This window comes from Cataglyphis hispanica, chromosome 5 (assembly GCF_021464435.1).
Source record: "Cataglyphis hispanica isolate Lineage 1 chromosome 5, ULB_Chis1_1.0, whole genome shotgun sequence".
Classification (NCBI taxonomy): Eukaryota; Metazoa; Arthropoda; class Insecta; order Hymenoptera; family Formicidae; genus Cataglyphis; species Cataglyphis hispanica.
The window spans coordinates 3,646,840-4,800,272 of record NC_065958.1 but is presented as its reverse complement, the minus strand read 5'-3'; the positions used below and the strand labels follow the sequence as shown (position 1 = coordinate 4,800,272).

General features: G+C 35.8%; 18 protein-coding genes, 1 long non-coding RNA gene and 1 other non-coding gene across 37 annotated transcripts in view; 12 read left to right on the top strand and 8 right to left on the bottom strand.

Moving 5' to 3' along the window:
• The window catches only part of LOC126849492 (uncharacterized), a 65,910-nt gene extending 47,256 nt beyond the window's left edge, over positions 1 to 18,654 (bottom strand). For both annotated transcript variants that reach the window (XM_050591386.1, XM_050591387.1), the window contains exon 1: positions 17,782 to 18,654. In XM_050591386.1, coding sequence (XP_050447343.1) covers positions 17,782 to 17,853 — 72 coding nt within the window. In that variant the 5' untranslated portion in view covers positions 17,854 to 18,654. The remainder of the gene's footprint in view (positions 1 to 17,781) is intronic.
• Positions 1 to 32,539, top strand: part of LOC126849507 (uncharacterized) — an 88,390-nt gene extending 55,851 nt beyond the window's left edge. The window contains exon 3 of the mRNA XM_050591409.1: positions 32,231 to 32,539. Coding sequence (XP_050447366.1) covers positions 32,231 to 32,509 — 279 coding nt within the window. The 3' untranslated portion in view covers positions 32,510 to 32,539. The remainder of the gene's footprint in view (positions 1 to 32,230) is intronic.
• A 57,233-nt stretch (positions 32,540 to 89,772) lies between these two features.
• On the top strand, positions 89,773 to 94,219 carry LOC126849494 (L-lactate dehydrogenase B chain-like). Its single transcript, XM_050591391.1, is given in 7 exon segments — positions 89,773 to 89,937; positions 90,028 to 90,177; positions 90,247 to 90,364; positions 91,866 to 92,204; positions 92,465 to 92,582; positions 92,655 to 92,787; positions 93,447 to 94,219. Coding segments are annotated over 7 exon segments (1,218 nt in total). The 3' UTR covers positions 93,642 to 94,219.
• An 812-nt stretch (positions 94,220 to 95,031) lies between these two features.
• On the top strand, positions 95,032 to 100,616 carry LOC126849933 (L-lactate dehydrogenase A-like 6A). Its single transcript, XM_050592359.1, has 6 exons — positions 95,032 to 95,193; positions 98,789 to 98,906; positions 99,377 to 99,550; positions 99,780 to 99,953; positions 100,072 to 100,313; positions 100,440 to 100,616. The coding sequence occupies exons 1-6, from the start codon at positions 95,032 to 95,034 to the stop codon at positions 100,614 to 100,616; spliced, it is 1,047 nt and encodes a 348-aa protein (XP_050448316.1).
• Positions 100,617 to 105,283: 4,667 nt separating this feature from the next.
• Positions 105,284 to 108,491, top strand: LOC126849852 (uncharacterized). Its single transcript, XR_007687462.1, has 3 exons — positions 105,284 to 105,799; positions 107,746 to 107,871; positions 107,959 to 108,491. It is a non-coding gene; the product is annotated as an uncharacterized LOC126849852 (long non-coding RNA).
• A 1,551-nt stretch (positions 108,492 to 110,042) lies between these two features.
• On the top strand, positions 110,043 to 114,049 carry LOC126849919 (L-lactate dehydrogenase-like). 2 transcript variants are annotated; one of them, XM_050592327.1, is made up of 5 exons: positions 110,043 to 110,165; positions 111,262 to 111,390; positions 111,672 to 112,137; positions 112,384 to 112,625; positions 113,042 to 114,049. In XM_050592327.1, exons 2-5 carry the CDS (start codon positions 111,265 to 111,267, stop codon positions 113,204 to 113,206), a joined length of 999 nt encoding a protein of 332 aa, XP_050448284.1. In that variant the 5' UTR covers positions 110,043 to 110,165; positions 111,262 to 111,264; the 3' UTR covers positions 113,207 to 114,049. The 2 variants fall into 2 exon arrangements, with proteins under 2 accessions (XP_050448284.1, XP_050448285.1); XM_050592328.1 differs by lacking the exon at positions 110,043 to 110,165 and adding an exon at positions 111,065 to 111,083.
• A 244-nt stretch (positions 114,050 to 114,293) lies between these two features.
• LOC126849567 (L-lactate dehydrogenase-like) lies at positions 114,294 to 117,196 on the top strand. Its single transcript, XM_050591514.1, has 8 exons — positions 114,294 to 114,514; positions 114,967 to 115,117; positions 115,491 to 115,608; positions 115,813 to 115,986; positions 116,084 to 116,257; positions 116,351 to 116,468; positions 116,632 to 116,755; positions 117,026 to 117,196. Exons 1-8 carry the CDS (start codon positions 114,294 to 114,296, stop codon positions 117,194 to 117,196), a joined length of 1,251 nt encoding a protein of 416 aa, XP_050447471.1.
• Positions 117,197 to 119,058: 1,862 nt separating this feature from the next.
• On the top strand, positions 119,059 to 167,377 carry LOC126850109 (bestrophin homolog 15). Its single transcript, XM_050592790.1, has 10 exons — positions 119,059 to 119,466; positions 140,396 to 140,506; positions 143,249 to 143,420; positions 147,260 to 147,389; positions 160,454 to 160,692; positions 163,482 to 163,610; positions 163,723 to 163,830; positions 164,073 to 164,333; positions 164,526 to 164,787; positions 165,879 to 167,377. The coding sequence occupies exons 1-10, from the start codon at positions 119,396 to 119,398 to the stop codon at positions 166,931 to 166,933; spliced, it is 2,538 nt and encodes an 845-aa protein (XP_050448747.1). The 5' UTR covers positions 119,059 to 119,395; the 3' UTR covers positions 166,934 to 167,377.
• Positions 167,378 to 183,580: 16,203 nt separating this feature from the next.
• LOC126849569 (protein Shroom-like) lies at positions 183,581 to 334,772 on the top strand. Of its 2 annotated transcripts, XM_050591517.1 has the most exons (14): positions 183,581 to 183,873; positions 204,983 to 205,465; positions 288,716 to 289,090; positions 289,753 to 290,065; positions 291,511 to 291,756; positions 291,845 to 291,999; positions 292,082 to 292,921; positions 293,032 to 294,759; positions 325,676 to 326,252; positions 326,626 to 327,631; positions 328,175 to 328,319; positions 330,311 to 330,521; positions 330,895 to 331,161; positions 331,512 to 334,772. In XM_050591517.1, exons 1-14 carry the CDS (start codon positions 183,719 to 183,721, stop codon positions 331,761 to 331,763), a joined length of 6,753 nt encoding a protein of 2,250 aa, XP_050447474.1. In that variant the 5' UTR covers positions 183,581 to 183,718; the 3' UTR covers positions 331,764 to 334,772. The 2 variants fall into 2 exon arrangements, with proteins under 2 accessions (XP_050447474.1, XP_050447475.1); XM_050591518.1 differs by lacking the exons at positions 183,581 to 183,873; positions 204,983 to 205,465 and adding an exon at positions 222,668 to 223,148.
• On the bottom strand, positions 187,456 to 189,905 carry LOC126849572 (uncharacterized). Its single transcript, XM_050591532.1, has 4 exons — positions 189,795 to 189,905; positions 189,529 to 189,678; positions 188,999 to 189,169; positions 187,456 to 188,931 (listed from the first exon to the last, which is right to left on the bottom strand). The coding sequence occupies exons 1-4, from the start codon at positions 189,840 to 189,842 to the stop codon at positions 188,737 to 188,739; spliced, it is 564 nt and encodes a 187-aa protein (XP_050447489.1). The 5' UTR covers positions 189,843 to 189,905; the 3' UTR covers positions 187,456 to 188,736.
• Positions 334,773 to 335,019: 247 nt separating the features above from the next.
• On the bottom strand, positions 335,020 to 394,453 carry LOC126849570 (heat shock 70 kDa protein cognate 4-like). Of its 4 annotated transcripts, XM_050591519.1 has the most exons (10): positions 394,315 to 394,453; positions 389,630 to 389,694; positions 352,395 to 352,553; positions 340,455 to 340,820; positions 339,574 to 339,692; positions 339,019 to 339,348; positions 338,242 to 338,640; positions 337,428 to 337,799; positions 335,889 to 336,266; positions 335,020 to 335,251 (listed from the first exon to the last, which is right to left on the bottom strand). In XM_050591519.1, exons 4-10 carry the CDS (start codon positions 340,654 to 340,656, stop codon positions 335,126 to 335,128), a joined length of 1,926 nt encoding a protein of 641 aa, XP_050447476.1. In that variant the 5' UTR covers positions 340,657 to 340,820; positions 352,395 to 352,553; positions 389,630 to 389,694; positions 394,315 to 394,453; the 3' UTR covers positions 335,020 to 335,125. The 4 variants fall into 4 exon arrangements, with proteins under 4 accessions (XP_050447476.1, XP_050447479.1, XP_050447477.1 ...); XM_050591522.1 differs by lacking the exon at positions 337,428 to 337,799; XM_050591520.1 differs by lacking the exon at positions 352,395 to 352,553.
• Positions 394,454 to 394,615: 162 nt separating this feature from the next.
• LOC126849571 (Krueppel-like factor 6) lies at positions 394,616 to 701,633 on the top strand. Of its 8 annotated transcripts, XM_050591524.1 has the most exons (8): positions 428,726 to 428,815; positions 476,497 to 476,611; positions 507,913 to 508,099; positions 674,837 to 675,007; positions 675,300 to 675,542; positions 675,892 to 676,103; positions 676,848 to 677,074; positions 691,920 to 701,633. In XM_050591524.1, the coding sequence occupies exons 3-8, from the start codon at positions 507,962 to 507,964 to the stop codon at positions 692,093 to 692,095; spliced, it is 1,167 nt and encodes a 388-aa protein (XP_050447481.1). In that variant the 5' UTR covers positions 428,726 to 428,815; positions 476,497 to 476,611; positions 507,913 to 507,961; the 3' UTR covers positions 692,096 to 701,633. The 8 variants fall into 8 exon arrangements, with proteins under 8 accessions (XP_050447485.1, XP_050447483.1, XP_050447481.1 ...); XM_050591526.1 differs by lacking the exons at positions 428,726 to 428,815; positions 476,497 to 476,611 and adding an exon at positions 395,838 to 395,907; XM_050591523.1 differs by lacking the exons at positions 428,726 to 428,815; positions 476,497 to 476,611 and adding an exon at positions 495,775 to 496,063.
• Positions 701,634 to 747,609: 45,976 nt separating this feature from the next.
• Positions 747,610 to 748,969, bottom strand: LOC126849703 (protein G12-like). The gene is made up of 2 exons (XM_050591825.1): positions 748,944 to 748,969; positions 747,610 to 748,681 (listed from the first exon to the last, which is right to left on the bottom strand). Exon 2 carries the CDS (start codon positions 748,679 to 748,681, stop codon positions 747,998 to 748,000), a length of 684 nt encoding a protein of 227 aa, XP_050447782.1. The 5' UTR covers positions 748,944 to 748,969; the 3' UTR covers positions 747,610 to 747,997.
• Positions 748,970 to 750,338: 1,369 nt separating this feature from the next.
• On the top strand, positions 750,339 to 752,623 carry LOC126849685 (probable transcription-associated protein 1). The gene is made up of 2 exons (XM_050591778.1): positions 750,339 to 750,367; positions 751,009 to 752,623. The coding sequence occupies exon 2, from the start codon at positions 751,009 to 751,011 to the stop codon at positions 752,467 to 752,469; it is 1,461 nt and encodes a 486-aa protein (XP_050447735.1). The 5' UTR covers positions 750,339 to 750,367; the 3' UTR covers positions 752,470 to 752,623.
• Positions 752,624 to 774,204: 21,581 nt separating this feature from the next.
• Positions 774,205 to 779,874, bottom strand: LOC126849702 (uncharacterized). The gene is made up of 3 exons (XM_050591824.1): positions 779,566 to 779,874; positions 775,526 to 776,092; positions 774,205 to 774,994 (listed from the first exon to the last, which is right to left on the bottom strand). Exons 1-3 carry the CDS (start codon positions 779,585 to 779,587, stop codon positions 774,894 to 774,896), a joined length of 690 nt encoding a protein of 229 aa, XP_050447781.1. The 5' UTR covers positions 779,588 to 779,874; the 3' UTR covers positions 774,205 to 774,893.
• A 47,755-nt stretch (positions 779,875 to 827,629) lies between these two features.
• Positions 827,630 to 829,489, bottom strand: LOC126849700 (farnesol dehydrogenase-like). Of its 3 annotated transcripts, none has more exons than XM_050591821.1 (6): positions 829,345 to 829,489; positions 828,839 to 829,155; positions 828,588 to 828,714; positions 828,225 to 828,372; positions 827,918 to 828,061; positions 827,630 to 827,850 (listed from the first exon to the last, which is right to left on the bottom strand). In XM_050591821.1, the coding sequence occupies exons 2-6, from the start codon at positions 829,143 to 829,145 to the stop codon at positions 827,809 to 827,811; spliced, it is 768 nt and encodes a 255-aa protein (XP_050447778.1). In that variant the 5' UTR covers positions 829,146 to 829,155; positions 829,345 to 829,489; the 3' UTR covers positions 827,630 to 827,808. The 3 variants fall into 3 exon arrangements, with proteins under 3 accessions (XP_050447778.1, XP_050447776.1, XP_050447779.1); XM_050591819.1 differs by having other exon boundaries at positions 828,839 to 829,197; positions 829,345 to 829,483; XM_050591822.1 differs by having other exon boundaries at positions 827,924 to 828,061; positions 828,839 to 829,197; positions 829,345 to 829,483.
• Positions 829,490 to 878,750: 49,261 nt separating this feature from the next.
• Positions 878,751 to 881,381, top strand: LOC126849696 (syntaxin-17). The gene is made up of 5 exons (XM_050591816.1): positions 878,751 to 879,197; positions 879,289 to 879,484; positions 879,575 to 879,783; positions 879,953 to 880,169; positions 880,279 to 881,381. The coding sequence occupies exons 1-5, from the start codon at positions 879,066 to 879,068 to the stop codon at positions 880,425 to 880,427; spliced, it is 903 nt and encodes a 300-aa protein (XP_050447773.1). The 5' UTR covers positions 878,751 to 879,065; the 3' UTR covers positions 880,428 to 881,381.
• Positions 881,382 to 1,143,102, bottom strand: LOC126849658 (puratrophin-1-like). Of its 3 annotated transcripts, none has more exons than XM_050591699.1 (22): positions 1,142,695 to 1,143,102; positions 1,098,704 to 1,098,901; positions 1,013,359 to 1,013,571; positions 1,011,734 to 1,012,724; positions 993,017 to 993,106; positions 972,434 to 972,551; positions 962,992 to 963,085; positions 962,812 to 962,904; positions 962,337 to 962,426; positions 960,374 to 960,591; positions 959,634 to 959,772; positions 925,842 to 925,967; positions 886,567 to 887,011; positions 886,244 to 886,496; positions 885,850 to 885,925; positions 885,577 to 885,750; positions 885,083 to 885,454; positions 884,753 to 884,896; positions 884,441 to 884,654; positions 884,242 to 884,358; positions 883,943 to 884,146; positions 881,382 to 883,858 (listed from the first exon to the last, which is right to left on the bottom strand). In XM_050591699.1, the coding sequence occupies exons 2-22, from the start codon at positions 1,098,836 to 1,098,838 to the stop codon at positions 883,638 to 883,640; spliced, it is 4,527 nt and encodes a 1,508-aa protein (XP_050447656.1). In that variant the 5' UTR covers positions 1,098,839 to 1,098,901; positions 1,142,695 to 1,143,102; the 3' UTR covers positions 881,382 to 883,637. The 3 variants fall into 3 exon arrangements, with proteins under 3 accessions (XP_050447656.1, XP_050447655.1, XP_050447654.1); XM_050591698.1 differs by lacking the exon at positions 1,142,695 to 1,143,102 and adding an exon at positions 1,140,037 to 1,141,266; XM_050591697.1 differs by lacking the exon at positions 1,142,695 to 1,143,102 and adding an exon at positions 1,132,179 to 1,132,232.
• Positions 1,082,467 to 1,084,029, top strand: LOC126849701 (uncharacterized). The gene is made up of 2 exons (XM_050591823.1): positions 1,082,467 to 1,082,525; positions 1,083,176 to 1,084,029. The coding sequence occupies exon 2, from the start codon at positions 1,083,176 to 1,083,178 to the stop codon at positions 1,083,863 to 1,083,865; it is 690 nt and encodes a 229-aa protein (XP_050447780.1). The 5' UTR covers positions 1,082,467 to 1,082,525; the 3' UTR covers positions 1,083,866 to 1,084,029.
• LOC126850164 (U4 spliceosomal RNA) lies at positions 1,098,133 to 1,098,273 on the bottom strand. Its single transcript, XR_007687507.1, has one exon. It is a non-coding gene; the product is annotated as a U4 spliceosomal RNA (small nuclear RNA).
• Positions 1,143,103 to 1,153,433: the final 10,331 nt, after the last annotated feature.

Below are 1,153,433 nucleotides of genomic sequence, written 5' to 3'. Positions count from 1 at the left end.
TTCGAGGGTTTCATTGTGTATTCAGGAGAGTGGAGCAGACAATAGTGGTGGCATCGGGACACGCTCCTTCGCGAGTAACCATCTCGATTCTGTTATTTAATTAACCGAGCGAATATCAATGGGAGGCATGCTAATTCCTCGATACGTACGAATCACGTGGGCTGAAACAGAGTTAAAAATCAGTCTTACAGCGTTAACCATATAGGTGTTATCACGATCGAACGCCTCTTTTTTTTACGAGAATTCATCTCTCCACTTCGCTACGAAGATTCTCCCTTACGATCGTATAGCAATCATCGTTATCTCGATCTCGTTTCCACATGGAAACGTTTCTATTAAGCTGTACCACGGTTGAGAGGCCAGCGCGCAGCCACGGTAGGTGAAATCATCGGGTAAATTACGCTCATCGCAAGCCGCGATGCGTGCTGGTGAATACTAGTTTCTTCGATAGACACTGACTTTTTCGCTTTTCCCGATTTCATAGAGGAAAGATTAACGGATAAGCGCGCGATGTTACGATCTTTCTCATCGCATCCTTCACGACCGGGTCAAACTTTCCCCACGAATCACAAGGTATCATCGATTAAACTTCGGTCTCATTAGGCTTAGTAATTACGATCTTGTCGGGAGCATTCGACTCTTGCGTAACGAGATGCCGTACCTGCTAGATCGTGGCGATGTATCACCGTTTTAATCGTTCTCCCTTGCTTCGATATCGTTGAGAGATAAACGGATACCTAGGAATCATCCGGCTATCCTGGGCAATTCTGAGCTAGCTTGGGATTATTTTTTTTACCGTGTGCCTCCAATATCTATTTTTATATAAACAGATAATATTCGAATAATTTATTTACATTTTATATAATGAAGTAAAAGAAGGAAAAAATAGACTTTTCATAACAAAGTAAAAAAAAAACTAATTATTGATTGTATTTATAAAAAGAAGTATTTATCAGAAAAAACATTGTATAATTAAAAACAGTAAGCTATTACACACACACACACACACACACAGCAATTTCTAAATTTAATCATAATTTTCACGCTTTTATCTATAGCAAAATTTAAAAAGTTAGATTTTAAAGAATCACTGCTTCAATTTTTGGTTTTCACGTTGCAAGGATCTCAAATCATTTCTACGCAGCTGGTGACGAGAGCTCTCAGGTCGTTCGCACTGGCTTGAGATCAAATGTGCGATCGACTGTATAAGTGCGAGAGCAGGCCACCAGCAAAGCTTGGACCACCTCGACCGTCGGTGCAGTCAGGATATAACCGTTTTCTCTCTTTCGCTCTCTCTCTCTCTTTCTGCCTCTGCCACCTCTTCTTGCTGAGTATCCTCCCTTCCCCTTACGTGATCTCCCGCCTCGGACCGATTCCACGATTAAAAAGAGAAGCTGAGACCGGGCCTGGACCGCTACGGAAAGAATGCGTGGGCCGGACATAATGATTTTGGACTTTGTCGCGACCGCCGGTGGCATGGCGACGAACATTCGTGAAACTAGATTAGGACGAGATTATAGATAGTATACGTCGTCTCGAAATTATACGGGGATATCTATATCTATCTGCCGTGTGGAATAAAAACAAATAACGATATTGCACACTTTAATCTACTTTCTCCTCTACGATGTTAATACTATGTAAGAAGGATATTGCAACATTAAAAATAATTACGAGGAATTTAATAATTTAATGCTTTATAATAAATATTCATTCACCGATACTTACATTTTTATCATAGGTTAAATATTTAAAACTTGTGAAATATTTTTTATTTCATGCACATCAACAACAATTATTGATTGATTCTCACCCGATTATTTCATGTTATTCATTGTTCTTACATATCCTGATTTGCATGCACAACCGAAATATCGAAAATCGGTATTTATGTCAATCGTATTTGAAAGATAGTGAGAGAATTGGAAAAGATTTATTATATTTATTTATAATATTTTCGTTACCCAGTGTTTAATCAGCGGCAAGTTGGAACCATTGGATCGCGTGAATAATTACGACAACATAAACATTCTAAGTTGTAGATGTATAGTTAAACCATATGTCCGCATTCCCCGTAAATGCGCCCAGTAACCAACCCAGAATAATTTAATTACTCAATTAAATAACTCGGAGTAATCGCGAGACCTGCGGTCAGACGATAATTTACGCCCGCCCCGAAATGACTTCATACGAGTTTGCCGGTACGCGAGAAAATCGAGTTCTTAAGATCCGCTCTTTACTCCTTGAGTAATTGTACAGATATCTGCCGGAGGTGAAAAACATTTGCGGTCTGTGATTAGGCGGCGAGCGTGTGGATTTCCCCCGATTTTTACGGTCGAAATGACTGTTAATCAGAACGAGAACACCGACGCCTGTACGATGTCGGAATGGGAGTCGTGAATTAAAACCGCGAACACGACTTTATGAGCGTCTAGACATTTCCCGGAACGGCGGATCGTCGGCGATTGTGAAGCGCTATTAACTTAATAGTTCGAAGCTGCAATTTGCTAAATAAATTGGTTTATTTGCATGGGAATTGAAGGGATCCCCCATGGACCGATAACAGAATTCTCTGTAAACCTGTGACGCATCCTTTTCTCTTGCCAACGAAAATCTTTTTCTTATCTTTTTCGGTTACTTTCGCACCGCAACAGAGTTGAGATTGCGATCGAGACTTCACATTTTTAAAATCACTTCTTAAATTAGGCTCTTCTTATTCGGCCACAAAATCTCGTTATGCGAGGAATTCGCATAAGAATATCTTTATAATTATGAATATATTCATAAGAATATGTTTATTAACCGATTCAGCGATTCGAATGTCAGTTCGATTTCCGTTTGCGAGAAACTCGTGGCGGGAATAATCCGATAAAGTACGATCAAGTCGGTGTGTTAAGTAGATCGGGTTATTTTAATATACACTGTAGCCTCTGGTTTTAATTTAAAGAGTATTTAAAGATTGCGGCAATCTCTGTTAGTTCTTAATATAATTATTATTAGTATTCCATATTATTGTTTAGTTATATGATAATAGAGCCGAGTTTTTATATAATCCTTTTTAAGCGGAAGAAATTCCAATGTATTTAACATTATAAAGTGTGCTTAAGATAAAATAAGCTTAGTATTTTGATTTAATTAATGAGAAATTCTATCAATACAGTATCGCGATTAATACCCAAATTATTCGTATATATACTGAGACATCTAAAAATAACGATGAGATCGTGGGACGTTAATGAAGCTCCTGATACCGCTCAAGTTTCCGGTATCATCAAGAGGCAGTGGCCATATCTCCATAACTCGCAATACGCATACATACGTACACGTACATTTTCATTCGACAGCGGTCGGTTCAGTAACTAGATAATTAACATAATATTATCTATATAATGTTGCGTTCTTAATAGGATATTTATGGCAGACTGATTGCTGCGCGAGGTTCTGTTCAGATCGTGCAAGCAGATTCCGCTTTGCCATCTCCTCGCAACTTTCTTCTCATGTCGATCATCGTCGATTTTTACTTTCCACATCCCTGTTCACGCGGACAGAGAGGTGCAGAATGGAAAGGAGGATGCATTTCTGCCGCGTTGTGGCGCGCCCGCCGTTGCATTCTGGCACGAGAGCTCACCGTTATCCGCGCAACTAAACGACCGCATAGTCCCGCAACTGGCTGCTTCCGGTTGATGCCGCAGGGGAAGTTTGCTGGCGCGGTGGGCCAACGATAATTTCCCGTGTTTATAGTGCCCGTGGTTAAGTGTTTATAAGAAAGCGGCGCGGCCGCGAGAATTGACATTTTACTGCCGTTTTACGGCAGCCGTTATCCTGCACAGCGGATCTCCGAAACTAGAAATGAAAGCGAGACGCGATATGAGGAGAGGACCTTGTTAGGAACCAGGATCGCGTACAGGAGAAAGGGAGAATTGGGCGCTTTTGGAGGAACGCTTGAGACACTCTTGACGGAGCCACATTGCCCTCGTTGTCTGTTCTTTACAAGTGGAAGGAATCTTTATCGTTGATAACGCTAATTAGGCACGGAAATATTTTTCGTCGTGATTAAAGTTAACGAGCATTTTTCGTTTAAAAGTAGTTTCATGGCGATATAGACACGTATTATTTCGAGAAGATTCCAGTCAGAATTTGTACGAAAAATAAAATCGACATGGCGCTTGATTAAATTACTTCAGACTGTGCGGTCACGAGTATGATGGACGTCGCTTATGTTAAGGCAGCTGTCTTCGATATTTTAACCGACTTTCATTACACATGTTTGTCGGGTGACGTGCACCGCCTAAAAAAGGATTCGAGCTGATGTTTATGTAAACATTGAAAGGATGATGTTTGATAAAAAAACAAAGACATTCTACATAACATACTATGATGGAGAAATTTTAATATTCTGAATATTTTTATTATTCTATAATACTGTAATAATTTATTTTACGCTTGCAATATTCTTAACATAGAAACATATAAATTTAGAGAGAATTTCTACCAAAGAGAAAGTTTGTGAATAAAAGATATAATTTTTCAATATTATAATGTGATATTTGATAATCAATTTTCTTATATTTGTGTTTAAAATAAACAGTTTGTGTGAGATATAAATATTATAGGTTTATTTCTTTTATTTCATAAAGTATGAGATTAGCCAAGAGTACGAGATTTGATTGACTGAACGATCACAATCGGGTTGCTGATTCTTGTGCACGAGAGAGAGAAAATTGAACTGCTTTGCGAACGATAGTACCTACATTGTAAGCAGAATTGGATTGAGACTTTTTCAATACCTTGTAGCATTAAGACTATAAAGAACTAGAAACATTATGTACCTACAAGAATATCCGCTTGTTATCCAAAGAGAAAGGCGGAAATAGTGATTCTGTATGTAAGATTTTAATGGATAAAAGTGAATACATATATTATTTATGCGACACTATACAAGGGGAGATCAAGAGTTACGAAAGTGTCAGACGAAACAAAAGAATTCGCGAAACGAAGCTCGAGGAAAGATTTGTTGAAGACAGTTTGATTGTCAACAAGCCGATAGAAAATCTGAAAGGGAGAGAGAGAAAGAAATAAAAACACGATGCTATTAACAAGAGAGGACGTTTCGGGGAATATATTTACGATATTTTTCGCGTTCCTTTACTTCAATCCTGCATCTCGGTTGCTGCGTCGAGTGAGCCGTTACTCTGTCGGAACCTTAACGACTTTCGATAAATTGTAAAAAGGTCTCTCTGCACCTTTTCTGGATCGATTATCGAACCGGACTCGAGAGGGATATACTTCTTCCGAAAGAAGAGGGAGAAAGAGAAGGAGTGTTTGCTCGAGCGCATCCGTGCGCACACGCGACGGAAAGCCGCGAGCAAGCAAGAGACGAGACAGGGGAGAGCCTAAATACAGGTTCGAAAAGGAGAAACGAATTACCTACGAATCGGCCTCTCTCACCTCCCCCTCCCTATCGGTCTTCGGCGAAGCGGCCCCTTTCATCCTCTTCTTCCACCGCGCTTGGGAAAACGACCGCAGTCTTCTCGCCCGGAGGGACTATCTCGTATTCCCACTCCTCTTCTCTTTCTCTTCTCTCGTGTCCTTTCCTCTCTGTCCACCTGTGTCCCTCCCGCCGCGCGTCTTTTTCGTTCTCCCCTCTTCACGAACATCTCCATTAGAAGTAGTCGTCGCGCCTTCGGGTCTCCTAATTTGCCTACCGATCCGCACGATTCCGCTCTGGGTATCATGGTTCCTGCCCCGAAGATCGCGCATGCGAGACACGAAGCACGAAGCAATTTATTTTGAGCCTTTGGTACTCGTGGATTGCAGGCGCTCTTTGTTGGCCGTTCCTCCCTCTGCTTTCGTGGTCCTCCTGGTCCCTTCCCCTCCCCTCCTCCACCTTCCTCGCCCTCTTCCCTCGCGCACCATCCACCGACCGCAATCTTCTCGCCCGAGGTGAACCTGGTATTCATCGTTCTCGTTAGTCGTCGAACATCTTCATCGGGAGCCAATGGATACCGCGACGTCTTAATAACGCGTCTGCCGATCGCCGGGGCTTTCCTTCCCCTTAATCATTCCGATTCTCACGACTTGCACGTCGCGGACCGGTATTTTATTTTGCTCACATCCCTCCGGTTGCTTTCATCTTAATTCTCGGTTGATGCATGATGAGTCGTTACGGAATTCCACCTTTAGTAAGTCGGCAAGTTTATCTCGTACTGTGTTATTGACAACTGAATTTTTCTCACTCCATCTGCTGATTTTAGTTTCTAAATTTGTACATTATATCCTCTCATTATAAACACACACACATTGTATATTCTCCGAGCGTTACTATAAAATATAATAATAATAAATTGCCATTTTGATACAAGTTATTTGTGTTCTTTACGGATATTACTTGTGATAATACATAAAATGAAAGAAGCCGAGTATCTCTATGGTTAATAAGCGGCTCATAATGTTTGAAGGTAAACGATAAACTCTAGAAAACCTCAATAATGTTTATTGAGCATCGAACTCCGGTTTAAATCGACTAGATCTTGGGCAAATCCACGGAACGTGGATCCGTCTCCGCTAATTTCCACGCTTAATACTATGCGATTTTTCTGCAAGTACATGCTCTCTCTAGTCTTCAGGGCAAATGTGAAGACGTGCATTTATCGGAAACTAACGTGGACTTTTGGAATGTATTCGCGCGTGTTTCCCGGCAAGCACGATATTTGTTTCAAGCTGTACGACCGTATTGCCGAGCGACGTACATGATTTCACCTTTCCTCGGGGATATTCGCGGGTAAACGCGCATGAAAATCGGTAATCATAGTTCACATATCGCGACGTCCTTTACTTTGCGTCCCCCGTTTTCCTCCGTACAATTTGATAAATATCCCGCATCCGTCAATCCCAACATCGCCGGTCGATTCCCGGAATAACTCTCGTAATTTGCAACAAATAATGATATTAACATCGTCCATCACTCCCTGCGTACGGAGAGCGCTCGTATGGTTGCGCGCATTACCAGACTTAAGTTAGATTACATCTTAAGTTATCCCTTGGGACGGGGAGAGACAAAGAGAGAAAGAGAGAGAGAGAGAGAGAGAGAGAGAGAATTCCCGCAGCATAAATCACACCCGAGCGCGCGTTAAGCGCGCAATATGCGCAATAGAGAATGGATGTAATTAGAGCGCGCGTGTCATCTACGCTAAAACGCGGTCGGTGCGAGGCTTATTACGGTTACCGAGGTGTGCGGTAAAAAAAAAACAAGCGGTCGATCATCAATCTTTGTGAGCCTTCTGCGCGAAGATAATGCCCTACTTATCAAGATGCCAGCTCGGCGATAAACTCGTCCCGTTCTCGCGCGACTTACGTTGCCGCCGCCGAAAGCTCTGTAATCATCCGCCGTAATTACTAAATAATCGTTAGCATGGCTTGATAATACTTTGCGAAAGAGGATCCATACCGCCCGCGTCTTTGAGAGTGAATCATATATCACGACGTCCGTAAAAACAATCTCTCAGCATATTTATATCCTCATCCATGATGCCTGAATTATCATTTTGATGAGCAAAAATATGATTTTAACGAAGATACGTGCGAGTTGAATAATTCTAACGATCGTATCTTTTAATTAGTGCATCTCCTCATCCTAGAAAGATTGGATTTCGCCTAATTTTATGAATGCAAATAAAATAATTTATCGTGTATGATATATATATATGTCTTAAAAAATATAAATTATGTTAATTGTGATAAATATCTATTATAATCTAGCAATCGCAATTATCTCTAGGGCAATTCTCACGGGTTTGAATTAATTAAAAGTGTTCCGCGCAGTTTCTCGTCGCTTATATTGAACTCCGTAATTTAACGCCGTCATAAAGTCACGTTTACGCGCGCTGCAATTTCCGTTTGTATATCTCCGATAATATATATCGATGTTTGACTCTTGCCGATTCAAAGATTCTTCTCTCCTTTTTAAAGTCGCGCTTGACACAGCCTTGACTCTATCGGTTATTGCACACGTGGGCGTCCTGCCTAGGGCGCACGCGAGCCGCGATTTACCCGGCTGGCAATTGCACTAACGAGTCTTACAACGGCGGCAAGAGCCCATAGAACGCATTGAACTGTAATGAGGGGAAAATTAGCAGCACTGGCGAGTAACGATGGCGACGGTGCATCCACGACTGCACCGGCAGTTGCTTGATTTCTTCGTGCTAGCGATTAGTATAGCAGCCACACCAACGGCGTCGAGACTTCCTTATGTCAGGGGCGAGGCCGCAACAACTGCCCGCTTGCAGTTATGCGAGCCGGCTCGTACTTAAGTCGCGTTAGGCGTTAGTTAAGCTGAACCAAGAAAGCTAGTCCGAGCGAGGAGGGAGAAAGAGAAGCGCCAGCTACCCTGCGGCCGCGAGTCCTCGCGATACGACCGTGGAATATCTTGTTTTCCTCTTTCTCTTTTGATTGATGCCGCGAGCTACGTATCTCTCTCGTCTACGACGTACTTACGAAGAAGGGAAACGCACCTTCATCGGCGGCAGCTGGAAAGCGCTTCGAACGTTCCGGAATTCAAGATATTCCTTGTATCGCAATTGTAAAATACACAATCGTATCGGCGATTTTGAATACATTTAACGCTATCTTTTTAACAGAACGTGTGTCTGTCATTTGCTTGTTTAGAGCCTTTTAGTAATATCTATTTTTAATTATTTTTTATCGTAATACAATAATATAAGAGTTTTATTCATTTATAACACATTTATAATTAATTGACAATGACTTTAAATTAAGAAAGATGATTTACTCATTAAAATATTATTTTTCGATAACAATATAATTACTATCTTTGTCCCATATTGCATCTTATTTGATCGTTTCAGCCAATATTCATGCCAGAGGTTAACGAAGTAAAGGGTAGGGTCTTTTATTATCGTCAAGGGTTGAATCACGAAGTTCGCAGTATCTATGTATGAGTGTATATGTGCGAAAGAAAAGGGCTATAAGTAAAGTCAAGGCGGAGGGACAAGAAAAGGTGAAGTTACTTTTATTTATGCCAACTTCTTATCATGACTTCAGAGTCTATCGACTTTGTACATCGATTGTTAAAAGAAAAGGGAGAAAAAGAATTTATACATATAACGATTTTAATACAAGGTTTTATACCAGCGTGTACTGAGAGTTGCACGTTACACAGGAAAAAAGAACGAGAGAAAGGGAAAGAGAGTGAGCTCAGTCTACATCTTAATTTCATACTCGATAAAGCTAATAATTCCGCATCGTTTCAATACCGATCGCATATCGTTCTCGCGACGGTCAATTAACGTTTAACCTTGACGAATATCGCCTTGCATATGTAGGTATTCAATCTAGCGCGTGCATGGCCAGAGAACATGCTATGGACTTGATTGAGCTATATGGATTTGTCGATAGAAAATTGGATACGTGATAAGTCTTTGGCATGGTTCGTGATAAATTGCTAATTAATCGTTATTTTAATCTCAATCTCATCAACACTACCGGAGAAATAATGATATCATATTACAAAACAAGAGTATATATGAATAATCGATTTTTTTAAACCTACAATAGAGTGACTTATAGTTTCATAAACCGACGTCGCGAATTTCTGTGTGCGTGTGTATGTGTGTGAAATATCAATAGAGAACAATTTTGAACATTAAGAATTTTGGGAAAAATACACACGTCATGAAAGCGATTAGTTATTATTAATTAAAGCAAATTATTTATAGTGTTTTTTACCAAATAAAATTGAGTTTAAATGGTGAATTTAAATTAAATTTAGTAAATTTAAATTTAAATTTAGTTTAAATGATGAATTTAATTAAATTAATTAATTTATTTAAATTTGGTGAATTTAAATTTAAATTTAGTTTAAATGGTGAATTTAAATTAAATAGCGAAAGTTGTGTCTTGCTTTACTTTCATGTTGCGTGCTAACGCACTTTCTATACATATATGCAATGCTAATTGATGCATCCGAGTCATTATATAAATGCGTTTCCATATACGCTCTCTTGTGAGAAATATAATGAGATATCACTATGTGAGAAACTTTGCGTGTGCAAGTATGTATTCACGGATGTTACTCAATGTGTGAAAAATGATGCGAGCAAGCTGCAAGCGGAATAAATTCAAATAGGTTTCGCTCGCAGTAAGATGAAACAATGGAGTCCTATTTCGTGATTTCTCTTGAATCTTCCGCGAATTTATCATCGTTTGTATTTACAATAAATTCACGTTTATTATAAGTCGTTGACTGTTCATAATAAATTAAAATTATTTTACAGAATAATAATAATCAAGTGCTACAGACATATCTATTCAAATATGAAAAATTTATGCTGTTCTTTATATTATCATAAAAAAAAACTGTTTTTAACAAACAGTTAAACTGATATATTTAATAATACGTCTTTTTCATATAAAAGACTCGTTGATTATAAGAACTTCCCGAGCAAGTACTGAATGGCAACATTTTTCTGGTGAAAGAAATTTGTACAACGCAAACATTCTTTCTTTTTCTTTGAAGAGAATATACCATATTGCAAAGAATATACTATTATTTCATAACACGCGATATGGTTTGCGAAATTGTTACACTTTTCATTTGCATATTTCATATACCTTATATTTCTTTAGTCACAGCATATTACGACTTTACTTCGCGTGACGCTACAAATTAATAAAAATGCAAATTTAAAACACATGCAAGGGCGCATGCATATATCTCCCATATATGAAATTATGTACAGTGATCGGCATAATAGCTTATTCATTTGATAGCGATGTATTTGATTAATTAGAACTGACTCGTATCGCATAAATTGTGAAATTGATATTCATTCGCAACTGCTGACTCACTTTAAATACATAAACACGCGAATAGTAAACAATCTTGATAGATAATTATTAGTCATGTAACAAATATTTGACTTATTTATTTAATAATTAATAAGTATTTTAATAAAACAAATAAGAGAGAGATTTATTTATTAGCTTTATCTAAAATCGAAATATACCTGCATAAAGCTTGTAAGGACATGCATTAATATTAAATTTTCCAATAAAATAAGCAACAAAATTATTGGCTGCTGAAAATATGTATGATATTTTTAACTTTTTTAATAAAAATAAAGGATATTTTGTCTTTAAAAAATAGTATAACGATAAATAAAAAAAAAATTATTCTAATTAGAAAATTACTGCTCATTATACTTAATGTGTAATAATTATAGTTAAATAATTATATAACATCATAGCAAAAAGACCATAATTATAACGACGAGATTAACTTCTGCAATTCCTTTGTTTGCGGGCGTGACGATTCGACCATTAACAATTATAATTATTCGACTGGACGAGAAGACAGACGTAGCATGCGACCGACGCGACGATTTCACGATGACGACTTGCATATTCTACGTCGACATTTTGCGGTGTGGTCGGCGGTTGCAGCCAATTTGCGTACCTCTATAAATACAGGTACCGGCGCTATGGCACGTTACTTGCGTCGGGAAATATTTCTAGGCGTTTGGGTATAGAGTTAGGTATACATAATGCATGAGTCGACGCGCATCTCTCTCGCCTACGAGAAAAGAGAGCCTTACTCTGGACCATCCTTCCGCGCGCGCATTGACTCTTCTTCGTTTTCTTTCGTCGCCGTTGCGGAACCCGCTAATTAAGGAGCGAGAGATATCCGATGTCGAATTCTCAAGGAGAGAACTATGATAAATCGTGTAAATATTTTCTAACCGGCGAAATACGGTAGAGTCTTTCGATCGCCGAGGTGGCCAGAAAGCCGCGGCGCAATCGTAGCTGTTTTTCGTCGATGATTAAGTATATCGATAATGATGCGAATAAGTATTCGCGTAATACGCCGGATGATTCTCAACTGCGTCGGACGCGCTGTATATACGAAGAAGATAAATTTCGAGAAGAAGGTAATGAGACTTCTTGCCTCCAGATTCGTCTTATAGGGATATTCTTCTTGCGATGATCAGCAGTCGTGTAGCCATCAACCGCGCAGAAAGTATTTTGAACGGTACCGCATGATGAATATGAATATGCGGCGTGTATTTATGTAAAATTTATCGGTTGCGTCTCGCTAATGTTTACGATATTATTAGAGTTTTATGAGTTCTGGCGATCGATTATTTACGATTCGATTAATAATATTAATGTTAAAATAGCAATTTGGATAATACATGAAAATTAATTAATTTTGTCTTTTTATATTTCAAGATCGAATTTATAATGTATTTCAATTACTGTTATATTGATCGTTACATATAATTTCAGAAGCAGTCTCTTCGTTATGTCGTACGTACAAATTTATATTCAAAACGCGCGGATAATTTTCATCTTTGGTGAAACCTAAGCGCGTATTATCATTTATACAACGAATAGCGTCTAAATTGTAAATAACTTTACCGCTTTTATTCCCTATCGAATAGAGTCCCATTGAAGGGAACAATCTAAAATAATGTCTTTCGTGTCGCGGCTTTGGCTCTTGCTACCCCAGGGTCACGGGGGCATCCTATCGCGTAAATCCGCGCACCAGGAATTTCTAGGGAAGCTACGTCGTGATGCATGCATATGCATGCGCGCCCACTGCGTATACGCCAACGCCGGTAGACATTGGTTAAAAGTAACTGCCAATTAGATGGAGTCACCGAGGGAGAAAACCTGAATATACTCGCTTAATTTACCAATGACTCACTTTTTGCGTCCCTTCTGCAATCGATAATTTTTGAAGCTAAGTTTTCCCCGGTCTGTTAATAGGGAAACATAACAGCTGACGATGTGAAAACATCATGTATAGAGTATGAAATATGATTGTGTCTCGAGGCTTCCGTTTTCGACAACACGCGTGGGTTCGACGCAGGAAAAAACGACAGATGCGTGAAAAGTTTCGACTTGTGGGCGGATTTTGGTACCGGCCGTGAACAAAACAAATAAGTAGAAGCATCTCTTGCGATTTTTTTTATTCCTCTAAAATAATTTTTAAATTTAAAATAATTTTAACAGAAAGCGATTTCCTTTTCAGGGAAATTTACAGAAAGTTTTTTTAGCTTTCAATTTCTTCCGTTTTTGAAGCATAAAATATCCGGAAAATGGTTAATTTAATGCGAGGGACGATTTTGCAATTTACTGCGACGATTTTAATGAGACGCGATACGCGTAATTGAACGCGTACTCGCGAAGCCGTGCAATTAGATAAGCAGGTGATTCGTGTATTCGGCCCTTGTGATCGCGGTTGCGAGAAACGGTTGATACGCTTGGATTCCCGACTCGCCAATTCCTCGTGTATCAGTTCGATGCAAGAGTCACCCCGTCGGCATACGTATGTACATATTTCACGATAATCATGCAGAAATCCGGTTCTTACGGTAATCGAATCGGATGTGACGGGAGTAGGTAAACCGATAGCAACGAGTTTTGCGGGTGCACAAGTGCATCGATTACGCGTGCTCTAATAAATAATTTATGAAAGTTATTCTCACGACAAAAGCGACAAGTCATATGATACTTCTACATCGATATTTATTTCTACTTTCACTTTTATATATATATAATTCATATCAATATAATAATCTTTTTATACACATATATACCAATTCTCTCCCTCTGCAATTTTTGTATGATTATTAATATTAATTATAATTGGGCGTTTAAAAGTCGCACATTGTTATTTTCGCGTTTGTCACAGATATATTTGACGTTTGAACGCGAACCAATTATTTTCGATCATAGAGACTTTTGTGGAATATTATTTTTTCTTGACTGCTAATCATCAACGAAATCGGCTCGAATTATAAATGTCGTCATAATTTATCAATTCTCCACGCCAACATTAAAAACAAAGTAATATCGGTAACAGCTGATCCCCATGAGTCTCATCGTTAAGTCCGACGCGCCCTCGGAAACCTTCGTCGCGATGGACGATAGCCCGCCGCTCCTGTACGGCCGGGCACGCACATGCGAGGCCTGCAGGTGCACGCGCGTATACATAGACAGATAACGACGTTCTTGAACGCAGATCGCGACGTAGATTTATCTGACGCGGAGGCCGCTGACGCTGTTCCCTCGCGCCACCAACTCCTCCCCTTTGATAATCGTGAAAGGAGGCCTCTTTCTCTCCTTCCCTTTCTGAATTCCGAATGTGGCGAGGCACGGGTAAAGGGAACAAGGGGGAGAGAGACAGAAGAAGAGTTAAAGCATAGCCATGGAAGAAGGAGATGAAAGATATTAAACAGAGCGATTTTTCGGATCGGAAAATTTAGAACTATATATTTTAGTAATGTGTAATTTTTAATTTCTAAGTTTATCAATATCTTACAAGTATTATCGATCTTATTATTAAGCATAATAATTTAAAAAATGGAAATCTAAAACTTTTTATAAATTTTTCTTCTATTTTATGTGCTCAAACAGTATTTTCTTCTTGATTTTTATCGTTTCTTAAATATTATAATCACAATCGTTTGTTTACTCATTCGTGTAATCTTAGAAAAAAAATAATTATAAAATTTTATTAATCCAGAATAACAAGGGGAAATTTAAGACATTTTGTTGAGCTCAGTATTTGCATTAGATTTTCCACATTTAACATCCTCGGGCATCGTTATAGAGATTCATGTATGTACACTTCTCCAAGTGTTTGTACAAGCGGCAGGTAATCGAAGCCATACGATACGCCACAATTTTCTTGAGGAAGGACGGATAGATTATGTGGCGGGTAACCAGTTGAAGCAATCATCTAACTGTTTAAGATATAGCGTTGATGGATCCGGTCAAATATGCTGGCCTCTCTGTCTGACAACGCATCTGTCGTTAATTCACTTAGCGATAAATAATTAATAGCTATATCCTCTAACTTTATATTTAATAGTATTAGTGAAATTCCATTAACGTGATTATAAATTGCATCACTTTAAAGAAAATCTTGTACTACGGAATCCTTATATATCCACGTATGCTGTTTTATTAAGATCTCTTGTGTGATTATACATATAATGAGTGAATCATACCGTCTACACCTAAATACGCATTGGTATTAAAACAGTATTTATAATCGGTATATATCATTGGACATTTATATTCATTCTCAACTCAATATTTTACAAACTTTTAACGACGTGATGGCATCCGTTCCCCTGAGCAGCGCAAATTTTTTAATTAAAAATAATAACTGTAGAGTATTAAAGCATGAATTAATCGCAACTGTCATGCGCGTTGAAAATCGACACATATATTCTCTCGTTGATACAGCGTGATTTCGAATCGCTATTCGCAGGGATTATATCGGCGCACTTTTCACCGTGCCATTAACCGCATGAAGAATTAATGTCTGCGCGGGAGAGGAAGAGAGAATAAATTTCCCTTTACATGGTAAAATAATTCCCGCAAAACGTGCTCGCCGCTATATTCCATAATTTAATGGCCGTAATTTATCGACAGTTGTATATTCCGCGAGCGATACTCGTGCCTAAGCAAAATATTACGTACGCCCCGTACTTGTTGGCCGCTACAGCGATATAAATGCTCGCGGATGGATGGCCTCGATCGCGGCGCGGTATAAGCAGGTAGATCGGTTAGCCGGTGAAAATTGCTCCGGTGCGGAACTAAAGGTAGTCATCGCACACACACAGGCAATCTCACTTTCGCGCACGCATAGACGATTCCAAAATCAGTGTATGCCGCATTAGCATACATAAAATGCCTCGCCACATAAGTATATCTTACGAATAATGTCTTAATCTTTGGAAACATTCGCTATACGAAGATATGAAGGGCCATTGTTTCGATCGGAAGTGTGCTCTTCATAAATACTATATGTTGAATAATATGCTGTATATAATATACTGGGTTGTAATATAATGGATAATAGAATGGATGTGCATGAATAGTATATATGGCTAATATTAAACTGTAAGTTTGTTTAAATTATTAAGCATTGTCTGGTTCCGTTAAACTTCACTTATTTTCCACGATGCAATAAATTATCAACACTTTTTTGCAAATCTAATGGCATTATGGGAAGCATTTGAAACTCGCGTGGGCTGGATGTGTGAGTTAAACCAATAGTTCTATTATTCATCACTTAAATCATTATCGAGCTGTTCTGTCTATTAAATTGCCGCCTATATTTCCTTTTAAACGCACATAAAAATGATAAAATTTTTTACCGGAAACAATTACGTCTGAAATGTAATGAATCATGTGTCTCTTTGTTAATATACATAAATATTTTAATTCATTTCTGATGAAACATTAATTTCGCATGTGTTTGGGATGTCTTTTCATGAAAAAAAAAAATAATAATAAAAAAAATATAACTTCATCAATTATTTCTTATCCGTATATATATATATATATATATATATATATATATATATATATATATATATATTGCAAAAGAATCAACAATAGAAATAAATGTCAAGTAGCATTATCTATATTTTTCCATTCGTCAGCCGAAAGCGGTAATCACATAGCAGCGTTCCGACCGTTAGAATGACGTTGTTTCACGCGGGTAACGATCCTCGAGATCTCATTTACAGTACAAATTAGTCGTAGGCCGGTCCTCCGTCCTTAATGGCCGGTCGGCACGCAAAGAAGTTAAGTTTAATGAAGACCGCGCGTTATCCGTGACGAACCATGCGCGCGCTCCGTTCGCAAGCAAGCAAGCAAACCAGTGTGCGAATATATATATATATATATATATGTGTGTGTGTGTGTGTGTGTGTGGTGGTGTGTGTGGTGGTGTGGTACTCGCGCGCGTATGCTCTCAGCGTATGGCGGCTGAATGCGACTTAAACGAAGATTTATGCCGCGACGCGTAAATATAAACAACAATATGCAATCCCCGGCGCATTGTCCCGCGTGGTGGACGCGTGAGAATCAACCAATGCGAACTAATAAGCCCGCCATCGTCTCACATTCGGGCGCATGTAACGTACACGCGGTAATCTCGGCGACGCGATCCCGACTCTGCGAACTATCGCATCCCACGAGACTAATCGACCTGGGTGTAACGAGCGACCGATTTTATTCCCGGCACTCCCCGATCCCTCCGGGAGAAGGCCGTTTTTTGCGTTTCGTCAGCGGAAATTTGTCTGTCGCTGCCTTAATATAACGGCTGTCACGCGCGTCGACGATGTGATCCATCCCGAGCTACTTTTGAAGTAGACGAACTTGTTTCTCGGATTACAACTCGTCCGCATGACATTTGTTACAATGCTTTCGGCAGGGAAATATGAGGAGGTAAACGATAGCCCAATATTTGAATATTTAGGATAATTACAGATGCATATTATTTTTTTTCTATTTGTGTGAATTATTTTATGTACAGATTGATTAAAATTGATGTAATTAAAGTTTATATACTGAAACCGATTCGTGACCATATAAGAAAGAAAGTGGAGACAATAATGTTCCCAAACGCGCTGAAAAGAATGAAAAATATGCTTGAACTTATATTTATATTATATTAAATACAATAAACAAATAAATACAATCATATTTAAAGACAAAGAGAATGGAATGTAATGATACAATGTGCGATTCCTTGATTTGCTACTCATTTTCGCAATAAATCACAAAATTTAATAAGATTGTGCGCAAAATGGATACTCGTCCGCCACATATTGTCGCCGCGAATAATATCCGTATGAATGATGCGATTAATTTTCACGGTGGATGGCTCTGGCGGTACTCGAAGAGCTCCGCCAATTTGGAATTTCCGCTTTTATGAGGTAACATGTATATACTTACGCTTATGTCCTCCATGCTGCAATTTCCGTGCATTAATTCCTGATTGGTACAATTTTCCATGGGCGAAAACATAGACAAAGAAGAAACGCACACTAAACGCGTACTGTCACTCGCGCTCTGCGCTCGTCCTTAACGCAGTATTCTTCTTCGGGTAAATCACACGTCCGCCTATCGACTCAACAACACCGGCTTCTTTCTTCCACGGAGAAATCATCACTCGAAAAAAATGGTCAATCTCGCTAGAGACATCGGTTATTAAACTTGGTTATTACCCGCGTCGTTTCTCTGAAGTTTGAATCACCAATGACACTCGTCGAAAGTCACACTACGTTGCACGTTATATCGATATATATATAGTATAGGAAGGAAACATGCATACGCGATGTTCACCGCAAGATCGCCGGCAGGGTCGTAGCCACCGCGACACGGCGACGGCCGCGGCAGCCAGGGTGGTCCACGAAGCGTGACATCCTCGTATCAGTCGTCGAAGTCTCCGAGCGCTTTCAGAACGGAAAATGACAGAGTCTCACCAGCAGGAAAATCACTTGCCCTCGAGTCAGATCGCACTTTGAAGATTTTTCTTTGATCTTGATCACTCACAGTTAATCGAAGATTTTGCGATTACAAGACGTTTACAATCACAAAGTGGGCAATTGTTTTGCAATTGACACTATGAAAAGTTGCTCGAAAAGTTGTACTCTGACGATGATCATAGATGATTCACTGTCGACTTTGTTATCGCGGACTGCACGGAACCAACCGTCTAAGAAAAAAGATGGGGACCACACACAGCCACCGAAGGTGTTCGGGGACCGTCACGGATGCCGTCGAAGAACCGACGATATGGGTGACCGCGACGAGAGAGACAGAGAGCCAAACGCTCACCGGCTCGGACTGAAACTCACTGAGTCGGCTGTTCTGGTGCCCGGCAGGCCTGCCCGCGCCGCATCGTGGTGAGGGATCATGAGGCAGACGGAGAGGGAGGAAAACAGGGTGGGAGGGAGAGAGAAAGAGAGAAAGCGAAAACGATGTGGTAGAGCGAGACGAGGGCGAAGCAGGGTTGGGGCCCTACTATCGTGGCCCCCTCCAATCGGCCCATCGGGTGCCCAGGGCTTCGACCATTATCTCTCTTAGGCAGTTCTGCCTTACGCGAGGGAATACGTGGGGCAAGGGCATCGGGGAGGGATTGGAGGGCTTTATTATATTTACGAGGCGTTATCGAAGCAATCCAACAATATTGATTCCGCGCCGCGAAGCGATCGTCCATTTCAAAGAACGCCCAGCCACGGACCCCCGCTCGGTTACGTTTATACGCTACCGGAGGGCTTACGGCGCCCTTATTCTTTCCACTCGTGCGTTCTCTCGACTCCAAGACTTTTTATTTTGTTCGCCTTTTGCTTTAATGCCCGCCGAATGCGATCGAATCGCCGCACGTTTTCCCCCGCGTGAATTACGCGGCGATCGTGGCCTCTCCGTTGCTGCCGATGCTTCTGTTGTTCCGCTGTTGGAGAAATACATATTAAGATGGGTTGGGGTGCTTCATAAATTTGACTAGTGATCTCGATCAGGATACAGGCAACTTAAGAAGGGATACAAGGATAATACATTAATTTCATTATGATTTTTGCTTAGTTTCACATGAAAGATTGCAAAGAAAAGAAAAAAAAAAAGAATTTCCTAATCGTGTTTTTTTAAATTTTTGCACGTGAAATATAATATACTTATTTATAAATTTAAAAAATTGATTTTTTTATAATGAAAATATGCGGAAAACTTTTTACGTTTTATTATTAAAACAATTGCTGTGTTGAAAAATGTAAAGAAATATTTATTAAAAAAAGACTCTGAATTAATGAACTGGTCATTTTAGATTTAATGCTTGATGATTTTTAATATTTAGATCTCATTTTTTCATTTTAGTAATATTTTTTTTTCATCAAATTTTTCTATTCTGTTCTAGTTATAACTACTATAATTAATTAAATGTAAGTATTATTTTATGAATATGTTATGTATGTGCATATATAAAAAGTAGGTAAATGTGTGAATCCTTGGCTTTATAATTTTATTTTTATCGTTATTTCGAGATTTGATCGTTTTATGACAATGCTTAAGTCTCAAATTCTACTTTGACCATGTAACGCTACGCATATATATTATCTCATTAAAAAGAAGAGTAAAGGAACCCATTTTTCGATTCGAACGAACCGCTTCATGTCATCGTAAACATTACGAAACAGTTTCGTCGATGTTTTCGCACTGTTACAAGCATGAGGTGTTACATCTTATTTTTACGATAACCATAAAAGATTGTTTCAGCTATTTATCACAGTATACATCGGACGTGTGTACACAATCACTGTAACATTTTGTCAAACGCAATTTGCATTTATAAGACTTTACAAAATAGAGCCAAAAAAAATTGTCATGAGAAGTGATTTAAAAACAACAGTTGCACATATATACACATATTATATAGAAATATAATTTAATAAAATAATTCATTGTATATAAAAATATAAAAATGGGTATAAGGAAGAAAATTAGAATTATGTAATTAATATACGTTATATCTTTTTTCTACGCGACTGTTTTTGCCCCTTAACTCATCACTTTGTATTCTTAATATAATCATTACACATTAATTTTCTTACAAATTGCTTGTAAAATTACATTTCGCGTTCCGATGACATAAGGACAAATGATATCACCACTGAAATAACGTATCAAGATCGTAAGAAGCGTAATGCTCGTCGGCACTAATCTTCCAAAGAAGAACTGTCCTGATTACCTTTTACACGGCTATTTGCGTGGTGGTAGTTGGATCATGTTAGCGACAAAATCTTGCCGTTGTTCCGCGCACGGATGTGTAGGTGGGACGATCGCATAACAGCTGATCGTCCTCGCTGATCGGAACGCTAACAACGGCAATGCAGGAAGCTGCGGACGTCCCTGCGGTGTCGTCCATTTGTATGAGTCTCGGAATTTCATCCGTATTCGATTTAAGCGCAGAGATAACGAAGCACCTTCTCTGTCTTTTCTCTCTCTCTCTCTCTCTCTCTCTCTATCTTTCATAAATCATATATAGAGGCTTGAACATCAAGTTTTCTTTCTTTCTCTCTTTCTCTTTTTTTTCTATTTATCGAGCAAGAAAGTACAAGAGTACCAGAGTAATGTAAAGCTGTTGGATCTTTCGAGTTGAATTCAAATATACAGTTATAACGTTTAGTACGCGCATGAATGGAGTGTAATGCACCTAAAGTATGTCCTTCTTGTAGCTGGATTGCCGAGGCCAGCTCTCTCGCCTGGTTTCGCGAGATGCAATTTGTGCTTGGCGTAGAGAAGAGAGATTCGAAGAGAGAAATCGCAAGCACCCTTCGCTTACGCTATTGATAGTGTAGGAAGTATAGATAAAAATAAAAAAGAGCTTTCTCTCTCTCTCTCTCTCTCTCTAATCTTTGTGAAAGTGTATGATGTACCTACGGAAGAGGCAGGGGGGAAGACTTGATGAACTTGCCTCGTGAATCACTTCACTTATAAAAATTGGCGCCCGATGCGTGAGAGAGATAACACTGGGGGAGGAGTTGTAACAACAGGTTTGCTCGTGTACGCACGTACGAGCCCCTCTCGAAAGTGAGAGAAAGGGCGAGCGAGGCGACTCCAACACGCTGAATCGCGAGAGAATGTTGCGGAGATGCAACGCTGTGGCGATGTCCGAAGTCGTATACGTGTATTGCGTACATTTACGTGTCCGATATATGCGCAAAATGTTATACATATATATACACACACATCATATATATCTGAACACAATACGACGTGCTCAGACTTGGCGCACGCAACCTACTACAACCGCATTGCTCAGTAATGTTCGAGTTCCGCAGGTTGTGCCGGCGTGATGCGAGGGTGGCATTTAATCTACGTTGTGTTAAGTTTATTGCGTATACATGCGTCTGTGCGCACTCATAACCGCGTACACTACGCGGCGCGCGATGGATGCGAGAAAAAAATGAGAAGAGCAAGAGAGAAAAAGAGATGTTTATGCGCGCGTATATATTTGCACCGTTGCTCAAAAATATGGGGAGGTTTGTAATGATTCATGAAGAAAAAACCAGTGACTGTTTCGCTCTGTGTCTTCCTCGCGAATATCATTGAGCAAGTGCAACAATTCTCCATGTAATATAAGATTAGTACGCTTTATTGTTTTACCTTTTCTTGATTAGGTGAGATAATTTTATTGTTTAACATGCATACTGTCACTTTAAAGTTTATAGTCATCGAGTTGTATATATATAGTTCAGATATTATAATACAAGTGGGTACAGTCACTATAAGTAGTTAAAATGTATCTTTAATTATAAAAGAAATATTTAATATTTTAAAAATATGAATCAATATATAAAAAAAGCGTGTTATAATTTAATTAGTCATAATAGAGTTTATATGTTGTTTTTATGTTTTGTTAATGTTATTGATTTTGTCGTTAAGTTTCATTATTTTCATTTTTTATTTTTATTAAGATTATTCTTTAATGTGACAAATTTTTCGACGAACCTGGAGCGCGCTTACATGATGCATGTGTGGCGCGCTTCTCACTGAACGCATAAATTAACGATCGATATTATCGGTTAAGATTAGTTGTTAATTAACATGCAAAGCCCACACATGGCGTTTCATCGATTCGCATTCAATTAGCGGAATGAATACCTCTCGGCAGCTTAAGTTACGGTAATACGACGATAGGGTTTGATGCCAACATGGTGAACTATAATCAATTACGCGATCGCAATTGTGAAATGTGCCTATTGTTCGAGATCTCTTCATTTCGCAATGATCTTATTTCTTTATGGAATTTTTTTTCTCGTTGAGGAAATAACTCTCTCAGTTGAATATAGAATAATTCGAGCAACATGATTCGTTTATTGCGAAAGATGAGTTGCAACATTTTGCATAAATCAAAAGATGCTTTACTAGAATCGAGACGAAGATAGGATACGCTTGTGACATAGTGCATACTTTAAATCATATATTTAACAATTATTTAGCTGAAAAAAATTAATAATCTAATATTAGGTTTATGTGAATTTTTTAAAAAGAAAACCAAAAAATCTGATTATGACATTTTGTGATTTTTACATTTTATTGAATTTATATATTTAGTTCCCATATAGATAAGTAAATATTGAATATTTCAAATATATAAAAAATCTTTTTTATTGAATATATTCTTTCTTAATTTTATTTGCTATATAATAATTTATTAACAATGTAATAATAAGGGAATAAATCTTTCAGGTTTAATTTTTTATATGATTGATAATAATTAGACATGATATTTTTGAATATAAATAGAAAAGATTGTGAACACGTTTCACGAAAGTAAATTTTTAAATTATCATCCTACAGATAATTGGAATTTTTGCCAACACTTTTTTCAGCGGCTATAATAAAAAAATCAGGATGCGGAAGGGAATGGCTGCTAGTTAACCATATCGATGCTTCTCTACTAACACCGACTCTATAAAATATATCCTAAGGCATTATACACTCGCATCGTTGCTACATAATGGGCGTGTCTGCGGTGCGAAGTCGCCGGACATGTTTAATAACCGTGTAAAACATTATATCTTTGTTGTCACAACGAATCGTTAGTACGCACCACACGAAAATCAAACGTCATGCGTCAACTGATACCTAACGTGGCACCATCATTAAACGCCTACGACAGAATATCTGTCACAGTTGCCGCATGGAGAAATTTACCTCGTGTCTTCTTAGATTTCCTAAGCATGAAATGAATCTCTGATGCATAGACAGCTTTGAGATAAAAGAAAACAAAACAAAGTTTGAAAGTATTGATTATAGAAATATATACATCATATGATATAAGATAATTTAAAAACACACACGTAAACAAACACTTTCGACACAAACTTGCTCTAACATAAAAATAATAATTAATTGGTTCATATTTTAATGTTTCACAAATTGAAATACTTTATTTTTTATATACAAAAAAATGGAGATTATATAAAAGAAACACTTAAGATTAAATTTGTTTTATATTAATTAAATGTTATTACAAAATCTTGTCATAAATGTCTAATAGTTATTAGCGTTTTTAACTATCAATCAAGAAATCAACTCTACTTTCCATAAATTTATCAATTTTGATATAATACATGATTAATGCTGGACTACTAAAATTAAGAAATTTAAAAAGTAGTTGATCAGTTTGGCTTCTGAGAGGCTTATTAATTATAAAATTATAAAAGCGTGAAAATCGTCTGCGATATTCTTATGTCTCGTATCCCAAGCTTTGGATTTCTTATGTCATTCTATCCTATCTAGTACTGGAGCCGAAGGTACAAAGAACAAGCAAACGCTGGCATATAAATACATTATAGCAATATAGATAATGTCAGTGACAATTCTAATCATTACGCAATCATAAGAGATGCTTTTCTTTCCACATCGCGGTACGAACGGATTACAACAGCGCTTGTTGCGACAATTAAACGGAATTTAGGAGTCCATTCTTATCCAAATGATTAGTCAATTTTGTAATATATACGCTATTAAATGTATCGGAATGTCGTAGGTGTCGATCGGCCGAGCAAGCGAAGCATGAACGTAATTATTATAGGCATACATCGACATACACGCGGTAAATGGGAACTTGATATTAAACGCGCAATCTAGTAGATCTCGCGTCACGTATTGCAACGTTTATTTACGTCGATATTGCGTTCATTATCGGCGGCACGTTGTTTTTCTGGTCCAGATCTCGTATTCGTAAACTGATTAGAAGCCCGATTAACGTCATAACCGGCAATTGAGACGTTGTGCGAAATTAACAACGACAAAATCAGGCAATCGTAATTGATCGTCGACGGTGGGATGTTACGATTCAATTCCTAGGGATTCGAGCACCGCACGCGTCATGTAAATTCATGAGAAAACTCACGGTTGGGTGATACCGCAAAGTACATACCATCGAGCGGATCGATCGTCCCGCGATGATTAATCGCACTTGCGACGATAATTATAACATATGTGCGAATGATTACTACCTTAAGTAACCATATATTACTCCTTATCCTGCAATAAGTCATTGCTGGCCGGTAATGGTCGCAATACTTTATCGTCGACGCTATATTCCCTCCTCGCAAAGACGCGTGGTCGAAGGTCCCGACTTCGGGACCGATACTGGCTTTAATTAGTCTGCCGTGATATTGCGCGAATGTAAAAAGAGAAGGGAAAAAGAGGAGGAAAAATCCACTTGGAGTGGTTTCGAGCGTAGATTCTTTAACGCGAATTTTATTCGCGCACGCAAGAAAAGGTTGTGCGGTTCTTTCGTTACGTTAACATCACGAGTATTCATCGGGCAACGTTTATGCCCGCAAAGTGTTTAATTGTGAGTGATATGTCGCGGCTATAAACAGGAAAATAATCAACGAGAAATCGCGGCGGAACATTGCTAGTAAATTATTATTGTCTACGGACACAGTTGAGGTTTTTGTACAGTCGACGGTAGACACGAACGAGAGCGATGGAAAAAGGGAGGTAACGGGGCAGAGCAGCGGAGAAGAAGAAGCGTATCGACTTAGGGACTCTCCTTAGATGTGTATTAGGTTACTGGGTTAGTTTTTAGCACATCTCCCTGGATCTCGTTTCTTGTCCCGTCCAATTAAAATTGTGTGCACCTGCCGTGGAAAATCACTTAAGTTCCGACTATACACAATTTAAGTTTTAATTCTTAGCTTTTGCTTTGAATATTTAAATATCCTGCTTGAAAAAATGATGTCGAAATTTTACATACACACATATAAATCTAATATATTAATATAATTTTTTTATATCGAAAATGATATTATTGTAAGCATATAATTTTAAAATACGATAGAAAATAGAAATTTGATTTTTTTTGTAAAGAGATTTTATTTTATTCATCAGTTTTTTTCTAGCGCAAGATGATAGAAAATGTAATGTTTGCAAATAAATATTGCAAGCAATAAGCTTCTTTTATTAGCCTTGTAATAACTGTAACATGCGATATCTAGTTTCTAATTATCATTTCATAATTACAAATGATTGTAACAAAATTATATGGCGGTAATATAACGATGAAAGCACCGTACATCTTAATCGTAAACTATATGATGCGTTTGCTAAACGTACTGCTGGGAGAAATCAAGACGAGAGTCACCAGCAATAACACACGCATGTTTCTTTTCTTTGATTATAATTTGATAACGTTGTATATAGATTTTGCACGTACGACGCATCTGATAACAAAGATTAAATGCATCGATTTAAGAGACCAAATAAATGACTCATCGTATTATCAGTAATATGATGTTATCTCGAAATAACAGAGGTGTTAAGCGGCCGAATATGATAAATGATAAATCTTACGAGATCGAAGTCGGGACGATTTGTTACATTAATCGATCCGTATTAATCACCGACTCGTATTTTATTTCACTTTCATCGTCTCATCGATAATTCTGCAGAATTCCGCGAAGTAAACGTAAGAACGTGAAAGCGGTAAAACGCGTTATTCTTGCTAATGATTTGCTCCAGATCTAGGAAACCTACCGCGGAGAACAGTATAATACAGTGACGTATCTAGTGTAATAAAATATTAAAAATAGATATTCGAATGATGGATTATTTTGTTTTAATAATATTTAAAATTATTAGACGCTCTTTCAATATTATGTATGTGCGTTATATAATTTAAAATATAAAAGAGAGATAAGTCTTCTTTTTTTTTAATCATTCATATTTTTTTTTCTAATATTTCATCATGAAAATTAAAATTATATGAGCAATATCAATTGTAGATTGTTTTTAATAGAGAATAATTAATTCAAACAAAGCAAATTTAACTGAAAATGTCAGAATTACTACCGTTGTTTGACATTAATGGAAATATTTATTTTTTTATTAAACATTTCTATTTCTTGTTTCTATCCCGCACGATATATTTTATTATTCAACTTTGCAAGACATTGTCAAACTTATGACATAAGACACATGTATTACTTCGAGTGGACATAAGAGCAGCAAGGCAAATGGATAATCGCTTAACACTTTCGCCGAGCATGCTTCGAACCGATGTACGGCACTGTGTTTGGGTCGAACACATCGAAAAACCTTGGGGTGATAAAGAGGGAACGAGAGAGGGACGCTCGGCGAGCATGAAAGTCACGCGACCGCGGCGCCGAGACCTCTTTTTGCTGATTCTGGCGGCACGAGAACGCCGCGAAGAGATTTACTTGATCGTACGTATGTTCGTAGGAACGAAGAGGTGGGCAGACGGGGTATCAGGTGAGAGGTCAGGTGGAAGAAGCAGGTCACGAGAAAGAGAGAGAGAGAGACAACGCGAGTGACGGAATAAGAAATCCGAAATACTGAATTTACACGTGTATTTGCTGGTGGCGCGCTAACGTGCATATATACACGGAATATTTATGCTAATCCACGAGCAGGGTGGTCTTTTTCATTTCTTTTTTATGCTGTTCTCTGTTACGGAGCTATGTCTCCTGGCGTCGTTTTTTTTGTACGCTTTCCGTAGTCTGCTTTCCCCGCGATGTTCTCGTATTCTCCCTTTCTGTACTTTTGCGATATCGGCGATAGCATTACTCGCGTCAGCAGTCGTGGTTTCAAATGATCTGTTTATCGTTGACGGGAGCGAGAAGAATGCGCAAACATAAAAGATAGCAAGTCCCGCTTTGAATGTATTTTTTATATGACAGTAGCAGGTATAGAATGCAGGATTAATTTATTTGAAATACTCTCTATCTTTCTTTTGAGGAAGATAATTCTAAAAAGATGTAATTTTCTTACTTTTTGATAGCATACGTGTTAGAAATGATTGCATTGAGTGCGGTTACAATACTCTATAAATTTTCTTAGAAGATGAGCGAAAGTTGAAAAATAATATATTGCTTTCCTAATTATATTGAAATTCTTAATTATTATATTCTTAATTAATACTTACTTATAATTAATATAGCTTGCAGATGTATTCTCTTATATATATAATATATGTTGCCTCTGTCTCTGTTCGGGGAAGACATAATCACACGCGGCTTAAAGAAGACATTGAGCCTACTCGATAATAAAAAAAAATTTCATCGTGTGATTATCTTACACGGTAGCAAACTCTTTACGATTTAATCGCGTCGTTAATAATAACTCTCTTGTTGCACTCTTTTTTGCGAGTGAAAAGCCGCTAATTATTGGATGCAAGTATCGCGCTGCGTAATTGCGATGGCCTTGCAAAATAATTGCAGATATATCGAATACACGTGTCGTCCATCCCTCAACTCGCGTCTGTCCGTTCTCTCGTATTGCATAAAATGATAGCATTATTCGCGGATCTCGATATACCGCGTTACGCACCTACTCGTCTTTCTCTATATTTTACACACACGGTCGATTAATGTATAGCGATGCGTGGACCGGTTCTACGCAAAAAAAGATTCCAGCTTCTAGTATAATTATTACCGAGTAGCCTGATACGATTGCGCTGATAAATGACAGATGCGATGTAATGGTCAGTGCCGCGTAATGAGATTAGTCTATGCATCGCAACCGGCCCAATTCTCAGTTAATGTCAAACTCTAATAAAACATCGCGGCGTTCGATATCACTGAATAGCTGGTCTTCATTAATCTTGTCTTAGCTACTTTCGATTTTCCTTAGAGTATATTTGCGTTTCATATATATATATTTTTTTTTCAAAATATAATTCAATAAGCAGTATGTTTAATAAATAATTGATTTTGCTGCGAGAAATCATATACAATGTATCAAAGAGCAAATTCAGCGTCATAACTATAGCGTGGAAAAAATAATCGTGTTTCTTGGAGACTAATAGAACGATATACAAATTCACGCTTTTTCCACTCGGGCTTTGCCGCATAAATAACTTCAGGTTTCTCTATTTTTTAACTTATTTTCTTAAAAAAAAAATATTGAATTTTTTCGTTTTCTTCACTCTATTTTTACTTCAGTTCGATGCTTGTAATATGTGATGCCCAACGCAATGGTAAACGGCTCATGTAGGTATTTATCTGGACAAGTTGAACGGTACAGGTGGTAACTTATCTATCCGATGTAATGACTCTATCTCGAGCTGAACGTTCCTCTTGACGATCTCGCCACAAAGAACCAGTGGTGCCACGGTAATAGCCCATGACTATATGGTTGACCGCGACTATCATATGCTCAGGAAAGATCAAGAGACCCCCCGACCCTTCTCTGCCATGTATTATTTCGCACGTACGACCAACGTTAAGACGATATACGTCGACTGCTCTCTCATATACGTTGCGGCTTTCAGTGAATTGCCATGCGCCTTCTGATTTACCAGAAGTAACTATTTCTTAGCGTTTACTTCGTTATCTTTGCGGTATCGTTTAATATCCACTTATAGCAAAATAATATCATACTACGTTTCGCTTTATAAAACACTCAAATTTGTATTAACGGAAATTTCGTTAACGAAAGCAAAAATCATCATTATATTTATTGTTTTTTAATATTAGCATTTTTTATTAACGATATTTAATTAATTATATTTTATTATTTTTTACGAATGATATTTAACTATATTTATTTTTTTTTTTTTGGATACGCGAATATTTTAGATTGAGCAGTAAAGTTGTACTGTCATAATAATCATGATAATCTAGTTACTCGCACAAGCTTCCTTGGTATTGCGGTAATTAATGGCGGTGACGAGTTAATTGGACACTTGTTTTCGTCGCGTGACGAGTCTCGGAGGAGGAGAGATTCCTTCAAACTATGCTGTCTGCAAGGAAAAAAAAAGATCATCAAACACACGCTAACACGCTGACGCTATTTAAAGTCTTCGTTGCACATTGAATGATATCAGGACGCTGCTTATGTATACAGGATTATTAAAGATGCGGAACGCGCGATGAGCAAGAATATCATAATATATGATCTGTAACGAAGAAACTGAATGCGCTTGTACAATAATAAAATTATATTGCATACCGATCGCGTGCTTTTTTAACGCGTCGTATAAGAGCGTGAATGTGTGTGTGCGCGATGTAGAATGCGGAAAATTACGCTGCTTCCAAAGTACAGAGTCCCACCAGGCAATAAAATGCACGATCGATACGACAAGTTCTCTTTTCTTTTCTCGAAAGGAGAGACATGCACGGCACGTTTCTCACTTGATACTAAGCGAGGAGAAAAGGACAAGTGTAAAAGAGAAAATAGATGCACATTTTGTGTCCTTTCTTTGTCTTTCATCGACTAACTTGCATCCGCCTACGATCGACACTCTTATCTTTGACTTCATCTCGATGATAATAGATAATGATTTTTATTTAGCATCTTTGCGTTTCAAAATATTTTAATCTCTATGATGATGAGTATGATCGTATTATATTAGTGATACGAAATAAATGTTGCGTAAAAAAAAATGAAAAATTTTTATTTAAAAGTTTTTAAAAAAAATGTATCTTATCTATTTCCGCCTGGTTGGACTCATAAAATAGAAACGTATTTCTCATTATGTCTTGCTGTGTAAACCGTTGGCATTAGATTGACCGACATTATATGCATAAACGAGTTATAGAGAAGAAAAAGGACGAGAAAACCAGACGAACTGTAGCAATCGTCGCTCGCGCTTGTGAAGGACATTCTCGAGTGTTTCGAAGAGATGATCGAATGTGTAGTTTGCTAAGAATAGACCGGAAAGTATCTCTTTCAACGCTCTTTGAATAACGACGATTGTGACACAAGTACAGTTACAAAGAAATTCAGAGTCCATGAATCAATTACATAAACTTGCAGCAGCTTCATGCGCTTGTACAAAGCATTGAGAGCTTTATTCCAATAATCAATAATATCTTACATAAATAGATATACATATTATTCGATTAATCGGCAATAAAAATTTTATATAGACCCTGATTAATAAGATTATTCGCGATTCCGTCACAAAATGATAATTAAACTTCTCTCTTTCGGCTACATAATTTGCTCCTATCTACGAATACGCTTCTCTTCAAGGACTGCCAGTTTCGAAATATATATCAGCACATTGATGCACTGGAAAATATGCTCTTTACGATCAGTCTTCAAGAAAACGCGAGCCTTGATGAAGACTTAAGTTTTAAGAAAGTCATATCATTAAAGTAGAGCAAATCACATCGTGTGTCCACTTTCCTATTACCGTCGAAGAGTAAGGAAAAGAAAAGAAAAAAATAACAGTGGAATAATGTCTCTATTCTCACTTGAGCCGCCACATTCTCGAGCTCGTTCCACCTGATAATTATACGTTACGGGAGCGTACTGAGCCCTTCCATTAGGCCGTGGAATCACCTGCTTTCACGTCGACCGATGAAAAACTCTTCAACATGTACATATCCGAAGACGTTCCACAACCGTGAATTAACGTTCGATTTCTCACATAAGGAACTGCGTCATTTTTCATGCGCTCAGACTCATTGTTATCGAATTGTTTTTCTGTTTTCTTTGTCAATCATATTGGAACGGTAATAAGCATAACAACCGAAGAAAAAAAGATAATATTATTTATTTTGATTAAATTTTTTATTTTATACAAAAATTAATAATGCTAACCAAACATAATTATTTTATTTTATTTAAAAATTATTTTATATCAACATATATAAATAATTTTTAACGTAAAATTGTAGAGAAATATTACACAAGATTTATTACGTAAGATTTTGATAATGGTGATATCGAATATTTTCAATTTTTTTAATTATGATTCTTTTCAAAACGTGATTCATGCTTTTTTTTTTAAGGATTTGCAAAATTTTCGCTTTTTTGCAATCAAAATTTGTTTCATCCCTTTTTTGCTTTTAATCTTCTGGTCTTTTTTATTTTTCTAGAATCATTTATAACATTTTTGACAACTATTTCCTTATTTCGTTGTCATGAAATATATTTTAAATAATAATCGAGTTTTTGCGCAGGAAATATGGCATGTATGGCGATAAAAATCATATCTCAATTATAAAATTAATATATGACTCGTAAAAGCGATTCCGCTATATCTCCTTTTTTGTTCTCGTTCTCTTCTTATTTCCTTATGCCGTTTCCTCGCGCCGCTCGTATTCTCTTTCCATTACATGCATTCCATTGACGGGAGTATATAATCCAATTAGCCATGTGTTCGGTATACTGCTGCAATTCCTTGCCGATAAATCTATCATTTAAATAGAAACGATCCATGTTCGTTGCTCCATGCATAAAATGCGATAGCGATGTTTTCTGACGTAATCCAAGAAAATATGCATTTTTATAGTTCAATTACTGGAAAGAACGTGATAAAGACGCAAACATCGGGGAGAGAAAATGTAATAAATAAATTTGCAGCGTTTCGTTATATGTATATAAAAATCGAACCATCGTGTTTCGCGCGTAGGTTCTCGACAACGCGTCAACGGGAAGACGTATGGATCCTCTCGTGCAAGGTGCCAGTCTGGAGAACATCGTCAAGTATGTGTTGAGACACACGAGACTCACGGATGCGCGCGCGCGATACCTGGTCGTCGAGGTTCTTAAGGCCGGGATTGCTCTAGGTAGAATCAAAAGGACTCCGCACTCCACTTATGTACTCGCGTCCTCCAAGACCGCGATTGCCCCCAGAATCACGGAGCCCAAGTTTCGCGATAACAGCAGCTGCAGCTCGTTCTCGGAGTAATCATCAATAATAATTTAAATCATTGCATGAATAAAGGCATTGTTTTTTAATATAATTTTTATATTTTAATAATAGTATCCAATCATCTATGATTAATGCTAATCAGCATTAATAATCATGTAACGCGATATGTTATATCGATATATTTCTCTGTTGCAATAATGTATTTCATCCTGGAATTAACATTAATGTCAAATATTGTACAAACAACCATGAAACATATTTATCATCAGATTGTTTATTTCTATTTAAATGTTAGTAGTAATATATATATATATATATATATATATATATATATATATATATATATATCTCTCTTGCATATCAATATTATACTAAATATATAACAATTTTTATATTATTTTAAAACAAACTTTATACATAACAACATGCTATACATATTATATGTAAAGACATTTATATTTACATATGAAAAAAATTAAAGACAGAAGAAAATTTTCTAAATATTGAAAAATGACAGCAGTCTCATTAGTCTCGTTGCATTGGCGATTTTAATTGATATTACATCTGATTCAAAATATCAAGTTTTTTTCAGAAAAACCGATCCTTCCAATCTTTTCTTTTTATCTTAGCTTGTTGAGTCTTGATAGTAAGTGTTGCACGAGTATCTCATCCGTATCGAAGAAGCGAAATGTATTTGCCGGCTAAGGATCTTTTTCGCGTCAGCGAATAAACGATGTGGATGGTTTAACGACGGCAGAGAATCGTACCGCGCAGTACCATCGAGTTCTTACGGACTTGTTCCCCTCGAGATGAATATTCTTTCAGCGTCGGTTTTTCGATCGCGGAAAGGCCTCACGGCGATCCCCGCTTCGATGATCGGTTCGTTTTAATTGCGAGTTTAAAAGTTATGAATTTATGCTTCGTCGCGTAAGATATAATTGGTTGTCCAATTAATATACCAATAAAAAACTCTCGGCTACACGTGGCCCTTCTCTCCCGCCGTCCCACTCGTTCACCGCGTGCGTCGTCAGCGGGGGTCCCGAACTACCGAAAATCCTTCCAGCCCCATCCCGAGAGCAAAAAAATCGCGAGTTCGACTACCAGCAGAATAATTAATATCCCAGCGAGCCTATGTCTCATGACTAAGTCGAAATGTCAAAGATAGTTTTTTAATTTACTATGATGTCTAGTTCTAATTCTGGAAGTGTTATAAATGTAAATCAGAGACAAAAATGTTTAGTTATGCAAAATAACTATATAAATTAAGAAGAATCTGATAAATATCTGCCGACAGTTATTTTCTCTTTGCTACGTTACTGATATAGAGAATCTTTAAGATCATGTCCCTTTACTTTATTTCGCCGTGCTACCGGTACCACTTTCTGTTCTTTGTAATGTAACGTACATAAGCGAGCCACGCTATTTCTTATGGTGGCGTATACACGCCGAGATGAATCCACCTCCGCTTCCTTTTCTCCTTATTTTGCTCACCGTTCGTTTGTCCCTCTTCCTCTCGTTCTATTTTCCTCTCTTCGTTTCTCTCGAAGTGCCGCAGGTGTCGTGCATTGTCCGCCGTCGCGGCCTCTAAATCTCGTCCCTGACGTTCACCGGCGTAGTTGCGCCGAGCCGAGTACTTTCAAGATACATATGGTTGTTGGGAACTTACACGCTCCTTGTCCTCGTCTCATTGCGAAGAAGGGAAATTTGATAAACATCTTTCGAGGTTTTAGGTGCGTTTCATAAATTTGATTGCCACCGGAACATCTCCTCTCATATTGTTCCCACGGCGCTTTGAAGAACCTCGGCTCCGCGAATTGCGTCCGAGAAATGCGAGATGTGACAGCTTAGTCACGAGGTGACATCCGCAGATATCTCTATAAACTGACGACGGATTGATTGGAAAATTGTAGGATCGATTATTTTAACGATATGATTACTAGCAAAGATTACATTGAAAAAAATAGTTATCTTAAAATATTACAATATATTCATTATATTTTTTTCAATTATATTGTCTTTCTCACAGTAAAGATCTTTCAGTTGTATAAAAAATCAGTTTCTTTTTATCATAAACCAAATTTTTTAGAAGTAATAATAACCTTAGTCATCAAGAAAACAAGATAATATTATGAGATAATTACTATGTTTTTTGAACCATAAAATTAGACATTTAATTTTATGGGTTAAATCTATTATGTCTACAATTTTATTTTTATGTGCATTCCAATGACGTAAATACAAATTATATAGCTTCTTCATGCACTTTCATAATTTTATTTTATTTTTTTTTCGAATCATCAAAGTCAGAGTCATATATTTCGATGCGTGAAATTTTCATTTTATTTCTTTTGTGCTCTTATCTTCTCCTTCACATTTCTCACGATTATTCGAAATTTACATAAAATGTGCGTACCGTTGGCTGCAATATTTGCAATTGCGACACTATATGCGCACGTGCATTTGTAGAACTGCTAAATTCCGCATACACTTTCATGTTAGAAACTCTCGTTTGGAGTACACACACATACATCTAATCTTTTTAAATACGAGCCTACCTTCTCGAGAAGTCGAGAGCTCTCCGAAGCATCCTGTCCTTGGTATCCTGCGGGTTGCATGAAGATATATGTATATGTGATGTGCACATATACACTATGCACTTGTAAGGCAAAGAAAGCAGGAAAAGAATGAAAATGGTGCATATAAGTGCGTCGATTGTGCGTATAAATTTATGCCACAGTCGCGCTAAATGTCCGCTGCGGTGCACACATTTATTCCGTCTCTCGCCATTGCTTCCTTCCCGGCGATCTTAGAGAATGCACAAATTCGCTTAGCATATAACGTATGCTATATATTTGTTACTATAACAAAATGATTTGAATTCCTCGTATCGATGCGAAATCGAAGTTTCTCGCCCCTCGAAATTTGCCGAGCGCTCATTCAATGTAGAGTAGGCTGCCATCTCGGAATGTCCGCTTTCCCAATCGCACGTTGGAGTTACTGATTGCCGTTACAGCGCGGACTTTCATTGTGGCAATCTCTGGAACGTGGGATATCGAATCTCGAAGACAACCGTCTTTTGCAACGGCATTATATATTTCTCAATCAGATCGGCCGCATAAGCCGAGAGCTAATTATAATTAATACGGCGATCCATGTTTTTCTCAGTTCTCTCTCAGTGTTCTTTCGTAATAGCGCGATGTAGCTACTATGTATTGCTAACGCGTTGGATTTTATCGTCTTTTCGAAAACATGAAAGAATCAACGAGAATCCGGCGGATTTCTCTGTCGTCTATCATTCAATGTCTTGCATGATCATGATAGCATTCGATCATATAAATACGTTTGCATTTTGTTTGCTAGCCAATTCTCAGACGGTTTATACTTGTAATTCATCTCTTCCGCGTGGTTGATGAAATTTTGCCAATTTTTGCGCGCGTTAAATCTCGCAAAAAATAGAGGAATGTGTTCGGAATGCGAGGATCGCACTTGCCGCGATTTAACTTTCATGACCATGCACCATATACATTGGTAGATGCAACGCGGATGCACGCCGTGAAAGAGATGTAGATAAATAAGGTGTGAAGTCGGCGAGCAGAGACTCTGTCGGTCCGCTTTACTAAGGGGCACTCTTCTCGTCTCCGCGCTTCTGCTTCCTCGGACTCACGATCAGGTGTTTCTCTTGGACTGAAAATTCTCGCTACATTGCCCTGCGCCGCTTATACAACCTAATTGGGTCTCTCTCGTCGCGGGCTAACTACTTTTAAGATACAAAACGGATGTTTAATTCAAATTGATTCCCGGTAAGCCGATCCTCCCGATCGTATATTACATCCATGTAGCCTTGATCGTCAAAAATTACAGCGTTCATGATTTGTCTTTCCAACACGACGATGATTCAAGGTTGGTCCGTTAGGAATGCCGAATTACAGGCACAATCACAAAGATCATCGATCGATTACACACGATCGATAAGACTCGTGCGCATTTGTTCTAAGAGGATTTGACGAAAATGAAATTTTAGTCATATATGTGACAACGATATAAAAATTCCGTACATGTTTTTCAACACTTCGTAGGGACTAGCTGGAAATGTCAGCAATAAATTAGTCGAGGAATCTATAGATGAAGAGAAATAAGAAATTTGAGATTCTCTCTGTATAATCTATACAATGTGTGTAATCTGAGATAATTTATAGCTTTGACATACCGCAAATGTAATTAATGACTGTGACTAATGCTATATCTCCTAATATTAAATGCAGAATGTGTTGTAATTTTTATAGATATATTTTCAATATCGACGATTTCAAAGCGGCAGCATCACCATCGAAAGCGATCTGTATTTCGATTTTGTAATACCATGCCGGGAGCGTGGATATCGGCGTAACGATATAATCATTCTTAATAGGAGAAGGTCACAGCGTTAACAGCGGCATGCAGAAAAAGAGGATCGAGGAGGTTAAACATTAAAAGAGACCGGCGATATTATGAGGGGATATTATGTGGCGCGAATAACGATAATCACGAGTCCGATTCAGAAACGGCTAATTGCGTTATTTTATGGACTTTACGTGGGCGCGAAAGTGCGTCTTAATGCGTGTCCGCGAGTATATTATAAATCAGATATCGAATCGCGCAAGAATATTCGAATAGATCGCTTACTGTCTCGGATCTTCTTCGCGAACCATCTCGCAACATTTTACATCTCAAAATTGAGGCAACTCAAGCCGCACATCAGCGACATAATTTTTCTTTTGATATTTTCCTACAATTTATTCTTTTGTGTCTTGTTTACTGCGCCGACTTTCTATCGCCCGTTAAACCATTTTTTATCATATTTATATATTGGAGCCTTTAGTATGTTTACGTTTTAATTTATTGTATTTTCTTTCAACGTTCTTAATGTCACCGAATCATTTTATCGTCTTATAATTTTATGAAAGAAAATAAAAGAGACAAAAGATAAGAAAAGAAGAGAAGAAAAACAAGAAAATTTCTCTGAAAGAGTTTTAGGGAAATACTTTAGAAAAACAATTATTGCGGTATAATTGACGTACATAACTCATCTTCAACTATAATGCGAAATTCCTGGCGAACGAGATTTTTTCGGCGATGACACGCTTGATACGAGCGTGCTGATAGGGTGGCCTTAGCAAGCCTTAGATAAGCGACACTTGAGATAAGCAACGCGATTTTACCATACCGCAGGCTTACACGATGCTCCAACTATTCGATTCTCGCCAAACAAGCTAATTCTTTACGATAAGGCCGCATTTCGTATTAATCGGGAGTCCAGATAAGGACCTACCGTGACTCCGGCAAGAGGCGGAATTAATTAAGTTTCACAGCAACGGATTGGTCACCGATCCAATTGGAGGGAAAGTGGTGCCGTGTTGATCATATCTTGTTTTAACTGTCGCAACCTGGTTTACGGAAAGTGAGTTTAAATTGTCGAGGGGGAAAGGAGTCTCTTATACGAAGTCACGATATAAATATCTTAATTATGCGGCGGTATTTAAAGCAGGATTATAAAGACTGACGATGTTGACATTTGTAGAATGCGTGTAGTATGACAATCGTTTTATGCATTTTATACATGAGTATAGGCGCAGACAATTTTTTAAAATAAAAGTATTCAACATGTAAATAAATTTTATATTAATATTTAAAAAAATATATAAGATATATTACTAAAAAAAGTGCGACATTTTAAATCTTTTTATGATAATTAAAATTATTAATTAATTTTTATTATTTTTTTATCATTTGCTTAGTTTTATATTAGCATTATTTGCAATTACTTTTACTTTGGGGATAAGTGTGATTTATATTTTTTAAATCTTATAGATTGCAATTTGTATAATAATTGTTTTATATAGACACATACATTTTCATTATGTGTATAATTGCATTGATGATTATTTTAATTAAATAATCAAAGTTAGAAAAAAAATGCCATATTATATATATATATATATATATATATATATATATATATATATATATATATAAAAATTGCATCCGTAAAATATATCTGAAAAATTATTTGCGTTTAATAAAAAAGGAGAAGAAATATAGTAAGACTTGATTTTTTATCTTATGCTAAAATAAATATAATATTTCAAGCTGGATTAGTAAGAGAGTGTACACAAAATAAGAGAGTGTGTGTGTGTGTGTGTGTGTGAGCTGTGCAAGTTTGCTCTTAGCATATATCTTGATCGCGCTTTTTCTCGCTACTCTAGGATTGCAGCAAATATGAAGAATATTGGGGGCGGTCTCCTTCCGCATCGGCGAGCGCGTGGTTTCCGCTGCACAAGATACCGGTATCAGTGCGCGGTGGCCTTATATCCACGCGTACACGTGTATGCGTAACCACTGTGAGTGCGGCATTTTATACGCGAGTCCATTTATCTCTGCGGGGATAAAATCCAGATAGGATCTACCGCGTCCGCGCGAGGTCCTGCCAGTATTTGTCATGGAGATGCGACCCGCCGATACCGCCTCGCCCGCCCGAGGAATTACCCTCGGCGCGCTCGGATTCTTCAGCGTACGTCAGTAATTTACCGCGCGGAGAGGTCGGTGTCATGTCTCGCCGCCAAGAACGTCGCCGCTTGGTCCCTTTTCTCCGTCTTCTCAGCCTTTGCTTGCTCTCCCTCTTCCCAATCCTCTTCTCATCCCTCGTTTATTTTTCCTGACCCACGTTTCCTGACAACCGCGTTAATTTCCATTTTCCTCGTAGGCAACGACAACTCCGTTGTTTGTTTTTTCACGTGCTCCCGCGTACTGTCTTTGACTTTAATTTCTGTTCTTTGCATATGTATATTGCATAGTAACATCTCCTCCCCTATCCCTTCACAGTTTATTTTATCTTTTCATCGTTTTGTGTCATCTTTTTTCTTCAGTTTGTTACTTTTGAGTTTTATATAATAATGTTAAATTTTAGCTTTTGTTGTTTTGCAATTCTATAATTATTGTATTATTAATAATAAATATATTAATCTTTATTTTGCTATAAAATAATATCAACTAAACTAAAAATATCTTTTGTATGTATGTATATTATATGCATTAATATATTTATGTTAATTCTTGAGTAGAGGCTAATAATTCTCTTTATTTGGTTATAAAATTTTTTTATTTTAAATACAAACAATTATTTATTTAAAATAATATATGTATAGATAATTTAAGAACAATGCATTATAGCTAATAAGCGAAATAATTATGAATTCTTACCACATATATTAGGATATTTTTTAAGCCACACGTACGCATCTTTTATTTATTTTAACAATGTAAAAAGAGGATAATCTCGATGTCTTTAATACAGATTTTTCTTTTTGCTCTCATTTTCGTGTTGCAGCATTTGTCTGTTTTTTTTTTCTATGTAAGACTTTGCTAACTAGCGCGAAATAATGTTTAGCTCAAGTTTAGGAACAGGTGGATGCGCTGCGCTGTGACGAAATATTTTTTGCCGAATGTAAAATTGACAGGTGTTTCGTAATCTGGTGTGTATATTACGTTGACGCTGTTAGCGAAATTGTGAGAAAGATTACTGGGTTTATAACGATGGATATGTCATTAGCTCTCGGTGGAATGAGTTTTTGCGACCTAATACTGTTCTGAAATGAATATCATAATTTACGAAAGGGTCGATCTACCAAGGCAAAACAAAATTGCTGTCTCGTGTGAAATTGCTTCCTTTTTTAAACATGTATTTTCAAGGTTTATGAGCGAAAGTTCTTTACTCTTACAAATATTTAATTGCATACTGGTATATTATATTAAGGAGATTTCTCAAAATTTTTGTTTATTACTTATTCCTTATCGTGTGTAGCTGTATGCTTTTTAATTGCAGTTTTCTAATTGCAGTTTAAATAATTTCTTAACGTATGATCGAAATATTCTGAGAATATTTTTTGATAGTGTATAAATGATCGTATAATTCAGATTGATTTAATTTGATTAATAGTTCTGTTTTCTTTCACATACAATTGATGATTAGTCTTCAGTATTAGATGATAGATAAACTTTAAAAATATAATTAATACAATTTTCTCTCTTCCTCTTTTAATAAAATTCTCTTGGCATTAATTGAAAAATTAAATTAAATTCAGAAGATCAATTTATTACAAGACTTTAATTTTTATGTTTATTTAAAGCTAAGAGCTATTTATATATACAAATTTAAACGTTGCTATTTTTCATAATTTTTGACACAATGTTATACTTATGGCTTATTGTTAGTGCATGATATTTTTAAAACTTTGTATATTTGTTTTCAATTGCTTTCAATCTCGGTGGTAATCAACTTACTCCCTTTTCGTGCTATCGCTATCACATTCGTAAGAATTTTTAACAAGATAAGCAAAAAATGTTTTGCGCAAGTTCTTGCACCTGCACAGACAGATTCCTTTACGGCTCGCCGTAAAACATAGTTAAGCGATGGATACTCCGAACATAATCCTTAAGGACAGACGGAAATCTTAATCACTCGGTCAAACTCGGCCTGCTTAAAGAGCTTTGCATAGAAATGTATCAACACCGTTTTAGGTATTAGCCTGAATCTTCTTATCCTTTAAAAGGCTTTCCATCGGATGACACAATCATACAACGCTATATCCACGTGGAGAAACACAAGTCGTGAGTCACGAAGGTATTTTTAAAATGAAAGAAATCACCATCCATGTGTGACATTAGGAATTCAGCTAGCGTAGCGCATCTTATTAAGCGCTTTATCAAAACATCATCGCAACATTTTGATGATTAATCTTGTCAATGTGCAAATTTTTTAGCAAACTGTTCTCGTTTTTTAAACACCTGTCGACAAAAAAATCAGTTGCACTTTTTAAAAGCTGTTTAATATGTAGGATGCTATTTATAAATAAATAAAATAAATGCTTTGATAAAATATTTACGACTTTAATAAAGAAAACTAATAATAATAAACAAGTAGAAAAAAGAGGATAAAAATTCGGTGAATTTCCTTTGCGCTCTAGATAAATAGAAGAGAGTTTAACAGAAGACTGTATTAAATTGTACAATAAGGCGTAACCTATAAAATTATATATTTGATTTATATGATACACAAAAATAATATGCATAATTCTTAAACTTAAATTTATACTTCTAATAAAATGTATGATTCTAATTATTAATTGAATATACGTTATGAAGATTACTATGCTAATACAATATCTTTTTTAAAATTTATAAATGCAAAAAAGTAGCGGGATTCTTTTTAAATAAGAAAAAGATATAATGGAAGATAAACAATTGTGTCAACACACATCTTCGAAAATTTGGGATCGTGTACAAAAAGCAGATGAAAGGCGGTGCGTTGCTTACGGGAGCGAATTAGAGACATGGTGTGAATGAACGAAACATGTGATAAATGTGTGAATGAGTGGACATACAAAAGTCTCAGAAATTTATAATGCAATTCGTGGGTAGGAATGCATAAGTTTGTTTATCTCGTGAATTAAATTATAACCGATGTCATGTTTGTGTTTACATATGCGTGCGCGTACATGCATTGAAAATGCTAAGAAGAAAAATAATTTTCTCAATATTTATTTTACACGTATTGCCCTTTAAATAATTAAAAATCAAATGAAATTCTAATATTCAAATAATAAATTTTATAATTGATAATTTAATCAATCATAATTGATGATTTAATCAATGACCAACAATGTAAGCGTTCCAAAATAAGCTTTTCTATTATACATCCTTTCTCTTCGTCGTGTTTTTTCTTTTTTTTACATTTAGCTTCTTCTCAACTCATATTCCGAAACTGTATTGTAGTCAGTTACACCGTGACAGAACTGCCGTCATGCTTGTGATTTTTATTCCACCTTTGCGCCACTCTTTCACCTACCGCAAATCTCGATACCTCTTTTTTTAACCGAGAAAAGCACAAAAGCCGCCGTACAAGAACAAGGAGCGCATCTAATGTCTTTATCGGGGTCGGAATCCGTCAAGTTTATGCGTCAACATTGCTCGAGATTTTGAAGGAAAAAGTCGAACGAAAAAGACTTTTATCTTTTCAATGTAACGTTGAGTCTTGTTGCTTGTTCTTCTCTTCTTTTCGTGTTATTGATAAAATCTTTTCTTTCTCTCTGTTAGCAACTTATTTTTTATGTATAAAAACATCTTGTTACTTTTAAAATATTATTATTTTACTAAAATCTAGATGTAAATTGATTTCTGGATTGATCGTTTGTGTGTGAGTCTTCGTAATCAAAACAAATGCGAGAAAAAAAACAAAGGTACGATAGAGAGGAAAGAAAGAGGCCGAGAGGAGGAGGAGAGGAAAAACGACTGCGGCTCCCGCTGAGACAAAGCGCGAGAACCTGCACTCAAAACAAACATCACTCTGCTATTCATACTACGGGTAGATTCGAATATTCATCCCTTCAGACGCGAGAGAGTGACAAAGAAGGACGACGTCATCGTGGAGGTAAAGACCGTTCGTGACAACGCCGGGTAAGATCGAGTCGCGCTCGCGCTTAGAGCGCATTCACACGCGCTCGGAAAAGGAAGTGGCGTACAGAACTTTGCAGAGGAACATAAGAGAGCGAAGGTCGGATGCGCGACATCAAACATCTCCTCTCGCAGAGGTGTTCAAACGGAAAGGATGCCATTTCTTGCTGCCATTGTACGATCGCGTCCTTTGGCCGCTACTCTTTTAAATATAAATAGTAATAAAATATAAATAAGTCAGCTAATTAACTACATGAGCATAAATATTCCTAAATACTTTAATCGGTATTATTCTTTATCATATCCTTGCTGGAGCGATTGGAAAAATGTTGGATTCCAGGACAGTTCGTGTATATCTATTAGTCAGTTTTATAAGCCAGTGAGTTTCTGATATCCATCTCGAATTTCTTTATATCTCAAATATACCATCGATTTTGTTTCGGGTTACGTTATTATTTTCCGGGAACGTTATCTCAAATTAGTACTCTTTTACTCCCCGCGATAGTAGCATTGCGTAATGCATGTCATGTCGCACAAGTCATGTCAATCTCCTATCGTGAGGCAATTAGTAAATTACCAATACTTAACTGTCGAAGAATGCAATACAGTCTGCTGTGGATACGTCGTAGAGTAGGCAACAATCTTACCAGCGACAGTAGCAAGGACGAGACAGCGTTCACGGCTGCAGGTCCGGACGACGTTCGTTCGGCCTAGATATCATCAGGGTCCCCGGTGGGTCCGGCTTCGGGGATCATTAGGACTCGAGGACGACGCATTCCGCAGTAGTGTTCGTCGAGGGCACGGTCGCCCTTCGGTTCATCCGGTGGCTCTCGAAACAGCTTGTCTCCACCGTTAAGGCGATCGGTCCGCGGCATTTATTAGAGGCCTTATCAGATTTCGATTTGGAAACCGACCAATAACGACGGATATCGTAATTATTTTTATTAGTACCACGCGAACCGTTTTTTCTCTGCGTGTGAGCAAAGCGTAAAAAACATCGATGGAAACATTCAAAGTTCGGTCTCTTTTTTTTTTGTTACAGATATGGTTTTCACTCATCTCAGCGTGAATATTTTTTTCGAGGATTTTTCGCGCGAATCTCGTGCTATACAATTTTCTTGGAAATGATTTGTCGTTTCTTTTGGAAATTAATAGTTAGATCGGAGATAAATATTGTAATCACAAAAGACTTTATCGTAAACCTGTTGGAACGCCGAGTATGTCCTTATTGAAAATGTCGTGTTTTTCAATTACGTTCGATTACTAAATTGGTACCATATGGCGAAATTCTTGTCGACTATAAACCATTTTACTTTATTCAACCATGGCTATTTACAGAGTTCATTTGCATACCGTAATTAAATGTTTAGCGAGATAACCGTTGAACATCTTTAGGAAAACGACGGGAGTCTGTAATGGCCGATGTAATCTTAGCAAACTTCCGAGGTAACGATTTATCGAGCTTCCAACGATTTAACAACCAATTGCTCGCGTCACAGATTTTTCTAAGTATTGATTTATGTTTTATTAGATTTAATTAACAAACACAGGAGTGAAATTTTAATTTAAAATTCATTTTAAGTCCGCTTGCTGAGAACATTAAAGCCTTATGCTTTTACAGTAGCTCAAATTCTAATTTTCTTGATAATATATTTTAACTTTTTTCTATTGATTGTGTAAATTACAGCCATATATGTTTTTGAATAAGCGTGTTAATATAATCAATTAAGAAAGAAACGCTTTACGAGACTATACGATAGTTAAATACATAAAATATTATATATGTAATATTTTCTATACATATGTGTGTGTTTGTAAAATAATATAAAATTACAAATTTTTAAATTTTTATCCGATTGTAAAGAATTTGGAAAAATTTTTAAGTTCACACAAGAGTCAAGTTGGAATAATTATTTTACATATTTACGGCTAGAATTTCTATTTCATTACATACGAAATCTATAACGTTGCTTAACAAAGTCGACACTAAAATATATCGACTATAAAATGCAATGCAGTATGTCGGCGCTTATATAACATGGAATACAAATTGTAACGATAGTCGAACAAATTCGACGCAATGGTTAGTGATCAGGTGAAAACCACTTTCTGCCACCTCAGTGCCGAGCGTATCATCAATCATCAATCACAACGGCATCAATCTTTGTAACAGTATAATTTCATTGACCTGTTAACGTTCTCTCATTCCGCGCTCTCATCAATATACACACCCGTATTATTGACTGCGGTAATCAATCCTGTGAACCTTGCCGCGGGCATCCGTCTTCACGCGCACGTCATGCACAGTGAATAGTAACATGAAAACGCACCGATAAGAGAGAGTTAGAGGGAAATATAGCTAGAACCTAAGGAGAGAGAGACTCCGGTTTTTTTAATGCGGGCCAATCGCGTTTAACCCGAATATAATGATCAATCTTTTTTTGTATTTTTTTTTTTTTTTAACAGCAGTGAGAAAAATGACGCCTCAGCTATATACATTCCTACGTTTATGTAATATCTCTTATTAATACAAAATATTCTTTTACATACATTTATTATGTATGTGTTACTTAATGGAATATAAAAGAAGGAAATAGAAGCGTGAACAAGCGCACGGAGTGTTACACTCTTAGGGATTTAAAGGAGAAGCGGGATCTAATCTGCGGTATCGGAAAGCTCGACGACGGGATCTGGCATTGATCCGCGTCGTCGACACCGGATTACGCTCGGTAGACTTGTCCCGGTCGAGTTCTCGAATCTGTGGCGGAAGGCCCTTTAGATTTATCGCAGTAGGCCCGCACACATATACACACACTTGGCAGCAACTTTTCAGAGGTAGAAAGAGGTAGCGCATCTTGCGAAGAGAAGCGAGGGCGCTATTAAAGAGCAAGAGGAAGGGAAGGAAGAAAGGGGGAGAAATAAAAGGGGAAAAAAAATAGAGAAAGAGAGAAAGAGAGAGTGACTCGGGGAATTTATACCGTGAATTTCGTCGCTTCTCGATCCCACGGGACCGGGGAACGGCATCGTGTATCCTCTTCATTTCCTTGGCGGAAAGAGGATGCTGCGACCGATTCAAACAAGCGCTCCGACCGCGGCGGACATGTTCAAGCAAATTGTACAAGACAAGGCTGCATGCTTGGGCAATGAGCCTTTCCTTCTCTCTCCCTCTCTATCTCTCTATGTAAGAGAGTATTTTACGTTGTACGCACTGGAATACATTCGCGTAAGAGTTTCAAATTTCAGATTTTCCGTCTGGATTTTGCGCTAATTTCGTCGAGATTCTTTTCGAAACGCGGTTTATGATAACGTCGACCACATTATCAATGGTGAATTTCAGACGATCTATAAAAGCATGACGATTATGTAGGAAGCTCCAGGATATTGAATATACCGTTACGTACGCAGCTGTGCAGGAACTAAATCTATTGACGAGTTGCTTTGGAGGCAGGCTCATACTCTAGTGAATTATTGCCAAGACGAAAAAATTCTTTTTACGACCAAAATTTTAGAAAAACAAATAAATTATAGAATTATTTATAGATTCATAAATTATTTATAGATTTATATAAATCTAACAGAATTTTTTAATCTAAAATTTAATTATTAAAATATGTATTGCGAGAGAAAGAGGAGGGGGGAGAAGAGAGAGAGATTTCAGAAAAATCGTAATGTGTGTGATATCTTCTGCAATATTTTTATTATAGAAAAATGGAATGCAAGTTATTTAAAAATTCTGTCGTTGAAAAATAATGCAGCAATAAAATTAAAATTAATATCCGTAAATATTTGTACTAGTATTTAAATGTATTTATATTTTTACGATGTATTTAAAAAATTTATGTTTAGCAAGTGCTCGTAAAGATACTTTTTCAAAGTATTTAACGATCACTACGTATGCATAGCGATTATTGCAACATACCATTGCGAAAGAACGTTCCTCTATACAATGTCCCTGCCTGAAAATAATCACCTATTGTGAAGCTAGATATCAGTACCATCGTGGTTCTCTCATATCGTTGAAAAATCGGGAAGCATCTTCCGTGCTTTTTAATGGTAGCCAGCGACCAAATTGGTAGACCGTTGTTTACGAACGTTAAACACCTGTAGCTGTCGTATTATATACGCACATATGTTACCGCGCAAATATGCATAAAATGCACTAAATGCGCGAAGCCTGAGCATGTTGCGGGCAAGTTGCAGGCAAGTTGCATACAAAGAAAGAACTTTAAACTGCAGCATAAACAAATCATGCGCACGCACGTGCTTGCATTATTAACAATTCGTCATTCATAATTTATGAGATATTAATTAAAGATCAGATAAAAGTAAACGCTATAAAATTATAGAATAAAGTTTGTCTCTCTGCATCTCGATGCATCTTTATATAAAATATGGTTTTACAGCTGTATTCTCATATGGTTGTAGTAAATTACGACGAATCAGAAATTAGAAATGATCTATATCATTTTTTTTTTTTGCAAAATAAGTTTAAATAAATTAGTTTTTGTCATCTATATGCCATCTCTAGCGTTTAATATAATGTATAAAATTTTCTTTTTTTATTATCCTGTATATATAGAATTTTATCTGCATATGTCACACATTTCTAGCAAAAGGGATTTTATTATAATTGTTACAGATTCCAGGTTATTCATTAATTTACAAATAAAAAAAAAGTTTTTAGCATACCAATCTATATAATTGAACGCGAGTGAAAAAAATTAATTTATTTCTACGTATTTTGCAATAAAATAAAATTTATGATTTGTCGCTTTTGAGGTCACATAATTCAATACAAATGCAGTGAAAAACTAGGAGTCTTATAACTGGTAGTACACCTTGCATCGCAAGCACGTGTTCCGCATTAACATTTTGCGTTAACACGCTGAACGCACCTGAGGCGTGCCTCTCTACGATGTTTCTAATCTTCGTTTCAAGATATCTCGTGGGAAGAATGCAAAATGAAGATTCTAAGGAACGCAAAGGTGGATGCTTTTATTAATGCGCGTGATTGATCGTAAACGCTTTAATTTTCCCTATTTCCTAAGCAATAGATGCGCTAACGATGTAAGCTATATGATATAATGATAACGATGCTCTCTGCAGCAGAATTACGGCCGTAAAGGTTCGCTGAGACTCTTTCATATAAATGCTGTATATTCGACACGATCATGCGCATAGACAGAAAAAAACATTTATGACTTTAATAATACTTTTAACGATGTAAGTCGAGTGTTCATGACATCAGTGCTTATGATTTTCTTTGATATAATTATTATTTGAGGCATCGTAGAATGTTATTTCGAATGAGCGAAAAAGATGACTTTAAGTGAAAGTTAACACACGCACAAGAAAACGATTCCTGCGTACACGCAATCTTGAATAATAAATTTATCTAAATGAACATAATTCTAGAAAAAGTTGCATCGTGAAAAATGCAGATAACAAGCGATTCACAGCAGGTGATGTAAAATTTACATGACGCGAGCGTACACAAATTAATGCGAATTATATCGACTGAAATAATAAAAAGTATCAATTGCGAAGCGCAATTCGCGAAGCTTCAAAGGATTCGCGCGTGCGAGTTATTGGGAAAAGACATTAGTCTCGGATACATCTTATGATTGGAACATCCGACATCGTCTCTTCCTCGGAAGGAGCGGACCGCGGGATAATAGCACACCTACAGTAGTATACATATATCTTGTAGCCGTGACAATATCTGGCCCTCTCAGCGCACAGCGTCGCGGTTCGTGGACAGCGGAGAAGCCTCGAGAGAGTCCGGTCGAGTGATTTATAAACGGTTTCGGGGGAAAGGGGGTTGGGACGAATGCAAATTTCAAGCCACATGAACTTGCTGTTCCGCCTAAGCCTACACTCGTCGGAAAGGAGAAGGGGAGGGGGGGGAGGGGGGGAGCATCCCATTGTCTTAGGTCTATTTATCTTCGGGCGACTCTCCGGGATCTGCCGGATTGCCACATTCCTCGCCGCGGCTTTTCCACTTAACCTTACGAATGTGGAAGACAGGTGAGCCGGACAGAGTCGCTCTCGCGCGTCGTTAATCATCACTGTCAGCTGAGATTAAGGGAGACTCGCGACGATATTACGACCAACACGGTAGGAGAGACTTACACACGTATAGTGCGCATATCTGTAAAGGTTAATTGACAAGACTAATTAAATAAACTACTTCGCGGCCTACGATAACGGATATCGAGCACGAGACCGAGGAATTAAATTGTCAGGCTCGCCGAGAATCATTACGCGCAGCTCGTAGATTAGTCATCGATTTTTCTCTTCTCGGATAACGGGACGTTCAAAAATGTAAACGACGGAAAGAGGATAATCATGTTGAGACTACGTGTAGTTAATGACTTGATACAATGCACAATAGGCCACTTATTCTACGTTGATGCGGAAAACTGCTTCGTTATCCCCGCATTATGAAGGAAGAAAAAGTTTAAACGCAATTATATGTTAATCAAATATCTTTAAATAAATTTTCAATTCTATAGCGGAAATTACATAATTGATGATTTGCAAGATGCATAACATGGATTATAAGAATAGATGTTTATCACAATTTAAGCGAGAGAGTAGATTAATATAGTTAAAAAATATTATTCAGGATATTTAAAGATTTTATGAACGACGATTTGATCGAAGTTGAATATCTTTATTTTTTTAAAGTTGAAACTTTTTGAATTTCCGAATTATTAGATCGAAAAGTTTTTGAACAGATTTAAGGCTCATTTGTCACCGGAAGATCTCGTAGAAGTTGCACAGAATCGCGGTGTCGCGTAGAAAAGAGAAAAAGAAAAAGAAAATCAATAAGAAGAAAAAAAAAGAGACGAAGAGAAAGAAAAAGTTGAGGATAACCGACAATGGAAAAGAAAGAGGAAAGAAGAGAATTGTTTCTTGACGGCTTGGACGCCCATCTTGTCTCCTTCTCTCTTTCTCTCCGTACTTTTCTGTTCCCTCTTCTCTCATCGTCATCTCATTTTGTTTTCACGAAGGTGAGGAGCCGGTTTGCATAAGAGTAGAGAGAAAGAATACGAAGAGCGAAGGAAAGAAAATCTCGACTGGCTGCTCTGCCGTCCGTTGTTCAAAGGGCCCACTAGGCGCTAAGCAACTGAGACGAACTCCAAAGAGAGAGAAAGAGAGACGTCAGTCCATCGAATCTTTCAGCTTCGTGCTATTGTCGACATATTAGATATTCACGCGCGAACGTCTAAGCACGTTACTCAGATTCGCGTTCACGCTCGTGCGAGCGCGCGTTCTATCTCGCGAAAAGAGAACCACGTTCCTTTTCTTGTCGTCTCGATTCGCGCTTATCCGGCTGTGGGGTAACTTCTCTTCCTCTTAAAGACGTTCGCTCCACGCCCCGCTTCCTCGCGAAAGAGCCTTTCCCGGCAGGGCCAAGTCTTGAGCCGTCTTCAGTAAGATCTGTAATTCGAGATACGAATCCCCATGGATATCTCTCGACTCGTTGCTTGAGAGCCGGCAATCAGTCCGGGTAACGAGAACCGTCAAACGCTCCGTTCTCTCCTTGGTTCTGTTATCTCGCACGCCTCTTCCTGAAATACCGCGGTTTCAAAGAGGCGATGCTCCGACGTGACACCGCATCTCCGAGTCTGCTTTCCTATTCCTTCGTTAAACCCCGATATCGCACCTCCGGCCGATTCTCGCATTATCGTCACGATCGATGTGGTGGACGTTACGCTAAACACTTGATGCCTTCTGGTGATTCACGCTGGCATCCTTGACGAGAGTATATCGCGGAAGATTTCAAGTATCTACATAAGAGATCTCTTGAAAGCGCTGGATTATTGTCGGCTATTAAGGAAGTGATTTCTTACGGCTTTCTAATGACCGCGACAATAGGCAATTTTTGATTTGTTATTGGTATCAAAATTGGAGCAAAATTTACAATCTGCAAATTGCAATTGCAATATTTTTGTTGTGTAATTTTTTATATGTTACGAATTAAATAGGCAAGAATTGTTCTTATAAACATTAATAAATGTTGATTAAAATTCAATTAACTTTTTGTTGTTTTTTCATATATTAATTATTATACATCTTATGCGGAATTGAAAGCAGAACTGTAAAAATACTTAATGGAAGGAAGAAAGAAACCGTGAATAACGGAGGAAGAAGATCACGCACGTGTCGGCCGAGTGTGGTCAGCCATGGTGCTGCGGAAAAAAAAAAAAAAAACGAAAAGGAAGAATGAGCCGGTGGTTCATAACAATAAAATACATTGCACGCACTCGCACAAACGCGCAACTCACATCGTGCCGAAATCGTGCAGGCGGCAAAACTGTGCGCAAAACGGTCGCCGCTCTGCGCAAGAAGAGAAAAGAAAGAAATATGTGAAAGAGCAGAAGACAAGGGAAGTAACAGTGCACGAAACAGAAGAGCGAGAAGAAGCGAACGGAGAAAGAGCGTTATCTGCATCAAGATAACGAGCATTCTCGAGCTATCATGCGACAAATGGCAGGAGTGTGTGTTAGTATTAGTCTGAAGACGTTGGATGGACAGAGAGACATTCAGATGTGATGTTGAAAATAATCGCTTGCGATAATTTTGCGTAAGATAGTTTAAGGACGTTTTTACACGTGAGAGAACTGTAATAATTTAGAAACATTGTAAAAGATTTTATAAAAATGATGATAACTACTATAGGGCATCTTTATTATGAAAATATAAATGGACAAAAATGGATGCTGTGTTCTACAAAAATTATGATAATTTTATACAGAACTAAATTTTATATGCGAAAATCGTTCAGGTAATTTTTTTTATTAATAATTTTATAATTTATAATTATTTATAATTTATAATCGTTTTTTAATTAAATTTTAAAATAAAAATACTTTTATTATATAATATTCTTTCAAATTATCAATTAAATAAACTTGATTGGTTTATTGAGCTTTATTTAGCTTTGATAACTAAACTCTTAATAAGATGAGCTGAATATAGAGAAAGAGAGAGAGAGATTCATGCATACATAACTTACTTTGATTAAAAACAATGGATACTTTTATTTGTACAAATATGTAGATATACATTTATTTCCTATGCAACACATGGAAGCAAAATCGAAATTGATGTGACAAATAACAATAGAAGATTTGATTGAATTTGTATCATGCATAGATAGAGCGAAATAGGCATCTTTGCAAAAGGACTCGAATCATATTGATGTTGCGTGACAATAAGAAACGCGTGACTGAGGAATCCGAAGGGAGGAGAAAGATGAAATACGGAATTCCTTACAATCAACATTATCTCCATAGCGTCGACGTACCGTCATGAGGAATTCTTTCCCGCTTTCCATCTTGTCCTTGCTTAAGTCTCTTCTTATGACATTAATTCTTTTCGAGTTTCGAAAAAAAAAGTTGTTAATGTGACATACTACGCGCGTGATTAATTTTGCATAATTCTAGTCAGCGTTTTTACACATCACGTAATTCTTTATCTTTCAAAGATCAATGTTAGTAAGTTATCGTAAAAGTCGATACTGTATTCTACTGATAGATCCTTGATATATCAAATATTGTTATTTTAATATCTGATATGAAAAAAGTTCACGAGAGAGAATATGAATAGAAAATTTTTAGTCCTCATATAGTAAGTTTGTACCTTTTTATTCCGTAAAATGCCTTTTATAATATAAAAGAAATAAAAATAATATGATATGAAAATTATATCGTTGAAAATATGTTAATATAAAAATACTAATAATAATTAATAATGATAATATATTAAAAATTATAGATATATTAAAAACTATAGATATTTCGCGCAGTGTAATCTATACTTTTACAACTTATTGCATACTTACTTCGAATGTACATATTATAGATCTGATAGATTTAGAATTCAATCATACACGTATGACATTTTCCTAGCATTCTTTATAAGAGATTCAATGAGATCAAGGACGCGCATGACGCGTCGAAGATTCTCTGGAATTGAGTGACGCACGATTATTAATGCTGCTGACAATCAGGTCATTGCGCCTGAATAAGCAATGACATCCTTACGGTTGCAGGACTTCGTCATGCCTTCTTCTTGTCGCATCCGTGAGGCATGCCTGCGATGCGGACCCTCGATGACTAAGGGCTCCGACCAGGATAGTCGAGTAGATGAGTGGAAGTCGGGGGTCCGTTCCATTTCGCGTCGCGCCGTGAAAGAAGCCGCGCCAACTCTGCTGATCAACTTGTCGCTGCTCCAATTATCCCCGACCATCGTCGTCGTCGAAACGGTCGGTAGACTCGTTGATTGATTTACGCTATTTTCTTTTGGCCGCCTCTCTTGCGCGATTCAACCTTGACGACAGTCGACGGCTCCAGCAACCGGATGATGCGATCGGTGCCCGACTAATCACGCGGGGCAATTAGCATCTCGGTAAGGGCAGACTCTTTTTTGCGATAGGCCCAAACAAAGTATGATCAAGCGAACTCCTGGGAAAATGATTGGAAACGTACGTAAAAGAAATGAGTTGTCCGGTTTTAAAAAGGCAGTCTTTTTTCTTTAAGATTGAAAAAAGTGCTAGAAAAAGCATTGTTGATAGGTCTCACCACATCTATAGATTTTAATATACAATTTTCACAATTTCTTAAGGATTATATATATAATTCTCGTATCACATTATTTTACATTCTTATCATATTTTCACAAGACGCATTATGGAATAAAGAAGTAAAAAAGTAAAAATTTTATAAAAATAGATGATTAATGCGAAAAATCTATTGTTTTTATATTGATCACGAGATTTGTATAGCCGTTATATTTGCATTTCTTATTTCTTTAATCTTGAAAATATTAGATAAAAAATATTCAAAATGATTGATATAATCGAACTAAATAGATTTGATGATAGAATAGAAAATAAATGTCAAGTATAAGATGTGATATAAAATTAAATGAGTAGAATAAAAATGACACAACAATAGTCCACAGTCACGAAACATTTTATTGTATAAGACTCTACGTTCTTTCGCCACGATAGGGTCAAGTCGAATATTGTTTGATGTGTCATCATTTAGGAAAGATATATTAGACATCGTACATACAGGCGAGATTCTCTCGTGCTGTCTCACCATTGGCGATCAAAGTTCACAAGTCGGCGTGTGTTATTGAATAATCATCGACTCTATACATATCTCGAGGGAGGAGGCAGTGAGATCGACGAAATGGGGACAAACGTAACCGGATAATTAACTAAATGCTTATTCTAAAAACATTTAAGTATGTCATCCCACCTACACACCTAATCTCCTTGCATTGTACGCTAACGAGCGGCACAAAGGCGCCTAGTGCCACATCCACCTACACCACGTATCCTTCGATGTTCAATTCAGGTGATGTGAATCACGTGAAAGATGTAAGTGTATAAACGTGATACAACATATCTGAAAATATGAGCGTATTAATAAAGCACTGTTATTTTTAAAGATCTTGCAATCGATTCAATGTTTATTATAAATTCACCGCTTTGAGATAACATAATTTTTTCATCAGAGTAGATTTTTCGTATTGTTTAAAGAATCCGCAAAATACAGATATGTAAATGATGCTATAAAAATTAAACAATCTTTATTGTTCAAGATATCGCTAAACGGAACAACATTAAAATAAAATTACAACAATATGGATTTTTATATTTTAGTGGGGCTTCTCAATTTCTCTTTTGTCAAAAGATATTATCACCATCGATAAGATCTCAAACTTTTACTTCCTTGAGTTCGTCATTACTCGCTTCGCAGCCTAGTATAACGATCGCCGAGTCTCGTTGCGTATTTTACATAGTAGTGAATTGACAAATACCGAGAAAAGAGGAAGGAAGGAAGGGGGACAGGGGGAGAAACGCTTCTCTTTTATTACGCTGGCGTTATTATTGTTAGCGACACAATAATGTAAATACCGGAAAAAGTTAATAAAGTCCATACAGAAACATGTCGATATCACAAAAAGTACGACATTGTGCGCTGTTGATCCATTTTACTCGCATTTCAAGAGATCGCATCAATCATGGGACTTATCTTGTGTCTGTGTCGCGAACATTATGACCACTTTTCTCCATGTCGTTTCACAATAACGACTTGTCAAGTTTGGGATAGTCGATCGGTAGCTTCTGAGAACTCAATGAATCGCTGTCTCGATGGCGACGACGATGACGGAGCTGGGGGCGTCCAAGAGGAAAGGATGGCCTTATTATGCGCGGCAGGCAACACGTGTACCGAGTACAAGGTGATGGCTGGAGCGCGAGAGGAGTAACGATGAAGGAGAAGAGACGTTCGCGCCGGAAGAGAGAAAGGGGAGAAGCGTGGAGCGGGGTTCCTGCAGGTGAGTCTGTAATCAGTAGCTCCCCGCCGACACCAGGACGACGGACGCTTCCACTGTAACGAGAAGACGTTGGTCCGGTTAAGCCGCCGCCGAATCGGGTGCCCCGCGGCCGCAAGCAGTCGGAATCGAAGCAGAGGGCCAATTACTCGAACGTCTTCACTCCTGGGGCGCCTGGCGTCCCACTGGGAGCACGGCATCTGGCACCGATCTACCTACTCTCCGCGTTAATTCAGCCCCCGATTCCTCTTCTACTTTGCATGAAGAAGCTCTGGCTGAATCGCGGAATAATTTTCGCATCGCGCGAGCAACGACGATGAGAAGACATTAAATCTTTCTATATACATTTTACATGTTGACTCTATTTAGATACTAGTACTTATTTATCTATACAAACAAAATTTTAGAAATTTAACAATTTATATTTTTTCTACTCATTTAATGCTACTTGTCATGCTACTTGATTCTCTATCTTGATTATTTGACGTAAAGATTGCGATGTATAATATATATATAAACAAGCATTACACAAAATTAGCGATAAATATGCCTTGAGAATGTCTGCATAAATTTTAATATCCGTATATTCTATTTCACACATACAAGTATAATATAAGAACGAGGAATAATATTAGATTTACATTGCGAAACGTGGTTATAACCATGATACTGAAGATTTATTATGTCGTTTAGAACTTTCCATCATTCTTACTTGCTCAGTTTTTCTTTTTGTAACATAATCAGGTCAGTCTGTAAAATAGCCTGCGCCTTGCCTACTGTCGGACTAACTAAGTTGATTTATAGCGCTCTAAACACCATGTTGTGTTCTTTATCATGTAAATATAGGCACTTTAACAATCATGGTAATAAAGCCATGATTAGACAATGAATAACATCTTGTTTAAACCGGATCGAAGATCGATGATTGATCTTCTAAATCTCACGATGTTGCCTGATAATTGACATTTATGAGTATGTATGAGAAAATAGAAAATTTTTCTTTAGGATATCATAAAGCAAAAATAAATGAAAATTTTAAATAAAACTTCTATAAAATTCTGAGTTTAATCTATTTTTTAAACTTTTTAAATATCGAGTTATTTTTCAAAATTATTTTAAATCGATGCTTGCGACCTTCATCAGGTCGAATGTGAGCCATATTTTGTACAACTGCTAAAAACAATACATTAAGCTTGCGGTATGTATGCCGGATGCCAGCGTGTTGAATCGCGATGCGTTTGTAGTTAAAACGCGATGCACCGTGACAGTTGGCGGGAAGGATCCCTACATAAGAAATCGAAGTTAATAAAATTAATATTAATTGCTACGTTTATGGCGAGTCGCGCGCGGAAGAAAGAAAGAGAGAAAGAGAGACAAAGAGAAGCTTTGATGCCGCACCGAATCGCGCGGCTTGCGCTATTGAATATTCAAGTGCGCGCATCGGTTAAAAAGCTGTTTATGAGTTCGGTGTTGCACAGCGCCCGGTTTTTGCCGCGAGAAGCTCGAGCTAAAGGAGAAGCGGGCCCGAGATGATCGGTGGTCCTAAAGGGCCACCAAGTTTAATCGAAGAGGTATTGTTTGGTCGATCAACGATGGTAGTCGAAACGTGGGAGGAAGGGGGACGAAACGAGAACGGGCGATGCGCGATTAATTAATAATATCGGTGCCATTTTCATTTTGCAAGGGAAGAGCTCGTCCTCCCTAGCGGGGAAGCTGCGCGAGATTGGAATCGAGATATCGTTCCGTTATTCGGATTTCTTGATTGTATGCATCGAGAATATGTAGGATATTTAAATAATAGTAAGTTATCGCGGGTAAAGGAAATGAAGAACATTTTGAGATCCTATTTTTTTTCATAAGGTGAATTAATTGAATCTAATTGATCCAAAAACATAGAAACATAAAATAATACATTTTCTTGGATAGAAAAAATTATAATCTGTATTTAGATAACAGCAGAAAGTACGAGACAAAAACAGTTTAGTAAAATGATGAGAGATATGTAGTTGCTACTTCGTGTAACGTCACGGTGATTGGAAACTCATTCATGGTATTATTCCGTGATTCAGCAACCGGGACCGACGTCGGAGCTTTTTTTACAAACGCGAGTCTCGTTCTCTGTTTCCCTTTTGGTACATTTTTTTTTTTTCGAGAGAGAGAACCGCATTACATGGATTGATTCGCCGCCCGTCGTTTCGTGTTTCGCGCTTCTCTCCTTTCGTTCCAGGTAGTTGTTTTCCCGTTTCTGACTTGCACGGAGAAAGATCATAACGCTCATTGAATCTTTTTAAGATAATACACATTGTAATAACTTGTATTTAAGCAATTTTAAGTATAATTTAACGCTAATTTATTTTTTATTTAATTTTTTATATATTTTAGTTCTTTATTTTTTGAAAATAAATAAATGAAATTACATAAAAAATTAATTATAGTTGCATAGTTATATGAATTATATGTTATTATGTTATAGATAGCAAGTTCAATTTTATATTTTCAATTACTTTGTGAACTATACAATCATATTAGTAATCAAAATAAAGCTATAGAGCTTTTTAAACATTTGATACTTAATTTTTGTTAATAATAATATTAATAATATTTCGTAGATTTATTTTCAAATATACGCTATATTTTATAACTGCAATCAACCACTGGTGATTATTATGATATAAAAGGTGAAAAGTGTGTGTGTATGTGCGTTTATATCCTGCAGGGTTTGAAACTCAAAGATAGCTGTAAAAAGTTTGTTGCCGCGTAAGGAGCTACTTTTGATCATCGTTATCATCGTTAATTTTGGAACATGTCTCGCGGGCCTGCGCTTCTCTACACGGGCCCCGAGGCGCGGCGTAACTCACAATTACCATCGTGGTCCCATCCTCCCTGTGACTCGGAGGCTCCAGAACGCCCCGTTATTTATGACGGGGTGTTCCGGCCGCTTTAAAAAGGGGTGCAACGACGGGGCCGATGGTCCGAATGCGGACGCCCCGCAGCGTCTTCTCCGCACACTGATTAAACACGCTCTTCCACGGTGACGTGTTAATCGCGAGGATTCATCACCTCCTTCTCTCCCGTTCGTTTCGTCGTCCTCCTCCTCCCCTCATCCACCTGTTCCATTTTGTGAATCTACCCGCAGCATCGAATCCTGTCTGCTCTTTTCTCACCTCCTTGTGATGAGTCAGAATTCTATGTTTCAAAATTTCATTCTCATTCGATTTTATAGATCCCAAAACAGTGCTTTCTTCGAAAGTATCTCTCTGATATTATAGAACACTGAAGAAGACTTTGGAAAAATGATCCTATAATAATGATTTGTACAATAAAAATAAGTCTTATCTCTCTGAAGAAGCTTGAAGGAGTTTAGCAAATATTTGCCATATAACGAGTATACAATTATTAAGCCGTTTGGTTGGATGATTTGATGATTCAAAAGAGGCTTCCGTGAATCGTAAAGAGAGACATAACGTGCGTTTAATGCCTTTAGCAAAGCTCTTCGTGGGTGAGCTATTCGTATACGCGTGGCTCGTGTTCATGCTTTATTCTCGAATCCTGACGTTGCGGCTGCGGAGAAATTCTCGCGAGACGACCAAGATAATCCGCACAAACTTATGATACATTGAAGCGCTCATCATTATAAATGAACTATAAATGTCAGCAATGAAAAATATGATAATTGTCAACTTGCATAGTCTGGCATTATGGTACCTCACGACGACACTAACAATTTTATTTATGTGTGAATGCAAATATCATTGTAAACCGAACGCGCATCAGTACGTCGTGTGAATGGACGATGACTCCTTATTCTATCTGTGAGAAATAATTAAGATTTAAATGAGAAATTCAGAAGAATATTAAACCTGAAAGACGCGCGCGGCGCATCGATAATTCATTGTGTTTCTTTTACTGCCAAGCGTTCCTTCCATTGATCGACGGAAAATATGGCTATGTCACTCTTGCGCGTCAGTTAATGTACCACTGTGAAGCAAGAATAGTAACTGGTTTGTCGGCCACCGTTTATGAGAGAGCAAAGTACCCTCAAGCAACGATACGAGAATTCTGAGCGCACGCTTGGAATGCGATTTTAGTGCTTTTGCTATCATATGTGATTAACATAGTTTAATTTAAAGGTACTGATTGATTTATTTTGAAAATGCTCGAAGAATATTTAATATTTGAATATACATATATGTTTATAACTTTTTAAATTTTTATTAAAAGTAGAGTTATTTATTGAACGTAATATAATCCTATACGTACAGAAATAATATAAATATGATATAATTATTACAATATTTTAATGAATATGTAATAAATTTAAGTATTAATTCCCCAGCGAATTATTCATGATATATATTTTAAAACTGTTGCATAAAATTTATACAATAAATCAAATATTTTATATATGCGTCATACACTGATAAATTAGAATGAATATAATTTATTATTAAAAAAAAATATATATTTTTAAATTTTTTAGTGCAGCAGTTATCATACTGTCCGGTGTCTACGAATTAATATTAGAAGTTAAAAAATAATTATATTACTTTAAATATTAATAATGTTTTTAAAAATTTTTAAATATCAATTTTATTGATGTCATATTCAGTTAATTTTCGTAGCCGGGACTGTACCGTGTGTTTTGAAGTGTATGAAAAAGGGGTTACCGCGAGTTTTGTGGGGGGAAATACCAGGAAACATTGAGGACAGCTGTCCGGTAGGAAGTGACTCTTACCAAGACTCGTATCGCGTATATTCGCTCTTCCGGAGCGAAAGAGAAGAGAAGAGGGGACCCTCCTCTATCCTAATAATAACAATGAGCGGCAGAGGGGAAAGAAGCAGATCCATATACACGGTAGGCTGAACGAATGTGTGCAAAAAAAAAAAAAAATGCAGATCTCAGCAGGCATTCTCGACACAGCAGTTCGGGTCCCGATCTTATCGGCTCTCGTGTTGGCTGTATTGTATTGTCGCCGGGTTGCTGTTTGCCGCAGTACGTATGGGATCTTATAATGGTGTGTGTATTCACATATACACACATACAGATTACATGTGAGTAATGTAGAGAGAGGGAGATGGAGGGAAGGCGGTAGAGTATCGTGTACGATAGGTCCCACGAATAGGTCCGGTCGATCTATCAGCCGGGCCTGATTTCGCGTACATGGATCCGTAGTATAGATCATCCTCAATGTCTCGGAGCCTCCCACCTAAGTATTCCCATTAAGATCGTATCGTGCGGCCAAAACTAATAACCAATCACCAATACGGCGGGTATAGGTGCTTGCGCGGCTTTATCATTATCCAATATATTTGATATTATATTCAGCACAAGCGGTACATCGCGCCTCTCAGATCTTAGAGCGGATATATTCGCATAAAAGGCATGCCTCGTTTCGCAGCTTTTATTACAAATTGTTCTTTTGGTGTGTTATGTACTTCGTTTGGGATACAATCAACCTGTCGCGAGTGAAAATATTGACATCATTAATGGCCACCGCCATGCTTTCTTGTAATATTGTTACGTGTACGTTAGTTCAAATCGTTGAATTAAATTAATTTATTTTCATTGTATTACTTGATGTTTGAGGAAAGTGATGCGATGTATGATTTAATATAAAAAAAAAAAACTAAATTTGAAAGCACTTGTTAAATTCACGTTTATTATTACTAACAGTGTAAACGTATATCTCTATTCATTTATCATATTTTAATTTTTTGATTTGAAATGTTAAATTAATTAAAAAATGTCAAATGTCAAATAAACTTATTTTGAAATTGACTATATAAAAAGTTTTGTAAAGCTTAGAATTAAGAAAGTTTTAAAAAGAGCAGATAAAATTTTGATAGCAATTAATAAAATCATAAGTTTAAATGATCTTTCAATTGGATTATAAAATAGATTATAAAGATTTATTCATTGATAATATTCTCAAAAAAGATGTACGTCTGTGAGAAATATAGATGTTAATTCGACCGATATGAGCAACGTACATAGTTTGTATATCGTACATTGGTCACCAATTCTTTGATAAATGTGTGGCTCAAATATGGGTCATGCCATGCGTGTAAAGATCATATCGTAATCTGGAATAATCGCGTGATTATGTAAAGATTTGTAATATCCGCTCCGCCTCGTGTCACCGTCTATCATTCGAAATCTCGCTTTAACACATCCGAAGAATCAATTCTATTTTTGCGCAGCGATTAAGTTTTTATGTCAAGGTCTCGTAATCGGAAATTGTATCATCCATCTTCCTTTATTGCGTAGGATGTATCGAAAAACTCATTACGGTATTCGAGTTGCCGCTCCTGATGTAATATATTGTTGCGTACGTCCCCTCTTATAACATTTTGATAATGTTCATGAGATGCAAATTTTCTATAAAAGGAATCCGCAGAGCGCGTTGCGCGGTGTGATTAAGTGTTGCGCCGAAATCGGGGGAGGGAAGGGGAATTTCTTAATTAATTGATAATTAGTTATTAAGTCGAAGATGACTCGGGTGTTTTTCGTTAGATAGGATCGATTGTGCTTTGTTCATTGCAGCATCTCAACTTTTTATCTCTCTTTTTCTCTTTATCTCCCTTTTTAATTCGCTCTTTTCCTCCCTGTCTTTCTGTCTTTCTCTCTCTATGGGGGGTTTGCAGAGGCAAAATACCTGGCTGCCACACCATCGTTTACCATACATGGCTTCTCTGTTTCACGATGGTTGCAACGCACGGTGACTTCATTGTATTACACATCGGCGAGTTATATTTATCAGGATATATATATTATATGTATATGTACACATATCAGAATAAATATTTTGAATTCTTCATCATGGTCGGTCAACATCTACATTCGATTCTTGTTTATGAAACCACAATAGATAGTCAGTTCAATTAAAAAATTTATATCACGATTATTCTAATAAAGCATTTACGATCAAACGTCAGTTTATCTTCAATAAATAGCCTACAAAAAGAGCTGTGATTTAATATTAAAAGTGCAATATATGATCAAGGATTTTTGTACTTTTTTGGATTAACGGTCTGCATGGAGATTGTTGAATCTCGTCATCGGTCAAATCGTTTTGACTTAGGAAAGACTTTCAAATGAATATTAATGATTCTAGCTCGTTGGAAATTTCTATTATACGTATCGGCGCATCGTAAGATAAACATAAGTCAATCTATTCTTCTACCGACGCGTTTCCATCACTCTCGGGAATATCCATTTTCATGATATTATCAAAACATGTATTTGACAGATGAACTTCCAGCTATACGAAGAAAGAATATAAATGTCGATAGTTTCTACAATATAATATATACGCAAAATTCCTTTTATTGTGTTATCATCAAGCTCTTCTACATTTCACAAAAAAAAAACTATCTATTTATTTCTGTGTACTGCAAACGCATATCTTTTTCGAATATTTATCGACGAAAAAATTTTTATAATTTGCTTTATAATGTAATTGAAAAATTTTCATTAAAAATAATTTTATTAATTGCTACTACAATTTTGTTTGCTCTCTTTAAAACTTTCTTAATTTTAAGTTTTTAAAAACTTTTTACATAGTCAATTTCAAAATAAGTTTATTCATGATATTATTTCTATATAAATTATCGGTTGTGTATAAACATTCTCCAAACAAACTTGTATAGTACGTTGAGGGAAACGACTATTCAGCACAAAGTGTACCTTCTTCTATTCCACTCTATGCGCTTCCAGTCGGTCATGCTTCTTCATCCGTCAACGAAGACGTCGCGCACCGGCGATACGAATGTCACGTCAATGGAGCGTGTCTCCCGCTGAGCTATCGCGCCGTGTACAAATTGGATTAGCCTTGTAGCCCGGGCGCATGATAGATCGAGCAATTTGTCCGCGCGCGAAACGTCGCGACGCATCGACGCGAAGAAATTCCGGACGGTCGTGACCGGCGTCGTCGTACGCGCGATGGTCCCCGCGCGGCGGCCACCGGTGAGCGATCGTTACACGGCGCAGCTACGTGTACTATTCGCGATGTAACTATACGTTCTTCGGTTGTTGGCAATCAACCATACGCGTCTATCCCTGACCCTCCATTTGCCGGGGCGCGAATGTAAATCCGGCGGCGGTGGAACGTCACGCGCATTGTTACAGCTTGGCGTGAGCAAGGTAGCGCGAATGAAACGATGGCGTGTGTCACGAGGTAAGCATCACCGTCTGTTGTTGAGAGTACAGGAACATTTGCGAATATGATATAACGCAACGGCTGGATAACGACTATCGAATTTATATGTAATAAATGGCTTTCATATACATTTTTGTACGCGCGATTTTTACATACGTTCTGATAATTGCCAGTTGATTCTACTAATGCATTAAGATTCAATATGAAAATTATGGTGGAAAAATGTTATATTGCTTCTCTTAAAGTCTTAAATATAAATACAAATTGCAAGATACAATCCTGCTATTAATATTTAAATTTTATGAGAAATAATGTGAACGCTGCATCATTAGAAAATTATCGATGCTATTTGTAACTACATTACTTTTGTATGTACGCAAGCGGTGCGGTAAAGCTTATCCTAACGAGTTATTATAAGTCGTACTAACGGGTCACTATCGTACATTAGCGCCTACAGTAATACCCTTGAAAACATACATCATTGCGAATGGCATTGCACATCTAGAAGTCCGTACGGGATCGTAATAACCGTGGAAAAGGCAGTAATTACATATTTTCAAAGTGCGCGCACTTCGAAGCCTGTTAATGAGTAGTTAATGAACAACTGTCATCCGTAATTATTCGAATCTTCATGCATGTACACGCGGATTTACATCCTTCGCGCCGGAGGATTTAAGTTAACGTATAGCAACATTATTACAAATTAAACGATGCAGCGATATTCTCGTGCGAACATTTGCAATTGCTTGCCACAGCGGGAAACTGGACACTTTCAACGAAAGTTTATCACTAAACGCAAAAAGGAATTCATTTTTAACTTAACTTGCTTCAGGAATTTAAATATAATAATTTTAATTACCATAAATCCATTAAAAAGCACCTGTACAATTTTTACATAGAATTCTCATGTTTTTAAAAGCAATTATAAAAATGTCAATAATTTAATATGCAACGTTTATGATTAAATACAACGTATTAACGAGGGTTCCACACATAATGCACTGTAATAACCATTAATTTTATTAATAGAGTAACGCAGGAATCACAGATTGAACTGCAATAATTCTATAAATTAATACAGTATCCACTTATATCCCGACAGTTATGTACAGCATACGTACGCGTCCCTGATAAGGTTCGCGTCGCCTCTAGGCTCTCGCGGCTTCTCCAGGATATACTATGTACATCGCGCGACTCACGGTGGTCTACTCTGCCGACGAGTGATTACTGTACGTCTCCCAGGAACACACACGTACACCAGAATGTATGTATTCTCTGGCTCGTTGGCGATCAACCATCCACCCCTATTCAAAGCCCGCGATTCGCGCGTGTAAACACAGTCGAGGCGCGACGCTCCGCATTGCACGTCGTGACGATACCGCGTTCTCTCTGGGAGGCTCATCGAGTCATGTTATACTATGTAATCGTACACCTTACTCCGTAAAAGCAGCACACACACACACACACACACACACACACATACATACGCTTATATAATGCCTTGCGGCGTTGTCAAAAAGTTGGCTATCAAAATGATAATTTTTTTGCATCTTAATAACGCCAAATGTTTTATATTATAATATAAATATTTTTTTAAATGTTATATATTATAAATATTTTTTAATGTAAATTCTGTGTTGTTTAAAATTAGAATCGATTGATATGACACCGCAATATGCAAAATTATTAATTTAATATATTTTTTTAGTATATTTATATTTATAGTATATTTTGCAAGTTCAAAATTATTATTTGTTTTGATATATTGTCATTCTTTCACTTATGAATAGAAGAGAATTTAAAAAAAAATATATTTAGAGTTTGATATTGTCTTACCAACTTTTTAACGTGTGATATGAGAAGTATTACGATGCATCGTATGCCTGATGAGGAAAATACGCGGAGAGGTTTCAGTAGCCAACGACTATGTGGCTTCCGTATCCCGTAAAGTCAATGGCATATGGGAGTTCTGTAATGTTACACCTTCTCCCCCATCTCTGTATTCTGTCGTGCTTCACCGTGGCAGAGAAGCGCTGATGCATATGCCATATCATTCGGAAACGGCTGTCTGTGCCGTACACGCGAATGTCTGGAAGGTAACTGAATCCACAGGAGAGAAGTTCATGAACGAAAAATATGGAAGAATCATTTGTGATCTGTTTGATCGCAGTATCCTTTTCAACGGTCGTTATTCATGTGTAATTTATATTAAGTGAATGAAACTCCATGTGAATCAGCTTACCTATATACATTTGCATAAATGATAATAATAATAAAAGCTAAAGTGTATGATGAAACATTGAATATATATATAGTCAATGTTTCATATATAAATTTAATAGCAAATTTTACGATCTTATGTTAATTTAGTCTATGCATGTATTTTCTCTTGAATTTTTTGTATCTAGAATTTTAAAGTTTTTTAATTTAATAATTAAAAATGATTTTTCATGACAAAAAAGCCGTTAAATTTTCTAGTAGATATCAAACTATTGAATTCTGTTTGATATTATGTTAATGTCGTTAAAAAAACAGCAGTATCTTCTCACGCCGCAATAATTAAACGAACGATTCGTAAGGAATGCATCTGCCATGAGAGCATATCACAGTGGAGGGTGAAATTAATAGCCAATTTGATCGAGTTAAAAGAGACAGCCGTGTAGAGAACGTACTTCTATGACGTAGCTCGTGCGAGAAAGGTCATTCCACTGCGATGCTGAGACTGTCGAGGTGAAGGTAAAGGGGAATCGACTAACTGAGCGCACTCTACGGGTGCTTCTAACCCAGATGATATCGCGCGTAGATATATAACGCGGAATTTTATGGCGTATTACGGAACGGCATATGATATAATGGCGTTATGTGTAGGTACTGGATATAACTTAGAGGTAGAAAGAAGCTTTACGATCTTGTTGAGTCTTATTTTACGTGGATGCACGTGAACGCTCTTGAAGGGTGAAAAAGAGAGAGAGAGAGAGAGAGAGAACACCGAGCCAAATTGAGAAATTCGAAATTGTGTCTTCTGTTGCATTAAATCGATTCTCATTGTTAATCAAGTCTATTAATAAATCTTCTAGACCAAAAATTTACAAATGCAAATAGCTCTTTGTTGCTTGTTATATTTTTCAAGTGTCTCAAAGTACCGAGGATCTCAGTTCACAATTTTCAATGTGTCATTAAGATATGCTCTTAATAATTTTTTATCAAAATTCTGAGAATATATAAAAAATATATCACAAGTGATCACGGCGATACAGTACAAATATATACCTACATATGATTTCTTACTTCCTAATATTTTTAAAACTAAAGAGAAATTAATTATATTTATTATATTATAGCAAAAGCCTATCTGAAAGTATAGGAAAATTTTCTAACTATTTAACAAATTACTATTTGACAAAAATATATTAAAATTTGAAATTTATATACCAAGAACGTTATTTAATTTTTCACAATTCATATAATTCAAATGATTAGATTAATTATACCAATAAGCACAGATACTGGCGACATTTCATTCGAATTGATTCAGCCGATATACATCTCATTTCTGAGTCGGTCAAGGCAAGGTTGATCGATGCCGGTCCGCGTCTTATGAATGAGAGGCAGCAGGCGGTGTCGGATTGCGGGTAGCCGTTGCTACATCAAGGAGCGTTCCTGTTTCGGCGACGTGTATTTACTGCCCACACTCGGTCGCTTAATTATAAAATAATTGTTATTTATCTTCGACATTAGCCGGATATCGGATGGCTTATCCGCCATCTGAACGGCTCACATTCACCGGTCGCCGGACAGGCTGTTGCTGGTAGGTGCGAAGTGGCGGTGGACGCGGACTGTCGTGGGGATGCGAGGAAGAGGCCAATCTTCTTGGCCGACGCCACGCTCGAGCGCGTTCAAGAAAGAGGACGTGTCGATTTATCTAGGCACTCGATCGAGATGAATTAACGGCTCGGGAGCCGGTAACTTAAGCCGGTGCGTTTGTCGTCGAGACTCCGAATTCTGGCAGCCGAAAGGGATGAGCAGGACGCGCGATTGTTATACCAGAACTCTATCAATTGCGGTTTTCTTCAGGCTGAAAATACAAGCGTACGAGATCGCGATTAATAAGGGGCAGGATGAGAATCAACGTTACGATCGGACGGTGCGGCGTCGAAACAAGAATTTATGTAAAGTTTATGAAAGTAAAAGCATGAAAATAATTTTACTGGATTAGATAATTAAAAATATTAAAGTTGTTATTTTTTAACACATAAAAAAATATTTTCTTTACATAGAGAACTTGTTTTGGAAGAAAAAAATATCATCAGTTAACTAAATAAAACAATCTTTAAAATTTATGTAAAAGTAATGGAATATATAAATTATTTAAATAATACATTAATGATCAAAAAATATATCGCACATGCTTTCATAAATTAAAAATTTACAAAAATCTCTCATTTTGTTCCCATAATTCAAAATGGATTACTAAAAAAAATTTAAGAACTGGATATCTGGAAGAATACCGGAGTTGTTCAATACTTCTGAAATCGGCAGCGTATCATTCTTTAAGTAGATCCTCCGACATATACGTTCCTTTGGGGTCTGGCAGCCGATCGCAAGTAAACTGAATTACGAGTGTCTCGGTTTCTCCATCCTCTCTTTGTCATCGGTGCAGAAATGGCGCGCCGACGAAAGGGATCGACGGCCGATCTAAATGACGATCAGGCACGCGCGTTCTACCGCGCCGACGTTTCGATATGTCTGAACGAGATCGGAGCAGGCCGTCGTGCATGGAAGAAACGTCGGCGCAAATATCGGAGAAGCGAGAAGGTGCACAGGCACAGAAAAGAAGAAGAAGAAGAAGAAGAAAGAGAAGGAGAGGCAAAATGCGGGGTGACAACGGAACGGATCATGCAAGAAGAAGAAGAAAGTATCGAGCGATGGAAGTCATCCAAACGAGATCTCGAAGTATCGGCCAGGCTAATTAATCCCGGAGCCGTCTGGCGCAAATGACAGGAACGATCTCGATCATTGGGTAATATATTACCGCTCGTTTCAGCAACTGCTGCCCGAGTCTAGGACGGAATCATTGTGCTTGTAACACGGGCTTGGAGAAAAAGTGGTAGAGCGCATGAGAACGAGGGCGGATGAGCGGAGGGAGAGAGAGGGCTCGGTTGAAGGGTGGAAGGTCTCATTATGACGTGGGAACCTTAAGGCCGAACACAACGGATAAGCAATGATAATTTATGACCGTCTATGACCCCGGGTGCGATCGATCACGTATTGCCGCGGTTACATTACGTCGAAAAAAAATCAACTCGCCGAGCGAGTAGTAGAAAGAGAAGTCGACGGATGAAACTAGGAAGAAATGTGTTAAAGATTTTATAAATTCTGATATATCAGTTGTTGAATGTGGGAAGAGATTGTTGCACCTAAACGTCGGAAATAATGGCAAATTTCTCGAAGAATGATCTGACTATTATATGCAACAAGATAATATTGTATTTTAAATCTTATTACGATACTGCTCTACGTTAGTGATGTTAGTTCGATCGACTCTGAGCACTAAATTATCGTAAGTTCGCTCTTTCAGGTGATAGAACGCCAGTTACGTATTATGTCGCCGATATTTATCGTCTCATCGTGCTCTGGGACAGTAAATTACTGAGAGATCGACTCGTAATGCGGAAACTTTCTAGGTGGGGTTCTTTAAACGAGAGCGTCGAGAGCGAGGATATACGTTAGGTCGGCCGCGTACGCGGCCGTAAATAACGCGGCCGTCCGAATTTTTCGCCTCGCGAATCGCCGCGGGTGAATCCGAAATTCGGCGGCACGCGAGGCCCTCGTAAATAAAAGCGGTTCTCGGGCGGCGAAAAGAGGAACTGGTTTACGAGGCAGAATGCACTACCGTGGCGGCTTTTCTCTCTCCTCTCCTTCCTCTTTCTCCTTCTTTTTCCCTCTCGTCACATCTTTCCTTCTTCGCCGTCGTCCTTGCTCGCCGTGTCGTTCTTTCCTCGCTCGATCTCCTATCGATCTCCGCTACCTTTCGGCGGCAAAAACGCGAGCACATGGAGACGCATTACTGGCCGCGTCGTTATAATTCGTCACTGTCGCGTAATGATCCGTGAATGTGCGCGCCCACTCTTATATGCTTTCTTTCTGCTCTTCCTGCCATTACCATTGAAGGGCTCCAACGGAGGTTGTCGATGGCCTTAACCATCATGCGGTGGTCCCCTCCCCCGCATCCCACCGCCGTGCCGTGGCGTGAAAGGATCGCCAGTTCGCGATCAATAGTTCATTATGAGAAACAAAAATGCGCGGCCCGACAATGGCGCGATCCGTGGCCGCGTCGAACAATCGACCTAACTATATATATACGTCCTCTCTCGCTCTCTATCCCGCGGCGAATAACGCGGTATGTGTTGCCGGAGTGTGACGGGAAAATGTACGAGACGACGAGGAAGAGACGGAGAGTAAGCGGCGAGAGAAAGAGAAAGGGAGAAAAAGAAAACAAAATGAAGGAAGAAAGAATGCGGAGAACAAGGAGAAAGAGAAGATGGAGGCGAAGCGTTGGGTGGCTCAGCCAATTCGAGGATTCAGTACATATGATGAGAGGAAGAACCAAAGCTCGATATAATAGGGAGGCAACGAGTTATGGGAGCATATCTTACGTATAGAGGAGAAAAGGCCCAGGATGGTTACGTAAGCGATGAGATCTATTCACTCCATATATATTAGGATCATTATGGACCGTAGTGGCACAGTGAGCCATTCCGTTTCAAGTTATTGGTAGATATTTTATGGCATCACCCACATATAATTCCATAAATCTCCGCGAGTTTGCATTTTTATTTGAGTAACAAACAGTTAATAATATACAGAATTATATATTAAAGAAATACTTATAATTATAAAATACTTATAATTATATAGACAAACAATGCGGCTTTTTACTTAAAAAGATTATTATATCTCATATCTATTAATTACTGTAATTTTATAATGAATATCTTATATTTATAAATTGTTGCAATTGTGATAGTTTTAATATATATATTTTTTTTCTTAATTAAACGGTATTAAATCAAACAGATACATTCGTTAATGTACCGAAATTGGTACGCTGACTGTATATGTTAAGTCATTTTTCTTCTCACATGCAACTGCCCACCTGTATATTAATCGTTTAAAAAGAAATATCTTATTAATCACTCTCGTACACAACTCTTTGCCGTCAAAATTGCTTTCTCTCTTACATGAATTATAAAATTATTTATTTCTCAGACAAAACAGGATTTATGTTATGATATTGCTTAATTAATAATTAAGTACCGAGCTCAAGAGTACGGTTATAGGATACTATTTCTTTTGGTAAAACTATCTTAGTTTGAGTGTTACTCAAGCGATAGGCTAGCTATTACAACGTACGATTGAAATTAAACTATCGGAATCTGAGAAGGCCCGTGTTAGATTATCCGAGTCTATATTTTATCTTATCTTGGAGATTCAACTTGTCTTCTCGATGGACACTATTTCCATGGCTATACAGAACGGCTGCTTGTTCTGCATGGTGGTCGACTCTTCGAAAAACGGCATTCGATCATTCGTTTTAACAGAGACCATGTTGGCATCGTTTATTTAAATCTTTAGGATTTGTTACAGAAGATAAATAAGCAAGCAATTCAAAGAGAATATTTTCTTAATTCTTGAATTTCAATTTTCATTTTGGGAAAATATTTTGTCGAGTGTTTTGTCTTTTATAATTTTATTTGTAAATTATATAAAATATGTATAATTATATATAAAATATATATAATTTGTACTGTTTGGAAAGGAATTTTAAACATTTTTCTAATTGAAACCGAAAAAATGAATTGTGTAATAATTTATTTCGTTTCAAAAGTTTGCACCTACCATACAAAAGGAAGTTTTATGGAAAAATTATTCTTTAAGACGCTATCATTTTATTTTATCCAAGAAAAATTTTTATTACAGTACATTTTGTTGCATATTTTCTCAATTTTTATACTGCTTTGTATGTGAAAGCTTTTGTGAATTTTCGTTGCAAATTGCAAATTGTAATCTAAACGCGTGTCTAGACATGCTCATTCCGAGATGTCACCGCGCTGTAAACGACTCGAGCAAACGCAAATCCTCGGCGGTGTCGTTACGCTGCATAAAAGATTCTCGCTTTGCATCCATCGTCCCGACGTATGTACATCGGTTCTCGATCGAGGAATTCCACGGATTCCCTTGTTAGACTGCAGGTGCACGCTCTACACTTATCCCTAGGTTCCTCGCGATCCATTGCCGTCTTTGCTCTCGAAGAGTCTGGCGTGCCTCGAAGTCTGTCGTCCCGATGAGACGAGAAAAAGGACGAAGACATACATATTTCGAAAATGTCGTTACTCAGCGAACGTAAATGGAGAGCCTTAACTTAGGAGGAGACAGCGTTTCAAGCAAAGAGGCGGTCTCGACAAAAGGGCTTCACTAAAATAAACAAGTCTACTTTATAAGTTATCTGCGGGACAAGATGATTATATGTCACGAGATGAAAGCGGATGACAAAAAAAGAAAGATCTGCAAAATATGGAGTTGCGATTTGAGTAACTCATTTTCGTTGTCTAATTTTTAACTTGTGTTTCGCTGTGAATGATGCGGATCGTTGGTCTACGTGGATGAGCTGTTACATCTGGAGATTGCACCTGCGGATTTGCTCGAGTTGCCGAGAAATGTATCGCGATTTAATGAATGTTGAGAATAAGATAATCTTAACGCGACAATAAATAGCGTCGAGTATACAAATCTGTATGAAAATAAAATACTTGAAATTTTTTTTCTTTTTTCTATAAAATGTATTTGCGAAATATTAATAATGAAGAATAGAAATTAAATCTTGCTTGAAAGACACATATTTTTTTTTTTTTATATTGATTTGTGCGTATAATATTTGCTTACATGCTGATTAGTTTTTTCGTCATGTAAATTCCAACTTGTATTAAAAATTTTAGTTTAATATGTTTATAGGCGTAGAAAATCTGTTTATAGGCAGTGATTTCATTATGTTGTGACTTGTCTTGTAGATAATGTGAATAGTTATGACACGGCACAAAGCATAGACACAACCATATTTGTCTTTGCATTAGAGAGCATGCTTAAATATTATCGACGAAGATATTACACGGGACAGTTGATAGCGACGAGGAGCAACAAATTTCAGCGTTGTACATGCGATTACCACCCATTGGCAGCATGAAATCGAATAACGGATATGTTCATAAATGTCCAATAATTCAGCGTGCGGTATCGCGGGAACACGGAGCTAAAAACGTCATAGATGTCATCGTAATTAAAATCGATTTTGATTACTTTATGATGCTGGATTGTAGTTTTGATAAAACGTACAACGCCACGTATAAAGATATCGAATAATCTCCCGAGAAATAATCGAAGATATAATTCATCGAAAATATAATTCACGTTTTGTCCGTGTCTTCCTGGCAAGGGCGCGAAAATGTTAACGCGTGAGCGATACCATGCGATTACATTTTCAAAGCGGAGCGAGGCAAAGGAACGGGAATGGCATTCGCTTCGGGCAAGTGCGAAAACGCGAGTGTGAGCGTCGAGAGGTCATTTAAAACGTGACAAAATGAAAGCTCCAGACTGGGGAGCGACTCTTCCATCTCGAAGGGATATCGGTTCTCTCTCGCTTAGGTCAATATATTCATTGGCTGAGGAGACCCCATGACGCATTTGTCCGTATACCTTCTCTTACGTATTGGCGCGTACTTAGAGCGGAAAAAGCTGCGCTGCGCCGGTTGCACGCGGCGCGCACCGTGAAATCGAGTTGACTAGGTATAAATTGTCCGGAAGTGGTTGGTCCGAGATGGTCCAACGCGTTCTATAGTCGGCCGGTTCTTCTCTTGACAACCTCCTGTGCGAGAGACGGACGTTTAACGTTCTTAACAGGCAAGACATCTCTGCCGATCTTACGTAAATCGCTTTTATGATTCCTCGATTCGATGCTGCGAGCGATTCTCCGGAATTCTAACAATAAGACAGCATCATTTTATAAATATAACGAGCAATAAAGTTTTTTTTTATCTTAAATTACGAAGAAAATTGAAACTAAAAAAAGACTTTTGTATAAATATCTAGGTCCTTTTTTTAATATAATAATAATATATTTCTGGATTAAAATATAAAAAAAAATAATTTTTACATCTTATATGAAATGCATTCTTTAATGCATTCCAACGTACGCGCGTTTATGTTTCTAACCGCCAAATAAATAATTCGATCTTAGTAAACCTTCTGTATCGATCACATCGGGGGATCTTTATACGGGAAGAATGTGATGCGTAGATATTCGTCGCGACGATTAACTGTCCCCGATGCTTACATCCCGACAAGACATAAAACGCGACCGGAACTCCGATATTTTGCGGGAATATGTCAGTTTCGCAGCGTTAGTCATGTTTGTCTGTCCCGTTGATGTTGACTACATTGTAAATGTCCGGTCGGACGAGTCTCGTCGAAGTCGATCAAACGGAAGGACAGCGCTCTGGGTCGCACAATATCGTTTATTGTTTCTCCTTGATGTTCGATCTCGCGCGCGTTAATCGCACACCATGGGGCTGCTTTATTGCGCGTTTAGCTATTGCGCCGATACTTCTCTATTCATAAAAATTGGCGAGTGGTAATAGCGATGGGTCTTAAGGCGCGAGAAATCGCGCGATGATCATACACGGAAAATAATTTGTAGAAGCGGGGTTATATTTCATGTCATGAGCGAAATCATTCTGTTGCGAGGATAAAACCTTTCCTGGTGCGATGTATTGGATATGATTTAGCGTCCTTCTCTGTGTGGAATTTTTATTTGCATCTGTTGCATTATGATTATTTAGGCTTTGAGAGTTCTGTTTCATAAACAATACTTTTATACAAAAAATTTATCTTACCTAACATTGTTAATATATTTCAATATAAAAAAATTAATTATTAGAATGTCACAAAACTGCGAACACCTACAATTATTTGCGTTCTTCGATCGTATGAAAGTTTGATCAAATATTTTTCTATCGAAAGCACGCATAAAATGCGTGAATAGTTGGAACTTTTTCACTTTTCGTGTCATTTCGTTAAAGTTTCGAGAGAGTTTTCATTTGAGATCATCACGGCGTGAAAACGACAAATTATGGTGCGCAAAACCTTATGGCGAAATTCACAAAGAATTACTCGATGGTCCCCGATATGACTGAGGGCAAAGCACTCATGGGCGGTAAAGGCGCTAAAGGGCGCCGTTCGGTATTAAATGTCACTCAACCGCGCCGTAAAGCAAAACTGCAGCTCGTCCAGTCAACGGCCCCGAGTCTGCACCTTACCGTCGTCGTTTCGAGATGCATTATTACCGGCCATATGATATCGCGACGACGCGGGAGAGTTAAGGGTTAGAGGAGGACGGCGCGAAGAGGGCAAGACGAGAAACGAGAAGAGAGTCCTTGGATCGCATGTGTGGCTCGAGCAAATTCCCCTCGCCTTTCTCGGGTGCAAAGTTTAATTGCACCTGTTTTTGTGTCTCGATGAAAAACGTGAATCGATTATCGAACGCTGCCGCGACTTATGCGCCCATATTGTACGAGGCTTTTTATTCTCCTATTGTCAGTTAGAATTCGTTAAGGACATGATATATCGCATATTCTTGATATCTTTGAATAGAAAAATTTGTTCTTCGTCCAGTGTATGATGTCGAGAAAAACTTGTAGAAAAACTAATGAGTAATTACATCAAAAATATTTAAAAAATCATATAAAAATATAATTGCATGTTTTTAATTAATCTGAATGTTATTTTTGAATATAATTGGCTTTATAATTTACTATTTTATTAGTAAATGATCTATAATCATCAAAGTAAGCTTAAATATGTTATCTTTTTGAGGAAATATTTTTCTTATATTTATCCCAAAACGAATTATATATTTAATAGTATTCTTTTATCGGTTATTTAATAAATATATGTGTTCTTTCTATTTTACTGATTCCTTAATTGATCTTATCGATACCGTTACTAGAGAATTCGTAACGTTCCACACGAGTAACGTATAAATCGATCGTCTCCGTAATCGAATGCCCGCTAGCATTTTTCTCTCGACAACTTTATGCACGTTCGAGCTTCGACAGCCTCGAGATGCGCATCTCTTGGTTGAGTCGAAGAGCGTATCGTTCCATAACTATTGCAAGGAAGTGTCGGAAACAGGAATATGTTCGTCAGGTGATCGTCAGCACGCGTACTCTTGGTGAATCGCTCGGTCATCGTTCGAAAGAAGTCGTCACGGGGCGCGGCACGTCGACGTGTTTCAGGGCCCCGTTACAAGTATCCTCGAGGATATAATATAGGTATGAAGAGGTGCGCGGATGTCGTGAATTCTTTTCTTCTCCTTGGTAGCTCGTGTCACCTTGAGGCATTGGGTACTTCTTTATCCTCATCATCGTCGTACTCGAGGACTCGAGGAGAGGCGGACCACCTCGCGACTATTTAATGGATTGTTTCGCCACTTTTAATTTTTTTCTTAATTCTTTGACAAGTCGTCGAGGTAAAGTGTAGAATAGTAGTAGAATAACGCACACGAATAGACAGCGTTGGATTATTCATGCCGGCGCGGCTATCGGCCGGATCATGAATCCCCGTAACGATTACCATTCGTAATGATCGTCGCTTACAAGGCGCGTACAAATCGCATCCTAAGTACATCCTCCTCCTTCAACTTCTTTGTACGAGCGCTATTACGTTATCGCGCCGCGTCTAATAGCGCGATTTCCCCTCGAAACGTCGTGTACGCGTCTCACCGTAATCGAGCTTTTATAATCATACCTCACGCGCCGAGCACTTATGCGGAGATATCTATGAATAATTACAAACCGGCTAGATATTCTTTCATCGGGAAGATATACATCTAAATCGCAAACGACGAATCGGGCAAAAATTAAGTAGCTTTATCTTCTCATTATTTATGTGCATAATACACGAATATCTGTGCAGAGGAAGATTAAAGCAAGGTTTCTTTGATGTATCCGACATATTAAGGAACATACTCATATACATATTTTACCGCCGCATTGTGCTATAATTCATTTTTATTTCACAATTATTCACTTTTGTTAACTGTATTACAAAATGTAATATCTCCCTTGCATATTTTAGTTTTATATTTTTTTAAAAAAATTGCGATACTTATAAACTTTTTTTCTTTAATTTGCAAGACCTGTATAATATTTTTTATATAGATAGAACATAGAACTCACATTTTTTTTAAGGGAGAAAGATAATTATAAATAAATTTGCCAGAATTATTAAAATATTTTACTAAAATATTTTAAATTGTTCACAATATTTATATTAATTTTTTTAATATTAACATTTTTTTTTAACTGTGAAATTTATTCAACCGCAACAATCAGGAAATGCTCAATTTTTTTTTTAGACAAATTGAGCGCACCGAAAACCGGGCTTCTTCGATTATGCACGCGCGAACGGAACGAAATCGATCGGTCGTCGGTCCGATCAACTCCATACAAAATTATGAGATTATCTGCGTGGCTGCGTTCAGCTCTTGCAGGCGTTTCCTGTACATGCGTCCCGAACGCGGTCGTACCTAAATACGATGCGACCTGAGAATTCAATGCATATCTTTTGGGTGAAAGAATGGATAAAAGTGGGCGGTATGCATGAAGAAATTAAATCGTACGGACCACCAGGAAAGCATCGGTGAAATTGCGTCGTACTCCGAGGTACATTTGCGAGCTTTCGTTCCTCCATCGTTCTTAAAGAGCGAGTGAAGGAAGAGATTTTGAGAGGAGGAGAGGATGCAGAGCGGGACGGAAGCATATGAGAGGGAGTGCAAAGATGAGAAGCCGAAACGATGCCGCTGAGAGCGGAGAGACCATTGCGCGGCCGTGCGTTAAAAATGAAGACATTCAGATGGAGATATGATTCTATATAAATCACCAAGCCAGGGCCGTTCTGCCTGACCACTTTTCTGTCTCCCCTTGCTCTCTATCTCTCCCTTTCTTTCCTTTCTCTTCATCGGATCCGCGCGTGTGTATCTCTCCTCGTGCTGTCTTCTTTCTTCGTTCTCATATTTGCGATTCGACTCACGATTCTCTCGGCGCGTTCTCCGTTGCTCTTTCGAGAGGCGCGTGACCGGCACTTGTATCGGTGGCAAAGGGATTCATTTTGTTTTATCTCGCCGATTCCAATTAATATTTATCGTCTATTTGCCTGACCAACGATATCTAGAAGATAATGGGCCACCCCTTTACATACGTGCTCTGGCAAACCTTACCACTAAGGCTTATTTATTATCTTCCTGTGTTTCGGTTCGACGCGGCTGGCTCCTCTCATCGGTATCTGCGTTTGATTTGTCGGAGACGGATTGCGTGAATCGACATTGCTGAATGCTGTTGATTAGTATCTTCTAGAGGCTACGTCTGTTCATACATCTAGATAAAGCGCGGAGAGAGGTACTGTTTAATAGAACTGGTAATGGCAGTCTGATATCACGTTCAATGTATCGTTCTAGGTTCGACCAAAAAATATAAAACAAACCCACGATTTTAATCTTGATTTATCGCGCCTGTTTCAGGAAGTGAACTCGATTCGGTGTAACACCTTCTCGCATTTCGTGCGTGTATACAATATATGGCCTTACTAGCGTAAATTCGCTAGCGGTTCAAGCGTCCGGTGCAGTGTCTCTATAATGAAACTAGATTAAGGATTTCCGTGCAAAGTAACAATTTGCACACGGAAGCTTCGTTTTAATACGTATTATTACGGCGATGCTCTTGCGCACCAAACCGATGGATACAAGCAAAACCGTTCAGGGATCGCATTTCAGATTTTCTCTTCCGCGATTGCCTGAAGAGAGTGCGAAAGCGCGTTTACACCTGACTATACTAAATATCGTCGTGCCAAGTACAACGATGATCGCTTATGAGAACGGAGCTTATATACCGTTGCTATTCAGCACATCAAATAAATCAGCTGTTACCAGACAGGTATGAGGTACAGTCATAGTTGCTGCTTGAGCGAGCTAGTTCGGAGTAAATAATTCGATATGAGGCACATTTGGAGAGTTGCATCGAAGAATATACGGCTTTCAATACACTAGAATGTGCTAGGAAAATATTGCATCACTCGAGAGTGACGATCTATCGATAGATGACAGACAGCCATTCAAGAGTGAAGAGTAAATAGAAATGTGTTTGGTGCGGATCAATAGTTAATTTTATTTTGTCAAGATTCCTTAGATATGCAATGATAATGCTATTTATATATTGCCTCTTTAAAGTATGCACTCGACTATATGTTATACACTTTCGAGTATATATGTACCTCTTATATGCATCGCATTCTTACGACCGCAAACTACGAAATCAAGGTCATATCAGTTTATTAGAATTGCAAGAATAATTCATATAGTTTGCGATGAGAGCACAAGGTATGACCATTCTAATTTTTTTTGAAGGCTAAGTTACTTACTAAGAATGTAACCTTTAAACACTCATGAACATTATTCAAACAGGAAGTATTGCACGGTAATAGGAATGTATTTTGATGTATTAAATATAAATGAAAAATTAATATAAAAAATTTAAAAGAATATAAAATTTTTATTTTAAACGCGCACATATTAATTAATATAAAAATATAATTAAATTTTTTTTTATTATATTTATATTACATACAAAAATGTTAATATGCATTATATGTATAATAATTAAACATACGTTCTTTATGATATTTGCAAATTGTCTTAAGGAATGCTGCGAGTATAAGCGGATACCTTACCTAAAATTTAAATATTTGTCGATATTTAAATATTGTTGTACTCGCTGAATTCCAAAAAGCAAAGAACGAGCACTGAACTGGCGCGGTTCGACCGAAGCCGTTGTCGGGTCATTCGAGAGGCGATTTAATATAAATCGAAAAGATGAATGGGACGCGCCGGTGTGTGTATCCCTAGGCGTACATGTACTTAAACAGGCGTTTAACATAATTCATCTACTCCGAGTCCTCTCTCTCTCTCTCTTTTCTCGCGGTCGCGCTTTCCTGTCGGCGCACCGCCATCCCTTTCTCCTCTTGATTCTCTTAATTCTTCCATCTCCGTTGCTTTTTTCTCTCTCACGAACTTAGAACTTTCGACGACTATCAACTTTTGACACTGTATCTAGCATCCACCTCGCATCCTCGTCTCGAGTCTCCCTGGCGTATGCATATATTCTTCACGCTTTCTCCTTTCTTTCTGCCATGTCTTCTCTTCTATATTCATCTTTCTCTCTTTCTCCTTCTCTTTTCCTTTATGACCAGATAAATGTGTGTATTCTCACATGTGCATCTCTCTCGTGCTGAGAGAGAACGAGATACGCTCATATAAATGCAAAGTGGCTTAAGGAATAGTTGAGCACGATGTGAGCAAATTGCAGAACGAAATGTTGTGCTCCTTGGGAAGGGGAATAAAAATGTTCGCGGGCTAGGATAGGGAAATCGTTCATATAGGATAGGGAAATTGTCCACGAGAGCAGACAAAGCGACGATTAACAGAATATTTTATTTTGTTATGTAAAACGATTCTAATAAAATATTAAAATGCGAATACAAAACAAAATTTCATGAAATATATTATTCATAAAATACATTATGTTAAAGTTGTTAGACAATTTATATCTAATTTTAATATCTTTTATCCCAACGAAAGATTATTTTTTATTTTTTTTTTTTCTATTTTATGCAAAAATATTTATAAAGTTATAGTAGTGATATTGGCAAATTATCTTAAATTTCTTCCTCTGCCTGTGAAAATATTTAATAAAACGATAACTGTTTAATATAAAAAAGTACCTTAAGTTTATTCAGATACGCAAGGACGTGTCATATTTCAGCTACGTTAACGTCTTCATGAGGTATTCTTAGACGAACTGTGAAGTATCGGTTTTCTGATACGTTATAGTTTATATCAGCATAAGCATACTTGGTAACGAGATTCATACTTAGTCATTAACATACGTACATTACAAAACGGTTGGCGCGTCGTTGCCTCGTTATCGGAGAGTTGAAGCGATTCGTCTATGTCTACACAGAAACATTTCCACAGTGATTCAACGTGACTGCTAACAGTGGCCAGGAAGTCACACACTGTTACAACTCTCACCACATCCATATCCTAATCACGATTTAAACTCTTCGGACACGCCAACACGAAGCGATAGATCACCGTAGAATATATTAACACCCAATGCTTTGATGGCCAAGAGATAGATAAATAGATAGAAAGAGAGAGAGAGAGAGAGAGAGAGAGAGAGAGAGACAGTCCAATTTCAAAATTCCTACTTAATACATCATTGCTGTATATAGACAATCGTATTTATTAAATATTTTCCGATAAAAGATAGCAGAGTTGCATTGTGTCTTTAAAATTGAGTACACAGACACAGACACATACATATACATACATTAAAAACTTACAAATATGCATTTGATGATTGTTTGGAAAATATTTGAATAATATAGAAAATACGTAGAAAAATATTAAAACATCTTTTAATTATCTTATATCAAATTACATAATTTTTGTAAGCTGATATTACGATTCCGTGAAAATAAACAATTAATTAAATTTTAAATAAAGGAATTTTATGAAGATATTATGTTAAAGTATTAATCAGATTAGATGTGTTTCAACAAATTTTTATTCACTGAATGAAGTTTTACGAATATTTACGTGATAATCTTTTATTATTGTAACAATTTTTGATAATTTACTAATAATATTACGTGCGACTCATGCCAGGTAAATAGAAAAAGCTTTTTTATACGTTTAGTGAAAGAGAGAATAAGAGAGAGAAAGATTCATTTTTTTATGAGATCCTAAGAAATAAATAATATTGACTTATATTTCATTTTTTGGATCAAAAAAAACAATTTTTTAAATATATTTGACACGTTATTGAACTAATGCAATAAGTGTAAGAACGTGTTTTGCACTGTAGATATATATGAATATCTAAATACATAAAATATCATGTTTATTACTCTTAAGCAACTTTATATTCAACGATACTACTTGCTATTTCTAAAGTAATACTCAAACATTATATTAAAATATTAATAAACTTGGAAATTTTTCGGATTAGATAATATTTATAGCATTTTGATCACGACTTTTGTAGTATAAATTGAGGCATCATGAAGACATGTTACGTAAAATTTAATTTTTCGATATTTTTTTTTTTAATGCTTAAAAGTTTGCAGCAATGAAGATATTACATATAATTTTGTTAATTGCTGTTGCAATTATCATGATCTCTGATGTCATGGCTGAAGAATCATCTAATAAAGAGACTTCTAGCAAAGCAAATCCGCTCGGACTTAAGTACTCAACTATACGCAGACTGAAAAATCTTTGGCAGCACGTGCTAGATGAGGTATGAAAGTTTTTTTATGTGTGTACAGGACTCTATCATTTTATATTCTTACATTTGTAGTCAATTTTTGATAGTTTTTTAATATAAATTTTTTGCGCATTTTTTGAGCATAATTATTTGAGAGCAAATTAGAAAACAAAAGATAATTGATTTGTAATATATTTAGGAAATTTGTATATACAATATATATATATGTCTCTGCACATAGTAATACGTAAGAAATATGTGAAGTGAAATTAAAAGAAAACTATTTATTTATATCTGAAAAGAGAAAAATCTTAGCAACGAGAGTGAGAGAGTGTTTTGTATACAAATGTAACATGTAACATAATATGTATAACATAATATCCCCTCGTGACATATAAAATTATGCATCACAAAGCGCTGAAAATTAAGAATTAATTACTTTGTTGCATTTTAGATACTTATAGCTTGCTTAAATATAGTCTTCAATGTTGGTTGGGAAGAGACATATGACTATCTATTTGGAATATATGGAATGCAGCCAATACCATATTTCCCAATACCATAATACAATATGATACAATATAATTATAAATATCCTATATTAGTATAGGATGTTATTGATACAAGATAATCAGCAGATTTTTTAACTCTAATGCAAATATATTCTGTATAATTTAATATATTATTTATACGTGTATCATATGTAATATCATGAAGAATGATACAATATAATATCTTTGCTTTGTCGGAATTATGTAAAATAATTAATAATTATTATTTTATTATCGTAAAACAAAATATCTTGTACTAATAAATATCAGTGCTAGACAAATCTGTTATATATTGTAGTTTATATTAATGTTTTATTAATCCCTAAATTGCAAATTTTGATACATTTTGTTTTACTATAATGTAAATTATTATATATATTGCATATAATATTTCTAAATCTCATAATATTTTATACAAACTGATAATTATTCGAATCTGTACTGAAGAAATTTTCGATTCGAAATATTGTATATATCTTTTAGATTCCATAACATTTTATACAAACTGATAATTATTCATACCTATAATGAAGAGATTTTTGATTCGACATAATTATCATAAATTTATTGAAAAAAATAGCAGGGCGATAAATAATAGATTTTTATAACTGTAATTGAGATACTTTATATTATTATAAAGTTTATAAAATTGAAATTTTGGATATTATGATTTCATGTGATATTTCAATTTATATTATAAAAATGTCATAAACACATAGTCGGAAAAATTCTAAAGTTTATTACGACTTTATATAACTTATAACATATAACATTTTATTTGAATATTATCTTAAAATTCAATAAAATATGATATGGCACAATGTTCATAATAAAAAAAAATTTTCTATAAGTCATGTAGATAATAAAATTCTTATCTGCACTATTAAATGCACAATTCTCAATTCTGTGTATATTATTTAGAATTTCATATCATATTGATTTTTTACATTTTAGGAATATGCTTGACAAATATTTAAGAAAAACAACAAAAATAATACGTAGGAAATATAATTTGCGAAAAAATATTTCAGTTATATTACACAAAATTGTGAAATGTTTAACGTTGCAAATGATGTTTGTAAAAATGGATAATTGACATCGAGTATCATACATAGAAGACAAATTAAAATAATTTTTTAGTAATTTTTATTATCCGGACGTTAAAAAAAATTTAATTAGATATCATGAAGTATTGATATTATATGTATAAGATATCATTTTTTCTATATCGACTCAAAAAACTCGCAAAGACTCAAAAAATATCTCAAAGATGTGGAATTAGAAAGACACGATACGAGATCACGATCACTGGACTAAACCTACGCTACCGCGCGCAAAGAGAAGCAGCTCGTGTTCGTTGAAGTCGGTGGCCTTGACTTACGATAGTGTAAACGCGGTTTTTAACGTGTCATCATGCGCTTTGTTATTATAAGCAGGAGCTCGTAAAGCAGCGACGGCGACTTTACCACAGCGAAACGTCGTACAGCGCGCCGGTCGACGAGGGTGTATAATGCACACGCGGTCCTACATAATTACCGCGTCGCAGGGAAGCTTTATGACTACGCGCACTTGGCGAGTATTAATTTTCTCTTTCTCTCTTTAGAACATCCAAACATTGGTAACTGGGATAAAGACAGAAAACAATTCGAAGAAATGAGAAAGAAAGAGAGAAAGAGAGAGGGAGAGATCGACAGAAGATCGGATTCGGAGGAAAAGAGATAGGTTGTGTGCAGAATTGCATTGCGAACCGAAATATTGTGATAGTGCAGCGCGTGCTGCGCATTCTCGCTCGTGCGATTTTTTTTCTTTCCGCATGGACCTATCATCATCTTACGTCCGCGCCCATTCGTCGCTTGCGCTACTCGTTCGTCTCAGCATCACTTCCAAACTACCTTTTCATTTTCTCTCCTCACCTTCTCTCTTTCGCGCTTCCTTCCATGTACAATTCACCCTCGGTATTAATTATTGTTGGCCGCAAATTTAACAGTTACATCTTTTTTCTTGCATGAACTGAGTTAATTGCTCATGTTTCTGAACAATTTTGCAGTATATCTGATATTACTATGCAACTGATATTATTTTGCAAAGCAAGAGTATTAATAATTTTGTCATTTTGACAGTATTTGTTATTTGACGTGTACCTAGAAAGATCTCGAAAATGTAAATTGTTGCGAGATTAAGTCCAGTCTGAAGGGAAAATAGAGCAGTGTTATAGTCTCATGATTTACATATCGGCTTTAAATCCAGTTCGTCTGACAATCTGATATAGAACACCTGTTATCTCTCTCATTGATGTTGTTTTAAATATTTCTCACACCTGCTGATACATATATAAATATCATTTGGGAATATCTGTCTGTGTCTGTCAGCTGATTCTTGCGTATTTCTCTTAAGCATTTTTTTTCTAAATGTTTGTTTAAGCTGTAATTTTAAGAAAAAGAGAGAGAGAGAGAGCTAATATTTTCCTTTTCATACTTGTTTATATAACATAAAAAACTTTAATTTAAATATTTTCAAACATATTATTTGCAATACTTGACAAATTTACATATTTCTATTTATTAAAAATAAAATCATTCGAATATAAATTATATAAAATAATCAAAAACACCCTTTGTCATCTAAAATAATTATTATTGTTATAGTCGTACGATTAAATGCAAAAGTTAAGATAGTAAAAGTAACGCATGACAAGTCGATTGTGCGATCTCGCATTGCAAATCGCATCGGGTTATACTGCTTCCATTGTAATAACCTAAGGCGTCAATCGAAGTCACACGCGATAACGCACGGTTCGTCCTCAGACGATGAGAGAAGTGGAGAAGGAGGAAGAGGGACTCAAAGGGTGGACTCGAAGTGCGAGCTTCGTCATTGTCACGAGGCTGACACTTCGGGGTATCGGGCCTCGGCCTGACCATTAATAATCTTAGCCCGAACGAAGAAACAAAGAGGTGGAGCACGGAGAGGAGAGTGCGGCATGCGGTTGCGGGGGAAGAGGATACGGTACGCAATGCAAACGCGCGCGCGACGTCCGTTCACCAACATCACCATCACCACGTAATACGTACGGCGTATACTTATCTACCACCGTATACGTATAGGTGATAGGTATGTATATGTGGTAGGTATGTATACGAATGTGTCCGATGCGTTCGATAGGGCGGGACACGAGCATAAACAATTGTGCATCGGCCTCGCCCCTTCCCGATGCGATGTAATAAAACGAGAGGACTCTCGCTGGCCCTCCTCTACCGTCTCGATCCCGAGAGAGAGAAGTTCGTCGGGGCCTCAGGGCCAGGAATATCGAAATGAAGCGGCGTCCGCGAGATATTTCAGCGAGCCACGGGGGTCGTATGCGTACGTGGCTGTGGAACTTGCGTACCGTAAGTCTCGACCTCCTACGACCGCGTTCCGAGATCTCCGACGTTCGATTGAAAGCCGAGAGCTGGCAAATTTTTTTTAATATTGTACGTGAGATCACACACATTGGCAAGATTACGTCGGAGCACATACGCACACCTACAAAAAGAAAAACTTCTCTCGCACAGTTCATTCGAATAGTCCGTAATTACTGCGGCGGAAATGAATCTCGAAGCCCTTGTAAATAACAAGCGATTAATCAATGCACGGAAATCAATATGTATTTTGAACTATCGACTTTGCATTTGTGAGCTTTGTTTCTACGGATACCAATGGCATATCTTCTTACGCAATATCTTGCATCTTTTTTAAACATTCGAATCATTTAAAAGCTTAAATCTTGTTTAAAATAAATATATAATTTTTTTTTTATTTTAATTGGAATAAGAATCACGGAGAATATAAAAAGTGATTCGCGCGCAAGCTGATCCCAATTTCAATGAATGACGTTTCTTATTTCGCTTCAAGGCAATTCGCACAATTTTGAACAGCTAAAGCGTGTCAGTTCTTGTTTTGTTGATTAAGTCGAATGGGAAACCCGTAGCTTCTTAATTTAGAACGCATTATCGAGAAGAATAAAGACTCACATGCTAAATTAATTTTATACCTGCGCTTGACGCATATTAGAAATGAAAGTAGTCAGAGATAATTAATATTATAGTATGGAGTGTAAATATATAATCAGATGGTTAACAAATGTCAATACACAAATGTGTATATATCAACATAATGCAATCTATATAAAATGATAAAATAAATCGAAATTAACATTATAAGCTAGAGATCTTAAAATAAAAGCGGAGATTTATAAGGAATCATTTGAGTATGTCAAAGTAATTTACAAGCACTGTCGAAAATAAAAAAAAAATAATATAGTTTATATTATTTAAAAATATAATATTAATTAAATTAATAAAGCTATATCAAAATGTAATACATGTGTTAGAAAGTGGTTGTTATATGATTTCATATACAATTTAATCGATATAATGTATGTCAAATAATTATACGCTGATTTTTAAAATTCAATTAAATTTAAAAATTTTTTCTTTTCAACAACAACCACGCTGTTCTAAAAAAAGATTTCCAATTTCAAGGATTAAATAACACAATTCTACGAAGTGATTTCGTGGAACGCTTTCTTTCTTAAAGTAGATTAATACCGCGTCGATGAAAAGCGACCGCGAGCAAAGGGAAGAGTGTGGAGGAAGGGACTTGGCAAGGGGCGAAGGAGGGGAGGGAGAGGTGATGGTCGTTCTCCTGCGGCAGGGCGGACAATAGCAGCTCCACGAAGTGTAGCGGACAAACAAATAGCCAATTAAAATTCCGGTTGCACGGCGAACATACTCGTATCAGCTGCAGTACCAACCATTGTGCACCAAAGGCATGCGCGAGCCAGTGTCTGGATCGGTTGACTCGGTCTGGGTACCAGAGAGAAGATCGGTTGCTTACGATCAACCTCCGAGGACTATCTCCGCGGTAAGAGGAGACTCGTTTGCACCGTCCACTCGACTAAATCTTCCCTCACGAGACATCGTTATCGTCGAATCACGCTTTTATCGCGGTTGATTCGTGTCCTCGTGCAAAGGCCTCTCTTGCATGATTACGTTTGAGTATTGCAATTACAATAGCGTCTCGAATGTATGAGCTGGATTGTGAGAATCGGCAAGATATTGGCATTGATCGCGATAGACCTTATCATAGACAGAAAAGTTCCTGATATAACGCTATCAATTCGTATCGTTTCTCTATCTTGACATTCGATAAAATTCGCATGATTAATTGAGGTAGAGAATTAATTATCTTGAAGGAGGGTGTACTCCTCATCCACGGCGTTTAACTATAAGTGTCAGATTCAAAATTACTTTCTCACCTTCGATCCTAACCATCTTCTCTATCCGACTTGAATGTTATTAGGAAATCGTTTAATTGGTAGATACTGATTTTAACTGGCATTATGAATGGCTACAAGCGTCACGGGGTCATTAAAAAGATATAAAATGTATTATCCTATTACAATCCTACGAGGCAACCTAGAGAGGCAACCGCTGCCGAGAGAATCGAATGAGGTAGCGAATAATCGCCGAGATCATAGAGATTGCCTTATCGATTTGGAGTCGTGCAAATTGTATTCCCTAAAACTCTTCGGACATTACGTGAAAAATTGCGCAGTTACAACGGCCGATCGATATCCACCGATATTCGTCGATTCTTCGTTCGACGCGGTGAGAATGAACGATTACTAAATTACAACGCGCCCTTAGATACGATCGGCGCACCATAATTGCAGGACTATTCATACATTATTGGCTCGTATATTATTTGACGCGATTCAATAACTTTGCAGCGGGACGGTCGATGGTATCTCTCCGTCGTTAAGGCACATTCGCAATATCGATCGGCCCTGATGAATGGTCATGTTTAAGGTCGTCATTTTTCCCGGCGATTATTAACGTTAAAATTGAATGTGTCCGTGAGCGTGGATCGGTCAGGACCGCGTGGACCAACGCGCGAAAAACGAGACCTCTCGAGAGGCAGATCCATCTTCGAATGTGTGTTAAAACCACACGATGCCCAAACTACCGGGAACGCCTCGCTCGCTACTCCTAAATGCAGCAGGCATGATTTATCGACGAACACCAAAGGTAAATGGAAAAGTTTTACTTTTTCAACTCGTCTCTTTGCAGATGGTCAAGATTGTCGCTTGACCATTATATCGCGGGCGCAAAGAGTTACTTTCAACGCGTACATAGGGAGGAATATATGACGTTACATGTTTTTTCTTTTCGATACAGCTTGCCTGGAGTCCTTAAACCTGTCTCGAAGATAATATAGCAAGTTGACGTTAATAATCTTCTCGTCCACTCATTTGAGAAAATAAATGATACATTTGATATTTTCTTTTAAGACTTTAATAAGATTTCTTCGATATTTGAAGATTGTTTTTTTACGTAACTTTCAATATTAAGAAGAAACACGATTAAAAATTTATTAAACATTAATAAGTTATTAAATATTAACAAATTAATATTAGGATGATAAATATAATTATTTATTCGTTTTTAAGATAAAGCTTTAAAAGCATAATATATCATAATAAAACCTACATTTTATTAATGACTTTCATATTATTATGCAATATTAAAGACGCATTTTTCCTCTTATTGGTGATTGTATATTTCTCTTTAAACTTTAATAAAAATTCTCGGTTATGTCAGCAGAAACGCGATTAAGAAAGTCACGTATGATTTAGCATGTGACACGAGGTTAATTATTTCATTCGGAACAGTCGTTAAAATCATATTCACTCGTTGTGATTATCTAATAAGTCTCGGTACATATTTTACGCATGCACACGCACAATTTCATGTGCGTGAATATATTCGCGATAGTATGTTGCGGGGCGACTCATGAAGCTATAGAGGGCATAGAGGGGATCGGAGAGGATACCTGTACTTCTACGATGAGACTACCTGCGGCTAATTTACAGCGAGGCGCGCGGATAAGTTCCGCCGTTATTCTTCCAGCTAGAGTTTCTCTCTTGCGGGGGTTATCTCCTCTCCGCGGACGTTACTTCTTCCTCATAACGGAGGTACCTGATTCACCTTAAAAACCAATGCCTCCTTTCTGCGTAGGTCGATCCGGATCTGCATAAGCAGCAAGACTCGCAGCGCCGCTCATTTAAGCCCCTTCCTGAGAAGCAGCGACCACCTCGACGAGAGTTTGCGGAGTTAATAACGTAGGAATAGAAAATCACGCGATTGAGGTAACGAGAATGGTGAAGTGCCGCGACTGACATATCTAAAGCGTTAATACGTTTCTAATAAGAAAGATGCGAATACATGCACAGTTAATAAAGTACACAGATAGGTTTATATGTTTTCATTAAATATATGGCTTAAGCAGCTGTTTGGTAAACTAACGGAAACAACTGGAGCATGGCTGACGAAGAATCTGACGTTTCTAAAAAGAGTAACGTTTCTAAAAAAGATGACAATAATTTAGGAGAGAATAATGTCGATTGCAAAACGGACGATGAAATAACTGAATACGATGAAGTAAGTTAAAACTGACGCTCTTTTATATCTCGATGAATAAAAAAATTAAAAAAATAATGCTTGCAATCTAAGATAATCTATCTTTAATAGGTTGATAAAATGCCGATCGTAACAACTACGAAGAACGCTTTAATAACGAGGCAGGTGGGACCATGTGATGCATATCCGCATCGCATCAAAGTTTCGATTGTAGGTACAAGAAAAGTTGGAATGGCTTGTGCCATCGCAATCTTAATGAGAGTAAGTACATGCGAAACAACATCTAGTTTGTAACATTTGATTGATTATTTTATTTTGCATGACTTTTAGCGCATAGCAAGTGAAGTTTGTCTGATTGATCAAAATCAGGATAAAGCTTCTGCCGAAGCCGAAGATATTCAGCACGCTGGTGTCTTTCTAGGATGTCCATTGGTGATTGGCACATCAGGTAGTCTTTATAAAAATTTAAAATTTAATTTAAATGAAATTAAAAACTACTATAATTGCACAATAAATCTATTAAGCTGTATTTTTTATTGTTTTTTCTAATCATGTATTATACGTGCAAAAAAAAAAAAAAAAACGCTTCGTCTGTCGCATTATTCGTGTCAAAGTAAAACCAGTATTAAGATTGTCACTATGATTCACACTCTGGATGATCCCATCGTCGTGCTCTATTCACTGTCACGGATCAACGAATCGTAAGCGCCTATGGGACGATGTAGGCCTTCCGCACGTTAAACGCAAGGCAGCCTTATTCACGACGGCACGAATTCCAAAAATTTTAGATTGATACGTTCGGACTGATGAGCCTGCCGAGCGTCACCCATTGCGCCACAGGCTGCTCTGATTGACACCTATTTTAAGCGACCCGTCAGTTTCGGACCCCTGTCAACGTGCAGCGGGTCAGAAACAACGGGTCACGATGCTCTTGCACAGGAGGGGAATGGATACCGGGTTGAGCGGCAGAATTTCGGGGACCAGAATTCCCTCCGGACCTGTCCTTTAATCTCCGTTCTCATCTACATCGCCGCGTGATCGCACACTGGCAAACCGGACGAGCGTTTCCCCTGAGTTTTTCACGGACACCCTCGTAAATTTCGTCCACTCTTATTTATCTCTGCTATGATCGAGAAACTTCACGATGCGGTATTTTGTTTCTGTTTCCGACGTGTATATAACACGCGGTTATGTACCTCGTCCGACGAGTAACCAGTTGTAAAAACGCAGTATTTTTCGTGGGAATTCATTGTCGCACGTTTCACCTCTAATTGCTTTCGGTTTACGCTTTCGGTTCATCTGAATTTTCTCAGCATTGCGTACAATGCAACGTCCGACTTTGCCAGTATTTATATCTATTGGATGGCAGAATGCTCTTTCCGACCTTGTCTCGTGCGAGGTAGCAATTACTGGAACAAGTGGCACGAATTTTTACGGGCTTGCCAAGTTTATCTGTAACATCTTTTCCCGTTGTAAATGTACCTTCCGTATAGTCGCGGTATCGCTGCGTGTTACTACAAGCACAGCTTTGTAAAAGTGTCGCCACGGAGACTCTTTATTTTTCCGATCACATGCCGGATTGTCTTCTTCGCCATCTTTATCGGCGCATCTCTTTCGATGGTAAATCTCTTTCGAAAGGAGAGAAAATTTCTAATTCTAGTCGTTTTGTATTCCACGCGAGGAGCTGATATTTGCGTGATTGAATGAAACATTCCGAAGAGAGGTACTTCGGAAAGTGTATCTGATTCTGAAATCATTTCCCGTTACGATTTCTTTTGTACGAATATCCAAGTTTTCTACAATGATTTTGGGGCGATTTATGCCTTAATTCTCTCAGGAGAGAAAAGGTCTAAAGATCTAAAAGTAAAATATATTTGCATTTAAAAATTTCATGATAATCTGATAAGATTTACATTCCATGATAAAATTTACAATCAATTATATTTTAGATGTCTACAAAGTGAAGGATTCAACTATAGTGATAATCGCAGTTTGCGAAAAAAAGCCTGGCGAGGAGCTGAATGTAAAGCACAATGTCGAAGTGTATAAGAAGATCATCCCTACTATTGCAAAGTTAGCCTGTAAGGCGGTCTTACTCGTCGTAACTCAACCGATTGACGTGATGTCATACATCACTTGGAAGTTATCCAAATTTCCTTCAAGCAGAGTACTTGGCACGGGAACTTTGCTTGACACTTCTAGATTTCAAGATTTACTAAGTCAGAAGTTGGGACTAGCGCGCTCGTCGATTAGTTGTATGAATATCGGCGCGCAGGGTGACACGTCTGGTATATTTAATATCATAATTAATTTTGCGAGAGATTTTTAATAAACCGACAAGAGTTTTTAGCGTCTGCACTTTGAACAATATGATTTTACTATTTTCTTTTTTATGTCATTCGAAATATTCAAAGATTATAAATACATGGACGTTTTTCACATCGTAAATTAATTGTGTCAAAAAATCATACATAGTTTAACCGTGTTATAAATAAGCCAACGGTTATAACGATGATTCTTTGCTTCCAACATCTGGCGTTTCACACAGTTTCCATATGGTCGAGCATTCATGTAGCGGGTACGAAGGTACGCGACATAAACCCAAGAATGGGCGAAGCGGATGATCCCGAGAAGTGGCGTGACATATCCGAGGCTGTAAATAAAACGTTAGTGGTTAAGATCATAGAACATTTTCGAGAGAATTTAGGGAAGTAATAAAACGTTGATTATGTTTATAGCGAAGACGAACTTGATCGGAAGAAGGGCGAGAAAGGGCCGAGTTGCTGGGCTCACGGCTTCTGTACCGCTGAGATCGTCGACGCCATTGTCAGAAATACTAAAGTAGTATTGCCAGCATCGACATACATACACGTAAGACGCATATACGTTACGTAAATAAAAGTTAACATTTTATAAAATTATTCTTTATATTAAAATAGAATTTGATATCTTATAATCAGCTTTTTAAAAGGCTCTACTGAAAAAACATTTTTTTGTACATTTTTTGAAATTGGTTATCTCAAAAATCTATAAAACAAACTACAATTTATTTTGATCTAATTTGAAAGATAATTTAATTCTCTACAACTTTTGTTTCGGTACTTTTTGTTAATAAAAAACGTATATTTTTTCTGATAAAATAAACATGATTTCAGAGATTTTTGACTGCTAACTTTTAAGCACTTTTCGATCTATGTTTATACAAAATTTTTTGTTCAAATTTAAATTTCCTATAAAATCTTCAAACGAAACGTTTGAGTTCACTCTGTACAATCATGTGTAGAAATTATATTATGATATTAGATTAATTATTAATAATAATTATAAGATATGAATTATATATTTTGATATATACAACAAACATCAGAATTATTAAATTTTTAACTCATAACTTCTCGAATGATATTGATTCTTTTCCGATATTGTGAAATGAATAAACCGAATTTTTGCACGTTAAACAAACGCATTTATTCGCATGTCAATTCTTTAACGTGAGGGGGGAAACAGGCTCAAGGAATTTCTGTTCGCAGAGTTGCTCCCACGGGACCGACAAAGATGTGTATATGTCGGTTCCCTGTGTTCTCGGCCGAGAAGGTGTATGTGCCACGGTACGACAGAAGCTGAACGATCAAGAAAAGGCAGCGGTTCAACGGTGCGCCGATGGCATTCGCAATGTATTGCGCGAATGCGGCATCCTTCGCGAATCGATGACCGATATTGAATAGACGAGGAGGCGAGAAGGAGAGAAGGATGAGGAACGGATACCCGTGACGGAAATTGTGCGCGAGAGGAAGGAAGAGAAAGAGAGCGCGCGTTTTAGAATGCATCTTCATCAATAAAGACGATGCTGTACCTGGCGACCGGTTTCCGCGTACGTACGATTCGATCGCAGTAATAAACGATATATAAATTCGACTTCCTGGAAAATTAAACCAGTCGCGTTCTTCTAAGATTACTCCGCGAGCTGCTACATGCACAGCTCCCGCTACAATGTTTCGTGCGAAGCTTATTATCGTTTCCTTTTTGCTCGATCGAATTTTGATTTACGAAGCCGAACGATGTACGGCGGGAAGGTGAAAGGGCGGATGAAAATGCATTCTCCGTTGCACGCAAAGCGAGTGTATGGCTGAGTTGCGGCTCTAAAGAAGATTGGATAATTTAAACTATAATCTTTTTCTACATTAGAGAGAAAGAGAACTTTATGTTTCTTCGTCGTAAGATCGTTGCGTCTCATATATGTACGTTTCATACGGACGTTTCTGACGTCTTAAATTTGTATAAAATTTATTTAAATATTTTAGCTTCTTGGAAAAATAATAATTGTGAAAATTATTGAATAATTATTGAAGAAATAAAATTTCTGTAATAGTGAAATGAATTTTAATATAAACTCTATAAGAATAGAGAATAATATTCCTAAGAACCCTTCTTGAATATCCTGTAAAACGGAAATTAAACGTATCTCTTTAGCAACACAGCGCATCCCACCTGTGCGAATCGAACAGCTGTCGATCAATTTCACAACCTTCTATCCTCTGAAAAACGAAAACTATAGCGGGGTCGATTATCGCAATTGGCGATTCGTCTCTACATCTGTTCCGAGCTTTCATTCTTTTTGTATAACGAACGTTTTTTCTCGATTATAATTGATCTTGTACGGCACGATTGAATTTATCGATTGCATCTTTCGTGTGTGTGATTAAACGTGTTAATCGGATCGTATATCTCCCGCTACAAGATATAACTCGAGGTTTACATTTTGTACACATATTATCTATTATAAGCGAGATACGAAAGGCAAAGAAAATTTTCCCACGTTTTATTATACAAAACTAATTTCTTATGTTGTCTTATGTTATCTAATTTTTTGCCAATATATATATTTTAATCGAAAGCTACTTGTTACATTTACCGTCGACTTCATTGTCCTCCTGTCAAAAGTATATTCTCGACTGTCTGTTTTTCCAAACGTGCTTCCTAGCTTATGTAAATTTTGACACAGAACGCAAAATTTTTTGAAAGGCGTTAATCAAAGACACATCCACGATGTCAAGCGGTTTTATCTAAATTGCCTAGTTATATTGAAAAGCGAATAAGAACGTTGGTACATCGAATATGACGGAATCTAAAAGGAAAACACCTGATGTCGCTGGCAACACGGTAACCTTTTTACTAACCAAACAGGCAGAACATCTTGTTGATGGCCATCGTGTCAAGGTCGTTGTTGTAGGCAGCGCACCTAAAGGTGTTGCCGTCGCTATTGCGATTCTATTCAAGGTACAATGCATTCTTAATTCTTTCTGTAATTCTATCTTTTCGTCTAATTTTGACTTTAAACTTATATTTTTTTATATTTTATATAATAATTGTGTTATTGTCGTATAAAATCAACATACATTTTATATTATTAATTGGAAATGGGATATATATATAATTATTAAATTGTTATATTTTATAATGTGTGATAAAAATTATGCTGGAATATATTTTATTGACAAATTAATTTACATATATTTAACATGCAATAATTTCAATTTCAAATACATATCTACTCTAATTACAAATCACATGATATTTTATTATTATTGCAAGCATATCATATGTAATAAATTTAATTCTGTAAATTTCTACACATCTTTTATTTTTATATTTATTTTTAAATGCTTAATATACGATGGCATATGATACGTTTTGTGAATTACTGTTAGCCTCATACAAATTTACATATAAGTGAATATCAATATTGATACAATTCATGGATACATATTTATATTATATTATATTATATTATATAAAATTTATTAATGTATGCGTGTGTAATCTATCTGTGCATTATAATTCGTTTTATTATAGATGATGCGATAATATACATGATACATCAATTTATATGAACACTAATTTCGCGTGAATAAGACATAGCGCCGTATCTATGTGGCTCAAGCATATAATTTATATTTGTTTTGGGGAATCAAAGATATAATGCTTTATGTCAGCGAGTCTCAACAACGTTTTCGTGTATTGCATCTAACGTAAGAAAGGATGACGGAATGAAGGAATGGCCCGGCCGTGTGTAGGTTCATGTGTATGTGTGTGTGTGTGTGTGTGTGTGTGTGTGTGTGCATACGTGCGGGTCTTACGGGTTGGACGACTCCTGAATGTAGGTTCGTTAGTGTGCCATTTCAAAAAGGCTATTATGCAAATGACCCATGGAAGACCAGAAGAAGGAATTTGGCTATAGGAAGGAGCGGGGCAAAACATGGAAGAGAAGATAGCAGGAAGAAGAAAGTTGTAAAGAAGCGTGCATTCTTTCGCTCGTTATCGGCTCGTAACGTAAACGTTTACACGTTGACTATGCGTCCTATTTGCAGAATAACTAACCGACTGATTTATATTCTTTTTTTATTAACTATAAAGAGAGATTGCGATCTTATTATAAAGTTTACCTGAAATAAATATTTTATAAAACTTTATAATAGTAATCGATTTTCAAGATTTTACGAAATTTATGTTTAGAAATTTTCTAAAAATTTTATGGGATAGTAAATTATTTAGTATTACATACGTAACATTATTTTTTGTCGGATTTTTAAAGAATTGAATACAATAATGAAAAGAAAAATATAAAATATACTGTAATATTCTAAATGAAATCGTATATTACTATTGTATTGTTTAGATAATTTCGTGCTCGTTATATCAAAGAAAAAACTTAAATGGAACATGTGAATTGCTTTGTCATAAGATGCAGCAATGTATTATCCATATGCCGGTACATTCCGGTGGTGGGTAATAAGCGTGGGCGACTATAATTTCAGGTTTCGGTTTCCGCAAATTTACGAGGGCAAACAATAGTGCTCGCATGCGATGAAATACGGAGGGCGTTACTAACAGACTTCTCGTTAGATAATGTTACGGTGTACATCGAGAGACTGAATAACATGTAACGGAGGTTCGTCATGTATAAAGAGGTCACGATGGTGTCGGGAATAGCTGAAATATTAGAGACCTCGTTATACCGACGACGATGATAGCTTTTAAGGAAAATTGCTCGCGTGTCATATCAAATTAATGCCGTGGCTCTCCTTAAAACCGCATCTTTGTCGGCGCTTTTGACGATGACGAATGACTTCCTCTTGCGCGACACTTAGCCTTCATCAGAACTGAAAGTACGCATTCCTACTTAATGTCGATCATTTGGATTAATTGTGGGAGTCGAAATTTCGGTGGCGCTTGTCTGACATGATCACAAAGATATTCTGATTGCCGGATCGTCCGGCGACCGAGGATATTCCGGAGGAACAAGGAGAGAGAAAGAGCAAGAAGCGAAAGATACGGTTGACCTCGCGTCGTAGCTTGGCAGATCGCATCAACGAGATCATCGCGAAATACGAACGTACGACTACCACGGCTTACCATCCACCTTGCGGATCTATCTGCCGTAAGTGGTCCCTTGCAACTACACACGCGAAATATATATTTCTTTCTCCGATTCTTCTCGCTTCGTTCCCGCTGTGACATGTCATGTTGGACGGTCCGTATCAAGCTGTGCGAATTATACCAGATAATACCGTCGACAAAAGATATGTCGCCCGTATATCCGAGTCAAAATCTACGATGATATTTAATACGCAAGGCAATTATGTCCGTCTCTTATGCGTGATGAGATCGCAAGAGATCGTTGCGGTGCGATCTCCAATCAAGTGATTTGATCAAGAGAGATAATAGAGAGATTTTAAAATTATCTATTTCGTCATGCGTTATTACAAATTTGTAAGAATATTTCCAGAGTTATTGAAAAAACGATTGTTATTTGCACAATGAAAAAATTCAACGGTTTATTTCATGCGGAAGTCACGCTTAATGAAATATGATAATTAAGTGGCGCATAAGTAACAGATCAGAAGCACGAGGGCGCGACGTAATATATCGAGAAGTCGTTTTGTCTTAACGTGTGAAAGCACCATCCATCAAAGAGAAATGCATCCGTCTGTTCGATGCACAAGCGTCGGTAAAAACGTACTTAATATATGCGCCGTCCGCTGCTATTACCACAAAAACGCATTTGTATACGATACCGGCCTTAGAAGAATAATGCTTATTAACTTTTACGAGGTGATTTACATGATTGTCCGAATATCTCATTATACCACAAATTAGTCTGCACAAATTAGAACTAGTCCTCGGAACCACTCCAAGCTTAATGATCCGTCGCTCAAAAACGAATATGGATTGCTGATGATTTTTTTTATTCTCGCTCTCGTTTGCGCGTCACTTTACGCATGATGTAACGTTATAATATTTTCGGGATTTTATGCCATAATGTGGCGATATTTTTGAGGCTGTACATGTGAAAGTAAGAAATATGCAGAGATACAAATAGAAAATATTTATGTGAAAACCATGATTGCAAAAGAAAAATGAAGTACGTGCAGACAGGGGATCTCATTCTTCATGCTCGTTTGACATTCCATAACGAATGCGATCGCAAGGAACCACGCATTCAAATCTCCTGCCGGGTTGAAAAGGTAGTCCGCAAAAGAAATCTACGACGAGAAGAAGCTGTACCGGTCCTATAATTATTCATGAATGAATTATCGTCCTGCGTAAGACATCGCTCGTGTCACCAGGTACAGCCACGATGACGACGAGACAAAGCAAAGCAAAGTAAATCTTTCCCGAAAACAGCGCGCATCTTGATGTCATACTTTAATAAATATGATCGCACTTTCCGAGAGATGATCTTGATACTCATCACGTAATGATTAGAAATGCGTAATAAAATTGCTACCGGACGGTGATAATTTAATTAATTTCTAGCTTCTCTGTTTGTCCTTTCTGTATTCTATTATTTATTTCTTGTAATTTTTTGCAGCGTCTCGCCTCGGAGCTCGTCCTTATAGACATAAACGAAGATCTTGCCAAGGCAGAAGCAGAAGATATCAGCCACGCGGCAGCGTATCTTGGCAATCCCAAGATTATTGGTACCAAAGGTAAAACTCGATACGAAAAAGGGAGAGAGAAGAAAACAGCTCAATTATTATTACATTTTCCGCGAGTAACGAGCAATTATCTCGAAATAAATGCTTTAATGTTTAAATAAATAAAATACGCGGTTGCGATAAAGTCGAGGTGATGTGTATGTGTATTATCTGCACTCTGAGACATTTTGAAAGATGTTAATAAAATTGATATAAACTTCTCTACGACTAACAAGCAAGCAATGAGTATAAACAATAAAAATAAAAAATAATAAAATAAAGCAAATTGAAATATTTGAATCTTTTTGGAAACGCGTTTCTTTGGAAATTGAAAGAAATCTATCTTTCTCATGATTTTTTTGTCAAAAACGTCGCTTATATAAAAACTGTGAAAAAAATGTAAAATAATTCTTGTCTATAATATGAGACTAATTGTTTTACATTAAATGATGAATCATTCAGCATTTAATACACTTCGATAGATTACACTTGTGCCAGAGATGCCGCGGTATGTGTGATCACAGTTGGAAGCCAATCTCATGAAGATCGGCAACCGAACGAATATCTAGAGCATAATCTGAAAATCTTCAAGGATATCATTCCGAACGTATCCAAGTACGCGCCGAACAGCGTTCTCCTTATTCTTTCAAAGCCAGGTATGTTTTATTATTATATTTAACGCATTTGATAACAGAAATTGTACACATTTGGCATTTTGATTTTCTCTTCTGTTGCATTTATTTAACAAATAATAATAAATTAATCTTTTTTTAATCAAAATATTTTACATTTAAATGCATAATTGATAAATTGACATAGTATTCTATAACCGCAAATATTATAAATATAATAATTGAAAAATATTGTTTCAATTTCCTTATTTAGTCGACATCTTATCATATGTTGCTATGAAGTTATCGGGATTTCCACCCAACCGTGTTATAGGATTAGGAACATTTTTGGATAGTAGTAGATTTCAATATTTTATCGCTCAGAAGCTCGGAATTTCGGCGAGCGCAATTCAAGCATTAATTATTGGCGAAAGCGGACCGGCTTCTGGTATAATTTATATAAAATCTATAGTAAATTGTAATGTGAAACACACTTTTAATCAATTGATTTCTTTATTATTACGATATTTCCATTAACTTGTATTCTATTTTAATACGTATATTAGTGCCGGTTTGGTCTGCCGTTGCGGTAATGGGTATGCCTTTAAGAGACATAAATAAAGAAATTGGCACGAAAATGGATCCGGAATCCTGGGGAGATTTGCACACAAAAATCATTGAATGCGATAACGATTTGATCACAAAGAAAGGTTATCATAGCTGGGGAGTCGGTATCTGCGCAAGTGAAATTGTCGATGCTATTGTGCGCAACACATGCGCCTGTTTTACTGTTTCAACGTTTCTAAAGGTTTATAGATAGAATTTATTTAAACTATATCTCAATTCCTTTTTTTCGTAATTTTTGAATTAAAAATATATTTTTATATATTATTTCTTTATTAAAAATATATTAAAAATAAAAATTACATTTTAGGGTTGTCGACACGGACTAGAAAAAGATATTTTTATGTCACTACCGTGTGTAGTTGGAAGAAACGGCGTTCAATCTTTTATTCGTTTATTATATACAACCAAGGAGCAAGAACTGATGACGATATCTTGCCGAAGAATTTATGAAGCACAGAAATCGATCCTTGATCAGATTGAATGAATAAGAAACGTAATTAAAGTATTTTTCGCATAATTTTACAACAATTACAATTACAACACATTCGACTGTGTGCAACTTTTACAAGATATTAAATATTCTCCACAATTAACAAGTAGATTGTTTTAATTTTATGTCCTTAAAATAAGGAAAGAAATGAGAGAAATGGAAGAAATTTTTAAGTATATTTTTAGATATATATTTATTTTATTTATTAATTATGTACATCGTGCAAATAAAAGAAAGTTTCATCGTGCAAATAAAAGAAAGGATTATTTCGCGAATTGTTTGATGTGTTGCTGATTTGCATCAGTTGAAGCATTTCGTTGAAACATCAAGCAATGTACTATGCTCTCGTGACAAAGGAGCTTATCCTTTTTGCCATCCGGCTTATCCAGTCGAAGAATTAAAAAGAGAAACCTGCATTTGTTTTATAGGATGGTTTGGTTTTGTTGCGCAATCTGATGAATAAGGAGTCTTCTTATAAATTGCAGGGCGTACTCCGAGGATTTCGACTCCAATTTGCAAAGATTAATGCAGACTACTTGTAATTAATTGCTCTGTGTATGGAACAGTTAACCGTCCTGCTAAAGACGATCGACATGATAAAACGATTGCTATTATAAATATAAAAGAAGGCAGTTTTGCGACCCTCTAGTGGTCAACGATATACTAATTTATTATAAAATTCACATGTTGATATCACGTTTTTTGTCTCTGTCATCCTCTACATTAATTAAGACGTTCGTTTGCCAGTATTATTGCTGTTTGAATATCAATAATAAAGTATCTCCAATATATACAAGAGATCGAATGTATCATTTAGTGACAGAATACTTTGTGCTACTAGCCACGACTATTTCAGGCTGCATACATATTCTATGTATGAATAAAAATATTACGTGTCAACATTAATTTATACTATAAATTAAAAAGAAATTATTAAAGAGATTAGTATATAATTATTAATAAAAACTCAAGCACGCAAATATTTTTATTTCCAGAAAGTAACATAAAATGTAAAATTCATAATGAATATTCACGATGTAATTTTCAAGGACGGTCTCTTATTTAATGATCGTTCTTTCTACATATATTAGCAAGTTGTTTGAAGTGGTGGTAAAATATAGTTTGCGTAATCGTCTTTAGAGATGAATATAAATAGTCGATTGAGCGGAGAACTCTCGTAGAATATAACAAGACGGTATAAAACGTTGAAATTTTACAATTTTTCTGATTTTTAGTTATTTATAATAAATCAAATTTGCTATCAGTGACTATAATATTTACTGTAATATAAATATATTAAAATGAAATATTTTGTGCAAATATTGTCTGCAATCGTGTTGGCTATCATTTTATCGCTAACAACTTGTCAAAACATTGGGAATTCTCCAAGAAAATCACTTGAACCTCTTGTTCCTGCTAATATGAGACGTATACCAGCGAAACAACATAATCAAAGAAAGCCTTGTATAGCTCAATTCATAAATGTAATTACACTTTTATTATTTTCACATTTAATGCTAATTATAAGTAACAGATTTCTGTTTTAAAATTTTTAGAAATATTGCTTTTATATTATATTTCATTGCTTAAAAATAATTGCTATAGTATCTAAAAAATAATTAAGAAAGTTTTTAAATATTATAAGCATGTTTCATATATAAAGCCAACATTTTAAAATTGTTTAAGAGATGCATAAGACAAATTTGTATAACTTGAGAAACTATTATTTAAATAAAAAATTTTGTTTTTAAATAAAAACTGTTGAAATTTTAATATTAATCTTTATGATTTTTTTTGCTCTCGGCACAAAAAAAAATTTAATAAAAATTATATTTTTGCAGTTTGGATAATATACAGATAATTGTTTGATAAAAAATTGATATGCTTCCGATGTTCATTATTCTGATAAAACCGATTACATGAAAGGCAACAGCTGTTGGATATTCTAGATACTATTATATAACGACGAATGTAGAAAGGGATAAGTAAATAAATATTTATTAATATTCAGTTTTCATAAATATTGAAAACTTATATTAATAACTTAATATTAATAAATATTTATTTTATTACGTATTAATTCAAATAATCTTCCGACTTTAATATTACTTATAAAAAATATAAATTTTTATGTGCATATATAAAATATATATGATACATATTCTATAGATATATTGGATCTAAATGCAACTGTTGGACGCTACTATAATTATATGTATAGCTACAATTGGTTAAATTAATTTCTATCGCGGAATGAAAAAAAATGAACGAATTATTGTCCTCATATGTATTTAATATTGATTATCTTTACCCGCATGTTTAACATGAGATCAACATTGTCTGAGTTTTATTTGTTTGAAATAAGAAGTTAGCATTTACAAATGCAGATATAAAATAAGTTAAATTTGGTTATATTTTATGTTAAACCTGCAAATACGGGTTTTCTGCTAATTAGCGAGCCCGCATTATGCAAAAGGATGAAAATTTGGACACAAGTTTAAAAATGTATCTACGCGATCTGCTATTGAAAATTCATATCTTGTGTAGTTTATACGAATGAAAAGTAGGAGGAGCCGGGGGAGATATCGCTCAACGGACAAAACTCGCGCGGTAGGTATTACTAATTACACATATATTTTTTTTATTCCAAGCAAATATAATGCCGAAGCGGTCTCGAAGCGAAAAGGCTGTCGATGAAAAAAAAGCTGTGCAAAGAGAAAAGATGAAGTAAAAAAGGAGACACTGCCGTGCAGGAAGATCGCTGAAGGAAGTATGTAAAAGGAGGATAGGGTAGGGATTGCAATGCATTACAAAGCCACTCATATGCCATCAGCAACCCGGGACATATGTATATGGGAGTCTCAAACTGCGCGTATATGCTCGTAAAATCGCCGTGGCGCAGGAGGCAGGTCGGAGTCCTGATTGAGTTACGATTTAATTAGTCCGTGCGGCCAATCAGTAATTAAGATATCAGTTAATCAATGGGCACGGCCTCTCTTCGATCTCTCTTTCTTCTCGGCCTCGTCGTTGCAGAACTTTCGCCACTCTCTCTCTTTTTTTCATTTTCTTTTCTTTCTTAAAAAACTGTTTATGTTCTTTTTGCATTATTCTTATATTCTATCAAATCTACTTTTTATTATAATTTATTATTAAACTTGAAAAATTATTATATATTAATATTGAAATTTTATTCAATATAATAAAACGTCTAAAATAAAAGATATGAATATTTGGTTTTATTTTAATTATATTCTCATGTAACATTATATATAAACCAGATAATTAATTTTGCATTGTATCTCATATATTTAATTTATTTATACAATATATCATTGCTTATTATTCTATCAGAGTCGTGCATATTTTATAATTCTTTAGTTTTATCTATCTTGAAAAGAAAAATACTGAACATTCCCGGCATCTGTTGGAAAAAGAACGAACATATACGATCAAAGATATATCCGAGCATGTTTGGCCATCTTTTTATAAACCTGTTTACCATACATAGTCTTTTCGATCCAAGAAAAATATTTCACAAGTTTTATATATGCTAATCATTTCTTTTTCACACTAAAACAATTAATGCATGTATATGTATTCATAGCAGTACCGATACAATTTTAAGAGGTAAATGCTTCCTTCGAATGTGTAAGATCAAATCTCCTCTGTATCGGTTGTCTGTGTAAGATAACGTTGATTGTAATTAATAGCCACTGCTTTGGCCTTCCAGTCAGTTAATTGTGGGGGAAGATTAACGGCGTGAAATCATGCCACCATGATTGTCCGAAACCGATTTTTACATTAATACATACCTTCACAAATTTTTACACAATAAAATTTTAATTTTTCGGGAACAATAGAATACACATCTGCTCGAGCAATATAAAATGTTTCAACAAACAAAATTTATTACAGATGCAAGAAATTAAATATAAAAAATTAATACATATATTGTATAGAAAATAAATATAAGAAATTCATTGATAAATAAAATACACATAAAATCAATTATTCGCCATAGAAATATTTAATGATATTTGTAAGTTTTCTGAATAGCGCGATTAATAAATTGTAATGATATTTGTATAATATATATGTCTGTCTTTTTTACTATTCACGAAAGATACGGAAGATAATCAAATCTAGAGATATATATGCTGTACATATGTTCTTGTAGACGCAATTTAGCTTGACTGTAATGGATCGCGAAAATATGTACGCGATTTGAACGTAATTGCAATTTCTTAATATGATACGTGACTACGCAATGAAATTCTGTTTCATTTCGATTCCATTTATCTGGCAATCAATGGAAGATTGCTGCAGAAAATTTTCCAGCGCATTTTCCGGGTAATAAGATAATCAATGATTACTAATAGATATGTGTGAAAATGCTATTATAATATAGCATAAAATTAACCAAACTTAAAAATGATATATTCTAATATTATTCAATATTCTTTTCAAAAAAGTATATACAAATATGCAAATAGTAATATACAAATTATATATTTTTCTAAAAAATTTATATTTTTTTATAAAATCAAGAAAAAAGAGGAAAATTTGTCTTGGGTTGATTCTAGTTCCGGCTGCGGCTCACGATATATGAAGGATAAGAAGAGTAGGGATAATAATCCTATACGCAAGAGGACTAGGATAATTTTGCCGCTACGAAACCGGCCTACGATATCAGAACTTGATTTATAAAAGGGTGCTGGATTACCGATGAGAGCAGTTAGATTCTATTTTACCGTCGACGGTAAGGCAACGGCGGGCATCATCGGAGGGCTCAAACACGTGGAGAGATATGGCTCGATCCGCGGTAGATTCCAGATTGTTTCGGCGATTATGCCTCGATTTAAGATTTACGGGCGAGCGCGAAGCCTTTCCAGACGTACCGCCATTTATTTATAGTTACGGAGAATCACTTATTGCAACCCGTTCGTTCACTTTCTTCTCTCTCTTTCTTTCTTTGTCGAGTTCTTTCTTCCTGGCCTTCTTCATCGCCCGCACGCGTGAGCGCTTTTAACGCCCGATGTCGAAGACGACCACCCGCGGTATTGAAGTGGTACGGGAATGCGGCTGCGGACAAACATCAGATGCAATTTCGTGCATCGACAGAAACGCAGCTTCGGAGAACCGGCACGAAAGCGGATCTACACGCTCGTAATTATGTTGTAAGTTTCTTGCAGTCAAAATTATTGCATGCAATAATAATTTTAGTTTTTTCATAATCAAAGACAATGATCCTTGATATTGATAACTGCGCGATTAAAATGTATTTTTGTTTACTTTAATTTTTGTAAAATAATTTTATATATTATACATTTAATAAATTCTCTTTTTTCTCTCTCAAATAATTAATGTTTGATTAAATTTTATTTAAAACAATAAAAATTTATACTATACGCTATATGCTATGTTCATAATTTAATTAGTTTCTAATAACTAAAATTACAGCTAGTATGACAATTCTTTGTTTCAATGATTCTACATTTTCTAAATATAAAATATGAAAAATCATTATTTTTAATCTATAAATGGACTTGATATAAGTGGATTTGAATCTTCTCGCAATCATGTTTTTTTTTTGCATGCGTTTTTTTTTATCGCAAGTTAAACAACGGCTACATTATACAAAGAGTAAATGCTGACTGCATCATTTTAAAAAAATGTCAAACTTTCACAATATTACGCCACGATTATGTGCAGTGTAATATTACTTTTTAGTTTGCTCGAAATTGCAGGATGATTTGCGTGAGATATTGAAATAACTTAACGAATCTTTTTTAGCTTAAGATACGATAGCTAATGTACGCTCGTATCTGCGAGCGGTTTCTTTCGTGCGCGCATTTTTTTACGCGCTGTAATTTACAATCACGTTGCGAGAAAACGAGCCAAAATTTCGTGAGCCTATACAAATATAGCGGACCCGCATCAGAAACATACAAAGACGCGCACACATGTAACAGCTGCTAACGAATATACATGCGTTATCCTGCAGTAATTGCCATATCAAGATCTCGTTGTTAATTCCCAACACAGTCTTAATTACCACGTTCACCAATTTACTAAATTGCTCTATTATGGGGAAACCTGTTCGTTCCTTCTTCATTCACTTTGTTCGAAACTTTAAAGATTCGCATCCGCTTTGCTCAACGCAATTTCATGCGCACTGTTAAGCAAATCATGTAAATATTTTGTACATATTGGTTATGGAAATTGCAGTAGGATGCAATATACTTTTTTTCGCATATTTTACAAGATGACTACTATACCAATATAATTGCGTAAAAAAAAACTTAATACTGCGCTAACAGGAAATGGAAATAACTAACTAAGAATAATGACTACTTCACGAGAAATTTTATTACGAGCAAGATCTTCCCAGTGTGATAGCAATCGTGCAATTACAAAATTAAAAATAATTATCTTTTGTTTGGTATAAAAATTTTTACTTTTTTTTATTTATTCATTATCTCTTAAAATTTAATCTTTTGAATATTTGATATGCATTGAAATTGCAAGTATTAAATTAATGATATTAAAATATCAAAAATGAATCAAACATATAATCTTGATAAATTTTGATACTCCAAGATTAAAATTAGATTTATGCGTATATGCATCTGACTTAGTTTGTATTTATATTAATAATACCTAAATTATAGCGACTTAATTTACTAAATTTAATTTTATTAATATTGATAAATTTATTAATATGAGATTATTCATTACGTTATTATCACGAATGCCGATTAAGTCATACGATTATTCTATCTCTAAATATCTTTTAAAGAAGAGATAGTAAAGTAAAATTATCATACACGTCATTACTATTATATTACGTAATTAGAAGTGATCTTAACTATGAATCATCTTTATTGACGAGCAATAATTCATTCTTAGACAATATGCGAAATAACTTATGCGATATAACTTATGCGTAAACAATAGCTAGAAGATATTTATCGCTATATTAAAGTCGTCATATACAGTAAACGACAGATGTTTGCGCGTGTGTTAAAATGATGCAGGAGCTGCATTACGGTAGCACAATGCCGTTTACATCAGCTAATGTCTGACTTTCTGAGAGGTCCCGTGGTCTCTTTCTCTTTATCAGAGACAGCGGACCCCGAGGTAGTAGTCGACGACGAGCAGGTTATTTGCTTCGCAGAAGTGATAAACAAAACATGTTCACGCGCAGATGAGGGTTAAAAGGACCGCCGTATGTCCCCAGTTGCTTCTGGTACGTATTTATATGGCTATGCTAATTCCACGACGTCGACTCTTTCGGGCTTTCAAGTTTGTAATTATGTGTGTCATCTTCATATAGATGCTGCAATCGTTCAACGACACGAATGAGCTTTTCTGGCCGTTTTGGCCTTCAGCAGCAGCCGTAGCTAAATAAGACATTCAATTCGTCAAGTTTTTGTATGCTCGACGTGTATTGTATATTGAAGTGTCTGCGTTGAAATATTCAGTAATTAGATGCGGATTGGTGAAGGAAGGACCTTAGTTGGGAACATGATTTCTGAAGGAAAAGCATGAGATGGAAGATATTACTTTTGATTAAAATTATATTTAAATGTTTCTTTTAGAGTTAATATATAATTAACATTAATTAAAGAAATTTATTTATATATCAGAAAGTATTACTACAGAAAATATAATAAATTGTTTTATACAAGAATGATTAGGGACTTCTATACTCAACTCAGATGTATACAAAACAACATACACACACAGATACATAATAAACTAAAATTTTTTAATAATTTATTTTTGATGGAAACTAATATTATTGATATCGAGCAGATTGTATATGGTATAATATCCTAGAATGCAAATAAAAATCGAGAGAGAAAGAGAGAGATTTTTCTAATATATTTTTTATATCTATCTTACAACATTAATTAATATTGTTACTCGATTTTTCAGTATTCATAAATTTTTGTTGTATTCTCAACGCGTCAGCTGCGATAAAAATAATTTAAAAGAATTCAGTGATAATTTTGTTAGTGTATTTATAAATCGATGCATGTCTATTGTGCTTGGCAGTACATTTGGTATGTCACGCGATTCGATACTATATTTCACGTAATAAAATTTTACAACACGTATGTGACTTCACGTTTTCTTTTGATACATGACCATTTTGAGGATAATAAACAAGGATATCCGTTAACAAAAGCAAAGGGGAACACAAATAGAGTTTAAAAGGAAGATTTGTCAAAGCTGTTCAAATATGAGCAGCACTATATAAATGACGAGGCAACGATTGCAACCACGTGGAGAAAATTGCATCAGAGCACATACAACCTGTGCTCATCTGACTCATTTTCTCTCACTGTGATGAAAAATTATCGCCGTGAATTAATCTGACAAATGCGTTCATTATTTATCGTCAATGTAATTTACCTTAAATTGTACTTACATATTATTTATTTTATAAATATTGCATAATTTATTTATTTTATTTTATTGATATTATCTTAAATATTGATGATATTGATGATTGATGTTTTTATAAAATGTTTGTATTATTTTTTAATATTTATGACTTGTTTTAAATTGATTTTCTTAAAATGGAAATTGAATAGAAAATGTAATTTTTCAAAAAATATTTTATTTATTTTTTAAAATATTTTGATAAAATAATATCTTATAATAAATATTTACAAAAGTTTAGAAAAAGTTAAAATTATTTAAAATATTAAAATAAATTTACAAGAAATGTTTTAGTTTTTAAATTTATTTTATTTTAATTTTAAATAACTTTTATACATCTTCTTCTTACTAAGCTTTTTTGAAAACAGTCTTTATTTTTGCCCTAAAAAAATGTTTCAAAAATTATATTAAAAATAATGTTTTTTATGAAAAATTTTTTAGACATATACATCAATTTAAATATTTTTATTTGAAGAAATCAGATAGATTTAACTTTGTCGTTTGCATGCACTATAAAACACGAAGTTATAGCTTGGGTGTTAATTCCAGAAATACATTCATCCCACTCTCTAACGTCCCCACAGCATCTCATGATTGGTGGATTGTCGGAAGATTCAAGAGAAGAAATTCTTTCCGAATTGGATCGATGGTGAATATCACGTCATGTGCGTGATTGCGTCATTTTACGCGTGCGCAATGTCACGTTTTCTTCTTTGAAATCGGAAAGTGCTACGTGCTCCAAAGCACCTCCGCATCTGCGCTCATTATAATACTTGAATCAGAATTCATGGGGCATTTTGTTAAAGTCTATGTAAAAAATGATGTACATTTTAATCGTTATTTTTTGACATTTTTACAATTGTAATAAATTGTAATAAAATGTCAAAAATTTCATATATTTCATCATACTTGTCTTTTACAGAAGGTATATAGAGTGGGGATAAGGTCACCTTAGCGAACCTACATCCCTGAACTGTTACTCCAGTCAGTAGAATAACGGTTCGCCGGCTGCAACGTGCTCAGTCTGTGTTCGACAGTGTCGAAGAATAGTTCTTCCGAAAGAGTATTTATTGAGATTGGTGAAGATTTTCAGTAAGCATATTATTTATAATTATTTTTGCTGGATCAATTATATCTGAACTAATTGTTACAATAAATAATAATATTTTAAAAAGTTATTTTAAATATTAATTTTTTGCAATTTATAAATTTAGAAATTGACTTTATCAAATTTATCTTATTAGATTTAATCTCAGTTTACTGATATTTCAAAATATTTATAACACACGCGTGAAATTGCTTTCCTTATTTGATTAGCTGCTCGCTATCAGCCTATGTTCATTTCCTGCGATAAAAAGTATATTGATAGTATATGTATTATTGACATTTGTTATGTGTGTGTAATAAGTATGTGTTACAATTTATTGTTCTCTACCTTTCTGTGCAAAGTGTAACCAGTTTAATAATACCGGACGCTGTTTATCGATTATATCTCGCCGGTCAAGTGCGTTGTTAATAATGTATGATTAATGAACAGTCTGCTATACCAATGAATTGTAATTATATTCCTGTATGCTCATTTTCTGTACTTTTTTGCTTCACAATTTACATGTTTATATCTAATTTAAAAGAAAATGCCGGTATTTCAAAAAAGATGTATATATACGTTGATTATACTGCTACTGCCATCTGACAATTGAATGCACTTGTTGCATGTACAGAAAGTGGCAAAACATTGCCTGATGCATTTTAAAACTGTATCATTTGAAATGGCATTTGCCAACGCGACACTATTCCTTCTAAAAAAAGAAACAGACACGTGTTAGAAACGATATTATTATCAAGGTTAACGGCCTTCGCTTGATTTTAATCGAACGTGAAGATAAAGAAGAACAATTGCTATTAAAACGAAATTCTTTTAAGTAATAAAGATCATTTCATAGACATGCGCATCGTCAGCATCATACGACCTTTTGACCTTCACAATTGCCTTGCTGGTGATCTTTATTAGTACGGATTTTTATCGCATATAATAATTTAAATTTTGTTTTTATTATTCGTGATTAATAAACAAAAAATATAAAAAAATAATACAAATAACGTTACATGCATGTAAATTAAAATAAATATAACAAATTTTTATATCAATATATTAATATATCATTAAATTATTTTTATAATTTTACAGAAAATGGCAACGGTAAAAGATCAACTTTTAACTACTGTGACGGAACCTGTGCTAACTGGTAGAAACAAAATTACAGTAGTTGGTGTGGGTCAAGTTGGAATGGCCTGTGCTTTCAGCATCTTGACAAATGTAAATCAATATTAATAATCAATGATTAATTTTATGACATAATAATTTAAACAAGTTATTATCTTTTTTATTTTTGATGACAATAAAAAAATTTATATATACATACATGTACATGAATATATATATATATATATATATATATATATATATATATATATATATATACATATACATGTTACAAGTTGCATATGTTATAATACAAAAATGTGTTATATTACATTTACTTTTAATTGGAATCAATACAAGAAATTAAATTACTTAATAAATTATTGTTTTTGCAGCACGTTTCAAGTGATGTGGTATTAATTGATGTGATGGTAGACAAGCTAAAAGGGGAGATGTTGGACCTGCAACATGGCAGTGCATTTATGAAAAATGCAAAAGTCAATGCTAGTACAGATTACGCTGCTACTGCCAATTCGAGTCTCTGCATTGTTACGGCGGGTGCTCGTCAGCGTGAAGGCGAAACCAGGTTGGATTTGGTTCAACGTAACACTGACATCTTTAAAGGCATCATTCCACAATTAGTCAAATATAGCCCGAACACGATTCTCTTGATCGTTTCCAACCCTGTGGATATTTTAACATATGTGGCATGGAAACTTTCTGGTTTGCCAAAGAATAAAGTCATTGGTAGCGGTACGAATTTAGATTCTGCTCGCTTCCGCTTCCTGTTATCTCAAAGACTTAATGTCGCACCTACATCTTGCCATGGTTGGATTATCGGAGAACATGGTGACACCAGCGGTAAAATATTTTTTTTTAATAGCAAATTTTTTGCAACTAATGATTAAAAAATATAGTGACTAATTAAATTGCCGGCTGAATTAAATGACATTTTAAAATAGTAAAAAAGAATATAGTTTTTTTTTTTAGATTTATAAAATAAAAATTTAATACTATTATAATATCCAACTTTATAATGCATATATTTAAAATTATTTCTATGATATATAAAATATTATAAGAAATATTTGTTTTTCTATTTATCAGTGCCTGTGTGGTCCGGAGTTAATGTTGCTGGAGTACGTTTGCGCGATATCAACGAAAATGTGGGTACTGACAAAGATAAGGAACATTGGAATGAGCTGCATAAACAAGTAGTACAAAGCGCGTATGAAGTGATCAAACTGAAGGGTTATACTTCTTGGGCTATTGGTCTCAGCGTATCACATCTTGCGTCAGCAATATTAAGAAATTCCAATCAAGTGCATGCAGTATCCACGATGGTTACTGTAAGTCGACAACGTAGATTTCCACTACATTAATTTACATTAATTTTTATTTATTTAATAATAATATATAAATAATCTCTGAATAAAACTTATATTTTCATATTTTATTAGGCATATTTAATTATACATATAGTTAGAATATTATTAATTATATTACATGTTTTATTTCTTTTTAATTCAATAACAATAACTGTAAATTTTTTATATATATTTAAAAGTTTAGCGATAGACAATATATTTTTGTTTATTATGGATTATATTTAATTAAATTGTATTGAATTATTTACTAATTTTTTTATGTACGTGCATTTTTATTAATACGTCTATTATATATTAATTTTTTTATTAAATGCAATATTAATTATTTTTATATATAAGGATTAATTATTTAAAATTAACAGCTTTAATAATTTTAGGGTTATCATGGAATTAAGGAAGAAGTATTTTTATCTTTACCTTGCACGCTAGGTGAAGATGGCGTCACGCACATCGTTCAGCAGAAGTTAACAGATGATGAACTTGCACTGTTACATAAATCTGCAATGATGATGCACGAAGTGCAACAAGGCCTTAAATTTTAGAAGAATATATTATCTTTATCTATATACTTATTTTATTTTATTTTTTTGTGTGATTTATATACAATTTGTACTGTACTTACATGTTTCAAATGTCAACACACACTATCATACATATATACAACTTTACTCTTATATACATATAATTTTTTAGATATAAATGTTTTCAACTACATAATATTTATATTTACATATTATTTGTGGCAAGTGTATGTGTGAGAAAGTTGAAATATTTGGCTATTTATTTCTTATACTATAATTTTTATTTATATAACAGAGATCTCAATATAATTTATTTCAATCTTATATTATTTTGCCAGCGATAGGCTTATCTGTCACTATGATTTATTTTAGTATTATCATACGATATTATTTAAATCATTTTAAATCTTTCTTTAATAAATTATTTTTTATCGAATAACTCAGTTATTTATACAATATTTTTTTATTAAATATTCTGATAATATAATAAAGCGCATAAAACACACACACATTTACATATGCAGATAAACAACGCAAATTTATTTATGTATAATTCAAATTTTTAATAATTTTTATTTTATACTGAATAAATTGTTTTCAAATTTCTTAAAAATACCTTACATTTTAAATTTTATCCTCACATACACACATAAATTACATGTTTTATTTTTACGCATGCTTTATTTAAATTGTGCTATTTACTTTAATAATATAAAGAATGTTCCTATTATAAATGTTTATGCGTGTTTATACATGTGTGTAATAAATATGTAACTTTTGTGACAAGTTTGATTATTAATGTGACAAGTATTGTATAATGTCATTTTTAATATATTATATAAATAATAAAATATTTTAAAATAATTTGTCAACGGATGTATATTTTTATACATATTTTTTTTTTCTTGAACACCTGCTGTACAAAATTTAAGTAACCATGGATGCGTTTGACAATTGGCGAATTGACATGGCGGAATGCCAAGGATGTTATGTCGTTCGATTATCAGTGTACTCTCTCCTTTAGAGAAAAAAACGGTTTCATGCGATGTGACGGGCGTGGGTGAAAACGATCGTGAGACGTTTACAAAATTGGCGAATGACAGAAACAATGGTTCTATCACCAATACTGTTAAAATCATCGTTATCGATATGTTTGAAAAATCTTATCTGCGTGACATCAACGACGGCAATAGGTTCCGTCAGGAGTCGATATAGCCATCCTTTACCGCCGACAGTTTTAGCAAAAATCTTTGGTAGTAATAAAGGGAAACCTTTCGGAAAAGATGCGACTGCTGGCTCAGATTTACAGAGAAATACAGTTAATTTTCTGTAAGCATTTGTTGTTTATATACATGATAATTATTGTTTTAAACAAAATATCTGGTTTGGCTGGATTTATTCTAAATTTAATTTAGTAATAAATTGCTTTTGATTAATTTATTTAAAGATGTTATCTAATTTACCTAATTTTAATTCAATCTTGTAAAATTTTTCTTATGTCATAACATAATTATTTATACTTTATTTTCAAGTAATTGATACATTTTTCCTCTTTATAAAATAAATTTTTATTTTAAAAGTATATAATATAAAAGTTTTATAAATACTGTGCGTCGTATAATTGTTATTTATATTAAATCTTCATTTCTAACATAAATCATCATAATAGAACATTTGTCAGAAAATTTGATGTAATCAGTTTTGAAGTTATAGGTAATTTGATGTGTAATTTAAAAAATCTTTAATTGATATTATGATGTAACATCGTTGGAACATTAAAGGAAAGTGAATTATTCGAATTTTAGTTCGCCATGCTTACGAGAAGAACTCTTATGCAAGACTTCGGAATCAGTTAGAGACTGTTGTCATAAAGTCACTATTGTCGGTGCTGGTATGGTTGGCATTTCTGTTGCCAATGCGCTCCTTCTTCAAGTAATACAATCTTTTTTCTATTTATTAAAATTTTATTTTTTGGTCATTTATATTATGTTTATTTGCTAGATTATTAATTTTGTATTGAATTAAAAGTTCGTATATTGAACAAATCCGGTGGCAGAGAAAAATTGCAATTAAAGATGAAAATGTATAGAAACACTATTACTTAATTATATTCGTATTAGTGATGGCACATTATAGATAGCTTATCGTATGGTTTAAACAAAGAATGAGACTATCAAAATTTAATTTTTTAGCATTATGTTTTATAAATTTGTACTATTGTTTTGTATTTTTATATATAATATTTTATATTTTATATATAAAATATTTTATATTTTATATATAATATTATAATATTTAATTTTAGCGAATTACTTCGCACATTGCAATAGTAGACGCCTTTCCTAAAAAGTTGGAAGGCGAAGGAATGGATTTTGCTCATTCTTCTCCATTTATAGGAGATCCAAAAATCGAATACGACACAGGTAATGGATTTATTAAATATGTATTAATTGCAAAAATTATAAATTTGTTTGCATATGTATAATATGATTAACTTTATATGTTTTCATTAATAATAATTTTATATTTTATAAAAATAAATTTACTTAATCTGAGCTTATGTCTCACTTCTAATATTTATTTTTCTCTTTACTTATACTTTAATAATATAAAAATTTCTTTTATAGATTTTTGTGTGACAAATAATTCGAAAGTTGTAGTGATTTGCGCGGGTGTACGACCAAAGGCGAAGGAAAGTAGACTTGATTTAGTCCAAAGAAATGCAGAAATATTAAAAAATATAATACCTCCTCTAGTAAATTATAGCCCTAATGCTGTGTTCATCGTTATTAGCAATCCTGGTTAAAATCAATTTTAAAAAATAATTTTTAAATAATTTTATTTTTTAATTGTTATGTATTGTTTTTTTTTACTAACGTTAATAATTTTCTTGTACAGTGGATATCTTGACCTGGATAACCTGGAAGGTGAGCGGTCTTCCGCCCTATCAAGTAATTGGCAGCGGAACTCATCTGGACAGTGGAAGATTTCGTTATTTGATTGGTGATCGATTAGGAATAGCACCAAGTTCGGTTCAAGCTTTTATGATCGGTGAACACGGGGACAGTATGGGTGAGCTCTAATAAATATATGCCATTTAACACAGGATAAAAAAGGGCGAGATGTTATGCATTAAATCCAATATAACATATGACGTTTCGTTAGTTCCGCTCTGGTCTGGAGTGAGCGTCGCAGGAGTGCAATTCCGCGATATTATCCCAAATATTGGTTTGGAAACGGATGATGAAAAATGGTACGAAGTATCGAGAGAAGTCATAAAGTTGTAAGTCTTCAATAATTTTATTCTTCTTGGAGATTAGTTTTCAATCTGGTTCTATGAATATCAAAAAATAATTGTAAAGTTTAGGTATAATAATATAATCTTCTAATAAAAGAATATTTTTATAGTATATTAAAAGTTTAGACAACATTTTTAATTTCTTTAGAGGTCCAACGGTGCGATGTTTAAAAGGATACTCAAATACAGCAATTGGATTTTCCGCAGTAGATATCATAATCGCAGTGTTACGCAATACTCAAGCGATTATACCAGTTTCAACTCTAGTACAGGTATATATTAATATGCATGTGTGCCATATTGCTCTCATTCCAAAAATATTTTATTCATTGATGGAGAAATCACTTTAAGCTAATTTAATAGTACTAATAACAATTAATGAGATTTCTTTCATACGTTTTGCATAAACAAGTCTGAATGCATTCAAACAAAATATAAATGAATCACATCTTTTAAAAAAAAATTATTATTACATTGATTAAATATAAAGTTATAGGAGCTTGTAATATTCTCTACACGAGGCATCATAATCATTTTTATAGGGTCATCATGACGTATGTGACGAAGTATTCCTATCGCTACCTTGCGTGATTGGCGAAAATGGCATCACGAATATTATTCGAATGCATATAACCGAATACGAGAAAAAGCTGTTCCTGTCTTCGGCGAACATTGTGCATAACATACAGAAAAAAATTAACATTAAAGCTTGAACGATAGTACATTCAATGAGGTCATGCAAATGTGTTTAATTTCCTGTGTAAGAAGTTTTGTCAAGTATAATAAATTATTACGTAGCTTGTTCTTTGTTCTGTTACGCTCGTCACCGCAAAACTGTTTGCCGCATAATCTTTTCCAACTCGTGCAGGAACATCCGCGGTAACCGCGAAGATGCTCCGGTTGTTAATTTATGCAAATCAGGAGAAGAAGAAGACTGCCGCGATAAATTTTTCGAATAAAGTCTTTTTGAATATCTCTAATAATTGGAGTAAAATGGACTTTTGATACGACGGTACCTTCTCGCTAACAATCTCGATATGCTAAAATCGAAAGGAGGAATTAATGATGCAAATGACTTATCTTGCGGCATTTAATAATATCTGGCATGTGACGTTTTATTTGTGTAACTCGAATCTCGTATTTTTTTCCGAATAAAGCTTTTCGGTGAAGTCAATTTGCATATTTTTGGGATTTTTGGGATTTTTTTTCCTGTTGCGTATGAAAATTATTTGACATTTCTGGGAGACAGTAAAAGTACACGTCATCTCGTATTCCTACGATGCGTGAACGAGCGAAAGGTGACCGGTGGATGGTACCAGAAGGCCGTGATTACGCCGTAGGCTAGGCCATGGCAAGGTGAGAGAAAAGTGTGAAAACCAAGTGCAAGATGGCGTTTTGAAGTGTTCTACCTGTGTAATATTCACCTGCATCTGATCAGGCCCGATACAGGACCGTAAAAGAGTCTGGTCTATCCTTGGAGTAATAAAGTATCGTGTTACGAGATATTTAGATTTATCATAAAAATTATGCATACTGTAATTAAGTATTCTAATAATATCAACGGTTATAACGATGACACAAAAAAATGAGAAATGAATCATCGCCGGCGCGTAAAGAGTAATGAAATGTAGGTAGAAACTCATTGCGATATATATGTAATATCGTCGTGGACTCAAGCGGCGAACTGTTCTCCTTTTACCCGCTACAAATCCACTTGAAAGACATGTCATCGATTTTGAAAGAGCAATTCTGCATAAACCTTACATGTCACTAGTGTTTGCGATAGAGTTACATAAATTCTTAGTCGACTCCAGACAACTACGTGACCGGAGGTTAATCTGATATGATTTTGAAATTAATATCCAATTCGACGAAGTGACGTATCGTTTAGTTAATATTTTTCAAGTATAATATGTGTGTGTGTCTAGAAATGAAATTGTCATTCAACGTTTGTCGTCTATCCACTAAATTATGATTAATATCATTTAAATTATCCAACACATTGATATTTAATCCGATGTTAGGTTTCAGAGTAATCTTCATTTCTCAATCGTAAGATCCTCGCAAAAGAGAATGTATTGATATTACATGTTTAATGTTTTATTTGATTACCTCTTGGTGGCTGTTTTAACGCTTTAAACTGCATTTAATTTTATACATGCATGCATTCTCTAAGAATGAAACATTAAAAAGATTTGAAAGAATAACACATTCGCGCGACCTTAAAGAGTTTGTAAGCTTTTAATGATTATTTATATTCATACTTTACACTTAATTTTCTTATATTTAATGCAAATTTAAGATTTGTGCAAGTTTGCTATTCCAGAATTATCTTATCAACAACAAATATATTTCTAAGACAGTATTTTGCAAGAACGCAAAAGTACGTTCAACCGTTTTATTGCTTGCTTTTCGACATCTAATTTGAACTCAACTTTAATTTAAACACTTGCTCCAAGCAGGTTCGACTCGAGATGGGTTCCGCAGGTGACGTTCACATCCCTGGCTCCCAGGTGGAGGTGGCACACAGCCGGGCCCCATTCTCTGTTGGTCTCGCCGCCCGTCCAGTGGAGCTCAGTCAGTAGACAGTCGATCTGTCCGGTCAGCTGGTTTCGTTCATTCGCGTGATACAAGAGCTTCCCGATGGTAAGCCCATCTCGAGCGACCTGATAGATCCCGGTGCCGATCTCCCGGTGTACCTTCGAAGAGATCCTCAAATAGATCAGATCGATCGGAGATAATATCGGCGGCCCGGTCGCATGTGCGCGAGTGTGCAGCATCTCCACCGGAAACACCAACGACACGGTGCGAGGGACCAAGTCATCCTTAGAAGAGGAAAAGACGACAACGAGGGAGGAAGAAGAGGGTAGCGACTCAGGAAGGAGAGGTGCGCGCGCGCGGTCAGACAGGAAATGACTATATCGTACGCGAGCGAAGTGCCGAACGGCTCCAGCTTTGGCTGCTTCTGGAGGATTCTGATCAAGTGAGTCTCTCAATCCGCTGTTTTCTCGTTACGATTTTTAACGTTAGCTCGCTTTAATATGCTAAGTATGTTGCATATAAATTATGCTGCATACATATAGATATGATTTCTTGCGGTCTACGTCAAACGTCAGACACTGGAGCTGTCAAGCTGCTGGCGACTGACAGGTAGAACTGGTAACAGACGCGTGGAGTTCTGACAAGAGTTATTTTTTCGCTTGTTTGTCAGTCTTCATCGTTTTTCAAAAATAGATTCTTACATTTTGTTTTTTACAGGTATGCTATTTATAGCTTATTGATAGTTAAATTACACAAGAGTTTTGATATTTTATTTGCCACAAGTTATATATTCGCTTTCTCAAATTTTTTATCAATAGTAATTGATTACAAAAGTTCTAAGAAGAGACCTACTTTTACTTTCGCTTAGTTGCATAAATTATAGTGATAGTATTTTTAACTGAATCTTGAACATGTGACCGGCTGTCGGCGTCGCGATTACGCGATCATTGCAAAACATAACTGTTTCGTGATATGAATTTGTCGAAGAACATCGGAATGTATTGAAGAATTAAAATTTCGCCATGTATTTTTGATACAGAATAGTTCAAAATTGGATCGCGCTTCTAAACATCTGTATTGACAGTATGCTATGTAAGAAATTGCGCTATTGCGGCCGGCTGATCGTTGTGCAACTTTTAACTTTCGACTCATGTGTGCTGCGCTTTCGATATAATATAGTTACATAGAGAGAGAAAAGAACAAATTCTTGAGCAAAAATTAGGCAAATAATCGTGCTGAAAATAGGAGGACTAACCATACATTCGCTATGCTATCATTCAGGTATTAATCAGAATTGTCCAGTAGGCTCAGGCAAATTAACTAGTCGCATGTTTTGAAACTAGTCAATAAATTAGCATCGTCAGTTAGCAAAACTGAGCTGCGGAAGCGTCCCAAATTTTTTCAACCGTACAGAAAACGCGACTCGCACAAATCACAGTAGCCGAGCACGTAAAACCCGCTAGCACAGAAATGGTATTCGGTCAATGCTTGCTCGCATGCGTTTTAAAGAAATAAGGTCGTCGATACGTCGATACGATTTTAAACGTAACGGCGCGCACGGCTGCTGTGTGCTTGGAATATTGCTGTTAAAAATTATTGCACTACTACACGTCTGCGTGTATCGCCAATTTACTATGCGATGGATAACATTGATAATGTTTATGATAAAGAAATAAGATAAAGAAAAGACTTAACAACATGTGTCGGACACGCGACACGATCGAATCGCTCGTATACATATGTAAATGCATCATAAGTTCAAAATACAATGATGTTGGGATGTCATTAAGGTTGTTTCTTCTGAATGATTAATGAAACATATTTGCCATCTTTCTCGCTGTTATTTAATTTCAAAAGAGCATAATGAATAAAGTTTATTAATGATATAAAAATATTTCTCCCCGTTATTTTGCTAATATACATATCATAGATATAATATAGATCATCTTTTGAAAAGTCACATAAAAATGATAACAACAGATATCAAAAATATCATTTTGCTAATTAATTTAATTATAATTAACTATTAATCATTAATATAAAATGTAAATATTTTCCTTGCAAATATGATGTTTCTTAATACATTCTGTGCAATATGTCTTGTTACTGATAATATTGGATGTTTTGGAAAAGTTATATCTTGTCCGTAAAATGACAGAGAATGCGTCACAATAATCTGTCTCGGTAAAATTCCAGAAATGTGCTTAATATAAATGTGAATTTTAGTCATTCAAAACACATTATCTTCATTTTAATTACGGTATTATGCCTATAGACTATTATTTCGTGGTTCAAAATTTTACTATTAAAAAGTTGTTCGTCATTAACTCGTTATATAATCGTTTTCAATCGGTGACATCAATGCTTGTCGAGAACATTTCTACGCGACTCAGTACCAGCAATTATACGTTAAATTAAATGTTATATAACTTGAAATTTTTGTGAAATTTGATGTAGATACGAAAATAATGTGCTTGTAACGATCCGAGATTTGAATACAAAGACCGCTGAAAAAAATTTGATTGCTGAAAAATTTCCGAGAGCGACAAGCAGAATCACTTGATTAAATAGAATTCGTTCGACACGCGCTGCGTGTCCAATAACTGTTCGTCACGTATACATCCATTTCTCAAATATAATTGCGAAATACGAACTTATTTTGCGTGCTTACCGAAATAATAAACAAAAAAAAAAAAGGAAGAAGGAAAGTGTGAACAAAAGTTGCATCGTTTTTTTAAGTAAAACAAACATTACATCCATCTCTCTCTTTACATACAATTCTCTCTTCTTGTCTTGATAACAATCAAAGAAACCATAAAACAGATGTGTTAATTGTGTTTGAAGTCGTTCGCATGACATTAACTACCGATTTAAGAATGACTCGCGGAGAAACGTAGAAATTTCAACCAGTTTACGAATTAAAATATTTTTTTTTCTATATTGTCGAGTATAAAATATAAATATATGTAAAATTATTTTTATTGAAAGAGAAGGAGAGAATAACAGATGTCAACGAAAATTTTCTAGTAGAAAACTTGCTCATATAATTCTAGGTATATGACAAGCAAAAATAAAATCGATCGAGAAAAAAGTTGTTTATGCATAAAGATACTTTTTTTTATCTCAGCATATTATTATTGTATAAAGTTCATATTATATAAAGTCAATTTAAATGTAGTTGTTCTGATATTGATTCACACAGTACTATACACTTTACAATGGTTCGCAAAAATGCATCTGATGCTATGATCTTAGATCCTAATGCAATTCACGGTGTCCTTGTCGAAGCCCGTTTGTTGACATTTCTACGACCTTTATCCATTGCGTTCGTGGATAGATGGTCTCGGTTTCTCTCCAAGCGCCTCGGTGGAAACGGCCTTAACGGCTTTCACGTAAGATCTCGCTTTCTTATGCGCGTTATACCACAACACTACACAGTAGTTAAAGGAAAGACGACAGCGGTTGATCTATAAATACATCAGAATGTCCAGGAATAGAAAATCTTTCGCGATAGCGTGCAAACGAGAGCGCGCGGATACCCTGTCAGATAGATTTTCTTGACAGAAATTGTGATTAGCTATAATTTGCGGAGAAAGGAATCTCTGATAAATGTTTAATTTTTCAATGATTTCCTAATGTATCTGATTATTTCAATTCTGCAATTGATGATGATCGTTTATCGAAAGGTACCATCTAAGAAAAAAAAAAATTATAATTTAGAGCTGCTTATGCCGGGGAAGCGAGCAATCCTACTTCTGTAACATTTCATTGCTTGCATTTTGCTCCTTTAGATGCAGCGAGCACGCGAAGCACTCCTTTTTCTTGTCCGCGTCTTCCGCGGTGACCCATACCAGCTTTCTTATCCACCTACCGGCGCTACTCGCAAAAGCAAACAACACGATTGCCGATCTATAAATATCCAAGAGAGTCTCCGGAACATACTATAAATACATAGCCAATCTCCAGGAATAGAAAATGCTTTTACCTGCTTTTCCACTACGCTGATAGCGATCACGCAGACGAATTCTTACACGTAGAGTAAGATCTGTTACGAGGTTGACGATACGATTGTTAGAACGATTTCTGTAGCGCGAAGAAGAGGTGCTCTCCATGTACGTGCATGGCTAAGGGCCAATTCCCTTGACTTCCTCCGGAGGTTAAATTTTCGAATCCAATTCCATCATTAATTATGTCGCAAAGAAGACATCGTAGAGGATAAATAAAATAAGAAATAATAAAGCGATAATATTTGTCGCAATATTTCTTATTATTATTCCTTATTTATTATTTTTTTTTTGTTATATATGCAGCCTACAATTATTTGTCATATTTAACTGCCATTTGAAATCTTTGTGTATAGCACAAAGAAAAAAATATTTTTGCTAATAGTTCTGTCTAATAGTCTGTCATTTACTAAGAATTGAGCATCCGGAATGTAAGAAACGTGTCGTGACATTAGCGATGCAGCACGAAAGCGAAACGATAGCCTAAAGTATTTTTATGGCTCATGATTATCGTCCGAAGCATGACGTTTGTTGCAACAAGTGCCTGCATGTACGATGTTACAGCTGGCTCGATCACGCGCGCGAAGTATTCGTAGCGCATGAACGGAACAATCCTGGCAGGCGAATCGCACGCGTGAAAGCAAGAACAGTTTCACGTCGCGCGAAGCTGAACGTTTAACGTAGAGAACGTTCGCGTGCGATATTTATCTTTATGAATTCATCGAAGAAGAACGACAAATCAAAAGACTTGAATCGATATATCGGTAATACAATGTTGCCTGCAAATCGTCATATGCAGACGATGCGCAAGGCCAGTCTGCGCGGGCAAAATTTGTGCAGATGTTTGCAGAATTACAAACAGCTTGTTGTGAAATGAAAAAGCGCGTGTCGCTAAACGATAGGCCAATCACGAAGAATGTCACGCACTTTATGTAGGACGTGAAATAAGACACGTGTATGTTGAAAATGTTCTCTGCAACAAGGAAAACGCATGAAATCACCAAGTTATTGAAGTAATCGCAAAAAATGGAAAGAGAGCGTATAATTATTCAGCATTTATATGAGCGAGTTTAATCGTAAGGATTAAATTTATAAGCATAGCACTCGATATTGCTAATATAAACTAATACATATAATATCTTATTATTATATGTATCAAGAAAAAAATAATTATATAAAAGACTTATTTAATACATTATGAATATATTGAATTGATAAATATGATTAAAATGTTGATGACATGTTTTATATATTTTATAATATTATTGCTATTAATATAATGTTTCTTTTACATTTTACAATTTTGTACAAAATACTCTTAGTACACACGTCACTATAAAATTCACACTTATAGAATTATTATTATTCATTACTATATTATATACTATATTATACAAATATTGCGCATATATCATTTAATCGTACATAAGTAATTAAATAAGTTTTTTCCGTATATATTAATTATAAAATCTATCAAGAAATTATTTTAAAATTGAAATTTGTTTTTTCTATAAAATAATTTATAGACAAGAATAAAAATTGAAACAATATAGTCTTAATTTTAAAAAAAAGATTAGAAATAAGTTATATCTTAAGGACATTATCTCGTAGGAATTTATATTTAAAAATAAATAAACAATTGTGAATTTGATGCGGAGAGATACATAGAGATATGGAATTTATCTTAGATGATTTCAGGTACGGAAATATCTTTCGCCTTATTGTCAGTGAAAGGAACATCGAAGTAGCGTTTACCTCCTTTTAATATATGATCTTCGATGAAAACGATCGATGAAATTTTTCAAGAGTTTGAATCATGACTCATGTATTATAATCATCTAAATTCGCTTGTGTTCGCGTATATTAAAATAATCCGACCATGTTACCTAAAGCTAAAAATAGTCATAAAAATTTCTACTTTACAGTACTTCTGTTGCTTGTTGTTCCACTCGTTTTTTTTACAAAAATGCTTATTTATTCTTTATATTTGTCTAGATTTTCTCTCTGAACCATTTTTTGCATTAGCCCTAATCATTACCCACCCTTTTTTCTCTACCTAAGAATTTCCACTTCTTTTTTTAACATTTCTTAGTCTTTTATATTATTTCTTTTTTTTATATATTCAAGCAATTTTTTCTCGTGTCAACATTAATTTTTTTATTATTCCTTTTTACTTGTCGGTTTTCTAATTCTTCGGAAATTAGACATAGAATTTATCTTATTCGATACCTTTCGAGAGCTTTCTGCGGTTTATCCACACCGAGAGACCACATCGATTAGTCACGTTCGAGTTCGTCGCGTTAGATAAGTCCTATCGCGTTTATTTTCGCGATGCCTCGCATCGTTCTCTTGCGCCGTTCTCGTTGTCGCCGGTCGCTTTACGGCACGTCGAATGACAATGAGAGGACGAGCGAGAGGTGACGGTGGTCGGTACGGGTTTCGTTGCGCGCTGCACTTCGATCGCATGACATACATTTCGTCTTCCTCGCTCGTCTTTCGTCGACCTCTCGTCGCGCATAAGAGTGAGCACACTTTTCACAGTAGCGGCGACGAGGAGACAAGATCGAGTCGGGGACAAGAATGCCGCTATACGATGCATCGAATCGCCTTAGAAACCCGAGCTGACCCAGTGCCTCCGCCATCGGCATCATCTCTAGCATGTGCAAGTTCTCGAACCGGTGGTTACACAAGTTCGCAAAAGCTTCGTGTGTGTGTGTGTGTGTGTAAATTCAAGAGTTAATTAAATCTCCTTGTAATAGAGATGAAAGTATAATTTAAAAAGAAAAAGTTACATTGCAGAGCGATAAAAACTATTTACTCAATTGTGTAGTTAGTCTTATACAATGTAAAGAAATAAAAATTTAAGAACTTATAATTTTTATTAAAGGTATAGAAGTACTTGCATTTTGTTATTTGCATAGGTATTTTAATGGAGATATGTGCGCTAACATAGAACATCACTCGGTAAACGGTAAACGATTTCGTAGGATATGCGTAACTAATAAGAGTGCTCCTCTCGGGGCAAAATTCTCGTCTGGATGTATTTTAAACGCGCACGTCATGGCTGACACACGGGGGCTTTATCCACTTGACAGCCGCGTTGAAAGGATTTGAAACATCGCGTCGCTTGCTACCGTGAATGCGATAATTTTAAGTGTATTATTCTCACCATATAATATATGTGCAAAAATTTGTACACGGTTATGAATTCATTTTAAATAGTAATAATAAATCATTGCGTTTAATTTTCAGTTTATCTAGTCAATCTTAGACTTCATGCTAGGATTGATATGATACAATATTAGAAGAATTATTCCTCTCAATGCAATTATTTCTTTTCCAGAATGCAAATTATGTATATAACTATATATTTTCGAATATTGAATGAGATTCATTTTCTTTATTTTTTAATTAAAAATTTGAATATTTCAATATATGAACATGGATCATATATTTTGGCTCGATCATATTTTGACCTACGCTTTAAAATTTGACATTGGCAAAAATTATTTTCTTGTAAAATACCTTCGCTGCTTGCATTCGAGAGTAAAGAAACTTATTTTTCCTACCGTGAAGTCTCGACGAAAATTTCCATTAATCCTTGATTGATCCGGTGAATATCCGTATGTGAGTTAAACGGCATGTCACAGGGACGCTTTATTATTTTCTCGCAAAAAACAATGATGAAACAGACGTTTCGTTCAACGATTGATTGATGCATATCACGCACATTCGACTTCACTCAATTTCTAATTAAAATGTAAAACAACTTGCGCGCATGACTTTCCGACAAATTTTTTTAGGCAATATCGAGACGCGTTCTCTCCGATATATTAAATATTGATCGAGGTATACATAATATTTTGAATTTCAATTCAGTATGATATTAATCTTTTGATTGAGCACATTAATCGGATTTCTGCGGAAGTATTGCTCTCGAGGAAAAGTCCTAGAAATCTGGCGAAGAGAGGACGAAGAGCATCACGCCGTGAAGCGTGACCGGCGTTAGTTATGCAACGTTTCGCTGCTTTGCGTCCTTGTTGCTCTCGCATTGGTATTATCTTGCTTAGAGCGAGGAATCAATTACAATTTGTTGCCTTGATGATAGTATCTTTCCGAAAGGTGAAGAAGAGAAAGAGACAGAGAGAGAGAGAGGGAGAGGGAGATCCTTGGCAAACCCGATCAATCAGTATGCCATCGTCGTTTTTGAAAAGAGCCACGAAATTTTCATTCGATTTGGTAGAAACAAGACGAAGTTGTGAAAATTTATCAGCATGATTTAGTTGTTAACACAGTTTAACCGCAGACACATTTATCATTTGCGAGATTTTCAGAGATATTCTGTAACGGCTATTAAAATCTTAGTATTTAATCGTTATATAAGATACAACACTAGATCATAAATTAACTGATAATTAATATTCCATAAATGTTTGTGAGAATTTGCTCGTTATCAGTATAATTGCAAATATATCTCCGAGATTTCTGGATATGTCCGGATAAGTAACTTCCTCGATGAATTTTCAGATCATCATAAACAATTTTTGATGATATCTTTTTGATAATATCTTTCAATAATTTTAAAATTGTATAGCTCAAGGACCCTTTATTGAAAAATTTCATTTGCCGGTCACATCATACCTGACAAATTTGTCGATTAAATTGGCCCTTGTTGCTAATACATTGTAACAAATATTATTGTATAATTAGAAGACAATTATTTACAATGGATCAGAACTAAATATCCTGCTCACTTATAATTGCAAAAATTAATTTTGCTCCGAAAATTTGTTTTTATTCTTTTTTAATAATTTGACATTTTTTATCAGCTATTAATAAATTACAATATGATATTTTTCTATAGAAATCGATATTTAATTACACCATCGAGTTATTGTATCTTTTTAAATGCGTTTCTCGCTTAATGATCGTAAAAAGGTGAGACAGGTGTTTGGCGCGGCTTGAGCTGATAACGCAACGCAGTGACACGCAACTGCGTGCTTAGCGTTTACGCATAATGTCCCGTCGCGCTTCTCGTGTCGCGAGACTTAAGATACAAGGCTGTTCGTAACTATGTCACTGTCAATCAGACTCATCGGTATGTATAATGCTTAACCAAACGCAGTCGTGTGTTAGGATACTTAATTATTTTCATGGTCTGAGATATATGAGATAGGGAAAAAGACCTTACTATGTGTATGTCGTTATACCAGAATCGATTGCCAATTAATTTATTTAGCCATTGGTAAACATTTATATATCGATAATACCGCAAAAATTTATTTGAAATTTGTCTGTGATGTGTATCTTCCAATAAAATGAAAATTATTACTTTCTGGTTACACACGCTTTTAAGGAACAAAGACTATTATTACACTTTGTTGTACTTTAAAATTATTCTGTTTGTTTGCGGGCTGTCAGTCTTTGATTACGACGAAGTATGGCATATCATATTATGTCAACATACACATGAATGAGTCTAAAATAACACAGACCTATTGATTTAATATTGAGTTAACATTTTTCAATAAAATCGTTTTTAATAATTGCAGAAAATTAAATTTAAATAATGATTGCTTTTTTCCCAATGAGCGTATTCTAAGAATAACAGTTTCCACAATCATATCTGTCAACTTATAAGCACATGTATTTTATAAATGTATGTGTGTGTGTATGTGTTATTTGATTAAGATAAATTATTAAAATCAGAAAATTAATACTGTTAATATTAATTAATTAAAGCATAGATTTATTTTATATACATAATACACATGTAAATTTATCGATTAAATATTTCGTTTCATTATTAACTTTGGTCAATTCTTGTAGATTAATAATTGTAAATTAATAATTGATATAAAATCATTATATATCATTGACTCATTAATCCATACAATCAAACATTTGTCATTTTTTGTGTCAACTGTGGATAAAATTCGACTTTCCCACATGTTCGAGTATAATTTTTAGCACCGAGATGGATGCTTGTATCACGCAATGTGATTAATTTGTTAGCAACCACGATTGATGTTGATCATCTACTGGCATTATGTAAACGCGGAGGAAGTTGACTCTCTCATAGCACTCCAGTGTTTTGTGTATTTCCAAGTCGCGTCAGGACTTTCATGTAACTAATCAGCACACTTTCTGATTGCGCCTCGAAAATTGTACAAATTTCTTTCTTTCTTGGAATCTATTAATAACAGTTATAATTTTTACGTGTATTGCTCGTTTCAATTTATACATGAAAGATTACGTATGAAACAAAAAATCTCAGAGTGTTAAATGACAAACTACAACATTTTGTTTAAGTGTTCTTATTATTAATTTGAAAGCTACACACACGAAAGGTAAAAGTAGCTTTAATTGCACTACAAATCTCATAAAAGTTCTTATGTGTTATGTATTATGTTATATGATGTAACATGTAAAGTATATCATATGTAAAGTTGTCATATGTAATATGTATATGTAATGTGACATGTAATGCATGATAAGATCGCATATTTGCGCCTTATATGATGCAAACCTAAAACATTATTAGACGTTATTGCTCCTAAGCGATTTGAAGAATTCGTGAATCAATGAATTCGTAACATAAGCTGGAAGGTTATATAATTCGTATTCATTAACACGGCAATTATTGAATGACTCGAGTGATGCTATCCCTTAACAACAGCACAGAACGAATCATCGCGTTCTGAAAAATACGGAAGCAGTTAGATCATTGAAATCTACGGCTATTCTTCTATACTAATTACTACGTTCAGTGTTTCTTAGTAAAAGCGTAAGAACAATGCACATTCTTTCACATTAAAATTTATATTTTCGATCTTATCATAGTTTTAGGAAATATTTTATTTTAATTATTACAAGATATGATGAATATTTACGTATAATTACTAATTTTAAACAATTAAAAATATTAAACAGATTTAAGTCCTGATTGTGTATCAATACAGCTCTAAAATAATTTATTTATTTGATAGCATGACATGATTATTCCATGAATTTTAAAATGTTACGATATTTTGTTATTTAAATTATCCTAATATGATAAAAATTGTATTATAAGATTTATAATATTGTTTTTTTTTTTAGAAATTATTAAAAAGAATTTTTAAATATAAAATCTTATATTTAATTAAATCTTATGTTAATTATATTTGTTTTAAAGAGAATTCTCGAATATAAAAGTTTGGTAGCAATGCTCTCAAAAGAAGCGGATACAACCCACGAATATTTTCACTTTGACTTAAACTTTTCGAATACCTGTTTCTTAATTTGGTCTCTGTAACAATACTTATCGCGATTAGTAGGCTCTTACTATGTTTTCACATGTGGTTCGATATACATGGGCGAATGATATTGATCGTTTTCTTCCTTTCTTTTATTGTTATAATTTTTAACACAAAAGATTTAAGTTTTTTTATTTATGCAATAATATACATATATGTATGTATGTGTGTGTGTGTGTGTTTAAAAAATTAAAAGCTTAAAAATATCATGAGCTACATTATAATACCTGTGTCAAATATATATAATATAATATATAATATAGTAAATAATTTCGTGACAACGTATTCTTTATCAAGATGACAAGTTTTTTCAAGCATAATTTAAAAATAATTATTTGTTTTTAAATAAAACAATCTTTAGAGTTGTTGGAACAAGAAAATAGTTGAATTTATTTTAATGCATTGTTATACTACGATGATAATTACATAATTATATAATACATAATATATATAATACATTATATATTTTTTATTTAATAATTATATTACGAAATAAAATACAATAATAACAATAACAGTCTGCAATAAAGTCTTCAAATTAAGTTGGTCACAAATATCTTAGAGAAAATATTGGCAATTATTTGCTTTCATCACGGATTAATATAATTGTATAACTTCAATTAGCAAACTTTTGTAGTGTGCATAATATATATAATATATTATGGAAGTATTATAAGACAGAAAGAAAGAGAGAAGAGACAAACTGTAAAAGGAAATCTTTTTTGCGCTCGCATGTGAATCTTCTCTTCGATCGTTGAGGAATTCAATTCGATTACGAGACGAGCATACTATAAATAAGGTATTGATGTTACGATAAAAGGATCAATGCTCGATGTCTTTGCTATTATACATAACTTTAGTTAAAGAAATTTCTATCGTATTGCTCCCATGTCGCGTATTGTTTTGGTCGCGATACCAAGGATGGATGAAAAAAAATATTCTGTGCCGCGGCACAGTACGATTTATTGCATTTCTTCTCGGCGAAAACTATACACGACCAGTCCTATTCATTCTAAGAGGATCGTGTTATTTTCTTTGGTTTCTTTTTCGTCGAACCTGCGCGCTTCTTGCGAAGGACGTATCTATAAGCCATTCGCTATTTTGCTTGACGGCTGAGAAAAAAATGAATAAAAAGAAAAGGAAGATTAACAACTTGTTTTGTTATTGTTTAAAATAAACATAATTAATACAATTCATCCAAAAATAATGTTTGAATTCTAAGAGATATAAGCAATCGCAGAAATACCGTGAACAGCGTAAAATATTGTGGATCATGGAAATTATAGTCTTTGTTTCATTAGACTTATACTACAGAATTTTTAATAAACTAAATTTTTTCCATATGTTGTACAAAAAATTTAATTATTAAAAACATCTTTTAGAATTTATCACAAAAACTATGACAATAATGGCTATTACTGCGATATAAAATTTTATAGAAACTTTTCTCTTTTTTTTTTCTTTTTGATATCATTATAATTTAAAACGGTTGTATTATGCAAATGCAAATGCATAAGTGGAAATATTTTATATATAATTTTAAATTATACTTTTTAGTTTTGACTATAAAAAGAAAGCGGCAATAACTTTTCAATCAAATAAATTTATTATAAATTACAAACACACACACACACACAATGCAATTTAAATTAAATCATCGACAAACTTCTTCTATTCTATCTGTAGTACTTGCATATTCAACTCACGGAAGCTGTACCGAATGCATCTGGGCTCAATGACCACGATCACGTGTAACTCACGAGAAAGCACATACACCTTGACAGTGACTTGACTGATCGTGAAGTCGTAACGTCGATTTCCAAATACAGTTTAATCGGCAAAATTGGCCGGCAATAAATAAGCTGAGTTCAACGAACAGAAGCATCGATGCAGAAACTGCATGGCACGCTGAAGATGGCATGACTAAAGGCATGGGATAGAGGCAACGTAAGCAGATACATACATCAGTTATTGCTTACGAATGATGGTCCGTTAATGCCTTCCTGATTCAATTGATGCTTAGAGCTCGTGGAACATCAGAGATTAGCGATTATATAACAATACGGCGCGGATATTGAATATAATGCTTACTACCAAAATAATATAAACGTAAATTTATCGGGATTAAAAATTATATAAATAAAAAGATAAACTCTAGTTTATGATATATTTTTTGTACTTATAATTACAGAGAAAAGTATGAAATAATATAACAAATATAAAATATCTATATTCATATATAAAATTATATATAAAAATAGATGTGCAATTTTATCAAATGCACTATTGTTTCTTTCTTAAAATTTTTTTTGTACAATCCTACGTTAATACATGCAGATTTTAAATTATAATATGCATCCAATATTTTTTCTTTTTTTCTAGAAAATTAAAAATATATAAAGATACAAATTTTACATGGGTAATAAATAATTAATGGTCAGTCTGATCATTTTCAGTTAATGAACACATCCATCGTGATTTACAACAAGGACAGTTGCGTTGTTGCGTGCGACATCTTAATTACTTAGTCAAGAAACCTCAATGTCAATATGTAATGACAAAAAAAACATCTGATATTTTTATTTAAAGATATCTAATTAAAACGTAGCATATGCTTGGTTTTTTAATATGGACATTTTATACACTTGGTTATTTCTCGAAAATATAATATTATTTAATAAAATACAAGAATTTTTTTTGACATCTCTCTGCATACATCATTAATAATCAAATTATTTATAATTATATCAACAAATCTACATCAATCTACATCAAATCTATATCAAAGAGAGCATTAAAAAAAATAAAAATGCAATATGCAATAAAAAGTTAATTTAGCGATTTATGATTTTGCGTTTTATGATATGCGTTATATTATTTTTTCATCTTCTCATCTCACAATGCGTGACTCTATCACGCATATATTATATCGAGAGATTTTCGAAAGTGGTTTTTTTTACAATCGCTTTCACCCGATCCGTTTCATTGTTCTCATAGTCGTCAGAAATTCTTATGCCCACCTGAAACTTTGTACTCGGATTCATCTCATATTTCAAAGCATGCATGTAATAAACGCAAATTGGAGCACAAAAAAATTACATAATCTGGATATTTATATATTTGTTAAATTTTATTTAATATATATTACTCGCCAATATATTACATTATCTTGAAACAAATCAGACAGAATCTGTACTTTCAACGATTATTCAGCGTCAAAAAATTTTGTAGAGCCGCGCCAACCGTATCGATTCAAGCAGCACGGAGAAATGGAGAAGGATAGAGTGGAGAAATATAATAGGAATTGAAGAAACAAAATTGTGCAACATACCGAAGCATAGCGTGCTTGTCTGGTCGACAAGAGCGATAAAAGGCCTTGGCGAGCCTTGACCGGTGGACCGTTACTTTACGCCATCCACAGCAGCTTAGGCTCCCTATTTTCCTCTTACCAATACAGCCTGATGTAAGATCTGCTCATTCATTCTAGTTTCTCGGCAAAATCATCATTTATTTATTTTCTATTTTGTCTTAATAATATATCAATTATATAAAAAATTTGGCAATCGGATTAAATGCGATTAAGATGCCATGTATTAAAGAAAAGAAAAATATTCTACAAAGATTTTATTAATGATTAACAAGATAGAAAATCGTTATTTCCGTAGATCTAAGTATGATATATGTCGATGTAAATTACGAGCTATATTGTGTAATACACTTCATTCATATAAAATCACGTTGCTTTTTATTCTTACTTGTGATTACAATTTTAGAATAGAGTCAAGGATTCAATTGATATTATATGTTTTCAATTAATTTTTATATTAATTATTTTTAAGTATAATTATAGCAATTAAAATTTTTAATATTTTTATTAATATAATAAACAAATTTTATATTTATCATTCACACACATATGCTATACATTTTTTAGAAGAATAATTAAATGTTTACAGAATCAAATTTTTTATTTGCAATATTAGTAAGTTTTTGCATTAATAAATCCTTTTATTTTAATCTTATATGACATAAAGTTTTGCTCGTGTAAATATTGTATCTCATATTAAAAAAGTGCGAGTATTTGCAGACTATTGAAAAACATATGATAAAATTAACACATAATTCTTTATTCATATTTGTTTTAACTTATAATTTTAATATACGTTTTAAAAGTTATATATATATATATATATATATATATATATATATATATCACAGATCTTTATGCAAAGCAAATTGCATTAAAATCGTGGTAGAGAACTGCGATACCTATATAATAGATTGTATAAACGTATATTGTTGCCCGGTTTGTAAGGCAGCGCGGCAGTGACTCACGTTTCTGTAATATTTAACATTCCGTTTGTGATATCAAAGCGCTTATAGTGAACTCAATCACTTCCTACATAACTCCTTGATCGCTCTATATTGCGTTAAGCAAAATTATGTTACGTTCAAGATCTTAGTTAAAATTTAGTCACGCATTATAAGACGGACTTTATGTTTTGTCAGTATTTCTATTTTTATCTTGCAATTGGTTTCATGATTATATGTTATATATTGGGATATAAGTAATTTAAAAATATTCCTTCCATATTTGTCTTTTTTTGATATATGTAACTATTTTTTTGCGTATTATTTTTTTTTTAACTTTTTAAACATATTTAAACATTTGATGTAACAAAATTCAATTTTTGATAATGATTTTTCTCTCTTTTATTCTTGATTTTTATAATCTTTATAAAAATAAAAGTTGCTTTGAAATTTTACAGTTATACCAACAAATATTGTTGCGAAAAAAAAACATATGTGATTGCTAACGAATTTGACACAGAAAAACCATCATATGCGTAACATATGTTGCTCTATAATACGCGACAAGTGAAAAAACGTTTAAAAGATATTTGAAAAATTAAAATGTTTTACAATCTTTACGATGACATGTTATATAATTGTACTGCGATTATTAATTAATGATTACAAAATAGGCTCTTTAGCGTCAGTACGTCTTTCAGCATTACTTGAAAAGCACATTTGATATAACAATGCAAATCATCTCTGGCACGGGCCAAACGCTCCCTGATAATACATACATAGTTAGAAACCGGACGCGTCGTTGCATCAAGACATCTAACAAATCCTTGAACGATTTTGCGCTGAAATCACGAGACGCGCGGAGAAAGGATTAAAAAGGAAATGCTTTTAAATTGCCGAGCGTTACGCTATAACTATCTTGCATAAACGCTCGACATATGGCTGACTAGCTTGCAGCCATCGTTCAGCATAACGTTCGCCCATTCACTCGGGAACCGTCATTGACGTTCACTCGCACATCAACCTTTACGACCCGCGTCAACGTCTTCCTCGACCTGTTATCGCGAAGTCGACATCGTTTCATCTATAATTAAAAAAATGTTGTGTCTTGTGGCGATGCGTTAATTTACGACCCTTAAACACGATGCTTTATGAGCGGGAAACCGCGTTATTCATCGGTGGAACGCTTTTTAGTACTTGTTCTTTTTTTTTTTACAATCTGTTTCTTTATATTGCTTGACGAAATGAAGAATTTCTAGCGAAATGAACAATGAGCTTTATCGAGAGCGTTCAAGAAATATGAAATATAAATTGTAAACACAGGTCGCGAGGTTCGTATTATGAATTTTTTGCTGATGGAATGTCAAAAGAGTTACACATACAGAGAGAATTAGTCATTATTTAATATTTAAAATAGAGTTGTCACATTAAAATGTTATTTCTGACTTGATTATCATTTACCAAGATTACTAATGATTAACATTTTCTTTATTATATATAATTATAATATATAATACGCATATATGAGACATATATTTTTGAATTATAGCTAGAATGGCTAAGTTGCCATTATAATCATAGCTTTGTGAATAATATTATAACAGACTAATATTATAGTGGTAAACTTCTCGCAATATAAGCTATATTATGTTGATTATAATAATATGTTAAACTGTATTATGTGTTAATCTATAATTATATGATTACAAGTTCGGCAAGATTTAAAGGATATCCGTTGACCTAGATTATTCATATATAAGCTTTTCTTTCTTTTTTACTCGAGATTATTAATATAATTATAAAAAATTACTGCTAATCTCAGTAAGACTGATTCTATTTTTTTATCCTGAACAAAACAGATATCTTTCTATTAAAAGCGAACATATTTTTTGCATACATTGAATAAGCAATCACGGATAGTTATATCGAATATTTTTTATGCATCGTCAAACTTATCCGAGAACTAGTTTTTGATGAAAAAAGAAACAGAGTGACGTACAATCTGACCACAAAGATTCGTTCAACTTCTAGCTAAATAAAAATAAAATATTTAATATGCAAATATCTGTCTCATCAAATTCAGCATTTTAGACATCGCCCTTCAACCATATTTAAATTTAATAAGTCTGGATTTTGAATGCGTTAGTTCGCTCCACCTAAAAATTTTAATGCTACTCAATCATAGATTAGCAATATTATGATAATTCGAGCAATTTTACATGCAATTAAAAATTTCATTTCGTGTCGTAGCGATCAGTCTTTGATATAGAATTCCTTATCCTTGGAAAAAAATCGGCAGAGGTCAGCAAAGCTTCGTGAATTGATTAATGGTATGACAATGGCTTCTGCCGATCGCACCTACGCCGATATAATGGCTTTATGTTACCCATGTATATACATACATATGATCATGCGTATATGCGTGGAGGGATGCGTGCGGGCGTGTCATTGTATACGACAATGTATGAAAATCACGGAACATTGCCTGCTACCATGACCTACTGACACACAAATAATGAAATAATCAAACATTACTCGTCGTTATCGAATATCTTCGTTTAAGGTTCCTCATCATACATCTGTCTACGAAATTAAAAGTAATCGCTGCAACTTTTGTATTTTCCTTCCTGACACAGAGATCTTTGCATGCATCTATGATGTTATATAATAACTAATAAATATTACCGAGAAAATGCAAATCAAGATTCAATGCAATTCTAAATATTTTTATTAATTCTGCTTACATCAAAGTTTCGAAACGTGTTTTAAGAATGTTGAAATTTGATCGAGTCAATTTGAAGAGTATGTAAGATATTGTCATACTTTCCTTTTACGTGAGATTAAAAAAAATTTTTGTATAATTGTAATATTAATTTAATAATAAAATTTCTCAAAATTTAAAAAAAAATTTTTATTTTTATTTTCCAATTTTTTTGTTATTGTTAAATTTTTGATTTGATTAAATACATTTTTCTCTTCATTAATCAAGCAATTTTATAAAAATAAAAATTATAAAATGTAAAGTGATTGCAATATATTGTAATCATTTCTATGTATAGTTATTGAAAATATTGCCCCAACGTAGAAAGCCTTTTAAATAGATATGTTTTGACAAAAATAAAATAACAATTAATTATGAATTGCAATTTAATTACATTTTATACTCAAATTTGTCCCTATGTACAACCGTAGTTTCTTTTTAAAAAGAAAATTTTTTTTTTTTAAACTTTTGCACTACTATTAGTGTTCAAATGCCCTTAAATAGATAATGGAAATGCTCTTAAATAGATAATTTAAATTAAATTTATCAAAGAAGAGACATTTTAATTTCTTCTTCTAGTTTTAACTACATTCTATATATTTTTATTCTGCGAAAATGTTTAAAAACGTTTATTGTCCGCATTTAATAAGAAATTAATTATCTTCACGTAATAGACCAGTTAGATTGTTCAACGAATATCAACGTAACGAACGTATGCTATATTGCTAAACAAACAGTTTAATCGGCAACTAAAAGCGTACAATTGTGTTTTATGTAAGTATGTGTGTGTCAATTTTATGGTTACACCTGCAAAATTGCAATTTGCAATAGTGCGATCATACATGTTGATTAGTATGTATTGCGCGACAAAAAAATATGTTTAACAGGCGGAGCCGCAGCTTCTCGCAATTATTGATGAACAGGAGAGTTTCTATCAAAAGGAAATTATCTTGTTTATGCCATTCCGATGATTGGAATACAATTACTAAAATCAGAAAAATTTTTTTTTTATCTAAGCCGTTAACGCAATTTATCATTTGCTTTGCGCGCCGTCTCAATTACTCTCTCGAGATTTTCGCGATCTTCCTTTTTGATCCTTGTTCTATCAACTGCGAATGAATTTATCGTGCACAATAATCACTCGGTATCGTTACGGTCTTGTGAGCACACGAAATTAGTTGTTCTATGAATGTGGCGGATGTCCGGTATAGCTTTTCATATCTTCCTTTCTCTAGAGAGGTGCGAGATTGATTAGCGCTTTTTTTGTTTTATGTTTCAAATGAATACTGAGATACACATATTTTGTAAATTGACAGGTCGACATATGTAAAGCATAACATATATAATACGTGTCGTACGTTGCGCAATAAAAAACTAAATATTTTATTTTCCGAGAATAAATGCCTGTGTAAAAAATATAGTTTTATAATATTAAAATTTATTACATATACACATAAAATAATTCATGTGACATTAAGTCTAATAGTAAATCAGAATGTTAATAAATTCCAATAAATAAATGTTCATTTATAGTAGCTTAAAGAAAGGCATGGTTCATACTTCTATTACCGAACAATGGTTGACATATCTATATTAGAACTTTTATAAGCTACTTTTCACGTTGACCTCGTTCGCATTGCATCCGTCAAATGCGTAGAAATTCGTTTTGTATTTAAAATCATTCTCTCTCTATGAATGCCAGTGTTTTTATTTTGTTGAAATATTTCTTTCTAATTTAATTTATGAATATTATTTCATATACTTGGAGTTTTATATTTGAGTATTATTATATTATATTATACATATATTTAGATGAAGAGGAGTAAACTTATTAAATAAAAATTGCTTGTGCAATCTTACTTTTTGCATTATTATGACCGGCTGACCGATATTTGATTTTATCATAAGAAATTTACGTTCGGTAAATTTATGTTCGGGAAACATTGCAAACAGCGTATCTTCGAAACTCATAAAATCGATTTAGCCATGACATACTTGCCGCTAATTCTCCAGCCGGTTCCGAAGCGCACGTTTGCCGTTTACGATTTTATAGAATGATCTAACTTCGTTTATTGATTACATGTTCATATTGATTATGTTATTGCGAAGTGACAACTCGTTGAAAGGAAAATGGAAAATAATTTGTCTTTATATGCTTCTTCTCTTTTCTCCTTTCAAATAAAATCTATTTTGCACGCACCTGTCACGCAAAATGATACATCGCCGTTTTATTAATATCCATGATACTTCGAAATTAGCCAGTAAATCAACGAAGTACTTCTCAAGCGCGCGAGCAACTGTGCGTGTGGTGTGCAAAAACGCTTTATGATCATGACTAATACTTATGTTAGAGTCAAGGAAGCGTCGATGCTTCCCACGTTTAACAAGTAAAAGTGAGGATACTCAAAAAGAGAAAAGAAAACATCTGGTTGCCGATACTTTTAAGTTCATTCGCACAATGAGGAAGTTCGAACGATGCTCGAGAATAAACGGCTAGTTTCATCCGTTTTTACGGCACGAGAATAATGAATCTTTGTATATAGTCACCATACCGTGATTTATAGGCAAAGTGTATTATGGATATTTACCGCTAATAATTCCTTCTTGGCTTATAATATGAAGCGCTTGGATGAATACGTAATTCTTAGTCAGCATAACAATTGCTCTATACTATTTTTTTTTTAAAGCATTTGCGTAATACGGAGTTTATTGTAATGCAAAAAGTATACTAAGAAATATAATTTTCTTTATAAAATATAATGAGTCATTATACTCTACATTATACAACTTGGCTGTTGGCAAATTATGATTTATATAGATAACACATACATGATTAACTTTTATATGAAAGAAATGGAAGATATATGTGTGCCTGCATTCACACAAATTGAAAAATAAATTTCTAACAATCTCTACATAAAAATGTATATATATATATATTTGTTTACGCAATCAATACTTATTTAAATTAACTCTTTGATTTTTTTTTTTTTACAGATGGCGTGGCTCCGTTTACAAGCTAATTTGGCGAGAACTACTGGCATATTTGTTCTTCTACTACCTCATCAATTTTACGTATCGATACGTGCTCAATGAACACCAGCGGGTGTGAGTAAATATGCATCTCTCTGGAATTAATTATTTAATAATTATAATTTAACAAAGAATTAAATAATTCTCGTAAATTTCATTTTTTGCGAAGACACAAAAAAGAGTTGGAATTTCGAGTAGGAAAAGATATATTTCATAATAAAATGCTTATTTTGGAGAAATGAAGAATGTAATTAATATAAATTTTTTTATTTAGTATGATGATTATTTCCGGACAGAATTTTAATTTCACAAACATACAATCAGAATATAATACCAGACTTAAACTCAAGGCGATGCGCGATCGAAGACAAATATATGTACATACATATAGGCACATATCATACACATATATATATATATATATATATAAAATTGAAACACAGGCAATCTTTATCTCTTGATCGTGCAAGGTGAACAGCAATAATTTTGCAATTTTTCCATTATTTATTAATTCGTTGATCGCGTTATCATGGATAACGCTAAATTCAGTGGCGTTATCCGTGATCGGTCAGCTATGGTGCGTAGTATCTGCTATAACCGAATTTTATGGATGTAGATAAACCTGTACAATAATAACCTTGGCCCGTCGGCAATCTGAAGGTTCCGGCACTTCGATCACGGTCGCGTTTCATCGACTAGCGTTCAAGAATTTACAATACTCTTTTTTTATTAGTGTTCATTATTGCATTTCTTTACCAAGTAACCTTTCTTTCGTTTACCTTCATGATGTTCGATTAATTTGTTATTGATTGTAGAACCGAAGAATTAGGCAACGTTCACTTTTTCGTATGTTTAAAACTGGTTATTTCTTAAATCTTATAGAATGTACTACAATCATTTTGATCTCATTTAGAAGGTAATTTAATTCTCTACAACTTTTGTTTCGGTACTTCTTGTTAAAAAAAAAGCATACTCTCTTTCTCTAATATAAAAATGTATAAAATAATTTCAGAAGTTTTTGAGCACTAACTTTGTTTATGAAAAACTTTTTGTTCAGTTAAATTTTCTCAAATCTAAAATCTCAAAGTTTGGCCAGATAGTTTCGGCCCACCCTGTGATAAATTTATTTTTATTATACAGAATATTCGGAAAGCGGTTATACCCTTCTATTACTAACTATATTTAATTAATAACATAAGAGCATAAAATCTTGAAATTGCTATTAATGATTTTATCAGAGACATATTACCAGAAGAGTTGAAGAAAATTTTGGATAACAAAACTAGACCTATTATAGTTTTTTTTTTTTTTTGCATGCTCGTGAGAAACTTCCAATATTTTGTAAAAAAAAGATTAATTTGCTAATAATATTTATAATAAATGTTTTTTTTATATTTAAAATAGATGTAGCGTTACTTTCCGAATATTCTGTATTATTATTAATTTTTGAAAGGGCTCTTTTGATACACCCTGTATGAGAGACATTGTGATATATCATGGAACGTGTTCGAGAAGCGTTCGTGCCCGGTATTAAAAAAAGCATAAAAACGTAACCTGTTATTTATGTGAGGCTAAAAAAGAGAGATAAAGAACTCAAGAATGTAAAAAGATTTCTCCTTTAAATCATTTCGAGTCCATGCTAAATTTAGACCTGCAGGGATGGTCCAACGTGCCTAAAAGGATGAGCGATCCAGCATTATTGAATAGGATTGCACGCGGTGATTCGCGAGATTAATCGTCCTTCATTAAAGCTCCGAAATTCTTTTCACACTCAGATTTATCAAAAGTTAGTCCCGTCTCACATAGTTGTAAAAAATTTTTATCACTTTCTGTTATTATTTTTTTTTCAGATAAATATTAAATGTCCTTGCCGTTTCATACACACACACACACATAATGTTATCTTAAAAAATGTTTTTAATACTATTAAAATATTTTCACTGTCACATTATTTTTGGATGTCTTGTATTCTGAGGAAAGTATTTATACCGCTGTGTTTCGAATAACTACCGATAGTTACTACAATATCAGTTTCTCGTGGCCATGATATTGTACGTTCAGGTAACGGTAAGTCAATATTACCTCAAGAGTGCGAATGCGGTACCAGTTATACTCGCGGAAATTCCAACATAAACCTACTTACCGGAAGATCCTGGAATCGTGCGTTAATCGCTCAGAATTGATGTGTGAAGTCGTAAAGATGAGTACGGCCACTTATACGTGATTACTTCTCTTTAAAACGATCCATTGCGAGGCAATAACCGACATTGATGAACAAAGCGTGGAAGAGTTGAGAATCAGACATCAGTCTCGAATGTTTTTGATAAAGCATGTATACAATTTCGCTTACGAGCATTTGCAAACGTAAAAAAAAAAATTCTATTTAATGTTGACTTGCATTTATGTAATACTAATCAAAGTATAAGCGCAATAGCAATATCAGTTGAGTCTCCTTAACCTTGCTGCACTTATGCAAGTTCATATAGAAAATTTTATCTCATATGTAATAGATTTTAGCGATATTTGAATACATGCAAATATTTTGATAGAAAGAGAGAAATTAACTTTCTGCTATTTCTCGCAAAACTTTTTTTTAATTTTTGAATTATTTTCTTCTTTAACCTACATCATACTTTTTAATTATTTAATAACTATGTATAAATTTAAGGATTTTTAAGTAATATAATTAAAATGTGCAAAAAATTTTATTTCCATTTTTATTAAAATAAAAAAAATATATGTAAAATAAAGTAATTTTGTGCATGTACATGTGAAAAAGATTGTATTTAAAAAATATTTTTTTTTCTTTCTTTGCAGAATTTTCGAAAAGATCCGCTATTATTTTGGCAACTCCAGCGAATCCATACCCATGTCATTCGTCTTGGGATTCTATGTGAGTCTTGTTGTAAAAAGGTGGTGGGAGCAATATAAGCTCTTGCCCTGGCCAGACAATCTGGCCCTCTTCATCAGCGCGGCTATTCCTGGAAATGTAAGTAGAATCGGCCCATCGAGAAGAAATTTCTTTTGTTGCTTTTTATTTTGATTAAATATACAGCAACGGAGCGTTCTTCTTAGAAGCATAAACGTAGTTCTCATTCGTGAACTGTAGTAATAAAACGGGACCCCATTAGATAAAAATCTAAAGAAATTTTAAGCAAAGTTTGTCTAACGAAATAATGCTTGCTTTCTTTGAATGGGAAGACTCACAGTAGCGTTAATAGATATAGCCTTGATAGTCGTTCGCGTTGCGCTCGGTCTTATTACGCTAATGAATTGCCGTGACACGTTTTGGTGTCGTTAACCTAAGTAAGTGCCAACCTGGTCGCGCTACGCCCAGAAGCGAAAAAATGTGCAGGACGATGATCCTATAATCAGAGGCTTATGGCGGATTTATTCTTTCTTTTTTTTTTGCGTAACTAATATATGAATATGAGAAACGAAAAGCTTCTAATACATAATGTATTATTTGTCAAAGCCTTGACATAAATTTTATTCCATTTGTATGCATAATTAATCTGATTATGATAACTAGAGTCATTTATTTGATAAAACTTAGTTATTTTTGAAACAAAATGCAATCACTTGCACAATTTTAATATAATTGAAGCTATGATATATAAACTAAAAAATATATCTTTTTAAAGTTTTTAATTTTTTACATCGTTTTTCTGCTACAAATGTGCAATATTTAATTATTTATATTTAATAAATCTTTCGAAAAAACATGGCTTATTTTCTTAAATTCTTCGACAATGAATTTCATGGAGAATGAGAGAGCTTCAATTTGGACAGCGGAATGGATTCGATGCAAGCTTTCAGCTCTGGTCAATGACTCAGTATTAGAGTGAAAGTGCAATGTATCGTGGCGAAAAAGAACCTACGATGAACCTACGCGTTGAGCACATTTCGCACATATACACGAATGCATACGAACATTCTTCTTCGCGAAACCGATTTATCATACAATTTAAATCTAGTAAAATATATGTAGCTTCTCTATTGATTAAACATTGAATTAAACTTACACTTTATTTAGTTAACATATAACTCTCAATTACTACCGCTGTTAATAGTCGATCAATCATTAAATGATTTAATCAATCATTATAGTCGGGAAAAGATACAAGCACTTGTACTACCGCATAAATTTTGCTGCATTCCGTTTGTCACCTTTTGACCATTATTTTACCTTTGTTCGAGAAGCATTATCATCTTTATGTACTTCCTTTGTTGATGATTCACGGATTATTTACGATTTTATTATGTAACTTGCCCTCTTCACCTTCCTCCCTTAAATTAATATTAATTTCAGATATGAAATTGAACGGGGTACGCATTTACAGAATGCAATGATTTTCGAGAAAGTACCGAGAAAAAGCGGTTTGATTACACGATGTTTTGCCGCGTTTAGAGCCATTTTTGTTGAAATATTCTTGTAAAATCTTTATAAGCTAGCCAGGGAAGCTATCTCATTACGTTGCAGAACACGATAAAATGTTAAAATATTTTTACAGACATGGTTTTCCAATGTTTATTATTATATACATTATAGTCGAGAAAAGATACAAGCACTTGTACTACCGCATAAATTTTGCTGCATTCCGTTTGTCATCTTTTGACCATTATTTTATCTTTGTTCGAGAAGCATTATCATCTTTATGTACTTCCTTAGTTGATGATTCACGAATTATTTGCGATCTGTCGATTTGCGACATGGTAATGGTTTTGACTTGATCAATAAATTTGTATAGATTGACAAGAATATTTAATTTATATTATTTATAAATAGGGCGCTTAATACATATATGACTGTTAGAGAAAGACAGATACATTTATGTTACGTCGCTAACATAAAGTTAAAATAAAAGAACAATCTCTCGTATTATGATTTAAAACGGTCTCTGATTAATTGGAGGATTTTATTCGAAAATCTGATTCGAAATGCAGCAAAAGGTGCGTACTAATGCATATGCGCGGTGCATCTCTAGGAACGAGGAGCTCCAATGGAATTTTTGCACGTAGGTAGGGGACAAGGTCCTTCAGCCACGGAACAAACTCACAGTTATACGTACACCCGTAGTCATGTAATCGCGTAATACAGTGTTAGATTTGTGAATGAGCGGTACCGCAACGGTCAACACGGGCTGTGCCTTTCATTGAAATCTAATTGGGATGCAGACCCCGAGACGAGACGAGTCGATGTTCGGATCATTTCCAAACTGCCGAGTCGGGCATTTTTACACGCGCGACGTTAAATCGCAGAATTCTGCTGTAGGGAGTACTCATCTTCCGTAAATGTAAATGAAAGATGATGAAAAGGCTATTGAAAAGATAATATAGTATCTGAAAGTCGGATGACGATCCATCTTAGAAAGGGCAGAAATGTGAAGAGAGAGAGAGAGAGGAATTTGATCTTTAGAGTTTAATTAAATATTATTACCATTTCGAAATATTTTTCCATGTGATTGTAATTGTGATCAATAATGCTTGGCGCAATCTTTTATGAGAGCTCTACGTGCCTGAAACGATTTACATCTAATTATTGCTATAAGTAAAGACTGCGAGGAACTTCCGTGGAGATGATCAATTAATTTGTTATTATGAAGTATAGACTCGGCACGCGTATCTCCTCTATCGGAAAGAAAAAGGCATTTTACAGTCACATATTATAAAGACAGTCCAACATTGTTTATAGTTAATTTATATTTCAGCGTCAACTCTAAGTTTCTAAGTAATATTAATGTAATGTGTAAAATAATTAGCCATAGTATTATTTATTTTTTTAACGCATATTAAGCATATAATTTTTTTAACGCATATTAAGCATATAATTACGCATATAATTTCGATTTCTTAACAATAATTTTATTTTATGTATATAAAGTTTTGTAGAAAATCTACAGAATACCTCAATTAATTCGGGAACTATCCAACAAATCGGGTATAAATCCGGTTTTTCATCTTTTTTTTTTATATTATTTTGCAATTACAGTTTCTAACATTCATACGAAAGATCTTTATATCGATACCGTCGTTTATTTCCAATCAATTTGACATTCTGCCAAGCGATTGCGACGGTGGATTATAAAACGCGTGATCGGTTACAAAAGTGCACAACAATGTCCAAGAACAGAAAAAAAATAGCCGGCAGGCGCCACCAGGTTTTCTGTGATTAATACTAGAACAGTTTAAAACGGCGGTGCATGCAGCGAGCGTGGCTGCGGGGGCGGGAGCGTTCGTAATGTCGGGCCAAGGAAACAAGGGGAAAGTATGTACGAGACATGGAAACGTGTCTGGCATTCGTTCGGAAATAAATTTTGAAGTCAACGCCATGCTCGCTGATACCGATTTGTTGCAAATTCATGACGTTTTTATAGAAATGATTTTTATGAATTTTTACGTATAACGTACTGAAACTTCTTTCTTACACGAGTAATTTTACAAATATAAAAGAGAATATGATTAATTTAAAAATTATTTTTAAAAGTTTTACTCTTCAATGAAATTAATAAACATAAAGAAATCAATATATTTTACAAAATATTTTGAAATGCAAACTTATAACTTTTGAAATACATTATTTTATTATTATCAATAAGATAATTTGATTAGATAATTTGTTTAGCTGGAAACTTTTTCCATTGTTTTAACATATACATAATATTAGAAGATATACACATACAATATTTATAGTCAATTAAAAATCTATATTATTAGCAAATTATAAGAAAATAAATAATAAGAAAATAAATATATTAAAAATTACCTCATGTTTATCAACGAGATATATAAAATATAATTAACGTTTATTTGTTTGTCTGTTTTTAGGATGAGCGGGGGCGACTAATGAGACGCAACATCGTGAGGTATGCTGTGCTCGCATACGTCATTACACTGCAAAGAATTTCGCTTCGAGTTAAGAGGCGTTTCCCGACGCTTCAGCATATGGTGGATGTAGGTCAGTAAATTATATTTTTGAAATGTATATTTAAGAGCAATATTAGCACATAAATTACGCAACAGACATACTCTTTAAAAATTCTTGCTTTCTAATATTAATCATAGTGTAATATTTATAATGAAAGCATAGAGAAGAGATGTATTTCGCGAAATATTTTTGATAACTATTGGCTCCCTTTTGTTTATCATAAATGATCTATTAAAAACATGGACAAATCTCTAATTACAAAATTACGATTTTTTATTATATATACTAACACAATCAATAATTACGATGCTGACAATAGTACAGTCATTTGAATTTTTATAATTCGTTAGTTGTCCAGCTATTCTTGCCACTGATGAATGCAACGGATGATGATAATGTCGCACCTGCATTGAGCAGAGGTCGCTTTCTTCTTTGTACCGAAGCTCACGGCTTTCTTATCACATTATATGTCGCCGTTCCATTAGTCGGCGTGTATCGGCAGACAAAGCCGTTCACCACGTCATCCATAAACATATAATATAATGTTACTTCGCCGCGTGCGCCATGACGGCGCAAGGACAGCCTGGTAGTTCTGTCTTTTTCGCCATTCTTTGAATGCAACTGTTGACAATTGCAAGCGATATCACGGTCATTAAAAATCCAATAAGTACGACTATGCTTCTGTTACGCTTGTGCCAAATTATGCATCTTTGCGATTCATTTATAATTCGTGAATAGCGTAGGTGCCAAATTCGATCTCAATTCGATCACATCTTTTTTACATTATTCACGAATTGTAAATAATTAATTGTACATAATTTGATGTTTAACCACAAAATAATAATCTGCAGCGGAACAAAATCATGTGTTGTAGCAGTTAACGCATTAAACGATACTTAATGATAACATTGAATAAAACGCGCGCAATTTATCAAGCGATTCTTTCAGATTATCAATGTTTATTACCCGGACGTTAGATTTATTTTCTGGATTGTTACATTATCTGGATTGTTTCTGCAATATCTATCGTCTTCTTTTAAAAAAACTTGCATGTCGAGACCTTTAATTTTTTTTACACTTGGTTGCGGCAGCGGATGCTGCTCCGTTCCAGAAATAGCTCGCATTTTTCCCATGAGAATCCTGTAAATGTTCCATGAACATGAGAATACCGTCCATCTAGCAAGGAATAAATAGTGGAATCTACGACAAGAACCCCTATTCTTTCGTAGAAATAACTGACTTTATGGCGATGCCGCTAAAGAAATGTACGACGCGTTTACGCGGCAAAGAAGCTCGCTCTCAGGAGGCGAACAGGATCTAACTAGAAAACAAGATCGGTCCGATAGTATGCTCCGTGATAGTTCCATTACTGCATGCATGAAAAATGCATTGCATTTTTTTACAAATAGAATGATGTCATTTTATTTAATTTTATTGGAAATAATCGTTAATATACAAAAAAAAAATATTGATTATATAAACAATGAAACTAAAGCTAAAATTGAGATGCTAAGAATTCTTATGGCATGTGCATTATAGATATAACAATTCACATGTTGTGCAAGCAAAACATTATTCGTATGCATCCGAGGAAGGAATGAGGAAGTATATGCTAAACATGAGGCATATTATAAATTTTATATCAGCTTTGATATCAGCAAAAAAGATAAAGAAACGCATTTTTTGAATTTTAACATTAAATTAACACTTTATTAAATATAAAATATATATGTGTTTATTATTTTCATGACACATTAAATTAATAAAAATAATTAAAATATAAAAAAATAATAAATGCAAATGTATACTTTTTCTTCACATTTTTTAATATATTCTAATATATGTAAAATATATTTAATAAATTGATAATTACAAAATTAGAATTTTTAATATAAATATGCAAAAGCAATAAATTTGTTAGATAAATGTATGCAGAAAAGAAATGCGATATTATAAAAATATTTTCTCTTTGAAATGCAGTTTTATGATAATATTTGTAAATATGAAAGGCGAAATTATAAGCCAGAAAATTGCGTAAAGATGATGCAAAAAGTTATATACATATTAAATCAAGCAAACAACATATTTCCGGTAGAGAAAATGTTACATTGTGAAAGTAAATATGGCATTTAAGCTTAAAATAGAATGACACGTATATGAAAATACAGTGTTTAAAGACAAGTAATTAATTTTTAATCAATTTTTTTTTACTTCTCTATATTTTTAATCAAAATATATAGAACAAAGTTACGCAATGATGTAGAGCAATTTAGTATGACAAATCTTCGAATAATAAATTTTGCAAAACTGACCACGCTCAAGAGATATTTTTTTGAAGAAGACATGCTGGCATAAATATATTGCAACGGATGTCATTCAAAATGATTTCATGCACACTATCAATACTCGGTGACATCAAATATGATATGAAATATTGTCAAGGCAAATAAATATGCCGCTATGACTCGATACATGTTCACTCAAGAAGCACATGAACTAGAAAAGTCCAAAATTTTAACAAAAAAAATATAAATAAACTTAAAATTTTTATTTCTTTCATATTTTTAATAATTTTTGATAAATTAAATAATTGTAAAAAGAACTAACTTACAAACGCGGTAGCTACACATGCTTTACCCACGAATTTAAAATATTTATATTAAGTGTATTATAGCTTGTATTATTTTAAACAAACATTTTGCAATTGTATTTGAAATTCAGCACCGAAGTTCTCCGCGAGAACAGAAAGTCATCTTGTCGTTTGCCTGCAATTGAGAACGATCGTTCGAGATTATAACGACGAGAAGAAATCTCGAAACGTCTCTTGAAAGTAGACGAAATTATCCGTGTGTACCAATTCCTCGGGGAATTACAGTCTGAAAATCATCGGGCGCCACGGCGGTTGTCTTGCTCGCACGCCGGCAGGCAATTTTCACGTGCGTTCAGGTAATTTTCAACGATCGCGCCGACGAGAGACCGCTTAGAAACCGCGGAGCGCCGGCGCCAGAGAAGTTCTTCGTTCTTCTCCTTTTTCTTTTCCTTCTCTGCGTGATCTTCTCGTTTTTCAACGCGGCCAGACCTGCTTCGTGCACACAACATCTCGCCGTTTCTATTCCTGGTGTCGGGCAAGTAGACGTTGCGGGATTCATTCTGCTTGCCTCACGCTCTTCGTCCTGCGCGTCGTTCTTGCATGCCGCTCCTTCCTCTTTTTGCATACAGAAATAACCCAGCACGATTACCAACGATCTGGGAAGCCGCTGCCGTGCGTGCCGTCCGATAAGATAATCACCGGTCACGTCTTCGATTTCCTCGATAAGTCTTCCACGGTCTTTCCGCAGGCCTTACTTCTCTTTTTTCTCTCTCCGTATCACTATCCATTGATTTTCACCGTTAACGCGCGATGCACACGTCCCTCAGCCTTCGTAAATATCACTTAGCCAATCCAAGAGCACGCGAAACTTGTTCATTAATAATATGCCATGCATAGGTAGTGAATGCACTACCTGTGCTAGCAGGTTAATGGTGCCTAGATAGAATTACAATTTTTCTACAGAAAGCCTGTCCATCAATCCGTTCGAGGCGGATCTTGTTAGATTTACTCAGAGCAATCGTCGTATTGCTCTGTCGGATGCAAGATGAAACTCGGCCGCGAGCGATTGTCAAAGTTATCTTGGGATCTGTGTAAGAATCGTTGCAGTTAGATCGCGCGAGACTAGATGTTAAATATAGCCAGTGTAATGGGAGCCATAATCTAGCCGCAACTGCAGGTGGTAATCGGCTAGAGAGAGAGAGAGAGAGAGAGAGAGAGAGAGAGAGAGATTCATCGGTATCACGCCGACGATACGTATTATACGCAGCTATTTCGCTTCCTTCAGCATCTCTGCCAGTCACGAAGGCTATAGGGATCGAGCTGCTAGGGATCATCATCATCATCATTATCATCATAATCATCATTATCATCAAGATCGTAATAATTATCATCATTGGTAGCGTCCTCAAGCTGGGGCCATGGTCGGCGAGAGCAGAGCAAGAAATTCAAGAATTCGTTTCTTCCCTTCTTTTTCTTTCCGTCTTCCTTTCCTCTTTTTCCTTTCTCTATACAAGTTTGACGGACGGTCGTAATACGCTGATGTGCGCGCAGCACGCGTTACCTATATTTAGAACAAATTATTGTCCCAAGCAGAATTTCTCCGCGATTATACCGAACGATTGACGGCGCGGGCTCAATCGGCAAGAAAATAATTACGTCCGGATATAGTAGCTTTGAGAGCACATATACTTCCATCAGATAAGGCAGAATAGACTGGCCGCGGTAACGAGTTTCAAAAGATTTTCACGGTAACCGAGATAAAATAGAGAGAAAGAGAGAGAGAGAGAGAGAGAGAGAGAGAGAGAGAGAGAGAAGAAATCTATGATATTAATTAATCTCACGAAGGCTATATAAAAGCGACTTTTTACGCGCAATTGTAAGCATAGTAAAATTGCATAGTAAAATTAATGTTTTCTCGCAGCGGATGTTATGAACGCCGTATTTTATCTAAGAAGTAAAAACTATCAAAGTCTCGAAATTAACGTTTCGTGGATAATGAATTCCTCTTCGGTTTATTCATAGAATTCTTCTCGAGTTCCTCGACGAACAGTTATATTGTATGACTGGGTCACGTAAACTCGGTTATATCCTCAACTGGATGCTTCAAAAGAATGGAAAATCTATGAACTTTGTCGAAATGTAACGCTTCGTAGAGATCGGCCTTGGAGAAGGTCGGATCTTGACCGTGCTCATCTAAATGAGGGAAACGAGAGAACGAGGAGAAACGCGTTGGACTCCTGGAATATAAGATTTCTTAATCGTTTGACGGCCGTTGAACCTGTCGCATAACATATGCGAGAATACGATGCATTCCCCTGCCCCTCTTTCCTCCCTGCCTGGGCTGATTTATTCGCAATGCAAAAAATTATGAGAGAATAAAATTACGAAATTTCTGATTATCATTTAAAACAAGAAATAATTTTTATTTTTTATTTAACAGCTAGATATTTAACCGCCAATTGCTCGGTGTCATTTTATTGACAACAACATTTTTATCGCGTTTAAAAATAATCGCGTTTTACAGTTAATTAAACATTCTCAATTCCCATTCATTGCATTTGCAAGTACATAATTAAGGATGCGAATCAGTTAGACATTGGCAAATTACATTTGATTAACGCGGTTCGCACAAAAGTTTCGCTTCCACGTTATAGAACAATTAGGAATGCCAGTCACTTCTTTTACTGATTCTTTTACTGTCTGCAGAATGTAAACTGATTTAAATATATAAATATCTTTTCATTCTAAAAGTGAACTTGAAAAATTTATAAACGTTATTTATCGAAATAATTACACTTACTATAATATATAAATATATAAATATATAAATAAGATAAATATATTAAATAAAGTTTAAATAATGCAAATATATCATTATTCTTAAAATGTATTAAAATTTTTAATACTTTGTTATAAAATATGGAAATATCGCGGAAATATTATATAAAAAAATTATATATTATGTTACATTGTCAAATTTACATATATATATATATGACAGTTATGTTGTTTGATTTATTAGTGTATAGAATTATTAAAATTTCTACTTTAAAATTTGCGACAGAACTCGTGTACAAGAAGATTCCACTCTTAAAAAAGACATGTTAAATCGACTCGCAAGTATTGTTGCTTCTTTTCCTCAATGTTGATTGGTTATTTCAATATTACGCTGTACATTACTTCATATATTAATAAAAATCTGTCATGGCTGCATATAATATTTGACAATTCAAATATTATATATATAATTTTGATTTAATAGATTTTGAGAAAACAGATAATACATATTAGTTATATATATTATTATATTACATATAACTAATTTTATAATAGTTATATGTATTTTATAATAGATGCCCTAACCGCGTGCCCTAACCGCGTGCCTTACTCGCGTGTCTTACTGTCGTGCCCTAATAGAATGCCCTAATATAATGCACCGTAGGTTGCTTCCGTTGGGCCAGTTGGACTTACCTTTCGTTGATCCTGGCCATATTAAATTAACTCTGGCTAAGTTTAGCCAGAGATGTAGCCTCGACCCCCTATCAGAAGTCAATGAAGAAAAAAAATTCCTTCCGTTGCCGGCTAATTATTGTCGCCGTGGTACATAATTTTATGCTCATTTATGACATAACAGTTTGTCATGCATCGTTTCAATAAATTGCAAAATTTAATATATGAATAATTTGACTGAAATTGATTGTGAAGTAATAATATTTAATCGTAATAAAATAAAATTAAATAAAATTATAAAAATATATAAAATAAAATTAATAAATAAAATAATTTATATTAAAATAAATTAATAAAACATTTGTGTCATATAATTTGAATAATTTGACTGAAAGTCAAATTATCAGTCAAATTTAATAATTGATTGTGAAGTAATAATATTTAATCGTAATAAAATAAAATTAATGAAAATTAATTAATAATATAGGATTTATATATGTAATTTATATTAAAATAAAATGAATAAAACGTTTGTTGTGCCACATGGATAATTTGACGATTTAATTGATTGAAATAACAATGTTTAATTTCAATAAAATAGTTATACTGTCTATATTATTTATTTATTTTATTTTATATATTTTTATAATTTTATTTAATTTTATTTTATTACGATTAAATATTATTACTTCAATCAATTATTAAATTTAATTGATAATTTGACTTTCAGTCAAATTATTCAAATTATATGACACATAAATGTTTTATTAATTTATTTTAATATAAATTACATATATTATGATAAATATTGTATATTATTATAAGATTAAATATTATTATTTTAAACAATGATTAAATTTGATTGATAACTTGGCATTACATTGACTAAAGTAAAATTATATTAAAACGATACGTGACAAACTGTCTAAGCTTTTATTGCTATGATAATAAAGATGGATGGGCTATGAAAAATTATGACAAAATTGGCGCAACATCACAATAATTATCAATATTTCATATCGAAATATGAATATAAGAAATATGAATATAAGAAATAAAGTTATTAGCATCTTCTACATTAAATAAATTAAGTAAAATTAAAATAATTAATATAATTTAAAAAATATTTTATATTTTTTAATTTTTCGTTTTAATTTATATTTTAAATTATATTTCTAATGTATTTTAATATATATTTAAAAAGTCTATTAAAAGTTATTTGAGTGCATTTATTCTAGCCCATCCATTTTGAGGCAACGGATTTATTTACAATCTACAATCTACATTTGCATCTACAATATCTACGAATCCGTCACCTCAAAATAAAATAAAATTTATCACTCACCGGCACTGATGCGCAACAGCGGAGATTTGGTCTTGAGGCTACGTTGTCTGCAACACACAAATATAAAATCCAAATTATAGCAAGTTTAAAGTAATTATTAATATTTCAAAAAATTATTATTGTGCGCATCGAATTTTATATCCGATGCGTACAATAATAAGAAGGTATGTAAATATGAAATAATTTTATAAATTTTAAAAAAGAAATCTATTTTAAATAAAAACTTTTATAATATTAGTTTCTCTTGTTTAAACTATTCAATAATGATCGAATCGAATTAATGAGTGTGCGGGATTTATAATAATTAATATAAAAATAATAATACTCACCCTTGGGTTGCTCCGCCGGTGCAGGATGCCTCTCCTAGGCCTCCTCTTCCTCTCAGGTTGATTCACACGCGCGATATTTTAAACGGCACTCCCGCATTTTGATTAAAAGATATTTCCGCACTTGTACGCGCGATACTTTGAACGACACTCCCGCACTTTCGGCATGATTAAACCCCGTTTCACACGAAAATCGTACTGCGAGTCGACAAATACGTCTTTATTGCTCGAGCGTTGCTGAACGAATGATAATAAGGCTATAAGTCGTAAGACGTTAACAATAGCGCGCTAATGTTTACATCGCCAAGGCCGGAATACAATGTTATTGTTTCGCGGCCGAAAGTATGTTGCGTACTATGACGTATATACGGTGTCGAATATTAAATAATACAAGTATTATAAATTATAGATTAATTATTTAATAAACGATTTATATATCATGGAGCTTATTATTATGTTAATCATTATTCGAACCTGCGCTTTGACTATTTTATTATGCTTTCTCAAGCCGAATCATATTTAAATTATCAAAAAATCGAATAACGATAAAATATGAAATATAATTAGAAATCAAGTATTTTTAAAGAAATAATTATTGTAATGTATTGTAATTGTATTTATAAAGAGAGAAAGAGAGAGAGAAAGATCGCGATAAAACAAAGATTTACAATTTTGATTCTAATCATTTCGATTCTTGATTAAAATGTCACGTAAAATACGCGTTTCGGAATTTATCCATTATGATATAATTAATTATTATTAAGTATTATTCAAAATTTAAATTGTACGAAAGATAATTAATTATTTATGATATTAAATTATTTCCCGATACTTGTCGCGTTGATAGAGAAATTTGATGAAGTGTCTCGCGTTCTACTTCCTTACTGTTTGAGTATCGCCGTGAGAATAATAAAGTTGTAAGTCATAACACGTTAACACTAGCGCGCTAATGTTTACATCGTCAAGATCGTTTACCATGTTATGTTTTGATTATTCGTTGCCGAAATATTTTCCGTACAACGACGTATATACAAACGGTATAAATTATACATGTATTTTAAATTATAAATCAATTATTAAATTATCAATTAATATATTACGGAGTTTATTAAATCGATACTGGCAATATTGTTACCTCTTTTTTGCGATGCTAATTGATTATCTCGACGATGCATTAAATATTACTTTTATATCAATAAAAGCGTGTCATAACTGAGCGATACATTTGATAGTTTAAATATTAAGTGGGTATGTAATTTTTATTTAATTTATTTTGAAAAAGTGGAAAACTAGAATTAAGTAATTATATACACATACACATAAAATAAATGGCCCGCGCGTAGCGCGCATTTATAGTATCCTAGTCTTTTTATAAAAAAAAGAAAAAAAGAAAAGAGTTTACAAAAAATAAATTTAGGTTTGCGAACCAACATATTAACAATAAAATGATTAAAAACAATGTGTAGTCTTTCAAACAAATATTTTATTATTATTAATTTCTCTCTTTACTCGTTCAACGATTCTTATATAGATCGTTATTTTATCATAGAAATTAATCCCAGATAGAGTTTTGCGATCTACTTGACCATGAAATATTTCATGTTTCTCTTATGGACAAAGAAGTTTATGAGTACGCTTTTGTCGCTCGGATGATAGTGAAATCGTTAATGGCTCGCCATGTGTTGTACAATTGCGGGGATCGACCATGCACGTGAGCGAATAATGCAGGGGCGTCGATTTTCTCTTTGGCAGACACGGTCTATTGATATCCACCTCACATCCGTCGCAACACGCGCATCGAGTAGTTCAAAGTTGCTCGTCTCTAATTACGCGAGAATATTTCCTAATCAGTGCGTTTTCACTGGCGCCAAGTCCGCGACCGAGCTCGGCTACAAATGCACTGCACCGTCAGCGCAACAGAAAGTACCATTATTCATATGCGAAAGTTATTTATTATTACGCGCGAGGAATATCAATAAATTAAAGTAACTTAAAATTTATGTTGGTCAAGTTTTTTACTTTACTATTTTACTTTTCCGTGGTTTTTCTTTATTTTATTTTTTATTCTTTTCTAATTTAATCTTATAGAAATCCTCGTAAGCCAGCACCCTTACCACAACAAATTATATATTATATATAAATATTAAAATATTAGTTAAATACTATGACAATTTTTCAAGATAAAACGAATATATATGTTTATTTTGAAAAAAGCATAGATTTTTTATTATTAACTTATGAGTCTCATTTTCTTATTATTACTTTGAATAAACGATATATAACACCAAGATATCATCATATCTATTTAAATGCCCCAACATCGAGATTCCTTTCGAGACACTTTTACACGGAACATCCGCATTCGTGAGTTTCTGCGTTGTAAACTGTACTTAAAAAGTGCGGACCGGATGGGAGACTGGTTTCCTCCGAAAGATGCTTTTCAGCATCGTCATGACGCTAGCAAGGGTACGAAGAGCGAGAAGGAGACTCGGTATATTTTTTACTTTCATGACGACCTTGCTTGTCGAGAGAGAGCAAGGATCCCCGCGTTTATTGACCTTTGCCGAGCATCCTTCTACCTGGATTCGTTGTGCATTGAGGTGTTCCATCTTGTTTCTCTATCTTGCTCATCTTCATCTGCAACCTGGGATGGTCCCGGGAGGTAAACATTCTGCTAGGAACGAACGAGCCCACTTCTTCTTGGTTGTAGTTGTTTTATTTGAACGCGCTTGGATGCAACTTTTTAGAATCTTGCCCTTTTAGAATCTAGCGTCGAGTAATCATTTAAAAAAAAAGTTTTATTTTATAGAGGCACAATTGCATATTATAATTTTTGCATTAACATCGTTTTTATTTGCTATTAATTATAGGTACATATATTTCTAGGTTAAAAATAATTTGTGAAATAAAAAAAGAGTTAAATTATGGACTGTTTAAAAAATATTATAAATTATTTGTTATATTATACATTAATTGCACCTCAGATATTCAAGCAGGAACTGCTTCTTCTTCTTATCCTTTCTATCTGTTTTTATTTATCCTATATATTCTGACTAATTACATAAATATTCATCTATATTTAGACTTCGAAGTATTTTCCTTATGCATTCGTGTGTAATTTAATTCTATGTTCTATAATTATATTAACTGTTTATTTATATCGGTCGAAGCATAAGTGCTACGAAGAAAGCTGGTTCAGCTAATCCAGATTTAACGATCGCAGATTCAAATGCTAATTACATACGCATCAAGTTTTATATGAAATGTCACGATATATCGGAGCCATGATCTCCACTGATACACAGTCATTATGATTTACGAGCTGTAATTTAATGTAAACAACTACGGGGTCGAAGAACCACCCATACATACGATCAGACGCTTTCTTCTTAATTAACGTTGATTTGCTTCTATTAACAGATACTAACGGCATTAAGTAATTCTTATCTCCAGAGAAGTAGGTAGATACTTTAGGTAAAAATGGCGCCATGTCGTTTATTTTGCCCGGTGTTTTGCTTCAACCGGTAAATTTAACACCGACGCGAAAATTAAGTGGACATCATCCCATGAATTCGTGCTACGCATTAAAACCTGTGAAAGTGGATATAAATTATCTTCATGGAGATCGACGCTTTCGACATTTTTGAGGCGCACGGCGCCGCAAATGTTTCACGCGAAAATTATAAACCGTCGACAAAATGTAATATGTGACAGTGCACGCACACACAGATATATTAAATTTTTTTTTTAATATTGATTGTTTTTTAATTACACCATGTGCTGATGCTTTGCGTCATCGTTTCAATATATTTGTAATACGGTTTTACACACATTTGTATGTCGAGCAAGGATTTTTCAACATTCAACATATCTGGTCCTCGCTGCCAATAACGTATCGCGAAAGTCGAATGAGTCATTCGATGAGTTATCAGCCGTTACGTTCAGTAGCTGCCTGCAAATTCTCGGGCTCATTGCGCACGATGCCATATGACTCAAGGTCGTGTGACGAATGGGGCGAGCTGATCACATATCGAATCGATCGATCACTTGGTAACGATTTCAGTTTGAATATTCTGCGATGTATGCAGGTGTTTTTTTCAATGTACACAGCAAGATATACATATATTTTGCGCTTAAAACGCTTTTACAATAATAAAATATTTTGCATTCATTTTTTACACGTATTTTCTACATTATATGTAATTTTATTTTGTCAAATTATTATTTTTTATTTTGTAGAAATTTTAATTATATTATTTAAATATATATTGATTTGCCTACATATATAAATGCACACATATAAACAATAAAATTCTAACAATATGCAATTTTTGAAACATTTTTTATACGGAAGAAATGATAATAATAAGAGGTGTGCTAAACATGTACTTGAGTTTAGACTACACAAGCTCATATTGCAGAAAAAAATGAATAAAAGTATAATCCATCACGAATAAAAAATTTTAATGTTATGCGTTTAAAACATATAAAACACATAAAACGCTATATCTGATCCAACTATCATACGCTAGCTGAATAAAAGAACATGTACCGTCATTAATAATCTATACGTGTCTATCGGAGTTTCTTTCATCTCAGACAATTTCTTCGATCAACGACTTGTTAGAGTGACGCCACAAGTTATTTTGATACATATCCGCAGCAAGGTTGCTTTATTTTTTCGGTCATCGCCCCCCCAACTAAGTTACAGATGTACGTTACTTTTTCTGCATGCCTTCGAAGGAAATAACAATGTTTACTCAATTGGACAGCAATCGAATTATTGATACTTTCTGCGATTGCTACTTTAAAATAATTTTTTTTTTCAACTATCATCGCACCCGATAGAATCTAATTTATCTTATTGATACGTTCCAGAATATTGTTTGCATGTTATACATTATATTAATTAGGAAATAAAGCAAAACTTATCTGACTGGCAATTTCACTTCGGTTTCAAAGAAATTATTATGCAGACAATGGGTATACATATCCGCGTTTTGTGTTGAATGTTTATTCAGTTTTATATACGAGTCTATCTTAACTAAAACAAACGCGCACGACTATATACATATAGAATCTATATGCGCGAAAGTTAGCGAAAGATGCTGATTATTTGATAATCCGTTAATCAACGAACCGTACTAGTGAATGTGTTAATTAACGCGAGATCGTCGAGGCGCGGACTTCGCTGACTTACTGCCCTGTGATATCGATCGCGATTTACGATATACAAGACGTTCATATCTCGTCGAGGAAATTTTTCAAACAGGGAAAGTTCGTGTAATTATACAGCTTGCTCAGATGTCCGAAAATGTCTTCTCTCTCAAGTCGGACAAATAATGAAGCAACTCATGTTTGATCATCGTTTTTTTTTTCTTAGGTCTGATGATGGAATCGGAGAAGAAAATCTTCGAGATGATGAACAAGAAGGCAGCCATGTCCAAGTACTGGATGCCGCTTGTCTGGGCGACTAACATTATCAATAGGGCGCGGAAAGAGGCCCTGATTACTAGCGATCAAGTAGTGCAAACTCTTCTTGTCGAGCTCAGCGATATCCGGAAGAGGCTTGGCGCGCTGATTGGTTACGATACTGTTTGCGTTCCTCTAGTCTATACTCAGGTAAATATCTCTCTAAATAAAATCAAATTACGTTATAATTGAATGCGCCAATGATTTGTTATTAGAATTATTATGGGGGTTCAGTGAAATATCTTTGCTTTATATGTATATATAAATATCTGTCTAACAAATCTAATAAATTCACAGATAAGTATAAGATATCAGATTAATTAAATTGATAAAATGTAAGGAAACAATAAATGAGAGAAATAAATCTAGAAGACAATGGTTCGAAAATACTGCTTATAAATTTATTTAATACTTCCAAGAATATGAAATCCTGTTTAATTTTATTTATTGTATTTTTTGAAAGGAGGAAGAGCAAAAAAAATATTTAATATTTTTATAATCTTTTCTGTCCATTTTTTCTTATGCTAGCTGTGAAAAAAAAAACAATTATATAGCGATAATGCTACTTGTTATTGACAAATATCGAATATATTACGTGAATGCCTTCATCATTCTCATTGATTGTGTCATTATTACGCTTTATAAGCGCCACGAGCGTGATGCATTATGTAATTCTTCGACGAACAGTAGCCAATGCATTATTTACATTTTATTTGCAATTTTAAATATTAAATTGAGCCGTGGATAGGAAAATCCACTGTCATTTATATATATATATATATATATATATATATATATATATATATATATATATAACATACATATATTAATGCCAATATTTTATTATCTCAGAAGTAAATTATTTAGTCATTTTTTGAAGCAAATTAGTTAATTAAATATATTATGTTGTTTTGTTTGATTAAAAAATAAATAACACACACATATATACATATTGTTTATTATTGATTAAAATTAGAAATATGAGCAGAAATATGTCTTTGTAGCACGCAATTTTTTTAAACAATTAACATGTTAGACAATTGCACAATCTTGTTTATCTTATTTTTATAATTTTAATTCTCTTTCTATCTGCTTTAAGGATTTAAGATAATAAGTAGTGATATTAAGTAGTTGAGAGTGAGATTGTAAAGTAGATTCATTCTCGGAAAGACATGTTTCATGTTCGCAATTAGCCGGCATGTATTGTGCAATTGTAATTGTTCATTAACTAACTTTCATAAATTGTTGGATGTACAAATGCTATCTTCGAAGAACTAAAACTGCGCTATTTCGTAAATCTAGATGAGCGTGATGTGTCAGCAAGCTCTGCTCTTTATTATTTAATATGTATGTGTGTTTTTACTTCTCTATTTCTAGTATTTCTAAATGTTTTGTTTAATTTATTAACTTAAGTATTATTAGATCATACGCTTATTAATATATTGCAGTATTTGAATATAAAATCTCAAATAAATAAAAATAGAAATTTTGGTGATTAAAATAATATTTATAAAATAATCAATATATTTATAAATCATAAAAAGAAATAACAATATTGTGTACGTAAAATTACTATAAAATAATTATTTTATTTTAAACGAATTGTTATTAATTTAAAAAACCAACAAAGCAATGCTGCATTTAAATTTGTATGCCTGTGTGTGTATGTGTGGATATAATCTTTTCTTATGTTTAAATCATGATATAAATCTTTCTCAAGACGGTGGTATTATTTGATGTACTTCGTGAAATCGCAAAATGATTACGCGTAATTACCGTAGAGTATTCACCGAATAATGATACATACGTTGAAGATTACTATACCCGTTTTGCTCGCTGTTATTGCACATGTCTGCGTTTACATTGCAAATGCGTTTTTGCTTATTCGTGTAACAAACAAATTTTAAGAAGCTGTCTTGATATAATTATATGGATCGCATTATTAAAAAAAAAAAATATTTAATTCAAATCTGACATAGTATTTTCCGTATATAACATATAATAAGCAATTTTTTAAATATATTCATATTTTTTATATTTGAATATATTGTATTTAAAAAAAAAAGATATATTAAAAGACATGTTAAATAATCTTTAAATATTATTAAAGAACAATTTACAATACAAAATAGCACAGTTATGAGTATACTTTGAAAGAAAATACACTTACAGCATGTCAATAAAAAACAATATGTCAATAATTAAGTTTAATTGCACATTGGATAATTATGGTTGACAGCATATTTATTATAATATATACATGTAATGTAATAAGTTTAATTAAAAACAACCTGCCAGTCAACCAACGGATGCAGCGCGGATAATGAATCGCGCATGAAACACGAAGCCAATACGCGTTGCATGGTCAAGGCCGTCAAGAGAGTTGAACAGTAATTTTACCGCGATACGTCACGCCTTCAAGAATAATTTCGCGTTACATTCGAGAGAAGAATCTCTTGGACCTGATGATTCCAAAATGTTCAAAGTCCATATATGTGTGTGCGACATTTTTTCTTTCGTTATACAAGTCGCGTTATACTTTTGCATAAACTACTGTTTCCTGGTAACCTTCGATGAGAAAGGCGGTGCCCGTGACGACCTTGATATTCATTCATTAAACCTGTTTGCCTGCACTTGCACGATAGAAAGAGAAGCGACAAGATAGCGATAATCTCTAACGAAATCCACCGGACTTCCGGCGGGAAACCTAAATTGTTTTCAATCACAATTTTTCTTTCCGTTAAAAAAAAAACTATGAGCTTTAAATGAAATAAACTATATTATCTGTTAATCTTTTTTATTATAATTAACATTATTAGCTTTTTTTCAAAACGATGATTGCAAATAAAAAAGTTTCGCTCATCAAAGGCAGCGTTTTTTATCATAATAATGTAAGAGGAATTTCTTGACATAGAGATCTCAATATATCATATTTTCAGGTGGTAACATTATCGCTGTACGCCTACTTCTTCTCAGCTTTACTCGGTAGACAATTTGTTGCAAATTCTGGAGGCGCCGGGAAGTATGAGGAGCCGGACATGTATTTCCCGTTTTTCACGACGTTGCAGGTGATTATTAATAATTGATATCATCTTTATCGATTGTGGAATGTTGTATATAGGAGTTTTTCTGCATAACGTTTAACGATTTTTCATAAATGCTTAATATTTGTTCTTACAGTTTTGTTTTTACGTCGGATGGTTGAAAGTCGCCGAGGTATTAATTAATCCTTTTGGCGAAGATGATGATGATATCGAATTGAACTGGCTGATTGATAGGCATATTAAGGTACATGAGATAATCATAAAAATTATAACTTTATATTTAAATAATCTATAAACCGTTACATTATTATTTATGAATATATTTTTTTTTGCTTATAATATTATCTCAATATAGATATTATAATAAAATATTTGTGCACATGAAAACATATTTTAGCTACGTATTTTAGTTTTCATATTCACTCTTCAATGTTTTATGTTAATGCAGTTTTTTCTTATCTTGCCATCATGTTTATCGTGTAATAGGCGGGTTATATGATCGTTGATGAGATGCACGAGGAACATCCGGAACTTTTGAAAGATCAATACTGGGACGAAGTCATACCCAAAGATTTGCCGTATACAGTCGCCAGCGAGCAATATCGAAAAGAGGAACCCAAAGGCTCCGCGGAGCATTACAAAGTAAAAGATAGCGATGCTCTTTATGCAAATGTTATGCTAGGCACACAGATTCATAGTCACGTTCACCATCGTAAGAGTCATCAGGATGATATGTACGCCGATTACGTAAGTGAATTATTCAGGCGCGATATTGAAATGATTTTATATAAGCAGTAAAAAAAAAAAAACACTTTGCTCTTATATTTACAGTCTAAACATAATTATTATTTAAAATATTAAAAAGATATTATGTTCAATTAGTATATGTTCTCTATAATTTTATAATAATTTTAATATTAAATGTTGCACGTTTATCAGGAAAGTGTGGACACTCCGTTGGTAGAACGAAAGAAAAACGGATGGTTCCAACGGCAGATTACTCGAATGGGCTCGGTACGCAGTTCCTCGACCACGTATAGCAGTGGCGGTGGTTTCTTTGCAAGAAACAGACATAACAGCGTATACAGCAGCCCTGAGACCGGTGGTCTCCCGCAAACAAATAATCCCAATCTCAAAATGTCTTTCTACGATCGTCTCGTGGGACGCAAGAGCATTCGTAGTCAGCGAATGGGTCGTCAAGGTATGTATATTGAATGAAAAGACGATAAAGGGAGTTTAACAGTATATGACAAGTAAAGATTTAATAAAAAGCAAAATGACATTGTGCGGTAAATTGTTGCATGAAACTTTATGTTAACGACGACGATTCGTTTCGAGACGTTATATTATGAATTACATAATATTTTTATATATATAAAACAAGAATTTATTCCGTAATAATATTATTAATATTATATATGTATATCAATTTATTATTTTAAATTTATATGAAATTTAGAACGACATAGAAATATTTACAATAAAAGAAGCAATTACGCATCAGCAATTCCATCTTTTTTAAATAATTTTATACGAAAGGAAAGAGATATATACTATATTATTGCATATAAAATGTTTTTAGTAAGATCAATTATTAAATAAAATATATAGCAATGTTTTTTTATGCAAAATTATTTCAAAAAAAAATAAAATGTAAAAAATTTTTTTCATCATTTCCTTTTTTCGTTCATATCTTCACAATGCTGGAATGTTGCTCATCTCGTTAACATGTTTTCAAAGACTACCCGGCAGTGCGCGGGTGTTTCCAATAAAAGATTTTTTCCTCTAGCAATGAGTCACGACTCGTTTTAAAAGAAAGTCTCAAGGAATCGCAAGCTTTTCCTTTATTACTTCTGCGTATACGCGAGATTATGCAATGTTTGATCTTGTGCGGGCTCCGGGATTTCCGCAATTTCTGCAATTATTTCTCTCGCGTTCTATAATAAGAAAACTCTCTAAAGAATCCTTGTACCTCTTTCTTTTCTTTTTTTTCCTGGTATGTCTTGATAAGAAAAAGACTGCATATTAAAATATTATATCCGCGTAATTATATTTTCTCCAATAATGACAATAATAATTCGATGCGCCTCTTGTGTGGCGCCAAACCAATAAATTCTCTAAAATTCATTGCCACGCTTATGGTGGCACCGTCTCTAGACGGGAAACGTATTACAATCGTTAACTTAATCAGCACAATGTCATTATCTATTTTCTACTTACGTCCTCGAGATCTTCCCGAATCCGGAATCAGATGTCGCTCTAACAGCCATGGCGATTTGCTTTTAATTACAGGTACTCTGACGAAGTTGAACTCAGTACCAGTATCCCTGAAGAACAGGCCGCGCATACCGACTCCGGATGTGACGAAGGAGGTGGTTGACCGTGAACACAGGCTGGCATTGTCGGCCACCAATGCGGCAAACATCGGCGCCGGTGTGGTGGGCGTGATACCAGCCAATGGTCATTATCCAACCGATCTGTCGGTGGTTGTGCTGTCGCCGATACAGGAAACGGAAAGCACACCCGCTTCAGGAAAATCTGGCGCGGCGGCCTTGGCGCAGGCCGTACTTTCGCCAACGTTGACAGGTGCCGGTTTGATGACGCCAGTCACCTTGACGCCAGTCACCATGAGCCACCTCACGCAGTTGGGTCTGATGACAACGGCAACGACGACGGTGCCGCATATTAATCAGGGCAACAGCGTCCAGGCGACGTTGACGGAAGTCAATAGCAGCGAGGAAGAAGGTAGCGGAAGTGGCAGTAGTAGAAGCGGAAGTATCACCGGCCACGAGGATCGCTCGACGCCGTTGATCGACAACAATAACAGTCCGATGGGTAGCAACGGCAGCTCACCCACTTTCGACAGTTACAACGATCGTTCGCCGATCCTAATGAAACCTGAGAATCTAGGCTACGTCGTTACCGCCTTACCCGGCGCGCAAAATATCGCGGTGGCGGACGCGCGAGGTAGACGATCGGCATCGCTGCCTGGTCCTCCGCCGATCATTCAATCTGCTCGCGACGATAGAAGCATGTCGCTACCGCAATCTCCGGGATTGCATTCCAGAGAAATTCGCACTGCTTCGAACATCCGGGATGGTCTCACCATCATGGATAGACTTACGTCTGGCAATCAGGGCATTCGATCGAGGACTAACAGCTTCGGTCACGATCTTTCCAGATCTAATCAACGGCTCCAGGATACGTCGAGAAAGATCAGTAGTGTATCGTGTACCAACGCGTCACTCTCGAGCGGCTTGGGTTCAACGTCCTCGACCTTGTCCGCGAGTATGCCTCCCGCGTCAACTGTCGCCGGTAGGGACAAGAGAGGTGAAGTTTATGTTTGATGGAGAAAATCTACAACACGGATTTTAACTCGTTTTGTTAATTAGAAAATACAGAGAACGCCTATTGACGTTTCACATTCATCTCCGTACGTTCTGTGTACGATGTATATTGTACGATGTATGTGTATGATGTATATTGTATATGCATTGCATATAGCATCTATATGGAAACTATTTCCTCTTGATTTAGTATCGACGAGATTATTTACGTATCAATTTTGCCTAAAAGTATATCTCGTGTTTTCGTTTATAGAAAACGTAGTAAAATTTTATGCTTTTATAATTAAAACTCTTGTTTATTTTCTCTTAATTTTTTATTTATTTGTAGAGGTAACTCTTTTTAACAAATGCGAGAGATAATATGAATACTCTGGACAAATAAGGAATAGCTCACGCCATTCTGTTTTCTATAGTTTCTTATCTATTATATATATATATATATATATATATATATATATATATATATATAATAGATAAGAAACTATATCTTTTAAAATGTCCTATGGTTAAAATAAGAGAATGATTCAAACGATCTGCTGCAAATAACATTGGCAGTATTTTTACGATATTTTATCTTTAACGAAGAATTTGTAGATCGCACATCGCTAAGTTGTAAATAGTAATTTATATATATGACTCGTAAAGATCAATCTTATAAGAACATATATTTAAATAATTGTTATAATGTTCATGAAATTTTTTCGACACAAGTGTAAGATGATAGTTTTTAGTAAGGGTTTCGTGGAAGAAATCGAACAGTTTATTATAACCGATTATTGGTTATTTAATTGCATTCATGGTAAACAGATGTAATATCTTTAAAGTGCTTTGACGATTTAATGAAAAATATTAAAGATAAGTTTATATCATCTTGTGCAATAATGTAAAAAAGCGTAGATTGATATTATAATGTGCACACTATTATAATTTGCAATATTTATTCATAATCTTGTAAATTTGTTTACTCGTATACGTCATGAGATATGTGATATATTACTTTTTATAGATATCTAATATGATATTTTGTAAAATTTTTTGTAACGCTTATTAATCGACGACAATCGCGGATTTATAAGATCAAGAGAAATCAAATTCACATACACATTATCAAGTAATATATTCGTATGCTTTTGTACATAGCTAACTTTTTACTTTTTTTTCTTTTTACTTATTATCTTGCTAAAAATTTCTCATATTTTTCTCTATTCGTATTGCCATAGTTTATTAATGTGACATATTGTTCGTCTCGCACGTAAAATATTATCCAAAACAATTGTACATTAATATATAATATATATTTGCGTAGATAAAATAAAATGTTTTATTTGCCATTTATAGCAAATTTTTAACATATTTATGGTGCACATTGATAACATGCTATTAAAATATTTATCAAAATTTAAGTAGATTACATAAAATCTTTTTTGATATTTCCATATGTAAATATTCGGTTTAATTTTTCTTTGATAATATTCAAAAAGTTAAATTGTGTATATTAAGTATTACATAAAATGATACCAACAGGGGTGAGAGGGGAAGGGGGGGGGGATACAATTGATGGAATATGTATGATAATAATTTTTTAAGAAATTGTAAAATATCTTTATATATAATTGATAGAAAATACTTTAGGACAAAGTGCATTTTGTTTGTGCATATCGATGATTGATATGTGCATACATTAGCTTAAAGTATTTGTAATGAAAAAGTCAATTATTGCTTTTTGTTATTGCGAGTATATTAGTATATGCGTTGAAACAACAAAAGCGTCATAACTTGTTCAAAGAAACGAGAGTGTATGTATATATATCTCACAATTATTAACTTAATATTTCTATCGAGTTAATTATTATGCTCAATGCCAATGTGCGCGTAAGTCTAAATCATAAGTGATAAAGTGCTATTTGTATCGTGAACTATTATATATTATTAAATCATTAGTTCATCGCGCACATATGTTACTAGGTATAAGTACTGTTTCTTAATTGTGATGGAAGCAGTAATAATTTTAACACAGTGCAATTTTATTCGCAATAAGTTAATGAAGTTAATGTAAGTATGATTTTTGTAGAACTAATGAATCAGAAATATCAGAACTTGTTTGTAATCATAAGCAAACAAAACGTACAATTTTTATAAAACTAGAAAGTATTAAATATATCAGTATGTTAATATAAATTTTTTTTTAATTCTACGTTTAAATTATAATTATAAGAAAAAGTAATTTTTATTTTACGTTATGAATCAATTGTTCAAATGATTAATTACAAATTTGATCAATTAGATGCATATGGATTAAGTAGTTCCATATCGTACATATCGTATGTTGGGCTTTCACTATAAAAACTACTACGATAAAACAATATTAAAGCAAAAGAATTATATATATATATATATATATATATATATATATATATATATATATAATAGTTTCATAGTAATAACTGTATTATAATATAACATATAGCCAATTTTTGCATATATACATATATCGGTCTGTGATGAACAGAAAAAAAAAATAGAAAATATTGTGTGCCTAATATTGATACTTATTTATAACATTATTAAATATCTTAATTGACGATTAATCGAATGATTAGAGCAATGTCTATATATATAATGACTATTCTAACTTCTTACATTCAGTGACGTAATGTAAGGAAAAAAAATCCAATTTTGTAGATATTTAATTTACTGTACTTGTATATAAATACATTTCTTGTTATATCTGTCGCAAATGCCTAATTATTATTATACACAATTAGATGTGCATAAGTGACTGCTTTAGATTTGTCGATGCTTATTTACGTATACCTAGCCTATATTAGCAATGTGTGTTTCATAATATCTTTCATTCTCTATTATCTAAAATAAATACTTTAGAAGAATTAAAGCAAGTGTAATTTAGTTTTCAGAATTTATTATATTTTTTTCAAAAATTGTATTATGTTTAAATTGTCTTGCGGTAAATATAATTAATTATTAAACTTAAACTGTATACATCTCATAGTAACTATATCGCGATGAGTCCTGCAATGCATATATTAAGTGATTTATTCACTTAATCGCGTAAGAATCAAAATAATAGAAAACTTAAAGAAAAATTATATATATTATTATTATTATTTTGTTGCGATTTTTACTCGGGCAATAATTATTTCTCTAATAAGTAGAATTAGATATATTTCATCTGATGCTTTACTTTTCGACTTTTCGATGATCTAAATATAATTTGGATTAAGAATATGCAATAAAATCGTAGGATTAAGTGATTGGCATAATAAAAGACTTTCTATGTACACTATAATTAATCCACGCGGAAACATCGATTAATGAGCAATAATCATAATTGCTTTATTCTTGCAGTTCAATAGGAAAATCGAAACTTATTCGTCGATAATATGATATGTTGATTCCTCCATGTGTATATATACATGTAATATGCAATTTATGTATTTTTCTGATAAAACAAGTACCAGCGGTTTTTATCATGCCAATTTACTTTCAAAGTCATGAAGCTAGATATTGCATTTACATGTCTTGTGATGTGACAATAAATCATTTTGCATTTTATGAATTATCAGGCAAACCGCGATTGTTTGTATGACGAATGCGAGACGAGCGAGAGTTTCTTATCAGCAACAGCATGCCTTTGCACTTAGCAATAAGGAGCAATCTCCGTCTTTATGGCTCCACTTTTCTCGCTGTTCTCTAAGCTGTCGTGTATTCCATTCTTTTCTTGTATTTTTATTTTTATACGCGATTATTTCTACTTTTATTTTTCATCTCTCATTTTCTAAACGATTTAATACGATTATGTGAATACCTTACGAAAAGCACAAGAATGTTACGGGATAGTCGACGAACTGGATTCGAGATCCGGTTGGTCCTCACCAATGGTTTGAGCAACATTGTAGGATTTTAATGAAGATTGACTGTTTTGATAAAGATAATGATATAGATAATAACAACGTCGATATTACAGGTGCGGCGCCGGAGATGCGTCGATTCGGATCGATATCGCGTGCAAACGTAACGGACGCGATACCATGTCATAACACCTGAATGCTTGTAATGAAATCCCGCAACCAAAAGAGATCGAGCAATAATATTTAGCTAGAAGCAATAGCAATTATAAATGGCGGTAAGAAGTCAAAGTACCGTATGCGCTTCGTGGTAAAGGTGAACGTGAAACGACACAATCAATCGTCAATCGAAACCGTATTCCGTAGCAATCATTAACGAAAATTGCTATTACATCGTAAAATGCAGCAATTATAAATTGTTACATGCAACTTAAACTTATAAACTATAACTCATTGTCACAAAATTTTGAAAAAGAATACAGTAATAAATTGTACAAAATAGTATAATGCTTTAATTGTTAATTCTGTTGCAAATATTTGCGATGTAAAGAATAGTCCGATCACATAATTGTTGAAAGATTCGCTAATTTCGAGGCGGTATAACAGGTTTGTGTCGTCATGTCCTCGGTGCGTGGGACGACAGTTGCAGTCATTGGTCTCGCAACTTGAGGAACTGGACGGATCAGCTCCGTCAAAAGTTAATAAATCCATTTAAAGATTCTTATAAACTTGACATTGCGCACACACTTATAACACTTTTAGCGTTTTAAAATATAAAATTAACAATTAATTTATGAGTTAAAGTAAAGATATGTCCTGGAAAAATTAAATTTTTATTTTCGTGTACAGTAGCTATAAAAGTTAGTTCGATATAAAATAATATTTAAAACTTTGAGATTAAATTATATTCTACAAAGTAAATCTTTACTTTATTCTCAAATTAATTATTAATTTTATATTTTAAAAAACTAAAAGTGCTTTTTGCGCCAAATTCATTAATCTCAAAATATATTAGATTTATTTTTCTTTATGTAACTAATCCTTATGTAGCATAAGTTAAGTTTTTTTTTTAACAACTTCCGATAGCAAATCCATAAATTAGACTTTGGCATTCTTAGCGCCGCGGAAGGTTTCACAAATATCACCGAATAGTCGCAAATGTAGAAAGCGGATAAACGTGAGCTTAGCATTCACCCTCTTTCACGAGCGAGCTATCTCGTCGATGGCTTCTCGTCAACGGCGCGTCAAAGTAAACATAATGATGACGAGCCACCATAAGCAATAAAGATAATCTTATCATTATGACATAGACATTTATATACTCCAACTGGATATACGTATATAGTCGGTAGTTTTACTGCGTGCGCGCATCTGCCACGTGTGACTTAATTTCATAGAGCAAAAATTAATGAGCCGTCAGATTCTCACGTGGATACTTTTTACAGTTATCTGCAAATTTATGTAAACTTGCGCGATTGAAAATTATTTTTCTTTGACATAAATCGATAATCTGACATTTTCTACAAGATTACCAGTACACGGTTTCAACATTGGGAGAGTCTCGCGCAAGAAACGAGAAAACACGGCTCTCAAAATTCGATGATTATAGATCACCATATTGGCATAAGGTCAACATAAAACAGAGGAGTTTAGTGCTGCCGAAGCCATTCCATGATTCTCATGGCCGTGGCAAAAGGCAATGGAGAATCAGTTCATGACCGGCTTTTTCAGACGTAATATCAGTGGTTAGCGACGACTACGGTTAGGACCTGCTCTGCGGTCTCGTGGTCGGTGTGACGGTGGGCGTGAGAATTGTAGAAACTGCGAATGCATGCTTCCCTATATCAGTACAAGTATTCCATCTCTGATAGCCTCATCTGATAACAATAGATCCATCCAAAGCTCTGGCCTGAAGCGTGATCTAGAAGATCGCTTGCCGATCACTTGTAGCACGATCGACACCCACAATCTATTCTCAGCAAATACGATTTCAATTTTTTGCGCTTCTCGCTTTCGTGATATCTGAAATGTCTCGTCTGTGCATCTCGTACTAAAGCAAAAATTCGTGAAGCGGTACACATTTAGATAGAAGAAAGAACACCAAGCAAAGCAAAGTACCAACGAGGATCGCTAATCGTCTCTCTCTCTCGATTATACCGTGGATCTTTTTCTCCTCGATACCGATTGCTCACTTTGATACAGACGATCGGCTAGCCTACGATCAGCGCCCACACTTACAATCGCTTAGATCAACGGCTAACAAGACTGTGGTATTTCCGGCTATCGACGTTTTGAGCGATCATGCAACTTCGATCTCCCACGCGTGCCGATCGCCAGTGCGTGAATGATTGGTTTTATTTGTCTCCGCGCGGTCACACTATGCGAATATAACGTGAATATATGAGACTGATAGACGGCAATGCCAGTAAAGTTTTATAGTTTTTGAAACGGACGTGAAAGGGTCGAGGCTGGGATTCCGAGGACTATTATCGTGTGACGAAATGTGACGATGAAGGTAATCGGTCGTCGTCTGGCGGCAGGTAGTCAGAATAAATCCGTATCGTAACAGCGAAAAATAAACGCGTTTAGGCGTTTAAGCCGCATTATGATGGACCATAAATTGTCCCGATGCCCAACCTGAAACTTTCTATATATTCGACTTCCTCGTACAAACGTGACAAAACAAAACGTACATTCGCAAAAGACCGTCTGTATGAACGAAGCATTCTCTCGAATTTGATGCTCGTATATAGAGATTTCAAACCGGTTTTTACTGTGGTTGGCTACATATAGCCGGTTACATTTAATAAAATTTCTTTCATTATTTATTATTTGATTGATTATCGATTAAATAAACAAAAAAATACTTGAAAGCTCTGTTTCGATATATCAGTATTTTTAATTGACATTTGATTTTATAAATTTTTACATTTAAAAACGTACCAATTAATAATAAAAATATATATGTGTATGTTCTTATTCTAAAATTATTAATATTATTTCATAATCTTGTGCTTTATTTTATGCAAAATAATTATCTATATAATAAAATTGTGTATATAATAAAATTGCGTATATTTTATATTTATTAATTAAATATATAATATAAATACACAATTTTAGAAATTGAATAAAAAATAATTAAATAAACAATTTTTGAAAAATAATATTTATTTAGATAGTAACAATATAGCTATTAGATATCTATATTTTTATAAATTGCCAATTGTATTTGCAAAACGCGTCTAATTAAATATCGAACATCTTTTTGTTATCATTAAGATAAAACAAACTATTTCAGGATATCAGTAGCCGCGACTGGGCGATACGCCTTGATTCTACGAATATATTTATCGTAAAGTTTGCGAGGAGCATTTTATGAAGTTTGTGGGAGCTACAATCTTACATGTTCGATGTGCTAGCTTGTACAATCGCACCAGTCGCGACATATTCGTTTGATTCACGACATCCCGGAAGCGAGGTGGTTACGATACGAAATGCCATGACGTTAGGCAGTCTAGTCTGCGTTACCGTGGCCCCCATAAGGACCTATAAATCACTGCCAACAAAGCGATTGTTCACCCGTATTCGAGTATTATATGCTTCTCTCGCGATCTTTGTGCGAACGTTCGAGGATTATAGAGACCGCCGAATCTCATTTCTTTATTAGCGGCACGTCCACTCCCTTTCATTTATTCTGTTTCAGTTCCTCCGTTGCATACATTTATGAGCACGAAATTTACTACATTTGATCCTCTTTTTTTTTTTTAGAGATACCTGATAGAACACGATCTACATAAGTCTGCGACCGTTGGCACAACCACGTGCGATGAAAATTTTACCATGTGATGAGATTTGTCATGCTATTTTGAAATTACAATAATAAAAATGCATTTCTCCGCGCTATTTGAAATGCCTGTAAAATGTAATATACGTATGTATGTAGCCGTGGCTTTGATGATAAACATTACAAGCACGTAACAATCGAAGAATAAGCTGGAAGCAGTCTTTTCGTGTGTCGTTCAAGCAATTAACATATAAGAATCCATATCGCATATTATAAAAATAAGGTGTTATTTCGCTGATTCAAGAGTCACAATAGTGATGCTTTGCTTTTTTTTTTAGTGATCTCTGACTTCTAGTAAAAAGCGCGAATCGGCAAGAATATTTAAAGTAAAGAAGAAACAAACGGTGGTCATTCAAAATTGCAGTTAGACGCTTGACAAGCTATTTTTTTCCGTTAACAAAATTGCAATAATGATATACGTTTGCACGCACGCGAAAAACTTCTCTGTCCTTCGTATACTATATTCGTGTGTATGCGATTCGCATGCATAAATGTAGAAATCCGCCTCAGCAACGATAACAATAACGACAGGCACGAGGAACAGATCAGAACATATACATCTTATGTATCAGGCCACGAAAGGATCACGTCGCAACATCTGTCAACAGGCTATATACTTGACAGGTCGATAAACTAGCTGACGAAGCGCACTAAGGCCCGCCTTGCATTGTGCAACTGAGGTGTGCCGAACTTTTCTTTTTCATGGTGTGCAAAGGCAATCGAAGCAGGAAGAATCTTCTCGTATTTTAAGTCACTATCGAGTACGCGGAAAAGACATCGCGGATGTTATCATTTGAATGCAGTCACCGTGACGAAGCAACAGCAACAATCTCTCTTTGCACCTATTTTTCTCTCAATTTCCATCCGTATAAATTGAATTAATTATCTTACTGTTAGTGACAGATACGATTAAAATTTCTTATTTATGTGCATGTACAGAGAAATATTTATGCTGAGATTTTCAGTGACTTTATAGTGATGCATCAACTAATCGTAACGTAATTTCTACATAAAATTAAGAAAATAATTACTAATTTGTACGGTGATACATATTTTCTTGTTTTTTTAGTTTAAACGATAAAATTTTGTCAATTTGCTTATAGAAAATAATCATTATTATTGGGAATCTCTTGTAAGCATGCTGGAAATTGTATCTACAAGATGTTCTCATGCAGAATGTATCCTGCTTTTTGTAGCATCTAACATTGTGGAGGAACAGGTTTACAAATCTTTTTAAGTTTCTGTCTTTTTTACATCTACATTTTCTGCATTATATTTGATGTAATGATAAATAACTTTTCAGACACATTCACAAATCCGAGATGCCGCTATATTGCTATTATAGCGCAAGTTAATTATTACCGATTCTACATAATTGTCATGTCTTATGCATAGAGCTTGGATAATGAAATACCAATAATACGATGATTGACTGATACAATCACACAGCATAGATGTTAGATTAGTAATGGCTTTTGTATGTTAAAAAAATTGACACATTGAGAAGAAGAGAATCGTTTAATACTCAAATGAGCATATTACATCACAATGATGAACACAATTGAAACTTTTGCAATATATACACACCGTGTATATATTTCCTTGCCCTGCCGCCCTCGCTGTTTGAGTTCGAAGCAATACCGGGGGTGGTTGCATCGGCAACGTTGCACTTTGTTGGCGTTGCATTACCTCACCTACGTCTCAGACACACGCATATACACACACAAAATACGTAGAGAGGGAAGAGGAAGAGAGAGAAGCTGCATGAAATCTTTTGCGATTACCTGTACCTACATTGTACAACGTAAACGATAGCTTTTGCATACACGGACAAAACTTGTTGCAACACACACTTGTATTATATATACGTGGAGAAGGTATGTGTGTGTGTGTGTGTGTGTGTGTGTGTGTGTGTGAGTGTACGTCAGAGTACGTAAAATGTTTCAACTACAAATTATCAACAACATGGTATTCGGCCTTGGCAACATAAACATTGGCGCGCTATTATTAACGTATTACTTATGGCTTGTTATTCGCCTAAAATATACTTTAAATATATAAAATACATTTAAGTTGTATTTTGTTATATTTATAATATGTATATTAGCTTTAATATTTAACATTTTACGTAAAATTTTATTTTATAAATTATATTAACATTTTATTCTTTGTTAATTAAAAATTTTATTTTCTTCAAAGTTATGTAATTAGTATTATGTAAGGTATATAATTTTACATTCAAATGTGAATGTTATCAATATCTAACAATTTGTAATATTCAAAGAAAAGTGAATCAAACACTAAATAATTTTTATTAACATTTTTATTTCCGATTTATTTGAATCTTTATCAAATGCATGTTATCGTAATAACATAATAAAAGTTTTACAATGTTTTATATTGAAAATATTAGAAGTAGCATCAATTATTAAACTATATCTATAAATTGTAATTATATATATAAGTTGTAATTATAACATTATATATTTTCCATAATTTTCTTAGATTTTCTGTGCAATTATTTCTATATAAATTGTAATACTCTATTGTAACTTATTGCAAAAAAATTTTAATAATATAAAATTCAAATAAAAATTTTTTCTCCTTGATGGTATCTCCATCTTAACGAAAGTATTTGCCGGGTGAAGAAGTTTGAGTACTTTAATGAACCTAAGAGCTATGCGGGTGGGTAGATTCATTTATGCCGGACAGGTTGAGAAAGAAGAGTCAGACTAAAAGAGATACCATAATTATATTTATTATATTAATATTTTTTATTTCTCACGGTGATATATTATCACAATTTATTTCTTTAGTCGCGAAAGCAATTAGCTATTGATTTTTTAAGAAGACGTGGGACGCAACAAATTAGCTGATCGAAGGAAATTATCATCTCACGATTCAATATCAAGAGGGTATAAATTATCCGTTTCTACTTCCATTCGAACTAGAACTCCTGACCTATATACGCGAAGATATCTTCGCATTGGGCGAAGTAATGTGATGAGATGACGGACGAGGCAAAATTTCCTCTCGCAAAGGCAATTTGAGAGCGCCTACGATTGCGAACGCCCAGTCACGATATATAGACAGTGTAAACGCGGTAGCTCTCTCATCTCTTTCGTTCGTCTCTTTTATCTTTTTTTTTTCTTATCGACACTTTCACACTAATTCTCCGTTCGATAGAAGTCTACTTGGAAAGCAAGGCGCGTACTATCATTGAGTTAATATGTTCGCAAGTAGATTAACTCCCCAGTAGCCGGAACGGGGTGGAATTTATGGAACTAATTAGCTGACCATACTCTTCTCGTATGCTTACGTGTCTAGATCAAAATTGGGTTACGACTTTCCAGCTATATTTCTATTACATTCAATAATTATGGTCATTACGTTTCTGATATTACGCCGATTGCGATTAATATTGAGCGACATATCTTTCAATGTTTCATCTTGTTTGCTTTAAAAGACCATATATCGTAAGACTTTCGAATACATTCGAATCGATTCTTCTACTCGAGTGAAAGAGACGGAGATAATGAACCGCCGATAGTTCTGAAAATCGAAGCGTCAGCTGGAGAAAGCTTTCGCATCGTCATTGTACTCGCTATTCACTGATATATATTTTCATGGCCGTTTCTCGCGGCAAGTATCGCGAGCGTAAAAGTGCGAGTGATGTACTCGTAATGATCGTTGACTTTAAGCCCTGCCGTGTGTACACCGGGAGTGATTCTCGATGACAGCCGCTCTCATCCGATAGATATATACCTGGATGGATACGTGGTGCCACGCCGCTTTAATCGAACAGTTAATGAACCGTCGCTCGCTCGTCCATTGTCGGGCATGCCCCACGAAGTGATCGATATGCGCTCTCCACGACTCCGCATAATTACACCCGGTCGATTCAACGGAGTAGAGCTAGAGCCGAGCTCGCTTCGTATATGGACGATTCACTCTCGGACAAAAGCACCGCGCGACCCTTTTTAACCCGGGCCCTTTCTTTAGAAAGCGTGCGCGAGATGCTTTACCTCCTCGCGTCCTCGTCGTTTTATAACAAAAAGCATAAACAAAGTTCTCCATTATATGATACTCATGGAAATAATGACGTGCGGAGTAACGACATAATCATTATGACGTTGAAGTGCGTCAATAATAAAATATTATAGCCATGCTATTAAGAACTTTGTATAATCTTGATAGCATTGACATTATGAAGTAACCGGGTAATTCCCTATTTTCACTTCATATTTAATAGTAATAAAAATTTGTATTTAAACAATTTTCTTATCCAACTAATTTATTAATTTGATAAATTCAAAGTAATTTGATAAATTTAATAAATTTTGACATAACAAATTTATTTCAAGATCGAGTTTTAATTGATTGTGAAAAAGAATTCGAGATTACATTGAGTTTTATAATATCTTAAACATGAAAAAAATCTGAAAGTGCTTTATACTCTCATAAAAATTTATAATCGGATACATTTATCGTTGATTGCTTTATAAGACTATAGACCAATGTGACTAGAAAATCCGCTGGTCACCAAACGCTATTACACTTTCGCCATTATATTATTAGTATATAGTTATTTCTCGAGATAACTAGTCAGAGAGCTTTGAGAGATATACCGCGAGTTCTCCGGATAATAACAGAGTGCGTTCTTATTTAATAGCACAGTACATCGCCGTTTAACAAATGATCGTTTCTTTCTACGGTGATGTTACTTCGTGCGAAAAGGGGACCATCCTATAAGCCCCGACCGTCCTACATATCGGGAGCCGCCAAGGCCTCGGTTGCTATTTAGTTGATATTATCATCAAATAGGTAATTTCACATGGCGAACCTTATATAGCCGAAGAAACTGGCAGCACGCTCCGATCCCTCGGCGCTTCTACATACATATGCAATCACGATGATGATTTTTCGCGGCGATATCCGATATCTCGTGCTCCCTGTGTGCCACGATGAAAATAACACCGGATAACGATGTTTTCTTTCAATTTGTTCGCGTCGATAGGTACTGACCGCGGTATAGTCGGGGCATAATTGCATCCCCGCGAGTGTAAGTAGATAGATACAAACAGAGGGACACACGGTGAAGAGGGGAGGGGAGGGGGGGGCTAAAACAGTAGAAAGAAATTCGTAGATCCCATTATCCTCGTTCACGAGCACTACGCATTAAGACACACAATCGCGATTACGGCCTTGCTCGTGACCATGACCCGTACGCGGGATTCATCCGTGATTCGCCACACTCGCTGGCCCTGAGATCGACTTGCAAACGTGCTTGCAGTCTCGGGGGCTGTCGGCCGTTACTCATTCGTTTTCACCGTCGAACGCGTCCGTTCTCCCTTCGGTCGGCTGCTTCTTGCTGCTCGCGCGCTTTGAAATAGTTAACGAATGGAAGCGTACGCGTGCCTCCTTAGCCTTAGATCTTTATTGTCTTAAAAATTAGCACAGACCATATAAAAAAATGGGAGCAAAGAAATTTTTATGTATGTTTTGTGTATGCATCTAAAATGTTCATCTATAGATGATTCTTGAGAGTAGATCTCGTTATAAATTGGAGAAAGATAACTTATTCATATTATATTTTAAAAGTATCTTTTTACCATAAAATATTTATCTAAACTTTATTCTTTTATATCGCAATGGTATCTTATTAATTTTGTGAATGATTTAATTATAACATTGAAAAATAAATAGCTTCGATAAAATAGAGAAAGATTTCAATAAATAAAAAGATGAATTTAATATAGAAAATTTAATAAAGATACATTTTTTTTTTTAAATTTCCTTAAACGCATATTTATATTTTTCAGGATATATAAAACAATTCTTTGTATAACAATTCTAACTTATTCTGCTCTATACGGAAGTACACTTTCGACTTTATGGATGATTAGCCAGACTAGATGATTATCATTTCCAAGATTGCTCCCGTGTTCAGACAGTTTCAATCATTTTCAATGCTCAATAGTGCGCATGCTGAGATAATGACAACAAACATAAATGAAAATGGAAGCTAAATGCCATAAGTCTGATATAGAAAATGTCAGTTTAAAATTGACTACTAGAAATTGATAATTATTCCATCAAATAAAATTACTTGCTCTCTATGTATATTATTATTAGAAGCTTTTCTTCTTGTTGATCGTAAACGCGTGCCAGCAAGATATTTTTATCTACATTTTATGTTACATAAAGATGTCATAACACAACGTTTCAGCGAATGTAACTCGCGATTCGATACTATTTGCCACCGCATTGTTCCCATTTCATTATTACCACGGGGCTAGCAATTACGCAGGTGCATCTCGCTGAATCACGTCGAAAAGTAAAACGCGGGCGAGTGGGAGAGCCGAAGAGCCGACGTAGCTCATCCGCCCAACGAATTATCGTTTCCGAACCCTCGGTTGATATTATCATGATGCAAATTGTATATAAACCAGCCGTAATTTTTTCACGTCATAATACAAAAGCGCAAAAATCAGATAAAATATACAATGATTAATATTGTTCTCCCGCTCTTTCCGAATTGACTACAATAAATAACAAGAATAAATAAGTTCGATCCTTTCGAAATCAATGAATAATCGAAGCAATTAATAAGGCGTCGCTCTCTATGGTTATCTAAAGAATGCAGATTGCAGATTTCGATAATTATGATTAAATGTTTTCAAGTACATTTGTGTACATATGTACATTATAAAAAAAAAATAAATAAATAAATAAAAATTTAAATTTAAAATACGTCTGGAATTAAAACATTTTTTTATATATAATGTCTTGCGATAATTTTTTGATTACATTGTATCGGAAATTTCGTAGTTTCAAGACGATGAAATCCAGAATATACTGAAGCATGGTTGCGATCTGAGTAGGGTTCGTTACCTGCGTTGTTGTTATTGTCACGTGCCGACGTGATGATCGGGTAGGTAGAGAATAGAAGAATATTCGCGGTGGTATCTCACTGGCGACTCCAGAGACGGGCAAAAGATCGGAGAGTAAGAAAGCCAACCCGCGAAGACCTGGGATCGGTCGAGAGGATCCGGAGAGGAGAGAGAATCCCAAGAGCAGTTTCTCTTGGTACGCCGCACAGGCTCTACATGCTTTTATTACGTGGCCGTGACTCGATGTCTCGAACGGACTCGTAGCCATTACGTTTCTTTTCTCGTCTTGCTTTTTTTCATAATACTTAACGACGTCTCTCCAAATACGTAAGATGCAATTACTAACGAAACGTACATTTCGGTGGGCATCCCGAGACACAGCGCAGTGCTAATTGTCAGTGCGTATGTTACATCGTTGATATTAACACGTACGCTTGTATGCGACGCGAATTAAGACTTGGGAAGAAATCGACAAGTTGCGCTATTAATTTTCCGATCTCTTTCGACGTCAAAGATCCTTTATGGATATTATTAATCACGCCGTGTGCTTCTCTATCGCCGCCATTATATCGGCGAAGTACTCGTAATCCCATTGTTATCACGGGAAGTGAAAAAGAAACACGTAGAGAAAGAGAAAGAGAGAGAAAAAGAAAACGAGGAAGAAGAAAGCGACTCGGCTCCGGGGGGCGCCCGCGAAGGCTCAAGAAGAAGAGGAAGAGGGTAGCGTCTCTTCACAGGTGTCGCTTCAGAGCGCTACCACTGGAGGCCACATTTGCTTCTGGTACCGCGTACGCGAACGATAAACCTGGTACTTCGTTGCCGATACTCGACTTCGGCCAGCCAGTCGCGATTCATTTTCAACATCCTTTAGCAGAATCTTTGGTTTGTTTACACGACGGTATATTGCGATCGTCACGTATGGATTTCATATGAGAAAGACAACTACATAGAATGCAAAAAATCAGCGCGAAGTTCCCGCTCTTGAGTCTGCAAGTGATGGACCGGTTGCTCGATTAAGGAGGCACCGGTTCAAAAAAAGGTGCGCGAGCTTCTTTCTTAATATACCTGTTCATTTAAAGCACATTGTGAAGCGCATTGTGACATCATCAACGCCGAAAGAAATTTGTGCCCGTGTTGATTGTCCGTTTTCATAAATGACTTTATCAAGCAGTTGAGTAAGAATTTGAAAAAATAGTGATAAACTGCACGCAGCAACATATAACATGAACATCAAGTGCATTAGACAAGTATAATTAAGTGAGAATAATTTTCACAAAGATATAATTTATAAAAATATTATTGTTCTCGATTATATTCAATATTAAATTCAACGATATTTTAAATGAAGTAATGTAAAAATAGTTCGAGTGGGCTAACGAGTGGATTCAAATTATCAAAAATGTGATCTCAATCTACGGTCCACGGAAATGAGAAGCGAAGAGACACGCCGCAGGCAAGATGCAAGATAACATCGGTCGATTGCCGTTTGACCGGAATTAACCGGTGGAACCAGAGGACCAGTTCGACTATACATTCATATGGCGGAGCTTCGTGCGTGCGTGCACGCGTGTATAACGACGACGGCCGTTATGTAATCGACCGCGGCGTTGATCGCGCTCATAAACAATATAAAGACCGGTCGTTTAACGGATACTCATTTTCCGTATTTATGATAATGCCTCGAACGTGCGGATAACATTTTCCTGTCCGACGCAAAATTCTCAGCGATAGAGAAAGCCATTGAGAGGACATATCGATATACACAGCTCTGCAACATTGAATACAATTTTTTGTTATTAAATATGTATTAATTATCGACGACACAGGCGGCTTGACACGGCACTTTTTTTCCGAGGGAAAAGATAAATTGATTAACAGAGTAAAACGGCGAGAGGGCATAAGCGATCGGCGCTTTATTTTTTGCGATGCGATCGGTGTTCGAGGGACGATCGGCGGCGTCGTGGGAAATTTGACCGATCCGTTAGAGATTAAAGGCTGTTGCACACTGTCGTGTATGCTATACGACGATCGGCAAATTACGCGAATGTCACTCGCAGGTGATACGCGCAGGCGATATCAGATGCGGTGCGGCGAATTCCGAGAGACCATGAAGAACGTAGATCGCGGTGCAACTATCTCGATGTAAACTTTCGACGCGGTGATCCAGGGTGCGACAGATATGGATGACGGTGTGCAGAACGGGCTGCGGTCGGACCAGTGGTTGCCAACCTTGGATAAAGGGGAGAAGCGAACGAGCTCCCTTGGCAGCGGCGCGTTGCGCTTTATTCGTACGCGCAGCAGCATTCGGCGAGAGCTCAAGCGACAGTCCCATCGGTAAGCAATTAAAATTATTTGAATATTAAAAAAAAATTGCAGAAGAATATATTAATCTAAACTCTATGCAAACCGAATAATTATGAGAAAATTGCAAAGAGGAGGGTGTATATCATAAATACATCTATATAATATGTATAAATTATAATAAAAAAATTAATTAAATTGTATTACGTATATAACAGATTATTATATACATTCAAAAAAATTACCACCAAGATATTAAAATATATTACGATAAAACTAATCTAGTTTCCATCCAATACTTAATAGATATATGTAATTAAATAATTAGAAATATTCATCCAAGTTTATGCTATTCTGCTTGCTTCCTTTAATGAACAGCTAGGGTGCTTAATAGAAAACGTCTCGTATCAGTTTTCTCAAACGAAAGCGTTTCTCCATATCTCGTGTCGTATTACTCTTCGTAAGTCGCATTCTCGCGCACGTACGTGAGCGCATGTTAGTTGGTTGAGACCGGCTTCGCGTTTCGGTCCTTTTGGGACCAACGTTGGCTGCCGGCTAAAAGGACCGCAGAGAGCGAACCGAGCACAGCACACGACTTCGCCGCAACAGGAATGCTGAATGACTTGCGACTCGTCACGCTGCCAGCAAGTTCGTTGGCGTGCGAAGGTTGCGTATATAATTTCTCTCTCTCTCTCTCTCTCTTTGTCCGACTGTATACGTCGCATACGAATGCGCTAATACCGCCGATATTTCATTCGTTTGCTCAGGCACATTGGATTATAATTAATCGATGCACAGAGGAAACCACGAGCATTTTCTCAATATAATTGGCAGCGTAACGTTTGAGATAGGATATAATTGACGACCGATAATATCGTAAAATGTAACAAGAGATAACGTCACAAACGTTTTACATCGGTGGAGATGATAGCGTCGCTAAAAGATATAATTTTGTAATTTAAGGAGTTCAATAAATTAAAATAGATATTTTAATATTTATATCTTAATATTTAATCTTAATATTTTATATATCATTGGAGAATCACTTTCAATATATTCTCTATCACACTGCAGAATTTAATCGTTCGCATCATTTAATATTAAAAACGCTTTATAATCACGATTTCCTTTCTCTCTCTTTTTAGGTTTTTGCAATGTTGCTAAATTACAAAATTATCAAGAAATGGTTTATAATTTTTCAAAAAATGTCTTTATATTATTTTATACATGGATATATATAATCAACGCATATTATACATCCAATAAGCTTATTCGAGCTTAATTAACGATGTAAGCGATTAGATCGTTTACGAGCAGTTGGGTTTCCGCATACGATAAAGCTAATCGACCGATTATTATCCGGTGTATTGCGCTGCACTTAAAAATTGGCAGATATGGCTTCGGTTGGAAAATATATTTCGATCGTGTATGCGGAAAGAATTCCAAGGATCTATTACAACCCGGCGTCACCGACGTAATCTGCTAGCGAAAGATCGGCGGATTCTCCGGATTATACGGGATATGCCGTTTGATCGGCAGGCGGAGAATGAGCCAGGATAAACCAGGAAGTAGAAGCAATTTGCAGAATTCGCGGTCCTTACAGTGCGTGAGAAGACTCGGCACGATTAGTTATAGAAGCTCCGGAATCTGAGACACTCGGTAATCTTACAGGCGGACAGGTTCATGATATTGCATTCCACAATAACGCGACGGTAGTTTCGCTTACATTCCGGCCAAGTAATTATCGTTTATGATTCAAGAAACAACTACGCGCGATATTTATTGACACTGAAATCTTGCGAACTTAAAAATTCTGATTTTAATGGAACCTTACACACATGTGGAGAGGAGAGTAAATAGATGAATTTATAAATTTTTAGTTGCAGCTCAAAAACAATTGTAAGGGATGAAATTCCTCATATGTATAAAACGGCTTTTTGTTTTTGAAAATTATTTAAGATATCAAAAACTATTTTATGCAAAAGTTTCATGGTAAAAACATTCTCTATTTAATCATATTAAAATTTCAAAAAAATTATTTAAAAAAAAATTTTTAATATCTTTTAATATATCGAGAAAGCCAAAAGCCTAAAGCTCTACAGGAGGAATAATTTCATTCTTTAGAATCTTTTTGGGCCACAACTAAAAATTTCTAAGTTCATCTATTTATCTCTCTTCCGCCCTACATATGTGTAAAGTTAACATCATTAAAATCAGAATTTTCGGATTTGCAAGATTTCCTTGTAAGTAATAATAGTAGTAAGTGAGTAATAATAGTGAATAATAATTAAGAATGTATAAATATTCAAAGACTATGAATGATAGTGACAGCTCGATGGCTACAACAAAATTGATGATATTTAACGCGATCAAGTTTGTATTAATTATCAAAATTATGAATTCAAATTTATTTGTGTGTACGCATTTATATGTAAAATACTCTTTCACCTGCTATCAAAAGACGCATTCATAATATATTCTTCTATAATCTTCTATAAAATCTACGGAATTTAAGGATTTTATCCGGTGCCAAACGCGAGTGTAAAACTCGATATCGTGCACCTAATAGAACCGGATGGAATTCTAACGTGACTATGAATTTACGTCATGAGGCGTATCAAGTTACCCATTCGACATCGTCGCAGAGTCATGCAGCAAATGAAATTCTCATATTCCGGACGTAATAAAGTGCGCCTCGGTAAGTTACAGGCGACATAAATTCTAGATTAGCTACAGGGGGTAGAATGGGCCGCAGTGCGGCAGTGCGGTATTTAAGAAATCTTTACCACCATTCTATTCCTCGGGCTCGACCCTTACATCCGTTTCACCTGCGGGATACATACTACTTGTCAGAATGAGGTGGATGACTCCGGCCTCGCGGAAGAAGGAATGACAACGTCGCTTATAAGGACGGACGTGGTCCGCGCGATCGAAAACGGGAAGAATTATCGCAATATATTTCGTCTTTTAAAGTCTGGGAATGGAGGACCGACCCGAAATGCCGGACTCGTTCGAGAGGCCCCTGGTTGCGCATAATAAGGTGTGGAGACTCTCGACGAACTCCGGCTTTGCCCGCGGAGGTCCTGAGACGGCGCACACGTATATATACACGCACATATATATACATAACATGTCGAGAATCCAAACACTTCCGTGTTGTACGACTAATGAATCACCTTCGCTGGCCGAGCCCTTTCACCCTCCTCCTCGACACTCTTGCCCTCCGTCTTTCCACTGCGCGAGCCTTTCGATTGTGGGTTTCCTCTTGCAATCAAGCTTCTCATACCGGAATGTTTATCGGATGTATTGGAATTCGCGATAAGGTCTGACCTTATCGACACCTTCCGACCGGCTTTCGATAATGCCCAGCATCGCCGGTCGACGAACGAACAACCACGCGCTTATTATTTGTTCTTTTGATAAAACTCTGCCGACGTCATTTGCAGGACTCCGTCCCTTCGCGATAAAGATGCAGACTCTGCGTACAGATACATATACGATAGCGACAGTCAGCAAGAAAACTTTACGTATGTGAATAAGCAATGCGTTTGCTCGATTTAAATGGGAAATATATTTGCATTTTTCGAACGATATTGTCGATAAATTTAATTATCAATATACAATTTTCCCTTTCCGTTTCTTCTTTCTTTAATTTTATTTATTGTTCCGTGTGTCATATTATCACGATAATATCCTGTATTGTCATACACATTTGTGTTGTAAAAAGAAGTCATCGTACTTTTATCAATGCTAACGTTCACATAATCAATTTTACAGTTATGCGTACACAATTAGTGCTTGCAATGTTATTAATTATCAGATGCGTGAACCGTTATGTATTTAATCTTGATAATTATATGACATATGAGCTTATAATGTAATGTTTTCATTAGAGAATATTATATTTATCTACGCATTCATCCGGTACAAATTATCTCTACATTTTTTCTATATGCATCACGATCATGATATATTTTCTATAGCTATTAACATCTTTATAAATTATGAAATTTAATAATTATGTTATGAAAATAATACACATAGTATTGCATTCAATAATATAAGTATAGAATACTTCACGTAAGGCGAAAATATTTATTATACATTTAATAAGAGAGACTTTATGAATGAATATGCATTTGTTAAATAAAAAAAAAAAAGAAATATACATAACTTAGAGTTGAGATATCCCTTGAGATATCCCTTGACGTATAAAAATAGAATTTGCGTAATGTGACAGTTGAAAAGTTGATATCTGACCGAACAACGACAGACAAATTTAAATGGGCTAGGATTATAATACGTAATAAGACAATGCAGGTTGTCCAGCGTACAAGTTCGATATCTGTATCTAAATCTCAAATTCCGTGTACGGTTCATCGGAGTCGACCTTACTGCCCGATCTCAAACCATTACTCATAAACATTACGTTCAGGTTCAGACATCGATATTATCCGATGAAGGTTGATAAGACGTTTAGACGGTTTCTCGCGAGTTATTCGCACTCCCTTGTACATGTACTCTTATATATACACTAACACGCATTGTGTCAATGATGCAGGCATTCGATAAGCAAGGATGTGCTTATGAAACTTGGCACCTTGTTATCTATCTTTGAGATCTCAAAAGGAACAAAAAATTCGATAAACGGCATGATATTGTCTATCATGAGTTTATGTAATCAAGTTATAAATCCTTGCGAAGTCTACACAAGTCTATACGATCAGCCATTTTCTGATTCTGTTAAGCTATTAAACGATAATTAACAATACGCCATGCGAGAAAAAGTCATTACTTTTAAGATATTGAACAATATTACATTATAATCACATTATATGACAACATTGTATTTGTTTTATTTATTTACTATAAAGGAAACTAATTTTTTAATAATATTTATGTTAAGATGTTGGAGCAATGTTCCGCTTGTAGATTTATGATTGTTTTCGCAGAGATCATTGGTGCGCAGCTTTGCAACTTTTCTTCGTTGCATGATTTTATAGTAATTTTGAAATTAAATTCTCCGCAGCCAATATCGTTATCCAGTACGATATACGACGGAAGCATATATGGCATGAGCTTCTTTTTTCCCTGCATTAATGAATAATTCAATTATATAATATTATCTTAAATTATTTCGATCGAGTTTTTAACTTACAGCAGGTATAGGACAATGCATTCCTTCCATATTGAAAACGCGTGAAAATCGTAATTTAAACAAGATGCTATTTTGATTTGTAATTTCTTCCTCTAACAGGTCACACAATAGTACAAGATCGTTCGGAACAAGAATTATTACGCCATCAAATCTTTTCACCATGATATTAAACTAACATAGAAAAATTAGTTTATATTATTGATATACATAGAAAGCATAATAATTTTTTTTTATTTTATAAAATTAATATAAAGTATATTCTTTAATAATATAAAATATAAAATTGATGGTACATTTTAAATTGAAAAAATTTTGAAATACTTAAACGAGTCTTGTATTTAAAGACATCAAGTTTTAGGTTTGTATTTATTCAGAGTCAGATTGTGAACAATTATTATTGTTATTACAAAACAATATTTTATTTATAAAATCTTATTTTTTTATAAAATATAAATAAATATACAATGTGTAATTATTTATGAATTGTTATTTTTATATTTGCACGATCAAAAAAATTTTCTATTACTTACGCGTAATTTGTCAGCCTTCAGAATTTGTTTGGCAATTTTTAAATACACTGCACTATTATTATCTGATTTTAAAATTTCAAGAGAAAAAATAGGATTGTAAAAAACGGTCAACGATTCGTCCATGATTCTGTTAGTATATTCAATGAGAGCCTGTAACGTGACGTAATGTCTTTATTATCCTCTTAAGAAATTTTAACAGAGATGTTTCCTTTATTAAAATTTTCTTCAATAATTAAATATTTTATAATTGTGTGTGAAATACTTACAATGGAGTGACTAATGATATTAAATAATATGATGAGAACCGACAACATTTCGTCGCTTTCAAGTCAATGAGAATATCGAGAAAATGCTGCTTTGTAAGCTTGTGCAACACTAAAATGCATTGTACAATATATTCATAACTTGCATGGCTTCAATATTGTACAATTAGAATTATCATTCTTAGCAGCTATTGGCGGAGCCATTGTACGGTCTCTTATCTTGAGGCGGCAGACCTTCGCTTCGAGCACATTTCGTAACAAAATGTCTTGTAATGACCAATAACGTAATTAACTTTCTGCCAGTTCTAGAAATTAATTGGTTCACGTATGTAAAATGATTGGCTGATAAACACAGTTACCTTCGCCTCGAATGAATCGATGATACGCGTTTGAATAATGTGCACAGGTACTTTTATACGTGTGTGTACGTATTCTGTCGTCGTGTACCGTTATCAGTACCGATCGGATCACGAGAGACGTCAAAGAAAAGAACACCATGATAAATAGCATCGCAAGTGGACCCCCATCCTGATCGCGCCCTCAACTACATTTCAGTGATCTTTTAAAGGAAAGTGACGAGATTGAGAGAGAATAGCGAGTAAACGAGCTCTCGGTATTGAAATCTCCATTAAATCCGGCACGTTGACCGCATTTGAAATCTTTTGAATGTCATTCGACCATTACGAGACGCCGATTTTAAGCAACCGGTCGGTTCGGTTTTATCTACTCGCGCATTTATTACGCAAACAGCACTTAACGATCACAAATGAATTGGAAATAAGCGGGCGTGAAATTCAACGATCTGATTGCGCTCTGCGAAGCATTATTTATTGTCCGCGTCGGACAATCGAATTTTCGATGACGCACGCGAAGCACATCGGCGAATATTCTAATCTGCCAGCTCGTCTTCTATTATGCCATACTTAGAACGCAAGGTACAATTTCATAGACAATTCGCCACGAAGGAGGTATCTCGCAAACCGATAATGACTCTCGAGGAGGTTTCAGGTTCAGTGGAGTATCCTCTCATGACGGGCAATGTCGGATAAAGATCTAAGTACTTGGATAGCTGTATATAGGCGCGCTGAAGAAGATCCTTAAATACTACCAAGGTAACGAAGGTAAAGGTTTCTCTCGTGACGTCCGCTTCGGCTTGAGCCGTCAGGGGTCAGTGAGCGCTCCGGTCGGCAAACCCGGGCCTGAATTCTCGATCGTTTTCTTCTCTTTCCTGCTGTTCCTTTTTTCACCTCTACCATGTTTCTTTTATTTTCAGAGAAAGAAAGAGAGAGAGAGAGAGGAAGAGTCTCCGTACCTCGGACGAATATCCCACTCTGATAAGCTTTCCGATACGATTTATAGTCTAGCCTCGGGACGGAAATTCTCTCTCTCTCTCTCTCTTTCCTTCTTCTTCTTTTTATTCCTTCTTTTTCTCTTTCCTTCGAAGTAGAAACTATTAAGCATGGTCAACCGCGGCGCCACGGTTGGAGGTCAAGCGAAGGAAAGGATGAAGCGCGATTCGTCTTGATCTCATACTCTCGGAAAGCACAAGTGGGAGTTATAAATTGCACGAAGGAGCATGCAAGTCGTTGACGTAACACCAATCCTTGGATTGATGTAGCGAATCTCGCTGTTTATCGCGCAGCTACAGTCTTGGGGCCCCTCAATAGGACAGTTTCCAAGATGTTCTCAGTTGTCCTCCATTATTATATAGCGTGGGATTGATTGAGTTTTGCGAGTCTCGCGAGAATTACATAAAGAGGTTTTGAAACCTCTTTAAATTTGTTTTAAATTTGTTGGAGATGAAATAAGGCAGATTCAATTCTTGTCTATATCGCGTAGGAGGCAAATGAGCTAGATATTTTAACTGCGCTTATTTTCTTGTCTGAATAATTTTTATGGGAGAGTTTTCTAATATTTTTGTACATTTTTTCCTTTCTTAATTTATTCCAATTGATTTTTTTGATTAATTTTTTTATTTTTTAAAAATTATTTGTTTTCTATCTTAAAAATTATTTGTTTTCTCACATGCACAGTTAAAACTAATATAGAAATTTAAAAATAATAATTTAAATTTTAAAAGAGAAAACATTTCTCGATTCTCTTTATTACAGCTATTTATATAAATGTTCCTTAAAGCTTATACTAAATCATAGCTTGCCAAATGATATAAAGAGAAACGCAACTTTGATGCTTGATTGAACTGAATTTGTATTCGAAGATAGTTTAAGAGTAAAGTAAGGAAGAAGACTACTATAGCGCATAGTATAATTGATCGCAGGTAGGAGTATTTTTTCAACCGAATCTGCAGGTGTTACGAGCTATACTTAAAGACATTCGTTAAATTGTCTAACGCAAATAAGACGGGATGCGCTCAAACTCGAATATTACGCGGAGAATAAATTGCAGACATGTTCAGAAACTTTCTAACGCCCGCCCACACCTAAACATCGTCTTTGTAGTCTCATCCGTATCCGCACCGCGTGTCCATAGATCGCGGCATAAGTTCAACGTCGTGCCCCGTAAAGAGTCGCGCGCGCATATCTCCCTGTCTTTTCTTCCAGCGGGATACCGGACGTTGCAAAGACCAGCTGTCACATACGATCGTGCTACCGTGTCGAGTCCGTGTGGCAATATACAGAATGCAAAAGTGAAATTGTATATGAGATTAGCTAACAAAGAGCTGCAACCGCTTCAAAGAGATTTGCGATCCGAGACACCTCGCTTTAGATACGTGCCCCTACCTCCTAATCATCGGGGGAGCAGTTTATCGCGAAGTCACCGCGATCGCTCCCACGCAATTTTAATGCGCGACAGATCTTGACGAATTGACTCCATCCTCTTCGAGACCCTCCTTTAAGCCAAGTCTAATAATTCAGCGCCGATAATCGTTGCATTAGACCTGTCCGTTAGGCCCGACCTCGTGAACTTCGTTTCGCTCATACTACTATATCATTCGATACACAACTCGCGCAAGTCGACTTGTGTAAAAGGATCCCACCTTTTCCCTCTCTCTGCTCTTCCAACGCTGCCTCCTTCTTCCTCGCCTCCATTAGCTTCCACCGGCGTGATTTCGCGGGAAATGGAGCAGCGCTTGATTATATTCCGAGTCGAGGCTGAACCTAAGTGAACTCGCCTTAACTGTGATACGGTTTGCATCATGAAATGCCTTTTGCGGCTCGTTTAATATTAAAGATGCGCAGATGAGCGAAACTAATCAAACTTGCAATGAACATTATACATCTATAATTCGCATCTGAAGTGCAGTTTCATCTAAACAAATGATCGCTTCGTAATCTCAGATTGTTCCGTATTCTTTTTCTCTTTTATCTTTTTTTTATGTTTATTACGTTTTTTTTTTTTTTACATCTTTATATTTTTAATGTTCATGCGTTTCTCGTGCACTTCTGAGAATTGCATGCAAAATTCATCTCCGGTTTAATGCTTCGACAAAGTATATGGATTATTATTCCATACATTGTGTTTATTTGATCACGTTTCCTGGTCACGGTCTTGTTTCCTTTAATATCTCTTCCATAAAATCGGTCGCTTCCTGTCACTTTTTAAGCAGATGCGCACTCACGATGCACTCCGAATCGCTGAAATCTCGTGGTCGCATTCCATTGTTTTACTTTCACACGTATTTTTAATTACACCGTGCGCGAGATGCACATCAGTTTCGAATCGCGAAGAATCAGCGAAGGAGTTGTATAGCGGATTGATTTGTCGAGCGCAGAGTCTCGCGCTCCTACATGTAAACTGCAATTTCACTTTTGCGATCGTGTCGCGCCTTCCAACGTTTTTACCAAATCTGACACTTCCTGAATCGTGTTTGCGGAATCTGTGCGAAATCACGACTAGACCCGTGTTATTCCGAGCAAGATAGCGCCGGGCGTGAGTCTTCGTGTTTCTTTACGTCTTGCTTGTCATATACTTAATCAACCTGCCACTGCCAGGTCGAAATTCGCGAGAGAATCGCGAAGCGCGACGTAACTCACATCTTAGGTTCTAAGCGCTAGTGACCTGGAAGGCGAGACTACGTAATGAATATTTTATAAGGAACAAGCACTAGTCCCTCTGTTGAACAGGAGCTACTCGACTTACAACACGAAACCCCTTTATTTGCGATTTCAATTTGCCTGCTCCGCTGGGAGACTAGATTAAAAAATAATAGCCGTTTCTCCTTTTTCTCTTGAATAACTTACATCTGAATTTAAATTGTTATTTTTAGATTTTAAATTTAAATTACAGAAAGCAACAAAAATTTAAGATGTAATAAAAATATATTTAATGTTATAAAAAATGTGATTAAATTTTTTTTCAAATGACAATGAAAATTGAAATGTATGCTATTTATAAATTTGTTGCATAAGCTTTGTAAATTTAGTTATTTTATAAAAAAAATTTAATTTCATTATTATATTAAAATTGAAAAATTTTGTTAATAAGTGTGTATATTTTATATTCTTTTATTATTATTTTTAAATAATATACATAAAAACTATTCCTCTTAATAAAATATTTTAGAGTAAAATATAAAGAAAATGTTGCAATGAGAGAAAGAGAGAAACATATATACGCACTAAAGAAAAGCAATGATTCAATAATTTCAATAACTTCTTTCCATTTCTATTTATTTTATTATGTTTAAAGTTTTTTTAAATTTGCGAGAACTATTGCAACTAGCAGTCATTATTGCTGATGCTATTACGTTCGATAGTTGATAAGCCAAGATAGCAAGTTTCATTCGCGTCTACAGGAGTGCATTTTTACATTTCCAAACGCGAGTTATTAAACATTACTATCACACATATCGCATAAAGGTGAGATAAGCATCGTATATCAAGTCACGAAGACGTTTCGCCGAGAGAGGGAGACTTTACTCCCTCGTAGCAGCTGTACGAAGGGTTTATCTTTCCGCGAAGCTCGATCGAAAGGGCCACGTTATATCCAGTAAGCGAGGCTTAAACGTCAAATTGTATGCCCGGTGGAGCGATCATCGTGGAGATATCTCCACCTCGTCGTAGACCGCCTGAAGTCTCAATTCCTCGTCGTAAGACCCCGTCGATGTGGTCATACGCGCGTTCTTAGGATCTTCCACGCGATGTATACGCCGCCGTATGTGCCCGACGAGTATGATTGGTACGTATTTCACGGTTTACGGCGGGATCATTTCAATCGAACATTATCGAGCCAGAGAAACCATAACGAGCCCATAGAGTTGCCTACGATTACCCTGGAGCAACATGGCTAGCAATCAGCAATAGCCAAGCTATGCGGGATTCGCAATCGTATATATATATATAATATACGTATATATGTATACGCGCACACACAAATGTGTGTGTGTACTGTGTACATATATTGTACATATAAACATTTATACACGCATGGCTATGTTATGTGCATGTGCATATGTATATTTATGCACTATCAATAAACTACAGCGCCATAAGACACTTATGTTTATAATCCGATGTTGCGTTATGGCTAGATCTCCTTTAAAAGAGTACTACGCATAGTTACACCTAGACTATTTGTCTGATCCGCATGCGCGCGCGTATATATTCTATTTCAGATATATATTTATTTTTTATGGGAAAGGAATAACAAAATGGAAAAGAGTTCTATATTCGTAGATGTATTTTTTTGCTTTTGCTTTCAAGTCATAGCGTATTCTCCTTTTGTTCATTCTATTCAGCAATACTAGCATTTACACGAATTATACGAATTGTACGATATATAATTTAATACAATTAAACTACTATTGATACGCGTTATACATTATTTTATATCGAAGAAATTCTGTCATTAAACGAAAATCATGTAAAATAACAACTTGAATATTGAATTAATAACGTATGATAAAAAGCGGAGGTATTAAATTCGTATTAAACAAATAAAATTATTTATATATTATTAAATCAATTAATAGAGCGAGTAATTTTCAGATCCAGTCCCAAAAAATATTCTATTACATATAGAGAGACATTTATAGCTATAAGAAATTGAGAAAAATTTCAGAAAAAAATGTTATACTAATAAATTGTCTTATAAAAAAACTTTTTATACATTTAAATAAAATTTATTCTTAAAAATGTTACAATAAATAAATTATTATAATAAATCTTTTAATGTGTTTATCTGTACAAATAATAATAATAACTGAGATAAGTAAAATATACTGAAATACATGAATAGAAAGCTGACATACATAAATGACTTGCATAGCGCGCACTACATGCTAGTTCATTAAATAATACAGTTCATGTTCCATGTAATATTACCAAGACGGTTCGATTTTGCGGAATCTGATTGCACGAATCGTAAACGTAAGAACGTACGTATATTGTTACGATGGTCCATTTAATATGCGATTTTTGCCTATCGACGTAATCTCACACCGCTGCGAGCAAACATTGTTCGCTTTCCTTCGACGATAGACCCTTTTCTATGTGCGAGATTGTCGCAACCACTGGCGCATATAAGAAGGGACCATAATCTTGGGAGACTCGCGAGAGCCGGTTTTCGAAACGTCACGTACCTATAATCTCACCGGCTTTGTACGCCCGTCGTATCGTTTAAAAAATACTCGGCGTTCACGCGCGAAAGATCGGAAGCGTTAAGTTCGTGCTTTATACTAGTGCGACCTCGCCTGTGTAATTACAGGACGCGGCGATAAGGTAGAAGAGAAGAGCGGTCCCTCGCGGATTCATAGTTTGACAGTAAATGTATGTACGCCCATCCCTTGCCACATCTCGTGCGTTCCTCCTACTCTACCGAGGGACGTAAAAACTCGCGTTGCGATGCCGCATAAAGTTCGCGAGCGCCAAGTTGTTAAGGAGGAGGAGCACCGTAGTCCGAACGCACATGCTCGCGATGATCCACGCCGGCCGTGTGCTAAATTGTGGTTCTCTTATTTACATTTGCGCTAATTGCACGTTGCCGTCTCGCGGTGACGCTCTCTCGCCGCGGCTTTTGTCCTCGCGGACACGTCCATAAATTATCATGCGGTCTCTTGGCGGGTCCCACGATTAACCCCCATCACGACAAAGTGTCGAGCGTGCAAGAAATCTGAACTTATAAGCGTTAGGCATTGTTCTTCTATTTTTAATAGAATATATCAAAATATAGTATATTTTTTTCCGATAATAATTTCTTTAATAATATATGCATGAAGTCGATTTTTTTCAAAATTTAATTAATCTTTAATATTCTTTTATATAACTTTTTTCCTTTTTAATATTAAATGTAACTGTTACATTAATATTTTTATTTAAAAGCCTTCTACAAAACTCTGTTAAATAAAATCTGCACCAAGTTAATTGTAAAATGAATTTATATCATTGGTATTTTTAAAGTTGATTCTCTAAATTTTTTAGTTTTTTCACTAATTTGATTTTAAATATCTACTAAAATATAAAAAATTCTGCAATATCTGAAACATCATATGCTTGCTATCTTAAAAAAATGTGTCTCTTTTATCTTGTTTTATTTTATAAATGACATCGATTTTTATGAGAAAAGTATGTCTAGTCCTAAGATATTTTATTATCTCTTTGCAACACATCTTACAATCTCACAATCTTTACATGCTAATACGTTGCACTGAATTCCAAAAGTAATCCAAACCAGTTGATCTGATGAGTCTCGAAAAGTCTGACTCTTCCTGTGTTAGATCTCGTCGTCTGATTTTTTGTTACGCGGTTGATACATGCCATCGTGCCAATGTATTCTAGTCTCTTCTTTCCTTCATCCTTTTGTCATAGTAATAAAAGGTCCCTGGATCTCTCATTGATGCTAAGCGTCACAGCTAGATGATCATTTTTCGCTAATGTACGAAAAACAAAGTTTTTAACTGACAATTTAGCGAGCGCGAGCACGTGGTAAGCCTGACACGGCGCGTTATGAGTACACTTATTACACGGTGAATATGTATAATGAGGTAAAAGAAAGGAGAGTGAAGTGGTAAGGGAGAACGCGGAGAAAACAAGAAGTCGGTGGAAGAAGTGGAGAAGAAGAAGGAAGGCAGACAATACTTGCCAAGGACAGGCGGTATTCAAATGCGATCGTCGCTGTTGCCGCTCTGCCTGCACGGTGAAACATTTTTGCAGACTACCATGGCTGCAGGACAACCGTCATTTTTTTCCACCTTCGCAGGCGCGCAAGTACCCCATCCCTTTCTCCGCATTTAACCCTCCTCTTCCTTGCACCACCGCCTCCTTCGTTCTCGTTTCGTTGTCCTCCTTGCGCGGACCGACTTTTGCGCGTAAAAAGGGTCGCTTTGTGGCCGTATATCATCGAAGTTTATTACTCATTGTTATAAAATATAGTAGCACAGTGACATGCGGGCGAATTCTCGTGACGGGCCTCCTCGCTCGATCCTTAAATGAGATTCGCGGGTCGCACTTATACTGCGGGTACAAAACCGCAACGACAGACTGGAAGATTATTTTAAATGTTTTGCAGCGTTTTAAAGATGCTTCATCGTTAACACATAAACATTTCCTCTAGTGATTCGCGCTTGTCCATCATGAAATTCAGGAATCTTTAACACAACTTTATGATTAATGATTCAAAAAAATAGAAAGAGAAATGAATACTTAATTATAACTAATGGGATATTGCCGGAAAATAATTATTAGCCTCTTTAAATCGTCACTTCTCTTGATTGCGGAACGTATCGGACTTTATTGTAATTATACAAGCAATAAGAGTTTATCTTTCTTGAAAGTCTTCGTTTTACCAAACCGGTCTTCAGGATTCCTCGCCTCGCTTACTCCGCAAGCGATGCATGTGGCATTTCGCTTAAAGCGTTGCCCTCGTAATGTAGACCCATGCCACTTGATTTTTCCAAAGGGAAATAAGCAGCCCTTCGTAAGTGCATTACGATCGACAAATGGGAGCAACTTATTTAACGTTCTTAGGATGCTCGCAAATCCTGCGCGTACAAAGCGAAAGGCTAAACGGCCGATATATCGACGCCACTAGTTACTCACTACGCAAACCTGCCTTATAATCAATTTCGAGATTTATATTAGATCCTCTCGAGGCGAAATTATATCTCCACCGATCATCCGCTCTCTTAGCCATACATAATACGGCGACCTTAAGACGACGTTGTACCTTCACGTGACACGGCCTCGCTTTTCGTGCCAAGTGCAGTCGAGAGATGATCTACCGGAGAAAATAGAACGATTTTCTCGTATGATCTATGGCCGAGAATGCGATCGGCAGATACAGTCCGTTCACATTCCACCGAAACGATCCGCTCGATCAAAGATATCCGGTGCCTTGTTGAGATCATTAGCGTGAGATCGTGTGACGTAACGAGCCAATCAGTGTTCCGCCAGAGTAATGATCGTGTAGCGAAAGGTATTAGCATCGTGAACCGACGGATGATACCGTTAAACAAAACCTTGCCTTGTGATCTTTGCCCGAAAGAATCGCGGGAGACTCGGCCGATGACGAGAATGATCTTGTCGAGTCACACAGTCGTCTTCCATTCGGATCGTACGTATTTTTTTTTTTTTGCAACGCAATACATTCTTTTATCTAGACTTCGTCTAGATGGTAGGCAAGCACGGACAAGAGAACAACGGGTCGCTATGGAGCCAGTCTGGTGACCTTTGACTTGGCGAGCGCAAGAAATGTAGGTATGCCGGAGTACTAAATGCAATCATCGTAATCCTGCGTCGTTCTTTAAAATGGCCTTACGATGAGAGAACGGACTTTACTGGTTGAGACATAGTCTTGTTGGAGCGATGGAATGACTTGGATGTCTTAAATTTGAAGGACATGTCTTTCTTTTGAAATTGTTTTCGCAGATTTTTTTTTTAAATCTGTCTTTTGTATTTAATGACACATGTTATATAAATGTAAGCATATTTTGCTTTGTCTAGAAGTATTATGTTTGATTAAAATTTCTGATCAAAGGAAATATTCTCTCATTCTAAATTCTTATATTTTTAAATATTCTATATAAATTTATGTTACATAAAAAATTATTATATATTATAATAATCTAAAAATTATTTTATGATCGTATTTCATATATTGATTAATCTACAAATCTTTAAATATCGATTTATAATTTTATAGAAATATTTAAATATTTTATATTTAATATGTTATAAATGTCGTTGAATATTTTGCATCGTACAATTTTATACATCATATATTAATTAAATACGTCAAATATGAATTTCCGAATCAATGAATTATATACCGCAACCATAATGATCGTGCGGGCGGTAATGGGTTAATAATGTCAATTCTTTGCAATCCCGGATCGACCACACACGCAATCGACTAGAGACATCGTAATGTACCGTTCGGCGATATTGAATAAACGCTCCTGTACATACAATAAACTAAGCTATCGCGCGAGAGAGAGAAAGAGAGAGAGAGAGAGAGAGAGAGAAACGGCTTGGCCAAACCGTCGGAGATAATCAGCGGAGAAACATCGGAATCGTTCTTGACTAGCGACAGCTCGTGACCCGTCCCGCAGTAATTACGAATCTGGAGAGTACTTTATTACCGTCCGGCATTCCGGCGTGCTTGAAATTGTCGTTTCACCGTACGGTGACTGTCACAACGGGCACGACATTAGTAACGCCAATACGACCTCGACCCCACCTTACAGAAGATAGGGGGAATTTCATATTCTTTCTATCGCTTCTATATCTTTAACTGTACCTTTAACATGGCCATTGCATATATGTAGCTACGTATAAGAGCCTGAGTCATAAAAGTATACGGCATCAATCACGATCAATCAACTAGGAGTATCTCGCATGCGGAAAAAGAATATAGCTCTATAGCGGGATACGTAGATTATCCTAAAAGTTTCGACATGTAAAACAAAGAGATTTTTTTGTAAATTCTTATTTATTGTTTCTCAAAATATTCTCCTTTACAATCTATGCATTTTTGCATTCGGTAATATCAGTTCTGGAAGCATTGGATCGATTACTATGAGAATATTTCTGATACCATTTATTCGTAGGCTTTAGTCGCAGCATCTGCTATGTCAAAAGTCAAATCACGCATTTTATCTTTGATTACCGGGAACAAAAAGAAGTCACGTTAAGCCGAGACTGTAGAGTAGATGGTTTATTAAATTATTTTAACGCATTGTGAAGCAAAACAGCAAGCTGTCATTCTGTCAAAGCTATCTGTCTTATAACAAATGATATTCTATGGAAAATATAATATAGCAATATATATATTTAACGGTAAATATTCGAAGCTTGAAACTTTCGGTATAACGTACGCACATACACGAGCGGAGACTTGCATATGCCCTTCCGCGGGAGACTCAAAGATGCCGACGCGGATTTTCGGAAATCGTAACCCAACGTAAGAATATGTTGCTACATAATATATCGTCGTATTATGTTCAGAGCGGCTTATACTTGAGCACCCTCACGATGCGGCGCGTTTGTTCGCGCACGCTTATTCGTGACGCGCGCAAAAGATTGGTGAGAAGCGATGCGCGTCCAGTGCTCGGAGAACCTTTGACTCTTTGAGACAAGGATCAATATTGACAAGGAACGGGAATTTTTTTGCTATCGCTTCGCCGAAACCAGTCGGCCGATGCGTTTCAAGATTCGGTAAAAAAGGAGCCGACTTCCGTCGATCTCTTGTTGACAGAAATGTCGGGGTGACGTTTATGAATAAAAGAATGATTCAATTGGATACACGGGCGTAAAAACATATATGGATGGTTGTAAGGATGTTAATCCTTTGTACTTCAAAGAGCAGCGATGCAATGTAAGTCTCAACGCATGCCGCTCATCTAAATGTTAATCCCATGTACTGCAACGTTCATTCCTATCTATATTGCAAGTCCTGCAGCATCATCTAGTGGTAATCAATATGTATCTTTTCTGTTATATGTATATAAGATAGGAGCAACAAGTCGTACATATTTTAATGAGCAATCTTCAGAAATATGCCATTTTTTTTCCATTATATAGCGTTCCTCCGTAAATTCGATTTAAGATTATATGCATCGGCGAATCTCTAAGACGGTAAGTAACTTAAGATATCAGTATTCTCTCACACATACTATTACAATATGAGTGAGAGATATTTTTATGAAAATAAATTTCAATGAACATTTTTACATATATTTCATATTACATATATTTATTTCGTATTATCAAGTCAAAAATATCTGATGATTTTTGTTTCCTGGCGTTCATTTTTCCTGCCGTTACAAATTTTACAGTTAAAATATTCTTAGTTACAAGAAAGTACTAATAGTATGCAATATATACAACGTCTACGCTGTGCGTGGGTTTGCTAATTATCGCATGATAAATTATTCATTCACTATCTTAGAGAAGACACCAATACCAATCGAGTCTCAATGAATAGAAGGCGAATCTTTCGCAAAGAAAAGAACGTAGAGCGATAGAATAGAAATAGTTGAAAAAAAGATAAAAAGTTTGTATTGGCCAACATCGAGCGAGAATGGAAAGTCAATGGAAGGAGGAAGGCGTAGGAGAGGAAGAAACGAAATAACGAAGCGAGGCAGTCGGAAAGGGCGAGCAGGCAGACAGGGTAAATAAGAAGAACGTAAAAGATTCGCAAAACCAGCCGTACAAAACTCGAAGAGCCGACGAGTAAAAAGAAAGAGAAAAAGTTCGGATCATCCGAGTACCAAAGGATAATCTTTGAAAGATGTTTCATGAAATCAATTGTTTTTATGATTAAAACGTGTATCGTTATTTCTAATTCATCCGCAAGATATATTTTTTTCAATTATGCGCGTTGGATTACAAATGTATATAAACGTTAAATTTTTTTAATAGTTTTTTTTACTGTAAAATATAATCGCAAGTAACTTTGAAATAACGTCATTGTTATTGAATTACTAATGAAAGATTAAATGATGCTGTTTTCCGTTATATTGACACTTTACTTAATATTGACTAATGCTTTTGAATTTAAGTGTTTTACATAATGAAAGATGAAAATAAAAAATAATTTACACACAACGAATTATATACAAACAAATTATTTAGCATATAATTTATTGCGGCTGCGCTATTGCCTTTTTACGTTTGCGTCAGAATCGACAAGGTCACCAAATGAAATGGAACGAGGCTGATGGAACGAAACGTGACAATAAAAGAATTGAACCCGCGAAGCAAGCAAAATGCATACAAATGCATTGCTTAGTACGTTGGATTCAGATTTCAACGAATACGAGTGTGACGCCGATGCCATGAATCATGAAACTCACTTAAGCTATAATTAACTACGTTAAACGGACAACGGATAAAGAAAGTAGAAAAATAACATTTAATAGTAATCAGGCCGAGAGTGTCACGTTCATAGTATAAGTATAAATGGATTTTGCTTCAAGTTGACATGGATTAATTTAATACGAATTATATTTAATGACGTTATCCTAGGTCGATTTATGTTAATCTCGTTATCTTATTACCTCGGTTGTTGTTAAAGTTGGCAGTAAATTATGAATGTGTCATACATCAACGGTAAATTTTTACAAAAATTTTATAATCCTACTACTTATAATTCTACAATGAGAAGATCAATATCTTTTTTTTTTTTTAAATAAAATATAAATTATTTTTCTTAATTATTTACATGCGTGTGCATATCTGTGTTTTTATTAAAATTATGTAACATTTATAAATTTATATTAAAACAATGCATAATATATTTTCCCTAATACTATTTCCTACTTAAAAAAATGCGAGATATTTTTATTGGATTCGGGAGTGTACAACCGGTTACTACCAAAAGTGCAATCTCTTAAGAAGTCGTTGATTGGCCAAGAAGAAGTTCCACGATTGCTCCGTGATAATGCGTTTGCTTTTGGTTTGGGTGCGGTTCATGAAGCGGCAGGCAAAAACGAACATTGGGAAAAAAAGCCGAAAAGATAACAGGGGGAGAGGGTACCCGAGCGGGTACCCAAACTGCCGGAGGGGGCGGTAAAACCGGAATTTCATACAGTGGCGTAACATGCCGGATAATGCGCCGAGAATCACGAAACTGAATCGAGATTGCTACTTGACTTCCCGTACTAGCTTTGTATCTTCTCCTTAATGCTGAATTCGAGATCTCAAGTGTCCGATTAGACTTTCGACTAGGTAGACTGTCTTCTTATCAAGAAACCTAAGCCTCGTTCTTTGCCGATCAATTAAGTAACCTGTATTACGCGGTTAATTAATTTTGCTGCAATTAATTAAACGCATCTAAGCGAATCGCAAAGTACGCTCGTATATTGAATCTTTAAATATCTTATTTGATCTACCTCCAGTAAATATAAATTGTGCGCATTGATTTAAATATCGATCGTTCTTCTCATTTGCCATTTGCCATGCTGTTTGTGATATACATTGCAATGTGCCATTGCAATGTAAAATTTTTTGATTTATTGCAGCAATATAAGCGATCTATCGCGACTTGTTTAGTATATGAAATGGGAATTAATTAACATAGAGAAAGCGCCGATCGAAATGATCGATAAAGAAGAACCCCTTAGTTTTGTGAAGCATATGTATACGAGGCGAGATGGTACCATGTGGTGGCGGTTCCTCGTGGCGATGACCAGAAATATTGATGACCTTGTCAAGGTCATTGCGTCCTAACTATTGCCGACCCTTCTACTCGTCCGCCAATCGCATCTCTGTATTTCGTTCCACATGGCCCTTATTATTATAAAGCATTCCCCTGATTTCTCGAGGGCGTGTGCCATTCATTCGCCTTCACTCGTTCGTCTTCTGCTCCCCTCTTTCTCTCTCCTCATCTTTCTTTTCCCCCGCAAGGCCCTTTCTTCCTCAACCACGCATCTTTTTAGTTTTTGCCTTGTTACATGCATGGTCTTTCTTTATCGATCTGTCTGGATACTGAAATCGAAACTGCTCAACCGAGGCCGTCATGGTCTATTGTATTGCGCTCTCTTCGAAGACCGTGAACGCAATCGCTTCATTTCTTGGTTTCATCTCTCTTTTTATCCTTTGAAATATTATATTCCATTCTGTCTTTTTCTCATAACACGCGCTGCGGTTTCTTTTCATTGTCACCACGTGCTGCATCCTTCCATTGCGCGTTTTACTTGCAAGCACATGGAGAAAGTGTTGGCGTGTTGGCTAAAGAAACTAATCGGACATAATTTAAATCAATATATACATTATTCTTTTTTTTTATCATAGAAACAAGATTGGCGACTCCTACGGTATTCAAGACAGCCATACTGGAAGCGGTGGAGGTGGTGGCATAGGAAAGTGGTTGCGGGAACATTTAGGTGGCGGTTCCAAAGGAAGTCACGACATTAACTCTACGTTTGTCTCAAAGGAAAATGCAAACACTAATGGCGGAAGCAATAAATCCTTGGGCAAGACTATTTATACATCGCAGAATCTATATTGTAGTCTGCCGAGAGAGCACGGCCGCTATATACACAATAGCGGCCGAAAGATCAACCACAGTAATTTCACGAAGCCTCATGGTTACGATCGACCACGATCGAACAGCATGAACCATCACGAGAAATCCATATCGGGCGACCTTGGGACCTTGACGCGAGGCGGACCGACCTATGGCAGCGAGGGTAGGAGTTTGAAGAAGCGAAATCGCGATTCTCGTCGATATTCGCTTCACGAGACACACAATCAAGGCCGCCATCATCAAAAAAGGTAAGAAATGTTATGTAAAAAATGACTTCTCTCTCTTTTCTTCTCTGATCTTTCCTCATTTTCTCTTATAAATTTTTTATTTTTTCCTTTATTTAAATAACAAATTGTTTATTATATTTACGCAAAAAATCTAAATATAACTTTCTCAGTTAATATTTTTATTAATATTGGCCAGAGCTTTTGCCCAACCGTCGTTATATACCGGGCGTAAGCATGCCGGTGAAAAGGGAGAAAGACGTTAGGTATACTAGGCGTACAGCTTTTTTTTTACGATACCACTTTAATGGGGATTTCAACGCGTTGAAGACTGGCGTTGCTTTTCGAAGTGCTGTTAGGTGACGAACCGTTTTTGTTCGCGCGCGCTTTAGTCGTCGAAAGGGATTCGCAGAAAGCTGATGTAGGAAGCGCACTGTTTCCTCGCGTACGTAGGAAATGCACGTCGAAGAAGGAAACAACGGCGATGAAGTGCTGAACATACGGAACACTTAACGCCTTCGATTGTATAAGGTGATGAAAACGGTCGAAGAGCCATTCATCGCGATGATTCTTAAATCTTTTTACTTACTCAGAATATTTTTTGCGCGTAAGATTTCGCGATAACGTTTATACTGCAAATTAATTTTGCAAGAATATTTTTACATTTCTTACATTTTAGGTAAATGATTTAAATTAAAAACCAACAATACGAATTTTCTTTTTGTAACAATATAATTCATAATATTACGTGGCACATATCATGAAACTCATCACGCATTAAGCATTAAGCTAAACGTATCCATGGAGAATTACTAATGTAACTTGAAAGGTTAATCATATTTGGATATGAGATATGAGTAAGCAGTATAAATGCGTATTATAACTTCTGTTCCATTTATGTCGACGATTCCACATAACTATATATGTTAAATTATTTCCCACGAATTTATTGCATAAAGCTACGTCGAGAAAGGCGTAGGAGCCTCATTATTATTATTGTCGGCATTGGAAAAAGGAAGGGAGAGTCACGTATCTGGACATAAGACTTCCGTAATAATAGAAAATCGGATCGGGCTATCTCCATTAGCGTCGGTTATTTGCTACGCGAAACGTGAAGCGTACGCTCTTGTACATACATCTCTCTTTGAAATAAAGGAAAACGCCGAATCACGGAAGGCCGCGCCTTTTGTTTCGCGATGCTGTTAACTCGTCTCTTGATTCATCGTTCGTTTGATTTATCGCGAAGTCATTCTGATGCGCACGAGCAACGCGATGAAGCTTAATGCCAATTCATCCGACGAAATTATAAAATGCTCGATACGCGCGTACGTGTCTTTCGACTCCGTCTCTTTTTTTTTTCTCTTTACCTTCACGAACGTCCATGTTACAGTACAGTGACAGCGTGGGACGCGCGACTTTGACGTTGCGTAATTTTCACCGCGAGTGTTCCCGACAAGAAACTCTTCCTCGTATTTTTCCCTTTGTATACGCGCACTTCAATACATTTTTCTTCCATAACTTATTCACGCTCAAACATGATTTAGTGTAGCAACATATATGTCTGATTATATGTATAACACAAAAATTTAGAAATATATGGCTATGCTATCGTAACATATGTTTAGAAATATATTCTTATAGTGAGGCTGAGAAAGAATGCACACGAGGAATCCATAAAAATGCAGAACCAGCGATCAATTGGAAACGACAAGAGTGTCCTTCTGTGCGTTTATTCGTTTTCTTCAATAGAATGGCGTTTTTTTATTGAGTCGCACACGCATGACAATATCTTCCTTTGCTTCGTACCATTTATTCCCGTCGTCCATTCTCCGAATAAATTATGAACTTGTCTAAAATGATTCAGTACATTGACACAGGACGCATAATAGTTACGAATTCTCAACGGAAAATATTTTGCATACGTATCGGTTCTTATCCGCTGACAGTACAGTTGGAAATGGAATGGTGCTATCCCATTATCTAGGATGATTTATCACTGCAACGCGTGACCCACGGATACTCGTACTGGCCGGGAGAGCCTCGACATACACGAAGGATGCACTAAATTAAAAAGAAGTAATGCCCTTGGCATTTCAGCACTTCGCGCGGCAATTTATTTCCCATCTTTCGTAAATAATGAAGTAAACTCGTGATGTGAACAAATTATAACTTCCCGTATCCCCTATTTTATCAATGTCTAGACATATATTTTTATTAAAATGATGGTACTTATCTCTATAATGCACTGCAGTCAATACACGATCCAATAATGTGTTATTTTTTAATATCAATAATCGATTATGAAAATATTTAATAGATTACATAAGCACAATTACGTAGGAAATTTTCGTCATTTTTTTTCTTTTATTCCTTTATTTTTTGATTAAATATTTTTCGACATGTTCGATCTCTAAGAATTTCTTAGCGCAAGATATACCTCTTCCCTTGCACAGATATACGCGATACTTCCTGCAGTATGGAACATTTCCCGACTAGAATGATTTAGCACGATGGTTTGTCACTACGGATACTAGATACTGGACGGTCACTACGAATACTTGGTCGTACTTACATTGGAGCCTTACTTCGGTTATGTTTACGCCTGGTACGCGGCCAATGTGCACGACTGAGATATATGGTTGTCTTCCTCGTGATATAAGATTGTTTCATAGTACGTATCCGATGGAATTTGCGAATCTTTTCGCGGATGCGAAATACCAACACGATCAGAGTTTGCCGGACCCTGAAGAATAAGAGCGAGAGTAAGGTGAAGACAGGGCGAGAAAAAGAGAAGAGGGATGTGAGAGAGAAAGAGAGTAATCGGAATTGTTGGAGCCTGAATTTACTGCAGAGACCGCGATAACCTCGATAGGCCGACACGGGCATATAGCCGTCCCGAAGTCGGTGAAGCGTCTATCGTGACTCCCCCTTTTCTCGCCATGAATTTTACACGTCTCGAGATATCGCGATTGTTCTGCAGAACGTAATGAAGACTTGAACAGAGCAAGGCAGCAATTTCAGAAGGCCACTATTAAGTTTATAAAAAAAGCAATGTCTATTGTTTTGTAAAGATATATCATAATTTGATAAATAATTTATTTCCAATTCGAATATGCCTTGTATAGAGTGTTTCATAATATGTGGAATGCACTTTAGGAATGGAGCATCATTATTCTATTTTTAAATCAATCTAAATCTGTTTATAATATAATTACGTAACCGTAGAGAAGATAAATAAAAGCTGTAATAGATAATGATACTGATTTAAAATATTATTTTACTTTTATAATACTATTTATTCTTTTTAACGTTATCGCGTGTTTATTTACATTACTTTTTTCTTGTTAGAAAAATATAAATAGATATTTAGCACATAGATTTATCTCATATTTTTGTCAAATTTCTGAACAATCTCTGCAGTCTATTCAAGAGATATAACCAAATCCATCTGCGATTGCTTGAACGCAAGTGCTAACCGATACGTTACACGTACATAGAGTCGGTTTTAAAGTACGATTACGAGATATATGTGGACTCAGTGATATGGCGGAAATCATGCAAGACCTGAAAACGCTAATGTATTTGTCAGGCGAGATATCGATACAAGCATCGGGCAACTTATCTCTGCGATGATGCCCATCTTCTTCCTCTCTTCTTGATGAGGCCCAAAATGATCGTTCGGGGCCCCACTTGTCTCGTTTTGCTCCCCTCGCGTCACCACGGCCCTTCTCGCTTGTCCTCCGCGTCCTTCCTCACCGCGCCCTTTGGACTCTCTCCTTCGTCGCTCGCTTTCCTGCGGGGCCCCGTAAGCTAAATATAGCAAAGTCCGTGGTATAAATAGAATAACCCTGCGGGCCAAGATGGCTGGGGTCAGACATCGCATCTCCTGCTTCTTTTTCTTCTTCTTTCTTCTCCTTCGCTTCTTCCTCAGCTCCTGATTCTTCTCTTTTTTTATTCATGCTCTACCTCGGCTCTCTCCGGTCACCGCGATTTACCTGTCTCTTGCTTCACTGTACGATTACTCCAAAGGCTTTAACACCTCTGCCGGCCTTCTTCCTCCTTTTCCTCTTTCTCCCCGTCCACTCATTTAAGTCTCCTTGTGTCGACCTTACGCGAGAGGTCGACTCCCTCGATAAGAGTTCATCGACTCGATTCTTTTATGTTTGCACCCTTGCAAAATTATCTAATGCTGAAACATACATGTTTCAGCCGGCATTTGTATATCTCAATGTTTACCGTCTCAACAATAGATACTCCTGTGAAAAAACTTATTTATTTCCTGAGCTTTTCCCGCGAGCTCTATGCAGATAATTAAATGTGGAAGAGTTATAACGTTGGTAGAGCGCATTCTTAAACATAATTTACAAACGTTTAAGCTTATCACATGAAATTGCATGCTACTGATTCTCGTTGAATAGACGAGACAATGTTGACATTTTCGGTTAGAAAGTTATGAGGGTACGGACGATTGAAAGATTGCAACGAAGCGTCTTTAATCAGTCTAGTTCACAATTGCGCTTTTTGCGCGCGAGATTAAATGCTGGTTCTAACGACCTAGTACTTTATACGGGGATATGGTCGATGGTGCTCGCGGAATATCCTGCGTTTATCATTCTGTACGAGAAGCAGAGGTCGTAAGATCGAAAGGAATGGAAGAAGAAGAAGGAAGAGGAGAAGAAGAAGCGGGAGAGAGGGAGAGGGAAGGAGAGGAAGAAAATGAGGAAGATGGCCCGAGGCTCAACCGACTCTCTGGTCAGAGCCGTATCGGCGGGATTAATGGCAGTGACATCCCGCTCGTGGCCAGATGAGATTCTCCATCTCACCCGCAAGCGAGAGCGAGAGAAACGCGACGCGAGCGAGCGACAAAAATAAAAATTAAAAAAAAAGAAAACAGAAAAGGAGAAAGGAGGCATGTGGCAAGAAGGGGTTGGGGGAGGCAAGAAAGTTTCAAAAAAAGAAGTCAACGATGAAGTGAAGGAGGCGGAGGGCGGTCGTTGTGGAGTCGAGTGCGTTGACCTTAGGATTCGACGTGCGTCCTTGAGGATACCAAGATGGCGGGTTTATGCAACCGGTCACAATGGTATCTGCAGGCTGCCGCGCTCCTCGCGTTCTATTTGATGCACGACGATTCGACGCGCTTGCATTCTCGGAGAGATTCTCTTTCTCTCGCAAACGCGTGCGCTCGCGAGCGCTCATGTACCATATATCCAATGTACACCGTACACACAGATGTGACGCGTGCAACAGTGGTCGACCTGTAGAAGCTTCGTACGTGGGTCGCACGTACGACCATCACGGACACGAGCCGTTAAAGCCAGTCAGTCCAGTTTCCATCCTTGCAGCTTGCACGGACGGACGAGTCGGGAATATGCGACGATTCGAAAGGAAATCAAATCCGAAGAAAGGCCAACGAACGGCCTGGACACACCCGGGCATATAACACTGATGTGCTATATGTATACATACATATAAAATGGAAAAAAACATACCCGTGGCTTTTGCGATAATTCCATGAACGTTCGCGCGAATGACGCATCCTCACAGTCTTCCGCGTGGCACGTATGGCTTTGGTTTGTCACTCGTCACGCCGCATAAACTGCTTTCTTACACTATCTCGATTCCATACTTGGTGCGACCGTGATGAACGAATGTCTTTCCTCGTAGTCCAGAAAAGTTGTAGCGCATGCTGATATGCTTTATATGGCATAGCTGTACGAAATAAATCATTTGTTCTTCCATTTTCTCTAAATCAAAAAATATAAGTGCAAAATCCATTTGATGCTACAAATAACATAATATAGTATAACAAATGCCATGTAATTTATTCAAAAGAACGTTCTTGTCTTTCTCCGAAAATTCATTAGCTAAATTTTGCATAATTACTTTTATAATTTTACAAGCAGAGGAGTTGTGTCCTTTGTTCCTTTGTGAATATGAATGTGATAAAAAAATGTATGTACGCGATACTGGCAGCCGGAGTGTAAGAGGCCAGCACCTTTATATCAATGCTCATATATATGAGTGACACATTTACGTGAGCAGTAATACATGTGCATGAACACACATTCGTGTCGCTAGTCCGCACATCCAAGCTTCTCATACGTTTGTCTGCATATGTAAATGCATACACGAGGCAAGCAGGGATCCTTGATCCTACAGGAATGCTAGCGGCTGCCCACGTTGTCTCAAGTACCTTTCCTCGTCTCTTTCCTTCGTTTTTCTCATATTGTCTTTACTTTTTTCTTTGTTTTCATATGACATCTAATCCCGGTAGGACTAAACATAAAATGCAAGGCACTATCAAACGACAGCACATCTTCGTCATTTTGAAGCGTCATTTTCGTATTGTCTTCTCCTACGTCTCTTAAAAATAAATGCGGCATATTATTGAAATTGCGGCATATTATTGAATTACAAAAAATACTTGCTTTCTTGCATTGTAAAGTTGACGTAATAGATAATAATGTAGGAATTAAAGATTCAGAAATTAATACACGTAGACATTATAAATATACATATACATCTATTAAAGCATGGATTAATTTCTTTATGTGAGTTAATTCTTAATATATATATATATATATATATATATATATATATATATATATATTCTTGCGCAATAATACTTAAATAAAAAATAAAAAATAATTTTGTACAAGAGAATTTAAATTAAATAGTTGCACTCAAACATTTTACGATCACATTATAAGTCAATTATGGAATAAAAATGCACTTTCCGTTATCGAACGAAAAGAAACTCAATGACGGGATGCTATGCGCTGCATTTCTTTTTTTATTCCTGACGAATTACATACATGCCATTGTTAATTTCCCTCGTTTTAACGTCCGACGAACGAAAGATACATTCGGGTTTCACCTCACTATGTTACTGCCATCATATGCGGCTCTAACATGTGATCGAATGAGTCCCCTATAAATAAACTTTTCATACATGAGCGGGGAGAGCGGTCAGCGCAGAATAAAGCACGGGGAGATGAAATCATACCCTGCGCGCCGCAGGATCCACTGTGCATCCGCACCGACGGTGTCCGGTAGCTCGCAGCAGTTTAATCGATGTTCTGCGAGAAACTTTTCCTCCCAGCAGCGCCTGCGTGAGCGCAGTTAAACCAACGCAGTAGAAAGACGCGCGTACATAAGAGAAAAGATCATCTCCGATCGTCAAGGTCGACCGCATGCGGCTCGGGGCCTCCTCGCGAAGAAGCGTCGATCCGGTCGCGGTGAATTCGTTCGACTGTTTTCATCGTCTGGCAGCTGTTATCCAACCCCGTTTCTCCATTCGCTGCTCCGCGTCCCGGAGCGCGAACGCTTATATTTATCGATTTAAACCAAGTCTCGATGTGATGGAGCAAACGATGGAGAACGATGTGGACGAAATCGCCGACGAGGTAACCGACCGCGATAACTTATGAACACAATAATAAATAAGGAATTCGATAACACGCAGTTTTTTTTATTTAGAACGACAAAGAAAGGTTACATGCGAATGCTGACGTGAGCGACGATCATGAGAATTTAACACAGAAGAGTAAAGAATTTCAAGAAGAAGATAAGGAGGAAGCGGAAGCGGAAAAGGAAGAGGAGAAGAATGATATATACAAAGTGGATGAATCTTTTCGGGATGAGGAATTGGGGGAACATGATTATGAGGAGGAAAGGCACGGAGAACAGAGTCTTGAGGGCGAGGAAAAGAGCGGAGAACAGAGTCTCGAGGGCGAGGAAAGACACGGAGAACAAAGTCTCGAGGGCGAGGAAATGGACGGAGAACAGAATCTCGAGGGCGAGGAAAGGTATGGAGAACAGAGTCTCGAGGATGAGGAATGGCACGGAGAACAGAGTCGCGAGGACGAGGAAAGGTACGGAGAACAGAGTCTCGAGGACGAGGAAAGGTACGGAGAACAGAGTCTCGAGGACGAGGAAATGGAAGAGAAAAGGGATATATCATCTGCGACAATCTCTACCACGACAGAAAAGCCCGAAGAGGAAGTGGGAGAAGTGATAGAGCCTGATCACGTGCTCGCTGAGATACCAGTCGAGGTTCGCATAAACTTGTCATTCTGCGTCATTCTACCCGTGGAATTACAGTACCTCACGACCTTCGTAATATTCTAAAGACTTGAGCCTCCCTTTTCATTATGCTTTTCCGCCCGAAAGTATTTCCGCATTGTACACAATTTGTGTTACGTTGTTATTGTGATCGATTGAAATGGTAATAATAAAATGCTTCCCCCAAGCATTCCAAGTCTTTTCATAAAAATAATGACGATAGTATATATAATGCGTATATTAAAATGAATATAATAAATTTCAACGTTCATACTGAAATTTAATATGATTGCCAGTGCAGATGACCAATCGCGAGACAATGATTAGAAAATTGAAAGAGTTTCTAGTCGAGAACATAGAATTACGAAGAAAAAATAAGCTTCTTGAGATGTGGATTACCAAGCATATGAGAAAAGTTAAGTACTTTGATAATTTCAACATCTTCATATCTCCTAACTAGACAGATAAAGATGGTAAATTATATATATATATATTTTACTTTTTTTCTTTTCTGATCTCACATTGGAATTAAGATAATATAATACGTATACTCTATAGAAATATTTACTGCTTTTAATAAAAAAAGCTCTTGCCACAATGCCTTTATACAGACGCAAGAGAAAGTGATACCCATGGAAGAGGCAAAGGAACCCGAGCAAATGGAGCAGAATTATATACAAATGTTGTATAAATATAAATTTCACCTCGATGACGTAAACGAGAAAAAAGTGCAAACAATGGCCGATATTCAAAGTCACGAGGACAAAGCGCGAAAGGTGCGCGAAGAGAACGCACGAGTATTCGACAAACTTCTGGATCGCGAGAGAGAAGTGGCGACGGGTCTCATTTACGCAAAGACCGGACGAAAGATCACGGAGAAGGCTGTCAACGAGATAATCCGTCGGCAGGTGTAACTTAATGACCGTGAATCATCACTTGTCTATTACAGCAATTATGCGGCATACCAATTAAAGTAGCCGTGCGTGTATGTGAGTTGCGACACTCACGTGAGGATTTCTTCATTGCCAGATGTCACGACGCGAGATTCTCGCCCGCAATCGTTACGAATACATCGTCCTGCAGAATCATTTCGATGATATAAAGACGCAGCTGCGAAAGCTGGAAACTCTTGGAAAAGGAATGACCACTCTAGATTATGAAACTTTATACATTGCTCATGTGAATTGTAAGGATAAATTGGATGAACGCGACAGAGAACTAGAAAAATTACGCTACAAGTATATGCAACGTGTAACATTTTGCCTTTCTATATAAATTAATATATCTTCAATATTTTCATTACTTTATATTAAAATTTGACTCTTCTAAAAAAATTATATATACGTTCGTTGAACTCTCTTTTAGTCATTTCAACACTATTGATAAAAATCGCATTTGGCGCTTTGATTTTTGCACTGGCAATATTTTATAGATTGTATTACTGATTCAGATAGAGTTATCTGGAGAGATATCTAATGTCGCAGCTTTAGTATGAAAGATCTTTGACTTAAGGCAACGAATGAATTATCATCGATATATCTTTCTAATCATCTATTGGAATGAGGGTTTTATTAATAGAGCCTTGTTGGCAAATCGAAATTAGGATCGCCGAAGTAGTTAACGGAGTCGCTCACTACAAGGAAAAGGAGACATGCCTCGTGGAGGACATGGAGTTTGAAGAACGCGAATTGGACGAGTATAGCAAACAGACAACCAGAGTTCGAAAGGATGTCAATAAGCTCCATTTAATTCTGAAAGATTTACGACAAGCTCATGACGAGAAGAGGATCGAAGGCGGGATGCTGCTGGCTCCGTAAGATCTGTTAGTTTCGTGCGTAGCGATTTCGGTCAATATCATTCACGGTTCATTGACCCAGGCCGGTGCTGTGTGAGATGGAGAGGATGATAAAGTTGCTGGACGCCTTAAGAAATGACATTGAGATAATCAAGCGCGAGATTCAACAGAACGGCCCTGCGAACGAGGAGAAGAAGAACAACAAGGTATTAGAAATATCGATGATGACACAAGCCGATGAGGCAAACCGGGTCGTTCCTAATAAATGATAGAAATTCTGTAATGTCTCTTTCACACGAGGATTTATTTATTGGCTATATGGCTTTCGCAAAAATACATATACCGCCTGCGGACATGACGCAAATAAGTGTTATGTTTCTTCTTTTTTTTTTTATCTTTGATATTCGTCCCTTCGTACTTGTTGTGAAACAAGATTTATAACCAGCCAAGAACGGCGCAGCTGGTCCAATAATTAGCGAATCTCGTGGATTAATCGCCTAATGATTGATTTCGCGCGCGGGCATTATATGAGAAATAAACCACACTTGTGTAAATCACAAACACGCCCACGTACAGCGTATCGAGGCACTTGGCATTGCACGTGAGTGCGATAAGTCGTTCGCATTATCGCCTTCTGTGTGACAGCTTAATATCACACTAACAAATATAGTCGGTGATGGTACACGACTCGACCAAACAATCGCGACTTTCCTACCTCGTTGCGTGCAAATTACTGTTCACACCGTATCACAATTATGTTATCGCGATTTAAGACGAACTCGTTATTCCGTAATCGTGATTTCGTATTATTCATGAAGTCCCTTATAATTAATATAATTATATATATATATATGCTACGGCATATTCAGCGGTACATTAATTGAAAGGATAAGTTTGCTCGCTCAGAAATCAAGGGCCGACAACGGAATATAATTAAAGAAAAAGTTTCCTGCATGCAACTCACGCGTGTAACGCTATCAAACTCTCAGTTGAATGATTTATATTTGAAGACGCGACGCATTCGCACGATCGAGCCTTTCGAAATCAAATTAATTCGTCCAATCGTGTCAATCCGCCTACGGATGTTTTTATACCGATTCGTTGATCATACAATCAATGCGTGGACGATTTATTCGTATATCGTAGACATACACGTTTTCTCGTCGCACACACAGAAACAAGCATGTTTATTAAAAATGTATTAATTATGGATTCGTGCAAAAAAAAAATAAATCTGCATACAGGTTTTCACCGGGCCTGTCTCGCATCACACGTGTGACGTCAGTTCGCTCTTAACTCGATTACTGCATTAGAGCGAACACATGCGTGTAAAGTCCGGCGTACTCTTAACTGTCCATGCATATGGAATGAATTCAAGCAAGGCGGAATAAATTGAGTACGCGTGAAAACATTAATTCTTTCGACAAACGTTTTGCTCTTTTTTTTTATTCCATTGCTAATTATATGCAAAATTTTCGTTTGCGTCTCTGTGGTTTCTTCACTGTTTTGAACATTAGAAAGAAGAAAATATTTTTATAACATAAATCAATGCTAATTAAATTTGCTAAAATAGTATAATTTTTATTGCTATATTTATTCTGATTAAAATACATTATGTTTATTTTATAATTATTTCTTTGCAACTGCAAACATATTTTTAAAAATTGTTGGAAACATGATAAAAAAAACTTAGCATTTTCATGGATACAATACTTTTTAGTAAGATTTTTTATGTCAGTTTTAAAACTTTAACGGTGTAAAGAAAAAAGTCCGTTTAACTTATGTCGTGCTTCCATTTTAACATGTAAATACCTCGCAATACCCTACGTAGCTATCTTCTTATTTGTTATACACTATCTCATTTTTTGTTCCAGGCGCATAAATATCGTTCTAGGATTTAATAATTTGCATAGTCTGATCTTCGTTTATATACCTGCGAAAATGAATAGCGATACTGGATTTATCATAAATTTGATTATTAACAGAAGTTTTGGACTCAAACGACTTTCCTATATTTCACATTTTTTTTTTTGTGTTCTTGATCATTTTTTGTTACGGACTATTTTTTCTTCAAATTTTATAGTAAATTGCGTTTTTAAAATGCGCAAAGCACGTGATATGGATGCGAAGCTCTTAATTTTAACAAACGACTAACGACTTCTATTATATCATTGAATAAAATCTAAATAGACTGTGAGTCTTTTAGATATCTTTCTTTTTAAATGTATGTCGGCAGCGAGTTATGTCTTGCTTTTTACAGATTTAATTATGTCCAGCGATTCTTAATGATTATTACATTCTATTCATTTCCTTCAAATTCCCTTGACATCTCGCACTGTAGTTTTGAATCACCAAGGCAAGTCTCTAACCGCATAAACGATCGAGGTTTCGTAATTCTTATTACAGGCGCGGATGAGTTAGTGGAATAGCGTTAGATTAGCAAACGCGTTTCATTGTCAGCATGTGGGTAGTCCCATTCATTCATCCACCCACCACGGCACGGCGTAATTTCAAAGATTCTAAAGGTTATTCTTACATATATATATTCCCGCATGCGGGCGTGCGCGATCGCAGGATCACGAGTAACCGTCGAAAAAAGGATATTCATTAATTTCACGTAGGCGTAGAATTGACTTCGACGATGAGATAAAATCGAGCGAGGGTGTATCTCCCGTCATGCCATTCGCGTCGGAAGGGCGAGGCAACGATGCAGGCGAGGCTGCTTCGCATGATTTGGGGCCAATTAGGGCCGGCGTTGAAGCCATTAATCCCTTTTGGTAATTTGTCTGTACCCGGAATTGATTTAAGGCCGACGCGTGGATCGAAGGAAAGACGGATAATTCCGTGTAGACCACGAGAAGAGGTGACGTGTCAATTAAGCTACCCTACAATTCACCGGAAAATTATGTACGGAGGCCGCGATACGTGGCACGATAAATCACGGCCAGTTTCTCAAATGCTTTTTGATTTGATGATTATTATTCATGCGTGTTCGATAACGTATCGTGGTGTCGTGGTGTTTCTGCAATACTGCAATACGCAATCGCCCGATGGTCATTTAGTCACGTTGTTTAGACTCATTGTCAATCGTTTTCTATTAATTGCTCGACAAATCATGCAGGCTGTTCCCGCGACTTTCAACGTTGAATTTGTATATTCATGCTACTGCAATATTACTTCGAAATTAAGAGGATGACGAAGTTTTTTTCGGAAATTTTCATTGTTCGAAGATCTGCGACATTTTTTCATGGCATTGTATTCTGTACCATTATTGAAAAGTCCCACCGCTAGGTAGAAAATTTATATTGCGAGATTCTACGGGTTTCTACCTGCATCTTCTGAAAACTTTGTCCTTTACCTCCATCTTATTCTTTTCTTTTTTTTCTTTTTCTCTTTGCTTTTCTCCTTGCTTTTGTAATTTTCTATTTTTATATAAAGTGAATATTTTTTTCTACTTTTCGTTAATTGTTAAGTCTTTTTGCAGCTTCAAAAGATCTGTCTTTGAGAATCAAATGTTTTGTTACTCTTCTATTGTTATTATTACTTTATATTTCCGCATCATTGTTTACGTTCCGCAAAATTTTAGAATTTTTCTACAAAGCAGATTCGCAATATTAGACATACGAAATATTATGAACATTTTCTTTCAGTTTTAACTTGCATTTTCTTTTCGCAAGGTTGTAAAGTAGTCTCGTTTTTGTTTTCTTCTTTGTTTCTCTTTTTTTCTATTTTATTTGCTTTATCAACGTGTTAAAGTTCAATATCTTTTGTAACAAACAAATGTATATCACGTAAATTGAATAGCTGGTCTAAAGCAAAAGTATGCAAAACAAAGAGAAATCTCCCAGCATAACTTTCCGGGAGATCGGGTGCATTTGCATTTGTTTTGCATACATTCTGTTGTATGACCTAACTAAAGTATGAACTTTCATCTGTTTAACATAAAAAGTTATAGCTATCCCGCGGCTGATTTCGCCCTTTTTCGATTGTTCCCAAAGTCGACCGATCTCACGGCTCTTTATCCGCTTCGAATTGGATCAAGTCAATGAATTTTTCCGCTTTAATGCCGATTTCGCAGTGATTCATCGCGTTCTACAATTCGAGACTTGCTAGTAAATGACTAATGTTATACTTAGTGATCGGCGTGACGTCTTCAATTCAAACTGTGCACGATTGCAAACGAAGAAAAATGCAAAACTGCAGAGAACGATTGTAAATTTCTTAATCAATTTAATGTGTTTGCTGAACTATGTATTATGGGAACTATTGTATAACAAATTGTAATAAATTGTAATGCGTAGCGTCACGTTTTGCGGACCGTGGTGTCACGTGTTAGATTCACTTTATAAAATCGATAAAGGTCGACAGATCGTCTTGGCTAGTTGATGCGAAGCGCTCTCGGTCCGCCTTTTCTATTGCACACGAATTTTGCGAAAGGTCGAGCGTAATTACGCGAACGCGGAACCCTTCTGTAAAAGGGAAAACGCAGGAATCATGTTCACTCTCAAGGTCGACCGGTATCCTACCGGCCCCTGCCACAGCCTGCATAACGCGTTTCTATTACGCGGTCAATTGCAGCGATTGTTGCGTGTCTCTCGCAATCAGTGGCTCTCGGTCTACACGTGCTCTGTATCTGCTCGCATTTCTTCTCCCTTTCCTCTTCTATCTTGTCTGTACTTTTGAGGGAGTCATGCACTTGTTTTCGATGGCGTTAAAACATGATCGGATAAAACAAATTGATAAAATATCCATCGGGAATTTTAATCACGACAAATTTGTAATAATATCCGATTTTTTCGAACTCGCTTGCGAAAAACTATCAGCATTATTTTAATTACAAGATGAAATGATTTTGAGCGAAACTAATTTCTTGAAAAATTCCGTTGAAACCGCTCACGAAGAAGGTCGGATGATCTGCCCTTCCTTAAACCAGTTACGCGACACAACGGTTTCTTTCGGGGTTGATTGCGCGCACGAAAATGGCGTAATCATCGTGATTAACGAGGAAATCATGTCGCCGTTCTCGTCGTTTTCTTTCGTCGTCTTGAGCCTCTAATTGGAACACGTCGGCGTTCGAGATACTGCGGTCACCGCAGTATTGAAACGTATGGTGTAACATTTGGGTCGATGCACGAAGCCGCCGATAGCTAGCGTGAATACGTGCGTGCGTGCACATAAAAAATATAGAATAGATAGAACGTCACGTTATATGATTCGCGCGAGACACTGACGTAAGAATGGACTATTAAGTGGGCCCCATTTTACGGCCAGACAATGATGTTTTAATGACGCATCTTTGATCAAACATGTTCCTCAATTACGTGTTCCAAGTCGCGTGCTATCAAACATTCGGGAATGTTTTAATTGTACCGATAATTGAATCGACCTTTCCTCTCTCCGGATCAACAGCATCGAAGGACTCGACGTCCTTGGCCATAACCGGCAGATGGTTGGCAAGACGTTGGTCGGCGCAATCCGGCTCACGGTGCACACCAATGCTGGTATGTGCATTCGTGCCTGAACGATCTAACTTACGAGGCAACATCTCGTTTCTTTCGAACTGGCCGCGAACAAGAGCAAGAAGATGCCGGGCGCCTTGAGTGCCTCGGACAACCGAGAATTTCCTCGGGGATATTGTCGCGACTTCTCGCGCCGGAATATCCATACCGGACGCCGCGCCTGCTTGTTACTTTCTTCTTTGTCCCTTTTTTTTTTGACATTTTTATTTTCAATGTTACATCCACCCGGAAAGGTCGAGGAGCGCGTTAACCGATACTTTATGCGCCTCGCGAGAATTATTCCCGATGCACGATTGTAAATAATGCCATTGTATGCGATCACGCTCTCGTAGACGATTGCGCAAGCGAGAAGCGTGTATGTGGACACTTATCCTGTGCACGGCGACACAATTTCAGCGTTACGCATAAATGTGAAATTATGTAAGTACTGGTGAGCGTGTAATAAGTTTAAACCAATACGGTATTTTAGTAGGACTTTACGAGGCGCGATACCTGCGTGGGTGTCCGCGGAGTACGAACTCGGAATAATTTTTGTGGAGAGGAATACACGCGCGTGTCCGGCTGGTAGGTAAGCATTCATAAATTTCTGCCAAAACGATAATCTGTTATCGTTAGCGTAATGTTATAACTTCTCCACGCGGATAGCATGTCGATAAATTTGAAATATTTAAGAAATCTTCTGTACAGCTTGTGCAATTAAGTAAAAGTTTTACGTGTGATTAGGAAAATGTAATAAAGATGAGATTCCCTCATAGACATTCATATATGTATGCGTGTGTGATTACTAAATTATTCTTTAGAAAATATTCAAAAAAGCTCAAAATTATATGAATCAAATGAATTTTTATACATTGTTGTTGAAACAGTTATCTATATATGTTTATTCTAAAAAATACATTTATTATTATCAGCAATTTTTTTTTTTTTTTTTTGAGAAAGAGAGAGAATGATGTTATTTGACCTTACTTGCAAAATATTTTAAATTTTTATTTTGCATGTAATATTAAAAAAAAGCAACAGAATATATTTTGGAATATAATCGGAATGTATTCAATAATTTAACTATAAATTATTCATTATATTCGCTTTATCTTTTTTATAGATTTCGTGATTGATATTAATTTATAATTCCATGAAAAAATAACTTAAAGATTAATCATTTTATTTTTACACGGCAAGCTATACGTTCATACGTTTTTTAGAACTCGTATGTATGTGAGAGCATAAACATTTTCTCGTTTTAGCCACATTTATAACATGTAATTTCATATCATAACATTAATGTATACAAACCACTTCATGTTTGATCATCATTCTTAATGTCATTGTCAGGAAATTCTCCTTAATTAAATTTTGACATGTGGGCCTGATACATCGCGTATCCATTCGCTAATTAAATTTCTAGTCAGTGATTTGTAGACGGAAGGTCCTTGAAATTGATGCTGGAGTAAGCTTTGACTCGAATCGGCGCGAATTTAGCACGTCGCGTATCGCAAAGTACGAGCAGGATAACGCGGTGGAGGAGCCTGCGTCCCAAGGACCGAACGCCAACGGTGAGGAGAGGGATAATAGACATACATAGATTGTAGCAGTGGCGGAGAGGCCTCTACGGCACGGAGGAATGAAGAACGAGTAGTGCGCGGTCGTTTGCCTTGGATTGCCTTCGGACCGGCGGAGCACCGAGCGTCCGATCCCGATTCTGATCCCGGCTGGTTTCCGCCGCGCGCATTCCATCCAGTCAAATCGGCCGCACTCGGCTTCGCTCGCAGATCTTCGATCACTGCCGCTCTCAGTAGCCTTGCTGGGACCGGCAGTCGGCTAACTTCGGCAACAGTCGTGCATCAGCGCTCGCACGGAGCAGACTGCGGGCTCAGGCTTTTATTTCAAATCCGTTCATAGAAAATGACTCCGGTATCCCCCTGCTCGTTACGAGACGTTGAAAACTTTATACGTAAGACTGATGGAGTGTCTCGATCGATGGTGTTACGTTGATATCGTGGTGAACCTATTTTGGAATTTAACTGCGTGGAAAAAGTACCAGAGAGGGAAAACCACGCTCTCATCCGCACGTGCTTTCAAAGAGAGCGTTTTCTTTCTGGAAAGATCGCTTCGTCGTGTTTTAACGTGGTGTTAATATACAGTGGATGTGCTGATTTCATCGTTTCTACCGCGCTTCAGTTATCCTCATCGTTTTCCTCAGGGAAACTCTGCGATCGAGTCGAAGAGCATCAAGCCCCTTTACCTACGTCAGTAGCGGCATAGCAACGACGATCGAGCGGAGCTGCAGCCGTCTTTGCGCATCAACAGGTGGAGACTTGCGAAACTATAGGTATACATCAGCTTCTATGTTTCTTCGTTTCACCTTCGCCGACACCTGCGCTTCGCGCCAGGTGGCAGGGTAAAGACACGACTGTCTCGTAAAGGTTTCCTAGGCGATACTTTGACGAAACTCGTTGTTTGTAAGCGCTTTCGCACCTGCTCATTAATACAGACGCTTCTCCTTTTTTTTTTTTTTCTCGAAAGTGCGACACGCTGATACCACGTGCTGACAGAGACAGTTCGTTACATACATTATAAATACGCGCGGTTTGGTCTCGTCTGTTTCAAGTTTCATTCTTTAACTCATTAAGTTGACTCTCTAATTTTGCGTGGAAAAATTTCGTGATTCTATATTTAACAAGAAACTCTTTGACTATATTGACCGTTTGAATCATAGCTACAGTAAACATATTTAAACTCAGTGTAAACGAATCCAGAGTTGTTTGCGCATAAACTATCGCAACTATATTCGCACGCCCATCCGAGTGAGTTAAATACCGTACTTAAAATTCGGTGCGCTTGACATTCTGAAATAGCTGGAAACTTCCTGCCATAACGGATTCGGTCTTCGTAACCCTCTTCTTTTCGCGAGAAGGAAACGGCAGTGTGAATTTTAACGAACCGTTTTTTTTTTTTTTTACCTCAACAAATTTCAGACAACGATTTTTTAGAGTTTCTTTCTGCGACGCGCGCATCCCCTTTCTTTTTTTAAAATTTGCAGAGTTTCAAAAATCACCGAGATAACGATGTTCAAAATTGAATGGTAAGGCAACGCTTTATGAGACACACGTTATGTTTTATATATGCGATGCATTGGATGCGGTCCGCCATTACCGGCGAACCTCGACATTCTTAAGGAAATCTTTCTCGTACGGTCGATCGGTACATTGAACCGATTTTCCGGTTGGATCCATTGTTTGGTTTGTGAGACCTTAGCTTAACTTTCTTTTGGGAAGAGACGCACGAACACACCGGGAAGATAATCGGCTCGCTACTCATGTCAGTACTGAACAGGTTGTTGACCTGCAAGTCTCGAGTCGCGTTGATCTTTTTAATAATTCACGCTTGATGTGTTGTTTGAGGCGCGCGAGGTATGGCACGGTGATGACCTTGACATCAGGTCGATACCAAGGCTGGTGCCTTGACCTTTTCAGCACGCCGCGCATCCATAGGTTGCTTCTTCGTCGTGGCGAACGAGCGCGATGTTGGCGCGCACTCACGTGAATCGGAGCGAGATAGGATTTATTAAAATCAATGAATAATAGAAGTGTACACTGTAACAGGATTAATTTGCGAATGTTAATATTTAACGTGAACGTGTGAATATAATTGTATGCGGATAAATAATTATCTTATAAATGTGTACGATCGGATAAGAGAAAGAGATATCAACCATTATATGTTAATTTTCAAATTAAAATGGGTATTTAATATGTACGTGTGGGTTTTTTAAACTAAAATTTAGATTGTGGTAGTTGCGTTCTTTAGATTTTTTCATCATTTCCTTTGAGAGACTCGGAGAAAGATAAAATATAATATAATATTTTTAAATATGAGATAAAGAGAAATGGAATAGAATTGCAAATATTATTACAGATGCCAAATATGAAAATACAAGTCTTGCAAATTTTAATAAATATGCGATCAACAGAAGTGAGTATTGTGTGAGATTAATTGTTTTGTATTATTAATTATAAAACCATATTAAAATTTTATAATTTTATCGTTTATATTTACTCGCTCGTGCTTTCGAATTAGAGCGAAAGAACATTAAATTAATCTTTCAGTCAGCAAATTGATAACGGTATCAGATTAGAAATGTTAAACGTGGCAGTAACATGTGAATGTAATTGCACGACTCACTTGATGAACATATAACCAATATATAAGAGAAAAAGATATATATTGACTAAATTATATTGATTAAATATTATTAAATTTAAACCGAGTGAGAAAGAATTTAAAATTGTAAAATTTGTTTACGCGTCTAATAAAAAATAAAAAATTTTGTTTTAGAAAAAAAGAGTGATGAATTGATAATAAATTCTCTTTTAAGTGCTCGTTGTGCGATGTATACGACCATACATAATTTGAATATATAAACTATCTGAAAAAACTGATTTATGCATACAAAGATGAAAGTGCCACTTTCTATATATTAGCGAATTATTCGTGTTCACGCAATCGCTAATGATTAGAAAAGTAATTGCGCAATCTTTAATGAAAGTGTTTGTATGTGTCGGTGTTCTAGTGCCGGAAATGTTAAACGCTATAGTTTGATCGGCTTCGACAAATGTATTTGTCCATGCAACGCGTAAAAAATTGTTACGAGAGACCGGTACTGGGAAACAACAAAAGTTTGCTCTATGAACGTGTTCGTTTTCTTTAGACATTTGTATGCATGTGGAGGTTTCTTTTCATGAATGAAACATAACTACCTTCGAGAATTTTGCTTGTATAAAGAGTGTTGACCAGTCGATTCAGACAGCTACCTGTAATAATTACGACTGGGCAACAACTACTACGGCAACATACCAACGATGTCCAAAGAGATCGTCAAAAAAGTGACGCTTAAAATACCGCTATTAAACTGTTTGACTTGTAACAAGGCTATAGTGAAAGTTGCCGCATATAAGCTTTTGTATTCTGACAATAAATTACTTATTATTTTTTTTATTTATTTATAAAGAAAATAAAATAAAACGGATAAGTCTAACTGTACTTATAAAAGCCTATTACAGAATTTATGTCATATTTTGAAACAAAAGAGAACCAAAGGTTTACGATAATCATCTTCTTTTATATCTTATATCTTATACCTGGGGTAGGTTTGTTTCAAAAGAAATATGTTTTCCTTGCAGAAAAAATTCTTGCGAACCGTCACTTTCAATGGGATTTATGATATCCTTGTTTTTCTTTCTCGGATTTCGGATATCTATTTTTACGAAACTTTTAAACGTACCATTTGTAGTCGGCGGCTCTTATAGCTATATAATTCCAAGTATTTAAAGATTTTAAAGATTTTGCCGTAGTGTGTAAAGGAAGGGAAAGGAAGGAGACACATGAAATAGGTGAAACTATTGCCTTGAAAGTATGCGCAACACATATTGCTCAAGAATTTGATGGTAGATCTCGAATTATGTGAACTTGTTGTACTCACTCGCGTCTGTAGCGAATGTAGACTTCTAGTTCTTCAAGTTGCATCTCTTCTCTTCGATTATTATTAGCCAGAAGATCTAGTTGTACTGGTTCCAATTCTATCGCAAAAGTCAGTAGTTGCTTTCCAGGTCATCTACGTAGAATTACGTGATCTATCTATCCCGATGATTATACATAAACTGTCTCAAGTCATTATTCTAGTAAATGACTATCGGTTATTTCGAATAGATCAATTTATATTTATACTAATGATTTGATACACATGATATTCATTCGGTTTAACAATGAAAAAATATGTATTTAAATTATTTTGTATTTTTAGTTTAAAAAGTTATTTTGATTTAATATTTTATATTATTTCAGATGATAAGAACAAAAAAAAACTGTACATGTGTTATTAACATCATTTGTCGGCGTTATGCATTCGGAAACGGCGAATCGATTGCGATGGCTGTCTAGGCCGTTTATCTTAGCATATTTTGAATATTTTTCCCATCGCTTCTTTATCCGGCCATCCTACTGTATCATGCGTACAATATGTCGATAGACATTGCAACAGGATGTCCTTCATTTGAAAAAAAAAAAGAAAAAGATAGGAAGGAAGAATAATAGATAGAGAAGCAGTAAAAAGGGAACGAGAGCCATCAGAGAGTAATCCATTTCGCATTAATATTCCTGTTGGCAGGCAATAGCTATTGAAATTGCGAACTTCCAGAGCGGGTATAATCGACGATTGGCCCGTAATCTTGGGAATCAACGTGGAGGGGAGAGTAAAATGGAGAACGAACATGAAATTCAAGGAGTGGGAGCTCGATAGAAGGGCGATAGAAGAGCATATTGCCGCGGGATATCGGCCGCGTGCCTCTAAACACTGTAAATCGTGAAAAGCGGACGCATGTAAATCCCCGGAGAAACGTGCAACGCGCGGTACCTCGCGGCGATAATAAGCGATCGGGGTAAATGTTAGAGAGGCGTTATTACCGGATCGCAATTGCTATTTCAGGAGTAAGGCTATTCTTCGCGGTATGATGATCAGACAGGCTGGGATCCACGATGTATTTATTACTCATGCGCGGAAGTATGTCTTCCAAGGTTTTCTTCCTTTTTCATACGTTATATGAAGCGAGGGATATGAACGGAATACGATATAAGCCATACGATATATACCATACATAATTCCAAAGCACGCATCCTCCTAGCTTTAGATAGATAAATAATGCGCCAAATAATACCCATTCGATTATTTCCGGTTATCTGATATCTCACTAATCTGATCATTTATTGTTTTGGAACGCGATCTCTACCATCCCGATTTATATTTTAGCAAACAAGCGCGACGAGGATGAGAGAGAGTTGCGTGGAAACGACTTTCGTTCGCAGGACCTCGTTCGTATAATTTTCTGTAAAACATAACTGGGAACGAGCATTTTTCACTGCCTGACATTGATGTTAACATTTCCTCGGGATAATCTCAGTATTTCTACAGCTTTCTTCTTATTATAGAATTTTTTTCGGATTTTTTACTCTTGTGTAAAATTTGCTAGTAATTATTCAGAGAAGAATACTAGAATAATATTCTTGAGATCTATGAAATTTTTACATGAAATATAAACATTGCATAAAAAATAGAAAGTTAGAGAGAAACAAACAGAATAAGTTTATTATATTACAAAATATAAATTACTCCGGAGTTACAATTTTTTATTTTGTTTGTATTAATGTCGAAATGGACGCATAATATATGAACAGGACTATATTTGTCGCGTGAGAGTGTATGTGTATTATAGTCGATAGTCTGAAGCACGATCAGTTTCATACGACTTGCACACGCGCTAATAATAAGCACTGCTCAATCTGGTCTCGAGATTTTATGAAGTCGAACGTGTGGCTTTTTGCACCGCAAACGGCGGTACGTGCCATGACACTCAAGTCATTTGTGACAATGAGCTATTCTGCAAATGTCGATGACACACCACGAAGAGCAGAGCGGTCATTACGGCCGGTACACTCGCGAACCGTGAATGATCGCTGGAAAATTATTGTTCCGGGCGCGAGCGGCCGCGCTCTTGTCGTGCAGCGTTTCCGATTGCAACATAAGTTCCACTTTTCAAACAAACATTTCGTTCCTACGGCAAATAAAGACATTTGATATACTTCCTATATTTAAGGTAGACGGAAAAATGATTAACACATAGGTAAAGAAATACTATAAAAATATTTTTAATATATTCTTATTTTTAATGTATATCTTTCTTTAAATTTATTTTAAACATCTAAGAAAATATTTTTTTATTTTTAAAGAAATAGGTATTATAAAAATATATGATTTATATTAAAAACTATTTGCTCCTGAAATTCCAGTTCCAAAGAATGTTTAATAAAAAATCGATAAAAAAATAGTGCGATTAATCACAAACACATTTAAATTGTAATTTTATATTTAGTAAAAGAACATAGAACATTGGAATATCTCTAATGTTTCAGTTGACATTTTAAATATTATTCATAAATTTAAAATTTTTTTTATTTCTCATAAATTTCGCAGATAGATAGTCGAACGTTAAAAATTACAGTCAATTTTTATTATTATATGATTTATACTATAATAGTACGACTTTACAATACAGATACTAAATTCTTTATAACCAGCGCATTATTTCTGTGCATTGTGTGTGAACAGAGCTTATCCATTTTATTAATATCATTTTCATATGAGAACATAATGATAATGTTTGACAGCGTTTTTTCCTGCATAGAGTCCGGTTCCTTTCTTTTGTTTTTCATCCAGCAAACCGATCCGCGTCATTACAGAAAATCGATGTATGTCGACTGCGACAATCTAAAAAAACCAATAATCTTTGATCAAAATAAGGTCATGTATTACCGGTTATAGAATATTGCCGATTATTATGTTCGCCGATCTACATTATGTTTCTTTTGTCAATGTGGTTGATCGAAATAAATTTGCGTAAACAGCACGTGAGCTTGACGCTATCTCGAAATGTGTTCAACGAGAAAATTCAACAATTCCGTGTATTGCTTGCGATCTGCATGCTCGTTTATTTGCGATTCTCTTATCGCGATAGAAACTCGAGCGCGCGACATTGCGATAACCTTCAATCTTTCCACGATTATTTAATTTTTTGTAGCTTTCTGCAAAAAAAAATCCGATTAGCAATGAATCCATTAAAGAATGCCTGTGAACGTAAAATCTTTTATTAATCAATCTCATTTTATTATTCATTATATAATAAAGTACTATACTTTCAAGATAGTAGAATCATACAGTTCAATTAGGTCGAACCAAGTACAATTTGAGTAAAAAAAACTCACTCTCGAAACCTGCTGATTGAGAATCCGTAATCGGGACATTTTCAACGAGAATAATAAAGCAATGCTCATGAAGCCGATAGCGTTTCCGTATTCTTTGAATTCTTCCTCAGGCTTTCTTGAAACTACCTCTCGCTTCCTTAGATTATCCGGCGTTTACTCCTTTTTGCCTTCTTTCTCTCTCATTACAAGGTCCCGATCATTTGATCACTGTTCGATGATGCGTGGAGACTGCTACACCAATTCCTGTATATCCGAAGCAAGTATCGTCCTATGATTACCCTAATTAGTAATTGACGGAGCAATCGGCTCGCGGGTGCGCTCAACCATGCTGTTGTTAGACTCTTCAAGAGTCAACTTTCGTTGAAGCCTCGAAGGTACGCTATAAAGCGAACAACTGTTTTCGCTTCAATTCGTTCGGACATGCTACGACTAATTCATTCCGCATTTCGCTTCGATCGTTAACGATGTTGCCGTTATTCTTTCATTTTTGTGTAATAAATGTTAATTATAAAGATTGAGAAGAATCTTAATTAATTCGTAGATCGCTGAGATTATTTACAAATTTATGATTGTTAACTTAATATCATAAGAGAGATATTTTTTTATACTATTCGTGTTTATCAATTTTATCAGTATGAATGACAGCACCAATAAAGTGGCAGAATCGACACGTGCAACAGCAAAATTTCCTAATTATTTTCTGAAAAATTGCACAAAGCTGCGCTGATTCGTTACAGACGATTTCTTAAAAGTCAAATTAAATGTCAAAGCTTGATATATTAGTATAACAGACTGGGAAAATTGCTTGAAGAACGACGTGTTATTATTCAATGGCTTTATTACGCCACCGGGTCTCATTACGCCACAATGTACCATAAAGCCATTAAATTGCGTCGTTATAATGCGTTCACCACAATAATTCATTAAAATTCGTTATATAAACGGATCCACTTTTCGGGGTTTATTTACGTTGGATCTCGTGGCATTGTACTTTTAATGAAAGAAAGCACTTGAAGGGTCGCCTATCGTATTCACGCACGCCAGCCAGAAGTGACGAAATACCTATGAGAAATATTTCTACGCGTCGTGTTTCAGCCTAAAACGCCCGCATGAAGCAGGTATTCGACAATTGTTGATTTAGGTTCGAGAACAGCGTAAATAAAATACCGGGATCAAGGAACGAAAAGCGACTTGGACCATGCGTGCCCATCGTTCCGCAATTTCGATTTCAATTTCAAACATGGCCGGTTCTGTTATCGCAAGAATGTATGGCTTGTGCGTTCTCGCATAATGCGATTTACGATTACGATAATTCGCGACGTTTATGACGTTCGAAAATCGCTACGGCTCGCATTAATTTCCTTCGCGTTTTGAGCACTATGCATGCGTAACATCGTAAAAAGATGAATGTACAACCGGTTGAAATCGAACGTCGCTCATAAAGGAGGAACGACTTTGTGTCGCACGGATCGGCACTGTAAAATCAAGCAGTTTATACAAATGCACAAAGTTTTGTCTCCTCTCGCTTTAGTCATTATTACACACGAGTGTCTTTAACATTGTGTTACATCTACAGAATGAATGAGAAAACTTAAACTTCAAATAAAGTTGAAGCGTAAAATCTCTATTTTTTTCTAAGTCGTTTTATGAAAATTTATAATGACACTCATGATGAAAGTACAAAGAGCATACAACTTTCATCTTAATGAGCTCGCTAATAACCCGCGCTTACTAAAAATACAAACGCATCAGCACTCTGTTAATGCCACGTGTCCGCAGCATATTATTCCGCTAATATCAGCAGTGTACAACGGTACTTATCTCTCTTTTTCGTAGGATAATGTACGAGGTAGCGCATCCGTCAAGCATGCTCGTCCTTACCTGACATAACCGGGTCGAGGCGTCTCGTAAAAACCGCTTTAAGCATAAAGACGCCGAGCGCTTCCACATATAATCGAGAGCTGATTTCACGGTGTTTGCACCTAACACGATTCGGTCTCGCGTTCCTACTCGCGCTCTCATTTTTTTCGTATCTGAATACGAAACTATGATACGCGGGCTGCTCGGTCAAGTTATGCGACTATATGCCTCTCTTCTGCCGATATCCAACATGAAACACTTTATCCGACTTTGCGCCATTCGCGCTTTCGCACAAGTTGGCTAAAGATATAACTGCATTCCATTGAATACATTCCGGCGACGTGAAAGAAGCGGACGGACGGATGCATGGTTTTATTTTACGCCGTCGTAAACGGGAAAATCGTATCGTTGAGATTACGACAGGCAAAGACGATTTGAGATCGTCTCCAGCTATACGACACTTCATTTTTTCATATCGCACTTGTGCATTTTGCATTCTCCGGCATCAACTTTTTGCATACTAATGCTCATTGATAACCGGTATTTCTCTGGCATGATGGAAGACTTCTTCGATCTCGATTTCTAAAGAAACAGAAGCGGTTTCACGGCTTTTATTTAATTTTGCGGAAAATATGGGATTTAAAACGATTCGATGCAGAAATTTCAAAGAGCGTACGTATATCCAGTGAAATAAATCAGAAAAATTATAATATGCTTAAAAATTTCGCGTTTATATTAATTATACTTTAATAAATTTTTAATATTTACTTTCAATTTAAAAAAAAAATAAACTATTGAAAGTTTTAAAAATATAGAAATAATGTTAAAAATATATATAATTTTTTAAAATGTTATATAAAATTGGAACACAGAACATTTACCAAATAAAAAACATAGAATTCAAGGATTGGTTTTAAATTATATAGGAAATCGCTTGTGTTATGAGTTTTAATTATATCTCGCACAAACTTGTTTTAATGCTTTGTGTTATCGTGACAGTGCAATGTACTGGCTTGTTCAACTGCGCTGTAATTTAATTAGCATCCCTTAGCGGCTTTGTCATTGTTCGTTAAACAAGTATGAATCATTCCAATGTATATCAGCAAGCGTGTTTCTGCACTTTTATGCAAAGATATTACTTTATTCGAATCAATGTTGTGAATCATCGTCTCTGAATATTTTGTTAAAAAAGCTAAAATATAATTTTATTCTGAATCATTAACTATATTATGTAACAATATTTTATTATATTTTTATTTTTGAATGTGTTTATTATATAATATCTATATATTTTATTAACTTTTGGATGTAAACTGTATATAATATAATTTATTAATAGATCTTCTGCTTTTTGCGATAGTAATATAAAAGGCTTGATTCATCATTGGTCTAACATTACGTATTTTCGCAAGATCATTAATTTCTTTTGTAATTTTCGCCGTCTTTGTAAAGTTTCTAACTGTGCATGCCGTAATTGCTGTAATATGATCGTAAGTAGATAACTAATCATCGAGACTGTCTTGAAAGGATACGGTTTGATCGGTGAGCTACAAAATCGAGCCGACATATCGTTAGCGCTCTCAAAACCATTTAGCACTGTCATAGTTCCAGGCACACAATTCGCATACGTTATATCCTTGCCTCCGCGACGCTCGTAAACTTTCTCCCGGTACGTATGACTTACCCTCGACTGCACCACCACCACCACCACCACCACCACCATCATATGTACGCACTCGGTGTATCGATATTGACATTTGGAATGCTAACGCCGATTAGCAGAATCGATGGTATCGCATTTGAATAGAGGTATTTGTGTATACCTTGATTGGAGGCGTACCTCAATATAAAAAGAGAAAAAAGAAAAATCGTGGAAAGGGTTCTCCGCGTAGTCTCGTTCTCCACGTTGTTATTTGCAAATAATGCTGCCTTGAACCACGTCGTTGCATTGCTGCGATTCTGGGCATTATTGCGCGCAACGACGTGGGGGTTTATTCTGCTCATTACAAGGTCCTCTCAAGCGTACACCATGAGGAAAATATGGCCATAGAACTGCGAATTACAGGGTATTTGTGTACTAAAGATTGTTCGTGTTTTCGAGCGTGTACGGCGCGGTTCGTTGGGTTTGCTTTCAACCCCAGTATAATAAATTCGCACGAGAGGCGTGATTGGTGTTCCGTGTAAATCCGTTTATTTAATAAGTCGAAAGAGAAAGGGGACGAGTAACGAGATGCCAATGTGAATCATATCGTAATTGACATTTTGAAACAGGTTGAAAATGTGACTTATGTACAGGACGAGCTATATGCGCATGCGATAAAGATCTCGTGAAAAGATATTAGTATTGTACACGCATTACGTATTCTAATAATTTCTACGTCAGCTACTTTCAGGTGTCACAGCAATTTAGAGTCGTGACGGTTAACGAGCTTCGAAATTAATAAATTTGTAACCGGAAGACACAGGCAACTCGGTCGATACCTTCACCCGCGGGCATAGAATGTCAGTAATATTATGCAAAATATAATTTCAAGTCCATTCTCTCATTATTTCGCTCGTTTAACATTACGTATTTTTTATATGAATTATAAAGGATTTTTGAAGTATATAATATAATAGAAGGATGGATAATTTTATTAGAAACTACAACGGAAGTGAAAGTAAGACACAATGTGCGTTTCATATTTTACGAAGATGGCAGTCGCTCTAATGTGCAACGCTAATTGCAAATCCATAATAATATGCTTCTCGACGGTTTGACATTTTCTCCTGCCTTTCTATGCGTTAACGTTTTCTCCATCATCGACTTCGGTTTCGTAACGTTATCGATTTTGGAAGACGTTCGCACAACATGCTCTTCTGTACTTCATCGGCAGATGTCAATTTGAATATTTTTATACATGGAATATGTTGAAATGCACGCGGTATGCGTAAAGAAAGAGGAGAGGTAAACATCCGCCGACGAAGATATCGTAAAGTCGAGAGAACACAGCTGGCCGCAGACAGTTATTACGGATCATTCGGTTCCGAATGAATCCGAAGAAGATTCGTTTTCTTGCACAAGAAGAAGGGCTAACAAACCCCGTATCTCCGGATACGATTTTTGCAGCTAATTTCGCTTTTTTTCGACGGGGATATCGGGATTGGATGGCTTCCAACCTTGAGCTCGGAAACGGAAAACTCCTTTTGTACCGCGATCGCAGCGGTTGATTGGCCGACCCACCAACCGACTTGGTGACCATGACGATCCGAGGAAACGCTATAATAATATACCTAACCGGTAGGCTCCCTCTTGATTTTCTCACTTCGGTCTTGATGGCTCTCGTCGAGCCGACTCGCCTTACCTGCTCCTTGGTGGGCTTTCAAAGAACCCGTTAATGGCAACACACTACGAAATACAACAACAACAGCGATAATAATGTTGATGTACGTTTATCGTGCCCAACCCAAGCATAATTTAGCTCATCATAAATGGCATGCATGCGCATTTTGTATTGTGCGTAAAGGTATCTTGAATCAACTGTCTTTTACCAACAAGGTTTTGTTTCCCCTTGAGATTAACATGAAAATTATAGTTATTTTGAAATAACTTATACTTGTCACGCGATTGATAGAGATAACAGCAGCATGTTTAAAAATTTTATCACGTTTCAAGAAATAGAAATTTTTGTAGTGTGCGTGTATTTTTATTTGTTATTAAGACGCATATTTTTTACTATATGTAAATTGCACATATTACAATAAATTTAAAAAAAAATGATAAGTTTTCAATACTATCTAACAAGAAAAATTAAAATATATATATATATATATATATATATATATATATATATATATATATATATATGTAAGAATGTTCAAGTATTGGTTATTTTCAAATTGTTTTATTTTAATATGCCGATGAGAAAATATTATTATTGTCGTTTTATTTGTATTTGATAAAATGTTAACTTGCTACGTCTCAAGCAGAGAATAGATGCTTGGATAAATGATTGGTAGCCACGAAACTATAGTTCACGCACGATATCTTCATAAGATTTCTCACGTTATACTGCCATATCTCTCAGCTAACCAATGTTCTCGTTTCTGTTACGTATGTTAGACGAAATAATACATCTCGCTCGATAAGCAAAAGGTGCTTCGTCGCAATTTATCTCGATACATAGCGAGAAAGGAAGGAACGCCGGGATACTGATTTATAACGAACTGCAGCACAACTCGCATGCAATTTCGTGTGTCTGCATACGGATATGAATAGATATACCAATTCACACAGCCGACTAACTTGCTAGACAGTTCAAATTGATGCAGGCGTAAATATTCGCACGCAACCTCGTCATTGATATACATATGAAATATATTCTTGGTTTTGTAAAATGCATTTGAACATATTTATTCTTACGGAACATATGTTTGTTATGACAGTTTTGTGCCTGAAAAGAAATTATAGCTTTAACATGTGCAGTAAATATATCGTACATCTTGTACGTATATATAAACAGAAAGGATGCGTGAGTAAATGCTAAATTGTTTATTCCTTGGGAAAATCCAAAAATAAAGCCTTTGAATTTTATTGGGATTGATTGACTGATGATTCATTAGAAAATCATAACGCCTTGAAAAAATCGAAAGAGTGACAACTGTCCAATGTTATCGCACCACAATCAGGATCACACGAATAGCAAAATTATACGATATCTTTTTGAATGATATGATACTTATAAATGTATATATTGCAGCCGTAATTTATACAGATATAATCAGTATAAAATAAATTCATTCATTTCGAGAAATTATGCGAAACTTCAAAAATTTATATAAATTTATATTAAAACAAAAATTAACAAGAGTACATATTATAATCAAGAAATTACATAAACTTATATAATAAAATTTGAAACAAAAAGAATATAATTATTTTCGTTTTGCTTTAATAGCCTCACTATTCTTGGATTGACAGCGGTCTCATTATATGACTATGGATATATGCTATCATGTCTCGACTCATCCAAATAATGTTCTGTGAGTACAATCATGCAAAGTCATCAGAAACACACTTTGGGATATTAAAGACAGTTTAAGTAGACAGCATATGAACAAAAAAACATATAATATAAAACGAGATAGTTACTTACAACCTAATATCTAACTGTAAAAAGCGTAAAGTAATTTTGAAAATCTCGGATATATTATTTATATCTCGTTATTAATTCTCGATGTGCGTGTTAACACAGAGAGAGAGAGAGAGAGAGAGAGAGAGAGACTCTCTGAAATAAATTACACGCAAACTTGTATAATTATTAATCTCACAAATACATTTCTGCGTGACGTAAGATAAACGCAACGCGCAATAAAATTGTCCACACACGCGTTCTCTACAACAGCAATTGATTCTCTGCTTATACCGTGACTCATACCTATATAGCTTCGCTATAAATTGTTTATCGCTCCACGATCGAGTAGTGGCGCGCTGATGTCATTTGAAAAGATATACCTAGTCGTCTCAGCATCGCACGTTTGTACACGCGATTAATATTTATCGATTAAAAGCTTTCGTTCAATCACGAAAACGCCCATTACGAATTAAATATTGTTGCGTTAATAAAAAAAAAATTACATCTACAAATAGAATCGTAAATAAACAAAGTTATATTTGCGTTGACAGTTCGCCCGCAGGTTAATGATGACAGAAGAAGTCAAATGGTTTTCGAAATTATCCGATTGGAGCATCGCCTAAATTACTTCTCGTGGTCATCCAAGGTCCATGTCAGTCTGTAATCCCGAGATGCGCGGCACGGCCACGCTTCGAAACTTGCGAATCTGGTTTTTCTTCCTCGACGCGGCGCGGTGCGGCACAGCGGGGCGCATTAGCATCCGTCAGCAATTATGCGAATTCTCTCGCGATGCGAGAGTGTCGCTTACCTCCGGGGTTAGATCGAGGTCCGGTGATGTCAATAGCCCCCGAGCACGTTCGTAAACTTCGGCCGAGAAATGCCGATCGGGCGTCGATATCGCTCTCGACTCGACTCCGAGTCTCCGAGTGTTCTTAAAGTACGGCTGCCAATACGATTCCGTCATACTGGCTGTTATTTTTGTCCGTTTACGATCAGCGACAAATGAACATAAACAATCGTATGCAAATTGATCGGAATTCTTTTCTTAATATCGAACGACTTGATCCTTATGATTGCCATTTATGTGATTGCCGACATATTTTTAATACATATTTTTAATACATATTTTTAATAGATTTATTTAGCGTATCTTGTGATGAAATATTATATTTCTATGTTTTGATAAATTATTTAAAATGTTCTATTGGTCGTTCTCATACACATTAGTTAAACATTAGCTTAACTTCAGTTAAACTAATGTTTGTAAGAATAATTCTACGTCAGAGATTATTATATGACTGTTGTAAATCTGTTCCCATGTTTGAAAAGTATGCCAGCATACATGTTCTTTTACATTAAACTTGTTGATATTGACGTTGTTTATGATTACATAGTAAAATAATCATAGAACAAAATAAGATACAAATTTACTGAGCTTATTGAAATATGCTGGTTGAGTGATAAAAATGTACTAAAATAATTTCAAAGTATGAGAAGAGAATAATTTGCTGTCTAAGAAAGTAATTAGTGAGATTTATCTATCTTTCTTGATTTCTGTTATCTCTGCATTTTATCTTTCACTTAATTCTCATTATTCTACAATTTTATACAACATGTGCAGACTTGTAATCACGTAAAACTATCCATTTGTTTAGAAACTGCAATTTCAGCTCATATATATGTGGCTGTATTATAGGAATATACATGCATATCGGTCATATTCATCTTCGTGTGAGACACGCTGCTGTCGTGTCGATGCTTGCTCCATTTTGCTTCATACATCCGGAGCGTGACAGGGGACGATTCTCAGCTCGCCGACGTTCACTTGGCATCGTAAATATCGCTGCATGACATAGGTCACGAGGTGGAGATCTCATCGTGGTGGCAATGCCGCGTTTCCTGGGCTCGCAGGCCCCTCAGGCTGCCATGTGGAAGTTAACGACTTGCGCGACAGAACGCCATAAATACGGGCGCACGCTCGGAAACGTGCCTGCCGACTATCGAGCACGGTCCCTATCATGACGAGCTCTCGACGTGGATTTCGCGCGCTCTACCCGACTCACGCGGATAATTCGCGTCGATAACCTTTCAGGAGTAACAATGTCATGTCGCGATGACTCTTCAGATCGGTTCTCGGGCGAAATGTTCCCGCGTGACTCTCTATTTGCCTTTCACGATGATCCGTCCATTGAGAAATCGATTTGGATGCAACGCAGACTTGCAATTAAACTAACAAGAATAATTTAAAATATGATGATTTTTACAAGGATTATTATAAATATACAAACTGTTTGATATGTAGCACAGAATGTAATCAAAATATTTCTTAAATCATATCTTTCAAACATAAGTCACATAATGATTACAAATATTATTGCATAAAGATTAATAAAAAAATTGAAAATGTTTAATTTATTCAAAATATATTTTATCAAAATAATAAAATATTAAATTTAAATTCGTCCTTAATTCAAATCAGACAATCATAAAAAAATATCGAATAATTTTAATTACGACAGAAATATATCATTGTTTACATCATATCAAATCAAAAAAGAGAAAAATTAAAGTCAACTGGTAGAACCCTTTGTAAATAATGATCGCGAAGAATATGTAAACAAAGCATACATTGCAGATATTGCAGAGATATTTGTTCAATGTTATAAGAAAACTCTGCATCATCCAGCATAGTTGATCTCTCTTCGTGCTTCAATTGCCGCTGCATTTAAATCACTGTATTTAATACTTGTAATGAGATACATTGTTGCAATCTCTATGATGATGTCCATTGAAGAATTGAGAATGTAAATTCATATTTATATTTCATTATCATAAAATAGTATGTTCGAGCACTCACATAGTGCTATGATTATTTTTACAATCACATGTCCCTCGACACTTTTGACACTTAAAAGTGCTCGTACAATCCTACGTAATGCCGGACAGGGCAATACTCGCTTGACAAAACCGATAGTTAACAACTGGCACCTACCAGTTCCCAGCATGGTTTCTAACATTCAATGTCCTGGCATCGCCGTTCAAATATCTAGTCGCTAGACATTCCAACTCACTGACTCGTAGAGAACTTTACTGGACGACTAGGCCCACGAAGTGCTAGAATGTATTTGATACATTCAAAGATAAACATACTCCACATAATATCATTGTGATACACTTGCTCGCATAAATATTGACACGTTTTTTAGATATATATTTCTTTATTTTAACTTTTTACGCTAGATGACACATTATTTCTTTTGACTTTAAAATATTTTTTTTTTAATTTAAATAATAATAAAATAGATATAATAACGATAAAGAGATTTTGTAACAATTTTCGTTACTAAACAATTAAATTTCACATGTTATCTGTAAGGTGTTTATTGACTCCGCTTTTTTAATAGTAATGGTCGATCAGCCGTGCCCAAGTTAGTGACATTGTAGATTGTAGAACTTAACGTTTTTTTTTTTTTCTTTTTTTACGTTGGTGAGAAGTTTGGTGAGGACAATGGCGCAGAAATTTTTACCACGAGTTCTCATAAGTTTGGCGATTACATAAGTGCCGCGCGAATACAAGCGGAACGACTTCCAAGGCCGAGCACTAAGAAACACAATCATTAAATCTTTGAAGCCGAAATTTCCGAGCGCCGAGCAGTCTACCTTTTATTTCGTAACAATTGGTCCAATTCTAATATTTCGTCATTTGTAACTTAAGTTTCCTTTAAAGTTTCCTTTCATTCATTATTTTCTTATCTTAAATCACATTGAAAATTGATTCAGTGCTTATTTGCAAAGTAAAATAAAGTAAATTGAGATTGGCAGATTGAAATTGAGCAAAATGTTATTTCTTATATTATATTTTTTACAAATTAACATAGAAATCAATTTATGTACGATATGCAAAACCTGGATTCATTGTAACTGTATTGGTTAGTGTCTTCAATTGAAAACTCGACCGCAAATGATACAGGAGGAAGAGAGGAGGCTTGCTTTTTCCTTATCACATAAATATTTGAAGTAGGCGATGAAACGTGAAAGCCATGAGCATGGAGGAATTTTTAAATCAAGTCTTAACTATTTGCGAAGATTGCGCGCGGAACTTGGAGTTTCCAGACCATCACCTCTGCCGCGTCAATTCGATTATTCAACGACCGAAACTCAATAAAACTTAATTGTTTTCATTTTCGTGCCGTCTAACGAGCGGCACTTGCACCGCGTTCTGGTCGATGCAACGACAACAAAGATTCGTCGAGACTCGCATTGCCGACAAAGCGGATTTTTGCACGAGCATCTCGGTGATAAATTCACCGGAAAGAGGACCTCTAATCTGCCGGCCGGTTATCTCATCGCTGATGGCGACTCAGCACTTTTGGCCGCCCAGCCGCCGTTCTCTCGCGGCGATCTCGACTTTCCCCTTTCGGCTCCTTGTTAAGAATTTCGCGAAACTCACGCGCAATCTCGTATGTCGCCAGTCTTCGGTTACAAGGGTTTCTCTCTCTCTCTCTCTCTCTCAAAATGGAAAAGAATGTCACGGTTGTGTCCGCGGGAACGTTGTATCACATGCACTTCGCCATTCGCAGTCCTCGCATAATTTTATTACTTGCCTGGAATTAAATAGACTTATCGTATCTTAATATGCGGCGAGCGCGTTGTTACTGTTGCACGGGCCGATTGCAACTGCAAGCTTGTCATATATTCGTTATCTCTCTAGCGGTATAATCTGAGCGCTGAGAAGTTCCCACAGGATACCGCGCGCTGGAAAGAGAACTTTTCTTCTTTTCTTTCCTTCGGAAGAGTTTAAGTCTCCCCCTTTTCTCTATTCTACACGTTGTATACGCGAGAGTTGATTACATATCCGCGGACCTTGACGGCATTCCATGTCGCCATTGCTTTCGAATTATATGGAAAGCATCGCTTCGTCCTTTTTACGCAATACTGCCAGTTTTGCGAACGACTTAACGAACTAATTTAATATTTTATTGTAACGTATTTATCGTGCTTACCGACGATCGCATATAAAATCAAGCATCATCGGTATCTCATTTTATTAAGGGGAGCCTAATATAAGTACTCGTCTTTGCAGAAGTTCTCTAATTCGCCACGGATCCGCAGAGATTCCAATTTCCCCTTTTCTATAATTACTCGCGAATGGAATGAAATTCTCGTCCTTGAATGCGCATATACTCAACCGCGCTAATTTTGGTACTTTGCCTGCACGTACATTATGTCCCCGTCGTCGTAAACGACCAATGCAGTTTGATGTAATGTGAAGTTCAAGGAGAGGAGGACGAGGGAAGGAGAGAATGTGAAAAATAGGAGGTGAAGGCGCTGCTCGGTATACAGGCATTGGAATGTCGTTCCTCGCCCGCAACTTTGCACCGATAGAAATCTCTTATTTATTCGCTAAAGTATCCTGTTCTCGGCTTCCTTTCCCTTCTCCCGCTTCTTGCTTTTTTCCCTTCCTTTTCTCTCGCTTCCTTCTAGCCGTTAACACGTGTTTTCATCTATATTTTTCTCTCTTTCTTTTTATCATTCGACGAAATGATCCATTTTGTAATACGAGACACTTTTTCTCTTCTTCTCCAATACGGTATTATTAATCTTAATTCAGCGGGTAAATAGTTAAAATAATATTACGAAGAATACATCAATGGCAATTTCACGGCGAGACACACAGTGTGACAGCGCGTTCATTCATCGTCTCACCGAACAGTCATGTCGCGGGCGATTACGATAAATTACATCGTCTTCCGAAGACAATGCACCAAGATGGATAATGCGCAAAGTGCTTGCCGCGATCAGACCGGTTGGTTGTACACACCTTTCTGCATGCTGATTGACTTGAAGAGACAGACACGCGCGCGTCTTTGCGTAGGAACATCGTACGATAAGCCCTATTCAACCATATTTGACTCTCTCTGTGCATATCGACTGAATTAAATTTATTCTTTGGCGACGCGGCGACAAATTTTCGAAATTTATAAATCTCGCGATGATAAATCGGACAATCGCCGGTGAATTTTCACGAGTTCGTATCGAGAGAGACGATCGTATTTCTCCTCCCTTCCATTATGTAACGCGATTCGTAACGTTCCTTTTACGCGGTCACATACCACATGACCTCGTGTGCGAACTTCTCTTTCCACATCCAATAAAATCCATCGTCAAGTCCTCGCCTCGAAGGTCGCTGGGGTGGCCAAGGCGATCACCGTGAAGAATTCGCCGCGATGCGCGCACGGTTGTTGCGTGGGCGGAAAGCATCGACAAGACCCTCTGCATATATGGTGACGTGAATCGGGGTAGGAGGAAGGAGGGGGCGCGATGAGCCATTTATTTACGGCTGTCTATGTACGTATGTCTCGCGCGTTATCGCGCAACGATCATTAGCGCGCACGGGCGTGAGTGTACATACGTATGTATGCATTCTCTCTCCGGCCCACGGATGCGACTTTAGTTCGAGAGCTGAGGTAAAGGGTATTTCATATATGAAATTATTTATCGCTGTCAATTAAATCGAAGAATAATTGGTGCCAATTAAAATCTCCCTCTCTCTCTCTCGCTCTTCCCCCTTTTCTTCTCTCTCCTTCGCGCGCTCCACCAACATCGGTAACACGCGACGGACGCGCTACACGGATAGCCAATTGCCCCTCTTATCGGAGTGCCTTACGACATCGAAGATTATAATATGAACTGGATACAATCTCGGGGAGCCGCACAATTACTCTTAGATTATCGGCGCGCACGCAAGTCGTGCAATCACGCGTGCGGAGACGCGGCTTTTACGGGCACACGGCACGGCACGATGTAAAGAGCTTATTGCAGTGAGATCATCAAAACAACGTTAAACCGGATAAAGGACGAACGATACCCTGATGGACTTGTTATTCTCGAAGCGATATACGGTTTACCTTAGTCACGATACCAGGCATAATCACCGTGTTCTTAACCATTATCCGCATAGAGTGCATTGTTCTCACGTCGTGTCCGAAGGCCGAGGAACCGCGGAATCGCCGCGAGCGATGCAATTAATATCTAATCTTCAATTACGAGTGAGCATGCTGGCAACTTGACGCAAGCAGCCCTTTATCAAAGAACTGAGATCTCTCTCATTTTTCGCCCTCGTGCATTCGAACTTTATAAAAGCCCGGCGGGAGAATTGCATCATAATCCCATATACTAATCATTAATTATTTATTATGCCAGTTAAGTGCACGGAAAAAAAGCATGTTCTTCCAAGGATAGTCGAACATTTATATTCTGTAATAAATAATAAGATTGGCAGGAAGAGAGAAAAAGGATTGTGGGGATTGTGATCTGAAAAGAGATCGACCGCGCAAAGAGGAAGAATGCCTGTAATATCGCCAGTCCAGCAGGTTTATTATCCTTCAGCTTCGATACAGGATTATTTTTAGTGTACGCGTGGGCATAAATGAGCGCATAAAAATGCACATACCTGCCCGCTCGTTCGTTTGCCTGCGGATCGGCAGCGGCTAGAGAGAAAGAGAAAGAGAGAGAGAGAGAGAGAGAGGAGAGGGAGAGAAAGTCACAGGGAGAGAGTTAATGCAAGAGGGCCACGAAGAGGTACGATCGAGGGCAAAGCGGAAAAGAAGATGAAAAAGGATGGAGGACGAAAGGATGGACGGAGAGCGCATATACAGGCTTATAGGTACACCAACCAAGAGCTGTCCGACATGTTGGCGCCACCAAAGTATTTTATGCATGCCAGATGAGAGTACTCGTCTCGGATCTGACACTGAACTCACTCGACGACCCACGCGATCAATTCGCTTTCGTGTCAAACTCAAGTAAAGACTTGATACTGCACATCATAGAAATTGCGCTAGTGTTGCATTTTCAATGATTATTTCGAGCGAACAAAGTGCAACGATTTGACGTTGCATAGCATCTGCGTTTAAATATTTAATGCTTGTTTCTCGTTACATATATCTCATAAACAAATATGTGTACGGATTAATATATTTATAATATATATTAGAAATATCATTGACTAAAAATTTAAAATGCTAGAATAAGAATCTGTTGATAATATATGATATAATACATATTAAATTATTATTATAAAGAATATTATATAAAAAATCCTATAGAGTATATATGCGCTGAAGATTGCAAGATTTAAAAATTTCCGTGAATAACTAATATTAAAATATCTTCAAAAATAACAAATATTTGTGAGATAAAATCTGTAATTACCCGCGATCGTCATGTTCGCCGTCATGCCAAGCGATGCATAGAGTTTCACTTTTACCGAGACCTTAACCCCTCCGATCTCGCAAACCTAATGCATAATGAGTACCTTGCCTCGAGGAATACACAGCATGATTATTACACGCACGACTAGATTTAGTTCCCGAAGCGATGAGTCAAAAGTTCACCGACGTACGATCATGATCTGATCGGTTTATGGGGTTCACGATCCGATCGAGAATCAACATTCTCTGAGTCACGTAGACTGATTTAAGAAAACGAGGTCAAAAGAGAGGCTTAGCATTTGACTAGTCGCGGGTGCGCTACTTCCGGTATGCTCGGATGCTTCTTTACTGAATCATTGGTCACGTCCTCGATGCCTCGAGAAGAGTTTAGTCATCCAGTCCGCGTCGACTTTGCCCGACCTTGCAGTTGGTCTCATTGTCACTCCGTCTGTCGTGCATTTGCTGCATTTACTGCACGTCGTCGCCTCATTGTTCGCGCACCGCGATGCACTTTTGTCGTTGTCACTAATCGTCTTATCGTCTCTACTTATGTCGTCGTTTAATGCTGACAACACATACCATGTAGTTTATTCGCACGCAAACTGCTTCGTGTAATCATACATGATCAAAGGAAGCAGCATTTGCTTTTATCAATAATTTTATCAGTAATTAATCGGTTGGAGTAAAGATAAAAATTTATATTTTATTTTATTTTATTTTTATTTTTATTGTATGCTTTAAAACGTGCGTTAAAAAAACACTTAAATGAATTTCACGCAATCATAGCAGTTTTCTTCTAGGAGAATATGATACATATATATATATTTATTGATATGTACATATATATTATAATGTATAAAAAAATTATATAAAATAAAGCACCTTTTCTCAAGAAAAATAAATTAATGATTTTTGTAAAAATCAAATATATTACAATTTGTAAATATATAATTATTATAAAGCTATGAAGTTGTACTGCATCAACTAAACGAAATAAGTGTGAGGAAGTGTTTCTATGGAACTATGTTCTATGTGAACATACGTCACATACAGAAGAGTATATAACGTGCTTATCTGCATCATTAGCTATGATATTATGACGCTTGTATAATTTAAGTTCACTTGATAACTATCGAACTCTCACGGCCGGGATCATCGTTGTCGCGAGAAAGACGAGTTCGTCTTGTAAACGTATATTCGTGTGACGAGGTCGTTCCTTGACCTATGCTAGTCGGTCGTCGAAATTCAGCCTAGTCCTCGGTAGTCTCTCAAGTTCATTGCTCCGTGTTTACAGCGGAAAGAGCTGCTTGAATATCTAGAAAAAGATGAAACGCTACTTAATTCTTGAATAGAGTTGAAAGATTCTGTGTTTCCGAGGATGTAAGTCATTTCGCATTTGCCATTTACCGTTGTGCTTATACACTTTTTTCGCGAAAATAGACAAAAAGTTACAGTAATATGGAAGATTGTCAGTAATCAATGTGAGATAGTTAACGGATTGTCGTTTTTTATTGCACTTAATCTTTTACTAATACGAATTACATTTATCATATTCATATATCCGTATATTTAATTTAAAATTAAATTTATGCAGTTTAAAATTTAAAATATGTTTATATAAAATATTATACAATTGATTAATAATTGAATTTTTTTTTGTTTCAGGTATGCACTTATAATAATGACGACAGATATTTGCGAAGGGTAAAGTATCGTAAATTATGTTTTCTAACAAAAATATTTAGTTCAATGCATGTATTTAACGCTCTTATCAATTTGTGTATGATTGCGAAATGACGTAAGATGACAATATGATGAGTGCAATCATTAGTCTCATCACTGGATAGCAAAGGAAGAAGAATAAAATATAAAATTGTAAGATAAATGACATCTCTCGTTATACGTATACGTATAATGTAGTTTACGTAATGCATAAATGAAATAACTTTGCTAAATCGCTGTATTTACGCAAAGCTTTTCACGCTGAAAGATTTAGCATTGGAAGCGTAGATTATTTCGGGAAACCATGCGTGCTCGATCTGTAATCTACTGGTCTTATTGAGTTTTCTCCAGTCCGTCGCACTCCAAGACTATTAATAGTACTCTTTCTGAATCGGAATGTGATTCAGAACTTTCACTGTCACCTCCTCGCGTGAAGCCGTAGACACGCGAGCAGCAGTCCGTGTACGCACGTCCGTAGGCGTGTCTCCGTTTCGCTCTGCTCGAACCCGTTCTCCATTTCTTTCTGACTTTGTGTGCGTTATATTTTTTCTTTTTTTTTTTTCGAGCCTATCAATGTTACGAACGTATTTGTACGTGCGCATCATTTCTACCGTTGCGTGTTCGCGCTTATGTCATGACGACTGAATCTGTAATTATGCTTCTTCGCGGATCATATATATATATATATATTTTTTTTTCTTTTTTTTTTAAATTATTTAAACGACGTTTTTGCGCGAGTGCTTATAAATGCTACGATTAATTAGCGTTATCAGTATCCAATGCTCCAAATAAATATAACATTGCACGACGACAAAAACTGACGCAATGCCGTCTGTCGTAATTCTTCGTCACAGTTTTGGTATGTTTAGAGATACATATTATCTGATACGACATATATTTGGTATAGCTTATTATTTTTAAATGTTGGAAGATAAAGAAATACCAATATATATATCGAGAATAAATCCGAGAATATACCCGATATTAAGCTTTAATATTTGAAATAAAATTCGAAAAATTAATACATATTTTTAATAAATTTTAATTTAACAAAACTTTTTTATAATTATATTTTTCTATAACTTTCTTCTTAATTATTTATAGAAAAATAAATAAAATGATATAATATTTGTATGTATCAAAATTTTTTATTTTTTTTTTTTCGAATATTAAAAAATAAAGTTTAATATAGCTTAGAGAATAAGATACGTTAAAAATTGAAATATTTCATAGAGATGAATGCATATGAACTAAACTCATTGCGAATGCACTTTCTTTCTGGTCGCGAGACTGTAATTATAAATTTCCATTTCAAAGTATCGCGCTAATATACGACGCATACGGTTCCGACGATTGCACGACTCGTAGGCAAAGTTTACATTCATGGGCGGAATCAATTAGTACGCAAAGTTCTTAGCCGCGCTTAATAGCATTCGTAATTGCTATACTCGCGGTGTGCTCTATCAGCCAATCAGTTTTCTTGAGGAAAATTCTCAAACGGAAGTGCGGCGCAACAGTGCATTTAAACGAGAAACATGGGGGAATCTTTAGACCGGCACCTCCCGTCACATACTACACATCCAGCATTCTTTCATCTATCAAGGTATCAAATTTTTTTTCATACATGAAGAAAAAGAAGAGACCGCTCCTTCTCACTTTCTAAATCACATTCATCGAAAGAACGCATGAGCTAGTACTGTCATTAAGTATACGTATCTAGGCATTGGATCGTTTAACTGAAAATGATTATTCATTTTCGATGCGACTGATTGCATTCGTTTTTTATGTTTCTATACTTGTAAGTGCGCACGATATAAAGGAATCGCGTGCGAGCACATCGTTTGATCGCAGAGCTCGGAATTCACCGCTAATAGAATATTTCAAGTCCTTTCAACCACCTTTATGTGGCTTATGTAGAAAGGATAGGAAGCTCGCGATCAAACGACATATCCGATTCACGTCGGTCTCACTCGGCGCGCGAGATCAACAAGCATTGATAATGCACCCTCGTGTTCTTCTGTATTTTATGGCGCGAGGATCGTCATGATTCGCAGATCGATTTGGATCGGAACTAGTTAGAATGCGTGGAGAGAGACGCGCGCATTTTCTTTAGTCAGTCTTGCAAAATGTCCATCCCGAACTCGTAGAAAACAGGTTTCTTGCGCACAAATGCTTAATCGGTGATGCCATTCGCGATTATACGAGGGTCGTATATAACAACTGCATAATAGAAAATTTCGTAACAACCGCTCGACCTGCGAAAGTGGCACAGTCAACGCGAGCGCGCACGTGGGTATCTAAACCTGCGACGCGGCAACTGTACGAGCGGATAATACGGCGGAAAGATAAACGGAACGCAGTAATGGTCGAGGCGAATTACATAGTGTCGGTGCACCCGACACGTGGCCCTGATTTCGCAGCGCGCATATCGAGAGCCGATATTGGAATTGCCACCACGATGTAATAATCGCGGCGGTATAGAAAACGCAGCGCCGCGCCGCTGATTGCATCGCAAGCGAACACGTGCCGCGCACGATCAGTGAAAGTATATATGCATTTATGTATCGTATATGAAATATGCGACGGAGCGTGGTGCGTACGTACGTCTATCATACGCGGCGCCGCATAATTAAGGCGCGCGACAGATACGCACGTCGGACTTTAATTATTGTTGCGTGCCGCGGTGAACGAAGATTTCGTACGTACACGTAAATATCTTCGACTTCGAGGAGTACGAAAGGTCGCGTGTTGTGCCTCTAAGAATGCAAAAAAAACTTGTTTTTTCGAAAATATTTATCCATCATGATATTCCACTTCTCTCACCAAGTGAAAAATCTCGATAGTAATGTCGATAATAATCTTTGAAATCAAAACTGTTTCACAATGCTATGTAAAATAAATAGAAGATTTAATCGAGCAACTTTATAGGATATATTTTAGTAAAAAAATTTAAATTTTGAAATTTAATAACGCTCAGCCATATTTATAACAATTTGAATTTTGATATATTGACGTTTAACTAATAATAACGTCACAATATTTTTTTTACTTGTATTTGCAAATCTCATTTATCGACTCAAACTTATTATGTTTGATTTGAAAGCTCATTTTGCGAAAATTTCGGTATCTATGTAACGTTACATACTGTTAGAAATATACCTCTAAGATTGGCAAATCGCTCATGGATTGTATCGGCGCATTATGTCGATTTAACGATGCAATATTATCGTATGAGACTGGAAGGCGAGCTAGATGCAACGTGCTCTTAAAGTATGTAGGCTATATTTCACAAGCGACGTTATGTCTGGTGACGTGTCTGGCTCGGCAACAGTTTTCAGCTTATACAGGCAGCGAGATTCTCGCTCGCACGTGAGCGGTGCAACGACGGCTGAAGTATGCGAGTAGGCTCTGGTCAACGTTATTGGTGGGCAGGAATTTAGAACGGCTCCATTGTCTGGTTGAATAAAAGCGAATTGATCGCTCCCTCGGTGGTTTATTTCAGAGAGATCGGATTTTGGAGATGGAAGCATATTTGGCTTACGCAAACCGCGCACGCCGTATTAATAAAGATGACGATTCGTTTATGATGGATTGCGAGAGTGTTTTCGAATGTAATGGTTTTGTCATAATGCGTCTCGTATTTCTTCTCTTGCTCTTGCTCTATTCGATTTAGTATCTCTTATTGTTAGGTGACTCGATTCTTCATTGAATGTAGCGATGGGTTCTCGCGAAAGCAGGTTCGTTTAGTCCCTCTTTCGTGCCGACGAATCTTTATTGCTTCGTTTTCGTTAACATTTTTATTACTGTTTCGACACAATATTGCTCAAACTAGTTATCGGTTACGTGCCTGTAAATGCTGGCATTAAAGTACGCCATTTCAGAACAAAAGAGACCATTAGACGAACGACATAATGACAGATCTCTCCTTTTCCTCTCTGTCCATTATTTTCTTGTCATTCGTCCGCGTCTCTCACTCTAAATCGGAGAAATTGCTCACAATAAGAAGATTAAATCTTGTTCTTCGCAATTCGTTACACGTCAACTGAAATTGCACAAAGATTATTTTCTTAAAACTACCCTTGAATTTTATTACAGCCTATGGTGGAATATTCGCGAGATAATAGTGTGCGTTTATCTTAACGAATTGTTTCATCTTTTCATACGATCGTGACGAAATCGCGGTTGACGTCATGGGGCGCGTCCTTTCGATGATACAAAGAGAAGAGCGAGCGAAAGAATGAGTATCATGCGAAATGCGTGATGCTGTGAGGAACTTCTGTACGTGAGGTTACTGCTAAGAGTTGAATACGACAACTTTACCTTCTTTCGCTTTCCTCTCATTCGTCCAAGAAACACGTTTTATTCGTGTATTACACAGTACATCGCTGCCGAGACATACAATAGCTGCTTATTATGCCTTGTACACGATTCGCGACTTCCGACTGGGCGATCGCGGAATTCTGAGTCACTGCAGCGGGAGAGTCGGAGAGATCTCGTTAACCCTGGGCTTGCCCATGTGTCTCCTCTGAGAAACCTCACGAATTGCATCAAGGATAAGGATCTAGCGTGATACGATTGACGGGCAGTCGAAAGTAATACCGTGCTTGTTGTCGTTAATTACAGGATAAGTTTGAATTTCGAAAGCGGAATTGTGGCCGCGAGCTGCAGCATTAATAACAAAGTATTCTCAACGGAGCTGCGCTCATCGCTAAACGCGCCTTGTCAAGAGCAACGAGCTCGGTTGTTATGAACGATATTTTATTCGTGCTCACAGCCACCATACCGGAATTTGCCGGGAAATTGTTCGAGGCCAAGAGATTACCACGTCGTCGAATTTATGGCGTCTCTTTAGTCGCGGTCACCGCTTGGCAGCAACACCGATTTGCATAACAATACCACATCATTCTGCGGCGGTAATACTGCATATGTCTCGTATGAGGCTATACACGATGTCTTTCAGATGCGACGAACGTCATGATTGAATGAGTCTACTTTGAAGTCTCACACGTACACACATAGATAAATTATATTAATTAGAATAAATTTCACTGTTTTCAATGTTTATATATAATTAGAATCATATCTCTCAGATTAATAATATTAATTTAAATTTATTAGCTCGACAAAAGTAGGAATAGAGCGAAGAGTTGATTCCTTAACGAATTTGTCGTTAAGATGGATCACGCATGAAATTGCAAGTCTCGACGTAAATACTTGAAGCGTAATTATACATTACCGCTAATAGATATATGCTCTATTATTTTTGATGCAGCGTACCTTTAACGATCCTATCCAGCAAATTTAAAGCTAAGACGTTTTGACGGTCTCTTGCTCTGATGAAATAAATTATCGACATATTTTATCTATTTGAAAATGGTAGACGAGACCAATTTCGAGCCAATCGACGCAAATTCTTCTGAAGTCGTTCCTTCTCTCATCTGGTCGACCTCGATGCAGTCACGGCAGAAATCAAGAGGGAGATGTTTTGCTCCGACACGCTTTAAGTAGCAAGGCGCGTGATCGAGAATTCCACGAGATAATCCCGGACGGCGGCCGACCTTGAAAGGGCTCGTCTACATTCTTGTACAAGTCGCGTGCCCTACGCGATGCCTTCACGCGGCTTAACGTTACCGAGATCTGTGACGACTGAAAGTAGTCTCAGGTAAATCGATTAAAAGTGAGTAAAACGATGGACATGCCTGTTTACGTTAAAATTCCTGATTTTAATTGTCAGCACGTCGGATATTGTTTGAGAAGAGAGAGAAAAGAGTCGAGAGAAACGCAGAGGCGTGTCTAGCGGACCCATTTCTTGGCTGCCCTTGGCGGCGAGAGTCTTGCCTTCGGGTTTCTTTTTCTCCTTCTTTCCTTTTTACCGCTTCAGAGTTTTATCCTGGAATATTTGGAATGTTTCGGAGCGATTCGTCTTTAGAGCGACGACGGTTATTTCGACAAGCAGAAGAAGCGATCTACATATCAATGAGAGGCAAAACGCGAATTATTATGTTAGCTGTGCTTTTAGACGAATTCGCGGACAAATGTTGAGCTGTCAAAAAATCTTCTTAAGATTAATCGGTCGCATTTTGTACGCCGCCAGTTGTGATAAACGAGGCGTGAAATTTTGCACGCGACGAAAGAGAAATACGGTAGAATCGCGCGATAACTGATTTCGAGTATCGAGGATATATCGCGCATGTGCCTATTCAACGGCGCACAAAATTGATTTTTAGGCATTTAAAATCTACCGCTGCGCTCGTTAAACTATCAAGATTATTAAATTTCTTTTGTACTATAGAAATAAGCACCGCGCGCACATATAAGAATTGATTTCAATAATCCTACTGAGATCCACCGTATTTATGCGCATTCACATTTCCTTTTCTTCATGCAACTATACCTTACGTCACGCCATTCGTAAATTAATGATCCTTCGGCAATTATAAGCGCATGCTACTATTGTAATTTATAATCTTACGTTCATCGGCGTGAATATGCGTCGCAGGAGAGCCCGCTATTCAAAATGCGCCTATTCACATCGCGCGACAGAATCACTTTAGCTCCGTCGTTTGTCACACATCCGGGATATCGAACGATGCTACTCGTCTCTTGCGCAAACCCAACACGACAAAGAACGAATGCCGCATCCGTATCATTCGCTACCTATATCGTTCGCCATTCTTACCGCTTGCGGTAACGACCGCGAAATTTCTGAGGAATCCATCGATAGCCATCGCGAGATTACGTGATCGCGCAAAAGAACTTTGCTGGAATGAGCACGTTCTGGCTTTGATTTCACGGTAGAAAGGGAGAGTACGTGTGTGGTCGCGATTATGGACAGGCCGAGCAGCTGCTCTCGACGATCAAGAGTGATATATCACGTCGATGGCGGAAACGAACCGCGACGAGATTCGTTAAGGTAATGACACGCGGTGTCCTCCTTCGGCTATCATCGCGAGGATATTCACCGATTGGTCAGGCCTATGTCTTTTGATCGATCATGAAGCAATTGCGAACTCTGGGAACTCTCCCGATAACGAGACTCGGACGCGAAAACGCTTTTGACCTTACGAGCGAGCCGGTCGACCGGTCTTCAAACCATGCAACCGATCAGTAAGGAAAGTAATAACGAGACAGGCTACGTTACTGGATGATTCATTACCCCATTGGCGTGAACGCCTCGAGGGCTCCTCACATCTTCGCATCTTTTACCGGTCGCGCTTCACAGCCGCCCCGGATCGGATTATTGCCGAGAAATTGTGGAAACCGCTTTGACGATTTAACGGTAAAGGCACGCGGCAAGCGAGGCGGCTCGAATGACAGCCGGATCGGCATTATTGATTTCTTCTAACAATCCGTCGCGAGTGAGATGCACTCTGTCAAATGGTGATCTCAAGAAAAGACTTAATTATTTGTGGAATCCATATACTGAGTATCATTTCGCTGCGATAGATTTTAATAGATTTGTTGAATTAAACATATTTAATAATTTTTATATTTTCATCATTTTTTATTCGTATTCCTCCATCACACAATGCATATTTTTAAAAAAAAAGCAATTAAGATTTAAAAGTTTATTATAATTAAACTTTATTAATGTTGAAAATATATTTAATGTAAGAAATTTTTCCACGTCAGAAACTGAGAAATAGTATAAATGAATGATTCAACCATATTTTTAAGATATCTTTTTATATTTAAATATTATCGAAGAAATTTATTTGACAAGGCATATCAGAATGACGTTTTGTTAAAGTATCGAACATTTCTTTCGCGCGTCAAGTTTTTTCGCGACATTTCGCCTTTGTCAGAGCTCTTCGAGATGAAATATATCTTAAGTATTGACCTTTGACGCGGATTGTGATTGCGTAACGAATTGTACGATCGAGCGACAAACGCGGGACAACGCGGTCGTGCCGAACAAATGACCGCGATCTATCAGCTCACGATCTCGAGCGGATCTCGAGTATGATGGCGACGCAAAGCTAATAGCGCGCTTTCGTTATAATATCGGATCACTTTCACTGAGCAGAAACTATGAAACGGGACTGTTGGCTCCCACGGTGTTACATCTTTCTTTCTTTCTTTTTTGTAGCCTTCTTTCCTGCTTTCGGTCGAAGTCGCCATCAAAAGCAAATACATTGCGACTCCACACACCGACGAAGCAGCTATTATTTGATATTTGGTCGTCTCGGTTCTTCTACATCAAACACGATCAAAATGTCTTAAAAAATCACGGGGGTGTAAAAAAAAAATATCAGTGAAATGAAATTTTTATCCGATATAAACGATACATGCCGATTTCCGTCAATTGTTTATTTTGATATTTGTATAGGCACATATCTTCACTAATTATTCGTTTGTTATTGCTTGAGGGATTGGATTATTGCGAGCGAGAGTCGTTAGTCTTGAGCATAGTTCGTGCATGGCAATTTGATTGGTGAACCGAATAGATCGAAACGACTAGATCGAAGAAACGATCGAAGAAACGATCGGATAGATCGGATTGAATAAACTGCAAATGTGTTGAGAGTTACTACCTAGGAAGAGGAATTCGCGAGAAATCGCATTACTCGAAGTTGTGCAGTCATGCAACACATGGAGCTACTTCCTCTCGATGATACCGTTAAACCGGATAAATAAAACTCGCTAGATTTGTATTTAAAACAAAGTTTTGCAAAAGCTATATCTCAGTCCGTCATATTATTACAAGCTGGCAGACTTTTTCTTCGTCTTCAATTATGCGATCGTGATGTAATGAACATTTCGGATATTCTCAGCAGCAGCGTAGGAATGCCGTTCGGATACATCGTGCAGCATCATTAATAATACACGCCGCAACACCTCGGAAGGAACGTCAGTATCTAGACATACCCGCACCACGTGTAACGATAATTAACTATTATGAAAAGTTATGCAACCTTATGCGGTTGAACGCCTTTCGGCCACAGCAAACGATCAATGAGAGACAATATTTTAATCAACCATCTTACAGGCACATAAGCATACACTGATTTGATACGTCTCGTTTTGCGCAATTAATATTACCGTATATATCACGTTCAAACTTTTTTATAAGCTTATTTTGCGAGCATAATAAATTCAAAATTGAAATATTTAATTATATATATCGAAATTTATTTCTCGATGACGATAGTATGAAGATGCCATAAGTGGAAGTCTCGTTTTGAGATATAACGTGCCTAAAATGGATCGCATATAAGTGAAATCGATACCATTTTTTTTTCTTATGCTAAATTCATGGAAAATCTCGAAAGGTTGGAAGGATCATGGGGTCGTCGCTCGCCTCAAGCGATAGAAGGCAAAGGCGCTGATAATTTCCACTCGCATCCTCACCATCGCGTGCACCTACACGCGTGTGAATCTTGTATTGCAGGCGCACACTAGCGCGCGCCCGCGCAACGCAAGCTCACGCACACGCGATTGCTGCGTTCGCACGCTCTGTGTTCTTAGGACAAACCCCGGTTATGGGTTCCTGTAAACTCGAACAGGTAATTCCATTAGCGGACGAGAGGAGTGGGTGTGTTGCGGCGTTGCCCTCAAGCGCGTTCCGTGTGTTCGTGTATGTTCGTTTACCTACCCACCGCGCGTTTTACAGTTAACCGATGATTTTTGTGGGAAAAATGATGTACCGCGTGATCTTGGGATCGTATTGTATCGAGGATGATCAAGCGTCATTGCTTTGCATCTACTTATGTCGCACGGTAGCTCTACTCGCACGGAGAGAGCGGGCTATACATGAAGATACATAAAGGATAATTTAAGTGCACCTGCAGGTGCTACTCGCGATAATCGTAAATGGTCGCTTATAATCCTGTCACTCCGTATAAATTACGGCGCATAAATAATTTATTTTGGATAGATATTAGCGATAGACGTCAGAGTTGAACGATTAGTCGAATGACTCGTCGCGGATACAGTTAACATTTATACGTGGGTCAATAGAGTATGTTAAATTATAAGAGACTTTCCAGTACGTCCATTGTGTGTTCGCGGCTGCGACAGGTCCGATAGCAGCCAGCCATAAACAATAAATTGTCGTATCAGTTGCTCGAGGCGCGAGCCCGTGACGCGATTGTCCTTGATCCGAATTAAGATGCGTATCTTTCGCAATTAAGATGATAGACGTATCTGTGCATAAAGCACGCATATTGTATTCGTTGCCTGTTGTACCTGGCAATTTTGTTCTCGGTCGAAACACACTGCACGATCCGTCAATTATCGTAAGAAGTGCCGTTACCGTGATAATCGACCTCATGATCGGCTTGCTTTATGCCATTTCATCCTTACCTTTTTGTCCCTTCTGATATTTTTCTTATTTGTGTTCATTATTTTTATGAGTTTGTTTTTTTTTGTGACAATTATAGAAATATGCTTAAAATTTGTTACATGTGTTGCTAAATCTTTTTTATTCAGAATATTGTTAGACTTAAAATGTCAAGTACTTTATTTAAGAGAATTAATTAATATAATATTAGTTATAAATTTTTTAATAATATTAATTATAAATCTTTATCTTTACTAATATAATATTTATTTTATTCTTGTAAATGTAAATATTAAGTAAGCTAATTAAAAATTTAACTCATTTTCAGCCTTTATTTTTAAATATAATTAAGTTATTTTAATTCACTATAATTATTGTTTATGAAAAAATATTTTTATTTAGATTAAATTTTAATGATAATTATTTCTGAATTATCTATCGAGCTAACATTTGTTGTTCATGATTTTTCAAATAGATAATCTTTTCTTTGTATGCCTCTGCAATTAGCGGTTGCTTGATCTGCTAATCGTTAGTAAACAAGCTTGCATTAGTCGTCTATTCTCAAACAAAATTCTCGTGATGTCGGAAATGTCAAAGTTCGCCTCTCGACGTGATATCTCAACGGCGAAGGTACACGTACTACAAATGTACTTAATGTCATCCGGTTCGATGGCACGACTTGAGCTACGTTAGATAGATAAATATTCGTGATCACTTCTCAATTTTCAACCACTATAGCAACAAGCTCGAAATGCATTTTTCACATCATTAACATCGATATGATGTTATAATATAGTAATAACAATATTAATATAATAATAACAATAATTTAATTGAATGCAAGTGAGTACTTACTCAAAAGAAAAGTTAGAAATATTAATGACAGATATATGAATTAATAAATATATGTAAGAGACAAGACAGTATTAATACCGCTACTTCAAGATCTAACAATAATGAAATAATAATGAAATATATGACAAGCTAATGACAAGTAATGGGATATAATATAGGTTTGTTCTCTCATTTTAGCTAAACTTCTTGCACCTTTCGTCTATCTCTCATTCTTTCTCTTATCTTTCTTTGTTTTAAATATCTATCTCATTTTATTCCATTTTAGTTTAATTAAAAAAAAAAAAAACTAGTAGGCAGCGGAAGAAGAAAAGAAAGAGAAACTGTATATCAATGAATCGAAATCAATTTGGCTTCATGTTGATTGTTGACGAATGTTGAAAAAATGCGAATACTTAACCAATCCCTGAGTCGAAACGGCACGCCTGGTAAGCGGCATCAGTACCATGCAAATCGTCGTGATGGCCTCTAAGATCAGCGGCGTCGGGGTCGTGCGAACCGTAAACTCTTGATACGAGCGTAAAGGCGAAGAACGGCCTTTTCGAAGACCTTAAAAGTCGCTTAGCCGCGCCATCCGACTGACGAAGAAATGGGTCAACCACGCTGAGAGATCTGCAAATCGACACGACTCGTAAAACTCGCTCGAGGACCTGTGCCGGATCGCGTTCGAATTTTTGCGCGCGCGCGGCACGTAAATTCTAATCCATAGAGAACCGTGAGGTAGGTGGCGAGACAATTTCTTTGTGAGATCATCCCGACGTTCGTGGCCGCTCAAACTCCCTTTCCCCGTTCCGCGCGGCGAGGCGAGGCGACCGTTTCTGAAGTGCTGCTTTCGCGAAAGAGAGAGAGAGAGAGAGACCGGCTTTGATTTGCGAAACATCAATCTTCATAATTTATTGCTGACCCGCGCGATGTGGCAATGCGGCATTCCGGCGAAGATATAGCGGATCGACTGGGAATGCAGCCCTTTTCGGTTGGGCAACAAAGGACTAGTCCAATTTCGAACGATGATTTCATTTCTCGCACGGTTATTCGCTATTAAAGCCGATAAATGTCGGTTGCTACGCCGACACTAAAGAACGTAAACGCGAGATAAATCATATCGCGAGTGACGGGGACGTTACTTGGATTGGAGCTTTATAATTATCGCGCGTAATGCTTCGTGTGCTAGGAGAGAATTATTCTCGATACTGAACCGCAGCTCAACGTATACGAGACAGCTGCTTCTTCTCACATGCTCTTCTTCGTAGGTATCTGCGCGAAATCTTTCTGCTTGGAAACGCAATAATTTTAAGCAATGTATGTACTCTGGCTGCCAGGTGGTCCAAAGTCAAGGCAAACCTATTTTCGAACGGCCGATCCCTTTTTCCTTGCCCGGCTTCTCAACTTACATCCGTATACTTTACCGCTCAAATATCTCGATGTACGGGTTTGACGTGGAACTTCGTGTTTCATTAAAGAAAGAAGGCGCGAGACCTTCATCGAACAACGCGACTATACGGCGTCGAGTTTCATCAAAGTCGTGCAGCGATGGCCGAGAGATGGGCTCCGTTACTTCGTGAATCGGATTTGTGTCGAGTTATCTCGCGGCCTCGCCAGAAACGAGGAGATCAAATCGGCACGCGGACTCGCTGCGATCATCATAACGACACGAGACGATCGTTAGAAAAGCATTAGAGAGTAAGCTCGCCTGCACCGCGTTATGTCCAGACTCCGTGAAAATCTCTCGCCGTGTTACGGTGTCTTTCTCTACTTAATTGGACGTCTGTCTGACGCTCGGCGCGCACCCCGATGCTTTTCATCGTGTTGGGTTAATCTGGGTTCATCGTCTCGATTTCATCTGCCACTCTGGAATTCTCTCCCGCCGAGAAACTTCCGGTATCGACAGCTGTCCCATGCTTTCGCTTTCTCTTCTTCTTACTCCGGATGAATCCGGAAGAAGATCAATGTTCCATATTTCTCCGTCAAATATCAACGGCGAAGGGTCTCTCGATAAGTTTCGCACGAACATTGTTATCTCGAAACGCGATGTATCTTCTCTTCCTCTTTCTACCTTTGTGAAATATTCTTGCGGAGAATCGACGATCACTTGTCAGATACAAGAGCAGACTCGGGGAGTCCGGGTTCAAATGGAACCGGTCACGACCGGCGTCGTTGGATCGATCGTTCCAGAAAAGGATTCGGAATCTGGGCTAGGCGCAGATGATGTAGGAGACCGGCCTCTTCCTTCTCTACCTTTAATCTCAGGTTATCCCGCGCGCATCCAAGAATGACGCATGGCGTCCCTCTCTTTCTGGAATCGCGCACGCTATTCTATCGTCTCCTCTCACGCAGCGGTCCTCCTGCTCTCTTCGGCCCTGCGGGTTAGGTCGTCTTCGTGTCTGCTACCTGGCTGCTGCACCGTTATCTAACCTCCAGCACCGGGACACGCGTGTGCAGCCACGCACACGCGTGTCTTCGTCGCGATTGAAACGCGCTGAGCTCCGAGGATCGTCTCACCCGCGGTAAAAGACGACGAACGGTGAGCCACATAGTTAATGCGTTCGTCAGGTTCCGACGCTTGTCGCCTTGAACCTTTTGCACAGGGTTCAAGTGGACAGAACGCTACGTCCATCGCTGAGTACCTTTAACGCCCGACCATCGTCGTGGTCATCATCGCTCTGCGGTGGCAAATGGTTCGCTCGTAAAGCCCACGTTGTGCTGACGGTCGTTAGAAAAGTTGCTGTGACATCGTGATTTTATAGCACGACATTGTTGTCACCGCGGGGCTGTAAAAATCACACGGCATCCGATGACGACGGCACCCTGCGAGGTATACGTCCTCCGCGTGGAAATGATTAACATCCGGTTTATCTCTATAATAAGAATTTATGGATCGTAATGCAAAGGCATAAATACAAGGCACGATGTAAATTTGAACGATTCTCGCATGCCGGGTACGTCAGAATTATTTATCTTTTTCGCGACATTAAAATTATATATCAAAATTAATATTTTTTTTATCTATGTAACACTGTTTTAAATTTTATATATATATACTTTGTGTATCGCAAAGTCATAATACCGAATCTCACTATTTACAACGTAACGCGATCTGAAATTACATGCAACATCAAATATACTGTCACCGTTATATTTTATGATATGTATCCTGTGGACTGTGCATAATGACAGTGATACTTTTACCAGCCGGAATAGACTTTAGAACGTAGTCTGGATCCGAAAAGAGAACGGTAATACGTAATAGCCATAGCCTTAATCGTATCATAGAGATACAATCTTAATACATCAGAAATACGTGCTTGTGTTGTATAACGCTATGTGTATCGCCTAAGTATATTTATATAGCCATTATGTGTATAGCTACAGTATTCCATCATTCAAAGCAACAATGTAGCTGCGGAACACCTTTTGCAAGTTGCGTAAAACAGTATTGGATCGTACATTATGTAATGGCGATACAATTTTACCGAGCAATATTTTTGTCTCTCATTTTATTATAATTATTCTTTTTCTTAATTTTGTAAATTTATATAAATTCTAAACATAATGGAAAGAGAGAGAGAGATTGATATCACAAAAAAATTAAAGTATTGTCCTAATTTAGAAATCATTGTCAGAAATTTAGAAGCATTTAAAATAAAAATAATTGGTAGTAATATATGTTTTAAAAGGAAAAAAATTATTTATGAAGAAGTTGGACATTCAATGCAGGATATATCGTGAATTATTTGTTATGACATGAGACGTAAAACGCGCGCAAGAGATTTCGCCTGGGTTAAGCGAGCTACGATAGGGCATGCTCGGTGAGCAAACCAACCGCAATCTGACGGCGCCACGATCTCGTAAATCATCTTGAAAATGATTGCTCGATTATGTCTATGGATCGATTCTCTCGTATGGTGCAACGGTGGCCCGCAAATCGCCGCTGAATCGAATATCTGTTTTTCAACTATATCGTTTGTGCAGGTCAACTATGAGGGTAATAGTTTTTGTGGTGCAAGAGAAACTTACTCAATATAACGTTATATCTATTTTTATTAATATTATTAACATAAGAGTCGACCAAAAAATATGAAAAAGTTAGACTCTCGGCTACAATCGCGAAGTAATAATCTTCGGATAAGAAATTTTGACGTAATGTTATGACAGCAATCTTAAAAATCATTTTCATAAAAAAAAAAGAATTCTATTTCTGCACATAGTCTGAATTTTTATCTTTTTGGCTGCGTGTAAGTTGCACCGCAAAAAGTCAAGAGACAAAGGCATTTAGGTTCAGGAATGTAGATCCTCCGATTAGGAAAGGGATTAATTCGCTCAGTCGTGATGCCGGTCTTTGTTCGCCGGTACTTTAAGGCTTCTCGCCGGGCGCCGCGATGCCGACTGGTCGAAGTAGCGATGAGGTCAGCCAGTACGAGGAGCGCTCGCTACTGCTGACGTCTCGCCGGATGTCTTCGTAGCTGATTGTGAGAGAGAATCCTGGTAAACTAACTTCCGCGGCATAAATTATAACACGCCGACCGCTTCTTTTTCTTTCTCTCTCTCTCTCTCTCTCTCTCGTATTCCTTAAACATCAACTATTCTAGGCCATCTCTGGACGCCAGGTTCGCACGGGTGTACCGTCGATTATTTCTACGCTTCAAAGGCAGAGAGAGACTGCGGGGCCGCGCTTTTGCGGCTTCTCCGAGCATAGTAACGGTAATGGTAACTGCCAGGATTTACGAGCACCAATTCGCCTCGATAACAGCGCGTCGATGGGTTTCCCGCAGATCACGCGAGTGCAAACTTTCGCGGATTGCTGCGTCCATCGTTTCAGGAAACATGTTACTCGAAGAAGGGCCCGTCTCGCACCGAGCGACCCGATAGAGAGACGAATGTTAATTACCTGTAAAACGCTGCAGCGCGTTGCCTCTTAACGGCGAATTGCCTTTCAGCCATGTAATTACAGCTGGCAAGTAGATGCAAGTGTTGCCGGTTGCAAGTGTAATGTCCGTAAGTAGATAATTGCACGGTGTGTTGTAGAGGCGTGAATTTTTTCGCGGGAATAAAAGCGTCGGGAGGCCGTCGGTAGCCTTTGAATTGTAGGGGACTACTAATGGATATTACTCTTACCATACCGATTAGCGCGTTCGTCGGAGCGCACGTTCGATCTCTGTATTTTTTTCTCTTTCTTTTTTCTCTTTTTCTATGGGTTATGCGTTTCGCCACGTACATACAACCGGTTACACTACTAATTCCCAGTTCGCTTCGGAAGAGGACTAAGACTAGGCGCTAACAACTTAGCGACTCTATCGTACCGCGGCCCTGAAGATTTCAGATTACCCGTGGGTTGAGGTGAATATACGGTACTCGTCTTTAAAAAGTATAGTGACCCAGTAACACGTGGGAACGCTTAGGCGAAGCGACGACGCGAGCCAGGCTCGTTCTTGGATGCATCTAATGTTTCTTTGTGTGGCGGGCCTCACCGTGACAGAATGTGGCAACGATTTCCAGGATTTCACAGCTGTTACATACTCTTCGTAGACGAGAGTGCTCATATATGTTTCTTTGTTTGCTTAATTAATGCACGGTTAGCTCAATATTATTTCGAAATAGACAGTGCATAAATGTTATCACATATATGTGGCAATATCATTGTCACACGCTTGCACATTGTTGTATACATGTGTTGTAATATATTTATAAACTGTTATCTTCTTAAATAAAAGATGACAGTAAATTAATCAGTTATCGACTTGATTAATTTATTTTTATTGTATTTCTCGGAATAATGCATCGCAAATCTTGGAATCAATAATATTCGATTTGTCAAATCTGTCAAATAACATAAAAAACCCAATTGTGAAATAAAATAAATAATTCGAAAGAAATAAATAAAAAAATTTTGTCTTTTCAAGATATAAAAACTTTATATAGATAGAAATTAACCGATGCGTGTACATGCACCGGTTTTCTCTTTTCTTTTTTTATAAGAGAACTCTAAAACGAAATCATCTCTACTATTCACTTATTTCCCGCGCTACTACCCGGCATTCCAAAAAGCGTGGAAAGCGTCAGACTATGAATGCAATTATTTATGGCGATTATGAAGCGAATCATATAATTGCAGATGCTTATTCCCGCTAACATCGATGTACTCGCGACTCGCACGTACAACAATCTTCATTAGAATATGATGAATTTGATAGAAAAGCCTCGAGCACGATGAAGAATTTACTACCGTGACTTATAACGCAGAGCAGATTATCCATACGGAGAGATTATTACTATAATAATACTACAGACAATTGTGGGTAATTGTATGACTACGATTATGTGGTTGTATAGTCTTGCTAATGCAGTTCACACAACTTCTTTAATTGATTTATTTAAGTAAAAAATGTATGTAACAAAATAATAATTTTGTGATATGCGGCACATTCGAGGATTAAATAAAAAAAACTGAATGTTGCTGAAAAACTGAATTAAAATATTAATAGTATAATAAAATAAAAAATTCAAGTTTTACACAGATTCTAGAGACATTTTGCGAAACTATCGATCATATAATCAATTTGAAATTTTGAAAGATAGCATGAGAGAATTTTCTTTATAGCATTGCTGTCATTGCTATCATTGACGGGAATATTCGATGTATCATTAAAAGCTGTGATCGGACAGCTATTCAAAAGTCGGAATGTATTGAATATCTTCGTGTGTCTTCCTCAAGACTCAACGAGACGTTTAGCCTTCGAATGTCGCTCCGAATGAGTCCGAGGAGCAATAAACGTCGCGTGCAGCAAGCCTTTCGTGCACACGAAGCATGCTTTAATCGATCGGACATTTCAATCGCGCTCGATTGATCGCCCAGCTTGCCGATTCTGAAGGTGGTCGATGGAGACGACCCTGGTCATCCTCCGTGCCTTCACCGCAACGGGCACAATACGTCCGGGCAAGAAATCCGCAAACATTTCCTGCTTCTTTACGGTTTCGCTGACCTCTCAAAGAGGAGATCTTTTACATATATCGTTGGCGCTTTGCGTCGAGTTACTGCGGCGTTCCACATTCTTCGCTTCCATGTGTGAAACCAGTATTAATTGTGGGTTGTGAAGAGTTTGCTAACTGCACCCGCGGCTTTTGCGCGACGGTGCGAGAAATTGAAAAGTGAAAAGGAGGAAATAAAATTATCTTAGAGATGATATGATACACAGAACGCGGCATTTTTCTGAAGAGAGAATATTAATCTTTATTTTATTAAAATATAAATCTTCTTGTACAAAGTTGTTAAACTGTACAAGATAACGCATGATTAAAATATCGAATGAAAAAAAATGTAATATTCTTTTTAATCCTGTTTATTTTCAATAATGCCTGTATTGATTTATATTCCGTTATAGTCATTTAACATTATCTAAAGAATTACTTGCGTTTAATTTGGTTTCCGTAGTTTAGAATTACATTTGCATATTTATATCATATATCTTTATCCATGTGAGACGAACGTTTAAACATCACCCCTGTGGACCGTAACCATGGATCTTTTATCAGCACAGCAAATTCCGTTAATTATAGAACTGATTATAAAATCAAGATCGGCGAACGAGATTAGCTTCCTAGCTATAGTTTCTCTTGGTTTTCTTGCCGTGAGATTTAGCACGGTATACGGTATCGTCATCTGTTATCCGCTCATTGCAAACATACAGACAGTACATAGTCCAGTTCTTCAACTGAATTTCTGGGAATAACACGAAGTGTCGCAAATGGCACCTGGCCTGAAAAGCGCGGCTTGTAGATTGGTGTCACTAGGTAACAGAAGCTAATTTTCATTGCTCTTCCCTGAAGGTTGACAGTGAGATAAACCGGTATGATGAATCGTTGACAAGGTAGAACTTGTTTTAATATTTCGATATCACTGTCGTGTGCAATTCCTTTTGTGAGTGCTGCGACAAAAAAAAATACATATAATATTTAAATGTATCCATGAAATCGACCTTGACTCATTTATCATCTATAATCTTATAATACGCATTTCTCTTTTGGCGACGAAGGCAAAATGCAGACATTCTTTCTATTCTTTAATCAATTACAATGCGCAAGCCATTTTTGAAAAAAAAAAAAACAAAATAAAAGAAAACAAATATGTAGCAAATTTTATTTCTATTCTTTTTCACCTGATAACATTAGAAGCTTTTTTTTGCTTTCGCGATAACTTTTTCAATTGGCAACTTGTCTTTCAAATATGAATCTATTTTGTTTCTTGTGCGTTTCCTTCTTTTATAAATAAATAAAAGTGTTATAATTTACTTATTATTTTTTTATATAAATATCATTGATAACGTATATTGCTAATATTTTTCAATTTGAAATATTTAATGTGACGTATCTAATTATTATTTCTTTTCAGCTTTGGATCTATTATAATACTCGGGCTTAAAATTGTCAACTTTGTTTCCTCATTATCTAAACTGAAAGGCCCACTTTCAGTTTTACGATTATTCCATATTGTTGATTACCGTGCAACTACCTACTTATAAGGCGAAGAGTCATAATCTCTCCCGGTTTAGAATTGAGGCCTTTCTTACGTCAGTCAGTTGTGTGTATGAATTGCGTCTCTTTCAATTATTTTTTAAGTCTTATAAATACAGTTACTGGTATGAACATTCAAAGGATGCTTGCATTTTAATGACTCATTTTCAAGTGACATTAAATGTGATCACAATCGTGTCATTATGGCAGCATAGCCCTATTAGTCTTCAGTATTATTACATCATCGTATTAGATTTTTAATCACCTGGCTTTCATAGTGTCGCAACATTCGATATTGTGACAGTATCACTCGGAGACTTCAATGAGTGTAGTGTAATCACAAGTGATCTATATAATGTACCATACAGCTTTTTATTTCGTAATTAGGAATAAATTAAATATAATAAAATTATTTATTTAAAATATTCTTATTACTATTCCAAGCAGCAACTTATTTGACAAATTTCATCAATATTTTCTACACGAAGAAAACACTAATGATCGCGTCGTCTCATTGAAATCTTTTACGTCAACAGTATCGCGATGCTGTTACTCATACGTTTTTCTTTGAGCGATACAATGTTTTCAGCTGCATACTCTTTCTGCATCCTCTACATTTAACCGGCTTAATAAGTATATTTTCTTGCCGTCTTAATTACGACGCAGTTCACAAGTTAGAAGCTGTACGCGTACTTGTAACGACAGAAGATATCGCGGTTGTATCAACTACCGCCAGGTTTATGACCCATGTTTTTCTTTTCCTTTCAACCGAGCAAAAGGGGGATCAACCGGGCCCGTAAGAGGTTCTTCACGATATTGCAATCTTTACACGGAAAGCCGGCAGCCATCCTTGCCGTTATTGCCGCGTGTGATTTTGTTGCAGTGCCGCAACAAAGAGCTCACATATAAACATCTGCCGAGTTATACTTCTTGCAAGTCTTCGGAGTTTACGATTTATGTTGCTTTCGCGGAATCTTGAATGGTGAATCCCAGAATAAGCTGGAAATAACATTGAATAATAAAAACAATACATTGTATTTGGCCCGTAGAGGTATAATAAATATATGTATATCTAGATAATATAGAGTTATAAAATATAATATATATAATATAATAATAATAATAAATATATATAATAAATATAATATAAACTCTCATAAAATATAAAAGTCTACCGTAATATTGATACCGTAAAAATATCTTAGAGATTAGATTTAAACAAACTCTGCTTAATTTTAAAAATAATTTCTTATAAAATTTTTTCTTTTGGGAGGCGGCATTTCCCTATCAAGATGCAATGAGATCAGTATAATGAAATTTCACAGTTGAGTCATAATTTCGATTATTGAAAGAGAGACCGCTATTTTATTGGGTTTATGACTGACGGTTTTTTTTTATTTAACAGTCTTTATATTTGATATTTTAATTCAAAAAAACTTATATCGCAAATCTTACAATTATAAAATCGGCGCTTCAATCTTTGAATCGCTACAACAACATCCTGCAAGAGTTTTCTTGATGAATGTTAACAAGCCACGGCGCCTGCGTTAACTCAATCCTGAGCTTCTTATCAACGTAATATCGTTTATTCTCTTGTTTGCGTAATTATCGTTCATTAAGCGAGACGTGACTCGCATTAACATGTTGTGCGGAGCTCAAAGAAATGCATGGCACACATTTCAATATCATGTTTCTTCATTTCTATTACGTCAATAATCATTATTCTTATGTGAAAGTCTTTAATTATGAAGTGTTTTATAAGACACTATCTACTCCCATTCTATCACGAGTTGTCCCAAGGCTATTAAACGAGGATAACCTCGATTCTTCGGTCCCTTGAGGCGATCAATCGTCTAAGGACTTGGCTCATTGTCAGTAGTCCATGGCTCGCGGCATGACATTCATCGCGAAAGACTTCGCGTATCCTGCGAACCCTCAAGAATTTGCCCTCTTCGCGGTCACGCGATTCGATGAGAACGACGACGGGAAAAACATGGAATGTCTCGGAATTCGTTGAAATCAGTATAACTTTCTTTCAGTCTTTTCCTCTTCGGCGCCGAGATGCGCGTTTCTTCGCGGAAATGGCGACGTGGCGATTAATGACCGGGATCATTTCATTCATCGTTCTCTCGCGCGCAGAGGAAGCAACGCCATGGTAAAGGTCAATGCCAATCGCCGATGAGAAATGCGGCAAGCCCCTAACTTCGGTGTGGGAAGAATGTAATTTTTACCGATGATCAGTCGACAGACGGCACATTCCCCGCATGTCTATTTACAGCGTACTAATTAGCGTCCAACTAACGGGACAGATGGAATTATTAATATTCGGCGCCGTTCATCTCGTATAACATGCTTTGACGCTTGTATCTAATTCGTTTAACTGCGAATACTTCGCTACAATACCATATTATTGAGGCAAAATGTTTTCAATACGAGCTTAATTTTAATTTGTGACCATGATCCAAATGTTAATCATCATTAATTGATGATGATTATATTAAAATGTTGTTATTAAAAAGCGTATACCTCAATCGGCAAAATATTATAATTATCATCTTCTATGCGAGTGTACAAATATTCAATATATTATAAATATTCAGTAGCAGAATATAAATATATAATAATAGCTAAATATAAGTTTGCAGTATTTTTTGTAACGCTGCAAATTTGTAACTTCTCTCTCTCCAACTCATTTAATAGCATATGATTACTCGTTGTAAGTGTTTGACCGCACCTGCGCGTTTATATCCGAGTTCCCATGTTCGCTTACGTGATCGCAAGTCTCATCATATGACTCCCTCCAAGGCAGAATGAAAGAGACGAAAGAACCATGGTGTACTACATCAAATAATAAAAGCGTGCATTTCTGTTGCTCGAGAATCAAACAATACTAACGACCCGTAAAAAAAGATTTAATATATACGTAAGAAAGAGAGGAAAAGAATAAAAATTATACTTTGCATCTCTATAAAAAATACTATATGTTATTACTATATGTCATAAATATGTGTTAACTATTTTATTAAAAAATTGACACAAAGATACTATAAACGATTAATAAATTAATTTGTCGTGAGAATCATGCTATTCTTTACATGAACGTTTTATTTAGAAAAATATAAATATAGAAAAATTGAAACATATATTTAAACAAAAAATATGTTACTATATAAATTAGACTGATAGAAACTAGTGCGTATCAATTTATTCACTGTGCAAAAGAATTTTTTGGTACTAACGGAAAAAAATTTTTTTTAACCAAAGTCTTAAGCATTTCTTAAAATAATATATATAAGTTTTTATAATTGATCCGATGCATGTGCAGTTAATCTTTAGCTACTTGGTTCATCCGTTGCGTGCCACGAACTGCGTGTGCATACCGAGATCGAGTTTTTCAGATATCTTTACGGTTACATTCTACACTGGTCTGCCTCGTCCTCGATGAAAGAAATGCCCGATCGTTTAATTTCGAAGACGACAACGAAGACGAGGCCGAGGACAAGGTAGTATCGATCAGCAATTACCGGCGAGTAAGAGCAGACAAAACGAGACGCGGTTTTCTCGCAAAGAGGAACACAACCAAGAACAGATGTCGTTCTATGGAATGTCGTCTGCTTACTCTATGGAATATTGTGTACGCGTGTTTTTTCTTTAGTTTTTTATTTTTCAATTATTATTTAAAAATTATTAATTAAATATTTAATTTTATTATAAAAAATATCAATAATATATCACGATACGAAGCTACAAGTAGTGATATATGATCAGCACAAGTTTTTAAAGCAAATTAAAATGCAAGATTACAATATGATAGATGTATGTTTCAATCTAATAAATACGAGTATTATTTTTATCTGTAATATAAAAAAAAATAGATTAAGTATTTAAATACAATGCACAAAAATCTTTAATATGAAGAGAGAGAAAGTTATATATATATATATATATATATATATATATATATATATTATATATTCGATATATATATTATATATACTCGATATTTTTTCAAAAATGTTTGAAAAGAATTTGAGCTGAAGATTTTGCCCTGACCTGTGATATAATACAAAAGCATAATAATAGATCTTATTAGTTTCGTAACGCTTGCACGTAAATGGTTGCATATAAATCATATATCTGTGCCTTGTAGATCTCTGATAAAATCGAAGCAAGCAAGTGCAGATCCCCAGAATGTGTTCTTCACGATTCTCTTTTGCATATTTTATAAAAGAAACTCGCATATTAATAATGACCGCAATTCCAAGTGTCTGTACTTGTCTCGATATTTATTCATTAGATTAATGACATTTGTATATTAATATAATTAGCATGCAACATCTTGCATCTCTAGCGTTGATCGTAACTAGTAAAAAGAATCTTATAAAGGCTACGACATGATATATCAGAATGCTATCGGAGAGAAAGCGCAATACGTACGCTTTTTCAGACTGTAATATAATCTACGAGTAGGCGAATCTTCGATCAATCGATTAATGAGTATGTGCTACGCAAATATACCGGTTGCAGTGATTTCACTGATTAAACGATTCTCGATAACTTTCACAATTGCAAGAAATATAGCATGCAAGCGTGCAAGGAAGAAATCATGATGCATTGATGATAGAAAAATTGTTATAAAATGCCATGATATTGGTGTATATTTTTGAAAATTTATTTCAAAAAATGCAAATATTTTTTTTTTATGTGTAAATATAAATTAATGAAATTTTGTTTTATTCCATCAACTTTTATCTATATAAACATTCAACTTGAACTTATTTTCTCTGAGTTATGAATGATTCTTTTAAAAAGGAATAAAATTACAATTTCTGTTAAATAAAAGATATATATTTAAAAAGATTAAAATCGCAAATAAAATAAACATAAATTTATGAATTTTATATGTGGCAATTTTTTATTCTTTTTATTTTTTTTTATACAAATTAATTTTTATAATTAAGAAGACATATTGGCAGTTTCTTTATGGAAGGTACAAAATAACCGAAATTTTAAGCAGCACATGCATCGTACCAATGACCCGCTTCGTCAATAATATAAACGGCCGTTCGTGTCCAACCACACTAAAATCCATATGCTTCGTTTAAAGCAACACGTAATCAAACCCCAATTCATCGTGCGACGAGGGGCTTATTGGACGGATCTCGCCTCGGGTCAAACTTTTGCCAAATATTTCTGCTGGATCACCCTGAGGATGCTCTCCCGCATGACCCATTCCCTTCTCCTTTTCGTCCATACAACGCGAGTTGCTGCACTGTCGTGCACATTACGCGACCACGCATCGATCGTACATGCCCGTCGGTGATAAAGTCACTGGAATAAGTATTTATTTTCGAGTTAAAGCATCCCCCTCCACGTTTCTTCCCGTTTCTCCTTCAAGTCGGCGTCCTGCAGCGAAAAAGATCCTGCGAGCTGCAGGCTCGCTCCCATCGCCACGATAAATCGCTGTTCATTCTCGCGCGAATGAATCGTCGAGCGAGCAACAATGAGCTTGGCAACTTCTCCGGGAAGATACGGGCAAGGAAGAGGGAGCGGATGAGGAACAAAGAGAGAAAAACCGCGAGTGTATACGTATCTGATAGTTCGACCATGAGTTATTAGTATATGGCGTATACCGTCGTAAAGGAGCGCGAAACCCGCCTTTACGCCGCGGATCTTGAAGTAGTGGCGTACACATCATGTCAGGTAGATCCGACGATAAACTACAAGAAACGACGTGAAATTACAGAGACGTACGAGAGACTCTTTGCGGGAATTTTAATAGAAATCTCTTGGACACATGACTCGATAATAGCGTCCTTTTTAGCTCTAATCATTATTTCAGCATCAAAGTTTAACAGGACCTGCTAAACTTCTCTCCTCTCACTCTGTCGCAATAATAATCTTTTAATTACAAATTTCCATGATTTCTGCCTGTCTCCACAGTATATATTACTAATTATTCTCAGCTTATCGACTGATCAATCGCAAGATGATCCTTCGGAAGTAAATTATGACGAAATATGATTTAAGCTTGGATCATCTTGATCAAGCAATATCAAGTTTTTGCGTTTATGAGAAATAAACTACACATGCAGCGCTTTTTACACTCTCTCGCACTTTCCTATGCTAGACGCGTTTTCCTAAGCGCGCAGGTTTTCTGCGCCGATTATACGTACTCTCGATTTCGCATAAAAGTACAAGTTTATCGAAAAAATGTTTAATTAATGGCCATTAACCGATCTGTCTTCTCGCGCATTGATTATTAAGTCTACGTGGCGCAGATTCAAGTCGGTTTGCCTGTTCATCTTATATTCGACAGGAATTCAATCACTCAATCCAGATGAATTTCTTTCTTTTTCATCGATTTCATTTGGAAAACAATAGATCGAAGCATTTTCTCCGAATCTTTTTTGTTTTTACAATGAACGAAACGGGTAGCGATTAACGAAGCTCGTCAATCTTGTTTATGCCGATGCAACTATGATTGAACTAGATATCCGACGAGAGTGGAAGTATTCGCACGCATTCGTTCGCTAAAAACCAGTTGAACCAATTCTACATAAATAATTAGAAATTAATCGTTCAGATATTGCATTCTGTAAATATACATAATATTATTTAATATTATTACTTCATCCATTTTAACGAAAAAGATGATTTTGATAAATATGGACAAATTCTTTTACACTATATTATTATGTATTTTGATATAATATTGACGTAATACATATATGAGTCATTATTGCTGAAGATCTATCATTACTAAAAAAATGTGAACTACAGATGCGAATCCACTAATACATCATTATTTATATTATGTTTTACTATATTTTTACCGAAGCAGTTAAATTGAAATTATTATTTTATTAATGCTGAGAATAATCAAACTGAATTTCTGGAGCAGTACGTGTCGCGCATTTTGTTGAGATAACGAGAAAAGTGTCGCTGCCTCATACGGTCAGTATGTCGTTGTCATCATTCCTTGAGATGGACTGCTTTTTTTAACGATTCTGGCTATACAAGTTTCAAAAGATTTCGAGCCAAATCCAGCAGGAAATATATACAATCACATTCCTGGCCTTGCATGATGACAGCAGCTTTTTGGAACCATGGCTCACCTCTTAACCCACTTGATCTCTAATTGATGACTCGCGAGTTTTAACTACAGAACTTTTTCAAGCATTCGACACGGATATCTTCGTAAGATAAAAATTTATTCAAAAGCTATCGTAATTAATGTTCTTCATTCAATCTTAACAGTCAATTGAATTCGCACGCTCGATAGAACTATACCCGATTAAATCTATTTAATTATTTATTCGTTTTGTGAGGATTCATGAACTTTGATTTTATTTTTTATTTATTTCGTAGTTTTATTAATTTTGTTAATATATAAAATTTTGTTATCTTAATAATGTATTTATTTTGATGACATTCTTTCTCCTTTATCTTCTCTTTCTTCTATTCGCGTATTTTCTCAATAAATATTTTAGCTTCTTACTTTGTACTCATATTCGATCGTTTGTTCAAAGTCAGATCTTGTAAACATTGAAAACATTCGAGATGACTTGACAACGAGGTATTTGGAAGCCGATCGTTCCCTTAAAGTCAATGTACTTCGATCCCCTTTTTCCATAAAATTGCCTTAGCTGACATCTGGTCGACGATCAGGAATGTCGAACAACAACCGGTCTCTCACATGACATTTGCAGAATAGTATTTCTGCATAGGTGGAATTCGAAAATAAAGAGAGCACAACTTGCATCGAGTTACGTGCAAGTTTCATTTTTGATACTTCCTAGAAATGGGTTATTTTATTTCTAAAAATAACCAATGCTTTTTCGGCAAGTATAACACTCTGCGATCGAAACCCATGCATTTACGATAAGACGCACGTACATATATAACATTCTTGTTCTGACAAACAGAATCATTTGTTTTGTAAAATTTGAACATTTTTCATAGTAAAGCGTGTTATTTATTCTCTGTAAATCCACACAGTCATTTTAACATCCGCTTTATTTCTTCGCGATGCAGCTCGTTATTCACGTTCTTCGCTTTAGGTCAAAAGATTAGAGCCTCCCTCGGATCATAAAGAGCGAGCCTCTCCCTGACCTCCTGCCGTCACACTTGCATTCCTCCCGGAAGCGGACAGGTGGGATGCAAATTATTCAATTAACGTCCGAACCTCGGGGCGCATGATGATCGTTTGCAAAACTATGTATGTCGCTCTTTACGATGGCTGCTTGGAGAGAGAGAGAGAGAGAGAGAAGGCTATAGAGGCCGATGCTCTTCAAAATGTCCAGATAGCGTTGACATTTTGATTGGCAGCGCAGACTGCGTATCGCATCGTGCCGAGAAGTAGTTCCACGACGACCATCGTTTATCTCATGTCGTCGTCACTGTCGTCATCGAGAGACACGAGGTTGGCTATCTACGGCAAGATCGTTTCTCGCGAGTCGATCCACGTTCTGCCGTGCTCGCGTGGATAACGCTAATTAGAGCGGCGATAAATCGAGAAGATTTAAGCTCGTTCGCTGTGTTACGCCCGCGGAGAAAGTTGCGGATGCGTGAGGAAGTTGTTGCGGCGGTTACGCGATCCGCGGCGACTCTCATTTCGCCGAGCGCGGCGTTCTATCGAGTTGTATAAATTCGCGCGTATAAATAAGCGATGTAATCGCCGTTAATTAAATTACAACGTACAACTCGAGCCTCGCGTTACCGTTACTCAGATCGCCGGATATCTGTAATTAGTAATTAGCCATTTAAACCCGCCGAACATCCTGAGACAGAGAGAAAGATCGAACGATTCGGCGTGTACATTAATTTGTTACGGATGTAAATGATATTTATTGTACAATTTCAATATATTTATACATATATGTATATGTGCGTGTATGGATATGTGTGTGTATTAATTGCTCGCAGCTAAGTAGCCCGTTAACGCTTCACGGCATATCGTGGGTAAGCTTCTTGCCGCTCGCAAACACAAAAGACCATTTCTTTCTTGCCCTTGGATGGACAAAGGGTTGCCACGGCCCTTGCGTTTCATGGACGTTTTTTGATGCGTGTGCAACGAAGCGCGACGCGACGTCCTCTTCGAATTCCGAAACGTGCGCTCCCTCCGCAAATTTCAATCTTTCCATGTGTACCGTACATAGGCTTAAAGGATTGTCGTTTATTTCTCTAGTTGTAAATTGAAGATAACGCGAGATGGATAAAGTGGGACGTGCCTCTAAATACCACATCAATTATGGAAATATTCTATCGTATCGTGATAGAAGCTACAAGCTTCTATGAATAAGAGTTCTACGAAATGTTTATCCGTGTAAAGATAGAGAGTATCGATGACCCACTATCCTCTTGCGTCTATAACGCAGACATCAGAAAACGCTATTAATAGTTTTAATAATATTTCATTTTTTACTTTTTTTATATTGCATAGATTTTTTTTTTTTGTTGACACAGAATACAGATTTAAAATCTAGGCGAGAAGAAATGCGAAATGAGAGCGAACCCTTGTGCGACATCTTCCTCGAGAACGGCTGACAGCGGTTAACAGTATCCAACCCCTACCCCGTGTGAATTATATACGAGCAGAGCCTTTCTCTCTCTTTGTCTCTCTCACCTTCGCGTCGCGCAGGTGAGTGTATATGAGCGAGCAAATCTTACGCGAACATTCACTTGCCAATTGCACGAATATTTATGTGCATATATATATATATATATATATATATATATATATATATATTTGTACGTATATATATCTATATAAGCATGCCAACAATCCGCCGCATTCGCTTGACAGCCGTTGACAACGGACGACAGGGTGGTGGCCTAACGGCACTCGGTCCGCGAGCGTTCATCTTACTCAAGAAATATCTTGGAAACTCTGTGCTTCTGCAATCTCCGTGACGTGTGTAGGCGGATTCAATTATCGTGGTCACCCGTTTGAACCCTGATCCTCCGGCTTCGATTGCGGACTCGCGATAACTCGAGTTAACACGCGAGATCGCACGTTTTCGCGCGGATGCAAATGAGACCGCCTTATTTATTCGCGACATTGTGCTCGCGAGGCTCGAGAGACTCGAGATGCATGCGATTGGGCGGATCGTCATTTGTGCGAGCGCTCGTTCGCGACCCTTTTTTTTCCACGGCGCACTTTTGCGCTTGTGCGTACACAGATCGCGTGCTTTATAGAGACCTGATAACCCGAAGCGAAAGAAAATACGCCATGCGTCGTAATTGATTGCGCGTTCGTTATGCACGGATGTATAATGACATTTACAGAGAAGGACGAGGACCTCGCGCTTTTCACCTTCGTTTTTCCGCCGTACGTATAAGGAGTACCCCGCGAAACGGCTCGAGGTTAACGACCTGGACGGAGAGGGGGAGACAGGAAGGAAGGCCACCGGCGAAAAAGTACCTCGATTCCGCGTACAAACCTGCACTTGTTGCGCACGATTATGCATGCATTAGGCGTATTCCGAGTACGCCCGGCTCTAGATTGCAATCAAGTAAAGATGGATTGCTTTACCTCCGTACGAACGTGGACTCGTGATGCCGCGGATATTGCATGACGAATGCATGTTTTATATTATCTTTCTTATTTTTTTATTGACCAGAGAGAGAAATTGAGAGAGGAAATATAAATAATATATCGAAATGTCAAATAGGTATATTTAAACAAAAAAATCTTGGCATAAAAATTTTTTTTCGGCTGAATACAGGTCAGTGTACGTCTAGAACTCGTGATTACTTACGCCAATGACATCGCGGCGACAAAAGCGGCGCGTTAAGCTGAATATAATTCCTTTATTATAACCTGCAATACATTAATGTTGAGCGTGATCCCGCATTACGTAGGGTTTTTTGCTGATGGGGACAATGCAACCTCAAGTATTTCCAGTTTAGCACCCACACTCGGAGCGTCTACGCCAATGGCGGTCAAGTCGAACGAGGAAGGACCGGTTCTCTCTCCGGTCGTGCGAGGTCCCTTCTACTATCCGTTGGACCCCGATCCGCGAAGCCTCGCGTGGCCCCCTGGGCCCCATGCTCTGCACCGACTCGTTCGCTCGATCCTCTCTCGGCCGAGTAAGCTAACTTCGGGATCTTTCTCGGGAGGTTTGTTGCAAATAGGTATTACAAGTTGCTCGTTACCGCGCAACTCGTGAAATGCTCACTGAATTGATTATACGAAGAATACTCTTATGTCTCTGATATTGCAATATAAAACTACCTTTTCTATCCTTTTTATTTCGTATTCAATGTCAGAAAATAAAATTATCTGCAAAAAAGATTTATCGCGATAATCTAGCAGCAAAAGCAGAGAAAGGAAATTGATTATTATAATTCTTTTTTTTTTCTATTCGAAAAACAATGACGGAGACATGATAGACAAAGAGAAGAGTTTAGAGCTCACATAAAAAAATCATTAAGTACACGATAATTGTTTGTGAATATTTTAGAGCATGAAAAAAATAAAAACGTCTTTCGTAAGCGTATGATTTAACGCTTTATTTGCTTATGCTAACAAGGCATGAAAATGATCAGCAAAGTCGAGGTCATGCCAATTCCTAATTACACACCCCTTGTTTACGCAATTAGCTAATTGCATTGGATGAAAATCGTAACATGTCGTTAAATGTCAAGTACATAGGTATAAAGAAAATTCCGTCATGGAGGCAGCAACAACGTATCGCTGTAGAGAAGTATCGGCAATCGATGCTCGACGCGATAAGAACTCTCCCAATAGCGTTTCCTGCGTGAGTTTATAAATGATTCGTCGCGATCGTCGACGTATCGCGTAATTCATTCCTCGGATAGAGCATGCCCGCGGCGACTCTCCTTGAACTACAGGGAGAATCGGCTTCTCTTTGATTGCCTCCGCCCGCCATATACAAACGCGCCCGTTCTTCATAGGATATATCTCTCGTGCCCCTTTTTTTTCTCCAGACCGCACGACTTGACGCGATGGAGCACGCAAGTGATTCGATAAACTGCCAGCCATACGCAGCGGGACGATACCGATCAACCGACGATATGTCATCCTCGATAACTCCTTTTTTCTCTTTCTCGATAAGGAAGCAAAGATCCCCGAGAGGAGATCCTCGACCGGGCTGTCCTTTCAATTAATAAATTCACCTTGCGTCGGCAACCCTTCGCCACCGTGCACGTCTCTCCTTTTCATACCGGACGCGGCGTAATTTAAGCGAGCGACGCGCAGCAGGCGACTCGACGTTGTCGACCTTACTCTAAACACGTGTCTGGTCGCGTGACTCCGCATTTTCTCCAGTCATCCGGAAGTCCCACGCCGACGAAACCGATCGATTTCTCAAGCGTACGTTGTGCTATTGTGTATCAATTAATAAGTCCGTAATGTTGATTTTCCGCAAATTCGAATTAGCGACGAGCGTTTCTTTCCGATTCATATGCACCCTCTCGTGCGATACTTTAGATACGGCTATTAACCGCCTGGCCGGAAAGCGGATGCCGACAAGGTCAGCTCGCTCCGTGCTCCCACAGGAGAAGACTTCTTTCCGCGTTAATTAATCAATTCCCCTCGTTTCTCGATTATATGCCGGGAGCGTTGCCAATGGCGTAACACGGCATATACGCGCTTGACGCATGTGCCCGGGGGCATAATGATATTATTCCTACCACGATTTACCGTCTGATGCAGATAACTGACGACCAAGAACAGGTATTATGCGCCTTCCTCCTCGGGAAGAGGCAAATCGATTTGCTCGCTCGTTAATAACCGTTCTGTCTCTTCACGCGATTTGTCACAAAAATTCTCTACTGTAATATTACATGTGTATTATTTTGAATGCATAAATAGACCTGCGGCTTTGTAGGCTTAAATAAGTAGGTAAATAGTCAATTTAATTTTATTCCTTTTATTCTGTTATATTACTTTAACTCTGTTATGCTATAAAATTATAGAATACAAATTAGAAAAAGTTAAAAAATAAATTCACAGTAAATTCTCTCAATCTGAAATCTGTAATTTTAAATTGATGCGTGCAATGAATAAATGATGAGATATCAACGATTTAACAAATCTTTTCATAATAATTGCTTAGAATCACATTTGAAATTCCAACGTATACACGTGCGTGTACACGAGCTTTTCTATGCGTACAGTTACTCGTTTTAATATTTTGCTCGCCAGAAACCCGCACGCGGAATCTATACGCCTTCTCGATAATCGTTCGATTCTTTGCGCGTTTATCTCGGTATATACAAGAGCAGGAAGAAGTCGCGCGAGGTTGTACGAGGGCCAGCGTTGCGCGCGAATGCGAGCCTCGGCTCGCAGGGGCCGTTACTCCAGGAAATCGCATGCGGTACCACGCATTTGCAACGCGCGAACCTTACGTACTGCGTGCGTATAGCGGCGTGCGAGTCGCGCGAGTAGCGTGTTTGCGCCTATTTTTTCCAACGCGAGCCTCGCAGAGCAGATAAGACCGCAATGCAACCGTGGGAGGAACAAAGGGACCCGAGAGATTCTTCTCGCTTGAGAGCCTTTCCGCATTTCCGCGAGCGACTTATCTCGCGCGACACAAGTCGTTTTCGACCGATCTCTTCCGGACGCATTGCCGTTCGGCGACCCATTACGCGAAAGCCGCAGGATTACTTAATCCTTTGGCTGCGCAAAACGCAGATTCGCGCCAACGAATGGCATGGTCATGCCTCGGATTGGGATTAAAACCGGTATAAGAAATACCGGTTTTGTACCGAAATGTTTTTTCGATTTCGTATAATAATCTAAAAGAAACTCATTAAAAATTATAATGATACGTAATCATATATGATACATAATTTTTCAGAAATGAATTTTTTTTTTTTTTTTTTTGAGGTGTACATAAAGAAAATATATTAATTTGATTAATATCATGATAATGGAATAATATTAATAAGATTGATACAATGGTATATAATAGTACATTAATATAATAGTATACTTTAATAATAATAATACTAAAAAAAATTGTATTGATTATATTTCTTTTTTTATTCTACACAAACACCACTGCGTTTCGGCGTTAAGTTATCAATCATATATTTATATGTATATATTCATGCGATTGCATAAATTTTCCGCATATGACGCGTGCAATTATGTTGCAATACTTGCGCACCGAAAGGGTTAATGCGAATCTAAAAAAGCGACGGATGCGGAGGTGACACACGTGGAATGGAACGTAAACGATAAGGCAAGGAGAGCACAAGATCGTGAAATGTACCAGTATTTAGATAACGTTCTTTTCTAGTTTATGATAATGCATTCCGCTTTTGCACGAGCACGAACGCGTATTTCTCCCTCCTTTTAACATACACTGGGCGGAAAGCGTACATCAATGTCTTCTCTATGAAGCTTTTTTCTGCTGCCTGTATAACTGTAACGGACCAGAAAATGCGTCGTATCTTATGTCGTAATGAAATTTACAGAGATACAAACGCTTACTTTAGATAGTGATCGGCGTATCGAATTGAGAGTTCTTCGGTGCTCCCTTTCGCTTATTCGTGCGATATATAATTATGGCAGCTTCCCGTCGCTATTGCTCTCCATTAGCGTAAGAGTTCTGCAATTTGCGTCTGACGAAAGCCTACGCGATGCGCTGCGGAAAATACCGGCCGGTTGCGATCGCATCGAATCGAATCCTTCGAAGTTATTGATTCAGGAGGGTCAACGAACTCGCCATTTGAGAGTCGGTGAGATCACGATTACCAGCGGCATGATTCGAGAAACGAATTAGAGAAATACAATGGATTATATCTCGGTATCAATCGCTCAAACGTTTCTTCTTCTTCTCCTTTCGGGCTCCGGAGATATACAATTCCGCTTGTCTTTTGAAATATCTGCTGGATCAGGAAAAGGGGGAAAGAGAAATATATAAATAGATAATCTCTAATCCGACAAATGGAAGAGTGCAAATCAAGAGCTATGATAAAGAGTGCGCCGGATTTTGTTGTATGTTAAGTATTATTCGTCGATTAATCCTAATATCGTAAGAATAAATCGCGTATTACACAACACGTCGTTATTTTTTCAATTTTTTGTCTTTTTGCTCCATCCTTTGCTGCAAAAATAACCATGTGATGGAATTCAAATGGATAAAAATTCGCGACAAGCGTTAAATTACAATCGATTTTATACAACACACAAGTTCGCAAAATCAATTGATAGGATCGAAAACTCAGTCGGATTCCGAGAGTCGTCAACATCTTCGCCAACATCGATATTTATGATCACGGTGCACAGTATTTCACATTGTTTTCTATACGGATAGCTTCCAAGCTAACGGTTGTTCTTTAATAGATTTGTATAATTACGTACCGGAGATCGATCGATTTTTGCTGTCAATTTTTTTGGTATTAATTACTTCGACCAAGATTGTAAGAAACATTTTGTGAAAGTGCACGTTAATCAGGCAGCGCAATATAGACTTAATGTTTTATGCGTAACGTCCATATCGTACTCTCGAGTTAAGGCCTGCATTTTCAAAAAGAAACACGAACTCTCGACCACATCGTGGGTCAAAGTGACGCAAATTACGGGTCTCTTCGCTTGGATACGAGAGTGCATGAGATCCGTCGTATTTCATCAATTTGTTTTTTTCTCGTGTTTCGCCTTTCTACTCTTTGCTCCTTCCCCCTCTCGAGACCTTGAGCACGTGGGTGGAGAGGAAGTATTTTTAGTGATTGCCTCATGTAGATTTCGATAGAAGAATGTTGATCCATTTTGCAATTATTCAGAATCATTAAGAATCATTAGTAATCACAAAATTTCTATTATTTTATATGAGGATTTATATCAAAATTTGGAATATTTTTTTATATATAAACAAAATACTTGGTACGCATTTATATACTCGCAATCTCGCAATTTCAAAAAGTTACCAGCAAGTAGTAAAGTGGTCTCGAAATACGTAAAGAAAGATACTGAGAAAGTTGTAAAGAGAGAATCCCACGGCACGCTCTCACTCAATGTCGGTATTATTATCGTCACAACGTGAAATTTTCCGAGTTTTCCATAAGTTTTTCCAATGCGATCGCGAGATATAGCTGCCTTCTATTTGGAATATTTCTATCTCTTGTCTGAATCGCGTCGCACAAAATGGACGAAAGCGATTTTCTTCATCGGCCCATCAAATGTTGCATGTAAATCGACTATCGTTGACTCCTAGTCGGATAGACTAACGCATTTGGTTATGCTAATTCAAATCGACTGCCGAGAAGATTGCAGCGAAAAAGGGAATTGGATTCGCCTCATTATCATAAAATGACGTGCTGCCGCGACGTGACGGATAGAAAAATTGATTGGCACGGATATCTCAAAAACGCATTGGTCAAACTAACCGTTGGTTGGTTCTTCTTCTCAAACGAATGATGTTTCTTCGATTATTATGTTAGTTTTCTTAACGATTCTTAACTGACAGTATACCCTGTAGCAATATTGCATTAAATTAATTGCGTTAGATTAATGGAATGATTGTAACGAGAAGCGTAATTGATCATTGCGCGATTACATCGAATATTATCAGGAGCATCCGATATCTCTGCAATCTCTGTAAATATGCATATTCATAATGACATTGAGCAATAAGTTTGCAATAAATATCTATATATCAGTCAAGATATCGAACGGAATATATCATCTCAAGAAATTGTAATATATCAATCAATATGTTACTAATATCAAGATATATAAAGAGAAGAATATTACGTCATTTTTCATGTACATTTGAATGAGCATAGATATCTGTATCGGCAGCAATATCGACAAGATATTATACTTGTACAAAAATTTTAATATAAATACTCAAACTATTGAAGAGTCTCGTGGCGCTTCTCAGATAAGCTACATCTCGCACAGCTGGATCTATCCTCTCTATTGCCATATAGATTGTGAATTAGTAACGAGAATTCTTTCGTTGTAATCTCAGCTGGCCAACTACCTACTATCCCGTCCACTCGTTGGAGAACACAAGCCAGGACATCGTCTGTGTATTCATTGGCGCGAGTAGCCTGATACAAGACACGCGATGCTGCGCTATACTCGAGTACTGTGGTATCGAATAGAAGATATACGACACGCGCGAATGTTGTACGAATAACGATTTACATGACGGCGCTAAACGAGACGGCGACGTAACGATCAATTTCGTACTTCCTTTCATTTACTAGCGCTCGCAAATCAGGCGCTTCTCAAGGGATCTCAAAGTGTATCCGACATACTTTCAGGCAAAAATAAATTATGACTGTAGACCGATAATTAAGCGGCATAAAGTATTACAGTATCTATCATGAAACGGGTAAGGGACATGAAAATAGAAGATCTACATCAAGTCGAGCCAAAAAAAAAAAGGCATCGCGAGATGACAAATGATTTCCTTTGCGTCCTACGCCAATGGGCGTGTGCACCACTTCTAAAGCCGCTCTCGCGAGAGGATACCGACGAGAGAGATGCTCTTCGCATACAGCCTGTATTTTCAACACGATTTCAGCCGGCACAGTGACGGCTACCGTTGCAGACGTGGAGAAAGGGAGGAGGGCCCACGCGTATGTACGCACGAGAGACACGAGGCCCACCGCCAACGCGTGCGTCCGCGCCCTCTCCCCCACTCCGTATAAAAGAGCCGGATCATAATTCTGTTCCCCGGTGGAAAAAGAATCGGGTCCGGATTTCCATGAGCGGCCCACGAGGGAGATGCCCGGCTCGAGTCGCTTCTGTCATTCCGTCCTGGTTTACACCTTCCATGTAGTGCTCTGCCCGTTCTTTTCTCCCCCTTCCCCCTCACCCCTTCATCTACCTTTCTTTATATATCCTCCGGCCTTCCACCTTCCATTCGCCAGCCTCGCTCGCGTGCGCACAGGCCGCATTGAATTTACCGCTCCGTGCGGCGTCGAGAAACAGACGGGGGCGATAAGCCACGCACAACATCGTATGTCTCTCTTGCATTCTACGGAACGGTCAGCTTAGACCTTCTGCATTCTTCGTCGATTCCTTTTTCATTCCCCCGACGCGCCCCAGACATCAAGAACGCGACCTACGCGGGTTGACCTTCATTGTTTCTTGTGCGGCTGTCGGCTGCAGCTTCTGTTATTTGTATTCTCCGAGTCGCCTTGTGTTTCTTATTGAAAATTCTCTTTGCCCTTTGGATCGAATAATGCCATAAAATTTAGAATAAATTACACTTTACATCCTAATGATATAGTAATAATGTATAATAATAAAATTATCATATTTACATAATTTTTAATTAGCAATTAATTAAAATATTTTCAATTGATGCAACAGTCTTGGAATTCTCAGTTTCGAGAATAATAAAATAAATACATTGAGATATGCGTTAAATAAGAAACGATGTTATTGTTTTCTTATTTCTCATTAATTAATGACTCACGATGAGAAGTTGCGTGGTCGCCACGTACGGTTGCATGGCCACGCTGCACATTTACATCGTTGAATCACGTTAAAGGAGATCCGACTCGATCTTTACGAACCATCTTCTTCCTCGCGATGTGCGATCGTTCCCCGGAATTACGTGTATTCGAGTAACCAGTCAATGAACTCGACGTGCATTAATTACGTGACGCAATGTTCTCTCTCCCCACTGCGAATCCTCTTCGTGAAATATCCGTGTACCTTCTCTTTCTATTCTTAGATGAAGGCCAGAAGAAACTTTTTCCTTCGATTTCGGCCACTCCCCGCGACTCGTTATTCTTCTCACCAAGTCTCACCGAGGTAAACAGCGAACGTTAGCAAAGCGGAACATTGCCAAGCGTAATGCAACATACTTTCTTGTACGCGTGTACTCGACAGTCCGGAAACAACAAATAACACTCTTTATGAGTTAGCATAGTCATTGAGTTTTGCTGGGCATAAAAGTACATGTATTACGAGTTAAATATATTTCGTATATATTATGTGCGCATCTACTTTTCTAGCAATGTGGTAACCGGATGATAGAGCACGATCGTTCATGCTGTGAAAACCAGACACGTGTAGAATAAAAAGTGATTTTCTTCGAGCTTATGTCTTGTATCTTTAAAGAGACTCTGATTTTAAATTTTAAATTTTATTAATAAGATAAATGCAGGATAAGAGCACAAAAATCTTTCTTGATTCCAAATATAAATTATCAAATATAAATAAATCTCAATTTGTGGCGAAGAAAAATTTTTACACAGTTAAACATTTTCAGAAAAATTAATTTTTTCTGAAATTAATGCACTTGCAACTTGCGTCTGGCTCTTATTAGCCCGCAAAATTCAGAATTATTTCATCAGTAGACTGTTTAGATCGCAAAGTGTAATGCATTTATTACGCAAAAACATGATAGACGATTATACAATAATCTTTCCCTTAAGTTGCACTGTGTTAAGCAAGCGAAGATCATTGCTAATCTTAAAAAGAACATTTTACGTTCTCCTCGCTAATAAGGCTGTCGTTTATGAAACTTTTGTCTCGCACATATCTTGCGGCGAAAAATTAAGGGAATTATTTGAGTGAAAATCTTCTCTTTTTTCCGTCTTTATGGCGTGCTCGCGCGGAAAATAAACAAATTCTAGCTAATTTCCACGGAGAAACTCGACACCGCGGTGATGTTCACGGACGATCAGCAATTAAGAGGCGTGATTGAGGGGCACGCGGGACTTTATAATACGCGCGAAAGTAGCACCCGCTTCTATCTAACTTTTATGCGCATAACGTGAGAGCGCGGCGCATTGGCATGCATTCTACGCCATCTCGTTTTTTCCTCCTTCGGTCTGTTCGTTTCTATAAACTACTCGGCGAACGCGTGTGCGAATGCGCCGCACGATCGCGGAAAACAGGCGTGTATGACGCGTAAAGTGCATCAGTGAATGGGCACATGTTGTACACGATGTTTCTAGCTATTCATGCTGCGCTTCGTGAATCGAGACAGTTCGCATACGTAGATCGAGGATGCGTATTTTTGGCTCGTAATGACACTTTTGCAATTTGCAACGCCATTTTTATCTGTTTTTTTTTTTCCTTAATCCACAGACATTTACGGAATCATCAAAATCGCCGAGTCGTTCCTTTGCCACATTGTTGCAATTTATGGTAATAATCATCTGCACGGCGTATTCCCGTTGGCGAGTCGATGTCGAGTTCGAAATTATATGCTACGCCGGTGTTGCGTGCACGAAAAGAATAATATCTGATTGTGAGTCGCAACATCAGCAGCAATCGATAACTCGTGCGAGACGTAAAAAAGGAGGGACATGAGTATATGGTTATTAGAACAGTATTTCCTTGTTCCGAAGCAGTGATTGAATCATATTGCGCGGAAGTTCTCTCTTTCTCTATCTATTACGACTCATTTGCAATGAAATCCAATATGACGAGCATGGCATACTAGCCTACAATTCGAATGGAAGAGAAAAATATTCGCAAATTCATCGATTCAAAAATAATGGAATTTGTTATGTGTCATTATCTGAATATTGCCCTTTCGAGTCGATATGCAAGTCTGCTTATGCGTCTCTGTCTCGCGTTCATTTCTTATTATGTAAAACTAAGGTGTTGACATGCTTATCGTAACAAATTTAATTTAACGTAAGCTAACATCGTGAATTTCCAATATCTGCCGATTGATAGCTTCATGCTCAATTGATTAGTTAAGAAACCGATTTCTCTAACCAAATTGTTACATATTACAAAGCGAACTATTGCGCTTTGCTGGCTATTTTGAGCATGTTAAGTACGAGTTATAAAATTACAAGCATTATGGATACAATTTATTGTGCCTGATTGTAGGTGCGATCAGTGCGCTACAGTTCATAAATCCGTTACATTGTATTTAGAGTAATTGTAATTTCGACATTTCCTGAAATGGCCGTTTATTAGACACTACTCGCCAGATACGTAAATGAGTGACGATTATTCGTTTGTGTATGTGTATGGTGTATACTTTCGCTTATTACAAAATCATTCAAATATTTTACATTCGCCCACATATCGACGTGCGGGCGTTCGTATCGTACGAGATGCGTGCCTCGAATACGCGTTGCGTGCAGACTATCTTGCAATTAGGAGTCATCACCGGGCAAAGTCGGAGGTACGTAGGTCGCGTAGGCAAAAATCGACAATGCCTGGTGCCTTGAGGGCAGTCAATTCCAAGACATTTCACCGCACGTAAGATTGCAAAATTTTACTGTTCGCGAAACGACGCTCTCGGTTTCGCGTGAGATCATTCTGACCGCTCGCGTTTTTTCCTTTTTTTCGTGACGCATAGAATATATTATGGAAAAATGGCACAACAAACATATTCTTTAAATATGAGACGGCATGACAAAGACTCTTCAACATATAATCGATTCGAAAATTTATCCTCGCGATCTTATGATTTTGCATTGTCAAATGGCATTAGCAGTTTCTTCTTGTGCGTTTCGCGTAAGAGAATTCCGTATTTTTTGATAATTAATACCGACCACCCGTATTCCTTAATTTAAAAACACGCTATTAGATTTGTTGTTTTGGCAAGATATAGCCGCAGTCATCTCGGGAAGAAATATATATTATATTTATTTTAAAATTTAAATGAAGTAAAGTGTGCTCGTCGTAATTTATGAGTAATCCAGGATGCTTTAAATTAATCGCAGAGCTGATAAAAACCTGCTCGGCGAAAAGTTAAGCGAACATTCACACATGGCGATATCTTCCGCACTGGAGATCGTTTATTTGACTTTTTAGCATTCGTGTTCCTCTGTTAAAAGCTGCCATCATTCACGCGCTCTGGAGACCCCTGACTCGGAAATAGCAGTTCTATTTATCAGTTTCATCAATCACGCTGAGTGCACCTCTATTAACACGACTCATTATTTCTCTGTCGTTTGAAAGTTATGCTGCATATATACGTGTCTCTAAACTCGTCCAAAGGTTAAGTAAGCAGCCTTAAGACGTTTACCTCGGATTTTATCTTGTAACCGACACACCTAGCATCTAGACTTACAAGCTCGCATCTAACACCAGATAATGTAATTCGTTCCGCGAACAAAGTGAGATTATAATGCGGCATTTTTTAGATTGCTAATAAATATCCACAATACAAATCATGTATTACGCGATGTCAAGAAATTCAAGATTACAATCGATTGCTTCTATGAGATTTAGATGCAGAAAGATTTATCTACCATACACTAATAATATATTTGCATTATGTAAATAAACATAAAGGTGATTTGTATATGCTTATAATATTAAAATGTTCTTAAATTTACTATTGCTATACCGGAATAAATTTTGCATTTATAAAAGCAAAATTGATGCACATAGCGCGGCTTGATATAAAGAAGATTAAATCATTCGATTGATAAAGTGTTCATGTCACGTTTAATTTACATACATGCCCAACGCATCTCATAAATATGTTAAAACGCTGCGATCGATTCTGTTATACTTGCGCGTATAATCGTTTCATCTATTTTACCTAACTATCTAATCACTAGATTTTATCTTATAGAAACGTCGAAGCTCAACGATTTTAATTTTCTGCCCACTTAGGTGTATCCCGGATGGCGGGGACGTCGGTTACAAGATGACGGAGCTGCAACCGTCGCCGTCAGGATATCGCGTCCAGGATGAGGCCCCAAGCCCACCTTCCTGTCCCCCGGGATCTTACAAGTCTTACGCGAGCCACGGCCACGGTAGCGAGACTGCCAATTTCAAGACTGCCGCATCGTATTCTCAGGAAGGCTATGGCCTTAAGCAGAGTCCACCTCGACCGGTGGCTCTTAACGAATACTATCGTCGCAGAAACGACGGACGGAGGTCCAGCATGGAGGGGAACGACCATGAGGGGGGCAAGAAGGCTGCCACGGTTGCCGGTTACAACGACGGTCACAAGAAGAATACTTCGGGCTACAAGAACGACAGCGGGTACGTCATCGCGATTACATGCGCGGTATTTTTTCGACGTCTACTTAAATAACGCGAGTTCTATGCCTGGTCTTCTTCTCGTTTGTTTTCTTCAATTATCGCAAATGAAAAAAATCCGTCAATTGTGAAAGGAATTTTTGAAATTCAGATTGCGTACTCTGTAGTATCTAATAAAATTATATATCTGTATATAAACAACTACGTCACATGCTATTGTCGACCGTTACAAATGCATCGATGTATTTAACCGGAAGGATATGTCTCAGTTTTTTCAAAGGAAGGAAATGTCTCAGTTTTTCTAGCGTAAACGGTATAGTCGAGATAATAAGACGGCGAGACGCAACATCGAAGGAATACCTCGATTACCGCACGAATTACGTTGACTGTACCATAAATTATGCAGTCCGCGCACACATCCTGGTAATAAAGTCGTTCAATGACATTGCACGTAAAAGTATCGCGGTCGAGAGTGTCGCATATTACGAGTGATTCATTGGGTGGGGCGCTAATAAACAGACCATTTGACGTCCATGCGTAATTGTTTCCACGTATGGAATGTTGCGTCACGCGCGCTATTTCTGCTTCGGCTCTCTTGCCATTGCAATGCAACGTTTACGTGTCATTCTAATGTAACGTTTCCACATAACTGTTTGTTTCATTAGATACAGCGAGAGCCTTGGATTCGATAGCTTCACGTTGCCCCTTAATGAGAGAGACGAAGCCTCGCCACCGCCGACGCCGCCAGTTAGGGATGCCTCCAGTCTCAAGGGTGTGTGTTACGGCCCGGGACATGAGAAATATCCGTCGTGGCCGAGCGCACCTGAGCGACATCCCGACGAGGATATCCACAGCTCGGGACACAGCGGCTCTCATCGCTCCAAGTCCTGGACCGACCACACCAACTATCCGAAGGAAAAGCCAGCTCAGTACACTAGACCGCACACGAAGAGACCCAACCCCGCTTTCACGCAGCAGGTAACTTATAAAACCCTCTTTGTTTTTCGTAAAACGATCGTTACGTTGCATCGTTTGTACAACTTAAACGTAAACTGCGCATTCACGCATGGTTTAATGTGGTGATTTATTATTAATTGGATACATAAAAGATATCACGCACACATACAATATATTTTGCAATTTTACATTCGTACACATATACAATTTCTATTACCTTTTTGTATATTTTACTATTAAATATTATTATAAGATTGCAATATATAAAGAAAATAAGTTTTGCAAGAATAATTGTGATTAACAGGAACGAGTAGCGTAATAATATGGTAGAATGATTAAATGGTAAATAAGATATTCTTATTATAGACCTTTCTTGGCGATCAAGTTACACTCGCAAAATATTTTTAACTTCTTCTGCCACTCACGCGATTTGCATCAGCTCGATTCCTCTGCAGACTTACTTCCTACCATAAACAAAATCTGCTGTGTCAGGCGGTTCTTGATTGTCTTACCGGTTGCAAAATCGAATCTCGTTTACACGACGCCAAAGTATCTCGGTAGCATAAACAAGTCACGAGGCAATAGAGCTTATCGGAGTACTTTTCTTATGCTTTCGAACGAATTGCATAGTTTTACATCGGCACCGTCCACGTGTTTAACAATTAAAGGAACTGATCCGGGCCGAACGTGCCGTGTTAAGAATCGAGATCATCGCGGGGCAAGACCTTAACGTACGTATTGCGCTGCGCCCTAAAATAGCGTAGGCAATTAATCTGCCAAACCCGCACCCTCCTTTCTCTCGGTGACATAATCGTCGTGCTACCGGCTTTTTCAAAAGTAGGCCGTGGTATTTTGTTGGTCCGACCCGCATCACGCGCCATGAATTCCAGTAACTTACCAGTAACTTGGTGTCAAGAGAGAAAAAGAGAGTGGGCCAAAAGAAAAGAAAAAAACAGACAAGCTAAAATTACTTTTCGTTCTCTTTTTTTTTCATCGATCGTAAAATTTTATTAATCTGGCGCAATTCCTATTTTAGAACACACGCATTTAGCTCTCTTTGTGCCAATGTGTATTTTAAGATCAAGATTTTTTTTTTCTTGTTTTATGCGAGAGTGAATGACGTCGTGAGTCATAGAATACTTTGGCTGCAAGCTAATCTTTATTTATATAGCAGGCAAATATATGGCCTTTTAATGTATGAATAATTTTCATACATTTCATACATTTATATTTTTTTATATATTTTTTTAACACGCGCAAACATTTATATAAAATGTTTTTTTTATCCGATATTGCGTCCTACTTTTTAACTTTACTTTTAACTTAATTTTATTTTTTTAACTTTATTTATGTATTGTGAAAGTAAACAACGAAATGAAAGATACTTTAGCAAATGCTATTTTAAGCTACAACTTTCTAAGTACATTTATGATTTTCTATTACACTGCAAAAATTGAATGTTGCAGTTGAAGACGGTAATGGAGCGTTGCGAGAAGATCCCAGCTGAGACTTACGAGTCACGCAACAGAAGCAATGTCGAGGAAGAAGCAGTGTCGAGATTGTGGCCGCGCGTAGATCGCGAAGGTAAAGCTTTGGGAGATGCGGAATATGTGGTTCCATCACCGCCGGAACGGGAACAGCAGCCTCAGACTTTGAATCATGCTGAGCTGGAAGCTTATGTAAGAAGCTATCAAGATCCTCAGGTGTCCCAGGTAAGAATAAAATCGAATAAATATCTCGAGGAACGTAACAAATGCTTAGAGAGACTGCAAATATTTAATTATTTTCATTCTCCATTAGGTGGATCTTTATCGCGAAACGACTTTAACGCAAGCAGGTCTCGAGGAATATACGAGAGTACAGCATTCTCAACAAGCCAGCTACGCACAATCCGAAGGATATCACAGTTATGTATCCAGCGTGGATTCTACGACAAACACGCCGTTCCTCGACAGGTGAGATTGTCTTTATACACCGTCTCATTAACATCAAACATCACGTGATATCTTTGTAATAAGAGATTGCTCTCCTTATCAGATTGAGAAGAGACAGCGAGGCAGTAGCACAAAGGCCTGCGGCGTCCTGGGAAGACACCTCCCGAGAAGGAAGAGATAGCGTAGTGACTACGTCCAGTGGTAGCGCTTCTAGCAGCGAGACTTTAAAATGGCATGGCTCGATGTCGGACGTTAGCGTGTCGAGCGGTATGCCTCCTCGACAAGGGGCATCGGATCGATGGCATCACGGATCCATGTCGGATGTTAGCAGCGTAAACGGGGGAATTTTAACTCAAAAGCCGAACAATCACGATAGATGGCAGGGTTCTATGAGCGATGTTAGCACGTCCGGAATGGGTACGAAAGGTAGATATAGTCTCGATAAATGGCAAACTTCGATGAATGATCGAAACAAACAGGGCCAAAGTAGACCTAGCTTGCCAGCTATGATTGGTCATTGCACGACAACGTCCGCATCGATCAACGTTATCTGTCAGACATCATCAGTTCGAGAGGGCAAGTGGCAGGAATCTAACATCGACGACGATTCGAATGAAAGGTCTCAAACGAATCAGTGGGACAATTCAAGCAGACTCGAGAGCGACAAATATACTTCGATGCCACAAAGTCCCACGCGCCAACAAGTTGGAAATGCGAGCCCGCAGGGCTCCGAAAATTGGAACGTTATACACGGATCGATGTCCGACGTGAGTCAAACTAATGGAATTCAATGTAGCAAGCAGTTAATCGCTCATAGCGCGAGAGTGCAAACTCCACAGCGGCATCATTCGGAAAGCGTGCTGTACTTGGATCGCGAACGCAATCAACGGAAACTTTATCCTGTCAGCACGACGCAGCCGCAAGAATCCACGCAATCTTCAAGGTATATGTAATAATTAAAAAACGTATTTTTTAGTTATATTATTCTTTTTTATATAATATAATCACAAATTATAATTATAATTATATTTGCAACATTTTTCTGTTTTTCAGAATGACTTTGAGTTCACCGTCACAACCGCAACTTTCCGTAGCTGAGCGTATCAATGAATTGGAAAAACAGCAGCAACAGCAAATGCGTTACACTTACCTAGATCCAGAAAAACGTCACAGAGTATCCGATCCTACTTTAAAAGCGATCCAAAAGAAAGCACTTTGGTCCTTCTACGAGAGACATCAAGCATCTTGGCGATCGGAACCTCAATTAACTCAAGGTCCTGCGCCAGCTCCTCAGAGTCCTCAGAGTCGACAGAGTCCTCAGAGTCCTCCGCCGCAGCCTCCTCCTCGACCGAAACTATCTTCGTCCCGAAGAGCCAGTTCCGCGTCAGATTACGCCAGTGGTACATGGAGGGAAAATGTCAACAGAAGTCAGAATCAAGGAAACGGTGATTTACCGACTCCTAAACATCAGCACAGCAACAGTTGCAGCAGTCTCTCTACAGATTTATTAGGTCCTGTGATAGTCGGACCGGCTATATCGATAGACGACTGGGTGCCCGAGAGACCGCCTAAAAAGGCACACTTGAGGAACGCATATAACGATCGCATGCCTAGTCCCGATTTGCCGCCGCCATCGCCACCGACGATCACGGAGAGCGAGGTCCACGATTGCGACGATCCATTGCCGCCTCCACCGCCTGAGCTCAGCGGCGATTCTTTCACGGAGGGTCAACGTAAATCTAACAACAGCACTCATCACCAGACGGAAGAAACAGCAAAAATCAATCGTGAAAGATCATGCGAGCGACACAAGTCGGAAAGACATTCCATGAAAAGATCGAAACATAATGGCAAGAGAGATCATGATAAGTCCAACGGCAAATCCGCGTCGAATTCGACGAAAACAGGTGTGCAAGAGCAGGAACAACATCAATTCGTTAGATCTTCCATAGGACTAAAACACGTGGATTCGGAAATGGTGCTGGAGAACGGAGTGTCGGCTGGCTTTGCTACGCACAGAATGGTAGCTACAGGACGTTCCAGTTTGAGATATCCTTCTACTCAGAAGCTCATGGTAAACGGAAGGATAGCGCCCACGAGAAGAATATCCGAAGAAAGGCCTTTCTCAGCTAGACCTGCGGCGCAATTGCCTGATCTCATATCGCAAAGATACAGCGATTCTGGAAATCAGAGACCCGCACCACAAGTTCCAGTAGAGCCGAGAATCATTCGGCAAGAATCGATGCGAGTCGATGGAACGCGCGTCGACGCGTCTGGTTTATTGAGAAATGATGCTGATCAGAGATTAGAATCTTCTTCAGGTCAGAGACCGCAACCTCAGGTGCCTAAGAATGCGGATAAAAATGTTACCGCGAATCCATCATCGAGACCGAATTATCTGTCAACGACGGAGAAGAATCCGTCCAAGTACCTGAAGAGCGGAAATCATAGCTTTTCCATTGGCAATTCGGTAAAAACAGGATACGAGGCCAGCTCGAAGCTGTTCCCTTCGGAATCAAATCCGCAGAAATATCACGAACCGCCGAAATACGTTCCTAACCACCAGCGTTCTAGCGACACGACGCAAAGAAATACTCATAATTACTGCGCATTACCGCCGAAATACATTGATATATCTAAGCAGAAATCTCAGCCTCAATGCCCGACGGAAAGATACACCATGGGTTCTTCTAATTCTCCGCCACCGCCTTTAGCACCACGACAGAATACGCCCGGTAGAAAATCCTTGCCGCCTCCACCAAGACCTGCTCCTCATCAAGGGTGAGTTTGATTGCATAATATTTGTTTTACATTTATTCGACATTTCATATTGACCATCTTTATTATTTATCCATTATGATTAAATACTACTATAATATTGCATAACGGTGAACCGTTACATATAATTAATATTAATAACAATTATTAATCATAATCGATAAATAATATGTATATGTCATTATTTTAATTTTTCAAGAATGACGATCATCTAATGATATTATTATCGTTACTTTTTTGCCATCAAAACTTGTTAGTATTTGGAGACACGTATCCGCGCACGATTCTTTTCATCCTACTCATTCTGCGATTATCAATCATTAAAGGTCTTGAGCAGATTAAAGCATTTGTTGCTGAAATGGCATCGGGTCATTTAAGATACGAGGCACATACGGTTTCATAATCGCAACATAATTGATAAATAATTGGTAAATAGCCGTCTCCATTGCCGAGTACACAACATCGTCATTAGCCGATGCGCCTGCAATGTCCCTCGTGCTTATCCCGCGTTCGATCAATTGAGAATTAAAGGTAATCTGTAAATACAATTTATTTTTTGCGTGGACGGTACGACTCGCCAATATATCGTCCGGATGTCCGAAACGATGAGGAACTGATTTCGAAAATCCTTGGAGCGCATCTCTTACGCGTATCAATCTACGACAATCAAGCACAATTTAAAATTGTTCGTACCGCCAACATAATTCCTAACTTGTTGGTTAATCTTGCTTCCTTGACATAGATAGGTTCCATATAATTTTTCGTAATTACCGTTTCTTTCGAACGAGAACAAAAAATATAATTGACGGAACGATACATCGGAGTATGTTATCCGTAAGCTCGATACAAACATGTATATACAGCTGTATGTGTACAGTTAAAGCAAAAAAAAAAAATATTTTTTATCATCCAAATTGTACTTCAACCAGTTTATAAACAGCATTCGCTAAATTGTTCGCGCTCTGTGTGTTATTCAAAGCATATAAATCCTGATATAGAACATTTATAACCGTAAACGCCAATTGTAACGTGAATTATGTCATTAGAAAACTTAATAGCTACATCTACGTGCCTATAAAATAAGGTTGTAAAATGGTCTGTCCTCAATATGGAAATCATCAAAGCAAGAAAGATAACGAGATACTGAACGAAAGTAGACGCTGTTTTTGATAGCGCTCCATCGGTGTCGCAAACTCGTAAATCTCTAAGGATCGCAGCATCAACCACTGATAGTACGACGATTTCGGATTATCCGACGTCGTTAATTATTTTTTCGATCGTTTGTTCAACCGAATCACATATATTATCATAAAATTGTCATTGCAAATCTAACGGTACTAACTACTAAGATTGATTTACGAGCTATTTACATGTGACTTTTCTTGAATAACGCGGCTTTTAAATAACACGCAAACACATTACGAGGAAATCCCTCGAATCTCCCGAAGCATACTAAACGTAAAAAATTTATTGTCGAATTATATATCTGTCGGAGGTTCTTTAAAACTCTTTAGATTTTTTATATAAAAAAAAAAACTAAACTCTTCTTATAAAATTTCGGCGCTTTGTAAAAAGACTAGATTTTTTTTTCTTTATAAAATGGATGGATTTATGAAAAGCCTACAATATACACATCATTTTATGCAGAATGAGTATGCTGATGGCGTCGAGCGATCGGCATCTCGTGAAAGAGAGAATTGTACTACTCTCATATGGAAGGTAAGGTCGCGAACCATATACGCTCTCGCGAGAATGTGTATAATATGTAATGTAGGAGTCATGCTTGTTGGACGCGATCGGTGTATGCGAGGATACGTTATTAAATTCCGACGAGTGCGACGTTCTCGAAAGGCGAGAAGTCGGGCAAGGACGATTTCGCGCGACGTGAGTAATTGTATATGAAAAGCGGAACAAGACGTTCGGCGAGCCAACGGAGAAGCGATGATAATAGCGAAGCGCGGCTCTGTGACCCGGCACCTCTTTATTCATCGATCCATGATTTTTCGGGCCACGGAGCACGCGAGAACTTATCGAGAGGAGAGCGAGAGAATAGTATTTTAAAACGCGAGAAAGATATATGAAGGAACGATGATCCAACAATCGATCGATAATAATTGCAATCAGGCTAAAGAGAATTTTTGCCAGTTAAGTTTTCTAGTTGGGATACAGGATGTAGGCACGATCTGACGGGGCGATAACTCTTTTCACCTTTCTTTTGTTTCCTTCTCGCTCTGATTGGATGGCTACCTGGTCTCATGCAACGCACGAGCGATCGACCAACTACCCGATACGCACTTTGGCGAAGATGTTTTGAACTCACGATACGGTTCGACGAACGTACATTTGACTTGCGTCCGACCTTCGACAGGAAGGAGAGATTACCCGGCAAAAGAGTATCAGAACCGTTGCAGACGTTTCTCTCTCTTTCTTTTTTTCTCGCTGCGCTAGATATTCAAGAGCGCGACGGTTTAACCTTTCGAATAAACCAACCTATGAGGCAGAAATGTCAGAAAAAAGGTTACCGTGTGCCACCACGGGCGTGTGGGCCTGTTCTTTGGTGCTTGATCATGTTCTCAACAACGCCAACGATTATAAGGTGCGGCGTCATAAAATAATGCCCCGCGATAATTAATAACAAACTTTGGCAGTAATTTCATATTTATTCCGACATCTAAGCAATGTATCTTTTGAAATATTTTTATTAATTGCGCAAATTTTTTATACTTTGTTACGTAATGAACGACGCTCGATGATGAGGATGACGTTGATGCATATCGTTTACATCAGTTATTCTTGTCTTATCCGTCGACACCCACTTCCATACTTCTACATCTCCGAATGATACCGCGAGTGAAATTGTCACTGGCCAAGAAAATATCACGTATCTTGTTAGCTTGACTTTCGAGTGACTTTCTTTAGCTTTAATTAAATATGTCTTTTATCTGATTTAAGATAAACTAAAAATTTGATTTCAAGAATTAAAATCGTCTTGTGAAAAAAATCCAAGATTGATGAGACATCGTATGAGATATATTTTATCGATTGCTTTTATCTGCAATCGAGATATTTCCCTAGGTGGGGCCGCAAAAGTATATGTTTATTTAAAGCATCATTTCTTGAATATGGAGAAGAATAAGAGAACAAAATAGTAAAAACTTCATACGTTTATCAGCATAATTGCTAAGCATTAAAATATTTCACTCTATTAGTTACAAACATAAAAGTGATAAAACTTGATTTTTGTGGAATGTCTGTTGCACAGTCTTGTCATAGAATAGTTGAAATTTATTATTATTAAATAATAGTAAAATTAGAACGGATTTTAAGGAAAAAGAGAGAAATTAGCATTATCAATGTTTGTCATGTTACGATTTAAAATCAAAAACTTAATTTTTATTAAACAATAAAATAATAAAATAATAAGAAATGGTAACGTCACTTGTTTTTTATTAAAGGTAAGAGAAGCACAAGTGCATTAAAAACGAAACATTTTACGATTTATTTATATTTCTCTTTGTACACGGAGAGACTTGTTTGGTAGCTAGCTTAAAAGAATTAGGTCAATCATATGCAATCATGGCTAATTCTAAGCACGTTTAGCAGAAATAGTGGTAATACCACTAGTATCTATAATTATTAATAAGATAATTAAAATTCGAAGTGAAAGCTTTTCATGAAATCTCCAAATATTTGAATGACATATGATTTATAAGTCTACGCACAAGTAATTTCGTATTAAAAAATGTACTGAGAATAAAATAATCACATACAAACACATTATTATATATCATACTATATTATGTAGTTTTCAGACAATTTTTTAATTGCAAATAATAAATATTAAATATTTCCATTAAAATAATGAAACATTTATAGGCAACATTTATTTTCGTGTATCTCAAAATGGAATCCATAACTTTTAATCAAAACAAATATTTTTTTTACATATATTTCAGAAATGAATAACTATGTATAAATGCAGATAAACATAAATTGTGCTTACTTGAATATATACATATTAATGTAGAATTTCTAATTACTTTATATTTTCATTACTTTATTTACTCAATAATCTTGTTCAATCTATAAATTTTAAATTAAAAAAAGTTTTACTAATTTTAATTAAAACCGAATCATTACGTTGAAATATAATATTGCAATGTTATTTCGTTACATTAAATCAATTCGCGAGTAACATACAAAAAAAGGTAATATATATATATATATATATATATATATATATATATATATATATATATCTTATATTCAAACTCCACCGTCTTTTTATTTGTTCAGACAAATATTATTACGTTTGACTTTGGCGAGCATGTCGTTCTGTTTGCGACTTATTACTCTCTATCGAGGAAACAGCCGCACCAAGGAAGTACAAGTGCAACGACAACGTGACAGCAAACGACAAACGAAACGGTCAGGAAAACAATAGCCAGCCACTCGAGACCGGACAACACCGGACACGAAGTCACGGGACCGTCTCGAGGAACGGTATCTTCCCGACGACAATCTGCCATACAAAATGATTAACACAAATTGTTTGGTAGTTTGCGAGCAATTTTTGCAGTAAGACTTGTTTCATCTAGTACGCATGGCTACAAAACTGTTTTTTTAATTAATTGCCGTAAAAAAAGCTTTAATTAAACACACATAAAATCTTAATTAAATCTTATTTAAAGTTAATTATTCTTAATTACGGTGTAAATTTGATGTAATAAAAATGTGACAGCTTATACGAATGAGTTGTTGAGCTTATACGAACGTGTATGAGTTCCACAATGATACGAACATTTTCAAACAACTCTTACTATACTGACAGACAATATTTTAGACAACTTGTAGAATGTATTTATTATAAAATTTATTATAAAATCTAAAAAATAAAAATGACTGAAATTTTGTACAAATTAATTATAAGATAAAGTTACTAAAAAATGAAAACAATGAAGCTCAATTTGTATAAATGTTTCGATATTATTAATCAATCGATATATTAGAACGTTAAAGCGATAGTTTTATTAAAAACTATTGAATTTTGATCATATGTTTTTTTACGTCTACAATAATTAGATTGTATTATTGCAATCTAGAAAATAATGCAATATTATGTCTGCTTGCAATTAAATAAACAACACGCGTAATTCTTGTTGCGTGACTTTTCCACATCAAGAATATTTTATCAACAATATTTCGTTTTAAATTGAAACTCTCTCCGATCAATTAAGAGCGCTCGACAACCCGGTAGGTCGGCCAGTTCGCTGTCATGAATGCTAACAGATGGCCTGGTCGCCGTCTTCTGGCAATATGCACATTCCAGCTTCTTTTCTGCTTTAATCGGATTAGAGAATTTATCTCGAATTAACATCGAGATTGCGCAATGATATGTTTCAGTAAAAATCGGAAATAATAATATTGTTTTTTATCTTTTCTCCACATGGATAATTCAAGATTAATACATAAGGAGACACACCAAGAACTAAACGTTATTTTATTTCAAAAATAAAACGGATTTAATAAATTAATGCCAGAAAATAATAACAATATTAATAATTGAACTGTGTAATGGAATGCATAAAAAACAAACAATTAAAAATAATTTTACGATAAAAATATTGTAAAATAAATAAGAAACGTAATTTAATTCCGATTTTTATAACAAGGGAATCAAAATAACAACAATTTTTTTTCTATCTTATTCCCATTTTTATGTCTAGAAAATCTCTAACATAAATCGAATTAACGTATCATGTTTGATCATGACTTCACGAATGGAATTTCTATCGCAGAACGGACACACGCGTAATGTCGGCTGTCAGCCACATGTGAGACAAATCTGCAGTGACTTTATTATTACGGCGGGTGGTCTCTGAACATAACATCAGCAACGGGCGCAGTGACAGAGCGGAAGATGCGTATACGCTCGCTCGTGCGTGCTTCTGCCCGTCGACACGACCGCGCGCGATGTTATGATGTGCGCATAATATAGGCTCCTACGCTCGTAAAGCCTCCGTGCCACAGCCGTATTCGCGGTTCCTACCGCAAACCGAACGGCCAAACGATCCGTAAAAACAACCGATCTGATGATGAACGACTGTACATGAACAACCAGGCCGCGCCGTATACTTCCTGTACTTCCTTAGCAGAGCCGAGTCGAGCGACCACACGCGATCAAGAGGAAAACGTCGATCGTCCGTTGACGATGCGATCGCCGTCGGGGTCGCTGACATTTGCCGATGTTACCGCGACTACTCCCGCACCTGTAGGAAGACGCCGATGTGGACATAGCAAACCGCAGATAGCAGCCTCGCAGCTGATCCTTTTCTCATTAGGCGCGCATGAATAAGACAGCAGTGCATGCATGTACAGTGACCGACACCAGTGAAGCTATAAATAGGTGACATGTGCGCTTAGAGCTTCGGGGCGCGATATTTGTTTAGAGTAGAAGATACAGCGGATATCTCGAGATAAAAATTGTCATAAGAACCACGATGATTTATGAGAGAGACAAGGAGGATAATCGCTCGATGACCAAGTTCTTATCTGAATGCTATCGATCCCGCTTAATACGTCTGATAAGAGAGCAAGATATTCTAACGCGAATTTGTTTTACGACCAAAGGAGAGCGTAACTGTGAACGATAATAAAATATAACAATCAACAGTCACGCCGTACATGTGTGAGTAAATCCAAAAGACTATAGCATATTTCATGCCTAATAAAGCTTCGAACTAAAGCCGTAAAGCAAACCGTAGATCTCTCGATCTCATCGATATCGTCAAACAATCGTACACGAAAAGTTAATATCGTCAGAATTACGAGTCGCCTACTGAAAGCTAGCGAAACGTCGAATTTATCGAATGATATTGACCAATAAAAGGAACGCTATTAAAAACAAACGAGTTCGTTTAGGTGCTCCGTTATTTTACGATCGTTTATTCACGCGTGCTACGGTGCGCAAAAATGCAGACTTTTAATGCATGTGTATACATCCGATATATATATATATCGATACGCAATCACTCGCGAAACGATCCAGGGTCAACTGGAATAACTGACGCAAATCGCGCAAATCGCATGTATATATCGGAAGCATCATCTATCACCGGAATAGCGAATGACATCAGCGATGCGAGAATCGTATGTAAACGTATAGGTAATACGTACGTGGTGTATGTTTCGCGGAAGATTTGATCACTACGTTTATGACTATAGCTATTGTAACTCGAAGACTTGACCTAAAAAAATACTGTAATCGTTATATTTTAACGATCCGAATATAGGCATGTCAAAATTATCTCTATATTTATGTAGAGATATAATTAACGCAAGATACAATTTCTCACATAAAAGTGGATATAAAAAAGGGATACTTTCTCTCTGCCGTATTTTTTTATTTTAAGAGCATATATGTATATTCTTTTATATAACAACATTTTCTGTGATTTCTATTTCTGGTACAGAGTTTCTTTTATGTGTCAAGTCTTTCTAGCCTGTCGAAGAGTAAAAGTTTTCTCTCAGACAAATGTTTAAAATACATTGATTTCTTTAAAGCGATATTTCGCAAGATTACGCGGACTTGTCGAGTTTATTTTTACAACACCACGCAATCTAAACTATTTTGCGTGAATTACGAGCGGTTATTTTTACGGCTCTATAATAAAGCAAGTTGCAGTACGCCTAGCGAAACGAAGGATAGTGTAAATCTCGCTAAAACAGGTTTTTAAAATAAAATTTTAAATCATGGTATCTTGACGACAAATGTGATAAGGATATAAGTAGTAGTATGTAATATCAGAAGCGTAATGAGTAATATCAATACTATTAAAAAATATTATATATTATATATTAATTTAAATATTTATAATATAATACAAATTTTTGTTTGACTTCAAGTGTCAGATATATGCTATGATATTGATGTTATTTACTTTAGAATTGTACTGATAAAAATTAGAGCGGTTTGTATAACGAGTGACAAATGTTTATTTCATAGTATAGAAAATTTTTACTTGCTTAATTTAAATATTACTTGAGCATATCTCGCAAATCCTCTAGTCTCATGAAGATAGGCGTTAAAAAATTATCCTTTTCCCGCAGAGTGAGGCGTGAGTACTTATTAGTGGTCGATTCGAAACACGAACTTTCCCCGCAACGCACGCCGCAGGGTCTTTGACTATTACGATAAGAAAATATCTATGAAGAGCCTACCATTGTCCTCGTTTTCGCAATCTGTTATACACTTCGCTCGCAGGAACGAGAGCGAAGTGTAAATGCACTTTCTATGGCGATGCGTTGTCTCAGTTTTCATGTCGCGGAAGTGCATTGATAATCGCTGAGCTTGCGCTCGGCACTGCGTTGATAAAATGCAAAGCGACTGGTTGTTTTAGTGGTGTTTTAAGAACATAAATCCCGATCTTTAAAAGTTGCTTAAATATTGTACTATGGCTTTTATCGTTGATAATTAATGAATTGAACGGTCATCGAATTTTCGTTGCAAAATTTAGACTCCTTTAATGTTATTTTTTTATTACACATTTTTCGGCATAACTTGTTACATCGCGATAACAATATCAATACATCAAAAGAAAAGAGATGTAGAACCAATGTTCTTGGTTTTTGATGGTACTGCCGAAAATTTTTTGTGCACGATAATTGAATATATAGATATTCGATAGAATAATCTTGACCATATATGCGTTATTTTTGTTACTTTCAGTTATCGTAAAGAAAGCTACAGATCATTAATCTATGTCATATTATCACGTTTCTTTGCATTTCTAAGACGGACTCGTCGGTCAAGATTTTGGAAAGTTGCCTATCTAGACTTATTTTTGTTAGATTATTTTCTTTTTCCCTGTTTTCTTTCTCGAAATTCCAGTCTGCAAAGTAAGCAAATAGACGCGATGTCACGATAGTAAATAAATCTTGTGATTATTGGCGTCGATATTTTTTCCAAATAATTTCTGTGTGTGAAGTTACTTATTAAAATATATTTCAATTTGCAGTACATGAAAAATGCATACAAATAACTGCGCTTGATTACTGATCGACAATATTATTCGTCACGTGATGCGTATATTTATCTGCGAAATGGATTGTAAAATTCGAAGGCATCTCAGTTTTATGTTTTATAGTCTTGACATTATATTGAAGAGTAAGCGTCACGGTAAATCGTGAATACCATTTGTCATTCGCGAGTTCGGCGCAAATTAGCCTCACGTACTAACGATCGTGCACGATCCCTAGATCGGCGATGTTTTCCGAGACAGTCACGTTTCACCCGATTAATCAAGATCTTACGTCGACTTCGACAATGGCAGCTCTCTCTCTCTCTCTCTCTCTCTCTCTCTCTCTTTCTCCTTCTCGGATATCTTAATCTTTTAATAATAATCGAGAATCTCTCCGAGACTGGCAGCTGGTCGCCAGACGCGATCAAAAATGAACAGATGACCAGATATAGATTTTGCGTGCGAAGTGAGAGTGCAAGGAGAATATGGATAGAGAGGACCTCAGAATACCGTAGTAGAGAACGCACATGGTATAGTGTACGCGATGCCGATGTACGTCAAACTCACTTACCTACGACAATCGCCGGCGGCTGTGCCGGTTTTCTGTCTCAGGACGAGCTGAGTCCGGTCGATCCCCGGCGAGAGCCGAGAGCCTGTTATTACACGGGAATGCGAAAAAGGAGGTCCGGAGTTTTTTGCGGATCGAGGAAACTGTTAAAAATGTCGAGTCGCTTCCCTGCCGCGATCCCCGGCAGAGACTGCCCTTCGCTTCTAATAAATGTGCGGTTGACATTGCGAGGGAGAGAAGAGATGAGATAGCTTATACGTGCGTAGCCTTCTACATGCATTAATTCAAGATACGCTCGGGGAGAGAGACATAGATTATTCGCGAAGTGCAACGTCGATGGGAACGGAATTAACGACGCGATCTTTTCAAGGAAACACGCTTTCCCGCAAGATATCCTGTCGAGATTGTTGCGCCCCGTTGTCTCCTGGATTAATTTACGGCTCATATTGACGACTCGACGCGTTTCTCCTCTTGACCGGTTGCATTCTTTTTTGATCGCGCGGTCGATGATTACAAGGTTGAAACAGATCGGTGCAAGTGACGTTTACCAGCGTCCCCGCGAACTGCGCGGTCATAAAGTCTTGCTTCGTAACTTTGGCAGTTGTAACATATAAATTACAGCATTCGCGACCATGATTTGCCCGCCACAGTCGTAACTTATATGCTGTCTTCCTAAGAAAGCGTGTTACAATTGCAGATGTTGCAGGTTGCGGAACCGTAACAGCGATACCACAGGATATTAGAATATATGTAATATAATTTAAAGAATTATCTCTATCTCGCGAATTAATTCTTTTCTTCGCAACTTGCGAAGAACGAAAGAAAACGGCGATGAGATTATTAACATGCGTCGCGATGAATGCAATATCGCAACGTTTGCAATTTATCCTCAGTCTCGCATTATCGCTGAAATGGCACGTACGATTAAAGGCCAGTCTCTCGTCGCCACGTCTTTATGCTCGACAGAGACGATAAAACGAATTATTCTCGAATCATCGCCGATTCGAATCATTGACTCGCGTGTCTTCGAGATCTATTAGCGGTACCTTATAGATATCAGATTAAACCGGTTTCCATGAGAGATGCATCTCACTGTCAGTTGCACGGAGGCATTGTAATAGTGCTGGATAAAACTGTCAGCGGTATTAAAATAATTCAAGGGTGCAAGCGAGAATATTCGCCGCTGTTACATGCATACGATCCACGCCGCTTCAGATCATCGTGGATGATAATGCGACACGTTGACCCGTCATCGCGATCATTCCAATCAAACGAATCGCTCTAGATATGCTTCATGCTGCTTATTCGCACCAGCGCGAGAGATCCTCGAGAGACTTCTCGATGTGAATACATATTTTTTTTGTTTCTGTCTTATAAAATATAATCATTTCTCAATTTTTCCGCTTTGCCGCATGCGCAAGTCCTGCATCTCCTTGTTGTGCATTCGTCCTTAGAGGGTTCGTCCTTAGAAGCAGTGGGCTTTCTTTCTCTCTTACTCTTGTTCCTTCTCCCACTCTTGCGATTCTCCCCCACCTAGATCTTTCCACCAACGCTTCTCGAGCTACGCTCCGACTCATTCCGTTGACAGCGCTCGCGGAACACATATCGTATCGTCCGCGACGTCTTGCAGCGTTTATTGACAGCTGTCAGAGTACGTGCGCGGTCGAAAATAAGTGGAAAAAGTGCATCGCGTCTTAGCACGCCCGATAGTCGTTTTCATTCGTCGCTTTTCTCATTCAGTGGTAATTGAGGAAATTACTTACATTCGAGTGAAGAATGACAACGGATGTGTGACTGGTTTCGGCATCGATCGCCCAGTGTCAGACAGTGCGAATGCGAGGGGGGTGCCAGGACGCCGGGACCAGCGTACAATGACCTGAGTTCTACGGCGGCGGATCGCGGCGTGCTCGTTGGACAAATGTTGAATTTGAGTATTTACAATCTAGCGAGCAGTCTCAACACGATGGTGTTCGGGAGCAATAAGTTTAGAATACGAAGGTACGACAGCGGATTTTTTAATTTTAAATGACACAATGTTATTGCGCGGACGAGATTTTTGTAAAGCGCGCTAATCCAAAATAGCAGAATACCAAATAATATTCGACTGTATACGTTATTCGTGTGGGGAATTTATATACGATTGGATTTAATATATGTTTATAAATATACTATGCATATATATAAACATAGTATTTGTGAAAACAATATAAATATTTATTAAGATAATAATATTATTAAGAGATTCCAAAACAAATTTACAAACATATATTCTCGACAGAGTTTATATTTTCTTATAATGTCTTTCGCGTTTACGTATATTTTATTTTATTATACTTATAATTTAACGAATGATAAATTATATGAGAGAAACGAAGATTTATAAATTAAACTTTTAAAATAATTTATTTTCTTGCAAGTTATATATTTATTTGTAGAAAAATATATTCTTAGAAAAAAAAAATTTTTCCTATACAAATACAGATAAATTAATTTAAATTATATGATAACAATAATTATTTACAATATTATTTTTTTACATTAATTGATATGCTGGCCAACGGATCAACTCTGAATTTTACGCACTCCAGTGGCTATGACGTCACGGCTAATCAATAATACCGACTTCCCCCTCGACAACTGATCGTTCCGCCACAGCAACCTAAAATTTCACACTCCATTTGCGATGTCTCACGATTCGTCTTTATACGCGCGTGCGCATGATTGGTCGTGCTTCGTCTCTTCTTTGTTCTATAGAACAATTTAATAAACATTACAGTTGGATTTATAAAACGCGACATAGCAAAATTTCTTCAAAATTTTATAATTCAAGATTTTGAATTCAAAATTTTGAATTGGACGAATGAACGGAGACGCGTTTATAAAAAGGGTATTTCAGTTTATTGAAGATTAAACCGCAATTAAAAATTAATCATACAAATTTGAAAATCTGTTTAATGATTAGGACTATCGTTACTGTACAATAATATCCACTGAAAATCTTATTAAAGTCTTTGACTTTCAATGCTTGAGATATAATGAAAGCAATTGAGTCTTGGAGACATAGCGATTATCATGAATGTATGTATCGAATGATACCTGCGTTTGATTGATCGGACAAATATTTATTGCGTAAAAAGAGTTTGGTCAGCAAATTCGTTTCTGCAACGATCGAGCGAGACTTACAAAAAGATTCCGTAAATAAAGAATAATTTTTACGTTATTTTCTGTCGAGAAAAAAAAATACAGACTTACAGTAAAATTGATAGGTAAGATAAGAATGATATATAGTATCTTGAAATGATGCAATTGTTTTAGCGTTTTTACGTCATTATTATCAATAACATTGATATTATGTTTATTTTTATTTGTCATTATTTTATTTAACATTAAAATTAATTTAAAAACATTTTAATCTGATTTGCATATAATACATCAACTTTTAGATTTGATTTTTCTTTTTTGCTTATTTTAATTAATATCACAGTAACATATATATTACGGAATTTATACATATAGGTCGGTTACTTGTATAGATGTCGGCCTGGCTGATCCAAGAAGTAACCGAGCCTAGCCTGGGAACTATTCGCTCGATACGGCTGCAAGAAACAGAAAGAACAGCTAAGCGAAGCGATCGAGTCTTTCTCTCCGTCTGGTGTCTCCCTCCAGACAGCTTCGAGTGTTCTCCACTCCAGTCCTTCTCCTTTTTCTCTCGCGAATGCGAGTTTGGATTCTCTTCCGAGGTTGCAAGGGCGCCACGAGCCTGCTTATCGAATCACGATTCGAATTCATTGTCAAGTCGAATCGACGGCCGCGCCGCGAGCACATCTTGAAATGTACGTCGGTGTTTTGCTCGCATTTATAACGTCAGCAGTCCGAGACATCTTTAGTGGCGCGCCAGGTCGTTGTTAACTTTTGGAACGGCCGGACGCGTTTAACTGGTTAATTTAAGGCTCGCATGCGTTACGTGACGGTATTATAAATATAGCATGCACATTTCCGTTTCTGTACATCGCCGCCGGGGCGGCGCCTGCATATTTACGTCTTGCAAGGGATTAAACAAATCGCACATCGGATTCTTTTTAATCCGCTCGCATATCGGAGTACGCGCGGTAACCCAATTAAAAGAAATTTATACGGCTTTTTGCTTTCGTCTTATCACGTGCGCGCGACAATGATGTATGTGAAGGCGAGACCGACTGTACCTGACCAACTTTATGCCACTTAAATTGCAACACAAGTTGAGATCCAGATTCCATCAGTGGTCACCGTTTCTCTTTTCGTGAGAAAATGCATAAGCGACATTTCCAGATTCAGCATTTCCGCGTGTCGTCCGGTCCGTGCACCCGCGTTTACGAACAATATTAATGACGATTATCTCGTTGCTTAAACGAATATGCATGTAGCTATCATAGACATTCAATTAGAAGCTCATAGTCTCTAATTGCGCTAATCTTGCAACGGGTTAATAGGTTGCCGTTTATTGATGTAGTTTCACTTAATCGGATGGCGAGCGGTCGCTGCGATCGTACTAATTAATAACAATTAGGAAGAGACCGCAGTCCCCCTTCAGACATCGCCGCTCAGGTGTATCCCGCGATGCTTTCCGGTTATCGTTACGACACTCCGCTAATGGCATCAGATACGATCGCAAATTGATCTGGAAGTTTATGGCACTTTCGCAGCTAACACCATCAAGTTCTCAGCTGTGAAATATATTCGCGCCGCTTAAATACTTTTAGATTGGTCCCGGGGTAAAAGATAATGAGCCGGTACGATAACGTACGTGGAAAATGAGCGACGGCTCATTACGGCTTTAACACATAGTATTTCCAACGTATGTGCTTGTTCTTTCGATATTGTTGTTCAATCGTTAACGATCGAAACCTTGGATGCAGTTTTCTCTGTCAAGGCTAAGTTTCCATGTGTGCACCTTTGACCAGAAAGTTTTCACTAGTGAAACGATCGATTTTCTTGCGAAGAGAAAATGCTCCGAGTAAAATAACGCAATATTATTATATTTGTTCTACTTATATATATTTGTACATTACGTTTACATTATTCTGAATAAAAGTTCTATTTAAACTGTTTAAGTAGAAATTAATTTGCACGCAAATATAATCCAAAATTATTTGATTATTTCGTTTATTTTCTCATTGTTTAAAATTTTATACAGATACTGCTTCAAATTTATTTATGGAATTTTGTGATTTGATCAGATTTATTACGTGCTGTTTAATTCAATGCTTAAAAAGATTATAATATGACACATATTATATGTGCATACCATTACAAATCTTGCTGAAATACTTGGTTAAAATATTACTTTATTTCACATAATATATATAGAGAGAACATATTATTAATGTACCTTGTCGCAAGTCTAACGCCTACTTTAATATTCGATGAATATCTAGACTCGATTATTCTTAAGATAACGTCTCTGTACATTTTAAAAGTCACTTATCTCCACATAAGATGCAGTCAATAAATATTTCAGTGCATTCTTTTATCGATCGCTATTACATCTCGACATTATATAATCAGGCGGTTTGCCAATTTTGATCGCACTTTCAAACACATGTGAGCAATACTCATCTATATTGAATTAGTCCATAAAATTGGATTTACATTTCAATCTTTTCGATATGCAATCTGATTTAGATTAAAGCGGTCAATCGTACGAGCAAAAAGCAACATCGTTTTATCGACGTTAAGCTGATTACAAAACTAACTGGTCGCGTTATTCGTCATGCCGGTTTCCCGCGAGACGTTCAGATGTGCGAGACAAAATAGATAATGGACTCGATCTCGTTTCAAGAGATTACTCGTTCCGCCTCTGAACGCGTAGGCGTTCGCTCGTCACAAAGGTGAAACGCGACGCGGCGCGAGGTTTCGCCGGATAGGTAACACTTCCGCAAGTTCATCGCGGAAATAAAATGCGCGAAATAAAATCGCGACGGGTGGATTCGCGCTTGATGTTGCCCTCAACGTCGATTATCGCGATGGCAAAACGCGATGCGACTCGCGAAACGCGAGCGATGGAGACGTCTCGCGATTTACGGCCTCGGGGGGAACCCCGTTCTCTCAACTAGACTACGATTACCGCTTGATTTATGGCGCGAGCAAACATTCGCGGGGTGAACGATCCGACAGGAGAAGGTAATCGATTCGGCGCGAGAGATCGATCGTGCCGGAAAAGCCCGGCCTTCGCGTCAAAGCCTTCTCTCGTCCCTTCTCTCGGCAAGGGGGCTGCATCGTCGACGAGCGGCGTGCACGTCGTGAGGGCCCGTGATTGATTATAATGGTATTAATTATGAAATTCATTAGTCGTTTGGCGTGAGCGCCGGCCCTCGTGTGCCTTTATAACGGCACACGCGTGCGTCTTTACGGACGCGGATTCCCGTTATTTCAAGATTTTGGGACGAGAGTATTTGTTTAATATTAATTAATAGCGACTTATTAATCTTGCTACTTATACGCATGAGCGACCGACTTTAAAAAAAAAAAAAATTGCTCCCGGATTTGGGTTTGGGGGCCACCTATTAACGCAGGCGTATTTTTATTTTTAACAGTCGATTGCACGCAAAGCAATCCTTTCCATCGCATGTCTCTCAGCGGCCACAACGTATTTGCTATTGAATAATTTTATTTTTTAATAGTAAACAATTAACATATACTCAGCAAACATTCTCTTTTTTTTGTATAATGTGGAAATATATGAACGTTACATTAAATAGCAGGAAGTTGTGCATAGAATTTACTTGTATATCGCTAAAAATGCGTTCAATAAAATAAATTTTTTTCTGGCGTTAAAAAATTAAAATAGTGTTTCAAAGAGTGACTTTATAAAAATATCTTGTTATAAGCAACTCGATACTAAAGAATTAATAACATTTGTTGATCCATTATTAAAAGAGGCGCCAAGTAATCATAATTCTCTTATCACAAGTCAAAGGTGCTTGCCATGAAATCCTATCGCGTGTGGTAGAATTTATTACGTGTAGGCGAAAGAACAAGATCCTCTTTGTTTGGAAACGTTCCTCCATCATCTTCCGAGAATTTGGTCTCTCTTATGTGTGCTGAACCGATGCCAATTGCCGGTTTTCTCTACACCTCTCCCCTGCGTATCTCCTCGTCATTACCGTGGAATGTTATAAGAGGGAAGGAGAGAGAGGAATCATTTACCACGCTGTAATTGCTGTGGCGAAATTGAGTTCTTAGACGAGACAGAATTAGTCGAAGAGAATCGAGTCAGCGCGCAAAGACGGTTTCACGACGGTAACAGTTACATTATACGTCTGCCGATCCCTCTCTCCTTTTCCTTTGCCTCTCTCGTGAATGATATGATCCTCTTTATCGGTCATAAAGACTCTATCTACCATCATAATCAATTAGTACTTCCGTTTCGTATCTGAATTCGAAGAATTGTACGATCAAGCGTACTCTTGACTGCAGCGTCAGCATTTTCTGTCGATAAATCATTTTGCAATCAATTCAATTATAAAAAATACTTGGCATCTGCTCGGCAATTGATCTTCGTTTCATATATTAAAGTCAGACACGCATTCGGTACACAACTCGTGAGTTGCATCACTATCACTTCTGCTATTGCGTTGACTTGTTTTTTACCTTCTTGGTATTGAATGAAGCTATCGTGTCTTTTATATTCTCTGGTCGGATCTGTTACTCGCTTGGCGAACAATCAATATCGACACGCACGATCGACATCTAACATCACTCCGCGAACGACCTCTTTCATACGCATGCCGTGGTCTTTTAAGGCACAATAAGCAAAACAGTTTCTTTTAATGCGGCTGCGTGCACTTTCGCATTTTAACCGCTAATTACGACCGATTCTTTAAAGAACCCATGTTGCTCCGTGCTTTGGCTTATTCGCTCCATCGTCTCGATTAGCTACCTTACAAATCGTCTTTTCCGTTATCCTTTGTCTTCCGACACCAAAAGAAATGACTGTTTAGTTCCCATCATTTAGCGTTTTTACATTTCGCATCGTTTCTTTTCCATCCGTGGCGATTGCCTCGCGGTTCCTCTTCTCTTTTCCACTCCTTCCACTCTCTTCCTTCATTCATGCTCCATTCATTTAATCGTTATCTCCACTTACCTGAACGCATCATTATTAATATATCTTTTATTCATTAAATTCCGGCATCTCGTGAATTTTCTTCTTCTCTTATACGATCTCAAATTCTTAGCAGAATTTATCAATTATTGTGTCGTTATTTAATACATATTTGCTTTAACTTTGAGCTCATATTATTGCATTAAATAGAACCTTTCTAAAGTATGTACGAAGGTAATTGTAATAAACATTTATAAACATAATATAAAATTCTTTGCTTTCCTCCAAATGATCATCGTTTGTTGAATCGTCGAAAGAATTTTGTTCCAAGGAAACGATTAATAAACGAGTCGACTACGAGTTAGTTCATCAGTTATGTCTTCCAAGCAGCTGGATGCCTGCGATGTAATCAGCGCGAATTCCCACGATTTGTAAAATCATTTACAATCAGTCTCCATCATCCAGTTCAACATTAATTTCTGAAACGAGTGAACGGCATAATATTCCGTGCATGAAAGACTCGTTGCGGTTTTCGTGCTTATCACTTTGAAGTGACGTCGCAATTTCACGATGTGACATTAAGGGAGCCTAACAATCTTTTTACCTTCAATTTTCCAAGCCTCGTTAATAGATCATTATCGAGCCCTATAAGTTACGCTTCTCTATAATTAAAATAAACACGAAACAGGTCTACCATGGCTGATAATAAAAGAATTATTTTTAATATTAATATAGCATTAAAGAGACGTACCCACAATAAAAAAGAGAATAATTAGCGTAATTAATTAAAAGATAATATATCTCCGAAAGTCCATTATACGCTCACGTAAGCTCATGATTATGTACTATAATGCAACCATTTTCTCTTCCGACGTTGCTAGATATAGTATTTTTAAATTAGTAATATGTAAATTGCATGGCGTGTCGATTTTTATCGCTATTTTTATGGCAGGCTTGTTCTAAGACGTGTATCGCAATTGTGTTCGGAATGGCATTACCGAATGCTTTTCATTTGCTGCAGCGTAATTGGTAGACGATCTTGTTGTCAAGCAACGCTTGGACATCTGCTGCCGCATATGCAACCGTGTGCATTTTACTTCCCGATTAGTATTTTACTTCCTACAAGATTTCTATTTTACTTCAAATAAGTATTCGTTTCGAACATACATGCTACACATGTAGTGCAAACATATCTATGATGCACCAAGTGCATGCGCCAGTCATGCGAATGGAATTAGAAACAGAAGTCGTGAGATACAGAACACAAATTGCAAGAGAACTAAAACTGGAACGTGCTGCTCTAAGCGCGAGAATGTCTGGTATGCGAGGTCACTAAGTTGACGGCTATCTTCGTTTAGATGCCGATTTCTCTGCAATGAAAGAAACTGCAGTTCTTGACCTGCGCTCTTTTTTCTCTTAAAAGAATTTTGTATCTTGAATACGATTCTTTCTCTTTCATACTTCTTTTGAATCCAGTAGCTGCAAAGGTAACGTTTAAATCTTTTGAAAAGAAGATAATATATCATATTAAGCATTAACCATCATTTACAATTTTATAAATATATATCATATAAAAAATATAAATATTATATATATATAAAATATGTTTAACAAGAAAAGTTGTTTTTTAGATAAATAAAAGTTTTATTTATTATATTTATTTCAATAAAAATTCTTTGTCGAGACTTTTAAACTGAGAAATAACATCAGAAAAGAAAAACAATATTCTAAAATAATTTACAGTTTTTAAAAATTTGATAAAATCCTTATTTTTCATAACGATGCTTAAATTAAAATTTTAATTGCAAGTTTCGTGTAGATTTTTTGTACAGGAGCGCACGATCGGAAAAACAGAGAATGTGAATAAAGAAACAAGATGCACCAGCCTTTCTCAGAAAGACATCAGGTAGAATCAGACGCGCAACCGTAGCCGAGACGAAGTCTCGAGTGACTTTGTTTCTCCGACAAATTCTTCGTCGTTTCGCCGAGTACATACATCGCAAACGCGTGTTTCGCGGCTTTATGCGTGTCCGGCAATTAGTTACTTGCCTGCGCTTATTATCACATTCTTCGGCCCGTTGGTTCACGCGTCCTTACCCTTTGGCGCCATAGCCGCGTTTCTTCCCCCCCGCGTGCCCATTTCTATCTCTCTCTCTGCCGGACCTCATCGCGAGACCTTGTCGCCGTTCACCGAAGCGTGGAAAATGAGAATACTTCTTGCGCAGGAACCCTCTTGGCGGTTCGTGCCCTGCCGTGACAGATATACTTTCTACGCATTCTCTACGCTCCGTTCTTCTAGGCAATATTGGATTTCCTCTGCCGAGAGCTTCGTCTTTCCGGCGTGAAGCGCGAAGTGCCAGACTGAAAATCTCTCGTTGCCGCGAGATCATTGCCTGAGTCATCGCCGCGAAGAATCGACCAGGTGTGCTAACCCAATTGCTCGGGCGCGAAAAAAATAGAAAGTATCGTCGAAAACATCGCGCTCAAAATTCCCGTCATCAAAATCGCAGACGTGCTCGCACATCACGCGTCAAACTTATGCGCGATGTCTATATGCCGAGTAACGTCTCATTTCGACGGCTATTCCGCTACAATGATTTCCTGCTGTTTCACCTCCGCAGGCAGATACGCGTGGGTGATTTCGTCAGGTAGTACGCGAGGTGAATACGCGTCGAACTAATATCTTACTCTTCCGCCAATACTTAAGAAGCGTTAAGCTTCCTTTTCCGTCTTCTAAAAAGATTGCATTACGATGGTATAAATTTTAGATAAATGATAATCAATTTTGTTCAATCAGCTGCAAAATCCGGAAACGTAATAATTAATACAGATGTTATTTAAAACTTATATATAATTGTACACATAAAGAAAATTTGAGAAAATTTGTTTTGAATTTATTTAATAGATAGAGAGAGAGAGAGAGAGAGAGAGAGAGAGAGAGAGTAAAATTATTTTTATTATACAAATTTTTATATTCATGTTTCCGGCAAATCTGTTTATTAATCCATTAATTAAAATATTCAAAGTTAAAAGAAGCAAACGTATATTATAACAGTCTAAATAATTGAGCTCCTTAAATTTAAATATATGTGCATTTTCAATTTCTATTTTTTATATTAATTCTAGAAGACGGTCAGCTTCGTCTTATGGCCTTGATGTAACATATATGATACATTGTTTTGCAAAGATTTAAAATGCAAACAGTTGCAAAGGCATCGCTTTTGTAAATAAAATCGTGCTTGTTTACATTGTCACATTTAGATGCTTACACTACATTACCATTGAGCAGACGTTAATGAAATATAAGAAGTTTTCCATGAGAAAATATTTAGCATCAATTGCATGCTATTTTTAAAGTAATGCGTCGTTTACTAGTTAAGGAATTGATTACATATTAATCAAAGTTTAGACCGTTATTGTCGCTTGACAAACCGGTCGATGAGAATCAAAAAGGATGAATCATGAAATGGCATTATTTAAACAGTGCACGTAGCGCAGGTTGAAGAGCTACCTCTTCGGGCATTCGCACTCTCTTTGTCCAACAAAAATACCAAATGTCATACTTGTATTTACAGATTTTGAGAATTGTAAATTATATATATGGATACAAATTATAATTTAAATATATAGTTAATCTTAATATATAGTTGTGCTATTAACTTCATCAGAGAGAATCATTACATTTTCTTTTTCCATAATATCTTCTTTGATAATATAATTATACGTCTAGTTGTTAACTATGTACTATATCGGGTCATTGACTGATACACATAGAATCATATTATCGAGAAAAAAGACTGTATCTGAGAAAGTTTCCGTTAGATGATTTATTATCTACACACATATATGTGAAAGCAAAAAATATTTATTATATAAAATCTTCGTAGGTGAATTTAATTTACATGTTTTACAGTTATTCATGTAACATGTCGCAATTCTATCATTATCATTTACGTGTAGCTTTTGCATCTCACAACGCTTTATCTTTTCATACGTATCTAATAATAAATTTATAAATTCTGTATTAAAATTTCCATACTTTTTCATATATTTTTTTCAAAAATAATATTCCTTTTTTTACAGTTTTATCGTGTAATCTAATCGCAATATATATCATTTCATTTATCCATTTCAAGATTGATCTGCTGCGATTAACACAAGGCGTTTCAACAACGCATGAGCAGCATAACCGAGTTGAGCTTCATTACTCTCGCGAGTTGAGTGTTTTTAAATTGCCAATCCGAGTGCAGTCTGTTGCCAAGTGTGAAAGTAGGTTGATATGCTTCTATATTGTGCAGATTCTTTATCTGTGTAAGATCCTTTTTTATATCGCGTAAGTACATCACGCGCCTTATTTTTCAATGACATAAAATTATGTAAAATTGCTTACAAATTTATTTGTCACGCAACATTTGACGTTGTAATGACGATAATCCAGGCAATTCCGGGCAATTGTACGCTTTGTGTGTTTATATACTTTGTTACAAGCCTCTTCAAATAAACTATCTTTGTTACTCACGCTTTAATTAATTAAGTTTTTCTGCTTTATAAAACAATATTAATTAATTAATATAGAATGTATATTTGTAAGTTAAATATATTCATATCATTAATGCTATATAATGTATTATCTAATCAATGATATATAGAAATCTTACTTAGTCAATATATGTATTTTGTATCATTTTACATTCTCTAATAAGTTCTTTCTATATATTTTTTTTCTCTTTCTTGAAATAATTTAAACGTTAATTTTTGTTTAAATTATAAAAATTTGGCAGCTATCAGAATTCAATGGCTATTAAAATTAGTCTTCTATAAAATATAAAAAAAAGCTTAATTTTTTGGTAAAAAAAAAGGATATGCGCTTGCAATTCGCTTAATTTTCTGATAATCAGTATCTGGAAAACACTTGAAAGAAGTATCCGAATTTAATTTTGCACGCACATAAATTAAAATCATGGTTTTTATTAAATTGTTAACAATATCGGCACAAACAAGTAGGTAAACGGAATTTGGTGGCAGTGAATAGTCAGGAATAGTTAGGAATATATTACTCACGCATGCATGAATGATAACGCTGCCATGCGGGCATGATAAACTGATAAGTGACCCTCTCTTCCCACGCCGCCAACGTTTTATATTCCCGTGCAATTTTTCGCGAGAACAAAAGCGACCAAAATTGAGCATAATGTGCTTATCATTTGTCAATGTACAATTTTATTAAAAATTTATAATTAATCTTCATTCAATAAAACATTCAAAAACAATGCGCGATGATGTTTCTACAATAGCGTGTAATATAATATGATCTTGTTGAAAACCGGAATAATCTTGCGCTTATGTAGCAGCAGATACTACCGTTACGAATTACTTTCACTACATGAGAATTGAGTGTGAGACGAAACAAGGAAGTGCGTAGCGCACAATGCATCGTGTTTTCACAGCATCATAATTTATTAGGCAAACAAAAGTATTATTATTATTATATCCTCGCTTTCTCTCTCTTTCTCTCTCTTGTTTTCTTCTCTCTGACTATATTTTGTCAAAATATTTATGAGCATAATTTAATCCAACAAACAATACAACTATTTTAATTTCAAAAGCGATTAATTTATTGCAGATAGCGCGATTTGAGTGCAATATTATCAAAAAAAATCAGAGATTATAATATAACATGACGGGACAAGGTTGTCGAGCGATTAACTCTATGAAATTTATCGCAGCGGGACATGAAACATCACGTTTCGCTTTCGATCCTTATTTCGGTCGCAGATATCACGGCTATCTCGGTCGGTTTTACTCGCTTCGTGTCGCGCGCGATTATCATTTCATGGCCTAGATAATTAAAAAAAATTTTCCAGAGTGAAATCTTTACATCTTACAAAATTATGTTTTACATTGTTGTTTGTTATACGTCAAGGCAAAGATTAATTTTCAGATTTAATAAAAGTTTTTTAAAGATAAGTGTTTATTATTTCTCTCTCATGTTTCTGTAAAAAAATTACAGTTTTTTTTTCCTTTTTTATTATATGTAACATTTTATTAGGATACATTTCTATAATATTTCATTGGGATTGAATGCATATGTTATTAGAAAATTATTCTATTCTTGAATGTCATAGATATACATATTTCTTCGTCGCTTCGTTTTAGAATAAAAATTCGAAACGATACGACAGGTTTCCAACGCGAAGTATGGCTTCCACGTGCAAAGCCTCGAGAATGTGACATACCTCCGTGAGAGCATGACAGTTCACAAATATTGATGAGGAATACTCGAGTGTCGTACCTCGTAGCATTCTGACAGTCGTTTGATATAGTTCGTTGTTCGTTCTCTTGCAAACGTTCTCTTAAAGTATGTCATTTCTGACCGTTCTTTATATCGGAAACGGAAATATTCTGTTCGTCAATAGTCAGTAATATTCGCATACGTAAAAGTATGACCAAAGTTTTTTATGTAATCGTCCATAAATCATGTAACAATTTTTTAAGTAATTTTGTACAGTGTGTTCATTTGCAATTAAAATCAGAGACTAGAAATCTTTAAAGGATTAGACTACGAAACTTACTTAATCTTTCTCTTGACGCTTTCATTTGCATCGAGATCATCCGCGCTCATTTCGCGACAGCAAATTTTTTACCTGCTAGATCGCAAAGAAAGTTTCGTCTGCTCAGTTTTCCCTTGGCAGAAAACGCGAATGGATGAGGAATCGAGTACTCGACCCGAATTTCGTTCGTCGCGAGGGCACCTGTCCACCCGTGAAGGTGGTGTTTACGCTCTCACATGTTACTCATACTATGCATTTTGATTTCGTAAGTGACGTTGTGATGAGGGCAACTGTCATTTAGATTGCGCGCGTGCAGTAGGTTATGACAATCTTGTATAAGGAAGCACATGTGCCGGTGTGTGTGTGTATGTGTCACTGTATCTTGAAGTTATAACTTCACATATACAACATAACATAAACTTATATCTTTATGCAAATTTTTGTAATTATTCTTTAAACTAATTTAGTATCACCACAAGTCCAATTAAACCACAAATATTTTATTGCTCATTATCATTAATAAATCGTCGAAGCATACTATATATCAAAGCAATGATTGTAATTTTATTCGCAGAGAAAAATTGATTGTATTGAAATTTGTGATCAATATCATGATTTATTTATGCTTCTTATTTATGATATTTGACAGTTCCTACTTATGGCTGTACATATAAATAGTTATTTATTGTTTATAATAGATATCACTTTGATATTGAGTAGGCAAAGAGATACACGCGCACACACACGTTTTTTTATTTATATGGCATCTCTATATATTTACCATTTAATGTTTTTTTTATATTTTTAAATTTTTAATCATAGAAAATAAATTATTCAACAAAGTTTTGCACCAAACTTTTGAATTTTGCATTTTGCATCTAAAGGAAGTTGATGATGTATATCATGCTAAACATGCTTTACTAGATTTATGCGTTATTCACAAAGCGAATTTCGAAATCGCAAGTAAGTCAAGGTTGCTTACTTCGACATAATGAATAACACAAGGTTTTTACTTTGCGTTTACGCAAATCGTGTTTGTTCTTGCAGTGAATAAAGACGAGCGTTGTCAGACATGGATGCTAAACCGCATCCGTTACTAGTGCGAACGGTACTTAATGGACTTATAATTGATTCAGTAGTAAAGTTCCATTTCTTCTATAATAGACAAGAAACGACAAGAAGTGATCCCGTTCTAAAGAGCTTCGTTAACCTCGAATCTTGCATAATAATACTATTTCATCATATCCGGTGCAAAAATCCCTCCAAAATTGCTTCTAATTAACTCATTTAATTTCAAATTTACTTCATTTTGATTGCTGGTTTGAAAAACTATAACTATTCTGCAGAAAAATATTATCACATAATGATGCAAATAAATGTAAATCGCAAACGAGATGGCTTTCACTTCTCGCGTTTGCGACTCCCGCGTCGAACATTTCCGCGTACAGCCATTGTGGAACAATATCGTCTACGCCAACTAATTAACTTTTCATGTCTCGCGCTTCTTAATGTACACTTGAATCGATGTCCCACGGCTTTGAGAAGCTGACATAAGCTTAGGTACCGCGTGAGCTTAACACTACGCGTCCGTGTGGATGCACGCGTATACTTGCAGCTCGAGATTCAATTCAACAGATATCGATATGTGTTTGCATAACATCTTAGCAGCGTCGTACGCAACACTATCCCGTGTGAACACAATATACCACGTGAGATCAGTTACACATTACCCCATGGTAGGATTCCATATGCGGTTTTCAATTGTAGAAAGTGAATTATTTAACAAAGAAAAATATCACGCGTTTTATAATACTTTTATCAACTCGATTTTAGGTCAAAGATTATTTTCTCCATGGTTCAAAACTCTGTTGTCACTTTGACATATTTTATCTTTGAATTAGAGCAAATGTAATAGCTAATTGAATACAATTGAGCTTGTGTTAGTCACAGTGATGCTCAATTACATAGATAATCATCGAAAGCGCTTCAATTGATACTTCCGGTGCGTAACTAATTTAAATCGAACGATCGCGACAAATATTTACAATTTAGAATTTATCATTACAAATAAGTGTCATCCGACATTGTGGCGTATAAACACGCATTCTAGAAAATTAGCTTGAATTATCAAAGTAGCCCGCGGCTATTGACGATTCGCTCGGGCGAATAAATTATCAGCGACCGTATATATGGTCGAATATGTACAATAAATTGTACGATGATTGTACGAGAACCAGTAGCGTTTCCTTTTCTCTTCTTCCTCGCGGTTAACTCGCACCGTACATCGACGAAAGGAATATATACGTACGCATAATCACACCCGGCTTCGAGTTAATTACCGTGGTGTCGTAATGACCGATTGCTTTTCGCGACCAATCGGTGTCCACTGATCGTAGATTTGTCCTAATGAGTACGAGACATCGAGCATGCAACCGTATCGATGTTCGCCGTGTACTCTATCAAGGGAGGACTCGTATTCACAGGTGATATAGTACGATAATCTTGCATTTACTCTACGAGCGACCGGTGTTTTATTTCTTAATTTCAACGAAAGAGCGACGACACTAATTGGTCCACATAATTAAGTTGTCGAAGAAGAGAAAGATGGTGCTCCCTTTGTAACGATAATATATATGTGTGATGCATGTACACTAGAAAGGCTATAAATATTATAGAACTTAACGAAATTATACATATACACACGATATATATACATACCACCGGAAGGTATCATGCGTCTCAATCTTAATCAAAACAACGATATAATTCATTCGCATAATTATAAGAACAAAGCATTTAGCATTTTATTTATGGTGACGATATGTTCGAGTGGCGTGTCTATAAATATTATAGCATTGCGCAAATCACGCACGAGCACTTGCGTGAATCATGTCAGTATCACAGACAGAAAACACTCCTATCAGGCTTTATAAAATATTGACGCATACTTTTGCGAATTTATCAATACGACGCAATTGATTTCCGCAAATCAAGAGAAATATAAATATATTTAATGTAAAACTTATAGATTACCGAATAAAGAATGAATCTCTTCTATCATAACGTGCATTAATCGAACGTAATAGTCGGGACGTTATTCGTGAATCATAACAAATAATCAAGAGAAAAATCTTATCGCGTTTCAATATATCTTTACTTTTAAATGATAGTAATTTGAGATGCAATTATCTTTAAAAACATTTAGATATGCCTGAAGAAAAAACCTTCTTATCGAGTTTTATCGAAACGAGAGTTGACGTGAGACTATATTGATAAACATTTTACCATGTCTATCTGATATGTATATATATATATATATAGACAAGGTCGTCGGTGCGTGGTATAAAACGACGGAGTACTAAGGGCGAACGCAGCCACTAATTATCGTGTATACTAATACATACAAACTGGCTACCGATGAGCCGATATTTATCCTGCAATAAATTACTCACACCTAGTCCTGCGATCGCACTGTCGTACGCAAATACTTTTATCATTCGCGTGATACTACTCCCATCCAAGGCTATCATTTCGCGCGCAAAATTTGCATGAATAATCTGTTGACAGATCATTAGAAATAGTAAAAAAAACGTGAAGAGCATAGTGATTTTTTTTTTCATCAAAAGGAGCACACACGGAATGCGTACATTTTTGTTATTGAGAAAGATGCGAAATGCGTTCGCAATATAGGTTTATCTTCTTCCTCCGTTTTTTGCGTTCGTGCATCATCTTTATCAATAACTATCTTCCTTTGCATTTAGTCATGAACAAGAGAAATATATGTCGTGAAAGGGGCCCGGTGCGGTACAGTTACATATGATCATTATCCGATGTAATTTTTAAGACGCGCGCGCTCGCTACTCATTGCTCTTCGTCGAACATTGATCGTTATTTTTTTTTTTTTTGTTCAGCCTCGTTACCGAACTTACAAGCGCAGCATATGTATGAATTGGCGGAATAATCATTTACGAGATACATTTTTTGATCACATCGATATGTCAATGAATTTTTACGATTGGCTTGTAAAAATATCACGCGAATAAAGCAGCATCGCATTAATTTTCATCTTTATTTAGATATATTACCGTAAATTATATATTATTATATATTTTTATTCTTGCATCATGATGTCTTGAATAATCGCTCGTATGTACGTATAATATGCAAGAATATCGTGTGACATAATACATTCATTTCTACGAATAGCCTGTCACATCGTTTATCTTGAAAATGTGCAATGCGCAATGTGCAATATAGTCTTTCAACATTGATAAAGTTTTATTTTGCTTGAATCTTTCATCTCAAATGTTGCGATATCGTTTCTTCATCAAAGACTCGTTATCGATTTTTATTTCGTTATACCTACTTTATGGATTATAATTATCTAAATCATAATAGATTATACGTACTGCACTTTATAAATTATACTGAAATGCACACTTACACATGTTTTATCATACAGGTGAAACGATTTTTTTTATTATGCCAAAAACTTTAGAATACGATTTTTTTTAGACACAAATTTTTTACTCTCGGCCTTCCTCTCCTATTTGTTATGGTAAAAATTTCTATTTTTTTTTTCCTTTCTATTAAACATGCGCAAAATAGATAAAATTTGCAAGCTAGAAAAAGTGCACAAAAGTCACCATGTCAATCTTCGAGTAGGAAAAGCAAAGCACTTTTAAAAATGAACGATCAAATCTTTTCATGCAAATGTTGAAGTGTGATTATTTTTTATCAATTCAACTAAAACAGAATGTACGCATTATTACAAAAGATTACTACGTCATTTGGTTTTTTTTTTAACCAAAATTGCAATAAGACGAGAATATCTAAATCTGTCTGAGAATAATAATTGCGATGTTTTAGCAATATTATAAATCCATGGGCGCGATGTGATATCGTGATGCGGGATTTGATATTATTCCATTATGCGTTGTTACGAGACGGGCTTAAATCCGGCAAATTGCATATAAGAACGATATATTGTGACAATGTCAGCATTTCAATGTCAGCTCATGATCCGATTAAAGGAGAAGAATCAGTTCGGGAGCAACTACGCATACTTCGGATTAAGCGGAGCCTTGGTTCATGTATTCAAGAATGATAAACGTCGGAACGATGCAGTAATGTCAGTATTGCGAATGTTAGTTTCACTTTGGTGATCCTTATCTATTGCGGTAGAAATAAAACGCTCGTCCGGATGAATCGTTTCTCGCATGCTCATAATTTGTACTTACACAAGACCAAACAAAAAAATTAATCCGTTCGCGGAAAAGAATACATTTTATGTTATATATTGTATATTTTGTTGCAGATATATATTTTTGCGAGTTTAAAAAATCATATTATTTTATGATTAGGTTGATTATATGCTGGTTAGTTAGAGTCACAAATAAAAGATAGAAATAAAAGATAAAATAGAGATACAAATAAAAATAAATGCTCATACAAAGAGTATAAGGCTTTATTATGCATGAATCGCACAATTAATGTGAAGATGCGTTATTGGAACGCTAATTCTTGTGCGTGTAACACTGCAACCATTCCATGATATTCCAGTAAGAAATTCTTGATCGTCGTTTTATGAAAAACCCGTGAGAAACTAGCAGAACCGTATAGGTATGTTGAAGAAAATTAAAATTCATATAACACACAAAGCTATCCGGTTTCGATTAAACGGTTTCATCACCGTCAACTTTTATGAGCTTACATGTAGGCATATCTATATCTAACTATGACGAAGATTAATCAATTACTACACATTTAATCATTCGATATGCGTTTACTACAATCCGCAAATCCATACAATAAAACGATCGTATAAGATTTTTGAAAATGCCTTTTTGTGAGGTTTGTTAGACTTCATTTTATCTTCATTTAAATGTATTGAATTGTAAAATAAACGTAACAAAAAAGACATTCATTTTGTGTTAGAAAACTAATTGTATTAATAAAATAAATAATAAAAATTTTAAATAAATATGATTAATTTCGATAAATAATTAAAAGTTTATCATAGTGATGCAGCGTTGATCATATTTTATATGACTACATACTTAAAATGTTACATGTTCATTTATACTTTGCTAACTAGTAACATTTTATCTGGAATTATTTATTCCATCTAAGTATTATTATGAAAAATGTATATGTGAATAGTTTGACTCTAATATTCGATGCAATCTATCACATCTAACATTTTAGAGAATTTATCGATGTACGTGACAAGAATTTACTTTCAACCTGTTTGAGTTACAGTGGGATATATTCCTACGTGATGCGATCGGGCATGAAAATCGGTCGTAAAATGTAAAAGCCATCTCGCTGTCCTTACAAGATACACGTCGGCGCATCTCGAATTACAACGATATAAAAAAACAGTAGCAACACACGGGAACATGAGCCAACATACTAATAAATTTACTCGACGATATTAATAAATTTTATCAACTTATTGAGATTCAGATTTGCCCACCAAAGTCGCACGAAATTTCGACAAGCATCTTTTTAAAACTTTTAAAATAATTTATAACCACGTATCTCTCTTCTTTTAACTAATTAGTCATTTTTTTTTAAACAGATAAAATATTTTCATTTTTTTAAATATCAAGTATTTTCGATATTTATTTAAATCAATTTGAATTATGCGTACATTTTTTTTTCTCACATCATAACGGAAATATATTTTCTGTTTCAGGAGTCAATCCAAGGCTTCTTATTTAGCTTATAGACGAGAACGCGGAGCTCCTGATAGCGAAGGCAGCTACAAAAGGACGATGTCGCCGACTTCTCGAATGGACGATTGGCCACCACCTAGAGATCATGACGATCCAGTACTTTTACGCGTTACATCGCATCACACATTACAACAGCATCATCAACATCACAATAGTCATCATCAACATTCTGATCTTTCCAAATCACACAGCGTGGATGCTCTTCATCATCGATTGGAAGAGAGGTGTCTACAACAACAGCAACAGTCGACAGAAGTGGTCAATAAGCTCTCGCACGAACTCAGCAAGAAACTCCAGGTTAACAGCGACGCGAGATCTCGCACTAACGAAAACAATAACAACGACAATCTTGAAGATCGACATCAGCATCATCATTATCAAGAAAAGAGACATTCAGAAAAGAGACACGATTACGAGCAGCGCAGGGAAAGATTATCGCCGCAGAGCGTGGAAGTCCTTAATGACAGGAACAGGCAGCTGGAGCGAGAACGTCGGAAATTGGCAGCGAGCTGCGAGCCACTACCTCAAAATAGAGAGGTAAGATTATCTCCGGATATTTACCTTCACGTAATCGCGATATTTACTTGTTTTTCGCATCTGAACGTCTATCTATTTTTGCATCTATAAATATAGCAGTGTCAAGGACGTGCAAATTTTCACATTTCTCTAGCATTCGGTTTCTTGCAGAGCTCGTGTGACATACTCGATATTTTACTATCATTTATTTTATCATTATTCTAACAATCTAATACTTCAATTTTTTTAATTTTTTTTATTTAAACGTTTTAAATGTTTTACATGAATTTCTTGACTTTTTTAGTGACTTTTCTATATCTTATTGTGCTGTGTTATTGCTTTTCTAAATTCATCATATACTAATTTACAGAGATTTGAACAATTTCTTTTTCAGAAACAACTACGAGAAATCAGTGGCCCGTTTCCAATCACCGGCGACGACTTTTTCCGCGAGAGAAGCGCAACCATCGAAATGACCTCGCAAAATATTGAATTATTGAACCGCCGTAATGAGAAGAGGACGAATAATGTGACAACATCCAATGCAATGTCCACTTACTCTATGAGCACTACGACATCATCAGTCACTACGATGATGACAACTTATGATAATGGCTGGTCCAGAGAACACGAAACGCAGAACTCTATAGAAGCTACCATCTTTTCCGACAGACCACCACCACCGACGAGCTCACCACCGAGATCACCGAATAACGACGAGACTGTAAGCCCTCGAGGTGCTGTTCCAAGACGAACGGGAAGTTGCTCGAGCTCCTCTTCCTCAGGAAGATCAATCGATGCTCGTGTATCGCCTCGAGTCTTATTATCCAGATCGCCCCCCAAAAATTCTCTGGATTCTCTCACGCGACACGAAGCCCGGATAGAGTGCACCACCAACAACAGAAAGGTCTCCAGTCCAACTCAAACGGATAATACAGGTTCCTGGAACAAATCTAGCTCACCGAGCCGATTAAGTCAAACGAGTGAGACGGAATCGCGGCTCGAAAGATCCTCCTCGAGATTCAAACCCGGCGGCAGATCGTCTACGTCTTCGATCTCAAGCGTTTCTAAAGCTTCCTCGTTCTCCTCGCCGAGAAACTCGCCGATCGAAGGGGACAAGTCATCGCCGACGTCATCACTTTGCGTGTCACCCCAGCCGGGCATAGAGGGACTGACGTTAGTACAACGTACGGAGGTCGTGCTCCGAGTAAACGCGGCCACCAGTGACGCCGCCTCGCAGACTGACATCTTGGAAGATACGGAGCAAGACCACACCAGCATGATCCAACGAGCGCTTCCGGAATCTAGGAAGAAACTACCGGAGGAGATCGAGTGCGAAGAACTCAGCAAGGATTTAGCCAGTCAACTCAGTCCCAACGACAAGCTTGTGCCTATACTCGGTGAGTAGCTCTGTAATCTTCATCAATCTCAATATGAATAATGATTTAAAGAGCCATTCGTCTGACAATTTTACTGTTTGCACTCTACGTTGTCATTAATAAATGCCAATGCAATTGATTCAATCAGATATGTTGCTCAATTTTTAAATGACGTTCACTTTAACGTAGATCTTGCGCTGACATATATACGATCAATCTAGTTGTCGTACGTTTACTTCAAGTGAAGGTACTTTAACCACATTTATGTGTGCGAACAATGTCTACGTACATGCACGCGCGCGCAATTATCATCCGGGACACAATAGAATCGAGCATTTGAGGGCAGCGACCTTTAATTTTAATAAGCACTAATTTAATCAACGACACAACTGCATTATTCAATTATACGTCGTCGCTGCCGCGATATTCGATGCAATCCCCTGTCGCATTATGGCTTCCATAGAACGCCGAGATCCTTGGAGCATGAAACGAAGCGTGCGCGAGTAAGGAAAACGCGCGTACCGAGAGCACCTGATGATGTCTCTTTTTTTTGTTCCTTATCAGTTCCAGCGCCGGAGCACAAGAAACCCACCGACTACGTTTCCGGCCTGTTCAGGGTAGAGACGACCTTGCAGCCACGATCAAAGCGACGGCTCTCCCTAGAAGAGTCAATGCCCTTCTGCAACGAGAACTCGGATATGGATAAAAAGTAAGTTCTTTTTTTTTTAATTGTAATTTTCTTAATTAAAGCGTATTTAGCAGGCTCGCCCGCTTCGATATCACGCGCGTTGTCTTCATCCGGTTGGATCGAGGGTCAGTAAGACTGTTGTTACAGTCAAGACAGATAAGACAGTATAAATATATACAATGCGATAATTGATAGTTTTCACGTGCTCACGAGCATTGGATTACGTGCTATTAATCAAATCGCATGCCTTGAAATTCAAGGCTTTCATTACAAGTGCAAATCCGTAATACTCGGTACTCTATTTAATTGGTTCACGTACATCTAGGGGACATATTATAATTTTGATAAACAAGCAAGATCTTTTTTGTGCTCTCTCAATGACATTTAAAATGCTTTGCTTGTGCATTCGCACTGTATATGTGGCCGCTACTACAAGAATAAAACAAATCTGCAAAGATTTTTTTGAATCAGTTGTAAACATACGTGTTTTTTTAGCAGTCGTAATTAGGAATGAATTATACGAATAAATTAATTATATAATAGGTCGATTCTTTTCTTTATTTTATGACGTTTCCTTCTTTACTTGTATGCGGCTTTTTTGTTTTAATTTATGTACATTTACTTGTTGTGCAAAAATCATATTGTGGAAAAGATTGAGATATCTTAATATTTATTATTTATAAATATTGTTATGCTTTTTTATTACTATCTATGATTATTTATTTATTATAATTTTGCGATTTCTTTCCTTTTCTTTGTCGTTGACTCAGTCTTGTATACTTACGGACAATACTTCTTCCGTATTCAAAGAGAAAGTGCCAAAGCACCAAGCTATTACGTAATCCACCATAAATGATATTGTCAAGCCCAACTACTCGATGCTTGTTCTTGACGCATCATATTATTTGCCAGTCTCTAACGTATGGCTGAAAGTGACGTATCGTACTAGTAGACATTGCACGGCAATGTTCGCAACACAAGTCAAACGGGAAATGGAAATGGGGTCTCCAGAAAAGTAGATACGACTTCCCATGTTTTTTCCGGCCGATTAAAGCGACCGGGCGTTCAACGGCATCGGAAATTCCATGTGCTACTTAACAGCTTGCGATTGTAAATCAAAATTTTACGTGCAAAGTGTGTCTAATATGACATAGTAAAATTTCTGCCGGCTTAATAATTGGTTTAAAATCAATCAAAAAACACATTACGTTAAATCAATTTTAGTCGTACTTTCTATCACATTTTACATCAAAACAAAAAAATATTGGCATTTTCGAAAATAATTTAAGAGATAACAAAAAGTCACAACAATTTTGTGTAAATATTTGCGGTGCAAATTATGATTGAAGAAATAATTACATTGATGTTTGTTTGCATTTCTTAATTACAGTATCTCGTTTTAAACATATTTCAAACATAACTCGCGGAGATAAACATGCAACGCAATTTTTTTTAAATACCATGCAATCTGATATCCCGCTTTCTTTTCTTTATCACTTTCTCCTCTTTTATAGACTTGCTTAGACGGACAATATCGCACATGCTGTTATTTAGCTGATAACGATCAACTGGCCAGATTTATGCGGAACAAACATCCCATTGAATTGTGTGCTTCTCATCCGTGAACTTGAAAATCCATTGCTGTTTTATTCATCACAAACTTTGTGTGTGTGTGTGTGTGTGTGTGTATGAAATATATATATATATATATATATATATATATATACATATATATATACATATATATACATATATACAAATGTAAATTGAATTCTATGCCGCAAAATATTCCTCCATATCCGCTCACAAATTATTCTATCTCTTTTGCCTCGCTATGAAAATGTCGAAATTAATTCAATCGTGACTCACATTTATTGACGCAATTCTTTACCTTAGCGCAAGAATGACATAAAAAGATTTTTACATAAATGCTGCAAGAGAGAATGAAAGAGGAACTGTTTGGTCGGCATTAATCGACCAGAGGTGTAATCATGGCAATAAATTCTTTTCAGACATGAAACGATACCTTCGACTCCCGTCACGCCACTGTCCGTCGATCTTACCAGCCCCCTCTCCCCTACTTCAGCTTATTTCACGACATCCGAAGGAAAAGCAAGGTTCCTAACGAGATACTCCCAAGACGTCACGGCGGAGGGATTAACACGTCAGGAGGATGCGCCGGTGGTTGAACCGACGAACAGCCTTGACCTTAAGCAGAAAAAGGTACAAACCAAAGTATAATTAAACGCTTGCAGAATGTGCTATAATTAACTACACGGTTGCCTGTGACTAGGTTCGATTGATATGTAGTCGCGGGATATCGCGATGGTCAGATAATAATGATTATTCGCGGACAGTAGGATAATAAGTATCGTTTGAGTAAACCTCTGCGAGTACAAAATCTTATGTAAAATATGACTATATGCTTTGGAATGTCGTCTCTTATCATACATCTTTAAAGCTGCATTATATCTGCACTTATCTAGTCGTTCATAAATTATTACTTTGTCGATGAAATATTCTTGCGCTTTGTTGGTCAAATCTCGTAGCATAGATACGATTCAATTATGAAACTATGATTTAAATGATCTTTCAGGAGGAGCTGATGATGCGGCTTGACAGGAAACTAGTGGTCCTCAAGGCTGAGCAGGAGGCCGTAAGAGAGGAAGGTGAGATGAACGAAGCACTAGGTGCGCGAGTAACCGCTCGCGTTTCCGCCGTAGCTCGTCCGCCGGAAGCGTCCAAGTATCGGAATCACGTAGAGGAAGTCGGTAAGATTACGAGTCTTCTTCTCGGCCTTAGCGGCAGATTGGCTCGCGCTGAGAACGCTCTATATGGAATGCCGGCCGACCACGCAGAGAGAGTAAGTAAAACTTCTCGTTTCCTTGCATGCTTGGTATAAACGCTCTTCCGCCGTATCAATTAAAGTTGATCGTATACATGAGATAGAATCGCAATTTGATACTATTTGGTAGTAAAAAAATTATAGAATATATAAAATTATGTGTATAAAAGATTTAATAAAATCTAATTTTAGTATAAATAATCATTTCTTTCTATGAATGTTAATAATGCTACAAAAATGATACAAAATAGTTTATTAAATATTAGAGATATTTATATTTTAATTTTATGTTATAACTTTGTTTAAGCATGAATTTTTCCCGTGTAATCTAAAAGATATATCAATTTTGTCTGTATTATTCTGTGTAGAAAATTTTGGAAAGCAAACGGGACAAGCTAATGGATCAATTGGAAGAAGCGAAGATCCTGAAGAATAATATTGATAAACGTAGTGTAAATGTATCGGCGATCCTGGCAAAGTACCTGAATGAAGAAGAGTTTGCTGACTACCAACATTTTATCAATATGAAAGCAAAGTTGATAGTGGACGGTCGCGAAATACTGGACAAGGTGAAGCTTGGCGAGGAACAATTAACCGCGTTGAAAGAGGCAATTGACTAGTCGTATGGACTTACATGCTAAGTTATTATGAAATCGATTCATAAATAACCGTACATTACCAAGGATGAACAATGGAAAAATATCGCAAAATTATTCAACTTGACTCGAAAATATGCATTAATATGAATGAAAAATTATGGGAACACATAAAAGAGAAACAACATCTAAATCTAATCCAGTATTAAAAATCTTAAATTTCCACGCATATAATTATAAATGAAAAATAATGTATTTGACAAAGAGTTATAAAACACATATATAAGTACTTTTATATATGTATATATCTAGTATCCTAGATGGATCTATTTCTGTGTCTAAAATTGTGTTATATACAAGCTTGTGTCTAAAATTATGTTATACACATGTTATTTGTATTAATCAAATAATTTTAAAAATTTATTTAAAAATATGTTCCTGCATTGTGAAATCAGAAGATAGCGATAGATAAAAACATCTTTAAGATGATATTATAAAAATGTCGAGTAATTTAATGCATTGTAAATGCAAAATAATATTAAAACAAATGTGTAAAATCTACTTTGCGTATAAAATAAAACCAGAGAAGTCATATAAATTTGATGTCCTCAAGATCTAAGTGTGATCCTTTGAAAGATGATCACCTTAAGTGCCTAGTCTTTATTAAGCTTGCATCGATTTTGTCATATTCCCTCAGTAATCCACAAAAAGCAAACTGTATTGTTTATATACTTGTGGCATACTGAAGAAAATCATTACGCTAAAGCGCTATGGTAGTTGCATAAGAATGAAAAAACCAGGGGTATAGAGAGTTATTTTCAGTTTTCTTTTAAAAAAAAACTGAAACTGCGCGCTAAAATGGTGTTATAGTAATTACAGAAATAAATTTGTAAATGTAAATAGAAACGCACATATAATATATGCGTGTGATGCAGACTTGAAAAGGAAAAGCTAGAACGTGCGTAAGCGGTAAATAAAATTGATCGAAAACAATGCCGTAAATAAATAACATATAATATGGCTCTTTTATAAGCATACATATATATATATATATATATATATATATATATATATATATATACATATATTCGTATATTAATCGCCACCATTAATTATTTTTTCGTGAAACATATTTGGATATGAAAATGTATTATGAATTATATAAAAAGAAAACAAAATTTTAATATATTTTTTAAAAATATATATATTGCACACATAAAATTATTATACATATATATATATATATATATGTATGTATGTGTATTTTTATGCGCAAATCGTTTAGAAACGCGACAGTAGCACCGTGCAGTGTAAGTTCGGTGCAATATTCGCCTGTAGATACGCAAATATGGACGCTCGAAGATGCTAATAATCCGTTGCATGTTTAAAAGACCTTTCGCAAAAGAAACGCAAGACGATGCTATTGAAAATCCGAGAATGCACGTTACCTGTCGTTAGTATATCAATCTATTGTTCGCGAGGCAAATCGCTAGATTTACGATCTAAGGTTATTTGTGGTGCCTGCTTATATATGAGATGTGATATATCAGAAGAATAAGGAGAGTTCACGTTCTCTCTAAGTAAGTGCGCGGCATTTAAATAACTCAGCGATGCAGGCAACTGGAGCAGCATTATATTTGTATATAATAATAAGTAGATTAAGTGCAAACATATACCCGTACACGTACATATGCATATACACATCCTTACGCTACACGTTACACATGTATACGTACATATACATACACGCATAGGTGTACAACGAAATACTACTTTTACGTATTGTTCTAACTCCCGGGGGTTCTTGTCAGCCCCTATGCTTGTGATCTTATTTACTCTGTACGATTCCACCAAGGACTCTCGAAAATACCGCAGAAAAAAATTGCGTATCGTATTCGAGACTCCATGATGGTTCAGCGAGAAATTTTATGCCACGGTCACTTTGATAAAAAAAATCTTATATTTCATCTTTTTTCCTTTCCCTTTTTTACATCTCCGTTTGTAACTCACGCCTTTTCTCCATTACCAATTGCCCCCTCCCCGCTCATCGCTATTCTATCGAGGGCGGAGAAGAGACTGTAAACGAAATTAGACGGAAGGATGGATCTCCGAATCTTTAAGCTCGGTAATGGAACATTTACCGAGGACCCAAGGATCTCGAGATGAAATCCATCCCAACCATGCCTCATGATTAAAAAAAAAAACGTCCGATTTTATTTGGTCCCGCGCATTTAAATCCTCTTCACATTGCCCACATTGTTCACAAAGCAAATCGCGCTTGATCTCAAACGATTTAACTCAATTAATCGCAGATAGAGCATGGATACAAAGATAGCATATCGCAAATCGAAATCAGATGCTAATGATAATAATAATAATGAGAAAGACTGAGTACAGGGCATAAAATTTTGCGGCATAATAGTCAGTTTCTGTTCCTCGTTTGTCTCTCGATATTTGCATTTCGGCTGCGCCAAATATTATAATCTTGCCGTTAATCGGATGTGACAGCCATCGTTATAATGTATTTGCGAGCAGCATTACGCCGCGCGGCGGCAATATCGAATGCGATTGTCATCTTCTTTATTTTCCCCTTTTCCCGCCAGACGCAGCTATTGTACATAACAAATTAATCGAAACATGGTGCTCTGGATTAGTATTTTTTATGAGAAGAAACGTTCCATTATATATAATTCGTAAGCTATCACACACTATAGTTCTAAAGACTATTAATATTTAACGTTCTCGCTGTATAAATATTACCATATATAATTTTACGTTTTTATGCGAAAGCAACATAATAATTACACATACACATTCGCGCGTCACCTGTAAGCGACGACGCTAGGTCGTTGTTAGTCTGACAATATTATCCTATACAAATGTGTACGAAATCATTACGATAATTACATTTCTCAAACTCGCTTACAATAAATAACATGTTGGAATTCATAAATAAAGTGTCCATTTCTTCATATAATAATAAACTGTCTTGTTTATCGATAAGAAGTTATTAAAATAGGATTGTCAATCTTACACGGAAATTTACACGTTTGATTTTGCCTTCTTGTATGCTGCTTTAAGAAACAGTAAGTTAAAAAACTATGTTGCATAAATATATAACTCTCATTATTTTGTGAAATTTTTAAAAGATATATTTATAATTTAATTTAATAAATGCAGGAATGTTATGACTTAATTCTGTAATTAATACATAGTAAATTAATTTTTATTAAAAATTATTAAATTTCATTACAAATTTTTTGTAATTATAATCTCAAGATAATATCGTTATCAAAATTGTTCATTAATGAAGGAACTCTGAAATCACATTGTATTATTTTCCAATGATATATTATTAATTCTTTCTCATAATTTATTTTGCATAATTAGTCTACTTCTTCAATAGTCGGACCATCACTACTGTTACCAGCAGCAGTTTGTCTGCCATATCCTGGAAAGTTTGGTACAGCACCGGTACTTTCATATAATTTTTTTATGATAGGGTTACATATCTGAAAATTATTATTTATGATAATGCGATGTATGCATTCGTATTCATTGTCTTAATGGCTTTTCATTATCAATAATGGCAAATATAGAAACTCCAAGATATTTCTGAATAATATTAGACAATAAAATAAATACCATCAAATGGAAAATATCAGGTCAGTCATATTCAGAAGTAAGTTTCAAGAAAATATCATAAGATTAAAAGAAAAAGACATTCTATCTTTAATATTGCAATTAGGATAAATTTACATATTTTTACGTAATTATATAATATCACAAGTAAACCAAAAAGAAATAAATAAATTTATTTAATAAATTTGCAATATCATTTTTTAATATTAAACTTTCTCTCTCTTTCTCTTTCCTTAACCCTTTTTCTAAACAATTATATATATATATATATATATATATATATATATATATATATATATATATATGTATGTATATACATATATAATCCCATAGTATATATTTATATCTCTCATAACAACAGATCTAAACAACAGATCTATACAGTTTCGAAAAAAACTAAAAAAAACCATACTAAGCGTGATAAAATCTTTCTGCATCTATTTCAGCATCATTCGGTTATACCATTATCATACGAACCTGAAACCGAATAAAAAAATGCAAGAATACCTTCTCAGCTTCTTTCAGCTTTGTCTCGAACTCCTTCTTTGGTGCTAATGTATTTGCGTCCATCCATTTGATAATCTCGTTACACTTTTCGCTGATGCGCTTTCGATCAGCCTCCGATATCTTCTCCTTGACCTTTTCTTCCTCGACTGTACTCTTTATATTAAAGCAGTATGATTCCAGGTTGTTCTTAGCCGTTATTCTTTCCCTTTGTTTCTCGTCCTCCACGTGATATCTTTCCGCTTCGTTCACCATTCGCTCGATATCTTCTCTGCTGAGACGTCCCTTGTCATTGGTAATCGTTATTTTATTTTCCTTATTCGTCGATTTTTCTGTCGCGGAGACATTCAGGATGCCGTTGGAGTCGATGTCAAATGTAACCTGGAAGCGAAAAAAAATTTCATGGTAGAAATCGCGGCATTCTTTCTCCTTCCTTCAACTATGCTGCCTTTAACTTTGCTCTTTCGATTTCTTTCATTCTCCCCTTCGACTTTGTTCCGTTTGCCGACCGCCAGCATCCGGATGCTTATCCGAACAGTCTGACAATTCCAATAGAGCCCCTTCCGATTCGTGCGCCGATGGCAACGGGCAGAAAGGAATCTCGAGACATGAGAATCGTCCTCTGCCTTCGCTCTTATCCTTTGAGCCGAGCTATATATTCTCTCTCGAGAATCCTTTTTTTCTCTCTTTTTCTTTTTTTTTTTTTTATTGCAAGACTCGCATCTTGGTTCAGTTCATTCCGGAGCCTATTGCCCCGTAGGATTGTTTTCTTATCTCCGACGTCGATCGTCGGAAACGTTTATTAGCGGTTTGAGCCCTGAAGGCTCTCCTCTTTTAATTACTGATCAGTGATCATTAAAGCAGTCAACTACGGTAAAAAATGCGCTGCAACGAGTCTTGACAAGAAAGTAACTGTCCCTTTGAGAACAACAAAAAGTGACGCCGATAGGAATAATTAAATTCAAGTCTTAAGCATAATTAGATACCTAGTCATGTATTATTTGTCTTGTTTATACACTGCTGGCCATTAAAATTGTAACAATGTATATATAAATGTGTATATATATATATATATATATGTATATACAGTGTTACGATTTAATAGCCAGCAGTATATTAACGCATTCTGTCACGTCATTATGCTGATGTAATTCAAATTTTCATATTATTCGGAAAAAATTAGTTGTAACAAAATTCAATATCAAATATTGCAAAAATTTCGTTTTTTCACACAATATCTCTTAAGAAAACATTATAATAATTTGATTGCTTGCAAATGCGCAGCTTTGTGAATAATATTCAACTACCGAAATTAGATATAGCGTTGATAACAGATTTTTAAAGACATTTTTTTTTCCTTTTTAACTCAATTAACCAGAGCTTATATTTATCACAAAAAATTAATTGGAAAGCAAGTTGGAGAAAAAATGCTTTTATAAAAATTAAATCAAAACATTTTTTCTATAATTTTTATATTTTCTGATATTTGGATTATCTCTAAAATCCCGATATCGTCTGACTGTCATATTCTGTGAAATTTACTTCGATCTGAGGTGTCCCTCGTGGTGCCACCGGAATGTCAGAAAGCTCAAACTTTCCTAAAATATTGTTGTCTTTGGTCATCGCCCTTTCTCCCTCGTAAACTTGTATCAGCACGCTCGACTGATTGTCAGAGTATGTGGTAAACGTCTGCGTTTGTTTCGACGGGATAGTTGTATTGCGTTTGATAAGAGCTGTCATTACACCACCGGCCGTTTCGATGCCAAGCGATAGAGGAGTCACGTCAAGTAGTAGCAAATCTTGCACGGCCTCGGACTTATCGCCGTGTAAAATTGCAGCTTGAACCGCCGCACCGTAGGCCACAGCTTCGTCCGGATTTATAGATTTATTTAATTCCTTGTCGTTGAAAAAATCCTAAGAGGACGCAATTGAAAATTAAGTGTCATCAATTCTGTCGGAGTTCTATCAAATAAAAATATATCCTATTTCTCCAACAGTTACGATGGGAATAGCAGGAGTGTCTGTTGATTTTGTCATCTAGTTCATTAATGCCATAACAAACACCTGAGGACTAGCCTCGTGTTTTTTTTGCGCGTGTCACCCCCTGCAACTTTTCTCCGTGTAGCGGGACGGAGAGGAGAATGACAATGGCGTATGGAAATTGAATCGAATTTTAATGTGTTTTGTTACCGAACATAAACACTTGATATTATCTTGGCTTTCATCACAAGAAATTGAGTCAACAGATATTAATTTGCCTGATGAAATGGCGAACTGTTTTCAATGCATTATATCTTTGAAATATCCGCGTCGATATGTCAAGGTAAAGACAAGATAATGAGACATGATAATTAACCTGTAAAAGCTTTTGAATGCGTGGTATCCTTGTTGATCCACCGACAAGAACTATATCCTGGATCTCTGTCTTATCCATTTTAGAATCGCGTAATGCCTTTTCCACTGGCACCAGAGTGCTTTTAAAGAGATCTTGGTTTAATTCCTCGAAACGAGCGCGCGTGAGCGAGGTGTAAAAGTCGATGCCATCGAGTAAAGCGTCAATTTCGAGACTGGCCTGCGTAGAAGAGGATAGCGTTCTCTTGGCACGCTCGCAGGAGGTTCTCAGCCGACGAACAGCTCGTTTATTCTTCATCAGATCTTTCTTGTATTTTCTCACAAACTCTTGCGAAAAATGTGTGACCAGACGGTTATCGAAATCTTCTCCGCCAAGATGAGTATCGCCGGCTGTTGCTTTAACCTTTAAAAAATATTATTAATGATAATCAAAAATAAATATTAAAGAAAGTATAGAAAAAAATTATAAAATAAACTTTTCAGTTTATTGCTTTATAAAAAATTATAAAATGTTATGTTAAAAATTTATATTTAATGTAAATTATTTTTTAGATAAAAAAAAATAAGTTATTACGTGTATGTTGTTAGCGCTAAGTTTTTCTAACGTAAGCATTTTCAACTAATAAATAATTAGTTGAAATTAAACATGAAATATATATAATTCTAATGTCAATATGTATATCTCATTGTTTACGCCATGAAAATAAATGATAAAAAAGGCATTTTGAAATATATGGATTATTTTCTTATCGATATATCCGAACTGGGCGCGCAAACTTACTTCAAATATACCATTATCGATAGTCAGTATTGATACGTCGAAAGTACCGCCGCCGAGATCGAAGATCAGAACATTCCTTTCACCGTGACTCTTTTTGTCAAGACCGTAAGCGATGGCGGCTGCGGTCGGCTCGTTAATGATCCTCAGAACGTTCAGGGCGGCGATAGTGCCCGCGTCCTTCGTCGCTTGACGTTGAGAGTCGTTGAAATACGCCGGGACCGTGACCACGGCGTTCCTGATGGCCGTACCCAAGTAAGCTTCCGCAGTTTCCTTCATCTTGGTCAAAACCATTGAGGAGATCTCTTCGGGGAAGAAAGATTTCACTTCGCCCTTGTAATAATACGCAACGAGTAATTAATGGAGCGGCGCGGGGATGAAAAACATTTACCCGGATGAAACTTATGAAGGAAGGGACGTGCTTAATCAGTTTAACCGACTCGGTTCTTCACGTGCGGCAGGTATTTTTTTTTCTTTTTCATTAAACGTATATGAGAAGAGGAGGAAGAGAGAGGGCTTTTCTCTGTCGTTTATTTACGTAGTTAATTGTGCGCTCACTTTATATTGCAGTCGGATTTTTGGCTTGCCTCCGTCATTGATAACTGTAAATGGCCAATGCTTCATGTCGGATTGCACAGATGGATCTTCGAATCGTCTGCCGATTAATCTTTTAGCGTCTGCAAAATAATTTTGTTTAAATTTTCCAGTGCATTTGTCAAACATTCTATTAACTTTAAAAAAAAATTTATAATACGTGTGCGTTCAATAATACACAAAAATTATAATAAAATATAATTTACTTTTCTTAAAATTATTTTACTATTAAATGTCAATTAAAACATATTTTTCTTATTTTTATAAAATAAGAATTTTTTTAATTTTATATTAATGTAAAATGATTGTCAGCCTTTTTGTTGCGCTTTTTTGGAAATAAATCATTTTCGATATAGTCGCGAAGCGCCTAATTTCTTGTAACGAGATATAGTCGCCTAATCGAACGAATTCAACTGGACAACCACTTTGAAAGGAAACAGTTGTGGCTATTATCAACATCATAAACAGGATTTGTTAAGGTGTACTAGTCATATCCGCATAGCGATAGTAGATTTCAAAACTGCGAGTGGCGACGCTAAAACGAGTGCATTATCGACTTCATCGGCAGATCCGACGATTCTTTCTCCCCTCATTCTCGATGGCGAAATATCGAAAATGCGAGTAAAAATAAAATAAAAAATCGAATATATATCGTTTTCGCCAGTAACATTAAATCGCTTGATTTCGACACTGTTATCAAAATTTTAATCGGAATTTATTGTCACGGTTACGCCCTACTAGTCTATCGCGTAAAGTCTATCGAAATGGCATGTTCGTGCAGCTTATGCAAAAGTCGGGGATTCCAATTGACACAAATCTGCACAGAAACAGCTGCGCGAGCTCACCGAAAATTGTATTGACGGGATTCATGGCTACTTGATTCTTTGCCGCGTCGCCAATCAACCGTTCGGTATCTGTAAACGCGACGTAGCTCGGCGTGGTGCGATTCCCCTGATCGTTGGCGATGATCTCCACTTTGCCATGACGAAAGACCCCGACGCAGGAATAGGTCGTACCAAGATCGATACCGATCGCCGGCGCTGTCATTGCTAAACCTGAAATTTTGGGAGGCAGCGATATGGATTTGATCGTTGAATCGCAGTTCTGTTGTTTCGTAATATCCCCGGCGTTGTCTATTGTCCTGTCAATTTCGGGCCGTCGCTATTCCGAGTGTCATAATTGCAGCAGTGAATTATGTAGAAACTGAAGGCCTATTGAACCAACATTAGCACTTATTATGATTTTAAATTGATTTACATTGCAGATAAGATATACATTATTAGAAAAAAAATATTTTAATTACAAAGATAGTATTACTTAAAAAATAGATTATATTCAATTTTTTATACACATATACATATATACATATATATCTATTTTATATTATATTGTACGTAAATTTGCAGATGCGTAATAATAAAAGAAATTTCTTATTATTATTAATGAAAAATAATATTAAAATTTTTAATTGCTATCTGCTTTGATATTTTTTCTGGTATAATATTCAAGATATCGAATACTTGAGAGCATGCATTATTTTACAAATCCACCCACGTTATTATGTGTTCAATTTCATGTAGTAATTACCAACAATATTTTAATTATTAAACATTCAATTAACAATTAATACAACAGACACAAACGCAGATTGATTAAAATGTTGATTGCCGTATGGGTCATCAATTACAAGATATTTTATATCACAGAAAGTAAAACGCGATGTAAAAATACAAATGTAACATAATCATATAACAATTCACATAGCTTAAAATCCTGTCCCAAACGATAATTTTAAAAACGAACAGAAAGTTTGATGTGAATCATACATAAATTCGACACGTGACACGTTGACTCCCTCTCGCTATCGTATAATCTGAAGAGGGTTGAGTACATTCGTGAACCGAATGACGAATGAAGGGCGGCAATCATACAGCCTATCCCTTTTATGACGTCATAATAAAGTTTCGATATCACTTTTTTTCTTCTACTCTTAGTGATTACGAGATCTTAGAATTTCTCTCTCTCTCTCTCTCTCTCTCTCTCTCTCTCTCTTATCTTCGCTTTTGATTATTATAATTTTTCTTGTGCGACCTAATACGAAATTAAATCATGCTAAAATTGACAGATATAATATATATAATTTCTGATATATAAATGTATCATACTATACACTCACAAATGACAAAATTGAATTCTGTGAAACATGTACTGTCTGCTAAAAAAAATTATTATAAAATTAATATCTGTGAAAAAGAGTTTATATAGATTTTTGTGATATTTGTTTAAACAACAAATATTACTTTTTGTTTACAATTTAAAAAAATTCTATTATATCACAAAATCTTGATTATTCCAGATAAAAAAGCAATCTACCATCACAAATTCATAGATTAAAGTTTAGCAATTTTTAGTAAAAATATATTATTTTTTTATAAAACATTTATAAGAACTTCAATTTGAACGGAATATATTTTGCGATCAGGATAGAAGAAACAGCATGACTCTGTTACTTCTTACCTTGAACGCAAAGACAGAGAACGTAGCCAATCGATTATCGCTTAACCGAGTTAATTCGGGAACGTGTATCGTGCTTACGTTCAGGATACAAGTACACAGGCACGTACGCCAAGGGGTCCGCCCAAAACTAGTCCGTTGCACGTTGTACGGAGGAGGTTTTAACGAGACGCCACCAAGATAATAAATTTAGTGGAAAACAATGAACGGCTTCATGGAGTGCTGTGCGCTCTTAATAATTCTCCGACGCGACATCAGTGTGTGAGACGCGAATGAAACAATACTAGAGATAAAAAGATAAAAAGAGAGAGGGAGGACGTGTGGCTTAAAAAAAGGAAGCGGCGAAAGTGTCTGATAAGTCTCGTCCCGCGGACACGAAATATAGGATGCCGAAGAAAATCGAACCAAATATCGAGATTGAATCAAAGGGGCCTAGCTCTCGTAAATATGTCGTCAGGCCGGTAAACAAGGGGGGCACGAAGCTTATACAAACCGCATTTCCCCGTTCGGCGCGTGGTACATAGTCAGCGTGGAAGCGGAAGCGGTCGATGGTGATCGTGGTCGTGCGCTGACCGGGATTTAAGTCCGGCAAATTTATTGTTCTGCGAGAAAGCGGACAGAAACGACAAAAAAGATGATATGGTATATTGAACTACGTGTGTTGGTGAGAGAAGAATAAAAGAAAAAGCGATGGAAAAATTGGGGTAAAAGAAAAAAAAGGAAACGATAGTTTAAAAAGTGAGAAATCTTGGCGAGTGGTCCAAAACCAGTCGCCTCAAATCCTGTTTCTATTTCCGATCTTTGGCCACGATTCAACGATTGATTTTGCGAATACTCGCAACTTGTTTGCTGATTTCGTGATTCATGATGCCCGTTTTCGAGTAAGATTGCAACTATAAATATCTTTGAATCGAATTAACAATCATTGAACGCTTTGCATTACAGTATGCATAATTTATATATATATATATATATATATATATATATATATATATATATTAATAATACAAATATACGATTAATTAAGCAAATTGCAAGAAAAATTAAATGTTAATAAAAATAATAAAAATAAAAATAAAGAATATAACTATCTACTTTATAAATAAATATCATAGTCGGATTAACAATCTTTAACTAAATTTGCATTATTAAAAGCAAAAAACATAGCAGGCATTTTCAAAAATATTGTTCAGTACGGTAAGAAGCTTAGCAAATCGTGCGCGCGCGCATTGTGTTCAATATGATTGTCGCGCGAGATCAAAATGCGATATAAATCCTCAAACGTTTGCAGTTATTGCAAATCCAACGTAATATCCACTCGAACATTGCAGGTTTACGCGGTAATTCGCCGATGACAATGTCGCGATAAAATAAAATCGGTCTATAGCTTTTATAACGGACTTCCTTTTTTTAGGCTTGCCGATAGTCACAGTCGTTACCCTCTCGCAGTTTCTTGCCGAAGAAAATCGACCGGAAGCTGCGAATAAGATAAAGTGGATGCGACATGATTTTCCCAACACAAAACCGCAGATCCATTCCTAGTGCTCTATCCCATTTTCGGCGCCGTATTCTCCGAGGGAATGTAACTCGGCTCGCAAAATAAGCCGAGTTGACATTACGTCTCGCTTTATCGTGCATTCGAATCAAGAGTTGGCCTCTAAAACGGCATATATGTGGCGGCATATCTAATATGATATTCATGAAATTCGATGTGGCCCTCAATGAGATGGCTCATGTTTTGAAATATGAACGGAAGCAACGAGCATTATACGCGAAAACGAATTTAGCGCTCTTTTCGTTCTTTTTTTCTATCTTGTATTTTTTTCCTTCTCTTTCCTTTTTTTATGATTCGCAAAGGACAAGGATTTAGCTGTATCATTGACGAGATATTGTTAAAGATGGCCAGTCATGGGTAAATTTTCGATGATATGGATTTTAGAAGATAATTAATGAACAACGGTATTACGTTGCATCAATTACATAGTAACAAAAAACGTCTTAACATATCAAAACACTATTTTATTATCGATAATGAGAAGTTTTAAATATTTACAATAAAAATTGGTAAAGATAATAAAATAATAATAATAATAATTTTTATACGAATATAATTAAAAAAAAATTTTTTTTATTTTCTTTTATCCTATAAATAAATAAAATTTTCACATTTTCGACTTTTTAACTAGAATTTTGAATAATACCGCACAAATTTAAAAAATAATATATCATAAAGAAAAAAAGCAGAATCCTTACTCTTGAGTACCAGATACTCAAAGTACCAGAAATTAAGAAAGCGATTAAGCTGCTGATAGTAATCTCGACTATAAAACAAACTGCTTCATACACGCGCATAATTGTACATTCAACGAATCTGTTTCATTAAGTTCGTTCGCGAAATGGAAGTATAATGGTTGTCGTTTACAGATGCGCAGCTATCTGCTTGCACGCAATCCGGCCGCTATAGTTAATTGCTCTTGCGCAGAAGAGAAGCGGCATTTATTATATTCCGTAAGCTTTGCGAATAAATTGAAGCTCATCAAGAGTCAGGGGACAGCAAAGCCTGCGCAACTCCTTTATTAACCCGCTTCAACGGTCATCTCATGATAAATGAAAACGCTGCCGGAGATACACCGAGGTTATCATCGCGATGAACCGACTCTTCTCGCGCTCAAAGAAACTTTAATTTCTCGACCTAACATGTGTTTCGAAGAAACATGTCAACCGTTGGAGCCACGTACGCGTGTTACCGTTAACGAGACGCGCTCAAATAAAGTCTAACTCTGTCGAGTTCTGACGATTCGTACCGACGTCGCGGCAATCGAATCCTTGAGACGTGAAGAAGCATGTCGCGTATCTGTTCGATGGTTTTGTCCGGTAATAAAAATTTGTCAAGGTTGTACAGGTAAACAACTTTGATTGCTTAAGAAAAATCAGCCCTTATTTGGATGTTTGATTTGTGATGCTGACATCGTTCTTCAATGTGATTAAGGCGTAAAGTAAGTCTATACACGAAGATTTTTTAAATCATATATTTCTTTAAGTTTCAGATTTTCTTTTTTTTCTTTTAGTATTTTATATATATATATATATATATATATATATATATATATATATAATATATAACTAATCTGTATTAAACATTTATATAATTAATCTTGTTAAACATTACTTATATAACAAATATTAAAATAATCACCATCAAAATAACGAGTTTTAGCGTTATGAAAGAATAATGTCTTGTTGCTTTTATCTAGATTTTTAATAATGTTTCCACGGACCCCAAGCGCAAAAGCTACTTGGGGTTTGGCAAACCCTAAGCGCAAAAGCTACTTGGGGTCTGACGGACCCCAAGCGCAAAAGTTACTTGGGATCCGACAGACCCTAAACGCAAAAGCTACTTGGAATTCGACAAACCCCAACTAACAATTTATGCATGAAGTGCCGATACTCGCGCGAGCATGTTCTCCGCGACGGTAGCTTAATGGAGCATCAGTTATCGGCGAAATTTCCAATAAAGAGATTCAAGGCACTCCGCTTCGGATGGATTCCTAAGGTGCTGAGCACGACGTGCACACACATATTTGTCTTTCGGGGACAGTCTTTTACTGCGTTCCGCCATCGGGCAGCAAGATAATGTAATGCGCCAATAAAAATGCAGAGTGCGATGCTACTTTGGGGTTGCCGGATGAGACTGTGGTCGCACATGCAGTTGAACAAGCAAATGCATACATATAACGTGCATAACGATATTTCCTTACGAGTAGGCAGGAGAGAAGCTCAAAGCTGCGCATTTGGATCCTTGAGAGACGTTCACGAGAGTGCCTCGGAAATAAGCATCACACAAGTGTCACGAAAGTCTGGCCTACCGTCTCGTTGCATTTATAGAAAATCAACGCAAACGAAAAATAACAGGTTGCTGCAAGAACTCAAGAGATCAGAATAATATATCAATAATGAATAAGTAAACTAAATAAGAATAAATGAAATAAATCGTATTTTTTAAAATAATTTAAAAAAATATATTTATTTAAATGTATCGATCTCATGCGTTCATGCCAAAAAAAATATTATTAGATATTTACGCGGCATCTCTCTTTATGATCTCAAAATTATATTTAATAATATATTTAATAATAGAGAAACAATATATATTGATATTTATACATGTCTACACAACATCGTACAAAGAAAAATAAACATGAGTAAATTCCTAATTTGACTGTAATATGCATATCTTAAATATAATATAAATATATATATATATATATATATATATATATATATATATATAAATTATTATAAAAATCCAATATCAATGTACAAATCTATAAGTTCATACGTCAATGACACATAATTGTGATTAATCGATTTAACAATTCGTAAAAATTAGAAAGAATTTATTCGTCAGTCATAGTCGCAACTGTAACATCAGAATCGTCTACGCATTTTTATTTCCGCGGTGAAGACCAGAAATGAGAAAAGCAAGAGTCTAGACTGAAAAAGAGAAATTAAGGAATCCTAGTTGCATTCTCATCGAGCTGTCTGCGGCAGCCAGACTCATTAAATATGCTGAACAAGTGCACGCGCTAGCAAAGGAACGTCCAACATCGACTTTATAATACGATACAAAAATGTCTCGGAAAGATTATAAGCATAAAAGAGTGTGATTAATATTACACTGTGTACACGTACGGAGAGACTGTCAGCTAACTATGCACGCATGATTGCGCGTACTAACAACTCGCGCGGATCAGAAGCCATGGCATAGCTGCATGAATTAAAGCAATTATCGATCCTCGTGTTTCCTCGATGCTCAGAAATTCACGCGCATTTTACTCTTACGTTATTATTCTACTATCATCCCGCGCCGATATAACGAAGCACGCGCGAAGAAAAGCAAAAACTCTGATGGAGAGAACGACACGAGCGAGATTCTCGGCAAGAAGATGAAGATGACTCGCGAAGCGTATTACCTGCTGCTCACGGTTATTTGAGATGAATGCAAAATAAAGAGCCTTCTCACATTTAACCGCATTACTCATCTTTCCTTAATTAACATCGATTGAAGACCTTGATTTTGCCTGTAGAGCTGTGCAAAAATACCATGCTAAGAATTTTTTTCCTCGAAATGCTCGTTTTCACTTTTAACCTTTTAGCGTGTTGTTATTTTTATTTTGTAAGATGTATTGATGGCACATCAATAAAAATTTTTAAAAAGAAAGCTTTTCATCTTTAAAGTAGAAATTAAATTATATAAAATTATAATAAAAATATATGTAATATTTAGATATTGTTCCTTCAAGTAAAAAAAAAAAATTAATTCAAACATCGCGAAATTGCTTGCGAGATATATATTATATCTTAAAAATGTACCAACAATTCGCCGCGAGAGCATCGAAAAAGCTTTATGACGGACTCTTGCTTAAGTTAATCAACATTTGTACAATATTATTACGAAAAATCATCGGAAGCGTTGTTGCTTAGAAGGACCCTTAAGTTCACATTCGCCCAATTACGGGATTATCCCGTCCTACTGTCTGCGCGGGACATCGGATTTATAACTTTAATGTCAGCAATAGAATAGCATTACCTCTGTTTTTCTCTTTTTCCCTCCCGTCAGCAAAGTTAAACAGCGCGCAATTTCTATCCGCGAAAATAATCGAGATTTATAAACCGTCGAGCTCTCGGCGCGATTGCGGCGAGTTTCGACGAATGATGGAAAGTCAATCGTACGCAGAAGCCGCAAACAGTTTCTTGATACATCGCAGAAAGCAACGACGACATGTACGTTTCATTATTGTTCGACGCGACCGTCATATCAAAACCATAATGGAAAATAATCGACTACTTATCATCAGCCAGTCGACTTTTATATGCAGACGACAGGTTGCGATAATCGATGCATTTGTACGGGTATGATTAGAATGCGGTTTTATATTATGCATGATCGATCACGTAAGAAAGTTATCTATTTGTGATGCGAGACATCGTTCATTAGGTTGTTAAATTCGCATTAAACGCGCCGCTGATTTCTGTTTTGGTTTATTCTTGGTTTATCGCTATAATAAGTAAAAATAGAGATTCAAGCACCATTATTTTCAATCGCATTTGACAGATGCAAATATTAAATATTTATCACATAATAAAATATCACTATTGTGTGTGTGATAAACTTTATAAACTTTTCTAGTAGTATAAAACTTTTACATAATCCTTTTTAAGCGACAATTGACAAAGGACGATTAACGTACCGCATTGTGTTGCGTAATTAAAGGCTGCAGAGTACCATTCAAAGTACCATGCTCTTTACTACGTCGTAGCAACAATCTTCACGTATCGCGAAATGGCTAAAGCGCAGCTGCGCTCGTCTTGAGCGATTCGGATTACGTTAATTAACGAGACAAAGTTACAAAGCGAAAGGAGAGTTTCCGCATCAGAACGTTCCGTAGAAACAATTCGCGCCACACCAGAAGCTACCGTCGCTGCCAACGCTCACACGATTCTGTCCAGTTCCGGGTATTACGAACTTAGAGATACATACGCATCTACATACCTAACGTAGAAATACGCGCGAGAGTTCACATGATTCATCTCATTACAGAGAAACCAGATCCTCCGGCACAATTCGCCGCTGCTGCGCGCGACAACTCGGCGAATGCGTGTCCTCGCGCGCGTACATTCGTTCGTAATTAAGTACATGCGCGTGCACCGTCTCTGACAAAGTACAGAGTACCTACCTCTATTTTATCCACCAAACTCCGGTAGATAGATCGGCGTGCAGATCGGCGGGAAATAAGCAAGCCGCATTTCGTGACGAGGCATACTTAATGCGCGTCGATTGAGTGCCATTAACGAGAGTTGATGAGTACGGTTACCTCGGTGGTCGTTATTCATCGGGAGGGGCGAAGACTCGATTACCCACATTACGCAGTTTCCGCCACACAACATGATCCTTAACGAATGATATTAATCGAGTTTTGAAATCCGTAATTATAAAAATTGTCGCAAGGAATGTGTACGAGGAATGCGGACTGCAGATCGGAGCACGCGTGGAAAAGGATGCGGACAATTACTGACAAACTTGGCGAGAATAATGAATAGGTAGAATAGCATTTTTGATATTATCTGCACAGAATATTGTTTCAAAAATGGCACGATCTTCATCGGCCGTGAAGATATAAAATAATGCAATAGCTATTATTTTTTCTATATATCGCGTGACTTGGCTAACGAATTTTACACGCATTCCGATTGTTTTCTCATTTAGCTAATATTGAGCGAATACTATAATTAGGTCTAACATAATTGCGCAAAAATGCTAATTTTACTATCAAATGAGTAATAACAGATTGAAGGGACCTGAACGGGAACGTATAAATTTTAGAGATATGTGTACGATGACACATGTGTAATGCATATACTCGATCGGGTCGACTCTTTGCCTATAGAAGGACTTCCATAATAGGTAAGTTCCGGTGGCTGACGTTATCCTTGCATCGATGCATTGTATGCATTGTATGTCAAACTATGTCGTTACGTGATTGCGTGAATATTACAATAACTTTCTCCGACATTGTTAGTACAAATAATTTTTAATCTTATTAAATATTTGCGATTACTTAAAATATATATACACAATAGCAAAAATATGTTAAATATTAATTTTAAAGGAGTATGTTTTTTACGTGCTTGTTTATTACGTATTTTATTCTTTCGTTAAGTGTATTATGTCAAGTATTTACTTTTTGAGATTAAATAGCGAGAGAAGAAGCACACGTATATATGCGAGATGTATAATATAATATGTAAAAATTGTATTAAAGTTTAATATTTTCGTATACTGGAACGAGTCAACAATGCAATTATTCCGCAAAGAAAGTGACCATCGGAGTGACGGTTTGTCACACAATTAAATATGCTCGGAAAAGACGAAACATATTTTTGTCAATATTTATACTGCGCTACGCGCGACGGAAAATGAGTCCGTTCTTGAGGGAATATGAGAGAAAGAACGGGGCGCAATGAGAGCAGTAAAAAGATGGATAAAGTTACTATACAGCCACTGAAATAAATGTCACGAGTTAGTTACTGCCCCGTGAAGTGTACCACACATATTCGCACATACATTTGCACATACACAATGTTATTCGGCATGCGGAGCAAACTTAACATATCGCATTAATTCATCTTTTTCTTTACTCTTGCGCCTCTACTACGTAATTTATATATCCATGCTTTATGCTGGCCTTTATGTCCCGTGATTGCGACACTTGTTTAATTGCATTTACATATATTTGCAATCAGCCGCATATATCAAGTACACTCTAACAGTACACAACGCGATTAATAAATGACTTCAACAAAGAAAAAAGATTTATTATTGTTCAAAGAATTTGCAGTATAATGAGCTGCACTAAATAACTTGGAAAAAGATCCTCATAAATCTAATTTGTGTGATTATAACGATTATTATTTATTATCAATGCAGAGATATTTGAATCATTAATTATAAGAAGCGACAATAAAACTGCAAAAATCTTTGTAACACAAACACCTGGCAATGTATTTCACCTATTGTTTCTCACTGCTCATTTTTTTTATGCTTCTTTTCTGTATGTTCCCGTCGGTGAACTTTCTCATGTATGTAATAATAAATGTTGGTTTAATGTTGATAAAGCAACGTTAAGCTCGAGCTCTTCTCTTCTTTCTCTCACCTTCTCGCATTCCCGACTTTCTCATTTTCTCTTCTTGTCCTCCAGCCCTTTTTCCACCCCCGTACATCCCGCTCTTCCTCATTTTGCGACAGTTACAAGACTGTAAGCGGGATCGATACGAGCGCGTAGTAGCGCGTTAACCGACTGCGTGGTCCTGTTAATGTCCTCCGGGCAATTAGCATAGTGCTCCTAATTAAAAACACTCCGTGGCTTAACTCAGTGGTCGGACGGTGCATGTACACTTTTATTCCCGACGAGAATAACGCTCTTTGCAGGTGCGAACACGGATTCACGATTTTTTCTTTCTCGCGCAAAAATTTTCGCACCTTGTTGCACCAAATTATAAATATTAAATCTTCAAAAAATATGTAAAAAAAAATAAATTATAGACATATAAAGATAGACTTAACATTATATATACATATATATTGTTTTTTGTCTCAAGAAAAAAGAGAAATATTGTTGCTCATTTTTATAAGATAAAAAAATACCACAATCTTGTCTCTCTTTCTCTCCGCGCGATCACGATATAACATATAATATAGAAAATGCATAGATCTTTATATATCTATGAAACGAATTTTCAATATCATTACGAATAAGAGCAGCACAAAAGAGCGTGAAAAAAACAAATGTCTTACGCAATGAAATAAATTTATTCAGGGATGAAACTAAAAAATGGGTACATGAAAGCTGAAAGAAGTGACAGAGAGAAAAATCTCTTCGTAATTGCTAATCGCGCCGTTTCAATGCCGCGCGTGCGCGATTAAAGAACTTTCCGAGGGAACGTTATTAAATTCTGAGAGGACCGACTTTCGCGCGGAGATATTCTCAAGATGAATCCCGACGAGCGACTTGGCAGTGACAGAAAGTTTTGCGCTCTCCTACTCCTTAAGAGAAGGGGATTATTATATCGTAGATTACTTCTGTTTAATGAAGCAATTTCAACGTGTTTAATTAACTTCACTTAAATATTCAGATCTGCAATTCCGTTCAAAATCTCTCTTTTTCTTAATTTCTATCACGTACTGCAAACTTCTACCATTTTATCACACTTATGATGTGCTTCTTTTATCTATGAAAATATGTATTATTCTCAAAAATATATCGCGTATATATATATCATAGATTTTTTACGTCATTATTACTATGTCAGCAATTCAAAATATATCATCGTTGATTTCTACGATTGTATATGAATGTGTAGTGTTCAGAGATATAGCGCAAAAACATCATATCATTATAATAAATATTTAAACATCAGACAGTAAATAACATTCTTTGAGCGTTAATAGTTTTTGTCTAACATTCGATTTGATCGATAGATATGATATTTCTTTTCGATCTGATTTCGAGGATAATTCCAAGTGATATGGCTTTTAGATTACATAATTCATGCGAGATCAATACGAGAGCATGCAAGAACCAATATTAACAATCTCCGAAATATGCTGGTAAATATTTGGTGACTATAGCCGAGGTTAGCTCAAGGATATCATACGCATGCATATCGCACATGTGCGTATATATGTGCAATTTGCGCACGTGTGTTTATACCTGTTCGTTTGTGTATGTACGCATGATGCGATCGGCTTTTGGCGCCTCCACGTCAGAACGGCAAATGTCCACAGTCGATTTGAACCGTATTACGCCAGGAGCGATTCACCAAGCTTCCAGCGTAATTGATTCGCAACGGTTATGTCATCCTCGAGAAAACTGGAACAGTTTCAGCGAACGTTCGTCGTTGCTTAAAAGCATTTGCACGGATTTTGATTGTACAAATCAATCAGCCATTTTTTATACATAATATTGCGAGATACGTACAAAAATATTGATTTGCAATTCAATATATGCTCGTAATATAAATTAGAAAGAAAATACAATACAATAGAATAAATTTGTCTCCTATATTGAAAACCTCACAAAATTTACAGAAATATAATCCGATATGTATACAAATTCAATTTTTAGAAATGCAATAATTATTACATAAACTTTTCATCAAATATTCAAATAATTTTTTAATTTACTAATATTTTATATATCATATAAAGAGAGAAAGGAAAAACTTTACTCGATCCAAATTTAATTTTAGTTATTTACATCATACAACGTACATTTAAATGCGGCATGTAAAGCGGATGCAGATGTCAACACATATCTGCGATATCGCTTTGACCAGAAGAGGAAACCGCATTTCCGCGTCTGTGTGGAAATCCAAGAGAGACAAATGATTTTGCTCGCGCAGATAAAAAGGTCAGTAGTAGCAGGCAAAGTTACTTGAAAGAAATAAAAACTATCCTAGACAGGCGAAAAAGACCCATACAAACAAACCAATAATCGAACAAAAAAGTATTTGGTTAATACACGTACAAAATTAAACTCATTCGCTCGTTTGTTCCTCGATACGGACAGCGTGATTTCATCTTGAGAGGATTCTGCGCGTAGCTGCTGCGATTTAAAGGGGCACAGGCCACCGTGTATGTGTGCCTGAATCAAGAAGTATATGAATGAAACTGCAGTTATGTAAATGCGCATCGTGATCATGGCGTTGTTGCGCAATCAATTTCTAAGAAGTATGTCGGGTCGTATGTGCAATCAAAGGACGTCGATTAATGACAGAGAGAAAGAGAGAAAAAAGAAAGACAGAAGATCGTCGAAAGAAATCGTCTACGGATAAACCAGCGAAGGCATGAGAGCCGCGGGATAAAACGAGTCCATTTCTTTCTGACAGATGCGGGTCTTTCGCAAACTCATTAGTATTCCAGCGTGTCTAATTTATCGCACGCGCATTGCAGATACCGCTCCATCGCACGAACGTCTTATCGCCAGCTACAAAGTTGCGATAAGAAACGTTGCTTTCGACATTTAAGTTGTGTCAAATAATAATAAGTCTGCAAATTTTTTCGAAATGTTGATCCAGCCAAGCGCGTGTTACCATATCAAAAAAAGCTTTAAAAAATGATAAGAATAAATTGCAGAATTAATTTCCCTTCGTAGCTATATAAACATAGGTGTCTCCTTACCTAATATCACGGTTCAGTCGAGCAATTAGCAATTATCCTCCAGGGTGATCGCCTAATAGACCAGAATGTTATTGTTTGTAAACTGGCGAAGGACGCCGCCGTTACTTCGTCTTTCCCCGATTACCATAAATGGTAATGGCGCACTTATTGGTGCGTGAGTGCCTAGTTGCAATCTAGCTTTACTTGACGCATCCATTTGCGTACTAAAGAGATTTAAACTTTATTTCTATGTGAATAATTTCTGTAAATATGAAAGTTTAATATATATTATATTGTCTAATAAATGTGTATATCTTCTTTTAAATAGAAAGTTACATTATACGACTAATTAAAAACCGATATAATGTATATATAATTAGATAAGAAAGATTATATATTTATAATTTTATATATATATATATATATATATATATATATATATAATAGTTATATATAATTTTAAATATAATACAATGAGTTAAACATGTCAGAGTTATAACCATTCCAATCTTTGTTTCTGAAGTTCTAATATTGTTCAGTCACATATGCTTTGAAAGTTTATTAAAGAATCGCGATCAATCGGTAACCCATGCGTCATCGCAGACGTAAAGACGCGAGAAGGGTGCGAAGTAGGAACGGCTAATTAGTATTTCAACGTAAACGACGGATGGATTCTCATTCGAATATCGTACGATCAGCGTGTCACGATAAACGCGAATCCGATCCGACGCCGATTAACCCTACGCATATCCTAACGGACCTATTTGCAAATTGGTTTTCCGTCTATGTGGTCGAGTTGTGTCCTGGCAATAAACGCGGATACTCCGCTCGACGGATGAACGACGTGCGTTTGCTTGATTGGTACTGCGAGTATCGCGCTCGCGCGCCGAATGGAATTGATGAGGAAGACGACGACGTCCGTCCCACGAATTTATTTTCCCGCGGTGGCGTCGACGGCGGCATCGATGTCGCCATCATTCGACACGTAGTCGATGTAATGTCGACGCCGCTGTCGAAACGCACCGAGGTCACGTCTCCGAATGGTTGCCTCGTCTTGATTGCATTTGTTCCGCCGGTCGATTATCGATGCCGTATTCTGAAGACCGTAAAAGAGTTCCATCTGAAAGAATGGTATAATAAGCAATAGAGTGTAGCGGGAGAGACGTGTCAACGCGCGGTAAATCCAATGAGACCAGATGGAAATGTATTGCATTTGACACCGACTACAATCAGTTATGTATGTCAAGTACAACATAAGATAATTTACAAAATTGGTATTTTCAACGCGGACATAAAGCCGCTGAAAATGATGAAGACAATTCTTATTATATATTTAAAAATTGCTTATTTGCTTTTTTCTTATCACCTCATTTTTACAAAATCTTGTAATCCATCCGGAGAGCTTACGATTGAAATTGTTATAATTGTGCGAATTATTATATAACTTTACAAGTTTGGTCTACTTGTCTTCATGGTCTATCGCGTAAGATTACTCGATATTTATCGCTACATAGTGAACATAAATCGTACAATATAGTTTCAGCCTTGATTGTAGAAAAAGGTGCGAAAAAGTAATCAAGTTTTTTATTATATAATTGTTGAATATATATAATTGCAAAATATATATTTATTTTGCATCATGATTCATGATATCATGGAATAATTTATTTTGCATAACGATTGCAATGACGAGCATTATATAAAACACACACACACACACACACTTATCACATAATTGAAAACTAAATTGAGATATTCTTTTTTTCAGAGTAGCAAAATATGATGAGCTATAAAAACATATTTTATACATATGACATATAGAAAATTCTATTAATAAAAAATAATTATTTATTGAATAGTTTATATATGTGTGTATGTGCATATGTCTATTGACGTTAGAATATTTCAATGATATGTATACGATTTTAGCAAGCTTCAGACAAAAATGATGATAATGATCAAACAAATTATTTTTAAATATGCAATTATGTGCATAAATTTAATCGTAAGAATCAAATAGCAATCAAACTGTATGGTAAATGACATTTAATCATTGATAAAAGTGTTAACACTTGATTAATCTCTTATAGTATAGAAGGAAAAGGGTGGGGGCAGAGGAGTGACTCGTCTTACTCATACCGGAAATATCAATGTCGATGCTGTGATAACATGCGAGTTATGAATCATCGCTGCAAAAGCTATTAAAAGAGTATTCTTCATGAACAGAATGATTCGGGCCAATATAAAAATATAAAGAGATTTATTTCACTTATCCTGGAATTGATTCATTTCTGAAAAATGAGAACGTATAAAGTATTCTGTCAAAAAAACTTATATGAAACACGTTATCAATAAAAACGGGATTTTTGAAAATTATGTGCTTCATGTATGCTATGTAACTGTTGTTAGAATATTTGAAAACTGCAACATTGCAACGTTTGCAATCATTACATTTACAACTAATTCTATAAAATCGAAATAATTAAAACCATGGAATAATTACACAACAATCTAATTATATTTTTAAATGACAAAATTTATAATCGTCTCCTTCTTTGAAGGTAATAATTATTTTCAATTTTCTTTTGCTGACACTTTAAAAATAGTAAACATTTGTTGTATTTTTTATAATTTTACATATATAATAATTATTAAGTTAGTTTAAATTTAAGATTGAAATTCTTTTATTATATTATTATACAACAATAACGAATATTATTTTACTTGCTTTTTTAAAAGCGATAATAAATATATATCGTATTAACTATTTAAATTATTAATAATTATATAGATAATATATCTATATTAATGCAATATTAATGTTTAAGAGAATTAATTTAAAATGGCAATTCGATAAATTAATTGTGATTGATGACATCACCCATGTTATCTAAAAGCGAGTAAACCCGTAATTGCGCACTATACATCGTAAGATACAAAACATACGTCGAGTTATTTTTAGACACACTACACAGGTTTCTGTAGGTCATTCAGAAAATGCGTACCTATAAAGTATGAATCAGCTTTACTATGGTCGTACGTGTTTCGTTACGTAACAGTCTTCTCACCGCTCAAAGCGATATTATTCATTTTTCACACTTATGAAATTATTACTTTACGCATGCAAGAAAACGAATTGACAGGCTTTCAAAAATTGTTAACATCTTAATACATTTTTCGTACGTTTTCCTATAATTATCTCCGAATTCTTTCGTAGTTTGTGAAGGAATTACAATATCGATAATGAAAACAAAAATTTTAACTAATAATTAGCTTGTAATATGTTGTAATATCTGTCAAAGATTTTATCTTGAGTGTATTCCGTGGATCATACATTCTTCAGCGACAGTATAATCAACGTCTGTCCCTGGATGCCACACGTGATAATTCGCGTAATGCACGGCCCCGACTTCTTTTCGTCGACGATTACGTGAAGCGTGAATCGTTTTCGACCCAACGAAAACGCACGCAGTCGTAATTGCAAACAGGATTGCTCGCAAGAAAACGTTTTCTCTTCATATACCGGTGTTCTTAATGATAATGACCTGCGTATCGCGCCATGAGAGCGCTGTTATCATCACGGCGATTGTGTGCATGTACACAATCGTTCTGTAACAGCTTCAACCTCTTTTTCCAATCTTGCCTTCTCTGTATATTGCTCTTTCTAACAAGATACGTATTGCGTCGCAATTGCATAGTAACATTGCTAAATTAAAAGATACTTTTTGAAAATATATTATATTCTTTTTACATTCAAATTAAAATTAAAATTAACGATGGCTTAATATAATCAAACTTTTTGATATAAAAATAGCAATAAAAGCAAATATATACACACATAAAATACTTTCGTATCTTTAAATTATCATAAATATAGTGGACATATTATAAACATTCTTTCAACGTGTGTGTATTTATTTTACAAAAAATATCTATGAAATGTAAACTTTCGAAATACGCGTAGTATTCTGTCTGTTCGCTCTAACGAAGCTCGAATGCATATAGTAGCATAGCATTGTTGGAAAAATGTGTGTCAGTTTGCACATATCTCATGGTATGCGCAACGTTACATGCATACCGCATGCAGCTGCATCTCGTGAATGCGCATGTACTAGTCCAAACAATCATACGGTCAACTATCGCAAACTTTCGTGTCTTATCGTGTGGCGGTTGACACGTACAAGCTAAGATTAAGTTCGTCGCTAGATGTTTCTTGCAGCTCTCACAGAGAAACACACCTGTGATCCTATTTTATTTCCTATTGTTATCGTTACGCGATTCTTTCTCTCTCGAATAGCCATTGTACACCAATAATATTTCACGGACAATAGATCTACAAATACAAACGCGCATTAATGTTATTCGTGAATATTAATTAAGAGAATCCCATTAGATTGTCTATTGAATTAATAAACATTATTCGGCGATATACATGCATAATTGATGGACTAGTGTTTAAAAAAAAAGTGCGACGTGTTTAGATATCATTGAGATTCGCAATTTTGATTCGAATGTGTTATGGGCCGTATATCACAAATGCATGAAATATTTCCGTTGACATTCTCGCGTGCAATTTTGTTTTATTCTATACTTTCATTGACATTTGTTGATGCCACGTACGCGTGTTAGCTATACGTATTAGAAATTTCAATATTATATTATCGTAATCATCTTGAATTGAACACGATAAACAATCATAGATATGTATAAACCAATTTAGATGCTTCGTCACAATGTAATTCATTTAAGAGCATATAATAAACATTGTTGTAAGACAGTTTAAAAGATTGATATTTTAGCAACAAATGCATCTTCATCAAGGAAAAAATATTTTTTGCAAAAGATATTGGGAAAGATAATTTTTAATTTTCTTTTTATAAAAATTTTGCATGTATATATATATCTTAAAATATATGTATGTGTGTAGCATATAGCAATTACGAGTTATAATTCATCCCGATGTATAGCCTGCGGCGAAATATTAACAGGTAAATAAGAGTAACGCGCTTGAAATACATTAAATCGCACTCACACATAACGGGATGATATTTCCTCGATGTAAAAATTCGAAGCAGTTAACTCGCGTTTATAAACGCAATCTAAGTCTACGTGTGTGCGCGAATATTATACCTGTCTATGTATATATGATTTCCTATAATCGAAGTACGTGATCGTCAGCCTATCCAGTCACTTGGATCTCTTACGTACATATTCGCGCGCGAGATGTACAAAGCAATTTCTTTTCATGTCGCAGCGTGAACGAAAGAGAACTCGCGGGAAGAATAAAAATTCCGATTAAAAATTGCTTCAAATTAAATCCAAATCTGTAAATAGTCCTTACTTAATCGTCGTTCCGCTGTTTATTGTGCAAACAAAACGATCGAAAATACCGGCGTGGGTCATCATTAATAATCATACGTGAGATTGTGCCTAACAGCCGATAAGTCCTTATTTTTGACTTCACTAATGTTTTTTTTTCTGCCTCGACTGGACGAACGGAGGCAGATAACGAGCTCGACGAGAGAATGTGCGCATTCGCGCACAGTACCATCTTTGAGGGAGCCTGGGATGCTATGGTATACATAAGCCCGTTTTGCCTTGCTGCGGGCGAACCACAAATTATCGGCTACACGTGCGTGCGCCGCGAGTTCGCGCGATACGAATTTTTGCGTCGTATAAGCATCTCACGCGATATTACGCCGCGGTGCCTCTCTACGTCAATAACGACATTAGCATTCGTGCCGAAATAATAATTTACCCAGCTAAATTGCCGGTGTATACATATTGATAATAATGATGTATATTGTTCCCGATGTAACGTCCTTACTGTGCACCGAATACGCTTGGGAACAACACGCAGTTCATCCGACATAACGCAAAGGGTCAAAGGACTCCGGGACAAAGGATCGTGAAGTAGCGCAAGACGCGGAAAATTGTGCATCGTTCCTTAGCGAAACGAACCCGATGCGCACAACACGAGGAAACGTGAAGCGAATTATGAAATATGTCGCCGGTTTTTGTCGCGAGAAAAATATAATTCTTTTCTCTGTCATTTCTCCCTCCTCGACCCTATTGCGGTTGCACCGCGTGACTATGCGTACGTACCGTCTAAGATTACTCACCGGATGCTACGTGCGCCGCTCAACACCGCCGATTGCGCAATTGCAGCGTTCAGCGCATACGTGTACGTACAATGAAGTACGTGCAATGAAGTATACACTCGCTCAAATATTCATTGTCGTCGTTGCCGTCGTCAGCCATCATCATCATCGTCGTCGTCGTCGTCGTCGTCGTCGTTGTTGTCGCGAGTTCTCGCGAGCGATCGTGACTCAATCACGAAGGTATGTATGGCTAATTGATCGTTTGCATGAAAAAAAGCGGTTTCCGGTAGTGGCACACGGCCGTGCGAATCGAATCCAGTACTCGGTGAATGGATACTAGCAAGGCCTCCCGATGGTATTAATATGCAATTATTTGTCAGACATCTTGAGAAATTAAGAGAGATATCGCGGCATGGATGCTCGCTGCAAGAGACGCATCGCGTAATTGCAGTGCTTTTCGTACGCAATTTATGGACGCTTCGACAGCACTCTGCGAATCGAAACGATGCTGCGTAGAGATCTCTCTCCTCTATAGCTTTAGAAAAGTTATTTTTAGTTTAAAGTTTCTATCAAATTAGATTCAAATTGGATCAAAAATTATAATATACAATAATTAAATATGTAACACATATTTCATTATCGCAACGTTTAATATGATATTAATATTCTTTTGAAACTCTTGGAAGAAAGAAGAAAATGTCATGTGCTCAAATATTAACATTTGCTTTTCTATCTACGATACACGGAATGGATATTGAATGTCCGAAGATTGTTCGATGACTGTTGTTGACTACTCTAAAATTGTGTTTTAACTTGAATTAAATAAAATGTACAGTATACTATAGAATTTAAAGGATAAAATTAGTTTTTAATATTAGATTAAAAAATTAAAAGCCCAATAGTGCAAGAAATTCATCTATTATTATATAAAAAAAAAATATTATAAAAATAATAATAAAAATTATCAAAAAAAAGAATTATTAATAATAATTTTTAGTACAAGCCATGTAATCAAAATTATCGCATTTTCATCAACAAAATCGATTACCGTGTAATCTTCATAAAACTGTCAAAAAATTCAAAATTAACATAATAAAAGAGCGATATAGCAGTTTAGCTTTAATCAAATAAAAGTTAGATTTGTGAAAATTAAATGATGTGAGATGCAGAGAAGCATAGGAAGTTAATAAAAGTGAATTCGGATATATAAAGTTTCGATATACACGATGCAGCCTTTGGTAAAGATCACGGACGTGAATTTCGAAATATACTAATCGCTTCCGCCATTATTCCATTACGGCCAAAGCATAGGCGAAAGCTTAAGTATATTGGAAATTGCGACAGACATCGACGTGCAAATGCAAGTCTTGTTTATTAGTTGCATTATTTTGTAAAGTTTATTAAAGATTATTAGCTTTCATCTATGTCCAGTCATCTATGTGCAAGTAGTTTTAGTGTAATTTTTATCAATACATATTTGCGAATACATGTTTTTTATTATTGAACTAGAATACTATAAATAAGTTAATACGCTACGCGTATCCTGTATTATATATTATGTAAATATTATTATATTATTATTATGTAAATATTATTATATTATATTATTATATTATATTATATTATATTATTTATTAATTTTATTTTATATATTTTTATAATTTTATTTTATTTTATTTTATTACGATTAAATATTATTACTTCACAATCAATTATTAAATTTGATTGATAATTTGACTTTCAATCAAATTATTTATATAGGAAAAAAAGCAACAATACTTGCGAGTATCAATTTAACATGTCTTTTTTAAGAGTGGATATGCAAATTAAAAAATGATAATATATATATAAACGTATATTTAAAAAAAAAACATTATTTTGTAAAAATTATTAGGAATAAACAAGTATCTTTACTATTATTATCTTTGTTCACCCAAGTAACAGTAATTTGTACAATTTCGAGAGTGTAATTTTGTATATTGTAAATATGCATAACATGCCAATTACCATAGTTTTATTTTCATGAATAAATATAGAGAAACTATTTCTCACATATATGTCATTAATGCATGAGCTCATCATCATTATACCAGTTTGCAACACCTGACCTAAGATTGCTTACTCCAAGGTTTCCAACTGACTAATCGTATGCATGTTTTATCTCGCCATTCAGTCGAAGCTGCTTTCACGAATCACTCAAGTCCCACATGTATATATAAAGTTTTCTCGTCCCTGTCAGGTTTATTGTGCCCGTTTCATATTCACAATGTTATTATGTGACTAACATGCACTACCGCGACTTTCACGCATGAAATAATCACGAAGTCAAGCGACGCCTTGCTTGCGCAAACAGATACAATCTAGCACGTGACGTTTCGAATTCACCGGGCCAGGAGTACGTAGGAGGATTGGGAGAGCGAAGGAGGTCGAGTGACCCGTGCGCACAAGAAGAATGATGAATTCGGAGCAGCCGAAATTGTGAAGATGTGTAAGTACGAGTTGATATATTCGTTGCAAAGCATCGTGCAGAGGTTGCAGACGATTGCAAAACAGGAAAACACGTTACACGTATGACGCTAATGTGATTTGCGGAACGCGATAAATAGAGGAGAAGTGAAAGGGGGCCAGAGAGACGTACCGAGGGAATCAGGTGGCATGACAGAGAAACGAGACGGCGAATTCGCGCCATTGTGTCGTCCTGTTTACGGTTGAGAGAAACGTTGGAATAAAAAAAAGACGAGTGCGTAGGTGGTCTTTTAACACAATGCCCAAATTTTTCAGCCGACTACTTTGTCAAAGATACTGTGCATTATCTCCAAGAGACACAGCGATACAAAAATGACAAAAAAAAGAAAGAGAGATGGCAGCAAATTTATAATTTATAATCAAGAAATATAATTAAAAATCGCCACTTTTTATATTTATTATAGAGAAACAATATAAATATATATAGAAAGTTATTAAAATTTAATAAACATTAAATTATATTTATAATTTAACACTGCGTGTTCTGCTGGTTTCTTTTTTTTTTTTTTTGGTGCTATAAATTAGAAATATTAATAGTATTTGTGATGATTCGTAATAAACGAGAAAACAAGCAGAAATGTATTTGAATATGCAATATATGTAATACAAATAATTGAAATGCTAAATATCTTAAAAAATAGAAGATATCTAAAAATTAAGATTTTGAAAGATTTATTCACGGCCATTATTCAACGTTTCAAGCATGCTAACTCTTTGTATTCGGTATTACCTTTCAAATGTCGATATCCAACCAATATTGTAAATAAATCATCGTATCGATATGAATAATAATTTATTGATACTTTATCTTCAGTATCTTGGGTGGTATCAAAATAGGTATCTCTAATATAAGGCTTCCTTACATAGATGCAGGTCGCCGGTGCAGTGTAAACCGTGTGTGCACGTGCGAGCGCTACATTTTCGTGTGTGTGTGTGTGTGTGTGCACGTATGTTACACGTATATACGCGTATGTGTGTTCAGTTCGCGTATGCACGAGAGTCGACGTTAACCGACGACCGTTTCGATATACACGGCACGTACCGGCGATGTATCGCCTGATCGTGTTCCCAGCGCGACGAGGAAACTTTTCACAGCCCCGAAGCCCGGTACAATCGTCCTCTACCGAAAACGCTAGACGAAACGTTAGCGTGTAAGTACGTAACGGAATCTCGTGTTTTTCATCGGGATGCCCCGAGATTCCGTGGTTCTCTTCCCCGCAGATATCTCGTGGGATTTAGGAAAGTTTTGTTCGTTCATGCGGTTACTGTCGAAAAGGGCTCGAGGAGAAAAAGCACGAATAAAAAGACACATCGAAATCAACTTCTGTATTTCTGTTAAAATATCATATATTCTGACATTTCCAACTTCTATTTGCATCCTGTATTGCCTCTGGTATTTATGCTTACAATGTACAAATTATGTTGTAATAATTTCTTTCAAGTTTCTTCTTTTCTCAACAATATTTTGACTGTATTTTATAGCTGTGATAATATTATAGAGAAATTTACGCAATTTACATTCTAAAAAAACTAGGGAAATAGCATTTTTATTATTGATTGCGTAATATATTATATCATTATGCCTCACACATTAAATCTGTTTTTAAATTTTAATTTCTGGAAAATTCAATTTTCTAATCTATTATTTCTAATCTATATTTTTAAAGATCCTTTTAAAATTAAAGAGTCTACATTTCTCTTTTACAAATTAAAAGCAGCTCTCGTGGAATTGACTTTATAAAAAATCGCAAGAATGCCCGACAATTCAAAGTGCACTCAACGTGCCGTGTATGAAGCACCTATCCGCACCAATGCTTAATTAACGCCGTTAACATGGACATCGCATACATCCGAGATGATTTTTAAATCTATATTGCTGTCATATTCAACTAGCAACGATTTTCATGCAAAATTTAAATATGATTTACACGAATGTAAACAGTTGCGATTAGATTTGACTTGCAAGTGTACCGCGCTTCGCCCTTTTCGCGCAAACTCGTGCAGTTTTAATCTGTGTACTTTTTTTGTGTATCACCAAAAAGTATTACATCAATAAAATTGGGCGTGTGCACAATATTTTGTCGGGGGTCAATCATGGTAGCGGGAGAACCGAAACGCGTCCATTAATAAAACCGCTGGAAGTACATTTCTCTCCTCCTTACGGAAGCGATAACGATCGCTCGTACATTCTAGTCGCGATGAAAAATGGACGAGAGTGCAGACTGGGGTGCGTCTCGAAGCAGCCTCGGGAGGATTTGCGGAGGTGGAATCCAGTCGGCTCTCTTCGCGTGACGATATATACGAGACGGGAGTGCGGAATCTGCCGGAACCGGAAAGCGTGTCATCGTCTGCATATCAACGAACGGCGCACCGCGAGGCGCGGGGAACGCGCGAGAGATGCGCTTTAATAATGGCGCATTTCCAAGCAGCAGTGTCGGGAGAGAGTCTCGTGTATTTGTGTATACATGCGCGTGCACACAAAAACACCTGGGGACCTCCTTCCTGCGATGCAGGAAGACGAAGGAGCTCGACCGACAATCGCTCCGCTTCACGCTTGACTGGAGAGAGAGAGAGAACATCTTTTCTCACTTAACATGCAAGGTGTTCTTTGACGCGCGAAAGGTTGTCGATTCTTTCCAATGTTCCCGTTGTGACGTGGCGACTTAGCAATTCGAGCGTCTATTCGAAAGAACGCTATCGAACCTTTATCGTCCATCGTGCCGCGCGATATTACAGGTGATGCTCGACGATGGTCCGATCGATCGTCTCGCGCCGCGACATATTCCCGTTTCTATTATTCTGTGAACCACGATCGCGTGACTCAAAGACGCGTGAACTCTCGACGCGCGATATCAAATGATCCAAAGTAGCGTATTACGTATCGATGGCACGACGTCGCTAATATTGCGACGATATGTAGTGACACGTGAGGTGGTGGTTCTCCAGTAAGTGATAGAGGAACGGAAGTACGCTCGCGTGTGTTATCGCTGTGTCTTTACGGGCCACTTCAAAGTGATTGAACCACGATGAAGGCCATGTACGTCACGAGCTATTCTATCGCGCCTGAACGTTGGATACACACATATATATATATATATATATATATATGTACAATATATATAACATGTATCTACTGTATATACGGGCAAAGTGTGGCGAATGGGTCTCCTTCGTGCATGAATGACGGCATGTTGATTTTTATTGGGGTTCTCTCGCTCGCGCATTTGCTCCACGGTCCTACTCGCTCAGAGAGTGCACTCTGTCCATTGTTAAGTAGATTTATACGATGTACCGATGACTATCGGAAACCGCATCTGCGAAGCCCTACACTTATTGCCTCTCCATCTTCCTCTCTATCCCCCTTTCTTTCACCCCGCTCTTTTCACGTCTCGCTCTCGTCCTTACGATTCGTGTTACGCTCTTGCATAAGCGTTTCTCGAGTAGTTCTTCTCCTTCCTTTGCTATTTTATAGCTCACATTGAACGTGAACACTTTTAGCAAATCGTTCGATTCGATTCGACACCTTTGTCCCGAGTTATTCCGTCGTCACGAAAATTTCGTATAGAAAAATTCGCGTGAAAAATGGAGAAATCTGTTTTGATCGTCATAGTTATGCAAAGCGCAATTTTTCAAAAAATTCCATTAAAAACAATTACATTTGCTTTTCTTATTTACTCTTTTAGATAAACTAATATTAAATAATTCTTACAGATTATAATATATTTTTAAAAAAAACATGGTGTAGATAGATAGATTACTCAGGTAAAAATATCTTAAAAATTTATTTATCAATTTTGCGAGAATTCTTCAAATCACCATTAGCGCAGATTAGATGGAAGATTTATGCCTATGGAGAACATAGAACCGCGAGTGTATTATGACGCAGTAATTTCGGCCACTTACGATTTCTCCTGCGTACATTCGTTTGTAACAAGAACTCTTCGCAGTTCTCCCTATACCTCTGTCTTTCTCTTTTGCTTATTCGTTGTGATGCTGCGTACATCGCTTGCCGATATTTCGAAAGTAAACTTTTACAAAACTTCAACCGTAGAATCTAATGAGACTTTTCGAGCTGGCGTGAGAACTTTTCTCCTCGTTTCGTCGTAATAAAGACTGATCAATAGTGAATCTTATTTTTCAGTTCACTCTGTACTTTTTCTAAACTTGCTTTAACGATCGGAAACCACGAAATTACGATGCTGTGAATCTGTCCCAGAAAATCGTTCAAAAAAAATCTAAATAAACTTTTTTGGCGGAAAAAATTGTTAATAATATTTGCTAATATGTTTCGCTACATCATAATGCATACATAACAGCATAATATTATTTGCCGTCATCGTTGAAATGCATCGGAGAATTGCCAGACAATGTATAACCCTCACTAATTCCGTCGTCGTTTATTACGATGCGAGGAAACACACAAACATGAGCGGGCGCCGTCAAGAAATGAGGCGTTTAATTTGTTCTCGCGCTGGCACGTGCCATGTACGAGCCATTAGCTTCAATCGCACGGGGCCTACCATTTTCTGAAGCATTCCATCTTCCTATAAAGAAGACGATCTTTTAATCCAAATTAATGCTTTCGGCGAAATTATGTGAAAACTCGTAATGCGCTTGCCCTTTTTATGCGTTCGCAGATACTTTTTCTCTTTTGATTTATTTGTCGATCAATAATCTTCTCGCTCCATTTTGTTTTTATATTTTCATCAAAATATATTCAAATAAATTATTTTCATATCTCTCTTGTAAACATTATTTAAACATTGCTATGCTTTTTCATCATCAGCTTTAAAAATTTAATATTTATATTATATAATTAAAAAGTAAACTATTCTAGTTTGTGAAAATGTTTAACATATATAATTAAGCATATTTAGCAGAATTTGCAAAAAGTTTCATGTATAATGTAGACGAGACTGGAATATTACGTACATGAAAGCTATATAAAATAATACGTGTGCAAACATGGATTTTAAATTCTGAACAAGCACAGAATCGATTTCAATAAAATAAACAACATGTAACTTACATGACCAGATCGTACACGAGTTCACAACTCAGAAATAACATATTGTAACTCATAAATAGCATACAGCAAGAGTTAAATATGAACAACGTTGCACGAATACGATAAAGTTATATTAAATTTTTTACTACCTGATGCTATGACGTGAAAATTATTTCGTATTTTAACTATATTATAAAATAATATAAAATTTTTTTAAATATGTAAAAGTTTGAGCGCTATACAGTCGTCGAAAAAACTGTATTAATGTCAATTTAATAGATTTTTATTTTAAATTAAATAATTCTACAAATTTATAAGTTCCAAATGTTCATATTTTATACTAAAAAGAAATCACTTCAAAAATAAAAGTATATTTAAAGTATACTCTTGTGAAAAAAAATACATATAATAATGTGCGTATATTCGTTAAATTCAAATCACATTAAAATAAATACTAAAATCAATCATTAAAAAATTTCATGTTCCATGATATGGTCTGACAAAGCAAGAATAGTACGTATTCTATGGCGTTACATTTTATTGTATCATTTTCAATTTTCGCACGTGCTACTGTATAACTCTATAATAACTGCGCACCTCAATTTCGTATTGACAATCATTGAACGGCAGTGAGAGCGAGTTTCATTGAACGTCGGCGAATGACGAGATTTATCGCTCCCGAGACGTGCGTGCAGTCGTGTTAGGAATGCGAGTACGCACGATGCCATTTCCTTCGATCAAGGGACCATGCTTTCATCCAGCTCGTTCAAGATCGTTCGTTTGGTCTCGTCTCTAATGCCGGAGCAATGACCTTGCCGCATTTCGCAGTGCAAACGGCAATTCATTCGACGCTCCCGTCCGATGCGCGGTGTGTATTGCCGGAGAGATGCACCGTAGAGGTCTCTTGTGCAATCTACAGTCGTTGCAACGACCGTTCGAGAGTGAGCTCGACGCGGATCGGACTTAATCGCTTTAAAGATCGAGACCGTGCTTAAAGAGGATATGTCAGATTTGCCACGGTTATCCGTGAGCATAATCGATTTGATCTTCTTGTATCGTGCAGATTTTGTATCGTGCATTAACATTATGAGAAATATGATAAATATAAGATAAAACTTAGAAACTAAACGTTTACTGCTTAACATAATATATAATATTATATTTGCATGAATTATTTTTGTCTATTATGCAAAGAAAAAAAATTTGTGTTTAATTGTTAATAAAAGTAAGAGCAATAAAATAAAATACGTTTTCTAATTCAATATCTTTTTCTCAAACGCAACAATAATGCATATAATTAATCAACAAAACTTCTTTTCTAATCAGTTAAGCTAGGTAAATAAATTGTAACAATTTATATTTAACACATTGTATCATTGTAAGTAGTAAAGGCACAAGAATTATTCAACGTAGAGAAAAATTAAATTACGCCTTTTTCCGAGCGTTTGTATAGTTTTACGGAGTGATCGACAATGCCGTTGCAAAGAACAGCCAATGCGCGATAAACTCGCTCCACAGAGCGCAAATCTAATTACTTTCGAAGCATTCGATTCGTCGAGGCTAAAGAACGCAGCCAATCTATTTCTGGTAATTGTAGTTATATATACGTACGCGCGCGCGGCAATACCGTTGCTTGTAGAAATCGCAGTTTGATGAATGCGAATTCCACGCGATCGCGAGCAATTTCCGCATCGTAGCAAAACAGAGATTGTGATTCTGGCGTGAGTCATCTCGAGCATGCTACCACTATCGTAACTGCGACCGTAGCTCATTGAGCACGTTACTGCGGTGCTCGATGATTACATTCCAACGACTTAGGAAGTTTTTGTTATTGCGAATCTGGCGGGCATGATGGTATATATGTGTGTATATATATATGGCATGCTCTCCCAGCACGAATCGACCATGTTATGCTCTGAGAATGCGTTGATTCGAGAGAATATTAGAGCTGAATTAAGAGACAGAAGCGAAGAGAAAGAGAGAGAGAGAGAGAGAGAGAGAGAGAGAGAGAGAGAAAAGAATAGTATCCAGTATAATGATTTTCTTTCATAAAGTATTACTATTTTGAATAAAGGAATTTCTAGTTAGAAGTGTCACTTCCGTTTCGAATATAATTCATAAATCGAGAAGCATCACAAATTATAAGTATGATTTTTTAAGGTAATCATATTTGTTGTGAATCATATTTTTTTGAAAATTATTCGTGAAGAAAGTATATAAGATATCAAATTATAATTTACTAATTAGTATCATAATTCATTATAAAGAAATATATAATAGAAAACAAAATTACACAAACAGAATTACAAAAACAGAATTACCTAAACTTGAGTTCAAGTTGCAAAATTTGGAACAAAAATTGTTCCAAAGTCGGAATAAATCGACTATGTGTATCCAATAAGACAGGAATAGAACATGAAGAGAATGAAGGGAATTGTCTCGAGAATCAGTCTCTCTCATAGGGGTCTGCGGGCGCGATTGCGACGGTCTCCTACTCGCCCTTAACGAACATTTAATGCTTGCCGTAGTACGATGACGAAGGGTCCCACAATTTCGTAGAGCGGCGGTCGAAAGTGACACCAAATTCCCCGGCATTTAACCCGGTGCGTTAACCTTTCTGAAACCGAAGCAATTGCACTCATTGCCGGGAACGGGAGCTCTAAGAGAATAAGAGCGCGGCAATCGAGTGATGAAGGGCGGAGAGGGTGAAGAGAGAGAGAAGAGGGCGAGAGCGGGAGAGGGATGAGTGATTCAGCGTTTAATTGGACATGTGCTTTTTTACCAGACCTTCCACTCTGACTGCTCTGAGTGTGTGGGTGCATCTGATCTGGGTGCTGGCGCGAAAAGACAAGAAGACGTGAGAGGAAGAAAGAGAGAGGGAAAGGAAAAAAGAGAGGAGGTATTAAATACCTTGGATGAGAGGAGCTGAGAAAGGGACGGATACATCACGTGCGACATTTGCCCTTATACTCGCTCCGTATTTCGTTCTACCTCCTTCGTACGTAAAGCGTGCACACGCCGTCGGTATGCTTGTCACGCGGTACCCGCGGAAGGTTAACAAATACGGTCAACGCTAATTGACTTTTTAACCACTAATTAAGCCCTGCGGCATGCCCGATTGTGATAACGTTACATCCCAAAAAAAAAAACAACGAGAGCTCTTGGTGGGCGTGTATTTTTAGGGAAAATGAAAATGTCTTCGCTAACCGGACCGAAGCTGGTCTCCTAATCCTCGGACACTTGTTGTTTGAGGTGATTCAAGACAAACAGATTGAACGGTGACATTGTCTATAGAGTTTAACGGCTAGTCGCTATAAGTTTGATCGTCAATGAAACTTCGATGTTTACTGCGGTTGTTATTTCAGAGTTCAATGATCTTGCAGCTTTGTTCTTAATCGCATTAACCCTTAAAAGACTACGCGATTATTATCTTATAGAATATGTATAGACTTTATATAGACTTTTCATTAATAACTGTATTATTACGAAATAAAAATTATATAAATATAACAAAATATAAAATAAAGTAAAAATTTACGACATCTATGTATCTATCTATAAGCGTCTATAAAATGTTATATAAATTTTATCTATTTTAAATTCTATTAAGGTTAAAAAAACATAAAGAGTATTTATATTTTCTCATATACATTTTAAACTAATAATAATATTTTTATGTCAAACTCATGAATAATAATTAATATTATAATATAACATATATTAATCATAAAAACGCAAACAATACCTTATCATCCGTGAACATCATTCGCGTTACTAAATCAGAAAGAAGAACGTGTTGGCTTTGCGCCAGACGACGTCGAAAGCTGAAATTTCACGGAAGTGCCACGTTACGAGAGAATTGTACCGGTCAAGGCTCGTTATCATCGATATTATTGACATGTCACTAGCCGGGTCATCCGTTTACATAAAAGCCAACGATAAATCGGTACTTTGGCGTGATGTACTTGAAAATGTGGGTTAACAGTCGTGTCCGTCTCGCTGAGAACACGCAATCCAGAGGGCCGTTATATTTTTTTTCTTTTCAGACGAAAAAGATTCACACGGTTCTTAAGATCCCGGTACGCGTTGACCGGCACGAGTGTAGCAGGTGTGTCGCGATAATGTACAAGACCGACCTCGTTAACAAGTATCCGGACTTCTTCGCGCTATGTACACACTCTCGCTTATGCACTAGAACACGACGAAGGAATTAGCACGACAAAGCGGAATCGAGCGGAACAATTCCGCGTCCTCGCATTCTCGTTATCAGAGATATTTCCAAAAAGACAATGACGCGCATACCTAATGCGCGATTGTACGTGACGCTGAAATTCCGAATAACGCGAGAGTTATTCATAATTTACGATTGATCTCTTTAAAGCGTTGTGTATTTTTTTGAGATCTGCGAGACATTATATAAATGACGTTTAATTATAGAAAAATTAGTTTGGCATAATTAAATACGTAAGCGATTATTCATAAATTTAAAATAATTTTAAAATAATTCCTCAATATCATAATTATATATAAAAGGATCAAATTTTTGAAAATTTTAATTATTTTAATGAATAATATATGATATATGCCTATTTTTCCATTTATACGATTGCATTAAACAAATCGCTATTAAATATTAAAAATATTAATCATTATATGCACTTTTTTTCTAAAATTTGCAAAAATTAATGAATTTTATTTGAGAATATATACATAAGTAATCTTAAAAAATATATGATTTATATAGTAATGATGGCAGTAAAAAAATTATTTACCTTTAAAAATAAAAAAAAAAAAACTTACATCATAGCTATTAATGATTCATTTTGCAAATCTGCAGATTGATGGTCCAAAAATGATTACGTCAGATTCTGCCTGTGCGGTTTCATTATATAATATAAGTACGCGAATTTAAAAAAATTACACAATGAGCGTATACGTACAAGCATTTATATTTTAAACTCGGCTATAATTAGTTCTTAATTGCCTTAATTCGGGTCATTGCATTCTACAAGCGGTCTTCAGTTAATGCCATCATTGGATGCGTCTGGTATACAACCGTGTTTATATCTCCTCCTTACACATCTAATTTTACTCCATGTAATTCAAAATACACACTAACATAAATATAACTAAATTTATTTTTTTGGTGACTCATGATATTATGGTGCCAGATATTTATAAATCTGCAGACATCGTACAATAAATTTCAATTCAGGTAAAAATGTGTGTACTAATTTATCACGATCACGCGCCTTTGCGCCGGTAGTCCATCACTGTTATCTCACTCGTAAAGAGAAAATGTAAGAGAAGATTTTAAGAAAATTCTTCTCAAGGAAAAGTAGCATGGTGAGATATATCAGTAAAATAAAATAAATCCAGCTCGAGAAAGCAATATAATGTAGAAATTCGTTAGTCTTCTCTCGCACGTATTTTGCCACAGGATAACAACTTTTAGAAACATGGAACTAATCTAATCTAATGTAAAATAATACAAAAGAAAATAATCAGTAATGCGATTCTATGTTATCTATCTTGGATTTCCTTCTCTGAATCATAAGCTTATATTATAACTTAACAAATCTTCTTGTCGGTAAAAGGATACCAGATTTGTATCTATCGCAATATTCATTCCTATTCTAATCCTGTTTAGTGAAATTGAGTTATCTCGGCGATCACATGACGTCGAGACGATTTCACAAGCACAAAAAGCAACGGGATAAAGGTAAGTAGCGAATGAATTTTGCATGTACATATTTCGTTATCTATCTTGCGAAAGATATGCGCGGGGTAGAAACTCGAGGAAACGAGAAAAAAAAGGAAAGAAAAAAAGAGAGAAAAGAGGCATCCTAAAGTACCGGAACACGAAACAGTAAAATACCTCGAATGACTATGTCATCGTGCCTTTGCGTCGTGCTTCTTCCGGTTCATAAAGAAAGAAAAAATAAGCGGCTTGACCAGAGTGCGTAGAGCGGGAGGAAATCGCAGCAAATGCTAAGAGCAAGAAAAGAAGAAGATAACGTCGGGAGAATACAAAATTGACCGTAACGTAAATAAAGAAATGGAAGGTATGATGATGGCCCTTCGAGAAGGGAAACGCGCGATAACGTGCTTTGGATATAAGTATCACACGGATACCATACGTTTATTTTGCAGATGCATATGCGTGTAAACAGAAGTGAAGACAACAAGAATTGAAACTTCACAAATAAATTTCCAAGAATTCAAAATAAAAACATTACATTTCACAAATTAAATATTTAATCATAATTATCTAACCTCTCCCTCATCAACTAAAAGCCACATAGGTCCTATGAGATTTTCATTTATATCCGTAAAAGTAGAAAGCTCTCAAAGGAATATTAATGAAAGCGTCGCGGAATGCCGCGTCAGGCAAATGTTTTCGCACACTTCCATTAATACGCGGCTAGCTTTCCCGTTCTCGCGAGGCTCCACATTCCATGCAGAAATCTCGAATTTTCATCGGGATGGGCCATTGCGCGTAGCCAACGACCGCGATTACATCTGCGATCAGCCCGACGGCGGCAGCGGCGGTGGTTTGCTTCCCTTCTTCTTGGATCGAATTTTAACGATGAGTTTCACGACGCTCCAAATGACGGTATCGCGGCACCCGAGAAAAACTGTTTCTTCACCGGAATAATGCCGCAACGAAGAAAGCCGGCAATTTGAATAAGACATAACCCTTGCTTTATAAAATTAAAACTCCGAGTGTCTCTCGGGTACCATTCCCGATTTTCTCCCCCTTCTCCCGCCGTAATCATCATTGTACGGCGAAAGATAGGACCTTCCGTTAGAATCAGATGTAATCACGGTGAGGACGTACGACAGGTACTCACGAGATCGCTCAGGTGAAAAAAAAATAAGTGTATAATCTCAATTGCGCAAAGCGATGAGAGTCACTGTCGTGTCATCCGGTAAGATCGCCGCTCAAGCCAATGGGACCTTATTCCGGCAATACGAAAAGAGAGGCGTGCACTCAACTCGAATTTACGCGCGAGTGTTTACGGGGTAAGACGGCGCCAGGTTGCCACCCCTATGCGCATTAACGACGGTCTGAGAGATAGTGAACGCGCCCCCTCGTCTTCGTAGACAATGGAAACGATACTTCTGTCTCGACAACAATACTCGGGAGCCGTGCCGCCGACGTCTCGAGCCTTGAAAAAGAAGGACGACGATATACAAGGAGCTAAACTACCGTCCAAGGGCGATCCTGAGATTTAGTAGAGGCATCTGCGCGATCCGCTCGCGAATGATTATTCTGCGAAAATTTTGCGATTTCACGATAATAACATATCCGAAAAATCTAAAGTCTTCGATATTGTTTGCGGATGTAAGAAAATAATTTATAAATTAAGATTGTAATTATATATAAAAAAACTTGCTTCAGAAAATGAAAAATAAAAAAACAATTGTCAAAGCCAATATCAAACATATTAACTTTTAATAATTTTTTTTCAATATAATTAAATATAATCGAATGGAAATAATTGTTTATTTTTATTGTATTTAATTTACATACGCAAATTTGACGAAAAATAATTTAAGATATGTTAATAAAGAAGATTTATTAAAAAGTATGTTTTAGAGTAAAATTATGCGTATTGCATGAGTATTTCTGCATTGTACATAGCAACGATCCAGGCTTAATTTCACATGCATGCCAGCTCGATACGCTCTACGACCAATAAGTAAGTCGGTACCAGTCGCGCGTCATCATACATCCTCCGCTCACCATAATCCATCGGATGGACTGCATAATTCATTCCGTCATTGGCAGGCCTCGGAGTCCGATGACTCGTTATATCGCGGCACACGAACTACGACGATCGAATGGTAATGGCCGTTTGTACGCATACTTGGTGTTTGGCACATAATTTGCGTCATAGTCATCCGGGAATCGCTCAGATGTCTATAAATAAAGCCGATGAAATTCAATGAAATGTGAACTTTCATCACCCACGCATAGTTTATCAGAATTTATTTTTATACGAGATTTAGAAAACTCTGAATTACCTAAAGCAACGTTTCTCTATATTTTTATTTTAGTGCGTATTTTGGCAAGAGATATGAAAATATTAATTATTTGAAATAGCATGCGGGTTTTTTAAAAGTAGAAATTTAATACATCTATTATGTATATATAAATGTTATTAAAATCATATAGAATTTGTTTTTAATTTTAAAGAATTTTTTTAGTATTATACGAGTTTAATTTTAATATTTTACTTGTTCACGGCGAGTTCGTAAAATTACACGATCAAAGTGTCAGCTGCACCAGGACCGAAAGCTACAATGTAAAAGATAACGGGCTTCGCGTGAATCAAAATTACGAGAGCATATTCGTCCTTTGACTGACGTTAATTCTATTTTCCGAGAAAATTGAAGCGGAGCGATAACATCGCTCGCTATATATTTTAGGCTTTTCTTTCGTTCGAGTTCTTTGCTAATAGAAAATGTAGATTGTCATTTTGTATCTCATTTAATAGGAATTTATTTAAAATATTAGATATTTCACACAAAGATATTTCTCTCTTTTTCTTTCTCTTATTTATTAATATATATTATATTTCGATTTATTTAATATCACTTTTTTTCCATTATAACTATACATAAAAATTTTTTCCAATATTTCTATGAATGATGAAATCAATCGTGATACTTTTTGATGTAATATCAATCATAGTTTTTTTTTTATGTAATATCTAAATATCTAGCATCAAAATAAATTTAATTTATAAAAAAAAAGTTTTATCTATCTATTATTATACATATGTGTGTGGCTATTTAAAATTTTTTAAATTAATAAAATATTATACATATAATAAAAAGTAATATAATTGTGTAATATATAATAAATTATTAAAAATGATGAAAAATGCAAGGGAGGCTAAATCTGTAATATACAAGATCTCTCGCAAATAATGTTCGTCCCGAATATATTTTTTTTTCTTTAGTCCACCGACTCTTTGCAAGTCCTGCGAATTTCCGTGAGTTGCTCCTCGAATCATTCTTAGTAGGCACTTTGGATCTGCCGAAAGAAGCAGCACTAACGTTGAGCGCCATTAGCCGCGTTCTAGGACCGAGTTGTGCAATCGTGGTCCTCCTCTTACTTAATGGTCGCTAATATATCATACTTTTTTCAGCTGTCACCTGTACGACATCCATTTTGCGACAGCGTGGTTCGCGTCACTACCGCACGCTAGACTGGCACCGTCACTTTGCCGCCACGCAGTTACAGCTTCTTACAAGCGCGCTATCATACCTGTTCCCTTCCCCGTCTCTTCGTTCCCTTCTCTTCCCTTCTCTTCCCTTATCTTCATTCCCATCGTCCGTTTTTGTCAAGCGCGAAGGATTCTCAACTTTGCAAACGACGTAATTATATCGTCGGAATCTCTTTTTCTTTCAAGTTTATTATCAGCAAATTAATCACTCAAAGTATCAATATAATTTTCTACGATGACAGTTTTATATGACAGAATCAAAGATGGTTGTCTTGTACGCAAAGAAAGTTAGTTTTGTTAAAATAATATACAATTAAGTTTAAAAAAAATAAACTTAATTTAAAAAAATGTATTATATATTAATATATATTAGATATTTTAAGATTATATGCTTAATATGCGTGATATATTATCTATATGTATACACATTTTTAATAATAGAGATTTTTTCCTCTTTAGAAAGTATAATTTGGTATTGTACATACATATACGATATTGTGACACAAAATTTTAATATACCATATTAAAAGCATCACATCTAAATGTATAAATAAGCAAATATCTGAACACATTTTTTAATTGCTTGAAACAATTTGTTTTGAGATACGACGAGCCTTTTATATATCTGATATTAAATGTGCAAATAAATGTGCATTTGCACATTCGCGTTTGCACGAGGAAGAATTTGCGAATACACGAGAGATTGTATATGTGTACGCAGTTGTATACATATATATATATATATATATACATTGTGGGATTTAGGAACCACATACATATAAGTACGACGCGGCATCCTCGAGGGAGGCGCACTCAAGGATCGGAATGCTTTGCCACCCCCTTCGTGACTTCCCTTCATATTCTCCGCCCCAGTAACAACATCTACCCAGAAAATTCAAACATTCTTTCAGGTTTATCAACTTTGTGTTTAATTCACGAGATTCCGCAGCGAGGACGATCATAAAATCTAAGAGTTTGCGAAAGCGTGAAACCAGAAGTCACATAAATTCTACTTTGTAAAGAATAAAACGCGACCAAAGAAATGTTTTTATGAGGCGTATAGTTAAATGTTTATAATTTACATTTTATTCATATCATGGCGCAATGAAAAATATTTGCGACACACACGTATGACAATCTTCTATTCAAAATCATCCGAGTTACATATAAAGTAAAATTATAAATTATAATATTTCTTTATTCTATTTATTTCAATAAATGCATTATCACATTCTGCTCATAATAAATATAAATTCGCCTTACTGTACCAGTTAGTTTCGCTCATGATATCAAGTTTTGAAAATACGGGTATACGGGTTTGCTGAAAACAAATTTTATTTATCTTGTGTGTTGGGCTGGATGAATAGCGTCAATTTGATTTAACAACGACCTGCAATCTGACAATACTCTAGAGTCTGTCCAATCGTTCCGCTATTATCGGTTTAAAGTCAAACGAATTTCGCGAACTTGACAATCCGGGCTCTCCCTTTCTCTCTCTCTCTCTCTCTCGTCAGAGTCGACTCGGTACACGCCTTTGTGCGGCCGCGTTCTGCTTTATCTGCGCCAACCAAACGGCCGTCTAGTCCGCAACTTACCGATTCCGACATTCTAATCTCGCCAGGATACCGGCGGCTAACATACTTTCCCGACCCGATAAAGACCGCATCCTCCGTTGAGATAAAGAGCCTCCGCCATCCGTCAGTTCGCGTTTCTTCGACGTCCCGGTGACGTCCGGGCTGAAAAACGTTTCACGCCCCGGATGTAAATCCCCGAGCAGATTTCAACGCGAGTTAGACTACCGCGGCAAACTTCACTCATGTCGGGACCTTTCGAACGTGGGATTCGCCCTTCATCGATCTTCAGCAGGCTTTATGAGCTTACACAGCGCAGCGGGGACGGGACGCGGGCCTGAAGTAGAGCGAAGTATACTTTTAAAAGCTCGCTAGGATATGGGGTAGGATGATTCGCTTTTACAGCACTTGGCATACTTTCAACATTGTCCCGACAAACTTCGTCGGAGTTGCGAACGTTTTCTTTCCACGAGCAAAATGTACTTGATTATCGGTGCATGCTGTACACGAAAGCAAAAAGAGACCGGAAGAGTAGTAGATTTTACGCAGCTTCATATGAATAGAGATTGAGTATAATTTCCTCGGTATGCGCAATTACTCGACTTTTATGCTTGATTCTTCGTGAATAGTATGCGACTAAGCTTACATTCTTATTTTATTTGTGGGATGGAATGAAAGAAAGTACTTTAAAACTCGCACTAGATAAATCTGTTTGACGATAAATTTTATATATTAAAATTTAGGAAAATTTATAATAATAATCATAATAGTAAAATGCTCAATTATTAATGATATGCCGCCACATCGTTTTTATAACATAGCAAGTAAATTAATCAAAGACATCTTTTTCATTATTCATGCTTTTCTTTAGCCGTACTTTTATCGATGCTGAAACTGCGGGAGTGAGTCAATAAGTTAGCAAATATCGATCAAGTGTCTAAGTACGTGTAGCCGAATGAACGCATATACTTCTCGTTGTAAAGCGCGGATAATGCGTTCTTAATTTGAATCACGTCGACCCTATTGACAAGAAGTTAACGAGCAGTTTTCGTAATAATACGTGAGTCAGCGTTCTTAAAGACGTCGCGAGACGGGAGGGTACGAGTCATAGGCGACAACGGCCTCTCGAAAGCGGAGAGTCGCGTGTTTGTGACATGGTCGTTGTAGGTGTACTAGGACGGGATTAATTGAGTACTCGGGGAGGCGGAGGAATGAACACGCGCACGGTTCATCGATTCTCGTCAGCTCTATGAGCTTATACGCGCGCGCGCGAGGGGCACGGTGGGTTAGATGAATGGACGGATAAAATGGATTTACACGAAACGGCGGAACATTTTTCAGGAGCTCATAAGAGTGAGCGGGAATCTCAAAGGTAGTGATAGGGAAGGGTACCGCGCAGTGTGTGGGAGAGGAGGGCGAGATATCGACCGCGGCAAGTGACAGCCTCTCGAAAGTGGAAACCCTCGGCGCGCTCTTCCAACGACAAATGTGTGCTACCAGGATCAATTGAAAGCTTCGGAGAACGCGGTCCTCCGAGGGCATAACGGGAAATCGATATTATCCCCTCCCCCTCCCTTCCCCAAAGCGCGACCCTTCGATGGCTTTGAGCGACCGCCGCAATTTTGTATCCGCGAAAATCATCCGAGCGTCTCTCATCTCCCCTTTATCTCGTTCCGGTGACTGTGTTTCATCGTCAACAATTATTGCAGAATCAGAGAATCGGTAAATGAAATTTAGCAATCGGCAGATATATATCGTGATCCAATTGTGAAACAATACCATGATATAAAAATATTCTGCGTACTTATATTTCTCAAGTTTTACGAGGAGTGAAAGAGACATCTCCTTTGGCGCGCCACCAAGAAAAATATTTCCGGAAGAAACGTATATGTGCAGCTTTCACGACGGCCCAGAATATGGATGAATACTTTTTCACTGAAGTAAAGCCGTTCCTCTTCGACGGTGCAGTTAGAAATCGCGCGTTGCGATTTACGCGGGCGAAACAATCGTTCGCGGAAAATTACAATTCCTTCTGTGCTTCCCTGGATGAAATAAATTCGCAAATCTTGCGGATATATCTTATCCCAGGAAAATTCTTGTACAGACTCGAGCGACGTTCGATGCTTTTTCTATTTTTAGGCTCTTCGATAGGGCCAATCGTGTCTTTCCTTGAAACACGTGTAGTCATTCCAGCCGATGTGACGCATTGCCGGGAAAAGGGCTATCATGAGAGCCGACTATTACAGAACAGTTCTCCGCATGGTATCGATTCGGCTTTGTATGTTTTTTTTTTTTCCCGTGAGGCATACTTTGTTCTTCCATATCACAGATCAGTAAGAAATAGAAAAACAAACACATTCTGATCCTCTCATAAACCGAGTGCTTGATTGTGCATTTCTATTTTCTGCTGTGATATTTTTGTAACGTTTGTTTCTTCATAAAACAATTATTCTTAATATTATAACTAAATTTAATCTAAATTTTATATAAGCTAAGGATACACATACACATGTATACGCCCACACATATATACACATACTCTCTCACGATAAGACGTTTTGCTTTGAAACTCGGCAAAGTATACGATACGAAAAATACGTTTTGCGCTTTATTCTCCCGTACTCAGTTAGTTTCCATAAACCTGTTTAGCTCTTCTCCCATCACTGCTTTGCCCGGAGTCAAATCCCTGGCACCAACAGGATTATCGTAATGGTTTGTCGCGACCTTCGATCTCTAGTAGCTTTCCGCACCTGTGATGCTTCGCTCTCGGAATATACTCTGGAGGACTACACGGATCTTATCGAACTGAGGACATTGTCAATTTGATCATAGCGGTTCAGCTGATAGGCAATCTGATTCTCTCTTTTTAGATCTTGAAATTGAATAGAGCTATAACAACCTATTCTATCCTTTTCAGATCAAATTACTCATTTATAAACTTTATAAGCTTTTTCGCGAAACACACTATTGTTATTTTATTTTATATTTTTTTCAATCTGTTATTCCATTTAATTTATTATTTTTACGTAGAGATATACACAAATCAGCATATTATATATGCTCTCGACAATATGAAAAATGTGAAATTGTGTAATTGCTTGAAAATTTTTAAAATTCTTTTAACGTCTTAAACGATACAAAACATATTTGGAAGGATTTTTTCCTCAGAGATATTATATTTTTCAAAATACAAAGTAATTTCTCTCTTTGTTTAATTAACAACCGAATATTTATTTACCACTTATTATATATGCTATTTATATTCAAATAAAGAACATTAAGCGATAACTTGAAGCACTTATCAGCAAATACGCCGCAAGGCGAATTGAGTATCACAGTCATAAATTCTATGGCGTCAAACGCGAGGTAACTATTTATCTAGTTATCCGCTGGGTAAGTCACGTATAGTTCCGCCCTCGCCAGCTTCATTATCTTCGCGGGACACGTTTTCCCCTGATGCAACGAGATTGCCGGATGTGCAGGACGGTGGAGCAGAATGTGGTGGATGAAGCGAGCGGAGGTCGGCTTCTTCCTCCGGTCGCGGATCGAGGGGACGAAGAAGCCAGGATAGCTCCAAACTCAAGAACCCACCTCCCGTTCCCTTGCCTTTCTCGTCCCCGTGGTCCGTTTGGTTTTCTTTCTTCTCCCTGCTTCCTTCCCCCTATTTCTTCGTCGTTGCCGTCCGGTGTCTCCGGTTAACATCGCGAGTCACGTCGTGTCAGGAGGGTTTTGCGAGTCGGCGGATGACTGCCGGCGGGTGATATGTCGCTTTCTCGCGTGACGTCAGCCCCATCGCAAAAGAAAAAGAGCTGATAGCGATGGTTATGGCATAAAGAGGAAGAGAGAAAAAGAGAGAGAGAGATATGGAGTAGATTCACCGTCGCGAGAAGCCCGCTTAGATGCTGTGCCAGAAGGGCTCAACGTTACAAATGACTGCGATGCTATGCATACCCAAATAGATCAAGGACACGGCGATATGTGGAGGAAAAAGAGAAAAAAGAAAAAATATTTATTAAGTACGCGTGGATTAGATTTCGTAACGTAGATGTAGATATACGATAAAAACGATTTTGATATATCAAATATTTGTGCGCGTGTGTAATTATTGTATATATATATAAATATATATATATATATATATATATATATATATATAAAATTCTGATATAAATAAAAATAATACAACTATTTAATATTTGTATTTAAAATGTAAAAACAAGATTCTTTGATTTTATACGAAAGAGAATATTTTCAAATTCGCGCAGTTCTATGCTTTGACATTCAATCTGGAAATCGTGACTATTTCCCTTTTTCATATCAAATATTTCTTTTTTATTACAGTTTATTATAGTTTTGTTCATAATATCACCATTGTATGCAATGATCGTGGAAAATCACAAATTGTGAATAAATAAAAACATCTATATTTCCATCCTTCAAGATGCAACGATTCGAGAAATTCTCGTTTCCGCAATGGTAATGGCGCGTGCTTCCATTATTCTTAGCACTTTCCCTCATCTCGTCGGCGGGGAAAAGAATAGGGAGATGATGCATGAACATTCCGCGTGTATTTACGGCGTGAGAATCACTTGAATCAATATTTCATTAGAAGAATTTAGGGCGAGAATTGTACTAGACATGTATGTATTCTCATCGCTTTGCACCAACTTTGTCACTGTTGAGTCTTTACATATTATTAATAAGAGAAAAATTGAATTTATTGACTCGATTCTATAGACATTTTATATAGAGATTTTTAGAATTTTTTGAATTATTGAATCAGTTATTTAAATACTGTAAAATTTAAAACTTGTTTGAAAAAATAGAATAATTAAAAAAATTCAAACAGAGAATATTTTCCATAATTGAATATGCTGAGAATGTAATAGAAGAATTTAATAGATGATCATCATTGATGCATTTCTTGCGACGGCTGCATTATTTTCTTTCTCAACGCGATATCGGTATCGAAGAAAGGAAGTGAGATTGCGAGAACGAGGATCACTAGATAGAGGCAAGAAGACGAGGTAACCGAATAGTCTAAGAAGAGCATCAGGGAAGAGAGACACGACACGATAATGGCGGTAACGCGGGGAAAACGCGGGTGGCGGAAAGATGGGACACGATCGCGCGTTTGCATGCAAATGCCGAGCGCCGCGCGGTAAATGTTTCTGCGCGATAAAAGTCTTGTAGCACCGCGACAGCTATAGCGCGAATTTACGTGCTTTTTCGAGCAATCCCACCACCCCTTGCTCTCTCGACCTTTCACAGTCGACCCCCTTGCGACCATCAGGATGAAGCTCGATGCGGCCGCCATAAATGAGTAGGTATATGTATATGTATGTGTGGGTGTGTAAGAACGTAAGCGTATGTTGAAAGGGCCTATACACAAGGCACTCCGGTACGCCCGAATTATTAAGAGCCGCGCTAAGCCACACTTACCGCTCTCCATATCCCCAACCGCCTTCCGAGAGCTGTCTGTTACATTATCAAGAACGAGCTTCTGCTCCGAGATGCGCTCGCGAATCTTTGCTGCTCGTATGTTGTCGACCGTCACTCTATGTCATTGTCTCGATAACAATGCACCGCGGATATCCAACCGCAATCTTGAATGTCTGGTTATGCCGAGTGACTTCGCGGCGCAATTATACGTCGTCGCTGCAACGTTTGAAATACAAACCGCAAGCATCATCCCCTTAGCAGCTCTCGTGAAAACATCGAGGGAGAACATCGAGGGAGAACGTCGAGAAAAAACATCGAATGTTGGTTCTCTCGGATCAGAAATAACGCGCGGATGAGAGATGGAAGAGAAGTTTTTCTTTCTCTCCCCGCGCATTAAATATATCTTCATCTCGAGTAATAAGAAAATTTAAATGTCTCCTAAATTCGACTCGTTCGCTGCGAGCGATGATAGTGAAGGTTACGAAACAAATCACTGTCCCGCGCACCACCATGGTTTTAGCCGCTTTTGGCTAATTTCTCTCGCCGCGAAAATCCTAATTAATGAGGGCGAATTACGCTGCGCTGAGTTTGTTCCAGGCGCTTCGACGAGCTCCTGGTACGAGGGGTCGAAAAGCCGGCCGGGACGAAAGAGGAGGGAAAGCGGTAATGGGTCGCTGCACCTTCGAAAGAGAGAGAGAAGGGGACAAGGGTGTGGTGCGATGGATGCCAACTAATCGGGTAATTTTTCCGGCATCAGTCGGTGAATATCAACGCCGCCGTTGAGCCCTCCCCCGCGGCGTTAAGAACGACAAACGATCGCCGATCTATCTGGCTCAATGTAACTCCGTTGAACGTCAGCCTTTCGTCCGTCGTCTTCTCCCTTCCGTTTACCATCGTCGATTCACCGAATCCACTATTCCACCGCCTATTCGCCGGCGGTTCAATCCTTTTCAGACCAGCTAAACGCTTGCCCGGAACCATCCTACGAAGGATGTTTTTTAAGTGCTCGACATACCCGAAGTAAACCGATCCGAATATATACGTCAGATTACTTGCTTTTGAGCCACTCTCCAGCAATCCTTCGTATCGAGATAATTTCTCGGGTTAGAAGCATGAAGCTTCAACATGTCAAGGAAAATGTATTGTTGCAATCTCTACTTCGTCAATTTATTAAATTGCAGATATAAATGCGTGCCATTCGTCATCTATTAAAGCTTTCTTGAATAAAGACATAAGAAAAAAAAAATCATTGAAATTGTGGATATATTATATGAGCTAGAGAATTTTTCTAATCTTTCAAATTTTTATAGTCAAAATATTCATTTCACATAAATAAATTTTATGGCGTAAAGAATTAATAAAAGAGCGCGACATTACATGCATTTTTCATTACATTTAAAAAGCTCGCTTATATTTTATACATTGCTATGCGTGTATTTGCTAATTAATTAAGAGCATTTTATTATGATCAGGCTACGCGTTAATGAACAAAGGAACACAGTTGTAAAAGACAATTTGTCGGAAATTCTTACACATTGCGAATGAACGTTAACATTTTATGAGACCGCGGATGGAAGCAAGGGCACGTGAGCACCAGTAAAAATCGTGTCGCTAGAGAGAAGAATAACCGGCTATAGCGTGCGGTTAACCGGAAGCGGAAAAGGTCAAATCGCGTCGGTGGGTAAGCTCGTCTAGTTGGGGGATGGGGTTGCGATAATTGGAACAAAGAGAGTTAGCTCCGAGAGTCAGGAGGAATCCTCGTCCTCGGGGCACTCTCTCCTCTCCGTCTTTCATTCACTCACTTCCTCTCCGGTAGCGATAAAGTTTAACTCTTTCGAACTCTGTTAGCGGTGTACTCCTTCCGGTACATGAAGAAAAATTCCCTTTATCTGTTTCGCCATTTTTTTTTATCCCCTTTCCGTCCCTTCATCTCGCCCTACATGTTGCAACGTTTTATACTGCAATTGCGAAACTATAATACGTTTGACGAATTACAAAAAGTTTATTTCTAATTAAAAAACAAGAAATTTTGTAACATATTTACATGTTTGTAAAATTATGTTTATAAATTTCTGTATTAGGATTAGAATCATTCATAATGTCTCAAAAAAAAAAAAAATCTAGAAAAATATTTTAGAGAAAAATATTCAATTTATCTTAATCAGTTATCTTAAATCTTTTTTTTATAGAATCATGAATGGATGCAAGAAAAATATTAAATAAAAATATATTTATAACATATTCATGACAAAGGAATTAATCGACAAAAGTGTTTGGATATATTAATAACTAAACAATTAATATTATAATTTATATTTATATTGGCATTTAAAGCAGGTTTAAAAAAAGTTTATTACAGCATTCGATCATTGTTGCAACAATCATAAATATTTAAAGTTTAATATTGCTAAGGATTGCAATCTTGCAATCTTAATTTATCTAGAACGTATTGAGTTTCCTTCTTCAAACGAATGGGGTAATTTATCGTACAGTCCAGTCACTCGATCATTAAACTGATCCTCCTTTCGCGATGCGTTGATAAGTGACAGTCATGCTACATGAATATCACTCAAGTGTGCTCGTTGTCCACGTTACTAACTACATGTCAATCAGTACGTTTCGAAACATAAATATACATTGCGTATCTGAGAGAAGCTTGATTAATATGGTCTGTATTTATTAATGACGGACAAAACAGTAGCGAGAAGTACACCGAAAAACATTTCGCTCGAATAACATTCGAAAGATATTAATGCATGTAGTCAGATTGGATATATAGTCGTCTTCACAAAGGCAAAAATGAAAAGTATGCCCCAGCGTTTATGCCCGCGAAAAGTATACAAAAACGAACTGAAAATTTCTGCAGGAATTCTTTATGCAAAACTCCACTGTGTAAGACAAAAAGTGCGTTTCATTCCATCGAGACCACATCCTCATCACGAACGGATTCTCGTTTAATGTTCCGTAAGAAGCGGCGATTCCGTTTAAAAAGAATATCTGAGATGCGCGAAAAATCCTAACGCGCGAGTGTGACTTCCCATAAAACACAGCCCGCAGAGGAATCATCAAAAACTATTCGCGGCCGCTTGCGTTTTACAACCTTTTGCATAAAATATGAAGTCGCCGCGTGTAAAATATTATCGCGCACGTCCCTCTCCGAATAATATATTATAGTCGATATCAGCGTATCAATATTCACGCTGGTGCATATGATCCTCCCATTCGATGTGTTTTCGATCGGCAGAGCAGAGCGCGGTTCCTCTCTCGATTCCCGCCGAGTACCATTATCCGGCGGCTTCCCATTGCACACTCCCGGCATGCTTCGATTACCGTTCGCGAAATATCCGTTTTGCAATCAAATAAAATTAGTCTTTCATTTCTTGTGTTTTTTCTGCTTTGTTCTTTTCTCTTTCGTTTCCTGTTTTGTTGTATAAATGGCGACAGTGAAAACGCGCATAAAAACTTCAAAAGTCCAATAGTTGAATGTGGCTCGAAATGGATAGATCGACGTGATCAGTGTTGTTCAGCGTAAACCAACGAACGAGGTTTATGACATAATACAGACATGTTGACGAAAAGGGGCAGAAAATAAGGCGGAAGCAATAGCGCTCCATGTGGCTGGAAACTCGTTTCGTCCATTAAAGCGCGCTTTCTTGCTGGCTTGTTTTTCGCCTTCCCCGACTCGGTGGCTCGGTGCCGTTCTCGTGGCATTGAGATATACACGAGGAAAACACACCGCGTGATACGTACGCCTTGGCGCGATTTCGACCCCGGAATACTCGCAGCGACTCATCCTCGCAATTCACCCCCGACAAGAGCCTAAGTGAAATTTCGTGCCGCCGGGCGCGCTCCCTTTTCTCTTTCTACATCCCGGGGCCTTTCAGTCTATACTTACCGGTCGTCTTTGCGGCGAGTCGAGATAAAAGATCCGCTTCCTCCCATTGCACGATATCCCGTGAGATATCTTATACCGCCGAGAAATTTCCGTACTCTCCTCCTCTTCTTCTCTTCGGACGAAAAAAGGTTTGGCACGGGTTCTAATCGGTCGTGTTGGGGTTTTAAAGTAACGACGATCTTTTGCCGCGGCCTAATACAAAGTTAATTCACTTTCGTGGCAGTAGCGCGTATCATTATGTATGATCGTTACGAAGCGATGGGATTTGTTTATCCCTCAGGGTAAATGTACTGCGACGAACACGCTATATCAAAACACGATGGAAAATAGCGAGAGAAAACATAAGAATAGTTTCGGAGCTCGCAAAGCAAAAACATCGGACTTGGTCAGCGAGGCAAGACATCGAAATGCCAGAGAGCGCGGAAATAACTGATAAAACATCCAAATATTCCATTTGTCAACCAACTAATGCGACGTCAGAAAAAAATTCAGAAAAAATTCCGACTCTTAAATTGGATATGTAAACGAAATCAACTAGAATGGCAAAATTAATATAATCGAACAGAATTCAAGCATGTTTCTTTTTCGTTTGATTATTATTATAAATTATCATTTTTTACCTTTTTTTCTAATCGGTAAAAATTTAGATTAAGAAGAACATGCATTTTGAACAAAGGATGAATGATGTTCCTTCACTATAATTCTAATGTAGAATTTTTTTTTCAAATTGCATTATTATTTTCGCTGTAAAGTGCTGTAAATTTACTTTCCAAAACTTACAAAAATTAAGAATCTCTAATTAAAGCTCAATATTTTTTAAAAGATTGCATCAATTTTAAAATAAATGATTTATAATATTTCAAAATTTTATTATTATACGATGTTTATTATTTAATATTCTTTTATTTCTATTTATATTACCTCAAAAGTGGATCGTATTTTTTTTTTCAGAAAGCGAATGGCCGAGTATAAGAATCGCGCATCGATCAAACCATAGGCGACTTCTTTCAAGGGTTGTTTGCTTTACCCTTAAACTTAACCCTCGCTTACAAAGATGAAGGATCGTAGAGTAGGCGTGGGCGTGTTGTTGGTCGAGAAACTGGGCACGTTTCGTGTGACGAAGGTTTTGGTGGTATATATAACGCGTGCCACGACTCGAATAAGAAGGATAAAGATTCGACTTCAGAAATATCACTAATATATTATCTCGGCTCCATATTTCAGTATTAAAGCGAATGGAAAAAATACGTTCATGTTTCTTTAAATGTAACGTTGTACTATGTTTTTGTAATGAAACGGAAATACAGTAAACACAATCATATATTAGTATTAATATAAGAATTATGATTTTTAGATATTAATATAATAGAAACATATTTTCTGTGTTCTTTATAAAAATTAACGACAATATTTGTTTAGAAGACTAAAAAAACACTTTTTGCAATAAGTAATTTTACATTAATAATTTTACTTCAACTTTAAGCTAGTGAGTTTCATGATATCAGATATGATCTTTATGACAGGATAAAAGATGAATCACGTACGTCAAAGAAAATTTAAGTCCCAAAGATCACAGGACTATCTTCATACATTAATGAAGAACGTTTGACGCTCTTATTAAAACAAATGAAATAAGTAATACACACTTTTCCTCTTTTTTAAGCATAAGACAAACGTAATTCAAAATAAGTGTGTAAAATTTATAAATAATCACTTATAAATAATAATAATTGCATAGAAAAATAATAAAAAATATCTCTAACATATATAAATTTTTTATACACAAACATCCTATATATGCAAAATTTTTTTTTTAGATCGATAAAAAAAATATCATATATATCAGAAGAGAGAAAGAATGCATTTAAATCTTTTAAAAGATACATGAAGAAATTTCGCACTTATATCTTGAGATATAAATGCGAAATTTCTAAATCTTTTCTAAATCTCTGGAGTACTCTCTACCCCCATTCATAAATATACAAAATACTATGTGGAAACTTACCTTAACCGAAAAAATGGTGCTCTCCGGATGTTTCTTAACTTATCTCTCAGGCAGTTTGCCTTGGTCTGAGAAAAAAAAAAGAGATTCGTTAGTACAATAATATGCTATAGCAAATAGCACGGTTTTGTATAATATTATTAATTATATATTCGCGCGCGCATACACACATTTAGAATATGTCTAAATGTACCTTTTCTCTTTTAAAAGCATTTAATATTTCTTAAAAAAAAAATGATAGTAATATTAACATAATAAATACAGTCAAAATTAAGTTGAAAAAATATATATTTGTATATACATGGCTGTATATAAAAAATCAATAATTGTATTTCAATACGAACTGATTTTATATTTTATAATACGAGAAACTTTTCGATATCTATACGTAAAAATTGTCATTTTACGCAAATTTATCGCTTATAATATAATACATGCATCATCTTGGAGGAATGTGTATCGTAATATCCCTTAATTTCGTCGAGATCTCCGCTTGTGGGAATATTTACACGCACGTTCGGAAAAGCTCTCAGTCAATCACCCCATTCTAGTATCGGTTGAGAAAAGAGGGTTCTTTAAATCGACGGCTTTGTTAAACTTATAGCGTCCAAATTCGTGGACATAAGGGTCCCCCGTGGTGATAGCGGCTTCCTTATGCGTGTCGGCATTCTCCATCGTGCTTTACGCGTAGAAAGGTCTCGAGAATTAAGTTCCTAAGAACATTCTCTTCGATCTCCTTTATGAGATAATAATATATGTACACCGGTTTCACGAACCATTAAAATGTAATAAGATCGACGCAATCATTAATCGGAAATATTCGAGGCATTCCAAGCATCGAAGCGTAAATGAGAGTTATCGAATGCAATCATTTACATCTTTATGATTTTATATATAAGACATATTTTCTGTATTATAATACAGAAACGATATATTAAAAGTGATTATATGAGTAATAAATTATATATGTAATAAATCTAATTTTGTAATCTTTTATTTTTGTATTATTGTATTTTTAATATTTTCTTCGTAATTATATGAGATATTTTCTTTTGATGTGAGAAATATCAAAAATCATTCTCGGAGGCTTAGATAAGTCATAGTCGTCGTCATCTTCGTCGCTGTGCGTGTTTTGTCGGTTTAATCTGTAGTGCAAATTTTCAGCACGACTTACCAGAGAGTCATCTGGCGTGCACGATAGGATTACGAGATTAAGGATCTCTTCGTTGGAAGCCGTTAATAATAATAATCGCCGTCACTTCCGGCAATGACAGAGATGCGAGCGTCTTCGATACGCTTCGCTCGGCTAATACCGCTTACTATTTCGCGAAATCGTCGCAACACGACCGTTATCAAAAGAAATCCTAGACGCTAGATCACATAAGCGCCTATATACGGCCTCGTCCCATAAATTCCAGTCATTCAAGGATATGCGAATGAGCAGCGTGGCCAATGACGCCGCGCCGAGCGTTGTTCGAAGAATAATAGTTGACACGAATAGTGGCACTATGAACGCATATGCTGCGACCGTTTGCCTATGGCATTATGCAATCGAGATTACATCATTCTTAGCGCGTTTCTTGCATCTTGCTCTAGGCACGGACCGTCGAAATTGCCTGCGCGACTTAGAAAAGAAACGTGTACTAAATATCGACATCGTGCCGTTCATTGTTATTAACCTTCGTTTGTCTGATGCAGATAATGATACAATAGAATGAGGAAACTTGTGTTACAAAAAAACATAGCAACGACATAAATCTTTTAGTTAAGCATAATATTTTCAACAAGATATTTTATTACTGTTGTTGCTGATGTTATTGAATATCGTGATCGGTCATACGAGCTTTCAAAGATTTGATTATCATTTCGAAATGTGATTTCCATGCATTTTTTTATATTGCAAATATTATATAATAACAGTTATTTATTATAGGCTGTAAATAATAATATCTCGCCGCAATATTATTATTTAATTATTCAAAACAATATAAATATGATTGGGATTTATAAAGAATACATTATGCTAATTTTGCAATTAATATAATGCCACAGAAAATATTGCGGTAGTATATAAAAATTGCTACACAGTAGCAATATTTAAGTAGGAATATTTATAATGGATCTATATGATATAAGAAAAACAACTTTTTTACGCCGATTTCCCGCATACTCGCGATTTTTTGTATTGGATAATTATATTCCTAACTATAAAATTCAGATCAGTGAAAGGTTGAAACTCGTCTCTTTTCATTCCGCTAAATTATTTAATGCTCGTAGCATTTCATGCTAGAAATGCAATACAGTTTACAAACATTGATCAACGTAATATAACGTTCTAAACTGAATAATTGAATTAATATGTTAATAGCCCCGAATGACCAGTCGAATTATTTTATTGGAACATGCGCAATGAGCGCGCACGTACGAGACAGAGAGAAAGAGAGAAGAGAAGGGATTTTGTGTCTAACAACCATCCCTTATCATCGCGGCAAAAATTGACGTACTACCGTATTCCGTTACAAGAAAGCTTTTCGAGGGTTGGGCTTCGGTCCAACTGCGGCCAGCATCATGTTTATGGTGCCGGGCGTCTTAACCTACTGAACGGCGAATGTATCCGAGAAACACGCAGCCAAAGTTGAGAGGTTACATGAGGTCAGGTTCCAACGCAATGCTATATATTCTGCTCGCAATTTAACAGATAATATCTGCAGTGTTCCGCCCCTCTTCCCCCTTCCCGATATAGAACAAATTCGAGATAAATGTGTTTGAGAAAGCATCTTCGTCTTTTTAAAATAATTTAAATTACATGTTTGATGCATTGTAATCTGCTAACCATAGATTTTAAAAAATAGTAAAAAATATTACGTGTAATTTACTTGATGTTTTCATCTCTTATGGCTCTAATAATAAAACACTCGATTAAAAAACCTATTTAAAATTTTATAAAAAATAACACTTCCAAAAATCGTCAACAGTCATCATTGATCGAGACGACGCTATTGATCCCAAGCCATTGTTACGATCGAGACTGTACTTCACAGAACGATTGTGTAGTGCGACAGAAACGTCAAGCACGCAAACAAAGCAATTCAAGTACAATAACCGATTAAAAAAATATTTTTCGAATTGCACGGCCAGCCTCCAACAAGCGATAGCTCGACTGCGATAGCTGCGAACGGAAACAAGGCACTGGTCCGATAAGAGCGGTCTTCTAATTCCATTCGCCATAAACGTTGCTTACGTATCTAATCTGGCATTCCTCTGCTCTGTACCAGCGTCTATAGAAAGACTTTAACGAACGCGCAAAATTCATGAATCATGTACGGCGACACAAGTCGTTCGTCTCTCTCTCGTTTCTCTCTCGGTTGACTCACGAGCGATTATTCATTTGCAAATAATTCTCCGCGTTCGTGTACTCCGTGCTTGTGCATTTTTTCGTAGTCGATTCGCAGAACGCGAACACCGTTTCTCTCGGTTAAATCTAAATGTTATGCAAATCTTTTCGACCAGGATCAGAAGATAGATTTACGAAGCAGTTGTACGGAAAAATTAATAAATTTATGTTTCATTCTCTCCTGCATACATTATTAAAAAAATACTAATCTCATAATAAAAAAGTTGCAAATATAAAATATGCAATAAATGTATATAAAATTAATGTTAAACGCATTCGTTACTAACCAAATTAAGGTTTATTTATTTTTTATGAAATTTAATTTAAATTTAATTTTTCCCGTTTAATAGCGTTTAATAGCTAATTTAACATCATGTAATGATAACTTCAATATTACACATGTAAATGTGATGTATAATAATAGATACAAATCTATTCGACACGCGAAACTAGAATCCAGAATAGTGAATTGTTGTCGCGGTGTAAAAGTAAGAAAGACGCGTAAATTAAAGACGTCCTTTTCTCTATTATTGTTTGAATAGGAATCCAAAGCATTGTCTATATGCATAATTCAAACGGAACGTAATATCGGTTGGAAGATAATGATTATAATGCCGTAATTGAAATAATGTCCTACTCATGCAATTGTTGCAAAATTGTGCAATTAAAGAACAAATTACGGAAGATTTTGCGCATATATCGCTGTAGAGTTTTTTTGTTTTTTTCACTAAAGAATTTCATTGCAAAAAAAATGTTAAGTATATTTTTTCAACGTAGTGTTTAATTGTGCATGTATTCTAATATTTATAATTTACAAATTTGAATTTTTGCGGACCAATTTATCTTATAAACTCTAACAAAGTTCAGCGAACGCGCAATAGTTATTTCAAAAATCTTATATTATAATCGTAACATTATGAAATTGTTAAAAATATCAAAATTAAATTATTCTATAACATACGAAATATCGAGAATTTTGTACGTATGTATGTATGGATATGATGTTTTTTCGTGAAAAATGATATTTTTCAAAACAAAAATAATCAAAACATTTAAGCGTAAAAGAAGTATCTGTATCTTTATGATATACAAATCTCATTTCATTTAATGATTGACCAAAGAAATAAATTCAAATTATCTGCGTATATTAATGCATTGCTGAAAATTTGCGTATTTTGAAATATCTTATTAACGACACATTTTGTATTGCTTGAAATAAGCAGATTATATTAACGAATCATATTTATACACACATATTATATCGCCATGTAAATAAATTTTTTCTCTTACTCACTATTAAAAGTGTAACAATCAGTTGGTACGATCTTCTACGAGGCAGTATATGGAATAACTTGTGAAGAATACAAGTCCTTGTATAAATAAACTTTGTTTGGTTTATTGTGCGTAGTGTCGGCGTCTCATTCCTGCGCACAATATACGACCGGCGTCACGACGTCATCGAATGGTGCTGCCACGGCCGCCGATAGCGGTAGCGCGTCGCGCCGAATCGTGCGCGCTCGGCTATGTTCGGCCGTACTCGGATTGTCTCGCGTTCAGTTACGGTGAGAGGAACGTCAGTTACTCTTCGGCACTCGTGCAGAGGAGGTCCGTGCGTATTAGCGGTTGGGATTTCGCCGGTCCCTTACGGAGTATATTCTCCAAGTGTTATCCCGTGGTTCTTTACTTTCGGTGACGTGCAGTCCGAAGCGATCGTGCGTGTCTACCACGATTTCGTTGAAGTGATTCGACGAGGAGGAGAGAGAGAGAGAGACCGGCATCCGTCTCTCGACATACGCGAGAGAAAAGCGCCGGTACGTGACGGAACGACGATAGGATAAAGAAAGAGAGAGAGAGAGATAGAGAGAAGAAGAGAAGGAGAGACGGTCGCGTGTGTTGGTGAATATACGAGGTTGTTTCGGCAAAAGTTACACGCATCGAAATATCGTACAGCTTTATAAAAGTGAGATTCGGAACGCAGTAAGAAGAACGACGGAAAGATTCTTGCCGGCATTTTGACGTTGCTTGACACGCTTCTTTTCCCGCGTTTCTCCTCCTTCCGTGTGTGTGATGGATACTGTCGTAAGCGAACCGTGCACGCGACGCCAGCAGACAGAGCGTCGAGCCGCACGAGTGATGTCGTCGTCGCAGTGAATTTTGCGTTCAATCGCGTCTCTTCTCCGGCAATGATACAGCAAGGAAAACAACAACAGTAACGACAATTTTGTCTTCGACTTTGTGTGCGCGTGCAAAAAAGAAAGGGAGCTCTTCGACGTGTTGTGTGCGCGAGTATAACGGAAATCGGCTTGTTCGATAATCGCGCGGGAGAATCGGCCGCTCTCATAATCGTCCTTCTACAATCTCCGCGATCGGAACAGTCGTCCGCGGAGTGAAGACGTTATCGTCTCGTCGCCGCGTCCTATCTCTCGTGTCTACGGTAGAGGGGGAAAACCTCTCACTGATGATACGCACGTGCGCTTACCGCTACCTGCTATATTTACGTGCGTACGTGCGTGCGAGTCGTCGCGAGTAGCCGTTACGTAGCGGACGCGTTTACGCAGCGCGTAAGTTGCACGGAGTGAATCGAGTTGATTTATTATCGTGTCGCGAGCGTTAGGAGCGAGCGTCGCGCCGGGGCTCGCCGTGTCAGTTTGTCACTTGTTGGTTCGTTGGTTGGCCAGTTGGTTGATTGGATTTGCTCTTTGCTCGGCGCTTGACCGCCGCGTCCCGTGCGGCACCTGCGAGAGGAGGCCGAAGCGGAGGGACTTCGTAGTCGCGCGTAGCCATGGATACGCTCCTACCGAGCGGCAATATATTTCGAGAGCTGCAGGACATACACGACACCGGATATTTCTCGGCCCAGCCATCGCTCGAGGATCACTGGCAACAGGTAAGGGGGGTACTGCATGTATTTACTCTACTTATACATCGAGAAACAGATCGAACAGTCAAAATCTTCTCTAGTTATATTAATGACTTTGTTGCTTCTTAACTTTTATTATATGTATTTTATTTATACATTTTTATATTTTATACAATTTTTTTTTTGTATATAAGTATATATAGTACAGTACTTTTGTATATATTATTTGTTGCTATCGTTATTTCGTGAACAATAGTTTTAAATAATTAACTTTTAAATATATAACATACTTGCGTCGATCATATTTTTTTCCTACAGTTATCAAATATACAAAATAATTTGTAATTCTTTTCTATACACGCATTAAAAAAATTGATTTGACGTAAAGCGTGTCAAATTAGAATACTGCACCACAATAGAGTGCCACGTGCCAACAAATGTCACTAATGTGCTATAGAATACTGACATCCGTACCCGGCTCTCGCTAGTTGACTGTTGTCGAATGTTTCTATTTATTGCCCTCTTTAAGGGACAAAGGACCGAGGGTTACATCGCAGGTATACATTCACACTGTTCGCTCGTCATTCATTCACTACTACCGGCCTTTTAAGCGTGCCGACCACCGGCAGCGTCGGTTGGACGGATTCGTTTGACAGTACGGTTGTGGTTAGTGATCTTTGACCTTCTCGTTGCGGTCGGGGTGAAACGCTCGCGCGTGAAAGAACATTTACGTACGTGAAATGGGAATTGTCGCACCTCGAATGTGTCTAGCTTGTAAGATTTGCCCATCGCGCGTGTATGATGACGATAGATGACGAGGTGACCTTTGCGCTCTCTATCAAGTGCTACATTTGTCAAAATGCGAAAATTTTCGAGTGAGAAATTGCGATAACACATACATAATAAATACGATCGTCAAATAGTTTTGCAACGAAAATTTAACAATGCGATAAATTTCCCATTGTTATACATATATTTATAATTAATATCTAAATTAAAATTTGATTGAGAAGTAAAATCTGCGGAAAATTCATAGAGGAATATAAATTTTGATCGTATCTTTCTATCGTGAAAACCAAAAATTCTTTGCATTCGCTTAAAATAAATATTGGCATCGATATTTTTTTGTTGAAGAAAACATATATTTTTGGTTGTGGACTATCGTGTCGTATAGAGTTAGACGCAGTCCGAGTGGCACTTCTGGTTTCGTAGATCGTCGGGAGATTCGCGGAACTCGCCGAGATATCGATCGCGCTGCACGTGCAGCGTAGTTTCCCGGAATTGAAAAAGCAGCCGGTTTCTCAAAATCGCTCGTTCGACGAGGTGATTTCGGACCGTCGTATAGTATTATATCGCGTTGCGTATGTACGTTCGCTCTCGAGCATTCGCTGCGGATGCTTTTATTTGTTGCGAGCATGCAAAGATCTCACGGCCAATCGGTGTAAGAGGGACAGCAGCGTTACAACGTTGTTGTCGGTCAGGGGATTCGCGGGATTCGCTGAGATATCGATTGCTCCGCATCGTGCACAGCGTATTCCTGCAATTGAAAAAGCACCCGGCCCGTCGAAATCTCGTTCCCCACTGAGGCAGAGAGTAGAGAGCGCATTTTTTTTACCGCGCCAGTGCGGTAATAGTATGTCGCGAACGCTTTTTCAGATTCCGTTTCTCCACGAAAAAATACGACCGACCTTCGTGATCCGTTTAACCCTTTTATTTGGCAGCGTTATTCTCGAACGGCATCGATTTGTATCGCTTGCGCAAAGCGAGCGAATGAATTTCTTCCGTCTATCCTAATCTGATTAAATTATTTTTTACATTCTAAGATTCTAGATCTAAGAATTTTTCTCCAAGAACTATCCATCGCAAAAGTAAAATTAAAGAATCCACATAATCTTAATTCAATTTTACTTAACATTAGGCGTATATAGCTTATTAAGTTGGTAAAACTTACACTTCTTTTTAGAATGATAATTTTGTGTGACATAATTTTTTTTAAATAATTTTCTTTTTTAAATTGCTTAGTTTTTTATGTAATATACGTGAATATTTTTGCTTTGATATACATATAATACATTTTTTTTTATAACTGTATGAATCGAATACTACAAAGCCTGTGAAATAGAATTTCAATATAGTAGACTACACACACACATACACATCTTGAACGATTAATTTTGTGTGTGCCATGAGAGAAATGTCAGAAAAAGTGAAATGTTGATAAATATCTTCTTTGCGTGTACCCTTTATATAATTTGCATATTGCAACCGGTCATAGCTCTCTCCCGATTACGAACGAATAAAGAACATATATGTCGGAAAAAAATTTTGATCGATCGCTTGGCACGATCGTACATTCGACCCGCTGCTCGCTTGATTACGATTGGCGAGTTGCCTAATTGAATGTCTCGAAGCTTTTCCAGTGGAAAACCAACCACTGGCGGATGAAGCATTTTCCCCTTGTTTGTCATTAATTACTTGATCGCTTGACCGAGTGCCGCTTATCATTGTCGGTCGCGAGCTCATGTGAAAAAAGCACGTATAGAAGATGTGAAGGAAGGGTAGAAACAATACACACGACGCCCTCGATATTTCGCGCGTAACCGCGCGATCATGCGAAGCATATGGCATCGACGCACGGGTGTCGACCGTGTCCGATAATGCGATTTGACAGGTGCTTCGTCGCGCGTTTTTTGTATTTCGAATTTTACACGATCTCGTCTGTCAAACTGTTTCGACGTCAGTTTATATCTCTACACGCGACAAACCGGCCGGATGCGTCGTGTATGCACACAATCTCCCCCTCCACCCCATAACTAACTACCATTCCATAGAGAATGTAATCTGCGATTATTTCTTTTTTAGAGAATGCTCACTAAACAATTATTGCTACAGAGAGATTATTCATAGATATATAATGGAGAATTAGGAGATAAGCGGTAATTTTTAATGACTTAAGCTTTATTGTGTGTCGGATGTGTAGTAGTTTTTTTCTTTCGGTAAAGATTTCTTGGCACATAGATCATGATATATGTATGAAAAATTTAAATATCTCAACAATTATTTTAAAACATTTTTAACGTTTATGCCTGGAAAGATATGTAAAATGATGAAATTCTATTCACGTGATGAAAATACGTTCTTTTACTTTGCTAATAAAATCACTATAAATCAATTGTCATAAATTTAATAACTTAATTATTTATATTTTGCATATAAATCTCTTTAATTGAGCTTTATCGATCTATATTTGACCGCAATATGAGCCTGTTTCTGATGATTTTTTTTTTTCATTTCTCGATATCGATTTGTGTCACCACAAAAAAGTGTAATTGCATGCGATTGTTTTAAATGCAGCAGCAATGCAGTTTGTATCGAATTTAACATTGCGGAAGTTATTACTCAGCCTGAGAGACAGTTCTGTAGCTGCGGAAGATACGCCAACGCGCGTTTCCCCTGTCGTTACTGATACCACGGATTCCCCACGCGACGAGGACAATTATTCGTAGTAATTGTCAGAACCTGCGTTTTTTACATATTTTTTTTTTCAATAGAAACAAATGCACACAATTGAAAAGTTTAAATTAAAAAAAAATAATGTTATTTTTATTATTCTATTGCTTTCTCATATTTCATATTCACAAAATGACAATTTTTAAATATCTAGAAAAGATAAAAATACTCAGATTTTATTCTACATTTTAAAATTATGATATTTAAAAATTAACTTTGAAAGAGAAAATTATGAAATAAAAATTGTGAAATTTATCGGACTATTGTGTAGTTGGTTATTAAAAAAATAAGAATGCAAAGTATGCATCGCTGTGACCTTCTAATAAAGCATTCGTACAGATGACGATATTGCGAGGATCACGTTGAAGCAGATTGTCGATATACATCGAAATTCAATATTTATATCATAATAGTGTTCGTGCCCAACTCAGTACTCGATACGACTCTCTGTCATAGACAGATATGCCGTGAATTAAAATTTCCTCCTTTTTGAGAGAGGTACTATTTGCAATATCCCAGATTGAATCCCGGCGCCACTCGGCAAGTCGCGCCGATTGTTTTCCACGATTTGCGATTTACCGAGCCAAAAGCGGTATCCGTTGCACATTGATAAAAAACTGCGCGCTTCACCTTCGTCCCAAATAAATTTACATTTACTGTTTACCTCGGAAGACGCGCGCGTACGATATAATCATTTTCATAACGATTTAGTCGTACAACTTTTGCATTTTATGACTATGTGTCAAAGACGCGTAAAAACTCTTCAATGATTCTAGACAGAAACCAGTATCAACATCGGCGCGCATGAATTATATGCCACTGCAGCATTACCAATATTTTTTTTCTCTTTATCTCTCCTCATTCGTTCCTGTTCCTCCTGTCTCTCTATCACACTCATTCTTTCACACTCGAAGAATTAGCATCTTTATCCCCGCGTATTACGACACACTTTACTCATGTGATATTTTACAGTCTCCGCGTATGATACACACACATGTTTCAATTTTATCGTGCGTACGACATTCTTTTCTCGTAACCGACGATCGGTATTTTTATTATTCATTTAAAGATAATAAGATAATTTACATCTAATTATTTATCATTTATATACTCTCGTGGTATTACACGGTTGCATCGTATGTATTATGACACATGACTAGAAATAAAAATAAAGCTCGGCGAATCGATTTATCTTTTGGCATTGGAAGTAGTTACTTTTAATCGATTTTCGTGAATTAAAAATACAAATACGTGATATTGATGCTTATTAATTTTGCAAATATAAAACTTGGGCAAAAATTAATAAAGTTAGTGCAGGTTTATTTCATTCAGAAACATATAAAGCTTTGGAATAATTTTTCCAATATTTTCGATACAATGCTTTTCAGCGGAGCACACAGTTTTGTTTGAATGCACCGAAAAATTAAAATAACGTACCGGATTTGTTTTTATTCGTCGTTAAATTATCGAGTAACATTTTCACGCAAAACAACAATTGATTTTTATTTAAAGTGAAATACAAAGACTTTCAATTTCTTTAGCGTTTTTTTTTAAGAGTAAATTAATAAAAATTAAGTATGTTTGATTTCGATGATAATAATTCTAAATAATATATCGTGTATGACTCGCCAACATTAAATTTTTACACGTTTCCGGCGCATTCTTGCACATTCCTCCGAGAAGTTGCACTTCAGGAAGTTCAGGTTCGATGCATCGATTAGCACCAGTGCCGCGGTGCTTCGATCGTTCGAGAAGAATGCAAAAGATTACGGCTGCCTTGAAATGGCGTCTAACAAGCAAGCAAGCGAGTCAAGTTTCGAAGTTTTTTTTTTGGTCTTCCGTTTTTTCTTTTTATATGATTTATTTATAATGTAGGGTGAGATAATCATCAGTTTACATTGAAATGCCTCAAACTCGTAATGGAAGATTTCAGAACTTTTTTTTATCATTGCAAGAATTTCAGATTTCCAAAATTAATGCTTAAGTAAAATCTGTATTTGATGCATTAAGTTGTTTTTTTTACTCACTTTTTTAAATTGTTCTCTCTAATTTTATATTCTAATTTTATTCTTATTTATCTGTTTGAGACACCATTCTATTCTATTATACTATCTCTTTTTTCGAATGTGCGAATATTCATAAACATTTTTGATGAGAATGAGACTGACGTAACTCTTGTTTTTAATTAGTACGGTCCCCCGCTTGTATTCTGACTCCCCGTCTTTTCTCGTCTTCCTTCCTCATCTTTCTATATCTTACGTCGCTCCCGTATTTGCACGCGCGAATGCACGCGATGACGCAAAAAATAATAGTTTGCATGTCCAATGGGCCGCGTGAGTGATGCAAAAGAATGTCACATTCTAACTCGTGTGGCATTGTTAACCTTCGAAACGATATAATCTCCTTCTCGGATTTTTATATCTTCTTCATAGACGACACTTGTGGAATCTGCAGACTTGACACTTAGCATTGATTGTCACCGACTCATCGATTCCATAGTGTCGTGATTCCGTCACGAAGGGAATGTGAAGCATTGTAGTAAATACTGTCATCGACCTGCGAAACAAATAGCTTTTATTTGAAATATTCCGTTATTTTCTTCTCTCTATCATATCGTTTTTAAAATACGATACTTTGAAAGATATTCAATAATCTGTTGACCTGACGTGTCCTTGATGTGTTGACTGATAAGTATTGCAAAATTCTGTATAAAACTTATACATTAAATTCTTAGTTTATGTGAAAAGTGTTATTACAAAATTTATACATTATACATACGCTTAATAATATATAGACCCGCATTATCAAATTTAATGGGAAGAAAAGGCGTTCTCGTTTTTGTTGCACGAAAAAAATTAAAATTATAGAAAAGAATTAGAAGAGAGGGAATTATTATTCTTATCGAAACGTAAACAAATTGGAATGTTGTTCGGATACGAGCGGTGATTGATAACATTGCTCCCTTTCTCTTTTTGTACAACGACGCGATGCGCGCGAATGTGGACAGCAGGTCCGGTTGGGACGCAGCGGCGACGACGGTTATTTCTGAGTTTCTGCTAGTGCGCTCACTGCCGAGGCATTCGCATTTTATGTATCACGTGTGTGCCAGAACAAGATCGGCTTGCCCGTTGGTGCGATTCATCCGGGGAAGCCGTACGCACGACGCGTTCCCTCGTTCATCATAGCTGGGTCAGCTTGCGAGATGGATCTATTAACCCTACCATCATTTTACGAGCGCAGCTTGATGAGGAGATAATTTCGAATTCGCACGCGCGCAATCGGACGCAACTTCCTCGGCTAGATTGCCGAGTATTTATCATTATCGGATACGCCGGTACCGTAAAGTTTATCGTGGCGTTATATCGCACGGATAATCGAACCTCCATCTCGGGAATTTATTACCATACATGGCTAATAAAAGCATGAGTGTAAAGTGGATGTGTCGAACGATAGCTCGGGCTATCGTCGGATAGATAGATACTACGAGAACGGGAGATAACACTTTCCCTGCTCCCAGGAGGTGGGAAGAAGGACGATGCACGTACGTTTAATCTTGCAATCCGGGTCGCGCGGAGGTCGACGGTAAAGTGCTAGAACCGGAAATGCGGGAAGGCGACCACATACGAGACAAGACTACATACGCGTTTTTTCGTCGAGAGCGGGCAGAAAGGCAGATAGACAGAGACAGAGAAGGAAAGAGAGAGGAGATCGAAAGGGAGAGAAAGAGAAAGAGCGACAAGAAAAGGAGAGAGATAGAAGAAACATGGGGAAAGCTGGGAGAAAAAGATGATGCGAGGTGATCAAACCGGTCGTTCGGTACGCCAAAGCCGCGCGATGGAGATTACGTGTTCTAAAAAGATGCAACTTAGTATGCCTCAAGAGAGAGAATCCATACCTTCCATTTCCAATTAAGATAACTATCTCGTACGCACGCTATCACCATCGCGTGGTTCAAAGCGTCTTTCAATATTTTTGAATTGCGGGTACATGAGAGTTGCTTCTGAGAGAGCTTACGTTCTCGGAAAATTATCGCCAATATACTTATAAAAGAAAACAAAGTATAAGATTATCTAAATCTAAATAATGTAGTTATATAAAAGTAAATAAAATGGCAATAATAACAAAATATTTAAAAAACTACATTTTGTGTAGAAAATAAAATTTTATTATAGAAATGATGAATTTCTCGTGCATAGATATTTAACAAAGCTATATTTTAGCTTTCATCAGTGACAGCTTTTATCAGTGACAAAAAATGAATATAATTAAATTTATCCAAATTTTTACATATATATAAAACTTTTGCTTTATTGTTAAGAGACAATTGGATAGCGTATGTTGCTTAATTCAAATATAATTTCATCAAAAGTTATCGCGAATTTTCGATACGTGCTCTTTATCTTTGAGTGTTCCATTAATTTTGTTATTGGCGAAATTTAAATAGAAGCGGTGTTCGATGATGAAGAACTCGAATGCAAACAGACGATAGTTCTCCGTTAATAGTTGACCATTTCGGTGGCAGAATCGGCGGCGGAGGATTCGCCCGGCGGATAGTCACGCTCGAATTAACGAGCTTTGCGCGAGGCGGCTTCGCAGTGAACGAAACGCGGAGAGCGGAAGGACGAGTCGAGGGTAACTGACGCAAAACCGAAAAGAGAAACAAAGGACCGATAAAAACAAATTGGTCCTCCTCTCGGCGTACGGTTTGTCCATCGTTCGGGCCACCCGCGCCGTCGGGCTCGAGCGGTTCGACAAATTTTGCGGTCCTTCCATATCCCACACACACACACCCACACACACACACACACACACACACAACACACACACACACACACACACACAACACACACACACACACACACACATATTCACATACATTTAAATGCACATATTTGCACGATATAAGAACGTAGAATCTTGTTAAAATTTATCGACGATCACCGCACATAATATCGGTTATTTACTGAATGCGCGTGCAAACGTGACGATACGCCTCACTGATAAATACTGAAGTGAATATGAATTAAATCGATCGTATGGTACGAGAGAATATGCTAAAAATGTGAAACTGCCTAATTTCGGTATATATTATGATGCTAGAATTTTTTATTGAAATAATTTTTGTGTCTTTGATAAGAGAAGTAATATTTGCAAGCGAATATTTTGTCGTGTATGCTTCTTGCAGATGATTTACATAACCATACAATTCTCGGTTGCTGCTTTTAGTTTATTATTTTGATTGCATAATGTTGCGAGAGCTTTCTAGGATGATGGTCTTTTTTTTTCAAACGCGAGACATGTTCTATATATATATTAGACAATTAAATTTATTGCTCACAAAAATTTCGTTCACTTAAAATTCTACTTTTTTAATATTTATTAATTATCCACGCGATATAAAAATAGCAAACTACTTTGTCAAAGTAACTATATAATTGCATCTATATTACAATCCATTAATGGTAAGAAATACAAAGACATTTCCTTCGTTTTTGGCTTGAAAATCGTATATATAGCGATTATGATTATCGCTTCACTGAACCCAGTCGTTGTATTGTTTCGCATTCGCGTCCTTTGCATTGAATAACAACGAGTGAGAAAACTATAGAGGCTACAAATTGGATTGCATTATTGTTAACTCGTGATCTTTCTTACTGTTCCATTTCCATTAATGTATTATAACGTTTCGCTAACAAAAAAAAATTGCATGTAAATATCTCGTAACGGCTCTTAAATGGCTTAATCAGTTTATCGTATGTATATTTATCGTCTGTGTGTTACATCGTGCACACTGTGTATGAATGAATATATATGTTACAGGCAAAATTTGTGAGATTCAGACATGGACGCGTGAATTTTATTAATTACGAGTTCAATCTCGCATATATACTAGTATATATAAAGTCCGACCCATGTGATTTTTCCGTCCAAATCTCCATATCCTCGCCGAATATATTTGCATGTCCTTTCGGCGCTCGGCGCGCGGATATATCGCGCTTTGCATTTTTGCATTCTCCGTGACGTGTATTTTACATTCTGCGCTTTGTACTTCGTATAAAAGAATATTAAGGATATTCGCAGTAAACAAAAAGGGGATTTAGATTTTCCAGTGCGAGGCAGCCGCTGTTAGAATGGCGTTGTCAGTTAGTTAGCTGTTCGTTGTAAATTGAAGTTGAAATACGGCAAAGTTTATTCATTTACACTTCACATATGTATCGGTACGAGGTGCGCTCCGATTTCACATGCAACTGTAATATCGTGATCATTTTTTAAACAAATTCTTATTTTAAAAATTTGACTTATGACAAATCACATGATTGTCGCGATATCCATTATGTGCGCGAGACTTGTGATATATAAAGTTCATTTGATATGTAAGTTTGCTCGTACATACGTAATCATGTTTACTTACAAATTTTTTTTTTTTTTATTAATCAGTTTTAGATATAAACGATAAAATAATAATTATTGCATTTGATAATTCGAAAAATATTACATATCGTCTAATATCTTTCAAACTGTATATATGTAACATGTATGTACATACTTATTTTCGCATTATTTTCGCGAAAACGAAGATATATTTATTTGCACGATGTATATACTATCGTAACAACAAACTTTGTTAGACGCTTCAGATGAGTGCGTGCACGATTTATATGATGTTCTATTATATACCAAAAGCTCAACTCATGCAATTTGAGCGCAGCTTTGTAATTTCTTATTTGCCAATCCATCTCGCTTGTTAACTTAAGGAAAAGTGGCTTATGTCGTTTTCCGGAGGGTTGCTGCTACAGAATCTCTACTTGTTCACAGACCTCTGGGAATGAAACGTAATGCTGCAACTGCAGACATGTTTGCTTTGTCTTTAAATATTTGTTACTTACATAAGGGTCAGCTACACCCGCTCGGTCGTCATTTAGCAAGAGCGAATTTATGATGGGATATATTGTGTCAGTTGCAACTTTCTAGAACGCGAGATAAGACGATTTCTCTGATACAAATATTTTGACGATATTTTAGAACAATATTAGAAGAAAGATTGATTCACGCGACTCATAAAACATGTGCATTTGCAATAGATGGATAGATACACAATCATGATTTAACGTGAGGCTGTCGTAGAATTCTCAAAGTTTATCAGACACCGGCTGTTTGTTTACACGACGACACGAAGTTATTCTTAGCGCTCAGAGTGCAGAACGTCGTCTAACGACAAGTTTAGAGCGACGCCTTTAGGTCACGTTTCCAAATATCATCGTTGCAAAATCCGGGTACGAAAGTGAAATTCAGGTGGAATGTAATCGTGATCATCACTCCGATTTACTCATCATTCACTCGTTGCCAAAATTCGCACGCAAATATATATGAACTGCGCGAAATATACACACAAGCTATATGTACAAATGATATAATTCGATAACGTAATCGGTTACTTAGCACTTCACGGATTCAAGGACAGTTTCAAATTGCAAATTTGTGTACACGCGATAACTAAAGTATCGCGCGAAACGTTCATCGGACCTCTGACGTTCACGATAAATGTCAGATTAATCTGATTATGTTTTAATTTTGATCCCGCGCACCATTTATGTATGTATTTTCTATCGAGCCGCTCTTACGACGCTGAAAACCGGCTTTTAATGCGGCCGAGACGTTAATTTTAGTTTCGTATACGGCGATCCATCTTGAATGAAGTCGTAATCCTGACGGACTGGACTTTTCAAAGGAAGAGTTCGACCAACATGCTGTGAAGATACAAATTGAAGTTTCCTATGTACATACCTACTCATTTGAAAGTTACATTTTCATTTGCCAGATTTACGTTTATCGTAATTTAAATTTGTGACACAACCCTATCGCAATATAAGTAAAAATATTGGAATACTGGGATATAATTAAAATTTTATTTTAGTTTCTTCATCGAGTCTTTTTCTGTCGCATTCTCTTTCTTTTTCCAATATTTTTCAACGTTAGATTTTCGAACAAATATAAAAAATTGACTTGATTCTTGTTAACAATCGATAATTTACTCACATACTTTGATATGTGTTTTGACATATTGTCTTATAATGGAAAGTCAATCAAAATGTGATTTGTTCTAAAATATGCGTAAAATTCGCGATCTAAAGATTTAAAAAAATGATATTTGTAATGCTATCGAATTTATAAAATTCTTTTACGCAAGTAAGTGAATAAAAGTACAAAATATCTCAAATATAACACAATAAATAGTACTTTTCAAATTAAAAAATTTAATAGTAAAAAAACAAAGTATATATAACTTTGTTCTATTCCCACGATGTTCTGGTGAATAAAAATTCATCCTTCGGCAATTGATATAAGCGGATCGATGAGGATTTTCTTCGCCGATCTGAGCAAGTGATAGATCGTAACTTCGATCAGGCATTTAGCGTCTTTGGGTTGCAACAACGGCGCTTCGTTCTCACGGCCGGAAGCGAAGCGATAAGTCGCTCCTCGTTGAGGCTGCGCCAGCCACGCCGTTAACAACTGGCAGACACGCGCCAGTTAATGGGTTTCAGCTCTGTAAATACATTAGAGGCGCTCGTCGCGCCGTTAATCGCTGTTACAACGCGCGCGGCGAGCACATTCCGCGCGACTTAGACGCTTATATTAATCATCGGCGAGCCGCGCGCGATTATATCTGTGAAACGATTAATTTCGGCGTACGGGGGAGCACTATGTATTTGCACTTTAGTATCTGCGAGTAAAGAAGTTTTCTCGATACATTCCAAATTGAGTTGCAACGTACAAGAAGATATCATATTGTATATTATATCATTTATGCGATTGAAAAGGTCTGATGTAAGTTTTTATCTGTTACAATCTGCAATGGAGATCGCACATGTATCTCGTGTGAGGTTAATTAAACTTGCTTGATTGTAATCAGTATACGTTAAAATGTAATGCACAAATATCTTAATTAGCTTTTGTAATCTTTTTAGTTTAATGTGAAAATAATAATATAATACATTGACACAATTTCTTTTACAAGATTTTATACAGCTTGAATTAGATGTACATACTATTCCTTCAGCGAAAACTAAAAGATTTTTGTAATTTTGTCAATCCGATGATGTGTTTAACGAGCCACGTTGTAGACGTTGAAAGGAGATTTAACAACGTGGAATTTTCAGAGCATCTGGAAGCGATGCAACTGTCGGGGCTTTTTTAGATGATTAGCTTTCTAGAGGAAAAAGTGCGCCAGGCATGCATATTTTTAATTCTTCTTTTAAATATCACAATATATATATATATATATATATATATATATATATATATATTTTGTTCTTTTTGCATATTTGAAGAATAATAAAGAAAAAAGAATTATTGTCTAAAGCGGGTTTTTAACAGCGCGCGCGTTTTGTTGCTTTAAAAATGATTAAAAAAAAAAAACAGTTTGATAATATAACTTTCGTATCGCGCATAGCACTTAAATGTCATTCACAATATTATATTTCTTATCCAGTTTTATAATACGTATAGCTGCTCTCAAGAGGCAAGATAGCTTTTCCATGTCTTTGATTAATTTTATCGTTTTATCGCTTCAAAGAATTTGACGTAAATCAAATTGATATTGTCTAATTTCTCCGACATAAGAATGCTTAAAACAATAAATACGTCAATTATGAGAGTATGTCAATATATATTTTTACTCGTTATCAAATATCACAATATTGATTTTTGCGATATTTCTTAAGAAAGTTTTATTTTTTGGAAACAATAGTTATCAAAATCGATATTGCGCGTTTCTAACATATAATTACGGGAAAAGTTTCTTCAAAAATATATAAAAATTAAATTATAATAAAGATGTTTAATGCGGATTAATTAAAATTTATTTAATATGACTAAAAGTAAATATTTAATATCAAAATTAAAATAAAAATTGATAAAATTAAATTGAAGTATAATATTATTGAAATGTCGTAAATCATAAATCATCGTGTTCGGACTTCAAGAAATGAGAGCGTCACTGAGATCTCTCGAGCACTGTACTCATGTCGCAACGGAGCATCATTGATGTTAATGAGCTAGATTGGAAAGCTGTCCCGCGTTTGAAAGTTATCCAGCTACGAGCGTGCGCGATCAGTGTTTCTCGTAGCAGGGGGAATGTTTAAGACGATGAACAATCATATGAATGTATATCCGTCAATCACAGCCGACACGCTTAAATTCATGAATGAAATCTAAATAAATCAATGTGTCGTTTTATTACGATCGCGGTTAATAGGTCTCGCTGATAAACATTGCGTGAGAGTGCAACGAGACGAGACTGATATCTCTTTCAAAAACTACAACAATGATGATGCGATGGCATACAATTTGCTTTACCAAGGTCGTGTGCCATTTCCTCATCCCGTCGGTTCATCGTGTAACGGCGTTCTTTATCGCGAGAAAATCAGTCTATTAAGGTTTTATGTGGCGCACTTGTTTTGTATCTCGATGTATTCAAAGGAATATAGGAGAATATGTAGTTCTTTGCGATAATATTAATGACCTGAGATTTATGGGTCTCGTACGTGGATAGTTAGGAATATAAAATTAGCGTATGTATTACCCGATTGCTTCCGTTAATTATGTAGTGAATACCCGTTGGGTAGTTTATAATCTCTCATACTTCTTACTCAATCTAACTTTTTGTCGTCCGACTCGTTTATTTCGAAATAGGCTAAGCACAATTCTATTAATATTTCATTAGTGCTGATCAAATTAAGTAAACTTCGATGAGTATAATCGGCTTTCCGTCTGTCGTAAAACTAGTTTTAGCGCTCGTTTGGAGTTCACTCTAAGAAGCCAACCTGTATTTAAATATCCTCAAATGCAATCTGATATTATTTGCCTGATATAATTACCGTATTTCATCTGTTGTCTCACATTCTTCATCTACCGATAAAATTTTCATATCACTTGCGATTACATCAAATACTTTTAACAGCATATTTTAAAACTATCAAGCCATTAAATACTTGTTATCATGAGTCAAAAAAATAGATGGGTTATATTTCTATTTTTTTTACTTTCTCATTTTAACTGCAGCATAAAATAGATTTTCTCTTTAATTGTGTGTCGCTTTTTTCATAATAAAATTAAAATTGATTCAATGCATTATTAATATTTAGGTTCAATTAAATTCAATTAAAGATTTAAAAAAATTTTTTAATATAAAATTGATTTATTCCTTATCGGCTTATTATTCATTATCGAACGACAAAATTTATATTTACCAATTATACGCTGTCGCGTTTCTTTATTAACGCAATAACAAATAGATGGATTAACGGAACTCACGCATATTCTCGTGTATTGAATTATGCAAGTGCTACTTAGCATTTTTATTTCTCCCACACACATCACTATCCGCCGTTCGCTAATTGCTCGAATTGAATCGAAGTGGAAGTAACTGCCGTGGGACACTTCTCGTCATCGGAAGCTTCGTCTGTTCCGGGAGGGGAAACTGCATACGTGGTCGCCGCATACGTGGTGGCGGCGCCGGCGACACGGACGGATAGACTGGTCGGAATCGCGAGACGAGAAGTTGGAAAACAGATATTGATCGTTTGCCGGGTATACGCGGCTCGCGAGTACTATGCCAATGCACATGAGCGCTTGAGGATATGCGTGTATGCGCCGGTATATTGCATAACGCATCAATGATATTGACTTGAATGTCGATGGACCTAATCCACTGATATCTCAAGCAATATTTGGAAAATATTATATCGAGAGAATCTTGCGCAAGCTAGAATCTTCCACTTATATTTAATAAGATTGAGCTTTATTCAGGAATCAACTTTGCGGAACTAACACGCAATTCGCTTCTTGCACTAGTTGCAATTTACAGTTTTGCTTCTTGGCGATTGATATAAAATATTAACAATTTTTCGTAACTTTGAAATAACTACACCATAGAGTATTTTAAATTATCAGAAATCCAGCCTCTACAAAATTGAAATCTTTTTTGCTCTTAAACAGAATAGTAGGATTTTTATTGTATAAATGAAAAGTACAATTATTTCTTTAATAAAATGACATTTATCTGATTTCCTTGAAACGCAAATTTCGCGAATGAATAGATTTTTTATTTTACAGTAAAGTATTAGATCATGATTTCACCTATTTTTTTTTTTTTTCATATTTATTCAATTTTTGGTCCTTCATTCTTAACGCAAAAAACTAATTATTGAGATTTAATTGGGATAATGAAACGTACTTTACCTCGGTACTTGGCGCATATTGCGCATTATTCAAAAGAGAAGCCTTAGATCTAGCAATTAATAATTCCACGTTGCTATCAAGAACATAATATCAAAATCTTGTATGCATTAATAACTGGCACGCTGTTAATGGCTGTAATGTTACTTGTACGATATACGTAATCATAACCGAATTTTGGAGGAATAGTAATTGGGAATGTGATTGAGCGAGATAGAAAGAGAAAGAGAATTGCTTCTTTTTTTGGCCAGAATTTATTACTTCGGAATGAAAAATGTTATTTTCTGACTTGGATTAAACGAATCGCACTCCGGCAATATGCTCGACTTGAAAATATACGCGCTATTACTTTCATTCCGTACCGCGTATCGATATCAATCGGGCGCACGAATTTGCTGCATTGCTCGTTGGAAATGCAAGCGGGCAAAGACACAACAGCTGTAACGCGATAGGAACCTACGAGGGTTTAATTTGGCGCAGAACCGATACGCACGCGTGCATGCGTGTGTAGATCATCGTCCCTCGGGAAATACGATATACGCATGATATCGATACGGTAGTAGACGCTGTACAATGTTTTCGTTATGGTGCGTTGAGCTCGTTACGTTTCTGCACTTCTGTCGCGTGTTCTGCACGCACGCGTATGACGCGACGCATCGAATGCGACGCACGAACGGGAAGTGCGCCACTCTAGCGTGCAGATATTTTCGGTTCCATCGATTTAACAGTAGCGATAGCGGTGGATATTTTTATACGCACGCGCATATGCGTCAGCATTAATTAATACCGAAGCGCTGCGCTCTTAATGCTCGTTAAAGCTATTATCGGTTGTGGTTTGCAGTGGCGGCGGGTGAGCGCATGACGCACTGGCTTCCGGTGCTCTTCGAAATTCCCATGTTGCGATATTAACATGACATCTCTCTCTTCCTCTCTATCTCTCTCTCTCCTTCTCTCTCTTGATGCGGTTACATTTACGTGAAGCAAATATATTTACTAAAGTGTATTGAACTATGCTATCAAGATCTATGTTCATTATACAGTATATAGTATATAATGAGAACATAGTATTTGTCGAGATCTAATTGCTAGAATGCAACATCTTGCCGGCTTTGATGGAAACATCGCTTGTATAATTAATAACCACGATTACAGTTATTATTTATAACTTGATAAATAGCAATATAGACAGCTCAATATCATGGATAATATTTAATTACTTAAATTTAGAAAGCAATGAAAAGTATGCATTAACGATAAATATCGCGTTGGCAGGAATATCTTAGCGACTTTGACGGAGCAATGTCAGCTTTTATTACCTCTGGCACCACCGGGCGAGGTTGATGCGCGGTAATAATTCTGCATGACTGTAAATCACAAAAAACATTCAGTAGAAGGCAACGTCAGATACCTTTCCGCGCACATGCTTTCCTCATAGATACCATAAAAATGCGGGACCTTGCGAGTGATTGGTGTTGGCGTGCTTTTACAGCGCGTCGCTAATAATCTACCGCATATCGCGAAACTACGCGGAAACGTCCTTACAAATCGTCCGAGGAATCATAAAATCGCCAGGCGTAATTAAACACGCGGCACGGAGCGCGATATTTTTCTTCGCCTGGCTCTCTCTCTCTCTCTCTCTCTCTCTCCACCGTCACGTTTTTCGCGAGGTTCGAAAAATACCGGCCATTTATCTTCGAAGGTAAATGTCTGCCTTTTTTTGGTAAATTATAGTTTTTGGTAGTTTTAAAACATAATGCGCTTTTCTGTGTGCATGTGTGTGTGTGTGTGATATAAGGTTTCAGCGAAATATAAAGTTGCGAGGAACATAACGCTTGTGTAAGATTTGAAGAGATACAACATTGCTACCTCAGAGAAATTATATTTTCCAATAAAATATATTTTGCATTTGATAATAATAGAAATATTTATATTTTTATTCTGATATTCGGTCTTTGCGCGACATAAATGAAATATAGAGATGATAAATTTGTTAATGAAAAGAATATTTTTAGAAAGAAGGTATAACTTTTTTCAATCTTCTGTTCTGATAATGCGTTAAAATTTATCAAAAATTTCCACATATCATAAATATATTATGAAAAGATTATTCTGGAGGATATCGATTATTTTCGATATCAACTTTAGTTTTTCATAGCCTCGTGGCGTTTTTTCTCGTGAGATCAATAAATCGTGAAACCACCGGGTGCTGCATAGTCATCCTTCCGCGTGTGTACCCTCTTTTTCGCCGACACCTCTCTCCCTTCCCCCTTCCTTCACGCAGGCCCTCTCCGAGAGTATTCGAATCCGGCCAACCGAGCGATAATAAAATAATTCTCCGCCACAATAGACAATGCTCGGCGGGATGATAGTAATTCAAACCGGATGGAAGAAAAAGAGACCGGTCGTCGTTTTCCGTACTTCCGCCCGGCTGGCATGTACGCTCCGACGCTTTGCTCGCTCCACTCCTCCTCCTCCCCTTTTTACTACGCTTTTCATAACTGTTTGTCCATGCGATCCACTCTTTCTTCCTTCCACGGGAAATTTGTCATCGAAGAAAAATAATGCGGCTCGCACACGCGGATGATATTGTCATAATTCATTCCTGAGCATGATCGGTACCTTTGAATTCTCTGTTCGAGAAAGCATATCAGCTGTAATGGAATGAATAGTAAAAAATTCTTCAAAAATTTTAATAGAAAAGAAGAATGAAGCTTAAGATAAATACAGAGTGCTTGCTGAAAATGATTGTATTTAATTCTATTATATATTAATTATTTATATTCGTATCATGAATTAGCAAATAATAAGAAACGTCGAAATCATTTATTTTTATTTTTCCTTGTAAGAATATTTCACGTTTTGATGACTAGCGTAGAAGTGATTAGATGATCGCTAGACAGGATGGTCCATAGGCTACCAACGCTTGTCGACGATAAATTATGACCACTGTATCGGATGTCTGAGTGGGTTTTCCCGCGAGCGGTAAAAATGCCCATCGCGAGACGACGAGCGATAGTAAAATCAGCCGTTTCAACCACGGAAAGTACTATGATAGCGGTTATTGTTATTGCGTCGCATTTGTCATGGTAACACGAAGTTGTCGCGCGACGAATCCCGCTTTAACACGGCGAATGAATACGACCGACCTTAATGACATCGCGAACACTATGGCATTGAATTAAATACGCCGCGATATCCTGCGGTGATTATGACAGCTCTCGTGGTCATTATATTCCCTTCTTTTGCAGCGCTACTAATCATGCGAATATTAATGTTATTAGCAATTGCGTGTATGTGTTGTGTGCACATTTGTTTTTTTTAAATTAATTATTGTTGCCAACATTGATATGCAGATAAATAAGACAGACTGGAATATTTTTTTTTAATATATATATATGAAATGTGCATTTGAATCAGAACAATTTAAATTATTGTTATGTGAACAATAAGTCCTAGAAAAAGAATTTACTTTTAATTAAATCTTTAATAAAAAAATGCAAAAAAATTGGTAAAGGGCGATATATTCTTATAATAATAAAATGATAATGAAAAATTCAAAAGATGCAAAAACATTATTTATTGTATATTGTCAACAATTTGAAAATAAAGTTTTGTATCACAAGAGCGATCATCTGGCGTGACATTAGTGACCGGTAACGTGTTCTCGCAAGGTGCTGGCAAAAGTACGGACGGGCATTAAACTAGCGTGCTGTACTATTATTCCCCCTGCAAATTGTTGTCCATCGTTGTGACTCGGGACCTCGAACTGTCCGGCCGGCGCACCAGATTACGATGGCCAGTGATAAAGTGCTCTCAGGTGACTGTCGCTTCGCCCACCGTAATTACTTCCCCGACGCGAGAAAGGAGATCGTCGCTCGCGTCACCATGGCGAGGAACCTCCGCCGACGGTACTTTGCCATGGAGACGCGCAACGAGTTTCTCCACGGCACTTTCCTCCCGCCGCGCCGCCGCGCCGTCTTCTTTTTCACTCCTTCGTCTCCTTCCGCCGTTCTCTACCAGCGTGCTCTTCTCTGCTTCTTTCTTCCTCAGCCGCCCCCATTGCGTTTCGACTTCTTTCGTAACGTTTCGAGACGAGGTAGTCTTTGGTATCTTCCTCTCGGCGAGTCTTGGAGCGAGTTTTAACGAGAAATTAATATCTCGAGTAAGTCGTCTCTCGACTCGTGGAGCAGGATCCTCTTTCTCCTCGTAGCGGTATTGCTTGCCATCTCGGACTCTGCTGTGTCTTTATTCAGTTTCTTTTTCTCGTTTTTCGCTTTTTTCATCTAACGCGCCTGTTTCTTCTCCTGTGAAAAATGCGTGACTCGCGTCTTATCCTTTTTTCTATCTTCTCTTTCTGACTCGCCTTTATTCACCGCTGTTTCTCGACGTTTTCTTCTTGCATTTTTACCGCCGATGCTTCCTACGCGCGGCTGCACCCTCCATTATTCTAGTAGACGTAGTCGCTCAATGCCTAATTAAGCACGCGGCTTGGTCAATTAGCTAATTAATGCCAGTAGGAAGTATAAGCATTGCAACAAGGGTACACATATTTCACATAATTGGGTTTCTTCGCGACCTCTTCATATTGAGAATTTAAGATTCTAACAATAAACCGTTGTATAGTGTCATATAGAACTGTAAAATAATATAAACTTTTGTCTTTAATTGATAAGTTTAAGTTTAGTACCGAACATATTTGTTTCTTATGAAACTACGCTGTAACATTGAAAAGCGATACTATGATGACGCGAATGTGAGTATGAAAATAATTGTTGTATCATTTCGTTTTTCCTCATAAAAAATCGTATGTTGAAAGTTTTAGTAATATGTATCTCTTTCTAGAAATATTTTAAATTTACAAGTCCTCAAAAATTTTATCAGAAATATAATAGAATTTACTTTTTTTTATTAATTCTTGTTTATATATTTTATATAGATATTTATTTTCACATTACATTTATAACGTTTACAAGAATTTTCGAAAATTTTTATTAACTATATGCAATATGTTGATTGATATGTTATATTACGTATAAAAAACCTTTGTTGAAATATATATTTTAATATTTTGTACTTTTTTAACAAGAAAAAATTAGCAGAGATTAATAAAAAACTTTTAGGAGCAAAGAGGATGATAACTATTCTACTGAATTTCGGCAATATCTATTTTCATTCTATCTATATCACATACGTTTACAGCTCCGAAATTTTGTAAGTTTCTTCGGCGACGTCGAGACGCGTCGCCTTGTCTCAAGAATTTCCAGCTCTCATGTCACGTGGTTGGCTGGTGACATCACGATCCCCTTTATCCTCCCTTTAATGTCTACGGTGACGCATACTTTTCCACAACCGCGGCATTTTCCAGAAAATCGTGGTCGAAGATTTACGAAACTTTTTCTTCGGGTAGCGCACATACATACACACACACACACACACACACACACACACACACACACACACACACACACACACACAAACAAACACGGTCGCTCAAGTTTCTCGATAGCCGTCGCGCATCTCGTTTGTCGCGCGTGGTTAATACCAACTGTCGCTCAATCATCGGCTTCTTCGGAGGAGTTGTTGGGTCTCGCCGGCTACCGCGACATACAACATATCCCAGAGTTGCGGCTTTGGCAGACATCTGGCACGCATCCACGGCGGATACTCGAAAACCCTTGTGCACGTCTACTACACGCCACCTATATACAAGCCGGCATTACAGACGATCGTTGTCGGCGCAACGTGGATCTGGGTCTAGGTATTTCGAGATACAACCGCCCGCGTGCGAGCCTCGCGCGATTCTCGCGCCTCCGCGTGACGTGAGAGCCTTTTTTACATCGATTTATATCGACAAGTTTATCGGAGCATCCTTCTTGAAAAATATATCTCATCGACGATTTTACGTAACCGGCAAGGTTGCAATAAAATTCTAACCGTGCAGATCTGGATGCGAGAAGCGAATTGGCGAGATCGACATTTTGTGGCGTTTCGACTGTCACTATGGAAAAGTATCTTCCAATATTTGACACAAGTTGCAAGAACAACGTGTTATATAAATAAATATTTCAATAGATATTTCTCTCAACGATAAGAGGGATCGATATGATGATATGTATTTTTCTCAATATATATCGATATTTATTAAAAGGAGGATTATATTTTTTATTAACGCATTTTAAAATTTAACACACTTGATTCAAATTTTTTAATGCGAATATAATGATATAAATATAAAATAAAATATTAAAGAATATAAAAGAAATATGATCATAATGCATTACTGTTGATATTATTAGTTACTAATAATAAGTTATATTAATTGAAAAGTCAAAATTTAACAGATATTCGCTATATAGATCAATGACTAATAAATTAACAACTTTCTTATTAAAATAGTAATTAAAACACATTTCGGTTCGTGTAATGTACCTGATAATTTTTAAACACTTTAATTTCATAAAATTGCACAACGATTTACATGTCATAAAACATACCGTATATATTTGATATAACATCTTTAATCTTTACTGTCATTATTTTTATCAAAATGAGTCGCCGGAAATTGCTTTTTGCCGAAAAGGCTCACGCTTTCGATAAAAAATGCAACCGTAGGTCGCATCCTTGTACATTCGCGCGACTCGGCGGCCATAAAATTTGTCTGGCACGCACATTATTCGCTTTGTTTGGCGCGAATTAAATCACATGTGTATATGGTTGCTTTCGAGACACACGGACAGTCGTAATTGCTTCTACGTCGCCTCGTGGCCTCGCGTATTCTTCGTCTATCGGTAGTTTCTCGTCGCGATCTTTACGACGACGGATAAATCCTAACGGAAATGCGTCATTCACTAAGTACCGTGTTCTTGTTGCTCGTACAATTGCGCCATCAGACACCATGTCCTGCAACTCGCAAAACTAGATCTTCGATGAATCTCAATCTTGGCTACGATGCAATAAAATATCGTTGTGCTGTTTGCGAATTTATTGCGTATGCGTTTATAAAACGACGATGCGATTGAACATCTCGGCAGGAGATGATGAACGTATCGTATATCATTTGGATAGCCGAGTAATGGTCGGAGAAGATGAAATCGTTTTATTGTATCGATAAACCGATATAATTTCTTACTCGGTTGTTTATCTTTTTAATATAATTTTTAAAGATTTTAAGAAAATTTATATTTTTTCTGTGCTCCGAGAGATACATGAAAATAAGTGAGATATGTTTATCAATTCATGACAATTTGCTCAAAGTGATTTTTGATCAATAGTTAAAAGATAAAAGAATTCTCGAGATGCGATATCTCAAGACTGACCTTCTACGCGAAGGAACGCGAAAGTGCCGAATAATTCGCTGCGATTTCAAATTTTTCTTCCGTTTTTGTGAAGAAGATTCTGCTCGTTCATAATCTTGTTCTTTCTCTTTCTTTCTTTCTTTCTTTCTTTGAAGACGAGCACGTGGCGACCGTGAGCGCCGTGGAGCGTTTTCGGCCAGAAGCCACGTTGTGTGCCGAGGGAGCGAATTCGCTTTAATTTTAGCCATGCTCCTCCGCCCATGCCTTGGGCAGGCCATGGTATGCATGGTGGTGCTCTCGGCAGCAGCCTTGGCATCGCAGACGCATTATTCATACCTTAATGAATTCTCTCTTGCCCCCTACCCCCTTTTCCGCCCCGACTTCTCTCTCTCTTGCTCTTGCTACGACAACTGTGCGTCCTCTGTCCGCGAGTCTTCTTATCGACATCAGTCTATTTTTACAAATATATCTTTATTCCATGTTTTCTCTCTATCTGTCAAACCTTTATCTTATTTTTCCTTTTGCCTTTATAACGTTGCCATTTATATTGGATTTATCTTGTATTACCCAAAATATATAATTGCGATCTTGTTAAGAAAATTTTAGTAAGATAATAGAAATTATAACAAGTACACAGACATTAATTTTCTAGAAGGATATATTATTTATATTTTTGCAATACTAGAGCTAGAGCAAAGCTATTATTTTATGCGTAAAAAGTATTTATAGTTTGTATGGCATATAGAAAAGAAACGTAATGTGATATAGTAAAGTGCATGAAGCATACGCAACATGCATGATTTTTTATTTACATCGCTAACTAGGACTCGACACTTGTTATTCCATTTTTATATTTCAAAATGAGAACTAGCTTACTGACTATATGGAATTTAATAGTCATGAAGTATTATACCGCGTTTATTACATAATTCAAAGTACCTAATGTCCTTTTTTCCTATGTAAATTTTCATTTCTCTCAACTTGACATTACCCTTCCATAATTGCATAAAAATAATACAACGCGTATGTTAATTAGCGTGTCGAGATATTGTGTGGCATTTTTGCACGAAATGTTGAATACTTGATAGCGTGTCGATCTTCTATAAATCTATTATTTATAACAATTGACGAATAATATAAAATAATCATATCATTGTTTTATCGCGACATTGAAAATATTGCAATGCATTATATGCGTCAATATTTGTTAGAAGAATTGATTTTTACAGCTTTTTTTTCGAGAAAGCTTGCACGCCAAGGAGAATAATTTTAACGTACCATCTGCCGCAATAGTAACATCCTTGCGCCCTGTCCTCTCTTCCTTCGTGCAATTTCGACACACCGTTGTGGCGCAGGTGTAATGTCGCGATAATTCTCCGGTACCACACTTGTAGTAAAATTTCGGTGACTGGTTTGAAATGAGGAAGCAGTGTCTGAGAGAGGGAAAAAGTAAGAGCGACATATACACATAGAGAGAGAGAGAGAATTCGTTGGTCGCGGTCGGTGCATCGCGCGATGCAAGTGCAATTCACGGGACCGCATTTGGAATTCTACCACTTCCGGTCCGCCGACGTGTCGTAAGAAGGAAGCGCGGGAGCCTGCGTGGAGAGGGAAATAGTCAGAATTCTGGTTCGCGAAAGAAGCGCTAGTCTGACACGGTGCAACGAGGAGAGAGTGTTCGCGCAAGGGTCAGGCGGGGAAAGAGAAAGAGAGAGCGAGAGAGAGAGAGAGAGAAAAAGAGGGGAAGAGACCGCATAGACTGAAAGGGGATGCGGCAGGATAGTATATGAGGTTAGTTAGCCGACCTCGTGCGCTGCATATTAAAAATATTCAAATGCCGACGCCGCCGGAGGAGGTCGAGGGTGAGTACCGCGACTTGCGCGCCAGAATTTACGGCCTGCATGGCGCGATAGTGCAAATTATGTTCATGAAACAATGTAGCAAGCGCCGTCCTCTGTTTTCCTCCTCTCGTCGCTCATCGTGCACACCCGCGTTCTCTCGTGTATTATGTGTGTAGACGCGCACTGTATGTGTCGGACATTGTTGAGGGGCCTGGTACTTGTGCATCGCGTAGGGTAAGGGGGGAGGGAGGTAGGTGCACTCGCGTGCCGATGCGACGTGTGACAGGCCCTCGTGGACGCGCTCGGGATTTCGAACGCATCCGATAGGATGTATTTATGCGCTCGTGGCTGCAGATAAGGAACGACACCGCGTTCTCCCCGGGGCCCCGGGGCCAATCTTCTTGCCATCTTCGCCCTATCCTACCTACCACGTACAGCTCGTACCGGCGATAAGATTTGCATGAAGCTTGCTACCTGCCACCCTTCTACGTTGCTTCGATCGTGGCGACGATTTACGTCCGTGTGCTGCTGCCATCTCATCTTCTGACTCTTCTCCGCCTAACCCACGTCAGGCTTTCGGTAACGTTCGGTAACATGACACGATATATAATCGTGTATGCAACGTTATATTCTACTGGGCAAAGAACGAGATCCATCGTACAATATTATAGGTCATTTGAATGTGCACAAAACCACATATAGAACAAATGCATCAACATAAATTAGTTAAAGAATATTAGTAAATAATTTGATATATCTGATCTGTAACAATTTTTATTTTTCAAATATGCTATATGAAGTTTTTAAATATTTTATTTTAATAAGCGGTTTCGCGCGCGGTATATTGTATAATAATTTAAATTGTTTGATATAATACTTTAAATATGTTTTATGGGAAATTCTGTGTTTATCATTGGCTAGCAAAAGAAAAAATCTGCAGTTAATCTGTCGTGTATTTACGTAAAGAATGGAAGAAATTAGAGAGTACCTTTATAGGCAATCTGTCACTTTGTGCCAAGTACCATTCGGCATCGTTGTACTCGCAGCGTAAATGGCGCAAGTAGCGTAATTGAGACATTTTAATTTCACGAGACACAACAGCGGAGAAGAAAAGGGTGTAGAGTCTGCGCTTTGTTCCGTCTGAAAATAAAGTTAGGATTCATGCCTCATTTGCCGTGGTATTGCCGGACAATAGCGGGAAATGTGCACGGGAACAGGTTTTCCTTGAACGCGCGCCTTGTATAAAATAGTCAGTTACTTAACCATCGTTTGTGTACAACACTTTAAATGTCACCTCGCGATTCAACATATTTTCATTATCTCTCTTGCGCTGCTTGCCGATGAGATCATCGATGACGCGAGTGAGAAAGATTTTACGTGTTGCTTATCGAAACATGAGCAAAGCCATTCTGGATAAAATTGAAATGTATGCCAAGCAATTTTTTGCTGATTTTATCTTATGTATTAAAAAAAAATTATGGGAATTTAATTTTTTACTTTTTTTTTTTTATGTAAGATATACAATGAAAACACGTGTGTGGCTTCTCTCTCTCTCTCTCCCCTATTTGACAAAATATTTATTAATGATTCAAATTAATAATTATTTTGTGAATAATTCATTAAAAAAACTTTATTCATTTACCGATGGAGTAGAAATAGGTATGACAATTTTAAAATGACGTAACTTGTTTAGAAAATTTTCTCAAATACAAATATAATATTTTTACAATGTCCGTTCACACATGTAATATTTCACGAGATGTGCTCATATAATAGTATCGAAAGGTGTCTCGTTATTCTATTCTTCTCTCTGCTGACGCAGCGCGAAGGGGGAGATCGAAGTACTTTGCTATCAGAAATTTTGCGAGACCTTCGTATTGCGCGGCGCGCAAGGAAAACGTGTCTGCCAAGATGTAACTGCAATTTTATGCAAATGGAAAAGAAGGATACGCGTGCCTGGGTCGAAGAACGATATTGCAAGTATTGCAGACGTATCATTTTACTTCCTTCACATTTTAGTTAGATCCTAGACTTGAAACTTATTCCGAAACAAGTGAAAATATCGTAAGTCAACTCGGCAGGAATATTTTATATCGTTTCTTATATCATATAGCGTTATTAATTATCTAATCACTGTTTCCTTTGATGATTCTTGCTTTTAGATTTCTGGTTTTTTATATTAAGCATTGTCGATAATCAGCAGGTTGAGTAATAATCTTGCATTTTTTTTTAATTATAATTATAAGAGAACTGTGATTAAAATTTTTTATGTTGTAAATGTTAACTTATTAAACAATATTGCAATATTGCATTTACACTATTATTATGAATATTATTATACATATTAATATAAATAAAAATCATAGTTTATTATATGTTTATTATAAAAGAAAAGTTTATTATACCCTATGCAAGAGACGGTAATAGAGATGGTAGTTTAATAATATATATCTTTATTATATTGATCGCGTGATAATCGAGAAATGTGCTTCTTTACAAATATAAATCTCAGATGCGCCTTTATACAGTCGATTATATCGTAAAATTTAAATTGTTTGGTGAGTTCTTCAGATATTTGTTATACTGATGCCATTCCCACCTCTAAGAAACGAATAGCAATGCGATTATTAAATTCATGAAAACTTATTACTTGAAATCGGCGAAGGCTTGCTTATGGTATTTCATTAAAAAGTCTTGAACAAAAATTTTTATCGCATCTCCTTTTGCGCTATGCTACAGGCAACTTTACTTATTCTCGAGTCAGCCGGCGGAAGAGTCAATTTGCAGAGGCCGCGGCCGGTTAAATGAAACATAGACGATATAAACTCACGCGTACATATGTTGTTCCTTTTCGTGGAAGATCTCATCGAGAAGACGCGTCGAGAATTCGCTCGATTTTTGTCAAAGTGTTTGCACGTAGGAAGGATATGTACGAGAAAGAACGAGAAAGGTATTCTTATTTTTTTTTTATTGGTCTCTCTCTCTCTCTCTCTCTCTCTCTAGTAAAGAAACGAAAAGGGAATGGTAAAGCACGAAGATATTCGAGCGAAATATCGCGAAGAAATCTTGGAATTTCTCTGTCACCCTGAAGTTCCAAAAATCCGGATAATTTCACGGCGAGGACGATTTATGAGGGCGTTTTCGTCACCGTTGCGAAACTGCTCTCCCTGCAGCTTACATTTTCTCGCGCGACGAAGAACGTTTCTGTAAGAAGTTGGTTCGCTAGCCAGCTAGTTGTTAAAGTTGCTATCGAATACGTCCCTGAACCGCGTCGTCGTGTCGCACTTTGCAGCGAAATCGACTGCGCGTATACGCGTATCTGCAGTTGACTCGTCGCACGCGTTCACGAGTCTCCTCGTCTCGCGTACTCCGCTCTGTTGCCAACGATATAAATTTTCGTGCGCGTGCAAATTTACGCTTCGTTCCACTTTTGTCTTGTTCCTTTCGTTGCTTTCGCGAGAAAGCGGGAAAAGATGATCGCTTCTTTTATCGCGAGATTAATTTTAGCGGGACATATAATCGCTTTTTCTTTATTTACTTATTTATTTTTTATTTTAAAAGTAGATTTTCACATTATTATTATTGGATTCCTGAATTTTATTTTAAATAATTCTCGATATGCGCGCGCATTCGCATACACAAACTGTTAGATGTGTTAAAGAACGAAAAGTATGGTTTATTAATTATTTGGCGCATTATATATGCTAGAGTTAATAACTTTTTATACGCTGCGGTGAATAATTATTTATTTATTCCATCGAATAATTTTTATGAGAGAATTTTATTCATTTCCTGATATTCTCATTGCAATTATCACTTATGATTCACTGCAGTTTTGATTCATCGCCGACTGCTAAGCATTGCTATAGTCATTTCCGGCAATCTCGCGATAGTAAGAAGCGTTGGAGTGATGATTCTTGTTGAGTTAACATCGTTGATTTTGACTCATTTTCTTCTTAGACTTGTTCTTCTTTCAACCAACGCACAGCGCTGAGAATTAATTTTTGTCCTACTTTTGGCGTTCGCGAATATTATATTTTTGATTTAATTAATTAAATAATTGTTGAGTAACTTATTAGAATCAAAATTAATTTACCCGTGTGTATCAATTTTCAAATTATGAATCTAAACAAGAATAAATAATTGAAATTGGTCTTTTTATCTTATCACATTTCTTTATAGTTTAATAGAAAAATCATTATGATAATGCCAGTTAAATTATGATTACAATGTCAGTTTCAATTATTGTCTTCTTTCACGAAATATATTTTACTTGTCAGTGTTTCATATAAATCAAAGATCGAAAGTGCCACGATCGTTGAATTTTAATTTTTGATTTTTACGTCAATTCTCACGTTTCTATTATCATGAACGGGGTTTATTTTCGTACATGATTGCATCATGTGAAATTTACATTCACTGATATCATTATTTCATCTATAGTATAATGACGTATGAATCGTGCTGTGCGGAATTAACAGAATCGAGCTATTCTTGATTCACGCTTATAATTATATCGTACGTAAGTTGAATAGCACTGCTTGCAACATCCTTCGACCATTTACCTTCTCGTCGCAGCGGAGCAATTTTATCGCAATTTCTCGGCGCGTCGGTGGAACGCGACAGTACGGCGACCTCTCGAAAAGAGAGGAGCGACACCCTCGCATCGCAATCGCCCTTAGGCGACCGGGATGCTTCACCCCTGAGTTATGCGAGAACGTAATCGAGTTAGGTTTGCCTAGTTCTCTTCCGCGGCCTCGCAGTCGACTGGGGAGAGCGCTATACTTTCTGAATAATAATCAGTCCCGTATTCAAAACGGCGATGCCGTGTTCTGGTGCATCGTTTTATTGGAAGGGAACGGATAGGGCATGGATACACACATATACGCATCACTGCGCACACACAGACATACCGTGCATCCATGTTGCAACGAAATAGCAGCGGCAAAGTTTGGTGGGAAGGAGGGGGTGGGGGAAGGGGGTAAAGAACAGAAGGTGCGAGATGCACGGGAGAGAGGAAAAGAGAGAGAGAGAGAGAGAGGGAGAAAAGAAGAAGGATGAGAGAGGGTTTATGCCTGGACCAGAGCGAAGCCGCTGCTGCAGCAGAAAACGAAGTAGAGGGGGAGCGGATCGTGTAGCATTATCATCACTAATGAATATTCAGGTCTGCTTGGTTCGACCATGGGCAGGCCCCGGCCCCGATGTCGTGACTCCGAGGCTGCAGGTCCCGTGACGATTATCACGATTACTCGCGGTAATCGTCGTACCGCACGATCGTCTCGCGTTTCGAAATTTCTCCCCCTGTATAGCCCTGTCTTCGGGTATTATCCAGAACCAGAATGATAAAGCAAGTAGGGTCGATCGGAGCAATCGTGACAACGAGATACGGCATCTGCTCTTTCATCTTTTAGTCTTCGGCAAATATACTCTCTCTTGTTTCAGCTCTCGTTATATTTAACTTTCTTCTTTGTATTGTTCTTTTTATTTTTTCCATTATACGCTATATATTTTTCTTTGGATATTTTCGGCATTTATTTAACTTAATTTTTAATAAATGCAATTTGATTATTGACACGTTAGATTTCTGATAGATTCTGATAAATTTAATTTGATATTTTTTCGTATTTTACGGAAAACTCTGAATTATTTATATTTGAAATTTTAACGTACTATGAAACTCATTCTTATTATTCGATATCAATTTACGCGCGTTACACATCCACGAACATCTGTGGTTTTCCTGCTGCGAGGAGATAACGAGCAGGTAGCATCCGATGCATTTGCATTTTGCATAATAAAATGACGCTGTAAAAATTCCATGAGCGAAGCAATTACTTTTTTAGGAAAGGTTATTTTCGAGCATCGAAGTGCGGGGTCCTCGTAATTAAGCGTAATTACCGGGTAGCTCGATCAATCGTCACCGGCCGTAAAACTCTAAAAATTGGGACGGTCTTGTTTTGCATAACAAAATCTTGCTTTCGTTAATTATAAAACTCACGTCGCTCGATTGCGATGCGCTAGTTATGATCGCCGGCGCAGTGATTGCGCGTCTGATACGATCGAAACCTGATTAATTATTCGTGTGTGGGCAGATTGTCGAGGGCACGGGCATAGTCGAAGCTGCTTAATTGATCTCTCCGTGATTGACGCGTTGCATATTAGCGATTACTATGACCGCAGTGTTGCCATTATACGATCAGTTTTTTTGTCCTTATTGCGATCCGTAGCGTCATGTTTATCTTATCGAATGCGATACGAGGAAATATCGCGAAAATCGAAAAATTTAAACTCGGTTGAATTTGTTTGTTGTACGAGTGTTTTCAGAACAGATACCGAATAAGTCTCGTGCGCGAATGACACGAGCGTCCGGGGTAACTTTATTGCCAGGCTCCCGAGTCGTTATTTCTCATTTGCATTTGTTATTATAATTGGGAATAATCGATGCCGCTGTAGAATAACGAGCGAACGGACCTCGCATCGCCGCCGGAAATGAATCGGGACAATTACTGCCGGAGGAGCGAACCCCGACTCGCCTCGGCAAAGCTTTCCCCGACTTTGCAACTATTCTCCTGCTCGCTCCCCTAACTTTTAGCCCCTGCCACGGCTTTTCCTCGTGAGGGATGCACAATGATATTTTGGCAATTAAACAGCTCCGTTTACACGCATTTCGTTTGCAAACGCCGTTTATTCATTCAGTACCGTCAATCTTTGTTTGAGACAAAAATTTAATTTCAACGCTGGCCGCCCGTCGATTTTATTTCAATTAAGTGCTGTCAGTCAACGACTTCTTTCGCTTTTAATTGAAACGTTGAAAAATTATTTTCTGTGCGGCTCTCTCTTCAAAAAGATTTAAAGACCCTCAACTGCGTTTCCTCTGACAGTCTATACTTTGTAATGCTCTTGAATAGTCTACGCGTATAAAAACGTAATTGCACAGCTTTACGACGATTAATTAGAGAACATAATAACTCTATTATGTTCGTCGACAAGAAAATGGAAAACATGACTGCGATTTCATGAATTGTAAAGACAAAAGTTGTACAGTCTCTATTTAAAGGCTAGAAAGGCGCCACACGCTAATTGTTTAAATCTGTATTTCTATCTGTAGTTCTTTTTTTTATATAATATAGCATATCGCGCGAATGGATAATTGGATATATGTCGAGTTTGAAGAATTTTTTGAAAGAGAGAAGGAGGGAGGAAGAAATAGCAGATATAGTTAATTCGGTTTTGTTCAAAGAACATAATGGAGCGATCAAATTAGAACGTAGTGCATCGAGAGGAAATGTAAAACGCGGTGACAGCTTCACAGTTCTCGAGAGCAGAGTTACATCATCTCTTTAAAAAGCAGAGAGCAAATTATCACCGCTAGTAATTGCATTCTGACTTTGCGGAGATTTTGAACTATCGCCGCAGGTCACCGGCGAGTTTGACAAATTGAGCCGTGTCCAGATCCCGGGAATTCTTCTGAACGGAAGAGAGTACCCGCGACGAGAGTAATGTGTCGCGTATGTGCACTTTGTTGCCGCGCACTTTGTTGCTTTAGAGCGGAGCGAGCGGTTTCGCGATGGCGGGCGCACAGCTGACAAAGTGGCTCACGGGGAAACGCCATCAGTCACAAGTTCCGCGGCGCATTCATCCCCGTCTTTCTTGCCACGCTTCGCGTTACTTACCGTTATTAACGCTACGAACACGCGCGTCCGTTATCCGCGAGCAAACGCGATTATTTATAAACTTATTGTGCGCGTGCGCATCTATCTCTTCCGTCGTTGCTTTTCCAATCGTGGCCGTGAAATCGATTGATCTGCAGGACATCGATTTTTATTGAGATTGTTTTCAACAAAAGAGAAATATAATATATTGCTTGACGAAAAGCGCATCAACTTTTCTGAAAATTTTTATTTTTACTTTTAGAACTAATAATCTCGAGACATAGCATTAACGAATTTTGTTTTGTTACAGGTAAAGTTTCTAAAATCTAAAAAGCGGAAATTTCAGTCAAATGAGTTCATGTCGAGCATACATTTCGACCTACGGATTTCGATAAATTCGGTAAGTTTTGAAAGTGAAACTAGATAATGCAAAATATACATAATTTATTTTAGAGAAAACATATATTATGTATAATTTTCAGTAATGCATTTGATATGTAATGTGATGGTTGTTTAAAGGAAAGTTTATTATTAACTTAAATCTTATACCGTACTATTACTCATAATTTATTCGTTATCAGATATTGTATTAGATAATTCTTGCCACGTAGATATCGTTGATGATAGGCAACAAGGTGGTTGCTCTAGTTAACGCGGTTGAGCACTTATCGGAAATTATCAGTGAAACGTAACCTCCATTACGTAGGCAAATGCAGCTCGTTAAGGGCCTATCTTTGATGCAAGTTAACTGCGATGTTATGCACCCTGTCGTCAATCGTGCAGTGTGCAAAGTCTGTAAATATCGGCAAGATCTCTCTTACTTTTCCACCGTAGTTTCCTTACGAGATCATAAGGAAACATAATGCGCGAAATTGATATTTTTTTTGACTGATAAGCGCATTCTACTTATCTGTTTCGTTGCTCGAAGAGAATAGAAATTTTAAAAATACGAATAGATTAAATTAGTTTCGAAAGATGTTACGGTAAAGATATAGAACCGTCATAAAAATAAAAAATAATGATGCAAGTAAAAATAGGATTAATCAATAATTTTAAAACTGTCATAATTGTCTTATCTGTATTTATATTAACATTTTATTTGAGAAGAAAAATCCGAGTAATATTCTACAGATTTTATTTAAATTTTCTCCAGAGAAAACGCGAATTTCATTTGTTGATAATTCAATATTCGATTATAGATGCGATAAATGAAGATGAACGTAATTAATTCTCGTTCATACCGCGAAATGATACGAACTATTCTCAGCTGTTGACTTAATCCAATAATGTTTTAATTGAATTATTTGGCGCACAGGCATTTGATTTCTTTATTTCTCGCACCGAATACTCGTTTCCTAGTGTTTTTTTTAATATTTACAAGAGCTAAATGTAAATGTAAACGAATTATTCTTTTCCTCTTTTCCTATTCTACCAAGATACAAATTAAAAATCAACAAAACAGAACAGGAAATACATGATAAATAACAAGTAGAGTAATCTATTTATACTTTACAATTTCAATAAGTGATAATCAGTTTAAATTAACCTAGAATTGTTTTTCGATAACTTCTCTCTTTTTCTCTCTCTTGCTTTCGACTTAAGAGAAATTCAACGTGTAGACATTAAAAACAACGTCATACTACTTCGTCGGCGACGTTACAACGCGCAATCAATCCTCGACGAATAAGGAGAAGGTACTCACGGTGTATTAGCCCTCTATCCTTCACGCGTCTCTTTCCGAATCTTTCCGAATTCACTCCACGAGAATTCTCTCGTTCTCTGATATTTAACGGCACCGCCGACGCGGGGCGTCCCGTGTCGGTTTCATTATCGCCGTTGCGGGCTCTCGTAACAGGCTCGCGCTTTCTCCCGCGCCCGAGTCCTTGAAAAATAATTACGGCGATCATTTCCCAGACCGTATCGGCCTGGCGCGGGAAAGAACGATACTCTGCCGACAAATTGAGTAATAAATCGCCGCGCCGTACTCGCTGTTCTCTGCCGGCACGCGTGCACTCGCACGCATCGCGAAATCTTCGCTTGTTTGTGAAACTTTATGAACCGAGTAACTCGAACGCGTTAATTGGAAAGTCAAATATCGGGAAGTGCGAGCGTGGGAACGCGAGCGTTACCCTTCGCCGTTGTGTGAACCTGACGCTTGGTCGCGCTTGAAAATTCGGCTAACGCTTCCTGTTTTGCGAAAGGGCTTGTCGGAATAATTGAGACGAGGTGCTTAATACGTATACGAGCAAGTCAGTTTGCTTTTCCATCGCGTTATGGTTCCTGAACGCACCTGTTCTGTTTGTTATATTTCGTTGCGTTTTCTTTTTCGTAAAATTTATACGACTTTACATCTTTAAGTTGTGCAATATTTTTCATTTAATTGATTGATATTAAATATATAAATAAAATAATTTACAAATATTATATATTGGGATTATATAATGCATAATATGTATATCTATATTATTATAGTAATATATAAGTATATATTTGTTTTATATATTTTATTTCTTTTTAAGTTTTATGTCTATTTATTCGCTGAGAGAAATCAACGAAAGAAAAGAAAATATAAAGCGAATAAAATTTTAGTATCTTTAATTCACATCGTTCAAGCAATATAATATTTTTCATTTAAATTCCATCTCAATATGATTTTTTTAGTGCTAATATTTCTCTATATCTTACTATTTTGTTAGCAATATTAATAATTAAAGGGAAGAAATATTGTTCATAAAATAAATAAATTTATTTTAAATTATTACAAATTAGACATCGAGAATTACAGTTATCAATGATATTGGCATATCAAGACGAAAGTGTGCCGTAACTGGAAAGTACCGTAACATATCGTCAATCGTTACCGATCGTTGCGTGAGACGTGTACAAATAGATGTGCTGCACCATACATGTCTACGATATACGATGAGTGCAATGTCATTCTCCGACGAAGGTGCTGCCGGTATGTCAAATAACTTTGATAACGTTTCGTTGTAATAAGTGTTCGATGCACGGCAAATACCTTTTTTCTCATTATTCCGTCGTATTGTAGCGTTGTTCTCGGATCACGTGGAGGCTTCTATTATCGCCTCCGAAACTTGAAACCAGCAGTCATTCCCATTGATCTTTATCATTTAATTACGCGACGCCGATCCTCGCACGTGACCCGTGTTCGTCGACGATACGTGCGGTCGGGGAGAATCGGGACGAGACGATGGTCTCATTTCCGTCGGGCAATTGCCGATCGCACTAAAGAGGGAATGTAACTCGCGGTATCTGTATCTCTCCGTCCTTGGATCCGCGTAGCCGCTGTTCGAGATTTTTCGCTGCCCGAAGAGCAATGAGCGGAAAACGATAGAGTATAAGAGATAAAACCTTCTCCCTTCCTCTCTCTCATTCTCCTCTTTCGGTTCTTCCTCCTTTCGCGAACCTATCTTGCCATCGCTCTTCTAAAAACAGCTAAAACCTCGTAAATCGACCAGGTGAACCAGTTATCGGATGGGTAACGGAAGCGTTAGTTACGCCAGCGAGGTTGGGTAACGTTCGACAGAGTAGTAGTTCATCTCTAACGCGCAGGTAAGGATGGTAGATACTTCCCATTTTCGTTCTATTTTTGGTACATCGATGTATTTCGATCTCTGATGTGTTTGGATATATCCCGTCCACTAGATGTACGTACATGCTTTCAGTTCATTAAGGGGAAAAAGGAAGCGAAATTTTCGATGTTGCGGATTATCAATCACGATGTAACGTGTGCGCGAATGCCCTCGATTAACAATTCAATCATTAACGAGAGAAGTAAAAGGAAATTATCGATGAATATGCGTTCAATCTTGTAATATGACGTCGCTGATGATTGCGTCACACGTGGTAGCTATCATCGTGAGAGATCATATTGCGCAGCATTATCGAGAGAGTTAGGCTAAGACCTTCATCGCGTGGAGTTCGCGAGGGCTAAGCGGAGGTCGGCGAATCTTACGAGCGAGGTCGACGAGAACCGCGCGTTACTTTGATGGATGACCCGAGGCTTTCGAACTATTTTGCCTCGACGGTGCCTTCGGGCAAAAACCGTTATGGATCGAGTCTGAAGACGGCGCGGGGGATAAGTTGAGAGCCGTCGATGGTGGATGGACGGGAAGGGGGACGGGGGCGGGACGGAGGCGGCAGCGGTCGGAGGTGAGAGTTCGACGAGCGATCGCAAGAAATTCTCGAGAAGCTGAGACGCGCTATCGATTTTCCTCTCCATCGCGGCGCGGTTCGTTCATCGGAGGCGGCGCGCACTCGTCGTCGTGCTTCAATTCATGAAATTTTCCTTTCCTTGTCGGTTCCAGTCACGAACTGTGAGCGACGGCGCATCCAGCGGAAGATACGAAACGAAATTGTAGTGCATTACCCATCTCAACCACTTCCGCCGTTCTTTGGTCAAGAAAACGGTATAGACGTAGAAAGATTAGGCTATTTTCCAATTTACTTTTGCTAGTATATACCTTTATTATTTTGTATATAAAAAAAACTCCATTGACAAATTATTTACAAATCACAAGTAACGTAAGTTTGAATCAAATTTAATCGCATTTTGACAATTTTCTTTTCTTATTCCTTCTTTCTTATAATTAAATTTTGTAAAGTTTTGTTTCGTATAAAATTTTATAAAATTTTTTTAGAAAGCAAATTTTTTTGGATGAAAATTTATAATATTTGTGATGCCGGGAATTTCTTGTCTCTCGACTTTCCGGTGCATTCGATATCATAAACATGCCGATAAGATTTACTATAAAAGTCCGGAGCCGGATGAAAGAGTTGGCTTTTATCTAAGCGTTTCCAGACGCCGGTAGTTCCAAGTTTCGTCGATACACATTCAAACACGACGAATAAAAAAAAAAGAAAAATATTGAAAAGTTACGACACCATCAGGGGTCTCGCGAAACGCCGTGAGGCAGTTGCAGGGCTCTTCGAGGTATATAACACGCTTAAAATACTCTCACATGCGTTTCATTCTTTATCTCCGGTTCCACGGAATGCAGTAAAAAGGTACTGTCGATTTAATACCAGAGTCACATTTCGAGCAGTGATACCACGCGCTACATTACGCGTTAATAAATGAAATCATACTGTGTGATAACACTCATTATTGATGTCTCGCGATCGTGAATGTATGACATACCACAATTATGACTTTTACCGCGAGATACGGATGGCATCTCGACGAGATATCCATTATCTCGATGAGACTTTAGCTTATTGTTGGAGGAAGCAGCTTTATAACTGTATTCTTGGAATATATGCATTACCGGAGACGCTTGCAAATTTGACATGGTATGTACATCCTTCCGAGATAATCCGCGGCAACCACATCGCTCGTAAAATATAAACATAAAGCTAATGCATAACGGTAAAACTGTTAAGTAACAAAAATAATCGGGAAAAAAAAACTCCAGCAAAATGAGATATCCGAAGCTCGCGGAGAATTCTCCGTGGGTTGAGGAGGATGTTTTAAATATCTAATGCGATATCTTTCCGTGCACGTAATGCACCGATATCATGCATATCCGGGCGCGATCTGCAAAAAAGATCGTATATTTATAATTCCTCGCTTAAGCGAGATCGTCACAGAAGGGAAAACCTTCGTTTCCAAGCACTCCCTCTTCTTGCATATCTCATTTTTCTCTGTCTTTATTGCTTGCCCGTTGCGCACCTTCATCTTCTTCGTCTTTTTCACGTGCTCTGCTCATTCTACGTTTCTTCCTTGAGCCCTCCGGTGTCATAATACGGTATTCCCCGCGAGTTCCAGGACCCCTAATGGAGTTTGCGTGTAAGAGTGAGACAGGCTCGCGAGGGGCTGGAAACGAAGAGGGAAGGAGGGGATAGGAACGCGGCGACGAGCAGCGTGGGAGGGAGATCCGAGGGTGAAACGACGGTGGAAAGCAACCCCACCCTTTTCTTCCTATTTGCGTCCTTTTCTCGCTCACATTGTTCCCGGTATATACGGTAGGGTGTATAAAACGTTACGAGCGCTAATTTTATTTTGTGTTAGCGGGGGGACAGCGTCGATAATAGGAGGCTCGCCGTAACCCTCCTCTTTTCTCGGATATCTCGTTCTCTTTCCCGTCTCTGTAGTTTGCTACATGCGGCTGGACGGCCGAATCGATGAAGGAAGGCTGACTGAAACAGCCCTTTCCCTCGAATGGCGCGTCTCCAGGGAACGCAAGCAAGCGAATGTAGTAGTCGGATGGGGGTTAGAGAGGGAAGAAGAGTGCCGGGAGAGAGGTTACGGAGGTGATGCGGTGGCGTCGATATTAACACCTTCGAGGGAACAAAACGCATTATTCGCGAATGAGCTGCGTGGCATGATGGCGTCGGCTTCGGGGTATACAGAGAGGATTAAGGATAGCATTGAGAGAAACGAAGGAAGGGGGAATAAAAAGCATCATCGGGCGAAGAACGCGACGACACCTTCACCACCTCGTCTTCTCATCACGCCTTCATTCTCCATCTACTCTCCTTTGCTCGTTCGGAGGCTGAAACGTGCGCAAAGTAAATGTATCGGGCAGTGTCTGTGAAAGGTACGACAGTTTTCTTTTTGAACGTCGCGTACGTGACTCCTTTTGACAAGGGCGACAACTTTGCTTTCTCGAGGGAAATAGGAACTCTCGATCTGTGTTGAGTCTTTCGTCTGACGGCTACTTGCACAGCAGCTGTATATTTTATTTTTTCATAATTTAATTAATTATGAAAAAATTATTTCATATTTTTTTGTTTAACTTTCTTTTTCTTTTTTTTTTTTTTATATTTAAATATTTTCTTAAATATTGTATAAGCTTATTGTACCGCTTATTATTAAATCGGTAGCTTATTTTAACTTAATATTCTAATATTAAGATTTCTTAGAAAGGCAATATTAAAGTTTGCAAACTTCAATGAGCAACGCTGCCAAGACGATATGAGAATTCACAAAGATCGAGTTCTACGAAATGAAAATAAGACAGCTTGAATTTGGGGTTGACTTCTTCGACTTCTTTTTTCGTCGCGAGGAAAAAGATCTAGAGTCGATCTTTTTTTTCCGTTCGCTGTTAATGCCGCAGTCGTCTTCTCCGCGAATTTTCCTCGCTCTACATCGTCCGTAAGAAAGATCTCTTGAAGTGTTATTTTCGCCGGCCTCTCAGTTGCCAGTTCCCTCTACCGTACGTCGGTATTTTTATGAGTAGAGTGCCTGCTCTTCCGAACCTCTTTGCTCCGCGCGAGCCTGCTCGCTCGCTTGTACTGCTCGTAATAGCGCGGCTGGGTATACGCGAGAGTTTCACAGTGGTACGTACGAGGCTCCCTTTAGCACTCGTTCTGAATTATGGTGGTCCATCTTCCGCTTTCCTTTCCCATCCTCTTTGCCTGGTCCCCTTCAACGTTTATATGTGCCCACGCTGTCGTCAGCGAGCCGCGGAAAAGTGACGACGAAAGTGGCTGTTCCGCCAGAGTTATACCGGCTTAGCATGGAAGTACGGCCCGTGGGTGCATTACGACAGAAATTCAAGGCTCGCTATATGCGTCGCGATGGCGGAGAGAATTGAGTCCGCGTTGCTGTTCCTCCAGGGATATATCTAGCCAACGCTATCCGATTCGGTCTCCTAGACCCATGGAATCATCAAATATATCGATTCTCCATGTTAATTTAAGTTCTGCTTTTGCACTCTCTTTACCAAAGAGAATAAGATATGTTTCATTTTCATTAAATTGCATACTTGCATTTGATATGTATGTAAATGTAGCGCACTTTTTTTTTTTATTTATAATTATTTCTCATAATTTGTTATCGATAAATCATGTAAACTTGACGACTCATAAATCGATATGCTTAATCCACACTTATCACTACTTATCGCAATAAATAGATAAAATAAATTATCAAAACAGAATTAATAAGAAAACTGGAAGCAAAGTCGTTACGTTTACATGGATTTCTTTCTCATGGAGAGCGAAAAGTCGAGGATTCGGAAAAAAAATGTTGCTTCGAACGCAGTAATCATGATAGATACTGGTCGATTAGATTATTCGAGTTTCTTTGCTTTTATCGTAAAACTGAGTGTACTTCCGTTTCTAGAATCGATGTTTTCGATTGCTTCAGGATTTATATGAGATTACCTTTCTTGACTTTATCCGCTTCGCCTTAGTCGATAATTCTTAGGAGCAAGATAGTATAAACAACATCCGAGATACAATACTCAAGATATATAATGCAACTTCACAGAATCTGAGTATTTCAAAAAGTTGTAAAAATATTTTTGTATTTTGCATGTTTCTATTTTTCTTTGTGCATTTTCATAATTATGTTATATTTCCAAAATTATTACCAGCTTTCTGTTTTCAAGCGCTCAAGTAAATACCATCTAATCCGACGTCCGGGTATCGCTTATAATTAAAACCCCCGGGTGATGACGTGTTAGGCTGGAATACGAGCCGCGCATTCGGACCCTCGCGATTTAAACTAATCCACTCGTAACTCGGCGTTGGATATTCCGAGCACGGGCTTGTTGCCGAATTAGTTTCAGGTAAAACCAGGACGGTGGTGATTGGTCATTTACCGGGGCCAGCTTGTCTGAAGGGTTGATTCGGCGAATAAATGAGTCGGGGAATTTCGTTATATGTTTATTATAACTTGGCACATGCAAATGTTACTTATCAATTACATCTCAGTCGTAATTTACACGTTTTCCGTTCTTTCTACTCTATTATTTTTTCGCCATTACAACAAATACAAGAGGTAATTTCAATAATCAACTAATGGACAAAGTAAGACAATCTTGATGCAACTTATATTTACATAAATATCGCGTGATTCGCGTTTCAACCTTTCATCTTCGGGATTCCGTTATCTACAAAGAAAGAAAATTCTCTCTCGTATTCGCGAATCGAACAAGGATACAGTTAATTATATTGCATAACGTGTCTTCTCTTGGAAATATGTCGTTTATGCTGCATCAGTAGTTTGTATGTTGACTAAGTGCTTGATTGGAAAAAAAAAAAATCTACATATCGAGTAAAAACTTTCTTTTTTAAACTTGTTTTTTGTTTTAATCAATTTTTATTGATGCAAGATTTCTGTGAAAGGATAATTATGATAAAATATTCCATCACAGAAAAGGGAAATAAACAATGTTAAAGTTTAAAAATAGATTTCATATTAAATTATATTATATGAAAATTTATTAAAACACGAGTTTATGTTAAAGAATGTAACAATTATAGCAAAACAGAACGAAAAGATGATTACTTTCGAACAAAACTGCAATAGATACGCTTATTGTATTTGTGCCAAATGCGGGAACATCCGCTTTAAGTCTAGACTACAGAGATACTGATAATGCACGGCGGTTCTAGGCAAACGATAGATTTATACTAAAATAATCTGCAATATTTACTGCACGTTCTGCGCATATATCAAAATAGATTGAATTCATTTATCAACATATTGCTCGGACAATCTAGACAAGCTTATAATAATTGAAATTAATGAATTGTTTGGATGAAAAATATTTTTCACATAACAAACTATAAAGTGATAGATATACAGTAAATATAAGAGCAAAAAAAGATTTTTTTATGTAAAATTTTATTTTTTTATTATAGAATTGCATTTATGAAGGGTTTTGCATGCAGCAATTTGTTCGTGGTTGGTAACAGATGAGATGCAAAAACAATTTTGAAAGAAACACTCGATGGGCATATTTACGACGTTATAAATCGGTATACTTTTTGGATTGCGGCGATAATCGAATCTTTTTATCACTGATAAGAGATAGTTGTATAGCTTGCGTAAGAAAATATTTATTTTGTACGTTGTTTACTCTGATAGTAAGTCACATGTCAGCAACTTTATTGTGATATTTGTATAATCATTATTGGCGGTAAAATATTAATTTATGATATATATGAATAATAGAAAAATATTTATATACATACATATAATAAGCGACAAATCTGTGATTTATATACATACTCTGTTGGTAGAGATTTCCAATATTTTCTAAAAAGATTGCGAAAGTTTGAATTATCGTACAGCGATTTTTTTGTAATTTTAAATATATTACAATGAACAAAATCATTATAGTTACAAAATTTCTACTAGGAAATATTCATTAAGACGTGAAAAATTACAAAGTTTTCCGCATTAGCCAGATTGATTCTACGAACATCTCTACGTCATGTACTCAAGGCTAGATAAATCGTGAGAATCATTTTGCGTAATTCTACGCAAAAATCTTTACTTGCGGAAGGGACGTGACCGCATGAGCCGTAATTACGCTCGCATAGTCCCGGCTTCTCTAATCCTGTTATCAAGAGAGAGAGAGAGAGAGAGAGAGAGAGAGTGAGTCGTAAAGATAATATCGTTTCATTAAAGAGCCGCAACACAAATATAGATACTGCGAGTAGTGGAGAATGGCCAGTCACGTACTTGTTACGGGACTGAGAACTTCGATTCCTGAGAAGCCGAACGAGAGATAAGTTGTTCAATGATAATTGCATTATCATTGTGATATGTTCGCACTATAATGATACGATATCATTATTGAGCAATATTTAGAGAAAAATTAAATATTTTTATATTACATTACAATTAAGTATTTACAAAATCGTAAATCAAGGACAGTTAAATTGTTACGAAACGTTATTCAAGTAATCTACAAAAAAAATTATATATTATTTTTTATTTATTATTGTCCACTCGTGTAGACTTAAATTAAATTAGATTTAAAAAGTATAAATAATTTAAATAAGCAAGTTTATTTAGATTATTCATTTGAAATTTATAAAACTTTGTCCTTTTTTTTCTTTTAAAATTCTTACTAATACTACTATATATATTGTATTTAGCATCAGTAATGGTATTATATCATATTTTTATTTCGATTTTTTGATGTATCGCAAAGATAATCAAGAATATGAGGTAAATAAGATAGAATAGCTTCGTCTTTCTTGAAAACTCCATGCTATATCATGATGATCTGAAATATAAGGTGCAAAGAATTCGATCCTGTTTTTCATTGACTATTCCTCGTTTCTTCGCTTTCGGAGCCTCGGTGACATCGTCATCGAAATGAAAAGAGAGCTTATGTAAATTACAATCGTTACGATTTCGTGAGGATAACGTGCAAGATGCGTTTCTCATCCTAGTTCTCGTTCATGTCGGATCGTAAACGTGGCGCACGGATGACGAGTGTCGGATGAAAAAAATACAAAAGAGTGGAAGAGAGAGAACGAGATCGGAAGATGAGAGGACGGGAAAAAGGAAACCGAAAGTGGAATTGCTTCTCCTCTGCACCAAGTGTCATTTTCTTTTCGTCATCTATTTACTTTTTCTATCTTTTCCCCGTACTTTGGTTTAGTTATCTCTATGCCGTATGAATGTACATAGGCGATATACATAAAAATGTATCGTTACAAAGTTGTAAACATACTCTTATTTCTTTCTCTCTTTTTCTTAAAATAGTTTCATTTAAAAAAATACTAATAATCTATGTTTTTTTTTTCACTTTTATTATGACTTTTAATTAATTTCACATAGTATTCTTTTCACCATTATATTTTTCTAGTTATTAGAATCTCGTCTTTGAATCGCACATTAGCTTTAGTTTAATTTACATACGAAGAATATTGAACGAACTAATCCCTCGAGTGTTTCGTTTTCTACTCGCGCGATCGATCAATTCATTTCAACGTTGATGGCTTCTTCTTTTTCATTCTTTCGCGGCACTCTTCCTTGCAGCAATGGCAAAAGGAGAAAGTAAAATCGACAATACGTTCGCGGCAGAGTGATTAGCGGCACGGTGGTGGCAGTGGCGGACGGTAGAGAAATGGAGGGAAATGTAGGGGGTGGTTTGAGGCTGAAGAGGTTGCCCCTGAACGTTATTCAACCATCCAAGAGGCACTGTATAAACAAAAAGGAGAGAAGGAGATCCCGGAAAGGCGGAAAAAGTGGTAGCTGGGTTTCCACCTACAAGTTTGCTGTGTATGTAGATGTATATATATATATATATATATATATATATATATATATATATATATGAGGGTGCATTGTGTACATATATATACACCTTAACATACAGTCTAGGCGCAACCCCAGCTAGTTACATCAAAGGCGTCGTGGAAAAGCTGCAAATGCATGAAAGAATGAGTTAAAAACCTGGCCACCGTCGCATCTCTGTAGTGAATAAAAGAGGGGGTTTCCGCGGAAAAGCTCTGGAGGACGTTGAAGGACCTCACAACGAAAACATTTCACTCTCAAAGTCTCCGCCACTCCGGATGCACATAGAGTCCCTCTTGAGTTTCACCCTTATTTCTCGCGTCACCCTTTTTTGAGCGTGTATTTTTGTTCACCACGGCGCGAAAGTAAAGCCTGATTGATAAGCAAATCGCTTTAGTACCAGATTACGTATATCGAGACAAGATATACGGGTTTTGAAATTATTAATCTAATTTCTGCAGGATAACGACACATAGATATGTGTAGCTTTATTTTATTCGCAACAAAAATATATGCTAGCATATTTTTGAATAATATTTTATTTTTTGTAAATACATTTTTGGATAATATATTTTGTTATTTATTTATCATAAATTTTTAGTAAATGGAAATAAATTAATTTCTTTTATCTTTTATAGTATAAAATAATATATTTTTTGCAACAATTCTATTATAGTATTTATAATTAATCGAAAAAGTATAGCGCAAATTTGAGGATGATAAAAAATTTTATATCGAAAATTAATATATATATATATATTAATATCATATTTCTGATTTTTTTTTTTTTTTTCATAATTGCAATATCGTTAAGTGTTATAATTTATGAAAGTACGTCTTTGCGATGCCTTTCTTGCTTGCTTTTCATTTAAAATTAATGAGTCGCTTATGCTTACGAATTTAATTATTAATCAATTGATAAGACTCTGTTTTAAGCTCGACCAGCTCGTCGCAGCAAGCTTTTTTGTTTCACTCTGGCAAGCAACGTGGCGAACGATATTGCCGGCTTAATTCGACGAGACGCGGGCGTTTGTTTTATTCTCATTAGCAGAAGTGGCGTTGAAGAGATGAAAAGCGAGCGGAAGAGAAAAAGAGGAGTGACTCGAAATTGGCGCAATTACGACTTTAAACGACTCTCGCCGTGTCCGCCTTTCGTCCTACCCCCCGTGCATCTCGTAGCCCCTTTCTTGGGGAAGGGAAGAAGAGAGCACGCGCGAAAAGCCTCCTTGTCTCTATTCGTGTCGCCAAAGTTGTCGAGGTTTACTACTGAGATGTAGCTTTAAACTTTTATCCGATCTGTATACGGCTCTCGCACGCGATACACAAGCTGCGAATCGCGTATGTGTGTGCCTTGCACACATTTAAATACATATATCAGGCTAAAAGCGACAATGTCAAATTGAATCGGTCCAAAAGTTTATCCTTAAACGAAGCGGAAACTTTTGTCAAGACTCAAAGTAACTTCCGTCTCACATCCTACGACCGTGTATCTCACACATTTGTGAGTATTCGCTAGAGCGTTTATGTATGCACACATCTGTGTTTATACATGAGAGAAGGGGCCAACATTACAAAGGAGCGTCATAAACACGATTGCTTTTTTTTTCTTTCGGCTTTCCCTTTCTTTACTCTTTCAAGTTCCCCGGGGACTCTCCGCGATTCGTTGCTCACCGACCGTGACACGAGTCACGATATATCGTTAATCTTTGACGCTGCGGTTCCCAGGCGAAACCGGAAGTCGATGGCCCGGCGATGTCACCGCCGGTCGTCATCGTATGCCACCGCGCAATCTTCGAAATTGCAAGACGAACGACGCGGACCGGCTCTACGATGGATAAAACTGATTGGTCCGTGGGACATCGCGTCAGCTGTTCTCTGATCGTAGTTGATTCGACACGTAACTTTCATATATATATATATATGTACGTACGTACATAGATATCGGTTATGTAGCATGGCTACGTATCTGTCTGTTGGAAATGTAATACGCGAATGCATCAGCCTGTATGTACATACAGACTGCGTGTGCGCGGAAAGATATTCGGGGATCTAGAAATGCTTTCTCACATGCGGTCGACGCGCGAAATGGAAAAAGTACCGTACGGATCGCCAAGCTATTTTTGCTACGACTTTCTGCTCTTACGTAAAATTGCATTATAACGCGTTTATTGTAAGAATGAATTTTACCTATAAAAGCAGAAATATAATTTTATTACAACTAAATTAACATACACATCTGTCAACACATATTTTTATCTAGATAAAACATGCACATAACTATCATAAATTTGGATAACAAATCGCCGGATATGACTTTTTATCGTATTGTTTATCGAAAAGTTACACGCGAACAATTCATCAATTACTGTTATTTAGATAAATGCGAATTGTTTTGTACAGAAAGATTTGATAATTCGGATATTGTGAGGGACGATGAACGCGATTGGTAAAGTGAAAATTGCGAACGGATGAGTGGTGTGTGCGGGATGCGCGAGACGGCCGGCAAAACTTTCGCGGTTTGCACGAGGGCGATGCACCCTTCTGACGCGCTCGCGGGAAAGCGTATACGCTGTGGCACATATGTACTCTCGTAGGTAACGTCACGTATCTATCCCGCGTATTTACCTATCGCATCGATGCGAGACGCGGAAGAACTTTTATCCCCCACACTACTCTCTCTTCCCCCTGTCGGTCCTCTCGGAGCTCGAGTTTCGGAGCGGACCGCCGGCGTGGTGTGTAGTTCGACTCGACTCGAATGGTTGGCGGTGGTCGATCTCTCTCCTCGTTTTTCATCGGTTCCAGTCAATAAAGCTCGTGGCTCTTGTTTTGCCTTCGGCTGACCACGCTGGCGCGGTTCCGTTCTTCTGTTCCGCAACTATCCGCGTCGTTTTTCGCTGTCGTCCCTCCGCTTGCGCTTCCCTCCTTTTATTTTCGCTCCGCTTGATCCGCCGTCAGAGGATGCAATGCTCCGGCATGCCCCGACGAAAATAATGCAAGAAAAGCCTTTGTGGCTTTTGGAAAAACGAAGGATTTTCTCGACTTCTGAAACTTTGCCGGGGCGTCTGCCACGCGCAAGAACTAGACTGGCGGAACAATCGAATTGATTTTGTACTTTCCGACAACGACTCCACGCCGCGTTTTGTTACACATAATAATTACGATTGAAATGACGTTTGTGCAAGATGTTTCATAAATATCGGCAAAATTTTTTTGAATCAAATACATTTAATGCTTACGTTACCGATATTTTTCTATTTTCTCGCTTTAAGTACGACACTTCTAGATATATATTATTTCTACCTACATTAAGAGGATTGAAAATATTTTGTCACAATTTACGTCTAGTTTCCTTTTAAATTTCATACAAGATATGATCCTCTATTTCTGTTTGAAGACAGATTCATCACGAAGTGTCGTGTGGCATCCACGTGAAATTCCAGAGAGATCGTGTTTTCGCGTCGTGAGCAGGAAGAGCGGCATGTACAGATACTCGTACCGGATTCACGGTCGGTGCTTCCGATACAAAGGGCTCTTCCCTTTCTCCCCTCCCCCTCCTTCACTTGTCGCACGAAGAACCACAGTGTCCAACCCCCCCGGTATCCTCGTTCTTTCTGCGCTCCTTCGTCCCGTGGCTCCGGTTTACCCTGAAAGACGCGAAAGCCCGCACCAAAAAGTCTTGCGCCGGTCCTACGACGCGGATATCGGGCGCCGTTTCTGTGCACACGTTTATAACAAAATTCGCAGAAAACTGCTGAAAGGGAATGAAGGGAGAAAAGGCGGGAAAAAGAAAGAATTGATCTGCTGGCAAGACACGTATTGGCGAAGAGAAAGAGAAAAGCCGATATCTCGGAGACATAGGTTGATCTATGCTATCTTTTTTTTTTTCGTTTTGTATGTATTATTTACAGATTAAATTATTTTCGCTCTTTTTGCATTTTATTCATGTTCAAGAGATTGATATTCGTAGATTTAATTTGTTACGTAATTCCAATTTTAATAGAAGAGCCGATATAATTTCGATATTATAGAAGGGCTTATATTTAATTGGAATAAGGAATAATTGAAGAATTTCTAAAAATATATATTTCTACGCTTTCTTGATTTTCGGCAAGCAATGAGAAATTTCATTGCAATTTTCATAATCGATTGCGATTTTCTTTCTCGATATCGTCTTTCCGAAATCAATAATTTGCTTGGGAATTCTGATTGTCATAGACATGCTAATTAGACCATGTTAATCCATGTCGGATAACCGTAGTGTCGAATAACTGAGAATGGTTACCACTGGAACGAATGGCCGTCCGGGAAGTTGGTGCTAGTTAATACCTTTAACGGTCATGTCATAATTTATGTGGAGCGACCTTAACTGAATTAAACCAAAGTTGCTCAAGCAGCAATATTATTTCATTCTCTAATGACGTAAAATTTTGAAATTTGCTTTACTTTTGCCGAAATTTTTTTTGTTTTATTTCTTGGTTGTACTGTAATAATATTTTAAAGATAAATTCCATTTATTTCATTTGATTATTAAATTTACCATGTTTAATGATCGTTATTGGCAACTACTAATTTTTTATCACTGCAAAAAATAATTATTTTATTTATTCAACAATTTTATTTATTGTATGTTATTTAAATTTTTATTAAAAAAGAAACTGCTATAGATAATAAAACCTAAGCAAATGCTCGATAACATGATCTACCTTCTTGCTATCTACATAAGTACACAAGTTGTAACAGAGAGGAACGACTCGTTCCTTCTTCTTTTCGATTTGTCTCGTGTCATTGCGAGAGTGCTGTCGCAATGACTGATCGGGGGGCTGACTTCTATCTTTTCCCGAATAGAGGAATGGGACACGACGGTGCGTCGTGTCACCCTCGTCTCGGGTTTTAGATTTATTCGTACAAGCGTCAGAGTAGAACCGTAAGAAGTTGTGTAAGATCGTGCGAGTGATCGACTTCGGATCCTAGACAGGCGATAATAAAATTGCTGTAGAAAACGAAAAGCGTATTATCGCAGATTATACTGGTGTATACAAATACATTTCTTTCATTCTTTGTTTTATTTTCTAAATTTCTCTTTTTTCTTTATTTTGTTTATTCATTTGCTTCAAATTATTAATGCGATTTATCTTATCAATCGCTATTTGTTTTAAGTAATATTACATGTTGGAGTTTTTTTAAGTATATAAAATAAGTGTAGGATTATTTTATTAATTATTTTATACTATTTTTACATACTAATTAAAATTATACTTAATATGCATGCATGCATGTATGCATACACATACACACACACACACACACACACACCCCAATAGAGATACTTTAATTTTGTACGTAAATTTATACTTTATTTATATGGTACGAAGCCGATTGAGAAAGAAGTTAAAAAAAATGTCGACAAGAATCAATTTATCACTGTCATTAATTTTATAAGCAATATTAGTATGGAAAGCTCAAATTTTTTATGTGAAGAAATTTATTCATTTAGTAAGATATATTAAACGCGGTGCACGTCATGTTTTATATAAGATCTCGAGTGCCAGTCGCAGCAAACTTTTACGCACATGCATAGAATATGAATCCGTCTCGATCCATTCCATCTCTTTTTTAAGTTCCCCTTCATCAATATTAATCCGGTACAGTCCGAGACCCGCCGGCCGACGGGAAGAGAGATCGCGTTCTAGATGTGTCACCGAGGTGACACGATCGTCGCCTCCCTCACCCGTTCTCAACAGCGAAAAAAGGAAAGCGGGGAGAGATCTCCCACGATCATCCTACGGGTACCTGCCACGCTAAGGGATAAGGGAAGATTAAGCGAAACCTTAAGCGACCAAGTCGTTTTTAGCTTATACGGATTGGGAAGGGTGGGTGAAACCCAAGGTTTCAGGGAGGACCGAGGCACAGCGTAACCTGCGAGGGAGAAAAGGAATCCTGAAGCGCAAGGACACGCTTCTACGAGTGAGAAGAGGGGGTTGGGACCTGCAGCGCGCGACCATGTATATATATGTATATGTGTATGTGTATGCGTATGCGTCTCTGTGCTCCGTAAAATACGAGCATGCCAGAGTTAAGCCGGCTATAGATCGTGGAAAGCGGAGAGAGAAAGAGAGGAGGCGGCAGGCACGCGAGTGAAAAGACACGGAGGACTTGTAGCTCTCCTCCTCACCTTTTGAGGAGGAGAGCTACAGGAGTCTGCTCTTTCAACTCCGGAATCTTCTTACGTTCCGCCGATTCCGAATGTCTCTCTAGACACCCCTGTCTCTATCTATCTGTCCTGCATGCACTCTTTTCTCCCACCTCGCGTGTACAAGAGAATCCGCGACTTCTTTGCACAATTGCCTCTGCCGTTGGAGATGCTCGCGTGGTACTTGAGATTGCAATATCGTTTGGCTGAAATGATTCCTACCTTCTCATCAATGATCGCTTTTTAATCTTTACCGATAAAAATCTTCATTAATTGCCATATTTATCACAAAAAATCAAATTCAAATATATGGTGTAATTAAGAATTAATTTATGGCTTTAATTCAATATAAAATTAGTCATATATTAATATATTATTATACTGTACATTCAAATTTATGTTTTGTGATGGATTTGAGTTAATGAATGAGGAACAAATCTGTCTAGAAAAAAATTGTATCCATTGTGAGTAAAGATTAATTATTATCTAATAATTTTTATATTGAATCGATAGAAGTTAGATATAATTATTGGATTTCTCATTAAATGTACAAAAGATTTAGAAAAATTGTAAGTAAGAAAATTACAACAAAAGTAGTTTGATGATAGTTTGATAATAAATGCTACAGTTAACGTAAATTTTGTTGCTTTTTTTGCTAAAATTGGATATAAATTTAAAGATTTACGTTTTAGTTTTGCACAGTTTTGCACTTATTTAATTTTTCCACTCGATTTAACATCATATCAATTACGTGTTGATTTTTTATAAATCTCTTCCATTTGAAATGCTTGTTTGTGGTAAGCACATAATATTCTTTTTATTCATAACGCTAATAACATAATTTATAAGAACATAATATTTTACTCAGCTTACGAAATATTGTGCTGAAAATAATTTTCAAATATGGCATTCTCGTTCGTTTCTTATTGCGTGCTTTTCTCCTTAGGAAATTTGAGTCAAGCACAAAAGTCCAGACGTTTGTGCTCGCGCACAGAGATACAGATTAATGTATCTCGCACAGTAATATGGATATGACTCCGAAATCCGAAACCGTCCATTAGCGAAAGCGCGGTAAGAAGAAAACATGGCGCGGTTCTGTTTTCACAAGCGTCTCGGTCGTTACTCATTCGTCGCTTTTTCTCGTCCTCTTAGAAGCGTTTCTCCCATAGCGCTCGTTAAGCCAATCATTTTCGCGACTGGACAGTTGGCCGTTATGAAAAATCCCTTCTCGTTATCTACTCACCGTAAAAATGTCCCCGTAAATAATACTTGTGTCCATGCGCACGCGCTCACTTGAACAAAGAAGAATAATTTGCTTATTATATTAAAAGCCGACGTTGCGTGCAATTATAATGGGAGTATAAATTCTTATAAAGCCCTATACTATATATATATATATATATATATATATATGTACTGTCAAATTTTTTTGAAAATGTTTATTAGTTCTTTAATCAATAGATACCAAGTTTTTTAAAATCTCGAATTTAATGCTTTTAAATAATAAAAATTGCCGTCGCATATATGAAAGATGTATTGAATGTACGAGGAAATTTTTAATTTCAAACTAAAAGTTTTGTTTTTTAAAGCATTTCTTCCATGTTTTTTTTACAGAAACACTTACTTAAATTTTATATCGAAACATACATAAATTGATTACAAGTGATATCGTAAAACTATAGCGAAATTGAATGTAATCCTTAGTTTACAGTGTGTTAGATTTTTATGTAATTGAAGTCCGATCGTTAAACGAGCGCTGGGAAAATTTTTGCAGTTATAAATACCCCATAAATACGAACGTGCGACATACATACGAGAAATGCGCAGTTCGTCGCTGTTATTATAAAATATCCACGCAGTTTCAGTGGCGGTTGAAGCGGCAGCTACATAAATTCTGATTTCATCTGAAAGGGCATCACTTTTACCGACGCGCACGTCCCCCCCGTTGCATTCACTTCGCGTTCGTCTCCCGGCGATGCATGCGAATGCACGTGGATGTTATATGTCACGAACCCTCGTGCAACCAGCGCAACCCTTCGCACCCTGTTGAAATGGATATTAATGCGCTTAGTGCGGAGCGGGAATGTAGGCGGAGAGGGGAAAAGGAGGGAAAGGGCACGCTATCTAATTTTAAATTCCCGTCTTATGCATGCGCGATGACCGTGATTCCGTGAATGTTACAAATGCTTGCTAGAGCCCTACGTGTCGTTGCATTTCATGGGTCGCAAAACGGCTGCGACAGGATTAAAATCGACGCCGCGCGACCATGCACGTTGCTTGTAGTCCAGAACCGCCGTCGTTTATTTATTTATTTTTTTTTTTTCCCCTCTGACGGCCGTTTATCGTACTCGCGCGCGTCAACGGTAGTTCGATAACTTCATTTACGATCGCTCGTGACCGTCGACGTTTCAGCATTCCCTTTGCGCTGGCGGCGCGCCGGCATTTACAGCGATTTCGTTATCAATATGGAGACATTAATGACCGTCGATAGCGTATGCGCTCGCGCGTGTACGCACCGATCGAACGCATTTATTAAACGGGGTCGTGATTGCCGGATCATCCATAGATTACCATGCGTAACTACGATGCTGACGTAACGTCGGCTTATCACGAATTTAATATCAGGCGATAAAAAAGAGAAAAAAAAAATCGCGAAAGAGCGCGTGTAACCGTGCCGATAATGCCAACGCGTCGTCGCGTCAAGAGGGTGTGGGTATTCGCACAGGAGTCGTTGAATTTTAAGCGATCGAAGGCATCAATAATAAATCACTTTTCAATTGAGTTCGTAGAACGAGTCGCGTGATTATTATCTGCGTTTACATCCTCGCTTTACGATAGAACGAGTGCACTTTGTGGAAGCGCTTATTGTATGAAGAAAAGGTAGAAGCGTTTTCATCGAGCGATGATCAAATTTACAGTTTTTATCTGCAGCTCAAAGAAAGACTCAATGTATGAACAGCGCGTGCACGTTTAGCTTCTGATATCATTTTACGAGGAAATTACGTTTCGTGCATTCGCGTGTGTTTCGACCGCTTGACGTATTTAGTCGGATGGCGATTCCGCGCGCGAATTATGATAAATATATTTCGTTTGCTCGGCGAAACTTTATACCATCGCTCGCATTACATCCAAGTTACATTATTCCTAACCGGATGAATTCTTTTGGCCGCGTCATATCTGCGAAAGCAGAAGCGATGTCAAAAATTGTGATGTTGGCCATTATTTGAAGCGAATTTATATGATTTAATCTTTCAATGAGCCTAAACGAAGCATATCATGCGTTAGATAAACAAGTTTTCATTCAATTGTATCATTAGAAGAAAAAACTGCACAATGCAACCTAATAATTTGCAATTTGACAGATATTTTATAGTTTGTTGAAAAGTTCACAATAAATGATGCATATTATTTCATCTAATTGAAATTAAAGCACATCTATTATAATAACGTAATACGCGAATCATTTAAAATGAAATATTGCGTATACACATATTAGGTGATTCATCGCCTCGATGATTAATCATAGTGAGCGAAAACAGATGACAGTTGTATTTGTTTCATCAGTATGGATCATCTCTGTGTAAATATTGTTTACGTTTTGCTCTTACATGATAGAATGATTCACTCGAAACTATCACAAGTCACATATATTAAAGCTAATCTCATTTTTCTGTAGAATGGAAAATCACAAAATTAATTGTAAATATCATATTGCAAAAATACAATTTTCTTTATTTATTATATTTTGACTGGTTTTTACTTGCTGGTACATTTTGTATTTTTATTTTTTGATACAAACAACATGTCCAATAAATTATTAAAAAATAATAAAATATAAACAAGATAATAAAACATTTAAAAATTCTAATAATATCATTTTTTACTCAAAATTTTAGTATTTGAATTGTTCCTTAAAATATTTTGTTTTGTGATGTTTTATAAAGAATATTTTTTTATAAATTTTCCCTTAACTTTGCTCTGTGCAGATCTGTTTGGCAGTAGATTATGAAAAATTTGAGCAAGAACATAGCTCACGGAATATCATTATTGTGTTGTCACGCGCAAAAATACTCGGTGTATATTTTGACATTAGATTTTAGCACGTGTACGGGTTCGTCAGCGAATGACCTCCTCGTGACACTTGCGCGCGAGCGTTGACAAGAGCATTTCGTGCACGCACGTGACAAGTTATTCTAATATGCCTTGAATTATAGCTTTACGCCTATATGTCGGCCAATTATAGTCCAATTTACACGAGAATATAGACGAAGTGAAATAATGTCAGATGGCGAAAAATCAGCTTGAATATTTTTGTTACGCTCGACAGTTTGATAACTTTCTATTTCTTTTAACGTTTATTTTTATATATCACAAAATCATAAGTAAAACAATTGTTTACAGATTAAGTGTTTTTAGATTATGATGTTAAAAAGAGCAATAGTTGAATAATTATAAAATTAGAAAAATAAGAAACCATTTATCTCTTAAATTTCCCACGAATAACTACGTTATTTTATCAACTTCTCTTAACTCTATCGTATTATTAGCGTATGAAGAATTACATCGATAGCTTCACGGTTTTAACAGACTTTTCCAGGAAATGTGAAAGAATTTTTTACGCTTACACATATACATGCACATATGTCGACAAGGGAGCTTGCTCGACAGGTTCTTCATCGAGTCGGACTGGAAAGTCGATGATTTCGCAAATTTCTTTTCGGACCTTTCACATATCTACTGAATATACATGTATAACGCGTCTTTTTACGATGCTAGGTGACTCGGTTGTTAAAAAAGTGGAAAAAAAAAAGAATTCGAAGTGGTACTTTAATAGTCGCGGCAAAAGCTTTCATGTTCAACCCGGTTTTCTCGCTTGCAGGCGCAGAAGTACTGTCGCACCGTTGACTTTTGCATGGAACAGAATTTTTATGCGACTCACTCGCGGAACGATAGCATAGATATTTCTTATTACGGTTGTGATGAGCCAGCGCGATAACGTTGGCGATCGTGGAAAAACACGTTTGACTTAAGCGCTCGCGCATTCTTTTTTTATTTGTGTTAGGCGGTTGCGCGACGTGTTTTATCGTTGCATGTTTGCTCTTACGTGTTTATACGCAGAGTCTATCTTGAAACTTGATATTTCATTAACTGTACAATTAATAGCAATAAGATTGTGAATTATAAATTTTATTAATTGTAATTTTATTTTTGTCTATTTTTTATTTAATTATAAATAGCTTTTACTAAAGTATATAACGTACAAAAAAATATTTATATAATTTTATTATTTAGTAATAAAATTTTAACTAAAGAAAAGTGGATTTAATAATGAAGGATTTATGTTTTTTAAATTTTTAACTAGTTCAGAGATGACGAGGTCTATAAGCTCTATGCAAGATTTAGGATTTTCCTCGAATTGATCCGATCTTCTTTCGTTAATCCTTTCGGGAAGAATACTCGTCTTTGAAATTTTAAACATCACGATATTGTATTACACATGCCGCAGTAAAGCTGGTTTTAATGCACCATTATCGAAAATTCCCTGCGCTTGGCTCTTTTCTCTTCTTCGTACCACGGTTAAGCACGTATTTCCGGAACACAAAATAATCTCGGAGCGCATATAGTAAATTTTCAGCGCACGTTAGATGAAATATGGGAGAAGACACAGGCAAGGAATGGGAGGAGAGAGAACTGACGCTTACAAGCTCTTCCCTCGTGTTCTTCCAAGATTCCGAACACGTAACCGTCTTGCAGCCCATGCACCGAGTCCCGATAGAGAGCCTCGTGAATGGCGGCAGAAACATCGGGCCATTGTTCTTATCGCGGCCGTGCCTTCCTACCTCGCCATTAGCACGATTTATGCAACAGATTTCTGAAATGCTCTTGACATAATGGCTTTTGATGCGAAACAATCGTGGATTCACACAGGAAATCGCCTTCAGCACCATTGCGTAAATCTATGATACACCGCCGAATTGATGCATGCGAATCGATCTGGATTGCTCCCACATGTTGCTGTGAAAGTTTTGACAGAAATTTGCCGCAGTCACCGCTGCTGATTCACCAACGGAAACTGCGCCACGAAAGTTTCCTAAAATACTTTGTTAATCGATCGTGAATAATCTATTCTGAGAAAGTTTTATTAAATCAACCGTTTTATTAAATACATTTAATATCGTGATTCATAATTAAATGTTGAACGAAAATATCTTACAAGAAATATATTGAACATATATATTAATTCACATAGGTACAATTTTTTTTATTTCAATTTTCTTAATCAAAAATTAATTTAAAGTTGTTTTATTCTTAAGTCTTTTTAATTTTTAACTAAATCCGGTAAGTGTATGCGCTGGTCTAAGATTCTTAATTAAGATTCGTAAGCTCACAAATTAACCAAGAAATAAAATTTTAGTCTTTATTTTTGCGAAGATTAATTCTCTCAAACACTGAAATTTTTTAAATCTTTTTTAATAAAAATATATTGACTGTTGATATATTTCATCACTATTTTTCTTAATTTAAACTTCAAATATTTCATTAAAAATACTCAATTTTTAGTTAGATGATTTTTGATGTATGATTTGTTTATTCTTAAAACGATAAATTTATGAATGTGATGGGATCATAGCGAAAAAAAAAAAGACATATACTTTATATATATATATATATGATTTGAAAACACAATACGAGCATCGAAACGACAAACTGACTGATAATATAATTTCGCGAAAGTTTCGTCTAATGTTTTCGCCTCTCTATCGAAGGTATGTGCTCCAAACCGAGCTAAAAGCTATGCGAGGGGTGGTAACTGCCTCAAACGGATAACAGGAATCGAGTAACCAGATCCATTCTCCCCCTCAAATAGCAACTCATTTGCTCGCAAGTTCATTCATCCGACCATTCGTATGCCCATCTTTTTAGTCTTATCGATCGCAACTTCCTGTTTGGTTATTGCTGATATAATGTCCCCTTCTAGACTCTCGTGTGAGTTTATTATAGCTTATTAAAAATAGCATTATATGCTTACATGCTCGTATTACAGATTTTGCAATGTATATGATAGAGAATATAATATAGATTGAAAAATATAAAAAATTAATTTACCTATAAATAACAGACTTTACAAAATTTATTAATTTTATTAAATGATAGAGAGAGAGAGAGAGAGAGAACTTGTTTTATAAGAAAATTAAAAAAAAAATTTATAAAACAAAGAATCTTTATTTTTATTTTTAAACAAAAAGTTGAGAAGAAATGGATCAACAAATGTTCGATTTTTTGCTGAGAGATAAAGTTAAAATTTATAACTTGCTTAAGATTGATAATCGAGATAAAAGAAATTGTGTCGAAAAATGTACAAGTCAAAACAACAATCGAATGAGAACGGTGACATCATTCTAATGTTATTACTGAGATAAGAAAGTTATCAAAGTGATTGTATTGTCAAAAGTGACAATTGATGCCTTTACGAGAAAGGATTGATGGTTCTGAGTATCTGCACCAGTCCTTTGAAAAGATAACCATAATGCAGATGTGCATGTTTTTGATATAAGTACTTATCACTAAAGGTGATAATCAAAAGAAATGTTGCACGTCAACACTTGATTGCAATCTTGTAATATGAAAGAGTGATAACAGAATCAAAGAATGATAGCGAGAACGATATCGTAACTTTGCATTCGTTGAAATGATTGAGGAAGATATAAAGTTATTATAAACAATATTAGATGCAATAATGGAAATAAGGATAAGGAGCTATATGTAGCAAATAATTATAAAAATTTAATGGCAATTGATAAATATGTGAATATTTTAATATTATAAACATTTATAATTACAATTGTATCAACAAAATTGTTTCCGGATTATTAAATTAATATGATACAAAAAAGCAACTATTAGGATTTATGATAAAAATAGCGAGATAACAAATATTATTAATTATATTATTAGTTATAATATTATTATATTAGTTATATAAATATTATTAGTTTTATACAAATATTATTAATTATATAATATTATTAATTTAATAGTGGTAATGTTCCAAACAGTTGACTTACGTTACACATTTGTGATTATAAACATTTTCGGTTTTATTGAAATTTCTGCAAGCATAAATAGATTTGGAAGACTGTTGAATGTTGACAGTTGAATAACGCAAGCAGTTTGACAAACGAGATGAATGATTTACGCGATTAAGGAAAAATTTTTATTGCTTATCGCATATACTTGTTATAAGTATCTTATCTTTTAAGAGGATCTTTGACTTTTCTGACTTCCATAGGGAGTCTGTAGAGTATCAGTAATATATGAGAAACTATACGAGTTCAGTGACCGAGTGAGGAGAATCCTCAGGCTCTGAAGGACTATCGATTCGACGGGTCGCCAGCCAATCCATTCGGTTCAAAGGATCGGGAATCGGGATCGAAAAGGAAATCCCCCGATGAAGACATGCCGCAAGATTCGGTTGGTCCGCGGCGCCTTCGTCGTGCCATGGCCCCACTAAAATCCCTTTTACGGCATGACCCCTCTGTGCCCGTAAACCTCACAAATTACGTCCCGAAGGGCGAGACCGAAAACTTCAATAATCAGGAGCAGGTGCGCGAATTCCGTCGCATACCTATACGTGTATGCACATGCGCATTACTCTGGTTCTCTTGGTGCCCCTCGCCGATCTTCTCAGAAAACCGGTATACCAGGGTGAGAAGAGGGCCCGACACATTGGCTATTATATTAGCATAATATCTGCGCACCCGATGCTCCTGAATACATCGCCGCCATAGAGCTCGAAAAAAAAGAGAGAGAGTGCTTTGGGTCTACTTTTGGAATTGTTATGTATTATTGCATGCACCGACTATGTTTTCGCTAATTCGCTATATAATATACAAAGTTTAGTTAATTTAATCAAATTTGAAGCTTGTCACGTGTCTTGACTATTTTGGAACTCGTTTTCATAAGGTAAATGAAATATACATCGGGATATATTGAATAGTTTCAATCTTTTCACGTGTGACTTTTAATTAATATATAATTTTTAAAAGAGAAAGAGTTTGCAGAAAAAATATATATTTTATTATACTTTGAAATATTCTTTTTATATTAAGAAACAATAATATTTCGGAGTTGTAAGTTTTATATAATATAACCAAAAATAAAAGAAGATAATGATTAAAATAAAATTAATGCTATCAAATATTTTATAGTTAACATTAATCACCTATATTATGCGGCATCTTATTTTGCTTCGTATCGGTTTTATAGCTGCGTATTTTGCCACAGGGTATATATAGACGGCGATGATTATCTGCGTGTTCACCAGCGATTTCGTGGAGGATCGTTTGAACGGGATCCTATGCCCCCAGTCGGCGAATTTATAGTAAGTAGACTGCAAACAGCGAAAATTGCGCCCGTCCGTGCCCTAAGAAATATCGTCTTCTACGCAAGCTTTGATTTATGCGCGCATTGTCGCACTGTATTTATGCGGTTCCTTTACCGCGCCGAATATCTACCCTGCTTTAAGCGTAAACGCGGAGATGATAAATGATTTGCGCCGTGAATCTCCACGAAATTAGACGCGGGAATAGTTGCGAAATTATTCCAGGTAAATCTACTTATTCTTAGTTTAAATATAAGATACCATTTAATATATGCAAGCATTTTTCAAATCATAATTTATTTTACATGAAAGTAGCTACTATTCGTATATAATTGAAAAAATATTTATTCATTAATTTATGAAAATTTTAGATAACGCGGGGATTTTCTTTAGAAATTAATATTTATTAAAATATACATTTAATATTAAATTTTTAAAATGTAGAAATTAAAAAATTTTTTTTTCCTCTTTTTTTTGGTGATAATCTAATGGAATGCGACTGCATCGCATAGATAATTCGGATAAAATATTATTGTGCACGTCATGAATCTTTTTCGTAAAGATATGTATAGCGCCAATTTTAACGCCTTCATTTAGTCGCGAATCGTAGTTTGTAGCCGTCATAATGTCGCATAAGGTGATTACTCGGTGTTGGAAAATGAAACGTTAAGGAAGTTGGTAGCTGGAATGCGGGATTGTGTTTTCTATTTCACCCCTACCTTCTCTCTGTCTCATATCCCTGGTTACGACTCTCCTCGATTCTGCACGCTCGTAAACTACCGGCGTGCACTTTTTGCCGCCGTCTAAATATTTTATACTTTGAACGCAGGCGGTGCTCACGCGCGGCTCTCCGCGGGCACTTCCCCCACACCGCGCCGCCAACTCAATAATTGAGCAATGCTAACTTATCGGCGTACTCTCTACTCTCCCGACCAACCCCTGACTCTTGCTACTCCCTTACGAAACAAGCCTAATATCCGCTGATATAAACGCCACTGAAACACTGCTCGAAGTAATGTTACAAACATCGACCGCCCTCTTTTGCGTGTTGGAAGATTATTTTCCGGATGTCAAGCGAAGAAAGGAGCGACAAGCTATCTAGAGAAGCTTATCTAGAGAACTCGTATATTTATCATGCTATAGACAGAGGAAACAGACAGTGAAGTTTCAAGTTAAAGATTGATATTTTATATTAGTCAAAATATTAGAAGTTTTTCAGAAGAAATTCTTTCCTATGATGAATATATATGTAATTAATTTTTTTTTAATTATTAAAGTAGAAATTATTTGTATTTAAGTGAAAGACAGATTTCAAGGAAATAAGGATAATTTTAACGAAAATTTTATGATATAAACATTGTGAAAAATAATATGATTTTTTCAAACAATTAAGAAACATGAATAAATTATTATTTTTGTAACGAATTCCAATATTGAAACTTTTCTTGCATTTATATACATATTTTTGGAAATTATTTTTATAAAATAATATATATATATATAAACTATATATTCAATAATTATTATTAAAATTGATGACTCGTAGATCATTGACTTGATACATCGGTGTCAAGTTTGATACATTCTCTTCAAGTTCGTCTCGTCGTATAATCTGCTTTCTGTAGGCTTTATATGTTTACGACTGCACTTCCGTTTTGCCTCATATCCGGGTTTCGCGAGTATTTGGTGGCTGTTGCTTGGATACTGGTGCTCATTTATAATATTTCGCAATATTTATTATCATGTCAAGCGTGCATCCTCTTCGTGCATCTCGTTGACTGTAGGCATCTCGCAACTGTTGTTGAATATCTAAAATATGCGCATTTATTATTTTGATTATCAGAAAATAATAAATGTAACATTTTTTCGTGATTTGAAATTGCGACAAAATTAATATAAAGAATAGTTGTGAGAATGTAAAAGATATTTTTAGATACACAAAACGCGATTTTTAATATTTTTTTACATAAAAAATTTTGTATTTATTTGAATTTAATTACTCGAATTGCATGCTTTGTTTTGAATTCTCTTATTACATTGAATGTTATTTTCATCACGAAACATATATTTAAATTGCAAACTGCTATTATGTGGACCATTTTTTTTTGTTTTTAAAAAAAATTGCACATTTGCATTCTGTCTAAAAATATATTGTATTACAAATATTATTCAAGATAATTTCACGCAGTTTATTGTAATCAGAGGAAGAAATTTGGTAATAAAATGTGACAGTAATGTATACATATGCGAAGTTATAATATATTTCGCGATATAATTTATTTTAGCTCACAGTTCTTAATTTTTGATAATCGTTTTGGCATCTAGATGCTTATCGACGCACTGTTTGCAAGAGCGAAACAATTACGGCGCGCGTCATTGCGTTTTAAATCGCGGACAGTTTATAGCCAATAGATGTAATTTTCCCTATTCGATAGCCTATGTCGTCGGAATTACATGTTTATCAATTACAGCTTGATTACCTTCGCTCAACGAAGTACGATATTACAGCTAGTTGCGTGCGTGCGTGCGTGCGTGCGTGCACGCGCGCGGATTGAGGCTAACTGCGTCACTGGGTACGTTTCATTAGCGAAATTGGATTGCCTCAAATCGAGTAAACGCGAATCTACCCCCTGTCGATTGTACGTTAGCGCTTCCGATCTCGCGTCGAACAATTTTTTCTCCTCTTTCTGTGCTATTTTTTGCTTTCCCTTCTCTATCTCCATCTCCGCCTCCTGTTTCCTCCTTCTCCGTTCACGTATCGCAAGAATACTCGCGCGAAAATTGCATCGAAAGTTTTGCTTGCGAGCGGCTTGTTTGCTCGCGAGAGACTCATCTAACCAATGGATTTTCTCCGAGAAGTATTCTCATACCGTTCCCATAAAAGGATTCCCCACCGGTGTAACCCAACGTTTACCTTTTTCTCTGTTGTGTTTCCTGTGCAGAGCGCATGCGATCGCGCGGACGAACATAATTTTTATTCACAGCGCGTTGTCCGTTTGCGAGAATAATTTTTAATTTTGAGCAGCAGTACGAGAATATCAAGGCATTTCTTTTTCTCCAAAAATATGTTGCGAGCAAATTTGAAGCAAGTAGAATAATGGTTATTTTTGGATATATGTATGCGAGACAATCTATTAATTTTCTGATAAGAAATAGAAAGTAATATATAATTATTAGAAAATATTATTGATTATTGTTTATATTTATTTAATCATCATTTACAAATTATTAACAATTTTATAACTATAAATTTTCTAATCACAATTTATTTACGCAATTTTCTAGTACTTAACATATTAGGATAACTCGAGGATATACATGCACATAACAAGAATAATCGTTTGAATATCGATGGCGTTTACACTTCGAGTTTCTTATTAAAATTTTTGTTTTATTGCGGAATTAATTGCGAACGGCAGATTTAGTCTACTATAATATAAATAGCAAAAAAACCGTTGTCTTCGTTAAAATATTGGTTTTGCAATGAAAAATGTTCGCGGCTGCTTGTGATATCGGAATTACGTCGAACACGGTGCGGAAACCGCAAGAGCGAAACTGTTAGATTATGTACACGATCACTTCTCGTGATACGCATTATAGGATCGACAGGAGAATAACCGAAGCTTGTAGATTGTTGGACGCAGAGGAGGATAAACACGGCATACGGGTATGCTAGAAGCAGTCGTTAATTGCTGATATTAGAGTTTAAAAAGAGTTTCCATTAATATTTCTACGATTATTTAACGCATAAAATATATTTGTATTTTCTAATGAAGTAGATATTTTTTAATATATTTTTAATATATTATTACGAAATATATCATAATAATTTTCTATCAATAATATAGAGAGTTAAAAATTAATAGTAGAATCTGTATGTGTTTATCCCAATATTTATAAAAGATTGCAACAATACGAAAATTATTTAGATATTGTTTTTAAATTAATGAATAGAAAGAACGACAATTTTGATCATTCGCCAAGAAATTGCTAGAAACGAAGCTATTTAAAAACGAAAAGAAAGAAGCGAATAATCAGAGTAGGAGAGAGAGAAAAGCTCTCGCGGTCACGCAGTGACGACAATTTCCCGCGCGAGCAAGGGAACGACGGACGGCGGCGCAGCGAGTAAACAGTGCGGCTGCTGAATGATAAAATTCGGGCGTTAATCAGAATCTTGTTTCCACGGCGGGGCTCTCTAACGAGGGACCGTCGGCCATTGTGCCATTTACGTTCCCGTTCCCTGCGGACGCATTTCCGCGTTTGTACGTCCGCCGGACTCCACGCTACATCTGTGTGCGTACGGACGCTCGCTCGCGGTGCGTGTGCGCGTATACGCGTGTGTAAAGTGTAATGCACAGGGTGGCCTTCGCGTCTGGTGGTGGCGGCACGCCTGAAGAGAGGGGTTGAAGCAGCCGCGTAGGTGGTGGTACCGTTAGTGATGGTGGTCGTGTGGATCGTTCGGGGTAATAGTGGGGGGGGGGTCGAAGGGGATCGGAACGTAAAGGGGAGCGGGCCGCCGCCGGCGTGAATGTAAAAGTGCGTGCGGGGGTGTGTGTCGTTGCGTACACACGTGTTATTGATCGCGCGCCGCTCGGCTTCGTTCCACGTTGTCGACTTGCCCGTGGCAGGGCCGCCAACTGTATTCTCGCTAACTCTATTCTCTTAGGAACCCTTCTACGTGTGCGTGCTAGGTGCGTGTGTGCGTGCACGAGTGCGTGCATATCAAGTTACGCCAGGAATTTGCGAGCGCGCGAGCGTGATCAGTCACGTGAGACGCGAGATGTAACTTGAATTTTAATTTCCTCAATTATCCTACGAGGATTCAAATTTGTATGAGAGATGATATTCGAATATATATTTTGTCTTGAGAAAGAGAGAGAGAGAAAAGAGATAAGATATATATTATTGAATATTTTTACGAGATTATTCGATCTTTTCAGAAAGTATTTCTCGGGAATTAGATACATTCTTTGAAATCTAATGAATTTTTCACTTAATATATATATTATAATATTATAAGAATGTAAAGTGTTGGCGTCATAAAAGTAGTATACAGAAATGCGCTGAAGTGCACGATAAAATTAATGATAAAATCAGAATATATAATCATTTGTCATGAATAAACACGTAGGAGACGCTGTGAGTCAAAAATAAATGATGTCTCATATGTGCGTAGGACGTAAAAAATTACTGGAGTGTGATAATTTCGTAAATAATGATGAGTTATTGAATAAAAAAATAAAAGCATACTTATTATTATAGAAACATATATTTTTACAATTCTGATATTTTATAACAAACATTTTTTATATCTTATTTCAAAGAATTTTATTTTACTTCATGTAGCAAATTAGGTTCTCCAATTATCGTAATTGCGCTTTTTGTAATATAACTCTATCACGCTTATACTGTATCGAAAAAATGAAAAAGCGTAGGAAAGCGCGCGTCTGCGTGGAGAATAAGAGGGGAAGCACTCTTAACCACACCGTTCAGGCGCGAAAATTCCTCGGTTTTCGGCTGGTCGATTTTTCACGCGCGATAGAGAATTATTAATTTTCCGATCGACAATAGAGCCCGTGTGATCCTGTAATCGGAACTTCAGGCACTCGCCGTCGTCGTCGTCGCCGCTATCGCCGTCACTCGTACCGCCGAGTGAACGAATAAAAAAATTGCCTTATCGAAGATTCTCTCCGACTGGCGTTGATCCGACTGTAAACCCCCTGGAAATTCATGCATCGTGCCTATGTAGGGATTTGCGTGACGCCGGATCGCGTTTCCGCGTTCGCCGCGTTGCACCACGCCATGCCACGCGAGCGCAAAAATTTCTCATTCCGCTGCGCGTTGTATCGAACGGCTCGTGAAACGAATAAATCTTTCGATGCAACGTGTATCCGCCGCGCCAGCATCGTGATGCGAAGATCTTTGTTCCGGAATCGATCCTAAATTATTTCGTGCGAGTCATTACCGCCGTTCTACCTGCTATTTCCGGTATTCCGCAATGGGGAGATTTTTCTACAAACATGTACACGTTACGGGCTTAATTATTCTCTAAGCTGATTAAAAATTTTGCGCATAATGGTGGATATCGATTCGCGAGGATTATTTTGCTAACATTCTCGCCAGATAATGTTGATTCCACGAGAAATTACTGTCATTATTTACACTCGAATACACTTTGATCGCGAAAACTTTGACGTGACGCGACGCAATTAATCATAGTGCTTGCTGCTTCTTGCCTGCGTTTCATTCACCGACGTACGCTTCCGATCGGCAATCGCGATTCGCCTGCGCTTTCGCTCAGTGTCACGCGGTTAACTCCGATGATACATTTGCACGACGAATAAGGCGCGACGTATGCATGGAGAAGCAAACGGATGACATTGACGAGTAGGCAAAGAAAGAGAGAGAGAGAGAGAATGAGAGTGAGAGAGACTTCGGTGACTATATAGTCTGTCGACATCGTGATAATAAACTTCAGTGCGTATATATACCGCAAGATAAAAAATTTTTTATTCTTTCGCTCTCCAGAAAGAACCCATCTTTTCCGTTTTATTTTTAGCGAAGAGATTCGGTCCGAAGATTCGGAGAGCACCAGTCAATCGAGAAAAAATAGAATATTTCACATATGATTTAGAATTTTATATGATAAAGGAATTAAAGAAATGATGTAACTGTATATACATATATTTGTGATTCGACATCTGGTGCGTATAAAAATATTGCTGACATAATATATCGGTAATTATTGCTAATTGCGCATTTGAACGAAAGGAAAATTACTTTTCCAACGCGCACCCCGTACATACTGGGCGATACGAGATCCTCAAAAGTTACTCGAGGGATATCTTATATCCGTAGGCGAGGATCCACGGGGTTGTGAGTTCCCCCTTTGTTGGCAAAGGGGAAGAAAGGGGCGGCAATTTTGTGGCCGCGGCAATTGCACGATTCATTCTCGGGGCTCACGCACGGCACCAATGCATGCGCAAAACGTAGCAATCATTAAGTTCCTCTCTCTCTCTCTCTCTCTCTTTCTTTCTCTCTTTCTCTTTTAGAATTGCCGCCCCTTCTCTCTTTATCTATATCACGTCCCCTCTCTGCGCCGGGTTTCGCCAGGAAGTCGGTAATTACAGGGGCTTCAAAAGGTCTGCTTCTGGCCTCGGCGGACAGTTTCGTGAGAATCCGAGATGGTCCGAGCATTTGTGGAAGGGTGTCTTTTGACGGATCGACACGTGAAACTTTGCAAGAAATTGAGATCTGAAAAACGAATCCGACAAAGTATGAATGGCGAAACGACGAAATCCGCGGATCTCACACGGTAGATTTGGTTCTTTAGAAACTCTTAAAATCGAATTAGGGGAAGATCATTTGCTGGTCCGACTCTCTACCGTTCATTAGTCTCTCTTTCAATACTTCCCCCCCCCCTCTCTCTCTCTATCTATATCTATCTATCTATCTCTATCTCTCTTTTTCTTTTAATAACAATATCTTTTTTTTTTTTTATAGGAATGCGCATATGCACTTATAATAAATTTAACTTTATATGAATTTTTTTAAATATCGTATTTTAAGTATTGTTGAATACGAAAATATTTGTTTATTAAAATTTTTGCGAAAGTACGCAAGATTTGTTTATTATTTGAATTATGCGAAATATTTGAAGAAGCTGTGTAAAATCATATCTCAGGATATTTAATATTTGACTTTGTTATCTCACGAAAAATGGCGCGTTCTCTCCAATGAAATTTTCATTTATCCCGACATCTTAATGTTTTCCACCGCTGTGTGCGGCAGGAAGAAGGTCGGCTCGATAACGACACGAATGTACGAAACTTTTCTTGCTATTCGGAAATCACGGCAGAACGGCTGTCGTAAGGGATAGAAAAAACGCGAATATCAAGTCAGAAAGATGGAGTCAGCAACGGGCCAGGAGACCCGGCTCGATTCCAGCGTTGAGTGTGTACCTCCTTACTACTCCGACTTTCTCTTGTGAGTTTTTCACGATCAAGGGAGCACGCATCGGTATAAAGGCCCTTCGTCGACCCGTTTCCATGCAAATACACGCGCGTAATATCACGGAATGTTTGCTGCTCGCTTTTCGTCATTTCATTTCCCGGGTAAATATCTCGCTTGTCGGATCGGCAAACTTTACTCTCTCTTCATCTCTCTATCATCGATGTCCATAAATGTCAGGACAAATTAATATGACAATTTAAAAAAGGTGCAGTTACATGGATACTTTTATGTCAAATTTTTTATATTTAACTTTAAGAAAAATTTTATTAGACAACAAATGTTATTTGATAATTATTGAATCTTCTTTCAATTAAATAATAGATAATAAATTAAAGAATATAAACTATTGATAATTATTAAATTATTGAAGGTTAAAAAATTCGAATTTTAATTAATTAAATTCCGAGATTTAAATAAAAAATAAATTTTTTTTCTTTATTGCTGTTAACTACATTTTGTAAAAATATAACTTTTAATTTTATTATGGAGATATATATTTAAAAATTAGAAAAGATGGAGGAAGAGAGTAATTTTAGAACATTCTATATCTATATGAAATATATTGTCCGTGATTTGAAAATTGATATGTATTTGATTTAGTTTTTAATTTTTTTTATATAAATCTGTGCAGTTTGTTTTAGTTTTTCGTTAATGATAACAAGCGAGGATATCAGTATGCATTCGTTATGTTTAAAACAACAAACGACTAGGAAGGCCCGAGAGAAACAGTCCGCGAATTCTGTTTGATTAGCTCGCCGTCATCTTCATCGCGTCTTTCGCGCCCTGAGCTAACATCCAACAGGATATAAAGGCCCTTCCTCGTTCCGTTTCTATGCAAATATACACGCGCAATACGTGCCGTACATACGCGACTTGCGTCTCGTCTAAGCTTGTTTGTCGAGGAAACACGACGGACGCCATTATGGGGCCCAATAACATCGCTCACGATAAAGTGCGCGATGGCTGTAATACCTGCCTTGTATAAGTATGTACTGACACGCATAACATCACATCTCTGTATAACGCAACGTATTTCCAGATACATGCGTTAAGTACAGCATGCATGTTGCATCTGGAGATAGATATATTAAGATACTAATTTATTTTTGTAGGTGATAGAGAGTCGTGAAAGGATTGAATTTCGTTAAATTCCCAACATTTGTATTATTATTATTAGATTTATTCCAACTATGTTTAGTTTATTTTATTTTATTCGTATACATAATATCGTTACAGCTGATAGAGATCGCTGACAGAAAATAAATCGGATTTTAAATTAAAAAGTCGCTTATCGTTATTCAGGTATACTTTTAGAAATTTTAAAATATTACTCTAATATAAAAAACTATAAAAAACAGTTATTCATATATTGCCAATTGTTATTATTTATTTAATGCGGAATTTTTTACAGCTTTAATCCAATTTATCCCTTCAATCTCATTCATATTTATATTATTATTGTTTCTATATAATATCATGTTTAATGTTTGATATTTATCAGAATTACATTAAAAAAAATGCTGTGCCTCCAAGTATTCGTAGAAACATTATTTTTCTTTATATCCGCCATTACATCGTTTTCATACGTATACGTTGTTCATATCCACGCGTGCGTAGTTGCAACGATTCGCAATCGATTGCACACAAAGGCTGCAGCTTCTCACTTCTTTCTTCTCAAGAACATTTTGGTTTCTTTTCGCGCGGAAAAATCAACAGTCGACGGCGATCGGCGATCGGTGAAGAATACGCCATTATCGCGGTTTTCCGAGCGACGAGCGCTTGCGACGTTTCGATACATCGATCATTTTTTTTGTTATAGAAACCGCGTGATACCCGATGACTGACGTACGTGAAACGCTTTTGTTGTTAATCTGAGAGTGGCATGAGCTTTGACAGGCTGAACGCGAATGTAGAAATCTCGCGGATATTCCTGACATGCAAATGGGTTTGAGGAGGAACGCGTTGTATATCGCCTTGCAAAGAATATGTAGCCGCTTTTAGTTCTTACCTTAATGAGCATCGTGCCACAAGTATATATGAGTATGCATTGCAATCCGAATCTTTCTAAGGTGTCTTTTACATTTCATTCTTATTTAAGTCTACCGACCCGAGTAGAACTTTGAACTCCCGCATCTATTTCTGAAAGGTATATTTGTATAATTACATAAATGAGTAGACTCTTTCATGATGTTATGATCCTTTGATATTTTACAGAAGAAACGTTTAAACAACATATGAAATATCGTAAAAAATTACACGAACATGTTTCGTGTATGATATAAAAAGCGTTTATATTAAAAGAAATTTAAAACGCGCGTTGTGTTTAATGGAAATGACAGTAGCCATTGTAAACACAGTTTATTCATAAATAATTATTTCCATTTGAAATTATGCAAGATTCTAAATTATTGATAAGCGAAATATGATGTCACTTAACGCAAGTAAAAAAAGTCATTTTTGTTTCATCATACAATCTTTTTCAAATACTCTACAATTTGACAGATTGTAAGACTCGGCAAGACTATTATCGTCTGCATATATAAGGAAGAAATGCCGGATGCGACGCAGTCGGGCGTTCGCATGCATACATAGTCACGTGTACGTGTGTTTATACGCGATGAGCGTATAAAGCAACCTCGCTTGAGCAACCTCGCAGTCCGTTCTCGCGCGTTAAATTAATTACGGGCGGCGCTATCATTTATTTTCATTTTCCCCGCGGTGAATCGCCCCTAACATCGTCGCGTCCTGCTCTTTGTCTCTCTGTCTCTCTCGTTCTTTTGGTGTCTAAACTATTCTCCCATTTCGTTTATCTCGCTCGCTCCTCATCCACAACGGATCTGTTAATGTAACATAGATTGCTGACTACATGTACGGGTTGCGCAACTATTGGCGGCCAAATTATCGCCATCTAATCCCCCATCAGATTTCTGCCTTAAATGAAACTAGACATCTTTCTAATATCCTCGAATGTATTTACGCTTTTAATTAATATACGCAATATAGGCATTTTTCGGTACGTTGGAATTGAAAAAATCGGGATATATATTATAAGAGCTCATCGAATCGACGACTAATCATGATATTTTCATGTGAAATTTTATTGCTAAAATAAATAAGGATTCGAAATGATGATATTAACTGATGTTTCATCGTCGTTTGATATTTAATTGTCGAGTATATAAACATTTCACGTATGTATCTCGGGTAACTTTTCAGGAGAACTCGGCGCTTCGCCGCGCAAAAGTTATTTCCCGGAGATCGCGTTACGTCGCTCAGCCTGTTTCCCTTCGCAGAGACGTGGCAGAAGAGTAGCCACTTCGGATTAACGCTGATCGAATTTCCGCCATCTGATCCCAGCCGTAATTCTGGCTGCATATGAAAATGTACGGCTTGGTAATGGCTTCGGCCAGCCATTTCCCTGAATTTCGCCATATGTGCATTGGATTTTCGGCTCTGTTGATTAGATGAGGGAGGAAATTCGAATAACCTTGTTTCGATGCAGCGGGATTATCAGGATTGTAAGGAAAAGTCCAGGCAAAAAAATCTTTAAGTTCTAAATTCTTTGTTCATTATCGACACATGGCGTTTTTAATACATTTTTATATTTATTGTTGAAAATATAAATACAATTTTAATCGTTGTTTGATCGAGTCATCTTTCGCGCGCATTAACAGTATTAATACACACATAAAACATGACAGAGCGGATGACATAAATATTATATTAATTCGTACTAATTAGTATCACGTTACATATTAATGCGCGCTAATAATATACATCATGCATAAAATGTATAATATAAACACTGAGTCGTTTCTGATAACAGTATCTAATATCTAATTAATCAATTTTACGTATTTAATATGCAGTTATCAAATGTTTTGACAATGCTCATCAAAAACTTTCTATCTTGATATATTTTTGGAAATTAATAATTATATATTATTTTATAATAATATATAAATTAAAATATTCCTATCTTTTTTTCTAATTTAATATATTATTTATTATAATATCGTATATTTTCTAATTTAATATTAACTCGTATTAACACGTGCAATAATATTTAAATACATCGTGAAATAAATGTACGGATTAGCGATTTTTATTTCTAAGTTTATGCGGATTATCACTATTTTGTCAGGCTCAATATGTGGACATCGCGATAGCTGAAACGCGCGCGTCTCTACAAATCTTTCGACTTTGCGGTTATTTCAAGAATAATGGGCCAGGATGGTGGTGCGGGTGTGATTTTTGCGGAGACTTCGAGACGAGATGAAGCCGTCGCGTAATTACTGGCCTCGTTAGGCGGGCCCGCTCGTCCCGGTGTCACTGCGACTCGTATTTAATTAGTGTTATCGCGGCTCGCGCCGCTTGCACGTACGGCGCTTTAGAGACGACTCTTATTTTTATGCATACACGCGTCGAAGACACGGTTGGGCGATGCCACTCGAAATACTTCCGCATCATCTTTGAAGAGGATAGCAACCGCGCGCACTTGAATTTTCTATCGTGGAACTGCGTGAGTGATAAGTTATATTGAAACATAATATTAAAATTAGTCGTGCAATAATAACGAATTTATAATATTTATGTCATCCGCTCTGTCATGTTTTATGTGTGTTTGAATTTATTTTATTCGATTCACACAACATATTTAAAGTGCTGGGAAAATACAGTAAAGAAAAAGATTTAAACGAAAAAAAATAATAATATATTTTATTAATTCTGCATAAAAAAAAATTAATGGAGTTGACATTTAAGCATACTATATCGGAGAAGGTTGTGTTTATTTTTATGAAATAGATTATTCTTTGATGATATGTGAGTTTGTGGAATTAATTAAATTTTTAGAATCTTTATACAGTATGGCATACATAAGCTGGGGTAAAGCGAAGAAACTTATCTGGAACAACTACAGCGTTCATTGTTATGCGTGTTTATAAGCGATTATTGGAATGTTGCTGTTACTTCAGTTCCATATCTGCATACCTTCTCTTTTAATTATTATGTTGCTATTTTGCAATTTCTCGATCTATTCATCGGCTCGTTGCAGTTATGCTAGTATTGCAGCAATGCATTAGAAACACCGGTAGTATTTAATTTTTATCTTTTATCTGAATACATTACATTAACTGAATATAATTTTATTAATAAATAGCTAAACATTGAACTATATCTTATGAGATCAATTCAGTGGTAGAAGAAATACTTAATGCAATAAGCTTTTTACACACACTTTAATTAAATAATGATTTTAAGAATAGCATATATATATGCATACATACGCATTGCGATATTATATATATTTTCATTCTTGTATAATAATTTCAAATATTATATTATGTGTTTACATGCTCATTTTTATATGTTTATAAATACTATTATATTATATATATATATATATATATATATATATATATATATATATATTATAAATATAATATGTAATATAATATGTATTATATATGGATTTTTAAAAAATTCTGAATAATATAATAAGATTGATATAATTACATAATAACTATACAATGAATATTTCGAGCTAAAATTATTTTCTTCCACGTGTCGATTATCACAAAGTTAAACGATCGTGGCACCTGTTTCGAAACGTCGTTGAACATCAAACAAAATCAAGCAGCATCAAGAGGCGATGGCGAAACGAGCAGATCGTAACGCAAGTATCATACTCGTTTTCCCAGTCTCTTCCTATATACGATGAAAGTAGATACCTCTACCTATCTACCTACATATTCACATGCCCGTATATATTTTCATGATGCCGGCAGAGGTTCTCACTCACCCACTTTCAAACCCTTTTGCTCCCTTGCCGTTTTGCTATCCCTTTTCATCTCCATGCTTCCACGCCGTGGTAGTTCTCTCCGTCGAGCGCGTAATTAATCGTGCAACAAGATGGTGTTGTAATACGTTCTGAAAGCACTACCGTAGCGCTTGCACTTTGCGCAGTAATGCAAGAAAGCCGCCGAAGGCCTTTGATATCGACCATGCCGGCCACGTGACTTCGAGCGCGGAACTCGCAATTTCTTCATTATCGAGATCGCGGTTGGCGGAATTATGGAGCAGAAGGTTACACGTGCCACCGCTTGGATTTATCAAGGGTAGCAATATTCTCTTTACAATCACGAAGGAGCAATTATAAAAATAAACCGTCGAGCTTTTGCAGGGAGAAAAGCCTTTGTGAGCTCAATTACCTCGCGATCGCATTTATTTATATTATTATTCATTCCGTGTGTTCCATTAGTCCTAGAAAAAAACTTTCCGCAACTCTATGCAGTTATTACACCGCGTTACATTGTGTTGTCGTCGGCAATCCGCTGCATCAATAAAGTAATTTACATAATCGTGTAATTACGCATGCGAGGGATGCGTTAGAAATCGCTAGAAATAGGTTGGTAGGTTACGATTGTTATTCGAAGGACTCGGAATGTATACATAAACGCAGTAGGCGATTCTATCGGCATTTCACAACGAAAGCTTTTCATCCATGCGAATACGTGATCGATGTTTGCAACGTTACGTTGAAACGCTGCGGCAACTCGCTTATCATCGATCGTACTTCTAGTACTTCATTGTGTGATGCCAAGCGCCCCATTTCACTTACATCAATTATTATTTTTTTTTTTATCGGTACAAGTGTCGGACTCGATCTTCGAGTACGTTTCGAACGCGAGCGTATGACCGATATTCGTTTCACAGTAGCTTCCGTGTGTCGACGACCCTCGTCACGCGGAAGGCACAGAGCCAATAGAGTATACAGCAACGCTACGTGAGAGTCTCGGAAATAAGGACACACCGGTTGCTAGTACGCTCGATGTCGCGTCTCCAACTATGCGCTACTTCACCGTCCCCGTTTGCACGCTTGCACTTTGTGCAATAATGCGGGAAAGGCAGGAGACCCTTTGATATCGACTATCTGATCGCGAGTCGTCGCTCCAGTGAAACTTCGCGAAGGCATCTTTTCGCCCTTGTGCAAATTCACACATACATACATACATACACACATCGCTTCTTCCGGACCCATACGCTGTGAATTACCTTTAGCCTCGATAATTATTTTTCTTCGTTAAGATGAGCTGATTTGATCAATTGAATTGCCGATAAATTTCGTAAGAAGGTGGAATGTGTTTAAATGATGAGTTCATGCTAGTGATATATTAATAGCTATGATCTGTCGATTTTTTTTTCTATATTTAGAGAAAATTTTAAGAAACATTATTTACAAGTTTTTAATATTTATTATCATATACCTTGATAATTAAAATCCGAATTAAAATATTAAAAATAGCGGTAAAATATCTTTCTATTTAATATAATCTTGTATTTAAAAAAAAAAATTTTAAATAGATTTTTCTCTTAGATGATTAAAACTTAAATATATCGGCGTTTCGATAAGGATTTCTATGCAATATATTAATCTTTATTCTTGTTTCTAAATTTTATATTATTTGATTATTTTATTCACGGTACTGCATTATGTAAGATTGCAATGCATTTGGTTGGAAATTACATCACTTGCAAGGATCGAGCCATAATTAATCGTGTCGTAATATCGCGAAAGAGACATGCGATTGCATCGGCGTCATCGCACTGTACACGTCGACGGAAAGAGATGGTCCTTTTGATGTCGCGCCTGCAATGCCATTAACAGCATTATATGAGAATGGTCCTCCGCTGTCGCATCTCGTTCCCTTTTGCAGCTTGTTTCTTAACGCTCGTTCCGAAAAATCACTTCGATTCTATCGCGCGACATTCGTTGCGATAATAAGTTTGATATCTTAGTGTAGAGACAGCCAATATTATATTCTTGAGAATTAAAAAACGAACATATTACATGAACAGATACGGCAACGCTCGTTCTTTTATCTCCGAGTCACGTAATGACATCGTTTGCTCTCCTTACTATAGATAAGATATCAAGTTCACCTCCTTTATTGTCTCCTCACTTCCGCCGTTTTACAGCTCGATAGAAGACTGGTGGTCGGCTGCGTTAAACGCGACGTTTAATACGGAACCTAGTCGACTTGTATATCACAGATCCCCGATCCCCGTGTCCTTTCGTTTGTCCGCTTCTCGATTTAATTTTCGTATCATCTCAGGCTCTTTGCATGGCGTTCGCTAAAAGGGTGGAAGAAAGAAGGAAGGATGGTACAGCCGTTTTGCGAGAGACGAATAAATAATTATTTGCGTCTCTTGTGCACGCCTCGTTTATTCGTCGGCGTAACGTTCCGTAGCGCAATCATCCTGTGGCTCCAAGATATTCCTCGTTCGCTTTTATATCGACCATACCCCGCGTTCCACTTACAGAGGGGAACCGGTTTTTATTCCCGTCTCTCATCTCATTCCTCGCCCCCGTCCCACCATGTTCTCCCTGCTCTCTCAGCCGCCTATATATCGTTCCGTTTGTTGTTGTTCTTCGTTTCTGCATCTCCACGCGCATCGTCCACGACGAATCGGGACGCGCGAGAGGAAGCTTTTCGACTGCTTCCTTACGCCCTTTCCGTTTCTCTTAGCATTCTGCCTTTGCTATTTTACGGTAATTCAAAACATTTAGGTCTGGAACTTTGAAGCCGGCGGAAAATGTCTCTTGAATGCGCGCATAACTCGTTTTCTCTCTCTCTCTCTCTCTCTCTCTCTACTCTGCAGTTATGCTCGCGAAATAACGGCGCGGAATTTTCAATGCTCGCGAACTTTGACGATTCGCCGGGCGGTTAAAGTGCTATTAATGCGATAAACGTTCGACAATTTGCGAAAATGGCGAGCGTTTCAAAAAGTATCGCCGTTTCGTATATATTGTGGAGAGTATTTAAATATCTGTATACTAATGTTTTTTATATATAAATATACAATTAAACTTTTACTTTTTATTTAATATAATAGGCTTTGTATTAATATTTTATATTAATTCATTTTCATCTTGTTTATTCGTATTTTGCGAATATGAATAGAATTTTTTACTAATGACATGCTATAGAATTTCAGTTACGAAAAAAGCTACCGTTTACGAAAATCAAGAATAATTGCTATCTAAGGGAACATTGTAATGGAGGTTGCTTTGGAGGCACTGCCGTATTAGCGATAAATTCTTTGCCCTGTGTGAGGAGGCGAATCGACTTTTATTTCGCCATATCTCTTCGTTTGCTGTCGTTTCTCGTTTTTTCTTACGGTAGTTCGTCATACCTCGACCTTTCTCCCTCTTCTTTTTCGTCGTCTCTCACCCTCTCCATTTAACTTGTCAGTTAATCCCTAGAGTTTAAACGTTGCGCGAACGTGGTAGGATCTCTGGAAAGCTTCGTTTTTGGTCGCTTCGAAGGAGCTTCCCCAATGTGCGAAAAATAGCGGGGAATTGGACGTCGTATCTATCGGTTACGGAGTACTGAATGTTCTTTGCGATCGTGAAATAGGATGGTTATATCCCAACATTTCTCAGGAACGATGGGGCAGAAGAGGGATTTACGCGAGGTTGGAAAAGAACAGAATTCGGAACGACTCTTGGACGCAGTTAAAATTGGGAACGGTCTAACAGCGGAAAATGAAAAGTTAAGACCATCTTATCGTCCATTTTCATGTTGCCTTGCAATTCTTTAGTTTAGTCTTCGGTCTCGATTTTATTGGGGAAGGATACTCAGATATATGTTTGTGAAGATTCCTACGAGAAAGTCGATTTCATGGCAAACGTGTAGAAGGAAAACGCGTCTATTTATACAACGCGTCATTTAGCAACACATTATCGGAAGACGATAAACGAGGACTCGATATTAGAAGCTTCTAGACATTCCGTTTTGGATTATCTTTCACGATATATCGGTACGTGAATCACTCCGATACATGTTCTCTCTTTCCATCCATGCCTTGAAAGACTCGAGTATGTCACAGTACACATCGAGCGCAAAGATCGATTGGCGTACGTGGTACGTATTCATTATCTTCATTGCAAAACGTATTCGCTACATCGATCACTTTTGAGGTAAAGATAGTTAACATGCTATAGCGTTCCAGTAACATAACTTCTCAAGGAAAAATCCACAGTTTTTTTTTTTTTTGATTGTTTTTTGTTAAATATTTGTATTATAATATGATAGATAAATTTTTTCTCGTAATTCTTTTCATAATAGTAATTATATAGGAAATATTATGATATATAAATAACTTTATTATATTTGTAATTGATTTTTTTTCAGTAAAAATATCACTTATTAGAAAATAAAATAAATTATTTTAAAAAATGATATAAATGTTTTTATTCGAGATTTTAGCAATTGGATTCAAATTTAAATTTCTATTAAATTAGTGTGATTTAAATTAAACGAAAAAGCATGTTTATCTGAAAATATACAAGTACTCTAAAAGCGTTTAATATAATATAAATAACAGCACATATTTCAAAATTCTGAAGTATCCTAATACTATATTAATTCTTAATATATTTTACGGTTAATTTTTTTCCTTTATATTTAGTTTGCATCCTACAATCGTTATTCCCGTTAAGACCGTATTTATTTTGCGATACTTGCGGGTTAAATAGTAACAAGTTGATTAAGAGAATAAAGAATTGAAGAGATGTTTCGTTCTTTAATATTCCCTCGTCACCTATTTTTACTCCCCGAAAAATTCCTACTTACCTTTGAATAATTCGCTTTCTCGCACAAACCTGTATCTCGCACCTTTCCGTGTGCGCGAATAGAAACGGAAAGTTTTAATTGCAATTTGGACGCGCGCGCTTCATCTCCGATAAGCCGGAGCTACCGCGCCGGGCGAATGCGCGACGTGACGCGGACGTAAATAAATCTCGCGCAATCGGCGCTCATCGCCAAAGTTTCGCAAGATAAGAGCGACGATGAAAAGCGAGCAGGGTTGTGCGGTTCTTCTGCTCGACGATACCCGTACGCTTTTCTCTTTCCACGTAGAATCGTTATGTCGATTACGAAATCGACCGGCACGGGGGGGGAGGGGGCGGGGAAGGAGAGATAACCGTGTATATACGGCGAACAAACTTTACCCTCTTGTATCTCGAATTGAGGCGCGACGGTAGATAAGCGAGTCTACGTACGACGTACGCGATTGTATCTGGTGTCGCAGAACTTTAGGCATAAACCCGTTATATGCTCTTTGGCATACATTTATATGCGTACATTTCCTATTTGTTTATACAATGTATATACATAGCTACTATTATTCGGATAATTTAATATTTGTATTTTATTTTGAAATTGACTGCTAGGTAACATTTATTTAATTTATGAATTTGCTAATACAGATATTATTTAAATATTATTATTATTAAAGAAGAAATTATTCTATTCTTTATGATATATTAAATTTTATCGCGATAACCTGACATATCTGTTTAAAAAATATTTTTTTATTATTCTCAGAAAGCCTGAAAAACTCGACAAAATTTTACGACAGTATATATTTCTTGGCATTTTTATCGCGCTACAAGCTTCTTCGCGACGTAATTCGCTAGCGATCTTATCGACTCGTTTATCTACAAACACGCTGCAATCAAGTAACAGTACACCGATATAGGTATATTATCAGTTTGCGAAACTCGAGTTGTTAAAATCGTACATACGTTACGGTGAGAAGAGAGGAAAAAAAAAGAGACACCTTTGAATTGACAAAATATTTCATGTATTTTCACACATATTTTTGACATTTGTAAAATATTCACACGAGAAATAAATACAAGAAATACAAAAGACTTGGAAAGATTGAAGAATCTAAGTGCGCATTTTGCGCGAGAGCGCAATCGTCATTCAAGTATGCGATACACGGCGCTCTATTTTTCACGCTGCTCTCTTTACACGCGTGTTATCTCTGCATGGCGAATATAATATAACAGCGACGTTCGACAAATTCAAAGTAAGTTGTTCCGTAGTCGGAAAGAGAAGAGCAACGACGGCCACGCTTCACGCCACGACAAAGCGAATTGCACTCGACGACCGTAAAGTGGCCGACGGCTATTAATCCGGTACGGCAAGAAAAACCCTCATGGAAGGTGCACTCATTAAAAAAGCACGGCTTAATAGTCGTCACTCGCGAGCCTGTGAGCGTGCGTTACTCGTAAGAGAGCTCGTTAATGGGAATTATTTTATATTCAGCAACACGCCACACTCTCTTTCTCCGCGAGTGCTCCTGCAACCGGTCCCTCGCTCTCCTCGCGATGATCGCGTGGCGATTTTAATTAATAGTATTAATTGCGACAAAGCCGCGCTTTTCCGTTAGCCGTTTAATTGCGAGTTATTCACTTTCAGTGCGATACGCGCGAATTTCGAACACGTTCGCGAGAGAGATTGTCACCCCCCCAGTCCCATGTCGAATAGCATCGAAGCGGTAAACCGGAACGATGCGAGAGCGATAGCGCGGTTAGAGCATCGCTGCTCGGCGATGCTATTTTCGCTATTAAACGCGCAATTCTCGACACCAGTAATTACATCTAATTTCCTTCGTCTTTTTTGATTGCAGGTAAGCCCGACTAATTGACAGCGTGCTCGACGGGAGTTGATCGATCGAAGCGTCTGGTCTTCTTCGCCAGAGAAGGAACGAAGAAGAACTTGGAAGCTTGAATGTGAACGTTAAGGTAACAGGTAACGAAGGAACGTGAGAATCGCGAAAATTATTCCGCGATCTTCATGCAACGTTGCTTCCTTCTTGTCCGATCTTTCAATTTTCTTCTCGGTGAAAATGCGAGCGACATTTCTCAAATTTCTAAAATTGACACGCGAATTAAGCGTGTCAAATTAAATTTAATAATAAATTCATAGGAACTCTAGTAAAAAATGTAAGAATTATAATATTATTTTTATAATAATTAAATCTTATGGTTATGCTCAACAAGAGATTTACAATCGTTGATATATTGTTGATACTAACGTTTCAATGAAATCATTTTCGTCATTTTATAATCTTTTAATATTTATACCTAATTAACTAATAATATAGGGATATTGATAATAAATATTAATCTTGCTGGCCTTAACGAAGACATGATTTTGGCTAATCCGCGCTAGGCATTGAAATTGAATCGATATTCATTTTTCGTTTTCCCGGCAGTATTATTATGTTGACCAAAATACAAATCGAGAAACTATTTTATGATCTTGCCAGCGATGAATATTTGAATATCATTGTTGAAATTACGAAAAGATCTCGACAAATAAAGCACAAATATATTATTAAGTGCCGCAAACAATTGGAATTATTAACTGTACACAGCTTCGTGCATCCGCTAATCCGATTTCTTCCGGGAAACGCGTTTAGCTTTCAACCGCTTATTACCATCGCTCTCGTTACGAGAGGCATTACGTGAAATATACAAAATCGACGAGAATACAAATTCTCTCGAGCCATTATCGATTAAGAGCAATACGTGCGATTACACGTACGCGATAGCATTATTTCAATAATAATGATAAAAATCACAAAGTCGCAACGCAAATATTTGAATTGTAATCATCGGAATTGAATATGCTTAATCATAATTGTAAACAGAAAATACAATTGTATGTAATGGAAACCTTTTAAAGTAGAATTGGGTTTTGTAATGAGACGTACGACATTTACAATCAATATTTTCAGATAGTTATTCGGTCGTGTTTATACAAAAACATGCTATAAATTTTACGACTATATATATATATATATTACATATGCGGTTGCTGAAAAACTTGTTTTCTTTCTGTTTGTATATTGGTTGTACGTAACGTGTTTCGCGAGTGCGTGTCGGTCGAACTGACAAACTAAAAATGATGAGAAGAAAAGGTGAGAGCAGCGAAAAACCAAGTCCGATGATCGATGCGTCGAACGATTGATAATTCAGCACGTAAGTGCGACAGAAAGAAGAGTAGTCAACGAGTTTTTTCTCGGAAATACCCGCTAAACTCGCGTTACATTGATATATAGAGCGGCCTAGAAAGAAGGAATTCAGAAGCCAATTAAGCGACGAATCGCTTAAGCCGATCGATTTCGTACTGATACATTCCGTACAATTTAAAAATCGTGATATTATTTGAAAGGATGTATTAGTGAAATTTCCATTATGCGCACATTTAATATATTTATAAGAATGCATTTGATAGCGAAATAATTATTTTCTTCTATCAACGCTTGCATAATGGTATCTATTTATGCCTGAACAGAATCAGACAAAGCTCTCTCTCTAGTTGTGTGCATATTTGATTTTTAAAGTAATTTTTGTCGATTTTTTTCTGCACTTATCCATTTTTAATAATTTTATTTTGCCGACTACGAGACACACACTACACTGTGTTTCGGTACGAGAAAATCTAAAATTCGTCATAGTTGTCGAGTGTAGGAAGAATAGCAGTTTATTCCTCGCTTGCCGCGTCGAAAAACCGGACGACTGTAAGGCAGTTTCGCGGACCTTACTGATTTATTATTGATCAAGTATCCTCGTTCGATGCATAGCCCCCGTATCTTCGGCATCGGGCTTGTATCGTACTGTCGGATATTCCGAAAGTGCGCTAGGCGGAACAAAGCTCCCTACCTGATTTATTATTGAGCGTAAGCAGGTTTTCCTTTCGGGTTTCGCCGCTGGCGCGAGCTCTAGAGGGAAAGGGATCCGGACTGACGTTAATAGTCGACCCGACGCCCAGCGTCCGCTCGCGCCGGGAAATGTGTCGAGAGTCGTCTCGAGAATTTTCAAGCGTCGGAGAAAATCTCATAAAGGCTCGGAACGCCCCCACCGTTAACTTCTTCTTGGTCGGGCCTTGATTCGATGTACGCTAATTTAGATATTCAGTATATTCAGTGAGCAACTACTAAACTCTCATTTTTATATTTCCAACACATTTAAAGTAATATAATTGTATTTTTAATAAAAATTTAAATTTGGTTTCTGTGCAAGACACAAAGAGCAATAAAAACAACTTAATAATTTGAACACGAACAATCAAATAAGCAAAAGCTCATATTTATAAGCATCATTAATATCTTTTTATAATTGCTAATTTTTTATATAAGCTCTTTTTTACAATAAAATTTCATTAAACTTTATATCTACATATATAAAATTTATCTATATATAATACAGAGAGAAAGAGAGAATATATTGTACGATACGAATCGAATGTAGTAAGTATTCTTTTCAATCTTTTTTCATTTTCGACTTAATAAGTTCGCTAATTTATCGTTCGGTATTGAATATCACATTCTTAAATGCGAGTCATTTATTATATATATATATATATATATATATATATATATATATATATATATATATATATGGATTTACAAGTTTGAAACGGATTTGATAAAACGTTATATGCGCGTATAGTATCTGATTGATCGTATTGCCAGCTTGAGGTCATATGCAATTGATTGCTACCGTTGTTGGTATTAGTGCAAAGCACTCTCGATGTATCGCCAAACTATTAATAATCCGATTATTCGTTCCCGTTTCCGCTCTCACTTCTTGCTCCACGTTTCCTCTTTCTCTGCTGAATAGTTCAACAACCTCGTCCGGCGAAAAAAATTATTTCCTTCTAATGGACTGACGCATTTTTAACTCCCGTCGTTGTTGGCCGTTTTCGTTCGATACCGTAATTCTCCGGTCGCCGCGTAATCGTGATTACCGGCCGGCATCGACCGCATTATTCCACCGACCCGCGATTTCTACGTAAACCGTGGATAATATAATATTACTTATTGATAAATACAAGCGTACCTGTAATTTCCATCCGGTTTACCGAAATTGCACAGTTATTAGTTGTAATACTTTTCAGTCGTCAATTTTTTATCTCTCCACAAGTAACAACATTTTATGCGAATAATTTTTTATTTTACATTTACTTTAATGCACTTTGATATCGGATAGATAATGTTTCATTGCAGTAACATTTTGCATACGATAAACGCTAAAGTTACATAATGTTGTGAATGGTGATATTATCTCAGAATATTATAGTTGTCATGTAAGAGTGTGATTCTTTATACTTCACTTACAAAAGGTACGATAAAAATTATGATATAACGTAAAATTAAAATAACATTACATACATAATAACGGGATTATCGTAAAAGTGTACTATTTTTTTTTTTCTTATTCTTATATAAATCATGTAAATAGGAAGCTGTTTCTCTCTTCTCTCATAAGTGTGCACTAACTGATGCGAAACTTTCGAGATGCGATCAAGCAGCCTCCTCGACTTATCGCGCATTATCCGCAGGATTACTGTGTCGCGATTCCACGGCTCTCGGAACTTTTAGTTGGCTTTCTCCGCCACTCGTACTGCAGTAAAACTCGGTAAACGCTGTCTGGCGGAAACTTAAGTGGCCTGGCAAACCGCGACGAAAGGCTCTGTCCTCTGTGACGAAGGATCAAATATCCGGCGATCGTACGTGTAGTCGTTGGATGGTTCTGCTTGCAAACGCTTCCATGGCTATCATATACACTGTGTTCCAAAAGTAACAATAGTATGTTGACTCTATTAGAGACATGCCGTTTTTAAATTGATACGCTATACGATTCTAATACTAATCAATTTTTTATTATGTTATTAAAAAAATAATTTGATGTTATGTATGTAATGTAATTTTCATAATAATAGAATAATTGATTTAATATAGATATCTCTTAAATTTTTAAAAGAGAATAAATAAATATATATAATATATAAAAAGAGATACAGATAAATAAGTGTACATATCTTACTAAAGAATAAGTATGGGGTATACTGGAATAGATTGTGGCTTCCAAGTGTGCACACAATATCAATTTTTATGTGTGTGTGTGTGCAAATATTAGATAGATATTTGGTCGCAATTCACGAGGCCTCGAGACGATTTATCGGTAAATTATATACTAATGTCACGTATCATGAAGTCGACTATCACAGATTCGTCGGTGAGACGAAGGTGAAGAGGTTCATCGGTGTAACAGTATCGATAAATCGCTGAAGAAAAATGAGGGCTCTCGAGAAAGTGCCACGGGAACCACGTGAAAAGTTGGTCTTTGATATGATTTTATCTCGTCAGATGTAACGACGAGAGTGCGCGACAATAATTCGCGCATTTGTTGTAGAGAGGAGTTAATCTCATCGGAAATTGGATTTATATTTCTTTCGATTTTGTGTAGCGAAAACCTTATCGTTTTAGCGACGAGATATTATCGCACAAAATACACGTCTCGAGTATTTTCATAAATAACGAAATGTGCGCAATCGATTTAAAGGATCAATACCTAATCCCGATGAAAGACACGATTTAAAGCGAGTTAAGATTTTATTCGCGAAACGAATTAATCGAATTCATTTATTGAAAGGCGCTGCGAATGCGATGAGTAAGATAAACCAAATTAAAGAGATACAGGTCAGAGATTTTTTACTTCCTTCTAATCCGCTATGATTTAGCAGTTTTCTTGCGGTACAAGAAAGGCAAACGATAGCAACTAATTCACCTAGACGTTTATTTGAGAACTGAATTATTGATTATAATACGGTGGTATATACATTGCAATCGCAATAAATCGGCAGCGTTCAGCCGCGTGCTCCGAGGGTATGATGGTTTCATGTAATATTAATAAGGTAATAAAGTTCGTACTTGTTATGCGAATATTTACTAGCTAATCGAACCTGTTTTACACTGCGGCGTTTTTCTTTATCCTCCTTTATATTATATATACATGCCTCCGATCTATCATTACTTTCAAATTATTTTAGCACACCCAGGATGTTCCGCATTTTCTGCACTTCCTTTTAACTCGAGTTTTTCGATCAACTGAAATTGACTTTTCCTGAACAAAAACATCAAAGCGCTAATAGCTGATCAATCATGGATAATTTAAAGTCCAACATTTTTTCGCGAATTGCGAAGGAGGCGCGGATGTTGAAAATTTATCCTTCCTTTTACTTTTAATAGAGTTTGCTTGAATAAATTTACATGTTATATGTTAGTTATAGATACTTAATGTTAAAAATGCAGGAAATATCTTGAGACATTTTTAATTCATCGATTGTGGGGAAACAAGAAGCAAAAGTTTTTGAATAATTAAGAAAAGTCTTTAAAATGTGCGATTAGAATACAAGATAGCGACAGATAAAAAATTTTGATAGTCATTTGGGCGAAAGTCTAATAGTACAAGTTTAATTACGTGCTCACTAATGAAAATAAATAAATATCGGAAGTACTTGCAGAAACCGTAATCGTCATCGTGCCCGCACGAACTCTGGTACGCGTAATCGTCTTAAAAGTGCCACGGCGACAATTGAGCTAATTAACTCGATGATCATCGGACCCTATTACAGGCGAAATCGATTTAGATGCGGATCTGCGCAGCCACCATCCCAGCCTGATATTGGCCGTGGGGATGAACGAGTTCTACGACCTCGTTAATTACCTGAGTTACCGCGAACTTTTCTACGATTCGACGGTAGAGAGCTTCGGGGATCTCTAATGGATCCCGTAATGGGTTCGCAGCATGGTTAGGGGATACGTAGGATCGTTCGCGGTACGATCGTGGCCGAGACGATTTTTGTGTGCACATGGATTAACACTTGAACAGTCGTGCGCGAGATTCAGCCGATCGCACTGTTATAAAGGGAATAATTCTCCCTTGGCTCGATCAGATTAAATTTAATCTGCTATTATTTAATTTAGTTCATTCGAGAGATTTATAATATTTAATATAAAAAGTGACTTTATTACAAGATTTTACATTTTATTTTAATATAAACTAGATTATATAAATAGCTAATTTTGTGTATAATGTCTTATATTATTTATCGCCTTAGTATTTAGTGTATATATAGTATTTAGAATATACATATAATTAAGAAGTTTCGAAAAAGCACAATGACATATTTTTGTGCATTTTCTATTTATATATTATGTAAAATTGTTATAAATAAGTAAAAGTAGATTATAAAAATTTCATAAGATTAATTAATTGCTGGTAGGAAAGATATCCAAAAGCCGAGAGAGTTTTTCCGCTATATTTAAGCGCTTCATTGACGCACTACGTCTCTACGGTAATTCTAAGTTCGCTAAACTATGCTAACCATACCAACAGATTCTTCGCGTTTCTAACCGGCTTATCGAAAGCGGCTCGCTACGCGCGTTCCGTGTCGAACTTCCTCGATCGTGTATTCCATTAAATTGCTTCCCACTGAGCGAACGAAAGCCACGCCTGATACTTGGCCGGCAGCCAAGAATATTTATCTTTAATACGTATACGCTCATCCGTGCGCCGCGGAAGGTACACGATACAACGTTTGCGCGGAAAAACATTTTCCGTTTTATTCGAAAAAAACACGGAACCGCACACACCGGATGGTCGGCATCGGCGCACCGCTCGATGCGGGCGACCGCTGCGTGTTGCCGCTACACGATTGCCCATAAAGCCTCGCGATACCATCGATACCCTCAGATCCGTGTAAAAGCCTGTAATCGAACGAATAAAGCGAATCTTTTGTCGCTCAGAGAACTGTAGGATCGATACTCTTGTATCGTATGTTGAGATAGTCGCGCGTCAGTTTCACCGAGTATTTATCCTATTGTAGTTTCAAGGTCACAGACATTTTATCTCTCTATCTCTAGTTAACTCTATTCTGTCTGAACATATATCGGATTTAGCGACGGTGAACCACTAGCGGTGAAGAGACTCGTCTGCCGGAATCTGAATTAGTTTTCTCCTACCGAGATATCGCGGGATCGTAAAGTCTCTTAATCGGATGAGTGTTTAAATTCCGAGAGAGAGAGAGAGAGAGAGAGAGAGAGAGAGAGAGGGAGAGAGAGAGAGGGAAAAAGGAGGCGAGGGGAAGGAAGGAGAAACGAGAAATAGAATTACTCGTAAAATTGTAATTCTCGCAAAGCGCGTACACGCTTCTTCTTCGTATAATCTGAGAGAGATAAGAGCGAAGATTTGAAATCAGAGTGCGGAAGGCCGCGATGTTCGCTACTGGTGGCGACAGAGAGACTTCCAAATGTATACTTGATGAGGTATACACGCGGAATCGCAACAAGAGGGAAAGTTTTCTATTTCAATCGCGCGGGATGATCGATGCACTTTCCGAGTCGAAGTTCTGCGCTGGATTATATCGCGCGTAGCTTCGAACAGTGTACGATAGTTCTCTTTTTCATTTTTCTATCTGGATTTCAAGGAAAGGGGGAGGGAAAAAGGGATCCTGCTAGTATGCATATATTAAAAATTCTTACGTACGGAAATTTCACTTAAAAAATATACTTTGCTAATGTAAACTTCACGAAATGATATACTAGATAAACAATTGATTTTATTCTTTTCTCTCCGCGTCATTTTCTACTACGGAATCAAATGCAAAGATTGCATACAAATCGGTGCATTAATATTTATGTACAGTATTCACGAAATATTCAGATGAAATTGCTTATATAATTTATACATTTTATAAAATTATATTTTTATATATATTTTTGTGTGTAATATATTAAATTATTATATTAAAATTATTAATTTTATTTATACTTAGCTTTATTATTGGTATCATTAGTTTTGATATTAAAATGGCTTTTAATTATATTTTTATTAAAAAATAATTGTCTGCCTAAAATAATCAAATCCGTAATTAAAAAACTGGAAAACTTGAAATACTCTATAAGAGTATCAATCTATACTCTATATAAGTATCGATATTCTTTTTTGCTTAAAACAATCCATTTACCATTAAAGATGCGGTGAATGCATGAATCGATGTTCATCAAATTTTCATTGCACTCGTCGCGAATCTTGTCAAGAGCTAGGCGAATGAGCTTTCGATTCAACCAATCGATAGGCGATTTTGACAACGGAACAACTTTACAAGAGCTTTTACCGTACCACCTTCGTTGTTCAAAGAAAACTCACTCTCTCGACGAAATAAGCGAGTGTAGAAGTCCCTCGATAAACAATGTCAAACATGCCGCGATATAACAACGACGTCGGGTATTTTCACCGCGTTCGTTAAGACAATTTTTTTTTTTTAGCTGACGAGGTTCTTGCTCTTTCTCTGCAACTTACGTTTTTTGTCGCGTTCTTCTATCAAAAGTTTTCTCTCTTGATGTTGCCTTCTTCTCCTCTTCTTTTGACAACCTTATCCACACCCGTCTCATTAGATCTTTGTAAATCTTGTAAAGTCGCGATCGAAACCATTCTTGTGCTTGTAAAGATGCGAGGGAAAAAAAAGAAAAAAATTATTATAAAATGTGAATTTATGTGACGAACGCGCTGCGAGCGCGTATTTTCTTTCTCTCGAATTATATACGGGTAAAAAATGTTCGGATAATAAATGTAAAATTTTGACGTTTACAGCGCGGAGAAAGATATGCATCTATATTTGTAATTATCTCATCATTATGTCGTAAATGTTATGCTCGCATTGACGACAGTAATAACTTTCATTACGGACATGGTCTAATTACTGCGAAGGGCATAATAAACGCGCATATCAGATCGTCGTCGACGACGCGCGAAGTTTAATTGTCATTCGACATTTAAATGGCGCAATTAATGCGAGGCCGTCTTTGCAAATCGTGTCGCATCATCGATAAAAAAAACGACGCATGACATCTCTTCTTCGGAATAAAACGGCGATGGGCACGCGTTCTCGGGAGGGCTCGGCGCCATTCTGGCAGGTGCGCCTCGGCTGCGTTTGACAGGTGCGTCATTGTTAGCGGAGCATAAAGAAAGGAAGTGGCAGGAGTCAATCCCAACCGGTAGTAAGAGCGAAAAATCGAACACTCTAGGGGGACTGATGGTGAGAGCGCATTGGCGTAAACGCGAGTGTATCTACATTGATTTTTTTGTTTCCGAAGACTGATATTCTCATAACGTATTTATATCTGATTTTTATTTTGCGTTTTGTGTATGATACGTATTTAATTATAAATAAACATTCTCCATAAAACTTTAAGTTATTTTAAAAAACTGTATATTTTTTAATCATATATTTTGTTTTAAAAATAACTTTGAATTTGAGCTAAATCAAATTTATTTATTGAAGACCTTGTATTACAGAATTATGTTTCTTTGTAGTTCAGTGAAATTCTGACGAAATTAAATCTCATAATATATTTATATGGTTTATCAATTTGTGGTGTATTAGATAAAACTTCTTGAATTTTGTTACTGTCATTTTAAATCTTTTTATAATTGCACTTGCTAATTTACAACAACTCGCACATATGTTGATTTAATTTTCAACTAATTATAATATTTTGATTTTCTGTTTTTGTACGAAATTTAAAAAGTGTATTAATTGAGATACGTGAATTTTATATGTCGAATATTTTATTAAACTTTAGCATTTATGCTCCACATTCAACACGTGCTCAGATTTCTCGATCGTCGCCATTATCCGTTTCGTTTTAACGTTTGCATTCATGAACGGCTTCCACGGATTTCACAGGCGAGGAATATCAGTCGACGCGCCATTGGACGAGTGGTGGAGAGGCGCGCGGGGGTCTTCCGTTCGAGAGAAAACAGGGTGAGAAAAGCAACGTTGCAGGGAAGGGCACGAGAGGGTGGGCAATCCAGTCAGTCACTCGGACATTCACAATATGGATCCCTTTGGTGTAATCGCGACGCGGAAGCCCCTTGTTTCTGTGCCTTCGGTGAGCGGTGAGCCGACCCTCCAACAAACCCGTTCCGATCTCTACCCTTCCCAACCACTCCCCTCTCGCAGGCAGTTGGACAATCTCTCGCCCCATATTCTCTGTCTAATTTGCCAACCTAAGCCGTCGGGACCAGTCGGACAGAGCAGCGACGATGGTAGCCCAACTTCATTATTCTTCCATTGTATCAGCACCCCCGCGGACATAAATCATGGAGAGTCCACCCTCGCGTATTCGCTACTGGTCCGGCAATTTTGTTTGATTCTCGTTCGTATGAAAACGCAGCCCGCGAGAAACGGTTACACCGACTTTTTGCTCCAATTTCCGCTTTTCGGCTGTCCACTTTGGCCGGCAGGCCAATCGACTGGCCTTCGCCGGTAATTTCTACACGACCACTTCCGGGTGATTCCGTGGCCCATCGATTTTCACACTTTTCATATAATATGAAAAAAAAGATCAAAGCATACAATAGCGTTTTTTTCTGTACGACACAGTTTAGATCAAATTCCGAATATTTTCCTAATTTTTTTTTTTATGTCCAAAGTTATTACTTAATACATTACCTGGTGATAATGTGCGTGTTTTATTGATGTGAGTAAAATTGATTTAACTCTTGGATGGTTGCACGATTATAGATAAGTACATTGTTTTCGTGCTTTCATGTAAGAGACTAGATTAGCAGCATTATTGTCATCTTTATTTTCTAATAATGTATACTATATTCTTCTGTATTTTTTTTTAAATTTTGAATAGTAAAATTGTTGAAGGTTTATTAAAAATTGTATGCAATAAAGCGCGACTGCTTATCAAAACAATATTTGGGAAACTGTACATTTTAACATTATAATAATTTTATAAAATAAAAGTAATAATCGGAAGAATTTTGTTCGAAATTTTAAAATTTAATAAATTATTAAATGTAGAGTTTAGATTTTCTATATATTACATATATGCACGCGAGACATGTACATGATTTAGCTTATTGTCCTTTATGATGTTACATAGATTCAATTCTCATTGCCTAATTAAATTACTATACAGTACACTGCATGATCAATCATGTGATACTTTAGGACGCAATCAGCCAACGGGGTTAATGACGGATATTAACCTTTCTCGACGAAGGGACATACGCGCGATCGATATATTTATTTATTATTCATAAGCGCAGCATCTCTATTCCATCGAGAGCTCACTGTAAACTAATTCTCAAGTATTTATCGTAGTATTTATCCTGGAATAATTCTATAATTATTGCACAAGACATTGTGCGCATTTTCAGAATGCTTAATGACGCAACTGCAAAAATTGATAACAAATATTCTGTGTTAAGTGATATCTCTGATATATATAAAAAGTTTTGTTGGAGAACGAAAATCGGTGGCAAATTTGTTTAGCAAATTCGTGTAACATTGGGTTACTGTATATTTCGCATTGCTAAAAGAGAGAGAGAGAGAGAGAGAGAGGGAGGGAGGGACAGAGAGACAGAGGGATGCTCAAGCTACATGAAACTTATAACGGGCGATCAAATTTAACACGTGTAATAATATTGTACTGTTAATGCCGGAGGATTATATTACGCACTTAAGCGTAACTTACGCTGGTACGTGTAATTATGCTCAGGCTCTATAAAGCGGGGAATATTCAGTATACATCTACATCGGTGACCGAGGTCTACACGGTTACAGGTGTTTGCGTATTAATTTCACGATCCTTAGTTCTCGACGCTTTCGAACGTGTACTATATAGCCGTCATGACGCCTAAATTCTCTTAATCGCGAATCAGAAATGGTGTAAATTATCAAATTTCGAAGTGATGGAATTAATTTTAATAAACAATATTTTCGATCAGATGCTACGATATCGATAGCGTCTTACTTTATGCTCATATTTGTGAATTTCCTCGTGCATTTCATTTCAATTATTGTTTTTTGTTCTTAGAAAACATTTTTTTCTTAAAACTTTTGTTTTAAATTTAAATTTTGAAAAATCTAACGGTAAATGATAGGGAAAAATTCACGTGAATTTGACATTTTAAAACTGAGATATTTTCTTTTGTTTAACGATCAAGATTATTTATTTAAATTGTCAAAAACGATAGAATTAGTGAAAATATAAGGACAGAACTTTTAATTATATATTAGTTTTACGAAATAATATGCTAGTCGCACATTTAATAATAAAAAAAATATTATTTCTATATATTTGCGTACGAATATTATTATTAGAAATTTTTGTTGTTTCAATATCCAAACTCGCAATGTCCGAGGAACGATTATTCTTCTTTCCGCTATTTTCGGATCTGGTGAGGGATTGTCTCGTAATCGAAGCTTCGTGATCGGGGAATCTCGGTCGACAGTCGGAAATTTATTTTCAACAAATTGGCCGATCGTTCAGATTTCGCACCGGACAGCCATTGCAGAGTGGCATGGTGAAACGCGAGCGGCGGGAGCACTGATAGAGGATGGACGGGATCGCATTAGGGTCTGTGATGGCGTCACGGGATCGTCCGGGGCAAAGGTAAAAAGGGTAGCCGATTCGCTCCAATGGCGATACGAAGCGCACATGGGCACATAGATGCCGAGAAGAGAGTGCAAGAGAATGTATTACAATTCCCTAGATTCTCAAAAAAGAATAGAAAGGAATTCTCTCAACATTTTTAGTTGCAATCTATATATGTAGAAATCTTATAAAGGGTCCTATATATAGAAAATTATATTTTATAAATATCTACACACTCTGAATATAAAATTGAAGTATGTGATACAAGTTATATAAAAGCAGTTTGGAAAAGTTGTTAAAATGTGCTTAAAAGTTTTGTTTTGACTTTGTCAAGTATAATAAAACATGATACCTGACGACATCAGATGTCTCCATCGCAAATAAATATCATATGACAAACTTTGATTTCCTTTCTTTTCCCTATAGCAAAATTAGATTTGATCCTTGTTCATAATTAAAAAGACAATATTAAGAGTTATTATATGTTTGTCGCGGAAAATATTTAAAACAATAATGCTCATGATAAGAGGAAAAAAATGTATTTAATGGGAGAAGTAATGGATTTATTATTTAAATATATATATTTTAAATAAGTAAGATATATTTATTAATTTTTAATAAAAATTATATCGATGCTCTCCTATATATACTCTTCAAAGAAAATTTATGCTAACATTTATGAAAGCACATAGAATTTCATAAAGCGAATGTAATTGTCATCGGTCATGTCACTAGACTGTGAAATAATTCGATTAAGTCCCTTATCGAATAGGAAAAGTCATTCGATGATGGTGGGTAATTTACATTCGGCAGAACCGTCATTTTGAAATTTTCGTCCCGGTTAATTCACTATGAATCATAAATCGCCATGAAAGATTCATTTTTACGAGTCTCGGCTCGCACATCACGGCGCCCGCGCATCTATATTTTCTCATTAGTCGCGTATAATTATCGGGATATAATGTGGACGATAATACGTCAACGTCGAGGATTAAATGGCGACGCAACAGGCCACGCGTCGCCTATTTCCTGTTGCAGACAGGTTGAGGTAAAAATAAAAGGATCTCATTATGTTGCGCTGCGGTTTGTTTAATAAATAGTATCACGAAAACTCAACATTGACAAACCAACAAGTTTTATATACATTATCATGGTAAACATCGTGAATTTTTCCTTGCATCTAGTTTTGTATTTAAATGCATTTTACATAAGATGAGAACAAGAATTTTCGTCGCAGGATTTAGATGTGAACATAATAAGAGTTACGCAATAACGAAGTTTCGCTACATTTAACGTTTATATAGATCAGTGTTACAAAGTTACATACTTTATTGTATCGTTCTCTTATCAATAAAGTCTTCATCGAGCATCGATAAAGCCAAGTCATCCCTTAAATATATATACTTAAGATTGATAAAACCAATCACGTTGATTCGTTATTAAGACGGACATTAATCCCTCACGTGTTCAATATCGACACGCAATAATTGCGAAACGCATCTTTAAAAATGATCCGTCATAAACGAACGTAGTGAGATTTCGATGATTTATGAGCGAGACGATCTTCGATATCCGCCGATCTCGATGATTTAGGACCGATTCTGGGAAAGCGCATGAATTTGTCGTCGACGAGACGAACGGGCTTGCCGCAGCGCACGCAACAGACAATTTATCGGGAATCGATAGATCGGCTAGCGATACTGCAGCTTCACTCGTACAAAGTTGCTAGCGCGATGAATATCGAGAATAACTTTGCCGAACAAGTCTTCATATCCGCGCGTTTTTTTTGGAAATAGCTCGAGAATCGCATCGCGTTGGACGAAATAAATGAGATGAGATAAATGACTGATCCGTTTAAAATAGATTTTATCTCTCGCTCAATGATCTAAAAATGATAGTTGTGGTCGACGATTTGCGCAATATTTTCATAAACGCTCCGCTCTCACGACGGGTATGTAAATATGTGTATAAAATGCGAAAGAGCTTGTGTACTTTGCTCCGAAAGTAATAAATTTAACGTTGCAAAGATATATAATGAATTTACATAAATTTGTAATTTAATCTTAGCGTAATTAATGCGCGGCATATCTGACGTTCACTGAAAACTTTCCGGAAGGCATAAATATAAATCTGCTTTTTATGAAAGACAATAAATTCTCAAAATTGTGCTTACAAGCATACTTTTATACACATCACATCATAATAGACTATGGATCGACATTTATAATGGGTGGATAAATTAACTCGGTAAAATAATCTACATTATATATATTGTAAAAAATTTAAAATACGTGTTTTATTAATAATCGCCGGATGAATGTTACACATTCATCTAGTCAATCCATTAGATATTCATTACGTAATATGTTTATCGTAGAGAGAGATCATGCAACATAATAACTTTATATAAATATTCAATCTCATTGTTGTAATGTAATATTCTGATCACGATTATTGTCGTTACCGTTTCACATCACGAGTCGATTATAGTTGGAAGATCCATTAAACCTCGATATCCTGATACATGAGTGTTGACCAGTCGGATCGTATGAGAGCATCGTAATATCAACAATAGTCCATGTCGCCCCGACAACTCGAATATGTACTTTAAATCGTGTCCTCCGTACCCGAGAGTTTATTACCGTAAATCCATCCGGATCTACGCGAGCAAATATCATGGAATCCGCGGCGCATACACGCGTGTCTACACATGTTCAGTTTCTGGCTATCATGAAGAGATATCTGAATTAGAGACAACAAGAAAATATCGACATTTTAGAAATATTGGTATCCGTTTAAAGTTTAAAGAATCCGTTGTCTAATTCACGATCTCTATTGATTATTCATATTTTTAATCGATATTTAATTATGATTAAATGATAGAAATAAAAACTAAAATTATATTAATTATATCACCTTTTTTATCTGTAAAATCTCTCAAAAATATAATTATATGTAGATTTAATTTAATATTATAAATTGAAATTTTTTGTGATGAAAGAAGGATATAATTTTATGACACAATATTTTTTTAATTATTTTATTTTTTAAATACAATTTATAAATACACTGGAATGAAAATTTTATGTAAAGCAAGAAATTTAAAATAAAAAAGGACTGTACGAAATAATCTTCATTTATACTCAGTAAATAAAAACATTTGTGATAGTAATAAAAAAAATGTTCGTGAAGTCGCTCAAAATTCCAGATACGCGGCTGGTGCATTTAAAATGCACTCGCCCGGATTGAAACATCCCGGCCCGTCCGCGTAGTAGATTTACACGGTGTTTACATTACTTAGCAGCCTTCGTGGAGCACGTACATCGTAGCGCGTGGTCATTGCCATTTCCGGTAACTTTGGAGAACGTTTCTCTGTCCGGCGGAGGCGGCGTTCGCTTTCTCGGTTCGATGGCCTGTGAGACTGCGCCAGCATCGCTGGCAGGAAATGTCGCGTCTACAAAGTTTCCCTTGCCGAGGCCTCTAACGGTACCCTCCATGTCGTCCTTCCTCGTAGCGTTTCTCTCGCTCTCGCGTTTTCATATCGCAGTTGCATCGTTGCCTCTCTCTCTCTGATCTACCATTCGCCCTTGGACTACCGCATTCTCCTTGTTCATCCTTTCGTCCTTCTTCCATCTGTCCCTCTCACTTCTTCCCACGTCTACGAGCAACTTCGTTTCTCCTGATATACCGGAGCTTTTGGTCCTCGCGCCGTTTCCATAGAAACGCCACGACGAGAGAAAAGCGGACGATGAAGAAGGATAGGGACACCTACGGCTAGAAGGGCGGAGGAGGGTGCGATGTACCCCCACCGCGTACCATGATAGAGTGAGATGAAGAGCCCAGCGAGCGGAGCGTACCAAGTTTCTCCTTAGCGTAGAAAGGAGAGAACTCCTGGTTTAAATTCTATTGCGCGGACAATACGGTCGCGGTAATGCTCATTCGGCTGCTTTGATTCATTGCCTGTTTGCGGGATGGCGAGAGGCGAGAGGGTAAAAGGTGCAGCAGACGATATGATGAAGAAAGGGAGAGTTGGTCACGCGCAGCTTTTGCCCTTTCACATATGTTGCAACTTGCCATTCGAGAACAGAGAATGTTAGTTCTTCTTTCGATGTCGTTATTTCCTCGTCACTAGTTACATCAATTTTAGCGCATGATCCTAATTCGATTAAACTATAAAACGTATACGAGGCTGTGAAATAGATGATGTGTTAATATGTAGGTCGCTTTTATCAAGTTCACCGGGATAATAGATATTGCATCGTAAAATGAATTATCGCGTACTAGTTGCTGCCATATATTCACATAAATTATTAAATTTTTTTTATTAAGAGGTGTTACTATTAAACTCAAAATGCATTTACTTTATACAAAAACCTTGATGCTTTTCTTGATTTGCATTTCTTTTACCCTTTATTTGCCTTCATAGATTACGTTTGCAGAAATGAAACAAACGAAGATTTTGTTAAAACTGTATCGTCGAATTTCCGCGGAAAGTTAAAAGTATAGATTATGTGTGCGCGCGTGCGTACGCATATCTTACGACACTCTGCGCGCGATTGACAGTACGGGATGAGTGAACATAATAGACGAATCGATATAATCAATAATTTATAATAGGTGTTGGTACTCTGAAAGTAATTGCTGCAAAAGTAGCACGTGATACTTCAGACTAAAAAAAATTCATATTATTTAACAATTTTTTTTTCATATTTAGATTTATTTATTTTTCGATTGAAATTTTCTTTCCTTATCTAATTCCTTCCTACGAGATATGTACCGCATCTTTTCGGGCTCATTTGATCGGCGATCATCAATCCGATCTGACAATTCGGCCAATTCGATGCTGATCGAACGACGAGCTTTCGCGTCGAAAATGGACCGTAGCGAAGTGGAAAGAAAGTCCAGGATGAACGAACGGAGAGAAGTGTGGAACTATTTCCTAATGACTACTCGCGCCGAGAGTGGTCGTAGTGGCCGCGGCGGGGTCAGGCGGGCTGCGCGGAAACGACGGTCGATATGCCGACGTACTAATGACCCGTACGGAGTTGCACCGACAGACTGCCGGCTAGACGCAATGGCACCAGCGCCGGTGGTTTTCGCTCAATTATAAATTGAATTACTCGCCAGGCCGGCTCAAAATGGCTACGGTTATGCGCCATAAAAGGGGAAACCGACTCGGCGAATGATATTGGGAAAGAGGAAGGGAGAGCGCGGACGAGAGAGGAAGGATGCAGGGACGAGAAGCGGTCTTTCGTCCCTCGGGGGGTGGTATCGATACGCATCGGTCGCGCGGAGGGTGAGATGGGAGGCGGCGGCGGCGGCGGCTTGAGGTCGGCCTACCCTAATTTCATGCATTCGTAATTAGCTCATTAATGAACGATCGAGCAACGAGTAAGTGTTTAAGGGAACTGGTTGCGTCGAGCGCGTAATGACACAATGTCGATTGTATTCCGGGACCCGTTTTGTAAGCCGGTCGTCGTGTTTCGGGCGCGAGAGAGCTAATCGCGCGAGCAATTAAGATAAATTGAAATCGATAGCAGAGTGACAAATGACCGAGGGATTCTTCTAACGGCGACTGCCGCCGCTGCCGCTTAGAACGAATAATTAATATTACTTTAGCATGCATACATTGAACATGGCAATTCCTGCAAAATTGAAATAATCGTAAAGTTTCAAAAAGAGCAGATAAATTTTGCGCAAAGATAAATTTCACGCCTGCTAAGAAGATTTTTTGAGATTATATAATTATTTTGTTTTTCTCGCAAAAATTGCAGTATCTAATTTTTTTTTATTTTGTTGCATTTCTAAACGGAAAAATAAGCAGTTTTATATTCGCGCTCTCGTATATTGTAAAGCAAATACCAGAACTCACTTCCGATCTTTCAATCATTCTCTTTAGAATATATATACGGTCTTTTTTCTAATTTAATTTACTATCTTGAGACTATCACGAAAACTAGCTTAAATTTTACGTCATTTTTGTTTGTACATAAACAGAATTTACTTTATTGCTCACGTAATAGAATTAAGAGTTATAATATTTATTGCAATTTAATAAATATTGCAACGCGTTTATTAATAATAAACGATGAAAATGAAAATTATTTTATAATTTTATAATATTTTATGATTTTCATTGATATTATATCCAGACATGTGCCCAGAATTTCGGATATGTAATGCGGATATATAATGCCCTAATTACCGAATTGGAAGTCGAGATGTTTAATCGCCTACAACGTGTTGCGCGCAGTCATTTGTGGCGTCGGGACGCTTGTGGTGTGCAGATATAATAGCGCTGAAACATATCGCGGGTGGAACGGAATGAGTTGATCACTGTGATTAATATATACTGTGATTGCTATAACTGTATTATAACATTACACTCGAGTTATGATTTTAGATTAATGATCAGGAATGCTAAAAAAAATATTGACGAGTATCTCGTATTATGTAAATACAGTATCTCGCATCGATAGTGAAATATATAAAAATAAAATAATGAGATAAGCTAGTTTTGTTCTTTATTGATATATTAAATTTGTAACAACATCAGCGACAATGTGTGTTTTGATGTTCGAAGGTCGCTAGCTTTGTTTATTTTTTTCCTTGACTCGAGCGTAGTCATTGTATAGAATAGCAGTAGTATCGCAGTGCTCTCCCAACAATTTAGACGTGTGTTAGATCGCTCCACGTTTTTCTCATCAAGATCGAATTCCATAGGATAGGACGATTGCGTATCGACAGCGTTGAACGATCATCGTATTTCGCGTTATTCGCTCGTTCAAAGTACATCAAATGTGTGTTGAACGTGATTGCCGGGCAGTTAAGATTAAAGTTGATTAGAAGATGCCATCGAAAGCTTTTCTAAGGACTTTCTGTGTACTGTAACTATAACACGAATACGTATTTGGAATTGAACTGTCAACGACGGCGAATCCGTCAGGTGAGTAAATTTTCACCGATTACTCTCTTACTTTTAATTAATATATTTGTCTCGTTTGATACGCGTTTCAAATCGAATATACATATTTGTGTATCTTTATATGTATGTATCGTATTATATATTAATACGAATATTTTTCTTTATGGAAATCGAATTATAAGTAGTATTTCTCATTATTAACTATTTTATAGAATTATAGTTTACATACGTGTCTGTTCGCGAATTAACCGACGAATCAATCATGCACGCGCTCGAACCGATAATGACGAATGCGATCACCGATCCTTTTAAGTCCTACACGCGCAGCGTGTACTTACACACACTTACACACACACACACACATATACAAAGAATTCTTTTTTATTTAAATTTATGATTTCATAATGCATGTAATACTATAATGCATGTATATTAAATGTGGAATATATATGATATGAAAATACCATTTGATAGATTCAAATACGTTAACTTTGCTCATATTAAATATGATGAATAGCAAGTATTGCGTTTTGCATAAAAATTTTACTAAACACATGAATTTTTATTAACATAACTTTAATACCGGAGCTTCAAAATTGCATTAGCCTTGTGTGAATACATTTTTAATACTTTGAATAATTTATAATATGTTGAAATTATAAGTAGCTATCATTATTTTCTGAATTAATTTTGGAAATATTGTAAAAATATCGTTATTAATACGTTCAATTATTAAATATACGGAATGAAATACTAATTTCTTTCATTACTGAAGAAATTCAATATATCATTAACATTTTACGTTAAATAAAGTTTATTATAAACATTATTCGTTCACGTTTAAATTCATCTTTTGTAATGATACAGTTCGCTGATAATTATCATAAACTCCAGAAACGTATTATTAATCGGAAGTCCCGGCGTCAATAAGAACTTGGATTGTCTTGCACCAGCCGGCATCTTCGTGCGTTGTAATCGTGACACGAGGTGCATCCGTAATTAGCGATGGATCAGTGGTCGGCCTACGGCGTTCCTCGTTAACTGCTTTACGACGTGCTTATCGGACCGCTCCGCGTGTACGTTCAGGGCGGTCAATATCTCCGGCTATTTACTAACCGCCGTTGCCGTTAAGATGATTAGCTTCTCTGAGATTCGCGAGTATAGGACTTGTATTCACAATTAAGGAGAAGGAAGCTGCGTATACACACACACACACACACACGATCGTTTCTTACGGTATACCTACAAGTATTGTACGATATCGCGCGTGCAGGCTTTTCAGATTGGATAAGCGGGCTTGAATATTTTTTTTTGAGATGTCATTGCTTCGCAATTTTTATCATCACGCAAGAATATGGTATTTCCTGGCAACCGGTTATAACCAATTTAAGGGTCGCGCGCGCGATTGTACTGATGCGAGATGATGCTAATCTAGATGAATTAAATTTTTTTTCTTCGTGTTACGATATGATTAAAGGTTAGAAGGGGGTAACACGAAAACTATTAACTCGATCGGAATTCATTTAACCTACGTCGTCTCGGAGTGCAAGAGGTTAAGAGCTTTAATCATTGTAGTTTGACTTTACGATGCAGAGTAATGCATCGCAAGCTTTTAATAGTAAATAACTCGTAAATCATTATTTCTTTGTTAAGAAAAAAAATTTGCATTGTCATGATTTTTAATGTCTCGCTTTATATGCTTCGTAATGAAGGGAAAATCAAACTTTGAAACCTCGCGTGCGAGGGGAAAAAGGGTGGAGAGCAAAGGGTCAAAATTCAGTACATCGTTTTCTCCAAACGATGCTATCAGCAGAAAGAATGGCAATCGTGATCGTATCTTCATGATGGCACTTGATGGAAGACATGAAATGAAATATGCGCGTTATTTGAATTTATTGCTGTCATGTCGGAAAGTATATCGTGCATGCGATCGTGGCATTTTTATTATTGTCCAGTATCTCGTCTCTTCTCGTATCAAAAGAAAAATAAGAGAGATAAGAAGGAAAAAGATGAAAAATAACATTGAATGTTTATTGGAATATTATTCTATGGATCGAAGCAATTGCGAGCCGGTAAAAGTCTCTCTTGATATTCCTCCTCGAGCAATAAATCGATTTACCGGCGCAAGGTTGCGCACTTTTATGAAAACTTGAGTAAAATCTCTCGTGTTCCGGATCGCCGGGAAGGAATTACTACGTGGCGAAACGTGCGCAGTGGAATTTTACATTCTGTATTGGTTTCAGGATCAGCCACTGAATACTAAAATAAATTTCGAATAGTCATGATATCTTCAATATGGTCACATTCGTGCTCGAGAATTTGTTATCTTGGAAATTGGAGGCGTAAATATTTCCGAGTATTTGGAAATTGATAAATTTTTCGAAATCCGCAACAACGGAACAAAATTACTTTACACATGCATATATAAATACTGATCCCAGAGATAAATACGCTTATAAATTTTGCTCTTTAAAATCTTTTGTAGGATTTCGAAAATGCTGTCGATCATTTATGACGTGCCAAGCAATTTGGATTGGGCGGAAAAGTTTCGGCGATTTCTCATATCCCGCTGGAAATTTTTGCCCGCAAGTGAAATCGTTAAAACTTTCTTGCCCAAGTTTGGATTACCTGTGCTACGAGGATTATCGATATAACTTTGCGGTTATAAATACACCACATTTTTTATAAAGCCAAGTTCTTTCGAGTTTAATACATGACGTTATAAAGGATACATGTGATGAATTTAATTATTAATTTACGTAAACAGAGGGGAAAACCGAACAATAAACTGTTGACTCTAATATTATATACCGTCTCTGTTTACTGTTAACTTGTTTACTGTTTACTTTTGGATATAATAGAGTAATAATATGTATATTATGAAAATACGTTATATATCTTTTCGACAAAAAACGTGAATGAGGTATAATGGATGGATAGAAGAGATGGAGAACGTTTATTACAGAATTTTTAAATACTTGGACATTCTTTTATCCGATAAAATTATACATGGATATTACTCCGGCTTGTTCCTGTCGCTTCTATTTGATTCCGTAATTCCTTCGCTAGTGGGGGATAATTCCCGCCACCTTCCAATCGATGCTTACTTTAATCCTTAGCGCCAGGAGTGTTTCGATCCGTTCCACGATCGCACGGAGTGCCGTTTAGTTAAGCGGACGGATATCCCCTTTCGATTCTCGAACCCCTCGCCATGTACGACCGTCTCCTAATCCACGGAAATGGGCACAGTGTCGACAAGATTCGTATTTGCATTACGTCGACGGAAACGCGGAAAGTAACGTCGTTTCGTAATTTCCGGTGAGCAAAGGACACCGGGACCGTTTGCGACTTAAGCGTGTGCAGTCTTCCGGATATGATAAAATTAAATGCATTCCCTGTGAGAAACTGAAAAAATTTTTTTGTAAGATGGAAAATTTTCTCTTAAGATTTCTTTGAGAGACGAGACTTAATATATGTTTTTATAATTGATTATCAGATAAATGAAACATGAATCAGAATGATTATCTTTACCGGAAATGACACATGTATTCTTTTGTAATTTGTCTCATTATTTATTGAACATTTCTTTCTTTAGATAAAAGCTTATGTTAGACATAAATATTTCTGTATTGGAAATGGAGAGAAAAGTTTTTTTTTTTTTTAAGAAAATTATCATTCCAAGATTATCCGTTGCTATGTTTCATAAACAGATTTCCAATGATATACTTCCTCTAACCTTGTGTATATCCGTCTTGATATCGTACTTTCACTATGGTTGCTCATGCACGAGTTACGTATACGTCTTATCCAATGCCAAAGAGAACCTTGCGGAATCGTAAATACGTACAACGCAGCCGTTATATAATATAACATACCGTTAACGACATCGACATTGAGAACCGAAACGAATACCACGCAATAGCCCTTTTCTTTATCATGTGTTGCATTAGACTAGATTGTTCCAGAACCACCGAATGTTTTTTCTCTCTCTATTAAGAAAAGATATTATATAATAGATACCGCGTGACAAATGAAAAAGAATCGCAATTATTTTACGATGAAACGTCAATGATTACAAAATTATTTAATATTGAAAATAAATAGTTTTAATTAATCGAGAATTGAAATTTGACAGGTAAATAGTTAACTACCTCTAAATAGTTAACAAAAATTTGATTTTTTTTTTCAATTCAATTATATTCTAATTGAAGAGATTTTACTATCAAAATGTTTAAAAATAAAAATTAATTAAAATTGCGCAATAACTAAAGATTTGTCATAAATCATCAAACATTGTTGAAAAAAATTAATTTTAAATTCAAATCAATGACTGGATGAACATTCGGATACCCTGTATGCAAGCGGCTGATCCATCTCGCTACCTACCAACCTACCGACCTAGCTTCCTCCTCACGGTCCGTGCCGGATATTCCGGAAGTGACGTCACGCTTATTGTAACATCCCGTATAACGCGCGAGCGGAGCGAAGCGAAACGCTCTCTTTCGTATCCCACGAACCGGCGCGCGAGTGCATGTGCGGAAAACGTAGGGAGGCAAGGAAGAGGAGGGAGAGGATACGGCGCGTTGCACATACGCGCGTGGGTGTGTGAACGTCGGCGGAATGCGTTAAGTCCGTACGCGGCGTACCGTGTAAATACCTGACTGGCATTGGCGGTGTATGCGCGGTTACGTAAGTGTATAATGGGAAAGGTGGCTTGTCGGTGGTGTTTCATGTATTTTGCCGCGAGACGGGGCGTAAGAATCGTGAGTCAGAAGCCAGACCGCGAGATCGTTCCATGTTGCACTTTGTCGTCGCCGTGGATTTGATTCTCGATTCAATCGCTAAATTCGAGTATTTAATTATGAGAATGTAACTCGCCAACAACTGCAAATGTTTAGCATGTTATTGTCGAGTTGAAGTTTATTGCAAAAAACTGAGTTTATTGCAAAAATTTTACATGAAAAACAAGAAATATATACGTTTCTTGTGCGACGAAAAAAAAAAAGATATTTTTGAAAAAATACTGGAAAAGAATATTTTCCGAATTTAAAACATTGTTTATTCTTTGAAGTACGGTGTCATAAAAAATATACTTAGATGCATATTTGTTGGCTAATTTATATTATTTTGTAATAAACAAAGTTAATCAACAACGAAAGATTAGCAGTATATTTTTTACAAAAAATAATTAATGTTAGTTTTGTATATACATGAAAAATTTATTTCTTGCGATTTAATTAGTAGTTAATTACAAGATAACATAATAATAATAACTATTCCTAAAAGCTTCAAAGCGTATCAATTAAACACAAGATAATAAAAATTAATGAAATTATCGCAGTAACTCATGCAGGTCGTAACGAGAAACGTGAGCGTGATTCTTGAACGTGAACAATGTTGGGAAAATTCCATCACGAGATTAATAGAATTTCAGCATGGGAAAACGATACGCCGTTGATCGATGCAACATCGTTCATCCTATTTGTACGCCTCGATACGAGATGAACGAGCGTAGGTGTGCATGCGCCATATGTTTTGCCGTTACGCATCACCCGATGTAAACACCTAACTGCATTCAATGGCGCGCACACACGTGAATTACGTAAAACTCGCATAAAAGCGATCTCTTCTACACGATCGCGCGCACCCGAGGCTTTTCTTATTGTACACAGCGCCGGCAGATGTTTTTGCGCAGCGTGACAACACGTGGAACACAAAACCAACGTGTTTATTAGAGATAATCATTTTAAAGAAGATAGAGACTTTTCTTCTATTTCAATATTCGTGTTATCGTGTGTATATATATATATATATATATATATATATATATATACATATATAATAATATATATATAAATATATATATATATATATATATATATATATATATATATATATATATATATATATATATATATATTTTATGCAAAACAAAACCTTGTTTATGTTTTTCCTGCTGAGTGTGTCATCTCGTAAGAATGCGCTTCCTTTGTAGATAGGGCTAATTATACACATTCATGTGATCATCTTGTATAATTGACGGAACTTTTGTTTTGAGGCGATAATTTAATCGACCTTTGGTTTGTACATCGTAATGTGAGACCACGCGCGCGTGTGTCTCTTTCTATTCTTGTTGCAGCTGTTCATTATGCTCGTGAGAGAAAGACAATTGTCAACAGTATAAAAATTATGTGCTCAGCTAAATACGTATTAAAGAAGAATAGTATATATTAATATATTTTATTTTTATTATATCTTATTATATATTATAATAATCAATTTTAAAACTGATCTTATATACTTATCGCAGTTTTCTTTAAAATGCATAAAAAAACTAAAATGTCTTATTATAATTTTGCGCACTTGTCGCTAAAAATTATTTAGATTGGGATGAGATAATGTTTTCGACTGTATAATTTTTTTTAAAGTTAATATTTAAAATTAATTATAAGGTTATAAATAAATAAATATTGATTGATTCTCTAGATAATTTATACATTTACTCAGTTCAAAAATAGTTTTGATTTAAAAATATGAGATATCAGCTTGTAAATATATAAATTCCATGTATGTTATTCACGCTCGAAGCATTTCTCAAAAGTGTGCATATTTATGAATGGGATAACGATCGATGGTTTACAAACTTTCGAGACTTATTCAGACGATCCGAGACTCGCGTCAATTCCTTATAAACGAAATGATTCATTGAAGAGGCGCGCCATGACGCTTGTAAAGGAAAACAAGAGTATAGATTATCCAGTATCTGCGACTTGCGCGAGAGAGGACTTTGTAACAAGTTATTAATATTTATCACATCGTATCGTGATTTACGCTATAAGTCTGCATAGCATTCGTCAGTCAACAGTTTCTATTGTCGCGGTTGTGTAATTTTCATGATCTTAATGTGAAAATGAATATAAGATTGTGTAAACAATGTGTAATACCTTGATATTATGCCATTGCTTTTAAAAAATAATACATAATAATTAAGTCAATGAGCATATAAATTTTTTCTGCATTGTTTCTGGATGATAGAACAATGATGACACCAATGCCACCACGTGTAAAAGAAGGGAAGTTACAAAATATATTATCATTCTTTACAACATTTCCGATATAATCTTACTGTTCTATTTATTTCAGATTAACTTTAAATTAACTTAAAATTAAAGGAGATTTATTTAATGGAAAGGAAAAACCGATGGTGATAAATCGATACTTTTTTGATGGTATGAAGTCGTGAAATCTTAATATTGTAAAATAAATTTTTTTTTTATTGAAATGCCGCCGCTGAACTGTAAAGATGATAAGAGTCAATAAAAAAACAAGAATCAGTGGAGAAAACATACAGTAGAATACTGAAATTGATTGAAATAAAATGTTTATTTTTTTGTAGTATCTAGTTATTCTAATTAACAAATTAATTATTTTGGAGTTATGTATGTTTCTCTTACAATTTCTAGAGTGAAGTTTCTGCAGTACATATGTCTTGCAAATTATATTACGAGAGTATATAAAATTTAGTATATATTAATTTTTATTTTAACATTATATTTTAACATTATAAATTTTATAATGTTTAATTAAGAAAATTTAAATACAAGAATATTATTTTTCCTATAAAAAATTCTTTTAATGCCTCAACTCTACTATTTATAAAATTTGAGTGTTGAATTAAAAATAATGAGGTAAAATGTATGTTTAGAATAGATTTCCTCGGATTAAATGGCAAATTTTCTATAATTGGCTCTGATTGTCAAAGATCGAATCACGATTGCATTTACATACATAAAAACAAAACAGAGAGACGATTGTCACGCGATTACGTACATAACTACATAATCGATCTTACAAACAAGCGTTATTTTTATGGTGACGTGAATGGCAACCGCCCTTAGGTAGAGAGTCGCCCTTCTTCCCTAGGTAACCATCTCGAAGGAAGTCGTCGAAAGAACTTGTATCGATTTCATTGCGGTAAGCACGAACGCGTGCACGCGTGCACGTGATTCATCGTATATACGTGAATACAAAAGAAGCGCACATGGAAGTCGGTATTTATGCGCACGCAAACTGAACTCTGGATTAGAATCGGCGGATGAAGTGGCAGAGAGGAAACGAGCTTCTGACAATGAGCTAGTGAACCGCGATGATAAATTATCGTTAAACCGCTACTGAATTGATTATTGAAATATTTAATATATATCAATAAATTAATATTTTTATTTTATTTCCTGAACGTTTTAATTTAATTTTATCTCTTCATTTACTGAAAAATATATTGAATCATTTTTGATGTAATTGATGTTTCTACAATAATTAATTCATCGTTAAAATAATATACGATTGACTAAAGATACCTCATGTAGAAATGCTTGAATAACCAATAATGTGATAAAACATTCAATGATGAATGACAATTCACGCTATTAATATTCAACGATTTTACTGATTTTTATTATGAGAGTTGTGGAAAATAAAATGAAAGAGAATTTCTATTTTCAGTTTTATATCGATTATTGTGATGACATTCCAGTCAGCATTATATTATAATATAAAGTGTTATAGAAGAATTATAATATTAATATTTTCAATTGGCTGGATATTTATAATCAACTGTTATATTGGATTTTAAATATTTCTTAGCGTTTTTCTAAAATCGGAGTTAAGTGATAATATAGCGTCATAATTGAGAGACAATCTCTTTCACATTATGTTTTAAAATTTTTCTGAAATGGCCAACATTTTCGTTTTTGTTTTGATATTCGATATGTCATTTAGAAATATATAAAACTTGGATTATACTTTGACTAATGTCTCTCTTGTTTCGCTTTTCCTTGTAATGCTTTTTCTTGAATCATTGATATTCCTCGACAAATGATGATCGAACGGACCGATGCAAACGATCGACGTTTCGTCTACATTGCGACGAAGGGATACGGAAGGGGATTTCTAGAAAAGATCGTTATTACGCTGCCGAAGGTCTCGAAAAGTTCCTTTGTTTGTAAGGGTGGAGTCCGTATCGAGTTACCTCGATTACTTTCGGGCAACATCTGCATGAAATATATCGGCTGCGGCGAGGAACACTTTGCGCGGGAGTGGGGGCAGTCGTAAAATACAGCGTGCTCGGTAAACAAGACCGATACGTCTCTTAAAATTGCGGAATCGGCGAGGGACATTTTACAAATGGCTTGGAAGCCGCGCGGTAGTACGTTATGGCGCGCCACCTTTTATAGACGGAAGCCGTCGTCGATCGTCGTCTAAATATTTGTACAAGCTTTTCGCCTGCCGATCGACGGCTCCACGCGCGTCACGATTCCAACGGCCTGAATAATGAAGTCGGCTTATAAAGTTTCGGCCGTTGGCGGTGATCGATGTCGAGATATTTTCGCTCTCGGGCCATGCTTTAATGAGACTGTTTAATACGCAAGAGCACAGTAGTAGACTTTGCTAAGAATACTTTCGGAAAGACATTACCACTATCGATCGAACATGAATAATCAATGTTTCATTTCTCCTTTTATTCAATGGTCTGTATATGCCTCCGTTCAATTAGGATAACAATCCAGCAATACTATCTGTACGCAAATATGCCAGAATGAGCTACAACGTGTCATAGTAGAGGCCAATTTGGAGTAGTTTGACCTACTCTAATAAAGTGCGCTCTAGCGTACTTTGGCAGCCTTAATCTCATTTACTTTGGCTGCCATGGGAGTGCCACAGTTACTACACCGTACTGTATCGTAATTTGGCGGACTTTAGCGCATTTTGCCGCACTTGGGCGTACCTGGCTTAAAAGCATATTCGGGCGCAATACGTATGGCTATATGACAATAGCACACACATATACAATAAATTGATATATTCTGTGCTCTACTTTTCCATATTAATCCCAAATTATCTTATCTCAAATTCACTTATTTTACAATTACACATAACAAGAAATTGTAATTTATGAAAATATATAATTTTAAAGTTGTGTGTGTATTGATTATATAACATTATAGCTGATTTTATCACATGTGTGTGTTTTTTATTAAAAATTTTCTTTTGCAGAATGTGATTCTTTTCATGCTTCGTCAATGCCGTTATTATAGTTAATGTAATGAGTTTCGGTTTTTTTTTCTTATATATATATAATACGCGCGTTATTATACACAAATACGCATAATCATTTTTAGTTTCTTGTTCCGCTTTTGCATGCGCATTTTCTTGCGCTTCCAGAAAAATGATTTTTCTGGGAGCCACTTCAGTGAGAATGACCCACGTATGCAGATACTGGGAGACGTGTATACTACGATATAAATAACGCCAGGGTACTTTTATGAGCCGCGTAAATCACTTTGTAGGCCAATTACAGAATTAATATTTATAGCTCGAATACTTTACGCGTTTTCCAACTCATCCGCACCTATCTAGAAAAATAAATTTTGAGCGAACTTTCTATAATTCTATAATTATATGTTTATTCTTATTCAAAAAGAGAGTCGTAATTCTAATAAAAATTGTAGTAAAAAAAAAAGAAATTTAAATAGATTAATTATCACCTAAGAGAGACATAAACAATTAAGTATATCAATTTTTCATAAAAAAATTTATTTTGAAAATTTTTTTTATTAAAAATTTGAATAGTTATTTATTACTTAATTATTTAACACAAATATCGAAGAAGAAGAGTAGATTGTGATAATTAGTGCATTATTTCGCTTGATTGCTATGGCGTTTTAGATATTCGACGCGATAAAATATCGAAGAAATATGCCAAGGTTGCGACATATTTTTTAAACTATGTTACTTATCAATTATTGGAACATTCCTTTGCTTATCTTGTCACTACATGATTCAATATATTCTTATATCAAGAAGATCTTGATAACCGCGTTAAGATGTTTACTATTAAATTTTACAAAAATTGTGTTTTCAATTGTTAGCGGAATACACTCGATGTAGAGGAGCGGTAAAATGCAGAAGAGAAGAGAAAAAGAAAAGCTTTATTAGGTCCTGAGAATGCCATTATCTGGAAAAGCTTTCCAGAAATTACGATCGCTCGTTTCCCGTTTCCCTTTTTTTTCCGGGCACAAACAACGCAAGCTCGTCGTTGCTCGAGAAGAGCGTCTATCCTCACTGACCTAGGTTAACGTGGAGCGACATGTCCCGTCGTGGCGCAATCGTTTAGATCATTAGAACGCGCCGGATAATTGGGGCGACCAAGCGGAAGTTAACCCAAGAGTCCCCCCACTCTCAGAGTCCTCTCTCGTTGAAGATTTACTAAGGAATTCGGGTCATTTACCTAAACCGGTCATTAGAGAACGTAATACCTTATAAATCGTCGTGGACTGTCACTTGGCCAGAGTTTGTCTGTCTCTCTCTCTTGTCTCGCGCTTTCATTATCCCTGCGATATTACTATAAATTATTCTCTACGACCGATGTTTGTTACTGCAACGAAAGATAAACTCATGGCTATATGCGTTCAATGTATACTCACTGTTCATATATAAGACATTATTCATATAATAATCTCATCAACTATATCATTAAGTTTCTTGCGATATTATTTTCTTGTTTGTTACAGTTGCCATGACGTATTATTTCACCATTTTTATTTAAGACAGAATTGTTTACCAGTTAGTTTTTATAATATCTATATTTAAATTTTTTTTTTCCTATTTTACTTCCTATTTAGATATATATAATTTTAGTTATTTAGATATGTCTAAATTATTCTAAGCTATCACACACATAAAATCTATTTTTTTTTAAATCTTATTTTTTAAATTATATATTTGATTAAATTAATTGCGTATGTATAATTAATTAATATAATTGAAAATATGTTTGCAATCTTTTATATTTTTAATTTTCTTTGTTTCAGGTAAATCAATCGCCAAAATGTGTTACGTTCTTCGCAAAGGTGTAGGAGAATGCTTCTGTTACGTGTGCCGAAAGATTTCCCGGACATCCCACTGCTGTTCAGTCAGATTCCCATATTTTCTTTTTCATCTTACATCTTACTATCTTGCACCACCAATAGAAAGGGACTGCACGACTGCGTAACTAAGGTAGGCTAGGCAAATTTCCCATTCAATTTCGCACAGCTGCGGGTGAAGTCTTAAATCAATTGCGGGTCAGGAAAGAGAAGGGGCCGCGCGAGAGGGTGGCTGGCAGTGGGTCCGCGCTGAGGACAGCATGGAAGGAAAGGGAAGAGAGGTTAAGGTTGCACTCAACTCCATAATTAGTTGAGAACCCGAAAGCCCGACGTAGCTCTCGGATTTAATATCTTAACGTCCTCCTTAACGCGCCTTGAAATTTTGCCTTGCGTTGATGCTATATCGGTAAATACGCTAGAGAGCGTGAGAGTACTCGAGAAATGCTCCCACAAACTTCGTCTTTCTCTTCTACATTCCTCTTCGGGATGTTGGAACTTCGCCGCTGCAACTGCCGTTTTCGATTTGGCGAAATCATCTCGATGGCGATTCGAGGAGAGAAACTGCCAAGAAAAGTCTCACCGAAGTTTCTTGTCTTGTGATAGACTTTGTCACAGGGTAGTTTTCGCATCGCGGAAAAGCGCCGGGTTTTTACGATCGCTGTGATATTACGCGAGATCGCGTAACGGCAGTAAATTGTTGGTCGTCTCGTGAGAGACCGACCGAGTTAGACTGAAAACATCCCGCAATGAAGAGAACGCCAATGTGCGACGAGAAATTTATTCCGACGAAGAAGAACGGATCGCAGAAAAATCGTGGCAGTTGTCGTAAGTTACCTGATTGTAAAAAAACGTGGACGTACATTTTCTCGCTATATTTTTTTTCGATCAAAATACAAGATATAGGTATTTGTTGCACCTTGTTCTACCTTGTTTTAAGAGGTGCTAAATAATTATTTTATATTTTCTAATAGATAGATATTTTTAAAAAATATATAAATATGTTTCTTTTTTTTATATATAATGAGACCGTTTCGTGCATTGTTTTAATTTTTTCAAGTTGATTCTTTCAAGTTTCAAGGAGAATGTTGCCGCGAAAGACAAATATGGATTATGATAAGAAAGTGTATACATATACATTGCTTATCATGCTATTGTATAATACATCACATGCAATGCATGATGCAATGGCATATCTCGTTTTATCAAAAATCAGATTTTGAGTATCGGAAATATCTGTGCGCGATACAAATTACGCAGTGCGCAAAATAATTACGACGGTTGAATGCTGAATCATATTAAAACGATCCTGGATCCCGGCGATCGTTGCAATTCCAATTACAATATACAGCTTTGTTTACCGCGCGGTAGCCCCCGAGCATAAGCTTTAACGTTTACAGCATTTTCAATAACGTAGTCAACAATCCGCTGTTGAAATATCTCGATTCATTAATACCGCTCGCAGCAAAATACACTGTTACAATTAACACACTAACTTATGCTAAATTATGAAAAATTATGTCCTTATGCAGCAATTGCACGAAATATCGTATACTAAATATCTACATTCTATCCGTTTATAGATTTCGTGAACAATTTATCAAATCCCATTTATATATATATATATATATATATAATTAATCTTCTAAAAGAATCTCCTTTTTATAAATACTTATCTGTTATATTTATATTTGCAAAATAATATTGTTTGAATTTGTTTATTAAATTAAACAAAATTTTTATTTATTGCTTGTAGGATATTATGAGTGTATTATAAATAATTGAATTTTTTTTATACTTAGATATAGTTACATTTACACACACACATATATATGTATATATGTACATACACACGAATGCTAGAATATAGACTAAACTAAAGAGTTAAAACGTTTCTTGTTTCTCGCGAAATATTTATAGGTTAATATCGATTAGAGTACATCGACATCGGCATAGATAAAAGCGCGCATTGAAGTACACATTTATCTGAGGTTAAGAAATATAACCGGGTTAAGAGGAAGGAATCAACTTTCTCGTCATGTATAGGAATAATTTTATCAGCTGACGACTCGCGCGTAGCATTCTGTCGAAATGTCACGTCATTTCTCTGGTTGCACTAGTAGGGACATTAGCTTCTCGACACGAAGACGTTCTTATTCTTATTGTTAGCTGTCAAAGATTAATTCCACGGTCCAATTCTTAAATTTAGAGCTTCGGCACAGCATCATGTGGTTCACTGAGGTCGTGTACCGGTGATCGGCGAAAGGTTAATCCGCCGTTTTCGTGTACGCGACCCGGTTTTCTTCTTATTTTTTCTCTTTCGCCTCTGTGACGAATGTATTTTTTAGGGCACCTGTGTCTAGGTGCAAAAGTCTCTGTGAATATTTTATGTAGGACGAAACCTCTCTTAAACAGAAGGTCAAAAGTCAGCACAGAGACGAAGACAGAAGTCGAACAGGACGTCTTTAAATAAGAGAACAGCAAAGTAAGGATGGATAAATAAAACAAGATAGCGGGGAATGTTAAAGGAGGAAAAACTGGATTTTAGTCCAAAGATTAATATTGCACGAAATACAAACGGATTCACGCGAGCATGATTTATTCAGATATTTATTTATTATCTCGTATTAATGATGAGATCATTGTGATGTTTTGCGATAGGATTTTGTAGGGTAGAAATATATTTGCTCGATGGCAGGAATAGGGAATAAAGCGGACGGAACATCTGCAAAAGCAGATGGTGGATGCGTTGTTTCCGCAAAGTAGGTGGGCGCGAGTATCATCATGGCAGATGGCACATATCTATTTTTGTTATCTCGTTTTCCATTTACGTGGAGAATTTTAACTTGGTCCTGAAATCACCAAATTAGCTGACGATTTTATCTCGCTTTGCCGAATTGATTTAAATTAGTTTCATCGTGTGTGCCTGGAAATAATTTATGACCCCGAATATCGTTCGCGTTAAAATCTGTTTCAGTAAACATTTTCGTATCGCGCGTAAAAGCAATAATTTAATTTATTAAATATTTCAGTACACGATGTCTTACAATCGATTTATCATTTCATTTCGCTCAAATGAAACAATGCGCTCTGCGAATAATTTGATTTACTCTCGTATTACATAGCGCTTGACGTAAAACCGATGGAATTACGGCCGAACGTTTAACCCGGCATGTGCGTTATCCGAAATTTTTCAATTATGTGCTACTTTAATTAGCACGGGAAATGCGACCGTTCAGTCCTCGTAGTTGTAATATTTGCGAAATTCGACCCGGATAAATCGTTATTCTCCCGAAGCGCGTTTTTACGCGCATCGAACATTTTCGCGCTTCTATATGCGAAATTTCTGACTTTTCCCTCTACCTCGTTTTTGCTCGCACTCGCCTGATACTCGGGGTGTACTGTTACAGTTTGTGGCCGTCACGCAATACGTACATATAACGATGCTATTCCAGGAGAGTTTCGTAAACACAATTATTCGCCATTACACCAAAAAACCGGCGGCTTGCTGTTAGCATCTCTTATTTCCTCTCGCAAAGCAGTCACGCACGCACGTTACGCTCTGGTCAACATTAGCGAGCGACCAACATTCAGTGCCGGTTTTTAGCAAGCCTGTTTTTCTATCCGACGTGATCTCGGCTCCGTAATCTCGTTATCCGGCTGCTATCAACCGGCTAAATTATCCATTCGGATCGAGATAGTAAAACCGTGGCGGATCACACCTGGCCGCGATAAATTTCGTTTATCACGACGGCGTCGTTCGCCCATGTCAAATTATTCCGTTGATTCGATCCCCGTAAGATACGTGTCGTGTCCGTTCTTACGACGAGAATAAGTCGCTCCGATTTACGATCGCGCAATTTGCGTTCAATCGATACTCGTTTTCGCGAGAGCCACGGCCTCGTTCGAGACGCCGTTTGGGATGCAAACGAGTCGCCCCGGTGCGATACCCGATTATATTGTGTTTGATGAGAGTTCAGGACTTTGCGTGAGATTGGCACGAAGAAACGAGTCGAGTTCGTAATATGAAGAAACCGTAAAGTCCTGCTTCGACGCGTATCTCGCTGCTCTGCTTTGCCAACGTGCAGCGTTGAAACGATTCTGCTTCTTATTCATCCTCACAGATTTAATTTAATACGCGCGATCCGGGGAACGTAAAGCGACGTGAAGCACGTTCTACCGCGAGATCTCATCGTAACGTAATCTAAACGTGTGCATGATCGTGTATGAATATTTATATCGATCAATATATTGGTTAATAGGAATATTGTGCTGAAAACTCAATATTGATATATTGTTATAATTTTGACTAGAAAAAAAAGAATGAAGGTATTCATATTTTAGACGAACAGATTTATTCGCCGTCTCAATATGAGTCAATATTGAATTCAAATTTCTAAAATCACGAAATTACAGATAGATTTAAAAATTACTTTAGTAATTTTTAAATTATTTTAATTTTTATTTCAGATAATTTCTCTACAGGACATTTCGATATTACTTACCGTGTATAGATTTCATTTACAGATACGGTTCACCGATAATGCATACATTTTCATTTTTTAAATGTTGTTCGAAATATTTTATACATAATGTGTGGATTTTCTTTATGTATTTAATAATCTTACTCACACACTATTATGAGATTTATCTGTAATATCACGTTCTTAGCCTTCCATTATAAAGTCAACTCTTGAAAGCAGCTGTGTAATCTTGCACGTGCACCAGTTGCGCCCTAACACATCCCTCCTTATTAGTTTTAATTAATTAATTTAACAGATTGTTAAAAACTGACGGTGAATTTTTTTGTGTTTTTTACTATTCCCGCAAGAGTTTCGGCTTTAAAATTATTTGCACGGAAAAATACTCAAACATAAAATATTGAGAAATTCTCTCGAATCTTGTTTTTTATTAAATTTAATATTCAATTAAAAATAGTACTTTTATTTTATTGATCGCGAACGTGAACTTCCATGAGATCCGTTAAGGCTTAAGGTGGATGGATTAGTCGATGACATGGTTATGCACCAGCCTGACGTCGTATGACCCGCGTGCTCTCTATGACAATGCGGCCAATTGTACTCAATGACGACGTGCACGCTTGCAGCCGTTATGCTCCTCTCGCAAAAATAGCTCGGCAATAAGGAGCCGAGGCGAAGAGAAAGCGTTCATTGATCGGCTCTCCAGTCTGAGATCGAGGGTATTGCTATTTCCGTCGCTAATTCCGCTAAAGGTTGAATTGATTACAGAAGACCGTTGCATACGCAAGAAAAAATGGAACGGCCATGAAACCTCATTGATTTTCTGCCGACGATCCTTCGGATATTGCTCAAATGACTTGTCACTCTACAATGATACTAATGAGACTGCCGTCTGTCATTAGTCATGCTCCCGCTACGCATGCAAATGGAATGTTAATAGCCGTTATTTAATGCCGCAAGACGACGGTGATCGCCAATAGGACTGTCGCGTCTCGATAACGATTTGGTTACAATCGAGTCGACATAGTTGATCGATGACACAGGTGTCGCGTTGAAAATGCTATCGTAGCTGCGACGCGATTGTGAGCTATCTTTCATATGTCGTTTGTTTCGTAACATCGCACGCGAAACACGCAGCACCTCCACTACGCGATATTGATATGAGTATGATAATGATAGGTATCAAAAAATGTTTTTGATTTATAGCTGTGAATATTCCCTTATTTTTTTTCTTTGAATTGTTTGGCATGTACGATCGCAATCTGTATAAACAGAATAACATAGAAATGAAGAGTAACGATATATGTATCATGCTCTGATATCGTATGGTTCATTTTTCGATACAGCGTATCAGGAGAAAAATATCAGAAGTTTTTAACGATGAAATATATTTTTAATAATAATAGAAACGCGATATTATATATAATATTTATAAATGGCGAATATATAGAATCAAATTGTTTGATCAGCTTTTTCAATGATTTGTTTGGTAATGGTTATTCTCTAATTTGCTGAATGCATTACGCGTTTTTAAAATATGAATATTTTATATATATTTTACGAGAAGTAAAAAGTCATTATTAACCATCATCGCTATTATTACCACGATTATCATAGTAATAGCGAAAGTGGATTTATAAATATCTTGCATATCTTGATTAGCATAAATCTACTTGCTATGTATAAGTACTGCATACCTAACGCATACATATATGCACACCGCATTTTAAAGCACTGTTGACTTATTAATTAACATATCGCTGTACGTAATCGATATTAAATCAGAAATTACTTTGCTTTAAGATTAGAGGAAATGTTTTTATAAAAAATATTTATGTTATATATAATTCTATTACATACGCCAATCGAGAACAAATATTGATTCTCACTTTTCGTTAAAAGCAACTTTTTAATGAAGCAACTCGAATAAATCAACGATGCAGAAATAATCTCGAGAAATATAAATTTAAAATCTTAAAAATTCATAAAATATCTCGGTTTTAAGCGATGTGATAAAAAGGGAAAATACATTCTTATTTATAAAGGCACACAGAATTCTTGCGATTTCTTTAGATATTATTTAATTAGATAATGGCTATTAACATTTCACTTGCACGAGTCATTGAGTGATGTAATTATCTTTTGAGTCTCTCATTTAACATTATCGAGGAATTTTTTCCCACATATATAATGACTAAAATTCTATAAACCACTTGTTCTCTCTCTCTCTCTCTCTCTTACTCTCTTTCTCTCAGCCGATAATTAATCTCGCTCATGTACTACCGATCGCAGTCGGTCCATTAACTCTCCCGAGGCACTAAACACGATCGGCAAGTTTAGGTCGACGCTCTCTAGGCGCGAGAACGCGTCGATATATCGGTCGATCCACGAGAGGACGGGCCGCCGAGACGCGTATCCTTCTCCCATAGTATCGACTTTCTGTCCTCCACGTCTCGGCTTGTCGTACCTCTCCCACGTAATCGTATATAACGCGACTCCGACGCCTCTGCGTGTGCACGCTCTCTGCAGATGCACCGTTGAAGTAATATCGTAGCTCCAGTAAAGCAGCAGATAGCGGGTGGAGTGGGTGGTGCAAAGTATGGTGTGATAGACGCGGTACCGGAAATACAGTCGCAGCATCGAGCGACGAAAGATCGTGTTATTCAGAAAGTGGCCGATCCCTCTCTCGCGATGCAGACGCTTGCACGCGAGATTTTTCTAATACGATTAGCAAGGAGAAAAGGGGAAAGAGCAAGAGCATTTAGCGGAATTGCAATAAAAATATAATAAGAGATGAAGGATACTTTTTTTTACTATAATGTCGAGCATTGTATTAATTGAATTCAATGTTATAAATTCCAAGATTTGAGTTTTACATTGAAAAATATGTTACTTTTCTTTATTGAAAAAAAAAAAAAAAAAATATATATATATATATATATATATATATATATATATATATATAAATTTATACTATCAATGAAATACAATTTGTTAAGCAACGCTATGTATTCAACGTCCATTGTGCGAATAGAGAAAGCTAAATCTTTGTAATCGCGATGCCAATTAGATTAGCATTTAAAAATTTGACGCAATAATATCATCATAATGGGAATGATCGTATAACTTTATAACCGTTAAGTCATGCAAGATTTGATCGATTTAATGCGCGCTATAAAAGATCGAGTCGAACGGACGCGACAGAATAAACGACGATAACCTGAACGATAAGGCGGTCAGTAGTTTTCAATCTGTCATTGACAAAAGATAATTACAAACTGCATATACACAGAAGCGAGAGAATAGAATATTGATATGTGAGCACAAGATATCTAGGTCACGCTCTCTGTGCCGAAGTGCGCACATCTGTCGAACAGCGGAAACGGTCGCATCTGCATAAAACGAATATCGATTATGTGGACCGATAGACGATCCCTCGATCACCGTTCTCTCTTTCTCTCTTCCATCTTTTTATTCCTCTTTTTTATTAATCTCCACTGTCCCTTTGACGATTCCCGTGCCGTACAAAGGAACGCAGTTCCGGCGCGCGGAATTGTTTCAGTCTCTTTCGGAGCGACACTCTGTCCCGTTTATCGTGCATATTCATACGCGGTGCATCGTTGCATTCACCGTCCGCCCGTTCCATCCTATTTCCCCTCTCCCCTCCACCCATTCACCCACCCACCCCTCCAGCCATCGCTTCTTCCCCTATTCCCAAACCTCGGTCATCCCCCTCGCTCTCCTTCCGTCATAGTCACCGAAGCGCATTGAACTTCCCTGTACAATGCCGGCTATCGCGCGCGGGTTGTCGACGCAACCCTCGACTGTCGCCGCGGCACAACGCGGCTTTTGCAGCGTATACCTGTCTGCCTGTGCGTGCGTTGCGTGCGCTTTCCGCATGAGAACGCAATCGGTGGCCGCTTATTTGTTGACGCATTCGATGCAGAGTGCCAGAGCCCGCGCGCCGTCTCCTCTATTCGCGTAAGCGTATATCGATCGCGAATGACTCCCGGTATCGATTCGAATCCGGTATGAATCGAACTGATTGGAAATATGTCACCTTTGTATGAAATTTATATAGATGTAACACAAGAGTAAATTTTTAATAAAAGACAGCAAGAGATATTCAAAATATACGCCATGTTATTTTTCTATCTCACATTTAACATTAAATATTGATCTGATTGGTTTCTTTTACATCTCGCGTGAAATTTACATATGTTATTTCGAGGGGGATTGAAAATTGATCGGCTGCATTTAGCGCTAAATATATCAGATTTGATTACTAAAAATACAATTTATTTTATTAATAAAATATTATATACTATATATAATATATGATATCTATATACTTTTCGCATTTCGTATTACTTTCTAAAATATCGGCGTAATGCCATTATTTAATCTAAAGAAGAGTAAACAATTGTTTGGGTATTGGTGAGTTTTTTTTTTCAACATTCCTATTCTTTTGTCATTCGCGAAATAATTTCGTACTGAGAAACTGCGTCGCTCGGTGGTTTCGCGCGGTTTACCGGTTCATCGAGCGTGATCGACGAGCGGCCACGGATAACGGATAAGGCCCTCGGTGTTTGCGAAATACAGTAGATCGTCCATGGGATAATCCGGTTCTCCTCTCTCTCTCTCTCTCTCTCTTTCTCCCCCCCCCCTCTCTCTCTCTCCCTTCCTCCCTTCCCCTCTCTATCTTTCATCCTCGCTTTTCGTCGAATTTGACCGCTGCCGGATGCGGGGATTGTCATGCGCGGGATCATTGTTGCGGCATGACGGATTGTCAGCGGCCGTTTTGTTTTCGAGCGTGTGTATATATTCGTCGCTAGCTCTGTTCCCTTTTTATATTCCGACCGAACCATTTTGGATTTCGGAAGTTGGCTCAGCGATGTGCACGATTGATCGAATCGTTCGCGCGAAACTGTGCGCGAGATATATTGAGTGAGATTCAATATGGTTCCCGTCAATTGATAGCGTCAGACACGCTCACTTCGGTTCGTATATTTATCGATATTATCTTAAAATATAAAATATATATGAGCGAGTAGATAATGTATATTTGAACATAATTAAGGATTGTAACATTAAATTTTATTCTGTCTAATCGATACTGTTAAATCCCTCAATTAAGTATCATCAATATTTCATATCTAAAATAATAAGAATTTCCATGATGGGTCAAGCTGTGCGAAGTTTGATACCACTATTGTCAATCTATCGATTAGAGTAACGTGACAAAGAAACTTCGAGCATAGTCAAAAGGCATCCTCGCCAAAGATATCTTTGATGTGAAAAGATAGTTAAGCAATAGATCGCAATAGAGTGTCTCTCTTTAGAGGAGAGCGAAGATAATCATGTGTGAAACACAGCGAACGCTTGTACGCGATCATTGCCAAACAGGTTTCTCTCATATATGTGTATATATATATATATATATATATATATATATATATATATATGTATATGTATCGTGACGATTACCTCGATGAATTTCATAAATGAGTACACGGGGCAGTCATTGACTTTACTCGCGTGCGTCAACGTAGTGTGGTGAAAGAGGCAGAAGGAAAAGAAAAGAGGGGAAAACAAGAGAAAGAGAAAGATGAATGCGCGAGAGTTGTATGGAACACGGTATGCCAACCCTCGCTTTCGCACTCGTTTTTGTACACAGCTCCGTTCGCTCGTTGCAGTCTTCGTCCTGGAAGCATAATACACTTAGCAGCACGATAGGTGCGCGTACCGTTTCGCGTTACGCCATTGTTCCCCTCCTCGGCACACTTCTCATTGTGGCGAAGAAAGTCTCGTCGGCAAAATGCGCCGCGCAACCTGTACGACTCGCTCCCGGCAAGCACACATGCATGCGTATGTCTATACAAACGTATAGTAGTGCCCTTTTATAGTACCGTTCCTGGTTACCGTGAGATAAATTTCGGCCGTCGCACGCGATACCCGGAGAACTGTCGCAAGATGAAAAGAGATCGCGCATGTGACGATTCCGTGGTTCTGAAAACTGTGATGCATAAATGGCATACGTTAAATTAATACTATCTTTTATATAGATATTGATACGTGAAAATTATATAGTTCTGTACGTATTGATACATATAAAATTATTGCTTTTAATAATTTGATATTTGCGCGATATTTTATCAATTCGGATTTGAAAGCGAACATACTCTCTTTTCGATATCGATAAGAATTTCTTTGTGTGTCGTATTTTAATAATATAAATATAATAATAATAATAATTAATTCGCAAATATCGTATGTTTATGTATAAATTTTCTTTTTTGTTTTTATGATTTTTAAATTTAGATAAAACATTTGATTTGTATTTTGTTTATCGTACACGTATGTCTCGTATACGTAATTTACAACATGTGCACATGTGCCAGTTGTCACTCATTGAAAGCCTTCGAGCAGCTTCTTTTGCCACTTGTTTATTTGAAATAGCTTCTTATCGAATTGCATCGTGATGTTAATTGGCTTCTAGTAATAGATCATAATTACATACTTGTAATTATATATGCAAATGTACTCTGTACAGTTGTGACACTAATTAAATATTTGCATTCTCTTTATAGCTCACTGCGATGTAGAGTCAATAATATACAAAATGCGACAATTGATATGTGCCTAAAATTGATATGAGCTTTTTTATAGATAATTTTTTTTTTTATATATTTTGCATTCTTTATTTCTAACATTACGTGAAGCTTATGCTCATTAAATCATGCTATATGTCATTAATTATGCTTGCTCTAAAGACTAATGTTCAAATTGTGAAATTCAAATTGTATATATATAAGCTGTTGTGTAGATAATATAAATCTTCAAATGTAAATCTCTAGGACAAAACTACACATTTGTCAAAATTTATACGACGTTGCAATAAATCGTTAGAGATTAAACTTGCAGTTGTATCAACAATGTTAAGTATTATTGATACAAACGCATAATCGCGTTAAAAATCCGCGCTATATTTAGCAAATTGAACGATGTTCTCTAAAATTTCATTAAAATTAATACAAGGATATAGTGAATTGATGTTAATAATATTTTTATTAAATTGTTATCATTACATTTATATAATAATAAAGAAAATAAGTGAGAAAGATAGTCAAAAGTTTAAATTGACATAATATTTTTTATTCAAAACTCATTCTAGAGTTAAAATTAACCGTCTTTTTTGATAAGAAAAGCTTTGGCGTCGTATAATCTTTTCTTGTTGAAAAACTCGGTCATCATATACATACATGCTCTACAGCATTAGATAAACTTTACGTTGTTTTAAAATGATTTTATCAGCTGGTATGCCTAGATTGTTGAAAGGGTAAAGCACAGGTGTTTTAATTTATTATCATGCGATATGAAGAGGAAACTCCATAATCTGTTACGTATAAATAACGAGCTTAAAAGAAACATGCGCTGCAAGACATAATTTCTGGGATAAGTGTACATGTTTTACATAATATTTTCTGAGTCATAACATATTACGAAAAAGATTTATGTTTGTCTTGTAAATTTGTTATCTGCGTTTTCTCTAAATTCTTTTTCAAGAAAATTATTTTTTTCCAAATACGTTGGATTGCTATATTTCCAAATTTATCTCACGAATAGAAAGATGGAAAAAATAGTTATCCGATCGTTATCTTTAAATCCCTGGCGAACATTCATATGTCTTCTTCTGTTGAGCAACCCTTCAGATGACCCATTGCGCCATCCAAATACGTTGCCTACGTAATACCTAGGGTTACTATACGTCCTACTTTCGATGAGACAGTCCTATTATTGCGTATACTTGTGTCCTGTCTCTTATGTTTTATGTTTCAATATATTACATTAGGAATTAGAAGTCGAATCTCGTATATTATTAAAATAATATAAATTTTGGTCATTGAATGTAATTTTTTTTTAAATACATTTACATCGCGCTTACCTTTAGATAATCTAATAATCAAATATCTCGCGTGCTACTAAACAACGTGTGTCATCATCGAATATATAGTCTCTAATTAGCCACGGTTGTCTCTTAGCAAATGGTAGATAACATATAATGACTCTTTGTCGCCTATTTGTATTGGTATCTAACCGAATTCAGGTTACAATGGTTACATCATTGTCAAATTTACATATAGTACTACTAGTGTATCTCAAATACTAATTTTGTTTTAATGACGGATCCTTTATATAAAGAGCTTTTGGAAAGATTATTTTTTATTTTTTTAATTAATATTACTTGGACATATAAATACGCAACAAAAAACTTTTATTAACTACAAGTAAATTTTAATTTAGTAGGAAAATATGTTATTTAAAAATTATTACAGAATCTTGCCCTGAAAAAATAATACGACACTATTTCAGAGCATTCTACATAAATCGATTTTTATATTTTTTTATCATTTTTCGTACACGTTGATAATGTGTTTTTCAAAGCGTATATTGTTTCACAATTCGTCGAGCGTGTTGTATACGCTCACGCGGGATAAGGGATTCGCAGCGCGCTCGCTGTAGCCACACAGCATTGGTAATACATGCGCTCGCAATCCGGAGGAGGGGAGGGGTTGTTGCGTTATAAGATTAATGAACAAATAGCCCTCCCTGCGGAGAGAGGTTCGGATGAGACGGAGCCAAATATGGCGTTCTCTCGCCCTCGGGCCGCATGAATGATGCAACGCGCGGGCATGGATTTACAATCGAGTCATTATGCGGCGTGCACAACGGGACCGTCGATCCTCGTCTGGTTTTTTCCGCGCTCGTAACTTTCTCTCGAACACGCCCGCTCGTATGTTACACGCAGACCGGGTCGCGCGAGAGAGCTGCTATATTTTTTTTTCTTTTTTGTTTTTTTTAGTTTTTCGAGCGATTAATGCAGAAATTCGATTCCATAGTAAACTTTTTTAATTCCATATTTTTATGTGTCTTTATCATTTACATTATGCGATGTTAATATTGACTTAGCAAATACAGTTACGTCCAGCAAACGCAGTTTTTAGAGAATATGCTTGTTTACATATATTGCTATTATTTCGGAATTTCGCGAATTTCAATCTTTTTTAACAAAAGCAACTTGGTACGCACATTTGTTTGCACATAATATATTAATAATGAGTTAATAATATCTCATTAATATTAATATATAATAAATAGAAAATAAAAATAAAAATAAAATGAAAACATTTTCTCTGTCAATTTACACTATTCAATTCTCTCGAGTTCAAACATCAATACTTTTATGAAATTTTCTTGAAAAAGCGATGGCATAAATACTAAAAGGACGAGTGCATTTTTTGCGTAATAAACGAATCGGGAAATGATTTCCGAGGATTTAAAAGCTGAAGGATCGCCATGTATTAAAGCAGCTCTCATATTGTGAAGAGAAGCAATCTTGCTACGAAATCGGGCCGGTGCGATTAAGCGAAAAATACCGGTACCAGGTACGGTCGCTTGCTTTTCCCGGGCAGTATCATTAATTTTGCATAAACGAGCTTTTAAGCGATCCGCGATGCGATTCAGCCGATTTCCCTTATCATCTGCCATTCCTACGCTACGGTTCGTAATCGTGGTTACTTCTTTGCCCATTGCAAAAACCCTCCGCTTTGTAATTATAATGCTTGACGATTACCATATGTGTATTCTCATAACGTCATCTGTTCGCCGTTCTTATCGTCATCGTGATATCTGTCTTTGTCAGAACTATTCTATTGTCAAACGATCGTTAATTATTGGAAAAAGTCTTTGCGAGATCGCTATATAGACTTTTATAAAAATGCATTTTATACAAAATCAAGTAATAGATATTTGTATATATATATATATATATTTATTATTTACATGGAGGAAAACACTATACATATTTGAAGAGTAATTTAAAAAAAAAAAAAAATATTAGAAATAAATTCAAAAGATAAAATCGTCGTTGATATTAAACTTAAATATTATATTAATTAAATATGAAAGGGAAGGATAAATTGTTTAACACGTTTATTAATTCGAACTGACTTTCTCAACACATAACTCTTTAGTTATAATGCATCACACATAACATGCGAAACAAGTTGTAAGTACTTACAACTTGTGTATCAATATTCCCTAAGGGCTAAGTGCTTTAAGATCGCTTAGCACTAACTTTGATTAAGTAAATTATCTTTCACTGTTTCTACATAGGAAGGATCATTAATCATTATATAGAATTATGAAAGGTGTTAATTACTATGTACATAATACAATTATATTGTCATACTTGCTTTTTAAAATGTGATACATGTAGAGCATCAGTGTATAGCAAGAAATGCAAGAATGCTTGCAGGTAGAGAAAGGCTTTTTCTTTGCGCATTGTGGTGTCATTATAATACTTCATTTATCGGTCGCGTTAACAAGCCGCGATTGTTCTCGCAATTCGCTGGAACACGCGCGTAAAAATGTTCCGCCATTGCGCGATTAATAATCAAGCTTACAAATGGCATCAAACGATCGCGCTTATACAATATGAATGCGCTTTTGCACGGTGGTTGGTGGTAGCTGCGAATTTAACGCGCTATTCGTAACGCTAAGTATTCCCATTGGGTATTTCCTTCGCATCACCGAGCATTTGTTCGTTTCAAGGGGCTTAACGTCGAAACGCAGCGGCTACGCTGCAGATCGGCGAAGCTACGTTATTATTTCGGCATTAGTATCGTTGCTATACGAAATTAGCTCGCTTGCTTTTATCATGGCGAGCGGCACGGTTATCTCTCCGCGAGCGCGATATAAATCGCTATTTTAATCGTCACTTTTGCGTCATAAGGTTGTCGCGATTCCACGTCTATTCTCCGTTTATCGAGATTCTTCTTTTACTACGGATATATACAGCGTCTCCGTCTGGTTACGCTTAGAATGACTTCATTCATTTCCCGTACACGACGCATGTGTATGGGTCTCACATGCCCGACTAACATGCGCGCGTCCGTCGCGAGAGTTCCACGAGTTTCTGTTCTTCGTTAGCTTCGAAGTCGCTTGAGTGAAAGAGGATTCAGTGAAGGGTCGGGACGCCGAAGCAGAAGCAGGGAATCGTGGAACTTTTGCATCGGACACACTACCGGTATTGTTTCGTTTATACTCGAGAGACGTGAACAAAGCGACGTTGTGGAGTCTTATTCTCGGGTCTTTTCTCGCCAGCGATAACCCACGCAAGAGTTTGCGCCTAGGAAAATATCGGTTGATTTTATACCGGACAAATCTAGTGTCTCGAATCCCATAAAATTAGAGAATTCAGAATTTGTAAAGAATTTTCAAGTATAAAACATAAAGTCTATTATATAGATTCACAAAAAATAATTTTTTACACCAAAACAAAATTTACTTTCCTGAAATTTTAAAGTAAGACTAAATTATTAATTAACTTTAATTATTTTTTTTATACATTTTAATTTTTTAAGTATTTTAAATTATTTCTTTATATATGATTTTTTTAATATTTTCTATATATATCAAAGAAAAGTGATTGACAGAGACATACTATATGTATTTTATAACAGCGAGCGCTTGTAGTTACTATTAGAGAAAATTAAATTTTAGGTTGCTTGTGATATTGCTACACCGTGCGATTCAAATATTGACTTCTCATTAAACCCGTCGTTTTCAAACGGCGGCGTCGAATACATTAAACGGCACGTCTATGTTAATGACTGTTAATTGCTGTTATAATGGGAGCAATATGGCTTTTGTATTGTTTTATCGCGAATAATCGGAAATTATACTCGTGGCGGTAAGCCCGGTTCATCGAATCAAGAATACGACCCTTTTATGCTTTAGCGATTGCATTATTATTGTTACACGGGACTTATATCGCGACGATATACAGATTAAACAGTTTGTAATTCGGAGAAAATATGATATAGCATAAGTAATATAAAGCATTTACGTACAATTTACGACCGTAATGCATAATGCGCGATTGACGACTAACGGTTAATAAACGATCAAAAATAAAACGCGTTAATTAAAATCAATAATAAAACACGTTAATTAAAATCTAATACAATAATATTACCGCGTTTATGACACATTTATGGCATGCCCATGAAACAAATAACTATTGCGCACGTTTTGCCGAGAGATTGCATAATATTGCGTGTTGAGCAACGGGAATTACGCATCCATCTTTGAAGATTGAAATCTCTCGATGCGCAGATTTCGAAGCTGTGTTAGTAGTAGCATTTTTAATGTTATTCGACCTTAAGATGATGCCTTGAAAACATGTTCAAACTTTGATAGATCGAATAAGTGTTTGATGGTGATCTTTAGCAGAGCCAGAGATGAAGCGAAAGAAAGTCAGTCTATATTTCTCATGCGAATGTGCTTATATATATATATATACGTTATATACATGAAGAATTTTGCATCTCTGATAATATCAAAATGTAAATTAAAAAAAATGTACTGAAAAATTATTTAATGCTCTATCATTTACTAAAAGATGAATCAAGTAATATTTTAAATAATATAGTAATAATAATTACGATAAGCGAATAACTTTCCTACGGGTAAAACATCTCTTTAGTTGATTGGGCGATAAAGCAAAGATCGAAGAGAGCAGTGGTCATTTCATCTTAGCGTCTGTGTATGTGATTCGATGATATATATATACATATATATATACACATACACACACACACACACACACACACACACACACACACACACACACATACATATATATATATATATACACACGAGACTGGCCAGACTGGCCGATTATCTGCTCGAGTGGGCAACCGACGCGACGTCGTTTGCCCTTCCCAGGCAATATCGCATTTTCTCTGTTGGTCCTGTTGCGCGCGTATGCGCGTGTCCGAAAATGTAGTATAAACTGAATTTGGAGAAAGACACGGTTTATCGGCGCGTGTGCACTCCTTCGAAGCCTGTTGCATCCTCGAAGCGCGCACATACTCGTCCCGCGTGCATACAGCTGTTACGTTTCGTCAGATTTACAATTTAAATCTAGATCCGATCACACATCCTGAAAAGAGGCACTTACACATTCGGAAAAATTTGTGCATCGGCATAATTTTATTCGTCAGGATAAAAGCAACACGGAATTATGCCAGATTTTGTTTAGCAATTTGAGCATATATTCTTTTTCCTCTTCGCTATACGTATGTATTTTTTATAAGAAAGCAAAATCGCGTATCATCCGTGAAATAACTTGATGCGATGTTGGTAAGTATGTAATCAAGAGATTTTTTTGATAATTGCATTTTTTTTTTTTAGCGCGGTTATTTTAATAGTATTTTCGCATCGTCAACAACTAAATATTTGTACAATAATCGATGTGGTATTTTTGTTTCACAATCATTTTATAATTGATAAAAATGATAAACAGAGTTCTCGGATGAGATTTTAACGACAGTCGCGTTTCATTGATCCACTTGCCGAAGGCCCGCTGCAAAAGATATTTTATCATGCAAATTTGGTAAACCAGACATCGTCAATAAATCTTAACTACGCTATATTAACGTGAACTTTGAGGAAAAGAAAGAAGCTACGATAAGAGTATCGATTGAGTGGGTCGAGAGTTAGAGAAAATCGGTAGAGAGTCGATTGAAAGGGAGAAGAATGATAAAAATTTAAATCAGAATCGGCGCAATTACCATTGCCAAAGGTTTCATTGTCTTTCAATTACCCCTTTCAGTTACCCTAAAACTGGACCTTTGAATTCGGATTTGTGGATTTTGTAAATCATTTTCTAAGATATACAAGAAAAAGCAATAAGTAATTATTTTATGCTATTATCAAAGACATTAACATATGAAACGAAAAGTCGCGCATAAAAGACTGCTATCTGGTCATTAGAAAAGTATAGATAAATTTTTAATTTGAAATTTAATTTGACTTTCTAATTATTTATTTGTCTTACAAAGTTAAGGAAATATATATGAATATTACTTATAAATGTATATTATGGTACTTATAATAGATATTGCTTATTTCTTAATAAATTTTAATAAAAATTAAATGTAAAATTTAATTTGTATCAAAATTGTGTTGAATATTTTAGATTGGCAATTAAATTTGGCAAAGAATTTTTATTATCACAGTTGATATTTGTTATTAATGATTATTGCACTTATTGTTAGCGAAAAAGAAAATTTTTTTTCATATCTTGTAACAAGATGATAATTAGATAAACTGAGAAGAACTTGTAACACTGTTTGAAAGCGCAACACAACATTAATAGCGCAAACAACGAGATCGACTAGTCGCAACAAGTCTCGACTTATTGGTCGAGACCACGCTAAACCGTAGGTAATTAATGCCGACCGCGTTGCCATGGTTTGTCGTGTTTACTCTGGCTCGTTATCGGCCGAGGAACGCGCTAATGAACGTAATTACGGATAAAAGGTCGCGATACGCCGGCAGGCGATACCTGACCGCCGCCGGAATCGCTTTGTCGTCGAGCGTCGGATCCTACATACGATCGATCCTCATCCCAAATAGGCAAATCACAATTTGCCGAGTCGCCCCGTCCGTCGACTTCCATCTAGAGGAAACGTAAGCCTCTCGTTTAACGAGCGTCTCGATACAAAGGCAGAGAGAAAAATTGCTTTTTCGGTGCGGGCGGGTGAAACGATATTTCTTTTTTACGGCGCATGAGGAGGGAAGGGAAAAGAAAAGGGTGAAAGACAAAGCGAGTTTAAGGTTCTCCTGAAAATATGGATCGAGCGCTCGACAAAGGCCAAAGTGCTCTTACTTCCGGCTCGGTTAGCGGCGAGAGCGTCTTTTAATTTTCTTTGCTAAGTAGTCGAGCAAACAAGTCGCGGTTTACGAGTACGCTTATCCCGTTGCTAGCTGCGACCGCATTGCCTACTTCGTATAAATGAGATCGTCGATCTGCGCATATTAACCCATTAGAGAGTCTAAACATTCACAAAACATTTTTTAATTTACAATATTAGATTTTATCTCTCTCTTTTTAATAATTTTTGTTTTCTGTAATTTGACTACAATTGACAAAATTAAGGAAACCATTTTGCTATTATTATTTTTATTTATTTACATTTAATTTTTTTTTTTTATAGTATTGTTTTCTTTTTATAGAAAATATAACAATATTATACACTTAATGCACACAAAAGAAAAAATTAGTTATTCGTATAATTATTCAACAAATACATTGTGAAATTTTCTTTTGCAATAATTATATTTGTTTATTATTTTTACAAAATTATTTAAGAGAATTATATAATTGATGTGATATGAATAATCGATAATATACAGTTCATATATTTATTATATAAAATTGAGAGCTTGTGATACCATTTTATATGTTAATATCAGAAAAATGTAATTTAAAAAATATTTGATATATATGATGTGTGAGAATCTCAATATGTAGGTTAATAGGATACAATAATACGTTGCTCATGTCAGGCACGATTTCGTAAGACGGAATGTATTTTCATGGCATTACGTAACCAACATGTCCGGGACGGTGTCCGGGGGTGGGTAGGTCTGATCTTTCGTGTCGCAAAGCGAACGATTCTCATTCCACAGGTGCCGCCTACCCCTAGCCTGTGCTAGGTGACTACTCTCTTTATCGAGGATGAATAATTTCTCTCCAGTGAAGTGCGCCGAATCGATTGAGCCACTGATTTTCCCAATCCCCGGGAATTTCCTCGGGGAAATTAGCCTCATCGGAAGATTCCCATGGTTCGCGTCAGGCGAGATCGGCGGATTATGGGGATAGCTTTACGAAGTTTCACTTCCCTCGAATTCCGAAAGCTCGCTTCTATTACGATGGGGCTTGCCTTACGCCGATTTTCGCGACGTTATTACTTTATAATTCGCGCAAACGTGTCTCTCTTTCTTTCTTTTCCTAAATCTCTCATATTCAATCATCCTAATAACACGATGATCTGCCGCGAGGCGATCCGATCGCTTATACGACGTGATCGAGAATTTTTCATCGACCTTTCGAAGTTGCGGCAAAGTTGCTCGCACGAATTGCTTCTTTTTGACGTCACGGCAGTTTCCGCGGGCTTTCAATTAAACGGCCTTTTAGCGAAGCGTGGCTAACTCGTCTGAAACTTTCCCGGGGAACACATTCGATTCTCATTTAACTTGGTCCCTTTGATTTGGAAATGAATGAGCAATAGTGGCCTAAACTATTTTCCCCTCATCGCGAGTATGGTGACAAACGACACCGCCGCCGCCGCCGCCGCCGCCGCACGCGGAGGCAGGTGCCACTTTTAGGAATTAATCGGGGGAAAATCGATAGCGCCGCCGCGGTGTCGTCGTCCCGTCGAGCGATATTTTGTGCGACTGCCGGCATTCAATTAAAATCAAACCGTCACGGGATGGAAAGAGTTACTGACCGTAGCGCGCACCGGCCGGCGCTTCATCCGAGAGAGAGAGAGAGAGAAGAAAAGCGAGCGGTTTCAAATTTGAATGTCTGATTGGACAAGCGAAATTCAATTAAGCGCGCCGCATTGAAAGGAGATCAACATAGGTATTCGGCGGAGCGCTAGGAGAGAAAGTCCATTTCGGGGAATCCTTTTCTCGACTTGGGAATTCTTTGCCAACGGTGCGTCGCCGGCAATTATCTCTCTTTTAATTGAACGCTTAATGACACTTCGATCGCGCCTTAACAGACTGCAATGTCATATTCCTTCGTAATTCGCCGCGACGATGAATCATTATTAATTTCGATCGTTATCAATTATAAGTTACCGAATGAATCTCATTTTAGAGATCTCACGAAGAGAGAGATTATAGACGAGTTCGCGAAATGGCATTTCGCTTAAAGTGGCGCGCGAGATGCATTTTTAAAAAATCAAGATTAAATGAGAGACACACGCGCGGATGCAAATTAGCGTTGCGGCATATCTATTTTAACAAGATCCTCGAAACTTTACTTGCCCCGCGCTTTCACAATAAACGTCTCATATCTGTTGGTCGTCACGTTCCGCGCTACGTCGCGTCGGAGGATCGCGACAGCGTTAATAATTTATCATCCAAAACCGTTTTACATCATGTTTGCCGAGTACGGAGCATGAATAATTTTCAGGACTGCTGAACACACTACGCCGACGGATTAGTCCGCGAATGTTTTCCACGCTCGAAAAGTCGGCGCGCGCGCTTCTGTTGCTGACGCGGCGAGCTCTCGTCGCGGCGCAAAATGACCGCGAAAGTTGGTCAACTGTTGCCTGTTGACCATGATGCCTGCGACAAACGCGTACATTTTCGACCGAGGGGGTGCGCTCGCTATACGGTAAAAAATTTCTCGCCGTTGCCATCGGTCGCATATACTGGCGCATATTAATGCGTTGTACGGTGGCGTTTTAGAAACGGTGTAGAGAATATTTTTTTTGGCTCGTATGATACAAAGTTATCAAATCGCGTAATATAATTTACACGGATAATACCTTTTCAATACAGCCAAATCGCTCTTCTCCGACTGCCTACGTGACCGCGATAATTATATGTTTGATTTGTTTGATAATATGAGACGCCGATCGTAATGAACAATATTCAATCGAATATGCGCGCAAATTAAATTATTTCTCTTTCCTCCTTCGACACAATTGTTACGAATAATGATGTATGTTTATTTGTACGGATGGAAATTTCAAAATATTTAATAGAATTCGGATAGCAGATATTTCTTTCACATGGATATTGATGATCAAGTGATATAATAAATACACTATATTTTATCTACTGTGCTTTAATTGCATAGAATTTTATGAGTTTTTGCTAATGATACAAATATGTTTCTACATTTTTTAAATTTATGTCTTTTAATCATCATGATTATATTGTCGGATTTATAAACGATATAAAATCTATATTGGCAGAAAAATAAGTATTTTGAATTTATTTGATATGCGTTGATTTAAGAATTAAACGCATCTTCGTGAAAGATCGATTTAGCTGCCGTAGCGAGACATATATAACATTAATTAGATTAATGCGATGAGTACTCATGCATAAGTCATTATCACGAGGAATTTCAAGACCGAACGCAAATCCGAGGCACAGTGAAGTCCAGCGTCTAAGTAATCTATAGCATGTACATATATCAGCGCCTTCACGTGCGCTGGTCAGAGCGGAAATTCGTAACGCTGTAAATCAAACATGTGTCGTCGAACAGCACTGTAAACGGTAAATCGATGTACCACGCGGGGACATTAATTGCGAAGTTTTATGGACGAGACGAATGGAGAGGAGAGGATTTCGCGCGCTATCTAATTTGCCACCGAAATTATTTTTCTACATAAATTCAAAGAATGACACGTTAACGAGTTATGCTAAAATAATTGCGAACAAAAACTGAATTAAAATGAGTCAAAATTTAATTTTTTTTTTTATTTATATTAATTTTACATTGCATTAGTTTTTATTTTAAACATAAAATTTTGCAAATGATGAATCGTTTTAATGCATTAAAATTATTCTTGTTCTTCTGAAAACTCAGGAGTTTTGGAAGCCGAGTTAATATCGGCGAGAGAAGTCTCGCACAAATCGTCGCCATTTTTACAGCCAGATGCGACGACGTACACGCGGCGCGAGAGTGGATTTTGATAGAGCCTGTCACGAGCAACGAGCAATATCTCCGCGTCTTTCCCGCAGGATGTAAGGTCCCAATAAAAATGCAAATTCTTCGACATCACCTCCGGTCGAGAGCTAGGTGGCACGACAGTCTAACCGACGTATTTACGTCGTCGGTGTGCAGAGTCGAAAAGAGGAAGAACGATGCGACGTGTGTAGCAGGGCGAGGACAGGAAATAGATTTATGTGGTTATGCATAGAACTCGTTGTATTACATTATCCCGCGACTTCTCGCATAATGTATCATATCCTTACGTCCCCGCCATTTGGCCATCGAGAAGCGAGAAATGATCGATGTCATTACTGACGTCGATTTCTCATCTTGCGTATCCAACGCATACGCACGCAGAGGCGAATAAAACGTCACCCACGCATGCTAGAAAATAACTTTATATGCGCGGTAAGCTCGGAAAACGGATGCTGATTCTCTGCAACTTTGTCTGGACTACGTATCGGACTACCATCGCGTGACGTTAACTCGTTTTTAATAACAAACTATTTTCAGCATTAAAAATATTTGTATCGAGCGAATACTGCAAAATCTCGTATGATATTATTGGAACTGACGATACAATGCGGGAACAAAATTTCTCTGATAAACTTGACGAAGAACTTCCTTCGGTTTTCTTGTAACACTAAAGGAGTTAAATCGTCATTTGTACGCGTCGTTATGCACGCGATTATCCTCGAAACAGAGAATACCTATTTCATGTTAATTATAACTTCCCGTATGAGCGTGCGCACGCGAGCCACGCGATGAAAATGGACTTTCAACAACAGAGTGGAAAACACTTTGCAATAAGAAGTTGCGACACGCATTTCTCGATGCATTAAGTAAGGGGGAAAGTTTCCGAGAATAAGGGATTTCTCGATGTTGTACATTATCGCATCTCGCACCTTACAGACAAAAGCAAATTCTCACCGTACATTTAGCGCTAAACATAACACTCTGACTTTAAACCTTTATTTATACTGAATGCATAACACATTCTGGCTAGATAAAACTTGAAACAAAACAGGCAGAATGCGGCTTGTTTTGCTAATTCGAAATTTTCATTTACCTCGAATATAAAATATTAAATTTTGCATTCTGTGACGTACATACTTATATTTAATAATAAATACACAAGAGAATGTGCATGTATTCGCTTCATGAGTTTTTATATGCTTTAAACATTTCATTTCTTTTATGTGATTTATTTCATATAATTTATTTATCTTTTGTGTTTATATAAAATAATATATACTATTATCTCTCTTAAATATTCATGTATTTATACATACTTACATGTGTTTAATAAGTACGCGCGAGAGATATCGTACAATCAATTTTTATAAATTAATCTTAATATTGAACATTCTATAAAATAATGAACTATCGATTGATTGGTATTCTCTCATCGTTGTCGCGTTTATACATTCTTCCCATTTCGCAGAAAATAGGAAGTCTCGGCTTCTTTTTTATTTTCTTTTGTTGCTTCTTTTTTGCCTCTAGACCGTTATCGTGTTTCGAGGCCGTCGAGTTCTCATTCACATAAAGGAAAATCCTCAACAACCGTAAACACGACGTGCCATAAATTAAGACTCGCTCGGCTGAATCTCATACCTACGTCTGATATTTATTCCGGCTCTTGAAGGGTTCTCGCGATCGATTTTACTATTCTACATACGAGCAGGCATGCATGCACCCACGTCATAAGATGCGGCGGTGTCTCACCACAGATTTTACAAGATATATACATATACATATATATAGGTCATCTTCAATTAGATTTTTAATATTTAGATATTTTAAAACAATAGAAGATAATTTGATATAAAATAATATCTTTTATTTTTAAATAAATCTAATCTGTGGATTGGAGCATTTACAGATAATAAATTTCGTTTGCTAGTGACATATAAATATAAAAAATTATAAACATCAAATTGCATACTTAAAATTTTTATATTTCTACAAAATTACTTGATAGTTTAAATATTGCTTGCATCTCATATTCTATTACTTTTATACATCTATTTTTAAATTTTTATATATTTTATTTTATGCGTTTTTCTTAAATAATTTTATCTTATGAGGTCTTTTTGGATAGATTTAATCGATAATCACTGACTGCTGATCCAGTCAATTAGATACTGCGCTTGGTGTAAATATACGTTGTTATTCGAACGAGTCGCGAATAAAGTAAAAGCATATCGCGCTAACTCAAGCGTTCCTAATCCGCACAGAATTTTATGGCTGTTACGTAACTCGTATTTTTGCGCAAAGACCTTGGTACCAATCTCTTCGGCTATTTTAGGATCAAAAAGCCGCGAGAGCGAGCGTCTCCGGTATGTAGATAACGAGCTACGCACATAAGCGAACGGGATGAAGGCTGATAAATGCCGTTTCCAGAGAGCACATATCCTCGATGTTTTTTTCCTTTGATGATTTTAGAATGCTCACGCAAAATTTAAAGCATTTTTTTAGTTTTTTTGTCTTTTTTTTATTTACATGAACTTATTTCTTTTTATTTACATGATCTTATTAATTATGACATTTTATAAAAGAATAATGGTCGCGAAACGCGAGTAAACAAAGGGAAGATAAAAGATTGCATGCATGTGAATTTAAATTTTTTTATTTTTAAGAATAAATGATTGCTCTTATATAATAATAAAATCGATAAACGTTGATACTTAAATAATTTATTTTTATTTATTTCGATATTTCTGTTAGAAGATTCAATTACCGTAATTATTTTTACATTTTAAATAATGCTGTATTTTTCAATGGGCTTTTAATTAAAATCTCTTATTACTATATTTTTTTATAAACGCAACATTTAATGATTACTTACATAATACTGAAATATCGATAAATATTCCCAATTAAGTGAGTCTTTATTTCAGTTTTATTCATTTTGATGTAAATTGCAAGATTTTATGCAATTATCCAAATTTCTTTTGATATTATTTAATCACAATATTTCTGATTTATTTTAATTCTCATTTTTTTCAATCTTGAACTTAAGCGACAAGATGTAGATGACTGAAAAAAATCCATGATCTCCGCGCAAGAAATTTTTTTTTTTTTATACTCGACTACCACGGTGAGTCCGGATATTTGTTCCGCTGTTATATATAGATATAGTATAGTGTTAATTCAAATACTTTTTTCTCCATTGCCGTGTATCATCATACAAGTCATATACTTTGTATTATTTAACGGCCGCATGCTGCATTAATTTAGCATTCGCAGTCCTCGATTGGGCATTTTCTAAAGGCGGCGTCTAATGCACGCCGACGTTCATAAATTTTACAACTGCGAGAGGCCAGAGTTCCGCGACCCATTAGAAGACCATTTGGATTGTAGTGGAATGATTGGATTATGATGAAACGGCAGAAAGCAATTTCGTGGTAGAGACCACTTCTCCTAGGTGGTATAACCGACCATGAGAATGCGAGGTGTGTGGAAAAGGAGAGAGATATAGAATGATGATAATAATTATAATATTAATAATAACAGATGCTTAGCGATCGCGTAATAATCGCGAGCACGTCTGCGCGCAAGTATTTAGTTTAGCGCGAAATGACTGTCTTTCCTCGTGACATATTGTACTATGATTTTGAATCACGTTAAATATTAAGGACTCGTGCAATCTTTCGTTGAAACATTACACGTTATAAAAACGATTTGAGCATTATGCATTATCTTATCAAACGTCTTCATAAACAATAAAATTTTAATGAATATATATTTTATTAATAGGAAATATTATAGCATTTTGTTCTTTGGATAAAGATTCTATGATTATTAACATTTGATCATTGTTGATATGCAAAACTTACAATTTCTGCATAAATTTCTAATACATATTAATCTCAATTTAATTAATTTGACATTTTTGCGATGATGTTTTTTAAATATTCTCACTTTTTTACGATGCATAATAGTATGTTAACTAATATTCATGATAATTGATACATGATGCAGAGAATTTGAGCATAGAAAATGGCGCTTTGAAAAGTATTATAGAATGCGCTGATTTTCAAAGCATTAATTGAAGCTATTAAGAATGATACACGATAAAAAATTACAATTGAAGCTGATAAAATTACTTGCATTATACGTGCACGCTTCGTAGCGACTCGTTATCGCATTTAGAAGTACGTTCTATTACGCGAGCCATTACGATCAATAAATGATATCCTCTTTCACGTTATTGCCTTTCCGCTCGCGCGCGATACGCCATTTTCGGAATCAGCATCGCGCTCTCGTTTCCAGCGAATTTCATGATTACGATGCGATATTATTCTTATTCGGCGATATATCTACGTGAGTGACGATTAAACGTGCATGATGAAGCGGCGCGAACGAAAAAAAAGTGCGGATGGATTATCCATCCATTAGCATCGAGAAGTATCGCTATGAAAAATTGAGCAGCGAGCATACATGATGGGATAAAGTTTCGATATCGGTATCATGAGCGAAATCGATCGCGATATCGAAGATACGCACTCGTGCACACATGTACATGCACCGAGCGATGGATTTCCTTCGTGGCATTACCTTCGCTTGTAGCGTGATTACGAAGTTGATTTGTTAGACCGGGCCAATCTTTTTTAACGACCGATTTCTTTACCTATGACAAATTTTATTTGCCGGCAATAAATCGCTGTTGTTGCAACAACAGCCGCGCGTCAAAGCGGAACAAAAAGCGTCCGATGTGCCAGTTGTAGCAAGTAATTGGCGAATAAAGACCGGGGTATTGTGCTGATTGTCCGAGGCCACTTCGTTGATTTTCTCACGAGTGAACAGTGGAACTGCGGAACTCTGTTGTGGACTCATACGTCCTTTTTCGTTCTCACTCAATGAGAAACAATGATAATTTTATCGATACTCTAATTAAATGATATATATTTTTTGCTCAAATGTTGATAGTTGATTCTAACACATTTAAAAAACGTGAAATCACGTCCATATTTGACGCATTAGATTGCATAATGTAAAGATTTTGTTAAGGCGATAGAATGTATTGAGAAATGTCAAGTCTTTTTTTCGGAAGTCTCAGGTGATGATAGAAATTGACAATACACATTATGATTTTTAATTTGTATATTTTATTTTACTTTTAATTAATATAAACATAAGATATTCAATAATTGAGAATTGAATTGCGCGTCATTTGTAGGAAAAAGAAATGTTTGAGTGAATTTCATGTACCCACCGATTCTCTCACATTTACATACAGTATGTAATCTGCAATTGAATTTAATCAAAACTGGATTTCATCACACAGCGAGCTTCGCATTCTCGTGATTCAACACGAAGGTCATTCGGCGTTCCTGAATCTCTACCTTTCTCGACTTGCCACGAAATTTCGAGAGAATTCTCACAACACAATTCTGTGACTTTCCTCAAATTCAAGAATTTATGGCTTTTCTCGGTTAACTTGGCCCCATACGTCAAAGTTTACGCTTTCAAATTCGTTGCTACAAATGAATTGTGACAGATGGAAAGTATGCGTATCGTAACAGGATTGATAATTTAGGAAAATAATAAGAATGATTTGAATTCGTGAAATTTGACATATATTACAGAAACTATATTTCTACAGTAAATTTTTTAATTTGTTGCACAACTCGAAAAATTATAGTTTAATACATTTTTGTCATCCAAAATAGCATCGAATACAACTATAAATATATTATCTTGCCTAATATCTCTCATTTTTATTATTTATTATCAGCAAATTCAATACGAATGAATGAACACGTAACCGCGAATCGATAACACGTGGTAGCTTCGTGGTTTTTGAAGAAACTCTACGATCTACCTTGATGAAACGGTTAAGTAATTTACGAGGACATTTACACGAGATCACAATCGACTCCACACGGATATGAGCGGTCTGATTAAATCCAGGGCGGACGCGAATCACCCGCGAATCCTGAACGGGTCCTCGTTAACGGATCGTCCTTTCGTATTAGACGTTATTAGTCGTGTCGTATCCATCGTGCAATTCATCAACGCTCTTTATCACGTCATTTCGCTATCAAAGAATAAGAAGAACAAATAATTGATATTTAAACAAGTTTTACAATTCTGTCAAATTTTCCACCGATTTTTACTTACATTCATCTGCATATATTTAAATTGTTATATTTTTTAATTATAAAAGCATATTTTATGCAATAAATATTACTACAAAATATTTGCCATCCGATTTGACGAAGTTTTCCAGAGACCTCTTCTATTATGTAATATATTATAATATGCAATATTTTATATATTGAAAATTGCTAGTAACAAAAATTGTTGGGCCTATCCTATTTCACGAACAACATTCATTATAATCTCGTAGTTGATGTCAGAGCTGACATGCCACAAAGACAAGACGGACGTGGTCGGCTATTAGATATTTTGGCACGATATTCCATTTCAGCTCTCGTGCATATTTTTTGTTTAGTAAGCAACAAACAAGCATCATTGGATAAACGTTACTTAAATACGATAAATTACTCGCATTTTTGAAGGATTTTGTACGCGGATTTATCTTAAAGATTTATTCAACTAACATTGTGTGTATTTGTGAAAGACATAACAAAATGTCTGAGCCATTTTTTTATACTTTATCATAATAGAAACAAATTACGGAGAGATAATTAACAAAATACACTTGATAAATATTAAAAACATCAACAACATATTATAAAACAAAGATAGATTTACAAACATTAACAAGCATGTGATAACAAAATTATAAAATACGAACATCACCGTACGGTATTTTGGTGGAAAGTTTTTTTTTTTTTTTTTAATATTGATATTCTACGGGCCGTATCAATTTCAAGGCATACAAAATGGCGACTATTTTCATACACAACCTCTGTAGTCCTTGGGGAAACCTTTGGCGAGTCGCGCGATGTTTCCATAGTTGCGGCGTGCGCTCGCGAATCCGGGAATAGCGAGAGACGCATGACGAGCATGACGATGACGAGAGGAGCCGAGCGGAAATGCGGCGCGGCATGCCGCATCGGCGAAAAGCCGCGCGGTTGGAAGCCCGGCCCCGACTTTCATCCCGTTGGAACTTTCATGAACTCTGCGAGCGGTATGTAACGAGAACTTAAACCAGTGGCGTAGAGTCGTTTTTATTTTTTATCTCGCGTAGTTTGGTTAATACGCGAGTGAGAAACCTCCAAAAAGTGATTAATCTATTAACTAACTTGTAAATATATAGAGAAAAATAATTTTATTTTTTAAAGTAAATTCATAATTCAATTATAGATCGATTATAGTTCGATTATAAATTGTTTATAGATCTGTTTTTCAAATGTCATTTATATTGAATTAAAAGTATGTTGCAAGATAAGAGTCGATTTAAAAATTTCGATAACGAGACGCTGTCGTTTAATAGATTCTCTTTTTTTTTTTTTTTTAACAGCACGCAATAAGTCTATAAAAAATTGATATATTAATTACAAAAAGTTTCTATAGGTAATGGGTTAAATTGAACGACTTTGCATACACTAGTCGTAGTTGTTTATTACGTTCAAGATATTGATGGAAATATTCTGAAATTATTATAAGCATACATATCAAATCGATCAATTTGTTATTTTGTATTCTGTCAGATTTGCATGGATAAATTAAATGAATAAATCGAGTAATATTGACTTGATTATACTATTAATTAAAGTAATAAAATGTATGAATCGAAATATCTCTCAAAAATAGGAAAATCGTAGAAAACGATACTATTGTATTTATATTTATGCCCTTTAACGTCGACGCCTATGAGCTGCGCGAGTGCAAGCGGGCATATGCGCGTCGCGTTCCCGTCAGTTTTCTCGACTCTTTTCCGGACTTCTCTATGGAACTTTAAAACTTTAATCTCGGCGTGGTCAGCGCCCAAAGATAATGTAACAATGGAACCGTCGAGTTGAAGGCGGATGCATCCGGAAAAGCCTAGGAAATCATGATTTCGCAACGTGCCGCACGTTGACGTAACGAGATTCGCCGGCCTGGGTTACGAAGTAAACAATCCCTTGTGTGTACCGTGCTACGCTTAAAATTGAATTTTTTATTTCGAAGAACAAGAGAGAGAGTGCTGTTTCAGCAAAAACATCACAAGCGCTCACAAACAGTATATCGTGTGGGCTCCCTGTCCAGCTTCAAGAGACGCGGCCGAGCGTTTCCGCGAAGGGCTGGAAAATCTGGATAGACCGAATTATATCGTGAGGTATCGTGCATCGGATGGATATTTGAGCGAAAATTGCGACGTTAATGAGAAATTCGTTTTGCACGTGTTTTAATATATCCGCTCGCGGAGATAGCGTGCGATACATTATCGCACGTTTATGACGCTTAACGTGTCAGGTCACGAATTTTAATTTAACATCTACATATTACACGCGTCGCTAAAATAACGAACAAAACGCCTGATTAACTAAAAATAAAATGACCCATTTAAAACAGTTTTTAATATCGCAACATTATTTAAATTGCAATTATATAACGGAATCGGTTAGTCAAATAAGAAATAGGACATTATTTTTGATTTTTTATCACGTTGAAGGATAGACTCGTGCGGCAATAAATTTCAGGGGCTTTACATCTCAGATATATCTCAGTTGCGACAGAATTTCTCGGCAATAATAGGTCGATGAAGTACGAGTGCTGTTATACGCGAGCTGCACTCGTCACGGTTTTCATAATGACATATTTCGATAAAGATAAAAACGATACGCGACTCGGCATTTCCGTTTAATGCAACTCAAATAAGACGATGATGTTATATTTGACGAAAGCGCGCGCATATTTGTGCGAGAATATTATTTCGTAAATGGGTAAACAATTTCTCTGTAAGTAGCCTCTGGGCGCAAACGGGAAAAATTGTGTAATCTTTTGAAACTTTTTGAACATTTTTTCGACGAACTGCCAGAAGCGCTTTAACTGTAAATTTGAAAATCTTGCCGATAAGCATTGTTACTTGGAGTCAAGAATTTTAAAACAAATTTATGTAAATTTATCGATCGTGCTCACTTTTTTAAAGATTTAATAATCTTGAATAAAGCTGTCTAATGCTAATCTATAATGTGAACTTTGAGACAAATAAGTATAATATATAGTTTGATATATTGTGTGAATATATAATTAAAAATATTTAAAATTACATATTTAATTTCTTAAAGTACAAGATATAGATTTGTATGTAACTTTTTTATAAATTACGGTGATTTTCTTTCTTTTTCTCTGCCGCTCCTAGCAGCAGTCAGCAAATTAGCGAAGTAACATTTATTTAATTTTTTGATGCGATGATTATCTTTATAGGGACATTATCTATATATAACCTACTTTATTTTCTTTTATTTTAAATGATTCTGAATTTAATTGTGAGATGATAAGCGTAAACTCGAGCAGTGTAAATTTGCTTTGACGCACGCATGTACGCATGTGTATATTTATCAGTACAACGCGTTGTACCAAGTATTACGCAAGGAGTTGTATATTTAGACGAGCTGTTCAAAAGCCGTTTCCTTCTTCGATGAAAATCTTAGACACGATGCGACGCAACGCATACGCACTTGAGTGCACACCGAGGCCTTAATGAAGTTCCCGACGAGGAGTTATGACGAAGGTGGTCGCGAGATCTATTCATAGAGCGATGAGGGAGCAACATGGCGTCAATGAGACAACAGTGGCAGCAGCTGTGAGCAGCCTAGAGCTTTGTTAACTATACTGTTTTCCTCGTCGGCGGAGACTGTCACGTCCACGTTGACAGATACGAATGTGTAACGGGTGGTGCGATAAACATGTGTACGTTGTCATCGATATTCACTTCAGGAAGCTTCGTGACGGAATATGCTATTGTTAGCCTGTATATATCATCGTAATCTATATACAATTTATGTTTTATAATGTGTTTTATTTATATAGTTTGTATTTTTACAAAGATATGAGCCTTGGGAAAATTAGTAACTTGCTAAATATCGACTTTGAAATATATTTAATGCACGATAGCAGTGAACTCATTTACAGTCAATGACTGTAATATCGAAAATTTTTAGAATAAAAGCATTCGCACAATCAGTTTGCACGATTGAAAGATTAATTAATTTCTATGAAGTTTCCGTTGTACGAATATTTTGCGCAACCGAGACAACCCCATGTTGCACGTATCGATCCTGCGGCAGCGCACCTCGTCCCTATTCGCAATTTTGCGTTCTTTCTTTTTTTTCCAACTCGCTCCTTTTCTTTTCTCTTCCCTCCTGGGCTTTCGTTACGCACCACGAAATCGTGTCGAGACCTACCGTGAAAGTGGACCAATGGAGTAGGGTGAGTCGCGAAGTCCCTGGGTCACGTGAGCTTTGACTAGCGAGCGTTACGAGGGTGGATTTGTGTACGCTCGTAATTATTTTCTCCCTTTTGATTTTTTTAACGAGCCGACCGCGAACGAGAATCCAAAGGAGAAAAACTCGGTGAAGAAAGAATGAACATAGAATGGAATGATGCATTCACTGAAACAAGTTAATTCAATTTATTGAAGTACTAGAAAATTGATTTTAATATAAAAAAATGATTATATATAGTTACGCATATAGTAGATATAATTGATCACTTATGAGTGCTGCATTATAAAGAAAAGTGAGGAAGACAGCTTAAAAAAAGATGAAAAAATATGAGAGTTGAAAGGAAAAGAAGACTGATGTACAAATAAGAATGATGAAAGAGAAAGCTTAACCCGAACGCGCATTCCTTATGACAAGCTTCATTTCTGCCCATTCATTTCATCTGCATTTCTTGCTCATTCATTTTCATCATCCGCAAATAGGCGCAAACGCGAGGATGACTGACGGGATTTTTTCCCAATAAGCTTGAAAACCGTATTATGGAAAATTTCAATCCTCAAGTTAAAAATATCGAAGCAACAAGAAAAAGGAGGATGAAACGAGCTGCAGGCTCGCGATTAAAATTCTAAAGTGTGGTCTTTCGAGAATATGTGTGCAACAGTTGTGTGCGCGTAGGTCAGTTCTGTTGCGTTTAGGTGATCGAATGCATTTAATTGATACAATCCGCCGCGGGCTATCGTACTATTTCTATCTAAAACTAGTGATATTTTAACCGATATTTTAATCTAAAATAACGTAAAACTTGTTCCGCAGGAATATGTTGTTACTTACTTTTTTCCTCTTTTTAAGAATCTACTCTCTATACGCGCATAAATAATAATTGTATTCCAAGAGAATTTATCTGTGCAATCGTTTTCAAATCTTTATAATTATATTTTGTTGAAATAATTCTGCAGCGAAAAGCGGCTCGATTACATTCATTTTGAGCTTTGCGCGTTTTTATTTCATTAGCGAGTCTTCGTACGAGGTGGTTTCAAGTAGCCAATCATCTTTACGGCGCGAACAACGATATTAATTCCCGGAATCGTCGGGGAAATATAAAAGTAACGCGATATCTCGCGCGCGTATACCTGCTGCACAGCGGCGTAATTACTCTCACGGTAATTGCAACTGCAGATAACGCAGTGTTAGAGTCTCGGATGCGCGTAATTTCGCGCGAGAGTAAACGACTCGAATTGCTACCAAGCATAAAGTCTAGCTCTTGCTTCTCTCGGGCGTTTTATACCGTGTAAATTCAATTGCGCGTATCGATGCGATTTCGTTCGTTTGTTAGAATCTTATCGTCGAGCTTGTTGTGGAACGATACTTGAGTATACCGGGTGACGAGGAATCCAATAATATTATCTCGCGCTACGAGAACGTAATTACGTTTTTTTTTTTCGCGGGTACCTTTGTTCGCGAGATCGCGTAACGAAAAGAAAAAAAAAGAAGGAAGAAGAATACACGAATACTTCAGGTCCCTCTCTGCGTGGTTGCGGTTTTTAAACATCGCATATTGACGCTAATGGCTCGTTCTTTTCAACGCCGAGCGTGTGTTTTGCATCCTCCTTCGCGATCTGCGCGGAAAAAAAGGAACTGAGAGATGAGCGCGATGGAAATACGTGCGATTTTATCATTTTCACGCTCATGCATATTCATCGTGGGACAACGTACATACCCCTTGCCATTGAGCCACGTGTGAATGCTGTCAAGGGTTGCGAGCGCGCGCGCGCAAACATCACTCCATGATATGGCGAACGATATCGCCAAGATCACGCGAGGTAATCCTTCCCGAAAAAAAGATTTTGTGCGCTTGTTAAAAGCAACTTTGTGGCGCGACGCAAGTGCCGTGTTTATCTCTTCCGTGTTTTCGCGTACGTGGTGATAGATAGCCACCGCGCGCAATTTATGTACATTCCTGGCCGAGTAAATACGCTTTTACGCGTGTGAGAGGCACAACGAAAGGTACGCGAAAGATTTCACGGTATCTTGTAAGTTGGTTTTTTTTCGGTTCAACGTGCTTTATATAATGACTCATCCTTGCGTACGACGATCGCATATAGCATAACGTATCTATATCGAGACGAGGAAAAGAACATCCGCAAAGGTGGCTGCTCTTTTCTTCCTCCTCTTCTACTTACTTCCTCTACACGTGCTCTCTGCTGCTCGCGGGATTAAGTTACGGAGCTCGTAAACACGCGGATACGGACGCAATTACCGCCGGCCAACGGAAAGTCATACCAAGCGTTTATTTTACGAGCATCGCACTCAGCGATGCCCCGGACTCCTCGAATATCGAGTGAAATCGCTTCTACGTCAATTACGAATTCGCATCTCGCCCGTCCGCTCCGTTCCGCCACGCGGAGCATTCACAGCACGTTGCCCGCCGGGCTGTTATTTCGGCAGTTCCGAAACTGACTTCCACTTCAATGGATCTCTGCGCATTTCAATGGGAACTACTTCCTGTACCCGGCGAAAGTTCGCGGTCCAAGGAAATCCCGAATATTTAGGACAGAAAGATCCGAAATGTAGCGATGCGATTTATTATGTCGACAACAAATTAACACATCCACCGTAGAAGTCTTATATAGCTTTATATATAACTAGAATGTGTGTGTGTATGTATGTGTGAATACGAGCAAGTTAAGAAACAAGATAGATAATCTCACTGATAACATACATAAGATTGCTTAGGTATTTTAATGACAAAGATAATTTTTTTTTTTATATTGCGCCAATTATTAAATAGTGTTGATTATTGAGCGATAGTATAATGAATACACATTTTGAAATATTCGAGATAATAAAATAAAATTGGATGTCTTACTGGCAAATTTTTTTTTATTATAATATTTACACAAGTAAGAAAGATATACTTTTTTTTCACAAAACTATTATTAATTTTATAGTTGTACAATATTTTTGAATACAAATAAATTGCACTTACATATATAAGAGTAAGATGCAATTCGATACAATGCTTTGAAGATACAAACGGTTTAATTAAATGAGTCATGTGCTGAAAAGCATACAGCAAGAAACGGTAATAAATTGCTACTAGATAACACAGATTGCATATCTACTTTAAATCTAGACGGAAAAAAGCGAAGATTTGCTAGCCGCGTCATATCTTGTTGTATGCACTTTCTGCGTATTATCTCGTTAAATATACGCTACCGTGGATTGCTGTACAATAGAATTTTCAATGGCGCAATGTGCAGCGGCCAGTTCACTATTCTAAAAGGTCGAGGTCTCAGGTTTCTCGCGGAAAAAAGTAATCAACCTACGGGTAATTAACATGACTCGTGCTTGGTCGTTCCTAAATGCAAATGAGGATAAAAAGTGTGAGAAAACATTGTTTGTCCGGCTATATTGATTCTCGTGAAAGCGACCGTATATATTTTTGCATTCGAAAATTGTTTTATGTATGGTGTAATATATATGTGTATATGTATTGCATATGAATTAGTATCATTTAAAATAGATAAGCTTTTGAAAAATAAATTCTTAAGACGCGCGACATATTACACGCAGGAAAATCAATTTGACATTTGTCACATGGAGAGAGAATAAATTTTGACAGCTAAACAAGATACGTATACCGAAAAATTGTCTTCGAGTCACTATTGTATCGTTGCATCTACAATTTTACAGAATGATTATTGAAAACCGCGTAACAAGATACACACGCTGCGATCATTTTCACATTTGCAAATGGAAACGTTCTTCCCGTTAATGGTTATACATTTACGACGCTTCCCCGGGGATTATCGAATCGAATATCGCGCATTTCTCCAGAATAAAACGTGCTCCTCATTCCGCACGCGATCGCCCGGTCTCATTTACATATCGTGTTTTGATCGGGCGCGTATCGATTTTTGAGCATAAACAGAATGCAGGGAACGTTATAATCCAATCCCTGCCCATTCACGTGACCGTAGATGTACGGACGCGTACGTATGTACGTACGTACGATACGTACACTCCTCGACATCTAACCTTGGACGGGGAAGCTTTCCATTGCGCAGTAGGGCACGCATTCCTTCGTATGCCCGGCTGGTATGCCGAGGTGAGCAGCGGCGTGCAACGGCATCCAATATTCGCCGATAGGTCGCGGTTACGACCCCGCGAATTCCGGCTGCTGCATACCGCGTCGCAGGCTGCATCGGCCGATTTTAAGAGTGCACCGCGGGCATCGCCGCTTCGAAATCGGATACGTGATTCTATCCCCCGCGTTCCCTTTCCTCTTCTTCCGCTATTCATCGCTTCTCTGTCGCATTGCTGAAAGCATTCGAGAAGAATTTAGATTCATCCCTGCGGCTTCCCCGCGCTTTCGGCGGTTTCGTGGATATTCTATCATTACCATGAAATTGCAAAGATGGATTTGGTGACATTTAAGAGAGAGAGAGAGAGAGAGAGAGAGAGAGAACTATTTATATTAACTTTTCTCGATTATTGTGTGCATGCATATACGTGGATATCGGTTAGACCATATACAATAATATATTTCAATGTCGCTAAAAATTGTATAAGCAATATATTTTTGTATTTCGGAATATTTGCATAAATCAATTATTTTTTCATTCTTTTTTAAAGTTTTAAAAATTACTTTGCAATTTATCCGATATCGTTTCCGTTGCCTTATCCGCCTATCGACCACCCCTTCGTTTGTTTATGATAGCGCGCTTAGATATCGCAATAAAACATTTATTGCCGGCAATATGCGTTTTACGCATCCCTAAACGCTCCGCGGAGGAACGAAAAGTGTCTGTACTCTCGCACGCATACATATTCATATGCCGGGGGCATTTTAGCATTCTTAGTGCCTTAAGGTTCGTCCTAAAGCACGTGTATGCGGACAGTTATTACCCGCGTTAAAAAGGCGCAGCATGCAGTATGCAAACGGGTCTAAGTTCGAACGACGATACGGCTCCATTAGACCTCCGCACGGGAGATAAAACTTATTCCCATAAACCCCTGAAACGTACTCGTAAATATCCGCTTTCTGACTGAAAGCGCTTACGCGCCGCGGGCAATCAATTAGAGACTTTAGCATGCTTTATCTATTCTACGATGCGTAAGCTATTTGATTCCAAGCATCATAATTTTGTTTTAATTACAATCTCGCGCATGAAATAAGACTTGAAGCGCGTGCTAAAACATTGAAAAGATGAAAAACTGATCGTTGATCTTTCGACGAAACTGAATTATTTACGTTACTATGATCTATAATAAAATACAGACTAATTTTTGTCGCGGAGTTTATGCTTTAAACTTAAAAAAAAACTTGTACTTTTTTAAGATTTTACTTAAAAAGTTTACAACGAAATTACCTCTTTAATTATTTATACATAAAAGTAATATTAGAAATATTCTCTGATCTTTCACTGTAATTGTGTAGAAATTATGATTCTGATTTTTTTTATTACTTTATTCAAAAATAATTTGAATATCTTTTAAGTTTGTTGTACATAGTTAAGAAAAACAAAGAGAGGAAAAGATAATTTATTTCGAGAATTTTATTTGTCAGTTATAAAAATTTGGGAAAATTTTCTACATATTTGATAAATTTCTTATATTCATCATATTTATTATATTTCATATATTTAATTATATAATTCATTTTGCGAGCGTAAATTTACATACACACACATAAGCTTCAAAAAACAGGTAATTCTCAACTTATATTTCTGTTTCCAATATATAGTTTTTGATATTTTTAATTCATTCACCTTATACTTATGATGATGTTTATTATTTATTCACTTATACTATATTCCATTGGTTTGATTCATACGCATCGCGATCATACCTATCAAAACGATAACTATTTGTTCCGGCAAAGGTGCGTTATCGATCGTTCTCCATCGCATAATAAATTCATACCGACTATCTGAACCAGTTGCATTTCCATCTCCTTTTTGGCCTTATCTTTTTTTTGTTTCATATTCTCTTCATTTGTGTGCAACACTCTCTATTCATATTTTTTTCCTTATCTATGTCATGTAATCAGTATTCAAAATATATACATTCTATATTATTAATTATAAATATCGAAAATTTTATGTTTCATATTTTCGTTCTTTTTATAGAACATATTTATGATGCATGATTATTAACTGACATATAATCCGCTTTTTGTCTTTATAAGTAAACGTGTTTCTCTTTGTCTCTCTTAATTTTACACGATGTGTATGTTTCATTCTATTCGGAATTAAACTTTTATCCTCATCAATATTCGATTCTATATTCCGTATATTTTTTTGCTTTTCATCTTTTCCTTTCTCTCTCCGATCCGAGAATTCCATCCTTTGCTACGTATGTATTTGGATCGTATTGTTCTTACGAGTTTCTATATGCCTGAAACATAATAAAGCACCTATCTCTATCTCTCCCTCGCGAATTCCACGAGATTCGCTCTCTCTCTCTCTCTCTCTCTCTCTCCCCTTTTCTGTCTCTCTTTGCACACTAGATGGTCACAAAAGCGAGAACCCGGTCGTGTCTGATAATGAAACGGTTTCGCATTTCGTCGCGCTCCGCGAGACGAGGAGGGTACGCGAATTGCGCCTTGGCACGGGAGTAACTCTACAGCATTCTCGGCGACGTAAAACGGCCGCCGAGACCGCGAGAGAGTCCACGGACAATTAAACCGTTCTGTCGTAAAAACTCCCTCGTTTTATATAACGCCCTCCTTCGTCGTCTACTTTCTCCCTTTTTCCTCGGTGGTTGCTTACCGGGCCGTTTCTCTTTTCGCGCGTGATTCTTCGTATTGGCGCGGTTCCATCCGCGTTTCTCTTGTTGTCTATTTGTCAGATGATACATATTAGCGTGCCGTTAATATACTTTTTTCGTCTGTGAACAATGAATGAACAATGACGATATGTATCGCGCGCGATACACATCGTCATTGTCGGCTAGTTTTTTATATATTAACATTTAAATCTAGATGTATTTAGCCAATGCGAATTTAGCAGATTCTTCATAAAGTTTCTGAATTATTGTTAAAATCAATCGCTGCATAAAATTCCATGCAATTTTTAATTCTATAAAAATAAATGTACTTATATTCGTGTAAAAAGTATTTTGACTTGTATTTATTAGATATATTGTTGAAGAAACGTAATCATTTTATTACGAAAGCAATCTAATAAAATTTTAAAAATAACAGTTTTTTACCGAGATTGCTTGAAAAAGTTGTGCCATGTGCATAATTTTCATAAACGATGGAAATTGAATAATACATCGGAGGGTTAGATTAATCGGCATGTATAAGAAGGGAGGAGGGCGCGCGAGAAGAAAATAACAGGCTGACGATCTTATCTCTGAGAACTTGTGGACAGACTGTAATTACGCGAAAATATACGCCGTAGTATGTAATAAATAAACATTTATCGGTTTATCGTTGCACGGTGTAGCCTTTGTTCTATATTATCTTTGTAGTAAATTTATAAAAATTTTTTTTCTAGGAGAGAGAGACACAGAGAGTCTATTGCCACGCTTTTTACATGAATTAAATATCGTACTTAAATTTATTGAAAATTATGAATCTCACTTTAAGATAATAAAAATCTTTCCTTAAAAAAAAAAAATGAAATGAAATTTAAATTGATTCTATAATAAATACCAAAATCTATAATCAAAAAAAGAAATATATTCTCTAGTATATTCTGTATTAGAGACTATTTATTCTCTAAGGAGATGAGATCAGGGTAGAAGAAATAACTTCTATCGCAAGATCCTTATTTGGAGGCTCTCGCTAAAGTTTCGAGAAAAAAGACGCACGGATCCCTCATGGATTCTCGCGACGATCAGGCTGTATGTATTTAATCATGGTCTATAAATAGCTACGTCGAGTTTAACCATGGTCGGGTCGATGGTAATGCGAACCCGTGGGATGTCGATTGTCTCTCTTGCTTTTCTCTTTTTCTTTCTACTTCATTCTCTTCTTATTTCTCGATGTTTCGCTCTTTTGTTACATTACCTCTTGCCTTATATAATATAATACATTAAATAATATCTAACACAATCTTAATAATAGATCGATTCGATTTATTTGCTACTATGTAATGTATTTTAATTTTACTTTACATTTTAATATTCCAATTGCTAATTTAATTATAATAGGATTATTTTTTTATCACTTTTTTCTGTTTTTTTTTTTTTTTTTTTGTTTCGCTATAGTAAACGTTTCTAGGAAAGCTATTAAGACCTGCTTCTATCTAGAGTGGGAGCTATAGTGTTAGACCTGAAGATACAATGAAAAAATATGGTAAAATATAATGATAAAAAACGGTAAGAAATAGATGTAAAAATTCGTGAGTAGTGTATAAAAGTGAAATATTAATAATACAAATGTTAAAAATACATCGTTGTTTGTGTTTATTTTATTTCGAAGAATTTATAATATAATATCTTCATAATATCTTGTAGTTATTATTAATTGCTATCAGTTAATTAATCTCACATATTGTGCATATGAATTTGCAACATTATATTCCTTATTCCTTATATTTCTTACATTTTAATATTACACGTGCACTTTTTATTACTCAATTAAAAATTATACTTTAATGTTCTAGTACTAAACCTACCGTTACTACTATTATACTTTATCTCTTTCTTATACTTTATCGTATCTCGGCCCTTATTCTCTCCGTTCATATCTCATCGTAAAGTAGTATTCACATCGGTACGGCATACAAGGAGAGTCGTGCGTGGGTGGATTTTGCCGAGTCTCGTTTCCGTGAGGCACTTAAGACGGTCGTTAACTTCATTAACGGACGAACCACGTAATTGTCTGACTGGCTCGTTACGAATGACTTTTCCGGCCAATGTCATTTGGTAAGGGCTTGAGGGATTTTTAATTATTTGGATTGACCACTTATCATTTTTTATAGCAAATTTAAGAAAGAGAAAGAAAATACGTTAGCCGCGGCATTTTCATTGCTAATGAAGCAATCAAATTAAAAGTATTTATTGCTTTAGGGAATTGTTGAGTAAATTTTAAAGAGTAAAGTATTACGGAATGAAAAATTACTGGCTTTTAATTAACCATCGAATATAGTTTTGTATAGTTTTATTTTTAATTTAATAGATCGAACGTGATTATTTCTTTTTTTTATTATAACATAACATTTATTATGATATTACGGTTTAATCATAGAATTGATTGCATTAACCTGCAGATATACGAAAAATAATAAGAAAGTACAGAAAAATTCATAATTTGTATGCTTTAAATTTTTATTACTTTATAAATATAATTCTGCTGCGATATTCTAAAACTTATATTATTATACTTGCAGTAATAATATACTAAGGCACAAATACATCAAATACGTAATTAAAAGTAGTTATAAATTAAGCTTTCTTAATTAATTTAAGAATTTTCTCAATCCAAATTCTGCAATTGAATTATCGGATCAATATAAAATGAAATAAATATTAAATAAACATTATGTGAAAAAAGATATGGTTTCTAAAATCAATTTTCAAGATAATTTACATTTGTAATTTAAGCTAATTGTTTCTCATTCATCCAAATAACGATGGACGATTAACGATAAATTTAACTCACGAATGAATTCCATGCATTTCAATCGGAATAAACGATTTATTCATTTTATCGGTAGTAAAACCAATATTGTAGATAGATGGTGTGTGGGCTTTACATTTTGCTATGACTGTTTTTTTTTCTCTTCTTTTCTCTCTCTCTTTCCTCCTCCTTCTCTCTCTCTCTCCTCTCTCCGTTCTCTCACTGTCAACCTGCAGCACGTTTCGAAATGTCGTGGCGTTTGAAGTAACACGCCACGATATTTCACGAACACGTGCTTCCGGCGGCGCTGCCCGAAATGCGCGGTGTTTCGTCCGTTTCGCCATCCCGCTCTCGGGCGCGAGACAAATCGACCTCGAAATGAAACGCCTGTCGTCGATTTGATTTACACCCCCGCCGGCGTACCGGCATTCATTATTTATGCGTCGACGGATCGAGAATTATTGAACCGCAGTGTAAAAAAAATATCCGGTGACTTTTCGAAACGAAGGGAACATATCGAAGCTTTCGTTCTTCCATGTACTTTTATCACAAGGTGACGAATCGTTAGAACTTTTTTCGTCATTTATAGTTAATCTAGCTCTATTATATTACATTTATCTTCCAAATCGCGCAGATTATGCATCATGACGCGTTTGCTTTAACGCAAGGATTATACGCTAGCGATTATACGAACGAATTTCGAATAACGGTGATTAAATAGGAATGCATTAAATGCATTAAAAGATGCTACCTTTGGCATTAAGCAAGTTATTCCTAGTTGAATGGTGCGAAATTTTATCCGATTAGAGAAACCAAATTAAATTTTAACATCAATATAAATTTATGCATATTAATAGTGCATATACTCTTTTCTTTTACTGATTATAAATATAAGTAATGCTAGCATAATTATCGTCGTATAATACATTAAAATAATTAGTAAAATGAGCGATTATTCACATGTACTTACATTAATTTCATTAATTTAACATTCTTCTTTCATCAAAAATGTGAAATTATCTTTTTACAATTTAAAATTAACAATAACTGAACTTTGAATTTTACTTTTTACTTGGAAAGCAAGAATAATATACAGAAAATTAATATACTTGTTTAAAAAAAAAGTCAAATGACATTCTCTTAAGAACCGCTCATTGATAAGAACATCTATTTTCCTTTATCGCAAACTTTCGCGTAGCAACACGATCGCGCCGAATGGCACCTCGTTACATCCAAATGTACATATACCCCCGGGACAGGGGAAGAATCTAAAAAAAAGAACAGACACACACATACACCCACACTCACGGAACATCTCTTAGATCCGGAGTCGTAGTCGTGTAGTAAAGTGTAGAAGATGCGTTCCCATCGGGAATCGATATCGCTTATCAAAGGCGAAACCGGAACCGGCACGCCCGTCGCGAGAGCAGATACGCGCGCACGCATTCAAAGGCGGAGGAAATTCATGCCTGTTCCCTACAGACGGAGAGGCAGGCTTACGACGTTCCATCTACGGTATCGCCACGCCGTATACTCGCCGATCTCCCTCCGTCTCCCTTTCTCTTTAACCACCTTGCCGTCTTCTCGCTCGCCCGAACGCCGATCATTCCTCCCTATCTGCGGACGGAGAGCCGCTTTCTAAGAGTTACGCAACCCAGCACCGCTCGTCCGTTGATTATTTTTCCAAGAGCAGCGGTTTCACAATTTTTAAATGGCGGTTGAATGAAACCGGTTCCCGCCCCCTCCCCCCCCGATCGTTCCTCTCTCCGTCTGTCGCGTCGTCCCGCTTCCCATCCGTTGTGTGAGAGGCTGTTTGCATCCGTAGAGTTGGATCGACGGCACTCAAACTCCTCATGCCAGTCTCGAAACTCCTCTCTTTTTTATATATTTTTTTCTCTCTATCAACTGCTTGTTACTTTTCGTAATTTGGTGAATTTATGTAGCAATAGATTTTTTAATTATTTATAAAAAATTTATTTATTATTTCTTTCTTGAGGCGTAATTTTTATTTTAACGTAGAATATATATCATTATGATTACTAAAATCTATTTCTATGTATATTCATGCCTATATATACTTATATTTTTATTCTCTACATTATATTGATTTTTATGTAAGCTTATTTTTTACACATATATATATATATATATATATATATATATCTATATTTTCTTATTTTTCTATTATCTTTATTAGTGTTCTATATATGTAAATATGTTTTCTTAGAAGACATGCTTTAGGAAGTTAATAGATGCTTTTCTTTCTGTCACTGTCTTTCTCTATAGACATCGAATATGTCGAATATTTCTCGTCTGCGTCTTAACCGCAGAAACGATCGCGATATTTTTTTTCTTATTCCACGGCTATGCTTCCTGAGACATCGCCATAATGCGGTATCTGTTTCGTCTTTGATTTCTTCGGTAAACTCATTCGAGCAACGAATGCCGATGTCCTTGTGAGTCGCAGAGTAGTAGAGGGAGAAAGATAGACTTCGTAATTGCGAAATTTTGGTGGAAAAATCCAGTAGGTAGCTCAGCTGAATTAAAACTCTTTTCCGCTCGTGTATTCATGTCTCTGCCTCCTCTCGCTCGTTCCCTCATCACGACCCTATACGTCGGGTCCTTTTTTGCGATGAAGAACCGAGCGCATCCGCCTCGACGATGATCCCTATATCGAGAGGGACTGATTCGAAGGAGCGGCTAACGAGATATAAATAGCACAACAGCGGGGAGAGCCGGGAAATATATCACGTCCTTCGTACCGCAGTTGTTACATTTATTTTATCCGACCATTTACTGCTCTTATCGCGTTGATTTCCTCCCGTAACGGATATTAATTGCTATGAAAGAAATTGCGATAATCACGTATTAAGGACGGTATTCACAGTCGACACAATTCCTTAATGAATAACTTTTTTAGCAGTTTTATACATTTATAATCGCATTTGCTATATATATATATAAATGTCTGTGTGTGTGTGTGTGTGTGTGCGTGCGTGTGTATTTGTTTGTGATTCTTAGAAGGATTTATAGTTACCTGTTAATATCACATTTATATCACGTTTTTCCCTTTTCACGTTATTTTCCCTTTAATTTATATTTTGACGATATTTGCTAATATTTTTCGTCACCAAGAAGATACTGATTTCTAAAGTCCATTTTCACAGATGGCAAGGAGAATGTAATTTTTATATCAAAGAAACAAGGCAAGGAAAAGTGCGCACAAAGAATAGCTGTCACGTAGAAGATTTTCTATTTGTCCTTTTTTTTTGCCCATAGTTCTCCGCGAGTAGTTTTCATCTTTTCGAGAAAAGAAAACGAGAACATTCACATTTTCACCATCTAGGCTGCGATGCTTTGGTTGTTTGTAGCAACGGGAATAAGTACAAGAGGTGCTAAAATACCTAATGCGGTGGGGACGGAGAAAGCAGTCGAGCAAACAAAGCTGCCCCTTTTTCTCACATTTCCGCAAATTTTGATTCACGTGTTGGATGTTCTTTACATGAATTTTATGAATACGATGGCACACTGATGCATGTCTGCAGGCACGCTACGCGCGTGTATATACTAGGTGTTCAATTTTCTGAATCTCTCTGATATTTTTAATGAAATAATTTGATTATAAAATTCATGAAGCATTTTCCTTTGTATTGATAATATAGAAAAAAAAAACAAGATTGATATTAGTTATTCATTTAGAAGATATGAAAATAATTCATGATTTTTTATATGATTTTTAGATTATATATATATAAGAAATATATTTAGATTATATATTTATAAGAATGTTTTATTATCTTAGGAAAGAAAAATGATAAGAGTATAATAATATATTTGATTTCTTTGTTTCTATTTTAATAATATTTTAAGACACTAACGAAATATATCTGTCTACCGTGGATTCTGAAACACTCTGTATATATATATATATATATATATATATATGTATATGTATATGTATATGTATATACATACTCGCACAGAATGCTACTTTATATTCGGCATGCAAAAAGTCTGGCGAGAAGTCGTTTGACTACGCGGTAGTCGTCGAGAGAGAGTACTGTCTCTTCTCACACAGTTGGGTAATAGACCCGTGTCTCTATGTACCAGGTGCTCAAATAAAGTTGGTCGTGATATTGCCTGAGGGCTATAAATAAAACGACCTACATACATTTTTATCATCCTGCTATATAATAGACGACAACTTTTATTACGATCTTGTGTATTAATGTCTACAATATTGTATTTGCTATAAGTCAGATGCTCCATACTTTTTATTACATATATACATATTAATATATATAGTATATCAATATATATATATATATATATATATATATATATATATATATATATAGAGTATAATACAAGTTTGAGCTAAGAATTCGATAGCCACGACTAAATTTAACGTTATTTGAGAGACGATAGTAGCAAGCAAACTTTGTTTTTGCACAGCATAAATAATAAAAGCATCTTATAATACCGCGACTGAAATAATAAAAGTTTGACATTCGGAAAATAATACTAATTTCTTTATGTAGCATGTCGTTTCTTGTATAACGCAAGAATAACTTTTTACTTTGATGCATAAAGATTCTTGACGTTCGCTGCAAACTTTTTTCATGCCGTTTCATTATCCCGAGAAATGTCTTAACCATTCCCGGGCGTACTCTTTTCGTTTCGCGGACTCTGCGGATGAAAAGTACACGTGCAACTTTCCAATGGTCGGTGTAATATAATTTCTGATACCTCTGAGAACTTGTCTTTCCGCGTAATCGAATTACGTTGGGAAAAGCCTTGGTATCTATATCTCGATGAATTTTTCTTTAACTATCTAACGTGTATGAATAACGATTGTCTCGAGAAAATACAGAAACTGTAAAAGAGTTGCGATCTCTTCAACTCTCGCGAAACAATAAGATGAAGTATACAATAAGAGAATACAAAAATTTGTCCTGAATAGAATTGTGTTTGTGCAGAAGGATCATTCTATTTTTAAGTTTATTTCAAAAGTTTGAATCCCTTTATCGTTGGAAGCATTTTTATAATTACGAATCATATCAGTCATTATATTGAAAAAAACGCAATAAATATAATCGAGAAAAGAAGAGAAGAGAAGGTAACTTTCAATAGAATAATATTTATCATTCTACTATTTATAAAACATAAATTTGTTAAAAAAATTTATACATAGAAGGTGTATACATTAAAGAAAAATAATATAAAATAAAATATTAACTAATGAATATAAGAAACAATTAAATAATTACTACTATCCAAGTTAGCAGCTTGAAGAAAAAAGGGAAGGAAGTGAGAAGCATTAAAACATATACATAAATAGAAAATAATTATATCATATGACGGAGAAATGATAAAGCACAGTTACACCGGCGAAATCGAAAGAATTGTTTGAAAGTGAGAATTCAAAGATGACAAAGAGTTCCCTTGATGGAACGAAGTAGAATAGTGTGCTCGAGAGGTAAAAACGTGCCAGAATAGTTGCAGGTAGAAGCGTGTCATCCCGGCACGAAGAGTGCGAATTTTCCCACCACATTGTCGAGTATTGTCAACTGCGGTTAACCTACCTGTTAGAGAGCACGACAGAGAACTCGGTTGGTATAGAGCCTTTGCAATCTTGGTACTTGTACTACGAAAGATTTTCTTGAGAGGTTTTGTTCAGCCCACGTTGAATATACTTCAGCACCGCGATTCGAATTTTACCGACTTTGTTCTTTAGAAGCCTGCTATTACGACGATAGAAGACTTTCCTTGAATAACACGAAATAAGTTTTTCAAGTTTTTGCTTAAAAAGGAAATAATGTGCGATTTTATAGGTGTCGCAAAGAACACATTTTATTAAAGATTAATAAAGAGAGAAGAGAGACAACTTTTGTATAATATTATTTTTATCCTCTTACGCAACAACACTATATTAATTTGATCGAGATATTTTTATGACGAATAAGTAAAAGATTTTCTTATATTGTACATTGTAAAATATCATTTTATGAAATTGAACAAAACAAAATCATTATAAGAAATTTTTGAGAAAAATATATTGTTATAAAAAATGCGAATTTTGGGTACGCGACTTTATTTGATAATTAATATTAATCATGCTAACAAATTTGGGATGGCAGCCACTTATCTGTATATTTCTTTCTCTCTCTTTTCTTTCTCTCCCCTCCCTTTCCCTCTGCCAAAGTTTATTTAATCTGGAAAATGTCCAGAAAGCGGATAATTAGCACGACAATTGCCAAAGTTTAATTGGAAATCCAGGCGAAGCTTACCCTTCCGCGAGCTTCTATCTGGCATGCGCGTGTAGGAGAGCTGGGGTTGTAAGTGGACAACTCGATAGGCATGATGATAGTCGATGCGAGGGTAAAAGCGGCGAAAACCGGTGGAATGATAAAAATCTGCTGGTCACGATTGCTTCGGCGGCACCATTTCGAGTTTCATCGATACGGTCAATAACTAGAGACTATGTATTTCTGTTTCAATCCCGGATCATTCTAAAACTCGGGCATTTTCTCTTGATGAGGATTATATCAATTTTAGTATACGTGAAATTTGTATTTTGGTTACACTTTATTCGTGATTTGTTTTTTAATCAATCTCGAATAATCATAGTTTCACAAATAGAATTTAATTCTTTTTAATTCTTTTATCACATCACTTTGTCCGTTAAATATTTTGATAAAAGATATTTTTCTAATTGTTTGTACAAATATTATTGTGTATTAGTGATATGATTAAATATTTAGTCAATTTTTTTATTTTTATAAAATTTATGCATTGATTTTTTTATCAGGAAATATTGGTTAGCAACATAAAAAAAAAAAGTTTGTGAAATATTCTTTCTTCCAAACAAAAGAAGTACATTTATTTTTTTAAACAAATACAGATATAATATAGAAATTATTTTATTTATGTAATAAAAATATTAATACATAAATACAAATTTCAGCGAAATTCTTGAATCTGTTTAAATTTTTAAAAAAATTCTTTATTCTCTTGTTTTCGATCGAAAAACATCGCTGTAAAAATATATATAAAATCATTTGGTTACTTTCCTTGATACACAATTATATTTTCAGTTAGAGATTTAGGATATTTCAATAAACGGAGATATTGAAAAAGAAGATATATTGTAGTTTTCTTTTCACAAGCACAAGAACACATGGCCGGGAATGAATTAAGATCGATTCACTGAATCGCTACTCGTCGAAAATTCGGGGTGCGTCCATGAGATTTTATGTGGCCGAATCGAGTGCGACCGAAGAGACGGGAGAGCCCCCGCGCCGAAATGAAGTTCTTAAAGGTCGGTCGGGGGGTGTAGCGCACCCCTTATGCGTACGAATGAGTTATTCCTTTGCCTTAATTCCACTCCATTAAGTCGGGTATTTAAGTGCCCGTGAGCGCATGAGGGGCGGGCGCATCATTAAAGGCGACATATAAACACATATATACACGCCCGATGTGCGCCAGGGAGTGAGATGGTGAATCGCAACGATGCAATAATTTCGTCGTAGGGCGACGGAACCCTGGACTGTCAGCAACGCGCGAACCATCGCGGATAAGGAGAAAATATTGCGCTGTGTAATCCCTGTTTTGCATTATATGATAGTGCAGTTGCAGTGCAGTTTACATTTTCATTATACCGCAAAGAGAATGTTTAAATTTACAGCGGTCGGAAAGATTGAATATGTCACTCGCTCAGCTGTTGACTAGAACTACTTATGTATTTATCTGTCGTGCATTTGATCTGATTTTTACTTACAAGCGTAGCACAAGTTTTGGAATAATAATATATATATATATATATATATATATATATATATATATATATATGAGAGAGAGAGAGAGAGAGAGAGAGAGAGAGAGAGAGCGTCGGTTATTTTCGTAGGACAAGAAAACTACTCTCGGCAAAGTAGACGGAACTGCGTTAAAGACATTTAAAGTTTGCGTGACAGTCAGTTTTATAAAAGTAATTAAAACTTGATCTAACTATAGAGTGACTTTAATCATTAATTAGCGCATCGTTAACAGTGGCATAAGCTGAGACAACTTTGTAATTCCAATGGAGTGTCTGAATAGTTGTCCGCGTACGAATTATTTACTGCAAGTAAAAGTGTTTTGTGCATAGAAGTTATACACAAAGCATCTTATAAGTACGAAAGTAAAGTAATGTTGCATTTGTAATTGTTCTTTATGGTAATCCAATGAAAAAGATTTTTATGGTAATCCGATAAAAAAGATCTTTATGGTAATCCGATTTGATTCATAAAACAAGATTATTTATTTATACACGATCCAAGTATATATTTATATAGAATATTTAAATAGATATTGTATGCTAGAAAAGATTATTCAATGACTTCACAACCAAAGTTAAAATTATATAGCATGCATTGAGAGAGTTGTTTGTTGCGGGTCAGAAAGGAATTAATTCATGGAATTACCATGACCATAATCGCTTTAGCGCCCAGATCGTGCAAAAAGGCCGAAGGTATAAAAGCCTCCCAAATTAGTGGTGCTTTTTAATGGAGGACCGGTATTTAATCTCATTGACCATAGCCATTTTTTTCTTTTTTCGTAATTACTCTCTGCCTGGGTAAGATCGGTTTTGTTAATCGGCAATGTTATTTTGATTACAATAATAATTAAAGTGATAGCGAAGTAAACTAATAGAATTAATAATATATTGATATACGTAATATATAAATAACAGAATAATATTAATTATAGTATTAATATCTTGATATGTATATGAAATTTTTGTTTTAATTTAAAATGTATATAATTTTCGATATTTAACTGAATTACAAGTTTTAAATAATTATTATACTTATTATGATATTAAGAAATTGTAATAAATTTTCAATACAGTATATTATAGATTTAAAAATTTTTGCGGCTTTCTTCCGATCTCACAGTAACATCTCTTCAATTGATTAGTAAAATTTTGAACACGAACAAAATATAAAGTTACTCTTTAAAAGATAATCTTTTAAACTTGTACACACAAGCTGTATCTAAGTTACTAGAGAGTCCGATATATAAATCTGTCAGTACATTATCTGCCGTGCAATAAATTGAATGACCAACAAACGAATCCGGCCTCTGTATATCAGGAGATTCAAGCAGATTGCACCTCCACATAATTCTGCTTGCTACTCGAAAATAATGTTTTGCTTATCGACATGGTAATTTGTGCAGCACACTTCGGTAGACTGATATTAAAGGTGCCATGTGATACCAATGTTAAGCGATCATGATATTAGGTTATCGAGTCAATAAATTAATCGGTAACGGGCACCAGCAAGATGGTTAAAGAGGCCGCGTATTATCTACTGAAAAGAACGATCTCCCGAAATGGAAGAGATGCGGCCTAAAAATCGACGCGCAAAACGAGCATTCCTCGCTAGAAAGTGGACCGTGCTATTTTGGGATTCTCACAGGAATTGGAGCGAAAAAAAAGGTCGAAGGCCATTCTCGCTATCTCGCGCTTATTAACAATATGACCGCCATATAGTTCCCAATATTTCAACAGATCTCTTGATACTTTCAATAGATTTTACGTGAAATATATTAAGGCTTAAACAAAAGATGATGAGACATTAGAAAGTTGCATTTAATCTATATGATAATGATTTATTATCAAAATTTCAAATATAAAGTGTATTAATTATCTTTTTTATTGATCGATATTATATCTCTGATATTTCCAATTTTTAGAAGATTATATTATAACTATATAATAGCAAACCCGTTTAAAAATAAATATTACTTTACAATTTTTACTTCCAAGGGATTGTGTTTACATGATAAAAAAACATTTAAATTATTTTGAATTACTTATTTGTTCTACTGTATCAAATTTGAAAATTAAAAATTTTATTTTTATTGAAAAATGGAAACTTAAAATTGCCGGAAAAAAATCATATCCTATATAACTGTGTTATTATATAGAACTATTGCAGAATACATATGTCGGTAAATAGGAAAGGAAAGAGGAGTGAGAGATGGAAAAGTATATTTTAATAGATTTTAATAGAAATTTTAGGAGAAATTTTGCTCTTTTCTGCGATTCTGCTGATTCAAGAAAGTAACAGGAAAAATTGAGCAATGTAACTTGATAGAACTTTGAAGACTGTCATTCTTACAAATGTTTTGTAAGTAAGATTATAATGTGAGATTTTCTTTTCATTAGGATTCGAATGAGTATTTATGCAAAAAGAAATTATGTAATATAAAATAACTTTATATATTAAACATTTATTGATGAATAATGATTAGTTAAAAAAGTAGATAAGAAAGTATATAACGGTCACTATTAAATTCATATGTAATATTTTTCTAATTCTTTAGAAAATCGCGCATTTATTTGAGTTTTAAATGCGCGAAATATTATAGAAGTTTTTTCCAATAGCTAAATTCATAGTTGAATCGAACAATGCATTTGCATTGTCGTGCACTGTCCGAATAACGTACGGCTTTGGTTTTCATTAAATTTCATTCAAATCCTTAAATAAATTCGGTTATCCCGTGATGAGAATTCGCTATCGTTTCGACCGAATTCTGTCGTATCGGCCCGATGCGATGACCGCGCAAATTCGACCTTCGACAAATCTCTGTGAGTCACAGACGGAAGCATCGTCGCCTTTTTCAACAGGAAACAGGCGGAAAATCAGGAATTCCGTGATGCCACGAAGGCTCGGAAAGCTCGCAGAAGGATTTACTTTAAGAGCGGAATGAGATTTCGGTAACATTCTTCTTTTCCTCGTCCTGTTTAAGACTCGAGACATCGGACTCGGTAATCGATATATGCATGTTTTCTCTTACTCTTCTGTATTTTCTTCGACTTCGAGTCTTCACTTTCCTTCTCTCTTCTCCGATGTTATTTGTCGGTGTAGCGTCGCGTCGCGTCGCGTCGCATTCCCTTTCCTTTGTTTTTCCGGCTGCTTTTGCAGATGGAATCCTCTTCCGAAAAAATACCCGTGAATCTTTCGAATTTGTTGTTGTTCGGCCTTTCCTTCTGGATTTCTCCTCTTCATTGTCCCGAATTCAGCTGTGATTGCGATCTTTGCGTCTACGACTAAAAGGACCATATCTCCACATGGCCATTCCTTATCTCTTGTATATGCTACTTCTTCCCTGGAGCCACCCTGCTGTTTCTTTGTTTGAAACTTGTGAACACTCGAGAAGGGATTGGCTTATGTGGTTATCATTCTACAAGATAAGATCTAGAAGGCTGCGGCAACATCTTTATTTGTTCAATCGTTCTTTTACTTCACTTTTTTTTAGATGATCATGTGTAATCGGTAGTTTAATCTTGTATCATATAAGCCAACATGTTGTGTCTATGTCAATTATTCTATCTCACATAACAATTTATTCTAATTTTCCTTTGCTTGTATTCGACGGTTATGTAAATTATGGAAATATATCATTCCGATTTTACTCTTCTATTAAGTTAATTAAAAAGCTAATTAAAAAAAAAAGTAACTAGATCGCTAAGTTGCACAGTAAAAGTGTTTTCCAATCGAAATTATTTTATCGATATAGATATACTCAGTGTGAAAATATGATACGAATGAATTAATGAGATATTATCGGTTTACGTATAATGACGCATTTACGATTTCGCATGACGGCAACTGTTCGCGTAGAAACTACCCACTTGTTTATATGATTTTATGGGGCTATTACAGTATAATATAGTAGCTTGTAAACGGGAAGGTATACTATGTTTACGAACGGATAACAATGTGTTAATCGAAGCGTTCGCGCACTCCAAATTATCCTCAATGTCTGCGAATCTATTGGCACGTATAATTGTTATGACAATTGCAATTTATTATTATTTTTATCATCGTTCAGCACCGCGTATCGATAATTCTCTTTCGCGATACGATTCATATCGTAAACACACGTGTAAATTACAATTTACTTCCGCTCAATCGGATTATTATCAAGCACACGCTTTAAGTTTCATTCCGACAATGCGTCTGTGGACATCTGGAGTTCCCTATTGGATTGGAAGCACGTATTATGATAAAACACTGCACTCCCGAAACAGATGCGCGCGTATAAATTATGCTGGGAAGTAACCTCACTATCCGTATACATTTTCTCATCACTCATTCGCTTTACACCTTAAGCAAGTTCTCGGGCACATTCCAGGCAACTTGACGGATTGGCCTCACGATACGATATTCTTGAAATTGAGCGCGATGTAGCTTCTGCAGCAGTTGACAGCGATGCGGAGCGAAAAATTTAACTCCTTTTCCATCACTGATATAATGATTCAACTGCACGATAATGCGCGCTTATATTTCAGAAAGAGAAAAAAAAGAAAGAGAGAGAATACAATATTTCCTTAGATATTTACAAAATTTCTAATTATTTACATTGATGCGATAACACGTTTGAAACATTTTAATTTGGAAAAATTTTTGTAGACAATATAATAGCGTTTTTTTTCGCATCATATATATTTTATTGATTGCTTAATCATACAATATATTTCTTATATTATTATCATTTTTTACATTTTTAAAATCAATATATTTATTTTATCTCTTTTTGTTTTTCTTTGAAATATGTGATCTAAAAAAATTTTATTAAGGCTTTAATTTAATTTATATTGATTTACGTTGTTCATAAATGTTGCATATTTAAATAACTAACACACATATGGAAATAAGATGTTTTTCTACTTTAACTTTGTTGATAACGGAAGATGATTCAGATGTTGAAAGAAGAAAGTTTTTCTTTAAAGTAATTCATGAGTGCATTGGCTCATGCCAAGTCGTTACACGCGCGCTTGCAATCCCCTCTAAAGACGTCAGGATTGTAAGTCCATAGTCCTCGTAAGCGAGCCTTGCGGGTGGAATTCGAGGTCGGGGATTGGTAAGAAAGTTTCGTTACCGAAGTTTCAACCATAGGCATAAGAGCAGGGTAGAAGGAGCCTTAGAAGGACTTGCACAGATCGACAAGGAAGAGGAAAGCAAAGCGTAGATCGTGGATTCAGACCGACCATTCTAGTCTCCTTTTGCACTGAATCTTATTCTCACTCACTCTCTCTCTCTCTCTCTCTCTCTCTCTATCGCAGATTTAGGATAAGAAAACGAGGAAAATTTAGAGCACATCCCTCATGGCACATAATCATTCTTGCTCTTCCTTTTATGCTTTGCAATTATTGGAAACTTTAAATTTGTTTTTTCTCTTTGTTCAAAAACGCCACACTTATTTTCTTTTGATAACATTTAATATACGTATGCTTTTTCTATTTTCTTTGATTTTTCTTTTTTCTTCGTTACGTGGAATTTTCTTTGTTATAATAATGCACATTCTCAGTGGAATATTTCGTTATATTCTCTGAATGCTTTTAATATTCCGTGCAAGTTATTACATACAACAATGATTTGTTTTGGCATTGTGTGTTTCTAGATCGAGCTAAAATCTTGTAGTTAAAATTTTGCCTGATATTTTGATAAATAATTAATCTTTTATGTTATTTTTTATTGCAGGTGAGTGTTCGCTGAAAGATTCCTTGGTACTTTCAGGAGTTTTGGTTCAGGAGTCTTGATGTATATGTAAGATTTTATAAAATATTATTGAAAATTTTTGCATGCCTTAATATCTTTGACTTCATCATCTGATTAATATGTTACTGGCGGATGATGATTGTTACTTTAGTGTTATACATTTGTATACATTTTCAAACAACAGAAAACGAAGAATGTTTTACTGTAATGAAAAATGTTACATAAGTTTGCATAAATTTATTCGATAATAATGTATTATACATTTTTGAACATTATTTAATCGATTGTTTAAATTTTATTTTTTCAAAATTTTTTTATCAACATTAACAAAGACAACAAAGACAAAAATTTTATAAAATTATATGAAATTATGCTAACTATTTTTTTGTAATTATTAAGGTAATATAAAACTATTTTAATAGATGTTCAAAATAAATCATTTTAATAGATGTTTCAAAATAAATTTAAATATTTAACATTGACACGTACAAGTAAGCACACGAATTTACTCGAATATTATACTAATGAACATAATGGTATATCCAGTCTGATGATATATAATGCAATGTAATGGTATAGCTTTGGTGGTAAAATGATTCATGACACATCAACGCTTTGTGAATATAAAGCAACTACCGTACTGGTGCAAAACTATCAACACATTTAACCCTTCATATTCGCTCATATGATTCGATTAGTAGAGGAATAGGGGAAATATACTCGCGGAAATGGATACGCGATGGTGATTTTGCAGCCGCTCGGTTGCTCTATTCACGTTCTAATCTGAATCAATAAAGCGTCCGCGATGTTAGCATGGATTAGAGTGCCTACTCTATCGGTACGTGTTCACACACGTAATACGTCTACCGTCAGTGAAGGGCGACACCAGCAATGATGACTATGACGATGACACATATTTACTCGAAATAGAAACTCGCGTAAGTCTCGTAACGGTATCCACGTCCATTCGCGGTTCAACTTCGCATAAGTCGCATAATGATTCGATGTGTTCATGATACGGATGATTTTACCTCCCTTTATTAATGAAAAATGAAATCGTGGATCTTGCGAATAAATATGTTTATGCATGCGTGATGATCGCCATTGATTATCGGGAGAGAAAGAGGAAGATCGTTAATATCATGAAAAAGCCTACAGAAAATTGGGTCATCTGTTTCGAGTGAGAGAAATTTTAAGTAGGAAATTAAATCGAGCAACGAGAATACATCGCTTAATTTAAATGGTATATATATGAAGAATATGTATTCCAAAAATTATTTGTACATCATGTGTGATTATATATATACTGTATATATAAAATCACACGAGTACAAACTTACAAAGTTAAACGATTGAAAAGGTCACACGAGAGTGCAGCATAGAAATACTCAGCGATTGATTAGTTTCAGTTCTGAAAAACATATTTTGTAATCAAGAGAACACGAACGTAGAATAAACGATAAACTTTCGTACAAATGGAAGACTGCTCGTGTTATCGCGGTCATGTGTGTACGTAATTCTGAATATATTTGTCGCATAGAGACGGTCTTGAGGCGAGCAAGCGCGTGTACAAGTACACGTAATATACCCAGACAATATCCGTGTAGACTCGTAATCTTGCCAAAGTTCGGGCCAGCGATGAGGAACTTTGCGGAATTGGCGTTTCGAATATGCTCAGTATTCTCCATCTTAACTTGTACATTTCCTCATTAAATCATGATTGCGCTTTATACAAAATTATTGAGAGTTCACGAACATCATTTTTTAAAGATATATTTATGCGTGAAAACTTTGAACTTATATTTAACTCTCTTTTAACGCAATATTTAACGAATCATGTCAAATAAATCGACAATATAAAATTTTCTTCTGAAGACGATTATTAATATTTATGTTGAATTGTAATAGAATTATTAGCAATTTTTTTTTTTTATATAATATTGTGACTAAAGTTTTTTCTTAATTCTTGTTCTTTGAATCACTTGAATATTCTTGCTGTATCGATCAAACAAAGTAATAATGGAAATCATCAATGTCGGATGAAGGTAGAAAAAAATCTGAAATAAAATTAATGTTAAACATACATTATTTATAAAAGATCAATCGTTCAATTATTCGATTGCTATTAATTATTTACTCCGGCAATGATTGGATAAGAGTATCGGTAGTTTTATAATTGGGGATATCAGAATTGCTTTTTCCTTTGTTTCGCAGAGACGCCCTCGAAATCTCTCTGCTTATAACAATTACGGCGGCGTAAGCCATATTATCCGCGGAAACGTGTCTTGCAAAAAGCATTCTCTCGCTTCTAGCTGTGTGTCTTTTTCTGCTCTTTTTTCCAACCGCGATAGTCGTGTTTTTTCGAGGGAAATTATTGCCGTGGATTTCTCTTCTTTTAGTAGGATTAAAAAAGTCCACATGGCATTATTTGTCCCAGTTGCTGACTTCAATCTGTAAACGTCGCACTTTTTTTGCACATTTTTTTTCACGCTATTCGTGAAAGTCTCATTGGATACATGCCAATGAGAGTCGGAAACGCGACAGCGACGTCGATCAAAACCGGGAACGATTGATTATTGTAATCAGACGCAAATGTAAATTTGCTGAATTTGGACGGTTGACGATCGATCGAAGACGCCATTGCAAATAGTCGTTCGTCTTAAAATCGGATGCGCAATAACCGAGATAAATGAAAGCGGATCGATTTTGGATGTATGTACGGGGCACTGCATTGCGTCGCCGGGAACATCTGCAATGCTGATCATTGATGTATCAATTTCCATGGCTCTCTCGTAAGAAATCGCCAATAATTCATACGCACGCTGAAAGACGTCTGGGATCGGCGCAACGTACGCGATTCTCATAAATCAATGAATCATGCAAATATCGCGCACCGTCCTGATGTATCTCTCATCGAAAGTAGTACAGCTTAGAAATGTTACGAAGTACGCGCAAACAACTGCGAATCTACCGGGAAGAGACGCACATGATTCGGAGGAGTTTCGCGTTAGCGAATCCTCGCGATTGCGGATAACTGGGTCGATTTCAAATGCGACTCGGTCCGCAATGCGACGATCGTAAATATGCGCTCTCCCCGTCTCTGCATATTTCTTCTTTTTCCTATCGCCTCCTATCGTTTTGTTCACGTTTCCTCCCGCGCTAATTTCCCTCTCGCAATTTTCCTCTCGATATCTGCTTCTCATTCGTCGTGCGGGGAATATACGAGCATATGGTCAGAGTCGACGAGGGAGCGGACAGGGCTTCGCTCTGTCGTGCACAGAAATCCGGTCATCGTTTGCTCTTTTCGCATACTTCGTCGGCCACTTTGTAACCGCGATCTCTGCATTCAGGATATATACCGGATGTGTTCATGGTCGACGAGCCAGCCTCCGCATGTGCGCGCCATTTCTCGAACGACGAAGAACGCGCGGAATTCGATCTGCGCGGTTTGCATGATTGCAAGGCGGAACGAATTTACGACGAAACGCCACGTTTCCTGATATCGTGGATATTTTTTGTTTATGGACATGTAAAATTTTAACGATACGTAGCCAAACTGAATTTTAATCATCGTATATGTGCAATTATAAATTAGTGCTTAAAATTTAAGATTGATTATTATTAAACTATTTTTTTCTGTTTTTTTTTTTTTTTTTACAAAAAATGTGTCTGCAAAATATTATATAAATTTATCTTAGCAAAGTAAATTTAAAAATCAGTACTTTATTGATACTCAGATTTATTAATGTGTAACAACAATGAGAAAATAAGGAGACTATTTTTATCGAAAATGAAGATGATCCCATAATCTTTAATAAAGCGAGAAAATCGAGACGAGACGAGGAAAGGGATGTTGAAAGGGCGCGAACGGGCACCAAACTCTTTACATTAATCACTCGCGGATACCTTTTCGCAAGCGGATTGCCTTTTCTCTCTCTTAATTAGCGACAGCTGGCTCCGCGCCAGGAACGCCGCTGATTCGCGAGGACGGTAGGGCACACACACGCGACGTGGCCGCGAAACGACATCCGGACCGCAAACGCTTCGCATTCCGGCTGGCCGCACAAATCTTGCCAACACGCGTGTGACGTTCCGAGAACAGTCAGCACGGACAACGACATGGTCGCCCTCTCGACGAGGGATGCTCCGAGAAACACAACCCCGTGGTTTCAACGGGGAAAGGGGAAAGAGAGAGAGAGAGAGAGAGAGGACGCAGTCTGGGATCCGTCGTGTCGCTTTACGGCTTGGTTAATACGTCCGAGGCACTCTCGATTGCAGTTTCGCAGCCAGACAGACGTGCAGCTAATTATAGACGTTAATTGAAAGGATAAGTGGATGAAAGTGGTAGTATATATCTAGAGAAGCTATGCTTGAGAAATTTTAATTATCCTTAATATATTATTTTGTATTTTATTACAATTTAATATGTGAAATTATTGTGAAGAAGAGAGAGAGAGAGAGAGCACAATAAATGAAATATTTTGAATATTTTTTATAAATATAACACATTATATGAAATTGCCGAATTAAATTGAATATCACATATCTTCAGTTTACAATTATTAATATATTTTATATATATGAAAATATATCGATTTACATGCCTACGCATAATTAAAGCACTTAAATAAAACGTTAATCCATATTTAATCTATATTTGCAAGTGCGATCATCAAATCATTAATGAGATATCATTTTTCTCATCAATGTCGAATTCGTTCTGTAAAATATATTATTTGAATAACAAATTTGTGTATATATAAAATATGTATAGTATAAATATATCTCCGTGGATAAATGTAGAATCGTGTTTGTCTCTAATTTATCATGATATCTTTTATCCGACGATAGAGAGAACAAGTTACGAAATTAACGATACAATTTTGTGAGACAAAGCGTAAAGTACGGTGATAGGGCGAATAGACAATCTGGATGGGTCCCGGATACGAGTTCGGAATAATTTTGTTTTCCGGAGAGCTGGAAGCAAAACTCTGGCACCCTTTCTTCTTCCATTTCGCTCTTAACGTGTCCCCTCTTGAAAATGAAGAGGGGGAATGATGGCCGGGTGGCCAAAGGGCCGCCTGCGGGGTTTACGACCCTCGAAAGGCCCTTGGCTAACGACGTTACGCGTCCACCGACGCGCCCGGTATACTTTAGGAGCTCTCCAATTAATTATTCCGCGGGATTTCGCTCCGATTTAATTACGGTTCTTACCGTTTCGGCCTTCCTCTACGGTCTTTTTCTCTTCCTGCCGTAAGGCTCCTACCTTATCGTACCTTGGCTGCACCGCTCGATCTTGAAAGGCGAAGATGTGGACGGATTTCTTAATTAGGAGAGGCGACGCAGCGTAGTTTAATTTTCTAGAGAACCGTTCGTTCGTTGGGCTGCGTTTCATCCGTTTCGCCGATTGTAATTAGTTTCGAAATTATAACCTTAATACACCAGGTGCTGTAAATACGAGCGCGCGATTCTCGGCATCGCGTGAGCGCTCCATTAACGGAGTTCAAGTATTAAATTGGACACGCTGCGACGGAAAGTCGAGAAATCCGACGCACACGAGTTATTGGCCGGTAATCGAATCGCGACGTCGAAGTCGCACTATTCCTTTTTATCGATTGGCAATTCCCGCTCGACATCAGACTCCGATCATCGGAATCCGAGCGGAAGTCGTATAAATAATTCGCGAGGGAACGTTTTCCCGTTCATTTGGACGAGTCTCGATGACAATCGAGACTCTTGATAGCTAATCCGGCGTAAAGTCCACGTATGTCAATGATTGAAAAGCAATTGCGATGCGCCATCTTCTACCTTCCGCCTTCATAAGCTCGACAAAGATGATCACTGTAGTAGGAAATGCGGCCGGACAAAAGGTGGTAATATCATTCCGTGAATATGTGATCACGCGATTAAAACGATTTCTTGTTACTCTTTGACGTGGAAGCTATTAGCTGTACCAGAGCTGTTTGCGGATATCGATAAATAGTGACAGGACGCGCGGACTGAAGTCTCTAAAGAGATCGAATATATGCGGACGATTTATCTTTTTCTATATGTTATGACAGGATATTGGTCGAGTCGACGAAAATCGGATATAACTATATCTTATATGTAAAATGAAAAATATAAAAAAAAGGTTGAAGGAATCATTATATCTCAGAGTTGTAGCTTTTGGATATAAATTTAAACCTTTTTCTTTCTTACGATTCTGTTATCGATAAAGATAAAAAATAAACTAAATTAACGCGAAAGCGGGAATTAAATCGGCGATATTCTTTCGATTTTACACTCTTTGATCTACAATTTTCTGAATTATATATGTACGGTTATCACTCGTATTTTTTTATCGCGATTATCAAATAGTATATTATCAAATAATTTATATCTCGATTTTGTAACGCAAATATAGTGTCGCGATCCTTCTTACTGATAATCCTGATTATACGATAGGCCAATGATGGATGAGCGTTCTATACTTTAGAGAATTACGCACAACCCGAACGATCGGCATCATTTTATCATTGCGGACGATCGCAGGGCTGTAACGACTCTCGGTTACGAGGGGTCGAACGTCCCGCACTGACGTGGCATAAAATTCCGACGATACCCGCCCTCCCCGGGGTAATCTCCACGGTAATGTCTTCTTCCATAGCGCGTATATATATATATATATATATATATATATATATATATACGCATGTACATAGACACACCACACACTCGCTTCCCGAAATGAATTCAGGGGCCTCCGAGTTTGCTTTGCCGCGTCCGTCCTGTTTAGAAATTTCCGACCGAACCCCACCCGCGACACTGCGCCAGTCTAACATGCGAAATTTAATCTCTTGGATGCACTCCGTAGAATTAAAATATACGAGGAAGGGAAACGCATATTACTACGCAGTGAAATCGGAGGATTGTTTCGTTCGCGTGCTTCAAACGCAGCTTCGTCGTAATCATGGCGTAGCGTAACAACTCTGGCGGGCGATTAAATTAAAAAGGGATCTTACTCGTTTTCCAGGGAGTATTCCACACTGCGGTACGCACATTCTAATGCAGAATTGCGACGGTAAAGGGACAGTAAAGTGTATTCGCAAGAGTTGATCATAGTACATACATATTACGGACAACATATAATGCGAGGGAGGATACATGTGTGTGCAGTAAAAAAAAAAAATTATAGATATGTTTAACTCAAAAAGCATTGCAATATTTGAATATTTTTATTTATATGTGTTGGTTATCATATTTTCTCTTTTGCTAACTCTTCCCCTTTAATTCGTTAATTCGTTAATTAAATATAAATTAATGTTAAAAATACGATACTAAAAATTAATATATTGAATATGAAAATATCAATTTTTAAATATATACATTTAAATATAATAATGAGAATTAGTGTATCTTTAGTTTTTGCTTTTTTAATGAAAATAGTGTGTCGAATATTTACTATGTCGTACATTTGATATGCGAAAGTATATTAACGCAATCACGCATATCTTTTTCGTGAGAAATGAAGATGAACAGAAGTAGAAAAGAGGGTACAAGATATAAAGGTGAGAATTTTCTCGTCTTAGCATGAATGGAAAATGTTCGTTTGATAATCGCGACAAAAAAGCACAGAAAGGTAATGGCGCGCGTGATACTGATGATTCGGAAAATTGTGGATCGGAGGGCATATAATCGGGCTAATATCGTCGACCTGATTCCCGCTCTCACGTACCGAACAAATCTCCCCTTCTCTCTTTCAACTCATAACTTCGCCATCCCATTCTTCTGTTCTTGCCCTTACCTATCCGGCTCCTGTCTCCTTTCTCAATACGGCGGGATGAAGATCTGAAGGAAATCTCACTAGGAAGCTTCATTTTCCATGGCGATGCCTCCGCTTAAAGCCCGCATCTTTCCCTTTCGTCATGTTCCTTCTTTACGCAGCCCCTCGAGACCCGCAAAGGATTCTTGTCACGAGCCGACCCTGAAATCCGCGCTTTGCAATTTTCGTATTCTTCAAAGTAGGCAAGGCCATCTCTTTGACGAGATACGGGCCAAGCAAGGATTATGGAATATTATTTTATCGATTTTATTGTCCGTTTCATCTTATTGGCGCTCGCGTTAATGAGATAGATATTGCTGATAATGACAAATCGCCCCATGCGGGTAATTTAACAAATAATTTTATCAATTTCGTTCTTATCAGTTCATTGTGTTAATTATATTTCTGTGATTAATATAATTAGTTGGAGGAGAATTGCAGAATTCAATGAAGTAACACGTTTACCTTAATAGATTTTTAATTATATCTAAAACTTTCATAAGATGTCATAGATATAAAATCTTATATCCTTTTCTGGTTTAAATGGATTGTTTATTTGTGACTTTTGCAGATTTGATTAATTGAAGCACCGGCACCTTTTTTTCCGTAACTTTAAAATTATAACGAGCATCGCGGATCAATGTTCGTTTTGCTCGATCACTCCGATTAATCGCCTACTCTCGCTTGGAGAAATTTCTTCCCCGCGAACACAAGCAGACATTCCGCGCGTGTTATCCATCGTCTTGTCCCCTCCTTTACCCACTCGCTCTTTTGAACGATCTTCTCGCTTTCTCTGTCTCTCCTTCAATTCGGCATTCATCTCTGGTGGACGATGCCGTCGAAGTCAGCGTTTCTTGCGCCCCGCTGATTCCTCGTACCATCGTCGTCCCTCGTTGCCGAACGACAACGATGATGACGACGGCGACGACGCTGTGAGCGCGTCGACGACGTCGGACATCGCCGCGCCGCGGAAGATCCGTTCGCTTGGCTCTCAGTGTTTTTGGGATTGAACGGAGTATATTCCCTCTTTTTTTGATCGTGCTCCGCCGTACGACGAGTTCAATCATGTCTACGAGACTATATTCCGTTCTCCTGTTCCTGTCCAAGAGTCTCTCTCTCTCTCTTTTTCTCTCTTTTATTTTCGCTGGTCCTTGTCTCGTTATATGGCGTTTCGTTCAGGACGCGCGCGCCCCGATCGATATTCTCAGCTCGAGCGTTCAACTTCCGGTCGCTAGGCCGAACGACTGGAACGAGGTAATTCGGTGAAACGAGACTGGCGCGCAGTCGGATAGCGAAACGAAGGGTGCAGGCGGCGATCTCTCCGTCGCACTCGCAGGAAGCGCCGCTCGTGCGATAGTAGTATAGCTGCACGATGCATCTGGACGATGTTCGTAACCATTTGGTAGCCGAGCCTTACCACCCTCCTGGGCATCATCCGTCTACTCTTGCTCGCTCTTCCGCCACACATCCCGCAGGAGTAATAATACCCTCGACTCGTCCACTCGATCTCGCTCGCTCGCTCGCTCGCTCACGCTGCTTTTCTCCTTAGTTCTTTCCCTTTCTTCCTCTCTTTCTCTTTTCTTCCACGTCGTCCTCTCATCCTTCTCATTTCGCGCTCTTCTTATTCCCGACGACACGACCGTGTATTCTTTTCCTGCGCATTCCTAGCATACTCACGTAGCGGAAGTTTTTCGCGTGTACGACAGCACCCGCGACGATCTCAAGATACTGCCATCGCAGGAATATCGTTGAATATTCCGCGGTATCTTAACCCCCGTGATACTTTGCCGTTTCACTTTTGTTCCGACAACGGATTCTGGTTATTATCCCATTACAACGAACATTTCATCGTAATGACGTTATGCTCGCGACCGCAGTACCCTGCTTATTTTGCGTCGCTAATTGGATGATGTCTCCTCGCTAAGACATATAACCTCGGTGCGCTTTCAAGAAAATTGAAACGATAATTTATGCAATCGAATGTCGCGTATACTCCTTGCGTTTTCTCCGTGAAAGAATTTTACAACATAAGGAATATCATTAAAGAGAGTATCACTTCGCCTCCGCGCACTTAAATTCATGCTTTACTGTCGCAGGATCTTTCTCCGAGAAAAAAAAAAAAAGAGTTTTATAAGTATATTTGATACATTACGTGGCACGTGTAATTCACGGATATATATGTTGTGTGCATCATAGAAATAAGTACACGGACAGACACTCGATCACGCCTTACATGCGGCGTTTCTGTCAGAAGAGAAAGTAAGTATAGGGGATTCTTGTAGCTTAGATCTTTCAAGATCAAGATAATCGGCTTACACCCAAAGCCGGGTTAATTAAAGATCATTCGACTAAAATAATAATCTACGGAATGGCGACTGCCAAATTGCCGATCTTATCATTTCGACCGGTGCAACTGTTTTGTGAAAAATCAATCCGCCAGCATTTGATATTGAACGCGTTAGAGAAAATAAAAAGCGATCAAGATGTAATTAAGTTAATTATCATGACACTTGGACGAAAATAAACATAATTCTCGTAAACTTGTCATATTTCTTTAACGAATAATTTTGGGGAGACGATCGCATCCATTAAACATTATTTATCGAAAGATTGCTCTCTAATCGAATAATATATTTTCTCGTTTCACGATCGTGTTCATTCTTTGTCCTCGATTTCTCATTTCGTGTAAGCTCTTTCGTCGAAGCAAACGTTGAATTATCTCACGTTCAATTATTCTCTCAACCGGGCACGTTCGCCAATGTGATTTGTGAACACGCACACAAATACGTATTTGAATGAATGTTACCGTGTTACATACATGGCATAGTGTTTTTAGACTATCGTCGAAGGATTCTGTTCTCAATTTAATTGCGGAAACATGCAACTGCCTTGTTAAAAAAGCGACAGAAAAAATCGCTTTATATCTTGCTTTCGCTTTTTGTTTGATCGCTTGTATCACTGACCATTATATATTATTACGTACTGTGATAAACTAGGTCAACTTTTTTAAATTTTAATTAAGTTTATAAAATATAAAATTGCAGAGAGAAAGAGAGAGAGAGAGAGAGAGAGAGAGAGAGGGAGAGGGGGGGACAAGATACATACATATGACAAAATATAATTAAATTTGAAAATATAGCAGCAATCAAAGTACAATAATTTGCAAATCAGATGATTCTGTGAGTCTTTGATTCTGAGTTTCTGATGATTGTGAAATATATAAACATAATATAATAATTTTCTGGAAAACTTTTTGGAAAAATCAATGGAAGATAACAATTACTTATATATATTTAGACTTGTTCGAATAAAGTTGACGAAAATCTAGATTACCTAAAGTTTTAAAAGAATATTAATAAGAATATTATATATGCAAAAGTTATTAAACTCGCTTAATCATTCGATTAATATTTCAAGCGCGTAATTATTCTTAAAAAATGTTTCTCTTCATATATACAGATATTTAGTCTTCCAAAACTTTCTGTAATATAATTCTAAATTTATCTGTAATCTGACGATTCTTCATCGGTTTTGAGTCATTGATTAGGCTAATTTAAATTCTGCCAAAATAAATATGTATCTCCGTTTTACAGGTCACCAAGCTTCGCATGTCACTCCCTCTTATCCCTCGCTTCCGGCGTACTATCTTTTTACTCTCCGCGCGTATGTAATATGCGCTTTATAAATAAAACAGTCGGGGAAAAATGGAGGAGTAATAAATGAATCGAAAGCGTGTAGCGATTGCCGGTGAGGAACAGAGTGAAAACATGCGCTGATAATCTGGTGGGAAAAAAAATTTCATTATCTTCGCGTCCAATCGAGATTGCGAGCACACGTCGCGGGAGGCTCCGGAAAAATCTGTCTCTTCCGTCGTCGTCGACGGTTTGCTCGACTTTCGACTCACATAGAAGTTCTGCGAAAGACTCATTTAACTTTCTTCGTTTCGAAAGAAATTATCCAACTTGTAATGCAGCATTGAGACCGCAAATCGTAGAATAATGGAAAATCTTTCTCGCCGCAACGCCATTCATTGATCCGAACGGATCACTCAGAGACGTGACGTTTTTAATGAACAGTGAAGCGCGCATTTTAATATCCAAGAATTTTGTCGAAAATAACAAAAAGAGATATTGCATAATAATCATAGTGTTCCTTTAACATTATTATTTAGTCTGTAATCTTTATATTGTAACGAAAATTAGATGTTTTTAATATAATTTATGCATTTTTTATGCAGAATCATTTCTAAAAATTATAAATATTTAGGACGAAAATTGTAATAGTAATGTATTTAGATGAGATTATTGTGATCCAATTAATTCTATTTAGATTAGAGACGTGGGGTTTTATATTTGGTTATTTTATAATATATATTGACTGCGGTTTTTTATATTATCTAAAATATGCGATTAAATTGTACTTTTACGCGAAAAAATAGCTAGAAGGTTTGGATAAAAAATTAATTGAGATGGATAACCGGAGGGCGATGTAATGAACATGTAAATGAAAAACACAACGAATACATCTCGCTTATCAGAGACGCTTTAAAAGCGCCGGAAAATGGAGGAACTTAAAAATGCATTTGGCGGAAATTCATTACAATCGGTTACATCGCGATGAAAGTCCCGTTAAACAGACTGAATTAGAAGGTACGTGGTAGAAAGAATGGCGAGAGGATAGATAGCGGAGACACAGGAATGGTGGGAAGCGAAGAGGAAAAGTCCGTAATTACGGCCGACAATTATTTTCTCTGGACCGAGTAGAAAAGCTGGGGGCCGGGGTCAGAGGAAAAGGCGAGAACGAAATCGTAGTTACCAGAAGTTAATTAAACGCGGACGGCGACTACGTGATCCATACAATATGGACAATTTCACCGCGTTTCCGCTATCGAAGCCTATTTCAATATTCTTTCGATCCGCTTTATACATGCCTCGTTTGTTGAAGAGCGCGCATTTTAAAGCACGATGATGTTAACATTAGCTCAACTTTAACTTAATATTGAACGAGCTAAATCAAGTGAAGAAAGTTACAACGACAATAATTAGTCAAAGTAAATCCGGCAAAATATATCGGTATCCTCGATTTAATAATATATGTCGGTCCTTAATAACATACATTCCCGGATGATTACATGATTATACGTGTGCTGGCACAAAAGAGATAAAGTTTATATACTGTATGTCGTTTCATTTATGTGATTTTCTTACCTCGTTGTTACACTTTAAGCACACAACCTTCAATTATAGTCATGATAAACTAGTTAATTAACGTTATTGAGGACAAAGAATAAATATCTTGAATATGTGTTCATGATGAAATTGCCTAACGTATAGTAAGCACGTACATCCTTTAAAATTCGATTTTTTATTAAAAATGAAACATTTTCGCATGCTTGATATATTTTTAAAAATACTTCTTATACTATGTATTTCAATTCCGTACACGTTCATTTCGCTAGTAGCTTTTAACTCTGAAAATGTAAGTTCACGCGAGAATTTAAACTCAAGAACCATACGCGTAAGGAAAGCAAATAAAAAATCAATCATTAATAATTGAACTACTAAAAAGGATCCATATATACATATATCTTTCTCGAATTTTCGTTTAAAATAAATCTTTCTTAATATTATATATGGCAATATTAATGAACTTTCAAGATTAAAACATTTTGTTTGAATAAAATCTGTTTGTTTAAGTCGAACGCTTTTTTAATAAATTATATTTATATTAATAAATTAATTTTTATAAATAATTTATTCACCATGAAATGTTTAAATTATTCTGTTTCAAAAAAGATGTATTATAAGACGTTTATGCAATTTATATAATAAAATATTGTTATAATGAAAATTACATATTGTCTAATACACGCGGATAATATAATATGGAATTTGTGAATGAATTCTTATTGTTAGCAATGTAAAATCTTATTGCTTAAAGGAGAAAGAGAGAAATGACATGAAATGAAAGAGACATGGACTTCTCTTTTGTACATCTATTGTGTTTTCTTTATCCTACGCTCTTCTGTCACATTTATCATCTGGACTTTCTTTCCGTCGTCTTTTCGCGAATTCGCATACGATTAAAGTTCCAGTGACACGCCGTTGTGGTGACCTCGCGGCTCGGTGTCATTGTCGCCACCTCTGCCGCGATGCCGGATGCGGTTACGAGCAGACAATAAGTTCTCGTCAGATGCAGCAGCGGTCCAACTTTCTGAGACGCGGACGACTCAAAGTTCTGTCGGAAGTTTCGGCGTCGCGACTCACAAGCCGCTCTCCGCGGCTCGGCGCCGCGTGTCGCTCGTGTTGAACTTTGTAGGACATAGCTACATTTAATTGCTGCCGCTGTCGTCACGGGATTCCGAGCGTGGTTTCTTCGGTATTAAGTACCGCCAAAGCTTCAAAAACCATTTTCGTGCCGGAACAGTGGTTGACTATAGCTTTTTTCACTGATTTGTATTAATTTAATAGTAATAAGTTTTGTTTACTTCTATTAATATAATTATTGGCTAAATTTATGAACTTTTGATAATCATTAGGCTTATGTCAAGCTTTCTTTTTTTTTTAAATGCGTTCTTAGCGATCTCGGACAGCGTGCGAGAGAAAGAGCCTCAAGGTTTACGGCGCTGGCTATTTCTCCGAGAGATCAATTCGCGAATTTAACCAATATCGACGATAAGCAGCGAAACGAGGGGAGGAACTGTTCCTTTTGTTGGATGAATCGAGGACATAAAAGTATCTGACGTTTTAAGAAAGAGAGAGAGAGAGAGAGAGAGAGAAAGTTCGCTTTGAAAGAGTTGCAAGTTCCATAGCGAGACCAGGGACAGCGCCAAAAGAGGATCCTTGTATTTCAAATTAAAGGGAAATTTGAAATACCAACCACTTGTTCAAAGCGACGAGCTTTTCATCACCTCTTTTCTTTGCCTTCTCTCCATCTTTGTTCTTAATCGAGTTTTACGTCCTTCGTTCGTACTCCTTTTCTCTTTCTCCTTTTATCTCTTTGTAGTCTCTTTCTCAAGGCCTCTCTCTCTTTTCTTTTTTACTCCAGAATTATTTATACTTTTTAAATTGCAATTGTTTGTTTTTCGATACCTAGATGAATGTTGGGAGTCCGAAGGAAAAGATCGGGTCAATGCGCGCGTATACTATCCTATCGTTCCTTCCATGAAATATGCAACTTTCAGAGTGAGAGTGAGACCAACTGCCCTTTTTTTGGTTTAACACATGACTTAATGTTGCAGTCTGTGGTATACCGCGATGTATTGCGGCTTTCTGTGAGTACTGCTTTCAACATGTTTCTCTAGCCTTACACATTTGTTCTTAGTTACCTCCACTTCATACTGGGATGTCAAACTTTTTTTGTTCGCTCACCCAGCAACTCTGGCATGTAACTGAAGCAAAACAAAATAACTGATCACATTCGTAATAATGTACAAAGTAAAAAAAATTTATTAACAATTTTCTAATTTTGTTATTTGATGTTTAATTTTTTTCTTTATATTTAAAATATTACGGTGCCAATATTTCTTATCAACAGAACATTATTAAGAGAATCTTATCAACAGAACAGATTATTAGATAACTTTGAATTTCTGCTATAGACATATATAATATTTTACACATATATAATTTATGTCATTTATGTGGATTAAAACTGCAAATTTGTATGTGATCCTAAATGCAGTAGGAATTAGTAATATGTTATATTTTTGTTGATGTAGCTATAGTAAAAATTTCAATCCTTTGTGCTATTTCAACATTTTATTGATTAAATTTTTAATCACTAAAACGTCATGTTACAATTCTAATCCGAATATCGTAGAATTAACCTTTGCTCTCTCATTTCGTCGGAGCGAGAACGACAAATGGCAACACTATCTCGGATCTCCATCTCTTACATTGTCTTTTTCTCGCAGGTAATAACGCACTAGCGTTTTCTATATTTACATTAAAACTAGAGAGAGAGATTTAATTTTTTTTTCTAATAAAAATACCTTTTACACATACTATTTCGATATTGAGACTTACACCTCATCCAATGTATAAGCCGTTTTATATTCAATCATTTTAAACTCGCAGTTTCAATTCCGTTTCTGTTTACGCCTCGACGAGATTCGAAGGATTCGGGAAGAGACATCAAAAGTCGGAGGCGGTCTAGCTGGTTTTCGTCATTCCTCTTTTCTTCGTCGCGCGTATAAATAACTAATTCCGAATCCCGGCATATCGAGAAAACTTTGATCAGTTCCCGGTTGCACTGTGCGCGCGACGCCCCGGCGCGTCCCTCGAATGCAAACGCGCCGCTTCAATCGCACGAGGCATGCATACTTCATTACCCGTCTCTCCTAAGTTCCGCTCTTCTCGAACGAAGTACGAACTCTCTGAATCAAACACACTGCTACTTCGATCCGTTCCCTCTCATCGGAGAGCCACCGCAACTACTCAATTTATTACGTTATTTGCCGATGACATGTCTCTGTGTGTGTGTGTGTGTGCCACGCATACAATCGCGTTCATCTTACAAACATTATTCGTAGATGATGAAACATATATATTTCTATAAATTTTATGATAAATATAACAGGGATTAATGCTATTTAAATAATGCTATTTTTCTCGAGAAGGGAATATTATTTTTCTTAAAATGTTGTGATGGAAAATTATTTAGAAAAATTTGTCATATGAAATTGCAACATGCCTGTCGCTTACGTTGTCCTGAAATTTAATGTTAAAGATTTTATTTTCGGAAAGCTAGTCGTCGTAAAGAAATTCCTAATTTTTTTTTTAAATTTTAAAGCACTCGACATTTTTATTTTTTTAAAAATGTGACGCTATGCATGATCGTATTAAAAATTTAAAGTAGAACCAAGTCTCTCTTGCAACCAAGCGCGATGGAGGTGTAATTTAAACGTGAACTTAAATTTCCAGAAATTTAAGTAGGACTTCTGTTTGTGCTGTCCGTTCCCATTTATGGCATGCGTTTATATGAGTGCTGGTGCGCCCGCTGCGCAGGTTCTAGTACGTTCAAGAAGTTACTTAACTCGTGATATGCGACGTTTGGGGGACTTCCTTAATTTCCGGGAATACGGGCTCTTCCGGCTGACGTTCTACTCGACAGCAGACAAGCCCTCATTAAGATTTTAGGATGTGGCATGCGTTCTCGTTCGGAGAAATGTCCATAGTCAGCTTGTAGCCGGAAGATGGAACCTAATTTTTTCGAGAGTAAAACAGTTTATCATAGTAGTAATATCACTTCTGTGAGTAAAATGATACATTTTTTATTAAATTGTTTTATCTTGATTAAAAATCTCATTTTTTCCAAATACAAAAAGCAATAATATTTTTTCCCTTCGCAAAAAAAATATGCAAGTATAATTATTGTTATATAATTAAATAGCTAAAAGGGTATATAAATTATATAAGTGAGTAGAAGTTATATATAAATTATATTAAGTTATAAAAATGTTGTATATTAGTTTGAAGCATGAAAGATATTTCACAAAATAATTAAATATGAAATGATAAAATTCTGATTTATAATCTAATCGCGAATTCAATTTATCCAAATAATAATTAAAAATTCAGATAATGTATGTAAAAAACAGTATACATATTTAATCTTTTCGTATTGTTTTACTATGCCTTTACAGTTCTCTAGTCTGTATTATATTATTTCTTTAAGAAAATATAAAAATTGGCACGTATTTAAATTGGCTGGTTGGTTGGTTTTACTAGGAAATCGTTCGTGAAACTATAATCCTTTCCAATGTGTCCGTCATAGGAAGACGTTCACGGCGTTTTGTCATCGTAAAATGTTTTTTGATAAATTGTATGTAATGTTATAATCTTTTTTTTTTCCATGGAAATTACAAAGCTATTTTGGACGATATAAGAACATTCAATATGCGCTCTTTATTTGATCGATCCATAAATCACATTTTAGCATTCTTATACTTTCTTATTTTTTATATTTTTTTTTTACAGTCCTACCCATTTCCGATAGCTTGGCATCTGTACGTATGCAGATACAAGGAATTTGATTGGCCACTTATTTTGCGTAGCTCATTATCATTCTTTGAGCATCGTATCGTGCGTCCTTTACGAGCGACCAGTAATTTTTGTTTGCCACATTTGTCGATGAAAAATTCGATTTATTAAAGAGAGAAAGAGGACGGCATAAAAAGATGTCGAAACGAATGTGCGGCACGAAAAATTGTGGTCCACGAAACTCGACGCTGAGGTAATTCGAGAATCGTGAGAGGGTTGTCAGCCTAAAGGCTATGTAGTATAGAGGTGCAGGCATGCAAGACTGACTGTGTGGCGACGGATGGCTCGGAGATGAAATTTTGGACGGACTAGATAGGTTTGCCACTCGGGTTTCTAAGTTTATTAAGTCCAACCGCGATTCTCTCCAACCTTATCTGGCCCGGGGCTCGACCGCTATTCGTTGTTACCCTCTCACTCTTGTTCCCCTTTTACCGTTCTTTTGCCCTGCGACCCCGCACCGACCGTAAATTCATATCTCGAATAATTTTCACCCGGTGCGAACCCGAGCGACTTGGCTAACCGCCAGAATTCCTCGTAAGCTCCTTCCGTTCTCTTCTCTCGTCCATATCTTCCTTCTTTCTCCGGGCAACTCTTGAGCTCTTTCGATCCCGCGTTTCTGATTCTTTTCGCCTGCTTTGGTCTCTTATTTCTCGCGTTAGAACGAAGTGCCCTTATTCTTCTTCTCGCCCCTTTAAGTGATTTTATCACGATATCGCCTTGCTCGTTTCTGCGTATTCTCACAATCCAGTATTTCATTCGCAGACGCCACTGGGACACCAGAAATTTCCAAAAAAATATACTATCATTCGCGAAACTCTCATCGCTGAACATATTTTTTTTTTGAGAAAATTGTAATTATAAAAATTATTTCACATAGAAGGACTTGCATTTATTGTTATCTAGTTTAAACGAATTTTATGAATCTTAATTTGAACTCAAGAATTTCTATTAGTTTTTGATTTTTTGAATCGTAAGATAGGAGAGATATAATTATATATATATTTTTAATATTAAACAATTATAGAAAATATATAAGAATAATGTAGAATATAAATATATCGATTTTTCAAGTATTTAGTTTACAATGATATGTAATATGTAAATATTGCAGGACATATATATATATATATATATATAATCTGGTTTCTATATAATTACTACAATCGCTATTACCTTTAAATTCGTATTTCTTAAAACTTTATATTATTTAAATATACCTACTTCTCCGCAATTGAGTAGCATGTATAATTAAAGATATATAAACATAATTCAAATTTTATTTTATGCCGCTTCTACGAAGTGTATAAAGTCGCTGCTGTTTATAACGTGCAACTGAAGACATACATCTTGAAATCGCGTTCACTTCCGGGTGCAGTTCTTGAAGACGCCACCGTAGAAGCAACATGTGCAGAGCATACGTTCAATGCATGTTTACTACGCGACTGAGGTGCAGGATTTAGCAATGCAAATAAATGCCCGATATCTTTTATAGCGATGCATTTCAACGCAAATCCACCCAGCTTTCTCGTTGAAATATCTTTGTTACACATGTTAAGTCACCATAAAGTAATTTTAACAACGAGATGAAACAACTGTTTTGATGATTATTTAAATATAGCCAATTATAAGCCTCTGATTAGCTAGGTCTTTTTATGTATGAATATCTCCTTAAGACTAATCCTCTTATGAGCTTGAATTGAGAAACGCAGAATAATTGCGGAAATATCGAAATTTCAGCTTATCAAAGTTATGCAATTATTGCATCATCAAGTATATCTATTTGAATTAATACATGTCGCGATTTTATTAAGAATGTTAGCTAAAAAAAAGTTTGTCAAAAATATGATTATATGTATACATTTTATTGTGTCGATTTTTCATGGCCGTTTAAAGGTACTATTCTGAAAGCTTTAAGAATTTTATATCTTATTTTTATTCCGCAATGTATTTTACGAATATGTATGCATGTTTTTTGTATTTTTATAAAACAAGTGACTATGTAAATTTAAAATTAAAAACAAATACTTTTTCCAAATGCAAATTATTGGAAATTTATATAAAAACGAGAACTGTTGCATGAAGTTATGAAAATCTTGATTTTACATGAGAGAAATAAAAAATCTTTTGAAAATACATAAAATGAATTATACGGCTTGGAATACATTTGCATGCGATTCTATCGAGTTATGCAGCTATGTAGATAAACGTGTTACCGATGCATTTGCGATTCCGGTGAGACGTAAGTAATTTGTACGAACAACCTTTGTCAACATAGGCTAAGTGGTACTGAATTATCAGGCGCGAAGCGGCGGGATTAACTTACAGTGTAATGCACATCTTGCGAAATTAAGCCATTTAAACGTTCTTGTATATAATCGCATATCAAGTTTAATTGATACGACATTTGTTGTGTAAATTTGCACTTTACGCAAGCTGGGGAATTAAACGAGCAGTAGTATCATGACATCGCATCGATTTTGCAACGCGTGTTTGTCATCTGATTTAATCCATTCAGAATGTGAACGATAATTGGCACACGGTAGCCTCAGATATAAATTAACAGGCAACTATATATATATATAATATTGATAACGCTTTTCCAAACGTAGATAATCATCATAGCTGAATTTCTCGGAGAACTACAATGCATAAATAATTAATTGCTTAGCAAATTATTAATTATTAAATATTTATCACGTTTCCATTTGAATAATGTAATATTCTTATAATCACCACAAAGAGTCCCATCTCTTTTCTCTCCCCTCATTTACCGCAAACAATTTAATTCGACTAGATCGATAAATTCGTCGCGAGTTGCGTTTATTCCTCTCATAATGAATTCCGACTTGAGTCCACAGATATCAAGACGCCATCTTCGTGGCATCTTTGCGATCTTCGGGCATCCACGTGATTTTTTTGTATAGCTCATTTCTCGCATACCAACGTACGGCGATGGCGCGCGAAGGAACGTAATATCTTCCTCGCGAACATGTCTACGTTATATGAATCGTAATGACGGGCTCGTTATCATTCGCGTATCCAGAATGACGGTGTTCCTCGACGGGGATGAGGGACTCCACACTTCGTAGATTCCTCACGATCGGCAATATGCAATACGGGAACAGCACCCACGGGATCGACGCACGGGCATTAGTATTCCGAGAACACCATGGTCGGCCGTACCTCCTGGTGTTTTCTGCCTGCTAGTCCCCATCAGGTCGTCCTCTCTCTCTCCATCTCTTTGTCTCTTGCTTCTTTTTCATGTATGAGTGCATATACGTGTGCGATTGCGCAGCCCAGGCGGAGTCTCTAGCCTCTAGGGCGCCGACCAAATATAAAACATTTTACCTCCGGCTTTCGCGGTCTGACGTGGTCTCCCAACGGTAAACACAGACACAAAGATAAATTGTATAACTGTTCTTTAAAAAGAAAAGAGAGACAAATCGGAAAATATACTCATACAGATGCCTTGATGATGCATACACGCTGATCTCTACTTTGGAACTTTATGCATATAATTTTTTATTAAATCGTACCATTTAGATTTTTAGATCATAATTTTACATTCGAGTAATAAAGAAAAAAAAAACTGTTATTGCATACATATTGGCTAAATATAATTATATATTTTATATATATTACTAAAAAATAATTTAAAAATATATAGGCATTTATTATAAAATATACATGTAGTATTTAATATATCTGGATTTTTATTTTGAAAAATAAAATTACCATTTGATTTTTATTGGACAAATTGTGAGCTTAATTATATACTTTTGTACTTTTGCATTGTACGGATTGATTTTAAGGAAAAAAAACCGATTTTTTTTCCGCGAAATCATATCGAATCGTCGTCTGAGATGCTTCGCGCGCGTCTTGCAATCTGGAGCAGGGACTACATATCGAAACCGTATATGTCCCCCAATTCTACTCTGCATATTAAGCGATCCTCGATGCCACCCCGTGGACCCGATATATCGAGTATGCCGTCCCGGATCGACAGCGCTGGCACGTCACTTATGAACTCCATGCCGTGGCATATGCCGATGATTGGCCGCCAACTCATCCCTCGCATTTCGATCTCCGTGCGTATCTGCACCCTTCCGCACTCTCTCATGTTGATCTCTCACATATGTACACGTATACATATACGCTCTTCGCTAATGCGAATCGTCAAACATTTTGATTTCGTGCGATCCGTCGCGAGGATTTCGTATCTCGTCTCGTCTGTGCGCGCGATTTTGACAATCGGATCTTTACATCATCGATTGTCGGAAATCAAGGGAAACTTAGATGTCGATGTAAAGTCATTTAAAACTTTTACAACTTAAAAAATTATAATACGAAGAATATAATTATATGCGTTTATAATATTAATCTATGAAATTTAATACAATTCAACGAATATCAACAATTAAACAATTTAAAAATAAGGCAATCAATTTGTATTATTGATAATAATTTGTTTTTAGTTTTACTGAATTTGTGTATGATTAAATCGAGCAAATTCTGAGATTGTCCATGATAATCCAATTCGCATTATTAATATTTAGACAATCCAGAAAGGCATTTCGAGTCTACATTGCCGGTTACATTCGTAAAATCGATTATCTACGACTCGAGTCTGACGACAGCTCGTCTGGCACTCCAATGCCATGTTTCGAATCGATTATTTATTTATCTCGTCCAACCGTCGTCTCGCTCCAACCTTCTATTTTCTGTTCTCTTGCGCGCGTTTCATCTCTCTTTTTCTCTCTTTCACGATTCTCCCTCGCTCTTGAAACGCACTTTGCACGGCATAGTACGCGGACCGTATTCACAATTTGATGGCACATGGTCACCCACGCGGTCGTGACACGTCCAACCTAATGAACCTCGCATGATAGAGTGCGACCACGGCTAGCTAGCTAACCAACCTGTTCAAAAAGGAAAGAAAAAGCATACGAACGAGAGGAGAGAGAAAGAGATAGCAAGTTAGTGAAAACGAATCAAATAAGTGTAGGGATAAGCGAATGAGGGAAGAAGGGAAAAATAAAGGAATAAAGGAAGCAGACAAAGAGAAAAAGAGAGAGAGAGAGAGAGAGAGAGAGAGAGAGAGAGAGAGAGAAACAAATGTACACGCGGACAGGAAAAATGAAAACCCATCGACACGGTGATTAATTGCACCGTGTTGCGCGACGTAACGAGCAATTAATTATTATCGGGTAATCAAATGGGTTGCTTTACTGGCCTTCCCCTCTTTCACTTCGATTCTCTGCGAGATCTCGCTCGAGCTGATAGCTACGATTTTTAATTAGTTGACGTCAAACTCGCTCGAACTTCATTGTGTGACGAACTAATGTTTCACGTCGCGAGCACGTGCCTTCTGTTCTTGTTTTATCGCATAGGATAATAAAAGCACTCGTCTGTGATTTACAGGAATGATACACATAAAGTGTATAAGTACAGATACGGTCGCAGTTGTTTTATCATCCCTTCGTATCGTCCCCTATGTAAATGTAAATATGTAAATGCATATTTTTAATCATGACTTGTGTGCTTTCTCAAAGAATCACCCTTTTCGATAGAATTTGTTTCTGTGCTTGTAATAAAATCGTTTAATTTAAAAATGCCATACATATTTTAGTTTATGAAAAATTAATTATTGATATATTAGTATGAATTGTATACGTGTAAGATAAATATTTCTTTATGTCGCACTAATGAAAGTAATATTTATTAAAGTTTAAAGATGTAGTGTAAAGAAAAAAAGATAAAAGCATAAATTGTTGCTTAATCGACGCAATCTCTGACTATACGTATTGAATGAAAAGCGTTCCTTTTTTGAGAGGACATCCTCATCATTTGGTGCGATTTTCCTCATTTCCATAATCAGCACAAAATTTCCATGCGCGAATGAATCCTCGAGAGGGAAAATTTGCTGCATGGGTATTCAGCATGCACAAAACTTTTCCTCTTCTCTTCATTTATCGCTCATCTCGATTCGTATCTCCGTTGCATCTTCTCCTCTCTCCCTCGCCTCTCTTCCCTGATTTCAAATCATGGTGTAACGAACTTTATCAGTCGCAATCATCGATAAATATTATGCAAACGAGTGATCGAACGAGTTCCACTGATAACCTCTCCCGTTTTTATCCTAATCGAATCTCATATCGTGTGTATACAAGATTTTCTGAAGATACAACCAACATAAAATAGTGGAGAGCTAACAAGAGCGACATATTTCTTTAGACGCATATTATTATAACATATATAGTGACAATCTTGTTTTATTTTGACGATAATATTGAACATAAAATTTTATATTGAGAATGTAGAATTTAATCAAATGTCTAGTCGCATTTAATATCGATGCATATTAAAATGCATAAAATTTATATATAAAAATCATGATATTAAAGAAATGAATTCTATTTTGATTATTATAAAACTTTGAAGGAATAGACAATTGGCTTGTCTCGTTTATTTTAAGAAATGAAAATAAATCTTATGTAGCCACTTTTGCGACAGAAAAGTTTAATAACAATTTCAATCTTTTTTCTCCATTACAGAATTTCCGATTGAGTTCTCGAGCAAATCGTTCTCCAACTTCCGCACTTTGTTACGTCTGTGATCGAGTCTTGAAATTATATTCCGTCTGTTGATTTATCTACACCCGCGCTCGGGGAAAAATACGAATGCGTCACCTAGGGATACCACTTTCGCACGACTGCGCGGAACAATCTCCAAGATCCTCCGATACGATAAGGTCACCGTTGTCGCTTTCGTGGACTTAGTCAGCTGCAACTGCACGCACGCGCGCGCCCTTTTTTCTTCCACGTTTCTGCACGGCGCGTGTCCCTGAGGGTGGATACGCAACACGCGAGCATGCAAACCAACTCACATGATTCATCGAATCTACCGAACCCGTGAGGGTGTGCAAAACGAAGAGGACAGAAATTACGAGAAAGATAGAAGAGAAAAAAGAGAAAAATAGAGAAAGAATGAAATTGCTGTACTTGATATAAATTATTTACGAATGTGAATGCAAGAAGGTGCAGAAAAATTTAGCTACAAATAATCCATTGTATGTTACATTGCTTCAGTCATAGAGATAAAAGGCGACTTGAAATTTATCTTCAACTTTAGAGAGACTTTCGTGTTGCGACGAATGCTTCGCAATTTTGGCATAATTGATCTGGTATACTACGAATACTCGTTACAATCGTTAACTTTCTCTTGGATCTCGTGTATGTGTTAACTGATTGAATTATCTGACGAGATTCGCGCGAATTAATTTTCGAGTTAATGTCGAGCGTGAACTCACTGTTATTCTACATGAGAGCGCTGTCAGGTACAATTGCATAATGCTAAAATAACCGATATCTAAACGCATATGAACAATTTGTCCACTGTGACGATTTCGATTATCTGCAGTAGTTATAGCTTATAACTGGGGCGACGCTTTCGCCATTTCATCGTTTCCATGGAAATATTATTGAAAGGTGCAATAATTGTGCAAGCAGGCAAGCGCGATAGGCAAGCGTGTGATAATCTGCCTTATTAATCATCCATTACACATGGAATAATGCAAACAATATTAAAGCAAATGAATCATTTTTAATTATTATTTTTTTTTTTTTTTTGTTTAACCAGAATTTCTAGATAAGTAAGTCTAACTATATTGTAATTTTTTTTCTTATTGAAAGAATAATTAAACACGAATGATTAATTCGCTTGTCTGTAGTTATGTTTCAGCGTAATACAAAGTATAAAGAAAATAAAAAGAAACAAGGAAAAAAAATAGAAAAAGACAGATGATCCGTTGGGGACGAAGCAAAACGACACAAAATATATGTACGCACAGGCTCTCGCACGCGTGCGAACTATCGACGTCTCTCGATCCCGTCGGAGGCAAATCCAATTATTCGAAACGAGACCGCAAGCTTTCACAGTCTCGTTCAAACCCGTCTATTTATATTGCGCGGCCGGGCGCGAGCGCGGATGAGAGAAAGAGACGGAGAGAATGAAAGGGGATGATAGTTGAAGGGGCGATGAGAGTTGAGGTAGGTCCACGCGGGGCTTACAAGGGCCCGCAGACCTTTCTCTCTCTCTCTCTCTCTCTCTCTCTCTCTCTCTCTCTCTCTCTTTCCCCTTCTCTCTTTCTTTCTCTTTCTCTTTTTTTTTCCTGATGTGGCAAAATGCATGCTGGAAACACTCGTTGACTATTCTCTGTACATTCTTTTCTTCTCGTTGAAATTTTTGCCATTTACTTTTTCCTTCTCTTCCTTCTCTCCCCCTATTTCTCTTTCTATTCGGTTGCATTTCTCTCAATGTGCTAAATGCTGTAACCGCATTCACGTATACACGCGCACGTTCGATGTTCACATGTGATTTTCGCGACCAATGACATGGAATGCAACGTTCGGATGTCAACGTGACGACAAGGCACGTCGCGACGTTTAACAATGTGGTGAAGATGAAGGGGAGAGGAAAGCGATCGAACGATGATAGCGAGGGAGCGAATGCAACACTTAGGCGTAATCGCGGCTACAAGCGAACTGCAGACGGGCCGGCCGGTTAGTAAACCGACGACGACCTCAATAGCTCGCTTCCGTGCTGGCCGACCGGCGTTATTGCCTCTGCTTAATGGCAGGTACATACATACGTGCAGCAAAGAACAGCGACGACTGGTATTGTCTGTAAATTGAACGGCTTAGTGAATCAACCGCGAAAACGATCCCCCTCTTTTTTTGCAGTCATCGCGTGATCATTGAGTTACACAATTTCTAATTAATTATTGTAGACATGTGGGTAATGGCTCGTACTTTTGCGAGTTTTTACTCGAATAGATATTTATATTTTTTGTAATATTGGCATTAATTAATTTTGTGTGTGCCGAGTATTATTATTAACATTATAATAATAATCTAATATAATACATTTTATGAATATTTTGTATTATGTATATTTCTCATTAAATATTTAAAGAATTTATTACTCATTAATTTTTTTAAATACTAGATAAATGTACAAATAAAATAACAGACAAAATAACAAGTTTAAAAAAAAAGTATCCAATGTGTATACAAATAACAACAATGTGTATACAGGCAAACAAAAATTAGAATGTGTTTATATATGTTTGACATTTTAAAACGTATTCAGCTTTTACCAATATCAAGAAGAAAGAATTATATTATATGATTTTATAATTATTGATTATGCAATATAAAAAAAGTCAAAACTCTATTGTGTCAACATACCAATTGATTTGTTGATGTTCGCCCCGAAACATTATTTTATACTATATATCTAACGCTTTATAAAATAATTTTGTATCGAATATTGTGTTTCTGGTATTTCTGATTGATTATTAACAAACGGATCGATACATAATGGCTTTCCATTACCTAAATTATTTAATTCGGTAATTTGTTCATTATTCCACGCTTTATATACAATACATTTATCAATTGTTTTTGGTTGCTTGAATTATTTGGTACTGCAATTCGTATATTACTTTGCTCTCTTTATCCGGAAATGATAATAATAATAAATTACATATTGGTGAGAAAAATTTAAAGCACAATGCGAGATATATTCGAGTCAACAAGCATTGTTATAGAAATAATTGTTCCGTCTATATATATATATATATATATATGTATGTATATATATATTACAATACAATAAATTAAAATTCCAATTTCTCTTCAAATGAATAAATCGTTTGATACATCTGCTTGGATGAATGGTTGTCGCTTTGATACGCTTATCGTTAATAGCGAGAGTTAAGTAATTTGCGAATAATAGCTAAAATTGTTCGCAGGGAATAAATCGTTTTTTATTTATTCGCATCATAGGCTACCACATCACTTGATATGGTATAAAATTATATCGTGACAATAAAATAATCTTATTTGACAATATTAAAAAATAAATTTTAAATTTTGTAAACACCTCTTAATTTTTGAATAATGACGTAGATACAATATAGGGAAAAAATTCAATACTACTGATGTGAGATATATATTTATCAATAAAACAATAAAGTAGGAAAAGATTGAAACAGAAGCAAATAAGACAGCGCAGCGAGAAAACGAGAGGAAAGGCGCACCATAATATACAAATATTACACGCTTCTCTCGCAATTCTCTGAGCCTGTTTCAGCAACTTGGAGCTTCATTGCACGCAAGCTGGCAGGAGTCGAAAGAAGGACTTAACGAAATATTCAAATCCGAGCTGTGCGGGAAGAGCAGCCTCTTAAATAATAACGCCCGCTTTCGGTATGCTAAGGATCCTCTATCTTTACGGGAAGAACAGGATCTCGAGGATTCCTGCCTCTCCCAAAGTTTCGGGTCAAAGGAGCTCCGAGCTCGCAAACTTGGGCACGACGCGCTGTGAAAGAGAATGAAATAGTCATCAGAGGAAAGAGCACGGTGGTATATAATTTCACAATTTTCATTCCGAGTAATGTATTCGTAGTAGTATAGACGGATCTTTTAACCGCTTTAAATCTTATGTTATGTAAGGAAAATCCATAGTATTCATAATTATTATAGATTATTGTATGAACTATAGTTTAGGAATACTTACTAATTTAGGAATAATTAAACTATAATAATTCGAGAGATATATATATATATATATATATATATATATATATATATAATCTATTAATTTTTAATAAAATTTTTTTAATAAAAAATAAGGGATGCAGAAACTATATAAAACTTGACAAATTTTTATGTAAAACTCTCTTCTCTCTCTCTCTCTCTCTCTTTCTCTCTCTGTAGCATAATTTTCAAATATTAAAAAAATATTATTTGATATTTAATGCAAATAACAAAATTAGGCTTTTATAATTTTTAAAAACTTATGTGTTTTAGATTTTCATAGTGTTTAAATATCATTTATATCAATGTATACATTATTTCTTTCATTTTGTATGCGGCTAAATATTGCTTTTTATGATAAATATCTTATCTCCATTTACGAAAAGATTAAAATTTCCCGGATGTTACTGATCGTAAAATACCCGCAATTTTACGTAGGAAATACGAATTTCTGCGAGTATAAAGCTAGTTCATTTTAATGCTAGAAGATGAAGCAGTCATCAGAGAAGAAAGTCGAGATATAACTCTCGAGTTTTTATTTTAGTCGACGTTCGCGAATCCAATCTCGCCGATCGTCAGGCGCGTTTTTCGCGAATTTCCATCCAGCATTCGCTTCATCTTTGCCAGTTGGGTCGATTCAATTTATCGTGCAACCTATATCATTTCTCCACTTTTTCGCGCTATTCCTCCGTTGCAGCTCGCTTCCAGAATCAATGACGGAACTAGTCGTCGTTCTCCCATCGCCGTCGACAATTCACGATTCCGGTATCGTTCGTACATATTTTAGCGCGGTGTTTGCGATCGCCAAACAATCAGAGCCAGGCTCGACAAGCGTTTGGCATTTTGGCGCGAATTCGAGTCCGGACAACGCATCGAGTACCGCTTATTTGTCGTATCGCGCTCGTTTAATGAGTCAGGAATTTCAAGCATTTTATCGCTGACAACGTGGCGCACTGTCCGCAATCGGATTTGAACACGCTATCGCGTTTTAATGGCAGCACCGATCGCATAACAAGCTATATTACTCGTCGGCAAGTCGCTCGATTGCACGAAAGTATAGCAGCAATAATCTTTCCCTCCTATCATCTCATTCTACAGATGCGTGTGACTTTTATATCTGGCGGATTATATATTTCTTCGAATATATTTTTCGATCGTCGTGATATTTCATCGTGACACAAGCGGCGTGTCTCTCGGATATCTTGAAGAGCCCAGCGTAATAAGCTACGTCATAAATTGAGTTGTAACAAAAATTGAAGTAATACTGATTGAAAGCTCGAGCGACACGAAAGTTAATTGGTTTAACTATTTTATATCGAACCAAGGCGCTCTTGATATAAAATATCGTCAAGTGGATATTGACAGAAAGGTCGGCGTATCGGAAAATCCGACAGATAACTAGAAGAACTATCTAGAAAGTTGATTGAGAAGATTGAAGCAGTTGTTGAAGTCAGACAAATTTTACTATTATTGATTACCTTGACCCATATTTATTTTATTCGTTATTAATAGCATTATTAAGTTGATAATTGGAATTATAAGTGCTTTTATTAGCAGGAAAATTTGAGACCTTAAGTAAAACTTTATAAAATTGAATAAGCAATATATTGTATATCATACATTTAGCTCGCGACAAAAGATTATAAAAATATACAAAAGATTATCTCATCCAAAATTTTTTTCAAAATTTTAAAAAAAGATTTTACTTCAGACAAACAAGAAAATCGCCATATGCGTTCAATGGACACTATAATATCCTCATCCGCTTGTTACGGAGCGTCGTGATCCTTCGTATAAAATGGCAAAATCCATGGGAGGCATGAATCCAGATACATTATCCGGCGCAACCATAACGGTCGAGAGGAGAACCGGCCAAATGGAAGCACGCGCCCTTGGTGGTCCCTCGTACCTTTCGTATATGCGCGGGTTCGTATATAACGTGCTCGCATTACGAGACTCTCCCCGCTGTCTTTCCTTCGATTCTCTTGGCTTCCCTCCCTCGCATACGTCAGAGCGGCCGCGCGGGGTATACCGCGCGTACCGGGACACGAACCCTATGACGGGGCTGACGGGCTAGCAACCCCCCGTGGTGTATACCTCGGCCGACCACACCGTGTTCATTCTGTTAAAACAGCAGGACAGCGCGCTTCGCGATTATCGCAAGTGAGTTTCTGCGCTATCACGTCGATAGAAACTGCACGACGCACGTGTGGATTCTATTATTATCGCGCATTGTCAGATCGTACGCGAAAGATCTTTCCAAAATTGGATGCTAGAGTTTCATTAATGAACACATATCTCTTTAGAAATTAAGAATTATACAGACGCTATTTATGAAAGCTCGTCGTTTTAACAGTAATTGGATCCTATTATAAGATTCATATTATAATATTTTTTTTTTATAAGCAAAAACGTCATATATTAGAATATCTTAGATATATCGTACACAGACTGCTACAGACTGAATTTGTACAATTCTTGCGATTTTACAGCAAGAAAGAGGTTTTTCTTTCTAAGGATGAAGCTAAAATTTATTATTAAAAATTATTATTACTATAAAAGATAAAGATAAGTATAAAAAAATTTTTAGTGTTTGATGTGATGATGATGGCGATTTTTGATAAACTTTAAATTTCTAAACTCATGTTACTTTTCTTTATTTAAACTCATTCTACTCATTCGCTATTTTTTTTCAAAGAAATATTTACTGAAAAGTTGCGACATGATTTTGTCGAGCGACAAATTTCACCGCGACATCGGCAGTCAATTTTAGACAGCTTTCTTCGCCGAGATTTCCGGCTCGCGCTGTTAAAAAATACGATCGTTGCGTTAAACGCTCCCGACGTTTCTCCAATAAAATGCGGAAATGTTTCCTGCGTGTTCGACAACGTCGCTCAATGAGCCTCGGAGAAACATTGTGAAATAACAACAGCGACAATGCTACAAAATGGATTAATATATTCCAACAATTCTGTTAGATTTTTTCTTTTGAAAAAAGAAGAGAAATTATAAAACTATTATTTCGCCTATTGTGTTCGACATCGCAATTGTGATATCACGATAACTCTCTCATCATCGAAAAATTCGCATTATATATGATTGTAAAATTTCGAAAAAAATTATGATAATTAAATTATCATAATTTAGCTAACTTTTAGCTTTTGCTTTTTTTTTCTCTCGCTCTATCAAATAAATATATATTTTAAATTTTATTACACACGCAATAAATACTCTATTGCCTTATTCATTAAATTAAATGATATAAATATTACGAGTTAAAAAATCATTTGCATTTGAAATGAAAAACGCATGTATCATGATGATTATATATTCTAAATTAATAGAAATGTTTTGTAACTGGTAGAGAAAAGTTTGATCGTATTCATAGACGGTTGCACCTTCAATGTTGTCCTTGTATCTTTGAATTGTGTAGAATCGAGCGAAAATAGCGATCTATTGTAATCGTACTGTTGACAAATACCGACGCGTTTATATAATAGCATGGTTAATAAACATTTTCGGTTTGACACTATACATAGTGTTACGATAATTAATGCGACATCGTACAACACTTTAAAGCTGTGCGTAAACCGTCATTTTCCAAACATTGATTAATTGCGTTTTATCTGTGTAGTTTAATTATGCACAACTTTATGAGAATTCGTCATTATTGTCTGCAACATCTATTTAATAATATTGCTATCTCGTGTAAAATTAATTGATACTTTGATTATATTCTTATTAATTACATCCAAATATATTGCGTGACCTATCTATGGAAGATTTTAACGTATTTTACGTTATTATTACGATTTCACTGTTTTTATGTATAATTTCTCTCGCTTTATTGCGCAACGCAAGCCGTACAAGCCAGCTGTGTCCAGTAGTTATTTTGTTTAATCAGAGAAGAAGAGATTCTTTGCAGCGCACCTTACTGTCTGTTGGCTTATCTCTCTAGCTTTCACCCTTCAGTATCTTTTTCTAGTTGTTTTTCCTTTTAGTCATCGTTCTTTTTTTTTGCTGGACAAGAGACAAGAGATAAAATCCGGGATAGGATATACACAGACATAAAAGAATCCATTCCACTTAGCCTAAACACAGCATAAATCAATTATGCTTTTCCCCGTCTTTATTGTTCCTTTTGTCATTTAAATTTTTTAAAAATTATTAAATAAAACTATATTTTAAATAATGATATAAACTAAAAGAAAAAGTCAATCAACTCGTCTATTTTAATTTGGATTGAGTATTTTTTTCACACACACACATATATATATATATATATATATATATTATTAAATAAAGTAGAGAATATTTTTTGTTGTTGTGCATTGTCTCTCTCTTTCTCTCTTCTTTTTTTAAATATATTGTTTAAAAAAGTTTAAAAAATAAAATAGTTCAATATGGTTGTTATACTTATACACTTATATATATGGTTGTTATATATAAAAGGATAATTAGTTGATAAAATTAATTAATTGATACATTAAAAATAATATCTGTTTATGCTTGAATATGTGAAAGTTTTCCAAATTGATTTCATATATCGAACATGCTAATTATCTATTATCTATCTTTTTGATTAAAATTTGTTTATAATTAAAAAAACATAGCTCGATTTATATAGCGAGCCAGTTTTGCGTCAGAAAACAAGGGAGGAAGTACAATGCGAGAATCATACCCTGCGTGGAATTTGCAATCGCGGCGGCGACATCCACCGGCGGAAATCCTGCTCCATTGAAACCTACCTATGTGCGACAGCCAGAGTTATCGCCCATGTGGTCAAGCTCATAAATTTTTTTCCACGTTTGTCCACGACGTTCACGTTCTTCTCGGCCCAAACTTTCCTCTCGTTCGCGTGAGAAAGCCTCACTTCACGATAGAGAGAGAGAGAGAGAGAGAGAGAGAGAGAGAGAGAGAGAGAGTCAGTACAGTGGTCTCTCATTTTCCTCAGCTTCCGACAAGCATGTTCGCGGCGAGGCCTCTTCGGGATTCGGAATATGTGCGGGAGGGAGCAGCAGCTCTGTGAGCCACCTCTCTTCATCGCTTACTTTACCCTTCGTATACCGCCCGCCATCGTCCCCGAACTACCTCCCTATCGCCTCGTGTGCCCCGAAATGACCAACGTGACATGCCACGGGCACAAAGGAAAACTTTCATCTACCACCCGCCACGGAAACAGGGTCGCCTCGCCGGCCATGCTGTCGCGACGCGAGAAGAAAAGAGCGGAAGGTTTATTTCTCAGAAGGGAGCAGGCCAAGATTTATGTTGGCACTCGCCTACTGACGCACTCGCGGTTTCTTCACGGCGTAGAGCAACGCCGACTTACGACAACAAACAATACTGATTTATGTCTTTCTGCTAATTGTTTTTTAGTTCAATATCCGCGAGAATACGAGAACCCCTATACCGGTGCGTCCGCTCGATTTATCGCTTTCACGTCGCTAAACAGAAAATTAATCTCTCCATGCTGCACAATAAGAAAGCGTGGCGAGACTTTTTATTCTTCGAGTAATACTATCAAATTTAAACCTGCGACAAATAATATCATTTTCTGTTTTAAAAAATTTGATTTAAAAAGCATGCAATATATAATGTAATATAATTTTATATTACATATTTCATACACACACATATATATATATATATATAATATATAACAGTTGTACACAAGTACTTATCACTTTATCGATTATATCATACATGTATTCAATGGACTCATGAAGAGATCACGGGATTTTCGACAAAACTAAATTCGTTCTCGCGCGTCAATCGTCGAATTCAAATGTTTTTTTCCGGTAGTTTAAAGCGACAGGTATCGCCGTGCATTGTGTACCGCATTGCAGCTTTGCAACTACATGCACTCTCCCGATGCTTTTATGCATGTATGTGCCGCATATACGGACGCTGGTTGCGGGCATCGAAAAGTCTTTACCACTCGCGGATCTTTGGTGTACTCGCTCAATGCCAGCCAGCGGGTGAGCGAGCCGTAAAACGGTTCTACGACGATTTCTCTCGATCTTTATATCGATCTCGCTGCGAATGGAATCGTCGGACTGGGAAGTTTCCTTTAATGCTGTTTGAGAGCTGACTTTTGGATACGGTTCGCTAATTTAATCTCTCGCTGCAAGCACCTGACATACGACGCTTCTGTTTTAATTAACGCGCGCATACTTTGAAGGAAAGTATTTATATATTTATTTTAAAAATATTTGTGTGTATATTGAAATATATCAGATATTGAGATATATCAAAGATAACTGCGCGGAAACATCTTAAGTAATGGGGCTTATCGTAAACAGATATTTTTATATCTGTGTGGCATAAAAAAGGACTAAGCAACATATACATGCACAGAAAGAACTCTTTCTTACGATGATATCTAATCTAATTTCGCTACGTTTATATTCGCGAGAATTAAACTGGTTATGCACTATAGAGAATTGATATTCTCGTTACTGAAATTTATCTTGACTGCAGATGCGCATGGCAAAGTTACGTGTACATTCGCAAAGCAACTCGTCGGCGCGGCGGTGCCTCTGGGCCTAGTGTGCCGAGCAATAGGTCGAAGCTCTCCTAATTAAAGATAAATAATCGCACACGCGTGACCGACGCGCGCGTGTACGAGACTACGGGGACCTCGCTTCGTCCTGATTCGGCACTAACTCCCCCGGGCGAATGTATCCTATGACCATAGAGGCAAATTGCGCTTATGGGAAATTTCTAGAAATATTCAACTTATTGTTAGAGTTTAATATGACATGTGATATATGTATATAGTGTCTTTTTTATTGTGTATGTGTAATTATCTCTACTATTATATATTATATAATTATATATTAATATATTATTTTAAAATATTTGGTAATTTTAAACACTATATTTTTATATTATTAATAACTAAAAATAGTAGTTTGATTATTTATCGATATATTGTTTATATATATATATATATATCGTTACATTGAAATGGTTGTCGGTTTATAAGAGCAACAGAAGTGAAAAAAAACTTTGACATAGATAGTATTCACTTGCAGCTTTTTGCCACTGCTTTCGTTATCGTAACCACGAAAAGCCATCAGAATATTGTCGTTAAATGAGATTTCAAATCGAGCTTTGATTCGCGCGATTTCGCGTGAAGAGAATATGCGCGGGCAAACTTTTTTCATTGACTCAAGCGCGTTTACGTGTTTCACCGGAAAAAAAAAGTGGTTTGTATTCTCGACCGGGTATACCGTGTTGGAAAAGCGGGTTTTTCTCGTCCATCCTCATCTCCTCTATTCGCACCATCGAGCTATTTTTCCAGGTGAATTTTCGCCGGTTTCGTCAGCTGGCGCGCGACTGGGTTATCGGTGGTCGGTGCCGCTCAAACAGCCGGCGACCGGTTTCAATTTGCAGGTCGGATTATTTCGTGCTTCCCAAACGCGGCGGCTGCCTGCTCTCGCCGGCAATTCGCAATTTCCTGCCAATTCTGCTATCTCGTGCTGCGTACGCCCGCCACGCAACGTCGGGCGTACAGTAACGTCATATTTTGTCCGCCCTTCGTATAAGAGCAAAGTATAGGGCGTCAATTCTACGGGGAGTAGAGTGAGAGAGGGGCATTTGCTTCCCGATGTGACCTAATCGCAGCAACAAATTCAATGAATACAATTTGCGGTGACGCTTTCGAACAACTATAATCCGCAAAAAACAAAGAAGAGAATTACAATAATATGAAATCTAATATATACGTGATAAATCTCTATCTGGCGTAATGGAAGATTTATCTTAAAAAAAAAAAAAAAAAAATAAAATAATTTGCAGAGATTCACAAAATCATAAATAATTCTTATTATAAATAAGTATTCTATATGATATAAGTAAATTAAATAATATAAATTTAATCACACGTGTATCTTTCTATAAGTAACGGGGATCCCTTATTATTCTAATACTTAAAAATAAATTGTATAAAATTGGAATAATTTTCTTGTTAATGTGTGCTGCAATTTTACTGAACTGACTTTCTTCCGTTTTTCAAATACAAAAATATTAATGAAATACTTTGTTTTGATAATCTTGCATATTAGATGCATCTCGCTTATTGACGTAGTCTCATCTACTATAACTCGAGGCGCATGAATGAACCGGAGAATGCCCAGAGGACGATTGTAGGTCTCTGTCGTGATGCTCACACGCGTACACATACGAATATGCATATGAATGCCTCGAGAGGCACAGATATTCCTATCCTCTATCAATATATTCTGGCTGTATCTACTCGGTGAGAGAGATAAACCTTATAACCTTCTATGATAGGCTTAGTCTCGTGAAATGAGTCTTGTTTTCTGATGTAAGGTTGAAATCATTTATCACGTAGATAGTCACTTATGTTTAAAAAGCAATTCAAGATGACTTATATTTGATGGGAATTATACAATTTTACATACTTAGCGTTCTATAAAAAAAATGCATCCTCTTGTTATAAAATAACAAATCTATTAATATTTTTCCGCGTAGATTTATTACATATCTTTGTGTTTGTAATATTGTTATTTTTTATGAGCTTTTGTATCGTTATGATTTTATAATGACTTCAAAAATATTATATGTCTATTATGCTCCTTTATAAATATTATAAAAAAGAAATGTGAGATTAAATTTTATTTAAATATTTAATAAAATATCACTATGTAAAATTGCAAAATATCGTCAAGATGTAATCCAATTGCATCTCACATCGATACGTCAAGGGACACATAGAACGAAGAATCGATACCAATTAAAACAGATGCATAGCGCTAGCTTCACGCATTGATTACGGAAATGCTCGATGCAAAAATATTTGCCTCCCGGGAGCGACATGGCGCATCATCCAGAAAATGCATGAGGATAAAAGTTTAGCGCGGGCTTTTAACCCTCGCTTTATCGGAAAAGTTTTCCGGCCTTTATTTACCATGAGCTGCGCGCTTTGACCCCGTTTTTCCCTACGTTCTATAATATAGTTAGAAATGAAGTTACGCTTAACCCTAGCAATATCATGAGAGCGAAGGGAGCTCAGCAACCTATAATTAAATATTCTCTTCATTTAATGTTATTTAAAAGAATGTGAAAAAACATAATTGTGTTGTCAGTAACATTCTTTTGAGAAAAGCAGCAAAAATGCTTGGCTGCAAATACAATATCCGATGCTAAAGTTACACTAACTGCATTTCCGAGACTTCCACTCGTTAATATATGAGAAATACTGTAGCGATTTTTTTTTATTAAAATTGTTTTTACATTAAAACAAATTTATTGTAAAATTATATAAATAACGTCAAAGGACACAGATATAATGCGACAGAAATAAAAGTTAACGCGAATTTATAATATACTATATCTCTTCCCTTTTTGGATGATAAACCTGTATATGAGATCGGAAAGCAAATGCAATACTCCTATCAATTATTATGGAACACTTATCATCAGATATGAGATTCTTTGTTCTCTCTTTCTCTAGTTTTTGCAAGTCGTCACGAATCGCCGACGATTAAATAATAATTACTTCACGTATCGGTGCTTTTGATTTATCAGGATCTGCAATTTGCTCGATCGCCAATCAATTGACGCACGATGTAACAATTTAGTAATCTAATGTAACAATCATTGTATGATCATCATCTCTTTTCATTTGGTCAATGTTAATTAGCACACTTTACATCGAGACATTGCTAATTTTGACTTTCTCTTTAGAGAATAAGCGATAGTTTATTTATAATCATAAAAATTAATCGATCTATGAATGTAATCGTAAGCATAATTACAAATATGTGGCGGCTTAATAAATAATGAAAACATGTCAGATAAAAATGGTAGTTAAATTTTAGGATTAAATTATGAAATTGTTTTTATTAATTTTTATAAATCGATTTTTATTTTTTTTATTTTTTATTTTTATTGGAGAATACATCAATCTTGGATATGTATATAAATAAATATATACATAAATCTATAGATAGGTATATAAAAAAAATATAAGAGATCTATTTTTGTCTGATAATAAAGAATATAGAGAATATTCTAAAAATGTTTGTGTACCACTAGTTAATTTTTTTCATTGCGTGTTGATTATCATGAAACATCGCAGTATCCGTATCGTTCAATCAAATAAATCTCATTATTTCTTTGCGCCCTCAAGTAATCCAGCATTTGTTGCCCAAGGTATTGAAGCGGCTATCGTTCTATATATTCTCGTTATCTCGTCCCGTTATTACCGCCTCATATTTCCGACGATCAAGAAACGCAAAAGAATTCCCATTGTATTCGGATTCCCGTCCTTCTCAGTTTCCGCTTGTAAAAGCACGAACGTAGCGCGAGACTTAATGGAATTCCCTCTTATGTGTTACAGGTAAGAGCGGACGATTTGCACTGAGAGCTGAATATTTCCCCGCGCTATTTCCCACAACGTCCTTCGTCGGGTTGGAGCATTTCAGGTAGGGTGGTTACTCGTTTGCGGCTTCTGTAGTGCTGACGACAAAGAGAGGAAGAGAAAGGGGGGGGAGTAGTGTCACCGAGACAACGGCCGGAACGTTCTAGCGGATATCCCGGTAGCCACCTTTATTTCTAATTGCGTCTCGACTTAATGGAACGTGTTTGGCCAGCCGGCGCGCAATCTCGGACGCGATTCCGCACCGAAATTAAGCACGCGAGCCGCCTCCGTCCCCTTTTCACATCCATGGGGAAAGCTTGCCCCGCGATGGTGGTCGGTCCGCGGCGCAGGTCGCCGGTATTCCCGTCGCGTGCGTATCACGTGCGTGATCGTAAACAGGCGAGCGAAATTGCATGACCCCGGTGTGTATGCGCTCGCTCGTATTCTCTCGAGAGGTCGGCAGCTTTTCTCAAAGAGACAGAAATTCATCCCGCTGCAACTGCGATACGCTTCGCAGCTTCGTTGTTCCTCGGAGCGGTCCCTCTTTACATTAACGCGAAAACACGCTCCTCGTTTCCTCGTATATTTTGCGTCGATGCCGTGCAATGTAATGTTGCTTGCAAAATCGCTTTCCAGCTAGGCACTCTTTACGGATTATTATGTAGCAGGCTTTAATGCGAGCGCTAGTATAATTCTGAAATTTAAGATTATGAATAAAGCGTGCGTAAATATTCGTTTGAAATGAAAACTGATGCAACGAGATATGAAATTAGTCATTATTCTTTCTACTATATTGCATTTCTAATGAAAAAAAAATTCAGCTTGTTGAACTCGAGAATTAATTTTTTTTTTATCTTTTTTTTTTACATATATGCTGTTAGCATAATATGCTGTTTATAAAGTTTTAACAAAAACAATTTATTTATCTTAAAAGATATTAAAATACTTTATATATTTCTATTGTTTTATCATGGACCTTACGTGTATAAATTTAATTATTAAAATTAGTAATAATATTTTATTTTTTCTGTTGCGAAATGCAATTATTTCCGCAATCATTTTCGCGATTATTCTTGCGAAAACAAGAGTATTCAATGTTGACGTATATTATTATCTTGCACACGATGAGCGAAAATGATACATAACACTTTAATTGAATGACTGCTTAATAACAGCTACGCTTTAATTGTTCCGGCTCTCAGAGAGAGAGCACGAAAGACGAGAAATTCGTAGGATTCTGCTTCGTAATTAACAAACATATAACTATAATGATCTTTGATTTAGTGATTGAGGGGCACGCCGGTTCCGAGTGTCTGTAATTACTGCCAGTTCTACGTGTGCTATAATTTATTTTGTAGCATATACTCTTTTCGTTACGTTTTTTCTTGGTTTTTCACATTGTATTTCATATATATGTATATAGCGATATGATTTCCAAACTGTTCATTTTTTCGAAGTATATAGACATCTTTGATGTGTAACGTATAACGTGTAAAAGTGTGGAAACATCACGTAATGGTTAGAAAAATAAAAAAAGAAGAAAACTAACATCGTTCGCCCTTTTTGATACCGGGACCTTTCCGTACCTTCGTGACGTGGCGGGTTCATAAATCATTGCACCTACAGAATTTTTTTCGCAAAAAACATCGCAAGAGCAACGGCGGCACCGCCGCCGATAGCTAGGGTATCGATCGATCTTACGAGATTCTTCGGTAGAGAAACCTGGTCCCGCACACAAAAGCGACGGTCTAAAAGGAGAAGCGCGACGAGCGTAATTTCCACTCTCAGTACGCAAAGCCAAAGTTCGCGCGGGCGTTTGTTGTTACTTTTTGGCGGTCCTGCAATTTGTTTCCCCGACTCCCGTTAACCCTGTCACCCCGGCAAAAGAGGCGAGCAAAAACTCCTTATCTCGGCGTAATGGCGAGAAACTTTGTGCCTCGTTAAACCGCCACGGATGCACGCCTGCATGCTGCGCGCGGATGAATGCACACGTTCGTGCGAGAGTTAGTTGCGTGGCCCTTTGATGCCGTCCACAGCATCGGAAAATAAACCGCGGCCGTGCCTTACGATGATGCTCCGTTCATGCCGATCACCCTCCGGCGCTCTTAGGGCGCACGGGTTATTTAGATTAAAAACGTGGAACTGACCTCGTTGGATCGTAACCATCTCTACCGGCCATTGAACGCCCTACATAGTTGCATTATTGTAGGAGCGGCGCGGCGTGTTTACAGTCTCGCGATAAATAGGAGAAAATTAAAAGTGTTCTTTTTTTTATATATTATTATTATACAAGTTTCCATACTTTTATAATACACGTATTGGATTTATTTTTCTTTTATTTTTTCTGTCTTATTATACAGGGATAATTTAAACTTATCAATATATTTTTTAAACCATGTATTCTACATAAATTTATTATCCCTTTAAATATTTTTTGAGAATGTGTGTTTTGTATATATATGTTCTATAAAATATATTTTTAATTTATTTATATATATTATATGCAGTTATACAAAATTTATTAATTTTTTTATAAGCTTTTGATATTACTTTTTGTAAAAGAATTATAAGTAAGAGTACGAAGATTCAAAGAACAAGAGACATTCTTTCTCTTCTGTTCTGTCTCAGAACAAACAAGTATAAATACGAATTTGTGGATTTACATAAACGTAGACAATATTTGCTTTGTTCTTTTCTTCTCCTTCGGTCCATTTAACTGAAAACCACGATATTGGGCGGTTTTTAATTGCTTTACAGATTGCAGCACATGATATAGTAGGCATACCAGATTAATTACTGTTTTTTTTCTGTTTGCATGTTATTTATCATATACGTTAAAAAATAGTTTTTGGATGAAGCCCAAAAAGTTTTAGTCTTTCCACATTCAACATTATATTTGTGAGATAATTTTTGATTTCTTAAGTAGCATTTATTTCGCTAATTGATTATGATAGTAGTCAATTTCAATGTTACATCTTTTTGCTATTTATATATAGAAAGAAAAAAAAACGAACTGCAAAGTCGGTCGAAATTCTGAACGAGAGAATGTTGAAAATTCACATGAAATCACCGAAACGCCACGGTACGCTGCAATAATACCGAATGACCTGGGGAATCGATTTTCGATTTGTTTATCTTGCAGTCACAGTGCTGTATGCACGTATGCGCGACACGGTGATCCGGGGAAACGCTAAGGGATCCCTTTCCAGGAGACTGCGCGCCGGGAAAAACACTCGTCGGGTTTACGCCGTGAAAAAGCACGACGGGGTACGCTCGGCGTGGAAGCTTTACGAAGCTAATCGATGCTAACGACGCTTTAATCGTACTACCGCCGCCGCCGCCGACGTTTTACTTCGCTCTCGAGCTCGTGCGCTCGAGAATTTTGGCACGAGCAATGAGATCCAGCTTGAATTACCGGATACATCGATCCGGCTCGCCGCTCCAAATAACCGGGGCGAAAGTATAGTTTTTTTGCCTCTCTCTCTCTCTTTCTCTCTGCTCTCTCGTTCCCTTCGGTTATTCCGTTGGCTACGATTAATTAAAGCGCGCGCGGGGGCTGAAATCCAGCGGGACCGGCCGAGCGACTGTCGTCGCTTATTTTTTCCAGAAAAATATTCATCGCGCGCGATATTTCCAATAATTCGGCCGACTCGCGATTCTTCGCATTTGTATTTATCGTATAAATATGTATAAAACTCGCGAATGTTACAGCGATATATATATCACCGATGCGAAAGTATTATGAAAGTTGTCCGAGATCGTTTGTGCAGCAAGCATTTGTTTGAGCTCATCTTGTTTTTATTGACATTTAATTGACATTAATACCCGGATGGAAGCGGATCAACGTCATATTTGTGTCGCGGAGTTGGTTTATACGACTCGAGAAAAAAATTCGACGAGGTCTTTCAAAAGCATCGAGTGTTTGCATCTCGCATAAACGGCTTCCACCTTTTCCCGCTGTTATCCTCGTTAAGCTCGCATAATTATACGACTTTGTTCGTGCGTCTGAACGATATCGTGAATGCCGCATGCCGAGCAGCGCTAATGATAGTAATAACGGATGTAACGAGTTTAAACAATTCCGTATCACCAAGTGGCGTCGACCTATTCTCGTCTCTGTTAATTTTTTTTTTGCAGGGGCAAAACCTGTTACATTTACGCGTTATCGGTTATACTAATAATTGTATAGATATACAACGCCGCTGTTTATTCGATTGAGTTTCACAGAACAAAACATGCAAATAAAAATTGCTGTGCAAAATATTTTATAAATTTTGTAAACGTATAAAATCAAGAATTTAAATATAACAATTTCTCTTTTTTTGTCAAATATTACACTTTTCTACGTTTTGTGTTTGTCATCCGTCATTGTAATAGCAGAATACGAAATTATTTGAAAATTTATTTTTGATAGAGAGAGAGAGAGAGAGAGATAAATGTTTGTAATTCAGAGTTAAATATATAGGCAAATTGATACAACTAAAAATATTTTTGTAAACAATTATAAAAGTATAAGATATATTAAAAATTATCACATTTGAAACATATCGTTTACTTGTGAAATCTGATTGAAAACGATAAAAAAAAAAGAGAGATTTTTTTTGCGTTTGCACACGGTCGAGATTATCAATCGCGGAAAGCAAGTGAAGTACGTAACTCGGTTGAAAAACATCGTCCACTCTCTGGCTCGCGAAACTGCGCGGTGCGTAACGGTCCAGGTCCATGGCATAAACCAGCGTTGTCTCCGCGAAACCGGTGCGAATTTTTCTCACTTTGCGAGTTGGGCCGTAAATAATACCAGAGCGCGGCCTTTCGCGCCCGCACACTCGAGCAATCTCCGTCCTCTCCATCTACCGTGTATATTCTCCCTCTCGCAACTTCGGGTTGCAACTTCTCTTTCTCCTTTCAGCCCTTTTCCTCGTCCTCCGCTAGGAGTCTGGCGACATACTCGTGGAACCGCATCGTAATCCCCGACACTCGTAAGTTCCAGACGACCGCGGACTCCCGTTCTATGTTACAATTTGCCGCGCGAGCCGCAGTGAGAGCGCGTGAATCCCGTCGATATTTACGGTAATGCGATAGCCGGTATATCAATAGTGATATCATTGGAGAGCAAGCTGATTAATCGCGACTTGTGATGAAATAAGTTGAGATATCAAGATCGGCAACGAATGTTGTCGACTGGAGAAATTTTTAGGTTTTTGCACAAAGAATGTAAATCTATCTTTGAGTATATGTATAAATGTGCATATGAATAATAAACTTTGGAAAATGGTTATCGATTTATATAAAGAAAAAAAAAAGATATTTATTTGCATCATATATAATAAAAATTTATATACTTATTATTTAACACATTTAACAAATAACCATATCCGAAAATTATATTTGCGCTTTGAACATGTATCCTGATGTTTGTTAAAGAGTGATATCATAATCTATAATTAAGATCTTAAGTTGATTATGTCTTTGCATAATACAACATACGTAAATGTTTATGAATAATTATGTAATATAGGAGCTTGACGATGAGGTATATGTAATTGAAAGAGAAAGCTTGATAACAGACCATCATTACGCTATGATAATGGTATTTTATATAATGATAAATACATATGTATAAATCTATTTGGTTGTATGTGCAAGATTTTGTTCACAATTATTAAGATTATGAACAAGCAAAAATTTTAAATTTTATGTCGCGTCAAAATAATTATTCGACAAAACAGGGTTTATTAAAATTGTATTTTCATGAACTTAAAACATTGTTCTATATATAACGGTTTGTATATAGAATTCAAATGGATGAAATATCAAGCTGATTTTTTACCATCACTAGAAAATATCTCACCCAGCGTCAGAAGATCTAAAAAGCGATTCGCTACAATTTCGCTTCGTGAGCAATCGAAATAAATCATTTCACGTACTCATTTCCCCAAAATTTCCAACGCTTACCTCACCTTGTTGGAATAAGAGCGAACATTGGAGATCGTCGTTACGCGCGGCATTTGCAGCCTCGAGCGCACGCGAAACTGCACTTTTCTCTCGCTCGATGCACTTCCCTTTCGAGGGATTATTTTCTAAGAGATTCTCGTCGTTTCTCCTTGCCTTTCCATTTTGCCGCGAAAACTTGTAATTTTCAGCTCTCGTTGACAAACGAGAGGGGGAAACGCGAGCGGTCTTCGGATCTTCTCGAACGTAATTTCAATCAGCTGTTTGCGTACACACGCGTCGGATCGCATATTTCCGACGCGGTCGCTGCGCGTCCGCGTCCTATGCACTCGCTCCGCGATGCATTTTTCATGGCAGCGACGTGGGGAACGATGGAGGCCTGCGGCCTCTGGATTATCCATCGCTGACGGATGGACGTCGGCGTCCAACTGGCTTGATTGGTGTCGGTCGTGTCCGCGCGTCGAGATTCCGCGGACGAGCAAATATTTTATAAGCGCGCGGGTAATTGACACGGCTCTTCCTGGATTCCCATTTTCGTGGATCCGCCGGAATTTCGCGTTGGCTTATCGTCGCATGCGTCGCGGATCTCGCTGCGCGATAAATTTTTTTTTCTCCGCGCGTTCATCTCGGATTTGAAACATATTATTGTTAACATCATAATGTATTAGAAATCGCAGTTTTAGTATTCTGCAAATTGTATGTATATACATACATACATACATACATACAAAGCGTAAACAAACGTTTTTTCTTTGTCTTTCTCTTTCCTCTTTTCTGTTTTGTTTTTATTCTTTCTCTCTTCTTTGCTTTTTTATTTTTTTTTCAATTTAAACTGTATCTCTCGTTTTTGGAAGTTTTCTTTTCATATTTCTTCGGTTTATTAAGCATATTGAAAATGTAATTACAGTTAACATTTTCACATAAATGAACGTACTGGTAAACGTATTTTTAATGTGAATCAACCGCGTTGTAACTAGGTTAATGACATTCTAATTAAAATTATACCGCAACAAGGTTCCTTGTTCGGCGCGCAATACATCGTTCACGTAACCACCTTTGGCCAGCAACAGGAGTCCTAATGCTTGCCTAGACGCGCCGCCGTTCACGAGCTATGCACTGCACCATTTCCGCAGAAATGCTGCCATTACGTACATCTGGCTACATTCGAGCAGTAGCTACATCCAGTACCACGTCTGGAAATTGACATCGGGTTAAACATAGCCACGAGATATGCTGTGGATTCTCCCTTTCCAGTCCGAAAAGCTATATTATTTGCATTATAGTTCTCGATATTATTTTGCGATATAAAACATTTTCCATACATATTTTTAATTTGGACGTCATTTTCAAACGAAGAAACCAAAAGATAATATTCTCGGAAAATTGGAAAAAAAATGGAATAAATTACGCGCACGTACATGAGACGAATTTAAATAAAAAGGAGATGGCAATTTTAAATTTTCTAAAACAAGCGCAATATATGTATATACATATTTGATTTTTTTTCTTTCTGTAAAACTTTATTGGTCAAATAATTATCTGTATGTATGTATATATATATATATATATATATATATATATATATATATATACTTAATATATACTTAAATAATTATTTTTATATGATTAAAGTATTGATTTATAAGTATTAATTTATAAAAATCTCTCTGAATGTTTCTTCATCGATTGATGCGATAGTTCCAAGACTTTATATCGGTCTGATAATTTGAGTGAACACGCATGTGCTTTCGAACATTTGAACATTTAAAAGCAATTCCGTGCAAACTCGCATAATGTGTCGAATGTGTTTCCTACTCTCGGACGATCGGAATGGCCGAAAGTACGTTTTCCGGTCTTGTTCGTTTCCTTTTGTTCCTGGACGATTCCGCTTTTCTTAGAATCGGGATAGAAGACGAAGTACCAAGCGCCACGCGAATTCCTCCCAGCTTTCGTTCTCCGATCTTACTTCAGTCCGTATCTCGGTGATCCAGGAGGCTGCGCTGATCGCGTCGCTAGAAGGATCCGGAAGTCCCTTTGCGCGAGGGAGGCGAGGATGAATTTCCAGGTCAAGAGATCCGAAATCGCTATCGTCTTAGGAACAGAGGGCTAAGGATTACAGATTCAACGGACCCCACTGAATCTGTATCTTCCGCTTTAGCTTAAACTTTGAAGGCAAAGAGCTTCCGGCGTACGACGTAATTCGGGATGTATTTGAGTTATTAGCTGTAAATTGTGCGTGAAATCACTGCTGTCTAATCTTTGCTTAGGATGATGAATTATCATAATCAGAATCCGCATAAATATATGTATGGAAAGCACTATAATTATATAAGATTGTGTACAAATTTTCATCGACGAAAGTTTGTATTAATTGTATTTTGCTAAAACTAAAAATGTTTTACTTATTATAAATCGTATTCTAAAATAATAATTTGTGTAATTGCGTGTAATTTTACTTATGAGAAGCAATTTTCAATAGAATATTTAAATCCTATATCTAGTTTCGCGTCATTATCTTGAGAGATCGAGATTAATAATATAACGGAGATTAAATAACTTTGCTTCATCTTATACATAAATTGACAAAATTATTTTAATTATTTAAAGAGTACAACCGTGACAAATATTTATTCCTTGATGTAACGTTCTTATAGGATAAATAGTTATATACGGAAAGTTATTTATTCTCAGAGCAACACATAAACAATATAATGAATTAATTAGAACATGGCAATTAAAATTGTTGATACACTTTCTTCACTAATCAAAAGAATTGCTTTAGTAAATATTTTAAATTGGTGAAACAATTTGAAATTCAATTAAGATGCTCGATTCTTTTCCGCATTTATCGATACATCGACAACTTCGGTGTCTTCGAGAAACATCCGCAATCATTTACAAGTCAAGATTTATAACGCATAATTCTGGGTCTCGCATCTTTGCCCGGCGTTATCTCGAAACGTACAGATGCGGGATTAAAAAGCCAGAGCGACGATGAAAGGAATCTTTCCATCGAGTTCCACGAGACGGCCCCTCCGGGCGTTCACTCCTCCCACAAATACACGCACGCACGCACGCACACACACACACACATCGCACCCTTTCTTTCAATTCTTCAACGTCACCACCGGCCGATAAACATTCGTGCTCGGTTCTCCAATCGCATCGGGCGTAAGAAATGGAAAGTCATAAGTCTGCGGAACGATCGATCGTCGCGTTTCCGCCACGGCGCGGCCGTTAAGTCGTTGTCACGACTCGGGCTCGTTTCAGGGAACGATCGCGCTTAACCCGCCGGACAAATCGGCGACATTTTTCAAGATTTACTGCTCGCGCGCCGGCATCAACGCCGAACTGCGTTTGCACGCATCAAACGAGAAAAGGTTTTACGGGAAACCGTGTTCATACGAGAGCCGCGATAGCGGCTCTCATTAACGAGGACTGCTTCTATAGATTGTAGGTTACGAGATACGACCGTTAGGGCGGGAGCTACGTCACGTTGCGGTAGGTCGTGCAACGAGAACCGTTCGAGCGTATTGCATCGTTACGATGCATCGTTTTATTACACGGCGATCTAATTCTTCATGTAGGATTAAAAGAACAAAAATAATAGTGGAATAAGTTTTTCTCCGTAATACCGGCGAAAGAGAAATATATTTTCATTTTTATTGAGGTAAGCTCTACTATTATTTGCGATCGCTTGTTTTGTTTATCTGTTCGATCTAAATTGGAGATTTATCTTTGTTCGATTTATTCGTAACGATTATTACTTGTTAGGATGATTGAAATGAGAATAAACAATTGATTGTTAGTTTGCTATAAGAATGATATTATATACAAATAATTTTTTAAAGAATAAAATTACCGTTAAATAATTTTATTTAATATAATTTTTTATAAACATATCTCTCTTGATTGTAAAGTTAACAGAGATCATTTGCAAAAAATCTAGAACTGCAAAATACAGGCTATAGTAGTAGTAAAAAAATTACTTTTCACAAAACTATATCCAATAAATTATTGTTTTTCTAAATGTACCGATACTGTTGTGTCGCGCACGTTTGCGAGAAACCATTTTATACCTTTTGTTTTATGTCTTCATACCTTCGAAACGATATCGGAGGCTACTACTTCGGAATCGATCGTCGCGTGTATGCTTACATTGTTATAAATTGCATCCCGTTCCATTCATTTTTGTCCGATAGGAAACCCGTATATCTTTTCGCAAAATTTCTCTGTCCAGCGAGGGCAAGGCGATCCTTCATAGGAACGACATTGAAGATAGATAGATCTTCGGACAGATACAAATGTTTCTTATGTTTATATTTCAAGCCCTTTTTATGTATAATAGTCTGAACGCTCAATATTACGTTATTATATTAATATTAATAACAGCGATAGAATTTTAATTGTATTTAATTGTTAAGTATAAAATCTTCTAAAAAAAGAAAACTAATATAAAATCCACAAATTTGGAAATATATATGATAAATTTTAATGAAAAGTTACATATACAAGTATAATATATGAATTTTAGCAACAATTTCGATACCTGATTTATATCACTTTAATTAAACAATTCATATTGTCATTTACTTGCTTTTTAATACGATACATATTTTCTTAATTATTTTTTTGATCATAAGTCTAATTGTGAGCGAAAAATTTTTATTTTATTAAAAAAAAAAAATGTTTTAAAGAATTTTTTTCATGCTATTGTTGAAATAAATTTAAGATAACAATAGGGGGGATATATTAGAGGATAATAGTATTCGTAGTAATGATTGTGCGCCGCGAAGTTATTATTCGGGAATTAAAATCGTTCATTTCGGAGTGCCATCCATTGTGGCGAAACCGCAGACTTTTACTTTCCAGCTCTTGCGTGGCTGCTTATTATCATCAGCAAACGTGAATGGCTCGTCCCCTTTTTCCTTCGTCGCTACCGCGGTCGCCGGCCTCTGCTATTGTGCGAATGTAGAATCGATGGAATCGCGTGTGTACCCAGCATTATCTACCTGCCGATCGCAGGAGATCTGGCGCCGGGCAGACCGGCCATCCTTACTCTCGTAATTCAGGTGATCGATCGCTCCCATGAAATCCGCGCGTCTTATCACCGAGTATTCTTACCGAGAAATATTACTATCGCAATTGCTTCGCGTAAAGAGACCTGAAGCGATTTTCCGAGATTGAATTTTAACGGCTTAACAATCATGAGATCTTTAGTTATTCCATCGTAATGGCAACTAGAAATTTGCTGAATATGTATGAATTATGATAGTAGCGATATATATTATTTCCAAACTTTGCAAAAATTTATGCCATATTTATTTAATGTTTGTAATTTTTATAAGCAATATATAGTATTTTATTACGGTTATATATTTTACTTAGATTAATAAAAAAACACAAGTTTTTTGTTTTTAATTCAGATAAACGGCATTAATTGGATGTTAATGAAGTAGATATTATACATCCAGCGAATTATTCGTCTTTCTAGGAGCAAGAACAGCATTTCTACGGAGAATATTCGAGAGGTTTGTGCCCTGCCGGCCGGATACGTGTTTTTCTTTGAGAAAAGTTAAACGATAGTAGGCTCCTTTTACAAACTCGCTCAATCTAACCAACACAGGTTAGATTGAAGAGGCGAATATATTCGGAACGTAATGGTGGATGAGGCCGATCTTTTTCTCAGTCGGTTTAAACCGATTGTTAGCACGAACAAACACTTTGGAAGTTCTTCGCTCGTTCCACTTCGTCACTCGCTTCCGTAGATCCTGACGGCGCGCGAGCAGACGCGATCGCCGACGTGTCGAAAATTTCTGCATTCGTAGGATAGGACAAATAAAACTTCCGACGAAGTTTAGAAGAAGATTCTACCCGGATCTTCATCTACAAATGTGGGAAATTTTGAAATGAAAAATGTGTGCATTTAGTAGAAAGATAGTTGGCTAAATTTTAGAAACTAATGTCATTGATTCGAATATATAATAATAATTGAGAATTACGATAATTAGTATTATATATATATATATATATATATTGTATATATTATAGCTAATTGCCGAATGTAATATTGATAAAATATTGGTCAGTAGAATTATGATGAAATTTTTAAATGTAATTTTGATTATTAAAGTTTTATCACATCATATATTCCCGGGGAGTGCGAATGGGATGCAGATAACGAGTAGCATATAAAATCGCTCATATCGTAAAATTAGCGAGTTTCAATGAAAAACGCTTTATTATAATTCCCCTGTCGAATACAACACCGGTCGCGCAAACTCCGCGCGCCCGACAAATCGCGTTTTTATTTCATCGGGCGTTCACGGCATTGATAGTTTTAACGTATTTCACGCACGTCTGATTTTTTCGCGTGCAGGCTAATAAAATCGAATTGAATTCACGCCTCGATATCAACCGCCCGGTATTTATTTGCGTGTGGATATTAATGTGTCTTCCTCAATCGGCAGAATATTCCATTAGTCGCGCTGCTCTGCGCATATTTCGATACATCTACGTATGCATCCTATCTATTAACCGCAATCAGACTACCTCGCTATTTCTCTCTCTCTCTCTCGTTTAACCCTCAACGTCGTTGCTTGCGAATTTCACCGAGCACAATGTCGTAACACGCGTCAGACCGCTTCGGGAGCGGCGGTGGCGAGCTTGCTTATTCGCTCGCGAGGGTGGATCATCAGTTTCTCCACCACGCGTTGTCGGAATATCCATTAGTTACAGCACCGCTGTTGACGAAGCATGTTATTTCCCCTGTGTACGAGGTCTGGTCCCTCTTCTACTCCTGACTCCTCGATGTGTACACAGCCACCTTCTCCTCACTCTTGTCTCTATGCTCGTGCGATCTTCGTTGACTTATCAGACATGATATTCTCCCGACTATCGCCATTCGCGTTTGTTTGTGACCGCAAAGACATACCTGGATGCAGCAGAAAGTATCACTTACAGTTAGAAGTCTAAGGAAAAGTTTCAGTCACAGATATATTTGAGAAGCTGAGGAAGTGACACATCTTTTCGATATTACCGCCTATGTACTCTATATATTTCTGAAAACAGCATGTAAAATTAGAAGATTATTGTTATATAGATTATATTTTTTTTTACACAGATTTATGTGCAGCCAATATTTTTATGTTGGAAATTATTTTATTGAACACTAATATTCTTCTTCTTAAATTTATCTTTTATCTCAAAGCATTTGTAACAGTACAATATAAATTAGCGACAGTCAGAATTTTAATTAAGAATATTACAAAAAGAGAAATAAACTGATTTTTTTTTTTTAATATATAAAACTAAATTAATTTGTTGTCACGCACAATATTTTTAATAATTGGAAATATGAACAAATGTTAATGCAAGACAGAATACCATTATAGATATGTCTATGTTTTGCGATCAGAACGGAAGCCACGTGATGATTGGATTTGTTCTCAATTAGGTTTCGTAACGAACTGCCGCGAACGAGGTACCTTATGTTGACTTTTCGAACGAACTAATTTCGAAATCTCGTTTTCGCGCAAAGCCTTCGAAATTCTGGTTCACCGAGCGACTTTTGCGCAAGAGACAGCGGCTCTCTCTTCACCATCGGTTTCTCTTATTGACCCCATGGCTCTAATACTTCCCTTTCAAACTTTTTTCCATCGAATGTTTGTATCTCGGTATCTGTAGTACAATAAATTCAGTAACGAAAAAAGAAATAATATTTACGTGTGATTTCGTTTAATATAAAATACAGTTTCTTTTAATATAAAATACAAAGTTTAAAGAAATAAATATAAATTTTTTTATAAACACATGGCACCGGGATACAGTTAAACTGCAAGAAATGTAATTACATCTCGCAAAGGTCACGTGGCTTCGTGATTTTCTCGTCTTATCATAGCTGTGTTACGCGCTCCATGCAATGAGCTTACATGCAAGTTTTCTTGCCGTGCGGCAATCTTATCGAAGCGCACGAAATTATTTAGTACAACTAACCAATTTAGAGTTGGTTCATCGGATTCGCCCTTGCGGGAGTTGCGTGTTGTTTCGGGATTTTGCAGAACATATCGTGTCTTAAAGTAGTTGCCGTTCTTTCTGATTAATGCACTGCCGGGAGACCAAACTCACTTTTGGAGGCTTATACGCGAAAACCAACGCTATTTTACATCGTCTACAAACTTTTGTACCAAATTTATGTCCGCTCGAGTAAAACATTGTATAGACGAAGTAAGTCATATTTGTCGTGGAATATTTATTATCTTGAAACGATTGTTACGATAAATGATCGATAAATACCTTATATTACGGATAGAATTATGTCGCAATCGAATAAAATAAAAGACAAACTTTTAAGAAACTTTTAATTGAAATATCCAAAATATTTCTAATATAAGCTTATACAATATTATTAACTTATATGATTTGATTAATTTATATGACTATTTATTATTTCTATATTTATTTAAAAATGAACAGTCGTATATTTTTAGCTGCTTTAATAACACTATGAATCACAAATATGATATTATATAGTTTTTTCGTCATTTAATTACCGTTGTAGCATTTCACGTGTGTAATTAATGTGATTATTGTGGGATGGAAAATTGGTACAGGTGTGTGTATCCAATATACTTTGAATATCAATAGATTTAGCAGCAATAAAAAAGGAATTAATAATTCTTTTCATCATATATATTTGTCGTTAACTAAATGGCGTATAAATGCGACAAATCGAATGAACAATAACGGGAAGAGAAAGAAAAATATTTCGGAAGAGAGCTGTCGAGAATATTGTTTTGTTTTTACCGAAATCAGTGTTTTTGTCCTTTAGTAAGCAGTACCCAGCGGGACATTACGTTTATCATCCTTTGTCGTAATTCGCCGCGTACCATTCGACGACGGTCGTCAGCCTCTTCCGGAGACTGAATAAACAATGCGAGTCCACCAAGGAGAGATGCGAGAAGTAAGAGTAAATTGGAATGAAATGAGTGGGTCGGCAGCTGGGAATTGAACATTGACCTGCGGCAATAATACGTGAGATTCCGTTTCCAATCGATTCTTGTAATGACAAAAGAAATATATCATATTGTTCGAATAACTATTCTACGGATAATTAATCTAGACACAAGTTTTTAGTAATATATAACAACCAGCAACCATGCATGAGGAGAATAATAGCTTATTTTATATATACCTATTTGATTATATTGAATAATTAATATACTAGATGATTTGTTTGGAACGAACGTCACATGTTATTTAGGTTCTCTGTGTGATTCAATTTTCAACATGCACTTTATGTCATAATATAGCAATAACTCCTCTTGTTTCGCTTCTTCGACTCTTTTACATTGTCCGCACGTAGTTTGTTCATTTAAAAGGGGTGTTAAATTACTTTGAATCGAATTCAAGCACATTCTTCTCGCTTTGAATGTTCCTGAAATCAACGACTTATTCTCATGGAAATGATCTCTGCAGTTTGTGCATGCGGCATGATTATTTCCGTTTTACGATACTCATAAGTTCGATTGTTTCACACATTGTGGCGATACAGAATCGACCGGAATCGATCAGGAGTTTATCGTATCTCAAGAAATTAAAAAATTATTTCGTAAAACAGTATACTACGATGCGATTTTGCGCGGAAAATGAATGCTACGAGTATGAAGGGCGACGTATCCGACGAAAATTCCGACAGTGTTAATTTTCCAGTGGACGCTTTTCCACCGACGAAGAGACCCCGGTGCGCAGGTCCACGGGGAACGAAGAGAAAACGCAGCGCGAGATTCGCTCTTTCGGATTATCCCCTGTTTCACGAACTCCCTGTGCCGGAAACCCCACCGCGATGTATACAGAATTATTGTTGATTAAAGGCATTGTCAAACGGCTCGTTGAAAAGCCGCACCGCGAACCGACGACGCAATCGATGAAATTGCATTTGGCGGTTTGGACTGCTCGCGAAAAGGGTGCGTTGCGCTCGCTTTTCCGCGAAGATCATGACACGGCCATCTCAATCTAACTCACGTCACGATTCGGTGGGCCCGCTGATAGGAGAAAGACATTGATCTTACACGGAATGCCGAATTTCAATTTCATGGATGGGGGGGCCCGCCACTTCACAAGGCGAATGTATGTGTCCGAGATGTCTCTTCTATATAAAGATCGTACAATAGCTGAGCTGATGTCAGAAAATTATTTATATCTACCTTAATGTATCAAACTCCAGATTACGTAGTTAGAAATTTAAATTGAATATAGTCATGTGCAATATTTAACTGTCATTACGCAAATATCTTGTCGCAGATCTTTATTTAATTACAATGTCTTTGATCTGAGCTTATTTTAATTACGATCTGCTTGCATCTCAGAATAGAAAAGAAATTAAGAGAAAATATGCCATATTTTCAGTTTTCTTGTGTATTGAACATTTTTTTTTTTTTTCATAATTTTTTAAACAATTATAGCAAATACAGTATTCTTAATTATTTAAAATACTTGTAATAAAATTCATAAAAATAACTCAGCTTAATTTGTATAATATGCATTATGCAATTTGTATTTAAAATTTAATAAATCTTTTTACATATTTTTTATAAATAGAAATTGAATGAGAGTTACGGAAATTAAATACATTAAAAACCTTTAGATATCGAATCCTAAAAATATCGTAGTGTTCGCTTAGTAAGAGATTTCTTACAGTTTTTTATATTTCTTTTAGTTTGCTCGTATGTAGTGAATGCCGATATAAACAGCGCGTGTGCGTTACGAGAAAAGTGGATATAAAGTTGGGTGTGAATACTCTAGTCCGATAGAAGCGAAAAAGTTCACGTACACACACAACTCGTAAAGCGCTCCCCTTTCGAGAAAGAGTCCCCATGGTTACCTGCGCAAAGCTATGACTCATGGTTTGAAGGTCATTCTATCTCCCCTAGTTTGAGTAAGTCTGTTATCAGCAGGAACAGCTACTGCGAGACTCCGGAACGATTTCTAACGCAACGGCAAAAAGTAAGTTATTTGCTGAACTCTCGGAAACCCGGAAGAAGTGCACTTTGCGTAACATATATATATATATATATATATATATATATATATATATATATATATATATTTCCTCTTTTTTGACATTTATTTTTATTGTAACTTCCATTTATATCAGTAGCAAAATTATTTTCTGCTCGTATGGCGATGAGCTTAAGTCAATTTCCTCGAAATCTTAACTTTTCAAGATTGTACAAATATACTAAGTTTTTAACTTTATATTTGAGATTCTCAAAGTCATAGGATATATATTTTTGGCAAACGATGCCAATCAGAAACGAGTCTACGTATAGAGTTTAGTTCGCAGAATTAAACATTCAATTAACAGCAAAAAGTCCAAATATACTTCTCACTCTTTCCATTAGAGCTCAGGTGGCTCGCGACGTTGCTTCACGCTTATGACGAACGAAATTAATCGCGCGCACACACGGGAGGCTATAGCACAGTGAACAGATAGATATTTTATTTCGGACTTCAAACAGTCATAAATCGCGTTAATGGAGCGACTCTTTAGGATCGGTTCATGATATAGAAAGACTTAGACGACCGCGCCTACAAGTGCTGGATGAGTCCGAACGAAGGAGAATAGGTGGATGGTAGGTATGCAGGAAGTCGACTTATAAAGCCGCAACCCCCCGTTATACCCTCATGGCGTTACGGTATAGTTCGCGTTCCTGAGTTAAAGGAGGGAGATAGAGACAGAGGGAGGGAAGGAAGGTGAACTCGAGCCTGAGGCCAAGACGTCTGTATATATATATCTCCATAACGACGTCGTTACGACGTCGTTCGTTACCGACAGGCACCAAGCAACGTCGCGACGCAGAAGGCTATCCTCGTCTTCAGCGACCTCGACCTCGGCCGACGTGCATTCCCGACGGACACGTGCTCTGGCGGGAGAGTTTTTTTTTTTTTAAGGCAACACTTTGCGCTTTAAAATTTGCTGCAACGATACGCGATAGCAACACCTGCAGTGATGCTGAGAAAAAATTAATGGAGTCATTTTTATCGATGTGATGAATTATCATTGAATGAACATAACGCGGCATAACAGTCGCCGTCTTTTTCAGTCTAACGGATGCAACCAATTAACGAGATTAAACAATCAACACTATCGATTGTTACAATTTATTTTAAAATTATTATACACATGTTTTTATTTTACGATATAATTTTAAGTTTTCAAGCACACTTTTGCTAACAGAATTATGAGAACCATTATAAGTACATATAATGCAAGACTATTAGAAGATTGCATATTTCGCTTAGAATGATAAATTACACTTAAAAGTTAAATAACTTTGTTCCTCCCTCAGTAATATTTCAGTAGTGATATGTATATGCTTGTGTAGTATATAGATCTAGCTTTTTATTATCTTTTTTTAATAGTAGATTTAAACAAATGATAGCTTACATTTAGAAAGGAAGACATTTATAAAAACTTTACGATATTTTCATTAGTGAATATATAATTCTCTTGTGTCTTTTAAGAACGGCTTTTTGCATCAGGCGCCGTGTATTCGCAGAAATATATATATATAAGAGATTCTATTTAAAGATACCATCCGCAAGACATTACCTTGAACATCCCTGAGAGACGTTGCGCTGATAGCGTGAAAGCTAGGAAACTTCATTAGCTACACACCGAGAACAACGACCTAACCGCGAGTGCACAACGACCGAAGAAATTAGGGAATCGTTGTCTGATGTCGACCGATTAAGCCGCCTTCCTCGATTTCCGTCTGCGAACTTTCTTACACAACCATCACCTTGTTCGCCACGTATTACTATAAAAGGATATTCTCAAAAACGCATGCAAATACTTCATGACACGCTAGTCGATATTTAAAAGAAAGTTCTACATTCATGATTATTTTAATTATTTTGTAAAAATTGCGGACCGTAAGATAAAGATTAAATATATTTCTGTCGTGTATATTTCAAATTAAAATAATAAAAATTGCAAAATTGATATTTATATTATTATATAACATTTATAAAAAAAATCATTTATTTGTACATGCGGGAATATTAATTTACACTTTCCACGTGCCGGCGTTCTTTAAAATGCTCGTATTTTTTCGCAGTAACGGCTGGATGACTTCGGAAATATAAATTTTTTTTTTAAATGCCCATTCGAAACGAGTGTCAGAATACTTGAAAAACGTATTGCGTTGGTACACCATTATTCGGATTGCAGTGAACTCACACATGTGCGTACCCTGCAATTTCTCTAATTGCAGGCCTTTATATCCCGCGCAATACTTTCCACGATCATATGGCGCTGGATATTGAAGGGTACTTGATTTCTGTCAATCGCTTTTATCGCCGCTCGAAATATTGAAAACATTTTCGTTTACTACGACCTCGGACGCGTCGTTTTTCAAGTGGATATTAAATTGCAATGTAGCGGTGTTATTTTTCAAAACGCGCCGACTGACCGATACATACTGACCGCGCCGTCGCTATCATCGTGTTTTTCAATTTTGCAGAAATTAATGCATCGTTTAGTTTTATCTTCTTCTTATAAATTAAATTATCAAATATTATTTTCGCTATATATACACCTTCTATATCTTTTTTATAATTTTGCCTAACAGTAAATAAATTTTCTTAAATGCATCACAGATCTATGAATCTAATGTTACATGCGTGTAATAAAAGTATAAATATTACTTCTTTTAAGGTAGACGCTAATTTATTAATAGCAAGAATTTGAAAATGTTTTTAGAATAGAATATATATTTAATATAAATTATAATATTCCGGAACTTCTAAAATATTATCTTATAAAAATTACGATTTTTAGATTATATCAACTATTTCTTGATTTCTATCTAAAAGAACAATTGCAAATCTGTCTTCGGTTCTCGACATCCGGGCTCTCCGGTTCATGGGACTATCTAGTTCGCGTATCGACCGGATGACCGAGCGCTGTTTTTTTTGGACTTACGGGCTTTTCGATGCGCAGATAACAGGAAACGGGATACGAAGTCGATCATCCCGTAATGTTTTCGTAATGCCGGTTGATGCGTATCTGTATCGTATATACGGTTTCATCACGACGGAACACGACTTTGAAATAAAACTCCCGCCGAGAACGGATCAGTACCAGGAGAGGAAGAGAGCGTGAAAAAGGGAGAAAGATAACGAAGATGGGCAAAATGGAGATGCACAGGAGAGAGGAGTAAAAGACGAAAGGAAGAGAACGAAGTCGACACTCTTAATCTTGAAGGTTTATCGAGGCCGACGCGCATGTATATATATATATTTATATATACATATATATATATATATATATATAAATCTGCCGGAGCGCCGGGCATGCTCCTGTGCCTTATCGACCAAAGCTCGATAATCGACTTATCCCCTCCCCTTACTGTCGTTCAGCGGCTCCAACAGCTTTCATCGCGTACGACTACTAGCGGAATCAATTACAATAATACAGCCGGAGCTGCTTCCGGTGGAGCGAACGTCACTCGATAATACGATCGTACGTTTCAGCCTCGGAGGCAACAGTCTTAGTAACATAACAGTAAATTTTCTTTAAAGCGATTTTTGTCTCCCTAAAACTGACTCGACTGTTTACAGCTTATATTACAGTGATAGAAAGTATTACTATTACGGAAAGAATTAATTCAAATCATGTACAACGTTAAGCAGATATCGATAAGGTATTATAACGTGATGTAATTAGATGATTAGACGATTTATTGATTTGATTTTTTTTTTTAATCAATGTATTACTTTATTTAAATGATAGAGTTATTAACGTTGATGAAATTTTGTCGACTAATCAATTTTTTATAATATATTGCATATTAAGTATGTTAGGATAATGAGTTTTTTGCTTAATATTAAAAAAATTAAATAATGGAATAGTTAATGAACCACGCGCAATTTTATTATAATTAATATGCAAATATCCAACTACAATATCTTTATTATGCAGAGATTAATTATAATGTCATTTATGAAATGCTTGTTTATCAATTTGACTAGATTCAAAAGTCGTATTGTATAAGTCATTCCATAAATTGCAAACCGGATATAATGTTAGTAATCATCTTCCATAATTCTTGGATTTTTTCATTCATAATTTCACAACTTGTACTATTAAAAAAATAGCTAAAAGCGAGTTTTGTTATCTTTGATCTGGATTCGGATCAAATAAATTTTTTTTCTCTTGTGCTGTGACACCGTCTTTTCGCAGACGATGTCCGTAAATAATTCAGAAGGAAAGACGTAGAGCGAGTTTGCCCGGTCGCTATGGCGACAGATTACAGGCTTTTCGAGAATATGTACGGTCTCATCAACTCATCGTCGTCTCTTCCTTATCTCTCTCTCTCTCTCGTAGAGTTCTCTCGTTTAGGGGTACCGATTTCTACTTCTATTTCTCTATCTCTACTATCGATAGTCCAATTGAGAAAAAGCAAAAGCAAGTAACATCGAAGATATTGCCAAGTATATACTTATTTCCATTCAATTTATAAAGTTATTTCTTTCCATGAGAGAAAGATTTCACTTTTATACATTTAATGACTTTTCAAAGACAGATGCTTTTCGAATTATAGTCATAATTTGAAATATTCTTTAATTAAATTTGCCTTACTGATTATGATAAAAGTCAACTATTTCAAAACTTTTCATATATTAAAAATTTTTTTAATAAAATTTAATATCATAAATATTATAAATTAAAATAAAATTATACAGGAAATTATGAATGAATTATTATGTGTGCAAAATTAGTAGAGAGAATTAAATTTTCTATAAAATTATTGAATATATTTATCGAAACGGCAAAAATTGCTTATTTAACATTTCGTTTATCTCATTCATCGGATCGTTCATACGACCCAATACCGTGTTCAAGAGAATGTCTATGAGGCCAAGGATAGTATAGACGGACGCAACAAGCTGCTCTTTCTTCGACCACTTCCTAATTAAAGTAAGCTGCAGAGCATTCACGGCCTAATTCAAGAAAACACGCGGTGCCTTTCAAGCCTTTCATCGTCAGTTACTATCACGGTAGGTGCGTACACACGGTCGTACCGTGTACGTACGAAGCTTTCCTTGGTCAACCTTTTTAAAAGGTACTCGTTATGTCTCATGAAAAGAATCTCATCAAGGAAAGAGAAACTAAACCGGCTCTAGAATTTTTTTTTTTTTATTGCGTTTTAAGTGCACGATGATTGTTTATGTAACGAGGAGTTCTTAATAAGCAGCAGATATGATAACATTATGTGAAGTAAAAATTAATGATTACTGAATTGGGAAAACATAAAGCTATGATTGGGAATGTATTTTTTTCTGTCCTTACGATGTGTTATACGCGCCATTGTCATGACAAGAAAGTTTTTTTTTCATTTTCCTTTGGGATAAATGAAAATTAAATAAAAATAATCGAAGAAAAGAGAAATATAGTAAAGATACTAAAAAATCTGATACTATAGTGAGATTGTAAAGTTTTACATATGAAAAGCGTGTATCCTTTTATGGCAAGAGCGATCATAAAAGAGAATGTTGTAACTCATTCGTGAGGGAATTTTTTTTTTTTCAGCCAATCTGCGAAACACAGTTTCAAGGGAACAATGATGGAAGACGGTTGGAAGTTTACGCCGCATATTTTTCAAACGGTCTTTATGCCGTTATTCCCTCAGAAAATTCTCTGGCACGTTGAACGAGTGTTCTATTTTTACCGAAAGACGCCAGCAGGAGTTTAATCATTCTTAATGAAAGTGAAGGACTAACCGAGCGATGAATTTCTATCGCGAGGACGAGGCGAAAGGTTGACTTTTAAATTTACATTAGCCGCAAATGTATTACTGACGTGAAAGACCACGGAAAAGAATGGTAGAGGAAAGTTATTCAGTCGGAGCGGCAAGAAATGTAAAGCAGATGAGTAAAAAAGTAAAATAATATAGCAGAAAGTTTACATTAATTTATATACTATATTTGATGAATTTTTTATGCCATTCAAAATTGAACATCTCATTAAGTTCACGAATGATTTATGATGTTTTTCTTCTATATGAACGGTTTTATATAATATTTTATACTAAATACTATTACGCAAAATTTTAATTTTAATTTTTGGTGATATATAAAAAAGTAGAAAATTATAATTTGTAGAATATATACATGCTAAAATATCTCATACAATTTTTTAAATTTTTATATTTTTATTAAATAATAAAGGATAAAATACTTTGTATGAAAAAGTTTTTTATATAAAAAGTTGTATCAAATGCAATATAATTGAAAAAAAAACATTTTTATAATTGTAACAATGACGCGCCGTTACCTGCGTGCAAGATTCTCTTCTGCGAAAGCTTTACGCGCCCGCGGTAGCGTATTATTATTATTTCGCTTCGGGCATGTTTCACTTATCATAGTCATAAACGATAGAAAAACGATTTCACGCAGCAACGATAACGCCGATCTCTTGGCGATACTTATCGCACGAGAGAAATGCTGCGATCTCAATCCATGATCGATGCAACGTTTAGGAATATATAGGAATCACAGCGCAGGCAAATGCATATCTCATATATAAAAAATAAATTATATTATGAAATAAATTCAATTGTATTTATATGTATATACATCTTTTTTAAATATACATAGTATAATGAGTTTTTATATATAAAATGATTTTTATATTAAGTGATTTTTTTTTCCTGCTATTGACACAATATGAGCAAAAAAATAACTTGAGTAATTATTTATTTTTATGTTAACGATAATTTACATTTACAATGAGAAGTGTCTTGAGTCTAGATTTATTTATAACGATATAAACAATTTAAGCTGTATTATTTTCCATTTTGCTTTTCCGATTCATCAGTTCTGCGCAAAGATGTGGGACAAGTCGAAAGGCTGACACTGTTATATATGCGAGGGCGACGCGCGACATCTACCATAATTGAAAACGGGTTTCGTGGCGTTAGAACGGAGAACTCTTGCACGGTACGATGAATGTGTTATGCGCGAATGCTCGCGTCACCGTGTCCGATTCCCTTCTCGCGTTCCTCTAACAGACGAATTAAAATAAGCTCGCGCGTGGAACACACGCACGTCGCCGGGGCCATTCAACGTGCCCACGAGTCCGGTGATGCTTTTCATGCTTCTTATCCTTTTTCACTTCTCTCGGCAGACCGGCAGGCAAAAGAGAAGGATTGAAAAAAGCCTGGAAACTCGTTGAGCATGGATATTTTACCCGTGTCACGTTGGGCGCTTTTGCGAGGCACTATTCGTTCGCCCTTCGTCGCTTCTGAAAATTCAAGACGCGACTCGCTGGCTCGCATTTTAGCGTGTAGAAATATTCCTCGTAGAATAAGACGACGGAATTATCCATGATTGTTCCTCGATCGTGACTTTTTACAATCGATCACGAGCAATCTGTAGGAAAACTTCGCTTCTCGTATCTCTAAGGATATTTCGGATATCGGTGCTTAATTTTAGTTTCATACGCATCTATCTATCCATTTTGCGACTCAACACTGGCTCCGCAACTTTAACGATTCCCTTCGCGATACGTCAAATTTGGGAGTTTGTTGTTTTCAAAGTGTAACGTCACTAAAAACAAAGTCGGTCGTACGCTGACAAGAAGCGGAATCCGTTAGCAGATCAACAAAGTTGCCAAAATCTCACAATCGATATAAACTGCAAAACGATTGTCTGGCTCAATCTTGGTTGTTCTTCTTGAAACGGAATGCCCCCGTATAGAAGAGACGAGAAATAAGATATCAGATAGCTGACTGCGATTACGGGGAATCACAAGTAGGTCACGCGAAACGGTCCAGCTTTATTCTGTATTCATTGCGACCTTGTGCTCTCTCTTTCTCTCTCTATAGAGAAGTACATTTTGCCTATTTGCAATTTTTGTAAATCCTAGTAAAAGATTCGAATGCTATAGCTTTTTTCACTAAAGCTAGATTAATATTATCTTCCAGAAATTTGATTGCCATGCAGTATTAAGCAATGAATCAATTACGGTTATGATGATATTTATATATCGATAATATGATTTAATTCCATATATATAAATCATTATACGCATCAGTATTCAAATTGCTGTTTATCTTTGTATTTGCCGACTAATATAAATGAATCCGCGGTAACTTATCGTCTCTCTTTGATGTAAACGTCACGGATTTAATTAATTATCCGCGTTGGTTGCGCCGCGCTGCGAAACAAGAACGAGAAGTACTTTCCATGCATTACCATCGTAATTAACTAATTTGCTTTAAAAACTGCTCCCATCGAGCATTCGCCCGCGGAAGTAAATGCGCGGGCCGTACTATCAAGCTAGCGCGCGCTGTAATTTCGCGTATTTCCTGCCGCTGGCAACGACATGAAAATGCAAACATGCCCTCTCACCTCGCTCACCGTTTGTTCTCGTTTATCCTCATTGTACGCGATGACAACGCGCCGCGCCGGCATCACATCCAGCTTCCGGCCTGCACAGTCACTGAATTAGATGTGTCACCTGCGAATATCATTAACGGCCCTTAGGATGCAGCTGCGTTTCTCTCGTCCCCGCGCCGGTTTCCTGCTTTAATCCCGAGATAGACAAACACGTTGCGTTACGTTTGCACGCGCGTTCAACCCGCTCCATTTCATGTCGCCGAAGATCCTATGAATTATATGCTAATAATTCATTTTTTGATTTTATAAATAATCATGCATTGCATTACGAGCTTGCGATCATTGTTTTCATTATAAAAATGTGAATATATTCGTAAATATTAAATCTACAATTATAGACTCGTAAAAAGCTGATATATAATAAAGAGAATCACTCTTTCATATATCTGGATGATTAAATATTAAAAAAAATATATAGTAATTTTCTCTTACATATTTTTATATGCTTTTAATTGTATAAAGTAATTAAAATTGTAACTGTCAGTAAGAATTTGTATAGGAGGTACGACATTTTGTATCGCGTTCGCGCAAAATCGTAGTTTTAAGTGCTGTAGCACTTATTTGTGATCGTCGATGTCGGAGACGTGACAAAAGGGAAGAAGTATAGGGGTTGGCAATTTTATTATACGAGAATCGTTAAAGCGCTATCGCGCGATTAATCTCGCCGCTGCATTTGCGCTTGTGATTCTCGCGACAGACATCGGCTGGCATTACTTGGAAGCGTCATAAATGCGAGGTCAGAATAACGCATCGCGCCACCAACTGACGACATCGTCAGTATTCCTTAAACGTACGACAGATATGACGGACTGTGCACTTCCGATAAGCACTCTTATACGACACGTATCTCTACCGAGACAAATTGCACAAAGCACCGCATAACCGTTCTTCTAAACGATAACTATCTTTTCATGTACGATATATTAATAATTTTTAAATAAGTTGAACTTTTCATTTTTATTTATACCGCGCTTATTATTGCGAGCTTCGGTAAAATTGTTTCGTTATTATATTTAAAAGAATTGTTTGTGATTAGTTTCATTAAATGAAATTATCATAAAATAATAATCGGAAAGGTTTTTTTCGCGAGCGACACGCTCATGGATCGAAAACGAACAATTATCTATGGCACACTTGCGATACCCGATTGGCCATTTGTGTGCCGATAATAATTTTATATCGCCACGTCGATTAAATCATAGTCACTGTAATGGTGCCTGGCGAAGCGAGGCGATCACCTTATAAGCCGCGCGCGCGTCGGAGGGCAGATTCGCGTGCAATTACGTTTGTTTGCCCGGAGAAAAGCGAGGCTCTCCCTCTGTCTCTCTCTCTTTCTTCCCCCTCACGTTCGCGAGGGCCGGTAATCCCGGGTTCCATTAAGATTCCTGGGGGCCACGATCGATCTCCCTCGGAGATACGGGCACGACTTCGACCCTCTTCAACGTCTCGCCGCGGCCCTGCCTACCGCTTCACGGCGCCGCAGGTTCTTCCTCCTCTTCCGTAAGGTAAGGTTTCGCTGACCACGCGGCCTCGGTCGATTCCGCAAACAGCACCGTAGCCTTGTTGCGTTGTTTCAAGGTCAATAGTTTGATCCGGGAAATATCCTTGCGCGGTGGCTATACCTCATTTACGACGGACAGACTTAATGCAATCGAAGGATGGGGGGGAGGTGGAAGTTAAACGTAATGGTTCAACCAGCATTCCGCCGAATCGTTGCCGTGGTCGCTGCTCCGAGATAAATAGGTTGACCCAGCGAATGTTCCTGTCGAGAAGAGAGATCTCTTACGGATAATGATGATAACTTGCGTGTACTCGAGGTAGAATAACCGTTTTTCCATCATGGAAACGTGTTACTCGTGGTGCAAAGTGCCTTAAAAAATATGCATCTTAATTTCTCTTTGATTCAGAAATTTTAATTAAATTCGAATTTTTAAGCTGAATATGCAATCTAAATTTTTCTTTATTTTTTTTTTATTGACGGTTAATTCTTTCTGATTTGCAAGAAGGAACGTTACGATCGTTCAATATGTAGTTAAATGTTAAATAGAAATTTTGCGGCGAGATTATAAATTGTCCACGAGATAGCGAGAGTGCAAACATGCACCTACGCGAGCGATATCTTACACTAAATTCGCTCGTTCGCCAGAGCACAGCTGGGAAATGACAAATTACAACGGACAGATGCTGCGGAGATAAGTAAGGGATGCGGCATCGCGGTAGTAGACACAGCTGAAGTGTCAGTTGTTTTTGCGCGCGAGTGCGACAAATCATTGGTATACATCTGCGCAAATACATTTGTCTCTCGCGTGAAGAACGTGGTCGTGTGATTTATAAATTTTTTCATTTCACGGCGCAATGTTTATGTATCTAGATTGCATCGTAATTGCTTGTCGATTTTAACTTATGAATGCGAACACACAAAAGAAGTTTGCAAGATTCAAGATTTTTTCCGATAAATGTCAAACTTTGCATCTCGTTTCTTATACATATATACAAATTGAATTTCCGATTCGAGACTGTTGCAGTTAATAGTATTATTATTTCCCATAATCAAGCCGAAGATGATTTGCTCATAACAACATATGTAGCCTAAATTTATAAAAGAAGGATAAAAAATATACTGATTTGTTTTTTATGTGCGATGATAATATTGTTCAATGTTTGACGCACAATTTTATGTTTTCTCTCCTTTTACTTATTCTAAATTGCACATCATTAAAAAACTTTTTTTTTTATTTAATAAATTTATCATTTGATAAAGAAAATGATTTTCGTATTATGAGAAAGATTAAAGATACACATGATTTGTATCACTATCGAACGTGTATGCATGGAACAGCATAAAACCATTTTTGATATAGACATAAAACTTCCCAACGTGTAGACATTTCGGCGCCAGTATTTTATTCTCCGCAGAAAGATTTCGTTCAGAGCCAAAACGTTGGAGTAGAAAATATCTGTGTTTTTCCTAAAAACACGTTGATCACGTGCCAACGTCGCGAGCGTCCGCGAAATAGATAAGAATAGTTTTGTTCCACCTGATTTATCTGATATCTAATAATATAGGAAGTCAAAGGTTCTATACAATTCATTATCAAAATTTAATATATATAATTTTTTAGAGAAACATCATTATTCTTGTACTATCAAAATAAAAATGCGAAATCTATATATCATATCATAGGCGAAAATTTTTTCAAATTTTACATTTTATTGTTTATTATATTTAATATCGATAAAAACAAAATAAAATTAAGTAATTTTAATTTGTAATATTATTTTTTATTAAATTCCATTTTTTTTCTTTTTACATATTTTACATATCAAATACTTTCAAATTTCGTCTCTAATTTGTTCCATCATAGATTGTATCTTTTATGCTTTATAAAATACATGGATGCTGTCAAACATTGAATTTAGTGTTTATTCGGATCACACGTCAGTCTTATTATCTCATCAGTGACATCCAATTATCGCCTACCAGAAGGCATCGCGCGCGTCAGATGAAGTTTGACGTTCGCCTCCACACAATCCCATCCGGTTACGCTTCGAAGATTCCTCTGATAGCGCGTTGGTCGGCAAAGAACAATCCGATTACCGGAGACCACGAGAGCTCCGCGGATAGCGGTAGAAAGATCAATCCCTTTCTCGATCTACGTCTAATATAGCCGATAATCTAATACCCCGCTGGTTGTGATGGACCTTTGCACCTTCGTCTTCATTATCCATCCACCACGCCTCGCTCGTTCCGCAAGATCGTTGATCCCTGGCGTGGCAGTGGTTGATCGCTACTGCACAGTATCTCGATACCTATACTTTATAGTTCCTGGAAACCGCCTGCGCGAATACTTCTACCTCATATTACGATTAAAATTCTGAAACGTTACGTGTCTGTCGGTTTGTCTATTTTTGTAAGAAATAATTATTGCCGGACGTTTGCGGAATTTATTGTATGCTTTTCAAACAGAGACTCGCTATCGAGAATCTTTTATTCTTTGTCGAGCCGTTCGAAGCGATCTGATTATTCCATCGCCGATAACGAAGTTCGTAACAAATCAACAAACGTGAACAAAATATTATACGGATTTCTCTTTTAAACAACTCGGGAAACGAGGAAACGATCTCAGCTTTATGCAAATTTTCCAGAGTTAGTTATGATCGCTACGATAAATTCTTGTATTGACAAGAGCGGGTGAATTTCGAAATTCCAAACGGTACAAATAATCATCGTGGTAACGTCGACGCGTCGTGTAGTACCTTTGGCAGCCGTCATCGTGAAAAGTTTTGACATTCCTTATTGCGTTCGCCGATTTAATGGGGTTTCTTCCCTCTCGATAGAAAAGTATTCTTAACGACATTTCCACGAGACACGATATATATACCATCCTCGGATCCGGTTGTGTCGCTTCTGTCTGTCTTCCGGAAAAGTTTAAGGCGGCTTGTCGACGCGGAGGGAGGGAGGGAGGGAGGGAGGGCTTCAAGGGTCGACCGCGGTGGAGATTACGCGACGATTTTAAACTCATTTCGATGTGGGATTTTTGTTTGCCGAGAAAACAACGGACTTCTAGTTCTTCTTTCCCTTCCTTTCTCTCTTCCTCTTTCTGCATTTCTCTATTTATCTCCATCTCTCTCCTCTTACTCTTCCACGGCACGTTCTGTCCTCGAGGCCGAGGATTCGCCAAACTCTTCGACGTTCTTCGGCTCGACTCCGTATTTTCTTTCCCCTCACTTCTTTCGTCGAAGCTAGGGAAACTTCTTACATATTTTATATTCCGCACCGATGTCTCGAGGCCGTGTTCTCGCCACTGCGGAATTAACCGGGGCATTAGTGCTCTGCTCATGGCGCGGACAACGCTTTTTTGATTTATCGTCCGCGCTCCTCTCGTCGTGTCTATTTCGAGAGCGGCTATTCCTTATTCTCACGTACAAGATGCTAAGCGTTTCTTGCTTAACCTTGCCCGGGAGTCGAGAAATGATCCTTTACGTTCTTGTCGGCAGCAGTTAAACTAATACAAGAACTGATGAGTGCAAGGAATGCATTCGCTGACATGTTCCTTTTTATCATAAATGATACGGATTACAAAAATATGTATTAAAATAGAAGAAGTATATAAGAAGCTCTTATATACAGTTGCAAAATGTTTCTAATTGTTTGGAAATATGATATATTTTTTGTTTTACATTTGTCTTTCACATTTTTCTTTTATAAAAAAAGATGTTATATTTTTATTATAATTATAACAAAGTACACATATTAATTTATGGAATTTATGATTTTACTTACATGTAATCTAGCTTTAAATTTAAGCTTTTATTAGCTTTATTTACTAATTACTCTTTATGTTCATTTCATTTTCTATACAAGTATATATCTCTTATTAAGAAAGGGGTAAAATATGTAAAATTTTTATAAAATGAAACAATTAAAAATATAGTTTTGCACATAAAAATTTAACTAATAATTGCAATCGAAGTCTTTTGGGGAATGAAGGTGAATTTCATCTGTTGAGTGCGCGAACCAATTATAAAGTCTTATCCGATCCAGGACTAATCGAATATCGATCCGCGCGTCTCTCCCTGAAACAGGATTTAATTTTACATCCCCGCGAGATATCTGGCCGTAGAGATCATCGGTGGCAGAAATAACTTTTCGCGAACGAAGTGTACGCGAGTTTTATCAGTTTAAGCGCACGGCCAATTGTCGCGTTCGTCTCTCTGTTCGACCATTTCTCTGTTGAGTAGAAATATCGACTAGCAATCCCGCGGGTTAAGTCACGAAATCTGCTATAATCTCGCTCGGAGGAGAAAATGCTGCGCGATCCAAACGCCATCCCACATCTCTCCCGTTCCGCGTGGTGATCTCATTAATTGGTCGAAAAAGTTCCGTCGAGCTTCCAGGCAGCGGGGGCCGCCTGTCGGGAAGCTTTCATCCTCTCGAAGTTCTTTCGCCCTGGAGCAACCTGTCATGGAGCGGAATGCGCCAATAATGCGGCCACGACGTAACGGCCAATCGCAGAGTTCTTCGATCTGCCCCTCGATCCAGCCGTGCAGAAGCTTACTCATTCGTTCGCTCACTCGCTCGTTCGTCACTCGCGATTACAACACACACACACAGTGCACACACAGAGGAACAATGCATACAATTGAAGGAAAGGATGGAACGCACGCACACGCGCGGCATGGCGAAATTAGTCGGCGGTCGATGAAGAACTATTTTTGGTATTTCTAATTCTGGGTGCCTGAAGAGAGCTCCGGGAGCGAGAAGGGAGCGATGGTAGTGAGCGGATGGAAGAGGAGAGAACGAGAGAAGAGAGTCTGGCAGGAACTTTTAAATTGGAGTTTTGACTGGACGCATCGAGACGGACTTAATGTAATCTCGGATTGGCCGGAGGCACGATCTGCCGAGGGTGATTCGAAGGGCGCGAAGGGTGAATTCGGTATCCGCTGACATCGGACCTGCGCACGTCTTTTGATACAAACTCCCTCCCCTTCCCTCTTCATCTTTTTCTGTCCGCACCCCCTCCTCGCTTTCCGTGTCGCTCCCTCAGGCAAAAAAGGGGGATTCGTTGAACGAGACCGATTGACTCCATCGCCCCGATAAAAGGGACGTTGAATCGCGTCAGGAAATTCCGCCCAGCGCGTTTTTCCTGCCTTCGAATTTACCGAAAGGGCAAGCGGAGAGAAAGAGAGAGAGAGAGAGAGAATAAGAGAAAGAGAGTGGTCAAGGATATGTGGGAAGGATTCGCGGAATGGTTATCCAAAGGCTCAACCAGACGAGGATCGAAAAGGACGACTCATTTACGCCCTTCTATAATGAGGTTTTTGTTTGCCTCAGATTTGAAGCAAAGCGAATTTGATAAAACAGAAGCTGCCGATAGAATAACAATGTAAAATACCTTGTCATGTAAAATACCATAATAATTAGAGAGTGCGTAATTCTTGCAAAGTTCTAGCGAAAATAGAAGTAAATTTTTTAACAAAGACAAAAAGTGAAAAATTTTTACATCTTCTATCTTCTATCATTTATAAAAATCCAAGATGCTTTCATCGATCGGATTTATTAAAAAAAAAAAAATATGAATTTAAAATTATATACAATAATAATATGATCGTATAACATTATGAGAACGTATATATAATTCTTTTAGATATAATTTTTATCGAATAATTTTTATTATATTTTTCTTCTTCAATGATTTATAAGAGTGATTTCATAGCTGAAAAATTATCGATATGTATATTGCGATGGACAATAGTAATCATAAAGATATGACTTTTATCGCGTTGTCATATTTTAACGATCCGCCAATAAAATGGTGTTGCCAATCTCTTGAATATCTTCGGCGAAAAGAATTCTCGATTCATCAAAAGATTCCACGTAGCGTTCTATGGACATTTACATTTTTATCGTCGCGATTTATTGGACGATAGCGCAACAGCTCTGTAATTTCTCAAGTAATAAAAATGTAGTAAATACTTCACATTCGCGGAACATGTCAAAACGGGAATTCAGATATCTTTCTTTAAAAAAAATAGACGAAAAGAATGACAGCACAGAATTACAATAGCTCTGTCATGCCTATAAATATTGCACTTTACTTTTGTGGATAATTTAAAGAACACTTTAACTCTGATATTATTCTATTACGATTGTCGCAATTTGCGTTGCAATTCATACTTCAGATTATTCGTCGAATGAACAATGAGATATAGCGGATTGTTAAGAAAAATATATCTAGAAACATCGTTTTGTCTAAACCACGCTTAAGAGCGATAAATCCTGTCCGATGCTCACGCTAGCGAATCGATAATAGCGGTGTAGACTCGCAGAATAATCGCATCTGTCGTTTAAATGAATTTTCATCGCGATAAAGGCAGATTGCGGACCAGCACTTCAGATCGCGCGATAAAGACTAACGACAGTTCGTTAAAAGCCGCCGGCCATATCGCAGGCGTCGATCTCCGTAGCGAAGGCACATAATCGATCGATCGTGCACATGCCCTACCCGCGAATGTATATCGTTAACGTTAACCGATAACTAGATTGACGCGCATTTTTTTAACGATTTCCTGACATGATTAAAAAAGCTTGAATTGCAATTACGTGAAATCGATCGATCAATAAAGGAATCAATCCAGAAAAAATATATATATAAAAATATATTTCAGCCGATTATATATTTTTCCGAACGCGAACTCTACGATTGATCTTATAATCGATCTTATAATCGATTTTTATTTAATTAAAAATACAATAACATCATTTTTTTCAAATATTATTAATTTATATGCTATTTATTGTTGTCAGATTTTATTTTAAAAAATTATGTTCTTTTTTCAGTGCTGTATCCTATCAAAATATTGAGCTAAAACCGCTGCATTTTCACAATTTTCTAATATCCGACTGTAAATACCTTAGCTAGATCTGGCTTACGACGTACAACTCGCGGATATCACATATTAACCTTCGCAAACGACCGCTTCCTCCGCGAATTACGCGAGCGTCGCGTTAGAGCAAGATAATGGTGAATATCTCGTAACGAGATATTGCAAAACTGAATCCACGCGTGGTATCCTTTAGAAGTGCGCTGTTCGAAGACAGCACAATTACCATTAATCGCGACAACGATAACGGACGCCAAATATCTGGTGGTCGGCACACGAGGAGGGTCTCCTTCGACGGACGTCGTATCTTTTCCGCGATCATGAGACAATGGACTCATTTATCGGACTGACCTAATCTACACGCGCCCTCACCAGGTGCGCGTGCTTTTGCTCACCCCGAGATAGATAACGCACTTTCTCCGTATCTATAATTACGGTTACACGCATGACATCAACTTGCGCAAATAATAGCCAAACTGACTCAAAATGCATCCCGAATTATTATCACGATATATTAAATCTTTGTATTCGATAACAATTTTCGAGTTGATATATTCGAAGCAATTTACTGAAAAAAAAAATTTATATTTAAACGAGTAGAGATGAAAAGCAACGATATATTTTAATAAAAATATATGTATACATATAATTTTATATAAATTTTTATTAAAATTAATTTAATATTTAATTAATAGATAATAATTTAATATTTAATTAATGAATAATAAATTAAAATTAATTTGTTTTTTAAATATATATAATATATATATAATATTTTTTATGGAATTAATTTTTTTTAAACATTATTATTTACATTTTTATCTCTATTAATATATAGAATAACCGATAAAAATACATGCAATAATTTTTAATGATAAAACGATCGCGTCTTTTTTTTATATGTTCTAAACGTAAAACAAATATTACATAACAGCATTGCACACATACAGTTGTTCTTAAATAAGCCATATTATAAATGATGATATTATTCTTTAACTATGCAAAGCATAGACTTATCATCGCCTTATGCTCTTAACGATGGGAAATGAGCCCCGTAAACAATAGCCCGCGACGAAAGAGGCAAGAGGCAAGATGAGAACCGTGACGATTAATCATCGTTAATCATAATCACGTCACAAAGTAGCGTGATAAACGTTCCTGCTAATGTGAAAATCTAGTATGACATAGGCGAGGCGATTTATTGTGATGGGATGTTATTATCAAACTTGGGAAATCCAAGTCAGCCAAATACATATAGAAGAGCAGAGAGGACACGCGACATAGCGCTTATACGGATAGTACTATCGCACACTATTAGTAAGGATATCACTCTACCTGCGCCTTTTGATAGCGATTTCATTCACCCTCCGTTTCTGCTCATCCCGCGCTTACTCTAACTCTCCTCCATGCTCCCCCGGAGTTAGCAATTAACCCAAGTGCAGGATTCGCAAAAACGGATTTCGCGGAAGCGTGGCGTTAAATTAACGTTTGTCGATTCTGATTGTTGGGCCGACCATCCCAATTGGAAATCGTAACTCGAAAAGTCGATTAAATGTTCGTCTAGCGATGACATAAGCTTCTACTATGCGATTCTTCTTCCAATTGATAAAAAGTGTCATATAAATAAATAATAAAAGATTATTAGTACAAGTTGTGCTAATATAATGCAATTTTCGTGTATCTAGAATTTGACGTAAATAAATAATTTGTGCACAAAAATATTATTAAAGTAAATTATGAGAGAGGTATTATAAGGTAGGAAAAAATGAATTATTAGATATATTTTAAAAAAATCTACATGCCACATTTGGTGCAAGTTTTGTGACATGAAATTCAATAATGTGTGTTGTATTCAATAATATGTGCTCCATAACTTTTCTCGAGTTATTTATTTTCTCCTGTTCAATATAGAAAAAATATAAAGATGTTACCAACGGATCTCCATTTGTGCTGAAATATTAATATTTTGGAAATGTCAAGAGAGAGAAAGGGAATATATAAAAGGATGTGGCACCACAATTGTGAGCGCTGTTTTTGTGTATCTATGAAAGATAACATCACTTTGACGAATCCGCGTAATCCATATTCCAGCGAGACAACTCAAAGACTCTACTCCTTCCTCCTTCCTCTACACATGAAAGATATATTACATCGGGCCGGATTTTGGACACGATCATTTACTCACCGAGAGAATTCCAAGATTTCACGGGAATGAAAACGCGATAGCGAGGAGGAGAGAGGCACCACGTATGGTCAGATAAGAGCTTTCGGTCGGAACTTGAATTCCGTTCCTCGTCGATCGAAGATCGATGTAGGATCAAGATAATGTACGCTGTGAACCAAACGAATTTCATCAATGGCACACGCGTGCAACATATCGATGTATGCACACGTATACGTGCGGCTCTATCGGAGGAAAAGTAGATAGAAGATAGAAGAAGAATCTCGTACCATAATAGCTGATTCGATAACGAGTTCTTTCTTCGAATATGGAGCGGTTGCGCCCGAATTGGTCGGATTTGTTTCGGAACGGAAGCACGCATTTGAGCGGCGGCGAGGGAGGATGAGAAAAAAAAGAATGGTTTGTGAAAGAGAAGGATATGAAAGACGCGCTGCCGTCGCGTCGGTGTAAAGGAAGAGAAACGCAGCGGCCGCTGCTCGGATACGGCGGGCGGTGCAAAAATAAATCCTTTTTATTCAAACCCTCCGCGGAGCTGAATATATCCGACGCTCGATGCCACCCCTCGAGGATTAATCTGCCGCCCGTGAAGCGATAAAGCAGATTTGCGATCCACGGTCTCCGACTATTTCTACAGCGGGCGAGTCTTTAATGAGATTTGTTGTCGCTTTAAATCGCACGTACGACCAGCCGAGTGTTCGCTTTTTCAATTTTCATTATTGTTTCTGTAGCCACAGCTTGGTTATTGTCTGGTTATTTCTGCACGGATTATTTTACACGCTCCCAAAAATTGTGCACGATACTCGTGATTTCTTTTTAATTTCGCTATATACTCTATCTCAGATAAATTTGCTATAGTAAAATATTAATCCTGCAATTTATTTAATGCTTTTCTGTAAACGTGCTGCTTTTCTTGTAAACGTGAGATTTATTTTCTCATCTTAAATTATACCATTAAATAATAATAATTTGTCCATTATTGGTAAAACCAATTTTTAGTTTCGCGATCACATGTACAAAATAGTTTTCTATTCAAGTCAAAATAATTTGAATTTAATTTTTTATATACGCTGTATATAATTCTGTTTGCGCTCATTCTTACTTTGCATTATGACATTTTTATATTCTTTCGACGATCGCTTTCTTGGCACTAATTCCTTCGCGCGATTGTTAGCACGAAGAATCGCGTAAACGACGAGTACTCGTGCATATCAAGCAGTGAACATACACGTTCCTGTTTCATTGATCAGAATTCATCGAGATACTTCGTATGCGGCCCTGATTCGTGAGAACTATCAGGTAACACATATCCTCATATCCTACATATCCTCAAGTGCAAATTTGTCGCACTTGCATTCTTTTGATTACGATTCAATATTAACGTCATCTTATATATAATTAAAATTCGTTCTAAATTTAACGAGCGTTACATGTAATGACAATTTGCAATGAAAAATGATTTGAAAAAATTAAGAATTTTCCGAAATTGCTGTCTCATGAATGATTATCACGTATTTTCACGCATTATTTGAGAAACAATAATAAAAATTATTAACATTGTAATTTTTCAAAAATATGATGAAAAAACTATTCTAAAATAATTTAGTTTTACTTTGTATGATAATAGAAACGTTAATGAAATTGTTTTATACGTATTTGTTATTATTACGAAAGAATATCGTACTATACAAGAAAAAAATGAATACAGAAATGGATATCGCGCATTCCTATGTGACGCGGCCTGAATACGAAACGAAGCCGCGATGCAAAAACGTTGAATCGGCATCGGATCTCGATCCGATCGCGTTCCGCTATTCGACGGTCCATTCAACGGCGGCGTCTCGCGATCTCGTTACGGATCATAAATCGTCGCGATATCGACGCGTCGCGCTTCTCTTGATCGGAATGCGCCTGTCTGAATGCCGCCACTGTTAACGTGCGTCTCGGTGGAATTCCGGAGTCCGTTCGTTATTCCGTCCAAGGACGCTGCGGATGATCAATATGGGTCAATCGTCAGCATCAGGATTACCCTGACCCGGCTAACATCGCGAGCATTCGTCTTCTTAGGACAAGTCCTCGATTGCAGTCGCGTTGCAAATTGCAACGTTGTAGTTGACATGCTTCCTCCGGAATAGGTATGCCAGTTCATAACGACTCAATCGTCTCACAACATTACGGTGATTATTTAACAATGACTCGTGATAAAGCGCTGTACATTAAAGCCAACGAGGGCGATAGAGACTACAGACGATAAACGAATCGAAGAAGCAGATTCAACTTGTACCTATTCTTGTGGCATTTAATCATGAATATGAATTTAGTGATTTAATAAGAGCGTAGATATTCAAGAATATTTATGATCCTTGGAATAGATTAAGTCCCTAACATCAAAACAATTATCAAAAATAAATAAATAAATAAATATATATATAAAATTGTAGATTTTGAGATGTATGACGAAATATATGTTTCATTGATTCAGTATTTCCATATCTTTTCCATTATTATTTTTTCTACATCCTTGCAAATGCAGAGATATACCATTGATTCGTGCAAAAATGAACAGGTACATATCTTTAGACTGGTTTTGAGAATGAAGCAAGACTCACAGAAACTTTTCGTACTATTTTCCCTTGTGACAGCCCGATATCCAACCGATTGCCGAACATGTGTACGTATTAAAGCGCACGATTCACGTTCTCTCCACTCTTCGTCGGCTTCATTAAAGATTCTTACGACAAATTTGCCGTGTCGCGAGAGGACGAGTAATCACTCGGCAAATCACGGAGCCGCGCGTTTTCCGCTGTTGCAATCACACTTCCGCTAAGTGTAGGCACGCAGAATTATATCGTCTCTCGCGGAACACGAGCAGCCCGGTTCGTCTCGCATTAGGGTGCTTTAATGAAGTTGTACGCGCGCACCGCGGTAACGGGCCACGTAACACGAGTGACATTGGTCGGCACTGCATTCCAATCCCATTCGAACTTTATGGACCACTGCGATAGCAGTCTCTACAGCCGCACTGCCGCTCACATATATATATATATATATCAATACAGCTGTGCTCTATGTAACCGAACAAACGCGCCGACTACTTATGGCACGTTCACAATGCCCGTTACGACAGGATTCTACAGAGACTTATACGTATGTTCGAAGAAATATACATCCATTGCCACATACGTATATGACAAGGATCTCGTTTCTGCGTTTAAATAATTAATTTCTAAATTGATGTGCCATGAAATTAAATGTCGAGATGATTAAAATATATACTATGATTGATGGCTTTAGTATGAAATTATCTAGACGTGTCAAATTATTTGATTTTGTCAAATTATAGAGACGGTCAAGTTTTGATACCAGTAAAAATATATAAAATTATGAATATATTATATAAAATAATATATAAAAAATTTATATAGAATTATATATATTGAAATATATATAAAATAAAAAAATATGTCTTTATATAATTTTTAATATATTAAACTTATGATTCTTTTTCGTTAATAATTAACGAATTTTAATTATCATATAGATGCGCGTAAACTTGGTTTCTTTGGTATGAGAAGATGTCGACGAATTTCCGATATAACACGTATGTCAATACCGTTCGCGGATCCCGCGCGGAGCTTACTAACGACTTGCCAAATATATGTCTTAATGCGTACGCGCACGTCCGTTACCACTAATAAGGCTCTCATGAATAGCGAACATTATCGGATCATCGCTGCCAGACATGCATTTGCAGCTACGCGTGTGGCAGCGTACGTGTGGTTGACAGAATATGGGTATCGATACACAGCGTATAGTTTGCATATGCGCATACGTCGATCTGCCAGAAGTGTACATGTCTGCATATCTGCGTCATGCATACCTGTGCGCATATCCTGGCGACTATCACCGGCCAAATGAGGTATAAAGACGCAAGTCTGCTGTAACTTCACCGAGACAATGTGCCATTCTAAGTTAACGCTGTTAAGTGACAAATATCTATCGATCAATGTGATCAAGACGATGCAACATATATCCATAATTATTATTTTATAAAAATTATAAAGCAAATTTCTAAAAATAATTTATAATATATTTGCCAATGTATGTGATTTTGTCAGATTATGGAATCTGTATTTGATAGAAAAATCTATAGCGTTGGAATTTTACAAAATCTTACTTATCTCTCCCATTTCTCAAGTTATCGTTTGACTTTGTAGTCGAGTTTCCAAACTAAACAAGAATTGTAGGATTATATACGCTCGTCTCTACATGCTCTTTATCGGGTACACCTGCGTCATAAATGTTTAAAGCCCGTTTCCGCAGACTTGGTTCTAGAACAAGTCGCGGTGATAAAATTCGAGGAACGATTAGCGTCAAGTCTATAAATATATCCGGCAACTTCTAAACTAAGTCGGAATAGAGTAGCCTCCCTCGATTATAAGTTACATAAATAGATCCATCGTGCTTGAGAAAATGCACACGCGGATAACCTTCTGCACCTGCATACACGCCTATGGGCTTATATCAGCTGTTCGATTTACAAATGCGAATACGTGGAGACTCGTATATGTATTTTCCGATCACACGGTACACGCGAGGGGTCTCCACGCGAGCACGTGCATGAGTTTAAGTACGACGAGATAACCCTAATATATACGAAAGCCTTACGGTCGAAGGAGAGGGGAACGCACGTAATAATCTGTGGACTTAATTGATGCTGACGAAGGGAGAGGCGGGAGGGATGAATAATAATAATTATATTGCAAAACTTTTTGAAAGTATCATAATTTAATCATTTTTACATATTTACTTTTTAAATAGCAATGAAATTGGATATTCTTATATTTTTATCAATACAGAAATTATTAATTTGCTATATTCAAATTCTGCGTCAATCAAAGCGTTCTAAATGATCTTAATAGGATGTGAATACAGGGTGCGTTCAAATGTTCGTTAGTCTCAAAACTTAATGGAATATATTACAATAATTTTGATCTTATTTGAAAGATAATTCAATTCTGTACAACTTTTTGTTAAAAAACGCATATTTTCCCTGATATTTATAAGAATGTATAAAATAATGATTTCAAAGATTTTTGTGCGCTTTTTAAAAAAATATTTTTCGACCAATATTTATAGGAAACTTTTTACTCAGAATTTAATTTCCTATAAAATCTCAAAGTCTGACCGGAACGTTCGGCTCCACTCTATAGTCGGCAGTTATAACAGCGAAAAGTTAATTAGAAATTGATCGAGACGAGACGATCACATCTTGGAACTCGTTCCGATCTTTACCATAGCCTCTTGTACATACCCTCATCGACACATTATTATGTAATGGTATGCATGTAATAAAAATCTGGCACGCAGAACGCATGCGTAACTGCAACGATAATGACCGCAGATTACGAGCGCCATTGGAATGTTTGTCTTTTATTTTCACAATTTGGACCGTCGTCCCGATGGCACGCGATATAAGCAGTTTACCGACCGACTCGGAATTATTAAAACTTGAATTATTCGAGTGATAAACGATAGTCTTGTGAGAAATAAACTAGGAAGAATTTTTCGGAACCTATTTCGTTAATATTGAGTTCTTATGAAATTTGATAAATGAATTTTTTAAATGGAAATTTATTTTGATTCTAATTTTTATATGAGAAAAATAGATTATGTAATACTTGTTATTAAAACACAATATAAATTGATGTTATCGTTTTCGTCCAAATAAAAAAAGCATGAATTTTATATAAAAAATGTTTTCTCCTCATATATGAAGAACAAATTTTTCTCAACTCATCTAAAACCGATATGCAAAGTCATAAAACTTTGAAGCGACGAACATTAATTTCAACATTAATTTAAGATTGCATTTTTCATAAAATGTTCGGGCATGCAGAAGCTAATGTAAATAAATTGCTTAACCGAGCTACCTATCTAAGATGCAGTTGGTTTAAGAATCCTCTCCAACAGTTTCGCCGTTATCGCTCCCCGTGGCGCCTTCGGCAAGAATAGCCATAAAATTCTTTTGAACCCATGAAATGTAATTCGCGGAGGCGATTAACTACTGAGGGACGTTCCTTTGACTATGCTTTCTCCGAATAGTTACCTCGAGTACGGCGGTATCTACCAAACGTGCATTAAGGATTATGAGTAACCGTAACGATATTACGAGCAAAGATAGGTCACGTCGAGAATAGCAAATGATTTGTGCTTGAGAAACGGACTCTCTATATAGGAAAGTAATTGTGTTCACTTTTCTTGATTATGGGAAATTATTTTCGACGAATTTAAGAACTAATAATCTTATCGATAGATATCTCTTCTATCTAAACGCCGGGATAGCAATTTAGAATATTTTATATACATATTATATTACACAATAATGTAGAAAATTAATTTTTATCGAAAATAAACAAGCAATTAATTTTACAAATAAATGAAATAAGTCATATATAAATTACTTATCTTAAGGTTGTCATCGCCTGATGTCATTCCAGATTTTTCGTGGGCTTCTTATCCTTTGTTGTTCTTTCACTTACACACTCGCGGAAATATAATTAATTACGATTGTTTACGCGCTAATCAGCGGAAGACAATGATTGCACGGCATTTTGATACAAAAAAAAAATCGATTCTAAAGTCAAGTAACGTTGCGTTAATTTAATTAGAAAGTAAAAACAATAGTTATTATTAATCCCGTGTTTTAATATTTATCAATCAATGCATATAAATTTGACATTTATACATCGATATATTTCATCAAAACGTATATTGCGATATCCATTCGATCGAAATCATACGAAAGTCGACAAATCCAACTCTATCCATCTTATCTATATTTTACGCAGATATTTACACCTTTAGTTTTAATTTATATTTCTATCTACTTATATATATATACGTTATAATACGAAACAATAAAATTGCTTTAATACGAGATACGAATTATTTACTTTATGAGGAATGATCGCATTTTCAAAAAATAATATGACAAACGGAGCAGCTCGTGTCGCTGCTTACACTCGAGTCCCACAGCGCGTATGACAAGGACACGATTCACCTTGGAATGTAAACAATATCGCACTGTTGATCGCAAAAACTGAGGACTAAACATGTATACTCTGTGGTAGTTAATTCTTTGTATCAAATGTCAGATGTGACATTAAAGAAATTACTTGAAAATTTCACAGAAATTTGCATCTATTATTCTACGCTTCATTAGAAAAATGTTGCTTTTTTTATAACGATTTAAGTAAGAGAAGTTGTACTTTCGCACACTTTTATTCTAAATGGACTATCTTGAATTAGTGTGAGTATGCATATACATGTGCTAACGATGGAAAACGAAACAAAAGTAACGAGGTCTTGTAATATATTGCTAGTAGTTGCGCTTAGGTGTACTCGCTAGGTCGTTTTTTAGTCACATATATGCAACTCTCAACGACCATCATCAACGTTTGCTCTCTTTTTTTCCTATCTCTACTGTGTGTGTTTATATGTGTATGATACTATTCTAATTTTTATTAAACTCATAAAACGTCTAGCTGTGACACTTTAACACATTGAATGTTATGCCGGCGATCGGCAGAAAGAAATAAATATTTTATGCGTAATAATTTTTTAGAATTTAATTATATTATGTAATAGTTTGTCGAGATCCAATAGTGGGAATTTTACTCTGGCGTAAACGAAAAGAAAAGTGAATGATTTGGCATTCAATGTGTTAATAATGTAACAAAATAAGTGTGATTAAAAAAAAGAAAGTCGTTAAGCATTGTTTTATAAATGATAATTGATTTTTGTGATTATAATTCTTATTAATTATTAATAATTTTATACGATTTATAGTGATTTTATAATTATATATTTTAATCGTCTTTCTACTTTTTGTTATATATATTTAACAAAGATCAATAATTAATTAGAATTTTCGCAATCTGCAATTCGAATTGTACTCATTGTCTTCTTTTCAATCCTTTTTTTTTTTAAATTCTTCTCTTACTTGTTTCTACAATGAACAATCTACTTCATGTTTGAATGATACATTAACCCGACCCCGACACAAGAAGTTAGCCGAAGTGTAACAAGAAAGAGATTTAATGTCGTTTACGAAGTCGTCGTTTGATCGTCGCCAGTCCGTTGGCAAAGGATGTCCGCAATAAAATGATATAAGCGGGCAGGTGCCGTACATCCGCTCCCTCGATCTCTTTACTTTCTCCCTTCTTCCCGTTTTTCTCTTCCAGGGACAGAAAGCGGCAGAACGAAAGAAGAGGGACGCGGTCGGAAGGGAAGAAAGACGAAAGGACTGTGTCGTTCGTTTTGATTGCGAGGGTGTTTGGAGGACTCGATTCGGGTGGATAGAGGGTCGCTTCCCTCAGTCGCCGCTTCTACCCCTTCCTATTCATCCCCAAAGAATAAACGAATAAATCGCCGTTTCTTTATGCAAACTTGCATTTAATTCGGACCGAAATAGAAAGGCATTAATTTCGCATGCAAATACTACCAGACTACCAGGCGGCTTCCAGTGTACGTATGCTCTCCATCATTTACGAAGGTTGAGGGAGAGACAGAGGCGGGCGAAAAGGAAGGGCGGTTGTGGAGTGAAAAAGGGAGTGAAACTCTCTGAGGGTCGAAGTTAGGAGAAGCACGCGGGGAAAAGGGAGGAGGAAAGGAAAGAGCGGAACCTCTCGGCGGCACCGATGGGCGAGTCTTCCAGCTTCTAGTCAGGACTCGTAGTCGAGGCGGCTTTCACGGTATAATCAAGATGTTTGTTGATGTCGACGGCGAGGGTTGCCGCGAGAGGATGGAGGAAACGCAGAATGAGATAAACGTAAGAGCCGAAGCGAGAAACCAAAAGTGTTAGAGATGGATAGGGAGAGGAAGATAGCGGAGATGGGAGGCAGATGATGCTGGTGTAAAAGGTATAAAGCATCCTTCTGAGGGTACGAGAGAGAAGATACAACTTGAGAAAAACGCGAGTATAGAAAGATTTAATAAACAAGACGTCGAGAAGTAGCCTCGACGAGCATAATTAAAGTTGCATAAATAATGCAATAGGTGCATATTGAATGCATCAAAATCAATGATCGCAAAGAAACAATCCTCTCTGCAACTATTTTCCATTTGCTTTCGCGATCGTTGTTCCAACTTTGAATGAAAAGTCGGAAGATGAATCATTACATAGTCCATACACCGATATCTTACAGATACTAGCATGTAAGCAGTGTTAAATAAAACAAATAATTGTACAAGAATTACAGTCAATTGCGATGGAACGGCTGCTGGTTTGCTCGAAATAATGAAAGATGTTCCGCTCTACGCGTGTCGTTCTACTAAAATTAAGCTTGCGTTTAAACAACGTGATGGGACTGAAATAGATTGGGCGATCAGGTGAAATGCGGCGTGTTTCCGTTACCTATTATGTACATTAATGCCAGGATTGAGTTGCACTAACAACCTGGTTTAATTAACTCGGCACAGTGATTTGCCATCTCTTTCCAGATTATGGCACTAGTTTGTATAGGCATAGAGAATATTGAAGTATTTAACACTAACTGATATTGATTGTAATCTGTTTGCTATTTTTTCATTGTATTTGTCATGAAATCTAGTTGGTCTCTAATAAATTATTCCTTTTTATAAATAGGATTTATAGATTTGAAAAAGATATAAATCAAAAATGTTTTTGGCATTTATATTCAATGTGATGAATATTATTAAAATAGTATCTGCAATCTTTTTCGATAATAAAAAATCTTTCTAGCGTAAAACTTATAACGACAAATCTTTTTATGTCAACTCTCCATTTTATCCCGTATTATATTCCACCATTGAATATTTTACATTAACCAAGAATTCTCTTTCTGTTGCAGGTAATGGAAAAACTCGTTGAAACTCCTTTTCTTATGTAACAAATCATGGAGGAGGATCTTGAGGCTAGTGGTAAGTGAAAAAAGAAAGGAAGTCACGAAACACATAACGGAACTTTCATTTCTCGGACGAAGCTTACGAAGAAACGCAAGCTTACTGCGACGAGCTTGCTCGGCGATGCATTAAAAATATACTAATTTTTTCGTGCGGAAGTAAAACCGATCGTAGCCCCGGTACGAATCGCAATCAACGGCGACCGGTGCGGCATGCATAATGCATGCCGCCTAGAGCTACGTGCGTACTTACGGAAGAAACTTATCTGTGTCCTTGCATATCCGGCAGTCGACTTAGGACATGAATGGAGACAACGACAGCGCTCGTAATAAAAATAAATTGGATGGACTAAAATTGCATATAATATCTACACATATATATTGGTCGTTGATAAAATCATTTGTGTGCGAGCGACTTGTTATTTTAGATATGAAAAAAATAGAAACGTTATAATTTTTATATGCAAAGAAATAAGAGGAATTCTATATTAAAGTATACCTCGAGAAAAAAATTGTAGCAAAACTTCAAAATATCGGCGTTTCTTTATTCTTTAAGATAATTAAATATTAAATTAATTATTTTATACATTATGGTTTATTTCTCGCGAATAAATATTTTTATTAAAATGTTTTTGTTTAATCTTGCGTATGAAGCGAGAATCTTTAAACTACGATCTCGAAATTTATTACGTCTTTTTGCGCCGGATCATAGCGAGAGGAAAGTCTTAAAGACGCTTACCGGCAAAATGGTTTACGGTATTCGAGTAAGCACTGGAAGATATCTCGATGGTACCGCGGTTCGTGTTCCGGAAGACAGTTTACGATCTCTCGCCAGCTGAGGAAAGTTTTTACGTACATATGTTAGATCATTCCGATCGGTAGGTGGAGTTAAAACGCGTATGATTTATGATCGAGTTCTGCGGCCTCGATTAATTTCGTTCGGAAGGAAAGAGAAATGGCAAGAATTCAAGGTCGCTCGGATGCGCATGCTTGTAGCATAGCAAAATGACAATTTTGGTCGATTCGTTCTCGTGCTTCTCTTGATCGCTGTTGTCTAGTCATTGATGTCCGCTTTTATTTCTCGAAATCGACATGGGATTTCATTATATGATGTCATCACCTCGATATCAAATTGTTTATACTACGTCTATAAACGAGTCTCGGTTATTTCATTCTGTTTATACCCCCAGAGAATCGAGGATTTATCCATTCTCCGCGAAGGAGAACGTCGAGTATCATCTTCCATTGTCATTTTGTGTCTGTAGATATCGAAGTTAAGACGTTGTCGTTACGAGCGACATAAAAATCTGTTATCTTTTACCATCACTAGACGCTTCCGTCTTTTGCATGCGCATTCCGTTCGTGCAAGAAGAATAAAATCTTGTAATTACATATTTCATATATATAAATTAGAAGGCTTAAAGATTTTCTACCGCAAGATGTAATAAACGTACACTTTATTTTTTATTGAGAAAAGAAAGTTTCTCTAGCCATTTTTATATAAATTCTCCCAGCGTCGTCGAGACGCGTTAGCTTTTCGAGGAATATAATTCCTGCGGCCGATAGCGGACCGTTGACGGTGACCTTCTCGAAATTTCACAGCTCATTATGTACCATAGGAATGCGGCAATATCTTCCTGTCCTCCTCGCGGCATCCTCAACCCACCCTTCGTCGGTGCGCAGGTTCTTAAAAGAATTTGATATCGAAGTCTTCGCTCTCTGGGCCCTATAGGTGGCACGGGGAGAGTAAGGAACACGACGACGAAGGAGAGACGGGGTGCGGGCAAATCGCCGAGGCCAGTCGAGAGGAGGAGAGAAAGGGGAATGAGAGAGTGTATTATCTCCAAGTTCGGCACGGAATTCACCCTCTCTCACTCGCGGAGTTTCCATGCCGGCGACTGCGATTCTGCCAGGGCTTACCACCCGGGGTACCGCGGAATTACGCCGGCGGATAATAACGTTTTATGCCGATTTTAATACGCGACTTCGTCCTATCCCCTTTTCTCCTTGTCTCCGTCTTGTCGGACTCATCTCCTTTCCTCTTCCCCCCCCGGTTACGGGATTCCAAATCGTCGATTCCGCGATATAGTATTCCCGTTCGAACAGCGACGAATTCTCTTTTCCGCTTTATGTCGCGCATTTCTTTTCTCTTCTTTGCCATACCCCATTCATTCGGAGACGCGATTTCTTCGACGATCGAATCAAATGTCTTTAGATATAGGTCGGGATAGTAAGAGCTAACGCGATAATCCGCTTCGATCTCTCACGATTTCGCTCACGATAGGAGAGAGAACGCGGTTGCCCCACCATCTGCCTCTCCTTCGCGTTTTCCGCGTCATCGGCTTTAAAATGTGTAATAAATTGCCATCATAAATCTGCATTCCGTTCGTGGACGTTAAGACGAGTATTAAATTCGTCGCGATTTAATACTCGTGCGAGCAGTTTAAAAAAAATGTCAAACTGCTCGCGGCTAAAAGTACACGAAAGTGATTACGCCACGAGCAACACGACGCATTCCTTTTTCTTTTTAATTACACGAGACTTATCGCGTTCGCAAATTTTGTAATGACACGAGCCAATGCTTAACACAAATTATATTCGCGTTAATAGCAATTATGTGAATTATGTTACGTTAATTATTATAATATGCGAGCACGAAATGTATTCGTATTCTGTTCGTTGCATGTGTTGTTTTTCAATTATAATAATTGCAATATGATATGTGCAGATGTTATTAACCATTTAGTATAGATGTACATTAATTCTATATTAATTCTCAAATTAGTTGTATGTATATATATATATATATTGAGAAAAATATTTAAACAAAAGCAAGATAATTTTCTAAATATATTTAACTCAAAATATAATTAAGTAGAGTTTTCATATTTTTTAAAAATTATTTTACAAATTTTTAATTTTTATTGCAATTGCGCCTTAAAAAATGTATAAAGTAGAAATTAAGTCGATATTACAAGATATTAAATTCATATTTTACGCGTAACTCTATAATTTATGTATGGTGAAAGCTCCAAAAAATTTAATAAAATATTTCTTTTCTAGTTCAATTTGATTTTTTGATAATCAAGATTCTGCTAATCTAATGAAAATTTTTGCAAATATCAAATTTATTTTAAATTCGTCGAAAAACAAATCTTTAATTTTATACAACTTTTATTATAGTATTCTGTAAAATTTGTACGTATCGAGAATTCCGTGAACATACGCATTACGCTTTGAGTTTCAGCGAAATACTAAATAACTTTCGCGTCATGAAAGCAGAAATTACAACTACAGTTAATTACGAAAGAAACATTCCCAAGTGTTATGTATCCACATAGCCAACCAAAGACTTAAGTGTTTAATGGTTAATTAACTTGAATAATTGGAAGCATAAATGTCAAAGTATATCGTCTTCTCTGTTTCTCTTTCTCTCCTTTTATCTCGGGTCAATTTATTCCTGTTCCTAACAATAAGATCTCTCCTGATTCTCTATCTTTCTTTTTCTTTCTCTCTCTCTTTAAACTCTGATGGTGCACGTTGAGCTTTACGATGTTTTGCGATTTGCGCAAATCATATTACCGCGACAGAGACATGCTGTTGCTCGACGCTGAACAAACGAGCGTAAAAAGGACTGTCATATGAATAATCTGTAAAAATTTTTTATCAATCGCACAGATTTTTATCACGAAATTAATTTCTGTCCAGAAAACTCGCGTCGCATCGTCTCGTGTAAGCGCGTGAATAATTGCCGGTAAGCCGGGATAAATCGTGCGGTGTACGCGAGCTTGACGTCCTCCGCCGATTTATGTGCAAATTCGACGATTACACGCGAAAGTTGCCGTATCTCGTATTGTTACTCTCTCTCTCGTGCAGCAACTCGCACCAGCTTATAGCATCAACGAGTATAACGGGAAATGTTTCGCACCTTGCGCGCGGTATAGAATGGTTATAAAGTTATAAACCTAGGGATTGTTTTATGGCAGACTTAACGGTTTAACGAGCAAAATAAAGTTTCAGAAAAAAAAAAAACCAGAGACCCGTTGAATTAAGATATTGTTAAGTTTAAGCCTGATTTAAAATTAAATATGTAATATATTACAATTTCATACATTTTCTCGTAAATATATATGTGAGATAATATATATGTATATATATGTTATGTATATAAATATATTTTAAATTTATATATAAATAATTATTTGAATGATATATCAATTTTTTTTTGCAAAAGATAAGACAATATTAAATATAAAATATTAAGAGATTATTGGAATATACTAAAATATATTTTAAGATTCTTATATTTTATTAAACATATATACGCCAAGAATAATTAAATTTAAGTGTTGAGTAGTTTCGGCATGTATTTATATCTCAATTGCCATCTGCTTAAGATATTTTTTGTGATCGTCAATTGTGTATATTGTTAACGACGATTTATAAGCTTATTAAGCGAGTTATGAAAGCGTTTTTGTATTTGAATATGTTACCTTAACGAAGTCGCAAACGATAACGCATAAATTATCGCACGATCCGTGTATTCTGCCGTTATTTTGCTCTGACTGTGTTATTCTTCTTCCGCCGCCCTTGTTTGACGATCTACGGTGTTCATCGAGGTTTACGAGCTTTCGCGATGTTTGATCCTATTACCGCCATAAGTTGCGGTCAGGGTCGACGGGGGCAAACGAGCATCAGAGTACCGAGTGAGACACGTAAGATGCACCCGTAAAAATCTTTATGGCGCACGAAGATTTTCCCGCGTAACTAACTCGCACGGGTTTGCGATAGTTTCTATAATGTATTTGCCTTGCGAAACTTTGTGAACGACTATGCGTTATTAAAAAACTTTACATCCAAGCAATCAAACTAATTGCACGATTATGCACGAATGGGCTCACTTACTAGATAACTTTCAGTATAATTCATTACTCGTTCGTTTCCTCTTTCTCTCGGTGCTATGAGATTTTCTTCATAACAATTTCTTTCCTTCTACAGTACACATTTTAGACAATAAGATAATTCTACAAGCTATTCTACTTAATTAATTTATGTATATTAACAATAGTGTTAAGATTTATATTACAACTCTTTCGATTTTCCGCATTTTAAAAAATTATAATTTTATTTTTAAAATCATCGTAATTCAGGGTGAATGTGTTTTTTCCGTTACAGCTCATTATTTTTCTTCTTGTTTAATTACAAGATTGCTTTGAATATTTTTCTCTCTTATTACTATACACTTTTCTTAATCCTGATGAATTAAACTGTCTAATGATAATCTATTTCTCTCTATAATTGCATCTTCATACGTTATCATCCTAAGTCTGACAGGCGCGAACGAGCGATGTATGTATTCAACGCATCGAGTTTCTTACGCTCTCTTGCTCCGTCAGGCCGTAATAATCCCGCGTACCGTTAAATGATCGAGCTATATAATCGCGCGTAAACCAAGCAGATATCAGATACATAATATTAGCGTTCTCTCAAAACATTGCGCGGTGTTCGGCTTTTACGAATGAGAGACGATCTTCGGCGATATTACCGCGCGGAACGAGGAGTTGCGGTCAGGGCTGGCGAGAGAGAGACCGCGCGCGCGCGCAGGACCCGTCGTCGTTCACCATAAAAATCTTTATGGAGATCCCCGTTCACGACGCACAGCAAGCGTATTACGTATATGGACACATCATGCCGAGCCTTACGCGGCTCGCTCGCGCGGTAATGAAAGTAACGAGATCGTGTCTCGGAATAGATATCGTTAGCCGAGATCGGATTCGTATAGCGAGAGTTTGATGGAAAATTATAGATAGTTGCGCTGAATAAGACTGACTTTTTTTTAATGATGTCGATATCATGTGAAAATTATAACGGAGAAAAAGAAATCGACGCTTATTAGATAATTATTTCATATATCATTAAATTATAAAATGTTAAGTTGCTAAATATATATAATATTGCTATTATATAAAATTCATAAATTTCTATAAACCGTTTATATTAATAATAAATCTCTCTCTCTTTTTTTCTCGGAAGAATTAAAGCTTTACTGTAAGGAAGTGTGTGCTTAAATGTACGTAAATCAACTTTTCTAATTGTATCACAGTCTCAGAGTACTTTAAATAGATATCGCTCAAAGAAATAGCTATCATTAATGTTGAAGCTAATTGCAAGCTGTCTAATCTTCGATATGGAAGATTAGAGTAACGTTTTATGTGTTATGTCGTAATGGAATGTCTCACGTTAGGGGCAAATTAAGAATGATAAAATGTAACGTCGACAATTAATTTGCGCTCGCGAAATCGTCGTGTCGCGGCTCACGATATGACTTCCTTGTATTCGCGCGTAAAGCGCAACAAGTGCAGAGGAGACTCGGTACCGATCTCGGTATATACGTCCATGTGCCATGTGTATGTACGTGTATATACAACTCTCGTCGTATTCTCGTTTTTAGCTCTGGTCAGGTTTTAGTCTTATCCGCTAAGAGATTATATCATACGCTATATCGCGTTCTTAACATAATCCTCTTCTATTCAAAATACGCTCGGACTGGATTTAAGTCGCTACTTGAGAGAGAGAGAGAGAGAGAGAGAGTTTTATATATATATCAAAATATAACTTATACTCGAATTGTTATTTTAGATTAATCTGATTTTTTTTGTCACAGATAAAACATTAATTTCTCTTTGCTTATTTATAGCCATACTAATATTATAAGTAATATATATTTATGTAAGATATTTTCCTCCCGTATAATGTAGAAGAAATACATGTCTGCATCGTGCGAAAAATCAATTCTTGTTTGATCGAAAACGAAGATGCATATCATCAACACGACAAATTAAAAGGAGGCGTTAAAAACCGGTTAAATGAATGCGGTCGCGTAAATGTCAAAAGTATTTTGAGAGTCGGGCCTGTATATGATGTTAATATTGTTGACTGTATTGCCTAAAATTTCAAATTTTTTATGTAGAATTGCTGATAAATAAATGTGAACGAAATCCGCGCGCGGATACTCACAAGATTACACTCGTTTCGCAACCGTTTGTAAGATCAGGTTATTTATAAGACTTTTCGGTCACGCGCGGGTACTTTATTGTCGGTACGATACATAAATGCGATGAGTTAGCGAATGGTCGCTATTTTGCAACCCATCAGATCGCATAAAACTTTGGTTAAACGCTTAATCGATGATGGGCGCGAATTAAATGCTTTAATTCCTTAGTGTTACGATCATGTGCATTTTTGTAATCAAGATATTATTCAAAATTTGTAGAAAATTGTTGATAAAAAATTTGAATTTTAATATTTTTAAGAAATTTAAGTTTTGATATTATATAATTATTTATTATTCATTATTATATTAATTGAGCGACAAATAAAATTGTATAAATCTTATTGTTATTACAAACTAAAATTATTAAATAATTTATACTTGATCTTTTTTCGAAATTCCCTTATTAAATATTAATTTTGAGTAATATCTTAGATAGAGAATTTTCAAAAGAATTTCTCCAGGATGTTCAAATATTTTAATTTATTATTGGTCGGAATTATTATTCAAGGTCCCGATCCCCGTTGAACGACTCGATCCTTTACAACATGAAGCATACATTATTCGATATGACACTCCTACGAAGAGAGGAGATAACTGGCCGATGGCTATCGCGCGCTTAACAGAATCTGGAGAGCGACGTTCTTCGAGCGGGATGTACGAGTTGCGAGCGGTCGGTTTTATATCGGGACACCGGGCGCGAGCAAGATTGCGACCGATACGAGGTCGCAGGTGTTCGAGGCACGCAAACTAAAGAACCGTCCGGAGAAATTACCTTCATTTTCAGCATCTTGAATCCTTGAGAGTTCTTCTCGATTGCGTGCCACGAACAGCGCGTCGTACCGACTGAATTTATGGACCGCGCTTGCGATCCAGACGACCGATTTGGTGGTACACGTTGCGCGAGAAAGGAGAGATGATGTTAAAATTACAGGCATCTCGATCTGGACAATATAAGTCGCCAGATTTCAAGGCAGAGTCATTCAATTAATTGAAAATTTCATTGTCGGCCACAGCTGGTTTTTGAGCAAACATTGAACAAATAAAAGAAAAAACATATTAATTAAACTGCATGTTAATAGGAATTTAACATGCATTACATACTTTGTGTGTTTTTCTTTATAGAAAAAAACTCTGAAAATATATGGCATATATTCAATCGTTATTGTTTAATTAGCTTTTTATAACAAACATAGTTTTATGTAAAATAAAGTGTATGCGCATAAGAAAAGTTCCAGTTCTTATTTCTAAAAAAATTATGAATTTTTTTACTTACTTATCAAAAATCAAAATAAAATCTCGCATGCGTGATATTTGACATATACAGGCCTATAAATGTGTGCGTGTCATGTATGTATTTGTACATGACACACATTGCGCATCCAGTGCGTGTCCCTCATAAGGATGTTATGTCGTTGTTCGGAAGATCGAGAGAACCTCGGAGACTAAGGGGCAGGAACATCAAAGCGAGATTGGCTGTGTAAACCTGCGAACAACAAAGTCAGTCCTTCCTCTCCCTCTTCCGCCTCCTTCTCGTCCTTGTGCTCTTCCTCATCGTGCCTCATCCTCGGATCTCTTGTTGCCTCTCTCCAAACCTGCTCAGACCGAGGACTAGGGGACATCAGATCCGCCCAGGATGAGCCCTGCTCGGAGGACCCTCGAAAGCGAGTCGAGAGTATATGCACTGTAAAAAAAATTTATCGAGGACATTTGGTTTGGGAGAAGATTGCAATTTTTTTGCGAGGATAAAAACGTTGGTCCGACAAGCAGACTGAGATACCGAGAAGAGGGAAGCTACCGTTGTGCGACTGTAATAAAGCACTGTGATTAGACTATTTGATACATTTTGATGATCATTCATGTCGGAAATTATCATATTTTCGTAAAATTATTATATAATAAAATTTTTCAGTTTTGAAATCTATCGGCAAAAACATCAACATCGTGTGGTAGTATTCATTCGAAAAACTGAATCGATGGTATGGTGCAAGAACTGCTTCACAAGTTTATTAAGAAATATTTGCTCGACATTTCAGCGCTATCTGGATCTCAAAACGAGTAGCGGAGGACCAGACGTGAGATAGATCGTATCAGAAAGTCATAATTATGTTACACGTGGAATTTCGACCTCACTTCGAGCTAAAATTTCTTGCGAAATTGTGGAAGCGTAGAAAAATATCTGCCATTGTGACTCGCGCACCGGTTCGGTCGACAAATCATCATTAATGGATACCGCTGTGCGTTGGAAGCTGTGCAGACACGGTCGAGGGATCGATCGGTATACGGCCTTTTGCCTTACACGAGACTGTAGAGCACGCTTGAATTATGCATCGGTCTCAAAAGAGGATAGACAGAGAGAGAGAGAGAGAGAGGCAAAACGCGCACGGGTTAACCGAGTCGTTAACGAGCCGGCAAGAATCGCTATGCGAACGAGAGAGAGAGAGAGAGAGGGGGGGGGAAGAGAGGAACGCCGAAACGTTGAAACTTTAAGTTATCGTGCGCTGAACTTTTTAATGAAATAAATTACCTGCGGAAAAATGGCTCGACCATGTCGCTTAACCGATGCTTGACCGCGCCAACACGTCGCGTTGCGTTGCTCGGCCGGCAAGATTTATTTACTCGGTTTATCTTTGACAACTAGTCGACTTATCGGTAACAATTTTTTCCTTTATTAGAGATCGTTTCCTGAACGTGATAAATTGTGTAACGACCATGAGTCCATTATATTTTGTTCTGTGTGTAGAGTGTGTAGATAAGACGGAAAGATATGAGGAGCCAATAAAGTATAAAAGGATGCGTGATTAATCATTTTCTGTCTAGAATTTTATATCACTTTATTAAGATATTTTAAAAACTTTAAAAGAGTGTCTTTTAATAGGCAAATGAGATAATTGTTCGCAACTTTTGCGTTTTTATATTTTACAAACATTGCATGAAATGTGAGATTTCAGTGGCAAATTTTTTCGTCGTGAATTATTAAAGTATTAATAACATGTAGATATTATTAATATAATATTAATGTCATTTTACACCGATATATAGCTGCGATGTCTATATGACGAAATCATATTCTTAAAATGTTTTCGGGAAAGAGCGATTCCCTTTCAAAGGACTAGCCAAGGTTATCTCACATTTTCGAATGGTTATATAACTTCTCGATATAAGATCGAAAAAAAATATTGATTTATTTCAACAGAATTACACAGATAAGAAACCAAAGAACTTCGAAAATCTGTAGGAATATTTGTCGTTAAAATATTGCATGTATCGAAAATTTTGATCACAGAATAATTTATGTCATACGAATATAATATTTAAGTTCTAAATAAAATCAGTAGTTACACAGCTCTCTGTTTATCTATTTTTATAAAAAAAAAAGAACTTAAAATCAATACGATCTAATTTTTTTCATAAGAAAATTATACATTTTATATAAAAAATTTTAAAACGTATGCAATTTTGTAAAACCAAACCATTTGATGCAGTTTATTATTAACAAGATTAATGGGGACGATGAGTGCATATGTGCATATATATGCATGATGCTCGCGTGTGTATGGTTTTATGTATGGTTCTATAAAAACTTCATGCGTGATAATAAAAGGTTGCCTCGAGAATGAAAGTCCACGGTTACATTGATGTTATGAAATAATCATTTATTGGACGATGTGGCATTTGGTAAGACATACTTTCACGCGCGTGTCCCATAAACGGCATGTGAAATACACAGAAAGTGAATCACGCATGTATCGCAATATACCTCTTTAAGATTTCGTCCGAAGATTTTTTTGTTTTTCATATTACGTAATTGTTTTTATAGCAAACAACATTATATTTGAACAAACACGTTTATTTATGAATGATCGTTAAATGGATAGAAACTATATTTTATAAAATCGAACAGAAAATATTTTTAGCGCTTAAATAGTAAAGTTTTGCAATTTTTCGCAGGATAAATTTCCTAATTTTAATTCATAAGAGATATAGACATTTTTTTGTTTAACTAACTTTTATGGAGCGCGTTTAGGTCGTATATCATTTTAGTCGCACAGCATGCGAGAGATGAGCGAATAAATTTATTACATCGAGAGATTATATATATATTGCATTCGCATGTACAGGTACAACATAGAACTATGACAACGCTCTCGCGACAAATTGCGCGACCGCGGCAATTTTCCTTCTTGCCCAGAACGTCGTCGGGGGGAAAAACATTTCCTCTCCATCTCTCTTTTTCCTTCTCTTCCTCGCTCCTGAATGCGCGTTTCGTATTCAGTTAAAGCGAGTCGTAACGTATTCCCTAGTTTTGGTTCATATAAAACAATCGCTTCTGGCACGGGCGAGAGTGTCGTATCGCGCACGTCCCTCCTCGTAAATGGAACACCGGAATCCCGGAAAGTCGGCCGCGCGCGACTCGATGCGCGGCTTCCCCACCGCTGTCGGTGTTCTCGCCAGCGTCGTCGTCCTCGTCGTCGTCGTCGTCGTCGTCGTCGAGCAAGTCAAGCGGCTTAAAGTTATGGCCTCCGGCTTCGTCGCCCGCCCGCTACACAAGCGGACCCGAAGTTTTCCTCCTCCGTCTCTCCTCCGCACCGGTGATTTACGCGCTCGTACATCCGCGGCTTCGCTCTATATACGTTGGCCCCGGGCCCATCGCGCGGCTTCTCTTTCCTTCCGCTCGGCCGAGCCCGCTTAGCCCCGTTTTCGCTGCTCAGATCGAATTCACTCAGATCGACGGATTCGTCGTTCGTGCGATTTGATTTGTTCTTTCCCAATGTCGACGATATGGTTGCCGATAAAATTGTGCGAAAACGACGTAAGCGAAATAAAAATTATAAACGGGATTATGTATAACGAATAAAAAGTAATGTAAAAAAAATGAATAAAATTCATACATTTTATCTCGATTTTATATAAAAGAAAAAAATGACAATCCTAAAACAATATTGTTATTATGAATATTATAAATTTAAATTGCTTATTGTTCATTTTATGATGATAATCGACGCTGAAATAAAGCATTTTTTGCAAGAGTGACAGTTCATCGATATTTTTAACATGGTCATATATGTACCTTGCAACGGTATTTTATAATAAGTTATTAATAGTTGTTATCTATAATTAATGCAGACCGTTACACGCGCATATACTTGCAATAATCATAGAATAGATATGATATAACACTCTGTTTATTCTTCAATGTAAAATCTTATCATATCATTCATTATTGTTTTCTTTGTATGTAGACTTTATATAATATAAAATAATTAAGATAAAAGAACATCGATAAAATACAACAGATATAGAATAACATTATTGACATCTTTTTTTAGGTATATCTTTGTTTTGCGATTTTTTCTCATAAACTTTTATAATAGATAAATCATTTATGGCGCGTCTTTGAATTTTGACAGAAAATTTCTCGACGACAATAGAAGAGGGCGAATTTTTAGCAATAAGATTCTGTACTCCTACGAAAAAAGAAAGCATTTTTTTCTGCCACCCACATTGACTTCAATCCATATCACATCCATATACGTATATCATCGCGAAGTCCGAATATTGCAGCTCTGTATGTCGGCATTATGGCAATTGCTAACGACCGTTTGCTTGTATACGGTCTCGTAACATTATCCTTCTACCATATCGGGGTAATGAGATTTGCATTACAGTCGATCGCGAACGCATTGAAAGTAGAACATCATTGAATTATAAAATGACAGCATGCATTAGCGGTATAATTAAAATAAATTAGAATCCACTTAGATGTACGGCCGTTATATATGTTGCCATATAATAGGTGAATTCCAATACTTGAAAGATTCGCAGAGAAGCTGTTATGCTAATGCAACGTTTATTTATACCGTTGATTATCTAATTTCAGATTTATCTGCAAATTTCTTGATTTAATCGCGTTTTATAACATAATTCATTATGAATGTCATTGACATTTTTTGTCAAAAAATCTTACGATAATCGGTGGAATCTTTTTAGAAACTTATTATAAGATCTATTCTTTTTATAGATATAATCATTGTGTAATAATGAACTTCGCATTTTATTTTCTTATTTTTCTTTGTCGAACATTTTCATAGAAAATATAAAAGTTATCTTTGCCATTCTAGCAACTTGAAAAACAATCACTTTCTAATCATGGCCTGACCAACGAGTTGCATTACTACTGATAACATTTATATATATGTATACATAGAGCGGAAAACATATTTTTCGTTACAATCCTGTAAAATTTTCAATTTCCCAGAATTAATAGAATTTAATGAACAATTCCTTTTTATATAATATAATAAATTTAAATTAATTTTTATTTGAACTTTTTTTTCTTTCTCTCGAAATTTCAGATAGATTACAAATGCATATCGCATCATATATTATATAGACATTCTCCCTCACCATTCGGGCTTCTTTGATTGTCGTGATAAATCTTTAACGATAGATCGAATCTCGTGCGATGGACAAACGAACGGGTGTGTATAGTACAGAATCTCTCGAAATCGAATGACCTTCTCGAATGGACGGTGGATGAGAAGTTTCGGAATCGCTCGTTACATGCAGCCCGTGTTCCCGAATAGGATGTCACGTCGCCATGGAACGTGCGACGTGGGCCTTCCTCTTTCCCATCTCGCCGTTCGTTCTATCAGGCCTCTTCCTCTCTCTGTTTCATTTATATGTGTGTGTGTGTGTGTGTGTGTGTATTTTCTCTCCCCTCTTGCCCTCCTGCCGGTGTCGCACACTTGGCTCCCTGCGGGCGCAAAGCGTACGTGAAACCAGTGGGTCTCGTAACACATCCTCTCCTCCTCTCCTCTCCTCTTCTTCTCCTCCTACTCTATCCCTCCCTAGCCCACTACCGGTACTCTCCCGCTTCCGTACGACATCCATAATGTCTGTCTATTCACTCTCGACTGAGTCGCGCTGCCTCTGACAGCGTATGAATTCCAACTTGAATATGTATTGTCGGCGCCAAATTAATATATACAGCCGCGTGATCGCGTACTCCTCCGCGGACCCCGCGTTCTCCATATCGCTGCTTCTTCGCTTACCATCTCCTCGTCACTTTTCCTCCGTCTTCCATCCTTCACTCTACTCCCTTACCCGCGCGCAATGCTTTTCTGTCGCGCCGCTTCTAAATGTAATTTAATAATGTCTGCTGCCGCCGACGCTACCGGGCTACCTCCTCCTCAGAATCTGCTGCGTGATTCAACGACGCGGAATAACGATTTTTACAAGGAACCGTCAGGATGTTAACTCTCTCTCTTTCTCGCGGCGAGCCTTACGGCGGATTAATATTCTCCGCTATCTAAAAAGCGAAGACGAAATACGTCGCGGACTTTGTGAGACAGGGAATTAAATTTCACGGCGACGCGCGCGCTCGCGGGTTGCGTTTCCGTGCAATTATTGTTTCTAATTGTGCGAAAGATATGAGATAAAAGAGCGTAAGGGAGTATCAAAATTAGGCTGCCACTTCAATAAATTTCGAAAATATACAGTCGTGTTAAACGGAAATAAATATGACAGATATAATTTATGAAAATCAAAGAAAATTGATAATTGTACACTTGAACATTGAAATTGCAATATATGTACAAATTTTTAAATTTAGATAATTTTATATAACAATTGTAATGAATTAGAATATATAATATTTTAAATCAATTGGAGACAATATAGAGTTTATTTTTGCGAAAAAATTTATATGAAATATCACTCTCTATATTCTTCTAAATTTTTTGAAAATTGTTTAATATTTTTTTTTAATTTTTTAACTATGTGAATACTTATAAAGATAGGAATTTAGATATTTTACAGCATGAATATAACGATGAATACGATGAGTTAAACGAATGAATTCGCCGTGAATACGAAACGAGATCAAAACCAATCGTCAACATTACAGTTCGTCAGGTAGCGCTTTGCATTTCGTCACACCTCATTACCTAGATTTACGAAGACCGAGATAGACAGAACCACACGCGAATACTGTGACTGCCGACTAGGGAACGGCAGTTAATCTGACGAGACAGAGAATATCAGAGAGGAAAAAGCAGGAGAGATCAACGGAAAAATTGTGCTTTCAATAGTAATATTCGCTGAGATGGAGAATGCGGAATTGTTAAAAATATTATCGATGTAGAAAAGAAATAACGAATGCTAAAATTACACGAGTCACGCCTTGTTTTGCAAGATAACCAATGGGCTCTTATTCGTCATAAAAACTATCATATTTATTGTTGATAAATTTGAAAATCCTTAATTCAGATACGATTACATTTTTAGCATGAAAAAAGTTTTGAGGAATTTTCTATTTGTTTATAGTTAAATAACAGATTACTAATAGATTATTAATAATTAATTTAATTATCTTTTAAAAAGAAACCTGATATATATTATGTAGATATTTTTTATACATCATATTATTATATATATTAGAAAAATTATTATTCTATACATCTTAAAATATTCACTGTTTTTCTCTTCTTCCTTCGAATCGCTTCATTATAATTTCTTTTCTTTTCTTTTCTTTTTTTTTTTCACCATCACCTTTGCTTGTATCTCTTCGCTAGCTCATTCTTGTCACTCTCTATGATGCGGTAGATGCACAAAATGACGTATTGACACCTTCGTCCACTCATCCTCACCATTTATCGCGAATAGAAGGCTCGAACTACTCCGCCACTCTGCCGAACGGACACGGCGGATACATATTTCACGGCGGGCAAAGCACGTCGATGCGTTTCATCCTGCTCTAACATCCGTCATATCGTTTTTTTCTTCATTGTTCATTAATGCGTTTGCCACATACATGACAGGTGTTTTTTTTTAAATATATAAACTGGCATAAAATAGGCAATATATATAAAACAAAAATCTTGCTTTTTGAACTTTTTAATCGATGTCATTGTAAAAAATATTTGTAATATCGTGAAATTGATAGAATTATTTGCAAAGATATGTAAATATACATATAGAATAATGAAATTTTCAATTACGTTGTGCAAACTTGCTTAATGTTATAGAAAATTCATAGTTTTCGAGTCAAACAAGTTATCATGTGTGTTTATGGTAATACTACAAACTATATGTATGAGAGAAGTAAATGCATTTATATGTCATCTGCACGTAATTTGCTGTCAATTTGAAATGTCATATTATAATGACATTATTCGAATAAATTTGAGAAAAAAATTGTGTTGCACGTATGTAGCAATTTTCAAAATACCGTTTGCACTAGCACGCTTGAACGACTTGATTGATATGCGTGGAGAATCAAATTCGTCACATCTGGATGATTTCCAATCTGTTTGCTTTTTTAAAACGCTTATTTTTTTTTATATTTGTTACGCAAGATGCACGAGTCTTTGAGGGTTATTGAACGTCCGTTACATTGTATCCAGCGTGCGATCAATTAACCCTCTCTTTAACTTGATGGAAGATCAGTGAGATTTGTATCGCGACGGCTTGGTTCAGCAGTGATTAAATCTAGTACGAAGGAAACGCCGAGAATACACATGTTATCGACATGTCCGTTTTTGATTCCGTTTTTTTTTTTTTTTTTTTCAATCAAAGATTTTATTTTTCTCGCGAATAATTGCTTCGTGTAAATCTCGAGCGGCCATTCGATCGCTCATCAATGTCATCTGTCATTACGGTGTATCATCGGCATTTATCGGCTTTGACGTTTTAGTCGATAACATTCCATGAATTAAAATTGCTGAGATTTATACGCGAAAACCCAATGCAATGCTTCTTCAAATAAGTTGGCGTATTTATCACTATTAATTGTTATTAAGAATATATTATCTTTATATTGTCACTTATTTTAATAAAGATATCAGTTTATGCGACAATTTTTCTTAAGTAACTTTACAGTTTATATTTTATAGTTAACAATATATTATATGAAATACCAAAAATCAAGAATTAAAGCTAGATAGATTTGACGTAACAATAATCTCTTTTTAATAAACGTTTGGCAAAATCGCTACTCGTAATTATACGAGAATATCTACGTGAAATTAGCGGTAATTGCAAACACGTGCGCGTTCATAAAGGAGACAGGAAAGTCCTAACGATTAAATAGAAGCGGGGAAACGTCGGAACTCGTGATGTGGAGAAAAAAGCGTGGAAAATGGTTCGGCGAGCATCGTCGAGGGAATGAACGGTGGGGGAGAGGAGGAAAGGTCCACCGCGAAAGAATCTCTCGAGGAATGCGAGCGATCCCGGGGAACGACGGCGTCGACGTCGAGGGTGAGTTTTTGCTCGATTTGCTCGAAAGCGGAGAAGATTGCGACCTACGGCGGTAACGACGTCTTCGGCAGAATCATCCCGGTGATGAGACCGGGAATGGTTACGCAACACGCGTCCCTCGGATCGATAGCGTGCATGTATGCGTGTTTCCGCGGAGCCACGTATGATTCCCGTACTGAGCTCGAGCTCGAATACCTTTTTGGTATCGACTGTACGCCAGTTAGTTTGCGGTTCTTCCAGGAATTTGAACCCTATGATCCTTGGCACTGATCCCTCTCGTGTTCCGAATCTTCGTCGAGGGCTGCCGCTAGACTTTGAAGGCCGCTGCCGAGAAACGGGAAAGGACGAAGGGCCAATAAGAAGGCGAGCGCGAGCGACGTAAGAGAATTCCTCGACGATAAGCCCTTCTCTTTTCACAAAGGAACTGTGAAAGCTAATAAAAATCGGTCTGTTTCTTTAGCTGCTATTACGCTCGATGTCGTAATGAAACTACAGCGCATCGTAGGCAAATTTGATATCGTTGGGGCAAGTGCTCCTCATGTTGCAAACACCGATTTTGCCGTATTGTTGCGTATCGCAAGCCAATAATTTTATATTTCTGACGATATCTTTGTTTGAACATTATCTCGAATCTTGCTCAGCTGTTACAAAATGTTTCGTAACTATTTTTAGCACGAGTTTTATATATATATATATATATATATATATATATATATACTAATTTAAATACATCCTTTTAAATGTCTATGTCTATATGAACAAATAAATGACATATTTTTGAATCTTGTAATATTGGCTTTAATTAAATTTGCATCATTAATTTGTACGATTCTTCTTTAAGGAGAATGTGATGTTTGACTTGTAATTGTACACTTGAAAATCGTATTGTACACTTCCGCTCCCTTTCTCTCAATTTCTTATCGCGAGTCGAGGTTGTAACAAATTACCGATTAACAGGCATAGAAGCACGAGGGCTCTTAAGGAGGTGATGTCACAATAATAACAAACAATTGCAACGTCTCGTTTGTACGACTGTACCCTAACGAGCCTAAGCTAGCCCTCATTGCATTCTATTGGTCGCACAAGAGAGCCGCTCGCTCTTTGTGTGCCAGTCTCTCTCTATTTCTCCTCTCTTCTTCTTAGGCATCTGCCTGAGAATTATCACGAGACTTGAGGGAAGGAAAGAGAGAGAGAGAGAGAGAGAGAAGGGACGCTGAATTAGTCATAAGTCACTCAGCCGCGGCTTGTTAGCGTCGTTAACCATGACCCCGGGATATCGTCTTCTCTACGACGGCGTTCCGTTGCGTTTTCGAGTGGACGGCCGGCATGGCGGAGGAAGACCATAAGCCTCGAAACACGATCAGATTGGATGGTATCTCTCCGCGATTTCGCGTTCTAGATGCCATTCACTTGAATGTCGCTTCGTCGGGATTTCCTCGATGAATCCGAACCGGACAACGCGCGATCGATATTGCTTGCGAGGAAGATTTCGTCAACAATATGTTTAAATATATTTATCTTTAAGAGATTTAGGATTTGAAAAATTTCAATGAACGTAGAAAATATTTTTTTTTTTAAATTATTATAGTTATCAAATATTGTGTGATATAAATTGGAAAAAGCTGCCTATATGAAAACATCGCGCATATATATATTTTTTTTTTTTTTTTTCAATTTTATGTTCTATAAACGTTTATAAATGCCTAGCTATTATTTTAATATTTAATAGATTTGAAACGAATGTATTTGAAACAAAATATTGAATGTTGCACTAATTATTTGCATTGTATTATATAATTAAGAAAATTAATAATAATAATAAATAAATAAATACAATTCATTATAAGATTTACTTATTTGGGATAACTTTCACCATAAATTTAATTTACGTTCTTTTAGTTCTAGAAATAAATACACACAAGTTCTTTTATGGAGTGTCATTAAAAAATTCTGCATAAATATTTTATTATTGACGTAGTTTTACGAGTCCAATTTACTTCTAGGATGGAGAGTATTGCGATAAGAAATTATAGCATTTCTTTGCGGGTTTTTTCAGTAAGATATCTTGTAAATGTCACATGAACAATATACATTTAGGGTCTTAGAGAAGAGAGCGCCAATAGGACAAGGGATAGAGACCGCGATATAAAATCTGTGTGTCCCGTTATTCGATACTTTTCCTCGATTCCGCAAAATCGAGATAACGATTCAAACGCCCAAAGGGCTCAAGATCGTAAATTCTTGCGCTGGCCTCGACGCTTTCGTAGTTTCGTATCTCTGACGCAGGACGAGAGAGCGCGCGTATAGTATGAGATTAAGATACGGATACACTCCATTTAATCAGCCCGCGGGACCGGAGAGAACCCCTCGATATCCATGGAAAGCACCTGATCGCCGTCCCCTTTCCACCATTGCAACCAAACGAATGGAGAGAGGAATTCGGGGAGAAGGTGGAGAGGGGCGATTAAAAGGGAGGATATATAGGGATGTAAGAGAATGACCGTCCGCGTTTCTTTCCAAATTTCGTCGCTCCGGGAACAAGGCGAGGGAGATGCGCGCGGGGAAGAAGCAAAAGTAGGAGGAAATAAGGACGAGATAAATTCACGGCTTTACTGCGTCCTTAAAGTCGCGGGGAATCTCTTTAACGACTTGGCAGACCGCCACAGTGGTGGTCTTGGTGGCAGGAGGAGAGCTGCAACGCGCATCGAAACGCTCGCTCGCTCGTTCGCTCGCTCGCAAATGTACACGCGGATTCGAGCAGGCGAATGCGAGCTGAAGCGTGTGAGCGAGCGACCGCGAGAGAGAGAGAATAGGGCTCGGGTTATCATTCATTCGCTCTCGAGCGAGCCGCGAGAGCTCTGTTAATGACAGTCCTGTAGAATTACTGCGGAACTTCAGGGAGGCGCGCGACGTGAAGGTTGAAAAACGCACGAGAGAGAAAAGATGAATCCATGGAGCGAAATTCCGCCAACGGGCAAAGATTATCATCTTCTCTTCAGAGAGATGACTCCTCCGTCGTCCTCTCTTCTCGCTCTCTTTCTTAATATTTTCTACCAAAAACTCTTTCGCCAATTGCGTTCTCGAGCCTGCTGCTTCAGAGACATCGCTCCTTGAGAATGCTTTATTTTACTATTACTGTCAGATCCAGTGGATTCCGTTATTGCCTCATTACTATCGAAATGTCTCCGCACAAGATGAGTAACGCAAGATTTGAGTTTGCGTAAACTACAATCGAGGAAAAGAGAGCGAGAGAGAAGAATGGTTGAGAGGATGGCCTTCAGAGAGAAAAGTTCGATTCTCCAAGATCTACGGGCAAACTACACGATAAGAGATTTTAAGAATCTAGGATGAAGCTCTCGATGTCCTCTCTGTCCGTTCAGATTTGGCCTTTCGCTCCACGATCCGATCAATTTTTTCTCTCTTTCTCTTTTTTTTTCTTTTTCCACTGTTTGTTCAACGTAATAGCCCACCGACGAATCGAGTTTTATCCTACCTACGTGAACTCCGAAATGACGCCGTTATCATTAAGAACGGTCTTATCGGTCGTAGGGAGTGACCATTATCTCTGAGCTGTTTCTGCCGCCCGTCCAACGAAGACATTCTCCTTTCGAGATATAACCTCGTTGGTCGAATCTGGAAAGTCCCGATGGTTTCGCGGAAAGTAAAGATCCGCAAATGTTCTTTGATATCACAACATCACGTGATATGAATCGAATGAAACGTAATTGTAGCTGGAGGTTACCAGAAAATCAAATTGTGTTTCTATTGAAGAGAGAAATAAGAATTTCAAGCGCGATATTCTTTCAAGCTTATATCAGCTTTTACTGTTGCTATCAGAGACCAAGCGAATGATAACATGGGTTGGCATGAAATTTGATGTCTTACAGACAACGCGTGTGTATATTTAAAGCATTAGTAATAAGTAATATATTGATAATTATATTTAACGATATCTCTTTGATGAAAAATCTAATGAGCATATTATATTCGTTTAATCTTTGATACGCATGATTCTAACAAATTATAAATCGATATTATCATTAATAGCTGTAAAAGTTTAGAAACTGATATCGTTAAGACGCATTTGAAATATTTAACTTCAATATTCAAAATAATTACACTTTAATATTTATCAGAATGTTTGATAAGCGATGAAAATATTTTACGTTTATCGCTTGTGTAGTGTAGCAAAAATCTTACTGAAGCCTTATAAATTCACTAAAAGATTTATAAATATATAAAAAAAAAGAAAAAAAACGTCGGGACACTTTCTTTCATCGTTCTTTTTCAGTCAGCATTCAGCCTATCGATCTACGAAATTTTTTCATTGTCATTACTTTCGCAGCGATCCCTTCGTCAGCTAAGAGAAGGTAAACATCGTAAAAAAATTCTCACTTATCCCCGAGTGTTTGTTTAGGTCTCGCGAGAGAAATATCATCTCATTATGTTGTCCGAAGAAATTGGTGACATAACTTCGGGATCATCTGTACTCGTTTACCAATATTAAAAGCGGCACATCACAACTCTCGCAATGTTGAATAATTAAATTATATATATATATATATATATATATATATATATATATATATATATAAAGATGTTTGAACGAGAAGTTTAAACGAAATATTTAAACAGAATGAAATAATGGAACGATAAAATAATCGTGTATCTTGTATAATAATATTTGACATTCGTATAAGATGAGAACAGGTTCTTAAATCGCTATGATTTAACATACTTGTAATGATTTCTCTAGCGAAATTTTACAACACGATGAAGAAAGCAGTCAAGTTATGAATCCAAAGACGGATGGTCTCTGGACTTAACATGAAAAACGTAATTCCTCGATTTGTATGCTTACAGTTACAGTTATAGTTACAGCGTCATCCGGCGAAAAACGTTAGCGCAGCTATTATGATCGACTGCGGACAAACAGACTTTTAAATTATTATAGAATTCGGATATATTGTTAAGTTATAGTAATTTTGGATTTAACGCGAGCCAAAAGATGGGCTAAAGAACGTGCTCGTCTCCGCGAAATCGTAAAGCCGATTAGTTTTGCGTTTAACCGGAAAGCTGCCGGCAATTCTCTCTTTCGCGCACGTTACTCTCAAGTAGCAGTAAAAGAAGCCGGTTTATCATTATATAGTGCGGCGAAACAAAGGAAATCACAAATATCTTCCATGAAAATTTCTCTTTTCCCGTCTACCTTCCCGGAATAATCTAGGAAATTGTAAAAGATCAACTCCCGTTTTCTCGAACATGAGTCACACGTAGCATTATAAATGCATTCACCTTTTGTTTTGCGATGAAACGCAACACGCTGCATATAATTAATATTAATGTAATACATTATAATAGTTTTATTAAAAATATTTTTAATTTTTTAACTTTTTTTCATGCGTATTATTCAGAAATAGAAGTTTAAATGCTTGTGATTTATTTTTCTTGTTTAAACCAAAAGTTTAAAATGTATTCATTATTATAGTAATTATTAAATATTAATATACATTTGAAACTGATTAAGTTATAATTAAATAGTTTTCACATTTTACAATTACGACATATTTTCACTTTTATTCTTGATACTCGCAATTCAATATTTATTCTGCTTTTATTTTAACTCTTGACGGAGATTTTATGTATTTTTTCTCTCATATTCTCTTTTCCTTATCTTCGCTTTCCCTATTTTCCAGATTGATTTGTTAACACGTATAAATATGTTTCTGCAATATTTCATTGATTTTAAGCACTAGACATATATAATTTATGATTGAGCTTTTGCAGAATTAATTGAAATCCGCGCAGTTTTAAACGCATTAATATTGTTCAATTCGCAATGATGATTAATGTTGTTTTCCTCGAAAATTTTCTCACGGATTAAGTTGACGGGTTAGATCAGCCGCGTCTATATGGAACTCTATGCTTCGGAGGTCAGGATTAGTAAAGTTCAGTTGATGCCAGAGCAAGCCCTGGGGAAGGAGAAACGATCCCTAAGCGAGTGATAAAATTCCTTTCCAAGTTATATTAACGCCGTTAGTCGTACCCACGGTGCCCCTGGACGAACTTTAATCGTGAATAATGAAGGAGCCCAGCGGCGATTATTTTTCTCGCAGAAGGGACTGGCAGCATTAGACGCAGCCCTCGAACTTCAGCGCGGGACCATTTTTTTGCAGTTCCCGAAGAATCTTTGTCAGACAGAAAAATAAATTTGACTTCTTGCTCGTTATTTGATTCTGGACACACTTATCGTAAATTATGGTATTTAAAAATGATCGAGAAAAAAAGAGAGCCTTACACATTTCCCGTTTAAATTTTAAAATCGGTTCTAAAAGTCTCGGTTCATTTATTATTAGTACAAACGGTCAATTTCTTAAATCCATTTAGTTTTACGTATTTTTAAATTGCTTAAAGAACTTAACATAAAACGCGCGCGTACTGCTCTATTGTTAAAGTTCTTCAAATAAATGTAAATATTTTATTCTTAAAATTCAGTTCTTAAAAAAATATTATAATCATATTATAATTTAATTATCTGTTGCACAAAAGAGACCGTTTATTAAGACATATGTGGTTGTCATGACATTAAAAACAGATTTCTCAACCTATTACGTCGCTATCAGCGCCGGCATGTAACAAAAGTTCTTAAAGTAGCTTTATAGAAGGCGAATAGCTTCATTTGTAATAGCGTCAGACAAAACCATCGCTTGTAATGGTAACCGTTAGGGCGAATAATAAATTGGCAGACAATGCCCGAAGGAAGATACCCGAAGAAGTGCACAAAGAGTGCTTGCGTCAGCTATCATCTGTATAACTTGCAGACGGAAAGAAAAATAATATGGCTGTGTTTGACATCAGTATAATTTACTTTTGCAAAATATCGTACCATTTCCAATAATTAGTACCATTATCGATTGTTGAGAAAACTTACTAAAAGATCGCGACGATATGCTAGTTTAGAATAAAAACATTAAAATAACAAGAGAGCAATAAGAATTTTGGATCTTGAGAATAGATATTGTTAAATTGCATACATATAACAGATATTAGAAAATTAAAACGATTTCAAAGTTGCTGATTTATTAAAAATTTATTGAAAGATTAAGAAAGTAAAAAATAATATGCGAAATAATTAAACGTATTAAATATTTTCTGTTTTTGCATTTTTTACCGATTATCGCTTATCTCATTCGTATTAATTATAAGTTTTTTTTTTCTTATTATATTTTTTCTTTTGTTATTACAATGTAACAATTTTTGATTTCATTAAAATAAATGAAAATAATAGCGTCGGGGCGAAAACAATGTTAATTGATTCCTACACAGAACTCAATAATCGAATTCTTGCACAAGCGGACAGACTATTGTTTTAGATGTTGGTAATATATACTTAAATATTTGAAAAAATTAAACTTAACTATTTGATATTAAAATTGAAATTTAACATAGCTATTATTTGTCGATTATTTGCTTCGCGAAGTGCGTCCAAAGAGAAGTTGACAGGACGAAGGACCCGAAGGAGACTTAGCCAGAATGGGATGCTATAATCTTATTTGTGGGGTATAGTTGATGCATAATTCCTCGCAGAGAGTAGCATAACTTTGTACTCTCTCCAAGGAACTGTACCAAACTAGCACAGCCTACGGGAGAATACCAACTTTGCAAACTCGCGAGTAGTTGCGTTGACGGCGATGTACTTTCCCATATGGGATGCTTGATTCCTACAGATAATTTCTACAACATTTGCGGACTTCTCGCCTTTATGAGCAATTTAAACACATTATAAGAGTGTTTCGTATTTTGATTTTATATTATGTAATTTAACTTTTGCGGACGCATTTGTGACTAGAATATTTTTTTAATACATTTATTGTAGTTCAATTTACCAGTTTTAATTATATCTAGGTAAAACAGCATCGAGATTTTAATATTTCAATAATTGACACAAACTGTTAGATTTATGCTGATAAAATACTTTTTTTGCATATGATCTTTTGCAAAATTTTAATGCGAATTATTCTATGTAAAAATATAAATGAATCATTATATCAATATTTAAATGTTAATAACTAATATTAAAATAATATAAGAGATATATAAGTTTACATATAACTTTATATATATTGTTTAAGTAATCTTATTTTCCTCTTTTATGATCATTAAACGTAAGCCACAGTAGCGCCCATTGCCACCACTTTAGCGTAACTGGCTCGGCGGGATACTCAAGAGACGTTGCAGACCCCTAACAAACCCTCTTGTCTTTTTTTTCTAGACATGCTACGAGATGGAGAGGTACCTGAAGGACGAGCCGAAGTTGCAATCGTATAAAAAACTCCCCACGGAACTGGACACGGCGCCCTGGAACCTCTTCAGGGCGCCATCGATTTCGTGGACGACGTCTACCGGAACAAACGCACAATTCGACCCCCCAATCAAAATGGAGGTGAGTAATCAAATAGTTTTTTTAGACTATTGTTAACCTCGTTACTATTAAATCGTTTCACATCACATTTTTCTATATTTAAACTTTAATATTTTATATATAAATAATGTTTATTTAGTCTCTATAGTCATTTTATATATATATATATATATATATATATATATATATATATAATTTATTATTATTAAGATATATAAATTACTGATAATTTTATTAGTCTCTCAGAAAAATTAATCTCCATTAATCTTGCGAACATTTTAGAAAATTATTCCAGTTTCTTTTTTTTGATCAGGTGACGACATCGGACGAGAGGGATCCCCTCTGTTTGGACGACATCAAATTCAGTCCCGGCGATCATAATGACAATGGCCGTGATAGGGATCTCCTCGACCGTCACCTCGATTCCTTGTCGATGTCTTCGGCAAGTTCGGCGTGTTCAGCGCTGTCCTGGGACAGCTCACCCTCTCTTTCCTGCACGGCGCTCATTCTCAAGAAAGAGCCCAGCGAAGACCTCGAGGAGGATGAAGAACACGAAGTATGTTATAAATTCTTAATAATTTCTCAATTAACAATTTTCTTTTTTTTTTTTAATATATAGTAGCTTGTTAAAATTGATACCCGACCAAAAAACATAATTAATCATATCGTGATTAAATACTGATTTGTCTACTCCGGAGTAGAAATATTATTTTTGTTTTATAGTTTTTTTTATAGCAATGTAATAAAATACTTGATAAATCTTGATGAAATTTTAAATCTACAAAAATTATTATTAACACTCCTGTATATTTATATATATATATTTTTTTTTATATCTCTTGTATCTTTTCGATTCCGTTATCATAATCTCATTGCATAATATACGCGATATTTTGCTGCTGCAGGAGATAGAGGAGGAGGAAGACAGCGGATGCGAAAGCGAAGGTCAGATCCTGACGCCACCGTCGAGTCCTGGGTCGGGTCAAGGTCATTCCAACTCCAGTCACTCGTCGAGTGGGAGTTCGATGCCCGACGTGCACAACCTCAACCTTCATGGCACGGGTGGCAGGAGCGCTATCGTCAGGGTTACTACCGGCAACGCGCAAGGTGTCGCAAGGTAAGCGTTATATGTACTTCTCGAATTGTATTTACGTATCGCATGTTACGATCGATGAAAGAAACATTCTGCTCGGTCGCTTTACGCTTTGGCGTTTTTTTTTGTTACTGCTATTCTTGTCGAATAAAAATTTAATCCACTCTAGAATTGTGAAAGAGGCAACACGGTTAACTTGTCCTACGAAAGACGGATGTGCTTTAGTTACGTCTCGCTCGGAAATTATCTTGATTGACTGTAACCGGAGTTATCTGACACAAAGTGGCTATATACGCTTTCCGGGTTGGTTTATCCCATCTAATTCTCGTTTGCAGCAATTTTCTACAGGAGGAATTTACAAATAAAAAAAAACTACGTATTTATTTTAAAAAGTTAACATTTTTTATCGGGATGTAATTTCTGAATATCCTAAGTTCTCATTGCGTCGATTAAGAAGCGTGAAACAATTTGCTGTTGCGGTCCGTCATTAGCCCGTTGCCGGAATTGCGCTCCTCATGATTCGCTCGCGTTTCTTTCGAAGCACGAGACGTACACCGATTATATGTCATTCTACCGATCACGCTACTCCCCGATTCGCGCGCGTTAAACCCATCGAGGAAACGAATCGTGACACGCACAGGCCCGTTTCAAACGGGGAAACGGGACCCGGGCACGTCCGTCGTGTCTCGACAACGCGCGCAACGGACTAATAATTATGACGAGGCCAATGCATAACCAATGAGAGGAAACAAATCGCGTTTTTTGTAGACTGATCTCCGTCACGGCAAACGGCTTCCCCGCGGTCGCCGGCACGCAACACGCACACGCGGGTGCAACCGCGGCCACGACCACCGTGGCCAACAGGCACCACGCAAGGAGCAACGAGCACAGTCCACCCGATACGAAACGCAGGATACACAAATGTCAGTTCCCCGGATGCAAGAAAGTGTATACCAAGAGCTCGCATCTCAAGGCCCATCAAAGGACGCACACGGGTGAGTGAATTAATGCAACTGTATGTAGTAGTTGATTTGAAGCCGACGCGGATATATCGAGTCTGTCGATAAATTAGTCGATCGTGATCGCTACCGGTGCGAAATAATCCGATAGTCCGTCGCGACATATCACGCGAACCGAGATAATAATCATCGGAGTAGTCGAATTGAACTATTATTACGACGAGCTACACGCGTACGGTAATGAATACGTGCACGAGAAGCGTTTACAAGCACGTCAGCGCGAGTTGTGACAAATTTTTCAAACCACTACCTGACACTTTCGCTACAGAAACAACGGGCGCATAATTAATTACGGGGCCCGAATTAGGGGTGCTTCGTTATTCGCGTCAACGCGTCGAGCGAGACTATCTCGCTGATGAAACGAAGCAGACAAATGTAACGCTCATACATTCGCACATTCATCTCTGATGGAATCAAAACATCCGCTTGACATCACGTGCCTCTCTAATTGGCCATTGTTGTATACGAGTATTTTTCTCTGCTCTATTGTATTGATAAATTCTTCCAACAACGAAATACTATACGACGTGTATATTAGATCCATTTCGTTTATTTTTAATTTTTATCCATCTTTTTATTTCTATCTAATGTTTTATACAGTTTAATATTATTGAAAATTTCTGTAGTGTATTGTAATAGTTTTATAGCAATAAAAAATAATATACATATGCGTATGAATTTGATAGATTTAATGCAACTTATTAAATACGATTTAATTTTCAGAAAACTTACAGAAATGTAACAATTGCAAAATTATTTTGTTGAAAAATTATGTAAATCTATATAACTGATATTATTTGAAATTATTTATATATATTTTTGCGCTTGTCATGTCATATTAGTTATTGCCATACATAGATACTCGATATCTTTATTAGTTTGTGAAATGAGATAAATTTTTCGACAATTTTTGCATTTTGATATAAAATAAGATGAAGTTCTCCTCCATTATAAAGAGATAATGCCTTTGCTACTTCCGTGAGCTACCGTTGACGGTGCACGTTACTGCTCGAACGCGATATTAGCATGGTTCTCGCTATCCTCCTTTCTCACTCGATCCTTTTCGCGGTCGCTTGCGGTGAGCGATGGCAGGCAGAGAGATTGTAATTAACCAACTCTCCTGTCTTCTCCGTCTCTTTCGCCTTCTCTCTTCTTTGCATCATCCATCCTCCTTCTCCGTTTTATCTATTTCTCTTTGTTTCTCTTTCTTTCTGTCGCTCTTTATCCACGGTTTTTGTCGCGTCACACTCAAGCTCTACGGTTTTGCCAGTCGTATGGTACATTCTGCGGTGCGGTGTACGTGTCCTCGCGCTTCTATGGGTTCCCTTAGCGTATAACTTAGGATACTGCATCGTTGGCGAGGGTGAGAGCGAGACGGAGAACGAGGGAGGTAATAAGGGATGGGTTGGCCGGGACGCCTTCATCCTGCAGCGTGGCAGGTACGTTGGGATTGCTTCTCGCGGATCGTTAAGCAGAACTGCTAACTACGGGATTATGCATACTGCGGGACCCGTCCCGCAATTATGACTTTGTTATGAATTCGTCCTGACGCAAGGATCTCTCTGTCGGCGGAACGGCTGCGCTAGACGACGGACGGCGGCTCTCGCCGTAGGACGTTTATCTCGAGACATTTACGCAAAAGAGGTGTAAAAGCGCCCTCGGGTATCAGTTCGATCGCGTTTCCTCTTTCCCTTCCTTTTTCATCACTTCTACGCGTATCTCATACTATCACGATGCAAATATATATTTGCTTTGCAGTTGAAATGTTTCGTGCAACGGTTTTTGTGTTTTTCCTTTTGAGATTTTTGACCGGTCGAAATACTTTATGAGAAACTGGATAAAACATGGCGATATATCTCCTTTCTTTCATACGAAAAAATTAAATTATAGTAACTAAAACATTTTTTTCTTTAATTTTTTAAACGCATATTTGAGATACATAAATATCTACTTTTTATATTATAAAAATATCCTAGTGGATTATGATTTTTTTATTTGATGTAGTAATTATGTATAAATATTATTTTTTTTTATGCAAAAGATATATCGAACTAAGAAAAAAATAAAAAATTTAGAAACATGTTTGTGTCATGCAACATAATGTCAGAGAAACAATTACGCAACTATTTCTGTACTTATTGATTATATCCATTCGCCGCGTGAAGAGATTTCCGTCGTGATTTCGACGTCAAAAAAGTTTGACGAAATCCTCTTTCTGAGTTCGCCGTCGGGAGAAAAACACGATCGCGCCGGGAAACTTCGGGAAGCGAAGCTTTTCGCGGGGATGGAAATGACGGTAGACTTTGATCTCACTCGATGGAATCTAATTACCCTGCGGACAAGAACTCGCAGTAGCGGGACACGAAACGAAGCGTGTCGTCGATCGCGAGTCTCGACGACGACGACGACGACGTGAAGGTTCGTTACGAAATCCATCGGCGAAGTTTCTCTTCGGAAGGACCTCTCAGTATGTACATGTACGTATCCCCCGCGCGCACACACAGAGACAACCGAAGGAGATTTCCCTATTTCTGCTTGATCTGGTCTCTTACGTTTGACGGCAGACGCGACGATAGACTCTGTCTGTATCTACCGAATCACGTTATCCAAGACAATAGGCTTAGCACCGATTCTCCGATCCGATTAGACGACTTAACAGTCAAGATCACCGTCTAAGTTTGCTAATTCTCTCCTAACGAACCGATCAAATGTTATCATCAAACAAGGAGCTTACTCATCTTGCGATCGATCTATCGCGAACGATTCATAAAGATCTGATTTTTCTCTCTTTGAATGCATTTGAAGTTCGTTTGAAACAAACGACATTAGTTTCGTAAAAAATCGTGGAAATATCTCTTGCATCTTGCTGATCTAGTACCTCGTAATAATTTTGCATTTTTATTGAAGTTATGCATCATTGTAAAACGCATTTTCATTCATCGTTTAAAACATATCATTCAAATCCGCGAGTTAATTAAAACGTTTAATGGATTTTGATCTTGCGTAAAGAGGCTAATTTGAGCGAAGCGCGGGGCTCGCTTACGGAACGGCCGCGATTTTTCACCGTCACTCACAGCACAGCCAGATTTACGTAGAATTTGTGTAATGCGCGATGAGAGAAGAGAGAGCTCTGTAATCACGTTAATTATAAATCGTAAAAGAAAATGGAAGAAGAGACAGAAAGAATCTGGTTATAGAAATAATAATACCAGAGGAAAAACCCGCGGATAAACTCTTTGTCCTGTCCCCGTGGTGTTTTTACGAGAATAAAAATGGACTAATTCTTCCTTTTCTTATCGTGCTTATCGTCCTTTTCGCTATTAGGTACGCGAGCGGGTCCTTTCTAGCGCCGCGGGAATTTCGCAGGGCCCTCATATCCGATTTTCTCACGGGATGTCAAGGAATTATCGATCGCCGTCCTGTAGCCTCTCACATTGGCTGTGTATAACAGCAGGAGAAAAGAGGGATGAAAAGGTGGGAAGAGAGATTTCCAATTACAGGGACTTTCCGTTCTGGAATTCCATTCCGCACGTCATTGTTCTCGTGTCGCGCGCCACGGACAGGATTTTGATCCTTCGACGATGCGAGAGTCCGATCGCTTTCATCGAGACACTTAACAGTCCTTCACTTCGTTTCGAAAAGTGGATCGTCATCTTGCATATATATGGTGAAACTTCACAAAGAGCGATTTTATTCTTCTCCGAGTTTAATCGACAATCGCCATTACGTGTGATTATAGGAAATGAAATATTAGCATTCGTCGATTTACAAAAGTGCGAAAATGTTTGTTGGAAAAAATAAATATGCAGTATTTAATTTTGTAATTAATGAGAAAAATAATATTGTATTTAATAGAAGCTATTTCTAATGTATATGTCATGTGGAAAAATCTTCACCTTTGGTTATCATATTATTAAAATATGTTATATATTCTCTCCTACGATATTTACGATTGCAAGGAAACGCGAAAACCAAAACGGGGATATAAATGATTCGAGCATGATGATGCACATCTTACGCATCTATACGCATAATTTTACCCGATTGAAAAGTTTACGTACAGGGTGTATGGGGGAGGCAGTTACGGTCGAAGAAAGAGAGCCGATCGAGATTACGTACGAGAGATCAAAGTAGGTCAGCCAAAGTATAATAATTTAGCATGAGAGCGCTTTAGAGAGAAACGTACAGCTTTCTGCGATCTTAAATCAAATGAAGAATGGAACGAGCGAGCGGCGGTTCGGCTCCGGGAGCTTATTTATCAACGTAGCTCGCGACGATGAATCCGCGCTGTCGAAAACAGTCTGCTTATATACATTGCTTCTGCATTTCCTTAGACGCGTCAGCAGTGTATCTGCGAACAATAGGATTTCGAAGTATCTCGCGCCAGGAGAGAGGGGCGGGAGGGGGAGGGAGGGAGGGGGGGGGTGAGCGGTATAATCGAATTAACCATAAATCCAGCACATTTCCGCGCAAATGGATATTCTTGATTTATATTCGGTGAATGGTCCGCAGCGCGTAAGAAACGAGCGGCGCGATCGCCCGGTTAAAACATGACAATGAAGTAAGAAATAAATTTGCAAAACGATTTTCTTAAGTCTCCAGAGTGTTTCCAACACGAGAAATATATTAATTTCTTCTATAATCAATTGTATCATTTGTTCTATCACATTCCTCTTTTGTCTCTTCCCTTTTTTATCTTATTAATATTTAAATCACGTATATATTTACAGAACCCGCCTCTTAATCACAAATACGTTGCTTTATTTATAAAAGAAATGAATTTGATTATTAAAATCTGCATCAATGCGAGGAGAAAAAATACGATGATAAAATTGATTATATAAAATTAATTGTTTGTACATACACTTTCAGAAAATAAAAAAAATGATCCGACGTGGAAAATAATAATGATACATTAATAATATATTGATCTCATTTGATATATTTATATGATGATATTGGACGATCCATCGGCGTATGATTTACGCACGTCGATAGTTTGTCGCTTATAAACGAGTCTCGATTATTTTTCGCCGTGGAAACATCGAGCACGTGTGGGGGACAACTGCGTCGCGACGGTAATCCGAAATTTGTCGGTACATTGATTCGGAAAAACGAGCATTCGCGGGGCCGGCACACATCGTTGCCCCCCCCCTCCCCCTCGTACTCCATTACTAAAAGTTTCTGGTCGCGGTGCATCGCGGTAATGCGATTCGTAAATAATGGCTCGAGAAACTGAACTCGGCGACCATCCGCCTTCTTCCTCTCGTCGTTCCTCGTCGTTCCTCGTCGTCGTTGTCGCTGTCGCCATCGGTCGTCGACGACGCACTACCGCGAGAGCCAAGTGCATCTGCGCGATTGAACACGTCTTCTCTTACGTTTAAACCGCAAGCTCAAAGTCTCAGCTGCATCTCCCGAGTTTCCCCCCTTTGCGAGAGACCGCAGGCGCCTGTGGCTGCGAGCGATCGTCGTCCCTTTCTCCGTTCCTCCTATATCTCGTCGACGTTAAATCTTAGATGTTGCCAGCATGCCAGCGTGGTACTCCAATGCGATACACGGCGGCCATTGATTTTCGCAGCTGGAAAATTATGACCGGATCGCGATTGCATCTCTTTAGAGTTGGATAAACTCTAGTTTAACCTAATTAGCCCGCAGTTAATTATCTGACAAGAACTCGTTTTATACGGAAGCATATTTGATTGCCAGATCGATAGAGCGAACGTTATATGTAGATACACGAAGCTAATCGATTACCTGCTGCATGTAATTCGAATATCGAGCAGCGATAAAACGCCTCGCGATTCTTTGAAAAGCTCCGATATGCGTTATCGGGGATAGAAATGAACGTTCGTTTTTCACAGAATTTATTTTTAGAAATTTGTTTATAATAGAAACTTTTTACCTCGATCGCGCGCATTGTATCAAAAGAAAGAACATCAATGTGAAGGAAATTCTATTAAATGAAATCAGATTATTGCAAACACGTGTAGCGTTTGTGATTTATTTTCACGTTATATTTGGATTACTGAACATTTCAATAGGATTGGCAAGCTGCTTTCAAGCGATATCCAGATAGCTCGTTCAATTAGGCTCTAAGTGGTAAACTGCAAGTTTGCATCGGCAAATCGCGCAATTTTATTTTCCCAATAATCTCCATTACTTACGACGCCCTATACATTTACACAAGTTTCCATAGCGTATATATCGTAATGCGTTTATCTCTTCAAGCGACCGTGTACTATACGCACACGTACAGTATACATCGATTTGCACCTCGGGCACTGTTCGAAACACATGATCGCGCCAAAGTTAGATCCGTCTGCCGCGACAGGAGGGAGGGAGGGAGGGAGGAGATGGGATAGGGGAGGGTTGTATACCGCAAACAATTGGGAACGTCGTCAAAGTTCTCGCTTCGGTTGACAGCGTAACCGCACTTCACAACACGCGAAATGCGAATCGCATCCGGCAGTTTCGCGACACGCGATGGAAATCTATACATGCACCGCAGAGAGATGCAGTTTGAAAGGTGAGACTCTAAAGAGCTCGCGCAACTTTCATGTAAAGCATGTATCTCTCGACACTTTCGATATCTGTTATTCATGCGTCTCATTTTTTTTTTTTTTCTTTTTAGCGATCGACATTGCGTGACATCTCCTGCGATGCGATAATGATAATAAAACTAAGTTTTGTTGGATAATTTGGGAATAATAGAATAGGACAAAAATCACTATAAATGACGATGTCAATTATGATCTTTCTTGATTCTTTACACGTAATTCATACTTGATTTCAGATATGATGAAAAATAATTAATGAATTCACTTGGAAGCGTATGATAGTTCCTCGATGTTGGAATATCTATATTCTTTTATTTTACTACGTTTCGTTTCATGAACAATTGTATGCTCATTTTCACGATGCGACATTTCCGGAAAAATCTCTCATTTATCATTTCTATGGCGCGCTATCTCATGTAAAAGAACGTCGTCGTCCGCAACATCCATCTGCTCAAAACTGAGTAAAACGATATTGCGTTTCGTAACATTTCCTCGAATCCCATGCAATGCTTGAGAGGGTCTTCGGAATCGTCCCTTCTTCAAAGTGGAATGTCGAAAAAAATAGAATGCCATTCTTTTTTACTGTGAGGGGTAACTACAGTTTTTTGCCATTTTTTCCTTATATCGAAAATGTCTAACCGGTTGTTTCTCGATCAGTAGAACAATCTCTCTGATATATTTTAAATGCACTCACGATAAGAAACCTTTTTTTACCTTTTTACCAAATGTTTTTTGATGTAAACCAGAATTTGACACTCTAATCATAGAGGAATCTACTTCTTTCTCTCCCTCTTCCCCGATAAAAAATTGAGCGTATATTCTTTTATAGTTTATACTCAAAGCAAAACGATAATTTTGTCTCTGTTTAAAGAATTTTTTTTTTTAAAATCAACAAGTTACAGAATTTGCTTTGTTTGAGCGGACACTTTCACAATTACATTCGATAAAATTTTCACAAATCGCGCAAAACGCTGCGCGCTATTAGAGACCGAAAAATCCGCGCGAGAAACGTCTTTGAATATGCAAGACAACGCCGCGCTATCAGAAAATCTCATCTCCTTCGCCGGCGGGGGCAATGAAAATCTTTTTGTGAATAAGGTACAAGCATATCTTCTCCTTTATAGCGCACGATATTTCTTGAAAGGAAATCCCTCTCTTTTTTGCTCCCATCGTTTTTCATTCCGGCAACCAGGGGGGCTTCTATCCTTGCCTTGTCTCTCGCAAAAAAAAAAAAGAGCCACTGCGCCACCGAAATTCGGTATGCGAAAAAGTAACGGGCGCAATACGTCTCGTAATTTGATACGCGTCAGTACGAGAAATTCTTCGGATTGCGCGCGAAACGCGAGGTGCATAAAAGCGACTAATGTAAAGTACGAGTACTATGCTGGCGGTGCCAGAAAATCGTATCTCTCTTCCCAGGGGGCATGAAGCAAAATCTTTTTGTAAAAGAGATACCTTGCATTTCCTCTTTTATAGCGCACGATATTTCTCCGAAGAAAGCGCGTCCCTCTTTCTTTCTTTCTTGCTTTCGCGATGACGATCGTGTCTCGTTCTAAAAAGATAAGTTTTCAACGTATATTTCTCTCTAAAACTAAAATTCAAAGAAAAGAAAATGCAGAATTTATTTGCTCAAAGCCATTGTCTGTTTGTAAGATCGATAAAATACATACTGGCATGTTAATAATTTTATATACACGTAAACAAGAAATGTATTTATAATTTCTGTTATTCTTGTAACAAGAATGTATTAAGCTAAATTTTATTTTGAAATATGATCAAAATGCAATATATAATTTTTATTTATTTCTACAATTTTGTAAAATATCAACTTTCTCCAATTATCGATTTTACATATTTTACAATCATTCAAGCAACCAAGTTATTTAATGATTTTTATATACATGAAGCTTATTACTTGCAGAAAAAAATTTTTCAATTGTTAATAGTAATGGAGATATGAGTTTAGAGGAAAGCTTAATTAATATAGTAAGTAATTTTTTATTTACTTAGATTGATATTTCATATTGTGAATTAATTTCAATTAATAAAATTTATATTGGTACACATATTGATTTATGATAATCTTGCTTTGACATCTTAATGATGATTATTAATTTAATCATCAAGGCCATTAAGCATGTCAATCAAAGTGTATTGTCATTTATATCTTGTCTAGTGAATGAGGGAGGGATGAAACGAAAATATTCGCGTTTCTATTCCAGGTAGAATTCTTTTCTATATCGGTATTGATTTAAACGAAAGTAGATTGATCGTTCGTGAAGGCCGTTTGCGAGTGTAACGGCACGTTTGCATGTACACATTTCTGAACCTCAAAGTCACTGACGATAAGCGTTGCGGTAAAGTGACGCTTGCCGCGACTCGGTGAGTTTTCCAGGACCCTTGAGGAAAAATTTCGAGTCGGCCGTCCCTCGAGCGATCCGTCACGCGGGTGCTCGCGATGGCTCCCGGTATTAGACGCGCGCTATTCGCCGAAACGTTTTCGCGCAAAATGTCCTCGGATGTAAAAGGCGGACTCTGGGCGGAATCCTCGCCCATAAATTCCGGTTGTCCTATCCCTCGGCGACATGACGGAAGGTACCCTATACATCCTCGCCGACGGCGGACTTAATAAAATGCAAAGACGACGAGCACACGTTGCCAGGACGGACTGACATATCGACGCAATACCGACCCGCCGCCGCCCGGACCTCCGCCGCTCTAACGTCGCCGTCCTTGGCAGAGGGAGGACATAGAAAAATCGCCCTTCCGCCGGAAAGAACGCTCCCCGGCATACTGTATAAGGCGCGACAACGCTAACTTCGTTATTCACGAGGGCGCGAGCGTGCGGCGTTTTTAGCCTCGCAGGACGATTCGGTATTCCAACTCGTTTACATGCAAAGGTAAAGACCGATATTTTTACGCGTTTTCTGACAGCCTTGACGAAATAATGCTTATTGAGAAGAGAGCGGTAACGTGCTTGGTCTATTTAAGTATTAAATTTAAATGTAATATTACACTTTCAAACTCTTTTATATACATGAAGTTTATTAGCTTGCAGAAAAATTTTCTTTATTGTTAATGGACGCGAGAGGAAGAGCGTTTAGAGGAAAGCTTAAATCAATAAATGTTTCTCAATTTAATTAAATAATTAAATAATTATCAATTAATTGATATTTTCTATTGTAAATTAATTGCAATTAATAAAATTTAGTTTTGCCACACACATTGATTTATTGATTACAATTTTGCTTTGATATCATCAATGATGATCATTGATTTAATCGCCAACCGAAGATGCCCTGTCATTTATATCTTGTCTAGCGGATGAAGAAGGGATGAAAAGAATGCATGAGGGATATTTTAACGGAGTTAAATCGTCTTGTTTAATACCGCTCTATTACGCGGAAGCACCGTCGACAATGGCCGGGCTCATTATGCGATAATAAAATGTGGATTAGCGGAGCGTGCATTGTTCTCTATGCAATAACAATTTCGTTTAAATCGCATGCGAAATACACTCATCGAAACGAGATAAAACGACCTCATCAAGGGCTAGTCGTAATTGCATTATATGCCCGTTTCAGTGGATTTCTGACAAGTATGCTTCGTCGATTGAAACTATAGGTTATTTTAACGCGGTATTCATGATAAACAATGTCTAATATATTATGCGTTTGCCGCAAAGTATAAACTAATCGCATTAGTTTCGCAGCCTTCATGTATAACGCGTCATGCAAACGGCCGAACAACGCGTCTAAATCTATTATTATTATGCCAGCGTAAGTTAATGACTTAATGTTTGACGTTAGAGAATGTATACCAACGAGCTCTAATATGGTAGAATAGCGTGATAGAATGTAGAATAGTTGTATTAATAATTTTATTTTATAAAACAATTTTTCTGTAGTTGCTACGTAATTCGGATGTTCAAAAAGATTTCTCTACTCGTACATAATAATATAAAAAACATCCCATATTTTCTGCATATATTAATGCATATTCTGCATTTAAAAAATCAGTTGTTTAATATAATTTATTTTGAGAAATTTTCCAGCTCAAATTTTTTTTTCCAAATTGAACAAGATTTTACGTACTCGCAAAATAAGACGATAAATCGATATATTCACAATGCGCAATTTCCTTCCGCTGTAGGAATGAATTTCTGTAAATTTATCTTCATACTATCGACGCAAAGAGGGAGGAAAGAACGATAATTCACGGAGGGGAGTAAATGCGTCCTGATGCGCGCTTAAAAATATTTAGAACGATGCTGGCGAGGCGAGGGGGTGCGAGTGCTTTTCCATACCACGTTCGTTCAGCAACGTTCGTTGTCGGCGAAAGGGATGAGAAGGAGGATGGTCGATGATGGGATGGGGATGGCACGGAGGGTGGGAGGGAGGGGTTAACGCGTTAAGCCGTCTTGTTTAATATGGCTTTATTACGTAGGTGGTAACGAACCGCCTGGAGGCCATTATGCGGCGATAAAATGCGCAATGCCCGTTGCACGTACATGTCGTTTCGCGTGCACCCCGACACGGACGACCCCGTGCCGTGATATGCTCATGCGCATGTCGGAGATGGACCGAGCCGGATGAGGCACGCGTTCGCGAGATAACGCCCGCGGTCATGTAAAGCGTTACGCCATGGTCGCCATGGCTACGCAAAATTCAATTCCGCCCGTGGAATCGAACATTAGGCGCGCACGTAGCCGCATGAGATTTTTGAAAAATTGCATTATGTCCACGAGAGTACGAGCGTATGTAGCTCGTATTCGCGTTTATCCTTCTCGATTCTCGATGATCTTTCGATCGAAACCATCAACCCTTCTCTACTATGATACAGTACTATATCGTGATGACGAAATTTCTTTTTAGTTGAAAATGTATTTTTAATGCTACGTGGAGATATGAAAAAGTCACGTATCTTATTAGCTTTAATAGCTAAAGAGAAGTAATATAGATAGTGCATAGACACGTGTCGGCATCTCTTAAAACTTGCTATCCAGAAGCGAGCATTCTTTTCTCGCCGCGGCGATCCAATAGTCGGTGGAGTTGGTGACAATTTTTCTCTTCGCCAGTCAAGCCGCTTGTAATACATGATGCGCCACCCGGCACCTTCCACTCCGTCGCGTTTATCCTTATCGCTCTCGGAATTTTCTTCCAACGCGAGTCCGCAATTCTCGCCCTCGCGAAGGGATTCGGGCGCCACATTCGTGTCGCCATTTCTCTAGCTGGCTGCGGAGGACAGGGCGGATGGTGGAAGTGGATGGGTGTTCGGGGTTGGTTTTCTCGAAACGCAAGGGTTGAGAGACGGATGAACGATGTGTGAGGTATGTCAAATACGTGTGCCGTATTTTCCGGAGAATCGTGGCCTTCCAAAATGTTGGGTGTCGTTGGCGGCGTAGGCGCTGGAAACAGCCAGTCGGGAGTGGATGCAGGTGGTGGTGGAGAGGAAGGAGAATGGATTTGGTTATGCGTCGCCACGTCTCGGCTGGATTTGTCGCCGTCACCTCCTACCGAGAATGAGAAACTCGGTGGAAAAGAGGGGTTCCCACTGTACTCCCCTCGAAACAACTTTGAGAGAGACCGAAACGCGATGTAAATTTTTTTCCCCCCCGTTTCCTCCTCCCGTGGAATAGTTGAGCACCGTTCGAGAAAATGTCAGTTGCATTGTGACTGTGCTAGTCATTGTGCGAAGGAAAGTATAAATTCTGAGGAATTCGATAGCTCTTTTTACGAACATGCTCGAATATGTCGTTTTATAGATAGATAAGACTTATGATTATTGTATATATAATATTTGTAATTTTAAAATAACTTGGTATTTATTGCTGTATTTATCGAAAATATAAATTATGCAAACAATATGGAGATGCTTCGTGCATTATTTATATATTTTATATTATTTTAAAATGTGATTTCTATCGTGCAATATATCAACGATTAAGAAATAATTATATGCATCTTAATTTAAAATTTGTTTTCATTTTTTCTTAAGCATACCGATAAAAAAAAAAAAGTACTTTCATGAAAACTGAAATTAACACAATCTCGCGATGTAATCTGTTACATTTAGTTCTCAGACGTAGCGCGTTATACGGATGAGAAAACACTACATTTAAATTACACCCGTGCCTTTTGCGCAAACTCGCAAACAGACATGGCAATGTAAAAACAGCACTTTATAGAACCGGGGATTCCGTCTCTTTTTCGGATTTATGAAAGCCGCGGGAGGGCGACGTGTTAAACGTTTCTCTCCGGGGTTTTATACACACATTTGTATTACTTTTATCTCGACGGCCGTGTTGTGAAATATACTCGCGCATCAGTTCCTAGATGCAGTCGGATATGCCCGACAAATTTCGTACCTTGACAAAAATAATAGAAGATCGTATTTCAGCGTGAACTCAAAGTACTTTAGAACGGACGTATCTAGATCGCGACAAGAGACACGTCTACACGGACACTCTGAAAAATTTAAATCAAGGAGACAAAATCCTTTACGCGAGCCATAATTTTTCTCATTATCCCTTAAGATTTATTTAAACAAAGATAATGTACTTCTCTGGTTATATATCAGAATAAAGAGTGCAAATCTTTTATTACACAAAAGTTTTCGCGAAATTTATCTTTTTATTTCGAAATACGACACGAAAATTGATTTATGTTATCTAATTATAATTTGTAAAAATCTCATTATTATAAAGAATCGTAAAAAATTAAACGAAAAGGGGATGATGCGCTGTATTAAGATGATAATCACTTCGCTACCGCGAAGTCGCGTTACGTCCTGCAAGAGTAGAGCAATGCTAGCCACCCTGTCTGACGGGGGGTTGCCATTCACCAACGAGTACGGATACAGGATTTCGCAGTCGTTCGTTCCGGCGGCCTCCGATTCAACCCCCACCGCAAGCCGCTTCTCTTTCCGCGCCGCAAACTCCCTCAGCTTGTTAATCTCGCTAACGTCGCGCCACAGGTGGTGACCTCGCATTGTCTCTTCTCCGCCGTAGCCTCATCAACGTCAGCCACCTTCTATATTACCGAATGGATTATTTACCGACTTAATAACGCGCACGGTCTCCACCTTTGACCGATGTGCAGTAACGTGTGTGTATCGCCTCAACGCGCGATTCTCATGTGTGGCGAATCAATTGTCCAAATATATTTCACGATTTTACGGCTTTTTAAAATCATGTTTGATCGCACGACAATCCCAAGAGATTATCTCGGATTGGCGATGCGGGAATGGATTTGTTCGCGCAACATGTAGTATCTATTGTGCAGTTGGACATGAATTCCCGTCGTCGTCGGTGCGCTTCGTCGCAGTTAACGATGTTAGATACTACTCATCTCCTTTGATAGCCTGTTTAGGAGGATAATAACGTCCAATTCTCTCGTATCATCCCGCGGAAATCTATTGAATCACATTTGCTCTACAAGCTTGCGCCTATCGCGTTACGTTTATTATCATGCGATCAAGGAAGGCTCTCGGATCATAACATTGAACGAACGAGCTTTCTCAAGTAGGGAGCCAATACTCCGCGGTCTCGCTTATCTCTGTGCAAACGGGTATTATCCAGCATTATGCTCTGCGCAAACTGTCGATTGACAATGGCTGTTTGTCGTAACTAAATAGATGTGATTTATAGCAGATGTGTGGTAACGTTTTACATATACAGATTGATATGTGTATATACATGTATATAATAATCTTTAATCTTTTGGAATCAAAAGTAGGTAATGTAAAAGGAAAATCTACAATTCTACACATATTTATTATAAATTATAAATTTATAAAATGTAAATTTGACGTAGAATTTTTTTTCTTTAAAATTCACAAAACAAGTATCTTAATTTTTCTAATATCAATTTTTGATAGTTCTAAAAAATAAGATATTTTGAAACGCAAATATCGAGCTTACTACATTCGCATTGTTATTGAATTTTTGAGTTTTATTAAAAATAAATATAATGGCAAGTATATGATAATACAATGTCTTGACAAATAAACATTTTATTTTGTATTATCATATACTTGTCATATTTGTTCTTTATTTACGCATAATTATTTTATTAAAGATTCTGCAAAAATATTATTAAATTTTCTATTATACTTATGAATGATTGAAATTGCATCCGTTTACTTTTGCCTTATCTTAAATGTCAAAGCCCGTTCTGTTAGGATTAGAATTTTATAGTGGCGCACCGGAAGAGAAGATTAAGCGTTCAGATTTGTTTACGTGCTTTTTCTTCTTTCTGTTTCAGGGGAGAAGCCATACAAGTGCAGCTGGGTGGGTTGCGAGTGGCGATTTGCGCGTTCGGACGAATTGACGCGCCATTACCGCAAGCACACCGGTGCGAAACCGTTCAAATGTCGGCATTGCGACCGATGCTTCTCCCGCAGCGACCATCTAGCTCTCCACATGAAGAGACACGTGTAATCAATCGTTTCCGCGAACGGTTCCAACCGCGCATCATCCGCAGTCGGGACTATCGGGACTTGTTCCTCGTGAAAATCGCGGATATCTATGACACCTCCGCGAGGATTTATGCAATCTAGCATCTTCCGAAATCACCTAATAGCATGCTGTAAATAGAGAGAGATTGACCGTCTGAAACCTTACGAACAAACATCAAAGAAATCTGCAAAGTTAACTGCATTAGGTGATCGCAACAAGACGTCAGACTCTATCATTGATGAAAATTGGTCCTCGAATATTACTATTGGAGGCAATCGATGATCCGCGAGACGCCATTTAGAGGTAATTTGAAAATCATAAAACGACCCATGAAAACAACTCGGAAGAAAATTTTACCAGCAATCGGACGGTGTGCTTGAAAACGTCACTTTATCGAAGTCCAAAGAATCGCGTGTATAACGACGTGCGTTTTCAAAGTATGCTAACGTATAAATGCGAAAGGTAAAAAAAAAAAACGAGCGATTACGTTCATCTTTAAGGGTCGAAGGAATGGCACGAAGCTTCGGCCTCTCGAATTCTCATGAATTTGAGGGGAGCATCGCGAAGCATCGCGACGGTCAGCGACGATCCAACAAAGAGACTGCATTCAACGTAATATAGGAGGGGACCTCCAACGAAGGGAGTAGCTGAATAAAGAGTTGCCCGAGAAGTCTCGCACGAGAGACGTCAATCACTGCCAATTCGTTACATTCTAAGATCAGCACTACCGTCAGGGTTTCAAGCTATGACTTCGCAATTGGAGGTCTTCGAAAATAAGAAACGGGAAGCTGACTGAGAAAAGCCTAAAAAAATTTTCGCCGAGCCTCAAATCGTTACCACAGCGCGTAGTAGCGGACGGATACTCATTCTCTCGTGAATGAAAATTGTAATATTGAATAAAAGATACGCTCCTATACCATACAAATCGTTTGCCTTTTTCAAAACGATTGAGTCGACGATCGTCATATTTATATTGCATCGAGATGATCCCGAGTATCGTCGATTCGTATTGCGAGTGTCGTGTCGCACGTACGCTAAAAACTATAGAGAAAAACGTAGATTTCGCGAGGACAATAATGCAGAGACTGTCGGTGCCAAATGTTATTTCCTTTCTCTTGCTTTTCTTTTAGAAGCTCCGCGTAGCTACTCGCGGTTAAGATCGCTCGCGCGCGCGCGCGCGCGGCACTCGCGAGACCGTCGACGATCTCTCAGTATTAACGGAATCGCACGCAGCGGAGAGTCGCGAGTAACGGACGCGACGCGTGGTAATTGAATACGTGATTTCGACCAGTTTCGACGGCAACGGGATTTGCTGCGCCAGGTGCTAATCCTGAATTTACAGTGCGAATTACAACGTGGTCTGTTGCCGCTACCATATAGTCCGCTTGCAGCGAAGCTTACGAATGCGAGATCCAATTGTTTTGTTTAGATCTATACTTTATGGCTGATTGTATTATTAAATACGACTTCAGCTTTCAGGTAATTATAGTTATTTTTAAGTAATTATTGTTGACTCTATTTTTTTATTCTTATAAAAAGAAACAATTTATTCTCGAAATTTGTATGCTTTTGGAGTAACTATTTCTTTAATGATTTTGTTTGCTTGTAATATACATGCTCGAGTAGAGAAATCATTTGTCGAAAGAATCATGATGAAAAATTTAGCAGAAAATACAAATATATATATTTTTTAATAGTCTTGTCATATAATCATTGAAACAATATAGATAAATATATATGGACAATATGATCCATATAAGATTTCCGTGCATTTTTTTTACGCAATCGAACATTTCACAAGTGATTTTCTATCTCGCGTACAATTGATGGCATTTTATCGACTAAGAAATCAGAAGATGTCATTTTTTATCAACTAAAAAATTAGAAAATTAATTTTTCTCGAAACTTTGCACTATCATTTTTGTTTGATTTTTATTAGCTTGGAAAATTTATATTTATAATTATATCATTTCATATCTACAAACGCGTTGTTTTACAAGATACGAGCATCAGCAGAAGATTATTCGTCTCGCTCATCATCGATCTAAAAGGTCCCGATATAACCATATGTAAGATATATCGCGCGCGAAATCGAATATTTCGGCGACGATGCCGAAAAAGAAAAAAAAACACGAAAAAAATTGAGATCATTGCGACGTGCACTCATCAAAAAAAGAGAAGATGGTAACTTCAAGAAGACTAATTTTACCTGATGTTAGAGGCAAAATAGAGAAGATGAGAAATGAAGATAACTAAATTTTAAATGTTCAGTGGCCAAATAAATTAATTAATATGCACGTAGAACCTAAAGAGTGAGTAAGCCCGACTGACGGAGTGTCGGCACGGTTCGTGCGAATGCATGTGCATGCGAGTATGGGCTGTTTTATGTTTGCGTGAATCGTCGATGAGTGCGTGTATATGTGTCTGTGTGTAAAGGTTGTATGTACGTGCGTGTGTATTTTTTTCCACGGATATTCCAAACCTGAAAGGTAAGGAATCCAAAGGAGGAGATAAGCAGAACACTGAGTTTGTATATCGTGCAATTTTTTCAATGTTTTATTATTTGTTACCATTGTTCACGATTAATTATAAATAAATAAAAATAAATAAATATATATATATATATATATATATATGTAGCACATTTACAATTTTAGAATATAACAGTCATGAAGCCAGACGTCTTTTTGATAGATATATTCGGATACCGTGGTCGTCGTCGCGTTCGCGACATCTCCCCTACCCCCCCGCCCCCGATCTTTTTTTCTGACGGGCAAGATGTAATTAAAAGTACACATAGTACAAGAGAAAAGAAATTACCGCGCGTGAAAGATGCAAAGTCTCGTCTTTGACCTCGACGGCCTCTCGTTAAATTCCATACCGGCCGCTGGAACGAAAGTAACAGAAGATAATTGTCGTTACGACTTGTTAGAGCCAGAATCCACGCATGTATAATTTGCTCTCAGACTCGCGCACCTAGGTTCGTATTTAGGCGTAGTGAAGAAAGGATTACGAGAATTGATACCGTGAAAGAAAAGACATTATCCGGACGAAAGATTTGTATCGTCAGGACGAGTGTTTCCAATCGAGGCGATCAACGAGTTTTGTAGATATATGTATATCGCTTAGCGAATGGTGCGAATACGTTGTTTTAAAACGAGATTGAAAATAAAGGCACGTGCAATTGCGTGAGTAATCGACAAAAAAAAAAACGGCAAGCGAAGAAAGCGCGAATACTTTGAATAAAAAAAGTAGCTAGACGTTTAGATAGATAGATGGATAGCTAAATCGTTAGATAGGCACTTAGATAGATAAATAGATTGACGAACGGGAATAGAGCGTGTGCGCCCAAGAGTGCTTGAGACGGATAGAGAGAGTATTATATATATATATGGTAGATAGATGGTTATACACATAGGTAGAAATATAAGTATCTAAGAAAACTCTAAGAAACTTTAGGAAAAACAGTATCGTTGTACGCGGTACGATAATTGAACATAAGTGTTTTATGATATTTGCGTACAAGAAAAACGAGATGAATACTAAAGAATAAAAAATAAAAGCATACATATAAAATTAAGTGCTGATAAAAAAAAAATTGAAAAACAGTACGATTATAACTGTATTATCGTGGTCTAAGATATTTTCAGTCATGTTGTATAGTAATTGTAAATTACACGACTTTAAAAAGAAAGAAAGAATGCAAGAAAATAATAGTCTGAGAATGAGAGAGAGAGAGAGAGAGAGAGAGAGAGAAGAGAAAATGATAGAAAGAGCAAACGTAAAAAGTGTTGCGCGATTTATGCTAGATTAGCTTTGCGTGGAAAAAAATGAATCGCAAAAAAGATCTTTGATAAAATGAATAGGCGACATCGGTCTCGAGTCTCGCAAAATTATATAATAAACGTCCCCGGAGAACTAAAAACGCAATGAGCTGACGGAATGCGTACTGAGAAAGGTATGTAAGGAGCTCCCTTTTAATAATAATGTTAATCATAAATAACAAATACTCGCGGTAACAGGGCACTGCGACGAGCGCGTAGATGTAACCACGTAAATTTTGAAGCACTTATCCCCATAGGAGCGGAAAGAAAAGGAAATTTGATGTTATTATTATATAAAGTTACGAGAAAAAAGAAGATTCGTCGCAATTCAAGACGTCTGCTATAATTTTATTAGTTGCAATAATTTTGAATATTATCTTATCAATGATATTTATTTTTTTTTTTTAATCTTCCTATAGCCCTTCTACACGAGAAATAATATTTTTATTCCCATTTTACTTTTAGGAATTATATTTTCTTTTTTTTTTTATTGTTTCTATATCGAAAAAAAACATGAATTATATTAAATTTCAGTTTTTCTTTTTTACATGTGCATCGCAGACGTCATGTATTGCCAAATACTTATTCAAAATGCTACACTGATAACTAATAGAACTAATATTATTTTTGGGGGAATTTCCTCGTTAGAAAAGAGTTAAATAGATAATGAAAATGATTACTATTACTGATATAAGGATTTTATGAAAAAAGACTTAAAAAAAGAACAGCGAGAGAGGGAGATAAGAAAAAGAGAAGTAGAGAAAAAAACTTGAGCAAGAAATAAAAAGAGAGAAAGAGAATAATGATGCAAGTAAATATAGAAGCACAAGTGGCGATATGCGAATGAACTTACAAGTGTGTGAAAGTGAGTAATGGATGAGAGTAAAAAAACGAGAGAGAAAGAGAGACAAGACATGCGAGAGTGAAAGATTAACGAGAAAGATAAAGATGATATAACTTATATTTTTAAAAAGTGACCTTTGGCATTTAAAGACTTGTAAAAATCGTGCAACGAGTTAAATAAAGAAACAAAATCAAGGGCGCAGTATATTAAGAGGCGTCCGTCCTTTTCCGTGTCTCTATTTCATGTACATGATGCACATACACATACATAATACACACACATACACTATTCTCGCTCGATGAAATACTCAAATGGTGCAACTTAATTAATTCTGAGATGTTTTTTCTACACTGCGATATATTGACACACCTATATTTCTAAAAGTTGTCAAGCGCATGTACAGATACACATACAACATAACACGAGGTCCGAAATAAAGAAAGAATCCATAGAATCCATACAGTCAAATGCGCCCGTGCACTCTAAATATGAAAGTGAAATGAAACAGAGAAGGGGAGGGGGGAGGAAAAGATAAAAAGAAGATAGTGAAAGGAGTCGAAAATCGAATGTGGGAAAAGTAAGACATGTAAATGGATTCCTTAAAATAAAAAAAAAAATACATCTTATATAAGATACAGCCAATCAGTAGACACGTATACTAATAGGCAGACGATTATCTCGGGGCCTACAAGGAAAACATTGATTTTGGTCAACGTGATTCTCATGCCTCGCTCATGCGATCGCTTTTGATCATCGCGAAAATCGAGTTTCCTCAATTTCAAATCGAAATCCTAACGTAGGATAAATTCCATTGAAAAAATGACGCGATTGATAACGTTATGTCGGGGGATGACACTTATTTTCGCGATGAGGTATCGAGCATCAAAGTAAAAACGGAAGAGAATGAATCAACCGACAGTCACCGTACAGTCACTAATGTCATTCAACAACATTATTCATGATAGGATAGCATTTTTAGGGATTTTATACAGGCATGCGACGGCGTTCTATGTTTTAGCCGAAATTTACTACCGATTATTGACATTTCTTCGTGTGTGTATGTAAATCGAGTGCGTGCACACGTCACATACGTGTAATAAAAAGTAAAGTGAACGAAAAGATATGATAAGGATGATTTTTGAGAGAGTGAAAGACAGCAAAGAGAAAGAGAAATAGAAAGGAAGAAAATGCAGAGAATGTGAGAAACAAATGCAAGTCAGCAAAGATCATTTTTTCAGAATTCTATACCTTTCGTATATATACATTTCTATTTATATAACTGTGCATATTAATGTATTATGATAATGTGATTTTTTTTCTTACATATAATCCTGAGCGCGGAGAAACGAATGATTAAGAAGGAGTATTTTATATTACAAAATAAAACGAAAACACTAAAAAAAGGATGCGAGTGAAAGAAAGAGAAAGGGAGTACGAAAGAGACCGAGTGTGAGATGTAAAGCGATAACAGTTCTTATAATCGCAGCTTTTTTTGCCACTGAGGTATATAATTAAAATAAGGAACGCGCTTCACAGTTGTCGCTCTTTTCTCTCGATGTCATTTTTTCTTCTTCTTGATCTTCTTCTTCCTGTTCTTCTTCTCATGTCTCTACGATCGCTATTTTTTCGATGTTTTCGTCAAAATGAATAATGACTATCTGCATATATTATGTGTTCTAGTATCGTTTATTCATCTATCAGTGTAAGGGATACAACAACGAAAGAACATCATCAATAATTACGCTAATAAAAACCCGTGTACATTCGAGTATATAATCATTATCAGTAAATAATCAGCTTTCTATGTGATGTCGCACTCTTTGCCCTATGCAGACATCACATATTGTCATCTTCGAAAAGTCGGATGATTATCGATCATCTTATTGAAAACAAGCATCGTTTCGCATTTCTTGGGGCTGTCCATCGAAAAGCGATGCGAAAACTTTCCAATCGCTTCTCAACCGTTGCTCTCGAAAAATATTCGCTTTCACATCCCATACGGCACTGCGTAAACACGCTTCCCGTCACGAGAGTCGTTCGTACGTATCGATTGCCACGTGGGAGATGCGTCTACGTGGCTGTGCATAATACCGTGCACGCGCCAACACGCGCAGGAGCTTAAATCTGTCTACCAAATAATCTATTCATCGAGATATATATATATATATATACATAATTGTTTTTTTTAAATTTAGTAATTTATTTCCCCTTTCGTGTGTCATAAAATGAGTGTCATAGACTTATCAGCGAAGGAAAATCGATGGTCGCGCATAATATCGAGCAAAACAAACGCAAAATGTGTATTGTATACGATTACTAGAAACCTGACTGTTTTCGATGACAAACTACTGAGACTACGTAAAGAAAGATTGAAAAAATACGTATAAGAAAAAGAGAGAGATACATCTTTCCAAAGTTGAGAGCTAACTTGCCGCGACTCTTGAGACGCGCTGGTTTACTTCGAAGACTCGACGTTTTGTACAAGGTGTAGCGAGCTCGTATAACGAGCGTAGTAGGTGATCACATGTGATATTTGTGTATCGGCTATTATATATAAATAAATATATAAATATATATGTAAATGTATATTATATTAGAGTACTTTGTTAGGATATTATGGCTGGTAGTTAGAAAAAAAGAATATAAAGTGATGAAATGAAGGGAAAAAAGGGAGAGAGAAGAAAGACGAAAGCGTCGAGCCCTATCGAACGTTTCGCCGTAATTAAGCGAACGCCTCGTGAACGGAAGAGTGAAGGAAATCAACTTTCCGCGGAAACACACCGCTCCTGCCTAATTGCGCTATGCGTGGGCCTACTTGCCGATTTTGAAAAGCAGTTGGTCAATTCAGACGGAGAAAAAATTTACAAGACTCTAAATGAAAAGAAAGTGCAACCAAACGACAAAGAATATAAACACGAGCTTAAAAGGGAAACGGCAGGCGAGCGTAGCTCGTGCTCGAATTTCCGAATTTTTCACGGGGATCGTATAGTCATAAATATTCGTTAAAGTTAATTCAGGTTTAATCGATTCTGTGGCGAGGGTTAAATGGGAATTAACTGATTCTTTATTTCTTTCTAGTGAGACAACTTAAAAGGAATGGAAAGTCTTTGTTGAATCCCAGTTAACTTTAACTAATATTTATGGAAACCGTCCTGTCAAATTCTCACGGGGCAAAGCGATGCGTGACTTACACTCCGACGGATTCTTCAAAGCCAGGATAATCGATTTTCGATCACGTGTGAGAAGAGAAGAAACGCGAACACATATCGCGCAGAATGCGACCATTTGCGATCTCGATTTGCATTCTCGAGAATAATATCACTCGAGTCCGAGTGAAAAGACGAGTAGTTTCGCGATGCACGGTGACTTGACTTCTTTACTTCTTTCTCTGCCTGCTTGCAGGACGAGTCGCTTTGCGACATATTTGCGAGAACGTTAGCGAGAATAAAAATTGTCTCATTCGCCGTCGGCCTCGTGTTTTCGTCGTCTTTGAAATTTTTCTTCTCTTCAGCCCCAGGATTATCTACTGTCAAATTGACGAATGTCATCCTCATCTACTATGCCCGATGCTGAATGATACCCTGCATTTAAAGTCCAAGGTCTTTGGAAGTACGTACGAGTTTATCCTGCGCGTACGTCAAGCGTCACTTTTTTCCTTTTCTCTTTTTCGATTCCTCAAATTGCTTTCGCATTCGACGGAGAACAGGGAAGCGACGCGAAGGAGAGATTAGCAAGTGTTAGCGAAGTTTTGAGTGATTGTTCGTTAAATTGGCGAGAGAGAGAGAGAGAGTTATTACACGACAAGATAGGAATGTGCGAATGCGAATGCGAGAGTGTGCGAATGAGAGAGTATGAGCGTAAAAGATGTACAAAACGAAAGAGGACAACCAATTGTATGTAATTGCTTGCGTATATGTGTATATGTGTATGTATGCGCGCCATGTGTAGAAATCTTTGCGTGACGCGAGAATCAAACTTTGTGCGATATTTCTTAATATATTCGCCAGAATTTTTATATAAATTATTTACTACACACAGAGAGTCTTTATTACATATTATCTTTATATTAATGACGCTGCGGTTAATATTATTATTAATGTTAATTATTATAATTATAATTATTATAAGATACGCGCATATATATTGTTCTTTCTTTTCTATCATCGATTGTACAAAAGCAGAGAATGCCGTCTAAGTTTAAATGTTTAGCACGTAGATTATTTGTAATGTTATCATGTATACATATTGCATCATTGATTGGTTAACTAATTATATTTTGTAATTAAGCGTAGAGCGGGGGCCGCTTTTTGTGTCACATTTTGTGTCAGCGAGCGTTCCTTTCCGCCTACATTTGCGATTGAGTCTTTAATTCGATGTGTGCACGAATCGCTGAATAGTCGATGAAGCGCGCCGCGAAGTGAGCGATGTCGATCTTCGCGTTTGCATTTAACACAAGCGTGATAAGAGTTGATAAAACGAGAGAACGAATCTCTCGACACGATAATAACGGCGATTATTTCGGGCGCTTTGCCATAAAAAAAATTGCGCGTGAGGATGGAAATTTTATTTTTATTATTTTTAGAGGCCATCGCTCTTTGCGCCTGCGGAATCGCGTCTCGAAATTTCCACGTGCGGAAATTCTCTTGTCACGCAAGATGATCGATTGATAAATATTACCCAAGACATCTCTCACTCACGCGAGCGCGCTTACGTTTTCGTCGATTTATAATTGTTGTCCGCCTAGAGATTTTTGCGTTATCGAAAAACGCATGCTTCTTCTTCGGCTATCGGAGCGACCAGGCCGGCCATGCGCTTTGTAAATAATTTATTAATAAACAAATTTCTCATCGTGCTTTGTGAGTGAGCTTGCTTTCAAGAGTCCTTCTTAAGAGCGCTTATGTTTGCGCTAATGATGCCGGCGCATTATTTGCGATATACATACGCGATTACCAAATGAACGTTAACAATTCAGCAGATCAAACTGTGAATTCTTCGAACTTACAGTAGGACTTCGAGGTGCTTAAATTTGCGTCGCGCAACTTCGTTCGAGGTTGCTTCCAATGAGGAGAGATTAATTAATAGATTTGATATTGGACGCGAAATTGCTCGAGTCAAAAATCCGAGCTTTCCTATTATTAGATACGAATTAGCGTCAGAGCCGGCCCATCCGCTAAACATATTCTTGATAGAGCGATTAATCTGTTTTTCTTTTTTTTTATTCGAAGCGCGATTAAAACGTGCAGAAAATTTGCGTGCGTGAATAGTCTGCGACATGAAATACTTGGTGTTTTGCACTGAACGTTGAGAAGGATATTGCAGAGCAGAGTGTCTATATAAGCAGTGGAAATAATAAAATCGCTAAATTTCAATAAAAGCATTTGTTACTTTTCTGTGCTGTCGCCTCAGTTAGAAAAGACATCGCCCTCACACTGATCCACGACGACCGTAGTCACACAAAGTCTGCTAATTCATGTATATTAATTAATGCAATTATGCTATCCTTTAATTCAAAGATATCGCTACTTTCGATCCGTTTGTCTTGTAAAACGCGACGCGCGAAAATTGTCAGATAACTGCCCGCCTCGAAATCGCGCGAAAATGGCTGTATCCAAGCGGAGAAGGAAAAGAGATAAAAGCAGCCAGGCCGCGAATGAGTGTTTTAGGTGAAAGAGAGAGAGAGAGAGAGAGAGAGTGAGATGGGGAGAGGATGGAAAGAACGTTAGCGACAGAAAGAAAAAAATGTACGCGAGGGTGAAAACGGACGAGTGAAATAGCGCGAGTGAATGAGAAATTGGATGAATTAAAAGTCGGGAAAGTATATGCGCGAGAGGCTGCATGCACACGAGGCGCGTGTACGAGAGAGAAGAAAATGAGCGGCTCGGGCCCGCCTCGCAGCACTTTATTCCTCTTCATTCTTTTCTTTCCTCTCTTGGTGGCTCTTATATTACATCGTAGCGTACTCTAAATATCGTTATTTTTTAAGGAGAATTACACGAAGGTGGAATATAAACGCGCGCGATATTGAAATATATATAAATATATATATATATATATATATATATATATATATATATATTTATTTATTTATTTTCTAAGATATATATAATATATATATATATATATATATATATATATATATATATATATATCATCTGTATATGTATATTATTAAATTATGATATAATGCACAAATGTAATTATATGTACATGTATAATTATTATCTTGCTCTACATTCGGGCGGTGGTAAGAAACGGAATGTGGGATCGGGGGATGATTTGTGATGCTGGTCGTGGGAGGTTGAGGGAGGATGAGAATCGAAGATGTTGCACGGTGCGATGGCAAGCGAAAGGGACTCTATGAATGCGCGCGAAGGGTGGAAGGGCGGGGGTGGAGAGGAAAGGAGTAAGGGGGAGGCTCGCGGCCGCTGTAACCTCATCTTTCATGAATAGCTTGTATTTCTGCTCAGTGCAAAATAAAACGTACGTTCCTGTTGAAAAAAATGAAAACAAAAAAAAAAAAAACAAAGAATGACTATTCGTCTCGTCTTCTTCTTTCGTCCCTCCGTATTCAACAGCGCCCGGTCCTTCTCGTAACCGCGCTGGCCCCCCTCGGATAAATTGCCATTGTGGTTTCTCTTAAAGATGGATCGACGCGAGTATTCGATATCAAAAAAAGCGCGGACGCAAGTAAGAATATTCAATATCATAATATCACGAAGCCATACGAGGCACTTCGCAAAATTTAATGGACATAAAAAATTTGTTAGTATTTATTATTGAATCAATTTCCAATGTGTTATACATATTATATAATTTACTTTCAGAAATTTGTAAAATTATTTTTAATATTATTTTTTGCTTTATTGTAGATTTTAAATCACGTAAATTTCGTAGATTTCAATAAATTATTTTTATATATTTATACATTACAATAGATATATGGGATAGACGTTATTTTAAAGACATAAAAATACAAGAAATGTCTCACTACTTGAAATAATTTTCGTATTGTATGTAACGTGCAAAAAAAGACGAGAACTTTTTTGTGCATTACACATGGCGGGTTGACCGCTTTTACTGCGTTCTTTAAAACTATAATTCCCTCCAATGTTTGTCATAGAAAGACATTCGCAGCATTTTGTCATCGTAAAGGATTTATAGGAAATTATAATGTGTTCTTTTTCTGGAAATTTTAGCATACATTCAGATACGAAGCTATTTCGGACGATATGTAAAAGGACATTCACTACGCGCTTTTCAATTGATCAATCGATCTATAAACGACGTTTTACCGCTTTTGTTCCTTTTATTTTTATATTTATTTTTCTCACACTTTTATTGGTTTCTTTGCTTTTGTATCTAAATGTATGCAGATATGATGCAGATTTGATTAGCCTCTTAGCTTATATTATTTTTCGGATCAGTATTGGACCTACTATTTATCACTTCTGATCACATTCATTCTGGCTATATTTGGCTATACTTTCAATATTTATTAGAGATCAAAGAAGGAAAGAAATTCTTCTTCACTTGCTGATCGTTTAACGTTACCGGTAGGTAAGCTTATACATTTTATTCTAATATATGATCATTCATTGTTCTAATATAATTTTGCTTGAACTAATGCCAAGTTGTCAATTAAAATTGATTAATAAAATTCTTATAATAATATATATAATTTGTAATAACATAAAATAAATTAAAACGTTTTGTTAATTATTATTATATTACATATAATTTAATTAATTGATAACTTGTCTTTATCAGTTGAAGCAAAATTTTTTAATATATGAACATAAATGAGAATGGGCTGTTATCCTTGTATAATTAATAAAATCATTAGCATTCTTTACAAAATAAATTAGAAAACACTCACACTAAATAAAATGCTTTTTATTCTTCTTTATAATTTAATTTATTTTTGCAATACATGTATATTAAAAAAATTTATATTGAAATGATCAGCCCATTCATTTTGAGGCAAGAATCTATCTACATCTATTTACATCTACATCTACAATTTCTACAAATCCGTTACCTCAAAATAAAATAAAAATTTATCACTCACCAACCGATGCGCAGCAGCGGAGTTGATGATATTGATGCTATGTTGATCTGTGACATGCAAATATAAAGTCCAAGTTATAGTAACGATCAAAATTATTAATGTTAAAAAAATTATTATGTACGTCGAATTTTCTATTTAATATGTACAATAATAAGCCGATATATATAATGGAATAATTTTATTTAAAAATATTTTAAATTTTGAAAAAATATTTTTTTAAACAAAAAATTTTATAAAATTTATATAAATTTTTAAAAAATTTTCTTCTGTTTAAATCATTCAAATAAATGAACCAAATTAATATGCGATTTATATAATATATATAAGTAGTATATATACCTTAGGGTTGCTCCGCCGATGCCCGATGCCTCTAGGCCTGCACCTCCTCTCAAGTCGTCAGGATTCGTGAAAAGTTCATTGCCCTCGACACTTTGCACAATATTCTTGCATTTAGATATGCATTTAGATAGACATTTTGAACGAAATTTACGAATTTATGATAAAAACATACACGCGACACTTTGCATCGTACTGTCGAATTCCGCAATCCTTTGATCTAAAGATCTGTCATCGCGATACAGTTAGATATCATTTATCGAAAATCGCAAACTGCGATATATATGCTATTTTGCCCGAGTTATGCGCTCAATATATAGAAAGAGTTGTCATTGCGTACATAGTTATGTGTGATATATCAAAAGTTAATTAGTTTATTATAATGATCATAGCAAATTATCACCGGAATCTTTCATTGCATTAATTATTCAATTCTACAATTTTTGTCTAAATCATATTTAGATGGGCAAAGAATTTAAAATGTTGAATAAAAATTCGATAATATATACAGCATCTCGTGTTATAACTTTATTGTTTGAATGTCTCCGAGCGAATGATAACAAGACCGTGCCACGTAAACAAAGCGCGTCATATATTGTCAAGGCTGAATGTTATTATCAATTTGTTACTAAAATATTTTACGTACTATAAAATATATATGCGCGGAATATTACGTATTTAAATTATAGACGAATTATTTATCAAATGATTGATGTATCGCGAAACCATTCGTTATGTTAATTATTTGATGTTACGATTCGTGCGTTTTATTCTGCGCATTTTTAATCCGAATTATATCTAAATCGTCGAAAAGTCGAATGAAAGCATCGAATTAAATATATTTTACTTTTTAAACATCGTTAGAGAAATAAGTTTTGTCCGTAAAGATTGCAACACAATAATAATTTATAATTTTTATCTCTGTCACCTCGGTTCTTGAAACAAATCGTATTATACGCTCTCTTCGATCTAAAGATCTGTCATCGCGATACAGTTAGATATCGTTTCTCGAAAGATGATTAATCATTAATTGTGATAGTTGAAACAAATTATTTTTTAATATTTTGTCGTAATTGTTCATGTTTTAAAAAGGATGTTTTATGACGGAATATATGAAGCTCACACACCACCTTACTGTTCGAGAATCACTACGCGAATGATAACAAGGCCGCGGCATGTAAACAATACGCGCTACATATTGTCAAGGCCGAATAGTGTGTTATTATAATTGATTGCCAATGTGTATATATGTGTATAAGTATTATTTGTATGGAATATATACTACGTGTCCCTTGAATTACAGATAAATTATTGATTATTGATATATCACAATGCTTTCGGTTACGCTAATAAGTCTCTATCTATGATTCGTGTTTTACTGCTCGTTTTTTCTTTCAATCCGAATAATAAATTATATTGTTAGATTGGCGAAAAATAGATTGATGAACTATCGAAATATATTTAATTTCTCAAGTATAGAGAGTTAGAGAAATAATCACTGTTCGAAATGTTTCGCAACGAAAAGATAATTTGCAATTTTTATTTCTATTGCTTTGATTTTTAATTGAAAAATTATAAATTAATTATAAATTGTGAGAAATATATACTTTACTGTAGAGCTATCGCGATACAATTACAGTTATTATCGAAAATTAATTAATCGTTAATTGTAGTGGTTATAGCGAATTATTTCGTAATATTTATTGCGATCACTTTTCGAAAAAGAATGGTGATAATATACGGAGCGTAGTCTCACACGACTACCTTATTGCTCGAGTGTCGCCGCGCAAATGACAACACGCTGAGCGCCTGTGTTGACAATAACACATTATACGTCGTAAAGGCCAAATACCGTGTGTACCTTGAGTAATTTACTGCCGCCCCAAAATATTTAACATTTTATTTCAAAATATCTAACATTTCATTTGCATTATTTTGTTAATATAAATTACCCTTCTGAATGTATTGTATCATGAATTTCAATTTAATATTGACAAATAAATTGTCGCAAATAAAATATAATATTTATTTGAAGAAAATTTATTTTATTTTGAAAATCAAAGAATTATTTGTAATCAAAAAATTATGTGTAAATTAATTTATAACAAGTATTATAGTAATATACTCTTTACGTCTTACTAAATTTTTCGAAAGGAGTGCTTTTATTTGACGGCAAAAAATTAAACAATTTTTTTTTTTTTAATTTTTTGATAAATTAATATAATAAAATTTAAAATTGCGAATATAATGAATAATAAAATAATGAAAGTGTCATATTTTATAGAAATTGTCAAAAAGGCGTCTCAACATTCGCAATTAATTTCTCAAACAACATTACTTATTATAAGCTATATGAAGGATGAATCTAAAAAGGAAGACATTTATTTTGAGAAATGTTTTCTAGACAGGGTTAGAGAGAAAGGCATTACAAAAACATTAAGGCATCGTCGCTTCGCTCTTTCGAAGATACGTATAATGCAATCCTTTTTTCGCTTCGTTTCTTTTCGAGGATTAGGGTCGCCGCCGGTCCTTCTTCTCGCAAAAGATACGTGACGTACTTCATATGCAGGAGAATGAATACTTTACCTGGCGTTACAAGCGAACTGTAACGAAACAGCGGATCGCACTCACTATGGAAGTGATGCATTCCACGTTACAGCGAAGTACGCCAGTTACGTTCTTGGCGTTGCAAGCCAATTCTGTTCGGATGTACACGCGGCACTGTAATATGGTCTTGTATACCGCTCAGAATATTCTGCATGAATCGCCGAGGCCCTTTTGTTTCGCAAACGGCGTATATATGAAAACAACTTGTTTGTGCGGTGCGAACGCGGTTAACAAACATGCCGGCACCACATTGTTTCATATGATCGATGTTTCGTATGTTTTCGAAAAGGCAATGTTGTACTTTAAAGAGTACATTATTAATATGATACAGTAACTTATTAAGCTATTATTAAATCATATCATTAATGTATTAAATTTTTCTTGTTTGTTTAAGGGCAATAAAAACTTAATATATGTGCATATATTTTTAATTATAACAATGCATTCAAATTTGATAAAATGACATTTTATTCAATATTACATGTTATTTTATCATAGTTTGAATATCTTTTATTATTGTTTTATGCGCATCAATCTTAAATTAAAACTACGTGATTTCGGAATTAATGCAGCATGAGATAATATACGCTCGCATGATTTTGCGTTGAGAAGAAAAAGGGAAGAAATTAAGCGAAGAATGAGCAAGAAAATAACAAAAATTACAATCAGCCACTTTTTGTGCGGACGTGCAACGGTTACATTTGTCTTTGTCTCGGTAAAATCGTGAACGTATCTAACGGCAGTCAGCGGAATTGCTGGAAAATTTTCAGAGTGTATCCTCGCCAAGAACGTAGGAACATCGGCGGACGGGCTAGCGGACTGTAAGAAAATTATTGCGAGTGCCTGGCAAAGAGGTAAAACCCTTAAACGTCTTCCTTCCTGAGAGGAAGGGGGAAGAGAGTACCTTTCGCATGGTGAGCCGGATCCGCTTAATCCGAGGCACTTCAGCCGATCCGGATACCCTGAAACTAAAGAACCGCCGCTCGTACAGGATACAGGAGAATAGTCGAGGAAGGACTTAAAAGGGTCACAATGGTATCTACTGGCACTAGATTGAAGAAACCGCAAATTGATCGTTTGCTTGCGACATAGCTTTACGAAACCGTACGATGTAATTGTAAGACATTTATAATTTTATATTCATGTGAATAATATGGTAAAGCTGATGATAACAAAATATGACATAATTAAATGAAATGAAAATTAATCGCAATCAATAAAAAAATAGTTAGATATATGTCGTTTAAAAATAAACGAATATTTTAAAATAGTTAATTAATTCAATTGGGATTAAAAATAATAACTCATAATTTTTTGAATGTTGACAATCTTTCTGTTTAATCATTTTCTTTTGTATCAATCACAGAGCGAATAGGTAGGGAGATCATAGGGAAGGATATCGAATGCCACAAAACGGCCAATGTGAAGAAACAGCTGGCTTGCCTTGTCGGAGTGAAATCGCAGATCCTATCTCTACTTGTGACGTCCTTCTCAGGAAGTCGGTGCGTTCTCAAGTGTCTCATCGGAATTTAATTCTGCCGGGCACGCGAGCACACTGCAGTTATTTGATATCCGATATTTTCCTTTCTCGCTCGCGGATTCATGTCGAATAAAGTCGGCCTGTGAATTCGCCGGATTCGCCTTGTTGTTAGATGAGAGAATTCGCTTGAGGATATTTGACGTAGATAAAGATTTTTTTGGAACATGCCCCTCTAGATTTTCACATTGTCCCTTTAAATTGCACCGCGACTATTCGTACATGCGGAATATGCGGCAGTTAATATTTTTGCTTTGTACCAAAAGAGAATATGTATTCATGTTTCTGCGTTTCCATAAACAACATTGATACTTTACCTCAATGTACAGTTGGAAGACAAACAACCAACTGGTCGTGTAGCCGGAAGCAATGCCGCGAGTCGCGGGTCGTTATCCTTCATTTTGTGTCGTACATCAATTGTTTGCGAATGAAAATCGAATTGCACAGTACCTTATAGTACAAATATAAATGTAATTTTATCCATGACTTTATCTCTTATAATCACTTCGTATTAGATTTCGTGAAATAGAGTATGAAAAAATTTAACATTATCTCGATGATGAACAATACAAATTATTATCAATGTCAACTCATGTTAAATTTCATGCGTTTGCATAAACATATTTATATGCGACAGTATAGATGTTTTAATAAATCTTGACATCGTATCTATAAAAACTATATTTAACTTATAAAAACTATTTGCAATACGCAAAGATATTATCAATAAAAATAATTTGACAATAAATGACAGCAAAATACAACGCATTTATATTATGGTTAAAGATAAAATATATTATAATAATGTTAAAAAAGAAAAGCATGGGACTCTAAAAAAAAGGGAACTCTTCTAAAAAGGAAAGGTACTCCGTATTTTATATGGTGGAAAAGATTCTGTATAATTTGTCAAGTCCTGATCATAAATATTTGCAGTGGTGATCCCCTTGTTCAGCGTTTTCGGAGAAGATGGCCGACGGCAATGAGCGGGAGTGCCAAATTGTTAACCCAGTTACACGACGCAAGATACAGTTGGCGAAACTAATGGGCCTCTTCCCCTTTGTCCGCAATCTTGTTGTTCGACCATCCATAATCTAATAGCCCGCTCTCGCGATTCCAACCCTCGTTGCGAAGCTTGTATTTTATCCTGAATGCCGTGTCCACTTATGCCTAACAATCGCCCATGCCTGATCGTATCCTTCTTTCTCTACTTCGTGAATTTCTCGAAAGAGACATGTATATTTTCACTATTCAACATCTTTTCGTCGTAAAATTGAGCATGGAAAAATTTTTGTTGAAAAATAATTTTATTGTTGAATATAATTAATATGGTGTATATGTCTAAACCATTACACATGCTCATGTACTTTGAGACGTATATATATTTTTATATATATTCCGAATCTTTTTTTTTTTGCAATTTTTAAAATATTGGTCAAAATAGAAAAAAAATACAAATACAAATTATAAATATAATTATAATATATAAAATATAAATATATATTCAATAACTCGAGTTTTTTGATTGTTTGGCATAAAGTAGTTTGCGCGCCAAGTAGAACAAGATTGACTATGGTCGAACATTAAAGCGCCTGTCAATGATCTACATGTTTTACAAGCGAGTTCTATGTAATAATATTTCTAGGTGTTTCAGATCAGAATATATATCACTTTCTTCATACTTCAAATATTTTATACATGAATATTATGATATATTATATTATATTTAATATTTAAATAACCATATGAAGAACAAAAAAAAAAATAAAACGTATGAAATATAAGCACACAGTATACGCAAATAAAATAATCAGTTTTCTTCTTATTAATAATTTTATATATTAAATATTTGTTTAAAAACCCATATTTATCATTAAAAAATAGAATAAATTTATTAACTGGTATTATCAAATAGATAATAGATCTGATTGTATCGTACGAGATATGATATAATATTCAAGAAGAAGTGTAATGCGTAATGGCTTTTAAGCTTTTCAATCATTTTTGTGCAGAAATATTTTTAAACATGTTTATTAGAAATGTCGGAAAAATTTAAAAAATTTGTTATTTCATTGCAAATTAATGCCGTTTGGTTTGGTTATACATGACCATCAAACGTCACGTGTCATAACAGCGCTGCGTTCCATCGCTTCCTGCGCAAAATTTTCTCAAAGTATCGAAATCCACGTCGATCAATCTCCCAGATGAACCTTTCATCTCTACCGACAGGCACGTCCATGTCCCATCGATGTGTTATCTCGACGCAACGACTCGCGTTCTTTCGTCGACGTTCAATAAACGGCCGCCAATAAAACCACACGGAAAACTCCCTCGTCCGTACATTCCTTGATCATTTCGAGGGATGAGATACGACGAGGAGTTAGGCGAGGTCGATCTTGGCCCTTCGGCTGTACCTCTCTGCCGTATTAACGTCCACTGCAAATGGAATCGGTAACGGAGGAATCCGACAGCGCTTTCGTGCTGGCTGCGAATTACAATGGCGTCTGATCAGTCTTATCCGGGGGAAAAAAAAAAAGCGAAAGCGGCGGGAGAAAGGCGAGGGAAAGTCTCGGAAAGGTGAAGGATCGGACACACGGACGGGGTGCGTGCAACGCGGGGTAGCGAAGTTGCTAGAGCTCTCGATGTATCAAGCCGAAAGTTTGATAGCCCCGAAGGCTTTGCTGGCCAAGTTACTTCCATGGAACGTGATCCTGCCTCGCTATCCTCGGCCCCTCTGCCTTCCCCTCGTCGTGAAAACCGCGTTTTCCCCAAATCCCCCTTCGCACTTTCTCTCGAGAATGCCCGCGTCCGCCCGTACACACCTCGCTTGCTTTCTCACTCCGACACGTCTCTCTCGTTGCACTTCGTACGTGGATACGCTTCTTCTCTCGCGCTTTCCTTCCCTCTCCTTTTGGCAGCATCTCCGATCCGGATGTGTGTATACATCGTTACATATATGTGGCATCTCTCGCTCCTGGCACTTCGTCGCTCTGGAAAATATCGTCGCCATCCGTTCCAGGATACGAAATCAGACGTTCGTAAACCGGTGTATTGCTCCTCTTTCACGCCTCTCTTTCTGTATATAAAAAATGTCGCAAATTTCTTGCGCTTCCATTTATTTATAAATTTATTGATCAAATTGAAATTTATTTGCAAAAAATATATTTTAATAAAAATATATTAGACGCTACTATTTAATTTTGAATATTAAATATTCTCGTTCTCTTTGGCATATATTATCATAAGTATTTAAGCGTATACAAAAATTTGAAAAATAAAATATAAAAAAACATTTATTTCTAAAGATTTATAGAAAGAAAACTTTTCTTAAAAAAAGCTACATATCTAATATCGAAAAAAAGAACATATTATAGAATAACTTTTATCGTTAAAGTATTAGAAGGAGAATGTAGAATGACTAATACCTTACTCGGCACATGCTCGTGCATAATTTTCGCAAGCAAGTTCGATGGATCCATGATAGGAACATTTCGAGAAGACTTCGCGTTCCAGGAAGTCTCGCTTCCCTCGGGGTAGCACATCTCTGCTGTCTTTTCCTTAATATAATTCCCAGTGAGAGGAGCGCCCGCAGGGCCTTTATAATGCAGGACTTAGCGGTCGGACCGTATAAAAAATCCAACGAAGTACTCCCACGATACGCTGAATACTCGCCGGTTACGCGAGCAGGACAAAACGTATGGCGGCCATATCCTAGCGCCGTTATATCGCACCTTATGTCGATATAACGTCGCCGGAAAATCCTGTCTCGATATACAACGCTCGCTTGTCGATATTACATCGTCATTTGGGACCGAGTGAACTACGGTCGCGCTCGCGAACATAAAATTTATCGGCAAACAGATCGAGCTTGTAGGTCCGTGTCTCTTTGAGAGCTCATCTTACGCGCCATTTCCTCTTTAACGGACAGTTAATTAATTATTCTTAAGTAAACGAGCGGGCACGCGCGTGACACGAGTCAAAATTACCTACGGGTTTAATTTGTCGCGCTTACCAGAAAGACGTAAGATAAAATATTCCTTTTTAAATTAAAGAGTTTTAGTTACGTTCTCTTTAGTTTCGCAAAAGAGAATTTTTGGAGAGAAGAAAAAATATTAATGTTCCTCTTAGGATATAAGAGACGATACAGTTCGACTTACGCTGTCGTTGTCTTGGGCTTATATTTCTAGTGCACTATTCTTTTCGCGCATAGACTGATCATCGTTAGAGCATATAAAGATAGACCAACAGAACGCTAAAAATTCTTGAAAAATTTATAAATCGTTTGTGATTTAGAGGATCTGTTCAGCGGTTTTGTGCACGCCGAGATAAATCATAAGCTAATTAATTTTCGTCAGACTAAACGTGTCATAATTCAATTTCTTGCCGACGTGCTACAGTGTGGTTCAGATAGAGCGGCATGTGCGCGTGAAGTAACGCGAAATTTAATACCGCACGCGCGCACGAGAAAGAATTTTTGAATTTTTAAAATCTCTCTTAAGGGAGCGCTGCAGGAACCTCTATAAATTTTAGCTCCGAATGAAAGGGCAATCCGCATTACCCTGCACCCCTCTCTAACCGACGAGGGAGTCTGAGGACTGGAAAGATGGTACGTAACATCGTCGCCTTTGAATAAAACATGCCAACGTCCACGCAAATATAAAATCGTCGAATGCATGAAAGGAGGAATTAAGTTTCATCAAGTTTCAGCTCTGCTTCTCGATATCATTTGTGATGGCTTTATTGCGGCCGCATTTGTACATCAAACCGCTCTATAGATCGCGCAGCTACAATTGTGTTCGATTACTTTTGTAGGGCTTGCTCTGGATTATATTTCACTCTATGTAGGATTACATTGATCTCTTGTTATTCGATTGTCTCTGATTGTTATGAAGTAGGACACATTATCGCGGCTATAGAGTTAATAGAGTACTTGACATAAATAATTATGTAGATTTGTGTAAAAAATTAGTTATATTATATTATATTTTTACATATAATAATATTGCTTTTTTTCTCTCAAAAATGCAACTATTGCATGTCAACAAATATAGATATTATCAAATAATTTAGAAAAATTATACTTTCGTATTATGCTATTAATTGTAAATGTCAAAGACAAATATTCAAATATTCTGATAACATTAATAATTAAGTTAAGTCTGAATATGAATATTAAATTTTCTTCATGACGGATTATCTTTCTAACAGATATTTGGATCTATTTAAATCACTTTGTAACTCTTCTCTCTTTTTTATCATTTCTTTTGCAATTATTCCGATATAAACCACAAATTCAGAGTTTATCTTATTCTGCATTTTTTATTCACTTTGGTGTCTTCAAAAATTTGTTGTTTCCATCAACATACATCAAAATTTTTTCCAAACGAACTAATACGATATCGTTCCGTGAGTTATGTGTTACATGACGTGAATTTTTCAGTAGACATCCGCGACGTATAATAAGTGTCCCGAGATTTGATCAGGACGTTTATGCAACGTTTGTAATGCGCCAATAAAATAATAGCGAGGCGTGCAGTCCTTGCGCAGAAATCGATCGACGGGAGGCAAGGACGCGCGTAATCTCTCTTTCTCTTCACGGTGTTCTCGCGGTAAATTTATGTACCCCGGAATGCGTCCGCGAGCCGTAAAATGCAATTTTGCTAATCCGAATTCCGCGCCGGAGTCACAAATCCGCGGCTTAATGTATCGGAAGTATCAGACAAACGAACTTTCGCGCCGCTTTAAGAGGGTCGTTACCGTCGTTGCTTGCTGGAGCGCACGTCCCCGAATGTTAGCGCCGGTGTCGCGGCGCGATTTGTAGCTCTCCGTATTTCTTTTCCTCGGAAAATCGCACGCGCGATCTTCACACGATCCCTCTTCGCGATCCGGAGAGAGGAAGAGATAATACTTGCCTTAATGATTTGTTGCGTGCGAATACCCAATGTTGTGTCGCTTGTATCATATGATTTCATTTGTCATTTTATCGCATTTTATTAGAATAAATTTAAGCATAAATAAAAAAAAGTATATGCAAAGAAAAATTCAATCAAATTATAAATTATAAATTATTTTGTTTTATTGATATTTTTAGAGACAATAATTATTTTTTTAATACAACGTAGAATCAAATATACTTTGTCCGTGACACTTTATCATTTAACACTGACAATCTAAATATAATTTGGATTAAAAACTTGAACTAAAACAATCAAAATATATTTAAAAAGAATTTTTTGATGATATACATAATATGGATAAATAAAATATCGATTATAAATATGGAATGTATATGTATAATGAGACATAATTTTATTGAATTAAATATTTTAAAACTTAATATAAAACTTTTTACACAATATAGAATTTATAAGGATTTTGTTGCTGGTAATGTTTATTTCGCATTTTTTCGTAAAAGTTAAAGTTTATCGTCGTCCATCAATCCACACGGCCGTCTCACGGATAAGACGATATCCATCACTTCTGCTTCTAAATCTCGGTGTAATGAAACCGTAGACACTCACGAAAAATACGCGTGTCATGTCGCGGACTCGATGGAACACGAGCTGTTCCATCGTCTACATGCCCGGTCGGAGCAGGACACAATTTAATGGGAAGGTGGCGCCGATCCATCACACGACACCGATCTTCGTTATCTAAGACGTCGGTTTACGACGGAAGGGAAGCTTCCGTCGGAAAGACTAAAGGATGGCATTGTGGGTGACGGAGGAGCAGACGGAGGGGAGGAGGAGGGAAGAGCTGGTAGGACAAACGAGAGAAGCGGTGGAGGGTGGAGGGACGATGCACAGGACGTGGATCGGTACAGGGCTTAGATTGGCTTTGCATAGTTTCGCGTGTCGGGAGTTGAGTTATAATTACCTTAGTGCCTGTAACGGGAGCACCGGCATAGCCACGGCTAACGCGACTACGGGATAATAAATTAATGCGGCACGTCGCGTAAATGTAATACGAGCCTAACTATCCACTACGTCTAAGAGCGCGTCGTCGTGAACGATGATCCTGCGAAGGTATAATCGTACCGGCACGTTCTCCGCCGGCGAAATTTTCGTCTTCCTTGTCCGAAATTAGCTTCGTGTCTTCTCGATGTGATTTCCCGTTCCTGGGTTATTTCCTCATGTGGTGGAGAAACCGTGATCATATCTTAATATTTCACTTGATATCTTCAAATAATATGCAGTCTCTACATATTACTTAACATTTTTGTATAATTTTTTTATATTACGTATATAATTGCACTAGAGCTTTTAATGTTGAATAAATTAAATAAGGAGATATCATTTCTGCTGTTGATTAAAAAAATACAAATACTTTTCTTTATATATATTGCGTGTCATTAAATATAAAATTTAATATTCGTTGTTATTACTCTTGTTTTGCATATATTAACATTAGTTAATATTGTACATATTGTAGACACTTAATGGAGCTTAGGGAAGCTTCATATATTTAAACAATAAATGTACTTATAAAATATCATGCAATAGGAACGAGACCATGCACTTCGATCTCTTCCGGCATTATTATATTTATGAGCGACCACACTGATGTAAATGCAAATTCGCGAGAGGGTCTGGAGCCGTTAGCGAAAGATTTCCGGCCTCCTTAACTCACCATGATATCTAATTTGTTATTCGTGGGCGTTATCGTCATGCGCGTGTCCTTCGCCCCTTTTCGTGCGTAGGCAGAAGTTAATGCCCCCGAACATCAGTGTCATCCGTCTCGCATTTGTGTACGTCCTCGGCAGATTCGTCCCTCGTAAATTATAACTCTTCTACGTTAGCTGAAGCGGAGAGGAGAGCGGAAAGGCATTTTTCGCGTATCATGCGTCAAGAATTTGCGTGATGTGCAATAGACAGATGAGCAATAGAAAATGGACAATATTTTTATTATATCTATTTTTATGTTAGAAAAAATTCTGAGTAAATCAAAGACATATACAGAACAAGTTATATGCATCTCTCATTTAAACTTTTGCTTTAAGTTTATTTTATTTAATTACAAAATGTTTCTTTGTTAACAAATTCTCCGCAAATAATCAAGAGTCGTTGAGACACAGTGAGATGTAAATATTTTATAAAATACAAAAGAGATATTATATATAGTTAATAGAAGTAATGTTTACATCAATGCGACAAAGAAACTATATATGCTTATTTCCGGTTTTGCTTCTTTTGATATATCATTCTCAGAAAGAGCAAGCGATGATTTATGAAAAGTCGGTGAATCTTCCTGCTTCTCAAGTTGTTGTCAACCTTTTTGTGCTTTAGGCTCGGAAGCATCGTTTCTTGCAAAAAGGGCTGTTTCTATTTATTGTTAAAGTCTGGCAAGAGGGATAATGGCAATGTAGGACACAACTTCTTCCATTACTTCCGCAATAAACAAACAAAATTTTAGTCCCGTTCTTTAATCAAAGCTAAACTTTACGTAATATGTATGTATGTAAAATTCAGTATACAACCTTTCATATATCCCGCATCAATTTTTTAAATTGCTCAAGCTAACTTTGCTTTTAAAAGTTGTCGTTTTCATTAGTCTTCAAAGGGTAGCCGTGTTAGCAAAAATATTCCTGATTTTTAGCAATTATGTCTACTATTTAATGAAATTCTATGGAAGCTCTTCCGCTAATGGCTCAGCTTAAAAACTGCAGGAAACGCTATAAAAAAACTGCCGCTTTAAGATGGCAGAAGAAAAATTCATACTTGGCGCACTTCGCGCGGGAAGGAGATATTACTTAAGCTTCGTCAAGTTAATTAAATGCGCAACTAATGTGCCTAAATAATGCAACGTCCCGATGCATCATAACTTAAAATTGATTTATCGACGGCAATATAACTTCAGTTACTTAATAATTATTATTATTATCAGCATTGTATAACCGCATCTTAACAGAGATAATTATTAGACAGTGTCCCGTTTATTCTGGGCAACTTTTAATCGCATTAAAGTTCATAATCTACCAAATACATGCACGATGCTGTAATTAAAATTTTATCAGCTACAGGATACAAAGCGGCACTGTTTATCATCGAGTATTATTACCGGCGGCGCGACTTCCTTATAAAGCGAATATCGATAAAATTTTTCTCCAAACTACGCTGATCTCTTCCGCGATTAAATTCCTGCACAGCTTATCAATATTGAACGATAATAAATTTAACAACCTATTATTAATAATTTCTCGACAATAAAATATGTACAATTTTACAAATCACAAAATTTCTTAATCTATACATGCAAACAATTTATAACATAATACATTTTTTCACTATTTAGCTTTAAAAATTAACTCACATAATTTTTTCTATTCCTCTGCTTCTCATCAACATTCTTAAACTGTTGGGAAAATTCTCACGGCTAAGTAATCTAATAAAAAATAAAAAATTCAATAGGGATCCGTTCGTGAGAGAGTAATTAGTTTGCGAGCGGCGACTTATCACACAATCAAAACGAATTCTCAATGAGATTCGGAACACAAACTGATACGTGTTTCTTGATTTTCGAGCAAAAAGCTTTGCGAGAATTTTTTCGACACGCATGCACATATTGCATTGCATTTGCAAATGGATCCATCGATGAAAAGCAACGATGCTGAAGATATATCCGGCAATGTCATACGAATGCAAACTCATGACGAGAAATTCAGTAGTCGAATACTCCAAGACAAAGGCGCTGGTGTGGCGGAGGCGGTAGTGAAGAGGGTGGAAAGGTAGTGGAAGAGTAGACGCATGTATTGATTACCTCTTCTCTCCTGTTGGCAAGAGCGAAAGGACGAAGAAAAGGGAAAGGGTGCGAGGGAGAGAGCCTACCTTCGAGGTACATCTCTCGTGTCTCTGGAAGAAATTCGCTTCTTACACGCCGGTCTTCTCCCTTTGCCGACCTACTCTCTTATTCCCCCCGTCTTCTGCCTCGTGGGAAAATGTCGTTCTCGCTCATATTTTCATCGTGGCAAAATTATCAATTTCACCTGGCTTAGAATAGTATTGACAAAATCTCAAAGACCACAGCTGATCAACGAATTTTTTTATTAAGCATATATTATCTTTATTATCTATCTATTCATCATATTTTTATCGTCTCTGTCTTAAGAAAGGTTGACTTACAAATTAATAGCGAGCGGAAAAAGGGAACGCGAAAAAATTAGATTATTCAAATCATTGTTCTTAATGCTAGAAAATACTTTTTTAAAAACTTTAAGTTTGTAATTTTTTTCAATATAATTATATTGATCATTATAAAGTTTTTTTATAATATAAAATTCTTTGAAGGAAGGAAATAGGAATATCTTTATTTATACATCAATTATATTCCGTCTTATATTTTATTTATTAATTTTTTAACACACTTCTCAGATATTTTTTATTTTCTTTTTTCTGACGTGGCAGTAATACGTTGCGTTAGAGGGTGTCGAGATGAAGAGGAAGAGACTGTTAGTGTCATGTGCGTCATCGTCTTGGATATAAGTTTCCATCAGAAGAGCTTTGAGCCGCTGCAAAAAAGACCATAATCCGGAAAATGAAAATTCCATCTTTTTCTTGCTATCCACTTATGGAGAAAAGAGAACGAGGAGGTTTGCCACAATGGTAATGAGCAGAATCCTTAATTAAGGAAAACCACGAGGAAGCCACGCGAGGAGCCAAGATCTTGCCAACAATCTTGCTTATTTAGCGATCAACTTAAGTTTCGCAAATTTTTCTTGCCGGCATCGGTTAAGGAGTTCACGGAACAAAGCACGTCAGAGTAAAGAGACTTTTTTTGTCGACACCGCACTTACGATTAATTATCTTCACCCCGGAATATAAATTACTCCTTTCGCCATTGAGGTTTTAACAAAGAGTTAATAAACTACCATCAACGTTACGCGCTCAGACGCTCGCTTGTAATTATATCCTGCGACTACATTAATTAGGAGATAAAGGATTTGACAAGATATTGTACTATAAGTGGATAATTTTCACTTGCCCCAATAAAACGAAGAACAAACTCATAATACACAACTGTTTATCAAATAAAATATAGCTTAAGAAAATATAAATAGTTCAACAATTATTATTCTAAATCATGCACAAGAATTAAAACATGGATTTAATTCACGCATATTGAAATGTAGCTTTTTTAAAATCGTTGCTTTACATTATACAGCTAACTGTTAGAAAATTTCTCTGTAATCCTTCAAAACCGCATTTTATCAAACTAACTTCGCGAGACTAAACATTTAAGTAGTTTAACTTTGCGGCATCTTGGAATTTGCAAGTAGTGAATGCCGCCGGTTTGGGCGATTCTCCTCTTGGTTCCTTGATCCTTGCCGAAAATCCATTTTCCCGATTTGACTTGCAAAGCCTGGATTACTGTCCGCAAGACGGCGGTTTCTTGTCGTCAATGTAAGCCTCCTCGAATTAAGATTATTTTGAGAAGAGGACTATCTTTCTCTCACTCTCTCCATATATCATATTGTCAAAAATATCTAAAAATTATGTAAAAATAACACGTAAAAACTACACGTATTAATCATTATTACTATTATAAATATTAATGCTAAATGTAAATTCAAAAGTAAATTTAGCGGTAAATGTTTTATTGATATGCTTGTTGATTGCAAAATTTTTTAATATAATAGCACTAATATACATAATATAAATACAAGAATATGGAAATAGAAACTATATTAGATAACGTATTGAATACGCGGGGAAATTGTATAATAGATCTTGAAAAGCGTACGCGCATAAAATCCTTAGAGATTGCAAATTTATTTATATATTATACATGCACATATATAACGAACATTCCGTTAATCTCGAATCAACATACAAGGGCTCTATTAGCCTTAAGAGTAAACGGTATAGTTGAAATTGCTGATTTACAAAGCAAATATTTCAAATTATTATTAGTTTTTTTTTTTTAATAATGAATAACTGATAGTTTTTCACACAAATTATTTTCGGCATTTTTTTATCAATAAATTTTATTATCATAATAAAATAGGTTACTTTATTATTTATTACAATTCATCCGTAATTTATAAAATTGGCTGTAATATTTTTAAAAATTTAAAATCCTTCCTTTTTAAATTATTAAATTCTTAAAATATGATAAAAAAATTCTTGTCATATGTGTTTCGTCGCATGCGTGGTTATATCAACAAGTAACAATGGAACAATCAAACTATCACACATCGTTGATTTCTATGTACTTCCCGATCGTATGGAAATCATCGTTAGTCGATATCCCTTGACTGAGTCCTCCGCTGGCACTTCTGGCACGCGGAAGTTACGAATTCCATTAACGCGATCGATCGGCGGCAACTCGCTCGATCTTAATTCGGCAATTAATTCTCTACAGTTCCCATATACATCCAACGCAATTTCTCTTGTCCATGTAGGAAGCCGATAAGCGCGAAATCCCAATCATTTCATTTCGTTTATCGGATCATCGATAGAATTATATCGAACGCGTTGCTGTCCTGTCAAAATACTTTTATATGTATACGAGAGAAAAATCTATGTTTTTTAAGCTCGCTCAGAATATATAGTGTATGGTATAAATAATAAATCATAATAAGTTCTAAATTATAGTAAATCCAACAATGACTATACCATGTTGTCGATTTTGTAAATTATAATAAATTGTGTATTATTGTCTTCCATCATATTGTACTGGGATTTTAAGTAAAATTCTGATTTGTCTCGCAAAGCAAATCGATATTAAACAAAATTCTTGCATTTACATATTTACTATTAAGATCATCGATTGAAAACTTTACATGTTTGAAATTTATTATACAAAATATCCTAACAAGATATATCAGTGTAACAAAATAGCAAGAATATTGAACATAGTAACATAATTAAAAAATATAATTTTAATATGATTTGTTTAAAATAATAATTAAAATAATAATTTTTGGTATTATAGAGAAAAAAAGAGTAAGAATAACGATATCTAGGATAAGTTATATTATTATAGTCATCAATAAACATATATAAATAAACATTGTTTCTAATTCCCAAATATGAAATTACTATCAACTAAGCTTTTGCTTTAAGCTTTGATTTTAATAGCGATGAAGCATACGAGAAAATCGAATAGGAGAACTTTATAGTAGACTAAAATGTGTTTGGTACGTGGGCGGTGTTCACGTCGCACATACGCAATACGCAACTTCTACTTGAGAGCGTATAAATCACGACTAACTAAGTAGTAATTTATATCTAGCACTTACCAAAGTTAGAGCTTATGAGCTACAGTCTCGGCGGTTGTAACTAGCGTATGCCAGCCATGGAGAGGTTTCCTAGTCTTTCAAACAGATTGCCACAAAAGTTCGTAGTTATCGGTATCTTTCAAGGCTTAACTACCTCCAGCAATTCCCGAGCGAATTAATTCAGATTTATGACTACTGGGGGGGAACGCGTTCACGCCAAAAACACATGACTCTAAAGGACTTTGTGAGCCCTGGCAACTTGTCACCACCAAAACATGTATTTACCTTTCATTACGACGGTATAACAATCGTGCAAGCATCCGCGATACAAAATCCGTCTATGTTCCTCAAGTAGGATCAAATCTATTATTAGCCGCGCGCGCGTATCATATACGCGAATGAGCGTGTAATACTGTTAAGATACACACCCGCTCAATCAGCACGAAACGTGCAAATCGGCTATTTCGCACTCACGGATTATCGGGATCCAGCGGGCTCCAGGATATTGCGGCGGAAACACGGAAGCGCGTAAACGCGTCGACGTTATCCCTCACTTCGATTCGCCTCGTTCGCCACCGAATAAACGGCATACCACAATTCCCATCAACTCCCTCCCGATCGTGCGCGACACCCGTTCATCCGTGTCATTTCATCTGGCAAGACTCGAACGACCGCCGATCGATCATCCGTAAAAGCAGAGGGGCTTATGTGATCGTGCGTCCTACATATCTTCGAAGAAAAAGACGATTGTTCGTGAATAACGGCTTGTTTTCCCATTTCATACTTTGATGGCCTTTGACGTATTTTTTTCTTCACTTAGGGAGAAAGAAAGAGATCTACATCTTTTAATATATTATTTTGTGCAATAATATTTATTATATATAAGATTTTTTATTCAGCCAGAACACCTTTTTTTATTTATTTATACATTTCTCCATTTTACTGATTCTTTCCACTTGTCAAGGTTTTTATTCTTTCTTCTTGCTTTTATTAATTTATTTTTGCAAAAGTAATTAAAAATTTTTGCAATAATTATTTTTTTTCTTGCTGTAACGACGTTTATTATTAGACTTATTCTTCAGGTGAAAGAGAAAAAGCTGTATACAATACATTGAACATCAATGAATATTGAATCAATACTTTCTATTAACTTGTATGCTTTTTAATTTGTTAGTGTTCACAGTTCTTTATTAACGTATATTTAAGTTTGTTCGGATTCGTTCATGGGCATGTATACACACCTTTACGGTAACGCTCGCCGCATGTTCGACGTGTTTTTCCAAGGAATGTCTAGGGCTTTCTTGGAAATGGAAGGGCAACCTCACAAAGCGTCGGTCTTTCATGCAATCGGCATTTTCCACAGTGCGGAGCCGCCGTGAAACAGTCCGGTAAATAGCCTCAGACCTTTCGTTTCGTTCGCCACCGCATTGGCTGACAGTTGTTTTCCCAAAAGCATCGACGTCCGGCATAGACGGGAAATTGAATTTCTACCACTACACGACGCGTGCCTCCTGCTTTCATTCGGCGCCATAGCGTAGCGACGCTCGCATTGCTCCCTGAACGGAAACCGCGAGACGGGAAAAAGTGGACGAAAGAAGTTAGAAAATACGCGGGAGATCGCAGTCTCCTCGGGGTCGGGAATCGTCGCGCACGCAATTTCCTCGCTATGTTCTTATTAGCGACAGTCTCTATCGATTGACAGAATGTGTGCAAGCATTTCATTTTACGATCTGTGAAGATTGAAGAACTTACTGTAATTACTGTAGTCAAATATTTATTCAATAATACTCTTAATTGGATAATTTTTTTTTTTTTATTACACACAAAAAGTCTACGATTTTTATTTTTCTATAATTTTTTAAGTTTTTTCTCTATATTTTATGTAATTGTTTTATTTACAGAAAGATGTAAGATTTCTTGTCTCTATCAGACTTCAAGTGCAAAACTTGTATTGCTTTTAGAAAATTAAAAATATGAATATATTAACATTATTTCATGTCAATATAAATTTAAAATATATTGACTATTATAAAATATATTAACTATTATAAAATGATATACTATATTAATGTATATGCGTACAATGTATAAGAAAATCAAATGTGGTACAATTAATAGCGCGTTGTAATGATCTAGTACTGTAATTAAAGAAATAATTATTACAAATGTATTAGCTATCAAAACCTGTTCGGGAGAAACAGAAAACAAAATATCTTGCAGATTAATATTTCTCAATCAGATTCACTTTCAAACGATTAAAATAATTAAAATAATAAATGCAATTTTTTATAATAGATTTTGTGATGTTTTTTCTTCGTATGTATTCCATATGTTGATTATTGATAGTAAATCTGACAATTGGTTTAGGGATTAATAGGTATGAACGAGATGGAACTGCGTCTTTAGGAATTTTGGTCGTTTACGTCAAGTTCCGGCGTATGAAAGCAACTGGTGGTGAAGACCAGCGGGTAGAGAAACGAGAAAAAGGAAGTACGAGAGCGAGATATAGAGATGAGAAACGGGGGAAAGAGATGGCGTATTTATTACGTCCCGGCGGAGTTGCCTGCGAGACGGCGATACATAAGTAACCGGAATTTCAAAATTAGAAATGAATATCAAGCAAGAACACGCGCCCCACTGTCGGCAAACAAAGTGCGACGAAATAGCAGATACATAAATGAACTCATAGGATAGAATTTCTGGAAATTAAAGCGCGGTCAAAGTTGTCATATACAAAATTGACGAAATTGCAAAATCGAATCGCCGCTATTATACGGAAACTGTATATTTTTGATTCTGCACACGGATGTCTGACACGTTGATACGTAGGATCGAACACTTTGCATCACGTTTAGGAGTTCGTCTCGCATCATCGACGAAACTTTAGGAGCGAGGTGGTTGTTGTGGAATTCGGACATCAGATGTTACTCAGGCGTGGTGGCCATTCTCGGGGGCTTGAGATTTAAAACCACAACAATGAGGGTTGATTGGTACGCGTTCAGTAGACAAAAGCAGATAGATGCATCCCTTTTCTCTGGCTGCCACGTGCTTGCCTTGATTTTTATCCAATAATTTTTTCTACATGTATCTCTATTTTTTTAATAATAATATTTATATTTTGCAATAACTTGTATACATTCCTTGATATGACATCAGATTTATGTTTTTTGCAAGGGAAATATATATGCAATCTTTATATATAGAATCTCAATATCTCAATATCTTTTTTCTCTTTTTAATATAGAATTTTATTCTACGTATATGATGCATTAAAATTGTTATATATTGCTATTTCTCATATACTTCACATTTATTACTTGCATACTGAATTATATGATAAACATATTGGATAAATACTTCTTTATATGCATAGCAATTATATATATTTTATATTTACTATTTTAATTATTTAATTAATTAATTATATTGTTTCGATATTTGTGCTTACGTTAGATACTATTATATTGTACATTTTAAATAAACTTATTAATTTTGCATATATCCAATTCCATGTATTAATAATAGAAAATAATACCGAAACTTTACTAACAAGCATACTATGCGCTTAAATTATATTACACCACGCTATTTATACGTTTCTACAGATCCAACCCACGCCATCGCTTGGTGCAAATATTTCGAGATTTCGGATGATGATCCTCTCTCTCTCTCTCTCTCTACATGGCCAGTAAATAAATTTAAATTCACTCCACAATCCGCTAGAGACACTATGAAAGCATTCTCCGCGTGCCTTCTATGATGAGAGCATTTGTACATCTATTTAACGGTACATTAGCGATCATATATGATCATATATGGCTACGTTTACATTTATATTATAAATTGTTGAATGTAAGTGATACACATAAATAATGTATACAAAAAAATAAAATATATATTTATTTTTTAACGTATTATTCTTATATAGTCATGCTCTAATAATGTTAACATTGATAATTTATTCGACTTTACTCTAATTTCTTGAAATTTTATAACTGCAAGAGATTAAAGATCTCTAAGTGCGGTTCTGTCGAGTGCGCACACGAGAAGAAGAAGCCTAGAACTTTAGTAGTTTACATCGAGTTTCCTGGCACAAGATGCAACTAGTGGTTACAAACGGGAGATATTCGAAATGCATGCGCAAGATAGACGTGTGTACACACGGAATACAAAATTACAAATCTTGTCTTACGCGTATTTCCGCGAGTGCGCAGCGCGATGTTAGATTAGCGGCGGGTGCAAATAGCGGATGACGAACGGCGGTCGTGGGAGAGAAATTAAAAAGAAGAAAGGTCGACAGGGAGAGGGGGAGCAAAGGGGGAATATAGGACGAGAGAGGTCGAGAAAATGCATGCCTAGGGAAGGCACGCACGTACAGGGGCACGGTGAATTATGCGGCGAATCTTCGAGTTTGTACTCGTAACAATGCCGGGAACTTGGAGCGTTTACACGGATCCCGCGGCAACGTGCAACGTGCATCAGACCCGCGGGCATGGAGGAGGCATTGAGGGGCACGCGCGGGGCTTGGGCGAATTATGTGGCGTTCCGCGTGGTTTATGCGGGCGGCACGCGCGAAAAACGCCGGAACTTCAGTTGTTTACATCGGCAGGCGGAGGAAACGAAGTTCAAACCGATGGTAACGAGCGAAAGAGAAAGGAGAGACAGAGAGAGAGAGAGAGAGAGAGAGAGAGGAGGGTGCATATGTGCGCGAGACTGGGAGGACAAGGGGTAGAACATTTGCGTGTTTGCGCGCCGGTTCCGCGCAGTTAGCGGTAACAAACGGCAGGCACAGACGACGACGGAAAAAGTTTCGGTCGCGCGTTTTGCGAGAGTGCACTTAACGAAAAAGTCGGATATTTATTTTCCCGCTAGAACGACGAAACATTTCTGGAATTTACTTTTTGCGACTTTGCGAAAGAGCAAAAGCTAACGGGGCGAGTATCGAAAAAATGCCGCGTTGTAAAATTGAGAAGCCTGGTAGAACGGGGATGTTTCTTTCACACGGCTGAGAATTTTCTAACCATGAAGGAAACTAACGAAATCATCATATAATCGATCGATCGATTGTTCGAACCGCAATGCGTTAATTTATGTATTCGAAAACATTCCAGCGAATGTGCTACTGCACGAAATCCGTAATGCAACGAAGCGTTCTAGTTTTCGATAATATAAATTATCACAGGTCGAGCATAATTTAGAGAATGACGTCGGACGGACGAAGGGTGCCACCCTCATGCGCGACGCTCGAGCGGACTGGTTTATGCTTCCGTTTCCTCTTTCCTCAACCCTCGTTTCGCTGTGAGTTGAACTTTCCACCCTTCTCCCATTCTCCCTCTCATCTACCTTTCTCACTCTTGTACTCGTACCGTCTTTCCCGCTCTCGTACCTCAACGAGAGATCTGCCACTCCTCGAGGACGACATAGTTTTAATTGGTTTAGCAGTGTTCTCTGTCGAGTGTCAGGGCGCCGCGACGCTGACGATGACAAATGGCCGCAGTACCCCCTTGCCTCCCCTCTTCCCCTTCTTTGCCAAATTCCGCGTGGCACTGGGAAAGCGAAGGGATTGTTGCCCAAGAAGCCGATATCTCGAGGGAACCAGCACCGAAAAATGTCTTCATATTTTGAAAATTTGGCAACAGCTTTTTTCTGTAGTTCTGTCTTATATTTTCTCGAGATGAGCCTCTTTAACATGAGCTTCAACAACATTTTATAGTACTTATGATAATGTGCAATAATAGTAACAAAAATTTTTAAGAAGAAATTGACAGCTACATTACTTAATTATTTTTGATAAATTATACTAAAAATATATTTTCAGAGAGAAAAAGTCAATTGTTTCTTCCCTCACTCCTTACACCTGACCTTCTCTTTTTATTCTTGTTATGTTAATAATTTTTCTCGATAATGATTTCTCGATATTTTGCATATTTAAAAATATGTCTAATGTCTTCTTATTAAAAACGTATAAAAGTTGCATTTCTATGTATACAATTTAAATTTAAAATTTTTTTTTTGCTCCCACAAAGTTGCAATCGGGCATAAAATTCGAATAAAAAATAAATAAATGTAAAAAAAATAAATAAATATGATATAAAAAATTCTTTAATCGAATTTGTATCATAAAATTTTCAGCTTTGGATTGACTTTCAAAACCGCGTCTTTAAGATATCAATCTGGGCTTTGCAATCTGATTAACTTTGTGTGATGGATAGAGATCGGATTATTTGATGCAATCTGTGTGCGATTCTCGGCTCTTGTAAATTCTATCCTATAGAAGATAGCGTATCTTGTGCAATACCTCTTTTTTCTTCTTTTTATCACGGTTTCTATCACGAAATCGTACGTATTTGCGTAATCCGCTCCAAAACGGAGAGGAATCGATGGACTACCTATATTTGCAGTCTTATTCATATTTGTGTCGTGCTGATATTCTGAAATCATTCTTTCGCGTTCGAATCAAAATAAATCGCACCGTCAGTACAAAGCTTATTCTGTAAGTAAATTTTATGGAATAAAATTGAACGCACGCGCAAAATATTGAAATCGCGAACACATACGTAATTGTGAATTTATTTCGGAATATAAGTTCTATTGACAATAATGATATGTGTAATTGCCTTTTTCCTGGAATCCATAAAAATTTACAATATAATAAATTCTTATAAATTGCAAATAATAAAGCTGACTCTTTCATCGTATTGAAATTTTCCAGTTCATAAGTAATTGATTCTTGCGCTTATACATATAAATTGCATTTTCTACATGCAATTTCAATTCGGCACAACACGGTATTTGAAAATATCGCGATTCCTCTTGTTATACAAGTCGTGCTTATCAGCGAGAAATACGTGGAACCATTGATGAAAATTACGGAGTAAGGGAAGAGGCAGATACGGGAAACAAGGTAAGCTCTCAGGGCCCGAGATATAATACTTCCATAGTCGACGAGGTAACCGTCCGAAGACAATGTATTTTGCTCGACGTTCAAATAAATTGAATTACCGTCAGATCGAAAGAGAGAGAAAGAGAGCGGCAGAGAGAAAATTCAGACACTCCCATCGCCATCATCCTGCTTTCAAGTCCTACGCGGCTGCAGCGAGGCGATTGGACGAGCGTTGAGAAATTAAATAAGCACGCGCAAACAGAGAGGACGTAAGAAAGTTCGTTAAAGAGAGACCGGGGATGCGGCCGGGGAGGGAAGGGCAAGAGACCAAACAAGACTCGCTTTTTATTTTGCCCCGGATACAATCGAATCTTGTCTTGCCCCTCCAGGAGGATGACGAGATATATCCATTTACGTTTAACAAGCGAGATAAGTCTTCGATGCAATGATCGACAATGCTGCGTTCTAATCGTTTATCGTGGAATTCTATTGAAACACGCTGAGACGCGATTTCGAAGATTTGTCTGAGACGTCGACGAAGATTCCAAGTAGTCTAGCAAATTTCCTGTTAAACTTGGAGAATTTAGAGAGAGTGCCATTGTTATAACTTTAATGTAATTTGCTCATTTAATAAGATTTATACTATTTGTTAGTATTTAGAGAAGAATTTGTTACTGACATGGATAAATCAGCAAAGCATTTAATATAAGAGTATTTCTTTAATTATTATAATGATAATACATTATTCTTATTTAGCTAGTAGACGATTTAACTTGTAACTTTAATTATAGTTATCTGATTTTCTAGTTTTTCTTATTTTTAAATGTAGAAGCACAAAAAAAATTAATTTTTACAACTTGTACAATAATTGAATAAAATTAATTTTCTATTAAATTTGAAAAAGATTTTCTAAAATTTATCATTTTATTAATAAAGTAAAACATTTTAAACAATTTTTTAAAATTATTGCTAGCAAGTGAACAATGAAAATTATAAAATAATATCGGTAAAACAGCATATATAAATATGTTAATGTTTTCAGCGTCAGATGAGTAGTAACAAATTGCAAATTTCACTTGTAAATGTGGATAGCCAATCGTAAAACTGGATTGCAAAATCAACGTTAGACATCGTTCAAGTTTTGTTCATTTTGTGTAATTTTTAATTCCGTTTACGACAAAAAGGCATATGTTGGCGGAAAAGTCGGCACATAATGGTTCTCTTTAAACGAGTTCCAGCATCATACGTATAAAAGTACGCCGTAGCGGATTTCTCGCTTTTTGTAAAACGAACGTCGAATGGAAATCGATACGGTCGACCGGGCGACATTTTCCCCTATTGTGAAAAACTTTGGTAAGCCGGCTTTACTGAAGTTCTCTGCTGCGAATTTTCCGGTAATATTTGATCGTCGATCTAGCTGTCAAAAAGCCATCAAATTGTCGAAATTTACCAGACAATCATGAGATGCGTAAGTAAAAAGAAAATACGTTAATAAATAGTACTGTCTTTTATTATATATTTTTGTACCGAGGTTCTCTCCAAGAGAAAATTTAATATTAATAAAAATTGAACAATTTATATCATTATAATAAGAAAATATCTGTAATAATTTCTAGAATAATTTTATCAGGTCTCAACGTCTTTCCGCAATAGAATTGCATTTTCTTCTCTTGGAAAACATGGCACCTGCGATATTCCTTTGGAAGAGGAGAGCACGTAACGCAATGCGCGCTACAATTTCGTAATTCTGTAATTAAACAAATCGAGGTAAAATTTTCGTCATGCCTCTCGCAATTGTTTCAAGAAGCAACGTCGCTTTTTAGCTTTAATAAGCTTAATTGATAGCTTGAGTTTGTTTTACACATATAACAAAATTTAATTTTATGAAAATTTTGTTTTGATCTTTATTTTTACTCTACATGTCTATTTTATACAGAATGTTTAAATAAACATTTATACATTCATCTTTTAAGGTGTTTTCCGTTCAATTTTTTTCAGTTGCATTTAATAGGATAAGAAATTTTTTTCAACAATCAAGTGATAGATATACATATTCGGCTACAAGCTAAAAGTCGCATAACGCCTTTGTGTGTGTGTGTGTGTGTGTGTGATAGCAATTTTATGAATTTCTTATCTTTTGCTACTATCGCTGGCACAGATTTCTTTGCCAACGTTACTTGCGCTTACTGCAACTTGTTCAGCAAGCAATTAGCGCGATATTAGCAACTCTTTAATCCTTGGCGTATCTCACAACTCGTTTCCCGGTGGATCGTTCTTGTTGAGACACGCCGATTAATAATGCAACCGAGAGTCACCCCCTCCAGTTACCCTCATTGCTTTCGAAAGTTCGCTTCCTGATCCTTGGCCGACGGACGGGGGATATTAATTATGCTCAGTCAAGTCTCGTTTATTGCTTCGCTGCCTTGAAAAACGGGAAATCGCGTCGCAAAAAGGTTAATACGTAACGAGCGTCAAAACTTGCAATATTCCCAACGATCTTTTCGCAATAAAATTGCATTTTCTTCTCTTGGAAAACATGGCGCGCGCGATATTCCTCCGGAAGAGGAAAGCATGTAACGCAACGCGCGCTACAATTTTGTAATTCTATAATTAAATAAATAGCAGTCAAGATAAAATTTCCGTCATGCCTCTCGCAATTGTTTCAAGAAACGTCGCCTTTTCTTTAATTGCGCGGGCAAAAATAAACGAAAGACTGTCAGGCAGACAACGTCGAGGAGTAACAATAATGCGTGCAAACAGTCCAGATTTCTTTCGACTTGGTTTCTTCACGGGGTTACTCTTAGTCCATTACACATCGCGAAGTACAAAGATGCGCTGCGAGTGTGTGTGTGTGTGTCGGGAGCAAACACGGTGCGCGCGCCGGACAGGTTTCATTGAAAAACAGAGTGGCAATTCCGGTGAGTACGTGGCGCAAAATGAAAAGAGCATTTCATGCACCGACGCTCTTTTCACGGTTTCTCGTGATAAATTCTTCAGCGTCTCATTACGGCGCATTTCCGCGTGAAAGAACACAACATAAATTGCAAATCCCGACAGCAGGGTTTAGATACGGCCGTTTACAATCCGTTTTTATCAAAAGTACACCACACTAAGAAATATCCATAGTATTTCGAATTTAGAGATTTTTAAAAATACATAGCTTTCAAATTTATCTGAAATCTTTCTTGTTATTTTTCACATATTCGAAAATATGCATCTACTGCGTATAAGTATGTGTGTTCGTGATAATATAAAAATATTTTATAAACTTATTTTTATATATAAATTATTTTCTAAAATGATTAAATGGATTGTTTTCTATGTTGAAACACGCTGCAGCAAGTCAGATTATTACAAGAAAATCTCATTTAATTCGTATAGAAAGAAAGAAAGAAAGAGAAAGAATCTTATCTTCCTTCCGCATAAATTATTTCGCGAAAGGAAGGTTATCAAAGAGATGACTCTTGAGCTAAAAGATGATTCGAAATTTTTGCTTTCTAATTGAATAATTTAAAAAGTTTAGAAGTTTTTTTGTGGATATGAAACTAAAATATAAAAAATTTTACTTTGCGAATCTTTCGCGGAATGGCATTTGACGAATCTCATAATTGCTTTAATAACATAAAACAGATTCTTTAAATAATTTCTCGTGCAAATTACGAAACGATTAATCAACATTTAATATTAATATCATTCCCTTTGACCATTCGCTTTTTAAATACTCTCACTCAGCGAAGCGATGGAGAAATACAGGAAAATGATAATCAGGGAAAAGATAATCTTCGTACAGCCACAACGCTCAAGGCTAAAAGCTGAAAAAGGAAAAAAAAAAAAATGGAAAAGCAAGCCATCTTTAAGAAACGAAAGAAAACTGAAGATCGTCGAAGGTATATTTCATTCAAATTGCGTGTCTTTCACGAATGGTTACGCAAGCCAATTACTTGAAAAGACTTTGGTCACGTTTTGTTTACTTTTTTTTGCCGCGATGGCTCCAGAAGAATAAGAAAATATTACGAACAAACGCTCCGACGCATACATCTCAAAGTTTCTCAATCTGTTTCAGTTATAATTTTTCCGTTTTGCGTTTGTGTGAAAGAACCGCATTTTATTAAGATAATAATTGTACAAGAAAAATTAAATCTAAAATAAAATTTTGCCAGACTGTTTTAAAGCACTTATACCCAAAGAATATATTTTCGCTTCGAATCTCTATGCTGTGAGTTACCGCGTAATCCACTTGCTAACTTTGCCGTGATTTCATTTTCTCGCTTTGATCGACCGCGGGAATGACATTGAAAAGGGCGCGAAGGCAGAGAGGAGAGAAGAGATGAAAAAAAAAAAGAAAAACGGAATGAGCTAGAGCATAGATCATATTTTAGTCCATCAACGAGCGCATCACGTTTCCATGTATCTCATGTTCTACCATCCACTCGGAACATTCGAGCGTGTCACCGGAACGAGACGAACGTGTCACCTGTTCGCAGCATCTACTTTACATGCTTATTCCAGTCTCGGCTTATAACGTCTACCGCTACACTCGTGTGCACGTGTGCGTCAAAGTACATGTATTTTCGTATGTACGTAGAAGTCCAGTGTGGACGCGCAGCTATCCCGATTTGCATAACACGCGGGTATTTACAGATTCGTCTATATACACGTCTATATCTCCGCTATCGAGTCTGACTCGCTGCAAATCCGCGCAATGAAAACGTTGCCGACTAAACCGATTAACCAGTTTGCAATTTGTTAGTCGTGTTATATCGTTACGGTGTCACACACCGGCTAGTATTAATGTCGAATGCCAAAATTCATGTTGCCCGCGTATTACGTGCGCCCGAGATTTAATCAGCTTTCTATTTTGATCTCTCTCTTATTTTCTCTTGAAATATACTTTATATTTTTCTAAAAGCTCTTCGAGTGAAAACAAACATTATTTCATCCACAAATTTTTTTTGTATATAATAATATCCTTTCGATGAAAAATTAATATGCTTTACGCGAAACGATACAATTGCCTGTAATGTTGAAAAAAAATTATGCATTTCAAATGTTAGATATATGTGCAAAATAGTAATCAAAACAATACAGTGCACGAGGATATTAGCTATCTAAATCTTGTGATATGTCAGAACAGACATTTCTACTGTGACAACAGAAACTAGATAATATGACGTATAATTCTGTCAGTTCTCAGCAACACATGACCAAATGTCGCATTTAGACGTTGAAGATAAGCGATAAAGCAGCATAGACGGTTCATAGTGCATAGTTTGAGAATTACGTTCGCGCGAATCTGACGTCGGTTGTATCCCGGAGGGGATCATCGATACGCTTATAAAAGTTTCACCCGCGAAAAATAAGTAGCAATGTTGTTACTCCAAACTGAAAGTGCGCTTAGATATGACGTTTATTGCACGACATTTCTCTCCGACACTCGATGTTGCCAATATAAACAGTTAATATGTCCGTTTACAACAGGCTTTACCGACGATAAAGCCTCGCGTTTTAAGGTACCGAGCGTTATTATTATATTTCCGTTCGAGTAGTAGAAGGGGAATGGAACGGCAAAGAATGAAAAATACGAAGAGTAGAGAAAATGAGCGGGACGATAAATTTCTCGCAGACACCGGATCGATGGGGCACCGTGGGTGGATCCAGAATGAGGACCGGGATTCACGGCGAGAATCCCCGCGCCCGGTAAACTACGCCGAACTATTTACAGATTTATCGCCAGACCCACTGTTATTGTATTTCCGTGAAATGAAATCGGATGGAAAATACCGCGAAAGAGTGAGAAAAGAAGAAAAAAAGAAATACGCCGAAAAGAGGAAGCCAAGTTTCACAGTGACGAGAGACTTTTGCAACGTGATGTTATTTACTTCATTTGATAGTAGTTTAAAGAAACGGCACTTTTTTCATGCACATCACTAAAAAAATATGTTTTTTCTTGATTGTTATAGAATCTGATTGGATATCTAAGAATAGCGCACAAATTCACAACGGTTTAATCTTGATACGTGAGATACTACTGGAAAATTTTATTACATTCTCAAACTTTAATTTAATCTCTCTCTCTCTCTCTCTCTCTCTCTCTCTCTCTTTCTTCGCTTCGCAAAATATTCTTACCAAATTTTCTTATCATAATATAAATTTTGAACAATTTGTTCATAAAACCTATTTAAAAAATAAGAACTAATATTGCTAATAAAGTTACTATCAATGTTTCACATAAAAAAGTATTTAAGAAAGCGATTTTCACGTATCGATAAAAAGAAATCTTTTCTGAATTTATTTTATATTATTGTCTTTCTTTTATTTACTTTCAAAATTTTAATACTGATAATTTGTATATTGATATTTTACTTTGATTTGTCTTTGAAGAGAAGAAAATAAAAAAGTTTTTTATTGCTAAAACGTATTCGGCATGTTTCGAGAAAACAACAATAGTTTTAAATTTCTTGAAGTGTCTGAAATACCATTAGATTAGATGATCCTGAGGGATTTCAATCCAAAGCAAATGTCTTGTTTGCACATCCTTCGCAGGAGAGTTTTACGATCGGCTGAAAGTTTCCCAAGCTCAGACATCCACCGAGGTTTTCCACAGAAATTTTGATAGCCGTTTACATGTCAACATACTACATATATATTCAAAACACGACACGTGTATGTGTGTGTGTGTTTACAGTTATTGCGTATACAGACGCATAAATTCTAAATAAACGAAAATAATAATGCGTGGGCAAATTAGTTTACGGTTATAGGCTTGACAATTTGCCGTTATTAAATCTGATGCATCATAAACTTGTTATAAAATTTGCAATGCGCGAAATAGATTTTACGTGCGTGATTGTCAGCTCCGATGATTTTAATTTGGCGGAACGTGCTACCGCCAATTCTCAACAACTTCCAACTGCGTTTCACGGAATTATCGTGTTATACGCGGCGATAAATTCGCGAGGCAGCCACGCGCAAAGTCGACGCACGAAGCGACGTAATTATTTCACTAAGTTCCCCTAAACGAGCCGGAACGGCATGGCACGTCGCGACGCGCTCCGCAAACTTGTTTGTCGCGACATTACCATACTTATTTGCTCGTCATTATGCCATTCGCATTCGCAAATGTCGAATAGCGTTATGCCGCTACGATATATATATATATATATATATATATATATATATATATATATATATATATATATGTATATCAGTAATTTTTCGGATTTTGAAATGTCGAGGAATTGATATCAGACGATGATAAAATGGCTTCTCGACTTTCGCGAAAAATAGATACACAGACAAACACATTTATACATGAAGATGCCGGGATTATCGTCATCGTTATCCTTATCACGCGCTGGCGAGGAGTTACCGCGATTGCCGACATGACAAATATAAAAAGCAGCTCGCGCACGCCGCGTAAATTTCTTTCCGAGATTAATCCTCTCCTATCATTTCTTCTCCGCGACCTTTGCAAGTAAAACGAGAGATTAAAATATTACTGTCTTCCTGCGCACGTGTGTGTATTTCTATGTGTCAAACAGTAACCAAAGTTGTCTTACTAAAGTTGCATTTCCAAGCCATTTCCAAGCTTTAAGATTGATAAAGAATGTTTCTCATAGACATTTCAAAATAATTAATTAATTAAAGACAATTTATTCTTGTTGTGCATATATTAGAATGCAAAAATAAATACATGCGAAATATTCTGTTTCTTAAATTCCAAGTTAATTATTAATTAAACGTCTATATCATATATCACTACTTTTCATTATTTTAATATGTAAAATTTAATGTATTTATCTTTGATATGACGCTGTGTATTTTATTGCATTAGCTTAATCTGAATAACAAAATATTTTTAAAAAAAGGAGAAAAATTATAATATAGCAGTTGGCAGCAATATATATTTTTACAACATTTTTATCGAGCGCATATTGGCCAAATTTGCTTGCATGAAGTGTATTGCTTTTACTATTGAGATCGTAGCGGCCAAATTGCGATGTCAAATTGCTCAATGACATCGCGCGACCTATATCTGCTAGACTCACGTAATTGGTCTTATCAATTCTTCGTCGCGTTGCGCGACTTGCGTGACTCGCGCGTCTCCGTTCGTAGTAACACATGAATGAATCAGCTGTGCGTCATCACATGTGTAGAAAACCACGACCTATCTACTTTTCTAACCCCCGCGCGATCAATTTTTGATTTTACGAGCGGCGATAACTCCGCGGAAAGTTAATGTAACGACGCGGAACAAAGACGAATTTTCAAAGCTCAGCTATTCCATTTCTTTTGTTGCTTCTTTTGCGTGATATCAATGGAACCTTGATATGCGCTGTATGTTATTTCATATTGATAAAATAATTGGTTTTATAAATAAATAAATAAATATATGTATATATATTTATTTATATAATATATATATATAATCAATTTTTGTAACAAAAATTGATTTTACAAAACGCCTACGTACATATAAATCTACAAATCACAGATTCTAATGTATAATTCTTTGCGATGTTTACCTTTTATATAAAAAAGTGAAGTTTTGCTAGTTTAAATCCAGACTGACATATCAGAGTGAGAGCTGTTTCTCTATGCCGCAGATGTAGCTGTCGTTGTTGGAAGAAGGCTTCCTCCTTTGAGGATTTCCGCGTTGATTTTTGCGAGAAGTAAAAAGTATGAAGCACGCGCGCTGCCGTCCATCGGGGATCGTAAATACTTGACCAGTCAAAAGTCATGCTCAAGGTAGGAATAAATAAAATTGAAGGTAGGAAAGTAGAGGAAAAATAAGAACTAAGAGAGTTGTCACATTAGAGCGGGCAGACACGTACTAGTTTCGTGACATAAGTTTATTGCCGCAAGCATTTGCGGTTTGTATTCAAGTAGATCAAGGGGATTATTCAGTTTGTATGCAGCGATTAAGTGGATTGTCTCCCTAGTTGTTACAATAAGAAGCGTCGGGTGCATTCGCGATGCGTTTGCATGCGAATTCAGACTTCCAAGTTTTGAGTTTGATATAAATTTCATATTCAGGCATTAAGTTCTAAAACAGCTTGCAAAGGCTACCATCATTTCTCGGCGAAACTCTGCGTTTGACTAGCGAAACAGAAGGCTTGTTAACTTTAATTAATCTTGAAAACAGTTTTCGACATCTTACTGCCTCTCTTTGATAAATCGAAGCGATTATGCGCGTGAAATGAATTAAGAAAGCGATTTGCTTTAATCGATTTAATATTGACTTAATGTTACAAAATTATATGCTTTTTATATTGGAATGTGTACAATCTTACAGTCGCGTATTGTTGAAATTATATTCAACAGTTACAACATGTAACGAGCGACAAAAAAATTTGTCTTTGAAGAATTTAAAATAACAGCATATTCGGAGTAAAACGTATGAAATGGAAAGCAAATATTTATATTCGTGCATGTTTCCATGTCGCGTATTGTTTCAAGCCGGCGTTGTACGTTCAGCCAGAGTGTAGGATTTTAAAATGCGTGTACATTTACCTTCACATAGTTTATTTACGAAATGACATTTTTTTTCTTCGCTATGCGCAAAACAGCAGAGTATTCGCCTCCATTTGTTATACACTTGTGTCCGCGTTTGTAGTTTTAAAATTATAATATTTTTTATACAAAAATTATCAATAATGCTTTTCTCAATTTTTTTTTGCACAAAAAAAATTTACACAAATAATATATATATATATATATATATATATATATATATATATATATATATATATATATATAGATGGATGGATTATGTAGACTATAAGAAAATAATAAAATAATTTGACAAAAGGAGAAATAATTAAATTATATTCTTTATATTATTTAAATTGATATTGTAGCAGAATCTCTTTACTCTTACTACTTTGATATACTTAAGAATAAATATTACAAAATAACAACAAAAGAAATAATGACATTTTAAAACAAATATCGAGTTTAAATTGATCAAAGAATCCGCAGATGAGAGGAAGCATGTGAATAATTAAAACATTCTGTATATTGAGATGTACAGTTTTATCTGTCAAAAATCATAAAAAACTGCTTTAAGTTACATGCACGTTCCATGATTGTTAGAAAGTTCTATTACTTGCGCTTAATTGATGCGTATTAGAAGGATCTCGCCGCGGCTCTCTATTGAAGGACTAACGTAATCTTTCCACGTCGCGTGTACTTCGTTAGAGATGCAGGCGGCGTGCTGAGCGCCTAGCGATGAATCCGCAGAAAAGCATCGGGCCGTCGTCGACGGCGACGCTCGGATGGCATGAAAGTGTTCCCGGTCGTCTTTATAAATTACTTTATTCCCGCTCTACCAGGCGTAACCGACAGGTATAATGCTTTGATATATTGTCGTTGCCAACCATCCCGCGCGAATGCTGAGAAATTGTAAGAGAGGATTGGAGTGAGACGAGGGCGATTGGTGTCCGTTTGTATGCGTGGGTTCGGATGCTGCGGACAGAGAGAAATAGCAAAAGCAAGAACAGAGATAAACAGAGGAACAAGGAAGCTGAGATATAGAGAGGAAGATGGAGGAATAGGATCGGAACACAAGAACGAAGAAAGGGGAGGTGAAGGGTTAGTTTCAAGAGGTGAGAAGACGAGGGCGGCTTCCTAATCAGCTTACTTCCGTAGCTCACACCTTTTGTACCCTACGCCGCTCCCCGGATTAAAGCATTGCCGTTACCGCTTATTATATCACGAGATACGAACGAGCGGTGCACGTCTGCGAGGCAAAGTACACAACAATAACATGTGGTTCTATGCAGATAAACTGCGCCAGCAGAAACAATGCCGGTTGGACCCTCATGGGGTCGACAGTAAAGGTATATGCCAGTGGACCGAACAAGAATTATGGTCTCGCCCCGGTAATTTCAGAACCAGGGATTAAACCGCCGAGAAGTTTACAGATATGTGTACAATAGTGAGAATCATGTTTGAGTAATTTCTTTTTATACTCACACATACTATCTGTATACTTTAGTTACATAATTATATTATAATTGTCATTTACATTTTAAGTTATATGAACTCGTTGAAAACGAAGAGTTTCTCGCTAAAGCGCAAATAAATGATGAAGCATTATCTTATTATTTAATTTCAATGTGTGAAATAAATTTTGATAAATTTTAATTTAAGGCTTAGCATTGCATTTGAAATTGTACTAGTTGTTACAAGCATATCTTCGTTGACATTTTCTCACTTAGAGCTTATCTCAAAATAAAATAGCATTTTATAATATTAAGAATTAAAGATGATTTTTTAGAGAAACTTTAGAAAATCGCAGATATTGAAAACATTTCGTAGAAGAATGAATTTTGAAAAATATTGTACGGCATTCTCGATTGAAATTACAGTTTGTTGCCAAACATATCGAAAAACCTCGAGTCTTATATGCAGGAAGTATCTATATAGCCATGTTGCCTTCTTGTGCTACTGTTCAAAATTTAATGCATGCGAGAAGGTCGGCTTGTTTACTCCCGAGAAAATTGCTCTTATAGAATATATGTATACAGGTGAAATGTGATTTCGTAGATGACCTAAGGGACGTCGCGTTGATCGTCTTGCGGAAAGAAAGTGGCATCTTGATCAGTACACAGCAAACTGGATATTATTATATGATTAAATCGCAAATATGCTTGTAATATGCAAAAAAATATAAATTTTCAATTTATAAAATGTATTATTTGTATTTATTCGCACGAATCAAAATTTTTAAAAAATAATGATTTTAAATAACTCTTTAGATATATATGTGTATGTGCGTGTCATAGTATCTGTTATGATAAATTAGAATATATTATGGAACAGATATAAACGAGAGATATAGAACATATTATTTTTGAAATTTGTTATAAAGATGAAATTATATAACAGTAACTTTTTATCATTATCTCTAAATCTTAACAAACAATGTGATAACAGAGAATATGATAAGATGATGCAATACAGTTCATTCAGATAAAATGTAATGGAAATTAAATTAAGATTTTGATTATATATATATATATATATATATATATATATATATATATATATAATATAAAGAATATAAAATTACAATAAATACAAGTTGTATATTTACTAAAAAAAATATAATCTTCTCTATTATTGATTTAAATTATATACATAAAATTAAATTAATATCTTGATAAGTAGTTTGTATATTTTTAAATAATGTTGAATGTCTGCAATAACTTTATTTTTCTATTTTCTGCGTGTTATCACATTAGACTAGAAAGAAATCGTATAATAACTGAAATTAATTTAATAAATATTAATTCGAGAAGTACCTATCTTATTACAATAATTTTATAGATATTATTCTGGCGAAAGAGAGAGAGATTCGCAATCAGCATATTATCTCGAGTACGCGTTCAATCTTATTGATAGCAACACATGTGTTTACTTTGCAAAGGTTCTTCTCAAGAATGCTCTTGCCTTGCAAGTCACAGTCTCGCCCTGCAGCCGACATTAATTAATGTAACTCGACGAGGAATACGAGCATAATTACTTTGCTCGAGTGGCCGGAGCCGAAAGTTTGCTCGTTATCGGGGCTTCACGTAGCTACATGTAGATGATGCAAAGGCACATTCGATAATCTAGTCTTAACATCGGATAGTATGATATTATCACTTTACCACCTGTATCTTATATGATAGATGCGATCGTATTAATAACGTTATGAAGATAGTATTAATCTTTGTTTGCTGACAACTGATTTTGTTTGCAATTATCTTTTTTTTTAATTCTCAAGACATTATGTAATCTATTAGATGAAACAGTGGCAGCATTCATTATTCTTATTTTTTAAGATTTATTTATCTTAAAGAAATTTATAAATATATATGTGCTTATAAAAATGTATGTATGTATGTGTAAATTACTGTAAAATGGAACAGTATGAATAATGTAACACAACTTGTAATTATTTATAAAATTTATAATTTCAAACAATATATTTGTGATGAGAGATATTAACAGATATTTCGATGTGCTGAGCATCCAATTAACGTGAACGAGTAATTGAACAATTTACCAGCATAATCGTGTATACTATCGCAATTTTCAATAATATCATGTATTATTAATTGTCACGTAAAATTATTATTAAACTAAATTTCCTGAAATAATATTTGAGATGAGGTTTAGCACCATCACATACAATTCATATTACAAAATTAGCACGAAGATCGAATTGGCATAACTTTATTCTGTCATACATTTTTTTTAAAGATATACATATAATTCTATATCTAATATATATATATATATATATATATATATATATATATATATATACATGTCAAGATTGTAAAAATTTAATAATAATAAAAAAAGATAATAATACATAATTATTAAGTTTAAAAAGTTGTATACAAATATTATAAATAGATTTAGTGAAGTAGAATCTTTTTCTTACAGTTAATTATATATTGTAATACTTTTTAAGATATTATTTTTATTGGTTTATTTTTTTATTAAATCTCAAATGCACGATTTTAGTTTAAAAGCTTTCTAATCCTAATCGTTTTCTGTATATTTCATATGTATTGTATACACAATCTAAAGTATTTAGTTTGCTTTTTATCTGATAAAATTTAAAGTAAGTTATATGTAATAGTTTTATTATTTTATTATATCTGACTGATTGAGTTGAATATAAAATTGGCATGAAATGTAATAATATAAAATTATTTATATATATATATATTTTATCTGATCTATGTATATACACAAAAAAATAACAGTTTTGACGATGATTTATTTCTACTGGCACGTATACTGTCCTAAAGTTTTAAGTCTATTTGTTAAAGAGCTAAATCATAAAGTTACACATACATAACAAAGACATTGTCAACAAACTCTGTCAAGCAGCTTTGCGTTTTCGTGCTCTCAGCTCTCTCGCAACAGCATTTTTCATGGTGCACATGCAGCTATATTACTATGTAACCCGCAATGACGTGGTTTTCACGTCACAGACTGAAGGGTCGTGCGTTAGGCGGTCACCTCGTGACAGTCAGGCCCATGGCGCCGAGGAAAGTTGAACCCAGGCAAACATACGGAAGGGCGAACGCACACGACAGTGTTTGGCGACGGCCGGATGTACGGGGATAGCAGACCACATCACTCGTCGGAGTGGCCGGATGTCCCGACATTGAAATACAAGCGAACTTGTGCACGTCCACCGAGGTTGCTAACCCCTACGGTTCTTTATCGCTCTTCTCCTCGACGATCCCGCAATTCTGCGGTGCGAAAGTCATATTTTCTACACCGACCGCTAAGAATTCATCATGCCGCTGTTACTCCGAGATAACTGCAACATTTTTTTAATATTCTAATAACTTTTCTAACATTTTATGACACTTGTCACATTTACTGTTTTTTTTTGTAATTGGAATAACCGCATAATGATTTTTTAATGATAAAATTAAAATATAATGTTCTAATTTTCCTCCCCTCTCTCTAAAAATTGTTAATTTTTTAAAGATAACTGTTATACAAATATATTTATGTTACTTTGTTAATAATTTTTTAACTATTTATTATAAAATTAAAAAGTTATTGTATTTATCTCATTTATTTAACGGTTCTAATTATATTTTGTTTCATTTATATTATCATTGTTCAAAAATCTTTATAATAATCTAATTTCTGTGAATTACATGTTATTTTTCTATTTCTGGAAAGAAATAATATATAAATTGTCCACAAATTTAGCTTTTTGTTTTTAAATTTTGTTTAGGGGAATAAAGTTATTTATACTTTCTATAATGATATACGTGTGTATACATGTGTGAGAAAGGGCTATTATTTTTTTTTTTTAACTAACACATACATGTATATACATATATGTATGTATGCATATATTCTTTCGCGTATTTCTGAATATATTTCTTTATGTACACTCTTTAAAAGTTATCATTGCGGCACGGGATACAATTCTTGTATCGTCTTTTCTCACTGCACCCTGTCAGTGTTCATAGTGGTGCCGGTCCTCGAGCAACGGTCTCCTCCATCTCTCTGGGGTATTTTATCGTGTCGCCTGTAATAAGGTTTCCACGTGTAAGAAACTACCGAGGTGTTCCGCGATATAGGTGATCCAGGCAGCAGTACAGAAAGAGACAAAGGGGATAGTGGGCGTGCGAAACGGGGCGAGAGCGGCAAAGTAGCGAGAAAACGAAACGGGCGATGGTGAGCGTACTACAGGCAGCTGGAGAATCCAATCGCAATAGAGTTAAGTGTTCGAGAGTAAAACCTTGCCGAGGCACGACCTCGATTACTTGCGGAGGATTTGTTACGGCCACCTTTTCTGCCACTTTCTAGCGAGCAACCCCTCCGCTTCTCCGGCAACATAGAATCGTCCCGGAGTCCTCCTTTGTCCAAGAGTCTTTCGCAAAGCAAGCAACATAACACGAACGACGTAACACTAAAAGGACTAAAACAAGCGCTTTACTCCCCGCACTATCGTTGACCTTTGGGCCACTCGGGAGCTTTTTTCCGCTATCAAACATGAGAGAGACTTCCGATTGGCCGAGTTTAGTCCGTCACCAATTCTTGATGTCATCTTCGGATAACGCGCCGTAAAATACAAATTTTTTTCTCGCCCGCTCTTGCACTTTTATTCCACGCTTTTATAAGGTATTCGTTCTCATTTATTCTAAAAGTTGATTATTTCTATTCCGATATTAGAACGAGATTTTAAATATTAATTACTAAATTAAAAATATTATGTGATTGACAAAGACTTATGCAAATTATTTCCTGTTATACGGATCTATAATTATATAAATCTTTTATGATCTTCAATAAATTAATGTCGCCGGTATTAAAAAAAATATGATAATATATTTACTTTTTTCGTAGCATTTTGTAGTTTTGTTGAAATTTCAAAATGTTTTTTTATGTACGTGTTTCGCATCCATTATTACGTATCGGCATGGCAACGAATGAAGTATCGAAATTACCCGCGGAATTCTGCCCGACGGCAAGCCGCTTTAATGCAATACCGAACACATTTTCTTAGTTGGTTCTTCTTGTTTTACTGTGAAAATCCTCGAGACCGTTAGGTCGGTAACGATAGGACTGGCATGGCAGGCTGTTACCGCCACATGCCGCCATAATATCGAGCAAAAGTTTTCTGGCCAGCAAGAGAAAATAATTTGATATGACTTGCCGTTGCAACCTCGCGCACAGGTGGAACTTCAGAGGAAACGGGGATCCTCCGAAGTACAATTATGAAGCCGATGCTACCGCCGTTGCCAATTAAACGTAGTGCAGTGTAAGATATAGAAGATCACAAAGTTTCCTCTTTTCTTGAGAAATTAGAGACGAATAAATTTGGCATGTATCTCTTTACACACAGTATAAGTTATTAACTTTTTTATATTACTATTTGATTTATTTGACTTATTAATAAAATTATAAAATCGAATTGCTCGATCTCTCTTTATTCCTCTTCTAGAAATCTCTCTCGTTTGCTCTGCCTTATTTATCTTTTTCATTACTTATCATTACGCGCCAATGGTCCAAAGCTTATTAAATCATAACAATTTTAATTAGAAAAACACTACATTCTCTCTAAGCTCTCTTGTTTCTATTTTTGTCTCTGTAGTTTTACTTTCTTCATGCCTGTACGTAGCCACCTTACGACTAACGATATTCTTTTTGGCTCCAGCACGAAAAATCGGATGCCAATTCTTTAGTTTTCTTTTAAAAGGTAGCGTCACACCTGCATTGACTCGTCTTTTCTTATTTATCGAATAGGTGCGAGCGTACAAAGTCATTCGTAACACGCGGTGCATGAGTCGCCTTCTCTTATGATAAGTAAAACTTTAAGTGTGCTAAAGAAAACATAACAATGATGTTTTTTTTACTGAAAAAAATTGGAATCAATCTGTCTTAGAAAATTATAACATTAATGGAAAAATTTCAAAATTAATAGATTAAAAAATGTTTTATCATAATATCAGCGTAATTTGAAATTGTTAATTTTTAATAGATTAAACAATGAAGATAATGAAATATTAACATTTATATATTTGCACAATTTTATAGACAAAGAGCAAAAGTAATTAAAAAAGTAGTGAAAAATAATTTTAGATATATTATCAAATATTTTGTCTTGACAAAATGTTTTGCTTTTTATAAAGTACCAAAACAAAAGTTGTAAAGAATTATATTATTTCTTAAATGAGATCAAAATGATTGTAATACGTCCCATAGGTTTTAAAATAACCAGTTTCAAATGTGTTTTCAAAAAAGTGTTCTCTAGGTTATGGATGGTAGAGCTTTTTATAAATACTTTTCATTTTGAAGCAATAGATAATTTTTCTCGATAACACATCTGTATCTTATCAATTAAATTTTGAAAGAAAGATTACAAACAGATCTGATTCACTTGTCTTGATAAATTGCATAATAAAAAATTATTAAGTTACTTTCACACACACACACACACACACACACACATATCTCTTACAAAAATGTTAAATATTTCAATCTATTTAAGATTTTAAATCACGTATATATTAATATAGGAAATATCGTAGATTTATTTAAATTAAAAAAATTTATTTTTTTTTATACAAATTTTTCTAGATAATTAATAACAATCTTATTTAATTACATATTTGTTATATAATTTATATTTGTATTATGATTATATAGACTGAAATTTAAAGTAATCGTTTTCTCATTTATCGGAAACTAACTATTCGAAAATCGATATCTTAAGTTTATTAACATCGCATGCATGTTTTAAGTTCTAATTTTATAAATTTCTGTCTTTTATTAAAATCAATAAGAGAGAATCATTTTACATGTTGAACCATTATCACATACTTAAAAATTAATAAAAATATATAATTTTGTATTTTTTCAATAATTTAGTAAAGATATAATTTCTTAATCAAGATATTTGTATTTTTTTAACTTTAAGTCGTACATTTGTATTATCTATATAATCTTACCATAGTAAATTGAATAAAGAATAGTTAATTTTGTGTTTATATAAATCAATAACAGAGAAAGGAACATTTTTCAGGATCATAAATGGATCAGAAGTATCACAATAATAAAACTTTAAAAGTGAATACAAATTATGTTGAATACTTTATAATAAATTTTAATTATTACATATATGGGCATTATCGGGTTACATATATGTAAAAATAAAGATTAGGCAATATTATTAACACATCTACTTTATTTGAGATAATATTATGTCTATTTAAACATATTTTTATTTTGCTTTATGATAATTATAAATTCTTTATTTATGTTGCAGAAAACACGAATAACATCTAAATATAATTAATAATTTGATCAAATTCAGTTTTCTGCTCTGACATATAAGTATTTGATATTTCTTAAGAACTCCGATATCACGCAATATGAAATGGAATTCGATTGTTAATCTAAATAGTTAAAAACATCTTCATTTTCGTTCAAAACGTATTCATTTTTTTTTTTATATAATTTAGTATAATTTCATTATTCTTTTATCAAAATAAGATACCAAAAATCCAAGATTTTATTAAATAATAAAATTTACTTTACGGATAAGAATAAACATAAACTGGTTCATTCGGTACACTGATGCCGAGAACGATGTACATGATGTCCGCTACGATTCTTGTATTCACTTCCTTACTCTTCAGGAAATTTAAAATGATCTGAAACGAATTAATTTCATACAATTTGTTAATAATTTGCTGGAAATTGTCGGATTTGAGTTGATTGACGAAGCGGACGAAAGCTGAAGAGGTTTTCATCTTCCGCACGTAGATGCGAATATAATCATCATAATGGAACAATATCTTGATGTCTTTGAAAAGGCCAGCAATTCCACCGGTAATCATCGTAGAATGGGCATGAGAGAGAGGTGGTTCGAGTTTCTTGATACCGAGAGCTTTGTTAATTTCATTTATTAAAAAGTAAATATCGATGCCTTCTTCATGCAGATAATTGAAAAAGTTGATCACTTCTGGGATAGCTTCAAAATCTATCATTAGATCTTTGAGAATGGTTGAGGATACAAGATTTTGAAAAGCATCGTTTACTTCAGAATCCTCCGCCAAATAAATGTAAACTACATTGGTGATTTCTTCAGCAGGTACTAAGTCCAGAATGTCCTGAAGATCCTCGTGAAGAAGACCTTTGCCGAAATCCGGAAATTGATGAGCTTGACCAAAGCCGATAATGGCCAAGACAGCAAACAGCACCAATGCGAAGTTCATCTGCAAATGCAAACCGTCGCGTGCTAAATAAATTAATACTAACTATTATAATGTATTATAATGTACTTTTTAATATGATATAAATATGACATACTAATAAAAAAATATTATTTTAAAAAATATATCAATTTTACTCCATAATCAAATCCATAATCAAAATTTAAAAAAGCAGTATTTACATATAAATAATTTTGACAATTATTCAATACAAAAAAAATCAAAATTTTTACAAAAAATGCTTAAGAATTTTTTCTTAACTCACCGTGACAGATGTGGATAACTACTAAGATTCATAAATAATTATTACATATTTATGTACTGGAAGCATCATGTTTAGATAAATCAGTTAATAAAAAAACAGATAAGATTATTTTGACATTGTTATCTAAAAGATGTAAAAATTGTTCGATAAATTATTGAGCATGGAGAAATTTAATAAAATTTTATATTTATTGTTTGCTTTTTCTAGATACGTTTCTTTATCTTTGGTGCTGTTCTATGTAAGATTTTATTTCTAGGAAGTTTTGCTGCAGTGGTAATTTGTGATAATTTATTTATGTGTGTGTATACAATAACGCGAAAAATGTAATACAAAGAAATTGATATAGTAGCAGCACATAATAAGTTTTTTAAATACATATTTTTATATGATATTTTTAAATAGATATTTTATAACGTCAAATTCTATATTTCTTAATAATACAAAGAATCATTACATTGTAAGTAAATCAGATCATATTTTTTATTATGCATCAAATTAAGATCTAGATTTTATTTCCATTATTTTAAATAATTGTTGTAATTTATAGATAAATACATATATTCTAAAAAATAACTTGTTTTTTACTTTGTGGATAATTTTTATTTGTGTACATATGAAAAAAAACAAAGAAATTGATATTGGCGACATATTGTCTTAAATATATGTTTCGGGAAATGAAATCAACGACATAACCAATATCAAATGTTAAAAAAAAGTAAAAATGATATATTGTGCTATGTATTTTAATTCCGTGAAATTTTCTATAATATGTTCAATATAAGAATGTTATTCTACGAAAAATATATAATCTATGACTAAGATATTGATTGATATTACAGTGTAAGATAAATATCATTAATAACAAGATATCTCAATGAAATCACAACGATAAAACAATTTATTAAAAATGATTATATTGTAAGAAACACAAGTTAAGATACTAGCAATATCAAGATTTTGATCATAATTTATGTTCAAAAATAAATGATTAGTCATTAAACAACATTAAAATATAAAAATTGTGAGGTAAAATGTGTATAATATGTTATAGTTGAACTAATTTCTAAACATTTAAAATTGATTATTAAAACATCCGATTTAAAAAAATGCATGCCTGTTAAATAAATCTATATATGAATTTTTAATATATTTATCATAATATGAATAGCAAAGTGCATTATATTCCTTATTTATTTTTTTCATTATTTGATACATTACATGTATAAGAAAAAACAAATAATATAAACTTTTGTGTTTTCTATGTTTAAAAACTTATCAAATAATCCTTAGTTTTTTTCTCGCGTATCAATATATCGATCTGATTGCAATCTTATCTAGTTTTTTATGTAACTTGATACTAGCAGAATATATAAATGTACGATAATTATTCACCGATCTCAAAGCTCATTCATACAGCTGCCACGGTAAGTAAGAAAGTCTTTTTTACATACTTTTATGAAAACTTTGCTGAACAATTATTGTATGATTTATTGTTTCTTAATTTTAATTATTTTATATATAAATTAGAGTCAGTTTTTCCTTTCTTAGTAGAAATTTAATACATGTGTATGTATGTATGTGAGATGTCAATTTTTGTATTAACTTATTAATAATGACATATATATATGTTTGTAATTTTTTATTTTTAATCTTATATGTTTAATCTATATTTGTGGTTAATCTTTTAAAATTAATATTTTCTTTTCAAATAAAATTTACTATAAATACTAATTAATTAATAATTCAATTATATATATATATATATGTATGTATGATAAGTATGTATAAGAAAAATTTCATACACATATGATATACATACTTATTAAATATTGTATACATACATAACACATATATTTCACATATATATAACTATATGTTATACATATATATTTCTATTTTATAAAAAATTTTAGTTTATAATTTAAAAAAATACATTTCTGTTTACAAAAAATATTGTTTTAATATATATTATTTTTTCAATATACATTATATTTGGATATACGCACATTATAAAATATGTTGTAATATTTCCACATTTTTTAAATAAGTTATGATATATTTGCAGATGAAATTCCTTCTATCAGCGCTATTTACCATCTTGGCCATCATTGGCCTGGGTCAATCTCATCAGTTCCCAGATTTCGGCAAAGGTGCTCTTCATGAAGATCTTCAAGATATTCTCGATTTACTGCCTGTGAGACAAATTGCTAGAGTTGTGAGAAATTACTTGGAGTATGATCCTGAAGTAAAAGAAGCTGTTGACTTTCTCATAACCACACCTGTACTCAAAAACCTAGTGATAGATTTCGAGAATATTCCCGAAGTGCTCAATCTTCTTGATTATTTGCAAAAAGAAGGCATCGAAAGCTATTATTTGATAAATCAAATTAATAAAGCCCTTAAAATCAAAGAACTAATTCCACCAACACCGACACCAACACCGACAACACCGACACCAACACCAACACCAACATCAACACCAACACCAACACCAACACCAACACCAACGCCAACATCAACACCTACATCTTCATCTGCATCTACATCGACACCAACACCAACACCAACACCAACATCAACACCTACATCTTCATCTGCACCTACATCGAAATCTACCTTTGCCTCTTCAGCTGATATTAGACCTCTCTCTTATATTGCAATGAAAAGAAGAACTGGTGGGCTTGCAGGATTATTTAAAGACATCAAGGACCTCTTGAGTTATGATGACTTTCTTAGTCTATACGTGGATAAGCTGAGAAATTCCTCCGCCTTTAATAATTTGCTCAAAGAACTCAAATCCAACAGCCAACAGATCGCTAACAAGCTTTCCGAAAGTGAATCCTTCCAGATCATTCTAAGAGGCCTCAAGAATAAAAATGTAAATTTAAGATTCGTAGGAGATATCTTGTATATTGTTCTCGGTGTTACTATACCAGAAATTCCTAAAACGCTAGTAGAAGAGATTGCCGACTTTGTGAAACTTCTTCCAACAAAACAGATTATTGAGATAATAATCAAATATATAAATGAAGATAAAGAAGTACAAAATGCTATTCTCTTCATGTTCGATTCTCAATTCCATAATCTGTTACGCGATCTTGAAGCTCTTGAGGAACATAAAAAATTAGTAGTATTTCTCCATAATGCTGGAGTTCCTGTTATTCAACAGCTCAAGGAATTCCATAATATGATCGGTATGGAGGACTATGTGCCTCCTAAAATAGAAAGCTTCCTCAAATCTCAAATTAAAATACAAGAGATCGGCGGTGGAATGAAAGCAATGATCAAGGACATTAACGCTTTGCTACCTCTTGAAAAGATTGATGCTCTTTTTGAGGAAAAAATCAAAACTTCCAAAGTTTTTAGCAAGTTTGTCACACTGGTTTCATCTGAGGAATTTACAAATATTCTTAAAAATCTCTCTGATACTAAAACTTATCAGGAATTTATCACGAAAAGCAATGACCAAGGATTATATTTAGAAGACCTCACGAAACTTAATGTCAGAATAATTGGCTTTAAATAAAAGATTATTTAGTATTTTAAACATTAACTATTTGCAATTTATACAAACAAATTATATATTGATGTAATAATGTAAGAATGTTCGAATATATATATATATATATATATATTGCTTCTGTGTAATTAATAAAAAATTTACTGCGTCTTATAATAAACTACCTATTTTTTTTCTTTCGTTTACTTCCACAATATAAACAATCATATAAATAAATATCAAAGAGAAAAAACATATTTATATCCTGCCAACTAATCAGTTTTAATTCTAATTAATATATTTAACGCATGCGTATATACATATATTATATTATGTAAACTATATGTATTATTTTTTAATGCAATATAATACTTTTTTTGATATTATGGTTCATCACCTTAGTTGTCTAATTAAAGAAAGCTTTGAAGAATACCATAGAATTTATTTTGATTAAAGATGTGCAATAAATCATTAATAATTATCTGAGATATAATCAGCAAATCAATGGTAGAATGAGTTTTATCAATAATCAAAATTTATCACGAGGAGAATTTCAGCGAACACTTCAACTAATCTTGTACGTCTTAATTGTGCAAAAACGTCATCTATAATAAGAAACGAGATAATGAGAGATAAAAAGATTTGAGACATTTATATATTAAAAGAGATAATTATTATATTATATACACGTATATACCACATCTATAAATGTCATTACAAATAGCTCTTTAAGTAATAATTTGAAATATTTTTAAATGCCGTGCCGAAGAACGCACTTGATTAACTTCTGCATGAAACATATTTCGGTAGTTTTTAGATTTCTATAGATATTGTAGAGACATATTTAAAGATTTCGTAGATCCTTGCAAGAGCATTGATCAAAATATTATATAACGACACATTTTCTGAACGGGGCAAGAAGACATCAAAATCATATCGAAAACATCAAATTACTTACTTTGATAAATTCTTGAAAAATTTTGAACAATATTTATATAATGGTAATAAAAGAGAGTTAAATAATTTATAATAACAATTATAAAAATTATATATTAAATTGTAATATTTTTGAATTTTATGTGTTTAATTATCTTAAAAATATATATTAATATGATTTTTTTGAAAAAAACAAATACAATCGATTTTATTACATTTTTCACTAATCTTATATTCATGAGAATGCACGATTTAATAAGATAGATAAGATATATTTTAAAATTGAAAATACAAAAACTACTGTATAAATACTACTGTACAGAATTCATTACTCTTCTTTTCCGCACATTCAGAATCACTCAAATGATTCGAACGAATAATTCATTGTCGGATTTCAATGAAAAAATGCACATTTTTCTGTATATATTCTGAGGAAGTTAAAAATTTTATTATAAGTATACTATAATATTTTAATAAAAAATAATCGAATTCTAAAATAGATGCAGACTGTTTAAATACACCATTCCCTAATTGAAATCTTACAGGTATATAATATCTTATAAATTATGCTAATTGTATACTTATGGTAATATTTTTTAATTCTTTGTGATCACACACGCATATACACAAACATACATTTGATCATCAGCAAAATTTCAATCAATTGTATAATATGTGTGTGTATGTATCGCGAAAACGACAAATATATAAATACATATTTTTTTAATAGTAAGATTATTTGGGCAATTCGAAAGAACACGGGCAAGCATTTTAACACGAGGACTTCAGTAAGCACACCGGGTGGTAGAAATTAATACCTCTGAGGATGTTAGGAACTGCATGAACGCGACGAGACTACCGGGCTGGTGTGAGTTTCATGTTGAAGTCATGATAACGGTAGCCAGGGGAGACCAGCGACAAAGAGAAGGTATAGCTCGAGGTATAGGATTCAGAAGGGCGCGAGGGCAAACGGCTCGCGGTGTCTGCAGCAAACAATTCCAATTAACTTGCTGGAATTGGAATAGGACTTGTACTCGCATTTGCCCGGCCGACTCTCGGCTCGTGGATGCCACGACGTCGAGGACGATGATGAGGACATGAGCATTCCTTCGTCCGTCCGTCGCGTTTCCTCATTTTTCTTCGTTAAATTTCGTCGTTACTCTATTTGCGTCCACAAATTGATTGTCCGGCGAAACCGAAAAACAATGATGCAACGATACATGAGTGAGAAATTGTGCTATTTCCTTAAGCACTGTTCGATTTTTCAAAATATTTTCAAATGCTGTTTACGCGACAATCATATTTAATTAAAATGCACAAGGATATTCAAAAGAGTCTTACATATTTTGAAGAAATTTTTTAGATATTTTAAAAATCTTTGAGCTTGAGTATTTGAATTTCTTGCTCGATTTTGACTAAAGATATTTATATTAATGTCAGGTTTTATTTGCTGGATTTATAGCAAAAGTAAGTGAAATAAAAGTAGATAAAACCTGATCTACGATATAAATTTTATATGTTGTTAATTTTAACCTATTAAATTAATAGTTTAATTGAATTGTTATCATTTTCTGTGTATCAGAGAGACAGTATTACGTTGTATTAATTTTTTAAAAATTACTACAAATATATTGTATATATTTATCTCGAATGTTTTAAGTGTTAAAGACAAAGATTTAAAATATTTTAGAAAATTTTAAATATATAATCTAATTAAATAATATTTTAAATATATATATTAATAAATTAAAATACATTTTGACTTAAGATTTAAAGAAACCTAAAAAAATTTTGGAGAATATTAAATATATGTATACATATAAATATTAATACATCAGAAACATTATGTGTTATCTCAATTATCTAAAAAGCAAACATTTGAATTCCAAACAAATGGCAGTTTTTGTTAAATATAGTTTTCTGTGCAAGCGGATGGCAGCTAGTGTTAGGATGACGACTAACGATTATGCATTATATAATGCTCATCATCACTGTCATTGGTGGAGGTGGCCATAAAGCATAGCGAGCGAAGCCGCGTCGTTGCTCTTAAACAATGCCGTGCTTCTGAACTGCTCAGATATTGAAGATGCCCGAAAGCAGTGTGTACTAATCTTGATATGTACATAACGTCTAGCCGGCTTCTCAACATTATTAAATTCTACCTTGCTCGTGGACCAACCGCGCGGGACAATAGCCTTCTTTAACCGTTCGTTATATCATGATAACGTGTCGCGAATTGATAATCGGTTCGTTGAATAAAATTGTCTCGTACTTTGGTCAATTCCTTTTCATCGTTTTGCATATACTCTGTCACATAAGCATTTTATTGTTAACTTGTACAGGTTTATTCTCTTCTTTTAAGAGAATATAAGATATAGATACATTTTAAATATTTCAAGTTCTTTATATATTAAGTCTTTATTTTATAGTACAGTATATTTTTTATTTGCCTTCTTGTATTTGTTTTCACAGATTTTTCATTCCGTTAAACTTGTTGCGATATTTAAGCATTTTGTAGCAAGAAAACAGATAGATTGTTATCTTTTTCTATGTACCAGAGAGACAGTATTACGTTGTATTAATTTTTTAAAAATTACTACAAATATATTGTATATATTTATCTCGAATGTTTTACGTGTTAAAACAAGACAAAGATTTAAAAAATTTTAAATATATAATCTAATTAAATAATATTTTAAATATATATATTAATAAATTAAACGTAGACGTACTAAACATTTAAATTTAGAAGCATCATAATATGAAAGAGAAATATATCCATCATACATTATATACTTATTACAAAATAATTGTCTAAAGATATTTTTAGAAGATACTATACTTATACATTTTTAAATACATATTTTACATATTTCATCCGCGTTTACCTCTTTGGAATAGAATTTTTATTATTTTATTGCTTTATCATCTTATCGGGACAGTAGAAGTAATTATCTTCCTTCCATCAGATCATACCTGATCCTTGATTCCCGTTCTACTGGAGAACATTACCTACCGTATGACCGCGGCAAATCGACGAGTTTATAGGCCAACGACGGCCGTTTACGGTAGCGTAATTGCCCATCCGATGATCGCGCGGGCGTCATATAATCACCAGCTCGTAAGCCTCGAACAGCTTAATCCACGAGGAGTCGCGTCATTACCCGCGTCGTCAGCGAGGCGTCGCCGACGAGCGTCGCAATAGCCGTCGACGTCGACGTTGCTGAAGCTCCAGTCAAGAGAGGGGACATTTAAAAGTAAGTACAGTCGGAGCAGATCTTTGCCTAGTGGGCTTAAAAGTCAAGTGCCAAGAGCGCAATTTATCTCATCCATTTGCCAGATGAGAAGGAAGGTGGGAATGGAGTGGGGAAGGGGTGAACCGCCGAGAGAACGGTCGCTACATGGAACGAAGGACGTCAAGGAAAGAAGGCTCGAGCTCTCATCCCCGCGGCTCGTTATGCCGACACTACGACCACTTTATTGAATGACTCATTTTATTTCCTGGCATGAAAAGTATCATTTTCTCGCTCAAAATTCTTTTTATTTCATAGGCATCATGTTCTATCTGCCTTTTTGTAGTCCAATGGCGAGATCAATTTCTTACTAATCTCATTACTCTTAAGATTTCCTCAAACAAAGAAAAAAAACATTTAGAATTATTTTAATAAAAACTATTTAACAATATATGTAAAACAATGCAAGAAAAATTATAATGGAGAAAAAGCTGCACATAATATATATGTATATAAATAATATAACTAGTTTTTTAATATATATATAACGAGCGTAGAGAGAAAGAGCAAATACACACACACTCTCTCTTTCTCTCTTTATAACATAATTAAATATATCATTATATAGTGTAAAATAGTGCTGTGTAAGATATTTTATATTCGTTTAAGGACGGTGGAAAAAACTGACAATAAATAAAATAAAAAAGAAAAATTACAATTCCGTTTCTCTATATAATGGTAATTATAATTTAATTAAAATACACATAAAATATGGGCGCAACTATAGAATTTTTGAAGACAAGCGATGATAATTACTGCATCATCGATCGCACGGCAAAGATATTATCATATAGTTATCATCTGTCTTTATATAGCACGAGTGCACCCAATATTGGAAATTCTATACTACGCATGCATGTGGTCGTAGCCGTTTACACATACGCGCACCATCTCGATACAGATATGTTTATTACCGGGAACGACATAGACACCCCCGCTCGGGCCATGACTTATCGGACGCGACTTGTTGCGCGTACACGTTGAACCGCGAAACAATTGTTTCCGGTCTTTCCTAGATTACGACGCTACGTTGTAGCGATTAATAACGCGATCGATGATAAAGTGCCGTTGCGAACCCGCGTCACGGAATCGCAATTAAAGGATCGTAAAAGTCCGATAACGGACGATTAATTTTTTACAGCAGCTTCCTTTGCTGCGAGGATGCATCTTCGAGAAATAAGACGAGAAATATATATATATATACAAGACTGCAAAACTCGTTAAACTCGAAAGATACGCGCTCAAACAGTAGAAAGCGCTTCTTCAAAGTTTTGAAAAAGCTGCAACCTCCTTTGCAAAGTCAGCAATTACGCGACGACTGAGAACAAAGCTTGAAGCTTTAGATGAATATCCTTGTCTCTCTTTTATATAGTTATTTTTTATAAAATCTGGATTATATACAGTGCATTTTTACGTGTAATCAACGCGATGTATACAAGAATTTTCGAAATAAAATACAAGCTATTAATTTAATAAATATATATCGTATAATAATTAGAACAGAATGAATATTCCATTTACAAATCATTATCTGCTGTATATATCGTACAAACTTTTCTCTTACTTGCTAATAATTAGACTCTTGAAAAATTTGATTTTTGTTTAAATTCTTTGATTATACACGGATAAATCCGATACTAAAAAGTTATCCCATAATTCTGAAAAATAAGTAACTTAGAGACTAAACGTGACAGAAAAAGTCTATCGTGGAGCAGACTTAAGCGTCCAACACGTGTATCGATTGACAAACGCAGAGTCATATGAAGGAAGGAACAAGAAAGAGCAGAAAGGACGATGAAAGAGAGAAGGAGATGAGATACCGAGCGAGCGTCACAGAAAGTACGAGTCCTGTTAGAATGCGAGAAGTACGTTCGCAATCAGCAGAGTTGCTGTCTGCAGGCATATCACGTCGTTACATAACAAGATTATATCATTAACTGGCGAGATGCAGACAACGACTATAGTCGATAACGATATGAAGTTGAACTCTATTTTCTCTGATTAATGAGCGTCGCATACACCAAATTACTAAAATATACAACATACGTACAATAATAACTCTTGTCAATAAATGAGATTATCAATTAAAATGCTAGTCACTGTATTATTTATCTCGCAAGAATATAGTAAACGATATCATATAGAATATAAAAGTAATTTCTTAAAGATTATCTATAAATATTATTAGTACTACCAAATATAACATTAATTTAGCGATGCAAAATAGGAAAGTTTTTTTTTCGTGTTTACTTTATTTTAAGATATCATCAAAAAAGCTTAATTTTTTAAATAAATTGGATAAGATTAGGAACAATGAAAAGCATCTTAATATTATACAACTTGAAAAGAAAAGATGAATCTTTCGTTTTTTATTGAACTTTAGAAATTTTTATTTTTTTTTTATCTTTTTTAACAAAAATATAATTTACCATTTTTATTATAAGTGAGATAAAAGAAGGTAATTTATATTTAAGCAGCACATGAAAAAATAAAATACATTGCACAAAATTAATAAAACATTCCAGATTAAAAATTCTCACTCAATGTATGTGTTTTAAATGTATTTTAATTAAAATTAAATAAAATTCTGAATGTTTAAAATATGCATCCATGATATAATGTGCAATATTAATTTCGACATTGTAATGTACTTATTAAGTTAATCGAATTTTTGTGTATGTTACAGAATATTTGGATGATATCTACAGAGAAACTATAAGAGAAAAAGTCAAGCATTTTCAATATTTCAGTGATTCTCTTCGATCGCCTTTCATGCAGCAAAAAATGCTGATTCTAATGAACGATTCGATCGCATCTAGTACGAGTGACTCATCCCGACGACTCTGACTGAATAAATGAATTTTATGCGTACTTATTGGAATGGCGATGATGGAAATAATTTGCAAATATCATGACATTATACACAATCTTTTTATTTTGTAGATGATTAATAAATTAAATTAAATTAAAATTAATATTAAATTTATTTCAATAAAGAATTTATTAGAGTAAATAAGAATTTAGCACATGAAACAATATGTAATAATAAAATAAAACAGAAAAATAAAAATAAAAGTTAGAGATTGTCTAGCAAATTAATTTTAATATATATATATATATATATATATATATATATATATATATCTGTATATTTATATATTTGCGTTTTTAACATATTTTTATAAAAATATTTTTAATTTATTTAAATATTTATTTTATTGTGTATTCTTATGTCAAACGAGCATAGAGAGATGGATTGATCGTAATGGAAAAACTGCAATAGATAATAAAATAAATGGAAGAAGAAAAAAAGGTAACATTGCAATAACAAGGTAAAATACAGTAAAAAAAAAAGATTATTCTATGTCTCCGTTGCGACGTGAAGCCACCGATAAGGATAACTGGGTGGTAGATTGGAGGCCTTTGAGTATTGTGTACAGAATTTCCATGGGGGGAGAGAGATGAGGCGAATTCATGGGGTAATTCCGTGTTCGATACATCGTGCGCGCTTAAGGCTGCGATGTTACCGGCGTCACATAAGCGTAATACCGGATAAGCCGCAATAATGCAGACCCGCTGTGCGTGCATGCGAAAGCGGAATGGATCCTGCTGCTCGGAGAGCTTCAAGAGCCAAACGTCCGTGATGTAATCATTGTACTGAAACATAGCAAGAATAATGTAACGCTCCGGCGATAATCCGACGAATCGAAAAATCTAAAGAATTCTGAAAGTTCTATGATGTGTATGAAGACAAATAAAACAAAAATTAAATAGATTATACATAAAGATAAAAAGATCGAGAAATTTGAAAAGCTGTTAAATGTATGTATCTTCTTTATACAATTTTTTCAATTTTTAATATCGCGTTTTTTTTTTCTAAATGCAAATGCGAAAGAATTAAAAATCATGATCGCGTTTAAGAGAAACAAAAGATGTGGATTTAATCTATGCTCTGCGAGAGTGAGAGAATGAATAACGAGATTAACTTAACATCGCATTATACTAATTTCACTTAAGACTCCACTCCTTCGTTATGTTGTTGGATTCTTATATTCGCGCTTTTTCCTTTATTGCGGACGAAACAATACGTGATAACCGGGACATTTCTCTCCCCAAGAAAAGGTGTATTGCACAAAATTAAATCACATAAAAAGAATTGGGGATTCTTCTTGAGCCCCTGCCGACGTAAAAACAGCGAGAACAATGAAAGAGCGAGATCCAACTCCGAGGTAATTAGCGTGAAAAGCATTAAGAAGACACGGGGCAATTTTGGTCGGCCATTTTTCACGTTAATCTGCGCCATTCGCGTGGCATTCGGTTCGCTCGAATTGGCGTCTTCATTTTGCCACAGTGCAACCGTGAAAACGGAGACAGATGGAAGTCTTGAGCGAAGAGTTAGAAACCGCCATAGTAGGGCGAGCGGCAAGGAAAGAAGCGAGCATCAATATAAAACGAACCTTTATGAAGATGAACGAATTTAAAAAACTCCACGATAGATTCAGGCTTATTTATGGATTGTAAAAAGTTTTGTCACAGAGATTTTGTCGCTGAGTAAGAAAAATGCTGTTTAGTGTTTTCTTCTTCTCTCAATTCGTGATATTAGATATTGTTTATTATATGGCGATATAAATTTAGGATTTTTATTATTATTAAGAATTTATTACGAGTAATCATTTTCATCGTGATTATTTTTTCAAATACAAATTTTATTTCAATAAATTTTTTTCTTATTACTTTATTTTAATAATATTAAAACTACTATTCTATAAGATTAAAGTAATCACACCGATATACGATGCCTCATTAAATTTTGCAAACATACGAATTGTTCCGAACTCACGCCAAAGTCATATAACGTGATTATTCAGTTTCATTCGTTCCTCCGTTTTCCTATCGGGCAAATTCATTGAAGAAGACAACGCAACTATAGACATAGACAGATGAAGAAGGGGCGCATCTGCGATTCACTTAAGGAGTTAAGTTCATTTGAGTTTGAAAGGTGACTAAATACCGTTTTGCTCGATTATCTCCCACGTTTTCTCAGGTTCGAAATTCATTCATTCTGTTTTATACGATAATTGTTTTCTTAATTATTGTAAGAATGACTGATAAATAATACAAAAATCGTTCTTAAAACTTGAACTAATCGTAAGATTTTAAGAAAAAGAGTCCTTTAAAAAAAAAAATTAAAAAATTAATTCTGTTTTTAGTTAAAAATGATGAAATCTGTCTATTATATATTTTTTTCCATTTAAATATAAAATATTAAATTAAATGTGTGTGTGTGTCTATGTATGTTAAATTTTTATGTATAATCTCCACACATTACAAATGTTTTTATCTTTAAAACGATTCAGAATATTAAACGATACATTTTTGCCGCTTTTAATATTAAAATGCAATCTGGAAGTTAACTCAAGCTTCGACGATTATTTTCAAAATTGGCTGTGAGAGATTTGTCACGGTCTATATAAATTTTATCCGAACGTCAACACAGAGTATCATTCTCAGAGCGATCCATCTAGACGGTGGATAATCCGGCTTTGCGCGATCTGTCCGCAGCTGAAACGATTTGGATACTGGACGTGAAAACCGCATTCCGGATAATAACTAGCTGCTTATCAAGCATCTAAGACGATTTCGGGAATCTATATCTGCGAAATGTTGGAAATCTGGGGATCAGAATCGCGGCTAAGAATCGAGAATCGGCGCAAATTTAGCTTGGCTTAATGTTATTTGTGCAAGAGATCTTTATCTATTGATTTTATCTCGAAACAGCGGTTTGTGAAAGAAAGATTGTCTGTTTGTAAGATTATAGATGCAACTAATTTATTAGATTTTATATCAGACAAATATAAATATAAGCCACTAAAAGAACTAACAATAAAAATAGTTGACAACCGAGCCAATAGCAAGTGAGTATGTGTATCAGTAAAAATCTTTGATGACTCTTACTTATCCTTATTATAATAAAGATCATTACTAATAACGGAAAATCATCGAAGATTCTCATTGATACATTTGTTTGTTATTGACTCAACGGTTATCAACTATCATTCTTAGCTCTTTTAGTGAAAACTAACTCTTGAAATAAGCTCCTTTTTCAGCTTGAAATCTCCCTCTTCTTTTCACTTAAATCGCCTTCCAAACCTTCCTTGATTCTTGTGCGATGAGCAAAAAGTATCGATACAAGCGAAACACTTTGCCAACTTCGGGTGAAAAATATAAAAAATAAGAAGCGAAGCACGAAGTCGGTTTGATGTAAAAGTAAGATAAGAATTCCTGTATTCCAGAAAATGTTGAAAGTGCGGCTTTGTTCCAAAGATGCATTTCTAGTCATCGATAGATGTTCTTCTCTTTTTTATTACTATTCGAAGAGTTTAAGATATATGTCTTTTACTATAAAACTCTTATTCAAAAAAAAAATTATTTCTTTGATTATGCTTGAAAAATATAAAACAAAAAATATTTTCTTTAATCTATATTTGTTCAAATTTGTTGATTATTTTTATTGCATTTGTTTATGTTGTTTATGTTTTAGTTATGTGTATAATCTGTATTCTATTATTATTTATTGATGTTATTTCTAAAAACATTAAAGCATCAATTTGTAAGCCAACTCTTGCTCTTATTAAGACGACTATAATATTTATTAATAATTCGCATTGTTTCCTTTGTTTCACAATCTTAAAATTGTTTATACAAATATTTGAACGCAATTCTTCAGAATCATGAAAATCTATAAACGTTAAAAAGAAAAAAACTGAATAAAATGAATCGTGTATTGTCAATGTAGAAAAATTCGAGGCAATTAATCACTACTGAAAATCACACGATAGATTTTCTGGAGAGATGAAAAAAAAAACATAGAAAACAATATATATAAAGAGATATAGAAAAACAATTTATAATTTTGTTTCACGGCTTTCTGGTTAATTAATTCCTTTGCGTCACTATCTCCATAATTCTTATTCATATCTTATGCCGATCCATTTTTTCCCTCATTAGCCAATCAGACTGAAAATATTCGCACGACAATCGTGCTTATGTTTGTCTTTCAATGATTAATTAATATCTCTCGGGACATCGACCCGGATACTCATTCGCTAACATGTTGCGAATGCCTAAAGCAACATCAAAGACAGAATATCGATTTACCCTATTACCCTCGATTTCATTAACCGTAAGCATCTCGTCTCTCGTACATCTGTATGATATACTCGGGCAATTAAATATCTGTGATTTTAAAAATATTAACGCGAGAAGAGTTATTTGATATATCGAATGATAAATAATTAAATCTTTCATCTATCTTTAATTTTATATGTACAATAGATGTTTCATATTAAAAATATAAATAATACAATTTCAAAGAAACAACTGGTAAAAATATATGTATGTACACTCTTGATTGAAGAAATGTTATAAATTATATATAAACATTAATCTAAAAAAAATGTCTGACACTTGAGTGATTTTATACCCACAAATTATTTTTTATATCTTTAATATCTCATGTTTGAATTTTTCATATAATTATTTACTGAATCTTATGAATTGTATATTTTTTTATTTATATTAATAAAAAATGATATTAATAAAAAGAACGATCTTATACAAAAGACTAGTAATTATAACGGAAATACATATTATATATCGTTGCGCGTATAATAAAATGTGTAAAATATGTTATTGCTTCTAGTCGTAGGTGATTTACCAGCCGTGAATTCATTGAACAACTTCGTCAGCGAGGGGACTTTCAAAAGAGCATAATACGCTCGTATATAAAACTCGCGTAAAGATAAAGCGGCAGGCCGTATCTCGTATTCACCCCCGGCACGATAAATTTCCATTGTCGTTATATAAGAAAAAGAAAAGAAATTTCACAGTGACCCGTTTATCTGTCAAAAATGATGACAAAAAGCTGCACCCGTAGTGCCACGTGCGTACATATATGTATCAACATACACGAGTGCATCGTCGCTTTTAAAAAACATTCGAAGCAAATATGAAGGAGAAAAGGTTCCGAAGACTACACCTACACTGCAGTATTTACCCACAGGTCGTCGTGTATATTCGCGCCATACTTTGGCATGAAATATAAAAAGAGATTGCATGGTTGATTTATGCAAATACCTTAGGCCCGCGAATAAACGAGTTCTTGCTGAACCGAAGAGTGGAAGGCGGAAAGATAGGAACCTTTCCGGGAGAGAGGCTAGGCAAGACGGGGGAAGGGGATAAATCGGGATGGGCGGGTATGGTAAAGGCTCACGGAAGTGGGTGCGGGTGTGCTCCCGATGGGCGCGTTCGGGAAGTAAATATTTTTCGACGCCGTCACTCGCGCGGGAATTCGCGAGCAGAGTTTATCGTATTTCGCGCCCAGCTGCCTCGACTGCCATGAGAGCGTGAAGAAGAAGTCTTTGCCGAAGCAAAGGCACGACGGATGGATGAAGGCATGACGAAGAGACGTGAGAGGAATGGGTTCGCACAGTCAGAGTGCACGCTCATCCGGACAAGCGTATTTTGCCTTGTCGGAAGTCACGACCTACTCAATTTGCGAGTCGCCTGCTTATATGCATACCGTGCTGGCAAAGTTTAAATACGAGCACACTATGCAAACGCAAGTATTTAGAGCGAAATAAGTGCCTGTTTTTCGCCGTAAATAAACACGATTTAAAATTTCTATAAGTATAAAAATTAGTAGTATTTTTTAATTAGTAGTATTAATAATATATAATAGTATCGCATCATTTCAAAATATATGCTCCTTTTTCTTTATTGAAATATTAAAAAAATACATTATTATAATAGCAGTCAAAACTTTAGGCACTCGTGTCTCGTAGAACAAAAACATCCATTGTATAAAGCTAATATTCCCAATGTTGTGACATTGTTCATCTCATACGATCAAAGCGCAGTTGATTAAGCAGTTTGCGGATCGCAAATGCATCAAAGAAAGAGAGAGCGAGATGAATAGAGCGGCATGCACATGAGCATCTCGAGTAATTACATATAGACATACCTGGGGCGACGGTGAGACGAAAGCGTCGGTCGGTCCGCGTCGATTGCTCGCGTTTATGTAAACGCGATGTCGCTGTGTTTCATATTGTATCTCCGTTTATTAACATAACGCATCGCAAGAGCAGACGCCTCTTTGCTGCGTAGAATATGTTCTTAAGTGATGAGTCATTCCGGATACAGGCAAATATCATCCGTAAGTGACGCCACCGTCCTGGCTCGCGGCCTCGTAAGGTCTTACACAAACAAAGAGATACCCCACGAAAACGTCTTTCCTTGGCGACGTCTAACACTACGCAACGACAAAGTCCTTAGTATGCGCGTTACACATCGCCTTAGGCCAGCGTTTCGCTTGGCGCAGCTTCCACGATGTAAATGCGGCTACGAGAGTTCGAAACGGATGGTCGCGTTAGTCCGTACAATTCGCTCGAGAATGCCGAAATCGCGAATAATACCGCTTGCCTGTCTGATGCTCGAAAATCGTTTGATGTCTCCCACGGCCCTGCTCAAATATCTAAAGTGTATAATTCAATTGCGGTAAACTCGCATCGAATGCTCGTGAGACAAGATTTACCCTTCGACTTAAACGCGTGAGATATTCGAAATACACAGAGTGCGAAATAAAATTCCGTCTTGTGTCATTTATATATGTGAAGATATATATTCGATGATATGTAGATGATATTTTAATTCATTCTCGTGTTCATCCTCGCGATATTTGCGTCGTGTGTTATTACGGGATGTATGCAATTTAATTATGGTGCACACCGCGCTATTGCGAGCAGCTGTCTATGTAAAGACGACACGCATTTGACGTTCCTGACGTATACGATGCCGAATATATACCGCGTCGCGCTATTACATTGCTGAAATTACATTATCACTAGTACTTCCTGCATATATGCTTACATTTGATGCTCGTCGACTGTTTGCTAATCGATTTCGCCGTGAATTCGCGGAACGAAATCAATCGAGAGCTATATGTATAACGTATACACGTCGTAATGTTGCCTTGCGATCAATGTTTACGGCAGATACATACGACGCTTTCTACTTTTCCAGATAGTACATAGAGTTTTCCATTACGTAAACTTTCAATTTAAATCTTTCTGTTAGAAAAAGAATATTAAATTGATGGAATATATATCAGGAATAAACATAAAAAAAATGTTTGTTTATTGGTACAATTTTATCAAAAAAAAAAGATTAACTTAATTTTGTAGAAATATAGATCTTGTGCAAACTATATATACAAAAAATTATGATATATATAAATGGCACTTATTGCATATAATTATAAAAAAATCCGTGCAATTTTATTTAAATGAATCGATTTAATTCAAGAAATTTACTTATACCATAATAATATTCCTCGAATTAATTTCGTTCGGCATTTCAGTCAGCATCAAACTACACATCTTAAGCCTAAACTACCTATATCCTTTCTCCTCATCATTTTCGAAGGTGATGTCCTTCAGTTCATTGTTAGTCTTTTGGTCAGCCATTATCGTGCTTTAAACGTTCGCTCCTTCACGCTATATTCTCTTTCAATATCCCGGCTATCCCAACCAAGGAATAATTAGATCAGTCTTGCGCCTGGAGCAGATGGAAAAGGTCAATATTGCGACCCGAGTGAAATGAGAAGGGGCCAAGAGGGAGAGGAAGAATTATCTCTCTCGTGCCGCGTGAAAAAGACTTAATCACATTTCAGAGCGCAGCAGAATCCTCCTTTTTTCGCGTCCACCTTTTCCATTAACTAATAACGGCCTGGCGGATGGATCGAAGAGGAGGAGGAAAGGTACCGGAAAATAATTTGCGAAGTATTATAAAAATATCACGGCTCCTTGAACGACGGTGACGCAAAGTTTCGATGAAAGACACGCGCAAAGTTATGATTGGAAATTAACGTTGTTCTAATTACAGAGAATTTCTTGAATGTCGCTTCAAGCGACGTCGTTTAATTGATCAAAGTTCGACATTGATGTACTGAAGCTTTTATATTCTCACGATAATCATGTTGAGAAAATACAATCTTTATTTTTATATAAAAGATATAAACGCGATAAAATAAAAGAGCGAATTGCGAAAACACATGCACACAGTATACGTTTATTAATTAAATGTTGCAGTTGTAATATTCTAAATATTATATGTATATTTATATATGTATATATTAACAAGCAATATAAAAAAAACCTTTTTAAAGACTAAAGCACAATGAAAAGTTCAATATATTATTTCCAAGCGAGTACTGTCGCTTTCACAAATGGAACGTTGGTTGCGTTATTTCGCCAGGGATTGCGGATGTCTTGAAAAATCGGGGAATCCTCAGCGGGAAAATCGCCTCGCCGAACTGCCGCGGCAAACCACAAATCGTGAAGGAAACGGAGCCAGACCCTCTTGCCTGCCGGCACACACTCGCCAAGGAGGATACGAAAGTTTCTTTCGCGAGGAAAGTTTTGAATATTCAATACTCGCCGGCAAGAGAAGCAAGCGGGCGGATTCGGAGCGAGACGGGTGGTTGCGGGTGCATGGAACAATTTCATTTCTCCTATTTCCTTCTTTTCGGCGTGTTACTCGTAAGACGCATTTGTAGGCGCAAGTCTGGTGAGAGGGTGAAAGGGAGAGAGAGGGTGATATTCTCTATTGGCGATGCGTCTGGCATTCCGTGCGACTTTATATACCGCCGTCTCTCGTCGCGATCTCGCGGAGACAGTTCTCGGGACCCTACAAATCTTCCTGTGAAAGATTTCGAGAAGGCATCCAAGAGGGTCAGATGTTTTTCGATGAATCGATTGGAGGGCACTTCCGCAATGCAAACTCCCTTTCCGCTCCTTCACCCTTCACGGACTATCTTTCCGGAAACCAAACCCCTGCAGGCTTGGCCTTTTCCCACTTCCCCTCGATCTATCATCGAATCAACGGAGTTAAGGCTGCACTCTTGCGAATCCTTCGTTCTACAGTCACTGGCCCGGCGCATCTTGTCCGTCAGACAAGGAAGTTCTGATAACGAGGTTGACTCCGGACTACGATGGTATTCCCCGGGCATATGATCATGCGGAATCTTGTTTAGAAAGTGTGCGATCGAATGGAAACTCTTTCACTAGGATTACTAGTATATGCCACCGAAAGAAATATCACGCTATGAAAACATAGTCGAATGGACTCGAATTCTACGAGCCACACGCTAGTCTAAATTAATCAAAATTTAATACTACATTGCGCGGCTTCATATATCTTGAATACTTTTTAGAATTGATCACTTTTTTTGCATTGCGTTGGGATATTCTTTTCAGTTATTTATTTCGTTCAAAAGCATCTTTTTATTGCATTGCTGACAATGGCTTATTTAATATACTTACAGAGTTAAAGAGATGTTTATTAGTATATCTTGGTTATTTATTACATCAAATACCATTTCTCTTCATTTAGCGAAATCACCGCAAATGCATGTATTTCACACACATATACACAAATAAAAATTATTTGATTTACATGCAAATATGCAGACAATATTAATATTAAGATATAATTTTAAAAAATTTATAAAAAAATATTATTTAAAAATCTAATATATACTAAAGCTATTTTTCATAAATATATAAAATAATGCAAATATAAATTTTATTATTTGCTTATAATTAGTGAGTACATATAAATTTCTCTTCAAAAAGTGTATGATTAAATCTGCTTAAGTGACAGAAAACACGTTCCATTTTGAACATTTTTTTAAGTTAAAATCATTTTATATTAATATTTTTTAAAAATTTTATCAATTTCCGTTTAATTTCCAATTTGCCAACACTCTTAGTTTCAAAAATGCGATAATTACTTAAGACTCTATCTTTAGAGAGTTATGTACATGTTATCGATATTGATGATAGCATCGTGTTTGCAAGGATTAACTTCGATGTAACCAGGTAGTAGCCTTCCCAGTAACGTCGCACACCAGCGCTTTTCCTCGAGTTCGCGAGGAGAAACACAGGCGGTTAACTTCGGTTTGAATTAATAAACGAGGCTTGGCTTCTAATACTGAGCTTAACTCAGTTTAGTTTGCCGATCGAGGTCTCCTGCACCGAATTCTAATCCGATTGTGCAGATCACGTGCAATATGGGAGGGCGATATAAGAGCGGTGGTATAACACGTTTGTGAGTAAAGTTATATCCAATAAACGTGAATTTTTAACGAAAATGTAACTAAACTTTAAAAAAGAGACATATAATTATACAATATACATTTAATAAAGATTTTTAAGACAATAGAATTTCAAAGAGGATTGTATATTTATATTGTAGTGCCTTATATTATCTCAGTCACGTGAAGAAGAAAATCTAATTGTCCTTTGCAAATATTGACGCTTTCTCCTGTGTACTCTATGAATAATATTCCATCATAACAGATATAAATTGAGTTAGTTCTAAACAACTTTTACAATCGCATCTAAACGGATTATATCGATCAATAAATAACTTGATAAAATAAAAAAAAAAGATTTAATAAAGATCCGTATAATTTGCGATTTTATCTAGTTAATAAGACACGTAGATACATTTCGATTGCTGCCATAACACATTCAGAAATCATACTCGTAACGTGGTACGATCTAAATTCGCATCGCAGAAAGGATCATCGATGGTCCCTCGCCGAGCTACCGCATGCGTGTTTCCGCAAAAGTGGTAACATCGACGATGAAACGAGATGCGGTGCACCATAGACGACAGGCTTGAATCGAGGATATAGATACCGGCAATCGCGAGGGAAACCATTAAAGGCTGTTCCTGAGGCTTATCATAGTGGCGCAGCGACTGCGGCAAAGCAAGGAGGACTCGAGCCATTCAATTGTCGCGATAACGTCGGGATTCGAGTCAAGACGCATCAGACTTGGCCGGAAACGACGTCATCGAAGAGCTTCCTCCTCGTTTAACCATCCCTGCAAGCCCCACTGATCTAACCCGCGTTTCCGACCTTGCACCTTTCAGATCTGCCCTTCGCGATATTACGACCTTGAGATGTAGTATAAATAGTTGGACAATAGCAATTCCTCCGTTATTCCTGTCTATCAAGTATCACTGACCCGCCTCTAAAATATCTCTAATCACTTATTAAAAAAAAAAAAAATTTACATTTAAAATTTTAATATTTTTGAGATGATAAATTCTTTCATTATTAATTTTAATAAAAGTCTTTAATATAATAAATAAAAAAAAGAATATTATATAGTTAATTACACATATATCGTTTAATTTTATATACTCTTGATTCTTTTTTGTTCGACAATCTATTACAAAAGGCGAGTTTGATGTTATTAAAAAACACAAGTTAGAACGGGCGAGTTAAACACTTCGCTGAAACGTTTAGGCAACGAGCGTGTAGTTAAAAACACGAGAGAAACGGTAATCTGGCTTTCAAGAGCCGCACACGGTAGAAAGGTCACACGCTCTTGGTAAGATAGAGCTATGCCATCGATTCCCGCTCTCTCTTCCTCATTCTCTATCCCTCTCTCTATGGCCCAATAAACCCCATCTCCATTCACGCCGCTACCGACTTCCGCTCAGAAAGCACGAAGCGTTCTCTCCCGTGCCCGATGTAGTCCGTCATGTGTTCGTGACAATAGAATCGCGAGGGTTCATGCATAAATGCGACGTAACAATAAACAGAGCGACTGAGAGCACAGGGGGTGAGACGCGGGAGGGAAGTGGCCCTTCAAAAGCCATATCATAGCCGGAGGATCAGAAACCGATATGAGATTCGGGTATATATGAATGATGTATCGCGCCCACACACGCTGTGCTACTATTTCTGTTGCTGCGTTGTTATGAGAGCGAATAAGAAACATCGCGAAAACTTCTCACTCGAAATATATACGCGTGCACACACATTGTATATAACTATATATATATATATATATATATATATATATATATATATATATATATATCTCAAACTTGCCGGATATTACCGCCATCGTGCGAAGAATCTTTTATAAACTGTGGAATCGAACTTTGGTGACTGTGCATACAATGTAAAAGTGTATTGCATAATATTAAGTGATAATTTAATACGTGATTATTTAATGATAAGAAACGATATCAAGTAACAAGAAATTGAAGATATGAGAAATAAAAAAATATAATGATTAATTTATAATTAATAATTAAATTTATTTGATAATTAAATTTAGCAGATTTTTGTGTGCAATTATACTCTTTATTGAGACCGCTACGAGAATAGCGAGAGGCCTTGTTCGCGTTTAGTATGACAGCGCAAGTATGACCCATCTACTGGATTAGATACTCGTAAACTCTTACAGGTGATAGGAAGACGAAGGGCGCGAGGGGTGATGTTAAGTTCATGAAGGAGATGCAAAGGGGAGAAGAGGGAGGAATTGATGGCACGCGGGAACCGAGGTTGCCTCGAGTGGCGAAACGGCTGGAAGTTCCTTTCATGTAAAGTAATTAACTACCGGCAACCGTTGACAAACACCTTACCCTCGTTCGCGGGCCTGCTGGCCTCGAGTGTCCTGGCATCGTGTCGTTTTCCTGGCACGAACTCGCCGCCATTCTCTTTATCCTTTCAAGGGAGAAGATTTTTGTATTTTTCATCAACCCTTCGACCCTTCGTTTTCCTCGCTACTCTGGCCGCTAACTTGTCTGGCTTTATAGCCAGCGTTCCTTTTCGTCCTTGAGGCTTCTCGTCCTGCATTAAACTTCTATCATCTTTGATCCTCTTCGGCTTTTGCGCAAACCACTAGCCAAAGAAAATCGACCCTACTCTTTTGTTTTATGAGGCCCTTCTATTATCATATATTTTTAACAAGAAACCCGCGTACTTCAAAGCATTATAAAAATTATATGCGCGTACAATTTTTCGTCTTAACGTAACACGGAGATGCGTGCAGGCTCATTTGCATATTTAAGTGCTGGTCAGAAGAAGAACCTGGATTTGAATTGCAAATGCTCAAATTAATGAAAGTTTTGACAAAAAAACGTCCAACAACCTTATGTAAACATTGCAATATTTATTATTTTTTAAAATATACTAAACAAGTATGTGTATACACCGATATTTAGAGACATTTTAAAATATTTATTGTTTGGAACTTAGTTATATTAAAAGTCTACTTATACTTTTAGTAGCTTTATCCATCTTTACCTTGAGAATTTATCTTCAGTTACAAACTTTTACATCTCCCTGGATATCCAGACTTTTCTGATCACCTATTCTCAAGAGATACCAGTTTGTATTTTTAATCAGTATACGATGAGCGCCTCCATTTACCCTTCCCTTTCTTAACTTTATTGCTACCATCTCTTCCACCATGACGTTGTCTACTCCTTCCCCGTCTTTCACTACTTCGTCATCGGCGTCCCATCGGACCAATAAGCGTCGAAGTTTCTACGTTAAACAGATAACAGTCTTGACAAATAATTATCAACTTTGTATAACATCACCAATGGACATTTCAATTAGTAAGAGATTTATAAATTATATAAATAAAGACTGATAAATTGTAAAGTCATATTAATTGTTCGTGCGTTTTGTGTGCATTTTATATGATTTACATATACGAATTATATATATATATATATATATATATATATATATATATATATGTTTATATATAGATGTAATTTTCTTTGTAAATAAAAATCTAGTCTCATTACACAGTGTGAATTACTTTGCAACTTAATTTCCCTCGCGATGCATTGTTTGTTAATTGATCTGAAGGGTAATGAGGGAAACGTCATTTCGAATATGGGTTCAAAACTGAAGTTATTAGAATAACAATGGTTTGACAAAACTGTTACACATAATTAGAATTATAATAGCATTCTGAAGCGAATGAGAGACCCATTACAATATAATTAAAGCGTAGCCCCTAACAAAGTCCACTATTATCATTAAAACCCTCATTATAACTCCTTGATATGTTTAATGATATATTTAATATTGTAATATACCGGATGTCCATAAAGGTCGAAATTAAATTTATACAACGTGTAAATGAAGTCAAGTAAATAAAAAAAGTTCATATACACTTATGTTCAAAAATGTTTCATTAAAAAATTATAAATATTCAAAGATTCACGAGCAAAATTATTCTTATAACTTCTAATACGTTATCACATATTATTATGCATGATGATCATGAATTCAGAATGATCGCATTCAGAAGAAGCGTAATTGCTTCTTGTAATCACAAAAATAATATCACGATGATAATTATGACATTAAACATATTAAAGTTTAACAGAAGCTAAAAAATATGGCGTAAGAGACTAAAGTCAGTCTAAAGACCACATAAAGGAAAAAACAATTTTGGTCATATATTTATATAAATTTTTCTCTGCTCTTCATTAAAGTCTTACATAAATTTAGTTTTTATCTCTATAAACATCCTATACATAATTTATAGAGTGAATATATAAAAATATTTGATATAATGAATTATATATTATATCGCATTTCATAGATTTTTCTCGCTTTAAGATTGTTACTCTGAAAGAATATATATATTATTATTCTTATTTATTCATTCTTAATATCAAAATGCAACTTTCATTATTTAGTAAACGTAACGCAATTTAAACATGTATAATAAAAGTCAACAGTCGCAATAAAATCTGTTTGATTACAATATACTTACATATTTTTTTAATAGATTACATTATCTCTTGATAAATAAAAATGCAATAAGTAATATATCTACTACATAACATTGGATCAATCAAGATAACCTTTATTATCTGCTTCTCTTATACCAATATAAAAATAAAATGAACAAGTTATGAAATGTATAAATATAAAATCTGACATTTAATATTTCAAAAATGTCAATATCGTGCATAAATTAATGGTATTACTACTTAAGATATAAAATAATTTTTTTTAATGCAATTATCAAATTATCTTATATATAGCGTACACATGTTTCATGTTTTGTATATTGAAAACAGAACACAAACAAGATATTAAATAACGATAATAAATCTCTAAAACTCCATCATTTATAATTTGAAAATAAATGAGAGTATTCAAAGAGATTGGTTCGAAACAACTAGTATAATAACTCAAGAGTCTATATTTCGTGTTAAATAAAACTACGTATATGCTAAAGTCTAATCACAGATTCGTCAATAAATGATTTTTTGTGGATTATAATTTATCGATGAATATTTTCGAAGTAACCGCTGATTGATAAGCTATCTTCGCCACCAACTCCTCTCCATGACGAAATGAACCATCAAAGACAAAACCATAAGAAAAATAATAACCGCCGCTGCTGCAAGAATAGTGCCATATCCTGTCAAAAGTTATTTATTTTAGACCTTTTTTGTCCATCTTAGCAGACAGATGATTAGTAATTTTAATTGTTTTTAACTTTGATTTTGTTATTGAGAACTGAACTACTAATTACTATAATTATTCATCTATAATCACGTTAAATTACGATATCGATCTCTTTGTGATTGTTAAACTAACACAAAGTAAAATGTTGAGACTGATCAATTTATACTTAAATACTCGAGGCACACATTGGAATAAAATAAAAAACAATTTTTTTTTACAACAATTTTTATAAGTTATTCAGTGATAACTTTACTGTTGACTAAGAAAAATTTTTCTTTCATTTTTTTTGACATAAACTTTTTTAAATTAAGATTAAACTTTAATTCATTCAATAAAAATGTGATCAAATACTTTAAATAAATTCCAAAAAGCATATTAGCAATTTTAGAATTAAATGTACAGATAATTTTTATAATAGTAAATTTTATGATTAAAAAAAAAACATAGCGTAGAGTAATTACAAATTTTGACCATCGATACTTACTTCGCGATTTTTTGTCATCAATTTTCTCCGCGATCTCATTGTCTACGTATGACGTCGATGCAAAAGAATTCCTATGGCAATCTAACTTGAAAAACCGCTCAGGCGTTATAGGCATAGGTAACAACGCATGCTGACCATTAGTCCCTTGAGAATGGAAATTTGTAGTCGACATTAGAGATGCTTGGAAAGGTGTCAATGGTATTTGTACTCTACAGGTCGCCTCGTTCGTAGAATACATGTTGCCGAACGAAAAAAGTCCATACGGCCATCTGGCGTGATTTGGTAACGCGATTGCGCTATAAGGCGGCGGATCGTTATTATCTTCATTGTCATTTACGGTAATTGAGGAGAGCGTTATCACGGCAACCGGATTATTCGAGGTTTCGCCGCTCTGTACGTTATTATTCAATACAGATTTGTCCTGAGGCGTTGATTTCAATGACGATACGTCACCTTGAACGTTCGATTTGTCTGTCGCCCATCGCTGAAGTCTTACACATTTTTCTGTTGCATTACCGCATGTGTCAGTAGATAACAGCTGCTCGGTTTCCGGGTTTGCCAAAAAATCTACAATCAAAATTAGAATCATACATATTTTTGATAAACAATATTTTTCTCATTTTTATTCGAGTATCTTCCTCCGACGATAACGTTTATCAAAAAAAACTTATCATATTTAAATAATATATAAAATTATAAATAAACGTGTATTTAAATTACATTGATTTTCTCAGTCTAATAAATATTTATAAAAATAGAATTAAAATCATCTTAATTTTATAAGAATTTCTGAATTATCGATAAAGATTAAATTAGATTATCTTCTAATTATATATTGCTCTAATTTATAGTTTGTTTTCTAATTTTTATTTATGTCGTGTATTTGCTTTTACTTTTTATTTAATATTGTTTATAACTAAAATATAGCAGTAATATTTATATATTTTTTACTTTAATTAATAATTTAGTAATTAAATTTAATAAATAATAATATAATAAAAATATCTATTTACATTAAGTTTTAAAATTAATAATAAAATATATGTGTATTATGATTTACACAGCATATGAAATAAACATAAGAAAACTTTCAAAATCTTGTAAATCTGCATGTAATCTAGTCGAATCACATAATCATGGCATATGTTAAATATTACGACATAGTTTTCGTAATGCATTTCTATGATACTTAGCTAAGAACCTGGATTTTAAATGTTGATTCATGCTAATCAATCTACGTAAACGTCGTCGCGGATCAATATTAAGTGATAGTATATTTTTTTCTAGATTGTTGGTCTGGATCATCTAAAAGTATTTTTACATTAAACTTCTATACATTATACTAAATCGCTAATATAAGATGATAAAATGGTAAAATGCAATGCAAGAGCAGCCATATCTAATTGAGTTTGATATATTGATTAATTGAATCTAATATATCATATTTTTTGATAAGACGTAATAATGTACATACCTATTAAAATAGAAATAAAAGAAACAAATATCAAGTGTATATATAGTGCATATATAAAAATAAAAAGTATGCCAAAAATTTGTAGCATACTCAGCTGCTCATTCTACATATTCTGTCTAATTATAATAAATATGGCTATTCTTTCATCACTTTCATTCTATTATATTAGCAGTCTAATATAATACATAGAAGTCTGTGATTTTTGCACATTACAGATTATTATCCGTTTTAAATCTCACGCGACGAAATGTAAAGCATAGATTGTTCGAAAAATTACCATGTGCACGTTATATGTAAATTGCGAGATTAGCTTTAATTTATAACATGCGTGCATTAATACAGCATCGGGTCAATAAATTTTAAGTTATCTTTCACTCAAAAGTATTTTTCGTCATTTTATTGCATAATACATAATATACATAAATATGTATATAAATGTATAAATTATATAAAGATCTAATTTTATATAAATTATAATTGTATGCAATCGATGCTGTAACAACCTATTTATTTTTCCGTTTTTCCTCAATTGACGCATAACTTCCTTATTTGGATCACAGCATTCAATATCATATGGATATACCTGTATGTATCAGTAATACGATTACATACGTTGCATACACAACTAGCAAATGCCTTGAAACTTAAAACAACTTTCATCCATAGGACAATTAATCAATTTAGTGCAAAATAAGTTTTCTATGTATCCAAAAGCGCAGAGAAAACGTTTGACGAAAAATATTTCTAAATATATAAATTAAAAAAATTGTTTTATGCACTTTGACATTATATTATAAATTTATCATATATATATATATATATATATATATATATATATATATTTTAACTTATTTAATTTGCATTATTACTCACTTGATTTACAACAAAAACCAAAGAAGATTTCTTGATGATCGTTTTATACGTGTATAATATTGAAATGTGTGCATTATGTTATCATGATATGTTAATAAATTGAATGATATTACTTATACTGGATTGTAAAGCAATTCTTTTTATAGCGCTGTTTTATTGATAAATATATGCAAGAGTAATTTTGCGAATTGTGGCTGTGTGTGGGGTGTTTAATTTAATTTGTCCGACTATACTATGTAAAATATAATCTCTTAAACAGAAAAATAAAAATAGAATATAATGGGATAGCCGGTAGACAATTTTGAATTGAGTTATAGCAATTTGCAAAACTCAGCAATTGCATCTTAATGGAATTTTTAGAAAAAGAGAAAAGTTAAATTTTTTGAGAACCTCTGACAAAAATGACATTATTTGATTTTGATATCATTTTGAAGAAACAAATCTAAGGATCTATAATGTAAAAAGTCCGATCATTTTTGAGATATTATCATGGCTAGATTGTTGAATAAAAATTGATATCTTGAGAGGCCAGATTATTCAAAAATTTGTTGCTATCATAATATCAAAGATAAACTCATTATAAGTCTTTAAATTCATCTTTTCAAAATTTATCGAGCTTATCGAGTAGTGTTATATTTATTGGAAGTTTCCATTTAAAAAATTTGCCATTTTAATGGGATGACTTCTTAGATCGGCGTAATTGACAAAATTGTCTACGGATTATCTCATTAATTGTCTCGTTTTTAACGTTTTTGTTTAAGAAATTACATTTTATGATGTAGTTAAACAGATTAAATCGAACACCTTGTATAACTATTAATATTCAAATGATTTAAACTGATTATTGATTGCTCGCATATGGAACATTTATTTCATCGCCAAGTCTCCTTGAGAACCAGTATATTATTACCTTCACTAGTGAAGCGCGATAACCGAACACTTTCTATTACAGTATGCTTATAAATGAATCAAATTTCCACATCTTATACGTCCCACATAAAATGTATACGTGTATTTTAAAGGATGATTCACCCAAAATATCGGTCGTTTTCTCACGACCCAATCTATTTAAGGTTAAATAATTGATATTTATCATAAGATAGAAGTTTATACACATTCGTGTCCATGACATTTACAAGAAATCTTGTTGGTACATTTATTTTTTAAATCATAAAGATACATATAATATAAAAAAAAGTTTTCTTTTTAATTATAAAAAGCAAAATTTACAATAATAAAGAAACAATAAAAAACAACATTTTAAAAAAATGAATAATTTTAGTGTCACAAAGAATAAAAAAGAAATTATAATATAACACTTGATAGTTTCTATAGTAAGTTTATCAGATATTTAATGTGTAATCACATAACTTTTTCACTATTTTACATTTTGCTTAATAACATTTATGAGACACTTGAATAATAAATTCTAATAAACTAAAGCACACGATGAAAACGGCGACTTTCAATCATTTTATAAAAATCGTATCACACAATAGTGTTTAGTGAAAAAAAAAATCGAATAAAGATTGTAAATTACGAAGATCGAAATGCGAGCGACCGAGCTGAATCGAAGTGCAGAATCGGTTTGCTACTCGCAGAACGAATAATGTCAAAATATGAAACGCGTTCAAAATGGAGCTGATTATTGACACAAAATTTCACATGCGATAAATCTACCGTACACGCATACCTTTTCCAACGTCCTTCGACATTTCTCGATGTTACGTGCACGTCTCGAGCGACGACTGAGCGACGAGAATGTCGCGAGTATCGTGCGCGTCCGTGATTCGACTGACAATCACCTGCTGATGCACCTGGCGCGTGAAGGTATACATATATGCACGTACGTACGTACGCACGCACGCACGTAGCGGCGTGCCGAGATCGAGAGCCAATAATAAGAGATGCGTCGCGATGATAGTGCTTGATACAACTGACAGCACGGCACGGTGAAACTGCGACCACTAACGCGACCAGTCGCTCAGTAATACGAATACGATGAGGAGCGGACACGTCATCAGCTCTAATGATTTCACAAGAATATAGATAACATAGTCTTGATCATTCTCGGTCATTTAAGATCGCAGATATATTGATTTCCATATGAAAAAAAAAAAACAGATAATTTCTCGAGCAAAAATGCATTATTGTTGCAATCAAAGTAGAAACGCTATTTGCGTTTGAGCAATTTAGATTTAATAATAACTAAACCGCGTCACACATTATAAATTCCACGTTGCACGTATAACATAAATCACATATAAAACCGGTTGTTATTAATGTCTTCCTCAACTAAATAATTAGTCTTGTTTGTAATTTATGATTAAAGATCATAAAATCTTGTGCATTGCAAGAACGAGGTAATTATTGATGAATCATAAACAGCATTGAATAATATCGTAAAATTAGCATAATTGCATAAAAATGGGGTTAAGGTTGATGCTTGGTTTAACGAGTGTTGTCGATGTGACACAGCTCCAATTATTTAAATAATGTTGCGTAAGTGATTTTTTAAGCGAGCAAATCTTGTGTTATTATAAACCCTTTCGCACAAATCATATAACAATCAAGATGTGTAATTATATTTTGAAATGTGTCGCATGTGTAAAAAGAGAACACAAAACAATTAAATAATGATGTGTGAGAGATTTAAAATCTTTATAAAAAAGAGTTTATATGTGAGTAAGAATTATTACTAAATATTACTATTTATTATCATTATATTAGTGACGTGAAAAATTGGCAAAAACTTCAAGAATAATAATTAAATAATTACGTGGAAATCAATGGCAATTATATAGCATAGAAATATAATATCGCAATCACATAAGCAGCAACATAATGACTTCAAGAATAATAAATTTTTAAAACGATAAAATAGTTTTAATATAAATCGAATAACATTTATCATAATAATATTATATAATATTAATATTTGCATTTATTCTATTCCTATAGATTTATTCCGCCGAATTTATATGACAAAATAAAACGTGACTTTATATCGCGTACTACTAATATATCTTATACATAATCAATTATATTTACGATGAACAATGTATCTTGAATATTTAATCGATTGCTCGTGGTGGACAAAAGACAAATAGATTCGACAAAAGGTTGATACGTAATCCGGATGTTCCTAATTTTCAGCGAAATATACATAACACAATCTCGTGGCGATGTTCATAAAAACTTATTCTCGGGAAAAATCCTTGCGTGCGATATGGCGTATAGTTGGAATATGCTTTATATTTGCGATTACGTATTTTCGCATGTCCTTCGCCGGCAAGACGATTCTTCCGGAATTTGCACAACGCTCGTTCCCCTACTAGTCGCTTTACGATCGTCGGAATAACTCCGTCGTGATTTCTCGTGGATTCGTAAAGGCACGGCCAGCAAACGACGCGATTTCTTGAAACCACGTGCTATTCTCGTACGTTTTATTTCTGAAGACAGCCGCGTCGTAAACCGGCTTCGGGATGAGGCGTCACACTTTCACGATATGCTATGTACGCAACAGTAAATGAAATGATCGGTCTGATACTTTAAGTATAACTAAATCTAGCGTTTTCTGTTGCAAGTAATATAAAAATTAATTAACTAAAAATAAAAAAAAATTTCTACTGACAATAACTGACTTTATAAGTAACAAAAAATATTTCCCCTAAATTAGACAATAACACAATAAAGAGATATTAATTATAATAATTATAATAGTAGAGGGCATGTTTCTCTCAAAATAGACAAGATTATTGAGAGGCAACTTATTATCAAACATGAATCAAATTATATCGACGATCGTTAGAATTATGAAAACTATTTTTAATGGAATAGTCTTCAAGATGATTTCTCTCGCGTTTACTGCTACTGCAATAGGGAAAAGGGGAAAATGCACTTTCTAAGAGGGTTGATCATAAAGATGGGTTACTACTAGGGCGCAAGCTCTACGACTGCTTCGTCTACGTGAAGCTGCTCTCTTGTTACACTCGTGTCCTCCCTTCTTTTCTCTGCGCTATAATATATATAACTGTTCATGATGTACATATACGAATAGCTTATGTGAAAACGTGCTTGTTAAAATTTGACGCTGTGCTCACGTGCACACGATGAACACCATATTCGGAAGATATAAATGATAAGCGATGACTGTCAGTAAAAGGCTACATGATTTTAAATTAATCAATTATTATTTCCATAGGGATATATACGACATATATACGACGTAATTAAAGATATTATATTATAGATTATTATTTAAAACATTTATTATAGCGTTTTAATTAATATTTATAACTGAAAGCATGATTAGTAAATAAAAACGAGCATATCTAAATTAAATAAAATTGAATCTTTTTTGAAAAGATCAGATATATATGAAATTTATATAAAATTAAATGAAAAATAATATTTAGTCATTTAGTGGCATATTGATGTTTTCATATCACTTGACACATATTGAAAGTTGCAAGAGAAGTAAATATCCCATTCTTTTCTCACAAAAGCACTTCACTTTACAAATGAATACAATTACAATTTAAAATACCTCATAACCGATTTTCATTCTTCGGTTAAGAACTTTGTATTAGCGAGCGCTAACGACTATCACAAAACAAATGAACGAACAAACGACTGTTTAGCGACAAAGAGAGCGAGAACGGAAGTCCGCCTGCTCGCACACTTTGTTGCAATTTTACAAAGTTGCGGCCCCACAAGTTCGACGTTCCGGACTGTACGAGTAGATTAGATTTGGCTTAAGAGTGGATGAACTGTTCTGCGATAAAAGCAGGTAATTCCGCGACGCGCTCGGTAACTTCGACGCGACTTGGGCGCTCGGAAAATAATCAGCCGGGGTTGAGCCGGTAGTCGCGTCGACAGACCACGACGTAGACAAACCTCCCTTGTTCCAAAGGGCCGTTATCCGCGGCAGCCCGGAGAGAAGGGGATCAGTCTTTGTGCTTCTCGCGGAAATCGTAAGATTGGTATCGTCGCTCGGCTCCCACTCGGTATTGCGCTTCACGGTGGCGTCATTACGGTAGTGGCCGTCGCCTTTTATTTCGAGGGAAATTAACGACGACCGCCGAGTAATTGTCGGGCGTTAAGCTCCCGCAGAACGTAATTACGCGGGGACAAAGCGGTGTGCGAAGTAAATACGAAAACGCGGCCGCGGGACGAATTTGTCGCGGCGCTTTCGTGGCAGCGAAACTTCTTCAGAACTCCGTCCTCGGCTGTTGTTCTCGTTTCTGTGGGTTTGAAGTTTTCTAACTGGCGAAAAAGAGTGTCTCTTCACAACAAGTCCAGACAATTTATAATTGAAATGATAGTTGTGTCAACGAGTTGCAGCGGTAATGTCAATTTTTGAGTTAAATATACGGACATCGCGATATAAAAATATATTATAAAAAAATTCTTTTTTTCTCGCCCTTTTTTTGTCAAATTTGAACAAAAGTATATTTTTTCTCAAATGCATACAAAATAAGAATAGGTGATACAATCTGTCTAGTCAATGATACAGCCTTTCAAACGTAAAAATGTAAAACTTTTAAAAATATTATTAATTTTTTTTTTTAAACAGAATAACATTTAATTAATTAAATATAAAGATAAAGACTATGCTTAAGAAATTCAATTAGCTTTTAAAAATACAATATTTGCAATTCTTAATATTTCAATAAACAAATTATTAAGTAATATGCAATATACAAGAAATATTAATTATAAAAATATTAATGATAACTATAATAATATGTATTTATTAAAAAATATTTAATCTCAAATAGTTGCTCTTTTTTTGAATGTTTCTTAACTCAATCTCTATATAAACGCAAAGCGATTTCTGATTAACTTAGGAATTTGTAAATATCGGAAAATTAATTGTAATGATTAACTCGCGGGAACGTGTCCGCTGTCGATAGCTTTCGACCTAAATTAAACATTGCGGTGTCGTAATTACAGTGTAAGGCACGCGTGCTGCATGCGTTGAAGTAAACACAAAGATATAATGACACGTATTTGTCGCGCCGGCGGCACCGCTGCATCCATTATCAGCATCCACGGCGATAGCCACGCGCCGACTATAGATGGGACCTGTGGTGCTGCAATTTAAAAGTCCATTTGTTCCTGAATAACGTAGGAAACGCCGACAACCACCGGCACGCGCATTTTATCCGAAAAATATTGGGGCTGAAAATTGTATACGAGCCCGACAAAGAGGGAGGCGGGAAATGGTAGCAAGTGAAATAGTAAGAAGCGCTACATCAGCGTTGAATGCATACGTGAAAGTCATAGAAAAAGGAATTAAATCCACAAAAAGCAAAGAAATATGTTTTTTGATGAATTTTGAAATCTTATTGATTATTTACGATATCTGTTGAAAAATAAAAATTACATTTTATTATTGTTATATATAGCATAATATAACAATAAATTCTTATAGCCGTTTTTATCAGTTCCTAAAAACTTGTAAAAATATAATATCTTTTTAACTTTCAAATAAAAAGAAAATGATATTTTTTTTTATTAATTGAGTATTATTAATTTTAACTGAATACAAAAAATTGTTATCCTTTAAACGTGTGTAAGCGAAAGACGTCACAATGTGATATATATTATTTTACGTCTCATTTGCTGTTCGTGTAGATAATTTGTTTGTCCATGAATGTTCGATACGTTTTTCCTGTTTTTAAATTTTTTTCATGCGCATGACACATATATTAACATCGATGCAAATTTAATAGTCACTGGTGCGGTCACATTATCAATCGGAAAGATATTTTTCTAACATTATTTTGAACATAATTCTATTTTAATCATACTTTACTTGAAGCTACTATGATCTCATTTGTAATCTTATTACCATGACTATTTATCTAGCTTCTTTCTTCTTCAAAAAAATTAGACATCAACTATACATTCGTTACAACGAAAGTTATACATAGCATGATGCAGCTGCAGCGAATTATCGCGGATGTCACATTGCCATTTTGCTTCCCCGCTGACAGAAACCACCTTCACACCCGGAAATTATGTGGCGTGAATTCACAGTACCTTAGCGTTCGACAACCTGTCTGAGTACATTTTCCGGCAATACACGTTAGATGCCCAAGTTTCGCGAAAGCATGAGGTGTGACGTTTTAAGATCGTATATTACTGCGTTACAGGAGTTACACGTGACATTTTCCATATTACTCTATATATGAATCGTGATCGCATTAAATATGTTTTTCTCTCTCATTTTGTATTAATAAATATATAACAATAAAATTTATAAAGAATATCATTATTCACAAGACATAAAAAAATATGATTAATGAGAAAAAAACCTAGAAGAATTAATGAGAGAAAATATATCTTACTATATAAAATATCGTAAGATAAACACAGAGCGTCTATAAAATATATAATTGTTCGAATATCATTGATTTGCAAAGATGCATGCAGCTAATGACGGTTAATCAATACTGTAATCATTGCTGATAAGTCTTATATTGAATACCTGTCGCACAATATTGCTTATCAATATATTGATAAGCATACATACGATTTCCGGGATATAATTTTCCTGCTCATATTTTTGTATTTTGTCTTAATTTAGGATTAAAAATAATTTTACTAAAAAATTTTTAGCCAGAAATAATTAACAACATTCATGAAATAAATACAAATAATTACTTAGATAATAATAATTGTTTAGATAAATGTGGTGTGAAGGATGTGTGCGTTGTGATTAGAATAGGTGTGATTCAAGCCGTATTTAGTTTAAATAATTTATACGTCAACTTTTTATGCATATTTGCAAATTTTTTCTATTTATACGTTTTCTTACATAGAATATTTTTGTATATTATTATTTTTTGCTTTATCTTGTTAATGTGTATGATGCAATACTTAAAGAAATACAGCTCTATGGATTATATTAAAGACTCAACTCATAAATATTAATTTTTTTTTGTCTGTATGCATGTCTCAACTAGATATTAATATTCTGTTAGATGTATCTTGTGTACTGAAACCGAGTCATTAATTTTGAGAATTGAGGATATTTAACATTATTATTAAGATTCAAATCATTATATCAGAAAAATTTTGCAATACTATTTCGCAATTCTATTTCTGCAAATAAAAATAGATTATTATTAAATATATATAATCCTTCACTGCACAATTATAATCTTTTTTTAATCACAATTCTCATTATTATCATGATTAATTACCTATTATTTATTATCTATATATACCTTTTATTACCTATATTATTACCTATTATTAGTTCTTTATGAATAATAATAATTATTTTATAAATCTCTTTGTAAATTAATTTATATGTCACTGCCAAAAAAAGTATTTCTTTTTAACATATTTTCATATATAGTAGTGTAGTTAATTTTAAATATACTTAAAAATATGACATGTAATTCTTTCTGAAACTTATCCTGGATAAATTGTGCGTGGATATATATATCGTATGTATATATATATATATATATGTGCGTGTGTGTGTGCGTGTACATTTGTGTATGTGTATGTGATCATAAATTAAATCGGAAGTGTCCATCTATATATGTATAAACAACGCAATTCCTATGCTTTGTCATCAATTCTTTCGTCACGAGAAACAATCAAGCGCATACGTGTGGCCTCTGTCATATATATTCATCGTATAAGTGAAAGTTTGATTCGGTTGATGACACAACATCATATATGCAACTTTTTTTCATCGTGCCTCGAACATTGACGAGTGAGCGACGACTGTCACACTCGGCGCCAGGATGACTGCCAGAGTGACGCACCGCAACAACGTCGTTCGAAAGAAGGAAATAAAAAGCGGAGGAAATAGGTGGTGCACGCGATAAAACGACGTGCGTGAGCGTGTGACGGACAAGAGACGGGGTGCAACGAGGTCACGTGCATCGGCAAGAAATAGAGAGAGAGAGAGAGAGGGAGTAATGGAGGATGTATTCTCGATAAAGGCACTACAGCGAAGCGAATGACAATCCGAATTTCCGTCGTTATACGAGCGGCTCGTGCATTTTTTTACACGCCCGAATGGCGCCGAAACCATTGATTAAATCCCGGCGCCGACCCATTTTTCCTCTTTCGGTGACCTGCTCTCTCTTCTTCCCCGATCTTTTCGATTCTCTCTCTTGCCACACGAGTCTCGTATGCGTGCACTTTTTGGCAACTCGTATACGTTTGTGTTATTGCTGCACCGATTGAAAATCACAGGGATCACTTGACTTCGACTAATGCATATAAACACTATTCTCTTGTCGCGTAGGATCTACCGCATGTTTTAAAACTAAAAGTCAACACTCGATAAAATACAAACGTGATACATACATTTTTTCCTCGATACTGATATCACAATGTCACAAGTATCACTATTAATATGTAAATTAAAAGTGAAATTTTATTTAAAAATTAATATTTTTTTAGAATTTACTATTTTCTTGATCATATCAAGTATATGTCTTGATTTTTAAGAAATCTCGATTTTTAAGATGATTTCATTATAAATTAATTCAATACAATTTTAATGCAATTTAAGATATAATTATAAATTTGTTTATCCACGGTTTAGTTAAATCGCACGCATCATTTGAATTCCCTGCTCCTCTATTTCTTTTTCAAAAGAGTGGGACTTTTAACATTGATAACGGCACTCAATATCGGTGTAACTGATTATATTTAGCAAATGAAATGATACATGCAGTACTTGACAATGTCAATTCAGGGATAGTCTAAACAGTGTATTAAAAGACTAAGGAAAAAATGAGTGTAGTTATTTCAATATGTAATTTTAAGATATAATTTGCGATATAATTTGCTTTAAAATAAACCAAATTCATATAATTTCTATTATAAATTGTTATATCGTATATAAATTTGTTATATCGAATAAGATTACTAAATTTATGCTAATATATTTGAATATTTTTAGTAAACACAAATGCTTGATTCTAATAATTTTTATGCGATTAATCTTCCTCTCTCTTTTTCTCACTCTCTAAATTGGAAATGCATTGAGAGTAATAATTAGAAATAGTCGTATTTTTAACTGATATATGTATATATATCAGTTAAAAATACGACTATTTCTAATTATTACTCTCAATGCATTTCCAATTTAGAGAGTGAGAGAAAGAGAGAGGAAGATATATATATATATATATATATATATATATATATATATATATATAGCACGAATAATTGGATGAAACATTTACAATAAATTATAAGCATTGCAATGAACTTCTCTCATAATTGATTACAAACAATTAGGAAAATTAATATTACTATCGTATTCATTAATCATATTAACAAATAATATCCGTTGACCAATATTTAATATCGCGCAAAAGACAAGTAAATCCTTGATATTCATGATTTTTAATGATTCATTTTGTGCCCATGTTATTTTTAAAATGTTGATACGTATAATCTTCTTAATAATGTTATCGGAATGCATTCTTCCGTATTACAATTCCTTCAAAGAACACGTTAATTCATGATAACGTTTATTCATGACAATGTTAGTGTGTAAAATATTGTGTGATGAGGAAGCGGAGGTAAGTAGAGAATTCAAAGAGAAACGTTACAATCCTTTATTACAAAATTGCGCGTGCGACAAAATTTCATCTTGCACACTGACCTTGTACGTATTTCAGTATCACGAACATTAAAGACATTGGTCGATATGGGCGACACGCTAAGCTCGCAGTATAAGCAATGACCATATATCGCAACTACAACAAAACGTCACCTACACATGGGGGAATTGTGCGCGGAGAGCGAGATGGTGGAAAGGCCGGCGAGTTGGTCGTGATATCGCTCGCTTTTATTATTAGCGCAATAAAACCTCGGTAACTGAGTAATAATTTAAAAGTTGAGCGCCGTTCATAGCTCAAGCACCTTCGGCGTCGCGCCGCGCCAATAAGTGCGATCGATAAAATTCGCGAATATTTCGCGCTACAGAATCGGAAAAGCAGTAGTCAATGTTTTGCTTTACAGACTACCCGGTGTCGAAGGTGGCCATTTAAAATCGTGTGTGAATAAATATAAGTTTGGAACAAGACATATTTGGGTGAATCCAATGCGGCTTTTATGACAAATACATATAGGTATAAATACTATAGAAAAAAAAAAACAAAAAATAAATAATATGACATACGTTATTGGATGATGTTTATCTGCAACGATTACATTATTAATTATGTAGATATATTAACCTTTAAAATATATTCAAGCTTATAACAATGATAAAATATAAGATTAATTTTTTCAGTAAAGTGATGTATAATAGATAATTTTCCGCATTGCGGATAATATAATCTAAATAAAGAGAGAAACTATACAAAAATATATAAGAAATTCATACAGATTTATTGATGTGCAAGTATTTTAAATAAATATATATGTGTAAATAAAATATGCAATAAAATATTTAATTATTATAATTAAATATTTAATTGTTAGCAATTGCATACATTTGTAGCCCAAATTAATAATTCGTTTATGTAACGCGTAGAATTTCTCTCACATGTATAATATTTAATATAATAAAAAAAATTACACGCTGAAACTATAATAAAAATAATTCACAAGCCCCATATATTTCATATTCATCAAAAATTACGCAAAGCATAATTAATTTATATGTACAACGATTGAAATTATGTAATGGAGCTTGTCGAAAACTCATCGCGCCATTCGCTCGTCAACAACGAATTTACGGAGCAGCTTTTGTGCGATTCCGACGAAAATCGATCAGAAAAGCTTGAATAAGTGCGGAGGACGCATTGTCGAACCGAGCAAAGAATACGGGAATTGTCGTTAGCCCCCCCGGTGACAGGTCTAAGTTGTGGAGCGGAGAAATGGGAACTAGATATACGGTCGAACGTTGAGAGTGTAACAAGATTTTCCGTTATCGAGTCTAAGATATCTCTAAAAAACGAGCGCCGATCGCGATGCATCTCCTTGCTACGAAGGGCTGGGAAAAAAAGGAGTGAAAGGGGGAAGAAACGGGGTAGTTGGGAATGCGAGGAAAACAGGCGGGTTTCGCTCGCAGCGCGTGTAAAAATAGATCTTCCTCCGGATCTGCCGCGCTGCTGGAATTCGATATCGCTTGTATACGTTGCACTCCGCATCCTATTGTATGTATGCGTCTGTGTGTGTGTACGCGTAAAACGAATTAAATATTTTCTCGCAACGGGCGATCCGGAGAATTCCAATGAAACGATAGCACCGCACGCAGATTCGCGGATTTTGCTCGCAAATTAAAATTAATAGAACGCCTATCGATAGAATGATTGCACGCTCGCGTGTGCATTTATCTTGGCGCGCTCTACATGTACGCATACATTTACAAGGTTCGAGATTATTGTTCAATCGTACGATCGATCGAACCTGAACATATACATGGAGAGAGGATTTCAAATGACTGTTGGAAAAGCAGGTTTTTCCCGCTCCACTCCCGGACTTTCGAGCTCGCCGCAGCGAGATGCGAGCTCACATGAGCTCAACGTTTTTGCCTGCACGTTTTTCCGATAATTAATGTTCGTTCCTGCGCACCCGCAAAGCGAACGGAAGAGACAAACGCGAAAGAGAGAGGTAGATCAGATTAATGATTGTTTTACTCGGCCGTCATTATGTGAAAGGCGGCGTTGGTTATCACCGAGCGAGATAGCGAAAAGAAGAAAGGAACAGAGAAAGTGGAAAGGACGTGAAACGTGTCGGACGAGAAATCAAAGAGTGTTGTGCGTCATTTTAACCCTAGGGAAGGAAAAAGGAAAAAAGTCGGGGCGAAAATCGGTAGACGAGGTGACATTTTCGTTCTGCACGAATTATTTCACAGATTTCTATCACGAGAAAAAAAAATGTGACATGTTAAAATACTCTTGCAAAGACTTTTGTGTTTTATACTTTGTGATTTATGAATTGTGAATTACGCTTTTTTAATATACGCATTATATGATGTTACAGTGTAAATTCTGTGTTTTATATGTATATTTTACATTGACATTTTTTACTATTAATTAATTGCTTAATATAATTAATTGTTTAAATAATTAATTTAGTGTCACATAATTTTTTCAGTTCAATGCAATTTATTGTAAAATAGATTCTTTTCCAATTAAATATTTCTAAATTATTTTATCTCAAGATTTAAAGGTGATAAGATTTATAAATATATAATATAATGATAAGATATATAAATATATAATAAAATTTGTAAAAAAAGAAATCAATTTGCACACAGTTTGCAAATTTCTAGAGATGTGTACCGACAGAAGTCTATGTTGGCATTCGCTACTAGAAACATTTTCGATTATTGGAAAAGTTAGGAAACTTGTATCTCTCAGACTCGAAAACAGAGAGAATGAGAAAACCGAACGAAGAAGAGATGGCATGACAAAAGGAGAGAGAAACTATGTGAAGAGTCGGTTTAGATTTCAGAAGAACTTATTTGTCTAAATCTATATAACACTGAATTTAATCAGGAGATCAGGATCTCTCAAGTCAATGTTTGTTTAACTGTCGTTTTCTGCTATAACGAGATATGATTAGATAATGATTTTATAATAGCCTGGTTTTATAAGCGTGGAAGAAACATCATCTTCTTTCCATTCAAGAGGTTTCAATATTTAAAAATATTATAAATTGATTACATTTGCGGAAACAATCAATTTGTTTTACAAATATATATCCATTCAAAATAGAATTTATTGATGATTATTGATTAATTTATGTGTAAATAATTTGTTTATAAAATGTAAGTTTTCTTGTTTGCATAATTTATTTCGTTGATCAAGTATCTCAGCTTACATAAACTTACGTAAACAAAACAAGAAATTAATTCCATTAGTAATTATTCTCAAAATATGTTTTAATTACCATGATTTAACCATAAAGAGATTTATAGTAATATCTTCGAGAATCGTGTAAAATACCACGATCATCAAGTTAAATTATCCATTATACACGATTCCATTGTACAAATGAGAAAAGTCTGCATTCCTCCGGCGACGTACATTTTACTAAAATTTATATTGATGGAATGGTTCCCAGCGGGATTTGTTCAACGCGAGAAACTCTCGCTCGCGTTGAAGTAACTAATTTAACGTGCACGTTTTACTACAGACGCCGGCGTTCGGAAACTGGTGACGGCGAGCAAAGCGGACCACATTGGAAAATTATGTGCTCGAGAGCACGACAATAGCGACAACGACGAAAGTGGCCACGTCGCAACGCCGAGAAAGCCTTAATCCACAACATAAACCGATATAAACCTTAAAACTTATATACCGCTGTAATGGTGTTGCGAATACACATTCGCCCCTCGAGATGAAAGTGGTCGCCACGAGTGCTAAAAGGGGTTGCACGGACGTGAGAAGTTGGATGTGGCCGTCAGGGGGAGGGGGAGGGGGAAGGTGGACGATAGAGACCGGGGGAGAGAGAGGGGGAGGGTTTGGCAAAACGTGCCCGCTCGCCCCGCGATCGTTTCTTTTCTTCTTGCTTATCCACATTTACGCTCTCTTAGCCCTTCGATTCTCGCTTCAACTACCCTTTCCACCGCGTTTTTCTTCCTTGTCGTCCCTCTCTTGCCCCGACCGACGGCACATCGTCGTGACAACCGGAAGTTGAAGAAGCTGCTGTCCCCGATCGATACTCAGGGGCGCCGTTTGATTCGCTCCCCCGCACCGCGAGAGAAAAAAAAACAGCCTCTTTCCGCGGAGAGGCAGTCGCGGCACGACGCGACGTTCCAAATTGAGAATGATAACGATAATGCGGCGGGACGGCTTAAAATCGAGGACGGCCGAGCGCGAAGAAATCGTTGTAAATCCTCGCGACTCGCGCTTATCCGAAGAGACGTGCGCCGAGAGCAAGACCGATAAAGAAACGCATTTCTATCGGCCACTTGACGTGACGTATTTCTTCTTCGCAAGACACTCTCTTTCCGCATGCGATTTCGATACCACTTGAAGCGATACGAGATGTATCGAGATATACAGATATACAAAATCTATTTTAGATATCTGAGAAATCCAAAAATATATCTCTGTCTTGCATCAACTATTGAAAGCGTATATAATATATGCAACCCAGAATAATTTAAAATTAATTAGTGATGACAAAATGTAATTTTTAAGAAGTTTAATTTAAACTTTTAAATTAAACTTAACTTACAATGTCTTGGTACTTTTTAATTGATATGAAAATATATCTTTATTATATTATGTTTTCACATTCAGTCTATAATTAATTTAATCTTTCACTTCTTTTACTTCTAAAAAAATCCATTTAACTCTTTGATTATTTAACTTATTTTTATTTCTTTATCCTTTTTTAATTTCAAACTCTGCTTTCTTGTACTTTACGAGATATCACCTTTTACAAGAAGTCGTCACGATTATGTATCTGATTAAATTATGCACGACAATTCTTTTACAGATTATGAATATAATGGTTGGAAAGTGTAAGTATTAAAAATCTAGTTAAAACTTTCTGTCCGCGATTGTAAAAGCGAAAGCCTCGGAAGGTCAAATGGAAGAAAGTACTTATACAAAGTGCTAGACACGCGGCGCCCTCGGCAATTTGCATACGTTTCAATTAGACATCCCTTAACAAACTATTCCGAATCAGCATGATCCCGTTATGCGTGCAATGTTTTGCATAATTTTGTCACTATGTCAATTTGCATGCGTAATACAAGCGGGATGAAAAAATATCGAGTATTGGGAAATGGATATGGATGGAATCATAAATGCAGACAAATTACGATGAATTTGAACGAACTTCGCGAGCGGATTACGGTACGCTTTATGCATACTTTCTCACACGAGGTATGAACGTTTGCCGTTGCACGCACGATTGTTTATAGTACAGTGCATCGTAGACAAAAGAAACGTAGGCACGAAATACTCTGCCAGAGAAGAAAGCAGCAAGAAGGGAAATGTAGAAAAACGTTTCCCGCGTGCACAGCGACAAGTCGACAATGCACATCGTGCTTAAAAACTCGATGCAGTTTATGTCGGTAGACACGTTTACACTTGCATATATGCAACGGCGGTACGTACGTAGATAAACATATGAAAGAACTCATGTAGCTTGTATGCTCTATCATATGCTATGCAATATGTAAGGAATATGATTGTGTATATATATATATATATATATATATATATATATATATATATATATATATTAATATGCAGTAATTAATCCGCGCAGGAATATAGATCGATAATCAATAATCATAATCGTTCTATTTGCAATAAAAAATTGGAATTTGGGAGATTCATTCTCACTAGGATGGTATTACGCAAATACATGTCTTATGTCAGTGCGGTGTCCCGAATCTCTTGAGCTAAATAGTCCGCGCGGACTGCTGACCTAAATACTCCACGCGGACTTTTGATCGATAGCCAATAATCATGGCTATTTCGATTTTTGATCCAATAGAAAGCACGGATTTCGTCGTCCCGCAAATCATGTCGCGTCTTATTAGCGCTTCGGACTTTCTTCCTGCATCCTCCTCGCACCCTCATTGCATCCTTCTCGCGTTATCTTAATCTCTAACTCCTTAAAAGGCACGCTCGAGCGAGCACCGTCGGCTCGAGCTACCCCGTGAAACTCGATACGCGAATAAAAACTAAGACAAAAAATGTACCGACACTTGTTTTTCAGCCGTTTAGGTGTCGCATTTCACACCTTAGGTGTGAAAATAAGTGTCGGTACAATTTTTGTTTGAGTTTTTACCCGCGTAAAAAACATGTTTTTTTTTTGTCCAGCTGTCATCAACTTCTTTTCGCGCACAAGTGATTTATGTCTTAATTTAGTTGAGACTATCCACTCACACAAGCTTATTTCATACATTTTAGTTACTCACACATGCGTATAATGTCGGTGTAATTCCGAGCGTTTTCTTTAAACTCAGTTCGTTAAAGATGCGTTTAATATATTATTGAGATTTTGCGTTAAAGGAATCAATATTATTTGCATAAGATGTTTTTTTTATATATCACACGTTTTTATATTCTTTTAATTTTTAGCTATAAAATAATGTTATAATTAATGTATATTAATATTAATCTTGATGATTTCTATTCTTTTCTATTCTCTTTTGTTTTACTTGTCTATATATCATACATTACACACACATGTATGTATATATATATAAATCCATGATCGTTAACGTTGCCGAATCACAAATTCAGAATCCGTTGGCAACGGCGTATTAAAATTTTCACTATAAACCGCTTTTTCGATCTCTGAAAACTTTTATCAAAAGAAACATTTTCGAACTATGACAAAACGATCTCTACTCGGTTCAGCGAATAATAATCTGACATAAATCCTACTAAAATTCGAAATTATAGATTATTGTTAATATATTTGAAATAATTATAATTACTATGACTATATTAGTAAATAAATATAATAAAATTTTTGAAAAATAAACAAACAAATTTTATTGATTTTTAATATATATTGTAATAAACAATAATGTAATGTGCTTCAATATCAATATTATTTGATAATATAATCGAATCAAAAATAATCTTACGTTAGCCATAAATTATTCATTATAATATAATATATAAATGTAAGCATTAAATTTATATTAATTGGAGTTCAAAATATTTAATTGTACATATTGCATAATCCAGAGAAGGAACTATTAGCAACAAAGCATGATATAACTGAAACTTCTGTCTAATACAATTCGCAGTAACGCGTTATAAAGGGACATTGTACAATTAAGTTACATATGAAATTCATTACAAATATGAATACGTAAGTCACATAGAGTAGATGAAGCGCACAATTCTACGTCGCAAAGTTACAATGCCATCGGCGAGAGTGTTTCACACAAGTTGAGCTTTATAGACAGAACTGACACGACGAATGTATCATACCGATGGGGTTAAATGCTCCCTTCTGACTTCTCTGAGTAGTTAAACCGCGAGCAAATACAAGTTCGGAGATAAGTACACAGTCCAACATCCATCTCTCGAATGTCAATTCGCGAGAGATGGGAATATTTTACGAAATTATATTCCACTCGTAATTCGCTATAAAAGAGAGAAGAAAATAAAACTTGCATGAGCAAGCAACAAAATCTACGGACTTTTTTCATAACAATTATCCATTCGCTTCTGTCACTATAATAGTAGTGAGTTTGAATGCATTTACATATGCATGATTGTATCGAGAAAATATATTCGGAATTATAATTTACATCGTGAGATCTCCATTCCAACCGTCATATTATTTGCGCGCCAATTAAGTGAAAGCATTGTAATATAAACTCCCACAACTCATTTATTTGACCTTTTGATACTCATATTAGTTGACTCTTATAATTATAATACAAAAACGGAATTGTGCAGGCTCTGATATTGAATATCCATACAAATAAGCGAAGCAAGTTAATTGAGAGCCAAACGCGGTAATCAAATCGCAAGTTAATTCTTTTTTTTCCAATGGGATTTATTAATTGATCGAAGTTGTATGTTTCAGTTTTTTATTTAGATCAGCAGTTGAAATAGCGCGTGCATAATAAATTTCCATCCATATATAATAATAATTGCCACTTGCTTTATCAATATTTGTTTTATTCAATTTTTACATAACAATATATATATCATATAACGCATTATAATGAGATTATATAAAGCAAAAAGGTGAAATAGTTTTTACTCTTGCAATTTTATATTTAAAGTGAACTTTACAGTTAGATTTGACACACTTTTTATTCTTTGATGATTTCGCGGATTTATAGTGCGCTTTTAATATACCATTTTCATGCATTTTTCAGAAAACTCTATTTTTTAATTACATTTTATGTTTATGTATAAGTATTATTTTTTAACTTTTATTATTAGTTTAGTAATATAGTTAAAGAAAGAGAGAGAGAGAGAGAAAAAGAGATATTAAAATTAAATTAAAAGTTAGAAAGAAGAATAAAATATATGAATGAAAACTCTCTAATTAACCAAACAAATTTTAATTTAATTTAATTGATTAATATAAAATATTACATATGTTTGTTAATATAATCGAATCGTTAGAAGAGAGACGAGACGATTGTGTTTGAATGCTGTCTTTTGTTAGACGAGATGCTTCAAAATCAATAACAATTTTAATCAGTTTATGAATATCTAGATCCTGTTTTGAACTGCAATTGCATGCAACTCTGATTGCGGGCAATTCTGTACTTTCAATATCCGAGATAGAAATGCAGAGACTATAACTACGAGGACGTACAATTAAAACACAGTTTGGTAATAGAGCGAACAGAGCGCTTCTTCTCGCAATCTATATGAGCGTAACACATAAACCATAGATATGCGAATGTGCAATTTGCTTCTACAGCCTGTTGTAAAGCATTTCATATTTGCATATTTGCGTGCGTACTTGCTTGATATCCTAAATGACTTGAAGAGAGGTAGCAATATATATATACGATTTAATATTAATATATAATTTACATACATTTAACAATAATTTTATAACTAATAAAATTTTATTGATTTAATTAATTAATTTCATTTTCTCCAATTCAAATTAATAAAACATATATCTTTTAAAGCTTTCTTTCTCTTTCTCGATTTAAAACATTATAAACAAATAATATAAAACACTTTATCACAAAACTCAATAATGCCTATTATTTTTTCAACTAATAAATATTTTACAACTTTCTGCACATTAAGTTGACAGAATTAATACACAGTTAATAATAATAATTACAAATTTAATTAATCAAGGTTGTTTTAATTATTTACATTGCATCATATTTCGTAAAAACTTACCAAACTGCTGATTGCTTATTCTTTCACAAGTTTACGTAATAGTAGTTTCGTAACAAAATGAAAGGAATACAAGAAAATTTAAAAATATCTGCAACATGTTTTCCATTTCACTTTGTATCCGTTTTATACAGATGTCGACGGTGTAATTTATCATTGCAAAAAATGATTTGATGAGAACATCAAGCAACACGTTAAAAAAAAAATTGCACAATTACCATCTTTATTAAATGCAATCGTGTATGTAGAAAAGTCATTGTCCTCGTTTCTAATCCCCTCGCAAGGAGATTTTCACCTGTACGTCGTTGCATTTTCAATGATTGCGGTCGCTTTCATACATGGCCACCTGTTTGGCAAGCATAGCGCTATAATTTCTATTATGGTCGCGCCGTAGGCTGTGTCGAAATTTCACTTGGTAAGCGCATTACCGTAAGGCGCTTATCCGATTGCTGACCAACGCAATTAGATACATCATGATTAGTCGCCGACACCGGTTAACGACTTGTGACCTGCAAGGACTGTGAAATCAAAGAAAGCGCATTTCAAGCTATTTCAAAAGAAAAAAAAAAAAAAAAGAAAATAAAACCAGAAGAATATTTCTAGCAGGAAAATGTCGAAGCGCGACAATTCAACGATTCATTGTTCGAGAAAAAAAAATAAAAGAGATCTTCATTAAGATCTACCGTTTTAAGAGCAAACGGATAGAAATAGTTAACAATGAGACAAACGCTGTAAGAGAGTTCTGGCAATGTCGACGAAAAAGAAATCAGCACAAATTTGAACGTTCTACGTTGTAATAGTGTTTACTCTCGTTCTAGAAAGAGAGATACAGAATCAAGTTAAATTTAAAATGAACAATTGAGTAAAAAAAAATGTTACATTAATAGAATAGAATAAACTTACTTCAGCAATTTCTTGCTGTCCAAAATATACACTCTTTTCATTTCAATTTTGCAATAAATAAACAAGTTTAAGGTTTAATCACAATCAGTTTTAACACTGAATAAAATGTCATTAGTACAAATTTTTTGTCAAAAAATTAAAAATTTCTTTTTAAAGATTGTATCGCACTTAATTCCATAAACGAGAATATTTCCATGTAAATTGTCGCATTGTACGAATAATGCAGAATAGAATGAAACATTTGGTCGTAAAGGTGAGATCACACCAGTGTCACATTGATATTTATCTATCATGTCGCGTAGACCATAGACCAGAAATGATTTCCGAACAATATCGAAGAAGTTTCAGCATTTTTATCTCATGCATTATGGAGTAGCGATTATTATTAGACGAAGAAAGCCAGAGTCCGTTTCCGATAGCCTTACTCCTCGCCACGTCCTCATCGCGACCGACACTTTTGACGAAATATGTGATTCGAATCTCGAAACGCAAAAGTGCTATCGCCTCCATCCGTCCCACGTTTGTATATCGATTTCCAATTCAGCCAGATATTTTCAATATCGTTGTCATGTTCATGCTGTTCGCTATATTCTTCTATCTTGTCTATATTTGACGCAACTTTGAAAACTCCGAACAGCTCGGCGAAACTAAGAGATACTTGACTTCCTTTTTCCGTTAAAGTTAACTCTCACTATTCTCGTCTAATTTTTATCAATACTTTGAGTAAATTTTAAAATTATTAAATCATTCGCAATCAACAACATATTTTCCTGACGCTACTGGCTATCCTGATATTTCACGTGTCATTTGAACATTTTAAAACGTTCATAGATTTTGAACAAATATTTATTATTAGACATTTTATTATGTTGTAATAAATTGTTGCAATAATTGTACTAATCTTATCAAATCTCATCGTTTCTAAAAAAAAAGAGAACAAGGGCCATCCATTAAGAACTATTTACCGAAGTCGATATAGAAAGCACGCAATCAGACACATCGCGGAATCGAAACTATCCCACCGACAACGAGACAGAATTAACGTCTTACCAAAGGTGGATTGGTTTTAACCCTGAAGAGGAGAAGGATCGGAAGAAGTGGAGGAGGAAGACGCTAGGAAGAAGAGGGAAAGATAATCACACGGGAGAGAGAACTCGTGACCATGGTGCTCTCCTAGTTTTCGAGTACTTTACGGCACTTGCCGGTTAAGTACGTAGGGCCGACGTTTGCCACACGTAAAGTATATATCGTAAAGAGGGCACGCGGGGGTGTGTACGGGGAAGGACGGATGTCCTCGGCCGACTCGCCAGTTCAATCAACTGTACGCCCGGCAACAAACCACCGCCGTTAATTGGATCCGAGCAGACCCGGCTTTACGAGGGCCAATCGCACCGAATTATCCGACCTGCATTTCCCGATCGCCTGCAAGCAGCGGCGCACACCACCGGATGCACCACTCGAAAGTTAAAGCGCCGACCGCGAGTAACTTCCGCCGTGAGACAAGGAGAGTTCGAGGGCAGCCTAACGACGGATTAAGTTTGCCCATGCAATGGAATGCGGGAGCTGATCAATGATAGAAATAGCCCAAAATTGAAATCGGATGTAATAGGGAAATAAATAAAGTATTGATCATGTTCATATATTGCTGAAAATATTTACATGTTGATATGATTACACGAGACAAACATAAACTTTTTTCGTTTTGTAAGATCAGAAGTTTTTTTTGGATGTTTGATTGCTGTATGGAATATGTATTTCATTTATAATAACTATTGTACTTCGATGATAAATTTTTAATGTAGATTGAGCTGTAGAGAGCTGTTAATTAAAAGAACAATAATTATTAATTACTAAATCATATTATTTTTTTAATATTATATTGAATGTGTGTTTCATGTATATATATTTTGCAAAAAAAAGATTAAATATTTTTCATGAAATCGTATATATTTTATAATTTTACAAATTCTGTTTTTCCTTCTTTGATTTATTTATATCTTGACTTTGCTTTTTTATATTAAACTTTTTTTTTATATTTAAAAAAGAAATTACGTTTTTTTTAAATAAAAAAAATATTTTTTTCTATTTTTTATTAATTTTCTTTTATTATTAGAGTTTTTGAGAAACGTATTAAAGATATATAAAAAAAGATTAAAATAATTGTAGAAACTTGACAATTTATATATAATTGCATAGAAGGTACAACAGAACTATTATAAGTTGCGCGAATAGTCAACTAGGCCAGTATCCTGTAAATATCGCGGAAATCGAATCGGGAGTCTAAATTTCCGGTATACCCTAAGCCAATTGAGAATGGGAGGGTGAACAAAGTTTCGTTTTATTTTTTCCCTGAACATATACGTATACATATACGATCCGTTTCTTTTCCACCATCACATCGTTCAACCCCGTTGAAACGCTTCCATCGTGCAAAGTATCCTTTTTGCAACGACCCTCCATTTCCGAAAACCTATAGAAGGACCTCTTCACCTTGACGAGGCAGGAGGGTACCAAGAAAAACGGAACAGCACTCAAACATCTCGCCGCTACCCTTTATTTGCCACTTACATTAGCTTAAACCCTTTTACCCACCCAACGTGCGTTCACACTGAAACACTAGACAGCACATTGTCGCAGTAAAAGATAATTTTAATTTTTTAATTGCTAATAATTCTTTAAAAATAAATCTAACTTTAATAATAATATAACGCGTTATATTTCCTGAGAGAGCATTAGCGTACAGCGGATTTTTTAAATTACTCGTAAGAGCGACTGTCTTATGCTAATAATTAATATTATCCGTTTGCTCAAGTGTGGACGCAGCTTTACAGCTTTCTACAAATTGCATTTAATACGGGTGGCGCGCAATGCTTAGCTCGGGAATCTTGCTTCATCTTACGGTGGTAGTGGATTTCGTAATTGAAGTACGATGCACACGATGTACGTTCTGCGCCCTCCGCGAAATTACAACCGGGTCATTAAAAGTGATTTAGCTTAAAATTTCTTGCAAGGAAAAACTCTGCAAATTTTGCACAATGCGAGAATAATCTTGATCACAATTAAATAATGAATTTGTGCTTTACAATAGTTATGATGGATAATTATGGAGAGTGAAAATGTTTCTATGCCCCAAAAGCACACTTTGGAGCACAATACCTGAAATAAAATTATTATATATATACATATAAACATATATTATCGACCACTAATTTGCGCTTATAGAATTTTTATATCAAAAAGAAAATAAATTGTAATTACGTAATCTTTGTGCACTTACATACATTATACATTTTTTTATTAATTATATATGTCATTTACACTTATAGCAATATATATTTTTATATAGTAAAAATAATTTAATTCATTTATAAACTGCTATATGTACAAAATATAATTTTGTGATATTTTTAAAAATAATCAAATTAATAATATATAAAGCGAGATTAGAAAAGCGTATTAAAGACGTAATATAAAGATTTAAATTTTTTCAACAATAAATTTTTTACTTAACATACATATGTATAGAGCGTGGCTTAAAATTATAATAATTCATAAAAATGTTTGCCATTGTTGACACGATCAGTTAATATAAGTTTTGGAGAAGAGAAGATATATAAAAGGACGATATCTTCGCCTGTTTATCGCTTTCCGATTCCTATTTCGACCTCATATTTTCCCAAAAATCCGATTTGTGATGGCAACACAATATTATGTGTTAGGAAATCGTAAGATCTGATCTTCTTTTGATTCTTTGCAACATATATAAATAGCGTATATCAGGATTAATGTCAGGATGATTGAGAATCTTATTCTATGCATATTTTTTGTGGTGCGATTAATAAAAATATTTAAAATAGTATTATTTAAAATTATATTTAATGAAACTGGCACTTTTGTATTACTCTGTGATAAAATGTATCTTTCTCAAAAGCTATTTGAAAATTAATACAAATTAATCCTTAATAAGATTTTATTTGGCATATTGATTATATTGGAAACTTTTATAAATGTCTTTAGTACAGCAAGAGTGCTAATAGGATTTATAAAGAAATTGGAGAAAAATGCAAAACATAAAGAAAAAGAAAAAGAAAAATATTTAAAAGTGGCGGAAGGAAAAATATGAAAGAGCACAAAAAAGGAATTAAATCTCAATGATGAAGATACAAATGAGTTTCTTTTTATCGTTGCAGTTATATTGGTTTATTTTCTACCTAGCAAAGGCAAAGTTTTAGAAATTTTGTAAATTACAGTAAATCAAAGTTTTTAATGATAACATCAGAATTAAATCGGTATTTTCCGGTTCCAATTACTGTGTGTGTAAATATGCGTTTTTCTTTCAACTGTATCACTATATAGAATGCAACATATTTCCATCCTATAATAAAGAGTGCTGCATAGAAATAATGTGCGAAAGGAAAAGAATAATCATTAAAATAATAAAGAAATTTAATTCTTTTTTCTTTAAAAAATTCATTTAACCATAACATTGTTATCAAGAAGTCAAAAGCGCCGCGCCATCCATGCACTACAAAGATGCGAGTATCTGATACCGAATTGCTAATCGTCACTGGCATAAGCTAACACGACGCACAGACCACGGGAGCTTCTTCGAGAAGATAAGGATGTTCCCAAGAGCGGTCGGGGAGAGATTGTGAAGGTGGATCTCGGAGCAGAAGGGTGACAAATCAATGGCGGATGGTAGGGTAGGTAGCAGCATATGAGCGCTGGTCTCCTATCTTATCAACGCATTATTCAACGGCGGAGGCTGCTCGGGACTCTAACTGCCTGCATTTGCATAAATCCATAGATCTCCCGGACCTGCTCGGCTGCCCGGCCGTGTCTATCCATCTCTGGATGCATGCATACAGCAAATTACAGTGCCCGCAAGCGGAATTGTGGGTGGCGGATCGGTATGTTTCTCTCTCTCCCCCTCCCTATCCGTCTCTCTCTCATCTCTTACCGATTCCCCCCTCGTCCCTTTCATGAGAAGCCGAAGGGTGCACTACAACGACAGAAGTGACATTCACTCCAGTTATGGCTTTGTATTGGATCGTTAATGACACCTCGCTTCTTGCCTTCTCTTGCCTTGTCTTGTCCAGAAATATTAGCATATTCATATCTTTCAAAAAGTTATATATACACAATTAAGATATATGATATATGTAAATTTTAAGACAAAAGCAAGACTTTGTAATCTCATAGCTATTAATAGAGTGCAATTAAAAATAAAAAAATATTGTCAAAAATAAATTTGCATTTTACACACACACTATATAGACACATTTAATAACAATTAAAATTTTGTTTATATTATTTTAAATATATATTCCTGCATAAAATTTTACAATGCAATACGATATAATATGAATATAAATTGCATACAAATTAAAAAAATATTGACAAAGTTTACTGTAAAATAGAAATCTTTTTCATTGTTTATAAAATTTATTAAATGTGATAACAAAATCCATTGCTGCTTTGATGATGTATTCAAGGCACAATCGTCGTCAAATCACTAATCAGTAAGAGAAACAAAAGGACTTCTCCAATGTATTAAGGTGCCGCAAGGAAACGCCGTTTCACGGTGTCAGGATTTGCAGTCGAAATTCCTGCTATGGCGGTTCGTTAGCAAAAGGAGACGAAACTATGAGTTCTGGTGCAAATACTGTCGATTACGTGCTAAGCAATAGTCTCGATCCTTAGTGGATTTTCGTGCGGAGGCGATATCGATTGTTATATACGTGAGTTCCATGAAATCAGAAACTACTGACTTATCGTGTGCTCCGTACAGGCAACTCACTAAATCATTTCTCTACAATTATGTAATTAATTTGCAACGAGCTTTCCCGGGAATGCAAACCCTTTGAAATGCTCCTCTTCGGAATGTAAATTAATACGTAACTTCACATGTACATCTATCAGCGTTTTGGTCGTCGTTAATTAGTAAATTTATATTCGATGTAAATTTTAATTACATTGTACTTGCATGATATTTCATCATTTTATTATCACAATCTCCGTGATATTAGAAATCACGTTTTTTTATTTTTGAAAATATATTATTATTGTCAATAATCATCTAATTATTTTTCTGAGGTATAAAATTTATTAATTATTCAATTAATAATGCGTCAAAAATATTAAAAAATATTTGTTAAAGATATAAAATTTGTGTATGTTGAAAGTAATAAAATCCTGCAATTATTAAACGAACAGCGAAACTTTAACATTAAAACAGTATAAAGCAGAAATTGAACCGATAGAGGCGATTTCAAGCCACCACCGGTTAAAAGTTCTCATTTTGTTATTTGACCATTGGATGATCGCGCCAGTTTCGAGAACGGCTGAAACCGATTCCCGACTTCTCGTGAGTGGGGTGCAGCGGACGCGTAATAAATTCCAGGTTTACCTATTCTGCTTGCGACAGGAATTATTCGGCGAACTCGTAGGTGTACGATCGATTAAACCAGGAGAGATGAAATACGGGGGACGCACCAATTCGTTGTGCCGGTTCAGTAGTTCTACGGTAATCTACGATTATCTCTCAATCCTCTTCTGATTGTTTCAACGGACCTTCTCCATTCCGGCTTTACGCTTCGCCCATTGTGATTACACTATCGATTTCATTTCGCAAGTTGAACGACATTTACTATATATTAATATCATTCTCTATTTTTTATTATAACAAAAATATATAAAATAAAATGTTTATCGCTATAGAAAGGCAATCTAAGCTTTATGTTTCGAAATATCCAAGTGAAAAGTAAAAAAGTAAAAAAGATATATATAAAATTATTATAGAACGTATTTACACTATAACTGGTAATCATTCTCTAATTTATATAATAATAAGATATATAATGAGATTTGTCGTTATCATGATCTGATTTTTGAAAAAAGTAAAGCAAATTATTTTTTTCTTTTTATACAGTTATACTTCTCCTTGAACGGTCTATTCAAGTGCATCATGAAAAATGATGAAATGGGCCGAGCAAGTAGTTCGCACTCCAATTTAACGCAGCACGCTCGAGTTCGCCAACAATTCGCGGGAAAAGCCGCATCGCATTTTCCCGAGCCACGTTACATCGTGCTCGAGGGAACACTTTCCGCGAAAGCAAAGCGTGGGAAGGGCCGACGGCGGAAGCTGTGCACGCGTATACGTTTCGTCGGTGCTTAGCCTTAAAAAACTTTGTTCCGCCCTTTTCTCTAGGTGTATCATCAACAAGATATCTTATGAGCGTTTCGACGAGCGGCGGAACTGACTGCGGAGTGGCCAACTTAAGTCGAGTCCCTCTCGAATGTCCCTGACGGCGACGGGACGAGCAGTTAATTAACACCTCCACTTCCTCAGTTGATGGCAGCCGCAACAGACTGTCGGGGCGCGTTCCACTTCTCGCGAGTACCGCCAGCCTTTTCCACCCCCTTGGAAAAGCTTCCTTCTTCCGCGAAAAGGCCCTACTCGACGACGCGCTCTCCCTCGTCCTTTCCTCGACGTCCTCTTCGTCCATTCACTCCTTTCTGGCAGCACTTATCGAGGTTTTCCTTTTTCGCCGGTATTTTCTATCCTCCTTGTCGCTTTTGCAAGATCGACTGGTAATTAAGATGCTCTCGCGGAATAAAAAAAGTCACCAGCAAGCACGAGACAGATTCTCATGTATTTTTAATTTAGATAATGCTTCACATCGTACCGCTCACGCTATGAGAGGTGAATAAAAGACCATTTACATCGCAGGCGCAGATAAAAGAATGTACTTTCTATTAATTTTACTTTTAAATACTAAAATCTACTTTATGGTATTTTCCGTTATAATTTCCCTTATAATTTTCTGCGATTTTTCGCAGTTTCCATACTCAACAATAGATTTTTCTTCCTTCGAATTATAATCTATAAGACTATTAATCTTGTGGAAAAGTAGCTCAATATCTATAGCTCTAAGGAGAGAAGTAGCTGCTTCGATATTATTCTTTTCAAAGAAAATTGACAAAACCAATAACATCTCATCCTTGAAACTGCTGGAACGACTACCAACGACAAAAAACTTGCGCCTTTGCATACGATATCAAGGAATAATCCGGCGCATCTGGATCTCTTCGTGGCGAATTTCAGATGTCCACGGCATAAATATTTCCGAGAGTATCCGCGCCCGCAGTTGGGCGCAAACAGACGTGACAAGAACGATAATATTCGGGCGCCTCCGAGCGCTCCTGCGGCTCGTTATCCGAGATGTTAATGATTTTATAATATCGAGACGCGCCAATGGCAGAGGCTCGGCATCGAATGCATTTAGCAAGAGGTAGTGCAAAATCGCACGAAGAGATCGGATAAGCTGCTGGGAAGGGAAGGCAGACGGCCTTTAATCCGCCGGCGACGCTAGACGTCGTGGCGCTCTGAATAGTTCCTCGCCGCTGTATCCAGACCGGTTATCGGTTTTCGATCTGTGCGACGAAGCGTGAGAAACGCCGAGTGATAATGCAGCGGCGGCTAATATCGTAAACGATAATTTAACGGCGTTCCGCTGCACGCCGGCATGCTCGGACCGATTCTTTCGACGTTAAAACACGGCGCGAAAGGCACGGTTATTCTTAGCTCTCGATATTGGTTAGCGTTACAACTGTATTCGTACAAAAAAAGGAATAAGTAAAAAGAAATTCTAAAATTGCTCAAAAAAAGCGAAAATTTCTATATGACGGAATTTAATATATAAAATTTAATATATAGAAATAATAGTATGATAAATAAATGGAAAAGGACAGTTAAGATAAAACAATTTTTTTTGTTATTTCTATATATAATGATAATAATAAATCAAATTTTGCAATTTTGCAATTTTTTTATTTTACTATTACATAATTTCGCGTATCTCTCAACTATTTGCAGATATTATTTTTTTCAGCCATTATGTATGAACCTGCAAAGACTTTTATGGGAATTTTATGTGAACAAAAACCGCACATGTAGATTTATATGTAAGAGGGTAACAAACAATTGCCATAAATAAACTATTGCGATGCATCTGTGCGTTATAATTATGTGTCAACTAGTCGCTAAACAAGAGACTTCGTTCTGTAATGACGTCATATAGGTTCTGCTAACGACGGGATAGTAACATACGCGTCGTGCACAATATCAAAACCAGGACATGTTACGGATCACTTGCATTCTCTTGTATCACGCTCAATCTAATCTTGGATTATCATATAATTCAAATTTCATTGCTTTCAAATGAACGGGCGAGAAATTCCTAATTGATCTAATTAATAAATTTAAAAAATTTATTATCAACTACATATATATGTATATATTAATAATTATTTTAAAACTAATTATTAAAATAGATTAGATTATTCTCTCTCTCTCTCTCTCTCTCTCTCTCTCTTTAAAGTTTCAAATTTTGAGCTTTTTCTTTATCATTATGCCAAATAATCAACTGTTTAACAAAACCGATTGAAATATGATGATAAGCAAAATATTAGTTTAGTTTACACCAATATTTATACTTTACTACATATTAAATACTACACTGGCCAGTCATAGTCATTCCTTTAAAAAATGGAATAACTGTGATTAAGCAGTATAGTATTTAGTATGTATTAAAATATATTGGTATAAACTATAGTTAATTTTCAGCCTAACAATATGCACACACACACACACATTGTTCGTTATTTAATTATTTTAATTGTTTGAATTACTTTAATCAAATAAAGTATGTAAATGTATAGTTTAATAATTTTATCGTGATATATAATTACAATTAATTGTTTGATAATCACATATAATATATGTGCACTAATGTAAGCGATTCGAATTTTATGTATCAAATAATGTGCGAAATATTGAAGATATTTATTAAATAAAGATTTAAGGATGACAAGTGTCAATGATTCTTTGCTACCTATCCTTTACTAAATTTTATGAATCACTCGATCCATTAGTCAATCGTGGATTCGGAGTACACTTTCAAGTACAATACCCGCTTTGCTGGCAAAACTGACATATCCCGACGTAAAGAATTCTCGCGTGACGTGCTGCGAAATGCAATTTCCACGTATACATGGCGCGCCGATTTCCTACACTGCAACGCGCTTAAGTAATTACTACGCGCGCAACGTGCAACCCTCAAATCGGATTCGACGCAGCCACCTCGCGTCCCGTTTATGTCTCCCCTCGCAATTCTCCGCCACCTTCATATATACATGCAGCTATAACGAGATAACACAATGATTCTTTGCTTAATCTCTTAAACAATAATTCTCTTCGATGTTCGCGGGAGAGTATCAAGAGACTTTCAACATAGGATATTGTCAGATCGCGATCACCGATCGTGATCGCGGATTGGTTGGAACTACATCATTCTGCGGTGGCCAGGTATTCCACGTCCATCCGATGTAATCACCCTTGCACAACCTAGCCACTGCTACCCCGTATAGCACGGCCGGCGTTAATTGATCAAATTACAGGACCGTGAGCCGCCATCGAAATTGCAGGACTGACGGACGCCACGTTTTCAGACCGTTCTACACCGAAGAGTGAAGGGAATGGGAAAGGGGAGAGGGGGGGGGGGAGTGATCGTCATGAGGGTACACCCGCGTGATGCTACGTGAATTTCATCCTCTACCTCCGGATACCCTTCTAACCGCCCTCGAACGACCCTCCGTCTGTAGATAGAAGGGGAAGGTCGGAGCGGGGTAGAGGATCACTTCAAACCGATCGGGATGATGTTCCACGAGGCTGCTCGACCGGTCAAGTGTTCATTGCCGGTTCATTCGTGCAAATTCCGCTTTTAATTAATGACTACCCAAACTCAATGATTGATCGACAGTATCGCTGATTGGCGGTATTGCCGCCTTAGTTAGAATTTATCTTCTAGTTGATAGGCGGTCTTATTGTCGAGAACTCTGTTTCACCGTGTCTTATCATTTTGCATATTTCGCGAGGTAACTCATTTCGAGTTATCGACAATTCCATTCTTTAAGAACTCATTTAAAACTCGGTACAAACAATGAAATTTCAATGAAACGGAATTAATAGATTGCCATTGCAATAATAAAGCAAACTATGTTTTGCTGAAATATAATTATAAACAGATATTTTTTAATTGTGTTCGATAAAATGTCATAATCGTATCATATGTGAGTTTATGCTGTAATCTGTTACTGTATATAATTAAATAAAAATTTTGAAAGACATTATTTTTATAAAAGTTTATGAACAGTACATAAATCCAAACGATATTTATTGAATTTTTACAACACATTAATACGAGTAACGCTATATTATATAAAAAGAAAACATTTATACATTGTTTATATTTATAGAATAATTGCATGAATTTATACTAAATTGTACTCTACAGATATATCCCCATTTTAAAATAAATAAATGACTTAATGTCTCCAAAGTGAGTGTTTGTGTTTGGAAATCTTAGGTTTTCGACTTGTTTGATATTTTGTGAATGATAAATAAATAGTCATATCAAACGACTTGACATGTCTCGAGGTACATTCATTGCCGATCCTCCGACAGACCGCCGGTCAACAACGGCCAGAATTTGTTGCAACAGTGACGAGGGTCGACATAGTTAAATATGATCGACGAATGCCATAGATGCTCATACTGTACGTGTATGTTTATAGTTGCCATTGTTTATAGTTGTATCAAACTTGTCGCGCCGTAGCAAAGAGAGGCAAAGTTTAAAAGAGATTGTTAGGCGTAATAAGTATCAATTCGATAAAATATATGTGATTGTAAGACACGTCAAGTGTGTCACTATTTTTATATCATGACATAAAATTTATTAAATGCTGGATATGAAAAATCTACGTAAATTATATATAGAATTAATAATATGTCCGTGCTATAGAATATTTCGAGCATAATCGCGAATCTGACGTTTTCGCTAATAGAAATTGCACTTTAAAAAAATTACATACAATTTATATTATGTTTACACATTTTGCAGAGCATTCAATTTTTTAAATTAAAACTACATTTATCTCTAACATGTTATAAATCGCAGATTTCAACACATTGTATATTTTATGTGCACGAAAAGACAAGATCGATAAAATTTTTAAACGAAACATATAAATATAATAATTTATATAAATATATTAATTTTGATATACAAGTTTATTATCATTATGTTCCGTTGAGCTCTTGCGATTTCTACTCTTCTGAAGACAGATCTGATCGAATATTTGTACAAATCAACTCGTATGATAAGATAGTGACCTCGAGCAACGCATGTTCGAAACATTGATTCGTACTACTCAAAACTTCGCGACGCCGCGAGGCATAACTTCCACGGATGTTCTATACACGCGCGTAGATGGTCAATAACAATGAAAACTAGTCTGCGAGATGAAGGGGAGGCCGAGAGGGAAAACTGACATAATGAAATATGATCGACGTAGAGCGGCGCGAGTGCCATCGCGATGAAGTTATCCAGCTTGGTTTTCGCACAATGGTTTTCGATTCCGTTGAAATATTCGTACACGTACCTACGCCATCGGCGTACATACATACGGCGCGTCAAACGCGTAAATATTGATTCGTCCGCTGTCGAACTTTTCTACACGGACTATAGGATTCGCGAGCAACGCGTGACACACGCGACGCACGTTCGGCGAGTCAAATTGTTACGCTTGTAATCAATGATATCCAAGATCACCCTCTCAAGTGTGACAGACCGGTGATTTCGAGGTAATCTATCCCAATAGCTCGATCAAAACAACGTTTAATTTTTTTTCCACAAAGCTTTGCGTCGCGCGCTCCTTTGTAATATTGTCAAATTGCGTATGAAATTGCCAAAAATTGTTTAGCCTATGGCATATAACGCACAATTGTGCATGACACTAGAATGACTGTTATTGGACAATAACTTTTCTTATATTACAAAATTTGACAATTTTGTAATATAAATTAATTTGTTGGTTTTTCAAATATTAATTATTTTAAAAAATCTTTATGTAATTATAAGAAGTTTAATATATTATTATATGCCTATTTATTTATATCTACCTATAAAAAAGTGAATAAAAAAGTACATACATGTTTTCTGTGCAAGTGTTATAAAAAAAAAAAATTAAGCAATCAACGTAGGCGCCGATCCGATACTTTCAAATCGTATTAAACAATTTACATGGCAAGCGGCTGTATAGAAATATACGAGTTTCATAACTCGATTCCCCTATTGCGATACAAACGAAATCATTCGCTTTTCAAAGTTTCCCGGGCCAACGCGACCGGAAGATCGCGCAATTCCCGGCCCGTTTATCTTCTCGCGAATGTACATAGAGAAACGCGGAGCGATTGAAGTCGAGGGGAAGAGCAAAGAGTAACAGGACTCGTCAAGGACTAAATCGATTTGCCTGCACGTAGAAGCCGTCGGCGCATCCATCTCCTACCATCGGTGCCGCCGACTTTTATTTGCCGGTTCAAGCCGGTTCTGCGCACATCCATCGTCTTCGTCGTCGTCGTAGTCGTCGTCTTTATCATGTGTGTACGCAAGTTTTTAAATTCAGTGCACCGCGCACAGAATACAACGAAAGAGGCTACGGAAAAAAGGATGGTGCGAGAAGAGAAGTGATAAACGCAAAGAGAGAGAAAGAGAGAGAGAGAGAGAGAGAGAGAGAGATCGTGCGGCAAAGAGGATCCAAGGAGGTAAAAAGAAGGAAGAGGTAGCGAGAGACGGTGAGAGGGAGGGTGGAATCTTGAAGAGAAATCGAAATTATAGGTTTTTCGTCGAAACGCTGGACTGGTCAGACGTGATCAAATTGCCGAAATAAGGGACGCGCGGGCTGCATCTTGCACGCCAAAATAAATAGGATATTTCGAGATAAATGCTTACCTACGTGCTTTCAAACAGTATCGAGTGCTATCCGAGCTACCGGTGCGCGAGATACTTTCGACTACTCTCTCTCTCTCTCTCTTCCCCTATTCGGCAGGAATTTACTTACGAGAGAACCCCGTACACGCACGCACACACACACACACACACACACACACACACTTTCATGTCGTCACCGTCGTTCTCGCTGCAACGCGAGCATTACTCAGTCGACGTTCCGAGAATTAAATGAACCGAATAATTGCATAGAGCATCTCGGCGCTCATGGTGCCCCGAATCTCCTTTGCCACCCTTCCGCGCCTTTTCACCCTTTTATAGTTACTAAAGTAACCATTTTATCTCGCACGACCGACTTGCTCCGAATATCGATTCTCGAGAACACGGACGTTTTCTTGAATAGAAGACTTTATTAATCTTTCTTGAAGTCGTCTAGACGTGTTTAATCAATTAACGTTCTATTATTCTTCCAATTTCAGAATAAAATTACTACGTTGTTAAATAAAAAAGATTAAAGTTATTTAAATATAAAACTACTATATTATATGTATTGTTAATTGATTGTAGAAGGATTATAAAAGAAATCTTTGAGTGTGACGTTTAATTGTTGCAACAATGCATTGCGGCAGAAATTGATAATAAAATCCGATAAATATCTTTAGTATTATTGAATTTTTCATTGAGGTAATAAATTTCCGCAAATAATTTTAAATATTTTCTACAGTATAAATACCGAATGTAAATTTGTTGAAGCAGTGGAACGCATGTTGTTAAAACTTGCTTAAACACAAAGTATTGTTTCTCCGTTATTGAATAAAATTTCAATGCTGCAAAACGATAGAATTTTTTTTTATCCGACATGCGAATTGCTCCAAACACTTGACACCTACGCACATGTGCCAAATTCTATCACTTTTTCCGAAAACTTCAACAATCAACAATCATCATTGTCAAATAACGCTTTACATTGTTTCTCTTTGCTTTTAACTAATACAATCAGTATTTTTCAATAATATCAATATAATAATCCCTCGAACACTCGGATTGTGATTTTAGCGAGATATCAATTCTAGTAACAGCTTTGGATATCGTTGACAATCGGTACAAACTTTTTTCTTTTTATATAAAAAAAACTGTTTTGTAAAGTGCGAAATCCACATATAAAAATTTCGTGATTTAGTATGTAGAAAAAAAGTAAAATATATTAATCACAAATAATAAAAATACAATTACTATTTTTGTATCTTTAACGAACAAAATACTTAAATTTTTCTGTGAACGACTTAACATAAAGACAAACATTAATCATAGTTGAATACACCGGTCGTATTGAATATTCAAGAAAAAGCAAAACTTCTCTCATTTATCATTTGACAATTACAAATAAAGTTATCAAAAAATTTTTCAAAGTGTTTTAAAGATATTAGTTCTTGATAAAAATCGAACAAGTGTCTTTCTTCAATATGATAATATTTCCGAACAAAATTGCATCACTTCTTCTCAAGATCTTCCAACGTCATTACCTTGTCAATTCTCTATCAGATAAATTTTAAACTGACAAACACGGAAAAGTAATCGCGCAAAATTATTTATCGAGCGCGTCATAAACAAATTTATGAGGAACAGTCAATGACAAATTTATACCATTTATTTATTCTTTCTTTAGTGAAACATTAAAATTAAATCAATATAGAATGATAGCCTTTTGATATAAAAAGAGTATCAATAGTTTACAATAAAATAATATTTTTAAATACTTTGTAAATATGTAATAATATTTTAAAAACTATGTGAAGTATTTTATGGTAACCACAGAAGAGAAGCATCAAAATAGATTCACTTTACTTACGCATATAGTTTGACGAAAATTATGATCTATTCAAAACGAGTTTATAGAAGGGATGTAAGAGCGGGAAGGCTAATTGCTTGATCGACAGCGACGTTGCTCGGACCGAAGGAGGAAAATTTCTCCCTCGATCCTTCAACGTCGTCGTCAACGTCACGGCAACAACATTCCATTATGAGGCCCGCGATGGTGACAATGTTGGTGTTTCCCTCGATCGATCTTCCTTCTAAAACGATGCACTTTTAGTGTCGCGTCGTGCTGACGGGATACTGCCAAAATTCGGAGGAAATACTCAAACATAAAACGCGATAAACATAAGACAATTGGATGATTCGTGACTTTTTTATGGCCTTCGGTGATAGTTCGAACGGAGAAAAGTCCATCTCGTGATCGTTGCGAACTAACATACACGCGTAACGAAATGCTTCCTTCGGCGAAGCATCTGTAAACGCGACGTGCAGGCAGCTTGGAAAGGCATAAAAGTCGTACAAACGTTTCAAACTCCAAAGAGCATTTTCGGCGAATAAGTACAGGATTCGAGAGTCTGTGTATGACTGTGTTGCGATTTATGTTCAAGTACGCGAGAAGTCACAAAATCATATAACTGTTTGAAATCAGCGCGAGAACGTTTGCACGCGAGTGACTTTCGATAGTGTAAGGACCTTAAATTTTACAATCGCATCAACGCGAAACGATATCTCCTTCGACCAATACTCTTTCGCAATATGTGCACTTTAGAACTGATATAACAATAGAATCTTAAACAATGAGAATGCATTTATATAAACCGAAATAACATGTGAAAAATAAAATTTGTTTTATTATCACAAATTATATCATTTAATAAAATAGTAATTCTATTAATGATAATATATCTTTGCAATATATTTTTATAATAATGTAATTTGTATTAATTTATATTTAAATCTCTCGACGTATAGATTGATTTTTATAACGCGACATTATTTAAATCTGCTCATAATATGACGTCTCTGTCGATTTCATTTTAGTTAAAACACGTTCTTATTATCTATTGCGTTGTCAAACCTATCATTATTTTTATTATTATTATCATCTCTCTCTCTCTCTCTCTCTCTCTCTCTCTCTTTCTCGACATACAGCCAGCAATTTCGCTGAATGATTTAACGATACCTTAATTTGGTATTCATTCAACCGCGCTCCGTCAAACTTCACATCTTTCTCAAGCGAAACACTTTGCGCCATCGTGGTCGCGTCTTCGCCTATCTTCGCTCTCGATCGTGATTTCGCGGAGAAATATTTGCAATTTAGATAGAAGCGGCGTATATAGTGACGGGGACAACGCGGCATTCACAGTGCATCCTCCGATGTTACGGGTGTGGACGAGGCGCGAAGGGGCACCAGGAGACAAATGTTTCGGAGGGAAGAAGAGGGAGAGGAAGGTTGGTCGCTTGCTTGCTGGCGTCGCGATGTTAAATAATCGCGTCGCCGGCACGTTTTCGCGTAACGAGGACGTTTATCAGGATCCAGCAACCGGGAACTGATTTACAAATAGGCCCCGAGAGAGGCAGCTCCTCCATCCTTCCCCTTAGCTCCTTTCCTACTCCGACACCTTCGCCGTTCACTCACACCCGCTCTTATTCCCGCAAACTTTCCGGCATCCCTGTTCCCTCACAATTTCTCTCTCTTTTCTATCCACCGTTTTTCGCTCGTCCTTTCTTCGGTGGCAGAGACGAATCAGTCTGAATTTTCGGTACATCGTCAGAAAACGTTTTCTATTTCGAGCTAAGCGGTGAGGAAAGATCAAGAGAGAAGAGTTTTCTATTGATAGTCTACGTCCATTCCATTTGTCGGATGGTGAACTAAAATGCATTATAATTACGTTTTATTTTAAAGATTTATTATTATTATTATTTATTATTTACTATTTATTATTATTAATGTTCTTTTTAAAATCGATATAGCAACACATTATATTGTAAAAAATAACTTCTAATGTATATATATATATATATATATATATATATATATATATATATAACTTCTATGTATTCTAACTTCTATGTATTCTATTTAGATCGATATGAGATCATAATAATAAAAAACAAACACTATATAAAATAATTTATATGTTTATAATATTATTTTATTATATAATGAAATAAAAATATTGCTTACGTATTTTTCTCATAAATTCATGAAAAAGCTACAAAAGCAATCGCTTTAAAATGAGAAACCAACGTGCATCAAAATGTTCCATTAAGAAGGGCGTGAATTCGTTTCGCGGATAACCGCAAGTAGAATAGCATTAATTCGTAAGAGTTTATATTCCTCTCGTATTTTTGAAGAGAAATGAACGGTAAAGCGAATGCGGTTCTTTCAAGATCTGAGGATAAACCTAAGACGTTCTCCCTTCCCTGGTCTTGTCCCTTCGTCACGCGGTCCTACCCAGCTTTTCCTCTCTAGGGAAATCATTTTCATTTAAGATCGTACACTATGCGCCACCGCCCACACCGAACAAGCCAAAAATGAACTCTTTCTCGCTTTTGCTTGGAATAAATTATTTCTCGCACTCGTTCCTTTACCATCAATGTGCGAGTATCCTCCTTCACGCAGTTTGTTTTGGAAACGCCTTTTGCGCTGCGATAAAAATAAGCTGTCTCTCCAAACAATGAATTGCGATTCAATGCACCATCGACAAACATTGTTATTGTTTAATGACCCACTGCCGAATAAGCGTTTTTTTCTCTCTTTTCATAAATGCGTTATATGTCTTTCTTTCTGATCAACGTACATCGAATGTAATCAAAGATACTCTGCAATGAAAAGACACACAATGTGATAACGGTCAAACGCGCACTAATTTTTCAATTACACGTTGAGATCTCGAGTAACAATAATTACAATTAATTGGCGCAAATGAAAGTGTTATCGAATTTAAAAAAAACATTTTACATTGAAAGATATCAAAGTGCACTAAAAATTTAGCGGCATTCTCGCATTCGAAAATTCAGTTTGACACAATTGAATGACGTTTTATTTCAACAAAGTCATGCTGCATAGAACGAGACGAGGCGGTGCGGTTTTTGTGTAAAGAATCAAAAAATACACCTGTCACACACGGTGTGAAATCGGGAAAAAAACGAACACGGTGATCCAAAACAACAGAAAACAGTAGGCCTGCGTGACTGAATGCCACAGATTGCTAACAAATCCCTACGAAACTGTGTCACGTAAAACTTTTGCAGTGTCGCCGTTGACCGCGAAATACACGATACACAAGGGCGCACTGATGCGTCATAATACTGCATAGAGTCCGCAACAAAACTGCATTTCAATAGTTATCTGCAATTGTCTTTGAATACACAAAGAAAAATTTGCCGTTTTAAATGCATAGCCGAAACTTTTTAAAATACATTGAAAACACAATTAATTATAATTTATATTGCAATACAAGAGAATCAATTAAATATCAAATAATAATAATTCTAGGCAATATATATAATAAAAATGCAAATACAAAAATTTATACTATATTATTTTATTAACTGATATCTTATTTGCATTATATTTTATATATATTATATTGTATTTTATATATATTTTATTTATATGTATTGTATTTTATATATTTTATATACTCAAACATTATTAAACTTGCAATCAATTACATAAAAACTCTTGAAATATTTCTTATATGAAATGTATATATTTTATTAAAATATACATTTTTCTAATACATTTTTCTGTGTTAAATATCTTCGTTTATATTCTTTTTTTATATGCATTTTTATGCGATGTTTAACTTATGATAAATAATTTCATCTTTACATGTATTATATTTTCTTTTTGCATTCAAAGAGTTTTTTCCAATCTTCACAGCGCGACCGTCAAAACGATCGATGTTGCCGAATAATAATTCGCCTGTCCCTAAAGATTCGACGGTTTCCCGACAAATCGGTGCGGTTGAGCCTCCGGGAGTACCGGGACGACCATAAAGCTTCTTGCCACGGGGTGAATCGAACGGGGCGTCCGCGATGTAAATCTATGCATAGCTTTTGTTCCCCCGACGCATCGCCTCGTCCACAAAAGTTTTCTTATTGCTATATACAAATACGGCAAAAGAGTATAAGAAAAGAGATGGTACATTTATCGCTTTGCTTTTCTCTTCCATGTAATTCGCCAATCGCTCAATTTGCATAAGATACAATAAAATTTTTGATTAAAAAATACAAATTTTTCTATATGTATATCTAATTTATATTTCTCTCAAGAATCGCATATAATTTTAGTTTGATGCGTTGAAGAGATATTTTATAATATATTAATAATTTTCAAAATATACTCAAAAGTTTTATTTATTTAATTGATTTTCGTGAACCAACGTCAAAGATAAATAACGCAAAACAATATAATTTTTTTTGTTATCTATTTATTTTGATATATCTTTATATATATATATATATATATATATATATATATATATATATATATATATATTCAATATTTAAATTATTAATGCAAATGATTTTTATAACGTTCATATTATAATGTTTGAAAGTATTAAACATTTTATCGCGAGCAGTTATTAACTTTAATTGTAATTAAAATTGAATCTATAAAAAATATATATTGGAAAGAGCAATTTTATGGATTTACCAATTTACGGAAACGGAATACACACACATACACACACACACACACACGCATACAGCAGAAGCCTATTGATCGTGCATGAGAACGATGGGACGCGCAACTTTTCTACACAATAAAATAACAGATATTATAGCTTTTGAAACGCGTGAACAAATTATTGGTTAAATCATCGAGGGCTTTTCAGTTGCCGTGTTAACTGTAAGCTGAGAGAGAAAAAGAGAAAGAGAGAGAGAGAGAGAGAGAGAGAGAGAGAGAGAGAGAGAGATTGACTGCCATTTAGTAAATGTAAAATACATGCCACTTTTGACATTATAATGAGATCGAACGTCGTTATAAGCGCATAAATACGTTCGATTCGCAAAAGGGGATAAAACGCGGCTTAATTATATGCAATTAAACCCGGATGGTACGAGTAGATAACAGAGTCCCAGCAAAAACAATTTAACGTATCCATTAATGGATTAAAGCCTAATTTTCTTTTGATACAAACAGATCTAAACTATTATTGGCAAGTATCATTAACAAACGAATGCAGCCCTCAACATGACAAAATAAATGATGGGGCTTTAGAGACAAAGCCACTAAAATGACATAGTATTCGAGCTATAAAGAATCCAATTTGCATTGCATTGTGCTTATTTATGCGTAATGTTTAATAAAAAGCTGATCGTCTAATAATGAATAAAATGTAGCAGATTATTATATTATTTTCTACAATAATTATATGACAATAATTATATAAACATATAATTATTATAATATAATGATGTACTTCTTTATATATATATATATATATATATCAATTCAAATTTAATTGTAAAATGCTATTGTCTCTTCAAATATTTTCGTGATCTTATATATATACAATATTAGAGATTAATTAAAAAATATACAATAAATAAATTTTATCAAAAAGTAAATTAGCGTGAATATCCAATACAAGCAATTATAAAATATCTCGCAGAACTCTTACCACAGAGCTCCTTTACTACGATTTTGCTGTAAAAGCGCCGGCCGGCATTTGAAATTGCGTGTGCAGCGCTTGAAGACTCGGCTGAAGAAACACCAAGGCAGAGTCGTTAAACTTATCGTCGCCGTTAATGAGTAGAGACCTGTAAAGAGACAGCCAACAGCATTTATCTCTCGTCGCGGGTCTTTGTGACGCGGACTGCAATCAGCGGTGTGAAGGAGTTCGGTCTACAAACCCCTTTACACGACTAACTTTGTTACATCGACTTTCCTCCTTTATCTTCCACGCGCAAGAAATCCCGAAAGACATTCGGCATTACGCGCTTAAGAAACTTACGTCTTCTTCTATACAGGCCACGTATTCCCTTGTGTTCTTTCGTGCATTTCGTTGCTTCAGTCACGTCACGTCTTTAATCATCGGATGTAGAAGGTGGCCGAAGAAAAGAATGAACTTTCCTTTGGCTAAAATATTTGAAGAACAATACTGAATTATCTAACGAACAATTAATGCGCCATAGCATTTTTTGATTTTAAAAACTGTGATGTGTTATATATTTCTCACATATAACGCTTATATGAAGATATATAAATATTATATAATATATATTATACAATACAAATTTTTTACAAACTGCAAAGACAAATTTCCCGATATGCCAGAAAAATTCAATAACAATACCGATACGTTGCAACGAAATACTTTCCACAACGTTTTTAACCACAAAAGGACGTAAAACTATTTTATTTCTTTCACGAATTGACGCGACGACAGTGTGGGAAATATAAAAAAAAAACCCCAAGTAAAGGAAGAAAAGCCTTCAGTCGAAGTCGAAGAAAGACAAACCACTCGGTCGTGCCGACTCGTAAGTTTCCGCGCCGGTAGTATCGGGACTCTGGAACGAAACTAATCGAAGAGCATGACGCAGAAGCCTCTCATCCGTGGAGGGTCGTCGCTATTGACTTAGCAAAGTTTGGATTGCCGTGCGGATAAGACGCACGGCAGAGTCAGCAGGCAAGCCGCGAAAGCTTGAGCGAGCTTCAACGAGCCTCGTCTTCGTCCTCGTCCTCATGCGTATGTCAAACTTTCAATCGTGTGCTCCGTGTCTAAGTGGTCAGTTATGAATCGATGATAACAATAATCGGATACAAATCTAGATTAAATGTAGATTGATATTAACAGATACACTCGTCTTGTTGCAAATTGTAAAAATATCAGAGATATTTAATGCCAATATTTTCTATAGCAATCATTTTTGACATATAGTATATAATTATAAATATTCAAAAAAATTTAGAAAAATTATTTATAAATTAATAAGTATATACATAAATCTAAGAAAAAAAATTTAATTTAGAAATATAAATTTATCAAAAAAATTATATAAATTAAATACAATTAAATCATAAAAAATACAGCAATATGCGATGGAAAAGAATTCTTCCAACTTTAAATATTAGAAACAATATAAATATATTAAATGGAGAAATAAATTAAAATTTATAAAAAATTAAAATGGAACGATAGATATCAATCATCTGCGCTGTTTCGTCTGAAAAAGAAGATCTTGCAAATGGCGAAAAGAATTGAGCCAAAGGTAGAATTGGCGACCGCGTTCACATCGTTCGCGAAAGACAATTTCGGAGTTCGTTGTCTCGTTAAGTCGACAGAGATCGAGCATTCGTTTCCTTTGCTCCGCGAGAAAGAGCATCGGCCCTTTTCAATACATCAACCCTATTCCCTTTAAAGATCCTAGAATCTTTTCTCCGAGCAGTAGTGACTCACGTCAACATATTGTTCATAAAGGAACATGACTGACTTTGATGAAAAGAAAAGAAGACTCCAACAAATAATGATGTTGAGATACGCAGTAAAGATGGATAATTTGTGTATAAAATAATAGCTCCCAGATGTGATTAACAATTTCTCCATATGCTTTTGAACAAAATGTTCATATTAACACTTATATCAAATTTCAACGCTTTTCAAATCATTAAAACAGATTCACTCGTCGATTCTACGAAAGAAATATTTCTAACATAATTATTAAATTAAGGTAAGTCATTTTGATGGTGATAGAATGACGAAGCACATATACAAATTAATCAATCAGAGAAGAGTTTCTCTGAGATTAATCATGCAGGATAGAAAAAGGACAACAGACTTGTCTAGACGTCATTTAAGTCGCAATTCGCTAATAAAGCGCTCTGTGTAACTTGATTTTCGCGAACAGATCGAGGCCTGATGGCAACTGAACACGTGAAAACGTGGGAAGGAGCGGGGCGAATGCTATCATATCGCGCGATAATGGCTGTAATGACGACGATAATGCCTCGACACACGCGCCTCGCAACCGACGACTTGATATATCGTTTAAATCGTTTAAATCACGACCGGCGTCGTTAGATCGCATGGACGCTCGTCATCGTAACAGCAGTTCCTACGGCAGCAGAGAGTGCGCCGTGGTTAAGCGCACCCTATGGAGAAGTCGTTCGCACGGTGTCGTTAATGGTATCATCTCGTTGTCATCTTCCACCTACATGAACGACTGAATATGAAATAAGCGGAAATACTCTGGCGGCAAGTCGTTTGCGGCGATAACGATAGCCTCTTGCCGTGATAAACCTCTTCGTTTATATACGTTGATAGAACATTACCGCTATTCGAACGAATAGGTATATACGTAAAATTATGTTTTGTCTTTATTCAATTATGGACGTGAATGTTTAGCATTCTTGTTCATTGTTTCTTATACATATAAAGTGATATATGTAAATTATGCGAGTGTGAAATTAGCTATTATTTATATATACATATGTTTCGTAGAGAATGGTTTAAAGTTATTACCTCCTTTTCTTTTGCTATATTGTTATATGTTTTGTTAACAGTTTTTATCAACGTTACTTTAAAGGAAAAAGAACACGAATTTTCAGATTATTGAATCATCCTTAATAAGGTTCGAGTTCTCTTTCCGTATTTTTGAAAAAAGTAGCTCATTCGTAACAGTATTGTAAAATGTCCTGCACAAGTGAAGATGTTGGCGAAAATACGCCAAAGAAACTTCATCAATAAATTCGATATGAATTTTCCGATCAAGCGCAAAAGTTATGTATCAACAAAAAACGATAATATCTGGCACGTATGTGTGCTGGATGATCTATCGTTCGTACACAATATTTATTCCGAGTATATAAAATATAATTTTATTAAATTTTAAGCGCATTATATTATAAAAGCATGTTAACTTCAATCTTTTCATTTTTCCACTCTAGGACTCAATAACAGAAATAGATAGTAATTTGATAGTTTCAAGCTAATAATTTTTTAGAAGTATTCGGAAATATAATGAAATATTAGAGAAAAACATTTTCTTTAATCTTTTTATCAAATTTAACAAATATTTCATATGGCAATATAAAACATAGACATGTATACAATATATGTATTAAATTATTAATAAATTATTAATCAAAAATTTCTTTAAAAGCCATGTTATATTTCAACAAGAACTTATCTTTGTTAAATTCTCTCGATTTAATATTTCACTACATTGATGAATTATACGATGCAGTACTTTTTCAATAGATGAAATCATGGTACTCGCGTGTATTTCCTCCGACTGGAAAGGAAATCGCGATCTTTCTTGTTTTTTTATTTTCCAAGCGAAGTAAACTTATCTACATTATTCAAATGACACTTCTCTCAGATTTCTCCTTTTAGCCTCATCCAATATTACTAACAACCACTGCAGACGACGTCGGACGGAATTCATCGTGTACTGCGAGGATCAGCGTCGCAGTGGATTAAACTACGCGCGGCCACGTCGGGAATGCGTTGATAACATTATGCGCATCTTTTTACCTCATGAATGTCTCCGGGATGCGGAAGAATGAAACGAGCGGATTTATATAACGGAGGCGAAAGATTCTCCTCCTTTCCCGTGCGCTTGACGAGAACGCCGTCCATAATATTCATTCTCAAAGTATACGCCCTCTTTTCTAATACAAGACGAAAAATCAAAATTCCACGGTGCAAGTCATAATCCCCATCTGTCCTTCTTACCGACTTATTATCCGCATTATACAAATGATCCTTGCCTCGACATTACGCGTGCAAATCGTGTCGAATGTTCGGCATCGTGCGGGAAACGATTAAATTCATACTCGCCGGGCAAGAGAGGCAAGCATTTCGCAACTTCTCCGCTTCGCAGTTTCGCAATTGCAGATTATACGAAGAGAGGTAGACGGAGGAAGGAGATGGTGAACCATGAGAGGTCGTTCGAAAATTTCATGGGTTAGGGAAGCAATCGACGAGATAACACGTAAAGCACACGGTTTAGACTGCATTATCTAAACCGGTCGCAGAACAGAATATGCGCTAATTGTAGTTGCGGCGTTTTAGTTATTGTACGCACGCGTCATAATCATGTAAAAGAAAGTACTTTTGGCAAAAAAAATAAAAAATAATAATTTAAAAAAAAACAAACGCGGCATTCTTAATTTAATTTCCCCTTTTTATGCAATTCAGATATGTTGTTAATACTAGAAGATCTCATTGTAAACAAAAAACCCCTCGCAAGAAGTTTTTTAAATATTATATTATAATTTAAAAAATATCAAAATTGCATAAGATTTACAATCTTAAAACCTTGAACTAGTTACATGGACGCAAAAATTTTACTGTCGTCTACCTTTATCAGAAATATGCTCGAATGCACTCGGAACCGCGCAATATAGTTACCCCTGGAAAATAGCTTTCATTCGCGGCGGAATAATTGAGGTCACTACCGCACCACCACCACGATGAACACGGAAATCGGCCGAAATCCGGGGAATCGAATTTTCCGCCTTCGCTCCAATTTCAGCCGGCTTTTAATAAGTCAACAGACGGGCTTGTTCGATATTCAAGCCCAATGTACGGCTCACAGCACGGGCCAATATCGAACGATCGTCGTCGTCGTCGTCGTCGTCGTCGGGGAAGGTGCGCGTTTAGTTCCAACGCGTCACGTGCACGCCGTCACCGCGAATCACTTCAAATTTGACACCGCATTGACGCACGTACGCAGTCGGTTTAAGCCGTGTTTGCACTGCCAGTGTTCCGCTAACGAACCTTCTGCTGGAACCCCCAAACCTGTCTAGCGAACCCTTAGCAATCTGACTGACTCCACGTTGTCACCGTATCCAGCTGCGCGCCACGTTTTACTCCCCGCTTCGCATACCCTCGCTTTAATGACACAAGTCAAAACTTCTGATACATCAAAATCATTTTTTTTCCAACTCTTAATTGAGAGACTTTAATTTTGCGCTCTAAACAAAATTTGAAAAAAAAAGTTTCTTGATTGAATATGTAAAGAGACTAATGTTATTACTTTTTCAATTATCTGTTATAAAATTATTAAAAATTTTTGTGTATTTTTTTCTCTTTTTTTTTTAAATAAACATGAGAATAAAGTGTTATTACATATAAATTATATATAAATTATATTTAGATTTACGATTTACCAGTAAAAATTATCGTGTTTTCCATAAAAAATTTATTGTCATTTTTTCAATAATTCATTACCTTTGTTTTGATTTCTGAAATATAGATTTCATCTATGATAATGTTTCCATTAAAAACAATATGAATTTGTAGTTGCTTGTAAAGATTCATTTTTTAGATTTCAAGTCGGCAAATAAAGCGGCTGAAAATATGATGCAAACCATGTTCTCCAAAAGCCATGCGTACATATTCATCGATTGCTTAGACTTACTAGAAGATGTATCCAAAATAGACTTTGAGACGTATTCAAATACGCGAGACCTGTAGAAACACGGTCAAACAACTGTTAGCATACAGAGTCAAAGAAGAGAAGGTGAGTTGTTCCCTGTCAGAAACAGTTACGAACGCATTTAAGGAAGTTAAATCGGGATGTTTGTTCCTTACCATTCAGTGGCTCGTGTAAATTCAGGAATTCGCGAAATTAGTTTAAGTTTTCGAAGCAATATAATAGCCTATGCTATGAATAAGAAATGTTTTCGAACCAAATCACTATTAATTCCAGCTTACTAATATATCGAATTGCTAATTATATTATAAAACGACATTTTAAATTTCTAAAATAATTTTAAATATTTAATTTTACATTTTTATGTTGCACAAGTATCTGACAATCAATTTACGGAATAAACTCATTGTTATAGAATGTAAATTATAGATATAAGCGAGGAGTAGCAGAATTTGGAAGCATCAGGTGTTATTATTTGAGAAAGACGTGGGAGACACGAAAAAACAATAAATGCAAATGCTGCTGTTGGCCACGTAAGCTCTCCCTCTCTTTTCTCCTTCTCTCTTTCTCTCTCTTTCGCTTTTTCTCTCTCACGTAAATAAAGAAATAATTTATGATCGTTACACAATGATCGTCATAAATCGCATTTCTGCCGGTCGACAGAACGTGCCGTTATGCGAGGAACTCCGCTTCCGCCGTCAGCCTCAACCCCTTGCCGCGCGCTGTCGATATTTTACCGCGGGAACGCAATACACGGCCGGCATAATTTATCTGTTTTCAAATATGCCCGCGCGCCAATAGATTTACATATTTTAATATAAATTCCAAAATACCGGCCTGTCCATACAGACAGCCCCATGAAGCGCCGAGAGAGTACGTCTTTATCGATCATCACCCCGCTGCTCTTCTGCGCTTTAAATCTTGCTCTTCTTAATCCCGCCTCTCCTTAATGTAACAGCTAAGAGCTCTTAGAAGCGAAGAATAAAAACGAGATGGATTATTTGCATGGCTTTATGTTATTAATAGTAACGTAACAAATAAGATAAAAACATGTGCAATTATCTTAACTGAATCCGTGTAGTTTATTTTTTTACACACATTGAAAAGAATAATGTAATAAGAATTAATTTAATAAAATAATCTTATTATTATTTAATGTAATATCAAGATAATTTATTGCGATCACATTTAAATAAAACATTGCGAACAAATGTTAAAATAGTTTCCTAAAAGATATTTTAAATTATATTACGCAATCATTCAAATGTATAAAAAATTTTGTCAATGTAGTATTTTATTGTAGCACTAAAAGAGGCAGAATCTTAATTGTATTAATTTTATGTAATTTTCCAAATATACAATAAATGTAAAATATCTTGTGTATAATAAATCTAAATCTAAAATATTTCTTTAAAACGTTACAGGAAATCTAATCACAAAGCTATAATTTGAAGCACGCATTTAAATTTTGACAGGACCCGACATTCGACATATGCTGGCAAAATCGATTTTCCTCTCGCGGCTGATTTTCTCTCACTCGAATAGTCCTTTACTCGAAACACGACAGAATTTGTTTGATACCTTAACTATCGCCTCAAATGTCTTCTTAGTTGACAGTCGAGCTCGAATGCAATGTGAACTGCTATCGTCGCCGGAAGTTCATGTTTAGAAACACACATACGGGTACGCAGTAGTGTGTAGGAAATGCGCGTTTCTATCGTTCGTGTAAATGTTATATGAGATACCGTTGTATTTGTCATGCGCCAAGTAGGATGTAATCGCCGGCCGCATGTAACAACTATTTTGTCGGAATTTGAATGAAACGATTACATTGTGAACATATTGACGATAACGTTGTGTCACGATAAGTAAAACAATATCTCATAAATTTGAATTTTTTAAATGTATTTTTTTAAAGCGATAGTGTTTTGAAGCGCACTGATAAACACGATGATAAAAATAAATATAGAAATTATTATTTTCACAATATTTTTTATTGCATTCCTTTTTTTTGCAATAAATTTAATTGCAATCTAAAATAAATATATATGTGTATATATATATATATATATATATATATATATATATATATATATAATAAATTTCTTGTAAAGTGATATACTAAAATGAGTATGTTGCCAAAAATATTTTTCATGGAATTTCCCCAGTATGTTGAATAGTAAGCTCTGTAATCTGGAATTAAATAACGTGTGAAACAGTCTTTTTATTAAAGAAAAAAATGCGTTAACAAAAATTAAACCTGAACTTCCTTTCGTGTTCCAAGAGCATAAATGATCGCGTCCGCTATGTCCTCCGGTAGAATAAATGGTATTTTTTCGAAAATATTACGCATTTTTTCCGATTGTGAAGCTATATTCGTTTTTACGAGACCAGGACTAATGCTCTGAAAAGAATAGGTAAATAGGAGTATATCTGCGGAAAAATTAATAAAAAAGATGGACACTACAGACATATGCAGAGGAGTCGCCATTCTCTGTCAAGAGGTACGGAAGTAGAGAGAGAGAGAGAGAGAGAAAGAGAGATGAATTTAATTGATCGCAACTTACTGTAATTCGAATAGAAGGTTTAAAATCCGCTATTTCACGTCGTACCGTATGAGTTAAGGCAACAGTAGCGTGTTTAGAAGCGACATACAGATTAAAATCCAATGCAGCATCTTCACAAGATTTTGCTGGAATATAATGACCCATAACACTGTAAATTATTTAACAAAAAAATTATTTATATTAACAAATTGCATATAAATGTTAACAAATAAAAGTCGTTGTGTCAAAAAAATTCTTCACATTTTTGTCTTTACTGTGAAAAACAAAACATTAATGCTTATGAAATAATTTATTTATGTGTATAAAATTTATTTCAAAATTTTTATATATCGTAATTAACAATAATAAATTAAGTAATAATACCTATTGATATTAAAAATATGCCCTTCGACATTCCGGTTATGCATGGAATTTACCGCCTTATTCATACATGCAGCATATGCCATGACATTAGTATTTAATATTAATTGAAATGATTTCCATACACTATCTGCAAGTAAAATTTATAAAATTTTTTAAAATGTTTGAATACAACAGATTAAAGCCTTCTACTATTTTTTATTCTCTCTCTCTCTCTTTCTGTAATAATCTATGTAAGTACTGTAATTTCATACCAATTACACGCGAATATTCACAGTAAGCAGCATTGTTGATCATAATATCCACGCCTTTCATCTTTGTCTCGATTTGTTCGAATGCCCCATTGAGATCCGCTTCAAAAGTTACATTGCACTGTATAATTTCTAATATGCCCGGAAGTTTTTGCTGTTCCTTTTTCACTCTAAGTTCGTGCAATTTTTCCTCCACGATATCTATAGCAGCCACGTTTACTCCGTACCGCAGAAGAGCGCATGTAATTGCTTCGCCGATGCCGGATGCAGCGCCGGTAACGACTGCGGTTTTACCAATCCAACGATCCATAATTGCCTGTCTGCAAGTACAACGTAGCTCGCGGTTGACATGCCACTAATAACTACCAAGCCAAAAATAATTTCAAGCACGTAAAAAAACGCAATTATTAGCATCTACAATCGCAGTGACGTTAAATTTGACCATAAATTTGTGGAAATGGCATTTCGATTAACATCAACCGCGTTAATACATAAGCTTATCTATGTACCTTCTATTCGCAGCTGTCAACAGAATTAGATTCACTGCAGAAAACGTATGAATTCGCACAATCACTCTCTTAAATAAGTGCGCAGTAGGTCAAACGGTCATATCAACGATACGATAATTCAGTCCGAACTGTTCGTAGCAACTAGAGGCGATAAGAGTATATTACATAATTCTACTGATAGAGACCAGAGATGATTCATTCCTTCATTCATCAAGTGGGGATAATAATTTCAAAAAGCATATCTGTGTGTGATAATAATATAAATTTTAATATTTATATTTATAAATTTATATAATATTTTATATATTTTATAAATTTTATTATATATATATATATATATATATATATAAATAAAAAATAATATAAATATAATAATATTATAAAAATTTAAGACAAAAAATTATCTAAGACATTTTTGGATATTTTCTAGTAAGATCATTATAATATTATTTTTTTCTCTCGTACAACAAAGCAAATATTTAAATATTATTAAATACCAAATCAATAAGCAATATGATGCATATTAATGCATTTTTTTCATGATAAAAACAATTGATTATTTTTTTATGAGACAAAATATAAATTGCATTAAAAGTTTTTACTCATATCATACATACAACTATCTATCTAACGGAGAATATTCCGTAAAAACATGATAACCATTTTTCGTTGCAGGTGTGTCCTGCAACGAAAAATGGTTGAACACGTATAGGCCAGGCGCATCATGTTGGAGGACAGAGATCCTTCGGCTTAGGTTTATCCGTTTACCCACTCTGGTTCCGTCCTACGGTTTTGCCGCGGCCTTTACTTGTTTTAAGTGAAGCGCGACGTGACCTGCCGCAATCCCTTCTGTATCCACGTACAATCACATTGGCTTCTGCGTACTGTCTCTGAACCAATCTCTTTCGCGAAGACATCGGGCAGAATATCAGGATATTTCGAAATCCCGGAGATTCCGGCAGACGACTCTCAGAGACTCATCCCGTAAAAGGAAGATTTTATTGTCAAAATATATAATACAAATATTTCAACTTATGACCAGAAGTTTATCGAAACAAAAGCAAAAAACATATTCTCAATATAAAACAATATTTATATGATAAAAACAGAATTAGTTTTAGTATCCTGATGTTACATTGTATAAATAATAAAACAGAAATGTTGATTGATGAACTTCTATTGTTAGTAAATATAAATTATTGTTTTGTAAGCCTAAAAGAATTATTAGTAAAAAATAAAAAAAATTAAAAGGCTTTACTTCATCATCCCTAATGCAGCCGATACGCAAATCAAGTTCAGAGCTTCAACAGTTGGTCTCAATATCAATATGAAATATTATACGAGATTATCATTTTTGTCGTCGATAAAAATGCTCAAATAAAAAAAGGTATTGAATTATTTTATTGTGCTGATTAATTTATTTTTTATGTAAAGAATGTTGTTATTTTGGATCCGCTACGTAAGTAATCTTGAATCTCGCAACTCAAAATGATTCTTGTCGCTACTCCTTCTTCGAATAAACGATACCCGTTTCCGGATGCAATAACAACGTCGTGTATCGATCTTCGTAAACCGACATCTGGTACTGGGTCTGATATCAGGCCAAGAGCATTATTCTTGTTCACGCGGGACGATGAGGAAATCAACAAGAAAACCAGAGGAAGCTTTCCCCGCCTTTCTTCCCGGCTCAGTTCAACTCGCCAGATGCTACAGCTATTTGACCATTTCTCAACGTTGCTGTGATTACACACATCATTCTGCACTTACCACTATCGCCTCATATTTTTTTCATAGGCGGCAAATTACATGACAAAGTGCAAGCACATAAATATGTCCTTGGTCCGCATGAAATACACAAAATGAAAAATATAATGTAAAACATCGATTTCCGCGAGATAAACAGTATCGTATTATTCTTATATATACATGTGAATCAGAAGTTATATGCACTTGTCTTATAAAATTATTCTCGTTATTTCCTATAAAAAAGTCTGTTAACATTAAATACAAAATTATTTAATCTCAAAAATCAAACTATTATTAAATTTCAAGATTAAATACTAGTATTTTTTATTTAATATTTCAAATAAAATTTATATTTTAATAAAGTTCTAGTTTAAATTTAATCAACAAAATATTTTAAAAAATTAGAATTTATAATAATTAAAAAAACATTAAGTTCATGTTCGTTGAACAGTTTTTATTTAAAAAAAAAAGTTTGAAACGTTTCGTATAACTTTATAAAACATATATCTTCTTAACAGCACACACGTACTTTAGATTTCATTTCTAAATTTCTGTTTTACTTACTTTATAAATGGAATGGTTTAAAATCGATAAAAAACGGACGATATTTCTTGAGATATCAGAAATATTCGAGCACATGATTTAAGAAGTAATGACCTTCGAACCAAAAATATTATTATACTCCGCCGCGCCAGCTGACGAGGAAATCAAAAAGAAACGTGAAAGAAAGCTGTTCTTCGATTTGGAGCACCATATGCTTCTACCGCTTGGCTATTTTTCAACGAATCGCGATGACATATACCAACCTGTATTGCTATAAACCTTATATGCTTTTCTTTCTTGTAACCATGAATTACACATATATTAAGGGGAAGAAAATAGATTTTAACAAATTGAAGAGTTGATTGTTTAGTAAGAAAAGTTTCAAAACGAATTTATATAAGAATAGATATTTTATCGAAACTTACATGTAAAAGAAAGATTTCTTTCTTGTATATTGTAATTTATAAAAATTTTTTTTCTCTCTCTCTCTCTCTCTTTCTTTCTTTCAAAAAGAAGGAAAAAAATTAATAAATTCTTCATAAAAATTTTATAATTTAATATGAAAATGTCTCTCTTATTTGTTTCTTTATGTACGTTACATATATCCTTTTGCCAATTCCAATAATTTTTGTAAAAACGTATAATAGTTCGACTTTTGTCCAGAATCTTCGATTTTACGGAAGTTGGCTTTACACATCGTTTCCGTCGACCAGATGTGGAGAAACGACCATTGGGCACCCATAATTTACGAGTTATCGAAAAAACTTCTTCGGATCTGGGACGAAGCGGGCGCCCGCCGAGAATTTTCAAAACTTTCTTTTTTGCCAGGTGCAAACGAGATGCAAACAACCCGGCTGTCGGACCATTTTGAAAATTCCAAGCGGGTCATCCAACTAGCTTCGCGTGCGGAAAATGCGAAATCAGCCGCCCACGCGTTCGCAAGAGCATCCCATTTCCAATAATTCGAAAACTATGACGACGCGATAGAAACCTTTTAAAAACTTAGCATGACAAATAAGATTGAAGAGAAGTGTGAAAGAAAATTTTGAAAATCTCGACTCATTGACCTACTTCATCTCGAAGTTGAAGTAGTTGCTGGTGTCGCGATAAGATGCAAACGAAGTGCGGCGACTCCGCGCAGCAAAAACTCAGAAACTTAAGATCGAGTCCATCGTAAAGTTCTCCATTACCGGTCCTGTGCTGGGAAAACTGTTTGCGTAATAGCTAAGACACAAATGTCGACGAAATTCAAGAAAGTTACTACAAAATTCCCTCGCACCTTTTTTATTTGTTCGCTTAATTATTTCTCTATTTCTCGGAGGAATCCATATTTATTCGATGCGAAAGTAAACTCAAAAATCTACGATGTTTGCGGCAAGAAAACGCTAACTGGAAAGCGCATCATTTTAAGCAGGGATGAGAAAAATGAGAAAAGATTTGCCCGTTTTCCGCTTCAAAGCGCCAGATGTTCCCGCTACTCGGCCATTTCTCAACGACGCCGTGATTATACGCATCACTTTGTATAGCCAGAATATCATGGATTTCTTTTTCTTATAATCACAGAATATGCATAATATAAGTGCGTAAAAATTTTTAAGCCTTATCTAGAAAGAGAGAAATGTAAAGCAATTTTTGTAGTTAAAAAATTTAACTCAATTTTCTAGAAATAACATATACAAGATATTGTTCACTTTTGCATTTAAATCGTATAAAATATACATATAAATTGTCTCGTGATGATTCTTTTGAAATAAAAAAAGTGATTACAAATTATTGTAAAGCTTGTTCTACAATAAAATAGAATAATAATTATTAAAATCATATTAAACTTTCCGTTAACTGAAGCATCGATAAAATAATAGCATTTTATTTACATAACATCGTAGAATAATGACAGTATTTATAAAAATACGTCTGTAATAAATATTGCATAATAGTATTGCACACTATGATTAAAGGTAGAAAATACAAATACAATATTTTTTTATTTCACGCAATCGTTCAAGAATTAATATAATGATAAATATCACGTCTCATAGAGGATTAATGTGAAACTGTGATGATTTTAATAGCCAGGCATGTCCGCAATTAATACTAAATACTTCGATAACAGCGTACCTGTAGCAGCATCAAAATGCCTCTTTGGTCGATTATTCTTTCAAGAAGCAAAAAAGAAGGGAAAAGCAGGCAAGCCCGTAGTTAGTTTTACACACCGCCCGGCTATTTTTATAATCTGCATTTCGAAGTACAGGCCTTTCGCCGACGCTCTTCTACCTGTTCCCAGATTCCTTCTCTGTTTATCCCCGTATAATTTCGGTCGACCGGTGACTCGTTAATTTCTCGGTGCCTCATTCGCGGTCATTTCCATCCTCTCGAGTCCTCCCTTCCCTTTATGTCCCTGAGCCCTCATATTCGTACGTTGGCGCGTCTAACGACCGGGCGTTATTGCGCGATACAGCCCTGAGGAGCGATCTCGCCTATACATATTCATGAGGCAATAAGCTCGCCGCTGATCTTCCGGGGAATGGAACAACAAGGGAAGAATGAAAAGTAGGGGACGCGACGGATGTCGACCCCGAATAGACATCGTCGAGGCTCTCACTCGCTGGGAAAACACTCATCAACCTCTTTTCGATTGTTTCAGCATTCTCGCGCGTTCACAAGTTGACCCGACCGCGTTTTATTTCACGGGCATCTCTAATTGTAAGTGAAGAAACGAGAGATTAGAATCGGATGGCTGTATATACAGAGAAACCGGTACAAGAGCTATTATTTTACAAGCCATTTACATTGTATATGCGCGATAGCTCCCTGCGACAATTGCCTTTCCTTTAAATCATCAAACGTAATGCTCATTGTCAGTATTAAACATCACGGAAAAATTGGATCGACGAGTATCATTTCTATCTTTGTGGTTGTTTTAATTTTAAAACCGTAAAAACATGAGTATGCGAGACTAACATTCTTAAAAAATATAAAATTGATATTTTAAGCTTTATAAATATTAGGGCTCATCTCAAGACAATTATAGTTACATTTAAATACATGTATAAATATTGTTATACAAATAATAAAAAGCAATAGAGAAAATATGAAATAGTATTTAAAAAAGTAAAAAAATATATTATAACAAAATACATGAATATTTAACGATAAGAATTTAAATCAAGTAGGATGTAGTTTGCATTAATATTTATTAGTATATTAAAAATAATAAAATTTTTACGTACTTCTTCCTTGATATTTTATATTCTCACGATATCGGATCACTATGATTCAGGTCACATAGAAATCGCGAGATGTTTCGTGCGCTTGCATTCCGATGCAAATCGAATAAAAGCCGCGCCAACGTATATCTCAACTTTGAATTCGAATTTCGCGCACCGATCGTTCAGCATTAACGACAGCCGACTCAAAGAGTCCACACATCGAAAGTATTTGCGTCGCAAACATCGTGTTTGTCGGAGGCCCCAACGCCTCCATCTAACTATCTGCCCCTCACCGTGTCTGTCCTACGCTTTTTCAACATTCCCTATCTCGAGCTGTCCTTTTGCCTCCCACACTCGCGGAACGCCGTGGTGTGAATACAAAACCGTTTGGCACCTCTGAGCTGAATTCCAAATTCATTCGACGACAATGTGGCGATCGATAGAGATAGCACGGCCCTAATCTTGCCTTTTCATTAACCGTGTTTGTTATTCACAGCAGCCTGATGTCGGCCAAAAATTATTAGAGAACGGATGTAGCTTCAAATTAAAGGAGAGAGATGCGGAAGTTGCGATTCACGATTCGCCTTTGATCTGCACAATCATTAATTTTATAAAGCTTTTTTTAAATTAAAAATCTTTATATTAATTATTAATGTTTAATTATCGCAAATTGGATACGGAATAATTGATTACTTTTGTCGCAACTCGTCGAAGAACTCCAAAGAATTTTTCGTGACATGCAATTTATTCCGCCCACGTTAGCTAGGGACTTCCCTTGTGGATTTCTAATTAATTTTGTATTAACTCTGTAAGAGACAAAGTTTAAAATAACTCATCCGATATTGTGTCGATAGCAAGCAATAGTCTGTCATTGACAACTTCTCGTCGTTTTTCCGTAGCTAAAGGGTTCTCCACTCGAATAAAGGGCCGCCTGTTATCAAGTATCCGACTTCAAGTTTCACAAAATTTCCTGCCCAGAAAAATGCATCGTTATCATTTTTGAAGAGTTATATCTTAATGCCGTATACAGAGACCCATCTATTACTATTGTGTTAATCTTATCAACTGCAGAAGAGATAAGAAAAGTCCCATTTAATTTTGAAATTAATTAGAACTGATTCTCCTCTGTTTATCTCGACTTGTCGCGTTCTTATCTCAAATCGATTGCATAATACGCTCGATTGCGCGGTTTAATGCCAAGTGCTTTCACCGGAAACTCAATTTTGTTAAAATCAATAGGAGTGTATTCTCTTTTCCATGTGTTCATTCGCCATGGTCTCCGCAGGCAAGACGTATGCATACGATTTTCAATCAGCAACTTCCTCCCTAGCGCACAGCACAATGCAACGTCACTCATCCAAGGGACAATATATTCCGGAATCCATTGATAAAACATACAATACTCGTATTCGAGAGTTTCCCTTCCCTCGATGTGCAAATGCTTCCGCATCCTCAGATCGCTCTGTGTATCGCTTCTATTATATTTCCTCATAATTGAATCAATATTATAATGTTGCACATTTATACTCATAAAGTATATAAATATATTAAATTAATCGCCTATCTCTGTCTGTTTAAATTAATCAATTTCTATATTTATATAATTGTTATTAACTGCAAATGAAGCATAGAAGAATGAGTATTAAAACTTTTTATTCTATTTTTTTTTATTCTGCCAAAAACATAAATAAAACATATGTATTGATATGTATATTTAATATTTTTTGATAAATTTATATCAATTATATACACAGTATTTTAACAACCTCTCACTCTGATTAAGTTTACGCTCTTTCCGACAGATGTAAATCTTGTATGTCCGAGACAAGCATCCTGTCTGAAGAACTTTGAAAGTTCCTACTTTCAAATTAAGAGAAGGTCCAGAAGGTCCTCGTAGCTCTAATCTTTGTCTAGTAACACTCATGGCGACATTTGCCGCTATAACGACGCTCTCGTCGAAACATCGATCGGTCTCGTTCGATTCTCGTGTCTTCGAGTGACGCAATTATGTTGCCGCGATTTCTCAGTATGCGGGGTGGTTCACCAGTTGCGGTTTTAGGTAAGAGCTAAATATAGCTCTACGACCTTTTCGCACAGTAATTGGTCCTCGGCGAGTGTGGTCTCGCTGCTTCATTACGTAAATTGACTGGCCGAGTAAATGGCATCTCTCTCTCTCTCTCTCTCTCTCTCTCTCTCTCTCTCTCTCTCTCTCTCAAAAGCTACCACTCACGTTCATGACTTACAATTCTGTCTACTGAACTATTTAAACTAGAAGAGATTTCAAAAGTTAAATCTTACGATAAATTTCCTCTCTCCCCCATGCTGTTAACGATTACAAACCTTAATAGCAATCATTCTATTTTTGCTTCTACTAAAAGTATACAAAGCCAAGTAAATAAAAACTAAATTTTATCACTAAGCTTTTTATGCATTTTACAAGCAATTTATGATTATATTAAAAATTATGCAGAATTGTAGATTTCTAATATCTTTAATTAATAATTAATAGATCGCTAATCAAATTTTATCAAAAAATGTTATCAATAGCATTGTATAGTAAAATATGTTCTCTATTAATAACTCGATATGACTCGATGTCATTAATGCAGTGCCTTGCATACAATGCCTCTCATATAGATATAAAAATTGACATTTATGACTATCAAAACTACTACAATTATTAAGTTTAGAAATAAATGTACTTCCCCATTTTTTGTTGCGACATTAACAAATTAATTAGATACTGTGTGACCAAAGTAAACAATGAGATAAGCCAAGTAGACAGTCCTCACCGGCAGTCGTCATAGAACGAAAGGGATAGCAAGAGAAAAGAAATACTTAGAATATCATAAATTTGTGTACGCGGTTGTGCAGCGACCGCGATAACAAAAAAAAAGCAACAACTTACTTCGTAAACGCGATTTTGCATTAACCACTCGAGGGATGAGGTTCGCGGCGCGTCAAGCGGTGCGAATGGGGAAAGGGCTGGCATGGGCGGACAGGTATCTCAACTTTTCTCATATCGTTTCACGTTCGTTATTACGCGCCGAGTTGCCGCGAGGCGGATGAGTAAAATTAATGGCTCCCATTTGGAACTATTCCCACGTACTTTCGCCTTTTTTTCTCCTCTCGCTACCTCTTGCGCTCCCTCCACCACGCTTGTTCTGGCATCTATTCATATCTCTTTCTCTTTCTCTTTCTTTCCCCTCGTTATTGTTACACCACCGGGATTTATAATTAATGTTAGCATTCCTCGGCCCGGTCGCCAATCGCACCGATGGAAACTTTTATCAAATTATTCGAGCACAATGCTCTCTTTATTTTGACGCTCGGTATTTTACCAAACGAAATTGGAGTTTTACACAACTATTATAATGCGTGGAATATATTACACGTCGTAATATATTTCAAGACAATCACTAACGCAACTTATTTTACTTACTTTTTGAATAATAGATTCATTCTTTTAGTTAATTTGGCAATGTTCAGTTTAACACTGGCAAATTATTTGTAATGCAACCTTACCATATTTCGATTGCACGTCTTCTTGAAATAAATTTTAAAATATTTAAAAATATTTACAAGAGTTGTAATTATTATAATTGTAACGTTTATTAAAAAGATTTACTTAAAGAAAAAGTTTTAGAACATTTTTATTCCTTTAATTTAATTCGCCAATTTTTATTTTATTATAATTTGACAAATCCATTTTGTCCGAAGAAATATACATCGCAAACTAATCGAAATTTACCACAGAGACGTAATCACGGTAACACGTTCACCTCGTGCATCCCGTATAGGTATCTCGCTCATCCGACGCAATTACGAGATATACGTGACAAATTGCTCGCATCGCCGATAAGTTATTTACATTTCATTACCGGCGTCCGAGTAATTTGTACTGCCGGCGTATCGGAAATTTTTTGCTATCGTACCGCTGTGGAAAAAGTGCGAGTTGAATAGAGAACAGGTGCAGGTAAGGGGTGACCGGGAACGTCGAAAAGAGGAAGGAACGATCGGGCGACAAGTATAGAGGGAAAAGGACAGTGGTATCGATGCGGATGGAGACGCGACACGTTTTTATTAATACCTCCTAGCGCACCCTCGTCGGTGGGCACGTGACGCGTCGAAGGAAAAAGTTAACGAACTTCTCGGAGCGTCGCGACGAAGGGACCTGCCTGATAAATAGCGGAGGATGATGGAGAAAACGGCTGCAGGATCGCGCATAGCAGCATCTAACGGGCGAACCAAGAATGTCTCCGATGATATATAGGACAGATAACTCCGAAGGGTGACTGGGTAATTCATTCGTAAGTCATAAGTCCGCGCGATAAGGGTTATTTATCGATCTTTCTCCGCTCTCTTCCTCTATCTTTCTCTCTCTCTCTCTCTCTCTCTTTTTGCTCTTCGGTAGGCTTGTATCAAACGAAGGCCAACGGAAACCATCACTTGATATTGAGTTCGTTAGAGAAGATGAAAAAATGGGGTGATTTAGGCAGTCGGATTAATCAAAAAGCAATATTGAGGAATATTGCTACTTTTTCAAAATATTAAAGATATAATTAAATAATTATCATAAAGAGAAAATAGCAAAATTTTTATTTGATTTAAATAATTTATCTGCTAAATATATCTCATTTTAGCTTAATATTAACAAACATTCTTACAAATGTGTGTGGAAAATAAATGTTAAAAAACATATACGTACTATAGCATAATTCCTCATTATAACAAGACAAAATTTCTTTTGTTTCTATTTTCGCAAACATTCGTATATTTTATAAATAATATGTATAATATCTCATAATTAGAAAACAGAATAGATAAGAAATGCTTGACAGTAATCCAAGCAGCTGAAGAGAACCAGAAGGATAATGCACGCCGTAAACAAACGTAAACACTATGTTCGTGCTTATTCGTGGACGTATACCGGTAATAAATCTAAATTTAGCGCGAGTACAAAAAACTAAATCCTCTGCAATTTCTGCCCCGACGAAAGGCAAAAACTTAGAGAGCACCGCCTGCCCCGACAATGTGTCATAATAACGTTTCTGCAGCCATGGTTCTCTTGGCATGATAACCATGGGTCACGAACTCGACGCGGTAATTCGTCGCCTTTTCACCATGGAAACCCTTAAGCCTTAAACCATACCGAGACTAAGGAATTTGTGGCTTCGCCATGAAGCTCTGGCGACATTGTTGCTTTCTGTCTCCTTCATCCTTCCGCCCTTAGCTTTGATTGTCCTTCTCTTAGTGCATCGCGCGACGTGTTTACGTACGTGTACGCGTAAAGAGATGTGCTTTAGAAGACAAATGCGAATAGCAACTTGAAAGCAATGTTTACTCAAAACCGTAGTTTACTCAACTAAGGCAAAGAGACAGAGAGAAAGAGAGAGTTATCCGACACAAAATAAAAAAAAATTTAAATAAAACATAACAACAGAAATCATGCAGCAAAATGTATACAAATATATCTTCGAATGCAATTTTCTTTATATCATAAACATATTGTTTATTAAATAATGGCCGAGTTTTTCTGTTAGTCAAATGTTATTAAACTAGTTATACATCGATAGAAAAAAGCAGCATCAATTTCCCGGAAGAACGCGGTTAATGACGGAGAGATGATTCTTAATCAAGGATCGCTCAGAATAGAAAACCGCTCTGGAGCGTGAATTGATTGGTTCTGGGATGAGGTGGCAAGGTGGTGGACCTGATCGATTGATTTGCCTACCAGGAGTGCCTGTGGTACCTGTGGTACCAGCGGAGAGTGCCTTAATTAATCTTGGAGTGGGGAGATATAGTATCCTGCGGTACACGGCTGGTTTCCAATAGATGAGATTTCTATTTCCGAAGTGGCTCGCGCTGATTCCCTACCGTGGAATGACATGTAGTACGAAATTGAACATTCCTCACCGTATGAAGATGCCTAGGACATGCGCGATATTTTCAATTATCCTGACCTATTTATGAAATGTTATCTCTATCGTTTAAACGAATTGTAGAATTCATCATAAAACGACATGAATCTCGTATCTGCATAAAGATATTAATAATTTTATCTAACAAAAGTTATAGATAATTTTATCTAACAAAAATTCAGTATTATTTTAATTTATAGATACAAAGAATTTTTAATATTAACAAATTATTTTTAACATTAACAATTTTACCGTAATATATTATTCTTGCATTTATTTTTCTCTAAAAAATTATACAATACAAAATTAGAAACAATAAACGCTTTGCGAGTAAATATGATTTAAACTTTTGTGACAAGCAATAAATGCGGAATCTCTATCTCCCAAAATTGCATTCACCTTTGAAGTATTATTTCAGAATATTTCCTGGCTTCTTTTATCTTCTCGCTATCGCGCATATCTAATCGAAACCAAAATCACCAACTAAGATTAGAAACTTTTGACATTCAAATAAGCCGACTTAGTATGCACGATGCCGTTCGAAACCAATTCAATTGCGAAAAGCCCATTTCCTTGAGTCAAAATCTTTCCTAAGAATTTTCTATTCATTTTTGTCTCTTTCTCTGTCCCGCTAGTAACCTTCTTATTACCTATCCAACTATTCTGTCAGATTACTAAGCTACAGTTATAGGTATATACATATAGTGTATATATATATATATATATATATATATATATATATATATATATCGAGATAGAGAGAGAGAGAGAGAGAGAGAGAGAAAGAAAGAGAGAAAGAAAGCAAATTATATATACTTTCTAAATAAATTAATAAAGAACAAAAATTAAAATAATAAAAGTGCCAAAGTTATTTTATAACAAATAATAATTATATTTAATATATAATTATAAAATTATTATTTGTTATAAAATATTTATTTTATTAGGAATATTTATTAGGAATATATTATATTCTATCATATTTAAATTCTTTTATATCATATTTATATCATATATAATTTCTTTTTATAAGTATTTTATAGAAATATGTATAATTCTCACTTGTTCACACACACACACACACACATACATTTACCATTATTAATATTATCTACCTCATCATCAAAATATCAAAAGTGTCAAATGCTTTACAATTTGCTCATATCTGTTACAAGTTTTATGCTTGCATAATGAAAAAAACGTCAAAAGAGGGCTTCATACAGACGCTCTCTATCTTCATTAACTTTTACTTTGAGCAAAGTAACAATCGTATTCCCTTTTCAGATTTTGGTTTCATCGTCAAGAGAGAGATGCTCGAAATTTGTTCACCGATAAACTGAAAGTGGTCCTTCTCGTTCTCGCTGTAACCGATAGAGACTCTCCCGGCAAATCGAGCGGCAAATCTGCCCTTTAATCTCGACCCTTCCTGCATAAAGGGTTAAAAATGACTGCCGTTACCCCCGATGGTCGACTTTCCCCTATCGGAACCCCTTTACAAGTAACCACTGTTCCTTCGTGAATGCGTGTAAGTGCGCCCGTATGCTCGCTCACGCGAGCGCTCGCATCGTATCGCCCTCGTGCATGTAAATGAGTAATAAAGTGGACCAAAGTGATGTGCAAAATTTTATTTTTTATGAACTACCACTATAAACGCCGAAGAATATTATAGACAAATTATTAACCGTGTTTTTTAAACTCTATCGCATCATCAAGTGTGTTGTTAAAAATCGATAACTAGTAAGTTATTGCGATTATACTATAATTATACTAACATCAATTGATTGCACATCAAAATTTAATGTTTATACTTATTATTTTAAAATAATAATTAACGCTATAAGTAACCAGCTACTGGATGTAATATATGGAATTGATGATATATTAATGCACAATTCTAAAATTAAATCTAGTAATTTTCTATAAGAAAAAAAAGAGAGCAAAAAATTTGGAGAAATAAGATTATTAGTTTTATTATTTTCTATTATTATTATCACAAGTTTAGATAAAGATGAACTTGATAACTCAAGTATAATATAATAGACAAGAAGATAAATAATTTCTTTTTATATTTCTTTACATTTGTCAAAACAGATTATTAAATTTTTACACATCTTGATCACTTTTCCATAAAATAAAAATATTATTAAAAATATGGTAACATAAATATTAAACATATTTTTGGTTTATTGTAATCTCCCTGATATCGTTTTTCTCCACGATTCAATGTTTTTTATTAGGCAGAACACCAGCATATCGTATTACGCAAAAGCAAAACAGAAAAAGCTCCAGGCGTTAATTTTTTTATGAGACACGTGATAATCGTTCATAACATACAGTGACAGTGGGCAGCAGACTCATGTAGGATGATATGAAGCGCGGAAACGCATTAATTAAAAAGATTGTGTATATGTATGTATATATATATGTATACATACATACATACATATATATGCATATATACATATATATACATATACATATATATATATATATATATATATATATATATATATATATATATCCGTTTATTCGGCGAGAAACAAAATACGAAATTGTGAAAAAGTGTAGACAAAAAAAGCAATAATGATTGGCACAATGATAAAGAAAGGAAAAAAACAGTAAAAGAAAAGCGAAAGGAAAAGCTATCTTTCTCACGATTAATTCGACAAGAGTTGATTGCCAAAGAAAACGGAGAGCGAAAGAGTTTCAACGACACGAACATAAAGGTATTGCAATATCCATAATGGAAATTAATGAGATTATAGAACCGGCTTCGACGTAGAAAAAAAAACAAAAGAAGCTTTTCCGCCAGAAGACAAGAATCCTTGATTTTGCTACGAACAAAATAACGCATCGGTATTATTAGTATGCGTCAATTTATTAATTGTCGAAATTTACATCTTTTTCTCGGAGCTTCTTCTGTCAATGGGATATAGACTACTAAGAACATTAATATTTTGCCAATATCGCACGATTCGCGATATCGACAAATATACGTATAAGAATCAACACATATGCCACAATTTTCTTCGCTTACGTAAGTCGCAATAACGTAGGTAATCTATCAAATTTAGTACGTTATAAATTAAAGAAATTTATGACCAAAACTTTTTTAATTTTTGGCCACATTTGTGAGATGATAGTTTACATATTTATACCCGGTACCTGCTATTAATAATACGATATTAACATAAAATATATTTTCACCTAAAACTCTTTTTATCATTAGAGCTATGCGGGAAAAGATTATGTCCATGCCAGATCGCTATTTCCCGTGAATATTCGCTCTAATGCAGTGTCCGCGAATAGATTTCGCAGAATATATAACTGTACGTGGCAAAATGTGTGTGTGTATGCAAAAAGCAGCTCGATTAATTAACCTTCTTTGACTGCGCTTTCACTCCCGGCCGAGCGAAATGCGAATAGTTTTTGCGCACTCTATGTAAATCCCTAAATTTTCGCTGGCGTCGCGACTATGCCTCCCCATTTTATTAACGCGGCTATAATGCGCGACGATAAAGTTTGTATTGCACAAATCGAGAATCCTGCATTACGACCTAGACAATCGTTTATTGCTCACCGTGCACAGCCATCCCGCATTAATAATGCTAATCGTGTGTGTATGCCGTCGACGCATTAATTAATGCCGCCGGACGATTGTGCTCCGTAAACAATGAAACTCGAACGTGATTGCGAGCAACGTGCTATTGCAAGACCATTAATGATTACCTCATATAATTTTGCGCGATCGGGAATCGATAATTTATTTATCGTTACGCCGGAAGTCATCGCCAGCGCAAGCGGAGCGCCGATTTTTTTACGTGTGAGCTAAAAAAAATACAACTCGCGTGTTCCGTTGCAGAAAAGCGCGCGATAAAATTCGCGTCGACGTTAATCGTCGACGGATGAAACCGACGGATTTTGCGCCGCTGATTATTCGATCGCGTTTCGATCGCTCCGCGCGATACGATTGTTTATTCGTTAAACGGATATCGGGTTCAACTTTTGACGCGACACCTTTGACGCCGATTGGATGTTTGATCGGCGTGTACGAGGCAACACGATTATTTAGCGTACACTAGCTAACAATCGCTTTATCTCTCCTCCAACGGGTCGCTCTGTAGTATTTGTAGAGTAGGTTACGAGAGCGTTGAAATTCCAAACTCAGTCGACGGACCACGTATTTGCGCGCGTGTACGCACTAGACGAGAGAGAGAGAGAGAGAGAGAGAGAGAGAGAAAGGAAAACAGAGAGAAAGGAAAACAGAGAGATAGAGAGAGATAACGATATATAAAGTGGTTTTCGATAGCGCGCGCGTAAACTGAAATCGACGCGAGTGTGCTCAACCAGTAATCTATGATCATCAGCATCGGGTAACGAGTACTTGTTCGCAGAGTTCGCTGTAGCCGGAGTACAACAAATCAGATTACTCGCATGGCTAAGTGCGTAACTCGTAAATGATTTGAACGCAAGGAGCAGAATTATGATACGCGAAATTGAAGACACGTATTCGCACACGAGCGCGAAAGTGATTCATGTTCAGATTATTCAATATGTTTTAACGCGATGCATGGCTAGCTAATAGCATAACGACGAGAATGCATTAGCGCTGCATAAACTCTGTGGCTGCTAATAGATTGAAAGCATCTGAGAGAGAGAGAGAGAGAGAAAGAGAGAGAAACTGGTAGAAAACTGATCATCTATTAATAAACTCATCGATTCGGTTTTCATAACAAATATCGAGCATTGTAAAAATGCGCTGTGCAAACTTTACCGCTGGTTTGCGATGTATTAGTGATGAATTAAATTGCACGTCTGTTTTTTTAACATCTTGATTAAACATTCGGCCGTTATATGACAAAGTGAAATAATATATTTTGCAATTCGCAGTCGCGCAATGTCCATATCGATGTTTGAAACCAGTGTAAAAAAAAATGATGCTAATGATGTGCGGAATATTAATAGGATAGAAATTGAATAAATAAATATTTACATAAAGCAGTTTGTCAAGAAAAAACACATATGTGTATGCGCGGCTCATTAAATATTCTGTCGTCTAAAGTATTATTAACATTTATACGTCATGATCGAAGATCTCACTTTCACTTTTAAAAAAGACATGTTAAATCTAGAGATATTCGCAAGTATTAATCCTTTTTTACGCGATGCTGATTAAGTATCTCGACTATGCATTGCATTATTTTTTTCATCAATAAAAAAATGCCTGTCATAACAAAGTCCCGAAGTATTTGACAATTCAAATATTAAATATGTATGTATAATTTTGATTAATTAATATATATAGGAAATTTTATAATTATATGTGTGTATGAAAAAATAATTAACGTTGTTAATGATTAAAACTCCACGAATTCGAAAAAATACAGTTAAAACTATAGAAACATATAATAATTATAATAAAATAAATCTCGGCCTTTCAAAAATCAATTTTCACATATAAAGACGCAGTATTAAAATAAGTAATTTTTTTCCCATTTTTGGTTTTTTAATTGAATCCTGTGTAGCACGCCATAAAATATAAAAGAATCTTAATTTTTGCGCGTCAAACAATAAAGATATCTCGATTTTTCGCATAATATCTTTCGAAAATATGGTATATTATGGATAACTATAATAATATTTTATTATAAATTATTTTATTACCTCTAAAAGATAATTTTAATTCAATTTTTTTAATTTGCCTAAATATAAATTTAAATTTTATATTATTTATATTTTATTTTTTTATTTATTTTCCTAATATTTTAATAAGCTATTTTGTGTTAAATTACTAGTAAGTGTTTATGATTCCTTAAGAATAGTAAGTTAAGATAGTCCTAACAATCCTAACAGTTCTAACAATTTTACTTTTGTTGGCTAAACCAGTAAGAATCAGGAATTATCGAAATTTTGGGGAGCGCGTCCTAATCGAGTGTCCTAATCGCGAATCCTACTCACATTCCCTACTCACGTATCCTACTCGCGTAGCCTACTCGCGTGCCATATTCGCGTGACCTAATAGAATATGCCGTATGTTGCTTCCGTTAGGTCAGTTGAACTTACCTTTCGTTGATCTGGCCATATTCATTCTAGCTACACCTAGCCAAAGATGTAACTTCAACCTCTATCGGAGGTCAATGAAGGAAAAAAATTCCTTTTATTATCGGCTAATAACTATTGCCGATACATAAGCATAATTTTATGCTCGTTAATAATTTGTTATGCATCGTTTTAATATAACTTTACTTTAATTTATGTAATGCCAAGTTATCAATCAAATTTAATAAATGATTAAAATAATAATACATAATTTTATAATAATATATAATATTATTTATAATAATATGTATTTATATATAATTTATATAATTTATATTAAAATAAAATTAATAAAAACATTTGTCTTATACATATATATTATATTGCATATATAATATTAATGTGTGGTCAATGTCCATTTGTCACATCATTTTGTCTCGTGTATTTAATAATGTATCTAAAAAAATATTCCTCTCTTTCTATTAAAATTTTAAATTTCTTCTCTTTTTGCTTCTATTTTATTTAAAAATATTAATACAATAAATATATAATAATTCCTGTATCTCTCTTAGTCTGACTTTTCCCCTTCGACCTGTCCGGCATGGGTGACCCTACCGATAACTATTAACGTTTTCGAGTAAAGCAAGTTTGATCGCTTTGAGAGCGATTAAATCCAATTTGCTATAAATATATGTTTGACCAAATATAGGTTTTAAGAGAATCTGATTAATATATATATAATTAATAATATAAAGTATATCCCGCTTATATTCAAAACACAAGATTTTTTTACTCTGATTAATCAATCAGGCAAAAAAAGGCTTAAAAAATAAAATGTTTCTCATATTTCTATTTAATAACCTAAGAATCCCTAGAATCCAAGACAGAGTTTATGAATTTTATTTATTAATCGGTCTCAGAGCGATCAAACTTCACTCGAAAACGCTATATGTTACCGCCGGCATAGCTCTCAGGTTCATTAAAGTACGCAAACCTCCTCACCCGGCAAATGCCTTCGTTAAGGTGAAGATACAATAGAGGAGGAAAAATATGTGAGGATAGGCTTTTGCCTCTTCCTCAGAATGAGATATTTATTTTGTTTTTATTTTTATTCTAATATAAACAAAATAATAAGTATAATATACAAAAATAAATTTAATAAAATATAATACAAAATATAATCTACTCTGGTTTCCCTTCAAATCACATAAATCTTTCGCCTTTTATAAAATTGAAATTTAATAATTAAAATAATTTATTACAGGGAATTACACGAAAATGTCCAAAATATACGTATAATAAAAAACATACTAGAAATTTTTAGACTAGACAAGGCTTTTTAGCAACGATTAATTACGCAATATTTATTATTAATAATTGATATACAATTATAAAGCTTAATAAATTTATATAATGCAAAGCGATCAAAAGAGTCATTAATAAAATTATCAATCTTTAATTGTAGAAGAAAGTACTTGTGCACTATTTTGCGCAAACTTTCAAAGAAAAAATTTGAAACGTAAAAAGATAGACAAAATTTCGATGTGCGTCAACGATTAAATTATAAAATAAATCGCGATTTAAAATTTCCGAACAAACGCGACAAATAAATGAACCGATGATATTCGTAATATTCATATAGTGACACGCGTAATTTTTATAATAATTAAAGCTTACAATACACGCACGCGCGCGAATTGCTATCATTTTATGCAAAGATATTTCGGCAGACATTCGAGATATAGCATCCACCGCCCGATTTATTTTCCAATACGCGATTTTATACGAATGTCGCGATCAACAATAAGATATAGATTCTATCTCGCGGATGACTATTTTAACAAAATAAAATGGCTCTTTAAAGCCTTTAAATATTGTTATAAAAAATTGCCACGTTTTATAGAGAATAATAGACTCAACGATTTTAACAAGACCTTCCCTCCGCCGAGTGACACGCTGGTTAATATTCGACAAAGAGAAGAACGATCCTAAAAGTGGAGAACGACCAACTTGTCTTGTTTCTTTATCAGTTTTTGCAAAATCAATTCGCAAAGAAAAGTTAAGTGATCCATTGAACGTTAGAACCGCTGCAGGAAGGAGCAAAATTACGGATCTTCCGGACTGCTCCCGATAACAATAATTTCGGTAATGAATCAACGATAGTTACCATTTATCTTCAATTCACGCGATTGAAAATTGCGCGAGAGAACATGTTCTTCTATTATTTAGAATTATATTTCTTTATTGGAAAATAGATGAATATAACAATTTTTTTATGAAAATGTGGTTACGAACGACTATATTTATGGATAATAAAATACATGCATCTTTATTGTAGCTAATGTTAAATATGCGAGTATAAATAATTCTCGGGTACCAACTGTTCGAGACGAATCGAACCCGATAACAGCAAAATTTAAAATATTTCAATTCAAATACTTTGCAAGATAAATCGATATAATTTCAAGTAATTAATTCTAAGCTATTTTCCTGTTAAAATAAATTAATTTGTCAATTTTTTACTGATATCAGGGTACCCATTCGATTTGTCTCGAAGTTTTTAAATATCCGCACATTTTACATTATATTCATGTACATATATATATTCATATATAATTTTGTATATAATATAATATTCAAAAAATATAAAATTCTTTAGGATGATATGTTGTTTTGCGCATGTATTTTATTATATATATAAAATAATACATATATACTAATCCAGGACTGATGTCCTAGAGAATGAAAGCAGAATGTCCAATATCTGTAAATAGTTTCTTAAAAGAAACCAAAAACTGATGTTAATATCCCAAGTGCCTAGAAATAGTTTCTTAAAAGAAACCGAAAATTATATTAATTAATAATTATTAAAATATATTCGTTCGTAACCATAATTTTTTTCAATAAAGTCAACAAAAACGATAGATAGCAATTTGAAATTATTAAAACATATAAATTTATACAATAGCTATATCCATGTTTAATCTACTGTTAAGTCTTTCTTTTTAATATAAAAATAATAAAAATAATAATAAATTATTAATAATATTAATAATGATAGAAAAACAGTTTTTAATAAAGAAAAAATATATATTTTTCCTCTAAAAAATGTATACCGTTTAAATTAATTTTTAATTCGACTTTAAAAGGCGTGTGTGGCATTCATCGTTGTATTACTACCGAAATCATTATTTTCAGGAATCGTCAGGAAAACCGAGAATTAATTCCATTCCTGCAGCGAAAATCCATAATTTTTAATAGACCACCAAACTAGACGTCGCGGATGGATCTTGCAAAAACTAATGAGAAATAATTCTCTACAATAAAGATCGTTTCGACTACTTGCCGCTACGAACCAGACAATTTTAATAACGTTCACCTGACGAGAGGGACAGCAATCGCGTTTAAGAACAGAAAGAATGGAAAGAACGCGGAAAAATATGTTCTCGTATTGTAATTTATTAATTTATTTTATAAATATTTAATTGCGATACGAAATTCGTAAATACATCAATCTCTAATTAAAAGTAAATCATATGTAAAAAATATATACTAAATTACTCGCGATTCTGCAATCGTTAAATTTCGTGAATGACAAGCTGATATTTAACCGTTAATTTAACATCGAATCATGTTCTTATTTGATATTTTTTAAATTTTATATTAAAGAATTATGTATTTGTAAAATTTATAAAATATATATATTGAACTATATATATATAAAATTTCCCGATTTTTTATTAATGACTCTTTAATACGCGTTAAATTTATGTGTATAAGAATATTTTTGCAATACATACTTTTGAAACAAATATATCGTATATGTTAATTGAATTTTTTACATATTGTCATTATACATATCCTTTTGGAAATTTTTCGTGTAATTTACAAAAAATGCATATTTCATATAATTTACACACAATTATAATATAATACAATTATACATATTTTATACATATTTTTTTCAATTATATAGATTTTTACAATTATACATATATTAGACATATTTATATTATTAGTTACACAATAATTTTATAACATTTTTGACATAAAATATATATTACAACATATTAAAATATTTTATTATTATATTTTATTATAACATTTAATGTTATTGTAATTTATTTTTTAAAATTTTTCTGAGAATAAATTTAAGTTGAATATTATTATTATGTATTGTAATTTTATTTCTAGTTTTTTCTTTAATGTCCTAACAATCCCTATAGCCCTAACAATCCTTATTTGCTGGCTGAACCAGCAGAAATTTGAGATTTAAAGAATGTCCCTAATCGCGTTCCCTAACCGCGTGCCCTAACAGCGTGCCCTAACCACGTGTCCTAACCGCGTGCCCTAACCGCGTGCCCTAAACTTACATGTACCTCTCGCTATGCATTTTAACCAGTATAAGCCGCTTATTTTGCGTAGACCAATATCCATTCTTCAGGCCAGTTGGACCTACCTTTCGTTGCTCCTGGCCACTTGCTGAATTGATCTCGAACAAGAGATCGAAAAAGGAAATACATACTCCTTTTATCGTTGATGTTATTTATTAGCCGGCGAATAGCCGCAAGATTTTTCTTGCGCTCGTAAGGAGATAAACTCCTTCTTTTGGCGGCTAATTATTGTCGCCAGCAGATGAGCGCAAATATTTTACGCTCGTTGACGATCGTACAATTTTACGATCGTTCGTTGAATATTCATTTTAATATAACTTTATTTTAACTGAGACAAAGCCAAATTATCAATCAAAATTTTGATTAAAAAATTATGATAAATATATAAATTTGATTAAAATTTGAATATTAATGTATAATTTATTTAGTATAATAATGCATATATATAATAATATATAATATTAATTTATATAATAATATATAATTTATAATAAAATAATATTAATCTACACAATATTTATGCCATTTGTTATCATATTATAATTAATTGATTAATTTTTGGTCTCTCAGTTAAACTAAAGTTTAAAAACAAAGTCTACAAACAAATTCTACAACTGGATGAGCTATAAGAAATTAGGATAAAATCGCCGTGCGTTATAAGAATGAATTACCATGACACGTATAATTGATAAAATTACTATCGTTCTTTATTCAGTAAATTAGATAAAATGTACGAATTGGAAAAAAATGTTTTCTATAATCTTCCTTCTTCAACTTAGACTTTAATTTATTTTTATATAATTTATTTTTTGCAATAGATGCAATACATATTTAAAAAAACTTATTCAAAGTTATTTAACTGAATCTGTTTAAGCTCATCCATTTAAAAGTAACGGATTTATTACAATCTATAATCTATAATCTACATCTACAATCTCTATGAATCCGTTACTTTAAAATTAAATAAAAGTTCATCACTCACCGGCACTGATGCGCAACAGCGGAGATTTGGTCTTGAGGCTACGTTGTCTGCAACACAAAGATATAAAATCCAAATTATAGCAACGCTTAAAATAATTAATATTTCAAAAAATTATTATTGCACACACCGAATTTTATATCCGATGCGTATAATAATAAGATATATAAATATGAAATAATTTTATAAACTCTAAAAAAGAAAACTATTTTTTTAATTAAAAACTTTTATAGTAAGAGTCTCTCTCTTGTTTAAACTATTAAAATAATGATCGAATCGAATTAATGCATGTATGGGATTTATAAATAATTAATATACAAATAATAATACTCACCCTTGGGTTGCTCCGCCGGTGCAGGATGCCTCTCCTAGGCCTCCTCCTCCTCTCAGGATGTCAGGGTCGCTACGTTGATCTGAACATACAAATAGGAGATGCAAATTGTAGTAATGCTCAAAATAATTAATATTTCCAAACATTTATTATAAGCATTGAATTTTATATTTCATGCATGTAATAATAAGCAGATTAATAAAATACTTTTATAAATTTTGAAAAAATCTACTAATAACTGTAATAATTTCATACAAAAGCCATTAGCTAAAAGTAGAAACTTTTACAAGATTATAGCTTTTATATATAAATATCTTTTTCTCTAATTTTCTCTTATTTAAATTATATAACGAAAAAAATTAAATTACGTGATTAATTGCTTAATTTAAATTGCACGTTTGCAATTAATAATTAAACACAATTAATAGATATTTAATAGATAATTAATATAAAAATAAAAAATTACTTACCACAGAGTTGCTCCACCGGTGCCCGATGCCTCTCTAGGCCTCCTCCTCCTCCTCAGGTAGATTCACACGCGCGATTTTTTAAACGGCACACCCGCACTTTTATTAAAAAATACTTCCGCACTTTTACGCGCGATACTTTAAACGAAACTCCCGCACTTTCGAATTTCGGCACGATCGAACCCCGTTTCACTCGAGAATCATACTGCGAGTCGACAAGTCGGGAATTCACGATTACTCCGAGCTAGGGTTAAGCGAGCAAAGGAAGAAAACGAAATCGATTGATGGAATCGACGCTCAATTCTTGTCCGCGCTTGTTCTCACCGAGGGCCGACTCGAACTTTATTAGGAACGATCACAGAGAACCACCAAGTTTCTATCATACAGACTGAAACTTACGCTTATCATAAGGCTGAGAGACGGGTCGAGAATGAAGATACCCAAGTCCTAAGTGTCACAATTTAGATCACTTAGAAGATGAGAAATCAGCTTCTCTAGCGAGCGAAAATCGAACCTAATAAAACACAGCCAACTGTCCTCAATGCGATACAGTACAGCTGATAGACGGAACAAGATGAGGGAACGACGATTCAAAAATCGATCGAATTCTAACCGATTCGGGCCGAACCGTTCGTCGAAGCAGAGCGTGCCCCCAACAGCCAATTCTCGAACCGAAGTTCTTGATTAACCGCGCGATCGTCGCATCTATACTATGCACGATCATACGTTGCTACGCGGCCGGCATTCACCTCAGCCGCGATACTGAGGCGTTTTAACGTTGCGTCTCCATTAATATATTAAATTTATTAATACATAAATATTTATATAATATATATAACATTAATATTGTATTAACGTTACCTAATATTATATAAAATTAATTATATTAATAGGGTATTAATATATTACCGATAGCAACGCTGAGAGATATCCCAGTTAGTCGGCAACGAAGTACGATCCTCGCATTGTGAAAACGGGATAGAAGTCCGACGCGAAGACGCGACGACGCGAAAACGCGGTTATGCGGTTACGCGACTCTCTCGTTGCTCGTACGCTCCGATGACAAGCAACAAGGCAACGCACTAAGTCCTCCACAGATGTGCGTGCCACATATGAGTCATTGTACGACTCGTGGCAATGCAGTATGGACACGCGACGACGCGAAAACCGTCCGCGGCACGATGACGGGACACGGGAGCGGCGTCGCGACGCGAAAACCGTCCGCGGCACGTTGACGGAACCGACGCCGCGATAAGCCGTCCGCGGCACGATGACAGCATTAACGATACGACGAGCCGTCCGCGACACGATGACAGCGACGACGGCGTTGGGTGCTTGGTTTCCCCTTCTCAGTAACCTCAGGAGGTCTTTAAGACCTTTAAGGTACCATCCGGGTACTATGCCCTCCCACCACGCCAAGGTTACACCCTGGGAGGGTATTATATGTATATAATTTTGTAATATGATATATATATATATATATATATATATATCATATTACAAAATTATATACGTATAACGTGAGATTATATTTGAGCATAAATTATCTATATCGCATCCCTCTTTTCTCTCGATTAAAAGAGATGCGGTGTAGATATGTTTTGATAAAACAAGTGATATATGTTATATTATACGATAATTTAGATTGAATCTCATACATCATTAAAGAAACGACTGTGAAGAAAAAACTGTGCAATGTATATTGTGAAATTAATATAGATAGTAAATAGAAATAAATTATTTACCACACATACTTCTGCTCCATCCATCGTCGGATGCTTTCTAATATCTCCTTTTCTTATCTTGTTCATCTCTTGTTGTCTTGATTCACTCGCGAAAACACAGTTAATTATTAGTCGAATATGCGACAATCGCATACTTTACACCGGCATTCGCGATCGCGGAACAATTACACGAAACATACGCATTATTATATCGTAAAAGAGAAAAAACAAAGAACAAGATTTTTGTTGTTTACTATGTTAAAATCATGCGTCATTTGTAAGAATCTCTAGTATTGAAATATTATTTTTATTTCTTATTTTTAAAGTTAATTAATCGTTAATTGTAATAATCATAGCGAATTATATTTTAATTTCTATCGCGATCGCGTTTATAATATCTATTTGACGGAATGTATCGCGCTTTACTACCTTACTGTTCGACTGTTGCCGTGCGAACGATAACTAAGCTGTAATACGTAAAACGTAAACAATAGCGCGCTAATGTTTACGCCGCCAAGGCCGAATTCCATGTTAGATATTGTTAATTTATTGTCGAAATATTTTATGTGTATTATATAAAATATATATGCGAAATATTAAGTTAGATAAATATTTTAAATTATAAATCAATTATACATATTTGACTCTATGTATTGTTAAAGAAATAATTATTATTCGTAAAGATTGTAACAAAACAATAATTTTCGTCCTTATTACTTTAATTCTTATTTGATTAAATAAATAAATTTTTAGGAAATATGCGATTCGAGATCTATCGTCACGATATGTATGCAATTATATATTATTTATAAATGGGAATTAATTATATTATAAACAAATAATTTTTTAATACATGATCGCGATCGCGTTTAGAAATGAATTCAGAACGTCTCGCACGATTACTTTCCTGCTCGAGTGTCGTCGCGCGAATGATACCAGAGTCGAGGTACATAAACAATAGCGCGCCAATGTTTACGTCGCCAAGGCCGAATACCATGTTAAATATTGTTAATTTATTGTCGAAATATTTTATGTGTATTATAAAATATATATGCGAAATATTAAGTTGTATAAATATTTTAAATTATAGATCAATTATACAATTATTTGACTCTGTGTATTGTTAAATAATTATTATCCGTAAAGATTGCAAAACAATAATTTTGGTCCTTATTACTTTAATTCTTTTATTCTTATTTGATTAAATAAATAAATTTTAGAAAATATGTGATTCGAGATCTATCGTCGCGATATGTGCAATTTTATATTATTTATAAATGGGAATTAATTATATTATAAACAAATAATTTTTTGATACTTGATCGCGATCGCGTTTAGATATGAATTCGGAGCGTCTCGCACGACTATTTTCCTGCTCGAGTGTCGTCGCGTGAATGATACCAGAGTCGAGGTACGTAAATAATAGCGCGCCAATGTTTACGTCGCCAAGGCCGAATTCCATTTTAGATATTGTTAATTTATTGTCGAAATATTTTATGTGTATTATATAAAATATATATGCGAAATATTAGGTTAGATAAATATTTTAAATTATAGATAAATTATACGTATTTGACTCTATGTATTGTTAAAGAAATAATTATTATTTGTAAAGATTGCAAAACAATAATTTTGGTCCTTGTTACTTTAATTCTTTTATTCTTATTTGATTAAATAAATAAATTTTAGAAAATATGTGATTCGAGATTTATCGTCGCGATATGTATGCAATTATATATTATTTATAAATGGGAATTAATTATATTATAAACAAATAATTTTTTGATACTTGATCGCGATCGCGTTTAGAAATGAATTCGGAGCGTCTCGCACGACTACTTTCCTACTCGAGTGTCGTCGCGCGAATGATACCAGAGTCGAGGTACATAAACAATAGCGCGCCAATACATATGCTATTATACATATGTTAACAATACGTTACTGTGATAATTCAGGAGCAGAGCATTCCAAAATACATCATCTGCATTTTGGAAATCACAGTTTTTCATATGTGTCGTATAAAAATATATTTAAATATTAGAAGATGTGTATTTTTTGCATTTCCAATTTTTTATTTAATTCTGGGTAGTACCTCACAAAATAAAAAAGAAATTTTTAATATTTTTATGCTCAAAACCAACATTGCAAGAGATATCGCAATTTTTTTATCATTTTTATCTATTATCATTTATAATAATTAAATAGCGCATTTCATAATATTTTATAAAACATATACACATTTTCATATTCTAATCCACTTTTAAAAAGACATTAAATCGATATTCGTAAATATTGTTATCTCTTTTCCGCGATGCTGACTATTTATTTGATGCTGCGCTGTGCATTATTTTATATCAATAATCACATAAAGGCCTGTCATGGCTAAGCGACGCATTTGAGAAATATTAATTGTGTGTGTAATTTTTATTTAATTGATTTTGAAAAAAAAAACGGAGAACTAGAGTTAATATGTGTAAATAATTATATACTCATGTACACAAAATAAATGGCACGCGCTCTTATATTGTTCTAGTAATATTATATTATACATACATACATTAGCAGTTAAATTTTATCTTGATTCTCTTCTTGTTCATTCATGGCAATTATGATTTGCGGGAAGATAACCGAGACATAATATCAAAATTCAGTTCGCCATATGTGTGCATTGACAAACGCGCTTATGTACATGTATATGTTTGATATTCCAAGGACCGAACTTGAAACGGTCACTACTACGATTCTAGTGCGATTTATGATGCGTTCTGATCGATGAACGCTTGGCTTTATTGCCGGACCAAAAAATATTTTCTACCATCGCGTACTGATATTTACAGTGCCGCGACGTTTCAAGAGGCAATAATATCGGCGATGAGCTCCGTCACAGGATAGAAAAGCTATCTCACATTTACGTCACTCTCAATTCTAGGAGCTTTCTCTGGAATATCGACTGCGTAGATAAAAAAAGAAGTAAAAAATATAGAGAAAACCTAGATTTTTTACTCGCAATCATAAAATTGATGTGTAATGTTCAATATGATAGACAGATACGTAAATAACGACATAAGTGAATAAATTGTACATATACATGTAAAAATAGAATATAAAATATTGAAAAATTAGATATATCTTTGTAAAAAAAATACATCTATTCTGTATATGAAAAATTAATGATAAAGTGCGTTAATAAATATTAAATATAATTTTTCCAAATATTAAACATTTTTGTTTCATTTGAAATTACGCGTCTCATTAACCAAGCAGACCTAATTATACAAATTGATCGTTAGAAGAAGAGGCTCCTATTAAAAGTTAAGCATATAAATTTATTTTACTGCGTCCGTCTTAGTCATATAACAACAACGCGAACATTTAAGATGACGCTATGAGTTTACCTTTAAATTTCGACCCGTCTTATCATCGTCCATGCACGCACGGTGTCGCATGGCTATTTGTCACTCTAAGCGGTAAGAGTTATGCGAGAAAACGCACCCCTTTTCGTGGTGTCTCACGCACGAGATGACGGCGTATCGTACACTCGCGTAAATAAGACTTTCTTTAAGTGCGGCCATCGCGATACGCGAATCCAGTCTGATCCGCGTGCAAACATCAGGTACCACGGTTTTTTGCGGTTGATGCACTGCACATAAATATTCGTAACAACTAGAATTATCACGGCTACGTTAACTTTGTAGAAATCTCTGTCTGATTCTTTTCTTCTTTTTATGTGTACAGATAATTCGCGATAAGAGAGTACGAAATTTAATTCTTGTTCGTTACTGTAAATTTTAGGTATTACGATATATTTTGAATAAGCTAACACAACAGATGCAGAAATAAATGTCGATACTTTCAGAAATCAATTAAATAAAAACTATTTGGATATACAAATTTTTTCTTGAATTAACCCAAATGGATTCAGTATCGTAGCTAATCTATTAATTCATTAAGAAATAGAAATTAATAGTAGCCGCTCACCCATACACACATACATTTTAAAAATAAAAGAAATATTATCAATGATTGATTCTTTATATGTATATTTAATATATGATATTTAATCATATTATAATTTTCAAAGATCACTTTTTGTGCCACTAATTTTGGAAAAATACATAACTAATTATGTAGAACATTTAAAATTATAAAGATTATATGTTTGTGACTTGATATATTTGACGATTACATTTTTTATCTCTTAGTGAAGAAAATATTCGAGAATACAAAAACGTCATTATATTCCAATATAAGATTTGATGGGAAGATGTGCGAGACAATGACATCAGTAGTATCGGTAGTATCATTACGTAATACAGACACGAACGCGCTAATAAAAATTCTACTGGCGTAATTGAAGAATACATGACGTTAGGAGAGCGTTAGATATAGAAGGAGAATATTACTTTATTCGCCGACGCAGCAATGTAACACCGCGTCGAAGGTTATCAAGAGAGTCTGTGCGCTACATTCCGCTGCGAGTCTCGAGCGTGAAAAGTACAAGAGAGGGCTTCCCTTTCTTTTTCTCGCGTAGGATTAATACACTCGAGCGACCGGAACGGGTGAAGAACGTGCTCTTAGAGCGCTGTGTACGTGACGTTATTCTCCCGTTTCTCTCGTCTTCCTCTCCTCTGTATCCAGTTCGGATAGTAACAGCTCTTCCTCTCCTAAACTTCTTACCTTTCCATTCGGCTTTCTCCTCTCTTTTGTTCCTCTTTCTCCGTTTCCCAAAGATCTTCGCTATTGCCTTCTCGCCCTATGCCCTTCACGGTTACTGCGACTGTGATAACTTCCTCTCCGTCTCGACCTGCTTCTCTCTTCCTTTCTTTTTTTCTCTTTGAGATTAAGTCGTACTCTGAGAATAAGGAGAACGTGAGGACGAACGTTCTCATTTCCATAGCAACAATCCGGGAAGCACGTTTTCCAAATTAACCCACGCGCTGTGCAGAATTAACCCAACCTCGCGCAGCATCCTTGTCCTTTCCGTTATCCTGCCGGACGAGCCTCTCGTCCTTTTCGCGATTACGTCGCTCGTTAATTCCGCTCTTAACGAACAGTGCGCGAACGCAGCGTACGAATTGAAATCTCTAATCGCCGGTTTAGAACCGTGTCCGATTTTCGCATAACACAAATAGCATTTAGTAGCTTGTAGCATTTACTGCTGTTGCTAATTGCGAATAGAAACAATTCTGTGCCATTTTCATCAGACATCAAGCAGATCTTAAGGGCTTAATCTTAAATCTCTCGAAAAAGAACTTGTTCAAAACTATGTAAATATTCGATAAGCTTGACATTTTATATTACAACTAAATAATAAAAATCTTTATTTACATAAATTTTTGCGTTTTTCAAATTTAATAAAATTTTTTTATAAATAATTTTTTTCCTAATAAATTCAATTTATATATAAATTAAAAAAATTATAGCACATAAAAATTTATTCATGCTTCAAAAATAAAAATTTATTTATCAAAAATAAATTATGATGTCAATATTGAGATATTAATAATTATGATAATAGCACATAAAAATAAAATTTTATTCAATATAAAAGGGTATAAAAAGTGGATATCGAAATTTTTCAATACAGATTTTTACCCGTTTAATACAAAGAAAGTAAGTGCAAACATCTGGCGAAAAATGAATTATCGAAGTTTGAATTTTGAAGAAAATTCAATAAAACCATCAAACGTATTTTTTGAAAAATTATTAAATCCTCATCTTTTTCAGATCTTGTCGGTTAAAATCGACGATGGAGTAGAACTCGCGAAAGACAGTAGATGGTAGGGTCACTTTCATAAACCAAGTAAATCGGCATCAATTTCGAAGCTTTCTTTGTGTACGCCTAGGCTCTTCTAAAGTAGAATGTGAACGCGACGAGAGAACGCGTCTAGTGGAAGATATTGGACTGAGATAGAGAAAGGGGGTTGTATTAAAGAACAGGAAGAGGGACGATCTCTCGAAGAAGGCGTGGAGGAAAGGCAGAAACGAAGGATGCGCAAACACTTGGACCGAGGAGAACGGCCCTATAGGCTTTCACCTTACCGGCCTTACCGTGGAGACGATTGATTATTTAAGTCCTCTCTTGGCTTATATATCTAAGGTTCTTTTGGTATTTCTCCCTGCTCCCGGTTGACCCGTAATCCCTTTTTCTTACTCACTACCACTCGTATATTTGTAAATTCACGGTCCGCTCCCATTCCATCGCGGCGCACAAAGAAACCCCCGGGTATCGAAAATCGAAGTCATGCCGTCGTGCGATCGGATCGAGGACACAGTTTTCGCACTCATTGTCGTCGTCGTCGTGGTCGCTACAATTTTATGCTGTACAAAGTGTTACCCCGCAATCCTTTCCCTCTTCGCTAGTGCCTGTACCTCAAGCCACGTAATAGTCACCGAGCTTTACGCCAGGCACGTGCTTCCTTGAATTAAAGACCGCCTTCGCACCGGTATGCTACACTGTAAGGCATACAACCGAATCGTATACAAGGTTTCGCGGTCTCGGAAAAAGCCATTGGAGCATGAAAACTTTAACGCGAACATTGCACTGGTGTGAACGTCCGGCCAGTGTATAGTGAGTTGGTGGAAACCCATCAAGAAACGGAAAAACAAACGTAATGACTCACGAATGACTAACTTTTCGGATTTTGATGGATCAAACGCCAATTCAAAGCTCCTCGCGATAAGCGCAGCGGCTTTGCGATGGAGGACGTAAATATTTTATTGTCTGTCTATATGTCGCGACTACTTTAATGGTATCAATTGAATATTAAGCATCGTGATTTACGAGCGTGCATGCATATTGTTTCCTCAGCAAATATCCTCTCTCGATGACAAGCGCCTCGTTTGCTGACGTCGAAGCTGGCAAATAACTCGAATAATATTGGACTATTGATTGCACACCGAGTTTTTCCTTCCTATCAAATAATAGCTACATACGAACTTTATTTTATCGTACGACTTTATTGTTACTTTGATTTATAAGTAAAAGAATGTTAATGTTTGATTTATAAATAAAAGAATATTGTGCAATCTGATTAATAATACAAGAATTATTAATTAAAAAATTATTTTATATCATAGAAGTTTAAAAATAACAAGAAATGAGCGAGAGAAATGTCAACGTTTTCTGTCAATAGTGACCGATTATAAAATTAAAATAATTTAATTAATCATTATAAATCTGCAAGATAATATTATTAAATGACAATATTGACAACAAAAGCTTTAAATTTTGTTAAGCGAAATATTCGGCGATATATTAGACCGAAAATGACAAAATACAAAATGATAAAAAATCTTGTATAGAAAATATCTAAATATCTTCCAATATAGAAACATTCAAAGTCCTACTAAAATCTTCAGTTTAATCCGACAGCTTTCCAACTCTCTATTGTCGTTTATACATATTCTGTATTTTCCATACTCTTTTGCGGTCAACAAAACGGTTGACGGATCTTCCGCGGATAAGGCCGCGCGACGGACAACAAATCCGATTGTTCCGATGACATCGCGATTCGTAATCGATTATATGTATACAGTATGTATATACATATATCTTGCGGGATCCTTGGATGTACTCTCGTCATATCGGTCGGTTCGCGAGCAACCAGAGCGAGGGGTTGGAAGGGATTGAGGGTCGGACGAATACATCCGCCTCAAATTGATTGGAATTGTTCCCCGGCTGATATCTCGTTCCTAGTGGTTCGTGGCAGCTTCAGATAGACGGTAGGCTGCACCTTGCAAAGGGACAATGCTTTGCGTTCGGTTAGGCTAGTTTAACCCGGGTTATATCCGTCAGATCGCCCTCGTATGTTTGTAGAATACTGGGATGAGCGGGGTAAGGGTAAGCAACGACGAAGGGGTTCTTCTCTGGAATTAATTTCGAAGCTTCTACAGAGAGCACTTACGCCACGCTTATCGTATCGCTCGATGGAAGGATGCGTTAACTTTACCGCCGGCATTTGCGGAAAACATTGAATGTTTGCGTTAAGTATTGATGGATCGACAATGTGGATGAAATATTCTTAAAACCAATTTTGATTGCAATTGAAATTAATTGCATTATTTTTCTTGCATATGCGAAATACTTTCAAACGTAATAATTTTATGTAAAATCATTAACGTGAAAAATGTATGCAGTAATAAACTAAATCTTTTACTATATAAACTATCTTTTTAATGACAGACTCTTTAGCCAGAATATAAAATTTATTAATTATTTTTATATATAAAGAAATGTAAGAAATGCTTAACAACTTACTAATTTAATACAAAAATGAAAAACAACATGTTCTGTACATGCATTATATTACAAGCTGTTATATTTCAATAAATCTGTTTTCAATAAAATAATGTGTGCGATTTTATGTATGTTCACAATTTTAAACATCCGTATTATAGTCAAGAGAATAATTTGTATTCATAAAGCATGCAAAGCATTATTTGTTTGAACGTTTACGAACGCTTTACTCGGAACAATTATGAATTACTGCCCGATAAATTTGCCACAAATAGCATCCATCGCACCCATCGTTTGTAAACGTTGATATGCGCATTACAAAGTATTACAAGTTTAAAACCAATATCGATCATTTAGTACGCGAGATAAATAGACAGTAGTCTATCACATATATCATTTCCTACAACTGTTATACAAAGATATCAGAAAAATCTATTTATCAACGATAATAAATGACTCAAATTAATAAAAACAATTTTATTTAAAATTTTTTAATTATTCTTATTATTTATTATTTAAAGTCTTTTATTATTTATATTTTCATTGTTTAAATCATTAATAATAAAGAAATAAGTATATCATAAAAACTTTAAGAAATATTTAAAAATTTCGTAAAATTACATAATATTTAATTTTCTATTTATTCTGTAAAATTTATAATTGTTTATTTATTATTTTCATTTTCATCAATATTTTGTCACATTGTTATTGACAAAATTAATATTGTTCAAGATCATAATTATAATAAATTTAGATTAGAGTTGTATAACCTGCTAATATAAGATCATGAAACACTGCTCGTTTTATCTAATGCTTTGCTTGGCAATGTGCACATTTATTAACAAATTAGTTTGCCAAAAATTAAGATAAAGATTGTGGAGGACTTATCATACACTTGGATTGCGGCTGATATGAGAAATATGTTGAATATGTATTTTACAGCTTTTAAAAGAATCTAGCTGAGTTAAGATAGCAAATGAGTCTTCTTATCTAAAACAAGTCATAATACATTAGTGTCATATTATATATGTGTGTGTAAAACTAATTATTGTAGGCCATTTGCTTAGTACAAAGTAATTGATGTCATAATATAATATTGATTTTATCAATGCAATCTCATATATATTTGATTGATTTAAATGTTTCAAAAGTTGATAAGTTTTCGGTGATTGTTGATTTACGAGAACGGCTCATATATCTTCTATGCATTAATGACATTAAATTGCACAAAACAGGGAAATGCTTTCAAACTTAGCAGCCACCGTATCACGACTTCCGTCATACGTCACGGCTAATATGCACAGGCGCAGTCTATAACCGTAACAATACGCCTGCTTTGCTTTATATTGCCGCGGGCAATAATTACCACAGCAGCAAGGTGAACTTCAGTTTCATGAATCCTCCAAGGAAACCGCCGCTGCATTAGATTAGGTAGTTTGACACTAAGGAGGTGAACGTGCATCTAAGCCTAATCTGGAAAGCAATAGTTCGCGTTTATGTCCTTGTGTATCCTACCTTATAGTGTTACCGCGTTTGATAACTCAAGGAAGACTTGTTTACTAGATTAATATGAATTATAGGAACCACAAAATACAAATTAGTAAACATAATTTAAACGATAACAAATACATTTATATTGCTTAAAATAATTTAAATAAAGAATTTAAAACAAATAATTGAAATAAATTTTTGTAAACACATTAAGGCGCTATTTGCATAGTCATTAATTTGCACGAATTTAATATCTTTATATCTATTAAATAAATGTAGTAATTATGTAATATATACAAGTACTAAATAAAATCTCGCGTTTTCCTATAAAAAAATAGGTTTATTTTCCTTTAAATTAATTGGATGTATTTTAATCAGAGAAACATATCTTCAACAATCGCATAGAATACAATGTCCAGTATTACTAGATATTAATTAGTAATTGTAATAATAACTGTTTTATCATAGCATTATGGGCAAATATACCACTGATTACATTATCGCAATTTGATACTAAATTGCTTCGATTTCAATAAAATATACATATATAGCGCGACGACCCGTACCTCAATAAAAATCTAATGGCGTAATTAACGAGAATGATAGCCGTAAAAGGTATTCGTGACTAGCGTTGACAATTATTATCCATTCTTCCAATTAATTGATAATGTTTATGCAATCGAGTGAATTTGTAAATGTTTCACGTACGTTAAATTAAATAGCATCAATAATATTTTTATTAAAATGTATAATCATCAACTAAATAATATCGGCTGCGATTAGGATTAAGGAGCTAAAGTCACCATCTTTTTCTCGTTTCTCGAGAATAGGGTTGATTCCATGGTATGTTAGAAATACGCGTGAGGGATGGCTTCGGCCATTTTATATGACGTGACGTAGGTAATCCCCATTGCGAAACGATCTGGGCCACGAGCCGAGAAACGATCTTTTTATTTCTCGACCGATTTTACGGCGAGCTCGCTTCCGCATTTATCTCGGCTCTTTCTCTTCCCTTCACCTCATCTTGGTTTCTTTCCCCCCCTCTCTCTCTCTCTCTCTCTCTCTCTTTCTCCTTCTCTTCATCGTCTTTTTCTTTTCTTTGCTAGCTCTCTATTTCTCCATTCTTCGTACCTTCGTACTACGGCTTCTACTCCTGCGACAGGATTTATAACGGCGTTTTCAGCCCCCCTTCCTCATTGCCTTACTACCGGTTTTTCGTCGAGAAATTCTCGACCATATAAAAATAATCGACAAGTATCGCTATGCGCGAGAATTAGATTCTTCTGATAGAAATTGTGATTGCAAATTAATTTTGGCCAATGAATAAAAGAAATGTCTACATTAAATTAATGAATTTTATATATACTTCTGTGCGTCATAGATGCTTGTATGTAATCGATATGTTGCACATATATTGAAGCAATACCAATGGATGGCAAATTCCAGCATTGGTAGGCATTGCAAGACGTATTCAGCATATATATCCTGTTTCTCTATGTAACTAGCTCGAAGGATTCGACCAAGTGATAGGACGACAACCCCAAATCCTATCTACGTGTATTTGAGATGAGAAGCTTGTGAAATAGATAGGATCTGTAGGGTGAATCGCACAAGATATCGAAATCATATACAAACAGGTAATGAAATTTCATAATTATATTAAAATTAATATTAACTAAATAATAGTAAATTTTTTAATGATGATCTCTTGAAGCAATATTGGCACTTTTTTTAATTACAAAAATTGGAATTAAAATCTTATTTAAATACATCATAAAGTATCTGAATTATTTGAAAATAAAATAAGCAGAATTGACAATATCTCCCATACAAAAAATAATAAAAATATTAATAATTTATAACAAGCAATCAAAATAATTCATTCTTTTCAGATTGAGGAAATTTTAGGTATATGTATGTATTTGTGTAAAGCCAGTTATCTACGTTTCGACATCAATACAATATTATTGTTCATCTATCATGTGCGGAATAAAAATGGATGCTGCAATTTTTTTCATATAAAAAAAGAAGGAAGCTTTCGTTCTTCTCGATCCGCCGCTGAACTAGGCTGACGGAGGGCAACGCACCAAAATACATGACGAGCTAATAAAGCTCTCGCGCGACTTGTCTTTATTGTATGTGAAAAAGAAGTAAAGCTTCATTTTGCCGCGCATAGCCTTGAGGCTACCGCAGTTTCATCGAGGGACAAAAGGGACAGAATCTATGGCGAGAAGTGAAGAGGGTGCGATATTATTACGCGATACAAACGAACCTTTTTTGTCGTTTGCTGTTAAAGGCATCGCGGCAAAAAGATCCCTTCGTCCACAGATTGCGGCTTCTAGTATGCGGAAAAACCTAAGAGCTTAAAGCGACCACTCCGTTGCGTGTGTCATAATGTAATGCATGTTAAATTCGTAAGCTTGCACCATTGTCAACTAAAGAAGATCAACTATTGTTTTAATTTGAAAGTTTTTTTTTATGTTATATTATATGTCTCTCACATACCATTTTCTTTATATTTGTGAATTATTGATTGTAAAAAATATGGCTGTGCAAAGTGCAATTGTAATAGAGTGTCATTATACGTCTAAAACTTTGTTCCATTCGTTTCCTTGCAACATAAATTAAATTCTACTACTTCGTTAAAGACGAAGAGCCAATTAAGATGTACGACAAAGCGCCATTTCATTACTTCCTAAGATAGTCGTTAAATTTAATATACTAATGCTATGATTCTTTTATATTGGTAGAAAGTGACAATAAAAACTTAGAGAGAGAGAGAGAGAGAATGATATTCTTCCAAGTATATTACATTGTAAAAGATTCATATTGTGTAAAAATTGACGACAAATTTCAATATTGCGAAAAGACAATCATATCATATCTGTCATGATATAAACAAAATTATTACTATAAGCATCATGTACAACGCAAATTTTTGTTTTTAACGATGAATAGAATCTCATAAAATTTTTTCTTTCTCAAAATTCTGCAATTAAAATATATATATATATATATATATATATATATATATATATATATATAAAGTTATATATATTTCTAAAAAAAAGCAAAATTTATAAGAAAAATTTATAAAAATAATCATAATAAAATATTGCAAAATATGTACAAAATTGCAAATATTAAAGCAAACATGAGAATTACATGTATAAAAATAAATATGATACAGTAACTGCATATCGACAATGGAAATCTAACAAATTGACCATTCAGTTGCATCAAAGCTATCAGAAAGTTCGGTTAACTTTTTTTAATCAAACGATAAATCGACTGTCCTATACTGCGAACAAGCGAGCCAACAATTTCGCAAACCGAACTAGGTCGGACACATATACATACATGCATGCATACATCATATATACATATGATATATGTATATATACATCATTCATATATATATATATATATATATATATATATATATATATATACACACACATATATGTGTGTGTATGTATATATGTGTGCGAGTGTGTGTATGAATTGCCAGATATAAAGAATAAAAAATCTATTATTAAAAAATAAATATTCCATCATAACGGAAAGAAAATCATCTTCACTTTTGTTTCTACTATTTCAGATGAATATATTTGGATCTAAAAGATATGAAATTATTATTTTTTCTCCTTGTTTTAATGAATAATGTTTACATGGTATTTTATGAAAAAAAAAAATGCTTCCATTTGTCACACTTTTATAATTTGTAATCTTTGTAATTGTTGTTTACACATAAAAGAGAATTTAAAATTTAACATTTTTAAATATTAATGTTTTATTATACAATTTTATCACAAATATATAAAAAGTTTAGATCAAATATATATATTTAAATATTTTATTTGCCCAACGACTGCTATCATAAATTTTATCCGAATAATCAAACATCTTCTAATCATTTTACCCTCCCGATATTTCGTTGAATTAAGTTCTTCGAGCTTGAGAAAAGTGTCCATAATAATTATCGATCGGTTAATATAATTTACGAACTTACTCCGAAGTGAGAAATGGTTTTACGTCGTGTGCCAAAGTCCAGAGAGTCCGCGTGGATACCCTAAGATTCAATTAGAAGCCGATGGGGTATGCAGTTTACCATCAGCCCTCTCTCCGCCCCGCTCTCTCACTTCGTGAACATTTTCCGAAACCCCATAGAGACACGCGCGCAGAGCCGTTTGATGCCAGATGCTGCCATGGATATTGGATAAAAGTTTCTCGGTTCGCGGAGGAAATAATTTCACAAGCCGCGCGCGGCCAGGGCTGCCGCCTCTCGCACCCTCTTCCTCCGTTACGCAGCATCGTCTTTTTTGCAGGAAGCAGTGCTAGCTCGACGCCCGGAAAGAAACTCTTGCAAGTATTGGGTAAGACTCGCCTTCGGATTTTCTCGACTTGTCGTGTTTCTCTGTAGACAAAACGATCGGCGACGCCACCTGGCACTTAACATATATGGAAAAATCCCGCCTCATATTGCGTAATAGTGAAACTTTTTGCTACTTTTCTTCCGACCGATTAAGAGATGCAGAATTCGCGAAGAAGCAATCTCGGCGAAACATTGTTTATCAAAGAAAAAAAAAACACTACTTATCATTAACGAAAAGAACAGATTGAAAATATATTACAAAAATATATTTATTTGCTTTTAACTATTTTAATATCAAATTTTTGAAGATTATTTTTATTATCAATAATATGTAAAAATATGTTTTACATAAATATTTCAACGAATAAAGATGCTATCTCAACATACATTAGAACATAGTCGCTCTTTGCTATTGATATAATATCTGGATGCAAGTACTATATAATCGAATCTCCAAGAAACCATTATAGCAACACCATCTATCCACATTCACGTCCTCGTTAACATGCACTCCGAGCTGCATACTGTTATTTACTCAACGCAATTGTCTTATCATTGATAAGATAGAGCCATTTTGCATAGAGTATATGATAGAAAATCATAGAGTGAAATCATCGAAAAAGAATCTGAGAGCTTTGTAGTTGCATCGATTTATTATTAACAATAAAACAGAAAATAAATGTATATTATCATAAAATGTAATTGCAATAAAGAGATTATGATTTCTAAATTATATAAAATATTATCTCAATAAAATATTAATTATTCTATATAAATATAGTTATTAATTATTTGACATTTTGAATAATTATTATTATTTTTTATTTATCAGGAAAATTCAAATAAAACATTAAAATAAAACATTAATAAAATATTTAAATTTATTTGTTTAACAAAATGATATAGAAGAGAGAGAATTCACATTTATCAAAAAATATTTCTCAAGATATTTTCTTAAAAAAAAAAACTTATAAAAAAAAGGATTTTTCAAAACCTCTGCTTTATTTTGTCTTTTTTATTATATATTAACTTTTATTGAATGAATAAAAAGATTATCATATTGCGCGAAATTGACACATATTGAGTCAGTTTCTAATAAATACGTGAATCATATTCAGTATATTGAAAATCTAATCTCTTCTCTAGAAGGAAATCATACAATTTTTCATCTACTATTCTTGAAAACATCAATGATCTCGCGATACGTACGTCATATCCGATAGATCGTGGACCCCGATTATCCGATGCGACATCGAAGAGAATTTTCCGTTGTTACGGACAATTCCTCGATACACATTTCAGTTTTACGTAGCTATTCGAATCGACTATTTTTGTTGCGGATTTGTTTTTGAAGCACGATAAACAGTGCTCGATCGGCCTAGCTAAGTGCTCTCTGCAGCAGGCGAATATTAATCTGTAGCAGCGCTTCAATAATCTATGGATAGTATCAAAACAAATGCTTTTTTTAATCGCTCATATGACAGAACAAGCAAACAGTGATTATTAAAAAAACGTATAATAATATACTCAGACGTATAATATACTCAATGTCTTAATATTTTTATTTGAAATACAATTTACATGCTTTGTAAATTTGAATTAATATTTAGATATTAAATAATATTTTTATTAATTCAATTAATAAAGAAAGGAAAAAAACAATAATTTAAAAGAAAATTTTCCGTATTTTATAGAATATACATCAGAGGCATGTTCCCCTCGACGTTTTGTTTACACTAGAAAGCACCGCGTGTCACCGCAATGTTGATTTATTCTCTCTGTCTCCTATTACATATAACGAATCTTTTATAGATTACATCATGAATCAATCTCGCGTTGTCTACTTTTTTAAATGGCCATTTTATTTTTTTTTATACTCAATTTCTGTTGCCTCCATAGGAAGTTATAAAATCGGCGCGTAAATCAATTGTATCGCGCGAAAGAAAGACACGTTTCACGTGCGTCATCAATATTAAATGACTCCGCAATATTAAATGATTTTCGTCTCGCGTTTATTCATTCAAAAAAATTCACTTTAAAAAAAAAACGATAAGAAAAACGTTAAAAAACATAGTAAGCGGAAAAAGATAATTTAAAAAAAAAATTAGCTATCAAATAAATCACACTTATATTAAAATTTTTCTTATTGCTAGATCACTGATATGTGATTTTAAGATTATTACATAGCATGCACGTGACACGCACATAAACACATAGCTCGTTTGACTAATTTTAATTTCGCAGAAACGATGACAGTTATGCATTGCTATCTTCTGTGCGCGTGCGACATAAAATATATGTAAGAGAAAATTTAATTCTATAACAGCAAAAAAATTCTTTTTATAACATAAGCAAAAAAATTCTGAATTAAAATTTAATTTTTAAAAATTATTTTATTAAAATTATATTCTCTCGGGAATATATATATATATATATATATATGACTTTTAATATCATCAAAAGAGAGAGACTGAAAGAAAGAGAAATCTCATGTATTTTATATTTCAAATTCCAATTTCTAATCAATTATTGTTTGTTACATACTGCATATGACAAGTTACATTCTTTTCTGTCAGTAGCAGGAAATTGAACGCATAATACCCTAATAGTAATTTAATTTGTTTAATTAATTGTAAAGCGTAAAATTATATTAATAATTTCTATGAATTTGAACGGAATTCTTGATTTCAGCCTTTCAGATATAAATTGTATTTCTCACAACTATTTCTATGATAAAAAACAACTTGAATTGTGACAGAAACATTTTTAATAAAATGTATAAAATGCAATAAAGCGATAAATTGATGATATCAAGTGGCAAAAACAGATCTCATATATTTTCTTCTGCATTGCCGGATAAAATAATTAATCAATTAATAGATATCAAAAAATATTTTATTAAATAATAAATTACGATCAATCTTAGTAAAAGCTAGTTTCTAAATTACGATAGTCCCATCACGCTTGATATTAGAAAGATTTAAAGATATTAGACAGAATGCGCACGCGATATTTCTACTTACAGCAATATTTCAGTAACACTCGCATACATTTTGCCAACACAATCCTTATATTCAATAGATGTTTATCAGTTCTAAATGCCCTGGCAAAAGACATTGGTTGAAACTGCCCTATCCATAAAAGTCATGCAGAAGACTTCATTTCAGGAGAAATCTGCCATCGACAACATTCGTTAATATTCGTACCTGTCGATGATTGCGAAAAAAGAAAAATGTTTCTGCCACAATGTCATTTACAGCCAGATAGTATATTACGAAATATTTTATCGATTATTCATGGTGACAAAGTAATAAACGAAGCAACAATAAAAAAATTAGTCCGGATATTAAAAAGTACGATAAAATTAGTCCGAGTATTAAAAAATACGAGATATTGTGTAACAGAGATGATGCTCGCAATCCAATAATCGATATGATAACATTGCAATCAAAAATTTCATAAACTGTGAAATCACCTACGCTTTATTCCACAAATTCCAGATATGAGTGGCGAAACTCATTTTAGATGGCAAAATTTGCGTAAACGTCACAAACGGCAACATACATCGTGTTGCTACGTTAAATTTCACAACATTGTCGTTTAGAAATGGTAAAATCGTTGCAAAAACTGCTACAAGTTTCTACGCCAAAAAATCGAATATCATTCTCGACATTGATAATTTCTCATAATAGATTATCGAACTTGCCCTAGGGTTGTATTTTACGAAATGTTTTGTCGTATAAAAATTTCTATTTAATTAATTCGTAACATGTGTATGTGTGTGTAACAGGATGTGCGTATGTAACAGAATGTGAATTTGATTCGGCAATATCGACATATTGTTACATGATGCAAAATTATACAGACTCGTATATTGAGAAATATTTGAATAAATGCAAATGTGTTTGTGCGGTAGAACGTTATCGTGCTGCAAAGATTAGTTTTGAACGGTCGATGTTTAACTACGGTGCTGTTACACAACTAAAATTTGGCGATTTCGACAGCAAGACGGCGATAAAAGTCACTTTTAGTCTAAAACATCTAGAGATTTAATTCAGACTATTCCTCTCTATTCCTACATATAATTAATTTTATAATAGTTATATATATTTTATAATAGATGCGTGCCCTAACCGCGTGCCCTACTCGCGTGTCTTACTCGCGTACCCTACTCGCGTGCCTTATTCGCGTGCCCTACCCGCGTGCCCTAATAGAATGCCCCTAATATGATGCACCGTAGGCTGCTTCCGTTGGGCCAGTTGGACTTACCTATCGTTGATCCTGGCCATATTAATTCTGGCTACGTCTAATCAGAGATGTAACTACGACCTCCTATCAGAGGTCAATGAAGGAAAAAAATTCCTTCCGTTGCCGGCTAATTATTGTCGCCGGGATACACGAGCATAATTTTATGCTCATTTATGACATGACAGTTTGTCATGCATCGTTTTAATAAATTGCAAAATTTTATATATGAATAATTTGACTGAAGGTCAAATTATCAATCAAATTTAATAATTGTGAAGTAATAATATTTAATCGTAATAATTATTAAATTAAATTAAATTAAATTATAAAACTATATAAAATAAAATTAATAAATAATATAATATAATATAATATAATTTATTAATTTTATTTTATATAGTTTTATAATTTTATTTAATTTTATTTTATTACGATTAAATATTATTACTTCACAATCAATTATTAAATTTGATTGATAATTTGACCTTCAGTCAAATTATTCAAATTATATGACACATAAATGTTTTATTAATTTATTTTAATATAAGTTACATATTATAAATATTATATATTATTATAAGATTAAATATTATTACTCCAAACAATGATTAAATTTGTTTGATAACTTGGCATTAGATTGACTAAAGTAAAATTATATTAAAACGATGTGTGACAAACTGTCTAAGCTTACATTGTAATGATAATAAAGATGGATGGGCTATGAAAAATTATGACAAAATTGGCGCAATATCACAATAATTATCAATATTGCATATAAGAAATAAAGTTATTAGCGTCTTCTACATTAAATAAATTAAATAAAATTTTTATTGAAAAAATATTTTATATTATTTTCAATTTTTTGTTTTAATTTATATTTAAAAAGTCTATTAAAAGTTATTTGATTGCATTTATTCTAGCCCATCCATTTTGAGGCAACGGATTTATTTACAATCTACAATCTACATTTGCATCTACAATATCTACGGATCCGTCACCTGAAAATAAAATAAAATTTATCACTCACCGGCACTGATGCGCAACAGCGGAGATTTGGTCTTGAGGCTACGTTGTCTGCAACACAAAGATATAAAATCCAAATTATAGCAATGCTTAAAATAATTAATATTTCAATAAATGATTATTGTACGCATCGAATTTTATATCCGATGCGTATAATAATAAGAAGGTATGTAAATATGAAATAATTTTATAAATTCTAAAAAAAAAAACTATTTATTAAATAAAAACTTTTATAGTATGAGTCTTTCGTGTTTAAACTATTCAAACAATGATCGAATCGAATTAATGCGTGTGCGGGATTTATAATAATTAATATAAAAATAATAACACTCACCTTTGGGTTGCTCCACCGGTGCCCGATGCCTCTCCTAGGCCTCCTCCTCCTCTCAGTTTGATTCACACGCGCAATTTTAAACGGCACTCCCGCACTTTTATTAAAAGATACTTCCGCACTTGTACGCGCCATACTTTGAACGACACTCCCGCACTTTCGGCATGATCGAACCCCGTTTTACATGAAAATTATACTGCGAGTCGACAAGTATTACTTTCTTGCTCGAGCGTTGCTGTATGAATGATAGGCTTTAAGTTGTAAGACGTTAACAATAGCGCGCTAATGTTTTCATCGCCAAGGCCGAATACAATGTTATTGTTTTCGCGGCCGAAAATATGTTACTATGACGTATATACGGTGTCGAATATTAAATAATACAAGTATTTTAAATTATAGATTAATTATTTAATAAACGATTAATATATCATGGAGCTTATTATTATGTTAATCATTATTCGATTTGACTATTTTGTTACGCGTTCTCAAGCTGAATCATATTTAAATTATAAAAAAATCGAATAACGATAAAATATAAAATATAATTAAAAATCAAGTATTTTTAAAGAAATAATTATTGTTTATAAGAAGAAAAAGAGAGAGAAAGATCGCGATAAAACAATAATTTACAATTTTGATTCTAATGATTTCGATTCTTGATTAAAACATCACGCAAAATACGCGCTTCGGAATTTAAACATTATGATATAATTACGTATTATTCAAAATTTAAAGCGTGTGAAAGATAATTAATTATTTATAATATCAAATTATTTCCCGATACTTGTCGCGATCGCGTTGAGTAGAGAAATTTGATTGAGTGTCTCGCGTTCTACTTCCTTACTGTTCGAGTGTCGTCGTGAGAATAACACGTTAATAATAGCGAGCTAATGTTTATGTCGTCAAGGCCATGTTATGTTTTGATTATTCGTTGCCGAAATATTTTCCGTACTATGACGTATATACAAACGGAATATTAAATTATACATGTATTTTAGATTATAAATCAATTATTAAATTATCAATTAATATATCACGGATCAATTAATTTATTAAATCGATACTGGCAATATTATTACCTCTTTTTCGCGATGCTAATTGGTTATCTCGACGATGCACTGAACATTATTTTATATCAATAAAAGTTTGTCTGAGCGACACATTAGATAGTTTAAATATTAAGTGGGTGTGTAATTTTTATTTAATTTATTTTGAAAAAATGGAAAACTAGACTTAATATGTAAGTAATTATGTACACACAAAATAAATGGCGCGCGCGTAGCGCGTTTATAATATTCTAGTAATATTAAAAAAAGAAGAACAAATAATATAGACGGAAATAATTTCTAACCATTCGTAACTGACATTCGAACGCTAGGCACGTGACTTTGTTACGAGATAATGCTACTTCCAAATTTATATCTACTAATATAACTTCCGCCTCAAAAACTCCGAATTTGAATTTCCTAATTAATGAACGAGAGGATACAAAGCGCGATTATCGCTTTAGAATGGATGTCAGATATAATTAACTGCACATATTTCAAATAAGCAAATCAATTCACAATCAGTATGAATAGTAAATTGAATAGGCACATATCCAGCAATTTAATTTTAGTGACTTAATTTCTTTTTTATGCACAATTAATGATTGAATTTTAATACAATATTTTATACTCAATGTAATTGATGAACATTGTAATAAATCAATGCTCTTTCAAATGCTATTAATAAAAATAATTAAAAATTTAATAGAAATAATTAAAGAATCTTAAACAATTTAGCAATGTATACATTGCACGCATTATATTTACCCATGTGTGTAATTAATCTAAAAAAATTAAAAACTTAAAAACTTTTAAGATGGAACTATGTGACATTTTTCAATGTACAGAATAAAATTCGCGTAAGAGAGACAAGTAATGATTAAATTTAAGATTAATCTAAACAAGAGAAATTATTTTTCAGTTATTTCTTAGAGGTGACAGAGAATGACAGGTGAAATGGACGATATTAAAAGCGTTTTTAAACGTCCAGTGGCAAAACGTCAAAAGATCGAGTATCCAGATAGCGGTAATTTGAATGCGGTTGTTTGAAATAAAAGGTCACGCAAAAGCAGGACAAAACGGATCTCTGTGTACAGACGACGTATAGCGACTAATGGAAGCCGGAGGAATCACAGGAAGAGGAAGAAGCACAGGGAACGGGAAAATCAAGGGATAGAGGAAGGATGAGATGGATGGAAAGGGGCGGGAGGAGAGGAGACAAAAGGGCCGGGAGTGGGTGGCGAAGCGACAGAAGAGAAGACTCGATTACACGTCACCAGCAGCCCGGAGCCTATTTGGTCGCAATCGGTTTTTCATTACCAAAAGCCTCACCGGCTTTATACCAAATTGTACATTCGCGGCGACCCTTGTAAAACTCATCATCGAGATTTCACGGATGCACGATCATTCGAATTGCGGGATGACGCATAATTGATCATCTCTTAATACATACATGAAGTCTCTAATTACGGTCTAAGTATAACTTCCGCCCAACTGCGAAGAACGTTTTCGAATGTTGTTTACGTCAACTATTCATTTTGTAAAAATAAATTAAATATCAGAATTAATGCCGCGATAAATCGCGATATATGAATTGCTTTTGCAAAATTTAGATATTTTCGCGGCTCTTTTTTCCTGATTTTATATCATAAATAAATTATGCGTAGTAGTTCCTAAAATTTTAGAAAAATACAAATAGCGTGAAAGAGCTATTTCGTATTGACGAAAACATAAAGAAAAAGTAAATTTTATAATCATTACTAAATATCACTACTAAATATATATGTATATATACATATATTATACTAGTATATATACATTAATTATAAAACATTGCATGTGATTTGTGGCAAAAATTTTTTTCTTACAGATTCTCTTCAAGTTTAAAATGGTTCTATTACAATTTAAACGTTAAATATAAATTAAATATATCAGTAAAATGCTTGTTGCGTAAGAAACTCATCGCACAGACTAATATATTGTGAATTTAAGTTAAGAATTAATCACGCAACTCTCATGAATTTACATGAACGATCAATTAACAGCGATATTAAAAATCAAATATTTATTATTATACACATACCTAATTTTTGATCCATAAAAGATTATGTAATGCATGCGACATTTTGACGATTATGGAATATCAAATACGATTACGGAGGACGTTACGAATTATAATGCGTACAAACGACGAATTACTCATAATATCCGTAATACTCATCGCGTACGATTAACACACTTGTAAGACAATCGTAGGATATTTTATTCGCCACTACTAAAATTTGTACACAGACAAAATTTCTTTTTTTACGAAACTGCGGAAATTGTTTGCACGATACGCGCGCAAAACATAATAAATATAGCGACGATGGCCGCGCACGCGACGACGACCGCGCATGCGTAATATTTTGCAACATTTTCATGCAAATGTTACGCTATCCGTTAATTAAAAGAAAAAAATTTGTTATTATTACAGCATATCTTTGAAATTATATTATACTCTTTAATATTTTATTTGCCATTTATTTACACAAATGACATAATTTAACGAGCGATGAACGTAAAATATGCGAAGCGCATTTACTTCATTAGATCGACATCTTTTTTGCAGTATCTTTTATATATATATATATATATATATATATATATATATATATAAATTCTATATATAAATAATGATATTAATATAATGTATTAATAATATTACTGTAATATTAACACAAAGCTAAAATACATAAATAAATAAATGATATTTAATTTTGCCAACATAATGTTATATAATTTATATAAAAAAATATAAAAAATTAATTAAAATATTAAACTAATCAAAAAATTTGTTCAACTTATTGTTTTGTCAATTGAAAAATTATATAAAAAAAAATAAGAAAAAAGCTTAAAAAATGTGATAAACTTGATATATATATATATGATATATATAAATACCTTATCTGTCAACTTAAAATAATATATTAAAGTTTGCAGCAAAAAAAAGGAGTGGTGTTTTTCGAGAGACACTTAGCAATTAGCCTTATTTAATACAGCTATCTACATCTATTTTAGAATTGAAAATTACGTGTAGCTTTCTCTTCACTGCCGGTAAAGTCATTATTATATCCACAAATTGTGACTCAGAAATACTTCTATGTATAGATTAATACGGATTTAATTATATATTTTATTAAAGACATGTGTACATATATTCTCTATTTTTATTTTAGCATATTATAGACATAAGTAATATTTTATTGGAATATTTTAAAGAAACTCCTCTTTGCTACTATCACCCTACTATAGATGGCAATAGCATTACATGTCTTTTTATAGTCGTGTTTGTGTGCGCGTGTTTATATTCAATAACAGCTGATCTTGGGACAAAAACAGAATATGTGTAAATTTGATGTGCAATAGTGAAGTAATAAAACGTCATTAGCGAACTATCGTATTTCATTATAAGTTTCATCTCGTGAAAAACTTCTGTAATAAGACTAAGGAGGATTATGTGCTCTTAGCTTATGTGCATAAAGAGTGAACTTTGAAACTAACTAAATAAAAGAAAACTCTTATCATAAAGATATAAATTACATAGGATTATAAACAAGTAACATTGGCAAAAATATGTCAGCCTTATCAGAGAATATTACAATCAAGCAACCCATAAGACGTTTAGAGATTCAAATTAATAACTTCAACGTTGCTATTCCACACCATGTAGATTTATTGAAACAACACAAGAACAATATTAAAAAAGTAAGCATATATATATAAAATTTTTATTTATTTTTTTACATTTAAAACATTTTCTTGTATATGTGTATATAAGCAAGTTATATCTTTGTAGTATCAAAATCAACATGATTGGGAACGGATACGGAAAGAACATATAAATGTCTCCCGTATTATTAAACAATTGAAGGAGTTATTGTATCAAATGGAAACTCTCAGAGCACAAGTTCTTGATGTTGACATTGATAAATTTGATAAACTGACGACACATGCACGGACTAGTATTATGTGTGCAATTCAGGAATATTTAAGTAAGAAATATATTACAATATATAATATTCTCTCTTAATTTTGATTAGCATAAAAGTCTAAGAATTAATATAGATATAAATCAATTGCAGATATGGAATTAGATGTATCAAAATTGCCTTCCACATCAGGGAATGAAAATCAAAAGACAGAATCTCCATTTGAGGATAACGACATACAATTGCAAATAGAACGAGAAGATTTACAACATCAGCAAACATGTCTACATGCCTGGAATTGTTTGCAAGAGGAAATACAACAATTACATGAGCTCTTTGCCGAATTTAATAAAATCGTACATGTAAGAATATAATTTTAATTTGGATTGCAGAATAGCACTTAAAAAAATAATTTAAGAAAATAGCTCTCAAATTCTTGTTCTTACTTTAACTTTTAAAGATAAAAAAAATCTTACATATACATGTTTTATTATTTTATTGTAAAATATATGTGAATTTTTTTACAAACAGCATCAGAAAGAAATGGTAGACAATATGGAAGAAAATATTGAAGAAACTGAAATAAATGTAAATGAAGGCACAAGATATCTAGAGGTAGCCTCTAAATATAAAGTAGCTGCATATCCTATAGCAGGTGCTATGATAGGCACATGTATTGGAGGACCAATAGGTTTATTAGCTGGAATGAAAATTGGTGGTCTTGCTGCTCTAAGTTGTGGAATTTTAGGTAAGTATTATGTAGATTTATACAACATAATAGGATATAAAATTTTAATTTTTTGAAATTATATAAGACAAATAATAGATATAAAAATAGTGAACATATTTCTCTTTAGGTTTTACAGGGGGATCATTATTAAAAAAGAAACAGATAGAATCACAAAAACTAGAAATATGTGCAAATGATTCAGCAATTAATCTCAAAAATGTTAGGAAATCTGTCTCTTGTCCTGATAATTTAAAAGAAAATAAAAAACATTTGTGACAGAATGTAACTTTGTCGACATATGATATGATCAATCTTAAACATAAAAAAAAATGCACTATTGTATAATTTTAAATCACAGAGATATTTGCACATTTTTTTATCTAGTAAATATGTTCTTTATTTGTACATAAATAATATTTAACTTTACAATGCTATGTAGTTTAAGAACTCTTTTGAGAGAAATTTTTAAACACTTTTGACATATACTAAATTTATAATTTTATATACTTAAAAAATATTGACTAGTCTATAAATCTTGTTGAACCTACAATTGGCTAACTAATTTATTTATTGGCTAATTAATTTATAAATCTTTGTTAGAATATATGTATTGTCTATTTAGCAATATATTTTAATAGAAATTAAATAAATACTAATTATATTATATATAAATATTATCAAAATCAGATTAAAGATATAAGCACATATCTCTTTTATAAAGATTATTTTTTGTATGCCTTTTGTGTGCCTTGTAAATTATTTCAGACTATTAAAGATATATGCTCTGCAACAATTTTCAAATATTGTAACTGCTTGTAATTGCTTACCTACAAATTAATATAATTAGCTGCTTTCCTAAAATAAAACTTAGTTAATGCGCATTATGTACATACATTATGCATATTTAAAATGTTATGCTTAAGAAATTAAACTTTTAGAATTGTATATTATACATTTTAAATACATAGAACTAGATTGTTTTAAAGGATGTCATTTTTCTCTCTTAAATCAAGAAAATTACGTAAAATATAAAAATATTTTACATTGACCAATTTACATACAAATTGTTAAACTACTTATAAATATTTTAAAATATAAGATATATATGTGATATGCACTTGTAATAATTAAAACGTACGAATATATTTGGGCAAATAATTATATATTATAGATGATAGACATATATGTATATAATATAGAAAATGTGGGATATAATAAATTTTAAAAAGATTTGAATTCTCTACAAAAGGCACCCAATACAGTATATTTAGCAAGTAACAAAATACATCGGTGTTAGACAACAGTACAATACTGAAATAATGGTATTATATTATCAAATGTAATATATACATTTTATTCAAAATGGAAATATTTAATTCTAAAGACTAAAGAGTGTTTTACTTAAAAAAATATTAATAAATATCTAAAAACGTGTATAATATTTTAAGTGACTATCGGCATATTTTCTTATAAGGTACTATGTTGTTATTGTTATTCCAACATCCCTCCATTCAAAAGCAACACTAAACATACATTCACAGATTTGTGGAAAATAGAAATTATTTACTTTCTTTTGTTTAATTTTACTTTCGAAGATTGGGATGCTCAGTCAAGTGCACCGATATATGGCATATTCATAATTTAAACTCATGTATAAACGCAATTAATTTACTTCTGATTGAAAATTATTATAAAACCGCGATCAAATATAATTTATAATAAAATAGGGTGCATTGGACTGTGCCAAAATTCTTTGTAACACTCTATGATCTACAGCTACATTTCTAAATACTTGAGATTTTTGTCCTCGCACAAAAGATAATAATATGAAATAAACAGTTTGGTCAGTATGTATAAGGTATACTTACAATACCTTGACAGACCTTGGCAATATGGATGGCTAATTAATCGACTTACTTGGAAGCAGTGTAACAATGCAGAATCACATATTGGCAAACAGCTATTATTTGAATGTCGCATTTACTCAAATTAAAAGAATTAGATGATTACTATAAAGATTTACAAAATTGATCTCATTTTTTTCCTTCATGGAATATAATTTCGTCTAAAATTGCTTAAAATTGTAAGTTTATTATATACTTGTTTTTAACAATAACATGTATTATACTTACAAGGAGGATATCTCTCTGGTTAACCATTATTGCAGATAAGTCAAGAGCGATTCTGCATAGTTGAACTAATCGATTTATTAATAAAGACATTGGAATATGGAGTGTGGATTGTCTTAAGGCAAGCTTACCATTTTAATTGATTCTAAGCTGTTCCAAAACATTTATCCACACATATATTAAAATAATTTTATTCTTTAAACATAATTGAAAGTACTCTCTAACAGAAATTTGGCTTTTGAGTACAGGCCAGAGTTAATTTTACATTTATGATGGATAATAGAAGATTTTACAAATGACTGACATAAAAAGAATATATAATATTTTATATATATAATCTGGAAATAATATATAGAGACTATTGGTTATATTACTTGTGGCTATACATTGTATAAACCTTTGATATTACATTATATTACAAATTAGTATGTATATGTGCGCATAGATTTGACACACATTCCTGAACATATAATTCACAATCAAAACTTGTTAGATTCATCATTGAGATAGCATGATAATTAAGGAAAATATATATTTTCTCCAATTTTTCTATACTATACGATTCGCGCATCACTAAGATTATATATTTTCCTTAATACAGTAAGCGCGAACACAATGTGGAGTTAAAATATTATATTTATCAACTATAATATATATAAATAAAAGTATATAAAATTGTCATAAGTTATCGGGGAAGATTCACAAAATTTTCCACCGCTGTAATCAGGAATGCCAATGTAAATGAGAGTAGCGACCAGTGCATATCATTTATGGTACTATAGCATACCTCGATATAATCATACATTTGATAGAACATATCTATCTAGCATCGTGTCTTGAGCACGTCGATAAAATTAATGAGACGGAATTAGAAAATACATGTTGCTATTACTTCGGAAACCAGTTATCAATAAGCTTCACAAGTAATAGCTCAATAGTTATACGACCTGTGAATTTCGAAGCGTATCAAAAAATAAATTTACAGAGACAGATTCACTTGAAAGTTAAATGTTAAAATTCAGTACCATTTCTGTAGCTATAGGATAAGAGAATCTACATTTATATGTAATACGATTACAAGTTCCATAGCTGGGCACACATGTTAAGCGCAGCGACTTATCAGATTGCATGCGAGTTTATATTTTGACCATCACCTCGCATTAAACTATATAAGTTGCACAAGAATGTGATGGATGATTCGATAGAGTGATGCGTGCGACGATATTATCTCATAATATTTAATTAAATATGTCGCGACAAATAAATGTGTCACATCTCTGTAATCGTAACACAAACTTGCAAGTGAATCAATTATAGATTCGCGTTTTCGCGATATTCTCTGTATATTGAGAAAGGTTCATAGATTAATAGACATGTCTTGATCATAAGATGTGAGATTCGCGTCTGTCGAAGATACGGGAGTAACCGTCGCCGCCGTTCCGCTAGTTGGCGATTGCAAAGGGGTCGAGGTCGTAGGTAAAGACGTAGGACTCTCCAAGGTTGAATTCCAAGGACTTCTTTCGGTACCGTCACCCCCATCATCCGACACGATTGAGATATCAGCGATAATACCACTTTCTAGAGGATGGATATAAGCATTATAGATTGGTATCGAAGTCAAATTTCCTTAAAAAATCATTGCAGTTGAAGCGTAATACTCACCAACGCTACACTGGCTGTTCAGTGTGGTGCTACGATGATGCGGTCGTGGACTCGTATCTAATCCAAGATTAAGCGTCGTAGGTGGGCCGCTACTTCCACCACTGCTCGAAGACGAACTAACGGAAATTACGCTGTGTGGCCTTCTGCTGCAACGATTGGAGTCTTCCGCCATTGACACCGCTATAGAGTTTCTAAATCTGGGTGCTGTGCGAGAAAAATACAAATTTTTGCGATCAATATTTGCGATCATCGATATAAGTGAATATATTTTTGATAGCTCGCAAATTTGTCATACTTACTCTTAGAGAGTTGAGCTACGCTGATAGAACGATCGTTAATCTGATCTGCGCTAGGCCTTATATCTAAACACGGCTTATTCCCAATACCCATGCTCGACATCTCTGCCAGGCGCACTTCTAAAAAAGTCAAACACACATCGATTGCAATTCACTGTCACAATTCTTTTTTAAGATCGATGAAATAAAGATAGCGAATTACCTCTGTTTCTAAGCGCCTGTTTCCACAAAAGGTTGCTAAGCTCCTCGGTCCAGGCTTTCTTAATGTCTTCACTCGCGCACTGCAATGTATACGTATCGCCTGGTTTTCTCTTACGGAACCAAATCTCGAATTTTGTGGGCGAATCCGCAATAACAGCAGTCAAACCAATGTCCGTCGTTTTAATGCTATGTTTATAGATGTAAATATCAAGGTTCTGAAAAAAAATTATATACATATATAAACTATCTAATCAAATAAGGAGGAAACAATGTGCGTACAATTAAATATGAAGAGACAATCATAAAATATTACCTTTCTATCAGGGAATCTTCTTGCCTTACTGAAAAGTATAAGATCTTCGAACAAAAAGACTTGTCGCAGACATTTCTTGCCTTTTCCTTGCCAGACTAAAAATTCGTTTTGTCGCAATAATCTTCCTTGTTCTTTTACATTTACCTGTGAAATAATGTTACAACTTATGTATGCATAGATTATGAATATTATAATATTTATAAAAACATCAGGATATATATGAGAAAGAGAAAGAAAGAAAGAGAGAGAGATTCAATTATTAAAGCAGATTATTAATAATTTGATTTTATTAATTTTCTTATGTTTTAATAATAAAGAAATGTAACGTACGTCGCAATCGCGAAGCGAGTCCATTGCCAAAAGATCGTTTCCATGTCGAAGTTGAAATCGAACCATTTGTTCGGCAGCCCTTAAATCCGCTTCACCTTCGACTATCGGCTTCATATTATCTTCCTTTTCCTCCTTTTCTTCTTTGCCAGACAATTGTTCCGATAAATCTGTGCCGGCTTTAACTAGCTGCTGAAGTAGCAAAGCATATTTTCCCATCCGTTGGACTGGTTTCAATAAATAGCTAGCCAAGTCCATTTTATCCCCCAACTCTAATTGCTTTTGTTTAAAGAAGCTCGTGCCGTATTCCGCCATCAATGAATCCGAATTTGGTTTATTTTTATTATACAAGGCGTAAAGGTAAAATTTTTTCTCCTATATTAAAAGATATATTTATATTTATAGATATTATAGTTAATATATTAATATATTTATAAGATATTTTATGTATCTTTTTAGCCTAAAATTGTCAAGAATTGATATATAATTACACTTACATGTCTGAGAAAACATTGTCCCACAAGCATAGGCGATTGCTCGCATTGCTCCAGTTCGCGTAAAAAGTGTTGACTGTGAAATTCGTATATCTTCTCAACATTCCCGAAGATTACGTTTCTCTGTCCTCTAAGAGCCTGCGGAATGTCCTCTCGCACGAGTTCCGGGATATAGTTCTTCGTAAGAAAATTTAAACGTGTTATCCTCAATATGCGCGATAATAAATAATAAAATTACACATGAATAAATTTTAATAATGTACACTTGACAATCACCTCTATTATGTACTCGAGTGACTTCACGTAGTCTCGTTCAGTCTGTATCATCTCCCTCATTATGAGCAGTATTGTTCTGCAAGGTGAAATTCTTCATTAATGACTTTACGACCGTATAATAACGAATACGATGGCATAAAGGAAATTATATGAAAGAACAATGAATTGCGCTACTTCAGTGATATAGCAGTGAAATGTCACGCGTAGAACATTACGTGCTTTATAATAATCTTAATAATTCAATAATTTTATCATTCTATTTTCGATTAATATATGAGATATTTTTATTATACTCTAAACTAGTTTTTATTAATATTAATTCTTTATGCGTGTGATCAACACATAAATTAATTTTATTCTATTAAAAATGTATAACGATATGTGAATATCATACTTTTTTGCCTTCATTCCTGGCGCGATGCTGGCTGATCTGTGAAGATGCGAATTCACCGGTGGCTTAACTAGCCTTCTTGGAGCCGGACTTCGCGGAGGAGTTCGTGGTGGCGAGCAATCCAAAAGTTGTTCAGCACTCTCTCGAAGTTCAGCAATGTTGTCCAGAACCGGACGACCACCGCTGCCGGCTGATCCGACACTTTCCATCGGACAAGCGTAAGAAGCGCTGCTGTCGCTATCATCCCACGATGTCCCTGGAACATATGCATTTCCAATTTATACATATATTTTTTGCGACGATTATAAGGAAGAAAAAAATCACACTTTTTGCTAAAGTATCATCCCAGGAGGTTGACTCGGAAGCAGCGAAGGATCTTCTTCTCGCGGGACTTCCCGGGGCGGATGTAGTCCTAGCGATCTCAAGGGCTTCCGCGCACTTGTTTCGCGCGATACGACATTGCTCTAAAAGGACTTCATTACCGAGCTTCTCCGCCAGAGCCATCATCTCGGTGAAGTGTTCGGGTGGCAGAGGTGGCCTCGCCATCAGGAATTGCTGGGATCTCCTCTCGCTTGCCAGACGAGCTTCCTGCGCCCATTCGTAGGCGCGATCCTGAAGGAGACAGCATCTCGATGTGTCCTCCAAATATTCCCGTCTATCTTCCAAGCGGGAGCCGAATCCTCGTAGATGCTGCTTTAAGGATCTCGCGAGCTCGCGAAGTCCGCTCGCGCTCGCCGCCTCAGCAAGATCGCTTCCTTTGTCCAGGTGTCTCTGTAACATGAAAAAAGAGAAAAAAAAAATCAGTGATAAATAAGTATACTTGCAATTTTGAATGTAATCTGAGCACAAACATTAATCGAGTAAGTTTGTATTTTCTTGCAACGTTTATTTACTCTCAGAGTTCCGACTCTGAAACTCTATCTAGAATTTAATTTAGAACTTCGCGAGCAATAGGCTATAACGGAAGTCAGCCGAATATTTCATCCACCAACTCATAACGAAGGGCGCGATAAAGGACAAGAGTCTCCCCATCTCCCGATGAGATGATACCCTCCTGATACCACAGAATTGCGGAGCTCCCGCGGCGACCAACAGACCCGTTCCTAATGGAGGGGCCATAAATCGACATATGGGGGTAAATAATGTCACGATAAGCCAGGGGAACCGTGCGGCCATCACCATCCTGTAAAGGACAACACGCTTGTAGAGGGATGGATAACACGCGCATTTATGGAAAACCCCGCGTGCACGCTTGGAATCGCATCCCCGACGCGATGATATACGTACTCTCGCATTCGCGCGAGCGTGAAATCTACTTAGACACGGCTCGACTACATCCTGGAACACGAATTGCTCGATCGAGTATCCGTGACAAAAGACATTCCTTGTATCTCATGCCACGATCGCTCAAGATATAATGGCACGATCGAAGAGAGAGAATCGCCGTCGATAGGAAATTACGTCGATATCATAATACGATTGAAAAAGATTTCACCAGCTGGTTTATTTATTAGATTTAAATAAGTGACGCATTAATATGCGATCGAGGACGCGCAAAATGAAATCGGATGGACGCTTAAGGAAGAGGCATAAGAGGCTTCTATACGAAGAAGAAAGTATTTCGCACGTAATCGCCGATCGATGCAAGATACATGTCATATTGTAACTATGATAAAATATCACGTGTCTCGCAGCGTTAAGACACTTTAATATCGTAAGTAGAAAGTATGTGGCACATAATTACTTTAAACATATAATACTGATGAGAATCGAAAGGAAATACGTGGAATTCAAATATATAAATGATCCATGGAAGAATGACATAAGCTATTAAAAATATTATTTCATTGCATTCTATGCAATGGTCTAATAAGCTATAATGGGTAAAAATTGCAAATGCTATTTGAACGGTTTATCATACATATATTTAAATATTTTATTTAAAATTCGCATTCAAATAACATACAGTAAGTTTCATGCAAATAAAAAAGATAGACATTTCCCTTTTATTATTTTTCAAAACATTGTTGTACTTTTGATTATTGATCTATTAAGAAAAAGTTTATACAGCGACAAATATATATTAAAAAAAATCTCTTTTTAAAAATATTATTTTCAATTGCATATTAATTTTTCAAGTGTGGCTCTAGCCACACTTGAAAATAATATCTATATTATTTATTAATTTAGCGATAAATCACGATATATATTTCATAAATATTTACAATCAATCGAATTGCTTTCTTGAGAATATAATTACATGAAACGGCTGTGTCTGTTTTTTTATGACTTGTTCTATCGATCACTAATACAGTTCGGGAGGTGCTCCTCATCCATCCCGATGATATTTATTCATTTACGTGCACGTGGCTGATCCCGCCAAGTTTCTCGAATTATCGGAGGTACTTTTCTCCTTGAAGCATGACACTCGTGAGAAAATTTATAACACGCTCAATATTATATTTTTTCACGCTAGTAGCACCCTTAAATATCGAATAGCGTGCCGACATTATTTACACGCATTGATCCATTGTATAAAAAATATTCTGGAGTTAATTTATCATATTATTTTGAAGATATGTAAGAAATATATTTTATTAATAAATTTATTAATAACAGTACGTTTTTTTAGTAAAATAATTTAATTTTTTACTTTAATATAAATAATTTGATTCTTTTAATATTACTCGCATCATGTAATGATGAGGATAATATTTTCAGAAAGAAAATTGCTATTTTAAAAACAAAGTTTAAGATATAAATTTAATTCCATTCCAGTAATCGCGCTGCAATATAATTATGGACCGCTTCAAATTGGATTCTGCAAAATGATCGCCGATTAAAATTATAAATCAACATTATTTGCGCATGTCGACATTATTTTTTTTAATCTCCGCATATGGTTTGTGCACTTTTCAATCAGGATATCGAATCTTTCTATCGAAACGGATCGATTTGCGTCTGATCCATTTTTTTGATTATAAGTTTGCACGTAAATTATTGCCTCGAGGGTCGTGAGATGCCATCTTTCTCTCTCTTTTCTCTCCCTTTCCTCTTGAATCGTTTAATCAGAGCGATCGTTTCGACACAGGGTACAATCCTCTTCTCATAGGCGTGTGACTCTCTTACGCACTGAATCCGCGTGTATAAGAGCGATTATTAAATTTCACATCATATCCAGCAATAATTATCTTATAGCAAAGTCCTTTAAAGATTCATGTAGTGTCGCAGTATACTCTCTATTTCCGCTTCCCAGACAGTTTGCGTATCTCGTGGTCCTGTTAATTGTTTATCTACACGAGAGAAAACCAACCCGCATTATTATGAAAGTTTGCCAATGACTTGTTAATTTATTATCGCCCTCATTGTGACATCGCATATCATGACTGATGCAAATCCAAGATCATCATGAAAGTATGCTTATTTTACTATATTTATATACTTAAAGGACCATTAAGCAAGATAAGATTGACAAAAGATTGACAAATTTTGATTGCTCAAATTGTATAATACTTTTTCAAGTAATTGTATATTTTTTAGATATAAATATGGGTTGTATGTGTAATCAAGCACAAAAGATTACAATAATTGCATTTAAACTGCTGCGTTACTGTATAAAAAAAAATGCAAATCGATGCAAAATACATTGTTGTACATCGAGATTATTGTTCATCGATAGTAAAAAATATGCGTTATACTGAAACTATTTTACACGACAATTATATTATATAACGAAATTGTATAGCGAAATTGAATACAAAAATTCTTTAGTACAACTTGTGGTTTGTTATTACGATGGAATGTGAAAAGACTCTAGGAGCATAATTGCTGGAGCGTGAAACCAGATTAGCTAAAACGTGACCAACGCGGTACATAGATTGTCTGCAAATCGCCGTATATATGTACACATGTATGTATGTGCGCGTGCGTACATTAATTGACATTATCGTTGATTACCACAATAAATTGTCAATTAATATAAGAAACTTTGCGAGCGCAAAGACCTTTGCAGCACAAAATATGCGGTGCCGATTATACTTTCTAATTATGGCATCACGCGGTATATCGTATCTACCGAGGATGGAAAGTCTTATTGTAAGTAGAGGTTACTCTCAAAGTCGGAAAGGATATTGATGTATCTCTTCGAATGCGAACATCATGAAAATACTTAATTAAAATATTCTTCGACCAGGATATGCGCGATCTTTCTAAGCTCGAGCGCGCGTAACGATTCGCGATTGACGGAAATAATTACATATTCCAGCGTGCGTGATTTTTCGATATATCGTTTGTGAATTTCATTATAACACGGACATAAGAAAACGCGTAGATTTGCGAAAGACAAACTGAAAAAAAAAAAACTGATGAATAAAGGATGTACGGTGCGTGGTAAAAGTCTAAGTGTCACGAGATATTATACTTATAACATTCTGCGATTTAATTAATTATAGATGAGCTCTGAACTGGTAAAACTGGACTCTAGTATAATGATTCACACTTTGTTTGATCACAGTGGTCTTATAAGATCTGATATAATCGACTGATATGTGTCACACTTTATGCAGCGATGGTATGCTAACAAATTGAATTACATTTTATGATTCGCATCACGAGTTATTTGTTTCTATTGCAAACTGCTCATTTGTAAGCAATGTTACAAGCGCTTGATTAACGATATAATCATTTATGTACATGTATAAGCTCCCAAGAGATCGTAATTCGAAATATATTTAAATAAATTTTAAATTGCTTATTATTAAATTATTTATTCGATATAAAATTTGCATAATTTTTTAAGTGCTTGAAACATTTAGTTGAATGTGTTGAATTGAAAAGTAATATAAATTACAAAATATATAACTGCACAAGTTGTATAAAACAATTTTTTTTCGATAGCGTCATGCAATGCCTTATCTGCGATGTCAATCGTGAGTAAATTGGCTGCGTCGATTTAAATTGACTTATCCTTTCCTGGTCTCATTCGATGTTATAATTCCCATTAATCTTACAGTAAGAAATAAAAATGACGTAAGATATAGATGCAATATTGTCTGATTGTTGTCCGGTGTCATACTACGATGAAGCTTCAAAGCGATTCTCAATCTTCCTTTCTATCAGTCCTTATGTGCTCCATTAAGCAACCCTAATTAACTATTAAAATAATCATTCACTGTCGCTAGTCATAGACTAGCTCTTACGTCAAGCATACTTCTTCGCAACTTATACTGGTTCTTTCAACCGGTATTTGCAATATTTTTCTAACTGTTTTACGAATGATAAGATGACACCATTCGAAGATACGGATGTAAGTTGACTATCGAACGGTTTTTCCAGTTCAACCGGCTCTCTTCTCGCAAACAATTGCCGGGAACTTTCCTATTGATATGACTAAACCGTACATCGGTTTCTCATCAGCAACAGGTTGTCGACCAATGTAGAATGTCATGTAAAAAAGTTGCAACAAGATGTAGATAAATCGAATATTTTAATAGTTTAATAGAATACAAGGTAGTAAGCGTTATCAACGATGACTTTCTTTGCGCATCCGCAAGAAATAAATGGATGACACGTAAAAATAGGTTGATCAATAGATTCTGCTGTGCCAGTTGCAGAAAAAAAGGTTCAATAAGCAGTTTTTATAATGATCATAAAAAAGAAGAGAATAGTTCAATGATAAAAGAAAACAGGATTTATATTATAAAAAAAAGAGATAATTTCATAAATGCCATGCTGTACATGCGCTGCAAATAAAATGATAGTCAAATCGTCATTATTGAAAAATCACTTTCCTCGTAAATGTGCTGGAAAGCTTATTTGATCAAACAAAAAGGAAAATTCTTAAAGTATATGATTGTAATTTTATAAATCGCAGGTGTAATATATTTACGCGCTTACGGCATCAATTATTTATGGCTGGAACTTTCTTTGCGATAAATCACATGGGGATCTTACTGTACGCTTAGAATTCGAATAGCAAACGCTATTCGAGTCTCGAAAGTTATGTTAACGCGACTTCTCTTCCCGCGTGACTCAATTCCGGATACAAATTTCGGATGACGACGATGCAACACTTGTTGTTTTCGACATAGATAACCGGGAAGATTTCGTTCTTTGTACTCAAGGTGACGAGAATTCTACGCCAATTCCAGCGGCAACAAATTACCTGTCACGATACTTTCTCCTATTGCAATCCTCCTATTGCATACTGCAGAAAAGGTAGAGTTATGCGGGACATAGCGGCGCAGATGCATGTCAGAAATGCATCATCTTATTCGCGAGTCCGCGAACGCTTCGCTTTGTCCCATTTGACTCGATTTACGATCGGGGAAGATAAGAGATTAGATAAATAAGTCTCAAAAGGAGATGAAGTCAAAATATTATTGAATATTCATGAAATTACAAGCAGACATAGCGATGCTCAGCATAAAAGATTTAATTACATCTACACAACATGTTAATTATGTTAATTTCTTAATGTAATTATTTCTACAGCCATAATTTTTTACTTTATCTAAAAGAGTACATGAAATTTTATATATTAATAAATTGTAACGAAACTTTACTTATAAAAATTGCAAAAATTGTATTGCAAATAGAATGATCACACACACACACACACACACATACACACAAGTACTATGTGTTTGTAGATCTAGAGAGATATTAAGTTTATCTTTCTTCCATTATGTTACAATCAATGAATGACACATTAAAAATTTCTTTGCATGAGAGAATTATTACAGGAAATGAAACGTAACATTGATGCAAATACAGATGCAACATCCAGGCATTTTTCCATTAATGAAAAACGGAACAATTAAGCTTTAACATAATGAGCATATGTGATGCATTAATTTGCATAATTAAGAAGAAAGGCAAAAAGCATCGAGATTAATAAGGTATTATTTTAAAGAGTAAATAAAAAATGTGTAACTAAGATGCATAGAGCATGTTTCATACAAAACGACAGACTATCACTATCACTTACAATCGTATAATTTATTAAACAATAAAATATGGCACAACGTATGTACTTAGGTTTGACATTTAAAGATAGAAAAAGTACATTATTGGATATGGTCATTTTATAATAATTTGCATCTATATATAAATTTTCTCTTTAAATATGTATTACATACATATAACATACAAAATATTTTTTGCTATTTCCTTATCTATATATTATATTTTTTTTATTTCTCATGATATTTATCATTCTATTTTAAATAATAAATAAAAATTATCTATATCAATAAAAAATGTATAGTTACCAATATTATTTGGGTGTATATATATGTATGACGTGATTATGTACCTATATATTAATATATAGTGCAATATATGATGCAATCCGTTGAATGCATCTTCTGTTTTCAATCATTCAAAAAATAAAACAAAAAAAACCTGCACATCAAAATTTCATCACAAATACGCAGCAACGCGTATAAGACATCGGTCAGATCGTTTTGACACCAATCGTGTTATTGCAAAGTTCAAGAGTACTTTTATTACTTTCCCTTCTACCCTTCCCGCACCATCGACCACTTTCACTTCTTCTCTTCCTGCCTTTTTGAGCGCGCGATTAGCTGCAGAAATGCAGGTATTGGCGATGAAAACTAGTACCGGCCACGCACGTGAAATCGATAATCGCCACGAATAGCCCAAGTATCTTGAGATATCGCATTCCACGACGGTATAGGTCGTATCTCTCGACTCGTCATCTGCGTTCGTCGCCACGTGAACTCTCTCCCTATGCATGCCCGTCTCTTCTGTCAACGTAGAGCGCCTGCCTTAATCGTCGCGAGACTTTACTTTCTGTATTCGATCTTTTACGACCAAAAGCTGTAAGACTTTGACCAAGTCGTAATCTCTTTATGGAAAATATGGTATGTTCGAGAAGTTACTTTTCCAGCTTCGGTAGGAAACTTGACACATGCGTCATAAGATGCAATCCTTAGCCTGACAGATCATGTAAATAAGCTTTCATGTTTTATTTGTGGCCGCTCAACAGAATTACTGGAGGCGAGTGGCCGTTAAGTTATAATTTTAGCCGCGAGCGTTGATCCCCTACATTTTCGCAAAGTAATTCGCTGTAAAATTACTGTAATATTCGTAGTAGTTAAAGTAAAACATCGTTTGAGTGATTGAGAACTTGCCTATGGAAGTTTTTTATAAAAGCCTTTTAAAAGAATCTAACGCAAAGAAAAACGATTTACATTCATAATTATTTTAATCTTATCAGATCTTATCAAGAATTCAAATTGATTCACGTACTTGTTATAAATTTTTATTACATCTCTCTTCATTGATATAAAGATGCAATCAATTTGTGATTACTCTTGAACGTGTTTTAAGGCATTATATTCCATTCTCAGAAATCACTACTTCAATAGGATAGAAATTCCTGAAGACCTGCCATTTTCATCGGCAGGAAGATACGCGAGAACTGCATAGTGTGAGAAGAGATCGATCCGAATCAAATCGAGGTCGATGGCTCGAAGCATGATCGATCGATCCGATTTAAACTTCACTTTATGCGCTTTACGATTTCCATCCGGAATTTTTATTGTTCACTTTATTAATTGGCCATGCTCTTTATTGTCATGATCCTTATTTTTATATAGATGCAAATAAGAACTATGCATATAAATCGTTCGCGAGAAGTCCGAGATCGTAGTGTCTTTGCGACGATCAAAATGATCTTGTTACCGATTTATTTTATATATTCCGCGCGTATCCGGCGAGTAACACGATGTGGAAATAAACGTGAAACATAATCGCGCTGAATCTTGTTATATATTCATATAAATCATGACAAACAATATGATACTATGTCATAATAATGATAAGAAAATCTCTTGAAAATAAAACTTAACAAAAATTAAATATTTTATTTATATGACGCAAAAAATATATATAAAGAGAAAGTAATGGCAGTAAAACAATTTTAAATATGCTAGAATTATAATAATTTTACGCATGATAAATACAAAGCTTTAATTTTGCAAACCGCAGTCGTCTAATTTTATAAACCGCGTGTTTAGTATTTACACAGTTATTTTTTATAAAATTCTACTATACGAACTGAGAACCAAAGATACCAACGAGAATCGTGAGAAGTCTAGCGCCGCAACCGCATTCGTGGTCACAATTTTTTGTCGAAGATAACTACGTGAAGGAAAGAATGATTTTACGAGAGCACGATCTCGCGCTGAAACGTATATAAAGAGTGATTTATGACCGGACAGGACACGCAGAAAGAAGATGAGGAGGACGCACCACCCTCAGTGGTTACATACTCGATTCTCGACCTGTTGTGAGCCACGATGTACATTATTTATGCGCAACACACACGGGGTGTCATTTTTCAGTCGTGCACCTTTACGGGCTTCTTACATGCACTTTGGACCGGAGGAACCGCAAGACTGTATTCAAATGTTTGACTTTCGTGGTTGATTTGCGTGTCATCACACTATGAAAAGTATCATTGAAACGACAGAAACGAAGTAACAAACAAAGATGTATTACAAGTAAATATATTTAACCTGACTTTTATATTAGATTGTTGTTTACATTAAAAATGCATTAAAAAAAAAGATAAAAACACAAAAGAAATCGAAAATGGAAGAAAAATTTCGAATATCGAGATTAAATCTTTCGATTTGCCTAGAGAAAAATCTTTAATGTGTTAAAATATATAAAATTTGTATTTACATTATGCGAAAAATGCATGTTAAATTAAAAAGAAATATAAAAAACAAATATACATAATATACATGGAATCCATAAACATTTAATTTTATAAATTCAAAACGTAATGAATATTTTATATTTGTCTCTTTTTCACCTATATTAGATAAATCTATTATATAATATTAGATAATTCTATTTGTAATAGAAAAATAAACATTTTTTAGTACTACAAAAAATTTCTTTTTAGTATTTTTTAATATCCTTTTAAAAAATTCATATGTTTTATTGACGTCTAAAATACACGTTTCAGTTTGCTTCACTTGAACTGAATCTTACACCAAGTGTTTTGTACATTCGAAATCTACCACGACAGAATAAACGAATTTTAACGGTCCGGAAAATGTTTGGCATTCATAACGAAACAAACATTACCACAATGCCGCATTGACACAATGAGGTATAAAAGACTCTCGCATCTGTCATTCTCATTGCTTGGGGAGTAGCAGTGGCCTATCAAAAACCTCGTCAACGCGTTCCGCGTTTAGTGCGAAAGTTTACAGCTGCCAGATGATCCTTGTGCGGAATGAAAAGCGAGAGCTGCTGCAATCGATAGATCATACACATAACAGCGTTAAGAGGCGATCAGAATAAATGGCCATAGTTTTCGTATAAACCACCTCTTAGATTATTACAACCGTAAATCTTGTATAACGTGCTTATAGACGTACCTCTTATGAAGAGTTAACTATTATAGTGAAGTTCTTTGAAATATTTTCTTCTTTGTATCATATTAATATAATTCTATCATGATAGAAAAATTAATTACGTTATATCATATTAATTTATTAATTTATTAATTTCATGTTTTGAAAATTTCATTTTATTTTTAATTATTTTATATACCACATAATGTTTAATTATGTATAATGGAAATATAATTTTGCAAATTTTAATTTATAAAGGCTTGCACTGCTTTATTTCAAGTTTCTATGTATCACGAGAGAAAGCAATCGAAAATAACTATTCAATCAAATATAATTCGAGTACTTATTAGAGAATATATATATGTGAGAATGATGTATACAATTATAGCTTTGTAGTTTGCTCTACAAGCACCCTCTCCCTTTCCATTTTTAATTCAATGTTGCCCACAATAGGTAAAGAGTAAACGCATGAAACATATGTCATTACATGGACCGCTGTGTTGATGGCAAAATATAATACGGAAATCGCTCTCTGGTATGCTCGAGTTTCATCGACATGTATGACCATTAATTGTGACCACACCTGGCGGCGATTCAAAATCATTATTCAATAATAAGTAGTCTGAACGTGCTACATAATACCTTGCATTCTATAAAATCAGATGTATAAACTGACCTGTATGATTTTATTGCATATCGTACATTTTGTATTCATTTTGACATTCGTTCACATTTTTATCCCAAGAGTTATTTAAAATAATATGTGCTATAATTAATATTTAAAAAAAAAATAATAGAAGGCAACACTAATAACGATTGTTGCAAACCTTTCGATATAGAGTTATCCCATAAATTAATCATTAGAATTATAAAATGTTTTGTAGATAAACAAAATCATATTAACTTTATGATTCTTCAACTCGTTTTTGACAATGTCTTGCTTTAATTTTCTTTCTTCTACCAAGATCTTCCTCTATAAGCTATTACGAGAGGACAATTCTATGCGTTAGTCTTGGTTGCACGTGACTTGCACATCCTATGCATCGCTCAGTTATTCTTAGACCGTAAAACGTTTATTTTTCTCGGCTTAAAAGGTTTCGAACTGTGAGGTCTACGCGCGCTCTAATAACTCGACGATATTACGCACATCGCCAGCGACGCGTATACAGAGGCCATAAATTCCTCAGCCAAGATTCCTTAACACTGTCCTAGTGGTAATGAAATCCATAGTATTATTCGGGGTCTTATGCAAATCTATTGTGATGATTAATAACTGATTATCATACACATTCTCAAGTGAACGATTACTGATAATAATATAGTCATTCTTACATCTTATATAATAATTATTATTAAAAGATATTAAAATCTCTCGTCTCTTATTTTATAAGAATACAAAAATTCCAGAAAGCGAGAGAATAATTATTACAAAATTATTACAAAAATGTATTTTTTAATAAATTTAGTTATTAATACATGAAATAAATTTTAAAATTGATAAACATAATTTTAGTTTGAAATATTTAATGTTGAAATTCTTATGCTTCTCCAGACGAGAATTTCGCTATGTCCGTTTATTCGGTAGTAATTTGAGATTTAAGTATTTCTTTAAAAAATAGGCAATGATATTAACTCACGCACATTTGAAAGCTTGTGCAAACTAAAAATCCTATCTTCAGTTGTGGTGAATAAGATGATATTTCAATCAAATGCTCGTATGTTATTACGAGATAATAATCCCGCGAACAGCCCTGCATATGTTAGATTCGATGATAAAAGTTATATCACTTACAATAAATTTTCACGCGCGAACATTCCGTCGACAGATTGAATCACTTCACGGGCGTCACGAGATTGGATTTGTCTCTCCAGGGACTAATTCAATTTCCAGCGAGTATCGGGAAATACTCGGACGCATCGGTCATGGTTAAATGGATAATCCTGCTCATCGATGCTGTCGGTCGAATCACCGTGTCACGGCTGACAGATAATGTCACGATGCTCTGCTTTCCAATTGCATAGCATGCAGTTATTACGGATAGTGTTAAAAAATGTTAATAAAGTTATTTTTGATAAAGAAGTGTTCTTTATCGTTATAATGTGTAATCTGTAACAAGTACATTTATCATGATATTTTATAATAATTTTTCATTAATCGATATCCTGAATTATATATATATATATATTTGCATTATTAAAGTTTCAAAAAGAGAGAACTGTCGATATTTAGATAATAGATTTTGTCATATTTAGAGATATTAATTATACACATCTTGCATTTTACTTGAGTAATTATAGATCTAGGAGCGCGAGCAAATTGCAATTACCAACGAAAGTATCTGTGGTTGTTCAACCAATTTGGTGCGGATCGAATATAATCGGCCTCGTGGATTCTCAAACGCGATATCAAAGAAGCTATGCTACGTTGCTGAAGGTGAGACGAGAGTATCAACGATTATATAAGCGTCTCTGATGTAATTGATCACGAACGCGGCGACTCTCTCGGACGGAGCGTATAGCCTGCAGATTGCATTATTGTGCGATTTATCCGTTGCTGATTCGCGCAGGAGGAAAAAAAAACGAACGTAGCGCGAGCGTGGGATACAATCCGCTCGCCCTGACTTAATTGTCTAGCGCGAAGCAAGCTGTAATCCATCTCTGATTGAGTTCGGTTTAACGAGCATTGAGGAAAAAAGCCCCCCCACATTGACCGCACCCATACTCTACTCGTGGAATTCCCAGCCTCGAGATAATAGACGATTCCGCGAGTGTCCTAGCGGCGAGTAGTTACCGCTCCATATACCGGAATCTCTTGAAAGCGCATCCGCCGAGAGTATATAGAGTTCAAGTACACCGATTACTTTGCATCCGTTAGTACGACGGCGTTGAATTGACGGCAACCGCGGGTAAAGCGAGGGCTGAAGAGTGATTCGGGATTATGCATTAAAAGCCGTTTCACTTCCACTCGCTTCGGAGCTCAATCTATTAACTCTCCCGGTCATCAGGAAGCAGTTACTCTTATATCCAATTATGCTTTTTCTGGAGCGTGAATGTTTTAACCTTAATGCAATTTAGCCTGCAGTCACATTTTCAGGTGAATCTATAATCTTTTCGAATAAATCAACAAATCGCTTTCTTCTTACTAAATCATTTATTAATCATTTACTTCTAAAAAAAAAATTGAAACATTTTTTTTTGATTCTCTATATCACTTGAATCGGTCAATGAATTCTTAACGAAGCGTTAAATTGTGACACGCCAAATAGTGCATATCATGGTGAACATAGAGATGCTGATTTCGGCTGGGAAAAGATCTCATCACCAGTAACATTATTATTTCCTGTCTATCGCGACATATATTTTTTTTTCCATCAATAGGGGCAAGGTTTTAACGGTATATTTGAAAACGAGTCACGTGGCCTCCAAGAGGCCTTCGCGTACGTCTACGGCATACCGTACTGATATTGGGGCCTTAGCTCCGGCTCCGGCTCGCCATGCCCGACCCGTATGCCGTTCATGCGACACGAATAATAACTAACGGCAAAGTATATTGCGAACACGCTGGCGTCTGAATATCACGCTTTGTCACGCAAATAAGCACAGACTTACGCGCTAATACGCGCCATGTACTTACAGCGGATACATTTATTACGGTACGCAGCCGCAACAGAGAATGCATAGTGCAACGAGGTGCAAGGCCTGTGCACGTAAGGAAACGAGATGATTGATGGACCGGTCGGGAGTTATCCGTACCGTCCACGTAGGCACGATGGTAATGTGTATATAAAAGCGCGAGAGAGAATATATATTTTTATTATGCAAAATACCGGTATGAGTCGGGAGAAACGGTTAAAATCGTCGTAGCCAGAAAAATACAAATGTAAGTGACCGTTGATGAATTACGCCGCTTCATTTTAAGCGCTTTTATCCTAACAGAATTTACACACACACAAACTTTTCCTCTTACAATTTTCTATAAATCAATTCCGCGTTTATAGTGAAATATGTGTTTATGCGCATATACTTATTATTTTATATAATAATTTGGATCATATTTCTACCAATATCATGAAATTATTATCTTATAAGAAGTATACATATAAGCAATTCACAAATATACATATTTTATATTCAAATGTATATATATTTGTATATAAATGATGTATATATATTTATAAAGGGTGTTATTAAACACCCTTTGAAAATATTAAAATAAATAAAAAGAAATTAAAATAATTACGTTATTGAAATTTAATTCAAGTATAAAAATGCATTTAAATATCTGCTCTTCTAGTTTTATTACTTCCTTGCACGTCATACAGGAAATGATCGAATAGAACTATTATATCTCGATCTTGATCTACACTTTTTTAGTCATCGTATTTATGCGTGACAAAGTTATTTACTCTTGAATAAAATGGTCCACCGCCTTTACGCTTCTCTCTTTCACTCTTTTTCAACGATATCTCTCCAACCATTGTCCTACATTATTATAATATCGGCGTCAGACATCCTGTTTGACATAACACGGCTCGATTCGGACGCGCATTAATTATCATCGACGTGCTGCCAATAAACGACATATAATAGCATCGCCTACATAGGCGGCACGCGATCGAGAACAGGAACATGTAGGATGCTTTTTTTCGTCAACGCTTTTCTTTCGCCTTGACATTTCGTAGACATTTCTGTGCGCACTTTTTACAATTAAGTTAATAAACCAGATTGTCTGAATCTCATAAATATAAATGCCACATATCACAAGTAAACATTCTCTTTCATTTATTATACGTTATATAGACAAAATAATAGTTTGTTATAAAATCTTAACATTTTTGTTATTCTATTGTATGTATAATATGTTGGTACACCATTTTGTATATTTTAAAAGTTTCCGAATATATCAAATATATATATACGTTGCGCGTCCAAATTACTCCCTCCCCCTCCCCTCTCCCAAGGCTGTCTTTGCATTAAAGAATCATCGCGAGAACAAAGAAATGTTTCTTTCGAGCAACAAAGTACTCTTACTCTCTCGTAACTAAGCATCTGCGAATAATTAGGTGCAGTAGTATTACTCATAAACGTCTTTCTCGAGAACTCGTCATTTCAGCGAGCATGCATCGCAGCATGCATTCACGCATACGCTATATTTATCGTGACAAGTGGACGGATGTGTAACAGAAGCACTGCGAGTCTGTCTCATTAATTAAACGCAAAATCGACGGGAATTTTCTTGGACTGTTTCATCCGCGAAAACGAAAGCGAAAGGCCGAATTGACACGGCGAGGAGATTGTTTCGAAGGATAACCGGCTTATATGTATACTTAGCGATATCGATATATTATGCAACTGCACCAGTTGGACAAATTGAACATGAATTTTAATAAGACTCGAGCGGCTTGTTCTCTTTTTTGTATATATTTATGCAACGAATGACCACTTATTACGCGAAGTATATTGAAAGTGTCGAAGTAAATGATAAATTACACCGTAAATAGAATCATTATTTTTCTTTACAATCTTTTTGCAATTTTATTCACAACGCGATAATATATCATATGACTTTATAATAAAAAAACAAGATTATTGTAGTCTTATTATTCTTATGAACAATCAAAGTTTTGATAAATATTTAATAAGTTGTTATAAGCAAAAAGTTATAAACTGATTTTAGATTTCATTAGAAAAAGTCAAAGATTTCATTAGAGCAATGAGTTACGAAACTGCACAGTGACAGTAAAAAAAATACGTTTTTTATGTCTGATACAAGGATCCACGATGTATCCGCGGGTCTGGTTTACGTTGCGTTACGTTGACGCTGTTTCGAGCTCGCCTATTTAATCATACGGCGCTATCGCGGCGGCAGGATCGCGAGAACGAGAGTTTACCTTGAAATAGCACGGTGACGTGCGCAATTAAAATGTGCGCGAACGGGTGCAATTCCGCGCACGACAGCTGCACCCGTTGGTGCGCTAAAGGGAGGACGTGAACCGCGAGGAAAGCGAAGGAGAATAATGGTCGGGGCAACCATAGGGAGGACGCAGCGCAGAGGAGAATGTTGACCAGCCGCAATGCTAAAAATATATGGACGTAAAGCGATGACTTTGCGCCGCCTCCCCTACATCCGTTGCCGAATCCGCTTTTACCCTCGAAATTACTCGACGTACCTCTGACAGGAATTTTTGGCACGCGTGCAAAGCGGACGACACAAGGGAGGAAAATTCTGCAACCTCAGTCTCGAATAGCTGTTCTCAGTACGCAAGCCCTCAAATATAGTACGGTGGTAAGTCGAAAGGAATCTCCACAGGAGCAGTGAAAAATGATCACTTATTACCCCAATTTACTCAACGCATTTATCTGCATCTGCATGAGTTAGAACGCATATCAGCATTGTTATTATATCATAGATATGTCTCGTATCTTGAATTCAAAGTTCTTTCTATAATGACCAACTTTTTCTTGAAATTGAAATATAAATTTTACAAATTACGTGAGCAATCTTGGAAGAATAAATTTCAATTATTTATAACAGAAAAGACTTGTCAGAAAAAAGATGCTCTTTTTATTCCAAAAACCTTACAATAAACAAAAATAAATATCTCAATGTAATCGCCAATATTAACATAAAGAAGAGAAAATCATAAAATATTTCCACAACAGTTTTTTAATTAAAACACAAATTTTTTAAATTGTTTCAAATGTAATCCTAAATGTCTTAGCAAACGAAATATGTCACTATCGTACGACTCACAACGATATATTGCAAATTTCCATGCGACGTAGAACAGCACGAATTGCGCGTGTAAATATGCTTGACTTTAAAAAAGAATATGCAGTTCCCCTGATTACGCAAAAGCATACACTCATTTGCCAGCTCTCGCGTGTGTTTTCCTGAAAGAGTACGATCTCGAAAAAAGTTTGCTAAGATTGAATACTCGTTCGCGCGACGGTAGGTAGTAAACAATTTGACGCAAAAGGTTGATTAATATAATAAAAACTAAGCTATACGCCCACGACGCAATTAATGCAGTTCCTTACACGGGTAAGATGCAGCCGAGATGTAATGCAGTTTCACATATTTGCTGGCAGCGAGACAACTCGCATAAATCAGACGAGTCACATGTGAGTCGTTGCATAATTCGAAATTACGTTCGGCCGCAGAAAGTAATTGTGCAACGTATCGATAATACCGGACAAGCATCACACGACGCAACCGATCGGCGTTTTCGCCCGTTATTAGATCGTAATTATATATATTACGCAGGCGTATATTTAAAGACGTGCTGCCGGCAAGCGCGTGGAATATTAAATGCGAATTATGGAATTTTACAAAAAAGTTGTGGATTCCGCGTTTATTATTTCCACAAAATTACAACCACTACACTCGATCAGAATTTTCCCAATAATGAAGGAAATTATTTTCGATTTTATCAAAAATAATAAATTAATAATAAATAAATTATAATAGTCGCGTTTAAATGTAACACAAAGCTAATAATATTTTAAAAGATTTGAACAAAATATTTTATCGACAGAATTTTTTATTTACAAAAAAAACTTCTTATTTATAAATTCAATGCATAACTGATTATTACACGAAATAATTTTGTATTTTGATCTTGACGTAGTTCAGTAATATTGCATGGCTACTTTGGAAATGTCATTTTAGGCATATCAGCACAAAATATTTGAATAATTTGCGATCGAAGCAAGCGAACGAACAAAATAACATTTAAAATAAAATTTGAAATAAAATTTGACGTTCACTTTTATCCGTAACACATGTCGCGCCTCTGGCTATCAATTAACCGAGAATTCAAAGGATATATTCGTATTTTATCTAACGCAAATTCCACAAAATCCGAAATCCGGAGCAGACTGATTTTCTTTCCTAGTAAATTTGTCTGAAACAAAACCTATTATCGGATGCGCTGGTCCAGCATATCAAGCTTTGTTTTGCTTCGTCGAACTCGCATTACTTCATTCGATAGACACGTACCGGAACTATATGTGGAAAGATTCGCGGAAGTTAAGACCTATCGTATAACCGTAGAGAAACGGATACGTGAGCTAAAGCGAACGCGATTCGATTACTCGAACCTCTCCTGTACCGTCAGCTTCTATTTCTCGCTATCGGTCGTTCTTGCAACTTCATAATGGTCCCCCATAATAAAAAATAAAAATACGAAAATTGCAGTGCGTGCACCATAAAGCAGAGTGAAAGTCGCTTACATGAATAAATTATATAAAATTGTAGATATAAATAAAACTGTAGCTATAAATAAGTATATGATATGTAAAAAAAATTATTATAAAGTGCATCGCTGATAAAGAATATTAATAACGTATGAAATATCATTTCTTGAGAATTTTTATTATTTATTCTTTTTTAATAAATATTGCTTATAAATATATTAGATTTCTCTTCATATATGAAGAAACAAGTATGAACAACTTAGATTAAAGTAAGGCGATATGTGTGTTTTTTTCGATTTTTATCTACACATATGATTCAACAAAATATCTGCATCGTGCGACTTTTAGTGATGTTATTTTGATATCGGATAATATTCTCGAATGACCATAATAGATTATTCGCGAAGGATACAACGGAATCATGTCTCACATATTTCTTGGTAAAGAAGCGCGTATCTGATAAACGAATTTTTTGCAAAATCGAAAGTCCAAGTGCTAAATAATGAAAAACATAATTTATTCTCAACTTATAGCCTCGATAAGGGAAAGTCGGTTTTCTTTAGAAACATCGAAACACTCGATCTACGAAACGTGTCGATAAACTTCTTATTGTTAGTCCAATATTAGCAATTTATAAAGTCATATCAAGGAAATGAGACACATACACATACACGCAACTCTTAATCCTTAGAGAACAAGAAAGAAACCGTACTATACCTGTGTAAGCTTTCTCCTGATCAATCATTCTTCCGACCTAATTCACGTAATCCATTGTCTTCGTTCATTCTCGCAAGACGCTTTTTTTCGTGGAAAAAAAAATTCAAGCAAAAACAATGTACAAAAAACTAATAATTTCGTCTATTGTGAATAGAGATCGACACACACGCCGCGCACATATCCATCATTTTCATTACGACCATCATTACGTCATTTCGAACTTTCATACAGTATTATGTTGAGATTGCATGTTTTCCATTAATGTACTGTCGTACTTTTCTCCAGGACATTAAACCGGGCGCATTTGCTTTATCACTATTTTGCGTCATGCATCCATGTAGAAACGGATGCGAGATTACTCCCGTTGCTGATAATTGCCATGGGTGTACATGCATGACTGATACTTCGAAACGAGATTTTCATATCTTTCTAAAACTCGGATTTTATATAAAAGAAGATATAAAATCCAACATAGTCACATCTTGCACTGTATTTGTATGTATTTAAAAAATCTTATAACGTGACGTAATATTTTAAAACATATATCTAGATAACCATTAATTGCAAGAGAAATTAAAAAATGGGAGTTATGTGTACAAAGCAATCTATAAAATTTTAAATGTATATGTACATATATACAATATATCAGGCATGTAATTTCGAGTTTCTAATTTTCCTCGAGTGTACTGAGGGTTAAGAGGACAGAGCAAGATAACAAAACATATTAAGGTCGGAGATCATAAAAGTGCAACAAAGAAACCTTTCTAGCGTATACTATATAAACGCCATCAACAATTACGTCATATCGATACAAATCCATTGTGATATAACATGATGTATTCTAAATGTATAAGAATCTATTATAAACACACAAATATAATGCAATTAAAAAAATTGTAATTAAAAACATTCAAGTATATCTTATTATAAAATTAAATATGATGTCAAATATGTCGCATAAACAGAAATTTTATACAAAATAATAACGATGTAAAAGCGATTACACGCTGCCATGATTGTGGACGCGTAAAAACATTTCTCTCCTAATCATTTCGAAATCGGCGTCAAATGAAAAACTGAAAGTGGTTTCAAACTGAATCGGAATGTTAGACCGGTCCTAGGAGCAACACATTATTTTCCTTCGGCCACAAAAAAACCACTTCATTCGTCCATTAACATTCCACGGATGCGTGGCCCGCGATTTCGTCGGCCGAATTTGCATAAAGTTCCGCAGGATCCTCGATGTTGGCATCGTGTACCAGAATAAACGGCGATAAGCTTACACACGTTGATGATCATTTCATTGGTTTAGTAACCTGGGGCCTTTGCATATACAGCGGTTATTCTGTTTGGCTAAACTCCTATTTTTGTTCGTTTAATTTTTATTCCCCCGTCTCGTCGCGTTTTGAAAATATTTAACAAATTTTATACGATAATATGAGTCTATAAGAACTATCGTTTACTTTATCGGATCTAAGAAAATTTTAATTTTAGAAAAAATTTAATTCAATCAAGCGAAAGTAAGCAATCGACTAACGATCGAGAACCAAAAGCTACGAAAATTAAATTACCATATAATATACAAATGTGTTATATGTGGTATTTATTCTTAAATAAATCTAGTCAAATTCTTAGTTTCACAGAAATGTTAAACTATATCTTATTTATCATTTGTTATTTATAAATGAATCTAGTTATTTGCACGCAATTATTGCGAATTCTAATGGCAAGTCAAAATCATTTCATTGATCGTGCGCAATTATTTCAGCAACACACATAGCTTTAAATAGTATATACAATAGCACAGTATATTAATTGTGTAGTTTTAAATAGGATAACAACAACTGGAAAAGAATACGTGCTTCAATGCTTCATTCCGCGGATGGCACGCGCGGCAAATAATACGAGTGTCAACGCGTAACTAAATAAATAAATTTTTATTTCGTAACTTTGATAAGCGAACGTGTCTTTTTTCACGTGCAGCGCGTAAAATGGCAAACAAACATCATGACGTGCGAAAACCAAGAAAGTTCGAATGTTATATAATCCTACACGATTCTGCGAAATATGAACATTATATTTTTAGATCGGGACAATATGGTCTCTGAAAAACAGCTCACCATCTCGTGACGTCATGCATAATTTTATAAAACTGAAGAACTTGTTTCTGTTAATCGTATGCGGATTATATGATATAATGTGTAATAAGAAAGAAATAAAACAAGCATATACTATCGATGCACTATAATGTAATGTTACTACATTATTAATATACTACATTATAATTTTGTTTCAATTAATTTTATAACTCAATGTATTTATTTTATATACGATTGACGAATAAAACCGAGATCTATCGCTATATCATGTTATATACAGTTATGTAAATATATACGAAAATTATTATCTATGATAATCAAGATAAAATTCTGAAATATTAGAGATGTATAATAATTCGACGTAAACGAGTCAGTAAAATATCGATTAAGATAGCAATCATCATAATATTTAGAAAATAATTACGATATTCTTGGTAGCAAAAGCAAACATAATTCCAAAGAATTATTTTCATTTCAGATAAAAGAACGACAAACAAGAAAATAGTTGTTGGCATCGTAACTTTACTGCGTCGTATATCTGATGCGTGAAAATTTCAATAAAGTATACACGGTGACAGGAGAACGCACACATATCTTTCCATAACATTATTTTACAAATGCGGGCACTATCGGGATACGCTTTTAATGCCTCGCGCTTACCGACTATACGCGAGTGACGTTTCGCAATGCAGACCTTATTAGCAACATTAACGTACTCGTCGGCGATAAGAGACGCATGCCAATGTAGATAACAGACTTAAGGCCAGTCGTTTTAAACCGCTGATCGGCCATCCGGCGTATTTACGAGCCCGCGATTCACCCACGCGTAGATTCAAGTACATGTATCCCGCAAAGCAGAATTATTATGTCAAGTCAAAATCGAAAACGTGCATATGATCGCGTATGCGGAAGACATGTCAGCCACACCAGATAAATTCTAAAAAGCATGACACTCGCCTCGACATAAGACCCGGTGTGCGTGAGAGACGATTCGTTATCTCCGACATGCATTTTTTGATACCAAGGAATGTCAAAAATCACCCGCGAAAGCTGAAATAACGTTTTGCCACTTAGAATGCGAAATATATTGGTGCAAACAAATGTATTCTCAAATCGATATTGTTCGCTTAATTTCTGTATGAAGACCTTCAAAAAAAAAAAAAAAAAAAAATAATTACGACTTATTTACCGGGTCGTCTAACACGATAACTATAATTGATCATTGCAATAAACACATCTTACGGAATAATTTATATTTAACCATGATTTGTGTTGATTAAAAAAGAATTATATTTTTTTTATAATTGATAAATCGCCATAAAACAAGTAGATTCGTTGAAACAAGTTTGCTCCCCATTAAAATTAAATTAATGCCTGCTAATATCGAGGTCTGATAATTACGCATTAAACTAACGGAACAGAAGCATCTACGATCGAGCGGGACGACACGCGAGAGAATTAAAATATGTAAGAGGTTAATGGATGCGCAATCGCGAACATTTCGCAACACGCGCAACCCATACTCATCCCTTCCCATGCAGAAATTCAAGTGCACATCCTGAGCCGGTTGCTAGCAGAGCACGTTCATGTCAAGCGCAAGACGAACGCTCGCTCACGTCAAGTCAGTCGCGCCAGGTAAGTTCTCCCTCGCTCACTCAGATCGAGGTGCTCGCCAACGCAAATACCCGAAGGAGCTTTGCGCAACAGACGAGATCGATCCCCATCTAAATACCATCTCGGCCGTGTGAGTGTAATCTTAAAGGGGAACGCAGATCGTGATTCGCGAGCGATTCGCGCGAGAGAGAACGAGCGATGCGCATCTTTTCGCTACCAAGTTGCGCGATATATCGCCGTTTATTCGCACGTGGAAAATGCACTTTCTGAATAACGCATCTCTATGTATCTCAGAAACGATTCGCTGGAAATAATGCGTCTCGACTTGCCCATCCATTCCAACCAGCCAGAGAAATAGATTCAAAACGCACAAGCACAACAAGACAGTGTTGCATTTTCTTAAATCATCTGAGAAGCAAGAGATGCAACTTGGGTTATTCAAACACGCGGTAAAAAGCATTCTCTCGTGTTCCCAATGGAACACGTTCGATGGCGGAAGCCCAGCACTTCGACGACAATATTTCATCGTGAGACAAATCGCACCGTCGCGAACGTTTATCTTGTAAAATATGTCGTTATTTCTTTTTCATCCAAAACCGGCAAGCCAATTATCTGCGAGCTATTCGCAGCGGATTATTAATAATCACGAACCGTCCGGTAAGACGAGTTCCAAGTACTCATACACATTGATCATAACTCGCTAATAATTAACAACTGTTACACAGATCGCGAAAAAATGACGTATCAAATTATTGATAACGATGACGTTAATTGTAGAGAATTTTTTACTACTTTGTAAGAGTTTCAAATTTTAAAATCTTTGAGAAACCTTATTCAATTATTTAATATCAAAATAATTAAAAATATATGTAAGAAAATATTTTAAATTCAATTAAACTTGTATTAAAAACAATGTTTCGATTCATCTACGATAAAGAAAATAGTAATAATAAGGAAATATTATTTACATATACTTATATATGTATATTATTTACATATTTGTTTATCAATTTGCAAAAAGTGCGAAAATTATAGCCTTTGTGAAAAAGCTCATTAATGAAATTCTTAACAGCCTGACTCGGATGTCTTAAAAATTCCACTCACTTTTAATCTGGGTACCGAGGCTGATCTGCCGTTGATTCTTCTGCGTCTCAAGATTCTTGCCCGTTCGCGATCCCTCCGAGTGCACCTGACATCTTGTCGGGGTACCAGGCCGGTTTGAGGGGCGTCCTCGAGGGATCGCACTCCGAGCAGGACGCAGCCTTCATCCTCGCAAACGCCCGCCACGGAGCTACCGCAGTTCCGCATTCCATCCGCACCCGCGTCGCTCGTTATCGTGCACTGCGACAGGTCCTCGATGGACCTCGAGGACGTTCTCGCGCCGGGCCAATGCCTCTTCCGCTCGATTACAAAGGACGAGGCTCGTCTGCGCCGCGCGAGATCAATCTGCGGCGTGACGACACGCCTAACGATCAATTGCTCCGTCTTCGTCACGAATTCCTGCGATCTGCTCGACCGCGATTCTGTTCTGAAATGATACTTGGCCGTCTGAATCCCATCAATGACGTCGCGACTCGATGAAGATGTGCTCCGTTCTAAGGACGGGTTCTCGAAACGAATCTGTTCTTCAATATTACTGATGCTTCTCGCTGAATCATTTTGATTCTCGCGCGATCGCTCTTCGATTCTCGAGGAATCGCTCGTGGGGATCTGCTCGTCGGTTTCTGGCGCGGAAGCGGTTCTCCTCAAAGCACGTTCTCGAGCCTCTATCTTGGAGGACACCTGAATCGATCGCGTCAACGTATCGCGATACTGCGGATTTACCACTGTCTTGTGTCCATCCTCCTCCACTGTACTCTCGCAATTGACAATCTCGTCCAACGCTTTCCACGTCGTCCTGTCAATATCTCGAGTCAGGATAAAACTCGCGCTCCTTCTCTTAAACGCGTGAACGTCATAAAGCCTCCTCGAGGAACCCTTCCAGGATTGATTTTTGCGGAATTCCCGCGGTTTCTCGGGAGACTCGGATACACCGTTCTTTTTGAGGACGGCCGGCGGCGTGATGTGCTTATCGACCTCCAGCGTCGTCGCACAGTCGTCGCTCCCGCGACGCTCCGAATCGTCGTTACCGTCGTCGACTCGTCGTTTCTCGGATCGCGACGACGTCTCGCATGCTCCATCGACGTCGACGCACTGACGTACGGAGATCAGACGGCAACCGCCGCCGTCGTCCCCACTATCTTCCTCGCTGATATACATCCGAAATAACTAGGCGTCGCGCGTCATCGTCGCGACATTTTATCGCGAAACTGGACGCATCAACTTCCTTCTTTTAAAAAAATTGCCGACTCTTCGGGATCTCTCATATTACACCTCCTTTACCCCGGATAGGTGGATGGCGATCTCGTAATCTGCCGAAATATTGTATATTTGCATGGAGTTTCGCGGAAAATTTGCAAAGATCACAGATTCGAGGAACGAAATTGAAATCTCTTTGCTACGTCCGTGATAAATATTATTTATGACGGGCTTTTGGGAAATTTCTTATACCGTGTTTTTCCTTGGTCTCAGTTTAAAGCTTCAAACGTCAGCGGTGGACATTGCCATATGCTCAGCCTATTAATTAACGTCTCGCTGAGACGTCTCGTTTCTCGGCCGTAAGTTTGAACGATCTTCTTTATAATTAATCGGGAGAAAAGCATACCTTTTAATATCATTTCTGTTATAATGTAACAGGCTGTCTCTTTGCATAAATAATGTACGGAATTAAAAATTCAAATCTTCAGAATAAGGTCGTATATAAATTGCAATTTGTTGCTTTCCCAAAAGTAATTAGCGACCATCTCTTTTATTTTTTTCAGGATATATAATACGATATATGCTTTTCTCTCTCTCTCCATATCTGTTTCACTTTTACCGTTAATATCTCGATCAAAGAGTGCAAAAGATTGTTAATAAAAAAATAGTATAATTAGAAAGAATCAGATTACAATTATTTACAATTAGTTTCTTTTAAAACGAAAATTTTGCAACATTCTTGAGTCTTGGAATATAATGACATTCGGAATCTCGCCCGTTCGCGGATACGTCCGTCAGAAATGACAATCGTTTTTACATTCGATGTAAATTCCAATTGGAATTCGTCGAATTATATACGCAAAAAAGAAGTACTTGCTAGGTACTTTCAAACGTAAATTAAAGATAATATCTCTTTACAATTAGCAGATAAGTATGCAACAGCATTGAAATTTTTCACATTAAAATAAAGACCTTGACGATTTTTTTTTTTTAGAACAGCTTTCTCTAGAATAAAAAATCAAAAATTTGTGTTACAAATGCGTGTTATGCCTCAATACGTGGCTTTTGCACATTTTACGTGGCAAATATTTCGCTTAACATATCTTGTCGAAGATAATCAGATTTAATGAAGGAAAACAATATTTGACAGTCCAATATAATTACAGCCGGAATTCTAAATTCAGGGAGAAAGCTCCTGCGCGTAAAGCAATTTGGCGGTGAGTATCAGCACGCTCGATCGATCTTCAAGAGTAAAGTATGCAAGCGCGATATCAAGGGAGACAGTCACGCGTAATTGTATTACCGTAATTAGTGCTCGTTAGATCCCTCGCGACGTCATCTATCATAACGTTGACATTCCGCCGTAGGTAGTGCAAAATCACTATTACTCTATTAAAATATGGCTTACAAATAAAACTCTAGTTGTGAAGCAAATCGAGTAAAATGAAAGATAAAAAGATCGATGAAATTCCAAAGGAAAGGAAGAAATGCAAATCTTACGCGATACAATTTTTACAAATAAGATTTGCACACATTAACACTGTCATCCATTTGATTGTCGCACTCACACAAGAGTCTCCGCCGAATAAAACATTTTACATATTAATTACAACATTGCTTTTTTTATCGTGTTCTTGTATTCAAGGTTCATCCAATCTCGATTGAATCGAGAGACGAAAATGTCTTCGAGATTTAAAAGTCCATCTGCACGCCTTATCGCAATTTTTTCCGCACCGTTGAGAAATTTTCTATTTTTTTTTTTTCAATTTTTATCTTGATCAATCACCAATAAATAATAAACAGGAGGTGGCAGGGGGTGGCGCACCCCTGGTTTAGCGTAGCTCAGACACGCGCGAGCGGAAAAAGAGACGCACAGGCGTCGAGCGCCGTTGGCCTACTGCGCCGGCACCTAATCCCATAGAGCCGGCACGGCGCGATACAGCACGCCGTGTGCATAGTGCGCGAGCGCGTGTACATGCACACATACAAATACCATCATCGTTACGCGAACGAACGTACGTATACACGCAAATACGCGACAACCACCAACATACACGCTAACACACTTTCATTCCATTCCATTCCATTCGAGCCGCGTACCTCACGTCTAAACTCTCACCGGTGTTCGGATCTCTCGCCACGCCACGCCACGCCACGCCACGCCACGCCACGCCACGCTGCGTTGGTTTCATGTCTCTTTCATGGTATGTGCACGCGTGCATTATATGTTTGTGTGTATGTGTGTGTGTACATTGACGCTTCGTCGCTGCCGACGTCAGGATCCAATCGGGGACCGATTGCCAGCACTCTTGCGGCCTGGAATGCCTTTTCCTTTCGGAAACCAGCTCGGATCACGGACCGGTTACGACCGCGATACTATACACGCACGGCAGAGAATTATTGGGAATTATCGAAAATTGATACTAGAACGGGAAAAGGGTCCAAAAGGGGCATCCCCGGAGGTACGAATAATACGGAGGAGTTCATGCGAAAGTATCGCTCGTTTAGACTGCGTTCTTAGGAAATGCATTAGAAATCGCATAAAAAAACAGACTTCTTCTTCTTCTTTAGACTTCGATTTTTATTGAGTTTTTCGAAAAATTCTAGATACTCTTTTTTTCTGATTAATATTTGCTATAGATAGAAATTTAAAAAAAAAAATTAAAATATCATTTTAAAATATTTTCATTGTCTTATAACATTTTACTGATCTTAGAAACAAATTGGTCAAACTTTAAAGAATATTAATTATATTAATTAAATTCTATGCTAATGCAAAAAAAAATATCAATACAATGTCTTTGTCCCCCCTGCTCCCTTCTTATATAAATCACATTAATATACTTGAGAAATGAATTCAATTATATCTATTTTCTATCTGTTGTTTTAATTAGATAAGTATGTTTTAAAATTATATAAAATTCAAATTATATAGCCCAGTGTTTTTATAGTTACGATGTGTCTTTTTCACATAATCAAGAGATCCCAATATTATCTCGAAGAAAGTGTCTTGCATGGTTCGTTAATAAAGGTAGTACGCTTTTGTGAAAACATCGGATAAAGGCCTTGGGAGATATAATTTTCCATTCGTGGGTGTTTGCATTCGGTGTAAAGTTTCACTTTATGGTACATATTGGCAGTCATTATTTTCTTTTTGTTTAATTTTTTTCTTGGTTAACAACAACATCGAAGGGAGAAGATGTCATACAATTTATCGAGTTCAATAAATATCTCTTTTAGTCCATTTTCTTTAGAAAAATTTATTCGCAATGATATCTTCCTCGCATGATATCAAATATAATAATAATAATAATAATAAAATTTACTCGCAATGGAAAAGAAAATCACAAGACAATCAATTTTCAGGATATTTATATCTGTATCATATTCCAAGAGACATACTCGATGCGAAAGGTGTTTTATGATCGTATATAGTTACGTTCGCGCAATTTTTGTCCCTATATTAGTTATTTTGTTCCTGACGTTAAGTATCTCTACAAAAACTCACACATAACTCACTATACATTCTCGAATAATAAATAAATGTAATAACAATGATAAAGTTGCAAGTTATTGCAAATTCAATCAATATCTTCCTCTAATAAAAAGAAATCGAATTAAAAGTTGAGCCAATCATTTTCAAGTTTTTAATCATCAAAGACGCATTTTTTTAGAAAAAAATTTTCAAAATTTTGGAATATGACGCGTGAAGATCACTTCCATTTTAATTTTTGAAAAGCATTTACAATTAGAGATTATCAAGTCATGAACGATTTATCAGGTACCACTAACTTGATATCATACAAAAAATGCGCATTTTCAATATTTTCATATATGCCTGTGATAAAAGGCATATATCCACATAAGAACTTGTACATATATGCACTCTTCAAATAGAGAGCCGCAGCGAATGCTCGCACGTGCCGCGTGCGCAGATCCGTTTACGCACGTGCTGAGGGGATTTTATTAATTGTTCGGCGTAGACCGCCCATTCGCTTTGACACGTGATCCCACGATATTCTACCCTAAGATCATATATGTCATCATTAATTATAGCACGCGCAAACATATCGACCAGTCCGTTTGGATAACAAGCTCGTGAGAAAAATTCGCCTTATACTGAATTATCGTAAATTCCACGGTAATAATAATCGTTCTTAATTAACGTGCTCATTATCTGCTTCGTTAAAATATAAAATATGAAAATAATTGGAAGCTTTGATGAGAGTAACTAAATATTTCGCCACGAATTTCGTTTTAATAAAATCATTAAAAATTTATTAACTTACTAAAATTAACTTTCTTAAATTAGTTTAAATATATATGTGTATATTATGTCTATCATCTTGATAACTTTAATAAATTTCGATTAAAAATACAATAAGTTTAAATAATTGTAACTAAGAATTATATTATACGTATATACGGATTACAATGATATTAAATATATTATTCTTCCTTCTATATATTAATGATGTAAAAATTAAATAGCGGTTACAAAAAATCTCATAATTATATAAAAAATCTGATCAGAAGATAATAAGCGTATTCGTTTGCGAGTTGATGGACGATCATATGTTCAGAGAAATTATTATGCTTTCATATAGTCGTGCAACAACTCATCCGCAAAATGTAATAAGTCTAACATGATTAATTAATTTAAACTTTGCGTTGCGCCGTAAATTCTGATTTGGCCACCCGATAAATACAGAAATTTGTACGCAGAATTGTTTAAAATTATGATAATTAATTGCTTTGCATTTTCGCGTGCAATGGATGAATGGATGCTAAGATCATCTGAATTAATCTGTTGTTGAGCGCATTTTTCTTCGCGGATATCTGATCCTAGTATATGAAACTCAGTTCGTTAATTTTCTCTCACACTATCTGACGAAAAAAACAGGAGATCCAAACTGCTGTTTCGTCCTTGAATCGATCACGTTGATGGGCGCGATACGATGCAACGGAAACGAAAGTCTTCTTGGTATTTCAATGTCAGAGCTTATGGATTATCGTGTGATACCTGATGCGGCAGTAAAAAAGAAACGTATCCGCATTAATCGAGAATTATCATCAAAACCATTTCACGTACTCCGATACATATAACTGTGTACGGTGGCATATACCTGCGACATATTGGTTTTCGCGTATTAACGGAACGTTTTGTGAACGTGCGTTTAGCATGACCATCGATATATGTAAGCTTTCGTCGATTTTTCATGGAATCCACATATTTCTTATAACAGTAAAAAAATATTTTAAAATCCCCAACAAAAATTTAGAATTTGATATATCAAATCTAAAAAATCAATATGTGTAAAAAGAATTTATAAATAAAATAAAATGAGAAAAATCTAGAATTAATATGCTTCACAATCTACGTAGAATACGAAACATAGCGAAATAGGATAAGCTTCATATATACGTACTTTTAGGATCATTTTTATATAAAAGATGTTCCAAAAAAAGCGTGGATAATTATACAAGAAACTAATTGTTTATCTTTTCGTATATGTTTACGCTCGTTATGTTCATTTTTATTTTAGAGGGACGATCAACACTCAGCGTAGAAAAACATTACAGAGTGTCGCACGGTGTGTTAATAGTTCCTTTTTGCTAAAACAACGCAATCCCGCATTCCTCGTTCGAGCTAATGAGGCGTTCGAGTACAATTCTCTCGGTGGCACACAGGCCGGATTATACGAGCCGCTTTCATCGCAACTATGCAGCATTGTGTGCATGCGTAAACATATGTTACGCAGATGCCGCATTATTTCTTCGAGCTAATAAACTCGTGTCATCGGCTACATCGACCTCGACGCCCTTGAGCGAATCCATAAACGCTCAGCGTTCTCATTATGATATTGCGTGTATGCAACTACGAATGCAAATGTAGTCTACATCACATTCTCAGATCACCTCGATTACTAACATCGATCATATCGATAATCATTGCTTTCTATGCACTGATTATAGTGATTGACAGTTGATCTTGATTATCTTAGCATTAAGAAAGGCCTGCGTAAGAAGGGTTTCAATGCGAAACGAATCAACCATCTATATGTAAATAAAATCAAGTTTTCCAATTTAAAAGTGATGTTTAAAGATTAAATGGAACTTTAAAACAGTATTTATTTTTTATTATAATAAAATGCATAAAATCAAAAAATAATAATAGACAAAAAAAATCTCGCCTCTTTAACATTAATATACTTTTTCATAATGTGTTTCTTAATGTGTTTTTTTTTACCGTTAATTTCTTTATACTGCTTGCTAATAATCAAGTAATAATGTAGAAAAAAATAAATGACAGAAAGAACATAAGATATGGAAAAAATTATGTAAGCTCGTAAGACATAATGTAAGAACTATGTATATCGGACAAGGGATCGGTTCGAGAATCCGGCTTATGACAATTCATGAATAATAACGTCGCGTAAAGAGGAACTCGAGTACAGTTATATTTTCCACTCATTTCTACGCGATACAGGTAGTATTCGTTCGAGCATATATGCACGTATGTAGTCACCCACTTTGTTTTTCATGAAGAACACGTATTTAACGTGGCCGAGACCGACCAGTTCGAGAGTCCCAAACTAGTTAATAGAGTAGAACCTCGGGTTATATCGTAAAAAAAATATCGAGTTATACGATAAAATCTGTAATTTATTGATTCCGCGGTGAACGAAACAACTTGTCAAAGTCTAAAAACGAATCATTCTTTCGGTTGTGCTTAATAAATATTTCAAGACTGAAAAATTACAAATTAACAAAAGTAAATCATTTAAAAATACATGTATGGAATGATGAATTTCTGATTTCCGCAATTCCACAGTTACAGTTACTTCAAAATAATACATTTTTGTGATTTCATAACAATTATCTAATGACACGTTTTTAACTTATATATTATTAAATTTAAACGTACATTCTTTATTTACCATTTCATAACGGTGCATGACGAAATTCCGCGATATCACTCATTTGTCCCGCGTATGCTTCAACTTTAAAAATAAGCGTAAGAAATTAGTATAAGCTATATATAGCCATCATCACAGTCGATTGCTGATTCATGCCAACAAATCTACGTACAAAAAGGTGAATCTCCTGAAACTATGTCGAATTATATTGTTAGATTAATACATATTATATATATATATATTATAAATACATGGAATGTTCGCATATGCTTGTGCGATAACCGCGTGCGGGTTCATGTTCATTCCTCCATTCACTTTAAAGCGCAATAGAGATAGAGAGAATGCAATACGCATAGCTGATTGTGCGCGTAGGTGCAATAAAATAAAAAAAGGTAATAAGACGCAGTGTACTTTGAGAGATATGTGGGTTAATCGATGATTCCAAGTGGAGCGAAACCCATCTCGAGAGGTGAGACGTTTCGAAATGTATTATACTTATGACGACCTTCGCCGGATGTCATCTCGTGTTTCATCTCCCTTTCTCTACTGTTTGGCACTGAGCTGCGTGTGTGACGTGCGTGAGAAACGCGTCTTGTATATGCGGAATGATATTTCAAACACGGGCTCTTCCGGACTGCCATCGCCTTGGGCTAAATGGGCCCACAGACACTTGACGCCAGCATTTTAGAACACCGGTTATTCTCGCAGTTACTTTCTAATGTTTAGCTCTCCAAAACAAACTTGTTTGGTTAAAATATTATGTAATTTTTGTTAAAAATATTATCATATATTTTATTAGCCATTTCAAGAAACGTAATGTACATGTATATCTTCTTTGGTTTGTTGTTTAGTAGAAGTTTAATAAATTTGATTGACAAATAAAAAGATTAATCTTATTTAATCTACTTAATAAAAACTGTTCCGGTGTGTGAATTAAAAAAGTTCATCTCTCTTTTCTTTTTAGATATTTTGGATAAACAATATCTATTTTTTTAAAAGATAATTTGCTTTTTATAAATCAATAATTAATGGAAAAGCGTCTACTATGTTGCTAATATATGATAAACGCGAATAACTCTCGCGAGAAGTCAATTGTACGACCGTAAAATTTTATTGACACATTATCGGTCGATTTGCCATTGTCTCCAGTTAATGCGTTATTAAATTTCAGCACGTACATAATTGTGGACCTTCATTATAATTATTCGCATAATCATGTATGGTAAGACCATTTGTTAAACATGAGCGCAAATTTTACTCGGTAGAAGTTTCATAATATATTGTGAAGCTGTAATGAATCGAAATCACGATAGATTCCTGTTACGGTAAAGATAAATAACTAATGCTTTTAGAAATAAGTATGATTTCTCATAGATCCGGAAACAACGATAGCGTAATTTATGTGTAAAGTGTAATTTCGCGTATAATTCGTTGCAAGGCCTCTCGAATTTTGTTTATTAAGTTTATCGCGACCCATTATGTTAACACTAAGAAGGCGCGGCATTTTATGGTTTCTTCTTCTAAACATGAATCGCATATATTACATAACGTAACTTGTGCGTATTGTATTATGCGTCATGAGAAAAAGTAACGTAAGTGACATTGAGTCGCCATTTTTACGGACACGCGAATAATTTAATGATCTTCCAGTAAGGCCGTGCGAACTATATTATAATTGCGTAAGATTTTGAGAACCGTTGGAGAAAATGCTATTTTCGCATGATATTGCGACGCAACTAGCGCAGAACAAATTTGGTTAAACATGAAAATTCTAAATAAGTCATGTAAAAAAACTGCGCAAAAATATCGCTTACGCGGATGGTTGTTGCATCGATTACTGATACATATATTGTCCGTAATTTGCAGTGAAAAAAAATTATGTAATCCTTATGTATGCGAACTATTTCGTCATTCTTTTCGCGGCAAAAAATATATTTGCGATAGTTTATCGTTTTATTTAAAAATCAGTTGCAATTTTATGAGCAAATTTACATTTTTACATCACGCAATTTTTATGGTGAAAGCTGAAAATGTTGCCAATCAGCTTGCAATCATTTCTGCAACGTAGCAAATCGAATAAAGGACGGGGACTATCGAGCAACAGATGTTGCATTCAAACGAGGTGGACCATCTTCCTTTTATTCGCGATAAATCTATCATGCATTAAGTGGGTGTTACGCGTAGGGACGAATGCGATTATTAGGCGATTACGCACTTTCACACTGATGGGCAGTTCCGCGCGATAAGCAAAATCATAAAGGACACAATAAAAATTTGGGGACTATGTAATAAAGTTGAAGACTATAGAAAAAGCACCCATGTGCCTCTATAAATGCTACTTAGTGCCCAATAAACACACTCGATTAAATTCATTGATACCGGACGATCGTAAGTAATTGAATCGAGCTAGAAAGATGTTCCTTTATATTTTTATTTTATAAATACAGAGGTTATAAAATAAAATTATCAAAATTATTATATAATAAAATTATTAAAAATGATTTAAAATATTAGGAATTCTTAAAAATTTTAAATTATCATATTTTGTGTGAAAACTATAATAAATTCTGCCACACAATTACTCAATAAAGAATTAATATTTCGATATTAATTCTTTTTACAATTAAACTTGTTTGGTAATTCCTGTTTCCAAAGCATTAATTTGAGATATAACTTTTAAACTTATCAAAATACTTAACTATCTGATACTATGTAGTTTTGATTTAATTTCGATTGGGGAATAAGAATTAAATAGTAATTGTGATTCTTCTTGTTTTTGAAAATATTTAAGTATTGTGAAAAGGATGTTTCGACTATGCGATACATCAGATATCGGACAGCATCGTCGCCTTGATCATCGCGTGACTACCGATTATGATAGAAAGTTGCATCCCGGTTAGAAGAATACAGCAAACTAACAACCATAACCGCCTTGTGCCGATTTGCGCTTTTGCAATCAGATTTTAAAACTGATTTGCCGATCGTGATTCGTGACACGATCCCCGATGATATCAAAGAGCACTTTGACCGGATGTAATATTGTAACCGTTCGGCGAATAGCTCTCATGTACAGATATTAACGCAATTATTATATCTCGAGATATATATTTAAGAAAGATTCGCACCAACATCATTGTCGAAGTATTATAGCATTGTTGATCGATTTTAGAAAAAAAAATATTTATCAAATGTAGTATTTTGGTAAATTCATAAATTAGAGAATCAATCTGTGACATTAGATTGAAAATTGCATTTTATTTATAAAAATAAATTATTAATAATTATATTAATTATAATAATAAAAATGAAATATTTTTTAAATATCCGTTTTTTTATTAGTGTCTCAAAATTCTATTATATAACTTCCAATCTAATTTAGCATTTATGTTTGTTATATATACATTTATACTATTGATCGGAGGAAGAGGAAGAAGATAACCTTGTTATTATCTAAATATATAATAATGCTTTTTAGTTTTTAATTATTTCTTTGATTTAGATTCAAGATTATTTTTTAGCTCAATTATTTTTTTTCAATCTGTAAGTTAAAGTAATCAATCAAATTTATTGGCAAAGTGTATTATGAATTAGAGATGTTATTTTTCTTTATATTGAATTATTTCAATCGCAGAATTTTTGCCATCTTCAAAATCTAATCAGTCAATCAAACTTCATCAAATTCCGCGGAGTACGTTAAACATGTTCAACAACAATCGCCCGTTATCGTACTTTGATTCATGAAGTAAAGATAGCGGTTTCTAAATATACGATAGAACTTCTTTTTGAGCTTCAAAATCGACTGATTTAACGAGTTGCGATCGTCGCAGTTATAGATGGCAACATAATGCTTCACTTTTATTCTTGACACGACTTCTTCTTTTCCGTTTGGTGTGCCATGTAATTGGGTTACGAGAACGACCGTATACGTTGTTACGAGCTTACCTTGACAATACCTTGACTAATTCTTCGACATTACTCTGTCCCATTGTATTTCGTCACAGCTTTAACAACGTTTGTACTTTGATCGCTGTTCGACGAGCTATTTCTCGACACTTATCTCACTCAAAGTTTACAAAGACTTTTACTCGTCTTATCAAAGACTACAATGCGCGTATTATCTATTGTCATGAATATTTGCACGCGATATTCGCTAGAAAAAAATCGAGACAGATTTGAAATAACTGCGAACTAGTCCGACCTTAAATCCATAATGCGTAATGTAAGATAAATTAGTTCCGATTACTATCTTAAGTCTATCTACACTGCAACGATATCGCGTCTCTTTGAAATAGTTGGACGAGCATAATTTTCATCACTATTAACGGCGGCTTCAATTGATCACTCTTCGTTGAACAAGTTCGTCGTGTAATTACTCGATGCTCCATATACCGTTTGCTCATCATACAGGATCGAGAAACGCGGATCGTTCCAATAATAAATCGCCAATAATTTCGTTCCAGTTCCGTCAAGATGACCCAAATAATATGCTTTTCGACCATCGCGGCAATAATCGGTGACAATTATGACAGCGTGTATGCAATGGGGGTCATTAGGCCGCGAAAGAGCTAAAAAGAAAATAAAAAAAGCAAGAGGAAAATGGGAGGGCGAAGATACGAGGGATAAGTACGTTTTTGTATAATGACCCAACGCGCGCTCGAGCATCCTATATGAAACGGATAATTGAAGTGGGTGCAACGTGATTAATTAATGTCCTGCACAATCGATCGTTGGACAGGCCGAGCCGGCCTTTTATATTTCGCATGATCGTTCGTTTCGCATCGCCGTGAAACTGATTAATTAAGTAACAACTGTCGACGTTGGATCATCGAACCTTTATTGTGCCCTGAAACTGTCTGTGCAGACATAGCCGCCGAGAGAAAGTTTAGTCTTTCGCAAGGAGGAAAAATATACTCGCGGAAGGCGGATTTTGTTCGCAATAAATTTTCCACGATGTGATATCGGTCGAGGACCAACATGTTATTATCGCGCCAAATTGTGACTCGTCGCGTAACGCTCCGTAACGTAACGTTTAATACGTCTTCGTTCCCCTTTAATTGCTACGCCAAATTTCACATAATCGCGTGTAATTAACCAAACGAAAATGTATAACTGGTCTGGTCACACAGTTTTTATTTTATTACAGTTTTTTTTTCACGATCCTTTGAATATTATTCGAGTTTACTTGCAATATAACTGTGTGAATACGGATATACTGTGTAACTAATAATTATTGTCGACAAATTAAACACATACTTTCACTTTGTTATTTCTATGGAAATAAAACCGCAGTTATGAAGAAATTAAAGAAATTAAAGTAAGTACTTTTCGCGCAAATAATTAATATATAAGAAAAAAGAATTTGCGACAAATTAATTAGAATTTAATGATTCCGGTTAATGGAAAATTGAGAATTGTTCAGGAAAAATCAGGAAGTAACTTTGAGAAAGTTTCGAGAAATCACGAGAAAATCACAAAGTTTGCGGGTCAAGAGCAGAACAAGTTCCATCGATATTCGTTATCAAACGGAAGCAAGTGCTCGCAGGCATCAATCTTTGTCGCGCTATCAATTGATAAGAAAAGACATCGGTATTCACTTATAATAATGGAGATTCAAGTTTCACTCGCTGCAAGAGTGTTAGTCAATTCTCCATTATTCTTTAGCTGATAGTAGGTATATACGATTCTAAAAGCGGAACTTATTCGAGAAGACGGCCCCTGTGTCCGTAAATTAATGGCCGCGATCGGATCGGGCCATTACACGGTGCCGGACAGATTCTAATTAACTAGGTGGCGGGTGTCAGGAGGAAAATAATTGCCGCTATTTACGGCGCACCTAAGGTTCTTCTCCAACAATTCTAATTCACGCGCCACGCATGGTAAGAGTCGTCAACGACTATGTCGGTTTGTGAAACACTCGAAGAAAACCTCAGCAGGCAGCGCCACGCTTTTAGTCGATTAACTTACCGATCAGGCAATCAAATGCATAAAATGATTAAATGACAATCATTGCTAATCTCAAATAATTTTCTGCGGGATTAAAAAAATTATTTCAGTATGAAAATATGATGTGAAGAAATGATATAGATTTGAATGTTACGTATAAAAAATCTGTTATCGACCGTAGAAAGATCAGGCTGTAGTTAGATAGCTAGGTATCTAACCACAGACTAAGCAGGTAGATAGGTAGGTAGATAATACAGTGATCTGTTGCATGGTTATCATAGTTATCAGAGCATTGCGATGATTATTTACAATAGATATGAAAAAAAAAAAAAAACGTATGTGGTTTAATTTCTCTCAGTATTAATTTTAAAAATGTCAAAAAATATCTTTTTATCTCAAAGAAAATAACAACGAATAAACGAATTAATAATAAATTATTATTTTATTATAACTTACTTTATTATAATATTTTATCATTTTAATTGAAAGCAATGAGAAGATTTAATGTAACTACACTTGAACGAAATATGAAAAATGTTGGAAGTAACTCTGTGATAACTTTTACATGCATTTTCAATGAAATATTTATCATGTATTTACTTTTTTTTTCTAAGAAACAAACTATGCATGTATATCTCACAATTTGCATACAAATTGGCGTATAATAAATCGCCGAACAAAATCACGTCGGTTATATTTTTTAAGCAGGTATCATATCAACCTTACGCGCTGACGTTGCACGGTATCACATAAATCACGTGGCACCGCCTTCGAGGAACAGTGATAATTAATGTAAACGAATGACCGGGCACATCTCATAAAGATCACCATCTTCAAGCATATTTCACTTCCACGAATTAACCAGCGAGATATAAGTCCAAACGCGGCGGAATAAAACCCTTCCCTTGATGCTGCACTTACTTTTAATTTGCACGGACATTCCACAGAAATGTGAATATATAGCTAAAATTGTCTCGGTGGACATTCTGTCTTTTACCGTCCTCTATTCCGTACATTTTAAGGACGCGCTTTCGATCTGACCATATTAAGACTACGTAAATGCAAGAGAAATAATCATTTTTCTGCCTCCTTCTCTTTTGATTTCGTCACGACTTCTTCCGCGTTAGTCGTTCACTCAGTTGGCAGATAAATAAAAAAGATGGACGAGTGCATGCGCAGGGGGCTTTGCAACAGTTTGCCTGTCACAAAGGAATCTTTTATTATCTCGCGCTTATTGCAATCGCCTTTTGAGTCCTCGACGGAATTTCTTTCGCATCGAAGCGTGACAGGCGACTCTCAATGGGTCGCGAAAAAAAGTGAAATCGTCTCTTAGGAGAGCGACTCAATTCTTGGGGCTCTCCTTTTAATTCCATTAACCGCTATGGGACAATCAACAACGTTACGCGTTACTTACCATCGACGTGAAATAAAATTTCTCGAATTCGCGTTCGTGAAGCCGCGCTGACGCTATGTTCGTCGTTGTGTGTTGTGCGTGCTTGGACAGGATGTCTTCGCCTTTTTTGCAAAGCCAGGACAGTATCTGTAATAAAAAAAAAAAAAAAATCAAGTGTTAGAACAATATTTTTAAACTTTCTCCAATATTATCGGCAGTCAAAGATTAGAAATTAGTTTTAAAAATTTAGTTAAGAGGAATTTCTAAAAATTTATTTAGTGAAATAACGTACATATTAAATGATTGACCGGTTAATAATTTTGGAAAGTACATTTTCAATGATATTTAGCTCATTCAAAACTGAATCTTATTACGATTATTTTCTTCGACGTTAGTTTCGGAAATAAAAGTGACGAAATAACAAGCAGAGAAATGTAGTTGTCAGTTGATGGTCTGCCTTTCATTCGCACTTTATTTCGCACTTGCTTTGCTTCCGTATTCTTGAATGAGCTGTCGAGCAGACAAAATTCAAGGCACATCAAATGATGTTTTAAAGCATAACCAGTGAAAAAAAATTAAAGAGATTTTACATTGGACATAATAGTAATTTTATATTCTTTTATACTCTCTCTTTCTTTCTCGAAAATTCGCCGATTTTCTTCTACATATATTAATATTCGCGAGTCGAAAACAGATTCTATTTCTCTGTTAATAGCTACATCCGCTATGTTTGTGTCATTAAGTATATTGAGGGTAGGAAAATTGGGCTCTTGTAAAAGGATGGGCGGACTTATATCGAGCAACGGTTAAAACGCGAGACCATTCTCGTGAAACGAGACCTACACAGTTTCGCCCGACGTGAGGTGAGAACGTTGTGTCGGTATTTAGTACAGTTGGACAGTGAATAATCGCCGCGCGCATCCGAATTCGCCGGATAATTAAGGATCTCTGGTGCGGCTGGTCCCTGACTTGGCAGCCGCGGGACAGTTATTTATGATAGTTACACGGGATACATACATCCGCGGATTATGAAAGATATATGTGTGTCGCTCCATTTCAATGTAGATATAATACGGTTACTCGTCGATCGATGACTCCCGTCGTGATTAGTCATGTGTTACGCAATTCCTCTGCAAGAGAATCTCTATCGATGCTCGCGATATCTCTCGTTACGCAATCGCACGATCCTCATTAATGACATAATCGTGATGGCAGGACAAGAATGATTCTTTGATAACGATCGGGCCATATCGAACGCGTGCTCTCGCTTAGCATTGCCACACTTTCCGTCATGCTCCAGAACTCTCAAACAAACGATGGATGTATTATTAAAGGAATTATTGCTTAGGATGACTTAATGCTCGTTGAGTCAACATATTAATTGTCGATTAACTATACGATGACTCGATATGCATTTATAGCGTTGGAAAGTTGCAGAAAAAAAATTATAATATGTAATAGATTTAATATGAAAATGTCGAAATATACTATAGATATTTTTTTCTGAATTTTATGCATTTGCGCGAATAAAAGGAAATTATAAAAATCAAGAATTTCCACGAAGCAGAACATTAAATCGAAATAGTCTGCTAAAATTTATCGGCGTTTGAAGTTGGGCACGAAAATGATAAAAATTCTAATGTTGATCGCGAGCTAAAAAGTTTGAGCAATTTTACTCTTAATAGAATTATAATTTGTACAAATTTTAGTCTGATCAAAAAACTTTGAAAATTTGTGAATTACTTCATAAATAATGCCCCATATATACTGTATGAAAAGTCTGTAATTTGCAGCATTGTAAATGCTGTAAAACTGGACTTAAATACATCAAAACATTCTAAATTGTGATAATTATCATTATTATTCTCCATTACACAGAATAAAAATTGATCAAGAAATAAAATAAATTCCATAGTTTTATTTAATTTGACATATTTATCTTTTTCTTGAAATTAAAGATTAACCTCATTTACCCGATTTAGCTCATATATGATCTCTGGGTTCGCGTTTCCTTGTCGCGATAGTTTCACCTGTCAAACGCATGCCATCGAAGGCCGACGCGTGTCTCCTCGAAGGAATCTACAAGTACAACGCGTACATTGAAGATCTTGCTGATAATTAGACTGCCTCTATGTGTACGTCGCGCGTGATAAATGGCTAATCGACGTGTCATGACGTACCGGCCGGCAAAAAATATACGGGGTTAATTAACGGCAGCAGCCGCGGAACAGAATGCTAAGGGAAGGAGACAAGGACGAGCTGGGAAAATTATTGAAAGAAGAGAGAAGAGAGAGTGCAAAAAGAAACTTTGCTATGAAAGACCTGGTGGCTAAAATTAAACTTACAGATCAAGCTCTCTCTGCACACACATAAGGACATTATCAATCTAAAATATTATTTATTAAAAAAACAATACAGTATCTTTTTTTAAGATAAAAAAATAATCTTAAAAGTTAAATCACTGCTTTTTGCAATCTCAAAAATTCTCATCAAAAGATGAAATAGTATCTGATATTATATAAAAATACTATCTAAATACTATCTAAATATCTTATTGAGATTACAATCAAAATCGGCTTAAATATAGACTTCATTAATTATGTTCATTATTTGTAGATAATGAAATAAGTATGGACATAATTATATACACGATCATCGGAGAAAGAAACGAGGAAAAAAGCGACACTGCCTCTGCCGGTAGACCTCGGCAAAGAGCACGATTGGATCCGAGGAGAAACGGAAACCGCTTCGATCATAAGCAAACAGTGTCTTATTTGGGTCACTGGGCCGCGTTAGGTGAGCCAACGATCGAATGTCGTGCATATACGGCTCTACAGCACGCGGGTCTTCGAATGCGCAAACCATTTGTGGGATATAGGAGCGAGCAGCGATTTTCGCGTATCGACTTTGATCTTGTACGGTAGGATTAATCTCACACATAAATCGTGCCCGAGAAGCACGCACACCGCCGCGATTTCTAGGTAAATATGCGAGAAACGGACACGCGGATGTGCATTGTATAGATTAGAGATGATATTTATGCCTCGTGCAGTTAAACACCTGAATATTTAATTTAGTCGAGTACGCATGTACTTATGTAACAATAATAAAAAATATGAGAATATTATGAAGCCTCATATCCTTATACTTTACAAAAGTAATATATATATATATAATAAATGAATAATATGTGCGTGCGACAAATAATATAAAAAATATATATAAAACTCCGTTAAAAATAGTTTCAAATTTAAAAGTAAAAATATCATAAAATGATTAATGATAATTGTTCTTCCGTTAGAGTTTGATATTCTTTTACCGATGCAAATTTATCAGACGAGCATTGATGTTTCTGCAACTTCTCGTCTTCAAACATTGAGTTATCGATTGGCAAGGCAAACGTGGGAAATGAAAGTTAAATCACGCGCTAACTAACATACTCGTGCCGGCTCTATAAAAAGCTACGAATATATTATCAGGAGAATTATATGCATTAAAGTCGCCATTTAATAAGCGAGCGCGTATGAATATTTCATCCCGTGACGCAATCAAAGCGTGACGCTTGACCCAATTATGAATTTTTCACGCGGATCTTCTATCGAAAAGCATGAGGCCTCTGACACATCGTATTGATATCCAAAGTAGGTATTGGTTGTCGAGAAGCGCGGGGCCACGGACGTGGGAAGTAAAAACTAAATCACGCGCGAGAGAGCAAAACGTGCACCTCGCGCGCCTCCTGCAAAATTATTGCTGTAAATCATCACGCTAGAGTTGCATACTCGGCATTAGAGGAGGAAATCACTCTCGACATCGCGCACCACACCACGTCGTGCACGCATTCCGGAACTATAAGAGGCGAAACACGCGATGAGCACCTCATTATTATCGTAATACATTCCTTATTTCCTTCCTTCCTTCCTTCTCTCTTGATTTTTTTTTTGCAAGTATACTTCTTGGCACTTGTGTATATACGACTTTTCAAGTTTCCTATTTATTAAACTGTATATTTTGACATTATTTTTTTATGAACAAAAAATATATTTATTATAAATTTAAAAATTTCAAATTTTTAATAATTTTCACGCGTGAGATCGTAAACATTACAACGAAAAGTATTACAAGGATTAAGATCTGTTATAACATAATGAATTCTCACAATCCTGCGTTATATGTGTAAACGATCAGTTTCGATCAGATGTCGATATAAAGTATAAGAAAGTAATCAAGTACTAAAAAAAATCACTCGCCCATTGATTTGAATATCATTACCGAGCACGATTGGCGCTATTACTACCACGACGATCCCCATGAGATGCAACGCAGGATCCTATACCATCCTGTTAAGGGAAAGATACACGGGAACCTTCTCGATCATAAGCAGACCTTAGGTTATACGGGTCACTGGGCCGTGCTAAGTGAACGACGATCAAATACCGTAAACATGTGTGCGCGCGTGTGTACGTATATACGAATATATATGCGGCGAGAAGGTGAGTCAGGTGCGAGAGCGTGCAGACGAACGTTGCACCATGAGAGAGCCTCGTCTTCCTCCACCTCCTTCTCTCCACCTCCTTTTCCCCATCGTAACATGCAGCGATCTCACGCGCCGCGACCTCGACGTGGACCGCGTGCGTTTTATCTCACCTCCACGCGCGCCAAGCGTGCAAACGCCTAACGGGCGATAGGTATTTAGGTTCCGTCGTGTGGTTCTCTACTGAAACGCTTCCGCGTGGTGCATCTTCTCACGCGCGCGTGCACCGCAGCGATCGCTTATCGCTTATGGAAAACGCGCGACGTGTTCGATTCGATAGCATTCGAGCTGTGATTGTCGTTATGTTGATTCCGCTGGCTTATAACGTCGGTCAATTACACTGATACCTGATGTGGTATACAGTTTAAAGGAGAGAATGAGGCGGACCGTAAGTATGTATGTGGGAGTGGTGACCGCTTTTGGTTCATAATATGCGCAGGAAAGTTGAATAGGTTGATGCCTTTTGGATAAACCCGTCGGCCGTACAAAAGTTTCTGTATATTTTCGATATTGATTGTTTGATAGGAGAATCGTTTAAACGATGTACATAAAGTAAAAGAGATATGATATTAGAATCTATAATATTAAATATTATTTATGTAATATTTTCTCGATTGGAAGATTTTTTATCATCATAATTTTAGATACTTAAAAGTATTTAAAAATCCATTTACAGTGATATAAAACTTGTTCACCGATAAAATATCCATTAACTTTTAATATCATGTCAATGTTATTTATTTTTATTTATTTTTTTTTTTTTTTTTTTTGTATGTAAAATATAATACTGACAATCTATATCTTTCAAAGAAATTTCAACTACAACCATCACAGAATACAAAGAACCGAAATTGAATTAAATATAAGTAAATTATTATATCCACACCACACATACATATATTTCTTCATCGGTAAAAAGATACCGCCGGCTAGTCATGCAAGTATCTCCGTTCTTCGCTTAATTATCTGGGCGTACACATGCGAAAGTAAACCGAGAGCTAATTCGATCGAAAGTATCCCGAGTTTTTGCCGCAAAGCTGGTTTTATTCGGACGGAGGAGCGCATGATTCTCCGCTTCCTCTCGCCTCGCGATGAAGATCTTCGTCGTCGTAATAACGACGCGCCTTCCCAAAACCTGCGTTTTATGACACCGCCTCGTTTGAGTTTCGGGACGCGAGCCTCGTTTTATCGTCCCAGATTCGTGGCGGCATACGCGGCTCGTCGGCGAACGAATGGAAAGAAAAGAGGACGTCGAACCAGGAACACGTTGACTTAGCTCCGAGGGCTGTCGAGACCCGAATTTTTATCCACGATGACAGGACTATCAGCGCGAAACGGTTCATGCTACTTTCGTACAAGCGATCGGCGTACTTTGCGAATTAACATGTCGTGCTTGATGCGTCAAAAACACATATGAGATTAGCGCGTATCGTTTTCTGCAAATTCGCAAAATAAATTAAATTAATCGTAAATTGAAAAGCTTTCTGTGCGAACAACTGCCGAGGCATGAGAATAGATGGTGACTCTTGTGGCAAATCAGTTTAATGATTCGGAGGACGCGCGATTCGAATCTTCAAGTTCGACGTACGGTTAATTTGAATTTTCGAGATGCCCGAGATTGATTAAAAAGCAAATGGCGCGGCTGCCGATTTGTCGACAGAGAGACTCGCCGCCGATATTCAAAGCGGGATTAATTGAAAGTTTCACCCTTGACGAGTAGCTCCGTAATTTATCTTCGTCCGCGTGACGCACGCGCGTATTCACACTGAATACAACACGAATATTCGACGAGGTGCCCCTCTCGACTGCAATCTAACGAGCAAAATTAACACCTAATTTCTAGTTGTGACATCTATAAAAGCGTTAGATATATACATAATCAATTAACCCGTGAAAGTTCAGCGTGTATTAACTGTTTATAATAGACACAAGTTTAGGTTTCAGTTAACTGAAATCAAGGATAAGACTGAGATACGTTACAAACTATTCGTTATTGCCATAAAGGATAAACAACGGTCATAAATGTATGTCGAAACACAAAGCAGCTCATTGAAAATGATTAAGAGACATAATTGACAGTATATACCTCACATTTATACGTTTATATAATTAAAGATTAATTAATATGATAACATCAAACGTTTCTCGCAGTCAATCAGCGAAATTGTGAATCATAAAATACTAATAAATTTGACAATCATACACGCGGTGATGTAGGTATAAAATGTTCCTCTTGAAATTCATCCAAGAAAGAACTTTATAATGTCGTGGCGTCCCGTGGAGAGTCGGAAAGGATCGATTGTCAATAGAGAACAGAGGGAAGCGAGGTACCGATTCGTCGAGAGGGACCGTTCAGTGTCAGTTTCGACGCGCCATTTATTCGTCCGACTATTTTTCCGAGTATTTTGACATTGATACCATCTCACTCTACGGGACAAGAGGTTTGTTTCTCCGATCCGTACAGCCGCCGAGTCCGGCCAGGATTAATGACTGTACGCCGGTGCGGGTCGCCCACGCGAGAATCCGCGATTCGCTATCATTCAAAGCTTGATTTCCGTTTCACGCGACGTATATCCCTGTCAATTGAACCGTAACGTAAAATGTACGCGGATGGTTGTCGGTGCGATCGATTTTGATTGACGTGATAATTTAGATATTAAGTCATTGCAACACGTATCGCGAATGACGAATGAAGAAAGAGATAATCTATATATATGTATGACATTGATAATATATAATCACTATAATTTTGTACAAGATAAGAGAATATTATTAACAGCATAATATTAAAAGAAAAAAGATGCGTGCAATTTTTTGTATCGACATAATAATAATATTCAATTATAAAAACAACAGTCAGATTGATGTTGGAAATTAAATGATCATTAATCTGTATTACGCGGTTGTATTTATAAATATTGATCCGATGATTAAGATCTCAAAATATATTTTCTAAACGACAATGTAACAATTTCACAATAATATTTGCCACATCACATCCATGTATCATATATATCAATAAATGATAACTGTTAATCATTTTCCTTGCGACTTGTATCGTGCTCCGACTGACAATCAGTCCTCGAGGAACTCGGAAGATCGAATCGCTCGTCGAATCGAATTCTTCGATGCCACACAGGCGCGTGCTGTCAAGTTGAACGCGAAGTTGACAGCACGCTATCAATCAACAGGAAGATACCGACAGAGATGAGATGTAAGAATATTATGCGAGATGAGATTTATCGACGAAGCTTCGATTATAAATAAAATCTAAAGCGGGGATAGCGCCAACACTACACACACACAAGTATGATACTTTTGTCTGCTAAAGATTGATTCACCGGACACTTAATTCTAAACGTCGCGGGCGTAATATCAGCATGTATAAATCGCGAGAGCCAATGATTGATAGAACCTGTTCCACCACCGATAGTACTTGTCATTGGTCATCGGAGACAAATTGCAATACTTTATTCATGAGCTATTTGAGATTTTTAGGGACAAAAATATAAGAGCGTAATGCGTATACGCGGTGAGATTATTTTATGCGGTCGCAATTTAAAAGGTTTATCAACAACTCGATTTAAAAAGTAGGAGCCGAAATTCAACTGGACGGTTGGTGACTGAAAGTATCGATGGCAGGGCCGTTATATGCATGTATATGTGTGTCATGCACGCAATCAACGTCTCAATGAATAATCGTACCGCCAAAGGCTGCTTTTACCACAGTCTCCCATCCTCCTTCTCGTCGCAGAAAGGATGGGAGTGCAAACGAGACTTGGCACAGGGATCTGACATATGGGAAAAAACCATTTTATCGTGAATGACAATAGAAATCATAAAGAGCTGAACAATAAGCTCTTCTAAAATATAGTTTGCCTTTATCACTTTTCTATTATAAATTAATCAGTTATAAAAATAATTATTTTGACATTAAAATATAATAAAATAGAATATATACATAAAAATTTTAAACAAAATACGTTAACCTTTATGTCGAATCTATTATTACATTGAGGAAAATATTATAAAGTACTGGGATATATTAATTCAAAAACAATCAATGCAAACTTCTTAATGTAACTCGATAATTTGCATTATTTTTGATAAAAACAGATATAACGCAAGCAAATTACAGTTTTGGCATCAAGTATCGATTTATTCATGCAAGAAAATAATATTTTTATCGTAATCATTAATACGTTTACGCAAAGTAATACGCTCGATGCATAATAGTTAATCAGTTAATCAGAGTTTATATGCTATTGATATTTGCATAACACAAGCATTCATATCATATCCGAGTAATATAATCCAATAAAAATCTGATAACATATCGCTTTCAATTTATATTCTTCAAAAAAAAAAAAATTTAGTATGCTTAATCGCACACACGTGCATTTGTATTCGCGCTGTCATATAATATTTCTACCTAAATTTACTAGGTGCGAAACATAAGAAGCATAATAATTTTAACCACGCTAAAAATTATCATCACTATAATTGCCTGAAGAATTATACATTCAGAATGTACAATTCTCACTGCGTGAAAGTCGGTAAAAGCGGGATTCCATATGTAATATGCACATAATATGTAATATTTTCAATGAGGCAAGTTTATAATCATATATATATATATATATATTTATATATATATATATATATAAATCTACATAAATTATTTATATATATTTGCACATAAATCTCATTAGATTTTTAATAAATTCCCGCATTGCAAAATATACCTAGCACAACTTGATCTAATTTCAATGAATCGTCTATAAAATAACCGATAATTATACGACCGATCTATCATATATCATGCGATCGCATAACTTCGATGCGACGGTGAGTCGCAAAGTCATGGACAAGCAAATTGATTGCAAGACGTCATACATAGTAAACAGGTCGGTACGAGACGCACGACAAACGCCATTCCGATGGGGACTTGCATACGAATGCATCGCGACACGATAGTTATCGGTATCGTCGCAGGATCTCGTTGCAGGTGCGTCAGGTGATTGGCCGTGCCACCCGATCGTGATAAACAATAAGACGAAAACAAACCGGGAAGTGCCTGGCATTACGAAGAGGTGCAAGCGAGGTAATGAGGATATAATTTACTCCTAATAAGAAGATACGCATTATATTTTACGAGCGAGCTCCTTGCTTCCGCACCATATACTGTGTCTCTTCCCATAATACCGTTGTGCGTACAATCTTAGTATTGAAAGGAATATTTTAACGAGTGGTAATCCGTAAAAATGACACAATCTTTGGGATTTCAATATTTTTCACAAACGTATAGTCCTTCTGTTTTTACAGAAAGAAAAAAAAATTCCATTAATGATTTGATTTATTCTAAAAAGATTAATATCTGGTAATACATATATATATATATATATATATATATATATATATATATATATATATATATGTGCAATCACACTCTTTCCATAACAGCAAATAACACATGAAAAGCATTTTAAATATTTTTATATAATTCATTTTTTTTTCTATTGTCATGTGAAAACTGTGGAAAATTTAAACTAAAACTTAAGTTAAAAAATTTTTGGCATATACTTTATATATATTTTTTGTAAGACAATCCAATATACATATATCGCTATGTGAATAAAAGAGAAGAAAAATTTCTATTCGTTCTAGGACTAATTCTAGAAAAGATCGTAAAATGAAGGAACGAAAATGCGACTCGTCAAACTTGAGTCATAGATAAAACGAGCTTCCATTAATCGCGCTATTAAACTTCCGGTATCAGCGAGTTTATCGGGACTTTTGTTCTAATAGCATCCAGACTGTATACTCTACCATGTCTATCGGTGGAAGCGATTCAAGCGAGGGAACTGCGTTTAGTAAAGTAGACGCCACCAACTAATTACGCAGCTACGAAGAAAGGGACTGCGCGGTGTAATGTACATATATGGAGAAAAAAGTCTCACTATATATACCAAGAGAACCGAGATTATAGTTATTACTGTAATAAAGATACATGGTTTGTTTGTTCTCCGATCTGAGGAAATAAGGGTTCCTCGGTCTCGCTGGAGGTTCGTTACAATTTATTTGCCCGCAAGCTGAGGAAGTACTTAATGTACCGTCGACGTTCAAATCTCACGCGTTAAAGTCTCATCAACTTATTTGAATCTTTCTTCCGAATAATTTGTCAAGTGATTCATATGTACATGTTGCCAGTTTGCAAAGCATTCGTAATGTAGAATTCTAAGATATAATAGGCGTGTCTATCTCTTCACCGTCATAACTTCACTGTCCAAATGCAATTGCACGTGAATACAAAATGAGAACCGAATTGACTCGAAATGAAAGTAGTATCACGTTCCACGCGAATATTCGCCGAAAGCGGTTTTATCGAGGATTAAGCTCTTAAAAGGAGAGAATTGCATTCGCGATACGTTTGAGCCCGTAAGATACTGCGCTCGCACGTCGTTACACGGGAGCGAGAGTTTTGTTGAAAATCTAATTTACAACCCGAGATTGCGATCGTGCAGATTACGGGCTATGGATTACAGATTACAGGTTACGGGCGCTCGTTACGAACGGTCTGCCGGTTTGTTCGCAGGTTCTAATTTGCGGCGCAAAAAAGGACGCCGGTGCCATCTCCGACTCGATGGAAATCGAGTCTTATCTGCGACTGGCGCCCGTTAATCGATTGCATTCGATCTGCTTATCGGCGCTTATGCCACGCTCGCGACGTTTTTCCTCGACAAAGTATTCCCGTGGGAACACTCATGCCCATAAAATTTACCGTCACCCATAAATGCGCTTTGCATGACGCCGTTCGGATTTACATGTATATAAAAATCGATGAAAAAGATCTCTCTCCCATTTCTCTCTTCAATTGTATCATTATCGCGATCCAATAACTCGTGAGTCAAAATGATCAATCGTAACCAAAGTGTCTCGGGAGACAATTTGCAAATAAACATATGGAACAAGATATCTCTCCGAGGCCCTAGAGATATCCTATATAATTTAGATGATAAAGCTTGATTGCCTCTTAATGCACAATGTCAAGCCTCGTTCCCTTTTCGCCCGTTATTTACGAGGGGGCGGATTAAAGAAGCAATTTCAAGGAACACGAAGCGAGATAGAAGACATTATCACGCGCGACACAGCGCGTTCTTTCGATAAGATAAGACTAGCCTGCAACACAGGACCACTTATGTGACGTGGGTTCTTGGAGCGTCGGTGCACGAGCGTGAAAACTAATTACACATGTACACGCGTTTACATATTCGACACGACGCTTTCACAGTACTCGCTTTTCCTGTTTACCAAACAGCGCTTAACAAGAATGGAGGCTATTGTTTGAGTAGACGGATGTTGTCGTACCTTCGATCACGCTATGAGAGACCTCCTTGTATCACGTATAATGTGCTTTAATAATTTCTATCTTTTTAAAAGGAGCACTGTACAATATTACATATTCTCATGGAATGGAAAAGTCGACATTAGAGATGAAGAGATAGAGAGAAAGAAAGAGAAAACAGAAAACAATAGTTTAGAAGTATAATACAAACGACTTTACAGATAAATAAATACAAATTATTTGAAAAACAAAACAAAATATGAATTATTTTTTATTCATACTATTCTAATTATTTTTATATAATTTTGTTTTGATTCTCGAAAAGTAGATCTCTTTCTTCTTTTCGCAAAAATTTTCAGATCTAACAAGAAGTAGTTTACTCAAGATGAAATCACGAGTATTGTGAAGGATAATTATCGCGCTGCAATTATATTGCCCAACCGTATCGGCATCAATCGATGCATCGCTCTGCCTCTGGACGCTACAAATCATAAGTTTCTCCAGAGAACATGCACATCGGATTCATTTGATTCGAAGATCGAGCCACTTTCGCCATTCGACCAATCGCTATCCATGGCGTGGCGTGGGAAGCAGGATGCATCGGCGAGAAGATCGCGACAGCTGAGGCGATTCTCGATATGATCTATCCGCCAAACATCCGAAACATTAACTCTGGAAGAAGCGAGAAACGCGCGTCTCCAACCGGTCGCTACGGCGTTATGAATTATAATCGCGGGCAGCGGGCGACCGGCCGCAATATAATTCGCCGCGTATGTAATATATTGCGAAAATCAAACATGGATGACAGGCAGTTGACTAGACAAAAGGCGCCATCGGCGAGGCGTAAATCACCTTAGGAGCCGCGACTCGGAACGAGAGAAAACCCTTCTCCTCAGGGGTCATGCCACAATCTTCTCTTGTTTCTGTCCATCTTTCTCTTTCTCTCTTTCCCTTCTTCCCTTTCTTTCTTACTTCTTCGCGGTGCGACTATACTACTCCATGATCCCTCTCTTCCACTTCGCTTTGTTCGGTGACTCTGTAAAGTTTTTTAAGAGACCACACACTACGATCTTCGACGACCGCGACGACGCGGCGAACTCCTCGGAAAGTCATCGAGAACGAGCGCGTTCTGACCACAGAACCACACAGTGGACAGACCGGTCCACGTCAAAAACTCGAGAACCTGTCGCGCCCTTCGAGAGTGGCGCGATCGGCATCTCGTCAGCAATTCGTGAAGGATTCTCATAGCCGACTTGTAACACTTTTTTCCCCCGAAATACGTCGTCTCATAACAGCCCGAGGAGAGCCGCGTCGATAAAGGATCGATCGTAAGTCGCGCATGTCGAGAGAAAGAGATATCTTCGTTTAATGATTCTTAGATGTTCCCCGGATAAGCGATACGGGAAGGATGATAAGTAACGGGCGCTGTAAATTGTGGGTCATCGAACGTGAAATGCCCCAGAAAGCAATCGCCGAGCGCGATATACTTTCCCCATGACCAATTCATGAATGGAACGCGAGATAATGGAGGATTATCCGTCCGAACACAGAGCGCCTTATCAGATATCAATTATACATCAATGTACACGGCATCTTTTTTTCTAAATTAGATTGTACAACTGCTCGTAATTGAAAGAATAATTACACAAAGAAACATTGTTGCATCAATCGACAGGTACGGATACATTATCAATTTAGGAGCAGAAATTAATCACTGTCAACGACGATCAGAAATGAAGAAAAAAAGAAACATGCCGAGAAACATCACCTAGAGCGCTGTATGTCATGCAGCATGCATATATAAAAATTCTTATGCTATGGAAGCTTATATGAATCATGATAAGCAATCGCTTCGACTCACTCGTATTTATATGTGTCAACGGGGAATGTCCGCAAGATATTCCATGATCCGATCTCATAGAGACACATTTTTCAATCGTTCATCATGCGACGTTTCGACAATTTGTTATCCGTTCTCGTTCTACCTATGTCCTAACACCTGAGAGAGCTTGATCCGAAAAATCAAATTAAAATCTCGATGGTAGCAATATTATTCTTTTCCTCGATCTCATCGAGAGGAGCCAATTCTGGCTACAGCGCACTCGATCGCGCAGAAATGCATATGATACGTTCATCTGCACGACATTGCGCGATCATTGACGACACGCGAACGACCAGCTCCAAATTTAATGCCGGTTTTGCGGTTTCGCGCGCGACGTTCGTTGCCGCAGTCGGATGCTGCGGCAGAGAAGGAGTTACTGAGCCCGAACTGATCTCAGGTTAAGATGTACCTACGCCACACCGGGAACCATACGCCCCACTATCTATCGCGACGCACGAGACTTCGAGCACGTTGCTCCTGGTACACCTTCAATTTTCACAGGTACATACCGAGAATTTTGCATTTGTTCATATTTTCTCTTTTTTTCTCTAAATTATAATTTTTTCTCAAGAATCTTCATGCTTATAGCAAATAATTTGTATCATATAGTAATTTTGAATAACATTTTTATTAAAATATGTATTTGTATATCGTAATGTGCTCTTTTCTCTTAGCAAATTTAGGATAAAGTAAAAAAAATGACACATAATGGCAAAAAAAAATATTTAAGAAAATGTAATTTATATCTCTTTATTTTAATATATAAAATAGAAAGTAAATGCTGTTCATTTAATTTTACTTTTATTAATTTTGTAAAAGAAAAAAGTTTATCTTCTCTTAATTTATCTAAATGAAAAGATGTTTAATCCCTCTATCCTATCTCTGTTACTTTCTTTCAACTATCTTATTTTTGCTTCATATGCGGTTCAAACCATTAGAATATAAATAAACTGAAAAAAACTCGAAAATAGAAAAATAAGCAATTTGATCTCTAATACAAAATAACATGTAAAAGTTTTACATATATGAATATAAAATATTAACTTTATAAATCAGTCTAAATATAAAAATAGACAAACAAACTTGTTCCCTTATACAAAAAAAAAAAAAAATATATATATGTACATAAATGCAAAAATTAATCCGATGCAAGTTAAACCGATGTAAATAAGAGTTACAAAAACAGTTGTCTTAAAATATAGATAACTATATCGCTTAAACAGTATTATCATTGCAATATTTTTATCAATGCTAATGAGGAATATTGTAAGAGGATTGTACGCGCATGTTAGCATTAATTTTACTACACGACATGAAGAAGATTAAATTTAATGTAGAGAGGATTTTATTCTGCCGATTACCTAAGAGACTGAGGTAGATCCGCCGTTTGAAATCGTAAGTAAAAACATAAGAGACTTCTCGGCTATATCACGAAACCATGAGAGAGATAGAACCGTGGTAGATCAGTGGGAGATTAGAAGGTCCCATGCTCCGCAAACATCTCAGGATGTAAAGTCGTGCCTGCGGTCGGGCCATGCATACTTAACGACGCGACCGGATCTCGTAAAGCTATTTCCTGTAATAAGGATCCTCGTCCAGCGGATGGATCTCGAATAAATATGACCACCGGCGACGGAGATTTCGAGGGATCTCTCGTGCCGCATAATTCACGAGCAAACCGCATTTAATATGCAGCTCTTTTAAGGCATACTCTCTTTCTCTCTCGTCCTCTAATGCAGAATCCCCAAGTGAATTTGAAAAATAACGGTGACATGAACCGCCGTCGAAGGTCAAATACCGTATCGCGTGAGATTCGCGTAGCGAGAGTGCTTCGCTTCCTGAGAACGAGCGTCTCATTGTTAACACTTCCGGTGGCCGGATACCACGCCGGCGTTAATTAGTTTCTCCTGAGTGATTAAACACTCGCGCGAGAATTATAAGATCGCAACGAATTTCCAATTCTTCCATCCTTTGATTCTTCTAATGAACACCGAGATGTTTAATCTTATATCACGCGCGCGTGTTATTTGTTTTAGAATATAAATTAAACATTATATCGTTAATGCAACTCGTAATAACTATTCAACGATAATACATATCGGTGTATTGATATCTGCATACGCGGATCAGAGAGATCTCCTCGGGCGATTGTTTCGAACGCATACGTAGCTTTGTCTGCGATGAAATTGCAGATGTGGCTTATGCGTGATGATGCAGCGAAACGACATCGACCGGTACTGTCATGAAGATCGGCGTCGATTAGGATCGACAGAGACACAACCAAGCGCAGAAGTAGCGATAATAATGAGCTACTTGCAGCCGATACCGTCGGGAATTTGTCACAACCGACTTTGCGCATTCCACCTCGTGAGATTAATTATGATTGCATCGTTGCTCGCATGAAGAGAACTCCCCTGACGAGTGAGAATCCTCGTGGCTTCTTAAGCGCCTGAGTGCCAAGAACGCGATAACATCATAATTACGTGCATTATCAATTAGATATCTTTTTCAATAGCGAGGAAAACAAGAATAAATAACGAATATATAATTTCTCCTTGTCACTTTTGCCCATTTTCTATTTTTCGACCAGCAATTTAAAAAAAAAAAAAAACAATGCCCGGAAATAAATCTTATTTGCCATTCCCTTGTTTCTACAGTCGAGCAAATCTCGTTCTCAGGCAATGATGATTTACTATGTTTAATTAATGAATCGAATTAATCATAACCGTCTTTGTAACGAGTTTCGCGTTTCAAAGTGTTTCTCAATTAGAAAAGAGACAAAGTATCTAATAATTAATCTTAAAGCGTAGGAAAATATTAAATATTCCTATCAAGGCATAAATTCATCTATTTCGAGGTAATATTTTAAAAGGCGACTATATGTAAATTATGTATTAATATAGATCAAGAGCCTTAAACTTTAATCGCCAACTTCTGAAGAAACGTAAGGCTTTAAAAAAAAGATAAATTTTTAGTTATAATTTGCTTAGAGTTTCTCTAGTAAAAGTAATAGTTATGAGTTTTAAAAGCTCAAGATCAATTCCTAGAGAAGAGAGAGAATAGACTAACCGTACGAACGATAGGGAAAGCACAAAAGATAGAAAGAATCGGATTAGATTATACACGACATATTTGGTCACCCTGACTGTGCGCTCAAGTGGTATTAATGCGCGTACACGCGTCGTGCGTGGAACGCAGCGGGTACGCACATACACGCTTACACATAGACGTGGCAATTAGCATACCAGGGCGTTCCAGGAACCAACCAGTCATTCCGCTCATTAGCGATTCGAGAATGCGCCAGGTGATTCACTGGTTGATTCGCGACAGCAAGCAAGCATAAAATCCCATTGATTCTTTCTTAGCGGAAAAAAATTATAAATTTTTGCAAAAGTGTTAATGCTAGAACGACGCACTTTAATTAAAAACCAATTTAAACATGTAATGCAAAGTAGGTTTTAATTAACGACAGTCAAGCAAATTGACCATGTTAATCTGTATCTTCAAAAATAAAATTACATATTTTATTCAAAAATACTTAATTATAATTATAAATTCTTTAATTAAATTTATATTTTCCTATTCATATTAAATTTATATTTTCTTCAGCAACAAAGTCTTTTTTCGTAATCTTTCTACTTGAAACGCTGCATATATATCTCTTTTTTTGATAATAATTTTTTTAATTTATATTCTATTAATATAAGCAAAATTATTTCTAACGTAATAAAAAAAAATTAAAATTTCTTCAAAAAATCTTTGCGTAAAGTAATTCTATATTTTGAATAGGCTTAGTGTCATGTGCTCTCCTTATCTTGAACAATAAATGACAGAACAAGTTTTGTGTGCGAGTGGGCCACAGCATCCTACGCGGATTGCAAATGGAAAAGATAGTCGCGGGAAGAGGATAATGATGACTCCCGGCAAGGAATTCCGCGTAAATTACGATCGCGCTTTTGCGATTGCGCTCTCGATCGAGCACATGTAACCGCAATATTCCACACTGGGCAAGAATGTCGCAAACATATACGAAATATTCTTGCGACAAAGTGGACATCTATATTTTTATATACATACGTTACGATGGAGATTACAGTACCAGGCGATAAAAGTCGCTCGCGAAACCCATCGAGAGGAAAGAGAGAAGAATAAGGGCAAGAACGAGAAGAAGAGAAAGAGAGAAAAGTGTCGCAACGATGGATAGAGAGAAACGTAATATAATTTATACGGGTCTTAAAGGATTGCACAAGAATGGCCGGTCTGCCAAGAAAAACGACGGCGACAGCGGCACCTCGTGATTCGACGCCTTATCGTCGCGAAAAAACAACGTTTGTTCCGTACAGGAGACAAAGGATCGATCGAGAATCGTGAAACTTACTGCTGTGTTATTGCGCGATTGCGTCGCCCCGGCAATCGTTATGTCGGTCGACAAACTCGATAAGGCTACGAGATCGATGCAATATCCGAGTCATCGACAATCATCGATCTAACAAAGTCCGCACGATATTAAAGTTCATTTATATACATTGGCAAAAATAGAGATTATATTTCGTAAGAGTCGACGATACTTTAGAAACCTATTTATATGATTGAAAATTAAACATCATTCCTTCACACATAATGTACTATACTTTTTAATTCAGTGTAAAACAACAGTTTTTGTTTTAGGTTTAAAATTTATTTAAAAAAAATTAATTTTTATTTTCCCACGAGAACAAAGTTAAAGTTCTTGAGAGACGAAGTATTCCTAATTCAAAATTTTTTTCACATACTTGTGCTATTCGTTATAAAAATTCATAAATTTAACTGACAAAAAATCATTTCCTTCGAATTTTAATTGCCGTTTCTTTATCTTCAGTTAAACAGTTTATCGTTCGATTTGGGGCGACAATTTACGCTCTCATCGTTCCGTGTTTTCATTTCTGGACACTACACAGTTGCGACTTTACGGATCCACTTTGCAATAAAATCATTACGCGATGATTATTGCGGAAACACTATAATCTCACTCTATAGCAAACAATACGAACGATACAAGCAGACGATTCAGACAAAAGTATCACATTCGGCAATTTCGTTCAAAATTTGTTTCACGGGACGAATTAATAATATCGAGATCGATTTCTCATCGAAAATTAGTAGAGCACAAATCTCAGATGACTTTCCGATATAAACGAAAACAATGTGGACATCGAGCAATCGCCCTAAAAAAAACGAACGGGAAGGATTTAATGCTCTGCGAGATAATGACCGAGATATTGCCATCATGTTGCAAATCATCGATTCAACCGCAAGAAGCACATTTTCGGATCTTCTTTTTGCTGTGAATCGAGAGAAGTAACAGGGAATTAACAGCGATATATCGTTGCAGGCACTACAAAAATTCACTTGAGCAGAGGCGAAGGAAGAAAGTCGTCTTCGTGATTGCAATTATATTTATATCTCGGTTTCCATTGGTAATCCAAGGTCATCAAATAAAGCGCCGAGACCCTTATAACACTTTCTCATTCGGTCTTATGGTTTACCACCTTGAAAGCGCGTAATCTTTCTCCATTTCACGAGGATTGTGATCGTGATCACGTTATAGCAATCAACTTTTTACTCTTATTCCCGGAGTTTGAAAAGTGATACATTCAATATCGCGATGCGTGCGTGTAAAATAAAGCAAAGCAAACTCTACTTAACATAGGATTTATTTATTAATATTTTTATTATAGAATTATTATAGAATTAATTTTTTCTAGGCTGTGTCTCAGTAATTTTCCACGATTAAGATTAATTGCTTCGAATATGAATTTATGTCTCAACTACAGCTATGTTGTTATATTAAATTATCATACATATACATTTACAAGATTGTTTTGAAATTCACGTATAATCGATGCAATATGTAGAAGCCTCGTGCAAAAGACTCAAGTCTTCAAATTGACACGCGTGATGTTCTCGAATTGAAGGCCAAATTCCAGCGGTAGTCTCGCTGAGAAAATAATTACAAAGTAACGACAGAACAGAAGCGAGAGGACGGTGAGTAACGACAACGATGCGAGCAGAGGTATGGCGGTTTAATGCCGGCGAAATATCATCAGGATTATTCATTGGCTCGCGGTAGGCCTGATTGGAGATGAGCGAACTCGATAAGGACCCTCGGGCCTCGCGAAAGAATTTTCAGGTCTGAGAGCAGGTGTCGCGTACAACAACCTGTTTCAACATCGATGAGAGAGAACACGCAGTCTGATCTTGCCATCCCCAACAAGCCGCTTCATATAAATTTGTCCAGAGTAATGTACGAAAGTGGACTGTGAGACGATCGTAAGTAAATCTCGCTTGATCGCGGATGTGATACTTTTCTGACATTGACAAATCCGAGAAAAAGAGATAAAAAATTATGTTTTTGTAGCAATTGTGTACTGTATAGACATATTTTGCATTTATTCGGCCTGTATTTAAAAAATCTTTATTTTTGATATTACTAATATTTTTTTTTATTATTATTATTATATTTCTCATTATTTGAAATAACAGAAAAACGTTCAAGCAAAAAAAATTAATTATCCCATCCTTCGCCAAATATTGTACTAATGCATTCTATCGAACATAAGTGACTCCATTTTTCGAAATGATAAAGAACATTAGCATTCCGACGAAGCTTGATCATTTTTTCGCGACTATACGTCATGACGAATATGGTGCTAAGGTACGAACTGTATGTGTATACGGCACACTATACATCATACAAATATTTACAAAGCGCATACACGTGCGATGCAGTCGATATGCTCCGTGAGGTTACGACGAGGCATTGGTAGCGAGCGTGATCCATGGATCGTGCACTTCCTACAGGATGAAGCGTTTGCCTTCCTACCGAGACCTATGAACCTTCGACTTCGCGCTTTTTTTCGTAAGCCCGGTTCGGCAAAATAGATCGCTCGCACGAAGGATAACGTCAAAGATCGAAAACATATATCAAGAGCAAATGGCAGGGGGAAAATGTATAGGGTGCTCCGTAAGAAATTGGCGTCAAATTTCAAAATTCGATGAATATATTATTAAAAATTCTATAAGATATTTTTTATGCAATGTATTAAACTTACTTTTTTTTTTTTTACTTGAACGACTTTTCTCCAATTTTTAATATGCATTAATTTCATTAAAATACTTTGGTAAAATCTCGATTAATATTTTTTAACAGTCAAGTTTATTTAAATGCGATCAGTGACATTGACAAATAAAAAAATTTTGTAAACGTTACAAAATATATATCTTATAATCAATGATAAAATTAATACAAACAATTTTTCTTCTCGATGTATATAAATTACCTTTGACAAGTTAAGCGATAGTATTAAAAGCCGATATACTTTCCTCAAAGATATAACGGAATTAGAACTAGCTTTATATTGAAGATTATATTTATGCGTATCTTCGCAAACGATGACTCCGCGATAATCGAGATAGCTTTGCGGCCGCGGTTCGTTCTCGCGCGCTATATTCGAGTCTCGTATAGCAATCGACAGGGCGATATTTATCCAGCCGGTATCAAAGTCAAGGTCCTCGTGGCCACGAATGCTAGAGAATACAGGGTGCGATTTATTATCCGTCCGCGCACACACGAATAAATACACGGGCTTGTCATGGGGCAGTCCTGATGGAGTTACGATAGGAGATTCTATAAGGAGACCGAAGAGAGGCGCTAATCGAATCGACCATTCTCAAGCCTGCATAGCTATATTGCATGCGCACAGTTTATCGCCTTTACGCCTAATTACGGAGTTAATTGCCGATATGGGCGCGGTGTGTTTCGATGCCGCGCTCGCAGAAGAGTTGTTCGAAAGAAAGAGAGAAGGAGAGGGAGAAAGAGAGAGCGTTCGCGGATCTCTGAAACGCGCGATTATCACAATTAATGAATGATTACATTATCTACTCCTTTTTCAACTTGTCTCTCTCTCTTTCTCTTTTTTTGCTCTAATCTCTCTCCTTTAACGAGAGAACCTCTCAATCTCCTAACGGTCGCGCGCGCAAATTCTTCGTCCTACCTCTTATCTCATTCGATCATAATCTACACCATAATTTCTTCATAAGAGTCTCCTTCCCTCTCGTTGAATCGACTCTGTCTTTCTTCGCTTTATAAAGAACGCGCCTTAAATCAGTCACAGTGTATTAGCGGTGCCAAAGGCGGATTACGACGGTGCAAAAGATAAACTCTTCCTCAAGGTCGGCATGGTCCAATAACGTGGGAATTCGCGAGCGCAAACGCGCCGTTACGCAATTAAACCGCTCAATTCAATTAGCAATAATTGATAAATTACACCTCGCACCGCGTGCGCAGTAACTATTTAAACGCCTATTCGAATTTTACAAGCGTTCTTACGACGCCTTCTCGCCAAATAATTACGTTGCAATAAAAAAATGCAAGATGTTACAGTCTCGTATAAAATTGACATTTTCTTGAGCAATACTTTATCATCAAAGATATACAGTTTTATAATGTAATCATATACCTAACTCATATACCTAACGTGACGAAAGGATTTTTTTTCTCTCTCTCTCTCTCTCTTTCTTTACCTATTATTCTATTTTTAGTTTCATATATTTGTTAATAGATTATATCGAAATTATATCACTTCAAAATAATGTAGGTATATATAACAGAGAAAAAAAAAAGTCAATTCTATTTAAGTCTATGTCATCAGTTCAACAAGATTATTAGTCCTCGAGTAATTGTATAAGTCAACAATCAATTGTAATTCGTGACGATCCTTTTAAGAGATTCAGTCCCGCGAGATCGCCATTATTGGGCTGCCGAGAGCGTTAATCCCATTAACTTTCGTTTTGTTCTAATTGCGCGAGTCAGACATTCGATATCGTTTTTGGCATCCCTTCCAATTCTCCGTAATGCTACGAAGAGCTCCGAAACTTGGTTCCACGACCCCTTAACGAACACGAAGGATATAATACTCTGGTAAGCGACCGGTAATACTTTGGTAAGTCTAATGATGCCGACGGTTCTGTTACCGAATACCAGTCACGCAATCCAAACCGTTTCCTTCGTGCACCGGTACGGATGCGTAGATGCAGTTTTGGCACGAGCGACGTCGCATACGCGAAAGACACTTCCATGTCAAAAGAATGAAAGGCATATAATTCTAACATTTCTATATATAAAAAAAAAAAATTATATGATAATATCTGTGTGGTATTACCATATATTTTTTTTATAGAAAACATGTGAACATTAATACTTTCTATTGAATCATGAATAAGAAATACTAGAAAATAATAGAAAATATTAATTATATATTAGGAACGATTTGGGATGATAAAACTAAGGAAAAAAATATAAAAAATAATAATAAATTTTTTCCATTACTTTCAAAAGTATTTTCATTACATAATATTACCAACAATAAATGTCAATAATTTCCATTTTATACTTTTTATTTTTATTACCTTTTAAATAATTTTGTTTAAATTAGGTTTTTTATATATATTTCTCTCTTTCTAGTAATTTAGTTTAATTTTTCTTGAAGATTAACTAGAATTTAATCGAAATGTTGCGCAATCTTTCATCTCTAATATACATAGTCGGTGATTTATCAAACGGTTAAGTGCGCAGGAATTACGATAAATCATTCCCGACATTGAAAGTAACAAGTAACTGATTGAAAAATAGATATCGACCTTTATAAATATACGATACACGAGGAAGAGATCAACTTTAATCTAACAGTTTTATCATCGCTAAGGAGGATGAATACTAAGTGAAAGGTAATCACGTCATATCATCGGGCGGATTCTAAGCAAAGCTCATAACGTTATTATTTACGCGTAATTTAATGTAGGAAGCGCAATGTGAAAATATAAAAAAAAAAAGTGAGGAAAATTCTTGGAGCCCGTTTCTCACGTCTGATTCAAGAACCAAAGGGCACGTATAAAGTGTAAGGTGAGGTATTCGTTATCTCGGGCTTCCGTGAAAAGAGAAGCCATTCATGAGAAAGTTCTACATTCTGTGTCGAGAAAATCGCGGAAGACATAGATCGAAGGAGTGGAAATTATACGAAGCAGTAAATAAAATAATTTTCTCGCAGAGAACGAGAGAGACAGTCCATAATACTTTTCCTCATTTCGATGTTAATGTGATCGTCAGTAAATAATTTAATTTCTAAACTGGCTTGCCTGTTAACAGCAATCTAATCTGTTTATTCCAAAGATTGCTCGTATAATTAATTTATGTAAAATAAATATGAAATACAAAGTTTATTGAATTTAATTTGATAATAGAAGAACATATTAAATATTAACTCTGTCTAATATAAAATAAAAAAAAAATAATAATTTTGGAAAATAGACAGACTATTCACAAAATAAATTATTCAACAGTAAAAAAAGATTTCAGTTTTTGATAAAAAGAAGAGTCATATATTTTTAAAACACTTTTTAACTTTCACATACAAAGAGAAAAGAGAAAGCAATTTTTCAAAATTCACGATGTTAATTAAAAACCAATATAATTACAAAAAAACATACATGACGGAGTAAAGTAAAACCCACCGTCTACCGTTCTACATGTGTTTCTACGAAGTATCTACTTCAAAAGAGATTCTCTGCAAACAGCAAGTTTGCGGCAAGAAGATAGAGAAAGAGAGAGAGATCACGAAAGGGTTATAGGAGAACCACAAGAGGGAATAGGATCCTCGGAAAGGAGACTCAATGACCCGTGGACATCCTGTCCTTTGTGGGATCTTTCGTAGAAACGATAAACCGCGCGTCGCGGCGTAAGAGAAAAGGAGGAAAAGAGAGAAACGGGAGAAAGAAAGGAAAAGAAAACGATGAGACGACGACGACGACGACCGACTCGTCGCCACTGTGGCAGGAAACGCAGCCTTTATACCTATAAGGCGTTATGACATGCCAAAGAGGTCGCCGCATACTTATTTGCATATGCTTCGGTACAACAATGGTATCAGCCTTACACGAGTCTCTCGGCTAGATGCATTCTGCGGTGGCCGCGCAATACAAGCAGCGCAACTCGCCGCGAAGCACAATACACACGCTGTCGGTTTCTTAATGGACCGCAATTTTTCGCGAAAGTCATTAATAAGACTCGAAAATCCGAGAATGAAGAAGATATACGAGATTTGCATTATTAATGCCAATGTGTTTAAATTAAATTATTTTTATAAATATATATAAAAATATATATTGATTATTTTTACAAAATATATGTTAAATATTTTTATGATTATTTTTATAAAGATATATACATGTAAATATATATATAATAAAAAAAAAATTTTCATAGAGTATTATCGTTTTTGGATATTTCAATTAATATAAAGAAACATTAGTTATTTCTCCACATCTGTAATTCATTATCATATTCTTTAAGAACAGATGTAAGAAAAATACAACTAATTTTTTTCTGCAAAAACAATTAATATAATAGTTAATTTTCATCAATTATTACTTCCAAGTACATATATATATATATATATATATATATATATATATATATATATATATATATAATCTCATCTCGATATAAATATGTTTATCAAAATAGTTCCAATTTTAGGATATCTTTATTTAAACATCAATATCAAAATTGTACAATCTACCGCGGAAAACAATTGTCTGACGAAAGTTCGAGTTTCGAGCTATCATCCTGAGCTGTGTAACGACAGAAGAGATAGCGGTTACTCGCGGCCCTCGCGAGACAACGAAATTGCAGGAGTAACACGACGCTTAGCAATGAAGCAACGCGACTGTACACGCACAATAGGCAGATAAGAACGGCAGGCGGTCGTAAGAGGTATGCAGTCCCGGACTTGTCTTACGCGTTGATATGCGCCGAGGAGCGGTGTGTAGAGAGCGAACGCAAAGAGAGGCCCTCTCCCGAACGGGAAAAGCGTCCGCCTTCGTCGGCCGTGCCCGGCGCGCATCTCTTTATCTGATGGAAAGAAGCCGCCTTCGGAGACTTTTGCCCTCGCGCGAGATCGAGTCCGAGTGTTCGTGAGTCATCACCGCCGTGGCACCGAGGGCAATATGAACCTTCCGTTCCTTCCTCGAGCTCAAGTCCGTAAACTCACTTTCTTGCGCCGCTAACTGTTCAGGAAGATTGCAGTGAAACTGTACGAGTCGAAGCTCACTTTCGTTTGTCCAAGTGGAAGTTTGTAGGTAGTCAAAGTACGCGTTTAGCGCTATTGATTTATGGTGGGAAGATTAATCATCTTACTTTCTCTCTCTATCTCTCTCTCTCTCTTTCTCTCGTGTGAGCATTAATCATTAAATAAATTCAAATAATCTCCACAGGAAAATTAAAAATAAATAAAATTATCAATTGAAAGAATCATCTCAATCAATATGATACAATACTAGAAATTTTTAATTAATTAATCGAAACAAATTTTAATAAGATTATTCAGATTGAATGAAAGATTTCAGTTTTTTTATCTTTTTTTACTTTTTGAAATCTTATACATATTTATAATTATAAAATAAAAAAATATCTTTTTCTTCTAGCAATCACGATACTCTACAAACGATAGAGTTAGTATTATTTTTCACCGATCATATCTAACTAGAGAAATCTCGAAAGTTATACCTAGATTGAGGATCAAAATAGCATAAATCTTCTATAACTGACACGCTTTTAAGATTTTTCTCGAGGATCACTTTCATCACGTAAAACTCGATCTTTTTTATTTTCGTCTGATTTTCCATTCATTTTCCAATAATAATTTTCATTTCATCTAATGCTTCAACGCAGAAGATATATCTCATATCTTCGTACATGATTATTAGCAACGTAATATCAAATAAAATTCTTGCTATTCCTTTCCGAAATTAGAACGATCCAATTATCGACTTCTAATCGCGTCATTTGCGGTCGATCGCGGTCGATTATTCGTCAGCGAAGTCACGTCTCACCCAGTTCCAATGGAATAGACATCGTCAATCCGATGCGAGCGCTTATTATCATGGACATGGGCGTTTGACCGTGAAACAGGCCGTTTGCGCTAACGATGTCTGTAATAGTCCGCGGGATCAGTGTACTTGCTATCATTATAAACGAATGCGGCCTTCACTACAGTGCACTCTAATGAATTCTCAGATGACCAATATTTATCGCCAGATACTAACAGTTTTCTAATGCACCTATATATATGTGTGTGTGTGTACATCATACATCGCCATCATCAAATAATAATTTCACGTGGTCAATATTCATTGTCTTTTCAGAATCGCAGATATATTTTACGCAAAAAAGTATGCTAATATTTATTCGCAATAATTGACACGATTGTCGCTTTTTTCGTCTCTTTTAGTTGGTCTCTTTCGACATGGTAATTGAATATTTTTTTGACCGCAAATTGTACGAGCGAAACAACTTTACTTTATTGTTGCATCAGCTGTTCCCACTATATAAAAAGATCGAATAAAATGGAAAGTTTGAGATCGAGATGAAAATTCTGCCATATAAGGCGACAAATCTGAATCTTCAATTTCGACAGTCGATATAGTTCTTAACCGGAATTTCCGCCGACAATCGCGCAAATTGGGTGTGTAAATGAAAGAAAGTCGGCGTCTTTAACGTTTCGAGAAGAACAAGGTATTGAAAATTAAGGCATTATACAAAGTGCATGCACCGTGTCTGGATCGTTGCAGAACGTGCGACGCGATCATTTCGCCCGAGCGTGCGTTTTATTCGCCGTTATTTACTCAGGCCCTGTGATCGCATCGTGAAAGACCGCCGCTTTACACGCTCTTGCGCATCATTTCGAGAATTGTTGGCACTTCCTTATTAACAATAAGATTCATTCTGCGGGAAATTGCTGGGCCGTGCGTGACGAGAGTATACACGATTTACACGACAGCCGGAATATCTATTTAGTGTTGGCCTATATAAAGCCTTTTTTAGAACAATAAGAAAGGATAATGTAAAGATTGAAAAGAGGCATATCATTATAAATACGAAAAGCGATATATACATATAATTTAATTCAATTATAATGTTTTTAAGAATCAATCATGCGATAAATCCATGAAATAAGCATAATATAAAAAATTGAAATCTTTTTTAAAAAATAAAAAAATCAAATAAAAAGTTTTTTAATCTATAAATAATATTGCAAAAATATAATTCTTAATTTAAACACAAATTTCTTATAAATTAAACCTTAATAAATTTCTTAATTTAAATGCTTACATAATTCACATACTATATAATTTTAAGAAGAATTAAATTATATAACCGATGGAAGCAGATCGGGTCTTTTGAAAGTTAAATGTCGAAAACTTGAAGGAAAGTTAGCACGATATTTTCTCGGAGATGACGAAAGCGGAAAAAAAAAAACGAAGAAAGATCAAAACCGGAAATTTGCGTTGCGAATAGACTCGGCACGTTTCTCGAATCTCGAGCAAAGAGATCTTTTAATGCGCTGTAATCGTCAGTCGGGAGGAGCTCTCTAATACTGGCCACCATCTCTGGCAGGCCAATAGTTAGAGGAAAGTGCGGGTAAATGTAAAACGTGACGCGGTTTCAATCCGTCGCACGTAATTGGGTGTAAAAGTCGATCCACGTCCACTGAGACAAACGAGCCGAACGGAAGGAGACGGTACAAACCGGCGGCAACATTTCTCTCTCTCTCTTTAATTCACATTAATCCTGAATCTGGAAGCCTTCCACATATTATAACACGAGAAAAAAATGCCAATTGCATCCAAGAAATACGCGGCGATCAAGGAAGATGAGGGTTACATGAAGAAGGACGATAAATGAAAGTTTATTTTTTCAGAAAGCCCGTTTTACTCTTGATACACGTACATTAGATTGACGTCGGTAATAAATCTTTGTTCGATCACTTGCTACCTTTTATAGCGCACGATCTATTTAATAGACAATTAAATGTCGACCGACAGTTTCTTTTGTTAAAACAAAGTAGAAAGTTATTTTGAAAGTACAAAGGTTAACGAAAGAATAGCAGAAGGGAGAAATTTAATAAACGGAAAAACACGGAGAATTAACAGGATTCTTCGCGCAAGGAGTTATGGTAATGTATCGCATCCTGTTTCTTTTCCTCCGAGAATAGGAAACATAATAATCTGATATTAGGTACTCATATTATGCTCATAATGGCTTTGCAAAGCGCGCGTTTCCTTTAAACGTAGAATAGCTCGTTATATCGCAAGTATACCGTTATAAAAGTTAACATAGAAATATTTTCAATAAAATGTCATGGTCCACCGCGCGCTTACATATTGTATCGGAAATTTCTCACGTCGATGGACACGCCTTAACACGGGCATAATATGAAATAAATATATCTTAACTTTAAGAGTAGAAGTAGAAAATATTCAAAATTATAGCCACGCGTGTATGAGGCGAATAGTAATTCATGCCTACTTTCTATGAAATTACAAGAAAACACAATCAGTTTTACATACAAGACGGATTCTCCTCCAACGTTTTAATTATTGCAGTGTTAGCATCTCTGATTTTTTTTTCCATTCATTCGTATATCAATTCGGGGAAACATCAGGGATTCTTGAGACACAAAAGTGAATAAAATCATTTAAAATTATTATTTCACAACGTAAGATCCTATTTAGGAAAAGAATAGAGACATTGCTAAAGTCAATAAACTATTTAAAAACATTTATAATTTAAAAAAAAAATTTGATAGGAAATTCTTTTCTCGAATCATTTATAAAGGGTTGAAGTTTAAATTAAAGTTCATTAATCGCAAAATCTCATGCGAAAAGAGACCGCTTCGTGTCAGGAACGAATCAGCACACTTTCCCATACACGTCCATAATTCCGTACGCAGTGTTCGCTCTCGTCGAGAGGGAGGAACCGGTGTTACAGCAATTAATTCGAGTGCGATCGGTGCGCTCCTCTTTTCCCGCCCGAGTTCTCATCTCCGATCGTCGTTGAGAGACGACGCGCGCTATTTCCGTGAACCAAATACGGCGTTCGGTCAATGTCGAGGAGCAGAGAGTTGCCGACGCGATCACGCAGCGGCACGAACGATTGATGAGCAGTGTCGGACTGATTTTCTTTCAGAGCCTCCAACTTTAACTTAAAGACTGTAACAATTGTTTGACCACGAAGAAACTCAATTGCATCGACGGACATTTTGATTTAATTTTGCAAACAAAAATGCAATCTAATTATGGTATATAAAAATATTTTATACTATAATATATCTTTAATTTATTTGAAAACAAATTTCATTTCTCTATAACTATATTTTCTGTTTTTTATTTGTATGTTTTAATCCTTTTTAATTCTTTGATCTTCTTTATTTTGGGGGAAAAGACTTTTTATTTTATGATAATAATGAGAAAAATAGAAAGGAGATGAGGAGGCGGAGGTTTGCATCAGCCTTCACGAATCATTAAAGTAGAACGCGTAATAACGGAATGCACGACGAGATTTTCGCTTCGGGCGATCATCGTGATTATTATTGTCGTGCGTGTTTTCTAGATTTTTTCTCTCCTTCTCCTCCTCCGACAACAAAGCGTGATAATTTTATGGCGATCGAAAGGCGCTGCCATTCGCTCGAGGTGAACCACCGATTAATGTTGAACGAGAGAGAGAGACTACTTCTCCTTTATAGACGAATAGATTCGCATGTATCAATCATTTGAAATTAGAACGGCCAAGAACATTCTATAACTTGTAGGCAAAAAATGAATATCTTACGTCTCTATAGGTACATATGTAACGATTGCAGTCTTATTGTGTGAAAGAGATTATTCTCGTACACTATAACTAGGTTTTTATAACAGAGTTATTCATTAAGTCACACGACATTAAGAGGCAACGTCCAAGATTTGGTCGAAACATCATAAGATCTTACGAAATAGAATATTTTTCATTTAGCAATGCTGATGAGGCAACTCTGAATAATATATATATATATATATATATATATATATATGGATCGCCTCTCTTGCATGATCGTCCGTAACGTGAAAGCGCTGGAAGTGCTTCGATCGAACAATTAAACAATTGTCAGAACCGCCGACCCACTTCCTGGTCAGGACACGTCGGTCCTTTCTTATGCGTGCCACTGTACGGAGCACTTTCGATCTATTAAATGTCTCTGGCAATCATCGAGATTAAAATCGCCCGATCGCGTGCGTTGAGCTTATTTCGCAAAAGAATGATCAAATACAGCGTATGATACTGCATCCTATGCGCCCCACCGGAAATTTAATAAAAGAGAAGAGAGAAGAATGAACAGATGCAGAGAGAATGCTACCGGTATAAATTATCTATAATGTATTCGATTATTTCTCTTTTATTATAAATTCTCTTTGTATAGACTCATACGAAATTACCAATAATAAGAAATAGTTAGTTGGATTTAATCTAAAAACCACGCGGGCATATAATACTTTCACTAATTTTTCAAATTATATTATCGAAACAATCGAAATACATATATTAAATATTTAATTTAAGGATATGATTGTTATATTATCGGATTCTAAATTTATTCTGACCTCTCTATGGGCTTTAGAAGCACATCGGGTAAGATGCCAACGCGCCTCCAGTCGTAAACAAATCAACGTGGCGCTTACGGGAAAATTATTTCGATTAATAATTAATCAATTCGATAATGTTGTCTCGCGTTATCGCCCGCGAGCCGCTACTTGCTTTTCTTTACTATTGCTTGCCGATGATAGATGAATCGATCCGGGCAAAACGCGTTAAACTACCCATTACCACTACGCGTTGCTGATCACATCGGCGCGCACACGGTTAATAAGATAATAAGTACCACGTGGGGATGAATAATCGCGATTAGGCGCCATTGCGCCGCCGGTCCTAGCACACGGTATCCCGCGAAGAGGGAGCCCGTTATCATTATCCGTACGTCGCGAGGCGGCAATTAACCGTAGCAATAAGGAAGTGCCTACATTACGGATCGACCGCCAGGCTCTTTTATGATTTTCGTTGCGCCAGCATAACTAAAGTGTGCACTTAGAAGACGAATCGTTGATTAATAAACCGGCGATTTGATCAGCGTTTCACAACGGTATCCCGTCGACGGGGTTTCAATGTTCGGGGTGCGTGTCCGTTTCGATAAACTATGGTAGAGAGATGCCATTTCCTTTCACGAACGAAATCCATCCAAGGACCATGGTTATCGGCGGATCAAAATTATAATACGTGACGTTAAGTAGCGGTTTCGTCAAAGTGAAAGTCCAGTGGCGTGGCGACGATCGGGTATATGACTTCGCGTACATCGCCGCACACCGAGTATCTAATTATCGAGGAATGCTTTGTGCGTGTAGGAAGCCGCGCGCCTCAACCGCGTTCGGGCTCAAAAACTCGGTGCAAGAAGAAGAATCGAGAAAAGCAATGTGAAATTGAACTATTTACACGATATGTATTTATACGATTTCTCGATCGATTTTCACGCTAAATATAGTTTGTTCCTTTATACTTTGTTATTGAAATGTTTTTAAAATAATAATCTAAAAATATAAAATATAAATGTATATTTAAAACATTGATCCTTTCCTGTTCTCGCAAATGAATTATGAATTCGTAAGGAAAAGTAAAAGAAAATTTTTAAATGTTTGTAGAGTGGAGATGTCGAATATATGGATTCTGACAACATGTCCATCGAATCTTTCCCGCGACACCACCGCTTCCTAGATTGTTTATCGACTCGCACGATCCCCACATCATATTATCGATTATACTCGGATGCGTTAGTAAACGCGCGTCAACCACGTTCTCGGACTTCGTCGTCATTATGAAAATAGCGAGTATAATGCGTCCGAGAGGCACAAGATTACGTTCACCGATCTCCATGGCACTTAATACTCATGGGGAAAACGCGTTAACACGTATTTGCTTTAGGCATCTCTCAGAATCAGTGACCGGACAATCACTCGATCCGCTAAAATTGCCAGAGAAAGCGCATCGAGTGTAATTTAAAATTTTTAATACTTTCACATAATTAGATCTACATGTTTCTAAAAAAATCTCATTCGGAAAAATTGAACCCATACTCAATTTAAAAAAATCTACTTTTCATAATATAATATTTTATACAAATAATGATAGATATATTGAAATAAAATACATATCTCTATATATAATAATTTATAAATAAATGCAGTCTTTCTCCACATGGAAATGAATACTCTTAATATCGCTAACAAAGCCTCGTCGTATTTGCGAAGGACGAAAGAATAACAGAAGCCGCTGGCACATTGCGGCGCAAGATCGATGGGGGATCGAACATCAAGTCGAGAGATCGCGTCGACGACCAGGTATACGCGCTGCGATTTTCGAAATGAAAGCTCGTTCGTAGAAGCGAGAATAGGGAGCCCTTTGTGCGACTCCCCTTTGTCGATCGAGGGAAGACTGACTTGCTGAATTCAATGGACGAGTCGCGCTCGGCGCAAAGTGGCCACGCGCGTCTCAGAGGGAGGTGAGCCGCGTATATACAAGATGCGACATAAGCGCACCGCGTGCATTAACTCCGGCGTAATCATCGGGGGGAGATGGCAGAGCATGTCATGTACGGCGGGCTTTCATGCACGCGGAATAACAAGTCGGTGTACCGACAATCTTTTTCTGGTTCAAGGCCACGGTGGCCGTCATCAACCCTTAAACAACATTCACAACGTGACTCTAAACTTTTTAAAACATTCTTATCTTATTTGGATAAAGTGAATAATTATTGTATACTCTCATAGAATGATAAAATAATGTCGATATTTTTTTTTAACTATAAACATAAACAACTGTCATCATTTTGTTTATATTCTCCTTATAGCTGATAAATATATTATATATTTAAGTATATCTTGTATATCGTGTATCAGAAATATGAAATTATAACATGGTTAACCGCAATATCTTTTCTGACTCATTCATGCTGGCACTAGCATTTAGGATTAATGTCGATTGAATAAGTTGATATGATTTTTTAATTATGGATTAATCAAGATATATCGTAAACGAGGAAAATTTACGAAACTTGTTGAATGATTCGCAGACTCGCTATTAATTTGATCAAGACTTACCTCGTGCGCCTGATCCTCGATGCTCCGTAGAACCGCGAGATTGCGAATAGTCGCGCGTCGCGACTCGAACGAAGACTCCAGCCTGGTGGCGGCTTTACCCACCTCCTCCACCAATCTGTGGGCTCGTTTCACCGACAATCTGGAAAAATTTAAAAAAAAAAAAAAAAAACAATCATGATACACTGTTAAAAATACAAATTCAGCCATCCCCTCTCGTCTCCGAAATATTGAAACCTAACTTGCGAGTCTGCAAAAGTTAAATCGAAAGTGTGTACCGACCATCGCGTTTCCTTATCTCTGCATTAAAATATCCTTGTTTAATACATACTTTATAAAAAAACAAAAATGCAAAATGATGCACATATTATCAACATACTCGCCTTACAAAATTGGCAACTGTCGTTTTTTCAAATTTATGATTTTAATTAAAAAAACTTATTCGCAAAAATAAATCAATTGTTAACTACTGCAGATTATGATCACTAGATTTATGATGACATTATATGTAATACACGTTAATGATTATTGATTAGTAAAGCAAAAAAAGCAAAAATTAAACATCAATATTTTCGTTTAAGAGAAAAATAATTAAAAATTATTAAAAATTAATAAAAATTAATAAAAATTAATAAAAAATATATTGTTCGATAAAACGTATAATAAAAAAAATCTATATAATTCACACTCACATACTAAAAGAACAATGCATTTTGCTTATTATGAATATAAAATTCTTTTACCTAACGTGCTCGATGTGCAAAAGCGGGGCCGCGCGTTCCTCGAGCGCGGCGATAGCTTCTTCGGCATCTCTAGACGTTCTTCTCAATGTGGGGTCCGTGAGGAGCCGACCGAGAGGCGTCAAAGTGCCAGATAGACTCGCACATTCCTTCAACTCCGACATTTCGAGGGCCAACCTGCGACCAGCCGATTGCCACTCCGTCATGAGGCTGTCGTACTCCTGCGGGAAATCAAAATACCAATCATGTTGAAGCGTCGATTCATCTACTTCCCTAATAATATTCTCGCGATCTAACGAAATATTCTTGATCGACAACCGGTATCCGGAAGGAATGTCAGTGCGACGTATAAAAGTAGACATGTCTAATACGGCGATTGCGCGATTCAATGAACCGTAATCGATCAAACATTATTAATCTTATGGAGAGAGCACATTGTTTAAAGAGGTACGTAATGAATGACGCATAACTGTTGCAGAATGTAGAACAAATAATCCGAACTATCTATTATCTCGATGATTTCTTAGCTCCAATTATTCGTTCGCTCGAATCGGATCGCGTGCGCGCAAATACCAATCGCATTAGATCAACTCGCGACGAATGTAGTTATGTTCGGCATAGCGATATCGATTCCCGATACGATCAATTAATTATACATACATATCTATATAACAAGATTTATATATTAATATTGGTCGTTGCAACATCAAGATTATCGTAAAAACTAGATTATCAACTTTCGTATATTAAGCTAGGGATGAAATGCCGAAAAGCTTAAATGTACAATAAAAGTGAATGACGCTATGACTCTACACGTGCGCGATACTAATGTCTTATTTTTGTGAAAGCGCGCCAACAAATCGATCAATCTTGCCGATCAATCGATTAATGCCCTGGGATTAATCCATCGGAAAAATTTCTATCGCGATAATGTCGTAAAATAATTTGATCACTGCAGGACGTTCAAAATTTGATATAGGATTATTAATTGCGTAAGATGATTGTCCAGAATTCTTTTTTCTAATTAAATTCCTTTTTTCATCATAATTTACAAATGAGAACCAATTTTCAATTGTCCAGTCGTATCAATTTTTCTCAAAAAAATTCTCATTGATGAACATAAATATAATGAATAATTAAAAATATTAATCTTTCATCGTTATATCATATATGAATATTGAGCTGAAAGAATTTCGAGAAACCGCTTTAGAAATAAAAAAAAAAAGAGAGTTAACAATTGCAAAAAATTACAAATTATAATAAATACATGTGTTTATGAGATATAATCAAAATAAAAAAAAAAAACAATAATCGGTTTTCAAAAAATTTGTTTAAAGAAAATTTAAAAGATTCTAATTAGAGTATAAGCATGTGAATATTCTTTATCACTGATACGCTGAAGTGCTGACAAATTGGTAATGTCGCTCAGTATCATGGTCGAACGATAAATTCTCTGACTATCATTGCGGCAGATCATCGAAGCGAGCAGATAGGCATAATTATTTCGCTCGAGCAATTTCTAACATATATTTATTCTGTCAAATCTGCCGAATCATTATCACGACATTAAACCGATCTCTAAGTGGCTTTCGGTTACATGATGCTGAACGACAAGTTGCGATAATAATTTATCGCAAGGTTTGCCTTATCAACATATACAATATTATCCACTTTTCCACTTTCGTTCATTAATTTTTATAATATGGTATTTATATAATATGGTGTAACAATAGCTTAATTTTCTCGTTTATAGATATTATGTACACAAATTATAAAAAAGATAAATCGATGGAGAGATTTTATGAAATATTCCAAATAAAATATATTATTCAAATGCAAATAACTGAATGATTTAAAAACTATATTGATCCAGATTTGCCAATCATTATTTAAATGTCGTTGACATGTATTTCAATTTTCGTAATGTGTCGACAAATCTAGATGTTCACTGTAAAAGCATAATTACCTTGTAAAAAGCGATCCATTGCATCTGATCGTGATTTTCTTCTCGCCTGGAAATATATTTGGCGAGAGTGGCATCATTCACGACGACAGTCTGAAAGGAAACGTTTATGGATAATTATAATGTCTCAAAGTCGTTCAGTGCTCGTACTTGTGCGATCGTAAATTACATTTATCGCGAGCACGAGAACAGCTTTTGTATCGATATTCGTTTACGCAACAACAAAAAAGTCCTCGTCACAATGGAAAGCTCTCGGCAATAATGTACCAAGCGACACAAAGTACGTGTGTATACGAAATATGCGAATGTGCGGGCACTCGAGAAACCGTAATATAATGCACCGTGGAATCTAGACCAGCGCGCAACAAACAACCAAGAGACAAAACAACGATTGAACGATTGAGCATTAACTACTTTCTTGTCCGCAGGAAGTGCGTTCAATGCCGTTTAAAGAGATTCAATTCTCCGTCGAACTCACCTGGACGTTACTGAGAGGTAAGAGAGAATCGATCGGTCCATGCGTTGACACAGCATTCCGAAACACGAGAGTCTGCGCCACATTGATTTTGCCCTATAAAAAAGCAACAATCGCGCGTGATTTCTATGATGATAGTGCGACAAAGTCTTTATTCGTTCGATTGTTTGAAATTGTTCTTACCTGAAGTAAAACCAGCATTTTGTCCATAAACTCGAGACTCTCCTTAGAATCACTGAGGATGAAAATAGTGAAGCCATCTTTCGTGCGTTCAGCGCTAAAAATTAAAAATATATACCAAATATTAAAATGTGAAAAAGATACAACTCCGGATTGTTAACGGACAATTTAATCTTTTCGATTATTAAAATAGTTGAAATCGCCATTATTGTTGCAGCGTTTTATGTCATGTGCGAAGCAATTTTTCGAGTAAAATATTTGTTAAACTAACTAATTCCAAGAAATAAAGTAACAAATTGTCATTAGCGTTGAAACAACAGTAATATTTAGACTTAACTCTACGTGATGTTATCGTCATTTAAAAATAATCATCCGTCGTCTCGTATGCCGAGCGCAGCCTGCTGTTTTCGAGTGCTTATCGAAACCGTATCCCGCTGCATATGAGTGAGCATCGGAGCTTATTTACAAACGTCCAATTTCCTAAGCAAATATTATCGCTCCCGTCGAAGAATTCCGTGCGCACACGTGAGTCATCGCGTGTCACAGTAGTAGCTACACGTATGGTAAAATCTCCCACGTGTGTGCTGCTACGATTTCTCCTTCCCGTCGTCATGCGCGGAGAGTGAAGCTTGTCATTCTCGTTGTATGGCTAATGCTTGCTTTTGTAAATCGACGTACACACGTGCAAACCTTGCCGTTAAATCAGGCCTCGTTATGTACTTAAACCGTCGTATTTCTCACGACACTGGCAATTCAGTTGACGGGTTAAGATTAAGAACAAAGCGTTTAAATCGCGGGTAACAATGCCTTCTTAATGTCTGCTGGATATCCGAGTAAATTGTAAATGAAAACTAAATCCATTAAATCCAATTTAAAAAACATAGATAATACTAATTTAAGAAGCCTAATAATTAACTCTTACATCCAAATATAACTGTAATGAATTTTTTTTAATAAAATGTTTTATCGCGCGCGCTAGATGTGATCATTTAGATTATTTAGATCATTAAGCAAATATTATAATATAAAAAAAGAAACTTATACCTGCGATAAAATTTGATCGCATACATATGAATCAATACCTATACTAACTATAATAACAGGATCGTGTCTCCGGTAGCTGAAAATGCGGGTAAGCGCAATTTCAGCCGGCTAAACGTAACCCAATTGTATCGGGTATCGCAAACGGCATTAAGTTATGACACGTGGGTGGCTGGCATTAAGCATGCAGCGTTTCTCACGCGGCTCCCGTGGCACCCACACCCCTCTCATACTCTCGCGTATACAGTAATCGTGCTCCTGCACAGCCCAGTGGTGCAGTGTCTAACCGTCACAATGCCGAGCTTTGTATACGCGGCTGTGTCGCGTACCGAGATCTATCCTAAATTGTCATCAGCGCGACAGGCTACGGAACCGCGCATACATTTCTCTGTCCCCGTACTCTATACCTTCCATTTCTGGTTACGACTAGTCGGCGTTTCTTCCGATTTCCCTGTCGCGATATAATTGATACGCTCGAAATTTATCGAGTGCGGCGAAGGGACGCCTATGTAAATGCTTCGTGACAACCTTCTCAAATTGCACGTGCAACTGAACGTCGTTACTCCCCGTAAAACTCGATAGCGCAAATCACAGAGTTGACCGTGAGTCGATGTATGCGAATCTTGTTGGGGCGCTAGTGAATAAGATAAAATCAAATCGCTGTCTTGACTTCCTGTCGTTAAACGTCCTGGTATATAATCACGAGGTAACCTTCGAACCTAGGAAGATTATGTTTCTGGATTTCAATGCCGTGAGATAATCGCAATAACGATCTTGAATGATGTTATCATTGGAGGAAGGAGGGTTATCAAAGTCTTCAATATTTAATCTTTATTCACATAATCGATTTTTAATAATGTTTTTTTTTTTCTTAATTTTTTATATCATTCATTGTATGATGTAAAAGTAATTTATAAATTATGCATTATACGTTCAAAAATATAATTTTTAATTAATATCTAAACTTGAAGTTATTTAATGAAATTAATATTTCCATTTAGCTAAAAGATTGAATAATCTGATAATGAATAATCCTCAACCAATCATCATCGATGCATATTCGACGCGCATATAATTTGTTAGACATGGCTGAATTATTCGTGCGTATTCTCCATTTTACCGTACGATGACGATGATCGATAAGAAGACGCGATCGCCATCCTCCCTCGATGGAATCATCGCGCAATCTATTATATTATCGAACCGGCTGTTTTCATGTAACCGTAATGACACGTACCCGTGAAACTCAACGGCGCGGAACAGCTAGATCACAGCAGCCGTCGTTCCCCGGAACTGGCGATCGTGTTGATAAGTAAATCACTTTGATTTCGCCGAGTTAACGTCGCGCTACGTGACGCCCACGTCTCTCGCGCGTCTCGGGTTCATCAGCGCGCGATGTAACAGTCGCGCGCGCGCCCGGTTGACGTATGATAAATATAGGTGTTAGCGAGAGCATGTTGCGCGATCACGTCCCCCCTTCTCCCCTCGTACCCCCCTTTACCGATGCAATTCAACGGCAACGGAACGAGATCGATAAGACGAGGCCCAGAGGTTGCCGTGTCGACACTGATCGCCCGTTAGCGTGCTTGACAGTTAGCGCTTCGCCTAAATTACACGTCCCACACATCGAGACAGCTAATGAAAAGGCGCCGGACGATAGGTTTTGTCGCTCGCCGGAGATCCCGTTGCGATGCCAGGCGTATGCTTCCTTTCGTAATAACGTTGGTAACGGGGACGAGATACTATCTCTCTTTCTCTCTCTTTTTCAACCAACGGAAGTCAATGTCATCGTAGCGCGCATGGAACATATCGTAGACGACTTTAATTATAATTATATTATCGCTTGTTCGATCTAATACAAGATCGTCGAGAGTTCGCAACATTTATCAATCAATCGCTAATTTCCACTTCTACTTTCTAGTTAACAATCTGATGGTTTAATACCTTGTGCTCGACACGACAATATATATTCAGATATTTAAATAACTTGAGCGTAGAATTAAAAAAATATTGAATCAAATATTAGAAATTTTTCAAAACTATTTTTCCAAAAAAGAATTTACTACGCTTAAGTATGGTCTATAATCTTTAAAAAGATAATACAATAATCACATAAAGCATACAAAATATCGTATCGACTCTCGGAGTGCATCTGAATATTAAACACGTGCAGGCGTGGATTTATCTGATACTGTCAGCGATCAACTACGTCACTGCCCACTCTCTGAAGAATCTCTCATAGGTGCATTAGCAACTATTGTCGACCTAGACCCCGGTAGAACCGGCGCATTCGGTATCGCGCGAGTACGTCGTAAGTACATATACATCGCTCCGCGTTACAACGGAGTCTAAAATCACGACCACGTCCTGGGTGGGCGAAGGTTGTCGAATGGAGGCTGCGTCACGACCGACTGTCGACTCGCAACTGACACCGAGACGTGTCCCGGTGTGACGACGATAATTTCGCGACCCCGGAACCGCGCAAATGTCATTTTTGCCGATGCGCTAGCAAGACGACGGCGATCGTCATCGTCATCGCCGTTCAACTCTGCTTATCACTACTGCGACGATGATGTTATGTTGAAATTTTTTTTCCTCGCAAACTGAGAGAAAATGCTTGAAAGGCACAGTTTGCGCGAATCATACCCGGAAACATCTCCTGACAAATGAACGTGAATTATATTACGGTCTCATATGGAAGCATCTAACTGTTATGGCTTCGAGAATCCACGTTTTTCCATCGTGGATTCGATCGAGCCAAAGTTCCATTCTGACGCTTAGTCATAAAGTTCGGATAAATATAGTAGTTAGCGTTAGAATGTCATCGGCCATGATAAGTCTCGATAACGATAATCACCGCGATAAACAGTGCGTAGTTAGAGCTATCTCTTAAACCGTCAAACCAAGAATACCGTACATCTTCAATAAATATTCCATTTTCGAAAAAAATTTCATACATATACGGATTGTAAAAACCAAAAAAACTAAAGAAAGTAATAAAAATTATTGATATATTCACACATATAAATTAATAAATATTTTTCGTTCTTTTAAAATCAATTCATATTCATTAATACCAAAATAAATCATACAGAAAAATCGACATTGGCATAAGATAATAGCTTATATCACACAGTGTTTAGAAAATATATATCTCATAAAAGAACTATTAAATCGAATCTCTTACGAATGTCAAAATACTCGATCACCCGATTTAAAGCGACAGTTGTAATACGTGACTGATCGCAATTATTGACTTTCGAAAGATCGAATTTCGGATTGTTAAAGGGACGAGATGAGCTTGTAGAAAGTCGAGTTCGTAAGTGGAGCATAAGTCGTCCGCGAAATGTCGGTAGGTCGTGCGAACTGACACTGAAAAACGGACAAACCTATATTCATAATAACGTTCTAATAACGTAAAAAGAGTACAAATCGCCGGTATTTAAACATTATGCGTCGTTAATCATTTCGCAAACGAGAATCAATTGCGTAAAAATGGCTTTTCCCGCCAAGAGCGAGAAAATGAAGCGAGCCGTGATTATATGTCTCGTTATGAAAAATATAAACCATCATGTCCACGATAAAACGCACATGTAAACTTGATTACCTCTTATACTATGTGAATAAATTTAAACAAATAAAAGACCAATAAAATATAATTTCTGTAAAAATATGTGCAATCAAAATTTTCTTATTCCTTCCTCTAAAATTAGTATAAATCTAGAATTAATTACGCTTCTGCTGAATATCTTAGAGATTATGTACATTATTATATACATAAAATGTCGCAAAACCTATAAATCAATCAATTGATTCATTCAGAAAAATTTTACTAACTGTTTATCCATCCAAATGTCGTTAATTAGATACATGTAATTAAAAATGCGAAGCAATGCAAATCAATTGATGGAATCACAACGAGATGCGCCTAAATGAGGAAAATGGAAGTCGCGAGGGACATAAAATATCCGACAGCAAGTTTGAAAAAAAGATTCAAGACTGAAAGTAGGAAACATTGCTATACTAAGGAAGATGGGCCGGAGAAATAAGAAACAAGCGATTATAGAAAGATGAAAAGGCGACGGAGGCACGAAAAACGAGAGGCACAGATAGCAGATACGATCTCGGAAGTAGGTCAGTAAACTGCAGCTACGAATCTTCGTCCCGGAGGGAAAAGCGAGCGCGATAACGAGGAGGGACGTTTGGCCGAAGCCATCGTTACCGTTACCACCGGCAGAAAGCAAGGGTTGGCTTGTGTCGAGGTGGGAGGGAGAGCAGGAAGAGCCGACCATCACGACGGCTTCTCCAGATGGAGGGCGAGAGAGGGAAGGCAGGGTAAAAGGATTGATGCGCATCCATAACTCATGCGGAAATGCGGTCAGGTGCACAACTGGATCAACGAGAAATTCCCCGCGATCCTATCGTTCCGCGATTTGCCGCTCGTGACTTTCCGTCCGTATGTTGATATACACGATACATACGCGACGGATTGCCAGTCACCTGGGATATTTCTTGGCCTACCGTTTGCTCGCGCAATCGTCTATTAATTATTAGTCGCAGTATATATAATTGCTGTGAATATTATTGACATGCTACTAGACTTTTCGATTTTTGCAAAAAAATTGTTCATTACAAAATCATGAGAATCATATCAAGCTGATTCTTGAGAGAAAAAACATTGTCTAGATATTTTTTTCACCATAATAATTAATATTGTATATAAATATAAATATCAGGTACATAAATATACCCAATAAATTTTTGCTAATAAGACAGCTCCGTCTCGCCATGAATACACTTTACGCTACATGTATTTTTACGTTAGTATCCGTCAATCAATTTCTCACCCTCTCTTTCTTAATATAACGATCAAAGCTCCGATTCAATACTGGACAAACCGGTGATGCGAGTTAACGGTGAAAGACGACTCGAGGTCAATATCGCCTGGCGATGCATTTGCGAATTACTTTTGGTGATTCGACCTTTCACCGCGACCAATCAAGTTATTACGCGTAACGCAAACCGCGGGAGTCTCGCTTGACGCTTAATATATTTCTCCCATGTGAGATATAAGCTTTCAAGGCGGCCACTGCAAAAGCAAGTGCGGTAAAACGTGACTTGTTATTTCACACTATGACAATCTTGAATTAAGAAAGTTGTATAGATCCGTTACATCCTCTTAAGATATATCCTCTTAAGATCGTAGATCCTCTTAAGATCGTAGATTTCATCGTTTACACATCAATTTATTGCTTTTAGTTAAATAATTTTATTTTGTTTTTTGTGAAATTATTATTACTTGATAACAATTCAAAATTTTTTTAGCATATAAAAAAATACGTATCTGACTGTTATTATATTCCAATAATTTTAATCACATTTTATTTTTATTTCGAATTTAATATTTTTTAACAAGCTTATAAAAAAATATCAAAAATAAAAAAGAATATAAATAAAAAAATATATAGTTTATAATATTGTATATATAGTTCCTGCAAAGAGTAAAGATCACAATCTATATAAGTAATATAAATAAAAGGATAAATATATAAATGCAAATTCAGCAATGGAAACGATTAGTCGATAAGTCACTTATCTTTGTAGGCAAATTTCAATCGACCAATAAATATCGATATTCGCAAACATACATGATAAGTGCACTCAATGCATAATAAGGGCGTGTATCACGCTTTCGTCATTAATTCTCCATGAAAATTAGGCGTGATTAAACCACGGCAAATTTTTTTATCCATTCTACACAGACTTATTTTCGTCTTGAGCAACCAAAATCGATAATCGATAATTAACAATGCAAATATCTATATGTACCGTCACTACACCGCAAAAAATACCACCGCGATACTTATTCATGTCAAAATGCCGCTAACTTGTATTCATGAATATTCCAATATTATTCAAAAATTACGAATCGCGCACATCTGTGTCTAATTGGAGTGCATGCGCGTCCCAGATTCGTAACAAGTATCTATCTGCCCATTCATTACGCGCGATTTGTCAGGTCATCGATTAAACGCTCTTCCGCGTGATTACATGATAAGATGAAAGAGCGCCACCTCTGTTTTTACGCCTCGTCGAGACATATTATACGGTATGATAACGCGTTAAATGCGTACATATAAGGTTTCGTATGCGTTCAACGCATATGTGGAAATTCCGGGGTCAATTTCACGCGTGGAGGTTCCCAGACGTTTCGTCGTTTCGTTCGTAATAAATCTGCATCGTCGGACTTATCCGCGAGTAATCTGCCACCGATAGCCCAACGAGGCGGTATGTCAACGTCGCGCTTTCCCACCGCGGTCGCGCGAAAAAATGTTAATGAATCTCTCGCGCCGCACGGCGTACAACCGACACGCTGATTTATAACGATTGTGTTACCGCTTAGAGAATCATTATGACACTTTCCGGCTTTCATCGGATTCCACGGTAAGAGATATAGTCCACGTGCGTGGACTATTCGCTGTCGAACGTGCCCGCCTTTCTTCCGGCAACGAAAGATATCGATACGTAACAATGCGTATTGTGGCCACGCGAAATGATAACTCGGCCGCGATAAATTAGAAGTATCGCCTCGGCGTGCCTATGCCTATACCTGGGAACGTACGAGATAAATCGTTTTTGTAAGTTTCGGTCGATCGCGAGCGCATTTCTTATGCGCGCGATATATCGATACGGAAAATCATCGGTCAGCCTGTGAATACATCTCGTTACGGCGATCTTTTCGTCGTAAATTCGTATTAATTCCCGTGTAGTTTAATCGACGAAAGCGCGCGATATTTTTCTAAGGATCCCTTCAATTATTCCCGCGAAGAGATACATCGCGATCCGGAAAGCCCGCGGGGACGGCCTATCAGTTGCGTGAGTTAAACTTTGAGAGATACCGATGAAAGGCGGTGTATAGATGCAGCGCGGCGTCGATGAAATCGCGGAAATTTTCCGTCGGACTTTTTCCCATGCCGACATGCCGTATCGGGGAAGAGTCGCCGACGCGGAAACGGCGCTCTTGCCTCACTCGCGTCGAAGATGCCGAAAGATAGATCTCGACGGTATTTCTCTCGTCGAGAAACACCCCGGGCGTGATAGCGCGCGCGCGCGCTTTTCTCGCCTTCGTCCTTTCTGTCTCGTTCTCTTCTCGCCGTATCTGTCGGACGCTGTTCTTTCGTTCATTTACTTATGAGAGTTCGTCGTTGCGCGGAAAATCATAAAGCCGCGGGATGATCGATACCGGTGCGATATCGCCGTGGATATCGTGACGTCGTATGTTTTATGAGCTAGAAAGTATGTGAATATGCGCAGTCAAGAGCGCCGCAAAAAAAATTGCGAATAATGTCGCGATTATTACGTTGCTGATAAGCGCAATCAAAAAGTGCCATTTACGATGCTAATCTAAAAAGTAAAAATCTACTAATTCTTGCAAAAGATACATGCTAAAATTCCTTCATTTTAATTCACTGTTAAATAGCTACGTGATTTTTATGTTGAATAAACTCAAACAAATCAAGTTTTATATGGCACACTAAATTCGGAGAAAACAGATCTCGTGTACATAATATTTCATTCAATTTCTCTTTATTGATCAATTAAATTTAATTTCCAATGTATTAGTTCATTAATTATTTCAATAATTAACAACTTATTGATAACTATACCTTATCGAATATTAGATTCGCAATATGTATACGTTTTCCGTAATCGAATAGATGTCGATTTGTTTCGATTCGGTTCTCACGGTATCTAATCGGTGTTACACCGATGTTAGAAAGTGCTATATCGGTGGGCACGTAGTAAACGCGTTAATTGAATAGCTTACAAATGAGAGGAAGCTTCGTTAGAGAGCTTGTAGGAGATACTAGCAGAGGCCAGGAAGAACGGTGAGCCGCGATTTTGCTCCGCATCGACGATTATAGTGGGCGTGCCTGCGATTTCATGACGGCGGAAAATTATAATTATTACCGACACCGGCGTCGATCACGTTTATTTAGCGGAAAGCTCGCGCGCGCTCCTTCCTCTCTGTGAGCCGGCCAGGATTAATAAATTGCCAATTCGGAGTCAGATGATTTCAGTTATTATCGGCTACAACGGCCTCGTTGAGAAGCACAGATGCCGTCGTAATAAATGGGTGTCTCGCGCCGGCACGCCGCGGCCGTAAAGTGTGAATTCTTCTCCGCGGGTTAAAAATGCCCTTTCGTAAAAAATTATCGCCGGCCGCGCTAATCGAATTCATAAATTATGGCACGGTCCAATGGGGGGCGCGCACGCGTACGCGACTGATCTCGCGATATAATCCAGCTGATTTATTGATATCCCGCGACTCCGTAGGGTGATTTCGACGTTCTCCGAGGTTGATGCATTGATACGAATGTTATATGATGGGAGAGATACGTACCTGGGTAGACGAGCGAGATAGAGCAGAAAAGACGATGTCTCTCTAACGGAGAGATCTTCCCTTGTGGAAACGTTGTCCTCGAATTCGATAACCGGTCTCCCGACGACGTCTATGTATCCTGCAATAAACAAATATAATAGTCTTGGTTAATGTCTTATTTAATGTTTAATTTAGAAAGTTTATCGCTTGGTTTATCGAGTATATCAATTTCTCCTTGTGTGAAGAAAATTTAAAACCGTTTGCGCGCCCATATAATATTGAAATTATATCAAAATCCAATTTGCCTCTCTAAAGAGATATAAAAGTTATAATGCTCTGAAAGTTGATTTGTTCGCACATATGGTGTATTATCTCCTTGCATATTTTAATTTGCGTACCAAGTAGATACATGCGATTGTGCAACATGAATTATTTCAATGGGGCAGTAAACGTTGGCAGGCTCGGTTGATTATAGATCATGATTCGATTCACGATGAGCGATTGCCGATTGCAATCTCCCCGCTCGGTATAAATTATTAAATGACATCCTTTTACAACTTGTATCTACCTCAGCAGTGGGTCATCTCTCTTTGAATAAGGTCTTTTAGCTACGGGCTAAAATATGTATCAGCAGTGACATTATAAACAATTCCGTGATCGTAATAGATAACGCTGAGTAACAGTTCGTTTTCATCCGTGTTACTACGGTCGTGATACTGGGGTCATAACCCCGGCTATATACTACTGATCATTAAATACAGCCGACGCCTTTTAGCGTTGCTTCAAGCTGATCTATGTTTGAGAACGTAATAACGTGTTCAAAAGACGCTGTATCTACAGATAAAAGCCGTGAAAGTTGATTACTAATTGATCTCATACTTATTGCTTAGAGATAAACATCAGATAAAAACGCATTTGTAGAAATCGATAAAAAGAAAGATAAGAAATACATACATAATTGCGTGAGAATATCTTGTTAAGTTCAAGGAATATAAAGTATCCTGAGATAGATGAAATTCAAAATTATAACGTGAATTTAAAAATAAAATACATGTTGAATCTCCTAAAATTTTTCCCATACTTCTTTTATAATCATAAATTCATTTATAAATTTAGAATAATTACTTTTTATCAAAAATTAGATTAAAAAAAACACTATCTTTATCCTTAATAATCTAAAACATCTTAAATAACATTTCGAGACTAGACAAGATTTTTTTCTTATTTCTTTACATTATCAGATAACGCGTTTAAGTATATTTAATTGTGAATCCATTGTAAATTTCATTGTGTATCCAAAGCCAAGAGATATATTAATGCGTGAGTTCATTAGTCTCCTACTAGATAGAGATATGTAAAGTTTTACGAGACACATGGTTACGAACGCATCGCGTTGCTAGTTCATAAATACATGCATAACACCTTGAAGCTCTTCCGAAAGTACTTGCCCAAGGCGTGAATGATAATTCGCGGCGATATTATCTAGCTGTTTACACGATAAGAAAATAATAATGTCTAACGATGGAAACATTGTACCAAAGTTATTAAAGTTTTTAAAAGTGCAAATTTTATATTTCTTTACCTCTTTGATAATGTTGGAATGCAATTAATTTTACACACAGAATTCTCTCTGTTCTCAATTTGCAGTTATTAGTTAACTTTTCATACAAATAACAGTAACTATGCATATATAGAATGCGTTCTTATTTTCCATGAGTTTCATCACCATTACTATCATTATTTATCGCTCAATCATCTTGATCTATGACATTCAATCTTATAATTATAAATAATTTTGGAGATGATAAATTAATCGAATAGCAATATGACTCGCCAATGCATTAAAATTCTAATTTTAATATATATCAGAGATATATATATAGTAGTATATTTATTTATATAAATTGTAACACGTTATATAACATCATATAAATCTTACTACGCATACATTATGTTATAACGTGACAAGGCAACATTTGCGTTGCATTGCTAGTGTACCGGAAAAAAAACATTACATAAAAAATTAATAAATATAATAAATATAATAATCTTGTAATGAAAAAATCGCATTTCTTATGCCCGTGACAATAAATTCATTAGTTATTTTTTCTCTTAATTCAAGTATTATGATGGTATTTATTTCTGTCGCTATCTGCCTAAATGGATAAAGTGCCAATCATTCTACGCAAACACGTCAAAAGAAATCAGCACATCGCCTTCGCGATCAGCTGTAATCGTAGATGGACGGGTGGGCGTTTCTTCCGCAGGTTTCTCTCTTTTCACGCACGACGAAAGCGGCTGCTCGCGCGCTCGCGTTAATCGAACTGCACGGCATCGCGACCGCTTATCGCCGCGTGTACGGCGGTTGCACTAGGTATATCGTAACCGCACGGTTGGCGCGCAGCTTTTTTAACGATCGCACTCGACGCTCGCTCGGATTACCATAACCGATCGATTACCGGCGCACCATTGCAAGGGATTTCTCGAGGAATGAAGACGTTAATCCGAACTGCCTCTGTGTTCGCTGGAGAATTGTATCACTTCCACCATGATGTAACATATTTAGTATTACTGTTATACATATGATGACATTATCAAGATAGAGTTCAATGGGGAGCATACCGTAATCGATATTAAATACATATGTATGCATATGTGTGTGTGTGTGATAGAATAAATATATAATAAAATTTAAAAACTATAATAAACCAATAATAAACCAAGTTTTAAAACTCTAAACATAGATAAAAGAGTATCCGAAAAAATTTATTTAATTTAAATTTAACGCAATTTTAATAGATATAAAATATATATAATTTCAATTTCAATTTCCCACAAATGCGTTAAGAATTTATAGTGTATAGAATTTTTGATAAATAAATAAAAAATTTATCAAAGAATCTCCATTTAAAACGCGACAGCTGATAAGATTCTATGCCGTACGTAACGAACTGCTGAAAGGCGATTGTGACTGCAATTTTTCCACCGGCATAAAGCGATCTTCTCAAAGCGCGTTTTGTACACGCGGGATATGGGTTACGATGATCAGCAGATTCGTTCGAGCGCATACACATATATAGATACATATTCGTTTCGCATTCGACGATCACCTCTACAAATCGCCGATCGTTCATCATCATCGTCTCACTCCTACTCGATAAAGACTCAATGCGGGCTCCGACTCGGCTTTTAACGTAAATCAAGCATGCTTATGGTCGGCGCGACCATTCTCTCTCTCTCTCTCATCCCCCCCAGAAGAAAGCCCCGTAGTTCATTCTAGAGGCGTCGATCCTTTCGTCTCGTCGTCCCCGCCGCGTGAACGAGCGAGAGCGAGTAGCCGCGAGGCGCGCGTCGCGGATACGGGGCGTGCACGCGATGAGACTCGTGAGAAAGATGAACGATAGCCAGATGGATACGTCAATATGCGTGCTATTAGCCGTTACTTTTTGGATTTATTGTCCGTTGCCCCGTAAATCCCCGTGATTTCTAATTACATGGTCGCGTTTGTCCTACTCTCCCTCCTTTTCTTCCTTACCATCACACGCCTATTCCATCTGAAGGATGAGGTTGAGGCCTCTCTCTTTCGTCTCCTTAACTTCCTACTTATTCACGCAGTTCTCGTGGTTCGATTTCTATTAAAATGAAAACGCCCAAGCGGACGGTGACCGTGAAGTTTATTGATAATAACTGGATTGTAACGTATCATTCGGTGAATTATTATTTTTGATTAAGCCATGGACTGAGAATAGTTTATTACCTATATAATCGCGATTAATCACAGATTAATGCTTCATCCATAAGTAATTAATCGCTTAATTAGTCGACTAGATGAAATAGTGACTACTTGATGAAATCTTGCGACGTATCGAATCGTTTTAATACATTTCCTCCTTACGATTTTAATCCATGCATCTCTCAAAATTTCATTTTGTTTCTATTGTTTCTTGACTCCACACATATTTATGGATATCTATTAATTAAACGAAATGTTTCTCGAGAGAGCAAAAAAAAAACGAAACTGCAAGGCATAGGTGTTCGCGTTTACATAATCAAGCGACAAAAGTATCGTGCCTTTGGCCGCGAAATGAGGTTTTCAGCAAACAAGTTGATAAGCAAGCTCGTCGTCGTGCTCGGTTAGGCGCGCGGTAAATTGACCCCCATGAGCTCAAGCAGACACGACTCGCCAGTGGATTAACACTCGTTAGCTCACTCGAGATGCTATAATCGCTTAATTAGTCGATGCACTACCACGTACTTGTTAGGGTAATCGGCGATTATACATTTGCCGCGGCAAGTAGCACCGTAAGTTTCTCGCAATGCAAGTCCAACGAGGAAGTTCCACGATCGTAACTTGGCCGCGACAAATTAATGACCGCGACTGGCTAGCCTCCCGTCGACTTCGGCTGTGCAACGTCGGATCATATGATCATCCTGTGCGAACTCACTTTTACTAGTAATCGTTAATTAAATCATTATTCAGAAAATTATATATTTATTTGATTTTTTTTTACTGAAAAAACTGTGTACATTTAAAGAAATTACAAAATTAATCTCGCTTTTAAAATTAAATATTATAATACTGAGAAGATTACTGCTTATAGAAGTGCTTAGAAATTTAAATATGTATTAAATATGATTTATTCAAATTTGGATGCAAACCAACAACTTGAAGCGTAAAATAAAAATTTTATTAATATAAGATTCTGTAAATATTATCTTGTTCGAAAAAACAATAGTGAATATTAAATTAATAAGTAGTAATACACACAATAAATAAATCTTTGAGTGATATGAATATCTGATATATTTTTTTTTTCAAATTCATCCACAAACAATACTAATGTAATACTTTGTAAACATTATTATTTATGAAATATTCGGATCGTGTTGTGCTATTTGAATGTTCAGAATTTTAAATGCCTATGCGTTGACGCGTAAGGATCAGTGGGACACGTCGTTCTCTTTCCATATAGATAAATGTCCATATAATATGGTGGAAAAAAGTTTCACCTCTATTAACCTTGAATCTTTCACCTTTCGATGGACCATCGATTTCTGCATACTGATCGTCGATCATACGCGATGTATGTATGCTCCAGGTGTTCTAGCCGATTGCGGGAACGTACAGATACATTTCGATCCTTGACCCGACTCTCGTGTACACCCGATACGCACATATCGCGACGCTAAAATGACGTTAACCACGCCTCGGCATTATCTTTCCATCGTGACCGCAATTGAGAATCCATGGGAGAGATATCGGCCGGTCAATTAGTAGACGGCAGGATGGATCTCCGTTAGAAACGCGCTACCGAATGGATCATTACCCGCGAAAGCAGCTCATAAAGCTGACGTGTGTGGCTTACGAAATCTCACATATTTGAATCGCGTGAGGAGAAATGCGTCATTAGCGAGTCTCAAAACGGTATTCATATACCTTACATACTCTTTACATCTATTTCCTTTGCGTTTCTACGCAATCTCGCGTCCATTGCGTCGCTTCGAGAAGCAACGGATCGGACCCGCGCGCAATCTCCCTCTCTTTATCTTAAAAAAAATTTGCAAACATCGTTGTTAAATCCCGCTTGTCAACACGTAGCGGCGTCGTTGAGCAAACTTGCCAACGACGACGACTCACGGAAACCGGTAATGCCGACGCGAATACAAACTTTACAACCATGACCTTGACTCTCGATCGCACGAACGCGGTTGCTCGAGCCGTAAAGATCGCGGGGGATCACGCCCTCGTCTCTCGATCTCGTCCTAAAGTATTCCGCCGAACATGGCCGAGAGCCTAGGGTCGAGGCGATACAAAACGTGTATGCGGCGTGTATGCTCGCGGTTCGTGCGTGGCTAATGCACTTGATCCAATCGTCGACGTGATAACCATAATCACGTGCGGTCCAAGTATACCGCGAATACGTATGCACACACACGTACGACCAAGCTCGCGTATAGCCGATTGCACATCCGCCGATGAGAATGCTGTGGTTGTGCTGCGTGATGCAGCGTGATACACGTGCGCTGACGCATCGGGCCTAATGCGAATTGAGAAAGCCGAATCATCGTGGCATCCGCCTATTTTACGGAGTAATATAGATTTACGCCTAGTTATACTCTTATGCTATTGTATAACGCATTGCGAAAAAAATAAATATCTCTGTATGCAAAAGGATATTTTCACTTGCATAATTAACTATTGATTAACTTTCCGACCAATATTCATTTCTAATTGTGTTTTGAAATATAAACACACACACACACACACACATACATGTACATTAAATTTCATAAATTAAGTGCGTCTCAAATATAGTTAAAATAATATTAATTAAAAGTTATTATATTAAATATGGAATTTATTTTTCTAAGAAAATTGAAGAAAGTATATGTACATTTCGAGAAAACTTTTTTGTGATTAAAAAAAATTATAGTTTTATTATTATCGACTTTATTAAGAACGTTGAAGATACAAGTCTTAATTCTATCTCTTAATTGTACGTTTTTAATTAAATCTATCAAGGCTTTGTTCTCTATCTGCTTGCCTCTCACATCATTCCACCAATGTTGCTCGCTAATACATCGACTATGCACCAAGGTCTCTATGGTGAATCTCACGCCCCCGCGTCAACATATGCCCATTACTATTTACGAGCAGACAGACGTCGACCAGTCGCAACTTCATTTGCATATTCTGTTTTATTATTGCATACACATTCCGCTATAAATGCGGTGCAATGCATTCTAAAAAGTATCTAGTAAAAATTTATTGATTCTCTTCTGTAATAATATTCTAATATTAAATATTCTATCTCATAAATCTATTTATTTTATTTTTCATTTATATATATATATATATATATATATATATAATTTATAAATATACATATTTCTAAACAAAAATTTGTATTACATAAAATATCTATCATTAAATTGCAAAGTCGCAGATATTTAAAAAAAAAATGTAAAAAAAGATAATTATTTAAAAAATATATATATTCAAGCATAATATTGATTATATAGAAATAATTAGTAATTTGCTCTATTTCATAAAAAAATAGCGCACTAGCCTGAGACGAATTCCAATGCTTCCTACTATGGTCGCACGCGAATCTTTTCTCCATGTTCGATGCCGATTACCGTAGGAAATAAGACCAGGTTTCGAGAAGCGACTCGTTCCACGAGCGCAGATCGGTGTGATAAGAGCGGTCGATAACGGGGCTCTGGCGGGTGGGCGTATTTACGTTTGCAGAAGCAATCGAGAATATACCTCCCGGTTATATGCCGATCGAAGATCGTTCGATGTAAGATTATTTGGATTCTTGTTTACGAGCGCAACATTGTGTACAGATGCAAACAAATACTTCGATAAAGGGATGCGTGCTCGATCGAGTGTAGATGTCAGAGTATCGACAGGCGTAGTTGTTAGTTAAACAAACATATAAACGGCCAGAATCTGCCCCCGCGTTTTGAACAGCAAATCTCCCTATTAATTTTTTTAATGATTTTGCTTCAATAGAAATTTACAATTTTTCAATGCGTGTTCAATATTAAATGATAATATTAAAAACCTTAAAGTGAGATGTTTAAATTAATTGAATAATATTCCTTAATTCTTAATAGTTTCAAGAAACATAATAAACCTAATAATTTTAGATATAAAAATATATAGTTTAATAGTGCATGAAAAGGTTAAAAAGAGCATACATTAGTATATTATTATTATTATTATTATTATTATACAATGCACTATAAATTTCAACGATCAAGAGAAAAAGATTCGGTCGAAGCATTTAATATCCGTTTTATGATTGTGTTAATAATCGCAAACTTGTTAAAAGGAACAGCTAAATATCATCTCTCTTAACTCGTAGATCTTGTTTGCCAATAATAAAGAAGTCAACGGTAAAGTCGAGAGTCCGGGCAACGAACGGTTCTCTCTTTCTCTCTTCCTCGGGTACTCGAATACCGATATTTACGATCCTCTCCGATTATTTCCGATCGAGCCTTGAAAGCATTAGGACATTAGTTACCACGTAGCTGCTGGTCAGACATTACTTACGTCCACTTGGACATTTCTCATAACAACCGGTCGAATACGCGCAGCGGCAGTTACTACTTGCATTCCTCGTTGGCGAACGGCGGGGCGTACCAACGACTGCATTCACTACTTTCTCGCGAGACCGCCACTGTTTTGGGATCGTACAAGACGTTACGCGCTCACCAAGCGCGAATCAAATCGCGTATTGTATCTCACTGTCATTTGCTGCCGAATGCCACGTAAAGTCACGTAATATATGCAAAGCTGCTGTACAGAATAATATATACTTCGATTAAATTTTCCAGTCCATTGCATATGTAACTTTAAATTATCCAAATAATTCGAATAAGATACTCTGCTCTTGTAACTAGCTCGAATTCTTAGATTCGCGTATCATATCACTGTCATTAGTTAAGTCATGTAATAGATGCAAAAAGTTGATGCAGTAAATAATATACTTCAATTAAATTTGATAATCCATTAATTACATCTGTAATTTTATTTTAAATTATTCGAATAACTTGGATAACTTGTACTCTACTCTCACAACGAATTCAGATTATCTGTTAAAATCATTGGCATATTATGTTATTAAATTACGTTTGTGATTCTATCTCTCTTCGTTTTAAAGATCTTGTAAAAACTACATATCAGATTCATTTAATGCAAACAATTACATATTTTATGTAAATCTATTTATTAAGATAACATAACGGTTTTAATACTGATAATCTTCCGATAAACATAATTAGCGTTCAATGAAAAATTTATGGTGAGTTAATAAATCGTATAAAACATCACAGTCGATATTGATTATAAGCGCATTGATCAGTTATACCAGGAAGAAGTTATCTCTAAATAGAAATATTGATTGGACATACCTGTTGCGTTGCAAGTTTAATCTGCTATTGCGATTACCATGTGCATTCCTCTCTGACAAATCCACGGATTGCATTTATTACCATGTAATTCTCTATATAAATAATATTTTAGAGTTGCGGATTTGAAAGTTAGATTAAATCAGCTATTTATTTCTGATGATTAATGATTAATTAAATACTATCACAATATTGCCTTATATGATAAAATTAAAAATTGAAATTTGTGCAGTAAGGTAGATACTGCCCTCAACAATTAAAGCAAAGTAACAAACATAAAATCACGTTAAATAAATCGTAAAAATTGGGGGAGCACGCCGCGTATATTTAATTAATTAATTTAATCGATGAATGAAATTGTGCTAGTTAACACGGTCAGCTCCTTCATTTCTGTTTCCAAGACTATTTCTAGTTTAATACGCCTCTGCAACTTTCTATAGGCGCAGCAACGTGTTCGCACGGCGCCAATAATGGCAGCCGGCCCCCGTTTCGGGACCCGCGTGTCGATGCAGCGCAATTAGTGCCGCGGAAAATCTTCGCGGCGGTTAATAACCGCGAGCCGATAATCGGGCGAGGCGCATCGATCACTCGAGGAGGCATTACCGATTGGCCTCGGCAAAACCTTATCCCGCATCGATACATCGGCGGCGGCGGTGGCGGCGGAGGCTGGCAGCCTCCTCTCTTCTCTCTTGGGATCTGGGTCGTACCCTGAATTCAGGCTGCGTGCGCGCGATATCTACGATTACCGCGTAATTGCCTGCGTGCCCGGGCCGCGCAGCCTAAAACGAGGGCCGGCCGGGCCGTGATTATCGAGTATCGAAAATTATAATCCTCCGCCGTCTCGCGTGCACATCACCAGTATTAAATGGCGAGAGATACGATTTCACGGCGATTTTTACGGGAAAGCTCGTCGTGTGCGCGCATCCGTAATACGGTAGGTTTCAATGGCAAACAGATTCTGTGATATTGCTGCAGATTACGGTGTTAAGGTATTAATCCTTCGAATAATGTTACGGTATATTGCACATCTCGGCGCTTTTTAGGCACATTGACCTATATTTCTACCGGTGAAATGTATTTTCGTCTGTTTCCCGGTTTCGTTTTTGCTTAACATTGAATCTCAACATTGTCAAGTTGAAATGAGTATTAATAACTCTTTGAAGATTATGAAAAGTAGCGATTGCTTTTCCTCAATTAGTATCTATTCTTATTAAATAGCGAAATTGATAAATAACAACGGAAAAAAGCTGAAACTAAATTCTCTACTTAATCTAATCACACCGACCCTAATACGAGATATATATACATTTCACGTTTTTGCCATAATCGTTAGATCGTGCGAATACTATTAGTTATTATTCCTATTCGTCACAAGCTTGTTGCTCAGCCATTTCTTTAACGTATATGAGCGGAAAATCAGGATTACGCGCAGCATAAGTAACATCATATTTCAACGATCTTTAGAGACAAGAAGGAGAGTTCATTGTTGAAAGACGCTTTATTTACAATTCGTAATTAAATTTTCTTATTTATATCCATTTTTTAAAATATACATAATTAAAAATCGTTGCAATTTATTTATTTATTTTTTTTTTATTTATATATAGCATTTATCAATGACTCGTTACAGTTTTAAGAAATGTTTATTAATTTACAAATTGGCAAGTATATGTAACATTTATTTTCTAAAATTTATTTCTTTTGATCGTCGCGTTTTTGTCGTCGCGTTTCCCGTATACTTTGTAGGATGCAAATTTCTTAGAAGATCTCTAAGATTTTCTAATTTTCTCACATCGTGATACACACAAGCGGTAACGTAATTACATGAATCGGGCAATCGGGATCTTCCTAATAATACGAGAGACGCGATGATCGTGTGTCGTAACGAGCCGTTTCTAAATCGCTGAAATCGTAACCGGAGTGTTTTGCCCCGCTTAACGTTCTCGCGCTCAGAATATACGCGTGCCGATGAAGCGAGATGATGCTTTACCGAGAGGTGGATCACATACCAGCTTATCGCATGTTGAATATAACGGAATGTATGCCTCTCTTTTTGCGTGCTTGCAGGCACGCATGTACCACCCCGGCATAGCCACGCTTCGATGTATTCTCAAAGTAACAATTTCATAATCCCCTAATTACAAGGCAAGCGGGGTTGAATATAGACTGGCAGCCATTAAAGGATATCTTATATGTTAGACTCGAAACGTTGAGGCACACCGTATTTCTGCTTTCTCTATTCATTTTTCAATAGACTGACTGACACACTCTATGTGTGCGCATGCAAATAGAAAATTTTGAAAAATATTAAATTTAATATATAGAAAATAATAAAGAGTAGCAAGTCAAAGTTCGCAGTCAAAAAATTTTCACGAGAATCACGTATGTTGTCAGAACAACAAGGCTGTCAAACTGCTGCAATATTATGATATAAATCAGGTGATACATATTCTATGTTGACTTAACAGAATTCAATTTCTCATAATAGCAATTTAAAAAGCGCTTCGTTGCGAACTGAATCACTTCTTGTTAACATGCTAGCAATTTACTGTATGCAAAATATGCAAAAATTTCATATCAATGTATTACAATACCGTTCCACTTTATGTATTACAAGCTTCGTAATCGGTAAAATGTACAGTTAAAAATTATCGTACTGACGATGCGATGTAATCTCCACCTTCTCTTGTTATTCGTATTTAATTATCATATCGCTCGAAGCTCGTACATTCAAAAGAACGCACAATGTACCGTAAATCACGCATAGTTAATTAGGCTAATAAACTCGAGGAGGGGGAGGAAGGGAAAGCGCGATACAAAACAGTGCAAAAGATATTCTTTGCATAATTGCATCTATTATAATAACTCGTCTATACATGAACGGCGTAGCCGTTCAAGAGATGTAAATTTTCACCGTTTTCTGCACGTGATAAATTATCGCGACCTCGATATGAGTACGTATACGCATCTTGATTTTTTTCACCGGACATGGCGTGTGAGATTCTGGCCAATTCCGCCTACATAAAGGCCACGAGGCCCTTGCAATGGGTCAGGTGATACGCCGAGGCGTGTGTGCGTTAAACGGCCATTGATTCATCGTCCGGGTGTGTGTCACGATAATAAAATACTTCCATGTAATTAGCTACGCGAGAGTACTGGCCGATATGCTCGACTAGTTAAACGCGATCAATCGATGACGGCTATGAAAATGCCGGATATGATGGTACTCGGTTTAAATACCCGCATGCACACGCTCTATTAGCGCGTGGGTAGACTTTCGTAACGGCGGGATTATTGACTCGTTTCCCGAATCTATTAGGGGAAAAAAATCGCGCATGTTGTTTTATTATTCAAATATACATGGCCTTAATTGATATTAATGCGAAAAGGATCTAAATACTACCGCCTGGATTCTTATCTTAGATTGGATTAATCGTTCCGACTGTGCGCAATCACGTTTTCCCGCTGTATCTACTTAATCACTTTTAGTATATCTTCAGTATCTACCGTTCCACAGTGCATCCACCTATTGCAAACGTTCATCTAGTAGCATCGGCCGTAGGCAATGATATGGATCTTTCGTGCCAGATCCTCGTTTCACTTCTACTTTTATATGTTCTTGATATATCCTTGGTATATTAAAAGTACCTTGCTTGAACAGTGCATGTCTAATCGCATATCGCGATTTTGCCCGTCTTATAAAATAAAATCTTCAAGGAGAGAACGATCGCACAATTAATAAATCAATTTGCAGAATAAGGGATAGTTTCACTAACGCCACAACTAAACTACTAGAACAAGAATTTATAAGACTTTATATTTTCCGCGCTTTTTATTCAGCTTCAAGATAATTATCTGATATTTATGTTATAAATTATAAAGATCGCACTAATCGTATGACATTTATAAATGAAAGCTATGTTGTATTGAAATATTTTAATAATATGCATAAAATGCAACCAATTGCATTAAAAAATTTAATGAATTTAATATGGAATGGTGACAGAAAACAATCTAAACGACACAAGTCATATAATTAGTATAACTTCTAAATTAGATTTTTATGAAAGTCGAGAGTTCAACATATTGAAATTAAAATTGAAGTTGAAGTTAACATCTAATGTACAGATAAAACCGGTTCTGAACAATCGCGTATATTTACTTTTTTAAACATGTAAATAATAATCCACTGCATTATGCTAAATTCGCCGTCAATTGTGCGCATTGCCAGGTCAAGATTAGTCTCGGCCAAGTCGCCACGACGACGACGACTTTATCGTCGAGCGAATGGTCGTAAAATAGCTGACCGCTTTCACGTGCACGCTCGAGTTTGAGTTAGGTGAATCGGTTTGATCTGCGCATTAGCTTGTTCACTCCGTGAACAAGAGACGCGAGGGATCGTCTTTATCACACGGCATCCGACCTGCATAAAACCGTAAATCACATCTTGTGTAAATACATGGGATGTCGCGATTCACGCCGCTGCTCGACCTCGTTGTCGTTCGCTCTTCCTTTAACCCTTTCGCTACTACGGGTGACTATAGTCACCCGCCACGAAACGACACGCATACCCGACGGGTGACTATAGTCACCCGCCCGAAAAATGGAACCAAATGTTAACACATCTTGCGCGGGTACTTTGCCACCGAACTCTCATCGGGTAGCGGGCGATTTTTACAATTCGTACGCAAAATGACTTCACAAAATAGTTGTAGTTTTTGAAACTTTAGGTTTTTCGCAATAGACATTGTGGCAGCTTTATGCACCCGTTACTATGCTCCCGATCTATGTATTTCGTCTACATTTGGACAGTGTATGTCCGGGATCCATCGAAGCATGCACAAAAGCCATAAATTATCCCGAGAAGACGTCGCTTATCTTAATCTCTTCCCTCCTTACCCCAATCTTCCCGCTAGCACCTGCGAGCTTGCTCGACGCAATGTACGTTGACCTAATACTCATATGTATCCGATCTTATTGTAAAAACACTACAAAAGCCCATCAATACCAAGAATCCACCAATAAAACGTGCAAAACGACTTTAGTCGCTTCCCCGCAAGATGTCAAATCCGCGCAGAACGACTTTAGTCGCTTTTTGCAAGCGCTATTGCAACGTTCGACCCGTGGGCCTCAAATGTATAATTATACTTAGTTAGTCGTAAGTCGAATGTATCAGAGGATAGAAACCAGACGTATCTGTGACAAAATTGCAGTAAATTTATATAAATATAGTGAATTGTGATACAATTATATTAAAATTATAAAAATAATATATCAGACGTACAGCAAGACAAAGGTATAACTGATTATTTTTCTAACTTCTATATTTTTCTGCAACTGCAATAAATTTTTAAATATTTGACCCGTTCCAGAAAATGATTAGAAACAATAAAAATCAAAATAATAAAAGAAAGCGGCATAATGAATCGCAATCGGAAGATGAGAGTGTTATTTCGTACAAAAGAACTCGAAAGAGTATATTGAGCACTTCAGAATCCGAAGATCAAAATTCGAAAAAATCGGGAAAAAATATATTGGATATTACATGGACTACCGAACCGGCGCGACCCAAACTTCATCATTTTTCGAAACGAAATTCCGGAATAAGAGTACCAATTAGCCACTCCGCATCAATTCTTGACTACTTCCAGCTATTTTTCTCCGAGAGCTTTGTGGAATTTATTGTCAAAACAACAAACGATTATGAGGAATGCATAAATAATAATAACGCTCCGAGTCCTTCACGAGGGACTTCTCTTGATGAAATGTATCGTTTCCTCTGTATAAAGATGTTGATGTCGCGGAATAAAAACTATCTCACTCTGAGTATTGGGCAAACGATGAGCTTTTGAGAAGCAAAATTTTTGGTGAAATAATGTCAAGGGACCGATTTTTACATTTACTAAAAATTTTACATTTTAATACCAATGATATGCAAGCAAATGTTGATAGATTATATAAAATTCGGGAAATTTGTGATATGCTTAGAGAAAGCTTCAAGAATGCGTTGTATCCCTTCCAAGATTTATGCATTGACGAAAGTTTGTTGTTATATAAGGGCAGATTGTCCTTCAAACAATATATTCCATCAAAGAGGAACAGATTTGGTATTAAGTCCTTTGTGTTATGTGATAAGGAATCTGGATTTGTTCAAGACTTTATAATTTACGACGGATCCCTCTCCAATATTACCAACACAGATGCAAATCTTGGAAAATCTGGGAACATTGTTGTCCAGTTACTCAAACCATATTTAGAAAAAGGGCATACTCTATTTGTTGATAACTGGTACACAAGTCCAGCACTGTTTATTTTTGCACAAGAATGGTACTAACGCCTGTGGCACCGTGAAAAAAGACGCAAAGGTATGCCAAGAATGGATAAAAAATTGAAAAAGGCGAGGCGAGTTTCTGGTCGTCAGAATGTTTGCTAGCCATGAAATGGCATGACAAAAGGGAGGTGTACATGTTATCGACCTTTCACACCGAAGAATTTGTCGATACAAAAATCCATTATCGTACAAAGGAAATGATCATAAAACCAAAATGTGTCGTTGATTATAATCGTTCTATGGGAGCCGTGGATAAAACTGACATGATAATAAGTACAATTCATTCCCAAAGAAAAATTTAAAAGTGGTATAAGAAGTATTTTTTCCACTTATTGGATATATGCATATGGAACGCCTATTGTCTATATAAGTTGAAAAGTGGGAAATATATATCGATGGCTAAATTCCATCTTGAATTAATTCGACAAATTTTAAGGCGCTACCATTCATCAAAAGCCACGAAGGATGTTAATAAATCTGGTCATATCAACACAACGCGTCTTACTGCAAGACATTTTCCATCACTTTATGAGAATAACAAGACGAAGAGAAAAAGTCCACTAAGAAAATGTGTAGTATGCAAAAGAACGATAAAACCAGTCAAACACGATATCAATGTAAGAACTGTGATGTTGGTTTATGCGTCTACCCGTGTTTTGAAAAATTTCATACAGAATATTATTATTAAAAATTACTGTTTAATATTATATTATAATTATAGTTCCTATATTGTTGTATAATATAAAAATATTAATTATATTGTTGAATTAAAAATACCTCCATGGAAAAATTATGAACACGAATCATTTTGTTTCTAAAAGTAATGTCACAAAGTCGTTTTTGAGAAAAAGTCTTGGCCCCGAATGCTAAAGACTGCGCGCGCTTAATGTTCCCACTTTCGGCACGGCGCTCCGTTCTAGACGAGGCACTCCGCGGCAAGGCCCGCCGTAGCGAAAGGGTTAATTAACGAGGATATCTAATCTCGTTGAAATATCGCGCTCTTTATACAAGATACTTGATAGATTTTGCATCAAAGTTTTTACTTAGCAAACGTTCCATTTATCTTTGTTATTAAAAACATTTATACAATTAAATCTTACATGATAATATTGTCAAAGTGTATGAATAATTAAACAATAAATTTTTTCTATTTGAAATTCAATTCATCATAATTAGTCTTGAACATTAAATCAGTCTAAGGTTAAACTTTGATTCAAATTTTCGGACAAGGAAAATACTGATTTCAAATCTGCCAAAAAATATGCTCCTAAATGTAGATTTCGCAAAACACCCTATATAATTTCTCGCATCGTCTTTCTCGAAGATTCTATTACACTCTCTCCCGCTACAACCGTGTACGCGTCACGCGGTGAGCTACCTTATAAATCTATGATTCCTAACATAAATCCAGCTGAAGCGATCTCTCCTGACGTGGTAACATTTTTCGATAATTGATGCGAGTACGCCTATAATTGAGTCTCGACGAATGTCCGTGCCAACGAGCTCGGTAATTCAAACCATCTCGCACATCAATTCGATTTAATCACACGCGATGGTGAATTAGAACGAGATAGCGAAATTTATCACGCGCGTGATTCTCGCTTGAAAATTCTCCCCTTCCAATCCGTGACAAGAACGGCGATAAAAAAATACGAGATGTCGCCAAAGAGACCGTCATCGCACTCGTGGGACTTGTTAGCGCTCTCCAATCTCCGACTCTCTCTCTCCAAGTGCTTGAACTTCGGCCGCGGTCGTTTGTCGTATTTGCACTTCTTTGTCCGGCGGGCGTAAACGCGACTCGATGCAGCATCTACTGCGCTTCCTCTTCCTGTTCGTCCCGCCTCTTTTAGGCGACCGCGCGCGGCACAGCATCTTCAGCCAGCTAATCGACGACAAAACGGCAGCTTCGCCAACTACGGGATTACAGTTAGGTACTCGGTGATCTCCCTAGCTAGGAATCCACATGGGAAGAGAAAAGAAAACGATGGGGAGAAAGAAGGGGATATAACGAGAGGATCTTCAATTGCTTCAAGAGAACGCCGAGAATCAATGACGAGGAAGCAGAAGCATGTACGGATGACGTATCGAGATTCATATCATGCGATACTAAGAGATTTGTAATACTAGACAATGTCTCAAAAATGTATAGATATTCCTGCAGCTGTCAACACTAATATTTTTTACTAATATTGCGAATTCGCAAAATTATCAAAATAATCAAACATTTTTTCGCAGCATGAATATATAGTAATGATTGAATTCTAATATATCCCTTAATCACATTTCGTTTTTAATATTAAAAGTCTTGTAATTTTATGTTACATATTTCCAAACTATCAAAATTACAAAAAAAAAAAATATTTCTTTATTACTTGTATCTAAACAAATAAATTTCTCAATTCAAACTTTCAATGTTATCAATTACTATACATTAATTGATTATTTCGAGGATAAATAGGCTAGCTACATTATGCACATACAATCTTCGTGTCCTATGTATTTCTTCGAATAAATTGCAATAGCACAATATTACCTAAAAGACCGAATTTACATTTCTTTCTAGACAGACAGTGCATTTCCGACGGATTATCAATGGACTTTCTCGTGAAACCCTACATTCTCATCGCACATCATACCGGCATTAGGGAGGAATCGTACATGCAATATAGACATGCAGACATTAAAGTGTAAAAGCTGAGCGACGTGAAATGGTCGGAAAATCTCGCAAAGATTACTCGAGATGGGTTGGAAACTTAGCCGCGAGGCAGCTCCAACAAGATCCCACGAAACTAAAACGTTGCGCTTTGTTGCAATCAAGCTGCGAAATGGAGGAAGTGAGCCCGACCAGATGAGGATAACACCGCGAGCATCGAGCCGTTCAAGGCAGAATCGATGACTGAAGAAAGAGAAGCAGGAGAAGCTTAACGAGACACGCGAGAAACTACCACCAGCAAAGACATAAATAGGTACCGGAATGTATGAAGATACGTGGGTCGCGCGAATCAAAGTATAGTCATCGATGCTCATATAAGAATATGTGTTAACGAATTTGTGCCATTTATTCTGACGAATTGTCCGCAATAAAAAAATTGAATCGTGCAAAAACACATGTAATATTATTCCATTATTTTTTAATATAATATTACTTTAAAATGTCGAAGAGTGTTGTATATTATTGTTTAAAGAATTAATTTTACTCTATATGTATCTTATTTTTTTACCATTTTTTTTAATTATGTAAAATTATGCTATTTTCAATAATTTGCTTTTCTGCTTTTAAAGAAATTTAATTCATTCATTGCATTCTCTCATGAATCATTGAGGATCAAAAGTAAAAACGTGTAAATTCACTTAAATTTACTTATGGAAAGCTGATAAAAAGCACCGTAAAAAGTCTATATTTTATTATAATTAAAATTTTTACTGTTTAACGCATGCCGGAATACATTGGCTTGTCGTCCATCGACTCTTCCTGCCCGTATACTGGTCAGTTAATCGACGACAAAGCAGCAGCTTCGCCAACTACGGGATACAGTTAGACATCCGTGAATCCGGCCAGCTGAGCGAGTCAGGAGGTTGAGCGGAAGAAGGGACGAGGTAGAACACGAAGCTCGAAGGGAGCACGAACATTGTGAGGCGGTACTGGGAGATAGGAAAAGGTAGCGGGAAGAGTGTATATGAGATAATACACGGAAGAGTGTACGGTACATGTGTGAGATGTAGACAAACAGGGAGCAGCATTTAGAAGAGAGATAGATAAAGAAAAAGGAAGAAGGGACTATTGGCCCTTTCACGAGAAAAGCCAGTTAAATGGACGAATGCACGAGAACACGAAGGCGTGTGAATTGAGCATGTAACTCATGTTCGAATAAATGGATAGTTAACATTAATGTTGCTGCGAGGGGTCTCTCCTTATAATCGAGACACAAAAGAGTCGCGCATATCCCACACTCGGTTGTAATTAAAGCGGCCGAGAGTGCGCTTTTCCCTTTCACCCGTTGCAGAACACTGTGTCTCGTAAGACGTGACTATTACACGAACAATGTCGATGTCGAAAACACCGAAAAAGTGGTGGATTTACTCGATTTAAAGCAAAATTCGATAAAGTGATTTCCTTCTTCGTAGTATCGAAAATATATTACATATTGCTTTCAATCAATCTTTGCAGATAAATATCATCTTCCATCTCTTATCACGAGATAATATTACGTTAACCGTTGTGCTGCTAAGTCGAATACTAGAATATTATTCGTTTGACAGCAGATCTCGCAATTGATCGCTAATGTAAAATTTTATTCGTAAAATGTAAAATTTTAATTCGAATATATCATTTACGTCATTTACATCGATATATATATATAAGTGTATTTCGGCAAAAAATTCTTTTTGTCTCACTTAATTTTCTGCTTTCTGAAATATACACGCCCATTTAAAAGCTTTTAAACGATCATTATATATTTTCTATAATAATTTAAAACACATACATACAAAGCGTGTGTTTCGTGACGCAAACGCTCGCGGGTTAATCTTCGGTCAGACTCCTCAAGTACCGTCCAACGACTACCTTCTTCCTGCCGTGCGCTAATCGACGACAGAGAGTAACAACTGCGCCAACTACGGGAATACAGTTAGACATCCGCGGATCTGGCCAGCTGAGCCTCGCAGAAAGGGAGAGAAAGGGACAAAGCGGGATGAAAGGCAAGGAGAGCGAATGGTCGAGAGAATGGCGTATACTCGAGAAGGCAGAATCGTAGAAGGGAGAGAAGGAAGAGGATCTGCTCTCCGGAGAGAAGTATCCGCCGGTACTCCAAGTACGTAAATAGATGCACGAGCAAAAGATGCGGAGGCGTGTGAATCAACTGAGCTTAAGAGCCCTACGTGGTGGGTGTGTCCTAGCTTCCGCATACTCCTACGCGGTCACCGCGTGTTGTTATCTTCTGCAACGCGACACGAGAGTCGCGTGTATAAGCGAAGGTTTCTGCCATTGCGTATCTCTATGTAGAGCACTACAACGCGAGACAAAGGCTTACGACAAAAGCGCAGTCCGGCCATCGCGTACCAGAAGCATTTTTAAAGATGAAAATCCATGAGCGTTATTTCATTTTTAAATTTTACAGAGATGTCTTTAAATCAGCGCGACTTTTACTTGTGTGGATGTAGATCTCAGATAAATATTTGATATTTCAAGATTTATCGTAAAAAAATTAAGATTATAATTTTAAATTTTTCCTTTTTCTTGACCGAAGTTTCGACAATTTATTCTATGATTTATCTTGTCGAATTTTGATTATATTTATCGCATATCTTTTTCTTATATATATTTCTTAAAAAGAATTTAATATTTTAAAACTTACCGGGAAGTGACAGGCCACATGTGAGAACGCGTTCCGGCAAGTCGTGAATAGTCCTCGGTAATGCTACTTCGTCGATTCGCTTTTTGGTTCCTGAAACAAGAACACGAAGAATTTTATAACATTTCCGCATTTTCGATAACAAGGATATTGAATTTTAATTTGACAATTAAATTCTGAATACCAGCATAAGCATACACACATATAGCAATCGATAATTTATGGATGATGACCGGAATCTAAACAAATTTCAATGGAAATTTCATTCAAGTTTATCTATTCCGATTTACTAACAAAATCGAGAAACTCCCTCTCTTTTAATAAGTTGAAAATTAATGATTAATTAATGGCAAAATGTTTTTCTAATTTTAGAATTCAATCAAATTTTTTAATGTCATTGTCTGGGCAATTGCCATTAGCGTGTTTCTATATATTTCTTTTTTAAATTGTAAAAATATATTAATATCAGACATATAAAATGTATGTGACTCAAAAAAAGAGGTTTTATTTTTTTTTTTTTTTGTTACAAAACTTTGCTTTAACTAATTTGAATTTTTATTGGACGTTACTAACTTATTTGACAAATCTGCAGACTTTCTATAACTTCAATCTTTTTAGAAAAAACTTAGTCTTTTTATAAAAAAAAAAGAACTGATTGGAAAAAATTTTGGTGTTTTATAAAAAGACTAAATCTTTTTGTAAAAAATCTGATTTCGCAGAAAAAAAATTGCACAATATATTTATAATTGATTTATAATTAAATTAAATATTAAATATAAAAATGTTAAGCAATTAAATTATTTAATTTTATAACAATACTTTAATTTTATAATAATAATCGATATTTCAATTTCTTCTACTAACAAACATGCATGTCACGCTGTGCGCGCGCGCGCGCGCGCTATTAAAGAAAAACATACATCTGTACAGTGAATAATACCAGCTTGCTTCATCGAACCATTAAATACGTTTCTCCGATTAATATCCGTTTTACAAGATACATAGATCGATCGTAGTGCGCGCTCGCTACCGAAACGAAGCTCATTTGTCGATTAATCGTGATGGAAACGCACGTGTATCGATGGCACGATGACGGACACGTACATATGTACACACATGACGCACGTGCAAAAACGAAACTCGGACTGTGCCAGTCCGCGAGCTTGACCTTTGGTTGAAAGGCCCCCTCTCTAATTCCACCTTTTAACCCTCATCACCTCCTGCCATGGGGATTGGCGAAGGTAAAACGGCGAAATGCGCGCGTATGTACTCATCTCTTCGAGCGTATGCATCGCGATGCATCTCGCGCTCTCGACCAAGCACTTTCTACCTCCGAGACTAATACCTCGAATAATATGTATCTCACGTCGGCAGTTTTAAATAGCGTTACTACTGCGAGTAGCAAGGCGCGAATACCGAACGTCTCATTCATGACGGCGCAGAAATAATCGAAAGTAAGCGAGCATGAGCGGCGTCTCTCTCTCTCTCTCGTCAAAGCATTCACTTATGCAAAGATCTTGAGGAAAATATAATCAGCCGTACATCTCAACGTTGATTAGTTCGCCTTTTCTCTACTCTACTCTCTCTCTCTCTCTCTCTCTCTCTCTCTCTCTCTCTCTCTCTCTCTCTCTCTCTCTCTCTTTTTCTGTCTTCTAGAGATTGGCGTAATCACGATTCCGACGTAATTAGCACTGATATTAATAATGCATTATTAAAATAAGTGATTCTCCGTAAAACGCGTAGAAAAAGTTTATCATTTACACCTATGGACATTTAGTGGCGATCGTTAAACCGGTTACGGTAAGTTTTTCCGGGAAATACCGTAAATCCCGCAACGACGGCGATCGTGCCCGGGCATTATATTGGGAAGCTCTGTACTCTTCGCGCTAATCGTCGGCCACGCGACACGCTGCGTGCATCCAATTAGCGAGCACTATTTGCGCACGGTTATTAAGCGATTATAAGATGTTTCCCCGCTAATTGCACGTTCGAACAGTCTCTCGCGACGGCGCAATTTTATCGCACGTTCCCGCGGTTATCAAGTAAATTGATCCGCCGCGAAATCAAAACGTCGCGATTGCCGTCCGCGATTTTGTCCGCAAAAACTGCATTGAATAAACTAATAAAAGTATGATCAATTAGTGCCACGCAAAACGCGCGTGGACTTCATTTCATTTGCAACATGCAACATGCAAATGAAATAAGTTGTGTCATGGGCGCGGTTTCTGAAATTGTTGACAAACTGTCAGCAAAATTTACGATCAGAGTTTGAGATTTTGTTAAAATAAATTCCATTTAAAATTAATTAAAGTGTAAGATCATTTTACTTATTTGCATTTCTGAATAAGCTTAAATCGCAAAATTTTTTTAATTATCCAATTATTTATATTTCAGTAACTTGTGTCTCGATATTCTTAAATTATTAATTTTTTTTTTAATTCTCATAATACAGAAAAAAATATAATTTCTAAGATAATACAACATACATGTATGTATAATATAATAATTATCATATATAAAATTTATTGAAGAATTCTTTAATATTGATAATTATTATACATATAATGAATTCTTTAGATTGTTTAAAAAGTAATTTCGAAATATGTAATCATTGATTCTATGAGACGAAGATAGATATCCCGAACAAACAACATAATAAAACATTCACTAAAGCGTTGAAACTAAATGGGGAACAATTCCAATCAATCGTCATGACGTTATACTAACTACTCATGCATATCACCGCGGCAATTACTGGAGAATCCGCAATGACTGGCTATCTATCCTCGTATGGCTATCTATACCGGAATTACTCTACCGTAGATTGTATTCAATCGACAATCAATAACTAATATTCTTTTTTTCGCATAACTGAATGACAACGAGCCCGTTATCGACATTCTGCATTGGAAGTACAATCGAACATTTATCCTTATATTTGTGAAATGACGATGACTGGCGCGACACGTGACCCAGTTTAGCTACCAGGTGCATTCCCGCAAGGCTGTATTCGTGTATGTATAGTTCGGAGGAAAGAATAACCTCGCGAATGCAGTTTGTGGTATGTCGGCAGCTTTAGCGAGATTCGCATGCAAATTTTCACGCTCGGACTCATTACGCGGAGGAATGTTGAGTCGAGGAGAGAGGGAAACGGTAGAGTGTTAATTACGCAGTTAATGACATCGATGAGCGCGTGCATTTCATGAGACAATGAGCCTAATATATCAGCACCATCAAAAACCTGCATGTCGACGCAACAGTGAAAACGAAGACAGCCGCGTTAAGGTGCGCCCGCAAAAAAAAGAAAAAAAAAAAAAAACGCGATTATCGGTAATTTATCGACGACAGTTCTCCGAAGAACTCGTCGATCATTCCGACGGGCCGATGGGACTACAAAGAAAAAAAATGTGTGCACAGAACCTCCTCTCCTCTGCTTTCTTTCTCCGCTTTATCGTCTGCTTATGCAGAAGATCGCGAAGAAGGACAGTCATCTGACTAAATACGAAATATTCATCACGCTCTAATCTTCGAATCAATGGTCGATTATTTATATAATGATATGCTCTTTGTATATGAAATAATCATCTTTTATAAATGTGTAGGGAAATTTATTTGTCGACATTTCTTTTATATATATATATATATATATATATATATATATATATATATATGTATATGTATATATATACACACACACACACACATATATATTCCCTATAATTTTCCATTACTTGGAATGTTCGGAATAATTAGACATTCGTAACTTATCTACAGAAAATCAAAAATAAAGAGAATATATTAATTCCGATTTTTAATATCTCTATATTTTATATATTTATTTCTGGATTGTTGATTAAAATATATTGTTTCATTCAAATTTATCAATAGTATTACCAATTAGTTTTGTAAAAATTATATTAACTAAATAAATCAAGTGTTATCATCGAGACATGTTACGTACATGATTCTGTGTATGTTCCGATAATGATAAAAAAATTATGTACATCATGCTCTTATCTAAAATAACAATAACGATTAATGTACCCTTTCTACTATAGTTGATTACAATATAAAATACTGCTCCCCTATCTCTGAATTAACGGAAGTCTATATCATTTTATTTCTCGCGATAGGAACTTCCGTTAGGGCAAGTGCAGTTAGTGTACATTATTATTATTATTTCATCAATCAAATCATAAATTACGTTCGATTATACATTTATCCATTTTCTTAAGATATAACATAGCGGCGATATGTGAGCAATTGAAAAAATAGTGATGTTTTCCTTGAATTTTCATGATACATAAGTGCGTCGCCTCTTTCGCCTATATATAAACATATTTATTTAACATGATATATAAAGAGAGAGACAGAAAGAGTTACATGTGGGAATATTATCGTAGTAACCACCCCTAACAATTATGAATTAAGTTAATCGCCGATAATAATTATAATTAAAAAGAATTCACGTCTCAGAGTAATAAGCAAGACGCCTATAGATCAGTAGATATTATTTATGCAAATTGCGTTTAGCTACCTACCGTCGCGAATCTGCCGCTGCACTTTCGCTTTATTCAGACAGGGTTTCTAATTTTTTTGTGGCTGTCAAAACGGACAAGATTTCAAATTCATTGCAGATAATCCGCGCTAACAAATCGCCGCTGATCGATACAACGTCGCGTGGAATTGCCGGTTATCACGCGAGGAAAACAGCTGATGAGACCAACCGCCTCCGTTTGGAGATAATGCGCCTTCTTTGTTCGATACGGAAAGTACACCGACGAAGAAACGATCGAGAGACACGCGATTCTATTAGAACCATAATTTACAGTAAACAAATTTATACGCGAACGAGAAGCGGATATTTCGAGCGCGGGATTTCGCGGAAGAGAACACAGCATCACGCGAAAGACTAGCGCGCAAAGCAGTAAACGTCCAAGTGATTTGCGATAGAAAATCGCAATTATTATTATGGTAAAAGCGATTAAAAGATTTATATTACACGTGTAAATCAGGTATTAAATTAAAAGCTGTCATATCATATAACTTCCGCTCGCTTTAATTTCTTTTGGTACAGATGTGTTATGTAATTTACAGAAAACTATGGGAAGACAAAAAATTATAGATTATAGTTTATAATAGATAAATGTCAATGGACATAATCATGTGTATAAACGACACATCTAAAATAATTATCGAAACAAGTGAAATATAATGTAATAGAAAGAAAAAATTTTCTGGCATCTCAATGCGTATTATTGGAAAATTCATAATTCACTTGAGCAAACGAGCTTTGTGTGAGCTTCCTTCTCTTAAATCTGAGATCATTGACAAATGAAGAGAAAAAGGGAAAAAAAAGAGAGAAATAAAGTATAGGGGCGATGTAATGAGAAGATAAGATAAAAAAAACTAATTATGTGTAAATTATCTTAATAATACAACCGCACTGAAGTCTAATAATAAAAGCGTGACTTGACGTCAAACTGATAATTATTACCTCCAAGATAGCATTATTTCCCACCACTTAAGCAGATTAATCACATTAGCGTTGGGTCAGTTAATTCCAGTTTTTAGCCTTTAACTTCCACGCGATTCGACGTGCGCTAGCACGCGACTTAACGTCGTATTTTATAGCGCGAAAGCGTGTTGAAGCGACGCGTGAGAATTTTATTTAGCCGCCTTTCTTCAAGCAAATCAGCCGACGGTTATCGCGATACGCGATAATTAGAAGTAGAAGATTGAAAAACGGCGTAACAAAATCCGTCCGCCAGTTTTTACGCGTCGCGCGCGAGGAAAGTGTAACGGCCGGTTTTTCGTTTTTTATTCTTTAACTTGGCTGTGTGCGCAGTGTGTCCCTAATCGCTTCATTTTATACGGTACTCCGTTCTTCGCACGCGACCAATCTACCTCAGGATCAATCAGACTCCAGACCGGTCCAATGCACGGGAACGGAAGAGCATTCGTCGTACTCGGTCTCGTTTCGCCCGCGGTGGATGCTCTTGTATTTGGGTTAATGCATCTTAACGCATCAAGTCCGAAACCACTCCCACTATCATAAATCTTCGTCCACCGATTTATTGTCGCTGTACTAGACACAGTGTATCATCTTGCGAATGGTCCCAACGCGGGATTGTTGTCAGACCCGAGGCAAGCATTACTCACTAAATCATTCACTGTAAATGCTTTATTCTACTTTATATTGCCAAGATTTTTTAATTAACATTCATTTATAAATATACAATTCTTCTTTCTTTTTTAAGATTACTTTCTCCACGGAATATATGAAAAATTTATATAAGCGTGAATAATAAAAGTTCATTACATGCATAGGTCAACGAATACAGATCAGCAACAGATCGCGACTTATCACGATTCTTTAAAGATTTTATGGCGCGTTCTGCTTGTCATGGATTTACTAAGGAAATAAATAAAATAGATCAACGAGTGGCGAAAATCAGGTTGCTATCGACAATATTATTTTTGACGTAAAATATTATTTCTTTTTAGGATGTATGTTTAAATTAAATAATAATCGTCTCATGCTTACATTAAATTTTAAAACACAAATATTCGCGTAAAGCCTGATAAAATACATAATATTATTTTAAAATAAAATATTCTATAATATATGGATTCTGTCCTTATATTTATTACTGGCAGATTTATTTCAAAATGTGTAATTTATCCAAATTTCACAATCAACATATTTAATTAAATTTGCAATTATTCAATTATAATACTTTATTATATACGTAAGAAATATTTATAATAAACTGAATATTTTTAAGTGTCATTCGTTTTCTATCCACTTTTTTTCTTATTCACTTTAATCTACATAAACTGTTATTATTATCGAAGAGTTATTATATTTGATGAGTTTCGATTAGTGCTGATATAAAAGCAAATGAATATGTGCTTGGGATTGCATGGTATGTATTACAGTATACAGTGCATTATATATTCTTTGAAGTCTCTCAAATGTCACGTCTCGGTCGTCTAAGAATTCTTAGAGTTTAATACTCTTCGTAAGTTCATCTTCGACGGCAGTACGAACCTATTTACGGAGATGAAACTGCCTCTATTAGCATAAAGCGATAGGTGTCGCGGGCAGACGACTCGATTGACTTGTAAGTAAAGGTTGATTGGATACCCTCGCTTTACGATGTGCCGTTTGCAATTTAAACGTTTCTATTCGCGACGTGTTGTGGTCTGGCGCAATGTTTTCCGCGTACCTATGATCTCACAACATTTTCTCGCTGTTTTTTTTTTTGTTCCAAATCACGACAATGTACAAGAACAAGACCGCCGACAAAACATTTAAACATTAGAAAAATCTTAGCAAATGTTTTGATCATCGACGCAAATAGACACGATCGTATATCGCGTAAAATTAATGCGCAAAAAATTTGCTTGAAATAAGAATTATAGACAGTTCATTCGAAATAAAAAAAATATTTATAATTATATTGTAATTTATATAAGTATAATAATATCTGATAATCAAAACAAATTTTGTTATAATATTATTATTCTGTTGAAAACTATCTATCTTGGATTATGCTATATATTGCAGATAATAAAACTGTCAACATCCAGGAATTTTAACATAAGAATTATCACAGTGCAACACACATTTTTTTTTTTTGCGTAATATGTATAATTATTAAAACTAAATAAAAAATTGTTTAGAAACAAAATTTTTACATTTAAACATTTACATTTTAAATATTTTATCTACATTTATTTTGAATCATTAATCAACCAATTCATAACTTCCATAATTAAAATGTATTGCATTTTTTCTCGCGTCTAATTTATACAATATAATTATTCTTGACAAGAAATAGAAGAAGATCAAAAAATTTCCAACTAGTAAATAATAAATTAAATAAATGATAGATTACTTACTCTAAGTGAGAGCCTCTTCCTCTTCTCCTTTTTTGTTCACTCTTTGTTCTTTCGCGACATTCGCACGACACTCGTGAAAACGCGGTTAGGTTAGGAATTACGATCACGCACATAACTAATCAACAAAATACCATGATTACGCGACGTTTTACACGACACTCCCGTTAATCGCACAATTTTATTCTACTACGGCGAGAAAAAAAAACAATTCAAAAACTACGACTCGATTGATACTCGAAAATCACGCGGTTAAATTCACGCATTGTCGCTGTGACACGATATTACTTGTAATAAATTGAATTTATATAATACACGATCGATAAATATGATGTTGTAACAATTTCATTTTAATTAAACGTAATTAACTTAAAGTCAACTTGGATTGTACGTATCTACGACGTATCCGAAAAATACTGACCGAGAAAATAAATCGACTTATCCCGATATTGCGTACAACGCAAGTCAAGTTAATTACTAACACAAGGAATATCCCCAGAAAATATCGAAAATCGAAATTTAATATTGCAAACGTAAGCATAATCCGATGAAATGCACGGTGAAATTATTCATTAATACGCGTGTATATATTTTTTCGTTACTCGAATTAAAAAACCGTCACCGAGATGCTTTCATCATTTTAAGATATGAGCACATATTATCTTTCCCTTGAAAAATAACCGATTATATAGATTCGTAATCGCGCTACTAACCGTACTAATAATCGTAAGAAATATTCGCATTCGGAAAAGTAATATAACGTATCACGCGGAGCGCAACGTACCTCGCTGCCTGCTTACTCGAGTCTCGCAGGGTGAGTGACAAGAACACGACGATACATAAACACTAGCGCGCTATTGTTTGTGCGCGGCCTTGCTGCCTGCTCGCTCGAGTCCTGTGATCACTGTGACGTATACAAGGTCGTATAAACAATAGCGCTGAAATTTACGTACCGCTGTATTCATGTCATTCGTATTATCATCGTGTTAATCGCTCTCCGTGCGACGTTACATTACTCTTTAGAATAAAAATATTTCTTACAATTATTACAATTAGTGATTACGAAAATCTCTTGTGCCTTGGATATCTACATGCTTGCAATATTAAATTTTGATAAAGATCATGTCTTAAAAGTTGAATAAAAAGTTGTTCGACTCACGTAGTATTTTGCGCAATGTAGATATAGTCGACTTACGTAGTTTCTCAATCGATATTTTTCGGTTATTACCGGAAACAGGTACAATGTGGATCGATTGTGAGTAAAGTAATAAATGATTAATTAAAAGAGACAATTGTTATAGTAATTATCTCTTTCAATCGCGTACCACAAAAATGTAATGTTTGTTTATCATTGTAATTTGTCAAAATTCGTAGTTTGCGATATATATTCGATCGAAATCAGTCATTATAGATAGTCGGCAATTCTAACTATATCTTCAAGCGCAATATTTATTTATTTTCGCGGCTAATATTTTATTAACATTAATTATTTATATTTTTATCTATTTATATAATTATAATAGCAAAATATAAAACTGCCATAAGATGTGAGCGTATATATTCATTTCAAAAACAGAAGTAAAATATTGTCACAGCGACACTAATATGTGAATTAATCGCGTGATATTTTTTTGAATTGTTTTTTTCGTTCCAACATAATAAAATTGCGTGTCGCGTGTGATTAACGGGAGTGTCGTGCAAAATGTCGCGTAATCATTGTATATTGTTGATTAATACGTGCGCAATTATAATTAACCTGTGTGTTTTCACGAAAGTCGTGCGAATATCGTAAAGGAACAATAAAAAATGAAGAAAAGAAAAGGAGGAGTCCAAGAATTGCAACGGCAAGTGTCGACGGCAAAGTGAGTAACCTATATAATTCATTTACTTTACTTATTGTTAGTTGCAAAATTAATTGTTCGTTTATCTCCGCGGTAATAATATATTTTACATAATTAATGTATGTGACGTGTGTGTGTGTGTGTGTAATATTTCAACGTTGCTGAAGCTATAATTATTTAAATTATTTATTAAGAACTGCAAAAAACGAAAGAAATAATTGCAAATATTTATTTTGGAAAGTATACTTGTCCATTTAAAATATGTTGCAATATATACATGTTACAATATATTTTATCAAAAAAATTGTTTGTAAAAAAATAAGTAAATTAATTTAAATAATATAAGTAAATTAATTAATTAATTATTTTCTCGCGTACATGTGAACAAAATAATTTCTGTCAAAAAACGTCATTCACCGTAAAAAATCTTATTCAATGATAATATATAATAATTAATAGCTTCACACTTGTAATCACTGCATTTAATTAATATCTTTTAAAACGCATAAAATAATCGATCGGTAATAAAAATTTGTTTATTATTTCTAGATATACGTTTTAATTAAAATAAAATGAATATATCTCTATTTAAATCTTTTGAATAAAACATGGTCTTTATACGATAGTCGTGCGCATAATTTGTTAAACAGTTACTTAGAAAATTATGATAAACGATGTTCTCTTGTCAAATCTGGTAAATCAGATACTATAGCTCGTTGGGTGATCTTAATCTTTTAGTCTGTACATTTTCTTGGAGTTTGCGATTTCCTTTTTGCATCTCTTCATGATTCTATTGCCATAGAAATTCGCCGTATGTATTAGAAACTGTGTACGATCCTTATACGGAGTTCAGTCTTATATATTGTGGCATAATTGAATAAAACGTTATTGTGTTTTTCACATATTTCGCCGTATAAAGCCTAATGTGAAACGCATGAAACATCACAAATAAATAAATATTGCAACTTAAATTGTTGCCTACAAATAAGATATTTATCTTGTGAAAGTAATGCATGAAATTAATTTCAAAAATTTTTTGGATATAAATATATAAATATTTTTTAACTAATTATATTTCTTTCTATAAAAATCAATTATTTTCTGAAAATCGGTTCATGCTAATTTTTTTACATGTAAATATGTAAATATATATAATATTAATTTATTATTTTTAAGAAAATCTCTGTAAATATTGTTTATCGCTTAATAATGATTAAAATATGTAGTCTATATGCACATAGAAAATATAGCGCAGCAATTAAATTAATTCTCGGTACAATCTTCTCTTGAATTTGACTGATTTATCTCGCGAAAAATCTTACTGTGCATTATTTTCCATTCGAAAATACCGACAATGAAATCTGGCGCAACCGGCTGCTAACGGAAGTAATTAATGTCACAAATGGAAACTGGAAACGATCTATTCAATAGTTGGCTTCCAAGCTTGAGAATCTCTCTGCACGTTGATTTCTTCGTAACAATTTACTAAATAATCTTCCTCTGCAAATATAGAGAGACTAATTACCGTATAAACTTACATGTAATTTTCTAATCACATTCCTAATTTGTCTAAGATTACAGATCTTATAATCAATGAGCACAATTTTCCATATTTTTTCGTTTGTTTAGATCTTATAATAACTGTTTTATCGTTGAACCAAAACTCGATCTCAACTGATTTAATGCGTAAATCTTAGATTTCGCAATTAAGTTTTAAGAATATTTTCCAGATAAGTTTTCCTTATATCTCGCTTAAATAGTTAATTTACTTGCATACATAAATTTGTTCACATTTATATGAAAACAATTGTCGGACGCGATATGCATATAATATATATAATTGAACAAGAAAAATTATAAAATTATGTTAGGCTTTGACGTCATATATAGAAAAATCCCGCGCTGAATATTAACTATATAACATTTCACCCTATTCGTAAACGCTGTAAACTTTTTTTACATGTGCACATTACGGCTGATGCCACCACTTCAATCAGGTAAGAGATTTTTTTTGTGCAAAAAAAACCTCGCACACACACACACACACACACACACACACACACACATAGGAGGCCGCGTATTAATAAGAGGAAGCGTCTAATGGACTTCCGCTGCGTTGTTCTTTATTTTCTATAGTATACGCGGCGTTTGTAAATAACATCATAGCGTAATGAGCCGTGTAATGTGGCGGCATTTATTCGGCTCGTTGAAGATCGCTTTATTCACGGTCGGATCAAAAGATCCATCGGCGGCAGCGCTACCAGATTTTGCGATGTCGTGTGTGATGGTAATTTGATCACTATCTGCATTATGATTAATAGCGACAACTTCCCTTTCCACGATCCAGGATGCGCTTTGACAATTGATGATAAATTGGGAATTTTGTGAAAGCAGACAAAACAGTAATAAGTAATCAGACTTGACATAAAAAAAAATTTCAAAAATTGTCAAAAATTTTAGAATTGTATAAAATAAATTTTTCTAAATCATATTTCGCATTATCCCAAGAAAAGAAGTGTAGAAATGACTATTTCTATACATTGATTTTTTATATACTATTAATGTTAGCATACGTAATGCTTTATTAGTGTTAGCCTACATAAAGTTTTAAATTTTAAAATATACATCAAATTATTTTTGTTTAATATCTTCCTTACGTGAAAATGACTTTAAAAATACGAGACTTTTATATATCTTTTTTTTTTATGTCAAATTTTTGAATTAAAACAATGACAAGTCATGTATCTAAGATTAATTTAAGAATTAAATTTTTCAATTAATAATTGCAATTTCCAAAGTTTACGATCGGCAATAATCTCATCAAAACCATCACACGTTAACATTTCAAAAGACGACGTTTACAGCAAATGAATGCCGCAAAGCGAAGCTTATTCAGCTCAATCATCGTCGACAAGCATAATGAAACTCGGAATTAATCCAATTGTCTTGCAACGTAATTGAATTGTGTAAGAAACGAAAAATCGATAACCGCCCCCGATAGGCAAAGTACAGCCTCGGGCAAACAGTTGGCAATCATTCTGTTAGTTCGTGCAAACAAGCAATACCGCGGGATTCGATGCGATGAGTGTAATCGGCAAGGATTGTACGGATTGTCCGAACGAATGATGATTCGCTTTCTCGTTCTACACCCAATGCGATATAGCACGTTGAACGGCCGCGCCGCGCCACGAGAGGTGAACAGCCTCCATTGTGGAAGCCGCTTGATTCCTGCTTAAGTAGATATGATTGAGGGCCGCAGTGGGGACGATCAATGAACTACTAAGTGTATAGCCGGCCCGTGTGCCCGGGAGACGTTCAATCAAGCCGCGCTCAACACGGGTCGCTCGTCTACTCCGAAACACTTCAATCCGATCGGAAAACTTTCAAATATGCACGACGGCAATGCAGAAGCTCGCAGCGATACGTCACGATTCGCTATTTATTCTCCTTATCCCCGTAAGCGCGGTCGTGTTACGAAAAATGCCACAAGTCGCGATCAAGTAAAGTAGAAGAGATCAAAATTAAAATGTAAGAAGTAAAATTATTCACGTTTCCAAATATTGCAAATAAAATCATAATAAATATTTATAATGAAACAATTGCTAAATGAAGTTTCATATATTGTTATTAATTTTGATGTAAGGTGTATCCGTTAATATTTCTTTTAACAAAAAATATAAATTTTAATAGAGACAAATATAATTCCGACGCAATATATATTTTTAACAGAAATATATATTTCATAAAAGAAGCAATTTTTTATCTGAGCAAATAGTGGGATCAATGAATTAATAATAAGATTATCAGTGAATAATAAAAAAAGAAACTTTTAAACATCGATGGCTTCGACGACACCGACATTCTCTCGCAAGAAGAAAAAGCGTGAGAATGGTCGGCCATTCGATAAGTATATCTCGATAACAAGTCTCATAAAATTTACTAGCTTTCACATGCCTCCGACATCGAGCAATAAAATTCCGCGATGGAGCGCGAGAAACAATAAAGTGGACGAACTAAGTTGCATCTTAAGTAGTTTCTCTTTAGAATATAATAATCCGCCGCAAAAAAACGACGCTACATCGATATCAGCTGATCGTTGACACTTATTTATATTTCATGCTATTTCTCGCTTTCGCGCGAGAACCTTTGACTCTAATCATGCCACGGAGAGCGCGTTGCTCAGCAATTATAATTACCGTTATTGCAAAAGCAGGTTTCCATGAAATTAAATTCATTTAGCTAATTGATAAGACTCATTTTAACTAATTTTAATCATCAAATGAAATTGACCGGTTGACTGTTTTTCAGCTAGATATTTTAAGTTTAAAATATAAACGTAAATAATAAACAATGAAAGTAAATCAGTATAATATCTTGTTGTAAACGAAAGAAAAAAGAATACTATCTTCCATTTATTATTAATTTTATATTTTTATTAATGATTTCCGGAAAATTGTCAAGTTTTTAAAATAATTTAATTTTATATTTTTGTATAATTTGCATAACATTCAATATAATATAAAAAAAGATTAAAATATAAAATAATTTTAAATATTTTTATTAAATAAAATTTAAAGAATTTTTTAGCATATTCGTAATGTTCTCTCAGAAAGATCAGTTACATATAATATACGACAATATTTTTTATCATATATTATATTCACGTCTTAAGAAAATATAGAGGTGAATTAGACAATGAAGATACTAAGAAAAGATGGAGCAGTTTCTAGTGTTAAGAATGGAAGTTAAGAATCGCCTCGCTACTCATTGTTTTTTCTGCCGATATGCGTTGCGGTTATTGCCGTTGTTAAAGTCGATGATTTCCTTGGGTCGGTCACGATAACGCTAGATAACTCGCCACATTCATCCTGCTTGTCGACTGTCTGAGAATTAACCGCGATATGAGATCGGTTCTTGTCTCACGAAGAGCGACGCGTTGAAAGAATTTCCGTGAGTCGCGAATTTTTCCGTCTAGATTGAGAAAATGCGTATCATGGATAACCGTAGACTTAATTGAGCTTCGAGAGAGAGAGAGATATCTGCGAATAAAAACAGCTTCCAGAGAATTGTATACGTCGAACTGCGAGACAGAAACGCATGTCACGGCCCATCGAATAAGGTCGTCGAACTTACACAAGAAGGATGTGAAAATGTGAGAGTTTCCTAATAATCTCATAACATCAATCTCTGCCATTGTAGAAATTGCAAACCCCCAATAAATTCGCTATTGTAAACGGAAGTGAATAAAAAAAAAAAGTCATTTTATAAGGGCGATGAATTTTCTCGGAACGTCCATAGTAAATTTTTCCTTTTGCTTCTACGGTCTTCTCGTGCCTTCGAGATCGAAGGAAGCTAAATCGAATGCATTCCGCGTTGTCACGCGACGTAACTCATTTCCGATGGTATTCTCCTCTCTCACCCTCGCGCGTGGGCATTGGCGTTTATATCCCACAACGGGCAGATTATGTTCTGCGGCATGCCGACAAACCTGGGCGCGAAAACGAGTGGGTCGCGCCGACGAGACCGAGCTGCCGTCAATGAGATGTCCACATGCTAATGAACACGACAACCGGCGCAAAGTCATGTCCGATCGTATGGCGTGATGCGCCATAAGTGTAACCATGTCGGCCATGCAGGTTACGAAACGATGACAACAAAACAGACGTTTCGAGCGAGAATAAGAAGAACGACCGGTTCTCCGCACTTGATTATCGGATGCCAAAATAGAGATAGGGAAATACAGATGGAATTATTAATGCTATGCCGTTATTATTCACTATCACGACTGTCTTCATTTTCATCGATTATTTATTTTATTTACAAGCTTCGTGAAACATATTATATCTGTATACGAAAATTCTCATCACCTGATTCAAAAAGAAGAAAAACTTTTAACTAAAGCGGGAGAGAAATATATATTTTAATACATTCTTTTCAATAGTTTTAACTTATATTTTTTTATTTTTCTCGTCTGAAAAAAAAATTTTTTTTGCATTTGTTGTGACACAAAATTCAAAGTAATTATAACAAGAAATTTCCTAAACTAAATTGCTTCGATTGAAATAATTTGTCTTGTGTACTGAAATTCGAATCGTTATAAAATTTAATTTAATATTTTCGCAATTTCGTGAATTTGTTCAGTATCAATTTATTTACACAAAATCTAATTTTATTTAAAAGAAGCAAATTGCGAGAAGTCAATTATCCTATAAATGTATTTGATAAACATCATTCATAAATGTGTTTCAATTCCTCACAGCCAACTTTCTTTTTATTCAACGGCTTTTCTGTTTGCTCTCAACGCAGCAGAAAAATCGCCGCTTTGTTGCCGTATGTCATTAGCACGAATACTCATTGACGAGTTCGTTACTCCGTTCATTCACTGTCGGAGCAGGTCGCTCGCCTCTTGCACCGCGAACATAAACATCGCTGACACACGTCCGGCACACCAGCCGCAGAAAAGTCGCAGGAAACGTGTTCGAGCATATATACTGGAGCTGCCAATTGCAAGCCGTAACGGACGCGCGATTCGCTCGTAATAGTTCGCAACGGTTCGTGGTATTTGCGGTTCGCCGTTCCCGCGTGTGTATGTGGAGGGACTTAGGAAGCCGCCAACGAAAAAATAATTGTTACGATGATTACGCGCGTTTTACGCGAGTCATTCCTACAACGACGAGTAGAATCGACATTAACGTGGTATTGTAACATAATATTCTCGTTTTCTGCCCATAGAAGGAAGAGAAAATCTTGATCATTTGAAGTACTCAATTCATTTAATGACCATTTTGATGGAATAATAATTAACAGTATGAGAAGAATTATGTTTTTTATAACATAATGTTACGTTTCTTATAGAATCAAAAGTCTCGATCAAATTTTTTGTACTTTTTCATTTAAACTATCGTAATACATCATAGAAACATCAGAATTATTACTTCTAAGCAAATAATAGATTTATAAATTTTTTACTTCCATAAAAAACTAGTATTTAGTAAAAAAAAAAGTTTGAATTTAGTATGAGTAACTGCTGCCAATCATAGATGAAGTGATTTAAAAGATTGGTTTTCATGTTCATATAACTTCCCATATACTTCACTCGTAAAGTATACGAAACCGTTTTATTTTTAATATTTATTTGTTAAATCACGTTCTAAATTATATTAAAATGACAGTTCAAAATATGTCTATCAACTAATTGTAAAAAGGCAGTTATACTAAAAAGGCTCTAAGCTATATGTTTGAATAGGAACGAGAAAAGGATAGATTTAATAATTGAGAACGTTGGAGGCAAGGAAATCGAGAATCCACTTGTAAGGCAACAAAAATTACTGTGTGGTACTGTGTGAAATGTCACGCAACGGAAAGACGAATGCTGTAAGCTCACTTTTACGTCAACGCCGCCGACGTGGCGACGTTTCGGATAAAGGCTCTTGACTTTGCAAACCTGTCGGCGCGGCGGTTACCAAAGAGGCGCGCCGAGACGAGCGTGGGAGGACGCGAAAGGAGATCGGCAAGAAGAATCGCGAGAGACTTTAAAGTCCGGTCCGGCTCGGTCCGTCCGGGCCCGCGAGTGATTCGTTTGGCGAGTCCCACGACGAAAGATCGAGTGACAAGCGAACGCGCCGACAATTTGCATACTCGTCCGTTACAATTACGCCTGCGTCGCCGACGCGAGAATCATCGCTCGTTAACGATGCCCCGGGGAGACGGATTAAGCCCGGATTGTGACACATGACTTGAAAATTTACTGCATCCAGAGAAAGAGATAGATAGATAGATAGATAGATAGAGAGAGAGAGAGAGAGAGAGAGAGAGAGAGACAGAGACAGAAACAGATTCTCGGCCTGATTTAAGCAAGAAGCTTGCATGTTCCAACGCAATTTTAGAGTAAAATGGTAAATACCTTTTTTAAAAATTGATTAATAACTGTTAAAAGTAACAACAAAAAGTAAAATAAAATTCATTTAATTTTTATGACTTTGAATAAATTAGAGTGGAAAGACAATTGAGATACCGCAATAAACGTATAAACAAATTTTTTCCAAATCTATACATTTCTCGACATATATTGTTATCTATATCAATTAAAAAATCAATAATAATTGAAGTCTTTCCAAAATTAAAGTTTACAAAAAAAAAGTTATTTGTATTCTCAAAATATAATTGATTACATATATTAAATCGCTTATATATATCGTATTATCGCAGAATAAATTACAAATTAACATAGAAGGCTCTGTTAAACACACGTTCCGTTTTTTCAGTATTTTATTATTAGCAGGAAATATTTCTGTCATAAATTTTGTCGCAGCTTTCAGCCTGTAAAGGCATGTGTATTCGCATGTCACGCGAGCACATGCATATCGGAATATAACATCACTAGTACAACGATTCTATTCACACGCATTCGAGTCTCGCATTCGAGTCTCCGGAACTTTTTCACACCGCTACAAACGAAGTGCAAGCACGCCGATTCGGTGCACACAAGTAGCATTCGGATTTTTCAATAGACGGCATGACATGAAGTAGCCACTTTACAAGGTACGCCGCCTACGCTGTACTTCGAATTTCAAGTTCGGCGTGCGAGTGTTAGTGGTCGGTAAATCATAACATATGTACGCACACACATGCGTCCCTATATATAAGAGAGTTCATCGAATGCGAGCAGCTAAGCGTACTGGCTCGGCAAAAATCATTCGCGAGTTTTCATAAACCGCATATGCCCGATAAACGATCGTTCCGGAAATGAAACTTAAGGTTGTATCCGCGATCTCTACTCTCGTAAATCTCGATTATTCATTAACAAATCTACAGCTTAATAATTTATTTTTTTAAATAAAGATATTTGTAAGGAAGAAAAATATTTTCGGGTCATTATTTAAAAAACAGGCTTAAATAATTATTCTTATTATTTCACGTAAAATTTAACTTAAAGCAGAGCGTTCAAAGATTAAAAATATTGATAATTACTTACCAAATCCCATCCGCACTTCCTCCTCGTCGTCACTATCGATATGCTTGATTCCTGCCACTTCGAAGCTCTTCGCGGATTGTTCTTTCCGCAAGAAGGATACGGAGGAAGAGCAGTCACAGTTATCCTCGCCGATGCCACAACCGCAATCGTCGCCAGCGCATTTGCATCCTAAGAGCGGATCGTCCGTGTCTATGTTTCTACACGCCGGACAAGGGAACGTCATATCGTCGAGCGAGACCCTCTCGATCTTTCTCTCGACGGTGACAAGGAGACTGCCTATGTACGCCGGCAAATCCTCATCAGTGACATCACCCGGACCACCTACGTTCCGTAATCTGTCCTCGAGACCCTTCGGCGAATCATTAGCGCCGCTGTTTTGCCACATAATGCTTTCTTCAAACTGCAACGGGCTCTTCAGATCTTTCGGTGCGATCGATCTGCTGCGCGTTTCGCACCTGCTGCTCTCCTTCCATTTTTCCATCGCCGTAGAGGAGACGACATTGGCGCACCGCTTCACTTTGACGCGGCCCTCGTCGCCGCCACTGGGACTAGAGGAGTTCTTGGAATGCGCCCTGCAACTTGAACCTCGATCGAGTTTGCCATCGAGATCCTCCTTCCAAGCGTCGACGCTGGATGCGGACTTGGACTTCATCACCGTGTTGGTATGACCGGACTTGCTGATCGTGAGATTCTCACGACAAGATTGGTGCTCGAGCCTGTCGATCGATCTGGCCTCCTCTCGACGATGCTCGACGCTGCTGGTCTCGCGTGTCCTTGGACGCGCATCCTCGCGCGATCTTCGTCGCGGACGACCGGTGGCCTTCATCGCGCCAGAGGATTGCGCCCCGCCGAGACTCGAGCTCGCCGTGCTTGCTGACGAGTTCGGCTGACCCTTGTTCATCAATTCTCGCCAGTCCATGAACTCGTCCTCACGATCCCAACCTAAGATCCCCGGAGCCCTCATCGACGTAGTTCGCCAGACTACTGCTATCTGTAAACACAGTAGTATATAGCTTTGGTCTTAACTGCATTTTTACCCATTCGCAGAAGTTAAATATTTATCTAACCAAGAAAGTCTTGACTAAAAATTGTTTCAAATTTTAATTAAAAAAAAATTAATTCTTTTCCCATAATAAAAATATTAAAATAGCAACAGAGTTTCCATCAGAGTTTAAACTATTAATAATAAAAAATTTTCGCTAATTATACTAATTAGAAATACAAATAAATAAAATTTAGCTATAACTTATTATCGCGGTAAATTAGCTTGTTCGATACAATTCTAGAAAAAGAAAAACCATATAAGCGTGACAATGTCGTTTCAGCATTCTTAAAGAGATATGTCTTTTATTACTTGAGAGGGAGACTTAAACAGACATCTAATAACGCGAGTCCTATTACATGCTTATATCCGCATACGCGATGAATGGTTGGTATAATATTTATGCTGAAGATCAATCGCTCGGAAGGAACGCCAGGAATTCCGACCAAGTCTCCAAATCGGTCATTAAGACAAAGTTGTCGTAGTCTCGCGGCGATATCCATAGACCATCACTCGCGACGATCCTTTCGCGCCGACAAGGAAAGGGAGAAGGAGAAAAAGAACGAAAAAGAACGTGACTCACCTCAACGGTATTTTGCTCGGCGGCTTTACCGGCAGTCTTAACGCCGTTGACCGACGAGGTGGTTGCAGTTGTAGTTGCAGCAGACACGCTGCGTACGCAGAGGTAACATTCCCCGAGACGCAGCGCGGACGCTTCGAGCTCACCCAGATGCAGGATCAGACCACTGCCGCCTAACGTTAGGGGCCAGCCTTCGGGCACCACCGCCTCGTTTCCCTGTAATCAGATAAATGGATCACGTTATATCTCATTCCTTAATCAGCTTCATAGATGCTTTCGCGCTAAAGATCGTAATTTTCGTCATATAAGGATGGAGTTTCACTTCCGTACATGTAATTTTTATCGAATATTTTGTGCATAAGAAGCACTTCTTTTCTCTCGCAAATAAGAAAAGCATAAAAAAAAAAAATACAATTGAAAATAAAAAAGAAGAGCATATAATAGAAAATACAGTGCAAATGGAACTAAGAATCTCTGTAAATAAATTGCACACAAAAATGAAAATTACAACACAACGCACGTTAATCACGCTAATTACAGAATAATTTACGCTGTGCGGATACACCCAAAATTAAGAAAACGTGCAGTCAGCCACTGATTGTCCTTTTTACCTTTCTCTACTAAAAAACGCGCCCTGATGAGCAAGAACGCGAATCAAATTTAAGCGGAGTCAAAGCGTTTCGTATAGAACGAAAGAAGGTGCGGAATATTTCGCGCGGAATGTGTTAATGTCGGAGATTGGATCGTGAAATACATAATTTTGTACGTTAAGATGTTACAACATAGACTACAACAAATCAGATGTTGAATAGTTACATAGTTAAATCATAACGATACTTGAACATGTAATTTTAAATAAAATAACACAACAGCGTTTTTTTATATATAATTATTCTGAAAAATAAGTTTAGACATAAGCAAGATATCAAATTTTATTTTTAGCAAAGATATTAATCAGTTTGATTCTATTAAAATAAAATATCTAAAATACAAATATAAATAAAATGTAAATAAAAATAAACTACAACCAAATTTATCGTACAAAAGAAAAAATGAAGCTAATGAGCGATCTTTTCTATAACAATGCAACACGTTCGCAAATACATAACTGTCGGCAATATCAGAAGCGTTATCGCGATTTATTCCTAGGCCATCTCAATACATTGTAACGTTTAATTTAATATCCAGCCTCACGGCTCGTATCTTCTCATCTCGCAAGGAGAGAAGATCGCGCATCGAAGGTGCGAGACTCTCTCGGGACTTGCACCTTGCAATAACGCCTACATATGTCGGCTCGTGACTACGTGGCTCGTGTAAGTAATTAGATGGTAGGATAGTGCAAATAAAGGGCGCTAAACGAATGCATATAGTATACTTCGTGTTTGCAATTAAAAGAGCGTAGTAAATGGAACAAACTCGTTTGATTATCCGCGATTTTCATTATCGAGACTGAAAGAGGCGGACGCGTGACTGCATTCCGCGGCAAAATAAAATTTTACCAAATAAAGTTAGTCAACTTAAGATTTTCTTCTCTCTCTCTCTCTCGATGACGAATCTCATCGGATCATCAATGCAAAATTAATTAACTTGTGACAAAATAATACTGGTAATAATAATGATCGCGTAATTTAGGTTTAAGAATTAGATATTGTTTAATATATTTGACTTTTTCATATACATACATATATATATATATATATATATATATATATATATATATAACGTTTGACTTTTTGTCTATTAGATAAATACAATATGTAACATTACTTTTACTTTTAAATATTTATTATAAACATTTATTTTAAACATTTATAGTTCACAGAAAATATTTTTGATTTTAAATTACAATATAAATAGATAAATTGTTATTTTGCTTATTGCTCTTTTTCAAATAATTCAAATGATAACGACACAAATAAAAAAATATAGCAACTTAATCTGGAACTAACGGATAGAGAGCACTAAGTATAATCGAAGAAACTTTTATACACCTGGTATTGATTCTTCTATTTCATTAAAGCGGACATGTGTATCGTGACTCGTACTATGAATTGTGATGTACAAGAACACGAGGGAACAGAAATTGCCTCAGTTACTAGGTATTTTCAATTATGAAAAGTATATGCAGGCGAGTAAGTTTATTATAGGTAGGTAGTTAAAAGTTTTTCAAAGACATAACAAATAATGATACACACACACACACACACACACAAAAATAAATAGAGTCGCCCTCTGACAGATCCGCGTGACATAAACTTTCATTACGATCCATCAGTACATTAAAATGCCGCGAGATTATATATGATATGTCAAATTATATATGATATGTCATAAATTGTCAGCAGCTCTCGTTGATTGACAGTGTCAATAATACCCTGAATACGTAAAACCGTTGCACATTTTTAATGGAATGATCCCGAAATAAAAATCAAATGACGTAATGAAACGCAAAACAAATCATAAAACTAGATAAAATAGGGACAAAACTCAAGAGGACAAACGTATTATAAAAGGAAAGCACGATATCGCGAAATTTCATCGAACGTCCAGTATCAACAGCATAAACCAAGCAGTGCAAAAACAACAACGAGAGACAATACAAAGCTAAGTGTAATCATGACGACAGAACAGACATTTATGATGTGTGCGATAAGGAACCAGAGGCCCTCTTGCCTGTCAACCATGTGTCCCATTAGCGGGATAAAATGTCGCGTGAGAGATGTATCTGGCGCCAAAACTAGCGACTTTCACTGCGTGATTTACGGACGTACGTGCACTGCCCCCTCGATTAAATTCGCGCGATTAGTATCTTACGTTCTCTACGCGGAAAAACCGTGTATGTTTTCAGCGATTGGCGAAGAAAACGGGAATTTCCGACGAGAACGTAAATCAAAGCTTATCGCCGTGGAATTCGCATTAGGCCGTTAAGTGCGAACGCGGATACGTTGAATTTCGCTCTCGATATCACTCGTTTTCTGAAAAGTTTATCGCGCACTCCGCATATCGCCGCGTAATAATTTTAACTTTATCAATGATTTTTCGCAATTGCGGGCTCCATTACACGCGATTAGGACGATCGCGCATTGATACTTGTTATTAGTTTAACAGGGTCGGCCTATTTGAAAGATAATTTAATTCTCTTCAACTTTTTTGTTTGATACTTTTTGTTCAAAAACGCATACTTTCCCTGATACTGATACCTAAATATATATAACCGTAATTTCAGAGGTTTTTAAGCGTTAACTTTTTAAGAAAACATTTTTCGGCCATTTTTGTTTATAAGAAACTTTTTGTTTAGAATTAAATTTCTTATTTTTTTTTTTTTTTAAATCTCAAAGTCTGGCCAGAAGTTTGAGTCCACTTTGTATATTAAGACTAGAAAGCTGCGTCTCAAAAAATATTTCAACAAATTAAAATCACTTTTTTTTATTAGCAGTGAAGGCCACTATTTCCAACGTCTATTAATTCTAACTGATTGTTAACTTTCCAGAATAGCCAATTGATAATCCTGTCGACAAGTTTTAACGGTTAGCGTTAACAGACGTTAGAAATAATAGTCCTAAGTGCCGGATGCAAAGAAAAAATATAAACTGTAATGTTTTCTACTTCTATCGAAAAAGGCATAAATACATTTGTGTGAAAAAATAAGAGAAGCTATTTATTAATTATTATATATACTAAAATAGAATATGGATCAAATCGTGCAATTTGGAAATTATATTTAAGAAATAAAAAGAGTATTTTAATTTTATAATTATATAAATTTAAAAAAATACGGACACAATCATATCGTTTCTAAAATCGCAAATATATATGACTCAGAAACAATTTCCTTCAAGGCAAGAGTGATTTGGTTTTTAAATGGATCGTAAGCTGTATTATAAGCGTCCGCAAATGAATTAGCTCGCTAATGCAATCGCACAGCGAGAGCAGCACATAATTGAACACACATTCCTCGATATCCGCTTGATCTGAAGGAAAGAATCCGTAATAGACGATTAACGAGGGGGAAAGAGAGAGAAAAGTACGCAGGAGACACGAGAGACGATAGACGCGGTGGCTGCCGTACCGGATGCTGTCCAAGTGACAGACACGTGCACGCGACTGACGAGGGCTCATTAATCGCTGGCCGCACTCCACGGCGTGTACGCATCGACGCGTCTGTATCTACACGAGGCACACAAACAAAGATTGAGTAACACGCGCGGAAGTGGCCGGAGCGGGTACATCGAGACATACATTTCGCAGCGGCCCGATCTGATGAAAGTCCGGCAAGACTGATTGCGATCTGGCTGCCGCGGGGAAGCGGGAGCAAGAGAGAGATATTTGCCAACTTGTTCCATGGACCCCCGGTTAAAAAACGCGCACGCGCCCCGCCGACTGCCCGTAGTAAACACGCTGTGTGCGCGATCAAATTAATCGGCATGACATCGTTACTTCTCCGAGTCGGACGTCTTTCACTTTGCGCTCCCGAGCCGTCTCTCTCGCGATCCGAATGGATAAAATAAGTCTTAACCATGATATCGTTCTCGGTGCGAAAAAATATAACGGTCGAGTGCAAGAGGCTAACAGAGCTAAAAGAGAGAGCGAGCGTGGATTTACGGCGTGTATCGAGTTACCGTATATATACGGTATGAATTGCGATTCGCGTAAATTCGCGTGGAGTGCGCGAAACGCGACTGGTCTTTAACGAGCATATTTTCCAAAGTATTGATTGCGTGGTTAATTGAATAGAGAAAATTATGTGGAAAACAATAAAATCATTCTAATTAATGTTACATAAGTTAATAACAATTAACAAAACTGAACGATCGAATAAAGTACAACCGATTGAGCGGAATTTTTAGATTCTCTCTGCATATCAATTAATATAACGTGTTAATCGATAAAAATTATCATACGCATTTCACAAAGTATTCACAAGTATTTCACAAAGTATTTCGGAATATCCATGCGAAAGGATGGTGGATCACGCAGAGATGCGATCTAACCAGCCTGCGGACGTGGCTCGGGGATCGGGGATCTCGGATGCGGCAACGAGTGTGTGTGTGTGTGTGTGTGTGTATGCGGGCGGCGAGTATGTACGCGATGGGGCTTTCTGGCCGGTAACGCACCGTGAATACAGGCGTGCACAGACCGATTTCCTCTTTGCGCGCAGCGGCATGGCTCGTTTAAAATGCAGATTAGACCCTACCCTTGCGTCCTTTTAACGCGACTTGCCGCCTGGCGTCGACGTGGCAACGGCATCGCACAATATTCGACAATATTATAAAACAGCATCTACAATGAAACGCGTAGATAGACGAACAAAAAAAATTTTATTACACTTTGGAGAAAAACCCGTTAGAATAAAAATAGTAATACATGAAACACAAAATATATTATAAAGTTATTAGCTAAAAATAATAATAATAACAACACATACTGTATGTGTTGAGAAAATCAAATAAAGATACAATAAAAAATGAAAGATAAATTATATGATTTATGACGGCTCGGGAACATTAAAAATTAAGTCCAGGAACATTATGTATCATATCTTACAATCGTCAATTGAGCGGATTGAGAAATAAAACTTTGTGCGTGAGCATGCATTTTCCATTCAACTCAATCTGCAGTATGTAAAAAATGGTTAAATAGATGCAACGACGACGACGTTCACATTGCGGTCGCGCGAGCACGAAATTTCTTTGGGCATGTAACAGAGACCGGTTCGAATCGGACTCATGGTACGTTCGCAAACGCGAATTCAAGATCGCGGCTTTCGATGCGGTTTCACAATGAACCTCGTGGAACCAAGGTTCATGGCACGGAAATCCTATTCTGTAACAGGCGCCGTTGTTATTCGTTTGGCGTCATGACGTCTGCCACGCGAAGCATTTACGAATCAATGGCATAACGTGTCGACGGTATATTCATGCGAACGATATATGTATAATAAACGATCATTGTGATGACTTATATGCGTTTTTAGATTTCTAAAATAAATTTATTTTCAAGGCATTTACCGTCTGTATTTATAATATATATTATTTTCTTATAAATAAAAAAAAAATTTCTATTAATTCACAATTTTTCAATTTGCTTCTTTTTTATTAATTTTTTTAAATGTTTCTTCTCTTAAATCGTCCGATTAAATTTTTGCTAGATAATATCACTACATGTTGAACACATATTCTTGTATTACAAAAAAATATTTGTAAATATTTTTACGTAACAGCCCGAAGAATAAAATATAGATTAATGTAATGTATGTGTGCCCAATACATATATACTTTAATTTTATTTATAAAACTAACAAATTAGCAAAACCAACTATAGCATATTATACACGATATCAATATATACAATAATGAAAAAGATTCGTTTCGCCTTTATCTCTCTTTCTCACTTTCTTGATAATCAAACAACAGATTTAGACTTTATTATATCCTGGAGAAGTAAATCAACTAGAGAGTAACTCACATCGCCAAGCACGCGTACGGCATTTCTCGCCTACTAGTTAACAATACAGAATGCTGAAGAAAATGCGAAAACAAGCCTGAGCGGAAAGAAGAAGTTACTCTATCTTATTCGCGTCTTGTCTGTCAAGACATCTTGACTAGCGAGCTCGACTCCGTCAGAGATCGATCTTCAGTATAGCAATAAATGGCGTTAGAGAAAATCCTGATGTAGTTTCTTAATTTCTTTTGCTATATCTTTCGTGGAAGAACTCTCTTCCTTTTTCTTTCTTTCTCTTCTTCTCTTTCCTTTTTTTATCTGTTTAAATTCTGTTATATAAAATAAGGGAAATTTTAATATAATGCGATTAATAAACGCATTATTCTATTCGAGGATTATATATGCATATAATTTTCTATGCATATATGTATTATTTTTAAAATATTATTTTTAACAATTTTATACAGTATGCAATATACATGAGAGAAAAAATTAAATATTTCATATTATTAATTTTATATATACCGTTTTCTCTCCCTTATATGTTCATTTTTGAAATTTTTTTTACGCAGAATATTTTATCCAGGATGTAATAAATAATAAGCTTAAATTTACTGTTTGATTATTCATCTGGGGATATTCCCTTTTACGGTGCGAACTTCCGCAAAGGAATTACGGTATCAAAGCGCACTTTACTGCGTAGAAGCCAAAGGTTCTCGGCGTCCTCTAGCTGTGATTGGCCTATGACCGGCGACAATAGAAAGCTAGGATACGCTCGTAAACCCGATGGCTTTTGAAAACGTCACTCGGGAAGAATCATGGAAATAGCGGATTGAGGAAGCATCCACCAGCGAAGAGGGGTTCTTGAACCTCGCTAGTTGACGGTCACTTTCCTCGAAGATCGTCCTTTCACATGTGTCACGTCGCAATCACCTGCGCGCCACGAGTCATCGCCTTTGCCATCTACGAGAAACAAACTCCCGCAACTGTTGTGCGAACATCATCCACCTGGATGGCAATACGCCGAGGTCGATATTACGGTATCGGACAATGATTTTCTGCAACGATGAATGCAACATCAAATGTAGAGAAAAACGGCGAAGAGAAATATTCACACGTCAAATATTACAAAAAATTAAAAATCTACTAGAATAACGAACCCGACAGTAAAGACAAACTTAAAGTTGTGATATAAAGCTCTCTATATATTCTTTTCATATATATTTTTTTGGAAATAAAATAAAAAACAAGATAGTTTCATATTTATCAAATCACACTTATAAAATTACAAATCAATAAGTTTATCACAATCAAAAATTGTTTATAAATAAATATAAGTAAAACAGAAACATTCACGGAGTATTGATCGTAATGGGAAAAATGGATTAATAACTGCACGCGTGAAATGTATACTCGAAATAATCGTGACAGAACACGCATTTCTCGATGACAGGCAACTCTATCGAATTAGAGCGCGAGCAAAGATCAAGAGGCGGTACTTTCGCATCGTTTATCTCCGCACAGCTGTATTGTGACGTCGCATTTCGAGCGGGCATATCGTCCATCGGGATACATGTTGCAAATTCTTTCCGGTTTCTATCGCAACCTACCATTATCTGATGTGACATTTCATGAAAATGTGTGACGGCGGTCGTTTGTTATTACGCGGCTATCCGTGAACGTCGCGTCGTGCCAGTAATTATCGGTGTCTCACGGTGTAATTATCGCAATTGTTATCCGATCTCGGGGCGAGGCTAAAAAGGTCAGAACTAGAGGAAGCCTCAACGAGACCTGCAATGTACAATAGATCCATCTTCTCGATTCTCGTCTCGCTATTTTAAAAGCACGCCTAGTTAATAAGTGGAAAATATCAAATAGCAAGGGCAAAAAGATGAAATAAAATTTATTTAATTAAATCGAAACATCTCTATCACTTACTTTAATCTAAAGTATTATATAAAACATATGCTTATAATTAGAATATTCTTCTATCTTACAGAGAATACTTTCTTTACCGTGAATTTTCTATACGTTGAAGAAAAATGCACAAGAAAAATACACAAGATACACAAAATATATGTATACTAAATTAAAGTGACAAAAAGAATTTATCGTTTCCGACTATTTCTAGAGAAATAGTATACTCGTCGATAGTATCTCGCTGATCGGAAATTATGAAAATATAGCGAACGTTAATAAAGTACATCGCTTAATTAGCTAACCGTCAATCATTTCCTTATCAACGTGCTTTGTTAACGTAACATGGAATGGTGTGTATATACGGTCTCCCCCTATAGAAAGATATATCCTCCGAAGCGCCTGCACCTTCGGAGCGGAATGGCAGGTTCACATCATCATCATGGCGTTAACCTTGAACGTTATATACGAAGAAATCGACAACAAAATTACGAATATTATATTATACCGTCCGATGCAATACACAAAACAAGTATATAATTCCTCTACTATAATTCATCATGAGAATAGAAATGAACGACTTTTTCTCGGCATGAAAGAGAGTAGCGTCTCTCATTTGCCGGTTCAATGAGTTAGCATCGGAAGACCTCCCCAGAATCGCCGGAGGTGTGTATCGAGTTGTCGTATCTTTTATACGCACACGCGCACACATTGCCATCCCGTGCGTAGTAATTATGTTAATGTCGCGTGAGTCACGATTACAGGGAAGCGCGACGGCAAAATTAATAACAAATATTCACGATATATCCAAGGACATGTCAATTTAAGACAATCGCAACCGATGTAGAAATAAGTAAAAGCGACGCGTACAGGAAGCGAGGCGGAACAGGTACTGGGAGAACGTCAGGTATCTTAAGAAGGAGCGAGCGCACGCGAGCCTGCGATCAACGACGAAGTTTGTACTTTACAAGTGAAGCAGTCCCAGCGTGCGGTCATTGTGCCTAAGGCCCGGCGATCACCAATTTAAATATGCATAAACCAATGAGTATAAATATATCGACGATGAGTCGCTAATGTTACGTGATAGCAGATTTTATTTCGAAACGATTTGAATAACAGGATTTTCGTAAATAATTAAGTTATATTATATGAATAAAGCATATTATTCCCCCCAAAAATAATAATAAATGTTAAAGAATATTTTCACAAGACAGCGGAAAAATATCTCGTAATATCCATTGATATATAAGCTTATCTAATAAATCTGATTTAAATTAATATATTTTCTATTTCTTTTTACTTTATTTGTATATTTTAAGTTTTAATTAAAAAGAAATATTTATTTCAAACAAATTTCTTCGTTATTAATCGCAGTTTTATCAGAGATTATAAATATTATTTATATGCCCGCACTCTCGTATAAGTAATGTCCTTGTAAAAGAACTTTTGACTGTAACATCGAAATATAGATAAAATTCTAATGCGCGTCGGAAAGGTAGTGCCGGTATCTTGAGCATCACGATGCGAACAAACGTTTATCTCGCGGCCGTGCGCGTGTGCCTTCGTGCATAATTCCGCATACTCCAATTATCCGGTGCTTGCACCTCGCTCAAGTATCCTCGACAATGCATCGATCTAAGAGACTGTCCGGTTCTTTTTGTCTCGCGACCGTAAGACAAATTAATAAATAAATTTGCTTTCGTCTGCGCGTTGTCACAATCCTCGCAAGATTACGAGAATAATCTTTCCTCAAAAAATAATTTCTCAATTAGAAATAGAATCGAGTTTTAATATGTTTTCGTAAATCTTAAATTGTTTTAATACAATTAAATACAATTTGATTAAATTCAATTCAAATTTAATGATAATTTGAAGCGTGGATGATAATTTACTTGTGCGTAAACTTAATAAAAATCAACGTCTTTATGAGAAAGCAATCAACTTTAAATATACCTAACAACACACACACACACAATTCTGAACCAGTCATCGTTCATTGGCGCACCACCCATTTGATGCCGATTGAAACACGCTCCATTAGATTTCGATATAGCGCAGCAAGTAGTTCATTTATTTTCTCGAATCTATTGCAATGTATTACGAAACTTGCCAAGGATTTGATTCCATCTTTAGTCTCGACTGTGCGAGTCGAGCTCGCGATGTTCCCGACGGGGGATGATGCTGCGAACTAGTCGTCCGCAGCATTATCTCTTTCCCGACCGCCGTGCCGGTTACCCGCGGGCTACTTCTCTTCCAAGTGCACGCATGCATCTTGCATCGTGCCTCCCATATAGTCATTACCAACACTTGCACCGGTTAGTTCGCCGGGCGTGTAAGTGCGTGAGTGCGTATACGCGTGCCTACTTCGCCTAGCCCGCCGATGCGTGACTGTCGAGGGAGAGCAGTCTGCCAGGATTATTATGCAAGCTCGTGGTGCTCTCAGGCTATCTATTGGTGCTCCGGGTTCCGGGTCCGATTGTTCGTTCACTTGGACGTGATACGCTCCCCTGACACCTGATGTTAATAACGAATGTTAATATACGCGGCATTCCTGCTTATTTGCGTATCATTTATTACACTTGCTTTTCGCGTCGTGTATATTTCGAATATCTATAATTTTTGTCACTTTAACTTCGCGCAATTTTCGTCCTAATATAATCAATATTTTTAAATTTTTTCAATTATTCAATTTTTTCAATTCTTCTTGTTAACATATAAAGATTTTTTTTTAAATAAATAACTCAAATCGCATCAATACACTTGCAAAAAAGAATTTTATATGTTTATTATGCATTCGTCAATTGGATAAAATGTTACGTCAAATCCATGTTAAATCTATCTCTATGGCGAAAGAGAATCATTTAGTGTTAGAGTTAATATGCTCGCGAGAGTCGGCCTGCATTATACGCAGAGCGGTTCTCCTTGGTCGTGCAATTTGTCATTATGCGTGTCATCCTCCCGATAGAATGAAAAACGCTTCCAACAGGGTGGCGATCTTTCGTGCGCTCGTCAGCGCGCGATGAAAGGAGTTTCATTATTCATCAGGTTCGGCCAACCGTACGAGTTATGGATACTGTATATAGATACTTGGTTCTCGTTTACAGAGAGAAGCTTGATGTCTCACGGCGAGAGTTTCGCAAAGTATCATTTCGCTTACGCAAGTACACCTACGCACGCAGTTTACGCGGTTACGTTGCATTGCCTCGCATTTCGCGATCGAATCGATATACTTTCTCTCGCGGATGATCGTCGAATGTTCAAACAACGTTAAGCTTTATGCGAGTTATTTTAGCGATACCATCATAAACTTGAATGATATCTCGAGATAAAATAACCGAGATCTTTATCACATTAAAGTTTTCGCTACTATTTTTAGGTATATTAATAATGGACCTCCTCTCAATACCACAATATAGTATTGTTACTATGTACGGAATATTGATGGAATATTATTGAGATTATACGAGAATGTCAATAGACTGGAAATCGAAAAAATCATGGAATTATAACTTCAATTACATCGAAAGATTTGCTGCAAGGAATAAATTATTGAAATATATAAAACCTTTTTTTTTTTTCATAGCAAAATCAAATTTCTGAGCTACCACCAATAAGTATCTGCCTATTCTCTCTTTCATTCTCTCCTCTCTGCGCGCCACTAAACAATACCAGAGTTAGTATCGATCGTACGCATACGCATGCAATCAGTTTATAACCGGATCCGAAGAAAAACTGCCTGCACCGACACTATATTTTTTTGCTATTATCACCAACTGATTTACGAGGGAATGAACGAGCGACAATCGATACGTCCTTTTTACGAGCGGTGATCGCAGTGCTGTCACCCGATGGTCCGGTGCCCCGTCTATAAACGTTCTCCCCCCCCCCTCCCTTTTTTTGCTCATTGAATGGCGGGTGCCATACGCAGACATATTATTAAACACAGATGCTGCCGCCCCAGCCATCGTTTAAAGCTTTATTTACATCTACGGGCAAAGCAATAAATTTACGTAGGGCCAAAGACTTCCTGTAACATCTTGCTTGGGTCGACGCACCTGTTTCGTGCTCGTCTATATCAGAAAATACAACGCGTAATTTACGAGCGATTCGGGAAAGTACATTTAAACGCGACAAAGATCTCCGCCTCCCGCCATCAGTAATTTATCGCGAGGATAACAACCGTCCGAATATGGCATTACATTATCGTAATAAAGTAATCGCATTTGATCTTAAACCGCTTATTAACTATCGTAAATTAATGTTTATGTGGATACTTTAAACCTAAGTTGATCGTAATTAGAAAATGAAGATATATGCTCTGCAGAGAGTTTCAATAATTTCGCCAAGAATTGACAGCCTATTAATATAAAATATGATTATACAACATATGAGCACAATAATTAAAAAAGTAATCGTATCGAAAACTTTTTAAGAGTTATAATTATCTTTTTCGATTATATCTTTCATTAAGCATATATAATACCTTTCACATAATATATGTATTTTATAAAATATTTATGTCATTTCTCGTGCTTATATTAGAATAGAGCAGAATTCTCACTTGATTAGCTAAAATTCGTCATTAAAAATTGTCATTGAGCGAAAGGATAATTGCAGGGATACACCGCGCTAATTTTGAAGATAAAGCGTGTGCGATGCAGATAAAAAAAGAGAGATGCTATCGGCAAGATCGTCTGGCGCAATGCACTTTTATGCGACTTTCGTAACGCGTCCGTTAACCGACTTAATAATTGCGCGTTCCTTATACGTGCGCGAGGATAATTGTTTTTGCATAATCAAGGTGGGCTTCGATTTCTTGCGGCACGTTCATTTAGTCGGCGAAAAGAAATCGAGCACGTGAATATATGTATGTGCCAAAAGCGCCTATACATATGGAGAAACTATATACATGCGAGTTACGTAATGTACGGTTCAATTACTTGCAGTCCGGAGCAGATTTTGATGCCAACGTATATGTATATCCCGCGTGGGATGATGATCTACGAAGTAGATCAGTCAAGAAGTAATTACACGCTGATCGATATTATACAGCTGTTTTCAAATACTATGTCCGTCTAATTATCTCCCTACGACTACATGACGTTTTTACTGTTAGACAGCTTTTTAGAACAAGAAAAGTTTTACATGTCAGAATATAAGAAGAATTAAAAGAATTTTTTTTAACTCACGCAATGTGTGATTATTTCGAAATTAGCATCATCAACTAATGAAATATGAGAAAGTGAAAAATTAATGAGCAATATAATACCGACATTCAATAAAAGAAAAATATTGATAAATGGAAGAGTATGTGTCTTGAATGCCTACAAAATTTATAATATATAAAATATAAAAAAAATTTATTGTTGATGCCTATTTATGTAAAAAGTGATTATACATTTGTATGATATTGCTTATATGAAAATTATACATGTTTAATAGACGTTAGATCCAAGACTAAAATCTTTTTCACGTATGATAAAATATTGATATAACGAATGTAGATATTCCCTCGGTTTACCAAGTGTACATATAAGCAATAGTAATATTAACTGAAGCAGTTGAATCTTTCAAAGCAGTTTAGAGACGGTCATATGTTATCGCCTTTGACAGATCGTCGATAATATAAAAAGCTTTACTAAAAAGATTTTCGTTCGATAATATCAGAGTTCATTGTGAGCTCTTGTTCTGACGTTAGGAAAAGTGAAAATGTGGCATTATTGTATTGTGAACACAAAGCAGCGCATCAATGCTATACAGAGCGTCATCGTAATATTTCAAAAGAGCTGTCACGGCTCGAGCTCAGCAATGAGAGCTATTCAAAGTACCAGCATGAAAAATGAGCAGTTTATATGATGCTGGAGCTATGTAAGTACTTTCATCTTCTCCTAGATTCAAATTGGTTAAAGGATTATAGAGAAGTAAATTGATTTTCAATGTAATAATTAATTATATCTTTAACGGGTTTTCTTAAAATTCTAAGAAACGATTTATCATGTATAAATATATATACGCATATTCACGAAATAAAATGTGAACGATAAAAATTCTTTAACATAAAATTAAAATAGTAAGAGAAAGTCAATGAAAGCCGAAATGCAGTTGCAAGCGCACATTTGTTTGTAATAACCGAAAATAATAGCAAAAAAGCATAAAAATTATTAAATATTTCAATTCATTTTGAATCTTTTTAATAACTAAAAAAAGATTAAGGAAAAAAATTAGAAAAAAAAAAACTGTAATTGATTTTAATGAAAATACAGAAATAGATGTAACAACTTTCAAAAAAATGTAAAGTAAAAAATTTTTAAAGAAAAAGTATTTTTTTCTAATATTTTTAATCATATATTCTGTATCGGGATAGATATACAAGAAAACATTATTAGCGACCGCAGTTCGCGTCTTAGGAGCCGTCGGGATTGTGTTTAGCGTTTGTCGACAATTTGCGTGCGTGAAGAAGCCACGCGACGCAAGCGCGAGAAAGTGACGGCGGGATTGACAGCGGGAAGAGTTACCTGTAAAAACGAAAGCGGCGACCGGAAATTTAATCAAGTGAGTTGATAGCGAAGGTCCTACCGCCGATGGCCCATCCGGTGGTAGAGAACTTGGCAGCACGCGCTAAATTACAGGTTTTGAAAGGCTCTGGAAGAAATCGCCGTCTTCCCTGTGCGCACTCTCGCACGAATTATCGATCGTGCGATCGAGTCGCCGATCGCCGTGGTCGCCAATCAGAGGCGATTTTCTAACGACAATGAAAGCGCTCGCTCGACGAGCGATTTTCGGTACGGAAACCGTCGCGGAAGGAGTCATTTGGAAAGGTTGACGACACGCGATTGACCCCCGAAGGCATTTGACATCCGCGTGGATTTTTACCGAGAGAATTTAGACTCTTAAAGTTCTAAGCGAAAAGAAAGTATCGATAGCGAGTATAAACTAAAAAAAGATGTTTTCTTGACCATTTTCATCACGCATTATTTCTTTATTTGAATCTAAACTCAACTACGCAAAAAATCATAACTGGAATTGATCGCTGTAATAATTTGAGAGACTATTGCAATGCAACTATACAAGTAAATACTAGTAATTTTCTACGATAGATTACTTTGACGTAAATTAGAAAAGCAGATTCTTTGTAACATGGCATCAACGCAGTTATACAGACGTGTACTCTAATTTACGCAATTGAATAATTTTTCTTCGGGGCAATGAATGTTCAGAGTATAAGTTTCCTCACATTTTTCGTTAAAAAATTAATATGTACAGTTCGCATATCGCGATGTAATTAGGCAATAAGATGTAACAAAAAAGTATCCGAACTTTCACGCTAAAATTTCGCGCTAGAATACGAATAACTTTCTTTTTCCGAGAAAAAAGAAACATACAAATACAGCAGCAGCAGCAGCAGCATGATTGTCGATGGTATCGATTGCAATCCCGCGTGCAACGTGTAATTTCGGGGCGTATATATGAGCATGCGACGTTAATGATAACGTTATGACACACATGTCGTGCTATTGATCGGGAGGGTTAAACAGGTGCGTTCAATTATCCGTCAATTATACCTTTGTGCTCCAAATGCCGCTCGATCGCGACGTGGATGCGTTAAAAGACTGAAATTGACGTTTGATCTTTCGCTTGCGGGGAACGTGAGAGGCCGTAACCGGCCCCCGGCGGGCCACGAACGGGGTCGCGTGGGAACTCGTCGGCTCGCTTATCCCGAACACCCTTCGCTTCCCTCTCAGAAAATTGAATGGTACGATGCGGATGAGTATAAGCGATCGTTGAGCGGCCGCTAGTCGCTCGTTTTTTAATAATCGACTAATCAAATGTGATAAGAATAATGCCGATAACGAGCGGACAACGTTTCGAATGCAATCCGATTCAGGCTTTCATATTTTCTTTCGTCTGTTAATCGTCTTTTATTAATTTATAGCATTTTTCGCGTCAGTATTAATCGTCCCAAAATTAAAAATTGAATTGTTATAAAGTTTCAAACTAGAAATAGCGCCGACTAGATCCTATTCCATATTTAATTCCATGTGGATTTTTTAATTTAACAGAACTCTGCTTTCCCGATAAGTTTCTCGAGGACAATCAATATAATCGACGGTATATAATATGGTCACCATATATAGGAAGTAACTACAGGAAGTAACGGTCGGTTTTGCCTCAATTGCATCGTGATCGTCCGCAAGCACAAGCCATATCGCGCACCTCATTTTCGGGATCGCTGATCTGGATTTTTTATAATAGTCTCCTAACGAGCTCAAATTTACAAATAACTGTGCAACAATTTACGAAAGAGAATTCTTGCATTTGATAGATGCCTCGTAAAGGATGATCTCGAATAAAAGATTGGCATAACGATTATGCAGCTAAAGACGAGTTCCTATAAATAATTAAATATATAGCAACTTGTCAATTTTAAATTATTTAGAATTAGAATCTAGAAAATTAAAAAATCATGCCCCTTAGATGATCTTAAATGGTTCAAGATCATATCATAAGATTGGATAATCATAAGATCCAAGAAACAGCTTGGCTCAAAAATACAAAAGCGTCATAAAAAAAGGGAGAATTTTTTTCGATACCTGATATCTGAAATATATAAATATGTGAATAATATAATATCGAAAAAATCTTCATAATGAAGACAGAGATACTCATCTCAAAGTCGCACGGTATGATATGTGGAGAAAGTTACTTCTACATATCGGCAACAAAAAAACGCGCGAAATAAACGTAGCCTATTAACCTCCGACCATTTATTTCTAATTATTATTCTCCCGTACGATAAGTAGTACTACCGAGTTAATAATGCGAAGGAAACCATATGTTTTCTCACTTGTATAATTCCTCGAGAGCAAGAGACAATCGCGGCCAGATAGAAAGTACAATGAAAGAATTCATGCAAAAAAACATGGGAAGATAGTGAAATTCTTGCAAATCTCTATGCTACAGGGACATTAAATTTTCTTTTTCGCAATGGATTTCATAAATTCTCGACATGTTTAAGCGCGATATCTCGAACATGATTGCACACACGCTACGCGTTCATATAATAAATCATTATTCGCGATTAAACTGGTCGAAGATAACGCGAAAGTACGTATCAATAATACATTATATTTATTGACCGGCAAGTGCAGAAGTATCATAAAATACACGATGACTGAAGTTGGATCGAGAGTACATTCAAAAGTACATCCATTATTCGCTTCGTTATCCCCCTTTATATTAATCACCCAAGATGTTTATGACGTCCAGTGTACAAAAGATCACCATTCGCTCGATCGCGCCATAATTTTCGACGAATAGAGAAATCATATTTTAAATAATACATAGCGGAATTCTCCTGGCATAAAATAACAACGCATAAATACCAAGAGCTCGTAAAATATAAAATATTTTAATAGTTATGTTATAATCAATATTAAGATTAACCCTGCGTTAGTTGCAAAAAAAATATATATATATATATATATTCAAATATAAATAATTTTTAATAAAATATGCAGAAGTAAATCTTTTTTGTAGAGCAAGCCTAATTTAAAGAAAAGTAAAAAGAAAAATAAAAACTAACCGCTGCAGATTTTCGCGAGCTGATTTTTCCGCCGAAAATGGATCTCGCCGGAAAGTCGCCGTTTATGTAATGTCATCGTTCATAGACATCGCGCGCTGAGACGACAGGACACGAGGGAGAGACGGCGAACAAATTATATAAAAGGACCACACACGGCGTATGAGAAGGGGGCACAAGTCGCAGCAGAGTGCGCGAGCATGTGGCGCGGGCGAAATATATACGACTTCGCCGTGACTATGCCGGGGGATTTACCTTACGTCCAGCTTTGAATCGCTCGTTTAGAATGAAAAGGATCGGTGGCTCGACGGCCCCGTCCGTCCACGTGGGTGGTGGCGCGAGACTGAGCCGAAAGGATCCCCGTACGCGTGCGGAGGTTTAGGGATTCGTCCAGGTTTAACTCGAGCCCACACCTCTTTGATTATGGGACGACTCGTTTAATCTTTTCGAATGCAACGGTCGTGATATGAATGCAGTAGCATCGTGATTCCATGAAATAGAAATCGAAAGAATAGGAAAATTAGACTTTAATTTATTGCGTCGTCATGATATTTGTGTGTAGGCGGCAATTATTTCCTTAACTGCTCGTGCTTAATATTTTTCTTGCCAATATTTGTTATCATTATATTTTCGCTCAAAAAAATCGAAGAAACACACAATTAATTGTTTATATGATTAATAATGATGGATCAAAATGGATTGATCAAATGGTTAATTAATTTCATATACGAAAATGTATTCACATCTGAGATACATGTACACGTGTAAAAGCGAATGAGAAAAAGTATAAGTCAGATTGATTAATGAGCTACGCGATCTGATACGTAATTTCGCGCAAGATTATTTTCAAGCATATAATATCCTCGTTTACATAGATTGCACACTTATGTTCATTTTCATACAATATGCATACATTTCACGCACCCTGTAAAGTCCATACATAAAGATGAGTACATTTTCTTCTTTCTATTACTTGGTAAATGATATTGGTAATGGAAAAGATATGATAATTAAGAAAATATAGAGAACAAAAGAAATAAAAGTAAATAAACTTTCGTGACAAAAACGAATCCAAGAGAATATATTAAATAAAATAAAAAGTCGAAATAAATTTTACTTAAATATTTAATAATATACTTAATACTTATTATTATCGACACCAAAGAATACTCTCGACACCAAAGATTAAAATGGTCGATTTTTGTTTCCATTAAAAAAAACAAAAAACTTGCAACAATTCTATAATGTTCCTATATATTATCTCAATCAAAAGATGCCGTTTAAAAAATTTTATCAAATAGAAAATTAAAAAAGCCGTAATGTGCCCGAGCATTCGTAAAAAGCGAAAAGAAACACGTTCGTCGGTGAAACTTAAACACGATGCATAAAAATCCGCCGATAACATCTTAAGATCCGATCAGATCTTCTCAGCCATAATTTTCGTCTCGTCGAGCAAAATGGATCGAAGGCGAGTCTCCTTGTCGCGGTAGACGACGCGCGTGGCACAACTCGTGTCCGTTCCTCTCTCGAATATAGGCATTCAAATGGGAAAGCGCGAGAGATTTCGCCAAGCGTTCGATAGATCGATCTATCGCGTCTCTCGCGAAAATGCAATTACACTCACGCGTGAAATTTCTCTTCCGGCCACACCACCGTGACTTTGGTCCCTTAGGGTTCTCTCTTTCTCTCTTTCTCTTTCTCCTCGCGCCGAGTGAGCGCTACCTACTGACAACGACTCACGGACATAAAGTTACGCTCGCACATGCATAATAATTATTGTATTAGGATTTGATTGCACAGTGCGGCGTCGGTGAGCGAGGAGATTGTAGTCGTTAAGGCTTGTTGTCGAACGTGGAATCATGATCAGAAAATGACGACAATCCCCCATGGGCTGATCCTATTATATTATTCGTTATTAACGCCGATAAACGCTGCGTTATTTTATGACTCGACGTAAGCATTTGCGCTGTTATTATTGCGCTCTCTCAGTCGCTAAAACGGATCTAAGAGCCGTACATATTTAAAGGGCGTTACCGTATCATCGTGTTCTATCCTATTTTTCCCAATTTCTTTGTAATTTTTTTGTACGTATATCTCCGCTGAATATAATATTAAACTTTTATAAATGCCTGATGCAAGCGTGTATAATATATTAATCAAGTATGTATAATTGCCATGATTAATTTTCATATAATTTAGAAATCTGCTTACGAATTTCATATTTTTCTATTTTAAATTTTTTGAGTAATTAAAAATAATCAAAATTTATTGCATTTGATATCAGAAACATCACATTTCAAAATCAAGCATTATTAAATTAGCCGATCAGTAGTGGCGGATTTCAACTCTGAACCACATAAAATCGATAGATGAAAAATTATTTAGAATTTTAATCTAAATTTTTCATTAATTTATTTCTGCACTTGCTTGAATAAACTTGCCACGCTTATTAGAAGATTCGCCACTGTCGGTCAGACTTTCCTCGTCATAACGCATGCCGCAAATCCAACAGTACGCGGGGCTCTCCTCCATACCTTTCCTACCTTTCCGCCTACTTCTCGTACACGCGCGTAGATTTATTATCCGCGATCCTCCTCGCGTGCGAGCCGCAAGCGTGAAGGGGAGATTCCGGCCGGCCGGTCTCACCCACCCACTGCCGGCGCAATATATGCATGCACGCATGCATCGCATCCGTTGCATCCATCCATGCATATTTATACGTGAAACTGTGTGCGAGGTGCATTACGCTTCTAATTGAATACCGGCCAAGCCACTATTCAGAAGAATATTGCCGCCAGTTTCCGCTTGCTCCCGAGACTCTACGCATCATGCATGATATAATACATTGCATTGTTGATATTATGCACGCGTAACGAACAACTCATTTGTAGCATGCTTCGATTACATCGGCATTAAAGAAAGCTCCGTGTGATCCTCGATAAATCGCACGCGATTATACGATTCAATTCCGCTACTTTGTTTTCGACGTGCTGTTTTTATTGAAAACGCACATATAGCGATCGTTTATTATCTATAAAATACAAATTATATTAACAAATGTATTTATGAAAATACTTCTAAGTTATATGAAGCTAAGAAAAAGTGCCTTTCCAATTCTTCAGAGATTTCAAATTTCAAAATACAATTCTAAAATACAATTTCTGAAATAAAATTATACATTTAATCAATTGAAAGCAAAGGATAACGTGAAATTGATGCCTGCATTATCGTGCATCGCGAATAATGAGCGGATACTCGGATCAGCGACGAAAGAATTTGTTCGCGCGGATGCTTCCGCAGCAGACACGAGCAAAGAAACGAACGCGGTGTAAACGCACCTTTAATCGGTTATACAACACTCGCAATCTGCAAGGAAATCTAAAACCGGCCGGAAGGGGAATCCGATGCGCGTTGAGCTGGCGGCAAGTACAGGCGCATCTTCTCGCGCGCGTTCCGCGATTCGCCGCCGTTCGCGCGCGCGCTACTATTAGAATCGCATTAGGTGAAGGTATGGCGCCGCCGGCAATGAATCATGCCCCGCGATCGTAAAGGTTAACGGCCGAAACAATTTCTTAATTGTTTCGAGCTCGCGCACGCCGATCGTATACATAAAGAGAGCCTCGCGCGTTTATCCTCCTCCTTGCGCGCGCGAACTCGCCGCTAATTATCATCCGCGAGGTGCATTGTATGAACTGACTAAGTACGATGGTCACGATCGCATTAACCGTTGTGATAAATTCTTTCTGCCTCTCTTACGTCGACGTTATTACCTAATAACGTTGATTATCCTCCGCGTTTATTGTGAGTAAATAAATACGACATTTCCCTACTTATTATCATAAAAAATTAATAAATATATTACTATTATATTTTTTAATTATAAAATAATTATAACTTCGAGAATTATAATAATCTATTGTAAAAGATTAAGAAAAAGAAAGAATACACATTGTAATTAATATATTTATAAATTTCTTAAAAGATTAACGAGCTTCCTGTATAAGATATTTCATTAGCGTTTAAATATCTCCAAAGACGATATTACTTTATTGTGCAGAACTATTAAATTAATTAGCTGAAGCTCTTCGTATAATTTCTTGATTGTCTTTAATATATGGCAGCTCCAAAGAAACGTCTTCTTTCAAAGTGAATACTTTCCCACGACATATGTATTTTTTTTTTTACGAGAAACTTAAGCGCGCAAAGTTTTACATTTATGTATTGAGAAAGTTTGACGGTTTCTCTACTTTTTTGCGTTAATTCATCGTGAAACTATTGTGAAGCGGTTTATATTCAAATAATTGTTTCAGAAGCATGTATAATTTGCGTGTAATGAGAAAGATTTAAGTGAATAATTTCTTTCGCTTTTTCTTACAATGTTTTCTTCGAATCATTCGGAGAACCAACAGAGCGTATGCATCTGTATACATAGCATTGTGTCGTCTTAGCGGTATCTCGGGAAAATGAGGAGCACACGTAGTTACCGATCGCCAGCGATCATATAAGTAGGCAGAAAATATGTTAAAATTGTCGAGAGAAATCACTGACCTACGTCCTACGGCATTACATAGAGAATGTCCTGTTTTCTTCCATCATGTGACTTACCCTGAAAAATTATGTCTTCTCTTTAAAATAATCGCGACTCGACGATTACCGCTTTTACCTCTCTTCTATATGGTTTCTGTTCTCTGGCCCTGACCATGTGTCATTTATTCCCGTTTTCCCATTATTTGAACAGTACAAATATCTCTTTTAGCTATTTACAACAATTTTTTAATTTTAAATATATATGTTCTATCTTCTATTATTTTGAATGTGATGTGTGTAAGCCAAATTTTTTTTTTTTTCTAAAATTCTCATAACTTTATATAATTTATCGATGTGTTTAATTTAATTTTTATATTGTTTAATTTAATTTTTATATAGTACATAATATTTTAACACACGCTTAATTTATAAATCAAGAATTTTCTTTATTTTTGTTAATATAAAATTTAAGCCATTTTAATGCCATAATTCATATGCAAATGTTAAAAAATTGTACAATTACTTGTTTCTAAAAACAATTATAATATTCATGCTAATTGCTTCTAAAATTAACATAGAGAACAATTCGTAGATAAGCGTGATTAGATGGCGATATCTTACTTTAGGTTCACGCAATCTTCATTGTCCTCACTATCGTGCAATTGTACGCAAGAAAGTCCCATCGAGACACTAATTATCGCTAATACACGACGAGATGTTCTCGCGAGACGACCATGCAATTAACATGTTCGATCACGAAGACGTGGCTCCGGCGAGGACTTCCGTTAACGAAGGATGTCCGTTAGAGACAAGGCGTTGATCGTATAACCGGCACGTTTAATCGCCAATAGACAGGAAGTCGAGTCACTTCTCAGAAAGCGATGACAAACCGAATGTATATATATGATCCTATCTTAATTAATATGTGACATCTATAAAATTATTTTTTCCTATGTTAAGTAGTACACTTTAACTAGCCATAACTTTTATCTAATAAAAGATACAAATATAAAAAAAAAAGTAAAAGAAAAAATTAATTAGTATTAATATAACAAAAGATTTTCTTTCTTTTTTGTTCGCTTTTATATTTTTGAAAATAAATTATAATGATTTCTAACGACATAATTTTTAAGGATATAATTCTTTTTAATAACATAAGAAAAGATCTCTGCGCTAACTCGAAATCATGAATCTTTCGTAGGGGGTTAAATCGCGAGCGAAGTTATATGAGACTGGCAAGGCAATTTCGCGATCTACCGGATCGGTCCGTCATAATGGCGTCCAAGTAGTTTGTATAAATCATGCGTCGGTGGTTACATGTTTGTTCATTAGTTTCTTTCCGGCGGCATGTGCATCATACACGATTATCTAAGCGATTAATCTCGCCGTCGGTCACAGCCGCGGATCTCCCCCCGCGGCGCACCGAGGTTCCCGACACGTCCATCGCTAGACCAAGAACAGCCAATGTTAATTCTATGACTCGAAGGTAAAAGAAAAAGAACATTGACTGTATAGATATAGAACATTCGTCAGCCACGAATATTCTTACACTTCAAAGTTACAAAATAAGTTGTTACTCGAGCTCACGTTATTATAGATTCGATGCAACGATATGTACAGAATGTGATTTAAAAGTAATTAACACGGCGAGGACAAATAATCCAGATCGTCTGTTCGAGATAGAATCATCAAGATTGAGAATTTATTCAATTCACGTTCAGCAAGGAATGAGGAACTTTTCATTGAACGGAGATTTTCGATTTATACGATTTCTCGTCCGACACGCAAGAGCAGTGATTTCAAGTTCCGATAATACAAGCGGGCGGTGCCAGGTTAATGAATATCGCAGATAAAATCTCGACTCGTTGCAACAGTATTTAATCGTTCAATGCACTCTCGGTCGCAATAAATTTCGCGCCATGCGGGTGCTCGATCGTATTCGGCGAGAAATATGGCATGGCTACGATACAAATTATTAATCTTCTCGCGGGTGAATTTTGCGTCAGTAAACAAATTTACATTAATACGTAACGTCAACGAACAACAAAAAATTTATACTTTATCAGTTATATTTTAACGAGTCATTCACGATCTGTGCGTCGCGTGATTCTCAGTCTTCACGCTACAACGTGATTCTCAGGAAATAGATGAGTGACGCCACTCCTCCATAGCAATATACAACCTCCACTAATTACTCAGTAAAATGAACGAGGAGATCTTTTCAAGCCCGTTTTTTCTTTCCTTTTTATCTCCTTCGAGATATGACGCCTGTACATACAAGCGCAAACTCGAAAAAGTCGTTCGGTCCTTTCTCCCGCATTATTCGATGTCGAAAAAGAAGACATCAAACCCATTAAAAGTCACCTTGAACTGATTCATCGTCGCGCATTTGTTTCCGTGGAAAAGTTAATAAGCTCTCTGCGAAAGAGCGCGTAAGTACGGATGAAGCAATTATTATTTCCTACATAACTATCAGCCCTCCTCAGCTCTCGCACGCACATATCGTTCTCAAGATAGATTACCACGCTGTAACGTATTCTTATTATAATTTCAAGTCACAGAATATATACGCGATGTATACATCGCGTGTATTCTTGAGTGATGCATACAATAGGGCGGTAACTCGGTAATAATTGATCGTATTCTGCAGTGATAATTGTTCAATTTATGTAGATCTAGAAATACATAGGAATACATACATGAATAATAATTAACTAGCAAATAAGAATCAAATTTTCCCACAATATTCGTCAACGTTAAATAGCGTCAAGTGATATCTTAACAAAATCGCAATTGATCGAAAATTGATCTAATAAGATCGAAGAATTTTACCGACGAAATTAATCGAAATCAAGTCGCAACAATTATTTAAAATTGGTAAGAAGCAAGTGATAAGAGGAGAGATATTGGATGAGATGATCACCAAACTTCAAATGCTTCCCAGAAATTTATTATCGCCTCGAGGCCCATAGATTCCTAGATGAACGTACCGTTGCTGGCTTATTCATATCTCGTTAATCCTGATCCGTTTGTAACCCGCTTAATTCTCGATCCGGTCAATTATTCTCGGCATTACGTCATTACTAAGTCTACAGATGGTCTCAATGCATTCGCAACTGTAAGTGAGAATGAGATATGCAGAATATCGCAAATCCGCCACATTTTTTATTACTTAAATGCTGTGAAATAGAGATCTGTATTATATATGTATAAGCATATACACATACATGCTATTTTAACAATTTTAAAATTATTTTTTTTAATTGCTTTATAATTTTATCTCTATTTTTTTTAATATCATAATTACGTAACTTTTTTGAATCAAGTCTATGTTCAACAAACATTCAAAAATGCATTAAAGTAATATATAATCTTAAAATCTATTAAATTTAGTTTGAGATCTTTTGTATTATTTTCTTACAATATAAAAAAATATCGCAAATGTTAAAAAATCGAGAAATTTTATAGGAAAGAAAGATCAATTACTTTGAGATTATGTAGATCGGAAAGCAAACCAACTAGAAAATTATATCCTGCTTCTGCATTAAAAGGGAAAAGAGTGTAGCGATCGAGTTTAATAAAAATTTCAATTACTCGAGGCATAGTGCACGGATTATAACAAAACGATTAGAAATATGGAGTAGCTTCCAAGAGATATGCAAATAAAATTTTTTTCTTCAAATCTTCGTTCGCTCGTCTTTAAAGAGGCTTACACGCCAGTTAACGTGTTAATCCACCGACAGTTTATCTTGGCATTAGGTGCCGGTGCATTATGCGCGCGGTAAGCAGCTTAAATCATCAAGCATCGTCGAGCTCGCACTATCACGCTCTTTCTCCCTCTCTCGCAATAGATGGAACCAGTTTTCATAAAATTCACGTCGAGCTCGGAAGAACAAGTTGTTATAGTTGCAAAACTCGTGCGCGATACTACGTATCTCTAAGAAATTCATTAATGCCTTAATGAATCTCTATCATGCACTATGCGTGCGTATTTCTCGGCGACAAATTAATTCGGTTGTTGCGCATTATGATTTCTTGTGTGGATTATAAATAAGTCATCTTCTCGCGACAAAAAATTAACTGCGATTGATTCTGTGAAAAAAAAAACTGTTTATAAATAATATCTTTGGCTCTCTATAATAATGCGAATTATAATAAGAAATAATTCGTAAACGTGGATAAGTATAAATATATTATTTAAAGCATATTGATGGAGAAATTAAACCAATCAATTTTCAAAACTTATAATAACAATCTTGATAACATCGACAACATAATGTTGTCACATTCATGATTTCTCTAGAAATGTACAACAGCCATAATCATAAAAACATCTATGGCGAAGATGTAAACGACTTGTTCCCTTCCGTCGTGTAAGGTTCTCTGACCCGAACTTTGAACTACGAGGAAAGGTTGGTCGATAGGTAACTGTATGGGTCATCAGACAATTTTCATTCTTTCACCCTATGGTGCTCGAACGGTGCTTCTACGAGCGTACTTACGCTAGGAGTAAAAATCTATTGTGTCTAATCGCGACGGCAGATAAATAAGAATTTTTCCGATGTCTATTATTAGATTTTATGACTCTCGATAAAGATGATGATATAATTCAAATAAATAAATTCGTTATCAAAACTGTTGAACGCTAAAAGTATTGTGATTGATGTCATTCTTTAAGATATGAAAGTATTATAATAATTGTATATCATATTTTTCAAGATAAAAACTCTTCAAGAAATGACAGCTTTAAGGGTTTCAATTTTAAAAATATGATACGAATCATGAATGTTGTCTTTGCGTGTGTGCAAATTATAAAGGACAAATCTAGACCAGACGAAATTAAGTTAGATTACATAAAATTTAAAAATAAACGATTGTATTTTAATATTAATATATTTTTTATTTATTACTTTTATATATTTTTTATATTCGAATCTTCGATATCGAAAAATATGATTTGAATCTTAAATCAAAATGTTTTGTAAAAAGCTATAAGATTAAATATTGTACCACGCAATAGATAAAAGCGTTTTAATTTTAAACATGTGATATGAATCACGTGAATATTGCCTTCCCATACTGACTTAATGAAATGACGCTCGAACAAGTTAAAGAGACTATCGCGTTATAAACAGTGCTCGTTCTGCCATAATTAATCGTCCTCGTTAATAACCGACTGATAAGCAACTATATTTAAAACTCGTTGGACGCTCGCACACTGCATTTGTTAATAATGCATAATAACATTTGTGAATATTGATATCCCGTAGTTAAAGGAAGCATCACGATTTTTCGAATAAGATGCTGAGCGATTAGAGGACGGTACTCTCAAGAAACGATATTGAAGTGTCGTACAATCGTGCGACTATCCGTCTACGTATTCGTGCTCTTAACCCGGCAAGGGAAAGGTCTCGACCGGCAATAGCTGGGAAACAATTTGTAAGCGTCGCCTCGGCGCAATAATCATATCACTTGCCTGTTACCTTCGTGAAATGTTAATCGCAGTCGTGGAAACTAATCGGCGACTGCTCACGCGCATGGACACGCTTTCATTCGCGTAGGAGAGAAACAGTCCCTTTCTTAATCCCAGAATGCCAACACGACCGTTGCCAGTAACATTCATAAGACTTTACATGTGAAACGAGAAGACCAAAAATAAAGATAAAGCACCATTTGACAGAAAGAAACTTTATTATATCTCGACACAACAGTTTGGCTGTTTGACTATACGACAATCTTATAGAGATAATAAAAATCAAATATGATAAGCCGATTCCTAGTAGGGAATTCGATAATCGCATAAATATGTAATGGTGGATTAAATCAGTCGAAGATCGGATCTTTTATATTCGTTTCGCAGACAAATCGAATTCTTGACATAGTCTTTTCTCTTCGTAGAATGTTTGCTGACGTAAAGCTAATTAAGTTACAGTGATCTCGGTGTATATAATGTCTCTTCACGACATGGAATCCTTGACGAACGACAACGAAAGCAAAATCGAGATACCACAGAATTTTTTCTGTTGTGAGTTCCGTTTACTTTCTCAGACGACACCGGACGAAGATGAAGCAAAATTTTAGCAAACCAGACAACGCGAAAAGATTCAAATCCGAACGCAGAAATGTTAGATTTAATCGACGCCAATATTTTTCTAAATCGAAACATAGTCAATACTGACACTTCGATTGACACACAACCATCGACGTCCACTGCATTCATACCAGTGCCAATAGATGTTGACCGCTATAACACGAATCATAAAAATCGCGGCAAATGCATAATCTTTAATCATGAGGAATTTGATTGGGTATTGACAAATGTGAAGATTCAACGATAGACTTACAGCGATAAGATTACAAAAGAGTTTTGGCAGACTCGGATTCGAGATCGAAATTGAAAAAGACTTAAGCCACAATGAAGTTATGGACAAGATAAGAACACTAATCGTATCAAGCATGAAAAATCCATAAAAGAGGAAATTATGTCGTAAATTATGTTATGCAAAATTTGAGATTTTGTGTAAAAGAATTTTTAAATCTTTTACCTTGTTCAACAGCTCTTTGTATTAATCAGCTGTGACATTTTCTTGATTCTTTTTGTCGTAGATTTTTCTTTTTTTTTTATTTAATAAGAATTTGGGAAAGAAGTCAGAGTTCATCGTATCATCTGACGTAGAAAATCCATAAAGGAGGAAACGATTATAAATTATGTTGTAAGTTATCTCTCCAGTCTTTGTGCCTCTTGACAGAGGTGACGTTCTAACGAAAAACTATTAATAAAATATATATTTTAAAATTAATGTAATTATTATAAATTACAGTGAAAGGTAATACCTAAATTTATAAATTCGTTATGTTATATAAATAATACATTATTGTCTGCTATATTGATTGTGGTAAGATTTTTCGAAAGTGGATTTATTTATAATTTAAAATAAATTATATGACCGATAAATAGAGAAATCATTAGTAATATGAAATTAATTATATAATTATTTACATACTTATTAAGAAATAAATAAAAAAACGCACAAAAAATTTGACACGTGCTCGTAAATCAGAGAAACATGCAAAGCACTCGCATCGACATATTAAAATAAGCATACTGCAAGAAACATAATTGAGCATAATGCAATTATTAAACTCGCGTGAGAATTTATAGGCAAAAATCGCTTTATCGCAAAACTTTATGGCTCATTAAATAAACACCGGACACCACATTTCTTATTCAAATGATAATTCTCCTATTCGGATTACATATGTATATACGTTACGCACAGTTTCTACTTGTCGAGCCTAAAGAGAAAAGAAAAAGAAATCAGCGACGAATCCAGCTTCTTAACAGCTTTATCGCACAGTCTCGTTTTAATTTCTCGTAAGCGATTTAATTTAATCAAGAGACACCGGGTATGCGCGCATGTCCACTTTTCACGAGTGTCACCATGTACCTGTAACCAACATCGTACCCAGACCTTATCGGCGATCACGTCGATTATCATTGGAGCATGGGAAAACGTGATTTATTAAGCGACCGCTTCGTGGTCCGCGTGCTCACTGACCTGCCTGCCTCGTTATCCTTATCGGCAAAAAAATATCGCTTATCCCGCGAGGTCCGAGAGCGGTGACTTCCTGCTCGCTCGCCGCAGCATCGCCTCTCGTCGCGCCGTCACGTAGCCGCGATCACAATTTGCCTTTGCAAAGTCGACGCGTAAATGCGCACATTTTTCTCTCGTCTGTCATCCATTGAAATTCTGCACGCATAGGCGCCACGAAATCGGCACAAAGAACTACTTTTGTATCCTTCGAGCTCTCCGATGAGAGATAAAATTTGAGAGACAACGAAAGAGATCTCTCGACTACATCTGTTTTAATTAAGATTTCTTTGAATTTTACCATGATATCGTTGTATCTCTTGGTCAAGTAATAATAAAGTAATTTATTTTCAATATTAAATCATAAGCATGTTACAAATATACATATCTTTTTAATTTATTTGATTTTGAAAAGATTTTTCCAAAAGATTTCCCTAGGAAAATTCTACTAACATTTGTCCAAAAAAAAATTATATTGACGCTCATGGATATACGAAGGTTTTGTTTATACGCCTCGAGACGTGCGCATATGCATTCTTTCCTCGTATCATGTGCGGGACATGAGTAAACGTCGGCAAACGTGTCTGGCATAAGTACAACCCGAAAGAGCATACTCGTATGCGAGTCACACGGGGCACGAGTTTCGTGTCTCGCGTAAGTGACGGTCTATCATGTCGCAATATTAAATTGCCATATTCTCAATTAAATATAATTTCATCCGGTAGAGATTAATCGAAACCCAGAATTTTACTCGTATTCACGAGACTTAATCCGCCACCAAATCTTCAACATCAAACAATTATCGATATGCAGATATTAAAATCATCACTACCTTTTCTTATCAATTATTCTAGATTGGACTATCCAATCTACAAACAGCATTAAAAAGAAATATTTATTTCCTCTTAATATTTCTCTAAAATGTATAAACATAGATTTTAAGATAGTATCTTTCAGAGCTCGATCCGAAAGAAAAGAATATGACATTCACGCTAAATTAAAATTAAACTCAGAGTCGCTAGTTTGTGTCTTTTCTCTCTTCATTTCGACGCGACGGTGCGTACAGAACACGTCGCTAACCATGATTGTTATGTCGTATATCGCGAATGCATGGCGAACTGGTATCGCGATATCTCATAACGGCTGCCGCTATTAAGCGCGGATTGCGCTCTCGCGGTGGTCCACCTATGGCCGGGTTATTACCGACGACCTGCCACCCAGGATCTCGAGGTGGGTGTGCCAGGTACTCCGCGACGTGCCGCCGTTATGCTAAGCATACAGAACGAGGCGAGGATCCTCCTCTTGTTCCATGAGAATCTTCAGAACCACTACGGAACGAGAGAAAAAATCACGACATCGATCGCACTCTCGTATATTTCTAGCTCGTCTAGCTCCCCTCAACTCTTCCGAGGGTGGTTCGATACGTGAGACAACAAAGACACGACGTTTATTGTTCTAGTGTGACGCGCCACCCAAGTTGCGTCCGCGTTTGACATTTCGTCCGTCTGACAATTTCTAGCGCACATCCGGAAAACTAGTCTTATATTTAATCGCGATTAAATAAAATGACACCATCCAAGTCGCGGTTTTCTTTCAGAAAATAATAGTATATATGCGGAAATAAAAATCGAAACAAACCGAGCAACTTATTACGTATATTAAAATATTTAAAACTCACATATAAAAATATTCAACATATAAAAATGCCTTAGAATTTTATTTTATTATTATTAATTGCAATAAATATTTAATAACATATACAATATCTTACAATAATAAAAGAAATGCTTATTCTTTTCGCCTATTTTTGTAATAAATATCAAATTAGCTAATATCATTCGATTTGTCTTCAATTAAAGTCTCTAAAAGGATCTAGTTTCAAGTTTCTTTTCGGCAGTTTCACAAGATTTTTAAATGTAAAAGAAACGTAGGACGAATCGTTAAGAGATATAATTATAACGACGTGATATATAAATGTATATCGGTACTCTAATTTAACGACATGCAATCTGAAGAAATTTAACGGAGACGTCGCGCTAAAAGTAACGTTCTAATAGCACCATCTAAAACCGCTGACCGATGACGTTTAACTCTCGCGTGCGCGATTCGCCGCGGTCGACAGCGTGTCCGACGAATTCCGTAGTTGCACGCATGTGAATAATGCGCATACGCCCACGTCGCGACGACCCGCAAGAAGAATGCGTGCGTAATGGACCGGCGTGAAAGGAAGAGGACGATCGTCACGGAACGCGCAGTCGAGAGACGACTTGTCTTTACACGTAGGCGTACGCCAATAAAATCGCTCTACCTTCGCACGATCAAGCACATGTGCGCGCGTCAACCACATGTCGCTGTGTTCTCATCTAATTAACGCGCGTTACCAATCGCGTCTTAATCATTCTCCCCGCCAGCGGTAAGATTTTAAAAATAATAATGTGACGAGCAATTTATCAAACGAAAATACGTTTGATTCATTTGTTATATAATCATGTTTTTGTCTTTAGATTTAAAATGTATTATATAAAAATTATAAGAATGGAATTTGAAAAATTTTTTATAAATATGGCTGTTTAGTTATCTATGTTACAGCAATTATCTTATAGTCTTGAATGTAAATTAGATATAAGCATTAATTTAATGAAAAAAAAAGAGAATTAAAACCGGTAAGTAATATCAAAATAATTTTCGTATATATATACATATAAGCTACATATCTTGATTTTTATAAAACATTGCAACATCAATTAAACATGTCAATAGAGATAATTGATCAATCAACTGTCGATTCTAGATCTAAAACAGAAATATTATCGATCTTTCGTATGATTTTGACACACATGTGACACGTTTCTTTCTGTATTAAGACACTTGAATTTTTAACATGAACTGAAATAGCCTGCTTGATATCTTATAGTGAACAAATATGCAGATAAGTCTGTTGAACTGGTCTAAAGTCTAAAGTATTACGTACCAGCCACTTGAACGGCACACCTGTGCTTAATCCGATTATCAAGTTATATACGTATATATGTGTGGGATCGACATATCGTCGGTTTATGATTCTACGCGATTACATTCTCTAGTTATCTCGAAGAGTGATAGTGAGATTTCAGAGAAGGACAATTGCTCACGTTCCTCATGCAGGTGCAACGTAAATTATTTTCAGTATAAAGTTTTGATAAGACACGTAAAGCCCCAAAGAGAGATAACATCGATATGATCTCAGAAACTGTGATAATAAATTTTATATACATAGAAATTTATATTGATCAAAAAATTAATCATTCAAAAAACAATGTCCTATCAAATAATATAATATTGCTATCTACAAGTTGTTTTTATTAGTCCTGTTACTGCAAAGAAATCTTGAGTTTATATCTTTAATATATTGACATTTTATTTTCCAAGTTGTGCATAACATAAAGGATTGTAACTCGATGACGTAAAGACATGTCGAGAAATTAGTTGTAGATGACTTATAATATCTTTTCGCAAGAATAATTATCGATGAGGCTGGAAATAAATTTCACGATCGTCCGCAATTAATCATTAATGACAATTTCCTCCCGGAAACTCGATGTGTGTTTTTACACCCGCGGCAGTCGCATATACACGTAAGCGTCACAAAGGTCATCGAGGAAGGGATAAGCGCATTCACGGTGTGTCCAAGGGAATATACATGTTCAGCTACTATCGCGCTTTCTATCGTTAATCATGCTGGCAAATTAAACGGAAACGATCCATCTACGACGTTCCTAGAAACGTCGGCGCAGCTTGGAAGATGAAACGCGAGGCCGCCCGTGTATCAGCTCGGTGCGAAGAGAGGGCTTTATTCGTGGTAACAAATCGAGATTATGCCCCCCTTTGTATGATCCCGCATTTTACATAGTCAAGATCAAATGACCAAATTTCTAACAGCGACGTGAACGTCTCATTCTGATGATCCGACTTCCGGCGGACCACCCGTTCGAGTGGGAACAGCATCGGATCTCTACCTGGAACCGCTACCTGAAGAGCAGCTCGATGACTAATAGATCTAGTCGACGAGAAACGTGCGAGCTTATATCGTGGAAGATGCCCGACCGACAAACGGATCTCGGTTTTCGAATTCATTGAGCGGCCGCTTGGCATTTACTCTTGCGAGAGACGACCTTTCATTCTCAAGTATTAATGGAGTCTACCTATGTATACCGCAATCGCGCGGGACGTGTTTCTGTCGGTTTTGTTTCGCGGAGTCTCCCTCCCGTCTTGGATGAGCGATCGTGATTCTCAATTCTCGCGGCAGACGCATTCGTATCCGGCAAATTCTATTATATCTTCGCGCGTCGCTCAAAGGTGATCGCCTCGAATGCGATTACAATCATTTATGCCGCAAGTATTATGTGTATGTTGAAGAAAATACCGATCTAATCATATACATAATAAATGTAAATATCTGTTTTTTTTATATCTAAAGTTGACGTATACTTCAGGAAATGTTTAAAACTGAAGGAATTGTTGATATGTATATTAATAAATTTCTTCTACCTCTTTCAATTATTTAAAAAATTTATAAAAGTGCGTATACAGATTATTAAATAATTAACAAAGGCTCCAATCAATATAACAAAAATTTATGTGACACCTTCGTGTCCAATATTTTGGGAATCTGGCTCTTATACATATTTATGAAAAGTCGCGCGCGCTATCACGGAAATGACAGAAAAACAGCCACCAGTTAACGCAATAATCGCTATTGAAATTATAAATGAGGACAAGAACTCGAGAACTGCATTTCCAGTTCTTCATGTATTTCTAGAAAATTGAAAGAGATGAAGAGAGAGAAAAGTGAAGGAAGAAGGACGAGGTCGATCTCGCGGATAATCCTCATAGATTCTCGCATTGAGGTGAGAGTGAAGACCTCGTCACGGAATTGTTCACGATTATATATTATGTAATCGCTACAAAGATAGCCTTGTCACCACTATTTTTGCTTCAATGGTCAAAGCGCGGCTCCGAGTATCGTAGTCCGATATATTGTAGAATTAATAACGAGAATGAAGCGGCACCGACGTGAAATGACGTTACAAACGCTTTGTCTATTACATACTTCGTGTAATCTATCAGAGTTTTCAAACGTCCTGTCAGTCGCTTTTGCAATTAATAGACGCGCGCCCTTGAAATCTTTACAATACACGTTGCACGATGCAGACTGAAGAAATATGCATGAAAGTCCAAGAACAGAACTATTAAAGTTTGATTGACGTTGTCACGTTTGCGAAAGCATAAAGTGTGCAATATATTTTTTCAGTATTTTTTTTTTTTATATTTTACACTTCACTGATTATTCATTTTCTATGCAAACTGCCTCTTATAAAACTACATTAAAATTGTATTTATTACATATTTTGTATTACTTCTTTTTAAGAAATCAAAAATTTGAACCAAAAAAAGACCAATAATAGAGCTAATAGCGATTAACAGTGTGTGCATGCGTATATTAAATCGAAAAAGTTATTACATCCGTTGTTATAACAACGTTTCGATCTCACGCTTTGAAATATTCTTCAGTGAAATATTTTAGAAAAGATACAAAAAAACGCAATATTATAAGAAATCATATTAATGTCTTCAAAATTTATAATATTGAAACAAAACTATTAGATTATTTTTTTACTTATTATTGCAAGTATGCATGCATAAAAAATAAAGATTTTTTTTTTCAAATAAAAAAAGCAACGTATCGTCTATGATCTATAATTAGCATTAAATAGATTCTTCTAAATATATCAAAATACTTTCATTAATCTAAAAAAATATTATAATATATACCCAACAAGCATATATTCGTCCAGACCATGAAATGCCTTGCAGAGTGTATGTGTTTTCCAGGAACACTCATGTCGATCTTTAAAATGAAAAAACGAACAAAAGGGAGAATAGGATACGGAGAGAGGGCGCGCATAAAAAATGAGGAAGAAGATGAAGAAGAAGAAGGATATACTGATGTGTTCCCGAGACATCGGGTCGCGTGGCCTTCGACGTGCACAGAATGTGATGAGCGCTCTTCTAAAAGAGTTGGAGTGGAGAAAAAGGAAAAAAGGGACTTTCTACGGACATGATAGAAAAGAGCCGCTGTTGCCCTCTCGCCGCAGGATAGTATCGATGTGGGGAGGAGGATCGAGGGATCGAAGAAAATCACCAGTTCGTCGATGGTAATTAAATCCCTTCGCTCGAGGAAGACCCTCGTCAGTGCGCGCCACGATTTCGCCGAAAGGAACGCAAACGTAAAATCCCATCGCACATAATATCTAACGTCAACGATACTTTATATCCGGGGATGAAAGTCGCGACTATAATTTTGCTGAATCGAGATTTTGATGCTAAAGATAAAGTATACAGGTATATATTATTATTTGTTCCTATTTTAATTTCGATAAAAAATGTGAGACGGTTAATCGATGAATATTAAAATAAAAGATCTATCTGATCTCTTTTATTTTGATTAGTTCAGAGAACATTATCTAAAAATATTGTAAAAACTAATCGTAGCGATTCTTGCCACATCGTAAATTCTTATATTAATCTCTTCTTCAATAATTTGTTGCATTTTAATAACATGTAAAACATAAATTGCAAAAATATTATTATTCAATTATCATTAGAACCAAAAGATTGATTATAGTCGAGCGGCTTAATTTTTTAATTCAATGCTAAAAACGTCCATGTATAGATTTACCTAGAAACCTCTTGTCATAATTATTCTCGCAAGAATGTTTAATCCCATGGAAACGCGGCAAGAAGTATGCTGACGCAATACTCGATTCAACTTCCTCCTACCGATCGAATATCGGCAAAGAGTCATGCAATATGTATGGAGCAATCCGTCATCTGGGGCCGAGACGCCGCAATGGTCGGAGTAATGAACCGTAGAAATACGAGTCCGTTTTTATGACCCTTGTGATGAGTCGCGCGCCGAAGGCTCCGCTGTTTTTGCCAATCGTGGGGACTACTGGACCCGTCGCCGGATTGTTTACAAATTGATTGCGTCGTGGCAACTTAAACCCAGGAACATATGGTCGTGTTGGGGACACCGATTCGTTGAAATTGACCGTCATTTATCGCACGAAAATGTCGAGATAATTCTCGCCTCGATGTGCTCCATTAACTCTTCGTAGTTCAATCCCCCTACCGGGATTGATCTCATTTAGATCGTCGATCGATTGTCCGTAATGTGAATAATAAATTATCGATGCCACGCGGCATAAAGTACAGCTTGATTTAATTATCCAATTCTATCGCGCGAGGTGAAGACAGGGACAGCGAGATAAAACTCGAATATTCGATGAGTTCGAGGAACCGATCGTGTTAAAGATTTACGACCGTCGGTCTCCGTAAATTCACGTTTAATGCTGTCCAGCAATTGGATAACGCGAGATCCAAGAAATCAGAATCTCTCGTACCTGCATTATATTATCTCGCGACTCACACACACACACACACACAGTGATCACCGTGTGGAACGATCCCACTGTACTTTCACGAGCGTTCCTGAATTACGGAATTTCACGTGGGCGGCGACACTTTTCCATATATCCCCGTTGCTGTGCTTCGCAAAACACGCGCGTACGAATGTTCTACGAGCTCGTTCCTCGACACTTAATTGATCGCCCACTTCGGCTAAAAAAACTTGTCCCTGCAGCCAGGCACTTTCGCGACGTATGCCATTTGACAAGGCAGTTGCATGAAAATATAATTACATACAAATCCGCACGGACGGAAGTGTTTTAGGTTTTTAAAACTTGTAATAAGATTCATTGTCAGACATATTAGCGGAATAACAGATACACGCGCAATGAGAAATATATTGATAATACGCAACTCATGCACGCTAGCTAAATATAAAATCTAGGAGTCAGCAAGTGTTAAACCTAGGAGTCAAAGGTTCCGTTATTTTTTTCAATGATATTTCTTGCAACTGTACTTTCTCCGGAAACGATAGATTAAGCCTAATTAAGTTTACTTAAAGCTTTGAAAGAAATTAACGTGTCAAACTTATGACACTCATTATCAGATTCTAATATAACTTAATATAAAATCATAATGATTATTTCAGGACTCTTATAGCGTTAGTTTTTTATTAATTTTAATCCTTTGTTTTCCTAATAAATTTTAATTATGTTTACAAAGAAATAAAAATCAATTAAGCTATGGTTAAAATTAACATCAATGAAATCGTTTGTATAAAAACTTTGAAAAACTTAATAGGCTTAATCTTATATCTCTCCCCCTCCTATCCCCTAATTATTGACAAATACATATATGTTTAAAAACTAATAAACATAATTAATACACGTTTCTAAGATTAAGAACTAATACACGATCCTAAAGACATGCAATTTAGAAACAGTTTTATTTGTTTCTTCAATCACGTACACATATATAATCCTACTTCTATCAATTCTCGAACGAATCAATGCTTCAGTTTTTCCTAGATGTACTTCAAAGTTGTCCATATAACGCGGACTTTTTTTACAGGAATCCTCCCATATAAATCCAGCTAGCGTAGTAGTGTTTTTATGAGAGCGCCGAAGCGGTCGTGAACATCTCGTACACGCCTGAAATTGCGACTCTTTTCGTTCGCTTCCCTCATTTTCTCGTCGATATTCATTCGCAGACCCCTGCGGCGGCCAGGCTGTACGTACCGCGAGACAGGCCGCTTTCTCCGAGATTCCCTCTATCGCATCTTTATTGGCCGATCGAGTCCAAGTACCGCGCCAGGTGACATTAAACACGACGCGCCAAATCGCACCTCGGCTCTCTAAATGGAATTCCATATAGTTTCCGTGACGATCGATAACAAGTGTCGCTTTTATTATGCCGAGTTCAAAGTTTCGATGAACGTTTGTCACTTTGCGCTTGCTTATCGATTAATTATATGGATCTGCCAAATAGATGGCTCAAAAACTTGAAAAGTCCTGGTACTAATTTGTAAGAATGAACAAACACATTTCACTTTTGATTATAATTTTTTTTCTGTTCTAAATTATACTTACGCGTAAATAACAATATGTAATTAACAAATGGATGTATATTTTATTTCTTAAATTATCAAATCTTAGATAACTGCAATTTTGTATAGCAGGAACGTTATTTTAATGTAATTCACATTCTTATAAAGAATTAATTTTATATCGTGTGACATTCGAAATGGAAATATGAAGAGACATTCAGTGCAGTGAGTCTATTATTTGCATATCCTCTCGAAGCACTTTATCTAATGACAATCTCTATACTAATCATTCAACACTACAAGTATTATGGATAAAATATACATACATAATTTAATATTTATTAATTATTTTATATATAAAAAGGATATAATTCAATATATAAATAAAATAATTTTGTCATATTAAAATTGTATGTTTTATAAAAAATGCAATCATAAACCTGCATCTACCACGGGGTTGTCGAAAAAGGATTATCGAATCGTGATAAATCTCTCGCCTCCTACACATCCTGATTTCGATCGCGCCCGCGGCTACCGGTCCTAGAGAGACGATTCCTCGCCTGCTCGCGGGACGGAGAGGAGGGTCAAAGGACGAAAGGCACCCAGCGTGGGATCCCGGGTGAGATAAACACAGCCTCCGTGGTTACAGGGAGAGGGAGAGGGAGAGAGAAGCGAACGCTCGCTCTCGATGGGTCCTCTCTCGTGGTCGGTTTCTAATGCCAGTCTTCCGAGAAGCCGTGGAACGCTTCGCGATCGTCCGAATATATGAATGTCTTATGAGGGAAGGACATCGAATACTCTCGGGAGAGAACCGAGAGATCCCGGCTCGATTCGGAACGGCAATGGAGAAGTGGAAAATCGCCGCGCTATACGCGACTGTCTCGCTCCTTTGCGATGGCGCATCATAAAGGTTGCGGCAGGCGGAGAATCGGGCACACTCAATGCAATCTCACTTGTTGCAAGAAAGTTCCTGCTTACTGCTTACTCTCGCAAAAAGCGTTCCCGCGACCGATGTTCGAGGTAATCGACAGAGTAGCGCCGATCTCTCTCCGCCTTCTTGAACTCTCCGCGTCGTAATCATGCGGAAAGTGCATTACATACGCGAGCGCATACACACACACACACACAAACGCGTTCAGAGGTCAAAAAGAGATTGCGAAAACTTTTGCGTCCACACGCCCGCCCGATTGTTGTTTCCGTGCATACTTGCCATTGTCTGGACCTAATTAGAGATTAAACGGGCGCGTCACGAGGGAGAGAGAGAAAGAGAGATAGAATGACAAAGACCAAACCCACAAGAGCCTTTAATGATCTACGAAAATATTCGCAACCGATCGTATCCCGTATTTTATCCTCGTATACCGTTTTCTCGTGATTCTCACGGGCTCGTCTCGAGTCTCTCTTTCTCTTGTGCGAGGGAGAGCTTGTGCTCCGAAATCGGTCAGAGAAACTGATGCAGCGAAGTCATGGAACAGTGACATAGTCATAGACCCATAGACAACAAGCGACAACAGCGACGAGGAAGCAAATGGCAAAGAAAGAGAGGACAAGCGATGCAAGCAACTATGCTATCGCCGTGACGATCCCATAATAGTTCTATGGTTCTGTGGCACTTGTGTGCATATATATATATATATATATATATATATATATATATATATATATATATATATATATGGACAGCATCCAAAGAGCATTTACACGGCGAGGAAAGGAGGCAGGATCGACAACAGTGGGGACAACAGCAAGATCGAGAACCGTGCGATCGTGTGACGGGCGTCGCGCTGGTCACGGTCCACGATCCTCGCGGGACCAACGAGATATTAGGCTACATACACACTGGCGATGACAAGTTTGTCACGCCGTTTCATCGCGTCTCGAACGCTTTATATTAGTTGGACAAATGGTGCTATCGAAATATTCAGGTAATAAAGTTCTCACGAACTCCCGGCTAGTCTACTATTTTCTAATTAATAGAAATAGGTATTTGACTTGAATAATTGCTTGCCAAATACTGGAATAATTTTATCTTTGCTACCATTTTATTAAACTATAGTGTTTTTGTAGTTTTTATATTATCTTTCTTTTCGCTTAAGAAGAGAGAACAAGAAACAATCATATTAGTCTCATGCATATGACAGTTATATACATTTATATAGCTCTCTTAGAAGTGAATTTATAGAAATTCTCTTATAGAGAAGATAATTTAATAATGAGGAATAGAAATATAAATTAAATATAAAATAAAAAATAAATTCTTATGTTAAATGAAATATCATCATTTTCTTGTTAGAAAGTTCCTGTCTTTGGGGCTAAGCCATCCCTCTATTCTTATACAGTTTAGTATTTTATCGAGAAAATGAAATATCACGATTTTCTAAATACATCTCAACCATTAATCAACGAAGATCGAAGCGGTTAATCATGGATCATTAAACGGGATAAGAACCGTTTCCTTAAACACTAGTCATTCTACTTACCATTGTATGGATATTATATTCGCCTTTGCATTTTAACTTGGAAAATATATCGAGCTTTGTTACGAGCACTTTTAACCCAATGATATTTAAGCGTCTCGTTACGCGATTTCATGATGCCACGACTACTGCCAATCATCCATAATTATTAGATACGAGGCGAAAAGATCACGTCGATAATGCGCTTCTATTTTTATCATCTTAAATCTAATAGAGAGTATACTTTTCCTTTTTTGATATTGCTCGATCTGTGTTGAAATCATCTACATCCATATTTTTCTATTTCGATAATATTTTGTGTCATGTTAAAAAAAGGAAAAGCTTAATATATAATAATAAATTAGTAAAAAACAATGGAAAATATGTTTCTTATAAAACATGTTATATACAAAATGTTCTATATAATTATTTATTTTTAAAAAAACCTAACATCTTTATTCAATATTTTGCGGCCGTTGTTACTTGCGATATATCAATATCTATTTCATTATCGAAGACCTAGTATCGACACTAGAAATATATTTAACATTAAAAATCAAATACTAATATTTCCATATTATAAAAATAGCATATAAGTTCTTTGAAGCAGAACTCAATTTTGCTTATACAGTCACGTAGAAAGGCAAAAGCGAAAATGTGCGCAGATGGAATTTCCATCCTACGATAACTCGAGGAAACCCAGAGTTGAGAGATCGATTCCTCGGAGAAACCGCGCATGGATTAGTTATCGGGCGACATTACGTCCCATAATTTTCAAAATCGATATCCCCTATACTCGTGTGTGACTACGTGACCAATCTTGATCTCGGGATTCATTATCGATAAACCGCGAAGTGACAAGACGTGCAGTTGACTGGCGTATTTCATATCCACGGAACGTGACGGAGTTTAACGCGACCGCGTGCAAAAGCGAACACGTATTTAAGATCAAACAGACTTAGCGTACCAGGATCATGTATCGCGAATAAATTCGAGAATATTTCACGATTCGCGAGAGCACGGAGCATACCCACGCTCGTGTCGATAATCGTGTGACAAATATTCTGATACACATACATACATATGTGTCTATATATATATATTTTTTTTAACGGCAAAGATAAAAATTTTTTATTATGTTAAATATAAAAAGTTATTATTTTATTATCTTTATATACGTATATAAACGTATATAAATGTCTCGTCTTCAAAATAATTTTAATTCTAATATCTAATATATTATTTATAAAATAAAAAATTAAAAAAAAAACAAAAACTTAAATCTTGGCTGTTATCTCCGTCATGGTTGTGTATAACGCGTGGGAAGAGAGGCGCGTGAGACTGAAGGTGTTTAACCGAGATCCCATCATCGTGGCAATTGTTCAATTTAACGGCCGTAATGGCCGTTCACACGGATTACCGAACATTGTCTTAAGGGCTGTTAAAGGCCTTACTTAAGTACCGACAGAACGGATCAAGGTCCAAGCAGTTCTGTCGGCTCATTACTGCCTCTTAAAAAAGATAGCAGTGGTACCGTTCCAGATCGTAATTTTTATACTCGACTCATCATCATCAGTTGTATGTACAAAATATTGAAGGTCGAAAAATTTTGACTGCAACGTTAAAAGGGCGAGCGCGTTTAACTGAGAAATACGCCCCTAACTATATTCCAAAATTTATGATACGTTCGACGCATTCGAAGAAAGGCCGCGATTCAATCGTGACCATCAAAGTCTCTTAATAGTTTGTTTTTTTTTTTTTAGTTTTTTTTAATGCCGTAAAATACGCGTTGCTGCGCATAAAATGCACGTCGCTTCGAGCGACAAACGCAAACGTGCAGCATGCTGTCGGGCAACGTATGTACATCACGTTCGTATGCAGGAATAGTAATGAAAGCATGTTCTTGTCGAATGAAACATTTCACGTTCACCATATATATATATATAACAATAAAATAATAAAATAATAATATTGTGTAATACGTAAAAATTTGATTTGATAAACATATAAATCAGTAAATTGATAAAATATGTATATTGATTTGAGGATTTTTTAAACATTGAAGAATTTGTTCAAACAGATGCATGATTTATTCACACATGTTTATCTGATAAAATATATATATATATATATATATATATATATATATATATATATATGATGTAGTGAAAAAAAAAGAATAATATTTCTCATAATTAAATATACAAAGTAGCCTAAAAGATTTTATCAGATAAACATGTGTGAATAAATCATGCATCTGTTTGAACAAATTCTTCAACGTTTAAAAAATCTTGCTCAAATCAATATACATATTTTATCAATTTACTGATTTATATGTTTATCAAATCAAATTTTTATGTATTACACAATATTATTATTTTATTGCTTATACATTATCTATTTCTTATACGAAGCGATCGTTAATCCGTAAAATAAATATATTCATAGGCCACAAAGGAATTGCGATTAGATATACGCCCCAACATCGTGAGTAAACTTCAACCATTACTATGAAACTACTGAAACATTTACGCGATAAAAAGGCCATGTAAAGGTACTAGTGCATCGTGTTTAGAGTACGCAAATAACCCAAAGAGTAAATGCATATATATATCTTTGGCACAATGCCATCTTAGAATAACTTAGGGACTGGTTAAAAAATTGAATAAAGCTAAAGTTAGCTAAACCATGGCCTTGAGGACGCTGCACCCTGAGTTTACTGTCGTGATATATTCTATATAGTAACAAGAAATAAACAGTAACCATGTTATGTGTATGCATAATCTATTGTGCGTATGCCACGCGTGATATTAAAATTGAAAAAAAAAAATAAAAATAAAATAAAAGATCTTATATAAAAATTTTTATATAAAGAGCACAATTTTTTTTTTTTTAATAACTCTTCAATAAAATTATTTTAATTATTTATATTAAAATTAATTCGTATCGGTGTAGCCTTTTTCCCGCGTTTCCGAATTATTATAACTCTCGTAAAATTTTTACAAAACATTCTCGCTTATATTAAATGCTGTGTCTCGCTGGTGGTGCAGCCTTCTCGATGTACACCGTGCAGGTAGCCGTTATCGTTTCGTCGAATCACGTAAATCACATACCGTTGTAAAACCGCGGACTATTTCTTGCGTGCAGGTCCGGTGGGACGCGTGTGCACACGTTTATGTGGCGTACCACGTCGTCGCGATGAAAATGCCGATGCGGAAACGGGAATCGGTACCTGGTCCCGGATTCAGAATTGTAAACGGCCCACGTGGGTATCACATTTGATTGAACTGGACACGAACCTGCTGTCGATAGTTATATAATAGGAATGCTCGATTATATGATTTTTTTGCGCTATCTTAAATTTATTACTTAAAGCAATGTGTGTCATTTAATTAATAGCTTCATAATTTATAACATATCGCTTACAAAATATTTTAATCTTCTTAATCTTGGTTCTTTACGATGTGATAATCCTGTACCTTATATGAGCTAAAAATATAACTAAAAAAGATCGCGATTTATGAGTGTAATAGGAACGCTTGCAAGATTATTTTTTTTGCTGGTTCTACTTGAGAGAATTTATAAAAAAGTATATGTCTTTGATAGGTAATTTTGTAGCGCTTTCGAAATATAATAAATTTCTAAATCTTGATTTTTACGATACTATCTGACACTCTAAGATAAATTCACCCTAATGGAAGTTGAAGATATATAGAAAGCATTTATAATTCAGTATTACAACACAAATATATTATGTGTTTTTTCGAACATGTTTTCTTCAGTTCTAAAAGAGTTAATGATACCCAACTCTTACGTGAAGGTCCCCGGTTCTCACAGTTTCGCAATGCTAATACTCCATTTACTTCAAGCTTGAATCGAATAATTTACCTATTTAACTCTAATTTATTCTAAGTTATTTAAATACAAAATTAAAACATGATCTATATATGTATATGTATATTAATGTCATTATATAATAAACGTGTTGAATGTCAAGAATACATGTTATCTTTGTCATGCATGCAAATAAGAAATTAATTTAATAATATCCGCATTTATGAACTGAAAAAGAATGTGTGTCAATCCACATATTGAGCGTCATATATTTTTATCTCGTCTGCGCTACATTTCATTTCTCGATATTAGTGTATACATCGTTTTGAAATATAAATATAAATATTAATCATATGACAAAGTTCACATTTAACTGAAAAAGTATATAGTTACAGATGATTACTAAAGAAAAATTTTCAAATTAACAGTGTTTGCGTATAATATATGATTGTAAAAGAATATAAAACAGCTTTCTCGATATATACTTTTATGGCGAAGATGATGCAATAATTTTTTATAATGTAACAAGAATTATCATTTTGTTATCTCTGTACTTCTACTCGAAGCATGAAATGCGTTTTATGTGGGCGATGAAACCGAATCCTCTTTTGGAAGATACACAGTCACGTCGTGGAAACGATTCAAGACACGAGGTTACTATCGCATAGTCGTGTATATGGCGTAATATACGAATGAATATTTTTTCCTCATGTTTTATTCCACAAGCAACTGGGCGGTCCTAAGATCGATTGCTAAATACGTGCCACATACGCAGTATATGCTGATGGGGTTACCGCGACGATCCAATGTGAAACCATAATGAATAGAGCATAGGCCCTGAAGACAAACAGCGCGAGAGAGAAAGAAAAAGAGTGGACCGGCGCGGTGCGGCGTGATGAGACGCTGCCCTCCTTGCGGTTCCCAGCAAATGAATTCCGCCATGAATATGTATATCGGTCGCTCGCATAACTGAATTCATACGGATACGGATCGCGTAGATGTATAGCCGATGCTTCATGAACGGAAGCGAGGAACGGATCTCCTTCGAGAAACGTGGCGCATGAGTTCTTTGTCGAACTTGAAGATCGTCGCGACCATGTGTCAAACGAGAAAGACACGAATATACGGCGTGACTATGTTCTCGAACGCGAGACAATTGTGTTCAGATCTGTAATTCATTGGTCTTTAGACTATTTTGATTCAAAAGCGATATGACATGTGATTTTTATCTTTCAATTTTACACAATATTAGAATTACAAGGACATTATAATACATCATAATACATGCACATTTTTATATCGACAATTTTTATACTATTAAACATTATTTTTAACTAATTTTTTACAAATTTTTTTTTTTTTTCAAATAAAATGTTTCATATTTCGTGTTTAGAAGGTAAATAATCAATTCCATAATAAATATCGCCGTTATAAATTGTTAAAGGATTTCTCTATTCAACTTCTATTCAAGTTCAATTACTTTTCCATAAATGAATTGTTACGATAAAGACTAATACGCAAGAAATGTAATATTTAATACTCGTTTAGTCAAGTTTATTATCTTAATAATAAATCCAACAATCGATAAATTTATTAGTCAAATATTTCATGCTGTTTCGCCTTACAAAAATTCTTGACATTCAACATGCTTACGTAAAGCGGTATGAGTAGCATATTAATTTTCATTGCAATGTCGGCCGATCGGCTTTAACTTTCCAGATCGGGCTGTAGATTTAACGCTCTTCTGCAACCGTCAACGAGCAGATACCCGGAATTTCGCAGAGATTATTGTCAAGAATTACGAACTGCGATCCACCCAGCATAAATTTGCATTTTTTATAACTCGATCCTGGTCGACAAGGCAACCGACAAATTTTTATCCAGTACTGTTGCTACGCAATGGCATTATATTTAATTATATAGCTGTAATGACAGACGCGCTTCTCACAATTACAATGGAATAAAATTATCCGCGATGACATTGATCTTTGAAAAAAGTAAAAAATATATGAGGTATCACTGAACCACCGGACTTTCTCTTATTGCGGGACTGAGAAGAACCCATTACTTCCTTTATCAATTCTTTTGGTAACTATTCCTAATTTATTCATTTATGCATTTCATGTAGTATTTCTAATATCGCAAAAATATTCTTTTATTTTGAATTTATTTTCTGTTTTTTTTTTATTTTGTATTTATTTTGTATTTATTTCAATAAAATGAGTGACTTGTGATCACCTCTAGCCATTTCTACGGGCCGAAAAGATTGCAGAGAGGCAAAGCAGGCATAGTTTGCAACATCATCTATTGAAAGTAGCTCGTATTTAATATTATAAAGTGCAGCGTTTCCAGACGATAAACTAGTGTATTGCATTGTATCTAAGCTATTAATTATGTGTTGAGATTATTATACTCCGGTCATACAATAAACAGTATCGTATATCTGAGGTACGATCTTTCGCTTAATATTTATCGATCGCTGAGCAACACCGTGAAATTGTAATACGAATTAAACGTATTAGGAAAGTGTGATAAGAGATAAAATATATGACACACTACTGACAGATTATCAAGCAGATAGTTCCGTTCCTATTTAAATCTATTTCCAGTGATGAATACAGCAAGCAGAACTCGATACTCTTATCATTCACTTAAATTCAAGTAAATTAATTTTTAATCAAATTTTAATGCTAAATAGACGACCAAACTGGCAATTTATTGTTTGATTGTTCATGACATTTCGATATGGTTTTGGTCCTTATCAAGTGAACTGCGTTATAAAAAGTAGAAAGAGAAAAATCGAAATGTCAAACTGACATTGTGTCAACCACTATGTTTGGGATACTGAGAACGACCTTTAATGTTAAAGTTATCAAAATATTAAGATTCGTATACGTTTATTAAACAATTACGATCTCAAAATTGTGGTCTTTCTTTCCATTCCAAATCTTCCTTTCAAAAAATCGACTCAAAAAATTTGAAATTATAAAAACGATGGTTTTGAGATAAAGAAAGAATTAGAAAAGGAAAAATTACGAGGGAAGCTCGGTCGCAGCTCCTTCCGTTAGACCCAAAGATGGATACGCGAACGGTTTCGTCTGTGGCCACATAACCGACCCTTCCGATCCAGCCTTCAAAGAGGTCGCAGGGTCGGCGATGTCGTGTCTCTGTTTTGCAACGCGTAATTACCGATAACGGGCAGCAGGCACGCCGAGTGCACGGCTGAGCGCGCGCGGCATTAGATTTTTATATGCGAACGCGTAACGAACGGCGTTTTGCATATTGTACAGCGAATAGCAGCAGCAGCAGTCGCCGCCGCGAGCGTACTATGTGTCTTCGTTCGGTGGATGTTACATATGCCGTGGATTTATGCTGTTGTTGCCGTTGCTTCTGCCGCTGCTGCTTCGTCACGCGCGACGAACTGGAAAGTGATAGTTCGAAGTCTTAAAGATACGGTCGATCGTCGCTTATGATCGGGATGATCGATGCGAAACGCGCAGCACGAATGTGCGCGGGCTCGAGAGAGATGTATGTATGTGTGTTTACAGTTTAAAATATCTTTTCACGATTATTTCTCCTTGATCAATAGTATTCATAGATCTCCCGTAGATATTTATACAAAATTTCACAATAAAATTATTTTAATCGTCCAAATGTATCAAAGAATTAAAACTTACATCGATAATGTCAATCGTTAAAAAGCTTTCGTTAAAGAGTAAGAAGGGAGAAAAATATACAAGTGCGAACATGTGTCGCAAGCAAAGGCTCGGCGCCGAAAAGAGCGATCCTCAAAAAGGAAACATATGACTTACGGCTTGCGTAGCCGTATATATAAAGACCGTCGTGTAAAGACCGAGCGCGAGTGTTTTCGCGTCACGTCGACGGAATTTATGGAAACCCTCGTACGTTACAACGCATTACACCTCGTTAAAGGCGGCGTCGAGCAAAGTTACGTAGCTGCTCGAAATAGGAGACAACAAGTCTCTCGCTGATGCTCCAAAGATGATCGTCCGCTATCGCGCGAAAGTTATGAGAGAACGTAGTACGAGCGAACGTCATGCGCGAAATACCGTATTCCCGTCACGCCTTCAACTAAATGTGGCTGTACGACTCTCATCTCGCATCTCCTTGGCATTGAATGCAATTCTCGTCCATTAGGCGCATAAATCTCAGAATCATATGACTGCACGTAACGTCAAAGAAAACAGTACAATGTTACTGTCAAGAACATGCACGCGAAGAGGAATCAGAAAGTAACCGTAAGTAATAGAGAGATTGAAGGAAAATTGCCCGCCAACAAATGCCATTTTTTTTCTTCAAGAACAATCGATTGAGAACTATAAAATAAATATAATATAAAATAAATAAATAATATAATTAATAAATTGAATAAAAGTAAAATATAATAATATAAAATAAATAAAATAAATATAAATAATATAATAATAAATCATTTTTTTGTATCGATACTGGGATTTCACACGAATCGGACGTTGACAAAAAAATACAAAGAGACAAAGAGATTTAATAATATATTTAGGAAATTAGAACCCGAGTCCTTGATCCAAATTTAAATCGCAGATTTTCAGAATGAAAGCATCGATGGATTAAAGCGATTTTACACGATGGCTGACCGTCTAAGATACGAGTTCCACAAACTAGAAAATACCGATCAAAAGCAAAAGAGTCGGCGTCGAAGGAAAGTTCGCGTGCTATTTTTACAAGGGACTCGTGTGCGAAGGGGGATTCTATTAACATACAATAAGAACATAATTCTCTCGTACTCCTCCTAAGCGTAAGATGCCGCAGCATGCTACTGAGTGCTCTTGTTGTCCCTCTTCATCCTCCCGGAATCTTATGGACAATGGACAAAGGAACCTTGCAATTTCGTGAATTGTCGGGAAAATATTTATACGATTTATGACTGAGCCGAAATGTGTGTGCTATTTTTAAAGGATTAAAAGTCTGAACGAAGAATATGTAACAAATTAATTTTTTTTTACATATTCTTCGTTAAGAATGAAAATTTTTAATAAAATCACAATTTTCTAAAAGAATTTTTAAGTTTAAAGAATTTTTTAAAAAATGTACTAAAAAATATTAAATAATATTATAAAAAAGTGTAGAAAGATTTTAGTACATTTAAAAAAAAAATTCTTTAAATTTTTAGGATATTGCAATTGTATTAAAAATTTGTACAACATATTAGTATTGCGCTTGTTGAAAGATAGATTCTTCTGTAAGACGGAAGATATAAAACTGATGGCATTGACTGATGGCAATTTTCGCTTTTAAGCTTTCAAACGATGATCACGAAAAGACGCATATCGGCGACTTTTATAGTTCACTGACATCGAAACCATCGAGAAGACAGCGTGCACAAAGATAAAGCGCGTCCGTCGCGCAACAGACATGTTCTAAAATAGGTGAAGTGCATCTCGGAGCTGGAGACAATCATGAGAGAGAAGAGAGAAACGAGTTCCAGAGTCCTCGCACTTTGTTATCGGCTCGGTGCTATTGACCTCGTATCGACAACACCCTTCGGCCACGGTTCAATATATTTAACGAGCTCGCATACCAACAAGGAAACCGTGTCGAAACCATCGCACCGCAATACATGGAAAACTTATTGTTACCATTATCGACCAGCAATGTTGTTCGTATAACTCATCACTCGCAACGCAATCTATATTTTGTAAATGCCAAACAATTTGTTCAAAGAAGCGATAATAAAAGTAGATGTGAGTAATGAAATTTTCCAACAAGAAAAGTTTATTAAATATATTAAAAGAAGGAAATTAATTAAAAATATTGTTTTAATTTTTTTCTGACTTTGCATTGAAAAAAAAAATTCAATTCGCGAATTTTGTTATCTATTTGCATAAAATATTGTTATTTCATATCATAATTACATCCATGCATGATAAAGCTAGGGAAAAAAAAATTATTCTAGTCTTATTAAAATATGTATGAAATATTCTGTAAGAGAGAATCTGGAACACCCTGTATCGCACGTCGGATATCGATTCGACGAATCGATCGATCTCATAAAATCGCAGTGCGTAGCGCAGACAACGTCGTCATGCAGCACCACGAGGACGTAGAAGGACTACCTGTTTCTACCGGTTTGGTATCGGCGCCAACGCTCTGAAAGGCGCTGTCTGCTTGTCGCATACCAAACTGTTCACTGTACGTTCTTATGGCGCGCACAACTCGTAAAAAAAAAGTTAACAGATAATAGATGAAATGCTCGCGATTACACGATTCTCTTCGAACATGATCTGGATGTATCATCGAGAGTAAAGAATGAAGAAATTATCCGCATATACATATTTAAAGAATACTGTGTCATTGTGTAATCTTGTGAACATTGTGCTGTTATAATACAGTAATAATTATTCGTGAATAAAATTATAGTAAAATTTATTTATTTATATTACACAAAGTGATATGAAAATTTATTTGTATTTATTTGTAAAAAAAGTCTTCATTATTAAAAAATTATAGATAATGTCAAATATGTATTGTATTTTGCAAAATAGGTATATAATAATCAGCATCTGTTATATACATATATAAAGATCAGTTTCATACTACAGATCTGTGTACATGTGTCCTAAAAAATATTTATGAATATTATATTACAGAGTTCAATATACGATATATGATTAGATATAGCATTTCATAGAATATTATCACAATGGAACAGTTCGAGAATGTACAATTAATTAAACATTGTCCGCTAAAGACAATGTATTAATAAACGATTCATGCTGCGGATCCTGCTTATGCAAATGCATTATACTCTCATATTGGGATGGAGGCGTGCGATATAATTTGATAGCGCGTGTGCACCGCAAATAAACGATCCCACGCACGCACGCATCGTGTACACGGAAATACAGGGTCTGTAATAACCGTGTTGCTCTGGTCAGTGACACCGACACCTTAAAGGCCATTGCACAATGAAAATGGCAAAGAGATAAGCGACTTTATCCGTTGCTCGTACCGTACGGAGTGCAAAATACATTAGTCACTCGGCGCACGTTCCCCTTTCTTTAACATCGTTTCGCTATATCTCCCACCGTTCGATTCAGCGTGTAATTACATTTATCTCAGTTCTATAAAATTATCACGTCACTCCCCTTCACATCACTACAATTGCCATTTCAAAATGATTTCGTTAACGCAGAAGAAAAAGCTTCGGAAAAAAATCAAACTGACTATAAGTCTCACGTCGATTGGTTCACACTCACTTGTCAATTAGATTGTCGCGAACACGTAGCACTGATACGTGAAAACTGCCAAATGACTGAATGTGCAAAGAAAAAAAGATTAAAGGGAAGAAAAAACAGTCTAAAAATCGCGCGTATATTCGTTGACAACATTGCGAAATACTACATGAAAAATTGTGCGAGGTCTCAAATCGCGTTAACACGTCAGTGACAAGTGCGTACACGTGTTTTTATCCGATTCTCGGTCGGTCGCTGACACGCATGACGTATTTACTCGCGTGCTCGGCGTGAGATGCGTGTCCGCTAGAGAAAAAAAGAGAGAGAGAGAGAGAGAGAGCAAACTCGTGAGTTACATCTCCGACTTGCTCGTACGAAATTGGTACGACGTGAGATCTAATTGGGAAACGACGAGAGAGCACGGGCGCGAGTGAGAAACGGCGAACGGTGGAATAAATTTTCGATAAGACGCGTGCGCGAGTCTTTCAACTTGAGCAAAGGATAGACGCGCGTGTTTAATATGCGCATACTAAAAGAGGCGTCGCGGCCTCTCCCTGATTTATTGGAAATCGATTCAAGTCCGACGCCCACCTTAGCACCGTCGGCCGCTTTAGCGACACTGATGTCGATTACATAATAATTATGACCTATCGTGTAAATGAATTTTCTACCTGCTGTTTGCGTGATAAGTTGCAATACAGCGTGTCGCATGGCAAAGCCGTTTGTGATAAGAGCGAAAGATGAGTTTACTCTCTCCCTGTATGAGAATATAAATAGTCTCCGGAACATGCGTTTGAATAATTGATTTTCGCACGCTGATTTTTGATGACTCATATCTTATTCCTACTTCATTAATATTTCTTGTTGTAAAATAAGACATTGCTTTAGAAACACTCTCTCTACAATATCTGAAAAATATTCGAAATGGCAGATTCAATATAACTTTTAAATAATAATAATAAAATGTTAAAGTTATCCAATACGCGTAATAATATTACATAATTAACTTTTCAAAATTAAGACTATAATTTCCGATATGTAAATGTTTTCGCACTTACATTATGTTCTTATATACAAATGTTATTTTAATAGAAAAAAAGAAGTTTCTAAGAACTAAAAATATTCCTGCAAAATAGAGTTGTCAAGTAACGAAAGTTATGCTTAAAAAAATTCTTAAAAGCAATGAAACAGTAAACCAAAAAACGGTGCAAAGCGATGCATCGAAAGCATGTGAAATGGAAGGGATCATATGTATAGACACAATTACGGACACGCATCTCTACCAGCGCATTATTCTAGAGAAGCGATCGGATGTATTGCATGTAACAGCCCAGTTTGCAATACAAGACTATCTATGCAGGCTTGCGACTCGAGACGCATGGAATGTCAGTGTAGGTATGTACATATACACATTTATCGCACACATAAGACAATACATAATAGTAGGACAGAGGAAATGGCGCAACTTTGCCACAACTTTGTCCCGGTTTGTATATCTGTTCTCGGCATGCACAAAGCGGATCCTGCGAGCTCCTTGCGCGAGCATTTACGAGGCGGTGGAGTGTATCATATCCCGTCTTATGCAGTTACATGCGTCGCTGGCTCGTATGCTTCTCCGTGAGAATGGCAACCGAAACTATTCTTGCCGAGTCCATTCCCAATTAGCGTGACTCATTATCCGTTAAAGAACCGCCGCAGCCTCTCGCTGCGGCGATCAAGTACCTGATCCCTTTCCATGGAAGGAGGCATCTTACGATATCGCCTCACTCTCTCTCTCTCTCTCTCTCTCTCTCTCTCTCCTTCTCATCGCTCTTCTCTCTCGAATCGCGTAGTAATTGCGGTCTTACGTTACAAGTATCGCAAATTGCCGCCCGGTTATACCGTTAGTCTATAAATTCGCGCGCCGACGTCTTTTGCGCTTTGCCGTGTTGCTAACTATCCGAAGAACACTCATTTTCTCACCTATCGCGACGTAAACGAGACGTCGTGAGGGGCTATTGAAGGAGATTATTGAAGACTATTCATGTTCGGTATTAAAACGCGCGCTATTGAAAACTATTGAAAACAATAATATACGCAAATAAATACGCGTTTATTATTACAAACTATTAATAATAATGTACGTATAAGCAGATAAACAATTCTGGCAGCTAAGAATCGATATCCTGATTTCGATTGCTCTCAATATCCGTCATGCAAACATTCTACCGGATGTTTGGATGTAATAACAATGTCATAACGAAATAACGCTTTCAAACAACAGATACCGATTCCATTGAGATAAATTGCGTCATTCATTGTTGGTACGAAACTAATAAGCTATCGTGCCGCGACGGCTCTTTCTCTCTTTCGCTCTCCTTCTATTGATGCACCGATCTGTTATACACACGGTGCACTCGACCCAAACAATGCATAACAAGCATTGTCTCTTCGCTCCGCCCACCAATTCCATTGCACCACGCTTGCATTGCTTTTATGTATCTTACTCCGGTTATTCAGCCGCTTACACACGTGCGACGTATATGGGGGCGCGTAAAAAAATATTGCCTATCGAAGCAACGCGACCCGGCAACTAGACATAAGAATAGACACAACGGAACGAATCTAATCTTAAGCAATTGAAATTTAAGATGTGAAATCAATATATTTATCGCAATCGCGCATTTAGACACTGTAAACCTGTGTGACAATCCTTTTAATTTTTTTTTCTACTTGATCGTCAAATTTTCGTAGAAAACTTTTCTTTCTATATTTTGAGAGCCTCACTTTCTCCACCCGCGGCCCTCTCGACATCTCACTCATAAGAGAAAAGTACGATTGTAATAGAACAAAAATAAATCGTTTCAATGCTGCAATATAACGCGTATCGATCCTGGATCGTAATTGATGCAAACACTTGACATCACCCCGTTCTGCGAACAATTTAATGAATTTTAGACAATTCTTTGTGATGACTAGAAAATTCTGACTTTAATTTAATATACATTGTGTTTATGTTTGAATGTTGTTATGTCCTTCGACGTTCCGTAAACTTATTTTCCAGCCGCTTCTGCGAATAAACTTTACAACGTTAAAATTGACTTTTCGTCAACAAAGAGAAAAAGGCTCTATTATAATTATATATTCGTATAATACGGAGAATGAAATTTTCAGCTAGTATTCAAGGATATTATCAGGGCTATCGCATGCGTTACATTCCTACGCATTATATCTCAATCTCTCAAACTATCTTTTCTCTACGTGCCAATCCATTCAGACAAGCCCATTAACTGCCACGCGCTCGATAAACAATCTTTGTCTTGTCAGTGGTGGTCTTTGCACCGTAGCTCGCTCGCATGGCAGCCGATCGGGCGACAAAGAGCTGGCGGTGCACACACTCATCCATTGTTGCGCAAGAGTGGTGGTCGTTACACAGCCGGCAGTTGTTATCGTCGAGCGGATCGCGAGGCATTCTCGGAATTGCAATTTTTCTCTTTTCTCCTCCCCCTAATTAAAGCCGTTAAGTAATTTTCCCCCCTCGTGAAGCACACGCACGCGCGCATTACACGCATCGTTTCGTCGAAATCGATTCCGCCGCACAGTTGCAGCCAGTTGAACATGTGCGCCTCTCGATTATCCGCCCATTGTTTAACGGGCATCCTCGTACACATATGAATTACGGATCGCTGGCCCTCGAAAAGACTAAACTGCATTTCTCCTTTCTTCATGGGACCGTACGCCCACCCTCGAATTGTTTGCTTCATTCATGAGCCCGCGGCTATTGCTGTACACGGCGTATGCACATCGCATGAATAGCAATTACGATCGCAGCAACATCAATGGGAATTAGAATTAAGTAATATAAGCATCCCGTGATGAATGAAAGCTTTCTTTCTCTAGCGATATAGTCGCTTTTTGCTGCTCCCAAAATTTCAAAAGCTAATTTTCTCCTGTAGAAACAACGATTCTTTTTATTCAAAGGTTTGTATTTAATTAACCATTAAATTTAATTTCAACCGAGAAATTCAAAAAAGAAAAGGCCAAAAAAAATTTTTTAAATCAGTCATGTCATAACAAAAAAAATAAAAATACGCGCGCGTAAAACACTATCTCATACAAAGTTCTCAATTTTGTTTTTAATTAAAAAATGCATTAAAAATAAAAAAAAAAATGTTTCTTTCCACTTCCGCATAATTATAAATTAATTATTACACGGCTTATAACCGCTTACATATTGTTTTGCATCGCGTTATCGAGGAGACGCGGTTCATTGCGGTTTACCAACCATAAAAAGCGAGCATGCGGTGCGCCGTTTAAGATCGACGCGTTTTTTATTTCCCTCCACGGCGGTTCCCGTTGAGTCTGGTTACCAATTGTGTGGACACAGGTGGCTGTCTGTCGATGCATTTTACGTCGCCGTGTAGACTCCGTGTGTAAACTCCCAAGTCGCTTGAGCGCCGTGCAAGCAAATGTTAATTACTATCGTCAAGCACGTGCTCGAGCTCTCAAGCTTTTGCAGAGATTTAACTCTTTCTACAATGTACCGAGCTTTTATTCTTATTAAAAAAGAAAATTTAAACTTGCCTCGAGATATTTATATACGTACATATGTGACTATAGGTATCTGAAAAATTAAATCGACTGAATAGTGAATGAAGCTACTGTATGTATTTGCGTATCATAAATAAAGAGAAAGCTTGTCTTTGACCAGAGCGATGCTAGAGAGGAGAAGAAAAAAAATTATTATCCAGTTTTATCGAACTATCGGCTATTTACTATCGGCAAGTTCGACTTTGTTCCCTATATTCCCTAAGGCATGAGTCGTGCGTGGCCATTGCCCTTAGGCTCTGTTCGAATTCGAGAGCGCTTGATTCGGGGGAATTTGTATACTTTACCGCAATGTAAACTATATGGATATCGGGTCACACGTTCTCGAAGTCTCGAACGTGCGATACGCACAGCCCCTTTGTTACCATTGTCTTAAACAGACGAGGTCGAAATCGAGATCGAGATCAAGGAACTTATAAAAGTTTAGAAGTTCATTGTTTCGTGAAAGTGAAAGGGTTGTTGTTCACCAACCCCCAGGATTGTCGACACGAAGGAGTATGTCATCTAACAAGAAGAAAATTCCGTCGGACAACAAGAAATTATCCTTTGTTGCTGCGTTACAAAGACGCAAAAAAAATCGAAAAAGGATATTCACAGCGTCGTCAGATTCCGATGAGGATATAATGGATATCGTGCCGCTTCCTCCTGCTTTTCCCCTTCCTTCTCCTCTTCCTGATGATCGAGATCCTGACTCGGAAGAGCAAGAAAAAAAAATCGAAAAGTCAAAAAAGAAAAAGAACAAAGACAGGAAGAACATCGGAAGAGAGAGAGAGAGAAGAGATGGAATAAAAGAATATGCGCGATATTTGAGAGATTCCTCAGGCTTCTGAAAATTGTCTACGGAAATATACGTTCGTAATAACCGGTTCTTTCAACATATTCAAAAGAAACGAGATCGAGGAGTTTATAAGGAGATACCGTGGTCGTACCGTATCAAAGATATCGAGAAAGGTGGATTACATCGTGGTGGCAAACACGAAGACCGGTTCCTTTAAATTGGCAAAGGTCAATACTGCGGATATTAAATATCCGAGGGATGGAATAATCGCGACAAGTTGGAACGTGCCATGTTCGTTTGTCGTTCATAAGATACAAAATCTCCTCCATTCATCTCTTTTCATTTCAGTGTAGAAATCGTCGTCCCGCCTCACGACCAAAAGTGTTGGTCGAAAAATTACAAAAAATACCGAATATTCCTCCAAGAAAGGAAGAAGAGGAAAGAAGATTAAAGAAGAGGAAAACAATCAACACCATCAAAAATCTGAGTACGCCGTGTCTGTTCTGCAAAGGGACAACGATAACAATGACGTCTTACAATTAGATGATTTATGCAAAGAGCAGAAACAGCTATTTGTTGAATTAGATAAGAGAAGGAAAAAGGAGGAAAAGGAGAAAAAGAAGGAAAAGGCGGAGGCCGTCACCCTAGTGACACTCTGATACGTAAAGAGAGGAGGCTGGATGAGATGGAAACTCGAGCGGCCGACAGTACCGCAAGTTCACTTTTCAAGTGATTTACATCATGATCCCATCGATCAATATTTCGTTCACGAAACGCAATGAACCCCGATTAACATCGCCACCGAGTCGCGCAACCGAACATTTTAATGGACCCGCGAAATGACGGCAGTTGCCGGCACGTGTACTCAGTTTGCTACATAATAAGTGCATAATACTCGACAAGCCCGTTATGAAACTGTACTGATTATTGCGGCGGGCGATAGCGCGCAATAAAACAAGGAATGACTATTTATCCGACAGGTCTTGCGTATCCGATCACGAGATTTTTTGGGAACCGAATATAGTAACTGGCTAGATCGATAAAGAGCAAAGAATGTCACTCAGTTACAAATCAATTATTTTATGAATTTGCATGAGCATAAAACATATGCGAACCGGTTTATGTTGTACCAGGAACTATCTTCGTTTGTAATAAACGACGAATCTCGATTCGCGAATTCTTTCTGCCTCGAAAAGCAACATCATATAAATTTAAAAATTGCCAAATTTCAAACTTTCCACGATCAATTATGTAATCGATACTTATACAAGCTCAGAGTGTCTCAATCATACATTATTGATAAAAAAACGTATGTAGCAAGAATAAAAGTATTGAATATTATCGGAGAGAGTACAAATTGATCTCTCGCCATAAAATATTTCAGTCGCGAAAATAAATTTTTTCTTATATAATTTCACTTTAAAATGTACGACAAAATTCGATAAAATGTCAAATCCAAACCTGTCCACCAAAAATCAATTATTTCTTAATTGTATCATTAATTAGCATATATCCTCTGTAACATTCGCGAGAATTTAATGCAGGCAATAGGTATGTAGTACTTCGGCAACCAAACCAACTGGCTTTGCAATGCCGATCGTTCACGATTTCCATCGATCACCTTCCTGATCTCGTGTCGATCGCGAGCTAATCTTCGATTAGCTGGAGGGCCTTTCTCCCTTTGCCTGCACTTACGGCATTACGACGTGACACGCAAATGCCGAGCAACGTGTTATCGCATACCTGAGAGCAGGCAAACGCTCGATTCGCTTGCGAAATCTGAAACTGCCGGGCGACTCCGGGTTGGCAAGCCGCTGCGTGAAAAAAATATATGACCGCTGACCCGTAATACGTCGTTGCTTGTACGAGAGAAAGAGTACATACGTCAAAATTGCATTTGGTAAATATAAAAGTGAAAAGAATTTTCACTTTCCGATTCTTCTAAGAAGCGCATATCTTAAAGGTTTCGACATCTTATTTATTTAACTAAAAGTTATACGCGGAAAATCTCTGCATTTTTTTAAAGTTAATTAAAATAGAAGAACTTAGAAAAACTTAGATTGAAAATATTATCAAGTTTCATAAAAGTTAGTTTTTTACAAAAAAAATTCGATACTGTCTATTTATTTTTGTGATTAAAAATTAATCAATAAATAGAATTCCGTAAATTACATATCTGTAATTTTTCTGTTTTTTTTGTTTTTTTTTTTTTTTTTAATCTGTAATTCTTTAATGCTTAGAACTTGTCATTACTTATGACTTATGATATTAATCACTAGATACTTTATGCAATACATAAAGAAAGTTATATTATTTTCAAACATCGAAATGCATTGTGATAAGGTAGACATGCAGAGTTATGTGACTTTCATTAATTATATCTCAAGTATCATTAATCTTTTCATTATACAATGATGAAATATATTTAAGAGGAGTCTCCATTCATCACTAAAGTAATCACCAATATAATTATGGCAGTCATATTTATTATTAGTTAATTATCTGAATGAGAGAAAGAGAAAAAAGAAATTACTTTTCATTTAAGTATATCACTGAAAATAACTGAATTAAATCTGATTAGGAAGAATAATTTTCTGATATATATTAAATTTACATGTTCATTTCAAAAACCGTCGCGTTTTACCATAAATTATCATTTATTAACACACGTAATATTCTTAAACATATCATAAAACTTTCTCGAAAAAAAATGAGGATTTTTATTCGGTATATTTCAGTTCATAATTCACATAATTCACGAGAATTGCGAAAAAAAGAAACCCCGTTAACTCGTGAGGCTCGCATAATTTACAGGATGATACGCAGAATTACAATCATAAAAAAAGCTTCTTACATAACATTTCGCGAGAAAGGATCGTCCGCTTTGTATGATGACTGAAAAGAAAAGGACATAAACGTGGCGCCGAGGGCCGCGGGCTAAAAATGTTATGACGGTATGCAATCAATAACGCGGCTAAACAAAGGGAGGCTTTGTGGCGGCTCCGCGTAAGGTCAGACAATAAGTACAGCGCCTTGCAAACGCGCGATGAGGCTGCTATGATAGCCGTTTACAAATTGCGGCGAATCTTTCACGCGGTTCGGGCCGCTCGAGGCGGCCAGGAAAAAGGAGGACCACGTGAATCGCGCAAGGCGATGATCTATAACCATAAAAATATTCTCACGATACCGCGCAATCAATGAAGAAATGCAAAAAGAGTGCACTAACATGTTTAAACTGACGTATGAATCTTACGATAGCGTAAAGTTATGTTTCTTGCTTAGAACTTAAGATCTTGATAGAAAACGATTTTATGCAAAAAATTGAAAAGAACGACAAACTCAATTTTTGTAATATTAAAGATTCAAGCTGTAAATTGCAGTTGTGCAATATGTCAAATTATCATAGTCACAGATATCATTTTTCGTTTCGTTAATTCTGCAGTAGATTATATTGTTCCTAAAAAAAAAGTAGAAAAATGTCAAGTACAATCAAAATGAGACAAGTTCTTCCAAGCTACGAGCTTTTCTACAATTGTATCGTTTCGTGTCTGTGACGATACAATGGACTCTACTTATATATTGTATCCAGTGTGGAGTGCGTGTAGTTGAATTAAACGCATACAAGCGGATGCGTAAGTGTGATATGCGGCTCTCGCATGCTACTTGTTAATTTCGAGATAGTTATTAATCGAGAATTATACATATATGCGTGTGTTGATACAATTCATGTTGCTCGCTCATTCGGCGTAATGCCATTAATTTATATCAGTAGTAACACTAAACATTTTATTATATATTGATGGATTGATCGTAATATAAACCGATAGAAAAATTCTCCGTTACCCCCATTCCTTTTCCAGATAATTGCCAGAATGATATCATATTTTTATCATATCGTTGATGCCCGCCCACGGATTCTTACATTCTATTCCGTAGAATTATTCATGATGCTGAGAAAAAGCGGTGATATCGCATATCGATTCGAAGCAAAGAACAAGAGATATCGATATTATTCCTTGAGAAATCGTTATCTGCCGACGTATGTAATTGTATTTTTTTTTTTCTGGGGATCGATCATGTACTTTTCCCCTAGAGCGAAAACGTGAAAAGTTTCATGTGAACTCTATAATTTCGCTCGATCATGTAACTCTCTCAACCGCGGAAACGTGAAATTTTTCACGTGAACTTTTCCGCCGTGAAATATAATGACAGAAATCTAGGGGATTAATATACTAAAAACACGGATACGTTGTTAGAAGAGTATTCTAGTCCGTGCGCGAATATATCTCGTAAAATATCGAATCGTGTGCACGTAATGGCCAGTCTGGCGTAGCGACGATCCGAAGAGGTTCATTTCCATTAGTGTCGTTAGCATGCAAGAGTATATAAAACTGTGATTTGTGTCGAGAAAAGTATTACGATCATTTTCTTGGCAAATTCCTATCTTTACAGAACCTTCTGCTTTACAGAAAATTCCGCCGCTTCTTCTTAACTCAAAGGCTCCCAGCTACCGTGAGGACAAAGGAGAAATGTTCTTTCTAGAACCAGTAGTCTCTCTCTTTCTCTCTTACAGAATCTTTTATTGAGAATATATTGTATAGTTTTTTAATAAGAAACTGAAAAAAGCTAATTAGATGAAGGTAACTATGAGTTTCTCTAATGAGTTATATGTATATCCTTTGCTTGTAATTCTTAAATAATATAGAAATTTAAAAATTATCAAGAAAAAAAATATAAATTTGATATTAAATTATATGTTACAAAATCAAAAGACATAAAATATATATAATGCGAATATGCATGTGGAATTTTCTTTTTATGCAAGATATAATGAACGCTTATCTCAAAACACAACGATATACATTTATCAGCGACCATTTCATGGAAAAGCTGCGATAACCGTGGTTCGAGCCCCTTTCCCTTCTTTTTCTCAAGACGAGTTGCATCAACAAATGATTATAGTGCGGTCACAATGTGAGAAATTACCCGAACCGGAAACAGTCATTATTGCGAGAAACGAACGATAAACGTGAAATGCTGATGGAAGGTTAACGCATCGAACCAGAAGGGAGATACAAATTATGAAAAACATAAATCTAAATAAAATTAACTTTAACTTGCACTAGAAGAGAAAAATAATGTCAAAAAGAAAATAAGTATATAAGAGGAAAAAACAATAATAAGAATTATTTTTATTATTCTTTTTATATATAATTCTTTTTTCTTTTAAAAATGAATACTTAATTATTCTTCTTCAGATTCCAGATATTGTATTACAGTATATGTGATTATATTAGCAGTAGAAACTATAATATTGAGAGATAAGAAAAGATGCATAGAATTGTATTTATAAAAAAAAATAATTAGAAAAACCAATTGTTTTAATATTAAAAGGTTATTTATTTATTAAAATATAAAATAAATAATTCTTTCTTTTTCTTTCTTTTATTCTCTTGCAGTCTGATCGGCATGAGACTGTCACTGTTACACAACGAGAACAAACCCCGAGCTGCGCTTAACAACTTATATCAGCCATGAGAAAATTCAATAAACTCATGAAAAAAAAAAAAAAAAAATTAATCGATGCCACATCCGCATGTACCGTTCCCTTTCAACTATTTCATTTTTGATTATGTTCACATTATCCCTGGCTAACAGATATTTATTGTTTTACCGCAATCCTTTCTGTTTCCCGACAAATCCTCATTTGTAACTCGTTACAATATCATTACCGACATTTCCGATCGTTACGATCGGCTCTCGTACCTGCGATAAATCGGACACGACAAAAAAAAAGACTTGTCGGCGAACCGCCTTTTCCATCTGCGCGATATATACCTCGGAAATATATTGATTGGATCGATAATTGGACGGTCGGCGATTCGCTACTTCCGATCGAGGGCTCGCTCGATTACACCAATCAAGGAAACTCCCGATCTCTCCTCGTTGTGTGTTCTAGCCAATCGGGATAATAGAAAAGAAACGAGAGCTTTCGAGGTGAATCGATTGGCACAGGGAGGGAAAGGATCGAAAACGAGAGAAAGCTAAGAAACATATGGTATGATTTTCTTTAGACAACCGCCCGCATCTACGGCATATAAAACACTTTTGCGAAGGGTATGCGTGAAATATACTTGGCAAACGTGTGATATACTCGGTATGCGCGATGTACGCGTATGTAGCTATAAATCATTCGAGACAATCATTCCGAACGATCGTTGTGAACTCGTTACGAGTTCACTTTAGTGGCCGAGAGCGACTATAGGAAAGCTCAAAAGCCGGTACGATGCACTTTGCGAAACGCTGGCGAACGCACTTATCAGCGAGCGTACAGCTACGGGTACAGAACAAGATCGCCCTCATCGGAACGAAGGAATACTTTCGCTTTCCACGCGCCAGCATATATCAATCAAAATCATCAACTAAATCAATATTTTATAAATCTAAGTGTCACACTGATCTAATGATTCAATTGATTATTTGATGATTTGATATTTTCGAGTATTCTATAAATTTAAAATTTATAGAACACGTCTTTAATTGTTAAAGTGGCATATGGGTTCAACCATTTCAATATGTATTTATTTAGAAAATCAAATGTCATATTTCTCTATTCATTAATAATATTAAAAAATATTATCTGAACAAGAAATTTTAAAGAATACCAATTAAGAATAAAAAATATCAATTTGAAGTAATCAGTTGATCGTGATAACTAATACCTATTCAAAAACATATAAATGTATATATATGTACCCGCAAAAATTTTCTCAGATATTATTAGTTGCAATTGATCAGAAAGTATCATTCTTTGTTGACACGAGATAGAGTTATCTTAAAGCATCTTTAAGCATCTTTAAAAAAAGCAGTTACCACGCTAGAATTTCTTTAGATCGTAACCGGATATCAAGGATCGTTTTATAAACCAAGGTCCATACCGTTAGATAATATATAAATCATTGATATTACACGAGCCCGCGAGCAACGCATACACTCGCCATAAAGGATCGCTCTGCGAGATTCAACGTATATATAACATCACTGCTGTACACATTCCGCACGCATATATGCGAGCACGCTTAATATACATGCTACTGTAATAATTGAGCCAATGCAGTTATTCATTACGAGCTAATATTGAAAGTAATTTCTTTTTTTAGTCTTATCGATATTTCAAAGAGTGAGAAACAAGAGAACAAAGAGTATGAAATATCATATATATTTAATAAATAGTGTGAGTTTCTATTTAAAAAGTTTAGATCCTTGACATTTAATTACGCTAATTAATATCTATTCTAATCAGACTACTTTTGCGGAAGCTTATGGCAAAATCACAAAAGAGAACGAAATCGTATATTAGAAAGCAATTTGCTGACATTTTATTTCTTTCGATAACTTTAAATTATGAAAATAACTCACAGACTGTGACTTTAAATTCGACAAAATCGCGGTTAAAACATGTTCCACTATGTATCGTTTATGTCAACATTAATATTATTAATTGTTACTTTAATTACAACTGTTCGGTATTCATTACGCTTGTATTTTTCCTCGGCATTAACACGAGCGTGCATCTTTTTGACACATACGTAAAGTAGGACTCGATGCTGACTTCGACTTTCGCCTTGAAGATTAATTGCGAATTAATACGATGACGAAAAAAGCGGTACAAAAATTATTTAAGACGCTATCTCGTTCCCGTGCAATTATACGCGAACGGGATCGCCAATCGCGGGTGTCGTCGTGTGTATATCGCCCCAACGGCAAAGTCATAACTCTCGAATGTCGCTGAAATAATTACGGCGGATGGCGTGTTTAATAAGTCATCGGAAAGTCGCTCGAAAGTATTATCGGACTAATTTAATTCAAAGTTTTCATAAATTATTCTCATTAATGTATTGATAATTTTATATCTTTAACTTGAAATTTTCGATAATCTGTATATCATAAATAAATTTTTATAAAACTTTTATGAAAAATATATATTACTATACATTAACTCTGTTATAATACTTTTAATATAATATAACTATATAATACTTTTAATATTGCAAATAATTTCGCAATTCTGTATAACATTATTTATAATAACATCAGATACGAAAACTGACGTTGTGGAAAAAGAATTTGTCCTAGTTTTTGCTGGATTATAGTAATACAATCTTTTGAAATGCGCGAGATATGCGAAATGAAACAAGTTAATACGTGGGAAACGTACAGAGAAGTGCGAATAATCAAACTAATAGATCGAAAAAAAAAAAAACAACAAATGTTTCTGAAAGCAGTAACAAGATGTTTGTTACGCTTCAGTGAGCCACACTGCGTTTTGCAACTTTTCAATAATCCTGCAAAAAAATTTATTCCGAAATATTATATAATAATTTAAAATTTTCAATTTTACGGCCTTTTCAAATGATAAAAATAATAGATAACGATTTATTTTTTTACATACGTGTTTGGACAATTTTCCAAACTTTTAAGAGTATAACAATGTTGCTCTTTCAAATTGATTTTATTCCTTTAAGAGAATGAGTCAATCAAACTTTAATCAATTTTCTATGATCACTCACAGTTTTAATATCCCATCCCCATCTGCGGGTTACTTTTCGAGACAATTTCTTGCTGGAATATCAAATGATCGCAGGTTTTGATCTCTTGGGAGCGCTTTCCGCTTTCCCAATAGCAATCTAGAAAGCTTTCAGTTGATTAAATTTTAGTCACGCGGATTTTAGTTCCAAAATGTTCTTCATCTTTGCTGGTACGTTGCATCGGTTGTTGACCCGCCCACGATTTTATTGCTTTGTTTCGCAGCAACAATCCAACTTCTCGACCTCCCGGTCAATGAAACTGCGCAGTATGCTCTGATACGTTGCCGCAAGAAAAAAGATAAAAAAAATGATAAAGTTCGTAAAGCTGCTGTTATTCACCGTTGCACGAATAAAATGCGGATTTTATTACGCGTTTTTAAAAGAAAAATGGTTTAATCTCTGCCTCACCGTTTAATCGTTGTTTTTTTTATAATCGAAAAAGTTTGCGGAATGCTCTCGAAATGAATTTAACTTCGTCGGTAATTGCAGTTATTGGTCGGTGCAATTTTTTTATATTTCGAGATGCACACGCAAAAAGATTCTTATACCGAAGGTGATTTCCGGCTCTCATTTTTTCGACGATAGTGTGCTCGTTTTACAACTCGTAATACGTAGCCGAGACACGCTTTGCGAGTAGATGCTTCGAGATGAAAAAAAGAAAGAATGACGAAGTGATTGACTTTTAGTGGACACTTGATGCGTTGAACCGACGCGTGTATCTTAAGCAACGAACCAAAAAGCGAGGAGGGAGAGGCAGGCGGAAAAATACGATTTTGGTACCATTACGTCATCTCCTTTGAAAGATTGACACGTGTTCATCCCGCCGTGTCGGATAGAGCAAAGAGCATGCTACCCTAGATTAGCATGACAAACGTGGAACACTTTAACCGCACAAAATGCTCGAATGCCGAATAGGGTTAAAAGTTTACTTGCAGTCAAACTTATCACTCAACGTATAACGCAATCCAATGAGAAAATATATTCTAATTAGAAAGCATCTTTTAAACAAATGAAACATCTGCCAGTTAAACGATCGTTACAAAAACGTTAACTATGTCTAAATAAAACATATTGCAAACAGAATAGAATTTAATAAAAAAGTAGAAAAAATGTTTATGATGATGAAACTTAATAATAAATTTATCTTAAAACAATTGTATTATAAAACATTAAAAGAGATCTCCTATAAGACAAAGGGCTGATACGGATGATTTATTACAAGCAATTGTTTCTTTGGCAAACTTATGTATTTATCAAATCGTATCTAACTGCGAAAAAAATGCTTTTATGACAGAAACAACGTTATTCCATTTGGCGAAACACGTGTTCACGCCCGACAGCGATAATGAAAGCGGAACTAAAGCGTCTAAAACCGACGATCGGCGAGGCGTGAGATCGAACATCGAATCCAGGATCGAAAAGCGATTAAGGAATTCAGTCAATATCGTATTTTCTCGTCACAACGCCGAGAAGGGACGTTTTCTCACGATTATGAATTATTACTCGCTTGCATATGTTTTATAAATTCTAACAAATTATAAATTTTAATAAAAATAAATGACAAACAAGGAAATATTTGATTAAAACAAAACTTTTAAGATTTATATCTCATGAACAAAACTTCTATTGTGTTAAAGCAGTTTTATGTTAAACGGAAAATCCTATTTTAATGACAGTCTGACTCATTGGAAATTTTTATCGAGTATTTGTGGAGCAAAATAATTTGACACTCGATAACGCACGTGCACTCGATCTTATCGATTAATTTTAGAAGAGATAAATGCAAACTGATTTAGTTAACGTTTATAATAATTTTTATGTAATAAGAATTATATATATATATATATATATATATATATATATATATATATAGCACACATACACACACATATACACGTATAAATTTCATTTTTGAATCTTCAAAAATATTTAGCATTCGAAAATATAATTTAAAGAATTTTTCTATCTTTATTTCTAAATTGATAATAATTATTTATTTTAATTTATAATAATTACTTTCTTTAATATGTAATTACTATAATTATATAATTAATATTAAGTGCATCTGTACAATATTGTTATCTTCTATATTATTTCTATATTTCTCCCATATTTTGTTTTAGGAAATCTAAGTACTCTTTTACCATCTAAGTTCTCTGTAAGGTACTTTTAATACAATAGAATTAATAAAACAGAAAAATAAAACTCAAAAAGCTAAAACTCAAAAAGCTAAAATTATATTAGAAATTTTAAACATTTTATTATAATTTATATTATGTTACAAACTTTATGGCAACTAACTAATCGCGATTTTTTAAAACATCGCAACTCACCAAATGCTCCTAATATTATTTGCAATAATTATATACAATAATTATTGCAAGCAATATGCATTTATCAATAATCATCAAATACTGATACCCCATCAAAAAAGATAATCTATATCTCTATCTAAAATCATTGCATTTTTTACATTATTTTAAAAGTGTTTTGACTTTAAATCAAGCACTCGTAGATAATACATAATCTTATCATCATAGATTGAATAAACAAGATCTAATTTTGTGTATATAAAGTCAGCGTCAAAAACTGTAGAGCATCAGTTTTCGGGACCACAAGTAGAAGTATCACAACAATATTTCAGAGGTGAGTGTCGACAGGCTGTCTGAGTTAAACATTTTAAGCTTTAATTATAAACTACACAAGTAAATAAGATATGAAATATTATAAATAATTTACATTTTGCATATTTAAGCTTATACATATTAAGTAATATAATTAAAAAACATGCATGTATGGAATATATTATTTAAGTTTGAAAATATTTTCTATCCCAGAGAAAAAATGGTTTTATGTTATAATCCATTAAAAATTATAATTAAAATTAATTTTTTATCAATTTTTTATTAATAATTATTATTTTCTAATTATTTAATTTACTGTATTCATTATCATCAGATTTCGTTAAATGTTTCACTTTTATATCAATTCCACTATTAATTAAACTAATTCATTTGTATTTCAAACAGATCAATATGTTGTGATATATTTCGATTAGCAGTATATAATAAAAATAAAAAATTGTAATATTCGCAATTTCCATTTTCAATTTTTATTAACATTTAGCCAATATTAGCTGATGCACAGAGCAAAAATATTAAAAATTTCCTTTCAATAATTTAATATAATTGTTATGCAAATCTAATTGATAAATCAATTTTATTTATAAACTATAATATATATACGCAAACGTGTTTTAAATGAATCAATAATCTTAGCGAAATTTACTTTTATAGATGAAATTCGCATTGGTATTGTTCGCCCTCGTGGCTGCGTCCTCCGCCAAGATCCAGCTTCCCAATTTCGGCATAGGTCAGCTCCGCTATGACATCCAAGACTTTTTAGATGTTTTACCTCAGGAAGAAATATTCGCTATCACTCTTCAATATTTTTCTGAAGATGCTGAGTTTAAAGCTATGGTCGAATATTTCCAATCTGAAGGATTTAAAGGGCTAGTAGTAGATGTCGAGGCTTTGCCTGAGATTAAGGTAATGATGGACTACGTCCATAATGCCGGCATTGACATTTACAAGATCGTGAACCTGCTGAACGAATTACTTGGACTCGAGCTTCTCCCGACTCCGCTTCCGCCCAATCCTGCTATGGCTACTAAACAGATCAAAGGTGGAATTCGTGGATACGTTGATGACATTATGGCTATTTTACCCAAAGAGCTGCTTAATACTATGTATGAAGAGAAGCTGAAAAACTCAGAAGAATTCGCTAATTTCATCAAGCAATTGGAGTCCGAAAATTTCCAAGAAATTGTCAATCAAGTTTACCTTCATCCCAAAACACAAGAGCTCTTGGAGCATGCAAGTAATGCCGGCATTGATCTTCTACTCATCAAGGATTTACTGAAGATTCTCTGGGGTATTAGCATTCCCGACCGTCCTCATGCTCGTCCTTTTTACATCAAACACTAGATGCCAATGCAGTGTATGAAAAATGAATTTCTATTACTATATACATCAATAATATTTTCAAAAAGATATTGTTATTTCGCAGATATTTTGATTTTTTTGGCCATGTAATTTCACGTGTACTTTACTTGTGTAAAATAATATAAAAGCAGCTTTTTACATTGTTACATTTTTTCTTTAAATATTTCCCTTCAAAATTCCCTTTTCTTAGTTTATTCTGTCGAAAATTGCTTCGGACATGATCCAAATTACTCGACCATTCATACCGCGATGTATTTCTTTTTGCATTGCTTCGGATCGTTCCCACCCGGTCACAGGCCAGGTCGAGATAAGCGAGATTATGCTGGCTCGACCAGTCGACCTGCCAAACTCGTTTTCGCGCGATCGCGACGGCTTAACTCCGTGAATGGAAGTGAGATTGGGACGAGTCTTCTCCCTACTCTTGCGTAATTATCCCGTCTTTTGCGCCTAACATAACATCAGCAAAAGAAAGAGATTTATTTTATTCTAGAATAATAACCACCTAAGAACATTAAGTAGAATAGTACTTACAGAGATATTAAATTGTCAAATAAATTTTTTATGCATAATGGTAAGCGAAATATATGTTTAAAATAAAGTTTAAAAATAGTTGAAGGATATATATTTAATAAATTATTTTACACAATGCAAACTAATGCGTCGGCTCTTATCGTCCCTTTTTTAACTTTCAAAATAATTAGTCAATAATGATTTTAGAAATAAAATTTAATAATAAGCAAAATTCGTAAACAAGAGCATTTATATAAAAAAGATTATATAATTATGATTTTAGTGAAAAACATTTTCGTTATTCACATAATTTTTCTTTTTTGAAATATTTTATATAATCGATCTCAAAAAATTGGCATTTTTTATTGTACACGCGCGCATGTATAGACAACAAATCCAAGTTTAAAATGTCTCATAAAGATACCACGGAATTGTATATTTTCAAGATGGGGAACAAGAGGGGGTGCCAACGAGCGTGGCTTTTAATTAATGGCGCTTTAGAGTATACGTGTCGCGGGACCGATTTACGAGCCGGCGTGCGCTGGCACGTCGTGTGACTAGGATTTATAGTGCCGCACCGGTGTTTCCCGCTAATATTTAACCGTGTTGAAAGAGGTTAGCGAGATGCCGCGGGAGGTACATACTCTACGCGGATCGTGCGTGTTCTCAAACGGCAAGAACGACGATCGACTTTCTCGCACGACCCATCGGGCACGCGCTCTGCGAGGGAAGCGAGCGATGCTCGTTGAAGGCGGCGGCTGCAAAGGATATATCCACTGATCGAATATTCCCTAAATTGTCTAAATAGTATGGCGTTTAATAAATCAAAAGTTCGATAAATCAACAGCGTTATTTCAAATTGACGAAAACAATTATTCCACCAATTAAATGTGATTTTTTTTATTTGTATTATATAATTTATATTCGTTGGATCAGATTTAATTAGTCTAATAGAAGTCTTGGACTTCTAACAATTCGACATTAATATTGTCTGTTTCTTTTCTGATAGTTTATCTAATCATTCTTTTTATAGTCAATACTCATTTGGTAAAAACAATGTTGAATAAAAAAAATAAATCATACGATTTTGCTGCGTTAGGTAAGAGATTTGCTAATCATTTTTTATTTTTTGCTCGGAAAGTGTCAATACTTTCAGACATATGTAGCTGAACGGCATTTCTAAAAATTGAAGATATATCGTATTTAAAACATAATCCAAGAGAAGAAAAAATATTTCAGATTAAAAATATTTAAAAATTTTTTCATGATCGTAATGCTTTTATCTTTGGTCAAGATCCTGTATGTCCAGATAATCTAGGTAATTTTGATCAAATATAAATTAGTAAATATTTTCCGTATAAACAAAAAAAAAAAGTTATATATATATATATATATATATATATATATATATACGCGCGCGCGCACACAACACACACACATACACACACTATACATCTCTTGTAAACAATACTTTTTGTAAATAACATATCTCAGAATAAATTGATTTTTACAATAACGAAATGTAATAAACGCATCATTTCTAACGCAGGCATTTTGTTAATAACTACTTAAACTACGACATTTTATTTGAAACAACAACAAGGGGAATTGAAAAAAGCGTACATGTCATATTTTCCGAGCATACTTTTATTTTTTTACGAAACAATACAAAAAAGCAATGTTTTGTTAGATAAATAACACTATTAAATATTGTTAGTACTGTAAACATTTAAGTACTGTAGAGGAGCAGAATAGAATAGAATAGAGATTGAAAAATTGAAAAACAGAAAATGTAAATCTTTCCACGATTCTCAATATTGATTAAATTAAATTAAATTAAAATATTTATCAGATACAAATTAGCTATGATATTAACAAAGACATCCCCTTGTTATGCTTTGTTGAACTTTTTCCTTTTGTGCTTTTTATGTTTATATTTCTTGTGTCTTTTTTTGCGATAGGATATTACTTGTATCTGATAAATATTTTATATTATTATTTTTTATATTGTCTTATAAATATTTTATTTTATAAATATTTTATATTTTATATTAGGAGCAATATGAGGCTATTCCATACAACCCACATCCCACATGCCATATATGCTACGCTGCAAAAGAAGGGCCAAATTTATCGATGTTAATAAGTAGATGCATGGCTGGAAAAATTTTATAGCGCAATTATTATCGCATGCATGTTAGATATTCGTATTAACTCTAGGACTTACCTAAGTGTGATAAACACTTTATAACCCAGTAATAGCTCCACGTATTCAATGCAATATTTATAAGCTGTAAAACTTATAAGCTTCCTATTTTGCTCTTATAGCACTTATAATCTTTGGAAGGTAAACTTTATGCAAACCAAGTTCCATTCACAATGTACAATTGACACTTATCACAATACGAGAAGTCCAATCGCGTACAGTATATATCACGGATAATAATCTAATCTTACATCCGTCAAAGGATTTTTAAACAAATATATATAGCGATATATAGCGAAGAGATTCGAGTGTTCATTTACAAAATCGATTGAAAAATTGGAAAAATCTAAATAAACCCGATAGAAAGACTGAATCCCAATTAATCTTCACAATCTCGTTATCGCGAACCGTTGTATTTCGATTCAACTTTGCTTAATGTCTGGCCTAAGATAGGCCTCTCTGTCAATCGAACGATGAACCAGAGATAACACTCGATTACGATGTACTGACCTACGACAAAACTGTTTCGCTTTCGCACGAAGCGAATGACCTTTCATTCATTCTATCTTGCCGCTGTAAATGAATTATCGGATAACATGCTCCGAAGATTCCGACGTTCTCTCTGTATCCTCAATACGCATATTATACGATGAATCGAAATTTTCCGTCCAATTTTCCGATGTACGAGCGAAGAAAAAACTTGAATGAGAAAGAAAAAAGAATTGTTCAATTTTTCCTCTCATGCACTACATCAATCCCTTTTCTCACGCACGATCTCGCGTGTCATCACGCGACGTACCCCTTTTTCCCTAGCGGGAACCTTTCCTTGCTCGTCAACGCATGTTTGTGATCATCGACGAAAGAAACATTTTTCCGGACAATCACACGCGCACACCATCCCTCATACGTCTATCGTCGCACCCGTAGCACTTAGAGATCGATTGAAGATCGGTTCGCCCCGGATATCGTCGCGCGAGGATATTTTCCGCGATCGAAAAGCAGAGTAGGATGAAAGTCTCTCGGCACGCGAAGACAAACCGACAACACGTGCGGCTCGAAGAACGACGCGTACAGCAGCCGGATCGTATCGTACCGCGGCTACGACGGCAATGCCCCCGCGTCGGAGGCTTAAGCGCCGCCGACGCGGTCGGGAACCCCGACTGCGGTCCCCCTCCCCCCACTACGGGAACCCACCGGCCGACCGTTCCCCACTGCCGTCTCTTTCGGTGACATATACAACACCGGTTTCCCCGGCCTGGTACGTCGACGTGCACCCAGCCGTCGATGCGTCCGGGGTGCGCGAACAGCTTTCCCTGCTTCGGGTAAATCGTGGCGACCATGACTTTTCATCTTGTCGCGAGATCAATAGAGGAAAGCTCTACAGATGAGTCAAAATTTTACATTGGAAATTTATTTATTTATTTTTTTTTTATTCTATCAAATTCTGGCAAAACAAAATTTTTTTTTTAATACATCCTGAAATTCGAATCGTTGAAAAAGATGACTTTATGAAAAAAATATTGAAAATAATTGTTGAAAGAAAATCTTTTAATATAAATCTGATATAACTATCAAAATTTTTACATTACAAATTCTTATTGCTTTTCTCATTAATATAATAAGATAATGTATGATAGAATCGTTGCAAAAAAATAAGATTCAGTTTTAATTAAATACCTTATCGCACATTGGCTATTATCAATGTGAAACAAACTAGAGAAATGGCTTTTCGATTTCTGTGAAAATACCGGCGAAATATCAAAGAGGAAGTAGATAAAAGCGCAATATCCGACACTGGAATAATTATCAAACAGCAGCATGCCATATTTCTCTTTGGTGTTTGCTGATATCCTCTTCCGTATTAGCCAAAGAGATATCCTCTGCCTTGTATGAGGAAACTTGAAACTTTCTGCTCGAATAATGATATCATATACATTTGTCGAATATTAATAGAATAACAATCAGCGATATCGATCTAAATGTAAACTCATGAATGGATTTTTTTCTACGATATTAATACTCGTATATTAAAATACAAAGAATTAGATGGAGTTTTAAATACATTATTTTTCTGATGCAGAAAATTAAAATAAATATACAATTAATTCTTATCCTAACTTAGAAATTTTTAAATTATTCTATTCTATAAACTAGAAAGAAGAGAGAAACTTTAAATTAAGCTTTTTATAATAAAAAAATGGAGTTATTTTGAGAATAAACCAAGACAAAAAAATGAAAAAAATTAATATCAAATCATATAATAATATAAAATTTAACATAAAGAAAAGCAAAACGAAAAATTAAATTACACTTTAAATAAATAATAAATATAATTTCTATCATTTTCCCAAAAGTGCAAGAAATAAGTGTTGCATCAAAATTTTTAAGATTTTTTGTGTATCATATTTTGTAGATAAGACGGACCTTTAATAGCATAAAAGGATTAATAGTGTATCTGTCAGACTCCATCTTTAGAAATGTATTTTTGATCATGAGAACGAGAAAGGGCGGTCGGTACCGCATTATCAGTAATGGAGAAAGTGGCGAGGCGACCGTGAAAAATGAGCCCGGAGTACGCTTGCGTCTGGAAGGGTAGTAACCTCCGTTCACCCCGTCGCCAGGACAGCAGACGGTCACCTAGCCTAACTTCGTTCTTCCGCTACATAACGGATGCCAGAGGCTTTAGGAGTATCCCGAGAGATCCGGCGGAGCCCGGGTAGCCGGAACAATTTTCCATTATTCCGGTCTAATGTAGATTACCTCCGCCCCTTTTCGTGATAGAGAGAAGAGAAGAATGAAACCTGCATCCGGTCCTATCGTACACAAGTTTTAAATGCTCCATGTAACATGAAAGGCTTCATGATATTCGCAAGACAATAAATAAAATATAAATCTAATTTTTTTTTTTAATAAAAATAAGCAAAATAATTTTCCGCGTAGAATTCAAAACGGCAAATAAGACATCAAAAAAATCGCTCTGAAAAGTTCTATATATATATATATATATATATATATATATATATATATATATATAAAACAATATACAATCTTCATATTCGCAATTTTAATAATTCCGCTACAGACGCTCAAATGTTATGAATATAAATAAAATAGGAAACTCAAAGGACTGAAATATACGTTATCCGAAATGAATATCCGAAATCACAGCATATTATAATATGAGAATAAAAAGGATAGAACATTGGCATAAAACTGAATTAAACTGAATTAAACCAGCGATGGGGAAACAGAAAAATTCAACAAAATAAACATATGTGAAATAAACAAAAAATTCACTAAAAAATTTAAACAAATACCAAATAACAGGTAAAGTTACAGGTAGCAAAATTAAAAATCGAGTCTCTAATTGAATTAAATAAATAATTAAAAAGATTTAGAATAAGTATCTTTTTTTAAATATATATATATATATATATATATATACACATATTATATTATTAATCTTTATTAACATTTTTAATAAATTTTTTAGTAAATTTTATATTTATAAATTTATAATAATTTTATAAATTTATAATAAATATTTTATTTTATTTTTAAAATTAAAATAATTTAATTAATTATATATATAAAGAAATTTTCTTACACATCACACACATATATATATGTATGTATATGTAAGAAAACTTCTTATATTCTCTATTGTAGAGAAAACAGCGGTCATAAAATAAATGTGCCCTAAATGCTGTAAATAAGCCGAAATATACTTTCAGTAAAATACATTTTAGTCGACCTGAGAATATACATGAAATACTGCTAAGTAAAATTAACGATTAGCTAATGTAAGTGAATAAGAGGTTAAGAATAAAATTTTCTTGTCGCTATAAATAATTCTTATTTTAGCCTGTATATATTAATCAAATTCTAATTTTACATGCACACGCAACACGCTAAACTGTATATATTTCAAGTCCCAATTTTACATGCACATGCGACACGCTAAACTTTCCAACTTTTTACGAAATGATGTAAATGGAATAAATAAATAGACAGAGGTAAGCTCGGTGCAACTTTGTGCTAGGCTGTGCCTCGCATGTCTTTACAGCACGGACATGGAAAAATACAATGCTTATATTAAAATATAATTATTAATACTATTAATACTGTATTATCTGGAAAGAAATTAAGAGAACCGCGTAGAAATTTAGCAATTCTTTCAATAGATAGAATTTTCATTAATTTAAAAGATAAAACACGTATTGATTTATTATTATCCGTTATAATACACATAAATAACGAGTACAATTTGCTGCCCACGCAAAATATAATACTATTATATTTTTTATCATAACTAATCTAGGACAGCCAATAATCTGTCCTACGCGCCTTCCTGTATCAGCGTCAATCCAAATACGCTACATCTTTTTCCCAAATGTCATAAATCGAGATAAAATAATGCGGCAATAAAACTGGAATCATCAGTAAAGTAATTAAATCGATATTGCACGGTATCTTTTTACTAGAGGGCAATAAATTCTTCCTTCTAATGTTTCTCAAAGCCTCAGACTAATTTATCGTCGATTATATCTCACCGTTTGATGTGAGCGTCAGTTATAAAAAAGCGGTCAGCATCTGTGTCGAGATGTAGGTGGAAAAATGATGAGAAAATCAAATAGCGGCGGTAATGGATCCGTCGATTTTTCGTATCGGCCGCGATCGATGAAGAGGCGCCTGTGAGCGGGCGAGAAATATATGTATGATATGAACACACGGATGAAGAGAGGAACGGAGCGGCGCGCTCACAGTGAAAGCGTAGCAGTAGTTCCCGTTCTGATTGATTGTCAAGGAGATTGAGTATCTCGAATTTATCTCGCATATGCGCGAACGACGCCGCGTAATGACGCGAGAGCGTATTGCAGCATACGCGAGCGAAATTATCCGTGCTGTATATATGATTACGCCTTATCGTGCGAAAATCAGTTTATCGATGGCTTGTCAGATTTTCCATTATGCCCGCTCCGTCCCGCCGGGACAGATATATGTATCGCTACCGCGACTTTGATGACAATGTTGGATAGAAAGGCGTGCAACACATGAAGCAAATATTTTCTTCGCGTCATACATATATCTCTCATTGGTCACATATGCACTTCCTGTATATGTGGAAATAATTCGCTCACATGACGAACAATCGTCTACGCGTTGCGAGCTAATCGATCGAGAATTTATGCGACATCGCGGAATCGAGTTCTCATGAGCTGCGCCGCGCAACGAAAGTTGTAATTGCAGAAATAATGACGCAGTTGCGTGGGCGTGTGGAATCTATGGCTGTCAATGGAGAAAGTGTAACATACGCGTAGCCGACGCGCACTCGATCGCCGGATGATTTTCACGCGCGCGTACAGATTTTCTACATGGCGTTTCGATCGCGTCGGAGTCACGGCTTTTCACGGTGTATTTCTTCGCGCCCGCGACCGGGAGATAAATCGGTCGAAAAGTGAAACACATGCCGCGCACATTCGAATTTCATTCGTAGACCGATTTGATTTATGAAAATTAGTATCGATATTTTTTTTCTCCGCCGAACGAATCACGCTGCTCGCTGCACGCAACTCGAATCAATCTGTGTCCCGGACCTATTATTCAACGCCGCCGCAGTCATTGGCGGCACAAGTGCGTTGCAATGTTGAGGCAACGTCACGCTACTTAGTCATATTGTTTAATAATAAACAAATTTTCACTTTGTTCGAGTTAATAGAACCAATTATTTGACGAAAGAACTAAAATATTTCATTTGTCGCACGTGTTTAATACGCTTTGACATGCATTCGTAAGAAATTACATAACGGAAAACATTATCAATCAACTTTTATCATTACATATTTCATCCATATTTCATCTTTCAGAGATTATGGAGAACCCAATAATTTACACTGATATTTTAAGAGGCATTCGAATCAATGTAACAAACTCGACAAATTTTATAGTAAACTTGTGATAATTCTAAATCCAAGAATAATTCAAAATATTTTGAAAAAGCTACCAAAGTAGAAAAAGAAAATAAAACTTTGACTTTAAGTCGTGAAACTTATGATGATGTAAATATCGAGTCTCATCAAAGGAAAAATAGCAAGAGCAGGAAGAGAATTTTAAGATCGGAAGGTGCGACGACCCGAACATGCGCCGCATGTTGTTGTTTTAGCAACGCTGCGCGTAGTATCGATTGCCACGGAACCGTGAGCTTCGAACAATTATTAAATTGCCACTTCTTTACGATGTAACTTTACGGACGTTACGTTCTCGTTTGAGCACAAGCCAATTCACGCCTAACTTATCGTAAGCAAAGGCAAACAACCGTAAGTTATGTCTTCCTTTGCGGTAAGAAATATTTAGATCGTTTTCATCACAAAGAGATCGGCAGGATTATAAGTTAATAAATCTTTATTAAACGCTACACGATACACGACAGATACTTATAAAAAATTTAGAAAAGATGTTATTGATTTTATGACGCTTTTTTAAATTTTGAAATGTACGAAAATGTATCGCGATAAAAATAAAACATAATTAATGCAACAAAATATGACAAGTTTTTCCTGATAAGTTTTACAAAATTTTAATATTATTCTCAGCAATTGAAAGTGTATATATAATAATCATCTGTCACAAGTCGCAATTTAATCCCCAAGTATTATCAATATAATTAAATATTATCGATATTATAATATTTATTACATAAAGCGCGCTTTTAATCAACACAGAAATTTCGATAAAATGAATTTAAATAAATATTTTTAAATACACATTATATAATACATAAAGATATGTATATTGTATATTACATTTATAATTAAAGATAAGATTGCAATGAAAAAATTATTTTCTGACATTTGTTTGTTTATTTGTTGACAACAGTTTTTGCGATTTATTTAATTCGTCAATAACTCAAACTTAAAAATAATTATTTAACAAAAACATAATTAGGCTTAATACGAAATCAGCTAAAATCGCAGCACAAATCTAATGCAAAAGAAATTATTAAAATCAATAGACTGTATATAGAGAAAAGGCGCAAGGAAAATGGAGAACATTGAAATGGATAGATGCGGTATGCACGATCGGTATCCGATGTGTTATCGCGATGTCAAAACACGCGTCTTCGTTATCGTGCCTTAATTCGAAAGTGAATCAATTTTCCGGCCGAGAGGTGAAGAGTTGCGCGTAAGGAAAAGGAAGAAGAGTATATCGACGAGATCGATCCATTCGAGCAAGCGCATTCTCATATCGCAGTGAAAACGACAAGGATGGTGTTCGCCCACGCGACGACTCGATCGTCATGGTGTATGCCGACGAATTAAATTTATTATTCCTACAACTGCCAGAATATTTCCCGAGGGCCGTGCGCGAGCCAGCCAGCACCGAGATATTATAATCGCCATGACGACGTGATACGCAATTAATCCATCGCGCGTCAGCGCTCGCTCGAGCTCGCGTTCACGGCGGCGCATGCAATAATAACGCGTATCGACACGAGCGAAGTGGATGCGCAAATCGTGCCACGGCAATATGATTAATGATGCCGCCTATCAGTGCGTGAACGCGGTAAAACGAAGACAAATAGTCGTGCCGGGGTACTTTAAAAGCGTTCACCGCGGATCCGTTTCCGTCGAAAATGCGCGCACAGAAGACGTGAGATCGTTCTCGAGTACCCGCGATCGCTACGCGAGTCCCTCTCGGCGAACCAATTAGGCTGCAAATACAGATTACCACAGACGACTGAAAAGAATTTCGAAAAATAAATACTTTGAGACATTTATAGTCAATCGTTTTATAGTAGAAATGTCAGAGAACACTTTACCAGTTTTTCGCAATTTTCTGATCCATTAAAATAAAATCTAATTAAATAAATTCAATCAAAACAAGTTTTATTATTTTTCTTCATTTTAATCATCTCTCATTTAATATCATATATTTATGTATATAACTTAGATATTTTAATTCATATTAATCAGTAAAAGTCTATTTTTTTTCATATAAAATTTTTAGCTATACTTTCGTTCAAGAATTAATATTAAGAAAGATAAAATTAGAAAGATAAAATTAAATTATTAAATTTATTTTATGTTATTAACTATAATTACCTCCCACCAGAATTCCTATCGAACGGAACTGTTCGTTATATTGTTTATTTAGCTTAAAAGTTGATAAATATGTCTTTTCTAAATCTACAAATATATAATAGTTTATATGTATCGCGGTGTATCTCTTTATTATTGAAAAGTGCTTGAAGATCGGAAAAAAGTAACTTTCAAGATGAACGGAATATATCGTAGACACGAGCACCTTTCTCGCGCATAAAACTTAATTTTAGTAAAGATCGATTTATGGAGGAAAATATAATTTCGCTGAGTGCACAACGTAAGAAAGAGAGAGTTGCGCTAATAGTGCACCGTCTACATCTGCTTTATCATATTTTGCAATTGCCACACTAATAGACCGTATTATAATCACCGGGACGAACGCGTAATTTAAGATTGCGGATTATCGTCAATCTTTGAGAGATATGTTATTTATTATCGTACTTATCTCACACGATACTATACGCCAATGCTACATACATTCTCTATATGTTTTTATGTAGAGTTATGTAATTACCTTTATGATTACTTATGCCAATTATTTTTCAGATGAGTTTTAGAAATAAAAGAAAAACATTTATTTGCTCATATTAATTATTTAATAAAATAATAGTGTTATATATATATCTTTATATATAATATATATTTTAAAAATTTCATAACATACGTAATTTTCTTGAAATTGTTTTACAATTAATTTACTTATTTCAAATGCAAGAAACTCTTAAACGCTTAAATTTTATTTCAATCAATATTTGCGTAATTTAAAGATCCTTAATAATATCTAATTAAAACAAAAAGGCAAAGTATATAATAAATAAATCAAAATTAATCGCTCGCAACTTGTCATAGAATTTACTCTCGCTCTCCGGAGTTCTTCATTCAAAGCGTTATTTGAAAACATCGTTCATTAGCGGACGTTAACCTGACGAAAGAACGATATCCTCCCCCTTGCCTCCCTCCCTCCATCCCTCCCTCCCCCCGCGAAAAGCTCGCTCCGTCGTTGTAAACGGCGCAAGCCTCGTAAGGCTCGTTTTCAAAGTGCTCATTTGAGGAACTTTCGCGAGCGCGAAAGCCCACAAAAACTTCGAACTTTCGGCGGCGCGATGCGAGGCGAGGTGCCCCCCCTCGGTAGAAGAGGCTCTGATTGACGACGGCGGACTTTTAATTACTCCGCCGCAAGTTTTAGGGCACGTGGAAGCGAAAGATAAGCTTCGAAATGAAACGAGCGAACGGCGTTGTCGGCGCGTAAGTTATGCCGCAAATTATGCAATTAAAAGTCTCGCGGACAGATGTAGGTCCCGCTTTTCGCGCGCGCGCCCTGTCTTCCGTACTAACGACTTCCGTTGCACGGTTGCAATTGCGGCGGATGCGTGTTGCCAACAAAAAACTCCTCCCGAAATTAGATGTATCAAAACAATAAAATGCATTTGTAATAAAAAAAAAAAAGAGTAATCAAGAAATATCTCGACCATATTTCTTCCACGGATTCTCAATCGAATTATGACAGAAGCTACGTCGGGAACACTGTGACTTTAGCAACGCCAGTCTTGAATCTCAATCTCGCCAGACAGCACGGCGACGAGTTGATTACACAGAAAGCCCCCCCTCCCCGCCTATTCTTCCTCCCACATGGCAATACACCCTCTTCGTCCCAATATAGCCGTCAGCCTACTACCATAGGCATGACTTTGCCCCTATAGGCCCATGGGTTATCATGAATATTGATCAAAACATTTCCATTTATTATTAGAACTTGAAGACACAGTTCTTCTTACAGAGATGTATTTCCAGGCACGCAAGTAATTGTAATTATTACGTATTAAAAGAAGATGAACAACAAGATGTAGAGGCAGCTTCAATAACATTTGACGGTATATAGGAAGAAGAAGTGAATGTATATCAAATTAATCTGTCGGAAACAGGGCAGATTATTACACGATGGAGGGTGAAAGTCTTATGGAAAATCGCATTTCGTGCAAAATGATTATAAAAGTGTTGAAACGAGGAGCTTAACATTCAACCATTTCCGCGTGCAACAGTTATGGCAATTTCTCGAATCGCTGATAAAATATGAATCTCGATACGGTGTACGGTTCGCGCCATAATCTCGCATAATTTATACCAAGGCGCGACGTTACGCGAGAGAATTATGAGGAATATACCGCGCAAGAACGATGAGAATTAAATTGTATATCATTCGCATATAAGATCGCTGCGAACCACTATTGATTCTCGTAGCCAATATCCGAGGAACAATGGCTTACGGTTCGCCACATCCGAGAGTAAAAGTTACTTCTTGTGAACATTGTTTATCCGATTATGACATCGCTATACATCGGACGAGACATAGCTACCGACGAAATTAGTTATACCAGTAGCCTAAGTATACTTAATCGGTCAAACTAATTAAATATATTCTCTCGGGATTTAATTTATCATTTTAGGAAATATTAAAGAATATGTTGAAACATAAAAATAAATATAAAAAGCCTGAAAAAAATTTCTATCTACTATGAATATAATTTGAACGTCTTCCTCGGCATTGTAACGAGGCGAATAAAAGGTTCGCCGGAACGAGGCGAATAAAAGGTCTCGTCGATCGATACGTAAAATAGGTTAATCGCGCCATCATTCGTCCTCCGAGCATGCAGGCCTCTAGCCGACACAGTGTGCATGTTGACGATTGCACAAACGGCCTATTCAGGTTGCCGGTTCAACGGAAATCGCACGGTCGATAGACCCTAAACATCGACCCCGACCCATTACGACGGAACGACAGTGGCACGAACGCACACGCGTATGTATTTTTCGCGTCTCGCGCGCCACGCGAGAGATTTCGCTTGGCCTTTGTGAGAGCCGCTCGGTCTAATGACACACAGTTGGTATGCGGCCATGAAGATGGATAATGAGAATCTTCCCCGTAAAGAGAAATCGGGGGTCAATGAGATGGACTTAAACGCCCGATCCTTAAATTATAAGAATATCCATTCATTCCACGATAATGAATTATTCGAGATTCGACATGTTTGGTAAACTTGATTGCATAAAATTTGCATTAACATAATAGTAACTAATCATTATCCATTGTTAATATTATTTTATTGATTACTATCGCGAAAAAATATATAATAAAAACTAAATAATCTCTCTAAAATTTAAATTTTATCATATATAAATTCTTTTGTTTCTTTTTTATATTTTACACTTCTTTAATTTGAGTGGAAAAAAGTTAACTTGAAAATAATTGCAATATAAAATTATAAATGTACTTATAAAGGTTAATAAAAAATGTAATTAAAATTAATATTTTAATCTTATATATAATATTCTAATACTGATCTAAATCCGATATCATATTCTTTCGCGTTAATATAATAATTTTATGCTTAATTTTCCTATAATAAAACTTTATGCTCTGATTAAATTTGCAACCCCCGTAGGGGTTTTCAAAAATTGCCGTAGCCGATGATATTTCACATCGTCATGGCGGGGTATTGGTAAAAGTTTTCAACTAGCAATAATCGCACCTCGGTAGAACCTCATTGGTTACGATATCGCCACTGCGCAAAGCTGATGCGAGGCGTTAAAGTCAAGCAAGATATAGTAATCTTAGTTGTATTTCGATTACGAGAAAATTTCTAGCTGCTCTTGCCATCTAGCGAAGCTCACTCGAAGCTTATAATATACGCTTTACTCTCGTTCTATTTTCATTACGTAGTTACATTCGCAAGTTTTCTCACAACTTGCAAATTACACTCTAATCAATAATTGAATTAGTTCATTATATATACATATAATGATGACATAAATATATATTGTAAACTACAATTTCTAATATACTACGTCATTATATGCACTTTAATTCATGACACAATATATATAATACTGTAATGAAAATAGAACGAGTAAATATATGTCATTAGCGCATTAAAATAAATCTAAAGATCATCTATAAAAAAAAAGGAAAATTCTTTGTATTAAATTTAAGAAAAAGTAACTCACCGTTTCGGAGACTATACTCTTGATTTCCGCTAGTAAGGCTGCAGCAGGTGACAGATAAGCCCGGACAAAATTCTCCAAGTTACCATGATAAGCGCAAACCAGGATATCCCGTGCTTGTCTTATCAGTAAATCCATAACACTATCGCCATAAATCGGTCCGAGCAAGTTCCGGACCAGGGAAGCGAAATCTCCACGATCCTATAAAATAATAGTAAAGAGCAATTAAAAAAAAATTCTAACTTTTATTAATAATTAAGGACGTTCTCCAGAGTCAATGAGAGAGAAAATTGATTTCCTTTAAATTTTTTTGAAACCTTACATACACGTTAATGTAGGTGTGCTACATGCGTGATATAAATTTTAGTACTTGCGATATTAAAAATCGAGATACTGAGCTTCAAAGTTTATATTTTCAGATATAAAAATATAAATTTTGAAACTCAGTATCTCGATTTTTAATATCGCAAATACTGAAATTTATACCACGCAGCACACCTTATATATATTAACGCCTTGTATATAGTTTCAAAAAAATTTAAAAATAATCGATTTTCTCTCCTATTGACCCCGGAGAACGTCCTTAAAGAATATTAATTTAATATTAGAATACTTTTTAAAATATTTATCAATTGAAACAAGTAATATCATCTGAAGTATTGGTAAAGCATATGATAAACTTTGCCAGATAAAGTATGTAAAAAAAACTTACGTAAAAAATTCCTCGAAATGTTTGATATAAATATGAATTATGTAAAATACAATATTTATGAAACGTATGCAAAATTCTAAATTTTTATAACTCAATTTAAAGAATAATAATTAGTATTCTTGGAAAAAAAAACTTGTTTTAATCAAATAAAAAATTACAAATAGAAAAATATTCATTCATCGCGATTATTTTTAGCTAGGCCAAACTTTAATTATTTTTATTTTATTTCGTTAGATTCATAAAAAATCGAGAGATACCAGAGAAACTATTAAAGATTTTCTACATTTAAATGAAAAAAAAAAACCAAATTAGGTGGGCCTATAATGGAAGAATTTCTAAACGACAAAAAAACAAAGAATTTATTGTACAAAAATATAATTTTCCTTCTAGACAACTTATATATTCATAAACGAATATATACTTAAATGTGTTTCAACAAAATTCTATTTTGAGCGAGTTCTCTGCATATCTCCGATAAAAGCGAGTCCAATCTCTTTTGCGAAACGTAGATATTGCGTTATTGGCACTGGCATCACTTTCTCATCAAGATTCGAATACCGAGGTGAACAAGTGTCTTGCGATGTGGGTGCATTATATTGAACTGCATCACCGCATAAACATTGAGGTTTAGCGAGGACACATGAGAAACAAGGGGAGAGGAGGGAGAAAGGGGAAACTACTGGCCCGATCGCCCACGTATTTCCGCCCTCATAGTGCGTGCAGAGTGACAATAACGCAAAGTGTTGAGAGCGTGCGAAACTTGTATTTTCGGAGAAACACATACCACTGCCGAGGGTTTCACGTGGGATCTAGGTGATCGAGAGCGAAACCGGATGTGGCGAGTATGTACAAGATGGATAAAAAGTGTTACTGTGCACTGTTATTGCGAGTACAATGCCTCCTCCCCTCCCCAAATAGTATCCTCCGTTTGAATTCAAGTGAAATTTGCAATATAATTTTATTTCAAAATGCTCATTTACTATAATAATTAAAAATTAAGAGATTGTCATACAGTTTCTTCATACAAAAAATGACAATTCACAGAGAAAATAATTAAAAAAGATTAACATAAAATTAGGTGAATAATTTGTAGAGAATAGCTTATATGAATTGTTTGTATGAATATTACGTGATGAGTGACATTTACTCGGATATCCTATAATATTAAACAATACAATAAATTTTTTTTTTTGTATAGTATGCATAATACACAAAGAAAAAAAAATATACTCCAAATATTAATTTATAAAACTTATAAAACTAACATCAGATAAATTTTGATTATACGATTTGATTTCGATTTTATTTAATGAAGTTTCAAGTTAAAGATTAAGTACAAAAAATAAATAATGATTTAACAAAGATAAATATCATATATTTTACGTGTATTCTATATCTATCTATACAGAATATTCTATACCCAAAAATCATTATATATTTCATTCTCTCTAAAATGCCAATCTAACCGTTTTCTTTTTTGTGGCAATTTAATATTATATTTTAAATTTATGTAAATGATATAAGTCATATTACAATGCGTCGGCAAATATTGCCAATAATTTTTGTTGTATTACGTGATGTCGTCCCATGGGGTGTGTCGATCATAATAACAGACCGACACGAGTCGGCTCGTCAGTACCAATATTTGATCACCCGAAATTTATGAGAAAAGGGTAACGCAGTGTTGCATAAAGAACTCGTTAGGGGAGATGCACGTCTCCCGCAGGGATTTCGTATAGATAGAAGCGCAGTCTGAATCCACATATAAATTAACCGCGATTCACATGCCGATTTTAGTCGTCTCTACCTTATGGGCACATTGTTTATTAATGTATTTACATGTATTGTGTATTTACACGTACAATGTATTTACTTGCGTGAATAAGAGAGAACCCAGATTTACTGTCGTGTATTCACGTGTGCACGATGCTAATGCAAAACCATAGGCAAAAAAGCTAACATTTTTTTTTTTCAAAGAGAAAATAGAATAGATTTTATCATGGTGAGAAAAAATTCTATATCATGTACAGGTCAGTGCTTGAACCGAGTATCGTTTTCGTTTTCTTGATAATAAAAAAAGAGTGGAATTGTTAGTCGCGAGATATTGATCACAGATTTATTTCTTCGTTATGTCGCTTAATATATCCGTAATGATATAACTGATAGCTAAATAATAGCTAAAAATAACAAATAAAAAATATTTTAAAAGCAAAGGTATTATCTAATTTGAATAATCAAAAGAAGTATAAAACATTAATCAAACTTTTTTGCATACATATCAAAATGTATATCATTAAAAAATGTAATGAAATATATAGGAGAAGGATCTAAACCAATATTCGGCGGAGAAAAAATAAAAAAAACTGCAAATTAATAAAGTAAAAGAGTGACGTATAGTTGTAGCTGTAGATAGAGAATAGTCAGGCATTATAGAAATAGCTAAATTATTTAAATTTAAATTGTTATTTAAATTGAAATTTTATTATTTTAATTTAAATACAAATTAATTAATTAATTAATTTGTAAAATTGTATTTAATTTTTCTTAGACTATTCCAGACTTCTAAAAAAATTAAGAAACTGGAGTATGTGTATGTTATATGTAATATATGTGTAAAACATCAATCCAAATTATAAATGCAAATTTTATTTATAGATTTAATCTTTGTTTAATTTAAGCACAATAATACTTATGAGAATTGATACGTTTTTCTATGAAAGTGCTCTATCATGGCATCGAATTGTACACTGTACCCCTCCTTTCAATGTACTTACGTGCGAATACTGTAACAGATTTTTTCCTCTCATTTCTTTTAAAAATAAACGTATCACTAAATAAGCAAAAAATTTGCTATTTGTTTAATCCAGTAAAAACTAAAAGCGAAAGCGATATAGATACGCGATATGGTGCCGCGTAGTAGGGACGCTTGAAAATACATTCAAAAAATTTGACGAAGAAACGGAAGCGCAGCATGGGAGGTAGTATCATCGCGCTCGGAACCATCATGAAATCATGTGATAGCGAACGCGTGGGTCGGCGTTTCCCGTTTCTGTTGTCGGCATCGAAGCTCAAGCGCTCGCGAGATTAAGGCAGAAGGAGATCAACGGATAGATATAGCGGCGGAGATATATATCGGTGCTTTACACGAAGGTTGAGACCCCGGTCCGGAACGAGGCCCGCAGCCTTCAATCATTGTCAATCGGATCGTACGAAGCACCGTTATGGTGTCTTCATGCTATCGTCTCATAGAACGTTCCACCTACCACAATTCTTTGGCAACATTCCTACCTTAACCACGCAGTCCCGTTTTATCCGCGAATATTTGCGAGAGCGCACCTGAGATCATGAGTATCACGTATTGCGTGCGTTATACTCTGCTAAAAGATTTATAAAAAAACAAAAAAATTAGCAATCGTGTAAAAAATTTTTATACATATCTTCTAGTTCGCAAAAATCATTTATAACACCTAGCATATAAAGACATTCGCTTCCGATTAAATTTAGTTTGTTAAATTTTTATTTTATTTTATTATATAAAGATGATAAAGTATAATGATAAATTCTAATTAATAAATCATAATTATAAAAATATAATTATATTTCTTCTTTATACATTATAATGTGATAGTTAGAATATTAAATATACAAAATTTCAAATTTCATTCTTGTTTTGAATTCGGGAAAAAGAAAAGAAACAAATGTAAAGTGACTGTATGAGCTCAAAATGAGACGCAAAGAAAAAATTTCTAAAATCTACTGCAATAAGTCTATGCAAAAAGATAGGTCCTGATCATTGAAGAGCAAACGTCATCGTCATTCGATAGAAAAAAATTTCAAAACCAAGTTAAAATTTAATTGATCTGCAAGCAAGATATGATCCAAATTTTCGATATAAATATAATTTTGTTAATTATATTATTTCATAATTATTATTTAAAAGATTTTTCCGAATAAAAAGAAAAATTCAAATACACTGTAAAAGAAAATAACTAAAAACGAGAAAAAGACCATTCGTATCGAAAAATCTTTTTCAATATGTTCGAAAAAATATATATTATATTAGAAATCCGCTACATTTTACGTTTCTCGAACGTTCTTCAACGAAATTTAATATAAATTCAGGCGCCAAAGGCTATTATTTCTGATTTCATTTTTCGGACCCTACGTCAAAAGTAAATAGTCAGATTCATGACAAACAAGTCGGTATCGATCCACTATTGATCAAATAAATAGAATGATCGTGACTCGAATTGTTTTGGATACGATTACTAGACTGAATTTTTTTTCTGATGTAAATACTGTTCGATTAAACTTCTCCGGGAACACACGTATTCAGCCTTTGTCATTATCATGTGCAAATTGTGTGCTTTTATTTAATCAAACCAGGAAGGCGACGGATTACGTGATCGTTTGTTACCTCCGGCGTTGATACGTGCAAAAAGTGAGACGAATTTCTAATGATACCCTCGGCCAAGCGGATCCGGCAAAACGATGGTGCGATTTCACGCATACTGTACATACATACATACGTTTGGGGGGAGAGAGAGAGTGAACATGGCTATAAAATACTTAACTACAAGTCGTCTCGATAGAAGATCGTGATAAGATAATCTCTGTCGATTGTCATTGCTTCGCGCCGATAACGGCAAAAATAACGGCGAAAAAGACGCGAAGGTAGCGATGACAGCACGGTGATAGAAATTGCAGAAAACGAAGAATATATCGGCCAACAGTTTATTTCCGTCAATTGCATTCTACGTTTTATATATATTTTTAAAGAACTCGTGAACGGATCCCGAATATTTTTTTGGAAACTATTAATTTTGTTTATGTATCGCAAATATATCTCCATTACATTAGCGAATCTCATACCAGAAATTCTAAATATAAACAAAAAAACTGAAATAAATTTAGTCTTCGAAATATATATTGTATCACATTTAAAAGTTATAATGACATTATATCACAAAATAATAATTAAGACTTCATACACAGATTATTATTCCATTCTTAATTTCAAAGCGATAGGAAAAAAATTGTGTTAAGGATAGCAATTAAAAATATAAATGTTCTCTCTACCGGAAAAACAAATAAATCTAGACAAATAAATTACTTATAATAATATTTATAATAAATTACTAACTTGAAATATATAACATTTTTTGATTTTGGCTTTAGGATATCGACATTGTCAGTATTCGGCTTTCTTCTTTCTAAGAAAGCGATACGGAGAAATCTCGAGGATCGAAGCACTTGTACTTTAGGAAGATTGAAACGAAGATTGAGCGGTTTCTTGCGCTTCCTGGGGCGCGCGCGCGTTACATAGAACCGCCCGAGAAACAACTTCGTGATGTTTCATGTCTGAGCGGTTAATAAATTAGCTTTATAAAACTATGGTCGGTGCAAAAACCAAACGGCTACTTCGTAAGTTCATATAGCCGCGTCGAGAAATCCGCCTGGGACAAGCCGCACGCGAGATATCCGGCGGTCCTATTGAAGGTACGATTTAATTGGTAGTTGGCCTCGTCGTGCCTTTCACCTCCAAGCGCATCCTTCAACCGTGAATTGCGCTTTCTTAATGGCGAAAGGGAAAAGAAGAAAATTGTATTCATTCAGTTCGGTAAAAATCGATTTACAATTAATCTATCTTAATTTGTACTATTAATAAAAATAATATTTATACTATACTATAATAATATTATTAATTAAAATAAAAATTCTACTATCTTATCGATGATCGTGCCATTGCCAATTATTTCAACTCTAATCATGCTATTGTCCCGTCGATCGTCCTACTTTAATTGCTGAAGATATACAAATAATATTATAAATATTATAAGGTAATAATCTGTAAAAAGATTTTTTATCTGTATTTTATTCATTATTTTCATATCTTTTATAATACGATTAAACCAAAATATTCAATTAAAATTCTATTAATGAATTGATTAAACTGACTAAAAAAAGGAAACTAAATTTTATTATTCATATATATTGCCAAAATTAATTCAGCAATATCACTTCATCTTCATTGAAAACTGAATAGAAAAGAAAGTGGTTGAGAGCGACGCGTTTTATGCGCGACAAGACGCAAAGATTTTACGAACATAACGAAATAAAGCACGCACGTTTAATTACAGAGTCTTTAATTAGTAATTAAATAATAAAGTCAAACACACAATCTTATAAAGAGTCTTGAAATAAATAAGAGAAGATAAACGTTTTCCAAAGAGATAGCAGTTATCGTAAAGCGATGAAATAAAAAGAATAGCGGTAAATCAAAGCGGTTGTCAAATAGCGATGTATCGTCAGCGGTAACTCTGCGCGTTCTAAGCGAGTGCGCCTGGCTTCTCGAAAGCGGGCCCTTTTATATTTTTTCGAGCAATGATCTTTCTCGTTGCTCGCTACCAATAATTTCGATCTAATTCGATCGGTTCAAATTTCTGACAAGGCGCCGAGTATCATTGGCCGCCACACGCAAATTTGTCTGGATGTCGGCGCGAGATTAAAAGCCACGCGAGCGATAAGCCGACTTCTTGTCATTATGTATGTCATAGCTACGCGCGTGTCGGTGCCGTATACGCACCTGGGAAAAAATATTTATTTCCGCAAGATGTCCTCCTCTATATTAAATAACTTTTCTTTCAAACATTTTTTCCTATCTTCAAAATTGTGGGAGTTCGGGTGGCCGGCCTTAAGTGACTCACCCTGTATATATATTTCATTTATTAAAGAGAGTTATATGATCACGGAGACAAGGCGGATTTCCGTCATTCTCAGCACTGTATATGTTTAAACGATTCTAAATTATAGTTAGAAAACGCGTAAACATTTTTACGTATTATTTACGTGATACATTAGACATGGCGATGCATCAAATAATCGCGTGTAAGGGCTGGATGATAATGATAATCGCGCATGTTATTATGGGGATGTGAGATAATATTTTTCGTGCAAATTCTTCAGTGTAGCGTGAGATTTATCGTCGCTCTGACTCATATCGTCACTGAAAGATCATGTCTTTTTGGGATACAACGATCGCATAGGCGGATTATGCGATGCGTTCCGCCTGAGATAACAACGTAAAGAGATACGTTTACGAGCTTATGAAGTACGAGTACGCGGATGCTCAAGAAAAGGGAGAATGGAAGAACACGAGCACGATGTCAGGTTATTGGACGGATTAAGCAGAGGATACGTTGCATTCGTTCAGTTTATTTCAAAATGACTATTTTCCAAGTGGAAAACTTGACATGCATGTTAATTTTAAAACCATAATGTGCTTTGCTTGAAACGAAAATCATAGATATACGTATATATGTATTATGTACGCATCTCTTATATAATGAAACCTGCAATAATAAATTACATAAGTGAATAAATATATATCAAAATATATGAATATAAACAAGTCCATCTACTTTGTAAAGGGAATTTTTTTTTTTTTTCAATGAATATAATTTTGGCTCTTTGCATACGGCAGATGAAAAAAATGCGTTTGTATAACATATCGATCAAGTTAAGTTAATCGATGAAATTAAGAATCGTGTTATAATTCATATATTTTTATTAATATATTAATAATAATTTCAGATAATATTTTGTAAATTTTAGATATATAATTCGCAAATATTGATTTTAAAATATTTATTATTAATATTATTTTTGTATGTGAAAATTCCGATTATGAAGGCCTAAAAATAGGCCTTTTCAAATCTATATTTTGAATAAAATCGCGCGGTTTGCGGCATCCCGAAGAGATAACCGTAGCTTTCTGTGCAAGATGATTAGACATACACACGAACGATTTCTGACGCGCATACACGCAACGTGCGAAGTGCACACATCTGCAAAGGGGGTCGCGGTCGGGGTCGGTAGACACTTTTACGCCTACGACTTACGATCAGACGAACTTTTATGCGATGGTACTCGTCGGTATATGAATACCGTCCAACGACAACGGCGGCGACAGCAGCTGCGGCTGCCGCTTAACGACTGAGAGAGTTAGAGGAAGCCGTAATGCGCATAAGTCATATATGCATGTATGATTAATACATGGGCAAAGCCTTTATAAACGCGCATCCACAATATGCACACATCGTGCCTATCGTCTTTGTACATCCGACCCCCACAAAGACGTGACGTGACGAATCGTCAAGTAATTTGGATTTAAAATCCAAAATTGAAAATGCTACAAACACTGATTTAATCATCAGCACCACCGCAAGTAGATTGCTCGCTGCAACGAAATCCTTTTCCAAAGCATGAATTTGCTATAAATCATAAATTATCATTTTCTAGAAATTCTATTTCTAGATATTACTTCCAGAAATGCAAAATAATTTTTGTTGAATTTACTGTGAGTTGAAAGATAAGCCTGCAATGACAGTAAACATTGTGCTGAGATAATGCTATCGCCTTCCTTAATATTGGTTTACTTAGGTTTGGCTGTTGCTATTGTTCATACAGTTCCGCAACCATACTGGCTGCCTCAAATTTCACATCGTCAAACGTATTTATGTTCTGATTCAGTCGCCACTAACGAGAAATATTTAAACTATTTGTTCTTTACTTCTTATTTATCTTATTGTTAGTAAACTTAAAATATATATTATTAAATGTTAAAAATAAGATAACCGCCTAGCATTTAACGAATGCCAAATCTATGTAAAATATAAAATTATTGTTTTATGTATTTTTATTTATTTTTTTATATTGTTTGAATAAATTTTTATTTATATTTTATATAGATAATTAAAATAGCCGCACGAATAATGAAGGATATCTATAGTAAGCAAAAAGCGATCCCGCGTTATTATACAATATACCAGAAGCAGCCGCAATATCTATCAATGCTACACTCCTTTCGAAACTACGATAATGCAAAACGGACCACCACTACAAGCTGTTAGAGAGAGATTCGCGAAGGAGAAGTCAAGTCAAGAACAGAGATGGAGAATAGAAGGAGAAGAAGTTGAGAGAGGTACGTACGCAAGCATAGAAACGAGCATTAATCAATCCGCGCACGTGGAAAGTCGCGGCTTAGCGAGATGGAGCGGGGCCTCACTTGTGGCTTAATAAAGTTGCAAATCGTTTCTGTGCATGTACACGCCGTGATTAAACGCGTGACACGCATTACGCTATCTACATGTATATCTAAGAAGACTGTTTACGCTTGTTTAAAAAGCTCCATGTGTCTGTCCGTCACGTTCTTCATCGTGGTAACCTTCTCCATACGCAAACGTATATGAACACTTCCTCTCAGAGGTGTTTATCCCGACGGAAGCAAGAGAAAATATCCTGAGGATAACGATTCGCATCATCGAAACAATTCACACTACACTTATCGAGTACAAGTTGAATCTATTCCAAGTAACATGACATACTCTCTCACTCTCTCTATTTCAAATATATGGACATATATTGCTTCCAACAATATTATTATTATGTATTTATCAAATGTTTAAATATTCATAGGGGAATTTTTAAGGATTTACTAGACAGAGATTTACTGCACATAGAGCCAAAAGAAAATTGACAATCGCGAAAAACAGATTAGTAAGAATGCATCATCTTGATAAAAATCATTACGATAAAATTATAGAGACAGTATATAAAACAATAAAATAATTTTTTTTCATATGTGTATGTATGTATTGATTTATTTCTTTATATATATATAGTTTTATTTTAACTTTTTTATAATAAAAAAGTGCTTTTTTTCTTTATTCTATATAAAATCTAAATCTTTAATTACAAATCTTTAGTTATAACAACACTGTGCGCGTAATTGGATGAAATTGATTAAACAAAGAAATAAATCAATACACATATGAAAGAAAATTATATTATTTTTTTTTCAAAATAAAAAAACTATATATATATATATATATATATATATATATATATATATTATTTTCAATTGGAAAATATAAAACTAAACTAATATATCAAAACAATATTTTATTGCGACGATCAACATACAAATCTCTGGATAAAACCTAAGATGTTGGGTAAAAATATATATGTATAAAAGACTAAACAAAACATATTTCTCACAGCACATCACATTTCAATAAGATTATAGTCACCTTAAATTATAATATGGTAACATTCCAGATATATAAACCTGCCATGCGATGTATTAATATCCATAACATGCCAGCAACTTAATATTATTTTTAATAAACTATTCTTGTAAAAAAATATATTGGCCTATTCGATTGTTGACAAAAATTGCGTCCGCAGAGCAGACTTCCCGGGGTAAGTTTCCAGTGATCATGTCGAATTATAAAAATGTAAATAAATATATAAAATAAAATAATTTAAATATAAAAGAGAGTATAAGACTCGATCGTAAGCCGGGGCTCGACTCGCAGCGGTGGCGGGATTCACCTCCGCTTCTCCCACGTTGCAAGACCGGCCAACTTCGGCCCCGGCTTTATAACATTTAATTTGTTTTACTATTTTTACTTAAGCCGAGCTTGAAACCGGACTTGGAATAACAGTTCCTATTATTTATGTCAACTAGTAGAGTCGTGAGACTTGTCATTCATCCATGAAGACGTTCGCAATTTCGATAAAGCTCCGTGGAACTATCATAAATATAGCTAAGTGAGCTAATAATGAATTTTCTTTATGTTAAGCTGTTTAGATTCGGTAGTCGTTGCAGCTGATAGCTGATAGCTGTTCCTCTGGAATCCACTACGATAGGCATTACTCTCGCATTGAACATTAAAGTCCTTTTTCAACTTAGTCGCAATGTATTTAGCGACTTTTTTTTGGTTGCTTCGGACAAGAAAATTCTTATTTTTTCGTACTGGACAATAACGTCGAGTATGATAACTCGTATGATAACTCCATCATTCAAGATGATGAGTTCGGATTTGAGTCTTTCGCCGTTGCGTTCGAGGATTCCATCATAATCCTATTGATTGCAGCCAATCGATTTTTTAGAAAACTGACTATTTCATTGTGTCGTTTGCGTTTGGCCTTGTAATACATTGGTCAAGAATATGCCCCAGTTTTTCGTCTGCCTTTAAAAATATTTCAAATATGGATACATCACGCGTCTAGTAATAATGACCTAGCGGCTGAATATTTCCTTTTTTTATAAAGTTTTATGAATGTTGCGCGCAATAATATTTCTCATAAAATATTAAATAAATAATAATTTTGAATATATAAAAATGTACACATTCAATTATTAATATTAAACAATATTTTTTATAATTTTGTAATATTTTCAGTATACGCGAAAAGTGAAATAATTGCACGTAAGGTTGCTGAAATATTGAAATAAGATTCCATTAATTTTCCGACAATAAAGTACGTCTTTCTTGTAAGATTAGTGAAGAAGATATATATCATTAATATAATCAATGAAATGTGTAAGATTTTAATCTCCCTATAATCCTATTACAATGTTCAGTGCTGAGAGATATTTATTTAATAAAAGTTATTTCGTTATATATAAAATATGACGAATATATATTAAATATCCAACTTTAAAGATATAAAACTGCATATCAGATCAGACTCGACACATCACACTGAGTGTGCAAATGCAATCTGCAAACATGCAACATCGATTCAACTATGGATCTAACTATGTAGTACGCATACTACTTTTTTTATTGATACATTATTATTGATATCTTCTCAAATTACTGAAGATAGTCCGATGCGAGACCAAAACATTTAATTAATTTAAATTTATGAAAAATTACACAATTTTGGCGCCTTTCTTCCACCACGTAGCTCTTATTTGCTCGTTTTTATATTTATTTAAAAAAATATCAGTAACACATTTGAAAAAACTATTTTTATTGTGTTATAAAAAAAAAAAAGACAAGTGAAATAGACTCGGCGAGAGATTTCGTCGCTGCGCGTGTCGTGGCGACCGGCTACGGCTGCTATAGGTACAGTCTGTGCATAGGATGCGATGACGTCACCGCAGATTGTCTACGAGAACGAAGTGTATATATAAAATGCATCCGGTGGGTGTGTCGCTCCCATACCCTTTGTGACTCCGGCTGGCGCTAGGAGCGACGAGGTCGCTATTATACAAACGCCGCCGTTTAACTGCGGCACGCGGAAAGGGAAGGTAATCGTACGTGCACCGTCGCGCCCGACACCGAATCCCATTTTATAAGAATCCCACTTTAAATTCTAAACCTAGAGTTAACGCCATAATTTTATTTTCGAGTTTTATGATAGAGTTTTTGATAATCTTTTGAAAAGAGATAAATTAAAATTCCTGTCAATTTTATAGCTACAAAAATTGCAACAGCAATTTTTGAAACAAAAAGAAAAATAAATTATTAAAAACTCCTTTGTTATACTCGATGAATAATATAGACTACAAAATTACACTACAAAATACACTAACACAAATGCGCAAAAATAAATCACAAATGTGAAATGAAAGCCATCCAAAGCCATAAGGCTTGGATTAACAATAAGATAAATAAATAAATAAAAATAATAAAATAATAACTCTGTCAATAAAGCCGTATGTATTATTTTCTTTCTTTTCATGCAATAATTTTTTGTCATAAAAAGAAATTCAATTTTTAATCAATTTTAAAATTCGGCTAAAATTGTATTCTATGCAATGTTTAAGACTGTTATAGGATCTTAAAATGTATATCCGACGAAACATAATTCAAGCGAAAATTATCACTGGATATATTCGTAGGTGAAGGAAAGAAAGAGAAGAACGGGATCGAAAGAACTAATCGAGAGTGAAATAGGTATTTTAATTCCCATAATTGCATGCTTAATTTGTGTTACACGCCAAATCGCGTGACGCCAGTGAGGAATAGAGGGATAGAGGAACCGATCTTGCATCGACAGCAGCACTTCCTGAAGAGCGATTCTTCAGGAGTCCACTTCGACTATGTGTGTAGGCGAGAGAAATTTACTCTCAAATTAAACTTACTTTCGGGCGGTTTTTGCTTAGCTGTATCCGTTAGTGGGAATAGTAATTTAAACGGTATCTCTCCCTCTCACTCTCTCTCTCTCTCTCTCTCTCTCTCTCTCTCATTGGATATTTTGCCGCTTGTTAATTAACATTACGGTTGATGTAATACAGCCTATCACGAGTTTGCGATAATAATAGGCATTTTATTCCGTTGATGATGCTAGAAATCAAAGCATAACGGATAATAATAAGAGAGTACGCTAAATGAAAGTGAATCTCTTTACTTCGGTTTCAAAAAGATGGAAACCTGAATTTTGTAATGGCGTTTCTATTTTCATTTGCTCGAAAATAATATCATGCTAAAATCCAGCGTAAACTCATACTCCCGTACATTGACACATATGTATTTCGAAATAAATAGGGGAAAGTTAAATAATACATCGAATAACAAGCAAGTAATAAAGGAGATATGGCAGATCGCACGAGACGTTCGTTTACGAATCCTTGTCACTCATAACTCTCTCTTAGACTGTTGAAAAAATTCAGGAAGTTATTCGCAAATAGAATTGACAACCTCAGTGAAAAAAACTCGTTTGCAAAAAAAAGTATCTCACAGGACTTAATAACAATAATTTGACTAGGCATTTTGCGATATTGATGAAAGTATGTATCTCGATTATATCACACTTATGCTTAAACACGATGCGTGTAAAAATTGGTGAGGAAACATAAAATACTATTTACATTAGCGCATTAAATGGTGTATCAAAAAATGTTACATAAAAATTTAAAATTAATTTATATTTTTAATTAACATTTATATATATATATATACAAACTATTATAATTTTATGAAATATATAAAAATTTGTGTGAACAGTAAAACGATCTGAAAAAATCATGCGACACTTATCTTAAGTCGTAATAAATCATATATATATATATAATCTATATATTATATGCATAAAACCTTCTCTAAGAATATTCTAATTTTACTTCCAGGTCTAAGTTTCTGCTGTAGATAAATATAATATAATTACATACAGATTATCTCTTCTCATATTCTTATATGTGCGTCTCTGTATATTTTGATACTAATAGATAAAAATAAACAATAATTTCATTCCGTTCGAAGAGCTGCTTGCTGCTCGCACTGAGGGATTCATCCTCTCCTTCATGTGCGAGAGTAAATAAATAAAAATTAATAACGGACCTTCGATTTTGCCATGATAGAGAATGTTTGAATAAGGCAAGCAAAGAGAGAAAAATTATAAAAATTTTGATTATAAAATAGATAATAGACTAAAATTAATAACAGATAAACTGAATATTCTCTTTATTCATAACATATAAAAATGAAGAATGGAAAAATTCGAATTTCCTCTATGCATCGCTGTTTTCCGCGAATAGGGTCCTTCTTTCGTTTTAAGGCAAAACAAACTTCACCACTTGAAAGAAGAGAAAAGGGAGAGACTTTCACCTCAGCCATGGCCTCGCGCGCGCGCGCACTTGGCACGATGATCACGAAGGATTTACTCTCGCACATGAAGGAGAGGATGAATCCCTCAGTGCGAGCGGCAAGCAGCTCTTCGAACAGAATAGCACGCGGAATGAAATTCCTCCTCTTCCACTAACGCGGCGCGGATCGGCTCGGTGCAGCGCACGGAAACGTCCCTCCTGGCGATTCGTAGGTGGAAACTCGAGTCTCGTGCTCATACGGATCGACCACAGGAGCAACCACCTCTTGAGTGGCATGAGAGACGAGTGCACCGTGTTCACCCGTCCACTCTCTCATTTTCGCTCTCTTTCTTTTCTCTCTCTCTCTCTCTTTTTCTTTCTGTCTCTGCTTCTCTGTCTAGCTTTATCTATTCTGCTTCTTTCTATCTCTTTCCGACTTTTCCCGCTTACTCCGGCTGCTTTTATTAACCCTGAACCAACCGTGCATGCTTCTGACAGCGACGATACTGCAAATATTTGTCCATCGATTCTACGCTATTCCCGTGCAGACTGGAAGCGAAAAGGTCGCTACCCTTCGTAAACAATGATGACCGTGATGAGAATTATGAGTAAATAAGCCTGATAATTTTATGCATCTTATATAACCATTTTATCTTCAATTGTTCAATTATACTAAGCACAAAAGGTTATATTCTCGATATCGATCTCGATACCATCATATTATATCTTGAGTCGATGTTTAGAAAAACTTACAATTTTCAAAATTGCTGAATTATAAAAAAGTGTAATATAATACATCAATTTTTCAAATGTTAAAATCATCACCTTTGTAGATTTAATTAATATGCTGAAGTATTTAAATTTTCTTGGATATGATAACTCGAAGATATTTATTATACAACGCTATTTTATTAAATCGTAATAATAAAGCACAAAAAAACTAGTTATAAATCAAAATTTGAATACAAAACTTTCTTTGTTTATTGAGTAAGAGATTTCAGCATAAAACGTCATCAGATTCTGCGGGAACATTGAATAAATAAGTATAATATTTATATTGCAGCAACAAACGTGATTCTTGTTTAAGATGCGATTAGGCCTAAAATGCAATTACGAATCGCTATAATATTAGACTAACTTCTAGAAAAGATAGAGCAAAAAAATGGAGACGATGATTAGCAATAACCATCTGATAATCATAATACATTTCTGGTTTCGTCTTACGAAATTATGCTTGTGAGTGAATCACGACACTCAGTTACGACACAAGATTCATCTTTCATTAGAATTGCTTTATTATGAGAGCAATAATCAAGTTTTATGTGGCAAGATGTCTTTGATGAAATCGAATTACTTTTCCCTGACAATCTCGATCACCTCGATCAAAATTCAACACAAGAAATTCATCAACTGCACATTACAACTTTCCCTATCTAAACGCTTCCGCATCGACGAGAAAGTTAACACCATCGATGATTCTAATCGCAACATCTTTTCAATAGCATTTTTATCGCGCAAACATATTAAAAATATTTTATGCCACTCCATTTATTTATCGCGGCCTTGTATTGAGATTGAGATGTTATTAGCTTCCCTGATAGATAACATTATTATGACACAAATCGTATCCTATTGTTACTCTGCAAAATGTTAGTATTGCCTTGTCTCTCTTTTTTCTCTCTTTTTGACGAGCAGTTGCATGCGCGATAGAAAGTTAGAAACTGCGATATATTTTTTGTTTTTTTTTTTCATGTGCATTTACAATCGATGACATCAGCCACTTCTAGATGAAGCGGGCCTACCTCTCTTACAAATAAAGGCTTATAAAATGTATGAAAAAATGACGTCACTCCGCAGGCGTTGAAATTGTTACGCCTCGCGACATTAACAAGAGGATGACGATCGCTCAATCGGAATTTCAATTCATTTGCCAGTCTCGGCCTGTCTTTCTCTTTCTCTTTCTTCTTCTCTCTTTTCATGTCGGCGCGCCCATTTACGACGTATTACACCTGGTAACGGACGCGAACATACTACAAGAGAGGTGCGGGTAGCTCGAGAGAGCTCATTCGCGCGAATAATTAGGCGAGACCACCACCCAAGCGGCATGTCTCGAGTTCCGAGCGCGCCTGCAAGTCTCTAAAGATTATTAATCAACACCTTTATTAGAGTCAAAGAAAAATGTATTGTATATCGGAAAAAAATATTCCTATATCTTGTAAGTTAAATATACATAAAAGAAAAAATAAAATCTGTTAAAAGTAAAAATTGAAAATATATATTGTTTATTTAAAATCAAGGAATAGTAAAACAATTTAATTTCTTATTTTGCCTAGAGTCTTTAATAATAAAATAAAACAATCACTTTAGTATGTCATATTTCAAGTCTGCGAGATGATCGTATTTCTCGTGAAGGCAATATTTCGTTTCATGATAACTGATAGCGGCGCGTACGTGTTAACGATCGGCACGTATCCATAATCTATAAATGATCTATGATCTAGAAGATTATCTCTATCTCTTCCAGTCTTAAAAACATCATTTAAATAAATGAAGACATTGCATCAATGAATAACTAATAAGTATTTAATAAATTGGAGAGCAAAACAAGTGTCAGATACATGTAAGAATAAAAACATTGTTCAAAAAGGAATAAATTCCCTCATCTTTTTAATTGATGCCGCCATTTGTATATGTTTCCTGTCTAAAGTTTATATTTATTAATATGACGATGCTATATGAACCTATTGCCGCTAATAACTTTTGACTAAGCAAACAGTCGATCAATTTTGAGAAGAAAAAAAAATGCGAAATCTTGCCTCGCGTGAAAGCGAAAATTAGCGCAATCCGCTCTCTCCTAGACCTACACCGCGATTAAATCCTGATTTATGACTGAATAATTTACTATGGTATAAAAAAAAAAAAATACTTTGATTATAACAGTCATCAATTTAAATAATATATTTTTAATCTGATATAATAATCGTTTAGTATGACGTTTAATATAAGTATAATTTTCCGAATAAGAATTTTTTTCGCAATCCTTACTAATTTCAAAAAAGTCTAATAAAGAAGCGCTTTTGATCGGTTTTGTCATCTTTTGGAGCTTTATCGATCGCGATTTCTTGGATTTTCTGGTGCCACTTGAATCTTGGATAATAGAAAAATATATTTAAAAGCATCAAGAACAAAATTATGTATATCTTGGCCTCTACGCTATAAATATATTCACTGATGCATTTCTCGGCATATTAGCGCCCACGTGCCATTACGCTAAAGCGCAACTCCTCGAAGACATTTACAGTCGGAGCGATCATACCTCTCGCAAAGTAATCACGGTACGAAGTCAACCGCGCATCTACCGACCGACTACCGCCGATGAATCATGAAATTACATCAGTCGCACTCTTGTCGTATCTCATTTAACTCTTTCATATATTCTCTAAAGAACGACTATGTCGACTGACATATTATTACGTTCTCTGTATGTTACGAGCGACCACAGTCGTGTGTTTCCGGTTGAAACTAATATCATAAGATAATCTTGTATGAAGTTCTTAATAACGACAGAGAATTTTATTTCTATTTTTAGAACAGCACAATAAGTATATCATATAGCATTCTACGGTGACTTTTAATCTATTTTCAATTCAACAACCTTTAGCACGATATTAGAAGAAGAAAAGAGAAAAATAAATCTTATATGACGATATTAAATATGCAATTAAAGAATTACAAACAATTATTAATCTTTTATTGATAATATCAATATTTTTATTATATACCATTTAATTAAAATTTGAAAAATTTTAAATTTGGAAAATCAGGATGAACTCGTGATTAAATGTCAAAGTCTAAGATTAAAGAAGATAGAAGATTAAAGAAGACAGCTCTCGAGAATTATAGAAACACATTCATCAAGATATTTCAATAAATACTTGATCGATTAACTATAGATGTGATAAAGGTCAAATCGCAGTGGAAATCTCGACATAATGTTTAAGAATTTTAAGAATCAGGTTTGAGCCTTGTTTCTAATATGGCATTTCTCCAAGACGATTATCGCAGAACTCGAGAGGTGATGACCTTTAATTGCGGTGCCAGATACCGGCGTGACCTCGAAAAACTCCAACTATCGGGAGCTTTCGCGCTTAGTAAAAGGTAATATAGCTAAAAATGATGTAGAAGATGATGCAGAAGGAGGATGTGAGATCCCTTCGTTCCAGGACTCGATTGAGCTGTCCAGGTGAATGCTCTGACGCACCGGGACACCAGAACGGATTTTAATGAAGAGAGACATTGAGCGTCGCGATGCTTGACGGACTACAAGCGTTGCTAACGTGGAAGCAAGCGATCTCCTCGTCCTCTTATTCCTTTCCCATCTTCCCGCTACTCATCTTCTCCTTTAGCCACTTCCTCTGCTCGGACTTTCGAACGATCCTTCGCGCCTTGGCTGCACGTTTGGCTTTCTTTGCCAAAGAAACCGCGATCAACTTACTACCAGATACTTTCTACCGGTCACGAACGTCTTCCGAGCATAAAAAAGTCACGTGAAATATCTTAAATCGGAAAAAAAGCATGTATAAATCCTCTCTTTTTCTGTCTTTCTCTCACAATCATAATAATCTACTAGCAAAATTTTTTATAGCGCTTTTTCTTAACAATAACAAAATAAAATACAAAACGCTTCATAATAATATTTACTAAAGATAAAATGTTTAACGGGTAAAACGAGTTAAACGGTGTTTAATGGCCAATCATTTCAAAACCACTAATGGTTTTATATAATTTTTAAAATCCAAAAATCGATATACAATATAAACATCAAGAATTTCTAGAAAGTCTTATTACGAGAAATCCATTATTATTATTCAAGAGAATAAAAAAAAACTAATTTCATTTCGAATAACTCACGAGCGATATCGCACAAACACATGCAAATAATCATAACAAAAGAATTATAATTCATACGTACGATTATAATAAAGGAAAAATATGTTTCTCCGAGCATTTATAGAATGTGAAATTCAAAGTTTTGATTCAACAGATAGTCGCTTGTATTGTAAATTAAAATTGACAGTTACATTACTCTCCTTTTGCGTCTAACAGCCCCATTTTTTATCATTTGTCATCGTATATATATCTGTTCTCATTATCACGTACTCGCGTGAATCCAGTTGTGTCGTTTAAGACACATAACGTGTGACTGTACTTTCTATCAAGTATCGCATTTCTCTGTTTTAATTCAGAAAAGAACTATAGAGCTCGCTCCAATTACAAGAATCACTGTGAACTATTATTCGAAAGACATGCAAATTGCAGTCTTGAAACTTTCAGAGACTTTCGCCGCGGCAAGAACGAACTGTATTCCTGCATACTAGACGATTAGCTTATCGATATTCGTTCCATTACATTCAGTGAAGGCACGTTCCAATTCCCAGGGAACGTCGCGCGAAACATCTGCGAAATTCCACGGCAAAATTAAAGCTCAATTCCATCCGCTGATCATCGACGAGCGGTATCGGCAACCCTTTGTATCACGGAGATAAATACTTTGTTCCACTTTCCTCGCGGCACAATAGCAGCAGCGTGTCTTAAAACCACGTCGTCGTTTTATCGGGCTCTCCTCTACCGCGTTGCGTCCCATGAACTTCAATCATAACGGCGGACTTGGCTCCATAAATTTGTCACAATGTGTAGAGATAGTGAGCGATACGATATACGCGAGCACGATCCCGTGCCGCCGTGCGAGCGAAGAGGTCGTCGACGAGCGGGACGGCTGTGACATGGAAAATGTCATCCTCTCGTGGCGGAAGAGGAGCTCCGACGTGTGCTCCAAGCGTGGGATGTAGGTCGCGGCGTCTGGGTGTGATCATCGGCGAGAAAGAAGAGGAGATCAAGGCAAGCGCGCGCGACCAGCGGCGTTTATACAACACGTTGGAAAAAGGGCGCGACCCCCGAGGACACTCACGTCACGCTAATAATGACCGGTTACCTAATACCCGTGCAAGAGCCGAGCTCGTGATGCCGTGATGCATTTAGATGCCGCGCGGACGACGCGTTACCATTGATACAATGCAACAAGCAATGGGCACTTTCAATCGACAATCATATAATTTCATGTCAATAATTTTCTATCTGTGCGGATGCCATAAAAAGTTTATAATGTGCCATTCGATCGCCATAAGCCTCACATTCAGATTCAAACTTTTTATTTTCTCATCAATAATTTTATTTCGAAAAATTCACTATCTGGAATATGCAGAATATAAAGACCGTGTGGCAATATATGACCGTAATATAATATGATGCAATGCGATGCGAAATGGTACCCCAAAATAACCACAACTACAAAATTTTTGGAAATTGCGACGAAGAAAAAAAAATATCCAAACATATAATAGAATATGAAAATCACTCGTAAGTAGATATATACCATAATATGTTGTGTTGTCTCCCATAATAATCATTAATACATATTTTTCTTTTAAATTTTCGAAAAGAAGCAAAAATAAAATACATAAAATAGATTCAAATTAAAAATATAAAATATATACGTATAAAAAAATTATATACATATAAGCAATTACATAAATTATATACAAATGATTATCTTTTGGTCCTCTCTAGAAAAGAAATTAGAAATTAAGAAAGAACCATAAATGTTAGTTAATTTTAATTTATACATATTATTTTTCTTACACATGCATTTATTTACAATACGTAAATTAACATTATTTAGTAAAACTGAAATTACTGATTTGTCTTTATCCACTGCAATTCGGATGAATGTATCCGTTCTCCGCGTTGACGTAGGTCATTAATTACCGGAAACGTGACTCGCTCGACGCGCGGCAGTGACACGCGGCGGCAACGGGTACAGAGTACTCGCGTGTGCGAGATCGGATGTGGTGGCTTGAAAGATATCGTCGTATCACGACTATCACGAGAGATCCGCACGCGCATGTATGACGACGAAAGATGTTCGCTGTCAAATCACTTTCTCCCGCCAAGCGCCACACGTTCCAGACAAAATTCTATAGAAACTATATTAAAAACATAATACGTATCAATATATAAGTTTGAATATTCTTATTCCTTTGTCTTTTTTCGATTATTTGGAATATGCAGAATATAAAACTTTTGTGTAAAACATGTGGCCAATGATTGATTTTCGCATAAAATAAAGTGTACATCATGGTTGATTACGTGTTTAACTAATACAAGCTCACTTGCCTATAATTTATGTGCAAAATTTAAATATTATTCAGTTAAAAACTATTATATGAAACCATATATAAAAATATTGATTAACATTAATTAATTTTTTAGTAAAAGAATTAGGAATGAATTAAAAAGAATCAGACTTCATTTGCAAACTATAATTATATGCAAAATATAATTATAAGTCCTTATTTATGATTATATTGTGTTTTTTATTAATTGTTATTAATTTTTATTATTATTATTCTTAAATTGAACAATGCAATAGTTGCATTAACAGAGAATGGAGGAGAACAAAAACGCAAGAAAGAAGACATATATGGCGACGACATTAAAGTCATATATTTAAGGGACTTGTCAAGAAATTGTATCGAAGCAGAACATTTGCCAGAGAGGAAGGAAGCCAAAATAGTTTGTACATCTAATGAAGAAAGAATAAAGCAGCGGTACACATCCTACTTAAAAATACTCCCCTCCCGAAATCTATTCACGGCTTTCGGTTAATCGAAGAGAAAAGACGCGGTCGGCCAAGCAGAATCAATTACAACAGTCGCATGCGGTAAGCCACGTAGTCGCTTTAACGTATGTCATGAATACGAAATCAGCCGGTAAACCGCAAAGTTTAATTGGTTATTAGTATCTCATTTCTTCTCTTTAGCTCGCTATTGAATAGAAATAGCTCGCGACCTTGAAAGTCGATTCCGAAGCAGCTGTTTTGACCGACGCGATACATTAAACATGATGTGAAACACTCGTTGCTCCTTGATTCAACTTGAGTCGAAGCAAACACGATGTAAAACATATATTTAACGGTAGTCGGATACCATAGAGAGGATTGTAATCGTATACGTTTAAAGTAGTGGGTATCGAGTGTTGCTATTTCGCAGTCGAATACTAATGACAAGAGCACGCAGCCGCTTCGAGAAAGTTCATCGACTTTCGTTCTCTGCTTGTGAGCAAGCAAATCGCACGAAAAATGTAATTACCGCGGCGCAAGGACATCTTACGCAACTAATCTTACCAAGTATAAATTCTTTTCTGGGAAAAAAAAAAAAAAAAAACAAAATAGCGCGTTAGCTCGCCCATTAATAAAATCAAATCTCGCTATAAATAATTTGTAATTTTAAATTTCGATTAAACGTCCAACAATCGACTTTGAAAAATATACGAAATTGTGTATAAGAATTTTTTTCATGAACCATCCGAGGACATTGTCAGACATATAGTAACAGAATATGTAATTAATTACTTTGCGATTTTTTGAAAAAAAAAGACAAGAATGAGCTGCTGGAGAAGGAGTACGAGATCATGAGAATTTAGTGTTGGACGAAGATCTGACCATGAAAGAGAAGAAGTTGAGATGGAGGCTCGCGAAAAAGGTGAAAGAGGAAAGAAGGAAAGGAAAGTGTGCGGTAGTGGACGATAAGAGGATATGGATAGATATGGATATATCCTACTGTTGGGCAATAATAAAAAAAATCTGACCAAATAACAGGTAAATATAAAATTTTTATAAAAATGAGATCCGAAAATAGGCCGAAACATCTGATGTTTAATCTTGTATTATTTTATATGTTTCAACACCGTCTAATTAAATAGTATTAGATTGTTATGCTATAATTACTGCATCTAGAGGCTCCTACTGGCCTTTTCTTTTCTTCTTATTGATATCTATCATTCGAGCCTTTTATTTTTTTAATTTTATTATTTATTTCATATTTGATTTTAAACTATAATTAACCATTGTAGGAGATTGAGGAAATCCAGTCTAGCAACGCCATAATAATTCTTGAAATCTCGAAAAACAACTTTTTTTACAAAATCGATTTTTTCATCATATGTCAATATAATTCAAAAACTTTTTCAACGCATCTCCATTACATTCGTTTCATTCATTACTAGATCTGTTATAAAAGCGAAAAAGAGATAAACAAGCAGAGACGCCAATTGAACGTTTGCCACGATTTTGTCTCTTGTGAGACTCCAGTAAAGCGGCGTGCACGACATCCACGTCGGAGTGCACGTGGTGACTCTCCAACAACCGCGCAACCAGCCGTGATCCAGATAGATCACGTCCGATATAATTAATGAGCACGACCCGCAATTCCCATACACACCTTCGGCTTGCCGGATCCGCCCCAACAAGTACCTCGGCGAACCTAGGCTAACTTGTGCAGTCAAACTGTTTTCCATTCGAAACGAAGAGGTATTATGTAGGTATATCTAAACCATAATATGTAAGACTGTGCTCTTTTCGTAAGACGCCAATTTATCAGAAAAAAACGAATAAAAATAATAGCAGAAGAAAAAGAAAAAGAAGAAAGTATCTGAGTGGAGCAAAAAAAGAAAACATATAAACAAAATATTATATTGTCTAAAACGAAGGTTAACTATTAAAAGAATATTATCCTCATATTTAGTAACAACGACTAAAAATTTATTGCTCAAACTTTCATCGTATATAAAAATAGAGAAATCCGTGTTAAAAAAATTAATTCACCAAAAAAATATTAACAGAAATAAATGAAAAATATATGCAAAAATTATGATGCCAAAAAATAGCTATCGAAAAGAGCTATCACGACGACGTTATTGATTTGTGTTATTGAAACAGTTAAAAAAGAAAACGGCGGAGGCGAAAAAATTAAAAGACCTATTAAAAGCAGCGAATACTAAAATTATTGCTTTAAAGAAAACTAATCGCAACTTGAAGAAAAAATTAAAGTCTTTAATTTTTTCTTAATTATTTATGTATAATAAAATATTACGTACATATATATATATATATATATATATATATATATATATATATTGAATAAATATGTTTTTTAAGAAAGCAAAATCATCTAAAAAAACTCTCCTAAAAAATATAGAAAAATACGCAAATAATGCAATAATCGAACAATTTAAAAAAAAATATTAGATATCCAAGAATCTAAATTCAAACAATTAAGCTTATCATAACTATATCATAAGCTGTAGACATAAATTAAATAAAAAAAAGCCAATTAAAAAAAGATTACAGATGTAAAAAATCAAAAGATTTATTAAAAGCAGCAATAAAATTACTGCTTTAAAGGAAACTGATCGGAATTTGGAAAAAAGATTGAAACAAGACTTTAATTTCTTTTTAATCATTTTCTATATATAATGAAATATTAAATATATTGTTGACGAATTTTTGGCATGATAAGACATTCATTAAAATCATGCCCGTTAATGTATTTACTTTTTTTTACTTCTTTATTACGATGATGAGAGCAGATACTGAAATGTGCTCTCACATGATTGGTTTCTTTCGAAAAAATCAGTTGTATTTTGCCATCATACGATACCAAGACACAATTAGCTAGATTCGTGCGAGTCAAAACAATATCTATTAAAGGCGATCTCTCAATATTTCGATTTATATTATCTATATATATTATCTATTATATATATTTATATATTCGATTAATATTATCCACTATTATAAAAATTCATGATTTATTTAATATAAAAATTTATATCGATGCAATAATGACAATTAGCATTTTCAATAATTTTATCAATTGAAATTTCGAATTGATATTAGTGTCTTCAAGAAACCTAAACATATCGAAAAGAAGCATACGCTTGAATAAAATAAAAAAAAAATTACAATTCCAGTTATCACGCGCATAGCAATAAAGCAAATTGCGACATATACCGCGAATATGAGCAAAGGAAAACTGCCCCGTTTCATAATTTATATTCTTGCTCTTAATGCGCTCCTAGCAATTATTAAAACGTAATTTCCACGGATAGGAAGAAATACAGCGCACTTGCGTTTTCCTTCGCTTTGATTTACAGCATTTTATTTTTCTTCGTTATGATTTACATCGACAATCGTTCTTCTCTCAAGAAACATGATGTTTGGATATTCAAGGTGTTCCTCGATAGTAAAATCGAATAGCATACAAGATGCAAATCTTCATTTAAAAAAAATCAACATTATGTTACTAAATCATGGAAATGAAACTTTTAACTATCGAAAAGAGTTATTAAAATATTCACAATTACATTGTAGATTTTACTTGACGCTTATATTGTGCTTGCAACGATTGGATCCCCTGAACTATCTCATATCTCATCTCACCTCACTAATGCAAGTGACGTGGTAACTGAAGCACTATGCATTCTTGTTTTACGCATACTCATGTCCTCAGAAATATCGTATCGTCGTATTTCAGAGAGTAGGAAACCGAGAGGCTGTAGCGCATTATGAAATCGGAGATATTATGGGAGGAAGTTGTATTCCCGGCGATATTATGGGCGCGCACTTCACGGGACCGCGCGGTGTAAAATATCAACGTTATGCGCTGCTTGGGGTTGATATTAGCCGATAACGGCACCATTGTCGTCGTTGATATTTACTATAAGCTCATTGTTTTACGCGTCACGTTGCAACCAGTTGGATAGTTGCCGCTGATACGGTTATGTATTTATAGTTTAATCGTTGTGCTACCTAACCGATCTAACAGATGATTACGAAAGCGATCGAATGACCGATCGTTCAATTTATTTTTAATTTGACGCAATTCTTATCGCGTTTACTCATAAATTTTTTCGTCAATTATATAAATTAATTAATCGTGAAACGCGAGCTTATTATGGGAGAATATATTGTCACTTCCTGAGGCCAATTCGATGGCTTATAATGATTTAAAAGTATAATAGGTCGTGTATATTGATAGAAATAGCAACGACGATAAAGAACGCGCGAGCAATTAACTAGCCTATAAACTTAACTGCTTCCTCGGTAATAATCTCCGAGTAATAATATATCGTATATAAAATTTATTGCCGTTGCAAATAATACCAACAGATCGCTGAAGAAGGAAGAGACACTGATCCTGATTATTAACAAAACAAAATTTCTTCACCTTCTTCGACAGTATCGTCGATTCCAAACCGAAAAGAATATAGAATTGTAAAAAGTTGTTATATATTGCAACGGAAATAATTTGAGATGCAAAGAATAAAGTAATCAATTTGCCACTTAGTCAAAAAAAAAAAAAATGTGCAAAATTCCTAATATAATTTTAAAAACTATTAAAAAGAAAAATTTTAAAAATAATCTCTTATATAAAGGGCATTTCTATTACAAAATATTTTCCAGAAATATTTAATCGATTCTTTTTTACATCATGTTCAATTTAATAAACACGAAATAGACGTCATTGTCAAAGTTTCACGATCTCATCTTTAAGCTTCCTTATAAACGCGCGAAAGTTGCAGACGAATATCCCTTGCTGAGTAAATCTTAGCTCAGCAGAGTTTGCATGTTTTTACGGCGGGTAAAAATAACCGCGCGAGCGGATCGACAGCGAGCGGAGCTGGTTTTATATCGTTCTTCGCGAAGAGAGGTGAGCTTACGAGCCCGACGAGAGATTGAATCTCCGTGATGATGCGATAACGAGATGAGAGGCGTGGGAGCCGACTCGGGTTAATCTTTTGAGCGGCGCGAGCAGCTCTTATTTGTAACGTTTGTCTCCATTGGTCGGCGTACTACTCAAGAGGGAAAGTTCCCTTTTGAGTTATAGACTCGCCTTTTCTTGCGCGTCGCGGCGGCCGAAAAAAACGCATGAGGAAAATATATAAACATATAGAGTGATTCGCATTTTTTTTCTCGAATTTTTGTTTCATATCAGACATTGTTATTTTTATGTAGCGAGACGGCTGTCTCAATGTGCGGTAATTGTTGTAAGAGATGAAATAACAAAATAGCAAAAATTGAAATGTAGTTGTATATCAACTCAGGGAACTGACGCGTATTAATCGAATAAGATCTGCTGTTATCTTGTATCGTGAAATAACATAATATAAATAGTCTATTATTCTTTATATCTCTTTCTTATATCTCTAGTATATAAATAGTCTATATAATATATAGTTTAAATAGTATATAAATAGTCTATTATTCTTTTTTTCCCTTTCCATTGATGCGCGATCAAGAGCGCATTTAGTGCCTTAATCAAATTATTAACCGACGGCGAATCAGTGCTTTCCTTTTCCTCGTAAATTTTACTATCGTTTTCCGTGACTGTAAGTATTTTATTACAATGAGATCCAAACCTATTAGAGAGACTCGAAACAACCGGACGCTGGCCGGGCGATTAAATAAGCCGATTGGGTTCGTGCTAACTGCCTCGGCAATAATAATTACTTCTTTCTCTTGTGTGCCCCGATTATATATACATGTGAGTGTATGTGTGTGTAACAGATACACACTCGCACAGATATACACACTTCAATCTAAATCATAGTCATAACGGCTTGATCTATAAATAAAAGATGTACATATGTAATTGTATGATACATATAGTTATGCGGTGAAGAAACGGTCATTTGTAGCCTACGGTAGTTCCAGTAACGAGAAGTCGCCGGTCGGTCGTCAATACAGACATATAAATGGTAGTGAATATTATACGATTACTATGCAACGTCAAAGAGAGATATGAATAGACATGAACGTGGATAATTACGCAATTCAGTATTCAAGCAGACAATAAAATTTCATGTCATCGTAAATATTATGAAATATAATCCTACAAAGCACTTAATTCTTCATTAGCAATGCTGCGTTCTTTAAAATCGAGCGCGATTCATTAACGCCACGAGAAAAGCCTGTAAAGAGAGGAAAATTTGGAAAAATTGCAAAAAATTAGATGTACAGTTTATATCTAATCGACGAATTTTTCTCAACTTCTATGTCTAATACACAATCAATTATATTTATTTTTTTCATTATTGCAGAATTTGTTTTATATTATTAATTATTGTTTTTATTATACTATAATTATATTTATTATAGTAAATAAATTATATTAAAGTTCCTCACTTTTTATCGTATTCTTTTTTATTTTCACATAATAACATATGATGCAAAACTATAAGATAATTTCCATCGCAAAATATGATATAGATATCAATTACGAAAATGGTGATTTAAGACAAACGTGCCACGATATACGCGTGCATTGCGTAATTTTATGCGCAAAATATATACAATTTTTATGTGTGATTAAACATAATAAATTCATTTTTAGTATTTATTTTTTAAAGAATTTTATTAAGTAAAAATAATAAAGGAAACCGAAAATTCGCGCTACGGGAGCGTAAGCAGATTCGTGAAATAACTGATGATTTATTGTCGCATGGAATGATAAAAATAAGCACTTCGTTGTATTGCGCTCGAGTTGTATCAGTTAAAAAAAAAAATGATGATTTACGATCGTGTGTGTCGATTTACGTTCTTTGTATCCGCGTTCCAAAATTCTTCAGACCGCAGAAATATGTAAAATTGTGCAAATCTGATTATCAAAGTTTTGATATAACTGCTCGATGAGATAATGTTCGGATATAATTTAACCCTCTATATTGATACTTAATGCATGACTTCGGGAAAATAGGAAATTAAATTAGATTACTTTTATCCAACAAAAACAAAAATCGAAAAAAAAAAAAAATAAAGGAGATAAAATGTTTTGCTACGCGGTTGTTCCCATGGCTACTGTGCATCTGAGAGCACGGATGGAAACTGTAGCGCACGCGAGGGTTGCGATCGATGTTAGCCCCACCCCGATGCAATACTGCGAGAAACGGAAGTGCCCCCGCCGATCCGTTTGTACTTGGCTAGACAGATCGGCGACGATACTTGAGGCGGCGAGCAGAAGGCTCTAGTTTTTTCAAGTACAATTATATCAGTCTGTATACAAATAGCTAAACATACTTGCCGTTAATATAAATATATGATATTGTAATGATATATGTAATAAATTTATATAATAACAAAATAATTATGATATTGCAGTAAATGAGATGTCGCAATATTTTTCAGTAATCTAATTTATATTTATATACTTAATAAAATAATAAATCTAATCAAAATACACCATATACAATATTTTATCTTGAAATGAGCAAAAGCAAAAGAGTAGATAATATAGAAAAAGAAATAAATAGTTTAACTATCTTAAGATCTTATGAGTTAATGTTTTATAATTGGATAATACGATTTTGTATATTATATATATGTCTGCGGGATGCACATTGTAGATATATGTTGGGGGATCACCACGCCGCCTCTGTTAAGAGGCGCAAGAACTGAAGAGAAGAATATAGTTTTATAAGTTTCAGTAAATGGTTCAATGAAATAATCTAGTAGTCTAATTGTACTATATTTTTTATAATTCATCATTTATAACCGCAAAAAAATATCAAAAGAAAAAAGTTATATCAGTGCATTTTTCGATTTTATATTGGTGCGATTTACGTTCTGTTAATAACGTAGAGCGCAATCGTCACGTGATAAATGTCGCGATTAAGATTTTTGCAAAAAATTATTATGCTTATAGAACCGACGGCGTTTCGCTATTCGTTGTTACGTAATTTCGTCGCCAAGTCAATTACACGGATAAATTAGAGTCGGCGTGCAAATCATCATACACTTGACGCATTCAATGCAAATCACAGGGCCCATGGGACGTATAGATAATCCATTAATATGCATGTATGAATGTCGCTCTCCAAATCGCGCATAACTCAGCCGGGTTAAAGTCTTACCGCCAAAGGCGAAAGTCGTTTTATCAATGGCGATAAAACGCGCCGATAACGCAAATAGACAATGCGACAGGACGCTGTGCAGCTCGAAATGTCTCGATCAAGAATATGACAATTATCGGAGAGAGAAAGAAAAGAAGAGCAAGAAAAGACCGCAGGGACAGAAAGCCGGACGCATTGATGCCTGAAATTTAATGCCGACCGCGGTAACGCCTTCTTTCTGTTATGCAAATTCTTCCGAACGCGTTCATGGCCCGTATACGCACGGGTAATACCGCCGGCGGATAAAACGCAAATAACTTTACCGCGAGTCGCGCTAATACACCGAACAAATATATCGAGAGTACGCCTAATCCAAATAGAGTAGAGAGTTCGATGACATCATGTGACGCAGTCGTCGTATTATATTCGCGATCGGTTGTGCAATCAAATGCGTGCAGTTATTCAATTTCTAAACAAATTTTTAATTAATGAAAATCACTTTGTTACATACTCCACAACATATTTTGAAATAAAAATATTACACAATTAAAAATTTATATAACAAATAAATAAATAACATTTTGTATGTATAATTACATAAAAAATATTTATGTTAATAAAATGTTTCATAATTTAACTTACTATGTTGAAGATGTATTCTGTGATTCTTATTGTTTGTAATGAATTATTGGCTGCTTTTTCTATCCATTATGCCTTTGTTAGTAAAATTAATTAATTGTATTTGATACCAATATTTTAAATTATTATACATGTATAAATTTGTATATACATACTTTCAATCTTTTACAAAATTTGTCTTCTCTTTCTATTTTTTGATTTTTATATTTTTGATTATAATTTTATAATCTGTACACATATATATGAAAAAAAGTTACTCGAGAAATAATTTACAGTTACTCAAGAAATAATTTAACTAATAAATTCGTTTTTCAAATGACAAGTCTAAATAATGACCAAGGTGCCAATTTTAAAACTTTTAACTCAGATTCTGATGAATACATACATGATTTAAAAATTGATAGTCAAATATTGAATGACTTTTCTTTGGATTTTCTTCAATGAGCAAAAAATTAAATATAAATATAGATTGCAAAAAATCTGTGAAAAGTTTTGTAGATCAATATTATTTTGTCAATGATGCATATTTTAGATTGCAGATTTTAGCGTAGTGACAACGAGAAAATAACACATGATTTTTATGCGGTAGTTAATCAATAGTTACTCACTTTTCCGAAAGATACGATAAATAATTGCTTATCCCATCCCTCTTATCACGTACACTATCCTGTGTACAAAAATCATAAAAAAGATAACATAATTTCCCGTAGCTATCGATTCGCTTCGTTTATTTCCATATAACACAGCTTTTGCAATCATTTTCGGCGTTTCTATTTTTCAGTATATGATCGCAATCATCGAAGATTAGAGTTCGTCTTCTATACTTTCGTGACAATTCGATATAAATCAAACTGTCAGCGGAAACACGTCATTAATCTTCTAATGCAATTTAGGGAATGAAAACGATCCTATTTCCTACAATTTCCTTACATTTTCTTCCAAATGCGCGCACGTGTAGTTTTAGATACGTTAAACATTAAATAGTATATCATGACATTACAGAAAATAACGGAATATCATGAGGTCAGGAATTTCTAGTTTCGCACGTGTCTGCTAACAATGTGAGATCAGCAGAAATTCGAAAGACAATAACCGTGCTTTCCGAGCCAATGGGAATAAAAACGGCGGAAATGAAACTCTGAGTATTGGCGTACAAAGCACACAGAGTGGAGTTATTAATATTTCTCAAAAAGGCAATTCTCTACGTTTCCGGCCATCCCGCCGCTCTCTCGGTGACTAATGGATCGTCGTTATAGTGGCACTCAATGTCTCTATTATTCTCAACTATACATCCATCTACGTGCGAAAACGAGCTGCTCTCGCGCTATGATGTACCGCCGTACTGATCTTTCCGCGGGTCAATGAGTAACTTTTTACATGAATGGCAATTTGTAATCACGGCTTTCTTATATTCATTATGTTTCAGAAATTGATTAATTGCACTTTTAACCCACGAGTATGCGCGTAGTTGTTTTTTAACATAATTACATGCAGTGAAAAAATAAGAAATCGTAAATATATATTGTTTTCCAATAAGATTTTAAATATATGTATGTATATTCAAATAAAAAAAAAAATAGAAAATGCATTGTTTTAATGATATATTTATAATATACTTGATATAAATATAAATCGTAAGTTAAAAATTATAAAATATTTATACACATATGCATACATCAGATTAATAATATGATGCATGTAATTCAATGTTAATTTTAAAAAATGTTAATGTTAAAAAAGTTATTGTATCAATGTATTATACATCAGATTGTCAAGAATGCTTCGAGGCGTATTTAGAAACGTAACAAAATTCAAATTCTGATTCTAAAGTTACAGACTTGAAAAAATTATCTTGATGTTATTCTTGTGAAATAAAATGATAATAAAATAATCAAATTGCCAACAAAAAAAAATTCAAAAAGAATCATGAGAATCACATTATATCTAATAAACTGTACCTTCTTCCGTCGCAGTAGTTTCCAATCAAAATTATTCATCCTGTTCGATTCGTCAATCCTTATCCTTTTTTTCTCGTCTTTTTGAATCGTCATAGACGAACGAAATCGAGTTTCACTTGACACTCTCTCCTAAACACTTATCCTCTTATCCATCTTCCAAACTTATTCTCATACATTCGCGACACAATCAAGCTTCGCTCATGCGTTTCAATGCAAACAACAACGATGATTATGACGAAGACGACGACGACGACGACGACGACACCGAGGCTGACGACATGGATGAAGGGCAGAAGGATAAGACTCGGATTTCGTATTCCCAGCACGACATCCCGGCATCGCAACGAAACGGCTATTCTAAGATTCTCATTGTTCTCGGATCGCGCGCCCGAGGATACGTGTCCTTGATATGGACAGCGGCATCCGCCCACCTTCGAACGAATGCACCGGGATAGTTTGAAACCGACCGAGAGCGCGGGAATCCGCTCACGGACGAGAGCCCGTCAAGGTCCCCAAACGGGATTTCACGTTAGAAAGACGCTCCTGACAGACGGACAGTTCCATGTTCGTAAGAAGCACAGCAGGTTCGTGCCCATGGCCGCCTAAGGGAAGATCCTCCCGCCCGGAGAATCACAAAACGCAATCACGTTACGAAAATCACAACAGTTTAACAATTATCTCGCAGCACATATATGTACTTCAAAAGCTCGCGTTTATCGCGTTGAATGTTTTTTGAGTTGTACGCGACACAAAACGGCTAAAAGTAGAGGCGGTTATTATTCTGTCGAACACCATTTTACCTATGATATACAACACATGGACACACGCACACATACACACACAATGTAAACATGCACGCAGAGTGAAATCTGATTCTGGAGCCGTCGCGCGAACGCACCGCGAGATTACTTTGTAATTTTCAGGAAGATTTACACGGCACTTTGGGACGCCCGCGCCGGCGGTGATTCGACGATGCCCAGACAGCCAGCCCCACCTCTCCGACGAGGTATACATGCCCATAAAATCCGCATACTTGAGTTAACACAACCACCTTCCCGCCGAGCCGTGCGCAAGTCATTCAAACACTTCAAGTTCCTTGAGAGACTACACCCATCTACCACTCGGCTCAAAAACGAGTCAACATCTTGCTCCGAGACGTCGCGAAGATTCGGACCTGCCGCGCTGCCATTTCTCTCGGCCACCCCGAGAGTAACCGAAAAACGGTACGCGAATCATGTGAATCCTCGGGGCGACTCGTTGAATTTACTCGTAATCATCTTTCTCTCCGTTCATAACCGAGAGGAAAAACTCTCGAATGGAAAACAATTCTTTGCGAAACTCAAGACGCTGTTCCAGATTAAAAAGCGTCAACTTATCCATGTCTCAACAATTTCACGCTCGTTTTCCAGCCAATGAGGATACACTCCGAACGCGCACAAACACTCGCTCGGACTTTATCGACTGACCCTGTTTCGCGAGCTGCGCTGTTAAACGCGCACGTTTAAGTCCATCCGATGCGATTTCCTCGCTATATACAAGATATCGACGGCGGTATCGCGGAATCGCGAGCGAGCAAGCGAGAGCAAGGATGGCCGGTGCCGTGGGCAACGAGAGTCAAGATGCATCTCGCGACGCGGAGGATGCAGGGCGGCGTACTGTCAAAATCTTCGTCGGGCGATTCCGCGGAACGGACGAGGATGCTTGGGAATACGAGCATGCGTGATGACGCTTTGCTCTCGTCGACGTCGTCATCGTGATCGTCGCCGACGCCGATGCCGGCAGAGGAATAATCGAACTCCACCGGTGTCGATTGCCGCGCGGCGCGGAAGCAAGCAGCCCGATTGAAAGTAACGATACAACCGTATATACTTAATTCTCTGGTCAGACGGAGACATTACATTCTTCATTTTTTTTGTATGTATAAATGACCGCGATAAAAATGACGGATGATTATGAAGGAATTGCTCCGGATCCAGTATGCTAATATAATTATTGCTGCACAAGATTATGTCTAAGATAAAAAGTCTAGAATATTGTTATGTATTTAGATGTAAAAGGCTATGTTTTGTTTTGTTATTATGTTTTCTATATATTCTTTCTACATATGCTTTCTACGGAAAATAATAAAATACTAGGATAAATAATAAATAAAAGGAATTTTGTATATCATCTTCCTTCTTTACAATATTTATATATTTTTATGTATTTATTATATATCTAATATTATAAATCTTATATATATATATATATATATATATATATATATATATATAGATAATATACATATATAATTTCATTAATTATTTTATATGTATGCTCCTGTCAATTCATTTGACTATTTAGTAAGAAAAAATATTTTTAAACAAAAATGTATACATAAAGATGTAAATACGAAAAATTAATTTTGATTTTATATATGTAATATTAACCAAGTTATATATATATATATAATCATCACATATACAATAGCAATGCAAGTGCATAAGCAATCTGATGCCATCTGTTGGTTAATGCCTGCACTGTCTTTTCATGTTTGATCAACAATGTAGAACAAAATAATTATAAATAAAATTTATAATTATTTTGTTCTACGTTGTTGATCAAACGTGAAAAGATGAGTCCTCTTAATTTAAAAAAGAAATCTAAAAAATATCGAACACAATGACAGAAAACGGAATATTATTCATTTAAATTAGAAATCGATGAAGATAACAAACCGAGAAAACGGCACCGCGATATTATATTAGATGTTAAAAAGGCAACAATAAAAAAACGATTATAATAAAGTACAATAATATAATATATAAATACATAACTCATAAAAATATTGTGTTCAATTTTTAAAAATAAGATGCTAACTTCACAGAAAATTTTCTGTGTGTGTGTGTAAAGATTTTTATATGTGTATAATAAATGAAAACTCATTAACTTCTCTTTCCAAAAGGGAAGAGTTGTCTTACCGTAACATTTATATAATACTGAACATTAAAATCACGACTTTGACGGCTTATCGAGTGTCATATCACTCAACACGAAGAATCCCACGTACACATTGCGACAAAATCTATTGTGAGAAAATTAATAACTGCTTACCATTAAGTGCCGTTATAACGCGCGTATCTCCTATGCAAACAATATCTACGACTAAAGTCGTCGCGATAAGCGTCGCAGTGCTTTACTATCGCGCTAATATGATTTTTCGGGTCTGAGAAATCATCTAATCATTATTAACGGTACGTCGCAAAATACCGTAATTGAAAATGAATGAAGAGCCATGTGTATCACACTTTTCATGCGTGCCGCAATGCGAGATTAAATCGAGAAGCGCGCATCTTCACACGCCCCGTTCGCGAGCCTCAAGAATACAAGAAATTCGAGAAAAGATAACTATCGCATGCACAGAGAAAACCCAACATCCCATGCAAATTATGAGCGTGGCATTAATATAGCGCGAGATAAAATATTGATGCGGTCGCACAATTCTGACAAAAAAATGTGTGAGCCGTCTTGAAGTGCGATGATCACTTCCGCATTCTTGAAATTCACGATGGATTTTATTTCATCATCAGATGTATTTAACGCAACTTCAACTTGTACATTTATTCATATCCTGTTTCATATTATCTTTTCAAAAAAAAATCTGTAAATATTTTAAAGAAATATATAATTATATATGTATAATAATAAAATCAATGCTAATTAAAGCTCGGACGCGGTATTTAAAGCGTAAACAATGAAGTACCAAGGTCTAATTAGCCTTGATTTTATTATTATATATTTATGTGTTATTTAATTTGATTTTTATCATTTGAACTCCTTATCTTTTAATTTTTGATTTATTAAATATATTTCTTTTTCCCTATATCTTCTTAGAAAAGCAAATATATTAAGGAAGACCTTCCTTAGAAGGCTAAGAGTGTAAATGATATGGTAAATAAAAAATTTCAAAAACATTTTGATAATATTAATTTCGATAAAATTACAGATTTTGATAATGAGGAGAATGTGTTACAAATATGTTACATATATCTGTGTAAAAAATAAGATCATGCAACAATAACAGGTACAATATAATATATATATATATATATATATATATATATATATATATATAATGTTAATATTAATATAATATTAATTAGATTAGTGAAGAACAGAAGAATGTGGATTGATGGAAGGAAAATTTTATGTGATAACGGACCACAGATTAGAATCTAACCATGAATTTAAATGGAATAATGTAATCTAGACAGAATACTGTATTTTGGAATAATGCATTTTAAGACAGATAACCATTCACACATAAAAACTTAATTTCAGAAATGATTTATATTCAAAGATAAAAAATAGTATCAATTTACAATTACAAATGAACACAAAAAAGTGATGTTTTGCACAACAATAATAGAAAATCATCAAAAATTTAAAATGTGAAAGTAGTCGAACACATAAACAGTCGATCTCTGTTTGTATTTATACTCGACTAATATTGGTATTAGTTTAATAAGTATTAGTCAAATGTTTTACATTCTTTGCACAATAAAATCATGCAAAATTATATTGTATAATGGTAGAAATAACATCTATTGTATTTGATATGTGAATTTATATTATAACGCACTGATTTACATCTATCCAATTATGATATTTTAATGCAACTAATTATTTGTCCCCTTTTTCTTTTAAATAAAATATATTTATTAATCGTATTTGGACATCGTATATTATCCCTATGTCTCGTGCACACTATTTTTATTATATTTGATTAATAATCTATAAAAACTATTTTATAAAAGAATAATAATAATAATAATTAAATAGAACACAAAAAAAATGTTTTTAAACATACAATAAGAAAAGAGATATTAAATATAGTCGTTAATAAAGCCATGTTTAAAAAAAGAAACAACTACTTCATATTGTAATAAATGCTTATATATAATAAAAAAAATATTTATAATTTTAAGAAGTGAGAAATCATTTAACGATGTAATAAATCGTGTGAATGCGTACAAGTATATGTGGGATATATGTATTATTGCTAAATATAATAAAGACAAAGATTAATAATAAATATATCTCTACTTATTATCGTTATTAGTTTTTGTAATAGTTATTCACGAATCACATATAATTAAAAAATTATGCGAACTTTGAACAATCAAATCTTCAATCCGCGGAATTATTAATTATTTTTCGACATATAAAACTGATAATATCTGTAATTTGTAATTATTAAGTCATTCATATAATTCATGTAATACTCATTATACTTTTATTGAATTCTCTTTATTCTTTATCTTATTTATGTATAGTTATCTTAACAAATTTCAATTAAATGGCTTAGTCTTTTTCTTAGTTTAAAAGTTAAAGAATCGAAGGAATATAAAAAATACAACGAGAGAACATAGCATAGAAATGTAAAAACACATACAACTATCAGGCTAACCTAAACTTCTCTCTCTCTCTCTCTCTCTCTCTCTCTCTCTCTATAATGCTATGGATTTAAAACAATGGCCATTCCCGTCATGAAATTATCCTTGTTGCGATTAAGGTTTTTACATATTGTTTCGGAATTGGAACGCTGAAATTTCCGTTGGTGACGGAAGATTTCTCTCGCGGAAGATTGTCATATATGTACGTTAAAACGATGCGAAACGAGTGGATTTGCGGTGTACTTAGAAAATGGTTTCCACCGTAATTAGGGCACGGAATTGTAAATCGTTTTAGACGGTATACGCTAGATCTGCCCGAACAGGGGCACTTTCACGTTTTTGCTTAAACTGAATAGCATTCAGAAACTTTTAGAAAAAGTCACATGAATATCCGTGACTAGAAACGCATAACGTTCCTACATGAATGTAATGAATCAAACCATTGACATTTTAAATTTAAGCTTTCTTAATAAAAAGCCCGAATAGAATTTCTAAAGAAAGATTTAATAAAAAAAAAGAAGGTAAGAAAAACAGTGAAGAAAAAATAATGAATTTCTCTACGGATACCAAAATATGATCAAAATATAAAAGAAAATCTCTTGATATTCAATTATTAAAAGATCTTGTTAAATCAAAATCTACCAAATAAAAAATGCGCCTTGAAAAAAAAATTTATGACGTTTATACACAGATATGTGTACAAAAGTCAAAGACCGGACAGAATTAAACCTTGCCTATGTAAAAGGCAATCAAATTAATTAAATTATTGCAACCATGGATATTTTTCTTCAACAACTGTACCCGGTATTATCACCCATAATGATAGCCGAAAAATCCATGAATAACATTGATAAAGTTGACTTTAATCAAATTATTTGCAATATTCTTGATATTGAATAAATGTATAAATAAATGTATTTTTATATTTGATACAAATATTATTGTAATTCTGAATTAAAGGCAAAAGTACATTTAAGATAAATTTCTTAAGTATTATGTTTCTATAAACTGTCTTCTTCTGTATCGATTATTGATGATATACATCAAATGCAAAAGTATTAATATCACGTTAAAACTGATTTTATTTCATTATTCATTAATATTTTTAATTTGTATTAATTACACGCACACATTAAAAATTAATTCTTTTTTTCTAAAAAAATAATGTATCGATGCTGCGGAGCGCGATTACGTTCCTACGATAGCCGATAAAATCAGGAAACGATTTATACTGCTGATTTTGCGGTAAACCAAAGAAATGGAGAGAGTGAAAAATATAATTTGACGGATAAAGATAAACCAAGAGAGGAGCCTCAAATGTGATAACTATTGTGTTTATCACTACAGAAGTCTGCACAATGCGAGACACGACAAAGAACCGACTGAATAATTCGTAGAAACGAGACGCGATATGATGCAGGTAGGTTTATGGGTGGCAAGGGTAAAAAGGATTGAAAAAAAGAAAGAAGACTATAAGGTATGGTCATGTGGCGGGTAGTTACCTAACGCGGTACCAAAAAAAAAAAAAAAAAAAAAAAAACAAGGGAGGCCTCCAACCGAGAAGAGAGACCATGTTTGTCGCAGGTCAGCTGCACAGTTCACGGTCACAGAGTCCGATCGACGGTCAGTCTAACCCAACGTAACCAGACTCAAATAATCGCAAACTAAATTGCACCCTCGCACCCCTTCTTTTACCTTCCCTCTACGGAGGATAATAATCATTTAAAGTTAGAATGGAAAGATTTTTTAATCAAATTATGGAGATATAAGAACATATAAATATTGTATGTATATATATATATATATATATATATATATATACACATACATACAATATTTATGTTCTTATATCTCCATAATTTGATTAAAAATCTTTCCATTCTAACATTAATATATATATATATATATATATATATATATATATATATATATATATATATATATAAATGTATCTCTCATCCACAAAATTATGCAGTTATGCAGCAGAATCAAACAGATAGTACAGCATTATAGAAATTACGCAATCACCAATTTAAATGAAAAAATATAAGGACGAAGAGAAGCTCGAAGAGTGCTGCAAATTGCTGTACTCACGCTATCCCTCCTCTCTTCCCTCCCGCTGACATAAATCATGTCACCTATCGCGCGTAAATGCATTACGATTTATTAAACCGTTCTGAAAAAGTATCGTATAATACATTCTTTCGTTTTAATTTTCTATCTTTGCGTATCGAGTTTCGGGAGCCGAGCGATGCTCATTCGAGCGTGCCTTTTTAAGAGTTAGAGATAAGAGAGGAGAAGAATGCAACACACACAAAAGATGCAACAAGTATGTGTGTATATATAAATGAATATTTAAGAAAAAAGATAAAAATATGTAAAATTAATATAATCACTAAATTATAAATATGATAAAAACTTACCGGCGCATTCCTGATACCCAATCTTACTTTGCAATATTTTTTCATAAATACTCGCCACAGCACGTAAGCCATGGCGATGGCGATGATGATCGGCGCCGTTGTCTCGAACACTCCTGCCGACTTAGAAGCTGGCGATCCTCTTTCCACAAAATGTCGAGGACAATGTTCGTGGCACCACTCGCGAATCGAGTATTTATGAATGTTTGACGGTCGAAAATTCACGGCATCGCGGACGGTCAACGTCACTTGACGTTGAACGCGGTTACGAGAATCGAAATTGCAAGGACACTGACTTTCACACGAGAACGAGATCGTCGATCGATAAACGCGCCGGTTACGTCACGATTACGTCGAGATGCAAATCGCGCGCATCGAAATCCCGCGTAGATGTCACGCGATCCACGAAGCGACTCGCGAATCAGAAAAATGACAGTTAACTAGATGACAACTATAATCTCGCTTGTTGATATCGAGTTTACCAGACAGGATCGTCGTGTACACGCCGTTGCGAATCACAAATTACGCTTGAAATGATCTACGTTTTCATCACGCATCGCCGATCAGCCTTTGAAACGTGTGTCATTGACAACAAACTTCATGTTGATACCGGAAAATTTGCCCACTGTTGTCATGTCGAGATCGAGACATTCGCTCACTCGTACGATATTCATAATGTTTGTTTTCGATCGAAGCTTGCTTCGCGAGCGGGATACACAATCGATACAAGACACACAAAGACAAAAACTCGCGCAAAAACAATAATTGATGCGACAGAGACTAATCCTTTGTCCTCGGACAAGCAAATTTACGCGCGATCCTTGCTTCTCGTGTCTTTATTTCCACGTGCTTCACATCGCAATAGAGTTGGAAATGATCATAACATTCGCGTTTATTACTCTCCGGAAGAGTTTATACTCGACGAACGACCGTGTGTATCCTTGCATAATTCAATGTACAGTTCGTACGATTCTCCTGCGACGCTGATACGCGCGATAACGTCGACAAGCGTCACTTTGTCGACGCGAGAAGCACCGCGATACGAAACGAAATAATATCAGGTCAATTAAACGCGCGAAAACGCGACATGTTCACGACACATTTTTCGATTCTACACACGACTTGTTTCACTGATTGACGAAGATTCGCGGAAGAACATTACGCGTGCGCCCGGCGGCGATCACTGCCGCGATATAACTGACACGCGATACGCACGCCGTTCTCGCGACTACCGCCGCCCCGACGCGAGTCACCGAACGAATGAGCGCCGCGTGAAACGAGAGAACGAGATGGAAGACGGAACGTCCCGAACGTTGAAATGACGGAGGGTGATGGCCGAACCCGGCCTTTTGTATTTTGAATCGCAATATAGCGACAAATGCTTTTTTTAGCTAATATTTCGCTAGAATTTATAATTAGAATAAAAGCAAAGAAATTGAAAAAAAGCCTCTTGATCAATGTACTTCTGTTTCTTATTGCATACAGAAAGTACGCGCATGTGACAAAAGCTATTATTACGTAATGTATTTCATTGTAAAAATTTTTTATGTATATACATAAGTCACAAAAGATTACGAGATAAGAAATAGTCCATTACTTCATGCTAATAATAACAAAACCTTGTCTCTGATATAAAAGTCTTTTGTATTTTTTTAATATAATTTAATATGTGCGAAAAAAATTCTACCCAAAAAAAATCTGCTCTCTATTCAGAGAACATAGATGACTTTTGTATTTATTAAAGAATTCACAGATTTTTTTTAAACAAAATGCTAAAAAAAATAAAAAATAATATATACAAAATATAATAAAAAACAATATGTATATAACAAAAAAATAGAAAAAAATCTCAATCACTTATTAATAATCTTTTTTTATAAAAAATAATGGACTTTAAGCAACTTTTTAACTTATCAAGAAAAGAAATAATTTGATAATAATTTTATCTTTCTATACGTATATATAGTTATACATATAGAACTTCTATAATATAAAATATTTGAGAATATTATTGAGACTTTTTTTTTATTCAAACATTATTTATTAAAACAGCCAATAATGTTAACAATGATACCTTGTCGTCAATTGAGAGAACAAAGGTAACCCTGTAATCGCTACGATAACTTTATATAGACGAACTCTAATATAATATATATGACGAGAGAGAAAAACAATCGCTGAATACTAAAACTTGTTAGCCTTAAATTCTTCCATACGGAATAGAGTTTACAATTTTTTCAATAAATATGCGCGTTTCGTACGAAATTCGTAAAAGTAAAAGAAATATTTTTTTTTATAGTCGAAGATATTTATTACATTTCAAACACGATATTAAATTTTCATCTAGATATAAATTATAATAAATATTTAAATTATTATAAATAAATATTACTCACTATTATGGGGAAAAATTAGATCTCAAAAAATTCAGTTAGGGGTTTACAAAATAATCCGATAGAAATTCGATATTGGACAATGTATGTAAAAAGACACAAGCATCCCGATCTCCGATAAAAAAAAGATAACAGTATAAAGATATACAAAAAATGTAGACAAAATTAATATATTATAATCGCCGAATTGCAAGTATGATATGACAAAGACTTACCAGCGCGTTCCTGGTGCCCAGCCGTATTTTTAAATATTTTTGTAAATACTTGCAGATAAACTATGATGATGCTGCTGCTGCAGATCGGCGCCGTTGTCTCGGACTCCTGCCGTCTTGTCATCCTCTTTCCACGAAAAATCGGATGTCGAAGACAATGTCCATCGCACCACTCGCAAATCATCTTGACTGCCGAAAATTCACGATATCGCGGATGATCAATGCGATGCGACACGATATAAAAAAGTGAACCGAGATTGTAAGAACACCGATAATTTAAACGAACGTTCGTTAACGTTAATCCGCGGAGATCATCGATTGATAAACGCCCCGATTATGTTAAAATGCAAATTGCGTGCCGAAATCTCGCGTCGATATAACGCACGAACGAACGCGATGTGATATGCAAGATAATTGACGAAAAACGATATCATCCTCTTGCGACTACCGTCTACCGTCGCGTACGCAAGTTGCCGGGAGAATGAGCGTGAAGCGACGAGTCGCAACCTCTAGAAACTGCGCACTCGAGTTTTCTTCAATGTCGAATTCCTTTGCTTTATAAACATCAAATCAAAACATAGAGAGCAGGCACAATATATACTCATACATACACTCTATGCACACTAACTTAATTTCGTATTCTTGTAGGATGTTCGTTAAACCAAACAGTTTTTTATCTTCAAGCCGTGACGAAATAAGTATAATATATATCATATTTATCTCTACACATTCTCCTTATATTCTATTCTGTGAAAATAAGATATCATAATGTTACAAGATTATAAAGAAACGAAACTATAACGTTATGTATGATTAAAGTATACAATCAAAAATTTTATATTATAAAATAATAAAACTTTTATCTTAAGAAATAATAGAGATTTCTAAAAAAAATTAACACTAATACATTTTCAAATCGGAAACTTAAATATTAATTTTAATATTAATATAATAATAATATCAAATTTTTTATTTAGTCTCAATCAAATTATGTTATATAATTTTTTTCTCTTCTTCATAAATTATTATTAAATTTATATATATCAATAAATTTTTAATTAGGTTTTTTTAGTTAGGTTTTATTAAAACTTAATATATTATTATTAAATATGCAATAAAATTCTTTTTAAAATCCTTTGCGCCGCTTTTAATCCGAGCGACAATCGAGCCGATCGCCTGTTGATTCTAAACATTAACGGCTTATTTTTGTTTTTGATAAGCAATCTATAATTTACTATTTACTTATAACTTTTGAAACTTTGTCTCAATTATCACAAATATAATAGTACAATACTCTAATTTTTAAATTATTACAGAATATATATATAATTAATAATAGAATATTAATTATTTTTATTATTATAATGAAAAATAAAATATGTATTATTATAATAAAAAATAAAATAGAATTAAATAAAAAATTTTAATGAAAACTTTTATTATTAAAATGTATAGCAATATATATATATATATACAAACGCGGCCGAATGACATTTTTTTTGTATTCTTGATTTAGTTGATAATGATATAGTTTCTAAAACCGTAATTATGGCCAATCGCTGATGTGAAACGCGTTTAAATAAAGCAGATGTAGATCATTCTTATTATAATAAATTAATTTCTATTATTAATTGCATGTTAAACATCTCATATTTTTCCTCCATATTCAGCCGTCATTTTTTCAACCTGTACGTCACAGCGCAAAAATATACATGTATTATAGAGAAAATATATGCAGTGTTAAAATGCGTCTCACACATCGCACGCATCTTCACCCCACGAGAAACACGTGGGCGTGCTTGCCTCGCGCACACCCTCGAAAACAGCTTTCGTGTTCCTCAACGTTCATTCTTACGTTCATTCGGCCCATGCTCGTGGGCGGCGGTGATGACTCTTATGTTAGACTCCTTTGACCAAAAGTCGAGGAGAACTGGATTTGGTAATGAAAAAAGAGCAGAGAAATGTACGGACCAGTCGTACGTGTACCGTTTAACGAATTAACGTAAAAACGGATGAAAATGCATCGCCTCATTTCTGCAATTTCCAAATATGTGCCTGATGTAAGATCGCAGACATAATTAATTCTCATAAATATATTTTTTAACTACATATAAAAATAAAATGCGATAAAGACATTTATGTAAAACTATCTAAATATTAAAGTATATAAGATAATAAAAAATATACCAAACTTAACAAATAAAAATACGTTTTTTAACATATTAAAAAATCTAAAGGTTTACCTAATAAGTTAAAAATGTAATATACAATATATATAATGTTCTTAATATTTTTTGTTATGATTTTATTTAATTAAATTTTCTGTCATTTTTTTTATATGTATTCATTTCTCTCTCCTTGTTGCGATTTGAGCAAAATTTTTTAAAATTTATCGTATCGACGCAAAATCACTTAAATTAATTACATCTTACGTCATCTTACGACACATGATCTTATTCAGAATGTTTTTGCAATTGCGATATCGGCCGTCGTGCATGCCTAATGGCTGAGTAATCGTAGCTGAACAATTTTCTCTCTTCTCTCCTCCTCTCTCTCCTCTTTCTCCTTGATCGAAAATCTAACCCAGCAATCACTTAATCGACAATTTATTCTGATAGGCTAGATTCGCGTCAATTATTTTATTTTCCGCTTTCGTGGCGAGCGTGATCGCGCATAGTGCACAATTGCCGCCCGAGATCTCGCTCTATCGTATTAATCGATCCCTATCGGACACAACACACGCGCGCTAAAGGTGCACTTTAACAAAGCTACGTAGATGTCAATGCGTTCCCACGTGTCCGTGTTTCGTCCGGCGGCCACTTTCGTGCTTAGGATCGATATAAGAGAAAACAGACGTCTCTCATTTCACGAAGCGTAGTTCTCCTATGTATAGCGAGAATGATACCTCGACTGGCCAATCAAAGTCTCGCAAATTGTAATTACAGATAATGAATGCTATATACCTAGCGGGCCTACAAATTATGAAATATTTTACAAGCAATTAAAATATGTCATTTCGTGAGGTATTTTCGCGGATGTTCTTGCAACTTAAATATTCTAGTTCTAGCGTCACTTATAGAAAAGATGTTGTCTTACTTTATTTTTTCATCCCATATGTGAGAAAATATAATTATCTCAAATCACTTTATATACCAGATGTGTAGAAGGAAACGCAAGTAATCAGAGAACGGATTAAAACGTGTCGCAAGACATATCTTGTCTCCACGGCATATTTATATACGTACGTATATCGTACTAATCGCACGCGTAACATGCAACACAAATCGTGAATCATTGACGAGGTTTATTGAGCAAGAGATAGAGAGAGACAGTTCGCTACAAATGTGCAATATCATGAATTGATAATAGATAATGGGAGAGAAAGGATCGCATTATCTCTCTCGCGATCCCTCAATAGATCCGATCGAATTATCCCAGATTAATTGAAGAGCATAATCGATCTAAATAACGATGATTATTATTCGATTATTATTCTTCTAACATGCTAGCTATAAGGTAATAGGTATTCTTACTGCGGATCTGCTTTCGCGCTCGTCTCTCTAAAAAAATGCGAAACCTTAGCATATATGTGTACAATGAGAATGACGATTAGTCGAGCGACAAGTAAAAATTTCAAATTCCATGAGCTACGATTCTCTCTCTGAGCCGCCTGACTTATGGCACCTCGTACCCCCTGCTGCATTTACAAACCCGTCGTGAGCTGCACACACGATGTGCAGGTTTTACACGTTACACTTTATACACGTCTCGAGAGCATGGTTACGGCCATGGTCACAGGTACTTACATCAGCAACCCTGGTGTAAGGTTACGCTGAAAATAACGAAGAAACATTTACCGCGGATCTGCGGCCGGCTTAACAATTAGGAGATTTACTGTTTGCCTCATTGTCGTAACGTAAATCTCTCCGAAAACGCGGAGAAATGGCGCCCAGGCTGTAAAATCATCTTTATTGACTCCTTCGTGAGCGGTATCTCTTTTTCGGAACGTGAGGTCGCAGCGCGATGCTAAAAAGGCATGCACATTCAACGATATACACATTGAATATAAATATGATTTTTTCGCTTTATTTTACGCATTGCTTTTGTAAGTGTATATCAACGTCATCATTCTTGAGTTTTTCTTTTCTTTGCATTCAATTATCTATTTATTCTTTTCAAATAGAAATATGTGATACTGATAATAATTCATGTTCATGCCAAATATATTGAATATACGACTGATTATAATTTTAATTTTATTATTACATAAAGTACAATCTTTAAATAAATAAAAATTAAAACTCGAGAAATTATGGATAGCTATATTCTGTATAATTAAATTTATCCATTTAATTTGTGCCTATTGTTGACGAGAGATGATGTTTTTGGATTATAAAAAAAAATTGATTGTTCACATTTTTTAGCGTACGCATAAAATTATTATGAAAATAGAAAATTTTCTATAATCTTTTTATGCCCATTATTAAAAGTCTGTCCATAGAGTTATCATAGGATTATACATGCAACAAGGGTCCTGTAAAAAAGACAGTTTCCTCAATTTGCAGCGCGATCGCGGTTGCATCCGGGGACTTACGCGTGCATGTCAGTTCACCAACGCACTTATACTTTACCAAGGACTGCATGCGCGAATAAGCGCGGATAGCTTCACGCATCCACGAGCCGTGATTATCCGCGAAAATGTCTGCGGCTTCGTAAATGAAGGATCAAGTGGATAAAAGCGCGTGTCACGTTTACAATATTCCAAGATTACTGATATTAAATTTTCAATTTTATGATCAGCATTGAGACCTAATGGAGAGAATCTAATACCTGGATTATATTCCATTTATTTTTTATATACTTATAACAACATTTAGAAAATTCTACCGTGCTACCAAATAAATAATGCGTAAATTATATATATATATATATATATATATATATATATATATATATATATAATATACTGTGAAAAACGTCCTCCCTTGATTATAACGATTTTTTCTTCGATACATTATCATAAAATACAAATATCTTTGCATTATACTTTTGTCTCTTTCATCTACTAGCCCCTTTAAATATTACTTCTGGAATTGCGACGACGTTATTGCACCCTTGCTCTTTTACCTTAGCAAAAAAAAAAAAAACTATCGATATTTTGTACTAAACGTCACGTCTCTCGGTATGGATTTTTACAGTCGCCTCTATGTCGAAGCAACATTTACGACGTGCGTTTCTTGTTTCGTATTCTCGCATGACGTCGTACCATGCCAACCGAGAGCTTGTATATGTATTCGAAACCCTCTCTCTCTTTCAGAGTCTTTGTCTTCTGTGCTCACTCTTGCACGCGAGAAGCTATTTTCTTCGCTTTCTTCTCGACGCACGCGGCTAAAGCAGACACGTTGCGAAAAGAACAGACGAAGCCGCGAGACGAGAGGAAGAGTTAGCTTAGTGGTATAGAGAGCGGCGGTAAAAGGATAAGAACAAGACGAAGAAGGCGATAAAGAAATCGCGGGAAAGACTCTTGGTTGATGACTCATCGCAAAAAGAGGACCGGTGGTCGACTATCCCGATTCGTGTGTGTCCGCGAATTTTTTTTTTCTCCTCTCTCTTATCCAACAGGTATATCGCTTCCCCTTTACCGTCTTCTTTTATCCGCTTCTCGGTGAGAGGCGATGTCGCCGATCTTTGAACGATGTTGCGCTTAGGCAAAGCAAAGGCAAAGAAAAGCGGAAAATCTTGTGGCGGCAATCAATCCGATCGGCAATAGCCTCCGATCGACTCGATCGATGATCGCGAGGCTGTCGCCGATCAGATGCCTTACAGGCTACGCTCAACCAGGAATATACGCGCGGAGCGACATGCCGTTTATCGATCTCATGTCAGACGGATAGGAGGTTTTATATAATCTTGATTTTTATGATTAATATATACAAAAATAACTTAAAACTATCCTGTAAAAAGAATGTGAATTAAAAAGAAATAAGGAAAGTTCTGAAACTCAGATTTTAAGAATATTATGTGAGCACTTTTGCCGTATTCGGAACAAACGCTATTATCTAAACATACGATAACAACCAATAACAATGTTTGGCAAACAACGAATGTCAGCGCGCTAATATCATTGTAAGCGCGTTCTGTATATAGACTTATGTGTACATCTTTTTTGATTTAATAAAAAAAAAAAAAAACAGCGAATAAGAAAAGAACGGAGAAAGAATTTCATTCGCAATAAATAATAGATTAACGTATAATTTTCGTGCACGAAACCAAAATTTTTTAGAATAAATAATACATATTTATTTAAAATATTACTTTTCAAGCAAGAGAATTATAATGTTTAAGAAAAGTTTGTATATAAACTCTGACATTCCAAACTCTTTGGATAATGTTTGTGTAATAATTACTGTCTTTCTAAAAAAATTATTCATAACGAAATTTATTGTCAAAATAATTTAAATGCATTAGTATCAACAATCCTTTGCTATAAATTATTTGTATTGAAAATTCTAATATAAATAATGTTTTTAATATACAACTCTAATAATATTTCAGTCATGTAATACAAGAATGCATATTACAAATACAATAATTAAAATTTATAGAATATATAGAAATACATGTAGAGCATAAAATTTCAAGATTGAAATTTGATTTCGAAGATTAGAGATTCGAGTAGAATAAATTAATTTATCTACAGCGATAAAAGCGACTAATTCTTTTTATCGTTTTCTCAAAGTGTCAGAGGTATTCATACCTACACCTGAGTTGCACTTTCGATTTCATAGCACCGGTTCCAGCAAGCTTTTTACAAACTTGCTACGTAGGCGAGACAGAGATCGGCGGGTAGGTATCACGGGATACAAATCGTGATGCAACGGGATAAAATTTAATGTCTTTGTCCTTGCGAATCTCGTTGAATGGCGCCACGCCCTCATTGCAAATTGGCGTTTGCTTTTTGCGTAGGGACATACGCGCACATATATGCAACTATATACGAGACGATAAAGACGTAACATTGTTCGATTATGGCATTGCTCGTGGGTGTGATTATGCTCCACGTACCACATGGGCACGAATTCATTCCGCTCGAGTCGACGCGAGGTTCTTATAAGGATCGAAATATCGAAGGAAAAACGCTTGCTGCCCTATCTCGAATTTCACGATAATAAATGATCGAGTGTCAATGTCGACAGACCCATTCTTGCGTGGTCAAATGATACCGTGTTGCGATTTTTGCTTGATTTTGTTAAAATAAAATTGTGGCTCGTAAAACCTGCGCTTGAGAAAGGCAAAAGAGTAAATGTGAACTTATTGATTTTTACTTTTTGTATGAGGAAAACAAATTCTATAAATTATAAGATCAAATTGAGAAAGAGAGAGAGAGAGAAAGCGAAATAAAGAAGTGATTAGATATGATAAGTATTTATATTATTCATAACATAAAAAATAAAATGTCCTGTCAGTTAAAATAGAGTAAACCGTGACTGGAAGTAACAGAGATAATTAGAAAGATGAATTAGAAAGAGATGAAATACGACTCAAATTATATTTGAATATATTTGATGCTTGCACGTTTCCGAATGCAGCTGTGTACTGTCATCAAAAATTGCAATTAACACGTTATGATTTTTTTTCAAATTTTGTTGCGAGATGTGAAATAATATCGATATCAGAAATTCGCTGTGTATTTAAATACTTGCTCGAGATTGACAGTTTTCCAGAATTAGAAACATAATAGAATGCTAACTATATTATCATACGTAATGCGTTACGCAATGAATATAGTACATATATATAGTATTTTCACTGACAGAGTGCATTCGTATAAATTAACTCGATAACGAAAGCTCATTGTTCTCGAATAATATCTCCAGGAAACGTACATTTTCCTCCAGCTGACGCGATCTCGCCTGTCGGATTTGCGTAACGCGCGTTACGCAAGAATCGCAACAGCAAGGCACGATAGAATTATAGTTATTGTCATTGTCTTACTTAAAATATCGATATCGTCTGCACATCATCGTTCATTATCACTTCATTTTGCTCCATCCCTTCCCGCTTTATCTTGCGTCTATTGATAATCCATTTTCGCGATATGTAATTGTTATTAAAGGCCGATTGCGCCAATAATATCTTAACACTGTTTATAAATCGTTATCATAAGTATTAATTAATGAAAGTTTAATTGATTTTCTCCGGTACATGTTAAAATATTTTTATTTCTAGAAATAAATTTTGTATATTAAAAAAAAAATGATATATTCTTTTTAATATATAAAATTTATTTAATAAACACAAAAAATTTATGTTAAGATATTATTGGTACAATCGACAATTTATTAGAGAATAACTATCTTATTCCATATCGCGAAAATGAATTATCAATAGACACAAGACAATATACAATCGTTTTTTGACCTACGACAATAAAATGAATAATTAATAGGGTGAGTTTATAAGCAACGATAGGTAATTACCTGTCGTCACGCATCATAGATGAAGTCATTCGCACGGCTGATAGTCGCAATAAATTAACGACATCCTGCAATTAAAGTACTTGCTCTAGTAATATGCCAGGAGATCCGGCACAATGAATAGTCGTCAATCGTACATGATGAAATCCAGACAGCGTCGATTTCTCATCTGACACCTATGTAGGCATAACGTTTCCGGTTGTGAATAAAAGTGAATAAAACCGGCTATGCAGTTTATGTCTCTGAACGTTTTACATTGTACAATACAAACATTGTTCCAAAAATTTTTCCAGTTGTAATTCACATAATTTCCTGTTTTATTTTCTTTTTATATTTTGGATAATATAATTCCGTTTTTATTTTAATTTTATTAATATTATCCATAATAATTATAAGTTCTGTTATTGCTCGAAAATTTTTTAAAGATTTTTTTTTTAATGTAATGCGCAGTAATTATTTCAAATATTTAAAATGTTTACTATTTAAAATGTTTGTAAAGATACATTGATTATCATTAAGCTACATCGAGGAGTTTTGGCGCACTTAAGCAGTTAATGATTTGTTTACATAATTGCTTTCACAATAAAAACAAACTTTGAAATCCATATAATCCCGAATAACCAAGGACAGACACCTAATTTCTTAGTGTAAGAAGATGCTTAAACGCGAATCTTTTCATATTCATAGTTCTTTCCTGTAATTACATAAAACGCAGAAATGTGACGGCGCTAGCGGATTTCTCTTAGGAAAAACAAGCTTTCTTCTTGGAATATCTTCGGAGTTATAAATTGTAACAGTACATACGCCTGCTGTGAATGGATAGATGCGGTAAGTCTAATGAGTGAGAACTCCGACTGTTACTCGCGCTGTTTTTTTCCTATATTATAAGAGCTAGAAAGGAGATCAAAGAAAATAAAAAAACTCTAAAAGCAATTTCTTTTGATTTCAAAGATTAGAAATCTATTTTACACTATTAATTTCTTTTGGGTTGCATTTTCGCTTTTATTGCTCTCTCTCTTTCTCTCTCTCTCTCTCTCTCTCTCTCTCTCTCTCTCTCTCTCTCTCTCTTCGCGCGCGTATCAAACTATAATATCTAATATAGTTAAATTTTTCAGAAACATATCTAATTCCGAAGCGTTATCGTACGTAAGACTAAAAAAAATGGAATTCTTATATCATGATTCATTCAATATTAATAGAGAACATATGACTTTCTTGCACTTGACATTTGAAACCCATTCGGCTATACATTTTTGTCTCGACGCACGATCGATCTTACAACATGTATTCCGCGATAAGACACTCTGTCGATCTCGTATACGAAACATTGTTATTTAATATTCTCCGCTGGGAGCGCACGCGAAGTACGACCTTTGTCACGCGAATCGGCGCTCGTAAAAGGATTTCGAAAGACCTATACATGTTTGGCTCGCACGCTTGTATCTGCCTGATCGTGTGTCTCATTTATCCGCTCTTACTATCCGGGAATGATAGCCGTGTGCGTAATTTACGTACGGGCGACGTATGCACGCGCAATCTGTATGCGTGAATGTATTTGCGAACACGTAGATTCTCGTAGCGTCGAATCCGGTTAGTTCATCGTTACGGTCCGTCTAGGTGGTCCTCGTGAAAAGGAAACTGCATATAATATATGTACGTGCGGTTTATTGCGATACACGTACACATATACATACGCGTGGTCCGAGACCACGATTATGCGTGCACGGCACGAGTTCACCGACACGCGAGTTTATCTCACGCGTCTCCGCGTTCTCCGCCGAGTATGGCACAGATTATAGCGGAGGTAGCGAGATTGTGTCTAGCGATGACAATAAGACGTTTTCGAATCTAGTTTCAACGAATAACAGCATAGGCGTAAAAAAGATATAAAACCTTGCCTTGAAAAATTTATTGTATCTACATGTGTGCGAAATCTGTATATTCTGTAATTTCTTCTTATCGTTCTTTCAATACGATGTAGTCATTAAATTATATATAATTTTAAAATGTAATCTGCTTATAAAACTTATTTAATTATAAAACTTTATTACTTGTAACGATATTTTTCTAAGATAATATTAAATATTATCTTTTTTCAGAAAAACGTGTTTGTAAAAAGTATTATGAAAATAATGGCATATACGTGTCATTAATACATTTGTTATTAATTATTTTCTAAAAAAGATTAGTGAGAATCTTAAAATATAGATATACTTAATTTGCAATATAGAATTTTTTTATTTTGGAATATCGAAATTTAATAATGTCAGAAATTATTTTTCCATAATAAATAGAAAAAACTTTAATAATAGGGATTA

Excerpts from the sequence above, each read along its gene's own strand:
- LOC126849919 (XM_050592327.1), top strand. The coding sequence starts at position 111,265 with ATGGCAACGGTAAAAGATCAACTTTTAACTACTGTGACGGAACCTGTG. Across the intron at positions 111,391-111,671 it reads CTTTCAGCATCTTGACAAAT|CACGTTTCAAGTGATGTGGT; the intron begins GTAAATCAATAT and ends TTGTTTTTGCAG. Across the intron at positions 112,138-112,383 it reads AGAACATGGTGACACCAGCG|TGCCTGTGTGGTCCGGAGTT; the intron begins GTAAAATATTTT and ends TCTATTTATCAG.
- LOC126849701 (XM_050591823.1), top strand. The coding sequence starts at position 1,083,176 with ATGAAATTCGCATTGGTATTGTTCGCCCTCGTGGCTGCGTCCTCCGCC.
- LOC126849696 (XM_050591816.1), top strand. The coding sequence starts at position 879,066 with ATGTCAGCCTTATCAGAGAATATTACAATCAAGCAACCCATAAGACGT. Across the intron at positions 879,198-879,288 it reads ACAAGAACAATATTAAAAAA|TATCAAAATCAACATGATTG; the intron begins GTAAGCATATAT and ends ATATCTTTGTAG. Across the intron at positions 879,485-879,574 it reads TGCAATTCAGGAATATTTAA|ATATGGAATTAGATGTATCA; the intron begins GTAAGAAATATA and ends AATCAATTGCAG.
- LOC126849685 (XM_050591778.1), top strand. The coding sequence starts at position 751,009 with ATGAAATTCCTTCTATCAGCGCTATTTACCATCTTGGCCATCATTGGC.
- LOC126849569 (XM_050591517.1), top strand. The coding sequence starts at position 183,719 with ATGGATGACGGTGTGCAGAACGGGCTGCGGTCGGACCAGTGGTTGCCA. Across the intron at positions 205,466-288,715 it reads GGCCGCCATCATCAAAAAAG|GTGTATCCCGGATGGCGGGG; the intron begins GTAAGAAATGTT and ends CTGCCCACTTAG. Across the intron at positions 294,760-325,675 it reads AGACCTGCTCCTCATCAAGG|GAGTCAATCCAAGGCTTCTT; the intron begins GTGAGTTTGATT and ends TTTCTGTTTCAG.
- LOC126849703 (XM_050591825.1), bottom strand. The coding sequence starts at position 748,681 with ATGAACTTCGCATTGGTGCTGTTTGCTGTCTTGGCCATTATCGGCTTT.
- LOC126849571 (XM_050591526.1), top strand. The coding sequence starts at position 507,962 with ATGCTTCTGTTACGTGTGCCGAAAGATTTCCCGGACATCCCACTGCTG. Across the intron at positions 675,008-675,299 it reads ACCCCCCAATCAAAATGGAG|GTGACGACATCGGACGAGAG; the intron begins GTGAGTAATCAA and ends TTTTTTGATCAG. Across the intron at positions 676,104-676,847 it reads AACGCGCAAGGTGTCGCAAG|ACTGATCTCCGTCACGGCAA; the intron begins GTAAGCGTTATA and ends CGTTTTTTGTAG.
- LOC126849570 (XM_050591519.1), bottom strand. The coding sequence starts at position 340,656 with ATGACAGCGCCGGCGATCGGTATCGATCTTGGTACGACCTATTCCTGC. Across the intron at positions 338,641-339,018 it reads TCGATAATGGTATATTTGAA|GTTAAAGCAACAGCCGGCGA; the intron begins GTAAGTTTGCGC and ends TATTTTTTAAAG. Across the intron at positions 337,800-338,241 it reads GCATTCAAAAGCTTTTACAG|GATTTTTTCAACGACAAGGA; the intron begins GTTAATTATCAT and ends GCGTCCTCTTAG.
- LOC126849702 (XM_050591824.1), bottom strand. The coding sequence starts at position 779,587 with ATGTCGAAGGACGTTGGAAAAG. Across the intron at positions 776,093-779,565 it reads GTCGAAGGACGTTGGAAAAG|ATTTTTTGGCAAACCCGGAA; the intron begins GTATGCGTGTAC and ends TTTTGATTGTAG. Across the intron at positions 774,995-775,525 it reads TGATGACAAAAAATCGCGAA|GATATGGCACTATTCTTGCA; the intron begins GTAAGTATCGAT and ends AACTTTTGACAG.
- LOC126849567 (XM_050591514.1), top strand. The coding sequence starts at position 114,294 with ATGGTTCTATCACCAATACTGTTAAAATCATCGTTATCGATATGTTTG. Across the intron at positions 114,515-114,966 it reads AGAAATACAGTTAATTTTCT|GAAAGTGAATTATTCGAATT; the intron begins GTAAGCATTTGT and ends GGAACATTAAAG. Across the intron at positions 116,469-116,631 it reads TCGAGAGAAGTCATAAAGTT|AGGTCCAACGGTGCGATGTT; the intron begins GTAAGTCTTCAA and ends TAATTTCTTTAG.
- LOC126850109 (XM_050592790.1), top strand. The coding sequence starts at position 119,396 with ATGACTATATCGTACGCGAGCGAAGTGCCGAACGGCTCCAGCTTTGGC. Across the intron at positions 140,507-143,248 it reads CTCAATGAACACCAGCGGGT|AATTTTCGAAAAGATCCGCT; the intron begins GTGAGTAAATAT and ends CTTTCTTTGCAG. Across the intron at positions 163,831-164,072 it reads TGATTGATAGGCATATTAAG|GCGGGTTATATGATCGTTGA; the intron begins GTACATGAGATA and ends ATCGTGTAATAG.
- LOC126849572 (XM_050591532.1), bottom strand. The coding sequence starts at position 189,842 with ATGTTGTCGGTTCTCATCATATTATTTAATATCATTAGTCACTCCATT. Across the intron at positions 189,170-189,528 it reads TGAAGGCTGACAAATTACGC|TTTAATATCATGGTGAAAAG; the intron begins GTAAGTAATAGA and ends TTTCTATGTTAG. Across the intron at positions 188,932-188,998 it reads TGCATTGTCCTATACCTGCT|GGAAAAAAGAAGCTCATGCC; the intron begins GTAAGTTAAAAA and ends TCATTAATGCAG.
- LOC126849700 (XM_050591821.1), bottom strand. The coding sequence starts at position 829,145 with ATGGATCGTTGGATTGGTAAAACCGCAGTCGTTACCGGCGCTGCATCC. Across the intron at positions 828,062-828,224 it reads AACCTTCTATTCGAATTACA|AGCATTAGTCCTGGTCTCGT; the intron begins GTAAGTTGCGAT and ends TATTCTTTTCAG. Across the intron at positions 827,851-827,917 it reads GAACACGAAAGGAAGTTCAG|ATTACAGAGCTTACTATTCA; the intron begins GTTTAATTTTTG and ends ATTTAATTCCAG.
- LOC126849658 (XM_050591698.1), bottom strand. The coding sequence starts at position 1,140,108 with ATGGCTTACGTGCTGTGGCGAGTATTTATGAAAAAATATTGCAAAGTA. Across the intron at positions 1,098,902-1,140,036 it reads TGGGTATCAGGAATGCGCCG|GATCGTGGAGATTTCGCTTC; the intron begins GTAAGTTTTTAT and ends ATTATTTTATAG. Across the intron at positions 883,859-883,942 it reads GAACAGCCAGTGTAGCGTTG|AAAGTGGTATTATCGCTGAT; the intron begins GTGAGTATTACG and ends TCCATCCTCTAG.
- LOC126849933 (XM_050592359.1), top strand. The coding sequence starts at position 95,032 with ATGACGGAATCTAAAAGGAAAACACCTGATGTCGCTGGCAACACGGTA. Across the intron at positions 95,194-98,788 it reads CTATTGCGATTCTATTCAAG|CGTCTCGCCTCGGAGCTCGT; the intron begins GTACAATGCATT and ends AATTTTTTGCAG. Across the intron at positions 99,551-99,779 it reads CCTTATTCTTTCAAAGCCAG|TCGACATCTTATCATATGTT; the intron begins GTATGTTTTATT and ends TTCCTTATTTAG.